Source organism: Bufo gargarizans, chromosome 6 (genome assembly GCF_014858855.1).
Source record: "Bufo gargarizans isolate SCDJY-AF-19 chromosome 6, ASM1485885v1, whole genome shotgun sequence".
NCBI lineage: Eukaryota > Metazoa > Chordata > Amphibia > Anura > Bufonidae > Bufo > Bufo gargarizans.
In genome coordinates this window covers 222,443,722-223,597,154 of record NC_058085.1, presented here as the reverse complement: position 1 = coordinate 223,597,154, position 1,153,433 = coordinate 222,443,722, and the positions used below count along the sequence as shown (strand labels likewise).

General features: G+C 44.3%; 2 protein-coding genes across 5 annotated transcripts; one reads left to right on the top strand and one right to left on the bottom strand.

Annotated features, from left to right (window-relative positions):
* Window positions 1-338,147: 338,147 nt before the first annotated feature.
* On the bottom strand, window positions 338,148-629,415 carry ZNF511 (zinc finger protein 511). 3 transcript variants are annotated; one of them, XR_006390510.1, is made up of 7 exons: window positions 629,240-629,415; window positions 600,421-600,494; window positions 531,693-531,894; window positions 509,780-509,904; window positions 504,287-504,384; window positions 435,283-435,338; window positions 338,148-338,378 (listed from the first exon to the last, which is right to left on the bottom strand). XR_006390510.1 is itself a non-coding variant. In XM_044299124.1 (6 exons), exons 1-5 carry the CDS (start codon window positions 629,378-629,380, stop codon window positions 504,327-504,329), a joined length of 600 nt encoding a protein of 199 aa, XP_044155059.1. In that variant the 5' UTR covers window positions 629,381-629,415; the 3' UTR covers window positions 338,148-338,378; window positions 504,287-504,326. The 3 variants fall into 3 exon arrangements, 2 of the variants coding, with proteins under 2 accessions (XP_044155059.1, XP_044155060.1); XM_044299124.1 differs by lacking the exon at window positions 435,283-435,338; XM_044299125.1 differs by lacking the exons at window positions 435,283-435,338; window positions 504,287-504,384.
* Window positions 629,416-629,646: 231 nt separating this feature from the next.
* Window positions 629,647-1,082,701, top strand: TUBGCP2 (tubulin gamma complex associated protein 2). 2 transcript variants are annotated; one of them, XM_044296484.1, is made up of 18 exons: window positions 629,647-629,795; window positions 695,806-695,965; window positions 762,505-762,633; window positions 789,687-789,857; window positions 789,979-790,138; window positions 790,303-790,510; window positions 817,051-817,250; window positions 841,238-841,427; window positions 881,387-881,532; window positions 881,633-881,813; window positions 914,570-914,750; window positions 944,377-944,549; window positions 944,786-944,914; window positions 977,067-977,187; window positions 1,025,875-1,026,018; window positions 1,029,468-1,029,596; window positions 1,029,669-1,029,832; window positions 1,082,054-1,082,701. In XM_044296484.1, exons 2-18 carry the CDS (start codon window positions 695,816-695,818, stop codon window positions 1,082,142-1,082,144), a joined length of 2,667 nt encoding a protein of 888 aa, XP_044152419.1. In that variant the 5' UTR covers window positions 629,647-629,795; window positions 695,806-695,815; the 3' UTR covers window positions 1,082,145-1,082,701. The 2 variants fall into 2 exon arrangements, with proteins under 2 accessions (XP_044152419.1, XP_044152418.1); XM_044296483.1 differs by having other exon boundaries at window positions 629,647-629,836.
* The last annotated feature ends 70,732 nt before the right edge of the window (window positions 1,082,702-1,153,433 follow it).

Genomic DNA, 1,153,433 nt, shown 5'->3' with positions numbered 1-1,153,433 from the left:
GGCATGGATCCCACAGGACCTGTCCGTCCCTTGTCCAGATTAGACATTAACTACCTCCCCATAACCATATATTATTGGACTCCAGGGCACTTCCTCATTCAATCCTATTTTTATTTTCATTTTACCATTATATTGCGATGCTACCCAAAGTTGAATGAACCTCTCCTCTGCCTGTGTGCTAGGCCTAAATATATGCCAATGGACTGTTGCAGTGGTGGCTGACATGAAGCCTGATTCTCTGCTATGACATGCAGACTAATTCTCTGCTGACATGAAGCCAGATTGTCTGTTACGGGACCTCTCTCCTCTGCCTGGGTGCTGGGCCTAAATTTATGACAATGGACTGTTGCAGTGGTGGCTGACGTGAAGCCTGATTCTCTGCTATGACATGCAGACTGATTCTCTGCTGTCATGAAGCCAGATTGTCTGTTACGGGACCTTTCTCCTCTACCTGGGTTCTGGGCCTAAATTTATGAAAATTGACTCTTACAGTGGTGGGTGACGTGAAGCCTGATTCTCTGCTATGATATGAAGACTGATTCTCTGCTGACATGAAGCCAGATTGTCTGTTACGGGACCTTTCTCCTCTGCCTGGGTTCTGGGCCTAAATTTATGAAAATTGACTCTTACAGTGGTGGGTGACGTGAAGCCTGATTCTCTGCTATGATATGAAGACTGATTCTCTGCTGACATGAAGCCAGATTGTCTGTTACGGGACCTTTCTCCTCTGCCTGGGTTCTGGGCCTAAATTTATGAAAATTGACTCTTACAGTGGTGGGTGACGTGAAGCCTGATTCTCTGCTATGATATGAAGACTGATTCTCTGCTGACATGAAGCCAGATTGTCTGTTACGGGACCTCTCTCCTCTGCCTGGGTGCTGGGCCTAAATTTATGACAATGGACTGTTGCAGTGGTGGCTGACGTGAAGCCTGATTCTCTGCTATGACATGCAGACTGATTCTCTGCTGTCATGAAGCCAGATTGTCTGTTACGGGACCTTTCTCCTCTACCTGGGTTCTGGGCCTAAATTTATGAAAATTGACTCTTACAGTGGTGGGTGACGTGAAGCCTGATTCTCTGCTATGATATGAAGACTGATTCTCTGCTGACATGAAGCCAGATTGTCTGTTACGGGACCTTTCTCCTCTGCCTGGGTTCTGGGCCTAAATTTATGAAAATTGACTCTTACAGTGGTGGGTGACGTGAAGCCTGATTCTCTGCTATGATATGAAGACTGATTCTCTGCTGACATGAAGCCAGATTCTCTGTTACGGGACCTCTCTCCTCTGCCTGTGTGTGTGCTGGGCCTAAATATATGCCAATGGACTGTTGCAGTGGTGGCTGACGTGAAGCCTCATTCTCTGCTATGACATGCAGACTAATTCTCTGCTGACATGAAGACAGATTCTCTGTTACGGGACCTCCCTCCTCTGCCTGGGTGCTGGGCCTAAATATATGCCAATGGACTGTTGCAGTGGTGGCTGACGTGAAGCCTCATTCTCTGCTATGACATGCAGACTAATTCTCTGCTGACATGAAGACAGATTCTCTGTTACGGGACCTCTCTCCTCTGCCTGGGTGCCGGGGCCTAAATATCTGAGAATGGACTGTTCCAGTGGTGGGTGACGGGAAGCCAGATTCTCTGCTATGGAACCTCTCTCCAATTGATTTTGGTTAATTTTTATTTATTTAATTTTTATTTTAATTCATTTCCCTATCCACATTTGTTTGCAGGGGATTTACCTACATGTTGCTGCCTTTTGCAGCCCTCTAGCTCTTTCCTGGGCTGTTTTACAGCCTTTTTAGTGCCGAAAAGTTCGGGTCCCCATTGACTTCAATGGGGTTCGGGTTCGGGACGAAGTTCGGATCGGGTTCGGATCCCGAACCCGAACATTTCCGGGATGTTCGGCCGAACTTCTCGAACCCGAACATCCAGGTGTTCGCTCAACTCTACTTAAGAGAAAGGATAACTGGATTAAGTTGCTTCTGAATTTATCTTGTGGATTATAGCAGATCTCTGATGGAGGACAAACACAGGCACCATGCTTTTTGTTTCCTCAGGAACACACACTGCTTCTTACTGTGCAGCCTCTTTTCTTTGTGTGCAACTTTATTTAAACATTTCCTGGTTAGCAAACAGACAACATATTCATATGACTGTAGATCGATGGATAAGCTGTATAAGGGCATATAAAAAAAATGTCATATATTTTAACACCCCCACTTGCTCTTATACTGCTTATGAGAAAGAGTTTGGTACAGTTACATCCTTTTACTCTATATTCCAAAAATATAACTCACAAACCTATCAAGCTTCAAACTTTGTTACTGGTTTAGTCATAACATCAGCTATCATTTTATCTGTAGAACAATACTCAAGATCTATCTTGCCTTCACTCAGAACAGATCTAAGGAAATGAAATTTAATGTCAATATGTTTGCATCTCTGATGGTAAACTGGGTTCTTTGCGAGAGCTATCGCACTCTGATTGTCTTCAAAGATCTTTACTGGCTCATACTGACATTCACTGTCCAATTCTCTTAGCAATTGTGCAAGATATAGACTCTCCTGTGTGGTTGCGGCTAATGCCATATATTCAGCTTCACAGGAAGATAGTGCTATTGTTGGTTGTTTCTTTGACTTCCAAGAAATCAGAGGTCCATTTTCAGTCAGGCTGAAACAATATCCTGTTGTGCTTCTCCTATCAATCCGGTCTGAGGCCCAACTGGCATCACTATACGCCTCTAGTTTTAATTTCTCTTTACATTTTCTGTAGCATAGTTCAAAATTGACAGTTCCTTTCAAGTATCTCAGTACGTGTTTGGCAGTGATCATGTGTTGTACACTTGGTTGTGAAAAATGTTGTGACAGTTTGCTTATAGTCCAACTCAAATCCGGTCTTGTACACGTAGCCACATAAATCAAACTGCCTGCTATCTCCCGATAGCTTTTTACATCTGCAAGTTCGCTTTTGTCGTCGAAATCAAATTTTTGTTCACAGGGAGTAGATCTCGGTTTACAATCTGACATACCAAATCTTTCTATCATTTTCAAAATGTATCTCTTCTGATTCATCTTCACCGTTTCACTAGTCTGTCTAAAATCGATGCCCAAAAAATAGTTCAGTTTCCCAAGATCCTTCATTTTGAATTTTGTTGCAAGTGTTAACTTCACATCATTGAGTAGTTTTTCATTGCTTGCCGCAATGATCAGATCATCAACCCATATTAGTAATATTGCTTGTTCATTGCCTTTCTGTTTGACATATACACAATGGTCTACAGAATTTTGTATAAATGCATTTGAACATAGATAATCATGTAGCATCTTGTTCCAGTTTCATCTTTGATCTCAAAACCTTCTGGTTGGTCTATATATATATCACAATAAATTGGGGCATGCAAGTAAGCTGTCTTCACATCCATTTGATGCAAAATTAAATCATATTGTGCTGCCATTTGCATCAAAATGCGTAATGAAGTAAAATTTGCAGTTGGAGAAAAAGTTTCCATGTAGTCAGTTCCCTTTACTTGACTATAACCTTTTGCCACAAACCTGGCTTTGTACGTTTCAGTTCCATTTGCATTGCTTTTTATCACATATACCCATCTAACCCCCACTGAATTTTTACCTTCTGGTAATGTGGTCAATGTGAAGGTATCATTCTCCTTAAGTGATTCCATCTCTTCTTTCATTGCATCTAACCAACTTTGTGACTGGGGTGTTTCCATGGCTTCTCTGAAGGTCTGGGGTACATCATGTGCTCTATAGCAGTAATCTATATTCATCAGTACCTGATCATCACAAACAGATCCTAGTACATAGTCATTTAAATACTGAGGAGTTTTTCTATTTCTTGTAGGGTATCTTGTACCCTGGTCATCATCTTTGTCCTCTGCAATCTCCACTAAAGAATCTGGGGTCTCTTTAGTCATTGGACTCGATACAGGAATTACACTCCTTTCCTCATAGTCATCATCATTATTGTCCAACAGCTCAGTCTGAGTTTGTTTCTTGATTACATCCTTTTCAATGAATTTTACTAGTCTGTGCCTGAAGACTTTGCCAGTTTCAGGGTAATACACCAGGTAAGAGGGACTATTTTTGTCATATCCTACAAAAATTCCTTTTGTGCATTTTGGATCCAGCTTTTTCTTATCATGTTTGTATGCAAAACATTCTGACCCAAAAATCTTCATTTTTGAAAAGTCTGGTTTCTTCCCTGTCAGTATGTTGTACGGCGTTTGCTTCAAACGACTGTTAAAGCATCGATTTCGAATCATAGCTTCTGTTATCACTGCATATGTCCATAACTCTTTTGGTACTTTGCTCTCTATTAGCATACATCTTGCCTTTTCTATCAGTGTTCTCCAGTTTCTTTCAGCCGTTCCATTTTGATGCGGTGAGTAAGGTGCTGAAGTCTCATGTCTTATGCTCCTCTTTATGAGTAGTGACTGGAAGTCATTCAATGTGAATTCGGTACCATTGTCTGACCTCATTCTCTTGATGGTCCCATAGGGGGCAGTATCAGCGATAAACTTCTCTGTGGCTAGAACTGTGTCACTCTTGTTTTTCAGAAAGTATACAAACACTGCACCAGAATAATCATCAGTGAACGCTATGATGTATTTGAATCCGTCCTTTGCAACTGGCTCTATAGGACCTGTTAAATCTGTGTGTACTAGTTCAAGTGGGTATTTTGCACGGGTGTCAGACTCTCTGTTTCTACTCTGAGCAAATTTCCCTTGGGTACAAATCTCACACTTCAGGTTGGACTTATCAACCTTACCTTGGATCTTCATTCCATCTACTAGATTCTGTAGTTTCAAGATATCATCGTAATTACAATGACCAAGGATTTTATGACAGTTCCTTTCAAGTATCTCAGTACGTGTTTGGCAGTGATCATGTGTTGTACACTTGGTTGTGAAAAATGTTGTGACAGTTTGCTTATAGTCCAACTCAAATCCGGTCTTGTACACGTAGCCACATAAATCAAACTGCCTGCTATCTCCCGATAGCTTTTTACATCTGCAAGTTCGCTTTTGTCGTTGAAATCTAATTTTTGTTCACAGGGAGTAGATCTCGGTTTACAATCTGACATACCAAATCTTTCTATCATTTTCAAAATGTATCTCTTCTGATTCATCTTCACCGTTTCACCAAATCTTTTAAATTTCTTAATGTCTATAATAATATGCGATGTTGCTCCTGTATCTACCATCAGGATTTTTGTTATGGAATTGCTTAACTGGTCTTCGCTTATTTTAAAAGCAAATGTTTGTTCTGTATCATCAACTACATGCTTTACATTGTCTCGTGCTTTTCGTCTGCACAATGTCTCACTGTGAGAGGTGCTCTTGCAATAATTACACCACTGTGTCTTCCTTTTATTCACTCTGCTTGGAAATGCATTGGCTTTGTGACCTTTCTGATTACAACTGTAGCAGATAATGATGTCTTTCTCCTTTGTTGGTATAAGGCTACTTCCACACTAGCGTTCGGGTGTCCGCTTGTGAGCTCCGTTAGAAGGGGCTCACAAGCAGCCCCGAACGCATCCGTCCAGCCCTAATGCATTCTAAGTAGATGCGTATCCGCTCAGAATGCATCAGTCTGGCAGCCTCCGCTCCGCTCAGCAGGCGGACACCCGAACGCTGCTTGCAGCGTTCTGGTGTTCGCCTGGCCGTGCGGAGGCGTGCAGATCCGTCCAGATTTACAATGTAAGTCAATGGGGACGGATCCGTTTGAAGATGACACAATATGGCTCAATCTTCAAACGGATCCGTCCCCCATTGACTTTGTGCTGCTACGATATTTATGTCCTCAAAAATCCTTAACTGGGTTTTAAAGTCAGTAAAAGTCATATCTTCTTTACCTTGTGTTATATGGATTGCAAATGATTTGAATGATTCAGGCAGGCCTTTAAGAATCATAGCAACTAATAGTCCATCACTGAGGGTCTCTCCTGCATTTCTAAGTGCTGTAATAGCTGTTTCTGTGCGTATGATATAGTCTGTGACACTTTCACATTCAGATTTCTGAAGAGATGTTAGTTCTGTGTATAAGTTTATGATACGTGGCTTACCTTGGCCAGCATAATGATCTCTCAGGATTTTCAGCGCTTTTCTTCCATTATCAGTTGCTTCTCTCATTATAAGAGATAGACTTTTATCATCTAGGAATTGTATTAGTTCAGCATAAGCTTCTTCATTCTTATTCCTATCTTGCATAGGGTCTACTCCATCTGCTGGTTCACGCAGGATGGTTTCTTTAAGATTCATCAAGCGTAGATGGACTAGGAATTTTGTCTCCCACAGCTCATAATTCTTCTCATCTCCATCGAAAAGTAGTCTGTTCCATCGGCTTGTTCCCTCTCTCCTAGGCCCATAACCTGTTGCCATTTCTTTACTTAAGAGATAGGATAACCGGATTAAGTTGCTTCTGAAACTTATCTTGTGGATTACAGCAGATCTCTGATGGAGGACAAACTTACACAGGCACCATGCTTTTTGTTTCCTCAGGAACACACAATGCTTCTTACTGTGCAGCTTCTTTTCTTTTCTTTGTGTGCAACTTTATTTAAAAACTTCCTGGTTAACAAACAGACAACATATTCATATGACTGTAGATCGATGGATAAGCTGTATAAGGGCATATAAAAAAAAATGCATATATTTTAACACGTATTGAATAACAGGTATGAGAAAAAATGATGCCTTCTAATTAGAGTTGAGCGAACACCTGGATGTTCGGGTTCAAGAAATTCGGCCGAACTTCCCGGAAATGTTCAGGTTCGCTATCCAAACCCGACCCGAACTTCGTTCCAAACCCCATTGAAGTCAATGGGGACCCAAACTTTTAGTCACTAAAAAGGCTGTAAAACAGCCCAGGAAAAGGCTAGAGGGATGCAAAAGGCAGCAAAATGTTGTTAAATCCCCTGCAAACAAATATGGATAGGGAAATAAATAACAATAAAAATAAAAATAAAATAAATAAAAATTAACCAATATCAATTGGAGAGAGGTCCCATAGCAGAGAATCAGGCTTCATGTCACCCACCACTGGAACAGGCCACTGTCAGATATTTAGACCCCAGCACCCAGACAGAGGAGAGAGGTCCCATAGCAGAGAATCAGGCTTCATGTCATAGCATAGCATCAGGCTTCATGTCACCCACCACTGGAACTGGCCACTATCAGATATTTTAAGGCCCTGGCACCCAGACAGAGGAGAGAGGTCCCATAGCAGAGAATCAGGCTTCATGCCATAGCAGAGAATCAAGCTTCATATCACCCAACACTGGAACAGGCCACTGTCAGATATTTTTAGGCCCAGGCACCCAGACAGAGGAGAGAGGTCCCATAGCAGAAAATCAGGCTTCATGTCATAGCAGAGAATCAGGCTCATGTCACCCAACATTGGAACAGGCCACTGTCAGATATTTTTAGGCCCCGGCACCCAGACAGAGGAGAGAGGTCCCATAGCAGAGAATCAGGCTTCATGTCATAGCAGAGAATCATACTCATGTCAAAGAAGAGAATCAGGCTTCATGTCATAGCAGAGAATCAGGCTTCATGTCATAGCAGAGAATCAGGCTTCATGTCATAGCAGAGAATCAGGCTTCATGTCACCCACCACTGGAACAGGCCACTGTCAGATATTTAGACCCCGGCACCCAGACAGAGGAGAGAGGTCCCATAGCAGAGAATCAGTCTTCATGTCATAGCAGAGCATCAGGCTTCATGTCACCCACCAGTGGAACAGGCCACTATCAGATATTTTTAGGCCCCGGCACCCAGACAGAGGAGAGAGGTCCCATAGCAGAGAATCAGGATTCATGCCATAGCAGAGAATCATGTTTCATGTCACCCAACACTGGAACAGCCACTGTCAGATATTTTTAGGCCCAGGAACCCAGACAGAGGAGAGAGGACCCAAAGCAGATAATCAGGCTTCATGTCATAGCAGATAATCATGCTTCATGTCATAGCGGAGAATCAGGCTTCATGTCATAGCAGAGAATCAGGCTTCATGTCACCCACCACTGGAACAGGCCATTGTCAGATATTTATAGGTCCCGGAAACCAGACAGAGGAGAGAGGTCCCATAGCAGAGAATCAGGCTTCATGTCATAGCAGAGAATCAGGCTTCATGTCACCGAACACTGGAACAGGCCACAGTCAGATATTTTTAGGCCCCGGCACCCAGACAGAGGAGAGAGGTCCCATAGCAGAGAATCAGGCTTCATGTGATAGCAGAGAATTATGCTCCTTGTAATAGCAGAGAATCAGGGCTTCATGTCATAGCAGAGAATCAGGCTTCATGTCACCGAACATTGGAACAGGCCACAATCAGATATTTTTAGGCCCCGGCACCCAGACAGAGGAGAGAGGTCCCATAGCAGAGAATCAGGCTTCATGTGATAGCAGAGAATTATGCTCCTTGTCATAGCAGAGAATCAGGGCTTCATGTCATAGCAGAGAATCAGGCTTCATGTCATAGCAGAGAATCAGACTTCATGTCATAGCAGAGAATCAGGCTTCATGTCACCCACCACTGGAACAGGCCATTGTCAGATATTTGTAGGCCCTGGCACCCAGACAGAGGAGAGAGGTCCCATAGCAGAGAATCAGGCTTCATGTCATAGCAGAGAATCATGCTCCATGTCATAGCAGAGAATCAGGCTTCATGTCACCCACCACTGGAACAGGCCATTGTCAGATATTTATAGGTCCCGGAAACCAGACAGAGGAGAGAGGTCCCATAGCAGAGAATCAGGCTTCATGTCATAGCAGAGAATCAGGCTTCATGTCACCGAACACTGGAACAGGCCACAGTCAGATATTTTTAGGCCCCGGCACCCAGACAGAGGAGAGAGGTCCCATAGCAGAGAATCAGGCTTCATGTGATAGCAGAGAATTATGCTCCTTGTAAAAGCAGAGAATCAGGGCTTCATGTCATAGCAGAGAATCAGGCTTCATGTCACCGAACATTGGAACAGGCCACAATCAGATATTTTTAGGCCCCGGCACCCAGACAGAGGAGAGAGGTCCCATAGCAGAGAATCAGGCTTCATGTGATAGCAGAGAATTATGCTCCTTGTCATAGCAGAGAATCAGGGCTTCATGTCATAGCAGAGAATCAGGCTTCATGTCATAGCAGAGAATCAGACTTCATGTCATAGCAGAGAATCAGGCTTCATGTCACCCACCACTGGAACAGGCCATTGTCAGATATTTGTAGGCCCTGGCACCCAGACAGAGGAGAGAGGTCCCATAGCAGAGAATCAGGCTTCATGTCATAGCAGAGAATCATGCTCCATGTCATAGCAGAGAATCAGGCTTCATGTCATAACAGAGAATCAGGCTTCATGTCATAGCATAGAATCAGGATTCATGTCATAGCAGAGAATCAGGCTTCATGTCACCCACCACTGGAACAGGCCATTGTCAGATATTTTTAGGCCCCGGCACCCAGACAGAGTAGAGAGGTCCCATAGCAGAGAATCAGGCTTCATGTCATAGCAGAGAATCAGGCTTCATGTCACCGATCACTGGAACAGGCCACTGTCAGATATTTTTAGGCCCCGGTACCCAGACAGAGGAGAGAGGTCCCATAGCAGAGAATCAGGCTTCATGTCATAGCAGAGAATTATGCTCCATGTCATAGCAGAGAATCAGGCTTCATGTTATAGCAGAGAATCAGACTTCATGTCATAGCAGAGAATCAGGCTTCATGTCACCCACCACTGGAACAGGCCATTGTCAGATATTTGTAGGCCCCGGCACCCAGACAGAGGAGAGAGGTCCCATAGCAGAGAATCAGGCTTCATGTCATAGCAGAGAATCAGGCTTCATGTCATAGCAGAGAATCAGGCTTCATGTCACCCACCACTGGAACAGGCCATTGTCAGATATTTATGGGCCCCGGCAACCAGACAGAGGAGAGAGGTCCCATAGCAGAGAATCAGGCTTCATGTCATAGCAGAGAATCAGGCTTCATGTCACCAAACACTGGAACAGGCCACTGTCAGATATTTTTAGGCCTTGGCACCCAGACAGAGGAGAGAGGTCCCATAGCAGAGAATCAGGCTTCATGTCATAGCAGAGAATTATGCTCCATGTCATAGCAGAGAATCAGGCTTCATGTCATAGCAGAGAATCAGACTTCATGTCATAGCAGAGAATCAGGCTTCATGTCACCCACCACTGGAACAGGCCATTGTCAGATATTTGTAGGCCCCGGCACCCAGACAGAGGAGAGAGGTCCCATAGCAGAGAATCAGGCTTCATGTCATAGCAGAGAATCAGGCTTCATGTCATAGCAGAGAATCAGGCTTCATGTAAATACAGAGAATCAGGCTTTATGTCACCCAACACTGGAACAGGCCACTGTCAGATATTTTTAGGCCCCAGCACCCATACAGAGGAGAAAGGTCCCATAGCAGAAAATCAGGCTTCATGCCATAGCAGAGAATCATGCTTCATGTCACCCAACTCTTGAACAGGCCACTGTCAGATATTTTTAGGCCCTGGCACCAAGACAGAGGAGAGAGGTCCCATAGCAGAGAATCAGGCTTCATGTCATAGCAGAGAATTAGGCTTCATGTCACACAACACTGGAGCAGGCCACTGTCAGATATTTTTAGGCCCCGGCACCAAGACAGAGGAGAGAGGTCCCATAGCAGATAATCAGGCTTCATGTCATAGCAGATAATCAGGCTTCATGTCATAGCAGAGAATCAAGCTTCATGTCATAGCAGAGAATCAGGCTTCATGTCACCAACCACTGGAACAGGCCACTGTCAGATATTTTTAGGCCCCGGCACCCAGACAGAGGAGAGAGGTCCCATAGCAGAGAATCAGGCTTCATGCCATAGCAGAGAATCATGCTTCATGTCATAGCAGAGAATCAGGCTTCATGTCACCCACCACTGGAACAGGCCACTGTTAGATATTTTAAGGCCCCTGCACCCAGACAGAGGAGAGAGGTCCCATAGCAGAGAATCAGGCTTCATGTGATAGCAGAGAATTATGCTCCTTGTCATAGCAGAGAATCAGGGCTTCATGTCATAGCAGAGAATCAGGCTTCATGTCATAGCAGAGAATCAGACTTCATGTCATAGCAGAGAATCAGGCTTCATGTGATAGCAGAGAATTATGCTCCTTGTCATAGCAGAGAATCAGGGCTTCATGTCAAAGCAGAGAATCAGGCTTCATGTCATAGCAGAGAATCAGACTTCATGTCATAGCAGAGAATCAGGCTTCATGTCACCCACCACTGGAACAGGCCATTGTCAGATATTTGTAGGCCCTGGCACCCAGACAGAGGAGAGAGGTCCCATAGCAGAGAATCAGGCTTCATGTCATAGCAGAGAATCATGCTCCATGTCATAGCAGAGAATCAGGCTTCATGTCATAACAGAGAATCAGGCTTCATGTCATAGCATAGAATCAGGCTTCATGTCATAGCAGAGAATCAGGCTTCATGTCACCCACCACTGGAACAGGCCATTGTCAGATATTTTTAGGCCCCGGCACCCAGACAGAGTAGAGAGGTCCCATAGCAGAGAATCAGGCTTCATGTCATAGCAGAGAATCAGGCTTCATGTCACCGATCACTGGAACAGGCCACTGTCAGATATTTTTAGGCCCCGGTACCCAGACAGAGGAGAGAGGTCCCATAGCAGAGAATCAGGCTTCATGTCATAGCAGAGAATTATGCTCCATGTCATAGCAGAGAATCAGGCTTCATGTTATAGCAGAGAATCAGACTTCATGTCATAGCAGAGAATCAGGCTTCATGTCACCCACCACTGGAACAGGCCATTGTCAGATATTTGTAGGCCCCGGCACCCAGACAGAGGAGAGAGGTCCCATAGCAGAGAATCAGGCTTCATGTCATAGCAGAGAATCAGGCTTCATGTCATAGCAGAGAATCAGGCTTCATGTCACCCACCACTGGAACAGGCCATTGTCAGATATTTATAGGCCCCGGCAACCAGACAGAGGAGAGAGGTCCCATAGCAGAGAATCAGGCTTCATGTCATAGCAGAGAATCAGGCTTCATGTCACCAAACACTGGAACAGGCCACTGTCAGATATTTTTAGGCCTTGGCACCCAGACAGAGGAGAGAGGTCCCATAGCAGAGAATCAGGCTTCATGTCATAGCAGAGAATTATGCTCCATGTCATAGCAGAGAATCAGGCTTCATGTCATAGCAGAGAATCAGACTTCATGTCATAGCAGAGAATCAGGCTTCATGTCACCCACCACTGGAACAGGCCATTGTCAGATATTTGTAGGCCCCGGCACCCAGACAGAGGAGAGAGGTCCCATAGCAGAGAATCAGGCTTCATGTCATAGCAGAGAATCAGGCTTCATGTCACCGATCACTGGAACAGGCCACTGTCAGATATTTTTAGGCCCCGGTACCCAGACAGAGGAGAGAGGTCCCATAGCAGAGAATCAGGCTTCATGTCATAGCAGAGAATTATGCTCCATGTCATAGCAGAGAATCAGGCTTCATGTTATAGCAGAGAATCAGACTTCATGTCATAGCAGAGAATCAGGCTTCATGTCACCCACCACTGGAACAGGCCATTGTCAGATATTTGTAGGCCCCGGCACCCAGACAGAGGAGAGAGGTCCCATAGCAGAGAATCAGGCTTCATGTCATAGCAGAGAATCAGGCTTCATGTCATAGCAGAGAATCAGGCTTCATGTCACCCACCACTGGAACAGGCCATTGTCAGATATTTATGGGCCCCGGCAACCAGACAGAGGAGAGAGGTCCCATAGCAGAGAATCAGGCTTCATGTCATAGCAGAGAATCAGGCTTCATGTCACCAAACACTGGAACAGGCCACTGTCAGATATTTTTAGGCCTTGGCACCCAGACAGAGGAGAGAGGTCCCATAGCAGAGAATCAGGCTTCATGTCATAGCAGAGAATTATGCTCCATGTCATAGCAGAGAATCAGGCTTCATGTCATAGCAGAGAATCAGACTTCATGTCATAGCAGAGAATCAGGCTTCATGTCACCCACCACTGGAACAGGCCATTGTCAGATATTTGTAGGCCCCGGCACCCAGACAGAGGAGAGAGGTCCCATAGCAGAGAATCAGGCTTCATGTCATAGCAGAGAATCAGGCTTCATGTCATAGCAGAGAATCAGGCTTCATGTAAATACAGAGAATCAGGCTTTATGTCACCCAACACTGGAACAGGCCACTGTCAGATATTTTTAGGCCCCAGCACCCATACAGAGGAGAAAGGTCCCATAGCAGAAAATCAGGCTTCATGCCATAGCAGAGAATCATGCTTCATGTCACCCAACTCTTGAACAGGCCACTGTCAGATATTTTTAGGCCCTGGCACCAAGACAGAGGAGAGAGGTCCCATAGCAGAGAATCAGGCTTCATGTCATAGCAGAGAATTAGGCTTCATGTCACACAACACTGGAGCAGGCCACTGTCAGATATTTTTAGGCCCCGGCACCAAGACAGAGGAGAGAGGTCCCATAGCAGATAATCAGGCTTCATGTCATAGCAGATAATCAGGCTTCATGTCATAGCAGAGAATCAAGCTTCATGTCATAGCAGAGAATCAGGCTTCATGTCACCAACCACTGGAACAGGCCACTGTCAGATATTTTTAGGCCCCGGCACCCAGACAGAGGAGAGAGGTCCCATAGCAGAGAATCAGGCTTCATGCCATAGCAGAGAATCATGCTTCATGTCATAGCAGAGAATCAGGCTTCATGTCACCCACCACTGGAACAGGCCACTGTTAGATATTTTAAGGCCCCTGCACCCAGACAGAGGAGAGAGGTCCCATAGCAGAGAATCAGGCTTCATGTGATAGCAGAGAATTATGCTCCTTGTCATAGCAGAGAATCAGGGCTTCATGTCATAGCAGAGAATCAGGCTTCATGTCATAGCAGAGAATCAGACTTCATGTCATAGCAGAGAATCAGGCTTCATGTGATAGCAGAGAATTATGCTCCTTGTCATAGCAGAGAATCAGGGCTTCATGTCAAAGCAGAGAATCAGGCTTCATGTCATAGCAGAGAATCAGACTTCATGTCATAGCAGAGAATCAGGCTTCATGTCACCCACCACTGGAACAGGCCATTGTCAGATATTTGTAGGCCCTGGCACCCAGACAGAGGAGAGAGGTCCCATAGCAGAGAATCAGGCTTCATGTCATAGCAGAGAATCATGCTCCATGTCATAGCAGAGAATCAGGCTTCATGTCATAACAGAGAATCAGGCTTCATGTCATAGCATAGAATCAGGCTTCATGTCATAGCAGAGAATCAGGCTTCATGTCACCCACCACTGGAACAGGCCATTGTCAGATATTTTTAGGCCCCGGCACCCAGACAGAGTAGAGAGGTCCCATAGCAGAGAATCAGGCTTCATGTCATAGCAGAGAATCAGGCTTCATGTCACCGATCACTGGAACAGGCCACTGTCAGATATTTTTAGGCCCCGGTACCCAGACAGAGGAGAGAGGTCCCATAGCAGAGAATCAGGCTTCATGTCATAGCAGAGAATTATGCTCCATGTCATAGCAGAGAATCAGGCTTCATGTTATAGCAGAGAATCAGACTTCATGTCATAGCAGAGAATCAGGCTTCATGTCACCCACCACTGGAACAGGCCATTGTCAGATATTTGTAGGCCCCGGCACCCAGACAGAGGAGAGAGGTCCCATAGCAGAGAATCAGGCTTCATGTCATAGCAGAGAATCAGGCTTCATGTCATAGCAGAGAATCAGGCTTCATGTCACCCACCACTGGAACAGGCCATTGTCAGATATTTATAGGCCCCGGCAACCAGACAGAGGAGAGAGGTCCCATAGCAGAGAATCAGGCTTCATGTCATAGCAGAGAATCAGGCTTCATGTCACCAAACACTGGAACAGGCCACTGTCAGATATTTTAGGCCTTGGCACCCAGACAGAGGAGAGAGGTCCCATAGCAGAGAATCAGGCTTCATGTCATAGCAGAGAATTATGCTCCATGTCATAGCAGAGAATCAGGCTTCATGTCATAGCAGAGAATCAGACTTCATGTCATAGCAGAGAATCAGGCTTCATGTCACCCACCACTGGAACAGGCCATTGTCAGATATTTGTAGGCCCCGGCACCCAGACAGAGGAGAGAGGTCCCATAGCAGAGAATCAGGCTTCATGTCATAGCAGAGAATCAGGCTTCATGTCATAGCAGAGAATCAGGCTTCATGTAAATACAGAGAATCAGGCTTTATGTCACCCAACACTGGAACAGGCCACTGTCAGATATTTTTAGGCCCCAGCACCCATACAGAGGAGAAAGGTCCCATAGCAGAAAATCAGGCTTCATGCCATAGCAGAGAATCATGCTTCATGTCACCCAACTCTTGAACAGGCCACTGTCAGATATTTTTAGGCCCTGGCACCAAGACAGAGGAGAGAGGTCCCATAGCAGAGAATCAGGCTTCATGTCATAGCAGAGAATTAGGCTTCATGTCACACAACACTGGAGCAGGCCACTGTCAGATATTTTTAGGCCCCGGCACCAAGACAGAGGAGAGAGGTCCCATAGCAGATAATCAGGCTTCATGTCATAGCAGATAATCAGGCTTCATGTCATAGCAGAGAATCAAGCTTCATGTCATAGCAGAGAATCAGGCTTCATGTCACCAACCACTGGAACAGGCCACTGTCAGATATTTTTAGGCCCCTGCACCCAGACAGAGGAGAGAGGTCCCATAGCAGAGAATCAGGCTTCATGTTATAGCAGAGAATAAGGCTTCATGTCACCCACCACTGGAACAGGCCACTGTCAGATATTTTTAGGCCCCGGCACCCAGACAGAGGAGAGAGGTCCCATAGCAGAGAATCAGGCTTCATGCCATAGCAGAGAATCATGCTTCATGTCACCCACCACTGGAACAGGCCATTGTCAGATATTTTTAGGCCCCAGCACCCAGACAGAGGAGAGAGGTACCATAGCAGAAAATCAGGCTTCATGTCACCCCACACTGGAACAGTCCACTGTCAGATATTTTTAGGCCCCGGCACCCAGGCAGAGGAGAGAGGTCCCATGAATCAGGCTTCATGTCATAGCAGAGAATCAGGCTTCATGTCATAGCAGAGAATCAGGCTTCATGTCATAGCAGAGAATCAGGCTTCATGTCACCCAACACTGGAACAGGCCACTGTCAGATATTTTTGGGCCCCTGCACCCAGACAGAGGAGAGAGGTCCCATAGCAGAGAATCAGGCTTCATGTTATAGCAGAGAATCAGGCTTCATGTCACCCACCACTGGAACAGGCCACTGTCAGATATTTTTAGGCCCCGGCACCCAGACAGAGGAGAGAGGTCCCATAGCAGAGAATCAGGCTTCATGCAATAGCAGAGAATCATGCTTCATGTCACCCACCACTGGAACAGGCCATTGTCAGATATTTTTAGGCCCCAGCACCCAGACAGAGGAGAGAGGTCCCATAGCAGAAAATCAGGCTTCATGTCACCCAACACTGGAACAGTCCACTGTCAGATATTTTTAGGCCCCGGCACCCAGGCAGAGGAGAGAGGTCCCATAGCAGAGAATCAGGCTTCATGTCATAGCAGAGAATCAGGCTTCATGTCATAGCAGAGAATCAGGCTTCATATCATAGCAGAGAATCAGGCTTCATGTCACCCAACACTGGAATAGGCCACTGTCAGATATTTTTAGGCCCCTGCACCCAGACAGAGGAGAGAGGTCCCATAGCAGAGAATCAGGCTTCATGTTATAGCAGAGAATCAGGCTTCATGTCACCCCACACTGGAACAGTCCACTGTCAGATATTTTTAGGCCCCGGCACCCAGGCAGAGGAGAGAGGTCCCATAGCAGAGAATCAGGCTTCATGTCACCCAACACTGGAACAGTCCACTGTCAGATATTTTTAGGCCCCGGCACCCAGGCAGAGGAGAGAGGTCCCATAGCAGAGAATCAGGCTTCATGTCATAGCAGAGAATCAGGCTTCATGTCATAGCAGAGAATCAGGCTTCATATCATAGCAGAGAATCAGGCTTCATGTCACCCAACACTGGAATAGGCCACTGTCAGATATTTTTAGGCCCCGGCTCCCAGGCAGAGGAGAGAGGTCCCATGAATCAGGCTTCATGTCATAGCAGAGAATCAGGCTACATGTCATAGCAGAGAATCAGGCTTCATGTCATAGCAGAGAATCAGGCTTCATGTCACCCAACACTGAAACAGACCACTGTCAGATATTTTTAGGCCCCTGCATCCAGACAGAGGAGAGAGGTCCCATAGCAGAGAATCAGGCTTCATGTTATAGCAGAGTATAAGGATTCATGTCACCCACCCCTGGAACAGGCCACTGTCAGATATTTTTAGGCCCCTGCACCCAGACAGAGGAGAGAGGTCCCATAGCAGAGAATCAGGTTTCGTGTTATAGCAGAGAATCAGGCTTCATGTCACCCACCACTGGAACAGGCCACTGTCAGATATTTTTAGGCCCCGGCACCCAGACAGAGGAGAGAGGTCCCATAGCAGAGAATCAGGCTTCATGTCATAGCAGAGAATCATACTCCATGTCATAGCAGAGAATCAGGCTTCATGTCATAGCAGAGAATCAGGCTTCATGTCATAGCAGAGAATCAGGCTTCATGTCATAGCAGAGAATCAGGCTTCATGTCACCCACCACTGGAACAGGCCACTGTCAGATATTTAGACCCCGGCAACCAGACAGAGGAGAGAGGTCCCATAGCAGAGAATCAGTCTTCATGTCATAGCAGAGCATCAGGCTTCATGTCACCCACCACTGGAACAGGCCACTGTCAGATATTTTTAGGCCCCGGAACCCAGGCAGAGGAGAGAGGTCCCATAGCAGAGAATCAGGCTTCATGTCATAGCAGAGAATCAGGCTTCATGTCATAGCAGAGAATCAGGCTTCATGTCATAGCAGAGAATCAGGCTTCATATCATAGCAGAGAATCAGGCTTCATGTCACCCAACACTGGAACAGGCCACTGTCAGATATTTTTAGGCCCCTGCACCCAGACAGAGGAGAGAGGTCCCATAGCAGAGAATCAGGCTTCATGTTATAGCAGAGAATCAGGCTTCATCTCACCCCACACTGGAACAGTCCACTGTCAGATATTTTTAGGCCCCGGCACCCAGGCAGAGGAGAGAGGTCCCATGAATCAGGCTTCATGTCATAGCAGAGAATCAGGCTTCATGTCATAGCAGAGAATCAGGCTTCATGTCACCCAACACTGGAACAGACCACTGTCAGATATTTTTAGGCCCCTGCACCCAGACAGAGGAGAGAGGTCCCATAGCAGAGAATCAGGCTTCATGTTATAGCAGAGAATCAGGCTTCATGTCACCCACCACTGGAACAGGCCACTGTCAGATATTTTTAGGCCCCGGCACCCAGACAGAGGAGAGAGGTCCCATAGCAGAGAATCAGGCTTCATGCCATAGCAGAGAATCATGCTTCATGTCACCCACCACTGGAACAGGCCATTGTCAGATATTTTTAGGCCCCAGCACCCAGACAGAGGAGAGAGGTCCCATAGCAGAGAATCAGGCTTCATGTCATAGCAGAGAATCATACTCCATGTCATAGCAGAGAATCAGGCTTCATGTCATAGTAGAGAATCAGGCTTCATGTCATAGCAGAGAATCAGGCTTCATGTCATAGCAGAGAATCAGGCTTCATGTCACCCACCACTGGAACAGGCCACTGTCATATATTTAGACCCCGGCACCCAGACAGAGGAGAGAGGTCCCATAGCAGAGAATCAGTCTTCATGTCATAGCAGAGCATCAGGCTTCATGTCACCCACCACTGGAACAGGCCACTATCAGATATTTTTAGGCCCCGGCACCCAGACAGAGGAGAGAGGTCCCATAGCAGAGAATCAGGCTTCATGCCATAGCAGAGAATCATGTTTCATGTCACCCAACACTGGAACAGGCCACTGTCAGATATCTTTACGCCCAGGCACCCAGACAGAGGAGAGAGGTCCCATAGCAGAGAATCAGGCTTTATGTCATAGCAGAGAATCAGGCTTCATGTCACCGAACACTGGAATAGGCCACTGTCAGATATTGTTAGTCCCCGGCACCCAGACAGAGGAGAGAGGTCCCATAGCAGAGAATCAGGCTTCATGTCATAGCAGAGAATCAGGCTTCATGTCACCGAACACTGGAACAGGCCACTGTCAGATATTTTTAGGCCCCGGTACCCAGACAGAGGAGAGAGGTCCCATAGCAGAGAATCAGGCTTCATGCCATAGCAGAGAATCATGCTCCATGTCATAGCAGAGAATCAGGCTTCATGTCATAGCAGAGAATCAGGCTTCTTGTCACCCACCACTGGAACAGGCCATTGTCAGATATTTATAGGCCCCGTCAACCAGACAGAGGAGAGAGGTCCCATAGCAGAGAATCAGGCTTCATGTCATAGCAGAGAATCAGGCTTCATGTCACCAAACACTGGAACAGGCCACTGTCAGATATTTTTAGGCACCGGCACCCAGACAGAGGAGAGAGGTCCCATAGCAGAGAATCAGGCTTCATGTCATAGCAGAGAATTATGCTCCATGTCATAGCAGAGAATCAGGCTTCATGTTATAGCAGAGAATCAGACTTCATGTCATAGCAGAGAATCAGGCTTCATGTCACCCACCACTGGAACAGACCACTATCAGATATTTTTAGGCCCCGGCATCCAGACAGAGGAGAGAGGTCCCATAGCAGAGAATCAGGCTTCATGCCATAGCAGAGAATCATGTTTCATGTCACCCAACACTGGAACAGGCCACTGTCAGATATTTTTAGGCCCAGGCACCCAGACAGAGGAGAGAGGTCCCATAGCAGAGAATCAGTCTTCATGTCATAGCAGAGCATCAGGCTTCATGTCATAGCAGAGAATCAGGCTTCATGTCATAGCAGAGAATCAGGCTTCATGTCACCCACCACTGGAACAGGCCACTGTCAGATATTTAGACCCCGGCACCCAGACAGAGGAGAGAGGTCCCATAGCAGAGAATCAGTCTTCATGTCATAGCAGAGCATCAGGCTTCATGTCACCCACCAGTGGAACAGGCCACTATCAGATATTTTTAGGCCCCGGCACCCAGACAGAGGAGAGAGGTCCCATAGCAGAGAATCAGGCTTCATGTCATAGCAGAGAATCAGGCTTCATGTCACCAAACACTGGAACAGGCCACTGTCAGATTTTTTTTAGGCCCCGGCACCCAGACAGAGGAGAGAGGTCCCATAGCAGAGAATCAGGCATCATGTCATAGCAGAGAATTATGCTCCATGTCATAGCAGAGAATCAGGCTTCATGTCATAGCAGAGAATCAGACTTCATGTCATAGCAGAGAATCAGGCTTTATGTCACCCACCACTGGAACAGACCACTATCAGATATTTTTAGGCCCCGGCATCCAGACAGAGGAGAGAGGTCCCATAGCAGAGAATCAGGCTTCATGCCATAGCAGAGAATCATGTTTCATGTCACCCAACACTGGAACAGGCCACTGTCAGATATTTTTAGGCCCAGGCACCCAGACAGAGGAGAGAGGTCCCATAGCAGAGAATCAGGCTCCATGTCATAGCAGAGAATCAGGCTTCATGTCATAGCAGAGAATCAGGCTTCATGTCATAGCAGAGAATCAGGCTTCATGTCACCGAACACTGGAACAGGCCACTGTCTGATATTTTTAGGCCCCGGCACCCAGACAGAGGAAAGAGGTCCCATAGCAGAGAATCAGGCTTCATGTCATAGCAGAGAATTATGCTCCATGTCATAGCAGAGAATCAGGCTTCATGTCATAGCAGAGAATCAGGCTTCATGTCATAGCAGAGAATCAGGCTTCATGTCACCCACCACTGGAACAGGCCACTGTCAGATATTTAGACCCCGGCACAAAGACAGAGGAGAGAGGTCCCATAGCAGAGAATCAGTCTTCATGTCACCCACCACTGGAACAGGCCACTATCAGATATTTTTAGGCCCCGGCACCCAGACAGAGGAGAGAGGTCCCATAGCAGAGAATCAGGCTTCATGCCATAGCAGAGAATCATGTTTCATGTCACCCAACACTGGAACAGGCCACTATCAGATATTTTTAGGCCCAGGCACCCAGACAGAGGAGAGAGGTCCCATAGCAGAGAATCAGGCTTCATGTCATAGCAGAGAATCAGGCTTCATGTCACCGTACACTGGAATAGGCCACTGTCAGATATTTTTAGGCCCCCGGTACCCAGACAGAGGAGAGAGGTCCCATAGCAGAGAATCAGGCTTCATGCCATAGCAGAGAAACATGCTCCATGTCATAGCAGAGAATCAGGCTTCATGTCATAGCAGAGAATCAGGCTTCATGTCATAGCAGAGAATCAGGCTTCATGTCACCCACCACTGGAACAGGCCATTGTCAGATATTTATAGGCCCCGGCAACCAGACAGAGGAGAGAGGTCCCATAGCAGAGAATCAGACTTCATGTCGTAGCAGAGAATCAGGCTTCATGTCACCAAACACTGGAACAGGCCACTGTCAGATATTTTTAGGCCCCGGCACCCAGACAGAGGAAAGAGGTCCCATAGCAGAGAATCAGGCTTCATGTCATAGCAGAGAATCAGGCTTCATGTCATAGCAGAGAATTATGCTCCATGTCATAGCAGAGAATCAGGGTTCATGTCATAGCAGAGAATCAGGCTTCATGTCATAGCAGAGAATCAGACTTCATGTCATAGCAGAGAATAAGGCTTCATGTCACCCACCACTGGAACAGGCCATTGTCAGATATTTGTAGGCCCCGGCACACAGACAGAGGAGAGAGGTCCCATAGCAGAGAATCAGGCTTCATGTCATAGCAGAGAATCAGGCTTCATGTCAATGCAGAGAATCAGGCTTCATGTCACCCAACACTGGAACAGGCCACTGTCAGATATTTTTAGGCCCCAGCACCCATACAGAGGAGAAAGGTCCCATAGCAGAGAATCAGGCTTCATGCCATAGCAGAGAATCAGGCTTCATGTCACCCAACACTTGAACAGGCCACTGTCAGATATTTTTAGGCCCTGGTACCAAGACAGAGGAGAGAGGTCCCATAGCAGAGAAACAGGCTTCATGTCATAGCAGAGAATTAGGCTTCATGTCACACAACACTGGAACAGGCCACTGTCAGATATTTTTAGGCCCCGGCACCCAGACAGAGGAGAGAGGTCCCATAGCAGAGAATCAGGCTTCATGTCATAGCAGAGAATCAGGCTTCATGTCATAGCAGAGAATCAGGCTTCATGTCATAGCAGAGAATCAGGCTTCATGTCACCCAACACTGGAACAGGCCACTGTCAGATATTTTTAGGCCCCTGCACCCAGACAGAGGAGAGAGGTCCCATAGCAGAGAATCAGGCTTCATGTTATAGCAGAGAATCAGGCTTCGTGTCACCCACCACTGGAACAGGCCACTGTCAGATATTTTTAGGCCCCGGCACCCAGACAGCGGAGAGAGGTCCCATAGCAGAGAATCAGGCTTCATGCCATAGCAGAGAATCATGCTTCATGTCACCCACCACTGGAACAGGCCATTGTCAGATATTTTTGGGCCCCAGCACCCAGACAGAGGAGAGAGGTCCCATAGCAGAAAATCAGGCTTCATGTCACCCACCACTGGAACAGGCCATTGTCAGATATTTATAGGCCCCGGCAACCAGACAGAGGAGAGAGGTCCCATAGCAGAGAATCAGACTTCATGTCGTAGCAGAGAATCAGGCTTCATGTCACCAAACACTGGAACAGGCCACTGTCAGATATTTTTAGGCCCCGGCACCCAGACAGAGGAAAGAGGTCCCATAGCAGAGAATCAGGCTTCATGTCATAGCAGAGAATTATGCTCCATGTCATAGCAGAGAATCAGGCTTCATGTCATAGCAGAGAATCAGGCTTCATGTCATAGCAGAGAATCAGACTTCATGTCATAGCAGAGAATAAGGCTTCATGTCACCCACCACTGGAACAGGCCATTGTCAGATATTTGTAGGCCCCGGCACCCAGACAGAGGAGAGAGGTCCCATAGCAGAGAATCAGGCTTCATGTCATAGCAGAGAATCAGGCTTCATGTCATAGCAGAGAATCAGGCTTCATGTCAATGCAGAGAATCAGGCTTCATGTCACCCAACACTGGAACAGGCCACTGTCAGATATTTTTAGGCCCCAGCACCCATACAGAGGAGAAAGGTCCCATAGCAGAGAATCAGGCTTCATGCCATAGCAGAGAATCAGGCTTCATGTCACCCAACACTTGAACAGGCCACTGTCAGATATTTTTAGGCCCTGGCACCAAAACAGAGGAGAGAGGTCCCATAGCAGAGAATCAGGCTACATGTCATAGCAGAGAATTAGGCTTCATGTCACACAACACTGGAACAGGCCACTGTCAGATATTTTTAGGCCCCGGCACCCAGACAGAGGAGAGTGGTCCCATAGCAGAGAATCAGGCTTCATGTCATAGCAGAGAATCAGGCTTCATGTCATAGCAGAGAATCAGGCTTCATGTCATAGCAGAGAATCAGGCTTCATGTCACCCAACACTGGAACAGGCCAGTGTCAGATATTTTTAAGCCCCAGTACCCAGACAGAGGAGAGAGGTCCCATAGCAGAGAATCAGGCTTCATGCCATAGCAGAGAATCATGCTCCATGTCATAGCAGAGAATCAGGCTTCATGTCATAGCAGAGAATCAGGCTTCATGTCATAGCAGAGAATCAGGCTTCATGTCACCCACCACTGGAACAGGCCATTGTCAGATATTTATAGGCCCCGGCAACCAGACAGAGAAGAGAGGTCCCATAGCAGAGAATCAGGCTTCATGTCATAGCAGAGAATCAGGCTTCATGTCACCAAACACTGGAACAGGCCACTGTCAGATATTTTTAGGCCCCGGCACCCAGACAGAGGAGAGAGGTCCCATAGCAGAGAATCAGGCTTCATGTCATAGCAGAGAATCAGGCTTCATGTCACCAAACACTGGAACAGGCCACTGTCAGATATTTTTAGGCCCCGGCACCCAGACAGAGAAGAGAGGTCCCATAGCAGAGAATCAGGCGTCATGTCATAGCAGAGAATTATGCTCCATGTCATAGCAGAGAATCAGGCTTCATGTCATAGCAGAGAATCAGACTTCATGTCATAGCAGAGAATCAGGCTTCATGTCACCCACCACTGGAACAGGCCACTATCAGATATTTTTAGGCCCCGGCATCCAGACAGAGGAGAGAGGTCCCATAGCAGAGAATCAGGCTTTATGCCATAGCAGAGAATCATGTTTCATGTCACCCAACACTGGAACAGGCCACTGTCAGATATTTTTAGGCCCAGGCACCCAGACAGAGGAAAGAGGTCCCATAGCAGAGAATCAGGCTTCATGTCATAGCAGAGAATTATGCTCCATGTCATAGCAGAGAATCAGGCTTCATGTCATAGCAGAGAATCAGGCTTCATGTCATAGCAGAGAATCAGGCTTCATGTCATAGCAGAGAATCAGACTTCATGTCATAGCAGAGAATAAGGCTTCATGTCACCCACCACTGGAACAGGCCATTGTCAGATATTTGTAGGCCCCGGCACCCAGACAGAGGAGAGAGGTCCCATAGCAGATAATCAGGCTTCATGTCATAGCAGAGAATCAGGCTTCATGTCATAGCAGAGAATCAGGCTTCATGTCAATGCAGAGAATCAGGCTTCATGTCACCCAACACTGGAACAGGCCACTGTCAGATATTTTTAGGCCCCAGCACCCATACAGAGGAGAAAGGTCCCATAGCAGAGAATCAGGCTTCATGCCATAGCAGAGAATCAGGCTTCATGTCACCCAACACTTGAACAGGCCACTGTCAGATATTTTTAGGCCCTGGCACCAAGACAGAGGAGAGAGGTCCCATAGCAGAGAATCAGGCTACATGTCATAGCAGAGAATTAGGCTTCATGTCACACAACACTGGAACAGGCCACTGTCAGATATTTTTAGGCCCCGGCACCCAGACAGAGGAGAGTGGTCCCATAGCAGAGAATAAGGCTTCAGGTCATAGCAGAGAATCAGGCTTCATGTCATAGCAGAGAATCAGGCTTCATGTCATAGCAGAGAATCAGGCTTCATGTCACCCAACACTGGAACAGGCCAGTGTCAGATATTTTTAGGCCCCGGTACCCAGACAGAGGAGAGAGGTCCCATAGCAGAGAATCAGGCTTCATGCCATAGCAGAGAATCATGCTCCATGTCATAGCAGAGAATCAGGCTTCATGTCATAGCAGAGAATCAGGCTTCATGTCATAGCAGAGAATCAGGCTTCATGTCACCCACCACTGGAACAGGCCATTGTCAGATATTTATAGGCCCCGGCAACCAGACAGAGAAGAGAGGTCCCATAGCAGAGAATCAGGCTTCATGTCATAGCAGAGAATCAGGCTTCATGTCACCAAACACTGGAACAGGCCACTGTCAGATATTTTTAGGCCCCGGCACCCAGACAGAGGAGAGAGGTCCCATAGCAGAGAATCAGGCTTCATGTCATAGCAGAGAATCAGGCTTCATTTCACCAAACACTGGAACAGGCCACTGTCAGATATTTTTAGGCCCCGGCACCCAGACAGAGAAGAGAGGTCCCATAGCAGAGAATCAGGCGTCATGTCATAGCAGAGAATTATGCTCCATGTCATAGCAGAGAATCAGGCTTCATGTCATAGCAGAGAATCAGACTTCATGTCATAGCAGAGAATCAGGCTTCATGTCACCCACCACTGGAACAGGCCACTATCAGATATTTTTAGGCCCCGGCACCCAGACAGAGGAGAGAGGTCCCATAGCAGAGAATCAGGCTTCATGCCATAGCAGAGAATCATGTTTCATGTCACCCAACACTAGAACAGGCCACTGTCAGATATTTTTAGGCCCAGGCACCCAGACAGAGGAGAGAGGTCCCATAGCAGAGAATCAGGCTTCATGTCATAGCAGAGAATCAGGCTTCATGTCACCGTACACTGGAATAGGCCACTGTCAGATATTTTTAGGCCCCGGCACCCAGACAGAGGAGAGAGGTCCCATAGCAGAGAATCAGGCATTATGTCATAGCAGAGAATCATGCTCCATGTCATAGCAGAGAATCATGCTTCATGTCATAACAGAAAATCAGGCTTCATGTCATAGCAGAGAATCAGGCTTCATGTCATAGCAGAGAATCAGGCTTCATGTCACCCACCACTGGAACAGGCCATTGTCAGATATTTTTAGGCCCCGGCACCCAGACAGAGTAGAGAGATCCCATAGCAGAGAATCAGGCTTCATGTCATAGCAGAGAATCAGGCTTCATGTCACCGAACACTGGAACAGGCCACTGTCAGATATTTTTAGGCCCTGGCACCCAGGCAGAGGAGAGAGGTCCCATAGCAGAGAATCAGGCTTCATGTCATAGCAGAGAATCAGGGTTCATGTCACCCACCACTGGAACAGGCCACTGTCAGATATTTTTAGGCCCTGGTACCAAGACAGAGGAGAGAGGTCCCATAGCAGAGAATCAGGCTTCATGTCATAGCAGAGAATTAGGCTTCATGTCACACAACACTGGAACAGGCCACTGTCAGATATTTTTAGGCCCCGGCACCCAGACAGAGGAGAGAGGTCCCATAGCAGAGAATCAGGCTTCATGTCATAGCAGAGAATCAGGCTTCATGTCATAGCAGAGAATCAGGCTTCATGTCATAGCAGAGAATCAGGCTTCATGTCACCCAACACTGGAACAGGCCACTGTCAGATATTTTTAGGCCCCGGCACCCAGACAGAGGAGAGAGGTCCCATAGCAGAGAATCAGGCTTCATGTTATAGCAGAGAATCAGGCTTCGTGTCACCCACCACTGGAACAGGCCACTGTCAGATATTTTTAGGCCCCGGCACCCAGACAGCGGAGAGAGGTCCCATAGCAGAGAATCAGGCTTCATGCCATAGCAGAGAATCATGCTTCATGTCACCCACCACTGGAACAGGCCATTGTCAGATATTTTTGGGCCCCAGCACCCAGACAGAGGAGAGAGGTCCCATAGCAGAAAATCAGGCTTCATGTCACCCACCACTGGAACAGGCCATTGTCAGATATTTATAGGCCCCGGCAACCAGACAGAGGAGAGAGGTCCCATAGCAGAGAATCAGACTTCATGTCGTAGCAGAGAATCAGGCTTCATGTCACCAAACACTGGAACAGGCCACTGTCAGATATTTTTAGGCCCCGGCACCCAGACAGAGGAAAGAGGTCCCATAGCAGAGAATCAGGCTTCATGTCATAGCAGAGAATTATGCTCCATGTCATAGCAGAGAATCAGGCTTCATGTCATAGCAGAGAATCAGGCTTCATGTCATAGCAGAGAATCAGACTTCATGTCATAGCAGAGAATAAGGCTTCATGTCACCCACCACTGGAACAGGCCATTGTCAGATATTTGTAGGCCCCGGCACCCAGACAGAGGAGAGAGGTCCCATAGCAGAGAATCAGGCTTCATGTCATAGCAGAGAATCAGGCTTCATGTCATAGCAGAGAATCAGGCTTCATGTCAATGCAGAGAATCAGGCTTCATGTCACCCAACACTGGAACAGGCCACTGTCAGATATTTTTAGGCCCCAGCACCCATACAGAGGAGAAAGGTCCCATAGCAGAGAATCAGGCTTCATGCCATAGCAGAGAATCAGGCTTCATGTCACCCAACACTTGAACAGGCCACTGTCAGATATTTTTAGGCCCTGGCACCAAGACAGAGGAGAGAGGTCCCATAGCAGAGAATCAGGCTACATGTCATAGCAGAGAATTAGGCTTCATGTCACACAACACTGGAACAGGCCACTGTCAGATATTTTTAGGCCCCGGCACCCAGACAGAGGAGAGTGGTCCCATAGCAGAGAATCAGGCTTCATGTCATAGCAGAGAATCAGGCTTCATGTCATAGCAGAGAATCAGGCTTCATGTCATAGCAGAGAATCAGGCTTCATGTCACCCAACACTGGAACAGGCCAGTGTCAGATATTTTTAAGCCCCAGTACCCAGACAGAGGAGAGAGGTCCCATAGCAGAGAATCAGGCTTCATGCCATAGCAGAGAATCATGCTCCATGTCATAGCAGAGAATCAGTCTTCATGTCATAGCAGAGAACCAGGCTTCATGTCATAGCAGAGAATCAGGCTTCATGTCACCCACCACTGGAACAGGCCATTGTCAGATATTTATAGGCCCCGGCAACCAGACAGAGAAGAGAGGTCCCATAGCAGAGAATCAGGCTTCATGTCATAGCAGAGAATCAGGCTTCATGTCACCAAACACTGGAACAGGCCACTGTCAGATATTTTTAGGCCCCGGCACCCAGACAGAGGAGAGAGGTCCCATAGTAGAGAATCAGGCTTCATGTCATAGCAGAGAATCAGGCTTCATGTCACCAAACACTGGAACAGGCCACTGTCAGATATTTTTAGGCCCCGGCACCCAGACAGAGAAGAGAGGTCCCATAGCAGAGAATCAGGCGTCATGTCATAGCAGAGAATTATGCTCCATGTCATAGCAGAGAATCAGGCTTCATGTCATAGCAGAGAATCAGACTTCATGTCATAGCAGAGAATCAGGCTTCATGTCACCCACCACTGGAACAGGCCACTATCAGATATTTTTAGGCCCCGGCATCCAGACAGAGGAGAGAGGTCCCATAGCAGAGAATCAGGCTTTATGCCATAGCAGAGAATCATGTTTCATGTCACCCAACACTGGAACAGGCCACTGTCAGATATTTTTAGGCCCAGGCACCCAGACAGAGGAAAGAGGTCCCATAGCAGAGAATCAGGCTTCATGTCATAGCAGAGAATTATGCTCCATGTCATAGCAGAGAATCAGGCTTCATGTCATAGCAGAGAATCAGGCTTCATGTCATAGCAGAGAATCAGACTTCATGTCATAGCAGAGAATAAGGCTTCATGTCACCCACCACTGGAACAGGCCATTGTCAGATATTTGTAGGCCCCGGCACCCAGACAGAGGAGAGAGGTCCCATAGCAGAGAATCAGGCTTCATGTCATAGCAGAGAATCAGGCTTCATGTCATAGCAGAGAATCAGGCTTCATGTCAATGCAGAGAATCAGGCTTCATGTCACCCAACACTGGAACAGGCCACTGTCAGATATTTTTAGGCCCCAGCACCCATACAGAGGAGAAAGGTCCCATAGCAGAGAATCAGGCTTCATGCCATAGCAGAGAATCAGGCTTCATGTCACCCAACACTTGAACAGGCCACTGTCAGATATTTTTAGGCCCTGGCACCAAGACAGGGGAGAGAGGTCCCATAGCAGAGAATCAGGCTACATGTCATAGCAGAGAATTAGGCTTCATGTCACACAACACTGGAACAGGCCACTGTCAGATATTTTTAGGCCCCGGCACCCAGACAGAGGAGAGTGGTCCCATAGCAGAGAATAAGGCTTCAGGTCATAGCAGAGAATCAGGCTTCATGTCATAGCAGAGAATCAGGCTTCATGTCATAGCAGAGAATCAGGCTTCATGTCACCCAACACTGGAACAGGCCAGTGTCAGATATTTTTAGGCCCCGGTACCCAGACAGAGGAGAGAGGTCCCATAGCAGAGAATCAGGCTTCATGCCATAGCAGAGAATCATGCTCCATGTCATAGCAGAGAATCAGGCTTCATGTCATAGCAGAGAATCAGGCATCATGTCATAGCAGAGAATCAGGCTTCATGTCACCCACCACTGGAACAGGCCATTGTCAGATATTTATAGGCCCCGGCAACCAGACAGAGAAGAGAGGTCCCATAGCAGAGAATCAGGCTTCATGTCATAGCTGAGAATCAGGCTTCATGTCACCAAACACTGGAACAGGCCACTGTCAGATATTTTTAGGCCCCGGCACCCAGACAGAGGAGAGAGGTCCCATAGCAGAGAATTAGGCTTCATGTCATAGCAGAGAATCAGGCTTCATTTCACCAAACACTGGAACAGGCCACTGTCAGATATTTTTAGGCCCCGGCACCCAGACAGAGAAGAGAGGTCCCATAGCAGAGAATCAGGCGTCATGTCATAGCAGAGAATTATGCTCCATGTCATAGCAGAGAATCAGGCTTCATGTCATAGCAGAGAATCAGACTTCATGTCATAGCAGAGAATCAGGCTTCATGTCACCCACCACTGGAACAGGCCACTATCAGATATTTTTAGGCCCCGGCACCCAGACAGAGGAGAGAGGTCCCATAGCAGAGAATCAGGCTTCATGCCATAGCAGAGAATCATGTTTCATGTCACCCAACACTAGAACAGGCCACTGTCAGATATTTTTAGGCCCAGGCACCCAGACAGAGGAGAGAGGTCCCATAGCAGAGAATCAGGCTTCATGTCATAGCAGAGAATCAGGCTTCATGTCACCGTACACTGGAATAGGCCACTGTCAGATATTTTTAGGCCCCGGCACCCAGACAGAGGAGAGAGGTCCCATAGCAGAGAATCAGGCATTATGTCATAGCAGAGAATCATGCTCCATGTCATAGCAGAGAATCATGCTTCATGTCATAACAGAAAATCAGGCTTCATGTCATAGCAGAGAATCAGGCTTCATGTCATAGCAGAGAATCAGGCTTCATGTCACCCACCACTGGAACAGGCCATTGTCAGATATTTTTAGGCCCCGGCACCCAGACAGAGTAGAGAGATCCCATAGCAGAGAATCAGGCTTCATGTCATAGCAGAGAATCAGGCTTCATGTCACCGAACACTGGAACAGGCCACTGTCAGATATTTTTAGGCCCTGGCACCCAGGCAGAGGAGAGAGGTCCCATAGCAGAGAATCAGGCTTCATGTCATAGCAGAGAATCAGGGTTCATGTCACCCACCACTGGAACAGGCCACTGTCAGATATTTTTAGGCCCTGGTACCAAGACAGAGGAGAGAGGTCCCATAGCAGAGAATCAGGCTTCATGTCATAGCAGAGAATTAGGCTTCATGTCACACAACACTGGAACAGGCCACTGTCAGATATTTTTAGGCCCCGGCACCCAGACAGAGGAGAGAGGTCCCATAGCAGAGAATCAGGCTTCATGTCATAGCAGAGAATCAGGCTTCATGTCATAGCAGAGAATCAGGCTTCATGTCATAGCAGAGAATCAGGCTTCATGTCACCCAACACTGGAACAGGCCACTGTCAGATATTTTTAGGCCCCGGCACCCAGACAGAGGAGAGAGGTCCCATAGCAGAGAATCAGGCTTCATGTTATAGCAGAGAATCAGGCTTCGTGTCACCCACCACTGGAACAGGCCACTGTCAGATATTTTTAGGCCCCGGCACCCAGACAGCGGAGAGAGGTCCCATAGCAGAGAATCAGGCTTCATGCCATAGCAGAGAATCATGCTTCATGTCACCCACCACTGGAACAGGCCATTGTCAGATATTTTTGGGCCCCAGCACCCAGACAGAGGAGAGAGGTCCCATAGCAGAAAATCAGGCTTCATGTCACCCACCACTGGAACAGGCCATTGTCAGATATTTATAGGCCCCGGCAACCAGACAGAGGAGAGAGGTCCCATAGCAGAGAATCAGACTTCATGTCGTAGCAGAGAATCAGGCTTCATGTCACCAAACACTGGAACAGGCCACTGTCAGATATTTTTAGGCCCCGGCACCCAGACAGAGGAAAGAGGTCCCATAGCAGAGAATCAGGCTTCATGTCATAGCAGAGAATTATGCTCCATGTCATAGCAGAGAATCAGGCTTCATGTCATAGCAGAGAATCAGGCTTCATGTCATAGCAGAGAATCAGACTTCATGTCATAGCAGAGAATAAGGCTTCATGTCACCCACCACTGGAACAGGCCATTGTCAGATATTTGTAGGCCCCGGCACCCAGACAGAGGAGAGAGGTCCCATAGCAGAGAATCAGGCTTCATGTCATAGCAGAGAATCAGGCTTCATGTCATAGCAGAGAATCAGGCTTCATGTCAATGCAGAGAATCAGGCTTCATGTCACCCAACACTGGAACAGGCCACTGTCAGATATTTTTAGGCCCCAGCACCCATACAGAGGAGAAAGGTCCCATAGCAGAGAATCAGGCTTCATGCCATAGCAGAGAATCAGGCTTCATGTCACCCAACACTTGAACAGGCCACTGTCAGATATTTTTAGGCCCTGGCACCAAGACAGAGGAGAGAGGTCCCATAGCAGAGAATCAGGCTACATGTCATAGCAGAGAATTAGGCTTCATGTCACACAACACTGGAACAGGCCACTGTCAGATATTTTTAGGCCCCGGCACCCAGACAGAGGAGAGTGGTCCCATAGCAGAGAATCAGGCTTCATGTCATAGCAGAGAATCAGGCTTCATGTCATAGCAGAGAATCAGGCTTCATGTCATAGCAGAGAATCAGGCTTCATGTCACCCAACACTGGAACAGGCCAGTGTCAGATATTTTTAAGCCTCAGTACCCAGACAGAGGAGAGAGGTCCCATAGCAGAGAATCAGGCTTCATGCCATAGCAGAGAATCATGCTCCATGTCATAGCAGAGAATCAGTCTTCATGTCATAGCAGAGAACCAGGCTTCATGTCATAGCAGAGAATCAGGCTTCATGTCACCCACCACTGGAACAGGCCATTGTCAGATATTTATAGGCCCCGGCAACCAGACAGAGAAGAGAGGTCCCATAGCAGAGAATCAGGCTTCATGTCATAGCAGAGAATCAGGCTTCATGTCACCAAACACTGGAACAGGCCACTGTCAGATATTTTTAGGCCCCGGCACCCAGACAGAGGAGAGAGGTCCCATAGCAGAGAATCAGGCTTCATGTCATAGCAGAGAATCAGGCTTCATGTCACCAAACACTGGAACAGGCCACTGTCAGATATTTTTAGGCCCCGGCACCCAGACAGAGAAGAGAGGTCCCATAGCAGAGAATCAGGCGTCATGTCATAGCAGAGAATTATGCTCCATGTCATAGCAGAGAATCAGGCTTCATGTCATAGCAGAGAATCAGACTTCATGTCATAGCAGAGAATCAGGCTTCATGTCACCCACCACTGGAACAGGCCACTATCAGATATTTTTAGGCCCCGGCATCCAGACAGAGGAGAGAGGTCCCATAGCAGAGAATCAGGCCTCATGCCATAGCAGAGAATCATGTTTCATGTCACCCAACACTGGAACAGGCCACTGTCAGATATTTTTAGGCCCAGGCACCCAGACAGAGGAAAGAGGTCCCATAGCAGAGAATCAGGCTTCATGTCATAGCAGAGAATTATGCTCCATGTCATAGCAGAGAATCAGGCTTCATGTCATAGCAGAGAATCAGGCTTCATGTCATAGCAGAGAATCAGACTTCATGTCATAGCAGAGAATAAGGCTTCATGTCACCCACCACTGGAACAGGCCATTGTCAGATATTTGTAGGCCCCGGCACCCAGACAGAAGAGAGAGGTCCCAAAGCAGAGAATCAGGCTTCATGTCATAGCAGAGAATCAGGCTTCATGTCATAGCAGAGAATCAGGCTTCATGTCAATGCAGAGAATCAGGCTTCATGTCACCCAACACTGGAACAGGCCACTGTCAGATATTTTTAGGCCCCAGCACCCATACAGAGGAGAAAGGTCCCATAGCAGAGAATCAGGCTTCATGCCATAGCAGAGAATCAGGCTTCATGTCACCCAACACTTGAACAGGCCACTGTCAGATATTTTTAGGCCCTGGCACCAAGACAGAGGAGAGAGGTCCCATAGCAGAGAATCAGGCTACATGTCATAGCAGAGAATTAGGCTTCATGTCACACAACACTGGAACAGGCCACTGTCAGATATTTTTAGGCCCCGGCACCCAGACAGAGGAGAGTGGTCCCATAGCAGAGAATCAGGCTTCAGGTCATAGCAGAGAATCAGGCTTCATGTCATAGCAGAGAATCAGGCTTCATGTCATAGCAGAGAATCAGGCTTCATGTCACCCAACACTGGAACAGGCCAGTGTCAGATATTTTTAGGCCCCGGTACCCAGACAGAGGAGAGAGGTCCCATAGCAGAGAATCAGGCTTCATGCCATAGCAGAGAATCATGCTCCATGTCATAGCAGAGAATCAGGCTTCATGTCATAGCAGAGAATCAGGCTTCATGTCATAGCAGAGAATCAGGCTTCATGTCACCCACCACTGGAACAGGCCATTGTCAGATATTTATAGGCCCCGGCAACCAGACAGAGAAGAGAGGTCCCATAGCAGAGAATCAGGCTTCATGTCATAGCAGAGAATCAGGCTTCATGTCACCAAACACTGGAACAGGCCACTGTCAGATATTTTTAGGCCCCGGCACCCAGACAGAGGAGAGAGGTCCCATAGCAGAGAATCAGGCTTCATGTCATAGCAGAGAATCAGGCTTCATGTCACCAAACACTGGAACAGGCCACTGTCAGATATTTTTAGGCCCCGGCACCCAGACAGAGAAGAGAGGTCCCATAGCAGAGAATCAGGCGTCATGTTATAGCAGAGAATTATGCTCCATGTCATAGCAGAGAATCAGGCTTCATGTCATAGCAGAGAATCAGACTTCATGTCATAGCAGAGAATCAGGCTTCATGTCAACCACCACTGGAACAGGCCACTATCAGATATTTTTAGGCCCCGGCACCCAGACAGAGGAGAGAGGTCCCATAGCAGAGAATCAGGCTTCATGCCATATCAGAGAATCATGTTTCATGTCACCCAACACTGGAACAGGCCACTGTCAGATATTTTTAGGCCCAGGCACCCAGACAGAGGAGAGAGGTCCCATAGCAGAGAATCAGGCTTCATGTCATAGCAGAGAATCAGGCTTCATGTCACCGTACACTGGAATAGGCCACTGTCAGATATTTTTAGGCCCCGGCACCCAGACAGAGGAGAGAGGTCCCATAGCAGAGAATCAGGCTTTATGTCATAGCAGAGAATCATGCTCCATGTCATAGCAGAGAATCATGCTTCATGTCATAACAGAGAATCAGGCTTCATGTCATAGCAGAGAATCAGGCTTCATGTCATAGCAGAGAATCAGGCTTCATGTCACCCACCACTGGAACAGGCCATTGTCAGATATTTTTAGGCCCCGGCACCCAGACAGAGTAGAGAGATCCCATAGCAGAGAATCAGGCTTCATGTCATAGCAGAGAATCAGGCTTCATGTCACCGAACACTGGAACAGGCCACTGTCAGATATTTTTAGGCCCTGGCACCCAGGCAGAGGAGAGAGGTCCCATAGCAGAGAATCAGGCTTCATGTCATAGCAGAGAATCAGGGTTCATGTCACCCACCACTGGAACAGGCCACTGTCAGATATTTTTAGGCCCCGGCACCCAGACAGAGGAGAGAGGTCCCATAGCAGAGAATCAGGCTTCATGTCATAGCAGAGAATCAGGCTTCATGTCATAGCAGAGAATCAGGCTTCATGTCATAGCAGAGAATCAGGCTTCATGTCACCCAACACTGGAACAGGCCACTGTCAGATATTTTTAGGCCCCTGCACCCAGACAGAGGAGAGAGGTCCCATAGCAGAGAATCAGGCTTCATGTTATAGCAGAGAATCAGGCTTCATGTCACCCACCACTGGAACAGGCCATTGTCAGATATTTTTGGGCCCCAGCACCCAGACAGAGGAGAGAGGTCCCATAGCAGAAAATCAGGCTTCATGTCACCCAACACTGGAACAGTCCACTGTCAGATATTTTTAGGCCCCGGCACCCAGGCAGAGGAGAGAGGTCCCATAGCAGAGAATCAGGCTTCATGTCATAGCAGAGAATCAGGGTTCATGTCACCCACCACTGGAACAGGCCACTGTCAGATATTTTTAGGCCCCGGCACCCAGACAGAGGAGAGAGGTCCTATAGCAGAGAATCAGGCTTCATGTCATAGCAGAGAATCAGGCTTCATGTCACCCACCACTGGAACAGGCCACTGTCAGATATTTGTAGGCCCCGACACCCAGACAGAGGAGAGAGGTTCCATAGCAGAGGATCAGGCTTCATGCCATAGCAGAGAATCATGCTTCATGTCACCCACCACTGGGACAGGCCATTGTCAGATATTTTTAGGCCCCAGCACCCAGACAGAAGAGAGAGATCCCATAGCAGTGAATCAGGCTTCATGTCATAGCAGAGAATCAGGCTTCATGTCACCCAACACTGGAACAGGCCACTGTTAGATATTTTTAGGCCTCTGCACCCAGACAGAGGAGAGAGGTCCCATAGCAGAGAATCAGGCTTCATGTCATAGCAGAGAATTATGCTCCATGTCATAGCAGAGAATCAGGCTTCATGTCATAGCAGAGAATCAGGCTTCATGTCATAGCAGAGAATCAGGCTTCATGTCATAGCAGAGAATCAGGCTTCATGTCATAGCAGAGAATCAGGCTTCATGTCATAGCAGAGAATCAGGCTTCATGTCATAGCAGAGAATCAGGCTTCATGTCACCGAACACTGGAACAGGCCACTGTCTGATATTTTTAGGCCCCGGCACCCAAACAGAGGAAAGAGGTCCCATAGCAGAGAATCAGGCTTCATGTCATAGCAGAGAATTATGCTCCATGTCATAGCAGAGAATCAGGCTTCATGTCATAGCAGAGAATCAGGCTTCATGTCATAGCAGAGAATCAGGCTTCATGTCATAGCAGAGAATCAGGCTTCATGTCACCCACCACTGGAACAGGCCACTGTCAGATATTTAGACCCCGGCACAAAGACAGAGGAGAGAGGTCCCATAGCAGAGAATCAGTCTTCATGTCATAGCAGAGTATCAGGCTTCAATTCACCCACCACTGGAACAGGCCACTATCAGATATTTTTAGGCCCCGGCACCCAGACAGAGGAGAGAGGTCCCATAGCAGAGAATCAGGCTTCATGCCATAGCAGAGAATCATGTTTCATGTCACCCAACACTGGAACAGGCCACTGTCAGATATATTTAGGCCCAGGCACCCAGACAGAGGAGAGAGGTCCCATAGCAGAGAATCAGGCTTCATGTCATAGCAGAGAATCAGGCTTCATGTCACCGTACACTGGAATAGGCCACTGTCAGATATTTTTAGGCCCCCGGTACCCAGACAGAGGAGAGAGGTCCCATAGCAGAGAATCAGGCTTCATGCCATAGCAGAGAAACATGCTCCATGTCATAGCAGAGAATCAGGCTTCATGTCATAGCAGAGAATCAGGCTTCATGTCATAGCAGAGAATCAGGCTTCATGTCACCCACCACTGGAACAGGCCATTGTCAGATATTTATAGGCCCCGGCAACCAGACAGAGGAGAGAGGTCCCATAGCAGAGAATCAGACTTCATGTCGTAGCAGAGAATCAGGCTTCATGTCACCAAACACTGGAACAGGCCACTGTCAGATATTTTTAGGCCCCGGCACCCAGACAGAGGAAAGAGGTCCCATAGCAGAGAATCAGGCTTCATGTCATAGCAGAGAATCAGGCTTCATGTCATAGCAGAGAATTATGCTCCATGTCATAGCAGAGAATCAGGGTTCATGTCATAGCAGAGAATCAGGCTTCATGTCATAGCAGAGAATAAGGCTTCATGTCACCCACCACTGGAACAGGCCATTGTCAGATATTTGTAGGCCCCGGCACACAGACAGAGGAGAGAGGTCCCATAGCAGAGAATCAGGCTTCATGTCATAGCAGAGAATCAGGCTTCATGTCAATGCAGAGAATCAGGCTTCATGTCACCCAACACTGGAACAGGCCACTGTCAGATATTTTTAGGCCCCAGCACCCATACAGAGGAGAAAGGTCCCATAGCAGAGAATCAGGCTTCATGCCATAGCAGAGAATCAGGCTTCATGTCACCCAACACTTGAACAGGCCACTGTCAGATATTTTTAGGCCCTGGCACCAAGACAGAGGAGAGAGGTTCCATAGCAGAGAATCAGGCTTCATGTCATAGCAGAGAATTAGGCTTCATGTCACACAACACTGGAACAGGCCATTGTCAGATATTTTTAGGCCCCGGCACCCAGACAGAGGAGAGAGGTCCCATAGCAGAGAATCAGGCTTCATGTCATAGCAGAGAATCAGGCTTCATGTCATAGCAGAGAATCAGGCTTCATGTCATAGCAGAGAATCAGGCTTCATGTCACCCAACACTGGAACAGGCCACTGTCAGATATTTTTAGGCCCCTGCACCCAGACAGAGGAGAGAGGTCCCATAGCAGAGAATCAGGCTTCATGTTATAGCAGAGAATCAGGCTTCGTGTCACCCACCACTGGAACAGGCCACTGTCAGATATTTTTAGGCCCCGGCACCCAGACAGCGGAGAGAGGTCCCATAGCAGAGAATCAGGCTTCATGCCATAGCAGAGAATCATGCTTCATGTCACCCACCACTGGAACAGGCCATTGTCAGATATTTTTGGGCCCCAGCACCCAGACAGAGGAGAGAGGTCCCATAGCAGAAAATCAGGCTTCATGTCACCCACCACTGGAACAGGCCATTGTCAGATATTTATAGGCCCCGGCAACCAGACAGAGGAGAGAGGTCCCATAGCAGAGAATCAGACTTCATGTCGTAGCAGAGAATCAGGCTTCATGTCACCAAACACTGGAACAGGCCACTGTCAGATATTTTTAGGCCCCGGCACCCAGACAGAGGAAAGAGGTCCCATAGCAGAGAATCAGGCTTCATGTCATAGCAGAGAATTATGCTCCATGTCATAGCAGAGAATCAGGCTTCATGTCATAGCAGAGAATCAGGCTTCATGTCATAGCAGAGAATCAGACTTCATGTCATAGCAGAGAATAAGGCTTCATGTCACCCACCACTGGAACAGGCCACTGTCAGATATTTGTAGGCCCCGGCACCCAGACAGAGGAGAGAGGTCCCATAGCAGAGAATCAGGCTTCATGTCATAGCAGAGAATCAGGCTTCATGTCATAGCAGAGAATCAGGCTTCATGTCAATGCAGAGAATCAGGCTTCATGTCACCCAACACTGGAACAGGCCACTGTCAGATATTTTTAGGCCCCAGCACCCATACAGAGGAGAAAGGTCCCATAGCAGAGAATCAGGCTTCATGCCATAGCAGAGAATCAGGCTTCATGTCACCCAACACTTGAACAGGCCACTGTCAGATATTTTTAGGCCCTGGCACCAAGACTGAGGAGAGAGGTCCCATAGCAGAGAATCAGGCTACATGTCATAGCAGAGAATTAGGCTTCATGTCACACAACACTGGAACAGGCCACTGTCAGATATTTTTAGGCCCCGGCACCCAGACAGAGGAGAGTGGTCCCATAGCAGAGAATCAGTCTTCATGTCATAGCAGAGAATCAGGCTTCATGTCATAGCAGAGAATCAGGCTTCATGTCACCCAACACTGGAACAGGCCAGTGTCAGATATTTTTAGGCCCCGGTACCCAGACAGAGGAGAGAGGTCCCATAGCAGAGAATCAGGCTTCATGCCATAGCAGAGAATCATGCTCCATGTCATAGCAGAGAATCAGGCTTCATGTCATAGCAGAGAATCAGGCTTCATGTCATAGCAGAGAATCAGGCTTCATGTCACCCACCACTGGAACAGGCCATTGTCAGATATTTATAGGCCCCGGCAACCAGACAGAGGAGAGAGGTCCCATAGCAGAGAATCATGCTTTATGTCATAGCAGAGAATTAGGCTTCATGTCACCAAACACTGGAACAGGCCACTGTCAGATATTTTTAGGCCCCGGCACCCAGACAGAGAAGAGAGGTCCCATAGCAGAGAATCAGGCGTCATGTCATAGCAGAGAATTATGCTCCATGTCATAGCAGAGAATCAGGCTTCATGTCATAGCAGAGAATTAGACTTCATGTCATAGCAGAGAATCAGGCTTCATGTCACCCACCACTGGAACAGGCCACTATCAGATATTTTTAGGCCCCGGCATCCAGACAGAGGAGAGAGGTCCCATAGCAGAGAATCAGGCTTCATGCCATAGCAGAGAATCATGTTTCATGTCACCCAACACTGGAACAGGCCACTGTCAGATATTTTTAGGCCCAGGCACCCAGAGAGAGGAGAGAGGTCCCATAGCAGAGAATCAGGCTTCATGTCATAGCAGAGAATCAGGCTTCATGTCACCGTACACTGGAATAGGCCACTGTCAGATATTTTTAGGCCCCGGCACCCAGACAGAGGAGAGAGGTCCCATAGCAGAGAATCAGGCTTTATGTCATAGCAGAGAATCATGCTCCATGTCATAGCAGAGAATCATGCTTCATGTCATAACAGAGAATCAGGCTTCATGTCACAACAGAGAATCAGGCTTCATGTCATAGCAGAGAATCAGGCTTCATGTCATAGCAGAGAATCAGGCTTCATGTCACCCACCACTGGAACAGGCCATTGTCAGATATTTTTAGGCCCCGGCACCCAGACAGAGTAGAGAGATCCCATAGCAGAGAATCAGGCTTCATGTCATAGCAGAGAATCAGGCTTCATGTCACCGAACACTGGAACAGGCCACTGTCAGATATTTTTAGGCCCTGGCACCCAGGCAGAGGAGAGAGGTCCCATAGCAGAGAATCAGGCTTCATGTCATAGCAGAGAATCAGGGTTCATGTCACCCACCACTGGAACAGGCCACTGTCAGATATTTTGAGGCCCCGGCACCCAGACAGAGGAGAGAGGTCCCATAGCAGAGAATCAGGCTTCATGTCATAGCAGAGAATCAGGCTTCATGTCATAGCAGAGAATCAGGCTTCATGTCATAGCAGAGAATCAGGCTTCATGTCACCCAACACTGGAACAGGCCACTGTCAGATATTTTTAGGCCCCGGCACCCAGACAGAGGAGAGAGGTCCCATAGCAGAGAATCAGGCTTCATGTTATAGCAGAGAATCAGGCTTCATGTCACCCACCACTGGAACAGGCCATTGTCAGATATTTTTGGGCCCCAGCACCCAGACAGAGGAGAGAGGTCCCATAGCAGAAAATCAGGCTTCATGTCACCCAACACTGGAACAGTCCACTGTCAGATATTTTTAGGCCCCGGCACCCAGGCAGAGGAGAGAGGTCCCATAGCAGAGAATCAGGCTTCATGTCATAGCAGAGAATCAGGGTTCATGTCACCCACCACTGGAACAGGCCACTGTCAGATATTTTTAGGCCCCGGCACACAGACAGAGGAGAGAGGTCCCATAGCAGAGAATCAGGCTTCATGTCATAGCAGAGAATCAGGCTTCATGTCATAACAGAGAATCAGGCTTTATGTCATAGCAGAGAATCAGGCTTCATGTCATAGCAGAGAATCAGGCTTCATGTCACCCACCACTGGAACAGGCTATTGTCAGATATTTTTAGGCCCCGGCACCCAGACAGAGGAGAGAGGTCCCATAGCAGAGAATCAGGCTTCATGTCATAGCAGAGAATCAGGCTTCATGTCATAGCAGAGAATCAGGCTTCATGTCATAGCAGAGAATCAGGCTTCATGCCATAGCAGAGAATCAGGCTTCATGTCACCCAACACTGGAACAGGCCACTGTCAGATATTTTTAGGCCCCGGCTCCCAGTCAGAGGAGAGAGGTCCCATAGCAGAGAATCAGGCTTTATGTCATAGCAGAGAATCAGGCTTCATGTCACCTAACACTGGAACAGGCCACTGTCAGATATTTTTAGGCCCCAGCACCCAGACAGAGGAGAGGTTCATTCAACTTTGGGTTGCCCCGCAATATAATGTGTGACAGGACCAGGGGGAAAGTGGTAGAAGGAGTCTACATTTCACCTAGGTTCCTGTCTTATACGTTCTAAAAAGCAGCCAGGGAATTGACAGCAATTAAAACTAGGTTTTCTCTTTGCAAGGGTTTTGTTAAAAACCTGGTTAGAAGGGCCTGGCTGCTGGACTGGACTGTCTTTTATGTGCCTAAAGCGCCCGTCTATCCCAGGAGACGGTGGTCCCGTGAGCTAATCCCGTTACATATGGTGGAGGATGCGGGCACAAAAATTCCAGCAAGTTTTATGTCCTGGGTTAAGTCTGCTGTTCTGAAAAAAACAAACAGTGCAGATATGGAGGAAGTGCTGAAACAGCTGATCCAGGCTAACATACAGCTTCAAAAGGCGAATGCTAACCAGCAGGAAACCAATCGGTTGTTCATGGAGACTACACAAACTGGTTTCAGAGAACAGCAATCGCTTAATAAAAGTCTGGTGGAGCAGATAGCGGTGCTGGCTGAAAGGCCGCATGTCCAGGAGGAATCCATCTGTGTGGGGAGGAGAGTGCAAGCTTCCCTTCAAAAAATGGTAGCAGGGGATGATGTGGAGACCTACCTCACCATTTTTGAAAGAGCCGCTGAAAGAGAGAAATTGCCAGCGGAACAGTGGGTAGACACCCTTGCTCCATTTCTGAGTGGGGAGCCACAGAAAGCCTACTATGATTTGACTGAGCAGGATGCCAGACAGTACCCAAAACTGAAAGCAGAAATTCTCGCTCGCTTAGGGGTAACATCTGCGGTCAGAGCCCAGCGAGTGCACAACTGGACTTTCCAATTGGATAAACCAGCGAGGTCGCAAATGTATGATCTTTTTCACCTGGCTAAAAAATGGCTACAGCCAGAGGTATCTACAGCCACTCAGGTGGTGGAAAGAGTGGTCCTGGACCGGTTTGTTCGTGCTCTACCAGTTCGGATACAGCGCTGTGTGGGACAAGCGGACCCCAGGGATGTGGATCAGCTCGTCGCCCTAGTGGAGCGGTATCTGAACACCGAGGAGTATCTCCAAGACCTCTCTCCTACTTGGCCGGCTCCAGGGAGCCAGAAGTCTACTGATTGCGGTAAGACTGTTCCTAATCTAAAGGGGGCGAGGGAGGGCCGTAAAGTAGGAACTAAGACTGATCTATTAGCCAGACCTCTTAAGCCAGCTAGCCCTAGACAGCCTTGGGCGGTCAAAAACATTGTTTGCTGGCGATGTCAAGGACTGGGCCACGTGGCTGCCAACTGTCCTTTGGCTGATGAGCCTATGGAATGTGACAGTGGGCGGAGGAGGTCATTGTTTGCGGGACCTGCCTACTCTGCCTTGCCAACCCCAGACATGGAGCGACAAACTTGCAGCTTGGTGATTGAAGGACACTCAGTTCAAGCTCTGTTGGACTCTGGTAGTCTAGTGACTCTTGTGCATGGTAGCCTGGTGGACACTAGGAAGCTGCAAAAGAGACAGATGGGGGTCATCTGCATACATGGGGATACAAAAGAGTACCCCACTGCTATAGTCTCTTTTGAAACCCCGTGCGGGAAAGTAACCCATGAAGTGGGGGTTGTAAATAGTCTATTGCATACTGTCATTGTGGGGTGTGATTTTCCTCTGTTTTGGCAAATGTGGAATATGCTTGATAAGTGTTTAAGTGGGTCTGCTGTAGATCCCATTCCCCTGGCTGAACCTGAAAATGTGCAAACAGTAGGGGTGACCCAGAGTGAAACCGAGAACTTTCCCTTAGCAGTGCTTGCAGGTGATACTGATGATGTTCCGGAAATTGGTCTCCCTGACTTGCCAGTCTCCAATGATAACTTTGGGACAGCTCAACTCAGGGACCCTACATTAACCCACGCATGGCAAAGTGTGAAAATAGTCAATGGGGTGCCTCAAGAAACTGGGGTAGAGAAAATATTTCCCCATTTTTCTATAGAGAATGAACTCTTATATAGAGTTGATGATAAGCAAAATGGACAAGTTGTGGAGCAACTGGTGGTCCCAAAATTGCATCGCCAGAGGGTGATGGATCTAGCCCATTCACATGTGCTAGGAGGGCACTTGGCTTATGAAAAAACCAAAGACCGGATTTTGCAGAGGTTTTATTGGCCCGGGGTACATAAAGAGATAAAAGAATACTGTGATTCATGCCCAGAGTGTCAATTACACAACCCGGTAGCGACCTTTAGGAGTCCGTTAGTGCCACTCCCGATTATTGAAACTCCCTTTGAGAGGATTGCAATGGATTTGGTGGGACCTCTTGTTAAGTCTGCCAGAGGTCACCAATACATTTTGGTTGTCCTTGATTATGCTACCCGCTATCCTGAAGCAATACCTCTAAGGAAAGCCTCTGCAAAAGTGATAGCCAAGGAGTTGTTCCAGATGTTCACTAGAGTGGGCATACCCAAAGAAGTACTCACTGACCAGGGGACGCCCTTTATGTCAAAGGTTACAAAAGAGTTGTGTAAACTGTTAAAAATAACTCACTTGCGTACCTCCGTTTATCACCCCCAAACGGATGGACTAGTCGAAAGATTCAACAAAACCTTAAAAGGGATGCTCAGAAAAGTAGTGGCACAGGATGGGAAAGACTGGGATTGTCTTTTACCATATCTTATGTTTTCTGTACGGGAGGTGCCTCAAGCATCTACTGGATTTTCTCCCTTCGAGCTAGTGTATGGTCGGCACCCTCGGGGTCTTTTGGATATTGCCAAAGAGACCTGGGAGAGTGAGGCTACACCCTACAAAAGTGTGATTGAACACTTGTCCCAAATGCAGGAAAGGATTGAAAAAGTAATGCCCATTGTAAAAGAACACTTGCTGCAGGCCCAGGAGAGTCAGTCCCGGGTTTACAACAGGTCGGCTAAAGTAAGAAATTTCAACCCTGGGGATAGGGTATTAATCCTTGTCCCCACCGTAGAAAGTAAATTTTTGGCCAAATGGCAAGGACCTTATGAAATAGTTGAGAAGGTCGGAGAGGTGAATTACCGGGTTCACCAACCAGGTAGACGTAAGCCCTACCAAATTTATCATGTGAACCTAATCAAACCCTGGAAGGACCGAGAGGTGTAAGCAGCTTACAGCAGTGGGGAAACGGGATGTAGCGTTGAGATACCAGAGGTAAAAATTGCAGACACTTTGTCAGGATCTCAAACCCAAGAGGCAAAGGAGTTTGTACAGAAAAATAAAGATGTCTTTTCTGAGATACCTGGTCGAACAGATATAATTAAACATGATATTGTAACCGAACCAGGGGTCAGAGTCAACCAAAAGCCTTATAGAATACCTGAGGCTAGACGTAAAGCTGTCTCCCAAGAAGTCCAAACAATGCTTCAGTTAGGGGTTATAGAGGAGTCCCATAGTGACTGGTCTAGTCCTGTAGTCTTGGTCCCCAAACCTGATGGCACCATACGTTTTTGTAATGACTTCAGGAAACTGAACACTGTCTCAAAGTTTGATGCGTACCCAATGCCTCGAGTGGATGAGCTGATTGATAGGCTTGGTAATGCTAGGTTCTTTACCACATTAGATCTTACAAAAGGTTACTGGCAAGTACCGTTGACTGAAGGGGCCAAAGAAAAAACAGCTTTTAGTGTCCCTGGTGGCCATTTTCAGTATGTAGTCCTTCCCTTTGGTTTGCATGGGGCCCCGGCCACATTCCAGAGGATGATGGACAAAATTTTAAGACCACATCGTAGATACGCAGCTGCCTATTTAGACGATGTGATAATCCATAGCACGGATTGGGGAAGTCATCTACCCAGGGTAGAAGCCGTCCTGAATTCTATTAGGGAAGCGGGTTTGACAGCGAATCCCAAAAAATGTGCCATTGGGCAAGAAGAGGCAAAGTACTTGGGGTACACAATTGGGCGAGGAGTTATAAAACCTCAAATAAACAAAGTGGAAGCCATCCAGAGCTGGCCAAGGCCTTTGAACAAAAAACAAGTCAGAGCTTTCCTAGGTTTAACGGGTTATTATAGGCGTTTTATTGAAAATTTTGCCAGCATTGCGAGCCCTTTAACAGACCTTACAAAAGGGAAGGATTCAACCATGGTCAAATGGACCACGGAGGCGGAACAAGCCTTTCAGAACCTGAAGCAGGCTCTATGTGCCCACCCAGTGTTAGTCACACCAGATTTTAAAAAGGAGTTCATTGTGCAAACAGATGCCTCGGATGTTGGTATAGGGGCTGTGTTGTCGCAAGTAAGGGCTGGGGAAGAGCATCCAGTAGTGTACCTGAGTAAAAAGTTAAATGAACATGAAAAGAAATACTCCATTGTAGAAAAGGAGTGTTTGGCAATTAAGTGGGCCGTAGAAGCTCTCAGGTATTATTTGGTAGGGAGAACATTCAAACTGGTAACTGACCATGCCCCCCTTAAATGGATGTGCCAAAACCGTGAGAAAAACAGGCGAGTGACCCGATGGTTCTTGTCTCTTCAAGATTATAGTTTTACAGTTGAGCATAGGCCCGGGCGTCAGCTGGGAAATGCCGATGCCCTGTCCAGGATGTACTGTTTAAGGGCACAGAGTGTTCCTACCCCAAGGTCGAAACAGGGGGGGAGGATATGTGACAGGACCAGGGGGAAAGTGGTAGAAGGAGTCTACATTTCACCTAGGTTCCTGTCTTATACGTTCTAAAAAGCAGCCAGGGAATTGACAGCAAGGAAAACTAGGTTTTCTCTTTGCAAGGGTTTTGTTAAAAACCTGGTTAGAAGGGCCTGGCTGCTTGGAGCAGGGAGAGATGGGTGGGTCCCTGCTCCAATTAGCCACTCCAGGTATTCAGGTAACTGTGGCTAATCACCTTGGAACCTGAGTGTGCTATAAAAGGGCAAACAGCTCACTAGCTGATCTCTCTGCTCCTGGGAAGAACCCTGCTGTGTGAGTAAAACAACTGCGTGTTTGTTGATGGAGCTGGGCATAAGGCTCAGTTCCATGTAGTTAGGGACTACTGCCTGTTTAGTCGTAGTGGCCAGACGGCCAGGTATTTAATTTGTTTTGAACTGTTTTGTTTAATATTGATCTTTCTGCAAAAGTCAATAAAACTGGCTGAGGCCAGTTGCACCATACTTGCTTGGACTGGACTGTCTTTTATGTGCCTAAAGCGCCCGTCTATCCCAGGAGACGGCGGTCCCGTGAGCTAATCCCGTTACAAATGGTAAAATAAAATAAAAAATAGGATTGAATGAGGAAGTGCCCTGGAGTACAATAATATATGGTTAAGGGGAGGTAGTTAATGTCTAATCTGCACAAGGGATGGACAGGTCCTGTGGGATCCTTTCCTGGTTCATTTTTATGAACGCCAGCTTTTCCACATTGGCTGTAGACAGGCGGCTGCGTTTGTCTGTAATGACGCCCCTGCCGTGCTGAATACACGTTCAGACAAAACGCTGGCCGCCGGGCAGGCCAGCACCTCCAAGGCATAAAAGGCTTGCTCTTGCCACGTGGACAATTTGGAGACCCAGAAGTTGAATGGGGCCGAACCATCAGTCAGTACGTGGAGGGGTGTGCACATGTACTGTTCCACCATGTTAGTGAAATGTTGCCTCCTGCTAACACGTTCCGTATCAGGTGGTGCGGCAGGTAGCTGTGGCGTGTTGACAAAACTTTTCCACATCTCTGCCATGCTAACCCTGCCCTCAGAGCAGATGGCCGTGACACAGCTGTGTTGGCGAACTCTTGCTCCTTCTCTGCCTTCGCCTTGGGCTTCCACTTGTTCCCCTGTGACATTTGGGAATGCTCTCAGTAGCGCGTCTACCAATGTGCGCTTGTACTCGCGCATCTTCCTATCACGCTCCAGTGCAGGAAGTAAGGTGGGCACATTGTCTTTGTACCGGGGATCCAGCAGGGTGGCAACCCAGTAGTCCACACACGTTAAAATGTGCGCAACTCTGCTGTCGTTGCGCAGGCACTGCAGCATGTAGTCGCTCTTGTGTGCCAGGCTGCCCAGAGGTAAGGACAAGCTGTCCTTTGTGGGAGGCGTATTGTCATCGTCCTGCGTTTCCCCCCAGCCACCAGTGATGGGCCCGAGCTGCATTGGGTGCCACCCCGCTGTGAACATGCTTCATCCTCATCCTCCTCCACCTCCTCCTCATCCTCGTTCTCCTCGTCCTCCAGTAGTGGGCCCTAGCTGGCCACATTTGTACCTGGCCTCTGCTATTGCAAAAAACCTCCCTCTGAGTCACTAAGTGGTATTGTAACGCTGATAACGGCGTCATCGCCACTGGTCATGTTGGTGGAGTACTGGAAACAGCGCAACAGGGCACACAGGTCTCGCATGGAAGCCCAGTCATTGGTGGTAAAGTGGTGCTGTTCCGCAGTGCGACTGACCCGTGCGTGCTGCAGCTGAAACTCCACTATGGCCTGCTGCTGCTCGCACACTCTGTCCAGCATGTGCAAGGTGGAGTTCCACCTGGTGGGCACATCGCATATGAGTCGGTGAGCGGGAAGGCCGAAGTTACGCTGTAGCGCAGACAGGCGAGCAGCGGCAGGATGTGAACGCCAGAAGCGTGAACAGACGGCCCGCACTTTATGCAGCAGCTCTGACATGTCGGGGTAGTTGTGAATGAACTACTGCACCACCAAATTCAGCACATGCGCCAGGCAAGGGATGTGCATCAAATCGGCTAGTCCCAGAGCTGCAACGAGATTTCGCCCATTATCGCACACCACCAGGCCAGGCTTGAGGCTCACCGGCAGCAACCACTCGTCGGTCTGTTGTTCTATACCCCGCCACAACTCCTGTGCAGTGTGGGTCCTGTCCTCCGAACATATGAGTTTCAGAATGGCCTGCTGACGTTTACCCTGGGCTGTGCTGAAGTTGGTGGTGAAGGTGTGTGACTGACTGAATGAGCAGGTGGAAGAAGAGGAGGAGGAAGCCGAGTAGGAGGAGGAGGCAACAGGAGGCAAAGAATGTTGCCGGCGATCCTTGGCGGCGGAAGGACGTGCGCCAAACAGCTCTCCACCTGGGGCCCAGCCGCCACTACATTTACCCAGTGTGCAGTTAGGGAGATATAGCGTCCCTGGCCGTGCTTACTGGTCCACGTATCTGTGGTTAGGGGGACCTTGCCACAGATGGCGTTGCGCAGTGCACACTTGATTTTATCGGATACTTGGTTGTGCAGGGAAAGCACGGCTCTCTTGGAGAAGTAGTGGTGGCTGGCAACAACATACTGTGGGACAGCAAGCGACATGAGCTGTTTGAAGCTGTCTGTGTCCACCAGCCTGAATGACAGCATTTCACAGGCCAGTAGTTTAGAAATGCTGGCATTCAGGGCCAGGGATCGAGGGTGGCTAGGTGGGAATTTACGCTTTCTCTCAAATGTTTGTGAGATGGAGAGCTGAACGCTGCCGTGTGACATGGTTGAGATGAATCAGTGAAGGGTAGAAAACAAGGGGTAGTCACCCACCCCGAGTGTTAAACCGGTCACTGTAAAAATGTATACGGTTGAGCGCCAAAGTCCCAAGGGACAGAATAGAATAAAAGTAGATGTTGGTGTTAGAAGATCGTTGACGGTAACAAAGATCACCAAACTCAGGTGCTATAGGCTGATAGGTAGAACACAGTCGATATTAGATAAAAGGTGACGGGAATAGGGTGATACTTGTAGTATTAATAGGTAAAATCATCCAGCACTAAAACTGAATGAGAAATAGATGCATACTATGAAAGGTTTTCCAAAAGGTTAAAAGTATTAAAACTAATAACATAATAATAAAGATAAAATCATTGGTAAAAATCCACTCACTTCACAGGGGGGGTCGCCACAAGGATAATATCAAGACACCTGTGGCAAGTCACCCCCCTAAGCCGGGATCACGTGTAGGTTGTTAAAGGTTGATGTCTACGACCCGGATGTACAGCCTGGTTGATAAAGCAGCAAACAAATCCAAAGGTACGTAATCAATCCTCTTTATTGGTGAATGTACGGCTCAACGCGTTTCTGGGGTCATAATACCCCCTTCGTTAACCCGTGGCAGATTTGATTTATCGATCGGAATATTGGTCATGATTTGTCTCTTGATTCAGCCCTCCTTTGATTCCAGCGTTTCAGTTCACGTTAAAGAACCATGGAAAGAAGCTGCCTGATTGCCAGTGATGAGAGGTTAATGGTTAACCCTGTGACATGGTTGAGATGCTTGGTGACGGAGGTGGTGGTGTTGGTGGTACATCCCCTGTTTGCTGGGCTGCAGATGCCAACGTTCCTCCAGAGGCGGAGGAAGAGGCCGAGGCGGCAGCAGCAGAAGAGGCTGAGGCGGCAGCAGCAGAAGAGGTAGCAGGGGGAGCCTGAGTGAGTTGCTTGTTTTTAAGGTGTTTACTCCACTGCAGTTCATGCTTTGCATGCAGTTGCCTGGTCATGCAGGTTGTGCTAAGGTTCAGAACATTAATGCCTCGCTTCAGGCTCTGATGGCACAGCATGCAAACCACTCGGGTCTTGTCGTCAGCACATTGTTTGAAGAAGTGCCATGCCAGGGAACTCCTTGAAGCTGCCTTTAGGGTGCTCGGTCCCAGATGGCGGCGGTCAGTAGCAGGCGGAGTCTCTTGGTGGCGGGTGTTCTGCTTTTGCCCACTGCTCCCTGTTTTGCTATGCTGTTGGCTCAGTCTCACCACTGCCTCTTCCTCTGAACTGTGAAAGTCAGTGGCACGACCTTCATTCCATGTGGGGTCTAGGACCTCATCGTCCCCTGCATCGTCTTCATCCCTGACCTCCTGTTCAGTCTGCACACTGCAGAAAGACGCAGCAGTTGGCACCTGTGTTTCATCATCATCAGAGACGTGTTGAGGTGGTATTCCCATGTCCTCATCATCAGGAAACATAAGTGGTTGTGCGTCAGTGCATTCTATGTCTTCCACCGCTGGGGAAGGGCTAGGTGGATGCCCTTGGGAAACCCTGCCAGCATCTTCAAGCAACATAAGAGACTGCTGCATAACTTGAGGCTCAGACAGTTTCCCTGATATGCATGGGGGTGATGTGACAGACTGATGGGCTTGGTTTTCAGGCGCCATCTATGCGCTTTCTGCAGAAGACTGGGTGGGAGATAATGTGAACGTGCTGGATCCACTGTCGGCAACCCAATTGACTAATGCCTGTACCTGCTCAGGCCTTACCATCCTTAGAACGGCATTGGGCCCCACCAAATATTGCTGTAAATTCTGGCGGCTACTGGGACCTGAGGTAGTTGGTAGCATGTGAATTTATTGAGGATGACCCTATCCGCACCTTCAATCTAATATACCCTTTTATGGATAGATTTAAAGTTGGTCTGATACAGCAGAAACCACCGATTTAGGGAATTGCTAAGTTGGGAATTGTATTTCAACCCAGAACAAAAACTGCTTTAACGGACACCAAATAACTTGACCAGCCACAGCAATAAGGTGCAGCCGGACTAGAGAGCAGCCTAATGGGAGGCTGCCATGATAAGTTAGGGGACGAGGCGACGGCGATTTTAATAAGGGCAAGAAAAGGGTAAGTCAGGAAGGGGGGCTGGGTTAGGTGAGGGGCGGAGCATTAGGTTTATAAGGGGGGGAGTGAAGCGGGAAAGTAGGCGCCATTTTAGAGCAGGAGAAACTAGCAGGGGACACTGAGAGCGCGGTGCGCGAGCTTACTGTGATGGAGGCCATCCTGAATAGGTTGCGGGAGGCGGTGGAATCGTGGGGACCGAAGTGGCTGGAAGCGCAGGTCGTGGGCCTGCTTGGTGGGGAGGCTGCGGGCACAGTCAGCTCAGCACCGGAGGGCAGACGGCCGTTGCGGGCACGTCCACCGCCGCGCCTTAGCCCAAGCGAAACCCCACGGGCTCGGCGCCGAATTGGGAGCCCCTCTAGGGACCCTCCACGCCGGGGAGGCTCGGCACACACTCCTGGGGCAGCCTCCCGGCGTGGGAGGAATCCCGCAGTACGGCGGGGCTCAGCGCAGGGCAGGGGTACCCCCCCCCCCTGCCTTCTCCAGCAAGCGGCGAGGGATCTGGACTGGGACCTGCTGGATCTCTCCCCTCGCCTGGGGATGAGAGGCCGGCGCGGCAGGAGAGTGGTCAGCTGAGCGAGTGCGAGGCTGGGCTGTTTGCGGGCCTGCAGGGACCCAGGCCTTGGGACACAGATAGGAGCGCTGGCAGGCAGCAAGAGGAAGAGCAGGTGTCACCTTCGTCAGGCGCACCCAGCACCGTGGACGCTGGGGTGCAGGGATCCGGGTCCATTGTGATGTCGGCGCAGGAGGACGAGGCCTTGCTGAGGATGGATTGGCTGGATTCAGGAGTGACAGCTGTGGGGTTCACAGCACCCGGGCAGCCAGGTAAGACCTCTGGGGGACCCTTGTGTGCGGTAGTTAGTGCCCCTGGGGGTGGTGGGAGCAGGGGGGAGTCAATTGTTGGGGAGCCCTGCGGGTTGGGTTGCTGGGCTTGGGGGAGCGGGATTGTCCCCGTTGCCGGCCTGGGGGGTTGGGGGGGTGTCGGGTCAAGGGGGTCGGGGGTTTAAAGATGGACGTGAGAGAGCGGATTTGGAAGGGGGAGTATATTGAAATTTTTTCCTTGTTGCCGTTGGAGAGGTTTCAGTTGGATAGGGCGCGGCGGGATGAGGGGAGGAAGGAGGAGGATGAGAAACGCAGACATCGGCTGATTCCGCGTACCTTTTCTAACTGCCTGCAGGCGTTCGCCATTTTGGCGAGCGTCATTGGGGAAAAGGCGCCGGAGTGCTGCTCCGCGCTTTTTTGTTACATGGATGCTATTGGGGAGGCGTATCGGGTGTATGGGGGAGTGGGTTGGCTTCGCTATGACGAGCAATTTAGACAGAGGAAGGCAGTCTGCCCAAATATGCGGTGGGACCATAAGGATATTGGTTTGTGGATGCGGGTGATGGCGCCGGGGCGGCAGGGGCAGTCCTTTTGGGGGGAAGCAGGTGGTGGGGCGGGGCAGTCTGTATTGTCAGCGGCTGCGGCGAAGGGGCTGTGCTTCCTGTTTAATGAGGGGAACTGCAAGTTTGGTACGAAGTGTAAGTTCAAGCACAAGTGCACTTCTTGTGGGGGGGCCCATGGGGCGTCCAGATGTTTTCAGGGGGGGGGGTAGGCCGAGGGGAGGGGATCCGGGTGGAAAAGGGGGTGACGGATGGAGCCGTTTTTAAATAGGTATCCTGCTCGGTCAGCGGCTCAGTTATTGTTAGAGGGTTTTGAATATGGTTTTCGTATCCCGTCGGAGGTCGGCCCGACTCCTTTTACGGGAAGAAATTTGCGTTCGGCGGGGGAACATGCGGAGGTTGTGTCGGAGAAGCTGACAAAAAAGGTGTTGTTGGGGCGTATGGATGGGCCGTTTGAGTCCCCGCCGTTTGCGGATTTTAAAGTTTCGCCGTTGGGGGTGGTGCCGAAGAAGGAGCCAAACAGATTTCGGCTGATCTACCACCTGTCATTTCCGAGAGGGGCGTTGGTCAATGAGGGTATTGATCCCGAGTTGTGTTCGGTGGTCTATACCTCATTTGATGCAGCTGTGGAGTGGGTACGGCGTTTGGGCCCGGGCACTTTGTTGGCAAAGACGGACATCGAGGCGGCGTTCCGGCTGCTCCCGATGCACCCGGATAGCTTACATCTGTTGGGGTGTGTGAGGCAGTGACATGCCTCATGGTTGTTAGGGGAGATATATGGCAGGATTTGCTGTGTCTTCCCCCAGAATCGCCAGGTCTGAAGAAAGACCAAGGTGCGGTAATCACCTGGGGATAAAGGAATCCTCAGAGTGAGAGGGGGTGGGCACTTGCACACCGAAAGCTGGAGTGGCTCTGTGTGGTCTGAGCCAGGAGGGCTGAGAGACCACTATCCCCCAAGAGACCCTGGTGTGGGAGCAGCCTGGAGGCTGCTGGATGTTGGGCTGGGAAAGCCGCATCTCATCATGGGAGTGAACTGTGGTACGTACGCTTTAGGTGAGTCAGGGAAACCTATGTGTTTAGATAGGGCCCAGACGGGCAAGGTATTTTATTTTGGCTTTGTGTGTTTTTCTTTATGCCGTGTGCCACAATAAAGCACAGTTTGGCCCCTATATCCTGGTGTCTGTGAAGAAATGTGTGATTGCAACCACCGGAAAAGAGCTAATCTCCCACAGGGTGTTATTGGGATGGGGGGTTTTATGTGGATAGGTATCTGCCAATGGGCTGTTCTTTGTCTTGCGCCTATTTTGAGGCTTTCAGCTCCTTCTTGGAGTGGGTGGTGGTGGACGTTTCGGGTTGTAAGTCAGTCATTCACTACTTGGATGACTTTTTGTGTTTGGGTCCTGCGGGTTGGCGGGTGTGTCAGCTGTTGCTTTCTACTATACAGTCGGTGTTTGCGTCCTTTGGGGTGCCGCTGGCGGAAGGGAAGACGGTTGGGCCCACGACGGAATTTAGTTTTTTGGGGATTGTGTTGGATACGGTGGTGATGGAGTGTAGGTTGCCGGAGGATAAGTTGTGCGATTTGAGGGCGGAGGTGGGCAAGGCGAGTAGGTCAGTTAAGATTCGTTTGCGGGATTTGCAATCGTTGTTGGGGAAGTTGAATTTTGCGTGTCGCATTATGTCCATGTGGCGCATTTTTTGTAGGCGGTTGGCGGCAGCAACCGCGGGGGTGACGGCTGCGCATCATTTTATTAGATTGAGGTGTGAGCTGCGGGGGGCATTTGGAGGTGTGGGCTAGGTTTTTGGCAGAATTCAACGGGAGGGCGTTAGTGTTGGGGGATGCTGTGGATAACGTGGATTTTGATCTGGTCTCTGATGTGGCGGGGGTGTTGGTTTCGGGGTCTATTGTAACGGGCAGTGGTGTGCGGACCGCTGGCCTGAGTTGTGGGGGGAGAGAGGTTGGGTTAAGAATGTAGCATTGTTGGAGCTTTTCCCTATAGTGTTGGCATTGGAATTGTGGGGGGATAGGTTTCGTAATAAAAAGATATGGTTTCATTGTGACAACATGGGGGTGGTGCAGGCTATTAATAGCTTGTCGGCTTCGTCCCCTCCGGTGGTTAGGTTTTTGCAGCATATGGTTTTGCGTTGCTTAGCAGTGTTTCAGCAAAACAGGTCGCAAAGGACAAAGTGAAAACATTATTCTTCATTGTTTTCCTCCTGATTTTCAAAGAATTCAAACATGGCTAGTGCAGACTAAACTAAATTTTCACGATATTGACAGCATCGTTACCAAAATACTGGAAGGTAGGAAAAAGGACAAATTTAGAATCTGCTCTTGTCATTTTACACCCGATTGCTACGAAGTGATTAACAACCAAAAATATCTTTAAAAAGATGCTTTACCAACAATTTTTCCAATAATTGAAGATGGTGGAAGCATAATATCAGAATCCTTTAAAAAAAAAAAAACTGTATAAAAGAAGGAGAGACTGCAAACAAATGTTAGCTTTGGATGAACCTTCTGAATCGAGTACAGTAGTGGAAGATTTAATTAATGAAGAAACACAAGTGTCGAGTAAATTTAAAGATGCTAGTACACAGACCAACTACACTATCAGTAATTGTGTCATCACATTCAAGGAGGAGTATGAATGCACTACTGTCTCCAATCAAAACTTGACTAATAGGGTTTTCGGGTTACCCATAACTTCTTCTACTCCACAATCCATAATAAATTCATCCAGAAAATACCATAATAGAAGAAGTTGCATCTCCTTTCAGGAAAATACGAAATTTGGAAAAATATTTTTTCCTAATGAGATCGATCAAGTGAATGAAGACTTTGAAATACTTCTACAAGATCCACATAAAAAAAACAATAGAAGATGATTTAATTAATTTATCCATTAGTGTTATCGAAGAAGAGTTAGACAATACAAAAAAGGATGAAACTTACATTCCACATGATCAAAGCTTGACATCTAACGAAACCTTAAATTCATTCCATCGATTTTTAAATACTCAGAAACAACCAACACCATTGGTCAACTTTATAGATGAAAAAAAATTGGTGTTGGATAATAAACTTGTCGTGCCTGGACAATCTCTTGTATAAGGTAAAATTTCAATTTGATGTTGACTGTCCATTTCTTGTTAAAGTTTTAAAAAGAATATTGAAGGAACCTATATGTCAGTGAATGCAACTTGTGGAAACGGTCACAAATTTAAAGTTTTTGAAAACCAACTAAAAATTTAAAATTATGGTGCGGGCAATTTACTTCTCGCTTCTGCAATAGTGGACTGAACTTTCAGAGGGAAAAATAACTTTTTAATATATTTGGCCTGTTGAGTATTTCAGAAAAGAGTTTTTACCGTTACCAAAGTAATTTTCTTTTCCCTGCAATTGATTCGGCCTGGCAACTTGAGAAAAAATCTCTTAAATAATAAATTCTGCATAAAGATTTGTGCATTGCAGGCGACGGGCAGTGTGATAGCCCTGGACATAATGCAAAATATTGTGTGCACTCAATGGACACCGTCACTCTGAAAATATTAGACTTTGAAGTTGTGCAAAGAACTCAATGTTCTTCATCTGTTGCTATGGAGAAGCATGGCTTCGGGATTGTTCTTGATCGACCACTAAATGAAAAATTCAACATAAAAATCTTTGCATCTGATCGGCATGTGGGAATCAGAAAGAAAGTGAGACAGGAATACACCAATATCAAACACCAGTTTGATGTATGGCATTATGCCAAGTCACTCAAAAAGAAGCTTACTTCTGCAAGCAGACTAAAGTTATGTAAGGAGATAACACCTTGGATTCCCAAAATAATCAGGCATTTTTGGTGGAGAATACAAACTTGCGATGACAATACTGGACTTCTGAAAGAAAAATGGCTATCGCTATTACACCATGTAATTGATCAACACCAGTGGGATGGAGAGTTGTATTCTGAATGTTCACATACTGAAATTGTTGTGGAAAATGATTACAATATTTTTTGACTACAAAAAGATAAATCACCTTATCTCTCTGAAGATTGTAAATAGCCGGCAACTAGCAAATGATCTTCAACATCTGGTACACAATTGCCACACAGGGGCTTTAGAGAATTTCCATAACCTGGCATTAAAGTATCGCACAAAGAGGATACACTAAATTGGCCGCCTTAACACACAATAACAACGTCGGTAGAACACAGGCAGTTGTAAGTGTTGAGAAGAAAAAAACGGAGCCTTTAGGCACACGCAGAACGAACATTGTGTTACCGAAAGGCAATACCTGTTGGATAGCAAGAAACATCTATTATTATTTAAGCGCCATTCATTCCATAGCGCTGTACATATGATAAGCGGTGCACATACATAACACAGACAATTGCACTAATAATAAACAAGATGAGTTACAAACTGGTACAGAAGGAGAGAGGGCCCTGCCCGTGAGGGCTTACAATCTACATGGTATGGGAGAAGGACACAGTAGGTGCGGGTTAAGTTGGTCATGGCAGTATAGAGGCAGCAGGGTCACTAGTTGTAGGCTTGTCTGAAGAGGTGGGTTTTCAGGTTTCTTTTGAAGGATTCCACTGTAGGTGAGAGTCTGATATGTTGGGGTAGCGAGTTCCAGAGTATGGGGGATGCACGGGAGAAATATTGGAGTCGATTGTGGGAAGAGGCGATAAGAGGAGAGAAGAGAAGGAGGTCTTGTGAGGATCGGAGAGTGCGTGTGGGGATGTATTGGGAAAGTAGCTCAGAGATGTAGGGAGGGGACAGGTTATGGATGGCCTTGTATGTGTTTGTTAGTACTTTGAAGTGGATTCGTTGGGCAATGGGGAGCCAGTGAAGGGATTGGCAGAGGGGAGAGGCAGAGTAGTAATAAGGTGAGAGGTGGATTAGTCAGGCAGCAGAGTTGAGGATAGATTGGAGGGGTGCGAGGGTGCTAGATGGAAGGCCACAGAGGAGAATGTTGCAGTAGTCTAGGCGGGAGATAATGAGGGCATGTACGAGCATTTTCACAGATTCAAAGTTAAGGAAAGCACGGATGCGGGAGATGTTTTTGAGTTGGAGGCGGCAGGTGGTGGAAAGGGCTTGGATGTCCGGTCGGAAGCAAAGGGCAGAATCTAAGGTCACTCCAAGGCAGCTGGCTTTGTTTACTGGGGATAATGTGCAGCCATTGATCGTGATAGATAGGTCTGTTGGGGGGGTTGAACAAGATGGGGGAAAGATTATGAATTCTGTCTTATCCATGTTAAGTTTAAGAAAGCGAGAGGCGAAGAAGGATGATATAGAAGATAGACCTTGTGGGATTCTTGATAGTAAGGTGGTGATGTCTGGACCTTGTGTGTCATCAGCATAGGAGTGATACTGAAAGCCATGGGATTCTATGAGCTGTCCCAGGCCAAAAGTGTAGATTGAGAAGAGCAGGACAGAGCCTTGCGGGACACCAACAGAGAGGGCATGAGACGAGGAGGTGGTGGGGGAGTGGGAGACGCTAAACGTCCGGTCTGTGAGGTATGATGTGATCCAGGAGAGAGCCAGGTCAGTGATGCCAAGAGATGAGAGAGTTTGCAACAGAAGGGAGTGGTCAACAGTGTCGAAGGCAGAGGACAGGTCAAGGAGAAGGAGGACAGAGTATTGTTTCTTGGTTTTGGCTGTCAGTAGGTAATTGGTGACTTTGGTAAGGGCAGTCTCGGTCGAGTGGTGGGTTCGGAAGCCAGATTGTAGGCGGTCAAAGAGGGAGCAGGAGGAGAAGTGGGAGGACAGTTCTAAATGGACATGTTGTTCAAGTAGCTTTGAGGCATACGGAAGAAGTGATATGGGGCGATAACTGGACAAGGAAGATGGGTCAAGTGAAGGCTTTTTGAGGATGGGTGTAATGGTAGCATGTTTAAAAGCAGAGGGGAAGACACCAGAGTTTAGTGATAGATTGAAGAGATGAGTTAGGGCTGGGATAAACACTGCGGTGAGGTTAGGGATGAGGTGGCATGGGATCGGGTCAAGAGCACAGGTGGTGAGATGTGATCTGGAGAGTAGAGTGGAGAGTTTTTCTTCTGTAATGGTGGAGAAGCGGGTTTTGGGGGGAGAGGACCGAGCAGTTGTGTAGAGGGTCTGTGGGGACTGTGTAGTAAAGCTTTCTCTGATGTGGACTATCTTTTGTTTGAAATATTTGGCAAAGTCCTCAGCTGAGAAAAGAGGAGAGGGCGGGGGTGCTGGGGGGTGGAGAAGGGAGTTAAAAGTGCTAAAAAGTTGTTTAGGGCTGTGTGACAAGGAAGATATGAGAGATGAGAGGTAGGCCTGTTTAGCATCAGCCAGTGAGGATTTGACTATGAGAAGGGATTGCTTGTATGCAGTGAAATGATCTATAGAAGGGGATTTTTTCATCGCCGCTCAGCAGCCCTGGAAGCTTGTCTGAGTTTCTTGGTCAGGTTGGTGTGCCAGGGTTGTCTGTTGATTTTCCGGATTTTGTTATGTGTGAGGGGGGCAACAGTGTCCAGAGCTGTACTTATTGTGGTGTTATATAGGGTGGTAGCAGATTCTGGGTCTTGGAGGCAACAGATGGTAGAGAGTGGGAGAAGAGAGTCAGAAAGCAAGCGAAAGTCGAGATGTTTAAGGTTCCTGCAGGGGAGTGCTGGTGTGTGGACCGGGGAGGCTACAGAAGAGACCAGTGAAGAGAAGGTGAGTAGGTTGTGGTCGGATAGCGGGAGAGGCGAGTTAGAAAGGTTAGATAGGGAGCAAAAGCGGGTAAAGATCAGATCCAGAGTGTGACCATCTCTGTGGGTGGGAGCTGAAGACCACTGTGATAGGCCGAAGGAGGAAGAGAGCGACAGGAGTTTAGAGGTGGCCGAGTGGCAGGTGTCAATAGGGATGTTGAAGTCACCCATGATGATAGTGGGGATGTCGGCAGAAAGAAAGTGTAGTATCCAGGTGTTAAAGTGGTCAAGAAAGATGGTGGCTGGGCCTGGAGGGCGGTAAATGACTGCTACTTGAAGGTTGGAGGGAGAGTAGATGCAAACAGAGTGTACTTCAAATGAGGTGAGCGTAATGGAGGGTGGCAGTGGAGTTGGGCTGTAGGAGCAGGTGTCTGATAGGAGAATACCAACTCCTCCACCATGTTTGCAGCTGGGGCGGGGGGTGTGAGTGAATTGAAATCCACTATAAGAGAGTGCAGCAGGGGAGGAGGTGTCTGAGGGTGTCAGCCATGTTTCTGTGAGACCCAGAAAGGAAAGGTTTTGAGAGATAAACAGTTCATTAATGTACGACAGTTTGTTACGGACAGAGCACACGTTCCATAATGCTCCTGCAAGAGGAACCAAAGGGGCAGGGGTCAGAGGAATGGTAATTAGGTTTAAGGGGTTGCAGAATTTTGCAGAAGGAGATTTGTAGTGGGACATGGAAGTGATAGTGGGGATTTGCTGAGGGGGTCCTGGATTTGGAGAGATATCACCAGCAGTAAGGAGAAGCAGAGAAAGTGTTAATAGATGAGAATAGGAGAGGGCATGAGGTGTCTGTGTGTGTTTGGGAAGGAAGTGTTTTATGTTTGCAAACAGGTTTGTGCAAGCGGTCTGATGAGAAGGTAAGATGGAAGAAGAGATGAATAGTGCCTTGCTGGGTGAATGGATGTGGGGGTATTTCAGGAGGTTGTGGAAAAGTAGGAGGAGTAAGAGGAAAAATTTAAACATTGTTTGCATTGATTATGTCTGGAATTACCTGTGGTCCCCTTCTGGTCACATTCTGGTATAATTCAGTCTGTGCACTTAAAGAGTTGCACTTGAGAGATGTTGCATGTGGAAAGACCAAAGTCTGAGAAGACCATGGATCTTAGATTTATACCACTCAGTGATCAATCAGGTGTGACCAAGAGGGGAGGGGGCTACATGTGGACTAATCAAGGGAGGACCAGATACAGGGGTGAAATAGTGTAAACAAATACTCAATAAATCCAGCAGGAAAAGAGACATTAATAGTTCAGACAGACATACCAGGATTTAGAAGGAGAGATGAGAGGGGGTGGACAGTATCAGACTGGAAAAGCTGGGTGTAGCAGTAAGGTTCAATGCAGACATACCAGGATTTACAAGGAGAGATGAGAGGGGGTGGACAGTATCAGACTGGAAAAGCTGGGTGTAGCAGTAAGGTTCAATGCAGACATACCAGGATTTAAAAGGAGAGATGAGAGGGGGTGGACAGTATCAGACTGGAAAAGCTGGGTGTAGCAGTAAGGTTCAATGCAGACATACCAGGATTTAGAAGGAGAGATGAGAGGGGGTGGACAGTATCAGACTGGAAAAGCTGGGTGTAGCAGTAAGGTTCAATGCAGACATCTATGAGAAAATGTCCGTAAAGTATCTGGAGAAATTGTGCAATGATGTTCTCAGAATTGCTAATGGAAAATTGGATTCAGACTGGAGTTCAAGAGCTCCTTCACTTCCTTCTAATATTAGTAACATGGAGAGACCCAACAAGGAGGATATAAAAAAACAAAGACTCATTTGGACAAGAGGAATTTTTAAATCCTAATTTCCAAAGATCCTGTATTATGAAAGTAATAATAAATATGACTACAAGAACATGAAAAAATATATATTTTTCATTTGTACCACTGATTAAGTAGTTCAACTGTTATATATATTTTTGGAAACTATAAAAATTAATGTAAAAAAATTTGAATCAACTACAAAAATTGATAAAAGAATACCATCATCTTCCCACTTCCTTGCAGATATCTCTGTGTATTTCAAGCAGAGGAATTTTTTTATATAGTTTAATTCGATTTATATGTTATTACTTTTATTATTCTATATAAATTATTCAAATAAAATTTGTTTAGTGAATATTTGTTAAGTTATCGCTATTGTCTTAAATTTGGTTTACAAAACAAACACTACATCATTAAATAATTTTTATTTTTCAAAATATGTAAATTAAATAAGTTACTTTTGAAAAATATTCTCTGTCCTTTGTTCACACATCTGTTTTATAATATCTTATTCAAGATTCAAACAATCCAAGAATTATAATACGGAATGTGTATTAAATTTAAATATTAAAGGGGTATTCCCATTTCAGACAATGGGGGCATATCGCTAGGATATGCCCCCATTGTCTGTTAGTTTCAGGTACCACCGCTGGGACGCGCACCTATATCGAGAAAGTGGCCCCGTAAGTGAAGGAGGGCGTACTGCGCCACCCTCCTTCACTTTCCTAGGAGACAGCCGTCAATAGCCGAGCGCGTTTGCTCGGCTCTTGCCGTGGGCTACATATAGGTGAATTGGAGCCTGGGTCGCACATGCGGAGTGCGCTCTCATTCACTTAAAGGGGCCACGCTCTCGATATAGGTGCGCGTCCCACTGGTGGGACCAGAACCTAACAGACAATGGGGGCATATCCTAGCAATATGCCCCCATTGTCTGAAATGGGAATACCCCTATAACAACTAAATGTTTTTAATTTGTCATGCATGCCACAGCCAAAACAAAATAACATTCTAATAAAACATTCTATGAGTAACGTTTACTGTTTCTAAACAGGAAAAGTACATAAGCCGTCACAACAGACTTTGAACATTCACATTTTTATCTTTATAAATGTTTTTATTCTAAAGCTAAAAGCTCTGCAGGGTAATTTGAACTTTCTTTAAAACCCACGTACTGGTCCTCAGGATCTGGAAAGGTGTTTCGGATAAGATAGACTACACAAGAGGGTATAGGTTTGCGGTTTCCAACACCAAGGTATCCATGTACCCAAGTTGTGAAAAAACGGTATGCTGTCCTACGCCGTATCCTATAAAAAAAATTGAAAAAAATTATTATTATTAATATTTAATAGCAGACCTTGATGTGAACATAATCTTACAACTTTACAAATCGCTAGTCAGACCACACATGGAGTACTGTGTACAGTTCTGGGCTCCTGTAAACAAGGCAGACATAGCAGAGCTGGAGAAGGTACTGAGGAGGGCAACTAAATTAATAATGGGAATGAGGAATCTACAGTACCCTGAAAGCAGGTCGGCGCGTCCTATAGGCTGACTAGGCAGCCGCGTAGAGTGCTAGGAGCGTCGCCCCCCCCCCCCTAATGCTGCAACCGCCAAAGCGCTCTATATAGAGCCTCAGGCGGCTGCAGCACTGCCCGGGCTGGCGCGTCCATGAGGGCGCACCGCCCGGGCACAGCATGAAGAAAGGGACTGACAGGAGGGAAGCGCTCAGCTTTGTCTTATAGGTGCGACCAGCACATATATTGAAAATGGAGCAGGGAGAGTTCTGGCTGGAGGACCACAGATTTCATGTGGTCCTTCCACCACCCATCACTTCTCCCAGCCTCCCCCATAGAGGTGAATGGGAGCATGGGCCCTGCATGCGCGGTGCACTCCCATTCACTTCTATGGAGCCAACGGAAATGGCCGAGCCAGCTCAGCTATTGTCAGCGGCACCATAGAAATGAATGGAGGGCGGCCGCGCATGCGCGGTACACCCTCCTTCGCTTCTTGGGCCCCGTTCTCAATATAAGTGCGAGTCCCAGCGGTGGGACTCGCACCGATCAGACAATGGGGGCATATCCTTGCGATATGCCCCCAATGTCTGTAATTAGAATACCCCTTTAAGCTTCCACCATTGCCAGGTACAATAAACTACCTTCTTTCCTGCTGTGGTCTTTTTTTTTATGTCACAGTGTCACTTTGCTAAAAAATTGGCTTTTTGTGTTATGCAAACAAACCTCCAAGGTGCCCAGAGGAGCATTACCTTTCCTCTCTGGAGCACAGTTACGCACCCTGCAGTGCCCAGCCCACCTTAATTTCCAGCCCAAGCACTCCTCCACATCATAAAATATCCTCCCACATCTGAGGTGAACGGCTGGGCACTGCCGGGGGGGTGTTATTGGGCTCCAAAGGTGGAAGAAAACGCCTGTCTGGGCACCTTGGAGGTTAATTTGCATAACATAAAAAGCCCTTTTTTTTCCCAAAATGACAACGTGACATTAAAAAAAAGACCACAGCATGAAATGCAGCATGAAAAAAGTTAGTTTATTGTACCTAGCAATATTGACAGCTTAATATACAAAAACCTGTTGACAGATTAGCATTAAATAAAACAATTAAAATATATTATTTTGAGTATACTTTAAAATTACCTCAAGGTTGACAATTTCATCATCCACATAACATGCCTCCAATTGATATGGATAATCCAGATAGATAGTACAAGTATTTGAAGAATTGAGTATTTCGAACTCCATTGAATTAGTTACCTATAAAATAAATAATTAGTTACATTTCTAAGTATTTTTAATTTTAACTTAAAGCTAAAATAATAGCCTCTATACTCACATTGTTTGTCGTGGACAAATCAATATTTAGATTTTCAGTTACTTTATCCGAAATGTCGTCACATTCACTTGACATCATAGTGGTAGAAATCTTACAAAATAAGTGTTACATTTAAACAAATTAAAATATAGAAATGTAAATTTAATTTAAAAAAATGTCAGTGTCAGCAATCATGGTGTAACATATGTGACTGTGAGCAGTGGTGGCGTAACATCTGTGACTGACAGCAGTGGTGGCGTAATATCTGGGTATGACAGCAGTGGTGGCGTAACATCTGTGACTGACAGCAGTGGTGGCGTAACATCTGACTGACAACAGTGGTGGCGTAACATCTGTGACTGACAGCAGTGGTGGCGTAACATCTGTGACTGACAGCAGTGGTAGCGTAACATCTGACTGACAGCAGTGGTGGCGTAATATCTAGGTATGACAGCAGTGGTGGCGTAACATCTGTGACTGACAGCAGTGGTGGTGTAACATCTGAGTGACAGCAGTGGTGGCGTAATATCTGGGTATGACAGCAGTGGTGGCGTAACATCTGACTGACAGCAGTGGTGACGTAACATCTGGGTATGACAGCAGTGGTGGCATAACATCTGTGACTGACAGCAGTGGTGGTGTAACATCTGTGACTGACAGCAGTGGTGGCGTGATATCTAGGTATGACAGCAGTGGTGGCATAACATCTGTGACTGACAGCAGTGGTGGCGTAACATCTGTGACTGACAGCAGTGGTGGTGTAACATCTGACTGACAGCAGTGGTGGCGCAACATCTGTGACTGACAGCAGTGGTGGTGTAACATCTGAGTGACAGCAGTGGTGGCGTAACATCTGGGTATGACAGCAGTGGTGGTGACACATAAGGGGGGGTTGCCTGCATTTGGGGGTGGGGGGGGCCAAATGAGGTATCCTGCGTTTGAAAGGGGACACATATGTTGGTTCCAGCATTTGGGGGAGGGGGGGCACATATGTGTGTGTGTTCCTGCCATGGAGGGAGTCACATATTGGGGCAGGAGGTCCTGACTTTGAAGGGTGTTAGCAAATGTGGTTGTACAGGCTTTGAGGAGGGCACACATGGTGGAGGGGGATACATACAGATTTAATGAATGTGGTACTGCAGCATACGGGTAGGCTACCCGACACTGCTAGATTGGAATGTGTATTTCCCTTTAAGCCAGTCAGGCCGATTACCGGCAATCCTTGTCACAGCCAGCAGAGGGAGCCCCCAGTTCAGTATAAATAGGCTAGGGCCTAGCTCAGGAAGGCAGAAGTTTCTAGACTCAGTGCTGAGAGGGTAGAGTAAGCCCTGTAACCGGGTTCCAGTTCTGAGGAGAAGGTTCCCCTCCTGAGTCCGTATTCATAGAAGCAAGATGGGCATAGTTAAACAGCCTGAAGACCCAGAATACAACAGAAGGCGAGTCTAATCAGCAAGAGGTACTCAAGGTAACAGAGGAGGTACTTGATAAAGACAGATTCAAGGATACGCCAGAGTTAGGGCATCAGACCTTGGAGAATAAGTCACATGTTTCAGGATCAGTCAGGAATAGAGTGCAAGCCTCCTGTACTACAAGCCCTGTGTTTAACCCTCTGCAAATCACCTGGCTACAGCCGGCCTGTCTGTAACTCCTATAAACCAACTGTCTTCAAGGGAACTACGTTTCCACCTATGTCCATGCATGATTATTACTGAAAACCAGTAAAGTTCCAGTTTTGGTTGGCTATCACGTGGTTACTCCATTATTCCACATAACATTACACGGCGTGTCACCGTTTAATTGACACTGGCGTCACGAACATTTACGTACTGCCTGTTCCAGTATCTGCCCAGATTGAAGACGACAGTGAATCCCAGGTTAGTGGGTTACTCTGCACTACAAAGCCCAGCATACCCAAAGCTACACTACTGACCCCCTGGGACACTGCAGTACACATTTTGTTCCTAATGGTGTAGACCTCGCTGGTCACATGATAACATTGTTTTCTTCTTTTTCTAAAATACATTTTGCGCTCTGAAAATGTTTGAATACAATAAAGCTTTTCTTTATATAATAATACCTATTTTGCAAAAAATATAATGATTTGCTTCCAGGAGGGAGGGTAGGGAAAGAAATCGCTGGCTTGAGTCTGGCAGGCAGGCAAGAGAAAGCACAGGGTGCAGCAGCCGATCGGCAATCCTCTGAGCTTCCTCCCAGGCTGACTGAGGGAGGAGCGAGCATCGGACGTCACTGGGCTCGGCGCATGCCCAGTGACGACGATGAAGCTCCTGCCCTCAGTCTCCAGCAAATCGCACTGGCGCAGCCCGGTTAGGGATTCTGGAGGAAGGCGTTTTGGGCACTGCAGGGGGGGCGTTACTGGGCACACAAAGGGGAACATAACGCCCCTCTGGGCACCTTCAGGGTTAATTTGCATAATTATAAAAGTCGTTTTTCTGCAAAACTACTGGACGGATTACAATATAGAACAGCACAGCCGATTCAAGGTAATCTGTGGAGCATCACTGGTTTAAAATCCGAATTTGGGTTATGAGAGGTGACAGAATCCCTTTAAAGATGCAGTATGATGGCAGACATTCACAGCAAAATGCAAAAACATACATGTGGCAGAATCTACACATATATGGATAGCCTGCACTCAAATTAGTCAGAAACAAGACACATGCAGCGCACACCAATCACTCATTGGACAGATGTGGGACATAAGACACTTATACATGGGTCACATGCCACTGACGCATATGTCACATGCTGCACATACACCATTGATACATAGATCATATATAGCACACACCAATCACACCTAGGAAACAAGCAGTGCACACACCAAGACATTTATGCCAAACCCTATTAATTGTAGCACATCAGCAATTTGAGATTTTCCTAACTGCTTGTGCAGGAAAATAAAATTTTATTAAAGACAGGAGACAAACATTTTATGCAATACTTCTTTACTGGACTCCAATCAACAGTAAAACGTTTAAATAAAGATATGAAGATTTATTTATTTTTAAGAAACATGCAGTGAGGTACACTGGCAGACAATCACAACACAGCATAGGATATATAAGCTCCTGTAATATGCAAATCATCCTCTTTCTTTGATGTAAACAAACTCCCATGTCATCAATCTTTCCTGAACGAAAAACTGGAACTCATCCAAAGTTCAATGAGCCATGTCGAGGAAAGAGATCGACTGAAGACTCCCAGAAGAATATTAAACTAGAAGAGAACAGAAACCGGGTGCGTTATTGGGTGGGATAATGTTCGTCCATATTCATAATCCATATTTTCCTGCACAAGCAGCTAGGAAAATCTAAAATTTTATTACAAGCAGGAGACTCCATTATACGCATGTTTAAAGAGGACCTTTCATTACAATAAAAAATCTAAACTAAGCATACAGACATGGAAAGTGGCGCCCAGGGATCTCCCTGCACTTACTCTTATCACTGGGCGCCGCTCCGTTCTCCCAGTATAGGCTCCGGTATCTTCAGATTTTCGGCTCAACTGGGAGGAGCCTGCCAGCATCTCCTTCTCTCAGGCTATGAGCTAAGCGCTGCGATTGGCCAGCGCTACAGCCTGGGAGAAGGAGACACTGGCAGGCTCCTCCCAGTTGAGCCGAAAATCTGAAGATACCAGAGCCTATACTGGGAGAACAGAGCCCAGGGATAATAATAAGTGCAGGGAGAACCCTGGGCGCCGCTCCCCATGTCTGTATGCTTAGTTTAGATTCTTTATTGTAATGAAAGGTCCTCTTTAAAGCTAATACAATACATGAGTAATAAACTTGAACTCTATATTATGTGATTAGATTAAGAACATGGAAGTATGAGGTTCGGGTCAAAAGTAGAATGTTTTGAATGTAGATTCTGACAACCAGTCGGCCGGCTTAAGAATGTCAGATAGAGAAGCGCCAGCCTGCCCAACCTTTGTAGATGAGGCATCCCGAACAGAATGAGCCCCGAATATGGAGGTATCGATGGCTGCTAATTGCATAGACTGCCTAATCCAACTGGCTAGATTCAGGGATGAAACCGGAAGGTTAGGTTTACAGAACGATATTAATAATTGGGAATGAGCTGGTTGCCTAAGAGATTCAGTCTTGCGTTCGTAGGCCTTGAGACAATGAACAATACACAAATGTTCTTGTTGAGGAAAGGCGGGGTAGAAAACTGAAGGAAAATTGGTCTTAGTGCACTGGGAAATGGAGAAGGATACGCCTTGTGGGGAAAATTGTCTCTGATATGTCTAAGGCTCTGATATCAGAGACTCTTGAAAGAGGGGAGGCATAGAAGAGTAGCCAACTTAAAAGAAAGGAGCTTTAAAGATAGGAGATCATTATCTCCCCAGGAGACAAAAAGGTTAAGTACCAAAGTAACATCCCAGGATACTTAGGTAAAGGAGGTCTGCGGAATTTCATACCTTTTATTAACTTACAGACAAGGGGGGGTTTACCTATTGACATATTTCAGAGCGGAGCGTGATGAAAGGAAATCACTAAACGATAAACGTTAATCGTCCGATAGACTTTCCCAGCATCAAAAGATGCTGATAGGTAATTCAAGACTTGTACCATAGGTGCATGAACGGGATCCACGTTCCATTGTAAGCACCCATCAGCCCAAAGACTCCAGGCTGGTCTGTAAACAATATGCCAAACCACTGTCTATATAAAACTAATAGACAAAATATGTGTCAAAATATCTGTCAAACTAAAATAGAAATGCTCGCCGGTTAAAGGGCCGGTGTCCACTTTTCTAGTTATCCTCTATCCACAGGATGGGGATAATTAAGTGATCTGTGGGGGTCTGAACGCTGGAGCCCCCACTGATCCCCCTTCTTGACTGAGTAGCAGGTCGAGCATATGCCCTGCCTCTCCATCCATTCTCTTCTATGGGGTCACTGGAGATGGCAGGGTACAGCGCTTGCTATTTTCAGTGGTCCCAAAGAGAATAAATGGAGCAGCAGGGCATATGCCACACCATCAAAAAGGGGGAACAGGACCCGTTCCTGGAATCAGTGGGGGGGGGGGGGTCACAGAATCCGACCCCGTTAATCATATAGTTAAGCCCTATGGTCTGGTGAGGTTAACTTGAAAACCTGGACAACCCATTTAAATCCTCCATCACTCCACCAGTATGTCTTTACATGGCAGCAGTGATGCCTGTAAATACGGAATATCATCACTACCACCATTGATGGTAGTGATGATTCATGTCAATACTGGAGAATGTGACGCACTGTGCAGAATTTTTCAGTCATAAGTAGGGTTGTGAAGTTCGGGTTCGTACCGAACTTTAGGATTTTTGGACCCCGGACCCAACCCCTTACATTTCAGTAAAAGTTCGGGTTCGGGTTCGGTGTTCGGCTATTTCTTAGCGCTTTTGGAAAGGCTGCAGAGCAGCCAATCAACAAGCGTTTAACTGTCTGACCTTAGAAGCCATCACAGCCATGCCTACTAATGGCATGGCTGTGATTGGCCCGTGCAGCATGTGACCCAGCCTCTATATAAGCTGGAGTCACGTGGCACTGCACGTCACTCTGCTGTTACTAGTGTAGGGACAGAATGCTGCTGGTGATTTCCGGGAGAGAATAGGAGAGAATCTTTGTTCAGAACTGGAATCTAACTCTGCGATTTTTATGGGTGCAGGGCACAATCGTTTTACTCTGCCCTGAGCCCAGTGACATAAAAAATGAACTTTTATCCGTCTACTATTTAGGTGGGCGGCGACGGTGGCCATTTTATGCAAGCTCAGTGCACCAGCACTGCATCTGAGCTTTTGTGACATTCAAATCCAAGCTTTAAATACTGCACTAATAATCTGGTTTTAAAAAATCACCCTTTTTTGGCAATATACAACATCCGGTGCATTTGCAGGATTAGTCAGTGTGCAATTTAAGCTAGAAATACAACCATAATTTTTCTGGGTTTTTAAAAACACACTTTTTTGCCAAAATACACAATTTTACAGCCCTTGCAGCATCAGCACATGTGAAATTCAAGCGTTATATACAGCTTTCATATTCTTTTAGTAAAAAAACACACTTTTTGGCAATATACAACATCTAGATTAATCAGTGTGCAATTTAATCTAGAACTACAGCCATGAATTTCTGGGTTCTTAAAAACGCACTCTTTTTGCCAAAATACACAATTTTACAGCACTTGCAGCATCAGCACGTGAGAAATTCAAGGGTTATATACAGCTTTCATATTCTTTTAGTAAAAAAACACACTTTTTGGCAATATACAACATCTGGATTAGTCAGTGTGCAATTTAATCTAGAACAACAGCCATAAATTTCTCGGTTCTTAAAAACACCCTCTTTTTGCCAAAATACACAATTTTACAGCCCTTGCAGCATCAGCACGTGTGAAATTCAAGGGTTATATAGAGATTTCATATTCAGTTATATTTAACATCTGGATTAGTCAGTATGCAATTTAAGCTAGAAATACATAATTTTCGGGGTTTTTAAAAACACACTTTTTTGCCAAAATCCACTATTTTACAGATCTGCACGTGTAAAATTCAAGTTTAACATATACAGCTTTCATATTCTGTTACTAAAAAACTGAACTTTTTTGGCAATATACAACACCTGGGTGTTTGTGTTTGTCTGTGTTTGTCTGTCCTCTCCCTGGTGTTTCCCTCTTAGTGCAGTGGTGAGGACTAGCGATCCCACCGGCCCGTTCACTATCTAGGGCTCATTTCAGGGAAAGCCAGGGTTTAGGCACGTGATCGCCGCACGGGTGAGGAACCCGTCTAGGGACGTCAGGGCAGTCAGGTGCCAGCCGCAAGGTGAGTTAGGGGTCACCACCTTTCCCTCTCCCTTAGGCAGGGCTTTCCCTGTTTTCCTCCCTGTGCGTGACGCCGGTCATTACATTATCTCTGGCCCTTATTTTGTGTAGGTAAAAAAAAAATATATATATATATTTATATTATTTTTTATTTTTTACCTACTTAGAATCCAGTATGGATCAAATTGCTGCTCTGTCCAAACAATTTCATGGCCTGTCTTTGGAGGTGGTAGGATTGAAGGCGTCGGTCCTCCAGCAACAGCAGCAATTACAACTGACCGAAAGCCCAGCGGTTGCTACTGGTAACCAGGTTGTTGCGGAATCCAAGGTCCCTCTCCCTGACAGATTTTCTGGGGGAAGGGACAAGTTTTTGGCATTCCATGAGGCCTGTAAGTTATATTTTAAACTACGCCTTCACTCCTCTGGTAATGAAGATCAGCCCGGTGGGGGTTGTTATTTCCCTGCTGCAGGGGGACCCACAGTCCTGGGCGTTCTCTTTACCTACTGATTCCCAGGCTCTTCGGTCAGTGGATGAGCTTTTCGGGGCCTTGGGTCTCATATATGACGACCCTGACCGAGTAGCACTGGCTGAATCAAGATTACGGAGACTCTTACAAGGAGAACGGCCGGTAGAGGAGTATTGCTCTGAATTCCGTAGGTGGGCTACGGATACCCAATGGAACGACCCGGCTCTCAGGAGTCAGTTCTGCTCTGGGTTATCTGAAAGGGTTAAGGATGCGCTTGCATTATATGAGACCCCCTTTTCCCTTGATGCGGTTATGTCCCTTTCTATCCGTATAGAGAGACGCCTTAGGGACAGGTTGAAAGAACCGGAGAAATTGGTAACTCCTCTCAAGCAGCAGTTAGTCTGTATGGACTTAGACGAGCCTATGCAGCTAGGAGGAACTACTCGTCAGGTCCGTCCTCCTGAGGCTCGCCGTAGGCGTGGGGGTTGTTTTTTTTGTGGGGAGAGGGGTCATTTCATTAATGTCTGTCCTTCTTTCCTCAGAAACAAAAGACCGTCGGAAAAACTACTAACCCCAGGCTGTGTGGAGGATGTCAGCCGGGGGGTATACGTCTCCTCCATACGTACATCGCAATTTGTGTTGCCAGCGGTTATTGTTTTTGGCGATAAGACGGAGACTATTTCTTTCTTTTTAGACAGTGGAGCAGGGGTAAATTTGATAGATGCCCATTTTGCCCGCACTTTGGGTTTGTCTCTCTGTACGTTACAGAGACCCATTCCCATATTCGCTATTGATTCTGCTCCCCTGTCTCAGAGAAACCTCACCCACATTGTTCATAATATACACCTTCGGGTAGGTGACCACCATAACGAGATGCTTTCAGGTTATGTTCTGGAGGGGCTTCCCACTCCGGTGGTGCTGGGTCTTCCCTGGTTGGTAGCGCACAATCCAGTAGTGGATTGGCAGGCCAGGGAGATATTGGAGTGGAGTGAGCAGTGCAGAGAAAATTGCTTAAATAGCAATTGCTTAGTCGCCTCCATAACTATCCTACCTACATTTATTTCGGATTTTGAGGATGTTTTTTCTGAAAAGGGTTGTCAGAAGTTACCACCTCATCGTCCTTATGATTGCCCGGTTAACCTTATTCCCGGCGCAAAATTACCCAAGACCAGGTTATATAATCTTTCGGGTCCAGAGAGACAAGCCATGAAAGATTATATCTCCGAGAGCTTGGCTAAGGGACACATCAGGCCCTCTTCTTCACCCGTGGCTGCAGGGTTTTTCTTCGTTAAAAAGAAAGATGGGGGCCTGCGCCCTTGCTTAGATTTTCTCGAATTAAATCGGATAACCATCCGAGACCCATACCCTCTTCCTCTCATTCCTGACCTGTTTAATCAGATTGCGGGTGCTAGGTGGTTCTCCAAACTTGATCTTAGGGGGGCCTACAATCTGATTCGTATTAAGGAGGGGGATGAGTGGAAGACAGCGTTTAACACCCCTGAGGGGCATTATGAAAATCTAGTTATGCCTTTCGGTCTGACCAATGCTCCTGCCGTCTTTCAACATTTCGTTAATTACATTTTTAGTCATATAATCGGCAGGTTTGTGGTAATATACCTAGATGATATTTTAATTTATTCGTCTGATCTGAGAACACATGAGGAGCATGTCAGAAAAGTACTACAGGTCCTACGGACGAATGAATTATATGCTAAGATTGAGAAATGTGTCTTCGCCGTTCAGGAAATACAATTCCTGGGTTATTTTTTATCTGCTTCAGGTTTCCGTATGGATCCTAGGAAGGTCCAGGCAATTTTAGAGTGGGATCTTCCTGAGAACCTCAAAGCACTACAACGGTTCTTGGGCTTCGCGAATTTCTATAAGAAATTCATTAAAAATTATTCACTTATTGTAAAACCGCTTACTGACATGACTAGGAAGGGGACTGATTTTTCTAAATGGTCTGACGCCGCTAAAGTTGCTTTTTCCTCTCTAAAAGAGAGGTTTACCTCAGCACCTGTACTAGTCCAACCTGATGTCTCTCAGCCTTTTATTGTTGAAGTCGATGCATCAGAGGTGGGAGTGGGGGCGGTGCTGTCTCAGGGTCCGTCTCCTGGCAAATGGCGTCCTTGTGCTTTCTTTTCGAAAAAACTATCTGCAGCAGAAAAGAACTACGATATTGGCAATAGGGAACTATTAGCTATTAAACTTGCATTTGAGGAGTGGCGCCACTTCTTAGAGGGGGCAGTCCACCCCGTCACTGTGCTTACAAACCACAAAAATCTCCTGTACCTCGAATCAGCTAAGCGTCTCACCCCTAGACAGGCTAGATGGTCGCTATTTTTTACCAGGTTTAACTTTGTTATTACCTATCGTCCTGGGGCAAAGAACACCAAGGCTGATGCACTATCTCGTTGTTTCCCTGGAGGATGTAATGTGAGTGATCCGGTGCCCATTCTACAAAGAGGAGTGGTTGTCTCTGCGGTACACTCTGTTTTGGAGGGGAAGGTGTTAGAGCCCCAGGGGGACGCCCCGGTCTCTTGCCCCTCAGAGAAATTGTTTGTACCGTTGAACCTACGTTTCGAATTATTAAAGGAACATCATAATTCGGCACTTGCTGGGCACCCGGGTGGTAAAGCAACCTTGGAGCTATTGTCTCGTCGTTTTTGGTGGCCAAGGTTGCGTCAGGATGTATTGGATTTTGTGTCTTCTTGTTCTACCTGTGCGCGCGCAAAAGTTTCACATACACGTCCTGCAGGGTCTCTATTACCACTCGTCATTCCCAATAGACCGTGGACACATCTGTCAATGGATTTTATCACTGACTTACCTTTGTCTGCGGGTAAAACAGTGATTTTGGTAGTAGTGGACAGGTTTAGCAAAATGGTACACTTCATTGCGTTACCCGCACTACCTAATGCTAAGACTCTTGCTCAGGTATTCGTCAGTGAAATCGTGAAGCTTCACGGGGTCCCCTCCGATGTTGTTTCGGATCGGGGTACCCAGTTTATTTCTAAATTTTGGAAAGCTTTTTGTTCCCGTTTGGGGGTACACTTGTCCTTTTCCTCAGCTTTCCATCCTCAGTCGAATGGACAGACTGAGCGAACCAACCAAAACCTTGAGACATATCTAAGATGTGGTCATCATATTTACCGTTAGCTGAGTTTGCCATAAATAATCGTCGTCAGGAATCCACTGGCAAGTCACCATTTCTTGGTGCATATGGTTTTCATCCCCAATTCTATACTTTCAAAGAGGGGGGGTCTTCTGGGGTTCCCGAAGAGGAACGTTTTTCGTCATCTCTTTCATCGGTATGGCAGAAGGTGCAAGCTAACTTGAAAAATATGTGAGGTAAATACAAATGCATGGCTGATAAGAGATGGTCGCCAGGTCCGGACCTAGGAGTGAATGACTATGTGTGGTTGTCTACTAGGAATATTAAATTGAAGGTTCCCTCTTGGAAACTGGGTCCTAGGTTTATTGGCCCTTACAAAATTGTAGCCATCATCAACCCCGTGGCTTTTCGCCTGGAGTTACCTCAGACTTTTAAAATTCATAATGTTTTTCATAAGTCGTTACTCAAAAAATATGTTCCACCTCTAGAACCATCACCGCTGCCACCCCCTCCTGTTGTCGTGGATGGTAGTCTAGAATTTCAGATATCCAAAATTGTTAATTCTCGTCGGGTCCGCCGCTCTCTTCAATATCTGGTGCATTGGAGAGGTTACGGTCCCGAGGAAAGAATGTGGGTTCCTGCGTCTGAGGTAAACGCCGACAGGTTAGTTCGGGTTTTTCATGCCTCTCATCCTGAGAGACCTGGTCCTGAGTGTCCGGAGGCCCCTCGTAGAGAGGGGGGTACTGTCACGAGGGTATCGAGAACCACGCCTGACTCCGTTATACCCGGGGTCAGGAAGTCGCAGCGGTTGGCTGCACGCTCTATTTAAGATAGGGCTGTTTTCCTTATGGTAGCTTTCTGGGTTTGCTTTGCAAACCCTTTTGGCTCACTCAGGGATCCGTAGCTCCTTCTCCTCAGCTGTTCCTTGTCCAGCACTCCCAAACCTCCTTATATTCCTCTCTCACACTTCTCTGGTTGCCAGAGATAGAGCTTCCTGCCTGGACATCTATCCTGACCCACTGGAGCTGTGTTGCTGCGTTCTCTGACTGTTGATTCAGAACGCTACCCTCCGGATCCCTGTTGGACCTTTGTGGACAGTTGTTGTCGTCCACCTGGTTGTTTGTGTTTGTCTGTGTTTGTCTGTCCTCTCCCTGGTGTTTCCCTCTTAGTGCAGTGGTGAGGACTAGCGATCCCACCGGCCCGTTCACTATCTAGGGCTCATTTCAGGGAAATCCAGGGTTTAGGCACGTGATCGCCGCACGGGTGAGGAACCCGTCTAGGGACGTCAGGGCAGTCAGGTGCCAGCCGCAAGGTGAGTTAGGGGTCACCACCTTTCCCTCTCCCTTAGGCAGGGCTTTCCCTGTTTTCCTCCCTGTGTGTGACGCCGGTCATTACAGTGAGATACAACCTTTACATACTGTGGTTCTATTTAGTTATTTGAAATACAGCCATTTTGGACAAACAAATTTAATTGAGATCTAGTCTGGATCAGGGTGTGTGAGATACACCCTTTACATAATGTGGTTCTATTCAGTTATTTGAAATACAGCCATTTTGGGCACAAATCTTTAATTGCGGCCTAGTCTGGATCAGGGTGTGTGAGATACACCCTTTAAATACTGTGGTTCTATTATGCTATTAATAAAACACCCATTTAGGGCAAGATCCTAAATTTGAGAAATATGAGGAGAGCGTCAAATAAGGGACGTGGCCCAGGCCGTGGTGCTGCTGGTGGAGCTCCTGTTGCAGGGAGAGGACATGGTCAATCTGTGCCAGTTAAACGCACAAGTGAAACACCTTCCTCAGGTGCGAGTAGGCAACAGAACCTGCAGCTGTATTTGGTCGGGCCTAATGCAGCTCTACGAATGGTGAGGCGTGAACAAGTACAGGCGATAGTAGATTGGGTTGCTGACAGTGCCTCCAGTTCCTTCGCATTGTCTCCCACCCAGTCTCCTGCTGAAAGATCAGCGTTTGCACCTGCAGCCGTTGCCCATCAGTCTTTCACCTCACCCCCTTGCAAATTAGCTAAGCAGCCTGAGCCCCAAGTCATGCAGCAGTCTCTTCTGCTTTTTGATCATTCTGTTAGCAGGGTTTCCCAGGGCCATCCACCTATACCTGCCCCAGAAGTGGAAGACATGGAGTGCACCGATGCCCAACCACTTATGTTTCAAGATGAGTACATGGGAGGACCATCGCAGCATGTCTCGGATGATGACGAAACACAGGTACCAACTGCTGGGGCTTTCAAAAGTGGGCAGACTGACAAGGAGGGCAGGGGTAAAGACTGGATGGTAGATGATGTGGAGGACGATGAGGTCCTCGACCCCACATGGAATCAAGGTCATGCGAGTGATCTATGTAGTTTGGAGGAAGAGGTGGTGGTCACACAGAGCCACCAGCACAGCAGAATAGGGAGCAGGGTGCAAAAGCAGAGTGGCCGTCCTCTAGACAGTACGCCTGCTACTGCTCACTGCAGCAAGGGACTGAGCACACCAAAGCCAGCTCCAAGGAGTTCCCTGGCGTGCCACTTCTTCAGACAATGTGCTGACGACAAGACACGAGTAGTTTTCACGCTGTGTAATCAGAACCTGAAGCTAGGCATAAACGTTCTCAACCTGAGAACAACCTGCATGACCAGGCAAGTGCTAAGCACGAGCTGCAGTGGAGTAGACACCTCAAAAACCAAGAAAGGTCACCTTGCACATGCTGGCCAGACTGTGCGAGCAGCAGCAGGCGATAGTGGAGTTTCAGCTGCAGCATTCACAGGTGAGTCGCTCTGTGGAACAGCACCACTTCACCACCAATGATTGGGCCTCCATGCGAGACCTGTGTTCCTTGTTGCGCTGTTTCGAGTACTCCACCAACATGGCTAGTGCCAATAACGCCGTTCTCAGCGTTACTACGTTACTATCCCACTTCTATGCCTCCTTTGAAAAAACGCTGCTGGCGATGCTGCCGGCCAGTCATTCACAAGTGGCTCCGAGGGTGGGTTCCTGCACCCACAAACGCCAGGTACACTATTGTCCAGCCAGGGCACACTTCTGGAGGATGATGAGGTGGAGGATGAGGAGGAGGATAAACCATGTTCACAGCAGGGTGGCACCCAGACCAGCTCATGGCCATCACTGGTGCGTGGCTGGGGGGATACAGAGGACACAGACGATACACCTCCCACAGAGGACAGCTTTCGTTGCCTCTAGGCAGCCTGGCACACATGAGCGATTACATGCTGCAGTGTCTCCGCACATTCTAACTTGTGCTGATTACTGGCTGGCCACGCTGCTGGATTCCCATTACAAGGACAATGTACTGTCCTTAATTCCACCACTGGAGAGTGATTGTAAGATGCACGAGTACAAGCGCATGCTGGTAGACGCACTGCTGGTGGCATTCCCAACTGACAGCAGTGGCACAGTGGAAGCACAAGGCGAAGGCAGAGAAAGAGATTGCCAGCGCAGCTGGGGCACCGCCAGCACCTCAGAAGGCAGGGTTAGCATGGCCGAAATGTGGAAAAGCTTTGTCAGGACGCCACAACAACCAGCACCACCAGCTGATATGGAACGTCTTAGGCTACTTTCACACTTGCGCTTGATCGGATCCGTTCTGAACGGATCCGATCATATTAATGCAGATGGAGGCTCCGTTCAGTACGGATCCGTCTGCATTAATAACTTAGAAAAATTTCTTAGTTCGCAAGTAGCCTGAGCGGATCCGTTCAGACTTTCAATGTAAAGTCAATGGGGGACGGATCCGCTTAAAGATTGAGCCATATGGGCTCATCTTCAAGCGGATCCGTTCCCATTGACTTACATTGTAAGTCTGAACGGATCCGCACGCCTCCGCACGGCCAGGCGGACAGCTGAACGCTGCAAGCAGCGTTCAGCTGTCCGCATGTCCGTGCGGAGGGGAGTGGAGCGGAGGCTGAACTCCGCCAGACTGATGCAGTCTGAGCGGATCCGCTCCATTCAGACTGCATCAGGGCTGGACGGAGGCGTTCGGGTCCGCTCGTGAGCTCCTTCAAACGGAGCTCACGAACGGACCCATGAACGCTAGTGTGAAAGTAGCCTTAGCAGGAGGCAGCATTTCACCAACAGGGTGGAGCAGCATTGTGTGCACACACCTACACGTACTGATTGACGGGTCTGCCCCCTTCAACTTCTGGGTACTTTTGTATTTTGGATATTTCACACTCTTTTGGAGTGTACCCTAATAAAAAAAAAATTATAATAAATTAAAACCAAAAACCAATGTTGGCTACCTTGTCCTCCTCCACCACCGCTTCCACCTACACCGCTACGTCCACCACCTCCTCAAACTTAGGCTACTTTCACACTTGCGCTTGATCGGATCCGTTCTGAACGGATCCGATCATATTAATGCAGATGGAGGCTCCGTTCAGTACGGATCCGTCTGCATTAATAACTTAGAAAAATTTCTTAGTTCGCAAGTAGCCTGAGCGGATCCGTTCAGACTTTCAATGTAAAGTCAATGGGGGACGGATCCGCTTAAAGATTGAGCCATATGGGCTCATCTTCAAGCGGATCCGTTCCCATTGACTTACATTGTAAGTCTGAACGGATCCGCACGCCTCCGCACGGCCAGGCGGACAGCTGAACGCTGCAAGCAGCGTTCAGCTGTCCGCATGTCCGTGCGGAGGGGAGTGGAGCGGAGGCTGAACTCCGCCAGACTGATGCAGTCTGAGCGGATCCGCTCCATTCAGACTGCATCAGGGCTGGACGGAGGCGTTCGGGTCCGCTCGTGAGCTCCTTCAAACGGAGCTCACGAACGGACCCATGAACGCTAGTGTGAAAGTAGCCTTAGCAGGAGGCAGCATTTCACCAACAGGGTGGAGCAGCATTGTGTGCACACACCTACACGTACTGATTGACGGGTCTGCCCCCTTCAACTTCTGGGTACTTTTGTATTTTGGATATTTCACACTCTTTTGGAGTGTACCCTAATAAAAAAAAAATTATAATAAATTAAAACCAAAAACCAATGTTGGCTACCTTGTCCTCCTCCACCACCGCTTCCACCTACACCGCTACGTCCACCACCTCCTCAAACTCCTACTCCATATGGAACTCCATAAAAATCTATTTTTTTTATTTATTTGTACGTATTTTATTTTATGTCATTTCACTACCTTGTCTGTTACATTTTCTGTGTGATAATCACCAATTTTTGGGTGTGATGTACCACTGCTATACCTACTAGACAGGTAAAAAAATAAAAATAAATTGTCAATTACATTTTCGGTTGAAATTCAACAATTTTTGGGTGTGATGTACCACTGCTATACCTAGTAGACAGGTTAAACAAAAATAAAAATTTGTCTGTTACATTTTCGGGTGAAATTCACCAATTTTAGGGTGTGATGTACCATTGCTATACCTAGTAGACAGGTTAAGAAATAATAGTTGTCTGTTACATTTTCGGGTGAAGTTCACCAATTTCTGGGTGTGACGTACCACTGCTATACCTAATAGACAGGTTAAACAAAAATAAAAATTTGTCTGTTACATTTTCAGGTGAAATTCACCTATTTTTGGGTGTGATGTACCACTGTGATGTAGACAGGTAAAAAAAAAAAAAATGAATTTGCCTGCTACATTTTCAGGTGAAATTCACAATTTTTTTCCCTCCTCCACCTAGTTGACAGCTTAATAAATTTCAATAATTTTTCTTTTACATTTTCGGTTGACAATAAACAATTTTTTTCTGTCATAGACCACTGCTCTACCAAGTAGACAGGTTAATACATTTCTGTAATTTTTCTGTTACATTCTTGGGTTGACAATTTGCAATTTGGGACGAGAATAAACCCTTGCTCTGCATAGGTGACAGGGAATAACATTTCTGAAATTCTTCTTTAATTGATGCGCGCCACCTCCTTTCATTCAATGCTTAAACTGTACCACATTTGCGCTTCAATAATTTGTCCCACATTTGTGCTTCAATATTTGTTACCACATTTGCACTTTAATAATTTGTCCCATGTTTGCGCTAAAATAATTTGTTAAAATTTTGCGTTGTAACAGCATTTCCCACATTTTCGCTCGATCCCCAAAAAATGTAATCCATTTATCTCCCTTGGATGTGGTCTCTCTTTCTCACGCTCCCTCTCCAGCGTGGAACCCTGATTCGCCGATAACCGTGATCAACATGGTAGGCTCAGAAAAGAACATCGAAAGTTGATAGAGAAGATATCCAAATGGATGGTGGACGTCATGGGGGCACCTCTGCATAGGTAACAGGAACATAAATTTTAAAAAATCGTCTGTCACATTGTCAGGTGACATGTTTCTAAAATTGCCGGATAGAAACCCCTGCTCTGCATAGGTGACAGGGAATAAAATACAAGAAATTCTTCTTTAATTGATGTGTGCCACCTCTTTTAATTCAATGATTAAACTTTAAAAAGTTGTCCCACATGTGCTTCAATAACTTTTCCCACATTTGCGTTTCAGTAATTTGTCCCACATTTGTGTTTCAGTAATTTGTCCCACATTTGTGCCTCAATAACTTTTCCCACATTTGCGCTTCAGTAATTTGTCCCACATTTGCGCCTCAATAACTTTCCCCATATTTCCGCTCAATCCCCCAAAAATTTAATAAATTTATCTCTCTTGGATGTGGTCTCTCTTTATCATGCTCCGTCTCCGGCGTGGAACCCTGATTTGCCGATAACCGTGATCAACATGGTAGGCTCAGAAAAGAACATCGAAAGTTTATAGAGAAAATATCCAAATGGATGGTGTATGTCACTAGGGCACCTCTGTTACATTGTCAGGTGACATTTTTTAAAATTTGCCAGATAGAAACCCCTGTTCTGCATAGTTGACAGGGAATAATATGTAAGAAATTCTTCATTAATTGATGCGCGACACATCCTTTCATTCAATGCTTAAACTTTAAAAAGTTGTCCCACATTTCCGCTTTAATACTTTGTCCCATATTTTCGCTCTATCATTTTTTATTTGAAACAATTAATCCTCCCTTTGATGTGGTCTCTCTTTCTCACGCTCCCTCTCCGGCATAGAACCCTGATTTGCCGATAACCGTGATCAACATGGTAGGCTCAGAAAAGAACATCCAAAGTTGATAGAGAAGATATCCAAATGAATGGTGGACGTCATAGGGACGTGCGATAAGGCAGACGTTAGCTAGAGTCAAAAATCGGCAGTAGGGCCTCTCCTGGCTAATGTTTACAAATCAAAAATACCACAGTGACATTCCCTATAATTGGGCACATGGCCTGAGCTTGCCTTTTACCCCTTGGAGGTGCTGGCCTGCCCTGCAGCCAGTGTATTGTCTATACGTGTGTTTAGCACAACTGGAGGGGGTTATCACAGGTTACATTTCCCAATCTTTTGGGGTGTACCCTAATTAAAAAATATAAAAATAAATTTAAAACCAAAAAGCAGTGTAGGCTACCTCCTCCACCGCTGGTTCCACATACGCCACCACATCCACCGCCTCCTCAACCTCCTACTCCATATGGACCTTGTCCACCTAGATCAAGATTATAATTTTTTTTAAACGTATTTTATATTTAAAGTCATTTTCCTATCCACATTTTTTTGAAGAGCACTTGCCATGCTCTTAACTACATTTTGATTCTATTTGCAACCCTCTAGCCTTTTCCATGACATTTTTACAGCCATTGTAGTGCTCAAAAGTTCGGGTCCCCATTGACTGCAATAGGGTTCGGGGTCAAGTTCGGGTTCCGACCTCAAACTTTTCCATCAAACCCAAACATCCAGGTGTCCGCTCAACTCTAGTCATAAGTCCAACCCCCTTTGCAGGTCATAACCTTTCGCAAAGCCCAAGCAAAGGTGCTATAGGAGAAATGTGAGCAAAGGGCACAAACGGGGGGTCATAACTGAAACAGAAGCATTAGGGTCACCTGAGGCAGGATAATATTGGGGATCGTGGAGCTGGGGTAACTGGAGAAGAGGCAATATTAGCCGTGTATTAAGAGTAGGGGGTCTGGAGCTGGGCATTTATGGGGGTGCACCTAAAGCAGAGGCATTAGGGTAGCCAGAGGCAGGGTAATAGTGGTGATCCTGGAGCAGAGGTATTAGGGGGGTAACTGGAGTAATAGGATTTGAATTCGTTGGCCATATGAATGGGATCATAAAGCTTGGAATCAGTGCGTGCATTATATAAGAACAGTATTTTAGATTTATTTGTCTGGGAATTTAATCTATGGGCCAATAATTTCACTACTTTGTTACCCTGAGAATAATACAGAGTTTGTGTGTGTTTCAATTTTTTCTCATGTCTAAAAAGAAGGCAGTCCCTAAGTTGAACTCTTAGAGATTGCGTAATTGCCCTGGGGTGGCAACAGAGACAGATGCTTTGTTAATAGACTCTATGGCTTGGATTTTGGAGGGAATATCCAAAAGTTTCTTCTCCCTATCACATTTGGCTAAATAGCCCAGCTCAATAAAAATGCCTCGTGGGTAGTGATGAGTGGATCGGTGGATGTTCGGGTTCGACAGGTTCAACTGAACTTTGTTTCAAAGTTCGATTCGAGTTCCGAACTTGACCCGGAACACCAAACCCCATTGAAGTCAATGGGGACCCGAACTTTGTGGCTAAAAAATGGCTGTAAATACCGTATATGCCGGCGTATAAGACGACTCGTCGTATAAGACGACCCCCAACTTTTACACTGAAAATATAGAGTTTGGGATATACTCGCCGTATAAGACTACCCCTTTTTCAACACACAGCAGTACATTACTGCATCCCACCACCATCCCTGGGTACCTCTGCCACCCCTGAATCCCACCACCATCCCTGGGTACCACTGCCATCCCTGCATCCCACCACCATCCCTGCATCCCACCACCATCCCTAGATAACACTGCCATCCCTGCATCCCACCACCATCCCTAGGTACCACCGCCATCCCATGGTATCACTACCATCCCTGCATCCCACCACCTTCCTTGTCCTCCCTCCCTGCCTCCCAGACCCTAAACATGTGCCACCTATACCCTGAACATGTTTTTGTTATGTTATTCTTCATATTCACATTCACATATGCACATCTGCGCCGCACTTAGATACGCCGCACGGAGATCTCGCACATGCGCAGGAGCGAGATGCGAGCGGCCGTGAGGATCCCGTGTATCCACTCTCGCCACATGAAATCTCGCACATGCGTAGGAGCGAGATGCGAGCGCCAGGGAGGATGGCGGTACAAGGAGCATACAAGGTACAGAGCGGGGGGAGGCATACAAGGTACAGGGGGGGCATATGCCGTGGGTTACATCGCAGCTCTCAGCTGCTGGGGATACAAGGCAATAGCCCGGGCTCTCTCTGTTGATAATTCGGGCGTCCCGGCACTGCAGCGCCCGCCATACCCGGCGTATAAGACGACCCCCCACTCTAGAAAATATTTTCTAGGGCTCAAAAGTAGTCTTATACGCCAGTATATACAGTAAGTTATATAAAGGACTAGAGCGCTGCAAAAGGATTTTCAGAATGTGGGTAAGAGCAGTACAATTGCCCTGCAAACAAATGTGGATAGGGAAATGACTTAAAATACATAAAAATAAAACATAATAATCTTGAACCAGGAGTCGGAGGTCCAAGTGGAGTAGAAAGTTGAGGAGGCTATAGACGTAGCGGTGTAGGTGGAAGAGGCAGAGGAAGCAAAGGAGGAAGCCAACACTGTTTTTATATATTTTTTTCTTTAATAGTTTTTATTTATTTTTCTGTTAATTCTGTGTGTGATCTATAGCCATTTTTTGGGGTGCGGCCGGTATACTTCTCTACTCTGTCAATATAACAAATAATAATCTTGAGCTAGGAGGTGGAGGTCTGATTGGAGGAGGAGTCAGAAGAGACGGAGGAGGCGGATGTGCCAGTGCAGGCTGAAGAGTTGGAGGAGGTAGCCAACATTTTTTTTTTGTTTGTTTTGAATTTTTATTTAAAATTTGTTAAATTTTTTGTTTTTGTTTTGTGGAGGCCCCAAAACATTGGGAAATAGCAAAGAGAATGCACAAAGTGCATTAGAGTATAACAATGGTTGGGTTCGGTCGGTATACCCCTGTACTCTGCCCAAGGTATGGACAAGTCCTGTGGGATCCATGCCTGGTTCATTTTAATGAACGTGATCTTGTCCACGTTGGCTGTGGACAGGTGTGAATGTGCCTGTCTGTGATAACCCCACCTGCCGTGCTAAACACACGTTCGAACAATACACATGCCGCAGGGCAGGCCATCACCTCCAAGGCATAAAGGGCAAGCTCAGGCCATGTGCCCAATTTGGAGACCAAGAAGTTAAATGAGGCAGACCCATCAGTCAGTACGTGCAGACTTGTGCAGGTGTACTGTTCCACCATGTTGCTGAAATGCTGCCTCCTGCTAAGACGGTCTGTATCAAATGGTGGTGCTGGATGTTGTGGCACGCTGACAAAGCTTTTCCACATTTCGGCCATGCTAACCCTCCATTCTTAAGTGCTGGAAGTGCCCCAGCGGCTTTAGCAACGTCCTCCTCATGCTTCCACTGAGCCCCCGCTGTCAGGTAGGAATGGAATCAGTAGAGCATCTAACAGCAAGCGCTTGTACTCGCACATCTTTCAATTGCGCTCCAGTGACAGAAGTAAGGGTGGCATGTTGTCCTTATAGCGTGGATCCAGCAGGGTGGCAACCCAGTAGTCAGCACTGGTAAGAATGAGTGCAACTCAGAGGTCATTGCGCAAGCACTGCAGTATGTAGTTGCTCATGTATGCCATGCGGCCCAGAGGCAACGAAAAGCTGTCCTCGTGGGAGCTGATTTGAGTGCCAAGATGCTGGGAATGCAGATCCTTCTCGTCCTCATAATCATCATCCTCCAAAACTGTGCCCTGGCTGAACAGTTGTGTACATGGCCGCTGTTGATGCAGGAACCCACCCTCCAAGCCACCTATGGACGACTGGCTGTGGGAATTATCCCTGTTTCTCCTCCTCTTCTTACTGTGCCACAGCTTTATCCATCATCGCCTGAAGCATTTTTTCTAGGAGACATAGAAGGGGAATTGTAATGCTGAAGACGGCGTCATCTGTGCTGGCCATGTTGGTGGAGTGCTCGAATCAGCTCAAAACGGCACACACATCCCACATAGAGGCCCATTCCTTGGTGGTGAAATGGTGCTGTTCCAAAGAGCGACTCACCCATGCTTCCTGCAGCTGAAACTCCAGTATGTGCAAGGTTCCACCTTGTGGGTACATCACATATGAGGCGATGAGTGGAAAGGCAGAAGTTACGCTGCAGCGCAGACATGCGAGCAGAAGCAGGGTGAAAATGCCCAAACTGCACACAGAGGGCCCTAACTGTCACAAATGGTAGGGATAAGTGCAGCCCTAAACTCCACCCACACCACTATCCCTACCTACTTGCACAGTCCATCCTAACTGACGGTGTACAACTGGGCGGCGGTCCCTAGCTTAAGTATGTGCAGGGGCTTATAGGGAGGAACAAAAGTGGAGAAAACAACAAAGCTAGGACAGAACACACAGAAGCGAACACTAAGCAGAACACAATACCAAGATCAGAACCAGGAGATCACGTCAGTACCAGGGGAAACACCAAAATCAACGTCAAATAGAAGCCGAGGTCAGGAGTCAGGAGGTCACGCAGTACAAAGGGGTAACACAGGATCAAAAGTCAAATTCAAGCCGAGGTCGAGTTCACAAAGTCACACATGCAGGCAAACATTAGTGAGGTTGAAAGACCAATCATAGGCAACCTGTGACCCGAAGGCTGCATGTTTAAATAATAAGAACAAGTGAGTCACATGATCCAAGTCCAGCCCAAACCATTTGAGCGCTGATTACTCCCGATCATCGCTCAGCTCACACATTAGCTAGGAGGACAGCGGCCGCGCTGAGGAGGCGTGCAAGGCCGGGTCCTTACCGCCCCCTGGTCTCAATGGAGATGAGGACGCCAGCCACGTGCTTGCTCCTGCACAGAGGCGGGATGCCGGCGGCGCAGGAAGGAGGAAGCGTGTCGCCAGCACCCCATTACACTAACTTTCTGCAGCAACTCTGACATATCGGATAATTTTTTTAGGAACCTCTACACCACCAAATTCAGCACATGCGCCAAACAAGTGATGTGCATACAACCGACTAGGCCCAGAGCTGCTACGAGATTTTGCCCATTGTCGCACATCACCAGGCTGGGCTTAAGGCTCAGGGGCACTAACCACTAATCAATCTGTTGTCCCATGCCTCCTGCATAGTGTGTTTTTCCCCCCAAACATATGAGTTTCAGAACAGCCTGCTGTTGTTTCCCCCTGGCTGTTCTGAAGTTGGTGTTGCAGGTGTTGCTGCCTGACCCCCTACCCTTCCTCCAAACTGCACACATCACTCTGATGACCTGCCTGCCATGTGAGTTCTAAGACCTCATCATCCTTCACATCATCTTCCACCCACTCCTCACCCCTGTCCTCCTTGCCAGTCTGCACAGTGAAGAAAGCCGCAGCAGTTGACACCTGTGTTTCGTCATCATCAGAAACACGCTTCCGCGGTCCTCCCACATCCTCATCCTCAAACATAAGCAGTTGGGCTCTTCAATTTCTGGGCAGGATAGAAATCATTGGGCCCCATGGCAAGAATCTGAATTGGGCCCCGTAACTCCACCCACTACCCACTCCTGGCCTATCCCACCTCATGCCCTGGCCCCTCCCCTGCAACACCATTTGGAATTTTTTGCCTGCTTCCCACTACATTGAATGCCATATTAAAGTAAAACTTTTCCTGCAAAAAATAAGTCCTCATGCAGCTATGTGAATGGATGAATAAAAAAGTTATGGCTCAAGGAAGATAGGGAAGAAAAATGAAAAAATGAAAAAATGAAAAAACCTCTGGTATCCTAAGGGTTAAAGGGGTTATGTAACCCCTATTATGCCTCCACAAATTCCCAGGCACCGCATACATATAATACTTATGCCTGGTGGGGTGGTGCAGCCAATAGTAGGTAGTGTCGGAAATGAGCCTCCCTAGCGTCACCCACAATGCTAGGGAGGCTCGTTCCCATTGTGGCCTGCTATTGACTGCCCCCCACGTCACTGGATGTTTTCCTCCGCGTGACGGTTTGGATGCAGTGGCAGCCGTGCGGGCAAAAAGAGCGATGCGGTGTGCCAGAGAGTGAGGTAAGTAAGGTGCCCGGGCATTTTGGGGGGCAGATAACCCCTTTAACTCCTTGCTGCTGATGCCACCAATCATATTCCCCCCCTCCCCTGCAAGGTGACTGATGTGCTGGGGGGAACTGTAGGCTCATAGAGGATTTATGAACAGTGTGCTTAACCCCCCCCCCCCCCTCTGGTGGGGGAAGGAAGGGAAGGGGGGTAAAGGGGGGATCAGACACGGATACAAAATACAGTCGTGGGCATGAGGCTGTAATATTCAGTCACACTATGTGGTAGTAATTTGCCTGTTCTCAAATGTGGAAAAATTGGCTCTAGGTCTCACTTATCTGAGAAAATTGTTGGTAGAGCGGGAAGGGGGGTTGGCGGGTGAAAGGAATGGCCAAAATCTAACACAGCATACACTTTCATATTAATTTACATTTAATTCCTTTTTCTGAAAAGTGTACAAAAAAAACTATAAGCAAAAAGAACACTTTCCTATACTCATACACTTCATAAAACATGGCGTATAAGGGGCATAAAAGGGTATTCCAGTGATAAATTATAACCTATTCATAGGACAGGCGATAACTGCTGGGAATGGTGTGGTCACCAGAACTGCAAGCACAACGAATGTTCAGCAGTGTATCGGATACAGAGATACAGACGTGGACAAAATTGTTGGTACCCTTTGGTCAATGAAAGAAAAAGTCACAATGGTCACAGAAATAACTTTAATCTGACAAAAGTAATAATAAATTAAAATTCTATAAATGTTAACCAATGAAAGTCAGACATTGTTTTTCAACCATGCTTCAACAGAATTATGTAAAAAAATAAACTCATGAAACAGGCATGGACAAAAATGATGGTACCCCTAACTTAATATTTTGTTGCGCAACCTTTTGAGGCAATCACTGCAATCAAACGCTTCCTGTAACTGTCAATGAGACATCTGCACCTCTCAGCAGGTATTTTGGCCCACTCCTCATGAGCAAACTGCTCCAGTTGTGTCCGGTTTGAAGGGTGCCTTTTCCAGACTGCATGTTTCAGCTCCTTCCAAAGATGCTCAATAGGATTGAGGTCAGGGCTCATAGAAGGCCACTTTAGAATAGTCCAATTTTTTCCTCTTAGCCATTCTTGGGTGTTTTTAGCGGTGTGTTTTGGGTCATTGTCCTGTTGCAAGACCCATGACCTGCGACTGAGACCAAGCTTTCTGACACTGGCTAGTACATTTCTCTCTAGAATTCCTTGATAGTCTTGAGATTTCATTGTACCCTGCACAGATTCAAGACACCCTGTGCCAGACGCAGCAAAGCAGCCCCAGAACATAACAGAGCCTCCTCCATGTTTCACAGTAGGGACAGTGTTCTTTTCTTGATATGCTTCATTTTTTCGTCTGTGAACATACAGCTGATGTGCCTTGGCAAAAACTTCGATTTTTGTCTCATCTGTCCACAGGACATTCTCCCAGAAGCTTTGTGGCTTGTCAACATGTAGTTTGGCATATTCCAGTCTTGCTTTTTTATGATTCGTTTTCAACAATGGTGTCCTCCTTGGTCGTCTCCCATGTAGTCCACTTTGGCTCAAACAACGACGGATGGTGCGATCTGACACTGATGTTCCTTGAGCATGAAGTTCACCTTGAATCTCTTTAGAAGTCTTTCTAGGCTCTTTTGTTACCATTCGGATTATCCGTCTCTTAGATTTGTCATCAATTTTCCTCCTGCGGCCACGTCCAGGGAGGTTGGCTACAGTCCCATGGATCTTAAACTTATGAATAATATGTGCAACTGTACTCACAGGAACATCTAGTTGCTTGGAGATGGTCTTATAGCCTTTACCTTTAACATGCTTGTCTATAATTTTCTTTCTGATCTCTTGAGACAGCTCTTTCCTTTGCTTCCTCTGGTCCATGTCGAGTGTGGTACACACCATATCACCAAACAACACAGTGATTACCTGGAGCCATATATATAGGCCCAATGGCTGATTACAAGGTTGTAGACACCTGTGATGCTAATTAGTGGACACACCTTGAATTAACATGTCCCTTTGGTCACATTATGTTCTGTGTTTTCTAGGGGTACCATCATTTTTGTCCATGCCTGTTTCATGAGTTTATTTTTTTACATAATTCTGTTGAAGCATGGTTGAAAAACAATGTCTGACTTTCATTGGTTAACATTTATAGAATTTTAATTTATTATTACTTTTGTCAGATTAAAGTTATTTCTGTGACCATTGTGACTTTTTCTTTCATTGACCAAAGGGTACCAACAATTTTGTCCACGTCTGTATGTTTACACTGACCTCTATGGAGATAAATAGAGGCAACAGTGTAGCCACTCTAAATCACTGAAAGGTGTATTGCCACAAAAGTGTCAAAGTAGGGTAGTGGTAACCTTTTACTAGCCCTAGTACAACAATAATATAGTGGTGACACCCTGAATGAATTAAAGGGGTTGTCCGGGTTCAGAGCTGAACCCGGACATACCCTTATTTTCACCCCGGCAGCCCTCCTGAGCCTAGCATCGGAGCATCTCATGCTCCGATGCGCTCCCGTGCCCTGCGCTAGATCGCGCAGGGCACAGGCTCTTGTGTTTACAATAACACACTGCCGGGCGGTAACTTCCGCCCAGCAGTGTGTTCGGTGACGTCACCGGCTCTGAGGGGCGGGCTTTAGCTCTGCCCTAGCCGTTTTACTGGCTAGGGCAGAGCCAAATCCCGCCCATCAGTGCCGGTGACGTCACCGGGGTTCCTGTCAGCCCCATAGAGAGCCCCGGTACGTCACCGGAACTCAGAAAAATGCCTTTGCCCTGCGCGATTTAGCGCAGGGCAAAGGAGAGCATCGGAGCATGAACTGCTCCGATGCTCATGTCAGGGGGGCTGCCGGGGGGGAAATGGAGGGCTGTCCAGGTTCAGCTCTGAACCTGGACAACCCCTTTAAGCTTCATAGTCCAATTGCTGATCCTATATTAAGAATACTGCAACGTACTTACAATTGACCTGAAATAAAGGCTAGGTTGTTGCACACCAACGGTCCTCACATTACCTATGAAGAGATAGCCACTGTGCTGAGCCAGAGACAAAGACATTGCTATAATAGGTTGCAAAAAATTGGCAACCAGGCTTATTAATAGTTGTCTCATAACTCCTTGCAACTGAGAGTTTTAATTAATTTTTCTTTGTATTTTCTCTATTATATGTCTGTTAGTAAAATTACAAACAATAAAGTTACGATTTTAACTGTTGGTTAGGGACCCCTAAAGGGATTTTTGGTCCTACAGACCATTGTAGCATAATGTCACCAGAATGGGGTGCGGGATTAGCATGTACCCTGCAGCTAAATTCAAAGTCACCAGGACCCACATCCAGGACTGATTACAATTTATTACTGAAATACCCCTTTAACCACATCAGCCCCGCTAGCTGAAACCCCCTTCATGACCAGAGCACTTTTTACACTTCGTCACTACACTACTTTCACCGTTTATCGCTCGGTCATGCAACTTACCACCCAAATGAATTTTACCTCCTTTTCTTCTCACTAATAGAGCTTTCATTTGGTGGTATTTCATTGCTGCTGACATTTTTACTTTTTTTGTTATTAATCGAAATGTAACGATTTTTTTGCAAAAAATTGACATTTTTCACTTTCAGCTGTAAAATTTTGCAGAAAAAACGACATCCATATATAAATTTTTCGCTAAATTTATAGTTCTACATGTCTTTGATAAAAAAAAAATGTTTGGGCAAAAAAAAATGGTTTGGGTAAAAGTTATAGCGTTTACAAACTATGGTACAAAAATGTGAATTTCCGCTTTTTGAAGCAGCTCTGACTTTCTGAGCACCTGTCATGTTACCTGAGGTTCTACAATGCCCAGACAGTAGAAAAACCCCACAAATGACCCCATTTCGGAAAGTAGGCACCCTAAGGTATTCGCTGATGGGCATAGTGAGTTCATAGAACTTTTTATTTTTTGTCACAAGTTAGCGGAAAATGATGATGATTTTTTATTTTAATTTTTTTCTTACAAAGTCTCATATTCCACTAACTTGCGACAAAAATTAAAAAATTCTAGGAACTCGCCATGCCCCTCACAGAATACCTTGGGGTGTCTTCTTTCCAAAATGGGGTCACTTGTGGCGTAGTTATACTGCCTTGGCAATTTAGGGGCCCATATGTGTGAGAAGTACTTTGCAATCAAAATCTGTAAAAAATGACCGGTGAAATCCGAAAGATGCACTTTGGAATATGTGCCCCTTTGCCCACCTAGGCTGCAAAAAAGTGTGACACATCTGGTATCGCCGTACTCAGGAGAAGTTGGGGAATGTTACATATACCCATGCTGGGTGAGAGAAATATCTTGGCAAAAGACAACTTTTCCAATTTTTTTTATACAAAGTTGGCATTTGACCAAGATATTTTTCTCACCCAGCATGGGTATATGTAAAATGACACCCCAAAACACATTCCCCAACTTCTCCTGAGTACGGCGATACCAGATGTGTGACACTTTTTTGCTGCCAAGGTGGGCAAAGGGGCACATATTCTAAAGTGCACCTTTCGGATTTCGCAGGCCATTTTTTACACATTTTGATTGCAAAGTTCTTCTCACACATTTGGGCCCCTAAATTGCCAGGGCAGTATAACTACCCCACAAGTGACCCCATTTTGGAAAGAAGACACCCCAAGGTATTCCGTGAGGGGCATGGCGAGTTCCTAGAATTTTTTATTTTTTGTCGCATGTTAGTGGAATATGAGACTTTGTAAGGAAAAAAGAAAAAAAAAAAAAATCATCATTTTCCGCTAACTTGTGACAAAAAATTTATACTGCCCTGGCTTTTTAGGGGCCCTAAAGCGTGAGAAGAAGTCTGGAATATAAATGACTAAAAATGTTTCATGTGAGATTTTATTTTTTGACACAAGTTAGTGGAATATGAGACTTTGTAAGAAAAAACAAAAACAAACAAAACATTTCCGCTAACTTGGGCCAAAAAAAAGTCTGAATGGAGCCTTACAGGGGGGGGGGGGTGATCAATGACAGGGGGGTGATCAATGACAGGGGGGTGATCACCCATATAGACTCCCTGATAACCCCCCTGTCATTGATCACCCCCCTGGTAAGGCTCCATTCAGACGTCCGTATGATTTTTACGGATCCATGGATCGGATCCGCAAAACACATGCAGACGTCTGAATGGAGCCTTACAGGGGGGTGATCAATGACAGGGGGTGATTAGGGAGTGTATATTGGTGATCACCCCCCCTGTAAGGCTCCATTCAGACGTCCGTATGATTTTTACGGATCCATGGATACATGGATCGGATCCGCAAAACACATGCGGACGTCTGAATGGAGCCTTACAGGGGGGGTTATCAATGACAGGGGGTGATCAGGGTGATCACCCCCCTGTCACTGATCACCCCCCCTGTAAGGCTCCATTCAGACGTCCGTATGATTTTTACGGATCCATGGATACATGGATCGGATCCGCAAAACACATGCGGCCGTCTGAATGGAGCCTTACAGGGGGGGTGATCAATGACAGAGGGGTGATCACCCATATAGACTCCCTGATCACCCCCCTGTCATTGATCACCCCCCTGGTAAGGCTCCATTCAGACGTCCGTATGATTTTTACGGATCCATGGATCGGATCCGCAAAACACATGCGGACGTCTGAATGGAGCCTTACAGGGGGGTGATCAATGACAGGGGGTGATCAGGGAGTGTATATGGGTGATCACCCCCCTGTCACTGATCACCCCCTCTGTAAGGCTCCATTCAGACGTCCGTATGATTTTTACGGATCCATGGATACATGGATCGGATCCGTAAAACACATGCGGACGTCTGAATGGAGCCTTACAGGGGGGTTATCAATGACAGGGGGTGATCAGGGTGATCACCCCCCTGTCACTGATCACCCCCCCTGTAAGGCTCCATTGAGACGTCCGTATGATTTTTACGGATCCATGGATACATGGATCGGATCCGCAAAACACATGGGGACGTCTGAATAGAGCCTTACAGGGGGGGTGATCAATGACAGAGGGGTGATCACCCATATAGACTCCCTGATCACCGCCCTGTAAGGCTCCATTCAGACGTCCGGATGATTTTTTACGGATCCACGGATACATGGATCGGATCCGCAAAACACATGCGGACGTCTGAATGGAGCCTTACAGGGGGGTTATCAATGACAGGGGTTGATCAGGGTGATCACCCCCCTGTCACTGATCACCCCCCCGTAAGGCTCCATTTAGTCGTCCGTATGATTTTTACGGATCCATGGATACATGGATCGGATCCGCAAAACACATGCGGACGTCTGAATAGAGCCTGACAGGGGGGGTGATCAATGACAGAGGGGTGATCACCCATATAGACTCCCTGATCACCCCCCTGTAAGGCTCCATTCAGACGTCCGTATGATTTTTTACGGATCCACGGATACATGGACGCATGTGTTTTGCGGATCCGATCCATGTATCAGTGGATCCGTAAAAATCATGCGGACGTCTGAATGGAGCCTTACAGGGGGAGATCAATGACAGAGGGGTGATCAATGACAGGGAAGTGATCAGGAAGTCTATATGCGTGATCACCCCCTTGTCATTGATCACCCCCCTGTAAGGCTCCATTCAGACGTCCGCATGTGTTTTGCGGATCCGATCCATGTATCAGTGGATCCGTAAAAATCATGCGGACGTCTGAATGGAGCCTTACAGAGGGGTGATCAATGACAGGGAAGTGATCAGGAAGTCTATATGCGTGATCACCCCCTTGTCATTGATCACCCCCCTGGAAGGCTCCATTCAGAGGTCCGCATGTGTTTTGCGGATCTGATCCATGTATCAGTGGATCCGTAAAAATCATGCGGATGTCTGAATGGAGCCTTACAGGGGGGTGATCAATGACAGGGAAGTGATCAGGAAGTCTATATGCGTGATCACCCACTTGTCATTGATCACCCCCCTGGAAGGCTCCATTCAGACGTCCGTATGCGTTTTGCGGATCCGATCCATGCATCCGTGGGTCCGTAAAAATCATACGGACGTCTGAATAGATCCTTACAGGGGGGTGATCAATGACAGGGGGGTGATCAATGACAGGGGGGTGATTAGGGAGTCTATATGGGGTGATCAGTGGTTCATAAAAGGTTAATAAGTGACAGGGGGGGTGTAGTGTAGTGTGGTGTTTGGTGCTACTTTACACAGCTACCTGTGTCCTCTGGTGGTCGATCCTAACAAAAGGGACCACCAGAGGACCAGGTAGCAGGTATATTAGACGCTGTTATCAAAACAGCGTCTAATATACCTGTTAGAGGTTAAAAAAAATCAGATCTCCAGCCTGCCAGCGAGCGATTGCCGCTGGCAGGCTGGAGATCCACTCGCTTACCTTCCGTTCCTGTGAGCGCGCGCGCCTGTGTGTGCGCGTTCACAGGAAATCCCGGCCCTCGCGAGATGACGCATATATGCGTGACTCTGCCCAGGGCTGCCACCTCCGGACCGCACATCTGCGTTAGGCGGTCCGGAGGTGGTTAAGTTCAGCAAACCTCTGGGTAATGCATCTAAAGCATAAGCAAACAGACTGAGGGTGGTGGGCTCCAGGTGTCCATGTAACACAATGCCAGTGGGCAAACACACATCTTTGGCACAGAAGCCTATGGTTAAACTACAGTGTATGGATGGGTGCTTCCTTCTGTACACGGTCATATCCCTGAGGTAGTGACAATGTAAGCCGTGTACCGGGGTGGGCTTCCCAGGATACAGCGAAGTCACGAACAAGGAAAACAACTCTGACAGCAGCTCTTGTAGAACAGACTTTGCTTTACTGTTACGGGATATCAAACACACTCTCTGTGTCGCACAGCACGGCGCTGTCACGGACGGTGTACGGGAAACAAGACAATGCAACATGCATATATGACTCACTGGATCCAAAGCTAAGGAACCAAGGGGAGACCCCTGTACAAGACCTAGCACTTTCCCTGGCTGCTCAGCCTATGCAAAGATCCCAGAGGTGGATGGTTGCATATCCACGTACCTCGACTATATAACCCCTGAACACCCTACAATAGTGAGGGGACACGACCACCAGCTACCTACACCAGACACTGAGGGAGTCAGGGTCACCTGGGATCCAGCAAACAGAAAATAACAGATAAATGTACAGCACTTAACTTTGTAGCAGACAGGAAAACAGGATCAGCATGAACACACACTCCAGGAAGAAGTATAAGCTGCCCAGTAATGCATTATGGGGCGGAATTTAAAGGGATGCAATCAGTCCAACTACATGACAGCTGAGAGAGGCTAACGAGATGAGGAACTGAATACCACAACAAAGAGAACTCAAGGAGGAGGTTCTGAAAGGCTTCTGTCAGAGCTTCTCAGCTGTCTGGTTGTGACAGGCGCCCTACAATGGTAGCCTGAAAACTCTTGCGCAATTTGCCTACTGCGAGCAGAGCTAACTCTGCCTTGCCATAACTATTATCACCCTGAAGAACAGGAGCAATCATGTGTGTGTGAGATACAGGCTAGCCCGTGGTGCAACACACCAGCTTACAATCTTACCGGCCTATGCAGTGATTTCCCCCTCCCTTTTCCCCAAAACTGGTAATGTGGCACGTGCCTAATATATATCATTCCCAATAAAGATGCTGGGGTAACGAGATTATGGTGAAGTCCTCTCTGTTCTCCGGAGCAAACCAAAACTTTAAGTGATAAGTCTTTGTGATAAACAAGCAGCAATTCTTCGTAGCCTGCCACTCAGCAACACTAACTATCGGCAGGTTTGATCCCAGTCTCTAGTATTTAGGTGCCAATCTTATATTGAGGTGCGTGTACACTCTGTCTTACCTACCCGGGTCTGCCCTGTCTCAGCTGGTGACTGCAAACTTAACAAAGGCTGATCCTACACACGTGCAGTACCGCAGGGTCCGTTGCTTTGCTCTTCAACTCTCATCAGCGATCCTGGTAGCTGTACTCCTTCTGCTGAACAGGATCTGGGTCCTTGACATGATCAGCTTCACTTGGCGGCATCCTGGTCACAAAAGGGTGATTCCACGCTTGGATGTTAATGGATTTCTTCTCTTACATACTTTTCCAGTCTGCAACCAAGATGGACACCAGATTCCTTCCTCTAGACACACAGCTCCACCTCCTATGAATTTTAAAATCTGAGCACTCTGTTTAGCTATGTGGGGAAACAGTGGCCTATTGTGGACAAACAGCAAAATAACAAAGTTCATGCAATAAATACTGTTTCACAATCTCACATCCTACCCCACTAGAGGTTGTCATCCTCGGCAACCATCCCCATACAAACTCGTCCTGTGCATAGCGCTGTGGGGACACAGCAGCGTTGGCCCTGGTTGATCTTCACAGAGTGGGAGGCCCAGAAGCACTGGGGATATTGGGCACATGTGATAGGGGAGGCGCTGCTGACTGTTCAGTGCTTCCTCTGGATGGTAAACCTCCACGGTTGGCGCCTCAGCAGGTACCGGGGCAGGGACAACCCACCATTCCTCCTCCTCTTCCTCTAAGGGGATTTCCTCTGTACCCTGAGCATGAGGAGTGATCTCCTCCACGCACACTGGCTCGTCAAAATGACATCTCAACATGTTACTGTGTAAATTTCATGATGGCCCCCAGTCTCTATTGGTTCTACCTCATATACCGGGATGGCAGGGTCTACCCTCCTCTTTACTGTGTATGGGACCGCCTCCCACCGCCCATCCAACTTCCCAGACGGCCATTTAGCTTTGACCATCACTCGATCACCCGTTACATACCCATCCCTCTGCACTGGTCTTGGGTTAGGGTGTACCACTTGTCCAAGGCACTTCCCCACAACCTTGTGGTTCATTCTCAGCCGGCGGCAGTGCTCTTGCACCCATGCGGCGGTACTTCTTGGTGATGAGTCAATTGGGTCAGGCATGTGGAGGTCCACAATTTCCCGTCCAACTCTCCCAAACATGAGCATATATGGAGAGTATCCGGTGGTACTGTGTATCCTGTTGTTATAGGCCCACATCAGTTCAGTTAGATACTTGGGCCATTGAGCCTTTTGGCTGTCCTCCAGAGTCCACAGCATCTGGAGCAAAGTGCGGTTGAAGCGTTCTCACACCCCGTTTCCATGGCAGTGGTAAGGGGTGGTGCGGGAGCATTCAATCCCATACAGGTGGGTACAGCCACCACAAACTTTGTAAAATGATCTGTCCTGACTAGTCACAGTACAAGTGTCCCAAGCTAGAGTACCCAATATGCACATAATCAATCATCAGAAGTTCTAGGGGCACTGAGGTCCGGATGATCTGGACAGGAGCCCGCTGTTCAGTACTCTTGTTCAGCCCGCAGGGCCAACACTTAAGACAGGCCTCGGCCACCATGTCTGCCAGATCTGGACAGTATACCAACCGTTGGAGCCACTTGAACATTTTGTCACCTCCAAAATGGGCTCCCCTCTCATGGGCTTCCCAATGACATGTGGATGACAATCTGTTGCCGGTACTGCAGCTCTGATTGTAAGTATATGGTCTGACACAGGAGGCCCTGGGTAACAGTCAGCTTATCCCACTGCCTTAACAACTTTTGGCCCTCTGGATTCAGAAGGGCCCGCTGGCCCGAGGCCAGTTCTTGGTCCGGACCCATTCTCTCACTTTCCACAGGTCCGGGCAGACATTCTGGACTCTGTCCCAATCAGCCAAAGTCTTTCCCAACACCATGGAATTCCAGATGCTACCCTTCTAAAATGTGCCACGTCCTGGAACATAGGTAATCAAACAAGGTCAGGAGTTTCAGTGTCCTCTAGCTCCTTTTTGGCTCTCTCAGCATTGCCGTTCTCCCTACCTTAATGCAATATTGGAACTTAAAAAGGTGAGCCAGCCACCTCTGCTCAAGCGCACAGAGATTGACATTCTCCATATGGGCTAACAGGTTGTTGTCCGTTATCACAGTCACCTGTGCACCTGTCAGGTATTCCGCTCTGGTGACTCCACACCAGAGCCAGTAATTCCAATTTAAAGGAGCTAAAGTTGTCAGGGTTTCGCTCTGACTCCTTCAAATACCGGCTGGCATAGGCAATAGGCTCCCAGACCATGTAGACTTCCGTCAGTGTACAGCAGGAATGGGGTGTTGAATAGTGCTGAGCGGCAGGGGCAATATTCGAATTCACAATATTTTGCAAATAGTCAGGTCCATAAATATTGGGACATCGATACAATTCTAACATTTTTGGCTCTATACACCACCACAATGGATTTGAAATGAAATGAACAAGATGTGCTTTAACTGCAGACTGTCAACTTTAATTTGAGGGTATTTACATCCAAATCAGGTGAACGGTGTAGGAATTACAACAGTTTGCATATGTGCCTCCCACTTGTTATGAGACCAAAAGTAATGGGACATAATATTATTAATAAATCAAACTTTCACTTTTTAATACTTGGTTGCAAATCCTTTGCAGTTCATTACAGCCTGAAGTCTGGAACGCATAGACATCACCAGACGCTGGGTTTCATCCCTGGTGATGTTCTGCCAGGCCTCTACTGCAACTGTCTTCAGTTCCTGCTTGTTCTTGGGGCATTATTCCTTCAGTTTTGTCTTCAGCAAGTGAAATGCATGCTCAATCAGATTCAGGTCAGGTGATTGACTTGGCCATTGCATAACATTCCACTTCTTTACCTTAAAAAACTATTTGGTTGCTTTTGCAGTATGCTTTGGGTCATTGTCCATCTGCACTGTGAAGCGCCGTCCAATGAGTTCTGAAGCATTTGGCTGAATATGCGCAGATAATATTCCCCAAAACACTTCAGAATTAATTCTGCAGCTTTTTTTGTCAGCAGTCACATCATCAATAAGTACAACAGAACCAGTTCCATTGGTAGCCATACATGCCCACGCCATGACACTACCACCACCATGCTTTACTGATGAGGTGGTATGCCTAGGATCATGAGCAGTTCCTTTCCTTCTCCATACTCTTCTCTTCCCATCACTCTGGTACAAGTTGATCTTGGTCTCATCTGTCCATATGATGTTGTTCCAGAACTGTGAAGGCTTTTTTATATGTCGTTTGGCAAACTCTAATCTGGCCTTCCTGTTTTTGAGGCTCACCAATGGTTTACAACTTGTGCTGAACCCTCTGTATTCACTCTGGTGAAGTTTTCTCTTGATTGTTGACTTTGACACACATACACCTACCTTTTGGAGAGCGTTCTTGATCTGGCCAACTGTTGTGAAGGGTGTTTTCTTCACCAGGGAAAGAATTCTCCGGTCATCCACCACAATTGTTTTCCGTGGTCTTTTGGTGTTGCTGAGCTCACCGTGCGTTCCTTCTTTTTAAGAATTTCCAAACAGTTGTTTTGGCCACACCTAATGTTTTTGCTATCTCTCTTATGGGTTTGTTTTGTTTTTTCAGCCTAATGATGGCTTGCTTCACTGATAGTAACAGCTCTTTGGATCTCATCTTGAGAGTTGACAGCAACAGATTCCAAATACAAATAGCACATTTGAAATGAACTCTGGACCTTGTATCTGCTCATTGTAATTGGGATAATGGAATAACACACACCTGGCCATGGAACAGCTGAGAAGCCAATTGTCCCATTACTTTTGGCCCCTTAACAAGTGGGAGGCATATATGCAAACTGTTGTAATTCCTACACTGTTCACTTGATTTGGATGAATATTCGTCATATATGCGCAAATTCAAGATTATTTTCTTGATCGCTATAAATATGCAATGTAATATTCACGTAATGCGCGAAATATAGGCGTGGGTCACTATAGCTACATTGAAGCTACACTGAAGAAAATGGTTGACACGGCAGAACATTACAATAGCTTTATATGCAGATAGAGTGCTCCAATATATTTGTGATTGCGAAATCGGCACTAATGATGCGAATATTTTGGCACAATACGTGCAACTTCACATTTTAACAGGTCTGACTACTTAGTGATTAGTGCACTAAGTATTGTTGTGAACTTGTGATATCACAGCAGTATGTATGTATGGAGCATACGTACATACAGCACTATGTATGTAGCATGTATGTATGGACAACAGAATCTATCAGCTACACTATATCACTAACTAACCTACACTGACTATCTCCCACTAACTATCTGTATTTTATGTATATAAGCTAACTAAGTAACTATCTAATGTAATGACACAGGAAAGCAGAGGGCACAGCAATAACACTGCTGCCTCTCTCAGATCTGCAAAATACTATATACAAGGGCTGCTCGGGAGGTTCTCTAATATATTTGCGATTGCGAAATCGACACTAATGATGCGAATATTAAGCGCAATGCGTGTAACTTTCCTATAGGTTGCTAGGGATGTTGCTAAGCTCAGACAAAGACATTGCAGCCTTCTCATTGGCCCACAAGCAAAAAAGGTTTCTGATGAAAAAAAAAAATTTGAATATTCGAAATTACGAATATATATCACTATATTCTAAATATTCACGAATTCTCAAACTGTCGAGATTCGAGATTAATATTCGCTATTCGCATATTCCCGCCCAAAACTAGTGTCGAACTGCGCATAGCCAGAATCGGGGCACTGGTCAGCACCTCCTTCACTGCCTCAAAGACCTCTTGTTGCTGGGGACCCCAGTCGATGGGACGAATCTTCGGGCATCCCGCAGTGCCCCTCAATAATTCATTTAACCGCCTCCGGACCGCTTAACGCAGGATCGCGGTCCAGAGGCGGCAGCTCTGCGCACAGTCACGCGTCTACGCATCCTCTCACGAGACGCGTGACTTCCTGTGAACGCGCACACACAGGCGCGTGCGTTCACAGGATTGGCCGGTAAGAGACAGGATCTACAGCCTGCCAGCGGCGATCGTTCGCTGGCAGGCTGTAGATGCGATTTTTTTTAACCCCTAACAGGTATATTAGACGCTGTTTTGATAACAGCGTCTAATATACCTGCTACCTGGTCCTCTGGTGGTCCCTTTTGTTTGGATCGACCACCAGAGGACACAGGTAGCTCTGTAAAGTAGCACCAAACACCACTACACTACACTACACCCCCCCGTCACTTATTAACCCCTTATGAACCCTTGATCACCCCATATAGACTCCCTGATCACCCCCCTGTCATTGATCACCCCCCTGTCATTGATCAACCCCCTGTAAGGCTCCATTCAGATGTCCGTATGTGTTTTACGGATCCGCGCATCTATCGATCGGATCCGCAAAACACATACGGACGTCTGAATGGAGCCTCACAGGGGGGTGATCAATGACAGGGGGGTGATCACCCCATATACACTCCCTGATCACCCCCCTGCCATTGATCACCCCCCTGTAAGGCTCCATTCAGACATCCGTATGTGTTATAGACTCCCTGATCACCCCCCTGTCATTGATCCCCGCCCCCCCTGTAAGGCTCCATTCAGACATTTTTTTGGCACAAGTTAGCGTAAATTTTTTATATATTTTTTTTGTTTGTTTTTTCTTACAAAGTCTCATATTCCACTAACTTGTGTAAAAAAAAATAAAAAATCTCAAATGCCAGGGCAGTATAAATACCCCACATGTGACCCCATTTCGGAAAGAAGACACCCCAAGGTATTCTGTGAGGGGCATATTGAGTCAATGAAAGATTGAAATTTTTGTCCCAAGTTAGCGGAAAGGGAGACTTTGTGAGAAAAAACTAATCAATTTCCGCTAACTTGTGCCAAAAAAAACCTAATTTCTATGAACTCGCCATGCCCCTCATTGAATACCTTGGGGTGTCTTCTTTCCAAAATGGGGTCACATGTGGGGTATTTATACAGCCCTGGCATTTTAGGAGCCCGAAAGCGTGAGAAGAAGTCTGGGATCCAAATGTCTAAAAATGCCCTCCTAAATGGAATTTGGGCCCCTTTGCGCATCTAGGCTGCAAAAAAGTGTCACACATGTGGTATCGCCGTACTCAAGAGAAGTTGGGCAATGTGTTTTGGGGTGTCATTTTACATATACCCATGCTAGGTGAGATAAATATCTTGGTCAAATGCCAACTTTGTATAAAAAAATGGTAAAAGTTGTCTTTTTTTATACAAAGTTGGCATTTGACCAAGATATTTATCTCACCCAGCATGAGTATATGTAAAATGACACCCCAAAACACATTCCCCAACTTCTCCTGAGTACGACGATACCACATGTGTGACACTTTTTTGCAGCCTAGGTGGGCAAAGGGGCCCACATTCCAAAGAGCACCTTTTGGATTTCACCGGCCATTTTTTACAGATTTTGATTTCAAACTACTTTGCAAACATTTGGGCCCCTATAATGCCAGGGCAGTATAACTACCCCACAGTATAACTACCCCACAAGTGACCCCATTTTGGAAAGAAGACACCCCAAGGTATTTCATGATGGGCATAGTGAGTTCATGGAAGTTTTTATTTTTTGTCACAAGTTAGTGGAATATGAGACTTTGTAAGGAAATAAAAAAAATAAAAAGAATTCAGCATTTTCCGCTAACTTGTGACAAAAAATAAAAAGTTCTATGAACTCACTATGCCCATCAGCGAATACCTTAGGGTGTCTTCTTTCCGAAATGGGGTCATTTGTGGGGGTTTTCTACTGTCTGGGCATTGTAGAACCTCAGGAAACATGACAGGTGCTCAGAAATTGAGAGCTGCTTCAAAAAGCGTTGTAACTTTTACCCAAACCATTTTTTTTTACCCAAACATTTTTTTCAATCAAAGACATGTAAAACAATAAATATAGGGAAAAATTTATATATAGATGTCATTTTTTTAAAAAAAATTTACAACTGAAAGTGACAAATGTCATTTTTTTGCAAAAATTTCGTTAAATTTCGATTAATAACAAAAAAAGTAAAAATGTGAGCAGCAATGAAATACCACCAAATGAAAGCTCTATTAGTGAAAAGAAAAGGAGGTAAAATTCATTTGGGTGGTAAGTTGCATGACCGAGCAATAAACAGTGAAAGTATTGTAGTGCAGAAGTGTAAAAAGTGGCTTGGTCATTAAGGGTATTTCAGCTAGGGGGGTTGAAGTGGTTAATGGGCCCACAAAATGAGCAAATGTGGGTATAAACCGCCTGTAATAGCCGGCCAGTCCCACGAAAACACCCGCACCTCTCGTAGTGTACTCGGCTGGGGCCACTTCTGGATGGCTTCCACCTTGCTGGGGGCCGGTTTTACCCCCTCCGAGGTGACCACATGTCCCAAATACTGTATCTTCTGTCGAAACAGTTGGCACTTCTTGGGCTTGATCTTGAGCCCATGGTCTCGTTGCCGTCCTAGGACCTGTCGCAGCTTCTGGAGGTGATCTTCAAAGGAGGCCCCAAACACTATGTTGTCCAGGTATATCAATACTGACTCGAAGTTGAGATCCCCCAGACAGTGCTCCATCAACTGCTGGAATGTTCCCGGAGCATTGGAGAGACCGAATGGCATCCGGTTGAACTCGCAGAGTCCCATAGGTAGAATGAAAGCCGTCTTCGCTTTGTCCTACTTGACCACCAGTACCTGCCAATACCAACTGGCCAGATCAAGAGTCAAGAAGAACTTCACCTGGCTCAGGGCTGCCAACAATTCCTTGGCATAGGCATCCCGGATGGTCTGGGCATTCAGTTTCCGATAGTCCACGCAGAACCGGAGACTCCCATCTTTCTTCTGCACAAAGACTACTAGAGCAGTCCAAGGACTTTGACTCTCCTGGATCACCCGGTTTTCCAACATGCTGGCTACCATATCCTTCACATCCTGGTACATTTTAGGTGGGATTTGCCGGTAGCGTTCTCTAATCGGTGCAGCATCGCCGTTAGGGATTTCATGTTCAATGACAGAAGCACACCTAAAGTCCTCATCATGTCGCAATAATACCTCTTGAAATTCCCAGAGGGTGTAATGACCGGCAACACGCACAGGGAGGAAAACAGGGAAAGCCCTGCCCAAGGGAGAGGGAAAGGTGGTGACCCCTAACTCACCTTGCAGCTGGCACCTGCCTGCCCTGACGTCCCTAGACGGGTTCCTCACCCGTGCGGCGATCACGTGCCTAAACCCTGGCTTTCCCTGAAATGAGCCCTAGATAATGAACGGGCCGGTGGGATCGCTAGTCCTCACCACTGCACTAAGAGGGAAACACCAGGGAGAGGACAGACAAACACAGACAAACACAAACACCCAGGTGGACGGCAACAATTGTCCACAAAGGTCCAACAGGGATCCGGAGGGTAGCGTTCTAAGGCAACACTCAGAGAATGCAGCAACACAGCTCCAGTGGGTCAGAATAGATGTCCAGGCAGGAAGCTCTATATCTGGCAACCAGAGAAGTGTGAGAGGGGAATATAAGGAGGATTGGGAGTGCTGGACAAGGAACAGCTGAGAGAAGGAGCTACGGATCCCTGAGTGAGCCAAAAGGGTTTGTAAAGCAAACCCAGAAAGCTACAATAAGGAAACTTCCCTATCTGACATAGAGCGTGCAGCCAACCGCTGCGACCTCCTGACCCCGGGTACAACGGAGTCAGGCGTGGCTCTTGACACCCTCGTGACAGTCCCCCCCTCTCTACGAGGGGCCTCCGGACACTCAGGACCAGGTCTCTCAGGATGAGAGGCATGAAAAATCCGGACTAGCCTGTCGGCGTTTACCTCAGACGCAGGAACCCACATTCTTTCCTCGGGACCGTAACCTCTCCAGTGCACCAGATATTGGAGAGAGCGGCGGACCCGACGAGAATTAACAATTTTGGATATCTGAAATTCCAAACTACCATCCACGACAACAGGAGGGGGTGGCAGCGGTGACGGTTCTAGCGGTGGAACATATTTTTTGAGTAACGACTTATGAAAGACATTATGGATTTTAAAAGTCTGAGGTAACTCCAGGCGAAAAGCCACGGGGTTGATGATGGCTACAATCTTGTAAGGACCAATAAACCTAGGACCCAGTTTCCAAGAGGGAACCTTCAACTTGATATTCCTAGTAGACAACCACACATAGTCATTCACTCCTAGGTCCGGACCTGGCGACCGTCTCTTATCAGCCATGCATTTGTATTTACCTCCCATATTTTTCAAGTTAGCTTGCACCTTCTGCCATACTGATGAAAGAGATGACGAAAACCGTTCCTCTTCGGGAACCCCAGAAGACCCCCCCTCTTTGAAAGTACAGAATTGGGGATGAAAACCATATGCACCAAGAAAAGGTGACTTGCCAGTGGATTCCTGACGGCGATTATTTATGGCAAACTCAGCTAACGGTAAATATGACGACCACAACTCTTGGTTTTCAGACACAAAACATCTTAGATATGTCTCCAGGTTTTGGTTGGTACGCTCAGTCTGTCCATTCGACTGAGGATGGAAAGCTGAGGAAAAGGACAAGTGAACCCCCAAACGGGAACAAAAAGCTTTCCAAAATTTAGAAATAAACTGGGTTCCCCGATCTGAAACAACATCGGAGGGGACCCCGTGAAGCTTCACGATCTCACTGACGAATACCTGAGCAAGAGTTTTAGCATTAGGTAGTGCGGGTAACGCAATAAAGTGTGCCATTTTGCTAAACCTGTCCACTACTACCAAAATCACTGTTTTACCCGCAGACAAAGGTAAGTCAGTGATAAAATCCATAGACAGATGTGTCCATGGTCTATTGGGAATGACGAGTGGTAATAGAGACCCTGCAGGACGTGTATGTGAAACTTTTGCGCGCGCACAGGTAGAACAAGAAGACACAAAATCCAATACATCCTGACGCAACCTTGGCCACCAAAAACGACGAGACAATAGCTCTAAGGTTGCTTTACTACCCGGGTGCCCAGCAAGTGCCGAATTATGATGTTCCTTTAATAATTCGAGACGTAGGTTCAACGGTACAAACAATTTCTCTGAGGGGCAAGAGACCGGGGCGTCCCCCTGGGCCTCTAACACCTTCCCCTCCAAAGCAGAGTGTACCGCAGAGACAACCACTCCTCTTTGTAGAATGGGTACCGGATCACTCACATTACCCCCTCCAGGGAAACAACGAGATAGTGCATCAGCCTTGGTATTCTTTACCCCAGGACGATAGGTAATCACAAAGTTAAACCTGGTAAAATATAGCGACCACCTAGCCTGTCTAGGGGTGAGACGCTTAGCTGATTCGAGGTACAGCAGATTTTTGTGGTCTGTAAACACAGTGACGGGGTGGACTGCCCCCTCTAAAAAGTGACGCCACTCCTCAAACGCAAGTTTAATAGCTAACAGTTCCCTATTGCCAATATCGTAGTTCTGTTCTGCTGCAGATAGTTTTTTAGAAAAGAAAGCACAAGGACGCCATTTGCCAGGAGACGGACCCTGAGACAGAACAGCCCCCACTCCCACCTCTGATGCATCGACTTCAACAATAAAAGGCTGAGAGACATCAGGTTGGACTAGTACAGGTGCTGAGGTAAACCTCTCTTTTAGAGAGGAAAAAGCAACTTTAGCGGCGTCAGACCATTTAGAAAAATCAGTCCCCTTCCTAGTCATGTCAGTAAGGGGTTTTACGATCACCGAATAATTTTTAATGAATTTCCTATAGAACTTTGCGAAGCCCAAGAACCGTTGTAGTGCTTTGAGGTTCTCAGGAAGATCCCAATCCAAAATTGCCTGGACCTTCCTAGGATCCATACGGAAACCTGACGCAGATAAATAATAACCTAGGAATTGTATCTCCTGAACGGCAAAAACACATTTTTCAATTTTAGCATATAATTCATTCGTCCGTAGGACCTGTAGTACTTGTCTGACATGCTTCTCATGTGTTTTCAGATCAGACGAATAAATTAAGATATCATCTAGGTATATTACCACAAACCTGCCGATTAGATGACTAAAAATGTAATTAACGAAATGTTGAAAGACGGCAGGAGCATTGGTCTGGCCGAAAGGCATAACTAGATTTTCATAATGCCCCTCAGGGGTGTTAAAAGCTGTTTTCCACTCATCCCCCTCTTTAATACGAATCAGATTGTAGGCCCCCCTAAGATCGAGTTTGGACAACCACCTAGCACCCGCAATCTGGTTAAACAGGTCAGGAATGAGAGGAAGAGGGTATGGGTCTCGGATGGTTATCCGATTTAATTCACGAAAATCTAGGCAAGGACGCAGGCCCCCATCTTTCTTTTTAACAAAGAAAAACCCTGCAGCCACGGGTGAAGAAGAGGGTCTGATGTGTCCCTTAGCCAAACTCTCGGAGATATAATCCTTCATGGCTTGTCTCTCTGGACCTGAAAGATTATATAACCTGGTCTTGGGTAATTTTGCGCCGGGAATAAGGTTAACCGGGCAATCATAAGGACGATGAGGTGGTAACTTCTGACAACCCTTTTCAGAAAAAACGTCCTCAAAGTCCGAAACAAATGTAGGTAGGGTAGTTATGGAGGCGACTAAGCAATTGCTATTTAAGCAATTTTCTCTGCACGGCTCACTCCACTCCAATATCTCCCTGGCCTGCCAATCCACCACTGGATTGTGCGCTACCAACCAGGGAAGGCCCAGCACCACCGGAGTGGGAAGCCCCTCCAGAACATAACATGAGAGCATCTCGTTATGGTGGTCCCCTACCCGAAGGTGTAAATTATGAACGATGTGGGTGAGGTTTCTCTGAGACAGAGGAGCAGAATCTATAGCAAATATGGGAATAGATCTCTGTAATGTACAGAGAGACAAACCCATAGTGCGGGCAAAATGGGCATCTATCAAATTTACCCCTGCTCCACTGTCTAGAAAGAAAGAAACAGTCTCTGTCTTATCACCAAAAACAATAACCGCTGGCAACACAAATTGCGATGTACGTATGGAGGAAACGTATACCCCCCGGCTGACATCCTCCACACAGCCTGGGGTTAGTAGTTTTCCGACGTTTTTTTTGTTTCTGAGGAAAGAAGGACAGACGTTAATGAAATGACCCCTCTCCCCACAAAAAAAACAACCCCCACGCCTACGGCGAACCTCAGGAGGACGGACCTGACGAGTAGTTCCTCCTAGCTGCATAGGCTCGTCTAAGTCCGTACGGACTAACTGCTGCTTGGGAGGGGTTACCAATGGCTCCGGTTTTTTCAACCTGTCCCTAAGGCGTCTATCTATACGGATAGAAAGGGACATAACTGCATCAAGGGAAAAGGGGGTCTCATACAATGCAAGCGCATCCTTAACCCTTTCGGATAACCCAGAGCAGAACTGACTCCTGAGAGCCGGGTCGTTCCATTGGGTATCCGTAGCCCACCTACGGAAGTCAGAGCAATACTCCTCTACCGGCCGCTCTCCTTGTAGGAGTCTCCGTAATTTTGATTCAGCCAGTGCGACTCGGTCAGGGTCGTCATATATGAGACCCAAGGCCCCGAAAAACTCATCCACTGACCGAAGAGCCTGGGAATCAGTAGGTAAAGAGAACGCCCAGGACTGCGGGTCCCCCTGCAGCAGGGAAATAACAACACCCACCCGCTGTTCTTCATTACCAGAGGAGTAAGGACGCAGTTTAAAGTATAGTTTACAGGCCTCACGGAACGTCAAAAACTTGTCCCTTCCCCCAGAAAATCTGTCAGGGAGAGGGACCTTGGGTTCCGCAACAACCTGGTTACCAGTAGCAACCGCTGGGCTTGCGGTCTGTTGTAATTGCTGCTGTTGCTGGAGGACCGACGCCTTCAATCCTGCCACCTCCAAAGACAGGCCATGAAATTGTTCGGACAGAGCAGCAATTGGATCCATACTGGATTCTAAGTAGGTAAAAAAAAAAAAAAAAAATTTTTTTTTTTTTTTTTTTTTTTTTTTTTTACCTACACAAAAATAAGGGCCAGATATAATGTAATGACCGGCAACACGCACAGGGAGGAAAACAGGGAAAGCCCTGCCCAAGGGAGAGGGAAAGGTGGTGACCCCTAACTTACCTTGCAGCTGGCACCTGCCTGCCCTGACGTCCCTAGACGGGTTCCTCACCCGTGCGGCGATCACGTGCCTAAACCCTGGCTTTCCCTGAAATGAGCCCTAGATAATGAACAGGCCGGTGGGATCGCTAGTCCTCACCACTGCACTAAGAGGGAAACACCAGGGAGAGGACAGACAAACACAGACAAACACAAACACCCAGGTGGACGGCAACAATTGTCCACAAAGGTCCAACAGGGATCCGGAGGGTAGCGTTCTAAGGCAACACTCAGAGAACGCAGCAACACAGCTCCAGTGGGTCAGAATAGATGTCCAGGCAGGAAGCTCTATATCTGGCAACCAGAGAAGTGTGAGAGGGGAATATAAGGAGGATTGGGAGTGCTGGACAAGGAACAGCTGAGAGAAGGAGCTACGGATCCCTGAGTGAGCCAAAAGGGTTTGTAAAGCAAACCCAGAAAGCTACAATAAGGAAACTTCCCTATCTGACATAGAGCGTGCAGCCAACCGCTGCGACCTCCTGACCCCGGGTACAACGGAGTCAGGCGTGGCTCTTGACACCCTCGTGACAGAGGGTGTCTGTCACCACCAGATCTTTGAGAAGTTCTAATAGACGTTCTTCGGTACCTCCTGCATGATCTTCTTTTGTTTTGACATCTCTCCTCCCTCTCCCAGCTGTCATCTATTAGCAGTGATTGCCTCCCTATATATTTCCTCCCCATACTGCCTCACCTTGCGGTTTATACAACTTCCTGGAGTGTGCTCATGTTGCAAGCTGCAACTGATGCTTCTACAGATAAGTCTGTTCATTTATTTGTGTTTTCCTGTTGCCTTGATCCTAGGTGACCCTGACTCCCTCCGTATTAAGTGTAGGGAGCCGGTGGTCGTGTCCTCTCACTATTATAGGGTGTTCAGGTGTCATACAGTCGAGGCAAGAGGGCATACAATTATCTGTCATAGAGATCTTTGCATGGACTGAGAAGACAGGGAGAGCTTCAGGGCTTTAATAGGGGTCACCCTTTTGTTCCTTAGTTTCGGATCAAGCCAGTCGGATCCTTATTTGTAACTTCTTGTTTTCTGTTACACCCTCCATGACAGTGTCTTCCAGCAACTTCTGTTGACCGGGAGTCAGAGTCTTGCAGTCCACCCTCAACTGGTCCATGATCACTCAACCGTTCCATTGCGCTGTCGGGGTCTCCCTTTGATGAACCTCTACAGCATAGGTCCAGGCTAATCTTCATCGAAAGATATCCCCTTTGGACACATAAACTTTGGTCAGCAAGGTGTTAACTGGCAGTCTTGAACATTGAGGCAGCGTACAGGCACACATCCATTCTTCACAATGGCGAGGGCTCAGGCTACCAGTGGGCGAGCCTGCGTTTCCTCTTGATAAGCTGGCTCGATCAGGACCTCCAGTCCATTCAGTCGTAGTCCATCCCCCACCAGCAGCATCAATATTCATTCTTGTCGAGGTGGGATCTTTACCAGTTTCCTCCACGGCACCTTCAGGTCTCAAATGGGCCGCCTGGACATGTTACTCTTTTGCAGACGGCAGCTTCTCACCATCTGGGTCGGCGGTGTGTGGTGGCCCGTTGCCAATACTTCGGCCATTCCTTGGGATAGAGTTGATGGTCTAGGTCTCTCAGTACATTCATACCTAGTGTCACGTCCATTCCTTTCCGGGACGGATGGTCCACCAGCACGACCCACTTATTGCCGACATCTTGTCCAAACAGTCGGTCCCACATCCAGACTATCCCTTGGAAGTCCATCTCTCTGTCATTGGCAGCTTTCAGCCTGATGACGCTCCCGTTGTCTGGCTCCATCATATGTCTAAAGTGTCTTTCAAAGAACTGCAGAGGCATAAGGGTGCACTCCGACCCTGTATCAACTAGGCAGCATACCTTCTGGCCTTCCATCTTAGCTTCCATAAAGGGGGTGCTGGCATACAGGTCGTGTTCCTCACGCATAGGGCTTAGCTTCTGGTGTACCTCCACATGATGCCCAGCTACTGCGGAGGTCGGAAGTTTAATGTCAGCTCGGACTCCATCCGTTCAGGGCACTCTCTGGCCATATGGCCATACTGTTGACAAGCTCAACAGAGGGGCCCTCTTTTGACGTGCCGCCGCACCTGGGTCTTCCTGGGTGGAGTGGAGCATGATGCTGGGGTCATTTTCAGAGACTGAGATGTTTCCGTCTTCATCTGGGACACCTCTAGCTTAAATCCTCTTAATTCTGTCTGCAGGGTCTGTACCACATCCTTTAGGGACTCGGATTCTTCAGACCCTGACCAGTCCCTTGTAGCATGAGTGCTACTCACCACTCATGCCGCCACAGGAATGTGCTCTTCCTCTCTCTCCACGGCGACTAGGTAGACACTGTAGAATTTCATGTCGGCCGCTTTCCGGGTCATCTCTTGCAGCTTTTCCTGTAAGAACTTGTTGGAGAGCCCCACTTTGAACTGATCTCTTAGTTGCCGGTCCACCTCCCGGAAGGCTCCCATGGCCTCTGGGTCCTGCCTCTGTATTTTATTGAGCATCTCCTGTAGGGCATTGGAGTACTGCATCAGGGTCTCAACCTCATGCTGTCGTTGGTTGAAGAAATGGCTCAACAGCTGCACTGCTTTAGCATGCCCCCCTGTGCTCTCTCCAGCAGGAAGAATATTTTCTCTAGGGTGTCCGTCTCGAATTTGGCCCTTACCATCACTGTCCATCTAACGTCACCCTCTAGAGCTCCCAACGCAACCCAACGCAACCTCTGGGGCCAGGTTACACATTCTATCTGCACTCCACACCCTTTCAGTCCAGTCCTGCAATGTCATATTTTTACCTTCATATTTTGGAAGATGACACAACAGCGCCCCCCACGGGGATGTACCCTACTGGGGCAGGCATGGTGTTGGGGGCAAGCTGGTCGTGCACTGACGCACCCTGAGCCCCGGTTCTGATCCGGTGCCATTAGCACCAGGGGAAGGTCTTCCGCCGTGTTCCCGTCCATAGCAGTCTCTGTATCCTGCCGACTATGCCAAGTGGTAAATCATATATCGGGGTGGGTTCCCCAGGATACAGCAAAGTCACGAACAAGGAAAACGACTCTGACACCAGCTCTTGTAGAACAGACTTTGTTTTACTGTTAAGAGATATCAAACACACTCCCAAATGCAGTGAACAAAAAATCAGATTACATGCTCTCAGAGGCTGAGACCCCTGTGTCACACAGCACGGCACCCTACGATGGTAGCCGGAAAACTCTTGCACAATTTACCTACTGCGAGCAGAGCTTACTCTGCCTCACCATACCTGTTATTACCCTTAAGAACAGGAGCAATCGTGTGTCTGTGAGATACAGGCTAGCCTGCGGTGCGACACAGCAGCTTACAATCTTACCGGCCTATACAGTTATTTCCCCCTCCCTTTTCCCCAAAACTGGTAATATGGCACGTGCCCTGTTCTCCAGAGCCAAGCCAAAACTTTAAATGATAAGTCTTTGTGATAAACAAGCAGCAATTCTTGTTAGCTTGTTACTCAGCAACATTAACTAACTACCAGCAGGTTTGATCTCAGTCTCTAGTATTTAGGCACCAATCTTATATTGAGGTGCGTGTACGGTCTGTTTTACCGACCCGGGTGTGCCCTTTCTCAGCTGGTGACTGCGAACTTAACAGAGGCTGATCCAACATATGTGCGGTACCGCAGGGTCCGTTGCTTTGCTCTTCAGCTCTCATCTGCGATCCTGGCAGCTGTACTCCTTCTCCTGGATAGGATCGGGGTCCTCTAGACACACAGCTCCCCCTTCTATGAATATTGAAATCTGAGCAGTCTGTTTAGCTGTGTGGTGAAACAGCAATCTCTTGTGGCCAAACAGCAAAATAACATTGTTCATGCAATAAGAGCTGTTTCACAATCTCACAACAACTCTTAGTGTTAAAAAGGGCTGGCCAGAAATACTAGTTTCTGTTCAAATATGGCATGCGATATCCCAGAGACGTGCCCATATGCTTTCATAACTATATGTGCCCAGTCGCTGTGTACAGCCCCCTCGCACCGGCAACACTTTCTCCTATAAGCCCAGCACACAGCCATACCTCTGGGACAACACCGGCTGCCAGTCTCCCAACACCCAATCATCATGTACGGGCTTATTCTGCAAGGTCGTGATAGATGCAGCTAATCATGACAGCGGCTCACCACGCTCAGGTTGGAAAGAGACAGCGGTCAAATACTGGAGGGAGCAGGGAAGTGGCCCAGGAAGGGGCATACATAGAAATCGCAGGGGGCAGGGCCTTGCATGAGCTCCAGGCCCACCTGTGCCACGAGCTACATAGCAATGGCGTGGTCTGCCTATTTTGGCAGTACGTTACTGCTTCTGGGGCAGAGCTAGGTGGATGGCCCACGGAAACCAGAGAGTCATCAAAAAGCAAAAGTGACTGCTGCATTTCTTGGGGGTCAGATTGCTTGGCTGATATGCACAAGGTTGAGGTAGAAGATGAATGCCCCTGGGCCTCCTGTGACAACTCTGCGCTTTCAGCAAGGGACCCGATGGAAGACAATGTGAGGAAACTGGAGATACTTTCAGCCATACAATCTGCTACCACCTCTACTTGTTATAGCCTTACCATTTGTAGAGTGGTATTCGGGCCTACAAAATGACACAGAACCTCCTGTCGCCTGCGGGCACTAAAGGAAGGTGTTTCATTTGGGCACATAGCTGGCACACAGGGCCGGCTCCAGGTTCATGTGGGCCCTTGGGCGATAAATCCCAGTGGGCCCCCATGAGGCATTTTTTTTACAATGACATGTCCCCCTGTGGCTCCCACACGGTATAATGACCCCCAGTGGCCCCTATACAGTATAATGACTACTAGTGGCCCTTCACACAGTATAATGACTACTAGTGACCCTTCACACAGTATAATGAACCCCCAATCCCCCCCCCCCCACTGTATTATGACCACCTGTGGCCCTGCATTCAGAATAATAACCCCCAGTCGCCCCCATTCAGAATAATGACCCCCAGTAGCCCCCACACTGGGGGAATACTGTATGGAGGGGGCTCTGGGGGCTATTATACTAAATGGGGGACACTGGGGGTCATTATACTATGTAAAGGGCCCTCACAGTATAATGACCCCACAGTGACCCTCCATTCAGAATAATGACCCCAATCGCCCCCACACTGGGGGTTATACTGTATGGAGGGGGCACGAGGGGTTATTATATTTAATGGGGGCTCTGGTGGTCATTATGCTAAATGGAGGGTCAATGGGGATCATTATACTAAATGGGGGGCACTGGGAGTCATTATACTGTGTAAGGGGCCCTCACAGTGTGATGAATGACCCCCCCAGTGGCCCCCTCACATACTTATCATTGCAGGAGAGCCGGTGGTCCTGTCATTCACTAACCGCAGCTCCCTGCGCTCCTTCTCTCCGGCGGCCCGCTGCAGCAGTGAGCCAGGCCTGGAGCAGAGAAGGAGATGTGCAGTGATGTAGCTGGAACTGACTGGGCCCCACAGCAAATTTTAGTACGCCCCTCTCCCCCCCCCAATGTGTGTTCACATCATGTTTTTCCTATCGGTTTGATGTATACAAATGTGCAGCACTCCACGTTTTTGTATCCTGCAGAGTCAAGTAAAAAATGCATACGTTAACGTATATGTTTTTTTACAATGGAACTGTATGGTGAACGGACGCCACTGTGCGGCATCAGTCTGAGGCATCTGTTAATGCATATATTTTTGGTATACATTAAATGGATGGCACAAATGGGATGTGAACCCAGCCCCAGTGTCAGAATAAGCACCAGTACACAGCGGAGCAGCGTGGCGGAGAGGGAGGCCGCCATGTACTGACAGAGCTCTGCCTGGTCCTGGTGGTCAGTCGTGAGGACTGTGTTTCCCAAGGATCATTTTCTACTGGGAAATACAGGGCACAGTATAATACACTAGAATCTATATAATATAATGATATTAGCCCTACCCACGAATAATAATACAATTAGGGGGTCCTTTATTATATAGAAATACGTCTATGTTAGGCTACTTTCACACTAGTGTTCGGGGGTCCGCTTGTGAGTTCCGTTTGAAGGCTCTCACAAGCGGCCCCGAACGGATCCGTCCAGCCCTAATGCATTCTGAGTGGATGTGGATCCGCTCAGAATGCATCAGTCTGGCAGCGTTTGTCCTCCGCTCCGCTCAGCAGGCGGACACCCGAACGCTGCTTGCAGTGTTCGGGTGTCCGCCTGGCCGTGTGGAGGTAAACGGATCCGTCCAGACTTACAATGTAAGTCAATGGGGACGGATCCGTTTGAAGTTGACACAATATGGCTCAATTTTCAAACGGATCCGTCCCCCATTGACTTTCAATGTAAAGTCTTAACGGATCCGTTTGCATTATCATGCAAATGTATCCGTTCTGAACGGATGTAAGCGTTTGAAAAATAGGTGCGGATCCGTCTGTGCAGATACCAGACGGATCTGCACCTAAACGCAGGTGTGAAAGTAGCCTTTGGCGTATTTCTGACACAGATTGTGGCACAAAGGTCCTTAGCACCGCAATCTGTATCTTTTCTCGCTCATGCCAGGTCTAAAAAAGGATGGCGTGGGCAGGGAAGGGGATACAGTTATGGCCATGCAGTTATTGGATACCACCGCCATATAGTGATAACACCGCCATACAATTATAAAACCACCATACAGTGACCGGATAAAAGGGTATAAGAGGGCACAGTACACGGAATGACTAGGGGCACTGCACAGGGTGTGGTAAGAGGGCACAATGCAGGGTATAAAGAGGCACAGTACGGGGTGGGGGGCACCGTCACATGACCCTGTGACGTTAGAAGGTCCTTATGGTGAATGCTGTTCAGATGCCACCATAATGAGAGGCAGAGGAGTGAGACGGGCCCTGGGTGGACAGGAGGGGTGGACACAGCAAGTAGGTTGAAGGGGCTCTGAGGGGGATTCATACAAGAAGTAGGGGCAGGAGGTCTGTGCAGGGCAGCAACAGGAGATAGGGGGGCGAAACAGGAGCTCTGGATACATGAGGGAGGAAAGGAGACAGCAGGGGCCCCATGAGGATGAAATAGGACAGGATGGGGGGGGGCAGGTATCATGGAGGCAAACTGCTTAATGAAACAGTAATACAACTAAATAGAATGAAGCAGCAGCAGATCGGAGAGTCCCCCCCCTTCTGTCCCACAGACAAGAGACAGTCACAGTGCAGACTCACTCACAGCTCCAGCCCTCCGGTCTCTCTCCTCAGGCAGCATGTGTCCTGTGTAGAGGGGGCGTGTCTGAGTCTCTGCAGCTCAGGGGGCCCCACCAAAGGGGTACTGTGTAACTGAAATGACAGCAGTGAGAGCTCCCATCTGTATTGATGGAAGTGCTCATAGCAGCTCAGTGGGCCCCCCCCAGGAGCATTGGGCCCCGGCACTTGCCCGGGGATGCCGGGTTATGAGCCGGCCCTGCTGGCACAGATCAACAACATCCTCTCCATACAGCAGGAGCTCCACCACAATCAGCAGCTCCACAACCATGGCCACGTCCCCTAGTTGATGCTCCTCTCATGTTTTTTAGAGTCACCCACCAAATTGTCTGACAGGCGAACAATATTTTTTTCTGTGTTACGGGTGCAAATGAAGTGTTTTGCACACCAAAAAAATTGCTATAGGTCACCGACACAATTAACAGACTGATTAAATCTCCTATAACAGTGAGACAGATGAAAATGTGGTGTAATTAAAACAAAAATTGCTTTTTTGTTACCAACTCAATTAACAGACTGATTATACCCCCTATAACAGTTAGGCCCCCCACACAAGCATGATAGATTGGCTTCAGGTGAGTTCAGGGTGCGTTCAGTGAAACTCGCACCATTTTGCAAGCAAGTTCAGTCAGTTTTGTCTGCAATTGCGTTCAATTGTTCAGTTTTTTCCGCGCGGGTGCAATGCGTTTTGATGCGTTTTTCGCGTGCTCTATTAAAAACTGAAGGTTTACAAACAACATCTCTTAGCAACCATCAGTAAAAAAATTGCATCGCATCCGCACTTGCTTCCGGATGCAATGCGTTTTTTACTGAAGCCCAATTCACTTCCAGGGCTGCGTGAAAAACTAAGAATATAGAACATGCTGCGTTTTTCACGCAACTTAGAACTAATGCTTAAAAAAATGCTCATGTACACAGACCCATTGAAATGAATGGGTCAGGATTAATTGCGGGTGCGATGCATTCCCATCATGGATTGCACCCATGCGGAAAACTCACTTGTGTAAAAGGGGCCTTTTGTTATTAAAACAAAAAATTGCTTTATTATCACCGACTCAATTAGCAGACTGATTAAGGCCCCTTGCAGACCAGCGTGTCTGGATTAGGTCCGGATGCGTTGCGTCAGCGATCAGGGAAAATCGTGCAAGTAGGTATGCAATTGCAGTCAGTTTTGACTGCGATTATGTTCCAATGTTCAGTTTTTGTTGCGTGGGTGCAATGCGTTTTGCACGCTCGTGATAAAAAACTGACTGTGGTACCCAGACCCGAACCCGGACTTCACTGAAGTTCGGGTTTGGGATAGGTGTTCTGTATATTTAAATTTTTTCCATTATAACATGGTTATAATGGAAAATAATAGCATTCTTTAATTCAGAATGCAAAGTAAATGGTCCATTGGGGTTAAAAAAATAAATAAATATGTAACTCATGTCATACAATTGATCGCGCAGCGGGGCTCGCCTTCTTTCTTCTTCTTCTTGCAGGACTGGCTGGAAAAGGACCATCGGCGACATCATCGCGCTCACTACATGGTGAGCGCAGTGACGTCAACGCAGGTCATTCAGCAGGACCTGCACTGACGTCACCTCGCTCTCCACGTGGTGAGCGCGATAATGTCACCAAAGGTCTTTTTCCAGCCAGGTCCTGCAAGAGGAAGAATAGTCGACTCATAGTCTCTTGAGGTGGGACAGTTATCATCCCCCAAATCTGAAAAAGGCATCCCTAAGGGCCAATACCTACGCATTAGAAGGAATTGCTCTTCATCTGAGTCATTTAGAAAACAAGCCAAGAGTTTTGGGGATGCTAAGGAGGTATTGGTGGGTACTTCTGTCTGATCCCACGACAAGTGACCTTATTCCCCTACAACCATTAGTCATGTATAGAAGAGGCAGATCGATTAAGGATAGACTGGTACACAGTTACTACACTAAACCACAGGGAAAGGGCACTTAGCTAGATCATAAACAGTTTGACACATTTAGATGCGGAAACAACTGTATTTGTTGCTCTTTTATCCTGAAGTCAACCACTTTCACTAGTGTCTCAACTGGCATTACTTACAAAATGTGAGACTTTGCTAACTGTAAGACCCAAGGTGTGATTTATCTTTGTACCTGTGACTGTGAATTAAGAATCAGGGTAGGCGATCATCTTGGAGATATTGGTCATCCCCGGGACAAACCCATAGCATGCCACGTTTTGGAGTATCATAATGGTGACTATAGGACTTTAAAGTTTCAGGTCATTGAGGTAATTTGCAGATTCCCTAGTGGTCGTGATTGGGACAAAAGCATTCTCTGCAAAGAGGCCCAGTGGATACACCGTTTCAGATTTGTGTCCCCACTGGGCCTTAATGAACAAATATCTTTTGCGTGCTTCCTTTAAATTCTTTCTCACTTTTTCTGATCCTTCTGATTTTCAAAATATCCAAGACTTTGTTAGTAATTTGGTATCTTTATATTTCACTTTAGGTACACACACTAACCTGCTTCTTTTATCTGACCATAATTGGTCCTTTGTGTACACTCAAACCTATTGGGGGTCCTGATGTTCAGGGTATTACTCTCTGTATCCCAGGTTAAATTTTTTTCCCCTTTATGCAGCCTCACTTTAATTCGCTTTCCTCTATTGAACATATTGCGCAATTGTTTCCCTTGATTGTACCCTTTTATATATGTGGGGGTTATTTATATTATATATATATTATTAAAAGTAATGTTTTAGAGGTTTTAGTTTCATGAGAGCTAATATTCTATAACTCCAATATATAAGTTTCTGTGAGCTTACTCCTATAAAGTTGAAATGTTATTAAAACAAAAAATTGCTTTATGTCGCCGACACAATTAACCTGATTAAACCTCCTCAAACTGTTTGACGGATGAAAACGGGGTGTTATTTTAAAAAATTGCTTTATTGTCACTGACTCAATTAACAGACTGATTACACCTCCTATAAAAGTTAGACAGATGAAAATACGGTGTCAGGACACCCAAAAATTGCTTTATGTCATCGACACAATTAACAGACTGATTAACTGTCTTATAACAGTAAGACAAATGATAATGCAGAATTTTGAACCCCAATATTGACTTTAGGCCAACCACACAATTAACAGTCCAATTAAGTATTGTATTTCTGTGTCACTGGTGCAAAGGAGTAATATTGCACCGACTTATAATGCCTACCCACCCACAGACTAAACAGCCCAATTAAGTATTGTATTTCTCTGACACTGGTGCAAAGGTGTTGCATTGTACCTACCAAAAATGCCTACAGGTCACCCACAGACTGAACAGCCCAATTAAGTATTGTATTTCTGTGTCACCTACAGGTCACCTACAGAGTTATAAAAAAATAATAATAAGCCTAACACAGTCCCTCACTGCAGCAGCATCCTGTTCCTACACTAGTCAGTGCATAATGGTGGCGCACCACGTGATTCGGCATTTATGCATGCAGGGTCACATGGTGCGCCGGCCAATTACAGCCATGCCAATACTAGGCATAATTGTGATGGCTTCCAAGTGCCCACAGCTTAAACACTTGTTGATTGGCTGCATTGCAGCCTTTAAACAAGCTAAATTTAAACTCTGAACAACGAACACGGACTTTCACGCCAATGTTCATGTTTGAGTTCAACACATGGCTTGGTAAATGGTGTCAAGCGCAAGGATTTGGCTTTGTTTCTCATAATAGCTCTACTTGGAATAGAAAGGAACTGTACAAAAAAGATGGTTTGCATCTTTCTCTCAAAGGAACAAATGTACTTAGTGAACAACTCCAAGAATTTGCGAAAGAGTATTTAAACTAGGAAGGGGGGGCAAAAGAGTGAAAATAAAAGAGTCCAATTGCCCCCCGAAACAATGCCAGAACAGGTCAGAAGCACAGAGGGTAAGAAATAAGCTCTGAGTCCTCTCTACAAATGCTCGCAGTTTAGGTAAAAAAAATCAATGAACTTGGGTCAATAATGGCATCTGAGAATGTAGATTTAGTGGCTGTTACGGAGACATGGTTTAATGAAAGAAATGACTGGGACATAACCATACCAGGGTACTCTTTATACAGAAGAGACAGAGAAGGCAAGAAAGGAGGAGGAGTGGCCCTGTATGTGAAAGATAGCATTAAATCTAACCTAATACAAGTTGGTGAGGCCAACATAGAGTCAGTTTGGGTTACGTTGCAGTTTGCTAATCATGCAGTAACTCGTGTAGGTGTGATATATAGACCACCTGATCAAGTTAAAGAACTAGATGATCTACTAGTTGAAGAAATAGCTAAAATGACAATGAAAGGAGAAGTTATCATTATGGGAGATTTCAATCTTCCAGATATAAACTGGAAAACCAAAATAGCAAGTTCTACCAGGAGTACAGATATTCTAAATTCCCTACTGTGGTTATCCCTACAACAAATGGTTGAGGAGCCAACCCGGAGGAAGGCCATTTTGGATTTGATATTCACAAATGGGGATTCGGTATATGATGTCATTGTAGGCGAAACCTTGGGATCTAGTGATCACCAGTCAGTGTGGTTTAATATAAGAACTGTGAAAGAGTCCCACCACACAAAAACAAAAGTTTTAGATTTTAGAAAAACAGACTTTTCAAAAATGAAATTAGTCATAAATGAGTCCTTATCAGACTGGAACGGATTACATGGAGTCCAGGAGAAATGGGACTACTTAAAAGGTGCATTATTGAAGGCAACAGAAAATTGCATTAGACTTGTCAGTAAAAGAAAAAAAAGGAAGAGACCACTGTGGTACTCAGCAGAAGTGGCCCAAATCATTAAAAATAAAAAGCTAGCATTTTGTAATTATAAAAAAACCCAGAGCAATGAAGATAAGGAAATCTACAAGATTAGGCAGAAAGAGACCAAGCAAGTTATAAGAACTTCTAAAGCTCAGGCAGAAGAAAAACTAGCTCAGTCTATGAAAAAAGGGGATAAGACATTCTTCAGATATATAAATGAAAAAAGGAATTTAAAACAAGGAATAACTAAATTAAAAATAAAGGACGGAAGGTATGTAGAAGAGAATAAAGGGCTAGCCGACTGCCTTAATGAATACTTCTGTTCAGTTTTTACAAAAGAAAAAGAAGGAGAAGGACCTCCACTAGAAAGGATGACTAATGAATCGTTTGATGCATGTGTCTTTACAGAGGAAGATGTTCTAAGTTTGCTGTCTAAAGTGAAGACAAATAAGTCACAGGGGCCTGATGAGATACACCCAAAATTATTAAAAGAGCTTAGTGGTGAGCTGGCAAAACCGTTAACAGATTTATTTAACCAATCATTAGTAACAGGAGTCGTCCCGGAAGATTGGAAATTGGCAAATGTCGTGCCCATTCACAAGAAAGGTAGTAAGGAGGAATCGAGCAACTATAGACCAGTGAGTCTGACATCAATAGTAGGCAAATTAATGGAAACCCTATTAAAGGATAGGATTGTGGAACATCTAAAATCCCATGGATTGCAAGATGAAAAACAGCATGGGTTTACTTCAGGGAGATCATGTCAAACAAATCTTATAGATTTTTTTGACTGGGTGACTAAAATAATAGACGGTGGAGGTGCAGTAGACATCGCATATCTAGATTTTAGTAAGGCTTTTGACACTGTCCCACATAGAAGACTTATCAATAAACTGCAGTCATTGAGCATGGGCTCCCATATTGTTGAGTGGATTAGGCAGTGGCTGAGTGACAGACAACAGAGGGTTGTAGTCAATGGAGAACATTCAAAACAAGGTCATGTTACCAGTGGGATTCCACAGGGATCTGTACTGGGACCAATTTTGTTTAATATCTTCATAAGTGATATTGCAAAAGGCCTCGATGGTAAGGTTTGTCTTTTTGCTGATAACACAAAGATATGTAACAGGGTTGATGTTCCTGGAGGGAAACGCCAAATGGAAAAGGATTTAGGAAAACTAGAAGAATGGTCAGAACTCTGGCAACTGAAATTTAATGTGGATAAGTGCAAGATAATGCACCTGGGGCGTAAAAACCCAAGGGCAGAATATAGAATATTTGACACAGTCCTGACCTCAGTATCTGAGGAAAGGGATTTAGGAGTAATTATTTCAGAAGACTTAAAGGTGGGAAGACAATGTAATAAAGCAGCACGAAATGCCAGCAGAATGTTTGGATGTATAGGGAGAGGTATAAGCAGTAGAAAGAGTGAAGTGCTTATGCCGCTGTACAGATCACTGGTGAGATCTCACTTGGAGTATTGTGCGCAGTATTGGAGGTCATATCTCCAGAAGGATATAGAGAGTTCAGAGAAGAGCTACTAAACTGGTCCATGGATTGCAGGATAAAACTTACCAGGAAAGGTTAAAAGACCTTAATATGTATAGCTTGGAAGAAAGAAGAGACCGAGGGGATATGATAGAAACTTTTAAATACATAAAGGGAATCAACTCGGTAAAAGAGGAGAGCATATTTAAAAGAAGAAAAACTATCACAAGAGGACACAGTTTTAAATTAGAGGGGCAAAGGTTTAAAAGTAATATAAGGAAGTATTACTTTACTGAGAGAGTAGTGGATGCATGGAATAGCCTTCCTGCAGAAGTGGTAGCGGCAAATACAGTGAAGGAGTTTAAGCATGCATGGGATAGGCATAAGGCTATCCTTCATATAAGATAGGGCCAGGGACTATTCATAGGATTCAGATATATTGGGCAGACTAGATGGGCCAAATGGTTCTTATCTGCCGACACATTCTATGTTTCTATGTTTGAGTACCCGGACACCATAATCTTCGGTACGAACCCAAACAGTGTGGTCCGGGTTCGCTCATCTCTACTTGTGGGCATTCCAGAGGGAGAATGGGTTGGAGAAAGAGTTCTGATTAAATGCAAAGTGTTTTATGAGGGCAGAACACAGCTTATCAGCATACCTGGTATCTTCTAAAAAAAAAGGAGTTGTTGCGCCACAGTGGACAACAGGGTGAGCTGTAGCATTCAGAGATAGCATTCACTACGTGATCAGACTATTTAATCAGTTCAATGGAAGATGATTGGTCAGAGTGTAAGATAGATCTATCCAGCAGGACCACATCTATCCTAGAATAAGAAAGGTGTACAGAGGAGAAATAAAGGAATGGTCCTTCTCTGAGTCATGGAGAATGCTCCACACATCATATACGTCTTTCTGGTATAGTAGAGACATAAAAGAAAGAACTGCTCTCTGGATGGGGTTCAAGAGTCCAAAGAGGAATCTGGAACCATGTTGAAATTGCCAATCCAGAGAACATGGGCTTGTTTGACACTATTAACCTTCCTAGCAAGTTTCTTCAAAAAGGCTATCTGCCGCTTATTAGGGACATATACAACAAAAAAGTGTAAACAGTATCATTAACCCTATAAACCAGTATAATGAACATGACATTAGAGTCTATGGAGGTAGTGATCGATGTAAAAGCAACCGTGTTTTTAATGCTAACAAAACACTTTATTGTTTCTCAGAGTAATAAGATTCAGATATATAAGGAAACAAAGGGTGTTTCAACCTGTGGGCATCAATCTGCACAATGTGTGTTTCCTGAGTGCAAAAAATATCACAAAGCATGCTTTTCGCTTGATGTTACATCTTGGATCTTTTATATGGGTTATTCAAACCCTTCACATTAAGTGAGGCGATCTTAAGAACCATAATGGGTGTGATAAAAGCTAATAATGCAACCCAGAGATAACAATACATGGGCAGAGTGATAAATAAGGTATTCAGTATCCTATAAATCAGATGGAGAGCAAACAAAATATCAATATCACCAAGATCACCTGGATAACATAAACAAAGATAAACATTGCATAGTCAAAACAATGGTAGATAAAAAAACAATGACATCAATGACAAAAAGGCAAGTCACACCGTTTAAAACAAAAACTAGGGAAAGCAAGCATTAGAGCGGCACCTAAAGAGCCAAAAATGCCAAACTTAACACTGGTTCCTGTGTTTGGATGTCACCACTTGCAATACTGAGATAACTCGTTACGACAGAGGCCTTTGATCAGAGGAGGATAAATTAACAGGAATGTTCCATGTCTGAAGAAGTCGCATCCCTTCCTCCAGAGAACAGATAGAATGCTCTGTTGAACCAAGATTTCAGTTGGGAAGCCCCATCGATAAGGAATGACATGATCCCTCAGGGCTGAGGTGAAAGGGGTTAGCTTTTTTGCAAAGTCAGTGCCCACACTGTTGTGCATTTTCATGAGTGTACAGTATTATCTAATGAAATTCTAGCCAAAATGAATGCTCATTGCCTTTAAGAATGAAATCAGCTTGAACCAAAGTTCTGTTATGTGGCTGAAGAGGCCAAGATGAGTTCATGGCAAGTTCAGTTTATATAAGAGTCACCGCGAATATGAACGGACATTGTATTTTAAAAGTTATTGCTAAAAGATATGCGTTTATCTATGGGGAGTATAATGGTTTCTCCAGACATGTCTGTCTGAAGGGAACAATGTTTTTTTTCATGACTAAGCCATGACAAGATAAGAATTTATATCCTTAAGACACATCTGCTGCGTGAGGTAAAATTCATATATTCATAATTATATTCTATATATTTCTGTATGATATATTTACATTTTCAACATATTTCAGTCAATGATTCATATGTGTTATTTATGTGTAACAATGTATCGATTTATATATATATTATACCATGTATGTGTCATTTAGAATGTATCCTGTAGAAGATACAGAAACACTGAAGTAAGTTTCTGATAATTGGATTTCTGAGAAGAGTTAAATGTTATTTCAGACGGTAGTTATTCATCCATGCGGACAAGTAAAGTATACAAGTCCCGATGCCGATGTAATGACCGGCAACACGCACAGGGAGGAAAAAGGGAAAGTCCTGCCCAAGGGAGAGGGAAAGGTGGTGACCCCTAACTCTCCTTGCGGCTGGCACCTGACTGCCCTGACGTCCCTAGACGGGTTCCTCACCCGTGCGGCGATCACGTGCCTAAACCCTGGCTTTCCCTGAAATAAGCCCTAGATAGTGAACGGGGTGGGATCGCTAGTCCGCACCACTGCACTAAGAGGGAAACACCAGGGAGAGGACAGACAAACACAGACAAACACATAGACCCAGGTGGACGACAACAACTGTCCACAAAGGTCCAACAGGGATCCGGAGGGTAGCGTTCTGGATCAACTACCAGAGAACGCAGCAACACAGCTCCAGTGGGTCAGAATAGATGTCCAGGCAGGAAGCTCTATATCTGGCAACCAGAGAAGTGTGAGGGGGGAATATAAGGAGGATTGGGAGTGCTGGACAAGGAACAGCTGAGAGAAGGAGCTACGGATCCCTGAGTGAGCCAAAAGGGTTTGCAAAGCAAACCCAGAAAGCTACAATAAGGAAACATCCCTATCTTACATAGAGCGTGCAGCCAACCGCTGCGACTTCCTGACCCCGGGTATAACGGAGTCAGGCGTGGCTCTTGGCACCCTCGTGACAGTACCCCCCTCTCTACGAGGGGCCTCTGGACACTCAGGACCAGGTCTCTCAGGATCCGAACTAGCCTGTCGGCGTTTACCTCAGACGCAGGAACCCACATTCTTTCCTTGGGACCGTAACCTCTCCAGTGCACCAGATATTGGAGAGAGCGGCGGACCCGACGAGAATTAATAATTTTGGATATCTGAAATTCTAAATTACCATCCACGACAACAGGAGGGGGTGGCAGCGGTGACGGTTCTAGAGGTGGAACATATTTTTTGAGTAACGACTTATGAAAGAAATTATGAATTTTAAAAGTCTGAGGCAACTCCAGGCGAAAAGCCATGGGGTTGATGATGGCTACAATCTTGTACGGACCAATAAACCTAGGACCCAGTTTCCAAGAGGGAACCTTCAATTTGATATTCCTAGTAGATAACCACACATAGTCATTCACTCCTAGGTCCGGACCTGGCGACCGTCTCTTATCAGCCATGCATTTGTATTTACCTCACATATTTTTCAAGTTAGCTTGCACCTTCTGCCATACTGATGAAAGAGATGACGAAAAACGTTCCTCTTCGGGAACCCCAGAAGACCCCCCCTCTTTGAAAGTACAAAATTGGGGATGAAAACCATATGCACCAAGAAATGGTGACTTGCCAGTGGATTCCTGACGGCGATTATTTATGGCAAACTCAGCTAAGGTAAATATGACGACCACAACTCTGAGGAAAAGGACAAGTGAACCCCCAAACGGGAACAAAAAGCTTTCCAAAATTTAGAAATAAACTGGGTTTCCCGATCCAAACCAACATCGGAGGGGACCCCGTGAAGCTTCACGATCTCACTGACGAATACCTGAGCAAGAGTTTTAGCATTAGGTAGTGCGGGTAACGCAATGAAGTGTGCCATTTTGCTAAACCTGTCCACTACTACCAAAATAACTGTTTTATCTGCAGACAAAGGTAAGTCAGTGATAAAATCCATAGACAGATGTGTCCATGGTCTATTGGGAATGACGAGTGGTAATAGAGACCCTGCAGGACGTGTATGTGAAACTTTTGCGCGCAGACAGGTAGAACAAGAAGACACAAAATCCAATACATCCTGACGCAACCTTGGCCACCAAAAACGACGAGACAATAGCTCCAAGGTTGCTTTACCACCCGGGTGCCCAGCAAGTGCCGAATTATGATGTTCCTTTAATAATTCGAGACGTAGGTTCAACGGTACAAACAATTTCTCTGAGGGGCAAGAGACCGGGGCGTCCCCCTGGGCCTCTAACACCTTCCCCTCCAAAGCAGAGTGTACTGCAGAGACAACCACTCCTTTTTTAAGAATAGGCACCGGATCACTCACATTACCCCCTCCAGGGAAACAACGAGATAGTGCATCAGCCTTGGTATTCTTTACCCCAGGATGATAGGTAATCACAAAGTTAAACCTGGTAAAAAATAGCGACCACCTAGCCTGTCTTGGGGTGAGACGCTTAGCTGATTCGAGGTACAGCAGATTTTTGTGGTCCGTAAACACAGTGACAGGGTGGACTGCCCCCTCTAAGAAGTGACGCCACTCCTCAAACGCAAGTTTAATAGCTAACAGTTCCCTATTGCCAATATCGTAGTTCTGTTCTGCTGCAGATAGTTTTTTAGAAAAGAAAGCACAAGGACGCCATTTGCCAGGAGACGGACCCTGAGACAGTACAGCCCCCACTCCCACCTCTGATGCATCGACTACAGCAATAAACGGCTGAGAGACATCAGGTTGGACTAGTACAGGTGCTGAGGTAAACCTCTCTTTTAGAGAGGAAAAAGCAACTTTAGCGGCGTCAGACCATTTAGAAAAGTCAGTCCCCTTCCTAGTCATGTCAGTAAGGGGTTTTACGATCACCGAATAATTTTTAATGAATTTCCTATAGAAATTCACGAAGCCCAAGAACCGTTGTAATGCCTTGAGGTTCTCAGGAAGATCCCAATCTAAAATTGCCTGGACCTTCCTAGGATCCATACGGAAACCTGACGCAGATAAATAATAACCTAGGAATTGTATCTCCTGAACGGCAAAAACACATTTTTCAATTATCGCATATAATTCATTCGTCCGTAGGACCTGAAGTACTTGTCTGACCTGCTCCTCATGTGTTCTCAGATCAGACGAATAAATTAAGATATCATCTAGGTATATTACCACAAACCTGCCGACTAGATGACTAAAAATGTCATTAACGAAATGTTGAAAGACGGCAGGAGCATTGGTCAGGCCGAAAGGCATAACTAGATTTTCATAATGCCCCTCAGGGGTGTTAAAAGCTGTTTTCCACTCATCCCCCTCTTTAAAACGAATCAGATTGTAGGCCCCCCTAAGATCGAGTTTGGAGAACCACCTAGCACCCGCAATCTGGTTAACAGGTCAGGAATGAGAGGAAGAGGGTATGGGTCTCGGATGGTTATCCGATTTAATTCACGAAAATCTAGGCAAGGACGCAGGCCCCCATCTTTCTTTTTAACGAAGAAAAACCCTGCAGCCACGGGTGAAGAAGAGGGTCTGATGTGTCCCTTAGCCAAACTCTCGGAGATATAATCCTTCATGGCTTGTCTCTCTGGACCTGAAAGATTATATAACCTGGTCTTGGGTAGTTTTGCGCCAGGAATAAGGTTAACCGGGCAATCATAAGGACGGTGAGGTGGTAACTTCTGACAACCCTTTTCAGAAAAAACATCCTCAAAGTCCGAAACAAAAGTAGGTAGGGTAGCTATGGAGGCAACTAAGCAATTGCTATTTAAGCAATTTTCTCTGCACGGCTCACTCCACTCCAATATCTCCCTGGCCTGCCAATCCACCACTGGATTGTGCGCTACCAACCAGGAAAAACCCAGCACTACCGGAGCGGGAAGCCCCTCCAGAACATAACATGAGAGCATCTCGTTATGGTGGTCCCCTACCCGAAGGTGTAAGTTATGAACAATGTGGGTGAGATTTCTCTGAGACAGAGGAGCAGAATCAATAGCAAATATGGGAATAGGTCTCTGTAGTGTACAGAGAGACAAACCCATAGTGCAGGCAAAATGGGCATCTATCAAATTTACCCCTGCTCCACTGTCTAGAAAGAAAGAAATAGTCTCTGTCTTATCACCAAAAACAATAACCGCTGGCAACACAAATTGTGATGTACGTATGGAGGAAACGTATACCCCCCGGCTGACATCCTCTACACAGCCTGGGGTTAGTAGTTTTCCAACGTTTTTTTTGTTTCTGAGGAAAGAAGGACAGACATTAATGAAATGACCCCTCTCCCCACAAAAAAAACAAACCCCATGCCTACGGCGAACCTCAGGAGGACGGACCTGACGAGTGGTTCCTCCTAGCTGCATAGGCTCGTCTAAGTACGTACAGACTAACTGCTGCTTGGGAGGGGTTACCAATGGCTCCGGTTTTTTCAACCTGTCCCTAAGGCGTCTATCTATACGGATAGAAAGGGACATAACTGCATCAAGGGAAAAGGGGGTCTCATACAATGCAAGCGCATCCTTAACCCTTTCGGATAACCCACAGCAGAACTGACTCCTGAGAGCCGGGTCATTCCATTGGGTATCCGTAGCTCATCTACGGAAGTCAGAGCAATACTCCTCTACCGGCCGCTCTCCTTGTAGGAGTCTCCGTAATTTTGATTCAGCCAGTGCGACTCGGTCAGGGTCATCATATATGAGACCCAAGGCCCTGAAAAACTCATCCACTGACCGAAGCCCCTGAGAATCAGTAGGTAAAGAGAACGCCCAGGACTGCGGGTCCCCCTGCAGCAGGGAAATAACCACACCCACCCGCTGTTCTTCATTACCAGAGGAGTAAGGGCGCAGTTTAAAGTATAATTTACAGGCCTCACGGAAAATCAAAAACTTGTCCCTTCCCCCAGAAAATCTGTCAGGGAGAGGGACCTTGGGTTCCGCAACAACCTGGTTACCAGTAGCAACCGCTGGGCTTGCGGTCTGTTGTAATTGCTGCTGTTGCTGGAGGACCGACGCCTTCAATCCTGCCACCTCCAAAGACAGGCCATAAGATTGTTCGGACAGAGCAGCAATTTGATCCATACTGGATTCTAAGTAGGTAAAAAAAAAAAATTTTTTTTTTTAACCTACACAAAAATAATGGCCAGATATAATGTAATGACCGGCAACATGCACAGGGAGGAATAAGGGAAAGTCCTGTCCAAGGGAGAGGGAAAGGTGGTGACCCCTAACTCTCCTTGCGGCTGGCACCTGACTGCCCTGACGTCCCTAGACGGGTTCCTCACCCGTGCGGCGATCATGTGCCTAAACCCTGGCTTTCCCTGAAATGAGCCCTAGATAGTGAATGGGCCGGTGGGATCGGGCCGGCCAGAGGGAAACACCAGGGAGAGGACAGACAAACACAGACAAACACATAGACCCAGGTGGACGACAACAACTGTCCACAAAGGTCCAACAGGGATCCGGAGGGTAGCGTTCTGGATCAACTACCAGAGAATGCAGCAACACAGCTCCAGTGGGTCAGAATAGATGTCCAGGCAGGAAGCTCTATATCTTGCAACTAGAGAAGTGTGAGGGGGGAATATAAGGAGGATTGGGAGTGCTGGACAAGGAACAGCTGAGAGAAGGAGCTACGGATCCCTGAGTGAGCCAAAAGGGTTTGCAAAGCAAACCCATAAAGCTACAATAAGGAAACATCCCTATCTTACATAGAGCGTTCAGCCAACCGCTGCGACTTCCTGACCCCGGGTATAACGGAGTCAGGCGTGGCTCTTGGCACCCTCGTGACAGCCGAGTAACAAGGCCATTATACCATTATCCATTAACATATATTCAAAAAGATAGGAGAAGACAGTGACTCCAACAAGTCTAGGTTATGGGTAATTAAAAGTGTCAGGAAGAGACCCACCTTAGTGATGTATATTGAAGAGGTTAAGAAGGTCATGTGAACGTATTATTAAGTATTTAGAATTAGTGTTTAAGGTTGTGATATTCATCTGCAGTACAACAGTGCCATCTGGGGGCAGATGGGCAGCATCCCATGTAGCATATTAAGGGTTAATATGACATCATTGTGTTATTAGCATACGAATACACTCACCTTACCTGATTGGAATTCTCTAATCCAGAAGGGGATGATTCTTAGATAAGGTGGGAAATAATTACTTGTGTGCAGAGCATCAGGCATGCACTCACTCACGAAAACCAAAAGAAAAACACACAAAGGAAACTGACCACAAAAAAATTATACCAAAAGAAACTTGGATTATATTTTGGCCACTAGGAAGGTTCTTGAGAACTGGTACCATCAGAAACTCTGTCTACCTTTAACCCGGAAACATCTACTGTGCTTACTGCTCGGGATACTAATAAGATATTTCTCTCGGTATAAGTCCCCATACTGTAGGAATATATAGTGTTACGTGCCTCCATAATGCTGATTATTCTCTTAGTAAAGATGCATATTGATAATGTAAGATCTTACATTATTTGACTGGGGCTCCACAGGACTAAACCCTTGGAAAGTTATTTTCCATAGTCTGATTGCCGAGCTGGATATTTTGTCATATTAATATCATATATTTTTCATTGGTCATAGGGAGACAGAGTCCAGGGATAACATTTATTTTCCCTGTAATAATCCATGTTTTGTTATAGCCTGTTTGGTAAACAGAAGATCCTAAGTTTCTCCTGGTATATAAATTATTGGTCTGCTTGTTAGAAGTATAGCACTGTTTTTGTTATAAGTAACTAAGTTGTACTGTGCTGGTGAGATAGTGGTGTGTTAGCACCACTGTGTGGAATATTTTGGGTATTATCTTACATCTTTGTTTTGTATTGTGTATAATAAATTACATATATTTTTGCATAGACAATTGTCTCTTTGTTTCACTGCTCGCAAAAATCCAATTAAGATACTCGATAAAAGAACTTAGAAGTGATTATGTCTGCCTGAAGGATCATATAATTTTTTTTTTATATTTTTTTTATCCTCTCTTTTATATGAAGATTATTTTTATATAGAAGATATTCAACATAAATGGAGGCACTGCTGAGATCGAGTTAATTCTATAATTGATTGTGCAAATAGGGAAGGGTCCATATTTCTTCTTGGCAAGCCAGATTGTTACTGACATCTGTATGTTGATTATTAATCAGAAAAAAAAAATGAGTGCAACAGGCAGTGATCCGGGTAATGGCCAGGCTACAGCAGATAGTCCATCTTGCCCGGAGCAGATCATCTCTAAGGTCGTTGAATATATACATTCACGGCTTAAATTGGATAAGGATATGACTACATGGATTAATGAGTTGCAGGAAAGAGCTAAGGAAGAACGTGGGGCTATGGATGTTAGGTGGCATGATTGATAGATACCTGATATACAGTATATAAATTTGACACGAGATAATACTAAGGGAGACCAATGCCTTTTATACACATTGCCACCTGTTTTGTATGCATTGTTGGCAGTCAGTACTCTTTCACAAAAGAGAAGTGAGTCTGTGAAGGGAACAAGATCTATGTAGCCCAGCTAGAAGCAGATATCAGAGTCACAGAGGCCACGATTAAGGACTTAAAATACAGCCTTGATCACAGCCATGATGCATACCAAAAGGCAAAAAGTGACTTAGAGGAATTACATCTCCGGTATTCCAAAATTGAGCAGACAGGCAAATCAAGCCATACTGTAAGTAATGCAGATCCATCTAATACTGTGGGATCTCCAGACCCCCCAAATCTTACACACCAACATCCAGACATATCATCACATGTTCTTAAAGCAGACTCCATTCCACACCATAAGCCACCTGAAAGTGATGTCATGCGTACGCAGGAGGCGTTGACCCAATTAAGTCAGGCATTACAAACTGTAACCGCCTTACTAGGCGCAAGCAAAATGGAAGCCCCTAGAAGTGTCTCTCCACATATTCCCCAGATAGAGATATAAGAGTTACATCCCCTGTGCCATATGTGTCTCATGGAAGTGATCAAAGTGCATGTGATTCTGACAGTAATGTGGAACAACGTGTGTATTATTCCCTACCACGTAGGCATGAGTTTGCCCATAAGGGGGATCAGGGTCCTAGGCGACCATCATATGCTGAAGTGGTCTCTAGGAGGAAAAATCCTCAGTATTCAGAAAAGGATCAGAGTTCCTCAAGCATTATTAAGTTTCTGAATGCCACTGTGCCCATGTTCTCTAAGAAAAGTTCTTCTCAAATAGCAAACCACTTAGAACTGTATGAGTCCACTATGGATTCTTTAAAGTTGTACTCTGATGTTGATAAGTAGAGATGGCCTTGCGGTTCACCCGGCGGTCGTATTGTGGCGAACTTTGCGTGTTCGCGATTCGCCGAACATGCATATATATGGAAATGTTCGCGCCCACCATATTCTTTTACATTGTGAAGAACTTTGACCGATGACACATCCATCAGGTGGTACAGGACAGCCAATTGAGACATTTCAGCACATGAACATACCCACTACCTTATAAATAAACCTGATCTGGACGCCATTTTACATTCAGTCTTTTGCCAGTGTAGGGAGAGGTTGCTGTGTGGAGCAGGGACAGGCTGTTAGGGACACCAAATGCTAGCTAATAGGGCCACAAAAGTCCTTTTAAGGACTGGAATAGGTGTGCTATCGATAGGTGTGATACACACAGGGGTGCAATATACTTATAATATACTTTTATAATGAGTCAAAAACACATAGATCTATATAGTGATCACCTGGAAGTCAGGGGCCTAGGGGCTTACTAGGGCCATTTTTATATAGGGTAAGGTTCCTGACGGGGTTGCTCTTATCAGGGTGGGTGGTCTGTGGTTAGGCTATCAGGGCCAGAATAGCACCGCCTTGTAGGGCAATATCAGGTACAGTTCTTTTCCCACCCTGTCCTTCAATACCACATCATCATCTAGCCCAGGGATAGATGTTTTTTGATTTCCCTCCAGGATTCATGGATGTGTACTGGAACCACCCGGATTGTGGTAGGACATATGGTTTCTGATTTGGTGCCGCCGAGCACCTGAGTGCAGCCGAGCACTTGTTATTGCCTACCACATGTATGCTTTTTACTTAACTTTAATCATTAAATTTATTGTCATTTTGAGGGATATCTTTTCCATTCACACGTCCGCAAAATGGGTCCACATCCGTTCCACAATTTTGCGGAACGGGTGCAGACCCATTCATTTTCAATGTGGCCGGAATGTGCTTACGTCAACATAGACAAGTTGTCAACAGTGGTGTACAAAATAAAAAAACATTAAAGGGGATGAATTTGTAGAACAATGGGTCCACATTAAACAATTACGTGTTTGTCATCATAGCTCACGACTTCGCGAGATAGAAGTAGTTGGATGAAGAGAGGGGAAGAGATTTTACTGTTCAAACTAAAGACAGAAACAAGGATTGGTATCGTATGAACATACATGTGTAGTAACCCGTCCTCACGTATGTTTCCTCCATAACTAAACATATCTTAACTTACCTCTAAAACAAAGAACTTGCTCTGTTCAAGAAAAGAACCTATGCCAATTGAAGATATATGATAGCATTAACTCTTTTCTTGCTGGATAAAAAGTGAAAGATGTATGTACTCATATGTGTCATACAATATTTTATAGGTGCAAGATGCCAACTAAGATGATTGCCATTGTTTATGTCATCCTAATCTTGGGGAAGGAGTTCCATGCCGAGCTGATTGCTGTGCCAGGTCCTTCGTCCGGAATCATGCTGCAGGACACTGAGCGGTTCATTCTGATGAACAAAAGCATTCTATCCCAAAAGATATACATCAGCCTGGATCCTGGTATCAGACACACATCAGATTTTCCCAAGAACGGATTACGCAGATCCTGGAACAGGCAAAAAAGACCCTGACCAGAGAACAATTTTCTACAAACCAAAGACAAAAGTGATTCATTTCTTCAATCGTAGCCGCCATAATCTTTTGCGTAGTGGGCGCTGTTATTGCTACCGGTGTAACAGTTGCTATGTCCACCTATATCAAGACATTGAAACTCAAAGTTGGTTCATTGAAAAGGAACTAAATAAACATTCATGCAGAGATGGAGAATCAAAACAAACATTTATCGAACTTATATTCTGTTATGCAGGATCCATGGGATGGTTGAGCTTGTTAACCATCCAAGTGGTACGTTGGATAGGATTCTTCAAAAAGACTTTGGCCAAGTTATGGCTGAAACAGTACAAGCAAGGTTCACGCACCCAATCCTTATAGGATTCCATATGAAAAGCCTTTTAGACATTCCAATACATTCACATTTATTGCATTAAAAATATATTGTAATGAAGGGGGATTTGTTGTGCATGAGTGTTCACTATTATTTAATGATTTTATAGCCAAAATGAATGCTCATTGCCTTTAAGAATGAAATCAGCTTGAACTAAAGTTCTGAAGAGGCCAAGATGAGTTCATGACAAGTCATCGTGAATATGAACAGACATTGTATTTTAAAAGTTATTGCTAAAAGATATGTGTTTATCTATGGGGAGTATAACGGTTTCTCCAGACATGTCTGTCTGAAGGGAACAATGTTTTTTTCATGGCTAAGCCATGACTAGATACGAATTTATATCCTTAAGACACATCTGCTGTGTGAGGTCCAATTCATATATTCATAATTATATTCTATATATTTCTGTATGGTATATTTAGATTTGCAACATATTTTAACCAATGATTCATATAATGTGTTATTTTGTGTAACAATGTATCGATTTTTATATATATATATATATATATATATATTGTGAGACAGTGACAGGTCTCACGCGGCTTAGAGGAAAGGAAGGGGTGGATAGTGCGGTCCACACCCCTATTCCACCACAGGTGAGGCAAGCTGGAGATAATAAGGGCTGGCATAAAGCACCTCCCAGGGTGTCAGCAAGGGGGAAGTGTTGTCTTGGGACAGAGACTGTGACAGAGGCCTGGAGGCTCTGTGAGTGTGGTCTCAGCCCGGCAAGGCTGAGGGGCCACGAGGCTGGGTGGTAGCCTGGAGTTGGGGGACGTAGCGACGCCTGGGAGGGTCGCACGGCCATAGTCAGGCAGACTACTGAGCCCAAATCCCCCACAAGAAACAGTTAACTGGAGTTTGTCAGGATGGCCGAGTGGTCTAAGGCGCCAGACTCAAGTGGGACATTGGCTGACAAAGCCGCATGAGTTCACAAGGTGTGAACTCTGACCTAGGTGAGTCAGGAAATTTTTGTGTTTAGTTAGAGCCTGGACGGGCGAGTGTTTATTATTTTGTCATTTTGTTGTTGCTGATGTTGCACAATAAATGCAATGTTTGGACATTATATACGTGTCTGGTGAAATAACCTGTGAGAATGACCCCCGGAGAAGAGCTAAACCCCCACAATTGGTGTCGGATGCGGGCAGGTGTCCTTGCTGATAATTAAAAGTGCTGGAAGCCTGCTAGTTTGCAGGAGCAGCGGCTGCTGGAAAACTGCTGGTGTTAATCTGGACATTTTTTTTTTCTGTGGTGCAAAGTTTGCAGGATTTAAAGGGCCAGAAGCCAATGAGAGAGATTGACCTGTGGAAGTTTTTTTTTTTTTTATGGCGACCTAGATGAAAGATGGTCCGGTGTGGCGGAAAGTTCGCATAACGGAGGTGATGTCCTCTGGGGGAAGTGGACCGGTTTGGCGGAAAACTGAGGCCACTGAGAAAGTAATGAAGCAGCTGGTGCAGGAAACAAATGCCTTGTTGAGGAAGCCAAGTGCTGCACTTGGAGAGGCTGCTCTGAACTTGCTGGAGAATGGAGTGCGGGAAAAAAATAAGTATGCCGTTGCCAAGGGCAACCGACGGGAAGAAAGTGAGATGGAGAGCGGTGCGACTCTCAGGCGTTCCGGTATTCCCTGGCAGTGGGTACAGTGTCCTAAAGTGTGTGGCTGGAGTGACTGTCCGGAAGGAGACTGGAGTCAAAGTGTTTCCGATGGCAACGACTGCACTGAGGAGCCTGTGTGTGTTCAGGTGACCAGGAACCAAGGGTTGGAGGTTCCCAACATCCTGGATAAGGAAGATGACTGCTGTGGAGACGTGCGTACTGCAGTTGGGAGTGCCAAACCCGTGACTGCTGTGGGTAAGAGCGTTCCAGTTGTTTCTTATGCAGCAATTAAAGTGACAGGCAGCAGGGATCTGGAGGTTGGGCATGTTGCTGACCAATGCCCTAACACCTCAGAAGCCCTGTGCTGTGGTATGAGCTGGCAGCAGTTGCTATCTGCCGAGCCAGTGGGTGTAAAAACACCAGGACTAGAGACTGCTATACAAATGTGTGACCTTGTGGAGAAGGGCAGTCCAGTCCAGGCGTTGTTGGATGCAGAGAGCCAGGTGGCTGAGACCTATGTGCGGGACTTTCATGGAGTTAGCATGAACTGTTCGGTGGTTCTCCCTGAGTGTGAGACTATGGTGACAGAAGGGACTAAAGTGACACCTAGAACCAATGGTGCCAAGTTATCTGCATTGCCTAATAAAAATGTGAAGTTATGCAAATTAAGTGATAATGATAACACCCTTTTTCCCTTGCAGGCTGTGATCAGGAAAAGAGGTAACCCTGCTGGCTTAATTGTATATGTGGCAGGGATGTTGATTGAAAGTGAGGCAATGCTAGAAGGTGTTCCACATGTACTAGGTGCAGATAAGCCGTCTCCACAGTGTTCTATGGTTAGTGAGCCTGAGCAAGTGCAGGTGGTTCTCACTGAGGGGGAGTCTCCAGTAAGAACTAGGTTTTGTGGACCAGATGTTACAAATATGTTCATATATGATGCGATGTTGGGCTGGGACATTGTGTCGTTGTTATGGGGTAAGGTAGACACTTCTGCAGATAGTGAGGAAACTCCTGCAGAACCTGTACCTGTCCCTTTAAGTGAGGATCTAAGAGAGCTGCACTTTGACCTGCATGGGGAAAGAATATTGACCATTGGAAACAATGGTGCTGGTCAAGTGAAAAGTGATGGTGACAAAAGTGCGGAAATGCTTAAGGAAAATATGTCATATGAAATATGTGGTGACAGTGATATACCTTTTCCGTTGCAGGTTGTGGTCAGGGGAGAAGCGCCCCCTGGTGGTAAAAATGTAAATGATGATGACACTTTATTTTCTGCATCTTCTATGTTTCATGAAGCGCTATATGACTTAATCAAAAGGTTTGAAGACATGCATATAAGTAGTGTGGAGCAAAGCCCAGCTCCAGCTCAGTGTTTGAAAGTACAGGAAAATATGATGGGGTTAGAGGGTGTACCGCATGTACCAGAGGTGGAAATGCAGTCTCCACAATGTTGGTTGGTTACTAAGGAAGTGTCCCAGGTGGGGATTAGCTCATCGGTGCCCCTAGAGGTCAGAATTAATAATGACACGAGCGGTATAGGTGACGTATGTGCTGTGACCGATAGCAAGCCAGAGAGTGAAGCTACCATGTCAAGGTCCTACGAAACAAAGGTGGTTACTAGTAGCAACCAGACAGTTATATCTGACGAGATGGGAATTAAGTCGGGTGACGTCAGCCTAGTGTCTGAGGCCCATGTCCAGGCAGTTATAGATGACCTGACACGACAGTACAGCTGCAAACAGGAGAAGTTTGACTGGCTCCTAGCTGAAGTGAAATACATCTCGGCTCGATATGGTGAAAAATGTGACCAAACAGAGACTGATGCTTGGGAAAAGGAGACCAAGGCCCTCTCCTTGGCTAGAGCCCTGGAAGAAGCGCTTGATGAGCGTGCTGAATTGGAGAGGCTGAACAAGCAACTCAGAGCAGAGACGGAAAATCTCATGAGCTTAAAAGATGAGTTGGAGAAATCGAAGGGTGCTCTCGAGCAGCAGGTGGAAGGTGAGAAACCTGAAGAGGAGAGTTCTCTGCAAGACGTCATGAAGCCAGATCCTGTTAAAAATGGGACTGGAGATGGTGGCACTGTGGTGCTGGCTGTGGCAGAGAAGATGGAAGATGCTTCTGCTGAACCAGTTGATGGGGCTGATGTGGATGCCGAAGACCACAGACCCGTGGTAGCGTGTAGCCCAGGCCTGGAAGACTTCCCCTCTTCCTACAAGGCCTTCCAAATAGCCAGCAGCCTGCTGGGGAAGAAGTACGAGGAGGTGAACGATCAGTTTTTGGATCCGGGCTATTACGATGGGCTGTATCTCCTGACTCCTCCCCAAAAGGAGAACAGTGTCCTGGGTGAGCCTCTGGAGAAAATGACAGAAGACAAGGAGTCTGCTGAAGACCCTGGTGCCTCCTGCCTCGGTGAGAAAGAGGGGGAGGAATTAACAGAGCAAGTGTATGGTGCCATGTCCGAGAAGGGTGAGAAGGTGGTCAAAGAGACTGGAGACTTTGACAAGACACAGACTGAAAAAGTTAAGGCCGATGTGTTGGTTGACGTGAAGTCCCCAGATGCTGCAGAGACCAAAGTTAAACCAAAGGGAGCCGCTGCCAAAGTGGAAAAAGCCACTAAAGGAGCAGAGGTCTCTGAAACTGCCATCGTAGCTGGGGTAACTACTGCTGGAAAGAAGGAAGAAGTGACCCAGATGCACTTAAAAGAAGCGAGTAGGTGCAAGCATGGTCTGCTGAAGGAGCCCTGCAAAGCAAGGGAGAAAGTGTCAGGACATGACCATGACTGGGAACAGTTCAGTCAAGAGGTGCAGCAGTCCAAGAAAAGACATGAGGCGCATGTGCAGGAGCCAGAGGATCAAAAAGGAGAGAGGGATCAAAGAGTGCATCATTATCACCCGGGAAAGAGGAAAAAAGAGTATCTGGCCATGAGATGGGCACTTGAGGCCGTTAGGCAGATTAGATTGGGCAAGAGGCTAGTTTGGGTGATAAACCAAGCTCTGCTGGCGTGGGTCTGGCAGAACAAGGGGAAGGTACGTGTCACCGAGGTTCCTGGCCTCGGTGAAATAAGAACCGGTAATTTTCTGTGTCAGCGGCAGCTAGTGCTCACTGACACTGGGTTACTTAGTGTGGCCGTAAAGCCAATCTGGGCCGGTTCTTATTGGGAGCAGCCAAAGAGCAGGGTGGGTGGCTGTTCCCCACGTCCAGGCCAGGTGGATGCCCTCTCACCAACCTCCCTTGGTTATGCAGGTGTTCACCCTCACGGGCTTGAACAAAGGGAGGGGGTATGTGAGACAGTGACAGGTCTCACGCGGCTTAGAGGAAAGGAAGGGGTGGATAGTGCGGTCCACACCCCTATTCCACCACAGGTGAGGCAAGCTGGAGATAATAAGGGCTGGCATAAAGCACCTCCCAGGGTGTCAGCAAGGGGGAAGTGTTGTCTTGGGACAGAGACTGTGACAGAGGCCTGGAGGCTCTGTGAGTGTGGTCTCAGCCCGGCAAGGCTGAGGGGCCACGAGGCTGGGTGGTAGCCTGGAGTTGGGGGACGTAGCGACGCCTGGGAGGGTCGCACGGCCATAGTCAGGCAGACTACTAAGCCCAAATCCCCCACAAGAAACAGTTAACTGGAGTTTGTCAGGATGGCCGAGTGGTCTAAGGCGCCAGACTCAAGTGGGACATTGGCTGACAAAGCCGCATGAGTTCACAAGGTGTGAACTCTGACCTAGGTGAGTCAGGAAATTTTTGTGTTTAGTTAGAGCCTGGATGGGCGAGTGTTTATTATTTTGTCATTTTGTTGTTGCTGATGTTGCACAATAAATGCAATGTTTGGACATTATGTACGTGTCTGGTGAAGTAACCTGTGAGAATGACCCCCGGAGAAGAGCTAAACCCCCACAATATATATATATATCTATATATATATATATATATATATATATATTTTTGTGTTAGGCGCTAACGGTAGTACAGTGAAGAGCCCTAGGAAAGCAGGGAATAAGCGCAGTCGGTTGTGGTGTGTCGAAACCGAGGATGAGGTAGGCCTGAGAAAGAAGAGGGCCTACTCAAGGAAAAAGCTATGGAAGAAATGAGTGTGAATGAGTGGAGTGGTGGGAGGGTCAAAGCTCAGACCTCAGACGGTGCAGGAGCCAGGTAAGGGGAGTGCCCTAAATAGGCTGGAGGCGGACCTCAGCCCCTCCCACAAATCCAGGCAAATTGCCTTAACACTTGTATTAGGCGCTTACAGTAGTACAGTGAAGAGCCCTAGGAAAGCAGGGAATAAGCGCAGTCGGTTGTGGTGTGCCAAAACCGAGGATGAGGTAGGCCTGAGAAAGAAGAGGGCAAAAATGGAAATAACCAGTTTATTGTAGTCAAATATATACATCAGGGGTCAGCAACCTTTTACACACCGAGTGCCATTTTTGAAACCATCAGACAACCGGGTGCCAGTGAACAACAGCGCTCCATAGTGTTAGATTTTAATTTTTATACTTTTTATACAGTACAAGTACATAGTTGTACTGCTAATAGTAAGTTAAACTCACTAATTAATTAAAGGTGTTTACCTTGCCATTAGCAGCACAGCTATAAGTGAAAAAATTGAATAACTGGTGCACACACAAAACATGTTCATTTTTACATGTGCTGAAAAGTAAACAGGACTTACAGTTTTAGTGTGATCCCTGTGCTTGTATTTCACGGCTCAGTTGTGCTATGTCTGGCCTGTAGGATGTTACTTTCAGCTGCACACACGCCTCCGAATTATCAGTTGTGAGTCGGCTTCGAGATGGACTTAACACTGTCTTCATGTGAGAAAAAATCTGTTCGCACATATATGTGGATCCAAATGCAGAGATTAATGCAAAGGCCACCTTTTTTAAACATACAAATTTTTCTGGTAAACTCTCCCAACAAGCCACAATGGATGCTGCTTGGTCAGTGTCAGGGTTTTCAAGTTTTTTGCGGAGCTTTGTGAATTTACATGTCCACAGCAAAGAGGTTTTAAACTCAATATGCTGCATTTCAAACTCATCAATCCCCATCCATTCAAAATGAGGTAAAGACAGGTCTTTCTCTTCAAAATGTTCTGGATGAATCAAAAATGAAAACAATGGGCCATTTTGCTCAAAGTCCCTAAACCTGGTGGAAAATTCAAGCTCAAGTCCTTCAACGTACTGAATGATGGCATCAGGATTGACAGCTTGTCGTGACGATAAACTCTTTAAGTGGCTGAAATAACTAAAGCTTCCAGTTTGAATATCACGAGAGAATACTTTAATTTTCACCAGAAATGCCTTCCATGCATCAAACAAAGCCAACACAGTTTGTCCTGCGCCTTGTAATTGCCGATTGAGTGTGTTGAGATGTCCTGTAATATCTGTCAAAAACATAAGTTTTACTAGCCATTGCTCATCCTCTAGCTCTGGGTAGTGCAAACCCTTCTCTTTTAAAAATGTGTGGATCGCATCAAAACACTCCACAAACCGCTCCAAAACCTTCCCGCCACTGAGCCATCTTACAGGGCAATGTAGAGGCAAATCTTTATAAACACTCTCCATTTCCTCCAGTAGTGTTCGAAACTGTCGGTGTATTAATGATGAGCGAGCAATAAGATAGTTAACAATTTTAACTACTGTGTTCATAACAGCACTCAAATCAGAATGAGATATTTTGGCACATAAATTTTCTTGGTGAATAATGCAATGAAATTCATGACTGGGTGACCGATCTGACTTTCAATTAAACTCACAAACCCCTTTTGCTTCCCCACCATAGAAGGGGCACCATCTGTTGTGATGGCAAAGATTTTCTTCATGTCTATATTTTTTTTCTTAAAATGGTCAGTAAATGCTCTTGCCACATCTTCTCCTCTTGTAGTGTCATACATGGGCCTAAGGCAGAAGAGTTCCTCTCGCATTCTGTTTCCACCACAGTATCGTGCAACAACAGCTAACCGTGGGATGTCATTGATGTCAACACTTTCATCCACAGCCACACTGAACACCGGTGCATCTGTCAGTCCATCAGATTGCTGGGAACAGATATTTTCTGCCATTAGTGAAATCCTTCGTTCTACAGTTCTTGCTGAAGCTGGCAAATCTTTAATTCTTGAAATAATTGTCTCTTTGTTTGGTAACCCATCAAATAAAATGTCTGCACTGCTTAGGAAGGTATCTTTCAAGTACTCTCCATCTGTAAATGGCCAGAGTTCTAGTGTTGCTTAGGCCTTTAAACACAACACTTTGCTTTTCATATTTTGCCACAGCTCTCCTGATACTTTCTGCTCTGTCTGCTTCATATTTGAACTTTTTCTCATGCTTTGTTTCAAAGTGACGCCGCACACTCGATGTTCGGCACACAACATGTTCACAACATAGAGAACATATGGCTCAATCTCCTCTCTTAACACGCAGTTTGAAAAGAACGACTGCTGCACTTGGCTGCCATTTTTGTACTGTATTAAGGTTCTGGCTAGCTGGTTATGTCAGGACTTCTGGAGCCTGGAAGAGTTAGGAAAAGATTAGGAATTGCTTTATGCGGCCCATGCTCTCTGTATACAGCCAATGTTGGTCCTCAAACCTGCACACACGCAGATCCCCATAAATGCATTGCAGTATCTTGATCCACAAATAGCTTTGATTTTATTCCTGTCCTAATATATAGGACCGGAATAAAATCAATGCTATTTGTGGCTGATACAGCTGTGCACTTGTATGAGTCTGCATGCCAGGGGAGACTTCCTCCTGTCACCCTAAGCTCAGTATAACGCGAGCTACAGCTATGTGCATGTGTTAGCTCACCTCCCGATCTACTGAGCCGACCTGTGACAGTCTCATTGTCACAGGTCGGCTAGAACTATGAGGTGAGTGAAAAGCACTCACCTCATAGTTCTCCTTTAAGGCAGTGAGAAAGTCTATTCCACATTACAAAAAGACCTCAGATCAGCCCTAAACACTGCACCTTCATAAAACACAGGGTTTTTACTTACCTGATGGAGAGCTGAGACAAAAGACCGGAGGCGTGTGGGCTGTAGGCGTTCAAGCTGTAGACTTCTGACTGTAGGTTACTGGCAGGTATTTTCTTCTGGTAGACTGGAAGAAATACAAAATAATTATTACTTACAGAAAATAATTTCTAACAGGCCTACAGCATCACCAAAAGACCTCACGTCAGCCTCAAACCTTTTACCAGACCTCAGATCAGCCCTAAACACTGCACCTTCATAAAACACAGGGTTTTTACTTACCTGATGGAGAGCTGAGACACAAGACCGGAGGCGTGTGGGCTGTAGGCGTTCAAGCTGTAGACTTCTGACTGTAGGTTACTGGCAGGTATTTCCTTCTGGTAGACTGGAAGAAATACAAAATAATTATTACTTACAGAAAATAATTTCTAACAGGCCTACAGCATCACCAAAAGACCTCACGTCAGCCTCAAACCTTTTACCAGACCTCAGATCAGTCCTAAACACTGCATCTTCATAAAACACAGGATTTTTACTTACCTGATGGAGAGCTGAGACACAAGACCGGAGGCGTGTGGGCTGTAGGCGTTCAAGCTGTAGACTTCTGACTGTAGGTTACTGGCAGGTATTTCCTTCTGGTAGACTGGAAGAAATACAAAATAATTATTACTTACAGAAAATAATTTCTAACAGGCCTACAGCATCACCAAAAGACCTCACGTCAGCCTCAAACCTTTTACCAGACCTCAGACCAGCAGCAATACACAGGAGACCTCAGAACACCACCAATGCACAGCAGACCTCATATTAGCAGCAATGAGTGGCAGACCAACACCAATCCACATACTTCAGGCTGCAACAGCCCCAATTTTGAAATGAAAAAGAAAACAAGTATTGTAGCAGAAGTCTCCCCTGGCATGCAGACTCATACAAGTGCACAGCTGTATCAGCCACAAATAGCATTGATTTTATTCCTGTCCTATATATTAGGACAGGAATAAAATCAAAGCTATTTGTGGATCAAGATACTGCAGTGCATTTGTGGGGATCTGCGTGTGTGCAGGTTTGAGGACCAACATTGGCTGTATACAGAGAGCATGGGCCACATACAGTATTCCTGAGCAGTATATGGAGAGCATGGGCCACATTAAGTAATCCAGAGCAGTATATGGAGAGCATGGGGCACGTAAAGTGGACGTACCCTAAAACGTACAATCTGTGTACCTCCAAACGTGATGATGTAAGACTCGATGGCGCTGACAGACGTGTGCACCATAATAAAAGCGATATCTGTCACGTGGCAGCTCATATCACCTCACACCTACAACTACATATGAAAAACAGGGAAAAATATGGCGCAGTCTTCACCCAGCAACAGTGCCCCAAAGTGCAGAATGAAAAAGTTTTGCACACAAGGGCACCATAAGTAGGTGGCACCGTGCTTTTTAGACAACTGTGGGCGGGATGACCAAGATGGCGTGTGTTCTGTGCTGTAGTCTCTGCTCCGGATGAGCGTGCTGTCTGAGTATGTCAATGGGGTCAGGTCGCACCCAGGTAGGGCAGAGTGGGCACCGATATGCTGCAGTGTGGGGGGTACGTGGTGCCGGCCTGGCAGGGGTGGGATGTACTGTATTTGGGGCAAGGGCCTTTGTGCACCTGGGGAGTTGTGACAGGCATCATGCTCATGTCACCCAGTTACCCTGGCATTTAGTAAGAAGCCCATCATATTAGACAACTGCCAGTACTACAACTCCCAGGGAGTTATGTGCACTACTTTCATTGGGTCACCTCATTCATGGCCTTTCTGTGTGTGGCACGCCTGCCACACACAGAAAGGCCATGAATGAGGTGACCCAATGTTAAAAGTAGTGCACATAACTCCCTGGGAGTTGTAGTACTGGCAGTTGTCTAATATGATGGGCTTCTTACTAAATGCCAGGGTAACTGGGTGACATGAGCATGATGCCTGTCACAACTCCCCAGGTGCACAAAGGCGGAGTTATGTGTGTAGTTATGTGTGTAGAATTTAAATGGGGAAGCGATACGTGAGAGACTCTAATGGCGGAGCCATGCGTGAGAGACTCTAATGGCTGAGCCATATGTGTAAAATTAACACGGAGAAGCCATGCGTGAGAGACTCTAATGGCGGAGCCATGCGTGAGAGACTCTAATGGCAGAGCCACATGTGTAAAATTGACCCGGAGAAGCCATGCGTGAGAGACTCTAATGGCGGAGCCATGCGTGAGAGACTCTAATGGCGGAGCCATGTGTGTAAAAATAATGCGGAGAAGCCATGCGTGAGAGACTCTAATGGCGGAGCCATGTATGAGAGACTCTAATGGCGGGGTCATGTGTGTGAAATTAATACGGAGAAGCCATGCGTGAGAGACCCTAATGGCGGAGCCATGCGTGAGAGACTCTAATGGCGGAGCCATATGTATAAAGATAATACGGAGAAGCCATGCGTGAGAGACTCTAATGGCGGACCCATGCGTGAGAAACTCTAATGGCGGAGCCATATGTGTAAAATTAATACGGAGAAGCCATGCGTGAGAGACTTTAATGGCGGAGCCATGCGTGAGAGACTTTAATGGCGGGGTCATGTGTGTGAAATTAACATGGAGAAGCCATGCGTAAGAGACTCTAATGGCAGAGCCATATGTGTAAAACTAGAACGGAGAAGCCATGCGTGAGAGACTCTAATGGCAGGGCCGTGCGTGAGAGATTCTACTGGCGAAGTCATATGTGTGACACTAACCGGAGATGCCATGCGTGAGAGACTCTAATGGCGGAGTCATATGTGAGAGACTCTAATGGCGGAGTTAGTGTGAAACTAAAACGGCGAAGTGATGCGTGAGAGTCTCTAATGGCGGAGTTATGTGTGTGAAAGTAAAACGGCGAAGTAACGCGTGAGAGACTCTAATGGTGGAGTTATAAGTGTAAACTAAAACGGCAAAGTAATGCGTGAGAGTCTGTAATGGCGGAGTAATATGTGTAAAACTAAAAACGGCAAAGTAATGCGTGAGGGACTCTAATGGCGGAGTTATGTGAAACACTAAAACGGAGAAGCCATGTGTGAGAGACTCTAATGGCGGAGTTGTATGTGAAAACTAAAATGGAGAAAGCCATGCGTGAGAGACTAATGGCGGAGCCATGCGTGAAAGACTCAAAAAGCGGAGTCGTATGTATACAACTGAAACGGAGAAACCATGCGTGAGAGACTAATGGTGGAGTCGTGGGTGCGTACTAACCGGAGAAGACACGCGTGGGCGACTAATGGCAGATTAAAATTTTTATTTTTATATTTTTTTTTCCCTTATGCGGCACCAATAGGACTCGCATAACCATGACCATCTCCGACAATGAACTTGAGACACTAACCCGCCTACAACCGTATAGTACCCCTAATGGACAACACGAAGAACGGTCACCGGGCCCCCGAAGCCAAGGGACTGAACGAGATGACCTCACGGTGATGATAAGTAGTTAAACATGAGCCAGACCTGGTGGAAAAAATGCATGGACAGTAGTGAGCCGAACCACGTGCACAACCGAAACATTAATCAACCGCAAACCGTGAAATTGAACTGATGGAGAAAACAAGAGCCAGAGGCATTGCAGCTCGCTAAGAGAAGACCTTTGTCATGACCAACGAATAACCAACTTGTGAACATAGTAGGAACACACTCTCATGGCCTAGAAATGAAAAGAAATCCAGCTTTAGTGGAAGCAGGGTAAAACGCATGATGTAAGAACAAGTGGGTGAATGCAGCACTGGATGTGAGTGGTGCCTCACTCTTATGGCCTAGAAATACAGTTGAGCGAACACCTGGATGTTCAGGTTCGAGAAGTTCGGCCGAACTTCCCGGAAATGTTCGGGTTCGGGATCCGAACCCGATCCGAACTTCGTCCCGAACCCGAACCCCATTGAAGTCAATGGGGACCCGAACTTTACGGTACTAAAAAGGCTGTAAAACAGCCCAGGAAAGGGCTAGAGGGCTGCAAAAGGCAGCAACATGTAGGTAAATCCCTTGCAAACAAATGTGGATAGGGAAATGAATTAAAATAAAAATTAAATAAATAAAAATTAACCAAAATCAATTGGAGAGAGGTCCCATAGCAGAGAATCTGGCTTCACGTCACCCACCACTGGAGCAGTCCATTCTCAGATATTTAGGCCCCAGCACCCAGGCAGAGGAGAGAGGTCCCGTAACAGACAATCTGGCTTCCTGTCAGCAGAGAATCAGTCTGCATGTAATAGCAGAGAATCAGGCTTCACGTCAGCCACCAGTGCAACAGTCTATTTTCATAAATTTAGGCCAAGCACCCAGGCAGAGGAGAGAGGTCCCGTAATAGACAATCTGGCTTCATGTCAGCAGAGAATCAGTCTTCATGTCATAGCAGAGAATCAGGCTTCACGTCACCCACCACTGTAAGAGTCCATTTTCATAAATTTAGGCCCAGCACCCAGGCAGAGGAGAGAGGTCCCGTAACAGACAATCTGGCTTCATGTCAGCAGAGAATCAGTCTTCATGTCATAGCAGAGAATCAGGCTTCACGTCAGCCACCACTGCAACAGTCCATTGTCATAAATTTAGGCCCAGCACCCAGGCAGAGGAGAGAGGTCCCGTAACAGACAATCTGGCTTCATGTCAGCAGAGAATCAGTCTTCATGTCATAGCAGAGAATCAGGCTTCACGTCACCCACCACTGTAACAGTCCATTTTCATAAATTTAGGCCCAGCACCCAGGCAGAGGAGAGAGGTCCCGTAACAGAGAATCTGGCTTCATGTCAGCAGAGAATCAGTCTGCATGTCATAGCAGAGAATCAGGCTTCACGTCAGCCACCACTGCAACAGTCCATTTTCATAAATTTAGGCCCAGCACCCAGGCAGAGGAGAGAGGTCCCGTAACAGACAATCTGGCTTCATGTCAGCAGAGAATCAGTCTTCATGTCATAGCAGAGAATCAGGCTTCACGTCACCCACCACTGTAACAGTCCATTTTCATAAATTTAGGCCCAGCACCCAGGCAGAGGAGAGAGGTCCCATAACAGACAATCTGGCTTCATGTCAGCAGAGAATCAGTCTTCATGTAATAGCAGAGAATCAGGCTTCACGTCAGCCACCACTGCAACAGTCCATTTTCATAAATTTAGGCCAAGCACCCAGGCAGAGGAGAAAGGTCCCGTAACAGAGAATCTGGCTTCATGTCAGTAGAGAATCAGTCTGCATTTCATAGCAGAGAATCAGGCTTCACGTCAGCCACCACTGCAACAGTCCATTTTCATAAATTTAGGCCAAGCACCCAGGCAGAGGAGAAAGGTCCCGTAACAGAGAATCTGGCTTCATGTCAGCAGAGAATCAGTCTGCATGTCATAGCAGAGAATCAGGCTTCACGTCAGCCACCACTGCAACAGTCCATTTTCATAAATTTAGGCCAAGCACCCAGGCAGAGGAGAGAGCTCCCGTAACAGACAATCTGGCTTCATGTCAGCAGAGAATCAGTCTTCATGTCAAAGCAGAGAATCAGGCTTCAGGTCACCCACCACTGTAAAAGTCCATTTTAATACATTTAGGCCCAGCACCCAGGCAGAGGAGAGAGGTCCCGTAACAGACAATCTGGCTTCATGTCAGCAGAGAATCAGTCTTCATATCATAGCAGAGAATCAGGCTTCACGTCAGCCACCAATGCAACAGTCCATTGTCAGATATTTAGGCCCAGCACCCAGGCAGAGGAGAGAGGTCCCGTAACAGACAATCAGACTTCACATCAGCCACCAGTGCAACAGTCCATTGGCATATATTTAGGCCCAGCACCCAGGCAGAGGAGAGAGGTCCCGTAACAGACAATCTGGCTTCATGTCAGCAGAGAATTAGTCTGCATGTCATAGCAGAGAATCAGGCTTCACGTCACCCAACATTGGAACAGTCCATTGGCATATATTTAGGCCCCGGCACCCAGACAGAGGAGAGGTTCATTCAAATTTGGGTAGCCTCGCAATATAATGGTAAAATGAAAATAAAAATAGGATTGAATGAGGAAGTGCCCTGGAGTACAATAATATATGGTTAAGGGGAGGTAGTTAATGTCTAATCTGGACAAGGTCCTGTGGGATCAATGCCTGGTTCATTTTTATGAACGTCAGCTTGTCCACATTGGCTGTAGACAGGCGGCTGCGTTTGTCTGTAATGACACCCCCTGCCGTGCTGAATACACATTCAGACAAAACGCTGGCCGCCAGGCAGGCCAGCACCTCCAAGGCATAAAAGGCTAGCTCTGGCCACGTGGACAATTTAGAGACCCAGTAGTTGAATGGGGCCGAACCATCAGTCAGTACGTGGAGGGGTGTGCACATGTACTGTTCCACCATGTTAGTGAAATGTTGCCTCCTGCTAACACGTTGCGTATCAGGTGGTGGTGCAGTTAGCTGTAACGTGTTGACAAAACTTTTCCACATCTCTGCCATGCTAACCCTGCCCTCAGAGGAGCTGGCCGTGACACAGCTGCCTTGGCGACCTCTTGCTCCTCCTCTGCCTTGACCTTGGGCTTCCACTTGTTCCCCTGTGACATTTGGGAATTCTCTCAGTAGCGCATCTACCAACGTGCGCTTGTACTCGCGCATCTTCCTATCACGCTCCAGTGCAGGAAGTAAGGTGGGCACATTGTCTTTGTAGCGTGGATCCAGCAGGGTGGCAACCCAGTAGTCCGCACACGTTAAAATGTGGGCAGCTCTGCTGTCGTTGCGCAGGCACTGCAGCATGTAGTCGCTCATGTGTGCCAGGCTGCCCAGGGGTAAGGACAAGCTGTCCTCTGTGGGAGGCGTATCGTCATCGTCTTGCCTTTCCCCCCAGCCACGCACCAGTGATGGACCCGAGCTGTGCTGGGTGCCACCCCGCTGTGAACATGCTTCATCCTCATCCTCCTCCACCTCCTCCTCATCCTCGTCCTCCTCGTCCTCCAGTAGTGGGCCCTGGCTGGCCACATTTGTACCTGGCCTCTGCTGTTGCCAAAAACCTCCCTCTGAGTCACTTCGAAGAGACTGGCCTGAAAGTGCTAAAAATGACCCCTCTTCCTCCTCCTCCTCATCCTGGGCCACCTCCTCTTCCATCATCGCCCTAAGTGTTTTCTCAAGGAGACATAGAAGTGGTATTGTAACGCTCATAACGGCGTCATCGCCACTGGCCATGTTGGTGGAGTACTGGAAACAGCGCAACAGGGCACACAGGTCTCGCATGGAGGCCCAGTCATTGGTGGTGAAGTGGTGCTGTTCTGTAGTGCGACTGACCCGTGGGTGCTGCAGCTGAAACTCCACTATGGCCTGCTGCTGCTCGCACAGTCTGTCCAGCATGTGCAAGGTGGAGTTCCACCTGGTGGGCACGTCGCATATGAGGCGGTGAGCGGGAAGGCCGAAGTTACGCTGTAGCGCAGTCAGGCAAGCAGCAGCAGGATGTGAACGCCGGAAGCGCGAACAGACGGCCCGCACTTTATGCAGCAGCTCTGACATGTCGGGGTAGTTGTGAATGAACTTCTGCACCACCAAATTCAGCACATGCGCCAAGCAAGGGATGTGCGTCAAACTGGCTAGTCCCAGAGCTGCAACGAGATTTCGCCCATTATCACACACCACCAGGCCGGGCTTGAGGCTCACCGGCAGCAACCACTCGTCGGTCTGTTGTTCTATACCCTGCCACAACTCCTGTGCGGTGTGGGGCCTGTCCCCCAAACATATGAGTTTCAGAATGGCCTGCTGACGTTTACCCCGGGCTGTGCTGAAGTTGGTGGTGAAGGTGTGTGGCTGACTAGATGAGCAGGTGGAAGAAGAGGAGAAGGAAGTCGAGTAGGAGGAGGTGGCAACAGGAGGCAAAGAATGTTGCCCTGCGATCCTTGGCGGCGGAAGGATGTGCACCAAACAGCTCTCCGCCTGGGGCCCAGCTGCCACTACATTTACCCAGTGTGCAGTTAGGGAGTTATAGCGTCCCTGGCCGTGCTTACTGGTCCACGTATCTGTGGTTAGGTGGACCTTGCCACAGATGGCGTTGCGCAGTGCACACTTGATTTTATCGGATACTTTGTTGTGCAGGGAAGGCACGGCTCTCTTGGAGAAGTAGTGCCGGCTGGGAACAACATACTGTGGGACAGCAAGCGACATGAGCTGTTTGAAGCTGTCTGTGTCCACCAGCCTAAATGACAGCATTTCATAGGCCAGTAGTTTAGAAATGCTGGCATTCAGGGCCAGGGATCGAGGGTGGCTAGGTGGGAATTTACGCTTTCTCTCAAATGTTTGTGAGATGGAGAGCTGAACGCTGCCGTGTCACACGGTTGAGATGCTTGGTGGCGGAGGTGGTGGTGGTGTTGGTGGTACATCCCCTGTTTGCTGGGCGGCAGGTGCCAACGTTCCTCCAGAGGCGGAGGAAGAGGCCGAGGCGGCAGCAGCAGAAGCGGCCGAGGCGGCAGCAGCAGAAGAGGTAGCAGGGGGAGCCTGAGTGACTTCCTTGGTTTTAAGGTGTTTACTCCACTGCAGTTCATGCTTTGCATGCAGGTGCCTGTTCATGCAGGTTGTGCTCAGGTTCAGAACGTTAATGCCTCGCTTCAGGCTCTGATGGCACAGCGTGCAAACCACTCGGGTCTTGTCGTCAGCACATTGTTTGAAGAAGTGCCATGCCAGGGAACTCCTTGAAGCTGCCTTTGGGGTGCTCGGTCCCAGATGGCGGCGGTCAGTAGCAGGCGGAGTCTCTTGGCGGCGGGTGTTCTGCTTTTTCCCACTGCTCGCTCTTTTGCTACGCTGTTGGCTCGGTCTCACCACTGCCTCTTCCTCCGAACTGTGAAAGTCAGTGGCACGACCTTCATTCCATGTGGGGTCTAGGACCTCATCGTCCCCTGCATCGTCTTCCACCCAGTCTTGATCCCTGACCTCCTGTTCAGTCTGCACACTGCAGAAAGACGCAGCAGTTGGCACCTGTGTTTCGTCATCATCAGAGACATGCTGAGGTGGTATTCCCATGTCCTCATTATCAGGAAACATAAGTGGTTGTGCGTCAGTGCATTCTATGTCTTCCACCGCTGGGGAAGGGCTAGGTGGATGCCCTTGGGAAACCCTGCCAGCGGAGTCTTCAAACAGCATAAGAGACTGCTGCATAACTTGAGGCTCAGACAGTTTCCCTGGTATGCATGGGGGTGATGTGACAGACTGATGGGGTTGGTTTTCAGGCGCCATCTGTGCGCTTTCTGCAGAAGACTGGGTGGGAGATAATGTGAACCTGCTGGATCCACTGTCGGACACCCAATTGACTAATGCCCGTACCTGCTCAGGCCTTACCATCCTTAGAACGGCATTAGGCCCCACCATATATCGCTGTAAATTCTGGCAGCTACTGGGACCTGAGGTAGTTGGTACACTAGGACGTGTGGATGTGGCAGAACGGCCACGTCCTCTCCCAGCACCAGAGGGTCCACTAACACCACCACGACCATGTCCACGTCCGCGTCCCTTACTAGATGTTTTCCTCATTGTTATCGTTCACCACAACAACAAAAATATTATTTGGCCCAATGTATTGTATTCAAATTCAGCTGAATATAAATTTGAGGCCTAGTATTTAGGCGCTGGGTGACCGGTATAGGTTTACTGACAGAATTAGACTTGGAAATGCACAGTAGCGTGTGTGTGAAGTTATTCTGAATGACCCTATGTGCACCTTGAATATTATATACCCTTTTAGGGATAGATTTCAAATAGCTCTGATATAGCAGAAACCACTAAATTATGAAATTGCTAAATTGGGAATTGTATTTCAACCCAGAACAAAAAATGTGCTTTGACGGACACTAAATAACTTGCCCAGCCAGAACAGTACAGCGGTAACGACAGATTTAGCGGGATATAAATTTGAGGCCTAGTATTTAGGCGCTGGGTGACCGGTATGGATTTACTGACAGAATTAGACTGGGATATGGCCAAAAAATAACCACACTATTGCTGGTTAAATGCACTTGGTGTGACAGCTTGACCAACCACACTACTGAGGGTTAAATGCACTTGGTGACAGGCGCAGCTTGCCCCTGATGTAGTATATGGCCAAAAAATGAACAGACTATTGCTGGTTAAATGCACTTGGTGTGACAGCTTCACCCTGATGTAGGCTTTAGCCAAAAAACAACCACACCATTGAGGGTTAAATGCACTTGGTGACAGGCGCAGCTTGCCCCTGATGCAGTATATGGCCAAAAAATGAACAGACTATTGCTGGTTAAATGCACTTGGTGTGACAGCTTCACCCTGATGTAGGCTTTAGCCAAAAAAACAACCACACCATTGAGGGTTAAATGCACTTGGTGACAGGCGCAGCTTGCCCCTGATGTAGTATATGGCCAAAAAATGAACAGACTATTGCTGGTTAAATGCACTTGGTGTGACAGCTTGACCAACCACACTACTGAGGGTTAAATGCACTTGGTGACGGGCGCAGCTTGCCCCTGATGTAGTATATGGCCAAAAAATTAACAGACTATTGCTGGTTAAATGCACTTGGTGTGACAGCTTGACCAACCACACTACTGAGGGTTAAATGCACTTGGTGACGGGCGCAGCTTGCCCCTGATGTAGTATATGGCCAAAAAATAAACAGACTATTGCTGGTTAAATACACTTGGTGTGACAGCTTCACCCTGATGTAGGCTTTAGCCAAAAAACAACCACACCATTGAGGGTTAAATGCACTTGGTGACAGGCGCAGCTTGTCCCTGATGTAGTATGTGGCCAAAAAATAAACAGACTATTGCTGGTTAAATGCACTTGGTGTGACAGCTTCATCCTGATGTAGGCTTTAGCCAAAAAACAACCACACCATTGAGGGTTAAATGCACTTGGTCGCAGCTTGTGCTGGCGCACCACAAGAGACAAAATGGCCGCCGATCACCCCAGAAAAAAGTGACTGACAAACGGTCTGGGCAGCCTAAAAACAGTGAGCAATTGAGTATCAGCAGCTCAATGATCCACAGCTGCAGATCGATCAATTAATCAAGTCCTTTGGAGGCGTTAATCTGCCTAATCTCGCCCTACTGTCGCAGCCGCAACCTCTCCCTATGCTGATCAGAGCAGAGTGACGGGCGGCGCTATGTGACTCCAGCTTAAATAGAGGCTGGGTCACATGGTGCTCTGGCCAATCACAGCCATGCCAATAGTAGGCATGGCTGTGACGGCCTCTTGGGGCAAGTAGTATGACGCTTGTTGATTGGCTGCTTTGCGGCCTTTCAAAAAGCGCCAAGAAAGCGTCAAAAAGCGCCAAGAAAGCGACGAACACCGAACCCGAACCCGGACTTTTACGAAAATGTCCGGGTTCGGGTCCGTGTCACGGACACCCCAAAATTCGGTACGAACCCGAACTATACAGTTCGAGTTCGCTCATCCCTACCTAGAAACAAAAAGAAATGCAAATCGTAAGAGCAGGTGTACGTATGTAAGAAATTCACAGAACACATGTGTAGAGAAATATGTCTATGCTAGACCGCCTAAAAGGGGTGTAACGGGATTAGCTCACGGGACCGCCGTCTCCTGGGATAGACGGGCGCTTTAGGCACATAAAAGACAGTCCAGTCCAAGCAAGTATGGTGCAACTGGCCTCAGCCAGTTTTATTGACTTTTGCAGAAAGATCAATATTAAACAAAACAGTTCAAAACAAATGAAATACCTGGCCGTCTGGCCACTACGACTAAACAGGCAGTAGTCCCTAACTACATGGAACTGAGCCTTATGCCCAGCTCCATCAACAAACACGCAGTTGTTTTACTCACACAGCAGGGTTCTTCCCAGGAGCAGAGAGATCAGCTAGTGAGCTGTTTGCCCTTTTATAGCACACTCAGGTTCCAAGGTGATTAGCCACAGTTACCCTGAATACCTGGAGTGGCTAATTGGAGCAGGGACCCACCCATCTCTCCCTGCTCCAAGCAGCCAGGCCCTTCTAACCAGGTTTTTAACAAAACCCTTGCAAAGAGAAAACCTAGTTTTCCTTGCTGTCAATTCCCTGGCTGCTTTTTAGAACGTATAAGACAGGAACCTAGGTGAAATGTAGACTCCTTCTACCACTTTTCCCCTGGTCCTGTCACATATCCTCCCCCCCTGTTTCGACCTTGGGGTAGGAACACTCTGTGCCCTTAAACAGTACATCCTGGACAGGGCATCGGCATTTCCCAGCTGACGCCCGGGCCTATGCTCAACTGTAAAACTATAATCTTGAAGAGACAAGAACCATCGGGTCACTCGCCTGTTTTTCTCACGGTTTTGGCACATCCATTTAAGGGGGGCATGGTCAGTTACCAGTTTGAATGTTCTCCCTACCAAATAATACCTGAGAGCTTCTACGGCCCACTTAATTGCCAAACACTCCTTTTCTACAATGGAGTATTTCTCTTCATGTTCATTTAACCTTTTACTCAGGTACACTACTGGATGCTCTTCCCCAGCCCTTACTTGCGACAACACAGCCCCTATACCAACATCCGAGGCATCTGTTTGCACAATGAACTCCTTTTTAAAATCTGGTGTGACTAACACTGGGTGGGCACATAGAGCCTGCTTCAGGTTCTGAAAGGCTTGTTCCGCCTCCGTGGTCCATTTGACCATGGTTGAATCCTTCCCTTTTGTAAGGTCTGTTAAAGGGCTCGCAATGCTGGCAAAATTTTCAATAAAACGCCTATAATAACCCGTTAAACCTAGGAAAGCTCTGACTTGTTTTTTGTTCAAAGGCCTTGGCCAGCTCTGGATGGCTTCCACTTTGTTTATTTGAGGTTTTATAACTCCTCGCCCAATTGTGTACCCCAAGTACTTTGCCTCTTCTTGCCCAATGGCACATTTTTTGGGATTCGCTGTCAAACCCGCTTCCCTAATAGAATTCAGGACGGCTTCTACCCTGGGTAGATGACTTCCCCAATCCGTGCTATGGATTATCACATCGTCTAAATAGGCAGCTGCGTATCTACGATGTGGTCTTAAAATTTTGTCCATCATCCTCTGGAATGTGGCCGGGGCCCCATGCAAACCAAAGGGAAGGACTACATACTGAAAATGGCCACCAGGGACACTAAAAGCTGTTTTTTCTTTGGCCCCTTCAGTCAACGGTACTTGCCAGTAACCTTTTGTAAGATCTAATGTGGTAAAGAACCTAGCATTACCAAGCCTATCAATCAGCTCATCCACTCGAGGCATTGGGTACGCATCAAACTTTGAGACAGTGTTCAGTTTCCTGAAGTCATTACAAAAACGTATGGTGCCATCAGGTTTGGGGACCAAGACTACAGGACTAGACCAGTCACTATGGGACTCCTCTATAACCCCTAACTGAAGCATTGTTTGGACTTCTTGGGAGACAGCTTTACGTCTAGCCTCAGGTATTCTATAAGGCTTTTGGTTGACTCTGACCCCTGGTTCGGTTACAATATCATGTTTAATTATATCTGTTCGACCAGGTATCTCAGAAAAGACATCTTTATTTTTCTGTACAAACTCCTTTGCCTCTTGGGTTTGAGATCCTGACAAAGTGTCTGCAATTTTTACCTCTGGTATCTCAGCGCTACATCCCGTTTTCCCACTGCTGTAAGCTGCTAACACCTCTCGGTCCTTCCAGGGTTTGATTAGGTTCACATGATAAATTTGGTAGGGCTTACGTCTACCTGGTTGGTGAACCCGGTAATTCACCTCTCCGACCTTCTCAACTATTTCATAAGGTCCTTGCCATTTGGCCAAAAATTTACTTTCTACGGTGGGGACAAGGATTAATACCCTATCCCCAGGGTTGAAATTTCTTACTTTAGCCGACCTGTTGTAAACCCGGGACTGACTCTCCTGGGCCTGCAGCAAGTGTTCTTTTACAATGGGCATTACTTTTTCAATCCTTTCCTGCATTTGGGACAAGTGTTCAATCACACTTTTGTAGGGTGTAGCCTCACTCTCCCAGGTCTCTTTGGCAATATCCAAAAGACCCCGAGGGTGCCGACCATACACTAGCTCGAAGGGAGAAAATCCAGTAGATGCTTGAGGCACCTCCCGTACAGAAAACATAAGATATGGTAAAAGACAATCCCAGTCTTTCCCATCCTGTGCCACTACTTTTCTGAGCATCCCTTTTAAGGTTTTGTTGAATCTTTCGACTAGTCCATCCGTTTGGGGGTGATAAACGGAGGTACGCAAGTGAGTTATTTTTAACAGTTTACACAACTCTTTTGTAACCTTTGACATAAAGGGCGTCCCCTGGTCAGTGAGTACTTCTTTGGGTATGCCCACTCTAGTGAACATCTGGAACAACTCCTTGGCTATCACTTTTGCAGAGGCTTTCCTTAGAGGTATTGCTTCAGGATAGCGGGTAGCATAATCAAGGACAACCAAAATGTATTGGTGACCTCTGGCAGACTTAACAAGAGGTCCCACCAAATCCATTGCAATCCTCTCAAAGGGAGTTTCAATAATCGGGAGTGGCACTAACGGACTCCTAAAGGTCGCTACCGGGTTGTGTAATTGACACTCTGGGCATGAATCACAGTATTCTTTTATCTCTTTATGTACCCCGGGCCAATAAAACCTCTGCAAAATCCGGTCTTTGGTTTTTTCATAAGCCAAGTGCCCTCCTAGCACATGTGAATGGGCTAGATCCATCACCCTCTGGCGATGCAATTTTGGGACCACCAGTTGCTCCACAACTTGTCCATTTTGCTTATCATCAACTCTATATAAGAGTTCATTCTCTATAGAAAAATGGGGAAATATTTTCTCTACCCCAGTTTCTTGAGGCACCCCATTGACTATTTTCACACTTTGCCATGCGTGGGTTAATGTAGGGTCCCTGAGTTGAGCTGTCCCAAAGTTATCATTGGAGACTGGCAAGTCAGGGAGACCAATTTCCGGAACATCATCAGTATCACCTGCAAGCACTGCTAAGGGAAAGTTCTCGGTTTCACTCTGGGTCACCCCTACTGTTTGCACATTTTCAGGTTCAGCCAGGGGAATGGGATCTACAGCAGACCCACTTAAACACTTATCAAGCATATTCCACATTTGCCAAAACAGAGGAAAATCACACCCCACAATGACAGTATGCAATAGACTATTTACAACCCCCACTTCATGAGTTACTTTCCCGCACGGGGTTTCAAAAGAGACTATAGCAGTGGGGTACTCTTTTGTATCCCCATGTATGCAGATGACCCCCATCTGTCTCTTTTGCAGCTTCTTAGTGTCCACCAGGCTACCATGCACAAGAGTCACTAGACTACCAGAGTCCAACAGAGCTTGAACGGAGTGTCCTTCAATCACCAAGCTGCAAGTTTGTCGCTCCATGTCTGGGGTTGGCAAGGCAGAGTAGGCAGGTCCCGCAAACAATGACCTCCTCCGCCCACTGTCACATTCCATAGGCTCATCAGCCAAAGGACAGTTGGCAGCCACGTGGCCCAGTCCTTGACATCGCCAGCAAACAATGTTTTTGACCGCCCAAGGCCGTCTAGGGCTAGCTGGCTTAAGAGGTCTGGCTAATAGATCAGTCTTAGTTCCTACTTTACGGCCCTCCCTCGCCCCCTTTAGATTAGGAACAGTCTTACCGCAATCAGTAGACTTCTGGCTCCCTGGAGCCGGCCAAGTAGGAGAGAGGTCTTGGAGATACTCCTCGGTGTTCAGATACCGCTCCACTAGGGCGACGAGCTGATCCACATCCCTGGGGTCCGCTTGTCCCACACAGCGCTGTATCCGAACTGGTAGAGCACGAACAAACCGGTCCAGGACCACTCTTTCCACCACCTGAGTGGCTGTAGATACCTCTGGCTGTAGCCATTTTTTAGCCAGGTGAAAAAGATCATACATTTGCGACCTCGCTGGTTTATCCAATTGGAAAGTCCAGTTGTGCACTCGCTGGGCTCTGACCGCAGATGTTACCCCTAAGCGAGCGAGAATTTCTGCTTTCAGTTTTGGGTACTGTCTGGCATCCTGCTCAGTCAAATCATAGTAGGCTTTCTGTGGCTCCCCACTCAGAAATGGAGCAAGGGTGTCTACCCACTGTTCCGCTGGCAATTTCTCTCTTTCAGCGGCTCTTTCAAAAATGGTGAGGTAGGTCTCCACATCATCCCCTGCTACCATTTTTTGAAGGGAAGCTTGCACTCTCCTCCCCACACAGATGGATTCCTCCTGGACATGCAGCCTTTCAGCCAGCACCGCTATCTGCTCCACCAGACTTTTATTAAGCGATTGCTGTTCTCTGAAACCAGTTTGTGTAGTCTCCATGAACAACCGATTGGTTTCCTGCTGGTTAGCATTCGCCTTTTGAAGCTGTATGTTAGCCTGGATCAGCTGTTTCAGCACTTCCTCCATATCTGCACTGTTTGTTTTTTTCAGAACAGCAGATTTAACCCAGGACATAAAACTTGCTGGGTTTTTTGTGCCCGCATTCTCCACCATATGTAACGGGATTAGCTCACGGGACCGCCGTCTCCTGGGATAGACGGGCGCTTTAGGCACATAAAAGACAGTCCAGTCCAAGCAAGTATGGTGCAACTGGCCTCAGCCAGTTTTATTGACTTTTGCAGAAAGATCATTATTAAACAAAACAGTTCAAAACAAATGAAATACCTGGCCATCTGGCCACTACGACTAAACAGGCAGTAGTCCCTAACTACATGGAACTGAGCCTTATGCCCAGCTCCATCAACAAACACGCAGTTGTTTTACTCACACAGCAGGGTTCTTCCCAGGAGCAGAGAGATCAGCTAGTGAGCTGTTTGCCCTTTTATAGCACACTCAGGTTCCAAGGTGATTAGCCACAGTTACCCTGAATACCTGGAGTGGCTAATTGGAGCTGGGACCCACCCATCTCTCCCTGCTCCAAGCAGCCAGGCCCTTCTAACCAGGTTTTTAACAAAACCCTTGCAAAGAGAAAACCTAGTTTTCCTTGCTGTCAATTCCCTGGCTGCTTTTTAGAACGTATAAGACAGGAACCTAGGTGAAATGTAGACTCCTTCTACCACTTTTCCCCTGGTCCTGTCACAGGGGTTTGAAAGAAAGTGGTAAGACGAGTGTGGACTGTGGTGCGAACGGACACAAGACCTTGATGGGATCATGAAACGTGAGTATGAAAACAAGTACATGCTGTGCGTGTGACTGGTTGGATCGAGACATAAGAAATGAGGCTTAGCATGTGGGCTGAAATGACCGTCATGAACGTGTGACCGCATGGTCTACGTAGGTGCCAAATTTTTATTTATTTTTTCCGTGGTGGAAGGGGCGGCCATGGAACTATCTGGCGTTTTTTATTTTTAAACGTGTGGCCATGGAACTATATGGCGGGTGTTTGATATTGTTTTTTTTAGTTTTTTTTGTGGACCATGGGCACGAGGGTGATGTGGCGGGTTTCTGTTTATGCTTGGGGAGCTGTTTGACCTGATGGTGGTGGGGTGTTTTGACATGGAGGGGTTGTTGAAGGCAAACAGGCTGGATGCCCCCCCGGACTGCGCTGCCTGTTTGGGTGGGGGCATGATTCTGAACGCCTGGCCCGAAGCTCCGCCGGCCAGTCAGGAGGCTGGACAGACCTGGCGGCGGCTCCCCGCACCAGCCGGAGGCAGGAGGAGCGGTGGAACGGGACCGGAGGCAGCGGGGGGTCCTTGAAGCAGCGGCGCGTGCCCACCATGAAGGGAGGGTGTGTGGGGTGTGGCCTGTGTGCTGCGGAAGGTCATGTGAGCAAGTGTGTGAACTTCTGGCCATGGCTGCTTGACATGAAAAAGGGGGGGGGGGGGCACGTATGTAAGTGAGTGCAGGGTGGCGATAGAATGAGAACTGGAATGGGAGGTTAAAGCACAGGAACAATAACCTGGGCTGGCTTACTGCAGGGTTGGTGACTAGGCTACTGTGCAGTCGTATCCCTATGCATAATCCAAAAAGGCATGACAGACATGAAATGGCAAGTGACTTGTAAGCGAGAAAACGTGACATGAGTGCAACGATGGTGAAATGAAATGAGTTGGTACAGGGGACAAACCAGTGAGGCCCCGTGCTGTACCGTGTGGATGACCGGGTGAAGCAGGACGAATGGAACAGGAATGCTCCAAATCCAGAACACTGATGGCAACGAAAAAACTTCCAGAAACTCAGCAACTCGCAAGTAACTCCACAAGCGACTCTCTCTCTTAAAGCTCAGACCTCAGACGGTGCAGGAGCCAGGTAAGGGGAGTGCCCTAAATAGGCTGGAGGCGGACCTCAGCCCCTCCCACAAATCCAGGCAAATTGCCTTAACACATATTATACCATGTATGTGTCATTTAGAATGTATCCTGTAGAAGATACAGAAACACTAAAGTAAGTTTCTGATAATTGGATTTCTGAGAAGAGTTAAATGTTATTTCAGATGGTAGTTATTCATCCATGTGGACAAGTAAAGTATACAACTCCCGATGTCGAGTAACAAGGCCATTATACCATTATCCATTAACATATATTCATAAAGATAACCTATTCAAGTCTAGGTTATGGGTAATTTAAAGTGTCAGGAAGAGACCCTCCTTTGTGATGTATATTGAAGAGGTTAAGAAGGCCATGTGAATGCATTATTAAGTATTTAGAATTAGTGTTTAAGGTTGTGATATTCATCTGCAGTACAACATTGCCATCTGGGGGCAGATGGGCAGCATCCCATGTAGCATATTAAGGGTTAATATGACATCATTGTGTTATTAGCATATGAATACACCCACCTTACATGATTGGAAATCCCTAATCCAGAAGGGGATGATTCTTAGATAAGGTGGGGAATAATTACTTGTGTGCAGAGCATCAGGCAGGCACTCACGAAAACCAAAAGAAAAACACACAAAGGAAACTGACCACAAGAAAATTATACCAAAAGAAACTTGGATTATTTTTTGGCCACTAGGAAGGGTCTTGAGAACTAGTCCCATCTGAAACTCTGTCTACCTTTGACCCGTAACATATACTGTGCTTACTGCTCATGATATTAATAAGATATTTATCTTGGTATATAGCCAAAAATCCCCATACTGTGGGAATATATAGTGTTAGGTGCCTCCATAATGCTGATTATTCTCTTGGCAAAGATGCATATTGCTAATAGGAGATCTGACATTATTTGAAAAGAGGACAAAACTTTTGGAAAGTTATTTTCCATAGTCTGATTGCCGAGCTGGATATTTTGTCATATTAATATCATATATTTTTGATTGGTCATAGGGAAACAGTCCAGGGATAACATTTATTTTTCCTGTAATAATCCAAGATCCTAAGTTTCTCCTGGTATATCAATTATTGGTCTGTTTGTTAAAAGTATAGCACTGGTTTTGTCATAAGTAACTAAGTTGTACTGTGGTGGTGAGATAGTGGTGTGTTATACCGTGTGGCATATTCTGGGTATTATCTTACAACTTCATTGTCTTTGCAATCGTATTGATTTTATTATTCCTTGTTTGTATTGTGTATAATAAATTACATATATATGTTTATTACATATATATTTTTGCATAGACAATTGTCCCTTTGTTTCACTGCTCGTACAAATCAAATTAAGATACTCGATAAAGGAACTTAGAGGCGATTATGTCTGCCTGAAGGATCATATAATTTTTATTTTTATTTTTGATCCCCTCTTTTATATGAAGATTCTTTTTATATAGAAGATATTCAACAACACCCTTGTAAGGTGTGGGCAATAACCCTTGTTTCCTTGGACTTACCACGATAGCTTCTTTGACATGAAAAAAATACATGCCAGGACTTCTCTAGGCACAGAGTCAGAGAGAGGGTCTAGAAATACGCTGCTATTTTGAGGTATTTACATTCCTCCGCCATATCATTGTGAGCATTAATCAATTTGCCAAACCAAGGATTAGACTTGGTCAGGAGTGAGGACTTGCAGCTGTGGGGATGGTGCTGGCATCCTGGTATTAGGAAACAGACTGACTGGACCTTGCAGATGAGTACGGGGAAGGTGAGTTGGCGCCACCTTTATCTCATATTAACATAGGGGGTAATTTATCAAATTGATATAAAGTAGATCTGGATTATTTGCCCATAGCAACCAATCAGATTCCACTTTTCATTTTTTATAGCTCTTTTGGAAAATGAAAGGAGGAATTTGATTGGTTACACTGGGCAGCTAAGTCAGTTCTACTTTACACCAGTTTGGTAAATGCCCTATAGCTGGCTCATCAAAGTTATGAAGAGGCGCAGGCCTCTACATAACTTTGGAGCATCCAGTGTCAGTTCTAAATGTAAGGGTACTTTCACACTGGCAGCAAGGAATTCTGGCGGGCTGTTCCAGCGGGTGATCCATGCTGCCACTAGTGGAGCCAAAGTCTGTGTTCGGGTTCAGTACCCGGACACCATAATGTTCGGTAAAGTCATAAACGGGGCGGTCTGGGTCCGCTCATCACTACTGGTGACATGCATTTTCCCTTCCCATGTGCATAACCTTCCATTTGTCAGTGTTAAATCTCACCTGCCACTTCTCTGCCCAAGCCTCCAATCTCAATCACGCGCAAAGAAAAATTCCAACTTTCCCTGATTCTTAATAGACCTTTTGCCTCTGGTTATTATCCGGAGGGTCAGTATCACTATTTAGAGGCAAGGCAGCAAGGGTGACTATGTTTCAGCCGGTAAAGGCTTGATTTGTCTCTGCTCAAGAGCTGGAGCTTGGACATTATGCTGCCATCTTACTTGGCTAGTAAACCATGTCGTAACGAAAATTATATTTATACCGCCACCTCCATTAAGTGTGGCATTGATAGTCTTAGCCAAAATCTGGGAGTATATATAGATAAAATCTTGGCACCCTTTGTTCTTTCCCTGTCATCCCACGTAAAGGACACTGGGGACCTACTCAGACAGATAGATGGCATACAACTAGATGATGATTGTATACTGGGGAGCGTAGACGTCGAAGCTCTATACTCGTCCATACCACACAGGTGGGGCCTACATGCAGTGTCATACTTCCTGTCATCAAGGGGGAGACATTTTCAGGGACACAATGCCTTTGTACTGGAACTACTAGAATTCTCATTGACTAAGAATTATTTCTTGTTCAATGGGCGTTTTTTCCACCAGCTCAGGGGCACCGCGATGGGGAGCCCCTGTGCCCCATCGTATGCCAATCTGTTCCTGGGCTGGTGGGAAAACACCATAGTGTTCAGAGATGAATCTACATTGGAGCTGCAGTGCGTCCAAAAATGGGCACGCTTCATTGATGATGTCTTTGTTATTTGGAGAGGAACTATGGAGACCTTCTCGTCCTGGGTTCGACAACTGAACCAGAACGAGATAGGCCTCCACTTTACATCCGAATGCCACGTCTCTAAACTCCCTTTTTTAGACATCGAAGTAAATATTAACAATCATGGTTGCCTTGAAACATCTATATTTCGCAAACCCACCTCAACGAATTCCCTTCTGCGATGGGAAAGTAGCCATCCATATCCCCTCAGGAAGGGAATACCGAGAGGCCAATACTTGCGACTTAGGAGAAATTGCTCGAAACACTCAGAATTCATTAAACAAGCGAGTGACCTAAAAAATCGTTTCATGGATCGCGGATATCCAGTAGGTGTACTAATACCGGCATTTCAGATGGCCCGGAATAAAGATAGAATATCTCTTTTATCCCCACCAGCAGACACCCCCACGCATGGTAGCTCTAATGAAAGCAGGGAGATCCGCCTCATTAGCACTTATAATGGTTGCTCCTCGGCCATCAGAGAGATTATATCAAAACACTGGCATGTGCTCCTAATGGATCCTGATATTCGGAAAGTGGTAAAAACGCGCCCCAGCATTACGTATAGACGCGGAAGAAGTATCCGTGACATGATGGTGCATAGCCACTATACACCAGTACCCCGGAAAAAAACATGGTTAGAGATGGGGATTAGTGGCAATTACAAATGCGGAAAATGCGTAGCGTGCCCCTTCATGACCAAAGCAAGGTCATTTAGAAGCAATAATACTGGCAAAGTATATCCCATCAAGGATATCATCAACTGTAGAAGCACAGGTCTAGTATATAAAATCACATGTGAATGTGGAAAAGAGTATGTGGGAAAAACAGGTAGAGAACTGAGGAGAAGAGTTGGAGAGCACTTAGGCGATGTAAGAAATGCGAGAGATACATCAGTGGCACGCCATGTGAACACTGAACACAATGGCAGACTTGACTGCCTATCTTTTATGGGAATCGAATTAATCAAACCAGGAATTAGACGAGGGGATTTTGATAAGAGAATTCTACAGTGCGAAGCGAAATGGATTTTTTATCTTAAAACAGTTCACCCGGCAGGCCTAAATGAACAACAAAATTTTTGTTGTTTTTTATAACATTTCTATGAATGGTGCTGCCATAGGGAACTGTAACCGATCTGTGCCTTCCTCGGACTCCTTGCGCCCCCCTAGACATATGCGAGCGTATGTGGTCTGACTGAGGACACAGACGGGGTGGAGACGGTGATACCTTAGCATGGGGGATGATCCCCTTCCACCCTCATGCATCCAGCATGCCCTCTATATAAGGACAGGCAGGAACCAACGGTAAACCCGTCATCTAAAAATATGAGGCGGGTTTGCTTTCGGATCCTGGGTGCCCTTACAAACAAGTGCGCGGGATCCAATATAGAACCTCACTACAAGAAGCATTGAGGTTAAAATATAAGGAATCCATAAATCGTTAAATGTACTAAAAATTAACATATATTAATGCCCTTGACCCAACAGACGTCAGATATTGAGAGTATAGTGGCGTGAGCTGGGCGGTCCTGCTAATTTAAATCCGTATGATGCGACTGTGCATGTTTGTAAACTAGAAGCAAGTCATCAAGTGCTTTGTATGTGGGCCGTGCGCTCTGGGCATAGGTGTTGCTACGTAACGAGCGACGCTCAGGCGCAGACCCTTACCTCACTTCCGCCCGGTCCGTACCATGTGACCTGAACTTCCGGTCCGGTGGAACGCATGCGAGCGGCGTGCGTTCCACTTGGAGCAACATGCGACTCGGACAGGTGAGTTAATTAATCAGGGAGGGCGGATACCGAACGGAAGAGGGGGGATAAGAGGAGGCAGGTAACACTACCTAATGCTCACCCGGACCATCGTTAGTTTGGGTGAGACAGCTACTGACATGGGACACTTCCCATGTTCCAGTGAGGATAAGAGTCACCAACTGTCCTATTGATTGGAGGAGAAAAACCACCCTGATCTCTGAGTAAGTGCACTGAATGGAATTGACTGCATTGCTCAATAATATGAGTGACCCATACTGAGTGTATGTTTGTAATTTTATTTGTAGTTGATTGGAGGTTAAAACCACCCTGATCTTTGAATACCCTTGAATACATGTGAAGTCCCCTGATGATGTCTGTGATAGAAGATGGAAACATGGCATGTAGGGCAATGTAATAGGGTTACATAGAATACCAGACCCATACCAAGGGTAAGGTTCGGTGTGGGGTCGCCCCTGTCGGGGCGGGTGCTCCATTGTGTTAGGCAGGTGTGAATAATAGCCCCCCACCCCTAGGCAGGCAGGAAAGCCAGAATAGGGTGTAATAGGAGGTCAACACTGCCATTACTTACGCAGCACCCCGGTCACACCGGTCTGAGGCACCACCAACTGCTAGGACCACCCTCTGCGATTGTGGATCCGACTCGGATGAGGTGAGATCCAACCATTTTTTCATATATTCATTGGTGTATGAGATACAGTGGAGGTTGTTATGATAGTCGTTATTTCTGTCTCTCACCCTGTATGTAATATATTTTAAGTGACCTAGTAAAGGTTATGTTTTAAATAATCCAGTTTACAAAAATTTATTAGTAAACCATGTCCCCTAAAAAATGGTTTTCAATATAGTTATGTTGACCTACTGAAAAGTATGTACAGTATATGCACCCAATGAAAATGAAATCTGCATCTCCGTAGAGCTTTTTAGCAGACCAACACTAGCAGCTGACATGGCTCAATAAACTGGACTTCAATAAACTTGGATTGTGTACCTCTCTATTCTTCCTACAGACTCTAGGACTTTGATTTTCAAATGAAATGCAAAATTTACTTTCATCTGAAAATAGTACTTTGGACCACTGAGCAACAGTCCACTTTTTCCTTCCACTCAACTTTCGATTAATATGTTTGGATACAGCACTCAGTGAACAGCCAGCTTCTTTAGCCTTTTTGTGCAGGGTGTCAATGACTGTCTTCTGGATAACTGTCCACCTGACCTTTGGGGTGATTTATCAAGACAGTAGCTTTCTATGCCGGTCTTGATATCCCCTGCACCATCGGAGCATGCACTATATTTATGATGAAGCGCAGGCATTGTCATAAATTAGGTGAATCCTCCTGCATTTTGTATACCTAAACAGAAATCTAGGAAAGCTCAGAGCTGTCATAGATTTGAGGCTTCATTTGCACCAGAAAACTGGCATAAATGAAGATAAACTTGTCAGAGCCCCTTGCCACGCCCCCTTGCAGCCCTTGCCGCCCTTGCCATGCCACCTTTAAGAAAGGGACAAGGGTGGCCTAAAACTGATAGATGCAACAATTTTTTTAAAAGTTACAGTTAAAAAGTCTCACTTTTCACGCACAAGGGGCATGATAAATCTTCCTCCATGAGCCTACAATCAGTGGCGTACCTACCATATAGGCAGAGCATGCAGATGCTATGGGGCCCATGGCATGGGGGGGCCCGGAGCGCATGGAAGGCCCATCTGCAGACAGTTTATCGGGCATTGAGGAAGCACGCCCACTTGTCCTCCGTTCAGTCCTAGCCGGGCCCTGCTTGTTTCCTCTATGCTCCAGGCCCCCTCCGAACCTCTTCCCCATTCTGTACACAATAGAGCACACTCTGCTGAGGTCCCGACTCTCTGTGTCAGGCTCAAGCAGACAGAACTTCATAGGCCACGCCCACATCCACGCCCCATACTGTGAAGCCACGCCCCCAACTACAATCGCGTAGGACACTAGCTGTCTGCCTCCTCCCTCTATCCTGCTGTTACCTATTATCTCCCTCCTGGCCCCCACAGAACCTCTCTTGTATCGGCCTCTACTACTCTCCCAGCCACTATCATCTCCTATGTTCCCTGAAGTTCCCAGAGACTCCTTGCCTTCTGTGACCAAAAGATCCGGTACCAGTTTCTGTGCCCTCTTCTCATAACAGAGCCCCTGTGACTTTTCATATTTCTTGTCAACACCTCTGTCCTCCTCCAATCTGTGTCTGTCCACCCATCAGCAGTGGCGTTGCTAGGGCTGGTGTCACCTGGTGCGGTAGAAAATTGTGTCATCCCCCCCCCCCCCCTCCCGAAGCAATAATTTTTTAGCCATATATGGGGGCTATGGTGGTGCTACTGCCATAGGGGGCATCCGTTAGCCCAGCAGACCCCCCCTAGCAGTCAGAGCCTGGTCTCGGGAGGGGCACTTCCAGATTATTTTCTGTCCGCCACCACAAAACAATGGTGCTTATAGAACAGACTACACAGTGTAGCGGTATACTGTATATTGTGTGGCACAGTGTAGAGGTATACTGTATATTGTGGGGCACAGTGTAGCGGTATACTGTATGGCACAGTGTAGAGGTATACTGTATATTGTGGGGCACAGTGTAGAGGTATACTGTATATTGTGGGGCACAGTGTAGAGGTATACGGTATATTGTGTGGCACAGTGTAGCGGTATACTGTATATTGTGGGGCACAGTGTAGAGGTATACTGTAGATTGTGTAGCACAGTGTAGAGGTATACTGTATGTTGTGTGGCACAGTGTAGAGGTATACTGTATATTGTGGGGCACAGTGTAGATGTATACTGTATATTGTGGGGCCCAATGTAGCGGTATACTGTATATTGTGTGGCACAGTGTAGCGGTATACTGTATATTGTGTGGCACAGTGTAGCGGTATACTGTATATTGTGTGGCACAGTGTAGAGGTATACTGTATATTGTGGGGCACAGTGTAGAGGTATACTGTATATTGTGTGGCACAGTGTAGCGGTATACTGTATATTGTGTGGCACAGTGTAGAGGTATACTGTATATTGTGTGGCACAGTGTAGAGGTATACTGTATATTGTGGGGCACAGTGTAGCGGTATACTGTATATTGTGTGGCACAGTGTAGCGGTATACTGTATATTGTGTGGCACAGTGTAGAGGTATACTGTATATTGTGGGGCACAGTGTAGCGGTATACTGTATATTGTGTGGCACAGAGTAGCGGTATACTGTATATTGTGGGGCACAGTGTATGCTATATGGGTATAACAAACATACTCCACATGAAAACTTACAATTACTTGGCTTGGCCCTTGGGGATCTCGGGCGCCACTTCCACACTTTGGCCGGGGGCTCGGCGGAGCTGATGTGTTTTATCCTAATGAGAAAGATTTCATAATAAGTATTTGGAGAAGGGGCAGAGGGATAGCAGAGCAGGGAGAGGCTGGTGCTGCCACTAGGGGGTCATACCATCGGGGAGTAATAAAGCCCACCATAATGCCCCCCCCCCCCAGTAGAAATAATTCTCCTTATAATGTGACCGTGCAAAAAATACCCCCTTGTAATGCCCCCAATTGAGCTAATGTCCCCATAGTGCCCCTATAATGTGCCAGTATAAAATACCCCTATATAGTGCCCCAGTAAATTCCCCCATAGTGCTCCTCTCCACCCTTCCTGCTAGTGCCCCCATAATGTACCAGTATAAAATGCCCATATATAGTGCCCCAGTAGATGCCCTCAGTGTCCGGCCTCTGATAGGCAGCCGGCCTTGTGTCCCCCATAATGCCCCCCAATAATGTGCCAGTAAGTGTCCCCATAGATGCCCCCCATCATGTGCCAGTATCAAGTGCCTCTCTCCTCCCCCCCACATGTCCCAGTATCATAGTGCCATCTCCCCCCCCCCAATGTGCCAGTATCAAGTGCCTCTCTCCTTCCCACCCAACATGTGCCAGTATCATAATGCCATCTCCCCCCCCCAATGTGCCAGTATTAATTGCCTTTCTCCTCCCCCATGTGCCAGTATCAACTGCCTCTCTCCTTCCCACCCCCCATCTGCCAGTATCAAGTGCCAAACTCCCCATGTGCCAGTATCATAGTGCAATCTACCCCCCCCCCCCCCCCAAAAAAGTGCTAGTATCATGTGCCTCTCTCCTCCCCCCCCATGTCCCAGTATCATAGTGCCATCTCCCCCCAAAAAAGTGCCAGTATCAAGTGCCTCTCTCCTCCCCCCATGTGCCAGTATCATAGTGCCAACCCCCCCCCCCCCCATGAGCCAATATCAGGTGCCTCTCTCCTTCCTCCCATGTGCCAGTACCAACCCCCCCATGTGCCAGTAGCCAATATCAAGTGCCAACCCCCCTCCCCCCATGTGCCAGCATCAGGTGCCAACCCCCCTCCCCACATGTGCCAGTATCAAGTGCCTCCCGCTTCCCCCATAGCAGCAACAGTCGGGTATTAAAAAAAAACACTTATACTTACCTCCATGTCAGCGATGCGATGCAGCCTCTTCCTGTATGTCCATATATGGAGTCAGTGCTTGTATTTCAGAAAAGTTTCTGCTGGGATTTGAACCCACGACCACCTGTATCAGAGGCAAAGCACCTAACCACACAGCCATAAGAATTGCAGTGCCTCTGACTGAAAAAATATGAGACTTCTATCTCTATATATGATGTACACTTAGCCAGCTATAACAGTAGAAGTCTCATAATTTTTCAGTTAGAAGCATTGCAGCTCTTATGGCTGTGTGGGTAAATGCTTTGCCTCTAATACAGAAGGCTGTGGGTTTGAATCCCAGACTGGGATTTGTAAATGAGAAGTGTGCAAGTTGCCGGCCCTGCTGGTGTCACCGCGTCACCCGGTGCGGCCCGCAACTTCACTGCTCATCAGTAACTGAGCCCCTATCACCTTTTGGACTTGATGTGCCCAATCCCTTAGCACAAAGCCCTTTTAACTTCTGCCCCCTGATCTATCAGAGTCCATGCCACCTGCTTCTTTCTCCTTTCATATAAAAGAGCCCATGCCAGCTGCTGCTACCCTCCCTCTAATAACAGATCTCCATCACCTTTTGTCTTTTATGTTCACTCTGTTCTGTCAGAATATTATTCCTGCTATACCCTTGTCACTTCCGGTGACGTGGCCGCACCAGAAGTGACGAGAATCAGCTGGAGGAGGGGGTGTGCGGCGCTGCGCAAGCGCAGACCCACGGGTAAGTCAAAAGAAGAAGCGCACACTTAATGCGCATGCGCAAAACCAGCTCTGCGCCTGGAGCCACGGCAGGGTAGGAGATGGTGCGCACGTGCGGTTATACACTCCGGTCCAAATTTACCTACCCCTGAGTGCGCACCCGTGGTGTAATCCTGATGTGTGTGGCCGACGGGAGTATATAGCCGCACGTGCACACCCTCTCCTACCCAGCCGTGGCTCTGAGCGCAGGCCCAGTGTGTCCTGGCCGGTTTTGCGCATGTGCATTAAGTGGTACCTGATAAGGAAAATTGCCTCTTACAAAATCACAGTAACATAAAAGTTAGGAAGTTACAAAAAAACACAATACCCTGTGCTACTCAGCATACAACCTCCATACAATCAAAACAGATCCACCAAAAACTATACAACGGAAAAACTGTTACCTTATCCTTACACAAATAGAGTGAAAAATGTTCTTTTAGCAAGCAGAAATTTTCTCTGACACAGCAGACAAAACTATCGTTTCCCTCCCTTTTACCTGCTGTGCAGAGAAAAAAATCAGTTGAATCCTCCTAGCTCGCCATCTGTTGTAGAAAAATGAATAGTTGTAATCAGCTCGCATCAAAGTTTGTGTAAGGAAAAAGGTAAATCCATTTTCCCTCAGCTGCAGTAAGAGACAGACCCAAGTGCTACCATCTTGATTGAATTCTTGCTGCGCACTCCCCTGCCTTGCTCAGTGTGTTCCTTTTTATTTACTAACAAAAGGTGTAAAAGGGGCTGGCCCAAGACAAGGATGCAGGAAGTGATGACATAGGAAGACAAGACACCATCATTTAGAATAACATAGCCAGCTAACAAACACATGTATACAATAATCTCCCATTTCCACTGGAGCAAACTTTATCCAGCCTTGCTCAGTGATCAATGCCAGATAAAGTTACTATGATCCACATGCAGGTTTATTTACAGTACAGCGTCATTATCTCCAGAGGCTGATCAGGCGCACTAGAGACAACAAACGCACGTTCCTTTCGTTTATATTGTTCTCTTAATAAATGAATCCACGCCAAGCCAATAAATATGCGTCTTGCGCGGGGCCCTAGTCGGCGGCAATACATGAGCCAACAAAACACTGCTCTGCTAAACACATCAGTCTCCCCCGGCCCACAGCCCAGTGCTTAGCACATGGACCATTCGCCGATGGAGACCCCTGCACCCAGCAGCTGTGACAGGACATACACGGGAAGATTTCCACTCCAATGGTTTACCCTGACACTGAGAGACATGATGACAATACACAATATATTAAATACACATCCTAATAAAATCTCCACAACAAGTGGCACTGACTCTGTGGCAATTATTGGACAAAAAATTGCTAATAGCTGCCCTATCCCACTGTGTGCAGGATATGGTGGCTTTATCTGTGCACATTGTATAAGGGTCCATTCAGACGTCTGTTGAATGGGTCCGGATCCGTTTCGCAATTATGCGGAACGGGTGCAGACCCATTCATTTTCAATTGGGCTGAAAAAGATGCGGACAGCACACAGTGTGCTGTCCACATCCACATTTCCTGTCCACTGCCCCGAACTTCCGGTCCGCGGCTCCGGAAAAAAATAGAGCATGTCCTATTCTTGTCCGCAGCTGCGGACAAGAATAGGAATGATCTATTAAGTGCCGGTGATGTGCGGCGTCAGTGTTTTGCGGTCCGCAATTTGTAGACCGCAAAACACTATGGACGTCCGAATGGACCCTTAGCAGGATTATTTATCTGTATAGCATATTATTTTATTATTTGTGCATATGTGCTTATGTGTGTTATTATTTGTGCATAGTGTACTATATGGTGGAGTTACTGGTGTGTGCAAGGTTTAACAACATTATTGCTGTGTAACGTGTAATAGATCATATTATTGGTGTATAACGTATTGTGTTCACGCTTTTATTTCTTGTTATGACAGCAATATCAACTTATACTCAACTCATTATTCATGATAAATGGCTATTTTTTCTCATGGTAAACTAAGCATCAGCAGCAAGGAGTTAAAGGGGTTATTCAAACCCTATAATGCCCCCCAAAATGCCAGGGCACCTCATACAAGTAATACTTTGCCCGCTCCCGGCACCCGCGTCACTGATGCCCACATGACCACCACTGCATCCCCCTGTCACATGAATGAAAACATCCAGAGACGTGGGGGGCAGTCAATAGCAGGCCACAATGGGAACGAGCCTCCTTAGCATCATGGGTGACGCTAGGGAGGCTCATTTCCTTCATGGTCTGCTATTGGCTGCACCCCCCCGAGCATAATTATTAGCTGTATGCAGTGGCCAAGCATTTTGGGGGGCATAATAGGGGTTGGATAACCCCTTTAACAGGATACCAGAGTTTTTTTTTTATTTTTTCATTTTCATTTTTCTTCCCTATCTTCCTTGAGCCATAACTTTTTTATTTTTCCGATCACATATCCATATGAGGGCTTATTTTTTGCGGGACAAATTGTACTTTCTAATGCCACCATTTAGTATGGCATACAATGTAGTGGGAAGCGGGCAAAAAATTCCAAATGGGGTGGAATTGGTAAAAAAAAAACTCAATTCCTCCACCATTTTGCGAGTTTTGTTCCTACAGCATTCCCTTTGCGGCAAAACTGACCTGTGCCTTTTATTCTCTGGGTCAGTAGGAATACAATGGGGGTGTGGCAGGGGAGAAGCCAGGGTAGGTAGTGAGATGGGCCAGGGGTGGGTACTGGGCGGAGTTAGGGGGCCCAATTCAGATTCTTGCTATGGGGCCCAATGATTCCTATGTACGCCCCTGCCTACAATATTGAACTTTTTCACAATATTGAACTTTTTCACAGTTTTCTAATTTTCTGAGAAATTGACTTCACTTATTGAATTGAATTACTGAAATAAAGTTTTCAATGAAATTCAAATTTATTGAGATGCACCTGTTTCTGATAGAGAATTTGATGAGGAATCCAAATCTATGATGTACCTTTTATTCCTGCCAAAGCTATTAACAATTTTCTATTTGTTACAGATATAGATATGGCTAAAAGATTAACAAGAAGATACAAAATCTAGGCAGCACAGCAGTTTAACTTGTAGATGCAGGGTGCCAGCGGCTGTAGGGACGATCTACCCCCGAAATATCAAATAGATAAAAAATTTCACGGCACATCCAAGGCGTAAAAAACAAGTAGATACTTTATTCACCAGACAGCGATGTTTCTTTCTCAAGCAGTGACAAAGTGCAATAGGTGCCATGTGCTTATATATACAGGTTAACATCATTATCAATCTAATAATATAATTAACCATATCTAATACATATTACAAAATAACTCATCCATTATATCAAATCACAGTGTAAAGTGCTAGTGCATAATAAAGTGCTAGCTATATATAGCTTAAAAAAATATTCCCATAAACGTGCATAATATTATAAGACATAATTCATAAGTGATGTCATCAATGTACTTAAAAATTATGTGCCAATGTCTAAAAACATTACCTCAGTGCAGGTGTCATTAATAAAAACATATGGGAAGGAAGCCATAGAGTTGGCAGGGGTCAGGTCTACATGGAATTAGCGTTTTGTTTTCCTCAATGCGTATGTGAGGACAACGATGTCAATAGTGCAAAGCGCTTCCAGAAACATCGGTCACGCGATCACACATTAAGGCCTCATGCACACGACCGTTGTGTGCATCCGTGGCGGTTGTGCCATTTCCCGTTTTTTTTCGTAGACCCATTGACTTTCAATGGGTCCGTGAAAAAATCGGAAAATGCACCGTTTTGCAGCCGAGACCGTGATCCGTGTATCCTGTCCGTCAAAAAAATAAGACCTGTCCTATTTTTTTGACAGATAACGGTTCACGGACCCATTCAAGTCAATGGGTCCGTGAAAGAACACGGATGCACACAAGATTGGCCGTAGGTTGCTTTCATACAGACGGATCCGAAGATGCGTCTGCATAAAAGCTTTTTCAGATCTAAGTTTTCACTTTGTGAAAACTCATATCAGACAGTATATTCTAACACAGAGGCGTTCCCATGGTGATGGGGACGCTTCTAGTTAGAATACACTACAAACTGTGTACAAGACTGCCCCCTGCTGCCTGGCAGCACCCAATCTCTTACAGGGGGCCGTTATCAGCACAATTAACCCCTTCAGGTGCGGCACCTGAAGGGGTTAATTGTACTATCATATCCCCCTGTAAGAGATCAGGGCTGCCAGGCAGCAGGGGGCAGACCCCCCCTCCCCAGTTTGAATATCATTGGTGGCCAGTGCGGCCCCCCCCTCCCTCTATTGTAATAATTCGTTGGTGGCACAGTGTGCGCCCCCCATGCCCCCCCTCCCTCCCTCTATTGTAACAATTTGTTGGTGGCACAGTGTGCGCCCTCCCTCTATTGTAATAATTTGTTGGTGGCACAGTGTGCGCCCCCCATCGGCCCCCCCTCCCTCTATAGCATTAACAACATTGGTGGCCAGTGTGCGGCCTCCCATCTCCCCCCCCCCCCCGATCATTGGTGGCAGCGGAGTTCCGATCGGAGCCCCAGTTTAATCGCTGGGGCTCCGATCGGTAACCATGGCAACCAGGACGCTATTGCAGTCCTGGTTGCCATGGTTACTTAGCGATAGTACAATAGTAGAAGATTCATAGTTACCTGCTGGCTGCTGCAATGTTCGTGTCCGGCCGGGAGCTCCACCTACTGGTAAGTGACAGGTTTGTGCGGCGCATTGCTAAATGAACTGTCACTTACCAGTAGGTGGAGCTCCCGGCCGGACACAGACATCGCAGAAGCCAGCAGGTAAATATGAATCTTCTACTATTGTACCATTGCTAAGTAACCATGGCAACCAGGGCTGCAGTAGCAACCTGGTTGCCATGGTTACCGATCGGAGCCCCAGCGATTAAACTGGGATTCTGATCAGAACTCCGCGGCCACCAATGTTGTTAATGCTATAGAGGGAGGGGGGGCCGGATGGGGGGCGCACACTGTGCCACCAACGAATTATTACAATAGAGGGAGGAAGGGGGGGCCGGGTGGGCGGGCACACACTGTGCCACCAACAAATTATTACAATAGAGGGAGGAAGGGGGGGCCGGGGGGGGGGCTGCACACTGTGCCACCAACGAATTATTACAATAGAGGGAGGAAGGGGGGGCGGGGGGGCCGCACACTGTGCCACCAACCTATTATTAAAATAGAGGGAGGGAGGGGGGGCGCACTGGCCACCAATGATATTCAAACTGGGGAGGGGGGGGGTCTGCCCCCTGATCTCTTACAGGGGGATATGATAGTACAATTAACCCCTTCAGGTGCCGCACCTGAAGGGGTTAATTGTGCTGATCACGGCCCCCTGTAAGAGATCGGGTGTTGCCAGGCAGCAGGGGGCAGTCATGTACACAGTTTGTAGTATATTCTAACTAGAAGCGTCCCCATCACCATGGGAACGCCTCTGTGTTAGAATATACTGTCAGAAATGAGTTTTCACGATCTAACTCATATCCGACAGTATATTCTAACATAGAGGCGTTCCCATGGTGATGGGGACGCTTCAAGTTAAAATATACCATTGAATTGGAGAAAACTCTGATCCAATGGTATAAAAGGGACTCCAGACTTTACATTGAAAGTCAATGGGGACGGATCCGTTTGAAATGGCACCATATTGTGTCAACGTCAAACGGATCCGTCCCCATTGACTTGCATTGTAATTCAGGACGGATCCGTTTGGCTCCGTACGGCCAGGCGGACACCAAAACGACTTTTTTTTCATGTCCGTGGATCCTCCCAAAATCAAGGAAGACCCACGGACGAAAAAACGGTCACGGATCACGGACCTACGGACTCCGTTTTTGCAGACCGTGAAAAAATACTGTCGTGTGCATGAGGCCTAAGTCACATGATCGTAAGTCCGATCATGTGGCCACATCGGAGTGGCATGATGCTTTCCACTACAAAGAGGTCTGGAACACAAGCCCCGTAACTAGCAGGGACTATGTCATTAGAAAAAGCGCATAGCATAACACAAAGGTAACAATAGAAATTATTCAGCATAACATTAACCATAAAAAAAAAAATTGTGTATACTTAAAATTATAAATACATTTTTTCAAAGGAAAATGTGTGTATGGGAAATGGATCCAGTAATAAAAAAGGAACTCATTAATGATCCTAACTACATATATACCATAAACCAGGGGAGTATATCAAAGGGCTGATCTGCTATATATTGGTCTAAGTCTTTACATATATCACCCAGATTTCGCCGTATGTGGTTATAACTGGGTCCTGCTGGTGATACTGTGCATCCACTCCTGGACACACTATGCATTCCCAACAAGTAATAATCCCAAATAGTACAATCGACCATTCATTGGAGACTCCAAAGTGTATCTTCTGGCCTCACCACATGACAACATATTGGAAACCCACCGTTAGTTGCTGGGTATCTATTCTTAGACATCCAATGCAGCTCTGCAAGGTCTAGTCACCATATTTCAGGGAGACTTGGATGTCCCGTTATAGTTGTACGAGGCAACCCACTGTTCACCTGATTAAACCCATATACAGGGAGTGCAGAATTATTAGGCAAATGAGTATTTTGACCACATCATCCTCTTTATGCATGTTGTCTTACTCCAAGCTGTATAGGCTCGAAAGCCTACTACCAATTAAGCATATTAGGTGTTTTTCATCTCTGTAATGAGAAGGGGTGTGGTCTAATGACATCAACACCCTATATCAGGTGTGCATAATTATTAGGCAACTTCCTTTCCTTTGGCAAAATGGGTCAAAAGAAGGACTTGACAGGCTCAGAAAAGGCAAAAATAGTGAGATATCTTGCAGAGGGATGCAGCACTCTTAAAATTGCAAAGCTTCTGAAGCGTGATCATCGAACAATCAAGCGTTTCATTCAAAATAGTCAACAGGGTCGCAAGAAGCGTGTGGAAAAACCAAGGCGCAAAATAACCGCCCATGAACTGAGAAAAGTCAAGCGTGCAGCTGCCAAGATGCCACTTGCCACCAGTTTGGACATATTTCAGAGCTGCAACATCACTGGAGTGCCCAAAAGCACAAGGTGTGCAATACTCAGAGACATGGCCAAGGTAAGAAAGGCTGAAAGACGACCACCACTGAACAAGACACACAAGCTGAAACGTCAAGACTGGGCCAAGAAATATCTCAAGACGGATTTTCCAAAGGTTTTATGGACTGATGAAATGAGAGTGAGTCTTGATGGGCCAGATGGATGGGCCCGTGGCTGGATTGGTAAAGGGCAGAGAGCTCCAGTCCGACTCAGACGCCAGCAAGGTGGAGGTGGAGTACTGGTTTGGGCTGGTTTCATCAAAGATGAGCTTGTGGGGCCTTTTCGGGTTGAGGATGGAGTCAAGCTCAACTCCCAGTCCTACTGCCAGTTTCTGGAAGACACCTTCTTCAAGCAGTGGTACAGGAAGAAGTCTGCATCCTTCAAGAAAAACATGATTTTCATGCAGGACAATGCTCCATCACACGCGTCCAAGTACTCCACAGCGTGGCTGGCAAGAAAGGGTATAAAAGAAGAAAATCTAATGACATGGCCTCCTTGTTCACCTGGTATGAACCCCATTGAGAACCTGTGGTCCATCATCAAATGTGAGATTTACAAGGAGGGAAAACAGTACACCTCTCTGAACAGTGTCTGGGAGGCTGTGGTTGCTGCTGCACGCAATGTTGATGGTGAACAGATCAAAACACTGACAGAATCCATGGATGGCAGGCTTTTAAGTGTCCTTGCAAAGAAAGGTGGCTATATTGGTCACTGATTTGTTTTTGTTTTGTTTTTGAATGTCAGAAATGTATATTTGTGAATGTTGAGATGTTATATTGGTTTCACTGGTAAAAATAAATAATTGAAATGGGTATATATTTGTTTTTTGTTAAGTTGCCTAATAATTATGCACAGTAATAGTCACCTGCACACACAGATATCCCCCTAAAATAGCTAAAACTAAAAACAAACTAAAAACTACTTCCAAAAATATTCAGCTTTGATATTAATGAGTTTTTTGGGTTCATTGAGAACATGGTTGTTGTTCAATAATAAAATGAATCCTCAAAAATACAACTTGCCTAATAATTCTGCACTCCCTGTAGATCTATTTGGACGATCGAACCCAAGATATACCCCTCACTGTACTAAAGATAAAGAATCCATATATATATCTCATAGTTACTATTTCCCATGATGCATGGCATAAATCAAAATTAGAATTAATACTAAAGTAACTAAAATATGTATAAGATTTTTTATTAATAAATAAAAAAAGTATACAAAAAAATTCAATGTGAACCGCATATCCATGTCGACTTTCCATATATGGCATCAACTTTTCCCACAAGAGATAATACAGTATCAATTATTTCCATTATAGAATAAAATCACCAATTTACACGCAGGAGGAAGAACAGCGAGAACTCAAAAGTACACATTCAAGTAAATAGCCAGGGTTTGAAGTCTACATTTAATCCATGAGGTCTTAATGTGTTCAACATAGATATCCAAAGAATCTCTTGTTTTTTAAGTAGAAGGTTCCTGGTACCACCTTTCCTTGGGACGGGAACTTGGTCAATAATCATACATCTTAGGTCTTCTTCCTTATGTTCAAAATCTACAGTTTTGACACTGGAAGGTCTATATGCTTTTTTCTAATGGTGTACCTCTGCTGATTGATACGAGTTTTAAAGTCAAGGGAAGTCTCACCTACATAAATGTGTACATGGACAGCATAATATATACATGTGGCGAAACCAACCTCGCCACGTTGTTTTGGAGGGGGCTGTTTGCCAGCCTCCTGCCCTGGGATTATGGTCCCTTAAGTTATTGGGTCTTAAGGCACTTGGGACTGAGCCCTCTGTCCCTGGATTGCATCATTTGCCTTACTTGCTTGGATTTTGCTATTCCCATGGTGAGAACAATGCATGAAGCACATGGTGAGAACGATGGATAGCGGCCATTTTAACTGACAGACACTGTTCTGACTTTTCGACACGGTGCTACCTTGCCTGTATTTGGTGCACAGAGACATCATTCAGTAGTTTGAAACTACCAAACAGGGGACACATTTATTAGTGACTATTTTCTGTATAACTTGTATATTTTCGGTGTAACTGGCATAAAACTGTAACTTCCAAACTACTGAACGAATGTGGGTGAATTTTGGATATGTGGTTCACCCAGATCCCCCAGTTCCGAAGATATATTGGTTATGGGGTTATTGCATGTTTTGGGGTTCCTGTGATATGTTTTATAAAACTGTATTTCTCTGCCTTTGATAATTATATTCGCCCTTGTGTTCAATGGTCATCACCGGCAGAGGGGAGGATTTTGTGTGGGTGTGTTTCTATTGTCCCATTGTGTGTTTAAATGGTGATGTCTGTCCTGTTGTCTCCACATGTGTATTGGCGACTTCCCTTTGTCCTGAGAGATAATTGGATTGCCCTCGGTTGTCTCCGGGACAGAGAGGAGGAAACCATGATGCATTGTGGGGATGTGTTGTATCTGTCCTGTATTTGCAAACAACTATAATAAAAACCAGGCTGGGTGTGCCAGCACGTCAGACCACTGCTTGACCCTCAACACGGAGCCTTGTCTCGTTATTGGAGGGATTCCCTGTATGCTGTTAGAGACTGATTGCCAGGAGTGTAAGCTGATTGTATGCTTTTCCTGTTCGTCTGCTAGCAGCTATTCGCGAGGTTCCAGTTTGGAGTGCTATTTTGTATCCAGTTCGGAAGTTTGGTGTTCTGCAGAAGCTGTGCCTGTCTCTCAGAAAGGGGCATATTGCCTAAACGGATTTTAACCCCTTGTCTGCTGAAACGGTCCGTTACAATACACCACAAAGGTCGACTCAGAAATAAGGAAATATTTAATAAAATATTTTTTCATTGTGTTTGGGTGCAGAAGGAAACCGCCTTTCTGTATATATCCGCAGTTAACGCAATTTAGGCAGGGAAAGCATCTATCACGACCGGCTTGCCTATCATATACGTGACACAAAGGGAGGGAAAAGGGAAGGCTCTGTCCAAGGGAGAGGAAAAGGTGGTGACCCCTATCTCACCTTGAGGTTGGCACCTGACTGCCCTGACGTCCCTAGACGGGTTCCTCACCCGTACGCCGATCGCGTGCCTAAAACCCTGGCTTTCCCTAAGATGAGCCCTAGATAGTGAATAGGGCGGTGGGAACACTAGTCCGCACCACTAACTCTAAAGGAAAACACCAAGGGGAGGACAGACAATACAGACAACATATAATCCCAGGTGGGCGACAACAGAAGACAACAAAAAGCCCAACAGGGATCCGGAGGGTAACACTCTGGAACAACAACCAGGATTCACAGCTCCAGTGGGTCAGTATAGAAGTCCAGGCAGGAAGCTCTATATCTGGCAACCAGAGAAGTGAGAGAGGAGAATATAAGGAGATTGGGAGTGACCGACAAGAAACAGCTGAGGAGGAGAAGCTACGGATCCCTGAGTGAGACAAAAAGGATAGTAAGGCTAACACAGAAAACTATCATTAAGAAACAGCGTGATCTGTAGACATAGAGCGCGCAGCCACCCGCTGCGACTTCCTGACCCCGGGTACAACGGAGTCAGACGTGGCACTTGACACCCTCGTGACAGCATCCCATTTTTTTATTACGCAGGAAATTTTGGCCACGTATTTTCTGTGGACCTACAGTATGTCCACATGCACCAATTTGTCTTTTAATTTCTTGGCTCTTCTATATGACATTAATGAAAGGGACCTAAAATCCTCAATGTCGGCATGTACACTTTTTATGATAGGACAATGTTTGATAATAATCTGTTTAATATGTGTACTATCTTCAGTATATGTTGTTACCAAGGGGATTCTCCTTAATTGTCTGTTTTTCTTTAGAAGATCAATTTGTGGTTTGTTATTAGCTGTATTGAGATGTTCCTTCAGCAAAGCTAAAGGAAACCCTCTAACGTGAAAAGCTTGTGTTATTTTATTCAATGTTGGCTTCTAATTGTTGGTCATCACTTACAATGCGTTTTGTATTAACTCAATGGTAAAGATTTTACCATGGTCCGTGGGTGTGCACAATTATAACTTAATAGTGTGTTCTTATCTGTTGGTTTTACATACACATCTGTGGATAAATGATTATCGATCATTGTTATGTAAGTATCCAAAAAGTGAATTTCCCTCTTTGAGTATTCAAGTGTAAATTTAATATCCATGTCAATGGCATTTAAAAATCGAAAAAAAACTAGTAATTGGTTCTCAGTCCCAGTCCAGATTAGGAAGACTTCGTCTATGTATCGCCAGCACCTCAGAACATGTCCGAAGTGGGGGGTTTTCATTGCCAGAAATGGGTCAATGTCACCCACCAATGGAACAGATGATTTTTAAAAAATTTCAGTCCCTGTCACCTATGCAGAGCATGGGGTTTATTCACTGCAAAATGGTAAAATGTCACACAAGAATGTAACAGAAAAATTTGTGAGATTTATTAACCTGTCTACCATGTAGAGCAGGGGTATATCACAGCCAAAAATTGTGAATATCACCCAAATATGTAACAGAAAAATTAGTAAAATTTATTAACCTGTCAACTAGGTAGAGCAGGGGTATATCACAGCCAAAAATTAGTATATGTCACCCGACAATGCAACAGAAAAATTAGCGAAATTTTTTACCTGTCTACTCGGTAAAGCAGGGGTGTACCACTAATTTCATCCAAACATTTAACAGACAAATTAGTGAAATGACATAAAATAAAATACGGCGAAATGTAAAAAAATAATCTCGATGTATGAGCTGGAGGTCCATGTATTGGGTAGGAGGTTGAGAAATCGGTGGACGTAGGGTATGTGGAAGTGGCGGTGGAGGAGGACGAGGTAGCCAACACAGTTTTTTTTTTTTTTGTTTTTTTTTTTCTAATTAGGGTACACCCCAAAAGAGTGGGAAATATAAAAAATACAACAATGAGCACTTGCGCTGTAGTATAACAATTGCTGGGTAAGGCCGGTATGCATGTCTATTCTGCACAAGGTACCCACAAGTCCTGTGGGATCCATGCCTGGTTCATTTTAATGTACGTGAGCTTGTCCACATTGGCTGTGGACAGGCAGCTATGCTTGTCTGTGATAATGCCCCCTGTCGTGCTAAACACACTTTCAGCACCTCCAAGGCGTAAAGGGAAAGCTCAGGCCATGTGCCCAATTTAGAGACCCAGAAGTTGAAGGGGGCAGACCCGTCATTTAGTAGGTGTAGGTGTGTGCACACATACTGCTCCACCATGTTGCTGAAATGCTGCCTCCTGTTAAGACATTCCATATCAGCTGGTGGTGCTGGTTGTTGTGGCGTGCTGACAAAGTTTTTCCACATTTCGGCCATGCTAACCCTGCCTTCTGAGGGGCTGTTGGTGCCCCAACTGCGTTGGTGACCTCTTCCTCGTCCTCTGCCTTCGCCTTTTGCTTCCAGCAGCAGGAAATGCCACCAGCACCACGTCTACCAGCGTGCGCTTGTACTCGCGCATCTCACGCTCCAGTGACAGAATTAAGGACGGTACGTTGTCCTTGTAACGGGGATCCAGCAGCGTGGCAACTTAGTAATCAGCACAAGTTAGAATGTGGCCAACTCGGCGGTCATTGCGGAGACACTGCAGCATGTAATTGCTCATGTGTTCCAGGCTGCACAGAGGAAACGACAAGCGGTTCCTCCTCCTCCATCTCCTCCTCCTTATCCTCCACCTCATCCTCCACCTCATCATCCTCCAGAACTGTGCCCTGGTTGGACAATTATGTACCTGGTGTTTGTGGGTGCAGCAACACACCCTCGGAGCCACTTGTGAATGACTGGCCAAAAATCCTATGAAATAAGCCCTCTTCCTCCTCCTCCTCCTCCTCCTCCTCCTCCTCCTCCTGTGCCACATCCTCTTCAATCATTGCCAGCAGCGTTTTTTTCAATGAGGCATAGAAGTGGGATAGTGACGCTTAGAACGGCGTTATCGGCACTGGCCATGTTGGTGGAGTACTCAAAACAGTGCAAGGAACACAGGTCTCTCATGGAGCCCCAGTAATTGGTGGTGAAGTGGTGTTGTTCCGCAGAGCGACTCACCCGTGCGTGCTGCAGCTGAAACTCCACTATTGCCTGCTGCTGCTCACACAGTCTGGCCAGCATGTGCAAGGTGGAGTTCCACCTTGTGGCCACATCGCATATGAGGCGGTGAGCGGAAAGGCCGAAGTTACGCTGTAGCGCTGACAGGCAAGCAGCAACAGGCTGAGAACGCCGAAAGAGCGCACAGACGGCCCACACTTTCTGCAGCAGCTCTGACATATTCTGCACATTCGCCGGGCAAAGGATGTGTGTCAAACCAGCTAGTCACAGAGCTTCTACGAGATTTCACCCATTATCGCACACCACCAGGCCGGGCTTGAGGCTCACTGGCACCATTTACTCATCGATCTGGTGTTCCATGCCCATCCACAGCTCCTGTGCAGTGTGGGGTTTGTCCCCTAAACATAAAAGTTGTAAAAACTGCCTGCTGTCGTTTGGTGCTGAATTTGGTGGTGAAGGTGTTATGCTGACCGGATGAACAGGTAGAGGATGAGGAAGCGGAGTAGGAGGAGGAAGCAACAGGAGACAAACTGAAGCTCCATGCAATCCTTGGTGGTGGAGGGACATGTGCCAAACTGCTATCTGCCTCGGGCCCAGCCGCCACTGCATTTACCCAGTGTGCTGTTAGGGAGATATAACGTCCGTGACCTTACTTACTGGTCCATATATCCGTAGTTAGGTGGACCTTGCCACAGATGGCGTTGCGCAGTGCACACCTGATTTTGTCCCCCTCTTGGTTGTGCAGGGAAGGGATGGCTCACCTGTAGTGGCGGCTGGGCATGACATACTGTGGGACAGCCACTGCCATAAGGCTTTTAAAACTCTCCGTCTCCACCAGACAGAATGACAGCATTTCAAAAGACAGTAATTTTGAAATGCTGGCATTCAGGGCCAGGGATCACGGGTGGGTAAGGGGTACGTCCTCTTCTGCTTCAGTGTTTGGGAGATAGAGAGCTGAACGCTTCCGTGGAACATTGTGGTGGTTTTGCTGGCAGATCCTCTGTTTGCAGGATGGCAGGTGCCACTGTCACTCCAGAGGTGGATGAAGAAGCCGAGACTGCAGCAGAAGAGGAAGCAGGAGGAGCAAGAGACCTTTCAATGTTTTTGAGGTGTTTACTCCACTGCAGCTCGTGCTTTGCACTTAGATGCCTGGTCATGCAGGTTGTGCTCAGGTTCAGAACGTTTATGCCTCGCTTCAGGCTCTGATTGCATAGCGTGCAAACCACTCATGTCTTGTTGTCAGCACATTGTCTGAAGAACTGTCACGCCAGGAAACTCCTTGGAGCTGGCTTTGGTGTGCTCGGTCCCTTGCTGCGTTGCCAGTAGCAGGCATACTGTCTAGAAGACAGCCGCTCCGCTTTTGTACCCTGCTCCCTCTTCTGCTGTGCTCATGGCTCTGTGCGACCATTGCCTCTTCCTCCGAATTACACAAGTCACTCACATGACCTTGATTCCATGTGGGGTCGAGGACCTCATCGTCCTCCACATCATCTTCAACCCAGTCTTCAGCCCTGCCCTCCTTGTCGGTCTGCACACTTTCGAAAGCCCCAGCAGTTGGCACCTGTGTTTCGTCATCATCCGAGACGTGCTGCGGTGGTCCTCCCATGTACTCATCTTGAAACATAAGTGGTTGGGCATCGGTGCACTCAATCTCTTCCAATTCTGGGGCAGGGCTATGTGGGTGGTCCTGGGAAACCCTGCTAGCAGAGTCATCAAAAAGCAGAAGATACTGCTGCATGACTTGGGGCTCAGACTGCTTGGCTGATTTGCAAGGGGGTGAGGTGAAAGACTGATGGACATGGCCTGCAGGTGCTAACTCTGATCTTTCAGCAGGAGACTGGGTGGTAGACAATGTCAAGGAACTGGAGGCACTGTCAGCAACCCAATCTACTATCGCCTGTACTTGTTCTGGCCTCACCATTCGTAGAGCCGCATTAGCTTGACCAAAAAATGCTGAAGGTTCTATCGCCTTCTCGCAGTTGAGGAAGGTGTTTCACTTGTGCGTGTAGCTGGCACAGATCGACCACTTCCTCTCCCTGCAACAGGAGCCCTACCAGCAGCACCATGACTGGGGTCACGTCCCTTATTCGACGCTCTCCTCATTCTGCGCAAATTTAGGAATTTGCCCAAAATGGGTGTTTTTTTATTAACAGAATATGACAGCAGTATTTAACGCTTGTATTTCACACTGACAGATGCAGCAAAGGCTGTAAAATTTAGTATTTTGCCCAAAAAGGGTGTTTTTTAAAACCCTGAAAATTATTGCAGTAGTTCAAGCTTAAATTTCACACTGAAAAATGCTGCATAGGCCCCAGATGGAGGGTATTGCCAAAAATGGGTGTTTTTTCACTGGGCTCAGGGCAGGGTAAAATGATTGTGCACTGCACCCACACAACTAAATCTAGGTAGATCGCTGAGTTAACAAGCACTTCAGATTAAATATTCTTTACTATTCTCTCCCTCACAGCAGCAGCATCCTATCCCTACACTCAGAGCAGAGCGACGCGCAGTGCTACGTGACTCCAGCTTATATAGAGGCTGGTTCACATGCTGCACTGGCCAATCACAGCCATGCCATTAGTAGGCATGGCTGTGATGGCTTCTAAGAGCACAGAAGTTAAACACTTGTTGATTGGCTGCTCTGCAGACTTTCAAAAAGCGACAGTAACTCGCCGAACACCAAACCCAAACCCAAACTATTACTGAAAAGTTCGGGTTCGGGGTCCAAAATTTCTAAAGTTCGGTATGAACTTAATCCCGGTAATGTCCAATGTAGCCATTATTATATTCGATGGAAGTGATGTCTCAGCCAATTTACTTAAAAAAATGTACGATTTTGCTGTCATAGCACAATGAGGCAAAACCCTATCCAAAAATATTGAAATGTTAAATAGTATCGAACCCCTACCCGAAACTATGGGTCTCCCTGGTGGATTTTTTTGGTTTTTATGTATCTTGGGTAATAAATAAAAAAAAAGGTGTCATAGGATATATGACTGTGAGAAAATCCTTTAATTTGATATCTATAAACCCAGATAGCAAAGCCTCTTGTAACAGGGCTTGAGTTTTTCTCTCAATGTCCCACCTTGGTTCCCCATTGAGCCATTGGTATACTGTGTCATCTTGTAACTGTCTATGTACCTCATTGATGTAACGCTGAGTGTCCATGACCACAATCGCACCCTTCCTTATCAGCGAGTTTAATGGTGAGACTGCGGTCATGGACCAATCATTCAACGAACGCCACTCCAACTGATTCATGTTGGGGTGGCGGAATAACTTTCCTGTCCCAGACTTCAGATTATAAACATCTTTCAACACAATATCCATAAATTAATTAATTGCAGGTTAGGATACTGGTGGAACAAAATCACTCTTATTAAACAAATCATAGGCGGATAATCTTAATTCAGTAGTCATAGTATCTTTTTGTTGTAATGAATGCATAGAAAACCAGGTTTTAAGCTTTAGCCTAAAAAAGAACTGATGTAAATCAATCTCCAATTGTAACCATTCAGTACGCACATTAGCACAAAAGCTCAATCCCTTGGTTAGCAATTTTAATTGAATGTCCGATAAAATATGTGAAGAGATATTTACTACAATGTTCATATCTGTACTTTCTTTCTTTTCTGTGGCTGTTTATTTCCCCTGGTAGTTTTGTTTTCTATGTCGCCTTTTTCCACCTCATCTTTTTCGGACTGGTTGGATGGATTCACTAAAAAAGAAACTGTATTCAGATTTTTCTGCTTACTTTGTGTTGATCCTTTAGTGTTGTTCATCTTGAAACTTCATGGTTGAGGTTGTTGATTACCTGTCCAATTATATAAGTTTCCTGCCTTGTAGTCCGCAGCCTCCTGCTGCCACATGCTCTTTTATGTAACCTGTATATAATTTCTTAATTTATCAACAAAAGGCTTAAATTTGGACAAATACTCCTGAAATTCATCTGTTGGTAATAATGAAGATAGAGTAGCTTGCACCGTGTCCCTCTTTTCGATTGTTTCTATAAGATCTTTTTGTAAAAATTCCATGTTCAACTAAATCAAATCCAAAGAAAACTTGTTTGCAATTAACTTATATCTCAGTCGAAATTCGTTGTCATGCATGTACATGGTAGGTTGCGAATGTGTCCGCATCCCCCTCAGTATACGATGTATCTTGTAGTACTCACTTAATGTTGTCAGATGTAACTCCAAACCCACTATTTTTTTAGTAATACGTTCAAAGTTTCTTTTAGTATCCATGACATTTGGAGTAGACAAAAAAAACAGCATCTCCCGTATATGCACTTCGAATCCTATCCGCTTCCTCCTGAGAGTAAGAAAACACAGCTGGTGTTAATAGGTCCCCATTGGGACAAAAATGACCTGTAGTATTAATAGTCCTAAAGTGTGCTTGCTCCACTGATTCCAATATAGAAAGAAGATATGGGCAGCACAGCAGTTTAACTTGTAGATGCAGGGTGACAGTGGCTGTAGGGATGATCCACCCCCGAAATATCAAATAGATAAAAAAAACTCCACTGCTCATCCAAGGCTTAAAAAACAAGTAGATACTTAACTCACCAGACATTGATGTTTCGGTTCACTTGATGGGACCTTTTTTAAGCAGTGACAAAGTGCAATAGGTGCCATGTGCTTATTTATACAGGTTAACATCATTATCAATCTAATAATATAATTATTATACATATCTAATGCATTTTATCAAAATAACTCGTCCATTATATCAAATCACAGCGTAAAGTGCTAGTGCATACTAAAGTGCTAGCTATACAGTGCCTTGCAAAAGAATTCACCCCCTCTTGAATTTTTTCATATTTTTGTGCCTCAAAACCTGGAATTAACATTGATTGTTTGAGGATTTGTGTCATTTAATTTACAGAACATGACCACAACTTTGAAGATGTTATTATTATTTTTTTTTATTGTGATGCAAACAACAAATAGGACAAAATAACAGAAAAAGTCAATGTGCATAACTATTCACCCCCCTAAAGTTAATACTTTGTAGAGCCATCTTTTGCGGCAATCACAACTCCAAGTCGCTTTGGATAAGTCTCTATGAGTAGGGTTGAGCGAAACCGAACTGTAAAGGATTTTTGGATCCCGCACCTGAACCTGAACATTTCAGTAAAAGTTCGGCAAGTTAATGGCGTTTAACTCTGTGCCCTTAGAAGCCATCACAGCCACACCTACTAATGGCATGGCTGTGATTGGCCAGTGCAGCATGTGACCCAGCCTTTATATAAGCTGGAGTCACGTAGTGCACACCACTCTGCTCTGATTAGTGTAGGGATAGGATGCTGCTGCTGTGAGGGAGAGAATAGGACAGAATCTTAAATCAAAAGAGCTTGTTAACTCAGCGATCTACCTAGATTTTGTTTCGTGGGTGCAGTGCACAATCTTTTTACCCTGCCCTGAGCCCAGTCTGTTAGTTAGTTTCAGCTGCAGCACACACGGGTGAGTCTCTCTGTGGAACAGCACCACTTCACCACCAATGATTGGGCCTCCATGTGAGACCTGTGTTCCTTGTTGCGCTGTTTCGAGTACTCCACCAACATGGCCAGTGCCGATAACGCTGTTCTCAGCATTACTATCCCACTTCTATGCCTCCTTGAAAAAACGCTGCTGGCGATGATGGAAGAGGATGTGGCACTGGACCTGCACCCACAAACACCAGGTACACAATTGTCCTGCCATGGCACAGTTCTGGAGGATGATGAGGTGGAGGATGAGGAGGAGGAGATGGAGGAGGAGGAACCGTGTTCACAGCAGCCTGGCACCCAAACCAGCTCATGGCCATCACTGGTGCGTGGCTGGGGGGATACAGAAGACACAGACGATACAACTCCCACAGAGGACAGCTTTTCGTTGCCTCTGGGCAGCCTGGCACATATAAGCGATTACATGCTGCAGTGTCTCCACAAGGATTGCCAAGTTGCACACATTCTAACTTGTGCTGATTACTGGGTGGCCACGCTACTGGATCCACATTACAAGGACAACATACCGTCCTTAATTCCGTCACTGTAACTTGATCGTAAGATGCGCGAGTACAAGTGCATGCTGGTAGACGCACTGCTGATGGCATTCCCACCTGACATCGGGGGGCACAGTGAAAGCACAAGGTGAAGGCAGAGGAGGAGGGAGAGGTCATCAACACAGCTGGAGAACCACCAGCACCTCAGAAGGCAGGGTTAGCATGGCCTTCTGAGGTGCTTAGCTTTGTCAGCACGCCACAACAACCAGCACCACCTGCTGATATGGAACGTCTTAGCAGGAGGCAGCATTTCAGCAACATGGTGGAGCAGTATGTGTGTACACGCCTACACGTACTGAATGACAGGTCTATCCCCTTCAACTTCTGGGTCTCCAAATTGGGCACATGGCCTGAGCGTGCCCTTTACGCCTTGGAGGTGCTGGCCTGCCCTGCAGCCAGTGTATTGTCTGAACGTGTGTTTAGCATGGCAGGGGGTGTTATCACAGAGAAGAGCAGCCGCCTGTCCACAACCAATGTGGACAAGCACGAGTTCATTAAAATGAACCAGGCATGGATCCCACAGGACTTGTTCATACCTTGTGCAGAATAGACATGTATACCGACCTTAACCAGCCATTGTTATACTACAACGCAATTGCTCATTGTTGTATTTTGGATATTTCCCTCTCGCTGCTTCCACCTACACCACTACATCCGCAGCCTCCTCAAACTCCTACTCCATATGGACCTTGACCTCATGAATCAAATTTTTTTTATTTTTTTTTACGTATTTATTTTATGTCATTTCACTAATTAGTCTGTTACATATTCGGGTTGAAATTCACAAATTTTTGGGTGTGATATACCACTGCTATACCATATTTTTCGCCCCATAAGACGCACTCCCCCCCCCCCCCCCCCCAAAGTGTCCAATGTCCTGTAGCAGGCAGAGCAGGGCGGGTGTCCGTAACTCACTGATGTCATGTGCCTGCGCCGCCAAATTCATTCATAACATTCAGTCATGGGTGACACATATATAGCAGTGCCATCCACAGATCCACCCCCATAACAGTGCCATCTACAGATCACCCCCCCCCCCCATATCAGTGCCATCCACAGATCACCCCCCATATCAGTGCCATCCACAGATCTCCCCCCATAACAGTGCCATCCACAGATCTCCCTCATAACAGTGCCATCCACAGATCTACCCCATAACAGTGCCATCCAAAAATCTCCCCCCATAACAGTGCCATCCAAAAATCTCCCCCCATAACAGTGCCATCCAAAATCTCCCCCCATAACAGTGCCATCCACAGATCTCCCCCATAACAGTGCCATCCACAGATCACCCCCATAACAGTGCCATCCACAGATCACCCTCCATAACAGTGCCCTCTCAGATCCCCCCATAACAGTGCCATCCATAGATCCCCTATAACAGTGCCATCCACAGATCCCCCATAACAGTGCCATCCACAGACTCCCATAACAGTGCCACCCACAGATCCCACCCATAACAGTGCCATCCACAGATCCCCCATAGTAGTGTCATGCACAGACCACAATTAGTTCAAAACCCACCAAAAGCACACCTTCTGGTTAAAAATAATTTTTTTCTTATTTTCCTCAAAAACCTAGGTGCGTCTTATGGGCGAAAAATACGGTACATAGCAGACAGGTAAAAAAAATCACTAATTTGTCTGTTACATTTCCGGGTGAAATTCACCAATTTTTGGGTGTGATATACCCCTGCTGTACCTAGTAGACAGGTAAAAACTTGAGTTGAGCAGACACCTGGATGTTTGGGTTTAGCCGAACTTTGGAAAAAAGTTTGAGTTCGGAACCTGAACTTGACCCGAACTTGACCCCGAACCTGAACCCCATTGAAGTCAGTGCGGACCCGAACTTTTGTGCACTAAAATGGCTGTAAAAATGTCAAGGAAAGGGCTAGAGGGCTGCAAATGGCATCAAAATGTGGATAAGAGCATGGCAAGTGTTCTGCAAACAAATGTGGATAGGGAAATGACTTTAAATAACATTAAAATATGTAAAAAAAAATAATAATAATCTTGATCTAGGAGGATGAGGTCCATATGGAGTAGGAGGTGTGAGACAGTGACAGGTCTCACACAGGTTAGAGGCAAGGAAGGGGTGGATAGTTCGGCCAACACCCCTATTCCACCACAGGTGAGACCAGCTGGAAGTAATCAGGCTGGCACAAAGCATCTCCCAGGGTGTCAGCAAGGGGGTTGCCTGTGGACAGAGGCCTGGAGGCTCTGTGTGGTCCAAGCCAGGAGGGCTGACAGACCACTATTCCCCATGTGTGCTGAGACACTGGACTGGAGGCAGTGGGCGTACTGTGCTCTGTACAGCCAGGAGGCTGGGGGACATTGGCTGAGAAAGCTGCACGTGTTCACAGGGTGTGAACAAGGACTTAGGTGAGTCAGGAAACTCTATGTTAGAGCCTAGCCGGGCAAGTGTTTATTATTTTATGTGGATGTCACATGTGTTAGGTGAAGCTGCGACTTCATGATAACCTGTATTGGTTGGAGTGTGCACAATAAATGCACGGTTTGGACCTGAAATCTGGTGTCCTAAAGTCGTATCTGTGAGAATGACCCCCAAATAAGAGGCGATCCCTTACAGAGGTTAAAGAGGCGGTGGATGTGACGGTGTAGGTGGAAGCGGCATTGGAGGAGGTAGCCTACACTGCTTTTTGGTTTTAAATTTATTAATATTTTTTTTAAATTAGGGTACACCCCAAAACATTGGGAAATATAACCTGTGATAACCCCCTGCAGTCGTGCTAAACACACGTTCAGACAATACACTGGCTGCAAGGCAGGCCACCACCTCCAAGCTCAGACCATGTGCCCAATGTGGAGACCCAGAAGTTGCAGGGGCTGACCCCTGTCAGTCAGTTCGTGTAGGTGTGTGCAAACTTACTGCCCCACTGTGTCCCACGTCACCGTGATGTTCACGATCCAATTTAATATCTTCTCTATCAACTTTCTTTTCTGCACCTACCATGGTGATCATGGGTGGCGGGGAATCAGGGTTCCACGCTGGAGAGGGAGCGTGAGAAAGAGAGACCACATCCAAGGGAGGATTCATTTTTTCAAATTTAAAATTATAGAGTTGAATTATGGGAGAAATTATTAAAGCATAAAAGTGTGACAACTTTTGAAAGTTTAAGCATTGAATGAATGGATGTGGCGCGCATTAATTACTGAAGAATTTATAAAATTTTATTCCCTGTCACATATGCAGAGCAGGGGTTTATTCACGTCTAAAATTGCATAATGTCAACTCAAGAATGCAACAGAAAAATTTGTGAAATGTATTAACCTGTCTAATTGGTAGAGAAGGGGTCTATGAAAGAAAAAAATTGTTTGTCACCCGCCCGAAAAATTATAGAAATTTATTAAGCTGTCAACTAGGTAGAGGAGGGGTACATCACACCCAAAAATTTTAGAATTTCAAGTAAAAATGTAACTAACAAATTATATATTATTATTTTTTTTGGGTCTACTAGGTATAGCAGTGGTACATCACACCCAAAAATTGGTGAATTTTACCTGAAAATGTAACTGACAAAGTAGTGAAATGATACGAAATAAAATACATAAAAATAAAAAAAATATATTTATGAGGTGGAGTTTTATTTAAAATTAGAGTACACTCTAAATGCAACAATGAGCAATTGAGCTGCAGTATAACAATGGCTGGTTAGTGCCGGTATACATGTCTATTCTGCACAAGGTATGGACAAGTCCTGCGGGATCCATGCCTGGTTCATTTTAATGAACGTGAGCTTGTCCACATTGGCTGTGGACAGGCGGCTACGCTTGTCTGTGATGACGCCCCCTGCCATGCTAAACACACGTTCAGATAATACACTGGCTGCAGGGCAGGCCAGCACCTCCAAGGCGTAAAGGGCAAGCTCAGGCCATGTGCCCAATTTGGAGACCCAGAAGTTGAAGGGGACGGACCCGTCATTCAGTACGTGTAGGCGTGTGCACACATACTGCTCCACCATGTTGGCAAAATGCTGCCTCCTGCTAAGACGTTCCATATCAGCTGGTGGTGCTGGTTGTTGTAGCGTGATGACAAGGCTTTTCCACATTTCTGCCATGCTAACCCTGCCTTCTGAGGTGCTGGCGGTGCCCCAGCTGCATTGGCAACATCTTCCTCGTCCTCTGCCTTCGCCTTGTGCTTCCACTGTGCCCCCGCTGTCAGGTAGGAATGCCACCAGCAGCCCGTCTACCAGCGTCTGCTTGTACTTGCGCATCTTACGAACCCCCTTGTAACCGGGATCCAGTAGCGTGGCCACCCAGTAATCAGCACAGGTTAGAATATGGGCAACTCGGCGGTCGTTGCAGAGACACTGCAGCATGTAATCGCTCATGTGGGCCAGGTAACCATGAGCTGGTCTGGGTGCCATCCTGCTGTGCACATGGTTCCTCCTCTTCCTCAATCTCCTCCTCCTCATCCTCCACCTCGTCACCTCGTCATCCTCCAGAACTGTGCCCTGGCTGGACAATTATGTACCTGGCGTTTGTGGGTGCAGGAACTCACCCTCGGAGCCACTTGGGAATGACTGGCCGGAAAAACAACAAAATTATCCCTCTTCCTCCTCCTCTTGTGCCACATCCTCTTCCATCATCGCCAGCAGCGTTTTTTCAAGGAGGCATAGAAGTGGGATAGTTACGCTAAAAATGGCGTTATCGGCACTAGCCATGTTGGTGGAGTACTCGAAACAGCGCAACAAGGAACACAGGTCTCTCATGGAGGCACAGTTATTGGTGGTGAAGTCGTGCTGTTCCGCCGAGCAACTCACCCGTGCGTGCTGCAGCTGAAACTCCACTAACGCCTGCTGCTGCTCACACAGTCTGCCCAGCATGTGCAAGGTGGAGTTCCACCTTGTGGGCACGTCGCATATGAAGCGGTTAGCGGGAAGGCCGAAGTTACGCTGCAGCGCTGACAGGTGAGCAGCAGCAGGGTGAGAACGTCGAAAGCATGCACAGACGGCCCGCACTTTATGCAGCAGCTCTGACATATCGGGGTAATTTTTAAGGTATCTCGGCACCACCAAATTCAGCACATGCGCCAGGCAAGAGATGTGCGTCAAACCGGCTAGAGTCAGAGCTGCTACTAGATTTCGCCCATTATCGCACACTACCAGGACGGGCTTGAGGCTCACTGGCACCAACCACTCATCGGTCTGTTCTACAAGGCTATTCCACAGCTCCTGCGTGGTGTGGGGTTTGTCCCCCAAACAGATACGTTTTAAAACTGCCTGCTGTCGTTTACCCCTGGCTGTGCTGAAGTTGGTGGTGAAGGTGTTACGCTGATTGGATGAGGAGCCGGTAGAGGATTAGGAAGCGGAGTAAGAGGAGGAAGCAACAGGAGGCAAACTGAAGCGCTCTGCAATCCTCAGTGGTGGAGGGACATGCGCCAAACTGCTATCCGCATCAGGCCCAGCCACCACTGCATTTACCCAGTGTGCTGTTATGGAGATATAACATCCCTGACCGTGTTTACTGGTCCATGTATATGTAGTCAGGTGCACCTTGACACAGATGGCGTTGCGCAGTGCACACCTGATTTTGTCCCCTGCTTGGTTGTGCAGGGAAGGGATGGATCGCCTGGAATAGTAGTGGTGGCTGGGCATGACGTACTGTGGGACAGCCACCGCAATAAAGCCTTTCAAACTATCCGTCTCCACCAGACGAAATGACAGCATTTCAAAGGCCAGTAATTTTGAAATGCTGGCATTCAGGGCTAGTGATCACGGGTGGGTGGGGAGGGGGGTACATCCTCTTCCTCTTCAGCGTTTGGGAGATGGAGAGCTGAACGCTTCTGTGGGACATTGTGGAGATGCTTGGTGACCCAGGTGGTGGTGTTACTGGAAGATCCTCTGTTTAAGGGGTGGCAGGTGGCACTGTCAATCCAGAGGTGGATGAAGAGGCCAAGACTGCAGCAGAAGAGGAAGCAGGAGGAGCCAGAGACCTTTCTTGGTTTTTGAGGTGTCTACTCCACTGCAGCTCAGGTATTTTTGGCGGTATTTCAAGTACCTGAATAGAACCCCTGCATTTAAAGGGTGTATCTCACAATGACATCTGCAGCAAAGCCTGCCCAATTTTTATTTTTTTCCCAAACGGGTGTTAGTTTAATAACTGAATATGACAGCAGTATATAACCTTGGAATTTCAAACGTGCTGATGCTGCAAGGGCGCAACAATTTTGTATTTTGCCCTAAAATGGGTGTTTTATTAATAGAAGAATTTAAGCCCTGTATATACAGGTATACAGGATGTATCTTAAACTGCCTGACCCACACTAGGCTGCAATTAAAGATTTGTGCACCAAATGGCGGTATTTCAAATACCTGAATAAAACCACTGTATTTAAAGGGAATTTCAAACGTCTTGATGATGTAAGGGTGTAACAATTGTGTATTTTGCCTCAAAAAGGGTGTTTTATTAATAGAAGAATATAAGCCCTGTATATACAGGGTGTATCTCACACGGCCTGAACCACACTAGGCCGCAATTAAAGATTTGTGCACAAAATGGCGGTATTTCAAATACCTGAATAGAACCCCGGTATTTAAAGGGTGTATCTCACAATGACATCTGCAGCAAAGACTGCAAAATAAAAAAAATGTGCCCTTAGTTTAATAACTGAATATGACAGCAGTATATAACCCTGGAATTTCAAACGTGCTGATGCTGCAAGGGCTCAACAATTTTGTATTTTTCCCCAAAATGGGTGTTTTATTAATAGAAGAATATAAGCCCTGTATATCAGGCTTCAATTAAAGATTTGTGCACCGAATGGCGGTATTTCAAATACCTGAATAGAACCACACTATGTAAAGGCTGTATCTCACAATGACATAGGCATCAAAGGCTGCAAAATTAACTTTTTTTCCCCAAACGGGTGTTAGTTTAATAACTGAATATGACAGCAGTATATAACCCTGGAATTCAAAATGTTTAAATTGTGCATTTTTTACAAAAAAAAGATGTTTTATTAATAAGAGAATCAAACCCCTATATTTAAATGGTGTATCTCACACGCCCTGAACCAGACTAGGCCTTCTTTTAATTTTGTTTGCCCAAAATGGCTGTAGTTCAAATACCTGAATAGAACCCCTTTATATACAGGGTGTATCTCACACGCCCTGATCCACACTAGGCCGCAATTAAATTTGTTTGCCCAAAATGGCTGTATTTCAAATACCTGAATAGAAGCCCTGTATTTAAAGGTTGTATTTCACACTCCCTGATCCACACTAGGACGCTATCAAAGAATTGTGCCCAAACTGGCTTTATTTTAAATAACTGAATAGAAAGACAGTATGTAGAGGCGGTATCTCACAATGACATCTGCAGCAAAAGCTCCCAAGATTTTTTTTATTTTTCCCAAATGGGTGTTTGTTTTATGACAGCAGTATATAACCCTGGAATTTCACACGTGCTGATGCTGCAAGGCCAAAAAAATTGTGGAATCTGGCAAAAAAAGTCTGTTTTTTTTAATCCTGAAAATTTGGGCTGTAATTCTAGCTTAAGTTGTACACTGACTAATCCTGCAAGTGCACCAGATGTTGTAAATTGCCCAAAAAATTTGTTGTTTTTTTTTTACAAAAAGATTATTTGTGCTGTTTTTAAAGCTTGGATTTCAATTTCCCAAAAGCTCAGATGCAGTGCTGGTGCACTGAGCTTGCATAAAATGGGCACCGCTGCCGCCCACATAACTGACTTTTCTCTGTCAATGGGCTCAGGGCAGGATAAAAAAATTGTGCCCTGAGTTAGATTCACGTTTTGAGCAAAGGTTCTCTCCTATTCTCTCCCTGAAATCACCTGCAGCATCCTCTCCCTACACTAAGCACAGCAGAGTGATGTGCAGCTCTACGTGACTCCAGATTATATAGAGGCTGGGTCACATGCTACACTGGCCAATCAGAGCCATGCCATTAGTAGGCATGGCTGTAATGGCTTCTAAGGGCACATATGCCCATGTCCCAAGATATATGTGGGCCTGACAATAAAAATTTTGCATAAGTGAACATGTAAAAGATATCCTTAATGCACAAGAAATAAAAGAGGATGAAGTCCCCAAACCCATTGCGAGACACTTTAAGGAGTTTCACTCATGTAATCCCAGACTTCTTAAAGTCAGAGGGATCAACTGTGTTCAGGCCGATTTACATGCAGGCAATGTATCAAAGAGGCTAGCTCAAAAGGAGAGCCACTGGATTTGGACTCTTGGGACTTTACGTCCCAGGGGCTTAAATGACCATTTGGGTTTCTCATCTTTCCTGTAATCGCTGGGACCACGCCTGTGGATCTTATTATTATTTTTTCTCTTTTTAAATTATTTTTTAATTTTCTAACATGCTCTCTCTTTTTCCCATAGGATGTAACATCTTTATACCTTCTATTTACTTATACCTGCGCAATGTGGATATCTCTTTTGTCTGCTCCTTCTGCCATCAAGTGTTTCTTTATATTACATAATTCATTTCATTTATATATATATATATATATATATATATATATATATATATTATTATTTTATTTTTTCTTGTAGTCTCCCCTTTTTTACCACTATCATGATTGTTTTCTTTCATATAATCACATATATAATTTTCCTCACCGTGATTATAACAAATGCAATCATGGTATTATTTTCTATTATGCACTGTCATTTCACTTCCCCTCTCCGATAACCGTGATCAGCATAATAGACTCTGAAAAGAACATCGAAAGTTGATAGAGAAGATATCCAAATGGATCATGGTCGTCACGGCGAACAGGCAGAAGTTATCTAGAGTCAACAAAGCGGCAGCAGGGCCTCTCCTGTTTAACGTTTCCAAATCCAAAATACCCCAGTGACATTCCCTATATTTTTTATTAATCATTCCAATAACAGGGCATCTTTAGAGTCCTGTATTGTTATTTATCGTCACCATCTCCCCAAGTCGGGAGTGGGTAATTGCCTCCCGCCCCTCCTTTCCTTCGATTCTTCTGTTTTAATAACTTTTCCCACATTTCCACTCGAACACAATTAAATTTAATCCCTTGACCTCCCTTGGATGTGGTCTCTCTTTCTCACGCTTCCTCTCCGGTGTGGAACCCTGATTTGCCGCTAACCGTGTTCAACATAGTAGGCACAGAAAAGAACATTGAAAGTTGATAGAGCAGATATCCAATTGGATCGTGAACATCACTGGGACATGGGTGGGGTATGGTGGAGCAGTATTTGAACACACGCCTATACAAACTGACTGATGGGTCTGCCCCCTGCAACTTCTGGGTCTCCAAATTAGGCACATGGCCTGAGCTTGCCCTTTACGCCTTGGAGGTGCTGGCCTGCCGCCGGTGTATTGTCTAAACGTGTGTTTAGCATGACTGGAGGGGTTATCACAGGTTACATTTCCAAATGTTTTGGGGTGTACCCTAATTTAAAAAATACAAATAAAATAATTAAAACCAAAAACCAGTGTAAGCTACCTCCCCCTCTTCCACCGCCGCATCCACCTACACCGCCAAATCCACTGCCTCCTCAACCTCCTACTCCAGGCATGTCCAAACTGCGGCCCTCCAGCTGTTCCAAAACTACAACTCCCAGCATGCCTGGATAGCTTACAGCTATTAGGGCATGCTGGGAGTTGTAGTTTTGCAACAGCTGGAGGGCCACAGTTTGGACATGCCTGTCCTACTCCATATGGACCTCGTCCTTCTAGATCAAGATTACTATTTTTTTTTAAGTATTTTATGTTATTTAAAGTCATTTCCCTATCCACATTTGTTTGCAGAGCACTTGCCATGCTCTTAACCACATTTTGATGCAATTTGCAGCCCTCTAACCCTTTCATTTTTAGAGCCATTTTATTGCTCATTGACTTCAATAAAGTTCGGGGTCAAGTTTGGGTCAAGTTCCAGTCCTGAATGCGAACTTTTTTCTGAGATGTCCGCTCAACTCTATTTATGAGCTTGCCACATATTACCACTGGGATTTTTGCCCATTCCTCCTTGTAAAACTGCTAAAGCTCCTTCAAGTTGGATGGTTTGTGTTGTAAACAGCAATATTTTAGGCTGACCACAGATTTTCTATTGGATTGAGATCTTGGCTTTGACTAGGCCAGGGATGGGCAAACTACGGCTCTCTATCTGTTGTAAAACTCCAACTCCCAGTATGCCCAGTCTGCCTACAGCTATCAACCTACAGCAGGACATGATAGGATTTGTAGTTTTACAACAGCTGGAGAGCAGCAGTTTGCCCATCACTGAACTAGGCCATTCCAACACATTTATATATTTCCCCATAAACCAAGTGTTGCTTAAGCAGTGTGTTTGGGGTCATTGTCCTGCTGGAAGGTGAACCTCAGTCCTAGCCTCAAATCACACACAGAGTGGTACAGGTTTTGCTCAAGAATATCCCTGTATTTAGAACCATCCATCTTTGCCATCAGTGTCACCCATATCCAGTCTCCTACCCTCTTAATCATACCCAGTGTCACCCTTATCCATTCCCCTGCCCCCTTGATCATACCCAGTGACTGTCACGGTGTCACCCACCTTATCCAGTCCCCTGCCCCTTAATCATACCCAGTGTCTGTCACCCTTATCCTTATCCAGTCCGCTGCCCCCAGGCCCCATTTAATGAAAGATATTTGGTTAAAAAAAAAAAACTGTAAGAACAGTTCAACAGGTACAAAACACTGTCTGTCTTCTGCTCCCTCTCCCCTGTCTGCAGAGGTGCACCGCCGGTCCGGTCGCCGCTCAATGGCGGATCCTTCCGTGGCTCTCAGGACTGTGAAGGCGCAGGCCGCAGCACTTGGACGCTGCGCCTGCGCCCCTAAGCTCCTCCTCCACGCCCCAGAACCAGCGGCTCAGCACTCGCCAGGCTCGCCATGGCCTCGCCGCTCACCAGTGGCGTAGCGTGGGTTGCCAGCACCCGGGGCAAGCCAAGTATTGCGCCCCCCCCAACCTGTGACCACGCCCCCTTTTTTATAAATAATGCAGTAGATGTTAAATACGTGCAGTCCTATGTAACACCACAGATAACACAGGGATAACTCTCTGAGTAGAAATAATGTAGTAGATGGGTGTGAGACCCCAGAATTCAGAACACACACAGTGTAACCTGAAGTCTGGGGCGGGCTTTGGCAGTGTGTCCCAAATTCTATATCCACCTCCCCCAAACAGATATTTGGATGGACATAACATACATTGCTATGAAATATACAGGAGAATACCGCACCATACCTGTTACATCCAGTGACCTCTCCTGTGATGTAGACTTTCCTCAGCATCTTCATTCGGAGATAGGACCGTCATGATAGCTTCTTGCAGCCGCGTATCATCTCTGTAGAGTTTCACAAAACATTTTTGGGATTTCTCACTTTACTATCATCCTCAGATAACAGACCTCCCCTCCCCCATAGTGCCCATAACTATAATGCCCTCTATATAATTATAATATATACTGGCCCCTCTATATTATTATTACTTTCTCCTCTGTATTATTATTATTATTATTAATATTATAATGTCCCCCTCTGTAGTAATATAGTAATAATTATTCCCCTGCTTCAGCCCCTCCAGCATACAGTCCCATGTAAGAGACAACCTTTCCCCTGCCTTCAGCCCCTCCAGCATACAGTCTAATGTAAAATACATCACTCCCCGCCTTCATCCCCTCCAACATACAGTCCTATGTAAATAATATCACACTTCATCTCTTTGCCGTCTACCTTCAGGCCCTCCAGCATACAGTCCCATGTAAGATACATTACACCCCTGCCTTCTAGCCCTTCTTGCACAGTCCCATGTAAAATGCATCACTCGTCCTGCCTTCAGCCCCTCCAGCATATAGTCCTATGTAAAATACATCACTCATCCTGCCTTCAGCCCCCCAGCATACAGTCCCATGTAAGATACAACCCCCCTGCCTTAAGCCCCTTCAGCATACAGTGCCATGTAAGACACATCACTTCCCTGCCTTAGCCCCTCCAGCATACAGTCCCATGTAAAATAATATCGCCCCTCTGCCTTCAGCCTCTCCAGCATACCGTCCCATGTAAATAACATCACCCCCACTACCCTCTCTTCAGACCCCTCTAACATACAGTCTCCAGTACAAAGATGATTCCTTCTCCCTTCAGCCCCTGCAAAAAGCTCCCCAAGTAAAAATAACAGTCACTATAGTCCTATACATACTTACCTGCAGACTCTGCTCCTGCTCTGTAGAATCTCCCGCACATCTTTATGCCCCGCCCCTGGATGACATCAGCTCGCTCTACTGCCTCATAGGCTTCAGGCCACTAGCCTGAAGCCTATGAGGAAGAACAGAGGGGATGGCTCACATGACCCTCATTGAAGTGTTTGCTGCCTGGCGCCACCTGCAATTTTGCGCCTGGGGCAATGCCCCCCCCCCCCCCCCCCATGCTACGCCCCTGCTGCTCACACAATCTCGGCTCGGGTCAGACTGGCCGGCTGCTGTAGCCTGTAGAGACCGACTGAGAGCTGTGTCGGCCGCCGGGCGTCCCTGTTGCCATGGCTCCCTGTGCGGCCACACAGCTCGCACACCCTAAAGGCAGGCCCTGTGTGTGTGTGTGTATATATATATATATATATATATATATATATAACTAGCTAGCGCTGTTTTTTTTTTTTTACAAAACGAAAAAGCACTGAAACCTGAGCAGATGCTGTCAGTAATTGACAGTACTGACCGGGCATCAGCAGGTGCAGGAACCACGCACGCAGACTAGTTAAAAAATCTAAACTAGTACTAACTAAAATTGACATAATACATATATATATATATATATATATATATATACAGTACAGACCAAAAGTTTTGGACACACCTTCTCATTCTCATTAGTTTGGACTAATTTATTTTCATGTGTTGTCTATGAAAATTGTAGATTCACACTGAAGGCATCAAAACTATGAATTAACACATGTGGAATTATATACATAACAAAAAAGTGTGAAACAACTGAAAATATGTCATATTCTAGGTTCTTCAAAGTAGCCACCTTTTGCTTTGATTACTGCTTTGAACACTCTTGGCATTCTCTTGATGAGCGTCACCTGAAATGGTCTTCCAACAGTCTTGAAGGAGTTCCCAGAGATGCTTAGCACTTGTTGGCCCTTTTGCCTTCACTCTGTGGTCCAGCTCACCCCAAACCATCTTGCTTGGGTTCAGGTCCGGTGACTGTGGAGGCCAGGTCATCTGGCGCAGCACCCCATCACTCTCCTTCATGGTCAAATAGCCCTTACACAGCCCACCCCTTTAACCTCTGCCGCAATGCTGGCAGCGCTCATACATATATTTTGAAAAGACAACCCCTGGATATGACACTGAGCATGTACACTCAACTTCTTTGGTTGACCTTGGCGAGGCCTCTTCTGACTGGAATCTGTCTTGTTAAACCGTTGTATGGTCTTCGCCACCATGGTGCAGCTCAGTTTCAGAGTGTTGGCAATCTTCTTATAGCCTAGGTCATCTCTATGTAGAACAACAATTCTTTTTTCAGCAACTCCGAGAGTTCTTTGCCATGAGGTGCCATGTTGAACTTTCAGTGACTAGTATGAGAGATTACATAAAATTTAACACACTTGCCACATGAGACCTTGTAACACTAACGAGTCACATGACACTGGGGAGGGAAAATGGCTAATTGGGCACAATTTGGCCATTTTCACTTTAGGGGTACCCACTTTTGTTGCCAGCGGTTTAGACATTAATGGCTGTGTGTTGAGTTATTTTGACGTCACACCAAATGTTACACTGTTATACAAGCTGCACACTGACTACTTTACATTGTATCAAAGTGTCATATCTTCAGTGCCATACAATGAAAAGCTATAATAAAATATTCACAAAAATAGGAGAGGTGTACTCACTTTTGTGAGATACTGTATATGTATATACCGTATATATAAAATAAGAAAAAACCCGCAGCACATCCAAATGATGAAAAATGTGTAGTCCTTTATTATTCACCCATGCAACGTTTCAGTCCACTTGCTGGGACAGTTTTCAAGCGTTTTTTGTTTTTTTTTTCTTATTTTATGTCTACTACTGCGGTCAAGTTTATACGGCTGGCACTCCTTTCTTTCATTAGAGGTGTGCTTCCCTGATTTTGTTTTTTTTGTATACAGTTGCAAGAAAAAGTATGTGAACCCTTTGGAATGATATGGATTTCTGCACAAATTGGTCATAAAATGTGACAATACAGTCTGCTTAAACTAATAACACACAAATAATTAAATGTTACCATGTTTTTATTCACAGTGCAGGTGGAATAAGTATGTGAACCCCTAGACTAAGGACATCTCCAAGAGCTAATTGGAGTGAGGTGTCAGCCAACTGGAGTCCAATCAATGAGATCAGATTGGAGGTGTTGGTTACAGCTACCCTGCCCTATAAAAAACACACACCAGTTCTGGGTTTGCTTTTCACAAGAAGCATTACCTAATGTGAATGATGCCTTGCACAAAAGATCTCTCAGAAGACCTACGATTAAGAATTTTTGACTTGCATAAATCTAGAAAGGGTTATAAAAGACAAATTGTCTATAAATGGAGAAAGTTTAGCACAGCTGCTACTCTCCCTAGGGTGGCCGTCCTGTAGAAATGACTGCAAGAGCACAGCGCAAACTGCTCAATGAGGTAAAGAAGAATCCTAGCGTGTCAGCTAAAGACTTACAAAAGTGTCTGGCACATGCTAACATCCCTGTTAGCGAATCTACAATACGCAAAACACTAAACAAGAATAATTTATTAATTATTGGTCTTTCATGACAGCAATATGGACCTATTATGGTTCAGGTATTAGTTCTTGTCCACCTGCTCCCCTTCCCTCCATCCTTTGTTTTCATAACTGCCCCTTCTTTTGCTCATTCCATTTCCCATTGTGTTACTATGATTCTGATGTCGTAAGTCTGTAGTGCTGAGGTGAGACATGTATATATATAATTTTGCAATTTTATGATTATGGAGCTGACCTTGGGTGTGTAGACGGACGTTACGGCTCAGATCGCATGATAATGGGAAAGTTATGCTGTAATATTCGTTGCCATGGCCACACCTGCCTCTATAGGATTTGTGCAGATGGATCCTGATCATGCTATGAGGGACGGACTTAACTTACTTGTGTGGACACCTCTCGACTGCGGGGAGGGCGGAGGTGACGTTGCGAATCTGCTTCCTAATTCTAGTATGGGTGTATGTGACGTACCCGGGCTGACAGCGCAGTAGATGGTATGATGCGGGCGGAGGTGATGTTATAGATCCTACTTCCGGTTTCCAGCATGGGCGGATGTGACGTAGTTGTGACGTAGGATGTGACGTAGAGAGGCATATGGTGTCAGGTGATTGGTTGATTCTCTCAGCTGCGGCTCTATTTAAGATGAGTATGTTGGCAGGATAGACACGCCCCTTTGAAAAAGCTGAGCGAAACGCGCGTTGGGGTGCGCTCACCAAGGCTCCAAGATTGGTTCCCCATTACTTTTAGATAGGTGTTGTACATGCCGGTTGTGATTATTTATATGTTGGATATATGTGGCACATCAATGTGTCTGATGTTTTGGATATGCTATCCATACACTATGTCCATTAACCTTTACAATTTGGTTGGCATGGTATCACCTGCATGACCACTTAAGCGCACATCTTTCTTTGGCCTGTGGGTGAGATATTTTATCTCGGTATAGCAATTTCAGGCCATTAGGAGGTGTGCACTAAGGGGGTACAGCAATCTTGTGTAACCTTGGTGGGGAGCTGATTCGTAGCGCCACCACACTACTGCTTTATACCTATTATATTCATTATTGTCTATTTGGTTGTCCTTTATGTGACTATTGAATAAAATATTTTTGTTATTCATGTACATGTGTGTTCTTGTTTATTGGACCAATTGAGATGCTGTGGCATCAAGAAAGTGATTCACACCAGACATCCCAAGAATATTGCTGAACTGAAACAGTTCTGTAAAAAGGAATGGTCAAGAATTACTCCTGACCATTGTGCACGTCTGATCTGCAACTACAGGTGTGAGAGACGTGTATCTGGTTTGAAGACATTATTCTGTAGTACACATTATTGTCCACAAGATGGCCGAAAGCCAGATGTTTGAGCCATGTGTGCATTCTTTTGTTTAAGGTAAATAAGGTTGGGGGGAAGAGGGGATTTCATTACAGTTTCCAAATATACCTATGAACACAGTTGTAGTTGCTGAAACCACTCCTATCAGGTTAAGGAGCCAATAGTCTCTTCTTAAGGAACACCCCTTTGTGATGTCATGTCTGCTATTTAAATCAATGTAATGTGAATAAAGGGGCGCGTCTCTTCTACCATGACTCAGGGAAGAGAGAGGATGCTTTCATGAAACCACCTAGTGTGTCTGGTCTCATTATAAAGCAGTATGGTGTACACATACTAATACTTCTCATTGATTTGGCACCACACAAAGAAGAAGGAAAGCGCATGAATTGCGCTGACAAATTTGGCGCCCGAACGTGGGGCAGACAGCTTGCGTAACTTCCGATTCAAACGTCACGAGAGCGACTTAAACGGAACAATCAGATGAGATCATATGCCGGCAAGGTAAGAAAGCTTTATTTCTTACAAATCTCCTCTGAAACTTCCGCCTTTGTGGGTTCTCAAGAGTTGAATTGGTGTTATTGCGATAGAAGGGTTCAAATTATAGCTGATCTGTCCGTAAGAACCCGTTTGAGTATTCCTTCTTTGTGTGGTAGAACATGCTGAAACTAAACGGAAGTTGTTAGACAGCTGAGTCGGATATCCTGTGACGTAGAATTGGATCCCAGCCAAGATTCTGACGAGAATCTTGAGGAAAGGGTTAACACCAATTGTTATGGGCAATTGGAAGTTATTAAGATTTTGTATCCCGGTGAATTGACTAGGGGTCTTCACTTTGAGAGATTGTGGGTTCAATACTATTATATCATTTGAGCTTTGTGCAACTGCGTTTAAGTTAGTGGGTCCGGTGGCGATTACTTATAGTAATCGGATACCGTTTGAGCTTTGTGCAACTACGCTTAAGTTTGCGGGTTTGATAAGTAGCAATTGTTTGAGCTTTGTGTAACTACAATGGGAAATTCTAATGTTGCAGGACAGAGTGAAAAAATGTTAACAGCAGCTCAGTTGATGCAAGAAAGAAAGGAAAAGTTTCAGTTAGGAATAAAAGTTGAAAGCATTCTGTCATACTAAATAGCAGTGATTTCCGGTATTATCCGGAAATACGTAGTATTGTGTAAGAGTTCCCCCTAGAGGCTGCATATCGAAACTAAAGTTGCAGTTATGAAGTTAAAATCGTTCATGTGTGCAATTGAGATGCCAGAAACCGGTAGATTAAATGAAAGTTTGTGGATAAGTGTATTGAAGGAAAAGAGAAGTTGGTTGAAGGATTATAATAGGCTGGTGCATACTGAGTTATGGTGGAAAGTGTATATGGAAGTGACTGAGAGAAATTGAAGTAAGTTGGAGAAATGGGCAGCATTTCTTATTGCAAGATGGAGGATTTTGAATCATACAGAGAACAAAGAAGTTGCCATGAGGCATCCCTTCCCCCACCACATCTGTTGTAACTTTAAAAAGTAATCCTGGGTCTTCTTCTGTCAGCCCCTCCTCTACACCATGTACTGGAATGTGCTCTCAAAAAGAACCCCTCCCATCTGTATTTTGCTATTACCTGCACATCCCCCTCTTGTGTTTAGGAATCAACTCCCCTCCATATGGGGGTTGGGGGGGGGGGATGGGGGCTGGTAATTAGTAATGCATCTGCAGACTGTGAAGATAATAAAGTGTGTTGTTTGTGGATCTCAAAGACAGGACACAATTCCTATCATAGTTCCCAGCACTGGATTAGATCCAATGATGTTTGCAAAAATAACCTTTCCAAATTGTATGTTCCGATGGTTTAAAATGTGCCTGCAGAGATAATTCCCATAATGCCAATTGGAAGTGTCCAATCCTATCAATCTAAGGTTGCACCCATTCTTAGTCCTTATTCAGATATGAGTGAAAGTGTAGGGATATCTGCATCATTGTATGATGTCTGACATCTCCCACACCCAGTAGTAACATCAATTTTGCCATGATGAATAGAATTCCCAATTTATAGAACTTACTTATGCTGCTTTATAGAAAATTAGTTAAAATATGGAGAGTTTTCTCATGTTATTGGTGAGATTTTTTTAAAAAAAATAGTCCAATGTAGAGCTGGGGATTTACTGCATAATGAAGATCATTGAGTCTGGGAGGAAGCAATTAAGTAATTAGTCAGTCACATTGTCATCAGGACAGGACATAGAGTGTGGAGAAAGTTTTCACTAGACTCCAGGAAAGTTGGGTGGATTTGGATTTTTGAGTTTACTTTAGCTATGCATGAGAAAATCCTAAGTGCTGCTTTTGTGGATGGTTTTAAGAATCATCTAGAAAGGTCTAGTGTGGGCTAGGCTTGAGAGAAGTTCATTTTGTCCCTCCATTTTTGCTAAAGTTAAATCAAACAAAGGCCTAAGGCGGGTGTGGCTGCCTATCAGTCCTCCCCACTAGAGGGGGGAAGGAAGACTTTGGATGAACTTGCCCACTTCCTCGCCTGTGGGAGGAGCTACAAATATTCAGCCCCTTCAAATGAAACGTCCATAGAGAATTAACAACCCAGAATCAAATACTGGATTTATTATTCTATACAATATACTAATGCAATTCCTACTGCTCTCACCAATTAATTGCCGTCTTAAGGGTGTGCAAAATTAAATCCAACTATTCTGCTGCATCTGGAGGGGGGGAGTAGTAGTAGTAGTAGTAGTAGTAGTAGTAGTAGGGCCTTCTGGGAGTAATAAATAAAAATACTTTCCCACCTCTGTAAATAAAAATTCAAATAACTGCCTCCAATTAATAACCACATTTTTGAGTTTCTGATAGATAATTTCAGGTTCTTGGAAGATGGATCATCTCGGACAGGATATGCTGTTCCTACTTAATCTGATGTTGTCAAGAAAGAACCACTCGCTCCAGCAATGTTTGTGCAAGAGACAGAGCTGAAGACACTCGCTGAGGTTTGTAAGATGGCTGAGGGTAAGACTACTAACATCCAGGTATGCCTTCGGTATCACTCATTATTATGGTCTAATCTGGTGAAGCAGAGATTTTGTTTGATCCATGGGTAAGCCCATCAATAATGAATGCTGAGTGTATGAAAGATGTTTAATGCCCTGATGCTGCCTGAGAAGGTAGAGGCTAAGCTATTACCTGAAGTCTACGCTAAGTGGAAGTCTGTGTGATACAGGATGGCTTAGGGCCAGTGGACTTCCAAAAAGTTTGCCTTTTTCAGATACAGGTTACAAAGGCTGAAAGGAAACATCAAAGGATAAAGGTAGAAGTGATGATTGGACTCTGGAGAGTTGGTAATAAACTCTTCCTTCAGAGGGCACTCTACCTAAAGAGGATGGTTTTAGAACGTGGGCAAATCGAGAGAAGGTGTGATTGGGTTCTGTGGTGGATGGCTCCTGGGTTCAACAATGCTGCCACTAGGTTAGTTGAAGATGAATACTGTAATAATGATGGGAGAACTATGGGAGTTCCAGGAAGGCAGATGCCCAGGTCATCTTACCCATTTCAGAGACTGCGGATTGACTACATTCAGAACAAAGGTGGAACAGTGTGAATATGTCTGTGTCTATATTGATCTCTTTCCAGGATATTCAGAGATTTGGCCTGTAGCAAAGGCTACAGCTAAAAGATATTGACTGAGGTGAGAGTACCTACCCCTGGGGCTTTTCTCCATCCGGTACACATCTAACCGGAAGATATGTCTAAGTCCTTATGAAGTACTCTTTGGGAATGCTCCTGGATTAGGTGTCTATTTCCCCAATAGTTCCAGATGCAGCATAGTAGTTTTCCAAAATTATGTTGTCTGTTGCACAAATGAATTGTCTAATGTATATTTCCAAGTTTTAGTTGTTTCCTAGAATCCAGACTGTATAGAAGCGATTCATTCTTTACAATCATGAGATTGGGTAGTGGTGAAATGAGAGACCTGTGGAAAGTCCTAGAGCTACGGTTTGAAGATCTACATCAAGTCCTGATAACCGCAACTGCTGTCGAATTGCAAGGAGAAACTGATCGTATTGCACTCAAGTGCCAGGACTATAAGGGCCATAATGTTGTTTCATGCCTTATTGTTTGTTTCATATTGTACAAAAGGGAAATCACAGTCAAATCAAATTCCAACAGTGTTATATTATCAATATGAGTCAGGAACAACTAAGTTGACTTTTGCAGTATAGCGGACTGTAAGACAGAGAACAGATAGGACACTTGGTTTTGGTCTGATAAGTACATCTGTGTGACTGGAACTGACCCAGTCTATGGTAATTGTGTTTAGATATGACCATACCAACTGTGGATATTGGAGATTAACAGAATGGAGCACTAGTCTGAAGTGTTGGGAATATAAACCAGTGGAAATTACCTCTAGAGTCGGTAAAGCTGAAGGTTTCTTGCAAAGGATGACTGTCCTGAAGGGAAAACCACCAAACAGTTGTAAACATGATGAGTGTAATCCTCTGTTACTGTCCATTAGAAATCCTATCTAACAGGATATGTGTGTTAGGAGCATGTGTAAGTGACAAAGATCCCCTAGGCAAATCTAGAATGTTGGTAAGGAAGAAACTTCAAAGTTCAGTCGTATCTGTGGCTCCTACGTCCTTACCTATAATTGACAATTAAATATTTGGCCTATTTAAAAATATGACAAACTGGCCTTAGAAACAGGATTTTATACAGGAAAGCCCTTTGGTGTTTTCCCTCCAGGATATTGTTCTTACATAATTTAGCTGAATGAGATGAGTAGTGACTCTAAAGTTTACTCTGACAGTTGGTTTATGAACGCAGATATCTGGTGATTGTGTGGAGATTTGAAACTCCGACCCAGGATGCAGGTGGAATGAAGTGGCCAATGTATCCTGATCAAGTACTGATGCCATTTGTTCTATTCTCACCTCCTGAGTGGGATCAAATCAGAAAACAATGTCCGGTCAAGACAAAAGAGGTCACTCCTACATCCTTTGACTCACGTGTATACATGGATGCCATAGGAGTCTGTAGTAGAGTTTCTGACTAATTTAAAGCAAAAAGTCAGATAGTTGCAGGATTTGAGTCATTAACTCCCATGATTAGTAAAAATAAAATAAAAATTGGATTGGGTTAACATATCTATTGTCATCAACAGATTTCTAAATTACACCTGTGATACTGTTAAGGTTATGGTGGAACAACTGAGCTCTTTTCCGGTGATGACTCTACAGAACCGACCGGTCCTTGACAGCAGAAAAAGAAGAGGTCTACTGGAACTGCTGCATCTACATTGCAGACAACATTGCCTCTGATGGAAGGATCACCAAGGATTTGAGGGAATTGATGGACTTTATCAAATGAACTGATGGAAAAACTTATGAAATTAATATCATGGCCGAATAATGTTTTGGAAACTGATTCAGCGACTACAATGCGTTTAGAATTTGGTTTTAACAGGCTGTCATATAGTTCTACATTTTAGGAAAATTGTTTTTAAAAATGTATAATACATCCATGCCCACACTATGTATATGTGCTGTGCCCCTGTCAAAGACAAAAATGATTCCATCCTGAAGTAAATAAAACCTTGTTGATGGTTGCGGGGTAAATAGGACAAGGTGAAGGCAAACCCGAAAGGGAGTTGAGGGGACCTGGTGAAGCAATAAGGAAAGTCCAGCTCTTCGCTGTTTAGGGCGTTGAGAGAGGACCTCACTTTGCCTGTTCACCTTTGGTCTATTTCCCGCAAAAGGAGGGATTTGTGAGAGACGTGTATCTGGTTTGAAGACATTATTCTGTAGTACACATTTTTGTCCACAAGATGGCCGAAAGCCAGATGTTTGAGCCATGTGTGCATTCTTTTGTTTAAGGTAAATAAGGTTGGGGGGAAGAGGGGATTTCATTACAGTTTCCAAATATACCTATGAACACAGTTGTAGTTGCTGAAACCACTCCTATCAGGTTAAGGAGCCAATAGTCTCTTCTTAAGGAACACCCCTTTGTGATGTCATGTCTGCTATTTAAATCAATGTAATGTGAATAAAGGGGCGCGTCTCTTCTACCATGACTCAGGGAAGAGAGAGGATGCTTTCATGAAACCACCTAGTGTGTCTGGTCTCATTATAAAGCAGTATGGTGTACACATACTAATACTTCTCATTGATTTGGCACCACACAAAGAAGAAGGAAAGCGCATGAATTGCGCTGACACAGGAAACGTTTGGTTGAAGTTATTGCTGCCAAAGGAGGTTCAACCAGTTATTAAATCCAAGGGTTCACATACTTTTTCTACCTGCACTGTGAATGTTTACATGGTGTGTTCAATAAAAACATGGTAGCATTTAATTCTTTGTGTGTTATTAGTTTAAGCAGACTGTGATTGTCTATTGTTGTGACTTAGATGAAGATCAGATCACAATTTATGACCAATTTGTGCAGAAATCCATATCATTCCAAAGGGTTCACATACTTTTTCTTGCAACTGTATATACAGATGGGCCATTTATATGGATACACCTTAATAAAATGGGAATGGTTGGTGATATTAACTTCCTGTATGTGGCACATTAGTATATGTGAGGGGGGAAACTTTTCAAAATGGGTGGTGACCATGGCAGCCATTTTGAAGTCAGCCATTTTGAATCCAACTTTAGTTTTTTCAATAGGAAGAGGGTCATGTGACACATTAAACTTATTGGGAATTTCACAAGAAAAGTAAAGCTTGGTTTTGATGTAACTTTATTCTTTCATGAGTTATTTACAAGTTTCTGACCACTTATAAAATGTGTTCAATGTGCTGCCCATTGTGTTGGATGGTCAATGCAACCCTCTTCTCCCACTCTTCACACACTGATGTGTTTCCCTCTTTATGCACTGAAGCTGGCACGTTCCCTGAGTTTTTCCAGCAAGATGGTGCACCACCACATTATGGGTGTCAGGTCCAAGCATTCCTAGATGAACAGTTTCCTGGAAAGTGTATTGGCCGTTGTGGGCCAGTTGAATGGCCCCCAAGGTCTCCCAATCTGACCCCCTTAGACTTTTATCTTTGGGGTCATCTGAAGGCAATTGTCTATGCTGTGAAGATACAAGATGTGCAGCACCTAAAACTACGAATACTGGAAACCTGTGCTAGAATTTCTCCTGCAGTGTTGCTATCAGTGTGTGAAGAGTGGGAGAAGAGGGTTGCATTGACAATCCAACACAATGGGCAGCACATTGAACAAATTTTATAAGTGTACGTTAAAACCAAGCACACCATTGTTTTTCTTGTGAAATTCCCAATAAGTTTGATGTGTCACATGACCCTCTTCCTATTGAAAAAACTAAAGTTGGATTCAAAATGACTGACTTCAAAATGGCCGCCATGGTCACCACCCATCTTGAAAAGTTTCCCCCCTCACATATACTAATGTGCCACAAACAGGAAGGTTAATATCACCAACCATTCACATTTTATTAAGGTGTATCCATATAAATGGCCCACCCTGTATATATAAATAAATAAATATATATATATATATATACATATATATAATCAAAGAATAGAACAGCACCTCCAGACAGAATCGCAGGTGCAAGCTACCAAGGCAACAATGTATAAAAACACGAAAAAAGTAGCAGCACACTACTAAATGCATTAACCGCCTCCGGACCGCCTAACGCAGATTCGCGGTCCGGAGGAGGCAGCTGCAGGCAGACTGACGCATATACACGTCATCTCGCGAGACGCGAGATGACGCGCTTAGCCGGCCCGCGCATGCGTAATGCGGGCCGGCATTTCTTCAAGGGGGGTCGCGTCATCAGCGTCATTATCCGGAAATACGTAGTATTGTGTAAGAGTTCCCCCTAGAGGCTGCATATCGAAACTAAAGTTGCAGTTATGAAGTTAAAATCGTTCATGTGTGCAATTGAGATGCCAGAAACCGGTAGATTAAATGAAAGTTTGTGGATAAGTGTATTGAAGGAAAAGAGAAGTTGGTTGAAGGATTATAATAGGCTGGTGCATACTGAGTTATGGTGGAAAGTGTATATGGAAGTGACTGAGAGAAATTGAAGTAAGTTGGAGAAATGGGCAGCATTTCTTATTGCAAGATGGAGGATTTTGAATCATACAGAGAACAAAGAAGTTGCCATGAGGCATCCCTTCCCCCACCACATCTGTTGTAACTTTAAAAAGTAATCCTGGGTCTTCTTCTGTCAGCCCCTCCTCTACACCATGTACTGGAATGTGCTCTCAAAAAGAACCCCTCCCATCTGTATTTTGCTATTACCTGCACATCCCCCTCTTGTGTTTAGGAATCAACTCCCCTCCATATGGGGGTTGGGGGGGGGGATGGGGGCTGGTAATTAGTAATGCATCTGCAGACTGTGAAGATAATAAAGTGTGTTGTTTGTGGATCTCAAAGACAGGACACAATTCCTATCATAGTTCCCAGCACTGGATTAGATCCAATGATGTTTGCAAAAATAACCTTTCCAAATTGTATGTTCCGATGGTTTAAAATGTGCCTGCAGAGATAATTCCCATAATGCCAATTGGAAGTGTCCAATCCTATCAATCTAAGGTTGCACCCATTCTTAGTCCTTATTCAGATATGAGTGAAAGTGTAGGGATATCTGCATCATTGTATGATGTCTGACATCTCCCACACCCAGTAGTAACATCAATTTTGCCATGATGAATAGAATTCCCAATTTATAGAACTTACTTATGCTGCTTTATAGAAAATTAGTTAAAATATGGAGAGTTTTCTCATGTTATTGGTGAGATTTTTTTAAAAAAAATAGTCCAATGTAGAGCTGGGGATTTACTGCATAATGAAGATCATTGAGTCTGGGAGGAAGCAATTAAGTAATTAGTCAGTCACATTGTCATCAGGACAGGACATAGAGTGTGGAGAAAGTTTTCACTAGACTCCAGGAAAGTTGGGTGGATTTGGATTTTTGAGTTTACTTTAGCTATGCATGAGAAAATCCTAAGTGCTGCTTTTGTGGATGGTTTTAAGAATCATCTAGAAAGGTCTAGTGTGGGCTAGGCTTGAGAGAAGTTCATTTTGTCCCTCCATTTTTGCTAAAGTTAAATCAAACAAAGGCCTAAGGCGGGTGTGGCTGCCTATCAGTCCTCCCCACTAGAGGGGGGAAGGAAGACTTTGGATGAACTTGCCCACTTCCTCGCCTGTGGGAGGAGCTACAAATATTCAGCCCCTTCAAATGAAACGTCCATAGAGAATTAACAACCCAGAATCAAATACTGGATTTATTATTCTATACAATATACTAATGCAATTCCTACTGCTCTCACCAATTAATTGCCGTCTTAAGGGTGTGCAAAATTAAATCCAACTATTCTGCTGCATCTGGAGGGGGGGAGTAGTAGTAGTAGTAGTAGTAGTAGTAGTAGTAGGGCCTTCTGGGAGTAATAAATAAAAATACTTTCCCACCTCTGTAAATAAAAATTCAAATAACTGCCTCCAATTAATAACCACATTTTTGAGTTTCTGATAGATAATTTCAGGTTCTTGGAAGATGGATCATCTCGGACAGGATATGCTGTTCCTACTTAATCTGATGTTGTCAAGAAAGAACCACTCGCTCCAGCAATGTTTGTGCAAGAGACAGAGCTGAAGACACTCGCTGAGGTTTGTAAGATGGCTGAGGGTAAGACTACTAACATCCAGGTATGCCTTCGGTATCACTCATTATTATGGTCTAATCTGGTGAAGCAGAGATTTTGTTTGATCCATGGGTAAGCCCATCAATAATGAATGCTGAGTGTATGAAAGATGTTTAATGCCCTGATGCTGCCTGAGAAGGTAGAGGCTAAGCTATTACCTGAAGTCTACGCTAAGTGGAAGTCTGTGTGATACAGGATGGCTTAGGGCCAGTGGACTTCCAAAAAGTTTGCCTTTTTCAGATACAGGTTACAAAGGCTGAAAGGAAACATCAAAGGATAAAGGTAGAAGTGATGATTGGACTCTGGAGAGTTGGTAATAAACTCTTCCTTCAGAGGGCACTCTACCTAAAGAGGATGGTTTTAGAACGTGGGCAAATCGAGAGAAGGTGTGATTGGGTTCTGTGGTGGATGGCTCCTGGGTTCAACAATGCTGCCACTAGGTTAGTTGAAGATGAATACTGTAATAATGATGGGAGAACTATGGGAGTTCCAGGAAGGCAGATGCCCAGGTCATCTTACCCATTTCAGAGACTGCGGATTGACTACATTCAGAACAAAGGTGGAACAGTGTGAATATGTCTGTGTCTATATTGATCTCTTTCCAGGATATTCAGAGATTTGGCCTGTAGCAAAGGCTACAGCTAAAAGATATTGACTGAGGTGAGAGTACCTACCCCTGGGGCTTTTCTCCATCCGGTACACATCTAACCGGAAGATATGTCTAAGTCCTTATGAAGTACTCTTTGGGAATGCTCCTGGATTAGGTGTCTATTTCCCCAATAGTTCCAGATGCAGCATAGTAGTTTTCCAAAATTATGTTGTCTGTTGCACAAATGAATTGTCTAATGTATATTTCCAAGTTTTAGTTGTTTCCTAGAATCCAGACTGTATAGAAGCGATTCATTCTTTACAATCATGAGATTGGGTAGTGGTGAAATGAGAGACCTGTGGAAAGTCCTAGAGCTACGGTTTGAAGATCTACATCAAGTCCTGATAACCGCAACTGCTGTCGAATTGCAAGGAGAAACTGATCGTATTGCACTCAAGTGCCAGGACTATAAGGGCCATAATGTTGTTTCATGCCTTATTGTTTGTTTCATATTGTACAAAAGGGAAATCACAGTCAAATCAAATTCCAACAGTGTTATATTATCAATATGAGTCAGGAACAACTAAGTTGACTTTTGCAGTATAGCGGACTGTAAGACAGAGAACAGATAGGACACTTGGTTTTGGTCTGATAAGTACATCTGTGTGACTGGAACTGACCCAGTCTATGGTAATTGTGTTTAGATATGACCATACCAACTGTGGATATTGGAGATTAACAGAATGGAGCACTAGTCTGAAGTGTTGGGAATATAAACCAGTGGAAATTACCTCTAGAGTCGGTAAAGCTGAAGGTTTCTTGCAAAGGATGACTGTCCTGAAGGGAAAACCACCAAACAGTTGTAAACATGATGAGTGTAATCCTCTGTTACTGTCCATTAGAAATCCTATCTAACAGGATATGTGTGTTAGGAGCATGTGTAAGTGACAAAGATCCCCTAGGCAAATCTAGAATGTTGGTAAGGAAGAAACTTCAAAGTTCAGTCGTATCTGTGGCTCCTACGTCCTTACCTATAATTGACAATTAAATATTTGGCCTATTTAAAAATATGACAAACTGGCCTTAGAAACAGGATTTTATACAGGAAAGCCCTTTGGTGTTTTCCCTCCAGGATATTGTTCTTACATAATTTAGCTGAATGAGATGAGTAGTGACTCTAAAGTTTACTCTGACAGTTGGTTTATGAACGCAGATATCTGGTGATTGTGTGGAGATTTGAAACTCCGACCCAGGATGCAGGTGGAATGAAGTGGCCAATGTATCCTGATCAAGTACTGATGCCATTTGTTCTATTCTCACCTCCTGAGTGGGATCAAATCAGAAAACAATGTCCGGTCAAGACAAAAGAGGTCACTCCTACATCCTTTGACTCACGTGTATACATGGATGCCATAGGAGTCTGTAGTAGAGTTTCTGACTAATTTAAAGCAAAAAGTCAGATAGTTGCAGGATTTGAGTCATTAACTCCCATGATTAGTAAAAATAAAATAAAAATTGGATTGGGTTAACATATCTATTGTCATCAACAGATTTCTAAATTACACCTGTGATACTGTTAAGGTTATGGTGGAACAACTGAGCTCTTTTCCGGTGATGACTCTACAGAACCGACCGGTCCTTGACAGCAGAAAAAGAAGAGGTCTACAGGAACTGCTGCATCTACATTCCAGACAACATTGCCTCTGATGGAAGGATCACCAAGGATTTGAGGGAATTGATGGACTTTATCAAATGAACTGATGGAAAAACTTATGAAATTAATATCATGGCCGAATAATGTTTTGGAAACTGATTCAGCGACTACAATGCGTTTAGAATTTGGTTTTAACAGGCTGTCATATAGTTCTACATTTTAGGAAAATTGTTTTTAAAAATGTATAATACATCCATGCCCACACTATGTATATGTGCTGTGCCCCTGTCAAAGACAAAAATGATTCCATCCTGAAGTAAATAAAACCTTGTTGATGGTTGCGGGGTAAATAGGACAAGGTGAAGGCAAACCCGAAAGGGAGTTGAGGGGACCTGGTGAAGCAATAAGGAAAGTCCAGCTCTTCGCTGTTTAGGGCGTTGAGAGAGGACCTCACTTTGCCTGTTCACCTTTGGTCTATTTCCCGCAAAAGGAGGGATTTGTGAGAGACGTGTATCTGGTTTGAAGACATTATTCTGTAGTACACATTTTTGTCCACAAGATGGCCGAAAGCCAGATGTTTGAGCCATGTGTGCATTCTTTTGTTTAAGGTAAATAAGGTTGGGGGGAAGAGGGGATTTCATTACAGTTTCCAAATATACCTATGAACACAGTTGTAGTTGCTGAAACCACTCCTATCAGGTTAAGGAGCCAATAGTCTCTTCTTAAGGAACACCCCTTTGTGATGTCATGTCTGCTATTTAAATCAATGTAATGTGAATAAAGGGGCGCGTCTCTTCTACCATGACTCAGGGAAGAGAGAGGATGCTTTCATGAAACCACCTAGTGTGTCTGGTCTCATTATAAAGCAGTATGGTGTACACATACTAATACTTCTCATTGATTTGGCACCACACAAAGAAGAAGGAAAGCGCATGAATTGTGCTGACACAGGAAACGTTTGGTTGAAGTTATTGCTGCCAAAGGAGGTTCAACCAGTTATTAAATCCAAGGGTTCACATACTTTTTCTACCTGCACTGTGAATGTTTACATGGTGTGTTCAATAAAAACATGGTAGCATTTAATTCTTTGTGTGTTATTAGTTTAAGCAGACTGTGATTGTCTATTGTTGTGACTTAGATGAAGATCAGATCACAATTTATGACCAATTTGTGCAGAAATCCATATCATTCCAAAGGGTTCACATACTTTTTCTTGCAACTGTATATACAGATGGGCCATTTATATGGATACACCTTAATAAAATGGGAATGGTTGGTGATATTAACTTCCTGTATGTGGCACATTAGTATATGTGAGGGGGGAAACTTTTCAAAATGGGTGGTGACCATGGCAGCCATTTTGAAGTCAGCCATTTTGAATCCAACTTTTGTTTTTTCAATAGGAAGAGGGTCATGTGACACATTAAACTTATTGGGAATTTCACAAGAAAAGTAAAGCTTGGTTTTGATGTAACTTTATTCTTTCATGAGTTATTTACAAGTTTCTGACCACTTATAAAATGTGTTCAATGTGCTGCCCATTGTGTTGGATGGTCAATGCAACCCTCTTCTCCCACTCTTCACACACTGATGTGTTTCCCTCTTTATGCACTGAAGCTGGCACGTTCCCTGAGTTTTTCCAGCAAGATGGTGCACCACCACATTATGGGTGTCAGGTCCAAGCATTCCTAGATGAACAGTTTCCTGGAAAGTGTATTGGCCGTTGTGGGCCAGTTGAATGGCCCCCAAGGTCTCCCAATCTGACCCCCTTAGACTTTTATCTTTGGGGTCATCTGAAGGCAATTGTCTATGCTGTGAAGATACAAGATGTGCAGCACCTAAAACTACGGATACTGGAAACCTGTGCTAGAATTTCTCCTGCAGTGTTGCTATCAGTGTGTGAAGAGTGGGAGAAGAGGGTTGCATTGACAATCCAACACAATGGGCAGCACATTGAACAAATTTTATAAGTGTACGTTAAAACCAAGCACACCATTGTTTTTCTTGTGAAATTCCCAATAAGTTTGATGTGTCACATGACCCTCTTCCTATTGAAAAAACTAAAGTTGGATTCAAAATGTCCGACTTCAAAATGGCCGCCATGGTCACCACCCATCTTGAAAAGTTTCCCCCCTCACATATACTAATGTGCCACAAACAGGAAGGTTAATATCACCAACCATTCACATTTTATTAAGGTGTATCCATATAAATGGCCCACCCTGTATATATAAATAAATAAATATATATATATATATATACATATATATAATCAAAGAATAGAACAGCACCTCCAGACAGAATCGCAGGTGCAAGCTACCAAGGCAACAATGTATAAAAACACGAAAAAAGTAGCAGCACACTACTAAATGCATTAACCGCCTCCGGACCGCCTAACGCAGATTCGCGGTCCGGAGGAGGCAGCTGCAGGCAGACTGACGCATATACACGTCATCTCGCGAGACGCGAGATGACGCGCTTAGCCGGCCCGCGCATGCGTAATGCGGGCCGGCATTTCTTCAAGGGGGGTCGCGTCATCAGCTTGCCAGCCAATGATCGCGGCAGGCAAGCTGATGATTTTTAAAAAATCCAATCAAAGGCCAGATAACAGATCATATTAGTAAATATGATCTGTTATATGGCTGCCCTGCTCCTCTGCTGGTCCTTTTGGTCGGTTGGATCCAGCAGAGGAGCAGGCTTCACAGTGAGTACACCAAACATCACACACTAGCCCCAGATCACCCCCTGCACCCCAATTAACCCTTTGATCACCCCTTTGATCGCCCCTGTCAATCACTAGTGAGAGGAAAAAAGTGATCAGTGTAAACTGTCACTTTTTTTTTTCACTGGTATTGACTGTTAGGTTTTAGGATAGTTTAGGCCCCTTGGTTAGGTAGTTTAGGGATCAGTTAGCGCCCAGCACACCGCACCGCAGTCCCTTCGCTGATTAGCGTATCGCTAATCAGCATTTGTACTTTTATAGTATCTGGAAGTGATCAAAACTGATCACGGTCAGATCTATAATAGTATTAGTGTCACTTTAGTTCGCCCTCCACCCAAAACGCAGTGTTTGCCCGATCAGGCCTGATCGGTCGCCCACACGTGCGTTCGCCCACACCCACCCCACCGCAGTGACAAAAGATATATTTTTTTTTTATCACTGCACATTCACTTTACACGCACTGCAGCGATAAAAAAAATCAGTTTTGATATTTTTTATCAACCGCAGCGGCCTCCGGTACTTCGCTAGCCTCCCATTTGTAAGACAGGCTTGCTTTTTTTCTTGGGTAGTCTCAGGGAATACCCCTAAATTTAGTTGACCAAATGTCAAACAGGGGGTATTCTTTTGAAGAGGCCTACAGGCTTCTAACCCAGTCGGATGAGGAATGGGAACCCTCATCTGACGAATCTAGCAGGTCAGAATATGAACCTGTAGAAAGCAGTGGCACTCTGACCCAAAGTTCGGACCAGGAGGCTGAGGTCCCTGATAGCACCAGGCGTACCCGGCCCCGTGTCGCTAGACCACAGGTTGCGCAGGATCCGCTTCAAGGGCAGCAGAGTGGGGCTGGCGCTGTCGGATTACGTGGTGAGGCATACACCAGTAGCGCAGCCGTCCCTGGACCTAGTACCAGCACTGCCGGACAACATGGTGAAGTGGCGAGCACCAGAAGGGCAGTTGAAGCTGGTACGGTGGCATGTGCATTAGTTACCCCGTCGCAGCCACCGCAAAGATGGGCCCGTAGACCCCCTAGAATACCTGAGGTGCTGGCAAACCCTGATTGGCAGTCCCCAACTTCAGCCTCACCTGTTGTTCCCCCTTTCACCGCCCAGTCTGGAGTTCGGGTTGAGACAGCTCAGATCGGTTCGGCCCTGGGATTTTTTGAGCTGTTCTTGACTGCGGAGCTCTTAGACATAGTCGTGGCCGAAACAAACCGGTATGCAACACAATTTATAACCGCCAACCCGGGAAGCTATTATGTCCAGCCTTTCTGGTGGAAACCAGTCCAAGTTTCCGAAATTAAAATTTTTCTGGGCCTTCTCCTCAACATGGGTCTAACTAAAAAACATGAATTGCGGTCATATTGGTCCACGAACCCAATTCATCACATGCCCATGTTCTCTGCTGCTATGTCCAGGGCACGTTTTGAGGCCATCCTGCGTTTCCTGCACTTTAGCGACAACACCACCGCCCGTCCCAGAGGCCACCCAGCTTTTGACCGGCTCCACAAAATTCGGCCCCTCATAGACCATTGCAACCAGAAATTTGCAGATTTGTATACCCCAGAGCAAAACATCTGCGTAGACGAGTCCCTAATACATTTTCCTGGGCGCCTTGGCTCCAAACAATACATCCCAAGCAAGCGCGCCCAGTATGGGGTCAAATTGTATAAGCTCTGTGAAAGGGCCACAGGCTATACCCACAAATTTTGTGTCTATGAGGGAAAAGATCAGAACCTGGAGCCGGTCGGTTGCCCTAACTACCTGGGGAGCAGTGGGAAGACAGTCTGGGACTTGGTGTCATCCTTATTCGGCAAGGGGTACCATCTTTATGTGGACAATTTCTACACAAGTGTGGCCCTCTTCAGGCATTTGTTTCTAGAACAGATTGGCTGCTGTGGCACCGCGCGAACTAGTCGCGCGGGCTTCCCCCAACGGCTCGTTACCACCCGTCTTGCAAGGGGGGAGAGGGCTGCCTTGTGTAACGAAGAACTGCTTGCAGTGAAATGGAGAGACAAGCGTGACGTTTACATGCTCTCCTCCATTCACGCAGACACAACAATCCAAATTGAGCGAGCAACCCGTATCATTGAAAAGCCCCTCTCAGTCCACGCTATAACCTTCACATGGGAGGGGTGGAATTCAATGACCAGATGTTGTCTCCGTATTTAGTTTTACCGCAGAACCAGACACTGGTATAAGAAGGTGTCTGTATATTTGATTCAATTGGCTCTGTATAATAGTTTTGTTCTCTACAGTAAGGCTGGGAGAACACGATCCTTCCTTAAATTTCAGGAAGAGATCATCGAGAACCTCCTGTACCCAGGAGGTTCCATGGCCCCATCCACCAGTGTAGTTAGCCATCTACACAAGCGACATTTCCCCAATGTCATTGCCGATACCTCAACCCAACCGTCACCCCGAAAAAGATATCGTGTCTGTAGCAGGAGTGGAATAAGGCGTGACACCCGCTATTTCTGTCCTGACTGCCCTGACCACCCTGCCCTATGCTTAGGGGAGTGTTTCCGGAAGTACCACACACAGGTACACCTAGCATAGGGATCACATCTCACCAGGACAGGCACACAGGGCTATTAGGGCCCATTCACATAGAGCTGCTGCAAACGTCTCCTTTCACCTGGGACAAAGTGCATAACGCACTTCGCCACATCTTTGGGCGATTTGCGCTTTGCACATTGTCCCATGGGGAAGGAGAGGTTTGTTCTATAAAGGTAAAAAAATAAAAATAAATCACCAGTAAGCAAAAAGGTTAATGTTCAGTTCAAAAAGTTAAAGTTTATATGTTCTGTTCCAAAGTTAATAAAATTATTGCGTTGCGGCCTGTTTTTTTTTACCTTCCAGGTGGACCAACCGATCGACTAGCTGCAGCACTGATGTGCATTCTGACAGAAGCATTGCGCTGCTGTCAGATTACACACAAGTCGGTTTATGCGGCGCTGCAAGATGAGATTTCTCCTCTGCAGTAAAAGATACGTTTGCCGAGGCATATGAGCTGAGGAGGAGGCGGTGTTCCTATGCTTTGGCAAACACTTTGTATATAAAAAAAATATAAAATCCCGGCAATAATTTATTCATCCACATCGATTGATGTGAATGGAGAAATTTGGTTTGCCAGGGCATACGAGCTAAGTGGGTATGGATGTTGGGCGGAGGCTATGTCCTGCCAGACGCCTTTCCCCTCCTTTTTTTTTTTTCATCCACATTGATCGATGCGAATGAAGAAATCTGTGCCGTTCATTTTTTTCTTTCAGCCCAGAGGCTGAACGGAAAAAAAAATCTCATTACCTGTATGCTCAATATAAGGAGAATAGCAGAAACTCCTAATGCTGGCCATACATGTAATGATTGCGGAGACCCTCAAATGCCAGGGCAGTACAAACACCCCACAACTGACCCCATTTTGGAAAGAAGACACTCCAAGCTATTCGCTGAGGGGCATATTGAGTCAATGAAAGATTGAAATTTTTGTCCCAAGTTAGCGGAAAGTGAGACTTTGTGAGAAAAAACAAAAACAAAATCAATTTCCGCTAACTTATGCCCCAATTTCTTTTTTCTATGAACTCACCAGGCCCCTCATTGAATACCTTGGGGTGTCTTCTTTCTAACGTGGGGTCACATGTGGGGCATTTATACCGCCCTGGATTTTTAGGGGCCCTAAAGCGTGAGAAGAAGTCTGGGATCCAAATGTCTAAAACTGCCCTCCTAAAAGGAATTTGGGCCCCTTTGCCCACCTTGGCTGCAAAAAAGTGTCACACATGTGGTATCGCCGTACTCAGGAGAAGTTGGGGAATGTGTTTTGGGGTGTCATTTTACATATACCCATGCTGGGTGAGATAAATATCTTGGTCAAATGCCAACTATGTATAAAAAAATTGGAAAAGTTGTCTTTTGCCAAGATATTTCTCTCACCCAGCATAGGTATATGTAAAATGACACCCCAAAACACATTCCCCAACTTCTCCTGAGTACGGCGATACCAGATGTGACACTTTTTTGCAGCCTAGGTGGGCAAAGGGACCCACATTCCAAAGTGCACCTTTCGGATTTCACCGGTCATTTTATACAGATTTTGATTGCAAACTACTTCTCACGCATATGGGCCCCTAAAATGCCAACGCAGTATAACTACCCCACAAGTGACCCCATTTTGGAAAGAAGACACCCCAAGGTATTTTGTGATGGGCAAAGTGAGTTCATGGAAGTTTTTATTTTTTGTCACAAGTTAGTGGAATATGAGACTTTGTAAGGAAAAAAAAAATCATCATTTTCCGCTAACTTGTGACAAAAAATAAAAAATTCTAGGAACTCACCATGCCCCTCACGGAATACCTTGGGGTGTCTTCTTTCCAAAATGTGGTCACTTGTTGCGTAGTTATACTGCCCTGGCAATTTAGGGGCCCATATGTGTGAGAAGTAGTTTGCAATCAAAATGTGTAAAAAATGGCCTGTGAAATCCGAAAGGTGCTCTTTGGAATGTGTGCCCCTTTGCCCACCTTGGCTGCATAAAAGTGTCACATGTGGTATCGCCGTACTCAGGAGAAGTTGGCGAATGTGTTTTGGGGTGTCATTTTACATATACCCATGCTGGGTGAGATAAATATCTTGGTCAAATGCCAACTTTGTATAAAAAAATTGGAAAAGTTGTCTTTTGCCAAGATATTTCTCTCACCCAGCATGGGTATATGTAAAATGACACGCCAAAACACATTCCCCAACTTCTCCTGAGTACGGCGATACCAGATGTGTGACACTTTTTTGCAGCTTAGGTGGGCAAAGGGACCCACATTTCAAAGCGCACCTTTTGGATTTCACCGGTCATTTTTTACAGATTTTGATTTCAAACTACTTCTCACGCATATGGGCCCCTAAAATGCCAACGCAGTATAACTACCCAACAAGTGCCCCCATTTTGGAAAGAAGACACCCCAAGGTATTTTGTGATGGGCATAGTGAGTTCATGGAAGTTTTTTTTATTTTTTGTCACAAGTCTGGGCATTGTAGAACCTCAGGAAACATGACAGGTGCTCAGAAAGTCAGAGCTGCTTCAAAAAGCGGAAATTCACATTTTTGGACCATAGTTTGTAAACACTATAACTTTTACCCAAACCATTTTTTTTTTTGCCCAAACATTTTTTTTTTATCAAAGACATATAGAACAATAAATTTAGCGAAAAATTTATATACAGATGTCGTTTTTTTTGCAAAATTTTACAGCTGAAAGTGAAAAATGTCATTTATTTGCAAAAAAATCGTTAAATTTCGATTAATAACAAAAAAAGTAAAAATGTCAGCAGCAATGAAATACCACCAAATGAAAGCTCTATTAGTGAGAAGAAAAGGAAGTAAAATTCATTTGGGTGGCAAGTTGCATGACCGAGCAATAAACGGTGAAAGTAGTGTAGTGCAGAAGTGTAAAAAGTGGCCGGGTCATTAAGGGGGTTTCAGCTAGCGGGGTTGAAGTGGTTAAGACTGGGTGAACAGATGAATGTGTGAATAGGGTCAAATAAATGACGCCCATACTTACTATTAAGCGGGGTAGAAGCTCTTAGTGCATACAATTGATCAAAAATATGTCGGGCCCATCTACCAGACGTCAAGGTGGCTGTTCTTTTCTTTTCTTCCATGCTTGACAGTAGGCAAGACACACTTGTCTTTGTACGCCTCACCTGGTTGCCGCCATACATGCTTGACACTATCTGAACCAAATAAGTTTATCTTGGTCTCATCAGACCACACAATATGATTCCAGTAATCCATGTCTTTAGTCTTCTTTGTCTTCAGCAAACTGTTTGCGGGCTTTCTTGTACACCATCTTTAAAAGAGGCTTCCTTCTAGGATGACAGCCATGCAGACCAATATTATTCAATATTATTAGTGTGCGGCATATGTTCTGAGCACTGAATGGCTGACCCCCACCCCTTTAGCCTCTGCAGCAATGCTACCAGCACTCATACGTCTATTTTTAAAAGAAAACCTGTGGTCGACCATGATGAGGCCTGTTCTGAATGGAACCTGTCTTGTTAAACCTCTGTATGGTCTGGGGCACTGTGCTGAAGCTCAGTTTCAGGATGTTGGCAATCTTCTTATAGCCTACGCCATCTGTATGTAGAGCAACAATTCTTTTTTTCAGATCCCAATGAATTATTTGCCATGAGGTGCCATGTTGAACTTCCAGTGACCAATATGAAAGAGTGTGAGAGCGATAACACCAAATTTAACACACTTTCTCCCCATTCACACATGAGACCTTGTAACACAAACAAGTCACTTGGCACCAAGAAGGGAAAATGGCTAATTGGGCACAATTTGGCCATTTTCACTTAGGTGTTTACTCACGTATGCTGCCAGTGGTTTAGACATTAATGGCTATGTGTTAAGGGCACACCAAATTTACACTGTTATACAAGCTGTACACTGACTACTTTATATTGTATCAAAGTTTAATATCTTCAGTGTTGTCCCATGAAAAGATAGAATAAAATATTTACAAAAATGTGAGGGGTGGACTCACATTTGTGAGATAATGTAGGTGATTAGTACATGAATACACATTGTACCACACAAAATTATTTGTGAGTGATAATGTGATATTAGGTATCAGGCAGCAGTCATCCTTTTCTTTTTCTTTTTGTCTCCACTTTTACAATGGTTTCTTTCAGGGTTGTTCAATTTAATAAAACATATACATGATCAGTACATCAATACACAAGGGAGCCCACAAAATTATCTGTTAGTGATAACAAATCTAGGCCTAAATCCATTTCCATTTTCCAAACGCCACATGATGCCAATTTATGGGGGGGATTGTTTAATATATTCAAACAAGCATATACGTGATTACTATACCAATACATAGTGTAGCACACATTATCCGAGAGGCCCAAAAATGTCAGGGCTCAGAAGGTTCCAAATAAAAGACCCAGAGCCAGAATGTGCTTAGTAGCAGCACTGGCTATCCGGCCAAAAGTAGTAGTAGAAGAAGGCCATAGTTGTCCCTGCTGGCTTCAGAAAGGCGCATCATTATTGTGGAGAAAGAGAATGAGATTGTGGATTGGATGATTCACTCCTTTTCTCAGTCCTAGCAAGATGATGTGGAGGTAACTTCAGAGTCTGTTAGGCTACTTTCACACTTACGCCTGCTGAGCGGAGCGGAGGCTGAACGCTGCCAGACTGATGCATTCTGAGCGGATCCGCGTCCACTCAGAATGCATTAGGGCAGTACGGATGCGTTCGGGGCCGCTTGTGAGCCCCTTCAAACGGAGCTCACAAACGGAGCCCTGAATGCTAGTGTGAAAGTAGCCTTACCCCTGGCCTCATGGAATGGTATCAGTGTTCTTCCTGCTCCTCCTCTTTGCAGCCCCAGAGAAGGCTTCCGGTGGAGTCCTCTCAGTCTTCACTGCCCCTTACTAGTGGGGTGCTCTTTCATTTTTCCTAGCAAGAAGTAGCAAACAAACTCGGCCCTCCAGCTGTTTTAAAACTACAAATCCCATCATGACCTGCTGTAGGCTGATAGCTGTAGGCAGACTGGTAATGATGGGATTTGTAGTTTTACAACAGCTGGAGGGCCGAGTTTGCCCATCCCTGAAATAGACCCACCATGCTTCATGGCAGATAGTCAAGAGAGTCACCCTGTTGAGCAGGAGAGGGCGACCAAAGAACCCAGCATGATATCCCACAGTCTGATAGTAGTGGCAGGGTGAGGACTCCAATGACGGGATGCTGAGGAGGAGACAACATCAGAGGTAGTGTTGAACTAAGTGAGCTTCGAATGCTTAATCTGAAGTTGCTTAGTTCAAGACTTCGGAATAATACTGTATAGAGATCCATCTCCATACAGTATTACAATGTATGGGCTCCTATGAGTCGAAGTAAGTTATTCACAAAGTCGCACGTGACTTCGTCGAATAACTTCGGTAGTTGATTTTTAAAGTGGAAAACCACTTTAAAACTTGAAACCGAACTCGGCATGGGTTCTGAGGTACTAGTCCAAGGGTCAGCAACCTTCGGCACTCCAGCTGTTGTGAAGCTACATGCTCCACTAATTTCTGTGAGAGCTCTGAGAAGAGCAGAGCAAGCATGCATGCTGGGAGTTGTAGTTTCACAACAGCTGGGAGTGCTGAAGATTGCCTACTCCTGTACTAGTTGGAACCAAAGCAGAGTTCGGGTTTCAAGTTTTAAAGTGGAGTTCCACTTTAAAAATATACTACCGAAGTTATTCAACAAAGTCATGCAAGACTTCGCGAATAACTTACTTCGGCTTATAGGAGCCCATACATTCTAATACTGTACAGAGACAGATCTCCGTACAGTATTATTCCTAAGTTTTGAATAAAAGTGATTTTGGATGAAGCATCCGAAGCTCGCTTCACTCAACACTAAACACAGGAAGGGGGTGTTGGGGGGCAGTAATAAAGAGCAGAGGCCACGCACCTCTCAAAGAACAGCCAGAGCCATGTTTACTTCAGGATTTGGTGATGTGGTTGACACTGGGGGTGGATAAGGCCCAAAAATGCCAGAGCTAAGCCAAGCTTGGCTGCCTCTAGCTCTGCGCGATTATCTCACATCTGTTTTTCTCCACGCTGCCAGAAGACAAAAGCATTGCCCTGTGCAAGAACAAAATAAGACGTAGGCACGAAAACACATATATAGGAGTCACAGCTCTTTTGAATCAGATGACGAGGCATCCCCCCCATCCCACGGGCAAGGAAAGGTGGCAGCCAGCAATAGGAGTTCCTTCTTTCTCACAGTACCCCTTGTGGCAGCCAGGACAGATCCACGGGTGTTGAGGAAGGGTTGAGACGTATGCATATATATCCATGCATGCCTGCAAACACATGCGGGCATGTATAGTATATATGTGCATACATTAACCACAGCATCATGGGATGATGTGCGCAGATGTGCCCAGCATCTGCGCACGTCTGCCCATGGTGATCCCCAGGGGCTCATGGTGGCCCCTGTGGGAAATATGTGACCCCTTATAATATATGTAGGGGCTTGTGCCCCCTTATCTGTGCCCCCTTATATATATGACTGCGTCCCCATCTATAATCCCCCTTAGAATACATTATGCCCCTTATATATGTGTATATACAGGTCCTTCTAAAAAAATTAGCATATTGTGATAAAGTTCTCTATTTTCTGTAATGTACTGATAAACATTAGACTTTCATATATTTTAGATTCATTACACACCAACTGAAGTAGTTCAAGCCTTTTATTGTTTTAATATTGATGATTTTGGCATACAGCTCATGAAAACCCAAATTTCCTATCTCAAAAAATTAGCATATTTCATCCGACCAATAAAAGAAAAGTGTTTTTAATACAAAAAAAGTCAACCTTCAAATAATTATGTTCAGTTATGCACTCAATACTTGGTCGGGAATCCTTTGGCAGAAATGACCGCTTCAATGCGGCGTGGCATGGAGGCAATCAGCCTGTGGCACTGCTGAGGTGTTATGGAGGCCCAGGATGCTTCGATAGCGGCCTTAAGCTCATCCAGAGTGTTGGGTCTTGCGTCTCTCAACTTTCTCTTCCCAATATCCCACAGATTCTCTATGGGGTTCAGGTCAGGAGAGTTGGCAGGCCAATTGAGCACAGTAATACCATGGTCAGTAAACCATTTACCAGTGGTTTTGGCACTGTGAGCAGGTGCCAGGTCGTGCTGAAAAATGAAATCTTCATCTCCATAAAGCTTTTCAGCAGATGGAAGCATGAAGTGCTCCAAAATCTCCTGATAGCTAGCTGCATTGACCCTGCCCTTGATAAAACACAGTGGACCAACACCAGCAGCTGACATGGCACCCCAGACCATCACTGACTGTGGGTACTTGACACTGGACTTCAGGCATTTTGGCATTTCCCTCTCCCCAGTCTTCCTCCAGACTCTGGCACCTTGATTTCCGAATGACATGCAACAGTCCAGTGCTGCTTCTCTGTAGCCCAGGTCAGGCGTTTCTGCCGCTGTTTCTGGTTCAAAAGTGGCTTGACCTGGGGAATGCGGCACCTGTAGCCCATTTCCTGCACACGCCTGTACACGGTGGCTCTGGATGTTTCTACTCCAGACTCAGTCCACTGCTTCCGCAGGTTCCTAAGGTCTGGAATCGGTCCTTCTCCACAATCTTCCTCAGGGTCCGGTCACCTCTTCTCGTTGTGCAGCGTTTTCTGCCACACTTTTTCCTTCCCACAGACTTCCCACTGAGGTTCCTTGATACAGCACTCTGGGAACAGCCTATTCGTTCAGAAATTTCTTTCTGTGTCTTACCCTCTTTCTTGAGGGTGTCAATGATGGCCTTCTGGACAGCAGTCAGGTTGGCAGTCTTACCCATGATTGCGGTTTTGAGTAATGAACCAGGCTGGGAGTTTTTAAAAGCCTCAGGAATCTTTTGCAGGTGTTTAGAGTTAATTAGTTGATTCAGATGATTAGGTTAATAGCTCGTTTAGAGAACCTTTTCATGATATGCTAATTTTTTTAGATAGGAATTTTGGGTATTCATGAGCTGTATGCCAAAATCATCAATATTAAAACAATAAAAGGCTTGAACTACTTCAGTTGGTGTGTAATGAATCAAAAATATATGAAAGTCTAATGTTTATCAGTACATTACAGAAAATAATGAACTTTATCACAATATGCTAATTTTTTGAGAAGGACCTGTATATTATCAGAAGGACATATATGTGTATCTGCCATGGCTCTCCCCCAGGTGTGTGTGTGTATATATATATATATATATATATATATATACATATGGGCCTATAACTGCCCATGTATGCCCCCAGGTTTATAATGAGTATATATATGTATATAGATGCGCCCCAAGTATCTATATACATATATATAATATATATACTTAAATTTCCCCGACGTTCAGCGAGTTCCTGCAGGGGGTGGATATGTTTCCAGGTGGCTGGTGACTTCAAAGGCACTTTGTTGAGTTTATCAGCCTATTTACTATGCGGCCCCACCTTGTGTTTGTGACATGGCTGGACGTGTGGTGCTGCTAGCCTCAGGGGGCCAACTGGCATGCATACGTCACAGTCACACTATGATGTCACACCCCTGAGAAGGGGGAGGTGGGGGTTTCTGAGGCTGATATAGGAGCCTGAAACCAGGAAGAAGCGCTCTTGCAACCAGACTAGAACCAGAGACACATGAGGACTGCTGCCTGAAGGAAGAGAGGCCCATTTTGGCCCTGGAGATGGCTGAGTATACGCTGGCATGGCATTGTACCTCCCTTGCAGTGCCAACCATATTCACCCCTTCCTTGCCTAACCCCTGCCATACCCCCATTCCCCTGGTTAACCCTGTTCCCCTGATTTACCCTGTGCATTCTGTTACCCTGTTATTAACCCCTGCACACACCCCCCTCACTTGCAGGGTACTTCACCCCTGCATTGCTGTACAGCTCCCCATTGTTAACCCTTTGTGTTTGTGGTCTGCTTAACCCCAGCACGACCACCGTAGATCCTCGTCGTATACCTTAGGGATAGAAGTAGTCAGGTGGGGTGGGTTGTTATACTTGTATGTGTGTATTGTATAGTTAGTTTGTGGGTGGAATTTGGGAACGTGTAGTGTAGTTGAGTACTGTATATTTAGTGTTGTGTTGTCAGTATTGCGTGCGTAGTGTAGTGTAATAAATACCGTAATTTTTTTACCCTTTGTGTAGTGTGTACTTGTTAGCGGTAGTAAGTAAGGCGCATGCAGCTAGTGTAGCGATCAGTGTAAGCATAGCGAAAGTATTGTGTTATTATTATATAAAGGCATAAATAGGCGGAGTCAGCACTAGACGGCTCCTCCTATTTAGGAATATTAATTATCGATATTCGCATAATATTGGTGATTAATATTCCCCCTTTACATTGGCGAGTCAGGCCCACTGCTTAGATTTTGAAATCTGTGTTTGGTTTTGAGGTTAGAGGTTGGTTATCCTGTGAATTGTCAGGCAAGAGAGACGTGGTCAGCTGTCTGAGCGTCTAGGAGAGACGTGGTCAGCGGTCTGAGCGTCTAGGACCTGATAATTCGGACAGGAAACGCGACTCTTCCTCACAGCACCGAACGCAGATCAAAATCTTTAGCAGAGAATCTATAATTGTTCTGTGAATTAATATTTTGCTATTTGCTTTACACGGTCACTGCATCGCTCAAGTGATTGCAAGGGAGAAGAGGACACGTGACTGAAGGAGAGCCATCTTCATTGGAGCGGCGTACAAGTCCAGCGGGAAACAGGAAGAAGCGATCCGGGGAAATGGACTTCTTCCAAGCAGCTGCTAGGACGAAGAGGTACGGCCCCAAGGAGAAGATGGACGCTCATCAAACGGTGAGTATGGACTTCCCCACACTGCAACACTTGAGCAGACACAGCACATTCAATCCCATCCTCCCCACCACATACAAGTCAGCAGAAATGCTGTGGTCCGATTTGTTGGCACAGGCTTGTAGTTATGACAAGCTTTGTGTGAACAAACGGAAGGTGCTGGCCAAACTCGTTCATACGTTTGAGGCTAGCATCTGTAAGCCAAAGGAAGTGGCGCTGGTGTCTCAGTCAACGGAGACAATTCCTCCGGCCGTTCACTGCCAGTGCTGTGCCAGTAATTCGGACCAGGTTTTGGCATTACGGGCACAGCTGGCGGAGAATGTGCAGTCTACTGTTGACCGAGATGCGCAGGTGGCTAGGATACAGTCACAGTTAGTAGAGCTGCAGAAGCAGAAGGAGGAAATTGAGGCTAAGTTGACTCAGTCTTATACTGAGGTCAAGGCCTTCAAGGAGCGGACTGCCTCTACTAATGTGACGGTAGCCAAATTGAAGGCTCAGGTTGCTGTAAGCTCCCAGATAATGACTGACATGCAACAGGTAATCACCAAGTTGGTGCCGGCCCTTTCTTTTCCCATAAAGTCAGGGTCGGAATATCCCAAAACTTTGCCCTATGCAGGGCAAATAGGGGGGAGAGTAGTCTGTGACAGGCCAAATCACCAGACCAAGCCTGTCCAGACTAACAGAGATTTTTCCCTGACTTTGGGGAAAAGAAACATCATGAAAAGTGCCTCCCTGAAGATGGAACAATTCAGGGAGCGCGGTTGCAGTGTGGACAGACCTAAGCCATGCCGGGCAAACATCAAATGTTTTGCGTGTGGTGGCTTGGGTCATATAGTGAAGCACTGCAAAACACACAAGACAGAAAGCCCAATCAGGTGCTTCAGGTGTGGGAACAAAGGACACATTGAAAGGAATTGCCGTTGTGCAAGTAATTGCAATGTGTCCAGTGATGGGAGGCAGGTAACGAATGGTGCAGCGGGGTCTAGTCAGCTTGGCCATAAAGGGGTAACCTCTCGGCAGCATCATCAGCTGCTGAGGGGCCAGAGTGGCCAAGCTAGGCTAGGCAACATTTGACACCCCTGTACTATTTGTTACACCGTTTGTTCCCTATACATGTCCATGTTGTGTGTTTTTGTTGTCCATTGTAACGTTCTTTTGGATGTTGATGGTGGTCCTTGTCTATGAGTGTGTTCCACCAGGCTGATTTATGTAGTGTTGTAATGTCCCGTCTGCTGTCTTGTTTCATTCTGTGTCCCCTTGGAGTGGAGCAGTGTTATACTGTGGATCGAGAACGTATAGGGTCGCGAGCAGATAATATCACACGGGAAATCCTGCTGGTCGGGAGAAGGCATAAGGACCTTCTTCATGCAGCACGCAAAGGATGATGTGATATTATTCTGGGCAACCAGGGTCTCAGATCGATACGGATAACACTGTTGTGCTCAAGGTTTTCGGTAGGGCTGTGTTGCGCTGGGGACTGGGGCGGACAGACAACATTTGTGTACTGTTGTGCTGCGCACTTAATTCTAGTCCGAGCAGGTATCACAGCTCTGATAGGGATTGGACGCGGAGTGTTTGGCAGCAGAGTGTGGACTGTGTTCTTGTGTTGTGGGGTCCTGGGGAGCTGGGGCATGCCTATGCCGTTGGTTCTGCAGGCCTCCACAAGATGGGATCACAGGGGAAAATCAGCCTGGGTACACATGAGTGGACAGGGATGCGGTGCCATCAATAACAAGATGGAGCTTTGTCCACAGAACTCCAGTTATCCTAACCTAGTAGGGCGACCATCCTTATCTGTTGGTGCAGAGGGATGTGTAGCAGAGGACGCGATCCTCTGAAGGTAGGGTGTTCAAACACCAGTGTAGGGATAATGAGGAGTCCTGTGAGACAAAGGGCAGCCCAATACTTTTCTCTACCCATGGGTCAAAGGTATTGGTGCTGGGAATTTTTGTACATTTAACTGCACCGTTAGGGAAGAAATTCCCCTGGGAGCGCCTGGTATTTTCTTCTGCCATAGGTTTTATATGGAGCGGAAGAAAAACCCAGAAGAAGGCCACGGAAGAGGCCAGCTATTCCCCCTGACACTCTTGGGAGACTCCAGAGGATTCCACTGGATTTTGGCAACCAAGCGACCTCTGCCTAGAGGTGTTCTAGAGATGGAAGACTGTGCCACAATCCAGCGGGAGCATTATTTAAGGCTCTGGAGGAAGATTTGGAGACGTTCGGGTGGAAGAGCATATCACTTGTTTCACCCAGTGAAACTTCTTCTGGTTCTGGTGATCGTCATCTACAGTCGGAGGGTCAAGGGACTTATTGACCAAAATACACCAGAACCAGACAGAACTGTACAGAACTATCTGGAGGAGGAGGCTTAGGACATAACCAAACATTGTTCCTGTAGCCAAATATTATTGTATGGACACACATTGTTTTCTATGAGGGTTCGGGATGTATAACTTGTACTACCCTGAAACCCCATAGCACATTGTATTTATTGATTTTGTTTGTCGGTCGATGGTGTACCCATAGACACTCTAGGTACAAATGTGTGAAAGCCCAAAACTCGCCCAACGCACTGCGGTGAGCTATCATTTGACTGTACACATTTGTATCCTATAGTCGTTTCCCATTGACACAGGGGTCTACGACCTACCTGTGTCTTTGGAGGTAGAGAGGAATGCCAGGTTGCATAAGTCTCTATGGGTACACGCATGTAATGGAATTTGGTGGTGTTGGGAGGGATGTAACATGTATTTTGTGCGAATGGGGATAAGGTTAGGTCACGATAGGGACAGGCCTCATTCATTTGCCACCTTGAACCCTGGAACGGTGAGGTTCTTAAGGGAAGGGCTGGAGGTGTAGTGTGGCGGAGGTGTTCTCCGCAGTACAATTTAGGTACTGTGACATCGCCGCTTAAGTTCTGACCTGCCTTGTAAAGACCTATTAATCTGTCCACGGGAGAACCGCAAGATGGAAACAGACGTTGGATAGAAGAAAGTTGGGACTGAGACTGTGAGGGTGAACCCGCTCCAGATGCCTTGGAGGCGGGCCATACCTGAAGATCGACAGAACGACCGAGAGACTGTGGGGGTGTGGCCACTCCAAAGTGGGGGTGGCCGACACTAAAAGACTGCGAAAGAAAGGCCAGTTAAAGACTGCGAGGGTGAACCCACTCCAGATTCCTTGGAGACGGGCCATACCTGAAGATCGGCAGAATTACCGAGAGACTGTGGGGGTGTGGTCACTCCAAAGTGGGGGTGGCCGACACCAAGAGACTGATAAAGAAAGGCCAGTTAACCGAGAGACTGTGGGTGTGTGGTATCCTAAAGATGTCAAGAAGAAGACTGTGTATCCTGTGGACGGAGGAGTAGGTTACGGTGAAGGGCAGGTCGGAGGAAAATGGATTAGGGATGTCTAAGTACCTAAAGAACAGTGTACGCTACATTTCTTCCTGAACTTCCACCTAGGATGGGGTTGAGGGGGAGGCAAATATATCTCAACCCGTTCCCCCAATATATTGTCGTATTATATAGTCCGACAACAGGGGGATTGTTGAGGAAGGGTTGAGACGCATGCATATATATCCATGCATGCCTGCAAACACGTGCGGGCATGTATGGTATATATGTGCATACATTAACCACAGCATCATGGGATGATGTGCGCAGATGTGCCCAGCAATATGTGACCCCTTATAATATATGCAGGGGCTTGTGCCCCCTTATCTGTGCCCCCTTATATATATGACTGCGTCCCCATCTATAATCCCCCTTAGAATACATTATGCCCCTTATATATGTGTATATATATTATCAGGAGGACATATATGTGTATCTGCCATGGCTCTCCCCCAGGTGTATATATATATATATGTATATATGGGCCTATAACTGCCCATGTATGCCCCCAGGTGTATAATGAGTATATATATGTATATAGATGCGCCCCAAGTATCTACATATATATATATATATATATATATATACTTAAATTTCCCCGGCGTTCAGCGAGTTCCTGCAGGGGGTGGATATGTCTCCAGGTGGCTGGTGACTTCAAAGGCACTTTGTTGAGTTTATCAGCCTATTTACTATGCGGCCCCACCTTGTGTTTGTGACATAGCTGGACGTGTGGTGCTGCTAGCCTCAGGGGGCCAACTGGCATGCATACGTCACAGTCACACTATGATGTCACACCCCTGAGAAGGGGGGAGGTGGGGGTTTCTGAGGCTGATATAGGAGCCTGAAACCAGGAAGAAGCGCTCTTGCAACCAGACTAGAACCAGAGACACATGAGGACTGCTGCCTGAAGGAAGAGAGGCCCATTTTGGCCCTGGAGATGGCTGAGTATACGCTGGCATGGCATTGTACCTCCCTTGCAGTGCCAACCATATTCACCCCTTCCTTGCCTAACCCCTGCACACCCCCCCTCACTGTACACTTGCAGGGTACTTCACCCCTGCATTGCTGTACAGCTCCCCATTGTTAACCCTTTGTGTTTGTGGTCTGCTTAACCCCAGCACGACCACCGTAGATCCTCGTCATATACCTTAGGGATAGAAGTAGTCAGGTGGGGTGGGTTGTTATACTTGTATGTGTGTATTGTGTAGTTAGTTTGTGGGTGGAATTTGGGAACGTGTAGTGTAGTTGAGTACTGTATATTTAGTGTTGTGTTGTCAGTATTGCGTGCGTAGTGTATTGTAATTAATACCGTAATATTTGTACCCTTTGTGTAGTGTGTACTTGTTAGCGGTAGTAAGTAAGGCGCATGCAGCTAGTGTAGCGATCAGTGTAAGCATAGCGAAAGTATTGTGTTATTATTATATAAAGGCATAAATAGGCGGAGTCAGCACTAGACGGCTCCTCCTATTTAGGAATATTAATTATCGATATTCACATAATTTTGGTGATTAATATTCCCCCTTTACAATGGGCACTAAAGCGTCTTTCATATTGTCATCATCCCATTCCACTTCAACTCCTCAGACTCCTCCTCTAATTACCACCTGCCCAGTTTGCTGGTGGCGCAGTTGCTGCCATACCATTTAGTTGAGTTTTCTGCCTTTTAGGAAGGTCATGTGTTCAGCCTTGCTGGAAGATATCTTGGTGCTAAATCTCTTTTTATTCAATGATAGCACATAATACAAAGAAAGGCATTTTCTCACAGTAGACAGCACAATAGTATAGAGCTTTAAATATGATCCATGACATATTGTTCTACTGCAAATATCAACTGACTGCTTCTAGATGTCTTCCTCTACAGTGCTAGTGAGATGTGGATCTAACAAGTTTGAAAAACCAAATAATAATTAAATAGGCAGAAGGTAAAAGAGAGAAAACAAAAAAGACAGGAGTTTGGGAAATGGGGGGAGGTTGCACTAGTTCTTCGTAGGTTACAAATAAAGAACTGTAAGTGAAAGTCAAGGCTCTGTAGAAGCCGGGTGGCATATATTTGGATTTCATCCAGGGATTCCAGATCTTTAAGAAGGATGCTTTGGTCCTAGTTTCCCTATGAGCTAGTTCCTCTAATTGGAGTATTTGATTGACCTTATTGGCCCAGTCTTGTAAGGTTGGAGGTCTTGGATTCCACCATAATGTTGGAATTAACAATTTAGCTGCTGACAGTAATAATGTGGGGAGATTGTGTTACCGTGGCATAAAAGAGGAGGATGGACACCACAGAAGAACCAACTGAGGGGTCAATATGAGTTTACTAGAGCACACCGCATTGAAGCTGTTTTCAATACCTTCCCAATAAATAAAGGGGGCAATGCCACCAGAGGTGAGATAAGGTGCCTTTGTCGGAGTGATATCTCCAGCAAGAATCTGGGATCTCAGTATTAATTGTGTGGAGGAAAACCGGTGTTTTGTACCAGCGTTTTAGTAAAATAAAAGAGTTTTCCTGAAGTTTTACACAGCGTGATCTGGAGAGCATTAAAAAAAGTAGTTCTGGTTCAGAAAAGGTTAAACCAACTTCCTTCTCCCATTTAAACACATATTGGGGTTTATATTGAGAATCAATGGTTAAAAGCCAATTATTTAGAAAGAAAAGTTCTTTGGAGTGGGGAGTTTTTTAGTAGGTGTGATTCCAGCCAGGTATCTTGATGCGTGGGTGGCATTTTTTGTGAGCAGCTTTACAGACATAGTCAAAGTCGTGTCGCTGTATAAAGTTAGGAGGGTGATTTTTGGTCTTATGTAATAAAATGTCTGATGTTGGGATAGTATCTGTAAAAAATGCGTCTGCAACTGTGATATTAGAAAGTTGCTCTCAGAAGTCTGAGGGAACTCATATCTGGGTTAACATACAAAACAGACCAAAAGTTTGGACACACCTTCTCATTCAAAGAGTTTTCTTTATTTTCATGACTATGAAAATTGTAGATTCACACTGAAGGCATCAAAACTATGAATTAACACATGTGGAATTATATACATAACAAAAAAGTGTGAAACAACTGAAAATATGTCATATTCTAGGTTCTTCAAAGCAGCCACCTTTTGCTTTGATTACTGCTTTGCACACTTTTGGCATTCTCTTGATGAGCTTCAAGAGGTAGTTACCTGAAATGGTCTTCCAACAGTCTTGAAGGAGTTCCCAGAGATGCTTAGAACTTGTTGGCCCTTTTCACTCTGCGGTCCAGCTCACCCCAAACCATCTTGATTGGGTTCAGGTCCGGTGACTGTGGAGGCCAGGTCATCTGGTGCAGCACCCCATCACTCTCCTTCATGGTCAAATAGCCCTTACACAGCCTGGAAGTGTGTTTGGGGTCATTGTCCTGTTGAAAAATAAATGATGGTCCAACTAAACGCAAACCGGATGGTATAGCATGCCGCTGTAAGATGCTGTGGTAGCCATGCTGGTTCAGTATGCCTTCAATTTTGAATAAATTCCCAACAGTGTCACCAGCAAAGCACCCCCACACCATCACACCTCCTGCTCCATGCTTCACGGTGGGAACCAGGCAGGTAGAATCCATCCGTTCACCTTTTCTGCGTCGCACAAAGACACGGTGGTTGGACCCAAAGATCTCAAATTTTGACTCATCAGACCAAAGCACAGATTTCCACTGGTCTAATGTCCATTCCTTGTGTTCTTTAGCCCAAACAAGTCTCTTCTGCTTGTTGCCTGTCCTTAGCAGTGGTTTCCTAGCAGATATTCTACCATGAAGGCCTGATTCACACAGTCTCCTCTTAACAGTTGTTCTAGAGATGTGTCTGCTGCTAGAACTCTGTGTGGCATTGACCTGGTCTCTATTCTGAGCTGCTGTTAACCTGCGATTTCTGAGGCTGGTGACTCGGATTACCTTATCCTCCACAGCAGAGGTGACTCTTGGTCTTCCTTTCCTGGGGCGGTCCACATGTGAGCCAGTTTCTTTGTAACGCTTGATGGTTTTTGTGACTGCACTTGGGGACATTTTCAAAGTCTTCCCAATTTTTCGGACTGACTGACCTTCATTTCTTAAAGTAATGATGACCACTTGTTTTTCTTTACTTAGCTCCTTTTTTCTTGCCATAATACAAATTCTAACAATCTATTCAATAGGACTATCAGCTGTGTATCCACCTGACTTCTCCACAACGCAACTGATGGTCCCAACCCAATTTATAAGGCAAGAAATCCCACTTATTAAACCTGACAGGGCACACCTGTGAAGTGAAAACCATTTCAAGTGACTACCTCTTGAAGCTCATAAAGAGAATGCCAAGAGTGTGCAAAGCAGTAATCAAAGCAAAAGGTGGCTACTTTGAAGAACCTAGAATATGATATATTTTCAGTTGTTTCACATTTTTTTGTTATGTATATAATTCCACATGTGTTAATTCATAGTTTTGATGCCTTCAGTGTGAATCTACAATTTTCATAGTCATGAAAATTAAGAAAACTCTTTGAATGAGAAGGTGTGTCCAAACTTTTGGTCAGTACTGTACATCGGCAGAAGGCTCAAAGGAATTTCAGGCAGGGGATGGAGAGCAGAGCTGTTTGTTTATTGAGCTTTTGTGAAACATCCGCAATACCCCTAAGCAAGATGTGAGGGTGGTAGCCTGTAGGTTCAGAGAGTCCCCACCAAATGCTACAGTCTGTTAGGGTGAAAAAGTGGTTTTCAATGTTTGCGTATAAATCGGAGGATGGATTCAGTGTGATTGTAACCCATCTACTGAGCTGGTTGTCTTTATAATAGGTAAGGAGGTCTGGGAGCCCAAAACCTCCAAATGTTTGTTTGCATTTCAGAAGTCTAAAGGAAAGTCTAGGGTGTGTTTGGTTCCATGGGAATGAGTATAGATTGTATTTTGGAAAAAAAAATAATTCAGGAAGTCAAATAAGAAGAGATTGTAAAAGGTAAAGTAGTTTAGATACTGTATAATAAAAGCTTTAAGAAAGTTTTTTCTGCCTATCCATGAAATGAAAGGTAGTTGCAGCTTTTGTAACTGTTCAGTGATGTCATGAAGTGCAGGTAAATAGTTGGTTTTATATAAAGCAGCCAGGTCTTGTGTTAGGTTAAGATCCAGGTATTTGATGGGATCAACAGGCCAAGTGAATTTAGATTGAAGCTTAAGTTGGCGTATCTGACGTAGTGGAGTTGTTGTATTCAGAATTTCTGATTTGCTGAAGTTGACTTTAAAGCTTAACAAACTTCCATATCTTTCCAGCAGGGCAGAGATATGTGGAAGAGACTATAAAAGGTTTGTGGTCAATATCAGCAAATCATCCGCAAAAGCTGCTGTGGTGTGTGTGAAAGATCCCTCTCGATATCCCTGAATTATAGGGTCCTGTCAAAGCGTCTGAATTAGGATCTCCATTACTAATACATATAATGAAGGAGATTATGGACAACCTTGTCTGGTGCTATGTCTCATATATGAAAGTTTGAAAAAAAGATTCTGTTTATTTTATTTTCGCCTTGGGATTATCCTATAGTGTAATGATTGCAGAGAGCTGCAATCATATATGGCCAACTAACCCTATCAAATGCTTCTTCAGCATCTGTGCTTAAAAGAGGAGGTTTAGTAGATCTAGCATGCAAAATAATACGTATAAGCCTGGCTATATTATCTTTTCCCTGTCTGCCTTTAACCAACCCTGCTTGTTCGGCACCAATAATCCTGGGCAAAATAGGGCTCAGTCTATATGCTAAGGATTTAGCCCACCATTTCAGGTCTGCGTTGAGAAGAGATATCTGCCTGTAACTACTACATAGAGTAGGGTCTTTGCTTTCCTTAGGTAATATAGTTATATGGGCTTCTAGAGATTGTGGTGGCCATGTATCGCCTCCCAACAGGACATTGCATACCTTGGCAAAAAGCATTAGCAGTAAAGACTTAAAGAGAGTCTTTGTCACGGCGGACAGGATATCAGATACACAGAAAAATAAACAAACAAGTATCTAGGCAAGAAGCTGGGGATCAGGGTCACCTCCTGACACATCCCTACCAGCTCTCCCTATACTGCTATGCCCACGTTCAGACCCTTAAGGTGGGAATAACGTGTCCTCGTGCCTGGGCTAAAAATATCCTATAATCCCTGAGATGGTGAAGGGGAATACAGCCAGCCTGCTCGCTCAGAACCTGGAGGGGACAGGAGTCTCTCTAACAGCCTAGACAGCAAACAACAAGAAAACAACAACCAACTTATCTTTTCTGAGCAGGAAAAGCCAATCCTTCCTTCCTTGCTTTCACAGAGCCAGACAGAAGCTATAACCCGCACGGAACACTGGGAGTGGGTGTAATTTAAACCAACGACCCCACCCAGTGCACCTGAAGGGAGGCGGATCTAGCTCGACTCGAAAACAAAAGACTAGACACGTGCTGCTAATCTGGCAGACCTCCGCCCGTAGCCCAAGCAGGGCATAACAGTACCCCCCTCCTCTACGGGTGACCTCTAGACACCCCGAACCAACCTTATCCGGGTGGGATCTGTGAAAAGCCCTCACCAGTCGGCTGGCACTGACATCCAGTGCCGGAACCCACATCCTTTCCTCAGGGCCGTATCCCCTCCAGTGTACCAGGTACTGAAGGAAACCCCGAAGAACTCTAGAGTCAAGAACCCTGGAGATCTCGAACTCCTAATTTCCTTCAACCAGAACAGAAGGAGGAGGCAATGGCGATGGTTCCACCGGTTTCACATATTTTTTCAGTAAAGACCTGTGCAACACATCATGGATCCTCCAAGCCTGCGGAAGATCCAGCTGAAACGATACTGGATTGATGACCGCAGATATTTTGTACGGTCCAATAAATCTTGGACCCAGTTTCCAAGATTGCACTCTCAGTTTAATATTTTTAGTGGACAACCACACCAGATCACCCACACACAGGTCCGGATCAGTCGCACGTCTCTTGTAAGCCATTCACTTATGCCTCTCACCCATCTTCTCCAAATTCACTTGGATCCTCCACCAGATAGAAGACAAGGCAGAAGAAAATCTCTCCTCCTCTGGCATCCCAGAGGAACTAGTACCAGAAAAGGTACCAAACTGAGGATGAAAACCGTATGCGCCAAAAAATGGCGACTTACCCGTGGACTCCTGCCTACGGTTATTCAAAGCAAACTCTGCTAGGGACAAGAATGAGGACCAGTCCTCCTGATTCTCAGCCACAAAGCACCTCAAGTAGGTCTCCAGGTTTTGATTAGTACGCTCTGTCTGCCCATTTGACTGCGGATGAAAAGCAGAAGAGAACAAAAGTTGAATACCAAGCCGAGAACAGAACGCCCTCCAAAACCTGGAGACAAACTGCGTGCCCCTATCAGAAACCACATCTGAAGGAATGCCATGCAATTTCACAATATAATCAACAAAAATCTGTTCAAGAGTCTTGGCATTGGGCAGACTAGCTAACGATATAAAGTGAGCCATTTTACTAAAACGGTCAACAACCACCAAAATTACCCGGAGGAACTCGGCAGATCCATAATGTAGTCCATAGAAGAGTGCGTCCAAGGACGAGACGGAATAGACAAAGGAAGAAGTGAACCAGCAGGTCGAGTATGAGCAACCTTTGACAGTGCACAGGTTTCACAAGCTGCCACGTAATCCTCAACGCTCTTACATAACCCGGGCCACCAGAACCTCCGGGACACAAGGTCAAAGGTGGACTTACCACCAGGATGTCCAGCATGGACAGTATCGTGATGTTCCTTGAATACCTTGTATCGCAGTCCTTCAGGAACAAACAACCTCCCTGGGGGACAAGAACCAGGAGCCCCCTGGGCTCCCAACACCTCCATCTCCAATTCACGGTACAGAGCGGAGACCACCACCCCATCAGCCAAAATCGGAGAAGGATCCTCTGAATCACATCCCCCAGGAAAACTGCGAGACAACGCATCTGCCTTGATGTTTTTAACCCACGGGCGAAAAGTAACCACAAAATTGAACCTGGTAAAAAACAGTGACCATCTGGCCTGGAGGGTTCAGACGCTTGGCAGATTGCAGGTAAGCCAAATTCTTATGATCCGTATATACTGTAACGGGGTGAGACGCCCCCTCCAACCAGTCACGCCATTCCTCAAAGGCCAATTTAATGGCCAGCAATTCTCTATCTCCTACATCATAGTTCCTCTTAGCGACCGAGAGCTTCTTGGGAAAAAAAAGCACACGGAACCCATTTGCCAGGAGATGAACCCTGCGACAGCACTGCTCCAGCCACCACTTCTGATGCATCAACCTCCACCACAAATGGCTGAGACACGTTGGGCTGCACCCGAATGGGAGCAGACACAAAACATTCCTTAATAGTCAAAAAGGCCTGCAATGCCTCATCCGACCAGACAGAGACATCGCCGCCCTTCTTAGTCATATCGGTCAGAGGCTTCACAATGGTAGAATAGTTCAAAAAAAAATTTCTATAATAATTAGTAAACCCCAAAAACGGCATCAAAGCTTTCTGATTCTCTGGTCGGTCCCATTCCAGAATCGCCCGGACCTTTTCGGAGTCCATACGAAAACCAGAGTCAGAAAGCAGATATCCCAGAAACGGAAGCTCCTGCACAGAAAACACACATTTCTCTAATTTGGCATATAATTTATTCTCCCGAAGGATCGTCAAAACCTGTCTCACGTGATCCTGATGGGTCTTCAGATCAGGAGAGTAAATTAAAATGTCATCCAAGTAAACTACCACGAACCTCCCCACAAAATGATGGAAAATGTCATTGACGCTGGCGCGTTCGTCAACCCAAAAGGCATAACCAGATTCTCGAATCCCCTTCCTTGATTCTGATCAGATTGTAGGCCCCTCTCAAATCCAACTTGGAGAAAAGTTTGGCTCCAACAATCTGATCAAAAAGGTCAGAGATCAAAGGAAGGGGATACGGATCACGGACCGCAATACGGTTCAATTCCCGGAAATCCAGACAAGGTCTCAGCGATCCATCCTTTCTTTACAAAGAATAAACCCACTGCCACCGGAGACTTAGATGGCCTAATATGACCTTTTGCCAAACTCTCGGCAAGATACTTCCACATGACCTCTCTTTCGGGTTGAGAAAGATTGTAAAGCCGAGACTTTGGCAACTTAGCCCCTGGGATGAGATTCACTGGACAATCATAGTCACGATGAGGGGGCAATTCCTGAGCCCCACCCTCCGAAAAGACATCTTCAAAATCTGAGAGATACTGAGGTAGAGCCATAGTAGACACACCAGAGATAGATGTGCCAAGACAATTATACGAACAAAATTCACTCCAACCAATGATCTGTCTTGCTTGCCAATCTATAATTGGGTTATGTTTTGTCAACCACGGTAACCCTAAGACTATAGGAGCGGGCAAGTCCTTCATGACAAAACAAGACATAATCTCAGCATGTGAATCACTACCGAGGGTCATTCCACCCTGACTAGGTAGCCCATCTCCTAAACTCAACGCAGTAAGTCTCTGCAGTATGTTCACCCTGTGATAAATTACGCAATTTAGATTCCGCCATCGAGACCCGATCTGGGTCATCATAAATTAATCCCAAGGCTTTAAAAAATTCCTCCACCGACCGGAGGGCCAGAGAACCGGACGGCAGAGAAAAGGCCCAGGATTGCGCATCCCCTTTAAGCAGAGAAATGATTATACCAACCCTCTGACTTTCATCACCTGACGAAGATGGACGCAGCCGAAAATATAACTTGCATGACTCTTTAAAGCGGATAAAGTCATCCACCCCCCCCCCTGAAAACCGATCAGGAAGAGCAACCTTAGGTTCAAGGTTGGACTGACTCCCACCAGCGGAGCCATGAAGCTGAAAATTCTGACAAAGTGCAACAGCATTGCGGAGGTCAGCTACCTACCAAGTTAATTCCTGCATACGATCAACCAACAAATTAATTTACTCCATCTTAAGGCTGCAGCAAAATGGCAGTCTAGGTTTTGGCGGGTTATAATGTAATGGCGGACAGGATATCAGATACACAGAAAAATAAACAAACAAGTATCTAGGCAAGAAGCTGGAGGTCAGGGTCACCTCCTGACACAACCCTACCAGCTCTCCATATACTGCTATGCCCACTTTCAGACCCTTAAGGTGGGACTAACGTGTCCTCGTGCCTGGGCTGAAAATACCCTAAAATCCCTGAGATGGTGAAGAGGAATAGAGCCAGCCTGTTCCCTCAGAACTTGGAGGGGACAGGCGTCTCTCTAACAACCTAGAGAGCAAACAACAAGAAAACAACAACCAACTTATCTTTTCTGAGCAGGAAAAGCCAATCCTTCCTTCCTTGCTTTCACAGAGCCAGACAGAAGCTATAACCTGCACGGAACACTGGGAGTGGGTGTAATTTAAACCAAAGACCCCACCCAGTGCACCTGAAGGAAGGCAGATCTAGCTCGACTCCAAAACAAAACAAAAGACTAGACACGTGCTGCTAATCTGGCAGACCTCCACACGTAGCCTGAGCAGGGCATGACAGTCTTTCACCTAAAATAACCATTATAGAACACTAACATGAGGATCGCCATTACATTTATCATATTAGAATGTTACCTTCCATATTGCTGTCCATCGCCGATTTTATCAGAAAAACAATTTTATTCAATATGTTAATTAGCTTATTAAGGTGCCCAGGCCCCTCTGCGCTTTCCATACGAAACCCCTCCTCTTTCACCCCTCTGGCCCACCCTAGGGTCTTCTGATTACGTCCTCCCCTTAGTGAGAAATCCAGCGCCTTTCAACAGATTTGCCATGCCTGCGCACTTCATTCCCCATTATGGGCATTCTCTGAGAAGTTAAAAAGGAATGTTAGCGTTAATAGCAATAGAAACTCCCCTAGAAGCTGTGGTGTATGAAACATAGAAACATAGAATGTGTCGGCAGATAAGAACCATTTGGCCCATCTAGTCTGCCCAATATATCTGAATCCTATGAATAGTCCCTGGCCCTATCTTATATGAAGGATAGCCTTATGCCTATCCCATGCATGCTTAAACTCCTTCACTGTATTTGCCGCTACCACTTCTGCAGGAAGGCTATTCCATGCATCCACTACTCTCTCAGTAAAGTAATACTTCCTTATATTACTTTTAAACCTTTGCCCCTCTAATTTAAAACTGTGTCCTCTTGTGGTAGTTTTTCTTCTTTTAAATATGCTCTCCTCCTTGAGACGTCTTAAAGTGTGTTTCATTTAACAGAAAGATAGACACTTAAGGCTACTTTCACATTAGTGTTTTTTGCGGATCCGTCAAGGATCTGCAAAAACGCTACCATTGCCATAATACAACTCCATGCTTCCATCATGAACAGATCCAGTTGTATTATGTCTTCTATAGCCATAACGGATCCGTCATGAACACCATTGAAAGTCAATCTGTTCTGGCACACAATTTAAGTCAATGGGGATGGATCCGTTTTCTCTGACACAATATAAAATGGATCCATCACCATTAACTTTCATTGTGTGCCAGGACGGATCCGTCTTGCTTCGCACCACATCGCAGACAGAAAAATGCTGCTTGCAGCTTTATTCTGTCCGCGATGGGAGCCCAACCAAATGGAACGGAATGCATTTTGATGCGTTTTGTTCAGTTCAGTTTTGTCCCAATTGACAATGAATAGGGACAAAACTGAAGCTTTTTCTTCCGCTATTGAGATCCTATAACGGATCTCTATAGCGGAATTGATAATACTAATGTGAAAGTAGCCTCATGGGTTCTCAGATAATGTAAAATTTGGCTTCTTTTTTGTGGGATATTTAGTCCTTTAACAATAAAGGACATTACCTTGAATTCAGCCATAGTAGAAAACCAGAGTAAGACGGCTGACAATATACGAGAACTAGTGCTAAGCAATGGAATAGGCAAGTCGACAGGTTAGGGACAGTGTCACGGATGGTGTTGCAGAAAACAAGAAGTAACAAATAAAGATCCGACTGACTTGATCCCAAACTACGGAACAAAAGGGTGAGCCCTATTAAAGCCCTATATCTCCCTGACTGCTCAGCCCATGCAAAGATCTCTGTGATAGAAAGTTGCATGTCTACGTACCTAGACTGAGTGACACCTGAAAAGCATATAATAGTGAGGGGACACGACCACCGGCTCCCTGCACTTAATACGGAGGGAGTCAGGGTCACCTAGAATCAAGCCAACAGGAAAACACAAATAAAGGGATAGACTTATTTGAGAAACCAACAGTAGCAAACTTCTAGCAGTGAGCACAATCCAGGAAGTAGTTTAAACCACAAAGCGAGGCAGTATGGGAGGGGATATAAAGGGAGGCAATCACTGCTAATAGAAGACAGCTGGGAGAGGGAGATAAGATGTCAAAGTGAAACCTAAACAAAAGAACATCATGCAGGAGGTACTGAAGAACGTCTGTCAGAACTTCTCAGAGATCTGGCGGTGACAGACAGGGTGTCACAACCGGACAGCTGAGAAGCTCTGACAGAAGGCTTTCAGAACCTCCTCCTTGAGTTCTCTTTGTTGTGGTATTCAGTTTCCTCATCTCGTTAGCCTCTCTCAGCTGTCATGTAGTTGGACTAATTGCATCCCTTTAAATTCCGCCCCATAATGCATTACTGGGCGTCTTATACTTCTTCCTGGAGTGTGTGTGCATGCTTATCCTGTTTTCCTGTCTGCTACAAAGTTAAGTGCTGTACATTTATCTGTTATTTTCTGTTTGCTGGATCCCAGGTGACCCTGACTTCCTCCGTGTCTGGTGTAGGGAGCCGGTGGTCGTGTCCCCTCACTATTGTAGGGTGTTCAGGGGTTATATAGTCGAGGTACGTGGCTATGCAACCATCCACCTCTGGGATCTTTGCATAGGCTGAGCAGCCAGGGAAAGTGCTAGGTCTTGTGCAGGGGTCTTCCCTTGGTTCCTTAGCTTTGGATCCAGTGAGTCATATATGCATGTTGCTTTGTCTTGTTTCTTGTACACCGTCCGTGACATTATAAGCCGCCAAAACCGTCTCAAGCATGGATCCGGTTTCACTTTTGGCTGAACGCCTTCAGGGTCTTTCATTGGAGGTAGCTGATCTCCGCAGGACTTTTTCTCAGCTTCAAGTGACCGGTTCAGCTGGCGTTCATGGAGTTTGTTCTGAGCCTAAGATCTCGCTCCCGGATAAGTTTTCCGGGGGTAGTGAGAATTTTGTGCGTTTTAGAGAGGCTTGCAAACTCCATTTTCGCCTTCTTCCCCATTCCTCTGGTGATGAGGAACGGAGGGTGGGGATCATTATATCGCTGCTCAGGGGTAGCGCTCAGTCCTGGGCCTTTTCGCTGCTGGAGGGGGCACGGCCCCTCCGTTCAGTGGATGAATTATTTTTAGCCCTGGGTCAGCTATATGATGATCCGGATCGTATTGCTCTGGCTGAGTCTAGACTACGTCTATTATGCCAGGGTAAACAATCCGCAGAGATATACTGCTCAGAATTTCGGAGATGGGAAGCTGATACTGGTTGGAATGATGCTGCACTCCGAAGTCAATTTTGCCATGGTCTTTCAGAGGGATTGAAAGATGCATTTGCCTTTCATGAAAGGCCTATTTCCTTGGACTGTGCTATGTCTCAGGCCATTCGTATTGACAGGCGTCTTAGAGAGAGAGGAGAGATCTCTCCTTCCTGTCATACTCAGTCCCAGGACAGTGCAGCGGTCCCATTCTGTGCGCAGGGGTCTCAGTCGCTGTCAGCCCCTTCTGAGCAGGAGCCCATGCAGCTGGGGTTGATTGCTTCTGACAATAGAAGATTCAGCTCGCATGGGAGGGTTTGTTTTTGTTGTGGAGGTATAAATCATTTGGCAAATATTTGTCCCTCTAGGAGATTCAGGCAGTTCTCTGGGAGTAATAAAGAAACAAAGAGGAAAAAATCTTTTAAAAATGCTCCGTCTGTTACTATTGGCAGGGTTGAGGCGGAAATTGAAGGTTTTCCGTTTGCTTGTAGTTCCCGTTTTGTCCTGCCTGCTAGGGTGGCGCTAGAGAGCAAGATCATTTTTTGTGAGATTTTTGTGGATAGTGGAGCAGCTGTCAATCTCATTGATAATCAATTTGCGATAACTCATGGTTTCCAGGTGCGCACTTTGGGAAAGGATATTCCTGTTTTTGCTATTGATTCCGCTCCACTTTCTCAGAAATCATTAAAGGGCATAGTTCACAATATCCGTTTAATTGTGAGTGATGCTCATGTTGAGGATGTGTCATGTTTCATCCTTAGCGGTTTGCCTACTCCTCTAGTGTTGGGGCTACCCTGGCTCACTAAACATAACCCCACCATTGATTGGCAAGCGGGGCAAATAAATGGTTGGAGTGACTTTTGCAGAGAGAATTGCCTCACGTTGCCTGTTTCTGAGGTTTCTACTAAGACTGTACCATCTTTTCTCTCTGAATTTTTGGATGTCTTCTCTGAGAGTGGAGTTCAGGATTTGCCTCCGCACAGGGAGTATGATTGCCCTATTAATCTCATCCCAGTTGCCAAGCTGCCTAAATCTCGTTTATACAATCTTTCCCAACCTGAAAGGATCGCTATGCGTGCTTATATCTCTGAGAGTCTGAGAAAGGGACACATACGACCCTCGAAGTCACCTGTTGCCGCTGGTTTTTTCTTTGTTAAGAAAAAAGATGGTTCTTTAAGACCTTGTCTGGATTTCAGGGAGCTGAACAGTATCACTATTCGTGACCCTTATCCGCTTCATCTGATCCCAGACCTGTTTAACCAGGTTGTTGGGGCTAAAGTCTTTTCCAAATTAGATCTAAGAGGGGCATACAACCTGGTCAGGGTCAGAGAAGGAGACGAATGGAAGACGGCCTTCAATACCCCTGAGGGCCATTTTGAAAATTTGGTTATGCCTTTTGGTTTGATGAATGCCCCAGACGTTTTTCAGCATTTCGTGAACAGCATTTTTTATCATTTGATGGGAAAATTTGTATTAGTGTATTTGGATGACATTTTGATTTTTTTCTCCTGATTTCAAAACTCATAAGGAACATTTACGTCAGGTCTTGCTCATCCTGCGGGAGAATAAATTATATGCGAAACTGGAAAAATGCGGTTCCAGAAATTCAATTTCTGGGGTTTCTTCTCTCCGCTTCTGGTTTTCGCATGGACCCCGAGAAGGTCCGCGCTGTGCTTGAGTGGGAGCTTCCTGAGAATCAGAAGGCGCTGATGCGTTTTTTGGGCTTTGCCAATTATTACAGGAAGTTTATTTTGAATTATTCCTCTATTGTTAAACCACTCACTGATATGACCAGAAAGGGGGTAGATTTTTCTTCTTGGTCGGTATAGGCGCGTAAGGCTTTTTCTAATATCAAGGAGAGTTTTGCTTCCGCTCCCATCTTGGTGCAACCTGATATTTCTTTATCCTTCATAGTTGAGGTTGATGCTTCTGAGGTGGGTGTGGGTGCGGTCTTGTCTCAGGGTTCCTCTCCTGCCAAATGGCGACCGTGTGCCTTTTTCTCGAAAAAACTCTCCTCCGCAGAGAGAAATTACGATGTGGGAGATAGGGAATTGTTGGCCATCAAGTTGGCTTTTGAGGAATGGCGCCATTGGCTAGAGGGAGCCAGACACCCTATTACAGTGTTTACTGACCATAAAAATCTGGCCTACTTGGAGTCAGCCAAGCGTCTGAACCCGAGACAGGCCAGATGGTCTTTGTTCTTTTCAAGATTTAATTTTTTTGTCACGTTCCGCCCTGGGGTTAAGAATGTGAAGGCAGATGCCCTGTCACGTTGTTTTCCGGGAGGTGGGAATTTTGAAGACCAGGGTCCCATTTTGGCCGAAGGGGTGGTGGTCTCTGCTCTTTTTTCTGAATTGGAGGCAGATGTGCAGGCAGCCCAGTTTGGGGTAACAAAATCATTTACCGCTACCCATCCAATTAGTTTTACTGATGGCAAGGAGGGACTCCCAGAATTACAGGAGTCACAAGTTAGTCTAAGCTAGTGCAGAGTTCAGAGTTAGCATCTCGCATGCAATAGCTTCAGAGTTAGTATATAGCATGTCCTCAGTTTAGTATATAGTATGCCATAGGTTCAGAGTTAGTATAGCATGTCCACAGTTTAGTATATACTATGCAGTAGGTTCAGGGTTAGTATAGCATGTCCACAGTTTAGTATATACTATGCAGTAGGTTCAGAGTTAGTATAGCATGTCCACAGTTTAGTATATACTATGCAGTAGGTTCAGAGTTAGTATAGCATGTCCACAGTTTGGTATATACTATGCAGTAGGTTCAGGGTTAGTATAGCATGTCCTCAGTTTAGTATATAGTATGCCATAGGTTCAGAGTTAGTGTAGCATGTCCACAGTTTGGTATATACTATGCAGTAGGTTCATGGTTAGTATAGCATGTCCTCAGTGTAGCATATACTATGCAGTAGGTTCAGAGTTGAATTGGGAGTATCTCCTCACACCAGCAGTAACCACCCCACTCTGAGTTCCAGGACATTAATCAGAGTAGGTAACAGGCATATACTTGCAGTTAGTTGGTCCTGGCTAGAAGCCCGTGGCAAGAAGGTAGACAGTCCTTCACGATGTTGTTAGGTATCCAGGTTTGGATATGTGGACAGAGTCCTCAGATGCAATGGAGCTAGCAGGGTGCGCACTCCATTAGTGGAACACCCTGCTTAGCACCTGTCTACTATTTAAGGCCCGGGCGGTAAGTGGGCGAAGTCACAGAAGGCCCGGCGGCCACTGCGTTCCACGCTGGAGCGCAAGCCAGCGTAACAACACAGGCGGTCGCTGTGTTCCACGCTGGAACGCAAGACAACGTATTATCGCAGACGGCCGGTGCGTTCCACGCTGGAGCGCAAGCCAGTGTATCGTCACAGGGAGCCGCTGCGGTCCAGGCTGTATTGTTACAGTACCCCCCCTTTAAGGGACCCCTCCGGGGTACCCCGCTAGGAGAGGGTCAGTTGGGAAATCTTCTATGGAACAATCTTTGGATTCTGGGAGCATGAACGTTTTGCACATCTTCCCAAGAATCATCCTGGGGACCATACCCCTTCCATCTAACGAGATACTGGATCTTCCCCCGTCTTCTTCTGGAATCAATGAGCTGCTCAACTTCAAATTCTTCTTCTCCTTGGACCTCTATCGGAGGCAAGGGTCGAGGGTCACTTGATGGGAACAGTCTAGGTCTAAACGGCTTCAGTAGTGACACGTGGAATGTGGGGTATACCTGTAATCGAGGAGGAAGGGTGAGTCTCACCGTGTTGGGGTTAATAATCCTTTCTATCGGAAAAGTACCCAGGAATTGTCTTCCCAATTTCTTGGAAGGTACCCCCAACCGAAGGTTTTTTGTTGATAACCAAACCGAGTCCCCGGCCTGGTAGGGAGGACTTTCTCTCCTACGACGGTCGTAGTAACGCTTCTGTCTTTCTTTTGCCCGTTGAAGGTTGTCTTTTAGCGTCTTAAGGGTAGTTTGCAAAGTGGTCAGATAATCGTCTGTGGCTGGAATGTTTGTGGGAAGGCTGGTTTGAGGAAGAGGGAACCTAGGGTGAAATCTGTAATTAGCAAAGAATGGAGTATGTAATGTGGAGGAATTCGTAGAATTATTATAGGCGAATTCAACGAGAGGAAGTAGGCCCTCCCAGTCATCCTGGAGAAATGAGCAGTGACATCTGAGAAACTGTTCCAGGCACTGATTCACCCTTTCAGTCTGCCCATTAGTTTGGGGGTGATAGGCGGTAGACATTCTGTGGTCGATTTGAAGTCTGGAACAAAGTGCTCTCCAGAATTTGGATACGAATTGCGAACCCCTGTCTGATATGACCTGGCTAGGAATTCCATGTAACTTAATAATATTAGACAGGAATACCACAGCCGTGTCCTTGGAGGAGGGTAACTTCTTGAGGGGCACGAAGTGTGCCATTTTAGTCAGTAAATCCACTACCACCATGATGGTGTTGTTTCCTCTGGAAAAGGGAAGTTCAACTATGAAATCCATCGAGACCCATTCCCAGGGTCTGTTGGCGATGGGAATACTCATTAGGAGTCCATAAGGTCGGTTCCTGTCAGTTTTACATGAGGCACAGATCTCGCACGTAGAAACGTATTCCTCAATTTGTTTCGACATCTTTGGCCACCAGAAGTTCCTGCGTATCAGTGTTGTGGTTTTAGCAATGCCGGGATGTCCCGCGAGGGGTAAATCATGGCAAAGTTTGATCACCTGATTGGTGAGGGAGGGTGGTATATACAGTTGGCTGTCCTTGTAAAGGAGACCCTGTTGATTCTGCGAAAGACCAGGGGGGGTATTAGCATGGTCATTATTTGAGCATCCTTGAGCTGGGTTTCCAACGTTATGGTGGCAAGGACGAGTTTCTTCGGTAGAATGATCCATGTGGGGGCCGTGTCTGAGGTGCGAATTTCAGCCAGTCGTGACAAGGCGTCGGCCTTCCCATTTTTTGAGCCTGGTCGGTATGTAATTTGGAAGTTAAACATAGAAACATAGAATGTGTCGGCAGATAAGAACCATTTGGCCCATCTAGTCTGCCCAATATATCTGAATCCTATGAATAGTCCCTGGCCCTATCTTATATGAAGGATAGCCTTATGCCTATCCCATGCAAAAAAACTCCTTCACTGTATTTGCCGCTACCACTTCTGCAGGAAGGCTATTCCATGCATCCACTACTCTCTCAGTAAAGTAATACTTCCTTATATTACTTTTAAACCTTTGCCCCTCTAATTTAAAACTGTGTCCTCTTGTGGTAGTTTTTCTTCTTTTAAATATGCTCTCCTCCTTTACCGAGTTGATTCCCTTTATGTATTTAAAAGTTTCTATCATATCCCCTCGGTCTCTTCTTTCTTCCAAGCTATACATATTAAGGTCTTTTAACCTTTCCTGGTAAGTTTTATCCTGCAATCCATGGACCAGTTTAGTAGCTCTTCTCTGAACTCTCTCTAGAGTCTCTATATCCTTCTGGAGATATGGCCTCCAGTACTGCGCACAATACTCCAAGTGAGGTCTCACCAGTGTTCTGAAATAATTACTCCTAAATCCCTTTCCTCAGATACTGAGGTCAGGACTGTGTCAAATATTCTATATTCTGCCCTTGGGTTTTTACGCCCCAGGTGCATTATCTTGCACTTATCCACATTAAATTTCAGTTGCCAGAGTTCTGACCATTCTTCTAGTTTTCCTAAATCCTTTTCCATTTGGCGTTTCCCTCCAGGAACATCAACCCTGTTACATATCTTTGTGTCATCAGCAAAAAGACAAACCTTACCATCGAGGCCTTTTGCAATATCACTTATGAAGATATTAAACAAAATTGGTCCCAGTACAGATCCCTGTGGAATCCCACTGGTAACATGACCTTGTTTTGAATGTTCTCCATTGACTACAACCCTCTGTTGTCTGTCACTCAGCCACTGCCTAATCCACTCAACAATATGGGAGTCCATGCTCAATGACTGCAGTTTATTGATAAGTCTTCTATGTGGGACAGTGTCAAAAGCCTTACTAAAATCTAGATATGCGATGTCTACTGCACCTCCACCGTCTATTATTTTAGTCACCCAGTCAAAAAAATCTATAAGATTTGTTTGACATGATCTCCCTGAAGTAAACCCATGCTGTTTTTCATCTTGCAATCCATGGGATTTTAGATGTTCCACAATCCTATCCTTTAATAGGGTTTCCATTAATTTGCCTACTATTGATGTCAGACTCACTGGTCTATAGTTGTTCGATTCCTCCTTACTACCTTTCTTGTGAATGGGCACGACATTTGCCAATTTCCAAACTTCCGGGACGACTCCTGTTACTAATGATTGGTTAAATAAATCTGTTAACGGTTTTGCCAGCTCACCACTAAGCTCTTTTAATAATTTTGGGTGTATCTCATCAGGCCCCTGTGACTTATTTGTCTTCACTTTAGACAGCAAACTTAGAACATCTTCCTCTGTAAAGACACATGCATCAAACGATTTAATAGTCATCCTTTCTAGTGGAGGTCCTTCTCCTTCTTTTTCTTTTGTAAAACCTGAACAGAAGTATTCATCAAGGCAGTCGGCTAGCCCTTTATTCTCTTCTACATACCTTCCGTCATTTATTTTTAATTTAGTTATTCCTTGTTTTAATTTCCTTTTTTCATTTATATATCTGAAGAATGTCTTATCCCCTTTTTTCATAGACTGAGCTAGTTTTTCTTCTGCCTGAGCTTTAGAAGTTCTTATAACTTGCTTGGCCTCTTTCTGCCTAATCTTGTAGATTTCCTTATCTTCATTGCTCTGGTTTTTTTTATAATTACAAAATGCTAGCTTTTTATTTTTAATGATTTGGGCCACTTCTGCTGAGTACCACAGTGGTCTCTTCCTTTTTTTGCTTTTACTAACAATTCTAATGCAATTTTCTGTTGCCTTCAATAATGCACCTTTTAAGTAGTCCCATTTCTCCTGGACTCCATGTAATCCGTTCCAGTCTGATAAGGACTCATTTATGACTAATTTCATTTTTGAAAAGTCTGTTTTTGAAAACCTGTCAAAAAAAAACCTCCACCGTACTTGACGGCCTGATAATGTTTTATTGGTTTTCAGGTATTGTAGATTACGGTGATCCGTATAAATTGTGATGGGGTGTATTGATCCTTCAAGTAAATGCCTCCAATTTTCCAAGGAGCATTTTATGGCGAGGAGTTCCTTTTCGCCTATGGGGTAATTGAATTCGGCGGTATTTAGCGTCCGGGAGTAGAACCCGATAGGATGTAACAGAGTTGAAAAAGAGCTTAGCTGGGACAGAACAGCTCCTATGGCTGCCTGGGATGCTTCTACTTCCAGCACGTAGTGATGGTTCGGATTTGGGAGAGTCAGTATCGGTGCCGTAGTGAACCTGTTCTTTAATAACTCAAACGCTGATTGGGCGTCCTTGGACCAAACGAACTTTGTGTTGACACTAGTTAAACGGGTTAGTGGCTTAGTGGTAGCGGAGAAACCCTTAATAAATTTCCTATAGAAGTTTGATAACCCCAGGAACCGTTGAAGAGCTTTCCTGGAATCCGGAATCGGCCAATTTTGGATGCAAGTGATTTTTGAGGGATCCATCTGGATACCTTTGGGTGAAATTATGTATCCGAGGAAGGGAAGAGAGGTAGTCTCGAATACACATTTTTCCTGTTTGATGTATAAACGATGAACACTTAACTGTGCGAGAACCCAACGGACATGTTTCCTGTGATCGTGTAAGTTATCGGAATACACTAGTATATCATCAAGATAGATGATTACACATACGTCCAGTAGATCCCTAAAGATGTCGTTAATAAAATTTTGGAATGTGGCAGGGGCGTTGCACAGCCCGAAGGGCATCACTGTATACTCGAAGAGTCCATACCGAGTGCGGAAAGCTGTCTTCCATTCATCCCCTTTTCTGATCCTAATTAACCCCTTAGGGACACAGCCTTTTTACACCTTAGGACCAGGCCATTTTTTGCAAATCTGACCAGTGTCACTTTAAGTGCTGATAACTTTAAAACGCTTTGACTTATCCAGGCCGTTCTGAGATTGTTTTTTCGTCACATATTGTACTTCATGACACTGGTAAAATGAAGTCAAAAAAATTATTTTTTTTGCACAAAATAATACCTAATTTACCAAAAAATCTCAAAAATTTGCAAATTTCAAAGTTTCAGTTTCTCTACTTCTGTAATACATAGTAATACCCCCAAAAATTGTGATGATTTGACATTCCCCATATGTCTACTTCATGTTTGTAGCATTTTGGGAATGATATTTTATTTTTTGGGGATGTTACAAGGCTTAGAAGTTTAGAAGCAAATTTTGAAAATTTTCAGAAATCTTCAAAATCCCACTTTTTATGGACCAGTTCAGGTTTGAAGTCATATTGTGAGGCTTAGATAATAGAAAACTCCCAAAAATGACCCCATCTAAGAAACTACACCCCTCAAGGTATTCAAAACTGATTTTACATACGTCGTTAACCCTTTAGGTGTTGCACAAGAGTTATTGGCAAATGGGGATGAAATTTGAGAATTTCATTTTTTTGTTTATTTTTCCATTTTCACCCATTTTTTCCACTAACAAAGCAAGGGTTAACAGCCAAACAAGACTGTATCTTTATTGCCCTGACTCTGCCGTTTACAGAAACACCCAATATGTGGCCGTAAACTACTGTACGGCCACACAGCGGGGCGTACAGTGAAAGGTGCGCCGTTTGGTTTTTGAAAGGCTGATTTTTATGGACTGGTTTATTTACACCATGTCCCATTTGAAGCCCCCTGATGCACCCCTAGAGTAGAAACTCCATAAAAGTGACCCCATCTAAGAAACTACACCCCTCAAGGTATTCAAAACTGATTTTACATACGTCGTTAACCCTTTAGGTGTTGCACAAGAGTTATTGGCAAATGGGAATGAAATTTGAAAATTTCATTTTTTTGCCTTATTTTCCATTTTAACCCATTTTTTCCACTAACAAAGCAAGGGTTAACAGCCAAACAAGACTGTATCTTTATTGCCCTGACTCTGCCGTTTACATAAACACCCCATATGTGGCCGTAAACTACTGTACGGCCACACAGCGGGGCGTAGAGTGAAAGGTGCGCCGTTTGGTTTTTGGAAGCCAGATTTTGCTGGACTGTTTTTTTTGACACCATGTCCCATTTGAAGCCCCCTGATGCACCCCTAGAGTAGAAACTCCATAAAAGTGACCCCATCTAAGAAACTACACCCCTCAAGGTATTCAAAACTGATTTTACATACATTTTTAACCCTTTAGGTGTTGCACAAGATTTAATGGAAAATAGAGATACAATTTCCAAATTTCACTTTTTTGGCAGATTTTCCATTTTAATATTTTTTTTCCAGTTACAAAGAAAGGGTTAACAGCCAAACAAAACTCATTATTCATGGCCCTAATTCTGTAGTTTACAGAAACACCCCATATGTGGTCGTAAACCACTGTACGGGCACACGGCGGGGCGCAGAAGGAAAGGAATGCCATACGGTTTTTGGAAGGCAGATTTTGCTGGACTGGTTTTTTGACACCATGTTCCATTTGAAGCCCCCCTGATGCACCCCTAGAGTAGAAACTCAAAAAAAGTGACCCCATTTTAGAAACTACGGGATAGGGTGGCAGTTTTGTTGGTACTAGTTTAGGGTACATATGATTTTTGGTTGCTCTATATTACACTTTTTGTGCGGCAAGGTAACAAGAAATACCTTTTTGGCACAGTTTTTTTTTTTGTTATTTACAACATTTATCTGACAGGGTAGATCATGTGGTAATTTTATAGAGCAGGTTGTCACGGACGCGGCGATACCTAATATGTATACAATTTTTTTTATTTATGTAAGTTTTACACAATGATTTCATTTTTAAAACAAAAAAAGTTTTAGTGTCTACATAGTCTAAGAGCCATAGTTGTTTCAGTTTTTGGGCGATTATCTTGAGTAGGGTCTAATTTTTTGCGGGATGAGATGACGGTTTGATTGGCACTATTTTGGGGTGCATATGATTTTTTGATCGCTTGCTATTGCACTTTTTGTGATGTAAGATGACCAAAAATTGCTTTTTTTACACCGTTTTTATTTTTATTTTTTTACGGTGGTCACCTGAGGGGTTAAGTCATGTGATATTTTTATAGAGCCGGTCCATACGGACGCGGCAATACCCAATATGTATACTTTTTTTTATTTATGTAAGTTTTACACAATGATTTCATTTTTGAAACAAAAAAAATGATGTTTTAGTGTTTTCATAGTCTAAGAGCCATAGTTTTTTCAGTTTTTGGGCGATTATCTTAAGTAGGGTCTCATTTTTTGCGGGATGAGATGACGGTTTGATTGATACAATTTTGGCGTACATGCGACTTTTTTGATCACTTTTATTACCTTTTTTTGGGAAGTAAGCTGGGCAAAATTTCTATTTTATCATAGTTTTTAATTTTTGATTTTTATGGCGTTCACCGTTCGGGTAATGTAACATTACCGTTTTATAGATCAGGTCGTTACGGACGCGGCGATACCAAACATGTGTAGGGAATTTAATTGTTTTCATTTTTAATCAGTGATAAATGTGTTTTTTGATTTTTACTTTTTTTTCACATTTTTTCACATTTTTTTTTACCCAGACCCACTTGGTTCTTGAAGATCCAGTGGGTCTGATGTCTATATAATACAGTACTGTACTCTATATAGGGTACTGCACTGTATTTTACTTACACTGAACAGATCTATGCTTTCAGCACAGATCTGTTCAGCACCATGGACAGCAGGACGCCTGAGCAGGCGTCCTGTTGCCATGGGAACCTTCCCCGTCTGCCACAAATTCGCAGACGGGGAAGGGTAAGGACTGGGGTGTCGGGGGGCTGTCTGGGGGCTCTCTCCCTCTCCCATCGGGGGGCTGCAAAGGCACAGCAGCCCCCCGATCGGAGAGGGAGGGAGCTCCCTGCGCTGTTAACCTTTTCCATACAGCCGTCCGTACGGACCGCTGTATGGAAAGGGTTAAACGGCTGACATCGCATCAACGATGTCAGCCGTTTATACCAGGGTTCCAGCAATGTGCTGGCACCCTGGTATACCCACTCTACACCAACGATTACGCAATGGGAGGCGGGCGGGGGATCGCGATCCCGCCTGCCGCACCGCCCGCCTCCCGCACCGCCCGCACCGCCCGCAACCCTCCCCCTGCACCACCCGCCCACATAATATCATTCAGGGGTGCAGGGGGAGGAATAACATATATTCTGGCCATTGTAAAGTTTCTGATCCCCGCGGTCAGGGACCGCAGGGATCAGAAACGGCAAAAAGCGCATCAAACCGCAGGTCTGAATTGACCTGCGGTTTGTTGCGATCGCCGACATAGGGGGGTCACGGGACCCCCCCGCGCATTTAGCCTAGGTGCCTGCTCAATGATTTGTGCAGGCACCTTGTTCCGATCACTGCCAGCCGGGCGGCAGTGATCGAAACAACACATGACGTACCGGTACGTCATGTGTCCTTAAGTACCAGGGCATCATGACGTACCGGTACGTCATGTGTCCTGAAGAGGTTAAGTTGTATGCGCCTCTAAAATCCAGCTTGGTGTAGATTGTTGCTGTTTGTAATCTTTCTATGAGTTCGGATATTAGCGGCAAGGGGTACCGATTTTTGATTGTTACTTTGTTCAAGGCTCTGTAATCTATAATGGGCCTTAAGCTTGAATCTTTGTTTCTCACGAAGAACATCTCTGCTGCTGCCGGGGAGGTTGAAGGCTGAATAAAACCTTTTCGTAAGTTCTCTTCTAGGTACTGTTTGAGGTGAACAAGTTCTGGTTGTGCCAATGGATAAATTCTAAACGTGGGTATCTCACTACCCAGCAGCAAGTCTATGGGGCAATCGTAAGATCTATGGGGCGGAAGAGATTCTCCTTCTTTGCGCTGAACACCTCAGCAAAGTCTACGTATTGGATGGGGACCTGGTTCACTCCCACGTGCATGAGAGATTTGAGGGGGAAACAGGTCTCCATACAATAAGGTGACGTGAACTGAACTCTCCCCTGTTTCCATAGGAGGGCTGGCTGGTGTATTTGCAACCATGGCAACCCGAGAATCACGGGAAACAATGGAGAGTGTATGATATCAAGGGATAAGAATTCTGTGTGGTTATTTTCACATGTCACAATGAGGGGTTGAGTCTGACTGTGGATAGAACTAGAAGTGGTACCGTCAATGAAACTCACGGATATCGGAACGTTTTTTCTCATGTGGGGAATTTTATTTCGCTCAACCAGATGCGTGTCGATAAAATTCCCCGAAGCTCCCGTGTCCACCATGGCTTCAACGGTAATCCGGTTTTGGTCCTACTGTAAGGTGAGAGACGTGTAAATGTAACCACCAGTACTATTTTTTTGTACTGCCTATGGTACAAGACGTGCCGCTCTTACCTTCGCACTTCTTACATATCGCGGGACATCCGTCAATGGTATGGTCAGCAGACGCACAGTATAGACAGAGCTTGAGGTTACGTCTCCGGGCTTTCCCTCTCTCGGTCAGAGGTCCTCGGATCGCCCCAATCTCCATCATCTCTACAGCAGGACCCTGGCAGAACGGTCTTGGGTTGGAAGTAAAGCCTGAGACTCTCTCAGCTCTGCGTTCCCTCAGCCGTCTGTCAATGGTGGTGGCCTTCTGCATCAAGGCATTAAGTGTGATTGGTAATTCTCCTCAGGCTAATTCGTCCTTCAGGGCCTCAGAAAGACCTAGGCGGAACTGATTCCTAAGAGTGATATCATTCCATTCAGTCTCCCGGGCCCAGCGAGTGTATTCCGCAATAAAGTCCTCTACAGGTCGTTTCCCTTGTTTAAGGCTGCGTATAGCAGTCTCAGCGGTCAGCTGTTTGCTATGGTCTTCGTAGAGAAGGGCCATTTTTTCATGGAACAGAGGAAAGGATTCCAGGACTGGGTCTTCTTTTTCTAAATAAGTATTGGCCCATGCTCTGGGCTCCCCCCTGAGGTATGAGATCTATCACGATCGGCGTGACTATCACATACGTGACACAGAGGGAGGGAAAGAGGAAGGCCCTGCCCAAGTGAGAGGGAAGGTGGTGACCCCTAACTCACCTTGCGGCTGGCACCTGGCTGCCCTGACGTCCCTAGACGGGTTCCTCACCCGTACGCCGATCACGTGCCTAAAACCCTGGCTTTCCCTAAGATGAGCCCTAGATAGTGAACAGGGCGGTGGGAACACTAGTCCGCACCACTAGCTCTAAAGGAAAACACCAAGGGGAGGACAGACAATACAGACTAAACATATAATCCCAGGTGGGCGACAACAGGAGACAACAAAAAGCCCAACAGGGATCCGGAGGGTAGCACTCTGGAACAACAACCAGGATTCACAGCTCCAGTGGGTCAGTATAGAAGTCCAGGCAGGAAGCTCTATAACTGGCAACTAGAGAAGTGTGAGAGGAGAATATAAGGAGGTTGGGAGTGGCAGACAAGAAACAGCTGAGGAGGAGAAGCTACGGATCCCTGAGTGAGACAAAAAGGATTGCAAGGCAAACACAGAAAACAATCACTAAGAAACAACGTGATCTTTAGACATAGAGCGCACAGCCACCCGCTGCGACTTCCTGACCCCGGGTATAACGGAGTCAGACGTGGCTCTTGACACCCTCGTGACAAGAACATGGTAAGTACTTTTGATCTGTCAGTTGGGTAAGTCCGGGGCTGCATCTCAAACATTAATTTGCATGCGTTCAGGAAATCCCTGAACTGTCTTCGGTCACCCGAGAATAACTCAGGTGGGCTTACTTTGGGTTCAGGTCCATCACAGTGGTGTCCTGGCCCCTGAGTAACAAGTTGCCGTAGTGCCTGGTTTTCTAGCTGGAGATGTTGTACAGTCAGATTGAGGGTCTCCACCCTCTTAGTGAGGGTGACGAGGTGACCTGCAACCTCCGCTGGATCCATCTGGGTTCCACTAATATGTAACGCACCTAGTTATCAGTTAGGATCTCAACTACGGAAGCAATAGACATCCACTATTATCCCACCACCCTTGTGTTTGGCTGTGGGATTCGCGGTTACTCAGTATGTTCCCCAGGCGTCACTCTCAGTCTTAGGCAGAGAGTTTGGGGTAACAAAATCATTTACCGCTACCCATCCAATTAGTTTTACTGATGGCAAGGAGGGACTCCCAGAATTACAGGAGTCACAAGTTAGTATAAGCTAGTGCAGAGTTCAGAGTTAGCATCTCGTATGCAATAGCTTCAGAGTTAGTATATAGCATGTCCACAGTTTAGTATATAGTATGCCATAGGTTCAGAGTTAGTATAGCATGTCCACAGTTTGGTATATACTATGCAGTAGGTTCAGGGTTAGTATAGCATGTCCTCAGTTTAGTATATAGTATGCCATAGGTTCAGAGTTAGTGTAGCATGTCCACAGTTTGGTATATACTATGCAGTAGGTTCAGGGTTAGTATAGCATGTCCACAGTTTAGTATATACTATGCAGTAGGTTCAGAGTTAGTATAGCATGTCCACAGTTTAGTATATACTATGCAGTAGGTTCAGAGTTAGTATAGCATGTCCACAGTTTAGTATATACTATGCAGTAGGTTCAGGGTTAGTATAGCATGTCCTCAGTTTAGTATATACTATGCCATAGGTTCAGAGTTAGTGTAGCATGTCCACAGTTTGGTATATACTATGCAGTAGGTTCAGGGTTAGTATAGCATGTCCTCAGTTTAGTATATACTATGCAGTAGGTTCAGAGTTGAATTGGGAGTATCGCCTCACAGCAGCAGTAACCACCCCAGTCTGAGTTCCAGGACATTAATCAGAGCAGGTAACAGGCATATACTTGCGGTTAGTTGGTCCTGGCTAGAAGCCCGTGGCAAGAAGGTAGACAGTCCTTCACGATGTTGTTAGGTATCCAGGTTTGGATATGTGGACAGAGTCCTCAGATGCAATGGAGCTAGCAGGGTGCGCACTCCATTAGTGGAACACCCTGCTTAGCACCTGTCTACTATTTAAGGCCCAGGCGGTAAGTGGGCGGAGTCACAGAAGGTCCGGCGGCCACTGCGTTCCACGCTGGAGCGCAAGCCAGCGTAACAACACAGGCGGTCGCTGCCTTCCAGGCTGGAACGCAAGACAGCGTATCATCGCAGACGGCCGTTGCGTTTCACGCTGGAGCGCAAGCCAGCGTATCGTCACAGGGAGCCGCTGAGGTCCAGGCTGTATTGTTACAGCCTCTCGCTTTAAGAGACAAGATTTTTAAGGAACACCACGATACGGTCCTTACTGGGCACCCGGGGGCAAGAGCCACACTGGATCTCATCGTTCAGAGATTCTGGTGGCCTGCGCTTCGTAAGTCGGTTGAGGGTTTTGTGGCAGCCTGCGAGACTTGCGCTCGTGCCAAAGTCCCTCATTCACGGCCATCAGGTCCTCTTCTTCCCTTACCCATTCCTTCCCGCCCTTGGACACATCTGTCCATGGACTTCATAACGGACCTGCCTCGTTCCTCGGGGAAGACTGTGATTCTGGTGGTGGTGGACCGTTTTAGCAAAATGGTGCATTTCATCCCTTTTCCTGGTTTGCCCAATGCTAAGACGCTGGCGCAGGCATTTATTGATCACATTGTCAAATTGCACAGTATTCCTTCAGACATAGTCTCTGATAGGGGCACGCAGTTTGTTTCCAGATTCTGGAAGGCTTTCTGTTCTCGCTTGGGGGTTCGGTTGTCATTCTCTTCTGCTTTCCACCCGCAGTCGAATGGCCAGACAGAGCGCGTCAATCAGAATCTGGAGACATATCTGCGCTGTTTTGTGGCGGAGAATCAAGAGGATTGGTGTTCTTTTTTGTCCCTTGCTGAGTTTGCTTTAAATAACCGTCGTCAGGAGTCTTCTGATAAGTCACCATTTTTTGGTGCATATGGGTTTCATCCGCAGTTTGGGACTTTCTCGGGAGAGGGGTCTTCTGGTTTACCTGATGAGGACAGATTCTCCTCGTCTTTGTCATCTATTTGGCAAAAGATTTAGGATAATCTAAAGAGCATGAGTGAGAGATATAAGCGTGTGGCAGATAAGAGACGTGTGCTTGGTCCGGACCTGAATGTTGGTGATCTGGTGTGGTTGTCTACCAAGAATATCAAATTGAAGGTTCCCTCCTGGAAGTTGGGTCCTAGGTTTATTGGCCCTTACAAAATCCTGTCTGTCATCAATCCTGTTGCCTACCGTCTTGATCTTCCTCAGACTTGAAAGATCCATAATGGGTTTTTTTATGTTTTTCCTTATTGAAACCTTATGTTCAACCCATTGTACCCTCGCTTTTGCCTCCTCCTCCGATTATGGTTGATGGGAATCTTGAATTTCAGGTCTCTAGGATTGTGGATTCTCGTCTTGTCCGTGGTTCTATCCAGTACTTTGTGGGTCCCAGTGACGGACATTAAGGCCTCTCGTCTCATCAGGGCTTTCCATAGGTCCCATCCTGAGAAGGTGGGCTCTGAGTGTCCGGAGTCCACTCGTAGAGGGAGGGGTACTGTCACAACCAGACAGCTGAGAAGCTCTGACAGAAGCCTTTCAGAACCTCCTCCTTGAGTTCTCTTTGTTGTGGTATTCAGTTCCTCATCTCGTTAGCCTCTCTCAGCTGTCATGTAGTTGGACTAATTGCATCCCTTTAAATTCCGCCCCACAATGCATTACTGGGCGGCTTATACTTCTTCCTGGAGTGTGTGTGCATGCTTATCCTGTTTTCCTGTCTGCTACAAAGTTAAGTGCTGTACATTTATCTGTTATTTTCTGTTTGCTGGATCCCAGGTGACCCTGACTTCCTCCGTGTCTGGTGTAGGGAGCCGGTGGTCGTGTCCCCTCACTATTGTAGGGTGTTCAGGGGTTATATAGTCGAGGTACGTGGCTATGCAACCATCCACCTCTGGGATCTTTGCATAGGCTGAGCAGCCAGGGAAAGTGCTAGGTCTTGTGCAGGGGTCTCCCCTTGGTTCCTTAGCTTTGGATCCAGTGAGTCATATATGCATGTTGCTTTGTCTTGTTTCCTGTACACCGACTGTGACACAGGGAAAGGAAGGAAGTAAAGTAAGAAACAATTGTTGCACCAAGACAGTGGTGCAAATTGTAGCAACAAGAGCAATCGAAAGCCAATAACATGTAACGGGACCCATATTCGAAAATGGCAGATTAAAAATTTAACATTAATAAACAATAACTTAAATAATATGAACATTACTATGGTCACTAGAGATGGCAACTAGCAGTTCTAGAGGGTAATCATATAGAGGGTAGATAATTATTGTACCAAGATTCAGCAAAACAGATGAGTAACTCCTAAAGAATAAACTAAGTCTCAAACGTATCCACAATAGGTGAAATAAAACCTATTGTGGCTAATAGAGTGAGTTAAAAAAAAGGGATATCAGGACCAAGAGGGCTTCCTCTCCCCGGAAGCTCAAGTGTCATCCAGTGATAGGTGCATGGAGGTGAATTTTCCATGCTTCTTTGATCTTGTAGAATGATCAACTACTTCCCATGGAGTAGGAGGAGCAAATGATGTGATTGTGAGGAGGTCTTGACCCATAGCCCACTCTGGTATGCGGAGATGAGACGCTTCCAATGCTTCGAGTAATTCTGCATGTTCTCAGATAGTGAATCTTTTAACATCCACAGACAGGGTGAGACCAAATGGGAAAAGCCATCTATAGGGAATTCTCCTTTCGTGCAACAAATCTGTCAGTGGCTTGAGAGTCCTTTGTTTGTTGAGAGTACTGGGATACATCCTGAAAAAGAGATATATCGCTGCCTTCGAAAGAGATCGCTCTACTGTTCCTTGCACATTGGAGAATAGCTTATATGACTCTAAAGTCCAGCAATCTACAAATTACATCTCGCAGAGGTTTAGTTGGCTTAGGTCTCGCACGTAAAGCCCTATGAGCTCTTTCAAAAATGATTTGTTCTGGATAGTCATCTCCCAGGAGAGACATGAAGAGGCATTTCACCAAATCCAATATTGATTCTGGCAAAATAGTTTCTGGTAGGCCTCGAATCGGCAAGTTGTTTCGGCGGCCTCTATTTTCTTGGTCTTCTAAGTGATCAAGTGCAGCGTTGAAGTATTTCTGGCAAGATTTAAAGAGGCTAGCAACTTATTCTGTGTGCTCACAAATAGCCTTTTGAGTGTTTTCCAAAGTATCCACTCTTGCCCCAATGTACCTCATATCTTGTTTAATGTAACTGAGATCTTTTGCTAGTGGTTCTAAGGCTTTGGCCAGAGCTTTTTGCAAAAAATCACAAAAGATAGGCAATGCAGAAGTTGTAGAGGTGTTATCCCTATCGCTATGTTCAAGATTCTTCATGCGGGCGCTGTATTTCCTGGCAGTTTGACATTTTGAGAGCGGTGTGCCCTGAACTTTTTTTTTACAAACTTCTCAATGTCACCTTTAACAGAGTTGTATCTTTGGGATTGACCACCCTCTCTAACCCCTTAAGGACCAGACGGATTTTTGCAAATCGGACATGTGTCACTTCATGTGGTGATAACTTTAAAACGCTTTCACTTATCCAAGCCATGTTTTCTCATCACATATTGTACTTCATGACAGTGGTAAATTTTAATCAAAATATTTCATATTTATTTATAAAAAATACAAAATTTATAAATAATTTAGAAAAAATGTCTATTTTTCTGCTTTTAAAACAGATAGTGATACCTTTCTGCTTTTAAAACAGATAGTGATATAATAGTTATTATTTTACATTTCCCATATGTCTACTTCATGTTTGGATCATTTTGTGAATGCCATTTTATTTTTTGGGGACATTAGAAGGCTTAGAAGTTTAGAAGCAAATCTTGAAATTTTTCAGAAAATTTCCCAAACCCACCTTTTAAGGACCAGTTCAGGTCGGAAGTCACTTTGTGAGGCATACATACTAGAATCCACCCACAAATGATCCCATTTTAGAAACGACACACCTCAAGGTATTAAAAACTGATTTTACAAACGTTAACCCTTTAGGTGTTTGACAATAATTTATGGAAAATGGAGATGAAATTTCAGAATTTCAAATTTTGGGCAGATTTTCCATTTTAATAATTTGTTTTCACTAATAAAGCAAAGGTTAAGAGCCCCAAAAAACTTGCCCTGATTTATTACCCTGATTCTGTAGTTTACAGAAACACCCCATATGTGGTCGTAAACTGCTGTATGGACACACGGCAGGACGCAGAAGGAAAGAAAAGCCATATGGTTTCTGGAAGGCAGATTTTGATCGATTGTTTTTTGACACCATGTCCCATTTGAAGCCCCCCTGATGCACCCCTAGAGTAGAAACTCCCAAAAAGTTACCCCATTTTAGAAACTACACACCTCAAGGTATTTAAAACTGATTTTACAAACTTTGTTAACCCTTTAACCTGTTCCGGACATACGATGTCCCGATACTTAAGTACACAGGAGGTACCTGTATGTCCTATGTATTCCCGATCACCGCCGTTTGGCGGGCAGTGATAAAAACCCGGTGCCTGCTGAAATAATTGAGCAGGCAACTTGGGTAAATGCGCATGGGGGTCCCGTGACCCCCCGTTTCGGCAATCGCCGCAAACCGCAGGTCAATTCAGACCTGCGGTTTGCAGATTTTACATGTTCTGGGTGGCGGCGGTCAGCGGTGCCATCGGGTCCCCGTGGGGCTGTAGGGGAGACCCGATGGCATGTAAGGCAGCGCGATGCCTTCCTGAGGCATCGGCGCTGCCTTCCTGTGAAGAGCCTGTGAGATCCAGCCACCTGGATCTCACAGGCTGGAAGCTGTATAAGTAATGCACACTGAATTACTCATACAACCAATGCATTCCAATACAGAAGTATTTGAATGGATTGTAAAGGATTAGACCCCCAAAAGTTGACTCCCAAAGTGGGACAAAAAATTAAGTAAAAAAAAAAGTTGAAAAATAAAGTTTTCCCCCCAAAAAATTTAAAGTTTCAAGTAAAAATAAACGAAAACGTCATTTTCCCCAAATAAAGTTAAAAAAATTTGTAAAAATTTGTAAAAATATAGACATATTAGGTATCGCCGCGTCCGTATCGACAGACTCTATAAACATATCACATTACCTAACTCTTCAGATGAACACTGTAAAAAATAAAAACTTTGCTAAATAAATAATTTTTTTGTCACCTTACATCACAAAAAGTACAACAACAAGCGATCAAAAAGGCGTATGCCCACCAAAATAGTACCAATCTAACCGTCACCTCATCCCGCAAAAAAATGAGCCCCTACCTAAGTCAATCGCCTAAAAAATAAAAAAATATGGCTCAGAATATGGAGACACTAAAACATTTTTTTGGTTTAAAAAAAGCTGTTATTGTGTAAAACTTAGATAAATAAAAAAAAGTATACATATTAGGTATCACTACGCCTGTAATAACCTGCTCTATAAAAATATCACATGACCTAACCCCTCAGATGAACACAGTAAAAAAAATATTTTTTTGTCACCTTACATCATAAAAAGTGTAATAGGAAACGATCAAAAAGTCATATGCAACCGAAAAGTGACAATCAAACCGTCATCTCATCCCGCAAAAAATGAGACCCTACATAAGATAATTGTCCAAAAATTGAAAAGACTATGGCTCTCAGAATATGGAGACACTAAAACAAGATTTTTTTTGGTTTCAAAATTGTGTAAAACTTACCTAATATGTATACTTGTTTTTTTTAGTTATGTATCGCCGCATCTGTAATAACCTGCTATATAAAAATATCACATGACCTAACCCCTCAGTTGAACACTGTAAAAAATAAAAATAAATACGGTGAAAAAAAAGATATTTTTGGTCACCTTACATCATAAAAAGTGTAATAGCAGTGTAATAGCAAGTGATCAAAAAGTCATATGCACCCCAAAATAGTTCCAATCAAACCATTATCCCATCCCGCAAAAATAATACCCTACCCAAGATAATCGCCCAAAAACTGAAAAAAACTATGGCTCTCAGACAATGGAGACACTAAAACATGATTTTTTTTGTTTCACAAATGAAATCATTGTGTAAAACTAACTTATAAATAAAAAAAATAGTATACATATTAGGTATCGCTGCGTCCATGACAACCTGGCCTATAAAAATACCACATGATCTAACCTGTCAGATGAATGTTGTAAATTTCTTTTTTTCTTGTTACCTTGCCTCACAAAAAGTGTAATATAGAGCAACCAAAAATCATATGTACCCTACACTAGTACCAACAAAACTGCCATCCTATCCTGTAGTTTCTAAAATGGGGTCACTTTTTTGGAGTTTCTACTCTAGGGGTGCATCAGAATGGACATAATGTAAAAAAACAAGTTAAATTTTGAAATAGTATCTCTATTTTCCATTAATTCTTGTGGAACACCTAAAGGGTAAACAAAGTTTGTAAAATCAGATTTGAATACCTTGAGAGGTGCAGTTTCTAAAATGGGGTCACTTGTTTGGAGTTTCTACTCTAGGGGTGCATCAGGGGGGCTTCAAATGGGACATGGTATCAAAAAACCAGTCCAGCAAAATCTGCCTTTTAAAAACTGTATGGCATTCCTTTCCTTGTGCGCCCTGCCATGTGCCCGTACAGCAGTTTACGACCACATATGGGGTGTTTCTGTAAACTACAGAATCAGGGCCATAAATATTGAGTTTTGTTTGGCTGTTAACCCTTTCTTTGTAACTGGAAAAAAAATATTAAAATGGAAAAATCTGCCAAAAAAGTTAAATTTTGAAATAGTATATCTATTTTCCATTAATTCTCGTGGAACACCTAAAGGGTTACCAACGTTTGTAAAATCAGTTTTGAATAACTTGAGGGGTGTAGTTTATAGAATTGGGTAATTTTTGGGTGGTTTCTATTATGTAAGCCTCACAAAGTGACTTCAGACCTAAACTGGTTTTTGAACATTTCTGAAATATTTCAAGATTTACTTCTAAACTTCTAAGCCTTGTAACGTCCCCCAAAAATAAAATGTCATTCCCCAAATAATCCTAACTGGAAGTAGACATATGAGAAATGTAAAGTAATAACTATTGTTGCAGGTATGCGTTGTATGTGTTATAGAAGTAGAGAAATCGAAACTTGGAAATTAGCAAAAAAATATTCAAATTTGGTCTTTTTTATAAATAACAATGACATTTTTTGACTCCATTTTACAAGTGTCATGAAGTACAATACGAAAATGGCCTGGATAAGTCAAAGCTGTCACGGATGATCCGCGAGAATATTGAACTGTCCTCCCAATATTATCAATATTACTCTCCCTTATTGATCAGTAGGTCTATTAAACAGTATTTATTTCCCTAGGTCCCAGAACCTACAATTTGATTACTCAGAGCGTCTCCTCCTGTGTACCCAGGGAACAAAATAGTCCTTTTGTTCAAGTCAGTCAATAGATGCCCAGCAGATAACGCAATTACAGCTGGCTTCCTTAGGTTGACAAAAGAGCTTCCCTTTCTGCAGAGATATCACAGCTAGGTGTGAAGACTGCACCTGGGGGGAGCCATTTGGTGTCGCTGCCATAAGGGGCTTGTAAGCTAGCTTGATGCAGACAGGCCGGCACCAAGGTTTCCAGATTGACACATGAATCTGAGATATGATTTTTACCTTTTTAAGAGAGACCATGCATCTTACGGACGTAAAAATTACATCATCGTGTCACTCAGAATTCACTGGACATGTACATATGACAAACATATGCCCAGGTAAAGTTATGGTGTTACCCCATTATAGAAGCAGATATAATAGTTATATTTGGTATCCCTGGACTCCATATTTTGTGGGGAATGTGAATCTGTGCTCATTACTTATGTACAGCGGAGACATCCCGAGATATGACACATGCCATATTTCAGAACTGGCATTCATCTCAGAAATACAGCCGGCCCCAGCAGGCGGACTCTCAATTCCCCCCCCCCTTGATTCTGGGACCCTTTATAACAAAGACCTAGAATCTGCTGAAGAAGTTCTCCACTTTTAACAACACCTGAAGAGGGCTTCAGCCAGAGAACCTGTGGGCTGTAGGCATATTCGGATTATTACACTGGACAAAGGTTTCTTGGACTTTATCGCTGCAACAGACTATTTCACCAACAGACATCTCTTCTGTGGAAAATAAGTATTGTATTTCTTTTCTCCCTTTTTGTTTATTGGACTATACTTTCCTTGATTATTGTTTTAATAATTACTGTACATCTTGATAATTTGTATTGTATATATCTATATATCTATATATATATATCTATATATATATATATATATATATATATATATAAAATAAATGACCTCCAAGTCATTTCTCTATCCATATGCCTGTTTTCAAACACTGCAAAAACTTACCCTAGCCTCTCCGAAGAGAAAGCTACTCGGTTCTGTTATCCAGATGGTGGGTTCCTTGCTCTCATAAATTGCAAGGTGGTGGCAGTTAAACTACCCTGTGTGTGGTTCCGGTCCGGTCGCTCACACGCTTACTTGCGGTCAATCGGCGGTCCAATCCCTGCGCTTTCAGCCTATCGACTGTACGGACTCGAGTTAGATTGTCGGTGTGCTGAAAGTGGCTGAGAGGCCTGTTTGCGGATTGACCACTAGGGGCGCTGTGACGGTTTCGTGACGTATTGTGGCCGCGGCAGTGGCAGTTCGTCACAAAAGCGTTTTTAAGTTATCACCACATAAAGTGACACTGGTCAGATTTTCAAAAAATGGCCTGGTCCTTAAGGTGAAAATGAACCTGGTCCCTAAGGGGTTAAGTGTTCCACAAGAATTAATTGAAAATGGATCTGAAATTTCAGAATTTCACTTTTTTTGGCAGATTTTCTATTTTAATCATTTTTTTTCCCCCGCTAACAAAGCAAGGATTAACAGCCAAACTAAACTCAATATTTATTGCCCTGATTCTGTAGTTTACAGAAATACCCGATATGTGGTCGTAAACTGCTGTACGGGCACATGGCAGGTCTCAGAAGGAAAGGAATGCCATATGATTTTTGGAGAGCAGATTTCACTGGGATAATTTTAACTTGCCTTGTCACAATTGAAGACCCCCTGATGCACCCCCCTAGAGTAGAAACTCCAAAAAAGTGACCCCATTTTGGAAACTACGGTATAAGGTGGCAGTTTTGTTGGTACTATTTTAGGGTACAGATTATTTTTGGCTGCTCTATATTACACTTTTTGTGAGGTAACAAAAAGAAAGCTGTTTTGGCACCGTTTTTATTTTTTGTTATTTACAACGTTCATCTGACAGGTTAGATCATGAGCTATTTTTATAGAGCAGGTTGTTACAGACGTGACAATAACAATGTTTTTTTGGGGTTGTTTGCATTTTTGAAAGCCATATTTATTTTTTATTTTTTGGGCGACTGTTTTATGTAGGGGCTCATTTTTTCGGTATGAGATGACGGTTTGATTGGTACTATTTTAGGGTGCATATGACTTTTTGATCGCTTGGAATTACACTTTTTGTGATGTAAGGTGACAAAAATAAGGCTTTTTTGACACCTTTTTTTTTTTTTTTTTTTTTACGGTGTTCACCTGAGGGGTTAGGTCATGTGATAATTTTATAGAGCAGGTTGTTACGGACGTGGCAATATCTAATATGTATGCTTTTTTCATTTATTTACGTTTTATACAATAACAGCAGTTTTGAAAAAAAAAAAAAAACATGTTTTAGTGTATCCATATTCTGAGAGCCATATTTTTTTTATTTTTTGGCCAATTGTCTTAGGTAGGGGCTCATTTTTTGCAGGATGAGATGACTGTTTGATACTATTTTAGGGTGCATATGACTTGATCGCTTGGAATTACACCTTTTGTGATGTAATGTGACAAAAAAAATGGCTTTTTTGACACAGTTTTATAATTTTTTTATGGTGTTCACCTGAGGGATTAGGTAATGTGATATTTCTATAGAGAAGGTTGTTACGGACGTGGCAATACCTAATATGTATACTTTTTTATTTAAGTTTTACACAATAATATCTTTTTTGAAACAAACAAAAAATCATGTTTTAGTGTCTCCATAGTCTGAGTGCGATAGTTTTTTTATTTATTTTTTAGCGATTGTCTTAGGTAGGGTATAATTTTTGTGGGATGAGGTGACAGTTTTATTGGCATTGATTTTGGGGTGCGTATGACTTTTTGATGGCTTGCTATTACACTTTTTGTTATGTGACAAAATGGCTTTTTGACATTTTTTTTTTACAGTGTTCACCTGAGGGGTTAAATCCTGCACCCACCCGATCAACCCGCTGTGCATGTACGGCGGAATGCGTTCTGGCACAGCTTCCTGCCGTACATACATGGCATTTTGAGTTAAGGGGTTAATCATATCTTTTCCATACTTGACCATCTTGTCTATCAGTGTTAGTGAGCTAGTTGTAATGAATACAAATATCAGACTGCTGAAGCACTAATGGCATAAAAAGGTGATCTGGCAGCTCGTAGTAAAGTGAAATAAGTAAAATGAAATAGATGGCCACTAGATGGCGATAGAGATCTACACCCAGAGGGAAGTGGTGTTTTATGGTTAATTCCAATAATGCCTAAGGTTTCAGAAGCCCCACTGATCTTCAAAGTGGTGAGTAAGACTGTCACCTTACTGGATCTCTAGTGTAGGTGCTTTCACTTGTCCCTGGCTGGGGTGTCTTCCAGAGTGATACAATTAGTGCAGGGGGTCTCCTTGCAGCTGCGTATGCACTGGCGCTGGTAATTGCATGATTTTCCTATTCTATGACGTAAAGTCATGCTTTTATTAAAGACACGGAGGCGAGTATTGCATAACTCTTTCTTTACTAAAATCCACAGCAGCAAAGAATTTACATAAAAAACTAAGGACAACCCCCAAGAGAACCCCTCCCAATGGACAGTCCATAAATAGGCTCTCCCCAGCCATCTCATCCTCTTTCTTTGATGTGACCAGCCGAACGTTACACGAACACCGGAGCGAACTCCTACTTGCACGGAAAAAACTCTAAACCGGAACCACGAACTGAGACTCTAGAACCCGAGCTCAACCGGAACAGACGACAACCGGAACTAAGAACAAGACGTTCTTAGTGTCTTTAATGGAGGAAACATCCACCATTTAGTGAACCCAGGAACACCGGACCAGGAATCAACCTACGATAAGAAAACAGGAGAGTACAGGTAATATATAGGACTTGACAATCATCAATCCAGCTGAAAATAGAAAACAGCAATCATAAATATCATACAATGCGTAAGTAAGATATACAAATAAACATATATACACAAGTACCATGAACCGGTCAATAATAATAGGGAGGGAAAAAAGGGGGAGGGCAATACTCGCCTCCGTGTCTTTAATAAAATCATGACTTTACGTCATAGAATAGGAAAATCATGCAATTTTATAACAAGACACGGAGGCTTCGTATTGCAAGTTTAAAGTGACTAAATAACGGAAGAAAAAGCATGCAGAGGAGGCCTGAAATAAAACTCCCTAAAAGTGGAGGCTCTAGACCAATCTGCTAACCGTAGCACATCCTCCAGGCGGGCCCCTGCGACGGTCATGGAGGTAGCGGAAGCTCCCCTAACCGAATGCGCCGTGAATACCGAAGTATCCACCCCAGCCAAGGACAGAATCCATTTCACCCAACGGGACAAGATGACAGCAGCAACCGGAAGGAACGGTCTGCGGAATGAAATGAACAACTGAGGCGCAGAGTTGGAACGCAGAGCGGTCGTACGTCCCAAATATTCCTTCAAGCATTCCACCGGACAAAGTGCCGGATTATCCGGGAAAGCCGGATAGGACACCGACCGGATACTAGTCTTTGTACGGCGAGAGATGTTAAAGGACACACCCCCCGGGGTAAAGGATAGCGCGTCAAAATCCAAGGCTCGAACATCTGAAACCCTCTTGCAGGATATCAGACACAGCAAGGTGACCAGTTTCGCCGATAGCTGGCGCAGAGACAACTCCGAATTGCGAGGCCATCCAGAGAAGAACTGCAGAACCAATAGCACGTCCCAAGTGCTAGTAAAACGGGGCCTTGGAGGTCGAGACAAACGCGATCCTTTGAGAAGCCGACATACCAAGGGGTGCTGGCCCGCTGGACAGCCCGCAAAACCCAAGTGACGAGAAGAGATAGCCGACTGAAACAGATTAATAGACCGATAAGCAGATCAAACAGAGAAGACAAAAAATCGAGCAGGTCTTTCACAGGAGCCGAAAGGGGATCCAAACCCCGTCCCACGCACCAGTCAGCCCAACGTCGCCAGGCTAAAAGGTATGCTCGCCTGGTACCGGGCGCCCATGCACTTTCCAAGAGGATACAAGTCGTTCCCGATACGCCTGCGACATCCCAGCGCTCCCCGAAATTCTGCACGCAATTCTGAGTGAGTGCCCCCATGGCATTGACATACCGCACGGCTGCCACGTTGTCCATCCTGAGTTTGATGCACGCCGATATCCTGTGGCTGGTGAAGCTGCGGATGGCGAAGGATCCCGCCATCAACTCCAGCGCGTTTATGTGGAGCTGAGATTCGCTGCCTGACCAGGGTCGTCCGGTGGAAACCCCGTCGCAGTACGCGCCCCAACCGAGAAGGCTGGCATCCGACTCCATGATCAGGTCCGGTTGGGGTCCCACGATGGCCTTGCCATTCCATGCGTCGAGGTTGGCGATCCACCACAAGATCTCGTCCCTCGTCTCGTGATCCAGAGACACCTCGTCCGCGTAGGATGCTCCCGCTTGAAGGTGTGCGATCTTTAACCGCTGCAACGCCCGATAATGAAGAGGCGCAGGGAAAATCGCCTGTATGGAGGAAGAGAGGAGACCGATAATGCGTGCAAGGTGACCCAACGAGATCCGAGGGAGCCTCAGTACCTGACGCAACTCCTTGCGGATGGCCTTGATCTTGGTACCCGGAAGGTACAGGGTCTGTTCGATGGAGTCCACCACAAACCCCAGAAACTCCATTGATCTCGAAGGCTGAAGACACGATTTCTCGGCGTTGATGACAAAACCAAGCCCGGTAAGAAGGGACAATGCCGATCGCAGGTGGAGCAGAAGGTCCGAGGGAGAACGAGCCATGAAGAGGATATCGTCCAGATAGATTACTAGACTAATACCCTGGCAGCGAAGCCACGCCACCACGGGCCTCATCAACTTGGTAAAACACCAAGGGGCTGATGAGAGGCCAAACGGCAGGCACGTGAATTGCCAAAGGTGGCCGTGCCACCGAAACTGGAGGAGATGTCGGGACTGGGGAGCCAAAGGAACCGTCAGGTAGGTGTCCTTCAGGTCCAACTTCACCATCCAGTCCCCCGGGAGCAGAAGGTCCCTGAGTAAATGAATACCCTCCATTTTGAAATGGCGGTATCGAACGAACCTGTTTAGGTTCCTCAAATTTATTACCGGACGGAACAGGCCACCTTTCTTTTCAGCAAAACGTTGCTGACCACTCCCACCGAGTGTGGCGGAGCTGTCTCTATTGCCCCTTTGACCACAAGGGACCGGAGTTCCTGGTTCATGCACGCCCGGGCTGGCCCTGATAGCACTAAGGGCGGAGGTTCTGGAAGGGATAGACGGGCGTCTATCAAATCTATCTTAAAGCCTTGAACCGTGGCAAGTACCCACGGATCGGAGGTGACCCGGTTCCAAGCAGGCAAAAAATGTCGGAGTCTGCCCCCTATACAAGGGTTGAAAGAAAACTGAGGGTTTATGAGACTTACCAAGGGGACGTCTAGATCCCGAGTTGCCTCTGAATCCTCTGGAGCGATACGCAGGGCCTCTGGACGGGAAGAAAGAGGACTGTTGCCTCTGGTCCTGGAACGAGGAGTGTTGATGAAAGGGACCTCAACCATTTCCACGAGTCTGGACACAGCCGGACAGTCGGCCCCTGAAGCTGACGGCCCTAGAAGAGACACGCCCACGGAACACTTTGCTCATCGATGATTGGGCCTTATCAAGCGCCGTAAAGGCCCCTACAAATTTGCCTAAGTCCTTTATGAAACTGTCCCCAAAAATTTGTCCCTTGGCCTCCTTACCCGTCTCAGTAAGCGCCATGTTTGACAGTTTGGGTTATATTTTCATGAGAAGCGCTTTCCTCCGTTCGATAGAGAGGGAGGAATTGACGTTCCCTATTAGGCAAATAGCGCGTTGAGCCCAGCCACTGAGCTCCTCCGGGTCAATGGACGTTCCCTCCGTCCTGGCTGTCTCAGCCAATTCAAAAATCTTCGTAAGGGGGCCCAGACTGTCTAAGAGCTTGTCTTGACAAGCCCGCAGAGCAGAATCTAGGCCCTTGCGGGGGTTAAATCCCGTCTTAGATAGGAATTGTACCATCTTGGGGTCTACATTTGGTGTTTCGCACACCTTATCCTGCACCAAGGGGCAGGGACATTCCGCCTTTAATTTGTTTCGGGTCTCTTTAGATAGTGGCTTCCTGACCCTGTCCTCTAGGTAGCGGGCCACATGTGGGATGGGGAGCCACTCAGCTGACCTAGGATGGTGCAGGCTGTCTGGGTCAAACAGGGGGTCGCCCTGTGGGTCAACAAGGGAGCTAGGTCCTGGGGCATTGGTCTCCTGGGCCGCACTAGAAGCGGGTTGCGGTGACGGGGAGACCCCTTCCAACATATCAGATACTTGGATCCCATCCAGATCCACGTCTGAGGCATAATGACCCTCATCAAAAACCTCCTCATCAGACTCTATATCTGAGTCAGACCTGGGTTCGGGCTGAGTCCGAGCGGATTTCCAGGAGCGCGCTTTTTCCGCCTGGCGCTGGCAGGCTCTTTTGCGTGACCTTTGCACGCCGTCTTTTGATAGAACTAGGCTATCAGTATTAAGCATTCTGGAGGTATCAGAGACCGGAGCTGCAACCGGAGTAGTAGCTGAGGTTTGCGCTCTGAGTGCTTGGGCGATAGATTGACTAATCATGGATGACATATTGCCCATGGCATTAGCAATGGCCGTAGAGATGGACAGCTGCAGATCCCCAACCTGAGGCTCATTCTGACATTGAGCTGCAGGAACTGGGGTAGAGCTAGTGGTGGGGCCAGAAGGAGCATCGCTAGGCAGGGACATGATTGCAGGAGTAGTCACTCCAGAGCAAGCAGGATTAGCTACTTAGCTGAGCCCTGGCAGACAGGTACCGATGTCCGGCGAAAGAAAAAAGGCGCCGCCGGCAAACCGGAAGGGGTGGAGATAGCGAACCGCCCCCCCAGAACAAGGGAGTACCAATATGGCGCCCGAGATTCCCTGTCTCAGGCGCCTATACACCCAACACCTAAAACAAGATGGCGCCCGAGATTCCCGAACTGGCACCGAAACCACGCGTGACGCAAGCAAAATCTCGCGATCTCACGGGCAGAAGAAGAATATGAGGAAGATGGCGTCCGGAGGGTAAGATAAACGAGGGGGAGGGGGACCAGACGGAGAAGGGGAAATCGCAAACGATACCCCCAAAAGGACAGCCCAACGGCAGATGAAACAAAAAAGGGGGGGGGAAGATGAGAGTGACCCCCCCGAATAACACAAAATAACACAAACTATTAAATAATAGCCCTAGAAGACCAAAACGGTAAAAATAACATACATGTGAAATGAGCAATAACAATAATGAACAATTCAAATTAAGACAGTAATAAGCCCCACAAGAATAATGGGACAAGAACAATACACTGCACAAAGTAAAATAAGGCACTTATCTGCTGTGGGCAGCAGCAAAGAAAGAGGATGAGCTGGCTGGGGAGAGCCTATTTATAGACTGTCCATTGGGAGGGGTTCTCTTGGGGGTTGTCCTTAGTTTTTTATGTAAATTCTTTGCTGCTGTGGATTTTAGTAAAGAAAGAGTTATGCAATACGAAGCCTCAGTGTCTTGTTATAAAATCACCCACCTCCTTCAGTGAAGAACCCAGGAGCCGGTTTACTTCAGCAGTGGTTCGGGGCAATAACATAAAAGTCCCGCAGGGGGGAACCTGGTCATGGAGAGTAGGCTGCATGCTGCCTGTGAAGGATGACCCATTTACCATTTTAGATGGCACCAGCAGGATGCTTTCTCTCCTATAGCACACCACAGGGCTCTGTAGATGTCGGACCCAGTGAGAATCCCTTCTTCAAGATGGCAGAGGGATAAGAGAGACAGAGGCTCCATGTTCAGGGCGCAAGATGGTGGACAGGAGCGGGCCTCTGTATGCTGGTGCTGGGTACCGGTTCGCAGGAGGGAGTACAGGAGCAACTAAGAATGGTGACAATGTAAGGGGGGAGGACCACAGGGTACAATTCGAGGCTGGTGAAAGGGATTTCAGAGGTATGAGTTGGATTGTGGCTATATGATGCAGGAGCCCACAAACCGTGCGTCCACTACTCTGCTCAGCCAGGCCACACCCCCTTGGAAGATATCTAGCTGCCATTATTTCTCCAAAGAGTAGCCACACAGGCTAGCAGTTGCTGAAGTACATAAAGCAGCAAACATCCCGCTGGCTGTCACCCCTCCGACTCCAACTGGGCAAGGGGGTCAGCGACAATGGGCGCAACATCCTGGCCTCTCTGAACCTGGGGGAAATAACACATGCTCCCTGCATGGCTCAAGTCATCAACCTAGTCGTGCAATGCTTTAAAAAAAAAAAAAAAAAAAAAAAGTACACTAGCTTGTGCAAGGTGCTGGCAATGTTCAGGAAACTGTCCAAGCATTTCAGCCATTCTTACGTGGTACAAAACAGAGAAAAAATGTGATGAAAATATATTATGTATTTTGGACCCACTCCTGCTTTTGGCTTCCAAATCATGATCAAATCCTGATGCAAAATAGTGACCATGTGAAAGAGCCAGTAGTCATCCCTCTGGCTCTCCAAATGGTGATAATGCAGTTGTCACTATGCAAGCAACTCAGCATACATTTGGCCATTCGCACAAGGGACTCCCTGCCTCCATCTCCACTTCATACTTCCATGGTCTGTCAGGGTCATCTGCGTTGTCTTCATTGTCATCCTATAGCTCCTCTCCTTTCCCTTGGGCAGATAAACCACCTAGTTCTGTATAGAATTCCTGGGCGTTTATGTCCTCCTCCTCCTGTACGAGTTCAGCCTCCTTGCCAGTTATATTTATTATCACCCCTTCCAGGACATGAAGGAGTGGAATTATATCATTAATCCCGTAGCCCTGGCGACTGACAAATAAAGCAGCCTCCTCAAAGGGACTGAGCAAACTTCAGGTGTCACACATGAGCTGCCACTGTCTAACATCAGAGCTACACTGGGAAGTAGTCTTATCCATCAGCATCATCAAGAAATCGGTCATGGGTTTCCTCTGATTGGTCCAACATGTGGAAACGTTGCATATGAGGTGTTGTAGAGGAACACCATTCTGTCTTTGCAGCTCAAGGAGGGCATGCTTTGCATCGTGCTACGATCTGTCAGGGTCATCTGCGTCATTTTCGTCTTCACCCTCTAGATCCTCGTGCTCCTCTCCTGTCACTTGGGCAGATAAACCACCTAGTTCTGTATAGCCAATTCAGCCTCTACAGGGCTCAGGTGGCTGTGAGATGTAGGTGTCATGTCTTCTGTCCCCTTACCAGTCAGATTTATCAGCATCCGTTCCATGACGTGAAGTTGTGGAATTACATAATTCATCCCATGGTCCCGGCCAGGGCCGGCCTTGGGGTGTGCGAGCTGTGCGGCTTGCCAGGGGGCGTCATGGCAACAGGGGCGCCCGGCGGCCGACACAGCTCTCAGTCGGTCTCTACAGGCTACAGCAGCCGGCCAGCCCGACCCGAGCCGAGATTGTGTGAGCGGCAGGGGCGTAGCGTGGGGGAAGGGGGGGCGCAAAATTGCAGGGGGCGCCAGGCAGCAAACACTTCAATGAGGGTCATGGGAGCCTATGGCTCTCGTCCCCACCGTTCTTCCTCATAGGCTTCAGGCTAAGAGGCAGTAGAGCGAGCGTAGTATCTAGAATGTAGTTGATCCTGGGAGGTATGATGTCAGGGGAAGAGGCGGAGTCTTGTCATCCAGGGGGCGGGGCCTAAAGATGTGCGGGAGATTCTACAGAGCAGAGTCTGCAGGTAAGTATGAGGAGGACTATAGTGACTGTTAATTTTACTTGGGGGGCTTTTTGCAGAGGCTGAAGGGAGAAGGAATCATCTTTGTACTGGAGACTGTATGTTAGAGGGGTATGAAGAGAGGGTAGTGGGGGTAATATTATTTACATGGGACTGTATGCTGGAGAGGCTGAAGGCAGGGGGTGTTGTATCTTACATGGCACTGTATGCTGAAGGAGCTGAAGGCAGGGGGAGGGATGTATTTTACATTGGACTGTATGCTGAAGGGGCTGAAGGCAGGACGAGTGATGCATTTTACATGGGACTGTGCAAGAAGGGCTGGAAGGCAGGGGTGTGATGTATCTTACATGGGACTGTATGATGGAGGGGCTGAAGGCGGGGAGTGATGTATTTTACATGAGACTTTATGCTGGAGGGGCTGAAGGCAGGAGAGTGATGTACCTTACATGGGACTGTATGCTGGAGGGGCTGAAGGCAGTAGAGTGATCTACCTTACATGGGACTGTATGCTGGAGGGGCTGAAGGCAGGGAAGTGATGTGTCTTACATGGGACAGTATTCTGGAGGGGCTGGAGGCAGGGGGAAGGTTGTCTCTTACATGGGACTGTATGCTGGAGGGGCTGAAGCAGGGGCATAATTATTACTATAATACTACAGAGGGGGCCATTATAGTATTAATAATAATAATAATACAGAGGAGGAAATAATAATAATAATAATAATAATAATAATAATATAGAGGGGCCAGTATATATTATAATTATACATAGGGCATTATAATTATGGGCACTATGGGGGGTGGGGGGGTCTGTTATCTGAGGATGATAGTAAAGTGAGAAATCCCAAAAAATTTCTGTGAAACTCTACAGAGATGAGACGCGGCTCAAAGAAGTTATCATGACGGTCCTATATCCGAATGAAGATGCTGAGGAAAGTCTACATCACAGGAGAGGTCACTAGATGTAACAGGTATGGTGCGGTATTCTCCTGTATATTTCATAGCAATGTATGTTATGTCCATCCAAATATCTGTTTGGGGGGTATAGAATTTGGGCCACACTGCCGAAGCCCGGCCCTAGACTTCAGGTAACACTGTGTTCTGAATTCTAGGCCTCACACCCATCTACTACATTATTTGTACTCAGGGGGCGGAGTCTAGCGGCCGAGCCGGATGCAGGCTGGGTGAAGAGCTCCGTCGCTGACCGAGTCCTCCTGAACATTTTTAGCCATTACCACAGCCTCATAATGGGAAAGTTTAGCAAGGAGAAAACTAAAGAAACACCGGGGAAAGCAAAAACCGACGCAAATCAGAGTGATTTGGATAGATTTGTCCGAAGAACCGACATTAGATCTGAATCCAAGATGGCGTCGGCGCGCCTCGCGATCCCCGCCGATAATAAGGACGCTGACTCAGAAGGTGAGGGAGACAGTGAACAAGAACAGCATAATTTGGCTGACGACCTACCTCTCTCCAGGGCGTTCATAAAAAAGATATTCTGCGCAAGGCGTTGGGTCCACTGCGACAGGATCTGTCTGTAATAAAAAAAGACATGCAACACCTTAGCTCCAGAGTGAATGATATAGAGGCCCGCGCAGAACACCATCACAGAGTTCAGTGGCCAAGTCTCCCATAATCTGGACAATGCGCAAGCCCACATAAATTACTTGTATTCCCTGGTGGAAGATCAAGACAACAGGGGACGCCGCAACAGCATACGGCTGAAAGGTATACAGTAGTCGGTACCGCAGGAAGCCCTGCAGCAAGAGGTCATCCAGCTATTCATTCGCCTATTACCAGAGTGCCAAAAAGTCCTCTTTGAAATGGATAGAATCCAGGGGGCCCTCCGTCCTCCGCCAAAACCACAAAATCTCCCCAGGGACGTCATTTGCCGCATGTCCAATTTCGCGGTGAAAGACAAGATTATGCTAGCCGCAAGAAAGAACAAGACAGCGGAGATTAAGGTGTCGCAACCAAATAGTGTAAATCCAGGAGGATCCCTCGCCAAACTGCCACGTGAAATTAGGAACTCATGGGTATTTTCCCTCTCTTGTTACATGAGGCCATCTTGCCTCTTTGATGCCTTACTATGATGATTAGCTAAATATGTAAGACAAGCTTCTGCGACTTAGTACCCTGTCTCATTCCTTTTTCCCTCCCCTCTCCTCCTATCCATTTATTACCTTTGCCTATCTACTTCTACTAGTCATGTTTCATCTTCTCTCAACATTTGTCGCTTTCTTATTGCATTCCTCTTCTATGTCATTGCTTCTATTGGGTCACTAAAAGCTTAAGATAGTAATATACAGCATGCATATGTCGGTACTGCTCAGAAGTGTTGACTGTGGTTAAAGAGCTCCACCTAGTGCCTCAGTAAGGGAATGCGGTCTGATCCTCTATCTTAGCCTTCTGCGATTATACTCTCTCCTATCTATATCTTTCTCCACTCGATTCAGATAGATTTTAGTGGTACTTTCGTCCCCTTTTTATCACAGGGTTCTTTAAAGCAATCCTCATTTTCCCACGTTGGGAGCTCATGGGGGCTCGTGGTGTTCTGGTTCTGGTCAAGCTGCCAGTTCGGTTGATGTACTGCTCCAAATGAATTAATGTTAAAGTATACGTATACTGAGAGATCAATACTGAGACAACACACAGCTGGGTTATAACAGGATCTCTGGTTTATTGCGGAACAGTAGACAGTATATAGGATGGAAAGGAGTGGGGGGTGTAAGGTGGCGTGTATCTTTTCTATTGGCTATAAACTCTATATTTTCTGCCACATCGATGACAAGAGGAAGTTCCCCCCTTGCTGGTGGGTGAAGTCGTTACTTCTTCCTCCTTTGAAGCTGCTTGCTTGAGCTGAACGGAAACCGTCTTGTGACACATGATAAAGCAAAGAACAAGATTTCTTGTTATAGGCATTGGCTGGGTACCTGACCGCCATTTTAACTACAGTATAGTTCTGAACAAGCAAGTATCCATTTTGTCTTAATGGTGCATAACAGTCCCCCCTTGGAAACAATAACAGTGTGTCCAGCTAGGAAAACATGTGACATTAGCCTAGTGTCCCTCTTGCCAGGGGGTAGAGCTATAATCTATTGGGGGTCCTGATCTGTTTATCATGAGCCATTTGGCATCTGCCCGCCCTGCGACAGGTAAGGACACTTCCCTGTCTTTATCTTTTCTGGATTTAACTTGGTATATGCTAGTGAGAAACATAGTAGAGTTAGACAGGTCAATCAGTTCAGAAAGGTCCAGGGGTATTGCAACATAAGGCATACTGGCTGAGCTCACGAGACTGTGGGTACAGATCCAACAATCTCTGAGTTTCAGTCTCATTCAACCCCTGGACTAGAATTTGATAGTGCCGTCTTAGTGAATTGTCCCATTCATCACCCAGTGGCGTGAACACTGCTGATATGCCTACAGTCAAAGTCATGATACGTAGATGGACCCTGATGGCTTATTGTTCCAGGGTCGTCGGGACAGTCTTTACTGTTTTTTACAATGTGAGACGTGGATCCAGGTAGGCCTCCCTTCGAGTTTCACAGAGGTGGGGGTAGTCAGCAACACCTGGTACGGCCCCTCGTATCGTGGTTCGAGGGTGTTTCTTACGTGTTTCTTTACCACCACCCACTCTCCAGGTTTGAGAGTGTGGCTTCCCTCTAGGGAGTCGGGATCTGGAATGGAAGAGAAAACTTGTGCACGTATGTTAGACAATGGTTTACTCAGGGGAATCACATATTTTGCTACAGATTCATAATGCATTTGCAATTGCTGTGGGAAGTACTGCGCCATCCTAGGCCCTGTCCCAAACAAAATTTTGTGTGGAGGCCTAGGTGTGTGCCTAACTGAAAATTGTGCTATTGGCAGGCATTGTACCCAACTGAGCCCTGTCTCCCTAGTCCTTTTCAGCATCTTAGACTTCAGTACCCCGTTCAGTTGTTTGACTTTGTCGCTGCTTTGGGGTCTGTAGGGCATGTGATAGGCTAAGTGTGACCCCACAATCTTCCAGACTTCTTGGGTTAAGCTAGCAGTGAATGCTGGGCCCTGATCACTCTCAATGACCTCAGGTACTCCGAACCTACAAACAGTTTCCTGCATTAGTTTCTTAGCAGTTGTTGTGGCTGTCTGATTTCAGACAGGGTAGGCTTCTGGCCACCCAGAGAACAAGTCTACCACTACTAGCACATATTGAAACCCTTGACACATTGGCATCTGGTTGTGGTCAATTTGAATCCGTTGGGATGGGTACTGGGCTTTGGGGAGACATTTAGTTGGTGTAGGCTCAGTTCTTCCCGGGTTGCACTGCGCACAGACGAGGCAAAACTGAGTATGCCTCACCAGGACAGGGGATATCCCTGTGGCCACCCATATTTTGTCAATTAGTTATTTCATGATGGTCTTAGATTGGTGGGTGGGCCCATGAGCTATTGAAGCTATCAGAGGATAGAGAGCTTTGGGCAGTGATACTCTATTTACTTGGGTCCACAGTCCAGATTCTTTCTCTTCTTGGGCTGACTCTTTTAGCCAATCCAATTTTTCTTGTGGCGTGGCCTGCTTCTGTAACTGGACTAGCAGGTCCCAGGAGACCTCTTTTGGTTTCTGTGTTAGGTCTGTTGTGGACTCTGTTGCCATCAAGACTTGTGAGGTCTGTTCTTCTTCCTCTTTCACTGCTGCTTGCTTTGTTGCTTGATCAGCTAGGGCTTTTCCTCTGGCTTCAGAGGTGTCAGCTCGAGTGTAGATCAATAAAGTTTTCAGATCTCCAGTATACTCCCCCCTTGGAAGAGGGAGAAGAGCAGCAGAATTGAGGATGTGACATCTTTGAATAGTGACAGGTAGGAGCAGGCTACCTAGCAACCGTAGGTGACCTTGATTAGTCAGATGCCTAGGTTGTGTTTGTTGGAGAATGGCAGAAATGTCATGTGGTGCTAGGATAGTGAGGGGGTGGCCTAGTACCATATCAGAAGTGGTGTCGAGCAGGGCACTGGCTGCATGTACAGCTCTGACACAGGAAGGGGCTGCCCTGGCTACTGGGTCCAGTCTTTTTGTATGGTAGGACTTTGGGGTCCTTCAGGGTCACAGTGACTGGTGGGATATTGAGTCATCCGATATCCTGGGGTCCTCCGGCCCAGAGAATATCGGGGATGAGGTGAAAAATGGTTTGCAGCGAATCCCCTTGCTCATATGAATCAGTGCAGAATTTTATTGTCAGACATCCGGCAGCCAAGGGTGTTACATAATTTGAGCGAAAACCACAAAGACCAAGATGCGAGACAGTTTCTTATCATAAAGAGGATCTTAAACTAACACAGAAGAAACTAACAATTCTGTGAAAAGAAAAAAGGTGGGGGTCAACTGATCCACCGTAGCTGTCCTGCAATGTAGTGGAATGATCTGCTAATTTTGCTTTTGCCCATTTTTCTATAAAGTATTCTACAGACTCATGATCCCAGGGGTCAAAGTTCTGACCCCTCAGCTCAGGGATGGGAATGTGATCCATTACGCTCTGGCCCAGTGGTTAGCACTGGTGCCTTGCAGCGCTGGGGTCCTAGGTTCAAATCCAACCAAGGACAACATCTGCATGGAGTTTGTTTGTTCTCCCTGTATTTGTGTGGGTTTCCTCTGGGTACTTTGTTTTCCTCCCACACTCCAAAGACAGACTGATAGGGAACTTAGATTGTGAGCCCCATTGGGGACAGTTGGTTGCTAATGTTTGTAAAGCGCTATATAAGTGCATAAAATAAATAAATTATCAGTGAGCGGGATTCATCTGTCTTATTCTCCACTATACTTTGCAAATCAGACCATGTACATCCATAGGTTTGGTACACTTAACATAATTTCCTGTTAAATGGCATTGGGTGGGTCTCAGGGTCAGGCAGTAAATTTACTATGGTAAAAAACTGTTGTGGAGTGAAAGACACATATTTGGGCAGGCTCTGGGGACGTATTAGTGCCAGGACTTCCCTAAGGGTTTTGTAATTGCCTCTCTCTGGGGAAGGGTGGGAGTCCTTGTGCCCGACACAGATTCTACCGTCTCGTAAGACTGCGTTTGATCGGGCTCTTCTGTTTCACCTCCCACCATTATGGGTGTGTGTGGGGGTCATGATCTAACGGGGAGTCAAAAAAGTACAGCATAGAGATCACCGAGACACTAGGGGTGAAATAGGAGTGACGGGCGGTCCGGACCGAATGATATTAAAGGTCCGTTCATGGGCATTGGCTGGGGACAAGATGGCGCTGTAGCTAACATGGGAAGTGATGGGACGTGCCGGGGAGTAGTTTCCAAGGTGTTATTATGTGGGTGGGGAGCCCCACAGGCAAGGCACGTATCACGGGAGGAGAGATTATGTTGACCACATGTTTTGCAGGTCCACCCACCTGCTTTCTTCCCGGCGCCATTATAGGGCGGTGGCAAGTCATGTATCAATGCAACACCAGGTTTACAGAAATATCTCTGTCTTTTCTCATCAAAATTTTGTTCTCTTCCCCCCCCCCATCTGTTCAAATTCTTTACTACAGTCCAACCACACACGGACCATGTCTGTCAATTTATCATCCTCTAACTTCCCTTTTTTCTCATTCAACAATGTCTGCCACATAGCAGGGCAGTGTGCCACCTTTTGGTATGTTATACAGATGTAGCAGAGTTAGCACTCAAACTCTTAACCCAAATTTCTTAAATTATCATGTTATCTTGAAACGAAAGCCATTGAAAAGCAATTGAAGGTGTTTGCCTCTCCGGTCCGCCACGTACTGTTCGAGTGAACAGTAGCCCTTCGGGACACTTTCCATCATCTTCTGGATCCTTCACCTTGTTCTGGACAACACAGAAACCCGATATAACACGTTGAGCCTAATGTCCTACACACTCTGGGTAGACACTGGCCGGTCTCCTCCCTTCTGTCGTCTGTCGGTCACAACACCGGGGTGACCGATTGACACAGGCACTTTAGAAGACCTTTGAGTTTCTATCAGTCTGTGTTTCCGTTACAAAGGGTCGCACATTAAAAACAATAAACCACAGTACATCAAGGAAAAACCCTTGCGTACTGTCCCATCGTCTCTCGCACCTACTGGAGCCGTCTAAAGGCCTCTGTATAGAGTAATCACTGGACGTGAAGACCTTTGAGTCCCGGTCAGCACACTCTGGGCTACCGCGGCCTGCTCTCCCCCATCTGTGATCGTCCCCTTTATGGAGATTTGAGTCAGACGTCGGGCTGAACTCCGATACAGGCACATAGGGGAACTCCGTGTCTCAGTCAGTGATACTTGTCAACAGGGTCTTTACCACTTATAGGCACAACACAGTACATCAAGACTTTAAAAAACATATGGGGTTCTTACTTTCATGCCCTCGAGGACGTCCCCCTCCCTCAGACGAACACCAAGAGGCTACACCAGGGGACACTTTATATGCAAGATGAGTCAATTTTCCTTCCTCGTATTACGGGTCGCGATCCCGGTGTCCGTTAGTGTGCCTCTCCTCGTCTAGTCTCCAGGGGTATGGGAACAGAGGGTCCAATCCTCGAGCCCCACGCTGGGCTCCAAATTTGTTCTGGTTCTGGTCAAGCTGCCAGTTTGGTTGATGTACTGCTCCAAATTAATTAATGTTAAAGTATACATATACTGAGAGATCAATACTGAGACAACACACAGCTGGGTTATAACAAGATCTCTGGTTTATTGCGGAACAGTAGACAGTATATAGGACGGAAAGAAGTGGGGGTGTAAGGTGTATCTTTTCTATTGGCTATAAACTCTATATTTTCTGTCACATCAATGACAAGAGGAAGTTCCCCCCCTCCCCCCTTGCTGATGGGTGAAGCCGTTACTTCTTCTTTCTTTGAAGCTGCTTGCTTGAGCTGAACGGAATCCGTCTTGTGACACATGATAAAGCAAAGAACAAGATTTCTTGTTATAGGCATTGGCTGAGTACCTGACCGCCATTTTAACTACAGTATAGTTCTGAACAAGCAAGTATCCATTTTGTCTTAATGGTTCATAACAGTGTCATCAAGGTCTGATTTCAGGATATGAAGTCAGAGTAGGGACTTGCGCAGATCTGGATGCCTATATTGGTTGGGGGTGATTGGTTTGTATGTCAGCGTCGCTGACCTGCTTCAGATGGCAATCTATGTAACAAGTAAGCGTTGTCATTAATGAGGCTACAAGTGATTACCTGCATCAAGTGGCGATCTGTGGATAAGGTTCCAAGTGGTTACTTCTGCTTTAGATGGCGATCCTTACAGAGAGACTAAGAATTCAACTGGTACAGAGCTTTTTCAATCCCCATAAAAACCAAAACATTGATGACAACCCCTCACAGGATATGATCACAGAAGCAACATACTGTGTCAAACAACTGGAGAGACTGTTAATTAAGGAAATGAGGGATCTCTGGGAGGTAGCCTCCTTAGAAAACTACCTCAGACACGACACTGTACCAAAAGGTCTGAAAATTACTAAAGCACTTAATGGGGACTTAGGAGATAGTGACAACTTGAAAGAATGGGATGACCTTTTCCACGAATTCTCTAAAAAAAACGTATCCTTCATTATAACAAAAAGGAAAATTTCCCTAAGGAAAAACAATCAAGAGATTATGGGATTATTCGATAGAATAAGACCATATAAAGATCACCCAGAAATCATAAGGATCTCTAAATCAGTGAATATAAGAATTAAAAGCAAAGAGGAGGAAATCATACTCAAAAAGAACAAAAAACATAATAGGGATTTGCCAAAAAATGAGGACACAAGCAATAATGACTTGCCAAATCAAAGGAAAGATCAAACTAAATACAACACAGGAATATCACCAAACAGAAGTAGTTCGGACTATAATACCATTGATGATACAATATGTGACTGTACACTAGACAATATCTCCACCTATGAAAACAGCTCAGAGGAGAATAACCCTCAGGAACAAGTACTAATTATCCCAACCAAACCCCTCCCCCTACAAAGGGTGCATACACAAAGACAAATTGATAATGACAATGAGATTGACACCCATAAAAATGGCTGCATTATAATGGAAAATAGATTTGAAATCCTACCCATTGATGACGATACAAACATTGAAGCAACCAATGAGACCCTGCAGGCCCAAATTATAACCAGGGACATACAAATACATGAAAAATCACCTGACTCACACATAGAGGAGGAACAAAGGGAAAAGACCACATGCAATAGGAGAAGAAGTAACGCACATACCACCACTAATGAAGCCACTACCAAAAAGGATGACAATAAGAAGACAATAAAGAAAACTGTGAATAAGGATTTTTTTCACGCGAAGGCACCGGCAAAAAGAAAAAAACCCAAAGAGGACGAAGGGGGAAAGGATTGACAAGAAAAACACAACTACAGGACCTAAAAGGCCAGAATATCTGCAACCTAAGTTCGTACACACTAAATAGGGATGAAATTAAATTACTGGACAAAGGTCTGAAATTTGCCCCATCATCAAAATTTTGCCCGTTCAATGCCTTCATTGGCATAAGAAAATTTACTCGTAAACTAGCCCTCAAAAAATACTTTTTAAAAAACACATTCTTGAAAAAAGATGTAACCCCAAAAGAGAATACTCACCTGAAAAATAATATTAAAAATAAAAATAAAAATACAAATAAACATAACAAGGAAAAATCACCACCTAAAACTAGAGTGGACAATGGGGATACCAAACAGAACAAACATAAAAAACAAACAGCTACTAATAATGACAAAGACGATAGCAATGAATATGCAGACCATACTAACCAGGAACCAATATACACCAACCGTTTTATTCACACGACACTACAACAAAAGTCCAACTTTAACCCTATCGGTGAATATTCTGATGCCATACGTACCTTCCAAACCCTAGTGACCCGGGACTTGCGTAAAATCAATCCACACAGAAGGAGAGGCCCAGGGAATCTATCTAAGGGCGAACTAAAGGCCATAGAAACACTACAATCCAACAATGGAATAATCATTAAACCTGCTGACAAGGGGGGTAGCATAGTAATACTGGAACAAGAAGACTATCATCGAGAATGTGTATGCCTATTATCTGATACAAAAACATATAAGAAACTCCAAATGAATCCGACAGACTCCTATAAGACAAAACTGAACATTCTAGTGAAAAATGGCAGACTAAATGGCATTCTAACAGCAGAGGAAGCCACGTACATCAATAACCAGAACCCTAGGATCCCAATATTCTATTACCTGCCAAAGATCCATAAGAGTAACATCAACCCACCTGGAAGGCCCATAATCTCAGGAATTGATGGACTAACATCCAATTTATCGAAATATGTAGACGTTTTACTACAACCCTATGTACAAAAATTACCCTGGACGTTACCTCACTTTATACAGTCATCGAATACGAAAAAGGAAGAAAGGCAACAGAACACTTTCTGAAGAAAGGTGGGTTGATGCCAGAGAACCAAATTAGTTTTATCGGTGACTGCATCACTTTTATTTTGAAGCATAACTATTTTAAGTATGGATCCGACTTTTATCTGCAGACGTGGGGGACCGCGATGGGGACCAGATTCACACCGAGTTTCGCAAACCTGTATATGGGTCAATGGGAGGAGCTAACCTACCAGACCTCGGGCGGGATCGGTGCGAATCTGGTCCTATGGAAACGCTTTATAGACGACGTGATTTTTATATGGAAGGGAGATGAACTTTTATTAGAACAATTTTTAACGAATTTAAATAAAAATGACTTTTATCTGAATTTTAGTCCTACCTGGAGCAGGACCGAGATTAACTTTCTGGACCTGACCATATTCATCTCAAATGGCTCAATTTTAACAAAAACTTATCATAAACCAACTGATACGAACAGCTTTATACCCTTGAATAGTTGCCACCTACCCACCTGGCTCAACAACATCCCACGCAGTCAATACATACGTGCTAGGAGAAATTGCACTGACGTGGAGGATTACAAAGTCGAAGTAATGAAACTTAATAAAAAATTTATAGACAAGGGGTATGATATAAGAAAATTGACACCCATCACAGAGCAAATCAATAATTTGGATCAATGCGCACTTCTGCAGAACAAACCGGTTGAGAAAACAACAAATGAAAATAACCCACATATAATCGACATCCCTATTATCAGCAACTATAGCGAAGGTGCATCTACCTTCAAAAAAATCATAAAAAGGCATTGGGAAATATTAAGACAAGACAAACAAATTGGAGAAATGATGACAGGGCTCCCAAAATTTATATTCAAGAAGACACCCAACCTTCTGAATATGGTGGCACCCTCTGCCACTACAACAACAACAAAAAAACTACCTACAAATAAATGCAGCCTGAAAAAAGGATTTTTTCCGTGTAAATTATGCGCAAACTGCAGACTGAGTAATAAATCCATTAAAGGCCCAATAACAGAAATTAAGACAAAAGAGTCTACCTTCAAACTCAACCATTACATGACTTGCAATACGGCAGAAATAATATATTATATAAAATGCCCGTGCAGAAAATATATGTGGGTAGGACAAAGAGACTACTCAAAATAAGAATTGGAGAACATGTGAGAAACATACACAAAAAATTTGAGGGTCATCCGCTATCCCGCCATTATACACAGTATCATGCAAGCAAATTTAATGGATCCACCTTTGGAGGGATTGAAAAAGTACCCATTAACAAGAGAGGTGGTAACGGGGGGGCGTGGCCTGCTAGGCATGTGAGCGGTCGCACGCTGTGAGAGCTCCCGCATCTGCCCGGCCATTTATCCTGTTTTTACCCGAATACAGCGGAATCTTTGAGCCAGTGTGGTCGGGGGATAGAGCGACTCAGCGCAGTGACAGGATCGGCGGCTGTGGTTGGTGGCAGACACAGACATGTCGAGGTAGCGGGAAGGCAGGGGAGCGGATAGAGAGTCCCAAGATGGCGCCGGGATGAACACGCCGAAGCGGAGGGAGCGCACTACGGAGCTGCAAAAAGACACAGTGGCTAAACTGAGTCAGTTTGTGAGATCCTCTCAGGCAGCCACTAACAAACAACGCCTGGAATGCCAAGAGGAAGCGCCACCGGACTGTGGGGACGACTCTGACCGTGAGGAGCGGGTTCCCGCCACTGCCAAGCGGCAGAGCGCCAACTGGTATGCGGCCTTACAAGTGTGTGGAGAGGAGCCGGAGAATGAGCCTGGCGATTCAGATGGTGGGGAACCTACGCTAAAAGATGTGCTACATGCCATCTCAAAATGTGGCAAATCCCTCAGTGCTTTATCAGTCCAGGTGGGCGCAATTAAGGAGGACATTTCCATTATACGGCATGACTTCAGGAAGCTGGCTGAGCGTACCACGGCTCTAGAGGATAGAGTGGGAGAGGTGGAGGATGAGGTGCAGCCTCTAAAGAGGGACACTGCTGAACACTCCAGATTGCTGACTGTTATAGCGGCTAAGCAAGATGACATGGAGAACCGTTTGCGCCGCAACAACGTGCGCATAGTGGGGGTGCCTGAGAAGGTGGAGGGGAGGAACCCCACTGAATACTTTGAGGCATGGCTGAAGGAGGCGGTGGGGCAGGATGCATTGACTCCTCTGTTTGCAGTCGAACGGGCCCATAGGGTGCCGACTAGGCCTTTGCCTCCTGGGGCGCCTCCGAGAACAGTTCTGGCCAAGCTACTGCATTACAGAGACCGTGATATTCTCTTGCGCAAGGCCAGGGAGTTACCAGAACTTTCCATTGATGGACACAGAATCTCACTGTTCCCGGATTACTCTATGGAGGTACAGAAAAAGAGGGCTCGCTTCCTGGAGGTTAAAAAGAGACTGAGAAACCTGGAGGTCCCATACTCTATGTTATATCCGGCTAGATTGCGGGTAGTGGCCCTGAATACCACCAGTTTCTTTGAGGATCCTAGAGAGGCGGCAAAGTGGCTGGACAGGAATGAGCGGCAGATCAAGATGGAGCTTCAAAATCCTACTTAATGGGACTCAGTTTTCATTATGCTAGTGACTGTTTCAGTGTCTTTTCTGGTTGCTGGTTTCCCTCTCCTCCTCGTAGTTATGTAAGGAGTGTATTTACCAGTTTGGCTGCGGAGGATGGATATCCAGTCACCTGCCTGAAGAGACTTTGCATTTGTCCGGCGGGTATTGGCACTACTGACTTACCTACATACAGTTTCCTGTTACAGGTTATATATCGGTTTATGGTGCAGCATTATATGCCCCAATTAAGAGAGTTGTGGAAATGGAGGAGAAACTGTGCTGGGTTATGGCTACTGCAAAATCATAATGCACTAAATGTATGTGAAAATGTATCCGTCACAGGTGTAGAAAGGAATGCCTTTAACTGTTTACAAACTGATTGTGGGTCGGGATATTATGGGTGAATCAGTGGATTATCCTGAATGCCACTGAGGGTTATATATTTCTGCTCTGAGCGACATGTTTTCACCCGGGTAAGATGGGGGAAGCTAAAGGGAGATTAGCTATTTCTAGAAGTAAAGTGACTGTTTCTAGGTTACCAATGAAAAGTTAGGTAGCTAGTTTAGGCTACGTCCCTCCGGCAGATAGCCGGGGTATATTGCTGGACTTACCGTTTGGTACAGTATACTCCCACGGGCCTAATTGCTAGGCGTGGTGTGGGGCCAATCGGTTAGCCCAGTGAATTGTAGATTGAAGTTAAGTTGCTGCCACCTGATGGCGGATTTACAGTTTGGGAAAGTTTTGGGACGGGGTTCGGGACAAGACAAGTTGTGGTATGAGTGGATGCATGACGGGATGTGTGGGGAATGGATGCAGAAGTGCCGTCCTCCAGAGCACAATGTCAGAAGTGTCGGAGTAAAGGGTGAGGTCCTTATTGTGGATATGAGATTATACTGTAACACTAATGGCTGATTGTGTTAAATTCTTTAGCTGGAACGTGCGTGGGATCAAAGACAAGACTAAAAGAAAGGCGATTTTGGAAAGCGTCCGTCCGCTACATCCTCTCATATGCTGCTTTCAGGAGACACACCTGTTGCCGGAACAGGTACATTTGCTTGGAATGGCGTGGGTGGGGGCGGGATTTCACTCCACATATTCTACGTATGCTAGAGGGGTCAGTATCTTGGTACATAAGAGTATTCCGTTCTGTTGCCTTGCTAGCAAAGTGGATGCTGAGGGGTGCTATGTATGTATTTATGGTACCCTATATAACCAGCCCTGCGTGATATGTGGAGTGTATATCCCCCCCCCCCATACTCCCCATTAGTACTTAGGAAAGTTCTTACCTTTATGATGGACTACCCAGGAGTGCCAACTATTGTGTTGGGAGATTTTAATAACGTGATAAATCCTGAGATGGATAGGATGGGGATACAGACACGGGATTTGGGAGACTGTACGGCATTTGGTAGACTCTTGCGGGAGGTTTCTTTAGTGGATATTTGGAGGGAGAGGAATCCGCAGGTTAGACAATATTCGTGCTGTTCTAGTACATTTCACTCGCTGTCTAGAATTGATATGGCGCTAGTTAATACAGAAATGGGAACAGTGATACGTGACATTGCATACCTTCCCCGACAGCTGACAGATCACTCTCCTCTGTCAGTTTCTGCAGCTTTTCGACCAGCTAGAATAGGTAGAGGTACGCTGTGGTCGTTTAACCCTTTCTGGTTGCCTATTTTGCCGGAGGTAGGCGAGGTTAAAGGACAATTAGAGGAGTTTTTTAGGATTAATCTGCCTACCAATACGAGGTTAATAGTCTGGGACACTATGAAGGCCTTCTTGCGAGGGTTACTTATAGCACAGGTTAACAGGAAGAAGAGTGAGACTAGAGCTAAGGTGCAGGGGTTGGCGCGAGCAGTGGAGGCGGCGGAAGCTAACTATATAATGGAACCAGTAGATAGACGCAGAGAATTGTGGAAGGGGGCACAGAAAGAATTGGACGATAGACTATTACTGAATGCTAGGAATAAGCAATTCTTCCAGAAACAACTGTATTACGAGGAGGGAGAAAAGACAGGGAGGATGCTGGCTCTAATTTCCAGGGCCCAGCGTCCACCTAATTATATAGCAGCTCTTAGGGATTCAGATGGAGTTCTGTGTACTGCTCAGGAGCGCATATTGGAGATTATGAGGGGGTTTTACTCTGATTTATATGCATCTCGTTTGTCCGCTTCTGATGAGGACATGGACTCCTTCCTTGAGGGATTACATATGCCTAGACTCACTTCTGAACAGTGTGGAAAGTTAGACTCCCCTATAACAATTACTGAGGTGGAATTGGCGCTGGCGAGTATGTCAAATAATAAGGCCCTGGGTGGAGATGGCTTGCCAGTGGAGGTCTACAGACGTTTTGCCTCAGTCATGCTACCTCAACTAGTGGAAGTCTTTAAGGAGGCAATGGAGCAGAAAAATCTGCCTTCTAGTATGACTGAGGCAACTATTGTGGTTCTTCCGAAGCCGGGTAAAGATGTTCTGGAGGCGGAATCATATAGGCCAATCTCATTACTCCAGGTAGACATTAAATTATTGGCTAAGGTCCTGGCGAATCGTCTGAATTCGGTTATAGCTACTCTTATACACCCGGATCAAGCTGGCTTTATGCCAAATATGGCTACGGCGGTTAATATTAGGCGTTTGTACTTAAATATCCAATGTCAGAGACAGACCCCGGAGGCGGCGGTCGCATCTCTTGATGCGGCCAAAGCTTTCGATAGTGTAGAGTGGAAGTATCTTTGGAGGGTATTGAAGAAGTTAGGGTTTGGCCAGTCATTTATTGGGTGGATTCAGCTCCTATATAGTAGACCGTCGGCTAGGGTTAGGGTGAATGGCAATCTGTCAGATAGCTTCACTCTCCATAGAGGGACGAGACAGGGGTGTCCTCTGTCGCCTCTGTTGTTTGCGATAGCCATTGAGCCCCTGGCGGCGGCCATTAGATCTTCGGTGGGGATAAAAGGCTTCCAATACGGGCCCTTAGAGGAGAAAGTAGCACTATATGCAGACGATCTGCTACTATTTATGGATAATTGGAGGGAGTCTCTACCGGTGGCGATGGAAGTAATCAATGGGTTTGGGAGAATGTCAGGCCTGTGCATAAATTGGAATAAGTCGGTACTGATGCCATTTAAGGCGGACACTACTGATATCAGTGCATGTGTAGAGGGGTTGCAGGTGGTTCAATCTTTTAAATACCTGGGTATCCAGGTTTCATGCAGTGAGCTAGAATTTGAAAGGTTGAACATTACTCCGCTGCTACAGAAGTTTAGACAGAAAGTCAATACGTGGACAAAACTGACACTATCAATAATAGGCAGGACGAATCTGATAAAAATGATTCTGATGCCACAACTGCTGTATGTGCTACATAATGCCCCTATATGGCTTCCTATTAGGATCTTCCGTGTAGTTAACGCAATATTCAGGGACCTTATCTGGAAGAAAGGCATCCCCCGTATTAAATTGGAAACATTGTGCAGACCAAAGACTGGGGGAGGTTTTGGGGATTCCGGATCCAAGGATGTATTACTTGGCGGCACAACTGCAGCATATGAGAGGATGGGAGTCGACGGATGGCTTGGGAACTGCGAGTAAAATTATGCAGTCTCTTGTGGGCTGTCAAAACCTGAGATCTGCTCTGGAGGATGGTACTTTTCTTGCGAAGGGTAACGCATTCAAGACGCTTCATTCCATTCATAGGGTTTGGTGGAAGGTCAGAGAAATCATTGGTATTCAGGGCTACTCAGATATCACCCCTATTTGGCCGAATTTTATGTATACTGAGGTGAACAAGGTTAGTGGAGTGAAGGTATGGAGTACTTTGGGACTAAAATATATGGGTCAATTGTTTGATAATAACGTTCTTAAAGAATTCTCTAGTCTACAACATGAAGTCCCAATTCTATGTATACCTGCAACTTAGGCACGCGTTAAGCGCTCAGGACAAAGTAGTAGCGGTTGGCCAAGCACAGAAAAACGCAGTAGTAGACCTGGTAAAATCAAGTGGAGGTACAAAAGGAGTGATATCATTAAATTACTTGTGTCTTATGGAAGCGCAGTTTAAGAAGCAGGAATTTCGGCTGTATGACAAGTGGAAAAGGGATGCCCCGGATTTAACAGGGGAACAGTGGGATACGGTCCTAGAGGATTTTACCCAAGTTGCAGTTAGTGAGGCTCAAAGGGTATCTCAGCTCTTGTTACTGCACAGAGTATATAGGACTCCGGTCCTGCTGAAAAAGATGGGGTACAGGAGTGATGATTGCTGCCCAAGGTGTGATGTAGCGAACGCAGATCTCGTTCACTTGATGTGGAACTGCCCCAGGCTGAGGAGGTATTGGGTGGGGGTAGGCAACTTGGTGAAGACCGTTTTTAATGTGGAAATCAGTATGAAAGTGTCGGTATGTTTGTTAGGGTGTGTGAATGCTGAGAAATATGGGCAAGAGAAAAGATTAGCTATTATTAGAATATTATATCAGGCAAGGAAAGTTATTGCGTTTTACTGGTTGAGTAGACAACCGCCTTCAGTGGAAGAACTGGAGCGAAAAATACACGCGCTGATCAGTTTGGAGAAATATGTATATCAAAAAAGGAATTGCTTAAAGAAGTTTGAGAAGATATGGTCGAATTGGATTCAACACTATAATCTACAACTGTGAAGGAATGGAGGGGGTGTGAGTGTTGGGGGGAGTGACTGAGGGGTGCGTGATTAAGTATGGTTGGGGGGGCAGAGGGGTCTCGAAAAATTAAAGGGGATAATTTACTTATGGGGATCTTCAGGAGCAGGTGGATCTTGGGTATGATTTTGCGATTACACGTACTTGTTTAGAACGTAAAACTCTGGGTACCGCTGCGTAACATTGTGTTTATGTACTGTGATGTGCTCAATTGTGGTAATGACTTGCTGCATCCTACAATGTGCTGTTGTTCAACTGCTCTTGTCCCAGGGGTTGGGGAGGGGGGGGGGAACAGTGTTCTGTCTCTGTTGTTAATATGAAAAATCTTTAATAAAAAGAATCTGATTTAAAAAAGAGAGGTGGTAACTACATAAAGGAGATGTCCAGAAAAGAAAGCAAATGGATCTTTAAATTAAACAGCCTGGCCCCATATGGCCTTAATCAAGAGATCGAACTGTTTGCATTTGATTAAATTAAATCTAAATAAAAAACAGTACAGATAGGGTTAAATATTCCTGATCCAAACAAACCAGTGGTTGTCATGGGAACGGTAGCCTATTTATCTGCAGGAGAGACACACCTCACTATCCCTGACGAAGGAGCCCGTTTTGGCTCAGAAACGCGTCGGATTAATTGTGTCCCCTGTAGGCTTCCATACACAGTGCGGTGACGTCACACGCCGAAGTTCCCGGACTTCAACTGGGGTTCCCTCGTGTGTGGGTGGATTAGCTACCGGCCGGAGCGCCACCCACACTCGAGGTTGAGCCTGAACCTATCTGGATCCAACAACAGGAAGAACATCTCTGTAAGGATCGCCATCTAAAGCAGAAGTAACCACTTGGAACCTTATCCACAGATCGCCACTTGATGCAGGTAATCACTTGTAGCCTCATTAATGACAACGCTTACTTGTTACATAGATTGCCATCTGAAGCAGGTCAGCGACGCTTCTCTGACATACAAACCAATCACCCCCAACCCATATAGGCATCCAGATCTGCGCAAGTCCCTACTCTGACTTCATATCCTGAAATCAGACCTTGATGATATTTTAAACCTAACAGTCACAGCAGCAGACTGTGGCAGGGACTTTAGCTGCGATCATCTGACGGATACCGAGTCCTGGCAGTGTTTGGGAGCGCGGGTGGGCTATTATATATAGGTTCATAACAGTGGTTAACCAAGATGAACATCTCCCCCATCTACGTGTGCCCACTAAGTGTACACTCTTTAATGTTAAGTATTATGATATGTTTATTTGTTATGATTGTTTCTCCATACCCTTCACCTTTTGTTGTAGGGTCCTTCCCTCACCTACTCTCTCCCCCCACACAATCTCAGGGATGTCAATCTGTATCATTCAAATGTATAACCGATTATGGCTAATTTAAATGTATGTACGTTCAACGTTAAGGGGTTGAACGTTCCTATAAAAAGAAGCCAAATATGTCAACACCTACACAAGTTAAAACCTCAGGTAGCCTTGTTACAGGAGACCCATTTCTGCACTAACCACATTCCTAGGTTGTCCCATTTACTGTATAACCAATGGTTCCACAACCCCTCCCCCACGACGGGGTTAGTATTGCCTTTCACAAGAATACCTTATTTTCTCATCGTGATACGTTAAAAGATGACGCCGGTAGAGTCATTTTTGTGAAGGGGACAGTAGGCCCACAACTGTTCACTTTTGGCAATGTATATGCGCCCAACACTGTACAGACTATATGGCTATTGGATCTCATCAATAAATTTGGAGACTTCGCAGAAGACATAGTCCTTCTTGGTGGCGACTTTAATATCATTTTGGTACCCCAATTAGACTCATCATCGGGCGCATCGACATTGTCAAAATTAGCTTTAAACAAAATTAAAACTGCCCTGTCCCATTTCGGGATGGTTGATATCTGGAGGGCTATGCACTCTACAGAAAAAGATTTTACATTCTATTCAGAAGCCCACCAGTCATACCACAGATTGGATTATATTTTCATTCCACAACAGCATCTTAGCAATTGTGTTTCCTCAAAAATCGGAAGTGTTCTCGTCTCGGATCACGCCCCATTACCTATCTCCTTCACTATTCCGAATATGTCTAAAGTACAATTTAGATGGAGACACAATGAGACTCTTTTAAGTAACTCCCACAAAGCAAAATTAAGAGACCTGATAGAAATACTTCCGACTGAATGAATCTGCTATCATATCCCCTATGACGCTCTGGGACATAAAACTGCAATTAGAGGTCTTTTGATAGCTCTAGGTGCTTATGTAAAGAAACAAAAACAGAAAAAAATTACAGATCTTACCTTAGAAATCTCCAAGTGGGAAAAACAGCACAAGAGATCATTGAGTACGGCTGATTTGGTACATCTGGATTCCCTAAGGTCAGAGTTAAAGAACATATTAAATGCCAATATGGCTAAACTCTTTCTTTCAACTCAATATAAACACTACGCCCATGGCAACAAAGCCTCAAAACTAATGTTCTCTCAACTTAAAAAAAGGAAAGCTGCTTCCTACATATCTTGTATCAAGACAGAGGAGTCGAAACTAGTTCACAAAACCAACCTTATAGCAGAACAATTCTGCAAATGCTATACACAGCTTTATAATCTTCAAAGTGATGTAACACCCGACCAAATGAGAGAAAACAACACATACAATCATGGCTGAGTACACTAGACTTGCCTTCCCTGACCACAGTAAATAAGCTAAATTCCCCATTCACGTTGGCTGAACTACAAATAGCTTTTAAAAATTCCCCCCCTAAATAAGAGCCCCGGCCCTGACGGTCTACTGATCATTTATTGTACCACCTTTAAAGACATATTATTACCCAGATTATTACGAGTCTGTAATAAAGCAAGAGATGGAGCAACCTTTTCCAACTATATGCTGTCGGCATACATTACTGTTATACCCAAACCTAACAAAGACCATTCACTTTGCTCGAACTATAGACCAATCTAACTCTAAAACAATGATCTAAAACTATATGCCAAACTACTGGCTAATAGATAAAAAATATACTTACCAGACCTTATATCTTCAGAGCAAGTAGAATTCATACCTGTCAGAGAGGGGAAAAACAACATAATAAGAATTATACAACTTATGCAACTTGCAAACAAGAAAAGAATACCACTGGCCATACTTAGTATGGATGCTGAAAAAGCTTTCGATAGAGTAGACTGGTTATTTATGGCTCAGGCTATGACTAAATTTGGCGTTCCGGACACTTTCATTGCAGGTGTTATGGCAATGTATCAAAAAACCACAGCAAGCATCCTAGTAAATGGTACCCTCTCTCCAAGGTTCCCCATAACAAATGGCACGAGACAGGGGTGTCCTCTGTCACCATTGCTATTTGTACTGGTGATTGAGACTCTCTTGCAATCATTTAGACAAAACATTGACATTGTGGGCATTTCGGTGGGAGACACAACTCACCAAGCGGCTGCGTTCGCAGATGATGTTTTGCTGCTGATCGCCAATCCCAAGACTGCCTTCCCAGCCATTGAGACAACCCTGCAGACTTTCCATACACTCTCTAATTTCTCGGTAAATATCTCAAAATGTATAGTTTTGAATGCGTCTATCCCAGAAAAAGATTTAAACGAGATAAAAAATCTCTCATCCTTTCAATGGACATCACATTCAGTTACCTTCCTTGGGGTTAAATTTACACCGGAATTTTCACGCTTGTTTGATGAAAACTTTCTCTCACTCCCCAAACATCTTGGGGACATGATAAGTTCATGGGATATACCCTTTATCTCATGGTTTGGTCGTAGAGTGTTAATTAAGTCCATTCTTATGCCTACTATCCTCTATTACCTCCAAGCTTTGCCTATACCAATTCCAAAAGAATATTTTACTAAACTTCAAAAAAAATTCTCGAGATTCCTTTGGGGAGGAAAGAAAGCCAGATTACTGTATAAACAAATAATTCAACGCCCTGCAACAGGTGGTCTGGGAGTTCCGGATCTTTATATGTACCTTAAGGCAATTGTGTGCTCGAGATGTTTAGACTGGCTGAGACCGGCCGGGAAAAGACTGGATATAGTGGTCGAGAACAGCCTATCTCCTCTGCCAATCAGATCCCTGCTATTTCTAGAACGTCAACACATGAATAAAGCATTACGCTCTCTAAGCCCCATCACAGGTCACACATTGCGTATGTGGAGGGATTCTGACTGGTTGAAACAACTAACTACGAATTATCAAATATTACTGCAAATAAAAGATGTGTTGTTCAATTCTACTATACATTTTCAGCAAACTCTTCCAGAAAGAGTTATAAATATCTCTTCCCCAGCCCTCGACCTATGCCCTGATAATGATGTCCCGACGCTCGTAAAATAAAACTCTACTGGGAACTTGTATGTAAAACTGTCTCAGATCTTAGTGAGTCTTCAATTGCAGTGTCCCCGAAATTGTGCCTTTTCGGATTATTCAACGATACCCAGTGCTCAAGTACCACCCGCTCCCTCTGCAGTATCCTGATCGCGGCTGCTAGACTACTGATTCTGGTTAATTGGAAATCTACTGATCCCCGTACAAAACCTCTGTGGATTCAGAGATGCGATCAGCTATATCGACTTGAACAGATCGCTCACTGGGACTCTAGAACCATCCTTAGATTTGAGGGAATTTGGGGGCCCTGGAGTAAGTACAGAAAATTCTCTGCTCCCTAAAAGACAGAGACTTTCTTGGAATTATGGCCTTCAGTTGGCGGTCCGTGATATCTAAGTTGTAGATCTCCTAATTAAGTACAATTACAACACCAGGCGATTTTCACTTTATTTACTGAACTACAGTTATACCATGCCTCCTTTCCATGAGATACATGTTGGGTAACCCCATACTTGTAATAATAACATACCAGTAAAAATACCCTGTCTCTATCTGATACTTACCTTAAGACCAGCCAGACTTCCAGTTTTCCTTCCCCTCCCCCATGTTCCACCCTACCCAATATTCTGTTCATTTATGTTTTTTGCAATTGCATTACAATATTGAAACAACCTGAGCATCTAGGAGCAACCTGACTTTTCAATGTAATATCTTTGAATGTTATGAGAACTCTTGATTGCCAAAGAGCATTCTGTTCATGCGTTTTGGATCCTAATGTGACATAAAACAATAAAAATAATTTTACAACATTATTTGTACTCAGAGAGTTATCCCTGTGTTATCTGTGGTGTTACATAGGACTGCACCTATGTAACATCTACTGCATTATTTGTAAAAAGGGGCCTGGTCACAGGTTGGGGGAAGCGCAGTACTTGGCTTGCCCCGGGTGCTGGCAACCCATGCTGCACCACTGGTGAGCGGCGAGGCCGCAGTGAGCCTGGGCCTGGAGAGTGCTGAGCCGCTGGTTCCTGAGTGTGGAGGAGGAGCTTAGGGGCGCAGGCGCAGCGTCCAAGTGCTGCGGCCTGCGCCTTCACAGTCCAGAGAGCCGCGGAAGGATCTGCTGCTCAATGTGTGAGGGCGGTGGCCAGACTGTCGGTGCGCCTCTGCTGACAGGGGAGAGGGAGCAGAAGACAACTAGTGAGTACCTGTTGAACTGTTCTTCTTCTTCTTCTTTTTTTTTTTACCAAATAGCTTTCATTAAATGGGGCCTGGGGGGGCAGGGGACTGGATAAGGATAAGGGTGACAGACACTGGGTATGATTAAGGGGGCAGGGGACTGGATAAGGGTGACACTGGGTATGATTAAGGGGCAGGGGTCTGGCTTTGGTTGACACTGGGTATGATTAAGAAGGGCAGGGGACTGGGTAAAGGTGACAGGGTATGATTAAGAGAGGCAGGGGACTGGCTCTGGGTGACACTGGGTATGATTAAGGGGGGCAGGGCACTGGGCAAAGGTGACAGGGTATGATTAAGGGGGCAGGAGACTGGCCATGGGTGACACGGTATGATTGTACTTGTTTGCACTTGCACTTAAATTATCTGTAATAAAAAATAAATGTTTGTTACAAAGATTGTTTTCCTCTTTGTGTATGTTTAGGTGAACCAGGGGGGCACCACAAGATTAGCTCACACAGGGCGCCTGAACACCTAAGGCCAGCCCTGGTCCCGGCAACTGACAAAGTGGCTTCTTTAAGTGGCCTGAGCAAACAGCAGGTGTCACGCATGAGCTGCCATTGTCTAACGTCAGAGTTACACCTTAGTCTTGTCCATCAGCATCATCAAGAAATTGGTCATGGGTTTCCTCTGTGTAGAAACATTGCATATGCAGCAATGTGGGGGAAAACCATTCTGACTTTGCAGGTCAAGGAGGGTGTGTTTTGCAGAGTAAGAGTGGCTTAAGTGCATGCACAGAACCGGGTGACAACCATATTGAAGACATGCAGGGCGAATGGGTCAGCCCTCCCTGGCACAGTGCAGACAGAAAGTTTTTCCTGTTATCGGTGGTTTCTAGCTACAGTTGGCGAGGAGACAGACAGGATTCGATTTCTTGGTAGATGACATGGAGCAATTCCCCTACGGTGTGACTCCTTTCATCCAGACTGACCAGGTCCAGAACCGCATAACTATGCCATGCTATGCATTGGTGTTATGCTGGAGGACCTCTGAACTGTGCCTACAGTGGAGTCTAAGGACAAGGTGGAAGATGAGGAGGCAGAGGAGGACAACACAGAGGCAGCATTGCCATCACCTGGCAAAGTTGCTGGTATGCCTGGGCTGGAACCACATTTACCCAGTGGGCTGTAAAGGACAGATGTTTTCCCTGGCCATAGTTACAGCTCCACATGTCAGCGCTGGCATAAACTGTACCATACACAGACAGGCTCAAAGACTAGCCCACCTTCTGCTAAACTCATGTGTGCAGGGCTGGTACAGCTTTTTTTACAGAAGTAATGACGCTTGGGGGGCAGGCGTACATAGGTGACACACGCACCTCCCTCCCAGCCGTGGAGCTCCCAGGCCAATGTGAAGCTGTGTCCCAAGCGAGGCCTCTCCTGCCACTGTTCGACCCTTCCCCCTCGCCTGCCGCTTGAACATGCTGCAACACCGCTGACCTGCTGTCGATCTATCATCCGGCTGCCCTGCTCCCTTTGAGCATGCAGAGATCTACAGCAAGCTAAACCGGAGCCGATCGCAGGATCGAGACAGGAGAACTGAGCTAACTCGGTGGTGTGTGAGCGCCCTCCCCCCCTCTGCAATTACAAGGTGAGATGTGTTGTTGCCTCTCTTTTTGTCTGGAGATCTGGAGGCCTGTGGCTTGGCAAGCTGAGACAGCAGTGGAGAGAGGGCGCATGCTGAGGGGTATTGGAAGGGGGACGCAGAACGGGTCCTAAAGATACACATCTGGGATCTGGGTGCCCCCCTTCCCGAAGGCCTGCGAAAAGTTGGTGGAGAGCTATTCAACTAACTTAGCCAATTAATTAAGTGATTGCTATTGACTTTTATGATATTGACAGCTCGAGCTGTGAATCTTATAAGCACGGAAGTTCCGATACTGGCTATACTGCTTAATATGAAATGGCTGGATGAACTAATGGCTTGAATTAACCCAACTAACTGCAAACCAATTAAGCGATTGCTATCGACCTTCATGTTATTAACTGTCTGTGCTGTGAACTCTATAATTACGGGAGTCCCGCCACAGGTTATATATTACTTGATATGAAATGGCGGCTGAATTGATGGGTTAAACTAACTCAACTAACTCTGCAAATTAACTGAGTGACCGCTATTGATTTTATGTTATTAATTGTTTGAGTAGCGAACCTTACAATCATGGGAGCCCCGTAACTGGCTATATACTGCTGAATACGAAATGGCTGGATGAACTGATGGCTTGAACTAACTCAACTAACACTCCAAACCCATTGAGTAACTTCTAAAGACCCTCATGCTATTAAATGTCCGAGTTGCGAGCCCTACAATAGCGTCGTTTTTTTTAAATCAAATTAACTGCACTATAACGGACTAAGGTAGAGATGGTCTATTAGTGGACGTATATGGACGTATTACTGGAAGCAGTTGATCACCTATATGAACATTTGACTAACGTACTGTGTGTGGGCTTATAAGATTTTCTCTCTTGGGTGGTTTATTTGGCAGAACATTGAGGGGTCGTAAGGAGAAGTGGGTGGAGGAAGGGGAAAAAGGGGGTTTGTGGAGTGCAGGGTAATTTTTACAGATGGCTAGACAGGGGGTGGGGAAAAAGGGCAAGGGGCAAGTCAAGTTAAATACCCCAAGCAACTACTCAACCAATATGCGTGGACAGATTAGTCCTTCCTTTCTCCCCCTCTGCCTTCTCTCTCTCCTCTCCCTCGGGGCTACTCCTGTTACATTCTGGAAATGGCTGGATAATTAATATAAATAGGTTTTGATAAGAATTATCTATTGGAATATCAAGGGTTTGAGTAGGGGTGTAAAGAGAGTGGCAGTTTTTGATGCAATACACAGATCCCTACAGCTATAGTCTTACAAGAGACACATTTCACAGGTCAAACGTTAAATGGGTTGTCTAGGCCATAGATACAACACTCCTTTCACTCAGTTTATTCATCATACGCTAGAGGGGTGAGTGTATTAATACACCGCAATATAGACATTAAAATAGGGAAAACGGATAGATACAGGGAGTGCAGAATTATTAGGCAAGTTGTATTTTTGAGGATTCATTTTATTATTGAACAACAACCATGTTCTCAATGAACCCAAAAAACTCATTAATATCAAAGCTGAATATTTTTGGAAGTAGTTTTTAGTTTGTTTTTAGTTTTAGCTATTTTAGGGGGATATCTGTGTGTGCAGGTGACTTTTACTGTGCATAATTATTAGGCAACTTAGCAAAAAACAAATATATACCCATTTCAATTATTTATTTTTACCAGTGAAACCAATATAACATCTCAACATTCACAAATATACATTTCTGACATTCAAAAACAAAACAAAAACAAATCAGTGACCAATATAGCCACCTTTCTTTGCAAGGACACTCAAAAGCCTGCCATCCATAGATTCTGTCAGTGTTTTGATCTGTTCACCATCAACATTGCGTGCAGCAGCAACCACAGCCTCCCAGACACTGTTCAGAGAGGTGTACTGTTTTCACATTTGATGATGGACCACAGGTTCTCAATGGGGTTCAGATCAGGTGAACAAGGAGGCCATGTCATTAGATTTTCTTCTTTTATACCCTTTCTTGCCAGCCACGCTGTGGAGTACTTGGACGCGTGTGATGGAGCATTGTCCTGCATGAAAATCATGTTTTTCTTGAAGGATGCAGACTTCTTCCTGTACCACTGCTTGAAGAAGGTGTCTTCCAGAAACTGGCAGTAGGACTGGGAGTTGAGCTTGACTCCATCCTCAACCCGAAAAGGCCCCACAAGCTCATCTTTGATGATACCAGCCCAAACCAGTACTCCACCTCCACCTTGCTGGCGTCTGAGTCGGACTGGAGCTCTCTGCCCTTTACCAATCCAGCCACGGGCCCATCCATCTGGCCCATCAAGACTCACTCTCATTTCATCAGTCCATAAAACCTTAGAAAAATCAGTCTTGAGATATTTCTTGGCCCAGTCTTGACGTTTCAGCTTGTGTGTCTTGTTCAGTGGTGGTCGTCTTTCAGCCTTTCTTACCTTGGCCATGTCTCTGAGTATTGCACACCTTGTGCTTTTGGGCACTCCAGTGATGTTGCAGCTCTGAAATATGGCCAAACTGGTGGCAAGTGGCATCTTGGCAGCTGCACGCTTGACTTTTCTCAGTTCATGGGCAGTTATTTTGCGCCTTGGTTTTTCCACACGCTTCTTGCGACCCTGTTGACTATTTTGAATGAAACGCTTGATTGTTCGATGATCACGCTTCAGAAGCTTTGCAATTTTAAGAGTGCTGCATCCCTCTGCAAGATATCTCACTATTTTTGACTTTTCTGAGCCTGTCAAGTCCTTCTTTTGACCCATTTTGCCAAAGGAAAGGAAGTTGCCTAATAATTATGCACACCTGATATAGGGTGCTGATGTCATTAGACCACACCCCTTCTCATTACAGAGATGCACATCACCTAATATGCTTAATTGGTAGTAGGCTTTCGAGCCTATACAGCTTGGAGTAAGACAATATGCAAAAAGAGGATGATGTGGTCAAAATACTCATTTGCCTAATAATTCTGCACTCCCTGTAGATAGATGAGCAAGGTCGATATGTTCTGATTGATTGTTTACTGGAAGGAAGACCATGGATAATAGTAAATGTTTATATACCGATACCCTTTAAAATAGATGTCCTATTAAAAATTCACGATTTTGTATTTATGATAGGGGATAAACCACTTTTAGTAATGGGCAATTTCAATAATGTTATGGATAGTAAAATAGATAGATGTAGAGCAGGGAACGCTTCAAATTTTTGCACGGGATCAAAATTTAAAAATATCACAGAGGAAATGGGCTGGATTGATATTTGGAGGGTAATGCACCCTAAATTAAAAAAATACTCATGTTTTTTAAAAACCCATAGGAGCTTATCACAGATTGATTTAGTGGAGCTTAATAATATTACAGGCTATAGCTACTAGAGAGGGGTCGTTGATCCGGGGAGTTATTCTGATTGCCTGATTGGAGTCGGGAAGGAATTTTTTATTCCCCTAAAGTGGAGAAAATTGGCTTCTACCTCACAGGGTTTTTTTCTTGCCTTCCTCTGGATCAACTTGCAGGATAACAGGCCGAACTGGATGGACAAATGTCTTTTTTCGGCGTTATGTACTATGTTACTATGTAATAACAAAGGTTCGTAAGTTTAAACACAATAAAAAAAGAGGGATGCACATAAATATAGGCTGGATAAATATATTGGGGATACAAAATAGGATTTTGAAAGAGATAACAGATTTTTTTTACATGAATGAAGGGTCAGCGGCAAATAATATAGTATGGGAGGCCGCCAAGGCTTACATTAGAGGGATTTTTATAAAATATACAGCAATATATAAGAAAGGGACAAGAAAAAAAATAATAGATTTGGAACAAGAGGCGGAAAAATATGAAAAAAAAAAGTATATTAAAAACCCCATAGAAAAAAATTATGAAGATTGGATAGAGAAAGATGAGCATTTTTTATTGGCGGAACAACAAAAAGAAAATTCTGTGAGAGATAATTATATTTACGCTCATATTCCGGGCAAAAAGCTAGCTGCCTTGGTAGTGACCCAGATTAAAAAAAAAAAAAACTATTATATCCATTGCCTAGTAAACAAATCAGGACATAAAATTATTGAACAAATGGCCAAAATAGAATTGCTTAAAGAATATTTTGAAGACATATATAGTAGTAACATAAATAAGAATTTGGCCCAAATACAACGGTTTTTGGAGGAGATTACTATCCCTAGGTTAACAACAGAACAATGTGAAACCCTGGAAGCCCCTTTAAATGCTTCGGAAGTGGATAAAGTACTATCTAGGATCACAAAGAATAAGGCCCCAGGAATAGATGGTATTCCGTTCAAAGTGTATGTCCAATATAAAGAAATATTAATCCCATAATTATTAATAATGTGGGATGATTCGAGGAAGGCAGGGAAACTGCCAGACTCATTAAGAGAGGCCCTAATTACATTGATTCTAAAACCGGAGAAGGATCTAATCCTTCCGGATTCATATTGCCCCATATCGTTAATCAATACTGATAACAAAATATTGGCTAGGATTCTGACAGCCAGACTTAGAAGCGTGGTTTTGGGGCTTGTTCATGAGGATCAGACAGGATTTATGGCAGGCAAAACCACAACTGATAATATTATGCGCTATTTTGAGAACACCCAGCTTGAACCCACAAATTGCGGCTAATGATTGATTGTTACCATAGACCAGGCATGTCCAAACTGCAGCCCTCCAGCTGTTGCAAAACTACAACTCCCAGCATGCCCTAATAGCTGTAAGTTATCCAGGCATGCTGGGAGTTGAAGTTTTGCAACAGCTGGAGGGCTGCAGTTTGGACATGCCTGCCATAGACGCTTCAAAGGGCGTTTGATACTATAGACTGGCCCTTTCTGATTACAACACTGAAGAAGATGGGATTCGGTGACATTTTTATATCATGGGTAAGTTATACACTGAAATTTCAGCAAAAGTGATATTAAATGGGCAATATTCTGATAACATAAATATTCGCAGGGGGGTTAGACAGGGATGTCCCCTCTCCCCTCTGCTGTTTGCTATAGCTACAGAGCCGTTAGCTGATATGATCAGGCAAGATGAAGAAATTGTGGGATTCATGTTTGGTGAACACGGGGAAAAAATTGCATTGTATGCAGATGATATTATGCTGTTCGTAGGCTCACATAGATCACTCATGAAGATTTTCCAGGTATTTGACCAATATGGCAAATATGCTGGGCTTAATATAAACTGGTCTAAATCGGCTTGTATCCCAATTGATCCTCTGAACAATTTTATACCAGCAGGGCTGGTGCAAGGATTTTTGCTACCCTAGGCAAAAGCTAATTTTGCCGCCCAGTGACTCCACCCATTGACCACACCCCTTTATCCGCCCCTTTTCCAGCCACCTATTGCATGTAACATTTAACTATGGTCGTGTACCCTGTGCCAGTCTGACTATGGTCGCGTACCCTGTGCCAGTCTGACTATGGTCATGTATATATAATATCCAGCCATTGTCTGCCATCTAGTACCATCCCAGTGATGCCAATCACTCTGCACTGTTCAGCAGGTTGGCACACCAAACACGAGCAGTGCCACCTATTCACTGCCAGGCGCCATTCAGCCACTGTCTGAAATCCTGTGCCACCAGGGCAACATAAAACAGTATGCTGCCTTGTGCCCTCTGCCAGTCTGGCACTGTCCTGCACCCTGTACCATTCATAGCCCTTTAGACAGTCTGTGCCACCTATTAGGATCCATGTGCCACTGCTGGGCACCCTGTGCCAGTCAGAATCTATGGCCCCTAGTCAAGCAGCAGGTGTGCCCTGACCCCTGTACACAAGTGTGTGCCACCCAGCTGCCAGTCACTGTCCTGCAGGATTGTGCGCCCGAAGTCAAGGATTTTTGTCAACACAAGCGAATTTACATTTTGGTGCCCCCCCCCCCCATCATTTCACATTTCTGCCCCTCATGATTTATGTCCATTTTCTGCCCCTCATGATTCATGGCCATTTTCTGCCCCTCATGATTCATGTCCATTTCTTGCCCCCCCCCCATCATTTCACATTTCTGCCCCTCATAATTCATGTCCATTTCTTGACCCCCATGTGCTAATATCATAGTGCCATCCTCTCCCCCTGTCCCCTAATGTGCCAGCATCAAGTGCCTCTCTCCTCCCCCCTCCATGTGCCAGTATCATGGCGCCAATAGCCCCCCTCCCCCGTGGCAGTAAAGTAACAGTCTGGTATTTAAAAAAAAAACACTTTTAGAAAAGTTTGTCCTGGGGTTCGAACTCATGACCTCTACACATCAAAGACAAGGCATTTACCCTCACAGCTATGAAAACTGTCTAGCTACTTACTTAAAAAAAATATATAAGACTTCTACTGTAGTTAATTTTGATACCTAGTGTACAGCCATACACATGACGCTGCCCACTATGATGTGTAGAGGTCGTGAGTTCAAATCCCAGGACAAACCTTTCTGAAAGGCAGTCTAAATGAGATTTAAATACACCAGGGTCTCGTAGCTGTGTGTTGCTCTGTCGGCAGTCACTGAACTGCTGGCAGAGTGCGCTCTACGTGGTGGCCTACTCTGCTTATGGGTGGTGCTGGCCCTGTATACCAGGAGCATTGGAAATTAAGAAGTCTAATGAACCCCCTGAACTATAGATTGTGGAACTCTCTGGTAATAATCCCCCAAAAATGTTTTAAAATTGTAGCTAGCCTCTTAATGGATTTGATATGGTGAGGGAAGAAACCAAGGATAAAAGCACAAATATTGTGTATGGGAGGGCGGATTATCCATAAAAAACATGATAATGTGGATATAAGTCGATAATTACAGGTTAGATAACTGCACTATCTTCCAATTAATAGAAGCAGGAATTTGGACCCCATGTTGACACCATATTGTGGGAAAATACCCACCTTACAGAATTAAAGTCAATCGAACAGAAAATTGGGTGGAAACATGGTATGGAGACAGGGGGATTTAATACTATATGAAGATCATAAAAAGGAGTATGGACTGGGCAATATAGAACTGAGGGGCTTTTATTTACAATTAAAACAAGCACTGCGAACTTTGCTAAGGAAAAGGTACAAAATTGATACCCTTCTGCAGCGAATATCTCCAAGTTTAACAGCAGGGGGGAAATTAATTTCTAAAATAAACAAATGTCAGCCAATAGCTTAAGGCATAAATGGAAACATGCTATAAACCCCCAGCGAGAAGAGTTTTGGGAATTGGCTAAACAGGAAACAAAATTGGGTTTCAAAGAACTTTTCCCATAGGATTACCCAATTCAATATATTATACCGTCTGTAATACTCCCCTAAGATATTAATGAAGTGCTATAAAACTAAAGATTTTGGTTGTTTAAAATGTGGGGAGGTAGGGGTGGACGATGCGGACAAATATTCAAGAGTTCTGGGGACAGGTCAATGATAGAATAGAGCAATACCATTGGTTTAAAGTCCCTAGTCAATTTGAGACATGTATACTGGGGGTGATGGATAAAATGGACACCCCCCAACATCGGGAAATTGCATCCAAACTCCTCTTCCAAGCTAGGAAATGCATTATTGGGCATTGGGGAGGTAGTGCTGTTCCCACAGTCAGGGAATGGGAGAAGTTTACTAGAACCTTACTTGCCAGAGAGGAATTTCACCTGGCAAATATTAAGAAAAAACATAGATTTGTTAGAACATGGCAGAAATGGTTAATATAGTTTCTCCCCTGGAGACGACGGGTGGTATGGGTTGGGGATGTGGGGTGTGGGGGTGAGAGAGGGGTAAGAGGTACGAGGAGCTTTCCCTCTTTTTTTCACCCTCTTTGAGGGGGTGCAGACAACGAATAGGGGAGGAGGGGAGGGTAATTACAATGTTATGTAATTAAAAGATGTTATAACTTTTTGTATGAAGCAAAAAAACAATAAAGATTTATAAAAAATAAAAATAATATGTCTTTTGAAGCTAACTTATGTCTTTGTTATCCACCATCTTGGGTGTTGATGCACAACGAGAGCTTACCAAGATCTAGGGGCTGAGGAGAGAAGTACAAACATACCTTTTGTAGAGCTTTTATTATCTGGAGTAGTGTGAATGTTGAGTTTTGTTCTGACAGATTCTACTCCTGCAGGTGCATCGGAGGCAAAGCTAGACTACAAGGTGCACTCTTTTGTCTGTTTCATAGCCATGCCTCTCTGCTTTAAGTGACGGCTTTAGTAGTTGCCTGGTTGGATGCTACAGCCCTCACTGAGAGCAGTGGCCAGAGCCTGTAAAGCAGATCAATACAGAAAGCAGAGCGTACAGTGAAGCTCCGCCTCCTGGGTACTTGCAGGGGTGGAATCTGGAAGAATAAAACTTCATATTTTCCCCCAGCTAAGTGACTCTTTCTTTACTGTATATGCTTTTATGTGGTATAACTGCTGCTGTATCTGCATATGTCATTTACTCTGCTACCATTCAGTAAATCATGTATTCACTTAAAAAATAAAATTACGACTTGGGACTCTCCACTTCGGTTGCGCACAAGTCATCAGTTCTCTGAATTGTTCATAGTCCACAATAAGGAAAAAGAAGGAACTGTAGTACAGGCAACTTGTCCAGGTGAACTTTCAGCTTCTGCACGGCTGGCGTGCACGCATACTGTTGTCTCTTCGCAATTGCCTCGGTGATCGACTGCTGGCGAAACACATGATGAGGAGTAGGAGGAGCATCAAGAGCAATAGACGAAGGGAAGTAATGACAGCTTCCTTCTGTAGAGGTTGAGGAGCCCAGACTGCTGGAGAAGACATGCAGGCCATTGGGAGATGCAGCGGTTACTGTGTCAGGCTGTACCACTACATTAGTGCAGTTTTCCCAGGCCACTTTATGGTGATGCTCCATGTGTTGAGCCAGGGCTGTGGTGCCATCATTAGCACTCTGACCATGCTTTACCTTCTGCCTACATATCCTGCATACATTTTTTTTATTTTTTCCTTGAAGTGAGGAAAATTGGCTTCTACCTCACAGGAATTTTTTTGCCTTCCTCTGGGTCAACTTGCAGGTTAACCGGCTGAACTAGGTGGACAGATGTCTTTTTTCAGCCTTATAAACTATGTCACCCTCACCAGTCTTATGGCCACTTCCGTGACTGCTCGCAACACATGATTTCACCTGACTGTCATCATTGCTAGTTGCACGCCTAAGGGAGGACGCAGTGAACCACTCCTCCAAGTCTGTGCTTGCCTGTAGTTGCTGACTGTCCTCACTAGGTCTTCACTGAAAAGAAGGGCAGAGCCGGTAGCATGCATAACGTCCCAAGCAGAAGGAGCAGCAAAAAATATAGGCAGATGCAGGACAGGTGAGGGCAAAAATGCAAAAACGCATACAAAAGACTATGACAGGGAAAATGAAAAGCAGGACTGAAAACCATAAAAAAAAATATATTCTTTATTGCAGCATATATAAATAAATGTGTAAACATAAATCATAAAGAATGGGGACAAAACATCTAGATATGGAGCAATAGCCACAAACGCCACATTGAGTATTAATCCCAAAGCACCCACATAACTCCCACAAAATATGGAAATACAAAAGATGGAAATACACATACAACACAAAGGTTAGTATGCCTATACCAATCCAAGTAATATCAAGAAGTAATGCGGTCAAATTTACATAAGCCTAATACTGCAGAGGGGATGAAGTAACATACCCACGCAAGGGGTTAGCCACTCCTAAGTCACTATAGGACCAGGAGAAACATAAAAGAAAGAACCCCAAATGAATATAACAAAAAACGAGGTCAGGACAATAACCAACCCGTGGACATGTTTGAGGGAGCATGGTCCAGAATCACACCTCGACACGTGTTTCACCTTACCTTCGTCAGGAGGCTCTACTAGACTAGAGAAACGTGACTATATATTACACAATTAGTCTGATGCACCATATATCTATGTATAACTCAACAGATGAATTATTAACGATGCATCAGATTAAGGCTATTTTCACACTGGCATTTCACGGATCCGTTTGAAACGCATTTGAAACTGATCAGTCAATAAAATGACTAAACGGAGACAAACGAAAGCCATTGAGAAGCATCCGTAAAAAAGGATCCGTTTGTCACGTTCGTTTCTGTTTTTGCATCCGTTTAGCGGATCCCCAGAGTTGTCATTAGCTAGAAGAAATTAAATGCTCCGTTGCTAATCTCTCCGGGGCCGTCTTGTTGAAATTCCAAGTCGGTCCGGTTTCAGCTTTGATCACGGACCACACCTTTGGGACTCTTGTACATGACTACATGCACTAAAAGATGTATATTGTTCGTTAGCGGGCCATATATCCCTGATCGTCATTGATCGTGCGTATGGGAGTACATAGCATCAAGATGCTGACCATGTTGTGCCGCATACTGGGCTATTGTCCCGCACTCATATGACCTATTAGTGCTAGACAATAGCCCCACGGGCAGCTCGACTTGCACAGAATCATTGTACACTATGATGCTGTGTACTCTCGTGCGCACTATAAACGCCACTATGGGACATATGGCCCGCTCACGGACCGTATGTCTCTGAGGGCATACAGTCGTGTGCAAGAGGCCTTAAAGGGGTTTTCTCATTTCAGACAATGAGGACATATCGCTAGGATATGCCCCCATTGTCTTATAGGTGCAGGTCCCACCATTGGTACCCGCACCTATATTGAGAACGGAGCTCTGAAAGTGGAGAAGGGCGCACTGCGCATGCACAGCCGCCCTCCATTCAATTCTATGGGAGAGGCAGTGATTAGCACTTGGTATTGGACAGACCCCGGGAAATCTGTGGTCCTCCAGCAACAGTGCTCCCCGCTTCGTTCTAGATATACAGTACAGACCAAAAGTTTGGACACACCTTCTCATTCAAAGAGTTTTCTTTATTTTCATGACTTTCATGAAAATTGTAGATTCACACTGAAGGCATCAAAACTATGAATTAACACATGTGGAATTATATATATAACAAAAAAGTGTGAAACAACTGAAATTATGTCATTCTAGGTCCTTCAAAGTAGCCACCTTTTGCTTTGATTACTGCTTTGCACACTCTTGGCATTCTCTTGATGAGCTTCAAGAGGTAGTCACCTGAAATGGTCTTCCAACAGTCTTGAAGGAGTTCCCAGAGATGATTAGCACTTGCTGGCCCTTTTGCCTTCACTCTGCGGTCCAGCTCACCCGAAACCATCTCGATTAGGTTCAGGTCCGGTGACTGTGGAGGCCAGGTCATCTGGCGCAGCACCCCATCACTCTCCTTCTTGGTCAAATAGCCCTTACACAGCCTGGAGGTGTGTTTGGAGTCATTGTCCTGTTGAAAAATAAATGATGGTCCAATTAAACGCAAACCGGATGGAATAGCATGCCGCTGTAAGATGCTGTGGTAGCCATGCTGGTTCAGTATGCCTTCAATTTTGAATAAATCCCCAACAGTGTCACCAGCAAAGCACCCCCTCACCATCACACCTCCTCCTCCATGCTTCACGGTGGGAACCAGGCATGTAGAGTCCATCCGTTCACCTTTTCTGCGTCGCACAAAGACACAGTGGTTGGAACCAAAGATCTCAAATTTGGACTCATCAGACCAAAGCACAGATTTCCACTGGTCCAATGTCCATTCCTTGTGTTCTTTAGCCCAAACAAGTCTTTTCTGCTTGTTGCCTGTCCTTAGCAGTGGTTTCCTAGCAGATATTCTACCATGAAGGCCAGATTCACACAGTCGCCTCTTAACAGTTGTTCTAGAGATGTGTCTGCTGCTAGAACTCTGTGTGGCATTCACCTGGTCTCTAATCTGACCTGCTGTTAACCTGCGATTTCTGAGGCTGGTGACTCGGATGAACTTATCCTCCGCAGCAGAGGTGACTCTTGGTCTTCCTTTCCTGGGGCAGTCCGCATGTGAGCCAGTTTCTTTGTAGCGCTTGATGGTTTTTGTGACTGCACTTGGGGACACTTTCAAAGTTTTCCCAATTTTTCGGACTGACTGACCTTCATTTCTTAAAGTAATGATGGCCAATCATTTTTCTTTACTTAGCTGCTTTTTTTCTTTCCATAATACAAATTCTAACAGTCTATTCAGTAGGACTATCAGCTGTGTATCCACCTGACTTCACCACAATGCAACTGATGATCCCAACCCCATTTATAAGACAAGAAATCCCACTTATTAAACCTGAGAGGGCACACCTGTAAAGTGAAAAACATTTCAGGTGACTACCTCTTGAAGCTCATCAAGATAATGCCAAGAGTGTGCAAAGCAGTAATCAAATCAAAAGGTGGCTACTTTGAAGAACCTAGAATATGACATATTTTTAGTTGTTTCACACTTTTATGTTATGTATATGATTCCACATGTGTTAATTCATAATTTTAATGCCTTCAGTGTGAATCTACAATAAAGAAAACTCTTTGAATGAGAAGGTGTGTCCAAACTTTTGGTCTGTACTGTAGGTGCGGGTCCGAGCGATGGAACCCACACCTATCAGACAATGGGGGCATATTCTAGTGATATGCCCCCATTGTCTAATGTGAATACCCTTTTAACAGCTGTATGCCCCTTGCTTGTTCCTTGTGGTAATCACACTAGTTATGTCAGAGCATCATCAGGAAATCATTAATTAAACAGTAAAATTACAATTTGTTAATGAATTCCTGATGATGCTGATGGACCGTGACTCCCACAAGGGCTCATATGAAAGGGCACAAGATTGAACAATGAACAAGCATTTGCTTGTTTATGTGCCAATCATAGGGTCTACAATCAATAAAGAGCCAAAAGATAGCTCATTATTGATGGTCATGTTCATGGTTCATCCACCATTGGCACTAATGCTGTTTTAAAAAAAAAAAAAAAAAACGCCCAAGGGTGTTAAAATAAACACACACAAATTGTGGGGTATGGAGAAAGAAAGGGTCTGAGGAGGAGGGGACCCAAGCATGTGAAGAGCTGGAGGGAGTTTGGAAAGAAGTGGGAGGAAAATAGTGGGGAGGAGAAGAAGAATAAGAGACAGAAGGGAACACATGCTGGGGGGGGGTGGGGGTGGGAAGGTTGGCGGTAATGGCCACTGGTGTGGGATGGGGGGTAGGTGTGGGTTGGGGGATAAGTGTGGGTTGGGGGATAAGTGTGGGTTGGGAGATAGGTGTGGGATGGGGTTGGGGGGCGGTGCATAATTTGCCATGACCCGTTCTCTAGCATGATCTTAATCTCATGCAACTGCTCGAACGTCATTGAGTCCATCAAACTGAATATGCTTAGCGCATTATGGTAGTTAGGGCTGTGTTGAATCGCAGACTCCGCCCACTCCCAGTGTCAAATCAAGTCAGCACTAAACTCTTTCTGATAATCGGCAAAACCTTCCAGAGTGTCGGAAACGACCTCTACAAGGTTCACATAATCAGTTTGATTTGGCCTACCGGATCTCTGCCTGCTCACCAGGGCTCTCAAATTTAGGCAGAATTTGTTGAGCTGAGGGATCCGGTAGGGGACCCGGATTGTCCTGAGCCGATGCATGAGGGACAGGAGGGCTGGCGCTGGCGATCCGTTCCGGTTCCGCCTCAGGAGGTTGTTTAGGCATCCGAGTGCTGCTGTCACTTCTGTAGAAAAAAAAAAAAGGAAAGTAAAGAATTGTCCTTTAAACAAAACATTCTATGCTATGTCTACCTTATACCATAGGGGGCTGGCTAAAACAGGGGAGCAAAAAGCTCTGCTGTCTCAGACAGCCCCTTTAAATAAATTATTTTTACAGTCTTTAAAAATAGTGACCTGGGTGCCATTGTGTGTCGCAGGAACCCCAGGGCCGCCGTATAGATGTACGTGGTCCCTGAGGTTCCTCCGGAGCCACACGGGGCCTGAACCTCCTTGTTGAAATCCCTCCTGAAGCGGTCCCGGATAGATCGCCAAAGCTTAGTAACCAGTTTGGATGTAGAAAAAAAACATAAAAATAAAATTTTGCATGATGTAAGGTAAAGAACAATATGAATGTAGTAAAATACATATTGTTGTACTTACCACATTTCTCCTGAGCCGCCGCATTTAGATCCCCCAGATCTCAAAAAATTCTGAACATATGTCCCTCCAGAGCCGCTGGGTCCGTTGATGATCAGTGTGGTGGCGGTCGGAGTGGTCCCATAAAGATAGACGCGCCTCCACCAGTTGGATGAGGAGCTTGTTATAGATAGTAGGGACCCCGAGCTCCTCATCTGGAACCCTGAAAGAAAAAGAAATACAAAATGCAAATTAGAACTACTTAATCAAGACTTACACGTCTACGACCGCCATGCTCATTCCCGCGGACTCTGGAGGCGACTGGAGGATTCTCGCTGGTGGCTCTAGCTGGTGAAACAAAAACAAAAAATATTGTAACCTTAATGTATTTAAAAAATAATAATATTGACTTGGTCCACCTCCCCTGGATGATGGCGATGCCACCACTGTTGAACGGGCCCCGGCAGGTGAGCCGTCCGACGATGATGAAGAAGCCTATAATAAGAGCACATACTGATTAATGCAACAAATCAAACAGTACAAACTCCAAGCGTTGATTTTATACTTATCGGACTCTGAATACGAAGGCGCCTTCTGGGTGAGTGTCTCAAATCAATGGTTTTCTTCTTTGATGACATCTGTACGCAACATAATACCAGACAAAATGCAGATAACGTTAAAGGAACTTGTTTAGAGCACTATTTTTTTTTTTTTTATACAGTACTTACTTTATACAAGATAAATGGGGCGCTTGCCCACCACAGAACTTTCTATTAAAGTTTTTATTTTTTTAATGACTCTAATAAAAAAATGAATCTCACAGGTGACATAATCCCCCCATAGTGCCACCAGCCCACAACAGTGCCAGCAGCACCCCCCAGTGCCAGCAGCCCCCACAGATCCAACCCCCCCCCCCCCCCGTTCCAGCAGCCCCCACCTCAGTGCCATAAGCCACCCCCCAAAGCCAGTAGCCCCATAAAGCCAGCCCCCCCACCCTAGTGCCAGCAACCCCCACAATTCCAGCCACACACCCTCAGTGACAGCAGCCCCCACAGTTCCAACCAACCCCCCCACAGTGCCAGCCACCCCCAAAGCCAGTAGCCCCCATAAACCAGCCCCCCCAGTGCCAGCAGCCCCCAAAGTTGAAGCCACACACCCTCAGTGACAGCAGCCCCCACAGTTCCAACCAACCTCCCCACAGTGCCAGCCACCCCCAAAGCCAGTAGCCCCCATAAACCAGCCCCCCCAGTGCCAGCAGCCCCCAAAGTTGCAGCCACCCCCCCCAGTGCCAGCAGCCCCCACAGTGCCATCAGCCACCCCCCAAAGCCAGTAGCCCCCATAAAACCAGCCCCCCCAGTGCCAGCAGCCCCCAAAGTTCCAGCCACCCCCCAGTGCCAGCAGCCCCCACAGTTCCAACCAACCCCCCCACAGTGCCAGCAGTCCCCCCAGTGCCATCAGGCACCCCCCAAAGCCAGCCCCCCACCCAGTGCCAGCAACTCCCACAGTGCCATCAGCCACCCCCCCAAAGCAAGCCCCCCCACCCAGTCCCAGCAACCCCCACAGTTCCAGCCACACCCCCCCCAGTGCCAGTAGCCCCCTTAGTGCCAGCAGCCCCCACAGTGCCAACCAACCCCCCACAGTGCCATCAGCCCCCTACCCCAGTGCCATCAGCCACCCCCCCCCAAAGCCAGTAGGCCCCATAAAGCAAGCTCCCCAACCCAGTGCCAGAAACCCCCACAGTTCCAGCCACCCCCCAGTGACAGTAGCCCCCCTAATGCCAGCAGCCCCCAAAGTTCCAACCAACCCCCCCACAGTGTCATCAGCCCCCCACCCCAGTGCCATCAGCCACCCCCAGAGCCAGTAGCCCCCATAAAGCTAGCCCCCTAGTGCCAGCAAACTCCAAAGTTACAGCCACCCCCCCAGTAACAGCATCCCCCCCAGTGCCAGCAGCCCCCACTGTTCCATCAGCCCCCACAGTTCCAGCCACCACCCACTAGTGCCAGCAGCCCCCCCACCCCAGTGCCAGCAGCCACCCACCCAGTGCCATCAGCCATCCCTCAAAGCCAGTAGCCCCCACCCCCAGTGCCAGCAGCCCCAACTGTTTCAGCCACACCCCCAGTGCCAGCAGCCCCCCCCAGTGAAAGATAGATAGATAAATCAATAGAAAGAAATAAAGACAAACAGACAAAACTTCATATACTTACCAGTGTTCAGCAAGTCTATGATCCAAGATAGCCGACAATGATGGCAGGGGAAGGAAATTACTGGGCATGCGCAGAGACGTGAACGTTTTTTTAAACGGATCCATCTCAAAGAGGAGCCAGTACAAACGGATCTGTCCCCATTGACTTCAATTGTGAGTCTGGACAGATCCGTTTGGCATCTGCATCGTCAGACTGCCATCAAAACGCAGCAAGAAGCATTTTGGTGTCCGCCTGCAAAGCGGAACGGTGATCAAACGCAGCCCAACTGATGCATTCTGAGCGGATCCTTATCCATTCAGAATGCATTAGGGCTGAACTGTTCAAAACGCCAGTGTGAAAGTAGCCTAACTAGGTACACGCACCTATATATTAGACCGGCTGTTGAGGCCAAGTCTGATGCACAGTCAGTTTATGTATAACAGAACAGATTAAGTATAAATAGCCCAGCAGATGAACTATATAAAATGTGCCTATATATTATACCACCTGTTGACAATGAGACTGATGCACCATACGTCTGTCCATGTGGAATGCTCTGCAGAACTCCCCCAGTTTGTCAGCTCTGTGTCTGCAGGCTGAGGAGGGCAGATCCTGTGTCTGTTCACCACCTGCAGCTACTCAGGAAAACCTCCAGGCCCTCTCTGCTGCTGAAGGGGTTAAAGTTTTCTGAAGAATCCAGGGAGAGGGTGACACAGGGATGACATGAGCAGCTCCCAGTGCAAGAGGGCGTGACCATGTGACTTCTCGTGTACAGACACATATCTGCTCTCTCAGGCTTGTGCACGAAACATCATCAGAGCAGGGAGAGAAGCTAACATCACAGGTCATGTGACCATCAGTGAAATCTGAGTAAGCAGCCATTGCAGATGCAGTAAGTGCATTATAACGCTCTAACATTTGCCTAGCTAGAAACATACAAAGGACAAAAAAATAATCGGACAACGCCTTTAATTATTAATGGCACAGCAGATGAACTAGGTACATGCACCTATATATTAGACCGGCTGTTGAGACCAAGTCTGATGCACAATCCATCTATGTATAACAAAATAGATTAAGAATGAATGTCATAGCAGTGGAACAAGATGCAAAGGGTGATTACACAGAGCCTGCACTGACCCTGCAGTCTCCCTATGCTCTCCCTACAGTGTTTGAAAATTCTCTCTCCAATCCCTCCCTACACTGTCCCTGAAATGTCCCTATCCAATAGTCTACAATTAAAAGATTGCTAAAACACTTTCACTAGCACTTGCCACTTCTCTCCCTATTCAGTAGAATGGTGGAAACTGGGCAGGATTAGGCTTTGTATAGGGCTATGACATCACAGGGGATGGCTATTTGCTAATTGGCTGGCTGCATGGCACTATGGGTTATATAGCATTCCCTGGCTTCTTACTTTCACTTTGTCACACGTGTAGCCAGCATCTTTTTTTGAATAAAAACAATTCATTACTACTAGGGATGAGCGAACTCGAACTGTATAGTTCGGGTTCGTACCGAATTTTGGGGTGTCCGTGACACGGACCCGAACCCGGACATTTTCGTAAAAGTCCGGGTTCGGGTTCGGTGTTCGTCGCTTTCTTGGCGCTTTTGTGACGCTTTCTTGGCGCTTTTTGAAAGGCTGCAAAGCAGCCAATCAACAAGCGTCATACTACTTGCCCCAAGAGGCCATCACAGCCATGCCTACTATTGGCATGGCTGTGATTGGCCAGAGCACCATGTGACCCAGCCTCTATTTAAGCTGGAGTCACATAGCGCCGCCCGTCACTCTGCTCTGATTAGCGTAGGGAGAGGTTGCGGCTGCGACAGTAGGGCGAGATTAGGCAGATTAACTCCTCCAAAGGACTTGATTAACTGATCGATCTGCAGCTGTGGATCATTGAGCTGCTGATCCTCAATTGCTCACTGTTTTTAGGCTGCACAGACCGTTTGTCAGTCTCATTTTTCTGGGGTGATCGGCGGCCATTTTGTGTCTTGTGGTGCGCCAGCACAAGCTGCGACCAAGTGCATTTAACCCTCAATGGTGTGGTTGTTTTTTGGCTAAAGCCTACATCAGGGTGAAGCTGTCACACCAAGTGCATTTAACCAGCAATAGTCTGTTCATTTTTTGGCCATATACAAAATCAGGGGCAAGCTGCGCCTGTCACCAAGTGCATTTAACCCTCAATGGTGTGGTTGTTTTTTGGCTAAAGCCTACATCAGGGTGAAGCTGTGACACCAAGTGCATTTAACCAGCAATAGTCTGTTCATTTTTTGGCCATATACAAAATCAGGGGCAAGCTGCGCCTGTCACCAAGTGCATTTAACCCTCAATGGTGTGGTTGTTTTTTGGCTAAAGCCTACATCAGGGTGAAGCTGTCACACCAAGTGCATTTAACCAGCAATAGTCTGTTCATTTTTTGGCCATATACAAAATCAGGGGCAAGCTGCGCCTGTCACCAAGTGCATTTAACCCTCAATGGTGTGGTTGTTTTTTGGCTAAAGCCTACATCAGGGTGAAGCTGTCACACCAAGTGCATTTAACCAGCAATAGTCTGTTTATTTTTTGGCCATATCCCAGTCTAATTCTGTCACTAAATCCATACCGGTCACCCAGCGCCTAAATACTAGGCCTCAAATTTATATCCAGCTAAATCTGTCCCTAGTGCTGTAGCTGGGCGAGTTATTTAGTGTCCGTTCAAGCACATTTCTTGTTCTGGGTTGAAATACAATTCCCAATTTAGCAATTTCATAATTTAGTGGTTCCTGCTATATCAGAGCTATTTGAAATCTATCCCAAAAAGGGTATATAATATTGAAGGTGCACATTGGGTCATTCAGAATAACTTCACACACACCCGCTACTGTGTATTTCCAAGTCTAATTCTGTCACTAAACCCATACCTGTCACCCAGCGCCTAAATACTAGGCCTCAAATTTAAATCCCTCTAAATCTCTCGTTACCGCTGTACTGTTGTTGCTGGGCAAGATATTTAGTGTCCGTCAAAGCACATTTTTTGTTCTGGGTTGAAGTACAATTCCCAATTTAGCAATTTCATAATTTAGTGGTTCCTGCTATATCAGAGCTATTTGGAATCTATCCCTAAAAGGGTATATAATATTGAAGGTGCACATTGGGTCATTCAGAATAACTTCACACACACCCGCTACTGTGTATTTCCAAGTCTAATTCTGTCACTAAACCCATACCTGTCACCCAGCGCCTAAATACTAGGCCTCAAATTTAAATCCCTCTAAATCTCTCGTTACCGCTGTACTGTTGTTGCTGGGCAAGATATTTAGTGTCCGTCAAAGCACATTTTTTGTTCTGGGTTGAAGTACAATTCCCAATTTAGCAATTTCATAATTTAGTGGTTTCTGCTATATCAGAGCTATTTGAAATCTATCCCTAAAAGGGTATATAATATTGAAGGTGCACATTGGGTCATTCAGAATAACTTCACACACACGCTTCTGTGCATTTCCAAGTCTAATTCTGTCACTAAATCCATACCGGTGACCCAGCGCCTAAATACTAGGCCTCAAATTTAAATCCCTCTAAATCTCTCGTTACCCACCGCTGTACTGTTGTTGCTGGGCAAGATATTTAGTGTCCGTCAAAGCACATTTTTTGTTCTGGGTTGAAGTACAATTCCCAATTTAGCAATTTCATAATTTAGTGGTTTCTGCTATATCAGAGCTATTTGAAATCTATCCCTAAAAGGGTATATAATATTGAAGGTGCACATAGGGTCATTCAGAATAACTTCACACACACGCTTCTGTGCATTTCCAAGTCTAATTCTGTCACTAAATCCATACCGGTGACCCAGCGCCTAAATACTAGGCCTCAAATTTATATCCCGCTAAATCTCTCGTTACCGCTGTACTGTTGTTGCTGGGCAAGATATTTAGTGTCCGTCAAAGCACATTTTTTGTTCTGGGTTGAAGTACAATTCCCAATTTAGCAATTTCATAATTTAGTGGTTCCTGCTATATCAGAGCTATTTGAAATCTATCCCAAAAAGGGTATATAATATTGAAGGTGCACATTGGGTCATTCAGAATAACTTCACACACACCCGCTACTGTGTATTTCCAAGTCTAATTCTGTCACTAAACCCATACCTGTCACCCAGCGCCTAAATACTAGGCCTCAAATTTAAATCCCTCTAAATCTCTCGTTACCGCTGTACTGTTGTTGCTGGGCAAGATATTTAGTGTCCGTCAAAGCACATTTTTTGTTCTGGGTTGAAGTACAATTCCCAATTTAGCAATTTCATAATTTAGTGGTTTCTGCTATATCAGAGCTATTTGAAATCTATCCCTAAAAGGGTATATAATATTGAAGGTGCACATTGGGTCATTCAGAATAACTTCACACACACGCTTCTGTGCATTTCCAAGTCTAATTCTGTCACTAAACCCATACCTGTCACCCAGCGCCTAAATACTAGGCCTCAAATTTAAATCCCTCTAAATCTCTCGTTACCGCTGTACTGTTGTTGCTGGGCAAGATATTTAGTGTCCGTCAAAGCACATTTTTTGTTCTGGGTTGAAGTACAATTCCCAATTTAGCAATTTCATAATTTAGTGGTTTCTGCTATATCAGAGCTATTTGAAATCTATCCCTAAAAGGGTATATAATATTGAAGGTGCACATTGGGTCATTCAGAATAACTTCACACACACGCTTCTGTGCATTTCCAAGTCTAATTCTGTCACTAAACCCATACCTGTCACCCAGCGCCTAAATACTAGGCCTCAAATTTAAATCCCTCTAAATCTCTCGTTACCGCTGTACTGTTGTTGCTGGGCAAGATATTTAGTGTCCGTCAAAGCACATTTTTTGTTCTGGGTTGAAGTACAATTCCCAATTTAGCAATTTCATAATTTAGTGGTTTCTGCTATATCAGAGCTATTTGAAATCTATCCCTAAAAGGGTATATAATATTGAAGGTGCACATTGGGTCATTCAGAATAACTTCACACACACGCTTCTGTGCATTTCCAAGTCTAATTCTGTCACTAAATCCATACCGGTGACCCAGCGCCTAAATACTAGGCCTCAAATTTAAATCCCTCTAAATCTCTCGTTACCCACCGCTGTACTGTTGTTGCTGGGCAAGATATTTAGTGTCCGTCAAAGCACATTTTTTGTTCTGGGTTGAAGTACAATTCCCAATTTAGCAATTTCATAATTTAGTGGTTTCTGCTATATCAGAGCTATTTGAAATCTATCCCTAAAAGGGTATATAATATTGAAGGTGCACATAGGGTCATTCAGAATAACTTCACACACACGCTTCTGTGCATTTCCAAGTCTAATTCTGTCACTAAATCCATACCGGTGACCCAGCGCCTAAATACTAGGCCTCAAATTTAAATCCCTCTAAATCTCTCGTTACCGCTGTCCTGTTGTAGCTGGGAAAGTTATTTAGTGCCCGTCAAAGCACATTTTTTGTTCTGGGTTGAAGTACAATTCCCAATTTAGCAATTTCATAATTTAGTGGTTCCTGCTATATCAGAGCTATTTGAAATCTATCCCAAAAAGGGTATATAATATTCAAGGTGCACATTGGGTCATTCAGAATAACTTCACACACACGCTTCTGTGCATTTCCAAGTCTAATTCTGTCACTAAATCCATACCGGTGACCCAGCGCCTAAATACTAGGCCTCAAATTTAAATCCCTCTAAATCTCTCGTTACCCACCGCTGTACTGTTGTTGCTGGGCAAGATATTTAGTGTCCGTCAAAGCACATTTTTTGTTCTGGGTTGAAGTACAATTCCCAATTTAGCAATTTCATAATTTAGTGGTTTCTGCTATATCAGAGCTATTTGAAATCTATCCCTAAAAGGGTATATAATATTGAAGGTGCACATAGGGTCATTCAGAATAACTTCACACACACGCTTCTGTGCATTTCCAAGTCTAATTCTGTCACTAAATCCATACCGGTGACCCAGCGCCTAAATACTAGGCCTCAAATTTAAATCCCTCTAAATCTCTCGTTACCGCTGTCCTGTTGTAGCTGGGAAAGTTATTTAGTGCCCGTCAAAGCACATTTTTTGTTCTGGGTTGAAGTACAATTCCCAATTTAGCAATTTCATAATTTAGTGGTTCCTGCTATATCAGAGCTATTTGAAATCTATCCCAAAAAGGGTATATAATATTCAAGGTGCACATTGGGTCATTCAGAATAACTTCACACACACGCTTCTGTGCATTTCCAAGTCTAATTCTGTCACTAAATCCATACCGGTCACCCAGCGCCTAAATACTAGGCCTCAAATTTATATCCCGCTGAATTTGAATACAATACATTGGGCCAAATAATATATTTGTTGTTGTGGTGAACCATAACAATGAGAAAAACATCTAGTAAGGGACGCGGACGTGGACATGGTCGTGGTGGTGTTAGTGGACCCTCTGGTGCTGGGAGAGGACGTGGCCGTTCTGCCACATCCACACGTCCTAGTGTACCAACTACCTCAGGTCCCAGTAGCCGCCAGAATTTACAGCGATATATGGTGGGGCCCAATGCCGTTCTAAGGATGGTAAGGCCTGAGCAGGTACAGGCATTAGTCAATTGGGTGGCCGACAGTGGATCCAGCACGTTCACATTATCTCCCACCCAGTCTTCTGCAGAAAGCGCACAGATGGCGCCTGAAAACCAACCCCATCAGTCTGTCACATCACCCCCATGCATACCAGGGAAACTGTCTCAGCCTCAAGTTATGCAGCAGTCTCTTATGCTGTTTGAAGACTCCGCTGGCAGGGTTTCCCAAGGGCATCCACCTAGCCCTTCCCCAGCGGTGAAAGACATAGAATGCACTGACGCACAACCACTTATGTTTCCTGATGATGAGGACATGGGAATACCACCTCAGCATGTCTCTGATGATGACGAAACACAGGTGCCAACTGCTGCGTCTTTCTGCAGTGTGCAGACTGAACAGGAGGTCAGGGATCAAGACTGGGTGGAAGACGATGCAGGGGACGATGAGGTCCTAGACCCCACATGGAATGAAGGTCGTGCCACTGATTTTCACAGTTCGGAGGAAGAGGCAGTGGTGAGACCGAGCCAACAGCGTAGCAAAAGAGGGAGCAGTGGGCAAAAGCAGAACACCCGCCGCCAAGAGACTCCGCCTGCTACTGACCGCCGCCATCTGGGACCGAGCACCCCAAAGGCAGCTTCAAGGAGTTCCCTGGCATGGCACTTCTTCAAACAATGTGCTGACGACAAGACCCGAGTGGTTTGCACGCTGTGCCATCAGAGCCTGAAGCGAGGCATTAACGTTCTGAACCTGAGCACAACCTGCATGACCAGGCACCTGCATGCAAAGCATGAACTGCAGTGGAGTAAACACCTTAAAACCAAGGAAGTCACTCAGGCTCCCCCTGCTACCTCTTCTGCTGCTGCCGCCTCGGCCTATTCTGCTGCTGCCGCCTCGGCCTCTTCCTCCGCCTCTGGAGGAACGTTGGCACCTGCCGCCCAGCAAACAGGGGATGTACCACCAACACCACCACCACCACCTCCGTCACCAAGCGTCTCAACCATGTCACACGCCAGCGTTCAGCTCTCCATCTCACAAACATTTGATAGAAAGCGTAAATTCCCACCTAGCCACCCTCGATCCCTGGCCCTGAATGCCAGCATTTCTAAACTACTGGCCTATGAAATGCTGTCATTTAGGCTGGTGGACACAGACAGCTTCAAACAGCTCATGTCGCTTGCTGTCCCACAGTATGTTGTTCCCAGCCGGCACTACTTCTCCAAGAGAGCCGTGCCTTCCCTGCACAACCAAGTATCCGATAAAATCAAGTGTGCACTGCGCAACGCCATCTGTAGCAAGGTCCACCTAACCACAGATACGTGGACCAGTAAGCACGGCCAGGGACGCTATATCTCCCTAACTGCACACTGGGTAAATGTAGTGGCAGCTGGGCCCCAGGCGGAGAGCTGTTTGGCGCACGTCCTGCCGCCGCCAAGGATCGCAGGGCAACATTCTTTGCCTCCTGTTGCCACCTCCTCCTTCTCGGCTTCCTCCTCCTCTTCTTCCACCTGCTCATCCAGTCAGCCACACACCTTCACCACCAACTTCAGCACAGCCCGGGGTAAACGTCAGCAGGCCATTCTGAAACTCATATGTTTGGGGGACAGGCCCCACACCGCACAGGAGTTGTGGCGGGGTATTGAACAACAGACCGACGAGTGGTTGCTGCCGGTGAGCCTCAAGCCCGGCCTGGTGGTGTGTGATAATGGGCGAAATCTCGTTGCAGCTCTGGGACTAGCCAATTTGACGCACATCCCTTGCTTGGCGCATGTGCTGAATTTGGTGGTGCAGAAGTTCATTCACAACTACCCCGACATGTCAGAGCTGCTGCATAAAGTGCGGGCCGTCTGTTCGCGCTTCCGGCGTTCACATCCTGCCGCTGCTCGCCTGTCTGCGCTACAGCGTAACTTCGGCCTTCCCGCTCACCGCCTCATATGCGACGTGCCCACCAGGTGGAACTCCACCTTGCACATGCTGGACAGACTGTGCGAGCAGCAGCAGGCCATAGTGGAGTTTCAGCTGCAGCACGCACGGGTCAGTCGCACTACAGAACAGCACCACTTCACCACCAATGACTGGGCCTCCATGCGAGACCTGTGTGCCCTGTTGCGCTGTTTCGAGTACTCCACCAACATGGCCAGTGGCGATGACACCGTTATCAGCGTTACAATACCACTTCTATGTCTCCTTGAGAAAACACTTAGGGCGATGATGGAACAGGAGGTGGCCCAGGAGGAGGAGGAGGAGGATGAGGAAGAGGGGTCATTTTTAGCACTTTCAGGCCAGTCTCTTCGAAGTGACTCAGAGGGAGGTTTTTTGCAACAGCAGAGGCCAGGTACAAATGTGGCCAGCCAGGGCCCACTACTGGAGGACGAGGAGGACGAGGATGAGGAGGAGGTGGAGGAGGATGAGGATGAAGCATGGTCACAGCGGGGTGGCACCCAACGCAGCTCGGGTCCATCACTGGTGCGTGGCTGGGGGGAAAGGCAGGACGATGACGATACGCCTCCCACAGAGGACAGCTTGTCCTTACCCCTGGGCAGCCTGGCACACATGAGCGACTACATGCTGCAGTGCCTGCGCAACGACAGCAGAGTTGCCCACATTTTAACCTGTGCGGACTACTGGGTTGCCACCCTGCTGGATCCACGCTACAAAGACAATGTGCCCACCTTACTTCCTGCACTGGAGCGTGATAGGAAGATGCGCGAGTACAAGCGCACGTTGGTAGACGCGCTACTGAGAGCATTCCCAAATGTCACAGGGGAACAAGTGGAAGCCCAAGGCCAAGGCAGAGGAGGAGCAAGAGGTCGCCAAGGCAGCTGTGTCACGGCCAGCTCCTCTGAGGGCAGGGTTAGCATGGCAGAGATGTGGAAAACTTTTGTCAACACGCCACAGCTAACTGCACCACCACCTGATACGCAACGTGTTAGCAGGAGGCAACATTTCACTAACATGGTGGAACAGTACGTGTGCACACCCCTCCACGTACTGACTGATGGTTCGGCCCCATTCAACTTCTGGGTCTCTAAATTGTCCACGTGGCCAGAGCTAGCCTTTTATGCCTTGGAGGTGCTGGCCTGCCCGGCAGCCAGCGTTTTGTCTGAACGTGTATTCAGCACGGCAGGGGGCGTCATTACAGACAAACGCAGCCGCCTGTCTACAGCCAATGTGGACAAGCTGACGTTCATAAAAATGAACCAGGCATGGATCCCACAGGACCTGTCCGTCCCTTGTCCAGATTAGACATTAACTACCTCCCCATAACCATATATTATTGGACTCCAGGGCACTTCCTCATTCAATCCTATTTTTATTTTCATTTTACCATTATATTGCGATGCTACCCAAAGTTGAATGAACCTCTCCTCTGCCTGTGTGCTAGGCCTAAATATATGCCAATGGACTGTTGCAGTGGTGGCTGACATGAAGCCTGATTCTCTGCTATGACATGCAGACTAATTCTCTGCTGACATGAAGCCAGATTGTCTGTTACGGGACCTCTCTCCTCTGCCTGGGTGCTGGGCCTAAATTTATGACAATGGACTGTTGCAGTGGTGGCTGACGTGAAGCCTGATTCTCTGCTATGACATGCAGACTGATTCTCTGCTGACATGAAGCCAGATCCTCTGTTACGGGACCTCTCTCCTCTGCCTGGGTGCTGGGCCTAAATTTATGACAATGGACTGTTGCAGTGGTGGCTGACGTGAAGCCTGATTCTCTGCTATGACATGCAGACTGATTCTCTGCTGACATGAAGCCAGATCCTCTGTTACGGGACCTCTCTCCTCTGCCTGGGTGCTGGGCCTAAATTTATGACAATGGACTGTTGCAGTGGTGGCTGACGTGAAGCCTGATTCTCTGCTATGACATGCAGACTGATTCTCTGCTGACATGAAGCCAGATCCTCTGTTACGGGACCTCTCTCCTCTGCCTGGGTGCTGGGCCTAAATTTATGACAATGGACTGTTGCAGTGGTGGCTGACGTGAAGCCTCATTCTCTGCTATGACATGCAGACTGATTCTCTGCTGACATGAAGCCAGATCCTCTGTTACGGGACCTCTCTCCTCTGCCTGGGTGCTGGGCCTGAATATATGCCAATGGACTGTTGCAGTGGTGGGTGACGTGAAGCCTCATTCTCTGCTATGACATGCAGACTAATTCTCTGCTGACATGAAGCCAGATTGTCTGTTACGGGACCTCTCTCCTCTGCCTGTGTGTGTGCTGGGCCTAAATATATGCCAATGGACTGTTGCAGTGGTGGCTGACGTGAAGCCTCATTCTCTGCTATGACATGCAGACTGATTCTCTGCTGACATGAAGCCAGATCCTCTGTTACGGGACCTCTCTCCTCTGCCTGGGTGCTGGGCCTAAATTTATGACAATGGACTGTTGCAGTGGTGGCTGACGTGAAGCCTGATTCTCTGCTATGACATGCAGACTGATTCTCTGCTGTCATGAAGCCAGATTGTCTGTTACGGGACCTTTCTCCTCTACCTGGGTTCTGGGCCTAAATTTATGAAAATTGACTCTTACAGTGGTGGGTGACGTGAAGCCTGATTCTCTGCTATGATATGAAGACTGATTCTCTGCTGACATGAAGCCAGATTGTCTGTTACGGGACCTTTCTCCTCTGCCTGGGTTCTGGGCCTAAATTTATGAAAATTGACTCTTACAGTGGTGGGTGACGTGAAGCCTGATTCTCTGCTATGATATGAAGACTGATTCTCTGCTGACATGAAGCCAGATTGTCTGTTACGGGACCTTTCTCCTCTGCCTGGGTTCTGGGCCTAAATTTATGAAAATTGACTCTTACAGTGGTGGGTGACGTGAAGCCTGATTCTCTGCTATGATATGAAGACTGATTCTCTGCTGACATGAAGCCAGATTGTCTGTTACGGGACCTTTCTCCTCTGCCTGGGTTCTGGGCCTAAATTTATGAAAATTGACTCTTACAGTGGTGGGTGACGTGAAGCCTGATTCTCTGCTATGATATGAAGACTGATTCTCTGCTGACATGAAGCCAGATTGTCTGTTACGGGACCTTTCTCCTCTGCCTGGGTTCTGGGCCTAAATTTATGAAAATTGACTCTTACAGTGGTGGGTGACGTGAAGCCTGATTCTCTGCTATGATATGAAGACTGATTCTCTGCTGACATGAAGCCAGATTGTCTGTTACGGGACCTTTCTCCTCTGCCTGGGTTCTGGGCCTAAATTTATGAAAATTGACTCTTACAGTGGTGGGTGACGTGAAGCCTGATTCTCTGCTATGATATGAAGACTGATTCTCTGCTGACATGAAGCCAGATTCTCTGTTACGGGACCTCTCTCCTCTGCCTGGGTGCTGGGCCTAAATTTATGACAATGGACTGTTGCAGTGGTGGCTGACGTGAAGCCTGATTCTCTGCTATGACATGCAGACTGATTCTCTGCTGACATGAAGCCAGATTCTCTGTTACGGGACCTCTCTCCTCTGCCTGTGTGTGTGCTGGGCCTAAATATATGCCAATGGACTGTTGCAGTGGTGGCTGACGTGAAGCCTCATTCTCTGCTATGACATGCAGACTAATTCTCTGCTGACATGAAGACAGATTCTCTGTTACGGGACCTCTCTCCTCTGCCTGGGTGCCGGGGCCTAAATATCTGAGAATGGACTGTTCCAGTGGTGGGTGACGGGAAGCCAGATTCTCTGCTATGGAACCTCTCTCCAATTGATTTTGGTTAATTTTTATTTATTTAATTTTTATTTTAATTCATTTCCCTATCCACATTTGTTTGCAGGGGATTTACCTACATGTTGCTGCCTTTTGCAGCCCTCTAGCTCTTTCCTGGGCTGTTTTACAGCCTTTTTAGTGCCGAAAAGTTCGGGTCCCCATTGACTTCAATGGGGTTCGGGTTCGGGACGAAGTTCGGATCGGGTTCGGATCCCGAACCCGAACATTTCCGGGATGTTCGGCCGAACTTCTCGAACCCGAACATCCAGGTGTTCGCTCAACTCTAATTACTACGAATCGAGAGGAAATTTGGATTTGTGGCGAAATGAAGTTTTCCTGAAATTTGTTTCACTTCTAATTGCTCAACACTACTCACTAGCTGTGTTTATTGCTGCATTTTTAAGGAGATATCTCTAGAGTGGAGATATATGTAAACATACCAAACTGATGTCCCCATAGGAATAAATAGGAAAAAAAAAACTGCAACGAGGAAATAAACACAAACATACCATGTTCACATACTCATAGAAATGAATGAGAAAACGACCCGGTTTCAAAATTGACTTAGATGTCCCTACATGAATGAATGGCAGACATCACACTGCCACGTAGTTAACTTAGAAACTCCATAACTAAATAAATATCTAATGAGTACAAGAAATCAAAAACACCACCAAATGGCAAATACCAATTCATCTTTATTACTAAAGTAAAAAGGTACACATTTAACAAAATGAAAACAAGGACCTGTTTTCTCCACCTGAATCTCAAAGAGATTTACCAAAAGCACAGGAAAAAAGTATATATTAAGAGGAAAATAATAATAAAAGAGAATAAACCTTGTATGATATTTCTACATCCCATCATAAATTACTATTTTTGCACCGCCTTAAAGGGATCACTTTACATTTTCACCAGAGATGACTTGTCACATGATTCCTCACTAAAAGTGAAAAAGAAAAAAAAGAAAATAAAAAATATACCAAAATAACACATTTATGTTAGGCTAAAACCAGAATAGCATACTATGTAGGAGGTTCGCAAAATATCAAAATTAGCTTCCTATACAATACCAGAATTCTTAAAGGGAACCTGACAGATCAATTATGTCAGATACTATCCACAATATTGTTTTGATATGTTTATGGTGATCAAGATGTGGCTCTTGATCCTTTTTGTAATTTGTAAAAACGCTGAAAATGCACCTTTATTCTTGTGCTCAATGTGTGGCTAGAAAACAATTGTATTGTTAAGGTATTTTTTAAGTACTAATTGCTTCTGTCCCTTTAATTCTGTTCCCTTTTATTATTACAATTCTGTGTAATGATGTGCCTTTTAAATCTAGTACCTATCCCCCATTGTGCCAAAAAGACTACATTCCTGAGTGATCTTAGAGACGTGTGCTGCACATTGGAGGAGGGGCTACAAGGTTTAAACTCTGTGGCACAGATGCATTTAGGGTAGTCCACTGAAGACTTCATTCTAGGTAGGATATAAGTATTGATTTGCCCTATTTCTTGTACACTCTGGGGTGTCATCCATGTGCTAAGACATGGTGACCGGAATGCCACCCTATACTGCATAGATGGCCAGAGAGGATTATTTACTTTTACTATTTTGTATGTGATTTCTCTGTTTTATCTTATATTAAAATCAAACTGAGAATTTATATTTATTCACTTAGTCTGTGTAAACGTATTCATTCTCAATTCTTATGAATTCACATTACATTACAAAAATATCCTGTACTGCAACGGGAATCCTGGACAGAAGTCTTTATTCAATCAGATAAAATATTGAGTATGGTAGTACAGAGGTATGCTTACATGTTTTAGACAAAATGGTCCTTAGTCATTATGAGCTCATTAAAAAACAGGTGTAGAAGTGAGATGCACAGGTAGCACCACCTTGAGGGTGGTGATTTAATAAGAACATACTCATATATTAATAATCTCCCCAATTGAGGTGATGATCTATTTTTAATGGGCTCCTGAATATGTGATGGTTATGCTATGACTAAGGACCATTTGGTCCTAAACATGTAAGTGTACTTCTGTACCAGCATGCTGGGTGTTTTATCCTATTGAATAAAGAAGTTTATTTCAGGATTCTCATTGCAGTACTGGATATTGTCTTCCACATTTCTTCCTGCCTCTGAAGTGGTGAACTGGACTACATTTATTCACTATCTTGGATATACAACACATTTGGAAAGTCTTCAGACCATTTCACTTTTTTTTTTACATTTTGTTATATTGGGGTCTTGTGCTATAATAAAAAAAAAATTAAATTCTTCTCAGTCTATCTGCATTCAATACCCTATAATGAGAAAGTGAAAACAGAATTGTAGACATTTTAGCATTTTTTTAACCCTTTCAGTACCAAGCCACTTTTCATCTTAAATCCCAGGTCGATTTTTGCAAATCTGACATGCATTACTTTATGTGCTAATAACTTTGGAACGCATTTACTTATCCAAGCCGTGCTGAGACTGTTTTTTCGTGACACATTGTACTTCATGTCATAAATTTGAGTCAATATATTACACCTTTATTTGTAAAAAAAAATCCCAATTTACCCCAAATTTAGAAAAATTCACAATTTTCTAAATTTGAATTTCTCTAATTTTAAGATAGATAACTCATAAAATAGTTATCAATCAAAATTTTCCATATGTCTACTTTATGTTGGCATAATTTTGTAAATGTCATTTTAGAAGGCTTCAAATTTGAGAAGCAATTTTTAAAATTTTAACCATAATTTCCCAAAAACATTTTTTTAACCCTCTAATGACCAAGGGTCCAGGTCAAAATTTACAAATCTGACATGCGTCACTTTATGTGGTAATTGCTTTGGAACACTTTTATTTATCCAAGCCATTCTGAGATTGTTTTCTCGTGACATATTGTACTTCATGATAGTCATAAATTTGAGTCAATATATTTCACCTTTATTTATGAAAAAATCCCAAATTTATCAAAAATTTTGAAAAATTTTCAATTTTCTAAATTTCTATTTCTCTGCTTCTAAAACAGAAAGTCATACCTAATAAAATATTTATTACTTAACATTTCCCATATGTCTACTTTATGTTGGCATCATTTTGGAAATGTCATTTTATTTTTTTAGGACGTTAGAAGGCCGCCGGATCCGCCGATCTGCTGCTGCCTGAAACTGGACGCCGGATCCGCCGATCTGCTGCTGCCTGAAAGCATTTGTGAGACGGATCCGGATGCGGATCCGTCTCACAAATGCATTGCAAGGACGGATCCGTCTCTCCGCTTGTCATGCGGACCGACGGATCCGTCTTGTACATTTTTCTCATTTTTACCGATCTGCGCATGCGCATGCCGGAACGCCAGATCCGGCATTCTGAATGCCGGATCCGGCGCTAATACATTCCTATGGGAAAAAATGCCGGATCCGCCGTTCAGGCATGTCTTCAGTTTTTTTGGCCGGAGAGAAAACCGTAGCATGCTGCGGTTTTCTCTTTTGCCTGATCAGTCAAAACGACTGAACTGAAGACATCCTGATGCAAACTGAACGGATTATTCTCCATTCAGAATGCATGGGGATATGCCTGATCAGTTCTTTTCCGGTATAGAGCCCCTGTGACGGAACTCTATGCCGGAAAAGAAAAACGCTAGTGTGAAAGTACCCTAAGAAGTTTAGAAGCAATTCTTAAAATGTTTAAGAAAACTTCCAAAACCCCCAGTTCAGGTCTAAATTCACTTTGTGGGGCTTACATAGTGGAAACCCCCCATAAATGACCCCATTGTAGAAACTACACCCCTCAAGTTACTCAAAACTGATTTTACAAACTTTGTTAACCCTTTAGGTGTTCCACAAGAATTAAAGGAAAATAGAGATGAAATTAATTTCACTTTTTTGGCAGATTTTCCATTGCATTACATTTTTTTCTTTAACACATTGAGGGTTAACAGCCAAACAAACTCAACATTTATTACCCTGATTCAGCGGTTTACAGAAACACCCCACATGTGGTCGTAAACTGATGTAAGGGCGCATGGCAGGGCACAGATGGAAAGGAACGCTGTATGGTTTTCGGAAGGCAGATTTTGCTAAACTGGTTTTAGATGCCATGTCCCATTTAAGGCCCCCCTGATGCACCCTTACAGTAGAAACTCCCAAAAAGTTACCCTATTTTGGAAACTAGGGGATAAGGTGCCAGTTTTATTGGTACTATTTTGGGGTACATATGATTTTTAATTGCTCTATATAAAGTTTTTTGTAAGGCAAGGTAACTGAAAAATGGTTTTGGCACAGTTATATATTATTATTTTTTTTACAAGATTCATCTGACAAGGTAGATCATGTGCTATTTTTATCTCCTAACCTCTCACTCAAGTACTGTAGATGAATCTATATATGTGTATATGCTTGGGATTTATGTGCTGGAGTTGTATTGTAAGCGGAGTACATATTGATGGACGAATGGGTATATAAGCTGAAAAGGGTACAGAAATCTAACGGTATTAATGCTGGTAGTATTGCTGGATAATATTATTATATCCGGAAAAGTAGAGCGTTATCTCTGTCAAACCCTACCAGCGTTGGACCCCGATAACTAATAGTTTACTGATCGGTGACTTTTGCCATCTAATTCTCTTTCTTCCTGGTTGCTTATCTGCCTCACCAGTTTTTACTCTATTAACATCTATGAGTTTATAGGCGTGGAATTCTGTACAGGAACTGTAATGAGAGTTCGACATTTGATATCATCGTGCCCAGATATTAGAGCATTATTTTTTCCAAGTGCACCACTCTCTGTGTCTTGCTTAACAATTAATTTTCTTGTAGGTACTTAGAATATTACAGTTTTTTTCAGAGGAGGAGGAGGAGGTGGAATATCGTGACTAAGATTATCTTTTGTATCCTCTTTGAGTTTCATAAGTTTTATATTCTGATAGTCTGATATCATAAAGGGAAGATGCCTCCAAAGCCGGTCAATAGGAAATCTATGGGGCAGTCATCACCTAAAAGCTCAGGCCCGAGTAGCCCTTCAGCAAAAATAGATTGATTTCTAAAAAAAAGCTTCCCCGCATAAGACAAGACAAGCTCAGAAGTCACAGACATCCCAGGAAACCCCTGGTATCTTAGATAAAATAGACCTGAGGAGTGAGACAGAGGGGATTACGGGGGAAGGGGGGGGGGAGAAAATAAGATGGATGTGATTGATAATAAATTGACAGACATATTGGCTGCGGTCCAATTGTCTAATCAATCATTAAGGGACCTTTCCCTAAAGGTTGCCTTGGTACAAACTGACATCTCTATCATAAAAGAAGAAATGAATAAAATACGAGACAGAGTTAAGGAGCTGCAGGATGTTACTAAGGAAATGAAAAAGGACCTGGACGTGACCTCAGGGAAAGCCAATATTTTGGAATCTGAGAATAAAATATTGAAGGATAAATTGGCCTCCCTGGAGGACACGTCCAGAAGATCTAATTTAAGGTTGATAGGATTCCTGGAGGGGGCGGAGGGTGATGCGGCGGAGGAGTTTATACAGGGCTGGTTATTAGATAATATTGGAAAGGAAGCCTTTTCGCCCTCTTTTTGTGTGGAGAGGGCGCACAGGATTACAGCTAGAAAACCGCCACCAGGTGCCCCCCCCCCCCTCCCCCCGAGGACAATGCTGGTTAGATTCTTATCGGAAAAAGATAGAGATAGGATCCTGAGAGGAAAGCGTGACATTAAAGACCTGCAGTTTAATGACAGACGGATTGAGATTTACCCAGATTTCTCTAAAAATACCCAAGATAGATGCAGGGCATTTCGAGAGGTAAAAAAACTGCTTGCATCTATAAAAATAAAATACTCTATGATGTATCCTGCAACTCTTAGATTAGTATATGAAGGAAAGACTTTGTTTTTCCCCAAATTGGATGGATTAGTATCATGGATGGTGCAGGAGGGCATAGCTAATTAAATTTAGAGTGGTTATGGGCAGCGAGGGTGGGGAGTGCAAATATATAGAGGCTATCTGGGAGGGATGCTACTCTCTGATGACCAGGATGGGGGATTGGGGGGTGGGAGGCTGGGAGGGGAGTCGTTGTCTTGGGGCATAACTATGGCGGACCGGCTGGAGAGGCAGTACTATTAAGGACGGACCTAGAATCAGGATAATCACAAACTAATGACAGATAGACTTTTTGTATGGAATGTCAGTGGCCTAGCGGACAGGACTAAAAGAGTAATTGTGGCTGATATCATAAACATCTCCCAGCGATTGTGTGCCTAGTCGAAACGCACCTAACTCCTGAGAAAGTGTTGTGTATGAAAAAAAGGTGGGCACAGGCTGAGTACCACTCCTGTCTCTCCTCTTTCTCCCGTGGGGTCAGTGTGTATATACATAACAAAGTACAGTATGAACCTATTGGACAAAGAATAGATAAGGAGGGCAGGTTTGTGTTTCTCCACTGCAGATGGTCCCAGACAATATGTACATTGGCGTTTGTTTATATCTCTCCACCCTTCTCTTTGTATGTTATCTCCCAACTCTTTGACTTTGTAAGCCAAAGGGATATCTGTCCAATTTTATTGCTAGGAGATTTTAATGAGGTTATGGACCGCGGTTTGGACAGGGTCTCTTCAGGATTTCGGAACAGTTCGGGAACAGGAGGAATATCGCCACTAGCCAATATATGTCAGGAAATGGCGGTAATAGATGTCTGGCGACACCTGTGTGGTGATGCAAGAGCATACTCCTGCTTTAGCCGATCCTGTACTGCCCTATCCAGGATAGATCTGGCCTTTACAACGGTTAACTTTATTGAAAGGATTGTTCGTATGAAATATGAGTCACATACGATATCAGATCACTCTCCAATTCTTCTAGTAATAAAAAGGTGGGAGGGAGTTGGAAGGCCTTGTACTTTTAGACTGAACCCTCATATACTTCAGGAACAGGGAGACATAGGGAGGGAGTTGGAAGAATTCTGGAATCTTAATGTTGGTACTACTCACGAACATTATGTTTGGGATGACTTTAAAGCCTTTATCCGAGGCATTTTTTACTCTAGAATTCATAAAGCTAAAGCTTCCTATATTAAAAAGGAGACAGCCCTGGAACAGTGCGTACACGCCTTACAAGGGAGGATAGCCACGGACCAAAGACCAGAGGTACAGCGGGGATTACGTAAGGCAAGGGAGGAATACAATCAGCACTTGCAAGATAAATGTCAACAAAAGATCTTTTTTTTTCAGGGCAAAGACAGTTTAGTGAGGTGGGTAAGCCAGGGAGATTACTAGCCTCGTTAATACAAAATCAACAAACTACCACTGTAATCAAAAGTATTAAAACGTGCACAGGAAATATATGTATAGATAGGGTGGATATTGAACAAGAATTTGCCAGCTACTTTGCTACTTTATACAGGTAGGAGTTAAATGGGCTACAGGTTGATCATAAGATATTCCTGGATAGGATTAACCTGCCCATCCTCTCCCAGGAGGACCGAATGATGCTGGAGACCCCCTCCAACCTCTGGAGGCACTGAAAACAACTAGAGGTAATTCCTCCCCTGGGGCAGATGGCCTCCCTTTTGAACTATATCGGCGGTATAGTGAGGTGTTGTTACCTCACTTGCTCCAGGTATTAAATGTGTCCTGGAAAGAGGGTCGTCTACCTGCATCAATGTCTGAAGCTACTATCACATTGGTCTTAAAAAAGGGAAAAAATAAGTTAGAGATGGGGTCATATAGACCCATCTCCTTACTTAATACTGACTATAAAATCGGCGCCAAGGCGCTGGCTAATAGACTTAAGAGGGTAATAGCTAAGATAATTCATACTGATCAAACAGGTTTTATACCAAGGCACTCAGCCCAGACTAATATCCGAAGAACTTTAATGAATATCCATCTGGGAGAGGGAGAGAACCGCTCCATCCTGTCCTTAGACGCCGCTAAGGCATTTGACAGGGTGGAGTGGAACTTTCTGTGGGAAGTGATGCATAGGATGAATTTTGGCCCTAATTTCGTCCAGTGGGTTAAGTTATTGTATGCATCGCCTAGGGCAAGGATAAATGTAAACGGCTTTCTGTCAGATCCCTTGGAACTACAGATGGGTACTAGACAGGGTTGCCCTTTATCCCCTCTCATTTGCTATTTTTTTGGAGCCCCTAGCACGCCGAATTAGACAGGACACGTGTATCTTGGGCTTTGGGACCCAGGATGTACAGGATAAAATTAGTTTGTACGCTGATGATGTCCTTATATATTTAAGGAATGGATATTTGGCCCTGCCCTATGTGATGCAGATAATAAATGAATACAGCCTCTTCTCTGGATACAAAGTGAACTGGCAGAAATCAGCTTTACTTCCGTTAAATAGAATGCCCCTATGTCACGAGTTGGAGGTCCCAGGAGAGACCACCGCGTCGTCAAGCAATAAACAAACGGAAATCAGGTACAGACACACAAGAGTTTATTGCACAAACAAAAACCAGGGAAGGCAGCACAGACAAAACATGAGCTCTATGTACCGTCAGCACAGTGGGAGCAAACCCCCACTGCGCCACTGTCTAGTAATACTCCAGAGGGCCGTGACTAAGCAAGTCCTGGTATTCACTAGGGCCCCGGATGGTAGGGTTAGGCTTTGCAGCAGGAAGTTGCCAGGGTCCACTCTGGAGCGTGAACTAGACAGTGACGAATGGACAACAGGTACCAGAAGGTCCCGACGGCACATAGGCATACATAACATAGACAGGCAAATACAAACAGGGCAACTAATCACACAAGCAGGAGTTCATAGCAAGGAAACAGGAGTGACAATGAGCAGAGAAGGACTTGCTCCACCAGTAGTAAACTGCATGGCCTTACCCATGGCACTCTGCTGCAAAGAAAGGTGCAGCAAGGGCTTGCTGAACAGAGACATGAATACACACAAGGTAACAAACATAACTGGCAGGACAGATACAGAAACACAGGAAAGAGGACATCAATGAACAAGTAGGGAAAACCACAGAGCACAGACAGACACAGATTCTATGGGTCAGCAGAATGGGAGAGTGGGTACAAACAAGGGGCAGGACAAGACAACACACACCAGGAGAGCTGACACAGAAGTGAGGAAACCTCAGCCATATATACAGGTTCCATGGGTGCAGCAGAGAGGCCACACCCATGGAGCAGACAGAGAGGATTAACTCCTAATAAGAACACAGGGGAGTTAACCCATACAGAACCACAAATAACACACAGAAACGAAGCTTCAGCGAGGAGCGCCGAACGAGCAAGGACAGAAGGTCACAGCCAGAGATAGTAGCTGTGACACCCTAGTTAATGTTATAGATGTTAGATGTTTATCGTTAACAGACTCACTGGAATACCTGGGGGTTCGGATCAGCCCCATGGGGAAAGAATACAGGGTGGGCCATTTATATGGATACACCTTAATAAAATGGGAATGGTTGGTGATATTAACTTCCTGTTTGTGGCACATTAGTATATGTGAGGGGGGAAACTTTTCAAGTTGGGTGGTGACCATGGCGGCCATTTTGAAGTCGGCCATTTTTAATCCAACTTTTGTTTTTTCCAATAGGAAGAGGGTCATGTGTCACATCAAACTTATTGGGAATTTCACAAGAAAAACAATGGTGTGCTTGGTTTTAACGTAACTTTATTCTTTCATGAGTTATTTACAAGTTTCTGACCACTTATAAAATGTGTTCAATGTGCTGCCCATTGTGTTGGATTGTCAATGCGGTTTATTAAATAAAGTCCCTTTTAGGAACCCTCGGGATATTATTAGTAATAACACATCTATGGTCTATTCAGACCCTAAATTCCCTGTAGGGGTCCCTAACTGAAAATAAAAATATTTCTTTATTAGTTATTATTTTAAAATAAATGAACCAAACAACTATAGAAAACTATTAAAATTATCAGTGTCTGATGGAGGGTACAATTGGGGTGTATGAATGTATTTGCCTTTGTCACATGTAGCCACTGTGGAGTGCAATGCCTCCCATTCATTTATATGGGGTATAGCTGCACTTACAAGCCTCTGCTAATACTTTGTTTGTGCATTCATACAATGTGATGGCAGATTGGGCGCTCCTATTAAGATCCTTTTATCGTTCGGCCTTTATATTCAGGCTGGACAACAGTGAAACAATGTTGCTAGGTTTGTGTGTACTTTTGAAGCTGCCACTAGTCTGCTCAATTCACTTGTCTCTAGGCTACACTCTACACTTTTGTGCTACTGACTGCTCTATTTCATCCATAGATGTCACTGTTCGTGCTAAACCGCTCATGTGGCATGCTCAATTCCACTCCTCAATGTCTGGTGCTGTCTCTGCAGCGTACTCTTTTTTACTAGTCCCTAACATTTCAGGCACTGTTTAAAATACAGGACGTCATACCACCCCTCCCGACATGTTTTGCCACGCTCGGTGGCTTCGTCAGGGGATGTGGGGTATGTGGACGCCGCGCGCATGTCTCGACCCTCCTAAATAGCTTTCTAGGTCCCGCCCACCTATCCCAAGTTTCCCTTCAGCCAATCACTGTGGGCGCTCCGGTAAGGTCCTCAAGTCAAAGCACAGGATGTCTCTCTGACACACATCCTGTGCACCATTCTCCTCCCCCGTAGTGACTCACTGCTGACGTCACATTTGTTTCGTCAGATGACTAATGGGGCGTTACCCACCAGGGCGGTACCCGGTAAGGTCCTCAGGTCAAAGCACATGATGTCTCTCTGACGCACATCCTGTGCTCTATTCTCCTCCCCCTTAGTGACTCACTGCTGACGTCACATTTGTTTCGTCAGATGACTAATGGGGCGGTACCCACCAGGGCGGTACCCGGTAAGGTCCTCAAGTCAAAGCACATGATGTCTCCCTGACGCACATACTGTGCGCCATTCTCCTCCCCCTTTGTGACTGACTGCTGACGTCACACTTGTTTTGTCAGATGACTAATGGGGCAGTATCCACCAGAGCGAATTAGGTGAGATCGTCACTTCTCTCCACCTTTTATTCGCCCAACCCCATCTCCTTCTCCTTAATTACACTTTTAACCCATCCATGTCCCTCATTGACATACAATATTTAATGCATGCCACCTTACTGTATACACCATTAGGTGCAGAATTAGTCTGCAATTTACATTCTGTATGAGGGGGACGGACAAGCAGTGTTTTTGGAGTATGGGGTTTAACACTCTGTCAGTCACAATGGGTTGATGTTTTAATATTAGTTATATTTTCAATATAACATATGGAGTCCCCACTATTTTTAAAGATATGTCCACAAGGGCTCCACAGACATCTGACCTGTATTTGGACCCATTCTCGGAGCTGCCTATATCAGTTGTCCAACATGCTTATATTGAAAATATAACTAATATTAAAACATCAACCCATTGTGACTGACAGAGTGTTAAACCCCATACTCCAAAAACGCTGCTTGTCCGTCCCCCTCATACAGAATGTAAATTGCAGACTAATTTTGCACCTAATGGTGTATACAGTAAGGTGGCATGCATTAAATATTGTATGTCAATGAGGGACATGGATGGGTTAAAAGTGTAATTAAGGAGAAGGAGATGGGGTTGGGCGAATAAAAGGTGGAGAGAAGTGACGATCTCACCTAATTCGTTCTGGTGGATACTGCCCCATTAGTCATCTGACGAAACAAGTGTGACGTCAGCAGTGAGTCACAAAGGGGGAGGAGAATGGCGCACAGTATGTGCGTCAGGGAGACATCATGTGCTTTGACTTGAGGACCTTACCGGGTACCGCCCTGGTGGGTACCGCCCCATTAGTCATCTGACGAAACAAATGTGACGTCAGCAGTGAGTCACTAAGGGGAAGGAGAATAGAGCACAGGATGTGTGTCAGAGAGACATCATGTGCTTTGACCTGAGGACCTTACCGGGTACCGCCCTGGTGGGTACTGCCCCATTAGTCATCTGACGAAACAAATGTGACGTCAGCAGTGAGTCACTACGGGGGAGGAGAATGGTGCACAGGATGTGTGTCAGAGAGACATCCTGTGCTTTGACTTGAGGACCTTACCGGAGCGCCCACAGTGATTGGCTGAAGGGAAACTTGGGATAGGTGGGCGGGACCTAGAAAGCTATTTAGGAGGGTCGAGACATGCGCGCGGCGTCCACATACCCCACATCCCCTGACGAAGCCACCGAGCGTGGCGAAACATGTCGGGAGGGGTGGTATGACGTCCTGTATTTTAAACAGTGCCTGAAATGTTAGGGACTAGTAAAAAAGAGTACGCTGCAGAGACAGCACCAGACATTGAGGAGTGGAATTGAGCATGCCACATGAGCGGTTTAGCACGAACAGTGACATCTATGGATGAAATAGAGCAGTCAGTAGCACAAAAGTGTAGAGTGTAGCCTAGAGACAAGTGAATTGAGCAGACTAGTGGCAGCTTCAAAAGTACACACAAACCTAGCAACATTGTTTCACTGTTGTCCAGCCTGAATATAAAGGCCGAACGATAAAAGGATCTTAATAGGAGCGCCCAATCTGCCATCACATTGTATGAATGCACAAACAAAGTATTAGCAGAGGCTTGTAAGTGCAGCTATACCCCATATAAATGAATGGGAGGCATTGCACTCCACAGTGGCTACATGTGACAAAGGCAAATACATTCATACACCCCAATTGTACCCTCCATCAGACACTGATAATTTTAATAGTTTTCTATAGTTGTTTGGTTCATTTATTTTAAAATAATAACTAATAAAGAAATATTTTTATTTTCAGTTAGGGACCCCTACAGGGAATTTAGGGTCTGAATAGACCATGGATTGTCAATACAACCCTCTTCTCCCACTGTTCACACACTGATAGCAACACCGCAGGAGAATTGCTAGCGCAGGCTTCCAGTATCTGTAGTTTCAGGTGCTGCACAGCATATGCTGTGAAGATACGAGATGTGCGGCACCTGAAACTACGGATACTGGAAGCCTGTGCTAGCATTTCTCCTGCGGTGTTGCTATCAGTGTGTGAAGAGTGGGAGAAGAGGGTTGCATTGACAATCCAACACAATGGGCAGCACATTGAACACATTTTATAAGTGGTCAGAAACTTGTAAATAACTCATGAAAGAATAAAGTTAAAGTTAAAACCAAGCATACCATTGTTTTTCTTGTGAAATTCCCAATATGTTTGATGTGTCACATGACCCTCTTCCTATTTAAAAAACAAAAGTTGGATTCAAAATGGCTGACTTCAAAATGGCCGCCATGGTCACCACCCATCTTGAAATCTTGAAAAGTTTCCCCTTTCACATATACTAATGTGCCACAAACAGGAAGTTAATATCACCAACCATTCCCATTTTATTAAGGTGTATAGCCATATAAATGACCCACCCTGTATATTAAACTGAATATTATCCCATTGATAGATAAAACAAAAAACAAAATACACGTGTGGCAAAAGCTGACATTGGGACAGGCGGAAAGGATCACATTAATTAAAATGGCTCTTCTCCCACAGATACTATACCAACTGATCCCCTGCCCGATAGGGATTGAAGACGCACATTTTAAAGCTCTGGAGAGATCATTTAATGATTTAATCTGGGGCAGGAAAAGAGTGCGCATTAAACAGAATTATTTATGGTTAGCAGAGGAGAGTGGCGGTTTGTCCCTCCCTTGCCTATGGGGCTATTACTTAGCCTCCCAAATACAGTGGTATATTTCAGCCCCTTTGCATATATTTTCTAAACTTAATAGAAACTACAGAGGGTCTCAATCTAATATATTTAGTGTTTTAGAAACTGGACATATGGGAGGGGGGGGAATGTATTATATCGCACTCTATGCAACTGGTTTGTAACTCACTTAAAGCTAGTTCGGGAATAACACATATATTTAAATTCACCCCTTTATGGTATAATATACACTTGAATGAATTTAATAAGATGGAGGATATAGAATTTTGGGAAAGAAGGGGAATAATTAGGGTAGAGCAAATGATACACAATGGTGAGATGAGGACTTTATCGGATATATTCGGACACAGGGATGTTAAAATATTAGATAAGTACAAATAATCCCAGGCCAAACATGCGTTTATGTCCACTAAAGATAAAGAGGTGTTTATGGTCAAGACACAGGACTTCATAGATTGGTGTTTTAACTCATATCAGAATAATACGTCTATCTCACTAATATATAGTAAGTGGAGAGTGGAAATGGGCAAAATTAACAAGTTTAGAAGTGAAGGGAAATGGGGTCAAGATATTGGAAATGATAAAACACTAAAATGGGACATGATTTACAGGAATATTAGAAAAATCTCGATATCTGGGAACCACAGGTTAATTCAGTTTAGAATTCTACACCGCTTATATTACACTCCTATTTCTCTCTCTCGGTTCTATAAGGCTGTCTCAGATAGATGCCGAAGGTGTCAGGCCCAAGGTGCGGACTTCTTACATCTGGTCTTGGGCTGTCCTATGATACAGGATTTCTGGACCAAGGTCTTTGCTGGGCTCCGGAGATGTTCCTTATATAGCTATAAGGCAGATATAACCACAGCGGTACTGGGCGCTCCCTTATTTGATGAACAGGGTCGGGAAAACTTGTTTTAGATGAAATCATTCATGTTGGCCAGGGTAATAATCGCTAGAAATTGGGGCTCAAGTAATCCCCTGGCGGTATTTGAATGGCACCAACTTGTCGATAAAGTGAGAAAATATGAAAAACTTGCTATCTGTAACAAGTCACAGAAAATCAGATGGGATAGAACTTGGGCGACATGGTTATAAGTGCCTGTTTGCCGTGGATGTTCCCCCAGACAATGACAACAAGGGTGGGGGGGGGGGGGGGGAGGGGGTTAGAGAAGTTCTCTTTTCTGTTTTCTCTTTTATATGAGTCTGGCATTTATGAAAATAAAAGTTTGTCAAATGTATGTGTGTATATTATATTTGTATAATATTATGTATGTAAAATTTTCTATGTTATGGATATAAAATAAAAATGATTTAATTAAAAACAAAAATAGAGCAGGTTGCTACGGATGCAATGATATCAAATATGACTACTTTCTTTGTTTCAGTTTTACATAATAAAGCAATTTTGAAAAAGAAATTATGTTTTTGTGTGTCCATTTTCTGAACGCCATATGTTTTTTATTTTTCTGCCGATCATCTTGTACAGGGGCTAGTTTTTTGCAGAAAGAGTTGGTTTTTATTGGTACCATTTTTGGGTACATAGGATATTTTGATCATTCATTATTACACTTTATGGGGCAAGGTGACCAAAAAATTGGCAGTTTTGGAACAGTTCTTATTTATTTTTACAGCATTTATCTGAGGGGTTAGGTCATGTGACAGTTTTATAGAGCAGATCATTACGGATGTGGCAATACCTAATATGTATACTTTTTCTTATTTATTTAAGTTTTACACAATAATAGCATCTCTGAAACCCAAAAAAATTATGTTTTAGTGTCTCCATAGTCTGAGAGCCATAGCTTTTTTTATTTTTTGGGCGATTGTCTTAAATAGGGTATAATTTTTCGCGGCATGAGGTTTGATTGGTACTATTTTGGGGGTCATGAGCCTTTTTGATCGCTTGCTGTTGCACTTTTTGTGATGTAAGGTGACAAATATGGCTTTTTTGGCACAGTTTTTTTTTTTTTTACGATGTTCACCTGAGGGGTTAGGTCATGTGCTATTTTTATCGAGCAGGTTACTATGGATGCGGCGATACCTAATATGTACACTTTTCTTTTTATTTCACTTTAACACAATAATAGCATATTTGAAATAAAAAAACTTTTTTCTTATGAAGGGTCTCATTTTTGCGGGATGAGGTGATGGTTTTATTGGTACCAATTTGTTTGATATACACCTTTTTGATCGCTTGGTGTTGCACTTTTTGTGATGTGAGGTGACAAAAATGGCTTTTTTTACACAGTTTTTTATTTTTTTATGGTGTTTATTGGATGGGGTCTATCATGTGATATATTTATAGAGACGTTGGTTACGGACGCGGTGATACCTAATATGTGTATTATTTTATTTTTCATTTTTTATAGGATTTTTTATTTTATTTTACATTTTTATTTATTTATTTTTACTTTTATTATTTTCACTTTTTTTTTTATCAAGTCCCTCTTGGATCTTGAAGATCCAGTGGGGCTGATGGCTGTACTATACTTTGCAATGCTCTTGTATTGCAAAGTATAATACAATCAGATGCCCTGTAGGTGGCAACACTGGACGCTTTTGCAAAGCATCCGGTTGCCATGGCAGCGCGGAAGCCCCGATGGTGGAGAGAGGGAGCCCCCTCCCTCTATTAACCCCATGGATGCTGCTGCTAACCAATCGGATCGATAGCCGGCAAGGGGCCACTCTGATTGGTCCCTTGCCGGCATTACTGCACTGTATGCTGTCCGTGACAGCACCAGGGCAGGGGCAGAAGCTTTAATCCAAGCGCTTTGCAGCGCTTGGATTATAGAGCTGCCATGACGTCTATACACGTGATAGCTGCATGGGGTATGTGCAGCTATCACGTATATATACGGATTGCGGTCGTGAAGGGGTTAAGCAACAATTCAGTTATAAAGTGATTTTGATAGGCTTATGTAATGGAAACCCACCAAAATTGACCCCATTTTAGAAACTGCACCCTCAAATTATTCAAAACTGATGTTACAAACTTTGCTAACCCTTGATGTGTTCCACAAGAATGAAATGAAAACGGAGGTTACATTTCAAAATTTCACTTTTTTGGTAGATTTTTTATGTTAAGATTTTTTTTTTTTTAACACAGCAAGTGTTAACAGCAAAATAAACCTCAATATACATTACACTGATTCTGCAGTTTACAGAAATACCGCATATGTGGAGGTAAACTGCGATATGGGTATGTGCCAATGTTCATAAGGAAAGCAGCGCCATATGGATTTTGTAGGCAGATTTTGCTAGAATGGTTTTTAGCCGCCATTTTGTATTTGAAGACACCCTGAGGTACCGCTACAGTGTAAACCCCAAAAAAGTGACCCCATGCCAGAAACTAGACCCCTCAAGGAGTATTTCAAGTTGTATAGTGGGCACTTTGACCCATCAGGCAATTCACAGAATTAGAAAATACTTGGCTGTGAAAATGAAAAATTACAATTTATTTCAGAAAAAGTTGCTTACACCCACAATTTTCACTTCCACAAGGGTTAACAGGACACCCTTTTCCTCCTGAATACGGCAATACCCTGGATTTTTTAGCACATGACAGGGTTCAAAAGGAGGCTATGTCGCATATGAAGACACCCTGAATGACCCCTACAGTGGAAACCCCCAAAAAGTTACCCCATTCCGGAAACTAGACCCCTCTAGGAGTATTTCAAGGTTTGTAGTGAGCACTTTGGCCCATCAGGCGTTTCACATAATTAGGAAATACTTGGCTATGAATATGAAAATGTTTAAGTTTTTCCAGAAAAAGTTCCTTTACACACACATTTTTCAATTTCACAAGGGGTAACAAGACAAAATGCATCACACATTTTGTTACCCATTTCCCCCTGAAAACGGCAACACCCGATGTGTGCTTGTAGCCTGCTGTATGGGCGCACAGCAGGGCTGTAGAGGCAAACTTCAAAATATGGATTTGGCAGGCCTGAATAATTAGACATAGATTTTAGGTGCCATGTCCCATGTTAAAAAATTCCCCAGAAATTAAAATCCCCAAGAAGTGTAGTGCATTTTCCTAACTGTACAGTATTACCTGATGATATTATAGTCAAAATGGATACTCATTACCTTTAAGAGTGAAATCAGCTTCATGTGGTTGAAGAGGCCAAGATAAGTTCATGACAAGTTCAGTTTGTATAAGAGTCATAGTGAATATAGAGAACATTTATTTTAAAAGTTATTGCTAAAAGATATGTACTGTGCTTATTGCTCGTGATATTAAGATATTTCTCTCGGTATATAGCCAAAAGTCCCCATACTGTAGGAATATATAATGTTAGGCACCTCCATAATGCAGATTATTCTCTTAGCAAAGATGCATATTGCTAATGGAAGATCTGGCATTATTTAAAGGGATTCTGTCACCTCCCCTAACCCAAAAAACGATTTTAAAGCAGCCATGAAGCACAGCTTACCTTGATTAGGCTGTGCCCTTTGATCTTGTAATATTGATATGTAAATGAGTCCTGAAGGTGCCCAGAGGGGCGTTTTGTTCATCTTAGAGAGCCCAGTACCGCCCCTCTTACAGTGCCCAGCCCGCCTTCCTTGCACTGTCTATCCGCCCCCAGCCTGCCACAGCCTCTCCTCCCTCTCCCTCACGCCGAACGAACTTTCGCACAGGCGCAGTACCCACTGAGGGCTGCGCCTGTGCGATCAGCAGGAGACTGAGGGCAGGAGCTTCATCCTCGTCACTGGGCATGCGCCGAGCCCAGTGACGTCCGATGCTCGCTCTTCCCTGCTGACTGAGGGAAGAGCGAGCATCGGACGTCACTGGGCTCAGCGCATGCCCAGTGACGAGGATGAAGCTCCTGCCCTCAGTCTCCTGCTGATCGCACAGGCGCAGCCCTCAGTGGGTACTGCGCCTGTGCGAAAGTTTGTTCGGCGTGAGGGAGGGGGAGGAGAGGCTGTGACAGGCTGGGGGCGGATAGACAGTGCAAGGAAGGCGGGCTGGGCACTGTAAGAGGGGCGGTACTGGGCTCTCTAAGATGAACAAAACGCCCCTCTGGGCACCTTCAGGACTCATTTACATATCAATAAAATGAAGAAACTGCTGGACGGATTACAAGATCAAAGAGCACAGCCTAATCAAGGTAAGCTGTGCTTCATGGCTGCTTTAAAATCGTTTTTTGGGTTAGGGGAGGTGACAGAATCCCTTTAAAAAGAGGACTAAACCTTGGGAAGTTATATGCTGTAGTCTGATTGCCAAACTGGATATTTTGTCATATTAATATCATATATTTTTGATTGGTCAAAATCCTAATTTTCTCCTGGTATATAAATCATTGGTCTGTTTGTTAAAAGTATAGCATTTGCATTTTGTTATAGGTAACTTTAAGTTGTACTGTACGGTTGAAATAATGGTGTGTTAGCACCACCGTGTGGCATATTTTGGGTATTATTTTACAGCTTCATTGTTTTTCTGCAATTGTATTGATTTTATATTCTTGGTTTATATTGTGTATAATAAATTACATATATATATATATTTTTTTTTTTGGAAGACAATTGTCCCTTATTGCTTGCACAAAACAAATTAAGATATCCTCTCTTTTATATGAAGATTATTTTTACATAGAAGATATACGACATAAATGGAGGTCCCACTGAGATCGAGAAAATTCTTTTAATTGATTGTGCAGATAGTGAATGGTCCCATATTTCTTCTTAGCTAGCCAGATTGTTGCTGACATCTGTGTATTGATTATTGATCAAAGAACATCAGTGCAACAGGCAGTGACCCGGGTAGTGGCCATACTACAGCAGATAGTCCATCTAACCCGGAGCGGCTGATCCATAACATTGTTGAATATATACATTCACGGCTTAAATTGAATAAGGATGTGACTACATGGATTAATGAGCTTCAGGAAAGAGCCCTGGAAGAACATAGGGATATATGGAAGCAAAGTGGCCTGGTTGATAGATACCTGACATATATTGATGTATTACAAGATAATACCAAGAGAGACCAACACCTTTTATGCACATTGCCACCTGTTTTGTATGCATTGTTAGCGGTCAGTACTCTTTCACAAGATAGATGAGTCTATAATGGAAATGAAAACCTGTGTATACAAGATAGAAACAGAACTAAAATCCGCAAAGGCAATGATCAAGGACTTATAGTACAAACTTGATCATAGCCATGATGCATATCAAAAGGCAAAAAGTGACTTGGAGGAGTTGCACCTCCGTTATCCCAAACTTCAGCAGACAGGCAAATCAAGTCATATTGTAGTCAATGCTGAAAGAAATCTGTCTGATATTCAGGGATGTCCAGCCCCCCAAATCTTACGCCCCAATATCCAGACATGTCATCACATGCTCTTAAAGCAGACTCCATCCCAGACTCCAAGCCACCCGAAGATGATGGCATGATTACACAGGAGGCATCGACCCAATTAAGTCGAGCATTCCAAACTGTAACCGTCTTACTAGGCGCCAGCAACACGGAAGCCCCTAGATGTCTCTCTCCACATATTCCCCTAGGAGAAAGATGTTAGGGTTACATCTGTGCCATATGTGTCCTATGGAAGTAATCAAAATGCATGTGATTCTGACAGTGATGTGGAAAAACGTGTGTCTTTTTCCCTACCACGCAGGCATGAGTTTGCCTATAAGGGGGATCAGGGTCCCAGGTGAGCATCATATGCTGAAGTGATTTCTAGGAATAAAAATCCTCAGTATTCAGAAAAGGACCAGAGTTCCTCAAGCATCATAAAGTTTCTAAATGCCACTGTACCCAAGTTCTCTAAAAAGGGTTCTTCTTGCGAACCACTTAGAACGGTATGGATCCACTATGGATTCTGTAAAATTGTACTCGGATGTTGACAAGATCAGATATCTACCATGGGCATTTGAAGATAAGTACCGTCACTATTTTATTTCCTTTAGGGATAGAGGAATTCAAGATTGGCAAGATCTCTTGCATGAAATTAAACTGGAATTCGGACCTTACCGAACCATTACTGCTGCAAAACGCAACATATAAAACCTTGCATGTAGGCCCAATCAAAGTCCCTGTGAATTCCTCTCCATCCTTAAAAATACCTATGGGTTAGCATATAGATCCCCAAATTGGGAATCTGGAGTTTAGGCAGTTGTTTTATGATGCAATGCCAACCCGAATCAAACTTAGCCTAGCTAGAGATCTTGATATTGAAGCTCCCTTGGATAGGTTAGTGACAGCTGTGACCTCACTGTATAATATCAGTAAGTGCCATGCTACAGGTGAAAGGAGGTTCAAAAAGTCCCCAGAGAAAGATTTAGCAGAAGCTAAGGTAAACCCTAGCTTGGGATTTGAAACACAGCCACGTAAGTACCCTCAATCTACAGGACCTGTCCAAGAAGCCCAGCGACAACAGGTAGGACCCAAACAGATAAAACCCCAAAACCTCAATGGGTCAGAGGGGGATAATTCTGGTGCTGGGAGGTATAATTACTGTCCCTATTACAATAGGGGTCCCCAGGGATACATGCGCTTCAATAACAGGCCCATACAACAGAGGGAACGTAGGCCTGAACCCTCTACTTCACCTAGGAGTAGATCTCCCACCAATAACCAGGGCGCGCCACAGGACCCAAATGTGTGCAAATCAAACGATCGGTTTAATCAGTTGGAGAATAAGTGGTCAAGCTGAGTGACATCATAAGTAAGTTGTCCCAGGGGTTGCCAGAAAAACAACCTGAACCTTTTTTACGGTCAACTCCAGGTCCCAGCTGAGCCCTATAAAGCAGACAAGGCAGGGTCAGATCCCAGGCCAACGCAAGGTTATCAAGGTGGTTGAGGAAGAATCTAAATTGATTTCTAATCCTATTTTGCCTTGCAGCATTCCTGACCCTAAAATTGTGCAAAGGAAGGAGGTGTCTAATATGTTATCTATCTTGCAGGCTACTCATGTCGATCCCTGCAATCCTGTGTCTTCTCCAACAAGTGATCTTATCGTATCAACGCGAGGCTGTGAACAGTCTATAAACTATGACATAGTCCAGTTTTCCCCAAAGGTGGGGGCTAATACTACTGCTCCGTCGCAACGCTGCAGAGGTCACGCTCTCAGAAAGCATGAAATTAATAAACACCCTAACGTCCTATGTGATTTATTTCAGGTTGGAGGCCGATATTTTGTGGATTCTTATCTTCAAGATGAGCATATTGGGCCGATCAGGGGTTTAATTGATAAGGGATTACAGGCCACTATCTTATCATATAGTTATTTCTAACAGGTTCTGGATTTGACAGCAAAGAGGCCAAGATTGAAATCCTTCAATGGCTCTTTGATAAGTGTTGGCGGAGACGCTTTGCAGGTAAAAGGTACAGCATGGTTGAAATAAAAAATTGTCAAGAAGACAATTAGACATCCCACACTGATTGTGGACCTTCCATATGATCAGCTGATCATAGGAATTTATCTTCTGAAAAGGTTGAGTTCCATAATAGACTTCATTAATGAAACAGTTTGGACTCAGGTGAAGGCACCCATTGCCTATGAATACTCTTGCAATGCACAAACCCAACGTGGTTGTCATGTGATTGAAGAGAGGCCTAACTCTGTTGAAGTTCATTTTAGAAACAGTCAAATACCAGATGTCACGATCCTGAAAAATGGTAAGCCCGAGGAAGCGGTCAACAGTGCCGATCATATCATTACCATCCAGAAGGACAGAATTAAAAAAGTAACCTTGGATGAGGATGTATTGACTATTTCTCTTAAAGGGGGAAATCATGAAGTCGCGGACCTGGCCAAGTATACTCAATCCATGGTACCGATTGAAAAGGTCAATGCCAATTTATTGATTCCCATACAGGTGAACAATCTAGCCCGGGTGAATTATGCCAAGTTGGATCTGAAATCTGAAGCCAGCTACATAAGCTTAAGACTCCTAAAACAGGTCACCAATCCGAAAATGATAAAAAGTTCCTCTCCTCAGGACCATTGGGTTCATGATCTGGATAAAGATTCCCAGAATCATGTGGTTCCTATCTCCATAGGAAGTAAGACTACAGAACGCGTTTTCTTGTGTTGAATGAACCATGGCATCAGATGTATATAGGTAACGACCTTCTACACCGATTTGCCGATTTGATCTGGTCAATAACAGTCTATGGTGCAGATTACCGGGATATCCAGAGGGTTTCCAGGATGCAGAGCAAGCCTTGGGGACAACAGATGGGGACAACAGATGCCCTATGCCGTAAGTATCATGGTTGCTGATGAGGTTAAACTCCCTGAAGGATGCAAACATTTAAGTGAAGAAGGAACAAAATTTGAAAAACGCAGATGCTTTGATCTGTTTGTTCGATTAGATGCAGCAACTTGGCCTAAAGCTAAAGACTACTCCTATGATAAACATCCACCAGGATCCATTGCACATGGTAATCTATAACATGGCTCCCCATAGCATATCACTGCAAAAGAACACCGCAAATGGTCTAGCTATGGATTCGGATTATTATACTTTTGGATTCCAGAATCATGTCATTGGACTTATTCCTGACGAATAACTAACAGAAGAACAGGTAGTGGAACAATGTTTTTCCTCAACACCTGAGGGATCATTCAATATCCACTCTGTTTATCCTTTCAGTTCTGAAGAAAGTACATGCCACATCGAAGAGTCATGATTGGTTTTCAACCATGAGATCGATGAAAAGGAATACGAGTCATGCCAACAAGGAAACAATAAGGTACGCTACACCCAAAATGGGACATGACTCATCTAAGGTTAATTTGCATATGTATCAAATCAGTTTTTTGACACAATAAAAGCACACAGACCTATGGGGACTGGGTATTGCGGATGTGCTAGCGGCCATCTAGCAACCCATGTCCTCTCAGCTCTATACACAAAATCCCGTGACAGGTTCCCTTTAACTAGTGAGCTTGAAGAAGCTTATGAGTTAAGTCAACCTGAGATCTTTCCGGAATTTCAGGAACGCGTGCAAGAGCAAATATCTATAGCTGACGCATGCCCCAATGAGTCATAGCGTCAACAGCTAAATAAGCTCTTCAGAGAATACCAGGACATGTTTGCCAAGGATTCTTATGATTGTGGGGAAACTGGTCTACATGTAGCAAGAATCCAGACAGATCCCAATGCACTCCCTGTCTTTGTCAAACAATACTGACTTCCATTGGCAGCTTACGAGTTACTATCAGAAATCGTCAAAAACCTGGAGAGGAGGGGCATCATCCGTCCGGTACATAGCTCGTTCAACCATCCTATACTTGGAGTCCCAACAGTCAATTTCATTTCAGCTTGGACCTAAGGCAATTAAACAAATGTGTTTACATGTCCATGCCATATATTGACCAATGTTTGGCACAAATTTAAGGTTTCAAAATGTTTACTGCCCTTAATTGTGCGCAAGGATATTGGACGATTAAAGTGGACAAGAGGGATCAGTACAAACTGGCCTTCACATTTGGAAAGCAACAATATGCATGGACCCGTCTACCCTTTGGGTACATAAATGCGGGCCATAAATTTGCTATGTTCACGCATAAGGCAATGCTACTGAACGAATTACCTTATCCTATGTAGATGACATCCTAATCAAAAGCATGACTTTTGAGGAACACAGTGCAAAACTGAGGCATGTACTAACCCAACTGAGAAAAGCTGGCGTAAAACTCTCTTTGCAGAAGGCTCAATGGTGTCGTGCCAAGGTTAATTTCCTAGGTCACGAAATCACTGCTTATGGAATCAACCCACAGAAGAAGGTGGAGGCAGTGATCAACACAAAGTCACCTCCAAACCTTAAGGAATTGAGATCTTTCTTGGGCATGATGAACTATTCCCGTAAGTTCATAGCTAATTATGCAGTTGCTGAAGAAAGGAGTGAAATGGGAATGGAGTGAGCATCATGAGCAGGCTGTGAATGAACTCAAGGCCAAGCTTGTCCAGGCCCCATGCCTTGCCTATCCAGAGGGTGGAAAACCTTTCTTTGTGGAAACAGGTTTCACCGACAAAAGTGTGAGTGCAGTCCTTTTCCAGAAAGAGGAAAACCTGAACAAGATCATCACCTATGCCAGCAAATCCTCATCACCGGTTGAGGTAAAATTCAATAATTGTGAGAAAGCATTATTGTCAACAGTGTGAGCTTTGCAATATTTCAGGAGCTTTATTCAAGGCAAAAAGATCATTGTGGAAACTGCACATCAACCACTACAATATTTGCAAAGTGATGGGATCAAGGATGGAAATCTGTCAAATAGTAAGATAACCTCTTGGATGATGTCCTTAATGGGATGGCCGTTGGAGATCAGGTATAAACATAATAATAAGAACCCAGATGCTCAAGGATTAGCTGAACTTCATGATTTTACCAATGCGGAACATAAAGGTAAGTCACCAGAAAATGATTTCCTAGAAGAGCAATCTTCATCTCCATATAAATCTTATGAAGAGGAGTACTGCAAATCATTACCATGTGTATATGTAGATGGCTGTTCTTTCCATACGGATATAGAAACTGAGCGTACACTGGTTGCAGGTGTCGGAATCGTATGGAATAATATATTCCCGGATATGTCCGTTGGATACAAAATCGGTCTCAAAAGTAGCCAGGTTGCTGTGTACAAAGCCGTACAAATGGCTATCGAATATATTAACCTCTTCAGGACACATGACATACCGGTACGTCATGATGTCCTGGTACTTAAGGACACATGACGTACCGGTACGTCATGTGTTGTTCCGATCACTGCCAGCCGAGCAGGCACCTAGGCTAAATGCGCGGGGGGGTCCCGTGACCCCCCATGTCGGCGATCGCAACAAACCGCAGGTCAATTAAGACCTGCGGTTTGATGCGCTTTTTGCCGTTTCTGATCCCCGCGGGGATCAGAAACTTTACAAAGCCCAAAATATATATGTTCTTCCTCCCCCTGCACCCCTGAATGATATTATGTGGGCGGGTGGTGCAGGGGGAGGGTTGCGGGCGGTGCAGGAGGCGGGCAGTGCAGTGCCTCCCCTTGAATAATCGTTTGTGTACAGTGGGTATACCAGGGTGCCAGCACATTGCTGGCACCCTGGTATAAACGGCTGACATCGTTGATGCGATGTCAGCCGTTTAACCCTTTCCATACAGCGGTCCATACGGACCGCTGTATGGAAAAGGTTAACAGCGCAGGGAGCTCCCTCCCTCTCCGATCGGGAGGCTGCTGTGCCTTTGCAGCCCCCCGATGGGAGAGGGAGAGAGCCCCCAGACAGCCCCCCGAAGCCCCGTCCTCACCCTTCCCCGTCTGCGAAGTTGTGGCAGACGGGGAAGGTTCCCATGGCAACAGGACGCCTGCTCAGGCGTCCTGCTGTCCATGGTGCTGAACAGATCTGTGCTGAAGGCATAGATCTGTTCAGTGTAAGTAAAATACAGTGCAGTACCCTATATAGAGTACAGTACTGTATTATACAGACATCAGACCCAGTGGATCTTCAAGAACCAAGTGGGTCTGGGTAAAAAAAAAAGTGAAAAAAAAGTAAAAATCAAAAAACACATTTATCACTGATTAAAAATGAAAAAAATTAAATTCCCTACACATGTTTGGTATCGCCGCGTACGTAACAACCTGATCTATAAAACGGTCATGTTACTTTACCCGAACGGTGAAAGCCATAAAAATAAAAAATTAAAAACTATGATGAAATAGAAATTTTGCCCACCTTACTTCCCAAAAAAAGGTAATAAAAGTGATCAAAAAAGTCGCATGTACGCCAAAATTGTAACAATCAAACCGTCATCTCATACTGCAAAAAATGAGACCCTACTTAAGATATTTGCCCAAAAACTGAAAAAACTATGGCTCTTAGAAAAACATCATTTTTTTTGTTTCAAAAATGAAATTATTGTGTAAAACTTATATAAATGTAAAAAAAAGTATACATATTAGGTATTGCCGCGTCTGTATGGACCGGCTCTATAAAAATATCACATGACCTAACCCCTCAGGTGACCACCGTAAAAAAAAAAATATAAAAACGGTGTAAAAAAAGCAATAGCAGTCACAAAAAGTGTAATAGCAAGCGATCAAAAAAATCATATGCACCCCAAAATAGTTCCAATCAAACCGTCATCTCATCCCGCAAAAAATGAGACCCTACTTAAGATAATCGCCCAAAAACTGAAACAACTATGGCTCTTAGACTATGGAGAAACTCAAACTTTTTTTGTTTTAAAAATAAAATCATTGTATAAAACTTACATAAATAAAAAAAATTGTATACATATTATGTATCGCCGCGTCCGTGACAACCTGCTCTATAAAATTACCACATGATCTAACCTGTCAGATGAATGTTGTAAATAACAAAAAAAAACTGTGCCAAAAAGGTATTTCTTGTTACCTTGCCGCACAAAAAGTGTAATATAGAGCAACCAAAAATCATATGTACCCTAAACTAGTACCAACAAAACTGCCACCCTATCCCGTAGTTTCTAAAATGGGGTCACTTTTTTAGAGTTTCTACTCTAGGGGTGCATCAGGGGGGCTTCAAATGGGACATGGTGTAAATAAACCAGTCCAGCAAAATCTGCCTTCCAAAAACCAAATGGCACACCTTTCACTCTACGCCCCGCTGTGTGGCCGTACAGTAGTTTACGGCCACATATGGGGTGTTTCTGTAAACGGCACAGTCAGGGCAATAAAGATACAGTCTTTTTTGGCTGTTAACCCTTGCTTTGTTAGTGGAAAAAATGGGTTAAAATGGAAAATAAGGCAAAAAAATGAAATTTTCTAATTTCATCCCCATTTGCCAATAACTCTTGTGCAACACCTAAAGAGTTAACGACGTATGTAAAATCAGTTTTGAATACCTTGAGGGGTGTAGTTTCTTAGATGGGGTCATTTATGGGAGGTTTCTATTATCTAAGCCTCACAATATGACTTCAAACCTGAACTGGTCCATAAAAAGTGGGCTTTTGAAGATTTCTGAAAATTTTCAAAATTTGCTTCTAAACTTCTAAGCCTTGTAACATCCCCAAAAAATAATATATCATTCCCAAAATGCTACAAACATGAAGTAGACATATGGGGAATGTAAAGTCATCACAATTTTTGGGGGTATTACTATGTATTACAGAAGTAGAGAAACTGAAACTTTGCACATTTTTTAAATTTTTGGGTAAATTAGGTATTATTTTGTGCAAAAAAAATATTTTTTTTTACTTCATTTTACCAGTGTCATGAAGTACAATATGTGATGAAAAAACAATCTCAGAACGGCCTGGATAAGTCAAAGCGTTTTAAAGTTATCAGCACTTAAAGTGACACTGGTCAGATTTGCAAAAAATGGCCTGGTCCTAAGGTGTAAAAAGGCTGTGTCCCTAAGGGGTTAAAGAGTTTGCCATAATTACAGATTCTGATTATGTTTGTAATAGCTTTGTGGAGAATTTCCCCAAATGGAAAAGATCCAACATGATGAGAAGCAATAACAAGCCAGTCAAGCATGGTAGGATGTTTTCTAAGATCGACGAGATGGTTATTACCCACTGTCACACACACAGGGGGTGGGGTAGTGACCACAGAACTCCACCCTCACCCCTGTCCCTGCCTACTTGCCTCGCAAGTCCTAGTGACAAGGGACAACTGGTCGACAAACCCTTTAGCTAGGATAGTGCAGGGAAGACAAACAACACAAACAGAAAGGTCAAACAAGCCACGTCAAAACTAAGAGAGCAGAAAAGGTACCGGAGAAGTCAAACCAGGAGAGCATGCCAAGACCAGACGATGAGACTGACGGGAAATCGGAAGCTAAGCAGGAACAAACAAACCAGGTGAGTATCATGCAGGACGGACCTCAATAACAGGCAATCTGCGGCCAGCAGATTGCCTGTTTAAATAGTGCACAAGTGGAGTCATGTGACGTGGCCAGTGTCACATGACTCGAGTTCGAATGCAGCCCCTACAGCCAAGCGATCAACTTGGCACTCAGCCCCAGTGTGGTTCCCACAGGAACGGGCGACGCCGGGAGCGCTGATGACCTGAGCGTGCCCGGCCGCACCCGCCTCCTGGAACCACGCACAGAGCGCATCGTGACACCCACAGTCTTACTGGAAAAAGGTAAGGGGTCATTAAAAATATCCAGGTATGGGTAGGGAAGGAAATGATGTAGCAGACTCCCTCGCTAAACAAGCAGCCGTCAAGGGAGAAGTCTTGGACGTTGATGACCTCATGGGAACTGTCCAAGTGGATGCAACAACAAGAAGTCAGACCAAAAAGGAAACTGAAGCCAATGTGTTGCTATGGAGCCAAGATTCCCCTAGTGAGGATGTCATTGCAAGCCAAAAGGGGGATCAAATTATTGGTAAATTTTTATAAACAAATTGAAGATCCACAGAATTGTCACATAAATAAGGAAGACTGCGATGGAAAAAGAGAAGTTATGGATATTGATAAAGGGTAAGTCCCAATTCTCCTTACAGGATGGGTTGTTGATTAGGACCTCTAAGAATAGTATCATGCAATGGGTAGTACCCACAGCATATCGAGGGTTGATGTTACAACATGCCCATGATGCCCCAACAGCTGGTCATCGATGTGAAAAGTTGACATGCAAACTGCTACGGGACTACGCTTATTGGCCAAATATGTTGAAAGACGTTTGCACGTATTGTCAAGGATGTTTAATCTGCCGTCAATTCCAGCAACAGGCACTCATTCATCAGGCGCCACTGATGACAAGCGGGATGTCCATGCCATGGTCGGAAATCCAAATTGACTTCATCAGACCAGTAACAACCTCATCAAAAGGCAACAGATACATGTTAACCGTAACTTGCTTGTTCACAAAATGGGTGGAATGTTTGCCTTGTAAAACATGCAGTTCAAGCGTATGTGAATCTCTTCTTATTAACCACATATTTTCCAGGTTTGGTCTTTCCCAACGCATCGAGTCTGATCGTGGAAGTCATTTCACTAGTGAGGTGATGACAAAGATGTGGGAGATACTGGGGGTAAAAAGGAAGTTGTATATAGCTTATAGCCAATCCATTGTGAACATTTAAAAAAAAGTTTGTCAATGAATCCAGTAAACACTGGGATGTCAAGTTGTCTTTGGTTCTCATGGCCATCAGAGCCACCCCAAGTGCAGCAACCAAAATTTCTCCCTTCAAAATGATCACAGGCAGGAAGATGGTGTTACCCCAGCATTTGGTCTATAGGACGACAGACCACAATTTAATAAATGCTACAACATCTGATCAATATGTGGAAAATCTATGCAAATCTTCAGCATGCTTTTGCGTTTGCCCAGAAGAATTTAGAGAAAGCTGCAATAAGTGCTAAGACATACTCAGATTTAAAAAGACTACACAGGAGTATCAAATTTCCTATCAGTTTTATCTCTATAACTTCTCTCGGGATCAAGTGAAGGAGAGAAAGTTCTTACCTTCCTAGAAAGGACCTTTTGTCATCATAGACAAGTTATCACCAGTGGTGTACAAAATAAAAATCCCTAAGGGGGATGAAATTGTAGAAAAATCGGTGCACATTAACCAATTACGTGTTTGTCATCCTAGCTTACGACTTCGCAAGATAGAAGGAGTTGGATAAAGAGAGGTGAAGAGATATCAAGGTTCCAGCTAAAGACGGAAACCAGGATTGGTATCGTATGAACAAACATGTGTACTCAACATGTGTTTCCTCCGCAACTAAACATCTCTTAACTTACCTTTAAAACAAAGAACTTGCTCTGTTCAAGAAAATAACCTATGCCAATCGAAGGAATATGATAGCATTAACTTTTTTCTTGCAGGATAAAAAGTGAAAGATGTATGTACTCATATGTGTCATACAAGATTTTATAGGCGCAAGATACCATCACAGATTATTGCCATTGTTTACGTTATCCTAATCTTGGGGAAGGAGTTCTACACCGAGCCGATTGCTGCGCCAGGTCCTTCATCCGGAATCATGCTGCAGGACACCATGGGGTTCATACTGACGAACAAGAGGATTCTATCCCAGAAAAATATCTACATCAGCCTGGATCCACGCGTCATTGTCGAGAGACAATTCAACGTGTTCGAGATCCTGACGCCAGAGATCCAATCCTGGTATCAGATGCACATCAGATATTCCCAAGAACAGATTACGCAGATCCTGCAACTGGTGAGAAAGACCTTGTCCATAGAACAATTTTCTACAAACCAAAGACCAAAGCGAATTATTTCTGCAATTGTAGCCGCCATAATCTTTGGCGTAGTGGGCGCTGTCATTGCCACCGCCATATCAGTCGCCAATTCCATCTCAATAAAGACATTGGAACTTGATATCTGTTCACTGAAAAGAAACCTACTAAGTATTCATGCAGAGATGGAGAATCAAAAGAAACATAGAAACATAGAACATAGAAACATAGAATGTGTCGGCAGATAAGAACCATTTGGCCCATCTAGTCTGCCCAATATATCTGAATCCTATGAATAGCCCCGGCCCTATCTTATATGAAGGATGGCCTTATGCCTATCCCATGCATGCTTAAACTCCTTCACTGTATTTGCAGCTACCACTTCTGCAGGAAGGCTATTCCATGCATCCACTACCCTCTCAGTAAAGTAATACTTCCTTATATTACTTTTAAACCTTTGCCCCTCTAATTTAAAACTGTGTCCTCTTGTGGTAGTTTTTCTTCTTTTAAATATGCTCTCCTCCTTTACCGAGTTGATTCCCTTTATGTATTTAAAAGTTTCTATCATATCCCCTCGGTCTCTTCTTTCTTCCAAGCTATACATATTAAGGTCTTTTAACCTTTCCTGGTAAGTTTTATCCTGCAATCCATGTACTAGTTTAGTAGCTCTTCTCTGAACTCTCTCTAGAGTATCTATATCCTTCTGGAGATATGGCCTCCAGTACTGCGCACAATACTCCAAGTGAGGTCTCACCAGTGTTCTGTACAGCGGCATAAGCACTTCACTCTTTCTACTGCTTATACCTCTCCCTATACATCCAAGCATTCTGCTTGCATTTCGTGCTGCTTTATTACATTGTCTTCCCACCTTTAAGTCTTCTGAAATAATTACTCCTAAATCCCTTTCCTCAGATACTGAGGTCAGGACTGTGTCAAATATTCTATATTCTGCCCTTGGGTTTTTACGCCCCAGGTGCATTATCTTGCACTTATCCACATTAAATTTCAGTTGCCAGAGTTCTGACCATTCTTCTAGTTTTCCTAAGTCCTTTTCCATTTGGCGTTTCCCTCCAGGAACATCAACCCTGTTACATATCTTTGTGTCATCAGCAAAAAGACAAACCTTACCATCGAGGCCTTTTGCAATATCACTTATGAAGATATTAAACAAAATTGGTCCCAGTACAGATCCCTGTGGAATCCCACTGGTAACATGACCTTGTTTTGAATGTTCTCCATTGACTACAACCCTCTGTTGTCTGTCCCTCAGCCACTGCCTAATCCACTCAACAATATGGGAGTCCATGCTCAATGACTGCAGTTTATTGATAAGTCTTCTATGTGGGACAGTGTCAAAAGCCTTACTAAAATCCAGATAAGCGATGTCTACTGCACCTCCACCGTCTATTATTTTAGTCACCCAGTCAAAAAAATCTATAAGATTTGTTTGACATGATCTCCCTGAAGTAAACCCATGCTGTTTTTCATCTTGCAATCCATGGGATTTTAGATGTTCCACAATCCTATCCTTTAATAGGGTTTCCATTAATTTGCCTACTATTGATGTCAGACTCACTGGTCTATAGTTGCTCGATTCCTCCCTACTACCTTTCTTGTGAATGGGCACGACATTTGCCAATTTCCAATCTTCCGGGACGACTCCTGTTACTAATGATTGGTTAAATAAATCTGTTATCTGACTTATATACTGTTATGCAGGATCTATAGGATGATTAAGTATCTTGACCATCCAAGTCATGCGATGGATAAGGTTCTTCAAAAAGACTTTGGCCAAGTTATGGTTGAAACAGTACAAGCTAATGTTACGCACCCAATCCTTAGAAGACTCCGTATGAAAAGCCTTTTGGACATTCCAATACATTCACATTTATAGCAATGGAATATATTGTAATGAAGGGTGATTTATATAGCATTTTCATAAGTGTACAGTATTATCTGATGATAATATAGTCAAAATGGATACTCATTGCCTTTAAGAGTGAAATCAGCTTGAACCAAAGTTCTGTTATGTGGCTGAAGAAGCAAAGATTAGTTCATAACAAGTTCAGTTTGTATAAGCGTCATAGTGAATATAGAGAAAATTTTATTTTAAAAGTTATTGCTAAAATATATGGGTTTATCTATAGGGAGCACTAAGGTTTTCTGCTAATGGAAGTTTCTCAGAAAAGCTAATGTTATTGCAGGCGTCGTTACTCAATAGCTTGGACAGTTAGATTATACAAACCCACAGTGCGAGTGTAAGGCCCATTGTATTTCTTATCAAACCCATAAATTCAAGAGTCTGGGAAAATCATGATGGTCCCACTAAGTCTGGGAAAGGTTACTTCAGCGTGTCAAAGAAGTATCCCTCCTGATTGATATAAGTTTAGAAAGGTTAACGGTACATATATGAAATAAAGCCATGTTATATAAGTTTTCACTTAAAAATCTGATGTTAATATGTTATACAACAGTGCCATCTGGAGGCAGATGGACAATATTATATTATTTTACCTTTTTTTTTTTTACACCATTTCAAGGGTCAATATGACCTAATTGCGTTATTAGCATATGAATAAACCCACCTTACCTGATTGGAAATCCCTAATCCAGAAGGGGATGATTCTTATATAAGGTGGGGAATAATTACTCGAGCGCGGAGCATCAGGGGCTCACCAAAAGAAAAACTCACAAAGTAAACTGACCACAAGAAAGATATACCAAAAGAAACTTGGATTATATTTTGACTACTAGCAAAGTTCTTGAGAACTGGTCCTATCCGAAACTCTGTCTATCCTTGACCCGGTAACGTATACTGTGCTTATTTCTCGTGATATTAATAAGCTATTTCTCTCGGCATATAGCCAAAAGTCCCCATACTGTGGGAATATATAGTGTTAGACGCCTCCATAATGCTGATTATTCTCTTAGCAAAAATGCATATTGCTAATGGAAGATCTGGCATTATTTGAAAAGAGGACTAAACCCTTGGGAAGTTATAGCCCGTAGTCTGATTGCCGAGCAGGATATTTTGTCATATTAATATCATATATTTTTGATTGGTCATAGGGAAACAGAGTCAAGGCATAACATTTATTTTTCCTGTATTAACCCGTGTTTTATCATGGTATAGCCTGTTTGGTAAACAGAAAATCCTAAGTTTCTCCTCATTGGTCTGTTTGTTAAAAGTATAGCATTTGCATTTTGTCATAGGTAACTTTATGTTGTACTGGTGAAGATATGTGGCATATTTTGGGTATTATTTTACAGCTTCATTGTTTGTCTTTGCAATTGTGTTAATTTTACATATTCTTGGTTTCTATTATATATAATAAATTACATATATATTTTTGCAAGACAATTGTCCCTTTGTTTCACTGCTTGCACAAAACAAATTAGGATACTCGATAAAAGAACTTAGAGGCGATTATGTCAGCCTAAAGGATCATATAATTTTTATACTTTTCTTGATCATCTCTTTTATATGAAGATTCTTTTTATATAGAAGATATATGACATAAAGGCACTTTTCAGCAAACAGGTGTCTCACAGAAGGCAGAAACACTTGTTAAAGGATTTCAAAGCACACATTTGTGAAAATGAAAAATGACTAGCAGACCCCAGTTTTTCACTTTCACAAGGGGCTAAAGAAGAAAATGTACCCCAGTATGTGTTCCCCATTTTCTCCCCATTCAGGAAACACCCCATATGTGCTTGTAGCCTGCTGTATGGGCGCACAGCAGGGCTGTAGAGGCAAACTGCAAAATATGGATTTGGCAGGCCTGAATAAATAGACATGGATTTTAGGTGCCATGTCGCATGTTAAAAAATTCCTAAGGTCCCCAGATATTAAAAACCCCAAGAAATGACCCAATTTTGGAAAAGGGCACCTTTGACCAAACAGGTGTATTACAGAAAATAATATGTAGTGGTTGGTGAAAACTGGATATATAAGCTCTGTGGACAAAATCAGTTATAAAGGTGGTAAAATTACAGGGTACATCAAGGATGAAATTATTCCATGGATGCGTGATAGATTTTGAAACAATCCTTCATGCACAGGCCAGGTTTTTCAGGGCAGGTTTTGCAATGGTGAATTGTGTTTTTCCTTATCCCTCTTTTGGAACACACCCTGCATCCTTTCTGGTCCTTCCTTTTCTCGCTGTTTGGGGTACTTCACCAGGGAAATGTCGGGCAGAGTAACTTACAGAAGTACTGGGACCCCCTATTGCTTGGTTTGAAAAAAATTAGGGTCTTTATCACCACCTCTTGTAGGAATGTTCTTGGATGCCCTCTAGATCTAAATAGTATGAACGCATTGTACAGCGCCATCTGTACAATGTGTACGGCCAGATTTTTGTACCACATTTTTGTTTTTCGTGTGACATTGTAGGGCTTTAGAACTTGATCTGAAAGACCAACCTCCCCATGTGTTTATTGTAGTCCAGGATGCAGTCTGGCTTGGGGACAGTGGTTGTGGCACCTTGTACAGCGACAGGGTAGCTGGTGTTACTGTGAATGTTGGTCAGTAAAAGGACATCCCTCTTGTCCTTGTACTTAACCGCCAACGTGTTGTCGTTGTACTTGCCGCACGCCACAGTACCTCTGGAAGCTAGGAACTGGAAGAGTGGTAGACTGGTATAGTAATTATCCATGTAGAGATGGTAACCCTTATCCAGTAGTGGGTACAGTAAGTCCCACACTATCTTCCCACTAACTCCTAGCATTCTGGGGGTTCAATTCGGGTGTCCCTTCCTTCGTAAACTCGGAACTTGTGAGTGTACCCAGAGCTAGTCTCACAGACTTTATACATTTTTATGCCATACGTTGTCCTCTTGCTGGGCACGTACTGGCGGAATCTTACCCTCCCTTTGAAAAGTAACAGGGATTAGTCTACGCAGACATTTTGTTCTGTGGTGTACACTTCTGAGAACTTTACGTTGAAGTGGTCAAGAATGGGCCTAATTTTGAACAGACGGTCAAATGCGGGGTCATTCTGGGGTTGGCACTGACATTGTAATGCAAAAATTTCAGTATTGCTTGGAATCGATTACGGGCCATGGCATTACTGTACATTGGAGTGTGGTACAAGACATCCGCACTCCAATACTGATTAATCTTATTTATTTTTTTACTAAGCCCATATGCCGGAAGAGCCCCCAAAGGGTCATCATCTCTGCTGCATTTACTGGGGTCCAACCTCGGGGTCTAGAGTATGGTGTTGTGGGGTACTAGGAAATAAATTGCTAGGCGTATAAATTAGTTTGAGCTACTGTACCATCAAATTTATTAAATATTCAGAGAAAAAGATTTAAAAAAATTCAATTTCTGAGAAGCCCGAACAATCTATCTGAATTCCTGAGCTGCCCACAAACTCAAGAATTTGGGGCTGATAATCCTGGGGCGTGGGGTCCATATGGGGGGCAGTCTCCACTGCTACCCTGGGGCACCTTCTAGAGGGTCCCTTATCACCGGACGATAATGATGAGGGGGTAGAGGAGTAGAGGAAAGCGGCATCATCTTCTCCCTCGCCGACTCAGTATCAGAGGCAAGCATGGTGTTTGCCCCTTCAGCTGAGTAAACTCGTTGGGATGCACTGGCCATTTTTATTTTATTGGGGTGTAACATCTGAAAAATGTAAAACTTTATTTAGTGTGGGGTGTGTATGAGGTGCTTTCACACGTGAAGGGGCTTGTAATAAATTAGAAAGTGAACACCTGCTAAAAATTGAACATTATATATATATATATATATATATATATATATATATATACACTCACCTAAAGAATTATTAGGAACACCTGTTCTGTTTCTCATTAATGCGATTATCTAGTCAACCAATCACATGGCAGTTGCTTCAATGCATGTCGGGTTGTGGTCCTAGTCAAGACAATCTCCTGAACTCCAAACTGAATGCCAGAATGGGAAAGAAAGGTGATTTAAGCAATTTTCAGCGTGGCATGGTTGTTGGTGCCAGACGGGCTGGTCTGAGTATTTCCCAATCTGCTCAGTTACTGGGATTTTCACGCACAACCATTTCTAGGGTTTACAAAGAATGGTGTGAAAAGGGAAAAAAATCCAGTATGCGGCAGTCCTGTGGGCGAAAATGCCTTGTTGATGCTAGAGGTCAGAGGAGAATGGGCCGACTGATTCAAGCTGATAGAAGAACAACGTTGACTGAAGAAACCACTCATTACAACCGAGGTCTGCAGCAAAGCATTTGTGAAGCCACAACACGCACAACCTTGAGGTGGATGGGCTACAACAGCAGAAGACCCCACCGGGTACAACTCATCTCCACTACAAATAGGAAAAAGAGGCTGCAATTTGCACGAGCTCATCAAAATTGGACTGTTGAAGACTGGAAACATGTTGCCTTGTCTGATGAGTCTCGATTTCTGTTGAGACATTCAAATGGTAGAGTACGAATTTGGCGTAAACAGAATGAAAATATGTGTCCATCATGCCTTGTTACCACTGTGCAGGCTGGTGGTGGTGGTGTAATGGTGTGGGGGATGTTTTCTGGGCACACTTTAGGCCCCTTAGTGCCAATTGGCCATCGTTTAAATGCCACGGGCTACCTGAGCATTGTTTCTGACCATGTCCATCCCTTCATGACCACCATGTACCCATCCTCTGATGGCTACTTCCAGCAGGATAATGCACCATGTCGCAAAGCTCCAATCATTTCAAATTGGTTTCTTGAACATGACAATGAGTTCACTGTACTAAAATGGCCCCAGAGTCACCAGATCTCAACCCAATAGAGCATCTTTGGGATGTGGTGGAACGGGAGCTTCGTGCCCTGGATGTGCATCCCTCAAATGTCCATCAACTGCAAGATGCTATCCTATCAATATGGGCCAACATTTCTAAAGAATGCTATCAGCACATTGTTGAATTAATGCCACGAAGAATTAAGGCAGTTCGGAAGGCAAAAGGGGTCCACCGTTTTAGTATGGTGTTCCTAATAATTTTTTAGGTGAGTGTATATATATCTATAGAGCTCGCTTATATTTATATAAACCCCTAACTACACTCTATTCTTTTTTAACCCAAAAAATTATCCCCTGGTACTGATCAGGCAGGTATGTACTGAACAGCCCTTGGAGGTCACAGCTCGCACGCAGAAAAAGTTGTGCAGAGCTGAAATAACAAATAAATAAAGCACACAGACTAAATGGCGTCCGTAAAAAAAGGACAGGGGGGGGATGGAGGGGGGATTAAGGGACAGGGACAGAGGGTGGTTTAGGGATCTGGAACTGATGCAAATGGAAAAAAATCACTGCAGCAGTTCCGGATGTTCTTATTTTCTTTCTTCTTCTTTCAGCAGGTAGAATCGCAGTAAAAGCGCAGTGGTGTGGAACCACAAATCCCAGCAGGCAGGGAGGATCTGCCCTTTCCCGTGCAGCTGTAGCGCTGCCATTGGCTGGAGCATTGTTCCAGCCAATAGCAGAGCTGGCAGGGGACGCCAAACACTGGTGTCCCCTGCCTGACCCAGGGTAAACAGGTGCTGACTAGTTCAGCACTAGTCACCCCTGTACAAACCGTGTTTCACCCTCCTGCAGCTTCCTGGATGAACGAAAAATCATCCCCCTCTTTAGAATGTTGTTGCACAGCCACCAATTTTTCTTTTCCAATCTAAAGGTGTCACATTCCAGTCCCATTCTCTCAATATCAACTTAAATGGAATAGTGACCAGGGAAACAAACAGTCATGTGGGTAAAAAGCTTCATAGATTGTCTGATAGATGTCTTGTTCTTTCATTTTAATAGTTTGATCAATCTGATTAAGTTGCTCACCTATTCCTAAGGGAGAAATGTCTTTAATAATGCTGAATTTAATAATGCTGAATCATCCCTAAAAATGTTTTACTTTGAGATGGGAATATATTTGCCTTCTCTCAATTCTCTATCCACCAAAGATTCCGCAAAGTGGATAGTACTAGCTGGGATTGTGTTAAGAAATCCTTAAGTTGGGATTCCACAAGAAGATTGTCCAAGTAAGGAACTATTATCATCTACTGTTACCTTAGGTAGGCAGTTACCTCTGCCATTATCCTTGTGAATAAATAGGGTGTTGATGATATTCCAAATGGGAGACATCAAACTGGTAATATAAAGTCTGTTTCCCTACTTGTACTATGAACCTGAGGTATGTCCAATGATCCTAATGTATTAGAATGTGAAAGTAAGCATCTTTTAAGTCTTTCATCATTATATTCACATCCATTGCTATTAAAAGAATGGTCAACTTTGTTGAATTTTCTGTAAACAATGAATTTGTTCAGCCTTTTTATACTTATGTTCCATTTTTATTTATTTTTAACCAGGAAGAGGGGGATAAATAGTGACCCTTGAACTGTGTTTCCCAACCAGTGACTCAAGAGTCATATGTGGCTTGCAACCCCCTACTGTGTGGCTTGCCATGGGAATCCTGAGTTATGACCATACGCAATGTTATTGCTGCAGACCTATCCTAGATTTACCACCAAACTGTGATAATTTGGATGGTATAATGCTAGTGTTACTTTTCACACAGAAATATTTAATCAGCATATTTTTGCAATTTCAGCTTTTTTTTTAATTGGAAAAAGGGAAGAGCTGTTATTTTGAACTTGTCTGGGGGATCTCAATGAAACTCTATCCTGTACCCTTACCAAAGTACAAACCGGATTCCAAAAAAGTTGGGACACTATACAAATCGTGAATAAAAACTGAATGCAATGATGTGGAGGTGCCAACTTCTAATATTTTATTCAGAATAGAACATAAATCACGGAACAAAAGTTTAAACTGAGAAAATGTACAATTTAAAGGGAAATATATGTTGAATCAGAATTTCATGGTGTCAACAAATCCCCCAAAAGTTGGGACAAGGCCATTTTCACCACTGTGTGGCATCTCCCCTTCTTCTTACAACACTCAACAGACGTCTGGGGACCGAGGAGACCAGTGTCTCAAGTTTAGAAATAGGAATGCTCTCCCATTCTTGTCTAATACAGGCCTCTAACTGTTCAATCGTCTTGGGCCTTCTTTGTTGCACCTTCCTCTTTATGATGCGCCAAATGTTCTCTATAGGTGAAAGATCTAGACTGCAGACTGGCCATTTCAGTTCCCGGATCCTTCTCCTACGCAGCCATGATGTTGTGATTGATGCAGAATGTGGTCTGGCTTTATCTTGTTGAAAAATGCAGGGTCTTCCTTGAAAGAGATGACGTCAGGATGGGAGCATATGTTGTTCTAGAACCTGAATATATTTTTCTGCATTGATGGTGCCTTTCCAGACATGCAAGCTGACCATGCCACACGCACTCATGCAACCCCATACCATCAGAGATGCAGGCTTCTGAACTGAGCGTTGATAACAACTTGGGTTATCCTTGTCCTCTTTGGTCCGGATGACATGGCATCCCAGATTTCCAAAAAGAACTTCGAATCGTTACTCGTCTGACCACAGAACAGTCTTCCATTTTGCCACACTCCATTTTAAATGATCCCTGGCCCAGTGAAAACGCCTGAGCTTGTGGATCTTGCTTAGAAATGGCTTTTTCTTTGCACTGTAGAGTTTCAGCTGGCAACGGCGGATGGCACGGTGGATTGTGTTCACTGACAATGGTTTCTGGAAGTATTCCTGAGTCTATTCTGTGATTTCCTTTACAGTAGCATTCCTGTTTGTGGTGCAGTGTCATTTAAGGGCCCGGAGATCACGGGCATCCAGTATGGTTTTACGGCCTTGACCCTTACGCACAGAGATTATTCCAGATTCTCTGAATCTTCAGTTGATGATGATAGATGCAAAGTCTTGGCAATTTTTCGCTGGGTAACACCTTTCTGATATTGCTCCACTATCTTTCTGCGCAACATTGTGGGAATTGGTGATCCTCTACCCATCTTGGCTTCTGAGAGAAACTGCCACTCTGAGAAGCTCTTTTTATACCCAATCATGTTGCCAATTGACCTAATTCGTGTTAATTGGTCTTCCAGCTCTTCATTATGCTCAAATTTACTTTTTCCAGCCTCTTATTGCTACTTGTCCCAACTTTTTTGGGATTTGTTGACACCGTGAAATTTTGAATCAACGTATTTTTCCTTTAAAATGATACATTTACTCGGATTAAACGTTTGATCTGTCATCTACGTTCTATTACAAATAACATATTGACATTTGCCATCTCCACATCATTGCATTCAGTTTTTATTCACGATTTGTATAGTGTCCCAACTTTTTGGAATCCGGTTTGTATATGAAGGGCCCACTGATTGTCTGTAATTATTTTCATACTCCTGAACAAAATTTTAAAGCCTCCCCTCTACTCTTCTGGAGTCATTTAGAGGATGGTTAGTATTAAAAAGAAAGAGTCTAGCCTTCCCCTTTCTACTAAGACTTACCGTATTTTTCGCCGTATAAGACGCACTTTTTCTCCCCCCAAAACGGGGGAAAAATGCCCCTGCGTCTTATACGGGGAATGCAGTCAGTTTTTACATCGCAAGCTGCGATGTAAAGCGAGCAGGGACTCGGGGAGGGACTGGGAGGAGGAGCTGGGGGCCGGCAATAGCGGCGCAGTCACTGTACTATAGCCCCGCCACTCCGGTATACTAATATAATATGTCTTATTTAATTAATAGTTATTAAATATGCCCCTTTATTCCTAATACTACATTAAATCCTAAGCGCTTCAGCAGAATGCCGGCAGGCAGGCCGGGCAGGCGGCAGCGTAACTCCCTGATGAATGAAGCAGGCGGCGCAGGCAAGTGACGTCAGTGAGTGACGCGACGGCCGCCCGGCCTGCCTGCCTCCATTGCACTGAAGAGGTTAGGATGTAAGGTACTATTAGGAGTTGGGGAGGCATGTTTAATAACTATTAATTGAATAAGACATCTTTTATTTGTATACTGGAGCGGCGGGGGATCTGTGGATGGCACAGTTATGGGCTGGGAGGGTCTGTGGATGACACATATATAACAGTTATATTTTAATTAGTGTTAGTATATAGCCTGGCCCACTCCCCATCACTCACTGAAGCCACATGGCACCAGGAGAGAGATAGTGTGTGGACTCTCATTGCAGTCCTTGGTGACCATGTGGCGCCGGGGGTGGTGTGGAGTGGGCCCGGCGTGCATGCTGGTGACTGCTTTCCCTGGATATAGTGGAGGCCATTTTTGCACCGAAAATGACAGAAATTCAGGCGGATCCAGCATGTAAGTGGAACCTGCACTTTCTGAATTGTATGATAGCTGCTATGGCACATAACAGATATATTTAGTGTTAGGAACCCGTCTAACTAGAGATTGCCTTGACGGTCGGCAGACGGGCTCAAATAATTTTGTACAAAACGATTTGCCAAATATCTCTAACTTATTAGTTCAGCATTTGATATTATGATGCAATTTTGTACTTTATTTGGTTTGCAGTGAGCTGTTGCATTCCTTGTTTTGTTTAACATATATAACAGTGCCATCCACAGATCCCCCTGTAACAGTGCCAGCCACAGATCCCCCTGTAACAGTGCAAGGCACAGATCCCCCCATAACAGTGTCCATTACAGATCCCCCCATAACAGCGTCCGTCATCCACAGATCCCCCCCATAACAGTGTCCGTCATCCTCCGTCACGTCACTCTGCTCTGATCAGTGTAGGGAGAGGTTGCAGCTGCGACGTTAGGGCGAGATTAGGCAGTGATTAACTCCTCCAAAAGACTTAATTCAGTGATCGATCTACAGCTGTGGATCATTGAACTGTTGCTATTCAATTGCTCACTGTTTTCAGGCTGCCCAGAGCGTTTTTCAGTCACTTTTTTCTGGGGTGATCGGCTGCCATTTTGTGTCTTGTGGTGCGCCAGCACAAGCTGCCACCAAGTACATTTAACCATCAATAGTGTGGTTATTTTTTGGCAATATCCTACATCAGGGGCAAGCTGTCACCAAGTGTATTTAACCATCAATAGTGTGGTTATTTTTTTGGCTATATCCTACATCAGGGGCTTGGCTGTGCTTGCTATTTTATTGCGGGGTGAAATACAATTGCCAAAATAGCAGTACCCTAAATCTGGTGTTTCAGCTGTGGCCAGCCAATTGTAATACTGTCTGCTGTCTGGCAAAGGATATATTTTTGTTCTGGGTTGAAATACAATTCCCAACTTAGCAATTTCCTAAATTAGTGGTTTCTGCTGTATCAGGGCTACTTTAAATCTATTCATTAAAAGGGTATATAAGATTCAAGGTGCAGATAGGGTCATTCTCAATAACTTCACACACACGCTACTGTGCAATTCCAAGTCTAATTCTGTGTGTAAACGTATACCTGTCATCCAGCGCCTAAATAATAGGCCTCAAATTTATATTCATCTAAATCTGTCATTATTGCTGTGGCTGGGCAAGTTATTTAGTGTACGTCAAAGCACAGTTTTTGTTCTGGGTTGAAATACAATTCCCAATTTAGCAATTCTCTAAATTAGTGGCTTCTGCTGTTTCAGGCCTACTTTAAATCTATCCCTAAAAGGGTATATTAGATTCAAGGTGCAGATAGGGTCATTCTCAATAACTTCACACACACGCTACTGTGCAATTCCAAGTCTAATTCTGTCCGTAAACGTATACCTGTCATCCAGCGCCTAAATACTAGGCCTCAAATTTATATTCAGCTAAATCTGTCATTACTGCTGTGCCTTTATTAGTGTAATACGGTACCTAAATAGATAGCCAGATAGTGTTGGGTGTCTGTAAAAAAAGGCCTGAATTTGAATTCAATACATTGGGCCAAATAATATTTTTGTTATTGTGGCGAACGGTAACAATGAGGAAAACATCAAGTAAGGGACGCGGACATGGTCCTGGTGGTGTTAGGGGACCCTCTGGTACTGGGAGAGGACGTGGCCGTGCTGCCACAGCCACACGTCCTAGTGTACCAACTACCTCAGGTCCCAGTAGCCGCCATAATTTACAGCGATATTTGGTGGGGCCCAATGCCGTTCTAAGGATGGTAAGACCTGAGCAGGTACAGGCATTAGTCAATTGGGTGGCCGACAGTGGATCCAGCACGTTCACATTATCTCCCACCCAGTCTTCTGCAGAAAGCGCACAGATGGCGCCTGAAAACCAAGCCCATCAGTCTGTCACATCACCCCCATGCATACCAGGGAAACTGTCTGAGCCTCAAGTTATGCAGCAGTCTCTTATGCTGTTTGAAGACTCCGCTGGCAGGGTTTCCCAAGGGCATCCACCTAGCCCTTCCCCAGCGGTGGAAGACATAGAATGCACTGACGCACAACCACTTATGCGTCTTTCTGCAGTGTGCAGACTGAACAGGAGGTCAAGGATCAAGACTGGGTGGAAAACGATGCAGGGGACGACGAGGTCCTAGACCCCACATGGAATGAAGGTTGTGCCACTGACTTTCACAGTTCCGAGGAAGAGGCAGTGGTGAGACGGAGCCAACAGCGTAGCAAAAGAGGGAGCAGTGTGCAAAAGCAGAACACCCACCGCCAAGAGACCCCGCCTGCTACTGACCGCCGCCATCTGGGACCGAGCACCCCAAAGGCAGCTTCAAGGAGTTCCCTGGCATGGCACTTCTTCAAACAATGTGCTGACGACAAGACCCGAGTGGTTTGCGAAATCTCGTTGCAGCTCTGAGAATAGCCGGTTTGCCGCACATCCCTTGCCTGGCGCATGTGCTGAATTTGGTGGTGCAGAAGTTCATTCACAACTACCCCGACATGTCAGAGCTGCTGCATAAAGTGCGGGCCGTCTGTTTGCGCTTCCGGCGTTCACATCCTGCCGCTGCTCGCCTGTCTGCGTTACAGCGTAACTTCGGCCTTCGTGCTCACCGCCTCATATGCGACGTGCCCACCAGGTGGATCTCCACCTTGCACATGCTGGACAGACTGTGCGAGCAGCAGCAGGCCATAGTGGAGTTTCAGCTGCAGCATGCACGGGTCAGTCGCACTGCGGAACAGCACCACTTCACCACCAATGATGGGCCTCCATGCGAGACCTGTGTGCCCTGTTTCGAGTACTCCACCAACATGGCCAGTGGCGATGACGCCGTTATCAGCGTTACAATACCACTTCTATGTCTCCTTGAGAAAACACTTAGGGCGATGATGGAAGAGGAGGTGGTCCAGGAGGAGGAGGAAGAGGAAGAGGGGTCATTTTTAGCACTTTCAGGCCAGTCTCTTCGAAGTGACTCAGAGGGAGGTTTTTTGCAACAGCAGAGGCCAGGAACAAATGTGGCCAGCCAGGGCCCACTACTGGAGGACGAGGATGAGGAGGAGGATGAGGATGAAGCATTGTCACAGCGGGGTGGCACCCAACACAGCTCGGGCCCATCACTGGTGCGTGGCTGGGGGGAAACGCAGGACGATGACGCTACGCCTCCCACAGAGGACAGCTTGTCCTTACCTCTGGGCAGCCTGGCACACATGAGCGACTACATGCTGCAGTGCCTGCGCAACGACAGCAGAGTTGCCCACATTTTAACGTGTGCGGACTACTGGGTTGCCACCCTGCTGGATCCCCGGTACAAAGACAATGTGCCCACCTTACTTCCTGCACTGGAGCGTGATAGGAAGATGCGCGAGTACAAGCGCACGTTGGTAGACGCGCTACTGAGAGCATTCCCAAATGTCACAGGGGAACAAGTGGAAGCCCAAGGCCAAGGCAGAGGAGGAGCAAGAGGTCGCCAAGGCAGTTGTGTCACGGCCAGCTCCTCTGAGGGCAGGGTTAGCATGGCAGAGATGTGTCAACACACCACAGCTAACTGCACTACCACCTGATACGCAACGTGTTAGCAGGAGGCAACATTTCACTAACATGGTGGAACAGTACGTGTGCACACCCCTCCATGTACTGACTGATGGTTCGGCCCCATTCAACTTCTGGGTCTCTAAATTGTCTACGTGGCCAGAGCTAGCCTTTTATGCCTTGGAGGTGCTGGCCTGCCCGGCGGCCAGCGTTTTGTCTGAACGTGTATTCAGCACGGCAGGGGGCGTCATTACAGACAAACGCAGCCGCCTGTCTACAGCCAATGTGGACAAGCTGACGTTCATAAAAATGAACCAGGCATGGATCCCAAAGGACCTGTCCATCCCTTGTGCAGATTAGACATTAACTACCTCCCCTTAACCATATATTATTGTACTCCAGGGCACTTCCTCATTCAATCCTATTTTTATTTTCATTTTACCATTATATTGCGGGGCAACCCAAAGTTGAATGAACCTCTCCTCTGTCTTGGTGCCGGGGCCTAAATATATGACAATGGACTGTTCCAATGTTGGGTGACGTGAAGCATGATTCTCTGCTATGACATGAAGACTGATTCTCTGCTGACATGAAGCCAGATTCTCTGTTACGGGACCTCTCTCCTCTGCCTGTGTCTAAATATCTGAAAATGGACTGTTCCAGTGTTGGGTGACGTAAAGCATGATTCTCTGCTATGACATGAAGACTGATTCTCTGCTGACATGAAGCCAGAATCTCTGTTACGGGACCTCTCTCCTCTGCCTGGGTGCCTGGGCCTAAATATCTGACAATGGACTGTTCCAGTGTTGGGTGACGTGAAGCATGATTCTCTGCTGACATGAAGCCAGATTCTCTGTTATGGGACCTCTCTCCTCTGCCTGGGTGTCGGGGCCTAAATATATGACAATGGACTGTTACAGTGGTGGGTGACGTGAAGCCAGATTCTCTGCTATGGGACCTCTCTCCAATTGATATTGGTTAATTTTTATTTATTTTATTTTTATTCATTTCCCTATCCACAGGGGATTTACCTACATGTTGCTGCCTTTTGCAGCCCTCTAGCCCTTTCCTGGGCTGTTTTACAGCCTTTTTAGTGCCGAAAAGTTCGGGTCCCCATTGACTTCAATGGGGTTCGGTTTCGGGACGAAGTTCGGGTCGGGTTCGGATCCCGAACCCGAACATTTCCGGGAAGTTTGGCCGAACTTCTCGAACCCGAACATCCAGGTGTTCGCTCAACTCTAATAGTAAAGTATTTTTTATTATATTATTACCGAAGCATCAACCATTGGTATGCTTGTCTCATTTATCAACCTGGTCATCGTTAAGACATTTTGTGGGACATTTTTGAGCAAGACGTCAATTTTATGTGCACTTTAAGTGTTTGCAGTACACTTTGGTGCTTATTTGGGGACAATAAAACTCACATTGCTTTCTTATCTGGTGTGTCCATGACATTTATATAACTGTGATATCAATACCCTAATTGACCTGTTATTTATCATAATGAGTCCATCTATGCATATCAAAAGAAAGATATAGGCCCAAATTTACAATGGCTTCACTCAAGAATTCTGGCTTTTGCAACTTTTTGGGCTCAGTTGGGCAAAAATGTTGCAACTAATTTAATTTCTACACCACTTACTCCAGCTTTGGAATATGTGTAAGAAAGTGGGTGTAGTTTTTTGTGTCAATGAGTTTTACTCCAGATTTATCATTGAGATTTAAATTTTTTTTTATTTTTATTCTGAATATCACTTCAGTAGGAGGGTGGAGTAGGAAAACTGGAGCAGCTTTCTAGACAAAAGTGTTAGGCTCAAAGATAAGACAACTTTATCAAATAACATGCAACATTTAGTAAATGTGACAAAGTATGCCCCAAAGCAGACTCAAGGAAAACCGACTTGAAATATTCCCCTCATGATAAATTTCCCCCCATAGTCTTTCTGTATATTGCAATCTTGGCATGCAACTGTCTTGACAGTCCAGAACTCTCTCTAACCCTAAGTTCACACTTGCGCTTTTTACAGCGCGTTCGAACGCGCTGTAAAATGCATAACCGATGCAAGTCCAAGAGTGAAAGGAAGAAGCACCATATCAACAGGAAACATCAACATCAGTATGTCCTTCCTACAAATAAATATACAGTACCTCACATTTTTATAAATATTTTATTACATCTATTTATGGTACAACACTGAAGATATGACACTTTTATAGTAGTTGATTGTAAAGTAGTAAGTGTACAGCTTGTATAACTGTTAATTTAGTATGCCCTCAAAATAACTCAACACACAGCCATTGATATCTAAATAGCTGGCAACAAAAGTGAGTATACTACTAATTGAAAATGGCCAATTTGTGCCCAATTTAGCCATTTTCCAAGGTCTCGGGTGTGAATGGGGAGCAGGTTTGTTAAATTTGGTGTTATCGCTCACACTCTCTCATACTGGTCACTGGAAGTTCAACATAGCACCTCATGGCAAAGAACTCTCAGAAGATCTGAAAAAAAGAATAGTAACTGTACAAAAAGATGGCCTATGGTATAAGAGGATTGCCAACACCCTGACACTGAGCTGCAGCACAGTGGCAAGACCATACATTGGTTTAACAAGGCAGGTTCCACTCAGAACAGGCCTCGCCATGGTCAGCCAAACAAGTTGAGTGCACGTGACCAGCATCATACCAAGAGGTTGTCTTTTTAAAATAGACATATGAGTGCTGCCAGCATTACTGTAGAGCAGGGATGGAGAACCTTTTTACTGCCGAGGGCAATGTGGATATTTGTAACATCGTTCGTGGGCCATACAAAATTCTGAACGCAAAAATTTAACTGCTATATTTGGTCAAACATATAATTGACTTAAGGTACTTTCACACTAGCAGCAAGGAACTCCGGCAGGCTGTTCCGGCGGGTGAAAAGCCTATCGGATCCGTGCTGCCGCTAGTGCACGTGTGCCCCTGGACTACCACTCCGGCCCCATTCAGTCAATGTCAATGGGGCTGGTGCGGTAGACCGGGGGCACACGTGCACTAGCGGCAGCACAAATCCGACAGGCTGTTCACCCGCCGTAACAGCATGCTGGAGTTCCTTGCTGCTAGTGTGAAACTATCCTTAGTGGTAAGTTACAGAAATTGCACTTCAATAAAAAAAATACAAATTGAGTGCTGTATTTTTGCAGCACAAAATGGCTCCTGCACTATATATTTATATTACATATAGTACAGGTGCCATTTTGACCAAACATAGCAGTCAAATTTTTAAGTTCAGAAGTCACTGAGTGGAGTCACTGTGGGTAGAAACACATGAAGGCAAAAACAATAATAAATTACTAATAGGAGTTTATTATAAACCACCTAATATACCAGAGTCCACAGAAAATCTGCTACTAAACGAGATAGACAAGGCGGCAGATCATAATGAGGTCGTTATTATGGGGGACTTCAACTACCCAGATAAAGACTGGGAAACTGGAACCTGCATATCTTATAAAGGAAACAGGTTCTTGGCAATAACCAAAGACAATGACCTTTCCCAACTGGTTCAGGACTCGACTAGAGGGATGGCCACACTAGAGTTAGTATTAACCAATAGACCTGACAGAACAACATATGTGCAGGTTGGGGGACACCTGGGAAATAGTGACTATAAAGTAATAACCTTCTAATTGTCATTCAAAAGAGTGTTTCTTCAGGGAGGAACAAAAATATCAAACTTAAAAACTGCAAAATTTAGATAGGTCATAGGCCTAACTAACTGGGACAAAGTCATCAAAAATAATAATACAGCCACAAAATAGGATATTGGCAAAAGCATCCTAAAATCTAATTGTGAGAGGTACATACTTTATGGGAATAAAAGATTAAGGAACAAGAAAAAAAATGTGGATAAATAGAACTGCAAAGAAAGCAATAAATGACAAAAAGAAAGCATTTAAATCACTAAAACAGGGGGCGTGGCCTACCGCAGCATGGAGTAGGAAGCGTGTTACTTCGCTCCTGAAAGAATCCTGTCATCCAGGCTCATTCTCGGACAGCCGGTGGAGGCAAGTGGCTCTTTTTATCTCACAGACAGCAGCGGTTCCCTCTGCGCTCATGTTAGGAGCCAGAGAACATGCCGAAGCGGGGGAAAAGCAGCGCCCGTATGGAGAAGGTGGGGGCCAGCCAAGATGGCACCGGATCAGTGGAGGAAGACTGCTTGCAGGAGGCGGGCGGCACGAGCATAGTGGCGCGCCTCAGTAGATATGCCAGGGTGCCAGGCAGAACACTGGAGTGCTCTCAAGCTGTTACAGGTGACCATTTATCCTCCTCAGACCGGCAGGAACATTCCTCAGATGAAGATGGTGGCCAGGGCACTGGTGACCGGAGCTCTGGGTCCCTCATTAACGCTTAGGGCTGTGCACATATCCCTTCTGAGCCCTCCTCTGAGAAAGAGCCTACATTAAAAGATGTACTTAAAGCAGTGGCCTGTTGCAACGCCTCGCTTAAAGCACTTCACTTACAAGTGGGCAGTTTGAGAGAAGATATAGCGCTGATCAGACATGATGTTCACAAGATAAATTAAAGAACCTTAGAAGTTGATAAAAGAGTCTCTGTATTAGAAGATGATACCAAACCCCTTAAGATGGCGGCTAAGAGGGCGGTGGTAGCCGTGGCTGCTCTGTTTGCAAAAGCAGATGATTTAGAGAACCGCTCGTGGCGCAATAATATAAGGATTGTGGGGATCCCGGAAAAAACTGAGGGGACAAATGCCACCGAATTTATAGAAAAATGGCTATTTCAAGTTTTCCAGGACAAAGGATAGTCCGCGTTGTATGCTGTGGAAAGAGCATGACCATGACATGACTGCTAATATTTGGTTGGGTTCTGCTGGGAGCTATGGTAATAGTCAGGTTTTGCAAGTGCCTTATGTAATACTACTACTGGGCGGACGGGGTTACACTTATGTTCTAATACTATTCTATGTCATGTAAGATTAATGTGCTCAGCTGGAATGTGAGGGGCATCACTGAGCTGAAGAAGGGTCATAGCATTTTTGGTTACTTATCTCGATTTCAGCCAGCTATATGCTGTCTTCAAGAAACACATCTGACTTCAGATACTATTCACTGGCTTAGGAAGAAGTCGGTGGGTTACGCAGCAAATGCGGTTTTCTCTTCATATTCCAGGGAAGTGAGCATTTTGGTGCACAAGAATATTCTATGGGAATGCACTAGCGAGTTCATTGATGCAGAGGGGAGGTTTGTGTGTATGTGTGTTGTAGGATAGAAAACGTTCAATTGATTCTGGTGGCATTATATATCTCCGCTCCGTTTGGGTCACCTATACTGAGATTGATTTAGAACTTTGTGTCTACTTTCCTAGGAATTCCATGGTTACTTGTAGGAGACTTTAACTGTACCCCTGATGACCAAATGGACAAGTGGAGGGTGGAGGGTTCGGGGAGGTCACCGGGGCTCAGCACTGCGAGGTATTATGACGGAAGTGGGACTTATGGACTTGTGGCGGCTGCGTCACCCGAGGGTCCGTGCATATTCGTGCTGTTCGTCCACATACTCTACTTTATCCAGAATAGACCTGGCCTTGGGTAATAGTGATATGCTTCCTTTGGTTCATTCCTCTGATTATCTTCCTATCAGATCATTCCTTATTGAAAATAGAGCTGAGATTGGGAGAACATAGGATCTGGGCGAGAATATGGAAGTGTAATCCGGTCTGGCTTCAGACCTTGGGAGACTTGACAGGGATGGAGAGGGATATAAGGGAATACTTCGTTAATAACTCAGGTACAACATCCCAACACGTTATTTGGGATGCCATGAAAGCATTTTTTGAGGGGACTTGTGATTAAGTCAATTAGCTTGCATAAAACTAAATGTAGAGCGTTTAGTTCATTTGCATGGTGCTGTAGCGGAGGCGGAAAGGGCGTTTAAGAGAGATCCCTCTCCACTTACCAGCAGGGTGATGAGGGAGTCACAGGAACAATTAAGGTGTCATTTGCTGCAAGTTGCGGATAGGAAACTGTCTTTTTATAAGCAGCACAGTTTTATGAAAGGAGAGAGTGTGGGGCATAATTTGTCGCTTGTTTCTAAGGCACAGCAAGGTCCGGCATATATAGTGGAACTAATGGACTCGCAGGGCAGTTTGTATATGAGTTCAGGGGAGATCTTGGGGATACTCCGGGAGTTTTACTCCTCTCTTTATACCTCCAGGTCCGTGGGTGTTAGTAACATAGTACATAAGGCCGAAAAAAGACATCTGTCCATCCAGTTCTGCATGTTATCCTGCAAGTTGATCCAGAGGGAGGCAAAAAAAAAAAAAAACTGTGAGGTAGAAGCCAATTTTCCTCACTTTAGGAGAATAAAAAATTCCTTCCCGACTCCAATCAGGCAATCAGAATAACTCTCTGGATCAACGACCCCTCTCTAGTAGCTATAGCCTGTAATATTATTACACTCCAGTAATACATCCAGGCCCCTCTTGAATTCCATTATTGTACTCACCATCACTACCTCCTCAGGCAGAGAGTGCCATAGTCTTACCGTAAAGAATCCTTTTCTACGTTTGTGTACTAACCTTCTTTCCTCCAGACGCAGAGGATGTCCCCTCATCACAGTCACAGTCCTGGGAATAAATAGATGATGGGATAGATCTCTGTACTGACCCCTGATATATTTATACATATTAATTAGATCTCCCCTCAGTCGTCTTTTTTCTAAAGTGAAAAACCCTAATTTTGATAATCTTTCAGGGTACTGTAGTTGCCCCATTCCAGTTATTACTTTAGTTGCCCTCCTCTGGACCTTCTTCAGCTCTGCTATGTCTGCCTTGTTTACAGGAGCCCATGTGTGGTCTGACTAGCGATTTGTAAAGTGGTAGGACTATGTTGTTATCACGGGCATTCTACGCCCCTTCTGATGCAACCCATTATCTTATTGTCCTTGGCAGCAGCTGCCTGACACTGTTTTTTGCAGCTTAGTTTGCTGTTTATTAAAATTCCTAGATCATTTTCCATGTCAGTGTTACCGAGTGTTTTATCATTTAGTATGTACGGGTGACTTGCATTATTCCTTCCCATGTGCATAACTTTACATTTTTCAGTGTTAAGCCTCATCTGCCACTTATCTGCCCAAGCCTCCAATCTATCCTGATCCCTCTGTAGTAGTATACTGTCCTCTTCAGTGTAAATTACTTTACACAGTTTAGTGTCATCTGCGTAAATTGATACTTTACTATGCAAGCCTTCTACAAGATCATTAATAAATATATTGAAGAGAATAGGGCCCAATACTGACCCCTGAGGTACCCCACTAGTGACAGTGACCCAATCTGAGTGTGTACCGTTAATAACCACCCTCTGTTTTCTATCATTGAGCCAGTTACTTACCCACATACAGACGTTTTCTCCCAGTCCGAGCATTCTCATTTTATATACTAACCATTTATGTGGTACAGTGTCAAATGCTAGGGAGGAGGACCTGTTGTCATTCATCAGGGAGGCAGATTTACCCACTTTGTCAGCTGAGGATAGGGATTTACTTGATGCACCTCTCAGCATAGAGGAGTTTGAGGAGGCTTTAAAGGGATATGGCTGGTTACAATACCCTGGGAGTGGATGGTATTCCTGTAGCAATTTGCAGACATTTTCAGGGAGTGTTGCTGCCAGAATTGTTGGAAGTATTTAATTATTCGTTGGAAGTGGGTAGTTTACCAGCTACAATGCAGGAAGCCCTTATTGTAGCACTCCCCGAGCCCGGGAAGGATCTGAGATATCCCGACTCTTACAGGCCCATATCCCTTTTGACCTCAGATGTCAAACTCCTGGCGAAGGTCTTGGTGAAGCGTCTGTCAAAAGTAATACTTTGTATAATTCACCCGGACCAGACAGGCTTTATGCCCCGGAAATCCACAGCTATTAATATACGTAGGTTGTATACTAGCTTGCAGGTGGAGGCGGATAACGGAGGTGACAGGGCTGTGTTATCACTTGACGCTGCCAAGGCCTTTGACAGTGTAGAATGGAACTACCTTTGAGGTGTGTTGAGATCTATGGGCTTTGGTACACAGTTTATTAAATGGGTGCAGGTGTTGTACTCAAGTCCAAAAGCAAGAATTAGGGCTAATGGGGGGGTATCGGACTGCTTCCAGTTGGCGAGGGGTACAAGGCAGGGATGCCCATTGTCCCCTCTCCTTTTTGCAATAGCTATTGAGCCTTTGGCGACAACAGTGTGGAGGTCTCCTGACATTAGAGGTTTCCAATATGGTTGGCTGCATAATAAAATTGCATTGTATGCTGATGATACTCTTCTGTTTTTAGGGGATACGTCTTCCTCTCTGGAGGCGACCATGTCCTTAATGGATAGGTTCGGCAGATTGTCGTGCTTGACCATTGATGGGCAAAAATCGGCACTGATGCCTATTGATGGGCAGGAGATTCCCTATTGGCGGTACCAAATCCTTGGCTATATTACTTAGCAGCACAATGTCAGTACTTTATGGGTTGGAAATCATACACACTGGGCAATGTTACTGGACAAATCCTAAAGTATAAATTAGATAAAGATGACCTCATGTGGATACTGGAGGGAGCAGGGTTATCATTTCTAGTTAAGTTGCCTTTGATCACTCATGCCAAAAGTGTGGTCTAAAGTTAAGCAGGTGAGGGGAGTGGTGGGTATTTGGGAGCTTACTCCATTATGGAATAACTCTCTCCTCCCGGAGTTTCTTTCCATACCAGGTCTTCAGGTCTGGAGGGAAAAGGGAATCTTAAGGATAGAAGATTTAGTGGTAGATGGAGTTTTTAAAGCTTTTTCGGACATACAGAAGGAATTCCTGTTGGCTTATACGCACTTTTACCAATACCTACAGGTACAACACGCATATGATGCCATGAGAAGGAGAGGAGGGAGGGAGACGGCTGTTCAGGTAGTCAAGTTGGATGCGGCCTCAAAAGTATATACTTACAGGATGTGATAAAAGGGGAATGATATCCATGCTGTATGCTATGTTATTGGATACGTTTCTGGCCCTCCATCCACTGTCCAGAATAAAGAAATGGGAGTCTGAGCTTGGGGACATTTCAAGTGACATATGGAATGAAGTATTGGAGGCGGTTCCGCTGGTTTCTCTCAGTGAGCAAGGGAAATTATCTCAACTCTTTATTATTCATAGGGTGTACAAAACGCCAGTATTTTTACACCGCATAGGTGTAAGGTCTGATGTCTGTTGTCCGAGATGTGGGTGGAACAGGCGGATCTGCTCCATATGTTATGGCGTTGTAGCGTTATAGAGAGGTATTGGGTAGATAGAAAGGTAAATTATCTCTAATATATGAAGGTTAAAGTTAAAAAAGACTCCAAAGTTTGTATCTTGGAATATGTCTCTGCTTTGGGGGCGGATGAATATAGTAGGATGGCGGTGGGTAGGCTATTATATGTGGCCAGGAAGCTAGTTGCTTTACATTGGATACAGTAGTGTCCTCCAACCAGGGAAGAATTTGTAGCTAAAGTTCATGATATGCTGGTTTGCGAGAAGGCAGTTTTTCTCGAGAGGTTGTCCCCAAAAATTCAAGAAATTGTGGTGTACTCGGCTACTTGCTCAACACATCAGTATGTGATGGTAAAGGTGATAAGCGTCATGTCAGGGGTGGGTGGTCCTGGGGGGTTGGGAGGTGAATCGGGGTTATTTTTGCAGATCATGTGTATTTTAAGTATGCAACTGATGATAACATCTTGATTCTCTGTCAATAAAAAAAAAAATCAGATTAAAAAAATAAATAAAACTAAAACAGGAGTGTAGCGAGGAAGCACTGAAAAACTATAAGATAAATAGAATATGTAAAAAAAACTAATAAAAACACCCAAACTAGAGACCGAGAGATTAATTGCCCAAGAGAGCAAAACTAACCCTAAAATGTTCTTCAATTATATAAGTGATAAAAAGTATAAATCTGAAGGTGTCTCCTCTCTACAGAGTAATGAGGGGGAGTTGCAGAGAGCGATGAGGAGAAAGCAAAGCTATTAAATATTTTTTTCTCCACTGTATTCACTGAGGAAAAACTGTCAGATGAAATGCAGAATGTAAAAGTAAATTCCCCATTAAAAGTGACTTGACAGCAGCAAATCAATGGATGTCGTATATCTGGACTTCTCCAAAGCATTTGACACGGTACTGCATGAAAGGTTAGTATATAAAATGAGAATGCTTGGACTGGGAGAAAATGTCTATATGTGGGTAAGTAACTGGCTCAGTAATACAAAACAGAGGGTGGCTATTAATAGTACACACTCAGAATAGGTCACTGTCACTAGTGGAGTACCTGAGGGGTCAGTATTGGGCCCTATTCTCTTCAATATATTATTGATCTTGTAGAAGGCTTGCACAGTAAAATATAGATTTTTGCAGATGACACTAAACTGTGTAAAGTAATTGACACGGAAGAGGACAGTATACTGCTACAGAGGGATCTGGATAGATTGGAGGCTTGGGCAGATAAGTGGCAGATGAGGTTTAACACTGAAAAATTTAAGGTTATGCACATGGGAAGGAATAATGCAAGTCACTCATACATACTAAATGGTAAAACACAGGGTAATACCAACATGGACAAGGACCTAGGAATTTTAGTGAACAGCAAACTAAGCTGTAGAAACCAGTGTCAGGCAGCTGCTGCCAAGGACAATAAGATAATGGGTTGCATTAAAAGGGGCATAAATGCCCGTGATGAGAATATAGTCCTTCCACTTTACAAATCATTAGTCAGACCATATATGGAGTACTGTGTACAGTTCTGGGCTCCTGTGAACAAGGCAGACATAGCAGAGCTGGAGAGGGTTCAGAGAAGGGCAACTAAAGTAATAACTGGAATTAGACTACAGTACCCAGAAAGATTATCAAAATTAGGGTTATTCACTTTAGACTGAGGGGCGATCTGATAACTATGTATAAATATATAAGGGGTCAGTACAGAGATCTCTCCCATCTATTTATCCCCAGGACTGTGATAAATAGCCGTCAGCTCCTACGACCAGTGTTGAAGAAAGGAAGGGACACAACAAAGTCACTTCAATTCGGTTTATTGATAATTCCAGAAAACTTACACCGCAGTACAGCCGGATCGCAGCCGGGTCACGTAGTCAGTCCATAACACACGAACAGAGTAATTAAGGCTTGGGTCTCACTTAAAACCATCCTTAGGCCAGTGTTGCTTCACACCTGACTTGCGCTCTGTCATCTGTAAGCCTCTCACACATACAGACACACGCTGCTGCTTCTTGCTGCTGACTTAAATCAGAACCACCTGTGAGACCCTGAGTGGATCGTGGGGAAAAAGCACCCACCCAGCTCTCTGCTTATTTCCAATAAAAGCCAAGCCCGGATTAGCTGATACTAGCTAAGGCTACTTTCACACTTGCGGCAGTGTGATCCGGCGGGCAGTTCCGACTGGCCACCGGATCCGCCGATCTGCCGCTGACTGAAAGCATTTGTGAGACGGATCCGGATGCGGATCCGTCTCACAAATGCATTGCAAGGACGGATCCGTCTCTCCGCTTGTCATGCGGACCGACGGATCCGTCTTGTACATTTTTCTCATTTTTACCGATCTGCGCATGCGCATGCCGGAACGACGGATCCAGCATTCCGGTATTATGAATGCCGGATCCGGCGCTAATACATTCCTATGGGAAAAAATGCTGGATCCGGCGTTCAGGCAAGTCTTCAGTTTTTTTCGCCAGAGAGAAAACCGTAGCATGCTACGGTTTTCTCTTTTGCCTGATCAGTCAAAACGACTGAACTGAAGACATCCTGATGCAAACTGAACGGATTACTCTCCATTCAGAAGGCATGGGGATAATCATGATCAGTTCTTTTCCGGTATAGAGCCCCTGTGACGGAACTCTATGCCGGAAAAGAAAAACGCAAGTGTGAAAGTACACAAATTACCAACAGCGTCAACTATCTATCTTAGTGGACTAACTAGGTACTTGCTTTCACTCCACCAAGGCCGGGCACCTTGGTGGCACGTCTCAGGTGAACCACAGCAAACCATGATATGCATCTCCTCTAATAGGTTTCCTGCACCATTCTCGGAGACACATACCTTCCTTCATATATGATGCCTGTCACTTCCTCACATACCCCCTTCCCCTTTGTTCAAACCCGTGGGGGGTGAACACTTGCACCAAAACAGGATGCTCGTTATAGGGCATCCACATTAGGCCACATGCACACGAACATTGTTTGTTTCCGTGTCCGTTCTGTTTTTTTTTGCGGATAGGATGCGGACCCATTCATTTCAATGAATCCACAAAAATTGTGGACAGCACACCGTGTGCGGTCCGCATCAGTATGTCCGTTCCGTAGCCCCGCAAAAAAATAGAACATGTCCTATCCTTGTCCATTTTAGGCATTGTTACAATGGATCCACAAAAAAAAAATAACGGATGGCATGTGGATGTCATCCGTTTTTTGGGGCGGATCCGCAATTTGCAGACCGCAAAAACACATACGGTCGTGTGCATGTAGCCTTACCCTGCAGATTTCCTGCTTGATGCTCCACTGAGAAATTTTAATTCTGCAAGGAGTGAAACCACCTGGTGACCCGAGCATTTCTCTCCTTGGAATTCCTCATCCAGACCAATAGTGAATGGGCCATCACCAGGTGAAAATGTCGCCCCAGCAGGTAGTACCGTAAGGATTCCAAGGCCCACTTGGTGGCTAGGCACTCCTTCTTCACTACGCTATAGTTCTTTTATGCTGGAGTAAGCTTTCTACTCAAATTAGTGATCGGATGTTCTTCTCCGTTCACTTTTTGAGATAGAACTGCTCCTAGTCCTACTTCAGATTCGTCCGTTTGGACGATTAATTTATAAAGTTGGGGTTAGAAAGGACGGGATGTTCACATAGGGCCAATTTCAGTGCTTCTTCTGTCTGAGGATTATATTGAATCCTGACTGACTTCTTTACTTTCAGTTTGGTCAGGAGTGCAGCCTTTCTGGCGAAATTGGGTATAAACTGCCTATAATACCAAGAAACGTTTTTACTTGCTTCGTAGTGAGAGGTCGGCCTCCTGTAGCCCTATTGCACACTTTTGAGAATTTGCAGTCAAGCCTGGAGGGAATCTACCACTGCCTGCACATGGGACAAATGAGACTGCCAGTTGCCAGTATGAATAATATTATTGTCTACGTAGGTGGATGCATACTTCCAATAGGGTTTTAAGACCATGTCCATCAGCCAATTGAACATGCCAAAAGGCAAAATGACATAGTGACAAAGTCCCTCCGGTGTGACAAAGGCAGTCTTGGTACCCGCCAGTAACGCTTTGTTAAATCCAGCGTCGTGAAGTACTAGGCCTGGCCCAGCCTTTCAATCAGCTCGTCAACCCGGGGCATTGGCTAAAGGTCGAACTTTGACATCTCACACAAGTTCTGGAAATAGTTATAAAAACATAATGATCCGTCCGGAATAAAAACAATGGGACTGGCCCACTCGTTCTTGAATAAGGCTGCTTTCACACTAGCGTTCGGGTTTCCGTTCGTGAGCTCCGTTTGAAGGAGCTCACGAGCGGACCCGAACGCAGCCGTCCAGCCCTGATGCAGTCTGAATGGAGGCGGATCCGCTCAGACTGCATCAGTCTGGTGGCGTTCAGCCTCCGCTCCGCTCGCCTCCGCACGGACAGGCGGACAGCTGAACGCTGCTTGCAGCGTTCGGGTGTCCGCCTGGCCGTTCGGAGGCGTGCGGATCCGTGCGGATCCGTCCAGACTTTCAATGTAAGTCAATGGGGACGGATCCGTTTGAAGATGCCACAATGTGGCTCAATCTTCAAGCGGATCCGTCCCCCATTGACTTTACATTGAAAGTCTGGACGGATCCGTCCCAGGCTATTTTCACACTTAGCTTTTTTTTAGCTAATATAATGCAGACGGATCCGTTCTGAACGGAGCCTCCGTCTGCATTATTATGGGCGGATCCGTTCAGAACGGATCCGCCCGAACGCTAGTGTGAAAGTAGCCTTACTCGATAACTCCTAGGCTAAGCATTTTCTGCACCTCTTCTGTAATGGCTTGTCTGCGGGCCTCTGGCACAAGGTTTCCCTAGTACTCTTACCCGTGGCTTGGTGACAATGTCATGCTGGACCACCGATGTACGGCCGGGCTTTTCTGAACAGACGTTGGTATTCTGCTGCACTAACTTCCTGACCTCCCGTTCTTGTTATTTTGACAGGGATTATGCTATTTTAACTCCGACCTCTGTGGAGACTGAAGTTGGGGGGTATACACTAGTCTCACCCAGCGCCTCCATGGCCCACAGGGATTCTCGGTCCTTCCACGCCTTTAGCAAGTTCATATGATATATCTGTTCCGGTTTTCTCCACCCAGGCTGATATATTTTATAGTTAACTTCGCCAACTTTTTCCCGCACTTCATAGAAAGCTTGCCACTTGACCAGAAAATTACTCTCAGCAGTGGGTACGAGTATGAGTACTCTATCTCCTGGGGAAAAGGTCCCGACTGTGGCCCCACAACTCTGAGCTGCCCAAGCCTCTAATAGATGTTCTCTCACAATGGGCATCACTAATATGTCTTAGTGGCCCCGTGCCGACTTTACTACGGGCCCAACTAGATCCATAGCGATCCGATCAAAGGGTACCTGTATAATGGAAAGAGATACCAGTGGACTACGGAAATTTGCTGTGAGAGCAGTAATCTGACACTCTAGACACGACTCGCAAAACTTCTTAACCTCTTCGTAGGAGGCAAACGGATCCGTCTAGACTTACAATGTAAGTCAATGGGGACGGATCCGTTTGAAGTTGACACAGTATGGCTCAATTTTCAAACTGATCCGTCCCCCATTGACTTTCAATGTAAAGTCAAAACTGATCCATTTGCACTATCATTTTTTTTGTTCATGGTAATGAACATTACTGAACTGAACATTATAGGTGCGGATCCGTCTGTGCAGATACCAGACGGATCCGCACCTAAACGCAGGTGTGAAAGTAGCCTTACCGTTACTAGATTTCAACATGTTTTATCTTTAGTTTTGACTTTTGTTCCATCAAATAATTTCAATTTGTTTACTACAGTAAAATGTGTTAGTGTTTTATACGCAATATTACAGTACAAAAACATTTTCTAAATGATGATGTTACAGTAGATAAAATGCATACACTTGTTATTAATGAATATTGTCTAGCTTTTTAATATTGATGATCTATCCTCAGGATAGCCCCTTCAACCTTTCCCGAACAAACAGCAGTGATACAGTTACAGGAATTAGAATCTACAGTTCATACATGCAATGTCGAAGTCTCTTCTGGGTTTAAAACCAAAAATCCTTTTTTTACCCAACTGAGTCTAGTCTAAGCAGTGTATCGGGGTGGGCTCCCAAGGATACAGTGAAGTCACGAACAAGGAAAGCAACCCCAAGACCAGCTTTTGCCAAAACAGAATTTTACTTAAATGTGGCAATGAACACAACCACAAATGCTGGGAACATACAATAAATTTACATACACCAAGCCCGAAGGCTGAGACCCTTGTGCTGCACAGCACGGCGCCCTCTAATTGATGCAGGAGGAAATTGCGGTAATTTACCTACTAGCGGGCACAACTAAACTGCCACACCTTACCTGTTATTACCCTAAAAAAACAAAAACAATTGTTTGGGTGCGTGGTGCGGGCTAGCCTGCGGTTCAGCACAACAGCTTACAATCTTACAATGCTCTACAGAATTCCCCCTCCCATAAGTGGTCTTGTAGCAGATGCCTGAGTGATCCTTCTTAGCAAAATGCCAGCCTGGCTTGAGTTTGTGGGAAATTTATCAGCTCTCCAATGTGAAATGTCACTTTAAAAGGGGTTGTCCAGGTTCAAAGCTGAACCCGGACATATGCCTATTTTCACCTAGGCAGCCACCCTGACTTGAGCATCGAAGCAGTTCATGCTCCAATGCTCTCCTTTGCTCTGTGCTCAATCGCGCAGGGCAAAGGCATTTTCTGGAGTTCTGGTGACGAACTGGGCTCTCCATAGGGCTGCCAGGCGGAGGCTTCTGTCCAGCAGTTAGCCCGGTGACGTCACCGCCACTGATGGGAGGGCTTTAGCACTGCCCTAGCCTCTAAAATGGCTAGGGCAGCGCTAAAGCCCGCCCATATGAACAGGTTATGGCACCGAACACACTGCTGGACGGAAGCCTCAGCCCAGCAGTGTGTTATGGTACAAAAAAAAAAAAAAAAAAAGAGCCCTTGCCCTGCACGATCCTGTACAAGGGAGAGCATCGAAGTATGAAATGCTCCGATGCTAACATCAGGGGGCAGCCTGGGTGAAATGCTAACATCAGGGGGCAGCCTGGGTGAAATTATGGGTATATCTGGGTTCAGTTCTGAACCCGGACAACCCCTTTAAGTTATGGAGTCCTTGCAATGAACAGTAGCAACACTTTTGGCCTGACACAGAGACCCTAAATAACTACAGGCCTGGTCTCAGTCTCTAGGCATCAACACCGTAATGAGGTGCCTGCACGATCTTACCGACCCGAGTCTGCTCTGCATCCACTGGTGACTCTGAAAAGAACAAATGCCTCACCAACAAGCATGCGGTCCAATAGTGTATGTAGCTTGGCTTCTCAGCTCTCATCAGCGTTCCTAGAAGCAATCCATATTCATCTAGACAGGATAAGGGTCTTGGACACGATCAGCTTCACTTAGCTGCAGCTCTGGTCACTGATGTATTCTCCCACACCTGGCTCTGAAACTCCACCTCTCATGAATATGGTAATATATGCAGTCTGTTAGCTGTGTTTAGGAAACAGCAGCATCTTGTGGCCAAACAGCAAAATGTTTCCCAATCTAATACTAGGACTGAAACAGTGGAGACTTTTCAGGATTTGAATATCAAGAATTTGAAGGATTTGGCCTGTAAAATTAAATCATTTTTATAAAACATAGTAACCATGACCGCTATCGTGCCCCCTTTGTCCACCATCTTTCTGAGAAAACTTGACATATATTTTAGCTGAGTAATAGCATCATGTTGTTTCCTATTAAGATTGGCAGACGGGGAGTCTGCCAATCTTAATAGGAAACAACATGATGCTATTACTCAGCTAAAATATATGTCAAGTTTTCTCAGAAAGATGATACACTCAAATGTTTAAGGCAAGATGATACACTCAAATGTTTAAGGCATATTGATGGTTAAGGCTAAGTCAAGGTTAAGTAACCATGGCAACCAGGACTGCAGTAGCGTCCTGGTTGCCATGGTTACCGATCGGAGCCCCAGCGATTAAACTGGGACTCCGATCGGAACTACGCTGCCACCAATGATCGGGGGGAGGGGGGGGGGAGATGGGAGGCCGCAAACTGCCACCAATGTTGTTACTGCTATAGAGGGAGGGGGGCCGATGGTGGGCGCACACTGTGCCACCAACGATTTATTACAATAGAGGGAGGGAGGGGGGGGGGGGCGATGGTGGGCGCACACTGTGCCACCAACGATTGGTCGTTGGCCACCAATGATATTCAAACTGGGGAGGGGGGGTCTGCCCCCTGCTGCCTGGCAGCCCTGAGCTCTTACAGGGGGATATGATAGTACAATTAACCCCTTCAGGTGCCTCACCTGAAGGGGTTAATTGTGCTGATCACGGCCCCCTGTAAGAGATCGGGTGCTGCCAGGCAGCAGGGGGCAGTCTTGTACACAGTTTGTAGTGTATTCTAACTAGAAGCGTCCCCATCACCATGGGAACGCTTCTGTGTTAGAATATACTGTCGGATATGAGTTTTCACGAAGTGAAAACTTAGATCTGAAAAGGCTTTTATAGAGACGGATCTTCGGATCCGTCTGTATGAAAGCAACCTACGGCCACGGATGCCAATCTTGTGTGCATCCGTGTTCTTGCACGGACCCATTGACTTGAATGGGTCCGTGAACCGTTGTCCGTCAAAAAAATAGGACAGGTCATATTTTTTTGACGGACAGGATACACGGATCACGGCCTCGGCTGCAAAACAGTGCATTTTCCGATTTTTCCACGGACCCATTGAAAGTCAATGGGTCTGCGAAAAAAACTGAAAACGGAACAACGGCCACGGATGCACACAACTCTCGTGTGCATGAGGCCTAAGTCAATAGAGAGGGATCTGTTTTCTCTGACACAAAAGAAAACGGATCCATTCCGCATTGACTTTCAATGGTTTTAGAGACTGCTCAGTCATTGATACGTTAAAGATAATACAACTGGATCAGTTCATAACGGATGAAGACTGTTGTATTATCATGACGGAAGCATTTTTGCTAATCCATGATGGATCCAGCAAAAACGCTGCTGTGAAAGTAGCCTTACATGTGACGTTGTGTCGTTATTTGTCTATTCTATATGAAGTTGCCCTTTACACTTTACAGCATCACTTAAAGAAAGCATAGTAACTATACTTCTGACTTCTGGCGTTTATTATACAAGCTGTTGCATTTTTGCTACAGCATAATTATTTTGCTTTTGATGGAAGTTTTTTTTTTCTCAAGTAAAAGGCGTATTGATGGGGCAAAGTTCTCGCCATCGTTAGCAAATTTAGTAATGGCCATGTGGGAGGAGCTATTTATGTATGGTGGTCAAAATCCTTTTTTGGAGAGCATATACCGGTATGGCAGATACATCAATGATATGCCATTTATTTGGAGTGGCAATGTGTCTGCCATACCGGTATTTGTGGATTATCTAAATGATAATCCATTTAATTTGAGGTTTACTGCTTGGGCAGTGTAACATTTTTGGATTTGGTATTGCGAGGTACTGATGGACATAGGATTACGTCGATAACTCATAGAAAAAGTACGGCAACACAATCCTTCACGCATGGAGCTTTCTTTCAAAACACACAATAAAAGCTATTCCAGTAGGGGAACTGACTCGCATTAAACACAACCGTAGTGATCCTGATACTTACAAAGAGGAAGCTCAAACACTGTTCACACGTCTACGTTCACGTGGCCACCAGAAATGGTAGAACTAAGCACATAGTGGATCACAAGTTGAGATTGCACATCAATAATCGAAATATTTCTACAATAATTATAAAAGCTACCAGTAACCAAAATAAAACTGAAACTCAATGTACACAGCCCCTTTTAGTACTGGAATACAGCAATGAATTTTATGACATTAAAAACATTATAAAAAAATACCTGATCTTGAGGATGACAAAAATGTCAAAAAAATGTTTAAGTAAGGGATGGAAAATAGTGTACAAATGATCTCCATCACTGGGCCACTTATAGTCACCAAGTTTATTTAGTTCTTCGAGAAAAACACAAGCCACGTGGCTACAGACTAGGGTTTTTATAGATGTGAATAACATCCATGCAAAATGTGTCATTGTGTTTAACCTTCACAGGAACTTTACAAATCAGATCGCACCCAATCAGTTGTTATTAAGCAATATATGAATTGCAATACCATGAATGTTGTTTACATCATCCTGTGCAGTAAATGTAATTTGGGTCACATAGGGTGTACTATTTAGCATCTCAAAACCACAAATTCTAGAACACCTTAATGATATACCCAATCCTAAACAAAATAGGAATGTCTCGAATGCTTCAAGACATTTCTTACAAAAGCATGGGGGAGCAACTACAGAGTTCAATGTTATAGGCATCGAAAAAAATAGACCATTTAGAGGAGGCACTGTACATGATATGCTTCACAATTGAGAAGCTTATTGGATATTTCAATGTAACACTATTGCATCTGCTGGTCTAAATATAAAAAAAACTTATGTTACATTATTAATATGTTTATATGTACATTATGTGCAACATATGCCGATTATTGTCCTTTTTTCTGCACAAATTTGGTACGTTCCATTGTCGAGACCTGAATGGATTTTATCCCAATCTGCGGGAACAAGCTTGTTCGGCTTGGGATATGAGATCAAGTGTGAACAGGAGCATATCCTGTTGGGGTCAATGATAAAGAATGCTGATATAGTCTTTATTAATAAAAAGTCGCTCTACAAAAAATGTTATACGGCCAGATCCATAAATATTGGGACATCAACACAATTCTATCATTTTTGGCTCTTTACACCACCACAATGGATTTGAAATGAAACAAACAAGATGTGCTTTAACTGCAGACTGTCAGCTTAAATTTGAGGGTATTTACATCCAAATCATGTGAACAGTGTAGGAATTACAACAGTTTGCATATGTGCCTCCCACTTGTTAAGGGGCCAAAAGTAATGGGACAATTGGCTTCTCAGCTATTCCATTGCCAGGTGTGTGTTAATCCCTCATTATCCGAATTACAATGAGAAGATAAAAGGTCTAAAGTTCATTTCAAGTGTGATATTTGCATTTGGAATCTGTTGCTGTACACTCTCAAGATGAGATCCAAAGAGCTGTCACCATCAGTGACGCAAGCCATCATTAGGCTGAAAAAACAAAACAAACCCATCAGAGAGATAGAAAAAACATTAGGCGTGGCCAAAACAACTGTTTTGAACATTCTTAAAAAGAAGGAACGCACTGGCGAGCCCAGCAACACCAAAAGACCTGGAAGACCACGGAAAACAACTGTGGTGGATGACCGAAGAATTCTTACCCTGGGGAGGAAAACACCCTTCACAACAGTTGGCCAGATCAAGAACACTCTTCAGGAGGTAGGTGTATGTGTGTCAAAGTCAACAATCAAGAGAAGACTTCACCAGAGTGAATACAGGCGGTTCACAACAAGATGTAAACCATTGGTGAGCCTCAAAAACAGGAAGGCCAGATTAGAGTTTGCCAAACGACATCTTAAAAAGCCTTCACAGTTCTGGAACAACATCCTATGGATAGATGAGACCAAGATTAACTTGTATCAGAGTGATGGGAAGAGAAGAGTATGGAGAAGTATCAGTGAAGCATGGTGGTGGTAGTGTCATGGCGTGGGCATGTATGGCTGCCAATGGAACTGGTTCTTTTGTATTTATTGATGATGATGTGACTGCTGACAAAAGCAGCAGGATGAATTCTAAAGTGTTTCGGGCAATATTATATTATTAGCTCATATTCAGCCAAATGCTTCAGAACTCATTGGACGGCGCTTCAAAGTGTAGATGGACAATGACCCAAAGCAAACTGCAAAAGCAACCAAAGAGTTTTTTAAGGGAAAGAAGTGAAATGATATGCAATGGCCAAGTCAATCACCTGACCTGAATACGATTGAGCATGTATTTCACTTGCTGAAGACAAAACTGAAGGGAAAATGCCCCAAGAACAAGCAGGAACTGAAGACAGTTGCAGTAGAGACCTAGCAGAGCATCACCAAGGATGAAAACCAGCATCTGGTGATGTCTATGCATTCCAGACTTCAGGCTGTAATTGGCTGCAAAGGATTTGCAACCAAGTACTGAAAAGTGAAACTTTGATTTATGATTATTATTCTGTCCCATTACTTTTGGCCCCTAACAAGAGGGAGGTACATATGCAAACTGTTGTAATTCCTACACCATTCACCTGATTTAGATGTAAATACCCTCAAATTAAAGCTGACTGTAGTTAAAGCACAACTTGTTCGTTCCATTTCAAATCCATTGTGGTGGTGGTGTATATAGTAAACATTTTTACAATTGTGTCGATGTCCCAATATTTATGGACCTGACTGTATATCTGAGTTATATTTGCTTACAACATGTTGTTTGATAAAAAGAGGTTTCATGGGTGCTGCAAATACACCTATGAGATATATATACCAAAAAGTAAACAACTTGATGGAAAAGCAGGAGAATATATATATATATATATATATATATATATACATACACACAGTACAGACCAAAAGTTTGGACACACCTCATTCAAAGAGTTTTCTTTATTTTCATGACTATGAAAATTGTAGATTCACACTGAAGGCATCAAAACTATGAATTAACACACATGGAATTATATACATAACAAAAAAGTGTGAAAAAACAGAAAATATGTCATATTCTAGGTTCTTCAAAGTAGCCACCTTTTGCTTTGATTACTGCTTTGCACACTCTTGGCATTCTCTTGATGAGCTTCAAGAGGTAGTCACCTGAAATGGTTTTCACTTCACAGGTGTGCCCTATTGCGTTGTGGAGAAGTCAGTCCTACTGAATCGACTGTTTTAATTCGTATTATGGCAAGAAGAAAGCAGCTAAGTAAAGAAAAATGAGTGGCCATCATTACTTTAAGAAATTAAGGTCAGTCAGTCCAAAAATATGGGAAAACTTTGAAAGTGTCCCCAAGTGTAGGCACAAAAACCATCAAGCGCTACAAAGAAACTGGCTCACATGCGGACCGCCCCAGGAAAGGAAGACCAAGAGTCACCTCTGCTGCGGAGGATAAGTTCATCCGAGTCACCAGCCTCAGAAATCGTAGGTTAACAGCAGCTCAGCTTAGAGACCAGGTCAATGCCACACAGAGTTCTAGCAGCAGACACATCTCTAGAACAACTGTTAAGAGGAGACTGTGTGAATCAGGCCTTCATGGTAGAATATCTGCTAGGAAACCACTGCTAAGGACAGGCAACAAGCAGAAGAGACTTGTTTGGCCTAAAGAACACAAGGAATGGACATTAGACCAGTGGAAATCTGTGCTTTGGTCTGATGAGTCCAAATTTGAGATCTTTGGTTCCAACCACCGTGTCTTTGTGCGAAGCAGAAAAGGTGAACGGATGGACTCTACATGCCTGGTTCCCACCGTGAAGCATGGAGGAGGAGGTGTGATGGTGCTTTGCTGGTGACACTGTTGGGGATTTATTCAAAATTAAAGGCATACTGAACCAGCATGGCTACCACAGCATCTTGCAGTGGCATGCTATTTCATCCGGTTTGCGTTTAGTTGGACCATCATTTATTTTTCAACAGGACAATGACTCCAAACACACCTCCAGGCTGTGTAAGGGTTATTTGACCATGAAGGAGAGTGATGGGGTGCTGCGCCAGATAACCTAGCCTCCACAGTCACCGGACCTGAACCCAATCAAGATGGTTTGGGGTGAGCTGGACCGCAGAGTGAAGGCAAAAGGGCCAACAAGTGCTAAGCATCTCTGGGAACTCCTTCAAGACTGTTGGAAGACCATTTCAGGTAACTACCTCTTGAAGCTCATCAAGAGAATGCCAAGAGTGTGCAAAGCAGTAATCAAAGCACAAAGGTGGCTACTTTGAAGAACCTAGAATATTACATATTTTCAGTTGTTTCACACTTTGTTATGTATATAATTCCACATGTGTTAATTCATAGTTTTGATTTCATAGTCATGAAAATAAAGAAAACTCTTTGAATAAGAAGGTGTGTCTAAAGTTTTTGTCTGTACAATATATATATATATATATATATATATATATATATATAGTACAGAGAAAGGTCCCAGTAAGCGGAAAGGTCCCAGTAAGCGGACTGTAACATCGCCTGGGTGAATAAAGATCCACTATTTTCACCAACGGATGTGCTGCAGTGCTTTCTATTTTTGTATCACACACCTTGGTAAGGTGTTTTTATCGCTGGCACCTGATCCTCCATTACTAGGAGTGCTGCCCTGAATTATCGTTAATATATATATATTTCTTATCTATACAGTTGCAAGAAAAAGTATGTGAACCCTTTGGAATGATATGGATTTCTGCACAAATTGGTCATAAAATGTGATCTGATCTTCATCTAAGGCACAACAATAGATAATCACAGTCTGCTTAAACTAATAACACACAAAGAATTAAATGTTACCATGTTTTTATTGAACACACCATGTAAACATTCACAGTGCAGATGGAAAAAGTATGTGAACCCCTAGACTAAAGACATCTCCAAGAGCTAATTGGAGTGAGGTATCAGCCAAATGGAGTCCAATCTATGAGATAAGATTAGAGGTGTTTGTTACAGCTGCCCTGCACTATAAAAAAGGGTTATAAAAGTGTCTCCAAAAGCCTTGCTATTCATCAGTCCACAGTAAGACAAATTGTCTATAAATGGAGAAAGTTCAGTACTGCTGCTATTCTGCCTAGGAGTGGCTTTCCTGTAAAGAGGACTGCAAGAGCACAGCGCAGACTGCTCAATGATGTGAAGAAGAATCCTAGAGTGTCAGCTAAAGACTTACAAAAGTCTCTGGCATATGCTAACATCCCTGTTAGCTAATCTACGATACGTAAAACACTAAACAAGAATGGATTTCATGGGAGGATACCACGGAGGAAGCCACTGCTGTCCAAAAAAAACATTGCTGCATGTTTACAGTTTGCACAAGAGCACCTGGATGTTCCACAGCAGTACTGGCAAAAAATTCTGTGGACAGATGAAACCAAACTTCAGTTGTTTGGAAGAAACACACAACACTATGTTGGAGAAAAAGAGGCACAGCACACTAACATAAAAACCTTATCCCAAATGTGAAGTATGGTGGTGGGGGCATCATGATTTAGGGCTGCTTTGCTGAATCAGGGCCTGGACGGATTGCTATCATCGAAGGAAAAATTATTTCACAAGTTTATCAAGAGATTTTGCAGGAGAACTTAAGTGTCACGACCGCTATCCCAGCAGCAGTCGTGTCGCACCAGATGGAGGGGAAGGGGGAACCTTATCTACGGATGGGAAATAGAACGGCCACCCCTGACTAACCCTAAGCTGGCACCTGTCTGCCCTGATACCCTAGACGGGGTGTGAACCCGTGCGGCGAGCAGGATGCCTAAACCCTCCGTCACCCTAACAAGACTAGACTGGGGAAAGGCAGATGGGAGCACTAGTCACCATCACTCATGTCTAGGAGAACAACAGGGGAAGACAGCAACAAACAAACAATCTACAGCAGAGAAAGACTTATCCAGTCACGAGCAGAGAAGGTGATCCAATAACGACAGTCCACGCCAGACAAGAGCACCACAGCAATACCGTCAAACGATCTCCTTCAAAGGTCAGAATAGCACTGGAAGTAAGGACTATATCTGGCAATGACTGCAAGTGAAACTGAAACTAATATACTAGCTGGGAGTGGCAGACAGAACTCACCTGAGAAGGATGCCTACAAACTACCAGTCAGGACAAAAAGGTTCACAAGGCAAAACCCGGATGACATACCCTGAACCACGGAGCAAACTCACAAGCTATCGCGAGTAGCAAGTCGCTGCAGCCTTCTCCTCCCAGACCTGTCTGGGTCAGTCACAGTCGTGACATTAAGGCCATCTGTTCGCCAGCTGAAGCTCAACAGAAGATGGGTGTTGCAACAGGACAACGACCCAAAGCACAGAAGTAAATCAATCAACAACAGAATGGCTTAAAACAGAAGAAAATACGCCTTCTGGAGTGGCCCAGTCAAAGTCCTGACCTCAACCCGATTGAGATGCTGTGGCATGACCTCAAGAAAGCAATTCACACCAGACATCCCAAGAATATTGCTGAACTGAAACAGTTCTGTAAAGAGAAATGGTCAAGAATTACTCCTGACCGTAGTGCACGTCTGATCTGCAACTACAGGAAATGTTTAGTTGAAGTTATTGCTGCCAAAGGAAGTTCAACCAGTTATTAAATCCAAGGGTTCACATACTTTTTCCACCTACACTGTGAATGTTTACATGGTGTGTTCAATAAAAACATGGTAGCATTTAATTCTTTGTGTGTTATTAGTTTAGGCAGACTGTGAGTCTCTTTTGTTGTGACTTAGGGTACTTTCACACTAGCGTTTTTCTTTTCCGGCGCTGAGTTCCGTCCTAGGGGCTCAAATCCGGAAAAGAACTGATCAGTTTTATCCTAATGCATTCTGAATGGAGAGTCCGTCCCTCAGGATGCATCAGAATGTCTTCTGTTCAGTCTTTTTGACTGATCAGGCTTTTCAGAAAAACGTAGCATGTTGTATTTTTACCTCCAGCCAAAAATCCTGAACACTTTGACTGAACGACTTTTTCCCATTGACTTGCATTAACGCCGGATCCGGGGCCGTGTGTTCAGTCAAAACGGATCCGGCTTTTGCATGTTAAACCCGAAAAATAGGAAAAAAAAGTTAAAGTCCATAAATGCAACATAATGAAAACTTTGAATTGACTTTGACCTTGAATCTAAAATGGCTGCTGGAGGCCTTCTTGTCTAAATTATGGTGCCATCACTCTACAAAACACTCTGGCAGGAAAAATAGAGTGCCGCCCCCTGAAAAGTGTGGGAAAATAATTTCTGCTGCGCCACCATAGACTTGTTATTATGCCACCCGGTGATACCGCCCTGCTAATACAAATGAATCTAGGCGGTGGTCCTGACTGGGGGATGAGTGCCAGCTCTACATGTTCAGCTGTGATAGAGAAATATTTATGAACATGGCAGCAAATGTACCCACCGTGTCCGAAAATGAGCCGGAATCACTTGCCGCTCCAGCAGGAGCGATACAGAAGCCATCTAAGGCAGCCCTGGTAGCAGTGGAGTCAGGTCGTGGCCCGCAGCTATCACAATGGTCGTCAGAGGGCGATCTTTTCCTGGCAGGGGAGCGCGACAATGTTTATGAGCTCAGGAACAAGGCATGGGCCTCACATTATGGCACGTACCATACAGTGGGTCCACCATTGAGGCTAGCGCAGCCCGTACAAGTTTAACGTGAGCCCTTCACCTCCAATGCCGCCGAAGGAGGAGACCGGACGCCAGCAACACCCACGAGAAGCAAGCCTCGGCCCAGCCGAAGCCAGAGGAAAGCAAGGGAGGAAACCATGGAGGAATTCCCTATCCCAGAGTGGCCGAGTTTTCCGCTGAGGCCATCCACCGCTCCAGTGCAGTGCCTGTACACAACAGGAACAGCAAGCACTAATGTGGTGTGGCAGCCCACGATCGTTTCCACACCACGGGGTTCTCGGCCCAAACCCCGGAGAAGGCGTCTTAAAAAGATCACCCCTGCCTGTAAGCAGGATGTGCCTTCATCGCCGGATCCATATTCATAAGTAGAGATGGCCTTGCCGTTCGCCCAGCAGTCTTTTCACTGCGAACTTTGCGTGTTCGCGATTCGCCGAACATGCGAGCATATGGAGAAATTTGCGCCCACCATATTCTTTTACATTATGAAGAACTTTGACCCATGACACATCCATCAGGTGGTACAGGACAGCCAATTGAGACATTTCAGCACATGGACATACCCCCTACCTTATAAATAAACCTGATCTGGCAGCCATTTTACATTCAGTGTTTTGCCAGTGTAGGGAGAGGTTGCTGTGTGGAGCAGGGACAGGCTGTTAGGGACACCAAACGCTAGCTAATAGGGCCACAAAAGTCATTTTAAGGACTAGTATAGGTGTGCTATCGATATGTGTGATGCACAGAGGGGTGCAATATACTTATAATATACTTTTATAATGAGTCAAAAACACAGATCTATATAGTGATCACCTGAAAGTGAGGGGCCTAGGGGCATTTTTATATAGGGTAAAGTTCCGGACGGGGTTGCTCTTATCAGGGCGGGTGATCTGTGGTTAGGCTATCAGGGCCAGAATAGCATCCCCCTGTAGGGCAATATCAGAGACAGTTCTTTGCCCACTCTGTCCTTCAATACCACATCATCAGCTAGCCAGGGATAGATGTTTTTTGCTTTCTCTCTACCACATATATGCTTTTTGCTTAACTTTAATAATTTAATTTATTTTCACTTTGAAGGATATCTTTTCCATTCACACGTGCGCAAAATTGGTCTGCATCCGTTCTGCATTTTTGCGGAAAGGGTGCAGACCCATTCATTTTCAATGGGGCCAGAATGTGCTGTCCGCATTCGCATTTGCGGATCCACACTTCCGCATCTCTGCTCCCGTTTCCGCAAAAAATAGAACATGTCCTATTCTCGTCCGCAATTGCAGACAAGATTAGGCCTTTTCTATTATAGTGCCAGCGATGGGCGGTCCACAAATTGCGGAATGCACACTGCCGGTGTCCGTGTTTTGCGGATCCGCAAAACACTTACGGATGGGTGAATGGACCCTCCTAGTAAAATTATTAAAAGGTTACGTTTTATCTTTATATATATTCTAATGGACTGCCTTCCTTGTACAATGTTATAATATACTTTCTATGTTAGAAAGTATATTATAGTGTATTTGTATTGTGTGGCAGTTTTGTGCGGTTCTGCTGCGATACTGCAGGTATATAGAGGGACAAGCGTTACTGGAACAAATAATTTCTACTGGTGTGACATACCAGTCCTCCCCCCAGTCCTCCTTCAAACTGATTGAAGCAGGGTGTTATATACCAATATACTTTCTTTATAGTGCATTTGGGTACTGTATAGTGCATTTGCGCATGCGCGTACGCGAAAATTATATTGCCGATCTTTCGCATTGAAAAAAATTATGAATGGAGATCGCTAATTCAAATAATACATGTGGTATGTCACTGTCCATGTTGTGGAACTATTTGTGCACTTCTAGTAATTATTTCTTGGCTGCAAATATGAGCTGAAGGTTTTTCAGGTTCGCCTGCCATTAAAATGAATGGGACCTGCCGCGAACTTGCGGTTCGCGAACATTAGATCATGTTTGCGCACTATCCCGGCAGATGTTTGTCCATCACTATTCATGAGTAGGCCTGTAGGCCATTTTCCAATGACTAAGCCACTAGGGAGTCCTTCTTTGTTGCCCAGCATGGACTGTTGCCAGTTTCCTAAGGCACAGTGACAGTTTCCTAAGTCAATGCTCAGCCTGCTGTCCCTTTAAGGAACTTTCCAGAACCCCTTCTGGCCTGTGTTTTTCTGTCCCAGTTGTGCCTGTTTTGCGCCAATTGTTACTCTTCCTATCCCCTCTTCAGGTTGATGGGGGTTATGCAAAAGGACTATCATAATGTTTAAGTCATGTACCCAGAGGTACATTCTTCTGTGCTTGTTATTATGCAATTCCTATGTTTACAAGTCAACAGACTTTTTGCACTTTCCTTATTATGCTGCACTAAAAATGTTATATTCTAAAAGACTTGGTTGTACTTTTCCATGGACTTTATATTATGTTTGTGAGATCAACGCCCATATGTGTCACAGGAAAAAGTTCAGAAGATACGCCGTCCCACATTCAATTTTGCGTTGAGAACCACATAATTTATGATGCTTTCGTAATGTGTATTTCTATGATGTGTATTTTCATACTGTTTGTTGTATTTATATCTGTATGCCTGCCTGCATGCTTTCCCTTTATATTTTTCAGTAGATTTCGTCAGGTCCTAAATGTGTCGAGGGCGACACATATTAAACAAGGGTGTATGAAGCGCTCCACTAGTGTACGTGGGCACTGCAAAAGCTTGTTATGTCATATGTTGTATCATACTGTATTTTATTCTTATGTGAAATCCCTGTTACCAGGCTGTCAGGTGCACTACACACATTCTACCATTAGATGGAGATAGCACCACAGTATATATAACACAGTTCAGGCCTAGTCAGGGGGTTGGAGTTAGGTTTTGGAGGAAGAAGGAGACGGAGTGAGGAGCAAGGGGGAAGGAGAGGACCCCTCTCCTCTCAGCTCTCTCTTAGGCTTCACGGCCCAGAGGAGCCAATTTATAGCTCAATGTCAAGCCAGGAAAATAGGCAGAGGTGAAGTTTGTAATCTACCGTCTACTCTTCCGGAGTGTCAAGTGGATTTTGCTAAGTTGATTGTGGAAAAGACAAAGGAAGAACAATAGCCATTATTCTAGGCGCCTTTGTATCTAGGTGAAGAATTTTTTAGCTTCCGGCAGCCTCACCGTTATTTTAAGGACAGATAAGATATTTGTTAAATCACTTGTGTGTAGAAGACCTCTACTGAGACTGAAACAAGGCAAAGAGCTGAATATCAGTGAGTACACAACTACCTACGATAGCCTGAGACTTAACTACATGTACAGCCTGTTACTGGGATTCACCACATCCAACCTGCATGTTTATAAGAGACTTATTACTGGATGTAAACTGTTATCAAGATACTGGTTACAGTAAAGTTCTTAGTTGGATTCAAACTCTGCCTCATTCTTCTATCTCCATACTACAAGCACAAGCACTCTATCTCCATACTACAAGCACAAGCACTCAGAAACCCAATGACCATCAAGGGCACCTCAATCACCACCTGGCCACTGTCCCCTGTAATAGAGTGTGCCCTGAAGAATCTAGTGCTGTTCTCCTCTTCACTGCACGGCTGGCCCAGGGAGGCATCTGCTAACTGTAAGTAACCGATGAACTGTTGTACCCTTCGGCCCACCGTGAACCTCACGCGTTCTCCCCTGGGGATTGGCACGTTGCAGCTGGAGCCTAGAAATGTTTTATTTTAGGCCACGGGAGTACAGGTCCCAAACATTAGGCATTCACCGGACAGAAAACATCAAGTGATTATGTGGCTGGGGGTATATTAGACTGTCAATGGATATACATTTTACTGTTGGCCAGTTAGATTAGAGGCCCCAAAAATTATGCATTCAATGTACAGAAAAGAACAATTGATAATGTGGCTGGAGGTACATTAGGCGGTCAACGTATAACAATTTTACTGTTGGCCAGTTAGATTAGGGTACTTTCACACTAGCATTATTCTTTTCCGGCATAGAGCTCCGTTCTAGGGGCTCTATACCAGAAAATAACTGATCAGTTGTATCCCCTGAAAAAAAGGTGAAAGACTGATCCGGCATTTCAATGCATTTTTTTCTGACTGATCAGGCATTTTTAAGACTGATCAGGATCCTGATCAGTCTTACAAATGCCATAAGTTGGCATACGTCTTGCCGGATCAGGCAACGGAACTGCTTGTCGGATCACCCTGCGTGTGACAGTAGCCTTACAGGCCCCAAAAATTATGCATTCACCGTACAGAAAAGTGATTATGTGGCTGGAGGTACATTAGGCGGTCACCATATAACAATTTTACTGTTGGCCAATTAGATAAGGGTACTTTCGCACTAGTGTTATTCTTTTCCGGTATAGAGTTCCCTCCTAGGAGCTCTATACCAGAAAAGAACTGATCAATTTTATCCTCATTACAGGCCCAAAAAATGATGCATTCACTGTACAGAAAAGATCAAATGATTACGTGGCTGGAGGTATATTAGACGGCAATTGGATACCAATTTAACTGCAGGCCAGTACAAATACATGTCAAATACATATGTTTAAAAGAACTAAAAATATAAAATTGGATTAAAAACATGGCTAACAAAATCCCCCCTCTTGAAAAAAAAACAAAAAAACAATGGTAATAGGTGAAATTCAATTAAACGTGGTCATCACAGGTGCTGAATTCCTCAGCGATCCATGCCTCATTCATTTTCAAAAATGTGAGGTAGTCCACATTGTAGTGAGCTAGGAGAGTGCGCTTATCGGTCACGATCCCCACTGCTGCGTTGAACGTCCTTTCGGACAGGACACCCAACAAGGGGCAAGCCAAGAGTTCCATGGCAAATTGCGCCAGGTCTGGCCACAGATCAAGCCTGCACACCCAGTAGTCAAGGGGTTCCTTGCTTCTCAGAGCGTCCACATCGGCCGTTAACCTGATGTAGTCAAACACCTGCCTGTCTAGGCGTTCCCCGAGGATGGATCCGGAGGGCAGCTGCCGATGGGATGGCTGCAAGAATGAGCTAATTTCCGAAGTGACCAACATATCCCAAAACCGCCCTCTTCTTGCATGCGTGGTAGGATTGGTACCCAGCCCTCTGTGATGCTGGTAACATGTCCGCCATTTTGTGTTTGTACTGGGGGTCTAAGTAGGTTGCCACCCAGTACTGGTCCTTACCCTTTATACTTTTTAGAGAGAGAGGTCCCTCTTCAAACACTGGAGCATGAATGCCCCCATTTGAACTAAATTGGAAACGGTGGAGCGGCCTGGCTCCTGCTCATCACCCAGGAGAATGTCATCCTCAGTCTCCTCCCCCCATCCACGGACAACACCATTTCTGACTACACTTCAGACTCCTGCTGACTTGTCTAAGATGTAGTAGCCCCCCTGGGAATTCATTCAGCATTGTTGCAACTTCCTCATCTTCCTGCTCCTGCTCCTTGATGGCTTGATCAATGACAAGACGCAATGGACGCTCCAGAAAGAAGGCGTAAGGTACAATGTCACTGATGGCGCCCTGGCTGCGACTGACCGGTTTAGTGATCGCATCAAATGGTCACAGAAGTCTGCATGCATTGCGAATGAGCAGCCACTGGCATGGTGAGAAAAAAACCAAGCTCCCCAGAACCTGTCCTGCCGCAGAGTTCATACAGGTAGTCGTTAACGGCACGTTTCTGCTGAAGCAGCCTATCAAGCATACACAAGGTGGAGTATCAGCGCGCCGGGCAGTCACAAATCAGACGTCGGACGGGCAAGTGGTGTCACCGCTGAACGCCAGCAAGATTACGATCTTCTAAAATGGCCAGAGGATTTCCTGGCCTGCCGCAACGTGGACACGGACGTGTGCCATGCACGGCACGTGTGTCATTTTGCCCTGTTTCAGCGCGCTCAGCAGATTGGCACCGTTGTCGAACACAACTTTACCAACTGTCAAATTGAGCAGGGTTAGCCACTGATCGGCCTGTGACCGCAGAGCTGAAAGGAGTACAGGACCGGTGTGGCTCTTGGCTTCCAGGCACAACAGCCGCAGAACAGCATGGCAACACTTTACCTGGCACATTGAATAGGTTCTGGGGAGCTGGGGGGGGTGCAACGAAAGAGGCGGCAGCAGTGGAAAGGAGGAGTCAGCCGAGGAGGAAATGGAGGATGGAGTAGGAGGAGAAGAAGAGGCAGGACTGCATGCAATCCGTGGCGGTGACACAAAATCTACATGGGTGCTACGGGTTGCATGCTTGACAGAAGGTTCACCCAGTGGGCAGCAAAAGTTAATGTACCTTCCCTGCTCATGTTCGCTAGACCACGTGTTTGTGGTCAGATGTATCTTGGCACCGACAACGTGTGCCAAAGATATATTCACTTGAACATGGCCATATAGCTCTGGGATGCACTTCTGGGAGAAATATTTTCTTCCGGGGACCTTCCATTGTGGTGTGCCCATGGCCTCTGAGTTCACCAGTTAATATGGCAGTAGTTGGTGGGCTAGCAGTTCCGACAAGTCGGCGGTTAGCCGTTGGGCAAGAGGGTTATCCGGCGTCATCAACTTTTTACGTTCGAACATTTGGGCCACGAAGGCCTGCCTTTTGCCAGATGAACGCTATTATGGCATGGTGGAAGGTGGAGTAAAGGACAAATGGGAGGAGAGAGGAGAAAGAGAAGGAGAAGAGGCAGCACATGGAGCTCTGGGAGTGTGGCTTTGTGGGTTCTGACGGTGTTGCTCCCATTGAGCTTGGGTATAGGAGGCTAGGTGCCTTCTTAAGGCGGTCGTCCCTAGGTGAGTGTTGGGCTTACCGCAACTTATGCATTGACAGAACAGGCTGCAGATGGCAACATTATTGTCAGCAGCGGACACGTAAAAAAAAAAAAACACACACCGCGGAGCCATGTGACGGCGTCCTGGGAGCACCAGATGTGACCGTGCATGGTGGATGGCTCACTTCAGATACATTTCCAGTCTGCTTTTTGCCTCCTGTGCACTGTGAGTTCTGCCTGCTTCTTCTACTTCTACCCCCTATCTGATGCTCTGTCTCTCCCTCTGAACTCCCCCCCTCTTCCTTTCTTGTGGGCACCCAAGTGACATCCATTGACATGTCATCATCGTCACCTTCACTACTCACCACTGACATTAGAGATCTCAGAGTAGGCAGCAACAGCGGGACCTCCAACCTTGGGCTGATCTGGGTACTGTCGTCAGACCACTGGGTGGCGAACGTTGCTAAAGCCTCTTCCTCATCCGATGCAAAGAATGGCTGCGCATTGGTAAGGTCTGGGAATGGATGGGAAAATAATTACTCTGACTCTGTCTTTGGGGGTGCACACAGCAGAGAGGATGAGGAGGGTGCAGAGGCGGAAGGCTGAGTGAGCCACTCAACCAACTATGGTGTGTCCTTTGACGTAATCACATGTAGGGTTGTTTCGAGTATCGCATTTTCGATACCCAATTGATATTTTTGCCTGTTATCGACATCGATACCAGGATTTGCCTTTTTTCGATACTAGGCTTCGTTATTGCGCAGTCTAGTATCAGAGAACAAGGAGCGCGCTGCTCTCAGCGCGCTCAGTGTTCTCCTCAGCAGCACAGAGGAGAAGGAAGCAGTCTCTCCCTCCCCTCTGTGCCGCTGCCACCAATGAGGAGAGAGGGGCACCACAAATGAAAATAAATGTTTAATACAAATCCCGGAGGCGGGTGCTGGCGGGGAGCTGCGATTAGTGGCAGTTAACCCCTCAGGTGCCGCACCCTCCTCCTGTATTAAACCCTTCAGGACACAGCCTTATTTCACCTTAAGGACCAGGCCATTTTTTGCAAATCTGACTAGTGTCACTTTAAGTGCTGATAACGTTAAAACGCTTTGACTTATCCAGGCCATTCTGAGATAGTTTTTTCGTCACATACTGTACTTCATGACACTGGTAAAATGAAGTAAAAAAAAAAATCATTTTTATTTATAAAAAAATAAATAAAAAATTTGTAAAAAATTGCAAATTTCCAAGTTTCAATTTCTCTACTTCTATAATACATAGTAATAACTCCAAAAATAGTTATTACTTTACATTCCCCATATGTCTACTTCATGTTTGGATCATTTTGGGAATGATATTTTATTTTTTGTGGATGTTACAAGGCTTAGAAGTTTAATTCAGAAATTTTCAAAAACCTAATTTTTAGGGACCAGTTCAGGTCTGAAGTCACTTTGCAAGGCTTACATAATAGAAACCACCCCAAAATTACCCCATTCAAGAAACTACACCCTTCAAGGTATTCAAAACTCATTTTTACAAACATTGTTAACCCTTTAAGTGTTCCACAAGAATTAATGGAAAATAGAGCTACACTTTCAAAATTTCACTTTTTTGGCAGATTTTCCATTGTAATAATTTTTTTTCCAGTTACAAATCAAGGGTTAACAGCCAAACCAAACTCAATATTTATGGCCCTGATTCTGTAGTTTACAGAAACACCCCATATGTGGTCGTAAACCGCTGTACAGGCACACGGCAGGGAGCAGAAGGAAAGGAATGCCATACGGTTTTTGGAAGGCAGGTTTTGCTGGACAGTTTTTTTTAAAACCATGTCCCATTTGAAGCCCCCCTGATGCACCCCTAGAGTAGAAACTCCATAAAAGTGACCCCATCTAAGAAACTACACCTCTCAAGGTATTCAAAACTGATTTTACAAACGTCGTTAACCCCTATAAGTGTTCCACAAGAATTAATGGAAAATAGAGATACAATTTAAAAATGTAACTTTTTTGGCAGATTTTTCCATTTTAATAATTTTTTTCCAGTTACAAAGCAAGGGTTAACAGCCAAACCAAACTCAAAATTTATGGTCCTGATTCTGTAGTTTACAGAAAAATCCCATATGTGGTCGTAAACTGCTGTACGGGCACACATCTTAGATAAGGTCTCATTTTTTGCGGGGTGAGATGACTGTTTTATTGGCACTATTTTGGGGTGCATATGACTTTTTGATCTCTTGCTATTACACTTTTTGTGATGTAAGGTGACAAAAAATGGTTTATTTAGCAGTTTTTAATTTTTACGGTGTTCATCTGAGGGGTTAGGTCATGTGATATTTTTATAGAGCCGGTCGATACGGACGCGGCGATACCTAATATGTATACTTTTTTTATTTATGTAAGTTTTACACAATAACAGCTTTTTTAAAACAAAAAATAATGATGTTTTAGTGTCTCCACATTCTGAGCCATAGTTTTTTTTTTTTTTGGCGATTGTCTCTCCCTCTGAACTCCCCCCTGTTCCTTTCTAGGGGCTCATTTTTTGCGGGATGAGGTGACGGTTATATTGACAAAAAAATTGTTTATTTAGCACAGATTATTTTTTTTTTTTTACGGTGTTCATCTGAGGGGTTAGGTCATGTGATATGTTGATAGAGCCAGTCGATACGGACGTGGCGATACCTAATATGTATACTTCCCCCCCCCTATTTTTTTATCTTTATTTGGGGAAAATGACGTTTTTGTTTATTAAAAATAAACAAAAACGTACTTTTCCCCAAATAAAGTAAAAAAAAAATGGTAAAAAATAGGGGGGGGGGGGAAAGTATACATATTAGGTATCGCCGCGTCCGTATCGACCGGCTCTATCAACATATTACATGACCTAACCCCTCAGATGAACACAATAAAAAAACTGTGCTAAATAAACTATTTTATTGTCACCTTACATCACAAAAAGTACAATAGCAAGCGATCAAAAAGGCATTTGCCCCCCAAAATAGTACCAATGAAACTTAAAAAAAAAATTGGGGGGAACTTTTGGGGGTCTAATCCTTTACAATGCATTCCAATACTTCTGTATTGGCATGCATTGGCTGTATGAGTAATACTGTGTGTATTACTCATACAGCTTTCAGCTGTCACGAGGGTGTCAAGAGCCACGTCTGACTCAGTTATACCCGGGGTCAGGAAGTCACAGCGGGTGGCTCTATGTCTAAAGATCGCGCTGTTTCTTAATGGTAGCTTTCTGTGTTTGCCTTGCAATCCTTTTTGTCTCACTCAGGGATCCGTAGCTTCTTCTCCTCAGCTGTTTCTTGTCCGTCACTCCCAACCTCCCAATATTAAAATCATTGGTGGCAGTGGCCACAGGGTACCCTCCTCTCCTGCTTATTGGTGGCAGTGGCAATTCCGATCGGAGCCCCAGCAGTGTAATCCTGGGGCTCCGATTGGTTACCATGGCAGCCTGGACGCTACTGAAGCCCTGGCTGCCATAGTGAGCACCCTGCTGCTGTGTGTACTATGCACAGGGCAGCAGGGAGAGTTTTAAAATCAGGGTGAATAGGACAAGGGATTAAAAGATCCGAGGTTCTAGCCCCTAAGGGGGGAAATAGTTACAGTATTAAATAAAAGTTGTGTTTTTAAAGTAAAAAAAAAAAACATCAAAATATTAACCACTTTCCGTCCGCCCATAGGATATAAACATCCTATGGGTGGACCTCTATTTCTGAAATCACGTTTTAAAACGTCCGTTCAGAAACAGCAGCTGCATGCTGTCATTGACAGCAGGGCAACCCAGAGAGAAGGCAGGGACAGTGCCCAGGTGTCCCTGCCTTCTGGATCGCTGCATACACAGCGCTCACAGTAGCGCTGTGTATGCAGAGCAGGAAGCGCTATGCGCTTCCTGTTCCGGCCCGGCGGTCATGTGACCGCCGGGACCGGAGAGTGCAGGAGCTGTGTGAGGTCTTTCACAGACCTCGATCAGCCCTGTTCTGAGGCTGTACAGTGCAGAATTATGCTGTACAGCCTCTCTGGGGGGTGCATTTCTTCTGTAACTGGGGCTACTATGTCAGCCCCAGTTACAGGAGAAATCAACAGTGAAAAAAAAATAAGAAAAAGTGAAGCAAATGTCCCCCAGAGGTCTTGTATGTCCTTATGGGGGACAAAAAGTGTAAAAAAAATAAAATAAAAATAAAGGGTTGAAAAAAAAATAAAAAAGTTTCACCTGTAAAAAAAAAAAAAAAGTCCCCAAGTAAGGAATAAAAGAAAATTTTAAAAAATAGAAAAAAATAAAAGAAAGTAGACATATTTGGTATTGCCGCATCCGTAAAAACCAGCTCTATAAAAATATCACATGACCTAACCCCTCGGGTGAACACCGTAAAAAAAAACAAAAAAAATGCTATTATTGTGTAAAACTTTAATAAATGAGAAAAAGTATACATATTAGGTATCGTCACGTCCGTAACAATCTGCTCTTTAAAAATGTCACTTGACTGAACCCCTCAGGTGAACGCTGTAAAAATAAATAAATATAAACTGTGCTAAAACAACCAATTTTTTGGTCACCTTGCCCCATAAAGTGTTATAATGAATGATCAAAAAATCATATGTACCCAAAAATAGTACTAATAAAACTGGCACCTTATCCCCTAGTTTCCAAAATGGGGTCACTTCTTGGGAGTTTCTACTGTAAGGGTGCATCAGGGGGCTTCAAATGGGACATGGCATCTAAAAACCATGTGGAGTTCCTTTTCTTCTGCGCCCTGTCGTGTGCCCTTACAGCAGTTTATGACCACATGTGGGGTGTTTCTGTAAACCGCAGAATCTGGGTAATAAATATTGAGTTTTGTTTGGCTGTTAACCATCGATGTGTTAAAGAAAAAATTGGATTAAAATGGAAAATCTGCCAAAAAAGTGAAATTTAAAAATGTTATCTCCAATTTCCTTTAATTCTTGTGGAACGCATAAAGGGTTAACAAAGTTTGTAAAATCGGTTTTGAATACCTTGAGGGGTGTAGTTTCTACAATGGGGTCATTTATGGGGGTATCCACTATGTAGGCCCCACAAAGTGACTTCAGACCTGAACTGGTCCTTAAAAAGTGGGTTTTGGCAATTTTCAAAAAAATTTGAAGAATTGCTTCTAAACTTCTAAGCCTTCTAACGTCCTAAAAAAATAAAATTACATTTCCAAAATGATGCCAACATAAAGTAGACATATGAGGAATGTTAAGTAATAAATATTTTATGCGGTATCACTTTCTGTTTTAAAAGCAGAGAAATTGAAATTTTGGGGTAAATTTGGGATTTTTTCATAAATAAAGGTGAAATATTTTGACTCAAATTTATGACTATCATGAAGTACAATGTGTCACGAGAAAACAATCTCTGAATGACTTGGATAAATAAAGGCGTTCCAAAGTTATTACCACATAAAGTGAGATATGTCAGTTTTGCAAAATTAGGCCTGGTCAGGAAGGGGGCAAATGGCCCAGATGGGAAGTGGTTAAGTATAAGTCACCCCCTGTCCAAATTTTACATATAAAATATATAAACAATAAATAAACATATCACATATCACCATGTCTGAAAAAGTCCAAACTATTAAAATAAAATAAAAATGTCCTATGCGGTGAGCGCCGTAACAGAAAAAAAAACAAAAAACTGTGCGATTCGCCTATTTTTTTTAATCAACTTGTCCCCCCCCAAAATAGGATCAGACTGTTCCACTAAGGCAGTGATAGGCAACCTGCGGCTCTCCAGCTGTTGCAGAACTACAACTCCCAGCATGCAAAGACTGCCTACAGCTTTCAGCCTACAGCAGGGCATGGTGGGAGTTGTAGTTTTGCAACAGCTGGAGAGCCGCAGGTTGCCTATCACTGCACTAAGGGACAGACGTTTCATAAAATGCGGAATACACGCAGATTTTGTTTGGTGTTTTATCTTTTTCCGCGTGGTATCGAATATCGCAATACTTTTTTATGGTATCGAAACCGAATCAACCTCTACCACCCCTGCGGAATGTCCTGCCTCTTCCTCTGCCTGTCATTTTCAAAATGACCCTGTGACAAAGTCCCTATAGAAGAGCAGTATTTGTGGAAGCAGGTATATAGAACCCCTTAATGATTATCTGCTGGAAACAGGTATATCAAACCCCTCAATCATCTCTTTTGGGGGGGCAACTGGTATATCACAACAGTTGCAATTAGTTGTTCCAATAGCGTTTGTCCCTCTATATAGCTGCTGTATCGCAGCAGAACCGAACACAACTGCTGCCCAATACAAATGCACTATATAGAAAGTATAATATAGGTATATCACACCCTTGCCTCATTTATTTTTTTTGGTAGGAAAATGGTATATCACACTAGTTGTAATTAGTTATTCCAATAGCATTCGGAACTCTGTAAACCTGCAGTATCGCAGTAGAACCGCACACAACTGCTGCACAATACAAATGCACTATAATATACTTTCTATGTTAGAAAGTCAGGCATGCTCAACCTGTGGTCCTCCAGCTGTTGCAAAACTAGAACTCCCAGCATGCCTAAACACAGCCTACAGCTACAGTCCATTCCTCGCCATTTCCATAAGTACCATGTATGTAAGATTGGTTTGATAAGGTTTGAGAGTGAGAGGCATAGATTGGGGCAGACTGGGAGCTAGGGGTGGTAATATGAAATGGGTCTTCCTACAAAATGAGACAAAATGGATGTGTTGGATACCATGACCTAGGGGCCTAAAATCATTTTTGTAAATGGCACACATTTTAATTTACAGGGTATATGTTTCTGGTCTTAATACATTTTTGTTGTATTTACATTTTAGGCTCTCTTTAGTCACCTTCTTGTTCTGATGGTCTGTAAATAGAGCTACTGTGGTATCCCCACTTTATGACAGTATTGCCTATAAGATCCAGTTGCGGAGTTGGGCCATATAAGAGTCTCCTTCCATAGTATGTGAAGGGTTCTATTACACAGTCCAAAGTCTATTTTGTATAAGCTATAAATTCTATCACTATATGTCAGTACATCACATACACAGGAACACATAGGGGTTAAAAGTTCTTGGAAAACTATTTCATAAGAACCTGTTTTGCCCACATATAGCCTTGACTCTGGTAAAAGATAAGATAACTGAAATATGTAGCTGGCTAAGACGTGTGTTACTCTGTGATTGGTTAACTTAAACATAATGTCATTGGATTAGGACTATGTATGTCTCACAAGATCAATAAAAACTCAGAGTGAATTAGAACGAGACACGTGTTTGATGTTCAATCTGATTCACTTTCCTGGTACCAGAAAATACTTAATTCAAGCTTACCACCGAAAGTCTGATGTCAGGGACACCATAGGCAAAGAGTCCGGTGTGAAAGACATCAATTTTTGTCCTCTGTCTGATCCGAGGGCACTGGCCACGTCTCGACCCAAGTAAGTTGAACCATTTACTTAAGACTTCGGTAGGTTGCTGTGTCAGGGACACAAACATAGGCTCAGGGAGCCAGAGGTGATTAAAAAAGGGACTCTGGGAGCCCATATCACAGCAGATAGATATAAAGTGCACTTAAAAGAAATACTGTTCAGGGAACAGAAGGTTACAAGCTTGGATTAACTCATATATATAGTATAAGTATCTTAGAAGTGATAAGATTATCTGTTTGTGTGAGATACTGACCGGGTGGTAAGTGTACGGTCACATCCCACTGTTATTGTCAAATTGATGTATTTTGGGTTAACTACTGTTAATGTGTAAAATTGTTTGTGTTGTGGAGGACTGCATTTTTTCGGCTAAGATCTGTGATCTATTGACCAGGAAAATATGAACGCAAGTGGTGGTCCAAAACAACAATAGTCGATAGGGGTCCAAAGAGTATAGAGAGACATTAAGATACAAATCAGCTGATCAGTTGACAGATTTTGTCGGAGCCTTAACAGTTCAGTACAGCCAGTCCTGACAGCGATTGTCTCACTTATTCTTTGAACTATAAATACTAACATGGGAGGACAAGGGTCTAAAACTAAATTCCCTAAACCAGAACCAGGAGAAACTTTCAAACTCTATGTAGCTTGTGTTTGTCCAAAAAAATATTACCTGATCAACCCGTGGGTAGATAATCTAGCAGGCTGGACTGAGGTAATGGATGCTGCAGATCCATTCCCCAGGGACGGTGATAATAGTATTTATCATATGGATATGGTCAAAGGACTATGTCTAGGTGATAAAACAGCCTGGGTGCATTTCGATGCTGATCCTTCCTGGGACATGGAGTACATGTCAAGGGGAGGAGAACAGTGGCTGGAAAAAGCCCCCCTCTGGTATGATGCAGGCAATAAAAAAAAGAATAAGAATCTAAAAAGTCCCCAAAATGATAGGACTCTACATGAAATAGAACAGGAGGTAGGCACAACGAAGAGAAGTCAGAAATCCCCTCCACCCTATGATAATTCCACCCCCACGGCACCTCTGTACCCAGTTCTAACTCAGGATGAGGAAGATGCTGTAACAGCGGTTATACCATTAAAACTAGAAAAAAAATACCGACCCCCCACGCCAACATTTGGAAACATAATGGAGCGTGGTCAAATTACTGGCACACCGCATACTAGTTATACTACACGCAGTATAAGTAGAATGAAAGATGAAACAGAACAGGGTGAATCAAAGGAGGGAGTCCAAGTAATCGCTCCCTTTCTGACAGTGGGACAACACTTAGTAAAAAAGCCCATAGAAATAGAGGATCTCAACAAAATTATTAAATATTGTCCCAAACCTTACATAGCACCACTGGGGACTATTACATACCTAAACAAAGCCTGTAAAGGGTGAAACTATACACAGGAAGATTTAAGGCTTATCCTGGATGGTATTATAGGAACACACACAATATGGGATGGGGAGAAGGTCAAATCCATATCTATTAATACACAATGCGGTGATGCTCCAGATTATATATGTAACACAGAAGAGGGTCAGAAAAGGATATGGGGGGAGATTGAGGACCATATGAATGAGGTATTCAAACAAAAATCTTCATTGCCCGTAGCAGTGGCCTGAAACAGTCACTGAATTCTGGAAAAGATTCATTGACTGCTGGAAGACTGAGGCTGGGCTACCTGTGCGTTACAATGATAGTTTGATTATCTCCACATGTGTGAACAATTTGTCAGACAAATTGATCTTAACTGTGAAACTTAATGTGTCCTCTTGGACCTCAGATACAACTGAAGATTTTGAGAAACATATCTTTGAAAAAGAAGCAGCTGGATGCTTTGAGATAAGGAAAGCAACATCCCCCACACACGCATACAGTGGTAGAGGAAGGGGGAGGAGGGGTGGGAATAACAGCAGACCCTACAATGGAAGACATGAGTCATTGCCAAATAATTGTTGTTATAACTGTGGAAAGGAAGGACATTGGGCACGTCAATGCCGCGCACCAAGGAGGGGTAGGGGGGCAGGTCAGGACTACAACACACAGAAACCTGACACTCAGCCACAAAGCAAATCAATCAAGTCAGATAAACCAAAGACAAGGTTCACAGGGCCAGCCTAGATTCCCACTAGACTGGCACCAGCAAAACTCATACTGAGGATACCCGGAGGGACAAGCCCCAACTTTCACACAGGTCACAACACATTGGAAGGACACACCAGTAATTCTACTCAGAATAGGAGGACAAAAAGTGGGGTTTATGGTAGACAGTGGAGCTAGTTCTAGTGTGTTAAACAGTTCAATGTACAATGGGCCCTAATGAAAGTGTGCGCCCTCTATGGGAATAAATGGGGTACTGACAAGGACATACAGAACAGATTCCTTACCAGTAGAAACCATTGATAGGGAATACATTACAGATCATGCTTTTAGCATCATACCTGAATGTCCTGTGAGTCTTCTGGGAAGAGACTTATTCATTAAGTTAGAATTGCAAATCACTGTTGAGAACAATGGCATCAGTGTATACTCTGATGCTTTGCCCATAATAACCCCCACACCTCTGATCTTTACAAACTTACAAGATCACTCAGAATTAGGGGATATAGACTCATCATTATGGGCAAAGGGGGACTATGACACAGTATTGCACACCATACAAAGCAACCATCAAAGAAGGCAGTACACCTGTATATCAGAAACAATACCCACTGTCAAAAGAGAAACTTGATGGACTTAGGCCAATGATAGAAGAATTCCTACAAAAGGGAATCCTGGAAGAGGTGATTTCACCCCACAGCACGCCCGTGAATCCAGTGACAAAGGCAGATGGTACTACCCGCTTTGTACAAGATTTAAGGGCAATAAATAATATAATTGTGCCTATTGCTCCCATTGTCCCAGATGTCACCTCACTTCTTTCTGAAATTCCTGCAGACGCTGTCTATTTCAGTGTGCTAGATCTGAAGAATGCTTTCTTTTCTATCCCAGTTGATAAGGCAACCAGACTACTTTTTGCTTTTTCCTTTGACGGACGTCAACTGACCTGGTGCAGAATGCCCCAGGGATATGCTGATTCACCTGTAGTGTACAGCATAGTCCTCCAAGCCACGTTAAAACCATGGTACCCCCCAAGGTTCTGTGCTGCTGCAATATGTCGATGATTTGTTACTGTGTAGCATGTTAGCGGAGGCCAGAATTCAGGATGGGTTATCACTGTTACAATGGTTGTCAGGATGTGGTCACAAAGTGGCACTTAAGAAAATGCAATGGTGTAAAATGCAGGTTGAATACTTGGGTTTTGTCCTCACAAAAGGTGAAAGGAGAATCAGCGCAGAAAGAGTCCAGTCTATTGCGGGTTTGGTCTCCCCGCACACCCCAAGAAAGAAATGTTATCTTTTCTTGGTATGATAAACTACTGTAGATAATGGATTCCTGATTGCTCCTACTTTGACAATGTTTTGAGGCAAGCCACTCTGGACGAAAATCCATATTTGATTAAATGGTCTTCTGAAATGTACAATGCATTTGATTATCTGAAATGTTCACTCATGTCGAGTCCAGGGCTGGGCCTCCCTGACTATAAAATGCCTTTCCACATGTTTGCACGCCAAAATTGTAAAACCATGGCGGGGGTACTGACACAAGAACACGGAGGCAAGTTGCGTCCTTGTGCGTTTTCTCAAAGGTTATGCCCACCTCTGTTCAGGGGATGCCGGCATGTCTGCGTTCCTTTGCAGCCTGTGCAATGATGGTAGAATTAGCAACTACTTTCACCCTGGGACATTTAAACTTCTTGCACACTACACATGATGTTGTAGGTTTACTCAGAGGTGTACATACACAACACAACACATGTCAGCACAAAGATTATCTGGATATGAGATCCTGTTGCTCAGTAATCCTTCACTCCAGATTAAATATGCATCCAATATTACAGGACCAGCACCTATTTTGAATCCATTACTAGGGCTGAAAGGAACAGAAGACGTCCTTCCTGACACACATGATTGCCTACAGGTGCTCAATCATGAGACGTCACCCAGGGCTGACTTATCAACTGTTCCCATACCTGACGCACCAGAAGTTTTTGTTGATGGATCATGCTCTCGTCCCACTGACACTATATTCTGTGCAGCATATGCTATTGTCATGCTGCCAGATATAGTCTTGGAAACAAACCCAATTTCCATCCAGTCTGCATAGGCAGCTGAACTCATTGCACTCACAAGGGCTTGCATACTACACACTAATAAACCTGTCACTATTTACACAGACAGCAAATATGCTCATGGTGTAGTATGGGATCATGGAATGATTTGGCAGAGGAGAGGATTCACTGCAGCAGGTGATAAGAGAATCTCACATGCACAGCTAGTTACAGACCTCTTGGCCGCAATCAGATTGCCTTCAGATCTAGCTGTAGTACATTACAGGGCACACACAAATGGAAAAGACAGAATTTCAAGAGGAAATGCACTTGCAGATAGTGTAGCTAAAGACACAGCCAAGAGAAATTCAGTCTTACACCCACCCTCACCTGATTTGACACAAATGCTAACAGACCTACAAAGGTATGCCACTGAAACAGAGGAGAAGGTTTGGTGCTATCCAATCTTGCAGAAAAATCCAAAGTCTGGATTGATCTGCAAGGAGGGGAAGCCATGCATACCTCAGCATAGTGCATCCATCTTCGTTGCACACTTTCATGGGGTAGGACACAACAGCATACAAAATACCCACACGTTGTTGAGCCAAAGTGTTTACATCACTGATGGCAAACAGCTAGTCACAGACTACATACACAGATGTATTACGTGCTTGAGAAACAACCCTAACAACCCACTGAAAGTACCTCACCAACACCTTGACTACCCCACTACACCATTCACCCAGTTGCAGGTGGATTACACGCATATACCTAAAACAAAAGGTAAACAAGAGTATGCATTCATGATAGTGGACATGTTCTTAAGGTGGCCAGAGGTATTCCCTACAAAGGCAGAAGATGCCAAGACCACAGCAAGGATGATCACTCAGCAGATAATTCCGAGATGGGGATGTCCCCTGGTCATTGAATCAGATCGGGGGACAGCATCTACATGCAAGTTAAATAGAGAAATAGCCAGATTGCTACAGGTGGAATGGAGATTTCATATCCCGTATCACCCCCAAAGCTCCAGAATTGTAGAACGCACGAATCGAACAGTTAAAGACAAACATAGGAAAGCCACAGCAGGTACTTTTGAGAAATGGAAACAAATCCTACCTATTATATTGGCAGAAATAAGAATGACTCCCAATAAGAGGTTAGGACTGTCACCCTTTGAAATCCTTATGGTTAGGCCCTTTCCAACTTCTTGGGCAAGTCACCCCCTAGTGGTACAGGAAGGCGACATAGACCAGATTAGGGAAGAATATGTCACAAAACCGATTAAAGTTCTTAGCAAAACTGAAGAAAAAGTTGCTTGTAAGTCTCCCTCTCTTCCACAGGAACCAACGCACCCCTTCCAGGCTGGGGACACGGTGGTGGTCAGGGAACTACGTAAAGGAAAAGATCCCAAGGAGCTGGCATTCGGACCCCCTACCATGGTGGTAGTAGTCACTAGAACAGCGATTCTCACAGAGGAGGCTCCGATCTGGATTCATGCTAGCAGAGTGAAAAGGGTCCATGAGGCTTCTTCTCCGTTGTCTAACAAAGACAAAGAGGGTGAAGCAGGTGTGAAATCTCTGAACAAAGAGGGGAGCTCAGAAGAAGCCTTGCCACAGGCTGAAGATGAAGACCCCACAATATTCTGGGAGATTTGTTTGTCTGCTGCTGATTATTAATCTTTGTGTTTTCTTGCCACAATCGGACTCATTACCACTTGTATTTATCATCCAGAGGAGATGAGTTTATTATGTGGTGCACCAAATAATCACACAGTCTCTAAATGGGGTCAGGAGCAAGATCCCTTTGTTCCTGGCCCCTCTTATTCTGAACAGAATAGTATAATCAGGATAGTGAAGGCCCTAAATGTTAGCTCATTGTGCCTTAAAGATTTACAGAGTCCACGAGACCTTATACAAACATGTGTTGTTGCTGTGCCTACACCCGACTAATCCCTCCTTGAAGTATCGTCGATGGTTAACAATACACAATCTTTTATTCCTTTGTATGATTTCTATGGGGAGTCTCAGAAATTAGAAAATGGCATGGATAATATTAGAATAATATAGATTGGAGAGGGCTCACCTACTAGTCAAAAATGGTATGGGTGCTCCTACAAGAGGATTTACCCACTCCTGTAAAAATTTGTAACAAGAAATATAGAGCAGTAGGGCACACCAGCACTTGGATTACACACGGAGAGTTTTGATATAACAATATATATTTATTGTAACACATATAACTATCTATTCCGACATATTATAATGCATAGCTAAAATCCATAAAATACAGTATATATATATAAAAGATATAAAAAATTATAAAAAATTATAATATAAAAAATTATAATAAAAATTCCCTATATTTGACCAATGGGTCAGAGTCTTTTCCGAAAAAGACATCTATAATAAAGTCTACCACAAGTACTCATCAACACACAATCAAAGACTTTCTTACGTGCAATTCCAATAGTGTAATTTACATTATACAATGTCCTTGTAAAAGACAATATGTGGGCAGAACTAAAAGACAACTAAGAGTTCGTATAGCCGAACATATTTCAAATATAAGGAAGGGTTATGAGAAACATACTTTATCTACTCATTTCAAAACTTCTCATAATCAAAATCCAGAAGGACTCACCTTCTCCGCACTTGAAAAGGTAGAAATAGATTGGAGGGGTGGGAATCATATTAAAAAAATGTCGAGAATTGAGTCTAGACACATTTTTGACTTCAATACTTTGTTACCAGCAGGATTAAATGCTGAGATAGAAATATACGGATTCCTATGAGGTCGCTGGGGGGTGGTGTTCCTTCACCGAAGGGGGCCCCGTGGGTTATTATGACTGCCCGGACCCCCCCTCGGTGGAGGAACTTCACCCACTCATTACACTTCTTTGAAGATTTGCCCAAACACCTGTATGAACATATTACAAAATCTGAAGATATGCCTTATGCAATTAAAAGAAAAATTCGGAGAAATGAAAGAAAAATATATATGTTACACTTTTGTATGTTTTTATATTTTTTATATTTCTATATATATTTATATCTATATGCATTAAGTCTCTGGGAAAGACGCTATACACCTGATTATTTAGTCCCGCTATTTACAGATTTATTTTACAGATGTATATGCCTTATCTACCGACAAGTAGATTTATCATACCTTAATAATGAGTATGGGTAGATATGAGCTGAATTATAGCAAAAACACAAGTTGATAATGAAAACCGCAATATGTAAAACGCAGAATTATCGCCTAGCAAGCGATTCGGTTTTAATCCAGCTCTCCTGCTCCATCTCACCAAATGTATAATATGAGGATATTCATTTCCGACATCGAATATATTAATTGAATCTTTTATATTTTAGCGATACATCTATTCACCTGATTATTTAATATGTTTTTAACATACATTAAAACGAGTTTTATAAGTATATATATATCTTTATACTGTGAAATCCAAGATGTTCTTATATTGCGAAATCCAACCATCTACGTCATTTCCTGCACATAATTGAAGCTAATTAATTTAGACTGCACCTGTGTAGGTGGATATAAAAATGGGTCATTTCTATGGGAAATTTAGCCACTGAGGAAGGAGTCGGAGCACTCTGAAACGCGTATGGTAAATCCCATGGAATAAGACACAGAATCAGAAGATCTAAGCGCTTAAAGAAAAGGAACCAAAAGAAAAGGGATCGGTGAGAATATACCTTCTTAAAGGAAAGCTGGATACCTGTCGGCAACCTATGAGAAGCGCACCTGGTAACTATATAGCTTGCGTGATACAAAGACATAGCGCAGCAAAAAGATACCATTGAGCGGCCTCTAGGACAGCACAGCTTTACACATCACTGAAGATCCCAGACCTGATATCCACATAGACTCGGTGGAAATTCCTATTACACCGCAACTTACAGAGATTAGTATCACTCGTGGGATGCCACCAGTGTTATAATCAAATCGGCAGTGCCTAAACAGTGAGTAGAATAACTGCGATCTATATTTTCTATCACCAACAGTGAATTTATCATCATACTGACTCTGCAGTAACGATACATTACGCCGAGCATGTGAAGCACTTTATCAATTATCAACTTTTTTCAAAAGACTCTGACCCATTGGTCAAATATAGGGAATTTTTATTATAATTTTTTATATTATAATTCTTTATAATTTTTTATATAATATATATATATACAGACGTGGACAAAATTGTTGGTACCCTTTGGTCAATGAAAGAAAAAGTCACAATGGTCACAGAAATAACTTTAATCTGACAAAAGTAATAATAAATTAAAATTCTATAAATGTTAACCAATGAAAGTCAGACATTGTTTTTCAACCATGCTTCAACAGAATTATGTAAAAAAATAAACTCATGAAACAGGCATGGACAAAAATGATGGTACCCCTAGAAAACACAGAACATAATGTGACCAAAGGGACATGTTAATTCAAGGTGTGTCCACTAATTAGCATCACAGGTGTCTACAACCTTGTAATCAGCCATTGGGCCTATATATATGGCTCCAGGTAATCACTGTGTTGTTTGGTGATATGGTGTGTACCACACTCGACATGGACCAGAGGAAGCAAAGGAAAGAGCTGTCTCAAGAGATCAGAAAGAAAATTATAGACAAGCATGTTAAAGGTAAAGGCTATAAGACCATCTCCAAGCAACTAGATGTTCCTGTGAGTACAGTTGCACATATTATTCATAAGTTTAAGATCCATGGGACTGTAGCCAACCTCCCTGGACGTGGCCGCAGGAGGAAAATTGATGACAAATCTAAGAGACGGATAATCCGAATGGTAACAAAAGAGCCTAGAAAGACTTCTAAAGAGATTCAAGGTGAACTTCATGCTCAAGGAACATCAGTGTCAGATCGCACCATCCGTCGTTGTTTGAGCCAAAGTGGACTACATGGGAGACGACCAAGGAGGACACCATTGTTGAAAACGAATCATAAAAAAGCAAGACTGGAATATGCCAAACTACATGTTGACAAGCCACAAAGCTTCTGGGAGAATGTCCTGTGGACAGATGAGACAAAAATCGAAGTTTTTGCCAAGGCACATCAGCTGTATGTTCACAGACGAAAAAATGAAGCATATCAAGAAAAGAACACTGTCCCTACTGTGAAACATGGAGGAGGCTCTGTTATGTTCTGGGGCTGCTTTGCTGCGTCTGGCACAGGGTGTCTTGAATCTGTGCAGGGTACAATGAAATCTCAAGACTATCAAGGAATTCTAGAGAGAAATGTACTAGCCAGTGTCAGAAAGCTTGGTCTCAGTCGCAGGTCATGGGTCTTGCAACAGGACAATGACCCAAAACACACCGCTAAAAACACCCAAGAATGGCTAAGAGGAAAAAATTGGACTATTCTAAAGTGGCCTTCTATGAGCCCTGACCTCAATCCTATTGAGCATCTTTGGAAGGAGCTGAAACATGCAGTCTGGAAAAGGCACCCTTCAAACCGGACACAACTGGAGCAGTTTGCTCATGAGGAGTGGGCCAAAATACCTGCTGAGAGGTGCAGATGTCTCATTGACAGTTACAGGAAGCGTTTGATTGCAGTGATTGCCTCAAAAGGTTGCGCAACAAAATATTAAGTTAGGGGTACCATCATTTTTGTCCATGCCTGTTTCATGAGTTTATTTTTTTACATAATTCTGTTGAAGCATGGTTGAAAAACAATGTCTGACTTTCATTGGTTAACATTTATAGAATTTTAATTTATTATTACTTTTGTCAGATTAAAGTTATTTCTGTGACCATTGTGACTTTTTCTTTCATTGACCAAAGGGTACCAACAATTTTGTCCACGTCTGTATATATATATATATATATATATATATACTGTATTTTATGGATTTTAGCTATGCATTATAATATGTCGGAATAGATAGTTATATGTGTTACAATAAATATATATTGTTATATCAAAACTCTCCGTGTGTAATCCAAGTGCTGGTGTGCCCTACTGCTCAATATCAGAATAATGACTATTAACGTGACTGCAGCAGAGACCTGTTTTACTTTTTCCGAAGACATGACTTTATATTGTGACGATAAAGGTATAAAAGAAGGATTACCTAAGAATAGTGTATATGATTACATTGATGACACCTGTAAAAAGAATAGTAGACCTGCTAGCTCCCTGAATAATTCCATGAGTTGTAACAAAACCATTGTGACACCTAGTTTTATCTATAATATCATGCTCCCTAAGGGATGGTTTTTGTCTTGTGGTAACAGTACTTACAATTACATCCCTGCCAATGTTATTGGAGGCCCCTGTGCATTATCCAGGCTGACTTTAGCCCTTCACAGTCTACCCCCTATCAGGAAAGCTTATAGATCAGTTACCAAGACTTTATCAGAAGACTGTGACTATACACTACCCCTTCTCAGTCATGCAGAATATATAAGTTTGGGCGTCTCCATAATAGGAGTGCCTGCACTGGCTATATATAATACTCGTACAAAAAATCCTATTGCATGTGACCGGGCCAAATTTCTGAATCATACCTCTATCGCCTTATCAGACATACTATTCTACATACATACTAGATCTACAAGGACTACGAGGAGCAGTGCTGGAAAAGAGATTTGCTCTAGATTATTTGTTGCCGAAACATAATGTAGGGTGTCAGGATTTTAAAGGAATGTGTTGCTTTAATTTATCTGACCATTCCAGATCAATCCAATCCCATATTCAATCGTTACATGACATAGCCAATAATATTAAGACGGCTGTTGATTCATCCTCTTGGTGGGACTGGTTATTGAACTGGATGCCGGATTTGAGTTGGTTAAGAATATTATTTGTTAGTATTATAATCATAATTGCCTCCTTGATTATTATATGTTGCTGTATCCAATGTATACCCTCATTAATTAATACATTTATGAGATGTAGGCGAGTCCCAGATATACCACAAGCTGCATACATTCAGATACCTAAAAAAAAACCTGGGTCTCCAGAGGATTACCAACAATATTTACTGAAATATTTTGAAAGAAAAAACAAGAAAGGAACAAAATGGAAAAAAAAAACATGAAATATGGAGATGGTTTTTAAGAGGGGATTGAAGGGTTCTATTACAGTCCAAAGTCTATTTTGTATAAGCTATAAATTCCATCACTATTTATACATCAGTACATCATGTACACAGGAAGAAATAGGGGTAAAGAGTTCTTGGAAAACTATTTCATAAGAACTTGTTTTGCCCACATATAGCCTTGACTCTGGTAAAAGATAAGATAACTGAAATATGTAGCTGGCTAAGATTGGTTAACTTAAACATAATGTCATTGGATTAGGACTATATATGTCTCACAAGATCAATAAAAACTCAAAAAAAAAACATGTGTTTGATGTTCAATCTGATTCACCCTCCTGGTACCAGAAAAGACTTAATTCAAGCTTACCACCGAAAGTCTGGAGTCAGGAACACCATAGGCAAAGAGTCCAAATTGCGTAACAGCTTGAAGGCATAATAAGCCAAGAAAGAGAAGAGAGGAAATTAAATAAAGTGAAAAATGGAAATGGAGATAATATGCTATAGAAGATTACTATTTAGCATTTTTTTTTTTATATATATCCATACAGTATAGTTCACGCATATCAGGGGCTTTAAGAAATCTACATTTCAATATGTTCAGGATCATGAAAGCAAATATGAAAGATTGAACAACGAAAAATTGAACAGTGAGGATCGAGTTACCCCACCTGAGCACTGCTATATCCAACTAGCAGAAACACAACCTGCTCTAGGACCCGGCGAGGTTACTTCCCGATCACGTGGGACGCGCTCCAGGTCAGACCGGTGTTCTGTCAGATTCCTATACCTGGCAGAACGCTATACCCGGAAGTGACACAGCCGCACGCGAATCGCAGATCCACTGGATTCGTGAAAGTAATTGCACAGCCGTGGGAGAAGCACCTACTTCATTTGCATGCGCAAAACCGTACACAGCGTGTGCGCAATCAGGGGTAGGTAGATTTTTCAATGCAAAATGATCCATCAGATCTACCTACCCCTAAGTGCGCACGCGCGGACATATTATCTGGAGCAGTTCAGCCTCACCACATAGCAGAGCTGAGTGCAGGAAATTGGGGTGGTGGGGTCACCACATAACAAAGCTTAGTGCAGGATATTGGGGAAATAGGGTCACCACATAGCAGAGATGAGTGCGGTCCCTGAGTGCATACGCGCAGTGTATGGTTTTGCACATGCAAATGAAGTAGGTGCTTCTCCCGCGGCTTGCGCAGATCCACACACACCCTCCTCCAGCTGATTCTGGTGCGGCCGCGTCACTTTCGGGTATAGCATTCTGCCAAGGTAGAACACCGGAATAGACAGCAGACAATACGTGTACTCCGCAGTGCAGCTGCCTAGAGGTGGTAAGGTACATTTTCTGATACTATATACCAAATCACCACTCACAAACGGAATCGTTATAAGTGGTTTCAGTCACATCAAAATCGGCGGATCGGGCGGGTGTACCCACTCACTCTCAGCCCTTCTTTCTTTGGCCAAAAACACGCCTACTTATCCTTTGTAGCCCCGCCTCTTCCCCGAGGTGATTGTCTCTGCTGTCATACTCCGCATATTTTGGCCATAGCCCTGCTGATTGGTGGTGTAATAAGCTTCCCCCCTTTCCCAAGTCCCACTAGCCTCCCTCCGGCCATGAGCGCCGTGCCACACACCACCAATGGAACTGCTGTGAAATAGGGGATAGAACAGGGTGACGGAGGCCACTACTTCCTCCCTACTGTCACCTAAAGTCCCTGGTAAATTGACAGCTCAGGGGCTGACCTAAAAATTAACTGTGTGTTAAATAGGACTTTAACCCCCTCCATAAGAATGGACACATGTACTGCAGTACATGGGTGCATTGTTAAGGATGAGGGGGGGTTATAGTCACATTATAAACACATATCAATTACATTACAGTCTCTGGACAGTATTAATATTAACTGACTATAACCCCCCCTTATCCTTAAGAATACACCCATGTACTGCAGTAAATAGATGCATTCTTATGGATGAGGATGGTTATATAAACACAGGCCAATTACATTATAGTCTCTGGACTGTCACCTAAAGTCCCTGGTAAGTGACAGCTCAGGGGCTGACCTAAAAATTAACTGTGTGTTAAATAGGACTTTAACCCCCTTCATCCATAAGAATGGACACATGTACTGCAGTACATGGGTGCATTGTTAAGGATGAGGGGGGGTTATAGTCACATTATAAACACATATCAATTACATTACAGTCTCTGGACAGTATTAATATTAACTGACTATAACCCCCCCCCCCCCCCTCATCTTTAAGAATACACCAATGTACTGCAGTATATGGGTGTATTCTAAAAGATGATGGGGGTTATAGTCACGTAACAGTGCGTCATCCAAAGATCTCCCAAATATACTTATAACAGTGTGTCATCCGTAGATTCCCCATAACAGTGTAAACTATTATTGTTATTTTATTAAATATTTTAGCACACCTTTTGGGTCAAAATATTATTTTCCTCCTCTAAAACCTAGGTGCGTCTTGATAAAGCGAAAAATATGGTAAAATAAAAATTTTATATACAGTATATCACAAGGAGTTTTTTTGTATTTTTTTTATTTATCCATACAGCACTGGATAATGTGTGCCAGCCTATTTATTATTAATTCACTATTTGATTATTTTGACTCTGGTTGTGTCTAGAGGTGCGTGCACATGTTCAATGCCGGGGTGTAGTTGAGCCACTGGATACGTATCTTTTTGTGTATATGAATTACATCCCTTTTATCAGGTAATATCGGCCACTGGTTACCTTTGTTTACAATTCGGCGCATGTGCTGCTGCTCCTCATAGCAGAACGCCCACTTCTGGTGTCGCTGTACATGCATCATCATCGCGTGTGCACAGGTTTGGGACCACATTAGTGAAAACACAGGTGACACAGTTTATCTTATCACAGTATATACGCTATATTTACCCTGTTTTTACTATTCTATATTACCTCCTGAAGGTGAAATGCGTGTCGAGGTGCTTGCACTTGGGGCCTTGTTTCTTCAGTGCATTCGCCATCTCACAGGGTATGTGCATACTATTTTTCTAGATGCAATAAGCAGCATCAGTAGTACTCATCTACTATTTAGACACTACTTCCATCAGTATGTTATAACTGGTATGAGCTGTGTGGATATATATGGCATATAGATATATCAGTATAGCCATATGGTAATCTCTAGAATTGTTACACTGCCCCTTGCTATTTCTGTATATCTGTTTTCCATCTTGCTTCGTTGCACTCTCATATTTTTTAGTGGAACCTTTTGTAATAGATCTATCGTACGAATAAAATGTACATTATTTTTATAGAGAAATTTGTGCTATTGTTTGCTTTTTTGGTCTATATGGAATGGTGAATATTTATGGGCTCTGATCTTTTAACCCCTTAAGGACTCAGCCCTATTTCACCTTAAGGACTTGGCAATTTTTTGCAAATCCGACCAGTGTCACTTTAAGTGCTGATAACTTTAAAACACTTTGACTTATCCAGGCCATTCTGAGATAGTTTTTTTCGTCACATATTGTACTTCATTGAATAATTGTGTACTCTGCACACCTTGGATCCAGTGTGGGTGCCTGTGAGAGTGGTTTAGACAGTATAAGTTAAATCCACGGCACTCCAAAAGTTGATGCAAGATAAGTAATCTCATTTAATTCTTAATAAACAGAATGCTGTTTGGTATACATCCAGTGCAAATTCATCTACATATAGTATTTATGCCATATCAGATAGAAAAATATCCCGAACGTTTCGGTCTGTGCGACCTTCTTCAGCGGGGTCTGAAGGCAAGGAGAGTATAGGCGTGCGCTGGATGGCCTGGATAAGTCAATTTTTTTCTCATAGTTTTTATTTTTTTATTTTTATGGCGTTCACCGTGCGGGGAAAGTAATATGACCGTTTTATAGATCAGGTCGTTACGGGCGCGGCGATACCTAATATGTGTAGTGTATTTATTTTATTTTTTTATTCAGTGATAAATGTTTTTTATTTTATCTTAACTTTTTTCACATTTTTTTTACCCAGACGCACTTGGTTCTTGAAGATCCAGTGGGTCTGATGTCTGTATAATACAGTACAGAACCCTATATAGGGTTCTGTACTGTATTTTACTTACACTGAACAGATCTATGCTTTTAGCATAGATCTGTTCAGCACCATGGGCAGCAGGACGCCTGAGCAGGCGTCCTGTTGCCATGGGAACCTTCCCCGTCTGCCACAACTTCGCAGACGGCGAAGGGTAAGCACAGGGCTGAGGGGGGCTGTCGGGGGGCTCTCTCCCTCTCCATCGGGGGGCTGCAAAGGCACAGCAGCCCCCCGATGGAGAGGGAGGGAGCTCCCTGACCGATGACAGTTAACCTTTTCCATACAGCGGTCCGTACGGTCCTGCGCAGATGTCAGCCGTTTATACCAGGGTGTCAGCAATGTGCTGGCACCCTGGTATAACCCATTAGAAGCCAACGAATTTTCAAGGGGAGGCGGGCGGGGGATCGCGATTCCCCCCCCCCGGCACCACTCGCCGGCATAAAATCGTGCATGGGTGCAGGGGGGGGGTGAAAAATCTCTAATTTAGGCACTCAAAACAGCAAAAGGCGCAGCAAACCGCAGGTCTGAATTGACCTGCGGTTTGCTGCGATCACCGACACGGGGGGGTTACATGACCCCCCTGTCGTTGTGACAGGATGCCGGCTGAATGATTTTAGCCGGCATCCTGTTCAAATTAACCCCTGGGGCGCCGGAATCTGCATTTAAAGTTATGACGTACCGGTACACCCTGAGTCCTTAAGGACTCGGGAAATAGGGCGTACCGGTACGCCCTGCGTCCTTAAGGGGTTAATGTTTGCTATTTTTGTGGGGTTGTTGTAGGTTGTTTATGTGTTATATTTATTTTTTCAGTGCATCATTCCTACCCAGGGTCAGGCAGGTCTGGGCCATTTTTTATTTATTGGGCCAGCAGACAAAAGAAGGGGGATTGTGGTAATGGGCTATGACCACTACCACCAGGAATCCCTCCGGCTCCTGAATGATGAAGAATGGGTCTAGTTTATTGCATTAAAGGGAACCTGTCACCTAGAAAATGCATATTAAACTGCCATCAGTACCTTATTGCAGCCTGTAGCACGATTATAAAGGGGTCTGTGTTTTTTCTGTGCAATGCGGCAAAGGTCTAAAAAAGACTTTTATTCAACAGGCCACGCTATGTAAACGATAGTTTTGAAGTCAAAGGGGCAGCGGCTTTCTCGCCAGAAGTCCAGCACGCCCCACCCCCTTTACCTAGCGTTTGATTGATAGGATGCCCGATTCCTTCACTGCCGGTTGCTTGAATGTAGTCTTGCGCATGCCCAGACTCTCGTGTGCCTGAGCATTGAGCTCATAGCGGAGTGGAGTGGAACAGGCACAGCGCAGGCGCCGGTATTGCAGGGACACGGCGCATGTGCAAGACTACATTCATGCGTCGAGTAGCATCAAACACTAAGGGGAGGAAAAGGGAGCGGGGCATGCTGGACTTCAGGCGAGAAAGCTGCTGCCCCCTTGACTTCAAGATTATCGTTTACATAGCATGGCCTGTTGAATAAAAGTATTTTTTTTTTTAGACCTTTGCCGCATTGCATAGAAAAGACACAGACATCTCCGCCTCGCTTGGATGAAATTTTTTTGATGAATTGTCTTACAGGCACCATGCTACTTTTACACAGCCTTTGACAAACGAGCACAGCGGGACTCTGAGATATGACCCTACTATGGTAGCTACACCTCCATATAATATGAATTAGTAGTCTTGTTTGGGGATTTATTGGTGTTTCAATTTATAATTTAGGGGCATATGTAAACTGTACATCAGGGTATAATCATTTTTTTACGGTTGCTATCACTTTTACATCGTTCATTGAGCTGCAAAAATGATGTTACCTTTATTCCGTGGGTTGGTACTATTGCAGAGATAATATGCACATTTATGTTTATGGTTTACTACTTTTATGGTTCAATTAGTTTTATTGAAAGAGGGATAATTGTAGAGGTACCATCATATAGGTTGTACACAAATACAAAATACATCTAAAATAATGTCTAGGAGAGGGTATCAGAAAGATACCATATAAGCAACATTGAGTCAACAAATACAGACAGGGGAAAAGACTGGGACGAGACATATGAAGGGTAAAGATAAAAGGGGGAGGAGGAAGGGAGGAAAAGGGGGAGTGTCCAGAAGGTGACAATGGAATTCTATGCATCTGGAGAGACAATAATACCACTGGTCAACCAAGCCGAAAACTGCGCTGATTCCTAAAATTGGAACCAAGGTTCCCAGGTTTGTGTAAATATAGACCTCTGATTATGGGGCTCTGCACTCAACTCCTCCATGTGGACAAGAGCATCAAGTGCAGTTACCCAGGTTACTCTCTGCAAGCCATCAGTCGACTTCCACTTATGGGGGATTATCTGCCTCATGGAATGAATAAAAGTTCTGAGTGCTCCTCTTTTCACTTGTTGGAATCGACCCGGGAATATAGACAGTAATTAGAGGAGAGGGTGATATATGAGACCAGTACAGATTGTTGTATAAAGGCGAATACATCCTGCCATAGAGGTGCCACTCCTGTGCAGTCCCACCATATGTGGATCACGGAGCCTACTTCCGTCATGCACCGCCAACAGGTATTGGGGGCCGAGGGGAAGAATTGGTGGATCTTTACCGGTGTCCTATACCAGCGAGTCAAAATCTTATAATTAAGTTCCTGAATTTGACTTGATACGGAGGATTTGTGTGTAAGCAAAAGTGCTCTTACCGACTGTTCCTTAGTCAGGGAAATCTCCAAATCCTTCTCCCACGCCAGGATGAAACCAGGAGTATTCCCCTGAGCGTTGGCAGCCCCATCTCCAACCTCACCAGTGCCCAACAGGTTGTAAACCAGTGATACAGCGTGTCTCTGCCCAGAGTCTGCAGTACATAATCTCTCAAAATCAGTTAAAGGAGCCAATAACTGCGAACCAGGAGCCAGGGAGTTGAGAAAGTTACAAAGTTGAAAGTATTGGAACCAGCGTCCTGCCGGGTTGGGTAAGTGGTGTAGAAGTTCATTGAGGGGGAGTAGGCCTCGTTCATTGTATAGGTCTCGGTGTCACAACCAGACAGCTGAGAAGCTCTGACAGAGGCCTTTCAGAGCCTCCTCCTTGAGTTTCTGTGTTGTGGTATTCAGCTCCTCCTCTCGTTAGCCTCTCTCAGCTGTCATGTGTTGGACTAATTGCTTCCCTTTAAATTCTTCCCCAGAAGGCTTTTCTGGGCGGCTTATACTACTTCCTGGAGTGTGTGTGCTCACTGACTCTGTCCTCCTGTTTGCTTCAAAGCTAAGTATTGTACCTTTATCTGTTATTTTCTGTTTGCTGGATCCCAGGTGACCCTGACTCCCTCCGTATCTTGTGTAGGGAGCTGGTGGTCGTGTCCCCTCACTATTGTAGGGTGCTCAGGGCTTTATAGTCAAGGTTCGTGGATATGCAAACCTCCACCATTCGGATCTTTGCATAGGCTGAGCAGCCAGGGAAAGTGCCAGGTCTTCTGCAGGGGTCTCCCTTGGTTCCTTAGTTTTGGGATCCAGCGAGTCGTTTATACTTGTTGCTTTGCCTTGTTTCCTGTACACCGTCCGTGACATTATAAGCCGCCCCATAACCGTCTCAAGCATGGATCCGGTTTCACTTTTGGCTGAACGCCTTCAGGGTCTTTCATTGGAGGTAGCTGACCTCCGTAAGACTTTTTCTCAGCTTCAAGTGACCGGTTCAGCTTGCGTTCATGGAGTTTGTTCTGAGCCTAAGATCTCGCTCCCGGATACGTTCTCCGGGGGTAGTGAGAATTTTGTGCGTTTTAGAGAGGCTTGCAAACTCCATTTTCGCCTTCTTCCCCACTCCTCTGGTGATGAGGAACGGAGGGTGGGGATCATTATATCGCTGCTCAGAGGTAACGCTCAGTCCTGGGCCTTTTCGCTGCCGGAGGGGGCACGGCCTCTCCATTCAGTGGATGAATTCTTTTTAGCCCTGGGTCAGATATATGATGATCCGGATCGTATTGCTCTGGCTGAGTCTAAACTACGTCTATTATGCCAGGGTAAACAATCCGCAGAAATATACTGCTCAGAATTTCGGAGATGGGCAGTTGATACTGGTTGGAATGATGCTGCGCTCCGAAGTCAATTTTGCCATGGTCTTTCAGAGGGATTGAAAGATGCATTTGCCTTTCATGAGAGGCCTATTTCTTTGGACTCTGCTATGTCTCAGACTGTTCGTATTGACAGGCGTCTTAGAGAGAGGGGAGAGATGTCCCCTTCCTGTCATACTCAGTCCCAGGACAGTGCAGCGGTCCCGTTCTGTGCGCAGGGGTCACAGTCGCCGTCAGCCCCTTCTGAGCAGGAGCCCATGCAGCTGGGGTTGATTGCTTCTGACAATAGAAGATTCAGCCCGCATGGGAGGGTTTGTTTTTGTTGTGGAGGTATAAATCATTTGGCAAATATTTGTCCCTCTAGGAGATTCAGGCAGTTTTCTGGGAGTAATAAAGAAACTAACAGGAAAAAATCTTTTAAAAATGTTCCGTCTGTTACTATTGGCAGGGTTGAGGCGGAAATTGAAGGTTTTCCATTTGCTTGTAGTTCCCGTTTTGTCCTGCCGGCTAGGGTGGCGCTGGAGAGCAGGAACATTTTTTGTGAGATTTTTGTGGATAGTGGAGCAGCGGTTAATCTCATTGATAATCAATTTGCGATAACTCATGGTTTCCAGGTGCGCACTTTGGGAAAGGATATTCCTGTTTTTGCTATCGATTCCGCTCCACTTTCTCAAAAATCATTAAAGGGCATAGTTCACAATATCCATTTAATTGTGAGTGATGCTCATGTTGAGGATGTGTCATGTTTCGTCCTTAGCGGTTTACCCACCCCTCTGGTGTTGGGGCTGCCCTGGCTGACTAAGCATAACCCCACCATTGATTGGCAAGCGAGGCAAATAAATGGTTGGAGTGACTTTTGCAGAGAGAATTGCCTCATGACATCTGTTTCTGAGGTTGCTACTAAGACTGTACCATCTTTTCTCTCTGAATTTTCGTATGTCTTCTCTGAGAGTGGAGTTCAGGATTTGCCCCCGCACAGGGAGTACGATTGCCCTATTAATCTCATCCCAGGCGCCAAGCTGCCTAAATCTCGTTTATACAATCTTTCCCAACCTGAGAGGATTGCTATGCGTGCTTATATCTCTGAGAGTCTGAGAAAGGGACACATACGACCCTCGAAGTCACCTGTTGCCGCTGGTTTTTTCTTTGTTAAGAAAAAAGATGGTTCTTTGAGACCTTGTCTGGATTTCAGGGAGCTGAACAGTATCACAGTTCGTGACCCTTATCCGCTTCCTCTGATCCCGGACCTATTTGACCAGGTTGTTGGGGCTAAAGTCTTTTCCAAATTAGATTTAAGAGGGGCGTACAACCTGGTCAGGGTCAGAGAAGGGGACGAATGGAAGACGGCCTTCAATACCCCTGAGGGCCATTTTGAAAACTTGGTTATGCCTTTTGGTTTGATGAATGCCCCAGACGTTTTTCAGCATTTCGTGAACAGCATTTTTTATCATTTGATGGGAAAATTTGTATTGGTGTATTTGGATGACATTTTGATTTTTTCTCCCGATTTCAAAACCCATAAGGAACATTTACGTCAGGTCTTGCTCATCCTGCGGGAGAATAAATTATATGCGAAACTGGAAAAATGTGTGTTTGCGGTTCCAGAAATTCAATTTCTGGGGTTTCTTCTCTCCGCTTCTGGTTTTCGCATGGACCCCGAGAAGGTCCGCGCTGTGCTTGAGTGGGAGCTTCCTGAGAATCAAAAGGCGCTGATGCGTTTTTGGGGTTTTGCCAATTATTACAGGAAGTTCATTTTGAATTATTCTTCTATTGTTAAACCACTCACTGATATGACCAGAAAGGGGGTAGATTTTTCTTCTTGGTCAGTAGAGGCGCGTAAGGCTTTTTCTGATATCAAGGAGAGTTTTGCTTCCGCTCCCATCTTGGTGCAACCTGATGTTTCTTTACCCTTCATAGTTGAGGTTGATGCTTCTGAGGTGGGTGTGGGGGCGGTCTTGTCTCAGGGTTCCTCTCCTGCCAATTGGCGACCGTGTGCCTTTTTCTCAAGAAAACTCTCCTCCGCAGAGAGAAATTACGATGTGGGAGATAGGGAATTGTTGGCCATCAAGTTGGCTTTTGAGGAATGGCGCCATTGGCTAGAGGGAGCCAGACACCCTATTACCGTATTTACTGACCATAAAAATCTGGCCTACTTGGAGTCAGCCAAGCGTCTGAACCCGAGACAGGCCAGATGGTCGTTGTTCTTTTCTAGGTTTAATTTTGTTGTCACGTTCCGCCCTGGAGTTAAGAATGTGAAGGCAGATGCCCTGTCACGTTGTTTTCCGGGAGGCGGGAATTTTGAAGACCCGGGTCCCATTTTGGCTGAAGGTGTGGTGGTCTCTGCTCTTTTTCCTGAATTGGAGGCAGAGGTGCAGGCAGCCCAGTCAGAGGCTCCTGATCTTTGTCCTCCTGGGAGGTTGTTTGTGCCTCTCGCTTTAAGACACAAAATTTTTCAAGAACACCACGATACGGTCCTTGCTGGGCACCCGGGGGTAAGAGCCACACTGGATCTCATCGCTCGGAGATTCTGGTGGCCTGCACTTCGTAAGTCGGTTGAGGGTTTTGTGGCAGCCTGCGAGACTTGCGCTCGTGCCAAAGTCCCTCATTCACGGCCATCAGGTCCTCTCCTTCCCTTACCCATTCCTTCCCGTCCTTGGACACATCTGTCCATGGACTTCATAACGGACCTGCCTCGTTCCTCGGGGAAGACTGTGATTCTGGTGGTGGTGGACCGTTTTAGCAAAATGGTGCATTTCATCCCTTTTCCTGGTTTGCCCAATGCTAAGACGCTGGCGCAGGCATTTGTTGATCACATTGTCAAATTGCACGGTATTCCTTCAGACATAGTCTCTGATAGGGGCACGCAGTTTGTTTCCAGATTCTGGAAGGCTTTCTGTTCTCGCTTGGGGGTTCGGTTGTCATTCTCTTCTGCTTTCCACCCGCAGTCGAATGGCCAGACAGAGCGCGTCAATCAGAATCTGGAGACATATCTGCGTTGTTTTGTGGCGGAGAATCAAGAGGATTGGTGTTCTTTTTTGTCCCTTGCTGAGTTTGCTTTAAATAACCGTCGTCAGGAGTCCTCTGATAAGTCACCATTTTTTGGTGCATATGGGTTTCATCCACAGTTTGGGACTTTCTCGGGAGAGGGGTCTTCTGGTTTACCTGATGAGGACAGATTCTCCTCGTCTTTTTCATCTATTTGGCTAAAGATTCAAGATAATCTAAAGAGCATGAGTGAGAGATATAAGCGTGTGGCTGATAAGAGACGTGTGCTTGGTCCGGACCTGAGTGTTGGTGATCTGGTGTGGTTGTCTACCAAGAATATCAAATTGAAGGTTCCCTCCTGGAAGTTGGGTCCTAGGTTTATTGGGCCTTACAAAATCCTGTCTGTCATCAATCCTGTTGCATACCGTCTTGATCTTCCTCAGACTTGGAAGATCCATAATGTTTTTCATAAGTCCTTATTGAAACCTTATGTTCAACCCATTGTACCCTCGCCTTTGCCTCCTCCTCCGATTATGGTTGATGGGAATCTTGAATTTCAGGTCTCTAGGATTGTGGATTCTCGCCTTGTCCGCGGTTCTCTTCAGTACCTTGTTCACTGGGAGGGGTATGGTCCTGAGGAGAGGATGTGGGTCCCAGTGACGGACATTAAAGCCTCTCGTCTCATCAGGGCTTTCCATAGGTCCCATCCTGAGAAGGTGGGTTCTGAGTGTCCGGAGTCCACTCGTAGAGGGAGGGGTACTGTCACAACCAGACAGCTGAGAAGCTCTGACAGAGGCCTTTCAGAGCCTCCTCCTTGAGTTTCTGTGTTGTGGTATTCAGCTCCTACTCTTGTTAGCCTCTCTCAGCTGTCATGTGTTGGACTAATTGCTTCCCTTTAAATTCTTCCCCAGAAGGCTTTTCTGGGTGGCTTATACTACTTCCTGGAGTGTGTGTGCTCACTGACTCTGTCCTCCTGTTTGCTTCAAAGCTAAGTATTGTACCTTTATCTGTTATTTTCTGTTTGCTGGATCCCAGGTGACCCTGACTCCCTCCGTATCTTGTGTAGGGAGCTGATGGTCGTGTCCCCTCACTATTGTAGGGTGCTCAGGGCTTTATAGTCAAGGTTCGTGGATATGCAAACCTCCACCATTCGGATCTTTGCATAGGCTGAGCAGCCAGGGAAAGTGCCAGGTCTTCTGCAGGGGTCTCCCTTGGTTCCTTAGTTTTGGGATCCAGCGAGTCATTTATACTTGTTGCTTTGCCTTGTTTCCTGTACACCGTCCGTGACACTCGGATCCTAATCGGGGCTAAACTGTGATCCCTAAAAGATGGGAGGCTTTTGATGCCATCGGGCAGATATGGGTGTTTCGATAGGACCGTTAGCGGTCCTGGTGTTGAAATTAGCCTAAGTTTAGTTGCAAACATACTCCATGATTTTTCTAGTGTTAACAAAAGTGGTGAGAGTGGTGTTTGGGATAATCTCCGTTGGAGAGAAAGCGGTAACCAGAAAATACCCGTTGCTAAATGTGGATCCAGTTCATGTTCAATCTCTACCCACAGTTTCGTAGTACGATTGTGGAAGAGATCTAGGATGCAGCTCGCAACCGATGCCCTGTAATATGAAAGGAAATTAGGAAGTCCTGTTCCTCCCCTAACTTTCAGGCGTGACAGGACACCATAGCTTAGCCTCGCCCTAGGGCCACTCCAAATAAATTGAGAAGCCATCTTACGAAGCCGGGTAAAAAATGTCTGGGGGATATCACAGGGGATAGTTTGAAAAAGGTACAGGAGTTTGGGCAAAATGTCCATCTTAAGGGCATTGATTTTACCAAACCATGAGATGTGAAGGGAAGACCATCTCTGAAGGAGTGATTCAATAGATCCGAGCATCGGTTTAAAGTTAAGTTCTTAAAAGATGGGCAGGGTTCGCCGGTAAACAAGTCCTGATGTATTGCGAGGCCCAGTGGAATGAGAATGTGTCTCTAATATGTATAGCTTCACTATGAGGTAAATAAATATTTAATATTTCTGACTTCTGGTTACAAATTTTGAAGTTACTAAGGCGCCCAAAAAGTTCAAATTCGTGGAGGACTGAGGGTAGCCCTAATCTTGGAGAGGAAAGGTATAGTAGGAGATTGTCTGCAAATAGCGATAACTTGTGTTCCATTTTCCCAATCTGTATGCCCTTGATAGATGAATTGCTTCTAATAGCATTGGCTAGAGACTCCATCACCAGGATGTACAAAAATGGGGAAAGGGGACATCCCTGACGTGTCCCATTCTGAATAGTAAAGGGGTCAGATAAAAGGCCATTCACTCGGACCTGCGCTGAGGGAGAGACATAAAGCGCCAGTGTCCTTCTAATCATCCTACTTCCCAGTCCCACACACTCCAGTGTTTTTGCCAGAAACTGCCAGCTGAACCTATCAAACACCTTCTCTGCGTCAACTGTGAGGAGGCATAATGGCGTCTTTGTCAACCAAGATCCAGCAATAATACCTATAGACTTAAGGGTATTATCTCATGCTTCCCTACCTGGAACGAAGCCCACTTGTTCCCTACGGATACAGTTAGGAATGTGTGGCTGTAGTCTTAGGGCTAATAATTTGGCGTAGAGTTTCAGGTCTACATGCAATAGGGAAATTGGCCGGTAGTTTAGACATGAGGAGGGATCTTTATCTGGTTTCGGGATCACCATAATTCAGGCCTGAAGGGTTTGACGCGGGAAGGGGCAATCTGCCGATATTGAGTGGAAAGTTTGCAAGATAAGTAGGGATAATTCCTCGCATAACATCTTATAGAAGCATGGTTTCAGACCATCCAGTCCTGGGCTTTTCCCGTTTTTGAGATCTTTAACCCCTTAAGGACACAGGACGTACCGGTACGCCCTATTTCCCGAGTCCTTAAGGACACAGGACGTACCGGTACGTCCTAACGTAAAATCGGGATTCCGGCGTCGCGGGGGTTAATCGGAACGGGATGCCGGCTGAAATCATTCAGCCGGCATCCCGTAACAACGTGGGGGGGGGGTCATTTGACCGACCCCGTATCGGCGATCACAGAAAACCGCAGGTCAATTCAGACCTGCAGTTTTCTGCGTTTCCGGTCCATTCGGGTGTCCTGTGACCCGATGAACCGGAAAAAAACTGCGATCGGTGGCGTAATTATACACCACCAATCGCAGTACGAAGATTTGAAGAGGCAGTGCTGGCCCTGGTGCTGAACACTGCTGTCCAGGGTGCTGATTGGTGCAGGGGAGAGAGGCGCGAGATTCAAACTTCTTGCGTTCCTCTCTCTCCCCTCCTCTTCCTGTTCTGCACGAGCACCCGGCAGCATCGTCCAGCACCAGCTCCTGTGTCCCCCTAATCGCCATCCATCACCCTCCTGCACCCATCGCCACCCAGGTAGGTTAGGGTCAGTGAGGGAGAGGCACCGTTAGGCAGGGAAAGAAGGGAAAAGTAAGTTAGGAAAAAAAAAAGAAAAAGTACTTTTATTCAAAACTTCCATCTATCCATCTATCAGACCCCAGACCACCACCCCCCCCCCCCCCTGCCACCAGTGGACTTTGAGCCTGAGAGTCCGGATTTTGCTGGCAATCCTGGAATCCAGATTCCCACAGTGGGGTTTACTGAAATAGACTATTTTAGTTTTTTTTTTCAGTAACCCACTGGTGAATTTGATGGTGGATCAGACGAATCTGTACGCCCAACAGTTCATCGCTCAAAACCCAGGCTCATTTTTGGCTAGACCCGGTGGCTGGACGCCGGTCAGTGCAGCCGAAATGAGGACATTTTGGGGCCTCGTGCTGCATATGGGTCTAGTCCAAAAACCCAGTGTCAGGCAATACTGGAGTGGAGACGTCCTGTACCAGACCCCACTGTACAGTATGGTCATGACACGCTCCCGGTTTGAGGCCATCCGGAAATGTCTGCATTATTCCGATAATGCAGCATGTCCACCCCGAGGTGATCCTGCCTATGACCGGCTGTATAAGATACGGCCGGTCATCGATCACTTTGTGGCCAAATTCATGGAGGCCTACGTACCTGGAAGGGAGGTCGCGGTTGATGAGTCTCTCGTTGCGTTCAAGGGGAGACTCAGTTTCCGCCAATATATTCCTACAAAGGGGGCGAGGTATTACGTGAAGCTATACAAAATTTGTGAGAGTACCTCAGGGTGTACGAGGGGCGAGATTCCCGTATTCAACCCCCAGAATGTCCCCCCACTCTGGGTGTTAGCGGGAAACTCGTGTGGGACCTTATGTACCCACTGCTGGATAATGGTTACCACTTGTACGTGGATACCTTTTATACCAGCATTCCCTTGTTCAGGTCCCTTGCCGCCAGATCCACGTTCGCTTGTGGGACCGTGCGGAAAAATCAACGCGGTCTCCCTGCCTACCCCCTCCAGGTACCTATCCCCAGGGGTAAGACCCGTGCACTTACCAGTGGAAACCTGTTACTGGTCAGGTATAAGGACAAGAGGGATGTCCTTATGCTGTCCACAATCCACGGTAACAGCACCACCACAGTCTCTGTGCGAGGTACCGCGGCAACGGTCCTCAAGCCCGATTGTATCGTCGACTACAATCGGTATATGGGAGGAGTTGATCTCTCTGATCAAGTCCTCAAGCCATATAACGCCATGCGCAAAACCCGGGCATGGTACTAAAAAGTTGCGGTCTACTTGGTGCAGGTTGCCATGTACAACTCTTTTGTACTATCCCGAAGCGCTAGCAGCACAGGGACATTCCTCCAGTTCTATGAGGCAGTACTCAAGGACCTGATATTTTCAGACCGGGAAAGAGTAGGCCGGAGTACCTCGGGAACTGGAGGCGCCCGGATCGTCCCTGGCCAACACTTTCCAGGTGTGGTCCCCCATACTGGAAAGAAGGGACGAACCAAAAAAAAGTGCAGAGTGTGTCACAAGAGGGGGATACGGAAGGACACCACTACTCAATGTGACACGTGCCCCGATCATCCGGGCCTCTGCGTTATCGATTGCTTCAGGGAGTATCATACTTCCACGGAGTACAAATTTTTTATAATCCCCAACAGTCCACTAGAGAACATAAAACACTATGGCTCTCAGACTTTGGAGACACGGAAACAATTTTTCTTTCCCCCAAAAATATTAGTTTTAGTGCAGGCATCTTCAAACTGCGGCCCTCCAGATGTTGTAAAACTATAACTCCCAGCATGCCCAGACAACCTACAGCCATCAGCAGGGCATGGTGGGAATTGTAGTTTTACAACATCTGGAGGGCCGCAGTTTTAGGATGCCTGCTTAGTGTCTCCAAAGTCTGAGAGCCATACATATTGGGCATCGACGCGTGCGTAAAAGTCGTCGCTATAAAAATAACTTTTGACCAAACGCCTCGGATGAACGGTGTTAAAAATATAAAATAAAAACTGTGCCAAAACACCCATTTTTGGGCAAAACTTCAATTTGAATCCATTTTGCCGGTAATAAAGCAAGGGTTAACAGCCAAACAAAACTAAATATTTATTGCCCCGATTCTGTAGTTTGCAGAAACACCCCATATGTGGTCGTAAATGGCTATATAGCCGCACGGCAGGGCATAGAACGAAGGGAACTCCATACGGTTTCTGGAAGGCAGATTTTGATGGACAGTTTTTTTTTTTTACACCATGTCCCATTAGAAGCCCCCCCTAATGTAGCCTAGACTAGAAACTCCAAAAAAGTGACCCCACCTAAGAAACTACACCCCTCAAGGTATTCAAAAGTTACTTTACAAACTATGTTAACCCTTTAGGTGTTCCACAAAACTAAATAGCGAACGTAGAAACAAATATAGAATTTAATTTTTTTGTTACATTGCCTCATAAAAGAGTAATATAGAGCAACCAAAAATCAAATTTACCCCAAAAATAGTCCCAAAACAACAGCCACCTTATCCCGTGGGGTCACTCTTATGGAGTTTCTACTCTAGGGGTGCATCAGGGGGCTTGAAAGGGTACATGGTGTAAATAAACCAGTCCAGCAAAATCTGCCTTCCAAAAACCATATGACGTTCCCCTTCTTCTATGTCCTGCTGTTTAGCCAAATAGTAGTTTACGACCACATATGGGGTGTTTCTGCAAACTACAGAATCAGGGCAACCCATTTTGAGTTTTGTTTGGCTGTTAACCCATTTTTTTCAGTAATAAAGTAAGGGTTAAAATGGAAAATTTTCCAAAAAATAGAAATGTCTAAATTGTTTCTCCATCTGCCATTAACTCTTGTGGAACACCTAAAGGGTTAACAAAGTTTGTAAACCAAGTTTTGAATACCTTGAGGGGTGTTCTTTCTTAGATGGAGTCACTTTTTTGAAATTTCTATTCTAGGGGTGCAACAGGGGGCTTCAAATGGGACATGGTATAAACAAAACCAGTCCTGCAAAATCTGCCTTCCAAAACCCATATGGTGTTCCCCTCCTTCTATGTGCTACCGTTCGGCCAAACAGTAGTTTACGACCACATATGGGGTGTTTCTGCAAATGACAGAATCAGGGCAACCCATTTTGTTGTTTGGCAGTTAACCCTTGTTTTACGCCTGGAAAAAATTGATTATATTGGAAAATTTTCCAAAAAATAGAAATTTCGAAATTGTCTCTCCATCTGCCATTAACTCTTGTGGAAGACCTAAAGGGTTAATAAAGTTTGAAAAAACAGTTTTGAATACCTTGAGGGGTGTAGTTTCTAGAATGGGGTCATTTTTGGGAGGTTTCTATTATCTAAGCCTCACAATATGACTTCAAACCTGAACTGGTCCATAAAAAGTGGGATTTTGAAGATTTCTGAAAAATTTCAAAATTTGCTTCTAAACTTCTAAGCCTTGCAACATTCCCCAAAAATAACATATCATTCCCAAAATGCTACAAACATCAAGTAGACATATGGGGAATGTAAAGTCATCACAATTTTGGGGGGTATTACTATATATTACAGAAGTAGAGAAACTGAAACTTTGAAATTTGCTAATTTTTCAAAATTTTGGGTAAAAATTGTATTTTTTATGCAAAAGAATTAACTTTTTTGACCCAATTTTAGCAGTGTCATGAAGTACAATATGTGACGAAAAAACAATCTAAGAACAGCCTGGGTAAGTCAAAGCGTTTTAAAGTTATGAGCACTTAAAGTGACACTGGTCAGATTTGCAAAAAATGGCCTGGTCCTTAAGGTGAAATAGGGCCGTGTCCTTAAGGGGTTAATAGCAAATAGGAGTTCTGAGGGAGAGAAGTCGTCTTCCAGGCCGGAAGCTAAGTCATCTGGAATACGTGAAGGACCGAATTGGCTCAGGTAATGTTGTATGTCTTGTAGAAATGCTTCTGACATAGTGTCTCTCCCTGTTTCGAGATTATAAAGTTTTTCATAGTATGCCTAAAATTCAGATGCTATATCAGCAGGGGCGTGTACCACTCCTTTAGAGGATGTGTTCAAAGATAACACATATGAGGAGGGAAGCCGAGGATGTAATGCTCTCGCTAGCCATTTCCCACTCTTATCACGGTATTCAAAAAAGCCATGCTTAATTTTGTCTGCGACACAAAGTGTTCTTTGATCTAAGATCTGAAGAATTTGTTGGAGGATTGAAGATAAGTCAGCTTTAAGTTGGCTAGTGGGGGATATCTTATTAAGGGCCTCCTTGTGATCTAACTCTACAAGAAGTGAGGAGAGCTTATGTGAACGTTCCTTTTTAAGTCTGGATCCATGTAAAATGAAGATGCCCCTAAGAACGCATTTTAGAGGTTCCCATTTCATGGGAGGTGGGGTCGTGTCCGATTGGTGGTTTTCAATGAAATCCATAATAGCAGCTCTAATATCTGACAGGCAAACTATGTAATGTAACAGATTATCATTTAACCTCCAGGAAAATGAACGTTGTTTTGTAAGATGTGATTGTATGAGGCCATAGACAGGGGAGTGGTCTGACCACAGGAACCCGTCCATCGAACAGCAGGGATAAGAGTCTAGTCGTTTATGCGAGATGAACAAATGGTCCAGTCTACTATAACTATTGTGGGCTTGTGAGTGGAAGCTGTAATCCCTGACTCCTGGATGCAGTATACGCCATAAATCTACTAGGCGAAGAGCGGCCAGGTCTGCCCTACATCTAGAGACTGGGGAGATTGGAGACTTACCAGCCGATAAGTCAATGGAGGGGTCCATCACCATATTGAAGTCGCCTCCAAGAATGATAGAGGAGCCATCCGCAAACTGGGCTAATCTTCTAAGTATTGAGGATCCGAAGGTCGCCTGATCCTGGTTCGGAAAATAAACATTAGCGACTGTAAAAACGGTATTGTCAACCGATAGCTTGAGAAAAACATATCTGCCCCTGTGGTCAATGTCCACGGACAAAACCACTGGACGGAAGCTTTTGTGGAAGGCAATAAACACTCCTCCTGCTCTTTTGGAAGGGTTGGGGCTATGAAACCAGGTATTATAGTAACTATTTTCACACTTGGGAACTTAAAGTGGGTTTCCTATAACATAATTAGCATGACTCGTTTCCTATGGAATAGGTATAGAATCTGACTACGCTTTTCCGGCTTGTTGAGACCTCTGGCATTGTGAGTACAGAATGAAAGGTGTGCTATCATGGAGAACGGGTCGGTATCAATACCTTTAGTTAAAGTGAATCAATCACCCAATAACGTGGAGCAACACAGGGGAAAGATATGGGGAGGGTAGGACAAATAATAGACAGTCAGACAAAAAACGCAACAAAGATGAACAAGAGAGCCGACTACTGCGACTGAAAATTGAACTACGTTGCGACTACATTCACAAGCAGCACTAAATGCTGCAATCCCTAAGTAGGGGAAGGAGAAGTCAAGGGCTGAACAGCAGCCGTACTAATCTCCGGCCATAGAATGTATAAGAACTGTAACTATGACAGGTGACATATATCAAAACAGTGAGCAAGTATACTGATCAGGTTGGAAGGTAAAAGAGGCAGCGCACAGTTTTAGATGATGCAGAAAGAAAAAAAATACGAAAAAGAGCTATGTCACAGAATAAGAGAGCGCAGAACACTAAGTTGAAGGAACAATAGAACAACAATAAGAGCTGGTCTCTCAGCTGGTCAGTCTCTGGTGTCAAGAGGATCTCTGGGACTTGGAGGTCGACGTCTACCATTCTTCTCTTCCCGAGGGCAGCTGCACAATCTGGGGAAGAGGCCAGTCGGGGAGCTCCAGTGGAGGAAGATCAAATGTAGCCAATATTTTAGGGAGGTCAGTCAATGACTTAAACACAGCGGATTTCCCCTTTTTACTAGCGATGAGTTGAAACGGATACCCCCATCTGTAGATGATGGCTTTCTCCTTGAAAATCATCAGGAGGGGTTTTAACGCCTTTCTTAACATCAGAGTACGTCTTGCAAGATCAGGTAAGACGAGGATTCCTTTATATCCTGACCGTGATACCTTGTCACTTCTGGACACTCTGAGGATGGCCTGTATTTTCTTTATAGAAATGGATTAGGCAAATAATGTCCCTTGGACGTGCAGGATCTGATGGTTTAGGGCCTAGAGCTCTGTGTATACGATCAATTTCTATAGGTTTGTCACATTCAGCAACTCGGTGAGTCCACATTTAGCAACTTGCTAAAATATTCCTGGGCGCAAGTCTCCAAGTCAGGAGCAGCTATTGATTCGGGGACCCCTCTGAGGCGGAGATTATTTCTCCGGTTTCTGTTTTCAATATTGTCCAAGTGGGTCAGAATATCTTGTAGCTGCGTGCGTCGTGCTCATTTATGACCTTGTGGTGAGAGTCCAGTGTTGTTAGGACATGTTCTTGCAAATTTTCAATTTCCTCCACTCTCTGCCCTATGTGCTTGATATCCTAATGTAAAGTGGCTATATTTTGCTTATGTCAGGCTTCCATTCTGCTGAGTAAGGCATCTACCTCATTTTTAGTGGGTAGAGCCCTTAGATGCATTTTCCAGTCCCAATCTTCAGACTGGTTATATGAAGCTGGTGAACTGCCTGCTTTATGTGACATGGCAGGGGAGCCACCCAACTGTGATGAGGAGCCAGGGGAAGCCCTTGAGGATTTAGAGAGTGAGGGGGAAGATGAGTCCGCCGAGCAAGGACTTACAGCTTCTGCATACAAGGCTGAGGTTCCGGTAATCCCCTCCGCTCTCCTTTTGCCGCTGCCAGTGGACGGAGGAGCGCACGCCTGCAAGCTGGAATCACGCTGTTATGCCCTGCTCTGACTATGTGCGAAGGTAGGCCAGAATAGCAGCATGAGTTTAGTGTTTTGTTTTGGAGCCGTGCTGGATCCGTCTCCCATCAGGTGCACTGGGTGGGGTCATTAGTTTAAATAGCACTCCATCCCAGTGCTCTGAGCGGATTATAGAAATCACTTTGGTCTTGGAAGCTAGGAAGGAAGGTTGTCTGTTCCAGCTCAGAAAGATAAGTGTGGTTTCAAGTTTTGTTGTTTGCTGTCTTGGTTGTTTTGTGTCATCTCTCCCATCCAGGTTCTGTGCGAGCAGGCTGCTCCTATTTCCCCTCTTCACCATCTCAGGGAATCCAGCCCAGGCACGGGGACACATCATTCCTACCACCAAGGTCTGAATGTGGGCGGAGCAGTGCAGGGAGAGAGGTCAGGGATTAGCTAGGAGGTGACCCTTCCCCTGCTTCTCATCTAGAGCCTGGTTGGTGGTTTATCTGTGAGTCTGAGTGCACGTCCGCTGTGACACACGCTCTGCCTCTGCCATCTTGGGTACTGCGCTTCCCGCCGAAGTCTCAGCCGGCTGGCAGGGTAAGCCAAAATAGCGGGAGATGTCCCCTGGATCTAGGTCTGCAGGTGCTGGGGTGGAAGCAGGAGCTTTATTGCGCCCCATAGATGAAATATAGCCTCCTGGAAGAGCCCTGTCTGAAAGAAAAGGCCATCAGTGTTCGGGAGCTAAGCCGGCGTGCTGCTTACTCCGCCATTGGCACACTCCGCCCCTGGTTGACTACGTTTACACAAAAAGTTATATTTTAGAAAATAATACAGGTGAAACTCAAAAATTTTTAATATCGTGCAAAGTTCATTTATTTCAGTAATGCAACTTAAAAGGTGAAGCTAACATATGAGATAGACTCATTATATGGAAAGTGAGATATTTCAAGCCTTCATTTGTTATAATTTGGATGATTATGGTTTACAGCTTATGAAACCCCAAAGTCACAATTCTGAGGTAACCTTTGCTCAAGGGGTATGGATTAATTAGCTGACTAGAGTGTGACACTGAGCCTAGAATATTGAACCTTTTCGCAAAATTCAAATTTTAAGCTGCATTAAAGCAATTCCTTTTAATTTTCATTACTGAAAAAAATTGACTTTTGTACAATATAAAACATTTTCGAGTTTCACCTGTATTTTTGTATTGCCATTTTCTGAAAAATAACTTTATTGTTCTCTCGATGGAGCTGTGTAAGGGGTTATTTGAGTGAGTTGTCACTTTCCTTTTTACTGTTTTGAGGTACATACAGTTGCAAGAAAAAGTATGTGAACCCTTTGGAATTATATAGATTTCTGCACAAATTGGCATAAAATAGACAATCAATCAGTCTCCTTAAACTAATAAACACACAAATAATTAAATGTTACCATGTTTTTAATGAACACACCATGTAAACATTCACAGTGCAGATGGAAAAAGTATGTGAACGCTTGGATTTAATAACTGGTTGAACCTCCTTTGGCAGCAATAACTTCAACCAAATGTTTCCTGTAGTTGCAGATCAGACGTGCACAATGGTCAGGAGTAATTCTTGACCATTCCTCTTTACAGAACTGTTTCAGTTCAGCAATATTCTTGGGATGTCTGGTGTGAATTGCTTTCTTGAGGTCATGCCACAGCATCTCAATCGGGTTGAGGTCAAAACTCTGACTGGGCCACTCCAGAAGGCGTATTTTCTTCTGTTTAAGCCATTCTGTTGTTGATTTACTTCTATGCTTTGGGTCGTTGTCCTGTTGCAACACCCATCTTCTGTTGAGCTTCAGCTGCTGGACAGATGGCCTTAAGTTCTCCTGCAAAATGTCTTGATAAACTTGGGAATTCATTTTTCCTTTGATGATAGCAATCTGTCCAGGCCCTGAGCAGCAAAGAAGCCCCAAACCATGATGCCCCCACCACCATACTTCACAGTTGGGATGAGGTTTTGATGTTGGTGTGTGGTGCTTCTTTTTCTCCACACATAATGTTGTGTGTTTCTTCCAAACAACTCAACTTTTTAATCTGTCCACAGAAAATTTTGCCAGTACTGCTATGGAAGATCCAGGTGCTCTTGTGCAAACTGTAAAACGTCCAGCAATGTTTTTTTGGGACAGCAGTAGCTTCCTCTGCGGTATCCTCCCATGAAATCCATTCTTGTTTAATGTTTTACGTATCGTAGATTCACTAACAGGGATGTTAGCATATGCCAGAGACTTTTGTAAGTCTTTAGCTGACACTCTAGGATTCTTCTTCACCTCATTGAGCATGCTGCACTGTGCTTTTGCAGTCATCTTTACAGGACGGCCACTCTTAGGGAGAGTAGCAGCAGTGTTGAACTTTCTCTATTTATAGACAATTTGTCTACCGTGGACTGATGAACAGCAAGGCTTTTGGAGATACTTTTATAACCCTTTCCAGCTTTATGCAAATCAACAATTCTTAATCGTAGGTCTTCTAAGAGCTCTTTTGTGCAAGGCATCATTCACATCAGGCAATGCTTCTTGTCAAAAGCAAACCCAGAACTGGTGTGTCATATCATTGATTGGACTCCAGTTGGCTAACACTTCATTCCAATTGGCTCTTGGAGATGTCATTAGTCTAGGGGTTCACATACTTTTTTCACCTGCACTGTGAATGTTTACGAGGTGTGTTCAATAAAAACATGGTAACATTTAATTCTTTGTGTGTTATCAGTTTAAGCAGACTGTTATTGTCTATTGTTGTGACTTAGATGAAGATCAGATCACATTTTATGACCAACTTGTGCAGAAATTGGGTTCACATACTTTTTCTTGCAACTGTATGTCTGAAAGCTTTTTATAACTTTTTTGTGAATCAGGATGAGGAAACAGGTATTCTGTCATTATTTCTGGGTTTTGTTATTACGGTGTTTACCTTGCCCAATAAATGAATTTAAAAGTGTTTGTTCTGGAGGTTAGTATAATTATGGAAATACTAAATTAATATATATATTTATATACTAGCAGAAGGACCCAGCTTCTCACGGGTAGATTTCATCTATTTCATTTAAAGGGAACCTGTCATCAACTTTATGCTGCCCATACTAAAGGCAGCATAAAGTAGAGACAGGTGATTTGATTTCAGCGGTCTGTCATTTTGAAAGTTAAAAGTAAGTGGTTGCCGAGCACCGACATCGTAATCATTGCAGACTGGGCCTAGAAAAGAGTCACGGACACCTAAGAAGAGTCATGGTTATTCATGATTTCTTGCTCTCCCTGTCCACCTGCTGATTATTGACAGTCTAATACCTAGTTTTTTCACTTTCTCTCTAGGAGAGAACTGCTAATCATCAGCAGATGGGCGGAGAGAGCAGGAGATTATGAATAAACATGACTCTTCAAGTAGATTTGACTCTTTTCAAGGCCTGGGCTGTAATGATTATGATGCTGGTTCTCAGCAACCCCTTACTATTAGCTTTTCTGTGACTACTTTATGCTATCTTCAGTGAAGCCAGCATAAAGTTGATTACAGGTTCCCTTTGCGTCGTTAAAAGATATCAACGGTATCCACTATAACAGTGACATCTACAGCGGCCGTCCCTTTATTAGTATCACAGTACCCCGTCTCATTAACAGTGATTTCCATAATAACCAGTCCCCTTAACAGTGACGTCCACAGAGCTCCTTTCCCTTAAAATGTAACTTCCACAACACCCCGTCCCCTTAACAGTGACTTCTACAGCACCGCGCCCCTTAACACTAACCTCCATAGCGGATCGTCCCCTTTACTGTGACCTACCGTTCCCTGCTCCTTTAAAAGACCTCCATAGCACCCGCCCCCTTAACAGTGACCACCACAGCAGTCGCCCCTCTATTAGTGACCTCCACAGTACCCCATCTCCTTAACAGTGATTTCCACAACACCCCATCCCCTTAAAAAGTAGCCTCTACAGAAATCTGCCTCTTACCACTGACCTCCATAGCATACCGTCCCCTTAACTGTGACCTCCACAGCAGCCTGCCCCTAGGGTGGCCAGAGGTCCAGTTTTAGGCCGGACAGTCCGGCTTTCAGACTCCCTGTCCTACATCTGGTGCAGGGCTTGTCATTTTAAAACAGCCCAATCTCAGACAGCAGGACTGTGCTGACTGAGCGTGAGCTGCAGGGAGAAAGTAACCCTTCCTCCCACCCCTGCAGCTGACAGAAGTTGATTTTTAACTTCATTTTTTCAATCCCCGTCGGCTGCGGAGTATGAGGAGTGTGGCCTAACCAAGTTGGAGGCGTGGTTTAGCTGGACCTGGCGGCGGGGTTTTAAGTCCATTCAGCCCACCCTACCTGCCCTATTAACTGTGACCTCCACAGCACTCCGCTCCCTTAACAGTGTCATCCACAGTGCCCTACCCCTTTAAAGCTGACTTAAAGCAGTGAAGAAAAATGCCTGGGTTGTTATGGAAACCTATCATGCCTTCTACTCCTCAGCTGCCAGAGGAGTTTCCATAGCCCTAGGACAGAATTTTCCCTTTTCCCTGGAAGGGAAATTGGCTGACTCTGATGGTCGCTTTTTATTCTTAAAAGGTAAAGTAGCAAACACTATGTTTACTGTAGTCAATTTATATGCTCCGAACAGCGGGCAGATCAATTGGCTGCTACACACCTTGGGGATCTTAAAAACGTTCAGAGAAGGATTTCTTATAATGGGGGGGGGGGGGATCTTAACCTTACACTTGACCTCTAAGAGCCGCTCTGACTCAGGAAGACAGTTGAGGAGATTACTTATAGCTCTCAGAGACCTAGGTGTCTCGGATGTCTGGCGCCTCCTCCATCCCGATGGAAGAGACTACAATTTCCACTCACAGACGCATAATTCATACCAGCGCCTGGATTACATTTTCCTTGCAAATCATCTACTGTCCTCGATCACTGAGGCTAAAATAGGTAATATAATCATATTTGATCATGCGGCGGTGAGTGTGAATGTGAGACTTCACGCCCTACCTCCGAGATACTGGGTCTGGAGATTGAATGAAACGCTCTTGGAAGACGAATCTCACAGGAAAGCTGTTGAGTTGTGTCTTAAAAACTACTTTCTGGAGAATGCTAGGGACCTCACTAGCGGGACGACACTTTGGGAGGCCCTTAAGGTAGTGGTCAGAGGGGAACTCGTTAGTCTGGGCTCTAGGGTCAAGAAACGTAGGCAGAAACAATTGGATTCCCTACTTCAACAGATCTCCACGCTGGAAACTCTCCACAAGAAGACTAAAACAGAAGAGGTCCTGATGTCCCTTAGGTGCTTGAGATACAAGGTCACTGACCTTTTGATTGTACGTGCTGCTAGGGCCCTGAAGACCTTGCGCTTCAAACAATACCTTCATGGGAACAGGGGTTCCAAATTAGCCTCTAGCCTAATCAAGAGCCAAAGGAATAGGTCCTTTATCCAAGCCATCAAATCACCCTTGGGCCCCCGACTTATCAATACCCCGGCAATAGCCCAGGAGTTCTGCTCCTTTTATTTGAGCTTATATAATCTCCCAACTCCCCTCAATAGTCAACAGCTTGAGGGCGCGCACTTCGGAATTCCTCAGCTCTATAGCTATCCCGAGACTCTACGCAGATGATATACATATGCTGCTTCAGCCATTCAAAACAGAAGAAGTGGCTCTAAAAAAAGTCATGGAAAGGGCTAGAGTGTTGCAAAAGGCAGCAAAATGTGGTTAAGAGCATGGCAAGTGCTCTGCAAACAAATTTGGATAGGGAAATTACTTAAAATAACATACAATACATAAAAATAAAAAACAATGAACGTGAGCTTGTCCACATTGGCTGTGGATGGGCGGCTGCGCTTGTCTGTGATAACCCCCTCCTTAGCACCTCCAAGTTGTAAAGGACAAGCTCAGGCCATGTGCCCAATTTGGAGACCCAGAAGTTGAAGGGGGCAGACCCATCAGTCAATACATGTATGCGTGTGCACACATACTGTTCCACCATGTTGCTGAAATGCTGCCTCCTTCTAAGACGTTCGATATCAGCTGGTGGTACTGGTTGTTGTGGCGTGCTGACAAAATGTTTTCACATTTCGGCCATGCTAACCCTACCTTCTGAGGTGCTGGCGGTGCCCCAGCTGCGTTGGCTACCTCTTCCTCCTCCTCAGCCTTCCCCTTGTGCTTCCACTGAGCCCCCACTGTCAGGTGGGAATGCCATCAGCAGCGCGTTGACCAGCATGCGCTTGTAGTCGCGCATCTTACAATCAGTAACAGACGTTTTTACTAAATTTTGTTCCCAGTCAGCAATGCAGAGAAGGGGTTTTTCAACTGCAAAAATGGGTTAATGTCAACCATCAATGTAACAGACTAATTTTTGAAATGTAGATCCCTGTAACCTATGCAGAGCAAGGGTTTATTCATGGCAAAACTGGGTTCATGTCACCCACCAATGGAACAGACGATTTTACAAAAATTAGGTCCATGTAACCTATGCACAGCAGGGGTTTGTATACGACAAAAATGGTAAAATGTCACCTGAGAATGTAACAGACGATTTTTAGAACTTTAGGTCCCTGTCACCTATGCAGAGAAAGGAGTTATTCACGGCAAAAATTGTCAAATGTCACCCAAGAATGTAACAGACGCTTTTGCACCCTGCTCCCTCTTTTGCTGTGCTGGTGCCTCTGTGCGACCACTGCCTCTTCCTCCAAAACTGCACACGTCACTCGCAGGACCTTGATTCCATCATCCTCCACATCATCTTCCACCCACTCTTTACCCATGCCCTCCTTGTCAGTCTGCAGACTGCAGAAAGCCGCAGCAGTTGGCACCTTTGCTGCGGTGGTCCTCCCACGTACTCATCCTGAAACATAAGTGGTTGGGCATCGGTACACTCAATCTCTTCCACTTCTGGGGCAGGGCTATGTGGATGGCCTTGGGAAACCCTGCTAGCAGAGTCATCAAAAAGCAGAAGAGACTGCTGCATGACTTGGGTCTCAGACTGCTTGGCTGATTTCCAAGGGGGTGAGGTGATAGACTGATGGCCATGGGCTACAGGTGCCAACTCTGATCTTTCAGCAGGGGACTGGGTGGGAGACAATGTAAAAGGAACTGGAGGCACTGTTAGCCACCCAATCTACTATCACCTGTACTTGTTCTTGCCTCACCATTTGTAGAGCGGCATTCGGGCCTACCAAATAACGTTGAAGGTTCTGTCGCCTTCTCGCACCTGAGGAAGGTGTTTCACTTGTGCGTGTAGTTGGCACAGATCGACCACGTTCTCTCCCTGCAACAGGAGCTCCACCAACACCAGCAGCACCACGACCAGGGCCACGTCCCTTATTTGACACTCATTCTTTTCTTTCACCCACCAAACTCAGGGAACTTTCACACTTGCGGCAGGACGGATCTGACAGGCTGTTCACCATGTCGGATCCGTCCTGCTGCTATTTCGCCGTGCTGCCGGATCACTGCTCCGTCCCCATTGACTATAATGGGGACGGAGCGGAGCTCCGGCGCTGCACTGTGAAGCGCCGTCCAATGAGTTCTGAAGCATTTGGCTGAATATGAGCAGATAATATTGCCTGAAACACTTCAGAATTCATCCTGCTGCTTTTGTCTGCAGTCACATTATCAATAAATACCATAGCCATACATGCCCACGCCATGACACTACCACCACTATGCTTCACTGATGAGGTGGTATGCTTAGGATCATGAGCAATTTCTTTACGTCTCCATAATCTTCTCTTCCCATCACTCTGGTACAAGTTGATCTTGGTCTCATCTGTCCATAGGATGTTGTTCCAGAACTGTGAAGGCTTGAAGGCTTTTTTAGATGTTGTTTGGCAAACTCTAATCTGGCCTTCCTGTTTTTGAGGCTCACCAATGGTTTACATCTTGTGATGAACCCTCTGTATTCACTATGGTGATATCTTCTCACTTTGACACACATAGACCTACCTCTTAGAGAATCTTCTTGATCTGGCCAACTGTTGTGAAGGGAGTTTTCTTCACCAGGGAAAATTATTTGGTCATCCACCACAGTTGTTTTCCGTGGTCTTCCGAGTCTTTTGGCGTTGTTGAGCTCACCGAGGCGTTCCATCTTTTTAAGAATGTTCCAAACAGTTGTTTTGGCCACGCCTAATGTTTTTGCTATCTCTATGATGGGTTTGTTTTGTTTTTTCAGCCCAATGATGACTTGCTTCACTGATAGTGACAGCTCTTTGGATCTCATCTTGAGAGTTGACAGCAACAGAATCCAAATGAAAATAGCACAGTTGAAATTAAGTCTGGGCCTTTTATCTGCTCATTGTAATTGGGATAATGAGGGAATAACACACATGGCTATGGAACGGCTGAGAAGCCAATTGTCCAATTACTTTTGGTCCCTTAACAAGTGGGAGGAACATGTGCAAACTGTTGTAATTCCTACACCGTTCACCTGATTTGGATGTAAATACCCTCAAATTAAAGCTGACAGTCTGCAGTTAAATCACATCTTGTTCGTTTAATTTTAAATTCATTGTGGTTGTGTATAGAGCCAAAAATATTAGAATTGTGTCGATGTCTATCCAATATTTATGGACCTGACTAAGGTCTGATGGGGGTCTCACTATGTGGGCTGATATAAGGTCTGATGGGTTTCTGACATGAAGGGCTGATGTGATGTCCTGATATGGGGGCCTGATATGATGTCCTGATATTTATGGGGATCTGATCAGATGTCCTGATATTTATGGGGTTCTGATCTGAGGGTCTCATGAAAAAATATTTTTTCTTATTTTCCGCTTCTTAAACCTGGGGTGCGTCTTAACGGGTGCGTCTTATAAAGCGAAAAATACGGTATACATGCCACAGAAGGCTTTAGAACATATAACTGCACCGCTGCATGGCAAATATATTTTACTTTTGCCACTAATACATGACAAAAAGGCTTTAGAACATATAACTGCACGGCTGAACGGCAAATATATTTTGCCACTAATACACAACACAAAGGGCTGTAATTTTCGCACTTCACAACACAACGGCTAATAAGCCCTTTTTCCCCACTAATACAAGCCAAAAAATGCTTTAGAACATATAACCGCACCGCACCAGGGCAAATAAGACATAGAAATATTTCCTTGTAATAAACCCTATTAATGGCTGTATCAAACAGCACTTGCACCCCAATAACAAGAATGGTTTGCAGGAATTAAAGAGCTGTATAATGGCAATTTGGGTCCTCAGTCAGTGCAGCAAGGTGTAATAGGATTGTTACTATTACCCAAGCTGTAACCTTCCGTACTGAACCCTGTCAACATAAATGCTGTCGAATGATTCCCCCTATCCTTCCCCTACACCAGGCATCCTCAAACTGTGGACCTCCAGCTGTTGCAAAACTACAACTCCCAGCATGCCTGAACAGCCTACAGGTATTAACCTACAGCAGGGCATTGTGGGAGTTGTACTTTTACAACAGCTGGAGGGCCGCAGTTTGAGGATGCCTGCCCTACACCTTGAATACTCTTTCCATGCACTTGTAAATTTTTATTTTTTTTGCACAAATATGTTTTTTCTAACACTGTCCCTAGTGCCTGCTGACATCTCTCTCTGCACTAAGTGCACTGGTAAATGGCAGAATCAAAGTTCCTTGCTCCATGTCCTCGCATGTGCAGCAGACATTTTAGGAAAAAATTTGACTAATTACCACGAAGCGTGAGGAAATTAGGAATCGAATTATTCTTGAAATTCGGATTGAATTCAACTTCGGCAACTTCGATTCACTCATCTTTACTTCTGACCACTGAAACGTGCCCAGACAGCAGTTTACCACCACATATGGGGTATTTCTGTAAACTGCAGAATCAGAGTAATATATATTGAGGTTTAGTTTGCTGCTGACCCTTGCTGTGTTGAAAAAAAAAAAAAAGGATTAACATGAAAAATCTGCATAAAAAATTGAATTTTGAAATTTCGCCTCCATTTTTCTTTCATTCTTGTGGAACACCTCAAGGGTTAACAAAGTTTCTAACATCAGTTTTGAATAATTTGAGCGGTATAGTTTTAGAAAATTGAGTCAATTATGGGTGGTTTCCATTACGTAAGCCCCCCCAAAAATCACTTTATATCTGAACTGGTGCTTAAAAAATGGTTTTGGAAATTTTTTTGAAAATTTGAAAAATTGCTTCTAAACTTCTAAGGTCCTAAAAAATAAAATAAAATGACATTTACAAAATGATGTCAACAAAGACATATGGGGAATGATGACGGATAACTATTTTATGAGGCATTACTATCTGTCTTAAAAGTTGAAAATTGGGAATGTTTCCAAATTTTTCCTATAAATAAAAAGGAAAAATATATTGACTCAAATTTACCACTGTTGTGAAGTACGATGTGTCACAAGAAAACTGTCTTAGATGGCCTGGATAAGCAAAAGTGTTCCAAAGTTATTACCACATAAAGTAAAACGTCAGAATTGCAAAAAATGGTCTGGGCAGGAAGGTGAAAACTGGACGGGGGTAGAAAGGGTTAAAGTGATTCACTGGGATTTTTATATTTATAGGTCGATCGTTAGGATAGTGAATGGGAGCAGCGCTGAAGTAACCAACTCTGTCCTCTACAATGACAGAGCTGTGAAGTTTTGTCGTCCATTTCCAGCAATGGAGCTACTGCAGTTCACCTGATTGGCGTTGGGAGTCAGGACTAGGGACCCCTCCCATCTGACATTGCTGATCAAATAGGAGGATAGATCATTAATAGTGTTGAGAGAATCGAAGTATCTGCAGTGGACTTTGATCCGAATTTCAGGAAATATTCTATTTGCTACTAAGCAGAATTTCCTCACGCTTCTTGGTAACTAATACATTTTTCCTAAAATGGTGGCTGAAAATTTATAGAAAATTATACTCATCCGCTTGCTCGCGGAGAAGAGAACAGTGATGACGTCACTGCATGCCCAGCGCCATCACGTGGTGACGTCATTATGCTTGCCGCAGGTCCTTTGGTGTCTTTTCATTATTCAAGATGGGAGCGGACGGCCTCTCAGCGAGAAAGTGGATGAGAGCATAATTTTTTTATCCCCCTGATTAATCCCTGAACAGCTTAATGTGAAAACGTGTCTTAGCTGGTCACTGTGGAGTGATCAAGCTGGTAGACTATCATAAGGCGCATTACCACGACCCGGTACAGGATACAACAAAGTTTATTTTGAGACGCGTTTCGGGGTCTCGACGGCCTCTTTATCAATTCTGTGTCACCCTAATTTTTTGTGCAGCTGGGTGTGTACTGCCTGGTTTCTTCTAAAAAAGACGCATGTGTAACATCCTGAAGTATGTCACTAAAACCTTGTCACCCTGCTACATGATGTTAAGTGTATATTTATTATGATCCTGTGTAATCTTGCGTTACATTGTTCCATTATATGCATTTTCTATGTCTCATTTATACTATTGCTGTAATTTTAAATGTACACCAGCAGGTGGCAGCAGTATGAAACAGGTCATAGTTAGTATATCTAGACTGGAATAGTCCATTCCAGGCTAGCTCCCCCCTTTCTGAGGAGGAGTGGAATGTTCCCACATCCTACCTCAGAGGGAGGAAAGAAAGTTCTAGTCAGTGTGTACCAGCCCCCTGCAAGGGGAGGCTGTGTTGGTAGGAGCTCCCAGTTACTGGGATCCCAATCCTGGATCCAACCTCGGCTGAGGTTCAGGATCCATCTTCCCAGCCTGAGTCATCTACCTCAGCTGGACGACCAAAGAGAAGCAGCCATACACAGAACTATAGATCTCCAGGAAGAAGACACCATACCCTGTGAGCAGTCCTGTAAGTACAGATCCCAAGACCAGGAGAAGATAAGTACCTCCTCAGCTAGTCAGGCCCAAACTAAGCAGACTACAGACAGAGCAGAAGATAGATACCTGCCAGATTCTACTAGGCGTATGTACAAGAAGCAGAATAGATATAAATTCCTGCCACATATTGCCAAAACCTGCTGGGACCCTTGTATGGATCAAAGCTGCCAATAAGTAAACTCAAGTTGGACTTTATTATCAGACTGGATCTAAATTATTTCATCAAAACTCCTGCTAACCACACTAAAATTTATTGCATGTGAGCCAGGATACAGGTGTCCAGCCGTACCAAAGTAGGAGACACCGTTGACACTACACCGAGACATTATCCCCCTCTGGCATTCCTCACCTGGTATATGAGCTATAACATCTTAAAGGGCACTGCTACAGTACCTGCGCAAGCTGCAATTGGCGTCACGAACTATTACACATACAGACGTGGACAAAATTGTTGGTACCCTTTGGTCAATGAAAGAAAAAGTCACAATGGTCACAGAAATAACTTTAATCTGACAAAAGTAATAATAAATTAAAATTCTATAAATGTTAACCAATGAAAGTCAGACATTGTTTTTCAACCATGCTTCAACAGAATTATGTAAAAAAATAAACTCATGAAACAGGCATGGACAAAAATGATGGTACCCCTAACTTAATATTTTGTTGCGCAACCTTTTGAGGCAATCACTGCAATCAAACGCTTCCTGTAACTGTCAATGAGACATCTGCACCTCTCAGCAGGTATTTTGGCCCACTCCTCATGAGCAAACTGCTCCAGTTGTGTCCGGTTTGAAGGGTGCCTTTTCCAGACTGCATGTTTCAGCTCCTTCCAAAGATGCTCAATAGGATTGAGGTCAGGGCTCATAGAAGGCCACTTTAGAATAGTCCAATTTTTTCCTCTTAGCCATTCTTGGGTGTTTTTAGCGGTGTGTTTTGGGTCATTGTCCTGTTGCAAGACCCATGACCTGCGACTGAGACCAAGCTTTCTGACACTGGCTAGTACATTTCTCTCTAGAATTCCTTGATAGTCTTGAGATTTCATTGTACCCTGCACAGATTCAAGACACCCTGTGCCAGACGCAGCAAAGCAGCCCCAGAACATAACAGAGCCTCCTCCATGTTTCACAGTAGGGACAGTGTTCTTTTCTTGATATGCTTCATTTTTTCGTCTGTGAACATACAGCTGATGTGCCTTGGCAAAAACTTCGATTTTTGTCTCATCTGTCCACAGGACATTCTCCCAGAAGCTTTGTGGCTTGTCAACATGTAGTTTGGCATATTCCAGTCTTGCTTTTTTATGATTCGTTTTCAACAATGGTGTCCTCCTTGGTCGTCTCCCATGTAGTCCACTTTGGCTCAAACAACGACGGATGGTGCGATCTGACACTGATGTTCCTTGAGCATGAAGTTCACCTTGAATCTCTTTAGAAGTCTTTCTAGGCTCTTTTGTTACCATTCGGATTATCCGTCTCTTAGATTTGTCATCAATTTTCCTCCTGCGGCCACGTCCAGGGAGGTTGGCTACAGTCCCATGGATCTTAAACTTATGAATAATATGTGCAACTGTACTCACAGGAACATCTAGTTGCTTGGAGATGGTCTTATAGCCTTTACCTTTAACATGCTTGTCTATAATTTTCTTTCTGATCTCTTGAGACAGCTCTTTCCTTTGCTTCCTCTGGTCCATGTCGAGTGTGGTACACACCATATCACCAAACAACACAGTGATTACCTGGAGCCATATATATAGGCCCAATGGCTGATTACAAGGTTGTAGACACCTGTGATGCTAATTAGTGGACACACCTTGAATTAACATGTCCCTTTGGTCACATTATGTTCTGTGTTTTCTAGGGGTACCATCATTTTTGTCCATGCCTGTTTCATGAGTTTATTTTTTTACATAATTCTGTTGAAGCATGGTTGAAAAACAATGTCTGACTTTCATTGGTTAACATTTATAGAATTTTAATTTATTATTACTTTTGTCAGATTAAAGTTATTTCTGTGACCATTGTGACTTTTTCTTTCATTGACCAAAGGGTACCAACAATTTTGTCCACGTCTGTATTTACTGACCCACTGCATAGCAACCCCACTGACCCAGTGTCCTGCTCATTGCATAAAGGGGCATCACGTACAGGATCGGATTGAATTGTGTGTCCATCCCTAGCAACAGAACCGCATCTAACCGCATCTAATTAAATCGCATGTGTCACAGTATCATAATAAGGGCTGAAGATTGTGCAAAGATCGCTGAGAAAACTGACTTTCTTACTTGTATTGTTGTGCCAGAAACCGTTAAGCAAAGGAGTTAATTCGATATTGTGGAAATTCGCCATATTCGTTTAAAATGGCGCCTCATCTTCATTCTCAGAGACAAAGGCACAAAGGAACGCCCTCTCAGGAGCGCGAAAATACTGTTTACGCTGCTCAGAAGCGGAAAAAACTAACAACACCCCCTCCAGAAAGGCGCAAAGATGTCGAATACGCCCCTTCAGGAGCGGGAAAAATAGTGACTGCCCACTGTGAACCTCCTACTGTGGACAGAGGTGATAAAGACTCCTCCTTCTGTGCCGCACCCATAGAACTGACACCCTGTGGGACTGAGCGGATTGCGAAGATGGAGTTCCCTCAGCCACGGTGGAATCAAATGATGATTGCTGGAGAAGCGGTGTATGAAGAGCGCCCACCGGAGATTCATGTCTCCCAGATTCTAAAGAAAAAGGGACCCTCTATATTCGCCACTGTGCCGGAGGCTGTGGATCCCTCCGTGCCCAAGAGCCCAGCAGCACCTACCCTGGCCAGTATACCGGAGCTTACAGAGAAGGCTGCTGACGAAGTCCCGGCTCCTGCTCCTAAAGTTCCTGACCTGATAGAGTTACCGGAGGCTGTGGATCCCTCTGCCTCGTTCAGTGCACCCGCGGAAGAAGACGTGCCCACCGGAATTGAAGTAGACGTCGTGCCTGTTCCCGTGGAGGATGTTGCCACCCCAGTCAGCATCCATTCGGTGGCCCAGACGAAGATGGCACCATCAGATCGTGACCAAGAGACACCGGAACCGGCTGCCACAAAAGGTAGGAGCTGCCGCGCTCCCTGAGGCCCAGGCCCGGTCCGTGTCCGTCCCTCCGCCACGTCCAGAGACCCCAGCACCGGCCATCAGCCTTAGGCCCGCAACGCCACTACCACCTACTGGTGCGGCGGAGGCGGCTGGTGATTCCACTCCGCCGCCCACCTATGCCACGCTCCGGAGCCTGAACCCTGAGGTCCCGCATGAAATCACAGCCTTCGCCCAGACCGCTTGGAAGTACAAATCCACTGTTGAAGAATGGGTGAAACAAGTCATTGATAGCCCCCAGCCAGGGGATCCCAAATTGACCCGGCATACTGGAACTGTATTGTGGTTCTCTGTAGAGAGGGGTGTAGGATTCCTCTAGGATAACTACTCTGGCACAGAAGTGTTTGTAGGCCGCCGCTCAGTTAAACGGCACTATCTGCCCCAGGAAAGGCACAATCTCTATGTGGGAGACCAGGTGGAATACACCCCCATGCGGTCCATGCAGGGACTCTTTGCCGCTGGAGTCACCTTACTGCAGAAGCCTCTTTCCCTTGCCGTCACCCCAGAGTCCTGGCAGGAAGATCCAGGCTCTGCGGGCAGGACCCGTTGCTTACAGGAAACCCCGGACGGCCGTCTACTATTTAAAGAAAAGGCACAACCTGCCCCTGCACCTTTAATACCAGATTTGTCACCGCCACTAACCCTGAGGGTAAGACAAATCAACAATTGTGTCCTGACCTTCAACCCCAAGGTCCAGCCGTGCTTTATGCTTCCATACATGCTACCCTGGAAGCAGCCCCAGGCAACTGCTCCAGCTCTCCCTGAACCCATGCAGCCAGAAGTTCTGCCCCTCCCTGCACCGGCTGTGGATTCCGGATTGCAGAGAGTCACAGCAGCATTATCCAGGCTGTCTGCACAGCCAATTCCTACCATCACCGGTAGAGGGCGGTGGCGCACCACTACAAATGCTACTCTCAGCTACCAACAGAGGCAGGAATTACCTCTGATGCATTTCAGCAGCTCCAGTAGTGATGAGGAGCTGGACACCTATCTTTAAGGTGTCCAAATAAAAAAAAGAATCATCAGTGACATTCTGGGAGCCACGCCAAGGACTGATACCTAACGGGTGAGGACCTGTTGGCAGTTTTAAGCGTGTTAACCGTTTTGTTCCAGGTTGCCCGTTTTGTCCTCATCCAGATGGTCATGTCAGTAAGGACTCCCCCCATCAGCACTTAACCCCTTCATCTCCAAGTTAACTGTTTTATCCCCTTTCTCAGGTTACTTGATAGCTTTTTGCTCTTATACCTTTTAACCCTTGGAGTACAATTAACTTTTAACCCTTTGGATTACAATTTACTCCTTTGCCCTGTGGATTGCAAGGAACTTTTATCAGTTTCCAGAGGTTTCTACAACTTTAAGCACTTCAAGTAAAAAGAACTCAAGTTATTGTTGAGCCTCATTTTGCACTCATAAATTGCACTACTTTTATTATCAAATGTTTTACTGCAATGTAAAAGTTTGCACCTAAAGAAAGGACTCAAACGTGATACCTGGGCTCTTTGTGATTCTCATAATGTAATAATTTTGCACTATTGTACCAGTTTACATTTTATGTAATGTTCAACATAACCTGCCCATTGTGTGTATTATCCTTTCTGATGCCACAATGTGATTTTTTGCACTGTTCATCATGATTGCACTTAACCATTGCACTTAACACAATAAAAATGTAGCAACTTACTTAAAGTGTGGCTTTTTACAGCTCTTGTTCTCTCCCCCCTCATACGGATTGTCTATATAGGGACGTTGTATACTAATGGCCTACACCCGGTGATATATACCCATAGGTACCCAGGGTAGGACCAAGTGGTAAGTCCAGGCAGATCCAGTTACTTCACAGGTACCCCTGCTGCTTCAGGAATCGTTAGAAGCCCTAGGCTGCTCCTTCCCGCTTGTTTTATGTTCCGGATTGTTACCATTCGGAGGTGTTTCATTTCCAGGAGCGCGCAGGATTAAAGACCCTCCTCCTGTGACTAGCCAGAAGACATGGAGACAATACATACCTCCCCTTCTGAGCCTTTTGCCTAAGGTAAGGCGCCTCAAACCTTAGAGCCATATTTAGCTTCCTCTTAGTCATCATAGTGATCGTAACAGCTTAGTTTGAACAAGTACAAAAAACTTTTATTTGACTTACAATGATAAAAATTATTACATATCCATACATATAAATGAGCAGCACAATGCCACACAGGATAACGTTATATTGGTCTGTTGTAAAACAAATAGCAGAAGACAATCCCAAACCATGCAGAGTATATTCTTACACGGCTAACAGTCAATACAATGTAAAGTGCATAGTGCAAATTGTAAACACTGACTACGGGAAATACAAAAATCAATACAGACCAAGTCCTCCTGGATCCCTACACGTGTTTCGCGTTTTGCTTCCTCAGGGGATCCCCTGAGGAAGCAAAACGCGAAACACGTGTAGGGATCCAGGAGGACTTGGTCTGTATTGATTTTTGTATTTCCCGTAGTCAGTGTTTACAATTTGCACTATGCACTTTACATTGTATTGACTGTTAGCCGTGTAAGAATATACTCTGCATGGTTTGGGATTGTCTTCTGCTATTTGTTTTACAACAGACCAATATAACGTTATCCTGTGTGGCATTGTGCTGCTCATTTATATGTATGGATATGTAATAATTTTTATCATTGTAAGTCAAATAAAAGTTTTTTGTACTTGTTCAAACTAAGCTGTTCTGAGTCCAGTTTTGGTTTAAAACACGTAATTGCTCGAGAACAGCGCATACACCGGGCGTTTTCTCGCTCTGCGTATATTTGGAATCATAGTGATCGTGCTACAAGCCAAATTTCTTCAGGCTATGGTGCAGGGAAGGGAATACAGGATAAAGCCACCCTTCTATTTACGGGCTTTGCATTACCCAATGGTGGGATTACGGAGTAAAGACACCCCCATACTTTCTTTGATGTCTACCGAGCTCAGGACATACGAAGTCAGTCAGTAATGTATGCTTTGTGCAGTATTTAGGTTACCTGGTTATACCAAGAGAAGGAAACTGTGTGTTGGACACCTTACTCTAGCAGGCAGGAACCTCGAGGAAACCGTTATATGTTTTGTCTATGTTTGTCATTTTATGTATATTCATGCAGCACTTTGTATTTATTGGGTACCCAGAGCTTATTCCTCATCCGCCTATCTTGCGCCGATGACGGCTTATCTTAAAGTAAAGGGGTATGTAACATCCTGAAGTATGTCACTAAAACCTTGTCACCCTGCTACATGATGTTAAGTGTATATTTATTATGATCCTGTGTAATCTTGCGTTGCATTGTTCCATTATATGGATTTTCTATGTCTCATTTATACTATTGCTGTAATTTTCATGTACACCAGCAGGTGGTAGCAGTATGAAACAGGTCATAGTTAGTATATCTAGACTGGAATAGTTCATTCCAGGCTAGCTCCCCCCTTTCTGAGGAGGAGTGGAATGTTCCCACATCCTACCTCAGAGGGAGGAAAGAAAGTTCTAGTCAGTGTGTACCAGCCCCCTGCAAGGGGAGGCTGTGTTGGTAGGAGCTCCCAGTTACAGGGATCCCAACCCTGGATCCAACCTCGGCTGAGGTTCAGGATCCATCTTCCCAGCCTGAGTCATCTACCTCAGCTGGACGACCAAAGAGAAGCAGCCATATACAGAACTCAGAACTATAGATCTTCAGGAAGAAGACACCATACCCTGCGAGCAGTCCTGTAAGTATCCCAAGACCAGGAGAAGATAAGTACCTCCTCAGCTAGTCAGGCCCAAACTAAGCAGACTACAGACAGAGCAGAAGATAGATACCTGCCAGATTCTACTAGGCGTATGTACAAGAAGCAGAATAGATATAAATTCTTGCCACATATTGCCAAAACCTGCTGGGACCCAAGACTTATGCTGTACCTTGTATGGATCAAAGCTGCCAATAAGTAAACTCAAGTTGGACTTTATTATCAGACTGGATCTCAATTATTTCATCAAAACTCCTGCTAACCACACTCAAATTTATTGCATGTGAGCCAGGATACAGGAGTCCAGCCGTACCAAGGTAGGAGACACTGTTGACACTACACCGATACATTATCCCCCTCTGGCGTTCCTCACCTGGTAAATGAGCTATAACATTTTAAAGGGCCCTGCTACAGTACCTACGCAAGCTGCAATTGGCGTGACAAACTATTACACATATATACTGACCCACTGAATAGCAACCCCACTGACCCAGTGTCCTGCTCATTGCACATGTCCGTACTGGATCACCAGATCTTTTCTCTCAGTCCGCAGCTCGCGTCCTCCCAGATCCCCAGGCTCTCAGTTGCGTTCATGTGAGTCACAGATGTCGAAGGGTTGAATGTCGGTGGACGGCTGTCACCACCAAACATCCGAGAAGCTCTGACAGACGTCCTTCAGAACCTCCTCCTTGAGGTTCCTTTTGTTTTGCTTTCATTTTCTCATCTCGTTCGATGCAGCACTCTTAAAATTGCAAAGCTTCTGAAGCGTGATCATCGAACAATCAAGCGTTTCATTCAAAATAGTCAACAGGGTCGCAAGAAGCGTGTGGAAAAACCAAGGCGCATAATAACTGCCCATGAACTGAGAAAAGTCAAGCGTGCAGCTGCCAAGATGCCACTTGCCACCAGTTTGGCCATATTTCAGAGCTGCAACATCACTGGAGTGCCCAAAAGCACAAGGTGTGCAATACTCAGAGACATGGCCAAGGTAAGAAAGGCTGAAAGACGACCACCACTGAACAAGACACACAAGCTGAAACGTCAAGACTGGGCCAAGAAATATCTCAAGACTGATTTTTCTAAGGTTTTATGGACTGATGAAATGAGAGTGAGTCTTGATGGGCCAGATGGATGGGCCCGTGGCTGGATTGGTAAAGGGCAGAGAGCTCCAGTCCGACTCAGACGCCAGCAAGGTGGAGGTGGAGTACTGGTTTGGGCTGGTATCATCAAAGATGAGCTTGTGGGGCCTTTTCGGGTTGAGGATGGAGTCAAGCTCAACTACCAGTCCTACTGCCAGTTTCTGGAAGACACCTTCTTCAAGCAGTGGTACAGGAAGAAGTCTGCATCCTTCAAGAAAAACATGATTTTCATGCAGGACAATGCTCCATCACACACGTCCAAGTACTCCACAGCGTGGCTGGCAAGAAAGGGTATAAAAGAAGAAGATCTAATGACATGGCCTCCTTGTTCACCTGATCTGAACCCCATTGAGAACCTGTGGTCCATCATCAAATGTGAGATTTACAAGGAGGGAAAACAGTACACCTCTCTGAACAGTGTCTGGGAGGCTGTGGTTGCTGCTGCACGCAATGTTGATGGTGAACAGATCAAAACACTGACAGAATCCATGGATGGCAGGCTTTTGAGTGTTCTTGCAAAGAAAGGTGGCTATATTGGTCACTGATTTGTTTTTGTTTTGTTTTTGAATGTCAGAAATGTATATTTGTGAATGTTGAGATGTTATATTGGTTTCACTGGCAAAAATAAATAATTGAAATGGGTATATATTTGTTTTTTGTTAAGTTGCCTAATAATTATGCACAGTAATAGTCACCTGCACACACAGATATCCCCCTAAAATAGCTAAAACTAAAAACAAACTAAAAACTACTTCCAAAAATATTCAGCTTTGATATTAATGAGTTTTTTGGGTTCATTGAGAACATGGTTGTTGTTGAATAATAAAATTAATCCTCAAAAATACAACTTGCCTAATAATTCTGCACTCCCTGTATATGATGATCTGGATCGTATTGCTCTGGCTGAGTCTAGACTACGTCTTTTATGCCAGGGTAAACAGTCCGCAGAGATATACTGTTCAGAATTTCGGAGATGGGCAGCTGATACAGGTTGGAATGATGCTGCACTCCGAAGTCAATTTTGCCATGGTCTTTCAGAGGGATTGAAAGATGCATTTGCCTTTCATGAGAGACCTACCTCCTTGGAATCTGCCATGTCTCGGGCCGTTCATATTACACAGGCGTCTTAGAGAGAGAGGAGAGATCACTCCTTCCTGTCATACTCAGTCCAAGGACAGTGCGGCGGTCTCATTCAGTGCACAGGGGTCTCAGTCGCTCTCAATCCCTTCTGAGCAGGAGCCCATGCAGCTGGATTTGATTGCCTCTGACAATAGAAGATTCAGCCCTCATAGGAAGGTTTGTTTCTGTTGTGGGGGTATAAATCATTTGGCAAATGTTTGTCCCTCTAGGAGATTCAGGCAGTTTTTTGAGAGTAATAAAGTAACAAAAAGAAAAAAAATCCTCTAAAAACGTTCCATCTGTTACTATTGGCAAGGTTGATGCGGAAATTGAAGGTTTTCCGTTTGCTTGTAGTTCCCGTTTTGTCCTACCTGCCAGGGTGGCGCTAGAGAGCAAGAATATTTTTTGTGAGATTTTTGTAGATAGTGGAGCAGCTGTCAATCTCATTGATAATCAATTTGCTATAACTCATGGTTTCCAGGTATGCACTTTGGGAAAGGATATACCTGTTTTTGCTATTGATTCCGCTCCACTTTTTTTTGAAATCGTTAAAGGGAATAATTCACAATATCCGTTTGATTGTGAGTGATACTCCTGTTGAGGATGTGTCATGTTTCGTCCTAAGCGGGTTGCCTACTCCTCTGGTGTTGGGGCTACCCTGGCTCACTAAACATAACCCCACCATTGATTGGCAAGCGAGGCAAATAAATGGTTGGAGTGACTTTTGCAGAGAATTGCCTCATGACATCTGTTTCTGAGGTTGCTACTAAGACTGTACCATCTTTTCTCTCTGAATTTTCGGATGTGTTCTCTGAGAGTGGTGTTCAGGACTTGCCCCCTCACAGGGAGTACGATTGCCCTATTAATCTCACCCCAGGCGCCAAGCTGCCTAAATCTCGTTTATACAATCTCTCCCAACCTGAAAGGGTCGCTATGCGTGCTTATATCTTTGAGAGTCTGAGAAAGGGACACATACGACCCTCGAAATCACCTGTTGCTGCTGGTTTTTTGTTAAGAAAAAAGATGGTTCTTTAAGACCATGTCTGGATTTCAGGGAGCTGAACAGTATCACAATTCGTGACCCATATCCGCTTCCTCTGATCCCGGACCTGTTTAACCAGATTGTTGGGGCTAAAGTTTTTTCCAAGTTGGATCTAAGAGGGGCATACAACCTGGTCAGGGTCAGAGAAGGAGACGAATGGAAGACGGCCTTCAATACCCCTGAGGGCCATTTTGAGAATTTGGTTATGCCTTTTGGTTTGATGAATGCTCCAGCCGTCTTTCAGCATTTTGTGAACAGCATTTTTTATCATTTGATGGGAAAATTTGTATTGGTGTATTTGGATGACATTTTGATTTTTTCTCCCGATTTCAAAACCCATAAGGAACATTTACGTCAGGTCTTGCTCATCCTGCGGGAGAATAAATTATATGCGAAACTGGAAAAATGTGTGTTTGCGGTTCCAGAAATTCAATTTCTGGGGTTTCTTCTCTCCGCTTCTGGTTTTCGCATGGACCCCGAGAAGGTCCGCGCTGTGCTTGAGTGGGAGCTTCCTGAGAATCAAAAGGCGCTGATGCGTTTTTTGGGTTTTGCCAATTATTACAGGAAGTTCATTTTGAATTATTCCTCTGTTGTTAAACCACTCACTGATATGACTAGAAAGGGGGTAGATTTTTCCTCCTGGTCGGTAGAGGCGCGTAAGGCCTTTTCTAATACCAAGGAGAGTTTTGCTTCCGCTCCCATCTTGGTACAACCTGATATTTTTCTACCCTTCATAGTTGAGGTTGATGCTTCTGAGGTGGGTGTGGGTGCGGTCTTGTCTCAGGGTCCCTCTCCTGCCAAATGGCGACCGTGTGCCTTTTTCTCGAAGAAACTCTCCTCCGCAGAGAGAAATTACGATGTGGGAGATAGGGAGTTGTTGGCCATCAAGTTGGCTTTTGAGGAATGGCGCCATTGGCTAGAAGGAGCCAGACACCCTATTACCGTGTTTACTGACCATAAGAATCTGGCCTACTTGGAGTCAGCCAAGCGTCTGAACCAGAGACAGGCCAGATGGTCTTTGTTTTTTTCAAGGTTTAATTTTGTTGTCACGTTCCGCCCTGGGGTTAAGAATGTGAAGGCGGATGCCCTGTCACATTGTTTTTCGGGAGGTGGGAATTTTGAAGACCCGGGTCCCATTTTGGCTGAAGGTGTGGTGGTCTCTGCTCTTTATCCTGAATTGGAGGCAGAGGTTCAGGTAGCCCAGTCAGAGGCTCCTGATCCTTGTCCTCCTGGGAGGTTGTTTGTGCCTCTCGCTTTAAGACACAAGATTTTTAAGGAACACCACGATACTGTCCTTAGCTGGGCACCCGGGGGCAAGAGCCACAGTGGATCTCATCGCTCGGAGATTCTGGTTGCAGGCGCTTCGTAAGTCGGTTGAGGGTTTTGTGGCAGCCTGCGAGACCTGCGCTCGTGCCAAAGTCCCTCATTCACGGCCATCAGGTCCTCTCCTTCCGTTACCCATTCCTTCCCGTCCTTGGACACATCTGTCCATGGACTTCATTACGGACCTGCCTCGTTACTCGGGGAAGACTGTGATTCTGGTGGTGGTGGTGGACCGTTTTAGCAAAATGGTGCATTTCATTCTTTTTCCTGGCTTGCCCAATGCTAAGACGCTGGTGCAGGCATTTATTGATCACATTGTCAAATTGCATGGTATCCCTTCAGACATAGTCTCTGATAGGGGCACGCAGTTTGTTTCCAGATTCTAGAAGGCTTTCTGTTCTCGCTTGGGGGTTCGGTTGTCATTCTCTTCTCCTTTCCACCCGCAGTCGAATGGTCAGACAGAGCGCGTCAATCAGAATCTGGAGACATATCTGCGCTGTTTTGTGGCGGAGAATCAGGAGGATTGGTGTTCTTTTTTGTCCTTTGCTGAGTTTGCTTTAAATAACCGTCGTCAGGAGTCCTCTGATAAGTCACCATTTTTTGCTGCATATGGGTTTCATCCGCACTTCTCCTCATCTTTGTCATCTATTTGGCAAAAGATTCAGGATAATCTAAGGAGCATGAGTGAGAGATATAAGCGTGTGGCGGATAAGAGACGTGTGCCTGGTCCGGACCTGAATGTTGGTGATCTGGTGTGGTTGTCTACTAAGAATATCAAATTGAAGGTTCCCTCCTAAAAGTTGGGTCCTAAGTTTATTGGGCCTTACAAAATCTTGTCCATCATCAATCCTGTTGCCTACCGTCTTGACCTTCCTCAGACTTGGAAGATCCATAATGTTTTTCATAAGTCCTTATTAAAACCTTATGTCCAACTCATTGTACCCTCATCTTTGCCTCCTCCTCCGATTGTGGTTGATGGTAACCTTGAATTTCAGGTCTCTAGGATTGTGAATTCTCGTGTTGTCCGTGGTTCTCTCCAGTACCTCGTTCATTGGGAGGGTTATGGTCCTGAGGAGAGGATGTGGGTCCCAGTGACGGACATTAAGGCCACTCGTCTCATCAGGGCTTTCCATAGGTCCCATCCTGAGAAGGTGGTGTCATGGTCTTACCTCCTTGCTGTTCTCCTTCGTTTGACATGTGCTGGCGGCCATCTTGGTTTCTGGGTTTCTTGTAGCCTCCCACCCTGCGGCTCCTCCTTCCCACTGGGAGGAGCTGGATGCCTAGTTCATATATATAGGAGGTCTGTGGCTTCAGTTCCCTGCTTGGTCCTCCTGTGCTCACATGCTTCTAAGACTGCTGCTGCTTCTGGTTCCTGATCCTGGCTTCGTCTGACTACCCTGCTGATTCCTGATCCTGGCTTCGTCTGACTACCCTGTTGGTTCCTGATCCTGGCTTCATCTGACTACCCTTCTGGTTCCTGATCTCTGGTTTCGCAAGACCCTGCTTCGGTTTAGCCATCCGTTTGGACTTTTGCCTTACAGCTTTATTTTCAATAAAGCCTTCTTATTTCCACTCATCTCTTGTTGTACGTCTGGTTCATGGTTCCATGACATTAGGACCAAGCCATGAATTCTGACGGTACAGGGCCATCCTCGCTACCTACGCTGGTTGCCAGACTTGATCAGCAGGATCACCTGTTGGGTCGGTTCGCTGTGGCGTTGCAAACCCTGCTTGAACGCACGGCTCATTTAGCTTCCGTTGCCGATGGGTCGGTTGTCGCTCCTGGGCCCGCTCCTACTGCCGCTCCGGTTGTTGCGCCAGAGTCTACCCCGACACCTGTTGCTGCGCCTGCGGTGTTTCGGGGTATGACCGGTTCTGCCCCCCTTCCACAGCGCTTTGGGGGAGAGCCAACTCAGTGCCGAGGTTTCCTTAACCAGGTGGGCATTTACTTCGAGTTGCTGCCACATGCCTTTCCTACTGAGAGATCAAAGGTGGGCTTCTTGATCTCGCTGCTCTCGGACAAGGCCTTGGCCTGGGCCAGCCCTTTATGGGAGAACAACAATCCGGTGGTTGCCGAGTTTTCCGGTTTTGTTGCTTCTCTTCGGAAGGTATTCGATGTGCCGGCTCGTGCTGCCTCTGCTGCGAAGCTCCTTATGTCCATCAGACAGGGTTCACGATCCGTAGCTGAATACGCCATTGAGTTTCGTACCCTGGCAGCAGAGGTGGGCTGGAATAATGAGGCTCTGGTCGCTGCTTTCTCTCATGGTCTCTCGGATGCCTTGAAGGATGAGGTTGCAGCTAAGGACCTACCTGTGGAGCTCGAGTCTCTTATTTCTTTCCTGATTTTGATTGACACCAGACTCAGGGAGAGACCTTCCTTTCAGGAGAGCCTGCGGAGGCCTTCTAACAGATTGGCGCCTACGTTTGCTGTCCCACCCGTGCCTCCCTCTCCTCCCACGCCTCCTGGGGATGACTTGTCTGGGGGTGAACCCATGCAGCTGGGGTTTGCTCGCCTGTCCGAGGGGGAGAGGGTACTCCGGAGACGCGAGGGCCGATGCATGTACTGTGGTCTCGGTGGGCATTTTCGGTTGGCATGCCCGAACCGTCCGGGAAACGCTCGCACCTGAGATCCTGTCGGGGGCAGATCTTGGGTGGAGTCTCCTCGTCCCCGGTTTCCCGTGTTGACAAACCACTGATTACTGTTGTCCTCTCCTGGGTCGGGGGCTCGGTGACGACCCAGGCGTTGGTGGACTCTGGTGCTGGTGGTTTGTTCATTGATAGTGTGTTCGCTGCCGCCAATTCCATTCCTCTGCAGCCTCGAGGTTCCCCACTGGCTCTTGAGGCGATAGACGGCAGACCCCTTCTGCCGCCACACGTGACTCATGAGACCCTTCCAGTGGGGATGGCCATTGGTGCCGTTCACAGAGAGTCGGTCTGTCTCCAGGTTATTTCGTCTCCACACTACTCGGTGGTCTTGGGGTACCCCTGGCTCCAGAAGCATAATCCGACTTTCGATTGGAAATCGGCCGAGATCCTCTCGTGGTCACCGCAGTGTGGGGCTAGTTGCATCCATGGGCCTGTCAAGTTGCTGTGTACCTTCCTCGGACTCTCTGTTGCCTCCTGAATACGAGGAGTACCGGGATGTATTCGATAAGGTGCGTGCGGTTGCCCTACCTCCGCACCGCCCATACGATTGTGCCATAGAGTTACAATCTGGTGCCGTTCCTCCTCGTGGCAAAGTCTATCCACTGTCGGTAGCGGAGAATGAGGCCATGGAGGAGTACGTGAGGGAGGCGCTTTCACGCGGACACATTCGCAAATCCTCGTCCCCGGCAGGGGCTGGATTTTTCTTTGTGAAAAAGAAGGGCGGTGAGTTGAGGCCTTGCATCGATTACAGGGGTCTCAATCGCATCACGATCAAGAACGCTTACCCGATACCCTTGATTTCCGAGCTGTTCGATCGCCTCAAAGGGGCCACGGTCTTTACCAAACTCGACCTGAGGGCGGCATATAACCTGGTAAGGATCAAGGCGGGCGATGAGTGGAAGACCGCGTTTAACACCAGGACCGGTCATTATGAATCCTTGGTTATGCCCTTTGGGTTGTGCAATGCGCCCGCAGTCTTCCAGGAATTCATCAACGATGTTTTCCGTGACCTGTTGCAGCAGTGTGTGGTGGTCTATTTGGATGACATCTTGGTATATTCTGAATCCATGGAGGCCCACATTCTGGATGTCAGGCGAGTGTTGCAACGGTTACGAGAGAACAAGCTGTTCGGTAAGCTTGAGAAATGCGAATTTCACCGATCCCAGGTAACCTTCTTAGGTTACATCATTTCCGCTGAGGGGTTCTCCATGGATCCTGAGAAGGTTTCGGCTGTCTTACAGTGGCCCCAGCCCAGTGGTCTTCGTGCCCTGCAGCGCTTTTTGGGCTTCGCCAATTATTATCGGAAGTTCATCAGGGACTTTTCCATGCTAGCCAAGCCTCTCACGGATCTGACCAGGAAGGGCAGTAATCCCCAGGTCTGGCCGCCCGAGGCCATCCGAGCTTTTGAGGCTCTAAAGTCCGCCTGTCGGCTCCGATTCTGTCGCATCCCAACCCTGGGTTGCCGTTTGTCCTCAAGGTGGACGCGTCTGAGACGGGAGTAGGCGCCCTCCTGTCTCAGCGTAGAACACCAGAGGGTCCTCTGCTTCCTTGTGGGTTTTACTCCCGGAAACTGTCTTCCGCGGAGTGCAACTATCAGATTGGTGACAGGGAGTTATTGGCCATCATGCAGGCCCTTAAAGAATGGAGGCACTTGCTCGAGGGCTCGGTGGTTCCGGTTCTCATCCTGACGGACCACAAGAATCTGACCTACCTCTCTGAGGCCAAGAGATTGACACCACGTCAGGCCAGATGGGCTCTGTTCTTGTCACGTTTTAATTACGTGGTCTCCTACCTACCCGGTTCCAAGAACATCAGAGCGGATGCCTTATCACGGCAGTACTCCGAGCTGTCCGGGGAGGAGTCGATTCCGACTTCGGTCATACCTCCGAATCAGATCCTGGCCGCCATTCGCACCAGCCTGACCTCTCCCTTGGGTGAGCAGATTTTGGCGGCTCAATCTGGTGCTCCCTCTGGGAGACCCAACGGCAGGTGTTTTGTGCCTGAGGAGTTGCGCACTCGGTTGTTGCGAACCTACCATAACTCCAAGGCCGCGGGGCATCCTGGAAAGAATCAGCTGTCCTGGGCTGTTTCACGTCTGTTCTGGTGGCCTTCTCTACGTTCCGACATCGCCGCATATGTAGCGGCATGCTCCGTTTGTGCCCAGAGTAAGTCCCCTCGGCACCTTCCGTTGGGCCTTTTGCAACCCATAGCCACCGGGGAGCCTCCATGGTCACACCTGGGGATGGATTTCATTGTGGACCTCCCTGCATCCCGAGGCCATACGGTCATTCTCATGATAGTGGATCGGTTTTCCAAAATGTGCCACTGTGTACCTCTCAAGAAGTTACCCTCTGCACAAGAGTTGGCCTCGATTTTTGCCAGGGAGGTCTTCCGGTTGCACGGTTTGCCCAAGGAGATTGTGTCGGATCGGGGGAGTCAGTTTGTGTCCAGGTTCTGGCGCGCCTTTTGCTCCCAGTTGGGGATTCATCTCTCTTTCTCATCGGCCTACCACCCTCAGTCCAATGGGGCCGCAGAACGATCCAATCAGGCCTTGGAGCAATTCCTTCGTTGCTATGTCTCCGATCACCAAGACAATTGGGTTGACCTCCTGCCTTGGGCTGAGTTTGCCAGGAACACGGCGGTGAACTCTTCCTCTGGGACGTCTCCCTTCATGGCCAATTATGGGTTCCAACCTGCCGTGTTACCGGAGGTATTCTCTCCCCAGGATATTCCGGCTGTGGAGGATCACCTTTCCGTCCTACGTGCTTCTTGGGTACAGATCCAGAGGTCCCTTGAGGTCTCTGCGCAGCGCCAGAGACTCCAGGCTGATCGCAGACGAGCGCCCGCTCCTTCCTACCAGGTCGGAGACCGCGTATGGTTGTCCACCCGCAACCTCAACCTTCGAGTGCCCACTCCCAAGCTGGCGCCTCGCTTTGTTGGTCCCTTCCGAGTGCTTCGCAGGGTAAACCCGGTAGCCTATGCCCTTGCGCTTCCTCCTGGCATGCGGATCTCCAACGTGTTTCATGTCTCCCTCTTGAAGCCACTGGTGTGTAATCGTTTCACTTCCTCGATTCCTCGGCCTCGTCCGGTCCAAGTGGGCAATCGTGAGGAGTATGAGGTGAGCAATATCCTGGACTCACGCCTGGTCCGCGGCCGGGTGCAGTTTTTGGTCCATTGGCGTGGTTATGGTCCAGAGGAGCGTTCCTGGGTTCCCTCCGCAGATGTCCATGCTCCTGCCTTGCTCCGAGCCTTCCACGCACGCTTCCCTCAGAAACCGTTCCTTACTCCGCGGAGGAGGGGCCCTTGAGGGGGAGGTACTGTCATGGTCTTACCTCCTTGCTGTTCTCCTTTGTTTGACATGTGCTGGCGGCCATCTTGGTTTCTGGGTTTCTTGTAGCCTCCCACCCTGCGGCTCCTCCTTCCCACTGGGAGGAGCTGGATGCCTAGCTCATATATATAGGAGGTCTGTGGCTTCAGTTCCCTGCTTGGTCCTCCTGTGCTCACATGCTTCTAAGACTGCTGCTGCTTCTGGTTCCTGATCCTGGCTTCGTCTGACTACCCTGCTGATTCCTTATCCTGGCTTCGTCTGACTACCCTGTTGGTTCCTGATCCTGGCTTCATCTGACTACCCTTCTGGTTCCTGATCTCTGGTTTCGCAAGACCCTGCTTCGGTTTAGCCATCCGTTTGGACTTTTGCCTTACAGCTTTATTTTCAATAAAGCCTTCTTATTTCCACTCATCTCTGTTGTACGTCTGGTTCATGGTTCCATGACAGGTGGGCTCTGAGTGTCCAGAGTCCACTCGTAGAAGGAGGGGTACCGTCTCCACCAGACATCCGAGAAGCTCTGACAGACATCCTTCAGAACCTCCTCCTTGAGGTTCCTTTTGTTTTGCTTTCATTTTCTCATCTCGTTAGCCTCTCTCAGCTGTCATGTAGTTGCACTGATTGCATCCCTTTAAATCCCTTCCCATACTTCATCACTTTGCGGTTTATATTACTTCCTGGAGTGTGTGCATGCTGATGCTACTACTGAGTCTTCTACAGATAAGTTTTGTTCATTCATTTGTGTTTTCCTATTTGCTGGATCCCAGGTGACCCTGACTCCCTCTGTATCAAGTGTAGGGAGCCGTAGGTCGTGTCCCCTCACTATTATAGGGTGTTCAGGTGTTATACAGTCGAGGTACGAGGATATGCGATCATCTACCATTAAGATTTTCGCATAGGCTAAGCAGTTAGGGAGAGAGCCAGGTCTTTTGCAGGGCTCTCCCTTTTGTTCCTTAGTTTTGTATCCAGTCAGTCGGATCTTCATTTTGTGTCTTCTAGTTTTCGGTAAACCTTCCGTGACAACGGCACAATCGCCGTTCCACGTTATTGCACCTGCTCCATACAATGGAAAGATTCGTGACAAAGTAGTTAGTAACTGATCAAATTTCTTGTTGAAGTTGGGTGAAGCAGCCAAATCAAATTTTTCTAAACTTCACTTATCTCTAGTCATCAATCTAACAGTTCCAGAGAGCTGTCTTTTTTATAATTCTCTTTTTATTGAACATCATAATGAAAAACTTAGGTAAGACATGATCCTCCGAGTGCGAGGATATCCAATGTATGACATATATAAGGATACAGATTATACACAGGGCAAATATATACCAGCAGATACAATGCATTGCCGGTAAATAGTGAGGCAGATTTTTTATAGATATATATGAACTAAGGAGTATAGCCATCTTTTCTGCTTATACACTCTACCAATGTTGACCGAGACATATAATGTTGAAAATATACCTGATGGTATATTTTCAACATTATATGTCTTGGTCAACATTGGTAGAGTGAGGTACTAGGTTATTTATCTATAGGATCAACTTCCCCTATCCAACCCGGAGGGAATCCAGCACCCTCAGGTAAAAAGAGAGGGGGGAGGTCAGGAAAAGCAATCTTCTGGGATATGTATCATGGGAACTCTATCATGGGAACCCCGCTCCATATTTACCTCAGGGATAAAATCCTCAATACGTTTTCCATGGTCTTCTTTCTCTATCAAAGATGACAGAGAGGGGGCTTCGCTGTTTTTCCACATAAAAGGGATAGGCAGCTTTGCCGCTGTCAATAGCATAGTAGGTAGGTTGTGCCGATGCAGTGTGAAGTCTGTCGACGGACACCAGAGAAGGACCAGCTTAGGGGTTACAGACATAGTCAATGGGCAAATTTTATTTATAACCTTCTCTATCTCGGACCAGAATGGTTGGATAACGGGACAGTCCCACCAAATGTGAGAAAGGATCCCAACTCCTTGACTACATCTCCAACATGCCTCCAAGATTTTTGGGTTCAACCTATGAAGGAAGTCTTGTACCACCTCGTAAGGAGTTTATACAAATTCTCTTATTACATCTACTGAAACCATGAGCGTGGGCAAGTATAAAGGCTTTTTCGGGCTTTGACATGCTAATTCCCAGTTCCTTTTCCCATGCATCAAGGAAGTAAAGGTTGGGGGCATCATGGACAGAATAGTTTTGTATGAAAGAGACAGTAATTGTTTTGGCATTTTGTCTATCACAGTTAATTTCTCGAGCCAATTTGGATTACCCCGGGTCAGATCAGGTAGCACCAAGCGTCTCTGCGAATATTCAACAGATGTAAAAAGGGTGCTTCTAGAACTTTTGGAAGATTCAAAAACCTATCCCAGTCTAGGCTCCCGTCCGGCTTAAGAATTTATCTTATCGGTAGTTTGGTCAGCATAGACCACACTCCAGAGGGCTCAAGGACCTCTGGGTGAAGATATGTTTGGAGGCAAGCTAGGGGGGTGTTGGGAAGAGGGAAGTTAATTTCTTTGGTTTTGTAAAAAGAGGGCCACATTTTTAAGAGTCCTTTAATCAGGAGAGAAGTGGGAGGGATGTTGGCGATTTCTGAGTTTATCCCCCAAAGGATTACATTTTCTCCTACTGTCAGGAGATGTTTTTCTAAATCGGTGCAAAAATTAAGGTGGTGAGGCATGATTAGGGCGATGCCTCTGGACACCTGTGTTGCCTTGTAGTATGTAAGCATATCGGGGAGCCCAAATCCTCCAAATATCTTTTCTCTCGTAAGGATGGAATAGGCGATTATAGGCGATTTTCCCTCCCAAAGGAAAGAGGTAAAGAGTTTACGGACATCTGAGAAGTATGAAAGGGGAAGCCATATAGGGTGGGTTTGTAGGAGGTAGAGGAATTTGGGGACTATATATGTCTCCAGAAAGTTCTTCCTTCCAATCCATGAAATAAATGGGATTTTAATGGTTCTAAGCTGAGCCCTAACTGCTTGTAAAAGGGGAATATAGTTCAAAGCCATCAGCTCTTTCGGGTTCGCCGAGATATGTAATCCCAAATATTGGATGCTTTTTGTCTCCCAGGTAAAGGGGGTTGTATGCTTAAGTGTTTGAATAGTGGAAGGATGACAGGACATATTTAGTGCTTCTGACTTGTTATAATTTATTTTGAAATTAGCTATGAAGCCGAAATCCTTGAAGATGTCTACAAGTATTGGGAAGGATATTAATGGATTGGTGGACAGAATAAGCAGATCATCTGCAAATGCTGCTGTCAAGTGGTTATGTGTGTCTACAGTGATCCCCTTGATGTGTGGGTTTTGTCTAATCTTCCACAAGAGTGTCTCCATGACTATGATAAATAGAGCCGGGGATAGGGGGCAACCTTGTCGGGTGCCATTCCGTATCTGGAATGAAGGAGACAAAGTACCGTTGATTTTGACCCTGACAGCAGGGTTGGTATATAGGGAAAAGATGGCAGTAACGAATATCTGCGGTATGCCAAATCTTAGCAATGCAGACTTCATAAAATGCCAGTTTACGCTTTCTCAGAGTCAGTGCTGAATAGCGCTAGGGCCGTATTGGTGTTTTTGGCCCAAGAGATTAGTCGAACTAAGTGGACAGTGTTTTCTTTACCCTGTCTGCCAGAGACAAAACCCACTTGTTCACAGCCAATGATATAGGGAAGTACTTTTTGGAGGCGTTGGGCTAAGATCTTCGCCCACCACTTGACATCAGCATTGAGCAGCGAAATTGGGGGGTAATTTCCGCATTCTAGGGGGTCTTTTTTTTCTTTATGTATAATAGTCATGTGGGCTTCTAGGGCTTGAGATGGGAGTCTGTTACCTTGGAGTAGGGAGTTGCACATGTTATGGAACTGTGGGGTTAGGATGTCACTAAAGGCTTTGTAGTACTGGATGGGGAGGCCATCTGGTCCGGGGCTCTTACTTATTGGTATAGAAGCTAGGACACTCCGTAATTCATCCTCAGAGATAGGTGCAATCAGTTGCGCTACCGCTTCTTGTGGGAGTGTAGGTAGTTGCAGGGAAGAAAGGAAATTATCCGTAGCTGAGGTTACAGAGTTAGGCGATGATGCTTCTGGGGGAAGGGATGTTATAGAGGGCTGCATAGAATTGTTGGAAGGCTTTTGCTATATCCGAGGTAGATTTAGAGATACCACCGTTGGAGTCTCTGATTGCAGAGATGAAGGAGTCAGAATGCTGCTTTTTCACCCATGCAGTCATTAGTTTATTACCTCGATCACCATGGGCATATGCCCTAAATTTGGCACAAAGTAGTGTTTTTGCTGATGTAATATTAAAGGGATTCTGTCACCAAGTTTTGTGCTATAGAGCTGCGGACATGCACGGCTAGATCGCCTCTAGCATGTCCGCAATATATCTGTCCTATAGGGTTGTGTGGTTTTACATTTCTTTAAAAAAGGATTTTATAGATATGCAAGTTAGTCTTGTGTGTGTCCAGGGGGCTGTACTAACCTTCCTGGAGCCCATCCAAGCCCAGCCACGCCCGCCTGTGAAGGAGCCCAGCTCCGCCTATGTCCTCCGAATCTCCTCCTTTCATCAACTATAGATTGCTGTAATCTCGCGATGCACAAGCTCGCGCATGCGCACTGCCGGTATAGTGTTCCTTCCCTGTGCTGGCATCAGCATCGCGCATCGCGAGATTACAGCAGTCTATAGTTGATGAAAGGCGGAGATTTGGAGGACATAGGCGGTGCTGGGCTCTTTCACAGGCGGGCGTGGCTGGGCTCTAGGAAGGTTAGTACAGCCCCTTGGACACATACAAGACTAATTTACATATCTATAAAATCCTTTTTTAAAGAAATTAAAACCACACAGCCCTATAGGACAGATATATTGCGAACATGCTAGCGGCAATCTAGCTGTGCATGTCCGAAGCTCTATAGCACAAAACTTGGTGACAGAATCCCTTTAAGCATATTTTTAAGTTTGGTGCGCAGTTTTGTAAGTTCCAGGGTCGTAGCCTCTACGTGGGATTTTTCATATTTTGTTTCCAGCTTGACGATGCTGGCCAATAGAGAATCTAACGCTGCTAAACGTTGCTTTTTAATTCTGGAGCCGAGGGCTATGAATTCCCCCCGAATTACAGTTTTGTGGGCTTCCCACAGAATGGTGGGGGAAGTTTGGGGTGTGGAATTTAGTTTAAAGTACTCTTGCAAAGAGGCTCTGAGCTGGTTGGTGTGGGAAGGGTCTGCAATCAGCATCTCGCTGAGATGCCAACTCCATTCCCTCCGGGGGAGACCAATCAAGGATATGGTGAGGAAGATTGGTGCATGATCAGATAGAGTGATGTTCCCTATTTTTGCCGATTCCACAGCTTTTAGATGGAGAGATGATAGGAAGAGGTAGTCTAGTCTGTGGTAGGTGGAGCTAGTGTGTGAGAAAAAAGTGTAGTTCAATGTGGAGGGGTTTAGAGTCCTCCAAACATCAGTCACTTGTAGGCCTTTAAAGCACCCTGGAGCCTGCAAAGTAATTTGTAAGTGATTCGGGAGCGTTTGGTGGAGGAGTCCAGTGAGGGCTCCAAGGGGAGGTTGAAATCTCCACCCAGTACAACAATTCCCTCCTTAACAGAAAAGAGCAATTTGAGAGTCTGAACGAGCCACTGCGCCTGGTGTTTATTAGGGGCGTACAAATTTGCAAGCGTGACTTGGGTACCTGCAATTGTACCCTTAACAAAAAGGTATCGACCTTCAGGGTCTGTTATGCCAGATGAATGCATAAAGGGGATTTGCATATGGTTAGCAATACTAACGCCTCTACTAGCAGAGGAGTGGGTACAGTGATACCAGTGGGAGTAGTGTTTGAAGGGGAGATGTGGTACGTTGTCAGTCTAAAAATGCGATTCTTGGATGAACACGACTGCTGCCTTGTCCTTGCGCAGGAGTGAGATAACTTGGGAGCGCTTGCTTGGCTCGTTCAGACCTCTGGCGTTCAATGATGCCACTACTACAGTTGCCATAATGGAATATAAACATAATGATAGTTAGTACATGAGCCCAACATATGAGGGAGGAGGGGAGAAAAAGGAAGAGAAGGGCACATCAAACATAAAAATAAGGTAGGCATGGAACAAGAGTAAGATGCGAGGATAACAGCTACACGTCAGGTAGCTCGGGGAGGGGGACATTCTAACAAGCACCGGTGAGGTGTAACATCCTCCCTAATATCAACCCAGTGGGGTTTCTTTTCAGGTGGGGGGACTTGCAGAGCACCCGAGGGACAAATAAAAGCCATCACGAGGGGGAATCAAAACGAGTTATCAGACTGGCCATAACCCTATTATAAAGTATACTGGTATACCATTATTAAAACAATCAAAAAACAAAGAACTAAAAAGTACAATAAACCATGGTGATGGTGATGGTCCCTCCGGCAGGGACCTGGGATGGGATAAAGATAAACTGCGAGGGTAGCAGGATCCGGTTTTAACGGCAGACCGGTCTTAAACCAGATTGGGGGGGGGGAGGCGTAGTTCGGCCTAGGCCAAGAAGGCACTTACGGTATGTGCAATCACAGTAACTGTCCCGTTCTAAAGGGGAGTCTGACCTTATATGAAAACTAGTCAAAAACTTGTACAAACGGGCCACTAAATAAGCACTGCCACAACTTCAGGTTTTGGCTTTGTGTGTGCCCCTGCGGCTGACTCTCTCCGCTTTACCTGGGGAGACCAGGTGCCATGTTTCACGCTGTGGAGGTGAAGGGTGCGGATCTCCCTGATCCGTGGGCATCCAGGATGGGAGGTCTATGGGGGAGATACCTAGAGGTTCCAGGCTGCGCGCAGGTCAGAGGGGGATCTGATGATGATCTGTTTGCCATTCTTTGAAATGGTTAGGCTGAATGGGTACATCTAGCGGAAAGGGGTGGTAGAGGCTCTTAGTGCTTTTAAGAGGGGCCGCAACAATCTGCGTTTCGCCAACGTAGAAGCCGAAAGGGCTTCGAAATATCCAGAGCTGGGGAGCTTCTCTGCTGCTTTTCAACAGGGCCGCAGTGTTCACAAAGCTAAGAAGGCCACATATGACGTCTTTTGGCGGCTCGTTCAGCTTGAGTTTCGGGCGGAGGGCTCTGTGGATTCTCTTGATAACAATTGAGGCAGCTCTGTCTGGTCCCAGCAGCAAGCTAAAGATTTCTCTTGCGCGCCTGGTAGTGCTTCCGGGGCCAATGATTCAGGTAAGCCCCTCAGCTGAAGGTTCCGCCTGTGGCTGCGGTTTTCTTGGTCTTCTAGCCATAAGAAGGCTTTATTAAGAAGATGTGTAGCTCTTTCCGGCACCATCTTGGCTGCAGATTCCTGCGATAGAGCTGTCTCTCTTTTAAGGAATTTCTCCAAGTCAGGTTGCTTAGTCCGGGCTGGGGTGATATCTCCAGTGTCCCTGGACTTTTCTCTGTTAGTTTTCCCCATATTGAGCCAGAGGGAGAGCAGAGAGCTGTCTTTTAAGGCAAGTTATGTAGAAAGCAGTGCTTAACCAGATAAAGTTCTTACCCGTTTAATGCCATTAGAGACTTTTTTTTTCAAGGGGTAATTATTTGTATTCACCAACCCTAGCTGTTTAATCATTATTAGGAAGCCCATACATGTAGTACTTTTTTTTTCCACACGTCCAAGAACTGCTTGTAGTTTTACCACAAACACCCACAGTTTTGCATTGTGGTTGCTGTGTGGCCAAAAACTAGATTGTGAAGCCACAGCACAAGTGTATGGGCATCTTTAGTTCCACCTTACTTTACATTCTGTAAGTATATAATTGCAAACATGAGGTATAAAAATCTGATCATTGGGGCGTGGCCTGGCACGCTGGTGAACGGACACAGGAAACTCGGCTCCTCTGAGCAAACACTAATCTACTGCCATTTAGTGCCTCAAAAATCCCCATCCTACACAAAAGAACAACAACACAACAGTCAAGACTGGCCTAGCCGCTCTCTACCCTCTCTGGGAGTGATTTCAGCTTATTAAAGCTCATACAAGTTGCAGCATACCATTCGGCTGCAGTCCCGACCTCAAGCACCGTAAACATCCGGCACTTCCACCGGAGCCTGGACGCATTCACCCCGAAGGAATAGCCGCCTTAGACCATAGACCGAGCGATGGGGGACATTTTGAGAACACTGGGTGTAATGACCGGTGTCACGCACAGGGAGGAAAACAGGGAAAGCCCTGCCTAAGGGAGAGGGAAAGGTGGTGACCCCTAACTCACCTTGCGGCTGGCACCTGACTGCCCTGACGTCCCTAGACGGGTTTCTCACCCGTGCGGCGATCACGTGCCTAAACCCTGGCTTTCCCTGAAATGAGCCCTAGATAGTGAACGGGCCGGTGGGATCGCTAGTCCTCACCACTGCACTAAGAGGGAAACACCAGGGAGAGGACAGACAAACACAGACAAACACAAACACCCAGGTGGACGACAACAACTGTCCACAAAGGTCCAACAGGGATCCGGAGGGTAGCGTTCTGAATCAACAGTCAGAGAACGCAGCAACACAGCTCCAGTGGGTCAGGATAGATGTCCAGGCAGGAAGCTCTATCTCTGGCAACCAGAGAAGTGTGAGAGAGGAATATAAGGAGGTTTGGGAGTGCTGGACAAGGAACAGCTGAGGAGAAGGAGCTACGGATCCCTGAGTGAGCCAAAAGGGTTTGCAAAGCAAACCCAGAAAGCTACCATAAGGAAAACAGCCCTATCTTAAATAGAGCGTGCAGCCAACCGCTGCGACTTCCTGACCCCGGGTATAACGGAGTCAGGCGTGGTTCTCGATACCCTCGTGACAGTACCCCCCTCTCTACGAGGGGCCTCCGGACACTCAGGACCAGGTCTCTCAGGATGAGAGGCATGAAAAACCCGAACTAACCTGTCGGCGTTTACCTCAGACGCAGGAACCCACATTCTTTCCTCGGGACCGTAACCTCTCCAATGCACCAGATATTGAAGAGAGCGGCGGACCCGACGAGAATTAACAATTTTGGATATCTGAAATTCTAGATTACCATCCACGACAACAGGAGGAGGTGGCAGCGGTGATGGTTCTAGAGGTGGAACATATTTTTTGAGTAACGACTTATGAAAAACATTATGAATTTTAAAAGTCTGAGGTAACTCCAGGCGAAAAGCCATGGGGTTGATGATGGCTACAATTTTGTAAGGGCCAATAAACCTAGGACCCAGTTTCCAAGAGGGAACCTTCAATTTAATATTCCTAGTAGACAACCACACATAGTCATTCACTCCTAGGTCCGGACCTGGCGACCGTCTCTTATCAGCCATGCATTTGTATTTACCTCCCATATTTTTCAAGTTAGCTTGCACCTTCTGCCATACCGATGAAAGAGATGACGAAAAACGTTCCTCTTCGGGAACCCCAGAAGACCCCCCCCCTCTTTGAAAGTACAGAATTGGGGATGAAAACCATATGCACCAAGAAATGGTGACTTGCCAGTGGATTCCTGACGACGATTATTTATGGCAAACTCAGCTAACGGTAAATATGATGACCACAACTCTTGGTTTTCAGACACAAAACATCTTAGATATGTCTCAAGGTTTTGGTTGGTTCGCTCAGTCTGTCCATTCGACTGAGGATGGAAAGCTGAGGAAAAGGACAAGTGTACCCCCAAACGGGAACAAAAAGCTTTCCAAAATTTAGAAATAAACTGGGTACCCCGATCCGAAACAACATCGGAGGGGACCCCGTGAAGCTTCACGATTTCACTGACGAATACTTGAGCAAGAGTCTTAGCATTAGGTAGTGCGGGTAACGCAATGAAGTGTACCATTTTGCTAAACCTGTCCACTACTACCAAAATCACTGTTTTACCCGCAGACAAAGGTAAGTCAGTGATAAAATCCATTGACAGATGTGTCCACGGTCTATTGGGAATGACGAGTGGTAATAGAGACCCTGCAGGGTGTGTGAAACTTTTGCGCGCGCACAGGTAGAACAAGAAGACACAAAATCCTGACGCAACCTTGGCCACCAAAAACGACGAGACAATAGCTCCAAGGTTGCTTTACTACCCGGGTGCCCAGCAAGTGCCAAATTATGATGTTCCTTTAATAATTCGAAACGTAGGTTCAACGGTACAAACAATTTCTCTGAGGGGCAAGAGACCGGGGCGTCCCCCTGGGCCTCTAACACCTTCCCCTCCAAAACAGAGTGTACCGCAGAGACAACCACTCCTCTTTGTAGAATGGGCACCGGATCACTCACATAACCCCCTCCAGGGAAACAACGAGATAGTGCATCAGCCTTGGTGTTCTTTGCCCCAGGACGATAGGTAATAACAAAGTTAAACCTGGTAAAAAATAGCGACCACCTAGCCTGTCTAGGGGTGAGACGCTTAGCTGATTCGAGGTACAGGAGATTTTTGTGGTCCGTAATCAAAGTGACGGGGTGGACTGCTCCCTCTAAGAAGTGGCACCACTCCTCAAACGCAAGTTTAATAGCTAATAGTTCCCTATTGCCAATATCGTAGTTCTTTTCTGCTGCAGATAGTTTTTTCGAAAAGAAAGCACAAGGACGCCATTTGCCAGGAGACGGACCCTGAGACAGCACCGCCCCCACTCCCACCTCTGACGCATCGACTTCAACAATAAAAGGCTGAGAGACATCAGGTTGGACTAGTACAGGTGCTGAGGACTAGTACAGGTTCCTCTCTTTTAGAGAGGAAAAAGCAACTTTAGCGGCGTCAGACCATTTAGAAAAATCAGTCCCCTTCCTAGTCATGTCAGTAAGCGGTTTTACAATAAGTGAATAATTTTTAATGAATTTCCTATAGAAATTCGCGAAGCCCAAGAACCGTTGTAGTGCTTTGAGGTTCTCAGGAAGATCCCACTCTAAAATTGCCTGGACCTTCCTAGGATCCATACGGAAACCTGAAGCAGATAAAAAATAACCCAGGAATTGTATTTCCTGAACGGCGAAGACACATTTTTAATCTTAGCATATAATTCATTCGTCCGTAGGACCTGTAGTACTTGTCTGACATGCTCCTCATGTGTTCTCAGATCAGACGAATAAATTAAAATATCATCTAGGTATATTACCACAAACCTGCCGATTAGATGACTAAAAATGACATTAACGAAATGTTGAAAGACGGCAGGAGCATTGGTCAGACCGAAAGGCATAACTAGATTTTCATAATGCCCCTCAGGGGTGTTAAACGCTGTCTTCCACTCATCCCCCTCCTTAATACGAATCAGATTGTAGGCCCCCCTAAGATCAAGTTTGGAGAACCACCTAGCACCCGCAATCTGATTAAACAGGTCAGGAATGAGAGGAAGAGGGTATGGGTCTCGGATGGCTATCCGATTTAATTCGCGAAAATCTAAGCAAGGATGCAGGCCCCCATCTTTCTTTTTAACGAAGAAAAACCCTGCAGCCACGGGTGAAGAAGAGGGCCTGATGTGTCCCTTAGCCAAGCTCTCGGAGATATAATCTTTCATGGCTTGTCTCTCTGGACCCGAAAGATTATATAACCTGGTCTTGGGTAATTTTGCGCAGGGAATAAGGTTAACCGGGCAATCATAAGGACGATGAGGTGGTAACTTCTGACAACCCTTTTCAGAAAAAACATCCTCAAAATCCGAAATAAATGTAGGTAGGGTAGTTATGGAGGCGACTAAGCAATTGCTATTTAAGCAATTTTCTCTGCACTGCTCACTCCACTCCAATATCTCCCTGGCCTGCCAATCCACTACTGGATTGTGCGCTACCAACCAGGGAAGACCCAGCACCACCGGAGTGGGAAGCCCCTCCAGAACATAACCTGAAAGCATCTCGTTATGGTGGTCCCCTACCCGAAGGTGTATATTATGAACAATGTGGGTGAGGTTTCTCTGAGACAGGGGAGCAGAATCAATAGCGAATATGGGAATGGGTCTCTGTAACGTACATAGAGACAAACCCAAAGTGCGGGCAAAATGGGCATCTATCAAATTTACCCCTGCTCCACTGTCTAAAAAGAAAGAAATAGTCTCCGTCTTATCACCAAAAACAATAACCGCTGGCAACACAAATTGCGATGTACGTATGGAGGAGACGTATACCCCGGCTGACATCCTCCACACAGCCTGGGGTTAGTAGTTTTTCCGACGGTCTTTTGTTTCTGAGGAAAGAAGGACAGACATTAATGAAATTACCCCTCTCCCCACAAAAAAAACAAACCTCACGCCTACGGCGAGCCTCAGAAGGACGGACCTGACGAGTAGTTCCTCCTAGCTGCATAGGCTCGTCTAAGTCTGTACAGACTAACTGCTGCTTGAGAGGAGTTACCAATTTCTCCTGGTTCTTTCAACCTGTCCCTAAGGCGTCTCTCTATACGGATAGAAAGGGACATAACCGCATCAATGGAAAAGGGGGTCTCATATAATGCAAGCGCATCCTTAACCCTTTCGGATAACCCAGAGCAGAACTGACTCCTGAGAGCCGGGTCGTTCCATTGGGTATCCGTAGCCCACCTACGGAATTCAGAGCAATACTCCTCTACCGGCCGTTCTCCTTGTAAGAGTCTCCGTAATCTTGATTCAGCCAGTGCTACTCGGTCAGGGTCGTCATATATGAGACCCAAGGCCCCGAAAAACTCATCCACTGACCGAAGAGCCTGGGAATCAGTAGGTAAAGAGAACGCCCAGGACTGCGGGTCCCCCTGCAGCAGGGAAATAACAACCCCCACCCGCTGATCTTCATTACCAGAGGAGTGAGGGCGCAGTTTAAAATATAACTTACAGGCCTCACGGAATGCCAAGAACTTGTCCCTTCCCCCAGAAAATCTGTCAGGGAGAGAGACCTTGGGTTCCGCAACAACCTGATTACCAGTAGCAACCGCTGGGCTTGCGGTCAGTTGTAATTGCTGCTGTTGCTGGAGGACCGACGCCTTTAATCCTACCACCTCCAAAGACAGGCCATGAAATTGTTTGGACAGAGCAGCAATTTGATCCATACTGGATTTTAAGTAGGTAAAAAAAAAATATATATAATATTTTTTTTTTTTCCTACACAAAATAAGGGCCAGAGATAATGTAATGACCGGTGTCACACACAGGGAGGAAAACAGGGAAAGCCCTGCCTAAGGGAGAGGGAAAGGTGTTGACCCCTAACTCACCTTGCGGCTGGCACCTGACTGCCCTGACGTCCCTAGACGGGTTTCTCACCCGTGCGGCGATCACGTGCCTAAACCCTGGCTTTCCCTGAAATGAGCCCTAGATAGTGAACGGGCCGGTGGGATCGCTAGTCCTCACCACTGCATTAAGAGGGAAACACCAGGGAGAGGACAGACAAACACAAACACCCAGGTGGACGACAACAACTGTCCACAAAGGTCCAACAGGGATCCGGAGGGTAGCGTTCTGAATCAACAGTCAGAGAACGCAGCAACACAGCTCCAGTGGGTCAGGATAGATGTCCAGGCAGGAAGCTCTATCTCTGGCAACCAGAGAAGTGTGAGAGAGGAATATAAGGAGGTTTGGGAGTGCTGGACAAGGAACAGCTGAGGAGAAGGAGCTACGGATCCCTGAGTGAGCCAAAAGGGTTTGCAAAGCAAACCCAGAAAGCTACCATAAGGAAAACAGCCCTATCTTAAATAGAGCGTGCAGCCAACCGCTGCGACTTCCTGACCCCGGGTATAACGGAGTCAGGCGTGGTTCTCGATACCCTCGTGACACTGGGGCAGGGAAATACCAAGGCACTAGAGTGTTGGAGATATCCTCTGGAGCAGTACCTCCACGATTCCCACACACCAGGAGGAAGGGGGAGGGGGGGGGGGCGACTCCCAGCCTGATCACAAGGCTGAATGCCACACCAATCACCAGGCCCAATAGCCAAATAAAGCCTGGCCACAAATTAAGCTAAAGAGTCCCACCAATTAGGAGCATTGCTCCATTTTTTTAGATCAAACAGCCTCTTCTGCAACCCACTACCCCACTCTCCCCACCTGACCTCTACTGCACATATTGAAGTGTCTGGTCAAAAGCCATTTCTTCTTGAACCCTAAGGGCTTAATATAATGTGATCCTCCCATCACTCCAATGGGGGACATCAAACACACTACTGATCATTATGAAAATTGGCTGAAAAACACCTAGAATAGAACAAGAGATAACTATAGCATCTACCAACTCCAAAATGGATAAATTCCTGACTAAAAAACACAATATGGCGGCATCCAAAACACTGTCGCCTAAAGACACCCCTGCATCAGACTCAGACCAAGCAAGTGAAGAAGGCAGTGACTACTCTGAAAATGACAAACCAATCTCCATCTCTAGCATTTCTCACCCGCCCACTAACCTCCTTCCTGGCCCCTATTGCTAAAAAAATCTCAGAGATCAAGCAAGACCTCCAACATCTGGGCCATAGGATTGATTCGCTTGAACAAACACAGACGTCTGTCATAAACCATTCGGTAGCAGTCGCTTCAAATCTCAAAATACAAGAGGCACACATCAACAAGTTGTATGCCAGTATGGAAGATCTAGAAAACCACAACAGACGGAACAACTTGAGAGTTAGAGGGGTCCTAGAATCCATTGAAGCCACAGACATTGCGACTACCTTAACAGATATATTGTCAGGCCTATTGAGGACTTCGAAAAACAGACCAAAACCCAAACCAACGGCACCCCCCAGGGATATTATCTGTAAACTACTGGACTTTCACATAAAAGAAAAAAATTCTACAGAATGCTAGATCCTTATCTACAATAACAGCCAAAAAGCCATATTCCAAGATTTGGCACCATCCACACTTGCAAAGCAATGATTGCTCAAGCCACTTACAGACATCCTATGTCAGAGACAATACGTGTTTTGCTGGCTATTCCCGTTTGGCATCTCTATCTCGGCCAATGGAAAACGCTATACAGCTTGCACGTCAGAAGAAGTGATTGCAGTGGCAGCGGAGCTGGACATCCCACTGGATCCACCACCAGTACTCAGTGGTGTATCTTGGTTCTGTGCTGCCCTAGGCAAGACTAAACTCGGGCACCCCCCTAACGCGCGGACGCAAAAGGCAGGGGAGGTCGGGAGGAGGAGGAAGTAAGTCTTTCAACTCCTTCACTATGTGGCGCTGGCGATGCCGCTCGCATAGTGAAGAATCGGATCGGACAAGGGGCAAAATAAATATTTAGCATATTGTGTAACTATCACTAAGCAAACAAGGCATTTTGCCGCCCCATTGGCAAGTGCCGCCCTAGGCAAATGCCTTGTTTGCCTTGTGATAGATACACCCCTGCCAGTACTACAAACGGCGCACTCAACCATCGACATACTACCTCTACCTGTGCTGTTGCCATGGGAAACAGTTGAAAAGCCCAAGAATCAAAGAACCAAGAAGTAGTTCCAAAGAGCTTTGACTTCACTCGTCTGACGTCTGGAACCCGCGTGAGCTGCTGAGACACATCTCCTGAGAGACTGCTACTAATATGCTGAGTACTATAATTATTATTCTTTTACAGATTTACACTAGTTAATGTTCCTCAGTTCTACGTGTGCACCTGACAGTACCCCCTTGCTGTATTACAAACACCACAAAATGTTAAATTTTATGTTCTTAGACAAAGTACACATAATACCACTACCAGTTACTCCAAAGGTAGTACACACCCCACCTTTGCATTTGCCTTCCCAACTTCTGCCTCCCCTACCACACAAACCTCCTCGCCCGAGATCATGTCCCATTCTAAGGTTATTGATCATTATACTACCAGATGGCCACTGACATTCAAACTATGACTTTCGTCTCATATAATGTGAGAGGCCTCAACTCACCCGTCAAAAGATCTCAGATCTTAGCAAAGCTTAAATACTAAAAGCAGACATCTTACTATTACAAGAAACGCACTTAACCAAATGAAAATCCCCCACTTTTCACAAATCCTTTTATAATCAGTGGCACCATTCATACTCAACATCTAGGAGGTCTAGGGGAGTTGCCATCTCTCTTAACAAACATGTGCCCTTCTAACATCAAGATACCCTTGCAGACGACCAAAGTCATAATATTTTTATTAAAAGGTAAAATAGCAAACACATTCGTAACAATAGGAAACCTCTATGCCCCGAAGAACAATCAAGACACCTGGATTGCACGCACCATGAAAAAACGCAAACAATTTATAGAGGGAAGCTTCCTTTTAGGAGGAGACTTAAATGCAGCCTTACATGCACACATGGACACGTCCACAGGGTGCTCAATTACTGTCCAAAACAGCACTTACCCGAATCCATAAAACCTTACACTCTGCCCAACTTGTAGATACCTGGAGACATATCCACCCAACGGGCAGAGATTACACCCACTTTTTCCCCGCGCAACAATCGTACAGACGCATAAATTACCTATTCCTTCCTCTCTTATCACTCTTGACCATCAGAGAAGTAACTATAATCCCCAGTGGGCATTCAGATCACTCAATCCTACTACTACGCACATCACTTGGTAACACGCGGACTTGGAGATTAAACGAATCCCTCCTCTCCAACCAACAATATAAAAGCCACATAGAGAGACTACATTAATCAGTCCCTGAGAGACTACATTAATCAGAACACTGATGACACGTTACCCTTTACCACAATTTGGGAAGCCCAAAAAGCCGTCATTCGAGGCAAATTTATTTCCATAGCTTCACATTTCAATAAATCCATACAAGAAACGGTAAAGAAATTATACAGTGAGATCCAACAACTAGCGCTCACACACAAATCATCTAACTCTAGAGATACCCTCCGAACACTAGTGTTCAAAAGGCAACAATTGAGAGATATACTAAACATACAATCAGCAAAATTTTACATGTCATGGAAAAATAGACTTTTCATACATGGCGATAAAGTATCCAAACTAATTATGTATATCGGGGATGGCCAACCCGCGGCTCGTGAGCCGCATGCAGCTCCTTGAGCCTTCATTTGCGGCTCGCAGGGGGGGCGGTGCGGCCAGTGACTACTCTCCTCTCTGCAGCGCGTAAGTGAAGCGCTGGAAGGCTGGAACGAGGTGGAAGATTGGAGAGGACTCAGAGCGCCGAGAGCGGGCATGTGACTCCTCCTGCAGAGAAGGCAAAGCTGCAGTGCTTATCCCCGCCACCAGCTGCCGATGTGCCCGCCCACGGCCCCACACCCCCATCTGTGAGTGTGTTTGTGTGACCTAATGCCCACCTCCAGTCTTCTCAGTGCCAGCTCAGCAGCCAGATTCATCAGACCACAGGCTGGGTCTATGGGGGTGACAAGAAGTGGCGCAGCAAGCAAGGAGGACCTGCTTCCAGCTCCATAGTAAATTTTAATGGGGGGGTCATCTGAGCATAGAGCGGGTCATCTGAGCATGGGGCGGGTCATCTGAGCAATCTTGAAACACATTGTGAAAAACAAAGATTGCCAGAAGTCTCACTAAAGCTGTCTACATTACAGGTAGGAAAGGTGGTTTAAATGCACTTTTAAATGTTTGATAACTCAATTGCAGTAATACTGTCGTGTGAAAGCATATTTGTGTAAACGGATAGCTTGTGTCATCCGCTTTTTTTTTTCTGGCTCTTTGTGTCTGTAAGGTTGGCCACCCCTGATGTATATCATTAAGAAACGCAAAGCACGGACATATATACTTTCAGTAAAACATCATAGACTCAAAAATGAAAAATTACATGTAGCACTAGATCTACCTCTCCATTACCTCTTAAGACCTTACTGTGGCGAAACCAACCTCGCCACTGGGTGCTGGAGAAGCCTGGTTGCCAGCCTCTTGCCCCAGGATTATGGGCCCTCTCATCAGCCCATGCTAAACTTAAACCCCTTGGCAATTTGACTGTGTTGTGGCATCTAAACGTTGTTCGGATATATTGAGCGCTCAGATCCAATCCATCTGGGGATATGTTAAATGTCTATGTTTCATGCAATAGCTGCACAGTTAAATATTCTTATGTCTTGTATTGTCTTTTGCTGCCATGTGGCTAATGACGTTTTGCCTCTACCCTTGGAGATAAATTGGATTACTTCCCAATTGTCTCCAGGACAGAAGACATTGTGTAAAACTGTGTATTCTCCTGCCTGTGATAATTACATTAACCCATTGTGTAAGGTAATTGTATCACAGGCAGAGGGGAGAATTTTGTGTGGGAGTGTCTGAGTGTATTGTACGTGTTTACTGGTTGTTTTACAAAACCCTGTGGGTGGTACTAATGTGTATATAAGAATAAAAAACCCACAGCTCTGGCTGACCACTGCTTGACCCTCAACACAGAGCCTCATCTTGTTCTTGGGGGGGGATTCACTGTATGCTGTTAGAGACTGATTGCTAGGAGTGTAAGCCGCTTGGGTGCGTTTCCTATTCGTCTGCTAGCAGCTATTCTTGAGGTTTCGTTCTGGAGTTTGGAGCATTCCCTTGTATGCTGTTACACTTACTAGTAGCACCAATTGACTACTTAGACACAATAACTTTTAAGAATGCCCTAACTCACGAGGTAGCACACTTATGGAAGGTACATGCAGCACACCTACTACCGGCCCCCTCCCCGTTAGCTACAGTGAGAGACCTGCCAAAGCTATACATTCCACAACAACATCTTCATCCACCAGACCGATTAAATACTATAGACATACCACTAGACAACATAATGGAAAACGAAACAATGAAATCTCTTGCAGACATAAATAACTTAATGGGAGGGAAACCACTAAATTTCCTAGAATACAATAAACTTAAAATGGCACTCCACTCATATATATCACATGGAACAGTAGATAGACAACTGACACAACAGAAACCCTAATGGCACAACATAACTCACCTGTCAAGGTGCTATCAAAACTCTATTAACCTTATTCTCATTAAGTCGGTCCCAATAAAGCGGGCTTACATACGCCTATGCTCCCACGGACCATCCTCCTGTATACGAATACAAGAAAATTCATACAAAATACTGTCCTGCTGGTACATAACCCCAGTTAAAACTAATATTTGGTATCCCTCTATCCCTGACACTTGCTGGAGGTGTAACTCAGAAAGTGGAACATTCTTGCATGTCTGGTGGTCATGCTCTAAATTGGCATTCTGGAAATCTGTTTTAGAGACTACTAAGACCATCTGTTCTCTGAAAACAATATCATCACCCACCTTGATATTCTTAGGTTGGAATGAAGAGCGACAAAAGGTGCAAAGAAAGACAAAAATTACTCTTCCCGATAATTGGATTTTCCTTTAGCCTCCACAACGGCACCGCCGAACAGTGAGATCAGCAAATAAAGGGCCCCCTCCCCTTTACCTCTCCAGTTATTAACCTAGGAAATAATTTTAATAATAAAGTATAAACCTAAACAATAGAGGTAATGTCACCTGATCTACAAAAAACAAGGTTTTTCAAACTGAGAATCAACAATGTGCCACTAAAAGGGCTCATAATATATAACCCAAAAAAGTTATATAAATACATATATCTCATCTTTTATTTTTGGGGTGGGAATCCCTGTAGCGTTGTGGAGGCTAAAGGAAAATCCAATTACCGATAAGAGTAATTTTTGTCTTTTCCCCACGCCTCCACAACGGCACCACCTGGAGTAATAACATAGGAGACATGACTAGGATGGGATCACCGCAGATAAGACTCTGCGGCCAAAGGAGAAGTCCCTATTGGTAAAAAAAAAGTCCAGCTTGTAATGCTTAAAGAATGTACAAGTGTTGGACCATGTGGCTGCCTGACAGATATCTTCCAGTGAGGCTGAGGCCTTCATCCCAGGATGCTGCCAATGCTCTGGTGGAATGAGCTTTCAACAAATGAGGCGGAGTAATTCCCTCAGTCTCGAAGGCTAAACTAATGCAGGCCCTTATCCATCTGGAGATGAAAGTCTTGCTGGCTGCTTTGCCTTGGTGAAGACCCAGATATTGTACAAGCAACTGGTTTGATTTTCTGAGATTCTTGGTTGCCTCCAAGTACTGTAGAACGCATCTTCTAACATCCAGGTTGTGGAACAATTTTTCCTTATCTGATGTTGCCTGGGAACAAAAGGAGGGAAGAGTGATTTCCTGCTGACAGTGGAACTTGCTCACCACCTTAGGAAGGAATTCTGGAGCATGTTTCAATGTAATCCTATCCTCTAAAACAGTAAGATAGGGAGGCAGAATAGAGAAAGCCTGGATTTCTCCTATTCTCCTGGCAGTGGTGATAGCTAATAAAAATACAGTTTTTAGTGTTAATGTTCTCAAGGAGATCTTATCAATGGGTTCAAAAGGTGGATGCATTAATCTGGATAGGACCAGATTTAAGTCCCAAGGAGGGACTGATGATCTAAGCCTAGAGTGAATCCTACTTGCCCCCTTAAGGAATCTCTTGACAACATTCAAGTCTGATAGTTTGTAGTTAAAAAAAGCGCTTAGGGCTGCTACCTGGACTTTTAAAGGTACTTACTGATAGACGTTTATCAAGTCCCGCCTGAAGGAAATCCAGTATCAGGGTCACCTCTGGTTGCTTGGAGGGATCCTATCTGCCATCCCCAAAATGTAAAAAGGACTCCCAGGCTCTCAGGTAGATCTTTGATGTGACGGGTTTTCTACTCTGCAATAGAGTGAAGACTACCGCCTCTGAAAAACCTTTTTCTCTCAGAATGCGCCTTTCAGTTTCCAGGCTGTCAAGCAGAGCAGAGACTCCGGGATGCACCACTGGTCCCTGGAGAAGTAGATCTGGTCGGGGTGGGAGGATCCAGAATTCTTCTCCTGCTAGTTTTTTTTAGTATTGGAAACCATGCTCTCCTGGGCTAGAAGGGGATGATTAGGAGAATTTGGGCTCTCTCTTCCCGGATTTTGGTAATGACAATCGGTATCAGAGGAAAAGGTGGGAACGCATAAAGAGGTTGCTGAGGCCAGGATGTCAACAAGGCGTCCACTCTTAGGGGCCAGTCCAGAGGGGACAGGGAAAAGAAGTCTGTGACCTGCCTGTTTTTCCCTGTGGCAAATAAGTCAATCTTTGGAGTGCCCCACCTGGCACAAATCTGACTGAAGATCTGAGGATTCAGGCTCCATTCTCCTGGCTTTAGGTCAATCCCTGCTCAGGAAGTGCCCCACTTGATTTTCTTTTCCCCTTACGTGGGCTGCTGATAAAAAGAGTAGATTTTTCTCGGCCCAATTTAGGATCTTCTCCGCAACTGAATACAGGGAGCGGCTTCTTGTTCCTGTTTGTTCAGGTAGGCTACTGTGGTGGAATTGTCCGAGAGGATTTTTACATTTTTCAGATGGATAGAGGGAGAAAAAATGTTTATGGCTTTCAAGACTGCAGTTAGTTCCCTCATGTTTGATGATGTTTGCTGTAGCTCTGTTCTCCAAAGACCCTGCGTCACCTTGCCCTCCATGTGGGCTCCCCAGCCCTGCTGACTGGCATCTGTTGTGATGACTACTTGGTCCGTCTGTCTCCATTCCACCCCCCGGGATAGATTTGACTGATCTGTCCACCAGGATAAGGCCCTCTTCAGGTATGATGGATTTCTTATTTTTTTTTGTTTAGGGATGTCTGCTTTTTGTCCCAGTTCTTTAGAAGAAAGGCTTTAAGCGTTCTTGAGTGGTGCTGGGCCCACTTTACAGACGGGATTGTTGACGTCATGAGTCCCAAGATTATCATGATATCCCTGAAGGAGGCAACCTTTTGTAGTTGGAAACTCCTGATGCTGGAGTTTGTTCCGGCAGGAAATGAGTTATGAGTTCAGCAGAACTCCCAATTTTTTTTTTCCGTGAGGGGAGAAGACAAGACTTCTGTTGGTTTATTAACCAACCGAGGTCGGCCAGGGTCATAAATTTTTGCTACTGTCATGATTTTGGTGAACAATCTTGGGGCTGAGGCCAAAAGGTAGAACTTGGAATTGATAGTGGCATAGAGACCCCTGGAACCATACCGCTGTCCTTAGAAACTTCTGGTCTCTTTTCCGGATTGGAAAGTGATAGTAGGCATCCGCCAGGTCTAATGTTATCATGCAACAATTTTTTGGAAGCAGATTGACAACGGATTTTACAGTCTCCATTTTGAATTTTTTGTAAACTTATATTTGTTTAGGGTCTTCAAATTTATTATCGCCCTGAAAGTACCGTTTGGCTTTCTTACCAGAAAGATAGGTGAATAGAATCCCTTTTGCTGTTCCACTTCTGGCACTGGAATGATGGCTCTCTTTTCTAACAGGAGCGATATTTGTGGTTCCATTGCTTCCTGGTTTCTTCCTTTTAGTCTGGAGTTTTCCATGTAACAATGTGGGGGGAGACAGGTGAATACCAGACTGTAGCCTTCTTTTATCACAGCCAGCACCCAAGGGGAGGCCTGAATATTCTCCCATGCTGAGTAAAAGTGATTGAGTATTCCCCCTACTGCTCCTCTGGCGTCATTGGGTAGTGGGGCGAGAAGATTTTTCGGGGTAAAATAGGAATCTCTTCCCTTTTCCTCTGGATGTTTGCCAAGATGATCCTGACTCTTTTCTCTTCTGATCAGGCTTATCATGTCTTTGGGGCCGAAAGTATCGCCTTTGGTGAAAAAACTTTGATTCGGTGGGAAAGCCTTTTTTCCTTTCAGACGCTTTCTCTAAAATATCATCAAGTGCTGAGCCGAATACTCTATCCCCTTCACAAGGCAAGACACATAGTTTGTTTTTGGATGCTGTATCCCCCGACCAGGTTCTCAACCAAACTGCTCTGCGTGAAGCATTGGACAGGGCGGCTGTTCTGGGTGTTAATTTCATTATGTCCGCGGAGCGTCTGCAATGAAGTTTGCGGCTTTTTAAGCATACGGATTGAGGCTAAAATGTCTTCTCTTGGAGTGCCTGACTCAATGTGCTCTTCCGACTGACCTAACCACAAGGCAAGGGTCCTAGCTGTGTAGGTTGCAGAGATTCCGGGTCTCAATACTGCGGTGGAGGATTCCCAAGCTTTTTTAAGCAGACTCTCGCATTTTTTCTCCATTGGATCTTTGAGTAAACCCAGATCCTCAAAGGGTAAAGCAGATTTTTTTAAAATTTTCACCACTGGGGCGTCTACTCTAGGGGTCTTGTCCCATGTGGCCGAATCATACTCCGAAAAAGGATACTTCCTTTTAAAAAAAAAATGTATGCAGACTGTCTTCTGTCAGGTTCTTTCCACTCGTTATGAATTAAAGCTTTTATATTGCTGTGGACTGGAAAAACTATTTTTTTCCTGTCTCCTAAGCCTGCGAACATTTGATCTTGAACCGTAAGCGGTTATTTCGGTTCTTCTAAGTTAATTGTGGCTCGGATAGTTTTGAGCAAGGAATCTGTCTCGTCAATTGAGCAAAGAGGCTTCCTATAAAGGAGGTCGATGTAGAGGGTTTAGAAGGGATGGTAGATAACTTTGCCTCTACAGCAGCCCCGACTTCCTCTTTGATCATGGTTCTCAGACTTTCCACCAGGGTAGGGGATTCTTCAGAGACCACCTTGTCACAACACTTTTGACATAGAAGCTTCTTATAGGAGCTAGCAAGCGCCTTTCTGCAGATGGCACATTTCTTTTTGAGGGACTGTTCCCTTTTTGTGATATCTCTCCCCTAGGAGACACAATCCAGAGAAAATTAGTAAGTCATTTTTTTTGCGAGTTTGCTGATCCACAATCCCGCCTTCTGAAGGGACAGGAAACAACTGGAGAGGTAAAGGGGAGGGGGGGCTTTTTTTGCTGATCTCACTGTTGTTTCCGGTCCCTGAGAGGGCGGGCCAACCTCAAGTGGGTGCCGTTGTGGAGGCGTGGGGAAAAATCCCTTCTTTTATTCCTGTTAGCTGCTAAACTTCTCACCCCCTCTTTGTGGAGAATGTCGACCTGTCCCACATTACCTCAGTGTTTACATAAAGTAAACCAAATATATGGTATTGAAGAGCTTTTCGCATTAACTCAACATACCCATAGTAGATTTGTTACACTTTGGACCCAGTGGGTTACCTATCGCAATTCAACCTCTTTCCTTAACCACATATCAGAAGAAAACTTACCCACATACGGATGCCTATAGAGGCATATGAGACAAAATCACCAATCATGATGCCATTATCACTTTCGGCACCTCTGTGAGAATTAGAAAGTGATCTCTGGTTTACATACCACCCCCCATTCTACCATCAACCTCCCCCCCCTTCCATACATATCATATAGTTACTATACAGGTTATTTTGTTTACTAATACAAGACAAATACAAACACTTCAAACCAAGGAATATCAGAGTCCTTTGAGACTTAACATCATATCCGGGACTGCAATAATGTACTCAAGGACTGCTGATATTCATGGTTTTGTCTGATCACTCTGCGTTACCTTTTATTTCTCTCAGGCTTGTCAAATTGGAAATCAGATGGATAGAGGTGGGATTTGATTAAATGATTTCTCCGTTCACCAATTGTTTTGAATTTCTCCATACATCCCTCCACCAAACACTGGAACTAGATTAAACAATGGAGAATGTATTAAACTATTATTTTACAATGTGCATTATTTATACAGCTGAGAACAGTTGTCCTGTGTGCTGGCATGATTGAAGCGACAGGTCAAGCAAGTGCACTAGAGCTCTAATGATTGTCTAAGGGTACTTTCACACTTGCGTTTTTCTTTTCCGGCCTTGAGTGCCGTCCTACGGGCTCTATACCGGAAAAGAACTGATCAATTGAATCCCCATGCATTCTGAATGGAGAGCATTCCATTCAGGATGTCTTCAGTTCAGTCTTTTTGACTGATCAGGCAAAAGATAGAACCGCAGCATGCTACGGTTTTATCTCCGGCCAAAAACGGAAGACTTGCCTGAATGCAGGATCAGTCATTTTTTTTGCATAGGACTGTATTAGGGCTGGATCTGGCATTAAAAATATCAGAATGCCGGATCCGTCCTTCCGGCCTGCGCATGCGCAGACCGATAAAAAGGGTTAAAAAAATAAATGCAGGATCCGTTTTTCCGGATGACACCGGAAAGACGATCTGGCATTTCAATGCATTTTTCTGATTGATCAGGGTCCTGATCAGTCTTACAAATGCCATCAGTTGGCATACGTTTTGCCGGATCACTCTGCCGCAAGTGTGAAATTAGCCTAATGGACTGCAAGAGATACAGTACAGCATTCAGCTATCTCTGGCTGTTTCACAGAAAACAATTTTGGAGGGCAAATTTCACTCGGATAATTTTAAGTTGACCCTCTGATGCACCCCTAGAGTAGAAACTCCAAAAAAGTAACCCCATTTTGGAAATTATAGGATAAGGTATCACTTTTATTGGTACTATTTTGTGGTATATATGACTTTTGATAGCTCTATATTACACCATTACGCTTCTTGGTTCTTCTGGCACAGTTTTTATATTTTTTTCACCCGACAGGTTAGATCATGTGCTATTTTTATAGAGCAGGTTGTTATGGAGGCGACGATATCAAATATGTCTACTTTTATTTTTCTTTCGTTTCAGTTTTACATAATAAAGCATTTTTTTAAATAAACCATGTTTTTGTGACTCCTTTTTCTGAAAGCAATATTTAAAATTTTCAGGATTATCTTAAGTAGGGGCTCAGTTTTTGCGGCATTAGGTGACTGTTTGAATGGTAGTATTTTGAGGTACATACTACATTTGGATCGTTTGGAATTACGCTTTTTGTGATGTATGGTGACAAGGAATTCTTTGGCAAAGTTTTTTTTTATGGTGTTCGCCAGACAGGTTAGCTCATGTGATATTTTTATAGAGCAGGTTGTTATGGACGCGGCGATACCTAATATGTCTGTTTATTAAAATACATTTTGGTATTAAACAATAAAAGCATTTTTGAAATAACTTTTTTTTTATTTCTACATTTTCTGAGTGTCATATCTTTTTTATTTTTTGGCTGGTTGTCTTATATAGGGTCTCATTTTGTGTGGGATGAGATGACTGATGTTTTTGGGTACACATGACATTTCGGTTGGTATTACACTTTTTGTGATGTAAGGTGATAAAAAAACTTTTTTGGGCTCTTTTTTTTTTACGGTGTTCACCAGATGGGTTAAGCTCGTCTGATATTTTTATAGAGCAGGTTGTTACGGATGTAATTTTAATATATTTTGGTTAAATATATCTTGGTCCCCTTTCACACAAGCGAGTTCCACGCATTGAACTCGCAGCGTGTGTAAGTGAGAGCTCACTGACAGTGTCACATAGCATTATATTGATTTATTATGCTATGTAACCCGTACAGATCTGGAATGTATTGCATAACACTGACATATCAGTGTTACTGTATACACAATACATTCCAGAACTGCAAGACTGAGATCACACCTCAGTTATTTCCATTTATTGCAATTTGTGGTCAGCAGGATGGGCCTGGCCAGTTTGTGTGCATGAGCCCTTATTGTGAGCCAAAACCAGGTGCGAGTTCAAAAACACAGAACAAGTGTAGATCTTTCTGTTATACCTTAAGTGTGTGTAGGCGCCACTCCTGGTTTTTGGCACAGAATGACTGAAGTATGAACTCAGCCTTAGCAGGCTGAGGTATAAAAAAAAAAAAGTTTAAAAAGTCACATAGATCTATTTAGAGCTAATTAGGTTGTGGGGGTCACATAAGAATTTTGATTTCCGTACAGCACGCTTATAATCGGAAAATAACAGAATTAGTATAACGGAAACTATAAGGAACACTTTCCGTTTTAATTTCTCCTAATATAGGTGAATGGAGAATAAATAAGTGTGTTCCCTGATAAGAAGAAAGAAACGTAAATTAATATAGATACGATAGCATGGCATCCCAGTGTAAACACAAATCAAAAAGTTTACAGAAAGAGGTCCCTTAAAATGCAATACTTTATTTCGAATTAGATAAAAATATCTACCAAGCCTAATATAGAGGCTAACTCTGAGGTACATGAATAACAGATAAACAAAAATAACAAAAAAAAAATAAAATAACACACAACCACTATAGTAGGGACCAATAGATTATTAAAGGTAAAAGAATACTTCCTCTGGATCAACTTGCAGGATGACAGGCAGAACTGGATGGACAAATGTATTTTTTTGGCCTTATGTACTATGTTACTAATACGGGGGAGTGACTGGCTGACCAGGGAAGAGAGAACTATCCCTAACAAAAGTATGGGTAATGAACGGCCCAAAAACCATAGATACATTAAATGATATACACAGTTACAAAAGTATTCCCATTAGGCGTATTAGGACAAGAGAAGAGGATACATCCTACCATGTGCAGGTCACAGTGGTCAACTGGTAGAAGATGCTACATGGAGGATTCCCTTGTCAGTCCTGACGCCCAGGTGGTACCAAAGTTACAGCCTCCCCGTTTCCCCTGATAGTTGTTTTTTTTTTTTGACTTTTGACTTTTTTTCCCCCACAAATATGTCTCCGAAACGGTTCACTGCAGATGAGGCTTAGCCCTCGTACCGCCCATGACACGTGACGTCTCACGTCATGCAGCCGGCCGACGTCACGACGCACGGTGGGAGGTGTCATACGCCGTCTTGTCCATCATCTGCACACATCACAGGGGAGGAGAATCAAATCAGACCGATGCTATGTCATGCTTGCACAGGGATATCTCTCGTATACGCTGTCTCCCATTACTACACCGCTGTACATGATTACACTATGTACGGTATATTGATCACAGAACACTGTACCCGATATCAAAATATATCAGAATCAATTTTGTATATACATGAATCACATAATACCTCCTATTCATGATATCAACAGTGTAAAAAAGAATAATACAATATGTACATAGCAGCAACATATAAAGTAATATAATACACAGTTCAATGCATATACAGTCGTGGCCAAAAGCTTTCAGAATTACATAAATATTGGAAATTGGAAAAGTTGCCGCTTAAGTTTTTATAATAGCAATTTGCATATTCTCCAGAATGTTATGAAGAGTGATCAGATGAATTGCATAGTCCTTTACCATGAAAATTAACTTAATCCCCCCAAAAACTTTCAACTGTATTTCATTGCTGTCATTAACCGCCTCCGGACCGCCTAACGCAGATGTGCGGACCGGAGGCGGCAGCCCTGCGCACGACGACGCATATACGCGTCATCTCGCGAGGGCCGGGATTTCCTGTGAACGCGCGCACACAGGCACGCGCGCTCACAGGAACGGAAGGTAAGCGAGTGGATCTCCAGCCTGCCAGCGGCGATCGCTCGCTGGCAGGCTGGAGATCCGAATTTTTTAACCCCTAACAGGTATATTAGACGCTGTTTTCATAACAGCATCTAATATACCTCCTACCTGGTCCTCTGGTGGTCCCTTTTGTTAGGATCGACCACCAGAGGACTCAGGTAGCTCAGTACAGTCGCACCAAACACCACACTACACTACACCCCCCCCCCCGTCACTTATTAACCCCTTATAAACCCCTGATCACCCATGATCACCCCATATAAACTCCCTGATCACCCCCCTGTCATTGATCACCGCCCTGTCATTGATCACCCCCCTGTCAGGCTCCGTTCAGACGTCCGTATGATTTTTACGGATCCACGGATACATGGATCGGATCCGCAAAACGCATACGGACGTCTGAATGGAGCCTTACAGGGGGGTGATCAATGACAGGCGGGTGATCACCCATATACACTCCCTGATCACCCCCTGTCATTGATCACCCCCCTGTCATTGATCACCCCCCTGTAAGACTCCATTCAGACGTCCACATGTGTTTTGTGGATCCGATCCATGTATCCATGGATCCGTAAAAATCATGCGGACGTCTGAATGGAGCCTTACAGGGGGGTGATCAATGACAGGCGGGTGATCACCCATATACACTCCCTGATCACCCCCTGTCATTGATCACCCCCCTGTCATTGATCACCCCCCTGTAAGGCTCCATTCAGACGTCCGCATGATTTTTACGGATACATGGATCGGATCCGTAAAAATCATGCGGACGTCTGAATGGAGCCTTACAGGGGGTGATCAATGACAGGCGGGTGATCACCCATATACACTCCCTGATCACCCACCTGTCATTGATCACCCCCCTGTAAGGCTCCATTCAGACGTCCGCATGTGTTTTGTGGATCCGATCCATGTATCCAGGGATCCGTAAAAATCATGCGGACGTCTGAATGGAGCCTTACAGGGGGGTGATCAATGACAGGCGGGTGATCACCCATATACACTCCCTGATCACCCCCTGTCATTGATCACCCCCCTGTAAGGCTCCATTCAGACGTCCGCATGATTTTTACAGATACATGGATCGGATCCGTAAAAATCATGCGGACGTCTGAATGGAGCCTTACAGGGGGTGATCAATGACAGGCGGGTGATCACCCATATACACTCCCTGATCACCCACCTGTCATTGATCACCCCCCTGTAAGGCTCCATTCAGACGTCCGCATGTGTTTTGTGGATCCGATCCATGTATCCATGGATCCGTAAAAATCATGCGGACGTCTGAATGGAGCCTTACAGGGGGGGTGATCAGTGACACGGGGGTGATCACCCTGATCACCCCCTGTCATTGATAACCCCCCTGTAAGGCTCCATTCAGACGTCCGCATGTGTTTTTTGCGGATCCGATCCATGTATCCATGGATCCGTAAAAATCATGCGGACGTCTGAATGGAGCCTTACAGGGGGGGTGATCAGTGACAGGGGGGTGATCACCCTGATCACCCCCTGTCATTGATAACCCCCCTGTAAGGCTCCATTCAGACGTCCGCATGTGTTTTGTGGATCCGATCCATGTATCCATGGATCCGTAAAAATCATGCGGACGTCTGAATGGAGCCTTACAGGAAGGGTGATCAGTGGCAGGGGGGTGATCACCCTGATCACCCCCTGTCATTGATAACCCCCCTGTAAGGCTCCATTCAGACGTCCGCATGTGTTTTGCGGATCCGATCCATGGATCCGTAAAAATTATACGGACGTCTGAATGGAGCCTTACCAGGGGGGTGATCAATGACAGGGGGGTGATCAGGGAGTCTATATGGGTGATCACCCCCCTGTCATTGATCACCCCCCTGTCATTGATCACCCCCCTGTAAGGCTCCATTCAGACATTTTTTTTTGGCACAAGTTAGCGGAAATTTTTTGTTTGTTTTTGTTTTTTCTTACAAAGTCTCATATTCTACTAACTTGTGTCAAAAAATAAAATCTCACATGAACTCACCATACCCCTCACGGAATCCAAATGCGTAAACATTTTTAGACATTTATATTCCAGACTTCTTCTCACGCTTTAGGGCCCCTAAAAAGCCAGGGCAGTATAAATACCCCACATGTGACCCCATTTCGGAAAGAAGACACCCCAAGGTATTCCGTGAGGGGCATATTGAGTCCATGAAAGATTGAAATTTTTATCCTAAGTTAGCAGGAAGTGAGACTTTGTGAGAAAAAAACAAAAAAAAATCAATATCCGCTAACTTATGCAAAAAAAAAAAAATTTCTAGGAACTCGCCATGCCCCTCATTGAATACCTTGGGGTGTTTTCTTTCCAAAGTGGGGTCACATGTGGGGTATTTATACTGCCCTGGCTTTTTAGGGGCCCGAAAGTGTGAGAAGAAGTCTGGGATCCAAATGTCTAAAAATGCCCTCCTAAAAGGAATTTGGGCCCCTTTGCCCACCTTGGCTGCAAAAAAGTGTCACACATCTGGTATCGCCGTACTCAGGAGAAGTTGGGGAATGTGTTTTGGGGTGTCATTTTACATATACCCATGCTGGGTGAGAAAAATATCTTGGTCAAATGCCAACTTTGTATAAAAAAATTGGAAAAGTTGTCTTTTGCCAAGATATTTCTCTCACCCAGCATGGGTATATGTAAAATGACACCCCAAAACACATTCCCCAACTTCTCCTGAGTACGGCGATACCAGATGTGTGACACTTTTTTGCAGCCAAGGTGGGCAAAGGGGCACATATTCCAAAGTGCACCTTTCGGATTTCACCGGTCATTTTTTACACATTTCGATTGCAAAGTTCTTCTCACACATTTGGGCCCCTAAATTGCCAGGGCAGTATAACTACCCCACAAGTGACCCCATTTTGGAAAGAAGACACCCCAAGGTATTCCGTGAGGGGCATGACGAGTTCCTAGAATTTTTTATTTTTTGTCGCAAGTTAGTGGAATATGAGACTTTGTAAGAAAAAAATAAAAATAAAAAATCATCATCATTTTCCGCTAACTTGTGACAAAAAATAAAAAGTTCTATGAACTCACTATGCCCATCAGCGAATACCTTAGGGTGTCTACTTTCCGAAATGGGGTCATTTGTGGGGATTTTCTACTGTTTGGGCATTGTAGAACCTCAGGAATCATGACAGGTGCTCAGAAAGTCAGAGCTGCTTCAAAAAGCGGAAATTCACATTTTTGTACCATAGTTTGTAAACGCTATAACTTTTACCCAAACCATTTTTTTTTTTTGCCCAAACATTTTTTTTTTATCAAAGACATGTAGAACTATAAATTTAGCGAAAAATTTATATATGGATGTTTTTGCAAAATTTTACAGCTGAAAGTGAAAAATTTCATTTTTTTGCAAACAAATCGTTACATTTCGATTAATAACAAAAAAAGTAAAAATGTCAGCAGCAATAAAATACCACCAAATGAAAGCTCCATTAGTGAGAAGAAAAGGAGGTAAAATTCATTTGGGTGGTAAGTTGCATGACCGAGCGATAAACGGTGAAAGGAGTGTAGTGCCGAAGTGTAAAAAGTGCTCTGGTCATGAAGGGGGTTTCAGCTAGCGGGGCTGAAGTGGTTAAAGGACCTACTGAGATCATTTCAGTAATCGTCTTGTTAACTCAGGTGAGACTGTTGACGAGCACAAGGCTGGAGATCATTACATCAGGCTGATTGGGTTAAAATGGCAGACTTGACCTGTTAAAAGGAGGGTGATGCTTGAAATCAGTGTTCTTCCATTGTTAACCATGGTGACCTGCAAAGAAACAAGTGCAGCCATCATTGCGTTGCATAAAAATGGCTTCACAGGCAAGGCTATTGTGGCTACTAAGATTTCACCTCAATCAACAATTTATAGGTTCATCAAGAACTTCAAAGAAAGAGGTTCAATTCTTGTTAAGAATATTTCAGGGCGTCCAAGAAAGTCCAGCAAGCGCCAGGATCGTCTCCTAAAGAGGATTCAGCTGCGGGATCGGAGTGCTACCAGTGCAGAGCTTGCTCAGGAATGGCAGCAGGCAGGTGTTAGCGCATCTGCACGTACAGTGAGGCGAAGACTTTGGGAAGATGGCCTGGTGTCAAGAAGGGCAGCAAAGAAGCCACTTCTCTCAAAAAAAAACCATCAGGGACAGATTGATCTTCTGCAGAAAATATGGTGAATGGACTACTGAGGACTGGGGCAAAGTCATATTCTCCAACGAAGCCTCTTTCAGATTGTTTGGGGCATCAGGAAAAAGGCTTGTCCGGAGAAGAAAAGGTGAACGCTACCATCAGTACTGTGTCATGCCAACAGTAAAGCCTCCTGAGACCATTCATGTGTGGGGTTGCTTCTCATCTAAGGGAGTGGGCTCACTCACAATTTTGCCCAAAAACACAGCCATGAACAAAGAATGGTACCAAAACACCCTCCAACAGCAACTTCTTCCAACAATCCAACAAGAGTTTGGTGAAGAACAATGCATTTTCCAGCACGATGGAGCACCGTGCCATAAGGCAAAAGTGATAACTAAGTGGCTTGGGACCAAAACGTTGACATTTTGGGTCCATGGCCTGGAAACTCCCCAGATCTTAATCCCATTGAGAACTTGTGGTCAATCCTCAAGAGGTGGGTGGACAAACAAAAACTAATTCTGACAAACTCCAAGAAGTAATTATGAAAGAATGGGTTGCTATCAGTCAGGAATTGACCCAGAAGTTGATTGAGAGCATGCCCAGTCGATTTGCAGAGGTCCTGAAAAAGAAGGGCCAACACTGCAAATACTGACTCTTTGCATGAATGTCATGTAATTGTCATGTAAAAGCCTTTGAAATGAAGTGCGCGTAATTATATTTCACTGCATCACAGAAACAACTGAAACAAAGATCTAAAAGCAGTTTAGCAGCAAACTTTGTGAAAACTAATATTTGTGCAATTCTCAAAACTTTTGGCCACGACTGTAAATATTCATTCAGTCCAACAATTAATGTTCACACATATGTACAATCAGCATATAATATAAAATCACACAGTACATAATAAAAAATAATAATCTTGATCTAGGATTCTAGGAGGACCAGGTCCATATGGAGTAGGAGGTTAAAGAGGCGGTGGATGTGGCGGTGGAAGAGGAGGTAGCCTACACCGGTTTTTGGTTCTAAATTTTATTTTTAAAATTAGGGTACACCCCAAAACATTGGGAAATGTAACCTGCGATAACCCCCTCCAGTCATGCTAAACGCACGTTCAGACAATACACTGGCTGCAGGGCAGACCAGCACCTCCGAGGGGTAAAGGGCAAGCTCAGGCCATGTGCCCAATTTGGAAACTCAGAAGTTGCAGGGGCTGACCCTAGACATGCCCCATCATGTCGCACGTCCCTGTGATGGTCACAATCCAATTTGATATCAACTTTCGATGTTCTTTTATGCGCCTACCATGGTGATTACAGGTGGCGGGGAATCAGGGTTCCAGGCTGGAGAGGGAGCCTAAGAAAAAGAGACCAAATTTAAGGGAGGATCCATTTTTTCAAATTTACACACCCAAAAATTAGAAATTTTTTACTGTTCCACTAGGTATAGTAGTGGTACTATACACCCGAAAATTGGTTAATTTAACCCGAAAAAGTAAATGACAAAGTAGTGAAATGATATAAAATAAAACCCGTACAAAAAAAAATAAGGATTTATGAGGTGGAGTTCAATATGGAGTAGGAGTTTGAGGAGGCGGTGGAAGTAGCGGAGTAGGTGGAAGCGGCGGTGGAGGAGGACGACATAGCCAACACAGGTTTTTGGTTTTAATTTAATTTTTTAAAATGAAGGTACACTCCAAAAGAGTGTGAAATATCCAAAATACAAACATGAGCAGATGCGCTGCAGTATAACAATGGCTGCTTGGGTGCCGGTATACATGTCTATTCTGCACAAGGTACGGAAAAGTCCTGAGGGATCCATGCCTGGTTCATTTTAATGAACGTGAGCTTGTCCACATTGGCTGTGGACAGGCGGCTGTGCTTGTCTGTGATGACGCCCCTTAGTGTGCTAAACACACATTTAGATAATACACTGGCTGCAGGGCAGCCCAGCACCTCCAAGGCGTAAAGGGCAAGCTCATGAGCCCAATTTGGAGACCCAGAAGTTGAAGGGGGCAGACCTGTCATTCAGTACATGTAGGCGTGTGCACACATACTGCTCCACCATGCTGCTGAAATGCTGCCTCCTGCTAAGACGTTCCATATCAGCTGGTGGTGTTGGTTGTTGTGGCATGCTGACAAAGCTTTTCCACATTTCGGCCATGCTAACCCTGCCTTCTGAGGTGCTGGCGGTACCCCAGCTGCGTTGGCAACCTCTTCTTCCTCGTCCTCTGCCTTCGTCTTGTGTTTCCACTGTGCCCCCGCTGTCAGGTGGGAATGCCACCAGCAGCACGCTCCAGTGACGGAATTAAGGACGGTATGTTGTCCTTGTATCCAGCAGTGAGGCCACCCAGTAATCAGCACAAGTTAGAATGTGGGCAACTCGGCAGTCGTTGCGGAGACACTGCAGCATGTAATCGCTCATGTGTGCCAGGCTGCCCAGAGGAAACGAAAATCTGTCCTCTGTCGGAGGTGTATCGTCTGTGTCATCTGTAAACACCCCATCTACGCACCAGTGATGGCCATGAGCTGGTCTGGGTGCCACCCTGTTGTGAACATGGTTTCTCCTCCTCCATCTCCTCATCCTCCAGAACTGTGCCCTGGCTGCACAATTGTGTACCTTGGGTTTGTGGGTACAGGAACCCACCCTCGGAGCCACTTGGGAATGGCCGGAAACCCTAATAAATGATCCCTCTTCCTCCTCCTCCTTCTCCTCCTCCTGTGCACATCCTCTTCCATCATCGCCAGGAGCGTTTGTTCAAGGAGGCATAGAAGTGGGATAGTAACGCTGAGAATGGCGTTATCGGAACTGGCCATGTTGGTGGAGTACTCGAAACAGCGCAACAAGTAACACAGGTCTCGCATGGAGGCCCAGTCATTGGTGGTGAAGTGGTGCTGTTCAGCCGAGCGACTCACCCGTGCGTGCTGCAGCTGAAACTCCACTAGCACCTTCTGCTGCTCGCGCAGTCTGGCCAGCATATGCAAGGTGGAGTTCCACCTTGTGGGCACGTCGCATATGAGGCGGTGAGCGGGAAGGCCAAAGTTACGCTGCAGCGCTGAATCCTGCACAGATGGCCCGCACTTTATGCAACAGCTCTGACATGCCGGGGTAATTTTTAAGGAATCTCTGCACCACCAAATTCAGCACATGCGCAAGGCAAAGGATGTGCATCAAACCGGCCAGTCCCAGAGCTGCTACGAGACTTTGCCCATTATCGCACACCACCAGGCCGGGATTGAGGCTGACTGGCACAAACCACTCATCGGTCTGTTGTTCAAGGCCCGTCCACAGCTCCTGCGCGGTGTGGGTTTTTTCCCCCAAACAGACAAGTTTTAAAACTGCCTGCTGTCGTTTACCCCTGGCTGTGCTGAAGGTGGTGAAGGTGTTACGCTGACCGAATGAGGAGCTGGTAGAGGATGATGAAGCAGAGAAGGAGGAGGAAGCAAGAGGAGGCAAACTGAAGCGCCCTGCAAACCTCGGTGGTGGAAGGACATGCGCCAAACTTGTATCTGCCTCAGGCCCAGCCTCCACTGCATTTGCCCAGTGTACTGTTATGGAGATATAATGGCCCTGACCGTGCTTACTGGTCCACGTATCCGTAGTCAGGTGCACCTTGCCACAGATGGCGTGCAGTGCACACCTGATTTTGTCCCCTACTTGGTTGTGAAGGGAAGGGATGGCTCGCCTTGAAAAGTAGTGGCGGCTGGGCACGACGTATTGTGGGACAGCCACCGCCATAAGGCCTTTAAAACTATCCGTCTCCACCAGACAGAATGACAGCATTGCAAAGGCAAGTAATTTAGAAATGCTGCTATTCAGGGCTAGGGATCGCGGGTGGGTGGGGTGGGGGTACTTCCTCTTCCTCTCCAGCGTTTGGGATATTGAGAGCTGAACGCTTCCGTGGAACATTATGGAGATGCTTGGTGACTCAGGTGTTGGTGTAGCTGGCAGATCCTCTGTTTGTGGGGTGCCAGGTGGATGAAGAGGCAGAGACTGCAGCAGAAGAGGAAGCAGGAGGAGCCAGAGACCTTTCTATGTTATTGAGGTGTCTACTGCACTGCAGCTCGTGCTTTGCACTTAAATGCCTGGTCATGCAGGTTGTGAACGTTTATGCCTCGCTTCAGGCTCTGATTGCACAGCGTGCAAACTACTCGTGTCTTGTCGTCAGCACATTGTCTGAAGAACTGCCATGCCAGGGAACTCCTTGGAGCTGGCATTGGTGTGCTTGGTCCCTTGCTGCGGTGGGCAGTAGGAGGCGTACTGTCTAGAGGATGGCCACTCCGCTTTTGCACCCTGCTCCCTCTTCTGCTGTGCTGGTGGCACTGTGCGACCACCGCCTTCTCCGCCGAACTACATCGGTCACTCGCATGACCTTGATTCCACATAATCTTCCACCCAGTCTTCACCCCTGACTTCTTTGTCGGTCTGAACACTTTCGAAAGCCCCAGCAGTTGGCACCTGTGTTTCATCATCATCTGAGACATGCTGCAATGTTCCTCCCATGTACTCATCTTGAAAAATAAGTGGTTGGGCTTCGGTGCCTCTTCCACTTCTGGGGCAGGTGGATGGCCCTGGGAAACCCTGCTAAAAGAGTCATCAAAAAGCAGAAGAGACTGCTGCATGACTTGGGGCTCAGACTGCTTGGCTGATTTGCAACGGGGTGAGGTGAAAGACTGATGGACTTCGGCTGCAGGTGCCAACTGTGGCGTTTCAGCAGGAGACTGGTTGGTAGACAATGTGAAGTAACTGGATCCACTGTCAGCAACCCAATCTACCATCGCCTATACTTGTTCAGGCCTCACCATTCGTAGAGCAGGCCCGACCAAATACCGCTGCAGGTTTTGTCGCCTAGTCGCACCTGAGGAAGTGGTTTCACTTGTGTGTGTAGCTGGCACAGATTGACCACGTCCTCTCCCTGTAACAGGAGCTCAGTCAGCAGCACCACGACCTGGGCCACGTCCCTTATTTGATGCTCTCCTCATATTTTTCAAATTTAGGATCTTCCCCTAAATGGGTGTTAAATTAATAGTAGACTAGAACAGTATGTAAAGGGTGTATCTCACACAGTCTGAAGCAGTGTAGGCCTAAATTAAATATTTATTTGGCCAAAATGGCTGTATTTCAAATGCCTGATTCAAACCCCTGTATGTAGAGGGTGTATCTCACACGGTCTGAACCACTGTAGGCCTGAAGAAAAAAATGTTTTGCACAAAATGGCTGTATTTCAAATCCCTGATTCAAACCCCTGTATGTAGAGGGAGTATCTCACACGGTCTGAACCAGTGAAGGCCTGAAGTAAATATATCTTTGCACAAAATGGCTGTATTTCAAATGGCTGTATTTCAAATCCCTGATTCAAACCCCTGTATGTAGAGGGAGTATCTCACAGGGCCTGAACTAGTGTAGGCTTGAAGTAAATATATCTTTGCACAAAATGGCTGTATTTCAAATGACTGTATTTCAAATCCCTGATTCAAACCCCTGTATGTAGAGGGGGTATCTCACAGGGCCTGAACCAGTGTGGACCTGAAGTAAATATATCTTTGCACAAAATGGCTGCATTTCAAATGGCTGTATTTCTAATGCCTGATTCAAACCCCTATATGTAGGGGGTATCTCACACAGTCTGAACCAGTGTAGGCCTAAAGTAAATATATCTTTGCCCAAAATGGCTGTATTTCAAATCCCTGATTTAAACCCCTGTACGTAGAGGGGGTATCTCACAGGGCCGGAACCACTGTAGGCCTAAAGTAAATATATCTTTGCCCAAAATGGCTGTATTTCAAATGCCTGATTCAAATCCCTGTATGTAGAGGGTGTATCTCACAGGGCCTGAACCAGTGTAGGCCTGAATATTGGTGCACCAAATGGCGGTATTTAAAATATCTGAATGTAACCCAAATGTATTAAGGGTGTATCTCACAATGACATCTGCATCAAAGGCTGCCAACTACATTTTTTGTGCCCAAACGAGTGTTTAACAACTGAATTTGACAGCAGTATATAAGCTTGTAATTTCACACGTGCTGAAAATAGTGTTTTTTTGTTAATAAAAGTGTGTTTTTCAAACCCCAGAAAATGATGGGTGTATTTCTACCTTAAATGGCACACTGACTAATCCAGATGTTGTAGTTTGCCCAAAACAAATTGTGATTTGCAATGTCCCAAAAGCTCAGATGCAGTGCTGGTGCACAGAGCATGCATAAAATGGCCATCGCCGCCACCACCAACCTAACTAACAGAATTATAAAAGTTTTTTATATTTTGGTCAATGGCCTCAGTATTTCTAAGTATTTCTATTTCTAAGTAGATCGCAGAGTTAGATTCTCTCCTATTCTCTCCCTGAAATCACAAGTGCTGACTGCTGGATCCACGTTACAAGACCATTAGTAGGCACGGCTGTAATGGCCTCTTGGGGCAAGTAGTATGACGCTTGTTGATTGGCTGCTGTGCAGCCTTTCAAAAAGCGCCAAGAAAGCGCCAAACTCCGAACCCGAACTTTTACAGAAATATTCGTGTTCGGGGTCCAAAAATCCTAAAGTTCGGTACGAACCCGAACTTTACAGTTCGGGTTTACTCAACCCTAATGATTACATCTAATATAAATAAATAAAGAAAAAATAAAAGAAAAAAAAATATATACACACGGAATAGTGATTAAATGAATAAATAAATAAAATATGAAAAGTGAAAAAGTAAAAAATAAAAAACAAAAAACAATAGTGAATGCATGTAAAGTGCACAAAAAAGTGCATAGTAAAAAAAGGGAAATGAAACACGAAGAAGACATTCTCCATGGTGTGTGAAAGAAAACAATATAATGAGTATAACGTGACTCAAATAGTGATGGGGATGGCCCAATGTGTGGAGAGCTGATATGTGAACTAAAAACACTGAAATAATGTAAACAATGACAGCACTTAATATGTTACACAATTGCAGGATAGATAAGATAGGGATATAGGGACAATGGGAATAAAGTGGTTTCCTTATTAAGCTACATCGGATGAGGGTTGGTTGTTATTGGCAGCCTCCCCTTCTCCCGGTTATTAGGTTGAGTGAGACTTGCACTCTGGGTTGGGTGATTATTCCCTTCCCTGGTGGCTTTTCCGCCCCTCCCCCCCCCTTCCCCATCCTTCCCTACACCATATATCCATACATCTAGTGTAACTTCACATGTATATGCATTGAACTGTGTATTATATTACTTTATATGTTGCTGCTATGTACATATTGTAATTTTTTTTACACTGTTGCTATCATGTATAGGATGTATTATGCGATTGATGTATATACAAAGTTGATTCTGATATATTTTATGATATTGGTTACTGTGTTCTATGATCAATATACATAGTGTAATCATGTACAGCGGTGTAGTGAAGGGAGACAGCGTATACGAGAGATATCCCTGTGCAAGCATGGCGTAGCATCGGTCTGATTTGATTCTCCTCCCCTGTGATGTTGGATCTAATGGTGGATCTAATCCTTCTAGCTATGGAGGATTTACATAGCTTCTTCCCTTTATTTCTTCCTGAGAACTGTATTAGGAGATTATTATCCATCCTAAATGCTTTGGTAGACTCAAGATATTGAATGACAGTATTTCTAACGTCTAATAGACGCATTTTATCGCCTGACCCTGTATCTTCAGATCCGGTGACAGAGGGTAGGAATATTTCCTGGTCCCGGTGGAAGGATGAGACCACCTCAGGGAGGAACCCTGGGTCGAGCATCAGACAAATGTGATCTTTGTTGATTTGGAGATATGGTTCCTTGCAGGAAAGGGCTTGAAGTTCTCCAATACGTCTGGCTGAGGTTATTGCAATCAGGAAAGCAGTTTTTAGGGAAAGGTGCTTTAAAGAAATATCTGACAGCGGTACAAAGGGAGGTTTTGTTAAACCCTCTAGGACGATGTTTAGGTCCCAAGTTGGAGCCCTAGATCTTAGAGTGGGTCTTAATCTGGTTGCTGCTCTGATGAATCTCCTGACCCATCTGTGATTGGCTAGGCTGCAGTCGTAGAAGGTGCTAAGAGCTGATATTTGTACTTTCAGAGTACTAGGTCTAAATCCTTATTCCAAGCCATTCTGAAGGAAATCTAAAATTTTATTGCTGGAAGGAGAAGAGGTGTCTGGGTGATCCACCCCTAACCAAGAGCAGTATTTTTTCCATATTTTTAGGTAGATGGAAGATGTAACTTTTCTACTGGCTCTGAGTGTGAGGATCACCCTATCTGAAAGGCCTTTATTTCTTAAGGTCTCGCTCTCAGGATCCAAACGGCTAGTCTGAATATTTTTGGGTTAGGATGTAGAAGAGGGCCCTGGACTAGCATGTCTCTCTGAAAGGGGATCTCCCAAGGATCTTCTAGCGACAGTTTTTTCAGAGTAGAAAACCAACTCCTCTTTGACCATAAGGGGGCTATCAGGATGAGAGTGGTTGGTTCTCCTAGGAACTTCTGGATAACTCAAGGTATTAGAGGTATTGAAAGAAATGTGTATGCTAGTTTCCATCTCCAGTGTATTGACAGGGGGTCTATTGCCCAAGGTCTGTCCTCTAGATTTAGGGAGCAAAAGAGCTCTACCTGAGTATTTCGTCTGGAAGCGAATAAGTCTATTTCGGGCTGACCCCATCTTTCGGATATCTTCTGAAAGATTTCCCTGTTCAAGGACCATTCTCCTGGATCTATTCTATCTCTGCTCAGGTAGTCTGCCACTGTATTTTCGCATCCTTTTAAGTGGACGGCGGAGAGCGATAAGGTGTTCTTTTCTGCCCAAGAGAAGATTCTTTTTGCCACTCCTCCAAGTAAGCGTGACTTTGTCCCTCCTTGGTGCCTCAAATATGCCACCGTTGTAGTGTTGTCGGACAGTAGCTTTAAGTGTTGACCCTTTAGCAGGTCTTCCCCTTTTGTTATCACCTCGAGGACAGCATACATTTTTCTGTAGTTGGATGACCTTCTTTTTATGTCTTCTGGCCAAGTATCCTGAAGCAGATGGTCTCCCCAGCCATCGAGACTTGCATCCATTATTATCTGGACGACCGGATGGATCCGCCACTGTAGACCTCCAAGTAGTTGTCTTTTTTCCTTCCACCAAACCGTTTTCACAGACTGTGGTATCCATATACTTCTGTCTAGGTCTACCTGTTTTCCATTCCATTCTCTTAGAATCCAACTCTGGATTATCCTCGTGTGGCTTTGGCACCAGGGGACAGAGGGTATGCAGGTGGTTAGGCTTCCTAGTAAGCTCATGGCTTTCCTGATGGAGCATCTGTGAGAACTCTGAAACATCCTGATTTTCTCCATCAGCGCCGCTGTTTTGTCCTGAGGAAGAAAGGTTTTTAGTAAGGTTGAGTCCAGTTCTACATCTAGGAACCTTATTCTTCTGGATGGAGTAAGTGTGGATTTTTTTATGTTTATAATCCAACCGAGAACTTTTAGAATCTCTGAAAACCTTTGAGTTGCCGATATGTTTTCTACTTCGGTTCTGCCCAGAATTAGGAAATCGTAGAGGTATGGGATAATCGTTATACCTTCTCGGCGAAGATACGCCACCATCTCTACCATGATTTTTTTTTAAATTCTGGGTGCCGAGGAGATCCCGAAAGGAAGGGCGACGTACTGAAAGTGGTGGATCAAACCGTCCACCCCCTTTAGAGCGAACCGTAAATATTTTTGATTGAGATGATGAATAGGGATATGGTAATGTGAGTCTTTGAGGTCGATCGACGACATAAATGCCCCTTTTTGGATCAGAGAAATTGTGGATGGGATGGTTTGCATCCTGAATTTCCTGTACAGAATGGATCTGTTTAAAGGCTTTAAATTAATTATGGTTCGAAAAGACTGGTCTGGTTTTTTTGGGTTTTTTTTACTAGAAAGAGGTTGGAATAGAATCCTCTCCTCTCTTCTAGTACTGGGACCTTTTGAATTACACCTAGATCTAGAAGGTCTCGGACACCCTGCCATATTTTTGGAAGTTCTGTTCTTGGCCGAGATACAGAATCTTCTTGGGGGGATTAATGTGAATTCTCTCTTGTAAGAGAGGGAGATTATGTTTAGAACCCAGGGATCTTTTCTTGTGGGAGATTACGTTTAGAACCCAGGGATTTGAGGCGATTTGTTCCCATGAGGATAGAAAACCCATCAGTCTGCCCCTACTCTGGTGTCATTGTTGTTTGGTCTGTCTGTTTTGGGGATTGAGGATGAAGCCTCTCCCTCTTCCCCCTTTAGGGTAGCTCCATCTGCCGGTATTTCTTTAACCCCGGTAAGATCTTTGTTGAGGCTGAAACTGACGAAAGGGCTTCTTTTTATTTTCCTTATACTCCAGGAAACCTTTTTTCTTATCAGTTGCTCTTTCTAGAATTTTATCTAGAGTGGGCCCGAAAACAAATTCCCCTGAAAATGGGATAGAGCAGAGCTTGGCTTTGGATGCTTTGTCCCCTGACCAGGCTTTCATCCATAGTGCCCGCCGGGCTGCATTAGAGAGAGCAGCGTCTTTAGCTGAAAAACGGATGGATTCCACGGAAGCATCTGCTAAGAATGCTTTGCTGGATCGGAGGAGTGGGATAGAATCCCTAATCTCTTCTCTAGAGGTTTTATTTTTTAGGTGTTCGTCGAGTTCTCCTAGCCAGATATACACAGCCCTGGCTATGGATGTTGCTGCAATATTTGTTTTAACTCCGAACATCTCAGACTCCCAGGATCTTTTCACGAGCCCATCCGCTTTTCGATCCATCGGATCACCTAGCTGAGAGGAGTCCTCAAAAGGTAAAGCAGTTCTCTTTACCACCTTGGCTACCTGTAGGTCAACCTTAGGGGTCTCATTAAATAATCTGTATTCCGTTGGGTCAAAGCAGAGTCTATTTCTAAACTCTTTGGGGACCCCTAGCCTCTTCTCTGGATCTGACCACTCTTCCAAGATAATTTCCCGTATGTTTTCGTTTATAGGAAAAACAATGGAAGTTTTTGATCTAAGACCCCCAAATATTTCGTCTTGGACAGTACGGGGCTTAGGGGTATCCTCAATTCCCATTGTGGACCTAACAGCCCTCAGTAATTCCTCAATTTCATATGAGAAGAAATATTTTTTATCTTCCTCCATGATCTCCCCTTCTGATAGGGGATCCTTGTCTAGGTATGACGGAGGTTTCTTCTACATCCTCGGCATCAGAGGAGGAAATAACAGAGTTTGCGTTACTTGGGAGGGTTGGGGTTACTGGCGGGGGCTGACATAGTAGCCAAAGAAGATTTAATCTCGTCCAAAATTAAAGATTTCATTTCTGTTAGAATATCTGGTTGTTCTTCTTTCCAGATCTGTGCCGTGCAGGATCTGCACAGCCTTTTTCTGTAATTTTCAGGGAGCCTTTTGGAGCACGCATTGCATTTTAGGAGTCTCGGTTTAGATTTAGACTCTTTAGTGCCCTGGAAGTAAGGGAGCAACCAGATATACCGCAATTAGTATTTGAACTTAAGAGTGTAAAATTTGAAATACACCTCCCCCCCCCCCCCCCGTGTGGGCTCACGGTACTGATGGCCGAAGGATCGGAGCCTTTCACGGGGGGGGGGGGGGGGGGGGGGCGGGGAGTAGGTGCTTCAGACATCGTGGTGCTTGCAGGCGAGGGCCGACTGGAACCACGATTATTTTGAATTACTGCCAGCGTCTGACGTCATTCAGCTGCACCCTCTCTTCATATGTTCCTGCCCCTACAGAGGTCAAGGGTCAATCTCATTGTGGGCCGTCATGGTGGATGAAATGTTAATTTACAATGAACATGTTACAGTGACTATTTTACTCAGAAGTGTCCTTTTAGATGATTTTTTTTACATTTCTGCTGCATAGGGCCGTTGCAAAAACAGTATGCTGCTATCTAAACTGAAAGGTATGCCTTTACTTCTGGGCACTATAAAATGCCCTGGGAGTGGGTAATCTACACAACTGGGGTGTCTTTTTTTGCTAGAGTGTTTCCCGTATACATATTAGGGTGCTTTTTCTGGATAGCTTGCAGCATGTTTGTAGTAATTTGAGCTACATTAGCAGCAAAGTGAAAAAAAATGCCCCTTTTTTACATTTTGTTCCATCTTCCAACAAAAAGTGGGAAAAAAAATGGAAAATGCAGATTTTACAATATACCCCTCATTGAATACTTTAGGGTGTCTTTACTCAGTAGTGTCCTTTTTAGGTGATTTTTAAAGTTTCTACTGCATAGGGCCGTTTCAAAGACAGCATGCTTCTGTTTAATGGCCTATAGAATAAATGCCACTTAAAAGCTGAAAGGTATGCCTTTAATTCTGGGGACCATAAAATGCCCTGGGAGTGGGTAATGTTCACAGTTCAGAAAGTTCATAGCAGTAACGCAATATATTTTCGTGTAAATATGTTCATTTGTACTACTAATCAAGCATGTAGTGGCCAAATTAACAACAAAAAAATTACTGCTCAAAAAAAAAAAAAAAAAGTGAAACCAAAAGAGGCTGTCAGATCACTAATGCGTAGATAATCTTTCAGACCTTCTGAGACCTGTCACAGATTTGACAGTAAATCTCCTTTATATATGTTCACTATTATTTTTTTGGTCAGCACTTCGCTGGGTGCCATGGGTACGCACAGTTTCCATATGGTCCGGCTATTTTTGCAGTTCTGACTGTGGTCACTTCCCTGGCAGTGACTTTCTTGTCCTATACAGGGATACTGAATGTATTTATATAGGAGACTTTGCCATATACTTTATAGATTTGCTACTTCTTTTTAAACGTAACGTCATGTATGTAATCATGTTATTTAATAAAGTTTATAATTTTTTTTGCATTTGTACCTTTGGCTTCGATTCTTGTAGGTCATTTATGAAATTAGTCTAGAAAATAAAAACCATATGTGTCTTGGAAAAAAAAAAAAAAAAGAGTCAGAAAACTGTTATGACAAGCAAAGCACTTGTAAAGATATTATTATTTAAAGGGGTTATGCGACCCCCATATGGGAAATGCCCCCCATATGCCCGGGCCACTCACACACAATATACTTACCTTGCTCCCCGACACCCGCATAGCTCCTGGCCACCACTGCTTCTCCCCGTGCGCATTGGTTGAATCAGCAGATCACCCTTTCCCCCCGACACCGGATGTTTTCATCTGCGCAAAGGGAGAAGCAGTGGAGGCCGTGCAGAGATCAGGAGCAACGCTGGTGCCAGGGAGCAAGGTAAGTATATTATGTGTGAGGGGCCTGGGCATATGGGTGGCATTTTAGGCGTTGGATAACCCCTTTGAAAACAGTGTATATCAGAACTGTAAATTTTGACATGCATGGACACAAGGGCATGAATGACCCTTGGTCATGAAAGGGTTAAAATATCATATGACCCTATGCCACTGGAAAAACCTAAGCTGAATTCAGTATGGCAAATGTCAAAATGCTAGAGCAAATGACTTATGGATTCACTCTAAAACAGAAAGCAAGATAGTCTGCAGACACAATGAAAGTGCAGAAACTGAGTAAAATACAATAAGAAAGCCCCAAAAGGTGTTCATAGCCTTTAAAGGAGTAAGGTTGTCTGAACTTATTCCCTATCTACACATTAGATCGGTGGGATTCCCTCCACTGCCGCTCTATTAATTTCTATGGGAATTCCGGAGATAGCCGTTGTACTTGGCTAACTATGGAACTCCTAGAAATGAATGTAGCACCAACACATGTGCAACCGGTCGTTCCATTCATTACATGGGGCTTGCAGGGGGTACGGGGCCCCGTTCTTGTGACCGGTGGGGGTCCCAGTAGTAGGATCCCACCGATCTAATAGTTATCACATATCCTGTAGATAGGGCATAATTTCAAACAACCGTATTAACCCTTTAATGTCAGCCTCGAAAACAGCGGTTAACTGTTAAGGCCAGTTATTTTATTTAGCGGTTTGGAAACCAGAAAACCCCTTTAACAAGCTCATAATTATCCAAGTAATCACCTACCATATTGGTGTTTTCTGCCATAATCTGGAAGAGAGAGTCATGCCCCTCAAAAATATGAATGTCCAAAAGCCTGACAGATGGAAAAGATATTTTGCAGACGGAACAAACATTTCTATGCAATGTGTTGTAGTGATGTTCATAAGACTTCAAAGTGTCAAAGAGCTGGTCACAGTCTGCCTCTTCACAAGGAAATTCCGATATACTGGAAAAAATAAATACATACACTTATTTCACAAAAATAACAGAGCTCCGAAAGCTGGCTTTGAAGAAAATAAAAATTCTAGGAGTTTTATGCAGGCACTATGTACATCAATATATGAAAGTACTCTCTGCAATTGTCTGTGTTCACATTTATTTACAATTTTGGTTAAAACGTAAAAGTCCCCAATTGATAGAAAAACAAGTTAGGCTACTTTCACACTAGCATTTTCAATTTCGCTACTGAGATCCGTCATAGGATCTCAATAGCGGAAGAAAACGCTTCAGTTTTGTCCCCATTCATTGCAAATGGGGACACAACTGAACGAAACGCAATGTTCCAAAATGCATTCTGTTCCATTTGGTTGAGCTCCCATCTGACACAATAGAAAATGGATCCACCCCCCATTGACTTTCAATGGTGTTCATGACGGATCAGTCATAGCTACATAAAAGACCTAATACAACCAGATCCGTTAGTGACGGATGCATGAGGTTGTATTATTGTAACTGAAGTGTTTTTACAGATCCATGACGAATCCACAAAAAACGCTAGTGTGAAAGTAGCCTTAAAGAAATTTGAATAAGGCACTTTGTTTTAGAAAATTAGAACATTACAATAAATGAAAGATACAAAAAAGGCATCCTCATAGAAGGTAAATACAAACATGCAGAATATTTTCAGGGTGGATTTAGAAGCTAATCCACTGCAAAACCCACGTGCATGCAGATTCTGCTGTCGATTTTACCATTGCACTGCAAAAGTTAAAAGCATGCCCTGCAATCTGTGTAACTTTATTTCTACTGCATGTGAAGGGGAGGGAGAGGTAATACCAAATTTATTGCCATTGTACTGTCAATTATTGCGGATTCCACACAAAAAATCTGCACCATATCAATTATGTTTAAACAAACCCTAACTGCAGCAAATATCATATTATTCAATCTGATAATAGTTCTCTGCAACTTCTGTTGAGCCTGATGGAATTATGTCTTTTTTCAATCGTATTAACTATGTGCAGCGTCCCACTCGTGTACGTGGGCACTGCAAAGCTTGTTATATCCTTCTGTATTTCACCCTTATGTAAAATCCCTGTTAACAGGATGTTAGGTGCACTACACATATTCCACCACTAAGTGGGGATAGCACTAATGTATATATATAGCTCAGTTCAGGCCTAGTTGAGGAGTGGAGAGGGAGTTGTTGGTTGGAGAAGCTGGAGTGAGGAGCAGGGGGAAGGAGAGGACCCCCTCCTCTCAGCTTTCTCTTGGGCTCCACGGCCCAGAGGAGCCAATTTGTTTCTTAGTGTCAAGACAGGAAAACAGGCAGAGGTGAGACCTTATTCTACCGTCTACTCTTCTGGAGTGCCAAGTGGACTTTATCATTTTCTATGTAAGGGACAAAGGAAGGACAATAGCCATTATTCTAGGCTTTAGGCGCCTTTGTACCAAGGTGAAGGGTTATGAGCTTCCGGCAGCCTCACCATTACTTTTAAAGACAGACAGGCCATCTATTGTACCACTTGTGTGTAGAAGATAAGGACTTAACCACCGTTACTGAGATTAAAACAAGGCAAAGAGATAAATACCAGTGAGTACAAAATCTCCTACCATAGCCTGAGATATACCACATATACAGCCTGTTACCTGGATTTACAGTGTTCAAGCTCCATATACATGAGAGACTGTTTATTTCTGGATGTAAATTGCTGTCAAGACCCTGCTTACAGTAAAGTTCTCAGTTGGATTCGAACCCTGTCTCATTCTTCCATCTCCATACTACAACCACTCTCATCATTTTGCACCACCAAGATGCTGGCGTCTCGACATTATCTAATTCAGGGGCCCAGCCGCACAAGCACCCAGAAATCCAATCACCATCAAGGGCACCTCAATAACCACCTGGCTGGTGACCCCTGTAGTGGAGTGTGCCCTGGAAATTTGGAGCTGTTCTCCCCTTCACTGCACTGCTGACCCAGGGAGGCATCTGCTAAACAGGAGTACATAAACTATTGCACCCATCAGCACCACCATGAAACTCACGTATTTTCCCCTGCGGTCCGGCACGCTGCATATGTTACTACACAAAATCAAAATTGAATGTAGATGTAATGCTATCTTATATACTACTCACAAAAAGTTAGGGATATCTGGCTTTCAGGTTAAATTTATGGAGAACGTAAAAACTCATGCTGTTCAAGTTGACAGCGGCCCTCAGGTCATTGAGGGTCACAGAGTTACAAGCCGCATCGACCACCTGGCAGGAGGCAGTCTGATTTTGAATGGGGCACATCACTTGTGGCATCTTTTCCCTTTAACAGCGGGGAACATGTGATGTATTCAGCTTCTACCACAAGGTCTGCCTTTCTGGTCTTATCTTCTAAATAAGTATGGTATCAATATTTGAATGTTATCACCTACTATCCCTTGGATAAAGTAGGTTACCAACATTACCTATATGTACTCAGATATTATCGACTCCCTGAGGAACCTAGGAAGGGGGAAAATGCGTTGGAGTGTTATTTCCAACTAATTATTATCAATGGGTACTTTTTCTAAATTTTTTCTATCAATCCTCTACCCCAGGAGAGTTTTTACCTTGTAGGGCCTCCTAGGGTTAGACAGGGTAGGTACGTGGACAGGGAAATTCCATCATCAGGGATTGCCCCTAGGCCGAGGCCTAGTTAGGGCTTGTACAGGGAAAGTTTTTTATTTTCTCTCTCTGGCACTTATATCATTGCCCCAGGCCTACTATTTCTGCCATTACTATTGCCCTAGGCTTTTGCCCCTATCTAAGCTATCTATACACTTCATCATTTTGACTACCTAGTGGATGTCACACACTCAGTGGTAGTTGGGCTATAGCTCTGCCCATGAATATATAATCTCATCCGCCTTGGTATATAGGGCGATTTTAGTCATATCTTTATTAAAAGTTAAACCTTTAAAGCTTATGTTCACAGAGTTACGAGCCTCTACACTGCGTCTCAGCTGATTCCATAGATTTTCAATAGGATTCAGGTCTGGAGAAAGGGCAGGCCACTCTATTTGAGGAACCCCAGTCTCCAGCAGCCGTTCCCTAATGATGCAACCTGTATGTGCTGGCGCATTGTCATCCATGAAAACAAAATTAGGCCTGTGTTCATGCAGAGGCACAATGACTGGATTAATTATGTTATTCAAGTAGTATGGGCTTGTCACTGTACCATTCACAAAGTGTAAGGCAGTTCTGCATTGACTACACACATGCACACAATGTAACATCACCACCACCAAAGGCTCATCTGGTGACAGTGGCTGATGCATAGCGCTCTCCTCAACGTCTCTAACATCGTTGGCGGCCATAAGTTCTGCTCAGCGAGAATCCACTTTCATCAGTGAACAGCATGGAGGCCCACTGGTTGCTCGTCCAGCGTAGATGCTCCCTGGCCCATGCAAGCGGATGACGACTGTGGTCAGGTACACTTGCAAGTCGTCTAGCACCCAGACCACACTGATTTAAAATGGACTGACATGACACTTGGGTGCCTCTCACCTCCGTTAAATGTGCCTGGAGTTGTGGGGCAAGGCATTGTTCACAATGAAGCGGTCATCAGTGTGGGATGTGGCCAAAGGACGTCCACGTCTATGCCTTTCTGTTACTCTTCTGGTCTCTCTGGATCTCGGTTGCAACCTGCTGATGACACTCTAAGCTCAGTGTCCACTTCCGTCAGAGAACATTCTGCTTAAAGCCATTGCTGTTGATCTATTTTTAGTCTTGGTTTTCAGGATGTCAAAATGTGAACAGCATGATGAGGAGGACTGTTTAAATACCAATTCTAATTGAACCAGGAAATAAATTGGGCGATTCACTCAAACAACTGTTGTGAATTTTGCCGTTAAGCTCCTTGTTAGAGAACAGCAAGTTGTGCAAAAAGTGCTGAAACATTGAACACTTGGACATGTGCATTCCAAAGTTTAGAGAAGGTCATTAAGTTCATATTAACCTACAAAAAAACCTCTGTCTATAGTGGACAGCACAACATTCCACCTGAAGTAACATACAATGTCATAACGAAAAAGCCGGTGGAGATAATATATCCAAATTCATATCACTTTATTATGTATAAAATATAGAGAGAAAGGGCAAGATGGAAAAAGTATACAGAGAAGCAAAGGGCATCTATTGCACTGGACTGTCATGTATCCCCACAAGGCTGATAAGCACTTATCGGGTACCAGGTCTGTGCTGTGACACACAAACATCCAATGTGCACCAAGGAGGTGTATAGTATAACATATACACACCCCAGTGGGGAATTACATAATATACTGCAATTGCCTCAAGAAATATTCATGGATGTTAGTGCGATCCACAGCCTATGTCCATGGCAACCATCAGCAACATAGATATATATAATGCCTGGTACCAAAATATCCACAGCCTAATCTACACATAGCACACAATAGTATGTCTGTATAGCCTGATTAATAATATAGGCCTAATATGGAAGCTGTATATGGCAGTGTCTATAATGGTGTCTCAATAGACACTTAAAAGGAACCTGTCACCAGTTTTATGGTGTCCTTACTAAGGGCAACATAAATAAGTGACTGATTCTTTTAGCAAAATGCTGGGTCACTTTCTTTAATTGACCCAGTCAATCTGCCAACATCTTGTATTGAAAAGTTCCCGCTGATAATGATGAGTCATGAATATTCATGAGCTCCTGACTCTCCCCGCCCACCTGCTGCTGAATGACAGTTTGTTTCCATATGAATCAGCAGCAGGTGGGCAGGGGATTGGCTATAGCTCTGAATTAAATATACGCTGGACTCAATGACGTCGTGCCGGACTCAAATCAGCTCATTAGCATGCGGCATCTTTGTGTGTGTCTAATATGAGGTAACCATCTGTCACACCAGTAAGTGAATACATCTAAGGGCTCTTTCACACTTGCGTTGTCCGGATCCGTTGTGTACTCCATTTGCCGGAATTACACGCTGGATCCGGAAAAACGCAAGTGAACTGAAAGCATTTGAAGACGGATCCGTCTTCAAAATGCGTTCAGTGTTACTATGGCAGCTAGGACGCTATTAAAGTCCTGGTTGCCATAGTAGTAGTGGGGACCGGGGGAGCAGTATACTTACCGTCCGACAGCCATGGTAACCATTGAGAAAAAGCTAAACGTCGGATCCGGCAATGCGCCGAAACGACGTTTAGCTTAAGGCCGGATCCGGATTAATGCCTGTCAATGGGCATTAATTCCGGATCCGGCCTTGCGCAAGTGTTCAGGATTTTTGGCCGGAGCAAAAAGCTCAGAATGCATTAGGATAAAACTGATCAGGATTCTTCCGGCATAGAGCCGCGACGACGGAACTCTATGCAGAAGAAAAGAACGCAAGTGTGAAAGAGCCCTAAAGTACTTTTTAGTAGTTAATGATTGTATATAATTAGTTCGATTATAATCAAATATCCACATGACAGGTTCCCTTTAAGTCCTGGGACGTAACTGATGACACAATTTTTTTGTGAGTAGTGTATGTTTGTCAGAAGTGGGATTTGTGGTATAAATTTCTAAGAATTTGAGTAGTGTCATTAACAATGCAGTGTCAAAAAATGGATGGCACTAGCAAGAGACAAGCGCCAATGTTTCTAGAAAGATCATAACACTACTACTTGTGTTAAAGGTTCAGAGATGACAGGGAGCCTGTCACATCATTTTCACCAATATAACAGAATTGTCCCACAGAAGATTGCAAATGCATTCCAAACATAATTGTGTGTACTTTGTGTCTTTATTCCGTGTCCAGGAAAGCACTTTTATTTAGCAGAAAAACTGCTCCCAGGGGCCCAGATGTTCTTTGCCTTGGACACTTAAAACAGAAAAGCCCGCCTAGCTTGGCATGGGAGCAGTTTTTATCAGATAAAAAGGATCCGCAAAAAATATGGTTGACATTCTGCATTTTGTGGAATGGAACAGCTGCCCACTAATAGAACAAAAAACAGAAACGGAATGCACACGGAGTAACTTCCTTTTTTAAATTTTTTTTTTTTTAAATGAATGGTTCCGCACACGGTCTGCCAAAAAAACACAAGGAGGAATAGATGTTGCTAGGGTACCAAAAAAAATAAATAAATGTTGTTAACAGGGGACATGTGATAGAACATGCAGCATTTATTGTGCTTTTGGTGTAGTTCAGAACAGTGTAAAAAAAACTTTATTTGTCTGGCATCGCAATGCACGAACACAGGCCGTGGGGCAGCTGCAGATCGCGGAACCATTTATTTGGCTGGCATCGTTTGCAGGCCGCAATGCACGAACACCGACCGTGGGGATGCTGCGGATCCATTCACTTGAATGAGTCTGCGATCTGCCCGTTTCGCTAATAGATAGAAAATGTCCCATCTTATTGTGGAACGGAAGTACGGGACAAAACCTCACGGAAGCACTCAGTAGTGCTTCCGTGCTTCCATTCCGCATCTTCCGATTTGCGGACCCATTGAAATGACACACAGAACGGTGCCCGCGTATTGCGGATACGCATATGCGGTCCGCCATACGGCAACGGGATGCTCACGTTTGTGTGCAGGAGGGCTTTGTCAGCGAAAATCATGGCAGAAAATCTGGATAACGTACAGTCGTGGCCAAAAGTTTTGAGAATGACACAAATATTAGTTTTCACAAAGTTTGCTGCTAAACTGCTTTTAGATCTTTGTTTCAGTTGTTTCTGTGATGTAGTGAAATATAATTACACGCACTTCATACGTTTCAAATGCTTTTATCGACAATTACATTACATTTATGCAAAGAGTCAGTATTTGCAGTGTTGTCCCTTCTTTTTCAGGACCTCTGCAATTCGACTGGGCATGCTCTCAATCAATTTCTGGGCCAATTCCTGACTGATAGCAACTCATTCTTTCATAATAACTTCTTGGAGTTTGTCAGAATTAGTGGGTTTTTGTTTGTCCACCCGCCTCTTGAGGATTGACCACAAGTTCTCAATGGGATTAAGATCGGGGGGAGTTTCCAGGCCATGGACCCAAAATGTCAACGTTTTAGTCCCGAGCCACTTAGTTATTACTTTTGCCTTATGGCACGATGCTCCATCGTGCTAAAAAATGCATTGTTCTTCACCAAACTGTTGTTGGATTGTTGGAAGAAGTTACTGTTGGAGGGTGTTTTGGTACCATTCTTTATTCATGGCTGTGTTTTTGGGCAAAATTATGAGTGAGCCCACTCCCTGGATGAGAAGCAACCCCACACATGAATGGTCTCAGGATGCTTTACTGTTGGCATGACACAGGACTGATGGTAGCGCTCACCTTTTCTTCTCCGGACAAGCCTTTTTCCTGATGCCCCAAACAATCGGAAAGAGGCTTCATCGGAGAATATGACTTTGCCCCAGTCCTCAGCAGTCCATTCACCATATTTTCTGCAGAAGATCAATCTGTCCCTGATGTTTTTTTTGGAGAGAAGTGACTTCTTTGCTGCCCTTCTTGACACCAGGCCATCTTCCAAAAGTCTTTGCCTCACTGTGCGTGCAGATGCGCTCACACCTGCCTGCTGCCATTCCTGAGCAAGCTCGGCACTCCGATCCCGCAGCTGAATCCTCTTTAGGAGACGATCCTGGCACTTGCTGGACTTTCTTGGACGCCCTGAAGCCTTCTTAACAAGAATTGAACCTCTTTCCTTGAAGTTCTTGATGATCCTATAAATTGTTGATTGAGGTGCAATCTTAGTAGCCACAATATCCTTGCCTGTGAAGCCATTTTTATGCAATGCAATGATGGCTGCACTCGTTTCTTTGCAGGTCACCATGGTTAACAATGGAAGAACAATGATTTCATGCATCACCCTCCTTTTAACAGGTCAAGTCTGCCATTTTAACCCAATCAGCCTGACATAATGATCTCCAGCCTTGTGCTTGTCAACATTCTCACCCGAGTTAACAAGACAATTACTGAAATGATCTCAGCAGGTCCTTTAATGACAGCAATAAAATGCAGTGGAAAGTTTTTTGGGGGATTAAGTTCATTTTCATGGCAAAGAAGGACTATGCAATTCATCTGATCACTCTTCATAACATTCTGGAGTATATGCATATTGCTATTATAAAAACTTAAGCAGCAACTTTTCCAATATTTATGCAATTCTTAAAACTTTTGGCCACGACTGTACTATTCCACTGGATTCTTAGTTTAGTTAGATCCCCTGTTAGTTTAGATTAGGGACTCGCAAGAGAATAAGGACCCTTGACGTGGGCTTGCGGGCTGAGGTATTTTGTAAATTCCAAGTTTATTTAAAAATTTGGTGTAAATACCTTCTAATACCTCATTTCTAATTAAGTCTTTAGAAAATTATTCATTCATAAAAATGTTTTATTTGTGTATGCCCTCACAGCTAAACACGAACATGTCCCATTTTTATTAATAAAAATGGCATATGTCTGCGTTCAGCTTTGAACAAGGACCACACCAGACGTAATCAGGCCCGCAATCCACTAAGAATAACTTCTACGAAGAAAAGGTAAGTATACAACATTATATTTTCATCCAGGCAGACCCTACGATATGAGCATCGGAACATTTCATGCTCCAATGCTCTCCCTTGCCCTGCGCTTGTTCGTGCATGGAAAGGGCTCATGCACATGGCTGTTGCACGGCCGGGGACGTATTGCGGCCGCATACAGCACTCCCCAAACGGAATTCAACTGCAATTTCCGTGAGCCGTAATAATCAAATTTGTGAAAGAAGTCTATCAACTAATATATAAGAAAATTAGAAATATAGATTTTAAAAAAATGTTATTAAAGTTGAAAAATATTAGCTATGCAATAAGTTATGCATTGCAGAAAGGCAATTTATAATGTATGCCATCACAGAGACATTTTCTGAATAGGCCTCTTGCACAAAATATATATAATTTACTATATTTACACAAAAGTGAGTTGGCATCTGTCACGAAGAAACATAGAAAATGTGCAAATGAGAATATAAACTACTGTATCACTCAAAAGTACACCATCTATGCTGTTCCAGGACATATGACCCACTCACAGAACATAAGGAGTCAGGCACACATCCGTGGAGCACGGTCTGTGTAAAACCGGTCTGCCATGTTGCTTAGTGCAGGAGCGCACAGCGTCATAGCAACCAATGACACCGTGCACTCCAGAGCACGGCAGGCTGGGTTTACACATCAATACATAAATACACATACTTTTTAATAAAATTATATACTCACGCATTTTTTTTTTCTTTTGCACCGATGCTGAGGTCCATGCAGTGGAAAGTAATTATTTCCCTACTTCATCCCATGACCTGTCCTTTTTAACCTGGTCATGGTACTCCTCTGCTCTGGTGTCCCACAGGGCTGGGCGCTCTTGAATAAGCACAATGAGTTTATCCACAGCAACACTCGTTATTTTTATCACACTTTCAATATCAGCACTTGCTTCTGACAACTTCTCTACAACTTTCCTTGGTTATGAAGGTCACAGGGGGCAGGCCTATATATTTTCCATTTCCTGCGGATCCGCAATTGCAGATGATATTTGGTACCTTTCCGCATGTCATCCGCATTTTTGCAGACCCATTGACTACAATGGGGCCATGGACCGCAATTTGCAGATAAAAGTAGGACATGCTCTATTTTTTTCCGGATGCACAAAAACTGAACTGCGGATGCAGACAGCATACTGAATGCTGTTACCATTTTCTGTGGCCCCATAGAAATGAATGGGTCCGCAATTCTGTTCCTCAAAATGTGGAATGTAAATGTCGGACGTGTGAATGGACCCAAAAAAGTGCTTTTCCTGGAATAAAGACACAAAGAACAAAAAGGTATGTTTGGAATGCATTTTCAGTCTTCTGTGGAGCAATGCTGTTAGTTATGTTGGTGAAAATGATGTGATAGACTACCTTTAAGCATTTGTTACCTTAACCCCTCGAATGCCGAAGTTTGTTTTTTCATTTTTGCAGGCAATAAAACTGGCATATGCCCTTCATTCTCTGAGTCAGTACAATTACAAATATGCCAATTTTGGCTTTTCTTGTGTTTTAATACTGAAAAAAAAAACATAGAAAAAAAAATTATACAGAGCTGTGTGGAAGCTCATTTTTTGCAGAACTATTTGTATGTTTTTATTGCTACTATTTTGGAGTCTCTGTGACTTTGATAACATTTTATTCAAATTTTGTGAGTAAATGAAGTGAAAAAAAAAAAAAATGGCGAATGAGCCATAAGACGCACTTAGGTTTTAGAGGAGGACAATAAGAAAAATATATTTTTCATTAGACCTGAGATCAGCAATCCGACCCCCAATGTTAATAAGATCTCAGACCCCAATCAGACCTCAGATCAGAGCCCAATATAAAGAAGCCATATGTACTCAGCCCCCAGCCATATATACTCAGCCCCCAATCACAAAATTAAAAAAAAAACACTTACCTCTCCTGCTCTTAGACGCCGCCGCTCCTCACATCACGATCCTCTTCCTCTTGCTGTCGGCTGTGCTGTGAACTGGCGTGCACAGCGTGAGGTCACAGAGTGCCCCTTATGCTGAGCGCAGCCTTCACAGCCGACAGCCGAGAAGTGGTGAGTACAGAGCCTTCCTTTACCGCTTCCTGGTCCTCCGGTACTAATGAGCGCTTCTACAATGGAAGCGCTCATTAGTATTTGCCCCCCACTTTGGGGGGGAAAAAGTGCGTTTCATGGGGTGAAAAATACAGTAGATGCCCTGGTAACGCTTGAATAGATGTTATAGAATTGAATAGAATAGTTAACACTAAGAACATGAAGAAGTATCTTTGTTGAAGCAGTTCAGTTTTTAGAACTATTAGGGACTGTTGAAGCTATACAACACACAGACAGAAATCTGTGATGAGATAGATTAGTGAGAAAGATTAGTGAAGCTTTGTGTGGTGTATGTATAAAGTTACAAATGTTTCGTCGTTTTTGTTGTTGTAAAGGGTTAAAGAGAAATGTTTAAAGAATGTTTCCCTTTAAGAATGCCCTTTCTTTTATCTAGGGGTTGACATGTTTGGAAAGGTTAAAGGGGTTATCCAAGACTATTAAATGTCCCCACATAAGCCCGGGCACCTCACACTGAATATACTTACCTGGCTCCCGGTGCCGATCCTGGTCCCTGCACCATCGCTGCTGCTTCTCCCCGTGCGTGGATGAAAACATCCGGTGTCAGGGGAGCAGCCAATGGCAGGCAGGGACGAGCCTCCCTAGCATCAGTTGCACCAAGATAACTACATACATACAGCAGCAGAACCAAGCCTATAAGTCAAATATAGCAACAGAATCATGTTCACTGCATGAATACAGCACCAGAACCAAACCCATAAGTCAAATACAGCACCAGAAACATGTTCACTACATAAATATAGCTCCAGAACCAAACCCATAAGTCAAATACAGCACCATAACCAAGTTCACTACATAAATACAGCACCAGAACTGTGTGCAGTACATACACTGCCTGTCCCCCCCCCCAAAAAATATTTTAAAAAATGGTCACACTCTAATATTTAATTGGACAGCCTTTAGCTTTGATTACGGCATGCATTCGCTGTGGCATTGTTTCGATAAGCTTCTGCAATGTCAAAAGATTTATTTCCATCCAGTGTTGCATTCATTTTTCACCAAGATCTTGCATTGATGATGGTAGAGTCTGACTGCTGCGCAAAGCCTTCTCCTTCTCTGGACTCTGTGGTAGCCAATCCATGTGTGAAAATGATGTCTCATGCTCCCTGAACCACTCTTTCACAATTTGAGCCCGATAAATCCTGCCATTGTCATCTTGGAATATGCCCGTGCCATCAGGGAAGAAAAAAATCCATTGATGGAATAACCTGGTAATTCAGTATGTTCAGCTGACCTTATTCTTGGAGCACATACTGTTGCTGAATCTAGACCTGACCAACTGCAGCAACCCCAGATCATAGCACTGCCCCTACAGGCTTGTACAGTAGGCACTAGGCATGATGGGCGCATCAGGGTAAGAAGAGAGGCAGATGAAGTGGTGCACCCATCACTCTGGAACAGGGTAAATTTGGACTCATCAGACCACATGACCTTCTTCCATTGCTCCATAGTCCAATCTTTATGCTCCCTAGCAAATTTAAGCCTTTTTTTCTGGTTTGCCTCACTGATTACTGGTTTTCTTACGGCTACACAGCTGTTCAGTCCCAATCTCTTGAGTTCCCTTCGCATTGTGCGTGTGGAAATGCTCTTACTTTCACTATTAAACATAGCCCTGAGTTCTACTGTTTTTCTTTGATTTGATTTCACTAAAAGTTTAATTGATCGCTGATCACGTTCATTCATGATTTTTTTTCCCCCGCCACATTTCTTCCTCGAATACGATGGGTCCCCACTATCCTTCCAGTTTTTAATAATGCGTTGGACAGTTCGTTGGACAGTTCTTAATCCAGTTTCAGTAATTACATTACAGGGATCAGGTAAAGGATAGTTTGTGTGATAGGCACTTACGGCATCACAAGGGTATGGGCCACCACAGCATTACAGAGATTACTTACTGACTACCATACTATCAGTAAGGAAAGGGTCCAACCTCCCCTCCTTGTCAAGAAACACATGTCACCTGATACAGAAGATGGGGGCGTGCCTCTACTGTGGTGCGTCGTATTGGCAGTAAGGAAGCGGCGCTTCTATGACGTCGCACCTCTCGTTCGGTTCTGGATTCTGAAGGGTGTGCGTGATAGGTGCAAAGAAAGCATGATCAGTGATGCAACACCACGTAACAGGGTGTGCCCTCCGTGTGATGTACCTCCTTGGTGGAGAGGAGCGGCATTCGGATGATGTCACTCCTCCCGGCCACCTGTCAATCCTGGTGAGGCTCACAGGATGGATGGAAATGTGTCAATTGCAGTGACACACCTTTACTGGTGGAACCCACACTTACTGTTACATAGGGATATAGGAATACTCCTTATCTATTTACAATAGAAACTCCTATATATAGGACCTATAGGGACACCAAACAAATTACCATTGAGAACACACCTGGGGAGCTGTGGTGATATAATATATAACCCCCCCTGGAGCAATACCATCACTCCCCTAGTGGAGTAACAGTATCATGCACCTGATATCTAATTAAGTGCCAGAAATGGCTACAGAGTATTCATGAGGTAAATCACCTCTCATACAGAGTGCAGAGCGAGTGACAGTGACCCCAAAAAGACATTTAGCAAATGACTTTAGCCCGTAACTGGAGCCTGATATTTTTAAATTACCCTACAGTATTGGTCTCTCTGAGTATTATTTTTTAAGTAAACAATAAAGTTTGAAGTTTTAAACACACATATAGGACCCCTAAAAGGATTGTTTAGTCAGCTGATTGAGTTTTGATTTTTGCTACAATATCGTGAGGGCCCTATAGGGACAAAATCATTTTTTTTTGCTCTGTTTATAGTGCCACACACAGTACTCCTAATTCTAGTGCAACGTGCTCTGAGCCTGTGCCCCTTATAAATGGTGCCACTTACGTGTGCCCCCTTCATGTATGGTGCCTCTTATATGTGCCCCATGTATGTACAGTGCCACTTCCATGTGCCCCCTTTATGTATAGTGCCTCTCATATGTTATATTTTTAAATGTTTGCAGACTTTGCTTACGTCCCGAGTCTCAGTGATGTAAAAGATATATATGCCAAATTTCAAGAAGATTGGATAATATTTAGAGGGTGCACACTTTGATCAGTTTTGTAAAAGTAAGCAAACAATAAGATTTTTCAAAGTTAATTACTTTTATTGGGAAAACTAGAAATCAGAAACTTAAAATAATATTAAAACTAGACACTAAGATTAATATTATGGTATTAATGAGCAGGCACTCTAATTATGGGTACATGGAGGACAATTTATTATTTAAAAATATATAGACATAAAGCAATCACAATGTTCATATAAAAATCACAATGTTCATAAAAATGATTAAATATCCATAGAAATAGTATTAGCAGCAATAGCAATGGTTAATATAAATAATGGCAGTAACAGTTTAAGGATATCAGCAATATTACAATGAATATACAAATAAAAATTAAAATAGAAAGCAGGAACAACTTGGATTAGTGGCAATTAGTTCCATGTATTAGTCCCCATAGAATATATATTGCACTGTTTGTTTGGAGTTCTTTGGATGTCTCAGCAAAATAGCAACAATGTTTGTAGCAATTGTAGCAGCTTTGTTATTTACTGGTGGCAGTGTTTGTAGCAATTTTACTAACAGTTGATTGCTAGATATCCACACGCTCAGATGCAGTCTCACTTGTTTTAAGTATAGAGATAGGGAATGTTCCGTCTGTGCACATTCAGTGCTTATGTTTACTCACAGTTCAGCTGTTCTCTGGTGCGGCGTCCCGCTCCTGCTGTGAAAACAGCCTGACCTTAGTATTGCAGATCCTCCGGTCACAGCTTATTCAAAGAGGTCAGCGTGCCACGTGTTATGGCAGCGTCGCTGTTGGGGGTCAGTTTCAGCTGTCGGGGTTCCGTTTAGGTCAGTTATCGTGAGTTCAATGTGTTCAATTCCTCTTGGAGCGCTCCAGTAGTGTAGTTTTAGATCTTCATATGCTTGTTCACCCAAACATGTTTCGGAGCGCAGACTTGCTCCTTCCTCAGTGGTCAAGCATATTCACATCCTATTTCCCTTTTATCCTGTGTCGGTCTGTTAGAAAAGCCGGAGTCTAGTCCGGAATAGTGTATAATCCATTATAAGAGCCTCTAAATCATTTCCTATTCCTTGATGTTTTAAAGTGCTATTGTATGGATATTATTCTATACTTTTAAAAAATACCTACAGATTATTATTCCTAGGTATAATATATGAATAAAAATAATTAAATAACACACAATGAATTGAAATAAAATATCAAATATTGGCGGAATATATCATTTGTTAAAAAGATAATAAAACAGTTATAATTATATAAGTTTACACATGTTGAAATAAAATTTCAAAAATTCCGTTTTCATGAAATATCCGACGATGTGTGAATATATAGAGACCTCCAAAAATATGTAATTTTTGGGATATATAGAGACCTCCAAAAATACGTAATTTTTCGTAGTTTTGTAGTTTTTTGGGGGGGGATTGTGTTATTATTAACACAATCACTATCCTTAACTAAACTAATAGTGAAAAGAAGGGGTCAACTATTGGAACATATAAGTGAGAGAATAAACCAAATGAAAACAAAGATAGACAAATTCCCTAAAAATGATGAATATAATAAATGGCAACAAAGATTATGCAGCAGCCTTGATAAAATAGAACAGGAAATTATTAATAAAAAATTGAAGAAATATAAATTCAATACAAGGACTGAATCTGCCAGGGAAGAACAAGAAAACCTGGAAAATAGAGATAACACTCAAAGAAGAGAAGAAAAAGAAAAAATACAAGAAAATACCCAAAAAACACAACAGACTAGATATAACATACCAGTCACAAACAAATATGAAGCCCTTTCTAATGAACATTTTTTAGATGGGACTCCCCCACATCACAAAACAAGAACACGACACAGATCACAAAGATCACAAGAACATCAATACTCACCTCCTATGAGGAGGCATTACTCACCTCCACCATTGAAACATCAATACAACTTACGACACAGACACCAACATTACAGGAATTACCAATCGAACAGAGTACAACATTCACAGGACACACAGTGGGTGACACCAACAAGAGACAATGGGGAGACACATTACAAGAAAGAAAAAACACAAAACAAAAACAGAAGAAAACACGGAGAGGACGAAAGAAATTACCATCACAGGATATAAAAGGAGATGCAATTATTAATTTAAGTGATATAAAATTGTCTGACGCACAAATTAGGGTGTTAAATAAAGGGTTAAAATTTGCACCCACACCAAAAATGAATAAATTTGAGGCTTATATTGGGGTAGAAAAATTTATAAGGAAAATTTGTTTGAAAAAGTATTTTCTGAAAAATCCGGTTTTAGAACAGGCGGAGAAAAATCATACATACACATATACAGAACTAAAAGAAACGTCAAAAAAAATTCCTAGACAAGAGATAGGCCAGGAAATTGCAGCTTTTAGACAATGTGTTGGTTCAGATATAAGGAAATTAAAAAATGGACGAAATATTAAAAATAACATAACAAACCAAGAAAGACAGGCAATTAAACAGCTCCAAAAACAAGAAAATGTGATAATAAGACCAGCAGATAAAGGAGGAGCTATAGTAATAATGGATGCAGAAAAATACAATAATGAATGTTTGAAACAACTGACAGACTCAAACAGCTATGTTAAATTAAAAGGGGATCCAGGAGAACAATTTTTTCAAGAACTCCTACAATATTGTAAAAAGGGTCTAGACAGCAATATTTTATTACAGCAGGAATACGATTTTATTACAAAAACACAACGGAGACTGCCAGTATTTTATTGTCTCCCTAAGGTCCATAAAGACCCACAAAATCCCCCTGGCCGCCCTATAATTTCAGGGATCGGATCTTTAACCTCCAACCTGTCGCAATATATAGATAGAATGTTGCAGCCAGCTGTAAAAAAAGCGCCTCGTACATAAAAGACACTACCCAGATCATTGAAATCCTGGAAAAATTGGAGTGTAATCCAGATTGGATTATGGGGACGCTAGATGTGAACTCCCTATATACAATAATAAATCATGAACAGGGAGTCACAGCAATGAAAAATCAGTTAGAGAAAAATAGTGGACTGCATACTGAACAGATAGGTTTTTTAGAGGATGGGGTAAATTTTATCCTGTCACATAATTATTTTTATTTTGGATCTGATTTTTATCTTCAAACAAGGGGGACTGCCATGGGCACCAGATTTGCCCCCAGTTATGCAAATCTTTTTATGACAGATTGGGAGGACACTAACAAACATCGGTCCAAGACTGGGGACAGATCTGGTGCTCTGGCAACGTTTTATAGATGATGTTATTTTTATCTGGAAAAGTGGAAGAGAGGAACTTTTATATTTTTTAGAGGATATTAATGTAAACACGTTTAATTTAAAGTTTACCAGTAATGTGAACGAAATGGAGACTGAATATTTGGACATATTAATTAGGAAGGGAGAGGGAAAATATATATGTAGTACCTTCCAAAAGCCAATTTCGAGAAATAGCTATATACTATTCAGCAGCTGTCATCTTCCGAGATGGCTGCTGAATATTCCAACAGGACAATTTGGTAGGCTCAAACTGAATTGTACAAATGTGGAACAGTTTGAAAAGGAAGCTGAGAATATGAAAATCTGCTTCCTAGACAAAAAGTACCCACTAAATATAGTTGAAAAATCACTATGCAAAATAAGAGAAAAAGACAGAAAGTCCTTCTTTGAAAAGGGGGGCGATAAAGAGAAAGATAAAAATAATACAAGTGAGAGCCTGAAAGATGGGACACCAAGAATTATCTTACCTTTCAACCCAGAGTATAAAAAAGTGGAACGTATTATTAGATGTTATTGGCACCATATCCGGGAGGATAAGACTATAGGTGCTCTAATATCACAAAATCCACAGTTTGTGTATACAAAAGCACAAAATCTGGGATGCAAAATAGCGCCAACAACTAAACAAATCCCAATAAAAAAGAAAGGAATCTCACAATATTGGGACCACCTAAAAGGGTTTTTCAGATGCGGTAAATGCTCAAACTGTAAACAAACAACTTTCCCAAGAAAAACAATGGAAGTACAATCTATAAAAAATAATTTTAAAATTGAAATTAGTGACCTACTTACATGCAACTCAGACAATGTATTATATTTAATTCAGTGCCCGTGTGGCAAACAATACATAGGCCGAACAAAAAGACTTCTGAAAACTAGGATAGCTGAACATATCGGAAACATAAAGAAAGGGTATGAAAAACATGTCCTGTCGAGACATTTTAAACAGTACCATAACCAGAACCCCTCAGGTCTAGTGTTTGCTGCATTTGAAAAAATAAATAAACACTGGAGGGGGGGTGATCACATTTCTAGGATGTCTCGACAGGAATCAAGAAGAATCTTCGAGTTCGACTCCATTCAACCAAATGGTTTGAATGCGGAACTCGAGATCTTTGGCTTCCTATAAAAATGGGACGCCCCTGGTTGACGGACGACAGTGGTCTCTGTTATTTATCAGCACCCCTGTCTTCCCTTGACTAGGGGCCCCCCAAAAAACTACAAAACTCCGAAAAATTACGTATTTTTGGAGGTATCTATATATCCAAAAAATTACGTATTTTTGGAGGTCCCTATATATTCACACATCGTCTGATATTTCATGAAAACTGAATTTTTGAAAATTTATTTCAACATGTGTAAACTTATATTATATAATTATAACTGTTTTATCTTTTTAACAAATGATATATTCCGCCAATATTTGATATTTTATTTCAATTCATTGTGTGTTTTTTTATTATTTTTATTCATATATTATACCTAGGAATAATAATCTGTAGGTATTTTTTAAAAGTATAGAATAATATCCATACAATAGCACTTTAAAACATCAAGGAATAGGAAATGATTTAGAGGCTCTTATAATGGATTATACACTATTCCGGACTAGACTCCGGCTTTTCTAACAGACCGACACAGGATAAAAGGGAAATAGGATGTGAATATGCTTGACCACTGAGGAAGGAGCAAGTCTGCGCTCCGAAACATGGGTGAACAAGCATATGAAGATCTAAAACTACACTACTGGAGCGCTCCAAGAGGAATTGAACACATTGAACTCACGATAACTGACCTAAACGGAACCCCGACAGCTGAAACTGACACTCAACAGGGACGCTGCCATAACACGTGGCACGCTGACCTCTTTGAATAAGCTGTGACCGGAGGATCTGCAATACTAAGGTCAGGCTGTTTTCACAGCAGGAGCGGGACGCCGCACCAGAGAACAGCTGAACTGTGAGTAAACATAAGCACTGAATGTGCACAGACGGAACATTCCCTATCTCTATACTTAAAACAAGTGAGACTGCATCTGAGCGTGTGGATATCTAGCAATCAACTGTTAGTAAAATTGCTACAAACACTGCCACCAGTAAATAACAAAGCTGCTACAATTGCTACAAACATTGTTGCTATTTTGCTGAGATATCCAAAGAACTCCAAACAAACAGTGCAATATATATTCTATGGGGACTAATACATGGAACTAATTGCCACTAATCCAAGTTGTTCCTGCTTTCTATTTTAATTTTAATTTGTATATTCATTGTAATATTGCTGATATCCTTAAACTGTTACTGCCATTATTGATATTAACCATTGCTATTGCTGCTAATACTATTTCTATGGATATTTAATCATTTTTATGAACATTGTGATTTTTATATGAACATTGTGATTGCTTTATGTCTATATATTTTTATATATATTTTTAAATAATAAATTGTCCTCCATGTACCCATAATTAGAGTGCCTGCTCATTAATACAATAATTTTAACTAAAAGTGACAAGGGTGAGTCATAATTGAGCAAGAGCACCTGTTTCCAGAAAAACAAGTAGAGAGCCGCCTTTTTTGCTATTTATTTTAAAACTAAGATTAATAGGTAGTACGATAGGCAAAACATGTGTTATATTAAATCAACTTTGAACAATGCAATCCCTTCTTTTGTCAGCTTGGTTACTACTTTTCTGTGATGCTCGACTACACTCAACAAGAATTGTTTTTGTTGTTCGTCTCTGACCGATTCGTTAAACTTTTTTATTAGAGCAATTCCTCTTTGTGCAGTATCTTTGACCATCTTAAGAGCGTTCACATTGCTTCTTAGAGAATCACTGCAGTATTCTGTAACATCGTGGATCCCAAACAATTCAAAGAACATCTTTGTTTTGTTAGTAATGAAATAGCTCAGGTCTTTTCCTTCAAAAACTAGGTTTTTACCCTCTAATCGTTTCATTTCCTTTTTCTTTGCAGGTTGGGTTTCTAAATTTTAGTCATATTTTCCTAAAATTTCTTTGCGTTATGGAAAAAAAACAAAAAAATAAACTTATAAAACTCATTAGGACTTACATATACAGACGTGGACAAAATTGTTGGTACCCTTTGGTCAATGAAAGAAAAAGTCACAATGGTCACAGAAATAACTTTAATCTGACAAAAGTAATAATAAATTAAAATTCTATAAATGTTAACCAATGAAAGTCAGACATTGTTTTTCAACCATGCTTCAACAGAATTATGTAAAAAAATAAACTCATGAAACAGGCATGGACAAAAATGATGGTACCCCTAACTTAATATTTTGTTGCGCAACCTTTTGAGGCAATCACTGCAATCAAACGCTTCCTGTAACTGTCAATGAGACATCTGCACCTCTCAGCAGGTATTTTGGCCCACTCCTCATGAGCAAACTGCTCCAGTTGTGTCCGGTTTGAAGGGTGCCTTTTCCAGACTGCATGTTTCAGCTCCTTCCAAAGATGCTCAATAGGATTGAGGTCAGGGCTCATAGAAGGCCACTTTAGAATAGTCCAATTTTTTCCTCTTAGCCATTCTTGGGTGTTTTTAGCGGTGTGTTTTGGGTCATTGTCCTGTTGCAAGACCCATGACCTGCGACTGAGACCAAGCTTTCTGACACTGGCTAGTACATTTCTCTCTAGAATTCCTTGATAGTCTTGAGATTTCATTGTACCCTGCACAGATTCAAGACACCCTGTGCCAGACGCAGCAAAGCAGCCCCAGAACATAACAGAGCCTCCTCCATGTTTCACAGTAGGGACAGTGTTCTTTTCTTGATATGCTTCATTTTTTCGTCTGTGAACATACAGCTGATGTGCCTTGGCAAAAACTTCGATTTTTGTCTCATCTGTCCACAGGACATTCTCCCAGAAGCTTTGTGGCTTGTCAACATGTAGTTTGGCATATTCCAGTCTTGCTTTTTTATGATTCGTTTTCAACAATGGTGTCCTCCTTGGTCGTCTCCCATGTAGTCCACTTTGGCTCAAACAACGACGGATGGTGCGATCTGACACTGATGTTCCTTGAGCATGAAGTTCACCTTGAATCTCTTTAGAAGTCTTTCTAGGCTCTTTTGTTACCATTCGGATTATCCGTCTCTTAGATTTGTCATCAATTTTCCTCCTGCGGCCACGTCCAGGGAGGTTGGCTACAGTCCCATGGATCTTAAACTTATGAATAATATGTGCAACTGTACTCACAGGAACATCTAGTTGCTTGGAGATGGTCTTATAGCCTTTACCTTTAACATGCTTGTCTATAATTTTCTTTCTGATCTCTTGAGACAGCTCTTTCCTTTGCTTCCTCTGGTCCATGTCGAGTGTGGTACACACCATATCACCAAACAACACAGTGATTACCTGGAGCCATATATATAGGCCCAATGGCTGATTACAAGGTTGTAGACACCTGTGATGCTAATTAGTGGACACACCTTGAATTAACATGTCCCTTTGGTCACATTATGTTCTGTGTTTTCTAGGGGTACCATCATTTTTGTCCATGCCTGTTTCATGAGTTTATTTTTTTACATAATTCTGTTGAAGCATGGTTGAAAAACAATGTCTGACTTTCATTGGTTAACATTTATAGAATTTTAATTTATTATTACTTTTGTCAGATTAAAGTTATTTCTGTGACCATTGTGACTTTTTCTTTCATTGACCAAAGGGTACCAACAATTTTGTCCACGTCTGTACATTAGTTAAGCTTGATTTCTTAAGAGAAAAACCCATACTTACACCTTTGCATAGTTCTGTTATTCATGCTTTGTTTACAAGCTGCAGCAAAGCTGTGGGGTCATGTAACAATGCCTGAGCTCTCCCTCATGAATATTTGTGGCCGTGAATAATCTGATCTTACCCTTACCCTGCTCTGCACAACCTAACTTTGCATAAAAAAACAAACAAAAAAAAACATAAAAAACACACACCATCTCCTAGCTCACACAGGCAGAAGATCTTCTAAAATCTAAGCTATATGACACCTATATATATCTAAGCTATATGACAGCTATGTCTATCTAAGCTCTATGATGGCTATATGTATCTAAGCTCTATGATGGCTATATGTATCTAAGCTCTATGGCAGCTATATGTATCAAAGCTATATGAAGGCCATATGTATCTAGGCCACACGGCAGCTATATGTATCTAAGCTATATGACAGCTATATGTATCTAAGCTATATGGCACCTATATGTATCTAAGCTCTCTGGCAGCTATGTCTATCTAAGCTATATGACAGCTATGCCTACTATGTCTATCTAAGCTATATGTGGCATTTCAAAAGTCAGCTATATACAATCACGCACCTGTGTAGAGCAACCTTTATGTGCACGGGAGTGACTTGTTGAATTTGACTTTCTTCACTTACAGCTTACGCATCAGACACCAGGGCCTTTTAATCCGGAGATTGTATTACAAGATGTTGCTGGGCAATCCAGATGGTAAAAGAATTATGCCAACCATAACTCCTAATTCAGAAGATAGATGCTGCTACTCAGAAGGCTGAGCACACACTATGAGCAAGGCATCACTGGTAAAACAGGGGATGTCTAGGCTTAGGGCTCTTTCACACTTGCGTTCTTTTCTTCCGGCATAGAATTCAGTTGTCGGGGATCTATGCCGGAAGAATCCTGATCAGGATTATCCCCATGCATTCTGAATGGAGAGAAATCCGTTCAGGATGCATCAGGATGTCTTCAGTTCCAGACCGGAACGTTTTTTGGCCGGAGAAAATACTGCAGCATGCTGAGCTTTTTGCTCCGGCCAAAAATCCTGAACACTTGCGCAAGGCCGGATCCGGAATTAATGCCCATTGAAAAGCATTAATCCGGATCCGGCCTTAAGCTAAACGTCGTTTTGGCGCATTGCCGGATCCGACGTTTAGCTTATTCTGAATGGTTACCATGGCTGCCGGGACGCTAAAGTCCTGGCAGCCATGGTAAAGTGTAGTGGGGAGCGGGGGAGCAGTATACTTACCGTCTGTGCGGCTCCCGGGGTGCTTCAGAGTGACGTCAGGGCGCCGCACGCGCATGGATGACGTGATCGCATGGCACGTCATCCATGCACATGGGGCGCTCTGACGTCAATCTGGAGCGCCCCGGGAGCCGCACGGACGATAAGTATACTGCTCCCCCGTTCCCCACTACTACTATGGCAACCAGGACTTTAATAGCGTCCTGGCTGCCATCTATGTATATCTAAGCTCTATGATGGCTATATGTATCTAGGCTATATGACAGCCATATGTATCTACCCTATATGACAGCTATATGTATCTAAGCTATATGACACCTATATGTATCTAAGCTATATGACACCTCTGTGTATCTAAGCTATATGATACCTCTATGTATCTAAGCTATGATGGCTATATGTATCTAAGCTATATGACAGCGAAATGTATCTAAGCTATATACATAGTACATAAGTTTGAAAAAAGACATTTGTCCATCCAGTTCAGCCTGTCATCCTGCGAGTTGATCCAGAAGGCCAAAAAAATCCCTGTGAGGTAGAAGCCAATTTTCCCCACTTTAGGAGAATAAAAAATTCCTTCCAGACTCCAATCAGGCAATCAGAATAACTCCCTGGATCAACGACCCCTCTCTAGTAGCTATATCCTGTAATATTATTACGCTCCAGAAATACATCCAGGTCCCTCTTGAATTCCTTTATTGTACTCACCATCACCACCTCCTCAGGCAGAGAGTTCCAGAGTCTCACTGCTCTTACCGTAAATAATCCTCTTCTATGTTTGTGTACAAACCTTCTTTCCTCCAGACGCAGAGGATGTCCCCTCATCACAGTCACCGTCCTGGGAATAAATAGATGATGGGATAGATCTCTGTACTGACCCCTGATATATTTATACATAGTAATTAGATCTCCCCTCAGTTGTCTTTTTTCTAAAGTGAATAACCCTAATTTTGATAATCTTTCAGGGTACTGTATTTGCCCCATTCCAGTTATTACTTTAGTTGCCCTCCTCTGGACCCTCTGCTATGTCTGCTTTGTTTACTGGAGCCCAGAACTGTACACAGTACTCCATGTGTGGTCTGACTAATGATTTGTAAAGTGGTAGGACTATGTTCTCATCACTGGCATCTATGCCCCTTTTGATGCAACCCATTATCTTATTTGCCTTGGCAGCAGCTGCCTGACACTGTTTTTTGCAGCTTAATTTGCTGTTTATTAAAATTCCTAGATCTTTTTCCATGTCAGTGTTACCGAGTGTTTTACCATTTAATAAGTACGGATGACTTGCATTATTCCTTCCCATGTGCATAACTTTACATTTGTCAGTGTTAAACCTCATCTGCCACTTATCTGCCCAAGCCTCCAATCTATCCAGATCCCTCTGTAGTAGTATACTGTCCTCTTCAGTGTTAATTACTTTACACAGTTTAGTGTCATCTGCAAAAATTGATATTTTACTATGCAAGCCTTCTACAAGATCATTAATAAATATATTGAAGAGAATAGGGCCCAATACTGACCCCTGAGGTACTCCACTAGTGACAGTGACTTAATCTGAGTATTTACCATTAATAACCACCCTCTGTTTTCTATCATTGAGCCAGTTACTTACCCACTTACAGATGTTTTCTCCCAGTCCGAGCATTCTCATTTTATATACTAACCTTTTATGTGGTACAGTGTCAAATGCTTTGGAGAAGTCCAGATACACGACATCCATTGATTCGCCGCTGTCAAGTCTAGAACTTACCTCCTCATAGAAACTGATAAAATTTGTTTGACATGATCGATCCCTCACGAAGCCATGCTGATATGGCGTTATTTGCTTATTTCCGTTAAGATGCTCTAACATAGCATCTCTCAGAAAACCTTCAAACAGTTTACCCACAACAGATGTTAAACTTACCGGCCTATAGTTTCCAGGCTCTGTTTTTGGACCCTTTTTGAATATTGGCACCACATTTGCCATGCGCCAATCCTGTGGGACATTCCCTGTCAATATAGAATCTGCAAATATCAGAAATAAGGGTCTGGCTATGACATTACTTAACCTTAGGATACGAGGGTGTATGCCATCCGGTCCTGGCAATTTGTCTATTTTAATCTTTTTAAGTCGCTGTTGCACTTCTTCATGGGTCAGACAGGACACTTTTAATGGGGAATTTATTTCAACATTCGGCATGTCATCTGTTTATTTTCCTCAGTGAATACATTGGAGAAAAAAATATTTAACAGCTTTGCTTTCTCCTCGTCGCTCTCTGCGACTCCCCCCTCATTACTCTTTAATGGGCCGACACCTTCAGATTTATACTTTTTAACATTTATATAATTGAAGAACATTTTAGGGTTAGTTTTTGTCACGAGGGTGTCAAGAGCCACGTCTGACTCTGTTATACCCGGGGTCAGGAAGTCGCAGCGGGTGGCTGCGCGCTCTATGTCTAAAGATCACGTTGTTTCTTAGTGATTGTTTTCTGTGTTTGCCTGGCAATCCTTTTTGTCTCACTCAGGGATCCGTAGTTTCTCCTCCTCAGCTGTTTCTTGTCTGCCACTCCCAACCTCCTTATATTCTCCTCTCACACTTCTCTAGTTGCCAGTTATAGAGCTTCCTGCCTGGACTTCTATACTGACCCACTGGAGCTGTGAATCCTGGTTGTTGTTCCAGAGTGCTACCCTCCGGATCCCTGTTGGGCCTTTTTGTTGTCTCCTGTTGTCGCCCACCTGGGATTATATGTTGAGTCTGTATTGTCTGTCCTCCCCCTGGTGTTTTCCTTTAGAGCTAGTGGTGCGGACTAGTGTTCCCACCGCCCTGTTCACCATCTAGGGCTCATCTTAAGGAAAGCCAGGGTTTTAGGCACGTGATCGGCGTACGGGTGAGGAACCCGTCTAGGGACGTCAGGGCAGCCAGGTGCCAGCCGCAAGGTGAGTCAGGGGTCACCACCTTCCCTCTCACTTGGGCAGGGCCTTCCTCTTTCCCTCCCTCTGTGTCACGTATGTGATAGTCACGCCAATCGTGATATTATAACTGGCCCTTATTTTTTGGGAGGAAAAAAATAATAATTTTTTTTTCCTCTCTACTTAGAATCCAATATGGATCCTATTGCTGCTTTGGCAAAACAGCTTCAAGGCCTGTCTTTGGAGGTGGCAGGATTGAAGGCGTCTGTCCTCCAACAACAGCAGCAAATGCAGCAGACCGCAAGCCCAGCGGTTGCTATGGGTAACCAGGTTGTTACAGAACCCAAGGTTGTTCTTCCTGACAGATTTTCTGGGGGAAGGGACAAATTTGTGACGGTCCGTGAGGCCTGCAAATTATATTTTAAGCTGCGCCCTTACTCCTCAGGTAATGAAGAACAGCGGGTGGGGATTGTTATTTCCCTGCTTCAGGGGGACCCGCAATCCTGGGCATTCTCGTTACCCCCTGGTTCCCAGGCTCTCCGGTCAGTGGAGGGATTTTTGGGGGCTTTGGGTCTAATATATGATGACCCTGACCGAGTCGCCCTGGCTGAGTCGAAGTTACGGAGACTCCTACAGGGAGATCGGCCAGCAGAGGAATATTGCTCAGAGTTCCGTAGGTGGGCTACGGATACTCAGTGGAACGACCCGGCTCTCAGGAATCAGTTCTGCTCTGGGTTATCTGAAAGGGTTAAGGATGCGCTGGCGCTGTATGAGACCCCCCTTTCCCTTGATGCTGTTATGTCCCTCTCTATCAGAATAGATAGACGTCTTAGGGAGAGATCGAAAATTCCTGAGCAATTGGTAACCTCTCCCAAGCAGCAGTTAGTCTGTACTGACTTAGATGAGCCTATGCAGCTAGAAGGAACTTCTCGTCAGGTCCGTCCTCCTGAGGTTCGCCGTAGGTGGGGGGCTTTTTTTTTCTGTGGGGGGAGGGGTCATTTCATTAATGTCTGTCCCTCCTTTCTCAAAAACAAAAGACCGTCGGAACTACTAACCCCAAGCTGTGCGGAGGATGTCAGCCGGGGGGTATACGTTTCCTCCATACGAACATCTCAATTTGTGTTGCCAGCGGTTATTGTTTTTGGTGTTAAGACGGAGTCTATTTCTTTTTTTCAAGACAGTGGAGCAGGGGTAAATTTGATAGATGCCCATTTTGCCCGCACTATGGGTTTGTCTCTCTGTACGCTGCAGAGACCTATTCCCATATTCGCTATTGATTCTGCTCCTCTGTCTCAGAGAAACCTCACTGTCACGAGGGTGTCAAGAGCCACGTCTGACTCCGTTATACCCGGGGTTAGGAAGTCGCAGCGGGTGGCTGTGCGCTCTATGTCTAAAGATCACGTTGTTTCTTAGTGATTGTTTTCTGTGTTAGCCTTGCAATCCTTTTTGTCTCACTCAGGGATCCGTAGCTTTTCCTCCTCAGCTGTTTCTTGTCTGCCACTCCCAACCTCCTTATATTCTCCTCTCACACTTCTCTAGTTGCCAGTTATAGAGCTTCCTGCCTGGACATCTATACTGACCCACTGGAGCTGTGAATCCTGGTTGTTGTTCCAGAGTGCTACCCTCCGGATCCCTGTTGGGCCTTTTTGTTGTCTCCTGTTGTCGCCCACCTGGGATTATATGTTAAGTCTGTATTGTCTGTCCTCCCCCTGGTGTTTTCCTTTAGAGCTAGTGGTGCGGACTAGTGTTCCCACCGCCCTGTTCACTATCTAGGGCTCATCTTAGGGAAAGCCAGGGTTTTAGGCACGTGATCGGCGTACGGGTGAGGAACCCGTCTAGGGACGTCAGGGCAGCCAGGTGCCAGCCGCAAGGTGAGTCAGGGGTCACCACCTTCCCTCTCACTTGGGCAGGGCCTTCCTCTTTCCCTCCCTCTGTGTCACGTATGTGATAGTCACGCCGATCGTGATATTATAACTGGCCTTTTTAATCAGATTGCGGGTGCTAGGTGGTTCTCCAAACTTGATCTTAGGGGGGCCTACAATCTGATTCGTATCAAGGAAGGGGATGAGTGGAAGACAGCTTTTAACACCCCTGAGCGGCATTATGAAAATTTAGTCATGTCTTTCGGTCTGACCAATGCCCCTGCTGTCTTCCAACATTTCGTTAATGATATTTTTAGTCATCTCATCGGCAGGTTTGTAGTCATATACCTAGATGATATCTTAATTTATTCGGCTGATCTGAAAACACATGAAGTACATGTCAGGCAAGTACTGCAGGTCCTACGGACGAATAAATTATATGCAAAAATTAAAAAAATGTGTCTTCGCCGTTCCGGAAATACAGTTCCTGGGATATCTATTATCTGCTTCAGGTTTCCGTATGGATCCTAGGAAGGTCCAGGCAATTTTAGATTGGGATCTTCCTGAGAACCTTAAAGCTCTACAACGGTTTTTGGGTTTCGCAAATTTCTATAGAAAGTTCATTAAAAATTATTCAGTGATCGTTAAACCCCTTACTGACATGACTAGGAAGGGGACTGATTTTTCTAAATGGTCTGACGCCGCTAAAATTGCATTTTCCTCTCTAAAAGAGAGATTTACCTCGGCACCTGTTCTAATTCAACCTGATGTCTCCCAGCCTTTTATTGTTGAAGTAGATGCGTCAGAGGTGGGAGTGGGGGCTGTATTGTCTCAGGGTCCGTCTCCTGGCAAATGGCGTCCTTGCGCTTTCTTTTCCAAAAAGTTATCTACTGCAGAAAAGAACTATGATATTGGAAATAGGGAACTGTTGGCGATTAAACTGGCGTTTGAAGAGTGGCGTCACTTCTTAGAGGGAGCAATCCACCCCGTCACGGTGATTACGGATCACAAAAACCTTCTGTACCTAGAATCGGCTAAGCGTCTCACCCCTAGACAAGCTAGGTGGTCGCTATTCTTTACCAGATTTAACTTTGTAATCACCTATCGTCCTGGGGCAAAAAATACCAAGGCAGACGCATTATCTCGTAGTTTACCTGGAGGGGGTAATGTTAGTGATCCGGTACCTATTTTACAAAGAGGAGTGGTTGTCTCTGCTGTACACTCTGTTCTAGAGGGAAAGGTGTTAGAGGCCCAGGGGGACGCCCCGGCCTCTTGCCCCTCAGAGAAATTGTTTGTACCGTTAAACCTGCGTCTTGAACTATTAAAGGAACATCATAATTCGGCACTTGCTGGGCACCCGGGTAGTAAAGCAACCTTGGAGCTATTGTCTCGTCGTTTTTGGTGGCCAAGGTTGCGTCAGGATGTAATGGATTTCGTGTCTACTTGTTCTACTTGTGCACACTCGAAAGTCTCTCATACACGTCCAGCAGGGTCTTTATTGCCACTTTTCATCCCCAATAGGCCATGGACACATCTATCAATGGATTTCATCACTGACTTACCTTTGTCTGCGGGTAAAACAGTTATCTTGGTAGTAGTAGACAGGTTTAGCAAAATGGTACACTTTATTGCTCTACCCGCACTTCCTAATGCTAAGACTCTTGCTCAGGTGTTTATCAGTGAAATCGTGAAGCTTCACGGGGTCCCTTCCGATGTGGTTTCGGATCGGGGAACCCAGTTTATTTCTAAGTTTTGGAAAGCTTTTTGTTCCCGTTTGGGGGTACACTTGTCCTTTTCCTCAGCTTTCCATCCTCAGTCGAATGGACAGACTGAGCGTACCAACCAAAATCTAGAAACATATTTAAGGTGTTTTGTGTCTGAAAACCAAGAGGTGTGGTCATCATATTTACCGTTAGCCGAGTTTGCCATAAATAATCGCTGTCAGGAATCCACTGGCAAGTCACCATTTCTTGGTGCATACGGTTTTCATCCCCAATTTTGTACTTTCAAAGAGGGGGGGTCTTCTGGGGTTCCCGAAGAGGAACGGTTTTCTTCATCTCTTTCATCGGTATGGCAGAAGGTGCAAGCTAACTTGAAAAATATGAGTGGTAAATATAAATGCATGGCCGATAAGAAACGGTCGCCAGGTCCGGACCTAGGAGTGAATGACTATGTGTGGTTGTCTACTAGGAATATTAAGTTGAAGGTTCCCTCTTGGAAACTGGGTCCTAGGTTCATTGGTCCTTATAAAATAGTAGCCGTCATTAACCCTGTGGCTTTTCGCCTGGAGCTACCTCAGACTTTTAAGATCAATAACGTCTTCCATAAGTCGTTACTCAAGAAGTATGTTCCACCTCTAGAACCATCACCGCTGCCACCTCCTCCTGTTATTGTGGATGGTAATCTGGAGTTTCAAATATCGAGAATTGTTGATTCTCGTCGGGTCCGCCGCTCTCTTCAGTATCTGGTGCATTAGAGGGGTTACGGTCCCGAGGAAAGAATGTGGGTTCCAGCGTCAGAGGTAAACGCCAACAGGTTAATTCAGGCTTTCCATGCCTCTCATCCTGAGAGACCTGGTCCTGAGTGTCCGGAGGCCCCTCGTGAAAGGGGGGGGTACTGTCACGAGGGTGTCAAGAGCCACGTCTGACTCCGTTATACCCGGGGTCAGGAAGTCGCAGCGGGTGGCTGCGCACTCTATGTCTAAAGATCACGTTGTTTCTTAGTGATTGTTTTCTGTGTTTGCCTTGCAATCCTTTTTGTCTCACTCAGGGATCCGTAGTTTCTCCTCCTCAGCTGTTTCTTGTCTGCCACTCCCAACCTCCTTATATTCTCCTCTCACACTTCTCTAGTTGCCAGTTATAGAGCTTCCTGCCTGGACTTCTATACTGACCCACTGGAGCTGTGAATCCTGGTTGTTGTTCCAGAGTGCTACCCTCCGGATCCCAGTTGGGCCTTTTTGTTGTCTCCTGTTGTCGCCCACCTGGGATTATATGTTGAGTCTGTATTGTCTGTCCTCCCCCTGGTGTTTTCCTTTAGAGCTAGTGGTGCGGACTAGTGTTCCCACCGCCCTGTTCACTATCTAGGGCTCATCTTAGGGAAAGCCAGGGTTTTAGGCACGTGATCGGCGTACGGGTGAGGAAACCGTCTAGGGACGTCAGGGCAGCCAGGTGCCAGCCGCAAGGTGAGTCAGGGGTCACCACCTTCCCTTTCACTTGGGCAGGGCCTTCCTCTTTCCCTCCCTCTGTGTCACGTATGTGATAGTCACGCCGATCGTGATAGTTTTACTCTCTTTGGCAATTAATCTCTCAGTCTCTAGTTTGGCCGCTTTTATTTGTTTTTTACATGTTCTATTTTTTTCCTTATAGTTTTTCAGTGCTTCTGTGCTACCTTCCTGTTTTAGTGTTTTATATGCTTTCTTTTTGTCATTTATTGCTTTCTTTACAGTTCTGTTTATCCACATTGGTTTCTTTTTGTTCCTTAACCTTTTATTCCCATACGGTATGTACCTCTCACAATGAGATTTTAGGATGCTTTTAAAGATATCCCATTTTGTGGCTGTATTTTTATTTGTGAGGACTTTATCCCATTTAGTTAGGCCTATGGCCTCTCTTAGTTGGCTAAATTTAGCTTTTTTGAAGTTTGGTATTTTTGTTCCTCCCTGTAGAAACGCTCTCTTGAATGATAATTGGAAGGTTATTACTTTGTGGTCACTATTTCCCAGGTGTCCCCCAACCTGCACGTCTGTTGTTCTGTCAGGCCTATTGGTTAATACTAAGTCCAGTATGGCCATCCCTCTAGTCGGGTCCTGAACCAGTTGGGAGAGGTAATTGTCTTTGTTTATTGCCAAGAACCTGTTTCCTTTATGAGATATACAAGTTTCAGATGTTGAATGTAAGGACTTTTCTTATCTTAGTTATCTGTTTATTTTTTTCTTACATCTTAATTTTCTCTTATCTTGGGTGACATTTTGGGGTGGCTTTGAAACCAATTACTCAACTTACAAGGATTTCAACATACAATGGTCACCCTGGAACCAATTAATATTGTATCTTGAGGGACCACTGTATAATATATATTACACACAGCAGTGTACTGTTCTGTAAGGTACGATGTATAATAGATGCAGTATGTACAGATATATGTATAGTGTATATATAGCAGTGTACTCATGTGTGAGGAATGAAGTATAAATTACACAGCTTTGTATACTATATACCTGTACACACTGCATGTATTATACCTCGTACCTGACATACCAGTACACTGCTGTATATACTAGGTATCTGTACCCACTTCATCTTTTATTCCTCGTACCTGACATATATGAGTACACTGCTATATACTGTATCTGTACAAACGGCATCTTTTATACCTCGTAGCTGACACATAGTATACACACACCTCGTACCTGACGTATCAGTACTCTGAGTGTATACTATGTGTCAGGTGAGAGATATAAAAGATGTAGTGGGTACAGATATGGGTACAGTCATATATTATGGTCACTTGTGAGGTATGATGGGGTATTGAAAGTTGTAGTTAAGGTTATAGTTAGTTTTAGGGTTAACATTAGTATTATGGTTAGTATATTAGGGCAGGTACTAGTGTTAGGCATAGTATTGGCATTAGGGCCAGTAATTAAAGTAAGGAGAAAATATTGGGGTTAGAGTCAGTATTAGAGTTAGGGGCCAGAATTAGGGTAAGGTGTAGAATTCGCATAAGGCTACATTCAGACGACCATAAGTGTTTTGTGGTCCGCAAAATGCGGAACACACATGGCCAGCCCTATATAGAAATGCCTATTCTTGTCTGCAATTGAGGACAAGACTAGGACATGCGCTATATTTTTTGCTGGGGCCGCGGAATGGAACAATAGATGTTGACAGCACCTGAAATGAATGGGTATGCAAAATGCGGACCCAGAAATACGGTCGTCTGCATGCACCCTTAGGGACAGTTTTAGAGTTAGAGCCCAGTATTGGGGTTAGAGTCCACACTAGGGTACATTCAAATGACCAGATTTCCATTCATTTCAGTGGGGCCAAAAGAGTTGCAGACAGCATACGGTGTGCTGTCCGGCAAAAAATATAAATATAGAGTAAGGCTACTTTCACACTGCCGTTTTGGCTTTCCGTTTGTGAGATCCATGCAGGGATCTCACAAGCGGTCCAAAACAGATCAGTTTGCATTCTAATGCATTCTGAATGGAAAAGGATCCGCTCAGAATGCATCAGTTCAGTCTCCATTCTGGTTTGGAGATGGACACCAAATGCTGCTTGCAGCGTTTTGGTGTCCATCTGATGAAACTGAGCCAAACGGATCCGTCCTGGCACACAATGTAAGTCAATGGGGATGGATCAGTTTTCTCTGGCACAATAGAAAACAGATCCGTCCTCCATTGACTTTCAATGGTGTTCAAGACAGATCCGTCTTGGCTATGTTAAAGATAATACAACTGTCTGGATCAGTTTGTATTATTTGAACGGATCTCTCTGTGCAGATCCATGGCGGATCTCCCCCAAACACGAGTGTGAAAGTCCTATGCTTGTCCGCAATTGCATTTCATTTCATGTGTGTCACGATCAGTTTGAGGGAAAAACTCCACACTAAACAAAGGAGGGAAGGGGAACAATAACTGGGCCTGGAAACTAGGGAAGCAACAGGTCACCTCCTAAACAACCCTAATCCGGGCCCTAACTACCTATCAATATGAATAGACCTTGAAGGTAGGAATATTCATATGCTGTATACCTAGGCCCTAATATCCCTATAATGCCCTGGAATGAGGTTAGTACCTCCCCAGATGGACGAATGGAAGTCTCTGTCTCAGGCCTAGACACAACAACAGGGAATATAACAAACACAAAACAGTAAGAAAACACAAGACTTATCTGAAAGTAGAAAACTGGCAACTCCAGAAGCACCACAGAGTACAACCAAGCAGCTAGTTATAAGGCAGGAAGAAAATCTATAAACTGCACCATCAAGAGTGAGAAGCGTCTACTTATGGGAAAGATAAAATGCCAAAAAGCAACACCTGAAGCAAAACATTCACCAAAACACAGACACAATAAGATCCACAGTGAACTTGTCAATTTAACCCACGAGTTGCCAGTCTCTCCGATCTCCTGGTACCTGCCACGGGAACGTCCGTGACAGTACCCCCCTTCTACAGGTGACCTCCGGGCACCCAGAACCGACCGGGTGATATCTATGAAAGGCATTCACTAAACGATTGGCATTAACGTCGGATGACAGCACCCACATCCTCTCCTCCGGTCTATAACCTCTCCAGTGGACAAGATATTGAAGGGATCCACAGAGAACTCGAGAGTCAACTATTTCCGCGATCTCGAATTCCAAATTACCGTCCACCATGACCGGAGCGGGTGGCAAGGAAAATGGCTGTAAAGGTTCCAAATTTTTTTCAACAAAGGCCTATGGAACACATTGTGAATTTTCAGGGCCTGAGGAAGCTCAAGATGAAAAACTACAGGATTAATAATGGCCGTGATCTTATATAGGCCGATAAACCTTGGACCCAACTTCCAGAAAGGTACCTTCAACTTAATGTTTCTTGTGGACAGCCACACAGAATCACCCACACTTAGGTCCAGACCATTCATACATTTCCTGTAACCCACACGTTTATATTTGTTGCCCATATTTTTCAAGTTATTTCAAATTTTTCGCCATATCGATGACAATGATGATGAGAAACTTTCTTCCTCAGGGACACCAAAAGTATCAGAACCAGAAAATGTGCCAAACTGCGGGTGAAATCCATAGGCCCCAGAAAACGGCGACTCACCAGTGAACTCCTGACTACGATGGTTTATGGCAAACTCTGCCAAAGACAAAAAGGAAGACCACTCCTCCTGGTTCTCAAAATACAAAACATCTCAAGTAAGTCTCCAGACTTTGATTGGTGCGCTGCATATGTCCGTTCGACTGAGGATGAAAAGCCGAAGAAAAAGGACAGTTGAATTCCCAGACGAGTACAGAACGCCTTCCAGAATCTGGAAACATACAGAGTCCCACGATCTGAGACCACGTGGTAGTGGCACAGGTAGTTCAGGATGACACACAGTCCTTCACACATTTATTCCACCCCAGCCACCAAAAACTACGAGATATAAGGCCTCTTTCACACGGGCGTCATGTTTTTTGCCCGGATAAGAGCCGGGTGCGTTGCGGGAAAATGCACGATTTTTCCGCGCGAGTGCAAAACATTGTCATGCGTTTTGCACTCGCGTGAGAAAAATCACGCATGTTTGGTACCCAAACCCGAACTTCTTCACAGAAGTTCGGGCTTGGGATTGATGTTCTGAAGATTGTATTATTTTCCCTTATAACATGGTTATAAGGGAAAATAATAGCATTCTGAATACAGAATGCTTAGTATAATAGTGCTGGAAGGGTTAAAAATAATAAAAAAAAGTTAACTCACCTTCTCCTCTTGTTAGCGTAGATCCCGGTCTGTTCTTTAGCTGTGGACTGAATGACCTGAGGTGATGTCAGATCACATGCTCCATCACCATGGTGATGGAGCATGTGATCTGACGTCATCAAAGGTCCTTCAGCCACAGCTAAAGAACAGACCGGGATCTACGCTAACAAGAGGAGAAGGTGAGTTAACTTTTTTATTATTTTTAACCCTTCCAGCACTATTATACTATGCATTCTGTATTCAGAATGCTATTATTTTCCCTTATAACCATGTTATAAGGGAAAATAATACAGTGAATAGACTGTCACCTAGAACCCATGCGTGAAAATCGCACCGCATCTGCACTTGCTTGCGGATGCATGCAATTTTCACGCAACCCCATTCATTTCTATAGGGCCTGCGTTACGTGAAAAACGCACAAAGAGGAGCATGCTGCGATTTTCACGCAACGCATAAGTGATGCGTGAAAATCACCGCTCGTGTGCACAGCCCCATAGAAATGAATGGGTCAGGATTCAGTGCGGGTGCAATGCGTTCACCGCACGCATCGCACCCGCACGGAAAACTCGCCCGTGTGAAAGGGGCCTAAGGTTGGCAGTGGACCTGCTCCCAGGATGTCTTGTAAGAACTGTACAATGATGTTCCTCCAACACCTTGTGAAGCAATTCCGGTGGCACAAATAGTTTCCCAGAGGGACAGGAGTCCGGTACGTCTCCCTGAGCCTCTTACACCTTCACCTCAAGGTCAGTGTAGAGGGCGGATATCACCACCCCTTTAGACAATATGGGACTTGGGTTTTCAAAATCACCACTGCCAGGGAAGCTAAGTGATAAGGCGTCCGCAACTCTGTTACCCACATCATAATTTTTCAGTTTTTTTTTCTCGAGACAAATGCACATGGTCGCCATTAACAAGGTGATGGGCCCTGTGACAAAACTGCTCCTACCCCCACCTCGGATGCGTCCACTTCCACAATAAAATGGTTGTGACACATCTGGCTGCACCAATATGGGAGCAGAAAATAAGCATTTCTTAAAATCGCTGAAAAGGCTTGCAACGCCGAATCAGGTCATACAGAGACATCTGCCCCTTTCTTAGTCATGTCCGTTAAGGGTTTTACAATTGTCAAATAATTCTTAATACATTTTCGGTAATAGTTGGTAAATCCTAAAAACCGCATAAGAGCCTTCAGATTTTAGGGTCGATCCCAGTCTAATACAGCACGGACTTTCTCAGGATCCATTTGAAAACCCGAAGATGACAGCAGGTAGCCCAAGAACTGTACCTCGTGTACCACAAAAACACATTTCTCTAATTTTGCAAACAATTTATTATCCTTTAGAATCTGTAACACCTGTCTCACATGATTTTGATGTGTTTCAGTGTCAGAAGAATAAATAAGAATGCCATTCAAATACACGATCACAAACCTCCCCACCAGATGATGAAAGATGTAATTCACAAAATGTTGGAAGACAGCCGGGGCATTAGTCAACCCTGAAAGACATGACCAGGTTCTCAAAGTGCCCCTCAGGAGTATTAAAAGCAGTCTTCCATTCATCCCCTTCCTTGATCCTAACCAGATTATATGCCCCCCTCAAGTCCAACTTGGAGAACACCTTGCCACCAATAATCTGATTAAACAAATCGGGAATCAAAGGAAGAGGGTAAGGATCATGGATAGTAATCTGATTGAGTTCACGAAAATCCAGACATGGTCGAAGAACTTCATCTTTTTTTTTTTTTTTACAAAAAAAGAACCCTACAGCCACTGGAGGCTTGGAAGGTCTTATGTGCCCTTTCTTCAAACTCACGACAATATATTCTCTCATGGCCTGCCTTTCAGGTTCAGATAGATTATACAACCTAGATTTAGGCAATTTAGCCCCGGGAATAAGATTGACAGGGCAATCATATTCCCAATGGTAAGGTAAATTCTGACATCCACTCTCAGATAACACATTGGCAAACTCGTTATTTACAGTTGTGTTGAAAATAATAGCAGTCAGACATTACTAACCTTATCAATCACTGTTTTTGGTAGAAATTATATTTTTACATGGCAAATAATTTACTAGCAGGTGTAGTAGAGTAATAGAAATCCAAAAGACCCATGCATGCTGCTGATTCTGTGTAATTGAATCACTAATTGAAAGGGGCATGTTCAAAATAATAGCAGTGTGGAGTTCAATTAGTGAGGTCATTCATTCTTTGAAAAACTGGTGAAAATTATTGCCCTTATTTAAGGAAGAAAGGCAGCAAATGTTGTGCATGCTGGTTACAGTGCATTTCTCTCTGAAATTAGGAGAAAAATGGGACCCAGACATTGTTCAGAAGAACAGCGTACCTTGATTAAAAAGTTGATTGGAGAGGGGAAAACATAAAGAAGTGCAGGAAATTATAGGCTGCTCAGGTAAAATGATCGCAAATGCTCTTACAATTAGAACATGCCTATGTGAAGCCAAGCTATTTGCAAGAAGAAAAAAAAAAAGACATGTGCTGAAGAGGTTACAATTTGCCAAAGAGCACATTGACTGCCCTAAAGAGAAAAGGCGCAACATTTTGTGGACTGATGAAAGTAAGATTGTTCTTTTTGGGTCTCGTTGCCGGAGACCATTTATTAGACGACCCCCAAACACTGAATTCAAGCCACAGTGCACTGTGAAGACAGTGAAGCACGGTGGAGCAAGAATCATGATATGGGGATGTGACGGACTGAACTGTCACTGGGGCTGCTGGAGAAGCCTGAGGGCCAGCCTCCTTCCTACGGACTATGGACCCAGAACTATGGAGACCCCCTCAGACCTTTTGGGGTTACAAGAAACTATGAACCCGGATTTATGTGTGGAATGTGCATGGTGTGGATTCAGCAACACAAAAAGGGTTAACTCTCCACTGAGACTCCCACTGATTGTGTTAGTGATGGGATTAAGATAGCTATAAGAGCAGTCGACTCCTAGATGAGTAGATCACCCTATGATACACTCAGGAGATAATCCCATCACATGTGTCTCCTCGCCCCTATTCATTCATTATGGAGGGGGTGAAGATGTCTGTTGCATGTTGTTTATTGTTGATTGCATGAAAGACAATGCCATTGTGTTTGTTAAATAGTGTTAGTTTTTGTGTTTAAACTGTAAAGCTGTAAAGGATTGGCTGCTATGTCATATCCTCAGTTCCCAACCAGGTCCACGGGGGTGGTACCCTTGTTGGAAAACGTGTCTATAAGTCAATGCTTGTGTGTTCAATAAAGAGTTCCTGTTTTAACTTGAACATAGAGCCTCGTCTAATGTGTGTGTCGGGATTGCTATACGTGTATACTCCCCGGGCTATAACTCCTAGCTCTTGTAAGAGCTCTTGTAAGAGCTGTTCCTGTGATGGTATCGGTGTTGAGTGGGGGGTTGGAGTCCTCGGGAAGCGCTAGGTGGGGGTGCCAGGAGATCCGTTACAGGGGATGTTTCTCATACTATGGTGTTGGGCCTATTTATCGCATACCAGGGATCATGGACCAGTTTGAATACATCAGAATACCTGAAGAGGTCATGCTGCCTTATGCTGAAGAGAAAATGCACTTAAAATTCGGTGTTCCAACAAGACAACCCCAAACACATCAGTAAACGTGCAACATCTTGGTTCCAGACCAACAAGATTGATGTTATGGAGTGGCCAGCCCAATCCCCGAATCTTAATCCAATAGAAAACTGGGGGGGGGGGGGGGGGGTGACATCAAAAATGCAGTTTCTGAGGCAAAACCAATAAATGGAGAAGAAATGTGGAATGTAGTCCAATCATCCTGGGCTGGACTACCTGCCAGAAGTTGGTTGGCTCCAGGATCCACTCAGAAACAGTGGTTATACAACTAAATATTAGTTAAGTGATTCAAAAGGAAAGCAAAATCTTCAAACATTTTTCAGTTTATACAGTGAATGTGTCAGTTTGTAAAGAAGAATACAAACACTGCTATTTTTTTGAACAGGCTAATCACTTTTCTACAATTTTTTTTAGAGGAACAAGACAAATTTGATATATTTTTCTTCATGTTTTGATCTGGAATAGAATGTGAAGTGTTCCCAATGCATTTGTGTGTATGGAAATAGAAGCTATTAGAAGGATTTTTAACTTTATTCACTTTTTTAAACACACTGCTATTATTTTGAACACAACTGTAAAAGAGGGTACAGCCTTAGTAGTAACAACAGAAAAGGATGTATTGAGACAATTATCAATACAATAGTCCCCCCAATCCAGAATCTGCCTAGCTTGCCAATCGATAGTTGGATTATGCTTGGTAAGCCACGGTAAACCCAGAACCATAGGTGCAGGGAGACCTTTCAAGATAAAACAAGAGATAGCTTCTTGATGAAAGTCACCCACTCTTAATGCGATATCATGCAAAACTTGCGAGAAGCACTTCTGAGTAGGGTTGTTGCAGGTATCAAAATTTCAATACCCAATCGATACCGAGATATCCATTTTTTCGATACTGGGCTGCGCAGTCTAGTATCACAGAACATGAGCGCGCTGCTGTCGGCGCGCTCATGTTCTCTCAGCAGCACAGGGGAGAAGGAAGCAGTCTCTCCCTCCCCCTGTGCTGCAGCTGTCACCCATGAGAAGAGAGGGGCAGGCGCACTGCGCCACCAATGATAGGACTTTTCCTGGGTCCAGACTTTAAGTTACCAGGCTACATAGAGCTGTGCCCAGGGATGTCCCGGTACTTTTTATTCCTGGGCGCTGCTCTATTCGCCCCATTACTGTATCCTGCTCCATATGCTAATTACTATCGGAGCAATGGGGAGGACACATCAGCTTCTCTCCTGGCCGTTCCTTCTCCCTGTGCCGCTCTGCGATTGGACAAAGTGACTAAAAAGTAGGTTTTGGAAATTTCCTGAAATTTTTTTATATTTGCTTCTAAACTTCTAAGCCTTCCAACGTCCCCAAAAAAGTTCATGGCATTCACAAAATTATCAAAACAAAGTAGACATATGGGAAATGTAAAGTAATAACTATTATATGAGGTATCACTATCTGTTTTAAAAGCAATTGAGATGTGCTTGTTTTTGTCTCTCAGAATTATTGAATTTTCTAAGGCATTATTGTCTATTTTAATTAATATGTGATGTGTGTGAGAGAATAATAACAGAAATACTTATATAATATTTTATTAAGACCACGTGGCATTTAAGGGATTTGTGATTGTGCACATTTTGTGAATACTGTTTTGTTGTTATAACTAGAGATGAGCGAAGTTTTGAAAAATTTGACTGAACTTCAACAAGAATTTTTTAGTTACGAATTAATTTGCCACAAAACGCTATAAATCAGGCATACCCAGGCCTCTCAGTGTGAAGGCTTGGAATTTAACCTTTTCACATGGCATGTGCAGCAGAAGGAAAGAAAGGAAGTAGACAGAGCTTGGCTATTTTTGGTGGCCTCAAAGAAATGAATGGAGGGCACCTCCACCACTTTTGGAGTTCCGCTCTCGAAATAGGGGCAGGTCCCAATCAGACAATTGGGGCATATCCTAGTGATATGTCCACATTGTCCTAGATTAGACAACCCGTTGAAATGTCTGCGGGAATAGGCGCGGGTGCCTGCTGTATGAAATCATCTTTAAAGACCAGACATGTGAAGTCGCATGTCGGGAATAGGTTAAAATTTGTTGTGGCTGTCAGTGATGCAGAATAACATTTTTGCTAACAGGCCATGGTTAAAAATTTTGCCCAGTCCAACTGGATCCAAATTCTTCATTCCTAGCTAACCCATTCTAATATCGATGCTATGTAATGCAACAGCTAACAGAAGCCATTCGCTAAGACAAGATTCACTCCAATGCACAAATAAACAGGGCGATATATTTAACCATGGCCCAATACTGATGCTATGTAACACAACAGAATGCATTCCGTATGATAAATTTGCCTTCACTGCACAGTTGAACAGGGTCAAATATTACATTGTCCTGGAATATAAACCTAACTGTTTCGCTAACACAATGGATTAACTCTGAATGTGGGTGCAGTAAAACGTGCTGCACAGAGCGCTATATTACACCTGCCTTACATACTGAGGCGAACTGGGGGAGATTTATCAAAACTAATGTAAAGGAAAATGGCTTAGTTGCCCATAGCAACCAATCAAATTCCACCTTTTTCCAAAGGAGCTCTGCAAAATAAAAATTGGAATCTGATTGGTTACTCTAAGCAACTAAGGCTACTTTCACATTAGTGTTCGGGTGTCCGCTTGTGAGCTCCGTTAGAAGGGGCTCACGAGCGGACCCGAACGCTTCCGTCCAGCCCTGATGCAGTCTGAATGGATGCGGATCCGCTCAGACTGCATCAGTCTGGCGGCGTTCAGCCTCCGCTCAGCAGGCGGACACCTGAACGCTGCTTGCAGCGTTCGGGTGTCCGCCTGGCCGTGCGGAGGCAAGCGGATCCGTCCAGACTTACAATGTAAGTCAATGGGGACGGATCCGTTTGAAGATGACACACTATGGCTCAATCTTCAAACGGATCCGTCCCCCATTGACTTTCAATGTAAAGTCTAGACAGATCTGTTCAGGCTACTTTCACACTTAGAATTTTTTTTACAATATAATGCAGACGGATCCACCGTCTGCATTATATGAGCGGATCCGTCTCAGACGGATCCGCTCTGAACGCAAGTGTGAAAGTAGCCTAAACCAGTTTTCAGCAACACAGTCCCTAGCACATGTGCTCCCCTTGCCACGTTTCTCCCTATGCTCAGCTCACAGTGAAATGTTGGAGACCATGCTTTTATATGGCTGTGACAGTGTAAACATAGTTTTCATGGCGCAAGTACCCCTTCAAGCTATATTTAAAAGTACACTCCCTGTTCAAAGTAAAAAATATGCATATACATTATCAATGTATAGTACACTTCCTTGTTCACCTCCTTTGAAAGCTGCTGCCATTGTTCTTCTGGTGTGGGAGTCTGTTTGGATCAACATAAGATGGACAACACAGACAAAGACTTCCCTGTGTGCACTGAAGTCACTCTTTTTTGGGTAGATGCTAGATCCTAGTGCCATTAAAGGGGTTAGGTCATTCCAGCAAATAGCATTTATTATGTAGAGAAAGTTAATACAAACCACCCAGGGCTCCAGATGGCGACCAAAATGGACGCCAATGCGACTTAAAAATGCAAAATGGCGACAAGACTTTGTAGTCTTGTCGCCATTTCCGCCTAGACCCTCTGCTGTTCTGCCTCTTTCAGAAGAAAGGGCTTTCATCCAGCAGACACACACTGCAGACGTCTGCTGGGTGAAGATCCGCCCCTCACACTACCTGGCATAGAGGGTGGGCGTGGCTTGGGTTCCCGCCTCCAGCAGTCTCGCAACGTTGGATGTGAAGCTGCTGGAGACATTTCAACTAAAGGAGGACGTACACAGCTCCCGCACAGTCCACAGATTTATTACTGAGGTCTTAATGAGAAGTCAGGGATTGGTAAACCCTGTAAGAACACTTAAACACTCACTGTGCTGGTCTCATACCACAGCATGTCCATGGAATCCCCTATCCTAGTCTGCGTAGCACTCACCGGGTCGCATAGCATTATATTGATTTAGGCTACTTTCACACTAGCGTTCGATCGGATCCGTTCTGAACGGATCCGCTCATATTAATGCAGACGGTGGCTCCGTTCAGAACGGATCCGTCTGCATTATATTGGCAAAAAAAAGCTAAGTGTGAAATTAGCCTGAGCGGATCCGTCCAGACTTTTACATTGAAAGTCAATGGGGGACGGATCCGCTTGAAGATTGAGCCATATTGTGGCATCTTCAAACGGATCCGTCCCCATTGACTTACATTGTAAGTCTGGACGGATCCGCACGCCTCCGCACGGCCAGGCGGACACCCGAACGCTGCAAGCAGCGTTCAGGTGTCCACCTGCTGAGCGGAGGCTGAACGCCGCCAGACTGATGCAGTCTGAGCGGATCCGCATCCATTCAGACTGCATCAGGGCTGGACGGAAGCGTTCGGGTCCGCTCGTGAGCCCCTTCAAACGGAGCTCACGAGCGGACAGCCGAACGTTAGTGTAAAACTAGCCTTACAATGCTATGTAACCCTTAGAGGTCTGGAGTGTCCTGGATAACACTGACCTAATGCCGTCAGTGTTATCCAATACATTCCATAACTGTAATGCTGGTTTCACACGGGCGTTGCGGAAAAATGTGCGGGTGCGTTGCGGAAACACCCGCGATTTTTCCGCGCGAGTGCAAAACATTGTCATGCGTTTTGCACTCGCGTGAGAAAAATCGGGCATGTTTGGTACCCAAACCCGAACTTCTTCACAGAAGTTTGGGCTTGGGATTGATGTTCTGAAGATTCTATTATTTTCCCTTATAACATGGTTATAAGGGAAAATAATAGCATTCTGAATACAGAATGCTTAGTATAATAGCGCTGGGAGGGTTAAAAAAAAATAAAAACGTTAACTCACCTTATCCCCATGATCGTGTAGTTCCCGGTCGGTCTCTTCTTTAGCTGTGGGCTTGGGCTGAATGACCTTTGGTGATGTCAGATCACATGCTCCAATCACATGGTCCATCACCATGGTGATGGAGCATGTGATCTGACATCACCACAGGTCCTTTAGTCACAGCTAAAGAAGAGACCGACCGGGAACTAGGCGATCATGGGGATAAGGTGAGTTAACTTTTTTATTTTTTTTAACCCTCCCAGCACTATTATACTAAGCATTCTGTAGTCAGAATGCTATTATTTTCCCTTATAACCATGTTATAAGGGAAAATAATACAGTGAATAGACTGTAACCTAGAACCCATGCGTGAAAATCGCACCGCATCCGCACTTGCTTGCGGATGCTTGCGATTTTCACGCAACCCCATTCATTTCTATGGGACCTGCGTTACGTGAAAAACGCAGAATATAGAACATGCTGCGATTTTCACGCAACGCATAAGTGTTGTGTGAAAATCACCGCTCATGTGAACAGCCCCATAGAAATGAATGGGTCAGGATTCAGTGCGGGTGCAATGCGTTCAACTCACGCATCGCACCCGCACGGAAATCTCGCCCGTGTGAAAGGGGCCTTAGGGTTACATAACATCATAAATCAATATAATGCTATGCAACCCGGTGGCAGGTCAGTACAGAGCTCCTGCACGATCTAGAAAAGGACAACTATGTTAGTGCAAGGCTCCTTACGGACATGTGAGATAATGGGCACAGTTAAAAAGAGGGATAATTTCACAAAAGCAGCCTATAAGGGGTTAAGCACAGGCTAGTTCAGCTGCCAGAGGAGGTCTCCTACCTTTCCCACACATCTCTTGCTGGCAGTGAATGGAAACCTTCAATGTTGACATTCACATACTGAATGTCCATGTCCACAGTAAGCAGCACTAGCATATGGACAAACTTTCTTCCCTCTGGGAGCAAAGGTTTTCATTCACTGACAGGCAAGCAGAGGTGTTGAGAATTAAGAGTAAAGCTCCTGAAGTATTATATTTATATGCCCCCATTGTCTTATAGGTGCTGTTCCTGCACCTATATCGAGAACAGAACCCCAGTCCGGCCACCACCAAGCCGGCTCCCCATAGCCGGCTCCCCATAGAACGGTGGCCGGCTCCCCGGCCACCGTTCCCATTCACTTCTAGACGGAAATAGCTGAGCCAGCGCTCAGCTATTTTTGCCGGCCCCAAAGAAAATGATTGGAGGGAGGCTGGGCATGCGCAGTGCGCCCTTCTTCACTTTCAGGGCTCGGCTCTCAATATAAGTGCTGGTCCCAGCGGTGGGACCCGCATCTCTAAGGCTGTATTCACACGTCCGCAATGTGTTTTGCGGATACACGGAGACACGGATCCGCAAAACACGGAAAGCGGCAATGTGCTTTCCGCATTTTGCGGACCGCACATTGCCGACATAATAGAATATGCCTGTTCTTGTCCGCAATTGCGGACAAGAATAGGACATGTTCTATTTTTTTGCGGAAACGGAAGCACGGATGCGGAAGTGCGGATCCGCAAATGTGGATGCGGACAGCACATTCTGTCCCCATAGAGAATGAATGGGTCCGCACCCTTTCCGCAAAATTGCGGAAAGGATGCGGACCAATTTTGCGGACGTGTGAATGGAGCCTAAGGCCTCATGCACACGACAGTTTATTTTCACGGTCCGCAAAAACTGGGTCCGTAGGTCCGTGACCGTTTTTTCGTCCGTGGGTCTTCCTTGATTTTTGGAGGATCCACGGACATGAAAAAAAAAGTCGTTTTAGTGTCCGCCTGGCCGTGCGGAGCCAAACGGATCCGTCCTGAATTACAATGCAAGTCAATGGGGACGGATCCGTTTGACGTTGACACAATATGGTGCCATTTCAAACGGATCCGTCCCCATTGACTTTCAATGTAAAGTCTGGAGTTCTTTTATACCATCGGATTGGAGTTTTCTCCAATCCGATTGTATATTTTAACTTGAAGCGTCCCCATCACCATGGGAACGCCTCTATGTTAGAATATACTGCCGGATATGAGCTACATCGTGAAACTCAGATCCGACAGTATATTCTAACACAGAGGCGTTCCCATGGTGATGGGGACGCTTCAGGTTAGAATATACTACAAACTGTGTACAAGACTGCCCCCTGCTGCCTGGCAGCACCCGATCTCTTACAGGGGGCCGTGATCAGCACAATTAACTCCTCAGGTGCCCCACCTGAAGGGGTTAATTGTACTATCATATCCCCCTGTAAGAGATCAGGGCTGCCAGGCAGCAGAGAGCAGACCCCCCCCCCCCCCCCAGTTTGAATATCATTGGGGGTGCGGCCCCCCCCTCCCTCCCTCTATTGTAATAAATCGTTGGTGGCCAGTGTGCGCCCCCCATCGGCCCCCCCTCCCTCTATAGCAGTAACAACAGTGGTGGCCAGTGTGCGCCCCCCATCTCTCCCCCCCCCCCCCCGGATCATTGGTGGCAGCGTAGTTCCGATCGGAGTCCCAGTTTAATCGCTGGGGCTCCGATCGGTAACCATGGCAACCAGGAAGCTACTGCAGCCCTGGTTGCCATGGTTACTTAGCAATAGTACAATAGTAGAAGATTCATACTTACCTGCTTGCTGCTGCGATGTCTGTGACTGGCCGGGAGCTCCTCCTACTGGTAAGTGACAGTTCATTTAGCAATGCGCCGCACAGACCTGTCACTTACCAGTAGGTGGAGCTCCTGGCCGGACACGAACATAGCAGGTAACTATGAATCTTCTACTATTGTACTATTGCTAAGTAGCCATGGCAACCAGGACTGCAGTAGCGTCCTGGTTGCCATGGTTACCGATCGGAGCCCCAGAGATTAAACTGGGACTCCGATCGGAACTCCGCTGCCACTAATGATGTGGGGGGGAGATGGAAGGCCGCACACTGGCCACCAATGTTGTTACTGCTATAGAGGGAGGGGGGCCGATGGGGGGCGCACACTCCGCCACCAACGATTTATTACAATAGAGGGAGGGAGGGGGGGGGGCGATGGGGAGCGCACACTGTGCCACCAACGATTTATTATAATAGAGGGAAGAAGGGGGGGCCCGATGGGGGGGCGTACACTGTGCCACCAACGATTTATTACAATAGAGGGAGGAAGGGGGGGCCCGATGGGGGGCGCACACTGGCTACCAAGCTATTATTACAATAGAGGGAGGGGGGGGGCGCACTGGCCACCAATGATATTCAAACTGGCGAGGGGGGGTCTGCCCCCTGCTGCCTGGCAGCCCTGATCTCTTACAGGGGGATATGATAGTACAATTAACCCCTTCAGGTGCCGCACCTGAAGGGGTTAATTGTAGGATCACGGTCCCCTGTAAGAGATCGGGTGCTGCCAGGCAGCAGGGGGCAGTCTTGTACACAGTTTGTAGTGTATTCTAACTAGAAGCGTCCCCATCACCATGGGAACACCTCTGTGTTAGAATATACTGTCGGATATGAGTTTTCACATAGTGAAAACTTAGATCTGAAAAAGCTTTTATGCAGACGGATCTTCGGATCCGTCTGTATGAAAGCAACCTACGGCCACGGATCACGGACACGTGATGCATTTTGCACTTGCGTGAGAAAAATCGCGCGTGTTTGGTACCCAAACCCGAACTTCTTCACAGAAGTTTAGGCTTGGGATTGATGTTCTGTAGATTGTATTATTTTCCCTTATAACATGGTTATAGGAGAAAATAATAGCATTCTGAATACAGAATGCATAGTAAAATTGCGCTGGAAGGGTTAAAAAAAAATAACATATTTTTTTTTTTTTTTAACTCACCTTAATCCACTTGCTCGCGTAGCCCGGCATCTCCTTCTGGCTCCTTTGCTGAACAGGACCTGGGGTGAGCATTAAATACATGAACAGGACCTGTGATGACATCACTGCGGTCATCACATGATCCATCACATGATCTTTTACCATTGTGATGGATCATGTGATGACTGTGACGTCACCAAAGGTCCTTGTTACTCCACAAAGCTAAGATGAAGACAGAAGGAGATGCCGGCTACGCGAGCAAGTGGATTAAGGTGAGTTAAATTATTTTTAATTGTTTTTTAACCCTTCCAGCGCAATTTTACTATGCATTCCGTATTCAGAATGCTATTATTTCCCCTTATAACCATGTTATAAGGGAAAATAATAATGATCGGGTCTCCATCCCGATCGTCTCCTAGCAACCGTGCGTGAAAATCGCACCGCATCTGCACTTGCTTGCGGATGCCATGTGATTTTCACGCACCCCATTCACTTCTATGGGGCCTGCGTTGCGTGGATTATCGCACTGCAACGCACAAAGAGGAGCATGCTGCGATTTTCACGCAACGCATAAGTGATGCGTGAAAATCACCGCTCATGTGAACAGCCCCATAGAAATGAATGGGTCCGGATTCAGTGCGGGTGCAATGCATTCAACTCACGCATCGCATCCGCGCGGAATACTCGCCCGTGTGAAAGGGGCCTTAGGGATCAAGGAAGCATGATCAGCAACGCAAATCTGTCTAGTCTGAGAGTTCATAGAAATAAATGCAAAACCCCTTTAACTGTGTGGGCTGTAGCCTAGGAAACCTCTTGCTCCTAAGCATTAGTGTTGTGCACGAATATTCGAAAAGCAAATTTTTATCTCGAATATCGCCACTTCGAGAATATTTCGAATATAGTGCTATATATTAGTTATATCGAATATTCATGATTTTTTTTCCATCTGAAGTGAACAGTGTTCACTTCAGATGGAAAAGCAGGAATTAGACTTACCGGTAATTCAGTTTCCACAAAATCACCACGACGGCCCACGAGGAGATTGACCTCTGTAGGGGCAGGAACAGAGAGAAGGTTTAAATCCCCCCCACCATCACCACCAGTGTGTCAAAATTACAGAGACATAAATAAAGGTGGTGAGAAAAATAATAATAATTCAAGAGGATATTACTTCATAACCTCCAAGATAAAGACCAAAATCTAGGGTAGGGAATATATGTGCTGTCGTGGCGATTTTGTGGAAACTGAATTACTGGCAAGTCTAATTCCGGCTTTCCACCTCATTACCACAACGGCCCACAAGGATATATAAAAAAAAAAAAACTATAAACTAGGGGGGAGGGGGACACCGCCTGGAGGGTTTTACGTCCAAAAGACAAGTCTGAACTACTAGATAGGTCTAGTCTATAGTGCTTCATAAAAGTGTGAATGCTAGACCATGTGGCAGCTTTACAGATGTCCTCTAGAGAAGCTCCAGCCCTCTCAGCCTCGGAAGAGGACATAGCTCTGGTCGAGTGGGCTCTTAGGTTAGAGGGGCAGGGGAGGCCCTGGATTTCATAACAAAGAGAGATGGAGTCTTTAATCCATCGTGCTAGAGAGGACTTGGAGGCGCTCAGACCCTTATTCTTACCTGAGAATAGGACTAACAGGTTATCAGTTTTACGGAATTATTTTGTAACCTCAAGGTACCGTAAAACTGAGCGTTCTACGTCTAGTGAATGAAAACTAGATTCTCTACTGTTAGAGGGATTGCTACAAAAAGAAGGCAAAATTATCTCCTGGTTTCGGTGGAAATCAGATACCATTTTAGGGCGAAAACCAGGATCTAGTCTGAGAATGATTCTATCATTGGTGATACGGAGATAGGGTTCTTGTATGGATAAGGCTTGTATTTCACCCAGCCTCCTTGCGGATGGGATAGCAATAAGAAAAGTGTTTTTCAGAGATAGGTGTTTAAAGGAACAATCTGACAGGGGCTCGAAGGGGGAGAGTGTCAGGCCTGTGAGCACCGTACTTGGGTCCCAAGTAGGGATCCGGGACTTTAGAGAAGGACAGATCCGAGAAGCTGCTTTCATAAATCTTCTAATCCACCAGTGGTTGGCTAGATCTTGATCGAAGAAACAAGCTAGAGCTGAGATATGTACCTTCAGGGTGAAAGGTCTAAGACCTAGCTCAAGACCTTGACGGAGGAACTCTAAGATAGTTAGGAGGTCTAGAGCCCGGGGCAGGGTTATCGATCCAGGAGCAAAACCTCTTTTCAGATAGATCGAATAGGTGAGTTTCTACTTGCTTTCAGGGTAGAAATTACCCGATCAGAGAGACCTTGTGATTTTAGCATTTGGACCTAAGGATCCAGGCTGATAATTTTAGCAAGTTCGGGTTGTGGTGTAGGATTGGTCCCTTGTGAAGCAGGTCCCTCCTGGATGGGAGAGGGCACGGGTTCTCTACTAATAGGTTCTTTAGGGAAGGGAACCAGCTTCTCTTCGGCCAATAAGGGGCTATTAATATTAGAGTTGTATCTTCTTGATTAAGCTTCTGGTTTATTTGGGGAATTAGAGGCAGAGGTGGAAATGCTTAACAGAGGTTCCAATTCCACCGTATCGTGAGCTCATCCAGTGCCCAGGGATTGTCCCGTGTATTTAGGGAGCAGAACCTTGGTACCTTCGCGTTCTTCTTTGAGGCGAACTGATCTATTTGAGTGGTGCCCCATCTGTCTATCAGCATCTGAAACACGTCCTGGTTCAGTGACCATTCGGTGTGGTCTATTAGCTGTCGACTGAGGTAGTGTAACGCACCAAGTTGATTAGTTAGGATCTCAACTGCAGAGTCAATGGACATCAACTATTTACCACACTGCCTAAGTGCTGGCTGTGTGTTTTGCGGCTGCTCAATTTGAACCCCAGGCGGCTCTCTCAGTCTTAGGCGGAGAGGTTGGGGTTACCAAAATCATGTACCGCAATACACATAAACAGATTAATTAATGGGGAGGAAGATCTCCTCTTAGTTGCAAAGGTCAGGAGGTATTTTTATAGCAATTCCTCAGTTATATATATATAACTGCAATATCAACTCTCACCACCGTGTGGCAACAACTCTTCAGATTAGTATGTAACTGCAATATCAACTCTCACCACTGTGTGGCAGCAATTCTTCAGATTAGTATGTAACTGCAATATCAACTCTCACCACTGTGTGGCAGCAATTCTTCAGATTAGTTTGTAACTGCAATATCAACTCTCACCACTGTGTGGCAGCAATTCTTCAGATTAGTTTGTAACTGCAATATCAACTCTCACCACTGTGTGGCAGCAATTCTTCAGATTAGTTTGTAACTGCAATATCAACTCTCACCACTGTGTGGCAGCAATTCTTCAGATTAGTATGTAACTTCCACATAACCAGCGGAGCCTGTTAGCAGGCATGTACTTGCGATTTAGGAGTCCTCCAAGAGAAAGGCAGCAGTGTGGAAGTCCGTAGCAGATGGTGGTGAATCCTCCAAGAGGAAGGCAGCAGTGTGGAAGTCCGTAGCAGAGGGTGGTGAGTCCTCCCTGAGCTGCAGGGTTCCAGACCCGCATCAACGATTCTGTCCTCTTGTGCAAATGGAGCTGACAGGGTGCGCACTCCATTAGTGGAACACCCTGTACAGCCCCTGACTCCTATTTATTGGCCAGAGCGTGAGTGGGCGGCGCCTTTATACAGCCCAGCGGCAGGTGTGTTCCATCACAGGTAGTCTGCTTCTACGTTTAGTGCCCCTTTTAGGTGAATCGCGTTGATGGATCTTACGTGGGACTCCGCCCAATTGAAGATTTTTCCTGCCATGAACATCAGCTTCCCTGATTTTGTCCCTCCTTGGTGAGAAAGGTACGCTACTGCTGTTGTGTTGTCGGAAAGGACCTTCACATGTAGGCCCTCTAGCACAGTGTTTCCCAACCAGTGCGCCTCCAGCTGTTGCAAAACTACAACTCCCAGCATGCCTGCACAGCCAAAGGCTGTCCAGGCATGCTGGGAGTTGTAGTTTTGCAACAGCTGGAGGCACACTGGTTGGGAAACACTGCTCTAGCAGATCTTTTGCTGCCTTTAACGTTTCCCAAACCGCTTTCAGCTTTCTGAAGTTAGAGGACTGAGAGAGTTGTTGGCGGCCAGGAACCCTGAAAATAATGATCTCCCACTTTCGCTCCCCATCCTTTTTCGCTTGCGTCTGTTAGAACTTGGATGTAAGGAGCTCCAAGGAACTCCTAAGGAGAGGTTGTTTGCGCTCGCCCACCAGTCTAGGGAGGCCTTTACTGTTGGAGGGATAAACACTTTGTGATTTAAGGAAGCCTGCTGTCTGTTCCAGACTTTGAGAATCCAAGTCTGGAGGGTTCGGAAGGGGCGACTGGCTCCAGGGGACAGAAGAAATGCAAGACAAAGAGGAGCCCCAGAAGGCTCATGGCTTCCCTTATGGGGCAAGACCAACTGCCCTAAAACAGTCAGATCTTTAATTGAAGGTTCCTGATCTTGTCCGATGGGAGGAATGTATGTTGAACCCGGGAATTTAGTATGACCCCCAGAAACTGGATGGTAGAAAATTTGATTTCTTCATGTTTACTAACTATCCTAGATCCCGAATGAGTGGCAGGAAGGTTACTAGGTCTGTTTTGAGCTGGCTTTCTGAGTTTACAATCAGGAGGAAGTCGTCCAGGTATGGTACGATCACCAATCCCTTGTGTCTCAGGGAGGCCATCATCTCGACCACTAGTTTGTGAAGACTCTGGGAACAGATGATATCCCAAAAGGGAAGAGCCGTAAACTGGAAGTGAAGGGTTACACCCTTGTGATCTTGAATGGCAAATCTCAGAAACTTCTGAAAATCCGGATTGATCGGGACGTGATAGTAAGCATCCCTTAGGTCTACTGTACACATCAGAGCGTTCCTCCCCATTAGTGGTATCAGGGATTTTAGGGACTCCATCCTGAATTTCCGATATACTATAAACCTGTTTAGGGTCCTTAGGTTTATGATGGTGCGAAATGAACCTTCCTTCTTTTGCACCAAGAAGAGATTTGAATAAAACCCCTGTCCTAGCTGTGTTAATGGTACTTGGGTTACCACATCCATGTCTAGAAGGTTCTGAACCCCCTGCAGGATCTTCTTGCGTACATTGAAAGAGCTCGGATTGGTTACAATGAAGCGGTCTGGGGGAGATGAAGAAAACTATCTGGTAGCCGGATTTTATGATCTCCCGGACCCAAGGAGCTAGAAAATTCTTCAATCTCCCCCCAACCTTGGCGCCATTGCTTGTCAGAAGATTTGTTCTGGGAAGAGGGGGGGTACCTCTTACCCTGCCTCCTTCAGGGTAGCTCCAGCGCCCCAACTTTCATTTATCCCTGTAGGGCCTACTCTGGCTACTGGGGGCACGAAAGGGATATCTCCTTTTATAGGGTCGTTCCCCCGGGAAACCCATTTTCTTATCTGCTGCTTTTTCTAAAATATGGTCTAACACAGGGCCGAAGATGTACTCCCCCGAGAATGGGATGGAGCACAGCTTCATCTTTGAGGTGTTATCCCCCAAACAGCATTTCATCCACAGAGCACGGCGGGCCGCATTGGAGAGGCCAGCGTCTTTGGCGGCGTATCTGACAGATTCTGCCAAAGAATCCGGCATAAATGCCGTGGCGGATTTTAGCAAGGGAAGGGACCTCAAGATCTCTTCTCTAGGGGTGCTGTCCCGAATATGAGACTCCAAGTCGTTCAACCACAATCCCATGGACCTTGCCACCGAGGTGGCGGCTATATTAGATTTTAGGCTGTACATAGTGGCCTCAAACGATTTTTTCAACAGACTATCAGCCTTCCTATCCATGGGGTCGCGTAACTGGGAGGCGTCCTCAAAGGGTAGGGCAGTCTTTATTGACTTTTGCCACCTGTACATCAATTTTAGGTGTTTCATTGAAAATGTTACATTCATTTGGATCAAACAGCAGTCGATTCTTAAAGGACTTGGACACTCCCCCGCGTTTCTCAGCATTTTACCACTCATCGAGAACCATATTGCGTATATTCTCATTAATCGGGAAGACACGTGTTTTCTTAACACAAAGTCTACCGAACATTTTAGGGCTTTTTGGGGCTTCTTCCACCTCCATAGTGGCTCTGACTGCCCTCAGCAAGTCTAGCATTTCTTCCGAGGAGAAACAAAATCTTCTAGCGGATTCAGAAAATTCTATATATCAGAGGAAGTTTCCACATCATCATCCCAGGGTCTGGAGGATGAAGCGTCCTCCGCAATCTGTTCCGAATCAGAGGAAGAAAGGGACACTATTCTCTGTCTTTTAGATGGAGGCAGATCCCTGGGTAAGAAGGAAAGCTGACATAAGGATTTTACTTCCTCATGTATCATGGATCTAAGTTCCTCAATTAAAGAAGGTTGTTCATTCCGTATAATGCTAGAGATGCAATCTTTACATAATCTCTTGCGGTAATCGTCTGGAAGCCGCTTATAACAAGATATGCATTTAGCAGGCTTCCTGACTTTCTTCTGTGCCTCCTTAGGGACCTAGAAAGGGAAAATAACCCCAATCAGGCTAGCGGAACATATACACATATGATAATAGTATGATGAGCCCCAAGCCTGGAAGAGTGGAGGAGGAAGACAGATGACAGGTACCCTGACAAAAGTGCAGACAAAGTTATCAGGACAGTAGCACTTCTCCCTACAGGGGCACAGAGGGGCCTCCTGGAGAGCGGGGTTCCGCTGACATGTCGGCACAAACAGGCTGTTGTCTCGGCACTTCCATGTGCTGTGCCGATGTTTGTAGGAGACGCACACTTAATACGTCACTTCCTTCGTCCACCGGAAGTGACGTTTGCCGCATACCTGAAGCGCTTCGACGTGCAACCTGGCTACAGCCATAGGAGGCCAGGCGGGAGATCGCATCCAGAGGAGCAAGCTCACGTATCATAACGGAGCGAGGCCTCCCATATCACCCCTGCCCAGCTTTAGTACTAAGACCGCAGGGGGGCAGGGGAACACCAAGGTAATCCGGGGGTATTTGGAAAAAAATGTCATCTTCATCTCCATGGGTAGGGAGACTCTCTCTGCCCCTGTCCTCTGTAGGGACAGGAAACACTGGTGGTAGGAGGGGGGGGGGGGGGGGTTTAAACCTTTTCTTTGTTCCTGCCCCTACAGAGGTCAATCTCCTTGTGGGCCGTCGTGGTGATGAAGTGGAAAAAATTACAAATATAAAAAAATAAAAATAAAACTAATATATAGCACTATATTAAAAAAAATAAAAATATAAATATATATATATAACACGGACAGCACTCCAGATAAAAGATAGTGGTGTTTATTCATTGCCATCTACATGGGTGAATAAACACCGCTATCTTTTATCTGGAGTGCTGTCCGTGTTTCATCTTTATTTGACGGGGTAAGCTGCTACATCCCTGGACCTAGCACCATTCTTGTTTTTTTCCGGTGCCGCCATCATTTTTCCTATCTATATATTCCCAGCCTGCATTTGTGGGAGGGGCATAGGGTATTTAGCCGGCCGCACGGCCTCCCCCAGGTGTCGGCATCGCGCAGGTGGTGACGTCTTTCCTGTGCGATTTCCGGTTCTGGCTTCCCAGCTCCAGCGTGTAGCGGCGACTGCGTCCCCCTGTTCCGTCGATCTCCTCTGCGGCGTCGGTAAGTAGGCACGGTGCCTTCGTTCTCCTGCAGGTCGGGTGTCATGGGCAGCCGCGCGCTCCACGCCTTCCCCCGGGCACGACCGCCTTCGCCGCTCACTAGTCTTTCTGCAATTGCGCATGGCCACCCCGCTGCCTCGTCTCCCACCCACAGCCTGGGACACCCCGTCTCTTCTCTCCCACTCATTAGTTCCCTGCTCCTGCGCCGTTCTCGGGACCGGTCTCCTCGTCACTCTTTTCGTTGGGGCGTGAGGGGTCCGTTCTCTGAGACATGTGTCAGGAGGTCTGCTGTTCCGCCGCACGCCGGTATTAACCCCTGCTTCACCGTTTTCCCTTCCTGGGGGGCTGGCTGCGTATCTGACGCCCGGGATCTCCTTGCTGGGAGCCCGGATGCATCCCCCTGAGTGACGCTCTCCGGCCTTTGCGGGGGTATGCAGCCGGGCTCTGCTCCTGGGTCTTGGTCCACCTGAGTCCAAGGGGAGCTCAAGCCATACCGCCACTCACCCACCAACACCTGCTTCACTCCATCACTCGTCGGCAGGTCCGGATGGCCAGCGCCAGCCTCACCTCATCCCCGCTTCAGTCCCTGAAGCACTGCGCGTAAAAAAAAAAAAAAAAAAAATATTTCAGGTTCTCTTCGTGTCCCGTCACCTGATACATTCAGGTTCTCTTCGTGTCCTGTCACCTGATACATTCAGGTTCTTTTTCGTGTCCTGTCACCTGATATGTTCAGGTTCGCTTCGTGTCCTGTCACCTGATACGTTCAGGTTCGCTTCGTGTCCTGTCACCTGATACGTTCAGGTTCTCCTCGTGTCCTGTCACCTGAATTTCAGGTTCTCTTCGTGTCCTGTTACTCTTCGTGTCCTGTCACCTGGTACGTTCAGGTTTTCATCATGTCCCCTTGCTTGTCAGGCTCTGTTTTGTCTCCTTTCCATCACGCACGGATTTTCAGGGCCAGTTGCCTGACACTCCCACAATTACTCAAAGTTTCATAGCCGTCCCCGTCAAGGTCCTTCACCTGTCTTTGTCCACTCACGTCAACTCACCTCCTACTGTCCTGTCACGCCTTCTTTCCGCTTTAAGTGTACCCATCACGGTCAGGTCAGGCTCTTTACCTCTCACACTCGGGTCCCGTTGGCTCTCCGTTGCTGTCGTGCGCGGGTCATGTCGCCTCGCTGGCTGCCACTCTGGTAGAATTCCACGTTGGCATCCAGTTGAGGCCTCGTCACCAGAGGCATCTCGGCTTTCGGTCTTGTTTCACAGGACCCAACTCTTTCCAAGTCACCTGTCAAGCAGCTCATGCTCCTTTTTCATTACCTTATACGCTCAGGCCTTTTCGTTTTTCGTGTTTTTTCATCACCTACTACCATTCTTGTTTTCACCTTCCATCACGGCTTCGTAGGGGCCACTCGGCCATGGCACCGTCTTCTTCTTCTCCAGTAACCATCTCCCGGCGTACCCTGGGGTCTTCAGTCCGATCATTCTGCACAGTCCATCACTCTCGTTAATTTCTGACCCGCTCAGGTTGTCATTTCTTTCTTCCCTCATTCAGGTCTCGTTTCTTCCTGATAGTCATCCGCGTAAGTTCCGTTTTCAGAAATGTTGTTGGTGTACCTCTTCAAGCAGGTACCTGTTAAATTTCTGCCTCACTTACAAATCCCAGGTTGCAGGGTGTGAAGTCTCACCCTTTTCGTGGACCTTCCCGGGCATTTTTGCTCGCTCCCAGGTTTCCCTTTTTCCACCCCAAATTCCTCTTGGCTCCAGGTCCAGGTAAGGTAAAAAAAAAAAAAAGTTTTTGGGGTTATTTGCATGAGTTTTGTCATTTCAATTCAGATCCTCCCAACAGGGTCCGGCTCAAACGGCGTGCCCTCTCCTTGATATCATGTCTCACGTCTCGGACATTGAAGACTCAATGTCCATCCCAGAGTCAGCGGTCTCCGAGGCAGCCAGCCGCGCGTCCTACAGACATTGGACGATCCCCAGGCTGATCGCCGAGCTTAAAAAGAAAGGCATCCGCCACTCGGCATCAGCACGAAAGGCAGAGTTATATCGCCTGCTCTTTCCCGAGTCACCCAGGGCTCCCGAACCACCTGGTCTCCATGTCAACCATTCAGCTCTCCTTGTCCCAACTCCACGCAACCATTAACAACCTAGCGTCTTCAATATCGCACATCGACTCCAGGCTCCAGGCCGTCGAGAACAAGATTGCCACGCCTCCTCCTCCCGCAGAGCCCGAAGCTGTTCCTTCAACTTCCCATGCCAACATCCCAGGTACAAGCCTTGCTTCTCCCGACATCGCTCCCGCATTCTTCATACCAGAGAACATCAGGCGGGATATCCTGGCAGGAAAGGACATCAATTTGGCCGCCATCCTGATCTCCACCCATGACACGGTCGAAAACCGGACAATCGCCTGCGGTGATGTGTCGGTGGTACTGAGGTCTAAAGACGGCCGCCTCAATAAGAAGCTGACCATCCCCGAATTTATGCTGACCTTCAGCCTGTACCGGGACATCGTGTGCTCCATTCATCCCCACCGCAGGGAGGAACTGGATACATATATGTACAAAGTCACCGAGCTAGGATACAAATATGGCGGTTTCGCCTTTTATGAATACCACCGGTCCTTCTCCGCAAAAGCGGCAGCAGCGTTCCTCCAGCACCAGCATGTCACCAACTGGGCGGTTTTGGACATGGAGATTTTTTGCAGGCATTTCGCCGGGTTAAAATCCCTAGCCTGTGCCGGTTGCCAATCAGTCCTCCATTCTTCTGATTGGTGCCCCCATGTCCCCAACCCACCCCATGCCAGGCCAATGTTTAGCTCCGGAGCGCAGAAACCTAACCCCGCCACGGACAAACTAGGTCGTCCCATCACCTTCTTAGGGAAGAATCAGATATGCAATAACTTCAACCTAGGTTTCTGCAGCTTCGATAAGTGCAAAAGCCTTGCAGATGTGCTCCATCTGTTTTAGGGCCCATCCTCAGTCCTCTTGTTCCCAACGCACGGCCAAACGCTCCTGACTAGGCGGGGTCAACATTGACCTGTTACTCTCCCTCCTCCAACATCATGACCCCAGTTTTGTCCTGTTTCTCAAACAGGGTTTTTCGGAGGGGTTTCATACAGGGCTAGTCACCCTTCCGCAGACCACTCATGAGTGCCCTAACCTTCTCTCTTCTCTTGCGGATCCCGGGGCGGTGGACGAACTGTTGGAGGCGGAGTTGCAGAAGGGCTTCATGATCGGTCCATTTGCCGAATCCCCTTTCCCTGTGTACCGGGTCAGCCCCATAGGTCTGGTGACCAAAAAATCCTCCAATAAAAAAAGATTGATCTATGACCTGTCCGCTCCTCATGCATCCAGCACCCCCAGCCTAAATTCCCTGGTCCCGTTGGACGAATTCTCCATGCAGTACTCTTCACTGGACGAGGCCGTGGAACTCATCTTACAGGTCGGGGCAGGAGCTTGGTTGTCAAAAGCGGACATTTCTGATGCCTTCAAGTTGCTGCCTATCCTGCCTCACCTGTGGAAGTTCTACGGCATCAAATTGAGGGCAAAATAGAGTCCCTGGCTCTTTGACCAGTTCGCCCAAGCGCTTCACTGGGTCCTGGTCAATCACGTCCACTGTCCGAGGGTCATTCATTATCTGGACGACTTCTTGCTCATCGAGCAGGCCGAACACGCCCACAGCCTCCTCAGCCTGTTCAGTCGCCTGAACGTTCCAGTGGTTTCAGCAAAGGTCGAGGGCCCCTCCAGGATAATCACCTTTCTGGGCATCACCCTGGACACAGTCAGAATGGAGGCCAGCCTTCCCCTGGACAAATTAAGCAGGCTAAAGGACTCAGTGGCCAGGCTTGTGGGTACCCGCACGGTGTCAAAGTTGGAACTCTAGTCTTTATTGGGGTCTTTCAACTTTGCCGCCAGGATCATGCCTCAGGACAGATCATTCACCGCCGGCCTACTTAGACTCCTCCCAACAGCCTCTGATCAGCATGCCCTCATCCACCTCAGACGCGATGCTTTGGCAGATCTGGCCATGTGGTCACTATTTTTTGTCCAGTTGGAATGGCATCTCCCTCTTCGTTCCTCAGTGGGACGATGCCTCCCCCTTGGTGTTCTCCGATGCTGCTGCTTCCCTTGGTTTCGAGGCCATCTTCGGGGACCGATGGTTTGCGGGTCCTTGGCCCGCGCAGGTCTCTTCAGACCAGGAGGCTGCCAGGTCCTCCCCCCTGCTCGAGGTTTACCCCATAGTCGCAGCCGCTCTTGTCATGGAGTAACAGGCCAGTGTGCTTCATGACTGACAACCAGGCAGTTGTCGACATCCTCGCCAGGGGTAGGTCCAGCTCCCCCAAGGTCATGCGTCTGGTCCGCAAGCTCACCTGGCTGTCTCTCCAAAACAACTTCCGTGTTATCTGCAGGCACATAGAGGGCAAGAAAAATACCGCAGCCGATGCTCTGTCCCGTTTAAACTTTAATTTGTTTTTTCAGGTCATGCCGGGAGCACAGAAAGTCGGGATCAACCCTCCAGGGTTCGAAGCCCTGACCATGGACTAGAAGAGTACATTTCCGCAGCCCACGGTCTCATCCGCAGGTCACTCTCGGCTAATTCTGCCCGCAACTATCTAACGGGGTGGAACACCTTCAGTCGGTTTGCACACCTTCACCCCAGGGGGGACAGGGACAGAGTCTCTTTCGTCCTGGCCTTCCTGGCATACTGCCACAAGGAGCTTCGGTTGTCCCACAACACCGTCAGACTTTATCTAGCGGGCATCCAGCACCACCACATGATCAGTCATCCCAGTCATACCTCTTTCTTTTCCTCCCAGGCGGTCAAGGCGGTCTTGAGAGGCATTCAGAAGCTCTCTTCTCCTTCCACTCCCACCAGACAACCAGTTACAGGGGATTTATTCCAAAGAATTTGGCCCTTTCAGAAGTTTGATCCTCAAAGCTGCCCTCTACCTCAGCTTCTATGGGTTCCTCAGGCCTGGGGAATTCTGCTGCACCTCAGCCCAGAATCCAGGGCCAGCAATCAGTCAGCTCCGTCGTAGTTCAGACCACTTCACCTTCTCTCTACCTTCCTCCAAAACCTCCCAAGTCGGTCCACCGATACAGATTGAGTACTTCAAGTCGTCCAATCCTTGGTGCCCAGTGTTAGTGCTTAATCAGCTGCTCTCCACTCACCATGAGAGAACTCCCGACAGCCCCTTACTGCCTTTTCCCGTGCTTTCACTGACATCCGCGCAGTTCATCAGGCACATTCGTTCCATAGTTTCGGGTCTGGGGTTCCACGCTGCCTCCATCTCCAGACACTGTTTCCGAATAGGGGCCGCGTCTGCAGCTTCCAAACATGGCGTCCCCGCTCACGTCATACGAAAGATGGGACGGTGGCAATCTTCATGTTTTTCCCGTTACATCCCACATCCACGGGTCGAGATTGCCAAAGCTTTTTCCAGTTTATTGTTTGAGAATTTTACAAAACCAAACTGCCTAAATCCATGTTTTGCCCCCTTTTTTGGCTACCCGCGTTACATGGCTAAAGGCACACCACTAGCCAAGTTAGGTCCTACCGTGTCGAGTTTCTCCTCCTTCGTTCTACACTCCCCCCGGAGCCTTGACCACAAGTATGGCAGGCTGGATTCCCAGCCTGCATTTGTGGGAGGGGCATAGGGTATTTAGCCGGCCGCACGGCCTCCCCCAGGTGTCGGCATCGCGCAGGTGCCCCACCCTACCCTCCCTCATTTACAGTCTCACTCTTAGCTCAGACTCCCTGGGTTAGCCCCCTTTTTTGGCTACCCGCGTTACATGGCTAAAGGCACACCACTAGCCAAGTTAGGTCCTACCGTGTCCAGTTTCTCCTCCTTCGTTCTACACTCCCCCCGGAGCCTTGACCACAAATATATTTTAGAATATTCATCATTTTTTTTCCATCTGAACACATCATTCCTCCCTACTTAAGTTGCTTGTGGGCCAATGACTCATCAGCCCACAAGCAACTTAAGCAGGAGAAATCATGTGTTCAGATGGAAAAAATGACGATTATTCTAAAAACTAATATATAGCACTATAAGTGCTACATATTTGTTTTTGACCCACGCCTGTATTGATCACGTAATATTCACATCATTACCTTGCCGATTTTCAAAAAGAAAAAAAGAATGTAGAATATAACGAATATTCGAGAAATGTCACAAATTTGAATATGACCCCTGCCGCTCATCACTACTAAGCATCCCAGTTTTTATTGTATTTTATTTTATTGGAACACTACAGTAGCCATGTGGGTGACAGTAGGTGGGGGTTTTAATGGAGGAACAGTGATGGGGTGTAATGAAGGACAGTAAGCCACAAGATTGATGGGGTTAGAAGAACAAGTCAAAAGGAGAGACAAATGGGCAACTACACAAGGTAAGACATGTCTTTTTTTTATTGTACCGTAATTATATGCGTTTTAAATTTGGCGTCTAAAAAATGTATTCGGCTCCTAAATTTTTCAGGTTAGGAGCCAATGGCGCCTTGATTTTTATTTTTTTATGTCAGGAGCACTGCCACCATAGCTTTTTCCAGCCTATGTCTGCTCCCGCGGTATAGGCCACCATAGAGGCCAGCACTATTTCCTATAGTGTGCAAGCATGACCACCACTGATGGATTGCAGGGTGGTCTGTAACTATGGAAACGAACAGTGTATAATGTGATGGGAAAATGAATCCAGCCAGCAAAGGAGGCAATATGGACAATCACAATACATTAGTAAGTGCCTTGTAGTAACTTTCTCTACATGATAAATGCCACTTGCTGAAGTGAAACAACCCTTTAAAAAGGTCATGAGCATGTGGAGTGGCATGGTGTCTCAGTGGTTAGCACTGGTGCCTTGCAGCACTGAGGTCCTGGGTTCACATCTTCATCTATGTTTCCCCATGTTTGCATAGGTTTACTCCAGGTACTCTGATTTATTCCAAAGACATACTAATAGGGAATGTACAGTACAGAGGAATTGCTCTGGTAGGCAGGGTAAGCGGACGCAGTACAGAGGCCAAACAAGTTCCTAAATCAAATTGTCAGTGTTTATTCACACAAAAGGAAAAAGAAAAACAACTCAGTGTTAATTCACACAACGAAAAGTCCATATAACAGACATGTCATCTTGCTAGCCGTTTTATCCCCAGCAGTCCACAGCAGGCTTTAGGGGCCTGTTTCTCAGCATACAGCCCTCATGCGGCTCTGAACCTTCCAGCACAGCACCATGCTTCAGATCCCAAGACAGAGATTTAATGGACAGCCAGGTGCTTCCAAAACCCGGACCGGCACTTAAACTCTGGTCCGGTATTTGATCTCAACTGGCTGGAAATCAGCCCAGCCGCCCATGTTGGGAGGAAAATACCTGCTTTTCTTAAACAAAACTCCTTGCTATGTCCAACCCCCTTGACTTTTTTCGTGTTTTGGTGCCTCACAACCTGGAATTAACATGGATTGTTTGAGGATTTGCATCATTTATTTTACAGAACATGAATACAACTTTGAAGATTTTTTAATTTTTTTTATTGTGAAGCAAAACAACAAATAGACTTTTTCTGTTATTTTGTCCTATGTGCATAACTATTCACCCCCCTAAAGTCAATACTTTGTAGAGCCACTTTTTGCGGCAATCACAGCTCCAAGTCGCTTTAGATAAGTCTCTATGAGCTTGCCACATCTTACCACTGGGATTATTGCCCATTTCTCCTTGCAAAACTGCTCCAGATCCTTCAAGTTGGATGGTAGGTGCTTGTGAACAACATAAATTGGATTGAGATATGGGATTTGACTAAGCCATTCCAATACATTTAGGCTACTTTTACACTGGGGTTTTGGTTTCCGTTTGTTAGATCCGTTTCAGGGCTCTCAGAAGCAGTCCAAAACTGATGAGTTTTGCCCTAATGCATTCTGAATGGATAAGGATCCATTCAGAATGCATCAGTTTGCTACGTTCCGCCTCCATTCTGCTCTGGAGGTAGACACAAAAACGCTGCTTGCGGAGGCAAACGAATCTGTCCTGGCACACAATGCAAGTCAATGGGGACAGATACGTTTTCACTGAAAATATGGCACAATAGAAAACGGATCCGTCCCCCTTGACTTTCAATGGGGTTCAAGACGGATCCATTTTGGCTATGTTACTGATAATACAAACGGATCCGTTTAAAGTGGATGCATGCGGTTGTATTATACTAGGGTCCCTAACTTGGGTCTCAAGGTTGCCCCATCAGTGAAAAAGAAGAATTCCACTACACAAGAGAAACAAAACTGGTTATCCTTTAGTGGCTTTTACAGATGTGGACGTTGTTCCAACTGTAAAATTACCAAATTCCCTAAAAAAAAAAAACTTTAAAAAGAACAGTCAACAAAGAACTCGTTTTCAATGGACATTAAAGAAGGATTGACATGTGACTCAACGAGTGTTATTTATCTGATTGAGTGTCCGTGCCGTAAACCAGGGATGCACAACCTGCGGCCCGGGGGCCACATTCGGCCCTCGATACCATTCTGTGCGGCCCGCAACCATCTGGTAACAGACATGTATATCTATGTCTTGTGGCTGCTCACATGTATCTTTCATGTATTTTCCCATGAGATGGGAGTACTAGAAGTGTAACCAGACATTTATAATATATACTATATGTTCAATATGCCATAAAAATAGTATTTCAGTTGGTAATACCCCATTAAGTTTTATTTTCGGCCCTTGGAATTGGTTCAGGCTCACAACGTGGCCCCCAGCCAGAAAAGGTTGTGCACCCCTGCCGTAAACAATATATTGGTAGAACTAAACGGACTTTGAAAAAGAGAATGTCAGAACATGTCGCAAATATTAAGAAAGGGTACGAACTACATTCATTATCTAAACATTATAAAGATCATCACGATAATGACCCATCAAGCCTCAAATATATGGCACTTGAAAAAGTCAAGTATACATGGAGAGGGGGCAATCATATCCTCCAGATGTCCAGGGTGGAATCTAAGAGGATATTTGAGTTCAATACCCTAATACCAAAGGGTCTGAACGCAGACATGGAATTGTTTGGTTTCCTATAAATGGGGCGTTGGCCAGACATAGACATCTGCGTCAGGCTGTTTTTCCAGCACAAAGATCTCTCTTTCCTGTCAGCTCAGCGCCCCTCTCCGTCTATACCAACACATCTAGACTATTGAAATCACAAGTCATTAGAACCGAAAATTACTGACATCCAGTCTCAAATATAGTGTATATAAGGTTTATGATTCTAATACAAAGTATTTTTATAATAACTTATATATACTAACACAATGAGTCCCGGTTTAATTTCAATCCTTGGAAATGTACAATGTATTAATTTAATGTTTTTACTTCATCAAAGTATCCAGTTTTATCAAGAGATCCATTTTACTGTATTTCCGGAAAAAACGCATTGAAAACGCATGGAAACCGCACATGAGTTTTTTTTCGGATTTTATGTATTTTAAGCTCATGTATTTATTAAAGTAAAGCATACCGCATTTAATGTAAATTTGAATGACAATCTTGTCAGTATAAGGATGTAGCGGAGTACAATATTAGAATCCACGATCTCCGCTGGTATAACAGGTAAATCCACAGTCAGCGCTGAACAGTACAGCAATATTACCAATCCTCCCAATAACCGGACAAAACACAGTCTGGGAGTCAACAACCGCTTTATTCACAAGCTTGTATATTTATACAGTTCCCCATGCCACTGTACACAAAATCCCCTTCCCTCTGTCTGTAACACAATAAACAAAACCAAATGAGCACTGTCTGAGACGTAATTAACCAACACAGTAAGCATTGTCTGAGACGTAATCCACAAAATACAATTACCAAACGTAATGGACTAACTTGAACCCTGGCATACACATATACAATTTAACCGAACACATAATAACATACATAATCTTTAAGACAGCCTGAATGCAATCTGCTAACCAGTCTTAAAGGGGCAGTAGTAGCAATATAAAATACCACATGCCCAAATATTGCATTCAAACGTACGGACAACCTTTCCTACATTATAGTCCAGAAGTGGCTAGGTTTGCCACAAAGGACTTTAAAACCAAAGTTCATGAAATATAAACTAGCTACAAAGAAAAACAGGTCCCAATATCTGGATTTGATTTCCTGGCTTTTAAGATATCCCTCACTGGTCCAACCCATGGTTCGATCTATGTTCCAACCCACATTTGTTAATCATGGACACTATATAAAAGAGGACATTATTCCTCCACTGTTCAAACCCTTTACCCCGAAACATGTTTGGTGACAACAGTGAGGGATTATCGAAACAAGAGCGCTCTACATCCTAAGTAGGGATCGACCGATATTGATTTTTTAGGGCCGATACCGATACCGATAATTTGTGAACTTTCAGGCCGATAGCCGATAATTTATACCGATATTCTGGGAATTTTCATTTTTGAAAAAAAAATAAAAAATTCCCACAAATCTGCTCAAAATTTATGTTTATTGTTAATGTGTATTTTTTTTCTTTTTGTAAATCTTTCTTTTTCATTTATATTTAATATTTTGGTGTTTTTATTATTTTTTTAGTAACTTTTTTTTTTTTTAACTAACTTTTAGCCCCCTTAGGGACTAGAACCCTTGTCCTATTCACCCTGATAGAGATCTATCAGGGTGAATAGAAGCTCACACTGTCCCTGCTGCTGTGTGCTTTGTGCACACAGCAGCATGGAGCTTATCATGGCAGCCAGGGCTTCAATAGCGTCCTGGCTGCCATGGTAACCGATCGGAGCCCCAGCATTACACTGCACCACCAATGTCTGATACTGGGGGGGCTTGGGGGGGCGCACAGCGCCACCAATGAAGCTTAATCTCTAATTTATTCATATACAGGAGGCGGGAGCTGGCTGCAGGATCACATAGCCGGCTCCCGACCTCTATGAGCAGTAGCTGCGATCCGCGGCACCTGAGGAGTTAACTACCGCAGATCGCAGCTACAGCTCATAGAGGTTGGGAGCCGGCTATGTGATCCTGCAGCTCCCGCCTCCTGTATATGAATGAATGATAGATTAATCTTCATTGGTGGAGCAGTGGCCATAGCTCCTCCCCTCCTCCTGTCCCCACATTGGCGGCAGCGGCAGGAGCAGCACAGGGGGAGGAGACACTGCTCCTTCTCCCCTGTGCTGCTAAGGGGAACATGGAGAGCGCTGTCAGCAGCGCGATCTGTGTTCCCCATACACTATCGGAATATCGGCAAAATAGACGCCGATACCGATAGTGTTCAAAATCCTGAATATCGGCCGATAATATCGGTAAATCCGATAATCGGTCGATCCCTAATCCTAAGCCTTGACGTGCATCATTGAATATTTTGAAATTATTACTACCGAATTCAGGTGATTTGAAATCCCCGCCTAAAAAGACGTCAGCAGCACATGACCAAGCAGCGAACCACGTGGGACGCCACGTAAGGTCCTGCAGGATCACATAGCCGGCTCCCGACCTCTATGAGCAGTAGCTGCGATCCGCGGCACCTGAGGAGTTAACTACCGCAGATCGCAGCTACAGCTCATAGAGGTTGGGAGCCGGCTATGTGATCCTGCAGCTCCCGCCTCCTGTATATGAATGAATGATAGATTAATCTTCATTGGTGGAGCAGTGGCCATAGCTCCTCCCCTCCTCCTGTCCCCACATTGGCGGCAGCGGCAGGAGCAGCACAGGGGGAGGAGACACTGCTCCTTCTCCCCTGTGCTGCTAAGGGGAACATGGAGAGCGCTGTCAGCAGCGCGATCTGTGTTCCCCATACACTATCGGAATATCGGCAAAATAGACGCCGATACCGATAGTGTTCAAAATCCTGAATATCGGCCGATAATATCGGTAAATCCGATAATCGGTCGATCCCTAATCCTAAGCCTTGACGTGCATCATTGAATATTTTGAAATTATTACTACCGAATTCAGGTGATTTGAAATCCCCGCCTAAAAAGACGTCAGCAGCACATGACCAAGCAGCGAACCACGTGGGACGCCACGTAAGGTCCTGGAAGGTAAAAACAAACAACATTTGCAACAGTGCTGCGCTTTACACAGAGGAGCGGGAGACTTCACCGATTCGGAGAAACGTCCAGCGAGAGACCAAGTGGGCATTGGATGGTAACGTACAACCAACTTACCACCATTTACAGCTCCGGTTTACAGTAACCTAACCCAACTAGATAGACTCGTCACTCACGCTAATTATATTGCTATATATCGGGACATTGCAATTTTAGTAACATCAGAGTGCGGTATATATCATATATCGGGACATTGCAATTTTAGCGGTACCAGAGTGCGGTATATATTATACATACAACTGTATTTTAAGAGATGTTTTATATGTGTTCTATGTAATATTGCAGCGTGTTTATAATTTTAAACCTATAAAAAATTTGTGGATACCAATCCATCGTGTGTTTGCCTAAATATTGAGTGCCCCCCCTTCCTAAAAATTTCAAATCCGTTTTATCTATCAGCATTTGGGAGTGCTGAGGGGTAGTGCACCATTCCAAAAGTGGGACAGTGAGTGAGCCGCCATTTCTTCTTTTTCTAACAATGCTGTTACATGACAAGAATTTGCATAACTATTCATATGCTAAATAGCTGCAAATCCAATTAATGTATGAGATAGCCAAGAGCATTGGCTATAAAATGATGGTAGTCTCACGTTCGAACCTGTGGATGGTGAGATAAAGAGCCTGAAAGTCAAAAGTTCAAAACATTGTTACTCTTTTGCTCGTCAGAGTATGTGTCATGCAGCTGTGTATGCTATGCATATACGGCAGAAATATAAGGCATTCAAAGTGCATTTCTAAGGCTCACGAAGCACACACTCATCTGTAACCTCTTATGAAGACATGTCATACATAAAACTCCTCAAGCAGCACTCCCACACATGTGGCTGATCACACGGTCATGACATCAAAAGCCCTTTAACCCAGTAGGATCTAGCATCTACCTAGGGCTGTGATGGCTAACCTCCGGCACTCCAACTGTGATAAAACTACGACTCCTAAGATGCCCCCTTGCTTGGATGTCGTCAGAACTCCATAGAATGGAATGGAGCATGCTGGGAGTCATAGTTTCACCACAGCTGGAGTGTCGGATATTAGCCATCACTGGCCTAGGAGGAAGCATAGGTAGATCTGACACTGTGGCTGCTATTTGGTAGGGATGCAAATGAAGAATAATAATAAGGAAACTGGAGCAGCAGCTTTCATAAGAAAGGCACCTGGTATGTGTATTATATACTGGCTAATACGATTGAAAAAAATACATAAGTCCATTAAGTTCAACCAAGGGATAGGTGGGGACGTGAATCCAAGAAGTCAAATTATTATTTTTTTTATTGGAAGGACATACAGTAATAGTACACTCTCAGATTTTACATACCTGGACTTGGCCTCTACTTCTGCAATGCTGGTGAACACATCTTGGAGGTACAAATGGCGATGTACATCTCCATCCTGCACAAAGGAAATTGTATATGTTGCATATAAGAGAAACATTATGCTTGTGTGAAAACGGTCAGGCAACAATATTATTAGCACAACAATTGAATACAGGGAGCTCACCAGAATGTATGCTGGTGCTCAGCCCGCTATAACCACTTAGCTAAAATAATAATAAATACATTGATTACTCTTACCGGTAATCCGTTTTGCATGAGCCCATCACAGCACCTGTGAGAGATCCTACCCCTTTCCGGACCGGAAACAGAACTTCCCACATCTTTAAAAGAGTCCTCCATACTCCATTCCTCAGTTTGTGACAAGATCCATAGGACTGCCAAATTTCTATATACAGTAAGCTCAGAATGGCCCATCAGGGAGACGGGGAAATCTTCGGTTGGCCCCTACCTAGTTACAGTCTACATATTAATCAGCAGTGGCAGGCAGCCACATATTTCTGCTGGCAAGCGCCGCTGCCTGCCGCTTCAATAGGAAAAGCGGAGCTATAGATATACAGAAGGTGGCGAGATGATCTTGGTCATCTCGCCACATTACTTGCCCTGCAGTGATGCTGGCAGCTGGCGCTGTCATCTTTCAGTGGGCGGCAGGACCTGCCTCTTGATACATGTGCTGCGTCGCCTGCTCTTTCTTCTCACTCCCTGCACTGCACACACGCTGCGTCCTCACAGAGCCCTGCCGCCCGCCCATATTCTGGAATCTGCAGAGCACAGCAGCAGGCTTTTACTGTGCTCCTGAGTGTGCAGATGTGCTGCTGTGTCCCCTATGAAACAGAAGCTGCCTGTGACACAGTGGTGGACATCACAGACTGCCACTAGTCCCCCAAGATAATATAAAAGATAGGTAAATCTGTAGTTTAATAAAAATATAATTTCACATTTTACTGCATTCCCCTCTGGAAATTACAACCTCTAGCATGCCCTGTGAGATGCAAACCTTCAGGACCTGCTGGGAGGTGTAGTCTTCCTGCAACATGCTGTAATTTTATATCATAATTATGATTGCATGCTACAAAAAGTTGAATAAACATCGCAAAAAAAAGAAGTCATACACACTCCAACATACGGTATCAATGTAGTACAGCTCCGTAGACGTAAAAAAGAAATAAAAAACACAGTATTTTTTGTTTCATTTTGTGCTTTCATTTTTTTTTTTGTATTAACCTGTAGGATACCTAGGCTTCAAGTTAAAATATAAATAAATACAAAAAACCGCAGTCATATAAAATTATAAAGAAAAACAATTACCGGTAAGAGCAATTATTTTTTTCCCCTTACCCATGACGGCACCCATGTGAGAATAAACTATAAGCTAAAGAAATTAGGCTACAGCTTGAAGCACCTTTTTCCCAAAAGCTGCATCTAATTCAAGATGCATTCTGTAATGTCAAAAAAAAAAAAAAAAAAAGTACGGAGGGAGCTCCAGGGAGCCGCCCTGCATATCTGGGCCAGAGAAGCATCTGCCTTTTCTGCCCAAGAGGTGGCCACAGCTCTAAGGGAATGAGTCTCGAATCCTGAAGGAGGAGTCATGCTAAGGGAGGAATAAGCCAGGAAAAAAGCGTTTGTTACGTACTGGTGACCAGACCAGCCCAGCCCAGCCCTTAAAGGGTTTCTACCACCAGAAATACTGTTATGTAGCTGACTGACATTAGCGATGCGCTAATGTCAGCACTACATAACAGTATGTTTCTAACAGTAGTTCCTGCAGCAGTTTTTGTTAAAAACTTACTTTTATAGATATGCTAATGAGCCTCTAGGTGCTATGTGGGCATCATTAGCACCTAGAGGGCTCCGTCCACTAACCATTTCAGCCGCCCATCGCGTTCCTCCAGCCCGCCCCGCTCCTGTTGATTGACGTGAAACTTCTCAGTATCGAGTACCAATTCCCGCGCCTGCGCCGTGCGCTTCTGTATTCGGCGCAGGCTGGTGCCGGCTTCCTCATTGTAACGTAGTTGGCGCAGGCGCAGTGAGGAAGCCGGCGCCGATGCCCCTATCATACCAGAGATGATAAAATAGATTTTGGGGACATTCGATCCCGCCTGAACAAGTTATGAAGGATTACGGATTATGGTTCATGCTCTGGTTAGGAAGCCCCCATGCTGACACAAGGCGCCAGAGAGTCTGATGTCCCCTGTCCCGAGTGTGACCAGCAAACGGGCCCATCCTGATTAGCATTTCTGTGCTAACTACCCCCCGGGGAGCAGGCTGCTGTTTTCCCAGGTATGAGGCAGACATCTCGGCCTATATGCAGCGTTAAACCAATTCATCAATGGCTGCTGGCCTGGCAAATATGTGAATCACACCAGAACATGTTACACCACAACACATAACCATAAATCATACCAAACATTATTATAACTAGGAATAAGGCTGGCCTTATTCCTGACAGCGTTCTTTACCCATCTAGCTATAACACTAGTAGAGACTTTGTGCCCCCTTGCTTTACCCACAAACTGAATAAGGAGATTCTCGTTTATCCTCCACGATGACAAGGATTCTAGGTAGAAAAGTAAACACCTTTTGACATTGAGGCAATGAAACTTCTTTTCCAACCTATTTTTTGGATTTGGACAAAAAGAGGGTAGAATCACATCCTGACTTCTGTGAAAATCTAAGACCACTTTAGGTTGAAAGAATGGTAGTGGTCTAATAATCACCTTGTCCTCTAAAATGGTAGTGTAGGGAGAAAAGGCAGAGAAGGCCAGAATTTCCGAAACCCGTCTATCAGATGTTATTACTAAAAGGAAGGCCAATTTGAAAGAAAGCATTTTAATGGCAATTCTGTTTAATGGTTCAAACGGATTTTGAGATAGTGCCGAAAGGACAGTATTTAAGTCCCAGGGGGAGACAAAGGTCTTATAAAAGGGTGCATTCTTGACGCTGCCAACAAGAAACATTTAATCCAAGGATGGTCTGCTAAAAAAGCTACTTGGACTTATAACATAGATGCCTAAAGATTCCTATCTAGCCCTGTTTGTAAAAACTCCAAAATATATGGAATTTCAGGAGGTTTCAAGGGGTCTGGATTAAACCCTAAGAAGGCTGAAAAGATCTTCCAAATTTTATTATATTTTCTTGAAGTGACAGCCTTTCTACTCTTTAGCATAGTGGAGACTACTTTAGCGGTATAATCCTCTCCCCGACCAGACTCCCCTTTTAAAATCCACACCGAGAGATGGAGAATTTTCAGGTTGGGATGAACTATTGGGCCCTGAAAAAACAGATCTCCCCTCAATGGAAGGGTCCACCGTGTTTTCACTGACATTTTTAGCAGACTAGAGTACCAAGATCTCTTTGGCCACCTTGGGGCTATCAAGATAACAGAGGCCCTCTCTCTCTCCATTTTCTTTAGCACCTGGAAAATAAGGCAAAAAGGAGGGAAGGCATATCCTAGCTCCTGACTCCAATCCTGTGCTAGCCCGTCTATTGCCCATGGGTTGTCCAAATGGTTGAGGGAGTAAAACCTCTCCACCTTTCTGTTGGCTCTTGAGTCAAAAGGGTCCATCGTAGGATGACCGTACCTCTGGACTATCTGTAAAAAAAAAATCCTAGTTTAGGCACCGTTCTTGTTTTAGAGAAACTCTACTTATGAAGTCCGCTATGACATTCTCCTTCCCCTTCAGACGCACTGCTGACAGAAAGAGCCTTCTTTCCTCTGCTATCTGAAGGATATTCTTACATAGGAGTAGAAGGGAAGGGATTCTTGTTCCTCCCTGACTGTTTATGTAGGCCACTGTTGTAAAGCTGTCTGAATAGAAGACAATCTTCCTGTGTTCTACCGCTGGTATTGCAAACCTCAGTGCCATTTCTACTGCCTTTAATTCTTTGAAATTGGAGGATGTCTTCCTCATGTTCAAATCTCATCTCCCCTGCCAGCACCTGTTCTGGGAATGGGCTCCCCAACCCCAAGTGCTGGCGTCTGTAGTAATTATGATTAAGTTTAGAAATGTCCAGGGCATACATGCAGACAGGTTCTCCTGAATCGTCCACCACAGCAGGGAGAATCTTGATTGAGGAAAGATGGAAACTCTGATCCAAGGAGCTGTCCCATGATCTTAGGATGTTTTCTTGCAGCTCTCTTGAATGAATCTGTGCATAAGGTACTGCAGGGATTGCTGCTGTCATCTGCCTGAGTACCGCCATCGCTTCCCTGAAAGTACACTGGTAGGAAAGAAACTATCATGACCGGCGGGCCGATCACATACGTGACGCAAAGGGAGGGAAATGGGAAGGCCCTGTCCAAGGGAGAGGGAAAGGTGGTGACCCCTAACTCACCTTGAGGCTGGCACCTGACTGCCCTGACGTCCCTAGATGAGTTCCTCACCCGTACGCTGATCACGTGCCTAAACCCTGGCTTTCCCTGAGATGAGCCCTACATAGTGAATAGGGCGGTGGGAACACTAGTCCGCACCACTAACATTAAAGGAAAACACCAAGGAGAGGACAGACAATACAGACAAAACATATAATCCCAGGTGGGCGACAACAGCAGACAACAAATGCCCAACAGGGATCCGGAGGGTAACGCTCTGGAACAACAACCAGGAATCACAGCTACACAGCTCCAGTGGGTCAGTATAGAAGTCCAGGCAGGAAGCTCTATATCTGGCAACCAGAGAAGTGGGAGAGGGGAATATAAAGGAGGTTGGGATTGCTGGACAAGAAACAGCTGAGGAGAAGAAGCTACAGATCCCTGAGTGAGCCAAAAAGGTTTGCAAGGCAAACCCAGAAAGCTAACATTAAGAAACAGCACTATCTTTAGACATAGAGTGTGCAGCGACTTCCTGACCCCGGCTATGATGGATTCAGACGTGGCTCTTGGCACCCTTGTGACAGAAACACTGACCATACATTTTCCCTGATTGATTCTTATCAGACTTTAGTCAGACTTTATTTTTTTCAGTTAATCCTCCACCTTAGCTTTTCTAAAGGGGAGCAAAAGAATCTTATATCTTTTTCTAGTTTTTCGTTTGATTGGGAGATTATATAAAAAAAAATAATAATAATAAAAATCGCCTAGATAAGGTGCTAGAGTAATTCCAGACAGTCTGAGACAGGCCGCTATTTCTGCTATTATTTTGGTAAAGACTCTGGGAGCACCTGAGGGGCTAATTGCGGCGGATCACAGCACGCAGTCATAGAGGCCGAGTATGGGATATGGCCGGCACCAGCAGCCTGGGTATGTATTCAGGCATCAACTATATTCATTGGTGGCGCAGTGCGCCCCTAACCCCTCCTGCCCAGTATTATAACTATTATAATCATTGGTGGCAGTGGCAGCTTCTGATCGAAGCCCCAGCAGTGTAATCCTGGGGCTCTGATCGGTTACCATGGCAGCCAGGACGCTACTGAAGCCCTGGCTGCCATAATCTATGCTGCTGTGTGTACAAAGCACAGAGCAGCAGGGAGATTGTGAAGTCCTATTTACCCTAATAGAGCTCTATCAGGGTGAATAGGACAAGGGTTCTAGCCCCTAAGGGGGCTATAAGTTAGGAAATAAAAAATAAAAATAAAAAACAAAACACTAAAAATATTAAAAGTTTAAAATCACCCCCAATCCCAATTTTACATATAAAATATATAAACAATAAAAAATAAACATATTACATATCGCCACGTCGGGAAAAGTATAATTATTTAAAAATATCCAAAAATATCTCCTATGCGGTGAACACCGTAACAGAAAAAAAAAAAAAAGTGCAATTTTCCCTTTTTTTAGTCACCTTATACCGACAAAAAATTAGGTTAGGACTGTTCTATTATGGTCCAGATGTTCCATAAAATGCGGAATGCACACAGATTTATTTTGTGTTCTATTTTTATCATATGGTATCGCGTATTGCAATGCTTTTTTATGGTATCGAAATCGATTTTTTTATTATCCCGTAATTATATGCATTTTAAATTGGGCGACTAAAAATTTTATTTGGCTCCTAAATTTTTCAGGTTAGGAGCCAATGGCTCCTTGATATTTTCTTTAGTCTGGAGCCCTGTCATGGGCTCATGGAAAACAGATTACTGATAAGAGTAATCAATGTATTTCTATTACGCCCCATGAGAACACATGTGAGAGATTAGACTACATAAATATAGGGTGGGACCACCGCCTGCAAGACTTTCCTCCTGAAGGCCAAGTCTTGACCAGAAGATAGATCCAATCTATAATGTTTGTAAAAGGTGTTTGGAGAGCTCCAGGTAACAGCTCTACAAATTTGGTCAATGGTGGTACAGCCTTTCTCTGCCCAGGAAGAAACTATAGGTCTCGTGGAGTGGACCGAGAACCCTGAAGGAGCCTGAAGAACCGCCAAATCGGCTAAACCTATTGTTCTCATTATCCACCTGGCTATAGTAAGACGTGTAACTTTTAGACCCTTGTTAGTACCCCGAAATTGAATAAATAACTGAGGGGCTTTTCTCCATTCTTTGGTGGACTCTAAGTACCTACACACTTCTCCTTACATCTAGTGTATGGAACCTCTCTTCCCCTTCGTTTTGGGGATTTTGGCAGAAAGAGGGCAAAATGATTTCCTGAGGCCTATGAAAATCGGAAACTACCTTTGGAAGAAAAGCAGGATCTGGTCTAAAAACAATCCTGTCTTCCAAGTATAAGGGGGAAGGAAGTAGACAAGGCAGAAATCTCCCCTACCCATCTGGCTGACATAATGCCCACCAGGAAAGCCGTCTTGTAACAACATTTTCATAGAGATTGAATCTAAAGGTTCAAATGGACTTTGGGTTAGCATAGAAAGTACAACATTTAAATCCCAGGAGGACGATCTGGGTTTAATAAAAGGATTTAGCCTGATAGATGCCTTTATGAACCTTTAATTCCAGGGATGAGCTGCCAAATAAATGAACCTTTAACGTGCTAGGCTTTAATTTTTTTTATTGAGACCTTCCTACAAAAAATTTAACATTAATGGAACATCTGGAGGGCTGACAGATCCAGATCTGACCTAGCAAAAAGAATAAAGGTTTTCCAGATTCTCATATAAAATATCAGAGGTAACCTTATTGCTGCTGGCTAGGAGAGGTTCTACTACCTACTCTGACAAACCCCCGGACTTAAGGAATTCCCTCTCAATATCCAGGCTACTAAATGCAATTTCCCTATCTCGAGATGACGAAGGGGCCCCTGGAACAACAAATCCTCCCTGTCTGGAAGTAGCCAGGGATCTGAAAGAGACAGCTTCCTTAACTCCTACGCCTCTTTCACACAGGCAGGTTTTCCGTGCCAGTGCAATGCTTGAGGTGAACGCATTGCACCGGCACTGAATCCGGACCCATTCATTTATATGGGGCTGTGCACATGAGCTGTAATTTTCACGCATCACTTGTGCGTTGTAAGGGATCGCCTCTTATTTGGGGGGGTCATTCTCACAGATACAACTTTAGGACACCAGGTTTCAGGTCCAAACCGTGCATTTATTGTGCACACTCCAACCAATACAGGTTATCATGAAGTCGCAGCTTCACCTAACACATTGGACATCCACATAAAATAATAAACACTTGCCTGGCTAGGCTCTAACTAACACAGAGTTTCATGACTCACCTAAGTCCCTGTTCACACCCTGTGAACACAAGCGGCTTTCTCAGCCAATCTCCAACAGCCTCCTGGCTGTACAGAGCACAGTACTCCCACTGCCTCCAGTCCAGTGTCTCAGCACACATGGGGAATAGTGGTCTGTCAGCCCTCCTGGCTTGGACCACACAGAGCCTCCAGGCCTTTGTCCACAGGCAACACACTCCCCCCTTGCTGACACCCTGGGAGGTGCTTTGTGCCAGCCTGATTACTTCCAGCTGGTCTCACCTGTGGTGGAATAGGGGTGTGGACCGAACTATCCACCCCTTCCTTGCCTCTAACCTGCGTGAGACCTGTCACTGTCTCACAGCGTTTTTCATGCAATGCAGGCCCCATAAAAGTGAAGGGGGCTGCGTGAAAATCACAAGCATCCGAAAGAAAGTGCGGATTCGGTGCGATTTTCACGCATGGTTGCTAGGTGACGATCGGGATGGGGACCCGATCTTTATTATTTTCCCTTATAACATGGTTATAAGGGAAAATAATAGCATTCTTAATACAGACTGCTTAGTAAAATAGGGATGGAGGGGTTAAAAAAAAATAAAATAAAAATTTAACTCACCTCATCCACTTGTTCACGCAGCCCGGCTTATCTTCTTTCTTCTTCTTTGATGACCTGGGGGAAAAGGACCTTTGGTGACGTCACTGGGCTCATCACATGGTGATGGACAATGTAATGGATCATGTGTGACGTCAAAGGTCCTTTACCAGGTCCTGAAGAAAGAAGATGAGATCCGCTACGCGACCAAGTGGATGGGGTGAGTAAAATTTGTTTATTATTTTTAACCCCTCAATGGATATTTTACTAAGCATTCTGTATTAAGAATGCCATTATTTTCCCTTATAACCATGTTACAAGGGAAAATATTTACACCTGAACCCAAACCCGAACATCTGTGAAGTAGTCCAGGGTTCGGGTACCAAACATGCCGATTTTTCTCACGCGCATGCAAAATGCATTAAAACGCTCAGCACTCACAGGGGGGGAATTGCGCATTTTTGTGTAATGCACTCACATCTTTTCCTGCACGTCACCCGCAACTCCAGTGTGAAAAAGGCCTTAGGATACCAGAGGTGTTTTTGTGGTTTCATTTTTCTTTCCTATTTTCATCGAGCTATAACTTTTTTAGATTTCCGGTCACATACCTGTATGAGGGCTTATTTTTTGCGGGACAAGTTGTACTTTCTAATGCCACCATTAATTAAGGCATAAAATGTAGTGGGAAGGGGGAAAAAAAATTCCAAATGGGGTGGAATAAAAAAAAAAAAATGCAATTCCTCCACCATTTTACTGGTTTTGTTCCCACAGCGTTTTGTTTACATGCCCTTCATTCTCTAGGTCACTACGATTACAACGATACCACATATGTATAGGTTCTTTATGTCGAAATAGTGTAGAAATAAATTTAAACTTTGATTTTTTTTTTTTTTTTTTTTTTACATCACCATATTCTGACCCTCATAACTTTTTTATACTTATGTCTACTGAGCTGTTTACGGGCTTATCATTTGCGAAAATCTGTAGTTTTTATTGATACCATTTTGGAGTGTGCATGACTTTTTGATCACATTTTATTTACGCCATTTGCGGTATTTATTTATTTTTTCTATTTTATTAGTATCAGTGTTTTCGGTCACAGTGTTATTCATGATGTATTATTATTATTATTTATTGTTATTTTAGGTAATTATTTTTTAATTTTAGGGAAAAGTGGGTGATTTAAACTTTTTTTTTAAATATTTTTTTTAACTTTTTAAACATTTTTTGTGATGACTTTGTGGCTCATATACGAGCCTATAAATTATGTTTTTAAATTTTTCATTTTGGTCTATCAGGGATTTTAAAATGCCATTTAAACTTGATTATGCTAATTTCTTATCCTGGATAAAATAAGAATTGCAGCATGAAAACTTTCAGCGAGGCTGAAAGTGTCCAGCTCAAGTACCGATGCCCCCTGGCCACACGGGGCATCGGTAGGAAGCCCAAGCTTCTGGATTTTTGCTCATTTAGATGCAGTGAGCTCACTTTGTCACGGCATCTAAAAGCATTTAACTTACCGCGATTGGCATTATTACAGTCACGGTAATTAGCCGCAGGTCTCTGCTGTTTAAAACACATGCAAGCGGGCGCCATGTTTACACATCGCTTCAGTGTCGTAAATGTACGGCGCTGGTAGCGAACAGGTTAAAGAGTACCTGTCACCTCAAAAACGCATATAAAACCGCCAGCATTACCTGAAAGTAGCCCCCACAGTCTGTTATTAATCATGAGTTTAATCCGGTAATCTGCCATACATGACAAAAACGATGCTTTAAGTGGCATCAGCGCCATCTTGCCGGTTAGCCTGAAGTCAAAGGGGCAGTGGCCTCCTTGCTTCAAGTCAAGATAAGCACACACCCTAACCGTCCCCTCTTGTGTGTGATTGACATCCTGCTGTGCAGCCTGGGATCGAGTTAGTCTCTCGCATGCACGGTGAGCTCCTTGTTGCTGCGCAATCCCGCCTCCCGCAGTTAGACAGGTTTCATCAGCACACCGTGCATGTGCGAGACTTACACGATCCCAGGCCGTACTGCAGGATGTCAATCATACACATGAGGGAATGGCTAGGGGGTCGAACTTATCTTGACTTCAGGCTGATCGGCAAGATAGCTTTGATGGCGCTTAAAACATTGTTTTTGTCATGTACGGAGCATCAGATTACCAGACTGGGGGCTACTATAAGGTAATGATAGCGGTTTTATATGCGTTTTTGAGGTGACAGGTTCTCTTTAACCAAGTAAACCATACTCTTTTGGGCTAATAGGTTTTTTTTAGGATTACTGTTGCCTCCTCCCTCTTTATTTTCTGGATTACCTTGGGCAAAAGAGTGAGGGGGAAATGATTAAACCAGATCCTTGCCCCAAGGTTGAGACAGAGCATCTATTCCCTGGGCCTGATCCCCTGTGCTGAGAGAAAAAAAAGAGCTTTGTGGAACTAGACCATGGAAATAACAAGTACTCAGATAGAAATAAGAATCTTGATAATATGCACCATGGGTGTGTTGAGGGACTCACTATGGATGTATACAGAAGTCCCAAGCAACGGTGTGAAACGATACTAACTCAGACCGTACCTGAGGACATGGTGGTGAGTGGACGATCGGACCCTGGGCGCACAACCTCGACGCGCGTTTCACCTTCCGGCTTCGTCAGGAGGTACTGGATTGTGTGCAAGCAGGGTATATATAGGAAGAAGTGGGAGTGGGTGGATGGAGTGAAATTACCTCTATATGGGGCACCTGCGGTCCACATGCATGGGCGCGGAAAACTCCATGATGCAAGACGTCATCTCTCGGCGCATCCACGTCATCGCGCATGCGCGACACTGAGACGTCACGGAGCGCGTCGAGATGGCGCCGTGCAGCGCATGCGTAGTCCGCGGCCCTGTGGAACGCAGGTGACCCGCAGCTAATAGTACATGAATAAGAGGCCAGGAAACGTCACAGTCACATGGATGACAGTGACGGGATGCCGGAATCTACACTGGACACATCCATATTGAGTCCCACACAAAATAACATAGGCCTGAGACCAGCAACAGTGCCAACAGTGACAAAAGACATGTGTAATAAATACGATATGATATATTATGTCCGCCGTATGTGTGTGTGGGCGGGACAGAGCACATCCATAAACAACTGGTTGCTCTAGCCCGCCCACGCAGACAACAGCCGCTATATGAAATAGAAAGCATGTCGCAACGGACCATATAATAAAACCAAAGTGCCATCTATCCAAAATCCATAAAAATGGAAACAAAGTGCCGTGTGTCAGGGATCCATATGAATGGAACCAAAGTGCCATAATGGCATAGAAAAATAGGGTATCGTGTCTAAAGGCATAGTATATTGTGTAAAAAATAATAGCTGATAATACAAGAATATATATAAAAAATCTAATTAACAATGAATAAATCCATAAATTGATAAATAGAGAATAAATGAGTGAATGCATACCACATACATCATGTATCATGATTATACAGAAATCGGATATCAAGTACATAATTAAATAACCATTATTCAAGTAATATAATTAAATAAAATTAATATAATTAAATAGCCATGATTAATATAATTAAAATTAAATAACCATGATTAGAGTAACAAGACTGAAAATACAGTATACAATACCCATGATTCAGAATGATAATCCAATATCCGGCATAAATCAATGAATCCCGTGATAAGAGACTAGTCCATATTGGATACAGTTACTTCATGGTATAAGCATACAAATTCTTGATACAAAAAATTACTTACATTACACAAAAAACACAAAAGACACAAAATACAAGAAGTGACCACCAGTGAATAAAAAAATTGTATATTATAGTAAGTGGATGGGCTACATGTGCTGGTATCAATAAGGGTCGAGATATGGACAAGGAGCACGCGAGTCGGCACCGCGGGCGGCAAAGGCCGCCGGCGGGGTCGACGCGGGAGCTCCCAGCCCAACAAGGCCCAGAGGTCTACAGATGTGTGGGGCAGAGATGACCCAGTTGTGGGAGAGAACATCCAGGACGAGCTAAGACTCAAAAATGTCCGGATGGTCATAAGCAATTATAAAGCCAGCCGACAAAATAGAGACATATTAAGACTCTGGATACTAGAACGATAACATCACTTCGGTTACAACTGGTGTCCTGCATGTGTCCAATGGTTCATATTCGGCATTGTCCCACATGTCGCTCATATTCTCCCATAGTTGTTGACGACATTCATTGCCACCAAATCCCACAAAAGAACTGAATATATGGATCTCAAAGGAAAAGGAAAAAACAAACATATAATATTATAGTCACAAAGAAGTATATTAAAAGAACACAAAAATATACCCTGCAATTAAAATTTGCGCGCTATTCATAGGAAGGAGGAAAAGCTACTAAACTTATTGAGGCCATGGGGTGTAACGGTGTTCAGGGTGACTATCCACTTGGTTTCCCTGCGGAGTAACGCCAGTTTAACATTCCCGCCTCTGGATCCCAAGTGGATTCTGTCAATACCCCTAACCGTTAGTCCCCCTGGATCGGATCTGTGGAACTTGCAGAAGTGTCGTGGGACTGCCTGTAGCAAATCCCAGTCTCTCTCAGGTGTGCCTGCAGCTGACCGAATACTGCAGATATGCTCCAAAACTCGTACCTTGAGTGCTCTCTTGGTCATACCGATGTAAAACAAATTACATGGGCAAGTGATCTGGTATATCACTGCCTCAGTATTGTAATTGATATGGTGTACAATTGTATAATTCTTGGAACCAGAAGAGTCGCAAAAAGCAGTGAAACGGGCCATGTATTGACAGGCAACACAAGATCCGCAGGAGAAAGAGCCCCAATTGGGGCCCTTACTCCCGAAGATACCACCCACGGGTTTGGATACATAATGGCTATTAGTGAGAATGTCGCGCAAATTGCGCGACCTTCTTCAAGTGATCTGGGGGTATGCCGGGAGGCTCACCGCCAGATCACCATCAGTTTGCAGGACCGGCCAGTGTTTACGAAGGATATATTGTATGAACTTCCACTTGTTGTTAAAAGGAGTGATGAATCTCACATTGGTATCTTTTTTGATTTTAAGTTTCGATCTACTCACCAGCAGAGAATCTCTTGATGTTTTTTTGGCTCTCTCATAGCCCCGCTGAATAGTGTTGAACTGATATCCTCTTTCGAGGAAACGCTGTGTCAGAGCCGAAGCCTGCTGATCGAAGTGCTCTTCGTTGGAGCAAATCCTGCGAGTTCTCAAGAATTGCCCTGTGGGTATTGCCTGTATCGTATTTGAGTGGTGAGCAGAGGAAGCGTGGAGAAGGGCATTGACGGCTGTGGACTTCCTGAAAAGATCGGTGGACAAATATCCATCAGGACCTTTGATAATCATTATATCTAAAAATTCGACATTTGTAAGGCTATATTTCCAGGTAAGTCCCTTATCACGGGATTCATTGATTTATGCCGGATATTGGATTATCATTCTGAATCATGGGTATTGTATACTGTATTTTCAGTCTTGTTACTCTAATCATGGTTATTTAATTTTAATTATATTAATCATGGCTATTTAATTATATTAATTTTATTTAATTATATTACTTGAATCATGGTTATTTAATTATGTACTTGATATCCGATTTCTGTATAATCATGATACATGATGTATGTGGTATGCATTCACTCATTTATTCTCTATTTATCAATTTATGGATTTATTCATCGTTAATTAGATTTTTTATATATATTCTTGTATTATCAGCTATTATTTTTTACACAATATACTAAGCCTTTAGACACGATACCCTATTTTTCTATGCCATTATGGCACTTTTGTTCCATTCATATGGATCCCTGACACACGGCACTTTGTTTCCATTTTTATGGATTTTGGATAGATGGCACTTTGGTTTTATTATATGGTCCGTTGCGACATGCTTTCTATTTCGTATAGCGGCTGTTGTCTGCGTGGGCGGGCTAGAGCAACCAATTGTTTATGGATGTGCTCTGTCCCACCCACACACATATACGGCGGACATAATATATCATATCGTATTTATTACACATGTCTTTTGTCACTGTTGCTGGTCTCAGGCCTATGTTATTTTGTGTGGGACTCAATATGGATGTGTCCAGTGTAGATTCCGGCATCCCGTCACTGTCATCCATGTGACTGTGACGTTTCCTGGCCTCTTATTCATGTACTATTAGCTGCGGGTCACCTGCGTTCCACAGGGCCGCGGACTACGCATGCGCTGCACGGCGCCATCTCGACGCGCTCCGTGACGTCTCAGTGTCGCGCATGCGCGATGACGTGGATGCGCCGAGAGATGACGTCTTGCATCATGGAGTTTTCCGCGCCCGTGCATGTGGACCACAGGTGCCCCATATAGAGGTAATTTCACTCCATCCACCCACTCCCACTTCTTCCTATATATACCCTGCTTGCACACAATCCAGTACCTCCTGACGAAGCCGGAAGGTGAAACGCGCGTCGAGGTTGTGCGCCCAGGGTCCGACCGTCCACTCACCACCATGTCCTCAGGTACGTTCTGAGTTAGTATCGTTTCACACCGTTGCTTAGGACTTCTGTATACATCCATAGCGAGTCCCTCAACACACCCATGGTGCATATTATCAAGATTCTTATTTCTATCTGAGTACTTGTTATTTCCATGGTCTGCTTTAATTGTCCAAGTACTGTGTGTAGTGTGACAAAGCTCTTTTGCTTACCTGGTATGGTCATTTGCATGATTTGTGCATAGTCCTACTGCGGTGACACTACATCTGGCCATCCAGGTAATCCCTGAGCTTTTATTATCATTAATGGACTGTACCTTTCTGTGTGTTATAACACACAGATATATTGGTGTTTTGTGGTGCCTGTGACCCTGCGCTTCTCCGTATCCTTGCATTATCTGTAGTTGTTCCATCCTTTAGGCTACTTTCACACTAGCGTTCGGGCGGATCCGTTCTGAACGGATCCGCTCATAATAATGCAGACGGAGGCTCCGTTCAGAACGGATCCGTCTGCATTAAAATGGCAAAAAAAAATCTAAGTGTGAAAATAGCCTCGGACGGATCCGTCCAGACTTTCAATGTAAAGTCAATGGGGGACGGATCCGCTTGAAGATTGAGCCACATTGTGGCATCTTCAAACGGATCCGTCCCCATTGACTTACATTGTAAGTCTGGACGGATCCGCACGGATCCGCACGCCTCCGCACGGCCAGGCGGACACCCAAACGCTGCAAGCAGCGTTCAGCTGTCCGCCTGTCCGTGCGGAGGCGAGCGGAGGCTGAACGCCGCCAGACTGATGCAGACTGCATCAGGGCTGGACGGCTGCGTTCGGGTCCGCTCGTGAGCCCCTTCAAACGGAGCTCACGAGCGGACACCCGAACGCTAGTGTGAAAGTAGCCTTATACTTTATAATAAATGTATACTTTTATACATCATTTCCACTTGTTCGTTTTGGTTTACCTTAGATGTTTTATGAGTGGTAATCGTAGCTGTCTGGTTGACAGGTGGCCTTTTGTAGGTTAATAGAGAGAAAAAAAAAACTCTTGCAATAATTGTTTTTTTTCTGGAAGCAAAAAGGTCTATTGATGGAGTCCCCCACATATGCATCTGGTCGAATACTTCCTGGCAAAGGCACCATTCTCCCTGACTGATCTTGTGCCTGCTCAGAAAGTCTGCTTGACAGTTCTGCAAGTCTTTTAGGTGCACTGCTGAAAGCGAAAGCACTCTCCCTTCTAGTATTTGGAAAATCTTGTACGTCAGATCCAGTAACTGAGGTGAAAACTCTGCCTCTTTTGGAGAGTGCTAGTCTAAAGCCATCATTTTTAACCTTTCCAGAGGGGGTGTAACGTTACATTACCCTACTTCGTGAGATTTCCCTACCTCCTAACTTCCGGTCACACCGGAAATGACGTGGGGAGGCGTGCCGGAGTGGGGCTGATCTGCGCAGTTTAGGTTAAATCTCAGCGGAGTTCCGCTGCACACCTGGACACTGAGCATGCGCCGGAGAGCCTCAGTAGGGAAATATTACGGCATAGTACGCAAGCGTGGCTAACTCCAGAACATCCATCCGATCTCCGCGCCTGCGCAGTGTGGGGGTAGAGAGATCTGATGGCCATATATATGTTGTCTGCCCGTGCAGTGTGGGGGTAGGGAGATCGGATGGATGTTCTGGAGTTAGCCGCGCTTTTGCACTAGGCCGTTATATTTCCCTACTGAGGCTCTCCGGTGCATGTGCAGTGTCCCGGTGTGCAGCTGAACTCCGCTGTGAGATTTTCCCTAAACTGTCATTTTGCGCATAAGCAGATCAGCACAACTCCGTCACGCCTCCTCACGTCATTTCCGGTGCGACTGGAAGTTAGGAGGTAGGGAAATCTCATGAAGTAGGGTAATGTAACGTTACAGGGGCCTTTTGAACTCTGTATCCTTCCTTTATTATATATTTTACCCATGCACTTGATGTGATATTTTGCCAGGCTTGAAAGAATAAAGACAGTCAACCCCCCACCTGAGACCTGGCGTCATTGCTTAGAAACGCTGGAAGACTGGGGCTTGGACTTAAACAAAAGTCCATTTGATTTATCAATTCTCCACTCATTGCCTTTCTTTTGGACTCTAGCCTCCTCCTTTTTATCTCTAAACCGAAATGACTTTCTCTGCTTAGGAAAGGAGGGCACTAATTCTTCCCATCAGATGTTTTGTCCAATATGTCATCTAGCGCCGGGCCGAATAAAAAATGTCCCTGGCAAGGAAGAGCAAACAACTTGGACTTAGAAGCGACATCTGCCTTCCATCCCTTCAGCCAAAGGGATCTTTAAGCAGAGATTGACAATGCTGCCGCTCTGGCCAATAACCTTAGAGCGTCAGCGGTCAGCCGATGCATCCAAAATAAAGTCTACTGCTTTCGTAGTGTCACGGAAGGTGTACAGAAAACTAGAAGACACAAAATGAAGATCCGACTGACTGGATCGCAAACTAGGGAACCAAAGGGAAAGCCCTGCAACAGACCTGGCTCTCTCCCTAACTGCTCAGCCTATGCAAAAATCTCAATGGTAGATGATCGCATATCCTCGTTCCTCGACTGTATAACACCTGAACACCCTATAATAATAGTGAGGGGATACGACCACTGGCTCCCTACACTTGATACGGAGGGAGTCAGGGTCACCTGGGATCCAGCAAACAGGAAAACACAAATTAATGAACAAAACTTATCTGTAGAAGACTCAGTAGTAGCATCCAGCATGCACACACTTCAGGAACTTGTATAAATCGCAAAGTGATGCAGTATGGGAAGGGATTTAAAGGGATGAAATCAGTGCAACTACATGACAGCTGAAAGAGGCTAACGAGATGACAAAACCAAAGCAAAACAAAAGAACCTCAAGCAGCAGGTTCTGAAGAACGTCTGTCAGAGCTTCTCAGATGTCTGGTGATGACACGTAAGTATCGCTTCCAGTAGCTGCTCCTCAGGGTTCTGTTAGCAATATGTGATTCTAATTCCCCTAACCAGATTTTAAGTGACCGACCTTGCAACCGATGTTGTAGCAATATTCGGCTCAACCACTTCCCACAAAATCACGTACATGTATGTGGGGTAATGTGGTGCCTTACCGCATTCCCACATGCATGTACAGAGCTCCAGACTAAAAAATATATCAAGGAGCCATTGGCTCCTAACCTGAAAAATTTTGGAGCCAAGTTTAAAATACATATAATTACGGTATAATCTAGGGTTGTCACGATACCAAAATTTCGGCTCAATTTCAATACCATAAAAAAGCATTGCGATACTCGATACCACGGGAAAAAAATAAAACGCGTGCATTCCAGATATTATGGAACGTCTGGACCACAATAGAATGGTCCTATAACCTAATTTTTGTCGGGACAAGGTGACAAAAAAAATGGCAAATTGCGAGTTTTTGGGTTTTGCTTTTCTGGTACGGCGTTCACCGCATAGGAGATATTTTTAAATATTTTAATAGTTCACACTTTTTTGGGCGTGGCGATATGTAATTTTTTTTATTGTTTATATATTTTATATGTAACATTGGGCAAGAGGGTGATTTAAACTTAATACTTTGGTGTTTTTTTTTTTTTTTACAGTTTCTTTAACCCCTTAAGGACTCCATTTCACCTTAAAGGGAACCTGTCACCGGGATTTTGTGTATAGAGCTGAAGACATGGGTTGCTAGATGGCCGCTAGCACATCCGCAATACCCAGTCCCCATAGCTCTGTGTGCTTTTATTGTGGGGGAAAAAACGATTTGATACATAAGCAAATTAACCAGAGATGAGTCCTGTACGTGAGATGAGTCAGGGACAGGACTCATCTCAGGTTAATTTGCATATGTATCAAATTGTTTTTCCCCCCCACAATAAAAGCACACAGATCTATGGGGACTGGGTATTGTGGATGTGCTAGCGGCCATCTAGCATCCCATGTCCTCAGCTCTATACACAAAATCCCGGTCACAGGTTCCCTTTTTTTCCCAAATCTGACCAGTGTCACTTTAAGTTCTGATAACTTTAAAACGCTTTGACTTATCTGAGACTGTTTTTTTTGTCACATAGTGTACTTCATGACTGGTAAAATGAAGCAAAAAAAAATTCATTTTTATTTTTTAAAAAATACCAAATTTACCCAAAAACTTTTAAAAATGGCAAATTTCAAAGTCTGAATTTCTCTACTTCTGTAATACATAGTAATACCTCCAAAAATAGTTATTGCTTTACATTCCCCATATGTCTACTTCATGTTTGGATCATTTTGGGAATGATATTTTATTTTTTGGGGATGTTACAAGGCTTAGAAGTTTAGAAGCAAATCTTGAAATTTTTCAGAAATTTTCAAAAACCCAATTTTTAGGGACCAGTTCAGGTCTGAAGTCACTTTGCGAGGCTTACTTTATAGAAACCACCCAAAAATGACCCCATTCTATAAACTACACCCCTCAAGGTATTCAAAACTGATTTTACAAACTTTGTTAACCCTTTAGGTGTTCCACAAGAGTTAATGGCAAATGGTGTTAAAATTTCAGAATTTAGATTTTTGGGCAAATGGGCGTAAACTACTGTACGGGCACACAGTAAGGCGTAGAGGGAAAGGTGCGCCGTATGGTTTTTAGAAGGCAGATTTTGCTGGACTGTTTTTTTTTGACACCATATCCCATTTGAAGCCCCCCTGATGCACCCCTAGAGTAGAAACTCCATAAAAGTGACCCTATCTAAGAAACTACACCCCTCAAGGTATTCAAAACTGATTTTACAAACTTTGTTAACCCTTTAAGGTGTTGCACAAGATTTAATGGGAGATACAATTTCAAAATTTCCCTTTTTTGGCAGATTTTCCATTTTAATATTTTTTTTCCAGTTACAAAGCAAGGGTTAACAGCCAAACAAAACTCATTATTTATGGCCCTGATTCTGTAGTTTACAGAAACACCCCATATGTGATCGTAAACTGCTGTACGGGCACATGGCAGGGCGCAGAAGGAAAGGAATGCCATACGGTTTTTAGAAGGCAGATTTTGCTGGACTGTTTTTTTTGACACCATGTCCCATTTTAAGCCCCCCTGATGCACCCCTAGAGTAGAAACTCCAAAAAAGTTACCCCATTTTAGAAACTACGGGATAGGGTGGCAGTTTTGTTGGTACTAGTTTAGGGTACATATGATTTTTGGTCGCGCTATATTACACTTTTTGTGAGGCAAAATAACAAGAAATAGCTTTTTCGGCACCGTTTTTTTTTTTTTTACAACATTCATCTGACAGGTTAGATCATGTGGCATTTTTATAGAGCAGGTTGTCACGGACGCGGCGATACGTAATATGTATACAATTTTTTTATTTATGTAAGTTTTACACAATGATAAAAATTTTTAAACAAATAAAAAAAAATCATGTTTTTGTGTCTCCATAGTCTGAGAGCCATAGTTTTTTTCAGTTTTGAGGCGATTACCTTGGGTAGGGTCTAATTTTTGGTGGGATGAGATGACGGTTTGATTGGCACTATTTTGGGGTGCAGATGACTTTTTGATCGCTTGCTATTACACTTTTTGTAACGAAAGATGACAAAAAATAGCTTTTTTTACACCGTTTTTTTTATTTTTTACGGTGGTCACCTGAGGGGTTAAGTCATGTGATATTTTTATAGAGCCAGTCGATACGGACGCGGCGATACCCAATATGTCTACTTTTTTTATTTATGCAAGTTTTACACAATGATTTCATTTTTGAAACAAAAAAATCATGTTTTAGTGTTTCCATAATCTAAGAGCCATAGTTTTTTCAGTTTTTGGGCGATTATCTTGGGTGGGTAGGGTACGATTTTTGCGGGATGAGATGACGGTTTGATTGGTACTATTTTGGCGTACATGCAACTTTTTTGATCACTTTTATTATCTTTTTGGGGAAGTAAGGTGGGCAAAATTTCAATTTTCTCATAGTTTTTATTTTTTGGGCGTTTTATAGTTCAGGTCGTTACGGACGTGACGATACCTAATATGTCTAGTGTATTATTTTTTTTATTCAGCGATAAATGTGTTTTTTTATCTTAACTTTTTTCTATATATTTTTTTTTTTACCCAGACCCACTTGGTTCTTGAAGATCCACTGGGTCTGATGTCTGTATAATACAGTACAGTACACTATATAGCGTATTGTACTGCATTTTACTTACACTTTGTCTGAACCGATCTATGCCTTTAGCACAGATCTGTTCATCACCATGGACAGCAGGATGCCTGAGAAGGCGTCCTGTTGCCATGGGAACCTTCCCCGTCTGCTCAGTTGTGGCCACAACTGAGCAGACGGGGAAGGGTAAGGAGGGGGGCTCCCTCCCTCTGTGACTCCATCCTGTCTGGGGGCTGCAAAGGCACAGCAGCCCCCCGATCGGAGAGGGAGGGAGCTCCCTGACCCTGACTGTTAACCTTTTCCATACCGCGGTCCGTATGGACCTCGGTATGGAAAGGGTTAAACGGCTGACATCTGCACAGATGTCAGCCGTTTATACCAGAGTGTCAGCAATGTGCTGACACTCTGGTATACCCACTGGCCACCAATGAATATTCAAGAGGAGGCGGATCGTGATCCCGTCTGCTGCACCGCCCGCCTCCCGCACCGCCTGTAATACCCCCCCCTGCACCACCCGCCGGCATCAAATCTATAGTTTCCGCACATTAAAGTTTCTAATCCCGCGTTCAGGGACTGCAGAAAACGCAGCAAACCACAGGTCTGAATTGACCTGCGGTTTGCGGTGATCGCCGATACGAGGGGGAAGTCACATGACCCCCCCTGGCTGAGTCCTTAAGGATTCGGGAAATAGGGCGTACCGTAACGCCTTAAGTCCTTAAGGGGTTAATAACTATTTCCCCCCTTAGGGGCTAGAACCTGGGATCTTTCATCCCTTGTCCTATTCACCCTGATAGAGCTCTATCAGTACCGTCCTGGCTGCCATGGTAACCGATCGGAGCCCCAGGCTTACACTGCTGGGGCTCCGATCGGAACTGCCACTGCCACCAATGATAATAACACTTGGGGGGTTGGGGGGCGCACTGCACCACCAATGATTCTACTTTATAATACTGGGTTGGGGAGCGGGGGGTTCGGTGCACTGTGCCACCAATGAATATAGTTTATGCTTAAAGGGTTTCTACCACTTAGGCGTCACATATTTGGCTGTCAGACACTAGCGATCCGCTAGTGTCTGCTCTGGCCAACCATCCTAATATAATTGCTTTTGGGACGGTGGTTTGGCTAAAAAAACTACTTTTATTAATATGCTAATGAGCCTCTAGGTGCTATGGGGGCGTCATTAGCACCTAGAGGCTCCGTCTACCTTCAGAAACTGCCGCCGCCGAGCGCGTCCCTCCAGCCCGCCCATCTCCTCCTGAATGCGATCCTCGTATGTATTCTGCGCATGCGCAGTGAATGTCTGACCGCTTCCTTGCTCAGACATCTCCACTGCGCCTGCGCAATGACGCCATAGTGCTCCGAGGAACAGGCGCAGTGGAGATGTCTGAGCAGGGAAGCTGTCAGACATTTACTGCGCATGCGCAGAATACATACGAGGATCGCATTCAGGAGGAGATGGGCGGGCTGGAGGGACGCGCTCGGCGGCGGCAGTTTCTGAAGGTAGACGGAGCCTCTAGGTGCTAATGACGCCCCCATAGCACCTAGAGGCTCATTAGCATATTAATAAAAGTAGTTTTTTTAGCCAAACCACCGTCCCAAAAGCAATTATATTAGGATGGTTGGCCAGAGCAGACACTAGCGGATCGCTAGTGTCTGACAGCCAAATATGTGACGCCTAAGTGGTAGAAACCCTTTAATACAAATGCAGGCTGTGCTGCGGGTGTCGGCCATATCCCATACCCAGCACCTATGACTGCGCGCTGCGATCCGCCGCTATTGACCCCTCAGGTGCCGCATTCACAGCGCAGCCTGCGTTTGTATTAGCATAAACTATTTTCATTGATGGCGCAGTGGCCACAGCCCCTCCTCCTCGCTTCTATCAGCCCATTGGTGGCAGCAGCACAGGGGGAGGGACTGTCTCCTTCTCCTCTGTGCTGTTGAGACGAACATGGCACGCGCTGACAGCGCTTTTCCCACAGCCCGATCTGGAATCTGGCTGTTAGGTGGTTAAGGTACATACAACGTTTTGATCACCAGATATTACAGGGGATATTTATCAAAATGGTGTAAAGCAGAACTGGCTTATTGCCCATTCCACCTTACATTTTTTACAGCTACTTTGGAAAATGGAAGGAAGAATCTGATTGGCAGCTATGGGCAACTAAGCCAGTTCTACAAACCGGATTCCCAATAAGTTGGGACACTAAACAAATTGTGAATAAAAACTGAATGCAATGATGTGAAGAAGGCAAATGTCAATATTTTATTTGTAATAGAAAGTAGATGACAGATCAAAAGTTTAATCCGAGTAAATGTATAATTTTAAAGGAAAAATAAGTTGATTCAAATTTTCACTGTATCAACAAATCCCCAAAAAGTTGGGACAAGTAGCAATAAGAGGCTGGAAAAGGTAAATTTGAGCATAACGAAGAGCTGGAAGACCAATTAACACTAATTAGGTCAATTGGCAACATGATTGGGTATAAAAAGAGCTTCTCAGAGTGGCAGTGTCTCTCAGAAGCCAAGATGGGTAGAGGATCACCAATTCCCACAATGTTGCGCAGAAAGATAGTGGAGCAATATCAGAAAGGTGTTACCCAGCGAAAAATTGCAAAGACTTTGCATCTATCATCATCAACTGTGCATAATATCATCCGAAGATTCAGAGAATCTGGAACAATCTCTGTGCGTAAGGGTCAAGGCCGTAAAACCATACTGGATGCCCGTGATCTCCGGGCCCTTAAACGACACTGCACCACAAACAGGAATGCTACTGTAAAGGAAATCACAGAATGGGCTCAGGAATACTTCCAGAAACCATTGTCAGTGAACACAATCCACCGTTGCCAGCTGAAACTCTACAATGCAAAGAAGAAGCCATTTCTAAGCAAGATCCACAAGCTCAGGCGTTTTCACTGGGCCAGGGATCATTTAAAATGGAGTGTGGCAAAATGGAAGACTGTTCTGTGGTCAGACGAGACACGATTGAAAGTTCTTTTTGGAAATCTGGGACGCCATGTCATCCTGACCAAAGAGGACAAGGACAACCCAAGTTGTTATCAACGCTCAGTTCAGAAGCCTGCATCTCTGATGGTATGGGGTTGCATGAGTGTGTGTGTGGCATGGGCAGCTTGCATGTCTGGAAAGGCACCATCAATGCAGAAAAATATATTCAGGTTCTAGAACAACATATGCTCCCATCCAGATGTCATCTCTTTCAGGGAAGACCCTGCATTTTTCAACAAGATAATGCCAGACCACATTCTGCATCAATCACAACATCATGGCTGTGTAGGAGAAGGATCCGGGTACTGAAATGGCCAGTCTGCAGTCCAGATCTTTCACCTATAGAGAACATTTGGCGCATCATAAAGAGGAAGGTGCAACAAAGAAGGCCCAAGACGATTGAACAGTTAGAGGCCTGTATTAGACAAGAATGGGAGAGCATTCCTATTTCTAAACTTGAGAAACTGGTCTCCTCGGTCCCCAGACGTCTGTTGAGTGTTGTAAGAAGAAGGGGAGATGCCACACAGTGGTGAAAATGGCCTTGTCCCAACTTTTTGGGAATTTGTTGACACCATGAAATACTGATTCAACTTATTTTTCCCTTAAAATGGTACATTTTCTCAGTTTAAACTTTTGTTCCGTGATTTATGTTCTATTCTGAATAAAATATTAGAAGTTGGCACCTCCACATCATTGCATTCAGTTTTTATTCACAATTTGTATAGTGTCCCAACTTTTTTGCAATCCGGTTTATACTTTACACCAGTTTGATAAATCTTCCTCTATGTTTTTTGTGAGGCGGGGTGACTATAAAATGGCTTTTCTGGCACAGTTTTTTTTTTTTATACGAAGTTCATGGTAGATTATATGATTATTTTTTTTAGAGCCGGACAGTATCGATGTGCCAATACTTATTGTCTATTTTTTTTTCAATATTAAATGGGTTGATGAGTGGAAAGTTGTGCTTTTGTCCCACTAGGGGACTTCAACTTTTGGGTGACTGATCTCTTTTACAGTGTATTATAGTACATAGTGATTGTAATGCATTGTGACTGTCAGAGCTGGGCCTCATATGCCTCTGTAGCTGGCAGGCCCCAAGGCTTTTGTAAGCCTTGGGTTGCCTAAATGGCCATCAGCATCCCACAATCTTATCGCTGGGAGCAAATCCCTTGCGGCAGTGAGCATTGACTTTGGCATCTAAGGCCCCTTTCACACAAGTATTCCGCGCGGGTGCAATGCGTGATGAAAACGCATTGCACCCGCACTAAATCCGAACCCATTCATTTCAATGGGTCTGTGTATATGAGTGTTGTTTTTCACGCATCACTTGTGCATTGCGTGAAAATCGCAGCATGTTCTATAGGCCTCATGCACACGACCGTAAGTATTTTGCGGTCCGCAAAAAATAAGGATGACGTACGTGTGCATTCCATATTTTGTGGAACGGAACAGCTGACAGTCATGCCCCGCTCTGACTATGTGCGGAGGTCGGCTAGAATAGGAGCACGAGTTTAGTGTTTTGTTTTGGAGCCGTGCTGGATCCGCCTCTCATCAGGTGCACTGGGTGGGGTCATTAGTTTAAATAGCATTCCATCCCAGTGCTCTGAGCGGATTATAGGACTCACTTTGGTCTTGGAAGCTAGGTTGTCTGTTCCAGCTCAGAAAGATAAGTGTGGTTTTTAGTTTTGTTGTTTGCTGTCTTGGTTGTTTTGTGTCACCTCTCCCATCCAGGTTCTGTGCGAGCAGGCTGCTCCTATTTCCCCTCTTCACCATCTCAGGGAATTTAGGGTGTTCCAGCCCAGGCGACACATCATACCTACCACCAAGGTTTGCATGTGGGCTGAGCAGTGCAGGGAGAGAGGTCAGGGATTAGCTAGGAGGTGATCCTTCCCCTGCCTCTCGCCTAGAGCCTGGTTGGTGGTTTATTTGTGAGTCTGAGTGCACGCCCGCCGTGACACTGACCCCTAATAGAACAGTACTATCTTTGTCCGTAATGCGGACAATAATAGGACAAGTTCTATGTTTTGGTGGAACGGAAATATGAAAATTGAATGCTGAGGGAGTAAGGCCTCTTTCACACTGGTGTTGCGGGAAAAGGTCAGGGTGCATTGCGGGAACATGCGTGATTTTTCCACGCAAGTGCAAAACATTGTAATGCATTTTGCACGCGCGTGAGAAAAATCGGCATGTTTGGTACCCAAACCCGAACTTCTTCACAGAAGTTCAGGCTTGGGATCGGGGTTCTGTAGATTGTATTATTTCCCCTTATAACATGGTTATAAAGGGAAATTATAGCATTCTGAATACAGAATGCATAGTACAATAGCACTGGAGGGGTTAAAAAAATAAAAATAAAATTTAACTCGCCTTAATTCACTTGCTCACATGCTCTTTTAGGGCTCTTTGACACTTGCGTTGTCCGGATCCGTTGTGTACTTCATTTGCCGAAATTACACGCCGGATCCGGAAAAACGCGTAAGAACGCATAATTTTTTTCTTTCTGGATGCATCTTTCCGGCTTTTTTGGTAAGATACTGATCCGGAAATCCTGAAGCCAACATCAACGTTTTTTTTCCAGATCCGTACGACGGATCTGGAAAAAGAACGTTGATGTTGGCTTTAGGATTTCCGGATCAGTCTCTTTTCGCGCCAGCCAAGCCCTTCCTACTTCCTGGCGCAGACGCAACTTCCGGATCAGTCGTTGCGTCGTAACAACTGAAGATGTTAGGACAGATCCGGAATAATACATTTCAATCGGCTATTATTCCGGATCAGTCGCTGTGGCAAGTGTTCAGGATTTTTGACCGGAGCAAAAAGCGCAGCATGCTGCAGTATTTTCTCCGGCCAAAAAACGTTTCCGGTCCTGAACTAAAGACATCCTGATGCATCCTGAACGGATTTCTCTTCATTCAGAATGCATGGGGATAATCCTGATCAGGATTTTTCCGGCATAGAGCCCCGATGCAACTCTACGCCGGAAAAGAAAAGCGCAAGTGTGAAAGAGCCCTTACCATGGTGATGGATCATGTGATGACTGGAGTGACGTCACCACAGGTCCTTGCAATCAATAAAGAAAGAGACAGAAGAGATGCCGGCTGCGCGAGCAAGTGGATTAAGGTGAGTTAAATTATTATTTTTTTAACCCCTCCAGCGCTATTGTACTAAGCATTCTGTATTCAGAATGCTTTTATTTTCCCTTATAACCATGTTATAAGGGAAAATAATAAAATGATTGGGTCTCCATCCCGATCGTCTCCTAGCAACCGTGTGTGAAAATTGCACCGCATATGCACTTGCTTGCGATTTTCAAGCAGCCCTATTCACTTCTATGGGGCCTGCGTTGCATGGAAACCGCACAATATAAAACATGCTGCGATTTTCACGCAACGCACAAGTGATGCGTGAAAATCACTGCTCGTGTGCACAGCCCCATAGAAATGAATAGGTCCAGATTCAGTGCGGGTGCAACGCGGAATACTCGCCCGTGTGAAAGGGGCCTAACTTCCCTTTTCTTTTTTTACGGACCCATTGAAATAAATGGCTTGGCATACGGTCCGCAAAAAAACGGAACGGACACGGAAAGAAAATACGTTCGTGTGCATGAGGCCATATTCTGTGTTTCTCACACAACGCTGGCCACATAGAAGTGAATGGGGCTGCATGAAAATCGCATCCGCACGTGTTTTTCACAGATGGTTGCTTTGTGTTTTTCAGCGATGTTGTTTGTAAACTTTCAGTTTTTTATCACGCTTGTGAAAAACACATCAATGCACGTGCAATCACCTACGTGATAAAAACTGAACGCAATTGCATACAAAACTAAATGAACTTGCTTGCGAAATCGCGCATTTTTCACTGAACGCATCTGGAGCGAATCTGTCACGCTCGTCTGCAAGAGACCTAAAGGATTAACCCTCCGGCATCTCAGTTTTTAGCAATGGTGGCGGATACAGTAGAGGCTCCGTTTTTAGTAACAGCCGAGCCTCTGCCATTGATCAGGCAAGCACAGCTTCTATGCCTGCCCTATCAGTGAGCCATACCTATCCCACAGTGCCTGAAATGGTGTTGTCCGCCTATTGTAGACCTATAGTTGTGGCGTCACTGGCCTGCGGGAAGTAGTAAGAAGGCAGTGGTGCTAGTGCAAGCACCGCTGCCTTCTCAAAGAGCTGGTCAACGTGGACCCTGGGTGTCAGTCAGAACACCACTGATCAGATACTGATAACCTTTCCAAAAGGATAGATCATCAATAAGAAAAAGGCAGGCAACCCCTCTCAATGTATGGTGCTGGTTGTGAAGGGGTTAAAATTCTGCTCATACAGTTTTATTAGTGCAGTAGGCCCCTGTCTATCAAAAAATAAAAATAAAATGTATATCCACAATAATATTCCCATAACTAAATGGACAAAACATACCGGTCATGTGACCTGCCGTAGACAAAGCATGTGACCACTGGTTTTCAGTTACCTCTGTCCAGGTATCAAACAGGATTTCATTGAGGAGCAGAACTCACAGCAGAATTTTTAGTATATAAACATTGGAGCAGCACTAGTCGTCACCAGCTGAATATTATGTGGACTCTGCTTGTAAGCCCGCTCCATACATTCCTCATGCACCGTTACATTCAGGTATGCAAACAAGTTCAAATATAAGTACAGAAAATGGTAATTATCTGAACATTTTTTTTTTTTTTTTTTTAAAAAGTGAATATAAAAAAATTGGTTTTTAAAAAGGTCGGCATATCTTTTGTATATCCACAACATAAAATAAACTTTTATAAATGAAAACTTTTTGTACCCCCAGACTATACAGATTTAAAAACATAGCTGATGGATATGATGTATGTATTTCAGGAGATATACAAAGTAGAGCTCCCTGCTTTGCTAGAAACAGTACTACAGACAACCAGCGTGAAATGGATGATGGTAGATGATAACAAATTTGAATACGATGACTAAAGGTATCATTTTTTCCCCACCTCGAAAAACTCGTGTTTTCTCCTAAACCCAACTCTGCCCGAAATAGCTTCTTCTAAATTCTTCACCAGTAAACCCGGGAATTGCCTAATATCCAGCAACACCTTCTCAGACAACAAGGAGATTAATTCGTTGGGATCCATGTTAAACTATAAGCATTTGCGTTCCAAATGTTGGTTCCATTCTGTGTCTGTGCGTTCCAAATTACGCATATATCATTTTGGCAAACACAAGAGGACGCTACTTGCAGTATGGTATTAGCTCCGATAAGTATGATAAAACGGAAGACCAGCCATGTTCAAGAAGCCCACAAAGCAGGGGGCGAATGCAAGTTACTTTGACTGTTAGCGAGACAGTAATAACGACATTTTATCCCCCTAGGTTTCTGCGTTCCATGACTCGTTGTAGATCCCCGCGCTCGGTTCGCGGTGTGTAGTTGTTATGGCCGGGTGTCTTTTGTGTCAGTTTCCGGTTATATACGTATGAAACGCTTTGAACATAGTAACCCCCAAGTCACTTACACTACCCGTAAAGCTTTGGCAGAAGACTACAGCAGAGGTGGGAGTCTGTGGATGAAACATTGGTTGCGCTCCTGTGAGGTTATTGTCCATTTCTATTTCTTTCCTCTGTCCAATATCTCTTCGTTAGTTTATCACAAACCTTTTATTGTCTGGTGCATTTTTTATTTTTTTTGTCAATGCTGAGGCCAGTCTTTGGCTACAGTGGTACACATAACCCTGTCCATGCTGAAAACTGTTGGACCCAGGATCCAGAAGTTAGCAGGGAGTAGGTAAGGCTACTTTCACATTAGTGTTCGGGTGTCCGCTTGTGAGTTCTGTTAGAAGGGGCTCACAAGCGGTCCCGAACGCATCCGTCCAGCCCTAATGCATTCTGAGTGGACGCGGATCCGCTCAGAATGCATCAGTCTGGCAGCGTTCAGCCTCCGCTCAGCAAGCGGACACCTGAACTCTGCTTGCAGCGTTCGGGTGTCCGCCTGTCCGTGCGGAGGCAAGCGGATCCGTCCAGACTTACAATGTAAGTAAATGGGGACGGATCCGTTTGAAGATGACACAATATGGCTCAATCTTCAAACGGATCCTTCCCCCATTGACTTTCAATGTAAAAGTCTGGACGGATCCGTCTGAGGCTACTTTCACACTTAGAATTTTTTTTACAATATAATGCAGACGGATCCGTTCTGAACGGATCCACCGTCTGCATTATATGAGCGGATCCGCTCTGAATGCAAGTGTGAAAGTAGCCTTAGGCTACTTTCACACTAGTGTTTTTTTGCGGATCCATCTGTCCCGTTGCGGATCCATTCTGTCCGCGATGGGAGCGCAACCAAACGGAACGAAATGCGTTTTGATGCATTCCGTTTTGTTTAGTTTTGTCCCATTGACAATGAAAAGGGACAAAACGGAAGCGTTTTCATCTGCTATTGAGATCCTATGACGGATCTCAATAGCGGAATTGAAAACACTGACTAGTGTGAAAGTAGCCTAAGTATGTTTCCCATCAAAGGGTTGGGGTGTTTATCATAAATAAAAAAAATTAAATAATAAAAAATTCTATTTGATCCAGGGGTATGCTATTTGGATGATGATAGATTCTCTCATTTACAGAAACCACATTTACGTAGATCCTCTGGATGTATCTGTTTGGCTGGGGTCCCAGGTGTCAGACCCCCACGATCAGTTGTTTGAGAAGGTGCCGATGCTCCTGTGAGCGCTGCGGCCTTCTCCCTGCTTACCAAGCACAGTGCTGTAGATTCATTTCTATGGGGCTTAGCCACTATGCAATATACGGCGCTGTGCTTGGTAAGCACAGAGAAGACCATGGCGCTCACAGGAGTACTGGTGCCTTCTTAGGCTACTTTCACACTAGCGTTCGGGCGGATCCGTTCTGAACTGATCCGTCTGCATTATATTAGCTAAAAAAAGCTAAGTGTGAAAATAGCCTGGGACGGATCCGTCCAGACTTTCAATGTAAAATCAATGGGGGACGGATCCGCTTGAAGATTGAGCCACATTGTGGCATCTTCAAACGGATCCGTCCCCATTGACTTACATTGTAAGTCTGGACGGATCCGCACGCCTCCGCACGGCCAGGCGGACACCCGAACGCTGCAAGCAGCGTTCAGCTGTCCGCCTGTCCGTGCGGAGGCGAGCGGAGGCTGAACGCCGCCAGACTGATGCAGTCTGAGCGGATCCGCCTCCATTCAGACTGCATCAGGGCTGGACGGCTGCGTTCGGGTCCGCTCGTGAGCTCCTTCAAACGGAGCTCACGAACGGAAACCCGAACGCTAGTGTGAAAGCAGCCTTAAACAGCAGATCCTGAGAACGTGTCATCAGTATAAAAATCTCTTTAATCGATAATGTATATGTACCCTAAAACCCTGTCAGTATGTTGGGTGGCATTGGGCTCAGTGGGGAGTACTGGGGTCCTAGTTTTGAATCTGAAAAAGGACATCTGCATGGAGTTTGTATATTTTTCCCGTGTTTGGGTGGGTTTTCTCCGAGTACTCCGGTTTTCTCCTACACTCCAAAGACATACTGATAGGGCATTAACCACTTCAGCCCCGCTAGGTGAAACCCCCTTCATGACCAGGCCACTTTTTACACTTCGGCACTACACTCCTTTCACCGTTTATCGCTCGGTCATGCAACTTACCACCCAAATGAATTTTACCTCCTTTTCTTCTCACTAATGGAGCTTTCATTTGGTGGTATTTTATTGCTGCTGAAATTTTTACTTTTTTTGTTATTAATCAAAATGTAACGATTTTTTTGCAAAAAAATGACATTTTTCACTTTCAGCTGTGAAATTTTGCAAAAAAAACGACATCCATATATAAATTTTTCGCTAAATTTATAGTTCTACATGTCTTTGATAAAAAAAAAATGTTTGGGCAAAAAAAAAATGGTTTGGGTAAAAGTTATAGCATTTACAAACTATGGTACAAAAATGTGAATTTCCGCTTTTTGAAACAGCTCTGATTTTCTGAGCACCTGTCATGATTCCTGAGGTTCTACAATGCCCAAACAGTAGAAAAACCCCACAAATGACCCCATTTCGGAAAGTAGACACCCTAAGGTATTCGCTGATGGGCATAGTGAGTTCATAGAACTTTTTATTTTTTGTCACAAGTTAGCGGAAAATGATGATGATTTTATTTTTTATTTTTTTTCTTACAAAGTCTCATATTCCACTAACTTGCGACAAAAAATAAAAAATTCTAGGAACTCACCATGCCCCTCACGGAATACCTTGGGGTGTCTTCTTTCCAAAATGGGGTCACTTGTGGCGTAGTTATACTGCCCTGGCAATTTAGGGGCCCAAATGTGTGAGAAGAACTTTGCAATCAAAATGTGTAAGAAATGACCGGTGAAATCCGAAAGGTGCACTTTGGAATATGCGCCCCTTTGCCCACCTTGGCTGCAAAAAAGTGTCACATCTGGTATCGCCGTACTCAGGAGAAGTTGGGGAATGTGTTTTGGGGTGTCATTTTACATATACCCATGCTGGGTGAGAGAAATATCTTGGCAAAAGACAACTTTTCCCATTTTTTTATACAAAGTTGGCATTTGACCAAGATATTTTTCTCACCCAGCATGGGTATATGTAAAATGACACCCCAAAACACATTCCCCAACTTCTCCTGAGTACGGCGATACCAGATGTGTCACACTTTTTTGCTGCCAAGGTGGGCAAAGGGGCACATATTCCAAAGTGCACCTTTCGGATTTTGCAGGGCATTTTTTACACATTTTGATTGCAAAGTTCTTCTCACACATTAGGGCCCCTAAATTGCCAGGGCAGTATAACTACCCCACAAGTGACCCCATTTTGGAAAGAAGACACCCCAAGGTATTCCGTGAGGGGCATGGCGAGTTCCTAGAATTTTTTATTTTTTGTCGCAAGTTAGTGGAATATGAGACTTTGTAAGGAAAAAAGAAAAAAAAAGAAAAATCATCATTTTCCGCTAAATTGTGACAAAAAATAAAAAATTCTAGGAACTCGCCGTGCCCCCCACGGAATACCTTGGGGTGTCTTCTTTCCAAAATGGGGTCACTTGTGGCGTAGTTATACTGCCCTGGCAATTTAGGGGCCCAAATGTGTAAGAAGTACCTTGAAATCAAAATGTGTAAAAAATGGCCTGCGAAATCCGAAAGGTGCCCCTTTGCCCACCTTGGCTGCAAAAAAGTGTGACACATCTGGTATCGCCGTACTCAGGAGAAGTTGGGGAATGTGTTTTGGGGGGTCATTTTACATATACCCATGCTGGGTGAGAGAAATATCTTGGCAAAAGACAACTTTTCCCATTTTTTTATACAAAGTTGGCATTTGACCAAGATATTTATCTCACCCAGCATGGGTATATGTAAAATGACCCCCCAAAACACATTCCCCAACTTCTCCTGAGTACGGCGATACCACATGTGTGACACTTTTTTGCAGCCTAGATGCGCAAAGGGGCCCAAATTCCTTTTAGGAGGGCATTTTTAGACATTTGGATCCCAGACTTCTTCTCACACTTTCGGCCCCCTAAAAAGCCAGGGCAGTATAAATAGTCCACATGTGACCCCACTTTGGAAAGAAGACACCCCAAGGTATTCAATGAGGGGCATGGCGAGTTCCTAGAATTTTTTTTTTTTTTGCATAAGTTAGCGGATATTGATTCTTTTTTGTTTTTTTTCTCACAAAGTCTCACTTTCCGCTAACTTAGGACAAAAATTTCAATCTTTCATGGACTCAATATGCCCCTCACGGAATACCTTGGGGTGTCTTCTTTCCGAAATGGGGTCACATGTGGGGTATTTATACTGCCCTGGCTTTTTAGGGGCCCTAAAGCGTGAGAAGAAGTCTGGAATATAAATGTCTAAAAATGTTTACGCATTTGGATTCCGTGAGGGGTATGGTGCGTCCATGTGAGATTTTATTTTTTGACACAAGTTAGTGGAATATGAGACTTTGTAAGAAAAAACAAAAACAAACAAAAAATGTCCGCTAACTTGTGCCAAAAAAAATGGCTGAATGGAGCCTTACCAGGGGGGGAGTGATCAATGAAAGGGGGGTGATCAATGACAGGGGGGTGATCAATGACAGGGGGGTGATCACCCATATAGACTCCCTGATCACCCCCCTGTCATTGATCACCCCCCCTGTAAGGCTCCATTCAGACATCCGCATGATTTTTTACGGATCCATGGATACATGGATCGGATCCACAAAACGCATGCGGACGTCTGAATGGAGCCTTACAGGGGGGTTATCAATGACAGGGGGTGATCAGGGTGATCACCCCCCTGTCACTGATCACCCCCCCTGTAAGGCTCCATTCAGACATCCGCATGATTTTTTACGGATCCATGGATACATGGATCGGATCCACAGAACGCATGCGGACGTCTGAATGGAGCCTTACAGGGGGGTTATCAATGACAGGGGGTGATCAGGGTGATCACCCCCCTGTAAGGCTCCATTCAGACGTCCGCATGCGTTCTGTGGATCCGATCCATGTATCCATGGATCCGTAAAAAATCATGCGGATGTCTGAATGGAGCCTTACAGGGGGGGTGATCAGTGACAGGGGGGTTATCAATGACAGGGGGGTAATCAGGGTGATCACCCCCCGTCACTGATCACCCCCCCTGTAAGGCTCCATTCAGACGTCCGCATGATTTTTTACGGATCCATGGATACATGGATCGGATCCACAAAACGCATGCGGACGTCTGAATGGAGCCTTACAGGGGGGTTATCAATGACAGGGGGTGATCAGGGTAATCAGGGTGATCACCCCCCTGTCACTGATCACCCCCCCTGTAAGGCTCCATTCAGACGTCCGCATGATTTTTACGGATCCATGGATACATGGATCGGATCCGTAAAAATCATGCGGACGTCTGAATGGAGCCTGACAGGGGGGTGATCAATGACAGGGGGGTGATCAATGACAGGGGGGTGATCAGGGAGTGTATATGGGTGATCACCCGCCTGTCATTGATCACCCCCCTGTAAGGCTCCATTCAGACGTCCGCATGATTTTTACGGATCCATGGATACATGGATCGGATCCGTAAAAATCATGCGGACGTCTGAATGGAGCCTGACAGGGGGGTGATCAGGGAGTGTATATGGGTGATCACCCCCCTGTAAGGCTCCATTCAGACGTCCTCATGATTTTTACGGATCCATGGATACATGGATCGGATCCGTAAAAATCATGCGGACGTCTGAATGGAGCCTGACAGGGGGGTGATCAATGACAGGGGGTGATCAGGGAGTGTATATGGGTGATCACCCCCCTGTAAGGCTCCATTCAGACGTCCGCATGATTTTTACGGATCCATGGATACATGGATCGGATCCGTAAAAATCATGCGGACGTCTGAATGGAGCCTGACAGGGCGGTGATCAATGACAGGGGGTGATCAGGGAGTGTATATGGGTGATCACCCGCCTGTCATTGATCACCCCCCTGTAAGGCTCCATTCAGACGTCCGCATGATTTTTACGGATCCATGGATACATGGATCGGATCCGTAAAAATCATGCGGACGTCTGAACGGAGCCTGACAGGGGGGTGATCAATGACAGGGGGGTGATCAATGACAGGGGGGTGATCAATGACAGGGGGGTGATCAATGACAGGGGGGTGATCAATGACAGGGGGGTGATCAATGACAGGGCGGTGATCAATGACAGGGGGGTGATCTGGGAGTTTATATGGGGTGATCAGGGGTTTATAAGGGGTTAATAAGTGACGGGGGGGTGGGGGGGGGGGTGTAGTGTAGTGTAGTGTGGTGTTTGGTGGGACTGTACTGACCTACCTGAGTCCTCTGGTGGTCGATCCTAACAAAAGGGACCACCAGAGGACCAGGTAGGAGGTATATTAGACGCTGTTATGAAAACAGCGTCTAATATACCTGTTAGGGGTTAAAAAATTCGGATCTCCAGCCTGCCAGCGAGCGATCGCCGCTGGAGATCCACTCGCTTACCTTCCGTTCCAGTGAGCGCGCGCGCCTGTGTGCGCGCGTTCACAGGAAATCTCGGCTCTCGCGGGAGGACGCGTATATGCGTCCACCCAGAAGAGCAGGGCCGCCGGCAGGACGCAATCCTGCGTACGGCGGTCCTGTAGTGGTTAATATTGTTAGCTCCAATAGAGATTACAAGTAATAGTGTCTGTAAAGCACTGCTAAATATGTCTTCGTTATATAAGTAACTAGCAGAAGGACCCGGCTTCGCACGGGTATATTTAATCTATTTCATTTAATATGTTTGTGTGGGTTGTTACAGGAAACCTGTCACCATGATTTTGTGCATAGAGCTGGGGACATGGGCTGCTAGATGGCCACTAGCACATCTGCAGTACCCAGGTCCCATAGCTCTCTGCGCTTTTATTGTGTTAAAAAAACTGTTTTGAGCGATATGCAAATTACCTGATATGAGTCCTGTAGCCGGAGATGAGTCAAGCGTAAAGGAGCCCAGCACCGCCCCGCGTCCTCCGAATCTCCTCCTTGCCTGATGACGTCACAGAGCTGGAGCGCCGAAATCTCGCGATGCGCGAGCTAGCGCATGCGCAGTGTCGGCATCATGTTCATTCCCTGTACTGGCATCAGCACAGGGAACGAACTATGCATGCGCTAGCTCACGCATCGCGAGATTTCGGCGCTCCAGCTCTGTGACGTCATCCGGCAAGGAGGAGATTCGGAGGACGCGGGGCGGTGCTGGGCTCCTTTCCGCTTGACTCATCTCCGGCTACAGGACTCATATCAGGTAATTTGCATATCGCTCAAAACAGTTTTTTTAACACAATAAAAGCGCAGAGAGCTATGGGACCTGGGTACTGCAGATGTGCTAGTGGCCATCTAGCAGCCCATGTCCCCAGCTCTATGCGCAAAATCATGGTGACAGGTTCCCTTTAAAAGATATCGACATTATCCCCCATAACTGTGACCTCTACAGCACCCCGCCCCTTTAACAGCGAACTCCACAGTGCCCTGTCACTTTAAAATGGGACCTCCTCAGTGCCCCGCTCCCTTTAACGGTGACCTCAACGACTACATGTGTTGCGTGACATTTTGTCTCAACAATTTGTAGAATGATAGGCTATGGTGTTACACTGCGACATGTGACATGCTGCAACTGTGACACGGCAGTTGCAAAATACCCATCCAAGATGGATTTTTCTGCGACTGTCGCTTCACAGTCGCAGCATGTCACATGTCACAGTGCAACACCATAGACTATCATTATAAAAATTGTAGTGCGACACAGGTAACAGTTGGCCTGCACAATATATAGCCAAAGCAATCGCAATAAATATATCGCAATCGCCAATTGGCCGACCTAAAAATGCTGCAATTGTATTACCATATTTTTCGCTTTAGGCCCCTTTCACACGAACGCATAGCACCCGCACTGAATCCTGACCCATTCATTTCAATAGGTCTGTGTACATGAGCGTTGTTTTTCACGCATCAGTTCTGCGTTGTGTGAAAATCGCAGCATGTTCTATATTCTGCGTTTTTCACGCAGCCCTGGCCCCAAGCAACTGCGAGTGCAATGCGTTTTTCACTGATGGTTGCTAAGAGATGTTTGTAAACCTTCAGTTTTTTATCACGCGTGTGAAAAACGCATTGCACCCGCGCGGAAAAAACTGAACGCAATCGCAGACAAAACTGACTGAACTTGCTTGCAAAATAGTGCGAGTTTCACTGAACTCACCCTGAACGCATCCGCCCCCAATCCGCAACGCCCGTGTGAAAGAGGCCTTATAAGACAACCCTTTTTCCCTCCAAAAGTGGTGGGGAAATGGCAGTGCGTCTTATAAAGCGATGGTTGACTTTTTACGTGGATGACACGGATGTATCGCCGGCCGCTATGCTGCACAGCGCGGCCGGCGATACATCAGTTACTGTGTGGGGAGGGAGGAGGTGCTGAAGGCACGTCGTTATTTTAATGAACAAATGTTCTTTTATTTATTCTATTTTATTTATCTGTTCTGTGCAGTTCTATTAAGAAAATGGCAAGTTTTGTATTTTGTACTTTTGCAGTAAGGGTACATTCACACTTGCGGCAGTGTGATCCGGCGGGCAGTTCCGTCGTCGGAACTGCCCGCCAGATCCGCCGATCTGCCGCTGACTGAAAGCATTTGTGAGACGGATCCGGATGCGGATCAGTATCACAAATGCATTGCAAGGACGGATCCGTCTCTCCTCTTGTCATGCGGACCGACGGATCCGTCTTGTACATTTTTAATTTTTTTTTCACATTTTTACCGATCTGCGCGTAACGGAACGACTGATCCGGTATTCTGAATGCCGGATCCGGCGCTAATACAATCCTATGGGAAAAAATGCCGAATCCGGTGTTCAGGCAAGTCTTCATTTTTTTTCGCCGGAGAGAAAACCGTAGCATGCTGCGGTTTTCTCTTTTGCCTGATCAGTCAAAACGACTGAACTGAAGACATCCTGATGCAAACTGAACGGATTACTAAATATTCAGAATGCACGGGGATAAAACTGATCAGTTCTTTTCCGGTATAGGGCCCCTGTGACGGAACTCTATGCCGGAAAAGAAAAACGCAAGTGTGAAAGTACCCTAATGCATATGTTATTTAATTTAGTAATGCTACTTTCACACTAGCGTTGTTTAAATCCGTCGTTCAATTCCGACACCGGAACTGCCCACCGGATCCGGAAAAATGTGTGAAAATGGATTACATTTGAATCCTGATCAGGATTTTGATCACAATGAAAAAATGCATTGGAAAAAACGGATCCGCCATTTATGGACTTTAAATTTTTTTTCAAATTTTTCGGGTTTACCACGCAAAAGCCGGATCTGGTTTGACTGAACACACAGCGCCGGATCCGGCGTTAATGCAAGTCAATGGTGTGACGACCACCCGCCAATCCCGTCGTACTATGCCACAGTTGCCATACAGGTCTCCACTAGAGACTCCTGGAGGCGAATCCACTGTGAGCACAGAAGACGTTTAAGATTGGTTGGTGGGCCCAGACAGGATGCAATCACGATTGTATGTACAATCGGTAAAAATAAAATTACTGATTTCACGCTGGAAATCAAATTAATTTGCTGCCACCACTCTTCGTATTGAATCGGGGCGAAGAGACCCCGACTAGCTAATCCTAAAGGGACTAAATGGTTATTTGCAACCTAGCTAGTACATTAACAATTTATAAAAATAAAACAATTTGGTAGGATGTCTTTTGAGGACAGAGCTCTTAGCATAGATCAGGTCATCAAGTAACAAAAGCAAAACTGGAACGATGAAATCGTTAGTTTTTATTCTAAAACTACACACAAAAATATATATATTAAAGCTGACAGATAAATATACCGGCCAGGTGAACAGATTGGTTTGGATAGAAATAGGTAGAAGGGAATAGAATGTCTGTAAGTTCAGAATTACCGTGGTAGTGTACAGTAAAAGGAAAGTCTTTGAAATAATAATCCAAGATGGTGGGGTGCCCGTGTCCCTGCGGGCGGTCGAGATGTTAGACGACATCAGATGGTAGAATAAGGACCCAGGACCTCAGTGTGTCACTGTTTTTACCTACTCTGAAGTGGGGAGTGGTTATGACACGTTCAGGTCCAGCCTTGGGTAATTGGAACAGGGGCAGTCCTTTGCCCCATAGGGAGAAAATCTGGCTGAATCTTTGCTTTGCCCATTTCTCCATATCCCGTAAGTCCAATCATGAAATATAGTTGATATTGATAATCAGTACAATTTTACGCATCATCGGATAACAAATACGACTAGAAGATAATACAGGGTGCCCGAGAACCTTTATATCTCAGAGCGGGAATCTCTGATTTGTCCGCGGGTTTCCTAGAAGGTGGGTTAGGAGAACCAAAACCATCTCTGAAAAGATGGTTCCTTTCACATAATTAACCTGGCATGGGGCAGGAAGATTATTTGGCAAGAAGGTGCTAATTGTACCTCTGATCTGTGAGTTACTCCTTAAGGGTCCATTCACACGTCCGTTGTTTCTTTCCTGATCTGTTCCGTTTTTTCAGGAACAGATCTGGACCCATTGAAAATAAATGGGTCCAGATCTGTTCCTGAAAAAACGGAACAGATCAGGAAAGAAAAAACGGACGTGTGAATGGACCCTTAGTGAAAGAGAAGATTCTTAGTGAAGGCTCTTTTGTCTTTGTGATTGAGAAATATTGCACATTTGTGATTTCCTAGTATTGCTGTGGATCGCAAAGCGTCACAAATGGTAAAAAGACCGGATCCGGCGTTCAAAGTGTTCAGGATTTTTGGCCGGAGGTAAAAATACAACATGCTACGGTTTTCTGAAAAGCCTGATCAGTCAAAAAGACTGAACTGAAGACATCCTGATGCATCCTGAACGGATTACTCTCCATTCAGAATGCATTAGGATAAAACTGATCAGTTCTTTTCCGGATTTGAGCCCCTAGGACGGAACTCAGCGCCGGAAAAGAAAAACGCTAGTGTGAAAGTACCCTAAAAGATGTTTTATCTTTAAAAACACTGTGCATTTCAGTTCTTGAGTTAAGCATAACTACATTTCAGCATTATCAGTAATTTCTGTGTGCTTTTGCCTTGAAAATCCAAGCAAATAGACCCCTAGCACAATTCCCTTAAATCGCAATCACACAAAATTCCCATATCGTGCAGCCATAGGTAGCAGTGTAGTTGTACCCTACGTGTCGTGCAGCCCTAGCTTAAAGCTGACATACAGTGGTGAAGAAAAATGGCTGGGTTGTTATGGAAACCTGGAGTGAAACTCTGTGTATGTGGAGACTAAGGGCCTGTGAGCTTCTATTGGCTGATAAGGGACATGTGACCGTGTGTATGGCAGTTGGGATAGGAAGAGAAAAACTTGCAGGCTTGTATCGGCTAATGCAGGTAATTTTTTTGGAAATATCTCAGGAACGGTATGTCCTAGAGAGCTGAGACCCCACAAGATTTCTTTCCACGTAGCAAGGGATGTGTATATCAAGTTTCGTTGAAATCGATGGTTGCATTTTTGAGTGATCACAGAACATACATATATACGTGTGTGTGTGTGTGTGTATATACACTCACCTAAAGAATTATTAGGAACACCTGTTCTATTTCTCATTAATGCAATTATCTAGTCAACCACAATGGAGGCGCTCATCTCCATATTCATCTGTATCGCTGTCCTCAGGACAGCGATACAGATGAATGGTGCGGAGGAGCAGGGGAGAGGCGTCTCCCTTGCCAGTTCCTCTGATGGGCTACAGGCCGCCTAGTGCTGGTGCCGACTGCTGGCTCTGGCAGAGACTGCTGGTGCCGACTGCTAGCTCTGGCAGAGACTGCTGGCTGCCCTTAATACAGGAGGCTGGTACTGGCAGATCAGCAGCATTTACCCCTAAGGTGCGGCACCTGAGGGGTTAACTGCTGCCGATCGCAGCTCCCTGTCAGGGGCCGGCTATGCGATTCTGCTGCCGGCACCAGCCTCCTGTATTATGTGTTGAAGACTACTTTTCCTGGGTCCAGACTTTTAGTATCAGGCTACACAGAGCGGCGCCCAGAGATGTCCCAGCACTTACCATTATTCCTGGGCGCCGTTCCGTTCACCCGCTGTGCCCCATTACTGTCTCCTATCCTACTCTATATGCTAATTATCGGAGCAATGGGAAGGAGACATCAGCTTCTCTAGTGGGCGTTCCTTCTCCCTGGCTGTAGCGCTGTCCAATCGCAGCGCACCGCAGGGAGAAGGAACACCCCCTACAGAAGCTGATGTCTCCTCCCCATTGCTTCGATAATTAGCATATGGAGCAGGAGAGGAGACAGTAATGGGGCACAGCAGGTGAACGGAGCGGCGCCCAGGAATAATGGTAAGTGCTGGGACATCGCTGGGCGCCGCTCTCTGTAGGAAAAGTCATATCATTGGTGGCGCAGTGCGCCCGCCCCTCCTCCACCCCTCTCTCCGTTCATTGGTGGCAGCGGCAGCAGCACAGGGGGAGGGAGGACTGCTTCCTTCTCCCCTTTCTGCTGAGGGAACATGAGCACGCTGACAGCAGCATGCTCATGTTCAGAGACCCTAGACTGCGCAGCCCAGTATCAAAAATATATATATCGTAATATATTGTTTGCTATATTGGGGGGAGTTTAAACTTTTTTTTTTTTTTTTACTTTTTATTTAATGACTATTAGCCCCCTTAAGGGCTAGAACCCTTGTCATATTCACCCTAATAGAGCTCTATTAGGGTGAATAGGACTTCACACTCTCCCTGCTGCCCTGTGCTTAGTCAGTCTCTGATCAGCCCCCCAGCCTCTCCCTCTTATCAGCCCCCTCTGGTAACTCAAACCCACCCCCCCTCCCTCCCCAGTATTAATCATTGGTGACAGTGGCCACAGGGTCCCCCCCCCCCCATCATTGGGGGCAGTGGGCAGTGCGCCCCCCCTCCCCAGTATTGATCATTGATCATTTTGTTCTGGAATCCCCCTTTCACGTATCTTTTATATCATGAAAACTAAACCCAATAAACAAAGCCGTGATATTTTTTTCGGCACAGACCTATGGTCACTTCAGAAAATCTTTCATGTGATGGAAACAATGCCCTTTCAACACCCAATTAACACCACTCATAAATCACCATTATGCTGAAAGCTCAGTTCAGACATGCTGTGGTTGGTACACGAAAAGCTACAACAGCACAGATTCTTACCCTTGCATAATTTGACACAGGCATTGTTTGTGTCCAGGTGCTGTTCATTGCAAACTCGGACATCACCCGGTTGGAAACATCTCCAAGCCCAATTCACTTGCATGATTACTATCACATGAGCAATTTTCTGCATGGAACATCGTAGCATGTTTTCTATCTGTAATTTTCCAGCAAGACTCATTCATTCAAATGAATAGATCTATCATAGTAACATAGTAACATAGTACATAAGGCCGAAAAAAGACATTTGTCCATCCAGTTCGGCCTGTTATCCCGCAAGTTGATCCAGAGGAAGACCCCTCTCTAGTAGCTATAGCCTGTAATATTATTAAGCTCCAGAAATACGTCCATGGCCCTCTTGAATTCCTTTATTGTACTCACCATCACCACCTCCTCAGGCAGAGAGTTCCATAGTCTCACTGCTCTTACCGTAAAGAATCCTTTTCTATGTTTGTGTACAAACCTTCTTTCCTCCAGGCGCAGAGGATGTCCCCTCGTCACAGTCACAGTCCTGGGGATAAATAGCTGATGGGATAGATCTCTGTACTGACCCTTGATATATTTATACATATTACTTAGATCTCCCCTCAGTCGTCTTTTTTCTAAAGTGAATAACTCTAATTTTGATAATCTTTCAGGGTACTGTAGTTGCCTGTATCGTCACGTGTATTTGGTCCATTCAAAAACCTGTCTGTGTTTCACCTTCTAGAACATGGAGGGATTTCTATTTTGCCCATTTGAACATGCCTAGGGATTAAAGGGGTTGCCCTGTTAGAAACACTAGTCCCCTCTACACAGAATAGGGAATGGTGACCTGACCGGTTCATTCAACTGTATGGGACAGTTGGAAATATCAAAGTATGTAAGCTATTAACAAGCGTTCAGCTGTCTCTAGCAGTTCAATATAGTTGGATGGAGTGACATTTGTCAGTATTGACCACTGCTACATTCTTTCAAATACCTTTTTATTAAGCAAAAATAAGATATATGACAAGGCATACATTTAACAATGCACATCGTAGAAGAGTCCATGAGTACAATAAGTCAGCATAATTCTTGTTATGAGAGAATAGACCTCGTATGATATAAATCCCAAGACAGTTTGATGCATATTTACTAGGGCATAGATATGCTGAGGGACACATTGGGCCAGATTTATCATTAGCTCGGGTCAGAATAATGGAGTGAAAAAGTCCCAAACGCTAAAACTGCGCACAAATTTGCGATTGCTCTGCACTATGCTCGCCAGTTTTCTGAAAGTGGGCGTGTTTTCTTATGTAAATGAATCTCTAGACAGATTTACTATTGGGACTATTTAAAAAGCTGCAATTTCACTCCAGTGAGGACCATGCTTATCTTATGAGACTTTTTAATAGAACATGCGACTTTTCATAAAAACGTGCAACTTTTTCGTAAAGATGTGTGACTTTTGTAAACTGCTTACTGATGGATAAACTGCTACTGTCAAACCAATCTCGCCCAGCATGGGTATATGTAAAATGACAGGAGAAGTTGGGCAATGTGTTTTGGGGTGTCATTTTACATATACCCATGCTGGGTGAGATAAATATCTTGGTCAAATGACAACTTTGTATAAAAAAATAAAATTTAAATAAAAAGGGAAAAGTTGTCTTTTGCCGACATATTTCTCTCACCCAGCATGGGTATATGTAAAAAGACACCCCAAAACACATTGCCCTACTTCTTCTGAGTACGGTGATACCACATGTGTGACACTTTTTTGCAGCCTAGGTGCGCAAAGGGGCCCAAATTTCTTTTAGGAGGACATTTTTAGACATTTGGATCCCAGACTTCTTCTCACGCTTAAGGGCCCCTAAAATGCCATGGCAGTATAAATACCCCATTTTGGAAAGAAGACACCCCAAGGTATTCAATGAGGGGCATGGCAAGTTCATAGAAAAAAAAGTTAGCGGAAATTTATTTATTTTGTTTGTTCTCACAAAGTCTCCCTTTCCGCTAACTTGGGACGAAAATTTAAATCTTTCATGGACTCAATATGCCCCTCAGTGAATACCTTGGGGTGTCTTCTTTCCAAAGAAGGGGTGTTTGTACTGCCCTGGCATTTGAGGGTCTCCACAATCATTACATGTATGGCTAGCATTAGGAGTTTCTGCTATTCTCCTTATATTGAGCATACGGGTAATGAGATTTTTTTTCTTTTCCGTTAAGCCTCTGTGCTGAAGGAAAAAAATGAACGGCACAGATTTCTTCATTCGCATCGATCAATGTGGATGAAAAAATCTCTGCCCAAAAAAAAAGAGGGCAAAGGCGTCTGCCAGGACATAGGAGCTCCGCCCCAACATCCAAACCCACTTAGCTCGTATGCCCTGGCAAACCCGATTTCTCCATTCACATCAATCGATGTGGATGAATAAATCCATGCCGGGATTTTATATTTGTTTTTAAAGATCTCTTTATTGAAGTGAGAAGTCACATACAAAAAATAAGCAAATTAGAACATCACACTGGTCAAGAATTGCAGCAGAGAAAATTGTACAGGCAGATGATATAGCTTGATTTCTCAAATCACATTTTCACAGTTTATTATCCCAATTCCCTACCCCTCCCTCAGCCCTTGGAATGTAATAAAGCCTCAAGATTTTCCCCACCAGCTAGTTCGTTTTCGATCGTAGTCACTGAATAGTGACCAGTACCCCACACCCAGTCTCTCACATGTCTGAACAGCGATGCCAGGTTATAGTGGCGAATATTCGGTAGCTGTAACCCTCCTTCAGCATCGTCAATTTAGCATAGGCAATACGGGGCCTCTTAGTTTTCCAAAGGAAATGATTAAACGCTCTCTGCATCCTCATAACGTCTGTATGTTTTAGTAGTAGTGGAATTGTCTGGAGTGGATAAAGTAACTTTGGGAAGCTTACCATTTTAACTAAGTGTGCCCTCCCGCACAAAGATGAGGGTAAATCCTGCCATTTCTTTAGTTCGTTCTCTATTTTTAGGAAGAGAGTGGGGTAATTCTAAGTATATATTGATGTCGGGGTGCGTCCTATCTTAAAGGGAACCTGTCACCGGGATTTTGTGTATAGAGCTGAGGACATGTGTTGCTAGATGGCCGCTAGCACATCCGCAATATCCAGTCCCCATAGCTCTGTGTGCTTTTATTGTGTAAAAAAAAAACGATTTGATACATATGCAAATTACCTTGAGATGAGTCCTGTCCCTGACTCATCTCACGTACAGGACTCATCTCAGGTTAATTTGCATATGTATCAAATCGTTTTTTTAAAGCAATAAATGCGCACACACAGCTATGAGGACTAGGTATTGCGGATGTGCTAGCGGCCATCTAGCAACCCATGTCCTCAGCTCTATACACAAAATCCCAGTGACAGGTTCCCTTTAATGCCCAGGTAAGTCAGATAATCCTTCCGGACTTCGACCCTGCTTTGCAAATGTCTCACTGCGTGGGACCTTTGTCCTAAGGGCAGTAACTGGCTTTTTTCCACGTTGACTTTATAGCCTGTGACCTTCCCATAGAGGTTCAGAGCTTCTAGAGTCCTATCTAACTGGCGCTACAGGGACCCAAGATGCAATAGGATATCATCCGCAAAGCAACTTACTTTCAGCACTTTACCTATTTTGATTCCCTCAAAGATGTCAGATTTTATCAACCATCTCGCCAGGGGTTCCATTGCCAGATTAAAGAGTAACGGGGACACGGGGCAGCCCTGTCGCGTACCCTTGTTAAGTGTAATTGGTTTGGATAAAAAACCTGGTACATTCACTCTTGCCTGGGGATTTTCATAGAGTGCCTTCAAGAAATTCCTAAAGTGTCCTGTAATATTGACCTCATCCAGCACCATATCCAGCCACTGCCAACTAACGTTGTTGAACGCCTTCTCGGCATCAACTGCCAACAACGCTGGACAACGCTCATTTTTAAAATCCCTATCTGTGCTTAGGATGGCTAAGACTTTGCGTATATTGGTCATGATCTGCCCTTCATGAACCCTACCTGGTGTGAACCAATTAGATCAGGTACACAATTGGCAAACCTGTTAGCTAAGTTTTTGGACAATATCTTTACATCCTGATTGATTAGGGAGATCGGTCTATATGTGCTGGACTGGGTTAAATCTCTTCCCGGTTTCGGAAGGATCTTAATATAAGCCGTCTTGCCCGAGTCGGGTAAGCTTCCCCCGGTTATAATGTTATTAAACAGTCCAGTCAACGTCGGGGACAATTCTGGGATCATCACTTTATAAAATTCCGCCGGGAATCCATCGTGTCCCGGGGCTTTCAGTTCGACAGGGATTTGATTGTCGCCCCTAACTCCTCTTCACTGACAGCCCGATTCAGCGTTTCCAACGCATCCATGGGCAGTTGTGGTAGGTCCACCTTGTCCAAGAGACCCTTTGCTTCCTGAGGCTGGAAGGGATCACTAGAATACAATGTCTGAAAGTAGTCACCCAGTATCTCCGCGATATCTTTCGGTTGGGCGCATAACTTTCCCGACTTGTCTTTCAGGGGGTGCAAAACCGACTGTTTGACGAATGGGCGTGTTAAATTGGCCAGCAAACGACCCGCTTTATTACCCAAATGAAAGAACTTTGCTCTTTGGTAATCCCCAAACCACTTTTCCTGTCTTTCCTGACAGTAGTCGAAACTATGTTTGGCCGTAACCCAAAGAACTTTGTTGGGTTCTGTGGGATTTTGTAGGAATTCGGTGTACGTCTCCCGCACCCTCTTGGTGGCCTCCTCAAACTTTTTTCTCGCTTCCCTCTTTTTCCCTATCGAATATGACATTATTCGGCCTCTCAGTACTGCCTTGGCCGCATCCCAAAATAGGCTTTGATTTGTCGCATGTTCCACATTGTCTTGCGCGTATTCCAACCACCACCCTTTTAGCTTATCTATAAATTCCTTGTCCCTGGACAAGTGCTGAGGCATTCTCCATGTAAAATCTTGTCCCCTGGGGACGGTATCCATGATTTCCATAACCACTGGGGCATGGTCCGAGATTAACGGATCTGAAATTTCTACCGATTTTGACTCTAGACAGCAACCTCGGTGATGTCAGGAGGTAGTAAATCCGAGACCATGACCCCTGGACATGAGAAAAATGGGTGTGGTCGCGATCCACTGGGTGGTGGTAACGCCATGTATCACACAGTCCCGTATTTTGTATCAGAGGGAGTAGCGTCTGGGCCTGAATTTGCTTAGTAGTGATTCCAGAGATCCCTCTCCTCCTGTCTTCCTGTTCACTATGTACCTTATTGAAATCTCCCGCCACCAAGAGCATTTGTGAATCCTCTGCCAGGATTTCCCTCTCTAAGGACTTGTAAAAGTCTGTCTGGGAAGTGTTGGGGGCATAGACATTATGCATAACTATCTGACCTGCCGGTGAATCTACACCTAGTCGCATCCATCTCCCCTGCTTGTCAGTTGACATTGATGAAATCTCATAACGTATATGTTTGTGGAACAGGATCATGATTCCCGCCTTCTTGCCCACTGAGGGCGAACCCACTACCTGTCCCACCCATAATCTGCGCATCCTACAAAAATCTGCCTCTTCCAAATGGGTCTCCTGCAGGAACGCCACATCTACCCTGAGTTTTTTGAGGTGGCGTAAAACCACCATGTGTTTGGCAGGGGACCGAAGGCCGTTAACGTTCCACGTGACTACTCTCATAGTAATTTCTTTAGTGTTCTCTGCAGGAGAAACCACCTGGAACAGACTATCACGGTATTTCACATAATGTCACCAAGACATCAGCACTTCAACCAAATCCAAATTAGTGTTCACACCCTTCCCAACCCACAACATAAACAAACATATATTGTCGACTTCGCTTTTTTCGCACATCTCATGGTGTAGCAGTTGTCACTACAAACATATAACTGAATCATTTACTTCCTCCTACCATACGTCGCCCACCAGCTCATATTATTAGGTAAAATCAAAGAACTAAACACTCTAATTTGAATGAACCATGAGTCCATTGTTATCTCACGTATCCCTTCAGGGCTTCAGACACTGACAGCGCTCGGCGTTGTCCATTCTCATTTAGGGTCAGCTTCCTGCTGATCTGGCTCTATAGATCTAGGTGCCAATCTCCCCGACTTCTGACTGTCTCCTCTGACCGAGGATGTAGATCGTTGGGAAGATGGCTGGACAAAATCGGAGTACAACGGATCCGACTCAAGCGCCTCCATAGCTTCTCCAGGTGAGAGAAGGGTATCAACCGTCCCGTCTTGACGAAAAATCCTCAGGGTTGCAGGATACAGTAAGGCAAACTTGACCTTATTCCGTGCTAGTGCGGAACAGACTTGAATAAATTCCCTCCTGCGCTTCGCCACTTCCGCAGAGTAGTCGCTGAATAGTAGGATCTTATTGCCCCGAATTATTAAGGACCGCACATTGCGCCTGATTTTTGCCAGTATGGCCTCTTTAGCGGCATAGTTCAGATATTTTACTATCGCGGCTCTAGGCCTAGCATTATTGGATCGCGCACCTGCAGATACTGGCGGTCCTAAGCGGTGTGCTCTCTCCACCGTGCATGTGCCCCTTAGCCCCAGAGCTTGTGGGATCTCCACCTCACAGATGTCCGCCAGCTGGTTCGGCAGGATCGATTCTGGGAGACCTATGATCCGAAAATTGCTCCTCCTAGATCGGTTTTCTAAGCCGTCGATCTTCTCCTTCAGTTACTGATTATTGCGCAGGAGGTCGCTGGTATTGCTCTGGGCCTTCTCCAGCTCTTCCTCGACCAGTGCCACCCTTTGCTGCACATCGGTGATCTGGGAGGTATGATGCGCCACCTCGAATTGCAGCTGTTGCAGGGCCAACGAGACCGTGGCTTCCATGGAAGCTTTTATATCCGGCGCGAGGAGTTTAGCCACTTCTATGGCCATGGTTCTGCATGAGGCCGTTAACTCATCTGTCGGGGTGAGCCCACAGTCCCCCTCTTCATCTTCTGAACCAGAGGCCTCGGTACGTCTGTGTCGATTGCGAGGTCGAGCGGGTGAGCCTATGGTGTTTCTCGGCTACCAGCGCCATCTTGCCCTTGACTTTCAGGTCGTCACCGGGCGGCAGTGTTGTCTGAGACTCTGACCACAAATTTTTCCATTGGTGGCCCCCTACCCTGCTAGGGGGGGGGGGGGGGGGGTCTGAGGGTACTTTTCAGTCCCGGTATGCAGCGGTTCTACGGAATTCGGGCCGGACGAGCGGAGAGCCTCTCACTAGCGGCTATCCATGTGCGAACCGGAAGATTTTTTTTTTTTTTTGTATATAAAGTGTTTGCCAAAGCATATGAACACCGCCGCCCCCTCAGTTCATATGCCTCGGCAAACGTATCTTTTACTGCAGAGGAGAAATCTCGTCTTGCAGCGCCGCATACACCGACTTTTGTGTAATCTGACAGCAGCGCAATGCTTCTGTCAGAATGCACATTAGTGCTGCAGCTAGTCGATCGGTTGGTCCACCTGGAAGGTGTTAAAAAAAAAAAAAAAAAAAAAGCCGCAACGCAATAAATTTATTAACTTTATAATAACATTTGGACGGAACATATAAACTTTTTTTTACTTTTTGAACAGAACGTTAACTTTTTAGCTTACCGGTGATTTACCTTTTATAGGACAAACCTCTCCTTCCCCATGGGACAATGTGCAAAGCGCAAATTGCCCAAAGATGTGGCGAAGTACATACTGCACTTTGTCCCAGGTGAAAGGAGAGGTTTGCAGCAGTTGTTAGTGAAAGGGTCCTAATAGCCCTGTGTGCCTGTCCTGTGTAACGCAATCCCTATGCGAAGTGTACCCGTGTGTGGTACTTCTGGAAACACTCCCCAAAGCATAGGGCAGGGTGGTCAGGACAGAAATAGCGGGTGTCACGCCTTATTCCACTCCTGCTACAGACACAACATCTTTTTCGGGGTGACGGTTGGGTTGAGGTACCAGCAATGACACTGGGAAATGTCGCTCGTGTAGACAGCTCACTACACTGGTGGATGGGGCCACGGAACCTCCTGGATCTCTTCCTAAAATTTGATGAAGGATCCTGTTCTCCCAGCCTTACTGTAGAGAACAAAACTATTTATATACAACCAATTGAGTCAAATATACAGACACCTTCTTATACCAGCGTCTGGTGCGTCGGGAAACAAAATAAGGAGCCAACATCTGGTCATTGAAGTCCACCCCTCCCATGAGCGAATTATAGTCGTGGACCGAGAGGGGCTTTTCAATGACACTGGTTGCTCGTTCTATTTGTATTGTCGTGTCTGCGTGAATGGAGGAGAGCATGTAAGCGTCACGCTTGTCTCTCCATTTCACCGCGAGCAGTTCTTGGTTACTATAAATTGATTGGCATATCGTTTTGTTTCTGTCACAACGAAGTCCAACAGCTCCGCAGTCAAGAACAGCTCAAAAAAATCCCAGTGCCGAACCGACCTGAGCTGTTTCAACCCGAACTCCAGACTGGGCGGTGAAAGGGGGAACTAATGGTGCGGCTGAAGTTGGGGGCTTCCAATCAGGGTTTGCCAGCACCTTAGGGGCTCTACGGGCCTGTCTGTGCGGTGGCTGCGACGGGGTAACTACTGCACGTGCCACTGTACCAGCTTCAACTGCCCTTCTGGTGCTCGCTACTTCACCATGTTGTATGGCAGTGCTGGTACTAGGTTCAGGGTGGGCTGCGCTGCTGGTGTATGCCTCACCACGTAATCCAACAGCGCCAGCCCCACTCTGCTGCCCTTGAAGCGGATCCTGCGCAACCCGTGGTGTAGCAACACGGGGCCGGGTACGCCCGGTGGTATCGAGGACCTCAACCTCCTCGTCCGTACTTTGGGTCAGACTGCCACTGCTTTCTACAGGTTCATATTTTGACCCGCTGGATTCGTCAGATGAGGGTTCCCACTCCTCATCCGACTGGGTCAGAAGCCTGTAGGCCTCTTCAGAAGAATACCCCCTGTTAGACATGTGGGCAACTAAATTTAGGGGTATTCCCTGAGACTACCCAAGAAAAAAAAAGCAAGCCTGTCTTACAAAGGGGAGGCTAGCGAAGTACCGGAGGCCGCTGCGGTTGATAAAAAAATATCAAAACTGATTTTTTTATCGCCGCAGTGCGTGTAAAGTGAATGTGCAGTGATCAAAAAAAACATTTTTTTTTGTCACTGCGGTGGGGCGGGTGTGGGCGAACGCACGTGTGGGCGACCGATCAGGCCTGATCGGGCAAACACTGAGTTTTGGGTGGAGGGCGAACTAAAGTGACACTAGTTCTATTATAGATCTGACCGTGATCAGTTTTGATCACTTCCAGATACTATAAAAGTACAAATGCTGATTAGCGATACGCTAATCAGCGAATAACGGACTGCGGTGCGGTGGGCTGGGTGCTAACTGATCGCTAACTACCTAACCAAGGGACCTAAACTATACCTAAAACCTAACGTTCAATAACAGGGAAAAAAAAAAAAGTGACAGTTTGCACTGATCACTTTTTTCTTTTCACTTGTGATTGACAGGGGTGATCAAAGGGTTAATTGGGGTTCAGGGGGGTGATCAGGGGCTAAAGTGTAGTGTTTGGTGTACTCACTGTGAAGCCTGCTCCTCTGCTGGATCCAACCGACGAAAAGAACCAGCAGAGGAGCAGGCAGCCATATATCAGATCATATTTACTAATATGATCTGATATCTGGCAATTTGATTGGCTTTTTTAAAAATCAGCAACCTGCCAGCCACGATCATTGGCTGGCAGGTTGCTGACGAAATACTTCTCGACGAAATGCCGGCGCGAACTGCGCACGCATACTCGCGTCATCTCGCGTCTCGCGAGAGGACGCGTATATGCGTGACTGTGCGCAGCGCTGCCACCTCCGGACCGCACATCTGCGTTAGGCGGTCCGGAGGTGGTTTAAAAGTGTGCCTGTTGAGTTGAGACCCAGATGTGAGATGGCGGTTAATGGGTTGTGAGGCATCGTCAATCACTGGAGTAGTCTACCTCTTACTGCATTACCGAAGAGTCAGGTAATTCGGGGCCTAGCACGAGCTGCTTTCTTGGGGGCCACTTTGTTCCACCGGTTCGCCTCTGGAAGAGTCAGTGGCGAGGTAAGGCCTGCTGCAGGAAGCCAAGGGGGGATGTCTACAGGCGGTGAACAAAGAAGGTCACATGCTCCCGGTAGATCGATGAGTATACGAACTGTGCATCTTCTGCCATTTGCAGAAAAGGTCAGACCAAATGGGAAAAGCCATTTAAATGGTATCTGGACAGATTTGAGCTGCTCTGTGAAAGGGCGTAGGATCCTCCTCTTAAGGGTAGAAGGCGCCAAATCTTGAAATGGCTAGATCCTTCCAGGAGTATTTCTTTTGCTTCTCTAGCTGATTTGAGTAGAGCCGCCGTGTCCACATATCGCAGGAGGCCACAGACTACATCTCTAGGGGTTCCACTTCTTTTGGCTTTGGTCGAAGATCTGTGGATGCGTTTGATACCTACTTCTGAGGCTCTTCCGCTCCCCACTAAGGACGCAAAGATGGAGGAGGCCACCTTGGGTAAATCTGTGTGTAGGACTGACTCCGGAATGCCGCGAAGTCTGACATTTTTCCACCTACTGCGGTTCTCCTAATCCTCTATGACGGCGTAGGCTATATTCAAAGATTCTGTAAAAGCAGAGTGGTCATCTCCGAGGGAACGACAATAGGTAAGTATAGCCTCTGGTTGCTTTCCAGGGATTCGACACGATGGCCAATATGCTTCACATCCCTCTTGATTTCAGCTAGATCCTGAGTTAGGGGAGCCAAGGCTGATGACAACGCCTGTTGCAGGAACTCGCAGGTAATTGTGGCGGGCGGGAGTGAGTGTTCTTGCTGGCTATCGGGTCCCTGCGCTGCTGTGGTGGGGACCCGTTGGGTGAGAAGGCAGCCCGATGCCTTGCATGGCATCGGGGCCTGCCTTCTACGGGTGCCCAGGAGATCCAGCCTCAGGCTGGGTCTCCTAGGCAACCTGTTAGTGTATTACTCTGTGTAATACACTAACGGGCAATGCATTACAATACAGATGTATTGTAATGCATTGCAGAGGGGATAAGACCCCCAAATGTTAGTCAGAAATAAAGTAAAAAATAAAAATTGTAAACAGTTTTTTAATAAAAAAGGTTCATGTGAAAAAAGCCCTTATTTTTTAATAAAAAAGCCATTTATGTCACCCTACATCACAAAAAGTGTAACACTAAGCGATCAAATAAAACTTCCTCATCCCACAAAAAATTAGCCCCTACATAAGAAAATCGCAAAAAATAAATAAATAATATATAGCTCTCAGAACATGAGACACTAAAACATTATTTTTTGTTTGTTTCAAATATGGTAAGAAGATACATATTAGGTATTGCCGCGTCCGTAACAACCAGCTCTATAAAAATATCACATGACCTATCCCCTCAGGTGAACACAATTTTTTGTCACCTTAAATCACAAAAAGTGCAACACCAAGCGATCAAAAAGGCGAATGCTCCCCCAAATATTAACAATCAAACTGTCACCTCATCCCCCAAAAAATGGAGACCCTAACTAAGACCATCGGCCCAAAAATAATAAAGCTATGCTTCTCAGACTATGGATATACTAAAACATCATTATTGTGTAAAACTTAAATAAATAAGAAAAAGTATTTGAGAGAGAGAGAGAGAGATTATCTATCTATATTTGGTATTGCCACATCCGTAACGATCTGCTTTGTAAAAATATGACCTTGCGCCATAAAGTGTAATAATGAATGATCAAAAAATGGTACCAATAAAAATGTCAACTCTTACTGCAAAAAAACGAGCCCCTGCACAAGACCATCGGCAGAAAAATAAAAAAATCTGGCTTTCAGAAAATGGAGAAGCAAACATACTTATTTATTTTCAAAAAATGGTGTCTTTTTACATATACCCATGCTGGGTGAGAGAAATATCTGTCAAATGACAACGTTGTATAAAAAATGGAAAAAGTTGTCTTTTGCCGAAATATTTCTCTCACCCAGCATGGGTATGTGTAAAGACACCCCAAAACACATTTCCCTACTTCTCCTGAGTACTGCGATACCACGTGTGACACTTTATTGCAGCCTAGGTGCGCAAAGCGGCCCAAATTCCAATGAGTACCTTTTAGGAGGTCATTTTTAGACATTTGGATTCCAGACTTCTTCTCACGCTTTAGGGCCTCTAAAATGCCAGGGCAGTATAAATACCCCACATGTGACCCAGGGCAGTATAAATACCCCATTTTGGAAAGAAGTATCCCAAGGTATTCCGTGAGGGGCATGGCGAGTTCATAGATTGTGAGAACAAACGAAAAAAAAAAAAAAAAAGTCTCCCTCTCCGTTAACGTGGGACATAAAGTTCAATCTTTCATAGACTCAATATGCACCTCAGCGAATACCTTGGGTGTCTTCTTTCCTAAATGGGGTCATTTGTGGGGTGTTTGTACTGCCCTGGCATTTGAGGATCTCCACAATCATTACATGTATGGCCAGCATTAGGAGTTTCTGCTATTCTCCTTATATTGAGCATACGAGTAATGAGATTTTTATTTTTTTTTCGTTCAGCCTCTGGGCTGAAAGAAAAAATGAACGGCACAGATTTCTTCATTCGCATTGATCAATGTGGATGAAAAAAATCTCTGCCAAAAAATGTGCAAAAAAAAAAGGGGAAAGGCGTCTGCCAGGACATAGGAGCTCCGCCCAACATCCAAACCCACTCAGCCCGTATGCCCTGAACCCGATTTCTCCATTCACATCGATCGATGTGGATGAATAAATCATTGCCGGAATTTTTATTTTTTTTAATTTTATTTAGATACAAAGTGTTTGCCAAACCATATGAACACCGCCCCTAAGCTCATAAGCCTCGGCAAACGCATCTTTTTTACTGCAGAGGAGAAATCTCGTCTTGCAGCGCCGCATACACCGACTTTTGTGTAATCAGACAGCAGCGCAATGTTTCATACAGAATGCACATCAGTGCTGCAGCTGGTCGATTGGTTGCCGCAACGCAATAAATTTATTAACTTTATATAACATTTGAAACAGAACATTAACTTTTATAAACTTTATTGAACTTTTGGAACAATTTTTGCTTACCTGTGATGCAGGGCTCTGTGTGAATGGGCCCTAAGAGCCCTGTGTGCCTGTCCTGTGTCACGCAATTCCTATACTAAGTGTACCTGTGTGTGGTACTTCCAGAAACACTCCCCTAAGCATAGGGCAGGGCAGTCAGGACAGAAATAGTGGGTGTCACGCCTTATTCCACTCCTGCTACAGACACAACATCTTTTTCGGGGTGACGCTTGGGTTGAGGTACCAGCAACAACATTGGGGAACTGTAGACCGCTCACTACACTGGTGGTTGGGGCCACGGAACCTCCTGGATACAGGAGGTTGTCGATCTCTTCCTGAAATTTGAGGATAGTGTTCTCCCAGCCTTACTGTAGAGAACAAATCTATTGTACATCACCAGTTGAATTAGGTATACAGACATCTTCTTATACCAGCGTCTGGTCCTTGAAAGTAAATAAGGAGCCAACTTCTGGTAATTGAAGTCCATCCCTCCCATGAGCAAATTATAGTTGTGGATACAGAGGGGCTTTTCAATGACACTGGTTGCTCGTTCAATTTGTATTGTCGTGTCTGCGTGAATGGAGGAGAGCATGTAAACGTCACGCTTGTGTCTCCATTTCACTGAGAGCAGTTCTTCGTTGCACAAGGCAGCCCTCTCCCCCTTGCAAGACGGGTGGTAACAAGCCGTTGGGGGAAGCTACGGCGACTAGGTCGCGCGGTGCCACAGCAGCCAATCTGTTCTAGAAACAAATGCTTGAAGAGGGGCACACTTGTGTAGAAATTGTCCACAGAAAGATGGTACCCCTTGCCAAATAAGGGTGACGCCAAGTCCCAGACTGTCTTCCCACTGCTCCCCAGGTAGTCAGGGCAACCGACTGGCTCCAGGGTCTGATCTTGTGCGCATAGCCTGTGGCCCTTTCACAGAGCTTATACAATTTGACCCCATACCGGGTGCGCTTGCTTGGGATGTACTGTTTGAAGCCAAGGCGCCCGGTAAAATGTATATGGGACTCGTCTGTGCAGACGTTTTGCTCAGGGGTATACAAATCTGCAAATTTGGTGTTAAAGTGGTCTATGAGGGGCCGAATTTTGTGGAGCCAGTCAAAAGCTGGGTGGCCTCTGGGACGAGAGGGACTGTTGTCACTAAAGTGCAGGAAACGCCGGATGGTCTCAAATCGTGTCCTGGACATGGCAGCAGAGAACATGCGCATGTGATGAATTGGATTTGTGGACCAATATGACCGCAACTCATGCTTTTTTGTCAGGCCCATGTTGAGGAGAAGGCCCAGAAATGTTTTAAATTTGGAAACTTGGACGGGTTTCCTCTGGAAAGACTGGGCATAGAAGCTTCCTTGGTTGGCGGCTCTAAATTGAGTGGCATACTGGTTTGTTTCTACCACGACTAAGTCCAAGAGCTCCGCAGTCAAGAACAGCTCAAAAAACCCCAGTGCCGATCCGATCTGAGCTGTCTCAACCCGAACTCCAGACTGGGTGGTGAAAGGGGGAACTACTGGTGCGGCTGAAGTTAGGGGCTGCCAATCGGGGTTTGCCAGCACCTTAGGGGCTCTACGGGCCTGTCTGTGCGGTGGCTACGACAGGTGAACTAATGCACGTGCCATTGTACCAGCTTCAACTGCCCTTCTGGTGCTCGCCACTTCACCATGTTGTACGGCAGTGCTGGTACTAGGTCCAGTATGGGCTGCGCTGCTGGTGTATGCCTCACCACGTAATCCGACAGCGCCAGCCCCACTCTGCTGCCCTTGAAGCGGACCCTGCGCAACCTGTGGTCTAGCAACACGGGGCTGGGTACGCCTAGTGGTATCAGGGACCTCAACCTCATCGTCTGAACTTTGGGTCAGACTGCCACTGCTTTCTACAGGTTCCTATTCTGACCCACTGGATTCGTCAGATGAGGGTTCCCATTCCTCATCCGACTGGGTCAGAAGCCTGTAGGCCTCTTCAGAAGAATACCCCTTACTTGCCATTTGGTCAACTAAATTTAGGGGGTATTCCCTGAGACTACCCAAGAAAAAACGCAAGCCTGTCTTACAAATGGGAGGCTAGCGAAGTACAGGAAGCCGCTGCGCTTGTGTAGTGATTGCGCAGTGATAAAAAAATAAAATACATTTTTTGTCACTGCGGTGGGGCGGGCGTGGGTGAACGCACGTGTGGGCGACCGCTCAGGACTGATCGTGCAAACACAGCGTTTTGGGTGGAGGGCGATCTAAGGTGACACTAATACTATTTATAGATCTGACTGTGATCAGTTCTGATCACTTACAGATACTTTAAAAGTACCAATGCTGATTAGCGATACGCTAATCAGCGAATCAGTGACTGCGGTGGGTTGGGCGCTAGCCGACGCTAACTACCTACCAAAGGGGTCTAAACTAACCTAAAACCTAACCGTCAATACTTGTGGGGAAAAAAAAGTGACAGTTTACGCTGATCCCTTTTATTCCCTTTCACTAGTGATTGACAGGGGTGATCAAGGGGTTAATTGGGGTGATGGGGGTGGGTGATCTGGGGCTAAATGTGTGGTGTTTTGTGCACTTAGTTATCTGTGCTCTCTGCTGGGACCAACCGACGAAAAGGGACCAACCGACGAAAAGGACCCAACAGAGAGCACAGAAGCCATTTAACACACTATATTTATAAATATAGTGTGTTAGGCCCCTTTCACACTTGCGTTGTCCGGATCCGGCATAGAGTTCCGTCGTCGGGGCTCTATGCCGGAAGAATCCTGATCAGGATTATCCCCATGCATTCTGAATGGAGAGAAATCCGTTCAGGATGCATCAGGATGTCTTCCGTTCCGGAACGGAACGTTTTTTGGCCGGAGAAAATACTGCAGCATGCTGTACTTTTTGCTCCGGCCAAAAATCCTGAACACTTGCTGCAAGGCCGGATCCGGATTAATGCCCATTGAAAGGCATTGATCCGGATCCGGCCTTAAGCTAAACGTCGTTTCGGCGCATTGCCGGATACGACGTTTAGCTTTTTCTCAATGGTTACCATGGCTGCTGGGACGCTAAAGTCCTGGCAGCCATGGTAAAGGGGAGCGGGGGAGCAGCATACTTGCCGTCCGTGCGTCTCCCGGGCGCTCCAGAGTGACGTCAGGGCGCCCTAGGCGCACGCATGACGTAATCGCATGTACACGTCATCCATGCGCCTGGGGCGCTCTGACGTCACTCTGGAGCGCCCCGGGAGCCGCACGGACTGTAAGTATGCCGCTCCCCCGCTTCCCGCTCCTACTATGGCAACCAGGACTTTAATAGCGTCCTGGCTGCCATAGTAACACTGAAAGCATTTTGAAGACGGATCCGTCTTCAAATGCTTTCCATACACTTGCGTTTTTCCGGATCCGGCGTGTACCTCCGGCAAGTGGAGTACACGCCGGATCCGGACAAGGCAAGTGTGAAAGGGCCCTAAAATGGCTTTTGATTTTTTTTTAAGTCACCAGCCTGCCAGCGATGATCATTGGCTGACAGGCTGGTGACGAACTTCTGCTGCAACGATTCCCGGCCCGCAGGAGGAATATCCCGACCGTCCGCAAGACGCATCCCTGCGTTAGGCGGTCGGGTAGCGGTTAAAAATGATTTTAGGCAATCGGGAGAGAGGCACAAGTCCAGGACCTCCAAGGTAGTGTTTTTTTTAGACATACTACCAGTACAACGAGCATCACTAGAGAGACAGCAGGAGCTTGGGGAGTTAAATAGGTGGCTCAGAATCTGGTGCAGGAAGGAAGACTTTGGGTTTATGGAGAACTGGACTGACTTCTCTTTTGACTACAGGACAGGCTGTACAATAGGGACTGGCTGCACTTTAATGGGGAGGTTGCAGCTGTGCTAGGGGAAAAATGGTTAGATTGCTGGAGGAGCTTTCAAACTAGAACTTCAGAGGCATGAGGGGGGTTATACCAGTAAGGGGGTAGATAGTGTAGATAGAGTGGAATATAGGAGGGGACAGTGGGAAAAATAGGGAGGTGACTGGGCACAACTGTACACCCATGAAAAACAGAGCTGCTTTTAACATAAACCTGTTATAAAGCAAAAAATATAAACCAATTTTACACACAAAATCTCAAATATTCACTCTCCAGGAACTGAATTTGCGAAATTAAATAGTAACTAAAATTTATGTTCACAAATACCAGAAGTCTAAGAAGTAAAATGTAGGAGCTGGAGTCTATGATACTAAAGGAACACACAGATGCAGTTGGTGTGGCTGAGACATGGCTGGACTCTTCACATGATTGGGCTGTTAATATTCAGGATTTTACATTCTTTAGGATGGAACTCAATACCGTAAAAGTTTAACGCTAGCGTGAAAGTACATATGAGTTTCTGTCTCTCTGGACGACTGGACCGATCTTCACCAAATTTGGCACAGGCGCTTCAGGTGTCCGGGAAGGTTTTAGAGCGGGTCTCGGCTCTCTAGGATGTACCGTTTGAGATATTCCCCAAAAATGACCTGCATTAGCTAATACAAGCCTGCAAGTGTTTCTCATTTTATTTTTTTAATTTTTTGTTTTAAATAAATTTTATTGAGCAAATCAATACGATACAAGATTAGAACAGAGGAGGGACGACAAGTCTCTACTACTCTTGCATAGATCAAAAACAGAATACAGGTCTGTCAAGTACATAATATTTAATGCGCTGTTATCATTAAGGCAAGTCCATAGGAAGATACCAATTGGATAAGGCTACTTTCACACTTGCGTTTCACGGATCCGTTTTTTTTGGAATGATACTCATGCAACTGCTTGGGTGTCATTGAGTCCATCAAACTGATTATGCTTAGCCCATAATGGTAGATTGGGCTGCGTTGAAATGCCGACTCCTCCCCTTTCACCGGCGAATCAAGTCAGCACCAAACTCCATCTGATGTTGGGCAAAACCTTCTAGAGTGTCGGAAACGACCTCTACAAGGTTCGCATTATCTGCTCACCAGGGCTCTCAAATTTTGGCGAAAACCTAAGAGCCTCTGTTGAGCGGAGGGACCCGGTAGGGGACCCGGATTATCCTAAGCCGATACATGAGGGACAGGAGGGCTGGCGCTGGCGATCTGTTCCGGTTCCGCCTCAGGAGGTTGTTCAGGCTCTCGAGTGCTGCTGGCACTTCTGTAGGAAAAAAAAAATAAGGAAAGTTAGGAATTGTTCTTTAAATAAAACATCCATGTTCTGTGCTATGTCTACCGTATTCCATAGGGGGCTGGCCAAAACAGGGGAGCCAAACGCTCCACTGTCTCAGACAGCCCTTTTTACTCAGACGGAGAGAACAGTTGTCCCTCTGACTGTAGGGGGCTGGCCAAAACAGCGGAGCCAAACGCTACCCTGTCTCAGACAGCCCCTTTACAATTATTTTTTTTACCAGTTAAAAATATTTACCTTCTTGGTGCCATTGTCTTTCGTAGGAACCCCAGGGCCACCGTATGGATGTATGTGGTCCCTGAGGTTCCTCCTGAGCCACTCGGGGCCTGAACCTCCGGAAGCGGTCCCGGATAGATTGCCAACGCGTTGTAACCAGTTTGACTATAGAAAAAAAACTATAAAAACTAAAATCAGCATGATGAAAGGAAAAGAACAATATTTTTATGTATTAAAATACATATTGTTTTACTTGCCATATTTCTCCTGAGCCGCCGCATTTAGATCCCCCCCAGGTCTCAAAGTTCGGCACAGATGTCCCTCCAGAGCCGCTGGGTCTGACGATGATCAGCTTGGTAGCGGTCGGAGTGGTCCCATAATGATGGACGCGCCTCCACCAGTTGGATGAGGAGCAGATTATCTATGCTCAGAACCCCGAACTTCTCATCTTCCCTGGTGGAGCCTACGGAACCCTGAAAAAAAGGAAATACAAAATTTAATGTAAATCCTAATGCAAATTAAAACTACTTAATTCAAGACTTGCACGTCTACGACCTCCATGCTCATTCCCGCAGGCTCTGGAGGTGACTGGAGGATCCTCGCTGGCGGCTCTAGGTGCAGATTGCTGAAACAATTTTTCTTTTTAATAAGACTGTTTTTAAAGAGGACCTTTCACCAGAATTAAACTTCTAAAGTAACTATACAGGCATGTAGAGCGGCGCCCAGGGACCGCCCTGCACTTACTGTTATACCTGGGCGCCGCTCCGTTCTCCGGTAATTGCCTCCGGTATCTTTAAAGTTAGGCTCCACCCAGGGGAACCTCCGTCGGCTCATTCTCCCATGCTGTAGCGCTGGCCAATCTCAGCGCTCAGCTCATAGCCTGAGAGAGAGCTGAGCGCTGTGATTGGCCAGTGCTGCAGCATGGGAGAAGGAGGCGCCGGCAGGTTCCTCTGGGTGGAGCCTAACTGTAAAGATACCGGAGGCAATTACCGGAGAACGGAGCGGCGCCCAGGTATAACAGTAAGTGCAGGGGGGTCCCTGGGCGCCGCTCTACATGCCTGAATAGTTACTTTAGAAGTTTAATTCTGGTGAAAGGTCCTCTTTAAATAAAATAAAAAATTAAGATGGAGATATAGATATATACACACTTCTTGACAGCCCCGGTCCGGGCTTGGTCCACCTCCCCTGGACGCAGGCGATGCGGCAGGTGAGCCGGCCACTTCTGGAGAGCCCTCCGCTGATAATGAAGAAATCTAGAATAAGAGCACATACTGATTAATGCAACAAATCAAACAGTAAAAACTCCAAGTGTCGATTTTATACTTACCGGCCACTGAATACGACGTCGCCTTCTGGGTGGGTTTTTCCAGTCTATGGTTGTCTTCTTTGATGACATCTGTACGCAACAGAATACCAGACAAAATGCAGATAACGTTAAAGGAACTTGTAGAGCACTATTTCCACATATATCAACAATTATTATTATTTTTTTTAATACTTACTTTTTAAATTATAGATCTGTGCTTACCCACCACAGAACTTTCTTTAAATTTTGATATTTTTTTATTTATTTTTTGGAACGACCCTAATAATAAAATGATTAAAAAAATTAATCCGACAGGAGCCCTAATCCCCCCAAGTGCCATAAACACCCCCAGAGACAGCAGCCCTGCATAGTGCCAGCAGCCCCCCACAGTGACATCAGCCCCCCCCAGTTCCAAACAACCTTCCCACAGTGCCCTCAGCCCCCCTAATTCCAGCAGCCCCCACAGTCCCAGCTACACACACCCCTGAAGTGCCAGCAGACCCCACAGTTCCAGCCACAAAAACCCCTGCAGTGCCAGAAGCACCGCACAGTTCCAGCCACAAACACCCCCCCCTATGCCAGCAGCCCCAACAGTTCCAGCTACACACACCCCCGCAGTGCCAGGAGACCCCACAGTTCCAGCCACAAAAACCCCTGCAGTGCCAGAAGCACCGCACAGTTCCAGCCACAAACATCATCGCAGTGCTAGCCCCCCATAAAGGAAGCCCCCAGTGCCAGCAGCCCCCACTGTTCCCCCCACATACATACACATACACACACACACACACACACACACACACTGCAGTGTCCCAGGGGGTCAGTAGTGTAGCTTTAGGTATGCTGGGCTTTGTAGTGCAGGGTAACCCACTAACCTGGGACTCACTGTCGTCTTCAAACGGGTCAGCACTGGAGCAGGCAGGTGATGAATGTCGTGACGCCAGTGCCAATTGAACGGTGGCACACCGTGTAGTGACAGGCGGAATAATTGAGGAATCTTTATTTTTGAATAACAGGGTAACTTTACTGAAGATACTTGAAGATAGATGAACAGTCAGTAAGTACAGTTCCAGAATATTCCACACGTTACAAAACAGTCATAGCAGTGGTTCAGGCTATTAAGCGCAGCCGCAAAAAGCTATCTTCAAGACAGGCCTCCTAGGATCAGGGCTTTCCTCTTACTCTAGATGTAGCAATACACTTCAGACAACTATTCTCTCTGCAGGGGTACACTTACTTCCTCTCCTGCTTTAGTTCCTGGCTGTAAACAATACTCTAAAGGTCCAGACACCCAAATCACGGTGATAACCCTTGAGCAAAGGTTTTGTAGAGGTTCCCCTTTTCTCCTGTGGACAGGCTGTTACTTAGAGTACCTCAGGTATACTTGACCTGGAAAACTGGGGGGGGAATGATCCTCCACACCAGTGGTGCAATTTCTGCACTAGTTACTGAGTCCTGAATCTCTCAGAACCCACTCTGAACTAGGAACTTCCAACTACCAGCCTTCCTGGGTTAGGCCCTAGCCTATTTATACTAACTTCGGGGCTCCCTCTGCTGGCTGGAATATGAATTGCCAGCTACAGGCCTAACTTTCTTAAAGGGAGCTACACATTATAATATAGCAGTGTCGGGTAACCTACCCGTATACTGCACACACACCCCTTCCCAAGTGCCAGATGGATAGTAAAAAAAGAAAGATAGACAAACAGACAAAACTTCATATACTTACCAGTCTCACCAAGTCGATAATCCAAAATGGCCGATGATGAGGGGGAGGGACAGGAAGTTACTGGGCATGCGCAGAGACGTGAACGGTTTCTAACAGATCCGTGTCAAAGCGGAGCCAGGACAGACGGATCCGTCCCCATTGACTTACATTGTAAGTCTGGATGGATCTGTTTGGCTCCGCACGGCCTTGCGGACACCAAAATGCTGCAAGCTGCGTTCAGGTGTCCGCCTGCTGAGCGGAACGGAGGCCAAACGGTGCCATACTGATGCATTCTGAGTGGATCCTTATCCACTCAGAATGCATTGGGGCAGGGGGGGGATCCAGCACCGGAAGGGAATGGTCGCAAGTGCTTGAGCTACGTTACATCAAGTCTCTCCCTATATAGCCTACATTAGCACACCCGACGAACCATGGTAAAAATTGGTAACCCTAAACCTGGGGAAGCTACCCGCCACCAAAAGTCCGTGCCAGGGGAAGGTGACATGGACAAATTTATTTAAAAAAAGGCGGCAATATGCGCCGCTAGAGAAACCAAGATGGCGCCCACTTCTCAAGCTAAGGCGGCCATAAGCGAACATGAGGCATCTGAAGCAGACAGCAACAATGAAGAAGCATGGGGCTCACAAAGCTTACCGATCTCAAGGAAATTCCTTAAAAAGACGCTGGCGAGAGCTCTTGAACCAGTCGCCCAGGAGCTGGCCTCTCTCAGACAAGAGATGAGACACATAGGAGGCAGGGTGGAGACGCTGGAAAGGGCCCAAACCTCCATGCAAGAATGGCAAATGGCGGCTACAGACAGCTTCAAGAAATGCCAAGACCATCTAAATGCGGTTCACACGGCACTTGAAGAGAACCGCGGACGGAGAAACAACCTCCGGTTTCGGGGAGTTCCAGAAGCCATTACCGCCCCAGAAATTCCGTCTGCGATTTTGGCTATATGCACTGACCTTTTGGGTCTGGACTATTCATCGCAAATTATTCTTGAAAGGGCCCACAGGGCTCTGAGGCCCCAACCTAATGCTTCGGACCTGCCAAGGGATATAATTTGCCGTTTCCTTAACTATCAAGATAAGGAGGCGGTCCTCTTCAAGTCCCGTAACGCAGCGGCTATCACATACAACGGGGCATCCATTAATATATATCAAGACCTAGCGCCAGTGACCTTAAAGAAACGAAAGACCCTCAAGCCTTTGACGGACTGGCTCAGGGCTCAAAAAGTCCCATACCGCTGGACCTTCCCGTTTGGTCTCTCCTTCGCCATGAATGGTCGCAGGCACAATATCAACTCGCATGCTGATTTGTCTCCGCTGTTCGAATATCTGGAGATACAACCACTGAAGATTGACAATTGGGACAGCATTCAAGATCAACGCTCCCGACGATTCAATATTCAGCCCCATTCGAGACCAGAAGAACACCCAAGGCACAGCGTCAGAAGAGAAAGAACTCTCCTTTAACACCCAGGAGGATCAATGCGGACTACTTCTGACAGGGGAGCTACTTGATTTTCACAGGAAGATCGCTGTTCCTGTTCCAAGGTGTAACCTACATCCGTCTGCCAAGGAACTGGTAGTAACTTTTTGAAAATGCGAGTTTTATGTATTTTCTTTACAACCTCCTACTAGTTTAAATCTGGCTACATGTTTTCAGGCCCATTACTCAGCCTTGTTTAGGTAAAAAAAATCTTGTAAGTTTCATAGGTTAACCCCTAGTTTTCTATATCGCTATAGGTTTCCCCAATATGATCATAACCATTGCTCTCAGGAATAATCCCTGATTTAGATTTGTTGCAGATCTCCTGCCGCTACCCCCCACCTCCCTAGCCTAATGTTGGACTATACATATAGTACCCCCACATCTCCCCTCCTATCCCTGATACTCTTAGTGGCAGACAAAGTATTCAGGCACTTTGCCATATATTATTTATGCTAATTATTTATACTAACTTCTAAGTAGATTGAGATTTTTAAACCTTTAGGTTTTCGTGTTAATCAGTCTCTTAAGGTTGGGTACTTGGGGGGGGGGGGGGTGTTGTCTATCTGTAAGATAGCCCCTACTCACGGGTACTTTCTACTAGGGTAGGGAAAGGTTCCTAAATGATTGGACCCCTGTCTTCCCCCTTTAAAGGGAACCTGTCACCGGGATTTTGTGTATAGAGCTGAGGACATGGGTTGCTAGATGGCCGCTAGCACATCCACAATACCCAGTCCCCATAGCTCTGTGTGCTTTTATTATGTAAAAAAAAAACGATTTGATACATATGCAAATTAACCTGAGTCCTGTCCCTGACTCATCACACATACAGGACTCATCTCAGGTTAATTTGCATAAGTATCAAATCGGGTTTTTTACACAATAAAAGCACACAGAGCTATGGAGACTGGGTATTGCGGATGTGCTAGCGGCCATCTAGCAACCCATGTCATCAGCTCTATACACAAAATCCCGGTGACAGGTTCCCTTTAAGGTGATCAATGATCCTGTTTACTATTTTGTTTGTGTTATTTCTGTTTACTATTTTGTTATGTATGATCTTAGATCGCAAGGAATAATCCAAGAGAGTCGAGCTGCACCAAACCAACCTTATGTCTTTATACATTACAACCTGGTCAGTAAAATATCTCACCTTTTTTCAGACATCACCTCCTACATTTTCTCTTTATTTAGACTGCTTCGGGCTCTCCTCCACACCCCCAATGGCGGATTTACCGATAGCATCATATAATGTCCATGGCTTTAACTCGCCATCTAAGAGGCACCAAATATTTGGGGTGTTGGGGAGAGACAGAGCTAAAGTCTTATTCCTCCAAGAAACCCATCTAAAGATAAATAGATTCCCTAACCTCTCATTTTCTTAATACCCTAACTGGTATCACTGTGGATCCCCCTCCTCTAACTCGAAGGGTGTGAACATAGGTTTTATAAAAATGTCCCCTTTCTATTTAGCGACCAGATTATAGACCCTGAGGGTAGATATTTAATGATTAAAGGGAAAATAGGATCACAGTCATACACATTTATCAACGTTTATGCCCCTAACGTTAAACAAACCATTTGGCTCAAAAAAGTCCTGTCTTTAGCTATTCCCTTCCAGGAGGGTGTTACCCTATTTGTCGGTGACTTTAATGTAGCAATAAACCCCCTATTGGACTCTTCCTCACATAAGTTGGTGCACTCCCAAAAAGCCCTTAGCTCCTTAACTACCTGTCTATGGAATTCTCACTTTATAGATACATGGCGAACGCTACACCCTGTTGCCTCTGAATATACCTTTTATTCTTATGCCCACAATTCGTACCAACGCTTGGACTACCTGTTTATTAACAAAAAAACATATTGGTCTATGTACTGAAGCAGACCATGGTCAGACCATGCCCCGATTTATTTAACTGTATCAGCACCTCAACCAAGGAATTACAATAAACCTTGGCGGCTAAATGAGTCCCTATTGAGGATCCCAGAGACAAAAGAGCGGCTTTAACTCTTACTAGAGGAATATTTCACCCTGAATAACAGCCGGGATATCTCGCCTTAGACTCTCTGGGATGCCCACAAGGCTTTCATTACAGGCCAATGTATAAACTTAAGTTCCTACCTTAAAAAGAAAAGGGAAAAACAACTGGACTCATATATAAACAAATCAAACACCTAGAGGGTTTACATAAACTCTCACTTCTCAATACACATCTGGAGGAACTTAGTATCCTTAGAATATCCCTCAAAAACTTATTAAACACTGCCTCGGCTAAATATTATCTACACTCTCAACAGAAGATATTTGCACACGGTGATAAAGCGTCAAAACTTGTAACCCAGAGAATTAAAAAAAGGAAATTAGATAACGATGTACATAAACTAAAAGATGCATCAGGATCCTGGATCTTTGACCCCTTAAAAATTGCATCCCAATTTAGGAGCTACTATGAGGCCTTATACAACCTAGACAGCCCTCAACAACCCTTAAACGTTACTCATCATAGCGATCCATGCAATGCCTTTTCGAAAGATCTACTACTCCCAAAACTTTCAGAAGAGGTCAGAACATGTCTTCAAGTCCCATTCACCAAGGATGAACTAATGGAAGTCATCAGGAAGTCGCCTAAAGGGAAAAGCCCGACCCAGATGGGCTCCTAACTCCCTACTACTTAGCCTTCCTCGACACTTTGGTCCCACATTTGCTCCCAATATATAATGCGTCCCTAATGAACACACCTCTTTCGGCAGATATGACAAAAGCCCACATTATCCTTATACCGAAAGAAGGCAAAGACCATACGCAGTGCCCAAACTTCAGGCCCATCTCTCTTCTTAACATCGACCTAAAATATCTTGCCAAACTATTAGCTAATAGTATACAAAAGATATTTAAGCAGGTGGCTCACTTTGATTTGCCACGACAGGTGCGCAGGTTCAAAAAACACCCCTTGGTTCTAATGGATATAAATGGATTGGATAGAACCGGCACTCGAAACAATCGGATTGTACGTGGAAATAAATTAAAATTATTTATTAAACAATAACGCTCAATAAGCTATATTCTGTGTACATCAGAGTAAAATCACAGTAAAAATCACATAAAAGGCATATAAAACATATGTATATACCAAATGAATATCTCTGATATAGAGAAATCTCAAATGCTGGGCACAGCAGGCTGCATCCGTGTCCCCCCCCCAATTGGGTAAGGTTGTTAGATCGCAGGCGTCTGTGACAAAGCAAAATGGTGTATTTGAAATATATTCAGTGGTATTTATGCGTAAGAAATAAAGCTATGTATAGATGGATTCAGTAGCATATATCCCACATAGTCCTAAATTTATCACCGTATAGGATAAGGGATAGAGAATAGTCAGATATGGTCTATATTTTGACCATGAATGGATTGTTCAGCATCAATAGCAATCTCAGATTCACAAGCACTTGTCCAGCACGTCTGTAATCACAGTGCCTGTGCCGCCTCTCATGCAAAGAATCGGTATAGTTCCACTGAACTTGATGTTACTCACTGTGTCTCCGTGTAGGCTCACTCGGTTAGGTCTGCGGAGGGATTTCTGCCGTGGCGTCCCACGCTTTAGCTTTTCTCCGCTGTATTTGTGTCGGGTCCAGTTAGTAATGGGATCCCGTCTCTACTCTCGTGAGAGACCTGTGTTAGACCTGTGTTAGCTGTTTCGCTTCGGTGAGTCTTACAACACTTACTGGTCTTCTATTAGTGGATGTATTCTCTCTGTCCTTTTAGTACATGGCCATGTACCGCTGAGATGATTCTTTCACAGGTAATACGCCCAGACGCGTTTCGAGATATCTTATCTCTTCCTCAGTGGGTATGACCTGTGAACACTGCTCTTGTGTTTGATATACTCTCATCTCAATTAATTGATTCCTTTCACCTGTTCCGAAACTTGTGTAAGAGCATGGAGGATTTGCTTTTCATTAACCTTTTCTTTTCCATATAGTGTTTCTATCTTAGAATCCTCTTTCAGTAGTATTAGTAATGTCAGACATCTCTGCATATATATATTTATTCACATATGGTAACTATATAAGATAAAAATAAAATAAAAAGTATATATAATATAAAAAGTATAAAAGAACCACTACTCAATAATATATGCTGGCAGACATTTGAAATCCTACATTGTGGGGAAATGTTTTTATATCACTCATGTGGTGAATAGTTCTCCACCTACATATTCCATTATTAATATCTTAAAATGTGAGATTTTTTACATATCGGTCCTGGAGGGCATATATCAATCCCCATCTTCCTAAGGGCTGATTAGCTAAATCTCAAAATACTGTTAAAATTCAATTATTCCTTTTCGGGATATGGTCCTCATTTTCAATCTATTTTTCTTTCTTGTATACATTTTTTTCTTTATTCCTTATTTCAATATAATTCATACCTGCACTTATTTGAAATTTTGCGTTTTTTTATATTGCGGTTTTTTCATGCGGTTTTTTTCCCGATTTTTCTCTGCGGTTTTTCTGGGGATGCGTTTTTTTTTAAAAATTAAAAAAAAAGTTTTTTTTAATTTTTTACATATATATAGAATAGTTTTATCTTCCTTCTATTTAGGGGATTTTGGATTCAGAATGTTACTATATTTTCATTTCTCAGAATCTATCTCTATACTCATCCATAATGCTGTAAATGGTTAGAATCTTATAATCTAAATAAAACCAAAAATCTCCAAGTCTGAGTTCAACCCCGCAGGGAGGAGACTACCAAAATCATAAATTCTTCTGGACTCAGCTCGTGACATCCTCATAATGTGATTACCTCCTCTCCAGTGTATGTCCACCTTTTCCAGGGCCACAAAGGAAAAGCCCTTGGGGTCACTATTGTGTGACACTTTAAAGTGTCCCCCCCCCAACCTTACCCAATTGGGGGGGACACGGATGCAGCCTGCTGTGCCCAGCATTTGAGATTTCTCTATATCAGAGATATTCATTTTGGTATATACATATGTTTTATATGCCTTTTATGTGATTTTTACTGTGATTTTACTCTGATGTACACAGAATATAGCTTATTGAGCGTTATTGTTTAATAAATAATTTTAATTTATTTCCACGTACAATCCGATTGTTTTGAGTGCCGGTTCTATCCACTCCATTTATATCCATTAGAACCAAGGGGTGTTTTTTGAACCTGCGCACCTGTCGTGGCAAATCAAAGTGAGCCACCTGCTTAAATATCTTTTGTATACCACTGCCATACCCCGTAACTAAGCAGGTAGAGCTCCTCTGATTTAGCCATGGACTTTTGGAATCACGTGGAAATGAAGCGGCAGACAGCTGAAGCCTATAATTTCGAAGGTAATGTGAATAATGAACACCCCAATAAACCCACATTAGCGGGAACATTTAAAGAACTAGAACATCTGTTGCAAAAACAGCTAAAACAATACTGGGAAGTACGTTCATTGAGACAATTTATAGAACAAGGGAAAATTCCCAGAGGGCTGATGCTTAATAAAACACCAGCACAAGACCTCTGTTGTGAATCCTTTAACCAAGAATGGGAAAAATTACTATTCTCACAATCTATTTCATTGATACATCTAATAATAAAAAGGAGAACGGAAATACTAGAAAATTAAAATCTTGAAATAGTCAAATACAAACAGCTGCTTGAAAAATTCCCCAAAGATAGTGAATTCGAGGAATGGGAAGAAAAATTATGTAAAGGCCTAGATCGGACAGAATTGGAAATAATAAATAAAAAAACAAAGAAATATAAGAACTACTCTAATCCCCGATTTGATCCACCGCAGACACAAGTGGAGGCACCAAATATAGAGAGAGAGTTATATCCACAAGAGAGAAGATTGGAGGGAGGACAAAATACCAACTATAGTCAGGGAGGATATAACATACCAACACATAATAGATATGAAACCTTACAAGACAAGTATTTTTTAGACAGGACCCCACCACATCACAAACCACGGATAAGACACAGATCACCCTCATTAAGACTAAATCAACACTCACAGACACCACTAAGGAATCACACACGTCAAACCCCACCAACCCACCCATACAATCTGAGACAGCGGAAACCGTCCCCAATACAATATCAACAACCATACAGGGGACAATACCATCAATATCAACACACAAACTTAGAGAAAGAAAGACAAGAAGAGGACAGAGGAAGAAGGGGAGAGACAGAAGGAGAAATTAGTAAACACATTAGATTCAATAGTCAATATAAGTTCTACAGCACTCACGAACACACAAATGAAACTCCTAGACAAAGGATTGAAATTTGCACCCACATCCAAACTGAATAAGTTCGACACATATATAGGTCTTCAAAAATTTATGAGGAAATTATGTCTACGGAAATATTTCCAAAAAAATCCCATAATAGTAGAACCTCTAGTACGAGACGATAATGAGGATAGGGGAAAAGTACAACATACTAATCTGAAGAATAAGTCACGGAAATTTCCAAAGAATGAGATTAGCCATGATATGGCAACATTCCAAAGATCAATCGAAAATGATCTAAGAAAGATCAGGGATAGACAGAGTCAAAGAAATAACTTAACAGGGGGAGAAATTCGGGCCATTAAGGAACTTCAGAAACAGGAGAATATCACAATACGCCCCGCAGATAAAGGCGGGGCTATTGTAGTTATGAATACCACGCAGTATGTAGATGAGTGTCTTAGACAATTGGAAGACACCAGGACATACAAAAAATTAAAAGCAGACCCAGGTCAGGAATTCAATAAAAGTCTCATGAATTATTGTGATAGAGGTGTGAGTGACAAAATTCTGTCTGATCAGGAACGGAATTTTATTTTGGGCACGCAGGGAAGACTTCCAGTCTTCTACTGCCTGCCCAAAATCCACAAAAATTTGGAACAGCCACCTGGACGTCCCATAATATCTGGGATAGGATCTATGACCTCGAATCTCTCCCAATACATTGATGTACTACTACAACCTGTGGTGAGGAGAACTAGGTCATATATTCGTGATACCACAGATATTGTTGGGACGATAGAGAGTCTTGATGTAGAACCAGGTTGGATCATTGGAACATTGGATGTCCAGTCTCTCTATACCAGTATAAGACATGACCAAGGTATAGCAGCAGTCAAGTCACAATTAGAAATAGATGGGACCCTATGCCCTAAACAAATTGAATTCCTGATGGAGGGTATTCAATTTATACTCCATCACAATTATTTTTATTTTGAGGGCGATCATTACTTGCAGCTGTGTGGGACGGCCATGGGGACCAGGTTCGCCCCCAGTTATGCAAATTTATTTTTGGCACAGTGGGAATATGAAAACATCACCCCCAAACTGGGGACGGACCTGGCCCTATGGCGTCGATACATAGATGACGTCCTGTTTGTATGGAGAAAAGATGAACATCAATTGCAAGAATTCTTAGATGCCCTGAATCAGAATGATAAAAACTTGATTTTTTTGTCCAAAATTAAGGAAACATCTATAGAGTTTCTGGACATCCAGATTACACAATGTGACAATAAATACAGGTGTAATACCCACTATAAACCAACAGCGAAAAACAGTTTTATACCATTCACAAGCTGCCATCTACCCCAATGGCTACTAAATATTCCCTCAGGACAGTTTCGCCGTATAAAACGAAATTGTACTGAGGAAGTGGACTTTGAAATTGAGGCCCTCAAAATGAAAGAACAGTTCGAATGTAAAGGTTACCCCGAAAAAGTCCTTACAGATGCTCTGGTAAAAATAAGAGAAACAGAGAGAGGGACCTTTTTTCAGCCAAATATTCACAAAAACACAAATAAGGAAGGGGAATTGAGAATTATTTTACCTTACAGTTCACAATCCAAACAAATACGGCACATCATAAATCAACACTGGCACTTTTTATTAAGAGGTAAGGTCATTGGACCCATGTTGCACACTTCCCCACTTATCACTTTCACCAAGGCACCTAACTTAGGCTTAAAAATAGCACCCACAATAATTAATCACAAGAAAAAAGAGGCACCCACACTCCAAAAATGGCTGAATATGAACGGGTTTTTCAGATGTGGGAGATGTTCGGGGTGTAAAAACTCCACATTCCCAAAAAAGATAAGCAAGGTCCAATCCACTCAAAATGAATTTAGTTTGGATATTAAGGGTTGCCTGACATGTGACTCCTCCAGTGTTGTCTACCTTTTCCAGTGCCCCTGCCAGAAACAATACATTGGCAGAACGAAAAGACCCTTGAGAGTGAGAATAACAGAACATCTAAATAATATCAGAAAAGGATATGAAAATCCTTCTCTATCCAAACACTTTAAAGTGTCACACAATAGTGACCCCAAGGGCTTTTTCTTTGTGGCCCTGGAAAAGGTGGACATACACTGGAGAGGAGGTAATCACATTATGAGGATGTCACGAGCTGAGTCCAGAAGAATTTATGATTTTGGTAGTCTCCTCCCTGCGGGGTTGAACTCAGACTTGGAGATTTTTGGTTTTATTTAGATTATAAGATTCTAACCATTTACAGCATTATGGATGAGTATAGAGATAGATTCTGAGAAATGAAAATATAGTAACATTCTGAATCCAAAATCCCCTAAATAGAAGGAAGATAAAACTATTCTATATATATGTAAAAAATTAAAAAACCTTTTTTTTTTTTAATTTTTAAAAAAAAACGCATCCCCAGAAAAACCGCAGAGAAAAATCGGGAAAAAAAACGCATGAAAAAACCGCAATATAAAAAAACGCAAAATTTCAAATAAGTGCAGGTATGAATTATATTGAAATAAGGAATAAAGACTATAGGGAAAAAAATGTATACAAGAAAGAAAAATAGATTGAAAATGAGGACCATATCCCGAAAAGGAATAATTGAATTTTAACAGTATTTTGAGATTTAGCTAATCAGCCCTTAGGAAGATGGGGATTGATATATGCCCTCCAGGACCGATATGTAAAAAATCTCACATTTTAAGATATTAATAATGGAATATGTAGGTGGAGAACTATTCACCACATGAGTGATATAAAAACATTTCCCCACAATGTAGGATTTCAAATGTCTGCCAGCATATATTATTGAGTAGTGGTTCTTTTATACTTTTTATATTATATATACTTTTTATTTTATTTTTATCTTATATAGTTACCATATGTGAATAAATATATATATGCAGAGATGTCTGACATTACTAATACTACTGAAAGAGGATTCTAAGATAGAAACACTATATGGAAAAGAAAAGGTTAATGAAAAGCAAATCCTCCATGCTCTTACACAAGTTTCGGAACAGGTGAAAGGAATCAATTAATTGAGATGAGAGTATATCAAACACAAGAGCAGTGTTCACAGGTCATACCCACTGAGGAAGAGATAAGATATCTCGAAACGCGTCTGGGCGTATTACCTGTGAAAGAATCATCTCAGCGGTACATGGCCATGTACTAAAAGGACGGAGAGAATACATCCACTAATAGAAGACCAGTAAGTGTTGTAAGACTCACCGAAGCGAAACAGCTAACACAGGTCTAACACAGGTCTCTCACGAGAGTAGAGACGGGATCCCATTACTAACTGGACCCGACACAAATACAGCGGAGAAAAGCTAAAGCGTGGGACGCCACGGCAGAAATCCCTCCGCAGACCTAACCGAGTGAGCCTACACGGAGACACAGTGAGTAACATCAAGTTCAGTGGAACTATACCGATTCTTTGCATGAGAGGCGGCACAGGCACTGTGATTACAGACGTGCTGGACAAGTGCTTGTGAATCTGAGATTGCTATTGATGCTGGACAATCCATTCATGGTCAAAATATAGACCATATCTGACTATTCTCTATCCCTTATCCTATACGGTGATAAATTTAGGACTATGTGGGATATATGCTACTGAATCCATCTATACATAGCTTTATTTCTTACGCATAAATACCACAGAATATATTTCAAATACACCATTTTGCTTTGTCACAGACGCCTGCGATCTAACAACCTTACCCAATTGGGGGGGACACGGATGCAGCCTGCTGTGCCCAGCATTTGAGATTTCTCTATATCAGAGATATTCATTTGGTATATACATATGTTTTATATGCCTTTTATGTGATTTTTACTGTGATTTTACTCTGATGTACACAGAATATAGCTTATTGAGCGTTATTGTTTAATAAATAATTTTAATTTATTTCCACGTACAATCCGATTGTTTCGAGTGCCGGTTCTATCCAATCCATTTATTAGCTAATAGACTAGCGAAAATCCTCCCTTTGCTTATTCATAGGGACCAAGTGGGCTTTGTGAAAGGCAGAGAAGGTAAGGACAATATAGCTAGAGTTCTGAATATCTTACACTATGCCAAAAAAAAAATCATTACCGGTGGTCCTACTCAGCACAGATGCTGAAAAAGCCTTTGAAAGAGTCAACTGGTCCTTCATGAAGCAAGTTCTCTTATCCCAGAATTTCCCGTGTGCCTTTATGCACGCTATAGACGCCATGTACACGAACGCTTCCGCCTCTATTTCAGTTAACAGTACAATATCACACCCTTTTAACATCAGGAATGGCACTAGACAGGGGTGTCCCTTGTCCCCCTTGTTGTTTGTTCTGACACTTGAGCCCCTTCTTCAAACAATCAGAAAAGACCCCGCTATTAAGGGCATTACCCTTGGAGATCAGGAACATAAAACGGCAGCCTTCGCTGATGATATGCTTGTTATGGTTAGCAACCCAAAATCCGCGCTTCCTAAGATTTACCAACATCTGGAAAACTACGGACTTTGTTCCAATTTTAAAGTGAACCATACCAAATCGCTTATCTGCTCAGGCATATCTGCCTCTATAAAAAAAACACTAGCCCAGGCTTCCCAATTTAACTGGACAGCCCCTTTCTTGACTTACCTAGGGGTCAAAATCAGTACAGATCCATCTCAACGGTTCAGTCTGAATTATAACCCCCTGTTATTGGACATTATCAAGTTAATTAAAAACTTGGAATTACCAATACTTTCTTGGTTTGGGAGGAAAAACATACTGGCTTCACTAATCCTCCCAAAGCTAACATACCTACAACTGGTTCTCCCTTTACAGGTTCCCTCTTTATTCTATCAAAAAGTGAGATCCCTTTTTAGTTCATTCATTTGGCATAACGAAAAACCTAGACTTTCATATAAGTCTTTGAATAGACCAGAATTTTATGGAAAAGCGGTTCTTCTAGCCAGAGTGATACTGGTTGAGGGAACCTCCCAACAAATCATGGGTCTCCATGGAACAAGCTCTATTGGGTTGCACCTTTTAGGGCCTTTTTGTTAGGCCATAGAACAGATCAAATTCTACCCCCACTTGCTTCTTCATTAATGAGAGCTACATTTTCTGTTTGGAAGGGGCTCAAGGACTCACAACACTGTATACCTTTTCCTTCTATAACCTTACAGATCAGGGATATTATGAACGTTGCACCTAAGGCTTAGCTAGATAGTGTGGTGGGTCCACTTAAAAACTCTACAACTCCTGTAAAGGACATCTTAGGTGACTCTCATCTCTATTCCTGAACAGATCTGAAAACCAAGCTTAACTATATACATACAAATGTCTCTCCTCTACTCTTCCTAAGGTCATATCTTCAACAAAATATTAACAGTGGAGACTTTTCCCGCCCACCAGTCTGGCTGGAAAGCCTTTTAGAAGGTACCCAATATCCAGCCAAAGTAACTTCTCAGCTTTATGATAAACTAAGAGTACCGGAAGCTCTCTTTACCCCGGCGTTCATTAGAATCTGGGAAAGAGATCTGAAGAGAACGTTTTCTAGACAGGAAATAGATCGGATACTGATTTCCCCACACAAAGCATCAAGGTGTGTTAGAATTCAAGAAAACTGTTATAAAGTAGTAGCCAGATGGTATAAAACTCCAGATAAAACATGTTTATACTCAGCGTCTGCATCAGACACATGCTGGAGGTGCTTAAGTTCTAGAGGTTCCTTCCTGCATATATGGTGGGATTGTCCTCTCTTATTAGAGTGGTGGAAACAGATATTCGAGATATGCAACAAAGTCTGTGAGACCTCTCTTGCTCCTTGACCGGAGATGGCTTTGTTGAATTCATACCCTACAACTATCAAGATCCCAAATATAGGCCTTTATAGACAGCCAGATATCCCTCCTTTTGAAATGGTGTTCCAGAGTAGACCAGATATATAGGCTTGAGGAAATTTCTAATTGGGAATGCAGATCTATTCACTAAGTTAGATCCACATGGCTTGCCTGGGAAACTTATAGAGGGTTCAAGAGTAGATAGACATCAGTTGCTCACAGGTCATTTGGGGCTTTTCTTACCCTTTCCCAGTCTATTTAACAATTACACATATATACAAGTACTCGTGTGGATATCAGCAATGTCAGTAAGATAGTCTAGAAGTGGAGCTTCTCTCTTGGATTTTGGACACCTGCCCGACTACCGGATACCCAATTTTAATAATGCTTATAATTTTTCATCTTGTGATCCTGTATACATCATACTGTTGTCTTGTTAACCAATATATTGGTGCACGGAGACCTGACACCACTCTTTGCTGCGCGTAAGTTAATATGTACTCCTGCTTTTACAAATAAAGCTTTTTAAAAAAAAATAAAAAAAAAAAAAAAGAATGCATTAGGGCTGTACGGATCCGTTAGGGGCTGCTTGTGAGAGCCTTTAAACGGAACTCGCAAGCGGAACCCCGAACATAAGTGTGAAAATAGCCTAAGGCTACTTTCACACAAGCGTTCGGGGCTCCGCTTGTGAGTTCCGTTTGAAGGCTCTCACAAGCGGCCCCGAACGGATTCGTACTGCACTAATGCATTCTGAGTGGATGCGGATCTGCTTAGAATGTATCAGTCTGGCACCGTTTGTCCTCCGCTCCGCTCAGCAGGCGGACAGCGTTCGGGTGTCCGCCTGGCCGCGCGGAGGCAAACGGATCCGTCCAGACTTACAATGTAAGTCAATGGGGACGGATCCGTTTGAAGTTGACACAATATGGCTCAATTTTCAAACGGATCCGTCCCCCATTGACTTTCAATGTAAAGTCAAAACAGATCCGTTTTTTTTTTTTTTTTTTTTTTTTTTGTTCATGGTAATGCGAATGGATCTAAGCGTTTGCATTACAGGTGCGGATCCGTCTGTGCAGATACCAGACGGATCCGCACCTAAACGCAGGTGTGAAAGTAGCCTAAGATGGATAGTGGTCATCATTCTCTGCGTCGAAGTGTCACCGTATATCACATCTGAGACGGGCCAATGTGGGGAGGGCATTACCCTCTGTAGAATTTGCAAACGAGGAGGTAATAGGAATGGAGGGGGAAATTCAGTGCAGCTAACTCGCAGAAATAGGGTCCCAGAAAGACCATTAACTGCAGGGTAACTTGTCTAATAACCTCTAAAGGAGATCCATTGCTTCCAGATCTTTAGAAATTTGTGGTGAGATCTCAGTTCCCATGAGGACAATTCTTCTAAACGGTAAATCTGGTCAATTTTCTGGAACCATTGTTCCATAGAAGGTACATCAGTGGATAGCCATAATAGAGGGATCAGCAGTTTGGCAGCGTTTACTAGATGTTTAAAAAGCGCCAAACTGCGCAAGGAGGGTCCCGAGGGAAAAGATTTAGGAGGGCTACTTCTGGTGCTGGGGTGATAGTAGATCCACATATCCCATTACATGTTTGAAAAATCTTATCCCTCCATCTTAGTAAAATTGGGCACGTTCACTATATGTGGAGGAAAGTACCTCCTCTGCTTTAAGCATCTCCAACATGTGTCGGAAGCTGAAGTTGAGTAAAAACATGTCTTGTCAGGGGTTTTATACCACCGTGTGATAATTTTATAGTTATTCTCCTGGATCTTGACACATCTCGAGGCCTTATGTGAGGAATTAAAAATATTGATGGTATCATCCGGGGATAGACATTTATCTAGGTCTTTTTCCCATAATCTAATGAAAGCTGGCGTTAGGGCGACAGGAGGAGTTCTCAATCTGTTATACCATTGTGAGATCAATTTATGAGGGTTAGAATCTTGAGAAGAAATGTGCTCGAACCAAGTTATAGGGCGTAGTAAAGTGTGCAGATGGGCGTTTTGAGACATGTAAGCCCGTAAAAAAGTGAAGCCCAATAAAGCTGGAGCTAGGACTTTTCAAAAGATCACACATTTCATTTACGGAAATTAGCTGGCCATTATTATAGAAATCCGTCAATCTCATCTTAGACTGACTAATCTCTGTAGGAAGCCTGTTTCTTAAGGCCTGGAGAGCTAAGTGAAATACATCTTCTGCTCTAAGAGTAGGAGATGGGAGTGGGGAGCTTAGGGAAGTATTTTGTAAGGTGTTCCATGCGTGCAGGGTAGCCTTCATAACCTGGGTGAAATTTGGATGGGGAGGCAACGGGGACATGCGACCTAATAGAGCCGCTCTGGAAGGAAGTCCAAGCAATGTTTCCTCCATCGGGACCCATGATTTCTGTTTGGGGGCAGATAGCCAATCCACTACTCTAGTAAGACAGCTCTACCATATAATTCGGGGTCTGGCAATGATATACAGTACAGACCAAAAGTTTGGACACACCTTCTCATTCAAAGAGTTTTCTTTATTTTCATGACTATGAAAATTGTAGATTCACACTAAAGGCATCAAAACTATGAATTAACACATGTGGAATTATATACATAACAAAAAGTGTGAAACAACTGAAAATATGTCATATTCTAGGTTCTTCAAAGTAGCCACCTTTTGCTTTGATTACTGTTTGCACACTCTTGGCATTCTCTTGATGAGCTTCAAGAGGTAGTCACCTGAAATAGTTTTCATATCACAGGTGTGCCCTGTCAGGTTTAATGAGTGGGATTTCTTGCCTTTATAAATGGGGTTGGGACCATCAGTTGGGTTGTGGAGAAGTCTGGTGGATACACAGCTGATAGTCCTACTGAATAGACTGTTAGAATTTGTATTATGGCAAGAAAAAAGCAGCTAAAAAAAGAAAAACGATTGGCCATCATTACTTTAAGAAATGAAGGTCAGTCAGTCCGAAAAATTGGGAAAACTTTGAAAATGTCCCCAAGTGCAGTCACAAAAACCATCAAGCGCTACAAAGAAACTGGCTCACATGCGGACCGCCCCAGGAAAGGAAGACCAAGAGTCACCTCTGCTGCGGAGGATAAGTTCATCCGAGTCACCAGCCTCCGAAATCGCAGGTCAACAGCAGCTCAGATTAGAGACCAGGTCAATGCCACACAGAGTTCTAGCAGCAGACACATCTCTAGAACGACTGTTAAGAGGAGACTGTGAATCAGGCTTTCATGGTAGAATTTTTGCTAGGAAACCACTGCTAAGGACAGGCAACAAGCAGAAGAGACTTATTTGGGCTAAATAACACAAGGAATGGACATTAGACCAGTGGAAATCTGTGCTTTGGTCTGATGAGTCCAAATTTGAGATCTTTGGTTCCAACCACCGTGTCTTTGTGCGACACAGAAAAGGTGAACGGATGGACTCTACATGCCTGGTTCCCACCGTGAAGCATGGAGGAGGTGTGATGGTGTGGGGGTGCTTTGCTGGTGACACTGTTGGGGATTTATTCAAAATTGAAGGCATACTGAACCAGCATGGCTACCACAGCATCTTGCAGCGGCATGCTTTTCCATACGGTTTGCGTTTAGTTGGACCATCATTTATTTTTCAACAGGACAATGACCCCAAACACACCTCTAGGCTGTGTAAGAGCTATTTGACCATGAAGGAGAGTGATTGGGTGCTGCGCCAGATGACCTGGCCTCCACAGTCACCGGACCTGAACCCAATCGCGATGGTTTGGGATGAGCTGGACCGCAGAGTGAAGGCAAAAGGGCTAAAAAGTGCTAAGCATCTCTGGGAACTCCTTCAAGACTGTTGGAAGACCATTTCAGGTGACAACCTCTTGAAGCTCATCAAGAGAATGCCAAGAGTGTGCAAAGCAGTAATCAAAGCAAAAGGTGGCTCTAAGAACCTAGAATGACATATTTTCAGTTGTTTCACACTTTTTTGTTATGTATATAATTCCACATGTGTTAATTCATAGTTTTGATGCCTTCAGTGTGAATCTACAATTTCCATAGTTATGAAAATAAAGAAAACTCTTTGAATGAGAAGGTGTCCAAACTTTTGGTCTGTAATATAAATATATATATATATATACACTACGTGCAGAATTATTAGGCAAATGAGTATTTTGACCACATCATCCTCTTTATGCATGTTGTCTTACTCCAAGCTGTATAGGCTTGAAAGCCTACTACCAATTAAGCATATTAGGTGACGTGCATCTCTGTAATGAGAAGGGGTGTGGTCTAATGACATCAACACCCTATATCAGGTGTGCATAATTATTAGGCAACTTACTTTCCTTTGGCAAAATGGATCAAAAGAAGCACTTGACAGGCTCAGAAAAGTCAAAAATAGTGAGATATCTTGCAGAGGGATGCAGCACTCTTAAAATTGCAAAGCTTCTGAAGCGTGATCATCGAACAATCAAGCGTTTCATTCAAAATAGTCAACAGGGTCGCAAGTAGCGTGTGGAAAAACCAAGGCGCAAAATAACTGCCCATGAACTGAGAAAAGTCAAGCGTGCAGCTGCCAAGATGCCACTTGCCACCAGTTTGGCCATATTTCAGAGCTGCAACATCACTGGAGTGCCCAAAAGCACAAGGTGTGCAATACTCAGAGACATGGCCAAGGTAAGAAAGGCTGAAAGACGACCACCACTGAACAAGACACACAAGCTGAAACGTCAAGACTGGGCCAAGAAATATCTCAAGACTGATTTTTCTAAGGTTTTATGGACTGATGAAATGAGAGTGAGTCTTGATGGGCCAGATGGCTGGATTGGTAAAGGGCAGAGTGCTCCAGTCCGACTCAGACGCCAGCAAGGTGGAGGTGGAGTACTGGTTTGGGCTGGTATCATCAAAAATGAGCTTGTGGGGCCTTTTCGGGTTGAGGATGGAGTCAAGCTCAACTCCCAGTCCTACTGCCAGTTTCTGGAAGACACCTTCTTCAAGCAGTGGTACAGGAAGAAGTCTGCATCCTTCAAGAAAAACATGATTTTCATGCAGGACAATGCTTCATCACACGCGTCCAAGTACTCCACAGCGTGGCTGGCAAGAAAGGGTATATAAGAAGAAAATCTAATGACATGGCCTCCTTGTTCACCTGATCTGAACCCCATTGAGAACCTGTGGTCCATCATCAAATGTGAGATTTACAAGGAGGGAAAACAGTCCACCTCTCTGAACAGTGTCTGGGAGGCTGTGGTTGCTGCTGCATGCAATGTTGATGGTGAACAGATCAAAACACTGACAGAATCCATGGATGGCAGGCTTTTGAGTGTCCTTGCAAAGAAAGGCGGCTATATTGGTCACTGATTTGTTTTGTTTTTGAATGTCAGAAATGTATATTTGTGAATGTTGAGATGTTATATTGGTTTCACTGGTAAAAATAAATAATTGAAATGGGTATATATTTGTTTTTTGTTAAGTTGCCTAATAATTATGCACAGTAATAGTCACCTGCACACAAGGATATCCCCCTAAAATAGCTAAAACTAAAAACTACTTCCAAAAATATTCAGCTTTGATATTTAATGAGTTTTTTGGGTTCATTGAGAACATGGTTGTTGTTCAATAATAAAATGAATCCTCAAAAATACAACTTGCCTAATAATTCTGCACTCCCTGTGTGTATATGTGTGTGTGTGTGTATATATATATATATATATATATGTATGTATGTGTATATATATATATATATATATATATATATATATATATATATATATGAGAAGTATGTAATATATATTTTTTTAATCAATAAGATTTTTATTGAAGATAATTTTTCAATAGACACAGTGACAAATTACAGAAAGAAAAATGTACATAAATAATATCCAGACAGAAACAGGGACAAATAATAGACAAAAGGGGTTCCACACATGAGTACTAAGAATATAACAATCAGACAGTATGAAACTGCACTAGCCATGTACAATAACAATAGCAGAGACAATAACCTCCCCTCACATTAGTGGTGCTGCATATGACACTCAAAGAACACCTCAATAACGTACATTATCAGATAGTTAAATTCGTGCATTGAAAGGAAGGGACAGGTCTCGGGTGTCCACGCCCCAGGGAGCATGAGCATGAATACATACATAGAACGTAGTCAAAGAAGATAGTGAGGCAGAGTATCTGCAAATGGACTGGACAACCAACACAGCCACCTATTGTGTAACGCTATTCTTTCCTTCACCGACGTGGCAAATGTGAACTCACAGAGCATATGAAAGTTCACCGCTTTGATAACATCATTAATTAATGGAGACCTAGCATCTTTCCACTGGCGAGCGATTACTTTCTTCGCAGCAAACAAGACATGTGCTACTACTCCTCTAAATTCAATAGGTATGTTCCCTAGCCCTATACCCAGAACTGCCAACTCAGGAGTTAATATGTCTTTAATCCCGGATGCCTCTGCCAAAACCTTAGAGACTGAGCCCCAAAGTTCAATAAGATTGGGGCACGTCCACCACATGTGGAATGGGGAACCTATCTGACCACAACCCCGCCAGCACATCGGAGAATAGCCAGGGGTAGAATGGGCCAACCTATCTGGTGTGAGGTACCAGCGTAATTGGACTTTCCTGTTCTGCTCAGTATGATTAATGCACTTCGAGCACTTCATGGACCAATTCATAGCATCCGACCAGTCTCTCAGTGAGAATTCCTTCCCCATTTCAGCCTCCCATTTAACCATAAAAGGTTGTTTGCACTTTTTGCCTGAGGACAGCAAAAACACGTACCAGAATGAAAGGCTAGAGTGAGAGGTAGTTCCCCCCCCTCCAACAATTTAGCTAGTGTCCTGCACTCATCTCCCTCCCCACCAATTGTGAGGGAGGAGAGGAAATGCCGCAATTGTAAATATTGATAAAAGAGGGAATTAGGGATCAAATAAGTGGAGTGTAGTGTCTCAAATGCTTTCAGAGTGGAGCGGTCAAACAGGTTCCCCAATGAATTAATTCCACAATTAAGCCAGCTAGTGACTTGAAGTGTAGGGATATAATATTCAATAGCCGAGATGGGAAGATGCTTTTTCTCCAAGGGAAAGGATGTTTTAGGTTTGAAAACATGGGTCCATGCAAATATGGTCGCTTGCATCGTGCTTAAGGGCATAGAGAATACGAGGGGTTTTAACAAGTAAGCCGCCAAAATTGACTTTAGGGATCTCCTTCTAACATAGTTCTCCTCAATGCTAAGCCATCCGTGAGATGTTTTAGGGGCCCACCATTCCATGGCCTGATCCAATAGGTTAGCCAGATAGTAGCTGTATAAGTCCGGGACTCCCAAACCACCCGTGTGTAGGGCTGGGTAGAGCACTTTTTTGTTAATCCTTGGGCGGGTACCTCCCCAAATAAAGTGGAGCATATCTGATTGTAATTCCTTAATACAGGATTTAGGAATTTTTAGGGGAATGCATCTGAAGATGTATAATATCTTTGGCAGTACCAACATTTTAACTGTATAAATTTTTGCCATCCATGAAAGAGTAGCTTTGCTGTAATTGGAGTAATCCTTCTGTATATCGGATCTCAAGGACTTAAGGTTGAGGGGCAATAGTTCTGCCAATGAGCTTGTCAGTTCAATCCCCAGATATCGTATTGACTCAGCGTTCCAATTGTAGGGGAACTTCCCACATAATTCCTGCTGTAAGTCTACAGGCACCTTGATGGGCAAGACATTAGTTTTGCCAACATTCAGCTTGTAATACGATATCGAGGAATACTGGTCCAAGATTTCATTAACCGCCTGAAGCGATGTTAAAGGATCAGAGAGCGTCAAGATAACGTCATCCGCATATAACCCTATAGAATGCATTTGTTTCCCCACCTTAATTCCCGAGATCCGAGCACAGGTACGAATTTTTTCCGCCAGGGGTTCCATCACTAGTGCGAATATCAGGGTTGATAATGGACACCCCTGTCTAGTGCCATTAGTAATCTGAAATGGCGCTGACAGGAATCCCGATGCTAACACCTTTGCTGTAGGTGATGTATAAAACCCCAGAATTGCCTGAAGTATATGCCCTCCAAATCCGAATTTCCGGAGGGTATGGTCCAGGAACCCCCAGTGCACTCTATCGAACGCTTTTTCAGCATCCAGAGAGACAAAAATCGTAGGGGCCCTGGACCACCCTGCAATCTGAATTAAGTCAATCATCCTTCTTGTGCCATCCCTACATTGCCTTCCTGTCACAAAGCCCACTTGATCATGTTTAATCAGAGCAGGCAAAACTACATTGAGACGAGAGGCTATTATTTTGGCAAACAATTTAAGGTCTGCGTTTAGCAGGGAGATTGGTCTAAAGTTCTCGGGGGCATCTGGGGTCTTCCCTGGTTTAGGTAAGGTAACTACCGTGGCTGATAACATCTCTGGCGGGACATTCCCTGTAGACATGAATATATTAAACAGCTTGACCAGATGGGGGAGCAGCGTACTTCGAAAAGTCTTATAGTACTCCACTGGGAGCCCATCTGGCCCCGGGGCTTTATTGGACGGTGAGGCCTTAATTGCCGCAAGAATTTCCGTATCTGAGATTGGACTGTTCAATGCAGCCAATGCATCCGCAGATACTGTGGGGAGTTTAATAGAGTCTAAAAATTGTGCTATTAATTCAGACGACGGCTGTATTGTGCTATCATCTGACTTTAAGTTATATAGGGAAGAATAATATGACGCAAAGGCGTCTGCAATTTCCTGAGGATGCGTGTATAGACTACTTCTGTATTTTGTAAGATTTAGTGGATAGCTCACCTCCCTTCTCAGTATGGTAAGGGTGCTCTAGTCGAAGGACTGCTCACTCAAACAGTCCAATAGTATAGGAAAAATGAGTAAAGAGACGACTGGCACTCGCTATATGGTACACATCAAACGTATAGTTTATTCACTGCCTCCTCAGCAATGGAGTGATGACAGCAACACATAAAATTTAACAACTTATAGATTAAAAGTATACATCAAATCCCCTCTAAAAATAATAAAATACTCTGATTATGAGCATATACAAACAGGGCCTCCTAGGAAAAATGATAATAATAGTGACGATACATGTAAAATACTCCTGTTAAGGATAATAGATGTTAAATGGCATAAATCGTCAAGCCTGTTGTCTCCTATTTAATATCCACAGTCTATATATTCATTTGTTCCGGATCCAACAAGGGCAGACACTAGTTGGAAAGTCTATAGATATGCCGCTGGAGGATATCACTCCTCTAGATATAACACTTATAATAGCGGTCCTTTGGCCCGTTGGAATCTCGGCCTTAATATACAATCTATTAGGGGTAGATATTGCTTACCCTCCGATCAATGTTGTAGACAGTCCGGTTTGTCCTGCTCGCTGCGTCATTCACTTCCAGCGTCCTGGGCGAATTTGCAGCCGCCGAATTGATCACTTACTACACCGCTCACTCTCGGCGTCCTCGCTCTCTGGTAGTAGACACGTGATACCTCAGAGATATCGCGGGACTTGGTAATTCCTTTCCGATAGTTCTGTGAGAAGGTGCTTTAGGTGCAATGTAGAGGTGGAGCGCTCCAATCGTTAAAGATGACTTAGATGTTTTAAATCTCTATTTTCGTATCCGGAATTTTGCTGTAGACAGGGATATAACGCTAAACGCGTTTCGAAGACTTCCGTCTTCTTCCTCAGTAGCTATATCCCTAATTAGACATCATCCCCTTTTATATTATCACAGGCAATCCACAAAGTCTGGACTGGAATCATTAATCTCTATAATCTTCATGCGTTTTTGATGCGGTTTTTAAAAACGCATGTGCGTTTTATATTCCATTGTAACCGCCACTTCTTAATTAGTCCTTATGACCCCAAAACACAGTGTTATTATAATATAAAAATAATATAAAAATAGTCTAAAATAAAAAAAATTTAAAATCTAAAATGTGCACATACATATGTATTAAGACAAGGTAGTAATTCATAAAACTTGGATATATGAAGGGACATCGTCCTGTATTTTCTATAATATAGTGTGGACTTAATGGATGGTAAAGGAAATGGAGAAAAGGGGAAGTGGGCCCATCAACAAGAGGGGATCACACCACCGATGAACGGCCACAATGCGATCCCCAATTGACTGATGGGCACACCACCCATTCTACAGGAAACCAAAAAATTCGTCCGACCGATGTACTGTCTCGAACACGGGCATTGGGCCAAATAAATTACACTAACAGAGTTACATGTGAGGAACTGTTCTATCTCCCACACAAAAGTATTCTGTGTGGAAGATACCCTCTTGGTATTTCTTGGGATTTTAGTGGTTTTGCAACAAATACACTGGCCACATTTGTAAAAACCCTGCAAGTTGGTCAATCTTCCAGTATTTGTTATTTTTACCTTTTTCATTTTGACCGAAGGGGCTACTTTTATCCCTAGGTTGGCTGCCCTTGTATATATTATTTGTGGCCTTGAAGGTATGAGCCTACCTATTATTTTGTCTTGCAAAAGGTGATGCCAATGTCGTTTAATGATTTCTTCCACTTTCTTCCTTTGTGAAATATAGGGAAGAATAATTCTAAATTGGGGATCTATTTCATTTTGTTCTGCTGTTTTTACCGTAAGTAGTGAACTCCTCGGTAACTTCCTCACCTTTTCCAATGACCCTTCTAATATATTACTCGGATATTGTTTGGCCAGGAATTTATCTCTTAGGTGTAAGGCTTCCACTTCAAACTGGGCCTCTTCGGTGTAATTCCGTTTTAGTCTACGGAACTGACCGAAGGGCACATTTAATAACCAGCTTGGCAAGTGGCAGCTAGAGTGTAAAATAAATGCATTCCTGGCTGAGGGTTTCTGGTATGTCTTGCAGATATATCTGTTAGCTTCTCTCGTAATGGCTAAATCCAAAAATTCTATTTCCACCATATTAGTATTACAGGTAAAAACCAGATTCAGATTGTTTGTATTCAATTCTAATAAAAATCTCTTAAGACTATCTTGGTCTCCCTTCCATATTAAAAGAACATCGTCAATATAACGTCGCCAGAGCACCAGGTCGCCCCCCCTATGCAAATCAATAGTTACTCGTTCCCACTGTGCTAGGAACAAGTTTGCATAGCTGGGGGCAAACCTGGTGCCCATGGCCGTCCCTCTGATCTGTAAATAAAAACTACCTTCAAAATAAAAATAGTTGTGTTGTAAAATGTGTGCAATGCCTTCTAAAATAAAGTCTGATTGTTGTTTTTTGATTGTCTTGCTGTTCTCCAATTGTGCTCTTATCGCTCTTAATCCAGCCTCATGATCTATTACTGTGTAGAGAGACTGGATATCTAATGTAGTCATGATCCAGTCTTCTTCTACATTTAATCCCTCCAATATCTGAATAATTTGAGTAGTGTCTCTCAGATATGATGTGGTCATTTTTACCATAGGTTGAAGCCATGTATCTATGTATCTTGACAAGTTGGATGTTAAAGAGCCAATACCTGATACTATGGGGCGGCCCGGAGGGCTCTCCATGTCCTTATGCACCTTAGGAAGGCAATAAAAGACTGGGAGCCTTCCGGGCGTCCCCATAATATAGTCAGATTCCTGTTGTGATAAAATACCTATATGGGTACCTCTCTGGCAAAATTCCTTCAACTTATCATTAAATGGCTTTGTGGGATCTGTTTCCAGTCTCTTATATGTTAGACTGTCTGAGAGTTGTCTCAAGCACTCCTGTGTATATTTTGTGGTATCTAAAACAACGATCGCTCCCCCTTTATCCGCGGGGCGTATCGTAATCTTTTCATTCTTTTGTAGTTCTCTAATTGCGACCACTTCTCCGTTTGATAAATTTTTTCTATACAATTGTTTTTCTTTTATTTTTCTAAGGTCAGTCTCTACATTCTTTTGGAAACTTCCCATTTCTGGGCCAATTTCATTCCTGGGGAATTTCTTTGATTTGTTCTTCAAACTAGTATGTTTGAAGTTATCTTCTTCTTGTGTTGTTATTAAAATCGGGTTTTTAATAAAATATTTTTTTAGGCATATGTTTCTTATGAATTTTTGGATCCCAATGTAGGTATTGAATTTATTTAATTGAGCACTCGGTGCAAATTTTAGCCCCTTATTCAAGAGGGAACTTTGTGCAGGTGTCAATTTAATGTCACTTAAATTGATAATGTTATCTTGTTCTGTGTTGAGTGTATTTATCTGTGAGTTCTTCTTTTTCCTCCCCCTTCGTGTCTTATTATTTCTGACTGGTGATTGTGATGTGATTGTTTCTGAGTTTCTCTCTGAATATATATTGGTGATGTTCTCTGGTGATCTCTCTGTCCTAATTGCCGCAAGAATTTCCGTATCTGAGATTGGACTGTTCAATGCAGCCAATGCATCCGCAGATACTGTGGGGAGTTTAATAGAGTCTAAAAATTGTGCTATTAATTCAGACGACGGCTGTATTGTGCTATCATCTGACTTTAAGTTATATAGGGAAGAATAATATGACGCAAAGGCGTCTGCAATTTCCTGAGGATGCGTGTATAGACTACTTCTGTATTTTAATGTGGTTATCCTGGCCGCAGCTGCTCTGCTCTTTAACCTACGTGCCTACGTGCCAGTAGTGCCCCTGCTCTGTCACCCGAGTGATAAAAATTTGTGCATACGTTTCATGCCCATTTCCTGCCGGTATAGAAGAATTGCTCTGAGCGCCGTCCTACACTCCTGCAGGGAAGCTAATGTTGAGGGGTTGTTGCTAAGTTTATGGTCCTTTTCTGCAGACTGCAGTTTATTTAAGGCATCTTGGAGTGCTTTGCGCCTGCTCATTCAGTCTAGCCGCAAGCTGCAACAGAATCCCCCTTATAAACGCCTTATGAGATAACCATAAGAGGTTCGTGCTAGTCTCAGGAATATCGTTGAACTGCATAAACTCTTTCAATGTGTCTGTAATCTTTTTAACTCTCTCAGGGCATTTAAGAAGGAAGGTATTCAATTTCCACTGAGGGTTGGGAGGGTTAGGGAGACCGTCTTCAATAACAATACTCACAGGGGCGTGGTCAGACCACGTCGCTCCCCCAATGTCGGCGCTTATGACCCTGTGCAGGAGGCCTTTGGACACTAAAATATAATCAATATGAGACTGAGATAGATGTGAGGTGGAAATAAAAGTATAGTCTCTCTCATCGCTATGCTGGTACCTCCATACATCATGGAAAGCAGATTCATATAGCGTTGTTTGCAGCTCCAGGCGCCTACGCCCCTGCACTGACCTGCAGTCTAATTCAGAGTTAATCGGGACATTAAAATCTCCGCCCATTACCACCTCCCCAACTGCCATTTTTTCCACCTTGTTGAACAACCTCCTGCAGAATGCCAACTGCCCGACATTGGGGGCGTAAACTGAAACCAATGTAAATGGATTCCCATCCAATGTGCATATCAGAATAACGTACCTCCCTGCAGTGTCTTTCACACATCTCTTCAGGGAGAAAGCAATTGACGATCTCACACCGATAAACACCCCTGCTTTCCTCTTCCTCTTAGCGTGTGAGTGATAAATCACAGGGAAAGTTTTATGTTTGCATCTAAAAGCATCTTTCTCTAGCAAGTGCGACTCCTGAACAAAAAGAACATCGCATTTAGCCTTCAGGGCATCAGACCAAAGTTGCGTGCGCTTAAACGGAGTGTTTAAACCCCGCACGTTAAGAGAGAAGACTTTAACCCCCATTAGTTATACAGACAAGCACCCTTAACATACGTTGCACCATTCTCCCATACCCGACCCTCATGACGAGCACATACATGGCGTACAGTAAGCATATCATACTCACAGGAACCAACCGAGTAAAGAAAAGAAAAACAATACATAGGAAAAAAGAAAAAAAGAAAATGGAAATACAACATGGTCAGCAAGGCTTAACTAGCCCGACCAATAAGAACACAGTCCGAGGACCGAACAGTAGAGTCCAGATAGGGCAGAGAAATAAGCTCCCCGCTGCGGGCTACCGCCAACAAATACAAACAGTGGAATGGTTACTCCCGATCGGTTTAAACTCACTCATCAGGCAACGTCCCAGTCCGGAGGGATCTTATCTGGTCGTGCGGCAGGTTCTTTTGCCCGATGAGAGTCCTCAGTGATAAGGCCCCACTCAATCATTCGTCGGTTGGCCACCTGCGGCGAGTTGAAAACCTGTAAGCCGCCATTTTAGGTGACCAGTAACTTTACCGGGAATCCCCACCGGTATTTTACTTGCTTTTGCCCCAACACTGCAGTAACCTGCGCAAATTCTCTCCTCTTCGCAAGGGTAGCTGCCGATCAGTGAAAACCGCAATACCGGTAAATTCTTCCGATGGGGTCGGGTTCTGTCGTAGTACCCTCAGGAATGCTTCTTTAATGGTATAAAAATGGATCCTAGCGATGACATCGCGTGGTAGAGACGGGTCGAGCCCTTTGGGCTTAGGCACTCTATGAATGCGGTCGATTATCAAATCCCTTTCAGTGGATTCAGGCAGCGCTGCTTTAATCAGTTGCTGTAGGAGGTGTTCCAGCTCATTCGCCTCAACAGACTCAGGAACCCCACGGATTCTAACGTTGTTTCGTCTGTGACGATCCTCCAGGTCCTGCAGCTTAGCAGTGAGTTTAGCGATGTCTTCCTCCATAGCCTCATGGGCATCAATGAGGGTATTATGAGAAGCCGCGAATTCGGCCATTTTGACCTCCAGGTGGGACGTACGTTCCCCAATACTTTGAATGTCCTTTCGGAGGTCTTTCAACATTCCCATCATGTCCTCTTTCATTGAGGAGCGCAGGTTCTCCAGCATGGAGCGCATAATATCTGCGTTAAGTTGGGTGCCATCTAGGGAATCTCGCACAGGCCCTTGCCTGTCTGCAGTACCATGCGTAGGTGGCTATGGCGTTCCCGCCGGAGAGGCCGGCGCGCCCGCCTGAGGTGGGGTCCCACTCCGGTTGGGCTCCGCTGGCGTCAGTTTGCCGAAGAACTCGGTCAATTTCACTGGAGCAGGACGCCTCCGAACTCTCCCCATGACTGCAGCCACTGTAGGTCACTTTAGTATGCAGGAGTAAAAGCTGTGAGCTGCTGGAAAGCGGTCAAGCCCGGAGCAGAAGCGCTATGCGGCCGGCGCCATCAACGTGCAGGCCACGCCCCCAGAAGTATGTAAAAAAAAAAAAATTATATATATTTATTTATTTTTTGTGAATTCACAATTTTTTTTGTAAATTGTTTATTTTATAAATAAAGGTGAAGTATATCTACTCAAATTTAACACTGTGATGAAGTATAATGTTTCACGAGAAAACTGTCTCAGAATGGCTTGGATAAGTAAAAGCGTTTCAAAGTTATTACCACATAACGTGACACATGTCAGATTAGCAAAATTAGGCTTTGTCAGGAAGGGGGAAATGGCCCGAATGTGAAGTGGTTAAAGAACTCTCTTTGTACATTGCGAAGTGACTGGTGCAAGACAAATGTGTTACCCATATTTAAAAAGGGTTCTAGGTTCTCCCCAGGTCATTGTAGACTAGTAAGCTTAACTTCTGTTGTGGGAAAAATGTTTAAAGGACTCTTAAGGGACTATATACAGGAGTTAATAATATCATTGGTGATAACCAGCATGAGTTTACCAAAGACTGAGGTTGTCAGACTAACCTGATTTGTTTTTATGAGGAGGTCAGTAGAAGCCTAGACACAGTGGCAGCTGTGAATTTAGTGTTCTTGGATTTTGCAAAGGCATTTGAAGCTGTCCCTCATAGATGTTTATTTGGTTTTATAAGGTCTGTAGGCTTAGGAAGTATATTTTTGTAATTGGATTAAAAACTGGCTGATGGACCATGTCCAGAGAGTTTTGGTCAAATGATTCCCGTTCTGAATTGTCCCAGGTTATAAGTGGTTTACCCCAAGGTTTAGTGCTAGGTTCCCTATTTAATTTAATTTATTAGTGATATAGAGGGTGGGATGAATAGCACTTTTTCTATTTTTGCTCATGGCTCCAGCTGTGCAGTCTGTGGAAGATGTCCAAAAACTACAAGCTGGCTTGGGCACTCTGATGTTTGGGCATCAACTTGGCAAATGAGGTTCAATGTGGATAAATGTGAAGTTAGGATCTGGGTAGTAGTAATCTATTTGCATCACATGTCCTAGGGGAAGTAACTCTGGGAGAGTCACTTGTGTAGAAGGATTTAGGGCTCTTTCACACTTGCGTTGTTCTTTTCCGGCATAGAGTTCCGTCGTCGGGGCTCTATGCCGGAAAAATCCTGATCAGGATTATCCCAATGCATTCTGAATGGAGAGAAATCTATTTAGGATGCATCAGGATGTCATCAGTTCAGGACCGGAACGTTTTTTGGCCAGAGAAAATACCGCAGCATGCTGCGCTTTTTGCTCCGGCCAAAAATCCTGAACACTTGCCGCAAGGCCAGATCCGGAATTAATGCCCATTGAAAGGCGTCCGACGTTTAGCGTTTTGTGAATGGTTACCATGGCTGCCAAGACGCTAAAGTCCTGCTTGCCATGGTAAAGGGTAGTGGGCAGCGGGGGAGCAGTATACTTGCCGTCCGTGCGGCTCCCGGGGTGCTTCAGAGTGACGTCAGGGTGTCCCACGCGCATGGATGACGTGATCGCAAGGATCACGTCATCCATTCGCATGGGGCGCTCTGACGTCATTCTGGAGCGCCCCGGGAGCCGCACGGACGGTAAGTATACTGCTCCCCACTACTATTATGGCAACCAGGACTTTAATAGCGTCCTGGCTGCCATGGTAACACTGAACGCATTTTGAAGACGGATCAGTCTTCAAATGCTTTCAGTTCACTTGCGTTTTTCCGGATCCGGCGTGTAATTCCGGCAAATGGAGTACAAGACGGATCCGGACAACGCAAGTGTAAAAGAGCCCTCAGGTGTACATGTAGGTCATAGATTAAATAACAGAGTCAAATTATGTAGTAAAAGTATGGACTTGTGGGACAGGGATGTAGTATTACCACATTGCGAAGCTTTGGTGCAGCCTCATCCTGAATATGTAGTTCAGTTCTGGGCAACAATCCATAGAAAGGATGCCCTGGAAAAAGTACAAAGGAAAACAACTAAACTGATGAGGGACACGGAGGGTCTTTTGTTATGAGTAAAAATTAAAATAATTACATGTATTTAGTCTTAAGAGAAGAACTCTAATAGGGGATTGATTAACCTATACAAATATATAAATGGCCTATAAAATATATGATGAAAAGCTGTTCCATATAAAACTGCCTCAAAACACAAGGGGGCACTGCCTCCATCTGGAGGAGAAAAAGTTCAATCTTCATATGCATCATGGAATATCCTACCTTTTTTAGGATTTTTTTTTTTTTTTTTTTACCCGAAAATTTACGTCTCTACTTGATGGACTTATGTCTTTGAAAAAAATAAAATAAAAGTCGGACCCCCACTGATCTGATATTGATGACCTCTCCTGAGGAGAGGCCATCAGTGTGAAAATCCAATTTTACTGTAATTAGTGCATTTGAACTGAAGTTTGGAACAGATGGAAACTTTTTCTGAAGGACATTAAAGGGGTTGTGCAAGATTTTGATATTGATGGCCTATCCTTAGGATGGAGTTCTTAACTGCAGGGCTGCTTTTATTAAAGAGAATGGGACAGAACTGCAGTTACCAACTCCATCCACTGCACAGTAGTTCCCACGCCTGCTTATGGCACTTAAGCTACAACAAAACAGCTGGTTGGCTGGGTGCCGAGGGTTGGATCACCACCAATCTGATATTGGTGGTCTTTTCTGCGGTCAAGCCATCAATAACTAAATCTGAAATGCTGTTTTCCTTTTTTTGTTTCAGATCATCCACAATGAGTGAGTTTCGTATTCATCATGATGTAAATGAGCTCATCAGCCTACTCAGTCTGCATGGAACGGAGGGAGCGGAGGTTTACATAGATCTCTTACTGAAGAGTCGCACACCATATGTCACCACTAATGTGTCTGCTCACAGTGCCAAGGTGAGTTCCAAAATAATTAAAGGGTATTTTGGCAAATAAGTGTTCCAATGGGCTGCACATGCTGTAAAAATATAATTTAGCTCATACTTGCTTTATCAATCCCTTGCCAGTAAGTTCCTACTCTGCCAGGAACCCTGCTCTACTTCATGCTCATCTCTTGACACTCCAGGAAATATCCAGGATTGCCTGTCAGCCAATCACAGGCTGATGTCGTTGTAAATCATGGAAGGTGTGGGATACGCTAAAATGTAACTTTTATTGGTATATCAATAAAACGGGGAAGAACGTGACCTAAAAATACCTAATAATTATAGGCAGCAGGGGTGGCACTAACCAATTGCTCAAACAGCTTTGTGGCATGTGAACCCACCATGTGTGTAGTGTCCCCAGCTCCACTCTGTAGCCAAAGGGATATGAGAATGTGTCCCAATATCAAACCGCCTCCCTGAGCCTGGAAAGGTATGCTATAGTGGTAGCATGAGAGCCAGGAGACAAGAGTGTACTTGTGTGATAGACACTACAATGTCCCAACGCTCTTAGACCAGCTGTGGTGATTGAATTGGGAAGAACAGGATTGGGTGCAGATCAGGGTTTTTTATATATAGGCCTCTTAAAATGAAGTATTGTTGCAATAGAAATGTTGTAAGTTTATTTTTATTTTTTTTATGTACATTTTCTGCTCTGGTAGCACCCCCTGCAGTTTTCCTGTGGTTTCTCTGGTCCACCTACTCCTGAATTCAGTGTTGGTCTTGCATGCTCAGTAGCTTCCCTCCTTCTTTCCCTCAGTACTGACATAGTAATCATGTAGTGAAGCAGGGGACTGCGCTGTGTGCATGGTGATTCACGTTTCATGTGAGGTGGTCTTCGATGTGAAGAGCTTCTATCTGCGTCTGTTTTTCTGTCCTGAGCTGTGGTGACTGTAGTATAGGACTTTTTTTCTGTGCAAAAAAAAATAAAAAATAGTTCTGAACATAAATCTAACAGATCTCATTATCATTAGCGGAATCTGTTAGGCTCCATTCATGTCAGTAATTTGACAAATCTGGCACTTGCATTATTTCCGTTCTTCTGCTCCTATAATGTAGCAGAAGAACGGAAATCATATTGGTGATATGAAAACAACCTAAAGCTGAAGCCTGTATAAGCAAAACTTTGTGGCACTCTGCCGTCCGTTTGCCACTGGAAGTCGGGTTCCCACCCCGTTTCAGTAAAGATATAATAACTCCAGCAATTGCATTGCAAAAAAGGAATGCTTTAATTGATATTTGCGGCTGTGTACAATTATGACGTTTCGGCCACACATTAGCCTTCATCAGACTACAGCAAAAAAGAAATAGATAAAATGAACAATATAATCGCATATTCCATATAGACATTTGCGTAATGTACCATGGCAAGTAACATTGAGTATAGATGAGGTACAGATATAAAGCAAAAAAATTATTTATATACAATAATTGAGTTCCAGCAGGTTCTGTAATCCTATCCCTCCGTGGATTCGGATGGGAGGTGATAGAATCAAATTGTTAAAAATAAGGGGAGCATACTGGATCCACACGCTTGATAGTCTGGAACCAAAGGGACTAAATAGGGAATATGAAATTCACAGCCTCATCTAAGTCATCAATTATGCACAATATGATGGACGGAGGTACAATATAAGGAACTATTCACCAATATCCTAATTTTCGGTATTCCGCACACTCCCTATATATCCTTCCTTACTTACGCCTTGTGTCATGTCTAACTATATTGTTCAACCCTCTTTTCCTCTGGACCTTATACTGGGACTTAGTGCGCTCCGGACATCTACTATAACTGCAACGAGGCTCAGAGCGAGGTCTGGCACGCAATAGTACATTCTGCGCATGCGCAACACTCATATTTCAAGCGAGGCTTGAAACGCATCGCTATGTTCCACACAAGTGAGGCTTGATACGCATCGGCGTCTACTGCGCAGGCACAACACCCCCTAATACTGGACACACTCCCCTCAATAAGGGCGCGCGTCCACAGCTATCAGGCGCTTTCCAGGCAGTGCGAATGCACTAATTATCCTGACGCCTGCATCCTGTAGATCTTCCACCACGAGTGGCAGAAGGTAGGACACACTTCAATCTTGTAGAGATACCATGTATTATGACCACCATTTTCCCTGGGTACCGGCTACACATAATCAGAAGCCTTAGTAATGGTAACAGCCATAGGAACAATTATTAATACCTGTTCATTGTTTGGTGATCCGCATATGATTGAAGCCTAACTGCATACCCTGTTGCATCCTGTTACTACCAGCACTCTATTTCTTCCCCCTTCTGTCTCCCCCTTCAGCTCCAGCCATTTCATAGACTGATGCTCCATCTAATATGGAGGTATTTAACCCTATTCAACCTTTATTTTATCCGGTGATTGTACCATATCACTATGACAACATATGTCTTCCACTCCTGCAATGCAGCTAGTACTCACGGATTATCCAGGTGTGCTATGGACTTTTTTCCATATGGAAAGTGGAGGCAATTATTATAGGACCCGACCACAGTACCTGCAACTAGTATGTCCAAGTGATCAAGGACGGATACACGGACATGTCTGGCCACCGGACTGACAGAGGGATAGGATTACAGAACCTGCTGGAAATTATTGTATATAAAAATTTTTTGCTTTATATCTGTCCCTCATCTATACTCTGTGACTTGCCATGGTACATTACGCAAATATCTATATGGAATATGTGATTACATTGTTCATTTTATCTATTTCTTTTTTGCTGTAGTCTGATGAAGGCCAATGCGTGGCCGAAACGTCATAATTGTACACAGCCGCAAATATCAATTAAAGCATTCCTTTTTTGCAATGCAATTGCTGGAGTTATTATATCTTTACTAAAGCTGAAGCCTGTTATTGTAGGCAGAGGAAATTGTTACCTTTTTAAAGGAATCACTGTATGCACTATATATATTTTTAATTTTTTCCCTTTCCCCACGACAGCACCACGGAAAGAGGATCCGCCCCCAGTGACAGGAAACCTACAGAATAAAAAGCTGGAGCCTCTCTCCCACCTGGAGTAGGAGGCCTAAGTTTTTAGTTTTTTTTTTATCCACAGGCCATCTAGCGCTGGTCTTCATTTTCCTATGGGATCCCTAGAGGACTAGCGGTGTCCAGCTGTATTTTCTGTCTGTTGGGACCCTAGGATCCTGGGGAGATCCAGGGTATCTTCTGGGATCTTGCGGCAGGCGCATTAGTTCCTCCGGCGGAGTGATGCCACACTGGGAGCCCCGGACACGAGGATTTTGGAAGACTGGGTAGCACCATGTTACTTCCGGTTTTCAGCCGAAGTTTTGTGGTATCCCTTGTCAGGGTGAATTCTTATTTGAACCAGGCCTTGATGAATTACTGGAAAAAGCTGACCAAAAGAATAGGTTTCCCAGTTCTTACCCTCATTCCTCCTTTAATCCTGGCAGCCCTTTCGAACTTCCTCTGGATTCAGAGGAAGAAGACAGAATAAAGATATAGACCAAAAATTTTGACCCAGGGGGTTTGCGGGGAAGGGCTTCCTTTTTGGGGTTCTTCCTCTGGAAATAAAAATCCTTCCCAACAATGACACCAGGTTAAAAGTGGGAGGAAGGATACATTTTTATTTTAATTTTTTTACCTGGGAAGAATTTTCGGGAAGATGGGTATCGGATATTATCCGTGTTGGTCTAAGACTAGAGTTCCATTCTATTCCATCTAAAACATTTGTTATTACAAAAACTCAGTCTTCAAAAGTGGGTCCCTCCCCTAGAGTAAAGGAAGTTCAGAAGTTTTTTGGAAAAGGAAGTTTTAGTTCCAGTTTCGTATTGAGAACAAGCAGGAGGGTATTATTTCTCACTTTTTTTGTTACAAAATCCTTCAGAACAATAATCAATCGGAAAGAGCTAAACAAATTCCTGATTTTGTTTTTTTGAGAAGTTTAAGATGGAGATGAAAAATGATGAAGCTTCTTTTTCCCCTCCCCCACGACAGCACCTTAGAGAGAGATGGCTCCGCCCCAGGACAGGAAACCTGCAGCATAAAAAAGGTGGAGCCGCTCTCCCACCTTAGTGAGGTTTCCTGTCCTGGTACCGGAGCCTGCAGTGTCGTCCTGACCTTGAAGTCCCGGTAGAAGCCAGAGGGTTGGGGCGGCAGTCGATACCTGCCCGTTTGTTCCCCGCAGGCGCGGGGATGAAGTTCCGGAGGCGGCCGTGCGTCCCACTGGACACAGGGCAGAAGGTGCTGGTCCCTCAGGCGAGGAGGACGGCGCCGGTGGTTGAAGAAGGCCAGAGGGCCTTACTGGCTTTGCAGACTCGCCAGACGCCGCCGGATGTGGAAGCGGCGAACCGGAAGCGTCGTGCGTTCCACGGCCGGGCGCTTCCGGTCAGGTGACCGGAAGTTCGGCATCCCGGTAATTTTAAATCCGGCTCCAGGCAGGTATGATAACCAACTGATATCCAGAGGCCAGAAAGTGGACCAGAGGGGTTCCAGGACGATTTTGGCGTGGTGGGTCTGCAGGAGCAGTGATCTCTCAGGTGAGAGTAACACTTGGTGGCAGTTTGTAATTAAGGCATTGTTGTATTAGTGCAGGTTGTTGCCCCCACTATGGACGAAGAGAGGAGGTCTGAAAGTGCGGATGTGGAGATCTTGCCACCGGTATTGTGAGTCCTATTCTCGGTTGTTAGAGAGATCTGGACCTCAGTGTTGGGTGTGTTCCGTTTTTCTTAGACGGTGCCTAAGAAGGTGGCGGCAAAGAAAAAGAACAAAGAATGCCCTATCTGCAAGTGCCCGTTGTCGTCTTCTTACACTAAAAAGCTCTGTCAGCAGTGCATTGAGAAGACGGTGGCTGAGGAGACTCCAAGTCTTCTGAAAGACCTGAAGTCAATCATGTCTGAAGTTAAAAATTCCCTGAGAAGTAGGAAGAGGAGAAGAGCACTGAGGCAGGAGTCCGACGTTGAATCGGAGGATAGCGACTCTTTCTCCAGGAACGAGGACTCTGATGATTCCTTTTCTTCGGAGGATAATATAAAAGAAGGAAAGTTCCTATTTCCAGCGGAAGATACGGACAAATTATTAAAAGTTATCCGATCTACCTTGGAGTTAGAAGATACCAGGGAGGATAGGTCGGTAGAGGATGTTATGTTTGAGGGTCTTAGGGAAAGGAAGCGTAGATGCTTCCCGGTCCATAGGTCTATCTCAGCAGTGATAGAAAAGGAATGGAAACAAACGGATAAAAAGCCGTTCATTTCTAAAACCTTCAAACGGAAGTATCCATTTGAGGAGGAAGCGTCTACATCTTGGGACAAGGCCCCTAAGCTGGATGTAGCCATTTCCAAGATTTCAAAAAAATCCTCTCTGCCCTTTGAGGACATGGGGTTCTTAAAAGACCCCTTAGATAAAAGAATTGACTCCTCCCTTAAGAATGCATGGGAGTCTTCTGCGGCTGCTTTCAGACCTAGTATAGCTGCCACGGTTGTTGCAAGGTCTATGTCACTATGGTTGGAGAGGCTAGAAGGGCAGATTAGGGAAAAATGCCCTAGGGAGCAGTTATTGGCTTCAATTCCGACCTTCCAGAAAGCCGCAGATTTTATTGCAGATGCCGCAGTGGACTCGGTGAGGCTGGAAGCAAGGACCGCTTCCCTTTCTAATTCAGCACGATGTGCTTTGTGGCTTAAGAATTGGAAAGGGGGAGATCTGTCATCCAAGTTGAGGCTTTGTAGCATTCCCTGTGATGGCCAGTTTCTTTTCGGGTCAGAGCTTGACTCTTTACTCGAGAAAGCGGCAGATAGGAAGAAGTAGTTTCCCCAGGAATCTTTTACGCAGTTTAGACAATATAAGCGGCCCTTTCGGAACCCGTCAAGGTTCCAGAGTAAGAGGCAGATGGGGGGACAAAGAACAGGGATCTAGGCCTAGATCAGGAAATAAGGGTTTTTTGTTTGGATCTGCCACAGCCCGTACATCAAAACAGGGTAAGCAATGACGCCATGATCCCAGTAGGAGGAAGGTTAAAGTTCTTTCTTCCTGCTTGGGAAAAGATGGCAGGAAAATGGTTAGTATGTCTTCTGCGGGAGGGTCTAAGGTTGGAGTTCCTGAGTTGCCCCGCAGAAAGATTTGTGGTGTCAAGGTCTTCCCCCGTCATGCTGCAAGAAATAAAAAAATTGATAAGCAAGAAGGTGTTGATTCCTGTCCCAGAGTCAGAGCTAGGGAAAGGATTTTATTCCACCCTGTTTTTAGTAAAGAAACCGGATGGATCATACCGGACCATAAATCTCAAATATCTGAACAAGTTCTTAAAAGCCAGAAAATTCAAGATGGAGACTATCAGATCAGCAATATATCTTTTATCTCCAGGGTGTCATATGGCGGTTCTGGATTTAAAAGATGCTTACCATCATATTCCGATCCATCCAGATCACCAGAGATTCCTCCGGGTGGCAGTGAGGACCGAGGTGGGACTTCTTCATTTTCAGTTCCAGGCTCTTCCCTTTGGCCTCTCCATGGCACCTCGGATCTTCATCAAGGTAGTGGTGGAGATGGCTTCCTTCATCAGAAGGGAGGACATCACGTTTTTGCCTTACCTGGACGACTTTTTGGTGGTAGCCCAGTCCCGGGAGGAGTGTGCCAAGTCTCTGGATCGGGTTATGGAGGTTCTTCGGTCTCTGGGTTGGCTGTTAAACATCCAAAAGTCCAGGTTGGAGCCGTCAACGAGCCAGGTTTTTCTGGGTCTGGTTCTAAATTCCAGGCTGGAGAGAACTTTTCTCACAGACGAGAAGGTAGCTGGGGTTCAGGGAAGAGTTCAGAGGGTTCAGTTAGAACAGAACCTGTCTATAAGAAAAGCTATGTCTCTGTTAGGAGTTCTGACTTCCTGCATACCAGCGGTCCAGTGGGCTCAGAGACATTCTCGCTAGTTACAGGTAGAGATCTTGGCTGCCACAAGACAGGGCGGGGCATCCCTGGAGTCAGTGATGAGCTTATCAGAGGTGACTCTTTCTTCCCTAGATTGGTGGAAGGAGGTAGAAAATCTGAATCGGGGACTTCCCTGGGCCTTTCCGGAACCGGTGGTGGTTACTACAGACGCCAGCCCCTGGGGTTGGGGGGCTCATGTGGAGGATCGGATCTTTCAGGGAGAGTGGTCCCAGGGTCAGAAACGGTTTTCATCGAATCGGAAGGAGCTGAGGGCAGTTTTGCTGGCCTTGAGAGCGGTTCTTCCGATGATCCTGAACAGACATGTGAGAGTGATGTCAGACAATCGGACAGTGGTCTCATATCTCAATCGCCAGGGAGGGACCAGGTCAGATTCTTTACTGAGGGAGTCGAGATGGATTTTCGAGGAGATAGAGGGGAGAGTGCTTCATCTCTCGGCCATTCATATCAGAGGGGTCGAGAATTCTCGAGCAGACTTTCTGAGTCGCCACAGACTGCGTCAGGGAGAGTGGTCTCTGAATCCCAATTTTTTTTCCCAGATAGTAAGATTATGGGGGTTACCTTCGGTAGATATGTTCGCCACAAGAGAGAACAGAAAGGTACAGGATTTTTTTCTCCCTCAATCCAGAGGAGTGCCCATCTGGGGTAGACGCCTTTCTCCAGAAATGGGATTTTCCACTAGGCTATGCCTTCCCTCCGCTTCAGCTGATTCCTCTGGTGGTAAGGAAGATCAGGTACGAAGGAGCCAGGGTGATCATGATAGCCCCCTTCTGGCCGAAGAGGGCATGGTTTTCCCTGTTGAGAGCAATGTCAGTCTCGGATCCATGGATCCTCCCAGAAATTCCAGATCTATTATCTCAGGGTCCTGTGTTCCACCCAGAAGTAGGGTCCCTACATCTTTCAGCATGGAATTTGAGAGGTCATTTTTAGCCAGTCAGGGATTCTCTGAGGAAGTCATTTCCACTTTGATGAAGAGTAGGAAGGAGGTAACAAATGTTGTTTATGCTCGAGTATGGAGAAAGTTCCTGTTCTTTATAGGCACAGAAGTGGTTTCCTGGCCGTTAGAATTTTCCGTAGTTCAGGTGTTGGAATTTTTACAGAGGGGATTGTCCCTCGGGTTGGCAAAAAGTACACTTAAGGTGCAGGTGTCAGCCTTATCAGTTCTGGGGAGAAGAAGTTTGGCCACGGACCCTTGGGTGGTTAGGTTTTTTAAGGCAGTGGATAGGATTACGCCAGTAGCAGGCCCTAGGTTTCCTCCCTGGGACCTTAACTTAGTGCTTAATGCCCTTACCAGACATCCCTTTGAACCTCTAGCATCTTGCTCGGTTAAAATACTTTCCCTTAAGCTAGTTTTGCTGGTAGCTTTAACTTCAGCCAGAAGAGTTGGGGAGATTCAGGCCCTCTCTATTAACCCCCCTTTTATGTCCATCAGAGAGGACAGAGTGGTTCTTAGACCAGATCCGGGGTTTATGCCAAAGGTTCCTTCCAGGGTTAATAGGGCTCAGGAGGTAGTTCTCCCAGCTTTCTTTTCAGAGCCTAAGGATGATAGAGAGAAGGAGTTACATTCTCTGGATGTCAGGAGGTGCATTTTGCAGTACCTGGAGGTGACTAAAGACTGGAGGAAACAAAGATAATGATCAGCCGGCACTCCGGAAAATAGCGTGGTGCACGTGTCCTGAGATAACGATCTCACATCAACGATAAGAAAGAACCGGCACTCACTGACGTGTTGCAAAGAAAGTTGATGTCTTTAATGGTCACATATATACATCCGTGACGCGTTTCGACTCACGTCTGGAGTCTTTCTCAAACAAATGAATATGACATACAAGCTAAGTGAACAGGTGAAACTTAAATAGACCGCCAAAGCGGAAGTGACATCATGGTAACCATGGTAATGAGATATACAAAACAGATCAATTGAAGAGAGGATCCCAGCTGCAACAAACATCATAGAAATTCTGATCTAGTTACAATATATATCCATATAATGATCCATGTAATAATGATATCGATGATGCTAATAATGGTGCCGCTGTGAATGTCAATGCTAATGAATTTTCTTTGACTCTTAAGGATTTTGGTTTGAGGTTGAAGAGCAATTTTCAACCGCCTAAATCCTATCATCCTGTAGAAACATTTGTAGCATTGGTCCAAAAAGATATTTCTCTAGCATTGCAGGATTTAAGACATGGAGGGTGTCACTTAACACATAACCTCACACATCCTGAGAAAAGAGCCATTGAGGATCTTTTACATGACAACACTTTAATTATCAAACCTGCGGACAAAGGGGGTGCCCTTGTCGTTATGGACAAGGCATATTACATTGCTGAAATTTTGGGGCAATTGTCTAACAATGAGATTTATCAACCGTTACAAGGGGATCCTGTTTATACTATTAAAAATAAGCTTTGCACCTTGGTAGGCACATATTTAGAGGATAAAACTATAGATCCAAAATTGGGGGAGTATTTGATTAACCATCATCCTGTTACGCCGGTGTTCTACACACTCCCTAAGGTGCACAAGTCTCTCACCCAGCCCCCTGGCCGACCAATTGTGGCCTTGACGGATTCTATTCTGTCACCTCCAGCCATCTTGCTAGATAAGGTTTTAACACCATTAACCAAAACCATGCCTTCGTTTCTTTTGGATACCAATCAATTTCTTAATGAGGTTAGGTTATTGACGCTACAGGAGGATGATTTGCTTGTTACTTTCGATGTATGTTCTTTATATACTTCTATTACTCATGCAAAGGGAATACGTGCCGTTGAGTGGTTATTAACCCTTTCTTCTTACACCTCAAAAGAAAAAAAAAATTTCTGAGTTTATTGACAATTATTCTGTATGAAAATTATTTTTTATTTCAGGATACTTTTTATAAACAGCGCTGTGGGACCGCGATGGGTTCGAATGCCGCACCGCCGTACGCAAACACATACATGTCATGGTTTGAAGATAAATATATCTATTTAAATGAGCTGTTCATATTGCATTGTATTTTTTGGCGTAGGTTCGTCGATGATGTGTTTTGTGTGTGGCGCGGCGGCATTCGGACCCTTCTAGAGTTTACGGAATTTTTAAATTCTGTGTGGAGTGAGCTTCAGTTCACTTTACATTATGATAATAGGGGGATCAGTTTCTTGGATACTGTTGTTACTAAAGGAAATGGTGGAGTCATAGTAACTGATCTCCATATTAAGGATACTGACAGAAACTCTCTTTTACACTATTCAAGCAACCATCCCCCAACCGTCAAAAAAGCATTACCTCACTCCCAGTTTCAGAGGATTCGACGAATTGTCTCTGACACTGGGACTGAGGACATCCGCTTGAATGAGATGAGTGATAGATTTAAACAACGCGGATATCCCACTTCATTACTCAATCAAGAAAGACATAAGGCCATTGCGGCATGTGCTAAAACCACTAAACCACCACGTATTCCGTTTGTCTCTAAATTTCACCCTTGGGTGCATAAATGCAGACTAATTATCAACCGACATTGGAATATTTTATCTAGGGCATATCCCTCTGTCGAAGAATTTCAGAATCGTCCGCTTATTTGTTATAAGCGTAATAAGAACTTACGCGATATGGTGGTGCGGGCCGACATTGGCAGTTCTCACACTGAGAGACGACAAAGTACATTATCCACACCAAAAAATGGCACCTTCCCCTGTTTGGGATGCATACATTGCTCAAGTGTAATCAAGGGTGAATTCTTCTCACATCCGCAAACTGGCAAACAATTTCCCATTAAGGGATTTTACACATGCAATAGCAATTTTGTTATCTACTTATTGAAGTGCCCGTGTGGCTTGTTATATGTAGGCGAAACCTCCATGCGGATGAAGGATCGCTTTTCCAAACACAAGTCTACAATACGTACTAAAAATCTGCTCCTGCCCATCCCGCACCACTTTGATCGACAGAATCACAATATATCACAACTTAGTTTTCAGATCATTGAACATGTACCGCAACCTCGCAGGGGTGGCGATAGGGTAAAGATGTTGAAGAAGCGTGAATCCTTTTGGATTCACACTTTGCAAACATTGGAGCCCAAAGGCTTGAACCGAGAGTATGACTTGCATAGTTTCCTGTAAATCTCCAGGATATTATGCACATATTCTATATCTGTGATTAACCCTTTTCTCTCCCTCCGTTTCATAGTTTTATAGTTATTAAAATTTTATTTTTCTTTTGCAGAAAACTTGAAGACATCCCAGCGGCACCATTATTAGCATCATCGATATCATTATTACATGGATCATTATATGGATATATATTGTAATTAGATCAGAATTTCTATGATGTTTGTTGCAGCTGGGATCCTCTCTTCAATTGATCTGTTTTGTATATCTCATTACCATGGTTACCATGATGTCACTTCCGCTTTGGCGGTCTATTTAAGTTTCACCTGTTCACTTAGCTTGTATATCATATTCATTTGTTTGAGAAAGACTCCAGACGTGAGTCGAAACGCGTCACGGATGTATATATGTGACCATTAAAGACATCAACTTTCTTTGCAACACGTCAGTGAGTGCCGGTTCTTTCTTATCGTTAAAGACTGGAGGAAGTCCTCTGCCTTGTTTGTTCTGTTCGGTGGGGCAAGAAAAGGTAATACTGCCTCTAAGGCTTCTATTGCCCGGTGGATTAGAGAAGCTATATCCTTGGCATATTCAGTAACCGGCGTGTCTCCCCCTATTTCTGTGAGGGCTCACTCCACGAGGGCGGTATCCACGTCTTGGGCAGAGAGGGCCAGCGTATCTATTGAACAGATCTGTCGGGCAGCCACCTGGTCTTCTCCGTCCACCTTCTATAAGCACTATAGGCTTCAGCTTGATTCCATCTCTGACCTTCTTTTTGGCACTAAGGTTTTGAGTTCTGTCACCCACCCTGAGGATAATCTCTGAAATCTCTCTCTAAGGTGCTGTCGTGGGGGAGGGGAAAAATGATGATTACACTTACCGGTAATCGGATTTTCCTGACTCCACGACAGCACCTCTTTATTCCCTCCCTATTGGTGTAAGTCTGTGTGTTCACGGGTGTTGCAAAAAATAAATAAAATAGATATATATATATATATATATATATATATCTTTCTATCTATCTATCTATCTTTCTATCTATCTATCTATCTATCTATCTATATCTATCTATATATCAGTATGTAAATTAAACTAACGTAAGGGGGAGTCCCTCTCATGCTCTGGAAACTCACTGAGGTGGGAGAGCGGCTCCACCTTTTTTATGCTGCAGGTTTCCTGTCCTGGGGCGGAGCCATCTCTCTCTAAGGTGCTGTCGTGGGGTCAGGAAAATCCGATTACCGGTAAGTGTAATCATCATTTTCTCGGATTGCTACATGGCTGTTATAGACCGAAAAGACGCTTAACTATCATATTCCCATTCATCCAGATTTTCAGTTGTTTCTATGAATAGCAATGTACATGGACCGATGGTCATCTGTGTCATCTACAGTTTCAGGCCCTCCCTTTTGGTCTTTCAATGGCCCAAGATTTCCACCAAAGTGGTATCAGATATGTCCTGTCTTAAAAGAGAAAAAGACATAATGTTCATTCCTTAGCTGGACCATTTTCTAATCCTAGCAAAAACTGCCCAAGGCTGCACGAATGCAGTCCAAGAAGTGATGAAAATTCTTTAGATGTTGGGATGGATTGTAAACTTCAATAAATACACACTAATAACAAAAAGACGACAAATGATTTTAGGCCTTCTCTTGGACTCGAGAGTCCAGAGTTTTTTTTGCCAGGAGAGAACGTGTTGAAGATTCAATCCCAGTTAACAACCTTCCAGCTATTGATTCAGAAGGCAATGTCGGTTCATGGGTCCCTGGTTTCCAGCAGTGGAATGGGCTCAGTTCAACTCCCAGCAGTTGCAGGTGGAGATTATTACAGCTTTAAAAAAAGTTATATTTTTTTTTTTTTAAAGAGCCTAGTCTGGTGGGAAAACAGAGAATTTAGTTCAGGGCATTCCTTGGAATTATCCAGATGCAAATCCCTGGGATTGGGGAGCTCATATCCTGGGTGAGATTTTTTCAGGGTCTTTGGTCTCAGACGCAGAAGACTTTCTCTTCCAACAGGAAAGAACTCCTGGCAGTAAGATTAGCAGTGAAGTCCTCCCGGTTTTTGTTGATCAGGTCATATCAGAATTATTATTATTTTTATTATTATTTTTATTATTAAAGCGCCATTGATTCCATGTGGTGCTGTACATATGATAAGGGGTATGCATACATAATACATACAATTGCTTTAACCGCCTAACGCAGGATCGCGGTCCGGAGGAGTCTCAGGCAGAGTCACGCGTTGGCGCGTCATCTCGCGAGACGGGAGATGACACTCAAAGCCGTCCCGCGCATGCGCATCGCGGGCCGGAAAAAGTTAGAGGGGGATTACATCATCAGCCTGCCAGCCAATGATCATCGCTGGCAGGCTGATGATTTTCAAAAAACGAATCACAAGCCATTTAACACCATATATTTATAAATATATGGTGTTAAATGGCTTCTCTGCTCCTCTGCTGGTTCTTTTGGTCGGTTGGTTCCAGCAGAGGAGCAGACATCACAGTGAGTGCACCAAACACCACACTTGGCCCCCAGATCACCCCCCCATCACCCCAATTAACCCCTTGATCGCCCCTGTTAATCACCTAGTGAAAGGGAAAAAAGTGATCAGTGTAAACTGTCACTTTTTTTTTTTTTTTGTTCTTCACTAGTATTGACTGTTAGGTTTTAGGATAGTTTAGGCCTCTTGGTTAGGTAGTTGGCGATCGTTTAGCGCCCACCGCACCGCTGTCAATGATTCGCTGATTAGCGTATCGCTAATCAGCATTTGTACTTTTATAGGATCTGTAAGTGATCAAAACTTATCACAGTGAGATCTATAATAGTATTAGTGACATCTTAGTTCGCCCTCCACCCAAAATGGAGTGTTTGCCCGATCAGGCCTGATCGGTCGCCCACACGTGCGTTCATCCACACCCGCCCCGCCGCAATGATCACAATTTTATTATTTTTTTATCACTGCACAATCACTTCACAAGTGCTGCGGCGATAAAAAAAAATCCGTTTTTATTTATTTTTTTCAATCGCAGCGGCCTCCGGTAGTTCGCTAGCCTCTCATTTGTAAGACAGGCTTACTTTTTTTTTCTTGGGTAGTCTCAGGGAATACCCCCTAAATTTAGTAGTCCAAATGTCAAACAAGGGGTATTCTTCTGAAGAGGCCTACAGGCTTCTGACCCAGTTGGATGAGGAATGGGAACCCTCATCTGACGAATCCAGCGGGTCAGAATATGAACCTGTAGAAAGCAGTGGCAGTCTGACCCAAAGTTCGGATGAGGAGGTTGAGGTCCCTGATACCACTGCTACACCACAGGTTGCGCAGGATCCGCTTCAAGGGCAGCAGAGTGGGACTGGTGCTGTCAGATTACGTGGTGAGGCATACACCAGCAGCGCAGCCCACCCTGGACCTAGTACCAGCACTGCCGTACAACATGGTGAAGTGGCGAGCACTAGAAGGGCAGTTGAAGCTGGTACGGTGGCACGTGCAATAGTTACCCCGTCGCAGCCACCGCACAGACAGGCCCGTAGAGTCCCTGAGGTGCTGGCAAACCCTGATTGGCAGTCCCCAACTTCAGCCGCACCTTAGTTCCCCCTTTCACCGCCCAGTCTGGAGTTCGGGTTGAGACAGCTCAGATAGGTTCGGCACTGGGATTTTTTTAGCTGTTCTTGACTGCGGAGCTCTTGGACATAGTCGTGGCAGAAACAAATCGGTATGCCACTCAATTTATAGCCGCCAACCCGGGAAGCTATTATGCCCAGCCTTTCCGGTGGAAACCAGTCCAAGTTTCTGAAATTAAAACTTTTCTGGGCCTTCTCCTCAACATGGGTCTAACCAAAAAGCATGAATTGCGGTCATATTGGTTCACAATTGGGTTATTCATCACATGCCCATTTCTCTGCTGCCATGTCCAGGGCACGATTTGAGGCCATCCTGCGTTTCCTGCACTTTAGCGACAACAGCACCTCCCGTCCCAGAGGCCACACAGCTTTTGACCGGCTCCACAAAATTCGGCCCCTCATAGACCACTTCAACAACAAATTTGCAGATTTGTATACCCCAGAGCAAAACATCTGCATAGACGAGTCCCTTATACATTTTACCAGGCGCCTTTGCTTCAAACAATATATCCCAAGCAAGCGCGCCCGGTATGGTGTCAAATTATATAAGCTCTGTGAAAGGGCCACAGGCTATACCCACAAATTTCAGATCTATGCGGGTAAAGATCAGACCCTGGAGCTGGTCGGTTGCCCTGACTACCTGGGGAGCAGTGGGAAGACAGTCTGAGACTTGGTGTCCCCCTTACTTGGCAAGGGGTACCATCTTTCTGTGTACAATTTCTACACAAGTGTGCCCCTCTTCAGGCATTGTGTAATGAAGAACTGCTTGCGGTGAAATGGAGAGACAAGTGTGACGTTTACATGGTCTCCTCCATTCACGCAGACACGACAATACAAATTGAACGAGCAACCAGTGTCATTGAAAAGCCCCTCTGTGTCCACAACTATAATTCGCTCATGGGAGGGGTGGACTTCAATGACCAGATGTTGGTTCCTTATTTAGTTTCCCGACGCACCGGACGCTGGTATAAGAAGATGTCTGTATATTTGATTCAATTGGCTATGTACAATAGTTTTGTTCTCTACAGTAAGGCTGGGAGAACAGGATCCTTCCTATATCCAGGAGGTTCCATGGCCCCAACCACCAGTGTAGTGAGCCGTCTACACGAGTGACATTTCCCCAATGTCGTTGCTGGTACCTCAACCCAACCGTCACCCCGAAAAAGATGTTGTGTCTGTAGCAGGAGTGGAATAAGGCGTGCCACCCGCTATTTCTGCCCTGACCACCCTGCCCTATGGTTATTGGAGTGTTTCCGGAAGTACCACACACAGGTACACTATTAGCATAGGGATTGCATCTCACAGGACAGGCACACAGGGCTATTAGGGCCCATTCATACAGAGCTGCTGCAAACCTCTCCTTTGACCTGGGACAAAGTGCATAATGTACTTCGCCACATCTCTGTGCGATTTGCGCTTTGCACATTGTCCCATGGGGAAGAAGTTTGTCCTATAAAGGTAAAAAAAAATCAAAAAAAATCATCGGTAAGCAAAAAAGTTAACGTTCTGTTCAAAAAGTTAAATAAAGTTGATATGTTCCGTTCAAATGTTATTATAAAGTTAATAAATTTATTGCGTTGCGGGCTGTTTTTTTCTTTTTTCTTTTGTTTTTTTTACCTTCCAGGAGGACCAACCGATTGACTAGCTGCAGCACTGATGTGCATTCTGACAGAAGCATTGCAATGCTGTCAGATTACACAAAAGTCGGTGCATGCGGCGCTGCAAGACGAGATTTCTCCTCTGCAGTAAAAGATACGTTTGCTGAGGCATATGAGCTGAGGGGGCGGCGGTGTTCATATGCCTCAGCATATTCTTTGTAAATGCAACATGCCCAGCGAGGCGTGATAGTATCTCTAATTGTACCTTGTTGCGTTATATAAAATAAAAAATATAAATAAATAAAAAATAGAAAATACCGAAAACTGAAGTTTTATAACCTGCCTGTCTCATCACCAATCTGCCCAAGGGGCGGCTTTTAATCTCAAATTGCTCCCAGCCAGCCGCTCCAAACTGCCGTTCTGAAGCCCCGCCCAGCTCATCAATATTCACTTCGCTGGGTGGCGGCTACAACTCTCCCCAGTCAAGATCCTGCGCATGAGCAATTGAATCCTCTTGGCATCGTCCTCGTCTAATCTTCTTTGCTTGCGCCCGGCCGTGGTTACATCGCGCCTGCGCAGGATCTTGACTGGGGAGAGTGGTAGCCACCGCCCAGCGAAGTGAATATTGATGAGCTGGACGGGGCTTCAGAACGGCAGTTGGGAGCGGCTGGCTGGGCGCAATTTGAGATTAAACGCCCTATATACTGCCAAAATATTGGGGGGCACTATGGAGAAGTGGGGAAGCACTATGGGGGGCCCTATATATCGGCACAATATGGGGGGGGGGGGGCACTGGAGACTTTGATTCCTTAGCAAAAAAAGAGACCAACAACACTGTTCCCACTAAATATGAAGGTGAGTTATACATACTGTTATAAAAGTTTTGTACAATAACTCTTTTTATGCTTTTCTACCTTGAATTAAACAAAACCTTTAATGTTACAAAATTTAAATTTAATTTATATTAATTCACATTAATTCACACAATCTACTCTTGGTCTGGCCCCCGGGTCCAATATATGAACCTATTGTGGCCCACGAGTCAAAAAGATTGCCCACCTCTGGGTTAGACCCTAAGAATTTACCTGGTTCAGTGCCGTCTCAGGTTTTAGAGTTCCTTCAGAAAGGGCTTAACATTAGGGTTGGCCAAAATTGCATTAAAAGTCCAGGTTTCAGCCCTTTTTGTTCTTTGAACCGAATTTTGCTCTAGATCCGTGAATTGTCAAGTTTTTTAAAGCTATTTGCAGGTCTTGGGATTTGAACCTTGTTCTAAAAGCTTTAACACAACCCTCGTTTGAGACTATTGATCTATTAAGCACTTAACTCCTAAGTTAGTTCTGCTGGTAGCCATAATTCCTTGTAGATTTGTGATTTACTCACCGTTTCTAAAAACCGTCATTTTACTACTATTCTTGAAGTCAAGGTTATTATTCATCCTGATTCTGCATTTTTTCCAAAGGTTTCCTCTAAATTTCATAGGTCCCAGGAGATGGTTTTCCCCTCTTTTTGTGACAACTCTAAGTCTCCTAAAGAGAGAATTTCACTCACTTGCGTTCGGAGCGGATCCGTCTGGTATCTGCACAGACGGATCCGCACCTATAATGCAAACGCTTAGATCCGTTCAGAACGGATCCGTTTGCATTACCATGAACAGAAAAAAAAAAAAAAAAAATTTTTTTCTTTTTCTTCATGGTAATGCAAACGGATCCGTTTTGATTTTACATTGAAAGTCAATGGGGGACGGATCCGTTTGAAAATTGAGCCATATAGTGTCAAATTCAAACGGATCCGTCCCCATTGACTTCCATTGTAAGTCTAGACGGATCCGTTTGCCTCCGCACAGCCAGGCGGACACCCGAACGCTGCAAGCAGCGTTCAGGTGTCCGCCTGCTGAGCGGAGGACAGACGGAGCCATACTGATGCATTCTGAGTGGATCCGCATCCACTCGGAATGCATTAGGGCTGGACGGATCCGTTCGGGGCCGCTTGTGAGAGCCTTTAAACGGAACTCACAAGCGGAGCCCCGAACGCTAGTGTGAAAGTAGCCTTAGATGTGAGACTCTGCTTGTTACATTATCTTCACGCTACTGATGATTGACAGAAGTCTTCGGCTTTGTTTCTTCCTTTTTCAGGCCCCAACAAAGGCAAAAGGGCTACTAAGAGTTTTCTGGCTAGATGGATTAGTATTATCTTGAGGCAGCTTATTGTCCCTCTTTGGTTAAAGCACATTCTCCCCGCTCTGTCTCTACTTCCCGGGCAGAAAGGGTTTGTGCCTCTATTGAACAAATTTGTAAGGCTGCCACATGGTTTTCTCCTTATATCTTTTTTCGTCACTATTATTTGGATCTAAACTCTTCCTCTGATCTTGCGGGAGAAAGGTTTTACAATCGGTGGTCCCTCCCTAAGGAAGGAATATTTTTTATTTTTTTCTCTCCAATTCTCTGTGGTGCTGTCATGGGTGAAGGGAAAAATGATTACACATACCGGCAATTGGATTTTCCAGACCCCACAACAGCACCCTTCCTTATTCTCTTCTTTTAGTTGCACTTGGGTGTAGCAGTTTAATTATTATAAAAAAGTTGTATATTGATGAAGTAAACATGATTAACTTCGGCCAGAGTCACTCTCAAGCTCTATAAACCACTGAGGTGGCAGAGAAGCTCCACCTTTTTATTCTGTAGATTTCCTCTCCCTGGGGGCAGATAATCTCTCTCCGTGGTGCTGTTGTGGGCTCTGGAAAATCCGATAACCAGTAAGTAAAGCAAAGACAGAAAAAAATCAGCTAAGCTGAAACAGTGAATAACCAATAAGAGTTGATTTGTCGGACTTGCTGTGTACTGTCCTAATTACATAAGGTATTTGAACTAATAGTGGTCACTGTGAATTTTCCCAAAGCAACCTTTAAATGCTGCCAGCTTAAACACGTGTACAGAAAAAAGACAAACCAAGACAGACTAGACAATGGACAGGCACAATAAGAGTAGGGTAAGGGAAGGACAAAGAAAAAGAGTAATTCCACCAAATTCCGGAATCACACTTGTCTGTTGAGTCCCATGTATCCCAAATGGAGTAGCAGAGGTCCAGCTTATTTTGCAATAGGGTGGTCATATACTCCATAGTTCTGATGTCTACTCCATAGTTCTGATGTCAGCAATCTTAGAGTATAAGTCTGAAATAGTCGGGAAGTCGGCACATTTTCAGAACAGTCAATAAGGCAGCGCACTGCTGTAAGTACCTGTAATAGCAATTTAAACAAGTGTCTCCTAACTGTCGTTATGTTCAGCAGGTATGGTAGTGGCTCAAGGCGTAGATTGCAGCCAAGCAGGTCTTGGAGGAGAGCGCTAACAGTGTCACAAAAAGGACAAATAAGAAAGCAATCCCAAAAAATGTGAAGCAGAGTCCCCTGAGAAGCCCCACATCTCCAACATATCGCCTAGACTTTATCCCATGGAGGAGATCCGAAGTAGGATACAACTTATGTTGGTTCACTTTAAGCAGTACAGACCAAGAAGACTTTGCTGACCACCTCCACATGAGATGCCAAACTGTATCGGGGAGCGTCCTTCCCAAATATTCCACCCATTTAAGGGAGTTTTCCGGGTTCTAATCTTTGTGGATTAGGGCAGGAAGCTAAGAATTCAGTCTAGTTGCTAATATTTTTTTGTTAAAATTTTGAGATTGGAATATAGGACTGTTATCGGTCGACATTCTAAGGGGTCTCTGCCAGGTTTTAGGATCAATGAGAGGTATGAATAGGACACAGAATTGAGCACCAATTTCCAGCCAAAAAGTATTTAAGGAGATCCACCATGTGAGGTAGTAGTTACAACTTAAAGATCTTATAATATAGATAGGAAAACATGTTGAGGCCGGCCTGGAGATTTAGCCGCAGACAAATGAGTGTCACGGCTGAGGATGGGGGAAACCCTCAGCCGTGAGATGCCAGGTGATGTAATGGCTACTCGGCCATGAGAACAGGATAGGGAGCAGATCACCTCCTCACGCATCCCTAACCTGACCCTAACCCTAACTCCTAACCTGCATGGGCCGACCTTGATGGTAGGAGGACCCATGCGCAGGAACCTCGGAGCCCTGACTTACCCTCCGCAGGTCCCTGAGCTAGGAGCTGGGTAAGACGACCTACTCCTCCTAGGCACGGAGGAGCAGGAGTCTCAATGGCCAAGCTATTGGGAAAAGGGGAACATAAACAGCCTTACGGGAATGGCAGGCGAACACCAAGTTCAACCAACCTGCCACAGCCTTGCTGACTGTATCCCTGAACTAACAGGAAACCAGAACCGTAATCTGCACCAACATAGAAAGGTCCCAACAGAACAACATACCACATCACACACATAAAGACATCAAGAACACGACAATACTTTAACATAGCAACAATACTTTATGACCACAGGGGTGGCTCTCACTGGCAAGGAAGATGGGGGTCACAGGAGGCTGCTCCAGCAAGCATGGCTGAAGCAACCCACTGAGCCATGCTAAACACCCAGGCTATATAGGCCAAGAAGCCACACCCCACAGTCGGACACACCCAGTGACATCACACACACACACTGGGAAGGGAGTTAACCCTTCCAGCACCACAGAAGGGAAACTCACATAAAGGGGAAGTGTCCAACAGTAGCAACACACTGTGATTGTTGCAGCTGGCAACGACATGGGTGGCAACAGTGTCCTGGGAGATAGCCCGGAGGCCGGGACACTGCCACCACATGTACACATCACCAAACATTGCCACGGGCAACCACAGTGCAGGAAAGGTGTCAGTGCACACCACACAATACACAGAGTGCACACAGACAAACAGTGCATACTCACACAAATTCCAAGGGACCGCACACACACCTGTTGTCCGCGGCAACTGCACCTGAGACAAGTAACATCATGCCTCAAGCTGCGGTTGAAACAACAACCGAAACCGCGGGCAACAGTATGCGGCTCCCAAGGAGTCACGGCCAAAACCGTGGCCGTGACAATGAGTTATAACCACCTCTATCTCCTCCGTAATCGGTCCATTAAGCTTACTGACTGCATCAGCCAACAGAGTAGGCAATTTTCAGGAAGTCGGATAAATCTTCAAGAGGTGTTCCATGGATTCCTCACTTGCTGGAAGACCACTAGGCGGGTTATAGAGTTTGGAATGGGGAAAATTGTGCTGAATGTTATTTGTTACCCCAGGCATAATACCTCTGCCATGTAGAGAAGGAGTTTATCTACCCTGCTTAGGACTATCATATTAAGTTAGGCTCCTGTATCCACAATACTTTTAAGGGTATGGCAGGAAGGTTGGGCAGCAATCGGCTCTTCTAATATTTTCAGGCATTTACCCAAGTCCTTTATGGTGGCTACTGAGTCTTTAAATCTAGTGCCCATAGCAATACAATGTCCCCTCATCGCTGCTTTGTGCGCCTCACTTCAGAAACCGACCCCCCCCTCCCTCCATTAAATACAAAATAGGCCTGCAGGTGGAAGTGTAATTCTTCAGAGCAAAGAGCTTTTCAGAAGACTATCATTAAGACGCCAATGACATTGACAAGCGTGTCCAACATTGAGGTCTAGAATGACTTCAACTGGGGCGTGGTCAGACCACGTGATGGGTCCCAGCCTTCTCACTATACTCTTAAAACAGGTATAGTCCCAAAACAGTAGTCAGTGCTAGTGTGGGTTCCATGCTGAGTGGAGTAAAAACAGTAGGACCGGTCAGTGGGATGGTTAACTCTCCACAGATCATAGCGGGAGTAACATCAAAATTTTGAGACTCTCTTGAAACTTGTAACTGACTTGAATGAGGCGTACATCCAGACAGAGCTAGTTGATGGGTTGTCCCCCCAAAGAGCCCCATAAAATAACATATCGCCCCTGGGCATCTAACTTGGATTAATCTATCCTGATAGGGCATGAAGTGGGAGGCAATATCACTACCCCTGCCTTGCGACTGGAGTTTGTGGTAGAATAGACTGTGGGGTAATGTCTTTGAAGTGTGTCTCTTGTATAAAAACCACCTCTGCTTTTATGGGTCTTCAACTCCAAGAGCAAAAGTCTCTTTTTGATTTTGAAGTTGAGCCCTTTGACATTCAAGGTAACACAATTAAACATGGTGAATGGAAAAAAAAAGTGCAGTGTTGTGTAAATACGGGTCACCAGGCATGTCAAAAGCCAGCTCGAAAACCAACCAACCAAATGACCCCCAGCGTGATCCAGCAAGATTTGTTCCTAATCCATCCAGAAGACTGGTTCCAATGGTGAATAATATGAAGAGGGAGGTGGAGACAAAAGGGTGGGTGAACAACGCGAAACATGGAACAAATGCAGTAACATAACAATAGTGCAAGTAAAGCACTTCCCAGGAACAAGTATCCCTGCATGAGACATTGGGTACATTCTAAAGTGAGATAACTAAATAGAACTCCCTGCATCCAAGCACAAGGGATAAAAAGCTTCAGTAGGGACCAAAATGTCTGACTCCAGCTAGCAGAAGACTACACCCCCCCATCAAAAAAAATAAAGATAGGTAACACTCGACCGAGCCCACACCTTTTGCATAAACCATATGAAGATTAAGAAAAACAAAGAAAGAAAAAAATCTGAATAAGGCACCTATAAGAGTTACAGAGTGATGCGACTGGTGACAGGAATACATTTTAAATCATGTAAATAACCCCCTAACCTGCCCAGCCCAAAGATCAGAGGAGACAACTCCCAGGCAAAAGAGAAGGTAATGAGTTCAATCAGGATGATGATCCAGTGTTCATAGCTGACTCCTGAAGGATGTGCGGGAACCCGTCAACGACACAGCCTTCCTTTTTTGCTGAACCAGAGTCTAAATTCTAGACGGTGGGCCTGGAGGTGGCTGTATTCCGTAGTCTAGAATACTGGGCACAGGGATGTCCAGGGATTCACAAAAGAGGTAGAGGTCGGCAAATAAACGGAGGTGGTGTAAACAGATAACCCCATCTGACTATCACAAAAGACTAATAATGGCTGCAGATGACATGTCTTTTGCAACGTGATCCAAGAGAGGTCTGGGTAAAGCTGGATAGGGACTCCATCAAACTCAAAGTTTCGGAGGGATATCGCTTTTGTCATGATGGCTTCTTTAAGTGCATAACTGTGTACACAACAGATAACATCCCGTGGACGGGCAGCCGAGCCTCGAGACTTTAGGGCCCTATGAGCTCTGTCTAGCTAAATCTTTTGTGTAGATTGTTCGCCCAGGATCATTTAATCATCAACTGTTGCTCCACCTGTAGTATACAATGACCTGATTCAGAACCTTACTCAGGCTCCACTATTATCCACGTAATACACTCAGTTGTATTAGTCTTGTTTAAAAGGTTATTCGTGAGGTATAAATAATACTCACTCTTTTGAAGCTTTGCTTGTATTTTTTTTCCTTTTTATTTTTCATAAAAATAAATCGCTATAATGCATAGTAATCCTGAGAGCGCTGAACTTGTTGCCACCCCATGCTGCTCATTATGCCCCAGGATCATGTTGAATATGGCTTCCAGAGTAGAAAAAAATATCCTCAGCCCCAGTAGCCTCAGGGAGACCTCTAAGGACTCATTCAGACGATCTTATGAATGGGTCTACATCTGTTCCCGCAATTTTACGGAATGGGTGCACACCCATGCATTTCAATGGGTTTGCAAAAGATGCTGACCGCATCTGTAGTTTCGTTCCGCAGCCCCACAAAAAATAATTGAGCATGTCCAGAATAGGCATTTCTATCATAGTGCCAGCCATGTACGGTCTGGAAATTGTGAAACGCACACGGGACGGTATCCATCTTTTGCGGATCTGCAATTTGCAGACAACAAAACACTACAGTCTTCTGAATGTAGCCTAACTCTGATATTATTCCAATGTCCCCTGCTATCCAAATCCTCAATGTGGCAGCCCAAGTCCCTAAGAACTGTGGCCTGCTTAGCAATAGTCAAGTGTATATTTGAAATATAGAGCCTTGTGTCATCGTGAGCCACCCCTCCAAGGAGTCCACCCTTTCCACAAAATGTTGGATGTGTATAGCGCCTGGCCGCTATTTCACTTCTGCAGGCGTCTTTAACCTCAGAAATTAGGTCTCTTAAGTCCTTTTTTGTAGGTACTTGGCTGAAATAAGCACCCCAAGGCTGTGGGGCATCAGAGGAGGCTGGCGATGAGATAGCCGGGAAAGGAGGGCGGGCTAGGTGAGCTGGTCCATGTGTCAATAGCCTGTGGTGGGTTAGTATATTCTCCCACCAAAATGGAGGGTATACCTTCAGGGGAGTCTGCCTAATGTGCCTGAGGAGCCACAACCTTAGACTGAGGGTGGGGCCCCTGGAGTAGATGGCTGGGTACCTGACCCACTCTGTTTGGTGGGGAGCTGTTGCGCACCCATAGTTGTGGAGTCCTGGGCAGGTGGTGTTGCCTCCGCCAGTCCGAAGACTTCAGCTGCAGAGATGAGCTGGTGTTTGGTTGGAGCTGGTGGCACTGTGGTCCCTGCCGATGGCTGCATCGATGGAGGGTTTACAGATTCTCCTCCCGGCACCTGCTGGAACGGACTTGCAGGGAAGAGGAAATCGGTATAGCTGGTGGGTGACTCTGAGCTGTGGCAGGAGGCCGAGGGACAAGGAGCCTGACCTGCTGGCGTAGATGACCTGGGAGCCCTTGTCCAGCACTCATTAAGCGTCTGTAATGGTGAGTCTGACTGCAGGGGAGAGGTTTGTCTCCAGGCTAAGGGTTTTTCCACCTTAGTATGCAGGTGCCTTAAAGGGCTTCTGTCACCCCACTAAACTTTTTTTTTTTTTTTTTGCTTACTTATAATCCCTACACTGCGATTTATGGCTACATGATCAAATTAATCATTTTGGTCCTGTAGATTTAGTTTAAAACAAGCTTTTAAAATATGCTAATTACCTTGCTACCAGAAAGTAGGGCGGCTACTTGCTGGTAGCAGCCGCATCCTCCGATCGTAAAGACGCCCCCTCCACATTGTGATTGACAGGGCCAGGGAACGGGATCGTTCTCTGCTGGCTCTGCCTGCTTGCATTTAAAATCTTGCGCCTGCGCCGCGGCCCTACCTGTCTTCAATTGGCGCAGGCGCACTGAGAGGCGGCCGCTCCATCCTCAATGCGCCTGCGCCAATTGAAGACAGGTACGGCCGCGGCGCAGGCGCAAGATTTTAAATGCAAACAGGCAGGGCCAGCAGAGAACGATCCCGTTCCCTGGCCCTGTCAATCACAATGTGGAGGGGGCGTCTTTACGATCGGAGGATGCGGCTGCTACCAGCAAGTAGCTGCCCTACTTGCTGGTAGCAAGGTAATTAGCATATTTTAAAAGCTTGTTTTAAACTAAATCTACAGGACCGAAATTATTAATTTGATCATGTAGCCATAAATTGCAGTGTAGGGATTATAAGTAAGCAAAAAAGTTTAAAAGCAAAAGCAAGTTTAGTGGGGTGACAGAAGCCCTTTAAGTGCTGGCCAGTAAAGCAGCAGTGGAGACTGGAGCAATGCACCTAAGCTGCCATCTTCCTCGCCGTCCAGACACGACCCAGTATGCACTTGTTCTGTGTTGAGAACCCCTGGTTTTGGCTCACAATCACTGATAGAAGTCATTAAGTCAAACACTGAGGCATTGCTGTAACTTTTAACTGCTATTGCTAGAGAAGCAGTCTGCATATTTTATGCAAATGCTCATCTATGGACCATATAGGCAAAGGCTAAAATGTATTTAATTAGTGTGTGTCTGTGGATCAAGTTTCTTGTTAAAGGGAACCTGTCACCTGGAATTTGGCAATAGAGCTGAGGACATGGGCTGCTAGATCGCCGCTAGCACGTCTGCAATATCCAGTCCCTGTATCTCTGTTTTTATTGTGTAAAAAAAAAAAAAAAGATTTGATATGTAAATTAACCTGAGATGAGTCCAGCGTGAAGGAGCCAAGCACCGCCCTGCATCCTCTGAATCTCCTCCTTGCTCCCCGAATTTACAAAGCTAGAGCGCGGTAATCTCGCAATGCGCATGCTAGCTCATGTGCAGTGTCGGCATAATGTTCCTTCCCTGTGTTGGCATCAGCCTCAGGGAACAAACTGCGCATGCGCTAGCTCGCACATCGCGAGATTACAGTGCTCTAGCTTTCTGACGTCATGGAGCAAGGAGGAGGTTCAGAGGATGCAGGGGCGGTGCTAGGCTCCTTCACGCTGGACTCGTCTCAGGGACAGGACTCATCTCAGGTTCATTTGCATATCTATCAAATAGTGTTTTTTTTTTTACACAATAAAGACACAGAGCTATGAGGACTGGATATTGTGGATGTGCTAGCGGCGATCTAGCAGCCCATGTCCCCAGCTCTATTGCCAAATTCCAGGCTTCCTTTAAACTTATTTGATACTAAGTTCCGGATGCTGGTGAAACTCCTAAAAAAAAAAGAGTAATTCCGCACAGTCTCTACTTATGGTTAGTCAGTCATTGCATGTGATGTGCGATCTCACAGAAATCCTTCCTCATATAAGTCTGTGAGATTGCGCGGTTTTTCTTTATCCCTCGGGGGAATTCAGATCCAAATGTTATAGCCTTTCCTCAATGCCGAGTGATCCTCTAGGGGTCCAATACCTTTGTTCACTACAGCAAGAGGTCCTATAAAAGGATATATGCATAGTGATCACCGTGTTTATGATATTAAAACAAGATTTAAAACTTGCTTCATTCCAATAAAATTTCATAAGAACTCGTAGCCCAACCCGGGTTTTGCACCGCTTCATCAGGGGCGTGTCACCATCTATGCCCTCATGCACACGACCGTTGTGTGTTTTGCTGTCCGCTAACCGCGGATCCACAAAACACGGATGGCGTCCGTGTGCGTACCGCATTTTGTATAACTGCCTATATTTTGTATAACTGCCTATTCTTGTCCGCAAATCGCGGACAAGAATAGGACATGTTATATATTTTTATGCGGACACATTCACATTTGATGTGAATGGGGCCGCAAACAACGGCCGTGTGCATGAGGCTTATGTCTGGTGTAAGTGCTTTTAAACCTCCTGCTTGCGGCATCGTATCCGCCTACTTCCTTCCTATTCACATGATACACTTTATATGTTTAAAAATATATCACTATCCATCTAAATTGGTTTACAAATATACATTCCATTTCAGTTTGCCACCATGAGCTAATCACTGATTTTAAAACTGTCATGTAGTCCTTTCAACAGGCAGCTTCTTCAGCTTCTGTTTTCTGGACAGGGAATATCCCTTCAACAGGCAGCTCATTAACCTTTTGTTTCCTGGACAGGGAATGACGGATTCAAAAACTATTGTGTAATCTTTTCAACAGGCAGCTCATTCACCTTGTGTTTTTTTTTTTTTTTTTTTTTTTTTTTTTTTTTGGGACAGGTAGTGACGACTCACAATCTCTATTTTAACTACTACTTGCCACTCCTCCAATACATGGAAATTGCATGTGCTCCCTCGATCTATATGTGTTAATCAGAGCCTATGCCATAATATAAGGTATTGTCTCTTACAGTTAGCGTTGCCACGGGAAATACTTCTGTATTGGGACACTGTGTTTAATACATAGAAACCGTTTTCACATCCCACTCTATATTCAGACATGCAGGGTCCGCATCTGATATATCCATTCCATCTCCTTTTTATTTATATACTCAACTGGATCTCCACATCTCCATTTGTTTCACACTAACTACACACCAGTAAATTTCATACCTGCTGGATTGCTTTGATGGCATTTTTTTAAATGTGCTGATACGCTGTGTGTCTCTAAGTCTTTCCTTATGTTTCTAAGATGTCCCCCCCTATTCTTTCTTTTAATTTCCTCAGGGTTCTGCCCACGTATTGTAATTTACAGGGACATTCGAGCACACATATTACTCTTATGTATTCACAGGATATATGTCCTTTTATCATAAAGTCTTTATTCCCCACATTACTTCTAATCAGACCCTTTTTCTGACATTTTTTCTTCTTCTTTAGTTCGATTCTTACACGCGGCACAAAAGCCACACCATGTGAATTGTGCATTAGGTAAAAGAGTTTCTATGGAGTGAGCTGTGGACTAATTTGTCCCTAATAATCGGTGCTCTTCTAAATATGAACTGAGGATTATTCGGAAGGATATTGCCCAATATTGGATCGTTGTGCAATATTCTCCAATTTCTTTCAAATAATTTTCTTTAGCGATGGACAAAGACTCGAATACTGGGTAGAGAAGGCAATCTTATAGCCTTCATTACAATTATTATCCCTCGGACCCTTTTTTATTTATTTACTTTTTATGTTGTGTCCCTTTCATCTCCTATTTCTGTGCAATTTCCTCTTTCTCTTTTTTACTAGTACATTTTCATCATAGCCTTTCTCTATAATCCTCCGCTGAATGATCTCACTTTGTTTAATATAATCACTCTTCCTGGTACAATTCTTCTGGATCCTTTGGAACTGCCCTCTAGGTGTATTGTCTATCCATGGTTTATAGTGACAGCAATTTTTCTTTCTATATATCCATTGAGGTCTGTGTGTGTTTCAAATGCGTTCTTGTTTTGATTAGTCTCTCTTCTACAAATATTTTTAGATAAAAAAAAAAAAACTTTTTCTTTGCTGTTTATTCACTGTAAATCTCAAATTCCAGTTATAATTTAGGAATGCTTTTCCATACACAGAGGGATCAATCTTTTTCTCCCTGTGTGAGCAGTGGATCAATATATATATATATATATATATATATATATATATATATATATATATATATATAATATAATATAATATAATTTTTTTATTTTATATTTTGCCATAGGATCCCCTCTAAGTTTTTCATATGTTAGTGTCATTTAAGATTTTCAACATTTCTATTTCATAATGCTGTCTGTCATATACCACAATGCCCCCACCCTCATCTGCCTGCTTAATTAAGATTTTATCATTCTTCTCCAGGTTGGTTAATGCCTCTTTTTCTTTCTTAGTTAAATTATATTTGCTCCCACATTTCTTGTCTATACATTCCAGACCTTTTAGGAGACCTCTTTGAAATGCCTCTATGCATTCATTTTCTTTATTTTTCAGACAGAATATTTAATTTTCTGACAAATCTATGTACATCTAGATATGTCTGCAATTTATTGCCTGTATAGGTGGGGGCAGATTTTAAACCTTTGTTTAATACTTTTATTTCCTCTTCAGATTATATGAATATACTTTCATCATTTACTTTCCCTTCTTGGCTTAGGGACTTTTGTTTGGCCTTTTCCCTCTCGTTCCTCTTTTTTTTCCATGAAGATTTTGTTGTTTCTGATCCGTCGTCTCTCTCTCTATTATTACTCCTTTGGTCATCTGGTGTGGAAAATTTTCTTCGCTAACCAATGCGTGAGTGCTCTCATCTACGACTTTAATTTCTTTCACCTTTTTTCTCATCTTATTTGTTCTTTGGTTTATTGTCATTTTGTTCTGCTTTTCCTTCCTCATCTTTTCTATGCATAGGTTTCTGTATTGGACCATTGTATTGCGATCTAAATTCCCTGTCTGGGTACTGGGGTCTATAATTTGATCTATATCTGGGGTTATAATTGTCCCTATAGGATATGTGTAGGATAATTTTCTTTAAATCCCTGATTAGATTGATATCCCCTTCTACCATATCCATATTGTGGGCAAAATCTCCTATATGGTGTATCTCTCCTATAGTTGTATTTACCCTGATACTTGAAGGGTCTATACGGTCTCCTTTCTGTATTTGGACCCCCATGTGTTTTCCCATGGTGGCTGCCTGTTTTCTCCCTGATAGTCCCCCATTCTCCCTTGCTTGGGTAAGGCTTCACACACCCCTACATTCACATGCATTTCTTCCACCACCTGTTCTTTTCTTTCCTTTAATCTGTAGACTCTATCATTGTTATAATCATCTAATACTTTTAAAAACTTTTTATGTTTTTTTCTTTTTAACTTCTTGTTCCATTTTCATAATCTCTTTCTGGTATTTTTGGAATAACTATATATTCCTCCATCTGTTCAAATGGTTCAAGTTTTTTTATTTTATTTCTTCAATATGGGCTCATATATTTGCTAATTTTTATTTTCTCTTACCAATAATAAATCTTATTGCGCCCAAACCGCATTCATTTACAAATTTTTCCCAATCATGCAAATTATCTGTATCGTTGGAATTAAAAGGTAATTGCCAGCGCAAACCCTCAGGGATTTTCTCTTCTACCAGATATCTTTCTAGTGAGATAACATCTTAGATGGTTCTGATTTCCTTACTCATCAGCTGTTCCAACTCAATAAATATATCATCTAGATCATTGGACTCGCTTGTTTTTTCCTGAACTTTAAACACTTCCTCCACATTTAAATGCATATTTTCTCTAAACACAAAAATGTCCATCTTCACACTAGATCAAGATATCACTGGATTAATCAGAAATACAAATAAAGTCGTCTATGCAATCCAGTATATGTGAAATACAGTGGAAACTATACAGAGTAATCCTGAAACTCCACTTGTAAAACCACTGAAAAAAAAGAGTAGTTCCGCGCAGTCTCTATTTGTGGTTAGTCAGTCATTGTATGTGATGTGCAATCCCATCGAAATCCTTCCTCATATACGTCTGAGATTGTGTGTGTTTTTTTTTTTTTTTCTTTAGCCCTCAGGGTACTAAAGATCCAAATGTTATAGCCTTTCCTCAATGCAGAGTGATCTTCTTATTCACATGATACACTTTATATGTTTAAAAATATATAACTATCCATCTAAAATGGTTTACAAATATACATTCTATTACACTTAATTTAAATGCTAAAACATTTAAACAGTTTGCCACCATGAACTCATCAATGATTTTAAAACTGTCATGTAGTCCTTTCAACAGGCAGCTCATTCACCTTTTTGTTTTCCACCTTTTTAGTATTTAAATGAAGTGTAATGGAATGTATATTTGTAAACCATTTTAAATGGATAGTTATATATTTTTAAACATATAAAGTGTATCATGTGATTAGGAAGGAAGTAGGTGGATACCATGCTGCAAGCAGGAGGTTTAAAAAAACTTACACCAGACATAGATGGTGACACGCCCCTGATGAAGTGGTGCAAAACCCGGGTCAGGCTATGTGTTTTTTTTTAATGAAATTTTATTAGAATGAAGCAAGTCTTAAATCTTGTAAGTACAATAAAACTTGTTTTAATATCATAAACACGGTGAGCACTATGTGTATATCCTTTTATAGGACCTCTTGCTGAAGTGAATAAAGGTTTTAGACACCTTCAAGATGAGGAAGGGCTATAACATTTGGATCTGAAGTATCCTGAGGGCTAAAGAAAAACCGCGCAATCTCAGACGTATATGAGGAAGGATTTCTGTAAGATTGCACATCACATGCAATTACTGACTAACCATAAATAGAGTAGTTCCGCACAGTCTCTCTTCCTTTTTAGTTTTTTTTTCTTTCTGTGAGTTTAGGCTACTTTCACACTTATGGCAGAGTGATCCGGCAAGCAGTTTCGTCGCAGATGCCATTTGTAAGACTGATCAGTATCCTGAGCTTAAAAATGCCTGATCAGTCAGAAAATGCATTGAAATGCCGGATCTGTCTTTCTGGTGTCATCTGGCAAAACGGATGCGTGTTTTTTTTTCCCCACCTTTTTTTTTTTAGTCTGCACATGCGCAGACTGGAAGGCCTATGGAAAACAATTCAGCATTCAGGCAAGTCTTAAGTTTTTTGGGCCACGATAAAACCTTAGCATGCTGCTGTTTTATTTTTTGCCTGATTAGTCAAAAAGACTGAACTGAAGACATCCTGATGCATCCTGAATGGAATGCTCTCCATTCAGAATGCATGGGGATATAACTGATCAGTTCTTTTCCGGCATTGAGCCCTTTTGACAGAACCCAGCGCCGGAAAAGAAAAACGCAATTGTGAAAGTACCCTTACAAGTGGAGTTTCAGGATTACTCTTTATAGTTTTCGCTGCATTTCACATATACTGGATTGGATATCCAACTTCTTTATTGGTAAAACTCCTACTCTACTAATATTTTTTTATTTTTTTTATTCCGGTGACCACCAGTTAGGCCGAGTTCACACTTCAGTTATTTGATCAGTTAGTTCCATCAGTTATTGTTTTTGGCCTGCGCAATGTTTTGGATCGCAATAACTGATTGAAATAACTGATCAAGTAGCAAGTGTGAGCCTACTTATGGGATTGTTATGGTATTTTGCTGTAGGGGTACTACATGCCCTGATCTTGGCATTTTGATTAAACAGGTATTCCAGTTGGTATAAGTTTATCCTCTCTCCAGGTCCTTGCAGCTCTCTAAAATGACTAGAGCACTATGAAGCAGTGAGAACAGGTCAACAAAGAAGAGGATAGGTCCTGAGGATAGGTCATCAATATAACAGAAGGGGATAATCCCTCTAAGACCACCACTGTGAAGAACTCTCAGTACACGGGAGAGGTGCTACCAGAGACTGACAGCTATCTATTTATACACACTTGTACAGAGATCACTGATAACATCTACCTTGGGTACTGAAAACTGTTTACAGGGGTGGCCTTAACACAAAACGCTGTGCATGTATGGCGGGGGAAGCTGTGCCAGAATACATTCCGCCATACATGCACGGCGGGCTGATTGGACTGTATCAGCGATGGGGACGAATTAACCCCTTCTATGGTGTGGTCAGTGCTAACTGCGACATAGAAGGGGTTTGCTGCGGGTGAGTGAGCCATCGGGTCCCCGCGCTGCTGTGGCCGGAGACCCGATGTCTGACAAGGCAGCTTGATGCTGTGCAGAGGCTGCCCAATGCCTTGCATGGCATCGAGACCTGCCTTCTACGGCTTCCGAGGAGATCCAGCCTCAGTTACAAAAAGTGCAACACCAAGTGATCAAAAAAGGCGTATATCCCACAAAATGGTACCAATGAAACTGTCCCTTGTCCTGCAAAAATAAGCCCCTACATAAGAAAATCGCAAAAAAACAAAACAAAAAACTATAGCTTTCAGAACATGGAGACGTTAAAACATAATTTTTTTTGTTTAAAAAATGCTATTATTGCGTTAAATATTAGGTATTAGTGCATTTGTCAGCTCTAAAAAAAAAAAAATCACATGACCTAACCCCTCAGGAGAACACTGTAAAAATTTTTTTAATAAAAACCGTACCAAAAAAGCAATTTCATTGCAACACCAAGTGATCGAAAAAGCGTATGCCCCCAAAAAAGTACCAATCAAACTGTTACATCATCCCGCAAAAAATAAGACCCTAACTAAAACAATCAGTCAAAAAAATGAAAAAACTATGACTCTTAGACTATCATTTTGTTTGTTTCAAAAATGCTATTATTGTGTAAAACTTAAATAAGAAAAAGTATACATATTAGGTATTGCCACGTCCGTAACGATCTGCTCTATAAAATTGTTCCATGACCTAACCCCTCGGGTGAATGCTGTAAAAATAAATAAATAAAAACTGCTAAATCAACCAATTTTTTTTGTAATAATGAATGATCAAAAAATCATATGTACCCAAAAATGGTACCAATAAAAAACATCAACTCTTCCTGCAAAAAACGAGTCCCTGCAGAAGACTATCGGCAGAAAAAATAAAATACATTAAAATATGGCGTTTAGAATACGGAGACACAAAAACATAATTTTTGGGGGAAAAATGCTTTATTATGTAAAACTGAAACAAAGAAAGAAAGTAGACATATTTGATATCATTGTGTCTGTAACAACCTGCTCTATAAAAATAGTACAATCTACCCTGTCAGATGAATGCTGTAAAAAATAAAAACTGTACCAAAATCTGTTCAGCAAAATCTGCCTTGCAAAAACCAAATGTCGTTCCTTTTCTTCTGCGCCCTGCCGTGTCCTCTTACATCAGTTTACGACCACATGTGTAGTGTTTATGTAAACCGATAAATCAGGATAATAAATATTGAGTTTTGTTTGGCTGTTAACCCTCAATGTGTTAAAGAAAAAAAAAAAGGATTATAATGTAAAAATCTGCAAAAAATTTTAAATTTTAAATTTTTATCTCCATTTTCCTTTAATTCTTGTGGAACACCTAAAGGGTTAACAAAATTTGTAGAATCAGTTTTGAGTAACTTAAGGCGTGTAGTTTCTACAATGGGGTCATTTATGGGGGGTTTCCACTAGGTAAGCCCCATAAAGTGACTTCAGACCTGAACTGGTCCTTAAAAAAAGGGTTTTGGAAATGTTTTTAAAAAGTATTAAGAATTGCTTCTAAAATTCTAAGCCTTCTAACGTTCCAAAAAAATAAGGGAATGGGGAATGTTAAGGGGCTTCTGTCACCCACCAAACCCTTTTTTCATTTTTTGGGGCTTGGGCAAGAGGAGAGGGCGGTTTTTTGTGGCGGCTACCAGCAAGTAGACGCCCTACTTGCTGGTAGTGAAGAGATTTGCATATTTTAAAAGATCGTTTTTTTATGAAAAGAAGCCACAGACAAAGGGAAGATCCTTATATAGGGAATAGTCGTTAAATAACGATTTTAACAAGCCCAAAAAAAAGGGTTTTGGGGGGTGACAGAAGCCCTTTTAAGTAATAAATATTTTGAGGTATCACTTTCTTATTTAAAAGCAGAGAAATAGCAATGTAGAAAATTTCAATTTTTTTAAAAAAAATTTGGTAAATTTGGGATTTATTAATAAATAAAGGTAAAATAAATAAATAAAGGTGAAATATATTGACTCAAATTTATGACTATCATGAAGTATAATTTGTCACGAGAATACAATCTCCGAATGGCTTGGATAATTATAAGCGTTCCAAAGTTATTACCACATAAAGCTGAAAAATGATCCGGTCCTTAAGGGGATAAAGGGGTGTTGCGGCGTCCAAGAAAGTCCAACAAGCACCAGGATAGTCTCCTTAAGAGGATTCAGCTGCGGGATCGGAGTGCCACCACTGCAGAGCTTGCTCGGGTATGGCAGCAGGCAGGTGTGAGCGCATCTGCACGCACAGTGAGGCGAAGACTTTTGGAAGATGGCCTGGTGTCAAGAAGGGCAGCAAAGAAGCCACTTCTCTCCCAAAAAAAGGGCTTTTTCAGTGCACGTTTTGAATGATTGGTTTACGGCTGAAATGTTGATTTCACACAGCCGTTTTCAAAATGTAGGAGAAAGTGATGCCAAAATAGTCAATGCCAGTAAATGAAAGTTAGAGTATTTCTGGCTGACCAGTCTAGAATCTTCCAGTTAATCATTCCAGTAAACTAAAAGATTCTAGGGACTTCTGGTTGTTGAATGACCAGCAATATAATGATTGGTGTGAGAGGGTTGTAAACGACAGGTGTTGTCCATGCAGACTGCAGGGGTTGTAGTATTGTTACGTAACACCTTTGAGTATATATACTGTGACTTTCACTTCAACTATTTGTAAGGGCGCATTCACATGAACGTGGTTTGGTTCCGCATCCGAGCTGCATTTTTTGACCATATATACAACTCAAAAGTATGACCACACCATGAACAATGGCAAGCGGTGGTTGATGAACCAGTCCGGCTACAAAAGGTCAACACCACCAGCCAAGTGTGGTCACAGAATTATCTGCTAATGCAAGCGGCTAATCACGCTGACACCTGGGCTGTAATTCTGGCTATAGGTACCTTGCCAAAAGAGACTCTCTGCCCTATGTCCTATAAGAGATTGATGAACATCTGCTCATATCCTAGTATGCATCCACATTAGTGACGGGATTCACCCAGTATCTGTGATGTGAGCACGAATTAATCTCCCACTGAATGTCTAGCATCTAAGCCCCCCAGTCCTGCTCTATGCGTTTCACCCTAATATGGGATCCTCAGGAACATTGAGATATCTGGGCTACAGACAAACGTGAACGCCAGCCGCCTCGTGTTCTGAGGCCGGCGGCAGCAGTGCTAGAATGGCCATACGCGGCCGCTGAGATACTCGGGTTATGAGGAGGAAACCCTTCCCCTTAGTTGGCAGACCCAGGGGCTCAATCCAATCGAGTGGAGGGGGCACGGCTAACTGCAACCCAAACACCACCCACACTGCCCGCCCACTGAACGGAGCAATACCACTTTGCTGGAGTGTCAAAACACTCCCCAAGATAACCGAGGACCAAACGGCTGTATTTCATAATGCAGCAGCATGGCAAGGGTAGTATTCAAGGCAAGTTAAGTACACTGAGAGAGGAAGTCCATACATTGAAGTTCCGACAGCTGATTTTGTTGCCATCATAACATTCGTAATTCGGACAGCGCTGAGGATATATCCTTGAATACATAAAAAGAGTAGTAGGGGCATATATAGACACATAAGGAGGTTAGAAGAACTCATGTCAGGACTCGAACGGGGAACCTCCGGCGTTCCTGGTGGGAGCTCTGCTGACTGTGCTACCCATCATTCTGGACAGCTGCATTTCTGTAGACCTTGGTGTTCTACCTCAGACCCTAGTTCCCAGTGCAATCAGCTCAACTAGCCTCAGCGATGCACTCCCTATTTAAAGCCAACGACATCACTTCCTTCTTGCCTGATTATTATGTTCTCAGCCATAGTCAAGCTCTGCCTCCTCCCAACTGCTTGAACTACGATCCTGTGTACTGACCGCCGCCTCCTCTTGACCACGCTTCTGTCTTCAAGCCCTCTCTGGGACCTCCTGGTCTCCCTCCTGTTCCCAGTCCAGCACTTCGGATCCACTGTTATATACTGCATCCATCCCTGCACCTCGTTTCTAGCAGTGTCACTGCCATTGGACTCCTTCCTCTCCCTGTGCGATACACCACTCCTCGCCAGCAAGGGGCTACAGTATCGTACACCCCTAATAGAATAATCGGTCCACAACATGGAACCCGCTTTGACTCTTTTGAAAAAACAGGTTTCAGAACTGCAAGAATTTGGTACCACTTGCCAAAATAAATTTTCTCAGCTACAAGATGTTGTACAAAGTCAACAAAAATAAATAATAGAGTTACAGAGGCAACTCTTAAACGTTCAAGTCCCCGCCGGAGATACGCGTATGCCACTACCATCCAAGTTACATGGGGATCGACATCATTTCCGAGGGTTCTTTAACCAGTGCCGCATATATTTTTAAATGAACCCAGCTCCATTCTTTAGCAATTTTTTATTTATTTATTATCAATCTCTTATCCGATGATGCGCTTGCATGGGCTTGACCATATGTGAAAACAAACAGTAATATTTTGAGGAACTTAGATGACTTCTCCGCTATGAGTGTTGTGTTTGACGACCCCAACCGTTGTTCTACTGCGGAAGCCAAATTGCATAACTTGCGACAAGGAAGATGTTCAATGGCGGAGTACACTGCTGAATTCCGCCACTGGATAGCAGACACCACCTGGAACCAAGCTGCTCAAAGAAGCTAGTTCTGACAAGGTGTTTCGGAACAAATAAAAGACTATCTTTCTATAGTGGAGGCACCAGAAAATTTTGAGGACTTTCTTCAACTATGTATCAAAGTCGATCAGAGACTTACCGAAAGGAGAAGGGAAAAGTTTGGGGCTTTAGGAAATCGGCCAACCTACTTTCCTAGTCAACAGGCTCCTCCTAACCCTGAGTTCTCATCCGAACCAATGCAAATCAACGCCGTACGAAAATCTTTAACTACAGCAGAAAAAGAGGCGAATCGCTGGAATCCTCTGTCTTTACTGCGGAAAACCAGGACATTATGCGATTATTTGCCCAAATAAAGTTCATAGAATAAGTGCCATCAGGGAAATTGAAGAACAGGTGGAATCAGAGATTTTCTATCCTTCCCATTCAGAAATAAACTCTATTTCCCCTTTAGCGTGGAAAGAGGACCAAGCAAGAATTCCCAAATCTCACTTCATGCTGCCAATTCTGCTCAAAACTGCAACCGCCATGCTTGATTCTGGGGCTGGGGGAAATTTTATGGACATTTGCACAAAAAAATTGTATTCCTCTGTTAAAAAGAATGACACCTATGGATATGGAAACAGTTGATGAATCACCTCTTTCTTCAGGACCAGTAACACAAGAGACAATAGAACTAGGGATCTTCATCAATCCTAATCAGTGAAAATATCAATTTCTCATTTATCTCATCTCCCAAATTTACAATAATTTGGGGAATTCCTTGGCTAGCAATTCATAACTCATCCATTGACTGGGAAAACCATCGTATACACTTCCCTTCTGAATTCTGCCAGTTAAATTGCCTACGTCAACCCACTTCTTCACTAGCAATAAACACCTTAAACCTAGAACAATCTGCAAAAGAATTACTACCTTTTACAATACTAGGACTTTAAGGATGTCTGTTATAAAAAGAATGCAGACAAGCTGCCCCCCCCCCCCCCCCTCCCATCGTCCATCATCATACGACTGTCCAATTGAATTACTTCCTGGAGCAGAAATTCCCTTTAACTGGATATATTCTCTCTGATCCTGAATTAAAAGCATAAAAAAAAAAATACTTGGTTGAAGATCTAAAAAAAGGTTTTATCCGACCATCCATCTCACCAGCCGGTGCACCCTTTCTCTTCCTAGAAAAGACTCGTCCCTGCGACCCTGTATTTATTACAGGAGGCTGAACAACGTCACTGTAAAAAAAAAAATGGTACCCTCTTCCTCTAATTCCAGAACTCCTTGAGAGACTTTGCACTGCTAAGATTTTTACTAAATTAGACCTTAGAGGGGCCTATAACCTAGACTTAATTCGTCCTGGAGATGAATGGAAAACCACATTCAGAACACGCTATGGACACTTTGAATACCTCATCTTGCCTTTTGGCCTGTGTAACGCACCGGCTACCTTCCAACACTTTATTTATGACATTCTTAGGGATATGCTTGACCAAACTGTAATTGTGTATCTAAATGACATCCTAATCTTCCTTCTCTAGGAATTTAGAACAAAATCGCAAAGACATCTGCAACGTTTTACAAAGATTACGGGAACACCGGCTCTACATCAAACTTGAGAAATGTGAATTTGAGAAAACAACTATTCAATTTCTGGGCTACATCATTTCCCCAGAAGGTCTAAGAATGGACCCTAACAAAATTAAAGCTGTAATAGAGTGGTCAACACCGAGAAATGTAAAGGATATACAGAGATTCATTGGCTTTGCTAACTTCTACAGGAAATTCATTTGCAATTTCTCCAAAATTATAAAACCAATTACACTACTCATTATGAAGGCAGTGCATTTTGTTTGGACCTCTGGCTCAGGACGCCTTTACTCAATTGAAGTGCCTGTTTACATGTGCACAGATATTAATTCACCCAGATCCCAAATTACCATTTACAGTAGAGGTCGATGCATCTAATTCGGCAGTTGGTGCGGTGCTGTCACAGCGCTCAGGAGATGAAATGTTGTTACACCCTTGTGCCTACTTCTCTCTGCAAATGTCTCCATCTGAAGGAAACTATGATATCGGAAACAAAGAATTGCTTGCAATCAAGGAAGCCTTCTCTGAATGGAGACATCTTTTGGAAGGGGCCAACAACCCAGTAACCGTTCTAACGGATCATAAGAACTTTAAATTTCTTCAAAATGCCAAGAGATTATCATCCAGACAGGCTAGATGGAGCTTATTCTTTTTTCCATTTTCAATTTTGTAATTACCTACCATCCAGGCTCTATAAATGGCAAGGCAGATGCCTTATTTAGGATGTTTTCTGAACCTACCCAGGAAAATTAGAGCCAAACCAAGATCTTATAAAAAAAAAATAAAAAAAAAAAAAAGAAATCTTAGGGGCCAATCACTCAAGTGATCTGTTAAGCTTAATCAATAATGGTTATAAGAATGATCCTTTCCTTTAGCCACCCTACAGGGAATGTTAATCTCTGCTTTAAAGATGGGTATTGGATTCAATCAGATCACCAGTTATATGTACCAGAAGCAGCTAGACTTGCTGTTCTAAGACTACGTCATGATTCAAAGCTGGCAGGACATCTGGGAGTTAAAATGACTCAAGAGCTTCTATCCAGATCTTTTTGGTGGCCAAATTTTAAGAAGGATGTCAAAAGATATGTCTCCTCATGTCTGATTTGTGCCCACAATAAGACTCCACGCTCCTCCCCCTTAGGTTTATTGCAGCCTCTTCCCGTTCCTTCTCGGCCTTGGACCTCTGTCTCAATGGACTTTAGGGTTGATCTGCCTCCTTCTAAGGGAATGAACACCATCTTGGTTGCCGTAGACCGTCTTACTAAAATGGCTCACTTTATTCCCCCTAGGGGAATTCCCTCCGCAAAACAGACTGCTGAGCTCATGATTCGGGAAGTGTTTTGTTTACATCCCTGACAACGTGGTATCAGACCGAGGTGTACAGTGCACTTCTTAGTTCTGGAAAAACTTCTGCTCTGCTTTTGGGATAAAGGTAAATTTATCATCTGCTTTTCACCCTCAATCCAACGGACAGACCGAAAGAACCAAACGCTAGAACAATACTTTCGGTGTTACATAACTGATCTACAAGATGATTGGATGGACTATCTCTACATAATTACGGAGAATTTACACGAGGCTCAGAGACGTTCTAAGCTAGCCACAGAAACACCGAAAACCAACTCCTGCCTTTCATATTGGGGACAAAGTATGGCTGTCTACTAAAAATCTAAGACCGAAAATTCCTTCTCCAAAGTTGGGTCAGAAATATATTGGACCATTTAAAATCTCTACCCAAATTAACGAAGTCCCCTTTCGACTGGAGCTTCCTGACTCTATTAAGGTACATCCTGTCTTCCACTGTTCTCTCTTGAAGCCATTTGTTGAAAATTCTTTTCCGGGCCGTCACTTGCCTCCTCCACCACCTGTGAGTGTGTGGTGCAGAGGAATTTATAGTTGAGAGAATCTTGGGTTCCAGAGTACACCGGAATAAATTGCATTATTTGATAAAATGGAAGGGTTATGGCTCGGATGAGAATTCTTGGGAACCAGAGGAAAATGTCCGTGCTCCTAGACTCTTTAGAGCATTATATCGGCAACATCCTGACAGACCGGTCCTGGGGATGCCCGGAGGTCATCCTGGAAGAAGGGGAGTACTGTCAGGACTCGAACGGGGAACCTCCGGCGTTCCTGGTGGGAGCTCTGCTGACTGTGCTACCCATCATTCTGGACAGCTCCATTTCTGTAGACCTTGGTGTTCTACCTCAGACCCTAGTTCCCAGTGCTATCAGCTCAACTAGCCTCAGCCATGCACTCCCTATTTAAAGCCAACAACATCACTTCCTCCTTGCCTGATTATTGTGCTCTTGGCCATAGTCGAGCTCTGCCTCCTCCCAGCTGCTTGAACTCTGGGACCTGCTGGTCTCCCTCCTGTTCCCAGTCCAGCACTCCAGATCCACTGTTATATACTGCATCCATCTCTGCACCTTGTTTCTAGCAGTGTCACTGCCATTGGACTCCTTCCTCTCCCTGTGCGATACACCACTCCTCGCCAGCAAGGGGCTACAGTATCGTATACCCCTAACCCCTCAACTCAATTAGGGCAAATGGGGTTTCACTAGTGAGGATGGTAATGTATAGCAAGAGGGAATGCAGTTGCTACTCCAGTGATTTACAGGAAGCACACATATGAAATGTGCTCATTCACACCTTGCGGTTGCACCATTTGTAGTCTGAATATCCATTGCGCCTCCTTCTGCAATAACTTTGTCAAAATCACCCCCTCTTGGCGACCGTCTCACAACTTCAATCTCTTGAAATTTGATCGCATTTTTATCCTCCTTATGTAGGGAGGCGACATGTCGCGCAATTGCCTTATCAGCATCCTTGTGGATGTCACCGAGGTGATCTCCAATTCTTCTCCGGGATTCGCGAAACATCTTGTCTACATATTGTTTTCCACACTTGCATGTGGCCAGGTACACCAGCCCCCTTGGTTCTGCAGTTCACAAAAGATCTGATGTCAAAAGTTCTGCGTGTAAATGCATAGCCCAATAATGGCACTGCACACCACACATCCCCCACATCGAAATGTACCCTTGAGATCAGTGCTGAGCCAGGTGGTGCTCTTTGGAGCTTGAAAAGAACTGTTCCAGGCGGCCCTTCAAATTACGCCCACGGCAATAGATGATCGCCGGTCTGTCTTCAAGGAGCTGTCCCACATCAAGGTCTGATTTCAATATTCCCCAGAATTTTGTAAGGACATCTCTGACCTCCTCATGTGCGTTTTGTTCAGGGAATTTTGTTCCTCTTTCCTCTTTTCGTAGGGGGATGGCAGTTTGTTTGTCAGCAGGCATTTGTAAAGATAATTGGAATTATGAGGCTAAGCTAGTATTTTCTGAGGCAGAATTATCACCTGAAACTCACACCTTGAGCATTGCTTGGACTTTCGAACAACTCACCAACACGTATAAAGATCATGTAAGGCGTTGGGTGGGAGATGCAATAAAATTGTTCCACAGGGTTTACGTATTCCATTTTTACCATCAGTTAGAGTTCAATCAACAGAGTTCCTTAAAAAATGGGAAAGAGTCTGTTGACAGCTCACTCAGATTAATGGGACTACTCCTGGAGCAGAAGAGGGTATTAAACAATAAAAATTCCCTAGTGCTCCAGGAACAAATTACTGGAATTGAAAAATTTGCTAATAACTCAGACTTTGCACACAAGGAATTGATCCTGCAGCGGACGATTGAGCGCTTTATGGCTCAATTGAACACTCCCAATTTCTGAGGAACACCTCAGATTTTAGGGAAGGTCATGTCTTGGTGTTTGGGCCAGGACAGCCAAGACTCTTGAGCGTGAGACCATCTAGGGGAGGTAGGGGTAGGAGACAAAGACAACATGTTTTTTTTTTTTTTTCAGGGATGCCACTTACACCTACATACGGGTTGAGGGACAGAAAAAAAAACTGTGATGCATCAGGGGAATACATTGAGGGGTATGGAGCAAAAGCAATATACGGCACATACACCCACTAAATCTGATGTGCTACAGATTACAAACCGAATTCCCAAAAAGTTGGGACACTAAACAAATTGTGAATAAAAACTGAATGCAATGATGTGGAGATGGCAAATGTCAAAATTGTATTTGTAATAGAACGTAGATGACAGATCAAACGTTTAATCCGAGTAAATGTATAATTTTAAAGGAAAAATATGTTGATTCAAATTTTCACGGTGTCAACAAATCCCAAAAAAGTTGGGACAAGTAGCAATAAGAGGCTGGAAAAAGTAAATTTGAGCATAACAAAGAGCTGGAAGACCAATTAACACTAGTTAGGTCAATAGGCAACATGATTGGGTATAAAAAGCCGCTACTCAGAGTGGCAGTGTCTCTTAGAAGCCAAGATGGGTAGAGGCTCAGCAATTCCCACAATGTTGCGCAGAAAGATAGTGGAGCAATATCAGAAAGGTGTTACCCAGCGAAAAATTGCAAAGACTTTGCATCTATCATCATCAACTGTGCATAACATCATCCGAAGATTCAGAGAATCTGGAACAATCTCTGTGCGTAAGGGTCAAGGCCGTAAAACCATACTGGATGCCCGTGATCTCCGGGCCCTTAAACGACACTGCACCACAAACAGAAATGGCACTGTAAAGGAAATCAAAGAATGGGCTCAGGAATACTTCCAGAAACCATTGTCAGTGAACACAATCCACCGTGCCATCCGCCGTTGCCAGCTGAAACTCTACAGTGCAAAGAAGAAGCCATTTCTAAGCAAGATCCACAAGCTCAGGCGTTTTCACTGGGCCAGGGATCATTTAAAATGGAGTGTGGCAAAATGGAAGACTGTTCTGTGGTCAGACGAGTCACGATTCAAAGTTCTTTTTGGAAATCTGGGACGCCATGTCATCCGGACCAAAGAGGACAAGGACAACCCAAGTTGTTATCAACGCTCAGTTCAGAAGCCTGCATCTCTGATGGTTTGGGATTGCATGAGTGCGTGTGGCATGGGAAGCTTGCATGTCTGGAAAAGCACCATCAATGCAGAAAAATATATTTAGGTTCTAGAACAACATATGCTCCCATCCAGACGCCATCTCTTTCAGGGAAGACCCTGCATCTTTCAACAAGATAATGCCAGACCACATTCTGCATCAATCACAACATCATGGCTGCGTAGGAGAAGTATCCGGGTACTGAAATGGCCAGTCTGCATTCCAGATCTTTCACCTATAGAGAACATTTGGCGCATCATAAAGAGGAAGGTGCAACAAAGAAGGCCCAAGACGATTGAACAGTTAGAGGCCTGTATTAGACAAGAATGGGAGAGCATTCCTATTTCTAAACTTGAGAAACTGGTCTCCTCGGTCCCCAGACATCTCTTAAATGTTGTAAGAAGAAGGGGAGATGCCACACAGTGGTGAAAATGGCCTTGTCCCAACTTTTTTGGGATTTGTTGACACCATGAAATTCTGATTCAACATATTTTTCCCTTAAAATGGTAAATTTTATCAGTTTAAACTTTTGTTCCGTGATTTATGTTCTATTCTGAATAAAATATTAGAAGTTGGCACCTCCACATCATTGCATTCAGTTTTTATTCACGATTTGTATAGTGTCCCAACTTTTTTGAAATCCGGTTTGTATTAATTTATTAGCTAGAACGCTCCGAGACAGAAACCTAATTGTTGGGGAAAGTCCTCACTTTTGTCCCTACATGTGCCTTTGACTCCTTTAGGTGGGTCAAGGATTTAACCCTGTTCATACGTAAACTAAAGTGGAGAACATTTTTCAACACGCATGACAAACAGAAATGCTTAGAGCTGGGGATTGATATGCAGGAGTTATCAGATGTGCGCCTCCTGACGGATTTAATAGAAGGGAATGGGGGTCTAGGTAAGGGTCCCTTTACGGATCTCAAGACCCCCTCAACTAAGAATCCACCAATGGGGGAGGGCACATCGTTGGATATATTTCTTAATATCGTCACAGATCAGCTAAGATCAATGGAGAATTATAGGAGGGACACTGTGAACTTTTTTAAAGGCGCTACTTTCCCTAGAAAGGGGTGCGTCTATTGTTATCAAGCCCTCGGATAAAGGGGGTAATATTGTAGTTATGAACTGTGAATAATACCAAATAATGTGCCTCAATATTCTCAAAGAGGACAAATGCTATTGCGTCCTGGAGGGTGATCCGGCTGGGATCCTTTGGGATAAACTTAAAAGGATACTAGTCACAGCACGCAATAGTAAGTTGATCATTGAAGTGGAATTTGGTTTCCTGCTTCCTAAACATCTCCAAACTCCTTGTTTCTATGGTCTCTCGAAGGGGTTGTCACCATTAAAAGGTAGACCTATCATCTTATTGTGGGCATAAGTACGTACGTTGACAAAATACGGAGACCATTTTTTTTGACCCGGATATAGTTGAATGTGCAATGTGCACCTTTATTTAGTATACAGTACAGACCAAAAGTTTGGACACGCCTTCTCATTCAAAGAGTTTTCTTTATTTGTAGATTCACACTGAAGGCATCATAACTATGAATTAACACATGTGGAATTATATACATAACAAAAAAAGTGTGAAACAACTGAAAATGCGGTGTGAGACAGTGACAGGTCTCACGCAGGTTGGAGGTAAAGAAGGGGTGGATAGTGCGGTCCACACCCCTGTTCCACTGCAGGTGAGAGAAGCTGGATGTAATCAGCCTGGCATAAGGCACCTCCCAGAGTGTCAGAAAGGGGAGAGTGTGTTGCCTGTGGACAGAGGCCTGGAGGCTCTGTGTGGTCCAAGCCAGGAGGACTGAGTGACCACGATTCCCCAAGAGACACTGGACTGGAGACAGTGGGCGTACTGTGCTCTGTACAGCCAGGAGGCTGTGGGACATTGGCTCAGAAAGCCGCACGTGTTCACAGGGTGTGAACAGGGTCTTAGGTGAGTCAGGGATCTATTTGTTTAGTTAGAGCCTGGACGGGCGAGTGTTTATTATTTTGTAAATTTGTTGTTGCTGGTGTTGCGCAATAAATGCACTGTTTGGACATTATATCCGTGTCTGGTGAAGTAACCTGTGAGAATGACCCCCGAAGAAGAGCTAATGCCCCACAATTGGTGTCGGATGCGGGCAGGTGTCCCTGCTGAGAAGTAAAAGTGCTGGAAGCCTGCTAGTTTGCAGGAGCAGGGACTGCTGGTGTTAATCTGGACATTTTTTTTTTTCTGTGGTGCAAACAGTGCAGGATTTAAAGGGCCAGAAGCCCAGTACAAGAGACTAATCAGTGGAAATGGCTGCAATATGGTATAGCCCGTGGGAGAAATCCTGTGATTTAGTGATCGGGGGAATCCTGCTGGGGGTCATTCTAGACTCCCGCCAGCAAGTGTCTCAGGTCCTGCCTGAAATTCTGGACTTTGTAACAAGGGGGCCAGAGACAAAAACTACAGTGTCAATGACCTTTGTGACGGACTATGGCTCTGTGCAATGGGAGCTGTTAAAATGTGAGACACTGGAAGTGGAATTTGTACTGGGCAAGGACTTTCTATTGTTTGGGCAGTTGTGGAGCGGAGTTCCTGATAAAAAGCAAAGATATGCCGTTGCCAAGGGCAACCTTCGGGAAGACAAAGAGGTGGAGAGCGGTGCAGTTCTCAGGAGTACATATCTTCTCTGCGACTGTGCACAAGATTCTAAAGGGTGCAGCTGGAATGACCATCCAGGAAAAGTCTGGATTCAAGGCCAGGGCGTTTCCAGTAGCAACGGTTGCATCACGGAGTCTGCAGGTGATCGCGGTACCAGGAACCAGGGGCGGTCTTCCAAAGTCCGAAAGAAGGATGATGATCTCGGTAGAGATGTCCCTGGAATGTCCTCGGCTCCCAAGACTGCCAAATCCGTGGCATCAGGGGGTAAGAACATTGTTGTTGATTGTGTGGCAGACCCCATTACAGTGAGTCGGCGGCAGTTGCTTCCTGCTGGGCCGGTATGGGGTAAGACACCCAGTCGAGAAACTGCTACAAAAATATGTGACAATGTGAAAAAAGCAGTGTCTGAACAGGCGGATAAACCTGCTGTGATTGCTCCCTCACAGAAACCTGCAGAGGAGAAGGTTTCTGTGTTACCTCAGTTGCCCATGACCAAAGCTAGTTTTGGGATGACAAGGATCCGGGATCCCATGCTAGCCCGGGTAAGAGGTAACACAATATTGAAACCTGAGACTGGCAAAATATTAAAGGTGCTGGACAGTCGTGCGGATAAGGACTATCCGCTGATTTTCACTGAGCGTGAGACTCCAATGAGAACAGGGACTTATGAATTTGATGTTACAGATACGCTCATGCATGAGGGAGTATTGGGCCGTGATATCGGTTTGTTGCTGTGGGGGTAAGGTAGACACTTCTGCAGATAGTGACGAAACTCCTGCAGAACCTGTACCTGTCCCTTTAAGTGAGGATCTAAGGGAGCTGCACTTTGACCTGCATGGGGAAAGAATATTGACCATTGGAAACAAGGGTGCTGGTCAAGTTCAAAGTGATGGTGACAGTGATATATCTTTTCCGTTGCAGGTTGTGGTCAGGGGAGAAGCGCCCCCTGGTGGTAAAAATGTAAATGATGATGAAACTTTATTTTCTGCATCTGCTATGTTTCATGAAGCGCAATATGACTTAATCAAAAGGTTTGAAGACATACATATAAGTATTGTGGAGCAAAGCCCAGCTCAGTGTTTGAAGGTGCAGGAAAATATGATAGGGTTAGAGGGTGCACCGCACGTACCAGAGGTGGAAATGCAGTCTCCACAATGTTGGTTGGTTACTAAGGTAGTGTACCAGGTGGGGATTAGCTCATCAGTGCCCCTAGAGGTCAGAATTAATAATGACAGGAGCGGTATAGGTGACGTATGTGCTGTGACCGTTAGCAACCCAGAGAGTGAAGCTACCGTGTCAAGGTCCTGTGAAACAAAGGTGGTTACTAGTAGCGACCAGACAGTTATATCTGATGAGATGAGAGTTAAGTTGGGGGGCGTCAGCCTAGGGTCTGAAACCCATATCCAGACAGTTGTAGGTGACCTGACACGACAGTACAGCTGCAAACAGGAGGATGATCTCTCTCCTCACGCTCCCTAGAAACGTTAGAGACGGGACTAGCTGTCTTCACGGAGAAACTGAAGAAGGTTTCAGAAAGGGCAAACAAGGAGAGCCAGAAAGAGAATGGTGATACTGCTACATCTGCTGCAGCAGAGCCAAGCAAGGAGCAGCTGGAACCGGAGGCCCAAAAGCAGGGCACTTCCCACAAGCTTGTGCAAAAAGCTGAAAATAAACTGCTGAAAAACAAGGAGTTGGTGGTTCAGCGCCTAGAGAAACAGGGTGTGACATACAAAAAGGTGGAGAAAACCAAGAACAAACTTCAGCGAGGATTGGATGATCTGATGATGGACCTGGACCACCAGAAGCAAGTTATGTCTAAACCAGCGAAGAAACAGGAGACGTGTGACTGGCTCCTAGCTGAAGAGAAATACATCTCGGCTCGATATGGTGGAAAACGTGACCAAACAGAGACTGATGCTTGGGAAAAGGAGACCAAGGCCCTCTCCTTGGCTAAAGCCCTGGAAGAAGCGCTTGAGGAGCATGCTGAATTGGAGAGGCTGAACAAGCAACTCAGAGCAGAGACTGAAAATCTCATGAGCTTAAAAGGCGAGTTGGAGAAATCTAAGTGTGCTCTCAAACAGCAGGTGGAAAGTGAGAAACCTGAAGAGGAGAGTTCTCTGGAAGATGTCAAAAAGCCAGAGCCTGTTAAAAATGGGACTGGAGATGGTGGCTCTGTGGTGCTGGCTGTAGCAGATAAGATGGAAGATGCTTCTGCTAAACCAGTTGATGGGGCTGATGTGGATGCCGAAGACCACAGACCTGTGGTAGCGTGTAGCCTAAGCCTGGAAGACGTCCCCTCTGCATACAAGACCTTCCAAATAGCCAGCAGGCTGCTGGGGAAAAAGTACGAGGAGGTGAAAGATCAGTTTTCGGATCCGGGCTATTACAATGGGCTGTATCTCCTGACTACTCCACAAAAGGAGAACAGTGTCCTAGGTGAGCCTCTGGAGAAAATGACAGAAGACGAGGAGTCTGCTGAAGACCCTGGTGCCTCCTGCCTCGATGAGAAAGAGGGGGAGGGGTTAACGGGGCAAGTGTATGGTGCCATGTCCGAGAAGGATGAGAAGGCGTTCAAAGAGACTGGAGACTTCAAGAAGACAAAGACTGAAAAATGTAAGGCCGATGTGTTGGTTGACGTGAAGTCCCCAGGTTCTACAGAGACCAAAGTTAAGCCAAAGGGAGCCACGGCCGAAGTGGAAAAAGCCGCTAAAGAAGCAGAGGTCTCTAAAACTGCCATAGTAGCTGGGGTAACTACTGCTGGAAAGAAGGAAGAAGTGACCCAGATGCACGTAAAAGAAGTGAGATGGGGCAAGCATGCTCTGCTGAAGGAGCCCTGCAAAGCAAAGGAGAAAGTGTCGGGATATGACCATGACTGGGAACAGTTCAGGCAAGAGCTGCAGCAGTCCAAGAAAGGACGTGAGGCGCATGTACAGGAGCCAGAGGATCTAAAAAGAGAGAGAGATCAAAATATACGACAGCGCATCATCATCACTCGGGAAAGAGTAAGAAAAGAGTATCTGGCCATTTGATGGGCACATGAGGCCTTTAGGCAGTTTTGGTTAGGCAAGATGTTGGTTTTGGTGATAAACCAAGCTCTGCTGGCGTGGGTCTGGCAGAACAAAGGGAAGGTACGTGTGTCACCGAGGTTCCTGGCCTCGGTGAAATAAGAACCGGTAATCTTCTGTGTCAGTGGCAGCTAGTGCTCGCTGACACTGGGTTACTTAGTGTGGCTGTAAAGCCAATCTGGGCCGGTCCTTATTGGGAGCAGCCAAAGAGCAGGGTGGCTGTTCCCCACGTCCAGGCCAGGTCGATACCCTCTCACCAGCCTCCCGTGGTTATGCAGGTATTCACCCTCACGGGCTTGAACAAAGGGGGGGGGGGGGATATGTGAGACAGTGACAGGTCTCACGCAGGTTGGAGGTAAGGAAGGGGTGGATAGTGCGGTCCACACCCCTGTTCCATCGCAGGTGAGAGAAGCTGGATGTAATCAGCCTGGCATAAGGCACCTCCCAGAGTGTCAGAAAGGGGAGAGTGTGTTGCCTGTGGACAGAGGCCTGGAGGCTCTGTGTGGTCCAAGCCAGGAGGACTGAGTGACCACGATTCCCCAAGAGACACTGGACTGGAGACAGTGGGCGTACTGTGCTCTGTACAGCCAGGAGGCTGTGGGACATTGGCTCAGAAAGCCGCACGTGTTCACAGGGTGTGAACAGGGTCTTAGGTGAGTCAGGGATCTATTTGTTTAGTTAGAGCCTGGACGGGCGAGTGTTTATTATTTTGTAATTTTGTTGTTGCTGGTGTTGCGCAATAAATGCACTGTTTGGACATTATATCCGTGTCTGGTGAAGTAACCTGTGAGAATGACCCCCGAAGAAGAGCTAAGCCCCCACAGCGGGTACTTCGAAGAACCTAGAATGACATATTTTCAGTTGTTTCACACTTTTTTGTTATGTATATAATTCCACATGTGTTAATTAATAGTTTTCATGCCTTCAGTGTGAATCTACAATTTTCATAGTCATGAAAATAAAGAAAACTCTTTGAATGATAAGGTGTGTCCAAACTTTTGGTCTGTACTGTATGTCTGTGAAGGTTCTCATTTATCCAGGTCATGGTATATCTGTAAAGAATAAATCAAGGCAACTGGACTTGCTGTAGATTTCATGAAAACGTTTCACTTGTTCTTCCAACAAACTTTCTCAATTCTGAGTGACTGTACAAGAATTCTCTGGGAATAAATATGTAACTGAATCGACATCTGGTAATTATACCCAGCATGGGGTCAAAGGTGTTGATTCCATTATCCTAATTGGAGTCAGTAGGTGATAATGACCTCCCAGAAAACGGTGTCAATACAGCATTGTATGTGGCAGACAATAGATGTCTAATCCCACAGCCTCTATTTGTTTGTGTTGCTGGGTTTAAAGCAGACAGGGATGTCATGTTTATTTAAAATCCTTTTGAGTTTCTCAGACACCCCAGCTACATATGGTATAACCATATTCTTGCGTCTGTCACGCTGCTCGCCCTCACTGGTAGTGCTCTTTCTTCTCTTTCCTTCTGTTTTGACAAAGGCCCAATCTGGATACCCACAAGGTTTAGGTGCCCCTCCCTTGGCCTCTGTGCTGGTGGGGATTTTCTCTGCCTGGTGGTGTAGAGTCTGGATGACTTCCAGTTTGTGGTCTAGAGGATGGTGAGAATCAAATAGCAGGTACTGGTCTGTGGGTGTTGGTTTTCGATAGACCTCTATTTCCAGCTTCCTTCCCTCTTCCACTGTTATAAGACAGTCCAGAAACGCCAGTTTTTTGTTCTGCATATCTTCCTGTGTGAAATTGATGTTATAATCCACTGAGTTGATGTGGTCGGTGAAAGCCTGTAACTCTTGTTTATGAATTTTAACCCAAGTGCCATCCACATATCTGGACCAATGTCTCGGTGTAATTCCCTTGAAAGTAGTCAGGGCTTTCCATTCTAGTTCCTCCATATACAGGTTCGCTACAATATGTGAGACTGGTGATCCCATAGCACAGCCATGTTTTTGCTTGTAGAACTTGTCCTTATACTTGAAGTAGGTGGTACTCGGACAAAGGTCCAGTAAGGCACACACTTGGTCTGGGCTAAGTTCTGTTCTGCAGCCTATGGTGTTGTCTAGTAGCAACTGTTTCCTGACTGTTTCAATTGCCTCTGTAGTGGGTATGCAGATGAAGAGGGATGTAACATGATAGCAGACCATTGTTTCTTCTGTACCCAATATCAAGTTTTGGATTTTGGTGGTCAAATCCTGAGAGTTCTGTATGTGATGTTATGTGTTTCCAACCAAGGGCGCTAGGATTCTGTCTAAGTATTTTGCCACATTGTAGGGCACGGAGTTGATGCTGCTGACAATTGGCCTTATGTATCGTAGGAAGTCCATAAATACATGGAGATACAGGGTAGAGGTGATGATACATGGCCCTATCAATGATTGTCCTTTTCTAGTTGTTGTAGTAGTTCTATAACCTTGTTCTTGTAGCCACTGGTTGGGTCTCGTCTTAGGGCCTCATATGTGTTATCATCCAGGAGTGGGGTCACCTTGGCATCATAATCAGATGTATTAAGTACAACCGTGCATCTTCCTTTATCCGCAGGCAGGATGATTGTTTGTGTCTTTCTTCAGTGATGTAACCGCCTTCCTTTCTTCTCTAGTCAAGTTTGAAGGAGGTGGTTTGGCACTGGCCAAAGCTGCAGACACTTTAAGGCGTAGTTGTTCAGCCTCACCCTGTGGTACTTTGTTGCTGTGGATTGAGGCTTCAGTGGCTGAAATAATATCAACTATTGGTATAGTTCTTAGCAAGGACATCCATCTCAGGCTGGGTGAGAACCCGGTCTGAAAATTTCTGCACCCATTTCTCTTTGTTTTGCACTGTCCTTGTTTCCTTCTTTCGCCTCTGTCAGTTCACTCACTGGTATGGCTGTTTGCAGTTCGGGATAACAAAATGCAGAACTTGTTCTTCTGCCTCTCCTTGCTCATAGTTTGCTGAGCCAGCTGTGCATGTACTGTAAAATCTGCTACTTTCCTCCATGTTTCAGTGGGTAGCTACAAAGTCAGGTCCTCTTCCAGCTGACTGATAGTTTGTTTCAAGGCTTCAACTGTGAAATGGGACTGTCGTACCTGTGTGTATATCGACAAAACAAAACAACAACTACATCAGCGTATGGTTCAGCATAGAAGAGCCAAAACCTCTGGTCAAGATTCAGCCGTGTACTTATATCTAAAAGAAACAGGTCACACCTTTTGAAGGCGATCAAGTACGTGTTTTGAATAAGGAGGCCGATTGGTACAAACGAGTTGTGAAGGAGGCCATCTATGTAAAAATGGAGAAGCCAAGCTTGAATAGGGGGAGGTCATTATCACCTACTGACTCCAATTAGGATAATGGAATCAACACCTTTGACCCCATGCTGGGTATAATTGCCAGATGTTGATTCAGTTACATATTTATTCCCAGAGAATTATTGTACAGTCACTCAGAATTGAGAAAGTTCGTTGGAAGAACGAGTGAAACGTTTTCAAGAAATCTACAGTAAGTCCAGTTGCCTTGATTTATTCTTTACAGATATGTATTTAGTATAACTAATATATAGATAAAAAATTAATATATACAGAAGAAAATGGTATGTAGAATATAATACAGGGCTTGACAAATTTCCTTGGAATTTAGGAGCCAGCGAAAAAAGTTAGGAGCCGTTTTTTGTTTTTTTTTACCTTTTATAAAGCCTTATTTTCAGCGACAAAAATAACACCTCTTAAATTAACATATAAAGAAGTCTAGACCCAAACAACATGGACATTATCGGTGTACTGTGATGTCACTGTGTGTATAATCCCTGCTCTGTGGCGTCACTGTGTGTATAATCCCTGCGCTGTGGCGTCACTGTGTGTATAAATCCTGCGCTGTGGCGTCACTGTGTGTATAATCCCTGCGCTGTGGCGTCACTGTGTGTATAATCCCTGCGCTGTGGCGTCACTGTGTGTATAATGCCTGCGCTGTGGCGTCACTGTGTGTATAATCCCTATAAACTTTTTAGTGCCCCCTGGAGCACCCCAGCCCGCTGGCCGCTGCTGAGGATCCACACAGCATAAGATAAGTACTGATCTAATTTAAATCACTGTTTTTGTCAGCACTGGCTGTGATTCACTTCGGTATTGTTCTAAGCAAATTATCGTTTTTGTCTGAAGTGGATATCAATGCACCATAAGCATTGTTCTAATCAGAATTATCGTTTATATCTGAATTAGTTGTGATCTATCGTAGCACACGATTCAGGGTGCAACGTGTGTGGTCGCTATATGCGGTTCTGGGGGTGCTCCAGTTATTATTTCATTATTATGATTTCGGTTTATGTTGGTTAAACCGCGGTGTGTGACCATAAAGCATTGAGTGTGGCCCACCTTACTTTCTTCGTTGTCTCCTGATGAACCTGTTATCGATAGGGGAAACGCGTTGAGACTAAAAGTTGTTGTGTTTTTTATCTATAGAAATTGAGTGCATCTATTCATAGCATTGAATGACCCGGGCATCCATATGGGCCAATCTGTGCGGTAAGGGCCTTTCAAGGACAGATAGTCTAGGCACGAGGACAGAGTGCCTCTACCATCTGGGGGCATCTCTTGGCAGAGAAGAAGACTAGGGTTATCCTAGGGATACACCAGGGACCCTGTATGGTTGCCCAGTACCCATTGTCATTATTAGGACATCGCTATCTGATCCCTGTTGGCGTCCTACGTTTTTTTGTTTGTCTATGTTGTATTCGCATTTAGTCCCCAAGTGAGGGACCTTTTTATCTGGTATAAAAATAAAAGTTATGTTTTAGGTAGTTGGCCTCTGTGACACTATAATCCCTGCGCTGTGACGTCACTGTGTGTATAATCCCTGTGCTGCAGCTGACTGAACTGAGATCCCTTCCCCAGGATGTTTGGTCCGGGCTCATTCATCTCATAGAACTGCAGCTATGAAATCCACAGCGTATTGCAGCAAATACCAGCAAAATGGATAACATTTTACCAAAAATCCTCACACTTCATAAAATCCACACGGAAATGAACCTACTGTGCACAATTCAAATCCACACCGTGGTAATATATGAATTTACCACGTGTAACTGATCGTGGCTGAATTCCACAGCAAATCCACACGCTACATGTAGAGTTTGATATAAATCTACAACAGGTAATCCTCTGTGGAAAGTATTTCCATTGGAATTGCCCTAGGAATTGCCCTGGGCCTTCCAGCTCTCTCATGGATTGTCACCAAGCTTTCCTGGTCTCCTAGTCCTGAGGAGAACATATCTCACTATGGGAACATATAGAGAAGTTACCAGATGATTTAGCCATTCAGGAGTCTTATGGCTGCTCCTAGGAGAACTGTGTGGTATACAGCCTGTCACCCAGCTTTCCTGAGGAGAATATATCTCGGTATGGGAACATCAGATGATTTGGCCATTCAGTAGTCTTAGTTCTCATAGGAAGTCTACAAAAAAGTGCACAGGTCAAGCTTGGAGTCTTGACCAAATATCCCAAATTAATGAGTTATATAACCTGATCCATTGAGGGGATCAAAGGGATTAAAACTTAGCATTTAATAGTAATCAATTAGAAAAAATGGCACAAAAAAAGGAAACATATAAGTATTAAGTAGACAGGCCCAAATGGGCCAAACACAATTGCACGAATGAACACCAATATCAAGAAATGGAACGTTCTCACTCGGATGGTTGATGAGTGGGCCGATCTCTGTAGGTGGAACCTAGGTGACACGGTCACAGGTACGGATTCCGGTTCACGGCGGGTGCTGGTGCTGGTTACAGAACTTCGTGCAGTAAGGATAGTACCGGAGGTAATGGACGGTAGGCAGGGTTGGGAAACTTAATCCCTAATGTGTCCCTAGTGATGGGGGAGGGGCTAATCGACCCTACCTACCTATACGGAGTACTTGCTCCGCAAGGAGCGACCCCGTCCGGATACCTAACCCTGGTGGGGCCGGTGTCCCTAATAAGCCCTAGCAATGTCCCGACGTGTCACGTTTCAGTTTAGACTAACTCATCAGGGGACGTGAAAAAATTGGGCTAGCAGGAACTTTGTGCCTGAGAGGCGAAAAAATGCTGTTGGCTAGGCCTGTGGCAGGGACTAGCCGCAGCAGTGGGAGCTTATAGCAGTAAAACAGAAAGAGTACCTGTTTAGAACTGCCAAAAAGGTCCAGTGGGGCCTGTTTAGACTCCGGGTGCAGTGGCCAGGCCAGTGGGACTGGACCACCAAAAAATCCTACAAGTGGGACCGCAAATGCTGGATGGCCAGTGGGCTGTCCAGACACATAAATGAGGATGCCAGAACGGCGAAATGCGGTCACTGTGGGGCCCAAATCAAGGGTATGAAATGAGGGGCTGTCAGCACTGTTGATCCTGAGAAGTGCCGTTTAAATGGGGGAGCCAGAGCGCGCCCTTTCACAGGCACGCCCCCTCCGGATGTCACATGGGGACCGGGAAGGCTGAAACATGTGAGCCGCAGATCTGCGTGCGCTGGAGCGCAGCGTCGGGGGGCGTGTGCGCTCCACATGCCACCACAGCGGACGCACCCCAGGGACGGAGGCGGAGTCCGGTGGAACGCAGACGCCAGCCGAGGACGCCGCGAGCACACGCAGAAGAGGAGGAGGGGAAAGGTAAAACGACTGGGGGCGGGTCTGGCTTCCTAATGTGAGACCTGCGTGCCCGCGGTCTCAAGAACAAAGGGGAGTGAGAGATGCTCTCAGCCTCAGAGCTTAATTGGGAGGAAAAACATAAGCAAGGAGGCCCATATGCTGTGCCAGAGAGCCGGCAGAGAGATCAGGAGGCCCACAGGACAAGGAATAATTGTGACTAAATGAATAAAATTATAATGATGAGAAAAAATCATCATGTTGAGAAAAAATCAATGAAACAGAGGGGCTGAACAATAAGACCAATATAATGTCATAAACTGTTCACAGAAAGCAGCTAAAATTAAGCTGTTCATTGAGCCCCAGTGGTGTCATGGATTTAAGGTAGTATATCCAGCGGAGTTCACGCTGAAGAATTAGCCGGTCCCAATCACCTCCGCGACGCGGCGGGAGGACCCGGTCAATGCCCATGAAAGTCACATGGGCAGTGCCGTTGTGATGGGTACGGATGTGGTTGGCTATAGGCGTGTCCTTACTCTTTGAAATGTCGTTGAGGTGTTCACCCACCCGCCTGCGAAACTCTCGGATGGTCTTGCCAACATATTCCTTGCCGCATTCGCAGGCTAGGCGGTAAATCACCCCCCGGGTCTTACAGTTGATAAAATGGTTAATAGTGTAGACCTTGCCGGTGTGCAATGCACCCACTGCATCTGTAACAGCCTTTGATGTTTGACTGCAACCAGGTAGTTCCCGCGGGTAGGGGCGGTATAAATTCACTTGAGACCAATCTGTCACGGAGGTTACGGCCCCTGCGGTAGGTGATATTAGGGTGGGGTCCTAGGACCTCTCTAAGATCTGGATCCATCATGAGGACACCCCAATTTTGGGATAGGATTGCATTTGGAGCCAGAATTTTATCTACGTAAATCCCTGCATTTTGGCATAGGTTATCCACCCCAGAGACTATGGGTCGTCCCCTAAGTGGATTGACCCCCTTATGCAATTTAGGGAGGCAATAGAACGTTGCCATGCGGGGGCACGGGGGAAATAAAAACTTGAATTCTTCCTCAGAGATGAGATTTGCCAACTTGGCCTCTTCAAGAATAGATCTGAGTTCAGATCTGAATTCATTGGATGGATCTCGTGGTAGTACCTCATAGGTGGAAGGATCGTTCAATAGAGACTCACACATTGCTCTATATTGACCTTGGTCCATGACCACCGTGTTGCCCCCTTTGTCCGAGGGTTTAATTACAATGGACCGATCACTCTCAAGATCGGAAATCACGGTGGCCTGGGCCCGGTCAACATTAGAGCAGTGTGAAGGCCTGATTTCTTCGACCTGGTGTGAGACCAGGTCCAAGAATACATCTATGCAAGATGGATCAGCGGATGCTGGCGGCATTTTATTATTTTTCATTTTAAGGTCAGTGAATGGACCCAGTCCGTCGTGTTGTGGTGGCCCCTTATCAAGGTCAAAGAGCAAGCGTACGTCTGATAGGATTTCAACCGGGATACCCAGTTCACGACACTGTCTCCTCTCTTGTAATTTGAAAAATTTATGCCAACGTAATTTCCGAACGAATAAATTGAGGTCCTTAATGGTGTCAAATCTATCGAAACTAGGGGTAGGGACAAAAGAGAGGCCCAATTGGAGGACCTGCGTCTCGATGGTGCTGAGTGGACGGGAAGACAGATTAACAACCTGAGGGCCTAGGGGTTTGGAGGTTGTTGGACTCGGTTGCGTAGTGGGTATTGTGAGAGTGGCGGGTTGGATTGTCCTTGGTTGGGGGTACCCCCTAAAAAACGGTGATCCCTTCCACGTGAGCTTCCTCGTCTACGCCCCCTACGACTCCCTCCCCGTGGAGATTGTCTATTACCCTTAGGTAAACTGTCTGAGTCTGAGTAGTCAGTTTCTGTTGAAGAAAGGTCAGTCTGTACAATACCAGTCTCACCTCTGTGAGCTATGGAGGAGTAGATTCTGTTCTCCTTAAAGTCTCGCACAAATTGGCGGTGCTTCCGTTCCTTGAGATGGTACTGGTATTTGTCGAGGTAATTTTGGAGTTGTTTCTCCTTAGTGGGAAAATCCGCCTCGTGTGCAAAGGTCTGGGCAGCTTCTATGCTCACAGTGAGTTTTTTATTTAAAGTTTCAAGTTTATTTTTCTCTTCAGCTAGTAGGAGACGCATCAGCCGCAGGGAGCTATTGGTGGCCTCCTGCTCCCACTTACTGAGGAAGCCTGGGCTCCTGAATCTGGCCGCGGGCAGCAGCGAGATTCGGAGTCCGTGAGGAACGATATTGTGTTTAAGATAGCTCTCTAGGCTCTGCGTCTCCCACCATTAGTTCTCATAGGAGCTGCAACCTGGCTTTCCAAGACTCCTGAATGGGTAAATCATATGATAACGTATCTAAATGTTCCTATACTGAGATATATTCTCTTCAGGAGACCAGGAAAGCTGGGTGACAGACAGCCTTTATACCACACAGCTCTCCTAGGAGCTGCCACCTGGCTTTCTGTGTGGTATACACCCTGTCACCCAGCTTTTCTAGAAAGGGAAAGAACTAAGAAATGGCCGAATGATAACTGCAGGGATGGAGGATGATGCAGGAATGGCCACCAGTTGTGGCTAGCAGGAGCTCCGGCCTAATGACTGCAGCAGGTATGCAGCTCCCCGCTGGGTTCATGGCCGTGCTCGAGGCCAACTTGGCTGTAGCAGGCAGACATTACAAACTTAGTGCAGAGCGCATCATTTACCACAGCAGAGCCGGCCGTGCAGGGACCTGGCAGCACTTGGTGCCCTGGGATGTTGTGCTGCCCGATCATGTCCCCTGCTGTATACAGCAGGAGGAATGATGATGGGCTGATTGTCTTCCCTTCACTTGTCAGCAAGTGCAGCGCCGCTACCTGTGCTCCCGCTCTGCCTCCCCTGCACTAACTCCTCTTCCCCCGCCGAGGCTCTCTCATTGGGACACGGGCTCTGATGATAAGTATCGTCCGGGGTCCTGTAAAGGCTTCGCCATTTTTAACTGCCCTGGAGATGACGCACGCTGCGACCGATAGATGGCGAGAGAGAGTGGCCAAACCATGATGGAGCCGAAAGCTGAGGGGTCCGGGCAGGGTGGCAGTCCGAGCCTGGGTGTGCCGCGCAAGTGATAAAAAAAAAAAAAAATAGGTTTCATTTTGCTAGCGGTCCTAACCCTCCAGTGTCTGCGCCCGGCTGCTGGTGTGCTGGGCCAATTTAAAGCAGGGGCAAATACCCAGACGCCAGGGCAAAATTCCAAGTCTCCATGGCGACTTGGCGCCTGGGATTTGTCGAGCCCTGATATCATATTTATAAAAAAAATAGGTAAGATGTTGTATTGACCTCTCCTTTATGCTAGACTTAACTTGAAACAGAGGTGTTAAATGATGGGTATGTATTACCAACGTGTGACGTCCCACACTGAACCGGTGTAGTGCCCTAATGCCCTTGATTCCTTTGATTCCCCCGCAGTCTATCGACGATGGTCCTGTGTTCGGCGTGAGGCGGCTCTTGGGTAGCGCGCGCGTCTACTCTGCCTGGCGTCCCACGTGGCGGTGACGTCACTGGATGTTCTGATGACCGTGTCAGCAGGGGGGTGTGAACAATTGGCGGTGTAGTAATGGTCTGTTCGTTTCCAAAGATCGAGATCGCCTGTAACTGAATCCTTGTGTGAGATCAACCGGTGCTAATCCAGGATATGCAGGGTTCTTAGGACGGTACCAAACGCGCTTCGGGGAGTGTCCTTCCCCTTCATCAGTGGTACCTGCATACTCTTAGGCCCCTTTCACACGGGCGGTGCGGGAAAAGGTGCGGGTGTGTTGCGGGAGCATGCGCGATTTTTCCACGCAAGTGCAAAACATTGTAATGCGTTTTGCACGTGCGTAAGAAAAATCGGCATGTTTGGTACCCAAACCCGAACTTCTTTACAGAAGTTCGAGCTTGGGATCGGTGTTTTGTAGATTGTATTATTTTCCCTTATAACATGGTTATAAGGGAAAATTATAGCCTTCTGAATACAGAATGCATAGTATAATAGGGCTGGAGGGGTTAAAATAAAAATAAAAAATAATATAACTCGCCTTAATCCACTTTCTCGCACAGCCTGGCTTCTCTAATGTGCTGTGTACAGGAAAAGGACCTGTGGTGATGTCACTCCGGTCATCACATGGTCCATCACATGATCTTTTACCATGTTGATGGATCATGTGATGGACCGTGTGATGACCGGAGTGACCTCACCACAGGTCCTTTTCCTGTACACAGCACAGAAGAGAAGTCAGGCTGCGCGATCAAGTGGATTAAGGTGAGCTCATTTTTATATTTTTTTTTAACCCCTCCAGCCCTATTGTACTATGCATCAGAATGCTATTATTTTCCCTTATAACCATGTTATAAGGGAAAATAATAAAGATTGGGTCCCCATCCGAATCGTCTTCTAGCAACAGTGTGTGAAAATCGCAACCCATCCGCACTTGCTTGCGGATGGCTTGCGATTTTCACGCAGCCCCATTTACTTCTATGGGGCCTGCGTTGCAGTGAAAAATGCACAAAATAGAGCATGCTGTGATTTTCACGCAACGCACAAGTGATGCGTGAAAATCACAGCTCATGTGAACAGCCCCATAGAAATGAATGGGTCCTGATTCAGGGCAGGTGCAATGCGTTCAACTCACGCATTACACCCGCGCGGAATACTCGCCGTTTGAAAGGGGCCTTACTTTGGGCTTTAAATACCTTCTAGTTGCATGTAATTATCTAGTCATGCAATTATCCAATAAAAGTTGTTTAACAACATAAAAAAGGTCATCAATGGTATTATAAACAATTAACCACTTGCCAACTGGGTCATTTGCCCCCTTCCCGGCCAGGCCTAATTTTGCAAAACGGACATATCTCACTTTATGTGGTAATAACGTTGGAACGCCTTTACTTATCCAAGTCTTTCAGAGATTGTTTTCTCGTGACACATTGTACTTCATGATAGTCATAATTTTGAGTCAATATATCTCACCTTTATTTATGAAAAAATTTGCAATTTTCTAAATTTCAATTTCTCTGCTTTTAAAAGTGATACCTCATAAAATATTTATTACTTAACATTCCCCATATGTCTACTTTATGTTGGCATCATTTTGGAAATGTCATTTTATTTTTTTAGGACATTAGAAGGCTTAGAAGTTTTGAAGCAATTCTTAAAATGTTTAAGAAAATTGCTAAAACCCACATAACAACAGCGTCCTCCACAGGTCCCCCACATAACAGCGTCCTCCACAGATCCCCCACAACTGTCATACCCAGCCGCGTCAGTGGCTCATATGGGAAAATCCAAGCAAATTCCGTTTAAAATATTGCATATCGTTATTGCAATTTTTAGGGCCCTAATCGCATATATATATATATATATATATATATATAGGAAAACAAAAGAAAAGGAGCCAAAGCGCCGGATGATGAATATAATAAATCCTTTATTGGAATGTGACAAATATAAAATACATATAAAAATGCGGGGGAACAAGAAGAAAGGGAAGCAGGGAGGAGAAAAAGAGTGTCACCCTGGTGGGACCACTCCGGTCTGGATAATAAAGTATATGAAAGGTCAACGGGATGGAGAATATGTAATGAATAAATAACCTGCCCGCTGACACATCTTCTGGTATGATAGACAGGTGGGTCAAGAGAAGTAGCAGGGCCGAAAGACCAGGCTAGATATTAACACCCGGCCATGCAAAAGTCGAGCTTAAAGATAGATGGATACATAACCCACCTGTCTATCATACCATCAGATGTGTCAGCGGGCAGGTTATTTATTCATTACATATTCTCCATCCCGTTGACCTTTCATATACTTTATTATCCAGACCGGAGTGGTCCCACCAGGGTGACGCTCTTTTTCTCCTCCCTGCTTCCCTTTCTTCTTGTTCCCCCGCATTTTTATATGTATTTTATATTTGTCACATTCCAATAAAGGATTTATTATATTCATCATCCGGCGCTTTGGCTCCTTTTCTTTTGTTTTCCTATATGTGCACTCGGGAGCTGTGGGTGGTTTGGTGGGTATACTAGGTTGGGCACGGTCCCTTGCCTTTTCCCATCTCTTTCCTTGTGCCCCCCCTCCCCCCCCGGTCGCCTTTTTGTTATATATATATACACACACACACAGTACAGACCAAAAGTTTGGACACACCTTCTCATTCAAAGAGTTTTCTTTATTTTCATGACTATGAAAATTGTAGATTCACACTGAAGGCATCAAAACTATGAATTAACAAATTAACACATGTGGAATTATATACATAACAAAAAAGTGTGAAACAACTGAAAATATGTCACATTCTAGGTTCTTCAAAGTAGCCACCTTTTGCTTTGATTACTGCTTTGCACAATCTTGGCATTCTCTTGATGAGCTTTAAGAGGTAGTCACCTGAAATGGTCTTCCAACAGTGTTGAAGGTGTTCCCAGAGATGCTTAGCACTTGTTGGCCCTTTTGCCTTCACTCTGCGGTCCAGCTGACCCCAAACCATCTTGATTGGGTTCAGGTCCGGTGACTGTGGAGGCCATGTCATCTGGCGCAGCACCCCATCACTCTCCTTCATGGTCAAATAGCCCTTACACAGCCTGGAGGTGTGTTTGGGGTCATTGTCCTGTTGAAAAATAAATGATGGTCCAACTAAACGCAAACCGGAGGGAATAGAATGCCGCTGCAAGATGCTGTGGTAGCCATGCTGGTTCAGTATGCCTTCAATTTTGAATAAATCCCCAACAGTGTCACCAGCAAAGCACCCCCACACCATCAAACCTCCTCCTCCATGCTTCACGGTGGGAACCAGGCATGTAGAGTCCATCCGTTCATCTTTTCGGCATCGCACGAAGACACGGTGGTTGGAACGAAAGATCTCAAATTTGGACTCATCAGACCAAAGCCCAGATTTCCACTGGTCTAATGTCCATTCCTTGTGTTCTTTAGCCCAAACAAGTCTCTTCTGCTTGTTGCCTGTCCTTAGCAGTGGTTTCCTAGCAGATATTCTACCATGAAGGCCTGATTCACACAGTCTTCTCTTAACCGTTGTTCTAGAGATGTGTCTGCTGCTAGAACTCTGTGTGGCATTGACCTAGTCTCTAATCTGAGCTGCTGTTGACCTGCGATTTCTGAGGCTGGTGACTCGGATGAACTTATCCTCCGCAGCAGAGGTGACTCTTGGTCTTCCTTTCCTGGGGCGGTCCGCATGTGAGCCAGTTTCTTTGTAGCGCTTGATGGTTTTTGTGACTGCACTTGGGGACATTTTCAAAGTTTTCCCAATTTTTCGGACTGACTGACCTTTATTTCTTAAAGTAATGATGGCCACTCGTTTTTCTTTACTTAGCTGCTTTTTTCTTGCCATAATACAAATTCTAACAGTCTATTCAGTAGGACTATCAGCTGTGTATCCACCTGACTTCTCCCCAACGCAACTGATGGTCCCAACCCCATTTATAAGGCAAGAAATCCCACTTATTAAACCTGACAGGGCACACCTGTGAAGTGAAGACCATTTCAGGTGACTACCTCTTGAAGCTCATCAAGAGAATGCCAAGAGTGTGCAAAGCAGTAATCAAAGCAAAAGGTGGCTACTTTGAAGAACCTAGAATATGACACTTTTTTTGTTATGTATATAATTCCACATGTGTTAATTCATAGTTTTGATGCCTTCAGTGTGAATCTACAATTTTCATAGTCATGAAAATAAAGAAAACTCTTTGAATGAGAAGGTGTGTCCAAACTTTTGGTCTGTACTGTATGTATATAAATTAATCATAAAGGGAGGGGGACGACCCTAGGGTCGCCAAAGAACGGGGAAAGGAGAATCGGGGAAGAGCCAGTGCTCACCCAATATACCCACTATAACACCTCTAAAGAAATAACTCGTCTAAAGCTCCCGAGCACAATATCAGAACAAAAGAGAAAATGGAGCTCAGACAGCCGGATGGTAAATGTAAAAAATACTTTATTAGGACATAAAAGGACATCAAGGTTACATAAAACAATGCAGTAGGGCAGGGAACAGAAAAAGGAGTAGGTAGCGCCATCCTGGTTGGTCCCCTCCTGGTCTGTTTTCTGGCGAGTCCTATTCAGTTTTTGACACCCCGGTTTCTTTCCATCTGGATTTTTTACTTATTTGTCAGGCTTACACCTGCAGACCGGGTGAGTATGCCCATGTTTGTGTGGGCTTTACATTCCTTACCTTTTGACTCACCGTTTCCATTCATACTCCTTATCTGCGGTTTATTTATTTTTCTATTATATATATATTCTTCCCATTATATTGACCGGAGTGCACCTCCCAGGGTGGCGCCGTTTTTCCTCTCCCTGCTCCTTTTTCTGTTCCCTGCCCTACTGCATTGTTTTATGTAACCTTGATGTCCTTTTATGTCCTAATAAAGTATTTTTACATTTACCATCCTGCTGTCTGAGCTCCATTTTCTCTTTTGTTCTGTATGCATATATATACAGGGAGTGCAGAATTATTAGGCAAATGAGTATTTTGACCACATCATCCTCTTTATGCATGTTGTCTTACTCCAAGCTGTATAGGCTTGAAAGCCTACTACCAATTAAGCATATTAGGTAATGTGCATCTCTGTAATGAGAAGGGGTGTGGTCTAATGACATCAACACCCTATATCAGGTGTGCATAATTATTAGGCAACTTCCTTTCCTTTGGCAAAATGGGTCAAAAGAAGGACTTGACAGGCTCAGAAAAGTCAAAAATAGTGAGATATCTTGCAGAGGGATGCAGCACTCTTAAAATTGCAAAGCTTCTGAAGCGTGATCATCGAACAATCAAGCGTTTCATTCAAAATAGTCAACAGGGTCACAAGAAGCGTGTGGAAAAACCAAGGCGCAAAATAACTGTCCATGAACTGAGAAAAGTCAAGCGTGCAGCTGCCAAGATGCCACTTGCCACCAGTTTGGCCATATTTCAGAGCTGCAACATCACTGGAGTGCCCAAAAGCACAAGGTGTGCAATACTCAGAGACGTGGCCAAGGTAAGAAAGGCTGAAAGACGACCACCACTGAACAAGACACACAAGCTGAAACGTCAAGACTGGGCCAAGAAATATCTCAAGACTGATTTTTCTAAGGTTTTATGGACTGATGAAATGAGAGTGAGTCTTGATGGGCCAGATGGATGGGCCCGTGGCTGGATTGGTAAAGGGCAGAGAGCTCCAGTCCGACTCAGACGCCAGCAAGGTGGAGATGGAGTACTGGTTTGGGCTGGTATCATCAAAGATGAGCTTGTGGGGCCTTTTCGGGTTGAGGATGGAGTCAAGCTCAACTCCCAGTCCTACTGCCAGTTTCTGGAAGACACCTTCTTCAAGCAGTGGTACAGGAAGAAGTCTGCATCCTTCAAGAAAAACATGATTTTCATGCAGGACAATGCTCCATCACACGCGTCTAAGTACTCCACAGCGTGGCTGGCAAGAAAGGGTATAAAAGAAGAAAATCTAATGACATGGCCTCCTTGTTCACCTGATCTGAACCCCATTGAGAACCTGTGGTCCATCATCAAATGTGAGATTTACAAGGAGGGAAAACAGTACACCTCTCTGAACAGTGTCTGGGAGGCTGTGGTTGCTGCTGCACGCAATGTTGATGGTGAACAGATCAAAACACTGACAGAATCCATGGATGGCAGGCTTTTGAGTGTCCTTGCAAAGAAAGGTGGCTATATTGGTCACTGATTTGTTTTTGTTTTGTTTTTGAATGTCAGAAATGTATATTTGTGAATGTTGAGATGTTATATTGGTTTCACTGGTAAAAATAAATAATTGAAATGGGTATATATTAGTTTTTTGTTAAGTTGCCTAATAATTATGCACAGTAATAGTCACCTGCACACACATATATCCCCCTAAAATAGCTAAAACTAAAAACAAACTAAAAACTACTTCCAAAAATATTCAGCCTTGATATTAATGAGTTTTTTGGGTTCATTGAGAACATTGGTTGTTGTTCAATAATAAAATTAATCCTCAAAAATACAACTTGCCTAATAACTCTGCACTCCCTGTAAAGCCAAATTTAACACTTTTTTTTTTTCATAGGTGAAAATAGCAGAGTTTTCTGAGACACCGGAAGATTTTCTCAAGAAGTATGAAGAGTTAAAGTCGAAGAACACACGCAATGTCGACCCACTGGTATATCTACTTTCCAAGCTTACTGAAGACAAAGAGGTATGGCAGTAATAGGATAGAAATATAAAAAAACGACAAAATGTTGGGTTGTAACTGCTTTCTGATCGCCAGTTAACTATCCATGTCCATGAAGTCTGAGACTAAACTTGGCACACGTTTCTAAATGTCCTTGCAGAGTTCACATGTCCCCTAATCGTTAAAGTTAAAGTTATTGGAAAAAAAAGTTATTTTCTTCAGAGATACATGTACTAAAAAAATTGAAACTGTATCTGGTCCAAGAAAGAGGGGAACAATGCCTGGTCTTAAACTTCTTAAGGCTACTTTCACTCTTGTGTTCGGAGCTGATCCGTCTGGTATCTGCACAGACTGATCCGCTCCTATAATGCAAACTATGGTATCTGTTCAGAACGGATCCGCCTGCATTATATTTAAGAAAAAAAATCTAAGTCTAAGATCCGTCCTGACTTTACATTGAAAGTCAACGGGGGACGGATCCGTTTGAAATTGCACCATATTGTGTCAACGTCAAACGGATCCGTCCCCATTGACTTACATTGTCGCAAGACGTTTTCCGGTCGCGAGACGTTTCATGATGCGTCACATCCGGCCCTTGAACCGCAGGTGCGCGTCATAACCGGTCTTTGGAGCGCATGTGGCCGTCATATCGGCCACAGCATTCCTAGTTTGTTTATACTCATTGCTGAGCACCCGGACGTCTTGCTTACTGACGTCACATCATTCAAAAAGGTATACTTGCTGTTAGCTATGCGGTCATTCAGAAATAAACTCAAAAACATTGTTTTATTAAGATTGACATGTATTTAGGGGTAAACTGAAACAGGTTATTGAATACCTGACATAGTTATAAATCCCCAGTATATGGGTAATTCCGATATCAAGACCGCATCGTATAGCGATCGGGTGCATGTCAATGATTGACTATATATATATATATATATATATATATATATATATATATATATATAGTCAACATTTTCATTGATGTACCCTCATATTTTGCTGGAGTACCATAAGCAGCGCTACAGCCGGGTAAAGAGGGGTGGGGGTGGGGGGTTGTTTAAGGGAAGATCGGTGTGAACAATTATCAGAAAACAAATATGTTACACAACATTCCACCTAGGTGCAAGCCCTGGATAGCAAGCAGCACCAGGCGTCTTTATGATAGTAGACGCCAAATGATAAAAAAATCAAAAGATCGGATACTTCCCGTATCCCGCCAATATAGCAAAAAAAACTCGTCATACCGAGTAGGCTTATTCGTGATCAGAGTGATCAGTCTGGGCACATCCTTCACAAACTATAAAAAGCAAGAGAAGGTAAGTCTCTCGTTAGTTCCAAGAGGTACCTGAGATTTAAACCGGTGGATCCACATATAGTCTTTCTGGAGAATTTTACGATCCCAATCGCCTCCCCTTGGAGATGGGGGGAATCATATCCAAGATCGAGAACTTCAGACAGTTGGGGTTACCACCATGAATGTCGTTAACATGTGACGCAACCGGAGTGATTTTTTTCTTAACAATGTCGTTCACATGTTCGCAAATCCGTCGCCTGACCTCTCTGATGGTTTTTCCTATGTAGTCCATAGGACATGGACATTAGCATACGTACACCACCCCTTTGCTCCTGCAATTATAGAAGTCTCTAATCGGTAGTACCTTTACCAGCGTTCACTTGTACTTGCGCATCTTTTGTTCACTCTCCAGTGACAGAAGGACGGCACGTTGTCCTTGTAGAGGAGATCCAGCAGGGTGGCCACCCAGTAATCAGCACCAGTTAGAATGTGGGCAACTCGGCGGTCGTTGCACAGTCACAGCAGCATGTAGTCAGTCGCTCATGTGTGCCCGGCTTCCCAGAGACTATGACGAGCTGTCCTCGTTGGGAGGTCTAGCGTCTGTGTCCTCTATATACCCCCAGCCACGCTCCAGTGATGCCCGTGAGCATATTTGGGTGCCACCCTGGGTGGACAGTTGGGTACCTGGCCGGTGTTGGTGCAAGAACCCACCCTCTGAGCCACCTGTGAATGACTGGCCTGATAACCGTGGGAATTATCCCTGTTCCTCCTCCTCCTCTTCCTCCTGTGCCACATACTCATCCATCAGCGCCAGAAGCATTTTTTAAGGAGATATAAAAGTGGGATATTAATTCTGATGACTGCGTTATCACCACTGGTGTGGAGTACTTGAAGCCACGCAACATGGAGGCCCACTTGTTGGTTTTGAAATGGTGCTGTTCTGCAGAGAGACTCACCCGTGCATGCTGCAGCTGAAACTCCACTATCGCCTGCTGCTACTCGCACAGTCTCTCCAGCATGTGCAAGGTAGAGTTCCACCTTGTGGGTGCGTTGCATATTAGGCGGTGAGTGGGAGGCCGAAGTTATGCTGGCCAGGCAAGGGATGTGTGTCAAATCGGCTAGTCCCAGAACTGCTATGAGCTTTCGCCTGTTGTCGTGCACCACCAGAAAGGGCTTAAGGCTCAGTGGCACTAACCACTCATCGGTCTGTTCCATGCCTGTCCACAGCTCCTGCATGGTGTGGGGTCTTTCCTCCATACATGTGAGTTTCAGAACAGCCTGCTGTAATTATCCCCCTGGCTGTGCTGAAGTTGGTGGTGCAGGTGTTGCCCTGGTGTGATGAAGAGGCGGTAGAGGAAGAAGCAACAGGAGGTACCGAGAAAAGTACAGCAATCCTCGTGGCTGTAGGACATGCGCCAAACCGCTGTCCACCTCAGGCCCAGCTGCCACTTCATTTACCTAGTGGGCACTTAGCTAGATATAACGTCCCTGCCCATAATTACTGGTGTACTACATGTCGGTGGTTATGTGGACCTTGCCACTGATGGCTTTGCGCAGCCCTGTTCGTGCAGGGCAGGCATGGCCCGCCTGGGAAAGTAGTGGCGGCTGTGAACCGCGTACCATGGGACAGCTGCAGTCATGGTTTTTAAAACTGTCCGTCTCCACCAGATGGAATGGCAGCATTTCAAAGGCCAGCAATTTTGAAATGCTGGCATTCAGGGCTAGTGGGTGAGTAGGGGGGTACTTCCTCTTTCTCTCCAGTGTGGGTGATGGACAGCTGAACGCTTCCATAGGACAGTGTAGAGATGCTCTGTTACGGTGGTGTTGCTCTGACATCCTCTGTTTGCGGGTGGCGGGTGCCACTGTCGCTCCAGAGGGGGGAGTAAGATGCCAAGACCGCAGCAGAAGAGTGAGTAGGAGGAGCATCTGATCTTTCATGGTTCAAGAACCAGGTGTCTACTCTACAGCAGCTTGTGCTTTGCGGTTAGATACCGCATCTTACTGGTGGTGCTCAGGTTTAGAACATTTATGCCTTGCTTCAGACTCTGACTGCACAGCGTGCAAACCAACCCTTGTTCTGTCATCAGCACACTGCCTGAAGGACTGCCACACCAGGGAACTCCTTTGTGCTGGCTTTGGTGTGCTATATCTCTTGGTGCGTTGTGCAGTAGCAGGCATACTGGCTGGGGGATGTCTACTCTGCTTTGCACCCTTCTCCCTCTTTTGCTGTGCAGCTGGCGTTGCGTGACCCCCATCTCTTCCTTCCAACTGCACACGTCACTGGCATGACTTGGATGCCACGTGAGGTCTAGGACTTCATCATCCTTCACATCATCATCTTCCACCCACTTCTCACCCCTGCGCTCCTGGCCGGTCTGCACACTGCAGAAAGCCCCAGCAGTTAACACCTTTGTTTCATCATCGCCATCAGAGACGTGCTGCGGTGGTTCTCCCACATCCTCATTCTCAAACATAAGTGGTTGGGCATCAGTGTACTCAATCTCTGTCACTTCTGGGGCAGGGCTAGGTGGATTGCCCAAAAAATAAAATAAAAATGCCAGCAGAGTCATCAAAAAGCATAAGTGACTGCTGCATGACTTGGGGCTCAGACTGCTTGGCTGATGTGCAAGGGGTTAAGGTGGAAGACTGTTGCACGTGGGCTGCCGGTGCCAACTCTGCACTTTCAGTAATGGACCGGGTGGAAGACAATGTGAAGGAACTGGAGGCACTCTCAGCCATCCAATCTAATAACCGCTTCAACTTGTTCTGGCCTCACCATTCTTAGAGCAGTTTTCGGGCCTACAAAATCTCGCAGAACGTTCTGTTTCCTGTGTGCACCACTGGAATGTGTTTCATGTGGGTGCGTATCTGACACAGATCGAAAACGTCCCCTCCCTGCAGCATGAGCTCTACCAACGCCACGGCCTTGTCCCCTAGTTGATGCTCTCCTCCTTGGCCAATTGTATATCTGTGTCATGGATGCAAAAGAGGTGTACAGCACAATTTTTTTTTTTTTTAAATGTAGGTCTCAGCGACCCATTTAACAGGCTGATTAACTATTATATTTCCCTGTGATGGTGGCAAATACAGTGTTTGTTTTTTTACCCCAAAAAATATGTACTGTATGTCTCACTCTCATAATCAACAGACTGATTATTCTAATCCCTGTCAGTGGTGCAAATGAGTATAATTGCACTGATAAAAAAAAAAAAAACCCAACAGGTCACCCTCAGACTGAACAGCACGATTAAGTGGGTGGGGGGAGGGGATGTGAGTAAATAACTGGATCAGTAATAGAACACAGAGGATGGTTGTTAATGGTACATACTCTACTTACTAGTGGGATACCACAGGGGTTATTGTTGGGCCCTATTGTCATCAATATATTTATTAAAGGGGTTTTTCTTGATAGGTCATCAGTATCTGGTGGGGGTCCGACACCCCAGACCACCACTGTTCGAGAAGGCATCAGCACTTGCAGTTGTGCCACAGCCTCCTCGTGGCTTTCCCTATGCCAGTGACAATGGGTTCATTGGTCACGTGGCCTAGTTGCAGCTCAGCCCCTTAGAATTGAATAGGGCTGAGCTGCGATACCAAGTACATCCACTATAGAATGTATGGCTCTGTGCTTGGAGAGCTTTACGAAGTATGCGGTGCTCACAGGACCCCCACTGATCAGATACTGATGACTTAGGCTACATACACAAACGTGTATTTTGCGGTCCGCAAAACACGGATGGCGTCCGTGTGCGTTCTGCAATTTGCGGAACGGCATGGACAGCGATTGATATAACTGCCTATTCTTGTCCGCAAAACGGACAAGAATAGGACAGATTATACTTTTTTTGCGGGGCCATGGAATGGAGCAACGGATGTGAACAGCACATGGAGTGATGTCCGCATCTTTTGCGACCCCATTAAAGTGCATGGGTCCACATCCGAGCCGCAAAAACTGAGGCTCGGATGCGGACCAAAACAACAGCCATGTGCATAAGGCCATATACAGAGGTTTTGGACCCGGATAGATAAGAGGTTTGGGCAGAGAAGTGGAATGAAGTTTAACACTGATAAATTTAAAGGCGGTTTTGTCACTTCAGCAAATTGCATTTTTTATGTACAGAAACTTAATGCAAGGCACTTACTAATGTATTGCTTCCTTTGCTGGCTGGATCCATTTTTCCATCAAATTATACACTGCTCATTTCCATGGTTTAATACCACCCTGTAATCTATCAGCGAGGCTATGCTTGCATAATATAATAAAAAGCTCCAGCCAACGTTAGCTCACATGGTCCTGGTCACCAGAGAGGCATTCATTTTTTTCCTATAGAGTGCAAGCACAAGCACCGCTGATGGACTACAGGGTGGTCGTAACCATGGAAATGAGCAGTGGATAATTTGATGGAAAAATGGATCCAGCCAGCAGAGGAAGCAATATGGGTAGTGACAATACACTAGTGAGTGCCTTGTATTAACTTTATCATGATAAATGCCACTTGTTGAAGTGCCAAAACCCCTTTAAGGTTATTCACATGGGAAGGAAAAATCCAAGGCACCAGTATACAGTCCCTGACAAGTCTTGTCGCTTCTCTATTTTGTAGAAACTCCTGATATTAACCTGACTTTTAATTAATCAATTGGTGTTAGAAATAGCTCATATGAAAAGGTAAAGCCCTCCCAAATGATGTTTAATGCACTGAAATAAATTAGTTTCACTGAAAAAAGATTTAGCATTTAATCAAGACAGAAAGGTAAAATTTTGGCAAGACAAAAGTTTTGTCGCCTATACAGAAATTGAACAACTTTACTGCAAAGCCAAATTAAGTAGTGGTGCTGTGAGATCCAAATGTTATATCTTGTATGACTTCCATGAGCTTGAAGGACAGCATCCATGCGGTTTGGCAAGGATTCATACAATTTATTGATGAAGTCATCAGGAATAGCAAAGAAAACAGTCTTGCATGCCTCCCATAGTTCATCAATATTCTTTGGTTTCGTCTTCCTTGCTTCCTCTTTCATCCTACACCACATATGCTCAATGATGTTCATGTCTGGTGACTGGGCTGGCCAATCCTGGAGCATCTTGATCTTCTTCGCCTTAAGGAACTTTGATGTGGAGATGGGAGTATGCGATGGAGCAGCATCCTGCTGCAGAATTTGGCCTTTTTTTATGGTTGGGAATATAAGAGGTAGCTAAGGTTTCTTGATATTTTAGACTATTGATGTTGCCTTCCACCCTGCAGATCCCTCGCACACCCCTAATACTGGATGTAACCCCAGACCATGATTTTGCCTCCACCAAACTTCACTGTTTTCTGGGTAAATCTCGGCTCCATGCGGGTTCCAGGAGGTCTCCTGCAATATTTGCGGCGACTGTGGTGTAATTCAACAGAAGATTCATCAGAAAAGTCCACCTTCTGCCACTTTTCCAGCGTTCATCCTTTTAGTAGGCTGTGTCCCTTGGCAAATGCCACACGGTTTTTCAATTGTCTTTTGTTTAGTGCTGGCTTATGGGCACTGATTCAACCATGGAGGCCATTTTGAGATAGAATCCGACAAACTGTTCTGGTTGACACAGGGACTTCAGGTGACCAAGTCTCGTGGAGCTCTGCTGCAGAAAGTGGCTGGCCTTGGATTTTTGAGCCAACAAACCGTCCTCTCGAGTAGTTGTCTTGCAGGGCCGGCCTGACCTAGCCTTGTCCAAAACGTCTCCAGTCTCTTCAAATTTTTTTTTTTTTTTCTATCCTCTGAACTTGACGCTGAGACACATTGAAAGTGTCTGCCACATCAGCAGTGGATCTGGTCTTCAGCCTCTTGATAATCAACACTTTAGTCTCCGGGTGAATCTTAAGCATGTTTGCAGAGGTCTAGTTGCAGTTAATGTGAAGGTCTAGTGTACTGGGGTTCTTTTTATACACACCTGAGACCTAATCGATCCATTATTTGTCACAGGTGAAGCTCATATGACAAGATGACAACACTTTTGTCTTGGCAAAAATTGACTCAATAGGCTTTACCAAGCTGTGAATATTAGAATACTTTTTGCCAGAAGCTGTTGGGATTAAAATGACACATTTCTTGTAACAAAATCTTGATTAAAAATATATTTTAGCGGCACTTCAGGTCAATTTGTACACAAGCGACAAGACTTTTGTCAGGGACTGTATACTAAATGGTAAAACACTGGGTAAGGGCTCATGCACACGAACATATTTTCTTTCCTTGTCTGCTCTGTTTGTTTTTTTTGCGGACCATATGCGGAACCATTCACTTCAATGAGTCCACAAAAAAAATAAAAAAATAATGAAGTTACTCCGTGTGCATTCAGTTTCCGTATTTCCTTTCTGCAAAGAGGGTCAGTACAGTAAACTCTCCCACAGTCTATTGATACCCAGGACTGGGACAGTGACAAGGGGACATCCTACAGGTTTCTACACACACAGGAGGATTCTTTACTGTAGCGGCAGAACCCTCTGCCTGAGGAGGTGGTGATGGTGTGCTCACTAAAAGAGTTCAAAAAGTGCCTGGATGTATTTCTGGAGTGTAATAATATTACAGGTTACAGTTACTAGGTTTCTGGAGAAGGTTTGTTGATCTAAGGCAGTGTTTCCCAACCAGTGTGCCTCCAGCTGTTGCAAAACTACAACTCCCAGCATGCCCGCACAACCAAAGACTGTCCGAGCATGCTGGGAGTTGTAGTTTTGCAACAGCTGGAGGCACACTGTTTGGGAAACACTGATCTAAGGAGTTATTCAGATTTACCTTAAAATCAGGAAAACTGGCTTCTACCTCATGTGTTTTTTTTTTTTTTTCTTCCTACCTCTGGATCAACATTGCAGAACAGGCTGAATCGGATGGACATGTTTTTTTTTTTTTTTTCCAGCCTATGTTACCTTATTCCTAAGATGGATAGATCTTTAAAGGGAACCTGTTACCGGGATTTTGTGTATAGAGCTGTGGCTGCTAGCACATCCGCAATACCCAGGCCCCAAAGCTCTGTGTGCTTTTTATTGTGTAAAAAAACATAATATTTTATACATATGCAAATTAACCAGAGATGAGTCCTGTCTCTGACTCATCCCAGAGACAGGACTCATCTCAAGTTAATTTGCATATGTATCAAATCGTATTTTTTACACAATAAAGGCAGACATAGCTATGGGGATTGGCTACTGCGGATGTGCTAGCGGCCATCTAGCTACCCATGTCTTTAGCTCTATACACAAAATCCCGATGACGGGTTCCCTTTAACACGTTCAGGACCTATGAGGAGTATACTCGTCATGGAGCACTGCTACTTAGTGCTCCATGACGGGTATACATGGTGACAGGGCTGAGACCCCGGCTGTTACACACAGCCAGGCACCTTGGGTCAATGCCGAGGGGGGACCTGTGACACCCCCCCTGAAAGGTGCCCGCACGCCTCCTCTTGAATATCCATTGGCGTCCAGTGGGTATACCAGAGTGTCGGCAAAGTGATGTCAGCTGTTTAACCCTTTCCATACCGCAGTCCATATGGACCGCTGTATGGAAAAGGTTAAGTCAGGGAGCTCCCTTTGCAGCCCCCAGACAGGATGGGGTCACAGAGGGAGGGAGACCCCCTCCTTCCCCTTCCCCGTCTGCTCAGTTGTGGCAGACTAGGAAGTTTCCCATGGCAACAAGACGCCTTCTCAGGCTAAAGGCATAGATCTATTCAGACAAAGTGTAAGTAAAATACAGTACACTATACAATGTACTGTACTGTATTATACAGACATCAGACCCACTGGATTGTGAAAAAAAAGTAAAGATAAAAAAACACTTATCACTGAATAAAAATAAATAAATACACTACACATTAGGTATTGCCACGTCCATAACGACCTGATGTATAAAACGGTCATGGTACTTTCCCCGAACGGTGAACGCCATAAAAAAATTAAAACTATGAGGAAATTTAAATTTTGCCCACCTTACTTCCCCAAAAAGGTAATAAGTGATTAAAAAAAGTCGCATGTACGCCAAAATAGTACCAATCAAACTCACTTCATCCCGCAAAAAATGAGCCCCTACATGAGACAATGGCCCAAAAAATAATAAAACTATGGGTCTTAGACTATGGAGACACTATAACATGATTTATATTTTTTTGATACATTTTTTAGATTTTTAGATACAGATATTTCTCTCACCCAGCATGGGTATATGTAAAATGACACCCCAAAACAAATTCCCCAACTTCTCCTGAGTACGGCGATACCAGATGTGTGACACTTTTTTGCAGTCAAGGTGGGCAAAGGGGCACACATTCCAAAGAGCACCTTTCGGATTTCACAGGCCATTTTTTACACATTTTGATTGCAAACTACTTCTCACGCATATGGGCACCTAAAATGCCAGGGCAGTATAACTACCCCACAAGTGACCCCATTTTGGAAAGAAGACAACCCAAGGTATTCCGTGAGGGGCATGGCGAGTTCCTAGAATTTTTTATTTTTTGTCGCAAGTTAGTGGAATATGAGAATTTGTAAGGAAAAAAAAAAAAAAAAATAATATCATCATTTTCCGCTAACTTGTGACAAAAAATAAAAAATTGAATTCTTGGGACAAAAATTTCAATGTTTCATGGACTCAATATGCCCCTCAGCGAATACGTTGGGGTGTCTTCTTTCCAAAATGGGGTCATTTGTGGGGTGTTTGTACTGCCCTGACATTTGAGGGTCTCCGCAATCATTACTTGTATGGCCAGCATTAGGAGTTTCTGCTATTCTCCTTATATTGAGCATACAGGTAATGAGATTTTTTTTTTCCGTTCAGCCTCTGGGCTGAAAGAAAAAAATGAGCGGCACAGATTTCTTCATTCGCATCGATCAATGTGGATGAAAAAATCTCAGCCAAAAAAAAAAAGAGGGGAAAGGCGTCTGCCAGGACATAGGAGCTCCGCCCAACATCCATACCCACTTAGCTCGTATGCCCTGGCAAACCAGATTTCTCAATTCACATCACATATTTTTTTTTATATACAAAGTGTTCGCCAAAGCATATGAACACCGTGGCGGTGCTCAAATTTGTAAAAAAAAAAAAAGAGCAAGGTTTTTTACAAAGTAAAAAATCTCATTTTATTCAATATAAATCACATGATCATTACAGGTAATGCTTAAATGGGACAGGACATGGAGACTGAGCCACAAAGGGCTATACAATGTGGAGAATCACAATGGGGGATAATGTGACCATACCCAGCAGAGAACAACAATTTACCAGAGGCCGTGAGCAAAAGTGTAGTTGCGGGTGCAAATGCTAATCCCCTAGTATAAAACAACTACTGACTATTGCTCACAACCTCTGTCCGAGGATGCTGTGAGGTGTCAATGGACGGTGCAGTACTACTAATAAAGATGGCATATAACAATGAACTGTAAACCTCACGTCCCACCCTGATCCAGCTACCAAGTTACCTACCCATGTTGCTGCTGTAGAATGGTAACACGACTCCCCCACTGCTTCAACCTCGACACGTGTTTCGCCACTTAGGCTCCTCAGCTCATATGCCTCGGTAAACGTATCTTTTACTGCAGAGGAGAAATCTCGTCTTGCAGCGCCGCATACACCGACTTGTGTGTAATCTGACAGCAGCACAATGCTTCTGTCAGAATGCACATCAGTGCTGCAGCTAGTCGATCGGTTGGTCCACCTGGAAGGTAAAAAAAAAAAAAAAGAAAAAACCTGGCTGCAACGCAATAATTTTATTTACTTTATAATAACTTTTGAACAGAACATATAAACTTTAACTTTTTGAACTGAACGTTAACCTTTTTGCTTACTGGTGATATTTTATTTTATTTTTTTACCTTTTATAAGACAAACCTCTCCTTCCCCATGGGACAATGTGCAATGCGCAAATCGCCCAAAGATGTGACGAAGTGCGTTATGCACTTTGTCCCAGGTGAAAGGAGAGGTTTGCAGCAGCTCTGTGTGAATGGGCCCTAATAGCCCTGTGTGCCTGTCCTTGTGAGATGTGATCCCTATGCTAGGTGTACCTATGTGTGGTACTTCCGGAAACACTCCCCTAAGCATAGGGCAGGGTGGTCAGGGCAGTCAGGACAGAAATAGCGGGTGTCACGCCTTATTCCACTCCTGCTACAGACACAACATCTTTTTTGGGGTGACGGTTGGGTTGAGGTACCAGCAACGACATTGGGGAAATGTTGCTCGTGTAGACGGGTATCTACACTGGTGGATGGGGCCACGGAACCTCCTGGGTACAGGAGGTTCTCGATGATCTTTCTGAAATTTGAGGAAGGATCCTGTTCTCCCAGCCTTACTGTAGAGAACAAAACTATTATACAGAGCCAATTGAATTAAATATACAGACACCTTATGCCAGCGTCTGGTTCTGCGGGAAACTAAATACGGAGACCACATCTGGTCATTGAAGTCCACCCCTCCCATGTGAAGGTTATAGTCGTGGACTGAGAGGGGCTTTTCAATGACATGGGTTGCTCGCTCAATTTGGATTGTCGTGTCTGCGTGAATGGAGGAGAGCATGTAAACGTCACGCTTGTCTCTCAAGCAGCCCTCTCCCCCCTTGCAAGACGGGTGGTAACGAGCCGTTGGGGGGAGCGCGCGCGACTAGTCCGCGGTGCCACAGCAGCCAATCTGTTCTAGAAACAAATGCCTGAAGAGGGCCACACTTGTGTAGAAATTGTCCACATAAAGATGGTACCCCTTGCCAAGTAAGGGTGACACAGAGTCCCAGACTGTCTTCCCACTGCTCCCCAGGTAGTCAGGGCAACCGACCGGCTCCAGGGTCTGATCTTTTCTCTCATAGATCCGAATTTTGTGGGTATAGCCTGTGGCCCTGTCACAGAGCTTATACAATTTGACCCCATACCCGGTCGCGCTTGCTTGGCATGTATTGTTTGAAGCCAAGGCGCCCGGTAAAATGCATTAGGGAATCGTCTATGCAGATGTTTTGCTCTGGGGTATACAAATCTGCAAATTTCAGGTTGAAGTGGTCTATAAGGGGCTGAATTTTGTGGAGCCGATCAAAAGCTGGGTGGCCTCTGTGACGGGAGGTGGTGTTGTCGCTAAAGTGCAGGAAACGCAGGATGGCCTCAAATCGTGCCCTGGACATGGCAGCAGAGAACATGGGCATGTGATGAATTGGGTTCTTGGACCAATATGACCGCAATTCATGCTTTTTGTTAGACCCATGTTGAGGAGAAGGCCCAGAAAAGTTTTAATTTCGGAAACTTGGACTGGTTTTCACCGGAAAGGCTGGGCATAATAACTTCTCGGGTTGGCGGTTATAAATTGTGTGGCATACCGGTTTGTTTCTGCCACGACTATGTCCAAGAGCTCCGCAGTCAAGAACAGCTCAAAAAATCCCAGAGCCGAACCGATCTGAGCTGTCTCAACCCGAACTCCAGACTGGGCGGTGAAAGGGGGAACTAATGGTGCGGCTGAAGTTGGGGACTGCCAATCAGGATTTGCCAGCACCTCTGGGATTCTAGGGGGTCTACGGGCCTGTCTGTGCGGTGGCTGTGACGGGGTAACTAATGCACATGCCACCGTACCAGCTTCAACTGCCCTTCTGGTGCTCGCCACTTCACCATGTTGTACGGCAGTGCTGGTACTAGGTCCAGGGAGGGCTGCGCTGCTGGTGTATGCCTCACCACGTAATCCGACAGCGCCAGCACCACTCTGCTGCCCTTGAAGCGGATCCTGCGCAGCCTGTGGTCTAGCGACACGGGGCCGGGTACGCCTGGTGCTATCAGGGACCTCAACCTCCTCGTCCGAACTTTGGGTCAGACTGCCACTGCTTTCTACAGGTTCATATTCTGACCCGCTGGATTTGTCAGATGAGGGTTCCCATTCCTCATCCGACTGGGTCAGAAGCCTGTAGGCCTCTTCAGAAGAATACCCCTTGTTTGACATTTGGGCAACTAAATTTAGGGATATTCCCTGAGACTACGTAAGAAAAAAGGCAAGCCTGTCTTACAAGGCTAGTGAAGTACCGGAGGCCGCTGCGGTTGATAAAAAATATCAAAACTGTTTTTTTTCATCGCCGCAGCGCGTGTAAAGTGAATGTGCAGTGATCGCGGGGCGGGGGCGGGTGAACGCACGTGTGGGTGACCGCTCAGGCTTGATCGGGCAAACACTGCGTTTTGGGTGGAGGGCGAGCTAAGGTGACACTAATACTATTATAGATCTGACTGTGATCAGTTTTGATCACTTACAGATACTATAAAAGTACAAATGCTAATTAGCGATATGCTAATCATCGAATCAGTGACTGGGGTGCGGTGGGCTGGGCGCTAACCGATCGCTAAACTACCTAACCAAGGGGCCTAAACTATCCTAAAACCTAACAGTCAATACCAGTGAAAAACAAAAGTGACAGTTTACACTGATCACTTTTTTCTTTTCACTAGTGATTGACAGGGGCGATCAAGGGGTGATCAAAGGGTTAATTGGGGTGCCGGGGGGTGATCTGGGGCTAAAGTGTAGAGGCTAGAAGAGCAGGGAAGCCATTTAACACATCATATTTACGATTATTTTTAAAAATCATCAGCTTGCCAGCCACGATCATTGGCTGGCAAGCTGATGATGTGACCCCCCCTCGAACAAATGCCGGCCCGCGATGCGCATGTGCGGGCCGGCTAAACGGGTCATCTCGCGTGACTCTGCCTGCAGCTGCCGCCTCCGGACCGCGATCCTGCGTTAGGCGGTCCGGAGGCGGTTAAACTAGCACCAACAACACTTCCACCCTATCCTGTAGTTTGTAAAATGGGGTCACTTTTTTGTGTTTCTACTCAAGGGGTGCATCAGGGGGGCTTCAAATGGGACATGGTGTCCAAAAAAACAGTCTAGCAAAATCTGCCTTCCAAAAACCGTATGGCATTCCTTTCCTTCTGCGCCCTGCCATGTGCCTGTACAGCAGTTTACGACCACATATGGGGTGTTTCTGTAAACTACAGAATCAGGGCCATAAATAATGAGTTTTGTTAACCCTTGCTTTGTAACTGAAAAATACAAACCGGATTCCAAAAAAGTTGGGACACTATACAAATCGTGAATAAAAACTGAATGCAATGATGTGGAGGTGCCAACTTCTAATATTTTATTCAGAATAGAACATAAATCACTGAACAAAAGTTTAAACTGAGAAATTGTACCATTTTAAGGGAAAAATATGTTGAATCAGAATTTCATGGTGTCATCAAATCCCCAAAAAGTTGGGACAAGGCCATTTTCACCACTGTGTGGCATCTCCCCTTGTTCTTATAACACTCAACAGATGTCTGGGGACCGAGGAGACCAGTTTCTCAATTTTAGAAATAGGAATGCTCTCCCATTCTTGTCTAATACAGGCCTCTAACTGTTCAATCGTCTTGGGCCTTCTTTGTTGCACCTTCCTCTTTATGATGCGCCAAATGTTCTCTATAGGTGAAAGATCTGGACTGCAGACTGGCCATTTCAGTACCCGGATCCTTCTCCTACGCAGCCATGATGTTGTGATTGATGCAAAATGTGGTCTGGCATTATCTTGTTGAAAAATGCAGGGTCTTCCCTGAAAGAGATGACGTCTGGATGGGAGCATATGTTGTTCTAGAACCTGAATATATTTTTCTGCATTGATGGTGCCTTTCCAGACATGCAAGCTGCCCATGCCACACGTACTCTTGCAACCCCATACCATCAGAGATGCAGGCTTCTGAACTGAGCGTTGATAACAACTTGGGTTGTCCTTGTCCTCTTTGGTCCGGATGACATGGCGTCCCAGATTTCCAAAAAGAACTTCGAATCGTGACTCGTCTGACCACAGAACAGTCTTCCATTTTGCCACACTCCATTTTAAATGATCCTTGGCCCAGTGAAAACGCTTGAGCTTGTGGATCTTGCTTAGAAATGGCTTCTTCTTTGCACTGTAGAGTTTCAGCTGGCAACGGCGGATAGCACGGTGGATTGTGTTCACTGACAATGGTTTCTGGAAGTATTCCTGAGCCCATTCTGTGATTTCCTTTGCAGTAGCATTCCTGTTTGTGGTGCAGTGTCGTTTAAGGGCCCGGAGATCATCCAGTATGGTTTTACAGCCTTGACCCTTACGCACAGAGATTGTTCCAGATTCTCTGAATCTTTGGATGATGTTATGCACAGTTGATGATGATAGATGCAAAGTCTTTGCAATTTTTCGCTGGGTAACACCTTTCTGATATTGCTCCACTATCTTTCTGCGCAACATTGTGGGAATTGGTGATCCTCTACCCATCTTGGCTTCTGAGAGACACTGCCACTCTGAGAAGCTCTTTTTATTTCCAATCATGTTGCCAATTGACCTAATTAGTGTTTATTGGTCTTCCAGCTCTTCGTTATGCTCAAATTTACTTTTCCAGCCTCTTATTGCTGCTTGTCCCAACTTTTTGTGGATTTGTTGACACCGTGAAAATTTGAATCAACGTATTTTTCCTTTAAAATGATACATTTACTCGGATTAAATGTTTGATCTGTCATCTACGTTCTATTACAAATAAAATATTGACATTTGCCAGCTCCACATCATTGCATTCAGTTTTTATTCACAATTTGTTTAGTGTCCCAACTTTTTGGGCATCCGGTTTGTAAATATTAAAACGGAAAATCTGCCAAAAAAGTGAAATTTTGAAATTGTATCTCTATTTTCCGTTAATTCTTGTGGAACACCTAAAGGGTTAACAACGTTTGTAAAATCAGTTTTGAATACCTTGAGGGGTGTAGTTTCTAGAATGGGGTCATTTTTGGGTGGTTTCTATCATGTAAGCTTTACAAAGTGACTTCAGACCTGAACTGGTCCTTAAAAAGTTGTTTTTTGAAAATATCTGAGAAATTTCAAGATTTGCTTCTAAACTTCTAAGCCTTGTAACGTCCCCCAAAAATAAAATGTCATTCCCAAAATGATCCTAACATGGCGAAGACATATGAGAAATGTAAAGTAATAGCTATTTTTGTAGGTATTAATATGTATTATAGAAGTAGAGAAATTGAAACTTGGATTTTTTCAAATTTTTAAAAGTTTGGGGAAAATTTTGTATTTTTTAATAACTAAAAAGTTTTTTTCTTTTTTTTGGTTTGTTTTTTTAACTTCATTTTACCAGTGTCATGAAGTACAATATGTGATGACAAAACAATCTCAGAATGACCTTGATAATTCAAAGCGTTTTAAAGTTATCACCACATAAAGTGACACTGGTCAGATTTGCAAAAAATGGCCCGGTCCTGAAGGTGAAAATGAGCCCGGTCCTTAACCCCTTAAAGGGAACCTGTCACCAGTTTTATGGTGTCCTAACTAAGGGCATCATAAATAAGTGACTGATTCTTTTAGCAAAATGCTGGGTCACTTTCTTTAATTGACCCAGTCAATCTGCCAACATCTTGTATTGAAAAGCTCCAGCTGATAATGAGGAGTCATGAATATTCATGAGCTCCTGACTCTCCCCGCCCACCTGCTGCTTAATGACAGTTTGTTTCCACAGGAATCGGCAGCAGGTGGGCAGGGGAGTGGCTATAGCTCTGAATTAAAGGGAACCTGTCATGTGGATTTTTTATTATAATCTAACTAATTATATGCAATCATTAACTACTAAAAAGTACCTTAGATGTATTCACTTACTGGTGTGACAGATGCCGCATGCTAATGAGCTGATTCGAGTACGGCTTGAGGTCATCGAGTCCAGCGTATATTTAATTCAGAGCTATAGCCAATCCCCTGCCCACCTACTGCTGATTCCTATGGAAACAAACTGTCATTCAGCAGCAGGTGGGTGGGGAGAGTCAGGAGCTCATGAATATTTATGACTGATCTTTATCAGCTGGAGCTTTTCAATACAAGATGCTGGCAGATTGACTGGGTCAATTAAAGAAAGTGACCCAGCATTGTGCTAAGCGAATCAGTCACTTATTTATGTTGCCCTTAGTTAGGACACCATAAAACTGGTGACAGGTTCCCTTTAAATATACACTGGACTCAATGACATCACGCTGGACTCAAATTGGCTCATTAGCATGCGTCATGTGGCATCTTTGTGTGTATATTATGAAGTAACCATCTGTCACGCCAGTAAGTGAATACATCTAATGTACTTTTTAGTAGTTAATGATTGTATATAATTAGTTAGATTATAATAAAATATCCACATGACAGGTTCCCTTTAAGGACTCAGCCCTATTTCACCTTAAGGACTTGGCCATTTTTTTTTGCAAATCTGACCAGTGTCACTTTAAGTACTGATAACTTTAATACACTTTGACTTATCCAGGCCATTCTGAGATAGTTTTTTCGTCACATATTGTACTTCATGACACTAGTAAAATGAAGTCAAAGAAATTATTTTTATTTACATAATATACCTAATTTACCAAAAATTTGGAAAAATTAGCAAATTTCAAAGTTTCAGTTTCTCTACTTCTGTAATACATAGTAATACCCCCCAAAATTGTGATGACTTAACATTCCCCATATGTCTACTTCATGTTTGAATTATTTTGGGAATGATATTAAATTTTTGGGGGATGTTACATGGCTTAGAAGTTTAGAAGCAAATCTTGAAATTTGTCAGAAATTTACAAAAACCCAATTTTTAGGGACCACTACAGGTCTGAAGGCTTACATAATAGAAACTGCCTAAAAATGACCCCATCCTATAAACTACACCCGCAAGGTATTCAAAACTGATTTTACAAACTTTGTTAACCCTTTAGGTGTTGCACAAGAGTTATTGGCAAATGGGGATGAAATTTGAGAATTTAATTTTTTTGCCTATTTTTCAGTTTTAACCCATTTTTTTTCCACTAACAAACCAAGGGTTAACAGCCAAACAAGACTGTATCTTTATTGCCCTGACTCTGCCGTTTACAGAAACACCCCATATGTGGTCGTAAACTACTGTACGGGTACACAGGGCGTAAAGGGAAAGGTGCGCCGTATGGTTTTTCGAAGCCATATTTTGCTGGACTGTTTTTTTGACACCATGTCCCATTTGAAGCCCCCCTGATGCACTCCATAAAAGGACCCCATCTAAGAAACTACACCCCTCAAGGTATTCAAAACTGATTTTACAAACTTTGTTGAGCCTTCAGGTGTTGCACAAGATTTAATGGAAAATAGAGATACAATTTCAAAATGTCACTTTTTGGGCAGATTTTCCATTTTAATATTTTTATACCAGTTACAAAGCAAGGGTTAACAGCCAAACAAAACTCATTATTTATGGCCCTGATTCTGTAGTTTACAGAAACACCCCATATGTGGTTGTAAACTGCTGTACGGGCACACGACAGAGCGCAGAAGGAAAGGAATGCCATACGGTTTTTGGAAGGCAGCTTTTGCTGGACTGTTTTTTTTTTGTTTTTTTTTTACACCATGTCCCATTTGAAAAGAGAAGAGGGTCAGTCAGGAGAAGACAGGAGTGTCTCCCTGATTACTGCTCGCTGAACAAGATCAATAAACTAAGGGGGCAGTAACTATTAAAATATTATTTTTATTAAATCATAGGAGTAAAAGATGGCCCCTACAGACAAACAACAAGTAAGACTGATACATACATACATAGACTGGTATATGGATGGAAACCAGTATATTATATATGGTGTGAAAAAGTGGTGGACACGACCATAAGTAGCAAGTCAGGCACAGCAATGTCGGATGACAGTGACTAGCCCTAATCAGTCCCTGCTTGGCCTAGTCCACCCTATAACATAAATCCTCAGGACGGGGTCCAAAAATGCCCCGCAAGGGGTGGCCCAGACAGGAGCTCTTGACCTGCGTAGGTGACCCTGTCAGGCCCTAGTGCATCTGGCAGGAAAAATGTCCAGAGGAGCAAAAAACACTCATATATATATATATATATATATATATATATATATATATATATATATATATATATATTTTAAGACGTAACCCCACCACAAAGAATGACCACCGAGGTGGTTAAGAAGTGAGAGGAATACTTAAGTGTCCCGACGCGTTTCTTCAAAAAAGGTTTGCCCCAGGATTCATCAGGGGACACGGGGCAGTAGCTAGAGTCAGTTCGTAGCTGAGTCTAAGAATAATATCCGAAACAAAGAAAGTAAGTATCATGTAACATCATACGTATGCCTACAGCCCACATGGAGCCAAGGAGGGTAGTTACTTACTTATTGTGTGGCAGCGGTCAAGCGTGTAGCTTTTTCCCACTGAAAGGCTGAGACCCAGGGTGGTGGTGTCTTCAGTGATGGAGCGACCGGCATCTAATGTGGCGATAAACGCCCCTTTTAAAGGGCTGTGGGGCCATGTGTGTTCCACAAACGAGTTACCGGCGCCTCCATGTGACGTCATGGAGGACGCGCCTGTAATGCGGTCACGCGACCAAAAAAGTCGCATTTGCGCATGCGCCGCGAACATTCCCCGCGCATGCGCAGCGAATATTCAGTTTGCGCATGCGCGGCGAATCTTTCTTGCGTCTCAAATGCCGAGGTGGAACGCACCAATGTGCTTCCGCATCACGTGACCGCGATAGTCCGCCCATGTCTCTGGGATGTCTTGACATCGGGTCACGTGATGGGAGCACAGTGATACCAAAAAGTCCTAGGTAAATGAGTGTCCAAGTCGGACTAAAATACAATAAGACTTTTTAGAGATAATATGCATAACCACTCCCATAGTATGCATACCTTCTGAATCTGAGTAGCCTCCCTGCCTTAGACAATTAATAAAGTCGGAGGGGCTATTTAACCCCATCATTATTAGTAGATGGGGGAAGTGACACTATAAAGGGAGTGGGGGGGGAGCAAGAACATGCTCTTTGGTCTGGTTGGATCATAACCCCACCGTCCCTCATGTTTGAGAGGACGTGGTAGTGCCTATCCACTGTTCCCCTATTTAGACCGGGTATACAGAGTTTAAATGACCAGGATTGGCCGGTATCAGAAGTACGATAGGAATCTATGATATTTAGAGGAAACAGGTGAAATTGATTTGTTCATTTAGGCCCTGAGGGGTGACTGTATTAAGGGTGAAGGTCCACCAGCACTCTCTCTGTAAGATGAGCCTGTTCCAGTCGCCCCCTCGTGTGGGTTTATGCACCCGTTCAATGGCCATGAATGAAATAGCCGAGGTGCGTCCGTCATGTGCCATCTGCACGTGGCGTGCTATGGGGGTGTCCTTGTTGTTACGAATATCCCCTAGGTGTTCTCCCATGCGCTTGCGTAGTTCTCTGAATGTTTTTCCTATGTATCGGAGTCCGCATACACATGTTACCAGATATATCACGCCCGCCGTGCGGCAATTCATGAAGTCCTTCACCTGATAGACCGTGTTGTTCGGTTCTCCAGTGAAGGACTTACCTTGTGAGAGGCTGCCACAGAAGCTGCAATGTCCACATCTGTGGCAGCCTATCACGGGTGTGTTCAGCCATGTCCGTGGCTTAGTCGTTGGGGCGAAATGGCTATGTACTAGCCTGTCTCGCAAATTGTTGCCTCTTCGGAACGTGAGTGAGACGCTCGGGCCCAAGACATCTGTGAGGTCCGGGTCCATTAGAAGTGTCTTCCAGTGTCGTGACAGGATCCTCCTGACTTGGGAGGCTGCGGCATCAAACGTTCCTATCATCCGGACAGTACCTTGAGGTTCTCTCTCCTTGCTGGTTACGGGGTGGAGAAGTTCTGTCCGCGTACATAATTTGGTCTTCTCATACGCCAGGCGAAGAGTCCTATCAGGGTACCCCCTCTCCTGAAATCTTGCTCTGAGGTCCCTCGCCTGGCGTCTGAAGTCCCCCGGTTCTGAACAGTTGCGTTTCAACCTAAGGTACTGTCCGGTCGGAATACCTCTCTTGAGGGGCACAGGGTGGCAACTGTCCCACCTGAGGAGAGAATTGGTGGAAGTGGGTTTGCGGTAGATGGAAGTGCTGAGCCCACCTCTCCCATCCCTGCAAATCACCACATCTAGAAAGGGGAGGCAATCCTCCATGATCACCGAGGTGAACCTCAAGTTGAAATTGTTAATGTTCAACTCGGAGATGAACCTTTCAAAATCGCTCTCTGGTCCGCTCCACAACACGAATATATCGTCGATGTAGCGGGACCAGAGAGCGATCATGTCCGAGAACCATGGTGTCGGTTCGGCAAATACCACCGACTCCTCCCACCAGCCCAGGAGCAAATTAGCATACGATGGGGCACAAGAGCTACCCATCGCGGTGCCCCTGAGCTGGTGGTACACAGATCCATCAAACAGAAAAAAGTTGCTCACCAATATGAACCTCAATAGTTCCAAAGTGAAGGTATTGTGCTCCACAAATTGTTGACCCCTGGTTTTTAAAAAATGGCCGCTTGCCTCCAAACCGCACTCATGGGGGATGGAGGAATACAGGGTCTCCACGTCCACAGACGCCAAAAACCAGTGTGGCTCGATACAGATGTCCTCAAGTTTACCTAGAAGATCCCCCGTGTCCCTAATGTAGGACGGCAGGGATGACACAAAGGGGCGTAACACCCTGTCCACGTAGATGCCACTGTTTTGGGAAAGACTCCCTACCCCAGAGACAATTGGGCGTCCCCTAATGGGGGTTGTCTCCTTGTGGACTTTCGGCAGACAATAAAATGTAGCCGTGACCGGATGGAGTGGATATAAAAATTCATATTCCTCTCCACTGATGAGGGAGGCTTTCTTAGCTCTATCCAGGATGTGTCTCAGAGTCCCCTGTAGTGCAGCCGTAGGGTTGCTGGGGAGTATCTCATATCCCATCTCATCCTCCAGGACTGCGAGACACATACTCCGATAGGCCGATCTATTCATTACTACAATATTGCCCCCTTTGTCTGAGGGCTTTATGATGATGTCTTTATCCCTTTCCAGATCAGCAATCGCCATCCTCTCTTCCCTACTGCAGTTGAATTTTTTGGGATGTGATGTATGGTGGATAGATCAGTAGTGACCTGTCCCAGGAAGACATCAACACATGATACCTCACCCATCGGGGGCATTCGGGTGTTTTTCTTTTTGAGGGCTGTAAATGGACCTAGCCCTTCAGCGTTCGGTGGGGTTTGGTCTAGATTATAAAGGAGGTGTATATCCTTCAGGATGTCCACGGGAACGCCCAGTTCTCTGCTCTTTCTCTTGTCCCTGAGCTTGTGGAACTTGTGCCACTTTAATTTCCGTGCAAAGAGGTGGAGATCCCTTATCCACCTAAACGCATCGAACTTGTTGGTGGGGACAAATGAAAGTCCTCGTCCCAACAATTTCAGTTCTGCTTGGGAGAGAGTGCGAGAAGAGAGGTTAATTATCCGTTTGTCGTTGGGGTGAGGGACTACAGTCACCGGTGTGCCATCTATGACTGAATCTTCCGATTCCTCAGGGGGTAGTAGTGTGCCCCCTGGTCTAAAAAAGGGGAGTCTGATGCTGGTGTCTGGGGATTTTGGGGGGGGGGGTTTTGTGTATTCTGTCTTGGACGATAATTACGTCCCCTAGACCTGTTCGACCCCCGTCCTCGTCCCCGCCCCCGGTTCCTAGGGAGTCCCTCTCTTTCCCCGTCAGATATCTCGGTGTCCGTGGAGGAAATATCTGTGTTCTGCGTAATTGGTGGATTGGTCAGGAATTGATAAGCCCTATTGTCCCGAAAGTCCTGGGAATCTCTATTAAACTGCTTATGTTTGCGTTCTTTGAGTTGATATTGAAACCTCTCCACCGCGTTTTGCAGCTGTACCTCCTTGGTTGCGAACTCTGGTTCAGACTGAAATTTCTTGGCAATCTCAATCTGTTCGTTGAGGTTGTTTTCGACTCTACCCAAAACCTGCTTCTCCTCATCTAGGAGAAGCTGCATAAGTCTTAGGGAACTAGATGTTGCTTCTCTCTCCCAGCTCTTCAGGAATTCCGGGTTCCTGATACGGTGTGCCGGGGACAGAGTGATTCGCAGACCCCTGGGCACTATTCCCTGTTTAATATAGTGCTCCAGGCCCTGCACCTCCCACCAGGAGCTGATTTGTTCCCTATAGAGACGGGTAAGTTCGGAGAAAGCGCCATTCAAAGTGGGTGTGTATTTTTTCTGAACGAAGGTCTGCTCAGAGAAAACCACGCTAGCCTCTGATACCCATATGTTCCTATCCAATCCCGTACTCAGAAATCCTGACATTCCCCTGTAGTATAATTACGAAAAGAGAAGAGGGTCAGTCAGGAGAAGACAGGAGTGTCTCCCTGATTACTGCTCGGTGAACAAGATCAATAAACTAAGGGGGCAGTAACTATTAAAATATTATTTTTATTAAATCATAGGAGTAAAAGATGGCCCCTACAGACAAACAACAAGTAAGACTGATACATACATACATAGACTGGTATATGGATGGAAACCAGTATATTATATATGGTGTGAAAAAGTGGTGGACACGACCATAAGTAGCAAGTCAGGCACAGCAATGTCGGATGACAGTGACTAGCCCTAATCAGTCCCTGCTTGGCCTAGTCCATTTGAAGCCCCCCGATGCACCCCTAGAGTAGAAACTCCAAAAAAGTGACCCCATTTTAGAAACTACGGGATAGGGTGGCAGTATTGTTGGTACTAGTTTAGGGTACATATGATTTTTCGTTGCTCTATATTACACTTTTTGTGCGGCAAGGTAACAAGAATCGCTTTTTTGGCACTTTTTTTGGTGTTATTTACATCTTTCATCTGACAGGTTAGATCATGTGGTAATTTTATAGAGCAGGTTGTCACGGACGCGGCGATACCGAATATGTATACAATTTTCTTTTTTTTTAATGTAAGTTTTATACAATGACTTCATTTTTTAAATCAAAAAAATGTTTGTGTCTCCATAGTCTAAGAGCCATAGTTTTTTCAGTTTTTGGGCGATTATCTTGGTAAGGGTATGATTTTTGCGGGATGAGATGACTGTTTGATTGGTACTATTTTGGCGTACATGCAAATTTTTTGATGGAAGATGACAAAAAATTGCATTTTTTTTTTTACGGTCACCTGAGGGGTTAGTTAATGTGATATTTTTATAGAGCGCGGCGATACCTAATATGTATACTTTATTTTTATTTATGTAAGTTTTACACAATGATTTCATTTTTGAAACAAAAAAAAATCATGTTTTAGTGTTTCCATAGTCTAAGAGCCATAGTTTTTTCAGTTTTAGGGCAATTATCTTGGTTAGGGTATGATTTTTGCGGGATGAGATGACTGTTTGGTACTATTTTGCTGTACATGCAAATTTTTGGATCACTTTTTTATTTCCTTTTTTGGGAAGTAAGGTGGGCAAAATTTCAATTTTCTCATAGTTTTTATTTTTATGGCGTTCATCGTGCGGGGAAAGTAACATGACAGTTTTATAGATCAGGTCGTTACGGACGTGGCGATACCTAATATGTGTAGTGTATTTTATTTTTATTTTTTTTATTCAGTGACAAATGTGTTTTTTTATCTTAACTTTTTCGCTTTTTTTTTTTTTTTTTTTTTCCATTTTTCTGACCCAGACCCACTTGGTTCTTGAAGATCCAGTGGGTCTGATGTCTGTATAATACAGTATAGTACACTATATAGTGTTTTGTACTGTATTTTACTTACACTTTGTCTGAACATATCTATGCCTTTAGCACACATCTGTTCAGCACCATGGACAGCAGGATGCCTGAGAATGCGTCCTGTTGCCATGGGAAAGTTCCCCGTCTGCTCAGTTGTGGCCCCCCCCCCCCTTGCACCACCCGCCGGCATAAAATCATGCAGGGGTGCAAAATCTTTATCTTAGGCAAACTAAAGTTTCTGATCCGCGGGGATCAGAAACTGCAGAAAGCGCAGCAAACCGCAGGTCTGAATTGACCTGCGGTTTGCGGCGATCGCCAGTACGGGCGATATCGTCGTTTGCGGCGATATCGCCGATATCCCCCCTGGCGTTGTGATAGGATGCCGGCTGAATAATTTCAGCCGGCATCCTGTTCGGATTACCCCCGGGGCGCTGTAATAGCGATTAAAATTTAGGATGTACCGATACGCCCTGAGTCCTTAAGGACTCGGGAAATAGGGCGTATATCGGTACGCCCTAAGTCCTTAAGGGGTTAAGGTAACCCCCAGGGTGCTCTATAATATTGGGGTTTGACTCGCAGCTGATCTTTCAAGGTATATCAATGACCACCAAGTTTGTGTCAAAAATTTACCAGCTTGTTTCATAGAGACAATCCAAATTCTGTAAATGTTGCAACATATTAAATAGAAAAATTCTTAATATTTTATGGACTTTAGATGTAAACTCCTTATATACAATACTGGACAAGAGTGGCTCACTAGTTGGAACAGAGATTCCAGATAACAAATGCACTATGTTACAGAGAATCAAACTAAAATTAAACTAATTAAAATACAAATAATAATAAAAATATACTGCCACTCAAGTAACCCACAGTATAAATCTATAATCAATTTATTTTTTTAAGACCAAATCACTGTCTGAGACAATCATTCAAATAAAATCCACAATAAAACATGTCAAACATATGGGAAACTATCAGCAACATAAGATCTTTTCATCGGCCTCAGCTGGAGGAGTGTGAAAATCTTTATGGGTCCATGCGTCATTAATTTTGACAAGAGTGGTGTTGTAACAGCCCCTGCCACCCTGAAGACTCTATGAGATGACACTGTAGGCTGGGCAAGAAAGAACAGAAATAGCACACTGTACTAGTTCAGTCCACTCTGCCTGCGCAGTAGTTGATGGGGTTAGGGTACATGGTATCTGCGGGAGAAAGTCTGGAGTCCAGGTAGGACTGAACCTGGGTCTTGATGTCTCCGTTTACTGATTTACCTTAGCCTGTTGTGGCACATAACAAAATTGTTCATTCATGTTCATGATACTGAACTGGTTGCTGCTACTGCTTCTGCCACCTGCGTTAGTGGAGATAGCGGAAAGTGTGTGACTTTCCATTGGGTGGAGAGGGGCCTCAGACATGAAGACGGCAAGCATCTGCTCACTGAAAGCTGTGGCAAGCTGCATACACAGCGTTTCCTTGATTTTTGCTTTGATAGCGAGGGTGTAAAAGCATGGCTATCCAGTAATCTTTAGACTGCTTCATGTGAATGATACATCTATCATTACGTAAGCAAGCATACAATACAGCTTACCATTCTGGCCAGCATGCCAGAGGACCCAGTTCTTTCCAGCTCCGCCCCCTCACTCCCCAAGATAATTAGTCATTGTGGCTGATGTCGTCTCCGTCATAATTATCCTCCTCATACTCCATGGAATATGAGGATGTAAAGAGAAATGTGTTTTTGTTTAAGGGTTTCGTTTTTTTTGTTTGGTTTTTAGGTACAAAAATATGATTTTGCTGCAGTCTTACAGAGCTGCACAATCTAATTCAACATATCAGTTTTACCCTGATGGGAACGCTGTAAAGATGAAACCCATAAAGCAATAACGAAATTACGTTTTTTTTTCTTCCAATTTTAGTTAATTTTGAGTGGATTTCCACCTTCCCACTACATCATACACAATATTAAATGGTGCTGTTGAAAAAAAAAAAAGTACAACTTGTCACACAAAACACAGGTCCAATATGGCAATGTAAGCTGAAAAATAAAACGTGTATGGCTCCTGAAAGACATGGAGTAAAAAACAGAAAAATGGCAGGAAAGGGTAAAATACCCATACAGAGATTTAGTTTTCAATGACATATGTAGCACGTGTTCTTGTCTTGTCATTTTCTTCCTCTTCCTGTTTAAGTTTTTCACTTGAAGAATTAAACTGTACATAAATAGGAAGTTTACCTTCTTTTCCTGTCTCGTATCAACAGACCCTTCAATATTTGCACCAGAATCTTAAAGACAAGGCAGAAATCGCCATTACTGCTCCCTCTAGCAGCCTTCCTTTTTCTCCCAGCACCTCCAAGATCTCTATGCAAGAGCTTGAAGAGTTACGCAGGCAACTTGGAAGTGTAACAGCTTCAACAACTAGTGGCCCCCAGGTAAAGCTTATCTGTCTGATACTATCATCAGATTGTACGGTAGATGTACATTTGTTATGCTCCGTTTACATTCGTGAAAATGTTTATCCCTTTATTTTCTTTTATCCCTCTGTTCTTTCAGCTGGTGGAGGTTTTGCGGAAACAGCTCAGAGATGTACTGAACAAGAAAAATTTTGGACAGCAAATCCCTGTGTTCCCAAAATGGGTATATGAGCGACAAGCTCTGATGGGGGATTTCTCTTCTATGTCCAATACTAGTACAGATATCACAGTACCAATAGGTTTGTGTGACTTTGAGTTGTGATGATTACTTATTTTATTCTTTGTTAATTTTCTTAAAAATTGACATTGCTTATGTAGAAACCACCCCTTTCTGTAAGCATGTAATATTGTTTATATCAACTTAGCTGTTTCCCCAGTATCTCTTTTTTTTATTTTCTTTCAGGAACCCTTACTCTAGCTTCTCAGGAAGCAGCTATAGTCGAGGACCTACTATATGTTCTTATTGGAGTTGATGGACGGTATATTTCTGCACAACCCATTGTGGGACGTCAGATACGCTCTTTCTCAGTAGACTCAAACCTTGATATGTCTGTAAAGGAACTTGTCAACAGGATACTACCTGTGGCTGCCAGTTATTCTACTGTTACCAGGTACTAAAATAATGCAGTAATTGTAAGGCAGTACAACAGTACAAAATAGGGATTATGTTACCTTGGTATTGGTAAATTAATTTATGAATTAGTCTTCATGTACAGTATGAGTAAAAATTTAAATCCTGACCCATTTGTGAATAATAAAAAGACCTGAAATGCTGTGCCATAGTAAACAATCTTTCATAGGAAACGCTAATTCATAGGACAATATTTCATAGGACATGCTAATGGGGCAGATTTACTGCATGGGAGATAGATAGATAGATGGATAGAATAGATAGATTAATAGAATAAACCTGGACAAGGCAGTTAAAGGGGTTCTCTCATCAAAATTAACCCTATTAAACTAGTTGACATTAGTGATGTGCTAATGTCTGCTGAACCTAACTAGCCTATTCCTACTTGTATCTATGCCCCCGTTTATAATATGCTAATTAGCCTCTAGTTACAGGGGGCAGCCTTGGTCTCCTCCTGCTGGCCCTGTCTGCCATGTACCTAGCGCCTGTGCCGTTCCGTATTCGGCACAGGCGCAATGAGTGAAGAATGCCCGTCCTTCACTCATTGCACCTGCGCAGAACACTGAACAGAACGGCACAGGAGCGAGATACATGGCTGGCAGGAGGAGACGAGACCAAGGCTGCCTGGCCCTGTCAATCAATTTGTGCAGCCGGGCGTGTCCAGAGGTGGGAGAACGGAGCTTCTAGGAGCTTCATAACCCCCCCCCCCCCCCCCGCTCCTTGAGGCTAATTAGCATATTATAAAAGTTAGATTTCTCGCGTAACGGGGGCATAAATACAAGTAGGAATAGGCTAGTTATGTTCAGCTGACATTAGCACATCACTAATGTCAGCTAGTTTAATAGGGTTATCGCTCCATTCACACATACGCAATTATGTTCCGCATTTTGCGTAACGAAATTGTGGACCCATTCATTTCTATGGGGCTGCACTATGTGTGTGTGTGGGGGGGGGGGGGGGGGGGTGGGTGGTCGGGTCGTCTAGGGTCTGAAAAGCTGAAACAAAAAAAAGTTAAAAGTTTAGAATAAAAGTGCTTTTTTTTATTTATTTTTTCATAACTAACTTTTCCCTTCTATCCCTGCCTAACTGAGCCTCTCCCTCACTGACCCTAACCTACCTGGAGGGCGATGGGTGCAGGAGGGTTATGGATGCCGATTAGGGGGGACTCAGGAGCTGGTGCTGCAGGGTGCTCGTGCAGAACAGGAAGAGGAGGGGAGAGAGAAGCGTAGAAGTTTGAATCTCGCGCCTCTCTCCGCTGCCCCAATCAGCACTCTGGACAGCAGCATTCAGCCCTAGGGCCAGCACCGCCTCTCCAAATCTTCGGACTGTGATTGGTGGTATGTAATCACGCTACCGATCGAAGTCTTTTTCCGGTTAATCGGGTCACCGGAGACCCCAATGGACCGGAAACGCAGCAAACCACAGGATGCCTGGTGAATGATTTCAGCAGTCATCCTGTACCGATTAACCCCCGCGGCGCCACAATCACATTTTAAAGCCATGACGTACCGGTACGTCATGGGTCCTTAAGGACTCGGGAAACATGCCGTACCGGTACGTCATGCGTCCCTAAGGGGTTAAATACTTTTGCACCATAAGCCCTAAAATATTTATTACTTATTTTAATGCATGCTGGATCCAGACAACTCACCCCAAAATCTAACACATACCTCAATACAGAGAAATCTTTGAGCGGTTTGTCAGTTGGCAACAGCCATTATTGCTGGTCACTCAACTTCCCAGGAAAAGATTGTCAGTCTTAGGGTCCATTCACACGTCCGTTGTTTCTTTCCTGATCTGTTCCGTTTTTTGCGGAACAGATCTGGACCAGATCTGGACCCATTCATTTTCAATGGGTCCTGAAAAAAATCGGACAGCACAATGTCAGATTTTTTTTTTTTCAGGACCCATTGAAAATGAATGGGTCCAGATCTGTTCCGCAAAAAACGGAACAGATCAGGAAAGAAACTACAGACGTGTGAATGGACCCTTAGGCTACTTTCACATCTGCACTTTCCTTTCCAATATTGAGATCCGTTATAGGATCTTCAAACCAGAGGAAAATGGAATGGAGTGCCCCAGAATGCATTCCGTTCTGTTTCGTTCCCATGGAGTGCACAGAAGCTCAGGCAGCGTTTTTGAGTGCGTCATGGGATACTGATCTAGATAGATCCGTCATGAAACGGATGGTGCTGGATCAATTTTTTGGGGACAGGAAGAAAAAAGGATTTAATGCCGGTTCCGTCTTCATTTGGGAGATAATACAACCGGATCTGTTCTGATTGGATGCAACCAGTTGTATTATATACCGTATGCGTTTTTGCTAAGGGTACTTTCACACTAGCGTTATTCTTTTTCAGCATTGAGTTCCATCCTAGGGGCTCAATACAAGAAAATATTGAGAATCTGTTCTATAAAAATACCCCATGACCTAACCCCTCAGATGAACACGGTCAAAAAAATAAAATAAAAACCGTGCCAAATTTTCAATTTTAATCCGTTTTTTTTCCAATAACAAATCAAGGGTTAACAGCTAAACAAAACGTAATAATTACCCTGATTCTGCAGTTTACAGAAATACCACATATGTGGTCGTAAACTGCTGTATGACCAAACGGCAGGGCGCAGAAGGAAATGAACGCTGTTTGGTTTCTGGAAGGCAGATTTTGATAGCTTTTTTTTTTTTTTTTTTTTATTCCTTCACCATGTCCCATTTGAAGCCCCCCTGATGCACCCCTAGAGTAGAAACTCCATAAAATCGACCCCATCTAAGAAACTGCACCCCTCAAGGTATTCAAAACTGATTTTACAAACTTTATTAACCCTTTAGGTGTTCCTCAACAGTTTATGGCAAATGGAGATTACATTTCAGAATTTCTATTTTTGGTATCCTTGCCTCACAAAAATGTCATATAGATAAACCAAAAATCATATGTACCCTAAAAATAGTCCCAACAAAACTGCCACCTTTTACCGTAGTTTCCAAAATAGGGTCACTTTTATGGAGTTTCTACTCTAGGGGTGCATCAGGGGGGCTTCAAATGGGACATGGTGTAAATAAACCAGTCCAGCAAAATCTGCCTTCCAAAAACCACACGGCGCACCTTTTCCCTCTACGCCCTACTGTGTGCCCGTACAGTAGTTTACGGCCACATATGGGGTGTTTCTGAAAACTACAGAATCGGGGCAATAAATTTAGCATTTTGTTTGGCTGTTAACCCTTGCTTTGTTACTGGAAAAAATTTATTAAAATGGGAAATTTACAAAAAAATCTAAATTCGCAAATTTCATCTCCATTTACCAATAACTCTTGTGCAACACCTAAAGGATTAACAAAGTTATTAAAATCAGTTTTCAATACCTTGAGGGGTGTAGTTTCTTAAATGGGGTCACTTTTATGGAGTTTCTACTCTAGGGGGTGCATCATATATTCGAAAAATTTGACTATCGTGCAAAGTTCATTTATTTCAGTAATGCGACTTAGTTTCACATTTTAACATATGAGAGAGATTCATTACATGCAAAGCGAGATATTTAAAGCCTTTTTTTGGTTATAATTTGGATGATTATGGCTTACAGCTGATGAAACCCCAAAGTTACAATTTTGAGGAACCCTTTGCTCAGGGGGTATGGATTAATTAGCTTACTAGAGTGTGACTCTGAGCCTAGAATATTGAACCTTTTCACAAAATAATAATTTTAAGCTGCATTAATGCAATTGCTTTTAATTTGAATTACTGAAATAAATGGACTTTTGCACGATATTCTTATTTATATTATATATCTATGCAGAGGACGAGGAACCTGACTGGTGGCAGTTTGCCTATCTCACTTACAGATACCGAACCTATCTAAGATGGCTGGTGGTATGCCTATAAGAGGGCAAAAACCAAACCATTTAGTATGTAGCAATTTATTTGAACAGCAACTTACAATGCCATGCTTGAAAAAGCTTTGGATATCTCCGCCTGTGGGTTCAGAACATAACGAGCAAAACAGGATGACTGCCAGCGGCCCATTTTCTGGATAATGTGGGCAGGAACCCCATGTCTAGAAGCCGAAGATGCAGTTCCAATGCGGAAGGAATGTCCAGAGATGAATTTGGAGTTGAAACCTAAACCTGAGGCCAGTGTGTGAATGTGGGAGATGAACTGCTTTGAAGTGAGAGGTCGGTTTTTGAAAGGTAATAGTGGGCTATCTGGTGAGGAGTTACCCCACAACGGACAGTAAATTTTTTTTTTTATCAATTCTTTATTTTCAATTTTTATCAAATATTCAGATATTCAATCAGTCAGGTTGCAATGAATTGACATAACACCATTAGCAGGTAAAAATAATATATTTTTATTGGGGGCCCTGCTTGGGAAGTTTTTGTGGAATGAAGGTATAAAATGAAATGATTACTGTGTCGTACCAATTGACCTATGGACAAGCCTTTGACCCTGGGAGTTGTGCGAGAACTCCTCGGGTCTCAAAAAAGCCATAAAAGCGGAGATACATCGCTGCTTTAATGATTATACTGGTATAGGGCCCAAAAGGATTGCTGTCTGGGGAGGTGGACAGTTTCCTAAATAGTTCTCCTGAGACTTGTCTACCTGGACCTGGATTCTTGGAACTCTTTAGTATGCCCCTTAAAGGGGTTGTCCGGGTTCAGAGCTGAACCCGGACATACCCTTATTTTCACCCCGGCAGCCCTCCTGAGCCTGGCATCGCAGCATCTCATGCTCCGATGCGCTCCCGTGCCCTGCGCTAGATCGCGCAGGGCACAGGCTCTTGTGTTTTCAATAACACACTGCCGGGCGGTAACTTCCGCCCAGCAGTGTGTTCGGTGACGTCACCGGCTCTGAGGGGCGGGCTTTAGCTCTGCCCTAGCCGTTTTACTGGCTAGGGCAGAGCCAAATCCCGCCCATCAGTGCCGGTGACGTCACCGGGCTGCCTGTCAGCCCCATAGATGACGTCACCGGGCTGCCTGTCAGCCCCATAGAGAGCCCGGTACGTCACCGGAACTCAGAAAAATGCCTTTGCCCTGCGCGATTTAGCGCAGGGCAAAGGAGAGCATCGGAGCATGAACTGCTCCGATGCTCATGTCAGGGGGGCTGCCAGGGTGAAAATGGAGGGATGTCCAGGTTCAGCTCTGAACCTGGACAACCCCTTTAAGGTTGCTTTGATTGCTTGTGAAGCAATGACCTGCTGTCTGGGTGTCTTAGCATGTACTGGTGCTGCACCCCGGCCAAATATAACCTGATTGCGTTATGTGAAAGTCCTAGTTCTTTATGACAGTAGGCTAGAAAAGCCATAATGTATGTGGTTCTGTTGACGTTATTCCTGGGATAACAGTTTGTGAATTGGATAAAGGTATTCCAGACAGTTTTGTAATTCCTAGCAGTGTTGAATAATAGAGATTTGTGGATAAGTGACTTGTGGATAATCCATTATAAGTGCTGTGAACCCTGGCGGGGATAGTCCTGTCTGTTCTGCCTCCGGCATTGCCTGAAAGAAAGTGGGGAAATTGAAGCATGATAACTGAACAAGAAGAAATTCCACATGGAAATTGGAAATGGCTAAGGCCTCATTTAAGTAAATAAGAGAATCCTGTGCAGGGGCTGTGGGGAGCAGCTGGAGTAGTCTAGCTATGAAAGCCTTGCCTTGTGGCATGACCTTGGATGCGAAATTTAACATCCCCAATATTGACTGCAGCTCCAACTTGGTGAGTGCTCTGGAAGGCGCTGATTTGGCTATGGTTTCTTTGATTTTAACTAATTTGTCTTCCGGAAGCCTGGCCTGCATTGCATCGGTGTCGAAGACAATGCCCTGAAAGGTTACCAAAGTGAAGGGACCTTCGACCTTTGAGGGTGCCATGGGAATGTTTCGCTTGGAGAGGTTGTTGGGTTTGTCGGAACTATGGTGTAGATGTTCTATTAGTAAGAAATCATCCAGATAATGGATAACCATGGAGCAGCTGGCATGATTAACCAAAATCCAGTGGAGGGCCTGCGTGAGCTGATCAAAGAGCCACAGGCTGCTTTTGGATCCAAATGTTAAACGATTTGCAAAGTAATAGCAACCCATCCATTTCATTCCGTAAGATTTCCATTACTGTGGGTGAAAGGGTAGCAACTTGAAGGCGTCGGCAATATCAGCTTTGGACAACCAGGTTCCCCTGCCCAACTTGATGATAAGCTGAATGGCTGAGTATTGCATTGAGAATTCTTCGGAAGGGATGAGGGAGTTGAGGCTGGGTGTACCAGAAGCATGAGGTCTCTGACAGATCGTATATTAAGCGTTTTTATTTGTGAATAAGCTCGATGAGACTGACCCTCCAGGAATCGATAGGGGTTGCGGAAAAAGGATGTATAAGGAAGCCCTTTTGTAATTCGGATTAGATTAAGGTGTTGACCGAATCCGGGTCTCTGAGTGCTGAAAGGAGGTTGGGGCCCTCCCAGGTGGATTGAGGCAGAGCTACCAACCCTGTATGAAAACCCTTCCTGAAGCCGGACACTAGGAACTGTACAAAATTGGGATTGTGATGGTCCTGTAAGAGGACTGTCAACAGGTCCACATTGACCCCGCCTAGTCACGTATTCCTAGATTACCTTTGAGGACAGGTTTTTTTTTTTTTGCCTAGAAACACTATGGGTTTGCCTAATTTGTCGACTGTTGGGACGAGTTTAGGCAGTCCGGGGGGACCAGAAAAATACCTATCTTGAGGGGCGGGACTCAGGTTGGGACACCATTCGGATCAATGAAGTATGAACTGACACGTGGAGCAGGCTGGGGCCTTGAGCCCTGCAAAATGCCTGCAAAACAACTTCATATCCATGGTGGCCCAATTGGTGACATGCTGAAACTGGGCCAATGCGGTGGCAGCTTTTGCGGAGAAGGAACAATGGTAATCGTAAAAAGCATGGTCACCGTATTTATGACCCTGTATAGATAAGCATCCAGTTCCTCCCGTCTACCTGGCTGCACTGAACATATTATATCTCTGAAGAGATTAAATGCCAGTACGAACTCTGGAATGGTGAGTTTCTTATTGAGACGGACATCCTTGGATTTAAGAACAATGGAAACCTTGCCTCAAGCGATGGTCCTGCTGTCTAGCGAGTCATGGGTGGATGCAAGGTTTACATCCTTGCCCGCCAGGATTTCCCTTTTAATGTTGTTGGGAACGAAATGTGACGGGGCTATGTCGGGGGCCCCAGAGAACCTACCTGGGGAGAATGAGCGGGAAGCGGAGGAACCTGGGATGGGTGAGGCTGGACAGCTGGAAGCGGGGGCCCTAGCTTCCACTGCGAGCAGTCTGTTCTGTATGTCGGTGACCGAGCTGGAGATTTTGTTGATGGCAATATCCAACTGCACCAGAGAAAGTTGTATTGTGGACATGGGAACCTCCTCAACTGGTGGAATGGTTGAGTCTGTAACCAGAAGCCTGTACAACTCTGCCTTCCGGGCGGATGCTGGATGACTGATCCCCCTTCTGTTCAATTCGGTTTGGGCATCGTCCAGCTCCTTAAAGACCTGTTGCTTGTGGGTTGTGAGACTGCTGTTTCTGGGACCGATAGTGCATCTTCGATGTCAGACAGTTGTGACATGATTACACTGTGGAATGAAGCCAAGCGATTGTCGAAAGAACCCGAAATGTCAAAGCACCGAAACGTGAAGAGAAGAATGGAAACGTGATTTTTGACAGCGTAAGACAGCAAGCCGGCAGCGTGGAAAGGTGGTAAATTTGGTATGACGTGACAGCGAGCAAGCACGGTGTATGAAGAGGTATTTTTTATCTTTTTTTTTTTTTTTAACCTGGATCTGGATTGCCTTAACCTGAAAATACAGATGCCGTAAGGGAAATGACCGTAAACCTGAACGACTACGAAGGTGGTCTGGATGTGCCAGATAGGTAAATGATGAGGAAGCCTGAGAAATACATAATAGGAGAAGAATATAGTGTCATGAACCAGAGAAAAGCCTTAAAAAAAGGGGCCCACCGACCTGCCTTACTGGGCTGATAGGGTAAAGGAAACCGAAACCTGAGTGACAACACCGGCTGTGTTATGCATGTCGGCGTGGAACAAAAAACAGCCGACATGCATAACCCTGGTGAATGATGTACCTCAGGCAGGGCACTATGTGGATGGAATGTGATAATGAAGTTAAATGACGGAAGGCTATGACAAACTGCGTGAAGAAAACGGGCCGAAGGAGGTGGTATGTTTGAGCGACGTGGGCCTGGCTAGACATTGACATGGCAAACGTGGGTACTGGAAAAAATGTGAGCGACCAGACATCGATTTTGACAAAAAAAACGTGAGCTTGGAAACGTAACCGGCTGAAACATAAATTTAACAAAAGTAAGACTGGAAACGTACCCGGCTGCAACATTGATTTACCAAACGTGAGCCTAAAACAGAGACCGGCTAAACATAAGTTTTTTTTTTTTTTTTTTAATTATAATTTTTTCCATTTCGTCCACCATGACGGCTCTACTATGAGATTGACCCTTGACCTCTGTAGGGGCAGGAACACACAGAGTTTAAAAGGCCACCACCCACTCTCACCCTCAGTGTTTCCTGCCCCTACGGGGTCAACCACACGGAGAGCCCTCCTGATGGAGGTGAAGAAAGTTTTATTATTTTAAAAGTACCTGAGGATTCGGTCCTCTTCTCCTGCCCTCCTGCGGTCTGGTCCAAAGCTGGGCAGGGGATACATACGGAGCCGATCTCGTTCCTGTCGCAGGAGCCTGTATTCCTTCCCACAGTGCGGTCGCCCTTCCCTACATTGAGGAAGCTGACCGCAGGAAAGCAGGAGCATGCTGCACGCCGACTCTGGAGGAAGCGTCAGCATTACACTCTGCTCTCGGCCGGCAGGAGGCGGAAGGGACGGAGCTTGGATCGGGCGCACTGTGATGACGTCAGGCGCCATGCTGACTACTTGAGGCGGCAGTTTCAAACAGGCAGTGGCACACCGATCTTCCTCCTTGTGCAAACCCCCTTGGCTACTTCAACAGTGAGTTCCCCTCTGGGGAAAGGACAAATGATGTATCATTTTTTTTTTTACTTGGTTATTTGTCTATTGATACCTGGTTGCTCCTCTCTTATAGGGAGTTAAAGAGCCCAGAACAAGATCTAAAGTTCAGAAATGTGTGACTTGTAGCAAGAGGCTTCCTGAGAATTATAAAAAGAAGCTCTGCCAAGGTTGCATAAAAGATCTTATAAAAGAGGAGCAACCGTCCATTTTGTCCGAGGTCAAATCGCTTATTCAAAACAAAATTAAGTCCTCTCTGGCCTCCCTCAAATCAATCCCGTCTACACCTCTGGCAAAAAAAACTAGATTATCCGTCCCATCCTCCTCTGTTTCGGAGGTCATGGACGAGGAGGCCTCCACCTCTAGACAGAATGTGGATCTTGACGTTCTGTCAGAGGGTGAAATCATGGAAGATAGTAAGAAATACTTATTTTCTTCCGAAGATATGGAGGAACTATTGGGATCTGTTAGAGCAGCGATGGGGATTGAAGAGGTGAAAAAACCAAGGTCCGTCCTAGATGAAATGTTTGGGGGACTCGGAGCCAAAAAATTAAAAGTTTTTTTCCCAATGAATGAGAACTTAAAGGACATGATTCTAGAGTTAAAAAGACTTCCCTCCCATTTGAGGACTCTTCACAACTACAAGACCCAATGGAAAGGAAGGCTGACTCTCTCCTAAAAAAATCCTGGGAGGCAGCTATGTTTGGGGTTAAAACCAACATAGCCGCAGCATCGGTCGCAAGATCTATGTGTTTTTGGCTTAATGAATTAGAAGAGCATATCAAAAACACGACCCCTAGAGAGGAAATATTGAACTCTCACTCCTCAGATCTGCTTTTTGGCGGATGCTTCGGCGGAATCGGTGAGGTTCGCCGCTAAGGATGCGGCCCTCACCAATTCTGCTAGAAGGGCATTGTGGCTGAAAGCCTGGGGAGGGGATAGAGCATCAAAAGCCAAGCTATGCTCTATAGCATACGTCTTTGGACCAGTATTAGACTCCATCCTGGAAAAGGCTGCAGATAAAAAGGGGTTTCCGGAAGAAACTAAAAAGAAGCCCTTTCGTTCCTTCAGTTCCCAAACTAGACCCTATAGGGGCAAAGGGAAGGGGGGTAGGTGGAGTTACCAAAAAGGGGGAAAAGGCAGAGGGTTCCTTCTTAACCCCCAGTAAGCAGTCAGATAAACAATGACGCCAGAGTGGGGGGAAGACTGCAGAATTTTCTGTCCCGGTGGGAATCCATTACAAAAAAATCCATGGGCCTTAAACATAATTCAGGATGGCTACCGGATAGAATTTTCCTCAACCCCTCCAAAGAAGTTCAAAATAACCTCACACAGCCCAAAAGTTATAGAAAAAAATCTGGCAAGGGGTCCTGCAGCTTATAGACTCAGGCGTTGTGACAGAAGTCCCAAGTACGGAAAGAGGAAGGGGTTACTATTCCAGTTTATTTCTGGTACAAAAAACAGATGGTACCTTCCGCACCATTATAAATTTAAATGGACTAAACAAAGCGGTCACATACAGGAAATTCAGGATGGAAGCCGTAACATCCATCGTTCCCCTGATCAGAACAGGAGACTTCATGAAGTCTATAGACTTAAAGGGCTTCTGTCATCCCACAAGTCTTTTTTTTTTTTTTTTTTTGGGATAGTTACATTACTTATAGCGCGATATAGGAGAATATAATCTTGTCACTTTCATGCGGCCGTTTCTTTAGAAAACAAAGTTTTATAATATGTAAATCCGGTCTCTACCAGCAAGTAGGGCGTCTACTTGCTGGTAGCCGCAGCAGAAAACCGCCCCCTCGCCGTGTTGACTGACAGGGCCAGCCGTGATCTCCTCCTCCGGCCGGTCCTGTCAGTATTTCAAAAATCACGCGCCTCTGTTCATTCGGCGCAGGCGCTCTGAGATGAGGAGGCTCGTCTCCTCAGAACTCCCTCAGTGCGCCTGCGCCGATGACGTCTTCTCTTTCGGTGATGTCATCGGCGCAGGCGCACTGAGGGAGTTCTGAGGAGACGAGCCTCCTCATCTCAGAGCGTCTGCGCCGAATGAACAGAGGCGCACGATTTTTGAAATACTGACAGGGCCGGCCGGATGAGGAGATCACGGCTGGCCCTGTCAATCAACACGGCGAGGGGGCGGTTTTCTGCTCCGGCTACCAGCAAGTAGACGCCCTACTTGCTGGTAGAGTGTCACGAGGGTGTCAAGAGCCACGCCTGACTCCGTTGTACCCGGGGTCAGGAGGTCGCAGCGGTTGGCTGCACGCTCTATGTCAGATAGGGAAGTTTCCTTATTGTAGCTTTCTGGGTTTGCTTTACAAACCCTTTTGGCTCACTCAGGGATCCGTAGCTCCTTCTCTCAGCTGTTCCTTGTCCAGCACTCCCAATCCTCCTTATATTCCCCTCTCACACTTCTCTGGTTGCCAGATATAGAGCTTCCTGCCTGGACATCTATTCTGACCCACTGGAGCTGTGTTGCTGAGTTCTCTGAGTGTTGCCTTAGAACGCTACCCTCCGGATCCCTGTTGGACCTTTGTGGACCATTGTTGCCGTCCACCTGGGTGTTTGTGTTTGTCTGTGTTTGTCTGTCCTCTCCCTGGTGTTTCCCTCTTAGTGCAGTGGTGAGGACTAGCGATCCCACCGGCCCGTTTATTATCTAGGGCTCATTTCAGGGAAAGCCAGGGTTTAGGCACGTGATCGCCGCACGGGTGAGGAACCCGTCTAGGGATGTCAGGGCAGGCAGGTGCCAGCTGCAAGGTGAGTTAGGGGTCACCACCTTTCCCTCTCCCTTGGGCAGGGCTTTCCCTGTTTTCCTCCCTGTGCGTGTTGCCGGTCATTACATTATATCTGGCCCTTATTTTTGTGTAGGTAACAAAAATAAAATAATTTTTTTTACCTACTTAGAATCCAGTATGGATCCAATTGCTGCTCTGTCCGAACAATTTCATGGCCTGTCTTTGGAGGTGGCAGGATTGAAGGCGTCGGTCCTCCAGCAACAGCAGCAATTACAACAGACCGCAAGCCCAGCGGTTGCTACTGGTAACCAGGTTGTTGCGGAACCCAAGGTCCCTCTCCCTGACAGATTTTCTGGGGGAAGGGACAAGTTTTTGACGTTCCGTGAGGCCTGTAAACTATACTTTAAACTGCGTCCTTACTCCTCTGGTAATGAAGAACAGCGGGTGGGTGTTGTTACTTCCCTGCTGCAGGGGGACCCGCAGTCCTGGGCGTTCTCTTTACCTACTGATTCCCAGGCTCTTCGGTCAGTGGATGAGTTTTTCGGGGCCTTGGGTCTCATATATGACGACCCTGACCGAGTCGCACTGGCTGAATCAAAATTACGGAGACTCCTACAAGGAGAGCGGCCGGTAGAGGAGTATTGCTCTGACTTCCGTAGGTGGGCTACGGATACCCAATGGAACGACCCGGCTCTCAGGAGTCAGTTCTGCTCTGGGTTATCCGAAAGGGTTAAGGATGCGCTTGCATTGTATGAGACCCCCTTTTCCCTTGATGCAGTTATGTCCCCTTTCTATCCGTATAGATAGACGCCTTAGGGACAGGTTGAAAAAACCGGAGCCATTGGAAACCCCTCCCAAGCAGCAGTTAGTCTGTACGGACTTAGACGAGCCTATGCAGCTAGGAGGAACTACTCGTCAGGTCCGTCCTCCTAAGGTTCGCCGTAGGCGTGGGGGTTGTTTTTTTGTGGGGAGAGGGGTCATTTCATTAACGTCTGTCCTTCTTTCCTCAGAAACAAAAAAACCGTCGGAAAACTACTAACCCCAGGCTGTGTGGAGGATGTCAGCCGGGGGGTATACGTTTCCTCCATACGTACATCGCAATTTGTTGCCAGCGGTTATTGTTTTTGGTGATAAGACAGAGACTGTTTCTTTCTTTCTAGACAGTGGAGCAGGGGTAAATTTGATAGATGCCCATTTTGCCCGCACTATGGGTTTGTCTCTCTGTACGTTACAGAGACCTATTCCCATATTTGCTATAGATTCTGCTCCTCTGTCTCAGAGAAACCTCACCCACATCGTTCATAATTTACACCTTCGGGTAGGGGACCACCATAAAGAGATGCTCTCATGTTATGTTCTGGAGGGGCTTCCCACTCCGGTGGTGCTGGGCCTTCCCTGGTTGGTAGCGCACAATCCAGTGGTGGATTGGCAGGCCAGGGAGATATTGGAGTGGAGTGAGCCGTGCAGAGAAAATTGCTTAAATAGCAATTGCTTAGTCGCCTCCATAACTACCCTACCTACATTTGTTTCGGACTTTGAGGACGTTTTTTCTGAAAAGGGTTGTCAGAAGTTACCACCTCATCGTCCTTATGATTGCCCGGTTAACCTTATTCCCGGCGCAAAATTACCCAAGACCAGGTTATATAATCTTTCAGGTCCAGAGAGACAAGCCATGAAGGATTATATCTCCGAGAGTCTGGCTAAGGGACACATCAGACCCTCTTCTTCACCCGTGGCTGCAGGGTTTTTCTTTGTTAAAAAGAAAGATGGGGGCCTGCGTCCTTGCCTAGATTTTCGTGAATTAAATCGGATAACCATCCGAGACCCATACCCTCTTCCTCTCATTCCTGACCTGTTTAACCAGATTGCGGGTGCTAGGTGGTTCTCCAAACTCGATCTTAGGGGGGCCTACAATCTGATTCGTATTAAAGAGGGGGATGAGTGGAAAACAGCTTTTAACACCCCTGAGGGGCATTATGAAAATCTAGTTATGCCTTTCGGCCTGACCAATGCTCCTGCCGTCTTTCAACATTTCGTTAATGACATTTTTAGTCATCTAATCGGCAGGTTTGTGGTAATATACCTAGATGATATCTTAATTTATTCGTCTGATCTGAAAACACATGAGGAGCATGTCAGACAAGTACTACAGGTCCTACGGACGAATGAATTATATGTTAAAATTGAAAAATGTGTTTTTGCCGTTCAGGAGATACAATTCCTAGGTTATTATTTATCTGCGTCAGGTTTCCGTATGGATCCTAGGAAGGTCCAGGCAATTTTGGATTGGGATCTTCCTGAGAACCTCAAAGCACTACAACGGTTCTTGGGCTTCGCGAATTTCTATAGGAAATTCATTAAAAATTATTCGGTGATCGTAAAACCCCTTACTGACATGACTAGGAAGGGGACTGATTTTTCTAAATGGTCTGACGCCGCTAAAGTTGCTTTTTCCACTCTAAAAGAGAGGTTTACCTCAGCACCTGTACTAGTCCAACCTGATGTCTCTCAGCCTTTTATTGTTGAAGTCGATGCATCAGAGGTGGGAGTGGGGGCTGTGCTGTCTCAGGGTCCGTCTCCTGGCAAATGGCGTCCTTGTGCTTTCTTTTCTAAAAAACTATCTGCAGCAGAACAGAACTACGATATTGGCAATAGGGAACTGTTAGCTATTAAACTTGCGTTTGAGGAGTGGCGTCACTTTTTAGAGGGGGCAGTCCACCCCGTCACTGTGTTTACGGACCACAAAAATCTGCTGTACCTCGAATCAGCTAAGCGTCTCACCCCTAGACAGGCTAGGTGGTCGCTATTTTTTACCAGGTTTAACTTTGTGATTACCTATCGTCCTGGGGTAAAGAATACCAAGGCTGATGCACTATCTCGTTGTTTCCCTGGAGGGGGTAATGTGAGTGATCCGGTGCCCATTCTACAAAGAGGAGTGGTTGTCTCTGCGGTACACTCTGCTTTGGAGGGGAAGGTGTTAGAGGCCCAGGGGGACGCCCCGGTCTCTTGCCCCTCAGAGAAATTGTTTGTACCGTTGAACCTACGTCTCAAATTATTAAAGGAACATCATAATTCGGCACTTGCTGGGCACCCGGGTAGTAAGGCAACCTTAGAGCTATTGTCTCGTCGTTTTTGGTGGCCAAGGTTGCGTCAGGATGTATTGGATTTTGTGTCTTCTTGTTCTACCTGTGCGCGCGCAAAAGTTTCACATACACGTCCTGCAGGGTCTCTATTACCACTCGTCATTCCCAATAGACCATGGACACATCTGTCTATGGATTTTATCACTGACTTACCTTTGTCTGCGGGTAAAACAGTGATTTTGGTAGTAGTGGACAGGTTTAGCAAAATGGCACACTTTATTGCGTTACCCGCACTACCTAATGCTAAAACTCTTGCTCAGGTATTCGTCAGTGAGATCGTGAAGCTTCACGGGGTCCCCTCCGATGTTGTTTCGGATCGGGGAACCCAGTTTATTTCTAAATTTTGGAAAGCTTTTTGTTCCCGTTTGGGGGTTCACTTGTCCTTTTCCTCAGCTTTCCATCCTCAGTCGAATGGACAGACTGAGCGTACCAACCAAAACCTGGAGACATATCTAAGATGTTTTGTGTCTGAAAACCAAGAGTTGTGGTCGTCATATTTACCGTTAGCTGAGTTTGCCATAAATAATCGCCGTCAGGAATCCACTGGCAAGTCACCTTTTCTTGGTGCATATGGTTTTCATCCCCAATTCTGTACTTTCAAAGAGGGGGGGTCTTCTGGGGTTCCCGAAGAGAAACGGTTTTCGTCATCTCTTTCATCAGTATGGCAGAAGGTGCAAGCTAACTTGAAAAATATGGGAGGTAAATACAAATGCATGGCTGATAAGAGACGGTCGCCAGGTCCGGACCTAGGAGTGAATGACTATGTGTGGTTGTCTACTAGGAATATCAAGTTGAAGGTTCCCTCTTGGAAACTGGGTCCTAGGTTTATTGGTCCTTACAAGATTGTAGCCATCATCAACCCCGTGGCTTTTCGCCTGGAGTTGCCTCAGACTTTTAAAATCCATAATGTCTTTCATAAGTCGTTACTCAAGAAATATGTTCCACCGCTAGAACCGTCACCGCTGCCACCCCCTCCTGTTGTCGTGGATGGTAGTTTGGAATTTCAGATATCCAAAATTGTTAATTCTCGTCGGGTCCGCCGCTCTCTCCAATATCTGGTGCACTGGAGAGGTTACGGTCCCGAGGAAAGAATGTGGGTTCCTGCGTCTGAGGTAAACGCCGACAGGCTAGTCCGGATTTTTCATGCCTCTCATCCTGGGAGACCTGGTCCTGAGTGTCCGGAGGCCCCCCGTAGAGAGGGGGGTACTGTCACGAGGGTGTCAAGAGCCACGCCTGACTCCGTTGTACCCGGGGTCAGGAGGTCGCAGCGGTTGGCTGCACGCTCTATGTCAGATAGGGAAGTTTTCTTATTGTAGCTTTCTGGGTTTGCTTTACAAACCCTTTTGGCTCACTCAGGGATCCGTAGCTCCTTCTCTCAGCTGTTCCTTGTCCAGCACTCCCAATCCTCCTTATATTCCCCTCTCACACTTCTCTGGTTGCCAGATATAGAGCTTCCTGCCTGGACATCTATTCTGACCCACTGGAGCTGTGTTGCTGAGTTCTCTGAGTGTTGCCTTAGAACGCTACCCTCCGGATCCCTGTTGGACCTTTGTGGACCATTGTTGCCGTCCACCTGGGTGTTTGTCTGTGTTTGTCTGTCCTCTCCCTGGTGTTTCCCTCTTAGTGCAGTGGTGAGGACTAGCGATCCCACCGGCCCGTTCATTATCTAGGGCTCATTTCAGGGAAAGCCAGGGTTTAGGCACGTGATCGCCGCACGGGTGAGGAACCCGTCTAGGGACGTCAGGGCAGGCAGGTGCCAGCTGCAAGGTGAGTTAGGGGTCACCACCTTTCCCTCTCCCTTGGGCAGGGCTTTCCCTGTTTTCCTCCCTGTGCGTGTTGCCGGTCATTACATAGAGACTGGATTTACATATTATAAAATTTTGTTTTCTAAAGAAACTGCCGCATGAAAGTAAGTGACAAGATTATATTCTCCTATATCGCACTATAAGTAATGTAACTATCCCCAAAAAAAAAAAAAAGACTTTTGTGGGGTGACAGAAACCCTTTAAAGGACGCGTACTATCACGTCCCCATAAACAAGTCATCTAAAAAATTCCTCAGATTTGCCCTAGTGGACAAAGTTTAATCCCTTCAGCGAAAATGACATTTCTGGGAGTGATCCTGGATTCAGTCTCCCAGGTTACATCCCTCCCTCAGGAAAAAAATGACAGCCTTTATGGACAAAACTAAAAAATTCCAAAGTCAATCCCAGTGCTCCATTCGCAGTTCCATGAGCCTCCTAGGTACGATGACTTCTTGCATAACAGCAGTATCTTGGTCTCAGGCCCACACCAGGGTTATCCAGTCTTGGATCCTGAGAAATTGGAACAAGAGACAGTGCTCACTAGAAAAAAAGAATCCCCATTCCAAATCATGTAAGATCAGATTTAAAATGGTGGACGAAAGAGAGAAACCTGCAAAAAGGGGTACCCTGGGTAAAAGATCCAGAGATGCAATTAAACACGGATGCAAGTGGTACAGGATGGGGAGCAAAAATAGGCTTGCTAAATTACCAGGGCACTTGGTCAGGCGCCATGACAAAACGTTTGTCAAATCACAAAGAACTGAGGGCAATCTGGGAGGTGCTGAAGGTGTCAAGAGACAAGGTCTCCGGAAAACACCTAAAAATCCTTTCGGACAACGTAACATCTGTCGCATACCTGAAACATCAAGTGGGCACAAGATCAACAAGCTTAAAAGAATTGGCAGAAAAAATATTTTCCTGGGCCGAACATACAGGTGGATTTTCTCAGCAGAGTAACCATAGATCTGGGAGAATGGGCCCTAAACTCAGACATATTCGATCAGATCACCATGAAGTTGGGGACCCCCCAGATAGACCTGTTTGCATCAAGGAAAAACGCAAAGGTCCATAAACCCAAGGGACAACCCTTGGGCGACAGACACATTTTCAATCAGGTGGACTTGGGATCTAGCCTACGCCTTTCCCCCTTGGCCATTAATACCCAGAGTACTGCAGAAAATAAGGTCGGTCCCAGTAACAGTCATACTGGTTGTCCCATACTGGACAAAAAGAAATTGGTTCCCAGTATTAAAAGCGCTAGCTCTGGAAGAACCCTGGATAATCCCCCCCACAGGGGAACATTATTTCCCATGGCCCAATTCTTCACCAGAATCCAGGTCTGTTCAAATTATCAGCTTGGATCCTGAACGCGAAGTCCTAAAAAGCAGAGGACTATCAGAGAAGGTTAAAAATACCCTTAAATCTAGCAGAAAAGAAGTCACCTCTGCGATATATCTTAAGATCTGGAAGAGATATTGTAGTTGGCTGGGCCAGACTCCTCTAGTAAACTCTTCCCCAAATATTGAAAAAGTTCTAGACTTTCTCCAACGAGGGTTAGATCTGGGCCTTAGACCAAGTACTCTCAAAGTACAGATCTCGGCCTTGGAGGCTTGTTATGATACAGACCTAGCCAATCATAGGTGGATAAGGAGGTTCATAAGAGCTGCCTCCAGGTTAAGGCCTTCCCTAACCCCTAGGACGCCTCAATGGGATTTAAACTTGGTCCTGAGAAATCTTACAGGTTCACCTTTTTCTCCTATCCAGGATATATCACTCAAACACCTATCATTGAAAGCAGCCTTCCTAGTGGCAATTACTTCAGCCAGACGACTGGGCGAAATCCAGGCGCTGTCCTGCAGGGAACCATACCTTACTATCTTCCCGGACAGAATAGTTTTACGTTTGGATCCGGGTTTCCTCCCGAAAGTGGTGTCGGACTTTCACAGAGACCAAGAAATTATTCTTCCATCCTTTCCCAAGGACTGTCCATCACAAGATCAGTTCCAGCTCCTGGATGTTCGGGATACGATCATACAGTACCTAGATTCAACAAAAGAATTTAGGAAGGATGATAATCTTTGCGTTCAATATGCAGGTCCAAACAAGGGGAAAAAGGCATCCAAAGCCACCATTGGAAGATGGATCAGATCTACTATTATTTGTTGCTATCAGAAGTCGGGTCTAAACAGACCCACAAATATAAAAGCTCACTCTACAAGAGCTATGGCTTATTCGTGGGCAGAAAGGGGCGGTGCCTCCCTAGACAAAATTTGTAGAGCGGCCACCTGGTCGAATATAAATACCTTTTATCAAACGTTACCGAATTAATGTGTCGGCTTCTGCGGACTTAACCTTCGGTCAGAAGGTTCTGCAAGCAGTTACCCACCCTATTTAATAATCTGGTAGTTCTCATAGTAGAACAGTCATGGTGGACGAAATGGAAAAACAGGAATTAGACTTACCGGTAATTCTGTTTCCTTGAGTCCACCGTGACTGCCCAGATTCTCCCCCCCCCCCCCCCCCCGAGATTTAAGGAGGGGTTGAGTATGAATTAATACTCAAAAAAAATATATATATATATAAATATATATATATATATATATATATATATATATATATATAATATATATAAAAAGGGGGGATATAAGGCTGCACCCACTTGGTAATTTGGAAAGCACTGAGGGTGAAAGTGGATGGTGGCCTTTTAAACTCTGTGTGTTCCTGCCCCTACAGAGGTCAAGGGTCAATCTCATAGTAGAGCAGTCATGGTGGACTCAAGGAAACAGAATTACTGGTAAGTCTAATTATGTATTTTTTGCAACATGGGCCTAGAAGCAGGTCTGGCTAGGCATTGACGTTAGAACAAACAGGGGGCTGGTAAAGTAACCTGTAGGGAATTTTTTACTTTAGCGAGGTGAGCCTGTAACGTGACCAGCTGGAAGTAATTTATTTTAATAGGTTTTGTTTTTTTTACGCATTCCCCTACATGTCCACTGGGTGGTGATAGAGCTCCTTTTTTATTTATTTATTTTTGAAAAGAGGGGAAGCTTTCTGCAGCACATCCACTGGGTGGCGATAGAGCCTCTACTGAGCTGCTAATGAGACAAGGCTCCACCCTTGGATGTGCACACAGCGGTGAGTGACAGTACCGGCCTCTGGGAATGTGGAGACGCGGGCAGCGGCGCATGGAGAGACACAGTGGGGGAAGGGGCGCCTGGCACTACTGGAGAAGAGGGCTGGGTGGGAGCCTGAAAAAAACTGCCCCCCCCCCCCCCCCCCCACTACTGGACAAGGACTGGGCCGGCATCCTGAAACAGGAGGCAGACTGTGGTGCATGGCCGCGCTGGTTGTGCTGCACCATGTGTACGGAGCTGGCGGCGTGTTGTAGCCATACTTACCGGTGTGCTGAATGCGGGCTGGCCGTGTTGCGAAGAGGTAGGGAACTTACCCAAGTGAGCTCCTGGAGGCTTGAGGCAGTGCACAGGTTCAGCTCAATGCACCAGAACTGCATGTGCACAGGTGAATAATTGGGAGAAGAATATAAAGGTGTGTGTGTGTGTTATATATATATATATATATATATATATATATATATATATATATATATATATATGTGTGTGTGTACAGTTGCAAAAAGTTTGTGAACCCTTTAGAATGAGATGGATTTCTGCACAAATTGGTCATAAATTGTGATCTGATCTTCATCCAAGTCACAACAATAGACAATCACAGTCTGCTTAAACTAATAACACACACAGAATTAAATGTTACCATGTTTTTATTGAACACATCATGTAAACATTCACAGTACAGGTGGAAAAAGTATGTGAACCTTTTAGATTTAATAACTGGTTGAACCTCCTTTGGCAGCAATAACTTCAACCAAACGTTTCCTGTAGTCGCAGATCAGACGTGCACAACGGTCAGGAGTAATTCTTGACCATTCCTCTTTACAGAACTGTTTCAGTTCAGCAATATTCTTGGGATGTCTGGTGTGAATCGCTTTCTTGAGGTCATGCCACAGCATCTCAATCGAGTTGAGGTCAGGACTCTGACTGGGCCACTCCAGAAGGTGTATTTTCTTCTGTTTTAAGCCATTCTGTTGTTGATTTACTTCTATGCTATGGATTGTTGTCCTGTTGCAACACCCATCTTCTGTTGAGCTTCAGCTAGTGGACAGAAGACCTTCTCCTGCAAAATGTCTTGATAAACTTAGAAATTCATTCTTCCTTCGATGATAGCAATCTGTCCAGGCCCTGATGCAGCAAAGCAGCCGCAAACCATGATGCCCCCACCGACATATTTCACAGTTGGGATGAGGTTTTGATGTTGGTGTGCTGTGCCTCTTTTTCTCCACACATAGTTTTGTGTGTTTCTTCCAAACAACTCAACTTTGGTTTCATCTGTCCACAGAATATTTTGCCAGTACTGCTTTGGAACATCCAGATGCTCTTGTGTAAACGTGCAGCAATGTTTTTTTTGGGCAGCAGTGTTTTATGTATCGTAGATGCGCTAACAGGGATGTTAGCATATGCCAGAGACTTTTGTAAATCTTTAGCTGACACTCTAGGATTCTTCTTCACCTCATTGAGCAGTCTGCGCTGTGCTCTTGCAGTCATCTTTACAGGAAAGCCACTCCTAGGGAGAGTAGGAGCAGCTGAACTTTCTCCATTTATAGACAATTTGTCTTACCATGGACTGATGAACAGCAATGCTTTTGGAGATACTTTTATAACCCTTTCCAGCTTTATGCAGGTCAACAATTCTTAGTCGTAGGTTTTCTGAGCGCTCTTTTGTGCGAGGCATCATTCACATCAGGCAATGCTTCTTGTGAAAAGCAAACCCAGAACTGGTGTATGTTTTTTATAGGGCAGGGCAGCTGTAACAAACACCTCCAATCTCTTCTCATTGATTGGACTCCAGTTGGCTGACACCTCACTCCAATTAGCTCTTGGAGATGTCATTAGTCTAGGGGTTCACATACTTTTTCCACCCGCACTGTGAATGTTTACATGGTGTGTTAAATAAAAACATGGTAGCATTTAATTTTTTGTGTATTATTAGTTTAAAGAGGACCTTTCACCTAAAAAAAAAATGTAAACTAAGAACATAGCTTTACTTACATGCCCCCATTAAGTGTTGATCGTTTTTTCTTTTTTCAAACAGTGCCCCCGTTTGTCCGCTATGCCCCCCCCGGAATAATTCCCGCCGTCTATGGTAATGAGCCAGCCTCAAATGGGCTGGCTTTAAAAGTTCTCCTCGGCGTGCCTTCTCTCTTCTCCCTGGCACGGAGCGCATCCAATCAGCGCGCTCCGCTCTTAGCCGGATAGACGAAATCGCTCCAGTTCTCTGAAGTCTCGCGAGAACTGGAGCGTCTTCTCCCTGGCTAAGAGCGGAGCGCGCTGATTGGATGCGCTCCGTGCCAGGGAGAAGAGAGAAGGCACGCCGAGGAGAACTTTTAAAGCCAGCCCATTTGAGGCTGGCTCATTACCATAGACGGCGGGAATTATTCCGGGGGGGCATAGCGGACAAACGGGGGCACTGTTTGAAAAAAGAAAAAACGATCAACACTTAATGGGGGCATGTAAGTAAAGCTATGTTCTTAGTTTACATTTTTTTTTTAGGTGAAAGGTCCTCTTTAAGCAGACTGAGATTGTCTATTGTTGTGACTTAGATGAAGATCAGATCACATTTTATGACCTATTTGTGCAGAAATTCATATAATTCCAAAGGGTTCACATACTTTTTCTTGCAACTGTATCTCTCTCTCTCTCTCTCTCTCTCTCTCTCTCTCTCTCTCTCTCTCTCTCTCTCTCTCTCTCTCTCTCTCTCTCTCTTTCTCTCTCTCATTCATATATATATATATACACACACAGACAAAAATAACTGGGAGCACCACCTTGTTGGTGGGTGCAAAGTCCAAGTACGGCAACTGGATATTACCCACTTCAATATAATGAAAAAATTGGACTGCACTCCAGACGGTTCCTTATGGTAAAACCAGTGAAGTTTATTCACACATGTGATAGCAGCAAAAAAGCGACGTTTCGGCTCAACATGAGCCTTTCTCAAGCATTGATACAAGTGTACAAACCAACATATATAGGTGAACCAATCAAATCATTGGACATATCCACATAATTGATACTTAGTAAAAAACTGTGTATAATTTCATATAAGTTAAAAAGGGACACATCCCAGTGATCATGAATAAAGTGACTAGTGCTATCAGAAAAACAAATATATAATATGGCTAGCTATTGCATGTAAATACATTTAAATCCATAATTGTGGCCAGCTATTCCTAATACATTCATCAGATTTGATCCATTAATTGTGCACATGTGTTTCGGGGGTACAATGATGAGCTTATACCTGGCGGAATAATGCAGCCCACATATGCTATCATGTTGTTGAGCGCGTCTCTCAGGAGCCAGTGCGCATGTCTGGATCGCATACTTGTCATTACCCGGCGTCCTCGTAACTCCAGCTGATTTCAGTGCTGTCGATTCCTTGTTACGTAACAGGCGCACATTGATGACTCATGTTGGATCGCGTTAGCTATCCACAGAAGAAGGAGCGCATGCGCACTCACATATTTGAGATTCAGTGTCTCCATTTCTATAAAGGGAATTTGGCCAATATGTATTCTCTACTGAATTAGAGTTCCTGCATTTATTCTCAGGTCACAGTGGATAATTTCCACTAATGTCAGCCAAGGGGATCGTTCCCACTTTTCCAAGTTGGGAAACTATCCCCTACAAAGCGACCCCAATGCTGTAAGTACGTCAGCACCTCCAGCATCGAGGGTCGCATACAAGCTGCAACTTGTGACCAAGAGGGTTCTCCTCATTATATGCCAAAACTATGTATTATAAACAGTCAAAATAGCCAATTCCCATATTACCATGCCTTATATGCGATCGAGACATAAATAGCACTCCCCGAGAGAAGAGCACAATTATTTACATCATCAGATGAAAAAATATATATACTACGGAACATTGTGGGCTCCTCATCCACCATCAAGGCTCATCATTGTTCTTCCATTTCTTTCCCGGAATCCCAGTGAATCTGTAACAATACACAAAATTAGTGATGATAGTGACACTCAAAAAAGCCATTAACTTTGTTTTACTAATTTTTGTTAATTTTTTAATCTTTTTCATTTTTTATGTATTTTTTTATCAATGAACTTATCTTCAGCAAGAGAATACATGACACAAGCTCATCAACATTTATATACTGCCCAAAGTCCATAAAACTTTGGTTGATCCACCTGGGCGTCCCATAGTTTCTGGGATGTATTCAGTATTTGGGCATTTGGGCAAATTGTAATACTACTTATGCGATTTACTGCATAACATGCACAAACTGCAGGCTACAATATGTGGGATGCACCACAAATGCAATAAAAACACGCATTAGAAAACATATATCAGACATACCACACCATGAGAACCGCAACATATCTGCGGCAAGTCTCCATTTTGCCATGGTACATGGTGGTGATGTCTCCTATATGTCAGTACAAGGCATTGAAAAGGTTAAAAAACCAACACGAGGTGGTGACAGAAAAAGGAAACTCTTAAACAGAGAATCATACTGGATTTTCCAACTTGAAAGTCGCCAGCCCCAAGGTTTAAATAAGAAACTGGATCTAATTCTGCAGTATTAACTAATGGTTTATTTCTCCTCCTTTCTTCCTCTATTTCCCATCCACTTTAAATGTATTATTTTATGGACCATATGAATTGTCTTTTTGGCATGTTTTTACCTATGTACACATTTGTAGAAGGGTGGGGTTGAATTTTCAGCCTGATTATCTCAGGTGAGAGACCCTCCCCCTCCTCTCTACAAAAGTAACTCAGTGTACAGGGAGTGCAGAATTATTAGGCAAGTTGTATTTTTGAGGATTAATTTTATTATTGAACAACAACCATGTTCTCAATGAACCCAAAAAACTCATTAATATCAAAGCTGAATATTTTTGGAAGCAGTTTTTAGTTTGTTTTTAGTTTTAGCTATTTTAGGGGGATATCTGTGTGTGCAGGTGACTATTACTGTACATAATTATTAGGCAACTTAACAAAAAACAAATATATACCCATTTCAATTATTTTTTTTTACCAGTGAAACCAATATAACATCTCAACATTCACAAATATACATTTCTGACATTCAAAAACAAAACAAAAACAAATCAGTGACCAACATAGCCACCTTTCTTTGCAAGGACACTCAAAAGCCTGCCATCCATGGATTCTGTCAGTGTTTTGATCTGTTCACCATCAACATTGCGTGCAGCAGCAACCACAGCCTCCCAGACACTGTTCAGAGAGGTGTACTGTTTTCCCTCCTTGTAAATCTCACATTTGATGATGGACCACAGGTTCTCAATGGGGTTCAGATCAGGTGAAGAAGGAGGCCATGTCATTAGATTTTCTTCTTTTATACCCTTTCTTGCCAGCCACGTTGTGGAGTACTTGGACGCGTGTGATGGAGCATTGTCCTGCATGAAAATCATGTTTTTCTTACCTTGCAGACTTCTTCCTGTACCACTGCTTGAAGAAGGTGTCTTCCAGAAACTGGCAGTAGGACTGGGAGTTGAGCTTGACTCCATCCTCAGCCCGAAAAGGCCCCACAAGCTCATCTTTGATGATACCAGCCCAAACCAGTACTCCACCTCCACCTTGCTGGCGTCTGAGTCGGACTGGAGCTCTCTGCCCTTTACCAATCCAGCCACGGGCCCATCCATCTGGCCCATCAAGACTCACTCTCATTTCATCAGTCCATAAAACCTTAGAAAAATCAGTCTTGAGATATTTCTTGGCCCAGTCTTGACGTTTCAGCTTGTGTGTCTTGTTCAGTGGTGGTCGTCTTTCAGCCTTTCTTACCTTGGCCACGTCTCTGAGTATTGCACACCTTGTGCTTTTGGGCACTCCAGTGATGTTGCAGCTCTGAAATATGGCCAAACTGGTGGCAAGTGGCACCTTGGCAGCTGCACGCTTGACTTTTCTCAGTTCATGGGCAGTTATTTTGCGCCTTGGTTTTTCCACACGCTTCTTGCGACCCTGTTGACTATTTTGAATGAAACGCTTGATTGTTCGATGATCACGCTTCAGAAGCTTTGCAATTTTGAGAGTGCTGCATCCCTCTGCAAGATATCTGACTATTTTTGACTTTTCTGAGCCTGTCAAATCCTTCTTTTGACCCATTTTGCCAAAGGAAAGGAAGTTGCCTAATAATTATGCACACCTGATATAGGGTGTTGATGTCATTAGACCACACCCCTTCTCATTACAGAGATGCACATCACCTAATATGCTTAATTGGTAGTAGGCTTTCGAGCCTATACAGCTTGGAGTAAGACAACATGCATAAAGAGGATGATGTGGTCAAAATACTCATTTGCCTAATAATTCTGCACGTAGTGTATTTGAAATGAGTAAGGGCTAAGATTGTATTGTGCCCGAAACATGTAGACTCTGCTTTCTGTACCTGGATTTTATACTGAATTTTCAATAAAGAAGCCCTGGATAACCACAAGCTGAACAAAATCTCTTTTTCTCTAGAAAGTTTGTAATACAGGTAAAAAAAAAATATATATAATAATTAAATCGTTCTATTGAAACAAATTTGTTGGTGAACAAAATAATCTGTTCATTTTGTATCATAGCTGATTCCTAAGAGTGTATTGGAAAGCTTGATGTGTAAAAACTGCCTGATGGAGTATTATGCTGTATGATACCACATAAAGTCTAACAGGATTTTTGTTATAATGTATGTACTTCTAATAACATAACACCATATATCACAGATTCATTGAGGAAAAAGCTTCATTTGAGTACGGACAAGTGAATCATGCTTTGAGTGCTGCTATGAGGATATTGGTAAAAGAATACATGATCCTTGTTACACAACTGGAACACCTACAGAGGCAAGGGCTGCTTTCCCTGCAGAAATTGTGGTTCTATGTCCAGCCCACTCTTAGGACAATGGAGGTTTTGGCATCACTTGGTAAGTGTCACTTTCTGTTGATTATATTACATGGTCGCTTATTTTTGGGTAGCGTTTGTCTGTCCTTTAGAAAATCGTAAACTGCATGCAGGTTTATGAATTCAGGACAACAGTGTTTTAGGCCCCTTACAGACGAGCGAGTGTCTCACTGTGGACTTGCAGCAGGACACCCAGCCTTAACTCCAAGCACTGCCGGGGTCACATAGCATTATATTGATTTATAATGCTCTGTAACCCTTGCAGTTCTGAAATGTATTGGATAAGACTGACAGCATTATGTCATTGTCATCTAATACATTCCAGAACTGTAAAGGTTACATAGCATTATAAATCAATATAGTGCTATGTGACCCCGGCAGTACTCGTTTTGAAAACAAAGACTTAGTGGGAGATTTATCAAGTCAAGGGCTTTCTGCACCGAACTTGATATCCTGTGTCTCCTGAGGATGCTCCTAATTTATGACTAGGTGCATACCTAATCATAAATGAGGCGTATCCTCCTGTAGTTTGTGCGCCTAAACAGAAATATACTACAGCTGAGAACTGCTGTAGATTTCTGACTTCATTTGTGCCAGAAAACCGGCGTAAATAAAGATCAATTTGTAGGAGCCGCTTGCCATGCCCCGATCTTACCCTTGCTACACCCCCTTTAGGGAAAGTGCCAAGGACAGTGTCAGCACATCCCAATGAGCAGGTGCACGTTGCCATGGCTGAAAGCATTAAAGCTAAGACAAACCATGCCTGTCCGCCAATGACAAAGCATTATCTTTAGAACAGGAACCTTCACTAAATACAACCTCCTGTTGTGCCATACTGGCCTGTATTAAATTCAGGGACTGCAGGTTCCACATGCATGCTGAGCCCACTCTGTATCTTACCTTTCTTGGTGCCAAATGGCTTCCAATAAATGCAGTGAGAGCAGGCTGCAGCTTTTTATATAATTAAAATCAGCCTATGGGACAGACAGGTTAGTTAGTTCATGACCAATGAAGTCAGACACTCTTCCAATGCAGACAGCAAAGAAAAAAAGGGGGGTTGGTCAGCACATACCAATGTGTATAGATGCTGGCCGGCGGTCTCTGACCTGTGTAAGTGCAAAGGGAACACACAAGGCAAACACAAAGTCAAACTAGCAATGACTGTATCAGGAGATAACCGCAGTACTAGGAAGCCAAACCATGTAAGCAAAGGGTCAATACCAGGAGATGCAAACACGACCAGGGAGCAGGCGAAGACGAGGAACAGGCCGGAAGTCAAATATCAATACCCGGAATTTCTCAGGATAGATACATCAAGTAATGGACCTTAAAGGGGTTGTCCAGGTTCAGAGCTGAACCCGGACATACCCTTATTTTCACCCCGGCAGCCCTCCTGAGCCTGGCATCGGAGCATCTCATGCTCCGATGCGCTCCCGTGCCCTGCGCTAGATCGCGCAGGGCACAGGCTCTTGGTTTTTCAATAACACACTGCCGGGCGGTAACTTCCGCCCAGCAGTGTGTTCGGTGACGTCACCGGCTCTGAGGGGGTGGGCTTTAGCTCTGCCCTAGCCGGTTTACTGGCTAGGGCAGAGCCAAATCCCGCCCATCAGTGCCGGTGACGTCACCGGGCTGCCTGTCAGCCCCATAGAGAGCCCGGTATGTCACCGGAACTCAGAAAAATGCCTTAGCCCTGCGCGATTTAGCGCAGGGCAAAGGAGAGCATCGGAGCATGAACTGCTCCGATGCTCATGTCAGGGGGGCTGCCGGGGTGAAAATGGAGGGATGTCCAGGTTCAGCTCTGAACCTGGACAACCCCTTTAATAGCAGACAACCTGTGGCCAGCAGGCTGCCTGTTTAAATAGTGGAGGGGAGGAGTAATGTGATGTGGCCAGAGCCACATGACTCACTCTCCTGCATACAGCTGAGCGCCGAGTGTCCAGCTCGGTGCTCAGACTTATTGCCATCACCATGGGAGCAGAGGACGCCGGCCACGCTGATGAGGTGTGCGTGGCCGGGTCCTCCCTGTTGCTCTGGAGATGAGGACTCGCTCCACTCTACTTGCAGGACGCCGGCAGCACAGAGGAGAAGCGGCGCAACCCCGGCGTCCTGTAACAAACAATGCAACAGCACTCTGCAAACGCAAATAATAAACTAAATACAATTGTTCCGTACTTGCTATAGAAAATGTATGATTGGAACCTCACATTTGTAACGTAGTGTTAGCATTAGTACATTCTCTGTAGTGGGTATTGCATTATTGCATTTACTTTTATTATTTGTGTTTGCAGAGTGCTGTTGCATTTATATACTGCCTGATTGTTTGCTGATATACTGCCTGGTAGGGCTGATCATGATGATTACCTTTTTCTTTTTATCATGTTTTTTATTTCCTCTCTCATTTTACACACAAGAAAATGATATACTATAATAAATAATTAATAATAATAGACTTTACTATATTCAGAATAGTGTTTGTTTAGGATTAGAAACCTAAAACCTATTACTGGTTTATTCAGAGGCACAATATCTATATCTATCTATCTATCTATATATATATATATATATATATATATATATGTGTGTGTGTGTGTATTAGGGTTGTTGCGGGTATCGAAATTTCGATACCCAATCGATACTTTTGTCCCGGTATCGATACGATACCGGGATTTCCGTTTTTTCGATACTGGGCTGCGCTTCTGCGCAGTCTAGTATCTCTGAACATGAGCGCGCTGCTATCGGCGCGCTCATGTTCTCTCTCAGCAGCACGGGGAGAAGGAAGCTGTCCTCCCTCCCCCCTGTGCTGCTGCTGCTGCCGCTGCCACCAATGAGAAGCGAGGGGCGGAGGAGGGGCGGCAATGAGAAGCGAGGGGCGGAGGAGGGGCGGCAATGAGAAGCGAGGGGCGGAGGAGGGGCGGCAATGGGAAGCGAGGGGCGGCGCCGGCAATGAGAAGAGAGGGGCGGAGGAGGGGCGGGCGCACTGCGCCACCAATGATAGGATTATTTCAACACAGAGCTGCGCCCAGCGTTGCCCCAGCACTCACCATTAGTCCTGGGCGCCGCTCCGTTCGCCTGCAGTGCCCCATTACTGTCTCCTCTCCTGCTCCACATGCTGCTGATTACTATCGGAGCGATGGGAGGAGACATCAGCTTCACTAGTAGGCGTTCCTTCTCCCTGCGCTGCGATTGGACAGCGCTACAGCCAGGGAGAAGGAACGCCCACTAGTGAATCTGATGTCTCCTCCCATCGCTCCGATAGTAATCAGCAGCATGTGGAGCAGGACAGGAGACAGTAATGGGGCACTGCGGGCGAACGGAGCGGCGCCCAGGACTAATGGTGAGTGCTGAGACATTGCTGGGCGCCGCTCTGTGTGGCCTGATAGTGAAAGTCTGGACTCATATACAGTAGTCAGTCTTTAACACATACAGGAGGCGGGTGCCGGCAGCAGAATCGCATTGCCGGCACCCTGCCCCTAACAGGGAGCTGCGATCAGCGGCAGTTAACTGCCGCTGATCTGCCAGTACCCGCCTCCTGTATAAAGAGGTAGTTATCATTGCCCCCCCCCCTCCCCCCCCTCAACCCACCCATCCCATTAAAATCATTGGTGGCACAGTGTGCCGGCCCCTCTCAACCCCCCAGTATTAAAATCATTGGTGGCAGTGGCCACAGGGACCTCTCTTCCCCCCCCCCCCCATTGGTGGTGCAGTGGCAGCTTCTGATCGGAGCCCCAGCTGTGTAAGCCTGGGGCTCCGATCGGTTACCATGGCAGCCAGGACGCTACAGAAGCCCTGGTTGCCATGGTAACATCCCTGATGCTGTGTGCACAGAGCAGCAGGGACAGTGTGGAGTCCTATTCACCCTGATAGAGATCTATCAGGCTGAATAGGAAAAGGGATGAAAGATCCCAGGTTCTAGCCCCTACGGGGGAAATAGTCATTAAATAAAAAGTGTAAAAAAAACAAACAAAAAACACTAAAATATGAAGTATAAATCACCCCCTTTTCCCAATTTCACATATAAAATATTTAAATAATAAACATATTACATCGCCACGTCAGAAAAGTCCAAACTATTAAAATATATAAAAAAAAAATCTAGGTGGTGAATGCCGGAACAGAAAAAATAAAATAAAAACTGCGCGATTCGCCATTTTTAAAAATGAGGAATGCACGTGGCTTTTTTTGTTTATTTTTTTTCGCGTGGTATCGAGTATCGCAATACTTTTTCATGGTATCGAAACCGAATCAAAAAATTGGTATCGCAACAACTCTAGTGTGTATATGTATATATGTATATGTGTGTATATATATACAGTGCTCCAGACAAAATACCTAGTAGCCATTGGCTCCTGAACTGAAAAATTTAGGAGCCAAATCAAATTTTTTGTCGCCAAATCGAAACAAATCAAAATTTTGGTATCGTGTCAACGCTACGCCGATCAGATCGGCATAGGGTTGTTTTGATACCAAAATTTGGATTCGCTTTCGTCACCATAAAAAAGTATTGCGATTACTCAATACTGCGCAAAAAAAAAAAAAAAACACCAAAAAAAGTCGCGTGCATTTCGCATTTTATGAAAACATTCGGCCCATGATAGAACAGTCCTATCCTATTTTTTGGGGTGACAAGGTGACTAAAAATGGCGAATGCTCACCGCACAGGAGATGATTTTTTAATAATTTAATAGTTTGGACAGCGCTATGTAATATGTTTATTTATATATTTTATATGTAAAATTGGGAAAGGGGGGATTTAAACTTAATATTTTAGGGTACTTTCACACTAGTGTTTTTCTTTTCCGGCACTAGGTGCTCAATACCGGAAAAGAACTGATCAGGCATATCCCCATGCATTCTGAATAGAGAGTAATCCGTTCAGGATGCATCAGGATGTCTTCAGTTCAGTCATTTTGACTGATCAGGCAAAAGATAAAAACTGCAGCATGCTACGGTTTTATCTCCGGCGGAAAAAACTGAAGATTTGCCTGAATGCCGGATCCAACATTTTTTCCCATAGGAATGTATTAGTGCTGGATCTGGCATTCAAAATACCGGAATGCACCCGCACTAAATCCGGACTCATTCACTTCTATGGAGCTGTGCACATGAGGGGTGATTTTCACAAATCACTTGTGCGTTGCGTGAAAATCGCAGCATGCTCTATGTTGTGCGTTTTTCACGCAACGCAGACCCCATAAAAGTGAATGGGGCTGCATGAAAATCGCAAGCATCCGCAAGCAAGTGCGGATGCGGTGCAATTTTAACGCATGGTTGCTAGGATGAAAGTCTATTCACTGTATTATTTTCCCTTATAACATGGTTCTAAGGGAGAATAATAGCACTCTTTAATACAGAATGCATAGTAGAAGGTTAATATAATTAACATTGGTGGCATAGTGCGCCCCCCCAACACCCCAGTATGATAAACATTGGTGGCGCAGTGCGCCCCCCAATATAAGAAACATTGGTGGCGCAGTGCGCCCCCAACACCCCAGTATAATAAACATTGGTGGCGCAGTGCGCCCCCCCTCAATATAATGAACATTTGTGGTGCAGTGGGCAGTGCCAATGAGGGTTAAAAAATAATTAACTCGCACTGTGCCACTAATGTTTCTTATACTGGGGTGTTGGGGGCACACTGAACAGGGAGTCTAAGAAAGAATCGAATGAGTCACAAGTCGGATCTTTAGTTCTTTTCACCTGTGACTCATTCGATTCTTTCTCCCTGTACTTGTCAGTGACTCAGAGCTGCAAGTGCTTGCCTCAGCTCTGATTGGTTGGTGGGCGGAAGCAGTTTCCACTCTAGGATCAGATTACACTCCTCCCGAGCCCCTCCCCTCCCTGCTGCCAGCGTCTGTTATTGTGTGCTGTGATGGAGCTGACTCAGACTGAGGAGAACATCGGCGGCGGCGGGGCAGAGAACTATCAGCTCCTGTGCCCGCCGCTGTTCAACTGCAGAGCTGCCGCGGAGGGTCTAGTCGCAAATGGTGACAGGACTAAAAAGTCTTGTCGCCATTTGTAAATTCTAAGTCGCATTGGCGACCATTTTGGTCGCCATCTGGAGCCCTGATAGATAGATAGATAGATAGATAGAGATATATATATATATATATATATATATATATATCTATCTATCTATCTATCTATCTATGTGTATGTATGTATGTACAGGTGGAACGTAAAAAATTTGAATATTGTGCAAAAGTCCATTTATTTCAGTTATGAAAATTAAAAGGAATTGCATTAATGCAGCTTAAAATTTGAGTTTTGTGAAAAGGTTCAATATTCTAGGCTCAAAGTGTCACACTCTAGTCAGCCAATTAATCCATACCCCCTGAGCAAAGGGTACCTCAAAATTGTGACTTTGGGGTTTCACAAGCTGTAAGCCATAATCATCCAAATCATAACAAAGGCTTGAAATATCTCGCTTTGCATGTAATGAGTCTATCTCATATGGTTTCACCTTTTAAGGCTACTTTCACACTAGCGTTCGGGTCTCCGCTTGTGAGTTCCGTTTGAAGTCTCTCACAAGCGGCCCCGAACGGATCCGTACAGCCCTAATGCATTCTGAGTGGATGCGGATCCGCTCAGAACGCCTCAGTCTGGCACCGTTTGTCCTCCGCTCCGCTCAGCAGGCGGACACCCGAATGCTGCTTGCAGCGTTCGGGTGTCCGCCTGGCCGTGCGGAGGCGAACTGATCCGTCCAGACTTACAATGTAAGTCAATGGGGATGGATCCGTTTGAAGTTGACACAATATGGCTCAATTTTCAAACGGATCCGTCCCCCATTGACTTTCAATGTAAGTCAAAACGGATCAGTTTGCATTATCATGAACAAAAAAAATAAAAAAAATATTTTTTTTGTTTTGTTCATGGTAATGCAAACGGATCCGTTCTGAACGGTTCTAAGTGTTTGCATTATAGGTGCGGATCCGTCTGTGCAGATACCAGACAGATCCGCACCTAAACGCAGGTGTGAAAGTAGCCGAAGTTGCATTACTGAAATAAATGAACTTTGCACGATATTCTAATTTTTCGAGTTTCACCTGTATGTGTGTATGTTTCGCGATCACTCAAAAATGCAACCATCGATTTCAACAAAACTTGGTATACAAATCCCTTGCTACCTGGAAATAAATATTGTGGGGGTCACAGCTCTCTAGCACGTACTGTTCCTGAGATATTCCAAACAAATTCAAATATGGCACATCGCATGACCTAAGCCTGCAGATCTTTCTGCAGTGCTCCAGACTAAAAAAATACTTAGTAGCCATTGGCTCCTGAACTGAAAAATTTAGGAGCCAAATTAAATTTTTTCTCACCAAATCGAAACCGAATCAAATTTTGGGATCAGATCAGCGTAGGGTTGTTTTGATACCAAAATTTTGATTCACTTTCGTCACCATAAAAAAGTATTGCGATACTCAATACCACGCAATAAAATAAAATAAAAACACGTGCATTTCGCATTTTATGAAACGTTCGGCCCATAATAGAACAGTCTTATCCTATTTTTTGGGGTGACAAGGTGACAAAAAAAAAATGGCGAATCGCATGGTTTTTATTTATTTCTGTCACGGCGCTCACCGCATAGGAGATATTTTTAAATAATTTAATAGTTTGGACGCAGCGCTATGTAATATGTTTATTTATTTATTGTTTATATATTTTATATGTAAAATTGGGAAAGAGAGGGATTTAAACTTAATATTTTAGGGTACTTTCACACTAGCGTTGATCTTTTTCGAGTTCCGTCACAGGGGCTCTAAACCGGAAAAGAACTAATCAGGCATATCCCCATGCATTCTGAATGGAGAGCAATCCGTTCAGGATGTCTTCAGTTCAGTCATTTTGACTGATCAGGCAAAAGATAAAACCGCAGCATGGTACGGTTTTATCTCCTGCGAAAAAAACTGAAGACTTGCCAGAATTTCGAGACATTTTGGCTTCGGATGCGTACCCGGTGCATTGCAGCAAACCCGCGCTGGTAGGTACGCAATTGCAGTCAGTCTTGACTGCGATTGCGTTCCGTTTTTATCGCGCGGGTGCAATGTGTTTTGCATGCGTGTGATAAAAAACTGACTGTGGTACCCAGACCCAAACTACTTCACTGAAGTTCAGGTTTGGGTTCAAGGTTCTGTAGATGTAATTATTTTCCCTTATAACATGGTTATAAGGGAAAATAATATCATTCGTAAAACAGAATACTAAGTAAAATAGGGCTGGAGGGGTTAAAAAATAATAATTTAACTCACTTTAATCCACTTGTTCGCGCAGCCCGGCTTCTCTTCTGTCTTCATCTGTGAGAAAAAGGACCTGTGGTGATGTCACTGCGCTCATCACATGGTCCATCACCATGGTACTTTGATGAGCTCAGTGACATCACCACATGTCCTTTGACAGGTCCTGAAGAAAGAACAGGAGACTGGTAGCTACGCGATCAATTGGAGGAGGTAAGTTAATTTTATTTTATATTTTTTAACCCTCATTGGCACTGCGCCACCATTGTTTATTATACCTGACGGGTTAACTGCAGCGGATCGCAGCTTCCTGTCATAGAGGTCGGGTGTCGGAATCAAATAGCCCCTCAGGTACCTCCTGTATTTGTATTAACAGGTCAGTTATCTTCATTGGTGGCGCAGTGGCCACAACCCCTCCCCTCGTAATATTGGCGGCAGCAGCAGCACAGGTGGGAGGGAGAGACTCTTTCTCCGCTGCGCTGCTGAGAAGAACATCGGCGGCGGTCCTGCCGCTGTATTCAACTGCAGATCTGCGGCGGCGGGTCTAGTCGCAAATGGTGACAAGACTAAAAAGTCTTGTCACCATTTGTAAATTCTAAGTCGCATTTGGAGCCCTGTTCTGTTCATATCCCAATTGCCATACACACAGTCACATTTCTGTCATCTGCCAATAGAAGCTTGCTGGTCCTTAGTCTCCGCATACACACAGTTTTACTCCAGGTTTCTAACAACCCAGCCATTTTTCTTCACTGCTGCAGGTCAGCTTTAAAGGGGCAGGGCGCTGTGGATGACACTGTTAAGGGGGCAGGTGCCACTATTGAAAGGGCAGTTGCTGTGATGGTCACTGTGGCGTCACTGGGGGGGGAGTAACAAAGTAATGCACCAAGGGTTCAGCTCCGTCACCTGGTGCTCAAACGTGATCATTTGCATATGAAGAAATAAAACTCTATCACTGCAGCTATTTGGCATACAGACAAAATAAAGTTATAGTGTTAATCAGCACTATGAGCTCTACCAGAGCCTCTTTAAGCAATAAAAGGTTCTTTTGTAGTGAATATATTGTAACACATTTATAAATAGCCTTAACCACTTCAGCCCCGCTAGGTGAAACCCCCTTCATGACCAGAGCACTTTTTACACTTCGGCACTACACTCCTTTCACCGTTTATCGCTCGGTCATGCAACTTACCACCCAAATGAATTTTACCTCCTTTTCTTCTCACTAATGGAGCTTTCATTTGGTGGTATTTTATTGCTGCTGACATTTTTACTTTTTTTGTTGTTAATCAAAATGTAACGATTTTTTTGCAAAAAAATGACATTTTTCACTTTCAGCTGTAAAATTTTGCAAAAAAAAAACGACATCCATATATAAATTTTTCGCCAAATTTATTGTTCTACATGTCTTTGATAAAAAAAAAATGTTTGGGCAAAAAAAAAAATGGTTTGGGTAAAAGTTATAGCATTTACAAACTATGGTACAAAAATGTGAATTTCCGCTTTTTGAAACAGCTCTGACTTTCTGAGCACCTGTCATGATTCCTGAGGTTCTACAATGCCCAAACAGTAGAAAACCCCCACAAATGACCCCATTTCGGAAAGTAGACACCCTAAGGTATTCGCTGATGGGCATAGTGAGTTCATAGAACTTTTTATTTTTTTGTCACAAGTTAGCGGAAAATGATGATGATTTTATTTATTTATTTTTTCTTACAAAGTCTCATATTCCACTAACTTGCGACAAAAAATAAAAAATTCTAGGAACTCGCCATGCCCCTCACGGAATACCTTGGGGTGTCTTCTTTCCAAAATGGGGTCACTTGTGGGGTAGTTATACTGCCCTGGCAATTTAGGGGCCCAAATGTGTGAGAAGAACTTTGCAATCAAAATGTGTAAAAAATGACCGGTGAAATCCAAAAGGTGCACTTTGGAATATGTCCCCTTTGCCCACCTTGGCAGCAAAAAAGTGTCACACATCTGGTATCGCCGTACTCAGGAGAAGTTGGGGAATGTGTTTTGGGGTGTCATTTTACATATACCCATGCTGGGTGAGAAAAATATCTTGGTCAAATGCCAACTTTGTATAAAAAAATGGGAAAAGTTGTCTTTTGCCAAGATATTTCTCTCATCCAGCATGGGTATATGTAAAATGACACCCAAAAACACATTCCCCAACTTCTCCTGAGTACGGCGATACCAGATGTGTCACACTTTTTTGCTGCCAAGGTGGGCAAAGGGGCACATATTCCAAAGTGCACCTTTCAGATTTTGCAGGCCATTTTTTACACATTTTGATTGCAAAGTTCTTCTCACACATTTGGGCCCCTAAATTGCCAGGGCAGTATAACTACCCCACAAGTGACCCCATTTTGGAAAGAAGACACCCCAAGGTATTCCGTGAGGGGCATGGCGAGTTCCTAGAATTTTTTATTTTTTGTCGCAAGTTGGCACCCCCCTGTCACTGATCACCCCCCCTGTAAGGCTCCATTCAGACATCCGCATGATTTTTTACGGATCCATGGATACATGGATCGGATCCACAAAACGCATGCGGACGTCTGAATGGAGCCTTACAGGGGGGTTATCAATGACAGGGGGTGATCAGAGTGATCACCCCCCTATCACTGATCACCCCCCCCAGTAAGGCTCCATTCAGACATCCGCATGATTTTTTACGGATCCATGGATACATGTAGTGTAGTGTGGTGTTTGGTGCTACTGTACTTACCTACCTGAGTCCTCTGGTGGTCGATCCTAACAAAAGGGACCACCAGAGGACCAGGTAGGAGGTATATTAGACGCTGTTATGAAAACAGCGTCTAATATACCTGTTAGGGGTTAAAGAATTTGGATCTCCAGCCTGCCAGCGAGCGATCGCCGCTGGCATGCTGGAGATCCACTCGCTTACCTTCCGTTCCTGTGAGCGCGCGCGCCTGTGCGCGCGCGTTCACAGGAAATCTCGGCTCTCGCGGGAGGACGCGTATATGCGTCCACCCAGAAGAGCAGGACCGCCGGCAGGACGCAATCCTGCGTACGGCGGTCCTAAGGTGGTTAAAGACAATTCTCTCGTTATTGGAATTTCTGCCTTAACACATGTCATGGACATCTTGGGATTCAGTGTTTATGAACGTACAAGATACATCTTACTATAGAAGCGTGTACAGTACCTTGGCCAAGAATCTTTCTTAAAAAAAAAAAACTGACTAGGAGTTATCCATTCACTCCCTTAAGCCATTGAAGTAGTGAACCACATAGACTTAAACCCTTAAGGACTGGGCTGGATAGATCATCAGCTTCTGATAGGCGGGGGTCCGACACCCGGGACCCCCGCCGATCAGCTGTTTGACAGCGTGGGCGGGGCTAAGCTCTGTTCACTTGAATGGGGCATAGCCCCGGCCACGCTAGTTGATACTAGTCGTGACGTCAGTGGGCTGGCGGTAAACAGTGAGAAGGCCGCGGCGCTGCTGGAGTGCCGCTGCCTTCTCAAACTGCTGATCAGCGGGGGTCCCGGATGTCGATAGCCGATTGTCTTAGGTAGGGGCTAATTTTTTGCGGGATAAGAGGGCGTTTTTATTAGCACTATTTTTGGGTGCATATGACTTTTTGATCGCTTGCTATTACAATTTTTGTGATTGTAAGGTGACCAAAAAAAGTCGTTTTTTTACACAAATTATTTTTTTTGACTGTTCTCATCTGAGGGGTTAGGTCATGTGGTATTTTTATTGTTCAATTTCTTACGGACGCGGCGATACCTAATATGTATACTTTTTATACAATTTATATTATTACTTTTTATTTTAGTTTTACAAAATAATATAATAAAAAAAATAAAAAAAAGTTTTGTTTTAGTGTCTCCAAAGTCTGAGAGCCATATTATTATTTTTTTTATGTTTTATTTTTTTGTCTGGGCGATTTGTCTGTGGCCAAATAGAATTAAAATTTGGGGAAGGGGGATTATAAATTTAGTACTCCATGAAATTGTGGTACTCCCTGAAGCAACTGTCAATACAGAGTCCCGGATGATCTGTGCACGTGTCACACTGAGTGGTGGTGTCCTTCAGTATACCCCTCCTGTGACGCACTCTGCACTTTATTTTGAGACCGTCCCTTCTCCCCTTCTTTCCAGTATGGGGGACCACACCTGGAAAGTGTTGGCCAGCGACGATCCGGGCGCCTCAAATTCCCGAGGTACTCCGACCTGCTCTTTCCCAGTCAGAAAGGATCAGGTCCTCCCTGTGTTGCCAGCGTCCTGAGACAGCACAAAAGAGTTGTACAAGGCAACCTGTACCAAGTAGACCGCAACTTTTTTGTAACATGCCCGGGTTTTGCGCTTGGCGTTATATGTCTTGAGGACTTGATCAGGGAGATCCACTCCTCCCATTTACCAATTATAGTCCACGATATAATCGGGCTTGAGGACCTTTGCTGGATGATGCCGTTGCCGTGAATTGTGGCCAGTACAAGTACATCCCTCTTGTCCTTATATCTGACCAGCAACAGGTTTCCACTGGCAAGGGCATGGGTCTCAACCCCACTTATACCCTACCCTAACCCACCCTAAACCTAACAGAAAAAAATATATAAAACTAAATTAAAAAAAATGAAAGCCCAAAAATAGTAAAAAAAAAAAAAAAAAAAAAGATTCAAACTCGCCGATCAGCGGTGGGGTGGGCCAAGCACCAAAAAAAAACTATAACTATCCCTCGGTCTTCCTGCCTAATCCAGCCCTTCCCTAAAGACCCTAATAACTTGATGATCGGAAATACACAGGGCGTACATGTACATAAGAGGTTAAAGTCTGTGACTATGATCTTTTCACTGTTTTGGAATCGAGGAGTATGGTGCATGAACTTCTGATTAAATGGGTTGTATAATTTAACCACCTCAGCTCCCCTAGCTTAAACCCCCTTAATCACCAGACCACGTTTTACAATTCTGCACTACACTAGTTTCACGGTTTATTGCTCGGTCATACAACTTACCACCCAAATGAATTTTACCTCCTTTTCTTCTCACTAATAGAGCTTTCATTTGGTGGTATTTCATTGCTGCTGACGTTTTAAATTTTTTTGTTATTAATCGAAATTTACAGATTTATTTTTTGGGGGGCAAAAAAATGAAATTTTTCACTTTCAGTTGTAACATTTTTCAAATAAAACTACATTTCTATATAAGCTTTTTTCTAAATGTATTGTTCTACATGTCTTTGATAAAAAAAAATGCAATAAATGTATATTTATTGGTTTGTGCAAAAGTTATAGCATTTACAAACTATGGTACAAAAATGTGAATTTTTGCATTTTGTAGCAGCTCTGACTTTCTGAGCACCTGTCATGTTTACTGAGGTTCTACAATGCCCAGACAGTAGAAACACCCCACAAATGACCCCATTTCGGAAAGTAGACACCCTAAGGTATTCGCTGATGGGCATAGTGAGTTCATAGAAGTTTTTATTTTTTGTCACAAGTTAGCGGAAAATGATGATGATTATTTTATTTTTATATATTTTTTTTATAGTCTTAATTCTACTAACTTGTGACAAAAAATGAAAACTTCCATGAACTCACTATGCCCATCACAAAATACCTTGGGATGACTTCTTTCCAAAATGGGGTCACTTGTGGGGTAGTTATACTGCCTTGGCATTTTAGGGGCCCTAATGCGTGAGAAGTAGTTTGAAATCCAAATGTGTAAAAAAAAAATGCCCTGTGAAATCCTAAAGGTGCTCTTTAGAATTTGAGCCCCTTTGCCCACCTAGGCTGCAAAAAAGTGTCACACATGTGGTATCGCCATACTCATAAGAAGTAGGGCAATGTGTTTTGGAGTGTATTTTTAAATATACCCATGCTGGGTGAGAGAAATATCTCTCTAAAAGTCAACTTTTCCCATTTTTTCTTTATACAAAGTTGTCATTTTAGAGAGAGATTTCTCTTACCCAGCATGGAGGAGAAAGGCGTCTGCTGGGACATAGGAGCTCCACCCAACATCCATACCTACTTAGCTCGTATGCCCTGGCAAACCTGATTTCTCCATTCACATCAATCCATGTAGATGAAAAAATCATTGTCGTTTTTTTCATATACAAAGTGTTTGCCAAAGCATATGAACACCACCACCCCCTCAGCTCATAAGCCTCAGCAAACGTATCTTTTACTGCAGAGGAGAAATCTCGCCTTGCAGCGCCGCATACACAGACTTTTGTGTAATCTGACAGCAGCGCAATGCTTTTGCTCAGGGGTATACAAATCTGCAAATTTGTTGTTGTAGTGGGCTATGAGGGGCCGAATTTTGTGGAGCTGGTCAAAAGCTGGGTGGCCTCTGGGACGGGAGGTGCTGTTATCACTAAAGTGCAGGAAACGCAGGATGGTCTCAAATCGTGTCCTGGACATGGCAGCAGAGAACATGGGCATGTGATGAATTGGGTTTGTGGACCAATATGACCGCAATTCATGCTTTTTGGTTAGACCCATGTTGAGGAGAAGGCCCAGAAAAAAATTTGAAATTCGGAAACTTGGACGGGTTTCCACCAGAAAGACTGGGCATAATAGCTTCCCGGGTTGGCGGCTATAAATTCAGTGGCATATCTGTTTGTTTCTGCCACAACTAAGTCCAAGAGCTCCGCAGTCAAGAACAGCTCAAAAAATCCCAGGGCCAAACCGATCTGAGCTGTCTCAACCCGAACTCCAGAATGGGCGGTGAAAGGGGGAACTAATGGTGCGGGTGAAGTTGGGGACTGCCAATCAGGGTTTGCCAGCACCTCAGGGACTCTAGGCGGTCTACTGGCCTGTCTGTGTGGTGGCTGCGACCGGGTAACTATTGCACGTGCCACCGTACCAGCTTCAACTGCCCTTCTGGTGCTCGCCACTTCACCATGTTATACGGCAGTGCTGGTACTAGGTCCAGGATGGGCTGCACTGCTGGTGTATGCCTCACCACGTAATACGACAGCGCCAGCCCCACTCTGCTGCCCTTGAAGCGGATCCTGCACAATCTGTGGTCTAGCAACACGGGACCGGGTACACCTGGTGCTATCAGGGACCTCAACCTCCTCGTCCGAACTTTGGGTCAGACTGCCACTGCTTTTTACAGGTTCATATTCTGACCCGCCAGATTCGTTAGATGAGGGTTCCCATTCCTCATCCGACTGGGTCAGAAGCCTGTAGGCCTCTTCAGAAGAATACCCCTTGTATGCCATTTGGTCAACTAAATTTAGGGGGTATTCCCTGAGACTACCCAAGTAAAAAAGCATACTGGATACAGGAGGTTCTCGATGATCTCTTCCTGAAATTTGAGGAAGGATCCTGTTATCCCAGCCTTACTGTAGAGAACAAAACTATTATACAGAGCCAATTGAATTAAATTTACAGACACCTTCTTATACCAGCATCTACTGCGGCGGGGCACTAAATAAGGAGCCAACATCTGGTCATTGAAGTCTACCCCTCCCATGAGCAAATTATAGTCATGGACTGAGAGGTGCTTTTCAATGACACTGGTTGCTCGTTCAATTTGTATTGTCGTGTCTGCGTGAATGGAGGAGAGCATGTAAACGTCACGCTTGTCTCTCCATTTCACCGCGAACGGTTCTTCGTTACACAAGGCAGCCCTCTCCCCCCTTGCAAGATGGGTGGTAACGAGCCGTTGGGGGAAGCACCGGCGACTAGGTCGCGCGGTGCCACAGCAGCCAATCTGTTCTAAAAACAAATGCCTGAAGAGTAGAAATGCTTTGTGTAGAAATTGTCCACATAAAGATGGTGCCCCTTGCCAAATAAGAGTGACACCAAGTCCCAGACTGTCTTCCCACTGCTCCCCAGGTAGTCAGGGCAACCGACCGGCTCCAGGGTCTGATCTTTACCCTCATAGACACAAAATTTGTGTGTATAGCCTGTGGCCCTTTCACAGGGCTTATACAATTTGACCCCATACCGGGCGCGCTTGCTTGGGATGTATTGTTTAAAGCCAAGGCGCCCGGTAAAATGTTTAAGGGACTCGTCTATGCAGATGTTTTGCTCAGGAGTATACAAATCTGCAAATTTGGTGTTAAAGTGGTCTATGAGGAGCCAAACTTTGTGGAGCCGGTCAAAAGCTGGGTGGCCTCTGGTACAAGAGGTGCTGTTGTCACTAAATTGCAGGAAACGCATGATGGTCTCAAATCGTGTCCTGGACATGGCAGCAGAGAACATGGGCATGTGATGAATTGGGTTCGTGGACCAATATGACCGCAATTCATGCTTTTTTGTTAGGCCTATGTTGAGGAGAAGGCCCAGAAAAGTTTTAAGACTGGGCATAAAAGCTTCCCGGTTTGGCGGCTATAAATTGAGTGGCATACCACGACTAAGTCCAAGAGCTCCGCAGTCAAGAACAGCTCAAAAACCCCAAGTGCCGATCCGATCTGAGCTGTCTCAACCTGAACTCCAGACTGGGCGGTGAAAGGGGGATCTACTGGTGCGGCTGAAGTTGGGGGCTGCCAATCAGGGTTTGCCAGCACCTCAGGGACTCTAGGGGCTCTACGGGCCTGTCTGTGCGGTGGCTGCGACAGGGGAAGTACTGCATGTGCCACCGTACCAGCTTCAACTGCCCTTCTAGTGCTTGCCACTTCATTATGTTGTATTGCAGTGCTGGTACTAGGTCTAGGATGGGCTGCGCTGCTGGTGTATGCCTCACCACGTAATCCGACAGCGCCAGCCCCACTCTGCTGCCCTTGAAGCGGCTCCTGCGTAACCTGTGGTCTAGCAACACGGGGCCGGGTACGCCTGGTTGTATTAGGGATCTCAACCTCCTCGTCCGAACTTTGGGTCAGACTTCCACTGCTTTCTACAGGTTCATATTCTGACCTGCTGGATTCGTCAGATGAGGGTTCCCATTCCTCATCCGACTGGGTCAGAAGCCTGTAGGCCTCTTCAGAAGAATACCCCTTATTTGCCATGTGGTCAACTAAATTTAGGGGGTATTCCCTGAGACCACCCATGAAAAAATGCAAGCCTGTCTTACAAATGGTAGGCTAGCAAAGTACCGGAAGCCGCTGCGATTGATAAGAAAATATCAATCGCAGCGCTTGTAAAGTGATTGTGCAATGATAAAAAAAATAAAAAAATTGTCACTGCGACAGGGAGGGCATGGGTGAAGGTCGACCGATCAGGCCTGATTAGGCAAACACTGCATTTTGGGTGGAGGGCGAGCTAAGGTGACACTAATACTATTATAGATCTGACTATGATCAGTTCTGATCACTTACAGATACTATAAAAGTACCAATGCTGATTAGCGATACGCTAATCAGCGATTCAGTGACTGCGGTGCGGTAGGCTGGGTGCTAACTACCTAACAAAGGGGCCTAAACTATCCTAAAACCTAACAGTCAATACTAGTGAAAAAAAAAATAATAAGTGACAGTTTACACTGATCACTTTTTTCCCTTTCACTAGTGATTGACAGGGGTAATCAAGGGGTTAATTGGGGTGATGGGGGGGGTGATCTGGGGCTAAGTGTGTGGTGTATGTGTACTTACAGTGATCTGTGCTCCTCTGCTGGGACCAACCGACGAAAAGGACCAGCAGAGAAGCACAGAAGCCATTTAACACATTATATTTATAAATATAATGTGTTAACTGCTTTTTGATTGGGTTTTTTGAAAATCGCCGGCCTGCCAGCGATGATCATTGGCTGGCAGGCTGGTGACGAAATAGTCCTCTAACTTTTGCCGGCCCGCAATACGAGATGACGCACGGATGCGTCCAGGAGGAATGAATCGACCGCCTCCGGAACGCGATACGTTAAGCAAATGGCATTTATTATGTAGAGAAAGTTAATACAAGGCACTTACTAATGTATTGTGATTGTCCATATTGCCTCCTTCGCTGGCTTGATTCATTTTTTTATCGCATTATACACTGCCTGTATCCAGGGATTACGAGCAACCTGCAATCCAGCAGCAGGTGGCCAGGACCATGGGAGCGCACATAGGCATGCATTCTGGCCTCGTGTCTTAGCTGCAGTGGTGGGCATGACCCCTGGATACTAGGAGTGCTATGCTATGCTATGGGAAAATTAATAAAGCTAGTAAAGGAGGCAATATGGATAATCACAATAAATTAGTAAGTGCCTTGTATTAGCTTTGTCTACATGATAAATGCCATTTGCTGAAGTAAGACAACTTCTTTAAACAATTGGATAGTATAGTTCACAAACTGTATGTGAATGTATTGTGAATGTGTAGATCCACTATATGGACAAAAGTATTGTAACACCAAATCCTTATACCTATAGGAGCTTTTATGGCATCCCATATTAAATCTATAGGCATTCATATGGAGTTGGTTCCCTCTTTGCAGCTAAAATAGCTTTCTACAAGATTTTGGAATATGTCTGCGAATTTTTGCACATTAACCCCTTCCTGATGCAATGATTGTCTGTTTTTGCATTTTCGTTTTTCACTCCCTGCCTTCCCGGAGCCATAACTTTATTTTTCAATTCACATATTCATATGAGGACTTGTTTTTTGCTAAACAAATTGTACTTTGTAATGGCACCTTTAAATATTGCATTGCATATAGTGGGAAGCTAGAAAATTCCAAATGGGGTGGAATTAGAAAAAAAAAAAAGAGCAATACCACCACAGTTTTATCAGTTTTGTTTTTACTGCGTTCACTCTCCAGTAAAACTGACTTTCATTCTCCAGGTCAGTACAATTACGACAATACTACAAATGTATACCATTTCTTTTCTTTATCTTTTCACCCGTATATTCTGACACTCCATAACTTTTTTTTTTTATGTGTGAGGGCTCATTTGCGGGATGATTTGTAGTTGTAGTTGTTAATACCATATGTGTGACTTTTTGATCCCTTTTTTTAAAATGTTTCTTTAGTGATAAAAAAAACAGCAACACGGCAATTTTTATTTTTTACGCTATTATATTGTTACGCTATCCTTTTTATATTTTTATAGTATGTGTGTTTTTACAGGCAGCAATGTTTTTTTTTTATTAAGTATTTTGATTTTTGGGAAAGGTGGGTGATTAGAAATTGTTATTTCATTTAACTTCATTGCAATATTCTGACCCCCATAACATTTGTTTATAGTTGTGTCTACAGAGATGTTTGAGGGCCATATTTTTTTCTACTACGGTCTGTAGTTTTTGGTAATGGGGTTGTCACTTCAGAAAATAGCATCTATTATGTAGAGCTAAAGGGGTTGTCTCACTTCATTAAGTGGCATTTATAATGCAGAGAAAGTTGATACAAGCCACTTATTATAATATTACCCATATTGCTTCCTTTGCTGGCTGGATTCAGTTTTCTATCACATTATACACTGCTCGTTTCTAGGATTACAGACCACCCTGCCATCAAGCAGTGGTGGTTGAGCTTTCACACTATAGGAAAAAGCACTAGCCTATGTGTGCCAGCAGAGAGGCTGACGCTTTTTCCTATAGTGTGCAAGCACGGCCACCACTGCTTTATTGCAGGGTGGTCTGTAATCATGGAAACAAGAGGTGTATAATGTCTATTCAGTAGGACTGTGTCCACCTGACTTCTCCACAACGCAACTGATGGTCCCAACCACATTTATAAGGCAAGAAATCCCTCTTATTAAACCTGACAGGGCACACCTGTGAAGTGAAAACCATTTCAGGTGACTACCTCTTGAAGCTCATCAAGAGAATGCCAAGAGTGTGCAAAGCAGTCATCAAAGCAAAAGGTGGCTACTTTGAAGAACCTAGAATAGGACATATTTTCAGTTGTTTCACTCTTTTTTTTGTTATTTATATAATTCCACATGTGTTAATTCATAGTTTTGATGCCTTTAGTGTGAATCTACAATTTTCATAGTCATGAAAATAAAGAACTCTTTGAATAAGAAGGTGTGTCCAAACTTTTGGTCTGTACTGTATACACGCGCAAGCTAATTACCTGGCCAATTGTGAATTTGGCGCCCTATTGACCGCGACTGGAAGTGTTATGACGTCACTTTGGGTTTGTGTAACGCATTCTGCGTTCCACGGGACGGAAATTGACTTTTCATATAGGGGCAATAGTACATAGTAACATTTTCGTACAGGAACAGTGGTGTAGTAACATGTGGGCAATGTGGTATAGCCCCTATGACAATATTAAAAATATTAGTACTTCATGGTCCCCCGGGATGCACAGGATTGTGGGACGTAGGATAAGGGATTCCCCAGAGTATTGAGAGGGGCTGTGCGATCCCTCATACTTCCGTACCACATGACTTCACATGCGATGCCTTGCACACCACCCTTGACCTACTGGCTCCGTATCAGGGGGAGCCAGTAGGTCAAGGGTGGTGTGCAAGGCATCGCATGTGAAGTCATGTGGTCGGGTGGTGCTAGTGAAATGACCTGGATGATGCTTTCAGGTGAAGTACATGTAACAAATGGTTGTTAAAAGGGCTAAGAAGGGGCAGGTGCTTCAGTCAGTATTTCCTTGTCTGAACAATTTCTCTGCAGTCTACGCATTTGGCTGTATGGGGCCAAATGCGTAAACTGCAGAGAAATTGCTCGGACAGGGAAATACTAACTGAACAATTGGAAACTTTAGAGAAAAGATTTTATGAAAAAGGCTACCCGAAAAAAATAGTCAAAGATTCCCAAAAAAGAATCCTAGCAACAAAACGGGATATTAACTATGGGGGGGGGGGGGGGACAAAAAAAACCCTCAGAAAACCCATTAACCACTTCAACCCCCCTAGCTGAAACACTGACCAGGCCACTTTTTACACTTCTGCACTACACTACTTTCACCGTTTATCACCGTCATGCAACTTACCACCCAAATAAATTTTGCCTCCTTTCCTTCTCACTAATAGAGCTTTCATTTGGTGGTATTTCATTGCTGCTGACATTTTTACTTTTTTTGTTATTAATCGAAATTTAACGATTTTTTTGCAAAAAAATGAAATTTTTCACTTTCAGTTGTAAAATTTTGCAAAAAAACAAAACGGCATCCATCTGGTATTGCCGTACTCAGGAGAAGTTGGGGAATGTGTTTTGGGTTGTCATTTTACATATACCCATGCTCGGTGAGAGAAATATCTTGGTAAAAGACAACTTTCCCCATTTTCTTTTTTTTATACAAAGTTGGCATTTGACCAAGATATTTATCTCACCCAGCATGGGTATATGTAAAATGACACCCCAAACCACATTGCCCAACTTCTCCTGAGTACGGTGATACCAGATGTGTGACACTTTTTTGCAGCCTAGGTGGGCAAAGGGGCCCACATTCCAAAGAGCACCTTTCGGATTTCACCAGCCATTTTTTACAGATTTTAATTTCAAACTACTTCGCACACATTAGGGCCCCTAAATTGCATGGAGAGTTCCTAGAATTTTTTATTTTTTGTCACAAGTTAGTGGAATATGAGACTTTGTAAGAAAAAAAATAAAAATCATAATTTTTCGCTAACTTGTGACAAAAAATAAAAAATTCTAGGAACTCACCATGACCCTCACGGAATACCATGGGGTGTCTTCTTTCCAAAAAGGGGTCACTTATGGGGTAGTTATACTGCCCTGGCATTCTAGGGGCCCTAATGTGTGGTAAGTAGTTTGAAATCAAAATGTGTAAAAAATGACCTGTGAAATCCTAAAGGTGCTCTTTGGAATGTTCCCTTTTTTTCCCCCCATATAAAAAACTTTTCCCATTTTTTTTATACAAAGTTGGCATTTGACCAGGATATTTATCTCACCCAGCATGGGTATATGTAAAATGACACCCCAAAACACATTCCCCAACTTCTCCTGAGTACGGCGATACCACATGTGTGTCACTTTTTTGCAGCCTAGATGCGCAAAGCGGCCCAAATTCCTTTTAGGAGGGCATTTTTAGACATTTGGATCCCAGACTTCTTCTCACGCTTTCGGGCCTCTAAAATGCCAGGGCAGTATAAATACCCCACATGTGACCCCATTTTGGACAGAAGACACTCCAAGGTATTCAATGAGGGGCATGGCGAGTTAAAAACAAAATATATATTTATTTTAAATTATCTATTGTCCAGTTCTATTTTTAATTTATTTTACTATTTATGTTCACTTTTTACCTTTTTAATTGTATTTTCATTTTTCATTTTGTATCATTTATTATTATCCTTCATTTTGTGCTGCATGTCTTATGCCATGTTTATTCCTAAATATGCCCACTACCTATTATTAGCTACTACCCATTTCTTATCGATATCATCATTATATACACCTGCCCCTTATTAGCCCTTTTAACCATTTGTTTCACGTACTTTATCTGAAAGCATCATCCTGGTCATTTAACTAAACCCACCTGATCACATGACTTCACATGCGATGCCTTGCACACCACCCTTGACCTACTGGCTCTCCCTGATACAGAGATGCGCACACGTAGGTCAGAGCAAGCCCCGCCACCTACCCTTACATTCCGCCTAGTAACATGCGTTCCACTTGGAGGAAGCACGAGGGATCGTGCAGCCCCTCCCCCATCCATCTACCCATGCGTTCCACTTGGAGGAAGTATGAGGGATAGCACAGCCCCTCTCAATACTCTGGGGAATCCCTTATCCTACGTCCCACAATCCTGTGCATCCCGGGGGACCATGAAGTACTAATATTTTTAATATTGTCATAGGCGCTATACCACATTGCCCACATGTTACTACACCACTGTTCCTGTACGAAAATGTTACTATGTACTATTACCCAACAAGACTTCCTGATCACGACTGTGAGGAAATTTCAGAAACAGAACTTGGTCTCTTTCAGAGAGATAATGATCATCCTGGGTCTAATGACATCCACTATCCCTTCAGTAAAATAGGCACAGTTTCATTTAAGGATCCTTTAATTTTTCCTCTTAAGAACCTGGGACAAAAAGCAGACATCCTTAAACAGGAAGGTGAGGATCCCACAGCCAGTAAAGACATCCTTGATTTGGTGGTTAGACTGGAGAAACCTTTCGAAAGGAGTGCCCTGGAGACCATCAAACCAGATATTTATTACCACAGACGCCAGCCAACAAGGATGGGGAGCCCACATGGAAGGGAAACTAGCCCAGGGCCAGTGGAGTCTCATTCTACAAGAAGCCTCTTCCAACAAAAGAGAGTTGATTGCGGTTTGGAAAGCCCTGAAAACATTCGCTCCCTCCCTCCTACTGAGGAATGTAAAGATCTTGTCATGCGTTTTGCACTCGCGTGAGAAAATTGAAGTTCAGGTTTGGGATCGGTATTCTGTAGGTTGTATTATTTTCCCTTATAACATGGTTATAAGGGAAAAAAAATAGCATTCTGAATACAGAATGCATAGTAAAATAGCGCTGGAGGGGTTAAAAATAAATAAAAAATATATATTTTAACTCTCCTTAATCCACTTGCTCGCGTAGCCGGCATCTCCTTCTGTCTTCATCTTAGCTTTGTGTAGCAACAAGGACCTTTGGTGACGTCACAGTCATCACATTATCCATCACCATGGTAAAAGATCATGTGATGGATCATGTGATGACTGTGACGTCACCAAAGGTCCATCAGATTGTCAAGTACCTGGCTGGCCTCCACGAGGAGGGCTCGGGCAGCACCTGGGCATCAGCCAATTGAGAAATTTACCTGTAGGGTCTATGGTCAGTCCACTTCTGCAATAATGTTTGTGTCACAGAAAAAATATATTTTACCATGTTAGCCAGGCACTGTAGATGTAGATGCTGTAGTCCGTTAAGTGCTGTCTGACTATAGGAATAGACCCATCCAAAGCAGTAATTTTGTACATGTATTTATATATTTTTTCCAGCCACTTCATTAGATAAAGGTGCGTGTCTGGGTGGAGCGACACTTAGTCTGCTGCATGATCGAACATTTGGTTACACTGGAGATACCCAGGCACAGGAGTTATGCCTTTATTTGACAAAGGCAGCTAGTACACCATACTTTGAGATCTTGGAAAAGTGGATATACAGGGGAATAATCAACGATCCATACAGGTACATATTTGTTACCAAAAATACCATAAAACTGTAGTTCTAATTTTATATTTCTTGTGTTAAATTAAAGGATTTTGTGTAAGTTTAGATTTTCAGCTGTCCTTTTTCTAATTAGATCTTATTTGTATATGTTTACATGGGTTTATAGTGTGGGTCACATGTGGCATATCCAAACAAAATGATCCACCATTGGAATTAAATCCAAATTGTAGACTTGTAGGCATATGCGCAATGCGCGCACCATCTCCTTATGCAGCTGATCGGTGGCAGTGCCGGGTGTCAGACCCCCGCTGATCTGACATTGATGACCTATCCTGAGGATAGGTCACCAATATTAAAAAGCCCAGACAACCCCTTTAAGACAAAAACTGGAATCCGGAATACAATCATTCCAAGGATTATTAACCCCTTCGAGACTAAGCCAGTTTTCACCATAAGGACCAAGCCACATTTTGCAAATCTGACATGTTTCACTTTATGTGGTAATAACTCTGAAACGCTTTTTCTTATATAAGCGATTCTGAGATTGTTTTCTAGTCGCATATTGTACTTCATGACTGCTAAATTTGAATCAATATGATACACCTCTGTTTATTAACAAAATATCCCAAATTTAAAGAAAATTTGGAAAAATTCGCAATTTTTGACATTTGAATCTCTGCTTTTGATACCTCATTAAATAGTTGTTACTGTACATTTCCCAGATGTCTACTTCATATTGGCATCGTTTTGTAAATGTCATATTTATTTATTTATTTTTTTAAGGACCAGTTCAGTTATGAAATCACATTGTGGTTCTTACATAACAGAAACTACCCATAAATGACCCCATTTTAGATTTTGCTAACTTTGTTAACCCTATAGGTGTTCCACAAGATTTTTTTCATTTTAATCTATTTTTCCCTGTAACACAGCAGCGGTTAACAGCCAAAGAAAACTCAATATTTATTACCCTGATTCTGCAGTTTACATAAGCACCCCACATGTGTTGGTAAACTGTTGTATGGGCGCAGAGGGAAAGGAGAACCATATGGATTTTGCAGGACAGATATCGCTGGGATAATTTTATATTGCCATGTCACATTTGAAGACCCCCTTATGCACCCCTAGAGTAGAAACTCCCAAAATGTGACCTCATTTTGTAAACTACGGGATGAGGTGACAGTTTTATTGGTACTATTTTGGGGTACATATGATTTTTGATTCCTCAATATTATGCTTATGTTGTGGCACAGTTTTTTTTTCTCCTGACAGGTTAGATAATTGGTTGTTGTAGGTTGATACACGGACGCAACAATACTAAATATGTGTATTTTTTTTTTATTTTTCTAATTTACATAATAAAGCATTTTTAAAACAAAAATAATCTTTTTTGTGCTTTCATTTTCTGAAAGCTATATTCCTTTTATTTTTCTGCCGATCGTCTTGTGTAAGGGCTCTTTTTTGCAGGAAAAGCTGTCATTTTAATTGGCATCATTTTTGAGTACATATGATTTTTTAATCATTCATTATGACCCTTATTTTGGGGGCAAGGTGACCAAAAAATAGCTATTTTGGCACAGTGTTTTGTGTGATATTTTTATAGAGCAGGTCATTACGGCAAAGCAATACCTAATATGTCTAGTTTTAAATTTTAATTTCAGTTTTATACAATAAAAGCATTTCTCACCATTTTCTGAAAGCTTTTTTTTTGTGTGCGATTGTCTTATGTAGGGGCTAATTTTTTGCAGGAAGAGTTTACGGTTTGGTACTCTTTTCGGTTGCATAAGACTTTTTGATCACTTGGTGTCATGGTTTGAATCTCTGACAATGGCCACACCCATCTGCCTCCCAGCCAAGCTCTTGAACTAATCCCTGCTTACCTCATTTGCATAGCCAATCAGAGGGGTTTTACAATTTGCCAATTGAAAGAGGTGTTAGTTCTGTGAGAATTAAAACGACACGAGCGGTCGTTTGAGGCCGGATCATCAACGGCGGAACCAGCAGATATTGTGGTCACATTAGGGAGTGCCGTGAGAGCAGAATAGAGCGAGCAGGGGCTCGTTACACTTGGTATTGCACTTTTTGTAAAGAAAGGTGAAAAAAAAAAGGCTTTTTATTTCAATATATATATAATATATATATATATTTTATACTGTTCACCTTAGGGGGTAATTCATTAAATATTTTTATTTAGAGCGCAGGTTGTTAATGACGCGATAATACCTAATATGGCTGCTTTTTTTTTTTTTTTTACATTTATTACAGTTTTACACTATATAAAAGCATTTTGAAGACAAATAAAATCCATGTTTAGTGTCTCCATTTTCTGAAAGCCATATTTTTTTTTTATCTTTTGGGGTATTGTCTTATGTCTTTTTTTTTTTTTTTTTGCAGGAATAGATGACGCTTTGATTGGTACTATTTTGGGGTACATGTGTCTTTTTGATCGCTTGGTATTACATTTTTAGTGATGTAAGGTTACAAAAAATTACATTTTTAGCGTTTTTTCTTTAATATTTTATTACGGCGTTCACCTGAGGTGGTAGATTGTGACATTTTTATAGAGCACGTCATTACGGACACGGCGGTGGGACTTCACCTTTTCAGCTTTTTTGTTTCCTGTTTCAATTCAGTACAATAGAGCAATTCAGTACAATACAGCAGCAATACAGTGAGACGCTGACAGTTGCCTAGGAGACCCAGCCTGCAGGCTCGATCTCCTGGGCCTTGGTAGCTGGCCATAGCCATGGCAACCATTGGCCCCCTGTCACCGCAGCGCGGAGGGCCGATGGAGTCAGAGGGAGCCCCCTCCCTCTGCAAACCCTGCACTTGCCACAGTCGGCGCTGATTGCAGCATGTGAAAGGGTTAATCCGCCGGCATCACCACACACAGCGATGCTGGCGGATGCAGCAAGGGCCCGGCTAAAAGTAAGAACCCTTTCACACAGGCGAGAATTCCGCACGAGTGCAATGCGTAACGTGAACGCATTGCACCCGCACTTAATTCTGACCCATTCATTTCAATGGGGCTGTGTATATGAGCAATGTTTTTCACGCTTTTTCACACAACGCAGGCCCTATAGAAATAAATGGGTCTGCGTGAAAATCACAAGCATCCGCAAGCAAGTTCAGATGCGGTACGATTTTCACGCATGGTTGCTCGGAGATGATAGTGATGAGTAGGGCTGCAGTAAACGAATATTTTTGTAATCGAGTATTCTATCGATTATATTTCTCGATTCATCGAGTAATCTAATAAGAAAAAGCTACTTAAAATAACGTACGTAATTAGGTATGTATAAAGTTATTGGTTTGAAGGGGTTAATAACTTTATACATGCCTAATGCCAAGGTGCTTCCATTAACCCCTCCAAACCAATAACTTTATACATGCCCATTGGGTTTGGAGGGGTTAATGGAAGCACCTTGGCATTAGGCATGTATAAAGTTATTGGTCTGAAGAGGTTAATGAAAGCACCTTGGAGGTGCCTTCATTAACCCCTCTCTAAACCAATAACTTTATACATGCCAAGGTGGTGCTTGCAGCCTCCATTAACCACTCTCTCTCCATCTGCCTCCCCCCAGCCTCTGATCTGCTTGCCCCCAGCCTCTGATCTGGCCCCCCCCCCAGCCTCTGATCTGGCTCCCCCCCCCCCCCAGCCTCTGATCTGGCTCCCCCCCCCAGCCTCTGATCTGCCCCCCCCCCAGCCTCTGATCTGCCTCCCCCCCCAGCCTCTGATCTGCCTCCCCCCCCAGCCTCTGATCTGCCTCCCCCCCCAGCCTCTGATCTGCCTCCCCCCCCCAGCCTCTGATCTGCCTCCCCCCCCCAGCCTCTGATCTGCCTCCCCCCCCCAGCGTCTTATCTGCCTCCCCCCCAGCGTCTTATCTGCCTCCCCCCCAGCCTCTGATCTGCCTCCCCCTCCCCCCAGCCTCTGATCTCCCTCCCCCCAGCCTCTGATCTCCCTCCCCCCAGCTTCTGATCTGCCTCCCCCCTCCCCCCAGCCTCTGATCTGCCTCCCCCCAGCCTCTGATCTGCCTCCCCCCTCCCCCAGCCTCTGATCTCCCTCCCCCAGCCTCTGATCTCCCTCCCCCCAGCCTCTGATCTGCCTCCCCCCAGCCTCTGATCTCCCTCCCCCAGCCTCTGATCTCCCTCCCCCCAGCCTCTGATCTCCCTCCCCCCAGGCTCTGATCTCCCTCCCCCCAGGCTCTGATCTCCCTCCCCCCAGCTTCTGATCTGCCTCCCCCCCTCCCCCCAGCCTCTGATCTGCCCCCCCCCCCCCCTCCTGATCTGCCTCCCCTCCCTCCCCCCAGCCTCTGATCTGCCCCCTCTGGTAACGCAACCCCCCCTCCCTCCCTCCCCAGTATTAATCATTGGTGGCAGTGTCAGTTCCGATCGGAGCCCCAGCAGTGTAATGCTGGGGCTCCGATCGGTTACCATGGGAGCCAGGACGCTGCTTAAGTCCTGGCTGCCATGGTATGTTAGTAGTGAGCAGAGAGCAGCGCATTATACTCACGTGCGCTGTGGCCGGCGGTCGCTCCTTCTCATGGGTCTGTGCGGCGCATTGCTAATGCTGTAAGCATTAGCAATCCACCGCACAGACAGAAGAAGGAGCGACCGTCCGCCACAGCGCACGTGAGTATAATGCGCTGCTCTCTGCTCCCCCAGCCTCGCTGCTCTCTGCTCCCCCAGTCCGATCGGAACTGACACTGCCACCAATGATGGGGGGGGGGGGGGGGGAGGAGGGGGACCCTGTGGGATATGGCCGGCACATTCATTGGTGGCGCAGTGGCCACAGTCCCTCCGCTCCTCCTTGGTCTTCAGCGGCAGCCGCGCACAGTGGGGAGGGAGAGACTCCCTCCTCCTCCTCTGTGCCGGCCGCTCAGTCCTGCCTCTCTGGCTCCGGAGGACACGGAAGCGGTGAGTGAGACGCTTAATTTCACTCCCGCTCCGTGATCACGTGATCTGAACGATTCCTCGATGCAGGGAAACTGCATCGATTAATTTTTTGACTCGATTTAATCGAGTTATTCGAATAATCGTTTCAGCCCTAGTGATGAGCAACCCCGACCCCATTAAAGTAAATTCACTGTATTTTCCCTTATAACATGGTTTTAAGGGAAATGAATAGCATTCTTAATACAGAATGCTTACTAAAATGTCGATTGAGGGGTTAAAAAACTAAATGAACTCGCCTTCTCCACTTGATCGTGCAGCAGGCATAGTCTTCTTTCTTCTTCTTTCAGGACCTGCAAAAGGACCTTTGATGACGTAATCACATTCACCACGTGGTGAGCGTGGTGACGTCAGCGCAGGTCCTGCTGAATGAAGATAGAAGAACCATGTTATAAGGGAAAATAATAAAATCTACAGAACACCTAACCCAAACCCGAACTTCAGTGAAGAAGTTCGGGTCTGGGTACCACATTCAGTTTTTTATCACATGCGTGCAAAGCGCATTGCAATCGCAGTTAAAACTGACTGAAATTGCTGCACACTCGCGCAGGTTTCCCGCAATGCACCCGCGACGCATCCGGAGCAAAACCAGGATGCCCGTCTGAAAGAGGCCTAACAGCTGGACCCGTGCTGCGCAGATCCTGATCCGCCCGATTTACATTACGTACATGCGTGTGTGGATGCGGCAAGAAGCTGCATTCCCTCACGTACCTGTACGTGAGAATACGTGAATTGGTTAAAGGGGTATTCCCATCTTGTTCATCATGTTTTATTCGATTATGTAAATAATATTCACTGAATGCCTTAACACAAATTAAGTGATCATGGTCAGTAGGTGTGCAACTGAACTACAATAACAAAAGCAATATTAAAAAGTCATTTTTATTAAAAAAAAATATAAGATACAGCTAAGGCTACTTTCACATTAGCATTTTTTGCGGTTCAGTCCTGGATCTGCAAAAACTCTTCCATTACCGTAATACAACCGCATGCATCAGTCATGAACGGATCCGTCTAGCCAAGACGGGTCCTAAATGAACACTATTGAAAGTCATTGGGGTTGAATCTGTTTTCTATTGTGTCAGAGTAAACGGATCTTTCCCTATTAACTTACATTGTGTTCAGGACGGATCTGTTTTGCTCCGCACCACATCGTGGACAGAAAAACACTGCTTGCAGCGATATTTTGTCCGCTATGGGAGTGCAACCAAACGGAGTGGAATGCATTTTGGTGCATTCCGTTTCGTTCAGTTTAGTTTTGTCCCAATTGATAATGAATGGGGACAAAACTGAAGCATTTTGTTCCGCTATTGAGATCCTATGAAGGATCTCAATAGCAGAATTGAAAACACTAATGTGAAAGTAGCCTAAAACACGCCACCGTGTACGATCAATGGAAACATATATACCGCAAATGCCAACATTAGTATAACACTGCCAGTGATTACAAGATGCAGTAATACAATCATAATTTATATCATTATCAAAGGTGAAGTGATATAAAAATCAGATGGCAAAAACAAGTATATCTAAGTTATTAGTTTAGTTGTATAGAATCATTATGTCAAAAGAATATGCATACATATAGTATCCATAGTGGATAATTTGTTCCCTTCTTAAATTTAACCCTTTTCGATGTGTCGTATTTAAAGGAAAAATCCAATTAGCCTTTTTATCGAGTCATGTCTTAAGCCTCATGCACACGCCTGTGGAACACGGACCATGAGATACCGGCCTGGATTCCTGCTTAGTGCAGGAGAGCACTGCGTCATTGTCTGTGCTGTGTCTCCCTCCCACAGGATTCTTCAGGAAAGATTAACCCCTTCTGCAGCACAGGCTTTGCTGAGCAGCTGCAGTCAGTGAAAATACACATGATCTGTCGTCGTCATCCTATAGACACAGAGTTGACAATCTGGAGGATTCTGCAGAGCACTGCACAAGAACAGGTAGGGGGAAGATCCTGTGTGTATCAGCAGTGTCATTGTACAGCTGGGACTTGTAGTCCTGCACATACAGCACGCTGCTGAGTATTCCAGTAGTCAGTCATTTCACTCAGGCAGCACTTTTATTCACTACCTTTCCAGAGCAGCACAAATATTCATGAGGGAAAACCTCAGAGATGTTGTTTTTGCAGATAAACAAAGGGCCAGAAGAGAACTAGGGAAATGAGGAAATTGAATCCCCCCCCCCTAAAACTTGTTTAGCTTATGTATATATTGCTGACCATCAGATTTACAGTACTGTATTATTTTTTTTCCTTTTACTCAGACAGCCCCTTTAACCACTTTTTGTGCCACATTTTTATTTTTTATGGTGTTTATCGGACTGGGTGGATCATGTGGTATATTTATAGAGCCGACCCTCACGGACGCGGCAATAACAAATGTCTATTTTATTTTTTCTATTTAAAAAAAATATATATTGCGTTAATTACTTGGGGATTTTTATTTTTTACATGTGAAACCTTTTTTTATTTTTTATTTTACACTTTGCATCCCCAATTAGGTCAAACAATACCTCTGGGGACATTTAAGTTTACTTATTATATATTACCAGGGAAATACACAATCCAGAGAGGCTGTACAGTAGTATACTGCGCTGTACAGCCTTAGTGCAGGGATGATCGAGGTCTGTACAAGACCCGACAGCTCCTGCACTTACCTGGCGATCACATTACCACCAGGCCGGAACAGGAAGCGCATAGCGTTGAGCGCTGTGTATACTGCCATCTAGAAGGCAGGGACACCTGGGAGCTATCCCTGCCTTCTCTCTGGGTTGCCCTGCTGTCACTGACAGAAGACTATCCTCTCTGCAGCTGCACAATTAGCGTGCAGCTGCGATCTCTGAATGGACGTTCTGAAACGTCCATTCAGAGATGGAGATCCACCTCCCGGACGTTTATAGTCAAGGGGCGGACGGGAGGTGGTTAAGGCCTGTTTAAAGGGTCGAACATTGACTTATGATAGCTGCCTTACATCTGGTGGCATTAGAGGCAAAGCTTCCTAAGAGCTCATTTGCATGCCTTTCTTCCCAGAATTCCAAAGAAGAATTTATGGCCTATAAGTCTCCTCACTCCGATTAAAGTGCTCTCTGATTTACGCCTCTCGCCCAGTTAAGCCAGTACTCTATGCTTTGCACTGATGAGGGACCCTGAAACAGCTTTCTGCAGATGAGGTGCTGTCTTATTTAATATCTGAGTCATGATTCAAGGTCTATTTAAAGGTTTAAAAAAAATGACTTATAGGATAGCTACCTTACTTCTGATGGCTTGTTGGATAATTTTATATATTTTTTTTTTCTTGGTGCAATGTTAAAACATTCTATAAAACACATATTCTCAAAAACATAATTACACCCATAGCTGAATTCCTTGGGGGTGTTGTTTCCAAAATGTGATCATTTCAAGGGGATTGCCACTGTACTGGTACCTCAGGGGTGTTGGAAATGCAACATGGTGACCACATCCATTACAGAAAAATCAGCACCTTAAAAGCAAAATGTCTCTTTCTCTTCTGAGACCTGCAATATGCCCATACAGCTTCATTTTGACCACATATAGCCAAACTCGGGTGAAATTATGTAACAATTTGTAAGGTGTTTTTGACATAACACTACATACAGTCATGATCAAAAGTTTAAGACCACTTGAAAAATCGCAAAAAAATCATATGTAGCATGGCTGGATCTTAACAAGGTTCCAAGTAGAGCTTCAACATACAACAAGAAGAAATGGGAGTGAGACCAAACATTTTTTAAGCATTCAATTTAATGAAAACAACGAATAAACTGAAACGGGCTGTTTTTCAGCAGATGAACTCAGTAATGAGTTGCTCCGCTGTTATTGTTTATCACTTCAAAAATTTGTTTCGGCATGCTTGATGCAAGCGTTTCCATGGGCCATCTACTGTCTGGAACTGTTGTCCATTTTTGTAAACTTCCCTTGCCATCCATCCCCAAAGATTGGATTTAGATCAGGGGAACATGCCAGATGGTCCAAAAGAGTGATGTTATTCTCCTGGAAGAAGTCTCTTGTCCTGCGGGAATTGTGTACTGTAGCGTTGTACTGTTGAAAAACCCAGTCGTTATGACACAGACGAAGGCCCTCAGTCATAAGGAATGCTCTCTGCAACATCTGGACATAGCCAGCGGCCGTTTGACGCCCCTGCACTTCCTGAAGCTTCGTTGTTCCACTGAAGGAAAAAGCACCCCAGACCATTATGGCGCCCCCTCCACTGTGGCACGTAGAAAACCTCTCGGGTGGGATCTGCTTGTCATGCCAGTAACGTTGGAAACCATCAGGACAATCAAGGTTACATTTTTTTCTCATCAGAGAATAAAACTTTCTTCCACCTTTGAATGTCCCATGTTGCTCTCTTGCAAAGTCCAAACGAGCAGTTCTGTGGCGTTCAAGGAGACAAGGTCTTTGAAGACTTTTTGTTTTTTAAGCCCTTCAGTCTCAGATGCCGTCTGATGGTTATGGTGCTGCAGTCAGCACCAGTAAGGGCCTTAATTTGGGTCGAGGATATATAAGGTGATATAAGGTGTTAAATGGCTTCTCTGCTCCTCTGCTGGTCCTTTTGGTCGGTTGGTCTCAGCAGAGGAGCAGGCATCACAGTGAGTAGCCACCAAACACTACACTTAGCACCAGATCACCCCCCAGCACCCCAATTAACCCCTTGATCGCCCCTTTCAATCACCTAGTGAAAGGGAAAATAGTGATCAGTGTAAACTGACTTTTCACTGGTATTGACTGATAGTTTTAAGATAGTTTAGGCCCCTTGGTTAGGTAGTTTAGCGATCGTTTAGCGCCAAGCCCACCGCACCGCAGTCACTGATTCGCTGATTAGCGTATCGCTAATCAGCATTTGTACTTCTATAGTATCTGTAAGTGATCAGAACTGATCACAGTCAGATCTATAATAGTATTAGTGTCACCTTAGCTCACCCTCCACTCAAAACGCAGTGTTTGCCTGATCGGTTGCCCACACGTGCGTTCACCCACGCCCGTCCCGCCGCAGTGACAAAATTTGTATTTTATTTTTGATCACTGCACAATCACTTTACAAGCGCTGCGGCGATAAAAAAAAAAAAAAAAAAATCAGTTTTGATATTTTTTTTCAATCGCAGCGGCCTCCGGTACTTCGCTAGCCTCCCATTTGTAAGACAGGATTGCTTTTTTACTTGGGTAGTCTCAGGGAATACCCCCTAAATTTAGTTGACCAAATGGCATACAAGGGGTATTCTTCTGAAGAGGCCTACAGGCTTCTGACCCAGTCGGATGAGGAATGGGAACCCTCATCTAACGAATCTAGCGGGTCAGAATATGAACCTGTAAAAAGCAGTGGCAGTCTGACCCAAAGTTCGGACGAGGAGGTTGAGGTCCCTGATAGCACCAGGCGTACCCGGTCCCGTGTTGCTAGACCACAGATTGTGCAGGATCCGCTTCAAGGGCAGCAGAGTGGGGCTGGCGCTGTCGTATTACGTAGTGAGGCATACACCAGCAGTGCAGCCCATCCTGGACCTAGTACCAGCACTGCCGTATAACATGGTGAAGTGGCGAGCACCAGAAGGGCAGTTGAAGCTGGTACGGTGGCACGTGCAATAGTTACCCGGTCGCAGCCACCGCACAGACAGGCCAGTAGACCCCCTAGAGTCCCTGAGGTGCTGGCAAACCCTGATTGGCAGTCCCCAACTTCACCCGCACCATTAGTTCCCCCTTTCACCGCCCATTCTGGAGTTCGGGTTGAGACAGCTCAGATCGGTTTGGCCCTGGGATTTTTTGAGCTGTTCTTGACTGCGGAGCTCTTGGACTTAGTTGTGGCAGAAACAAACAGATATGCCACTGAATTTATAGCCGCCAACCCGGGAAGCTATTATGCCCAGTCTTTCTGGTGGAAACCCGTCCAAGTTTCCGAATTTCAATATTTTTTTCTGGGCCTTCTCCTCAACATGGGTCTAACCAAAAAGCATGAATTGCGGTCATATTGGTCCACAAACCCAATTCATCACATGCCCATGTTCTCTGCTGCCATGTCCAGGACACGATTTGAGACCATCCTGCGTTTCCTGCACTTTAGTGATAACAGCACCTCCCGTCCCAGAGGCCACCCAGCTTTTGACCAGCTCCACAAAATTCGGCCCCTCATAGCCCACTACAACAACAAATTTGCAGATTTGTATACCCCTGAGCAAAACATCTGCGTAGACGAGTCCCTTATACATTTTACCGGGCGCCTTGGCTTCAAACAATACATCCCAAGCAAGCGTGCCCGGTATGGGGTCAAATTGTATAAGCTCTGTGAAAGGGCCACAGGCTATACCCACAAATTTCGGATCTATAAGGGTAAAGATCAGACCCTGGAGCCGGTCGGTTGCCCTGACTACCTGGGGAGCAGTGGGAAGACAGTCTGGGACTTGATGTCACCCTTATTTGGCAAGGGTACCATCTTTATGTGGACAATTTCTGCACAAGTGTGCCCCTCTTCAGGCATTTGTTCCTAGAACAAATTGGCTGCTGTGGCACCGCGCTACCTAGTCGCAGGGGCTTCCCCCAACGGCTCGTTACTACCCGTCTTGCAATGGGGGAGAAGGCTGCCTTGTGTAATGAAGAACTGCTTGCCGTGAAATGGAGAGACAAGCGTGACGTTTACATGCTCTCCTCCATTAACGCAGACACGACAATACAAATTGCGCGAGCAACCAGTGTCATTGAAAAGCCCCTCTGTGTCCACGACTATAATTCGCTCATGGGAGGGGTGGACTTCAATGACTAGATGTTGGCTCCTTATCTCCTTTCCCACAGGACCACACGCTGGTATAAGAAGGTGTCTGTATATTTAATTCTATTGGCTGTATATAATAGTTTTGTTCTCCTACAGTAAGGCTGGGAGAACAGGATCCTTCCTCAAATTTCAGGAAGAGATCATCGAGAACCTCCTGTATCCAGGAGGTTCCGTGGCCCCATCCACCAGTGTAGTGAGCAGTCTACACGAGCGAAATTTCCCCAGTGTCGTTGCTGGTACCTCAAACTGACCGCCACCCCGAAAAAAATGTCTGTAGCAGGAGTGGAATAAGGCGTGACACCCGCTATTTTTGTCCTGACTGCCCTGACCACCCTGCCCTATGCTTAGGGGAGTGTTTCCGGAAGTACCACACACAGGTACACTTAGCATAGGGATTGCATCTCACAGGACAGGCACACAGGGCTATTAGGGCCCATTCACACAGAGCTGCTGCAAACCTCTCCTTTCACCTGGGACAAAGTGCATAATGTACTTCGCCACATCTTTGGGCGATTTGCGCTTTGCACATTGTCCCATGGGGAAGAAGAGGTTTGTCCTATAAAGGTAAAAAAAAATAAAAAAAAAAATCACCAGTAAGCAAAAAAGTTAACGTTCAGTTCAAAAAGTTTATATGTTCTGTTCAAATGTTATTATGAAGTTAATAAAATTTATTCCGTTGCGGCCTGGTTTTTTTCTTTTTTGTTTAGTTCTTTTTTACCTTCCAGGTGCACCAACCGATCGACTAGCTGCAGCACTGATGTGCATTCTGACAGAAGCATTGCGCTGCTGTCAGATTGCACAAAAGTCGGTGTATGCAGCGCTGCAAGACGAGATTTCTCCTCTGCAGTAAAAGATACGTTTGCCGAGGCATTTGAGCTGAGGAGGCGGCGGTGTTCATATGCTTTAGCAAACACTTTGTGTATATATAAAAAAATCCCGGCAATGATTTATTCATCCACATCGATTGATGTGAATGGAGAAATCGGGTTTGCCAGGGCATACGAGCTAAGTGGGTAGGGATGTTGGGCGGAGCTCCTATGTCCTGGCTGATTCCTTTCCCCTCCTTTTTTTTTTTTTGGGCAGAGATTTTTTCATCCACATTGATCGATGTGAATGAAGAAATCTGTGCCGTTCGTTTTTTCTTTCAGCCCAGAGGCTGAACGGGAAAAAAATAAATCTCATTACCTCTATGCTCAATATAAGGAGAATAGCAGAAACTCCTAATGCTGGCCATACATGTAATGATTGCGGAGACCCTCAAATGCCAGGGCAGTACAAACACCCCACAAATGACACCATTTTGGAAAGAAGACGCCCCAAGGTATTCGCTGAGGAGCATATTGAGTCCATGAAAGATTGAAATTTTTGTCCCAAGTTAGCGGAAAGTGAGACTTTGTGAGAAAAAACAAAAACAAAAAATCAATTTCCGCTAACTTGTGCCACAAAAATAAATAAAAAAAATTCTATGAACTCGCCATGCCCCTCATTGAATACCTTGGGGTGTCTTCTTTCCAAAATGTGGTCACATGTGGGGTATTTATACTGCCCTGGCCTTTTAGGGGCCCTAAAGCGTGAGAAGAAGTCTGGGATCCAAATGTCTAAAAATGCCCTCCTAAAAGGAATTTAGTCATCTTTACGCATCTAGGCTGCAAAAAAATTGTCATACGTGGTATCGCCGTACTCAGGAGAAGTTGGGGAATGTGTTTTGGGGTGTCATTTTACATATACCCATGCAGGATGAGATAAATATCTTGGTCAAATGCCATCTTTGTATAAGAAAATGTGAAAAGTTGTCTTTTGCCGAGATATTTCTCTCACCCAGCATGGGTATATGTAAAATGACACCCCAAAACACATTCCCCAACTTCTCCTGAGTACGGCAATACCACATGTGACACTTTTTTGCAGCCTAGGTGGGTAAATGGGCCCACATTCCAAAGAGCACCTTTCGGATTTCACAGGGCATTTTATTTTTTTACAGATTTTGATTTCAAACTACTTCTTACGCATCTTCTCATTTTTTTATTTATTTTTTTACTCAAACATTTTTTTTGAATCAAAGACATGTAGAACAATACATTTAGCGAAAAATTTATATATGGATGTCGTTTTTTTTAAAAAAAATTACAACTGAAAGTGAAAAATGTCATTTTTTGGCAAAAATTTAGTTTCATTTCGATTAATAACAAAAAAAAGTAAAAATGTCAGCAGCAATGAAATACCACCAAATGAAAGCTCTATTGGTGAGAAGAAAAGGAGGTAAAATTCATTTGGGTGGTAAGTTGCATGACCGAGCAATAAACGGTGAAAGTGTAGTGCAGAATTGTAAAAAGTGGTCTGGTCATTAAGGGTGTTTAAGCTAGGGGGGCTGAGGTGATTAATGATAAGAATGTGTCTTAAATAAGTGTTAAGATTAGAGAGAAGGTTTATTAGATGACCGGTACAAAGTGAAAGTAGCAGTCAAACAGTCAACTCTTTGTGACAGAATGGCTCAATTTTTTTTATTAAATACCAATTCAAAATATGCCATTTAGCCAAAAATGAGCAAAATGCAATCATAAACAAAAAATGCATCCAAATGTGTATATAGGGAATTATTTCTCATTTAGGAGGCTTTGTGCACGACTTAAAAAAGATCCTCGGGAGACCACACAATTTTAGCTTAGAAGAAATGTCACCCAACCAGGACTTGGACCCCAAGGTGCTCCTGGCTGTATTTATTAAATTTGTGCTTCTGCCTGAAACCCTTATCGACTCAGCAGTAGCGTCAGAAAAAAATCTATTGATTTTAGATGCTTGGGAAGTTGTCTTTAACCTTTTTGCTACCAGTGCCATATATGTACGACGCTGGAGCGATGGGTAAACATAGCACCCACTGTTTCAAACCTGTGGCTAATGACCGCGACAGGCAATAATGCTGATCGCGGTCATTAGATTAGTGATCACGGCATCTAAAAGCTTTAAAAAAAATTATATTGGAATCGTGCGCTTCCGGGCTTCTTACCAGCATCCTCTGCAGCCAGTGAGGATGCAGGTAATTTTTTTCAATACACTGGGTCTTTCTGAAGCAGGTATTGTCACGGCTACAAAAACATAAAAAAGGTAAAAGAAATATATACAAAATAAGAAATGCAAATTTAAATCACCTCCCCCCCCCCTTCTTAGAATAAAAAATAAATACATAAATAACAAATGGACATAACTGTCTGATAAAGCCTATACTATAAAAATATTTTGCCACTACAGTGGCGTAATGGAAAATGGGTCTAAAATGGCCCATTTGCCATTGTTTCATCGCTTCTCTTACCAAAACAATGGGATAGAAAAGTTACACACACTCCAAAATTGAATCAATAAATAGATTGTCCCGCAAAAATTCCCGCAAGAGTTCCCACACAGCTCAGTAGACATAACTTAAAAAAGAGTTATAGGGGTCAGTATATGGTGACATTTTTTCAAAGTTTTTTAATTTATTTTTACACTATTTAGACATAAAAAAATACCCTATACATATGTAGTATCGTTGTACTCCTACAGACCAAGGGAATGAAGTTCTCTTAGCTTAGTGGAGCAGGCAGAAGCAGGAGCCCGCTCTGCTCGGCTAATCCTGGCATAGCACAGGGTTACAGAGTACCCATGTGCTATACCAGGAGTTAGTAATCCTCTGGGGAACATGGGCAGGAGCAGCAATATGCACTCCTGCCCATACTCAAAGCACTGATGCCCCATTTATAAATTTCACAGCCTGTACTCCATACACCTGTTCAGGGATCTAGCCACTGAAGTAAATGCAATATTAAGTTTGAATAAAGCCGCTGCTAATTCTCGTGATCTTTTCAAGCAGGCGTTTTTGTTTTTTTGCGGATCCATTGTAACCATGCCTAAAACAGTCAAGAATAGCGGGGCTACGGAATGGACATACTGATGCGGACGGCACACGCTGTGCTGTCCGCATTTTTGCAGAAAATGGAAATTTATGAGACTGCATCCTATCCACAAAAATACGGAACGTACAGGGAAACAAACAACGTTTGTGTGCATGTAGCCTAAGTCTAAATGCATCTTCTGCCTAATCACCTCCCTCATCTCTTCTGTAATTGATGGAACAAGACCCTTAGCCATAATAGAACTGGATTAAGGAAGATTACCGCATATATCAGAAATTTGCAGGTCTTAGCTGCTTTGGGTTTATCCTTATCACTCCAACCAGCTTATGTACAGAGAGAAAATAAGACCAATCACAATCATTAGTATCAGTAGATTCATTAATGCTTCAGAGGAAACCCCACAATAGCACTTAGCCTTTGTCACCAGGATCAACCCTATTAAACAAGACATATTACCTGGTAGGGTTCATCATGATTAAAACAATTCCTTTTTTTTGTCTGTATGATAAACAGCTGCAGAGAATGAAAATAGGGTGTGTCCTGAAAGGTTTAAACTTGTAATAATAAATGTCCAGCTAAATCAATACATGTATTATAGAAGGATCATAGAATTTAGAAGTGTCCAGCAATGTTGACCCTTTAAAACGTAACTTTTACTTACTAATACTATATAAAATAATACCACTGTGGTGGTTCACCAGTGAAAATTGTGAAACAGACAATGAAAAAACCGTAGCCATCCGTTGATGCGGTTTTAGAGGTGAGTGAACGCAGGGCAGCAATGGGGAGTGTTGGGATATTGCTAACCTATCCCTATACTCACCCTGAGTTATTCCTCAGCCCAGGGATGTCCCCTGGTGGTGGAGACTCCCTGTCGTTGACTGCCTTCCGTTTACCCTCCTCTTGTAAAGGACAATGCCATGGCACCCTGTGAACCGACGGATACTTATCTTTGTCCCAGGTAAATCAATACCCACACGGACAACAGCCCATAGAACTGGATGGACAAGAGGATGTGTATATATATATATATATATATATATATATATATATAGATGTACAGATGTGTGTATCACCTACAACATTAATTTGAAAGGAACCAAATACAGGGGCATCAATAACGGTGCGTTCCCAGGTTGGTTCTCATAAGACCCCTACGCGTTTCCCCTATCACTAGGTTCATCAGGGGGTATTAAAAGTCATGGGTAAACCGTCATAATCATATGGATAAATATAAATAAGTCATAGATACTCATGGTGCAGTAGAGGACACAGGACCAAAGACGCAAACCGAAACATGTATAGGACCTGGGGGACCATTAGATATACCACACTTATGGATGGAAGATAAAAAAGATGTCAGGGTGGGAGCTTAATGCAAAAGTATATCATTCTGCCCCTTAAGGGTCATTACTTACTTATTGTCCTAGGCAGTCAAGTTGTTAGAGGGCACAGTCAGATAAAGCCCAACATATTATTCAAGAGGCTGTAAAACATATAATAAAGCGCTCAGCTGATGCCATATTTATCACCTGCCAATTAGGACCAATGAGTCCTTACTCACATGTAGGTTGCGTCCTGGTGCCATCCTGTTCCTCCTGCTGAACACACTCATTCTGTTACCTGCCTCCAGATATACCCTACTCGCCAGCTGTTTGTAATTCCCGGCTGAATAGACAGGGCAGGTTACTTCCAGTAGCGAGACGCCCCATATGTGCGTCACTTCCGGTCTGTGAACCGCATCTGGAGCCTGCAGACAGACCAGTGGACCGCATTGCCCGCCCCTTCCGCCCAATGGACCAAACTGTATATCACCTCCTCGCCAGTCGCTTAACCGACGACATCACGGCGTGATTTCCATGTAGTGGACCGCATAGAGCTGCCACATCCGGTCCTTTTGGCCGTCCCATGTAGCCACCGGAGGCGGTCCCTCAGTCCAAAATCGCAAACTCCTCTAGTATATATATAGTGGCATGTATCTACGTATGTTCAATGCTTAATACAACGCAGAAAGAAAGCCCCCCCTCATGCCAGTATGTTACATTACCGTAGCGCAGCACATTAGTGGGGTGATTGGTACTTAGTCAGTATTATTCACATACTGACTTGTACTACCAGATAGTTCGCATATGAAGGACATTCGTGATGTACAGTCGGATGGGCCCCTCCCAGAAGAGTGAACCAGAAAGGCAACATTCTGTATATATAGTATTACAGTGGTCAGATGACAGACAAAGGGCGGTGTATATAAGGAAGGTGAGTGTGAAACAGATAAGAGCCTATTACACAATATTCCACCTATGTGCACGCCCTGGATAATGGGTGGCACCAGGCGCACATGAGATAATTAGTGTGCAGCATACGGATACTCAACGTATCCTATTATTTTGTCTTGGCTAAAATATTTTTACCGAGTAAATCTATTCCTGACCAGAGAGATAGAAGGAAAGCACTTAGCCACCCCCACAGATCATAGAAAACACGAGAACGTGAGTCTTTCGTTAATCCCAAGAGGTGCCTGGGATTTGAAGAGGTGAATCTAGACGCACTTCTTCTGGATAATTTTTCGGTCCCAGTCGACACCCCTTGGTGATGGGGGAAGTGGTCTCCAGGATCGAAAATTTCAAGCAGTTAGGGTTACCACCATGGATATCGTTCACATGTGACGCGACAGGAGTGATGTTCTTCTTAACCACGTCGTTCACATATGCGCCGCCTGACCTCTCTGATGGTCTTACCTATATAATCCATAGGACAGGGGCATTGGCAAATATATACTGCCCCCTTACTCCTACAGTTATAGAAGTCCCTAATTCTGTAGGTTTGCCCAGTAACCGAACATATGATTGACTTAGCAGTGGAAACAAAGGCACATGCTTTGCAGGAGCCACATTTGAACATGCCGCATGGCTTCCAGTCCAGCCATGTCCCCACTCCACTTGGTGTGGCGTAGTGGCTATGGACCAAGTGGTCTTTAAGATTACTCCCTCGTCTGTACGTAACACTTGGTTGTGTGGTAAGCACATCCCTAAGATCAGGGTCCATGTGTAAGATAGGCCAGTACCTTTTCAGGATCGACATTACCTGCGTATTCGCTGAGTCAAAAGTAGACATCAGGCGTACTGGTTGCTGCCCACTTTGTACCTTAGGTTTAGGGACGAGAAGCTCAGTACGTTCCCTGACCAGAGCATTCTGAAAAGAGCCCCCAAGAACCGTTTGGGGGTAACCCCTCTCCTTGAATCTCATCTGGAGCTTCTTAGCCTCACTGTAGAATGCTGTACTTTCAGAACAGTTTCTCCGGGTCTTTAAGTATTGGCCCATAGGTATACCATGCTTGAGGGGTGTGGGATGATGGCTTTCCCAGTGTAGCAGCGAATTGGTAGCGGTTCCTTACCGCGGGTATGTATAGGAAAGTCTCTCTCCCACCTTAGTTATCCGAACCTCAAGGAAGGGAATGGTATGTAAATCAAATTCGAAGGTAAACCACAAACCAATATCATTGCTGTTGAGGGCCCCGACAATCTCTCGGAGTTCCTCTGACCCACCCTTCCAGATTACGAAAATATCATCAATATAGCGTATCCAGAAGGTGATCTTGCCGGACCACCAGGTAGCAACATCTGGAAACACGTATATGTCCTCCCACCAGCCCAGGAAGAGATTGGCATAGGTGGGGGCACAAGGGCTCCCCATTGCCGTCCCCCTGAGCTGGTGGTAGAAACGTGAGTTGAAAAGGAAGAAGTTGTGGGTCAGAGTGAACTCGAGAAGTCTGAGGATGAAGGTATTATGCGTTCTACAGTGGATATCTCTTGTTTTAAAAAAATATTCTGCAGCATAGAGGCCCTTACTATGTGGAATTGAGCTGTAAAGGGATTCAACGTCAATACTAGCCAGTATGCATCCCGGGTCCACACTAATCACCTCAATCTTGCTGAGAAAGTCCACTGTGTCCCTCGTGTATGATGGTAGGGACACAACGAACTGTCTCAGCATGCGGAATTAACCCCAGAGACGATTGGGCGGCCTTTTAGAGGTGTAATGCCCTTGTGGACTTTGGGCAGTCCATAGAAGGTAGCTATGGTAGAGTGAGTCGGGAGAAGGAAATCGTACTCCGCCGTCGAGGTTACCTTATCTGCAAGGGCTTCAGTAGGAATGATCTTTAGGTCCTCGTGGAATAAAGCGGAGGGGTTCACAGGTAACACCCTGTAGCCCTCCCTATCCTTCAGGAGATCGAGGCACATGGCCTGGTAAGCCACATGGTCGAGGATTACCAGGTGTACCCCCTTGTCGGACGATTTAATTATAATTGATTTGTCCTTTTCAAGGGCAATAAGTGCTGTCATCTCTGCCTGAGATAGATTAAAATGACGGGGAGATATCCCTTCCACCTGTTCCAGATCATTGGTCACCATCTGCAGAAAGATGTCCACACACTCATAGATCATGGGTGGGGGCATCTTCCTACTGCTTTGTTTAAGGTCCGTGAATGGTCCCTGCCCTGGACAGCGGCTACCTTCCTCTCCCAACTCACATAGGGAGTGCAGAGTTGTTGAATCTCCCTCGCTGAGACCAAGTCTTGCGAACGTTTGTCTGTCGCTATCCTTAAAGAACTTATGCCACTTTAGGCGTCTAGTGAACAAATTGAGGTTCTTTGTCCACGTAAATAGACAGAAGTTAGTAGTTGGTACAAAGGAAAGACCTTTGCTCAGTACGTTCATTTCCAAGGTGCTTCATGTACGTGACGTTAAGTTTATGATTTGAAGACCTCCCTTTAAGCCTTGTCGGTCCTGTTCCTGTCTCGTAGGTGATATGGTACCTGGCTTTTTTCTAAAAAAAGAGGAAGAGGGTGGTTGTGATGAGGGGAGACTGTTGGACAAGGTTGCAGCAGAGTAGGATGATGGACCAGTGGAGTAACTTACCCCCCCGGGCGACCCCTCCCGCCATCTCCGCCCCCTCTGCCATCGTTGTCTGCCCCGTTTCCCGGTTTGTGAGGTTTCTGTACCCCTGTACGTGCCGATCGATGGTTCAGTGTCAGAGGAATCCACCTCTGATGTGGACACCTCAGACCCTATAGGTATAGTATTCGTAGATTGTTGAGTGTAAGCCCGGTTCTCCCTGAACTCTGACAGATCACGAGTGAACTGTCTATGCTTTCTCTCTTTTATCACACTCTGAAATCTCTTGACAGACGCTTTAAGGGAGGTCTCCCGTCTGGCAAAGTCGGGATCGTCCCTGAATGCGAGAGCAAGCTCGATCTGCTCTTGGAGACTGACGGCTGTTTTATCAAACATCAGTCTCTCCTCCTCCAGGAGGATTTGCATCAACTTTAGTGAGCTGCAGGTCAATTGCTTCTCCCACCTACTTGTCAAAGACAGTGACGCTATACGCTCTGCTGGTCTAACTTGGAGACTAAGTCCTTTTGGGACTATTTTATGCTCCAAGTAGCTCTCAAGAGAGCGTATCTCCCACCAGGATTTTATGTTTTCCTTATACCTATTATATAGGTCCCAAAAGACCTGTTTACAGGTGGCCGATGTACTTAATCCAGGAATCTCTCTATCGGAAAAGATGTCCTTCGCTTTTTTGATTAATGCCTCGGTAAATAAAGTGCCAGACAAAAAATTGGCCATAATGTAGTACAGAGCATAAATGTCCAGCTAAATCAATACATGTATTATAGAAGGATCATAGAATTTAGAAGTGTCCAGCAATGTTGACCCTTTAAAACGTAACTTTTACTTACTAATACTATATAAAATAATACCACAGTGAAAATTGTGAAACAGACAATAAAAAAAGATAGGCACCTCTTGGGATTAACGAAAGACTCACGTTCTCGTGTTTTCTATGATCTGTGGGGGTGGCTAAGTGCTTTCCTTCTATCTCTCTGGTCAGGAATAGACTTACTCGGTAAAAATATTTTAGCCAAGACAAAATAATAGGATATGTTAAAGGGAGTCTGTCACCTCCATATGGCCATATACAGTGCTTACATGGCTGTGTAGCACAACTAAACAGGATTGTAACGGTACTTTTGTCTTTGTCTTTAGACTTGCACCAGCAGGAAAAACAGAGTTTAATTCATATGCAAATGAGCACTCGCAAGTGCCCAGGGAGGAGTTCAGTGTGTAGGTGCCCAGGCTGCTCTGCCTTCTTTTCACTTTACTCCTCCCCAGCCTCTCTTTGCCCGCCCTCCAAGTCTCTTGGCTCATCGATAGGTCCGGACTTGAGGGCGGACAAAGGCAGAGGCTGGGGAGGAGTAAAGTGAAAAGAAGGCAGAGCAGCCTGGGCTCCTACACACTGAACGCCGCCCCTGGGCACTTGCGAGTGCTCATTTGCATATGAATTAAACTCAGTTTTTCCTGCTGGTGCAAGTCTAAAGACAAAGACAAAGGTACCATTACAATCCTTTATTGTTGTGCTACACAGCCATGTATGCACTGTATATGGCCATATGGAGGTGACAGACTCCCTTTAAGTATCCGTATGCTGCGCACTAATTATCTCATGTGCGCCTGGTGCCACCCATTATCCAGGGCATGCACATAGGTGGAATATTGTGTAATAGGCTCTTATCTGTTTCACACTCACCTTCCTTATATACACACCGCCCTTTGTCTGTCATCTGACCACTGTAATACTATATATACAGAATGTTGCCTTTCTGGTTCACTCTTCTGGGAGGGGCCCATCCGACTGTACATCACGAATGTCCTTCATATGCGAACTATCTGGTAGTACAAGTCAGTATGTGAATAATACTGACTAAGTACCAATCACCCCACTAATGTGCTGCGCTACGGTGATGTAACATACTGGCATGAGGGGGGCTTTCTTTCTGCGTTGTATTAAGCATTGAACATACGTAGATACATGCCACTGTATATATACCAGAGGAGTTTGCGATTTTGGACCTATGGACACTAGTTGATCTGTTTATATAAACTTATTAAGAACGCCTCTTTCTGATAATTATTGTTATGCATCATACATCATAGTGTATCCATTGGGGTGGGCATTGCAACATTCTATTCTATTCTATCTTCATTTTCTATAACAGTACCTGCCAATTGCCTGGTAATGTATATTCAGACACTGCACGATCCGGACTGAGAGACCGCCTCCGGTGGCTACATGGGACGGCCTACAGACCGGATATGACACCACGGTGCGTTCCAAAGGACCGGATGTGGCAGCTCTATGCGGTCCACTACATGGAAATGACGCACCGTGATGTCGTCGATTAAGCGACTGGCGAGGAGGTGATATATAGTTTGGTCCATTGGGCGGAAGGGGCGGGCAATGCGGTCCACTGGTCTGTGTGCAGGCTTCAGATGCGGTTCACAGACCGGAAGTGACACACATATGGGACGTCTCGCTACCGGAAGTAACCTGCCCTGTCTATTCAGCCGGGAATTACGAACAGCTGGCGAGTAGGGTATATCTGGAGGCAGGTAACAGAATGAGTGTGATCAGCAGGAGGAACAGGATGGCACCAGGACGCAACCTACATGTGAGTAAGGACTCATTGGTCCTAATTGGCAGGTGATAAATATGGCATCAGCTGAGCGCTTTATTATATGTTTTACAGCCTCTTGAATAATATGTTGGGCTTTATCTGACTGTGCCCTCTAACCACTTGACTGCCTAGGACAATAAGTAAGTAATGACTAGGGATGAGCGAACTCGAACTGTATAGTTTCGTACATTTTCGTAAAAGTTCGAGTTCGGTGTTCGTCGCTTTCTTGGCGCTTTTTGAAAGGCTGCAAAGCAGCCAATCAACAAGCGTCATACTACTTGCCCCAAGAGGCCATCACAGCCATGCCTACTATTGGCATGGCTGTGATTGGCCAGAGCACCATGTGACCCAGCCTCTATTTAAGCTGGAGTCACATAGCGCCGCCCGTCACTCTGCTCTGATTAGCGTAGGGAGAGGTTGCGGCTGCGACAGTAGGGCGAGATTAGGCAGATTAACTCCTCCAAAGGACTTGATTATTGATCGTTCTGCTGCTGTGGGTCATTTTGCTGCTGATACTCAATTGCTCACTGTTTTTAGGCTGCCCAGACCGTTTGTCACTTTTTTCTGGGGTGATCGGCGGCCATTTTGTGTCTTGTGGTGCGCCAGCACAAGCTGCGACCAAGTGCATTTAACCCTCAATGGTGTGGTTGTTTTTTGGCTAAAGCCTACATCAGGGTGAAGCTGTCACACCAAGTGTATTTAACCAGCAATAGTCTGTTTATTTTTTGGCCATATACTACATCAGGGGCAAGCTGCGCCTGTCACCAAGTGCATTTAACCCTCAGTAGTGTGGTTGGTCAAGCTGTCACACCAAGTGCATTTAACCATCAATAGTGTGGTTATTTTTTGGCCATATCCCAGTCAAATTCTGTCAGTAAATCTATACCTGTCACCCAGCGCCTAAATACTAGGCCTCAAATTTATATCCCGCTAAATCTGTCGTTACCGCTGTTCTGGCTGGGCAAGTTATTTAGTGTCCGTCAAAGCACATTTTTTGTTCTGGGTTGAAATACAATTCCCAATTTAGCAATTTCCTAATTTAGTGGTTTCTGCTGTATCAGAGCTATTTGAAATCTATCCCTAAAAGGGTATATAATATTCAAGGTGCACATAGGGTCATTTAGAATAACTTCACACACACGCTACTGTGCATTTCCAAGTCTAATTCCGTCAGTAAATCTATACCTGTCACCCAGCGCCTAAATACTAGGCCTCAAATTTATATTCAGCTGAATTTGAATACAATACATTGGGCCAAATAATATTTTTGTTGTTGTGGTGAACGATAACAATGAGGAAAACATCTAGTAAGGGACGCGGATGTGGACATGGTCGTGGTGGTGTTAGTGGACCCTCTGGTGCTGGGAGAGGACGTGGCCGACGTCCTAGTGTACCAACTACCTCAGGTCCCAGTAGCCGCCAGAATTTACAGCAATATATGGTGGGGCCCAATGCCGTTCTAAGGATGGTATGGCCTGAGCAGGTACAAGCATTAGTCAATTGGGTGGCCGACAGTGGATCCAGCACGTTCACATTATCTCCCACCCAGTCTTCTGCAGAAAGCGCACAGATGGCGCCTGAAAACCAACCCCATCAGTCTGTCACATCACCCCCATGCATATCAGGGAAACTGTCTGAGCCTCAAGTTATGCAGCAGTCTCTTATGCTGTTTGAAGACTCTGCTGGCAGGGTTTCCCAAGGGCATCCACCTAGCCCTTCCCCAGCAGTGGAAGACATAGACTGTACTGGCGCACAGCCACTTATGTTTCCTGATGATGAGGACATAGGAATACCACCTCAGCATGTCTCTGATGATGACGAAACACAGGTGCCAACTGCTGCGTCTTTCTGCAGTGTGCAGACTGAACAGGAGGTCAGGGATCAAGACTGGGTGGAAGACGATGCAGGGGACGATGAGGTCCTAGACCCCACATGGAATGAAGGTCGTGCCACTGACTTTCACAGTTCGGAGGAAGAGGCAGTGGTGAGACCGAGCCAACAGCGTAGCAAAAGAGGGAGCAGTGGGCAAAAGCAGAACACCGCCGCCGCCAAGAGACTCCGCCTGCTACTGACCGCCGCCATCTTGGACCGAGCACCCAAAAGGCAGCTTCAAGGAGTTCCCTGGCATGGCACTTCTTCAAACAATGTGCTGACAACAAGACCCGAGTGGTTTGCATGCTGTGCCATCAGAGCCTGAAGCGTTCTGAACCTTAGCACAACCTGCATGACCAGGCACCTGCATGCAAAGCATGAACTGCAGTGGAGTAAACACCTTAAAAACAAGGAAGTCGCTCAGGCTCCCCCTGCTACCTCTTCTGCTGCTGCCGCCTCGGCCTCTTCTGCTGCTGCCGCCTCGGCCTCTTCCTCTGCCTCTGGAGGAACGTTGGCACCTGCCGCCCAGCAAACAGGGGATGTACCACCAACACCACCACCACCTCCGTCACCAAGCGTCTCAACCATGTCACACGGCAGCGTTCAGCTTTCCATCTCACAAACATTTGAGAGAAAGCGTAAATTTCCACCTAGCCACCCTCGATCCCTGGCCCTGAATGCCAGCATTTCTAAACTACTGGCCTATGACATGCTGCCATTTAGGCTGGTGGACACAGACAGCTTCAAACAGCTCATGTCGCTTGCTGTCCCACAGTATGTTGTTCCCAGCCGCCACTACTTCTCCAAGAGAGCCGTGCCTTCCCTGCACAACCAAGTATCCGATAAAATCAAGTGTGCACTGCGCAACGCCATCTGTGGCAAGGTCCACCTAACCACAGATACGTGGACCAGTAAGCACGGCCAGGGACGCTATATCTCCCTAACTGCACACTGGGTAAATATAGTGGCAGCTGGGCCCCAGGCGGAGAGCTGTTTGGCGCACGTCCTTCCGCCGCCAAGGATCGCAGGGCAACATTCTTTGCCTCCTGTTGCCACCTCCTCCTTCTCGGCTTCCTCCTCCTCTTCTTCCACCTGCTCATCCAGTCAGCCACACACCTTCACCACCAACTTCAGCACAGCCCGGGGTAAACGTCAGCAGGCCATTCTGAAACTCATATGTTTGGGGGACAGGCCCCACACTGCACAGGAGTTGTGGCGGGGTATAGAACAACAGACCGACGAGTGGTTGCTGCCGGTGAGCCTCAAGCCCGGCCTGGTGGTGTGCGAAAATGGGCGAAATCTCGTTGCAGCTTGTTACTGACTGATGGTTCGGCCCCATTCAACTTCTGGGTCTCTAAATTGTCCACGTGGCCAGAGCTAGCCTTTTATGTCTTGGAGGTGCTGGCCTGCCCGGTGGCCAGCGTTTTGTTTGAACGTGTATTCAGCACGGCAGGGGGCATCATTACAGACAAACGCAGCCACCTGTCTACAGCCAATGTGGACAAGCTGACATTCATAAAAATGAACCAGGCATGGATCCCACAGGACCTGTCCGTCCCTTGTCCAGATTAGACATTAACTACCTCCCCTTAACCATATATTATTGTACTCCAGGGCACTTCCTCATTCAATCCTATTTTTATTTTCATTTTACCATTATATTGCGAGGCTACCCAAAGTTGAATGAACCTCTCCTCTGTCTGGGTGCCGGGGCCTAAATATATGCCAATGGACTGTTCCAATGTTGGGTGACGTGAAGCCTGATTCTCTGCTATGACATGCAGACTATTTCTCTGCTGACATGAAGCCAGATCCTCTGTTACGGGACCTCTCTCCTCTGCCTGGGTGCTGGGCCTAAATATTTGACAATGGACTGTTGCAGTGGTGGCTGACGTGAAGCCTGATTTTCTGCTATGACATGCAGACTAATTCTCTGCTGACATGAAGCCAGATCCTCTGTTACGGGACCTCTCTCCTCTGCCTGGGTGCTGGGCCTAAATTTATGAAAATGGACTGTTGCATTGGTGGCTGACGTGAAGCCTGATTCTTTGCTATGATATGAAGACTGATTCTCTGCTGACATGAAGCCAGATTGTCTGTTACGGGACCTCTCTCCTCTGCCTGGGTGCTGGGCCTAAATATCTGGCAATGGCCTGTTGCAGTGGTGGGTGACGTGAAGCCTGATTCTCTGCTATGACATGAAGACTGATTCTCTGCTGACATGAAGCCAGATTCTCTGTTACGGGACCTCTCTTTTCTGCCTGGGTGCCGGGGCCTAAATATCTGAGAATGGACTGTTCCAGTGGTGGGTGACGTGAAACCAGATTCTCTGCTATGGGACCTCTCTCCAATTGATTTTGGTTAATTTTTATTTATTTAATTTTTATTTTAATTCATTTCCCTATCCACATTTGTTTGCAGGGGATTTACCTACATGTTGCTGCCTTTTGCAGCCCTCTAGCCCTTTCCTGGGCTGTTTTACAGCCTTTTTAGTGCCGAAAAGTTCGGGTCCCCATTGACTTCAATGGGGTTCGGGACGAAGTTCGGATCCCGAACCCGAACATTTCCAGGTGTTCGCTCAACTCTAGTAATGACCCTTAAGGGGCAGAATGATATACTTTTGCATTAAGCTTCCACCCTGACATCTTTTTTATCTTCCATCCATAGGTGGGGTATATCTAATGGTTCCCCGGGTCCTATACATGTTTCGGTTTGCGTCTTTGGTCCTGTGTCCTCTACTGCACCATGAGTATCTATGACTTATTTATATTTATCCATATGATTATGACGGTTTACCCATGACTGTTAATACCCCCTGATAAACCTAGCGATAGGGGAAACGCGTAGGGGTCTTATGAGAACCAACCTGGGAACGCACCGTTATTGATGTCCCGGTATTTGGTTCCTTTGAAATTAATGTTGTAGGTGATGTACAGATGTGTGTGTGTGTGTGTGTATATGTATATGTATGTATATATATATATATATATATATATATATATATATATATATATATATATATATATATATATATATATATATATATACACATACATACACACATCCTCTTGTCCATCCAGTTCTATGGGCTGTTGTCCGTGTGGGTATTGATTTACCTAGGACACAGATGAGTATCTGTCGGTTCACGGGGTGCCATGGCATTGTCCTTTACAAGAGGAGGGTAAACGGAGGGCAGTCAGTCCAGGTACGAGGACAGGGTGTCTCCACCACCAGGGGACATCCCTGGGCTGAGGAATAACTCAGGGTGAGTATAGGGATAGGTTAGCGATATCCCAACACTCCCCATTGCTGCCCTGCGTTCACTCACCTCTAAAACCGCATCAACGGTTGGCTACCCTGTAGGAACATATTTTATCTTTTTTTATCGTCTGTTTGTTTCACAATTTTCACTGGTGAACCACCACAGTGGTATTATTTTATATAGTATTAGTAATTAAAAGTTACGTTTTATATGGTCAACATTGCTGGACACGTTTAAACTTGTAAGCATCTTAACGCCCTAAAAGAATTAAGACATTTAACCAGTGGTTTACACAAAATCCATGGGGCCCCGGTGCGAAACTGATCCATGGGGCCCCCTCCCTGTCGCCCATACCCCCTTCCCCCCCAACCTGTCGCAAGAATTTTCTTGGGCCCCCTGGATTGAGATTAATAAAGCTCCATGCCTCTCTGTGATCTCTTTACTACAAAATCACAGTGAGATAAAGTTGTCACTGTGATTTTGTAGCAAATCGATCACAGAGAGACAAAGAGCATTATCAATCATGTTAGTGCTCTGTTTCTCCGCTGTCCTGTACGGGGCTTGGCTCTTTCACGCAGCGGATTACCCGCACAGGATCCGCTCATGTGAAAGAGCCCTGAGCCCAATGCATGGCTTCACTCACCCAGTCCTAATAAAATCTGGTCCTACCTCATCCAGGGTGTCGCTGGAGTCGGCGTGATGTCCACTGGATCCAGAACAAGGTCCCTGTGTTGATGGAGAAAAAAAGAATAATCACATAAGGAAGGGACGGTGACTGCCCCTGTGAAATTACCAGCAGGGGGCGCTGTGCTGGCCTATGACACTGAGCCATACCAATGTATAGCATACATTTCCCCTAAGTGCTACTACACAGTACTAATGCCCACCTTGCGGTCCCTTTAAAATAGTTATGTCCTCCTTGTTGCCCCTCACATTAGTTATGGCCAGATATATGCCTCCCTTACAGTAGTTATGGCCAGGTGTATCCCCCTCACAGTAGTAATGCCCAGATATGTGTCCCTTCACAGTAGTTATGGCCAGATATGTGCCCCCCCTTACAGTAGTTATGCCAGATGTTTCCCCCGCACTGTAGTTATGCCCAGATATGTGTGCCCCTAGGACAGCAGGCAAAATGGAATATATATACAGCGTAGGCAAAAAAAGGAATACATACTCAGGGGACAAATGGAATATATACAAAGGGGGCAACATGGATATATATACAGGGGCCCTGTGTATGTATGTGTGTGTAATATATATATATATATATATATATACAGTACAGACCAAAAGTTTAGACACACCTTCTCATTCAAAGAGTTTTCTTTATCTTCATGACTATGAAAATTGTAGATTCACACTGAAGGCATCAAAACTATGAATTAACACATGTGGAATTATATACATAAAACAAAAAAGTGTGAAACAACTGAAAATATGTCATATTCTAGGTTCTTCAAAGTAGCCACCTTTTGCTTTGATTACTGCTTTGCACACTCTTGGCATTCTCTTGTTGAGCTTCAAGAGGTAGTCACCTGAAATGGTTTTCACTTCACAGGTGTGCCCTGTCAGGTTTAATAAGTGGGATTTCTTGCCTTATAAATGGGGTTGGGACCATCAGTTGCCATGTGGAGAAGTCAGGTGGATACACAGCTGATAGTCCTACTGAATAGACTGTTAGAATTTGTATTATGGCAAGAAAAAAGCAGCTAAGTCAAATAAAAACGATTGGCCATCATTACTTTAAGAAATGAAGGTCAGTCAGTCCGAAAAATTTGGAAAACTTTGAAAGTGTACCCAAGTGCAGTCGCAAAAACCATGAAGTGCTTCAAAGAAACTGGCTCACATGCGGACCGCCCCAGGAAAGGAAGACCAAGAGTCACCTCTGCTGCGGAGGATAAGTTCATCCGAGTCACCAGCCTCAGAAATCGCAGGTTATCAGCAGCTCAGATTAGAGACCAGGTCAATGCCAACCAGAATTCTAGCAGCAGACACATGTCTAGAACAACTGTTAAGAGGAGACTATGTGAATCAAGCCTTCATGGTAGAATATCTGCTAGGAAACCACTGCTAAGGACAGGCAACAAGCAGAAGAGACTTGTTTGGCTAAAGAACACAAGGAATGGACATTAGACCAGTGGAAATCTGTGCTTTGGTATGATGAGTCCAAATTTGAGATCTTTGGTTCCAACCACCGTGTCTTTGCGCGACGCAGAAAAGGTGAACGGAAAGACTCTACATGCCTGGTTCCCATCGTGAAGCATGGAGGAGGAGGTGTGATGGTGTGGGAGTGCTTTGCTGTTGACACTGTTGGGGATTTATTCAAAATTGAAGGCATACTGAACCAGCATGGCTACCACAGCATCTTGCAGCGGCATGCTATTCCATCCGGTTTGCGTTTAGTTGGACCATCATTTATTTTTCAACAGGACAATCACCCCAAACACACCTCCAGGCTGTGAAATGACTATTTGACCATGAAGGAGAGTGATGGGGTGCTGCGCCAGATAACCTGGCCTCCACAGTCACCAGACCTGAACCCAATAGAGATGGTTTGGGGTGAGCTGGACCGCAGAGTGAAGGCAAAAGGGCCAACAAGTGCTAAGCATCTCTGGGAACTCCTTCAAGACTACTGGAAGACCATTTCAGGTGACTACCCCTTGAAGCTCATCAAGAGAATGCCAAGAGTGTGCAAAGCAGTAATCAAAGCAAAAGGTGGCTACTTTGAAGAACCTAGAATATGACATACTTTCAGTTGTTTCACACTTTTTTGTTATGTATATAATTCCACATGTGTTAATTCATAGTTTTGATGCCATCAGTGTGAATCTACAATTTTCATAGTCATGAAAATAAAGAAAACTCTTTGAATAAGGTGTGTCCAAACTTTTGGTCTGTACTGTGTATGTATGTATGTATGTATATATATATATATCTCCATGTTGCCCCCTTTGTATATATTCCATTTGTCCCTTGTGTATGTATTCCATTTTTTACCCTTCTGTATATATTGAATTTTTGGTATTACTATTTTGCCAAGTATTGAAGAATTTGCAGCACTGCCAGATGTTCCCTGTGTTCCCTTTGAGCCGGCACATACAAAAATAAATAAAAAACCTTACCTACTCTGAACCTGCTTTGCTCCCGTCGTCTTGTTCATAATCCCTTCTTCTGGCGTGCCTCACCGCGTCATCCCGTCAACCAGCGTGATCCCGCGAGACTTGGAGCGAGGGTCACGGGTCTGGAGCAAGGGTGAAGGATGGGCCGCCGCGTAAGGTTGCAACTGCAAGTGCGCAGTGCTACACTGCCGGCCAGACTCAGAGGCCGGGGCCCGACTGGCCATATACTCTTAAAACCTTTAAAATCATTTGCGGTGGGGCCTTGGGTACAGCACTACTGCAGGGGCCAGGGGTCCATAGGCGGCCGGGCCCCCTGGAGTGCCGGGCCCGGTGCGACCCCTGTATGTACGCGCCTGCGTTTAACCAGTTCCCAACCGCCCATAAACTATAAACGTCCTAGCAGTCTTTACTTAACTCTGGACAGATGTTCTAGATTGTCTGTTCAGAGATCAAAGCTGCTGAAAAGCTGCAGCTACTGAATGGGGGCCCGCTGTCGGTGATAGCAGGGCACCCTATAGAACAAGCATGGATGGTCCCTCAGTGTCCCTGCTTTTTTAGATTGCTGTATACACAGCTCTGAACGTGCGCTTTGTATACAGATCAGGAAGTGAGACGCTGCTTCCTGTTCTTGCCCCAATAATCATGTAAACCCCTCCCGCACCCCGCAAGACCTAGATCAGCTGTATAATGAGGCTGTACAGCCTCTCTGTTGGCTGTATCCCCCCCCCCCCCCGCCCCCTTACTATGTCAGCGCCAGCTACAGGAAATATTGGCAGTAAAAAATAAAATGTAATGTTAATTGTGCTCAATAGGTCAGCTTATTAGGGGGGGTTACACAAAGTGTAAAATAAAATTAAAATAGCCCCTTTTATGTCAAGATGATCGGGCGGGCACAGGAGCTGTGTGCACCCAATCAATTCAGGGGCCTGGCTGTGACTAACAGCGATGCCGCAAGATTAACCCCTTACCCAAGCCCCAATGAATATGGCCCAGTTCTCTAAATCAACCCTCCCCCGCACTTTCTGGTACTTACTATACTGCAGCACATACCTGCATGCATGTAGATCTTCTCTCTCTTCATCTTCTCCATTCGGTCCGGACAACTTCTTTCAGTTGCGCCTCGTCTCTGCAGTGTGTGGCACACATTCATCTTAGCTGTGTTATCCTGCTGCTCGCTGTGCTCCCCAATACTCCCAAATACTTTCCTGAAGAAATATGTGTACTGCCCAAATTAATAGTGCTCCTCATTGTCTCACCAATAGTAATTCCCTTCTAGAATGCCCTCATTAATAATACTGCCCCCTACAGTGCCCCGAACCGTAATAACACTCCCCAAGAGTGCCTCCATTAGTAGAGCTTTCCAGTATTAATAATAATGCCCTCACAGAGTCCCCAGTACAAATAAAGGACCCCTATTCCCCCCGGTGATAATAAATCTCTCTACAGACCCCTCAGTAGTAAGACCCCCATAGTGCTATTAGTAGAAATAACGCTACTTTCACAATAGCGTTCTGGGCTCCGCTTGTGAGTTCCGTTTGAACGCTCTCACAAGCAGCTCTGAACGGATCCATCCAGCCCTAATGCATTCTGAGTGGATGCGGATCCGCTCAGAATTTATCAATATGGCTTCCGCTCCGCTCAGCAGGCGGACACCCGAACGCTGCTTGCAGCGGAGGCATGCGGATCCGTCCAGAGTTACAATGGAAGTCAATGGGGGCGGATCCGTTCAAAGGTGACACAATATGGTGCATTTTTCAAACGGATCCTCCGCCCATTGACTTTCAATGTAAAAGCTGAATACAAATTGTACTTAGACTTTTTTTGTGAAATATAATGCAGACAGTTCCGTCTGAACGGATGCCATCATTTGCATTATAGGAGCGGATTCCGTCTGTACAAATACCAGACGGATCTGCTCCGAATGCAAGTGTGAAAGTAGCCTAAGGGTACTTTCACACTAGCGTTTTTCTTTTCCGGCATAGAGTTCCGTCACAGGGGCTCTATACCGGAAAAGAACTGATCAGGCATATCCCCATGCATTCTGAATGGAGAATTATCCGTTCAGTTTGCATCAGGATGTCTTCAGTTCAGTCGTTTTGACTGATCAGGCAAAAGAGAAAACCCGTAGCATGCTACGGTTTTCTCTCTGGCGAAAAAAACTGAAGACATGCCTGAACGCCGGATCCGGCATTTTTTCCCATAGGAATGTATTAGCGCCGGATCCGGTATTCAGAATACCGGAATGCCAAATCCGTCGTTCCGGCATGCGCAGATCGGTAAAAATGAGAAAGATGTACAAGACGGCTCCGTCTGTCCGCATGACAAGCGGAGAGACGGATCCGTCCTTGCAATGCATTTGTTAGACGGATCCGCATCCGGATCAGTCTCACAAATGCTTTCAGTCAGCAGCAGATCGGCGGATCCGGCGGCCAGTTCCGACGACGGAACTGCCCGCCGGATCACACTGCCGCAAGTGTGAAAGTATCCTAAGGCAGATCTAGATGTCCCTCCTATAAATCCCCAAGTAGTAATAAGAACATCTATAATGTCCCCTGGATTTATAATACCCCTACTGTGCCCCCCAGTATTTATACTGCTCCCTACTGTTATAATGCTCACCCTGAAGTACCCCCAGTATTTATAATGCCCCTTGCAGTTATATTCCTCCCTCCGCCATACAGTCCCATGTAAATAACGTCACACCATCTTGCCTGCCCCCTCGGCAATGCAGTCCCATGTAAATAACCTCACCCCCTCCCCAGCCACTTCCAACACACAGTTCCATGTAAATGACATCCCTCCTTTCAGCCCTTACATACAGTCCCAGTTAAATAACTCCCAGAATTTCTCTGCTTCTCCCTTCACTTACCTCTCCTCATGTTGCAGACCTAACCACAGCTTCTTCCGCCGGGACTTCTCCTCTACACTGCCGTCCTCTTCTGCTCTGGTCACATGATGGTGACATCATCGCAGGTCCTTTTCAACCACTGCCTTTTTGACTGGTCACATGACCAGGTCCTTCAGATCTTCCAGGGCATTTAATTCAATTGTATTGCCGCCATATAAGAAGATCCAAGAGAGAGGGAGCTCCCTCTGCCTCTCCATTAGCCCACCATGCTATGGAGACCCCAGGCCTCGAGGAATGCCATGTGTGAAAGACTGTGAGAAAGCTGAGTCTCACAGGCACATTGTGAGTATGAAACTGCCTGTTTCAATGTAGTACAATAACAGGGATCTGACACAAAAACATGATATTTATTTTTTTCGAAAATTCTTTATGTAAAACTGAAACATAAGATAAAAATTGACATATTTGGTATTGCGTCCGTAACAACCTGCTCTTTATAAATAACACATGATCTATCCTGTCTACGTGAATGCCATAAAAAATCAAAGCAGACATTTTTTTTGTTACCTCTCCTCACAAAAAGCCTAATATTGAGCAATCAAAAATCATATGTACCCCAAAATACTACCAGTAAAACTGTCACCATACCCTGTAGTTTCCAAAATGGGGTAAATTGTTGGGTGTTTCTACTGTAGTGGTGCATCAGGGGCTCTTCAAATACGACATTGCAACTTAAAATGATCCCAGTGAAATCTGCCCTTCAAAATCCATATTTGTCTCCTTCCATTCTGCGCCCTGCGGTGTGCCCATACAGCAGTTTATGACCATAAATGGGGTGTTGTGTAAACTGCAGAATCGGGTTAATAAATATTAAGTTTTATTCTGCTGTTAACCCTTGCTGCCTTACAGGAAAAATGGAAAATCTGCAAAAGAAATGAAAATTTTTAATTTCTCCTCTATTTTCCTTTAATTCTTGTGGAACACCTAAAAGATTAAGAAGGTTTGTAAAATCATATTTGAATAACTTGAGGGTTTTAGTTTATAAAATGAGGTAATTTATTAGTTGTTTCTATTATGTAGGCCCCACAAAGTGACTTCATAATTGAATTTCTCCTTTAAAAAGCGGGTTTTAGAATTTTCTTAGCAATTTTTAAAATTGCATCTAGAATTCTATGCCATCTAACACAAAATACTAACATTTACAAAATTATGCCCTCATAAAGTAGACATGGGAAATGTAAAGTAATTATTTTATGAGGTATCACGATTAGAGACGAGCGAATTTCATATTTTGAAATTTGTTCACACTTTGGTAGTAAAAGGTGAATTGCGTTATGGATTCTGTTACCACTGACCATAACGTAATTCTATGATGGAATGCATAACAGAATGCCTTTAGAGGCATTCAGTTATTCATTCCATCATAATAGAAGTCTATGGGCTGCAAAATGGATCCGTCCCGTTTCCGTTATGCAGCGGAGCCCCATAAAGACAGAATTTCAACTTTTGCCCATCTCGCCTCCCAAAAAAAAGAGATAAAAACTGTCAGACAGCCAAATGTAGCTCAAAATGGTGCCAGTAAAAACATCAGCTTGTCCCACAAAAAAATAAGCCCCAAACAGCTTGGTCAACAAAAAAATAATGTTATGGCTCTTAAAAAACATTTCAGCAAATTTTATGTTCGAAAATCCAGGTGCCGCTCCTTCCCTTTTGAGCCATGGTTATCCCCAAACAGACATTTACGATCACATATGGAGTGTACTGTATTCAGTAGAAAATGGAACACAAATTATGTGGTGATTTTCTCCTGTTATCCTTTGTGAAAAAGAAAGTTTGGGCTTAAAGCACAATATTCTTGTAAAAAAATAAAAATCTATTGCCAACTGTCGGGAATTCTATAAAACTTCTATTGGGTCAAAGTGCTTACTACACTCCTTTTAAACATTCCTTGGGCGGTGAAATTTCCAAAACATGGTCACTTTTTGGCGATTTCCAATGTAGGGGTACCTAAGGGTCTCTCTTGAAATGCAACATGGAGCCCAAAGACCATTCCAGCTGCCATGTGCCCATACAACTGTTTACAACCACATATGGGGTGTTTCTGGAAACTGCAGAATCAGGGTAATAAGTATTGGGATTTGTTTTGCTGTTAACCCTTGATGTGTTACAGGAAAAATGTAAATGACACTTCCATTTTCCTTTAATTCCTGTGGAATACCTATAGGGTTAACAACATTTCTCTTTTTTTTTTTCAAATAAATATTCTTTATTATTTTTCATATAAATTATCGTTTACATTTCATTTATCCATTTTACAGTACTTTTCAAACATTCATTTTGTTTTCCCTGCATTGGACAACATATCCATACATTGTGGGGGTTTAGCTCTTCTTCGGGGTCATTCTCACAGATACGGCTTCAGGACACCAGGTTTCAGGTCCAAACAGTGCATTTATTGCGCCTCAGCAAACCAAACATAAATACAAAATAAACACCTGCCCGGCTGGGCTCTAACTAAGCATGACGTTCCTGACTCACCTAAGTCACAGTTCACACCCTGTGAACCCATGCGGCTTTGTCAGCCAATGTCCCACAGCCTCCTGGCTGCTCCCACAACAATGTCTCCTTGGGGATAGAGGTCTCTCAGCCCTCTCGGCTCAGACCACACAGAGCCACTCCAGCCTTCTGTGTGCAAGTCCCCACCCCCTCTCACTCTGAGGATTCCTTTATCCCCAGGTGATTACTGCACCTGGCGATTCTGAGGGAAGACACAGCAAATCCTGCCATATATCTCCCCTAACAACCATGAGGCATGTCCCTGCCTCACAACATAAATATAGTATTCCCACCCTCCCTGCTGCTTGTATGACAAAAAAAAGGGGTCTCTCCCTCCTATTCTCTTAATTTCCAATTGAGCCGGTATTAACCCAGCACATTCGCTGTACTCTTCAAAGATCTCGAAAATCCTGGTAAGTGATCCATGGGAGCCCACAAACAGCATAATATCGGCTGCGTACAGAGCAATTTTTTCTTCATGAGATCCATACCTAAAGCCTTTGTTGTCTTTATCTTGCCTAATCAAATCTGCCAAAGGTTCCATAGCTATAGCAAATAGCAGGGGGGAGAGGGGACAACCCTGTCTAACCCCCCTACGAGTGGGTATGCCTTCGAAGTGTTTTCCATTCAAGATCACCCTCGATGTTGTATCAGTATATAGTAGTTTTATCCAAGAGACAAATATTTCACCAAATCCCATTTTCTTCAGGGTTGCCATTAAAAAGGGCCGCTCTATAGTGTCGAAGGATTTTGAGGTGTCAATGGTTAAGATCATTCTCTCACCACTATTTGTGGGCTATTAATAAAATACCTCATAATATTTTCAGTTGTAGTTCTGCCCGGCATGAATCCCGCCTGGTCCTCATGCACAAGTCCTTGCATTAGCCCCCCCTTCCCGAGCCTAGCTGACAAAATCTTTGCCAGTATTTTATTATCTGTATTAATCAGTGAAATAGGGCGATACGAGTCTGGTAGCATTGGATCTTTCCCGGGCTTTAAAATAAGTGTGATTAAGGCTTCCCTCAGTGAGTCTGGCAACTTACCTGACTCTCTCGATGCTGTCCACATCTTTAATAATTTGGGAGTCATTATTTCTCTATATTAGGCGTACACTTTGAACGGGATGCCATCTATCCCTGGCGTCTTATTTTTAGCCATCTTTGATAGTATTTTATCCACTTCAAATTTAGAAAATGAATTGTTTCAAATTTTTAGTAAATTTTGGATATTTTTTTATAAATGAAGGTAAAACATATTGACAGAAAATGAAGTACAATGTGTTATGAAAAAGCAATCTCAGAATGGTTTAGTAAAACTATTCTAACATTACTACCACATAAAGTGACACACATCAGATTTGCAAAATTATTCTTGGTCAGGAGGGGGGTGAATGGTCTGTTCTGGTAGTGGTAAAGAAATAATGTTGTTGATAGTTTTTAGCTTATTTGTGTGGTATGACTAACTGTCCTAAAAGCAGAAAAGATTTTTAAAACTGCCATTTTTTTTAAATTTTCTGTTAATATGACACTTTGATTTAATTAAAAGTAAAGCATATTGCCCAAAATTCACCACTAACATCAAGTACAATGTGCCACACAATAACATTGTCAGAATCACTTTCTTAGATGCTGGAGTATCTCAGGTTAGTGAGTGATCTGTCCTGTCAATCTGATCAGCTTTTACGAGGAGGTAGGTTCCAGACTGGGCCAGGGTGATGCTGTGGATGTTGTGTCTAGATATATTTGCCTATAGTTCTCAGACTGTTTTTGGCTTATCTTGACATATGCCTTTCACTCCCATAAAACGTAACTTTTATTACAACTGAATCATTATTATTGACTATTAAATCTGCCTATTTAAAAACTATTAGTTGTGTAGCCTATTTTTGTTTCATCTACTTCTGCTGTAAATTTGAGGTCTATTGTATCTTCATTTAGAATTGTCACAATTTTTTCAAAGTCATCTTTTGTGCCATCCCAGAAAATTTAAATGTCATCTATATAACGACCCCAAAATGTGATGTATTTAGTGAGATTTGCATGTCCTTCTGTGAATACTGTACGTTCTTCCCACCACCCTAAAAACAAATTGGCGAAATTTGGTGTGCAAATCATGCCCATCGCCGGGTGTAGTTGATATCGAACGTATTCAGTAATAAGTGTATTCGGCTTAAAAACAAGTGTATTTAGCATAATAATGGAGTGTATTTGGCCTAAACACAAGTGTATTCAGAATAAGAATAGGGAGAGTCTGGAGCCAGCGTGCAGCTTCAAGCCCCTTATTTAATTACAGCCCAGATCGTGAACTGAGTATAAACTGAGTCATCAACAAAAAAATGGCTACACAACTGATTGTTTTTAGATGGGTAGATTTAATGGTCAATAATGATGATTCAGTTCTAATAAAAGTTAAGTTTTATGGGCATGAAAGGCATATGTCAAGATAAGGTAAAAAGGAGGTCTGAGGACTATAGGCAAATTATGAATTAAGTGCCTTTACATATGCAATGGTCAAATAATTTGTATAGATATGTTAATAGCATTTAAATTGTACCACATAAAAGGTTGTTACATAAGATGAGAATGCTGGATCTAATATGTGTAATCCCTGGCCTCAAGCAGTACTGAAGCAATGTGACTTCACCACTGCAGCTGGCTCAACACAGCCTGGCCAGGAGAGCATGTGCAGTTGCACGGGATCTGCTAGATCAGGCTTGTTTCACATCTGCGTTAAGCAGAACCAACAGGCGCTCGGCATATTTGCTGGGTTGTGGCTGGATCTCCTCAGCTCCCCATTATAATAAATGGGGCCCGGACGGAATTCCAGCAGTGCCCTGCAATAACTAATTCGGCAGACTGTTCCTGACAGGAACATCCTGCCGGATCTGCTTAATACAGATGTAAAATAGGCCTAAGTAATTTTCTGTTCTTTATGACCGGCACACAATGATTATTAACCGATTTCCACCGGATACCCTTTAATATGGAATAATTAGCATAGGACATATAGAAGTTTCTTGCCTTTCTCTGGATCAACACTGTATGTTTATAATTTGGGCTTAATGGGTTAGGGGTTAGTCTTTTTCTAACCTTACCAACCATGCAAAAAGAGGGGAAAAAAGGTTTTGCCCTCCCCCCGAACTCTGTTTTCTCACAAGCGTTTTTGTTTTGCTTGTGCAGTGAATTTATGATAGAAGAACACGAGTTACAAAAAGAAAAAATCCAAGAGGATTATAATGACAAGTACTGGGATCAGCGATACACTATTGTGCAACAGCAGATCCCATCATTCCTTCAGAAGGTTGCAGACCAGATCCTTAGTACAGGTAATTTATATCCTGTTTGGGTTTTACAGTACATGGAAGTACACAGCAGTAGTCTTTCTATAAGAAGTATTGATCATTTTGCACTTTTGTTCTTTATTAGGTAAATATCTTAATGTAGTCAGAGAGTGTGGTCATGATGTCACATGTCCCGATGCCAAGGAAATCATTTATACACTGAAGGAGCGTGTCTATTTTGAACAGATTGAGAAGGCATATAATTATGCCAGCAAAATACTTTTGGATTTTTTGATGGAAGACAAAGAGTTGACTGCTCATCTTCGGTATGTGAACCTTCATGGTACTGTATATAAGTTAAATTGTTTGTAACCTTTTGAACAATGTTATTAAAAAAACTGTTTAACCCTTTCAGGACTGGGCTATTTTCCATTTATTTTGTTTCCATTTTTTACGCCCAACCTTACCAGCCATACTTTTTTTATATTTTTTTCCCCTTCCCCACTCATAACCATATAAGGGCTTATTTTATGGCACCATTTACGGTTGCATACAACATAGTGGGAATAGGGAAAACATTTTTATGTGTTGTTTTTTTACAGCATTTTCTATGCAGTAAAATTGACCTGAGTTAGTACGATTACAACAAAGCCACATATTTATAGTTTTTCTTTCGTTTTACCACATATGTATAGTTTTTATGTGTTTTAATACTTAAAGGGGTTCTGCACTTTTATTTAACTGATGATCTATCCTCTGGATAGATCATCAGCTTCTGATCGGTGGGGGTCCGACACCCAGGACCCCCGCCGATCAGCTGTTTGAGAAGGCAGCGGCGCTCCAGCAGCGCCGCGGCCTTCTCACTGTTTACCGCCGGGCCGCCCGCCCATTGACGTCACGACTTGTATCAACTAGAGTGGGCGCGGCTAAGCTCCATTCAAGTAAACAGAGCTTAGCCGCGCCCACTCTAGTTGATACAAGTCGTGACGTCAATGGGCGGGCGGCCCGGCGGTAAACAGTGAGAAGGCCGCGGCGCTGCTGGAGCGCCGCTGCCTTCTCAAACAGCTGATCGGCGGGGGTCCTGGGTGTCGGACCCCCGCCGATCAGAAGCTGATGATCTATCCAGAGGATAGATCATCAGTTAAATGAAGGTGCAGAACCCCTTTAAACAAGAAACCTTGCCATTTTAAAAACCCCATAATTTTTACATGTACTGAGCTGTGTGACGGCTATTTTTTTTCCAGATAAATCGGGAGGACCGAGGCTGCCGCACACAACATCCAGCTGCCCCAGTCCTCGCTAGGTTGATCCAGTACACAGCAGGGAGCATGTGTCCAGTTTTTGAGCTCCCTGATGCTGTAGTCATATTTGACCACGGCATCTGAGGGGTTGAATGTTTGTGATCAACGTGATCAGTGACCTACATTAGCCCCAGGTGTCTGCTGATTAAAATTGCAGGCACCATCTTTAACCATTTCACTATGGCGCTGGAGCGATGTATTAACATGGCGCCCGCAGCAGGCGCCATGGCCGGCAGGTCTCTGCTATTTCAAACAGCAGAGACCTGCTGCTAATTACCGTGATCGGCAATAATGCCGTGATCAAGTGAGACCACAGCATCTAAATGTGCAAAAACCCTTTTCCTACCGACACCCCTGCACCGATGGTACAAAATGAAAAATTAAAAAACATAATTTATGGGCTCTTATATGAGCTTCAACAGCATCACAAAAAATAATTAAACAAAAATGTTAAATAAATAAAAAATAAGAGTTTAAATCACCCCCCTTTCAGTATAATAAAAAAATGTATACCTAAATAACAACAATGAATATAAACATCATGGGTATCACCGTGATTAAATAGTCACGCAAACTCCAAAATGATATCAATATAAACTATAACTAACTATTTGTCCCTAAATAGCTCAGTAGACCTAATCATAAAAAAAGTTATGGGGGTCAGAATAAAGTGATGTGAAAAAAAAAAAAACTTTTTTAAAATCAAAGTAAAAATTTATTTTTACACTATTTAGACATAAAAAAACATATACATATGGGGTATCGTTGTAATCGTACTGAGCCAGAGAATGAAGGGCATTGGTCAGTTTTGCCGCAAATGAAACTCCGTGGGAACAAAACCCAGGCACCCTGTGACAATGCCTAGGGGGGGTCCTGTGATCGCCATTGCCGATCGCTACAAACCGCAGGTCAATTCAGACCTGCGGTTTTTAGCGCTTATGCAAGTTTCTGAAAACCTCAAAGTGCCCATTTTTTTGGAAGTTAACACCCCGTCCGCCCCCCTGCAGGCGATGCGGGAGGCGTGCGGCAGTGTGGGGGGCGGGTGCGCGATCTTCCGTCCGCCCCCCCCCCCCCTTTATTTTCAGGATAGCCGAGCGGTTGCATCAAAGTGTCAGCTCATCGCTGACACTCTGATTCAAACGGCAGACTTGTGTGCAGATGTCCGCCGTTTTAACCCCTTCCATGCCGCGGTCCGTAGGGACCGCTGTATGGAAGAGGTGAAGAGGAGCTCCCTCCCTCTCCCATCGGGGGGGGGGGGGGGGGGGGGCTGCTGTGCCTTTGCAGCCCCCGGACAGGATGGGGTGACAGAGGGAGGGAGCCATTCCCCGTCTGCTCAGTTGTGGCAGATGGGGAAGGTTCCCATGGCAACAGGTCGCCTTTTCAGGCATCCTGCTGTCCATGGTGCTGAACAGATCTGTGCTAAAGGCAGAGATCTGTTCAGACAAAATGTGAATGAAATACAGTACAATACACTAAATAGTGTACTGTACTGTATTATACAGACATCAGACCCACTGTATCTTCAAGAACCAAGTGGGTCTGGGTAAAAAAAAAGTGAAAAAAGTAAAAAACAAAACAGAAACATTTATCCCAGATTAAAAAATAATCCCTACACATGTTATATATCACCGCGTCCGTAACGACCCGATCTATAAAACTGTCATGTTACATTTCCCGCACAGTGAACGCCATAAAAAATAAAAACTATGATGAAATTGAAATTTTGCTCACCTTACTTCCAAAAAAAGGAAATAAAAGTGATCAAAAAAGTTGTATGTACGCCAAAATAGTACCATTCAAACCGCTGTCTCTTCCCGCAAAAAATGAGCCCCTACATGAGACAATGGCCCAAAAAATAAAATAAAAACTATAGCTCTCAGACTATGGTTTAGAAACTGATATTATTGTGTAAAACCTTCATAAATAAAAAAAAAAGGTACACATATTGGGTATTGCCGTGTCTGTAAGAACCTGCTCTATAAAAATATCACATGATCTAACCCCTCAGGTGAACAACGTAAAAATAAATAAAAATGGTGTAAAAAGCCATAATTTTTTTCACCTTACTTCCAAAAAAAGGTAATAAAAGTGATCAAAAAAGTCTTATGTACCCCAAAATCATACGATTAAAACAGTCATCTCATCCTGCAAAAAAATGAGACCCTAACTAAGACAATTGCCCAAAAAATAAATAAACTATGGCTCTCGAGACTATGGAGACACTAAAATGATTTTTTTTGTTTAAAAAATATTATTGTGTAAAACTTAAAAATAGTATGTGATCTAATCTGTCCGATGAACGTTGTAAATAATAAAAACGGTGCCAAAACAGGTATTTTTGGCAAATTTTCAATTTTCATCAATTTTTTCCCGTAACAAAGCAAGGGTTAACAGCCAAACAAAACTCAATATTTATGGCCCTGATTCTGTCGTTTACAGAAACACCCCATATGTGGTCGTAAACCTCTGTACGGGCACACAGCAGGGCGCAGAAGGAAAGGAATGCCATATGGATTTTGGAAGGCAGTTTTTGCTGGACTTGTTTTTTGACACCATGTCCCATTTGAAGCCCCCCTGATGCACCCCTAGAGTAGAAACTCCAAAAAGTGACCCAATTTAACCACTTCAGCCCCCCTAGCTTAAACACCCTTAATGACCAGACGATTTTTTACAATTCTGCACTACACTACTTTCACCGTTTATTGCTCGGTTATGCAACTTACCACCCAAATTAATTTTACCTCCTTTTCTTCTCACTAATAGAGCTTTCATTTGGTGGTATTTCATTGCTGCTGACATTTTTACTTTTGTTATTAATCGAAATTTAATGACATTTTTGCAAAAAAAAAAAGGACATTTTTCACTTTCAGTTGTAATTTTAATTTTTTTAAATGACATCTATATATAAATGTTTCCCTAAATTTATTGTTTTAAATGTCTTTGATAAAAAAAAAGGTTTGGGTAAAAAAATAAAATAAATGGTTTGGGTAAAAGTTATAGCGTTTACAAACTATGGTACAAAAATGGGAATTTCCGCTTTTTGAAGTGGCTCTCAATTTCTGAGCACCTGTCATGTTTCCTGAGGTTCTACAATGCCCAGACAGTACAAAAACCCCACAAATGACCCCATTTCGGAAAGTAGACACCCTAAGGTATTCACTGATGGGCATAGTGAGTTCATAGAACTTTTTATTTTTTGTCACAAGTTAGCGGAATTATTTTTTTTTTCCTTACAAAGTCTGATATTCCACTAACTTGTGACAAAAAATAAAAACTTCCATGAACTCACTATGCCTATCATGAAATACCTTGGGGTGTCTTCTTTCCAAAATGGGGTCACTTGTGAGGTAGTTATACTGCCCTGGCATTTTAGGGGCCCAAATGCGTGCAAAGTAGTTTGAAATCAAAATCTGTAAAAAATAGCCGGTGAAATCCAAAAGTTGCTCTTTGGAATGTGGACCCCTTTGCCCACCTACGCTGTAAAAAAGTGTAACACGTGTTATCGCCGTACTCAGGAGATGTTGGGGAATGTGTTTTGGGGTGTCATTTTACATATACCCATGCTGGGTGAGAGAAATATCTTGGTCAAATGCCAACTTTGTATAAAAATGCGTGAGAAGTAGTTTGAAATCAAAATCTGTAAAAAAAAAATGCCCTGTGAAATCCGAAAGAAACTCTTTGGAATGTGTTCCCATTTGCCCACCTAGGCTGCAAAAAAGTGTGACACATGTGGTATCGCTGTACTCAGGAGAATTTGGGAAATGTGTTTTGGGGTGTCTTTTTACATATACCCATGCTGGGTGAGAGAAATTTATCGGCAAAAGACAACTTTTCCCTTTTTTTTTTTAATACAAAGTTGGCATTTGACCAATATATTTATCTCACTCAGCATAGTTATATGTAAAATGACACCCCAAAACACATTCCCCAACTTCTCCTGAGTACGGCGATACCACATGTGTGACACTTTTTTGCAGCCCTTCATGCGCAAAGGGGCCCAAATTCCTTTTAGGAGGGCATTTTTAGACATTTGGATCCCAAACTTCTTCTCTCGCTTTAAGGCCCCTAAAAAGCCAGGGCAGTATAAATACCCCACATGTGACCCCATTTTGGAAATAAGACACCCCAAGGTATTCAATGAGGGGCATGGCGAGTTCATAGAATTTTTTTATTATTTTTTTGGCACAAGTTAGCAGAAATTTTTTTTTCCTCACAAAGTCTCCCTTTCCGCTAACTTGGGACAAAAATTTAAGCCTTACATGGGGGTGATCAGGGAGTCTATATGGGGTGTTCACCACCCTGTCATTGATCACCCCCCTGTAAGGCTCTATTCAGACGTCTGTACGTGTTTTGCGGATCCGATCCATGGATGCGTGGATCCGTAAAAGACATACGGACGTCTGAATGGAGCCTTACAGGGGGGTGATCAATGACAGGGGGTGATCAGGGAGTGTATATGGGGTGATCACCCCCATGTCATCGATCACCCCCCTGTAAGGCCCCATTCAGACTTCCGTATGTGTTTTGCGGATCCGATCCGTGGATTCGTGGATCCGTGTAACATACGGACATCTGAATGGAGCCTTACAGGGGGGTGATCAATGACAGGGGGGTGATCAGGGAGTCTATATGGGGTGATCAGGGGTTCATAAGGGGTTAATAAGTGACAGGGGGGGGTGTAGTGTAGTGGTGGTTGGTGCTACTTTACAGAGCTACCTGAGTTCTCTGGTGGTCGATCCCAGCAAAAGAGACCACCAGAGGACCAGGTAGCAGGTATATTAAACGCTGTTATCAAAACAGCGTCTAATATACATGTTAGGGGTTAAAAAAAATCGAACGGTCGCCGCTGGCAGGCTGTAGATCCTGTCTCTTACCTTCCGATCCTGTGAATGTGCGTGCCTGTGTGCGCGCGTTCACAGGAAGTCTCGCCTCTCGTGAGATGACGCACGGATGCGTCCAGGAGGAATGAATCGACCGCCTCCTGGACGCATCCGTGCGTTATGCAGTCTGGAGGCGGTTAAGAAACTAAAGGTATTCAAAACTGATTTTTACAAACTTTGTTAACCCTTTAAGTGTTCCACAAGAGTCAATGGCAAATGGAGATGAAATTTCAGAATTTCTATTTTTTGTTACTTTGCTTCACAAAAAGTCTAATATAGAGCAACCAAAAATCATATGCACCCTAAAATAGTACCCAAAAAACTGCCACCTTATCCCGTAGTTTCCAAAATGGGGTCACGTTTTTGGAGTTTCTACTCTAGGGCTGCATCAGGGGGCTTCAAATGGGATATGGTGTAAATAAACCACACAGCGTTCCTTTCCCTCTACGCCCTGATGTGGGGCCTTAGAGTGGTGTATGACCACATATCGGGTGTTTCTGTAAACCGCAGAGTCAGGGCAATAAATATAGAGTTGTGTTTGGCTGTTAACCCTTGCTTTGTTAGTGGAAAAAATGGATTAAAATAGAAAATTTGGCAAAAAATTGAAATTCAGAAATTTCATCTCCATTTGCCATCGACTCTTGGGGAACACCTAAAGAATTAATAATGTTTGTAAAATCAGTTTTGAATATCTTGAGGAGTTAAGTTTCTAGAATGGGGTCACGTTTGGTTGTTTTTAGAGTTGAGCGAACACCTGGATGTTCGGGTTCGAGAAGTTCAGCCGAACTTCCCGGAAATGTTCGGGTTCGGGATCCGAACTTCGTCCCAAACCCGAACCCCATTGAAGTAAATGGGGACCCGAACTTTACGGCACTAAAAAGGCTGTAAAACAGCCCAGGAAAGGGCTAGAGGGCTGCAAAAGGCAGCAACATGTAGGTAAATCCCCTGCAAACAAATGTGGATAGGGAAATGAATAAGAATAAAAATAAAATAAATAAAAATTAACCAATATCATTTGGAGAGAGTTCCCATAGCAGAGAATCTGGCTTCACGTCACCCACCACTGTAACAGTCCATTGTCATAAATTTAGGCCGCGGCACCCAGGCAGAGGAGAGAGGTTCCGTAACCGAGAATCATGCTTCACGTCACCCACCACTGTAACAGTCCATTGTCATAAATTTAGGCACATTGTCTTTGTACCGTGGATCTAGCAGGGTGGCAACCCAGTAGTCCGCACACGTTAAAACGTGGGCAACTCTGCTGTCGTTGCGCAGGCACTGCAGCATCTAGTCGCTCATGTGTACCAGGCTGCCCAGAGGTAAGGACAAGCTGTCCTCTGTGGGAGGCATATCGTCATCGTCCTGCGTTTCCCCCCAGCCACGCACCAGTGATGGGCCCGAGCTGCGTTGGGTGCCACCCCGCTGTGACCATGCTCCATCCTCATCCTCCTCGTCCTCTAGTAGTGGGCCCTGGCTGGCCACATTTGTACCTGGCCTCTGCTGTTGCAAAAAACTTCCCTCTGAGTCACTTCTAAGAGACTGGCCTGAAAGTGCTAAAAATTACCCCTCTTCCTCCTCCTCCTCCTGGGCCACCTCCTCTTCCATCATCGCCGTAAGTGTTTTCTCAAGGAGACATAGAAGTGGTATTGTAACGCTGATAACGGCGTCATCGCCACTGGCCATGTTGGTGGAGTACTCGAAACAGCGCAACAGGGCACACAGGTCTCGCATGGAGGCCCAGTCATTGTTGGTGAAGTGGTGCTGTTCCGCAGTGCGACTGATCCGTGCGTGCTGCAGCTGAAACTCCACTATGGCCTGCTGCTGCTCGCACAGTCTGTCCAGCATGTGCAAGGTGGAGTTCCACCTGGTGGGCACGTCGCATATGAGGCGGTGAGCGGGAAGGCCGAAGTTACGCTGTAGCGCAGAGAGGCGAGCAGCGGCAGGATGTGAACGCCGGAAGCGCGAACAGACGGCCCGCACTTTATGCAGCAGCTCTGACATGTCGGGGTAGTTGTGAATGAACTTCTGCACCAACAAATTCAGCACATGCGGCAAACAAGGTATGTGCGTCCAACCGGCTAGTCCCAGAGCTGCAACGAGATTTTGCCCATTATCGCACACCACCAGGCCGGGCTTGAGGCTCACCGGCAGCAACCACTCGTTGGTCTGTTGTTCTATACCCCGCCACAACTCCTGTGCGGTGTGGGGCCTGTCCCCCAAACATGAGTTTCAGAATGGCTTGCTGACGTTTACCCCGGGCTGTGCTGAAGTTGGTGGTGAAGGTGTGTGGCTGACTGGATGAGCAGGTGGAAGAAGAGGAGGAGGAAGCTGAGTAGGAGGAGGTGGCAACAGGAGGCAAAGAATGTTGCCCTGCGATCCTTGGCGGCGGAAGGACGTGCGCCAAACAGCTCTCCGCCTGGGGCCCAGCCGCCACTACATTTACCCAGTGTGCAGTTAGGGAGATATAGCGTCCCTGGCCGTGCTTACTGGTCCACGTATCTGTGGTTAGGTGGACCTTGCCACAGATGGCGTTGCGCAGTGCACACTTGATTTTATCAGATACTTGGTTGTGCAGGGAAGGCACGGCTTTCTTGGAGAAGTGTTGCCGGCTGGGAACAACATAATGTGGGACAGCAAGCAACATGAGCTGTTTGAAGCTGTCTGTTTCCACCAGCCTAAATGACAGCATTTCATAGGCCAGTAGTTTAGAAATGATGGCATTCAGGGCTAGGGATCGAGGGTGGCTAGGTGGGAATTTACGCTTTCTCTCAAATGTTTGTGAGACGGAAAGCTGAACGCTGCTGTGTGACATGGTTGAGATGCTTGGTGACGGAGGTGGTGGTGTTGGTGGTACATCCCATGTTTGGTGGTGTTTGGCGGCAGGTGCCAACGTTCCTCCAGAGGCGGAGGAAGACACCGGGGCGGCGGCAGCAGAAGAGGCCGGGGCGGCGGCAGCAGAAGAGGTAGCAGGGGGAGCCTGAGTGAGTTCCTTGTTTTTAAGGTGTTTACTCCACTGCAGTTCATGCTTTGCATACAGGTGCCTGGCCATGCAGGTTGTGCTAAGGTTTAGAACGTTAATGCCTCACTTTAGGCTCTGATGGCACAGCGTGCAAACCACTCCGGTCTTGTCGTCAGCACATTGTTTGAAGAAGTGCCATGCCAGGGAACTCCTTGAAGCTGCCTTTGGGGTGCTCGGTCCCAGATGGCAGCGGTCAGTAGCAGGCGGAGTCTCTTGGCGGCGAGTGTTCTGCATTTGCCCACTGCTCCCTCTTTTGCTACGCTGTTGGCTCGGTCTCACCACTGCCTCTTCCTCGGAACTGTGAAAGTCAGTGGCACGACCTTCATTCCATGTGGGGTCTAGGACCTCATCGTCCCCTGCATCGTCTTCCACCCAGTCTTGATCCCTGACCTCCTGTTCAGTCTGCACACTGCAGAAAGACGCAGCAGTTGGCACCTGTGTTTCGTCATCATCAGAGATGTGCTGAGGTGGTATTCCCATGTCCTCATCATCAGGAAACATAAGTGGTTGTGCGTCAGTGCATTCTATGTCTTCCACCGCTGGGGAAGGGCTAGGTGGATGCCCTTTGGAAACTCTGCCAGCGGAGTCTTCAAACAGCATAAGAGACTGCTGCATAACTTGAGGCTCAGTTTCCCTGGTATGCATGGGGGTGATGTGACAGACTGATGGGCTTGGTTTTCAGGCGCCATCTGTGAGCTTTCTGCAGAAGACTGGGTGGGATATAATGTGAACATGCTGGATCCACTGTCGGCCACCCAATTGACTAATGCCTGTACCTGCTCAGGCCTTACCATCCTTAGAACGGCATTGGGCCCCTACCAAATATCGCTGTAAATTATGGCGGCTACTGGTACCTGAGGTAGTTGGTACACTAGGACGTGTGGCTGTGGCAGAACGGCCACGTCCTCTCCCAGCACCAGAGGGTCCACTAACATCACCACGACCATGTCCGCGTCCTTTACTAGATGTTTTCATCATTGTTATCGTACACCACAACAACAAAAATATTATTTGGCCCAATGTATTGAATTCAAATTCAGGCCTTGTTTTTACAGACACCTAACACTATCTGGCTATCTATTTAGGTACCGTATTACACTAATACAGGCACAGCAGTAACCATAGATTTAGCTGAATATAATTTTGAGGCATGTTATTTAGGCGCTGGGTGACAGGTATACGTTTACAGACAGAATTAGACTTGGATATGCACAGTAGCGTGTGTGTGAAGTTATTGAGAATGACCCTATCAGCAACTTGAATCTAATATACCCTTTTAGGGATAGATTTAAAGTAGGCCTGATACAGCAGAAACCACTAATTTAGAGAATTGCTAAATTGGGAATTGTATTTCAACCCAGAACAAAAACTGTGCTTTGACGGACACTAAATAACTTGCCCAGCCACAGCAATAACCACAGATTTAGCTGACTATAAATTTGAGGCCTATTAGTTAGGCGCTGGGAGACAGGTATACGTTTATGGACAGAATTAGATTGGTATATGCACAGTAGCGTGTGTGTGAAGTTATTGAGAATGACCCTATCAGCACCTTGAATCTAATATAACCTTTTAGGGATAAATTTAAAGTAGGCCTGATACAGCAGAAACCACTAATTTAGAGAATTGCTAATTTGGGAATTGTATTTCAACCCAGAACAAAAACTGTGCTTTGACGGACACTAAATAACTTGACCAGCCACAGCAATAACCACAGATTTAGCCAACTATAAATTTGAGGCCTCTTATTTAGGCGCTGGGTGACAGGTATAGGTTTACAGACAGAATTAGACTGGGATATGGCCAAAAAATGACCACACTATTGATGGTTAAATGCACTTGGTATGACAGCTTGACCAACCTCACTATTGAGGGTTAAATGCACTTGGTGACAGGCTCAGCTTGCCCCTGATGTAGTATATGGCCAAAAAATAACCACACTATTGATGGTTAAATGCACTTGGTGTGACAGCTTGACCGATGTAGGATGTAGCTAAAAAACAACCACACTATTGAGGGTTAAATGCACTTGGTGACAGCTTGCCCCTGATGTAGTATATGGCCAAAAAATAACCACAATATTGATGGTTAAATGCACTTGGTGTGACAGCTTCACTCTGATGTAGGATATAGCCAAAAGACAACCACACTATTGAGGGTTAAATGCACTTGGTGACAGCTTGCCCCTGATGTAGTATATGGCCAAAAAATAACCACACTATTGATGGTTAAATGCACTTTGTGTGACAGCTTGACCGATGTAGGATATAGCCAAAAAACAACCACACTATTGAGGGTTAAATGCACTTGGTGACAGCTTGCCCCTGATGTAGTATATGGCCAAAAAATAACCACACTATTGATGGTTAAATGCACTTGGTGTGACAGCTTCACCCTGATGTAGGATATAGCCAAAAAATAACCACACTATTGAGGGTTAAATGTACTTGGTGGCAGCTTGTGCTGGCGCACCACAAGGCACAAAATGGCCGCAGATCACCCCCCCCCCCCCCCCCCCAAAAAAAAATGAATGAAAAACGCTCTGGGCAGCCTAAAAACAGTGAGCAATTGAATAGCAGCAGTTCAATGATCCACAGTTGCAGATCGATCACTGAATGAAGTCTTTTGGAGGAGTTAATCACTGCCTAATCTCGCCCTAACGTCGCAGCTGCAACCTCTCCCTACACTGATCAGAGCAGAGTGACGTGCGGCGCTACGTGACTCCAGCTTAAATAGAGGCTGGGTCACATGCTGCACTGGCCAATCACAGCCATGCCAATAGTAGGCATGGCTGTGACGGCCTCTTGGGGCAAGTAGTATGACGCTTGTTGATTGGCTGCTTTGCAGCCTTTCAAAAAGCGCCAAGAAAGTGACGAACACCGAACCCAGACTTTTACGAAAATGTTCGGGTCCGTGTCACGGACACCCCAAAATTCGGTACGAACCCGAACTATACAGTTCGGGTTCACTCATCTCTAGTTGTTTTCTATTATGTAAGCCTCACAAAGTGACTTCAGACCTGAACTGGTCCCTAAAAAGTGGGTTTTTGAAAATTTCAGAAAATTTTCAAGATTTGCATCTAAACTTCTAAGCCTGGTTACATCCTTAAAAAAATAAAATGGCATTACCAAAATGATCCAAACATAAAGTAGACATATGGGGAATGTAAACTAATAGCTATTTTTTTTTAGGTATTACTATGTAATATAGAAGTAGAGAAATTGAAACTTGGTAAATTTGGTATTTTTTTTATAAATAAAAATGATTTTTTTTTTTTACTCCATTTTACCAGTGTTGTGAAGTACGATATGTGACAAAAAAATATAATCTCTGAATGGCCTGGATAAGTGAAAGCGTTTTAAAGTTATCACCACATAAAGTGACACTGTTCAGATTTGCAAAAAATGGCCAAGTCCTTAAGGTGAAATAGGGCCGAGTCCTTAAGGGGGTAGCATTAAAAAGTACAATTTGTCCCGTAAAAAATAAGCCCTCATCCAGCTATCTGAACGGAAATATAAAAAAGGAGAAGGTGAGGACTGATAGTAAGCAGTAGTTTGTGGGCGATTCCATCATAAGAGGTGTGAAGTTTGAGAATGGTGTTTTAAGATGTCTCCCTGGTGCTACCGCTAGCAGGGATAGACAACGGATCCTTAATATTGTTATGCAAGCAAAACATGAAAGGGAAGTGGATGTTATTGTCCATCTTGGGACAAACGATCTGGCTTGCAATGAGGTTTCAAAGGTGAAAGAAGCTTTTCACACACTTGGAAAGGATATACGGGAGGTTGCATCAACTGTATTATTCTCTGAAGTTTTGCCTTTGCATAACCTTCAGCATAACAGGAAGATGCACATTAAGGAATTCAATGTATGGCTTGGTGAATGGTGTCTGAACCAAGGGTTTGGCTTTGTGTCTCATGTTAGCTCTTGATGGAATGGAAAAAAACTGTGCAAGAAACATGGTTTGCATCTTTCTCTCAAAGGAACAAATGTCCTCGGTGAACAGTTCCAAGTATTTGCTAAGGAGTATTTAAACTAGGAAAGGGGGGCAAAAGAGTAATAATACAGCAGTCCAACTGCCCCCGGAACAATGCCAGAAGATGCCAGTACCACAAAGGTTGAGAAATGACGAGCTCAGATTCTTGTCTACAAATGCTCGCAGTTTAGGGAATAAGATCAATGAACTTGAGGCTATAATGGCATCTGAGAATATAGATGTAGTGACTGTTACTGAGACGTGGTTCAAGAGGAGTAATGATTGGGATATATCAATACCAGGGTTCTCTCTATACAGGAAAGACTGAGAAGGCAAGAAGGGGGGAGGGGTTGCCCTGTATGTTAAAGATAGCATAAAATCTAATTTAATACAAATCGGCGAGAACAATTTAGAGTCAGTTTAGGTTACTTTGCAGCTTAATAATCATAAAGTAACTTGTGTAGGTGTGATATATAGACCACCTAGCCAAGTCAAAGAATTAGATGATCTACTAGTTGAGGAAATAGCTAAAATGACATTGAAGGGGGAAGTTATCATTATGGGAGACTTCAATCTTCCATATGTAAACTGGAAAACCAAAATGGCTAGCTCTGCCCGGAGTACAGATATTCTAAATTCCCTACTGGGATTATCTCTACAGCAAGTAGTTGAGGACCCGGAAGGAGGCCATTTTAGATTTAGTATTCACAAATGGGAATTTGGTATATATTACTGTAGGGGAAAGCTTGGGATCTAGTGATCACCAGTCAGTGTGGTTTACTATAAGTACAGTGACGGAGTCACACCACATAAAAACAAAAGTTTTAGATTTTAGAAAACTGACTTTTCTAAAATTAGATTAGTGGTATAGGAGTCTCTATCAGATTGGAACAGTTTCATTGGAGTCCAGGAGAAATGGGACTTCTTAAAAGTGGCACAGAAAATTGCATTAGGCTTGTCAGTAAAAGCAAAAAAGGAAGAGACCACTGTGGTACTTAGCAGAAGTGGCCAAAATCATTAAAAACCAAAAGATAGCATTTAGGAATTATAAAAAAAGGAAAAAAAAAAGAAAAAAAAAAGGATGAAAGGCAAATTTATAAGATTAGGCAGAGAGAGGACAAACAAGTTATAAGAGCTTCTAAGGCACAGGCAGAAGAGAAATTTGCTCAGTCGGGAAAAAGGCGATGAGACATTCTTCATATACATAAATGAAAAAAGGAAACTAAAACAAGGAATTACCAAATTAAAAACAAAAGAAGGAAGGTATATGGAAGAAGACAAAGAACTAGCTGACTGCCTCAATGAATACTTCTGTTCAGTTTTTACAAAGGAAAATGAAGGAAAAGGACCTCAGTTAGGAAAGAAGACTAATGAATCTTTTGATGCATGTGTGTTTACAGAGGAAGAGGTACTAAGTCAGCTGTCTAAAATTAATACAAATAAGTCACAGGGACCTGATGGGATACACCCAAAGCTATTAAGAGAGCTCAGCGTTGAACTAGCAAAACCATTAACAGATTTATTTAACCAATCACTGGCAACAGGAGTCGTCCCAGAAGATTGGAAATTAGCAAATGTTGTGCCCATTCACAAGAAAGGTAGTAGGGAGGAATCGGGCAACTATAGGCCAGTAAGCTTGACATCAATAGTGGGGAAATTCATGGAAACCATACTTAAGGAGTGGATTGTGGAACATCTAAAATCCCACGGATTGAAAGATGAAAAACGGCTTGCTGGCTGAGCAAGATGGCTGCGTGAGGTGAGAGCTCCAGCTACTTCGGCTACTCCAGCGACAGCGGGATAACAGACTCCATAACTGAGCCTATGATACGGCTGAAAAGCTGGGGCCGGTGAGAATGACTAGAGGTATGAGGTCTGCGAAGAAACAGGGGAAGCTGGACTCTTTTCTGGGGAAAGGAAGCCCTCCTGGAGACACTCCATCGTCTCCACTACCCCCGCCAGCAAAACCAGGAAGCGGAAGAAGCCCGGAACAGCTCCCGATGCGACATGGCGGTAAACTCACCGAACGCTTCGTCGGATACACTCCCACCTGCAGTAGCAGGTCTTCACAGAGGTATGTTACTCCTCCGATTCCATTTCTGAACCCGCTTGGAACGGGACAGACGCGACCGGGAATACAACAAGATGGGGAGACTCCCATGACTGAGGTGAGCGATCAGAACACCCTAACTATTCAGGCGATCCCTACCAACGATCAACCTGCATCAAGTAATTTATTAAAGGACATGCTAGTCCTCTTTAGTGAGTCTATTAATAAAGACCTAACCTCCCTGGTTCGTCCGCTTCAGACCGCGGTGGCAGAGGTGGAGAATAGGGTGGACTCCATTGACTCTAAGATGGAGGACTATGCTGTCTCCTATAACCAGCTTAAAGATGCCCATAATGATTTGTTAGGAGAAATAGACCGGCTCAAGGTAAAGGTGGTCGATCTTGAGGACAGATCACGTCGGAACAATCTCAAATTCCGAGGGGTCCCTGAGGAAATTGCACCGAAAGATCTGACCCCTTACCTACAGAGCCTAATGAAAGCCTTGATTCCAGAGCTCTCCTCACATGATCTAACCCTGGATAGAGCGCATAGGGTGATGAGACCAAAGCATCTCCCTAGTTCATTACCTAGAGATGTTCTGGTGCGGGTACATTTTTTTCATATTAAGGAAGCACTTTTAGCGGCGTCTAGAAAACTAGGCACTCTGCCATCTCCGTATTGCCAGATCAAGGTTTTTGCGGACTTGTCTGCTACTATTTTGCAACAACGCCGTCTGCTTGGTGCGTTCCTTACTGCTTTGCGACGGAGTAACATCCCTTATAGATTGGGGTTCTCGACTAAAGTCCTGATCCATCACCAGGGAGCTGCTCATTTTATAACTTCTTTGAAGTCCGGGAAGCAGTTGTTGGACTCTTGGAATATTAAGATGGAAATTCCGGACCAAGGCCAAAGTTCGTCTATCTCCCTGGACTCTGAGTGGCAATTAGTGACTCAGGGGAAGAGGCCCTGTCATTGATAGGGGTTACAGGAGCCATTGGGGTAGTGCTTGTTGGGGTAGCGCTGAGCAGTCCTTTCCGGCCAAGAGCCGAAGTATATGTCCCACCGAATGATTACTGGCATTATATGCCGGTTTACTGTTTGTCTTAAATTAATCTCTTTGTATCTTTTTTTTTTTTTTTTTTTTTTTTTTTTTTTTTTACGCAGATTTGTTTGTTATTTATGTTTTGCTTGGCAGTGCACTGATAAGATAAATTGTCAACAGGCCTTAAAGAGGACCTTTCATCAATATAATTTTATTTAAATGACCCCCCTACCTAATAGTCCGGCATCCACTGATGTTCCCCCTTTTTTTTTTTTTTTAAATCGACCCCCGAATCTTGAAATAACAGCCTTTTTCTTCTGCTGCAGCGTCTGTCAATCAGACGCTTTTTTGTAGGGGGCGTTGCTCAAGTCTTTTCTTTGCTATTCTCCTTGGCTGAGAGCGCAGCCAATCGCAGCGCTCTCTCTCAGCCAGGGAGAAGGAGCTCAAGTTCTCGCGAGAATCGCGAGAACTTGAGCTTCCTAACATCCGGGTTCCAGCGCCATCTTGGATTCCCCTGACGAGGATCGCGGCGGGTGAGGAAGCAGCGCAACGAGCGGCAGGGTAAGTATTAGAATATACCCCTTATGTCTAGGGGTATATTCTAATACTTACCCTGCCGCTCGTTGCGCTGCTTCCTCACCCGCCGCGATCCTCGTCAGGGGAATCCAAGATGGCGCTGGAACCCGGATGTTAGGAAGCTCAAGTTCTCGCGATTCTCGCGAGAACTTGAGCTCCTTCTCCCTGGCTGAGAGAGAGCGCTGCGATTGGCTGCGCTCTCAGCCAAGGAGAATAGCAAAGAAAAGACTTGAGCAACGCCCCCTACAAAAAAGCGTCTGATTGACAGACGCTGCAGCAGAAGAAAAAGGCTGTTATTTCAAGATTCGGGGGTCGATTTGAAAAAAAAAAAAAAGGGGGAACATCAGTGGATGCCGGACTATTAGGTAGGGGGGTCATTTAAATAAAATTATATTGATGAAAGGTCCTCTTTAATGTCGGAGGAACCGGCCCCTGTTGGGGAGCAGGCCCTCCACGACATGGACCCTTCTTTTTTTCTTTTCTTATGGTTCTTAAAATTGTCGCAGTAAATACGAAGGGCCTAAACAGCCCGTTCAAGAGGTCCATGCTGTGGAGGGAAGCAAAGACCCTGAAGGGGGATATAGTTTGTGCAACTGAGACACATCTGTTGAAAGAGGATGCTTATAGACTTAAAAATATCCACTTTCCTCATATTTTGCACTCCCACTATACGAAAAAACTGAGGGGAGTGATGGTGGCAATTAGAGATTCAGTTGCGTTTCAGCTGCTTGAGTCTATAATTGATCATAATGGGCGATATATTATTATAATAGTGTCCATAAATAATGTGATCTATACTATGGTATTTGTATATGCTCCTAATAAGCATCAGTTACATTTTATACGTAAATTAATGATTAAGGTGAACACCGTTAGGAGGGGTTTGATCCTCTGGGGTGGAGATTTCAATTCTATCTTAGATCCAGTGATGGATTAGTCATCTAGGGCTGGAAATCACCCCCAGAGCCTCAACTCCCTCTTATTGAGAGAGGATCTCTATAATGTGTGGAGGTTTCACCATGATAGAGAAAAAGATTATTCTTTCTTTTCAAATGTTCACCAAACATACTCCAGGATTGACTTCTTTTTAGTTGACCGACATTTGTTATATAAGGCTATGTATTCCACCATAGAAATGATTACATGGTCTGATCATGCGCCTGTACTTTGACAATTGGCGAAAATATTAATAGACCCCCTTATTCTCCATGGCGTAATAACACATATTTATTGGAGCACTCCAAACATAAATTAGTATTGCAAGAGGTTCTAAAATATTTTTTTTTTGCATTAATGATGGATCTGTGTCTAATCCCTCTGGAATGGTCATAAGGCATATACAGTTGCAAGAAAAAGTATGTTAACCCTTTGGAATAATATAGATTTATGCACAAATTTGTCATAAAATGTGATCTGATCTTCATCTAAGTCACAACAATAGACAATCACAGTCTGCTTAAACTAATAACACACAAAGAATTAAATGTTAGCATGTTTTTATTGAACACACCATGTAAACATTCACAGTGCAGGTGGAAAAAGTATGTGAACCCCTAGACTAATGACCTCTCCAAGAGCTAATTGGAGTGAGGTGTCAGCCAACTGGAGTCCAATCAATGAGATGAGATTGGAGGTGTTGGTTACAGCTGCCCTGCTCTATAAAAAACACACACCAGTTCTAGGTTTGCTTTTCACAAGAAGCATTGAATGATGTGAATGATGCCTCGCACAAAAGAGCTCTCAGAAGACCTACAATTAAGAATTGTTGACTTGCATAAAGCTGGAAAGGGTTATAAAAGTATCTCCAAAAGCATTGCTGTTCATCAGTCCACGGTAAGACAAATTGTCTATCAATAGAAAAAGTTCAGCACTGCTGCTACTCTCCCTAGGAGTGGCCGTCCTGTAAAGATGACTGCAAAAGCACAACACAGACTGCTCAATGAGGTGAAGAAGAATCCTAGAGTGTCAGCTAAAGACTTACAAAAGTCCCTGTTATATGCTAACATCCCTTTTAGCGAATCTACCATACGTAAAACACTAAACAAGAATAGATTTCATTGGAGGATACCACAGAGGAAGCCACTGCTGTCCAAAAAACCATTGCTGCACGTTTACAGTTTGCACAAGAACACCTGGATGTTCCACAGCAGTACTGGCAAAATATTTTGTGGACAGATGAAACCAATGTTGAGTTGTTTGGGAGAAACACACAGCACTATGAGTGGAGAAATAGAGGCACAGCACACCAACATCAAAACCTCATCCCAACTTTGAAGTACGGTGGTGGGGGCATCATGGTTTGGGGCTGCTTTACTGCGTCAAGGCCTGGACGCATTGCTATCATCGAAGGAAAAATAAATTCCCAAGTTTATCAAGACATTTTGCAGGAGAACTTAAGGCCATCTGTCCACCAGCTGAAGCTCAACAGAAGATGGGTGTTGCAACAGGACAACGACCAAAAGCATAGAAGTAAATCAACAACAGAATGGCTTAAACAGAAGAAAATACGCCTTCTGGAGTGGCCCAGTCAGAGTCCTGACCTCAACCTGATTGAGATGCTGTGGCATGACCTCAAGAAAGTGATTCACACTAGACATCCCAAGAATATTGCTGAACTGAAACAGTTCTGTAAAGAGGAATGGTCAAGAATTACTCCTGACCGTTGTGCACGTCTGATCTGCAACTACAGGAAATGTTTGGTTGAAGCTATTGCTGCCAAAAGAGGTTCAACCAGTTATTAAATACAAGGGTTCACATACTTTTTCCAACTGCACTATGAATGTTCACATGGTGTGTTCAATAAAAACATGGTAACATTAAATTCTTCGTGTGTTATTAGTTCAAGCAGACTGTGATTGTCTATTGTTGTGACTTAGATGAAGATCAGATCACATTTTATGACCAATTTGTGCAGAAGTCCATATCATTCCAAAGGGTTCACATACTTTTTCTTGCAACTGTATGCGAGGTTTGTTTATTAAAGTTGAATGTAGAGCAAAGAAGGAGAGAGAGGAGCGGATAACTGCCTTGACTACACAGATTAAGTCCCTAGAATTTAGTAATAAAATGAATCCCTCTGCCACTATAGGAATCCAATTGCAAAATCTCTGCCTCCAAGTAAAAGAGCATCTACTTTATAAATATGAGAAGGATTTATAAAAGATTTGCGCATTATACTATGCATAGGACAATAAGTCGGGGAAACTGTTAGCCCGGAGATTAAAGGAGAGAACTATTAAAACTAAGATCCTTTTTATAACGTCAAAATCGGCGGATAAAAAGATCGTAGATCCACAAGGTATCGCAAACTCCTTTCAGGGTTTTTATGAAGCCCTCTATAACTTAGAATCGCCGTTGGATAAAACTTCTTTAACATCGGCAGCCATAGATCAGTTTCTAGCTTCCATTGACCTCCCGAACCTCACTGAGGCCCAATTAGGGAAATTAAACTCCCCTGTGACAGAGCAAGAAATTCTTGAAGTTATTGTGAAATTACCTAATAATAAAGCTCCAGGACCAGATGGGTTCTCAAATGCATATTATAGGGTATTCCAAAAGGAACTCTCTCCCTATTTACGCCAAATTTTTCTACAAATGGTGAATACCAGCTGCCCTCCAAAAGAGATGTTGGAGGCAATGATTGTTACCATACCGAAAACTGATCCTCCTTCTGATGATGTAAGGAGCTACCGTCTGATTTCGCTGTTAAATACCGATGCAAAAATATATGCAAAAGTTCTGTCGATTCGTCTAGCTCCTTATATCACAACCCTTACCCATATAGACCAAATGGGATTCGTAACAAGGCAGGCAACTACAAGATAATGCCAGGCGGACATTAAACATTTTGGACTATGTCCAGAGATTGAAAATTCCTGCTCTTTTGGTCACTTTGGATGCCGAGAAGGCGTTCGACCGTATTAATTGGCGGTTCGCCTTCTCGGTATTATCAAAGATGGGATTCTCTGGCGCTATCCTGGCGGCTATCAGGGCACTTTATACCCAACCAAGCACTAGAGTATTGGTTAATTGGGCGCTTTCGGACCCCTTTGATATAACTAATGGTACCCGCCAGGGTTGCCCCTCGTCTCCCTTGAGATTTATTTTGACCATAGAGCCGTTAGCTCAAGCCCTACGTCAGTGTCCAGACATAGAGGGAGTTAGTATAGGGGACATAGAACATAAAGTCAGCTTATATGCAGATGACATTATTTTGACGTTTTCAAAACCCCAAACATCCCTTACAGCTGCTATAGATATCATATCTAGATTTGGAGAACTCTCCTTTTCTAAACTAAATGCTGTTAAATCTCAGGCCCTTCCAATAAATATCCCTCCTACCCACATGAAGATGTTAAAAGATACCTTTGATCTAGATTGGCAAGATAGCCAAATTGACTATCTGGGGATAAAGTTGACAGCGTCATTTAAGAAGTTATACGCTGCAAACTATGTCCCACTTTTAGGGGTTTTAGAGAAGGACCTTGATAATTTAGCTAAATATGAGGTGTCTTGGGTAGGCCGCATTGCATCTTTCCAGATGTTCACCCTTCCTAAACTCCTATATATATTTAAGACACTACCTATCACTCCTCCAATTAGCTTTTTTAAGAAGTGTTCTCGGCTAATTAATGCACTGATTTGGAAACGGCACAGACCCAGAATAGCAACTACAATAATGCAGAAAGCTAAATCTCATGGCGGGATGCGCCTCCCGAATATTTATGAGTACTTTTTGTCCTCGCAAATATCACAACTAAGGGAATGGTGGGTGGATAATTATGCTAAACAATGGGTACATATAGAAACTACGTTATCCCCTGGTAGTAGCTTAAAAACCCTTTTACTGGCAGCCCTTCACCCGACATTCAACCGACCACCTGTCCTGACAATAGTATCTATGCCATTGGAAAATTGGTCTCCATTTCATAAAATATGTACCAGGCAGCCCGGATCTTTTCCACCCTATGCCCCTATAACGGTACTCAATTATCTTATTCCAAACATCTCGGTTTCGTCCTGGGCGTTGAGCGGATTAGACCTCCTCTCAAAGTTGTTTATCTCAGATATCCTTTGCTCCTTTGAGCATCTTCATAGACGATTTTTGATTCCACACACAGATTTTTACAAATACGTGTGTATTAGACATTTTCTGACTGCTAATTCCCCGTTCAATCTTGTGTGTAACCAGGAACTGTTTAAATTCTGGTCACTCGCCCCGCCACAAGGCACACGATTGCGGCCTTTGTATATGATGCTGAGGGATAAAGGATCATTCGTTAAAACGACTCCACTGCTTACTTGGGAAAGAGATTTAGGGCTAATGTTCTCTGATGAGCAGTGGTCCTTGGTCTTTTCCTTTATTTCAAAAAATGTTCGATGTGCTCTGCATTATGAGTCCTTGATGAAAACCATACTAAGGTGGTATTATACCCCAGACCGCCTGAGTCATATTTTTCCTGATTCCTCATATTTATGTTGGAGGGGATGTGGACAGAGGTACGGTATACCATATCTTGTGGTCCTGTCCTATGTTACAGGATACATGGAATGCTATGTTTTTTCTTGCTTCGGATTTGCTGTGTTTCCAGCTCCTGCCACCCCCCCTCATTGGCCCTTTTTATGGATCGATTTGGTTAGGATACCTTGTGAAGGGAGGGTGGTGCTGGGACACCTTTTTCTTTCAACCAAATTGGCCATAGCCCAAAATTGGAAATCACGGAATGTCCCTAGCTTTACGGATATTATCCGTAGACTAAATTCCACTTATATACATGAGCGTGTGTTGGCGGGAGCTGGAGACGCATCAATGAGGTTTGAGAGGGAATGGGGCCTTTTGGAGGTCTTCTCTGCTCGCAGTACCATCCCCTGACCAACATGCCCAGTATGCAATGATGGCCTGCAGTACAAGATACCTGTATAAATACTGTTTAATGACTGCACTGTATGTCTTTAGTCTATTTCGTTTGTCGTGTATTTATTGCTATATTGATTTCGGCTAAGTTGGTGCTGCCAATGTGGCTATGTAAAGCGCTGACTGTGTAGTCGTTTTTTATTCATAATCATGTATGTTTCTTCTTTTAAAAAAGTAATTAAAAAAGTATTGATCGAAAGACAAAAAATAGCATGTGTTTACTTCAGGGAGATCATGTCAAACTAATCTTATTGATTTTTTTGATTGGGTGACTAAAATAATAGATGGAGGAGGTGCAGTAGACATCGCTTATCTAGACTTTAGTAAGGCTTTTGATACTGTCCCACATAGAAGGCTTATCAATAAATTGCAGTCTTTGTGCTTGGACTCCCATATTGTTGAATGGATTAGGCAGTGGCTGAGGGACAGGCAACAGAGGGTTGTAGTCAATGGAGTATATTCAGACCAAGGTCTTGTTACCAGTCGGGTACCTCAGGGATCTGTTCTGGGACCCATATTGTTTAATATCTTTATCAGCGGAATTTCAGAAGGCCTCGATGGTAAGGTGTGTCTTTTTGCTGATGACACAAAGATTTGTAACAGGGTTGATGTTCCTGGAGGGATACGCCAAATGGAAAAGGATTTAGGAAAACTATAGGAATGGTCAAAAATCTGGCAACTAAAATTTAATGTTGATAAGTGCAAGATAATGCACCTGGGGCGTAAAAACCCAAGAGCAGAATATAAAATCAGTGATCAGTATCTGAGGAAAGGGATTTAGGGATCATTATTTCAGAAGACTTAAAGGTAGGCAGACAATGTCATAGAGCAGCAGGAAATGCTAGCAGAATGCTTGGGTTTATAAGAAGAGGCATTACCAGTAGAAAAAGGGAGGTGCGCATGCCACTCTACAGAGCACTAGTGAGACCTCATTTGGAGTATTGTGCTCAGTACTGGAGACCATATCTCCAGAAGGATATTGATACTTTGGAGAGAGTACAGAGAAGAGCTACTAAACTAGTACATGGATTGCAGGATAAAACTTACCAGGAAAGATTAAAGGACCTTAACATGTATAGCTTGGAAGAAAGACGAGACAGAGGGGATATGATAGAAACTTTTAAATACATAAAGGGAATCAACAAGGTAAAAGAGGAGAGAATATTTAAAAGAAGAAAAACTTCTTCAAGAGGACATCGTTTTAAATTAGAGGGGCAAAGGTTTAAAAGTAATATCGGGAAGTATTACTTTACTGAGAGAGTAGTGGATGCATGGAATAGCCTTCCTGCAGAAGTGGTAGCTGCAAATACAGTGAAGGAGTTTAAGCACGCATGGGATAGGCATAAGGCCATCCTTCATATAAGATAGGGCCAGGGGCTATCCATAGTATTCAGAGTATTGGGCAGACTAGATGGGCCAAATGGTTCTTATCTGCCGACACATTCTATGTTTCAGATGAATAAAATAAAAAACTCCTCACCTCTCCTGCGCCACGGCTCCCCTGTCTTCTCCGGCCCGCTCTACACTGTTACCTGACAGTGTGCAGTGTCAGGTTATAGTGCACGCACTACGTCCTGACCCTGTACGGAGTCAGGACAGTGCAGCACGGGCTCCATCAAAGAAGACCAGGGAGGGTGAGTATCGGAAGTGCTTGCTGTGCTTCTGGAACCTGATGCATACTAGTGCGCACTTCGATAATGGAAGCGCTCACTAGTATTCGCTTTATACACATTATCTATATATCAGCAAGGTTAGATGCCGATAATATACAAAATCCTGAATATCGGCCGATAATATCAGTTGTAAGAGAATGTCTGGAGTGGTAGTGGATGGAAGATACGTACCACCGGGGGTCGTGGCCCTGGTGGAGTAAGAGCAGGGTGGGTGTCTGTTCCCCACGGACCACCACGGGTGGACAGGTTTCAGTTGTTGGTGTCAGTCTACACTGATCCTGGCAGGTTGGTTATCTCTGGCCTTAGTTGGGTAGGGAAGGAGTTAATCCTTCACTATGCTTGCTGGGTGTGGTCTGCCTGCTACACCCAGGGCTGTGAATATAGGTTTGATGCTCACTGACTGTGGGGCTGCTGATGAAGCGTGGTCTCCTGTCTCACTGCAGGAAGCTGTATGGGAGGCTGATCGCTCGGTCGGGCTGAGCGCTGTAGTCCGCTCGTCTAACAAGGACTGCCCAATTGCTGCAGGCTCAGCGAAGGACCAAAAGAAGGGATCCTGTGGCCGGAGCCAATCCCTTGTCCAGGCCAACACGTGGCCTGTCTAACTTGCATGAACTTGGACAAACCCACCCCATGACAAGGTGTAGTACTGACCACGGATGTGAGAGACTGTGTGAACAGGCACCAAGACGCCTGCAGTGTTTGGGGATCCTTTGTGGGAGGTGGGGTTTATGGACATTGCTGTTGTGTGAATTGCACAGTTTTGATGTGATGCACTGGAGTGAATAAAAGAGCACGGTTTGGACACAAAGCCTGTCTCCTGAGCCTCTATACTGCCACCGCTACCATCTGCCTACCAGAGCAAACCCCCACACAGTATTTCCGATAATCGGTCGATCCCTAGTCTTCGCCAAGAATATTAATTATGGTGACCATGCCTAAAGTCCGTGACCGTTGGTAATCGATCATGGACTTTTAACCCTTCAGATGCCAGTTCCCTTCTGTGTGTGTGCTCTGGCTCCCCCCGGCGGAGATCGGGTGCTGGATGCATTGTGCGGCAGCTTCTGTCCCCTGGAATGAACAGAAGCCTCCACACATTAGTTTATTAGAACTATAAAATTGAATAAAAAAAAAAAGAATTACCCCCCTTTTCCCAAAATGTAAATAAAAAAATGTAAACAAAAAAATACATATCATGGGTATCGCCATGTGCAAAAATGCCTGTCCTTTTAAAATACTGTGTGTGTGTGTGTGTGTGTGTGTGTGTGTATATATATATATATAACCTTAGTTAAAGTTATTACTTTTACAGTATTAAAAAGAAAAACTATACGTATGTGGTATTGCCATAGTCATACTGACCTGGAGAATGAAAGTAGCAGGTCAGTTTTACCACATAGTGCAGAGATGGCCAACCTTACAGACACAGAGAGCCCCAAAAAAACAACACATGACTACCAGGAGCCACAGGCTATACATTTACACACAAGTCACCGTATTTCTCACCCTACAAGATGAACCTAGGTTTAAGCAAAGAAAAATAAGAGAAAAAAAAATATTTTTCATCTGATAAAATACTTTTTTCTTTTATCATTGGCAGAGAAAAAAAGAAATATATATTTTTCATCAGACCTCAGATAAGACTCCTAAATCAGATCCCCAATCCTCATCTGACCTAAAATAAGATCCCCAAACCTCATCAGACCTTCAAATCAGACCCTCAATGCTCGGATCAGACAACACAAACCAGACTCCCAGTGTCAGACCCTCAGTGCTCAGTTACCCCCCCCCCCCCCAGCTCACATCTTTCCCCCATGCTAGGATCTCCCCCTTCTCAGATCTGACCCCCCCCCCCATGCTCAGACCTGACCAACCCATGCTCAAACAAGACCCCCCTATGCTCAAACAAGACCCCCCTATGCTCATACAAGACCCCCTATGCTCAAACAAGACCCCCCCTATGATCAGATCTTCCCCCCTATGATCAGATCTTCCCCCCTATGCTCAGATCTTCCCCCCTATGCTCAGATCTCCCCCCCCCATGCTCAGATCTTCCCCCCCATGCTCAGATCTTCCCCCCCATGCTCAGATCTTCCCCCCCCTATGCTCAGATCTTCCCCCCCCCTATGCTCAGATCTTCCCCCCCCCCCCTATGCTCAGATCTTCCCCCCCTATGCTCAGATCTCCCCCCCCCCATGCTCAGATCTTCCCCCCCTATGCTCAGATCTTCCCCCCCTATGCTCAGATCTTCCCCCCCCCCCTGCTCAGATCTTCCCCCCCCCCTATGCTCAGATCTCCCCCCCCCCTATGCTCAGATCTCCCCCCCCCCCTTATGCTCAGATCTCCCCCCCCCCTTATGCTCAGATCTCCCCCCCCCTTATGCTCAGATCTCCCCCCCCCCCCTATGCTCAGATCTCCCCCCCCCCACCTATGCTCAGATCTCCCCCCTATGCTCAGATCAGACCCCCATTGCTCATATCGGGACACTCCTATGCTGAGATCAGAACCTCCCATGCTTAGATCAGACACCCATTGCTCAGATCCAGGACCCCACCCTACCCCATGCTCAGATCAGAACCCTATGCTCAGTTCTATAACTTGAAAAATCTCTTCCCTCTCCTGATCAGGCACTGGGCACCTGCTACTCTGCAGGTCTTACACGTTCTCCACTGTGACTTGATGAGCACAACTTCAGCACATAGTGCGTGTCTCCACACAGTGGCGTCTCTAGCTTTCAAATTTTGGGGGGGCACACTGGGGGCCAGGACAAAAGTAGGGGGGGCAGCTATAACAACGATATATTTACACAAGTACACTTAGAAATGCTGCGATACTTTACCCAATACCTAAAACCGCAACAGGGAAGAAAAGTCCAGCTGTCTGTGGATGACACTGCTATGGGGGGGATCTGTGGATGCTACATACTGTGCAATGTATAGCATCTTATGCTATATGTGTCATCCACAGATCCACCCCATGACAGTGTCATCCCCATTTCCCCCTCCATAACAGTGTCATCCACAGATCCCCCTCCCTATAACAGTGTCATCCACAGATCCCCCTCCCCGCCACTCACAGCAGTGTACATTTGACATTTCTAAACTGTAATCCATATCCTGCAGTAACTTTAACTTTAAATCAGCATTAAGCGGCCGCTCATCTCTACTAGTACCTTAACCTTACACCACTCGGCTAGCTTCGGAAACAGGGCCAGGCTACAGCCTACAGGTACTGCCTGTTAGTTCTTATCGAGCGAGTGCTGATTTCTGCAGGTCAGAGGATACGGATTACAGTTTAGAAGAAATGTACACTCCTGGGAGCGGTCCAGACCAGTGGCGGATCAGAGCCTGGTCTCGGGAGGGGCACTTCCAGATTATTTTCTGTCCACCGCCACAGAACAAGGGTGCTTATAGAACAGACTCCACAGTGTACCGGTATACTATATATTGTGGGGCACAGCGTGGCGGTATACTGTATATTGTGGGGCACAGTGTAGGCTATATGTGTATAACAAACATATTTGACATGAAGACTTACAGTTACTTGGCTTGGCCCTTGGGGGTCTCGGACGCCACTTCCACACTTTGGCCGGGGGCTCGGCGGAGCTGATGTGTTTTATCCTAATGAGAAAGATTTCATAATAAGGATTTGGAGAAGGGACAGAGGGATAGCAGAGCAGGGAGAGGCTGGTGCTGCTACTAGGGTTCATACCATGTGGGAGTAATAAAGCCCACCATAATGCCCCCCGGTAGTAATAATTCTCCTTATAATGTGACAATGCAAAAAATACCCCCTTATGCCCCCAGTTGAGCTAATGTCCCCCATAATGTGCCAGTATAAAATACCCCTATATAGTGCCCCCAGTAAATGCCCCATAGTGCTCCTCTCCCCCTTCCTCCTAGTGCCCCCATAATGTACCAGTATAAAATGCCCCAGTAGATGCCCTCAATGTCCTCCATAATTTTGCAAGTATAAATTACCCCTTCTTAGTGCCCCCGTAGATGACTCCACGTGCCAGTAATAAGACCCACATTACGTGCCAGTAATAAGCCCCCCATCATGTGCCAGTAATAAGCCCCCCATCATGTGCCAGTATTAGGTCCCCCCATCATGTGCCAGTATTAAGCCCCCCCATCATGTGCCAGTATTAAGGCCCCCCCATCATTTGCCATTATTAAGTACCCCCCCTTCATGTGCCATTATTAAGTAAGTCCCCCCCAATGTGCCATTATTAAGTAAGCCCCCCCATCATGTGCCATTATTAGGTAAGTCCCCGTCCCCCCCAAGTATCACTATTGTAAAAAAAAAAATATATATATATATACTTACCTCAGTGTCAGCAATGCGATGCAGGCCTCTTCTGGCCTGTGTCCCACGCTGTATGGCTCAGGCGGCGCGATGACGTCATCGCGCGCCTGTGCCGGCCTCTGATAGGCTGCCGGTCTAGTGCCTGCAGCCTATCAGAGCAAGGGGAAGGGACACGCCTCTCCCTCCCCTGTACCGCCGCTTAGTGATGGGAAGTTCGGATCTTTTAGGTGAATCGGTTCATTTGAATCAGCTCATTCAAATGAACCAATTCATGAATCGGATATTCGGTTCACTTGGTGAGTCAGACTGCTGAGCTGACTCGCAAGTGAACCGAAGACTCTAGGTGCCGGTGCGCATGCGCAGATGCTTGATACATTCGATTCACTCACTACTTGTGCGCTGCTGACTCAGTGCAGTCGGCTCGTCTTCTTCAGCTCTCTCTGAACTCTGATTACTAGTATTGAGTGAGTCAGGAAGAGTGATTTATTATAGTAAAGGGAAGCTGAGGCTGACGCTGGACAGGAGGACTCAGGAGTCAGACAGGAGTCAGAAGCTGTCACTGTGGTGTGCAATGTGAATTGTTGTCTGTTGTGCATTGTTACCCACAGTGACAACAGTCTGACACTGACAGTACAATCCATAAAGGTGATGTGAACCCACCCTTAGGCCCCTTTCACACTTGCGTTGTCCGGATCCGGCATAGAGTTCCGTCGTCGGGGCTCTATGCCGGAAGAATCCTGATCAGGATTATCCTAATGCATTCTGAATGGAGTGAAATCCGTTCAGGATGCATCAGGATGTCTTCCGTTCCGGAACGGAACGTTTTTTGGCTGGAGAAAATACCGCAGCATGCAGTACTTTTTGCTCCGGCCAAAAATCCTGAAGACTTGCCGCAAGGCCGTATCCGGAATTAATGCCCATTGAAAGGCATTGATCCGGATCCGGCCTTAAGCTAAACGTCGTTTCGGCGCATTGCCGGATACGACGTTTAGCTTTTTCTGAATGGTTACCATGGATGCCGGGACGCTAAAGTCCTGGCAGCCATGGTAAAGTGCAGCGGGGAGCGGCATACTTACCGTCCGTGCGGCTCCCGGGGCGCTCCAGAGTGACGTCAGGGCGCCCCAGGCGCATGGATGACGTGATCGCATGTACACATCATCCATGCGCATGGGGCGCTCTGACGTCATTCTGGAGCGCCCCGGGAGCCGCGCGGACTGTAAGTATACTGCTCCCCCGCTCCTCACTACTACTATGGCAACCGGGACTTTAATAGCGTCCTGGCTGCCATAGTAACACTGAACGCATTTTGAAGACGGATCCGTCTTCAAATGCTTTCAGTACACTTGCGTTTTTCCAGATCCGGCGTGTACCTCCGGCAAGTGGAGTACACGCCGGATCCGGACAACGCAAGTGTGAAAGGGCCCTTAGTTATATAGCTACTGAATGAGATGCCTTTAACATATATCTCCTGAGAAGCCAATTTGATTCTAAAGGGTTAATTTAATTCAACCTGTAATCTAAACTCTTGTGTCATCTGTCACTTCTCCTGTCCCTTAATCTTATCACTGCTGCAACAAAAGCAGCCTCAGTGTAAGGCTACTTTCACACTAGCGTTCGTCGGTCCGCTCGTGAGCTCCGTTTGAAGGAGCTCACGAGCGGACCCAAACGCCTCCGTCCAGCCCTGATGCAGTCTGAATGGAGCGGATCCGCTCAGACTGCATCAGTCTGGCGGCGTTCAGCCTCCGCTCCGCTCGCCTCCGCACGGACAGGCGGACAGCTGAACGCTGCTTGCTGCGTTCGGGTGTCCGCCTGGCCGTGCGGAGGCGTGTGGATCCGTGCGGATCCGTCCAGACTTACAATGTAAGTCAATGGGGACGGATCCGTTTGAAGATGCCACAATGTGGCTCAATCTTCAAGCGGATCCGTCCCCCATTGACTTTACATTGAAAGTCTGGACGGATCCGTCCGAGGGTATTTTCACACTTAGCTTTTTTTTTGCCATTTTAATGCAGACGGATCCGTTCTGAACGGAGCCTCCGTCTGCATTATTATGAGCGGATCCGTTCAGAACGGATCCGCCCGAACGCTAGTGTGAAAGTAGCCTTACATTGTAAGTCTGAACGGATCCGCTCGCCTCCGCACGGCCAGGCGGACAGCTGAGCGCTGCAAGCAGCGTTCAGCTGTCCGCCTGTCCGTGCGGAGGCGAGCGGAGGCTGAACGCCGCCAGACTGATGCAGTCTGAGCGGATCCGCTCCATTCAGACTGCATCAGGGCTGGACGGAGGCGTTTGGGTCCGCTCGTGAGCTCCTTCAAACGGAGCTCACGAGCGGACCGACGAACGCTAGTGTGAAAGTAGCCTTAATATGATCGGATCCGTTCAGAACGGATCCGATCAAGCGCAAGTGTGAAAGTGCCCTTACCTGTTCTACCCTCTGACTCACTGCTCTTTTAACTCAATGAATCGAATGAGTCACAAACTAAGTCGGATCTTTAGATTCTTTTAACTTGTGACTCATTCGATTCCTTTCTATTCTTAGACTCCCTGCACTTACTTGTGTGACTCTGGCAGCTCTCTGAATCGAGTCGTCTGTGTGCTTGCCTTGCCCCCTCAGCTCTGGTCGGTGATTGGTTGGTGGGCGGGGAGGGGTGTGGCTGGCAGAAGCAGCCTCCACTCTGAGATCATATTACGCTCCTCCCCGTCCCTCCCTCAGGCTTCGGCTCCCTGCGTCCCTGCTGCCAGCAGCGTGAGGTGAGAGAGAGACTGTGACTGAGCTGAGCTGAACTCGGATCAGTCAAGTGAATGCTGCTGGCAGCAGGGACGTGGGGGGGGGGGGGCGCATTTTAGTTGGGGGGGCACATGGGGGGGCCCAGCATGATGTTGGGGGGGCCGTGGCCCCCTCTGGCCCCCCCCTGGCGACGCCACTGTCTCCACATACTACGTTCTCACACTGCGTGCATCAGGACATAGTGTAGCGTCAGCTGGAGTTGCAAAGTAGCAACAGTGCCCGATCAGGAAAAGAGATCTGAGCATGGGGTGGAGAGTGAGCCGGCCTGACTGCTTTCCAGCTCCACAGCTAGAGCCGCACTTGACGAAGCAAAGAGCCGCATGTGGCTCAAGAACCACGGGTTGGCCACCCCTGACATAGTGAATGCCGTGAGAAAAAAAACTAAAACTGTTGTAAAATGTTTCCAGTTTCACCTCATTTTGGAATAATTTTTTTTTAACTCCCCAATACATGGTATGCAATATTAAATGGAGAAACAAACAAGCCTTTATACGGCTATGTAAATGGTAAATTAAAAAGTTATCGCCCCAGAAAGGCAAGGAGTGAAAACTAAAATGCAAAAAACCTTCCGGGCCTGAAATGGTTAAAAGGGTTGTCTGGGCTTTTAATATTGATGACCCCCACTGTATGAGGAGAGGCGCGTGCAATGTGCTTCTCTCTTCCATTGCATTGCTGCTGTCTATGGCAGAGCAGCAGCGAACAGGAATAAAGAAGGGAGACGGCACATGCACACTGCTCGCATTGTCTCCTCATACTGCTTATCTATGGGTTTCTGGATAGGCCATCTGCACTTTATCTGGCTAAGACTCCATTCACACGTCCACATCCGTTCCGCAATTTTGCGGAACGGGTGTGGACCCATTCATTCTCTATGGGGACGGAATGGATGCGGACAGCACACAGTGTGCTATCCTCATTTGCGGTGCGCGGCCCCGATCTTTAGGTCCGCAACTCCGCAAAAAGATAGAGCATGTCATATTCTTGTCCGCAGCTTGCGGACAAGAATAGGCATTTCTATGGGGGTGACGGGCTGGTGTGTTGCGGACCTGCAATTTGCGGGTCCGCAACACACCACGGACGTGTGAATGCAGCCTAAAGGGATTATCCGAGCTTTTATTATTGATGATCTATCCTTAGGATAGGTCATCTATATCAGATTGGTGGGGGTTCGACAACCAGCACCCCCGCCAACCAGCAGTATGAGGAGACTGCGCTCGCAGTGTGCACATGCCATCTCCCTTCTCTATTCCTGTTCGCTGCTGCTTTGCTATAGACAGCAGCGATGATCAGGAAGGCAGACTGCACATGCACATTACGCGCACTGTCTTCTCATACAGCTGATCAGTGGGGGTGCCAGGTGTAGAGCCGCCACAAATCTGATATAGATCATCAATAATAAAAGCCTGGACAACCCCTTTAAGCCAGATAAAATGCAGATGGCCTACCCTGAAACCCATCAATGTAAAACTCTTTTAATGGTATTTTTCCAATTTTAAGGGCAAAAAATGTTTTTGGTCAAAAAGGTCCACCTTTTTATTTATTTTTTAACATTCTTGTAAGGTCAATCAAGCATTACTTTCTGATGGATCAAGGAGACTTCTTTGTTCATTTTATGGACCTCACAGAGGAAGAACTGAAGAAGACTGTGGAAGATATCATCCCAACACGACTGGAGGCTTTATTAGAACTGGCTTTGCGAATGAGTACGGCAAATACAGATCCTTTTAAGGACGATCTAAAGGTACCATGAACATTTTAAAGCAAGCAGGATTTCTGTTTGTTTGATTTCAGCTATGCTATTTTTAAGTGTTAATAAATAACTAGAAAGCATTACCTTTGCTTTCTAGACACATCTTTGAATGTATTTCTTTTTGTAATAATCTAAATTTTTTGTTAGTATAATTGGGAAATATGGCACCATAGTGAAAGCTCTACTAATAACAGGGTGACACTAAGTATAAAAAAGTTGGCTTCACCTATGCTAGTAACTTACATTGCTCGATTTTCAGGACTGAGTCACACCTGACCATAAGACGCAACCCAGGTTTAGACAACAACAAAAAAATTAGAAAAATAATATACAGTCATGTGAAAAAATTAGGACACCCTTTGAAAGCATGTGGTTTTTTGTAACATTTTTAATAAAAGGTTATTTCATCTCCGTTTCAACAATACAGAGAGATTAAAGTAATCCAACTAAACAAAGAAAACTGAAGAAAAGTCTTTTCAAGATCTTCTGTAAATGTCATTCTACAAAAATGCCTATTCTAACTGAGGAAAAAGATAGGACACCCTCACATGTATTCCCTCTTAAATTGGCTCAGATCTCACACAGGTATATCACACCAGGTGCACATAATTAGTAGATCGTTACTCTGCATGTTGAATGAGGCTTGCCCTATTTAAACCTCAGACATTTAGTTTGGTGTGCTCCTGACTGTTGAAGTGAGAGTGAGCACCATGGTGAGAGCAAAAGAGCTGTCAGAGGACTTCAGAAAAAAGATTGTAGCAGCCTATGAGTCTGGGAAGGGATTTAAAAAGATCTCAAAAGATTTTGAAATCAGCCATTCCACTGTCCGGAAGATAGTCTACAAGTGGAGGGCTTTCAAAACAACTGCCAACATGCCCAGGACTGGTCGCCCCAGCAAGTTCACCCCAAGAGCAGACCGCAAGATGCTAAAAGAGGTCTCCAAAAACCCTAAAGTGTCATCTCGAGAACTACAGCAGGCTCTGGCTACTGTTGATGTAGAAGTACATGCCTCTACAATCAGAAAGAGACTGTACAAGTTTAACTTGCATGGGAGGTGTGCAAGGAGGAAACCTTTGCTTTCCAAGAGAAACATCGAGGCCAGACTGACATTTGCCAGAGATAAAGTTGACAAAGACCAGGACTTCTGGAATAATGTTCTTTGGACAGATGAGTCCAAAATTGAATTATTTGGACACAACAGCAGAGGACATGTTTGGCGTAAACCAAACACAGCATTCCAAGAAAAGAACCTCATACCAACTGTGAAGCATGGAGGTGGAAGTGTCATGGTTTGGGGCTGCTTTGCTGCAGCAGGACCTGGTCAGCTCACCATCATAGAATCCACGATGAATTCTACTGTGTATCAGAAGGTGCTTGAAGAACATGTGAGACCATCAGTTAGAACATTAAAGCTGAAGCGGAACTGGACCATGCAACATGACAATGACCCAAAACATACTAGTAAATCAACCAAAGATTGGCTGAAAAAGAAGAAATGGAGAGTCCTGGAATGGCCAAGTCAAAGTCCAGATTTGAATCCCATTGAGATGCTGTGGGGTGACTTGAAAAGGGCTGTACGTGCAAGAAACCCCTCAAACATCTCACAGCTGAAAAAGTTCTGCATTGAGGAGTGGGGTAAAATTTCCTCAGACCGATGTCGAAGACTGGTAGATGGCTACAAGAACCGTCTCACTGCAGTTATTTCAGCCAAAGGAGGTAACACTCGCTATTAGGGGCAAGGGTGTCCTATCTTTTTCCTCAGTTAGAATAGGCATTTTTGTAGAATGACATTTACAGAAGATCTTGAAAAGACTTTTCTTCAGTTTTCTTTGTTTAGTCGGATTACTTTAATCTCTCTGTATTGTTGAAACGGAGATGAAATAACCTTTTATTAAAAATGTTACAAAAAACCACATGCTTTCAAAGGGTGTCCTAATTTTTTCACATGACTGTATATTGATTAAATATTCCCTGTTGTTTATTGAAGTGGAGGGGTCATTGTTATTAACTTTTGGGTCTAGCTTGTGGGGTTAATAGTTTTGGTCAGCTACGTTGTGCTTCATGCTCCCACAACAAACAAACATTTGAATGCACAGTGGAGTGATTCATTATTCGCTTTACTGCCTCACAGCGCAAATAACAGACGCAGCCTTTACACGAGCCTGTGCGACAATAAAAATTATCAATGTGAACTTAAAAAAACATGTACCGAATATCAGACTGTGGTAACTCTTACAACTTCCTTGTAACTTGGCCCCAGATCAGTCAATGTGAATGACCCCCATTTAGACCTCAGTTCAGACCCCCATGCTCAAAGCAGAGAAAAAAAATATCTACTTACCTGTCCTACTCTGGATGCTGCTTCTACTGCCTAGTCAGGGCATGAAGGGGTAAATTCACAGCCTGCAGGCTCATAATTTTACAGCCAGAAGGGGTCACTTTCACATCAAGAAATGTGCACTTCTGTCGTCTTTTTTACTTTACACAGCGATGGATAGTTGTAGCACCCTGTTATAATGATGCCATGCAGAGAGCCCGCTTCTGCTGGTCTCGGCGCTTTTTACTGTCACTGCAGCAGTCTAATCAAAAATCACTCATACAGATGAAAAAACATCCTGCCCTATATGATAAATGAATATGCAGATGTGCAATAGAGCCAAACCGTGGTAGGGTTACACGGACGCCAAATTATGCAGTGGGTCAGTATATGGGTATAATAGTCTATAGTTTTGTTTGTGACGCCAATTGCAGCGTGCGCAGGGTACTAACACAGGGCCCTTTAAGGTGTTGTCCCTCACGTACCAGGTTAGGAATGCCAGAGTTGTGTAATGTCTTTGTGTGGTAATGGCAATAGTGTCAACGGTGTCTCCTACCTGGGTATGGCTGGACTCCTGGATCCTGGCTCACTTGCAATAAATTGAGTGTGTTGCTAGTAGGAGTAATAGGGGGATTTGCAGCAGTAATTGTGATACAGACCTTTGGTAAAGTTCAAACTTTTCTTTACTAGTTGCAGCTATTATCCAAACAAGGTACAGCAATATTCTTTGGTCCCAGCAGGTATTGGCAATGTGTGGCAGGAAATTATCTTCTGCTCTATCATGTGCCTGGAGCTTTTTCAGTAAATGGATGTTTGCTTAGTGCTCTGTAATATGGCAGGAATTTGGCTTCTGCGCTTACTATCTTCTGCTCTCTGGGGGACTGACTTGCTTAGGAGGAATATGGATTTTCCTGGGGTCTCTGGATGGTACTCACAGTTATTGTCTCAGGGTATGCTTCTTCCTGTAACTGGGGGTGGCTGCTTGCTTTCTTCCATCTGAGGCTGCACGGCTCAGGCTGGGGATGATAGACAAGATCCTGGCTTTGGATCCCTATATCTGGGTGCTCCTACGTGCACAGCCTTCCCCTGGCTGGCACACTAACTCTAACTTCCTTCCCTCCCCATGAGACAGGATGTGGACTAATCCATTATGCTCACGGGGGGGGGGGGGACCATACTGGAATGAACTATTCCAGTTCAGAAACACTAAACTGGCTTAAGTCCCTGCTAACACGTTGCTGCCACCTGCTAGTGAACATAGAAATCACAGCAATATATATTTAACAAGGATTTGAATGCACATTTGTGAGGAAATTGCATTAAATTACACAAGATGACAATGTTAATGCTCTTAACAGGTTGTCGCGGGGTAATGAGTTTCGTAACACAACTCTGGGGTGTTATAGATGTGCATCGCTACATTTAACAGAGATACAGAGAGACTGGAAGAGCAACAGAAAGACATAGAAGTGGATGCCTTTTGGCCACCAGTGATTGCCACTTCACGGTGTTTGCCCGTGAACACATGAGGGCTGCCATCTTAACTCACAAGTCCAGGGATGCAAAGGTAAGTCCTTGTGCCTGTGACGGGACCTTGTGAGTTAAGATGGCAGCCCGCATGTGTTCGCTGTTGGCAATATCCCACACTGATGACTGTTTCATTGTTAACAATGCCCTACGGAACTGAATAATGAATGCCACACAACTCCAGGCACATTTAAGGGAGGTGAGACGCACCCACAGGTCACGTCAGACCATTTGAAACCGTATACATCAGCATGGTCGGTGTGCTATTGTAAGGGTACCTCACCACAGCTGTTATTGTCTTGTATGGTCCAGGGCTCATCTATGTTTGACGAGGGACCAGGGGACCTCCATGCTGTTCACTGATTCACGCTGAGCAGAAATAATGGCCACCACTTTGTGAATGGTACAGTGACAAGCTCATACTACTTGAATAACATCATTAATTCAGTCACTCTGCTTTTACTTAAACAACACAGGCCTAATTTCATGTTCATGGGTGACAATGTGCCAGGAACTGGCTGCTGGTGCCTTGGGTACCTCAAATGGAGTGGCCTGCACTTTCTCCAGACCTGAATCCCATTTAAAACCTACAGTCAGGTCCATAAAGATTGGGACACCAATACAATTCTAACATTTTTGGCTCTATTCACCACCACAATGATGTGCTTTAGCTGCAGACTGTCCGCTTTAATTTGAGGGTATGTACATCTAAATCAGGTGAACAGTGTAGGAATTATAACAGTTTGCATATGTGCCTCCCACTTGTCCCATTATTTTTGGTACCTTAACAATTGGCTTCTCAGCTGTTCCATGGCCAGGTGTGTGTTATTCCCTCATTATCCCAATTACAATGAGCAGATAAAAGGCCCAGAGTTAATTTCAAGTGTGCTATTTGCATTTGGAATCTGTTGCTGTCAACTCTCAAGATGAGATTCAAAGAGATGTCATCAGTGAAGCAAGCCATCATTAGGCTAAAAAAATAAAAAATAAAAATCAGAGAGATAACAAAAACATTAGGCCTGGCCAAAACAACTGTTTGGAACATTGTTAAAAAGAAGTAGCTCAGCAACTTCTAAAGACCCGGAAGATAACTGTGGTGGATGACCAAAGAATTCTTTCCCTGGTGAAGAAAACACCCTTCACAAGATCAAGAACACTCTCTAGGAGGTATGTATATGTGTGTCAAAGTCAACAATCAAGAGAAGACTTCACAAGAGTGAATACAGAGCGTTCACCACAAGATGTAAACCATTGGTGAGCCTCAAAAACAGGCCAGATTAGAGTTTGCTAAACGACATCTAAAAAAGCTTTTACAGTTCTGGAACAACATCCTATGGATAGATGAGACCAAGATCAACTTGTACCTGAGTGATGGGAAGCGAAGAGCATGGAGAAGGAAAGGAACTGCTCATGATCCTAAGGATACCACCTCATCAGTGAAGCATAGTGGTGGTAGTGTCATGGCGTGGGCATGTATGGCTGCCAATGGAACTGGTTCTCTTGTATTTATTGAGGATGTGACTGCTGACAAAAGCAGAAGGATGAATTCTGAAGTGTTTCGGGCAATAGTATCTGTTCATATTTAGCCAAATGCTTCAAAACTCATTGGACAACGCTTCACAGTGTAGATGGACAGTGACCCAAAGCATACTGCAAAAGCAACCAAAGAGTTTTTTAAGGGAAAGAAGTAGAATGTTATGCAATGGCCAAGTCAATCACCTGACCAGAATCCGATTGAGCAAGCATTTCACTTGCTGAAGACAAAACTGAAGGGAAAATGCCTCAAGAACAAGCAGGATTTGAAGACAGTTGCAGTAGAGGCCTGGCAGAGCATCACCAGGGATGAAACCCAGTGTCTGGTAGGGTCTATGCGTTCCAGACTTCAGGCTGTAAAATTGACCACAAAGGATTTACAATCAAGTATTAAAAAGTGAAAGTTTGATTTATGATGATTATTCTGTCCCATTTCTTTTGGTCCCTTAACAAGCGCGAGGCACATATGCAAACTGTTGTAATTCCTACATTATTTTCCTGATTTGGATGTAGATACCCTTAAATTAAAGCTCACCGTCTGCAGTTAAAGCACATCTTGTTTGTTTCATTTCAACTCTATTGTAATGGTGTATAGAGCCAAAAATGTTAGAATTGTGTAGATGTCCCAATATTTATGGACCTGACTATGGGATCAGCTGAGTCGCCATGTAGGGGCTCGTAACACTGTACCCCAGAACCTCAATGACCTGAGGGCAGCCCTTCAAGAAGAGTGGGATGCCATGCCTCAGCAGACAGTAAGTCGACTTGTGAACAACGTGAGACGTCATTGCCAAGCTGTAATTGATGTTCAGTTCCACATGACAAGTTATTGAGACATTGACATTTTTTGTAGGGGTGTACCCATTACTGTTGTTGGCTTTCCTTTCAATAAATTGTTTGACATGAGGAAATCACCATTGCATGCTTGTTTTTTAAGTGCCCTACTTTCATAATCTAAAATAACTGTAGCGTGAACTTAAAGTATAACTGTCATCTTTTTTTGGAGTATTTCTATTGTGGTGATTAATATCTCCTTGGTGGCCCTATTTCAACTTTTCGCTGTGTATTCATTTACCCCTTAATTCCACAGTTTTGTTCCCTGTACTGCCTACTTTTACCTGTGCTTAAAATCAGGTTGCTATGCAGGACCTGTCTATGTGTTGATGACGCAGAAGCACGCAGCATGCAGGGTCGCGTTCCTGACAGCCAGGGACTGTAAGTAAGGGTAGGCGGCTAGTGAGGGTAGGCGGGATTAGTCTCAGGGTGAGGGCATTGGCAGCCATCTTAACAGAATCGTGAAATTACAGTTTTATGCAGACTGGTTGCTAAGGGCTGAATCTTATTAAATATGGGGTGAGTCAGTCTAATAGTAACTGATTCTGTAATATCATGTTATTAGTAACTGCATATATGAAAATTGAAATTAGGGTCTAAGTGTGACAGTTATCCTTTACGTTTCCAATCAATTTCACTCGAAAGCCAAATATCCCTATCTTTTTGTGAGTAGTGTATAATGTTACCTATGTAAGGACATTTGCAGTGGCAAATTATTACATAAAGTCTGTTTTACAACAAATAAATATTTTACAATTTGCATGCATCAGACATGTTGAAATGCCTCTGAGCTAATGCAGTTGGTGCTCTAGGACCATATGATCATTATGACTTAAAGGCTATCCACACCATTGGAAGCATTTTTATTTTTTTATTGCATTGTACTCTGTTCAGCTTTTACTTTCTGTAGTAGCAGGATCTGAATTTCCAATCTGTTTCATCAGGCAACTCAGCTGACCTGCTCCTTGTCTCTAATCTCTCACCTTCTACTCACGCATTATAGCTCAATTCTTATCTTACTGATAAGAATGTGGCTTTAATGTTTATGTCCTTTTAGTAATTTAGAGATGAGATTTATTAGATGACTGGTACAAAGTGAAAACGAAAATATGATTCACACAGCTCGAAAAACTGTTAACCCTTTGTGACATAACGGCTCAATATTTTTTAATACTTACCAATGTATTGTGATTGTCCATGTTGCTTCCTTTGCAGGCTGGGTTCATTTTTTCATCACGTTGGGAAACAGAACCAAATAAGTGTTCTGTAGCCTTTTTAGTTTTTATTTATTTATTTATTTTTAATCCAGGAGGAAAAGGGGTATCAAAGAAAAGCTTCGAACCTAAGGCTATCCCTGCCTGTTGGAAAAAAAAATCACAATCCCCAAATCCCTTCCCCCTAATCCCCCCTACCTTGGATCAAAGTATAGGTCTTCTGGCCATCATAATAGTGCCATACTGGCTTTGCTAGGCTTGGTACTTTTACCCCTTAATGACCCATGACATACATGTACGTCATTTCTTTCTGGGACTTAAAGACACGTGATGTACATGTACTTCATGGGGATCGGGCTGGTGCAGGAGCTGCGCCCACCCGATCCGCAGCAAGCGTCCGGCAGTCGCTGATAGCCAGACCCCTGCTGCATGCGCCGGTATCGGGGCTGCCTTCAGGTGGAGAGCCTGTGAGATCCAGCCCCCTGGATCTTACAGGCAGTAAGCTGTATGAGTAATACACACTGTATTACACATACAGCCAATGCATTCCAATACAGAAGTATTGGAATGCATTGTAAAGGGGATCAGACCCACAAGTGGGACAAAAAATAAATTGAAAAAAAAGTCGTGTCCCCCCACCCCCCCCCCCCCAATTTTTTTTTAAAGTTTCAAAGAAAAAAAAAAGTTTAACTTTTTTTTGGAAAACATAGGGAAAAAAAGAAAAGTAGACATATTGGGTATCACCACGTCCGTATCCACCGGCTCTATAAACATATTACATAACCTAACCCCTCTTATAAACACTGTAAAATAATAAAATTAAAACTGTGCTAAATAAACCTTATTTTTTTTGTCACCTTACATCACTAAACGTACAACACCAAGCAATCAAAAAGGTGTATGCCCACCAAAATAGTACCAATCTAACAGTCACCTCATCCCACAAAAAATGAGCCCCTACCTAAGACAATCGCCCAAAAAAATAAAAAAACTATGGCTTAATATGGAGACCCTAAAACATTTTTTTTGTTTTAAAAATGCTGTTATTGTGTAAAACTTGAGTAAATAAGAAAAGAGTACATATTTGGTATCGCTGCGTCCGTAAGAACCTGCTCTATAAAAATATCACATGACCTAAAAACTGAACAAACTACTGTTCTCAGAATATAGAGACACTCAAACATGATTTTTCTTTTTATATATATTATTGTGTAAAACTTAAATAAAATAAAAGATAGAAAAAAGGTGTTGAGATCTGCTCACTTCTGCTCTCCCACGGTAGGTGCTCCAAACCCGGGTTTGAGACACCCCTCAAAACAAATAGAGTATGTGAAAAAATATGGATTGGGCACTCATATACAGGAAATATAGGATGCTATTTATTGAGTGTAAAATATAGTGCTAATAAACAGTAAATCAAAACACAATATACATGTTCACAGTATTAAAAATATCCGCAGGCACCGATAACTCCCAAAAACACGCTCTCCTATAAATCCTAGTATGGACTCAATATGGTTAATATCGGAGATAAATCTGTCTGAGCAGTCTCTGCTTGTGCAAATCACAATCCTCCTAATAAATTGGACTTCATAAAATATCATTAAACATTTTCATATAGGATTGATCTATTATATATATATAAAAGACTGCACCAGTAATTTAATGGGTCACTAAGCGCTATTGTCCCCTGCTCAGCAATGATAATGTCCTGTATTTAATAAGAAATTGTATCCAGGAATATATTCAAAGTAGCGCTCCCGGGGGCGGAGCCAACTGCCAAAGCAGAAGGAAGCACTGATGCAGAGCTCTGCTCTTTAACATCTTTCATCCTCTGTAACAGTGCTATTCCTGGGCAAAACTCTACAAATCTGTGTACAGGGTAAGACCTCGTGGATCGAGGATAGTACACCCCAAATTGTCATTAGCACCCTGACACCCGCATTGTTACCACTGCTCCATACCTGGTGCCTAACTACATTAACAGTCCGGCAAGGCCTACTGCGACATTTAGTGGGACCTTGATTTGCAGCCACCAGCCCTGGTTCTAGCAAAGCAGCAACTCGAATTATTCTGAATAACTATATGCCATCATCGCTATTGCATTGTACAGACGTGGACAAAATTGTTGGTACCCTTTGGTCAATGAAAGAAAAAGTCACAATGGTCACAGAAATAACTTTAATCTGACAAAAGTAATAATAAATTAAAATTCTATAAATGTTAACCAATGAAAGTCAGACATTGTTTTTCAACCATGCTTCAACAGAATTATGTAAAAAAATAAACTCATGAAACAGGCATGGACAAAAATGATGGTACCCCTAGAAAACACAGAACATAATGTGACCAAAGGGACATGTTAATTCAAGGTGTGTCCACTAATTAGCATCACAGGTGTCTACAACCTTGTAATCAGCCATTGGGCCTATATATATGGCTCCAGGTAATCACTGTGTTGTTTGGTGATATGGTGTGTACCACACTCGACATGGACCAGAGGAAGCAAAGGAAAGAGCTGTCTCAAGAGATCAGAAAGAAAATTATAGACAAGCATGTTAAAGGTAAAGGCTATAAGACCATCTCCAAGCAACTAGATGTTCCTGTGAGTACAGTTGCACATATTATTCATAAGTTTAAGATCCATGGGACTGTAGCCAACCTCCCTGGACGTGGCCGCAGGAGGAAAATTGATGACAAATCTAAGAGACGGATAATCCGAATGGTAACAAAAGAGCCTAGAAAGACTTCTAAAGAGATTCAAGGTGAACTTCATGCTCAAGGAACATCAGTGTCAGATCGCACCATCCGTCGTTGTTTGAGCCAAAGTGGACTACATGGGAGACGACCAAGGAGGACACCATTGTTGAAAACGAATCATAAAAAAGCAAGACTGGAATATGCCAAACTACATGTTGACAAGCCACAAAGCTTCTGGGAGAATGTCCTGTGGACAGATGAGACAAAAATCGAAGTTTTTGCCAAGGCACATCAGCTGTATGTTCACAGACGAAAAAATGAAGCATATCAAGAAAAGAACACTGTCCCTACTGTGAAACATGGAGGAGGCTCTGTTATGTTCTGGGGCTGCTTTGCTGCGTCTGGCACAGGGTGTCTTGAATCTGTGCAGGGTACAATGAAATCTCAAGACTATCAAGGAATTCTAGAGAGAAATGTACTAGCCAGTGTCAGAAAGCTTGGTCTCAGTCGCAGGTCATGGGTCTTGCAACAGGACAATGACCCAAAACACACCGCTAAAAACACCCAAGAATGGCTAAGAGGAAAAAATTGGACTATTCTAAAGTGGCCTTCTATGAGCCCTGACCTCAATCCTATTGAGCATCTTTGGAAGGAGCTGAAACATGCAGTCTGGAAAAGGCACCCTTCAAACCGGACACAACTGGAGCAGTTTGCTCATGAGGAGTGGGCCAAAATACCTGCTGAGAGGTGCAGATGTCTCATTGACAGTTACAGGAAGCGTTTGATTGCAGTGATTGCCTCAAAAGGTTGCGCAACAAAATATTAAGTTAGGGGTACCATCATTTTTGTCCATGCCTGTTTCATGAGTTTATTTTTTTACATAATTCTGTTGAAGCATGGTTGAAAAACAATGTCTGACTTTCATTGGTTAACATTTATAGAATTTTAATTTATTATTACTTTTGTCAGATTAAAGTTATTTCTGTGACCATTGTGACTTTTTCTTTCATTGACCAAAGGGTACCAACAATTTTGTCCACGTCTGTATATGCATATTTTCGGCAAATAAATAATCACATGTTCGAATATTCATCAGAAGTAAAAATCGCATCTGCACAAGTGTAACAGGGAAAAAATAAATAAAAAATCGGAATTGCATTGTATATGCGAATTTTCAGCAAATAAATAATCGCATGTGCGAATTTTCATAATCAAAATTAAAATCACATCTCCTCAAGTAAAGCACAGGAATTAGAAACTGCTCAAATGTATTAGCTTGTTGCTTCCTATGTTCATTACAACAGCCACTGAGATACCACAATAATTGACACTTTCTTTGTGATGTAAAGTGACACTTTCTGCTTCCGGCGCCTGTATACAGCCAACATGGGGAAAAATAAGCAAGCATTGGAAACACAGAGAAAAAGCCTCAAAACACCAAAGAAATCCACGGAAAACGTGAAACATCTAGACAGAAAAGCAGCTGAAGCTTTATCCAGCGGATCAGACACCGATGAAGATAATGATCCAAGCACGCTGACTGAAGTTAAAAATTATGTCAAAGCACTCCCAACAACTGAGTGCATTAAAGGTCTTTTTAAAGAATTCTCATCTACAATTAGAGAGGAACTTACTGAGATTAAAGCAGAACTGAGACAAATGGCCTCTAGGACCACCGCAGTAGAGGACTCAACCAGTAAATTGGTTCAGCATGCAGACCACATAGAAAAACACGGTTCAAAAGTACTGCACCGAAATGTACAAAATGAAACTGCATATTGATGATTTGGAAAACAGATCACGCAGAAACAATATTAGAGTTAAAGGTCTGCCCAAATCGGTGCTGGATAAGGACATCCGTTCTGTATTGACACAGCTCTTTAACGAGCTTTTACAACAAGATGAAAAGACAGATCTCTTCATTGAAAGAGCACATCGGGTCTATAGACATAGACATGTTCAGAGCGAGGCCCCGCGGGACGTTCTATGCTGTCTCCAATGCTTCAGAACTAAAGAAAACATCTTGCAAAAAGCACGACTGGCAAAAAGGATAGAATGGGAAAATAGTGACATTTCTCTCTATCAGGACATTTCTAGATTTACTCTTTATGTCAGAAGTCTCCTCCAACCGCTTACTAGAGAGCTTCGTGACAGAGGCATCAAATACAGATGGCTCTTTCCTCTGGGGATACTCATTTCCTACCAAAGTAAGACTTATACTATTAAGACCCCAGAAGATCTTCCTTCTTTCAATTCCTTCAATTTTGCAAAAGCTGGAACTTTCTGATCTACAAATTAAAGATTGGACCATTTTGGGGGAAGAGGATTCCCCCTTTCCTGCCCTTCCACAGGGTGAAAATTGGCAAACAGTGACTCCTACACATGCCAAAAAATCCAGAGCATCTGAATTGTGTTATCCCAAAACTCCTCATAAATACCGAGGGTCCATGAGTGGTGATTGATGCATGTTCTGTTCAAATATGGTTACAGTAAACACCATTAAGTATTTGTCTGACGTTTAGCGTCATATGAGACTTGACGCGACAGTTTACATGACAGTTCACGTTGCTAGGTTTATATCATATAAATGATACATTGTGTCTATTCCCCTTTCAACTACACCCATGTTGATTACCATACTTATGCATATTTTGTGTTCTCTTTTTTACTACTACAGGCGCCGGGGACATCTAGACGTTTTGTCCCTAACCTTATTTCATTTTTACATATTGGTTCTTTTTTTGAGTTGTTAAATACTCTCCTGTACCTTGGCCCTCTGTCAAGTACAGGGTGATCACAATTTCAAATACTTTGAGGGAGTTTTCTCTTTCCCCCCCGGAGATCTCCCTCCACACAAGCCACTTTTAACTCAGGCGACTGACGGGCACATAGAGCAGGCTCGTGCTTAGTCTGAGGCTTTACCTAACTCATTGCTGTACTAAAGCTCACAATCGAGATGTACAGCACCAAGCTTGTTCGTTACAATTTCTGTTTGTTTGAATTTATTGTTCTAACAAAATTTGAGTTTTATGTCACATGTAAGAATGTAACCGTACTCTTTGTGTTACTGTGCAGAGAACCTGTGTGAAGTTGGCACCCCATGTTCTTAAATTTCAAAAATAAATACACCATTCGTTTGTGCTGGTTTGTGCCGCAAAAATGAACGTTTGTGCCGGTTCGGTTCCTGAGATATTGCGCGTTAGATTTTTATGAAGCCCCGCCCATTTTCCACCCCATGTTCTTAAATTTCAAAAATAAATACATCATTCGTTTGTGCTGCAAAAATGAACGTTTGCACCGCTTTGGTTTCCAAGATATTGCGCACTTGATTTTCTGAAACCCCGCCCATTTTCCACCCCATGTTCTTAAATTTCAAAAAGAAATACACCATTCGTTTGTGCTGATTTGTGCCGCAAAAATGAACGTTTGTGCCGGTTCGGTTACTGAGATATTGCGCGTTTAGATTTTTATGAAGCCCCGCCCATTTTCCACCCCATGTTCTTAAATTTCCAAAAGAAATACGCCATTCGTTTGTGCTGCGTTTGTGCTGGTTTGTGCCGCAAAAATTAATGTTTGCGCCGCTTTGGTTTCCGAGATATTGCGCTTGATTTGCTGAAACCCCGCCCACTTTCCACCCCATGTTTTTAAATTTCAAAAAGAAATACACCATTCATTTGTGCTGGTTTGTGCCGCAAAAATGAACGTTTGCGCCGCTTTGGTTTCCGAGATATTGCGTGCTTGATTTGATGAAACCCCTCCCACTTTCCACCCCATGTTTTTAACCCTGACTCTAGACCCCCCAGGTGTGCTGCAGCTTGCACCCCCCCCCCCCCCCCACACAACTTTTCGGGGGCACAAGCATATTATATTTTTTTTTCTGCGTACGCTGACTGTGGCTGTAAGATCCTTCAGTGGCCGGAACTCTTAGCGTCCGGCCACTGTTAGCGCATTGCACACCCCACCGCTGATCAACTTCGGACGGTTGATCAGCGAGTTTGAATTTTTTTAAAAATCACATTTTTGGGCCTTTTTTTTTTTTTTTTGTCTGTTAGGTTTAGGGTATGTTCCCGAACACCCGTCCCCCCACACACACGCACACCAAATAAAGTTTATCACAAACACACTCCCCTATGGCCCGCCGGATGTTCTAGGCGGCATATGCCCAGCTTGCCTCCGAGTCCAAGAGCCCCAGTGAGGACGAGGATGACCCCACTTTCCTTTTGTCATCCGCATCCTCCTCGACATCTAGCGATGATGATGAGACCCCAAGGCGGCGGAGACACCGCCAGGTGGAGCAAGGAGACTGCCATGCTAGGGACCCTGTGGCCCACACTAGTACGAGAAGCTCTAGGGCTCGTACTAGTTTTCAAGCCCACCAGTTAAGTCCACCGGAGCCCCCTACTGGTGAACTTGTCTGGTATACCCCAGAGCGTTTTGAGCCCGTGATTCCTGATTTTGTAGGCCAACAAGGAATCCAGATTTCCACAGTGGGCTTCACTGAATTTGACTACTTTAGTCTTTTTTTCAGTGACTCCTTTGTGAATCTGATGTTGGAGCAGACGAACCTGTACACCCAACAGTTCATTGCTCAACATCCGGGCTCCTTTTTGGCTAGGCCCGGTGGCTGGACTCCGGTCTGTGCAGCCAAGATAAAGACGTTTTGGGGCCTCGTGCTGCATATGGGCCTAGTCAAGAAACCTAGTGTCAGGCATTACTGGAGTGGGGACGTCCTCTACTAGACCCCACTTTACAATTTTGCAGATAATGCAGCATGTCCCCCTCAAAGTGATCCTGCCTATGACCGCCTGTACAAAATCAGGCCGGTCATCGATCACTTTGGGGCCAAATTTGTGCAGGTCTATGTACCTGGAAGGGAAGTCGCGGTTGATGAGTCTCTCATTGCTTTCAAGGGGAGACTCATTATCCGCCAGTATGTTCCCTCTAAGCGGGGGAGGTATGGCGTGAAGCTGTACAAACTTTGTGAGAGTACCTCAGGGTGCACTTACAAGTTTCGAGTATACGAGGGGTGAGATTCCCATATTCAACCCCCAGAATGTTCCCCCACTCTGGGTGTTAGCGGGAAACTTGTGTGGGACCTTATGCACCCACTGCTAGATAAGGGTTACCACCTGTACGTGGATAACTTTTATACTAGTATCCTCTTGTTCCAGTCTCTCGCCGCCAGATCCACGTTCGCTTGTGGTACCGTGCGGAAAAATCAACGCAGCCTCCCCACCCACCCCTTTCAGGTACCTATCCCTAGGGGTTCGACCCGTGCACTTACAAGTGGAAACCTGTTGCTGGTCAGATATAAGACAAGAGGGATGTCCTTGTACTGTCCACAATTCACGGTAACGGCATCACCCCTGTCCCTGTGCGAGGTACCGCAGCAACGGTCCTCAAGCCTGATTGCATCGTCGACTAGAATCGATATATGGGAGGAGTTGATCTCCCTGATCAAGTCCTCGAGCCATATAATGCCATGCACAAAACCCGGGCATGGTACAAAAAAGTTGCGGTCTGCTTGGTGCAGGTTGCCTTGTACAACTCTTTTGTGCTGTCCCGGAGCGCTGGCAACACAGGGACATTCCTTCAGTTCTATGAGGCAGTCCTCAAGGACCTGATCTTTTCTGACCGGGAAAGAGTAGGCCGGAGTACCTCGGGAACTGGAGGCACCCTGATCGTCCCTGGCCAACACTTTCCAGGTGTGGTCCCCCATACTGGAAAGAAGGGCGGACCCAAAAAAGGTGCAGAGTGTGTCACAGGAGGGGGATACGGAAGGAGACCACTACTCAGTGTGACACGTGCCCCGATCATCCGGGCCTCTGCATTATTGGTTGCTTCAGGGAGTACCACACTTCCATGGAGTACTAAATTTATGTTCCCCTTCCCCATTTTAGCCACTGATAATCGGATATAAAACTATGGGGATACTAGTATAAAAGTTATCAACGAACAGGTGGTAAGCCTTATCTAGCAGTGGGTGCATAAGGTCCCACACAAGTTTCCCGCTAACACCCAGAGTGGGAAAACATTCTGGGGGTTGAATACGGGAATCTCGCCCCTCGTACACACGAAACGCGTAAGTGCACCCTGAGGTACTCTTACAAAGTTTGTACAGCTTCACGCCATACCTCCCCCGCTTAGAGGGAACATACTGGCGGATAATGAGTCTCCCCTTGAAAGAAATGAGAGACTCATCAACTGCAATTTCCCCTTCCAGGTACATGCTGCATTATCTGCATAATTGTAAAGTGGGGTCTGGTAGAGGAGGTCCCCACTCCAGTAATGCCTGACACTAGGTTTCTTGACTAGGCCCATATGCAGCACGAGGCCCCAAAACGTCTTCATCTTGGCTGCACAGACCGGAGTCCAGCCATCGGGCCTAGCCAAAAAGGAGCCTGTATGTTGAGCACTGAACTGTGGGGCGTACAGGTTCGTCTGCTCCAACATCAGATTCACAAAGGGGTCACTGAAAAAAAGACTAAAGTAGTCGCATTCAGTGAAGCCCACTGTGGAAATCTGGATTCCTGGTTGGCCTACAAAATCAGGAATCACGGGCTCAAAACGCTCTGGGGTATACCAGACAAGTTCACCGGTAGGGGGCTCCGGTGGACTTAACTGGTGGGCCGGAAAACTAGTACAAGCCCCAGAGCTTCTCGTACTAGTGTGGGCCACAGGGTCCCTAGCATGGCGGTCTCCTTGCTCCACCTGGCGGCGTCTCCGCCGCCTTGGGGTCTCATCATCATCGCTAGATGATGAGGAGGACGCGGATGACAAAAGGAAAGTGGGGTCATCCTCGTCCTCACTGGGGCTCTTGGACTCGGAGGCAAGCTGGGCATATGCCGCCTAGAACATCCGGCGGGCCATAGGGGAGTGTGTGTGTGTGTGATAAACTTTATTTGGTGTGCGTGTGTGTGGGGGGACGGGTGTTCGGGAACTTACCCTAAACCTAAGAGATAAAAAAAAGGCCCAAAAATGTTTTTTTTTTTTTTTTTTTTATTTAAACTCGCTGATCAACCGTCCGAAGTTGATCAGCGGTGGGGCGTGCGATGCGCTAACAGTCAGCGTACGCAGAAAAAAAAAATATAATATGCTTGTGCCCCCAAAAAAGTTGTGGGGGGGGGGGGCGGGAGGGGGGCAAGCTGCAGCACACCTGGGGGGTCTAGAGTCAGGGTTAAAAACATGGGGTGGAAAGTGGGAGGGGTTTCATCAAATCAACCTTGCAATATCTCGGAAACCAAAGCGGTGCAAACGTTCATTTTTGCAGCACAAACGCAGCACAAACGAATGGTGTATTTCTTTTTGAAATTTAAAAATATGGGGTGGAAAGTGGGCGGGGTTTCAGCAAATCAAGCGCGCAATATCTCGGAAACCAAAGCGGCGCAAACGTTCATTTTTGCGGCGCAAACGTTCATTTTTGCGGCACAAACGAATGGTGTATTTCTTTTTGAAAATTAAAAACATGGGGTGGAAAGTGGGCGGGTTTCAGCAAATCAAGTGTGCAATATCTCGGTAACCAAAGCGGCGCAAACGTTAATTTTTGCGGCACAAACGAATGGTGTATTTATTTTTGAAATTTAAGAACATGGGGTGGAAAATGGGCGGGACTTCGTAAAAATCTAACACGCAATATCTCAGGAACCGAACCGGCACAAACGTTCATTTTTGCGGCACAGACCAGCACAAACGCAGCACAAACAAATGATGTATTTATTTTTGAAATTTAAAAACATGGGGTGGAAAGTGGGCGGGTTTTCAGCAAATCAAGTGCGCAATATCTCGGAAACCAAAGCGGCGCAAACGTTTATTTTTGCAGCACAAACACAGCACAAACAAATGGTGTATTTACTTTTGAAATTTAAGAACATGGGGAGGAAAGTGGGCGGGGTTTCAGCAAATCGAGCGCAATATCTCGGAAACCAAAGCGGCGCAAACGTTCATTTTTGCGGCACAAACGCAGCACAAACGAAAGGTGTATTTCTTTTTGAAATGTAAAAACATTGGGGGGGAGGAAAGTGGGCGGGGTTTCAGCAAATCAAGCACAATATCTCGGAAACCAAAGCTGCGCAAACGTTCATTTTTGCAGCACAAACCTGCACAAACGAATGATGTATTTATTTTTGAAATTTAAGAACATGGGGTGGAAAATGGGCGGGGCTTCATTAAAATCTAACGCGCGATATCTCAGGAACCGAACCGGCACAAACGTTCATTTTTGCGGCACAAACCAGCACAAACGCAGCACAAACGAATGGTGTATTTATTTTTGAAATTTAAGAACATGGGGTGCCAACTTCACAAAGGGAAGCAGAGATACTTGAGAGATAAAAAGGTAGGAATAGCCATGATACAAGAGACATACTTAAAAAAGTTATACACACCACAAACTAAAAACAAAACATATACGATATGGTATAATGCTAGTACTCCATTAAAAAGGAAAGGAGTCTCCATTCTGATCAGTAAACGCCTAGACTTTAAGGAAAAAGATAAAATTATAGATACGGAAGGCAGGTACATTCTTTTGAAAGGGTGGATTGGAAACAAAATTATCACCATTGTTAATATATACGTTCCTAACAAAGAACAAGCAGGCTTCCTAAAACATGTCCTTGGTCTGGTAGACTCTTTTCAAGAAGGTAACTTAGTGTTAGGTGGAAATTTTAATATTACATTTGAACCAAATATTGATACCTACAAAGGTAAGACATCTTACCCCTACAAGAGACTGAAAACTATTAATAGGAAACTATTACAGGATAGGCAATTAGTTGACGCTTGGAGATGTCACAATCCTGGGGCGAGAGATTATTCTTACTTTTCGACAATTCATAACCAATACTCAAGGATTGATCAGACCTACATGTCCTTCTAAAAAAAATTAGCATATTGTGATAAAGTTCATTATTTTCTGTAATGTACTGATAAACATTAGACTTCCATATATTTTAGATTCATTACACACCAACTGAAGTAGTTCAAGCCTTTTATTGTTTTAATATTGATGATTTTGGCATACAGCTCATGAAAACCCAAATTTCCTATCTCAAAAAATTTGCATATTTAATCCGACCAATAAAAGAAAAGTGTTTTTAATACAAAAAAAGTCAACCTTCAAATAATGATGTTCAGTTATGCACTCAATACTTGGTCGGGAATCCTTTTGCAGAAATGACTGCTTCAATGCGGCGTGGCGTGGAGGCAATCAGCCTGTGGCACTGCTGAGGTGTTATAGAGGCCCAGGATGCTTCGATAGCGGCCTTAAGCTCATCCAGAGTGTTGGGTCTTGCGTCTCTCAACTTTCTCTTCCCAATATCCCACAGATTCTCTATAGGGTTCAGGTTAGGAGTGTTGGCAGGCCAATTGAGCACAGTAATACCATGGTCAGTAAACCATTTACCAGTGGTTTTGGCACTGTGAGCAGGTGCCAGGTCGTGCTGAAAAATGAAATCTTCATCTCCATAAAGCTTTTCAGCAGATGGAAGCATGAAGTGCTCCAAAATCTCCTGATAGCTAGCTGCATTGACCCTGCCCTTGATAAAACACAGTGGACCAACACCAGCAGCTGACATGGCACCCCAGACCATCACTGACTGTGGGTACTTGACACTGGACTTCAGGCATTTTGGCATTTCCCTCTCCCCAGTCTTCCTCCAGACTCTGGCACCTTGATTTCCGAATGACATGCAAAATTTGCTTTCATCCGAAAAAGTCCGCAGGTCCCCCAAGGTCTGGAATCGGTCCTTCTCCACAATCTTCCTCAGGGTCCGGTCACCTCTTCTCGTTGTGCAGCGTTTTCTGCCACACTTTTTCCTTCCCACAGACTTCCCACTGAGGTGCCTTGATACTGCACTCTGGGAACAGCCTATTTGTTCCGTTATTTCTTTCTGTGTCTTACCCTCTTGCTTGAGGGTGTCAATGATGGTCTTCTGGACAGCAGTCAGGTCGGCAGTCTTACCCATGATTGTGGTTTTGAGTAATGAACCAGGCTGGGAGTTTTTAAAAGCCTCAGGAATCTTTTTCAGGTGTTTAGAGTTAATTAGTTGATTCAGATGATTAGGTTAATAGCTTGTTTAGAGAACCTTTTCATGAAATGCAATTTTTTTTTAGATAGGAATTTGGGGTTTTCATGAGCTGTATGCCAAAATCATCAATATTAAAACAATAAAAGGCTTGAACTACTTCTGTTGGTGTGTAATGAATCTAAAATATATGAAAGTCTAATGTTTATCAGTACGTTACAGAAAATAATGAGCTTTATCACAATATGCAATTTTTTTTTTAGAAGGACCTGTATATCAAACAAAATATGCTTCATACTATACATAATGCAAAATATGACTATTTTTTGCACTCTGACCATGCCCCACTTCTTATTACTCTAAATGCCTCAAAAGATGCTACCAAAACTTTCAACTGGCGTTTAAATGACTCCTTGATTGCTCAAGAAGCTGACGGTAACCTCATTGCAATGCAGATTAGGTACTTCTTTGAGGAAAATGTAAGGGAAGATATTACATGGGCGACTTTATGGGAATCTCACAAGGCTGTCATTAGAGGCCATTTAATGCAGCTGGGAGCTAGAAAGAAAAGAGAGAGAAAGCAAAAAGTTACAGAATATACTGACAAGATTAAAAAATTAGAGAGAATACATAAAATGTCCTGTGCCAGGGAGATTGAGAAAGCTCTATTGCAATTGAGAATGGAACTTAAAGAAGTCTTGAACTGCGAATCTGAGGAGTACCTTTTCATGAGTAAGTTCAGACAATTTTTTCATGCAAATAAATGCGGTAGGGAATTGGCTAGGCTGATCCAGAGGCGGAGAAATAAAACTACCATACAAAAAATAAATAAAAAAATGGTAATATAGAACAGATAACGGATAAAATAGCTACAGCCTTCCGAAATTTGTATAATGAGCTTTATAATTTGGAAGCTAATGATTTGGTATCTAGGCCACCTGACACGGATATCCACGACTACCTTAAACAGATAAAATTACCTAGCATTAATAAGGATCAAAAGGAACTCTTAGCATCTCCCCTGTCTCAGAAAGAAGTACCGTATTTTTCGCCCTATAAGACGCACCAGCCCATAAGACGCACCTAGGTTTTTGAGGAGGAAAATAAGAAAAAATATATTTTGAACCAAAAGGTGTGCTTTTGGTGGGTTTTGAACTAATTGTGGTATGTGGATGGCACTGTTATGGGGGATCTGTGGGTGGCGCACTGTTATGGGGGATCTGTGGGTGACGCACTGTTATGGGGGATCTGTGGGTGACGCACTGTTATGGGGGATCTGTGGGTGACACTTATGGGGGATCTGTGGGTGGCTCTTATTGGGCTCTCTGGATGGCACTGTTATGAGGATCTGTGTATGACAGTTATGGGGGGGATTATAAAATCAGATGCCGACCCCCAGCCCCTCCTCCCTCACAACTGATACACCCGCTGCGCGGCATCGCGGCGGGTGTATCATTGAAAACTCGGCAAAATCAGCAGCATTCGCCCTATAAGACGCACTGCTATTTTCCCCCCACTTTTGGGGGGGAAAAAGTGCGTCTTATAGGGCGAAAAATACGGTAGATGAGGCAATTAGCACGCTACCAACGGGTAAATGCCCAGGTCCAGATGGTTTTGGGATATCCTACTATAAGAGATTCAAGGAAATACTTGCACCATGACTAAATATTTTAATGAGGTGGGACTGTCCATTAACTTTAGGCCAGAAACATTAGCTGCAAATATCTTGCTCATTCCAAAAGATAAAGACCCTACCCTGAACAGGTTGGATTTATGCCGGGAGGAGAAGCCAAAGACAATATAATGAAGGCCCTATTCGGAATTGAATATAGTAAAAAATATAAAATACCTTTTGGCCCTGATTTCAACTGACGCTGAAAAAGCCTTTGACAGGCTCAACTGGAATTTCCTCATGGCTTCCCTCTCTAGATTTGGTCTCCCAGATACCTTTTATTCATAAAATACAAGCTCTATACACTACCCCCTCTGCGCAAGTACTGGTTAATAGGACAGCATCGCAGTCCTTTACAATTCATAATGGTACTAGGCAGGGTTGCCCTCTATCCCCTCTTCTTTTCATCATATCCTTGGAACCCCTCCTTGCTAGGGTTAGGCAAAATGAGGGAATTGCTGGCTTGGAAACAAGAAGACTTATCCATAAATCTGCTGCCTATGCAGATGATATTCTATTTTTTGTCTCCAATCCATTGACTTCTATCCCAAATCTCCTCAAGGAAATAAATGATTTTGGCAGACTTTATTTCAAAATAAACCTTTCAAAATCTACTATCTTTAATGTGAATATTGACAGTCAAACTTGGGACAAGATGAAATCCATCAGTAATCTCAAACCAGCTACCACACATTTTAAATACTTAGGCATCAACATTACAAATAATCCCAATGATTTATACTCACTGAATTTTAACGTATTAATTCAGAAAGTTAAATCAGACCTAGAAGAATGGAATGATCTTTGTATCTCCTGGTTTGGTCGTATCAACCTAGTGAAGATGATTACCCTCCCCAGGATATTATATTTCTTACAAGGAATCCCTATGTCCCTACCCAGAAACTTTTTCATAATCATTAAAAGGGCAGTTCTCTCTTTTTTATGGAATAAGGGACATAATCGTCTATCATATAATACATTAATAAGACCAAAATATAAAGGTGGTCTTGGTCTTCCAGACATTGAAAAATACAGCGTGGCTACTTCGTTAACGAGAATTAAAGAATGGAACGTTATATCCATTAGGAAAGTATTGGGTAGACTTAGAAGAAGAGGTTGCGTCGTGCCCACTGAATTGTTTAATATGGAAGACCAAGAATAATAAGTATATGTACAATATAGTTGATAACCCCTACACTAAACACACGTTTAAAGTATGGTTTAATCTCCAAAGGAAACATAATGTACAAACACCTGACTTTGTAGATCTACCTCTGTTGGTTCTTATCCCGAAAAAACTGAAATTAGTAAGAAACAGAATTAACTCCCATCCAGATGGCCAGACAACACTATTGAAAGATTTGCTAGTAGTTAACACACCGATGGACTACAATAACTATATATTAAATAAAAAACTCCCCCAGTTCACTAAAAATGAATATGATCAGATTATGAAGCTCTTTGCCGCAATGACTTTCCAATCCATATCACAAGCATCCCGAAACAATATTTCTAAAATAATGCTCAGCTTGGCCCCTCTTCATCATGGCGTATCTAAATTCTATTCTGTTATTAATGAGACTGCACTTCCTCCACCGTATCTTAGTAGTTTGATATCTGAACTCCAAAAGTCTTTTAATGAACAAGAAACCAATTAAATTTTGCAATCCTCCGTACCCAAAGTGACCTCAACAAGACTCCAAGAGTCACACTTTAAACTTGTTTCCAGGTGGTATAGGACTCCTGTCATTCTGAACAAGATTAATCCAGAAATTCCAGTACATTGCTGGAGATGCGGTGGAGGAATCGGCTCTTATACTCTAGTTCTAGTTCAATCTGGTTCGATTGTAATAAGATTACCCCACTTTGGTCCAAATTCAACCAGATACTTTCTGAGGTATATAAAACTGAAGTGGAGGTGGACAAAGAACTAATCCTGTTAGGACTCTTTAACAAAAAACACGCCTGCCTCAGAGACAGACTTTTTCAATTTTTAATTGCTGCTCTCAAAACCATTATCCCTAGGCATTGGTCGAGCGTAGATACACAATCTATACAAGAATGGTTTAAGGAGGTCATGTTAGTTAGTAGGTTCGAAAATTTAAGTTGGACAATTGATGGCAATCCAAAGAAGTATCTCAGGATCTGGTCCAAATGGGTCAGCTATGTATCCACAAACATGATAGTCAAGTACTTTGAAGTTTCTTCCTTGAGATTTGATTTTTTATTTTTGAATGCGTTAAATAACATGTGACATTGTTCTGTTTTTTTTTTTTTGTTCCTTTTTTCTAGTTTCCCTTCCTTTTCCCTTTCCTCTCCCCTCCCTTCTGCCTCCTTTCACCATTCAACATTTCTATTTTGAATACTATATGTTAGGTTTCTTATGTTACCGTAAATAAAGATTGCCTATCATTATATGCTATATTTACAGCTTGAAAATAATAGAGTGAATATGTTAGATATATTAATCATATGTTCTTTTTGAACACAATATACTCATTTAAGTTTTGACATTGATCGACATTGCCTTTATATCCATGCTGATATAATGGTGAAGGATACCCTAATTTGTATTTCATAATGTTTACAATGCCTTTTGTTATTTTCCTTAATAAAACTAAAATTTACAATCAAAGTAGCGCTCCCACTTTCAAGTCTTTTGATAAACGGTATCTAGTTCTTACTTTGCCGGCTTATACACTGTTTCAGTTGCTTATAGAGGAATCTCTGGAAAATAAAAAAAATCCTTTGAGGGTAGCTGCATAGGTTCGTATCGCTTCACCTCCTTATGTCTTAGTAATATAACTCCTTATGTTTCACCCACAAGTGTGGGCTTACCTGCGCCTGTGTTATTACTTCAATAAGACTTTTTAGCAAGTCTCTCCTCCGTTCTCTAAGTCGGTGTCCCGGCTCCGGAGTACTTTGGCGTCCCTCGTGTCTCTCACAGCTGGTAATGGAGTATTAGTGAGGATCACGGACCTGGATTTCCAGGCGCTGGTATGTGACATAATGCAATCCTTGGTGGAGTGAGGAAAATCCTTCTTTGTTGTAGTACACTAAGTTCCTTTAAAGAGTTTGGGGGTATCAGTCCAGGATTCACGCCAAATGCGTTTCGGGAAGACACTTTCCCCTTCCTCAGTGGCATACCCCAATTCCATAGGTCAGTGGGTTTTATAGTTGCTACTGGTTTTCCACAAAATTCGATCTGGACCTTGGTTGCATGTAAAGACCTGGTATGGATCTGATTCCTGGATAACATTTTATATCTTTGCGGTTTGCTTGCGATTTAGGTGCGTTTTTTTAAGTAAAAATTAGTTTTTTCTTCTATACTTGCAATTTTGTGTATCATTAAATCCATATAACATTAATTCATATTGAGCTTTCAATTAGTGTATTCTACCTTATAATGTTTAATATGGGGGGGATATCTTGTATTTCCCTATATATTATGAATACACTCTATTCTATATGAATAATAGATCCAATCATAACATAGTATAGAGATATAATAGGTGATATGCAACATAGAAATTCATAAAAAAATATCATAAAAAGGTAAAAATAGATTAATTATAATAAAATTAATAAATATATCAGCGCAATGCAGATTTCCACAGGTTCTGTATGGAATGGATATATTCTCTCCACTGGTGAGATTCCCCAAAAAACTCATTAAAAAAGCGCATGTGCGATTTCATTTACATTTAGCTGTGGATGCGTTTTTTGCCTTGCTTCCACAGCATTATATTTATTAGACTTAATCATATAAGGATATCTATGTGTCATCCTTCTTTCCTATATTGGGCAGAGCACATTTCATTCTTGAGGCTGCGGTAGTATGGAGAGAAGGGGGAGGGAGGCCCGTGTGGGGTAGAGGGAGAGTTGCAGTGCTTGAAAAAAACTGCCTGACATGCAACTCTGCATTGACACCCAAACGGACCACCCAATTGTCATATGAAACCAAAAATTTCTAATTCCACATTTAGGCCCCTCGGCAAAAGACTGCAGAATTCATATATTTTTCTAGATTCTGCCCTTAAGAGTCGCTCAATCTGATTTCCGCCCCGCCATTGTTTCTCCACCTTCTCCAGTGCCATGAAAGAGAGACCCTTTGGGTCCTAGTTATGTACCTCCTTGAAATGTCTGGATAGCGAATGTTTTTCATAACCTTTAGTAATATTGTTCATGTGTTCTGCTATCCTGACTTTCAAGGTTTGTTTGGTTCTTCCTATATATTGTCTCGAACATGGACACTGGATTGGTTAGATAACATCGGCGGAGTTACATGTCAGGAAATGTTTGATAGTTAAAGAATGGGAATTTTGTGTGGAGGTAACATGTTGTTTTTCTCAGGAATTTTGTTTTCCTACATCCCAAGCATTTCCCACATCTAAAAAAGCCTTTTGGTTAAAGCCAATTTGATGTTGGGCATTTTTTTATTCTCTCTTTCAATGATGGGGCTACTTGAATTCCCAAATTTGGAGCCCTTGAATATGTAATTTTAGGAATCGGAGGTAAAAGCATCCCTATTGTTTTATCATTCTGTAAACGATGCCAGTGGGATTTAATAATGGGTTCTACCTGCTTTGCCTGGATGTTATATGGAAGAATGATTCTAAAGTCCGAATTATCTCCTTGCTCAGATTTTTTGTGTAGGCTCAAAAAAGGTCTTCCTATCTAAATTTTTTACTTTAATGAGGGGCTCATTAATGATTGTTTCGGGATAATTTTTTTCTTTGAATTGATTACTCATGGAGTTAGCCTCTCCCTCGAATTTATCATCCTCCGTGCAATTCCGCTTAAGTCGGCGGAACTGTACGAAGGGAATATTTATTGGCCACCTTGGCAGGTGGCAACTCGAGAAAGGGATATATCCATTTTTAGCAGTGGGTTTATGGAATGTGTTACATAAGTATTTGTTGTCTTTGCGTGTAATTTCGATATCCAAAAACTCAACTTTTTAATTTCCAATATTGGAGGTAAACTTTAAGTTGCAGTGGTTTTCAACAGGACAATGACCCCAAACGCACCTCCAGGCTGTGTAAGGGCTATTTGACCATGAAGGAGAGTGATGGGGTGCTGCGCCAGATGACCTGGCCTCCACAGTCACCGGACCTGAACCCAATCGAGATGGTTTGGGGGGAGCTGGACCGCTGAGTGAAGGCAAAAGGGCCAACAAGTGCTAAGCATCTCTGGGAACTCCTTCAAGACTGTTGGAAGACCATTTCAGGTGACTACCTCTTGAAGCTCATCAAGAGAATGCCAAGAGTGTGCAAAGCAGTAATCAAAGCAAAAGGTGGCTACTTTGAGGAACCTAGAATATGACATTTTCAGTTGTTTCACACTTTTTTGTTGTGTATATAATTCCACATGTGTTAATTCATAGTTTTGATGCCTTCAGTGTGAATCTACAATTTTCATAGTCATGAAAATAAAGAAAACTCTTTGAATGAGAAGGTGTCCAAACGTTTGGTCTGTACTGTGTGTGTATATATATATATATATATATATATATATATATATATATATACAATGGCAGCACATCAGGCCAAATATATGAAAATATAAATATGGAGGTGCATGCCAATAAAAACTGTTTAAAAAAAAAAGATTTTTTTTGTCACCTTACATCACAAATAGTGTAATAGCAAGTGATCAAAAAGTCATAGAAGTAAATGGGGCTGCGTGAAAATTGTAAGCATCCGCAAGCAAGTGCGGATGCAGTGCAATTTTCCCGCGTGGTTGCTAGGTGACGATTGGGATGGGGACCCAATCTTTATTATTTTCCCTTATAACATGGTTTTAAGGGGAAATAATAGCATTCTTAATACAGAATGCTAAGTAAAATAGGGATGAAAAAATTAATTAAAAAAATTAAACTCGCCTCATCCACTTGTTCGCGCAGCCCAACTTGTCTTCTTCTTTAAGTACCTGGGAGAAAAGGATCTTTGGTGACGTCACCGCTCGCGCAAAACGCATCAAAATGCTTTGCACTCGTGTGGAAAAATCGCGCATTTTCCCGCAACGCATCCGCATCCTATCCGACCCTCACACGCGACGCCTGTGTGAAAGAGGCCTAAATGGTTTTTCTTTTTGTCTTATAGTCTCATATCTACAGATTTGTTTGGGTGCTACTGTAGCATGTTTTCTACCAAGATATTTAGACTTTACCTTCAATTTACCCAGGCTATAGTAGCATTAGCTGGTTTTATTACTGGAAATCTCAAATCTGTGGGAATTTAAAGGGATTGTCTGATTTCATGTTATTGATGACTTATATTCTCAGGAGTTTGAAGAGGCCACAACACTGCATCCTCTGCATTGTTAACCTGCATGCTATCTAGATTGTAGCGGCGGTGCAGAAGAATTACAGCTTACCCTTCCATTCAAGTAAATGGGGCAACAAGTTGTGTGCAATATAGACAGTGTGCAGGTAAACATTGACAAGTATGCGACATTCAGCCCCTTCAAATAGATGATCTGAGACTGCTAGGAGTCACACCGCCACTGATCAGATATAATATTTATGACCATCCTGAGGAGTAGGTTCTGCTGACCAGAGGACAGAAGTCACAACCGTGCAGAGATCTGGTCTCCCGGAGCAAAGAGCCACCCGAGTGCCAGCTGGCTTTACTACCAGGGCTCTCCATCAGTGGGGATTTTCTATCCAGAATGGTGGGGACAGGAGCAGGCAATTTTGAAAACAGTGCTATTATACCAAGTGATCTGTAGGCTATGAATACTGCATGTAGTAGCACCAGGAATTGCTTTACAAACTTAAAGGGGTTGTCTCATCGGAGATGTTGGTGCCATATTGCTAGTATATGCCACCGTCAGATAGATGCGGGTCCCAGAATGGGCCCCCAAAAGTGCAGGAGAGTGCATCTTGCATGTGCGGCATGCTCTCCATTCATTTCTATGGGAGTTCCGAAAATAGCCAAGTGAGCTTGTTTGGCTATTTTTGGTAGTCCTATAAGAATAAATGGAGAGTGCATCTCACTAGCATGATGGCCACATCGCCATTCACTTCAATGGGACTGCCAGATATAACAGAGCCAGTGCTCAGCTATTTTTGGTAGTCCTTTAGAAATTAAGCGAAAGCAGCTGTTCATGTGCAGATTCTCTAAGCACACTTCTAGGATCCTGTTCTAGAGATTGGAGGTCCGACCTACACCTATCATAGTGATATGCCACCAATATCTCAGATGAGACAACCCGTTTAATGTTTTCAGGATTTTGTGGATCTACCTGCTTCCGAATCCTTTAGATTCCAGAATCCTTTGTGATTCTTGAGGGCCTCCATTACTCTCCGGATTTAGTCCGCAATTAAAGCAGTCTAATACTTGTCCAAGAACAAGGATTCTCCCTTTTTATTTGCCCATTTCATGTGTTTCCTCATACCTTTTTTAGCGGTCTGCCATTTAGCAACAGCCTCTCAGTGGACAAGGTTGCCACCTCGTCTTTATTGCATACCTTTGCCAGGTTCACACGTGCCTCTTGAGATGCCAGTCTGTATCACAAGATACTTCAGGTAGAAGTTGCATGAGTGGTCTTGTTCCTTTGTTTGCATCCTTTGCTTACCACCTTCTGCTTATGTAGAAACTGATATGCTGTGTACCTGTGGGAGGGGTATAGCCTGCATCGGAAAATATTTTAAATACCTAGTGTCACCTGTTTTCTCAAATAAACCCAATAAAAAATGATTTTCTAGCGAGTGCAAAAATTCAATTGTTTGTTCTACTATTTGTACAGTATATTCTCTATTATTTGGTAATTTATTATTATCTCCCTTAAGATTGATCTTATGCCACATGACCTCATCACTCAGCTTCTGCGTGTTCTTGCCATTGAAACTTGCCAAGAAAAAGCCTTAATTAATGCTGACCCAACTGAGCTGGCACTAAGTGGATTAGAAGCATTCTCCTTTGATTATATTGTTAAGTGGCCTCTTTCACTAATAATTAACAGGTAGGCTATGCTACATCTATACTACACAGGGATATGGTGATCCATTATCTTTATTTGTTCAGCCTTCATGTTCTTTCTGGCTGTTCTGTGCTGTGCATGAAAGTGGAAAATGTGGTGGTTTTATTATACTCTGGCAAAATCTATTCATCCCATCCAAAGACCTTTTTTCTGAACTTCTAAAGCAAGGATGTCTGATTTATATAATTATGAATAAAAAAATTCTTTCCTAATTACAGGAAGGCTCTTACACGTTACCAGATGCTTTTTCGGCACTTGTTCTATTGCAAGCATGTGGAGAGACTACTCTGCAATATATGGATCAGCAACAAGGCTTCCAAACAGTTCTCATTACATTCTGCCAAATGGTGAGTGTGGGTTGCAAAAAAATTATTTATATGTTTAGCAGAAATCTCTATGGAAATGGTTCACCCATGAATGTTTCTGTTTAGATATACATCAATACACTTGTGGTCTTCAGCACATCAATTTGGGGTCTGATTTTTCAGTACAGGGTTATAGTATAATTTTCCTTAATGCCGATGACCGCAATCTGAGAAACAAGCATCGCCCCTGAACAGGTAACATCACTCTCGAAATGCTGTGATGGTGTAGTCTCTGCCACATCACTTGAATAGATGCCAAAGTTAATGCTGACCGCAGCATTTAAGTGGTTAGAGGAAGTAGGGTTTTCCACAGTGCTAAAGTCCTAATAATGGTCCCCAGGCCTCCTATGTACGAATGCTTATTAGCAGGACTTAAAGGGCATCTGTCAGCAGATTTGTACCTGTGAAACTGACTGACTTGTTGCATGTGCGCTGGGCAGCTGAAGTTATCTGTGTTCGTTCCATGTTCATATGTAACAATACAGAAGGCAAGGGTTTAGGGTCCATTCACACACATGCAAATGCTTCCGCATCCGTTCCGCAATAAATCGGTACCGTCCCCTGACCGTCCCTCTAGTCGGGTTCTGAACCAGTTGGGAAAGGTAATTGTCTTTGGTTAATGATAAGAACCTGTTTCCTTTATGAGATGTACAGGTTTCAGTTCCAAGTATATATCTGGGTAGTTGAAGTCCCCCATAATAACCACCTCATTATGATTTGCCGCCTTGTCTATCTCGTTTAGTAGTAGATTTTCTGTGGACTCTGGTATATTAGGTGGTTTATAATAAACTCTTATTAGTATTTTATTATTGTTTTTGCCTCCATGTATTTCTACCCACAGGCTTTAGAAAGGACTTTACTAAAGGCAGACCCCTCCCCCTCTCCGGTTTTGGCGATCCTTTCTAAATAGGCTGTAACCCTGTACATTAACTGCCCAGTCATAGCTATCATCCAGCCATGTCTCAGTTATTCCCACTATGTCAGTCTTCCTCACACATCACTAATTCCAGTTCCCCGGTTTTATTAGTTAGGCTTCTGGCATTAGTATACATAAATTTAAGAGGTTTATGTATATTTTTTTTTTACCCTACATCTTTCCTTCTGAACTGTTCTAGTCGCTCCTTCCATTCCACCCCCAGTTCCATTACCTCGCCCCCTGTCTCTATCTGCACTATCTTCCCATCCTGTAACGTAATTACCAGGGCCGGCTCCAGGTTCATGTAGGCCCTTGGGCGATAAATCCCAGTGGGCTCCCATGAGGCATTTTTTTACATTGACATGTCCCCCTGTGGCTCCCACACGGTATAATGACCCCCAGTGGCCGCTATACAGTATAATGACTACTAGTGGCCCTTCACACAGTATAATGAACCCCCAATCCCCCCCCCCCCCCACTGTATAATGACCACCTTCAGAATAATAACCCCACAGTCTCCCCCATTCAGAATAATGACCCCCAGTAGCCCCCACACTGGGGGAATACTGTATGGAGGGGGCTCTGGGAGTCATTATACTGAATGGAGGTTCATTGGTGATCATTATACTAAATGGGGGACACTGGGGGTCATTATACTGTGTAAAGGGCCCTCACAGTATAATGACCCCACAGTGACCCTCCATTCAGAATAATGACCCCCAGTCGCCCCCACACTGGGGGTTATACTGTATGGAGGGGGCATGAGGGGTTATTATATTTAATGGGGGCTCTGGTGGTCATTATGCTAAATGGAGGGTCAATGGGGATCATTATACTAAATGGGGGGGGGGCACTGGGAGTCATTATACTGTGTAAGGGGCCCTCAAAGTGTGATGAATGACCCCCCAGTGTCCCCCTCACATACCTATTATTGCTGGAGAGCAGGGGAGCTGGCAGTCCTGTCATTCACTAACCGCAGCTCCCTGCGCTCCTTTTCTCTGGCGGCCCGCTGCAGCAGTGAGCCAGGCCTGGAGGAGAGAAGGAGATGTGCAGTAATGTAGCTAGAACTGACTTTGTATCCTGCAGAGTCAAGTAAAATATGCATTACGTTAACGTATATGTTTTTTTACAATGGAACTGTATGGTGAACGGAAGCCACTGTACGGCATCAGTCTGAGGCATCTGGTAACGCATACATTTTTGGTATACATTAAATGGATGGCGCAAATGGGATGTGAACCCAGCCCTAGTGTCAGAATAAGCACCAGTACACAGCGGAGCAGCGTGGAGGAGAGGGGAGGCCGCCATGTACTGACAGAGCGCTAACTGGTCCTGGTGGTCAGGGATCAGGACTGTGTTTCCCAAGGATCATTTTCTACTGGGCACAGGGCACATTATAATACACTAGAATCTATACAATATAAAGATATTAGCCCTACCCCGAATAATAATACAATTAGGGGGTCATTTATTATATAGAAATACGTCTATATTAAGCGTATTTCTGACACAGATTGTGGCGCAAAGGTCCTTAACACCTCTTTTCCCCGCTCATGCCAGGTATAAAAAAAGTGGTGTGGGCATGGAAAGGGATACAGTTATGGCCATGCAGTTACTGGATACCACCGCTATATAGTGATAACACCGCCATACAATGATAAAACCACCATACAGTGACCGGATAAAAGGGTATAAGAGGGCACAGTACAGGGAATGACTATGGGCACTGCACAGGGAGTGGTAAGAGGGCACAATGCAGGGTATAAAGGGGCACAGTTACGGGGTGGGGGGCACAGTCACATGACCCTGTAACGTTAGAAGGTCCTTATGGTGAATGCGGTTCAGATGCCACCATAATGAGAGGCAGAGGAGTGAGACAGGGGACCTGGATGGACAGGAGGGGTGGACACAGCAAGTAGGTGGAAGGGGCTCTGAGGGGGATTCATACAAGTAGTGGCAGGAGGTCTGTGCAGGGCAGCAATAGGAGATAGGAGGGTAAAACAGGAGCTCTGGATACATGAGGGAGGAAAGGAGACAGCAGGGGCCCCATGAGGATGAGATAGGACAGGATATGGAGTCAAACAGCTTAATGAAACAGTAACACAACTACAACTAAATAGAATGAAGCAGCAGCAGATCGACGAGTCCCCCCCCCCTTTTGTCCCACAGACAAGAGACAGTCACAGTGCAGACTCACTCACAGACTGTCTTCACACTTCTCTGCTCCAGCTCCAGCCCTGCGGTCTCTCTCCTCAGGCAGCATGTGTCCTGTGTAGAGGGGGCGTGTCTGAGTCTCTGCAGCTCAGAGGGCCCACCAAAGGGGTACTGCGTGAGTGAAATGACAGCAGTGAGAGCTCCCATCTGTATTGATGGAAGTGCTCATAGCAGCTCAGTGGGCCCCCACAAGAGCATTGGGCCCCGGCACTTGCCCAGGGATGCCGGGTTATGACGCCGGCCCTGGTAATTACCCTCCCCAGTCCTTAGTTTAAACACTCCTCCAAACTTCTAGCCATCTTCTCCCCCAACACAGCTTCCCTTCCCCATTGAGGTGCAGCCCATCCCTATGATAGAGCCTGTAGCCGACAGAGAAGTCATCCCAGTTCTCCAGGAACCCAAACCCCTCCTTCCTACACCAAATCTTGAGCCACTTGTTAGCCTCCCTAATCTCCCTACTACATGTAGTATTTCAGAATACACTACCTTTAAGGTCCTCGGCCTAAGCTTTTGATCAAAATCCCTAAAATCATTTTTAAGGATGCTCCACCTACCTCTAACTTTGTCATTGGTTCCGATATGGACCATGACTGCTGGCCCCTCTCCAGCCCCTCCCAGTAATCTGTCAACCCGATCCACGATGTGTCGAACTCGAGCGCCAGCAAGACAACACACCGTATAACGATCCCGGTCTTTGTGACACATCGCCCTATCTGTACCCCTAATAATTGAGTCTCCCACTATCAGCAGCTGCCTGGCCTGCCCTGCTCTCCTGGTCCCCTGCTTACTGAAGCTGACATTCCCCTGACTGGCAAAGGAAGTGTCTAGCTGCAGCAGTGCTCTCCCTGAACTGACATCCCCCTCATCTGCCATATTTGTAAACCTGTTAGGGTATGTCAGATGAGGGCTAGCCTCCCTGGCTCTCTTCCCTCAACCCCAATTTCTAAGGCCTCTTTCACACAGGCGAGATTTCAGCGTGGGTACAATGCACGAGGTGAACGCATTGCACCCGCACTGAATTCGGACCCATTCATTTCTATGGGGCTGTGCACATGAGCAGTGATTTTTACGCATCACTTGTGCTTCGCGTGAAAATCGCAGCATGCTCTATTTTGTGCATTTTTCAGGCAACGCAGGCCCTATAGAAGTGAATGGGGCTGCGTGAAAATCGAAAGCATCCACAAGCAAGTGCGATGCGGTGCGATTTTCACGCATGGTTGCTAGGAGACGATCGGAATGGGGACCCGATCATTATTATTTTCCCTTATAACCTGGGTATAAGGGAAAATAATAGCATTCTTAATACAGAATGCAAAGTAAAATAGTGATGGAGGGGTTAAAAAAAAATAACAATAATAATTTAACTCGCCTTAATCAGCTTTTCTTCACACAGCCTGGCTTCTCTTCTTTCTCCTTAAAGGAAAAGGACCTGTGGTAACGTCACTGCGCTCGTCACATGATCCATCACCATGGTGATGGATCATGTGATGAGCGCAGTGACGTCACCACAGGTCATTTTCCTCACAGATCATCAAAGAAGAAGACAGAAGAGAAGCTGGGCTGCGCCAACAAATGGATTAAGGTGAGTTAAATTATTATTATTATTTTTTTAACCCCTTCTTCACTATTTTACTTAGCATTCTGTATTAAGAATGCTATTATTTTCCCTTATAACCATGTTATAAGGGAACATAATCAAATCTACACAACGCCTAAACCAAACATGCCGATTTTTCTCACGCGCGTGCAAAACGCATTAAAATGTTTTTCAATCACGCTGAAAAATTAGGCATTTTCCTACGACGCACCTGCATCTTATCTGGCCCAAATCCATGACGCCCGTGTGAAAGAGGCCTAACTGTTACCCAGCTAGCTACCTTACTTTCTCGCCCATTTTCCTTGGGGGACACAGACCTTGGGTATAGCTCAGCTCCCTAGGAGGCGTGACACTAAGTAAAACTGTTAAGCCCCTCCTCCATCAGCTATACCCTCAGCCTGGAGATAGAGGCTACCAGTTTTAGCTTAGTGTCCAAGGAGGCAAGACACCCCCTGCTACTGCAGGGCTGTTTTCTCCTTGTTGTTTTAATTTATTTATTTTTATTTTTTTTCTAATTTTGTTATTTTATTTTTGTTTTTTCCTAGGGATACCAGAGACGCATTGGACCTCTCTGCTCTCCCGGGGTTGAGCTGCGCCAGTGCCAACTTATTTGCACTGCTGCCTCCCCCACAGAAGCAATAGGAGGATCTGGGCAGCACTGGCTCCCCTACATCCCGCCAGCTAGGGGGTCGCCCGCACACCAAGCCCCTCTTCCAGCTTCCTGCCACTGCGGTGCCAGTGGCTGAAGGGGCGACTCTGCTGGAAGGAACTGAGGGCGAAGACAGGTAAGATGGCTTTTCCAGCCCATACCCTGTCCCTATTTGCACTGGGTTTGGGGGGGCACCCGTGGTTGTCATTTGGCGCTCTGAAGATCTCCCCATCTGCGGCTGCTTCCGCTCCCCAATAGCTAGATTGTCCCCCCACACTGTCTTAGGGTCCGGATTACTCTCCTGACATCCTTCTCCCTCCGTGCCGTGATCGGGGGGCGGGGCTTAGGCCCGACATCGACGGTTCGGGCTCGGCGGGGGACATGGTGACAGAGGAAGGCTCGGTGAGGTCACCCACCTGCATATCGCCACGCACTTGGGCCTGCGGGCCTTATTCTACGGCAAAGGGGGAGTTCGTTTCTGTGGCTCACTCTGTTCCGTCACGCTCCTGCATAAGCCTGAGAGTCTCGGCAGCAGGGGGCGTGCTTTTTTCCGCGCGCGCGCGTCATTGGGGGCGGAGTTACGTTCTCCTTCACAGGAGACATTCGAGCGTGTAGGGGGCGGAGCTTCTTCCCGCGCCTCTGCTGAGGTTTTTTGCCGCGTTTTCCTCACTCCGGTCTGGAAGCTGAGCCACGTGGGAGACTCCTGGTGCATAGATCGCGTTTCTGGGACGCACGCTCTGCTGTTGTTGCCTTCTGCAGCTGTTGATCTGGACTTCACTCCTGACGTTCTTCTGAGGCACTGGTAGGAAAGTTAACCCTCTCCTAACCCTCCTGGTCATAGCTGCTGCAACCCCTTGTGGTCTCTGTATCAGGGTACGACCACTTTTTCAACATGTCAGATCCCACGGGTGCCCCCAAACCCTGGTACCATGCCTGTACCGCCTGCAAGGAACTTTTTCCGCGTGGGCAATCTGAGCCGCATTGCCTTGCATGTCAGGCCCCGGTGCAGGGCCCGCTTCCCGCTGCGCCCCCCGTTGCCTCTGAACCCCCTGACTGGGCTAAGTCTCTGTCTCAGGCGGTGGAGAGCCTTACGCACGTAGTGGGCCGTCTCGTGGATAGACCGCCTCTCCCGCAGGCTGCCGAAATCCCTGTCGCGCCCGCTGGGAATTCCGTTTCTGCCGCCCCCACTGATTCCCTGCCTCCCAGTGAATCTTCCAGGGCCCGGCATACTCAGAAACGTCCAAGGGTTGAGCGCACATCTTCTCCTGATGTTTCGCTCTCTCCGCCACGCGTGCGAGCTCAGTCAAGCCTATCCTCTCAAAGGGATACGCCTTCTGAGGGAGAACTGGCGGATTCGGACGTGGACATGGACTCAGAGCTTCCGTCAAAATTGTCATCCGCGGTGGGGCATCTTATCACTAGCATCCGCGATACCTTTCAGATACATGATGACCCCCCTAGCTCTGAGCAGGCCGGCGTGTCTTTTCTCCGGCCCAGACAGGCCTCCAAGGTTTTTCCCATACATGCCGATTTTTCTTCTGTGGTATCCAAGGCTTGGACTCGGCCTAACGTCCGCTTTATTACACCTAAAAAGCTGGACATTTGCTATCCCTTTCCAGCGGATTCTGTGACCACGTGGACATCCCCGCCCAAGGTTGATCCTCCCGTGGCTCGCCTGTCCAAGAGCACTGCTATTCCTGTACAGGACGGATCTTCCCTCCAGTCTGCTGAGGACCGTCGTACGGAATCCCTCTCTAAGGCCATATTCACTGCCTCTGGTTCGGCCCTTAGACCGGTCTTTGCCTCCGCCTGGGTTGGTAAAGCGGTCTCTGAATGGGGTTTGCAACTGGAGCAGGAGTTAGGGTCGGACGTCCCTGTTCAGGACCTCCGTTCCTTAGCCCAGCTAATTATCCAGGCCGGAAAATTTATCTGTGAGGCCTCCCTTGATGCTGGTGCCCTCATTGCCCGTTCCTCGGCCCTGGCAGTTTCTGTCAGGAGGGAACTCTGGCTGAAGGTTTGGGCGGCGGACGCCGCTTCCAAACGCTCTTTGGCCGGCCTACCATTCACGGGTTCCCGCTTGTTCGGGACCCGTCTGGACGAACTTATATCAGAGGCCACAGGTGGGAAGAGTACTCACCTCCCCCAGTCCAGGCCAAAGGGCGCCCCCCGTGGTCGCGCTGGTTCGTCCCGGTTTCGGTCCTTTCGTAAGCCCACCGGGTCTAGACCAGCGGCCGGTTCTTCTTCCTCTGGCCCAGCCCAGGATAGACGCAAGAAGCCGTTTTTTCGGGCGCAACCTACCTGGCGCAAGGCCCAGCCTGCGCGGGCTTCCACAGGCCAGCAGCCCTCTGCCTGAAGGTGCGCCCCTGTTCAGGAACGTTTGGCGGGCCCACATCTCAGACGCATGGGCGCTCGAGATTGTATCTTGCGGGTACAAGATCGAATTTGCGTCCATTCCGCCAGACCGTTTCTTCCGTTCTCGTCCTCCGCGGGATCCCGTACGAGCGGCCCCCCTTTCTCGCGGCCCCTTTCTCGCGGCCATTAATAGACAAGGGTGTCGTCGCCCCTGTGCCTCCGACGGAAAGGTTCAGGGGGTTCTATTCGAACCTCTTTGTGGTCCCCAAGAAGGAAGGCTCGGTGCGGCCGATCTTGGACCTAAAGCGCCTGAACCGGTTTCTCCGTCTGCAGAGATTCCGGATGGAGTCTCTCCGGTCCGCAGTGGCCTCCCTGGAAAAGGGGGATTTCATGGCTTCAATCGACGTTCAGGATGCATACCTCCACGTTCCGGTTGCTCCATGTCATCACCGCTTCCTGCGCTTCGCGGTGGGGGACGATCACTTCCAATTCGTCGCCCTTCCCTTTGGTCTGGCAACGGCTCCTCGGGTGTTCACCAAGGTCCTGGCCCCTGTCTTGGCTCTTCTACGTTCAAGAAGTGTTTTTCTTCTTCCGTACTTGGACGACATCTTGGTCAAGGCACCCTCCTTTTCTCAGGCATCCGGCAGCGTGGATCTCACTCTGGAGACCCTGACGCGTTTTGGTTGGATTATCAACCACCCCAAGTCTTCCCTTACCCCCTCCAGACGGCTGATCTTCCTGGGGATGCTCCTGGATACGGAACTGGCAGAGGTCCGCCTTCCGTCGGACAAGCGCCTGGCCCTTCGCGGGTCGGTTCGCAGTCTTCTCCGTCATCACCGTCCTTCCCTCAGATCCTGCATGCGGTTGCTGGGAAAGATGGTTGCCTGTTTCGAAGCGGTGCCATTCGCACAGTTCCGATCCCGCACCTTTCAGAGGGCGATTCTGTCGGCCTGGGACAAATCACCGAGGAGTCTGGACAGGACCTTCCTTCTGCCTCCCCTGGCTCGGGCTTCCCTCAGCTGGTGGTTGCATATCCCTCTGAGGGGGAGGTCCTTCCTTCCACTGAACTGGCTGGTGATTACCACCGATGCCAGCTTACGGGGGGGGGGGGGGGGGGCCCCCCCCTTCGAGCCTTTGCGTGAGGTCTCCCTTCGCCTTCTGTCCTGTAAGGTCATCTTTCTTGTGGCCATCACGTCTCTCCGACGGGTGTCGGAGTTGGCGGCTCTTTCTTGCTCCGAACCTTTCCTGATCTTCCACCAGGATAAGGTTGTGCTTCGGCCTGTCCCGTCCTTCCTGCCAAAGGTGGTCTCCGCCTTTCACATCAATGAGGACATCGTCCTTCCGTCGCTCTGTCCCTCTCCTTCCCACCCCTGAGAACGGGAACTGCACCGTCTGGATGTGGTCAGGGCGTTGAGGATTTACTTGGAGGTCACCGGATCTTTTCGGCGCACGGATTCCCTGTTGCTGGTTCCGGAGGGTTCGCGCAAGGGTTTGGCGGTCTCCAAGGTGGCCATTGCCCGTTTCATTAAACTGGCGGTGTCTGAGGCTTATCGAGCCAAGGGCAGGGCTCCGCCTTTCGGCGTCACTGCTCATTCCACCAGAGCAGTCGGAGCTTCCTGGGCGCAGAGGCATCGGGCCTCGGCTGAGCAGTTGTGCAAAGCAGCCACTTGGTCCTCTCTGCACACTTTCACCAGGTTCTATAGAGTGCATACGCATGCATCAGCGGATGCTGCTTTGGGCCGCCTGGTCTTGCAGGCTGCGGTTTCCTGATGCTCAGGTGGTGTTCCGCCTTGGGTTGTGGTCCCTCCCTTCTTGGACTGCTCTTGAACGTCCCAAGGTCTGTGTCCCCCAAGGAAAATGGGCGAGAAAAGGAGATTTTTGTATAACTTACCAGTTAAATCTCTTTCTCGCTCTTCCTTGGGGGGACACAGCACCCACCCTTCTGTGTTTTGGTTATAGGGTTATGGTCTGGTGCCCCGTTGGGTTGCTGGCTGTTGTTTACGTTGTTGGTTGTTATCCTTTCACTACGTGGACACGCAACTGGTAGCCTCTATCTCCAGGCTGAGGGTATAGCTGATGGAGGAGGGGCTTAACAGTTTTACTTAGTGTCACGCCTCCTAGGGAGCTGAGCTATACCCAAGGTCTGTGTCCCCCAAGGAAGAGCGAGAAAGAGATTTAACTGGTAAGTTATACAAAAATCTCCTTTTCCTGAGCCTCCTTGCTACCACCCTCCCCCACATCTGCCCCATAGAGTGCTTGCTCAGTGAGCAGCAAACTCTGGGCAATTTGCTCACATTTTGAACAAATATATGCACCCTCAAACGGCTGTCCCAGGACTGCATACATTAGATACACAAGATGTCCACTGAACTGCGCTGTCAATAATGGAACACATACTAAATGGGGTTTATGCAAGAAAAGAGAAAAAATACAATACAGTGCAGTGATAAGAATGTAACTTACTGTAGTCCCCTCCTAAAGTCCCTGAATCTCAATTCACATAATCTAAAGTCAGAAACGTAATACAAACACACACTTAAACCCAAACACGCGAACGCTCGCATTCTCACGTTGTTTGGCTGCTTGTATAAGTGCAGCTGTCAAACCAGTCTGCTTTTTTTCCTCTGGATTCTACTTTATGAAGAAAACTTATCACTATGAAATACAGTGCAATCTGCATTTAGCATGTTATATTCTCTATAACATGCTACCTGCAGATTGTACTGCATTTTTTTTTTTCAACAATCTGATTTTTATTAAGAAAATATAAAACATATAGAAAGGAATAAAATAAAATGGCAACAATCAAAAAAAGGCAAGTATAGTTCCAAACATACAGGGAGTGCAGAATTATTAGGCAAATTGTATTTTTGAGGATTCATTTTATTATTGAACAACAACCATGTTCTCAATGAACCCAAAAAACTCATTAATATCAAAGCTGAATATTTTTGGAAGTAGTTTTTAGTTTGTTTTTAGTTTTAGCTATTTTAGGGGGATATCTGTGTGTGCAGGTGACTATTACTGTGCATAATTATTAGGCAGCTTAACAAAAAACAAATATATACCCATTTAAATTATTTATTTTTACCAGTGAAACCAATATAACATCTCAACATTCACAAATATACATTTCTGACATTCAAAAACAAAACAAAAACAAATCGGTGACCAATATAGCCACCTTTCTTTGCAAGGACACTCACAAGCCTGCCATCCATGGATTCTGTCAGTGTTTTGATCTGTTCACCATCAACATTGCGTGCAACAGCAACCACAGCCTCCCAGACACTGTTCAGAGAGGTGGACTGTTTTCCCTCCTTGTAAATCTCACATTTGATGATAGACCACAGGTTCTCAATGGGGTTCAGATCAGGTGAACAAGGAGGCCATGTCATTAGATTTTCTTCTTTTATACCCTTTCTTGCCAGCCACGCTGTGGAGTACTTGGACGCGTGTGATGGAGCATTGTCCTGCATGAAAATCATGTTTTTCTTGAAGGATGCGCACTTCCTGTACCACTGCTTGAAGAAGGTGTCTTCCAGAAACTGGCAGTAGGACTGGGAGTTGAGCTTGACTCCATCCTCAACCCGAAAAGGCCCCACAAGCTCATCTTTGATGATACCAGCCCAAACCAGTACTCCACCTCCACCTTGCTGGCGTCTGAGTCGGACTGGAGCTCTCTGCCCTTTACCAATCCAGCCACGGGCCCATCCATCTGGCCCATCAAGACTCACTCTCATTTCATCAGTCCATAAAACCTTAGAAAAATCAGTCTTGAGATATTTCTTGGCCCAGTCTTGACGTTTCAGCTTGTGTGTCTTGTTTAGTGGTGGTCGTCTTTCAGCCTTTCTTACCTTGGCCATGTCTCTGAGTATTGCACACCTTGTGCTTTTGGGCACTCCAGTGATGTTGCAGCTCTGAAATATGGCCAAACTGGTGGCAAGTGGCATCTTGGCAGCTGCACGCTTGACTTTTCTCAGTTCATGGGCAGTTATTTTGCGCCTTGGTTTTTCCACACGCTTCTTGCGACCCTGTTGACTATTTTGAATGAAACGCTTGATTGTTCGATGATCACGCTTCAGAAGCTTTGCAATTTTAAGAGTGCTGCATCCCTCTGCAAGATATCTCACTATTTTTGACTTTTCTGAGCCTGTCAAGTCCTTCTTTTGCCAAGTTGCCTAATAATTATGCACACCTGATATAGGGTGTTGATGTCATTAGACCACACCCCTTCTCAATACAGAGATGCACATCACCTAATATGCTTAATTGGTAGTAGGCTTTCGAGCCTATACAGCTTGGAGTAAGACAACATGCATAAAGAGGATGATGTGGTCAAAATACTCATTTGCCTAATAATTCTGAACTCCCTGTATAGATTAATCATCATTGCCAGTAAATGTAATAAACACAGTCTAAAGACCACAAATGTAATTTGTCTAAATGAGTCTGTAAAGGGCATAGTGGTAAAGAGAAATGCGTAGAGTATATAAGACAGAGAACAGTAGATGAAGGAAAGAGAAAAGGGAAGTGGGGGAACGGGAAGACAGAGAAAAATAAATATATGGATTATAAAAATCACTGGAGGATAGGAAAGGCTTCCATAATCGCCACAAATTGCTCCAGCCCTGCCACTGAGCAAAGTTGGGGCTAGTTTTGAAATGATCCCTTGTACGGTAAACTGCCTCTGAGGTGTCCCTTCCTTCCGCCACCAGGGTCTCCATACACTACAACAAGACCATCTTTGCAACCCACTCCTGAATTTGTGGAAGGAAAGGAGATTTCCAGTCTTTCATAAGCAAAGAAAATGGCACAATAGCCCTTTTTTGTTTGAAGAGATTGAACCCGGAAAGAGCGAGACCCTATTGCGGAGTAGGAGAAATCCTTTTTCTGGAAACTTGAAAATATATTTCAAAGACATTGTGGCAGAAAGGGTTGAATGAGAGTACAGGACCACCAAACGTGAAGCATACTGCTAGTATTTGTAATTGTAGTTTTAATGCCAACAAATGTGGTTGGGTTCCCAAATAAGAGACTCATAGGTCCAGGGCAGTGGGAGAGGCCATATTTCGCAAAGGACTAATCTCTGCGATGGGGATGGATCAATTTTCTCTGACACAATAGAATACGGATCCGTCCCCTATTGACTTTCAGTGGTGTACATGATTGATCCGTCTTGTCCATTTTAAAGATAATACAACCGGATCCGTTCATAACTGATGCAGGCGGTTGTATTATCAGAACGGAAGCGTTTTTGCTGATCCATGATGTATCCAGCAAAAATGCTACTGTGAAAGTAGCCTTACTTAAAGGGGTTATTTGATATCTAAAATCTCCCCCCTCAATGTCCAGGCCACTTGTATGGATTATGCTTACCTTCTGCCAGGCACCCACGTCTCCTCGGATCCCTGCATTGCCGCCCCTGCTTTGAGCCCCCTTGAGGCTGGTCACCGTCACTGCCTGCTATTGGCTGCTCCTCCCATCTCAGGATGTTTTGATCCAAACAACGGGGAGATGTAGCTATGGCCGTGCAGGGATCCGGAGGATACCAGTGCCGGAAAGCAGGTGAGTATAGTCCATACAAGGAGCTCGGGCATTGGGGGGTATATTTTAGATATCGGATGTGATATAAGGTGGGAATATGGATCTAAATGGTGGATCTAACGTGTGTTTCCTGTAGCAAAAGCATGTAATTTGTGCATGTAGTACAGGATTTGGAGTATTCAAAGAGCAAAAGTTTATAGTAGATCTATTGAGAGGAGAGAGGGAATTGTGGAGTTTTTTTTAAATTAAAATGTGTGGGGGGGATTAGAAGAAAAAAGAGGAAAAGGAAAAGAAGAAGAGGAGGGAAAGAGAGAGAAAGTGAAATAAGAGCGTAGAAAAGAGAACCGGAAACAAGTTCTGCGACCTCCGACCTGCAAAGTACAGGTTGAGAAGGCATCTGAGGGGTTAATAGATGCGGTTCGGAAATAGTATAGATTCAGTACATATAGAACTACAAAACAATGATATGATATCCGAATATTTAGGGCTGGGCAGCCCAAAGTTAAGTTGCCCAGTTATCAAAGGAGAAAGGAATGGAATGAAAGAGGGAGAGAAGGGATGGAAAGGGAAAACCAAACTAATAACAACACAACTAGTGCCGGAGAAAAAAAGTCTAAAATAAAAAAAGAAGCTTCAATGTAAAACTTTATAGGACATTCTAATTCGCAAATGGGCTTGCTATTGTATAAAAAGGTACATCAAATTCACCCACAATCAAAAGAAGAAGAAAAAAAAGGGACCCAAGTCACACTAAGTCGGATATTGTTTAAGCCATTTATCCCAACGTTTTAGGTAGGATTCATAGGCTTCTTTACAAGAGGCCATAGTGCCTTCCATTGCGCAGCTGTATCCAACACTATGGACATTATCATTAAAGGGGTTGTCCGGATCAAGATTTTTTTTTAAACCAGTTAAATCACTATTACTAGCAGTTTGAAGGTCCCCCCAGATGTTTTTAGGTATTTGTACACTTCAGCAGGGCTCCTACAGTCCCCCACTAATTGTTTACCTTTCTGTTTATGTGTCCGGTAACTTCCTGCCTCAATGCTTTCTGGGTCCCATCGCAGCTACGCCTCCTTCCTTACTAAGAATGCGCCCTGCTCAGCGGGGGGCGTGGCTTAACGATGCGATGGGCGTGAGGGGGAGTGGCTTAGCGCTTCTGTTTCCGCATAGTTACTGCCCCTCCATGCGCTTGGAATAATTAGAGGCTGACTGTGACGTCACCGGGCTCCTTGTGAAGCGGAAGGAGAGGCTTTGCTATGCAGAAAGGGACCCGGTACGTCACTGACTGTATAGAAACTGCACTTCCGGCTGAAAATTTGAGAAGTAAAAAAGCGCCATCAGAAATGTCTGGTAAGGGAAGGACAGGCATGAATGTAATATTTAGGGGACCATTGTACATGTAGACCCAGGTCCCCAATCCCGGACAACCCCTTTAATATTGGGGACCTGATTAAAATTTCAATGTTTAGCAATTAATGTCTTGGTTGCTGTGAGAGTATGAAAGGTGATAACCCTATCTAATCTGGGCAGGTCCTCCAACCCTACATTCAGCAAATAAAAGTTTGGATTTTTAGAAACCCGAAAGCCCAGTATCCCGCTCAAAAAATAAGATAACGTCTCATCCCATAGAGCAGTAAGACCTTCACAGTCCCAAAATATATGTTTGATGCTGCCTGTGGATTTTTCACATCTCCAACAGGAGGCAGATGGCAGATACATTTGGATATATTAAGGAGAGATGGTATGGTGTCATGTACCATCGATATAGCATTTTAAGTGAGTTGAACAACTCAAAAAATAGTTTTGCTGCGGTGAACACCTGCCAGCCAAATCTCCACATCCTGGGGTAGTCTTAATTTGGTCACCCATTTTGTCAGTCCACAAATATTAATTTTGGACTCCTGTTCCAATAAAAGTTATATATCTTAGACAAACTTTTTGCCCAACCCGAATTGCTAAAAAAAAAATACAAAACAAAAGACAAGTTAGTAACCTTTAGAGACGGTGACAGAGAATCAAGGAGAGATCTTAATTGCAGATATGTATTAAAGTCTCTATTAGAAACATGAAAAGAGTCGGTTATAGTAGAAAGGGGAACTAATTGATCAGTATCCCAGATCTATTGGACTTAAGTAATCTCTGCAGATAACCAATCCTAAAAGGAAATATCTGGAATATTCCACCATCTGTGAAGTAATATTAGGTATGCTCCACTAAGCAAAGTTTTTCCCCATAATCATTGCAGGGCTCCAGATGGCGACCAAAATGGTCGCCGATGCGACTTAGAATTCACAAATGTCGACAAGACTTTTTAGTCTTGTCGCCATTTGCGACTAGACCCTCCGCGGCAGCTCTGCAGTAGAACAGCGGCGGGCACAGGAGCTGATAGTTCTCTGCCCCGCCGCCACCGATGTTCTCCTCAGTCTGAGTCAGCTCGGTCACAGCACACAGACAACAGCAGAGACGCTGGCAGCAGGGAGGGGAGGGGCTGGGAGGAGTGTAATCTGATCCTAGAGTGGAAGCTGCTTCTGCCAGCCCCTCCCCTCCCCGCCCACCAACCAATCAGAGCTGAGGCAAGGCAAGCACTAGCAGCTCTGAGTCACTGGCAAGTACAGGGAGGCTAAGAATCAAATGAGTCACAGGTGAAAAGAACTAAAGAGCCGACTTAGTTAGTGACTCATTCGATTCTTTCTTAGACTCCCTGCACAGTGTGCCCCCCCCCCCAACACCCTAGTATAAGAAACATTGGTGGCACAGTGTGCCCCCCCCCCCAACACCCCAGTATAAGAAACATTGGTGGCACAGTGTGCCCCCCCCCCCAACACCCCAGTATAAGAAACATTGGTGGCACAGTGTGCCCCCCCCCCAACACCCCAGTATAAGAAACATTGGTGGCACAGTGTGCCCCCCCAACACCCCAGTATAAGAAACATTGGTGGCACAGTGTGCCGCCCCCCCAGTATAAGAAACATTGGTGGCACAGTGGGAAGTGCCAATGAGGGTTAAAAAATCATTTAAAAAAATTAACTCACCTCCTCCAGTTGATCGCGTAGCTGCCGGTCTCCTGTTGTTTCTTCAGGACCTGTGGTGATGTCACTGAGCTCATCACATGGTCCATTACCATGGTGATGAATCATGTGATGAGCACAGTGATGTCACCACAGGTCCTTTGACAGGTCCTGAAGAAAGAACAGGAGACGATCAATTGGAGGAGGTGAGTTAATTATTTTTTATTTTTTTTAACCCTCATTGGCACTGCCCACTGCGCCACCAATGTTCATTATATTGAGGGGGGCGCACTGCGCCACCAATGTTTATTATATTGAGGGGGGGCACACTGCACCACCAATGTTTATTATACTGGGGTGTTGGGGGGGTGCACACTGCGCCACCAATGTTTATTATATTGAGGGGGGCATGCTGCGCCCCCCCCCCCCCCCAATGTTTATTATACTGGGGTGTTGGGGGGTGCGCACTGCACCACCAATGTTTATTATATTGAGGGGGCCACACTGCACCACCAATGTTTATTATGTTGGGGGGGGGGGGGTGCGCACTGCGCACCAATGTTTCTTATATTGGGGGAGCACACTGGGCCACCAATGTTTATCATACTGCGGTGATGGGGGGGCACTGCGCCACCAATGTTAATTATATTGACCTTCTACTATGCATTCTGTATTAAAGAATGCTATTATTTTTCCTTAGAACCATGTTATAAGGGAAAATAATACAGGGAATAGACTTTCATCCTAGCAACCATGAGTGAAAATCGCACCGCATCTGCACTTGCTTGCGGATGCTTGCGATTTTCACGCAGCCCCATTAGCTTCTATGGCGCCTGCGTTGCGTGAGAAACACACAACATAGAGCATGCTGCGATTTTCACGCAACGCACAAGTGATGTGTGAAAATCACCCCTCATGTGCACAGCCCCATAGAAGTGAATGGGTCCGGATTTAGTGCAGGTGCATTCCGGTATTTTGAATGCCAGATCCGGCACTAATACATTCCTATGGGAAAAAATGCTGGATCCGGCATTCAGGCAAATCTTCATTTTTTTTTTGTCGGAGATAAAACCGTAGCATGCTGCAGTTTTATCTTTTGCCTGATCAGTCAAAATGACTGAACTGAAGACATCCTGATGTATCCTGAACGGATTACTCTCCATTCAGAATGCATGGGGATAAAACTGATCAGTTCTTTTCCGATATTGAGCCCCTAGGACGGAACTCTATGCCGGAAAAGAAAAACACTAGTGGGAAAGTACCCTAAAATATTAAGTTTAAATCCCCCCATTCCCAATTTTACATATAAAATATATAAAGAATAAATAAACATATTATATAGCGCTGTCCAAACTATAAAATTATTAAAAAATATCTCCTATGCGGTGAGCATTCACCATTTTTTAGTCACCTTGTCACCCCAAAAAATAGGATAGGACTGTTCTATTATGGGCCGAACATTTCATAAAATGCGAAATGCACGAGGCTTTTTTTGGTGTTTTTTTTTTTGTTTTTTTTTCGCGGTATTGAGTATCACAATACTTTTACTTTTTATGGTGAAGAAAGCGAATCAAAATTTTGGTATCAAAACAACCCTATGCCGATCTGATCGGCGTAGCGTTGTCACGATACCAAAATTTTGATTCGGTTTCGATTTGGCGACTAAAAATTTGATTTGGCTCCTAAATTTTTCAGTTCAGGAGCCAATGGCTACCAGCTATTTTTTTTAGTCTGGAGCACTGCATTGTTTTCCATGAATTGAAACAAGCTATCATTGGTGACAAGGGAGAAGTGAAGAAATCCTGTTTTATAAGCGTCGCTTTCCAGCAGTCTTTAAAGCAGGTATGCTCAACCTGCAGCCCTCCAGCTGTTGCAAAACTACAACTCCCAGCATGCCCAAACAGCCACAGCTATCAGTCTACAGCAGAGCATTGTGGGAGTTGTAGTTTTACAACAGCTGGGGGGCCGCAGGTTGAGCATACCTTCTTTAAAGGGACACTGACAGGCCGTTAGAGCATATAAAGTGACATATATTCTTCTATTGGTCTTAATATGCTTAATTAAACTATACCATTATCACCCCTCGCTGCCTTTCCTTTACTTATAAAAAATGTTTTTATCAATATGCAAATTACCTTACTTTGTGCCGAAGGGGCTGTCCCTCCTTCAGTTGTGTGCCCAGCCGCGCCCCAACTGCCGTCTCCTAGTGCCGCCCAACTCATTAGTATTTACTGCACTGGGCAGCTTTTTTTTTTGTTTTTTTGTTCATGGTAATGCAAACTGATCCGTTCTGAACGGATGCAATCATTTGCATTATAGGTGTGGATCCATCTGTGCAGATACCAGACGGATCCGCACCGAACGCAGGTGTGAAAGTAGCCTAAGCTGTATAAACTGGGCCTCCCTTTCTTTTTTGTCCCTAGATCCATACTGATATAATGACCCTTCATGAAGGCCTTATGAGCACACCAAATCGAAGCAATACCCGTCTCCCCATTGTCATTAAAGGTAAAAAAAACTCCTGAAGAGCTTGCTTCAATTGGGGAAGATACAGTCCTGATCAAAAGTTGAAAAATGGCAAAAAAAAATCATATTTTACATTGTTGGATTTTACAAGGTTCCAAGTAGAGCTTCAACATGCAACAAGAAGAAATGAGTGAGACAAAACATTTTTTGAGCATTCAATTAATTGAAAATAACGATTAAACTGAAACTTAGGACCACATTCCTTTAAAAGGCCAAATCTGTGCAAAGATGTGGATTCATTGTCATTCTCTGTCAGGTAGTCACACGTTGTGATGGCAAAGGCAAAAAAACTCTTCCTTTTTGAACCTGGTCGGGTTGTTGAACTGCATAAGCAGGGTCTCTCACAGCGCGCCATCGCTGCTGAGGTGGGACGCAGTAAGACAGTCATTTGGAATTTCTTAGATGATCCTGAGGGTTATGGAACAAAAAAGTCAATTGGAAGACACAACAAAATTTCATCAGCACTGAGCCAGAGGATCCAATTGGCTGTCCGTCAAGACACTGGACAATCCTCGACCCAAATTAAGGCCCTTACTGGTGCTGACTGCAGCCCCATAACCATCAGACGGCATCTGAGACTGAAGGGCTTCAAAAACAAAAAACGTCTTCAAAGACCTTGTCTCCTTGAACGCCACAGAACTGCTCGTTTGGACTTTGCAAGAGAGCACCAAACATGGGACATTCAAAGGTGGAAAATGGTTTTATTCTCTGATGAGAAAAAATGTAACCTTGATGGTACTGATGGTTTCCAATGTTACTGGCATGACAAGCAGATCCCACCTGAGATGTTTTCTACGCGCCACAGTGGAGGGGGCTCCATAATGGTCTGGGGTGCTTTTTCCTTCAGTGGAACAATGGATCTTCAGGAAGTGCAGGGGTGTCAAACGGCCGCTGGCTATGTCCAGATGTTGCAGAGAGCATTCCTCATGACTAGTTTTTTTTGAAGGTGTGGTCAAATGGTCTTAAACTTTTGATCAGGACTGTATTTAGGGGAATGAAGAATCCTACCATTAATCCTCCAAGGGATTCTAGGATAGGAGTTATATTGTTTGGAGACCATAATGGAGATAGGGGCATGGTCAGACCAGCCAATATAACCAATAATGCAAGAAGAAACCTTTTGAAAAGTATTATAATTTGTCAAGAAGTGGTCAATTCTTGAATAAGTTTTATGGGCAGATGAAAAAAATATATATAATCTCGTTCCATAGAATGTGTCAAGTTCCAGACGTTCAGCAGCCCTTGTGTTTGAGTGAGATGAAATGACCTAGAATGTTGTTGATTTAGGCTTTGCTAAGGAGTCTAGCGCAGGCCACATAAGTAAATTAAAGTCTCCCATATACAGAAGTGACCCCTTCTTAGGCCTCATGCACACAACCGTTGTTTCATTCCGTGTCCGCTGTTCAGTTTTTCGTGATTTTCTGTGGACCCATTGACTTTCAATGGGTCCATTGAAAACTCGGCTAATGCACCGTTTGTCATCCGCATCCGTGGTTTCAGTCCGTCCAAAAAATATAACCTGTCCTATTTTTTTTTCCCGGAAAACGGTTTGCGGACCCATTCAAGTCATTGGGTCTGTGAAAAAACACGGAGGCACACAAGTTTTTTTCCGATCATTTGCATGGCAAACTTGACTTAGACTTTTTTTTTTTTTTTTTTTTTTACTTTTCTTCATGTCTGGTGATCCTCCAAAAATAAAGGAAGACACACGGAAACAATAACGGAACAACGGAACCCCATTTTGCGGAATGGAACACAACAACGGTCGTGTACATGAGGCCTTAAGCGAATCAACCAGGGTAAAAAGTTTTTGGAAAAATCTAAACTGCTTTCTATTTGGAGCTTATGCTGCAACAAGAGTAAACGGCATATTATTAAGCTCACAAATTATATTCACATAGCTGCCCCCCATTCCCACTGAGTGACATTAGGTAACAGAACTGTAAAAAAGTCTGTCAAAAACCTGTGCAATTGATCATGTTTCACCGCTTCCGGAATGCCACGGAATCTGATGATACTGCGGTGGGACCAGTCCTCCAAGTCGATCGCTTTTGCACGAAGTGCAGCCAGCTCCTCATCTTTTTCATTAGTATCGACTAATTAATTATGCGCTCTTGCAAATTCAGACATTTTTTTCTCCAGGTGAGAAGTTTGTGCCCCACTTTATCTCTTTCTGTAGGAGTCAATGTGGCATGCAGAGATGATCGTAGATCGCCCATTAAGGGCCTTCAGGAAAGGTTCTGTGTCCGGTCTATTAGCCCTAATATTGCTAGTGTTAGGGTAAGGCTTAGAGTGCACCATAGGTGTACAGTCTCCATAATGATCAGATTGTGAGGCATGGCCCTGGGGCCTCCCTATATTAGCATGGTGCAGCACAGGGGAGGATTTATGACTGCAGTGGGACATCGCCACACCTTGTCCTGTATTAGAAAGGTGTTTTCCTGGGGTGACAAGAGGTGATGAAGCGTGGTCAAATGACAATCAATGTGCTGGAGAGAAAAGGGAGCTGCAGGGGAGAGCGCTGCCTGAGCTGACCCCTCAGAGAGATGCCGCCTCAATCTTGTGCTGCACTCGCTGCCTGGCCTGGCCTTCCTCTTGGTTTTCATCATGGCAAGATTGTGCAGGCTGTGACTCCCCTTCTTTATGACCAATGCAGGTCAGTACAAGGTCACTGTGTGCCACAATGTCAGGCCTGAAGCTCTGTAGTCATGCAGAAGAGCAGGCTTTTCCATTCCTCCCCGATTTTATACTATTTTAACCAAAGAACTTCGCCCCTTATTGGAATGTAGCCAGCTTTTGCACCAGATAATGGTCACTGCCCATATCTTGTTTTAATGTTATTATTTTCGGACCTTAGAGTGGCCAGTTCTCAGATCTGCAATAAATCAGAATCCCAAGACAAACTATACAGACAATACGAACTCTCTTGTAAACACATTTACAACCAAGTCCTCATTCATTTAGAGGTCTTCTACCTGAACAATACCAGGTACATACCTGTACACATTTCTTCTTTGTCCAGTCTATCAGATAAAATGGACAAAGCCTTCCACAAATATTTCACACCAGTTTCATTTCATCAGACAGACAAGGTCTCCAATAAACAGTTAAAATAACAAGGACACAGTTATTAACTATTCAAGTGCAAACCGTATTCAATTCATCCAGAGGTTAAAGTAATTTTAGCAGACCCAATGGATTCCAAATGATCAGAGACATATTCATATTCAGCAGGCTGGGGATGCTGTGATCATCTCAATGCCTAGCCTGTTTTTAGGCCAACAAATTGAGGTCTAATATGGAGTATTTTAGATGCGACAGGGGGTGTATATATTTTTAGGTAGTTTGTAGGCTATATTCAATTATAAGGTCTTGGTTTGCTCTGGATCTATCTTAGTTTAGGGGCGCTGGAAAGTCTGGTTTGGGGTATGTAAACAGGTGGGCGTCTTGCATGGGGTCTTTAGACAGGGGGGAGTTTAGGGAGTCTGAGAGTGTCTGTATTTGTTTAGGTCTGGTCTGTGGCCTGTATTAAATTTGAGTTTTGCTCTAGGAGGTCATATTCACTGTTTGTGATTCAAATACCTTTGAGACAGTTAGACATTTGGGCTTCAGTTTATAATACAGTGTGGGTTTCAGATACCTAGAAGCATTCACATGGAGGGTCCTATGGTAGTTAAAGGCATCTGGTTGCTCATTATATACAGTCAGGTCCATAAATATTGGGACATCAACACAATTCTAACATCTTTGGCTCTATACACCACCACAATGGATTTGAAAAGAAACAAGATGTGCTTTAACTGCAGACTGTCAGCTTTAATTTGAGGGTATTCACATCCAAATCAGGTGAACGGTGTAGGAATTAAAACTGTTTGCATATGTGCCAAAAGTAATGGGACAATCGGCTTCTCAGCTGTTCCATGACCAGGTGTGTGTTATTCCCTCATTATCCCAATTACAATGAGCAGATAAAAGGTCCAGAGTTAATTTCAAGTGTGCTATTTGCATTTGGAATCTGTTGCTGTCAACTCTCAAGATGAGATCCAAAGATATCACTATCAGTGAAGCAAGCCATGATTAGGCTAAAAAAACTAAACAAACCCATCAGAGAGATAGCAAAAACAATAGGCTTGGCCAAAACTGCTGTTTGGAACATTCTTAAAAATAAGGAACGCACCGGTGAGCTCAGCAACACCAAAAGACTTGGAAGACCAGAGAAAACAACTGTGGTGGATGACTGAAGAATTCTTTCCCTGGTGAAGAAAACACCCTTCACAACAGTTGGCCAGATCAAGAACACTCTCCAGGAGGTAGGTGGATCAAGAGAAGACTTCACCAGAGTGAATACAGAGGGATCACCACAAGACGTAAACCATTGGTGAGCCTCAAAAACAGGAAGGCCAGGTTAGAGTTTGCCAAACGACATCTAAAAAAGCGTTCACAGTTCAGGAACAACATCCTATGGACAGATGAGACCAAGATCAACTTGTACCAGAGTAATGGGAAGAGAAGAGTATGGAGGAGGAAAGGAACTGCTCATGATCCTAAGCATACCACCTAATCAGTGAAGCATGGTGGTGGTAGTGTCATGGCGTGGGCATGTATGGCTGCCAATGGAACTGGTTCTCTTGAATTTATTGATGACAAAAGCAGCAGGATAAATTCTGAAGTGTTTCGGGCAATATCATCTGCTCATATTCAAATGCTTCAGAACTCATTGGAAGGCGCTTCACAGTGCAGATAGACAATGACCCAAAGCATACTGCAAAAACAACCAGAGAGTTTTTTAAGGGAAAGAAGTGGAATGTTATACAATGACCAAGTCAGAATCTATTCACAAGTGATGGGTAGCTTATTTAATTTAAAACTTAACATTTAACAATGTATTTAAAGATAAAATTGTGGGCCCTTTAATACTAAACACTTAATTTTGTTACCACTGGTTACACTAATCTCCTAAAAGAATGGCGGAGATGGGAGAGGACCAAATACAGGGACAGCAAAAATGTTTACAGACAGGATGAAGGGTACCCAAGTACCAAGACAGAAAGACACAGTGCTGGGTCAAGACCCTATGCAGCCCTGTCACTATCTCTCCTTCACCCCAACTAATGCAATGACCCTATTATTGCCCTCCCTAAGTGTGGACTGCCCAGCTTTGCCCGATAGACAGAAATAGGTCTCGTTGATAACAGATCAAGTGGGTTACAAGGAGGGCATATAGACTGGCATGGAATGTGCAGTGAGTGAGGTCCGGTATAGGCGCCGTATCTCTATAGGCCGCCCACAACACAACAGCCGGTCTGACTCGCACACATACAAATAAATATATATATATATATATATATATATATATATATATATATACAGATGGGTTGTGATATGGGGTCAAACCAACTAGGCCTTTCAAAGACCCATATATATGGTCAAATTAACCTCTCAATAGCATGACATAGGGTGATTCCTGGTATTTGATGTCTAGTCATATGGAAATTCAAATGCTATAGGTTAAGTTGCATTTAAATTATTGTCCGGGTAAAAGTATCGCGGCCCGGATAATTACCCAGGAGTAACCCTATGCCTTCAATACCTCAGTGAGACTCCAGTCCAAATCTAAGTGCGCAAACCTCAGGTCAGGTCACAAAACAAATCGCATTGATTCAAAAGTGTGTAATTGTTATACATTGTAGCAGATCTCCCAATGGTAATAGTAACATCGAGGGTTAAAAGGTCTCTGCAATGTCTTGTGCTTAATAATGCTAAGTCATTTTGATATGCAGGCATATAAGCATCATCTACTTATCCGTCCAGTCTTAGATGACAACTGTTTCCAGATAAATATGGGTGGAGGGTGCTCCCCGGCGTCAAAACAACAACAAATACAGGTGCACTCTGCGGTCTCACTAAACCCTCAAACTGATTTTAAAATTGAGAGATTAGTCAACATGTCCTACGGTATAGAACATGTCTAAGCCCGGGCACCACGTCAAGGTTTCTCAAGTAGCCCGGGACCTAACGCTCTCCTACCTGCGCCGTATGGGCGATACCAGGAGCCAGTGGGCAAATTACAGGAGCATGAGGCCGACTCACAAACAGCTCACCAGTTACCTCCAGCATGTAACCATGCTTGCAATGGGAGGAGGGAGGAGTCTGTGAGTCCCACTCAAGACTGACTGATATGGCCCAGGCCTCACAGGTGCACCTAAATGTGGCCTGTAGATGGAAAACAGGCACATTTAAATTGGAGTTTATACACCTCCAGGAATCTATATATACAAACCAAAAAAGACAAGGTGGCATTAGCAGGAGGTGCTCAAACCCACATGCAGTCGTGCATATATATAGGGGAGCAAATCCTACACTTGTGGCCCGTTGCTAATGGCGATCCCCAGCAAAATGCATACGGTGGAGGATGCCTGCGGCGAACCACAAGTACCACAATAGACATCTCACACAAGGTAACAAGTGCGGATGTAATAATCAATATAACAAAACAACAACAAATACAGGTGCACTCTGCGGTCTCACTAAACCCTCAAACTGATTTTAAAATTGAGAGATTAGTCAACATGTCCTACGGTGTAGAACATGTCTAAGCCCGGGCACCACGTCAAGGTTTCTCAAGTAGCCCGGGACCTAACGCTCTCCTACCTGCGCCGTATGGGCGATACCAGGAGCCAGTGGGCAAATTACAGGAGCGTGTAGCCGTGCCAATGAAGCCGCATTCGCGGGTCATTTAAAAAGCTGTGTGGCCCCGCCCCCATCGCACACCCCTTCACCGTCATGCGGCGTCATTCTCACGTGATACATCAGCTGTACAGCCTATAGTCACACGACCGATCTTCTTCCTAAGACACACATTGTAGAGGCGTGTTTCCTGTTGCCAGGTAACCCTCGGAATACTCAGTCTTCCCAATGAAGCCGCGATCCGAGCAATTCAGGTCACCAAGCAACCAACCGTCTTCACCTGATGTGTTTCGAGCGGCAAGCGTTCTCTACTGCGCATGTGTGAATCGGGTGTATAGTGGTGCAAAGGTAAAGTCAGAGGGCAGATTTACTCAGCCCTTGCGAACACTAAAATACAAAATATTATCCAATGGTCTGCCCAGTCTTGCAGTTAACCAAATTGAATATCAGAGTTTATAAGGTGATTCCTTAGGTAACGAACGTTCCTATACACTTGCTCAAGCGCACCTTAAATTAGCGCTCATCCTCTATAGATATCCTAACCAGGCTTGAAGTGGGGCAGCTTATTCTATTGCTCCATGAATATATCAATGCCTAGCATCCACCTGGGGTGGTGGCTGGGACCGGTCCCCCGATGTGGAGAGCCAGGTGATGCATTAAGGTTCTATGTAGCAGCTAAATGACAGCTGCTCGTTAAGTCCCATGGGGACCACAGTTTGGAGATAAAAGATCCACCACGTCTCTCTCTGCAATATCCTCCGGTCCCAGTCACCTCCCCTTTTTGGCCTTGCAACCACTTCGATTCCCATAAATCTCAAATCTGACGCATCTCCACCATGCACCGAATTGACATGTTTTGCCAGGGGCGTGTCTCTGTCATTCCTGATGTCAGTCAGAGACAGGGAAGAGAAAAAAAAAAAAAAAAAAAAAAAAAAAAAAAAAAAAGAAAAAAAGAGGGTTAGTCACTGGGCCTTTCAAAATGATGGTCCAGGGATAACTTCGCAGGGCGCCAAAGGTAGGTCAAATAGTACGTATAGTTCGTTTGTACCAGAATTTTTGGAGAACAAGTATATGTATATAGTAAATTTTTATCTTTATTTTTATTTTTATTAGTAGAACAAAGGAGGGCAGGCTGCCAATGGTCTCGACCCTCCCTGATGCCCTCAGGGTGGGTGATTAGAACGAAAACAGTGGGGTTGCGTAAAAAACGCTAGAAAAGACCACAAAGAGGCGCCAAGATCCCTAGTATCTAGGGTTGTGATGGTATATACCCAAAAGGTGTTAGATGCACATAAGTAGGGTGACAGTACTTTCACACTCACCAATTTATTTGTTTAAGATTCTCACGGTCAACTCGTATATGGTGTGCAAATAGCAAATGTATTATTTGGGTAAAATAGAAATATAAAACCTTTGGCAAAATATAAAATCTAGATATAAAATCAAGATATAAAATCAAAATTTTAGTGACTCACTTCACCCAGGAGGGTAATGTGGGATAAAGCACAAGACACCCACATCACACCTCCTGCGCCTGGATCGCCAGTAGAGTCTTCACGGATGAACAATACTCTATTAGAGAATACTCTAATTACTAAAGAAGTACCGTCGCCATACTTTATATTTTGCAACAAAGCATTTGCCCTTCAGGGGACAATTCTTTCTATTAATTTTTTCCATTTCCTCTAATTTTATTATATATTTTTACCACATTTTTTACTCTATTTTCTCGACTATACATATATATTTGGAGATTTTATATATATTTATTTATTTATATATATTATTTGAACCACAGTATATCTATTATATGTATTTTTTAGTAATACATTTTACTTCATTTGATGCTATATTATTCTTATTTATTATGCATACTATCATTTTCCATGTTACTAATCATCATCAATAGATATCATATGGTACTCTGATTAATGCTGTCAAATATTAATATTACCAACATCAATCTCTTTTTATCATCTTGTTAACAACATTAAAAACACTTTCCCATTACTCTAACAGAATAATGTATAGAAACTTACACATCCGATTCTGTTATCAACATAAATGTAACCCCGGTCATGTGATTAGGTAGCTGGTCATGTGATCTCCTTTTCCCTTCACTTTAGTAATAAACTTATTTACATATCTTTTCCAAAACATCCACTTCTCACATTTGTGTAAACCTAACATCGAGGCTATTTCCCCCCCCCCCCCCCCCCTCCTTTTTCTCCGCTTCCTTCGGTTCTTAAAAGAGTTACTCCCGTCTTGAGAGGCACTTCCGGTTTCGGGTGCGCTCCACGGTGGAACGCACCGGAAGTGCAGGATGCGTTCCACCGTGAGCATAATAGAGAAAAGGACACGATCCTTCCTAAAACAAACCTGGAACAGCCAGTATGTGCCCCCCATCGGCCCTACAGGACCTTACCATGTCAAAATACTGTGATGTCTCTCCAGGATTTATCGGTAGTTTAGCCGACATTCTGGAGGACGAATATGACGTCACTTCCGGTGCGTTCCACCTTGGAGCGCATACAGTACCGGAAGTGACGTAATGGGAAGCCGTTTTTTGGCGGTTTTTCTGTGTTTTATTTGTTATTTAAACGCCATTACATTGTGTTACTATTTTATATGCTCCTGATGAAGGGGACCCACTAAGAGGCCCCGAAACGCGTTGAGCTGCTCCTTCCCCCACCCTGGCTTTGGAATAAAAGAATATAAAGAATGAACAAAAACTCCTGAGTGATCATTGTTCATCCGTGAAGACTCTACTGGCGATCCAGGCGCAGGAGGTGTGATGTGGGTGTCTTGTGCTTTATCCCACATTACCCTCCTGGGTGAAGTGAGTCACTAAAATTTTGATTTTATATCTTGATTTTATATCTAGATTTTATATTTTGCCAAAGGTTTTATATTTCTATTTTACCCAAATAATACATTTGCTATTTGCACACCATATACGAGTTGACCGTGAGAATCTTAAACAAATAAATTGGTGAGTGTGAAAGTACTGTCACCCTACTTATGTGCATCTAACACCTTTTGGGTATATACCATCACAACCCTAGATACTAGGGATCTTGGCGCCTCTTTGTGGTCTTTTCTAGCGTTTTTTACGCAACCCCACTGTTTTCATTCCTGATGTCACCCAGGTGTTCACCCACCCGTCATCGCAATTCACGGGTAGTTTTCCCTATATATTCAAGGCCGCATTTGCAGTTGGCCCTGTAGATAACTCCCTTAGTGTGGCAATTAATGAACTGTCTAATTTGATAGGTTTTACCGGTGACATTGGCACAGAACGACCGTCCCTGTGTGATATGTCGACATGCCACACAGCCTCTACAGCGAAAAACAGCCGCTGGAACCATGTCCCTTTTTGATCATGTGTCTCGCTGTAGTGGCTGTGCACTAGGCGGTCCTTGAGGCTCAGACCCCTACTATAAGTGACCTGTACTGTTTTGGAAACCACCTCCTTAATGTCCAGATCAATGAGGAGAACATCCCAATGCTTTCTCAGGATCTGTTTGACATCTTCCGAGGCATCATCAAAAGTGCCTATGAGGCGTATTAGACCACTCTTAATTTTTTTAGGTTTAGGGTAGAGAAGGTCATCCCTCTTGCTTTCACATGCCCTCTTAAAGGCCAGCCTAAGGACTGCATCAGGGTAGCCCTTTTCCCGAAAACGACTTCTTAAATCGTCAGCCTGTTGTTTGAAAGCCTCCCAAGTGGAGCAGTTCCTCCTAATGCGCAGTTACTGCCCCACTGGGATTCCCTTTTTTAATGTAAAAGTAAGTTCGTGGAAGTGGGCTTCCTGAAAATATCAGTTTGTATCACATCATCCTTGCCCCTTGAGATTACAATGTCAAGGAAAGGCAAATTCTTCTTTTCGAAGACTGAGGTGAATTTCATATTGTTACAATTGACATTTAGCTCCTTTACGAAATCATAGAAATCCATTTCTCCCCCTTTCCAGACAACAAAGACAGAGACATGTGATGATACATGGGACATGTCTACTGGGTACATCGCTGAAGACCAGTGTCCTCTCCCACCAGGCCAGGAACAAATTTGCGTACGACGGGGCACATGAACTCCCCATCGCGGTGCCCCTGAGCTGGTGGTAGAGGACCCCATCAAACAAGAAATAATTTATTGTGAGGACAAAATTAAGTAGTCGCAAGGCAAAGGCATTATGGGGGTAAAACTGTTGTCCTCTAGTAAAGAGGAAAGATTCCACTGCCTTCATTCCCAAGTCGTGGGGTATGGAGGAGTAAAGGGCCTCCACGTCGATTGAGGCTAAAGATGTTTCCTCCTCCAGACTTATCCCCTCTAGACGACCAAGAAGGTCACTTGTGTCTCTCAGGTATGAGGGCAGTGTCTTGACAAAAGGCGCTAAAACATGGTCCAGATAGATCCCCAAGTTTTGGATCAAGCTGTTTACACCCGATACAATCGGGCGTCCTTTTACTGGGGTACCACCCTTATGAACTTTGGGTAAGCTATAAAAGGTGGCTATGGTGGGGTGTTTTTGTATAAATAATCAAATTTATCCCCCGAGATAAGATTTTCAATTTTAGCTTGTCGCAGTATTTCAATAAGGTCCTTCTGATATTTTGCAGTGGGATCGCCACCCAATCTCTCGTAAGTATCTTTATCATCAAGCAGAGCCTGGCACATATTTTTATAGTCAATAGTATCCATCAAAACGATATTCCCCCCCCCCCCCCCCCCCCCTTATCTGAGGGTTTGATGATTAGGTTCTTCTTTTTCTCTAAATGCAGTAGTGCTTTGTACTCGCTTTTACTACAATTAAAACCCCCATGGTGGGAAATGAGATTGGATAGATCCCGACAGACTTGATTGACAAAAACATCAATACACGTAGGGTCCCCCAGGGGAGGCATTTTAACACTCTTGTTTTTGAGTGAAGTGAAGGGGGCCCCTGCCTTCTTGTGGGATGCTGTCACTTAGGCTGTATAACAAGCGAACATCTTGAAGGATGTCAGGTGAGACACCCATCTCTTTGCTCTCTCGCTTTGCGACTAGCGCAAAGTGTTTTCGCCATCTAAGCTTTCTAGCAAAGAGGTGGATGTCTCTAACCCAATTGAAGAGGTTAAAACTAGAGGTGGGGACAAATGAGGCCCTTACTAAGCAGGCACATTTCTGTGTCCTGAAGTTGCTGGTTCGAGAGGTTGACTATTTGGTTGCTTTGCCCGCCGGCCTGTTGGTCTGAGGTGGTGATTTTTGAGACCCTCGATTGCGTAGAGGGTATGGTGTATCTAAAAAATCTGACCCCCACCCTGTTTCTTTCTTCCTCTCTGATTATTCCTCTCCCCCCTACCACAAAAATTTTGCTGTCTCCTTTGACCCCTACCCCTTCCTCTATATGCCTGGCTTGTTTCCCTTTCGTTTTCTGAGGCCTCAGTGTCACTGGACAAAATATCAGTTTCTGGTCGTTTTATCTGTGATTTATTACGATGTAGTGTAGAGTACACCCGGTTATCCCGAAAATCCTGCAGATCTCTATTAAACTGGCGATGTTTTCGCTCCTTAAGATGAAACTGGAATTTGTCAATAGTATTTTTAAGTTGAAGTTCCTTACTCGCAAATTCAGTTTCTCCCCCAAATTTTTGTGTTAGTTCAATCTGATCTTTTAAATTACTCTCTAATTTCACCAGATTAACCTTTTCTTCTTCAAGCAATAGGTGCATAAATCTCAGGGAACTTTTGGTTGCCTCGTCCTGCCACTTACTCATTAAAGAGGTAGATCTGCATCTAGCTGCTGGGGTTAAAGTAATTCTTAGGCCTCTGGGCACGCTTTTATTCTTAAGATAATTCTCTATAGATTGAATCTCCCACCATGAGGATATTTGTTCCAGCTTTGAATGAAAGTGCGTATTTACTTTGTGTCAAGGTTTTCTCTGAGAAGACCTCGCTAGCTTCAGAGCAATTGTGTTTTATCGACGCCAGTAGTGAGGAAACCAGCCATACTCCAAATTAAAGTGAACAATGATAACACAACCGATTAAAGTGGGTCAGACTACAGTTACCAACTAGTGGTCTAAACCCTATAAATCCAAAATCTATTCACAAGTGATGGGTAGCTTATTTAATTTAAAACTTAACATTTAATAATGTATTTAAAGATAAAATTGTGGGCCCTTTAATACTAAACACTTAATTTTGTGACCACTGGTTACACTAATCTCCTAAAAGAATGGCGGAGATGGGAGAGGACCAAATACAGGGACAGCAAAAATGTTCCTTAACAAGTGGGAGGCACATATGCAAACTGTTGTAATTCCTACACCGTTCACCTGATTTGGATGTAAATACCCCAAAATTTAAGCTGACAGTCTGCAGTTAAACTAAATCTTGTTTGTTCCATTACAAATCCATTGTGGTGGTGTATAGAGCCCAAAATGTTAGAATTGTGTTGCTGTCCCAATATTTATGGACCTCACTGTACGAACTCATCCATATTGTAGACCGCATTAATCCCGCCCTGGGTACATGTGACAGTTTCATGGCCAGCAACTTTGCCAGCTACTATAATTAGGAAGAATTCATCCATATTTTAATTGTTTATTTTTGTTGCAGCTATGATTTTTTTAACCCTTGGCCCATATTTTCAGGTTTGCAGGAGCATTTACTCTCCGACAGAGGATGTTAAACTTTGTACAAAATATTCAGTATTACATGATGTTTGAAGTTATGGAACCAACATGGCATATCATGGAGAAAAGCCTCAAATCCGTAAGCATTTAAGAAATTGTGTTCAGTATAAAACCTATTCAATGTTGACCATGCTCTTTAAAACATGTATGTACACTGAACAAAAATATAAACGCAACACTTTTGGTTATGCTCCCATTTTGCATGAGCTGAACTCAAAGATCTGAAACATTTTCTACATACACAAAAGACCCATTACTCTCAAATATTGTGGCATATCAAGGTCCTGATTAGACAGCATGAATATTGCACAGGTGTGCCTTAGACTGCCCACAATAAAAACCCACTCTGAAATGTGCAATTTGATCACACAGCACAATGCCACAGATGTCGCAAACATTTGAGGGAGCGTGAAATTGGCATGCTGACTGCAGGAATGTCTACCAGAGCTGTCGCACGTGCAATGCATGTTAATTTCTCTACCATAAGCCATCTCCAAAGGTGTTTCAGAGAATTTGGCAGTACATCCAACCGGCCTCACAACCGCAGACCACGTGTAACCACACCAGCCCAGGACCTCCACATCCAGCATGTTCACCTCCATGATCGTCCAGCCACCCGGACAGCTGCAGCAACAATCAGTTTGCATAACCAAACAATTTATGCACAAACTGTCAGAAACAGTCTCTGAGAAGCTCATCTGCATGCTTTTTGTCCACATCGGGGTCTTGAACTGAATGCAGTTCGTTGTCGTAACTGCCTTGAGTGGGCAAATGCTCACACTCGATGGCGTCTGGCTCATTGGAGAGGCGTTCTGCTCACGGATGAGTCCCGGTTTTCACTGTTCAGGGCAGATGGCAGACAGCGTGTGTGGCGTTGTGTGGGTGAGCGGTTTGCTGACATCAACGTTGTGGATCTAGTGGCCCATGGTGGAGGTGGGGTTATGGTATGGGCAGGCGTATGTTATGGACAACGAACACAGGTGCATTTTATTGATGGCATTTTGTATGCTCAGAGATACCGTAACGAGATCCTGAGGCCCATTGTTGTGCCATTCATCCACGACCATCACCTCATGTTGCAGCATGATATTGCACAGCCCCATATAGCAAGGATCTGTACACAATTCCTAGAATCTGAAAACATCCCAGTTGTTGCATTACCAGCATATTCACCAGACATATCACCCATTGAGCATGTTTGGGATGCTCTGGATCGGCGTATACGACAGCGTGTTCCAGTTCCTGCCAATATTCTGCAACTTTACACAGCTATTGAAGAGGAGTGGACAAAAATTCCACAGGCCACAATCAACAACCTGATCAACTCTATGCGATGGAGATGTGTTGCACTGCGTGAGGCAAATGGTGGCCACACCAGATACTGATTGATTTTCTCCCCGCCAAGTAAGGCAAAACTGTGCACATTTCAGAGTGGTCTTTTATTGTGGACAGTCTAAGGCACACCTGTGCAATATTCTTGCTGTCTAATCAGCACCTTGATATGCCACACCCAGAGGTCAGACGCCTTTTCAGGCTGTTTTACTCCCTGGAAAAAGTCTAAGGCGTACCAATACGCCTTAGACTTTTCCCTGCTTTTCATCAGAGTAGGGTGCGCTGTGAACGGCACAGGCAGCGCAGCGATGCTGCCTGTGCCTGCAATAACCAATAACAAGGCTCCTTACAGCAAGCTCGATACAGCGCCCTGCAGCAGGGGAAGCTGGAAGTAGGAGGGTCTGGCTCCCGGGGGCGGCGGAAGCAAGCAGTGCCGGGCGCACTGCACACGGACCCTTAGACGCATGATGGCGGATGAGCTGAAGACTACAGCCAGGGAGCGATGAAGAGTATGACAGCGTGGTCATAAAGCCACTTTTACTCTTCTTCCCCTACAACTTGAACCAGTAAGTTTTGTGACAAGACGCAGAGCGCAGGATTTCTATTAATAACCCCCTGGAAGCCAAATTCCATTAGTTCTGGATTTACCTGGGGGTTCAGTGGAGTTGACACTGCACTATGCCTGGACCCGATAATCGTAGTCGCACCTAGCAGTGGAGATGTGGGCACTTTTCTCGAGGCAGGGAGACAGGAGTATAGGCTCTGACAGATCTGTTGTTACGCAGGACGACAGGACTACAACCCCCATAGAGCAGATTCTCTTCCTCATTCTCCATGATGCTGCAGCTCTCTAAATAATTGGCAAATATAGTAGAAGAGTCTCCAGCCTGGAGCAGTCACTGCACCAAGGCATCACTTCCCAAGTCCAGGGCTTCTCTGCTCGGCCAGAGGATCAATGCACAGACGCTACGCAAACGTATCCATCATCCCACTGATTCAATGGTAAAAATTCACGCTGCCCAAACTGGTTACACCAACTCTCCCGTCACACAGATGGGTCCTGAGCACACGGTCAAGGGTCTTCTTGATGGGGCAGTCCCTCTAGTTTTTACTATTAAAGCTGCAGGCCGGCACTGTCTTAGCAGCAGATCTTGCCCTGTGCGTTAGTCACATAGACCAGTCACCGAGCAAAGAAACACACCCAGTGCAGCACACGCCACCGCATTATCACATGTAGCCAGGATCCAGCTCACATTAATGTCTGCAGCTCTGAAGGAATGATGGTGGTTGCTGTTCCCCTTCATAAATACCCACCTCTTAAGCCCGTTCACATCACTGCTATATATTTCTGTTGTTCTGCTCATCTAACGGAGCAGAACAACAAAAATAAGTGCTGGTTCAGGTACATGAGGGTGAGTTTTTGGTCATATGTTAAATGTACACAAAAAACGTATACATTAGCGGACGCCTCAGACAGATGCCGTACTGGGGCATTCATCACTATGGAGTTCCATTGCAAAAAAATATAAAAAAATATGCTTAGTTTACCACGTTTTTCCATCCTGCAAAGTCCAGCCCAAAAAACTATATTCTTGAGTATATATATTTTTTTTTTACACAGTGGAACTCTATGGTGACGGATGCCACAGTATGGCATCTGTTAACATATAATCTGCAACAGAGGCTCCAAACACAGATGTGGGCAAGTGCAGGCCTACGTATTATGTATTTGAATTACCGCAACTTTCATACTCCTCCTTGGGTAAAAATACTCCTCAAAAATGGTCAGAGGAGTATTTTTACTCTTCCAGAAAAAATGTAGTGCGACCTCTGGCCACACCTGTGAGGTGGGATGGATTTTCTCAGCAAAGGAGAAGTGCTCACTAACACAGATTTAGACAGATTTGTGAACAAAATTTGAGAGTAATGGGTCTTTTGTGTATGTAGAAAATGTTTCAGATCTTTGATTTCAGCTCATGCAAAATGGGAGCAAAGCGGTTTTTGTTCAGTGCATGTATGATGTATGTATGTGTGTGTGTGTGTGCAAAAAAATAGAACATGTCCTATTGATCCGCCAAAACAAACAGATTGCATACGGATGTCATCTGTGGGTTTTTTTGTGTTTTTTTGCGGACTGCAGAACACATACGGTCAAGTGCATTTATCCTAAACCTAAAATGCACTCTGACATTCACAGGTAAACTTAATGTGACCTTCTCAAAACTTTTGAATACACATGTCCAACTGTTCAATATTTCAGTTCTTTTTGCACAACTTGTTGTTCTCTTTTTAATGCTAATATATTTAATATATAATCCCCTAACATATGCCTTTAAGGCATCCCATACCATCGCCACCGACACCGAACCCACATTAATAGTCAAAAAGTCAGTAATGGCCCTAGAGATATCAGTTCCTGTATCCACTATCGATAACCAAAATGGGTTTAAACGCCAGATAGGCCGAGTAGTGCATAGATGCCTCCCCACTTCCAATGTAATCTATAGTGGGGAATGGTCATATATACTACGAGGCAAATATGAGATCTCTTTTGTCAGTGTTACTAAGGATGAGGATCCAATTGCTAAATCTATTCTGGATAGGGAGTTATGCGAGGATGAATAACATGAATACTGACGCCGACCAGGGTGTATGGTTCTCCAAATGTCACATAAATCTACTTCCGATAGCAAGCTTGCCAGAGAAGTAGGGGTAGCAGTGTAAGTTCCTGGTCCATTATGGAATTTATTCAGAGACCCGTCAATATACATGTTAAAATCTCCCACAATTAATATAGTGACTGGAATTTAGACGTAAATGTAGTAATCATCCTCATAATTTCAGCTGAATATGGAGGGGGAATATACACTGCCACCAAAATAATCCTGAATTGGAAGATATGACAGTCTGTACATATAAATCTACCATCATTGTCAATATATGATTCCTGGGCGTCAAACGGAACAGATCTATGTACTAAAATACTAACACCTCTGGCATGCGTGGAGTATGTAGAGTGAAACTCACAACCCATCCCCCCTTTATGGATCAGATGCGTCTTATCAGCGGTTAAATGGGTCTTGGATAAGCACATAATAGCTGGCTGTATATCTTTCAAGGTATGGAAAATAGCCAATCGTTTAGACGTCTGCAACATCCCTCTCACGTTCCATGCAAGAATTTTAACAGTAGACATCATGGTGACTCATATGCATGTATAGAAGCCAGTGCCGACAACCCCAGAGGAGCCTCCCATTGATAGTAGGATGAGAGATAGACCCATTACCCCCCACCTCCCAACATTCCCTTAACTTCCCTAAACATACTGCAAGTTATGAACCAGATAAACAGGGGTACACAATAGACACACAAAGTGAACCTAATCGTTATGAGTTAACGATATAAGCACAGCTCACGAAACAGTTGCCTAGTTAGCATAGGCGCTGCAACCTGGGTATGCAAATGGTTAGTCCACCTAACCTCCCCCCCCAACCACAGGACCACCCACACATTGTCAGAAGTACCAAGTTAAAGGTCATCATATGAAACCTCCCTCCCCGTTAAGAGAACAGACAATAATCCCACAAAGCTATAACCTACAGTGTGGGGTATTAATCTAAGAACACTTGTGTAACAAGAACAGTCCCATCAAAAGGATCACCGTCTCCTCATGTGTTGTTGCCATGCCGCTCATTTTCATGAGTGTCCAGCCATTGACGGATCGGATCTTCAAAAATATGAGTAGATCCATTCGCCACCACCCGAAGCTTAGCCGGGTATAACATGGAATAAGGCCATTGTAGTAATCTCAACCGCTTTTTGATCTCCAAAAATCTCGCTCTCAGTTTCTGTATTTCGGCAGAAAAGTCCGGGAACATCAGAATTCGGCTACCGCCAAGTTGGATTTCAGGGTTGTTCCTGGCTGCTCAAAGTATGGCGTCCCGGTCTCTGTAATTCAAGACCCTGATCAGGTGAGGTCTCGGAGGCGCCCCAGGTGGCAGAGGGCGAAATGGCATCCGATGTGCTCTTTCTATTGCAAAGAGTGGGGATAGCTTTTCTTTCCCAATAGTGTCCACCAGCCATTTTTCCATAAATGAAACTGGGTCTGAGCCCTCAGTGCATTCCGGGATTCCAATAAATCGCAAATTATTCCGTCTCAGATGGTTTTCGAAATAGTCCGATTTTGATATGAGCAGAGTAACATTATGTATAACACGTTGCAAGTCCCTCTTAACAGGTGGTAGATGGTCTTCCATTTCACTCGACCTTCCAACTCTCCAACACGTTGTTTAAATTGCCGCATGTCTTGTCCTATAAATAAGACCTCTTCTTTGAGGCCTCCCACTTTAGTGTTTAGGGACGTGAGGGCTGTACTGCATTGCGCTACCATCTTGAACACATCTGCTATGGTAGGTTCGGATATGGGCGCCGTTTCTGGCGGCAACTCTGCACCCACCTTCTGCTGTGTATCGGAGGCATTTGAGGCCGCTTCCAAGGACTCCGCTCCTCATATCTCACTGGACGTCCCAGCATCAGGCAACGGATCACTTGCTGCAGCTGCTGAGGTACGGGCAAACTGCCCCAGCTTCGCCGCCACATCAGAGAATTTTGTAGTATGCGCGGCGCCATTTTGTTTGCTCAGCGTGTCCATGCCGCTTTCTTTACTCTTTCTCCTTTTGTTTCTGATGGGTCATAATGCGCCCAGTGTCTAGGGAGGCTTCTGAGCAGTGTCGGTCCTCACTGAGGTCAGGTAGGAGACAGGCAGACGATGAATTGCAGGATTATATCCAGGAGCTCTGCGCCATGCGTCTCTCTACATCGCCGGTCAGGCCACGCCCCCAACTTGCTGTTCTCTAACAAGACGCTTAACAGCAAAATTCACAACAGGTGTTTGATCCATGAATCGCCTAATACATTTCCTGGTTTAATTAGAATTTTTAAACAGCACATTATGACATCATGAGACCAAGATGACACTTAACAATTGATCAACAGTACCTCGCCATTGCAAGGTACTGTTGGATGTTCTCAGATGCAGGATGTTCTCAGATGCAAGTGGCCACGTAGCTTAGTGTGATCAACAGGATTCACAGAAAGGCTACAACTATCTAAATTTTCCCTTATGGTGTTTTCCCTTTTAGTTTTACTAAATAATGTCACCAATGTCCCTTGGACTAAATTACACCTTTTAATCCTACACCTCCTAAATCCTAAAACTTAGCTTTTATTCTATAGTATTCTAATAGCTTTTATTCTATAGTATTCTAATACCTAACTAAAGGATACATATATTTTAAAATTTCCAGTAGTCACAGCAATTTGTATATAATTACTGTATTTCATGTTAGTAGTCACCTATCTAGGAATCAACATTGTTGCCTTGCTGGCTGCACGCTGCCAGCATAGTTATAGGTGCAATGTATTGAATCTCTCCTATTGATTATTGCTAGAGACTATACTGTGTTAAAAATATTTGAGCAGTAAAGGAATTCAATATCACAAGCACAATTGTTTTGTCACTACACTTTTGTAGTGGCAAATATTATTTACAGACAACCGACACCGCTATGGGTACGATTTGTGCACCAAGTTTTGCTAATCTTTTTTTAGGGTGGTGGAAAGACCGTATAGTTTTCAGACACTTATGGCAAATATACACATCACATTTTATTTTGGGGTCGATATATCGATGATATATTACTATTTTGGGACGACACTGAAGCACTCTTTCATGAATTTGTTTGTCAACTGAATGACAATCAAATTGGAATTAAATTTACAGCAGAAATACACAAGAGCACCCTTAATTTTCAGGATCTTAGGATAGTACTGCAACCTGACGGCAGTATCCAAACGGAAATATATCGTAAACCAACTTCTACCAACAGTTTTTTACACTGGCAAAGTTTTCATCCTGGACCCCTCAAAGAGGGAATCCCAGTGGGGCAGTATTTAAGAGCCAGGGGCAATTGCTCCACAGAGGAAACATTTGAAAGAGAATGCAGTACACGCTACTCACGCTTTTATAGCAGAGGGTATTCAAAGAAATGCTTACACAGAGCATACAATAAAGGAAGGAAGATGTGAACGATGGAACTGTTGGCAGGTAAACCCCCAAAAAAGTGTGAAAAAAAATCATACGCTGTATAGGTACTTATGACACCGAACACAACACCATAAGACAAATTTTGAGACGACACTGGTATATCTTACAAGCTGACAGTGATATACACGAAGTGATACCACGATATCCAGCAATAACGTACAGAAGGGGAAGAAATATAAGAGAAATGCTAGTTCACAGTCCCTATCAACCTCATGAGAAAACAAACAAAACGACCTGGCTGAATCATAAGGGATCATACCCATGTGGAGATTACACTTTTTGTGGTCGTATGAAGATCACAAAAACTTTTGAGAATCCGGTAGATGGGATCAATTATGAAATAAGAGATTACATCAATTGTAAAATGAAAGGAGTGGTGTATATTATTAAATGTGATTGTGCCAGACTGTACGTTGGGAAAACCACCCAAGAGCTAAGGAGAAGAATTTCCAGACACCTGAGCAGCATCAAACGGGAGAAGATAGAAGCCTAGCCAGACACATGAGAGAAAAACATAAAGGGAAAAGCATGGATTTCAAATTTTGGGGAGTAATGAAGGTAAGATCAGGCCCACGAAGAGGGAATATAGACAGAAAGCTTCATCAGGATGAGATGAAATGGATTTATCTGCTAAATGGCCCCAATGAAGGATTCACATACTCGTCCTTCCTGTAGTCTGGACCCCTCCTAGGAGAAAAAGAAGAAAACACTATTTAGTACAATGAGATAAAACATTAAAATCAATATAGACTTTAAACTGAGAAAGTGCTCGGCAAAGTGTCGAGACAAAAATATGAAAGGGCAATGAAATTACCAATGGGGATATACTTACCCAGATTTGGACAACTAGGTCCTGTGATAAGTAAACAGTCAGGATGATGTTGCTAGGGACCATTTGCAAAAAGTACAAGGTGTGGGATATACCTGAAAATTTATAAAATTGAATGTTGGGCAGCGGCCTAGAATTGTGGGCATACATGTTGGCACTATGCCAGTAATCTTTATGTATATAGTAGCAGCCCACCATTAAAGTCAGAAACAGGTATGGAGGACCACATCAAATACTGACAGTTCGTGATAGGTGCCGAGGATAAGTATAAAGATAATTGTGTCCAGTGACAGGTACCTGTATTCACAAATGATCGCACAGAGATATAAGTTCTGATACATGCATAGAAACTCAGCCCTGACCTAGAGATCCATCAAGAGTCTAGAAAGTGACAATGTCCGCAGACATGCGCCATAATGCCGACGACTCACAATAAACAACTAAGTACTTGCACATGCGCAAATATAGGCCTCGATCGGGAAATAGACTATGTCCAGTGACATGCGCTGTGGCGCTGACGATCTACTCAGGGAACTAAGTGTCTAGACATGCGCAGAAATAGGATTCGATCATGAAAGTGACGATTAGTAAGTCCTCGGACATGTGCATTAGGATGGATCAGGTGAGATAAACTCTAAGTTCACAAACCTGCGCGGCGCAGCCTGATGACAGGACGTGGGGACTGCCAACCAGATGGTAAGTTCTGAATGCGCAGCGCTATGCAACGTATCATGTTCCGAAGTGAGGGCGAGATCACCCCTATTGGACAGCCTACTAATTATGACATCATAGACAGCGGTCTTATAACCAAGCCGAGAAAAGACACGCTCAAACTCTGCCCTAACCCCTGAAGACGCTGGTCACGGCGAAACATGTCGGGGGGCAGCGTGGACCTCATGTTTTAACACAGTATAGTCTCTAGCAATAATCAATAGGAGAGATCATTTTGCATGGGCCAGGGAGCATCTACGCTGGATGAGGGACCAGTGGGCCTCAGTGCTATTCACAAATGATGGCTGCTAATGATGTTTGAGAGCACTAGGCCTCTGGTTGTTGTGATGTTACAATGTAGGCAGGTGTGTCTAATTAATGCAGAACTGCCCTACACTTTGTGAATGGTTATATACAGTACAGACCAAAAGTTTGGACACCTTCTCATTCAAAGAGTTTTCTTTATTTTCATGACTGTGACAATTGTAGATTCACACTGAAGGCATCAAAACTATGAATTAACACATGTGAAATTATATAGATAACAACAAAGTGTGAAACAACTGAAAATATGTCATATTCTAGGTTCTTCAAAGTAGCCACCTTTTGCTTTGATTACTTCTTTGCACACTCTTGGCATTCTCTTGATGAGCTTCAAGAGGTAGTCACATGAAATGCCTGTCAGGTTGAATAAGTGGGATTCCTTGCCTTATAAATGGGGTTGGGACCATCAGTTGCGTTGTGGAGAAGTCAGGTGGATACACAGCTGATAGTCCTACTGAATAGACTGTTAGAATTTGTATTATGGCAAGAAAAAAGCAGCTAAGTAAAGAAAAACAAGTGGCCATTACTTTAAGAAATGAAGGTCAGTCAGTCCGAAAAATTGGGAAAACTTTGAAAGTGTCCCCAAGTGCAGTCACAAAAACCATCAAGCGCAACAAAGAAACTGGCTCACATGCGGACCGCCCCAGGAAAGGAAGACCAAGAGTCAGCTCTGCTGCGGAGGATAAGTACATCCGAGTCACCAGCCTCAGAAATCGCAGGTTAACAGCAGCTCAGATTAGAGACCAGGTCAATGCCACACAGAGTTCTAGCAGCAGACACGTCTCTAGAACAACTGTTAAGAGGAGACTGTGTGAATCAGGCCTTCACGGTAGAATATCTGCTAGAAACCACTGCTAAGGACACGCAACAAGCAGAAGAGACTTGTTTGGGCTAAAGAACACAAGGAATGGACATTAGACCAGTGTAAATCTGTGCTTTGGTCTGATGAGTCCAATTTTGAGATCTTTGGTTCCAACCACTGTGTCTTTGTGCGACGCAGAAAAGGTGAACGGATGGACTCTACATGCTACATGCCTGGTTCCCACCGTGAAGCATGGAGGAGGAGGTGTGATGGTGTGGGGGTGCTTTGCTGGTGAAACTGTTGGGGATTTATTCAAAATTGAAGGCATACTGAACCAGCATGGCTACCACAGCATCTTGCAGTGGTATGCTATTCCATCCGGTTTGCATTTAGTTGGACCATCATTTATTTTTCAACAGGACAATGACCCCAAACACACCTCCAGGGCTATTTGACCATGAAGGAGAGTGATGGGGTGCTGCACCAGATGAACGGCCTCCACAGTCACCGGACCTGAACCCAATCGAGATGGTTTGGGGGGAGCTGGACCGCTGAGTGAAGGCAAAAGGGCCAACAAGTGCTAAGCATCTCTGGGAACTCCTTCAAGACTGTTGGAAGACCATTTCAGGTGACTACCTCTTGAAGCTCATCAAGAGAATGCCAAGAGTGTGCAAAGCAGTAATCAAAGCAAAAGGTGGCTACTTTGAAGAACCTAGAATGACATATTTTCAGTTGTTTCACACTTCTTTGTTATGTATATAATTCCACATGTGTTAATTCATAGTTTTGATGCCTTCAGTGTGAATCTACAATTTTCATAGTCATGAAAATAAAGAAAACTCTTTGAATGTGAAGGTGTGTCCAAACTTTTGGCCTGCACTGTATATGTGTATGTATATATATATATATATATATATATATATGTATATGTATATGTGTGTGTGTGTGTGTGTGTGTGTATATATTACAACAGTTTGCATATGTGCCTCCCACTTATTAAGGGACCAAAAGTAATAGGACAGAATAATAATCATAAATCACACTTTCACTTTTTAAAGAGGACCTTTCACCAATTATTACAATGTGAACTAAGTATACAGACATGTAGAGCGGCACCCGGGGATCTCAGTGCACTTACTATTATCCCCATGCGCCGCTCCGTTCTCCTGCTATGCCCGGTATCTCCGCTCACTAAGTTATAGTAGGTGGAGATTTCAGTCACTAAGTTATGGTAGGCGGAGTCTGCCCTTGTTCTGCTCTAGTGCTGGCCAATCGCAGCGCAGAGCTCGCTCACAGCCTGGGAGGTTATTTTCTCCCAGGCTGTGAGCTCTGCAATGCGATTGGCCAGCACTACAGAAGAACAAGGGCAGACTCCGCCTACTATAACTTAGTGAGCGGAGATACTGGAGGGCATAGCAGGAGAACGGAGCGGCCCCCGGGGATAATAGTAAGTGCAGTGAGATCCCCGGGCGCCGCTCTACATGTCTGTATACTTAGTTCACAGTGTAATAATCAGTGAAAGGTTCTCTTTAATTCTTGGTTGCAAATACTTTGCAGTCAATTACAGTCTGAAGTCTGGAACGCATAGACCTCACCAGATGCTGGGTTTCATCCCTGATAATGCTCTGCCAGGCCTCTACTGCAACTGTCTTCAGTTCCTGTTAGTTCTTGTGGCATTTTCCCTTCAGTTTTGTCTTCAGCAAGTTAAATGCATGCTCAATCGGATTCAGGTCAGGTGATGTTGCCATTGCATAACATTCCACTTCTTTCACTTAAAAAACTCTTTGGTTGCTTTTCCAGTATGCTTTGGGTCGTTGTCCATCTGCACTGTGAAGCGCTGTCCAATGAGTTTTGAAGCTTTTGGCTGAATATGAGCAGATAATATTGCCCAAAACACTTCAGAATTCATCCTGCTGCTGCTTTTGTCAGCAGTCACATCAATAAATTCAAGAGAACCAGTTCTATTGGCAGCCATACATGCCCACGCCATGACACTTCCGCCACCATGCTTTACTGATGAGATGGTATGCTTAGGATCATGAGCATTTTCTTTCCTTCTCCATACTCTTCTCTTCCCATCACTCTAGTACAAGTTGATCTTGGTCTCATCTGTCCATAGGATGTTGTTCCAGAACTGTGAAGGTTTTTTTAGATGTTTGTCAAACTCTAATCTCATCAACACCAAAAGACTTGGAAGACCACAGAAAACAACTGTGGTGGATGACTGAAGAATTCTTTCCCTGGTGAAGAAAACACCCTTCACAGTTGGCCAGATCAAGAACACTTTCCAGGAGGTAGGTGGATCAAGAGAAGACTTCACCAGAGTGAATACAGAGGGTTCACCACAAGATGTAAACCATTGGTGGGCCTCAAAAACAGGAAGGCCAGATTAGAGTTTGCCAAACAACATCTAAAAAAGCGTTCACAGTTCTGGAACAACATCCTATGGACAGATGAGACCAAGATCAACTTGTACTAGAGTGATGGGAAGAGAAGTGTATGGAGAAGGGAAGGAACTGCTCATGATCCTAAGCATACCACCTCATCAGTGAAGCATGGTGGCGGAAGTGTCATGGCGTGGGCATGTATGGCTGTCAATGGAACTGGTTCTCTTGTATTTATTGATGATGTGACTGCTGACAAAAGCAGCAGGATGAATTCTGAAGTGTTTTGGGCAATATTCTCTGCTCATATTCAGCCAAATGCTTCAAAACTCATTGGACAGCGCTTCACAGTGCAGATGGACAATGACCCAAACTATACTGGAAAAGCAACCAAAGAGTTTTTAAAGTGAAAGAAGTGGAATGTTATGCAATGGCAAAGTCAATCACCTGACCTGAATCCGATTGAGCATGCACTTAACTTGCTGAAGACAAAACTGAAGGGAAAATGCGACAAAAACTAGCAGAAACTGAAGACAGTTGCAGTAGAGGCCTGGCAGAGCATTACCAGGGATGAAACCCAGCGTCTGGTGATGTCTATGCATTCCAGACTTCAGAATGTAATTGACTGCAAAGGATTTGCAACCAAGTATTAAAAAGTGAAAGTGTGATTTATGATTATTCTGTCCCATTACTTTTGGTCCCTTAATAAGTGGGAGGCACATAAGCAAACTTTTGTAATTCTTACTCCGTTCACCTGATTTGGATGTAAATACCCTCAAATTTAAATTGACAGTCTGCAGTTAAAGCACATCTTGTTCGTTTCATTTCAAATCCATTGTGGTGGTGTATAGAGCCAAAAAAAATTAGACTTGTCGATGTCCCAATATTTATGGACCTGACTGTATATAATATCTTTGAATATTTGTTCTTCAATTTATTCTTTATATGCTTCTATGTGCCTTGAAGGATCTCAAACACACTTGGTACAGCTCACAGGGTTCTTGAAGGTTCTAATATGCCTCTCATCTCCCCTGTATTTCAGTCTGTCTCATCTCCCTGTATGTGCTGTCTGAAAGGCATATTGTTGCCCAGAGAAGCCAATCACAACACAGCTATCGTTTTTTCCTTTATCAACCCATCAGAGCACAGCTTTTATTTTACTACAGTGCTTCTCAAGCTGCCTCTTATCTCCATGCTTGTTTTAGAAAATGAGGTCCTTTGTGATTCAGCTTGGTGAATAATTTAAATGTCTGGTAGATACAGAATGTCTCCAAAAAAGGGAAACTCGTTGGACAAGTCCAGCCAAAAGCTGAGAGAGTAAAATTACTGAATAGACCGACACAACCAAACAATGTGACCAATCACCTACGAATTAGCCTGGAAGAGCCAGGGAATCAAGGGCTTCAGAAACCACAGAACATCATCATGCCTGAATTTAAAAAGAATGGGAAAGGGCTGGTGCATCAAAGGCTGCAGAGACCCCAGAACAGCATCAAGGCTTAATTTAAAAAGAACAAGATCGAGTCATTCCAGTTTCTTGCTGAAGATTTTCAGTATTATCCTCTCGAGGACCACGAGCAACATCTGAATGTTATTTTTTGACAAATAGACCAAATCGGAGACATAGCGGTAGTAGAAGCAGGGGAAGAGGATGCTATGTGACCCAAACCCAGATCAGGCCCACCCAGGAGGAGGAATAAAACATTTTGTTGTATGTACAGGGTATATACATGTAAGAAACGTATGGAGCGGCTGTCAGGCCTGTCTGAGAAAACAATCTTGACAAGCCACAGGAATGAGGGTTGTATGGGACATACGTATTTGAAGAAAGTGGCTTTGCAAAAACTTTCAAAGTGCAAAGTCAGGTGTACCACAAAGTGGGATCTTTACTATCTTTTCCTGATCAAAACCTAATGTTTTTACTAATTGACCTCCTGGGACTCGAGCAACCGGTGTCAGATCAATGGACCAACATCTCCAATGTGAGACATAAGTCTTTTTCTCTTATAGCGAATGTTTCATGAAAACAACCACTTTTTTAAACACTGTCAAATCAGCATTAGAATGCATGCCAACAGATTAATACACAGTACTTATCAGGGCTGATAACAGATTACTGTGTGAGCATGAGCATCGCGCTACCTGCACATATTGTGTATTATGTTCAGATTTTCTGAGTGGATTTTCCCGTGGAAAAACCGCAGCATAAGACAGTACTAGCAAAGTGAATTGAGAAGTCTTATGTATACATTGCACATTTATGTATGGAAATTGACCTGATGAGCAGATTTTAAAATCCGCAGCATGTTTTCTCCATACATGGCAATGGGGTTGTTAAAGGCTACGTACACCTTTCAAGACATTTTTTAGGATTGTATTGTACCCATTTTGAGTAAAATACAATCTGGAAGTAAAAAAAATAATAATAGGCTGCTTGCAAGCTGTCGCTGGGTTTTCTTTGAATCCCGTAGAACTCTTATCGCTGACCTAATAAACACTTATTTAAGCCACCTTATTATCTGTTTGCTACACACTGAACTGAGTGTTTCTGCGGTTAGGAGGTCAAAGATGAGAACTACCAATGAGCCACCAGATGAATGGATTCAAAGAAAACACTAAGTAACAGACTGATTTTTAAACTCTTGTATCTCAGAAATAGTTGAACATTTTTAATAGAGACCAATTGCAAAAATGTACCCCAAAATAAGTAAAATGCTATAATTAAAAAAATGCCCTAGAAGATGTACATAGCCTTTAAAATCACCAAAACTGTGATAAATCATACACATTTTTGGGCCTTTTTTTAATGTTACTTTAGTGCAGATTTCAGGTGGCTTTTCTGCATAAAAATCCGTATTGTGTACAGGTAGCCTAATACTCCTCAAACGAAGTTGCATTTATTATAGAAGTTGACAGATTTGATCACCATGATCATACAAAGGTGAAGTGATTTGCTGCAACACATTTGGGGTCATTTATCAGACTAGTGTAAAGTAGAACTGGCTTCAGTTGCCCATAGCAATCAATCAGATTCCGCCTTCCATTTTCCAAAGGAGCTGTCAAAATTGAAGGGTGGAATCTGATTGGTTGCTCTAGGCAACTGAGCTAGTTCTACTTTACACCAGTTTGATAAATGATCCCAATTGATTTTATGATGCACTTTAATAGCCACTGATATTTTGGGAGGTAAATATGGATATTCACTTCAATATCATCACTTCAAATCAACCCATATTCAGGTACAGCAACTAATATTGGAAAAAAAGGTTTTAAATGTCCTTTTATGCATACAGAATAATGATCAGAGATAATATATCCAACTCAGCTTAATTTTTTAGCAACTACTTCATCAATTTTTTGTTGACATCTATTCGAAAATAGTCACTATCTTCTCTTCATATGTGAAAATAAAATACAAAAATACTCAGAGTAGATCACTACGTCCAGCAAAGAGATGCTGTGGCTAATGATGGGAAAGTTGATAACATTGGGAAATTGGTAATTCTGCCCAAAAAAGTGAAATAAAAAAATTTGATCTCCATTTTCCTTTAATTCTTGTGAACCTGAACTGGTCCCTAAAAAGTCAATTTTGGCAATTTTATTCAAAATTTTAAGAATTGCTTCTAAGCCTTCTAACGTCCTAAAAAAATAAAATTACATTTCCAAAATGATGCCAACATAAAGTAGACATATGGCCAATGATAATTAATAAATATTTTATAAGGTATCACTTTCTGTTTTAAAAGCAGAGAAATTGGAATTTAGAAAATTGTGATTTTTTTTTTAATTTTTGGCAAATTTTGGATTTTTTCATAAATTATGATAAAATATATTGACTCAGATTTATGACTATCATGAAATACAATGTGTCACGAGAAAACGGTCTCTGAATGACTTGGATAAGTAAAGGCGTTCCAAAGTTATTACCACATAAAGTGACATATGTCAGATTTGCAAAATTAGGCCTGGTCAGGAAGGGGGCAAATGGCCCAGATGGGAAGTGGTTAAAAAAGATTGAAAAAGTATAGGCTGTTAAAGTAGAACTGTCATTTTGGTTTATTTTTGATAGTGTAAGGACAGATTATTAAACATTTTTGTAATGTACATACAGTATTTCATTAGAGAAAGATGTTTCTCTCTACTAGAAAACAAGTTGTAAAGAGTCTTCTTAGCAAAGCTTTAAAGGGCTTCTGTCACCCCACTTTTTTTTTTTTTTTTGCTTACTTATAATCCCTACACTGCGATTTATGGCTACATGATCAAATTAATCATTTTGGTCCTGTAGATTTAGTTTAAAACAAGCTTTTAAAATATGCTAATTACCTTGCTACCAGCAAGTAGGGCTCGCTCGGCCGCTCTATCCTCAATGCGCCTGCCCCGATGACGTCACATCTACACCCGGCGCATGCGCATTGAGGATGGAGCGGCCGCCTCTCAGTGCGCCTGCGCCAATTGAAGACAGGTAGGGCCGCGGCGCAGGCGCAAGATTTTAAATGCAAACAGGCAGGGCCAGCAGAGAACGATCCCGTTCCCTGGCCCTGTCAATCACAATGTGGTAGCAAGGTAATTAGCATATTTTAAAAGCTTGTTTTAAACTAAATCTACAGGACCAAAATGATTAATTTGATAATGTAGCCATAAATCACAATGTAGGGATTATAAGTAAGCAACAAAAAAAAAAAAAAAAAGGTTTAGTGGGGTGACAGAAGCCCTTTAATGTTGCTAAGGAGAATCTGTGTTCAGGCTGCAGAAGACTGCTTCCAACTGCCTCTTGTCACTACCTGTCACGGACGTACCGAGACATACAGGCATCCCCATGACAGTGGGTGACAGATCTGTGAGACTGGCAACATGTGCTTTGATCTGACAGGTTTCCTTGTGGATTAATAAACATCTGTGTTGTTTCTGATACTTTCCACACCTCTAACCTCCAGGTGTTGCTATTGTGGTCATTTAACTTTCCTTATGTATAGTTGCTTCTCCCACAATGCTGTGCGGTTTATATCTTCAGTGGTATCTGAGGTCTGCTGGAGTTTGGTTCTTGGCTGAGTTCCTGTTGCTGCCATTACTGGAAATTTAAGTGTTTCCTTTCACTTTTGCATGTTGTTTTTGTTTATCTGTGTGTTGTTTGTCTCCTGCCCTTTGTTGTAGGTCTGAAGGAGACTCCTGGTCGTCCTTCCTTTCTGGAGGAGCAGGTAGTTTCAGTCCTGTCACTATCGCCAGGGTCTTATAGGGTGAGTTAGGACTCTAGGTACACTTGCGTATGAACTCACCCACCTTTGGGGTCTGTTCATACCGTTAGCTAGTCAGCACTGTGACTAGGGATTTGACTAGGAATCCCTAGTCACATGAATGCCAACATGTACTGTGACATACTGAAGCAGAGCATGATGCCATTCCTTCAGAAACTGGTCTGCAGGGCAGTGTTCCAACATAACGACCCCAGACACAACTCCAGGATGACCACTGCCTTGCTAAAGGAACAGCCGGTAAAGGTGCTGGACTGGCCAAGCATGTATCCAGACCTAAACCCTATTAGGCATCTGTGGGGCGTCCTCAAATGGAAGGTGGAACAGCGCAAGGTCTCTAACATTTGCCAGCTCTGTGATATTGTCTTGCTCTGTGGCAACCTGTAAAGCTCTAGTGAACTCCATGCCCAAGAGAGTTGAAGTGCTGGAAAATAATGGTGGCCATGCAAAATATTGGCACTCAATGGCTCAATTTGTCCATTTTCACTTGGACATTAATGGCTATATGTGTATTTTGAGGGAACACCAAATTTACACTGTTATATAAGCTGTACCCTGACTACTTTACATTGTATCAAAATGTCATATCTTCAGTGTTTTCCCATGAAAAGATATAATAAAATATTTTCAAAAATGTGATGGGTGTAACTCACTTTTGTGAGATACTGTGTATAGTTTGGTTGCGGTGAGTGTCACTAGTAGGTGCAGTTTGAGCTATAAGGATCTATTTATTTTAAATAATATATTTTTTTTTTACATATTATATCCTACATAAGCTCAAACAAGACTTTTGCAGGCATTTTAAGGCTACTTTTTGCAGGCATTTTAAGGCTACTAGTGTTTTAGTTTTCCGGTATTAAAATCCATCACAGGGGCTCAATCCCGGAAAAAACGCTTCAGTTTTGTCCCCATTCATTGTCAATGAGGACGAAACTGAACAAAACAGAATGCTTCAAAATGTTTCTTTGCGTTCCCATACTTGAGAGAAAACTGCAACATGTTGTAGTTTGCTTTCCGTTTTGGGATACGGAGCAAGATGGATCCGGCATTACCCCCAATGCAATTCACTGGGGACAGATCAGTTTTATCTGCCACAATAGAAAACGGATCAGTCCTCCATTGACTTTCAATGGAGTTCATGACAGATCCCTCTTGGCAATGTTAAAGATAATACAACCAGATCCGTTCATAACGAATGCAGACGGTTGTATTATCAGTAACGGAAGCTTTTTTGGTGAACCCTTCCAGGATCCAGTAAAAACGCTAGTGTGAAAGTACCCTACCATAGCTTTTTTTTTCACATTTATGGTTTCCCCTGCAACTGGGGCTGAAATATTAGCCCCAGATGCAGTGGTAACAATGCTTGGGTCCTTATTGTAGAGCTAATCTGAGTGTGCTGTAATTACACAGCGATTGAGTAATTGCTGGCAACAGAAAGTATAATGGCTACTTCATGGACTGTATACACCAGGCATGCTCAACCTGCGGCCCTCCAGCTGTTGTAAAACTACAACTCCCATAATTCCCAGACATCCTACAGCTATCAGCCTACAGAAGGGCATGGTGGGAGTTGTTGTTTTACAATAGCTGGAGGGCCGCAGGTTGAGCATCCCTGGTATACACAGTGCTCATTGAGTGCCATGTATATAGCAATCGGGAAGGCAGCAACAGTAATTAAATTAGATACTTAAAAGTATACTAAACTTGGATGTCACCTTATCTGTGACACTCATTTTGGCCTCTGCACTATCTGCAAAAAGTGTTCGCATCTCTGTTACTTAATCCATTAAGAATTAGCATTTTAGATGTACAGCGCAGCGAACAAAGCGTGCATTTCTCTGCACATGTACAGCTCTCTGATCGAGCGGGCGCATGCGCTTGCCTGTTTGGGTAATACAGGGTTCTGGCTGTTACTGACAACCAGCCCCCTTGCTGTATCTGCAGTATCGCTAAAAACTCCAATGCCAGTGAATTAACCCCTTAGATCTAAGGGGTATATAGAGCTCCCTCTCTAACTCAATCGGCTCCCCATGATGCGATTGTGGGGTGCCAATGGTTACCTTGGCAGCCAGAAGCCTTACAAAGGCCTCTAGACTTGCCATACGTATATAGAAGCCTATAAAACCCAGGCTGGGTCTCATAGCAAACTGTCTGTCAGCCAGACTCTCAGAGGTTGAATTTCCATAGTGGGAATAAAATAAAAAGTAAGTATCAATTCAAAAGTGTTTTATAAAAATAAAGAAGTTTCAAGTGTAAAAAAAAAACATTTACAATTGTAAAAATAGAAAAAAATAAAGATGATCTAGCCATTTTTTGGTAACCATACCACCCAAAAATCAAAATATTAAGCAATCAAAAATTTAGATTATAAGGCTGAAAAAAGACATCTGTCCATCTAGTTCAGCCTGTTGGCCTGCAAGATGATCCAGAGGAAGGCAAAAAAATATATACTCTAAGGTGAAAGTCAATTTTCCTCACATTAGACTCCAATCAGGCATACTCAGAATAACTCCCTGGATCAACAACCCTTCTCTAGTAACTATAACCTGTAATAATAATACACTCCAGAAATACATCCATGCCCCTCTTGAACTTTTTTAGTTTCACTGCGCTTACCGTAAAGCAGGGCTTGACAAATTTTCTTGGAATCTAGGAGCCAGCTAAAAAAGTTAGGAGCCGTTTTTTTTTTTTTACCTTTTATAAAGCCTTTTTTTTTTTCAGCGACAAAAATAACACCTCTTAAATTAACATATAAAGAAGTCTAGACCCAAACAACATGGGCATTGTTTATTATCAGTGTGCTATGACGTCACTGTGTGTGTAATCCCTGCGCTGTGACGTCACTGTGTGTGTAATCCCTGCGCTGTGACGTCACTGTGTGTGTAATCCCTGCGCTGCAGCTGACTGAACTGAGATCCCTTCCCCAGGATGTTTGGTCCGGACTCATTCATCTCATAGAACTGCAGCTATGAAATCCACAGCGTATTGCAGCCAATACCAGCAAAATGGATAAAATTTTCCCAAAAATCCTCACACTTCATAAAATCCACACGGAAATGAACCTACTGTGCACAATTCAAATCTGCACTGTGGTAATATAGGATTTTACCACGTGTAACTGAATTCCACAGCAAATCCACACGCTACATGTAGAGTTTGATATAAATTGAGTTTGATATATCAGATGATTTAGCCATTTTGGAGTCTTATGGCAGCTCCTAGGAGACCTGTGTGGTATACAGCCTGTCACCCAGCTTTCCTGAGGAGAACATATCTCAGTACGGGAACATATAGAGAAGTCATCAGATGATTTGGCCATTCAGCATTCTTAGTTCTCATAGGAGCTGCAACCCGGCTTTCCAAGACTCCTGAAGGGGTAAATCATATGATAACGTATCTAAATGTTCCTATACGGAGATATATTCTCTTCAGGAGACCAGGAGAGCTGGGTGACAGACAGCCTGTATACCACACAGCTCTCCTAGGAGCTGCCACCCAGCTTTCTGTGTGGTATACAGGCTGTCACCCAGCTTTCCTAGAAAGGGACAGAACTAAGAAGTGGCCGAATGGTAACTGCAGGAATGGCCACCAGTTGTGGCTAGCAGGAGCTCCGGCCTAATGACGGCAGCATGTGTGCAGCTCCCCCCTGGGTTCATGGCCGTAGCAGGCAGACATTACAAACTTAGTGCAGAGCTCCTCGTTTACAGCAGCAGAGCCGGCCGGATTGTCTTACCTCCACTTGTCCGCGTGTGCAGCGCCGCTAACTGTGCTCCCGCTCTGCCTCCCCTGCACTAACTCCTCTCTCCCCGCCGAGGCTCTCTGACCGGCACACGGGCTCTGCCATTTTTAACTGCCCTGGAGATGACGCACGCTGCGACCGATAGATGGCGAGAGAGAGTGGCCAAACCACGATGGAGCCGAAAGCTGAGGGGTCCGGGCAGGGTGGCAGTCCGAACCTGGGCGCGCCGCGCAAGTAATAAAAATAAAAAAAATGTTTCATTTTGCTAGCGGTCCTAACCCTCCAGTGTCTGCGCCCGGCTGCTGGGCCTATTTTCAAACAGAGGCAAATAGGCGCCAGGGCAAAATTCCTAGTCGCCATGGCGACCTGGCGCCTGGGATTTGTCGAGCCCTGCCGTAAAGAATCCTTTTCTATGTTTGTGTGCAAACCTTCTTTGCTCTAGATGCAGAGGATGTCCCCTAGTCACAGTCACAGTCCTGGGGATAAGTAAATGATGGCAAAGATCTCTGTACTGACCCCTGATATATTTATTAGTTATTATACATAGTTATTAGCTCTCCCCTTAGTCGTCTTTTTTTCAAAAGTGGTTAACCCTAATTTTAATAATCTTTCTGGGTACTGTAGTCCACCCATTCCAGTTATTACTTTAGTTAAAAAAAAATAAAAAATCTCCAGATACGGTGCTTCAGCAAATTAACGCTGCAGGTCCCAAATGTGAAGTGGGCTTAATTCACAATCAGTCTAATGCGTTTTTAGGGCGTCACGATACTATTGGTTAAGGAGGTAACCTCTTTTAAATCAGAGCCATCCATTCGTTCATCCATGGAAGAATTATCGAGTTCCACAAGTGTCTTCTTCACACGGAAGGTCCTGTGGAGTATCAAAGGTCGCACCAATCGTAAAGTACTATCCTCAATATTCACATCCAACCGCCTCGTACTTCTCCAAAATTCTCCTTCCCACAAACACTTCTATGAGACATCAAAAATTTGTTCCCATAGTGAAGCACCGTCGCCAATAATCATATTGTTATTATACTCACAAATACAGGTAAAATATCTTCATATCAAGTAAATATAACAGCCTTGTGCTCCTAAATATAACAGCCTTGTGCTCCTGCCCGACCCGGCTTTCACTCCAAGCTTCATCAGGGGCGTATTCTTACTATATTACGTATATTATTTTATTGTCTCTTCTCTGAACCCTCTCCAGCTCTGTTATGTCTGCCTTGTTCACAGGAGCCCAGAACTGTGCACAGTACTCCATGGTCTGACTAGTGATTTGTAAAGTGGCAGGACTGTGTTCTCATCACAGGGTATCTATTTACCTTTGCAATTGCCGGACACTGGTTTCTACAGCTTAGTTTGCTGTTCACTAAAATTCATAAGTCCTTTTCCATGTCAGTTAGGGATGAGTAAATCGACTTCGGATGAAACATCCTAAGTCGATTCGCATAAAACTTTGTTTCAATACTGTACAGGAGCTCCATACAGTAATAGAATATATTGGCTCAGCTGAGCCGAAGTTATTATTTCCCAAAGGTTTTTTTTTACAGTAGAAATTAATTCACGACGCAGTAACTTCGGCTCATCCTGCTCCGTACAGTATTGGAACAAAGTTTTATGTGAATTGACTTCGGATGTTTCATCCAAAGTCGATTCGCTCATCCCTAATGTTAGTGTTTTACCATTTAGTATGTACTGGTGACCTCACACTCGTCAGTATTAAACCTCATCTAAAATTTGGGTCGGCCAGTCTTGTGAATACGGATGACTATTGAGGATTGCTCCATGCCTGTTAATTTTATACCCTTCACTATAAATTTTATACCCTTCACTATAATTTTATGGACCTTCACTATGTGATCCAAACTCTAACATCAACAGAAGGGTTGTTTCTGGCAAGGATCATCCTCTGTTGGAACTCGTTGAAACTTCTGCACTAGAAGAGATTGTCATACCCCCACTGAAACTCAGAAGTTCCAGCTTATACGTGGCAGCGCGACCACCTTTCTTGAATAAATTAAACCTCATTTGCCACCTCTCTGCCCAAGCCTCCAATCTATCCAGATCCATCTGTAGCAGTATGCTGTCCTCTTCCTTGTTAATTACTTTACACAGTTTAGTGTGAATCTGCAAAAGTTGATATTTTACTGTGCAAGCCTTCTACAAGATCATTAATAAATATATTGGGGAATTTACTTTTACATTCTGCATTTCACATGACCGTTTATTTTTATTTTTATTAGTGAATACAGCGGAGAAAAAACATTTAATACCTTTGCTTTCTCCTCATTGTTGTCTGCAACTCCCCCCTCATCACTCTGTAAAGGGCCGACACCTTCAGATTTATACTTTTTTTTTTTTTTTTGACACTTTTTACCATTTATATAATTGAAGAACATTTTAGGGTTAGTTTTACTCTCCTTGTAAATGAATCTCTATCTCTAGTTTGGCTGCTTTTATTTGTCTTTTGCATTTTCAATTTTTTTTTCTTATTGTTTCCTCCTGTTTTAGTGATTTAAATGCTTTCTTTTTGTCATTTATTGCTTTCTTTACAATTCTATTTATAGTCATTGTTTTTTTTTTTCTTGTTCCTTGCCCCTTTTATTCCTATTAGGTATGTACCTCTCACAATTAGATTTTATGGCTGTATTTTTATTCATGAGAGCTTTGTCCCAGTTAGTTAAGCAAATGACCTCTCTTAATTGGCTAAATTTAGCTTTTTGTGAAGTTTGGTATTTTTGTTCCTCCCTGATAAAACACTCTTTTGGATGACAATTGGAAGATTATTATTTTATGGTCACTACTTCCAAGGTGTCCCCCAACCTGTACATCTGTTGTTCTGTCAGGTCTATTAGTTAATACTAAGTCCAGTATCACCGTCCCTCTAGTCGAGTCCTAAACCAGTACGGAAAGGAAACTAATTGACTTTGGTTATTGCCAAGAACCTGTTTACTTTGAGATCTACAGATCTTTCAAGTCCCTCATAATAACGACCTAATGATTTGCTGCCTCGTTCATTTTGTTTAGTAGTAGATTTTCTGTGAATTCTGGTATATTAGGTGGCTTATAATAAACTACTACTAGTATTTTGTTATTGTTTTTGCCGCTATGTATTTCTACCCACAGTGACTCCATGTTCATGTCCCTCACTTATATCTTCCCAGAGTGTATTTAGGAAAACACTACCTTTTTAAGGACACATACAGTACAGACCAAAATGGAAACACCTTCTCATTCAAAGAGTTTTCTTTATTTTCATGACTATGGAAATTGTAGATTCACACGGAAGGCATAAAAACTATGAATTAACACATGTGGAATTATATACATAACAAAAAAGTGTGAAACAACTGAAAATATGTCATATTCTAGGTTCTTCAAAGTAGCCACCTTTTGCTTTAATTACTGCTTTGCACACTCTTGGCATTCTCTTGATGAGCTTCAAGAGGTAGTCACCTGAAATGGTCTTCCAACAGTCTTGAAGGAGTTCCCAGAGATGCTTAGCACTTGTTGGCCCTTTTGCCTTCACTCAGCGGTCCAGCTTCCCCCAAACCATCTCGATTGGGTTCAGGTCCGGTGACGGAGAAGGCCAGGTCATCTGGCGCAGCACCCCATCACCCTTCATGGTCAATTAGCCCTTACAGAGCCTGGAGGTGTGTTTGGGATCATTGTCCTGTTGAAAAATAAATGATGGTCCAAGTAAACGCAAAACGGATGGAATAGCATGCCGCTGCAAGATGCTGTGGTAGCCATGCTGGTTCAGTATGTCTTCAATTTTGAATAAATCCCCGACAGTGTCACCAGCAAAGCACCATCACACCTCCTCCTCCATGCTTCACGGTGGGAACCAGGCATGTGGAGTCCATCCATTCACCTTTTCTGCGTCGCACAAAGACACAGTGGTTGGAACCAAAGATCTCAAATTTGGACTCATCAGACCAAAGCACAGATTTCCACTGGTCTAATGTCCATTCCTTGTGTTCTTTAGCCCAAACAAGTCTCTTCTGCTTGTTGCCTGTCCTTAGCAGTGGTTTCCTATCAGATATTCTACCATAAAGGCCTGATTCACACAGTCGCCTCTTAACAGTTGTTCTAGAGGTCTCTGCTGCTAGAACTTTGTGTGGCATTGACCTAGTCTCTAATCTGAGCTGCTGTTAACCTTCGATTTCTGAGGCTGGTGACTCGGATGATCTTATCCTCCGCAGCAGAGGTGACTCTTGGTCTTCTTTTCCTGGGGCGGTCCGCATGTGAGCCAGTTTCTTTGTAGCGCTTGATGGTTTTTGTGACTGCACTTGGGGACACTTTCAAAGTTTTCCCAATTTTTCGGACTGACTGACCTTCATTTCTTAAAGTAATGATGGCCACTCGTTTTTCTTTACTTAGCTGCTTTTTTCTTGCCATAATACAAATTCTAACAGTCTATTCAGTAGGACTATCAGCTGTGTATCCACCTGACTTCTCCACAACGCAACTGATGGTCCCAACCCCATTTATAAGGCAAGAAATCCCACTTATTAACCACTTCAGCCCCGCTAGCTGAAACCCCCTTCATGACCAGAGCACTTTTTACACTTCGGCACTACACTCCTTTCACCGTTTATCGCTCGGTCATGTAACTTACCACCCAAATGAATTTTACCTCCTTTTCTTCTCACTAATAGCGCTTTCATTTGGTGGTATTTTATTGCTGCTGACATTTTTGTTACATTGTTATTAATCAAAATGTAACGATTTTTTTTTGCAAAAAAATGACATTTTTCAATTTTTACAGCTGTAAAATTTAGCAAAAAAAACTACATCCATATATACATTTTTCGCCAAATTTAATGTTCTACATGTCTTTGATTAAAAAAAAAAATGTTTGGGCAAAAAAAAAAATGGTTTGGGTAAAGGTTACCTTCTTTCCAAAATGGGGTCACTTGTGGGGTAGTTATACTGCCCTGGCAATTTAGGGGACCATATGTGTGAGAAGTACTTTGCAATCAAAATTTGTAAAAAATGACCGGTGAAATCCGAAAGGTGCACTTTGGAATATGTGCCCCTTTGCCTACCTTGGCATCAAAAAAGTGTCACACATCTGGTATCGCCGTACTCAGGAGAAGTTGGGGAATGTGTTTTGGGGTGTCATTTTACATATACCCATGCTGGGTGAGAGAAATATCTTGGCAAAAGACTACTTTTCCCATTTTATTTATACAAAGTTGGCATTTGACCAAGATATTTTTTTCACCCAGCATGGGTATATGTAAAATGACACCCCAAAACACATTCCCCAACTTCTCCTGAGTATGGCGGTACCAGATGTGTCACACTTTTTTGCTGCCAAGGTGGGCAAAGAGGCACATATTCCAAAGTGCACCTTTCGGATTTTGCAGGCCATTTTTTTACACATTTTGATTGCAAAGTACTTCTCACACATATGGTCCCCTAAATTGCCAGGGCAGTATAACTACCCCACAAGTGACCCCATTTTGGAAAGAAGACACCCCAAGGTATGTCGTGAGGGGCACAGCGAGTTCCTAGAATTTAATTTTTTTTGTCACAAGTTATCAAGCCATCAGAAAATATTAGTACCCCTAAATCTTGTAAACCAATGAAAACTCATCCTGGCCAATTGCCAGAAAAAAACTTTTTTTTTTATTTTTTATTTTTTATTCAACAAAGCTTCAATTGTGTAAAAGTACAAAAACTTTTTTAAAATTTTTTGTACTGTATGGCTACCTCAGGGTCCCTGCAAATGTGATGTAGCACCTGCAAACCATTCCAGCAAAATCCGCGCTCCAAAAGGCAAATGACACTCCATCCCTTTTGAGCCCTACCATGTGCCTACACGGCAACTTAACCACTTCACATCCGGGCCATTTTCCCCTTCCTGACAGAGCCTAATTTAGCAAATCTGATGTGTCACATTATGTGGTAATAACTTTGGAACGCTTTTACTTATCCAATCCATTCTAAGATTTTTTTCTCGTGACACATTGTACTTCATGACAGTGGTAACTTTGAGTCTATATATTTCACCTTTATTTATAAAATAATCATAAATATACCCAAAAACTTTTAAAAAAATTGCAATTTTTAAAATTTACATTTCCTCATAAAATATGTATTACTTAACATTCCCCATATGTCTACTTTATGTTGGCAACATTTTAGAAATGTCTTTTTATTTTTTTTAGGATGTTAGAAGGCTTAGAATTGTAGAAGCAAGTCTTGTTTACGAAAATTTCCAAAACCCACTTTTTAGGACCAGTTCAGGTCTGAAGTCACTTCAGGGACTTGTAGGGCTTACATAGTGGAAACCCCCCATAAATGACCCCATTGGAGAAACTACACCCCTAAAGTTACTCAAAACTGGTTTTTGGAAGGTAGATTTACCTGAACTGGTTTTTAGATGCCATGTTCTATTTGAAGCCCCCCGATACACCCTTACAGTAGAAACTCCCAAAAAGTGACCCCATTTTGGAAACTAGGGGGTTAGGTACCAGTTTTAGTGGTACTATTTTGGGGTGCATATAATTTTGAATTGCTCTATATCAAATTTTTTGTGAGGCAAGGTAACCCAAAAAATCGCTGTTTTGGCACTGTTTCTATGTTTTACAACATTCATCTGACAGGGTATATCGTGCTATTTTTATAGACCAAGTAGTTATGGACACAATCATTATCAAATATGTATACTTCCTTTGTTTGTTTCAGCTTTGCATAATAAAGCATTTTTGAATAAAAAAAAGTTTTTTTTGTCTCCATTTCCTGAACGCCGTATTTTTTAATTTTTTTGCCGATCGTTTGGGGCAGGGGCTCGTTTTTTGCAGGAAGAGTTGACGTTTTTATTAGTTCTATTTTTGGGTACATATGATTTTTTGATCATTCATTATTTCACTTTATGGGGCAAGGTGACCAAGAAATTTGTTTTTTTTAGCACAGTTTTTATTTATTTATTTATTTATTTTGACAGCGTTCACCTGAGGGGTTAGGTCATGTGACATTTTTATAGAGCAGATCATTACGGACGTGGCAATACCTAATATGTATACTTTTTCTTATTTAAGTTTTACCCAAATTATCTTTTAGTGTATCCATAGCTTTTTTTTATTTTTTTGACCGATTGTCTTAGTTAGGGTCTAAGTTTTTTCAGGATGAGGTTACAGTTTGCTACTATTTTGGGGGGCATATGCCTTTTTGATCACTTGGTGTTGCACTTTGTGATGTTAGGTGACCAAAAATGTTGGGGTTTTTTTGGCACTGTTTTTATTTTTTGTGCTGTTCACCTGAGGGGTTAGGTCATGTGATATTTTTATAGAGCAATTTTTTATGTGGCGATACCTAATAATGTCTTAATTTTTTTTCATTTATTTCACTTTAACACAATGATAGCAGTTTTGAAGGGAAAAAAATACATATTTTAGTGTCTCCATTGTCTGAGAGTCCGTTTTTTTTTTTTTTTTTTTCGATTGTCTTAGGTAGGGTCTCATTTTTTGCGGGAGTGGGTAATTGGTACTATTTTGGGCGGCATACACCTTTTTAATTGCTTGGTGTTGTGATGTAAGGTGACAAAAAATTTGCTATTTTGGCATCGTTTTTATTTCATTTTTTTACGGTGTTCATCTGAGGGGTTAAGTCATGAGATATTTTTATAGAGCTGGTTCTTATGAATGCGGCGATACCTAATATGTATACTTTATTTATTTTACTTTAACACAATAATAGCATTTTTGAAACCAAAAAATGATGTTTTAATGTCTCCATGTCTCTCCCTTCCTAGCTCTCTGCTCTGAGACCTATGGGCCTCCTGGGTGAATGGGGATCTAGGTGGCATTGTTGTTCTGTCTGGGGCGCAAGGGTCATGGAGGCACTTGGGCAGGCGTCCCTGGACGCTCCTGCTCCTTCTCTGGCGGCATATCATGTCTCTGAGCGGTGCCGCTTTATCTCTCAAGCTGCGCACTTCCCCCTCCGGTCTCCGCTTCTCTGGGCTTGTCATCCCCCTTGCTGAGGACGCCTTACTTTAGTTTTTTCCATGTTGAGCGGCGCCGGGGGCCATTTTATTTCCCTTCTTTAAACAGAGACCAGAGCGCACGCTTTTTTCGCGCGCCTATGACTGGATTGGGGGCGGAGCCTAATCACGACCGGGGGCGGAGCCTAATCGGCGCTTCGGCTCCTTCCTGCTGATGCTGAGAAGCTTCTCACACTGAACGGCTGCTCCCCCACTCCTCTCTGGATTGGTTGCTTGTGCTCTTGCCTGAGCGGTAGGATTTTTTTCTCTGTACTGATTCTAGTCACTTTTGTGAAGAGACCATCATGCCTAAGCCTAAGTCCGGTAAGACCTCTTCTCAGACCCCAATGGGGTCCTGTATGGAGTGTCTGCTCCCACTTTCGGTCACTGGTGCCTGTGCCTCCTGCCCTGCCCCTGGACAGAATCGCCTTTCTCCCCCGTCTCTTGCCCAGTCCAGGGGGAGGGGATTCTCCTCCTTCCACTAGGAGGGAGTTCGCCCTATTTCCTCCTAAAAAAACGGAGGCTGCTGTCTTTCCGGTCCATGAGGAATTTTCCGCTGTCATAGCCAGGGCATGGAACCGTCCTAATCAGAAGTTTTCTGCCACAAAACGCATGGATACTCTCCATCTTTTCCCGGCGTGGAGAAGTGGTCTTCTCCCCCTAGGGTGGACCCCCCCGGTAGCCAGGTTGGCCAAAAACACGGCCCTCCCTGTCCTGGATGGCTCCTCTCTGCAGGACGCTGTGGACAGGCGCCTAGATTCTCTGGCCAAATCCATATTCTCACTGGCGGGCACGTTCCTGCCTTTGCCTCGGCATGGGTGGCCAGAGCGCTTTCAATGTGGCTGCAGCGCCATCACCAGGACCTGGCGGACCAAGGTGCATCTGCGGACACACTGGATTTGGTTCTCCAGATGTCTCAGGCCTCTAAATTCCTCTGTGAGGCTTCCATGGACATCGGTTCCCTTTTTGCCCGCATTTCGGCCCTCTCGGTCATTCAACGCAGGGAGGTCTGGTTGAAGGTATGGGACGGTGACGCTTCCTCCAAGCGTTCCCTTGCGTACCTCCCATTTGAGGGTGACAGACTTTTTGGGGCGCAACTGGATGAGTTCATCTCTGCCGCTACTGGGGGCAAGAGCATTCACCTTCCCCAGCCTAGGGCTAAGCGCCCCTTTCGGACGAGGACTTCCGGTTCTCGGTACCAGTCCTTTCGCCGCTTCTCTGCGAACAAGTCGTCACCTGCTTCCTATGCAGGAGGGTCACAGGACTCCCGCAAGAAGCCCTCTTTTAAACCCCAGCCTACCTGGCGCCCGAGGACACAGTTGACCCGCCCTGCTGCTCCCAAGCAATCCTCTGCATGAAGGGGCGCCCCCACCCCTCGTGGTGGGGGGCCGCCTGTTTTCTTATCAGCAGGTTTGGAGGGCTCATATTCAGGACGCATGGGCTCTAGAGTTCGCGTCCAGACCACCGGAATGTTTTTTTCTCCTTTCGCGTTCTGGGGGATCCGACCAGAGCCTTAGACCTCTTACGGGCAGTTTCTTCCCTTCTGGACCGGGGGGTTATTACCAAGATCCTGGCACCGATCATGGCGCTTCTTCGTACCAGGGGCATTCCTTTGCTGCCCTATCTGGACGATATCCTGATAAAAGCCCCCTCGCTTCCGCAGGCCGAGGACAGCGTCCGGATCACTGTTCAGACTCTGGAACAGTCCGGCTGGATAATCAATTTCCCAAAGTCCTCTCTCCTCCTGTCCCAGAAGCTCCCCTTCCTGGGAATGATTTTGGACACCTTGTCTGCCAGAGTGTTCCTGCCACCCTCCAAGTACTCCCAGATCCAGGGGGCAGTGTCGCATCTACTGCGCTCCAAGTTCCTCTCCATACCGGAATGCATGCGGGTCCTGGGTCTTATGGTGGCCTCTTTCGAGGCCGTTCCATATGCCCAGTTTCACACTCGCTTGTTACAACAGGAGATCCTTTCCCTCTGGGACAAAACCTCTCGGGGTCTAGACGATCGCATCTGCTTGTTTTAGCGGGTTCGGGCAGCTCTCCGTTGGTGGCTATCCCCATTGAACCTGAGGTCGGGGAGATCCTTTCTCCTGGACGGTTATCACCACCGATGCCAGCCTCCTGGGTTGGGGCGGCGTTCTCCAGTCGCGCACGGTTCAAGGGATTTGGTCGGCGGCAGAGTCTCGCCTTCCAATCAAAATTATGGAACTGAGGGCGATTTTCCACTCTCTCTCCCATTGGACCCCTCTCCTTGCGGGCCTCCCGATGAGGATTCAATCGGACAATGCCACGGCCGTGGCCTACATCAACCATCAGGGCTGGACCCGCAGCGAGAATTGTGATGCAGGAGGTGACGAGAATTCTGGTGTTGTCAGCAGTTTATATTCCAGGAGTGGACAACTGGACAGCAGACTTTCTAAGCTGCAACAAGGTGGATCCAGCCGAGTGGTCTCTGCATCCAGAAGTGTTTGAAGAAATCTGCCACAGATGGGGCCGTCCGAATGTGGACGTCCAGGCTCAACAACAAGCTCCCAGTGTTCCTGGCTCGCGCCTGAGATCCGAAGGCGTACGGAGTGGACGCGCTGGTGTCTACGTGGCAGGAGACTTCAGCCTCCTCTATGTCTTCCCTCCATTTCCTCTCCTACCAAAGGTTCTACGCAGGATCGAGGCGGAAGGGACCCCGACCGGTCTCATCACCCCAGAATGGCCTCGCCGCGCGTGGTTTTTGGACGTGGCTCAGATGCTGGCGGACGCCCCACGGCCTCTTCCCGACAGACAGGACCTACTGTCTCAGGGCCCACTCTTCCACCAGAATTTACGGTCTCTTCGTTTAACGGCGTGGCTGTTGAAACTGCCATCCTGAAGAAGAGGAGGTTCTCTGATTCAGTGATTAGGACCATGATCAGAGCGAGGAAGTCTTCTTCCTCCCGGATTTACTATCGAACCTGGAAGGCCTTCCTGTCCTTTTGTGAGAGTTCGGGGTTTCCTCCCCTTTGCTTTTCCATCCCGATGGTGCTGTCTTTGCTTCAGTCCGGGCTTGAGAAGGGACTGTCGCTTAGTTCCCTGAAAGGTCAGGTTTCGGCGCTGGCCGTCTTTTTTCAGAGGTCCCTTGCTCTTATCGGTCCTGTGAAGACCTTTCTTCAGGGGGTGGCACATTGGGTTCCTCCGTATGTTCCCCCTTTGTCTCCTTGGGATCTCAATTTGGTCCTGCGCGATTTGCAGTCGACCCCCTTCGAGCCTTTGAGGGAGGTCTCTCTGACTGTTCTCACCTGGAAAGTGGTCTTCCGTGTAGCCATAACTTCCATCAGACGGGTGTTGGAGCTGGCCACTCTTTCCTGTCTGGAGCCTTTTCTGGTTTTCCACCAGGATAAGGTTGTGCTCCGTCCGGTCCCCTCCTTTTTGCCCAAGGTGGTCTCTCCCTTCCACCTTAATGAGGATCTTGTCCTGCCTTCCTTTTGCCCTTCTCCGGCTTACCCCAAGGAACGCACTCTGCATTCCCTGGATGTCGTGTGGGCCCTGAAGGTGTATCTCGCGGCTACTGCTTCCGTCCGCCGTTCAGATTCCCTATTTGTGATTCCCGAGGGGCAAAGCAAGGTTCTGGCGGCCTCCAAGGTCACTGTGGATCCGCTCGGCTATTTCCGCAGCTTATCGCGCTCGTGGTAGAGTTCCTCCGGCTAGGATTACCGCTTCCTGGGCAAGACGCAATCGTGCCTCTGCGTCTCAGCTGTGTAAGGCGGCCACCTGGTCGTCCTTACATACCTTTACAAACTTTTACCAGTTGCATTCTCTGGCTTTGGCTGATGCTGTCTTTGGCCACAAGGTCTTGCAGGCTGTGGTTCCTGTTTGACCGTTGGACGTTCCTCCTTGCGGTGCTGATATTTTTTCCCACCCCATGAACTGCTTTAGGACGTCCCATGGTCTGTGTCCCCCATGGAAAAAAGTACGAGAAAAGGAGATTTTTTGTGAAACTCACCTGTAAAATCTTTTTCTCGTATTTTCCATTGGGGGACACAACTCCCACCCATTCTGCCTGTTGCAGGAGGGGTCTTCAGTTCAGTTTCTGTTTATGGTTGGACCTTATGGCTTGGTCCGATGGTTTCCATAATTTTTTCTTGCTCCTTCTCCTACTGCTTGTGCAACGCCTGAGTTCCTCCTGGTGGAGTCGGGGAGTATAGCCCGAGGAGGAGGAGCTCTTTTGTATTTGCATAGTGTCCCTCCTACTTATACCTCTAATCTATACCCATGGTCTGTGTCCCCCAATGGAAAAGACGAGAAAAAGATTTTACAGGTGAGTTTCACAAAAAATCTCCTTTTCATGTTCCAATGCCTGACCACGGTATCACTGTGTTTGATTGGTCAGAGAATCTATGGGGTATTGTCAAGAGGAAGATGAGACACCAGACCCAACAATGCAGGCAAGCTGAAGGCTGCTATCAAAGCAACCTGGGCTTCTGTAACACCTCAGCAGTGTCACAGGCTGTTCGCCTCCAGGCCACGGTGCATTGATGCTGTAATTCATGCAAAGGGAGCCTAAAAGGATATACTGTATATACTTTTCAGTAAGCCAACATTTCTGTATTAAAATTATTATAATTTTTTTGGTCTTCTATTATCTAGTTTTCTGAGATACTAACTTTTGGGGTTTCACTAGCTGTAAGCTATAATCATCAACATAAAAAAAATCTAAGTGCTTGAAATAGATCACTCTGTGTGTAACGAATCTACATAATGAGTTTCACTTTTTGAAATAAATTATTGAAATAAATTAAAGGGTTTTTTGTCACTTCAGCAAGTGGTATTTATCATGTAGAGAAAGTTAATACAAGCCGCTTACTAATGTATTGTGGTTGTCCATATTGCTTCCTTTGCTGGCTGGATTCATTTTTCATCAAATTACACACTGCTGGTTTCCATGGTTTCGACCACCCTGCAATCAATCTGTGGTGCTTATGCTTGCACACTATAGGAAAAAATGTCGGCCTCTCTGGTGACCGGGACCGTGGGAGTGCACATAAGCTGGTGCTTTTTTTTATAGTATGCAAGCACGGTCACTGCTGATGGATTGCAGGGTGGTCCTAACCATGGAAATAAAGTCTGACGGCGTCTAAAAACAATAGTTATAAGGCTATCAGGCTTAAGGGGTGGATGGTCACCTTGTAGGAGATGTGTTTGGAATCAAGTTGTAAGTTGGAAATATTATTTTATGTCGGTTTGTATACAGGGAGGGAAAAGTAATGAAACTTTCCCACACTTCAAAGAAGTGTTCTGTGTATTGTTCTTTCTTGGAGGCTGTCTCTGCTCAATCCATCTTCATAATAAACGAGTTTGTTCAAAAATAACCTAAATGGGGTGGATTTAGGTATACCTAGCTGTGTAGAATGGATTTAACCCCCAAAGCTGCTATCATGTGAAGAAATTTGCTTTACCTAGAATACAGGGAAAATTGGAATGGTCTATATAACCAAATATAGATAGTAATTAGGGAGTATTTAGTCTGTGGGTTGGTCAAGTGGAAAACAAGTCTGCCAGATTTATCTGCTTGGCGGAAGTATCCTCTGGTCCATCCTAATTAACCAAGATGCCTGGTCTTGTATAAAGGCATCCAGTGTTTGTTTAGTTGAGTTAACCCCTTAAAGACCTTGCCATTTTTCACCTTAAGGACCAGGCCGTTTTTTTTTTTATTTGACGTGTGACTTTGGCTTTTAGCTCAGTAATTTTTTACCTGATGCTGTGGATCATGTGATATCTTTATAGAGCTGGTCGTTATGGACCTGGCGATACCTAATATGTCTTTTTTTTTTGTTTTGTTTCTTTGTTCTATTGTTTTATTTTATTTGTTTCTTTATGGGAAGGGGGGATATTTTTTTTACTTGAAACTTAGATTTTTTTTTTTTATGGTTAAAAACACTTTTCTCCTACTATGGGACTTCAACATTTCAGGGTCTGATCCCTGTTTCAATGCAGTACAATACATCTGTATTGTACTACATTGACTATCAGTGTATTACACAGTGTAATACACTGATTGTTTGAATATGAGACCCAGCAAGCCTTTGAAAGGGTGCCTGATGGATCAGGAGAGGGAGTGCGAACCTCCCATATGCCGCAGTCAGCAAAGAAGAATTGTGTAAAGTGTTACACCCCGCAATTGCAGTATTATGTTTAAATCTTTGCTGTAGACCTCAACATCATTGAGGGTGTAGAAGGGGGGTAGGGGGCTGAAATTGCCTTTTGTAGTCTGAGACTGCGAGATGACTTTTTGGGTTGAGAGGTAGTGAAATATGTGTGCATGACCCCTTAGGGCATAGATAATCCTCTGGGAGCAGAGTTGAATAGGTAGGGAGGAGAGTCTGTAAGTGATGAGCAGTGGCGCACCTACAGGGGTGGTCCAGCGGGACTGGATCCCCCCCCCCCCCCCCCCCTAGAATAACCGACAATACATTTTTTTTTTTCCCTTCAGGGCCGCACTGCCGATCACCACAGGCGGTGTGGCCCTGGATGTAATTCCAGAAGCGGTGGGGGGCACCGGGGGTGAAGTAGGAGATGAGCGCTTCCATTGTGGTAGCACTCATCTCCATATCCATCTGTATCGCCGTCCTCAAGACAGCGATACAGATGGCTGTGCTGTGCTGCGGCAGGGGAGGGAGAGGTGTGTCCCTCCCCTGTTCTTCTGATGGGCTGCAGGCACTAATGCCTGCACCCTATTAGAGGCCGGCTCAGGCGGTGCGATGACGTCATCATCACGCCGCCTGAGCCGGGCAGCACACAGCAGGGACACAGGCCGGAAGAGGCCTGCATCACATCGCTGCTGATGGAGGCAAGTATCTGTTGTTGTTTTGTTTTTTTTGGCGGGGGAAGGGGGGGGGGGGAGCTGGCATCTGACAATTTGTACAGCCCCATTTTTTTGGGGGTGACACTTCTTACTGGCACATTATGGGGGGCACCATGGGGTGTGCTTTTTTTTTACACACTATGGGGGCACTATAGGAAAGAACGGCACTATGGGGCATCTAGTGGCACTATAGGGGCATTATTTGGTGGGCACCATGGGGGAGAGGAGCACTATGAGGGCTTTTTTTTTGCATTATGGGGGGGCACTATAGGGGAGAATGGCACTAGGGGGCATTATTTGGAGGCACTATGGGGAAGTGGGGGTTCTAAAGGGCCTTTTTTTCTTATTGGCACATGGGGGGCATTATGGCATCTGGTGGCACTAAGGGGGCATTTTTTTACTGGCATTTTATGGGAGGCACTATAGGGGAGAGCGGCACTACTGAGGAGTGGGGCACTATTGGGGCATATGGTGGCACTTCAAAAGGGCATTTTTTACACGCACATTATGGGGGAGAGGAGCACTATGGGGGCATCTTTGGGGTCTAAAGGGGCTTTTTTTTTATTGACACATTATAGGGGCACTATAGGGGAGAATGGCACTATGGGGCATCTAGGGGCATTATTTGGGGGCACTATGGGGAAGTGGGGGCTCTAAAGCGGCCTTTATTCTTATTGACACATTATGGGGGCACTATGGCATTTGGTGGCACTAAGGGGGCATTTTTTACTGGCACATTATGTGAGGCACTATGGGGCATTATTTGGGAGCACTATTGGGGCATATGGTGGCACTTAGAAGGGGCATTTTTTACTGCCATATTATGGGGACACTATGGGGGCATTTACTGGGGCACTATATAGGGGTATTTTATACTGAATACATTGTGGGGACATTAGCTCAACAGTGGGCACTAAGCAGGGGTATTTCATGTACTGTCATATTGTAGGGAGAATTATTAGTACTAGGAGGTATTATGCGGAGCTTTGCTACTACTGGGGGGCCTATGAGGAACATGATTACTAGTATGGGCACTATAGGGGCATTATTACTACTAAGTGTGCTCTGGCAGAGAATTATTTCTAGTTTGGGGAGCCCTGTTACTTTGGAAGGCACCCTGCCACAGTATCAGCTTAGCACAATGATTTTTGGGGGACATTATCTTTATACTATTAGTGTCTGGGCACAGTTATTTTTTAGAGCACTGTGTGCCAATAATTGTTGAAGGGGCAGGAAAGGGTGTTCAGAAGATGTGAAGATGATGGAAATGTGGGACACTAATGTCTGTTTGTCAATCTCTGCAGAAACGGGAGATGGCTGAAAAATCATCATGGTGGTCTGGTCTGAATGGAGAAGATAAAGAAAGAGAACGTCTACAACAAATGTGACATCACTGGATGTAAGAGGTGTGGGGCGCTATGCAGGAGAGGAGATGCTCCGGCTTCTCCCCCTGCCATCTGCAGAAAGAGGATTCAGAGCTGGGTGAGGACGGCCAAGGGGGGGCAGCAGGCCACCGGCGGGTGGCAGATGGTAGGGGGGAACCACGGGCCTTGAGCGGATCTGGGGAGGGAGGAGAGCGGAGGAGCTTCCTGGCTGTAGCCTGCTGTTTATTGTGTATAATGTGAAGCAGGCAGTGCAGCCAGGACAGGCCTCCCCTCTCCGTATGATGTGTAGAGACAGGCCTCAACTATAGAATGTCAGCTGTACAGTGATTGTTGGGAGTGGCCTATTATATGTAGGAGGGGCTTTTAATAATGGGCGTGGCCAAACATTTGTTCTGTTCCTACAGGGCTTTTTGAATCGCCAAGTAAAAGAATCAGTGCAACACACTACACATACAATATAAAGAGGGCTTTGAAAAATTTAATTAGCAGAGCGCACTACACATGCCACATGTTTTTTGCCTTTCGGACCCCCCTTCCCCCTAGATAAAATTCCTGGGTGCTCCCCTAGTGATAAGTGCATTATATCATGAAGAGTAGGCTACATGTGGGTGACCAGTCTTAAGATCTCAGTAGGAGTGATGGAGCGAGGGAGGGTTTTATATGTGTAGGCACGGCAGCAGAGCAGTAACATTCACTCATGAGCAGAAGATTGGATAAAAGAAATGGCAGTATTTCAGGAGTATTGCAGCACAGAGCCACTAAATAGTAGCATAGAGACACAGGTCATGCATGCCCATATACACTTTGCAGAGGGACAACCTTATTAATCGGCCTTGTAGCAGGGGCCCTGGAATACCGAGGATTCCTCCCTAAGTCTCCAGGAGGGGTGCCTTGCTTTAAGCCTGCTCCCCTGGTACTTCAATCCAGAGAGGACAGGGGCCTGATGTAGCACTTATCTGTGGGGTTGGCCTCTTCCTCCTCGCTGTTCTGGGCTTCACTTCCACACAAGAGACACCTCTGGGTCCTGCAGCAGCTATCGCAGAGGAGGAACAATGGTTTGTTTTGCGGCATATATATATAGATCTGTGGCAGGCTCACTAAGTAAGATGGCAGCCTCTCAGAAATGGTAGGCCCGGGTCCTCTTGGGTGCCTGTTTTGGCACCACAAGCTTCTGAGGAGGAAAATAAGATGTCCACTGTGCTTCTTACAAGCTTCCCAGTGCAATAGATTGTAAAGGGTGGCCGCAGATCGGGGGATGTTGGCGATGTAGGCTGGATTACACAAGCAGGCAGGGAGATGTACTTAAATATGACCTTGCTGGATGCCACATCCCCGGAAGTCCCCGATATTCTAATTTATTGAGATGCGCCTGTATGGCATTTCCATACCCAGTAGAACCCACCTGTGAATTCAAGTAGTGTGGTGTAAGTCTCAGAAAGCATGAACTAGGCAGATCATATTGAGCACTGAAATGCTAAATACCTGTGGCATCAAAATGCTCTCATCACAACAGTACTATCCTAGTCCATAATGCGGACAATAATAGGACGTGTTCTATTTTTTTGCAAAACGGAAATACGGAAACAGAAAGCATGCGTAGTACCTTCCGTTTTTTTTTTTGCTGACCATTGAAATGAATGGTTCCGTAAACAATCCACCGAAAGAAAAAATACGTCCGTGTGCATGAGCCCTATGGCTGAGAAAAGACATCCGTCCCAATCTTAAAAAATTCTATGAAGCACCTATGGGGTCAAGCCAATCATTATATCCCTAGTTGAATTCCTTTAAGGATTTAGTTTCCATAATGAGATAACTTTTTTGTGTTTTTACACGGTACTGGTAAATGTGATGTAGCACTTGAGAACCTTTCCAGCTAAATCTGCCCTCCAAAAGTCAAATGGAGCTCCGTCTTTCCTGAGCTCTGCCATGTGCTGACCACATATGGAGGGGTGTTCATATTCAGGAACAAAATACTTTTTTCTCTTTTTAACACTTGTGAAAAAAATAATAAAATGTTTAACACTGCCAGCACAGCCTTCTACAGCAGTGGTTTTTGTCCGGCCGTTTCTAAGCATATTTGCCAGATTTCGGCCGGATCACTGCCGAACCCCATTATAGTTAATCGGGCTAGACAGCATTACGGCAGGGTTCTCTGCTGCAACAGCCTGCCAGATCGGTAAATGCTAGTGTGCAGCTAGCTTAAAACAACATTTTATTAGCAAAAAATTACATTTTTATTTTCACAGCTAAATGTTTCTAAATTTTAATAAATGCCTCTAGGGTCAAAGGGCTTACTACACGGCTCAATATATTTCTTGAGGGGTTTACTTTAAAGGACCCACTTTTTGTGGGTTTCCATTGTAGAGGTACCTCAGGATCTCTTCCAATGAGACATGGAGCCTAAAAACCATTTCAGCTAAATCTGCCCTCCAAAAGGCAAACAGCCCTCTTTCCCTTCTGAAACCTGTGATTTTCCGATGCATCAGTTTAGAGCTACATAATGGGTGTTGCCATATTCAAGAAAAATGCTTAACAGATTTTAGGGAGCTTTGTGAGGGGAACCTTTGTGAAAATGAAATAAATTGGGATAAAGCAACATTTTATTGGAAGAAATTAAGTTTTTCATTTTCACTACCAAGTGTCTCTAAACTGTATGAAATACCTGTTTGGTTAAAATGCTCACTACGCCCTCACAGAATTCCTTGAGTGGTGTAGTTTCAAAATTGAGATAATGTCTCTCCAAAAGCAATTCTAGCAAAATCTGACCCCCCCCCCCCCCCCAAAAACATGTGGCACGCCTTCCCTTTGTAGCCCTGGGGTGTGCCCATACAGCAGTTTATGAACACATGTGGGTATTAATATAAACTGCAGAATTGGGGTAATAAATATTGAGGTTTGTTTTGCTGTTAATCCTTGCTGTTCAAGGAAAAACGGATTAACGCCTCTAAAGACCATGCCAATTTTTACATATCTGACATGTATTGTTTTATGTGGTAATAACTCTGGAATACTTTTACCTATCCAACCCTTTTGAGACTATTTTGTCATGACACATTATGCTTTATGATAGTGGTAAATTTGAGTTAATATGTTGTATATTTAAAAAAAATCCAAAATTTATGGAAAAGTTAGCATTTTTCTGCTTTTAAGACAGTCATACTAGTAGTTATTACTTTACATTCCCTATATCTCCACTTTATATTGGCATTGTTCTGTAAATGTAGTTGTATTTTTTAGCACGTTAGGAGGCTTAGAATATTATAAGCAATTTTTAAAATGTTCATGAAAATTTCTAAAACCTACTATTTAAAGGACCAATTCGATTATGAAGTCACTTTATGGGGCTTACATAATAGAAACCACACATAAATGACCCTATTTTAGAAACTATACCCCTGAAATTACTGATTTTTCTAACTTTGTTAACCTGTTTAATTGTTCCACAAGAATTAAAGGAAAATGTAGGTGAAGTTTTAAAATTTAATTATTTTATTTTATTTTTTATTTTCTATTTTAACCCATTTTCCCCATAACACAGCAAGGGTTAACAGCAAATAAATCCTCAATATGCATTACCCTAAATCAGCAATTTACAGAAACACCCCATTTCATAAACTGCTGTATAGGCACACGACAGGGCTCAGAAGGGAAGGAACAACATATGGCTTTTGGAGGGCAAATTTCACTGGAATAATTTTCAAGCATCATGTCACATTGGAAGACACCCTGAGGTACCCCTACAGTGGAAACCCCCACAAAGGGACCTCATTTTGCGAATTACACCAACCAAGGAATTTTTCAAGAGGTATAATGAATAGATATTGCATAGAATTTAGAAACACTTGGCCATGAAAATTTAACATTATTTATTTTATAAGAAAGTGTCACTTTAGGCCTAAATGTTAAATTTTTTACAAGGGGTAACGTAAAAATGCATCCCACAATTTGTTATAATTTTTCTTCTGAATACGGTAACACCCCATATATGACGTTAAAGTACTGTTTGGCACACAGCATAGCTTAAAATAAAAGGAGCCCCTTATGGCTTTTGTAGAACAGATTTTACTGAAATAATTTTCAGGCACCATTTTGCATTTGAAGACACATTTAGGTACCCATATAATGGGGGGAAAAACCAAAAGGGACCCCATTTTGTGTCAAATCTGTTTTATTAGTTTTACACATACAATAATAACAAAAGCAAGTTGTCACGCCAGACGGGATATCAGAAATACAGATAAACCAGCAAACCAGGCTCTAGGCGAGAAGCAGGGGAAGGGTCACCTCCTAGCAAATCCCTGACTTCTCTCCCTGCTCTGCTCAGCCCACATTCAGACCTAGATGGTAGGAATGATGTGTCCCAGTGCCTGGGCTAAAACACCCTAGATTCCCTGAGATGGTGAAAACCTGCTCGCACAGAACCTGGATGGGAGAGATGACACCAACACAACCAAGATGGCAAACAACAAAAACCGAAACCACACTTATCTTTTCTGAGCTGGAACAGACAACCTTCCCGCCTTGCTTCCAAGGCCAGAATGATTTCTATAACCTGCTTAGAGCACTGGGATGGAGTGCTATTTAAACTAATGACCCCACCCAGTGCACCTGATGGGAGGCGGATCCAGCACGGCTCCAAAACAAAATACTAAACACGTGCTGCTATTCTGGCCGACCTCCGCACATAGTCAGAGCAGGGCATAACACAAGTACAGCAGGGAAGTAGAAGGCAGGGAGAATTTGAAAGGATTCCAGTTTCCGATCCCTAAAACTCTGGGGGCGTGGCCTGCTCACTAATGGCGCCGGACGCTTAGAGCTGCAGCTCCGCTTCTAGACCCCTACACTGGCTTCCACAGCGATTATGTGGACGGCATTTGTGGCACACAGAATCCCTCTGCAGCACTGCTATCATGGGCAAACTAAGGAAACGACAAGCGCCAAAGAAACTCACCGAATTCCTCTCCCTGACGGCGCCATGCGCCCCGGCACAAGTAAGTGCGCCGACCCTGCCCTCTCCTGCAACCTCTTCCCCGTACTCATCCTCAGGAGCTTCCTTAGGCCCTGCTGACTCTCCCCAGCTTCTATCCCCTACCAATCCACTCACCGCTGACTCCATGCAAACCATGCTGGAGTCACTACTCTCCTCCATAAAGGAAGATATTTCCTGTGCCCTGAAAGAGTTAAGGCGCAAACTCCAAAGCCTGGGAGACAGCACTGCGCATGTGGAGGGAAAAATGGCCGAGTTTACCACCTCGCATAACACACTAATAGATGCGCATGAGGCACTAGAGGAGGTGACAGCCCTGAGAGCAAAGCTACAAGAGGCGAAACAATGTAAGACTTGGGGTCCATTCACACGTCCGTTGTTTCTTTCCTGATCTGTTCCGTTTTTTGCGGAACAGATCTGGACGCCATTCATTTTCAATGGGTCCTGAAAAAAATCGGCCAGCACAATGTCTGATTTTTTTTTTTTTCAGGACCCATTGAAAATGAATGGGTCCAGATCTGTTTCGCAAAAAACAGAACAGATCAGGAAAGAAACAACGGACGTGTGAATGGACCCTAAAGGGGGGTTTCGGAGACAGTTGGCCCTGAGGGACTAGACCCGCTTCTTAAGGGACTGATCAAAGAAGCACTACCTGTTGTCTCAGAAGCAGATTGCTTTCACCGGGTTCCTAAACCTAAAAATCTGGACCCATCACTACCCGTTTTTTGGAAGATCAAGGATCAGTTCCTTAGGGCTCTGCGGCATAACCCCGCTTCATCACCGTCCTTTGCAGGGATCACAATCTACCTTGATCTATCAGTAGCCACCATGGCTAAGAGGGGGGAGTACTCGCAAATAACGAAAATCCTACGAGACCAGTAGATTCGGTATCGATGGGGTTTCCCAGTAAAGTTAATAGTGCTGCACAAAGGCACCCAACACCTCTGGAGCTCCCCTCAAGAAGCAATGCTCACTCTGCACAAGTGTGGTCTACTACCGGATTTCCAGCAGAAATGGAAAGGAGACTCCGACTCCAATCTTTCATGCACTGTCCCTATTGATTCATTAGGGTTCTGGGAAGGCGGTTTGCATGAGTGATTGTCATCCGCACTTTTACTTCTCCCCCCCCCCCCCCCCCCCCCCCTGCGGTCTGCTATAATACCTCTGCAGACCACCTTGTTAACCGCAATGGACACCGAGGTTCTATGCGGGATTCACCCACTTTCGTTTGCAAATGTTTAAGTTGCACTTTTATTCTCCTGTTCTTTGTTGTCTGTTTAAAGGCGTACTATGCTTGGAATACTTATAGTCTTGGGGCTCTACTATTGTACACCTGTACAGCAAATGTCAGTCTGCATTTAACACTGCATCCTATAATTAGGTACTATGAGGCTAAATATCTTCTCTAACAACGTGACGGGCCTGAACTCTCCCTTCAGACGCTCTCAACTCTGGTCAGATATTGTAAAACCTCGCTGTGATGTGGTTCTAGTACAGGAGTTTTACTTGATGGAGAAGGATCAGCATAGATATGCTCACAGGCTCTTTCCTCATATGTTCTTTTCTCCCTCAGTTAAAAGGCGTAGAGCTGGCACGTTTATTGGGATCAAAGCCTCGGTAGCATTCACTGTTCATCACTGTGTATCAGATTTGCAAGGCAGATTTGTTATATTAGTCTGTTCTATTGATGATGTTTTATATACCATTGCGGAGTAGTTGAGTCCAAGATAGGCAAGTTACGTTATGAAGAGGTCACTTATACGCACCCTCAAGAGATAGCTAACTCGTTTGCCGCATATTATAAGCGTCTATATAACTAGGAGAAGGCGCTACTGTCCCTCAACAGACCTCTGATAATATAAAGGCTTTTTTGGACCCTGAACTTGCCTATAACTAGTGAAGAAGTTCTTCTCGCTATTCGCAATACTCCAATGGGTAGGGGCCCCTGGTCCGGATGGCTTCATTTCTAATTACTATAAGACCTTTCAACAGTAGCTGGTACCTTACCTGACCTCACTATTTAATAGCTTTTTTACCCCTAGGGCCATACCCCCAGAAATTTTAGTCGCTACAGTGGTAACCATCCCAAAACCAGGCAAGACCCCTGATGAACTGTTGAATTTTCGACCTATATCATTATTAAATGCAGATTTAAAGCTTTTTGCTAAAATCTTGGCATCGCGTATTAACACTTTTCTCCCTTGTTTAGTATATCCGGACCAGGTAGGCTTTGTCCCTGGGAGGCAGTGTCGAGATGGAACCAGTTCCAGGAGCCCCATAATGTTTCTCTCCCTTGATGCTGAAAAAGCGTTTGACAGAGTGCATTGGGGGTTCCTGGAGCAGGTTCTAGGTAAATTTGGGTTTCACGGTCCTATATGTGAGGCGATACTAGGATTATACTCTAAACCTTCTGCCAGAGTCTTGGCTTCTGGTTTAGTCTCCGACCTGCACTCTGTCCCCGCTCATTTTTTCTCTGGTTATAGAACCCCTAGCATCTCGTATACGCACCTGTCCTCAAATACGGAGAATTTCAGATGGCAATTCCATGCATGTCATAGGCTTTTATTGCAGATTATGTAATTCTGTCTATAACCGATCTAGAATGCTCGTTAGCTGCAATGTCGACAACCACTCGGGCTATGATGTATATCTGGATGCAGCTTGTAGATTCTTTCCAGTTGTTCTATGTGCCTCTAACTGCTGTCCCTTTACCTGCACTGGAATACCATATTCCTGACCTGTCCCTAGAAATGTGGAGGGCTAGGGGTATCAGACACCTAGATTGCTTGTACTCCAGGAGCACTCTAGTGGAATTTGCCACTCTACACACCAAATACGCGCTCCCAAAATCAATTCTTACAAATACGACATTTTTTAAACTCATTGTCTGCCCGCCAACTGCCCACCCCTAATTCCTTTCAGCTATTTATCAGGGATTCTTGCCCTCTTCGGCCCAAAATCTCCACATTTTATGCTGCCATCCTTCCTGCGGAATTGATGGTTGAGCAACCCTTTGCCCTTCGTTGGGAATTAGAACTGGGGAAAGTATTTTCTGTACGGCAATGGAACGCAGTTTTACATTGGTTCTTCAAGTGTACCAGATGTATTAACCACGTTGAGCAGGCCAGGCGCATTCAGTTACGCTGGTACCTGACGCCCAATAGATTGACCCACTTAGTACCGGGTTACTCCCCCTTCTGCTGGAGAGGTTGCGGGGCAGTGGGCACCCCCTTGCACATGTGGTGGGCATGTCCCTCAATCACCTCTTTTTGGTCTGATGTTGAATCCCTCTTCAGAGAAGTGACTGCTACACAAATAGAGCTCTCTCCTGAGCTGTCAATCCTAGGTAGTATAGGACTTGCGGACTTTCTTCCTAAGGTAAGGGAGATTGTAGCACATGTACTCAGTGCTTCCAGAAATGTTAAAGTCTGTCAGTGGAAGTTGGCACAGTCCCCGGAGGCAGCTTCGGTGGTGCAATCTGTCAATGAACATATGCACTGTGAAATGACTTTTGCGGAAACTGTATGATCCAGAATACGAATACATAATCAATGGGTTATGTGGTTATCCAGTCGTTATGCTACACCTCTACCCGTTTCTTTACTTTGATAGTGTTGCATTGTACTGGAGCTATTATTGTCTCTGACATTCCATATATATATGTGTACTCAGCCTCTGATGTATATGTTCCACCATGTACGCCTATTTTTTGCACTATATTGTGTTAACTTGATGCTGTAATTGCGCTCTTCGTGCTTTTGTCTATTGTGCTATTCTCTTTTGTTAAAACTCAATAAAAATTATTGAACACCGATCCCTAAAACTCTGCAAGGGTACATAGTATAACATGCTTATTAAGAGCAGGGCCGAATTAAGAGCATGATGGGCCTGGTGCTGAAGATTTTAATGGGCCTTTTTTTATAGAAAATGAAAATGTAACTGACGGTCTTCCACTTTACGGCAGGGCCCAGGACCCAGGGGAGAAGTCTGACCTGTCACTCTCCTAATGAGTTCTGTAAAGGTCCGGCCTGGGAGATTACTCCTTGCGGCCCTGTCATCATCTGACATTTGGCAGCCTATCAGAGACACAGGGGAGGGACACACCTCTCCCCTGCCCTGCCACAGCTCAGCCATCTGTATCGCTGTCCTGTGCCGGCACACCGCCCCCTAATTTAAATGAGATGGAATGTGTGAGGACCAAAGCCATAGGAGGGGATATCAAACCCAGACCCAGTTTGAGGACCGGCATCCAGGTCGGGCGAGCTCGAGCTCCTCTTACTCCTGAGTGGACAAGAATGCTAAAATCTCTGCACCCTGTGCGAATGACATCCAAGGAGACAAAGTAAGCTTGTATCTAGAATGTTCATATCTCTCCAGATAACAGTTCCTCCAGTCTTGCTACTTGGGCTATCAACCTTTAAGGTTGAAAATATTCATTCCCGACTCTAGCCCCCTCTAGCCAGTGAGAAATAGAGGGGGCTGTAGTTTGTCTCCAATAGTGTGATCATGGCCTTGGCTAGCAGAACTAATTGCAGCTACAGGAGTTTATTGCTTTTAGTTGTAGAAGTCAGTATATGGTTCAAGAAAATAACGTTGGGGGTCAGTGGTGGGGCAGTAGGGCACAATTTAGAAATTACTTACCGCACCACATTCCAAAAAGGTTTGAGCGCTGGGCAATCCCACCATATATGGAGGTAGGAACCTTTGCCATTGGTGCATCTCCAGCAAGAAGCCGGTATAGTACGGTTAATGCGATGCAAGACTAAGGGGGTCTTATACCACCTACTAATCAGCTTGTAGGCGGACTCTTGCAGTAAAATGCAACTCGAGGGTCCCCTGCAAAATTTACAAATCTGTGTGATTTCTGAGTCTGCAAGTGTCAAAGAATCTTTCTCTCATGCTGTAATGTACAGTAGAGAGTACCCTTCAGAGGGGGCAGAGCGTAGTCCATTACAGATATAGTCCTTGGGACTAGGGAGTGGGAAGCTGCCAACTTCTCAAACCATATAAGATCTCTAATAATGTTCCCTTTCTTAAACATTAGCTTGAAATAAGGGACCCCATTTTGGAATCTAGACCACCCAAGGAATTTTTCATGGGGTGTAGTGAGCACTTAAAATTCTAAAATGGGGTAATTTATGGGTGGTTTCTATTATGTAATCCCCTTAAAGTCACTAACAAACTGCATTGGTCTTTTAAAAACTTGGCTTTGGAAACATTCTAAAAAATAAAATGACGTTTGCAAAATTGTGCCAACTTAAGGCTACTTTCCGGAAAAATGTGTGAAAACGGATTACACTTGAATCCTGATCAGGATTTTGATCCAAATGAAAAAATGCATTGGAAAAAACGGATCCGCCATTATGAAATTTTTTCGGGTTTAGCATGCAAAAAACGTATCCGGTTTGACTGAACACACGGCGCCGGATCCGGCGTTAATGCAAGTCAATGGGAAAAAGGCCTGATCAGGCGTTCAGTCAGTGTTCAGGATTTTTGGCCGGATGTAAAAATATAACATGCTACGGTTTTCTGAAAAGCCTGATCAGTCAAAAAGACTGAACTGAAGACATCCTGATGCATCCTGAACGAATTACTCTCCATTCAGAATGCATTAGAATAAAACTGATCAGTTCTTTTCCGGATTTGAGCCCCTAGGACGGAACTCAGCGCCGGAAAAGAAAAACGCTAGTGTGTAAGTACCCTTAAATAGGCATGTGGTGAATGTTAATAACTGTTTGTGAGGTATCACTATCTGTCTTAAAAGAAGAGAAATTCAGATTTCAAAAATGTAAATGTTTTCAAAATTATCAGTAAATTTTTATTTTTTGTATTATTTTTTTTATAAATAAAGGTTCGACATATCACACCAAATTTACCAAGTATAAGGTACAGTATAATGTGTCATGAAAAAACAATCTCAGACTTGGTGGGATAAGTAACAGCATTCCTAGTTATTATCTCATAAGGTAACAAGTCAGATTTCAAAATTACGCTTGGTCCTTACGCTGAAAACCTGCCATGTCCAGAATGTTTGTTTAACAATGTTTTGTTTTAATTGATTTTTTTTTTCCTTTTTTTCCCCTCAGGCTTCTAACATAGATGAGGTACTTGCTTACCACACAAGTTTCCTTGACAACTGTTTGAAGGATTGCATGCTTACCAATCCAGAGCTTCTGAAGATCTTCTCAAAGCTTATGTCAGTTTGTGTTCTCTTCACAAACTGTATGCAGGTAAGTATTGCATGCCTGCTTAGTTTTTTTGTTAATGTATTTTTTTGTTTGTATTGAAAAATGAAAATTTAGTTTATGATGAAATATCTATGTTCTGTCAACAAAAATAAGTAAAGCAGACCTTGCAGATCCCTACTTATTGAGCATGTTTACTTTACTTTCACTAAAGGAAATTTAATTTCTATTCTGCTTGTGCTTATATGTGGCAGTCTGAACATGCAGCGTTGCAATGTGAAGCTTGTAGGAAAGACAGAGCAGCAGCCTGAAAGTTTGATGGGATAAGAAGTGAATTTTAGCTTACCTTTATATAATGTCGTTAACCTGAAATTACTAATGCCCTAATGTAGTAGATTTGAAGAAAAGCCAACACTGATGTACAAGTACACCTATAGGCATTTACTTGCAGTTTTAGGACATCTGCCTGAATAAGTAATTAAATCCGCAAAAGATTACAGTATATAAGGCCAAAAAAAAGACATTTATCCATCCAGTTAGGCCTGTTATCCTGCAAGTTGATCCAGAGGAAGTAAAAAAAATAATATTATGAGGCACAAGTGAATTTTCCCCACTTAAAGGGGTTATCCCACTTAGCGTTTTTATACTTACCTGCTGCCACCGCGCGTTCACTTCCTGGATTCTGGCTGGGGGCGGGCTTAATCTTGATTGAAGTCTTCTCCCGGCCCTGCCGCGCGCTGGACTGAATGCGCACGCCGCTGCGCATGCGCAATGGTGACTTATTCTTACAGAGCCGGCGTGCGCGTTCGCAGCTCTGTACTATTCTGGCCGGGAAGAAGTCACTGTCGCGCATGCGCGGCAGCGTGCGCGTTCAGAACAGCGAGCGGACCGGCCGGGAGAAAAGGAGTCGTCTTCTGGGCAAGCGCGACCTTCTGGCTTTTCAAGAAGAACAGTGGTCGTAACCAGGGGAGACCGAGTCACAACAATCAGGTAAGTGGGTATGAATTTTATCCTAATCGGTGGGGATTTGTTAATAAAGTATATTTACAAAAATGATCACTGTCAAATCATTAACAGATTTAACAGTGATCATTATGATGGGATAACCCCTTTAAGGTTGAAAATATTAATTCCCGACTCTAATCAGGCAATCAGAATAACTCCCTAGATCAACGACCCCTCTCTAATACCTATAGCCTGTAATATTATTACACTCCAGAAACTTATCCAAGCCCCTCTTGAATTCTTTTATTGTACTTACCGTCACCACCTCATCAGGCAGAGAGTTCCATAGTCTCACTGCTTTTACCATAAAGAATTCTTTTCTATGTCTGTATACAAACCTTCTTTCCTTCAGACGCAGAGGATGCCCCTTCATCAATCACAATCCTGGGGATAAATAGATGATGGGAGAGAGATCTGAACTGTCCCCTGATACATTTATACATAGTGATTAGATCTCCCCTCAGTCGTCTTTTTTCTAAAATGAATAACCCTAATATTGATAATCTTTCAGGGTATTGTAGTTGCCCATTCCAGTTATTACTTTAGTTGCCCTCCTCTGGACCCTCTCCAGCTCTGCTATGTCTGCCTTGTTCACAGGAGCCCAGAACTGTACACAGTACTCCATGTGTGGTCTGACTAGTGATTTGTAAAGTGGTAGGACTATGTTCTTATCACAGGCATCTATGCCCCTTTTGGTGCAACCCATTATCTTATTGGCCTTGGCGGCAGCTGCCTGACACTGGTTTTTACTGCTTAGTTTTCGGTTCACTAAAATTCCTAGTTCCTTTTCCATGTCAGTGTTACCCAGTGTTTTACCATTTAGTATGTACGGGTGATTTTAACACCTTACATTTGTCAGTGTTAAACCTCATCTGCCACTTATCTGCCCAAGCCTCTAATCTATCCATATCCATCTGTAGCTGTATATTGTCCTCTTCAGTGTTAATTACTTTACATAGTTTAGTGTCATCGGCACAAATTTATATTTCACTGTGCAAGCCTTCTACAAGATCATTAATAAATATATTGAAGAGAATAGGGCTCAATACTGACCCCTGAGGTACTCCACTAGTGACAGTGACCCAATCTGAGTGTGTACCATTAATAACCACCCTCTGTTTTCTATCACTGAGCCAGTTACTTACCAAATACATTTCTTCCAGTCCAAGCATTCTCATTTTATATACTAACCTTTAAAGTGGTACAGAGTCAAATGCTTTGGAGAAGTCCAGATATACGACATCCATTGTTTCACCACTGTCAAGTCTAGAACTTACCTCCTCATAGAAACTGATTAAATTAGTTTGGCATGACCGATGGTGTTATTTGCTTATTTTCATTGAGATCCTCCAAGATAGCATCTCTTAGAAAACCTTCAAACAGATTACCCACAACAGATGTTAAACTTACCAGCCTTTAGTTTCCGGGGGCTGTTTTTGCACCCTTTTTGAATATTGGCACCACATTTTCTATGCGCCAATCCTGTGGAACATTTCCTGTCAATATAGAGTCTGTAAATATCTTGGTATGACATTACTTAATTCTCTTACGATATGGGGGGTGTATGCCATCTGGTCCTGGCAATTTGTCAATTTTAATCTTTTTAAGTCACTTTCGTACTTCTTCCTGGGTCAGACTGGGCACTTTTAATGGGGAATTTACTTTTACATTCTGCATTTCATCTGCCAGTTTATTTTCCTCAGTGAATACAGTGGAGAGAAAAAATATTTAATAGCTTTACTTTCTCCTCGTCGCTCTCTGCAACTTCCCCCTCATTTCTCTGTAGAGGGCAGACACCTTCAGATTTATACATTTTACCATTTATATAATTGAAGAACATTTTAGGGTTAGTTTTGCTCTCTTTAGCAATTAACCCCTTAGTGACCAAGCACATTTTAAAAAAATTGCATTCCAAGAGCTAGAACTTTTTTGTTTTTTCATAAATGTACTTGTATGAGGTCTTATTTTTTGCAGGACAAGTTATAGTTTTTAATGCACAATTTTAAGTACATGTAATGATTGATTAAAGCCTGCCATTTAGCTAAAACCCCCTTTTTTTACGTCAGTAAAAACACGTATGGGTAGTCACTAAGGGGTTAATATCTTAGTCTCTAGTTTGGCAGCTTTTTTTTTTTTAGATATTCTATTTTTTTCAGTGCTTCCTCACTACCCTCCTGTTTTAGTGATTTAAATGCTTTCTTTTTGTCATGTATTGCTTTCTTTACAGTTATATTTATCCTCATTGGTTTCTTCTTGCTCCTTAACCCTTTAGGCTACTTTCACACTGGCGTTTCTGCTGTAGAATTTTTTTATTTAATTTTTTATTGTGCAGCGAGAAGCCCACAACTGAACATCAACAAATATATCAATTTGCTTTTTCTTGTTCTAGAGTAGACATTGCTCTAAAGAAGACAACAATATATGGTATTGTATTGAAATTGTATGCACCACTTTAGTGTGTTTAATTGTTAAATTTCCCTTATTGTCAGAGGTTTACCCAGAGCATGCAGGTGCAGACAAAGATGGAGCGCCTGACATTGGAGCATGGCACAATGATGGGCCCCCCCATGCAAAGTGAGAAAACAGAAGAGGCTAAGAAAAAGAAGCTTACCTCTAAGGTAAATAGTACATTTATGGATCCCCTAGAAATGACTAAATACATTTATTTTAGTTTTGTTTTGTGTTTTTAGTTTCTTGCAGAACATGTTGATGCATTTCAGTCTTCAACTGGTTTGGAGTCTACCATCAATAATTTTGATAGCAATTTTTCTACACATCTCATGGACCTTCTTGATAAGTTGAGTATGTACAGCAACAATGACTGTGAACACAGCATGATTAATATCATATATAGGTAAGATATATTGTCAATATCTTTTAAAACTGTCCAATAGTTTACTCATATGGTCGGTATTAGGCTGTGGGAAAATGATTTTTACCCCTCCAACATTAAAGGCATTGTCTCGTTTCAATAAGAAACAAGATGACACTGAGGAACAGAATATGCAGTAAAGAAGTGAGCTCGGCCTCCTGGCCAGGCTCTATTTACCCACCTAAATTGGTGACATTACTTGAAAACATGTAACATTACTCCTTCAGATAAGTAAACAGATATCAGCTGGGAGAACCAGAGTGGCAGTGCTGGATCCACTCCGTAACTACATCTCATTTCTTTTTTGTGACCTATTTCCCAGTTTAACATGATTGTTATAACTGGAAAACCCCTTTCCAAAAAAATAAGACACCCTATCCATGCTATTGCATCCATCTATGATCAGCTGATGTTGCCAGGAGCTTCCTCAGGCATTCACACACTTTCTGCCACAGAAATGTATTAAACAGTGCCCATGCAAATGAATGGGCAACCATGCACTGTTAAAGGAACACTAAACACACAATCAAAAAAAGAACAATTAACAAAATGTAACATAATCTTTTTTTGTTCTTGTTTTCTCTGATGTTACAATTAACGACTACAAAAATAAAATGGACAAGCGGTGTGATCTTCTTTTAGGTTGCAGTCATGTTATATATATATATCAGGACCTACCTTCATTATTAATGTTACATTATTTTACTCTACACAGTAAGTGTGCCAATTTTGTGGTAAGGAATTTTCTAGTTACTAATAGTACATGATAGAGTTGCTAAAAGTCCACACATAGTACATAAAGCTGAATACCTAATCTGCCAATGTCACGGACGGTGTACAGGAAACAAGACAAAGCAACATGCATATATGACTGAGTAGATCCAAAGCTAAGGAACCAAAAGGGAGACCCCTGCACAAGACCTAGCACTTTCCCTGGCTGCTCAGCCTATGCAAAGATCCGAAAGGTGGAAGGTTGCATATCCACGTACCTCGACTATATAACCCCTGAACACCCTACAATAGTGAGGGGACACGACCACCGGCTCCCTACACCAGACACTGAGGGAGTCAAGGTCACCTGGGATCCAGCAAACAGAAAATAACAGATAAATGTTCAGCACTTAACTTTGTAGCAGACTGGAAAACAAGATCAGCATGCACACACACTCCAGGAAGTAGTATAAGCCGCCCAGTAATGCATTATGGGGCGGAATTTAAAGGGATGCAATCAGTCCAACTCCATGACAGCTGAGAGAGGCTAACGAGATGAGGAACTGAACAGCACAACAAAGAGAACTCAAGGAGGAGGTTCTGAAAGGCCTCTGTCAGAGCTTCTCAGCTGTCTGGTTGTGACAGTACCCCTCCCTCTACGATGGAGGGGTACCTATGGAAAGCCCTGATGAGACGAGAGGCCTTAATGTCCGTCACTGGGACCCACATCCTCTCCTCAGGACCATAACCCTCCCAATGAACAAGGTACTGAAGAGAACCGCGGACAAGACGCGAATCCACAATCCTAGAGACCTGAAATTCAAGATTCCCATCAACCATAATCAGAGGAGGAGGCAAAGGCGAGGGTACAATGGGTTGAACATAAGGTTTCAATAAGGACTTATGAAAAACATTATGGATCTTCCAAGTCTGAGGAAGATCAAGACGGTAGGCAACAGGATTGATGACAGACAAGATTTTGTAAGGCCCAATAAACCTAGGACCCAACTTCCAGGAGGGAACCTTCAATTTGATATTCTTGGTAGACAACCACACCAGATCACCAACATTCAGGTCCGGACCAAGCACACTTCTCTTATCAGCCACACGCTGATATCTCTCACTCATGCTCTTTAGATTATCCTGAATCTTTTGCCAAATAGATGACAAAGACGAGGAGAATCTGTCCTCATCAGGTAAGTCAGAAGACCCCTCTCCCGAGAAAGTCCCAAACTGCGGATGAACCCATATGCACCAAAAAATGGTGACTTATCAGAGGACTCCTGACGACGGTTATTTAAAGAAAACTCAGCAAGGGACAAAAAAAGAACTCCAATCCTCTTGATTCTCCGCCACAAAACAGCGCAGATATGTCTTGAGATTCTGATTGACGCGCTCTGTCTGGCCATTCGACTGCGGGTGGAAAGCAGAAGAGAATGACAACCGAACCCCCAAGCGAGAACAGAAAGCCTTCCAGAATCTGGAAACAAACTGCGTGCCCCTATCAGAGACTATGAAGGAATACCGTGCAATTTGACAATGTGATCAATAAATGCCTGCGCCAGCGTCTTAGCATTGGGCAAACCAGGAAAAGCGATGAAATGCACCATTTTGCTAAAACGGTCCACCACCACCAGAATCACAGTCTTCCCCGAGGAACGAGGCAGGTCCGTTATAAAGTCCATGGACAGATGTGTCCAAGGACGGGAAGGAATGAGTAAGGGAAGGAGAGGACCTGATGGCCGTGAATGAGGGACTTTGGCACGAGCGCAAGTCTCGCAGGCTGCCACAAAACCCTCAACCGACTTACGAAGCGCAGGCCACCAGAATCTCAGAGTGATGAGATCCAGTGTGGCTCTTGCCCCCGGGTGCCCAGCAAGGACCGTATTGTGGTGTTCCTTAAAAATCTTGTGTCTTAAAGCGAGAGGCAAAAACAACCTCCCAGGAGGACAAAGATCAGGAGCCTCTGACTGGGCTGCCTGCACCTCTGCCTCCAATTCAGAAAAGAGAGCAGAGACCACCACACCTTCAGCCAAAATGGGACCCGGGTCTTCAAAATTCCCGCCTCCCGGAAAACAACGTGACAGGGCATCTGCCTTCACATTCTTAACTCCAGGGCGGAAAGTGACCACAAAATTAAACCTAGAAAAGAACAAAGACCATCTGGCTTGTCTCGGGTTCAGATGCTTGGCTGACTCCAAGTAGGCCAGATTTTTATGGTCAGTAAATACGGTAATAGGGTGTCTGGCTCCCTCTAGCCAATGGTGCCATTCCTCAAAAGCCAACTTTATGGCCAAAAATTCCCTATCTCCCACATCGTAATTTCTCTCTGCGGAGGATTCGAGAAAAAGGCACACGGTCGCCATTTGGCAGGAGAGGAACCCTGAGACAAGACCGCCCTCACACCCACCTCAGAAGCATCAACCTCAACTATGAAGGGTAAAGAAATATCAGGTTGCACCAAGATGGGAGCGGAAGCAAAACTCTCCTTGATATTAGAAAAAGCCTTACGCGCCTCTACTGACCAAGAAGAAAAATCTACCCCCTTTCTGGTCATATCAGTGAGTGGTTTAACAATAGAGGAATAATTCAAAATAAACTTCCTGTAATAATTGGCAAAGCCCAAAAACCGCATCAGCGCCTTCTGATTCTCAGGAAGCTCCCACTCAAGCACAGCGCGGACCTTCTCGGGGTCCATGCGAAAACCAGAAGCGGAAAGAAGGAACCCCAGAAATTTAATTTCTGGAACCGCAAACACACATTTTTCCAGTTTCGCATATAATTTATTCTCCCGCAGGATGAGCAAGACTTGACGTAAATGTTCCTTATGAGTTTTGAAATCAGGAGAAAAAATCAAAATGTCATCCAAATACACTAATACAAATTTTCCCATCAAATGATAAAAAAATGCTGTTCACGAAATGCTGAAAAACGGCTGTGGCATTCATCAAACCAAAAGGCATAACCAAATTCTCAAAATGGCCCTCAGGGGTATTGAAGGCCGTCTTCCATTCGTCCCCTTCTCTGACCCTGACCAGGTTGTATGCCCCTCTTAGATCTAATTTGGAAAATACTTTAGCCCTTAGCCCCAACAATCTGGTTAAACAGGTCCGGGATCAGAGGAAGCGGATAAGGGTCACGAATAGTGATACTGTTCAGCTCCCTGAAATCCAGACAAGATCTTAAAGAACCATCTTTTTTCTTAACAAAGAAAAAAACAGCGGCAACAGGTGACTTCGAGGGTCGTATGTGTCCTTTTCTCAGACTCTCAGAGATATAAGCACACATAGCGATCCTCTCAGGTTGGGAAAGATTGTATAAATGAGATTTAGGCAGTTTGGCGCCTGGGATGAGATTAATAGGGCAATCGTACTCCCTGTGCGGGGGCAAATCCTGAACTCCACTCTCGGAGAAGACATCCGAAAATTCAGAGAGAAAAGATGGTACAGTCTTAGTAGCAACCTCAGAAACAGATGTCGTGAGGCAAAAGTCACTCCAACCATTTATTTGCCTCGCTTGCCAATCAATGGTGGGGTTATGTTTAGTGAGCCAGGGTAGCCCCAACACTAGAGGGGTAGGCAAACCGCTAAGGACAAAACATGACACATCCTCAACATGAGCATCACTTACAATTAATCGGATATTGTGAACTATGCCCTTTAATGATTTCTGAGAAAGTGGAGCGGAATCAATAGCGAAAACAGAATATCCTTTCCCAAAGTGCGCACCTGGAAACCATGAGTTATCGCAAATTGATTATCAATGAGATTGACCGCTGCTCCACTATCCACAAAAATCTCACAAAAAATATTCTTGCTCTCTAGCGCCACCCTAGCCGGCAGGACAAAACGGGAACTACAAGCAAACGGAAAACCTTCAATTTCCACCTCAACCCTGCCAATAGTAACAGACGGAACATTTTTAAAAGATTTTTTCCTGTTTGTTTCTTTATTACTCCCAGAAAACTGCCTGAATCTCCTAGAGGGACAAATATTTGCCAAATGATTTATACCTCCACAACAAAAACAAACCCTCCCATGCGAGCTGAATCTTCTATTGTCAGAAGCAATCAACCCCTGCTGCATGGGCTCCTGCTCAGAAGGGGCTGACAGCGACTGAGACCCCTGCGCACAGAATGGGACCGCTGCACTGTCCTGGGACTGAGTATGACAGGAAGGGGACATCTCTCCTCTCTCTCTAAGACGCCTGTCAATACGAACGGCCTGAGACATAGCAGAGTCCAAAGAAATAGGCCTCTCATGAAAGGCAAATGCATCTTTCAATCCCTCTGAAAGACCATGGCAAAATTGACTTCGGAGTGCAGCATCATTCCAACCCGTATCAACTGCCCATCTCCGAAATTCTGAGCAGTATATTTCTGCGGATTGTTTACCCTGGCATAATAGACGTAGTCTAGACTCAGCCAGAGCAATACGATCCGGATCATCATATATCTGACCCAGGGCTAAAAAGAATTCATCCACTGAACGGAGAGGCCGTGCCCCCTCTGGCAGCGAAAAGGCCCAGGACTGAGTGTTACCCCTGAGCAGCGATATAATGATCCCCACCCTCCGTTCCTCATCACCAGAGGAATGGAGAAGAAGGCGAAAATGGAGTTTGCAAGCCTCTCTAAAACGCACAAAATTCTCACTACCCCCGGAGAACGTATCCGGGAGCGAGATCTTAGGCTCAGAACAAACTCCATGAACGCAAGCTGAACCGGTCACTTGAAGCTGAGAAAAAGTCTTACGGAGATCAGCTACCTACAATGAAAGACCCTGGAAGCGTTCAGCCAAAAGTGAAACCGGATCCATGCTTGAGGCGGTTTTAGTCGGCTTATAATGTCACGGACGGTGTACAGGAAACAAGACAAAGCAACATGCATATATGACTGAGTGGATCCAAAGCTAAGGAACCAAAAGGGAGACCCCTGCACAAGACCTAGCACTTTCCCTGGCTGCTCAGCTTATGCAAAGATCCGAAAGGTGGAAGGTTGCATATCCACGTACCTCGACTATATAACCCCTGAACACCCTACAATAGTGAGGGGACACGACCACCGGCTCCCTACACCAGACACTGAGGGAGTCAAGGTCACCTGGGATCCAGCAAACAGAAAATAACAGATAAATGTTCAGCACTTAACTTTGTAGCAGACTGGAAAACAAGATCAGCATGCACACACACTCCAGGAAGTAGTATAAGCCGCCCAGTAATGCATTATAGGGCGGAATTTAAAGGGATGCAATCAGTCCAACTCCATGAGAGCTGAGAGAGGCTAACGAGATGAGGAACTGAACAGCACAACAAAGAGAACTCAAGGAGGAGGTTCTGAAAGGCCTCTGTCAGAGCTTTTCAGCTGTCTGGTTGTGACAGCCTACTTCTATAGTGATAATTCCACCCTTCGCTAATTGGGCAGATTTGCCATTTAGCAGCTTTGGAAAGCTGGTTAGAATGTAGAGGTCTGCAGGAAACCAAACTGCATATTGCATTTTTCGCCCTATAAGACGCACCGGCCTATAAGATGCACCTAGGTTTTTGAGGAGGAAAATAAGAAAAAAACATTTTTTAACCAAAAGGTGTGCTTTTGGTGGGTTTTGAATTAATGGTGGTCTGTGGATGACGCACTGTCATGTGGGGGATCTGTGGATGTCACTGTTATGGGGGACCTATGGATGTCACTGTTATGGGGCATCTGTGAATGGTACTGCTATGGGGTGGGGGGTTTGTGGATGTCATTGTGATGGGGTGGGAGATCTGTGGATGGCACTGCTATATGTCATCCACAGATCCCCCTCATAACAGTGTCCCCCAATACACCGGGTCCCACCGCTCACTGCAGTATTTATAAACATTAATCCTTATCCTGTTAATAAGTTTAACTAAAGCTGCACTCTTCCCTGTTCCCCTGTATCAGTACAGCATTTACGAACAAGCTTGGGAGGAGCAGGCGCTTAACGTCAGTGATTGACGTTACTGCTGCCATCCGCTCTGCCTGGTATAGAAGCTTATTCGTAAGTGCTGTACTGATACAGGGGAACAGGGGAGAATGCAGCTTTAGTTAAACTTATTAACAGGATAAGGATTAATGTTTATAAATACTGCGGTGAGAGGCAGGGCCCAGTGTAAGAGTACAGCGACTGCATCGGGACCCACCCCTAGTTCCGAACTCCAGCCCCTCCTCCCTCCCGGCTCATACATCGCAGTCTGCGATGCTGCAGCATCGCAGACTGCAATGTAAAGGGGAAGCATTCGCCCCATAAGACACAGGGCCATTTTCCCCCCACATTTGGAGGGTGGAAAAGTGCGTCTTATGGGGTGAAAAATACAGTAGGTTTTAGAGGAGGACAAAAATAAAAAAAAATATTATTCATTAGACTTCAGATCAGACCAGCAATCAGACCTCAGCTCACAGCCCCAATTAGACCCCCAATGTTAATAAGACCCTCAATCAGACCTCACCTCAGTCCCCAATGTGAATGACCCCCAATCAGACCTCAGATAAGAGCCCCAATATAAATAAGACCACTCCATTCAGACCTCAGATGAGACCCCAAAACCTCCTTTGATCAGCCCATCAGCCTCATTTGATCAGCCCCCATGCCTCAGATCATAGAGCGCTCTCACGTTATGTTCAGCCACAGCACAAATGACAGAAGAGGGCCAGAAAGTGGTGAAAGTGCTGCATACACCACTTCCTGGTCCTCCGACACCAATGAGCGCTTCCATAATGGAATTGCTCATTAGTATTCACCCCATAAGACTCTGACATTTTTCCTCTACTTTGGGGGAAAAAAAGAGGCTTCTTATGGGGCGAAAAATACGGAATATAGTATACTTCCAAAAAATTAAAAAAGAACACATGGAAAACTTAATGCGATTGAGCTTAGATTGACGAAATATAAACCACTAGTGGTGCTTTGTCAGAAATCACATAACCAAGGTGGTATATCCTTTATTTTGGGTTCGCAGCATTGTATATATTGACTCACGGTCACATTAATACTGGGTGGCATCTCCACTTGTGATATACAATATTTTGCGACTCTGGCATGGTGATGGTCATACAGATGCTGGATATCCTCCTTTATTATGTCTTTCGAAACTCTTGTAACTTGTACCTGTAGCTCAGCCAAGGTGGTTGCTGGCTGCTGTTCATGGGAGATCTGTCTCTCCATCCAGTCCCAAACTTACTCTATGGGGAAAAGATCTGGTGATCGAGATGGCCAGGGTAGCTGCATGGATACACTGAAGAGCATTTAAAATAAAGGAAATGGTGTTATTCTCTCGTGCTAGATCTTTAGCTGCAGTACCAAAAAGGAAGGTAGGTCCCACACACACATATATATATATATATATATATATATATACACAGTACAGACCAAAAGTTTGGACACACCTTCTCATTCAAAGAATTTTCTTTATTTTCATGACTATGAAAATTGTAGATTCACACTGAAGGCATGAAAACTATGAATTAACACATGTGGAATTATATACATAACAAAAAAGTGTGAAACAACTGAAAATATGTCATATTCTAGGTTCTTCAAAGTAGCCACCTTTTGCTTTGATTACTGCTTTGCACACTCTTGGCATTCTCTTGATGAGCTTCAAGAGGTAGTCACCTGAAATGGTTTTCACTTTACAGGTGTTCCCTGTCATGTTTAATAAGTGGGATTTCTTGCCTTATAAATGGGGTTGGGACCATCAGTTGCGTTGTGGAGAAGTCAGGTGGATACACAGCTGATAGTCCTACTGAATAGACTGTTAGAATTTGTATTATGGCAAGAAAAAAGCAGTTAAGGGTACTTTCACACTTGCGGCAGTGTGATCCGGCCGATCTGCCGCTGACTGAAAGCATTTGTGAGACAGATCCGCCTCCGGATCCATCTCACAAATGCATTGCAAGGAGGGATCCGTCTCTGCGCTTTTCTGCAGACCGACGGATCAGTCTTGTACATTTTTTCTTATTTTTACCGATCTGCGCATGCCGGAACGACGGATCCGGCATTCCGGATCCGGCGCTAATACATTCCTATGGGAAAAAATGCCGGATCCGGCGTTCAGGCATGTCTTCAGTTTTTTTCGCCGGAGAGAAAACCGTAGCATGCTGCGGTTTTCTCTTTTGCCTGATCAGTCAAAACGACTGAACTGAAGACATCCTGATGCAAACTGAACGGATTACTCTCCATTCAGAATGCATGGGGATAAAACTGATTTCGAGTTATTTTCCGGTATAGAGCCCCTGTGATGGAACTCTATGCCGGAAAAGAAAAACGCAAGTGTGAAAGTACCCTTAGTAAAGAAAAACGAGCGACCATCAGTCCGAAAAATTGGGAAAACTTTGAAAGTGTCTTTCAAGTGCAGTCACAAAAACAATCAAGCGCTCCAAAGAAACTGGCTCACATGCGGACCACCCTAAGAAAAGAAGACTAAGAGTCACCTCTGCTGCGGAGGATAAGTTCATCCGAGTCACCAGCCTCAGAAATCGCAGGTTAACAGCAGCTCAGATTAGAGACCAGGTCAATGCCACACAGAGTTCTAGCAGCAGACACATCTCTAGAACAACTGTTAAGAGGAGACTGTGTGAATCAGGCCATCATGGTAGAATATCTGATATGAAACCACTGCTAAGGACAGGCAACAAGCAGAAGAGGCTTGTTTGGGCTAAAGAACACAAGGAACGGACATTAGACCAGTGGAAATCTGTGCTTTGGTCTGATGAGTCCAAATTTGAGATCTTTGGTTCCAACCACGTGGAAAAGGTGAACGGATGGACTCTACATGCCTGGTTCCCACCGTGAAGCATGGAGGAGGAGGTGTGATGGTGTGGGGGTGCTTTGCTGGTGACACTGTTGGGGATTTATTCAAAATTGAAGGCATACTGAACCAGCATGGCTACCACAGCATCTTGCAGCGGCATGCTATTCCATCCAGTTTGCGTTTAGTTGGACCACCTCCAGGCTGTGTAAGGGCTATTTGACCATGAAGGAGAGTGATGGGGTGCCTTGCCTCCACAATCACCAGACCTGAACCCAATCGAGATGGTTTGGGGTGAGCTGGACCGCAGAGTGAAGGCAAAAGGGCCAACAAGTGCTAATCATCTCTAGGAACTCCTTCAAGACTTCATAACTCCCTGATGTCACATGCCTGCGTCGCCTACTTTATGAATGAAGGGAACGTCAGTGATTGATTCGCCGGCCTGCCTGCCTGCATTGTACAGAAGCTGTTAGGATGTACGGTAATATTAGGAGTGAGGGGGCATGTTTAATCACTTTTAATTGAATGAGACATTTTATATTTGTTCACTGGAGCGGCGGGCGCATCTGTGGATAACAGTGCCACCCACAGATCCCCCTGTAACAGTGCCACCCACAGAGCCCCCTGTAACAGTGCACCCACAGATACCCCCCTGTAACAGTGCCACCCACAGATACCCCCCTGTAACAGTGCCACCCACAGATACCCCCCCTGTAACAGTGCCACCCACAGATACCCCCCCTGTAACAGTGCCACCCACAGATACCCCCCCTGTAACAGTGCCACCCACAGATACCCCCCCCTGTAACAGTGCCACCCACAGATACCCCCCCCCGTAACAGTGCCACCCACAGATACCCCCCCCCTGTAACAGTGCCACCCACAGATACCCCCCCTGTAACAGTGCCACCCACAGATACCCCCCCCTGTAACAGTGCCACCCACAGATACCCCCCCTGTAACAGTGCCACCCACAGATACCCCCCCCTGTAACAGTGCCACCCACAGATACCCCCCCCTGTAACAGTGCCACCCACAGATACCCCCCCCTGTAACAGTGCCACCCACAGATACCCCCCCCTGTAACAGTGCCACCCACAGATACCCCCCCTGTAACAGTGCCAACCACAGATACCCCCCCTGTAACAGTGCGTCATCCACAGACCACCATTAGGTCCAAACCCACCAAAAGCACACCTTTTGGTTAAAAAAAAATGTTTTTCTTATCTTCCTCCCTAAAAACCTAGGTGCGTCTTATGGGCCGGTGAGTCTTATAGGGCGAAAAATACGGTATATACTGGGGAGGAATTATAAATATGCTTGTTGCTGGTTGGTTCAGAGTCTGAGGAGGGGGAGAAAGAAGATCAAATGGAACAGCTACCTGACAAATCTGTCGTTTTTGTGCAAGCTTCTATCAAATTTTATAGTCTGTTTGTATAGGTACAGGTGTTTTATTCTAAGTACGTGCTAGGATGGATATATTTGTGTTTAGGGAAAATATGCACCTTAATGTGGAAGAAATTTTTGATGAAAAAAGGGACATCCAAAAGACGAATGATTTGGATGGCATTTTTAAAGAAAGTCTCATGTCTAAAGAAATTAGAACTATCTGGGATGTCATCTCACTGGAAATATATCTAGTGGAAAAAAATCCCAGAGGGTTTAAGATGGCAAGTCCCTTTTAATTCTAATGATGAGGAAGAGTTCAATGACTGGGAGACATTTGTCAACTCATATAGCTTGAATGCAATCAAGTTTATTGGAAAGAGAAAATGTAAACTTACCAATTTATGCAGTAATATTGAAGACATAAAAACTAGACTAACTCCATTTAAAGAAATGGAGTATAAAGATTTCTCTTTAAAATGTCAAAAAGAAGTTATGAGGGTAGAACCAGAGGTGAAGAAGAAAAAATATTTGAAAGTAAGGGATGATTATAATAACAATCAAGTATAAAGGTAGAGAAAGAAAAAAGACAAAATAGAGAAAAATCAAGTAACCTCTGATACCTTACCAAAACAAGGGAAAACTGCTAACTATAGATCCGATGACTACATGTATGAGTATGATCGCCCCAGATATATGAACAGAGGATATCAATGGCAAAGGGCGAATTATTTACATCATAAAGACCCCTGCAGATCTAATTATGAACATCAAGGGTATAGCCTGTCTCATATGTCTAGGAATCAGTATATGCATGGTAATTATTATTCCAATTCACGGTATAGAGGTCACTACCAACAGTATAACTATGGACAGAAATCGAATTACGGCAGACAATATTGCCCCAATAGAACTATAGTCGCAACTATCAGGGGAATAAATGAGTAGCTAATGTGAGGATACAGGTACAAGGAGAGGCACAAGGAAACAAAATTGAAGAAGTGGGAAGGAATAACAATGGTTTCATTGTAGAAATGGGAGAAGAGCTGAGACCAGGAAAGATGGAGGAGGAACATTTTCCCCAACAGATGGGATACTGTCAAATTTAGAACAAAAAAAGTGAGAGATCATACCAAATACCTCATTGAAAAGAATACATGTAGAGGAAAAAGGGGAGGGCAAAGAAAAATAAAGCCCACTAGCCTAGAGAGGCAGGGAAACCAATTGGGTATTTTTAATTTAAGCTCACATCAATTGACCATAGAGGAATAAAGTGTATTGAATAAAGTACAATTGAATTGAATAAGTTCAATTTGCCCCATAAAATATGGGAAACAGATTCCAGACCTATTTGGATGTCCATAGGTATATAAGAAAACTAAACATCCTTAAATATATTACGGTTAATCCTATACAAAAACCCGTAACAGAGAATACACATGTGCAAACTGGCCTTAGAAATAAATCTGTTTTCTACCCAAAAATAAAAGATAATGAGTTTATTGAAGCATTCCAAATGAGTGTATTAAAAGGACTAGAGGAAATGACTTATAATGGCAAGAATAAACGTATTTTAAATAAGAGAGAACAAGAAGCCCTAAGGGGTTTGGAGAATAATGAAAACATTGTTTTATAAAGCAATGAGGACAAAAGAGGAGGGATTGTAGTCCTTGATAAAGGAAAATACGAACAAGAGATATTTTGAGTGATCGTGCGACATATAAGGTAGTAAAAGGAAATCCTGTGATTAATTATAAGAAAGAATTGAAAGATCTTTTAGATAGAGTGTTAAGACAAGAAATTCTGAGCAAAAAAAAGTATAATTATTTAAATAATTCATACCCTAATACGCCAGTTTATTTACCATCTTCCTAAGGTACACAAAGACCCGGAAAACCTCCAGAATAGAGTCTATACAAGTAGGGTATCAGAATATGTAGATATTTTTCTTTGGAAGTATGGTACATGACACCTTCTTTCCTTAAAGGTACAGGACAAGTTCTGAAAGTACTTAAAGACCAACAGAAGTTTACAGAAGATATATTTTTGGTGACAGTTGATGTCACATCATTATATACCATTATACCTAAGACAATAGGTTTGGAAGCTGTAATGTATTCTCTGAATTAAGATAAGGACATAAAAGAAAATCAGAGGGTCTTTATAGTGGAGTGTATAAATTATTGTTAAAAGGGGTTCTGCACTTTGTTTTCACTGATGATCTATTTTCTGGATAGATCATCAGTTAAAACAAAGGGGAAGGCCCCTTTAACTCCTTAAGGACGTAGGGCGACTTGTACGTTCTAACTTTAAATAGAGATTCCAGCGCCGCAGGGGTTAATCGCAACGGGATACCGGCTGAAATCATTCAGCCGGCATCCTGTCACAACGCCGGGGGGGGGGGGGGGGCGTATCGGCGATCGCCGCAAATCGCAGGTTAATTCAGACCTGCGGTTTGCTGTGCTGTCTGCAGTTTCGGGTCCCTGGCTTCGGCGCCTCCCCTTGAAAATGTGTTGACCTCTAGTGGTTATGCCAGGGTGCACATTGCTGACACCCGGGTATAAACGGCTGACATCTCTGCAGATGTCAGCCGTTTAACCCGGTCCATACCACTGTATGGAAAAGGTTAACTGTCAGGGTCAGGGAGCTCCCTCTCTGTGCCTTTGCAGCCCCCCGATGAAGAGGGAGTGAGCCCCCGCCAACCCCGTTCTCACCCTTCCCCGTCTGCAAAGTTGTCCTTCTCAGGCTTCCTGCTGTCCATGGTGCTGAACAGATCTATTCAGACAAAGTGTAAAGTAAAATACAGTACAGTACCCTATATACAGACATCAGACCCACTGGGTCTTCAAGAACCAAGTGGGTCTGGGTCAAAAAAATGTAAAAATAAAAATAAAAATTAAAAAAGTTAAGATAAAAAAAACACTTATCACTGAATAAAAATTAAAAAAATAAAATACACTACACATATTAGGTATCGCCACGTCCGTAACGACCTGATCTATAAAACGATCATGTTACTTTCCCTGCACGGTGAACGCCATAAAAATAAAATAAAAACTATGAGAAAATTGAAATTTTGCCCAAAAAAGGTAATAAAAATGATCAAAAATGTTGCATGTACGCCAAAAATGTACCAATCAAACCGTCATCTCATCCCGCAAAAATCATACCCTACCCGAAAAACTGAAAAAACTATGGAAACACTAAAACATGATATTTGTTTTGTTTCAAAAATGAAATCATTGTGTAAAACGTACATAAATAAAAATTAAGTATACATATTAGGTATCGCTGCGTCCGTATCAACCGGCTCTATAGAAAAATCACATGATCTAACCCCTCAGGTGACCACTGTAAAAAAATAAAAACTGGGTAAAAAATGCTATTTTTTGTCATCTTACGTCACAAAAAGTGTAATAGCAAGCGATCAAAAAGTCATATGCACCCCAAAATAGTGCCAATCAAACCGTCATCTCATCCCGCAAAAAATGAGACCCTACTTAAGATAATCGCCCAAAAACTAAGAAAACTATGGCTCTTAGACTATGGAGACACTAAAACATTTTTTGGTTTTAAAAATGAAGTCATTGTATAAAACTTACATAAATAAAAAGAAATGTATACATATTAGGTATCACCGCGTCCGTGACAACCTGCTCTATAAAATTACCACATGATTGAACCTGTCAGATGAATGTTGGAAGTAACAAAAAAAGTGACAAAAAAGCTATTTCTTGTTACCTTGCCACACAAAAAGTGTAATATAGAGCAACTGAAAATCATATGTACCCTAAACTAGTACCAACAAAACTGCCACCCTATCCCGTAGTTTCTAAAATGGGGTCACTTCTTTGGAGTTTCTACTCTAGGGGTGCATCAGGGGGGCTTCAAATGGGACATGGTGTCAAAAAAAACAGTCCAGCAAAATCTGCCTTCCAAAAACATTCCTTTCCTTCTACGCCCTGCCGTGTGCCCGTACAGCAGTTTACGACCACATATGGGGTGTTTCTGTAAACTGCAGAATTAGGGCCAGAAATAATGAGTTTTGTTTGGCTGTTAACCCTTGCTTTGTAACTGGAAAAAAATATAAAAATGGAAAATCTGCCAAAAAAGTGAAATTTTGAAATTGTATCTCTATTTTCCATTAAATCTTGTGCAACACCTAAAGGGTTAACAAAGTTTGTAAAAATCAGTTTTGAATACCTTGAGGGGTGTAGTTTCTTAGATGGGGTCACTTTTTTGGAGTTTCTACTCTAGGGGTGCATCAGGGGGGCTTCAAATGGGACATGGTGTGAAAAAAACAGTCCAGCAAAATCGGGCTTCCAAAAAACATACGGCGCACCTTTCCCTCTACGCCCTACTGTGTGCCCGTACAGTAGTTTACATTTACAATGCTGGGTGAGAGAAATATCTTGGTCAAATGCCAACTTTGTATTAAAAAAAATTGTAAAAGTTGTCTGTTGTCGGAATATTTATGCTGTTTCCGATTGACAGTCTATATTATTTATGTGAATAAATTAAAATCTGTAATAAAGGAGATTCAAATTTATTATCATAAATATCAAGCTAAAACAAGCTTGTGATCTGCGTTGAATTGAAGACAAAACCCAGTTACAGACAAAATATATATGTAATTTATTAATACAATTTATAGTGCAAAATAATATACAAACCGGATTCCAAAAAAGTTGGGACACTAAACAAATTGTGAATAAAAACTGAATGCAATGATGTGGAGATGGCAAATGTCAATATTTTATTTGTAATAGAACGTAGATGACAGATCAAACGTTTAATCCGAGTTAATGTATCATTTTAAAGGAAAAATACGTTGATTCAAATTTTTACGGTGTCAACAAATCCCAAACAAGTTGGGACAAGTAGCCATAAGAGGCTGGAAAAAGTAAATTTGAGCATAACGAAGAGCTGGAAGTCCAATTAACTCTAATTAGGTCAATTGGCAACATGATTGGGTATAAAAAGAGCTTCTCAGAGTGGCAGTGTCTCTCAGAAGCCAAGATGGGTAGAGGATCACCAATTCCCACAATGTTGCGCAGAAAGATAGTGGAGCAATATCAGAAAGGTGTTACCCAGTGAAAAATTGCAAAGACTTTGCATCTATCATCATCAACTGTGCATAACATCATCCGAAGATTCAGAGAATCTGGAACAATCTCTGTGCGTAAGGGTCCAGGCCGTAAAACCATACTGAATGCACGTGATCTCCGGGCCCTTAAACGACACTGCACCACAAACAGGAATGCTACTGTAAAGGAAATCACAGAATGGGCTCAGGAATACTTCCAGAAACCATTGTCAGTGAACACAATCCACCGTGCCATCCGCTGTTGCCAGCTGAAACTCTACAGTGTAAAGAAGAAGCCATTTCTAAGCAAGATCCACAAGCTCAGGCGTTTTCACTGGGCCAGGGATCATTTAAAATGGAGTGTGACAAAATGGAAGACTGTTCTGTGGTCAGACGAGTCACGATTCGAAGTTCTTTTTGGAAATCTGGGACGCCATGTCATCCGGACCAAAGAGGACAAGGACAACCCAAGTTGTTATCAACGCTCAGTTCAGAAGCCTGCATCTCTGATGGTATGGGGTTGCATGAGTGCGTGTGGCATGGGCAGCTCACATGTCTGGAAAGGCACCATCAATGCAGAAAAATTATATTCAGGTTCTAGAACAACATATGGGACAACTCCCATCCAGACGACATCTCTTTCAGGGAAAACCCTGCATTTTTCAACAAGATAATGCCAGACCACATTCTGCATCAATCACAACATCATGGCTGCGTAGGAAAAGGATCCGGGTACTGAAATGGCCAGTCTGCAGTCCAGATCTTTCACCTATAGAGAATATTTGGTGCATCATAAAGAGGAAGGTGCAACAAAGAAGGCCCAAGACGATCTAACAGTTAGATGCCTAAAGTTAAAGGGTGCGGGAACCGCGCTCTAAATACACAGTAAATGTCAGTGAATCTCTCCTGCAAATATAGAGAAGATTCGGTAAATTGTCCAGTTGGTGAAGATGGAAAATTCACTGGACCAGGATGTTCATAAAATATTTACACAGTTCTCCTGCTACTAATCCATAAGTAGCATATCTGATCTTAAAAAATTGACCAAGTTCCGAACCCAAATGAAAGAGGTGAATGCTGCTGGAAAATGTCAGTAATTCGTTCACAAACACCTCCTGCTGATCCACAGATCTCGTGCTGAGTATCCAGCCTCTGAATCCAAAAACCAAACCTTCAAAGGAATAAAGACAGATGGTGCAATACCCTCGGTATCTTCAATGGTAAGGATTTTATTGTACTTACAATCAAGAAGTTTAAAACTTGCACATAAAAAGGCCCGACCTGGGTTTCGCTGTTCGCTTCTTCAGGGGCTGCGGTATACTAACCGCTGCAAACCACGAGTGGAAGTACTCATCCACCCCGGAACTGAAACAGACTTCCGTAGTCAGTCACATGTCAATCACAATGTCGGCTATCCAAACTATAAAAAGTGCATTCAAAATCACATAAAACAGTCACATGTAAATATAAAGTCATATATAAATAGACATATATAAAAATTCAAGGTATAAGAATCCTATAAAAAAAAAAATATATATATATATATATATATAAAACGGAAATATAGATATCATATGAATCAAGCCTTACAGACTGATTTAATATCCCACTCAATATTCAACCCCTGCGGTTGTAAAGTGCCCATCTCAAAAATCCATTTCGCTTCTATTTTATTAATTTGTGTTGCGGGATTGCCTCCTCGCCAATGTTGTTTAACCAATTCTATACCACAAAATTTCAAACCACTGGGGTCTTTCTGATGCACTCTCTTAAAATAAGCAGAAACACTATGCGTCTCCAAACCCTTTTTAATGTTTCTAATATGCTCTGCCACCCTTACTTTGAGCTTCCTTAAAGTCCCACCTATATATTGGAGCCCGCAAGGGCATTCCAACATATAGATGACCCCCTTAGTTTCACAAGAAATATTTCCCTTAATCTTTAAGACAGTTGCATTGGAGGTAGACACAATCTCTTTTATATTTGATTTTTTCTTCTCGTCACCTAGAGCGATTCTTAAAACAAGGGCAAAAGCCACACCATGTGAACACACTGCAGGATTTAATGGTACTGGGGACATCCTTCACAAAACTATGTACAATACGATTCCTGACAGTGGGGGCTCTTTTATAAATAAATGGTGGTTTTTTGGGGATAAGATCTCCAATAGTACGGTCATTCTTCAGAACATTCCAGTTCTGATGTATGATCTTTCTAATTTGGGGGCAAATAGCAGAATAAGAAGTTGAAAAAGCAAATTGATACTTATCCTTCATGATTTCTTTCTGTTCCTTTGAGTCATTGTTTTTATTTATTAATACATCATTATCTAGTTTTATTTCTTCCCTTTGCTCATATAATGTGTCTTTTTCATATCCCTTTTCGATGAACCGATCTATGATAATATTACTTTGATTGTCATAGTCTTTAATATTGGTACAATTTCTTCTAATGCGTTTTAGTTGGCCTTTCGGTACATTACATAACCAAGGCTTATAGTGACAACTGCTACTTTCAATGTACCCATTGCGGTCAGTTGGTTTAAAATATGTTTTGGTTACGATTTTATTCTGTTCTAGTCTGATTTCAAGATCTAGAAAATGAATAACGGTTTTGCTGATATCTTCCGTGAATTTTATATTCTATTCATTTAAGTTCAAATGCGAAATAAAATCCAACAGTCCCTCTTCAGTACCATACCAAATGCCAATGCAGTCATCAATATATCTCTTCCAAAACTGGAGACTGCCGCCCTCAGTGTCTCTTCTTAGGGCAGGGGAGATGGTAAAATGCTCCCAATATGACATAAAAAGGTTCGCAAAACTTGGTGCGAATTTCGCACCCATCGCCACACCAGAAACTTGTAAATAATAATGATCGTCATACCAAAAATAATTATGTCCCAAACAAAACCGTATACAATCCAGGATAAATACTTTGTGATCCTCACTCATTCGTTCATCACTATCCAAATAAAACCTGACCGCATCTATACCAATATTATTAGGTATTATAGTGTATAATGATGTGACATCAGTTAGAGGCCTGTATTAGACAAGAATGGGAGAGCATTCCTATTTCTAAACTTGAGAAACTGGTCTCCTCGGTCCCCAGACGTCTGTTGAGTGTTGTAAGAAGAAGGGGAGATGCCACACAGTGGTGAAAATGGCCTTGTCCCAACTTTTTGGGGATTTGTTGACACAATGAAATTCTGATTCAACATATTTTTCCCTTAAAATGGTACATTTTCTCAGTTTAAACTTTTGTTCCGTGATTTATGTTCTATTCTGAATAAAATATTAGAAGTTGGCACCTCCACATCATTGCATTCAGGTTTTATTCACAATTTGTATAGTGTCCCAACTTTTTTGGAATCCGGTTTGTATATAATAAAATTGGCGATAATAAAATTCAATCAATGATATGCAAAATAGTGATAAAGTCAAAAATAATTGAGAATATACACTGACCTAAAGAATTATTAAGGTAAACCAAAAGAGAGAAAAAACTGGAACTGCTTATAGCTATTGCCTTTGGGTGCTGCTCAGCTAGATGTATCACACAGATGGTGAGTTAAAAAGGTATTTATTAGTCTACGCGTTTCGAGGGAATTGGACCCTCTTCTTCAGGACAATCAGTGATACAATACAAAACAGTTTGAATTTATTTATACACTTGTTTTTGGCGCCTTTCCGCGATTGTAGGGGGCGTGGCTATGGGCGGAGTTAGTATAAATAGACATGAGTTAGAATAATCAAAATTCTGTCAGTCTTTGGTAAAAACAGGATTGGGCACATTTAACACAGATGTCCGGTGGTCACTGGGGAGGAAAATATGCGCCGATAGTAATTATGAACAGAGAACGGCGAAGAGCAGTCATACTTCAGGACGGGTTGCTATGTCCCGCCCACCTTTATGATGTGACACTAGAGGGGTGGCTAGGTTTTGTTCGGTAGATGGAGCGCTGGGAAGCGCTAGGCTGAACAGAGTGGCAGGACACGCCCCCCCCCCTCCCCTGACACGTAAGCTAGTGGGGCGGGCCACAGGGATGCCGTTCGGTCCTGTATGATAGTTAATGAAGCGCTGAGAAGAGCTAAACTGTCCAGAGTGGTGGGGAAGACTATCTCCCCTCCTGACATGTGAGTTAGTGGGACGGGCCCAAAGGATGCTTGATGAGTACTATATGGCAATGAAGAGATAGCAGGGGAGATAAAGGGGAGGGGGAAGTGAGAGGAATGATGCTGCGCTCACAATCGCTTTGGAGTATAAGTCTATTTGGAGTGAGCATTAGGCAAAAAACTGTATAGCAGAAACAATAGTGTGCATAAGACACACAATTTTTTTGTAAAAAAAAGGGGGGGGGGGGGGGGGGGAGCCAGAAGGATATCTTGGCAAACGGACATTATGTATAAAAAATAATAATAATCTGTAAAATACACACAATAAAAAGAAAACAGACCAGGGAAATAAAATTTAAATAAAGGTACTAGCATAAAAAGTGTATATAATATATAAAATATAGGGCATGGGTAATGGCATATGCTATTTGGTTAGAGTACTGTTTCACTAAGTTCAATGAGACCATGGGGTGTTAGCGTATCAAGTTGGTATATTCAGAAGACCTCCTGTTTCTGTAAAATGTCAAACCGATTGAATGGGTTTTCAGGTATATGTTCTATGGGAGTGATTTTTATTGGGTGTTTTTGTTTTTCTGTGGTTGTCGCACAGTGTCTTGACAGACTGTGTTTTTGATATAAGCATATATTATGTCTATGTTGATTCAATCGACAATGTAGCTCCTGTGTAGTGCGCCCCACATACTGCAGGCCGCAACTACACTCAAATAGGTATATAACGTAGGAAGACTGGCACGTCATATGTTCTTTTATGGGGAAGGATATTTTATTGTGGTTTGACATGAATGTGGCTTGATTGTGGGTAATTGTTTTACAGCAAAGGCATCGCTTGGACCGGCATTTGTAGCTGCCTGCATTCTGTGCCGCAATTTTACTAGATTTGTTTTGTGATTCATTATGTTGTCTAGGTTTACTAGGGGCCAAGATGCTTTTTATCGTAGGGGCTCGTCTATATGTAATAATTGGTTTGGGTGCTAGATGTTTTGAGAGAGATGAATCTTGGAGTAATATATGCCAGTGTTTGGCTAGAATATTCTTAATGTGTCCATTTGACGTGCTGTAATGGGTGATAAAATTAAGACAGTCTTGTTTTTCTTGTTTTTTTGAGGTTTTGGTTAGACATTCCTCCTGGGACACAACGGAGCTTTTTTTCAAAGCGTTTATCAGTTTCGCTGGATATTTTTTTGCCGAAAATCGTTTACGGATGGTGTCTGATGTATGAAGTCTTCTTTGTATGTGCAATTGCGTCTTATTCGTTTAAACTGGCTGTATGGTATATTTTGTGGTGAAAACTGGAATAGTGGATATAGCTGTTGCTATCTACCGGTTTAAAGTATGTTTTAGTGGATATGGTGCTGTTGTGACTCTGGATGATAATATCTAAGAATTCGATTTCCGTTTTATTATTGTTGAGAGTAAAAGTACCCTTTCTAAATCCTGCCACATCACCGAGAAAAACAGTTGAACCAAACCCCTCTTTTTCCCACTCTCCTTTTTTAGGGGTAGCAAGGAGCACAGGTGCCATTCCAAAAAAAAACTAACAAATAACCAAATACTTCAGACCAACACCAACAAAAAGAAAATTATACGGAGAGGAAAGAGAGGAGGAGTCCAAAAAAGGAAAATGAAAATAATCAATAAGAAGAAGACAATACCGCCTCCAAATACAACCGTCAAAATATTTACCTTATCCACATACCAACTTAATAAGCAGGAGACCGGCCTACTGCAAAAAAGGACTTTCCTTTTGCCCACACAATAAAGTTAACCCCTTTGAGCTGTTTATCGATATCCAGAAGTTCAGAAGAAATTTAACAATAAAAAGACACTTCTCGAGAGAAAACCCCATACCACAGAAGCATGACACCAATCCAACAGATTAGGAGTACAGACATATTGATGTACGCCCGAAATCCCAATTTTTTCCGTCATATAGCCAAGGGCATTGCATACCCACTTTCTTTGACTTAATTTCAGCTGATCTTAAGATTTTAACCAATGAATCAGTGAGTTATAATTAATTATAATGGCAATTTGACAAAATCTGAACAAATAGCATTGAACACAATAAAAAAACAACCGAGATATAGTTATTCGCCCTGCCGACAAGGGGGGAGGGGGGGGGCGGCAATAGTTATCCAGAATTACACCGAGTACGAAAACGAGACCCAAAGGATTCTAAGCGACGATATTATTCAAAAATATATCATAATTCCTTCATAAATGTAAATACTAGCCTAACCAATCTAGTGAAAGAGGCTCTTATCTACATGACTCTAGTCAGCTCATCCGGGAATTAAAAACTATAAACTGGGAAGAAACATATGCTTTTCTCACTCTGGATGTTACGTCACTATATACCAACATTAAACACGAGCTAGGCCTCCGGTGCATCCAATCAGTGCTTGAAAGGGACATCAGCCTAAAATTATCCCAAGTTTCTTTTTTGCTACAAAGCTTAAAGTTCATACTAGAGAATAACTATTTCATATATAATGGAAACATCTACCACCAGTGTAAGGGGACCGCTATGGGGACACGAGTAGCGCCGTCTTTTGCCAATCTATTTATGGGGGAGTTCGAAGAACTACACATAACCAAGCACCCAACCTATAAAAACAAAATCATTTTTTTTCAGGAGATTTATCGATGATATATTCATTATATGGGATGGGGACGAACTCTCTGCCAAAACCTTTTGCCAATCCCTTAACGAAACAGATTGGGGTATTACTTTTACTCTCAACTATAATAAAACGGAAATCGAATTCTTAGATATTATCATCCAGAGTCACAACAGCACCATATCCACTAAAACATACTTTAAACCGGTAGATAGCAACAGCTATATCCACTATTCCAGTTTTCACCATAAAAAATGGCTACAAAATATACCATACAGCCAGTTTAAATGAATAAGACGCAATTGCACATACAAGAAGACTTCATACAACAAACAGACACCATCCGTAAACGATTTTCGGCAAAAAAATATCCAGCAAAACTGATAAAAAACGCTTTGAAAAAAAGCTCCGTTGTGTCCCAGGAGGAATGTCTAACCAAAACCTCCAAAAAACAAGAAAAACAAGACAGTCTTAATTTTATCACCCAGTACAGCACGTCAAATGGACACATTAAGAATATTTTAGCCAAACACTGGCATATATTACTCCAAGATTCATCTCTCTCAAAACATCTAGTACCCAAACCAATTATTACATATAGATGAGCCCCTACGATAAAAAGCATCTTGGCCCCTAGTAAACCTAGACAACATAATGAATCACAAAACAAATCTAGTAAAATTGCGGCACAGAATGCAGGCAGCTACAAATGCCGGTCCAAGCGATGCCTTTGCTGTAAAACAATTACCCACAATCAAGCCACATTCATTTCAAACCACAATAAAATATCCTTCCCCATAAAAGAACATATGACGTGCCAGTCTTCCTACGTTATATACCTAATTGAGTGTAGTTGCGGCCTGCAGTATGTGGGGCGCAGTACACAGGAGCTACATTGTCGATTGAATCAACATAGACATAATATATGCTTATATCAAAAACACAGTCTTTCAAGACACGGTGCGACAACCACAGAAAAACAAAAACACCCAATAAAAATCACTCCCATAGAACATATACCTGAAAACCCATTCAATCGGTTTGACATTTTACAGAAACGGGAGGTCTTCTGAATATACCAACTCGATACGCTAACACCCCATGGTCTCAATGAACTTAGTGAAACAGTACTCTAACCAAATAGCATATGCCATTACCCATGCCCTATATTTTATATATTATATACACTTTTTATGCTAGTACCTTTATTTACATTTTATTTCCCTGGTCTGTTTTCTTTTTATTGTGTGTATTTTACAGATTATTATTATTTTTTATACATAATGTCCGTTTGCCAAGATATCCTTCTGCCCCCCCCCCACACCTTTTTTACTAAAAATCGTGTGTCTTATGCACACTATTGTTTCTGCTATACAGTTTTTTGCCTAATGCTCACTCCAAATAGACTTATACTCCAAAGCGATTGTGAGCGCAGCATCATTCCTCTCACTTCCCCCTCCCCTTTATCTCCCCTGCTATCTCTTCATTGCCATATAGTACTCATCAAGCATCCTTTGGGCCCATCCCACTAACTCACATGCCAGGAGGGGAGATAGTCTTCCCCACCACTCCGGACAGTTTAGCTCTTCTCAGCGCTTCATTAACTATCATACATGACCGAACGGCATCCCTGTGGCCCGCCCCACTAGCTTAAGTGTCAGGGGAGGGGGGGCGTGTCCTGCCACTCTGTTCAGCCTAGCGCTTCCCAGCGCTCCATCTACCGAACAAAACCTAGCCACCCCTCTAGTGTCACGTCATAAAGGTGGGTGGGACATAGCAACCCGTCCTGAAGTATGACCGCTCTTCGCCGTTCTCTGTTCATTATTACTATCGGTGCATATTTTCCTCCCCAGTGACCACCAGATATCTGTGTTAAGTGTGCCCAATCCTGTTTTTACCAAAGACTGACAGAATTTTGATTATTCTAACTCATGTCTATTTATACTAACTCCGCCCATAGCCACGCCCCTTACAATCGCGGAAAGGCGCCAAAAACAAGTGTATAAATAAATTCAAACTGTTTTGTATTGTATCACTGATTGTCCTGAAGAAGAGGGTCCAATTCCCTCGAAACGCGTAGACTAATAAATACCTTTTTAACTCACCATCTGTGTGATACATCTAGCTGAGCAGCGCCCAAAGGCAATAGCTATAAGCAGTTCCAGTTTTTTTTCTCTTTTGGTTTACCTTACTTTGCTTCCGCATTTAATCCCTAAATGCGCCCTGGAACGAAGGCTGCAGCAAGGCACTCCCCCGTTCGCTGGTCGGGTCCATCTACCAGCCAGGCTCGTCAAAGGTGTTGTGACTCCTCACAACACACTCTGGTAAGCGCACTACTTTGGCATTATTTTAATTATCCTATACTGTACTACACATTTGGCGCTGCCTTCTCTCTTCTCCCCTCCCCTCTGCTAAAGAATTATTAGGAACACCTGTTCTATTTCTCATTAATGCGATTATCTAGTCAACCAATCACATGGCAGTTGCTTCAATGCATTTAGGGTTGTGGTCCTGGTCAAAGACAATCTCCTGAACTCCAAACTGAATGTCAGAATTGGAAAGAAAGGTGATTTAAGCAATTTTGAGCGTGGCATGGTTGTTGGTGCCAGACGGGCCGGTCTGAGTATTTCACAATCTGCTCAGTTACTGGGATTTTCACGCACAACCATTTCTAGGGTTTACAAAGAATGGTATGAAAAGGGAAAAACATCCAGTATGCTGCAGTCCTGTGGGCGAAAATGCCTTGTTGATGCCAGAGGTCAGAGGAGAATGGGCCGACTGATTCAAGCTGATAGAAGAGCAACGTTGACTGAAACGTGGTCGTTACAACCGAGCTATGCAGCAAAGCATTTGTGAAGCCACAACACGCACAACCTTGAGGAGGATGGGCTACAACAGCAGAAGACCCCACCGGGTACCACTCATCTCCACTACAAATAGGAAAAAGAGGCTACAATTTGCACAAGCTCACCAAAATTGGACTGTTGAAGACTGGAAAAATGTTGCCTGGTCTAATGAGTCTCGATTTCTGTTGAGACATTCAAATGGTAGAGTCCGAATTTGGCGTAAACAGATTGAGAACGTGTATCCATCATGCCTTGTTACCACTGTGCAGGCTGGTGGTGGTGGTGTAATGGTGTGGGGGATGTTTTCTGGGCACACTTTAGGCCCCTTAGTGCCAATTGGCCATTGTTTAAATGCCACGGGCTACCTGAGCAGTACTGAAGGCAAAAGGGGGTCCAACACCGTATTAGTATGGTGTTCCTAATAATTCTTTAGGTGAGTGTGTATATATATATATATACACAATTATGTTTCCTTATAATGATACCCCTCAATTATATTTTAAATCAATTAAATACTTGATTTCTCTTAGCCGACAAATGTCCGATTAAACCCAAATCTGGTTTATCTTTTATCTATACAAATATATATATATATATATATATATACAGACGTGGACAAAATTGTTGGTACCCTTTGGTCAATGAAAGAAAAAGTCACAATGGTCACAGAAATAACTTTAATCTGACAAAAGTAATAATAAATTAAAATTCTATAAATGTTAACCAATGAAAGTCAGACATTGTTTTTCAACCATGCTTCAACAGAATTATGTAAAAAAATAAACTCATGAAACAGGCATGGACAAAAATGATGGTACCCCTAACTTAATATTTTGTTGCGCAACCTTTTGAGGCAATCACTGCAATCAAACGCTTCCTGTAACTGTCAATGAGACATCTGCACCTCTCAGCAGGTATTTTGGCCCACTCCTCATGAGCAAACTGCTCCAGTTGTGTCCGGTTTGAAGGGTGCCTTTTCCAGACTGCATGTTTCAGCTCCTTCCAAAGATGCTCAATAGGATTGAGGTCAGGGCTCATAGAAGGCCACTTTAGAATAGTCCAATTTTTTCCTCTTAGCCATTCTTGGGTGTTTTTAGCGGTGTGTTTTGGGTCATTGTCCTGTTGCAAGACCCATGACCTGCGACTGAGACCAAGCTTTCTGACACTGGCTAGTACATTTCTCTCTAGAATTCCTTGATAGTCTTGAGATTTCATTGTACCCTGCACAGATTCAAGACACCCTGTGCCAGACGCAGCAAAGCAGCCCCAGAACATAACAGAGCCTCCTCCATGTTTCACAGTAGGGACAGTGTTCTTTTCTTGATATGCTTCATTTTTTCGTCTGTGAACATACAGCTGATGTGCCTTGGCAAAAACTTCGATTTTTGTCTCATCTGTCCACAGGACATTCTCCCAGAAGCTTTGTGGCTTGTCAACATGTAGTTTGGCATATTCCAGTCTTGCTTTTTTATGATTCGTTTTCAACAATGGTGTCCTCCTTGGTCGTCTCCCATGTAGTCCACTTTGGCTCAAACAACGACGGATGGTGCGATCTGACACTGATGTTCCTTGAGCATGAAGTTCACCTTGAATCTCTTTAGAAGTCTTTCTAGGCTCTTTTGTTACCATTCGGATTATCCGTCTCTTAGATTTGTCATCAATTTTCCTCCTGCGGCCACGTCCAGGGAGGTTGGCTACAGTCCCATGGATCTTAAACTTATGAATAATATGTGCAACTGTACTCACAGGAACATCTAGTTGCTTGGAGATGGTCTTATAGCCTTTACCTTTAACATGCTTGTCTATAATTTTCTTTCTGATCTCTTGAGACAGCTCTTTCCTTTGCTTCCTCTGGTCCATGTCGAGTGTGGTACACACCATATCACCAAACAACACAGTGATTACCTGGAGCCATATATATAGGCCCAATGGCTGATTACAAGGTTGTAGACACCTGTGATGCTAATTAGTGGACACACCTTGAATTAACATGTCCCTTTGGTCACATTATGTTCTGTGTTTTCTAGGGGTACCATCATTTTTGTCCATGCCTGTTTCATGAGTTTATTTTTTTACATAATTCTGTTGAAGCATGGTTGAAAAACAATGTCTGACTTTCATTGGTTAACATTTATAGAATTTTAATTTATTATTACTTTTGTCAGATTAAAGTTATTTCTGTGACCATTGTGACTTTTTCTTTCATTGACCAAAGGGTACCAACAATTTTGTCCACGTCTGTATATAAAATCAACCATACTGGTCCAGAACTGAATTCCATTCCTTGGAGATAATACTGTTTTTTCACCAGTATATTTTCTGTCTCCCTGTATTGGATTAGTTTTCAGGATGATGCTGCAGGTACACCCTAATCTTATTCCAAAACAGATACTATACACAAGGTATGGTTAATTGAATGAATATATATATATATATATGTATTATATTAATTATCCTATAAAATATAGGTAAGGTTATACTATACCAAAATGTCAGCTAGCAGAAATCAGTTTCAATGGTTCTAAGATGGCTGCCTCCAATGACTGAAAAGGTGGTCAGGGCTGGATCTGGTCTTTTGAAGATGGTCAGAGAGGGCTTGGCCACTTTTATCATTAACTAGTGACCTCACTTTTTAATCAATAGAACCTCCATAAATCTTTGTTACCCTTACACTAGATGGCACTAGTACTCCATGCCAAAGTCGAAGCACTCACTTCTTTCTCTTATTTATATAATAGCAATAAATTTTATCTAAGGTTTCAGACAAAACCTTGAGAAGATCTTGAATAGACAATTACTTTTATACTTAGTCAACCACCTTGTTTATCCTTAAATCTTTTGACCAGACCTAATTAAATCAAGATAAACATGACTATTCTAAGTCATTGTTCTTGGAAAAGACAAGGTTTGTTCATGATCACCTGTGTCCACATTTCTCCATTCAAGAAAACCTCAAGGAGAGAAATAATTAACTTGTGTGTTACACTGAGAGAGATTCTAAAAATGACAGAGGAATTTGTACCTTGTTTCTAATCTTAAAACTGAATATAGCTATAAGGACCATACTCATATATATATATATATATATATATATATATATACTATATATTCGGCACGCCTATTAAAATTGATAATATAAAATCAATCTACACCTACATTGATTAATATAAAACCACAAAGAATGATTAAAGTTTTTCTATTCTCTGAAAATCATCAGAACTCAGCACATTTCTAATACATTGTCTTATCTAGGCAATTACATTTCATTAGACCTTGGGACATCTCCTTCTCACAAAAACAAACTTGGGTAAATACTTTGGTACATATCATAAACCTTAGGTTAGCAATTTCAGAGTAAAAAAAAATCTTGAATTCACCCTGCACTTTAAAAATAAGACAAAATGGTTGTCTTTTAGGCTCATGTCCATACATCTTATATAGGCCTTAATACTTATGGACTTTATTTATACCCAATAGTTCTGACACTGTTGCCAAGATATTTCTGTCACCCAGCATGGGTATATGTAAAATGACACCCCAAAACACATTCCCCAACTTCTCCTGAGTACGGCGAAACCACATATGTGACACTTTTTTGCAGCCTAGGTGGGCAAATGGGCCCACATTCCAAAGAGCACCTTTCTGATTTTACAGATTTTGATTTCAAACTACTTCTCACGCATCTGGGCTCCTAAAATGCCAGGGCAGTATAACTACAACCACAAGTGACCCCATTTTGGAAAGAAGACACCCCAAGGTATTTCATGATAGGCATAGTGAGTTCATGGAAGTTTATATTTTTTGTCACAAGTTAGTGGAATATGAGAGTTTGTAAGAAAAAAAAATAATAATCATCATTTTCCGCTAACTTGTGACAAAAAATATAAAATTCTAGGAACTTGCCATTCCCCTCATGGAATACCTTCGGGTGTCTTCTTTCCAAAATGGGAGAAATATCTTGGTCAAATGCCAACTTTGTATTAAAAAATGGGAAAAGTTGTCTTTTGCCGAGATATTTCTCTCACCCAGCATGGGTATATGTAAAATGACACCCCAAAACACATTCCCCAACTTCTCCTGAGTACGGCATATTGAGTCCATGAAAGATTGAAATTTTTGTCCCAAGTTAGCGGAAAGTGAGACTTTGTGAGAAAAAAATGATAATCTATTTCCGCTAAATTATGCAAAAAAAAAAAAAAAACTCTATGAACTCGCCAGGCCTCTCATTGAATACCTTGGGGTGTCTTCTTTCCAAAGTGGGGTCACATGTGGGGTGCCCTGGCTTTTTAGGGGCCCTGAAGCGCGAGAAGAAGTCTGGGATCCAAATGTCTAAAAATGCCCTCCTAAAAGGAATTTGGGCACCTTTGCGCATCTAGGCTGCAGAAAAGTGTCACACATGTGGTATCACCGTACTCAGGAGAAGTTGGAGAATGTGTTTTGGGGTGTCATTTTACATATACCCATGCGTGGTGAGATAAATATCTCAGCAAATGTCAACTTTTCCCATTTTTTTATACAAAGTTGGCATTTGACCAAGATATTTCTCTCACCCAGCATGGGTATATGTAAAATGACACCCCAAAACACATTCCCCAACTTTGTGGGTATGGCCTGTGGCCCTTTCACAGAGCTTATACAATTTGACCCATACCGGGCGCGCTTGCTTGGGATGTATTGTTTGAAGGCAAGGCGCCCGGTAGAATGTATTAGGGACTCGTCTATGCAGATGTTTTGCTCAGGGGTATACAAATTTCTGGTTGAAGTGGTCTATGAGGGGCCGAATTTTGTGGAGCCGGTCAAAAGCTGGGTGGCCTCTGGGACGGGATGTGGTGTTATCACTAAAGTGCAGGAAACGCAGGATGGCCTCAAATCGTGCCCTGGACATGGCAGCAGAGAGCATAGGCATGTGATGAATTGGGTTCGTGGACCAATATGACCGCAATTCATGCTTTTTGGTTAGACCCATGTTGAGGAGAAGGCCCCCAAAAAAAAATTATTCGGAAACTTGGACTGGTTTCCAACGGAAAGGCTGGGCATAAAAGCTTCCCGGGTTGGCAGATATAAATTGAGTGGCATACTGGTTTGTTTCTGCCACAACTAAGTCCAAGAGCTCCGCAGTCAAGAACAGCTCAAAAAATCCCAGGGCCAAACCGATCTGAGCTGTCTCAACCCAAACTCCAGACTGGGCGGTGAAAGGGGGAACTAATGGTGCAGCTGAAATTGGGGACTGCCAATCAGGATTTGCCAGCACCTCAGGGATTCTAGGGGGTCTACGGGGCTGTCTGTGCGGTGGCTGCGATGGGGTAACTAATGCACGTGCCACCGTACCAGCTTCAACTGCCCTTCTGGTGCTCGCCACTTCACCATGTTGTACGGCAGTGCTGGTACTAGGTCCAGGGAGGGCTGCGCTGCTGGTGTATGCCTCACCGTGTAATCCGACAGCGCCAGCCCCACTCTGCTGCCCTTGAAGAGGATCCTGCGCAACCTGTGGTCTAGCAACATGGGGCCGGGTATGCCTGGTGGTATCGGGGACCTCAACCTCCTCATCCAAACTTTGTGTCAGACTGCCACTGCTTTCTACAGGTTCATATTCTGACCCGCTAGATTTCTTCAGATGAGGGTTCCCATTCCTCATCCGACTGGGTCAGAAGCCTGTAGGCCTCTTCAGAAGAATACCCCCTGTTCGACATTTGGGCTACTAAATTTAGGGGTATTCCCTGAGACTACCCAAGAAAAAAAGCAAGCCTGTCTTACAAATGGGAGGCTAGTGAAGTACCAGAGGCCGCCGCGGTTGATTAAAAAAAATCAGTTTTTATTTTTTTATTCGCCGCAGCGCTTGTAAAGTGAATGTGCAGTGATTCCCCCCCCCCCCCCCCCCAAAAAAAATTTGTAACACATAACCAACAACAATGCAATGAATTAGGTGTGGACCTAGATGACCTGCCAGATATCCAACTACTGGTATCCCTTATGGAGGAAGGGGAAAGGGATGTTGGTGAGGGTCCATTCACGGACCTCAAACTGCCCTCCACAAAAAACCCACCCCTTAGTGATGGTACACCACCTGACATTTTTCTTAAGGTCGTGACGGACCAACTGAGAATGCTTAACACATCCAAGGGGTTTGGACTCAACCTCCAGAAAAAGGAGATTGATGCTCTAATCTCATTGGAACGCGACAACTCCCTTGTCATTAAACCATCGGACAAGGGAGGGAATATTGTCGTAATGAATTGTGACCAGTATAAGACCATGTGTCTTGACATTCTCAGTGATGGTTCGTGTTACCGTGTGTTGGAAACTAATCCAACTGAGATGTTCAGGAGGCAATTGAAGGACCTCCTGGACACAGCACACGATCATGCCCTTATTAGTAGGTCTGAATTTGATTTTTTGTTCCCCAAACATCCCCAGATCCCTTGCTTTTATGGGTTACCCAAGGTACACAAGGGGCTCTCCCCACTTAAGGGACGTCCCATTGTATCAGGGACTGGGAGTTTGACGCATCCAATCAGTACATACGTGGACAGGATTTTACGACCCTTTGCGGTGTCCCTGTCCTCGTATGTACGTGATTCTATGGATGTGATCAAAAAATTGGAGGGAATTCATCTTGGTGAGAACGTTATGCTGGCCAGCTTGGATGTTGAGGCCTTGTACAGCTCCATACCTCACGACAGGGGGTGTGGAGTTGTGGCCTCATTCCTTAGTCAACGTGGCACCCATTGCTGGCAGCATAACGAGTTCATTCTTGAACTAATGAGGTTTATCCTTGAGCACAACTGTTTCATCTTCGATCATCGCATGTACCACCAGCTCAGGGGAGTGGCGATGGGGAGCCCCTGTGCCCCGACTTTCGCCAATCTCTACCTGGGCTGGTGGGAACGTGAAGTTGTGTTCGCGGAAAACCAGAGATGGGCTGACCACATTAATTTGTGGTTACGCTTCATCGATGATGTGCTGATTTTATGGTCGGGGAGTGTGGAGGACTTCAGTCGGTTTGTGTCAGATCTGAATATAAACACCATGGGATTATTTTTCACATCGGAGATCCAAGAATCTCAAATTAATTTTCTGGATTTGACCATCTTCAGGGACAAGATGGGCAATATTGGCACACGACTGTTCCGCAAGGAGACTGCAACCAATAGCCTCCTTAGATGGGACAGTTGCCACCCCTTGCCCCTGAAGAGGGGAATTCCAAAAGGGCAATACCTTCGGGTAAGGCGCAACTGCTCCAGCATGTCAGACTTCAGAACGGCGTCCAGTGATCTACAGACGAGGTTTAGGAATAGGGGGTACCCGCAACATGTACTAACCAAGGCGTACCATCACTCGCTGGCCCAAAATCGGGATGCCCTCCTTACTCCTAAACCAGGATCGGTGGGAGGGGATCAGTTGCGCATCATAGCCACGTATGATGAAGCACATAATACAGTGAGAGATCTGCTGACGACCTATTGGGGCATTTTAAAATCAGACCCAGATATTGGTGATATTATAGGCGACGCACCTCTAATTACGTACAGACGTGGACGTAGTTTGAGAGATCGCCTGGTCCACAGCTTCTATCAGGCCCCCACTACATCTACATGGCTGAGCAATAGCCTTAAAGGGACCTTCCGCTGCGGCGGTTGTGTAGCGTGCCCTGCAATCCAGACGGGCGCTGCATTTATTTGTAGCGTCACTGAACAGAGATTCACCATCAGATCATTTGTGAATTGCAAAACGAGAGGCCTGGTATACCTGGCCACCTGTGTTTGCGGTAAACAATATGTGGGTAAAACCACAAGGGAATTCCGCAGAAGAATAGCAGAACATTTAAATGACATCCGCAAAGGGGCTGACACCCCTATTGCCAGACATATATCAACTACACATAATGGTGATGCGGATGTCATTAAATTTCAGGCTGTGGAGGTGGTTAGAAGATCGCCAAGAGGAGGCGATTTTGACAGGCGTCTATTACAAAAGGAGACACAGTGGATTTACCGCCTGTATGCACTCCAACCTCATGGATTGAACGAGTATAACTCCTTTGTGTGTTTTCTCTAAATCTCAAGTTTGTGAGTGCAACAGGGGGGTCATTAGGGGTTATGATTCATTGCCCGGGATCCCTGTGTCCCACAAGTATTTATCAATCAGTGACTCCATGTCAGTAGGTCGGCAGAAGTGTTGATACCTGGGCCCTGGGTAGGGCCACAAGATAGTAGGGGTAGGGAAGTGTAACCACGAGTTGGTATGGTGTATATCACTTCATTCCTCACACCCTCCCTGTGCCACTTTAAAAGGATGTAAAAGGATTTATACATCTGCCTGACCTGTTTTTCACCACCGAGGGAGTAATGCTGCTGGATCCCTTGTGATCTTCTGTGAACCTATGGGATTATTCTGACCGCATCGATTGGTATCCCCCACAAATACAATACACATTAGGGATCGCTCGGCGGTCCTCGTCCCGACTGATGTTTTACCAGGCTGCCATTTCAGTAAGTCGCCGAAGATTTAACTCCATTTGTAGATAGTGAATGTTGTGACATTCATCTGGGCCTGTCTCAGAGAGGGGGCGGCACAATGGGGGCGGGATGGATGATGCGGCGATAGCCGCGCCTCCTGTATCCCCATTGGCCGCCCTAGAGGCGTGGCTCAGCACAGGGGGAGGAGGACTCTCCTTATATTTCGTGCACCTGAGCGGCCGCGTTCGGCCACCTCGTACTAATAGCTGCAGCCTCTGTCACGGAGGTTATGCAGCTCTGATTATTTATCCTAATACCCACAGATTCACGCTCCTGACGAGCCGATGATGGCGAAACGCGTCGAGTGTGGTGTGGGGATAAATTAATGGTTACACTTTCTGTATTGCGCTCACACTGCAGTTGTGGTCTGTGGGTTACAGCCCTCTGCAGTTAGTGAGCAGATGCAATTCAGTTCTCCTGTTCCATCCAGCTCAGCCTAGGTCCATTGATTCGTGCCTGCAGGGCCGATCCTCAGACATCCGATTCATATTGAACGGATGGATTCAATTGAGGTCGGCATATGCAGACAGATGTTTATTAATGGATTAGTCTATCGTAATTTTAGTCTAGGGCCTCATTAGCTGGCAATGGTTCAGAGCACTTTGACCGCGTTACAGTGTATACTTTTGGTGGTTTGATCGAGCACGGCACTACTGCCTTATGATCTAGCCTGCAGTAATACACGAATTGCGGCTTTTCTAGTGACGTCATCCACAGTTGCAAATACCGCATTTGCGGTGTCATAGGTCTCATCCATCGACCTCACACTGATTGGACGGCACCCTAGAAATTTTAATATAGGTTAGTTTACCCTTCCCCCCTTTTGTTCTGTTTAATAAAACCTTAGTTTTAACAGTAAAATAGCGTTCCAAATGACAGTGATTTAATTTTGATAGGTGGAACGTATACTCTATACCAGTTATATCAGTAAAACCAAAAAAAATTCGCACTGCAGCGGGGCGGGCGTGGGCGAACGCACGTGTGGGCGACCGATCAGGCCTGATCGGGCAAACACTGCGTTTTTGGTGGAGGGCAAACTAAGATGACACTAATACTATTATAGATCAGACTGTGATCAGTTTTGATCACTTACAGATACTATAAAAGTAAAAAAAGCTGATTAGCGATACGCTAATCAGCGAATAAGTGACTGCGGTGGGCTGGGCGCTAAACGATCGCTAAACTACCTAACCAAGTTTTTTTTACACAATAAAAGCACACAGAGCTATGGGGACTGGGTATTGCGGATGTGCTAGCGGCCATCTAGCAACCCATGTCCTCAGCTCTATACACAAAATCCCGGTGACAGGTTCCCTTTAAGTCACAATTATTTCTGGTATGGGGAATGTTTTTATCTCCAAATCAGCGGTACGGCGATACTGGGAGCATAAATTTATAGACCCTATTGGTGATTGCTTGTTTATTTGGAGAGGGGAAGAGGTTTCCCTCAAGGAGTTTATTTTTTATATTAATAACAACACCTGGAATATCAAATTCACCGAATGTATAAGCAAAAAAACTGTACATTTCCTTGATTTGACAATTATGGTTATAGATGGCTCAATACACACGAGTACCTATTTCAAGCCCACAGACCGAAATGGCTACATAGATGTCAGTAGCTGCCATTATGACCCCTGGATTATGAACATACCTAAAGGATAATTCCGGAGGGTAAGAAGAAACTGTTCCCAAGTGAAAGACTATGATATACAGAGTGATATTATTTAGGAAATGTTTAGAGAGAAGGGGTATAAAGAAGGAGGGCTGAGGACTAAGAGAGATAGTGTACGACAAGGAAATAGAGATTAAAAATAAAACCAAAGAAGTGGATAAGTATAAATTTGCCTTTTCCACAACGTGTCCCCAAATTAAACATGCTATCCGGAAAAATTGGGGAATCTTAAAGAATGGCCCAGTAATAGGACCCTTAATACCAGTGAAACCCCCGATCCTTTTCAGATGAGCACCTACCATTAAGGATAAAGTGGTTCATAGCTGTTTAAAGAAAGGGAAGCACCACCCAAACGGTATGTTCACATGATGTGGTTTCTGCTCAGGATGCAAAAATAGGTCCAAAGAGTATAAAAAGAATAAAACCAGTAACAATATAGTTGAAGCAGAAAAATAAAAGGAAATGTATCCTGTGAGAGTATGGGGGTTGTATATGTTTGAGTGTCCCTGCAAACTTCAATATGTGGGCAGAACACTCAAAGTTGAAAGCGAGAGTAGGGGAACACATAAAGAATATTAAAAAAGGTTTGGAGTCCCACAGTGTTTCTGCACACTTTAAGAGGGTACATCAAAATAATATAGCGGGCCTTAAGTTTATGGTGGTCGAGTGGGTGCAGACAGAATGGAAAGGTAGAGATCCAGTTAAGCTAATAAATAAAAAAGAGGTAGAATGGATATATAATATGGCAACGCTACAGCCAACAGGAATGTAAAATCCGTGGGTATGGTGTAAAAATATTACCATTGGTATCAGGAGAATCAATACCGTCTCCCTTTGGGATACTAGGATAGATGATAGGAGATAAATTGACACAAAGAAAATTGTAAAAAAAAAAATCTCCCAGTGATATAGGGGAGAATTATGTTGACTAACAGTATTAGAAAGCACAACAGTGGGTCTTTAGAAAAGAAACCACATTTACCAGCAAGTGGGTGAAAAGCAGCGACTTTGTATTATGCTAGTCTGAACGGAGCCATGTGGAGATAGGATGAGAGACGTATCTACCAGCAGGTGGTTACGATGCAGCACTATTAGGGAATATACTGTGCCTTTTGTAACAACTCCAAACTGAGATAAATAACATTATAGCGTAATGATATCTATGTGTCTAATATATCAGTATGTTTTTAATGAGGACCATGGATATGATAATAGTTGCTTTTGTGTACAGTACTGAAAAATAATGAAAGTTCCAGTGCTTATACGCGGCAAAGATATAAGATTTTTTTAGATACGTTTTTAAGAATTTTAGGATAAATATGGAGAAGATTACTGTAGAAAAAAGATTTTTTAATTATTAGATATAATGAAATTGGCGTTTATAGTTTAAAATATTGTCTCATGATTTATCATTGAGATTTTTAGTAATTTTTTGTGTAAAGATATAAGAGAATAAATGTGAAAGGGATATATATATATATATATATATATATATATATCCTTTTTGGTAAAGAATGAGTCTGAAAATACTCAAAATCTGTATAAATTATGTGATTTTATGATGCGGCTATAAAACCCACCCTAAATTAACAAAACTGAGACGCTAAATGTGTATAAGTCATGTGTCTTTATGATGTGGCTATAAAACGTGCCCTAATTAACTGAAACCTAGACGCCCCAGATGAAGCAGGAGCGAAACCGGGTTCGGGCAGCTTTTTTTAAATTGTATATGTGTTGTTGAAAGAGGAAAACACTGTTAGTATAATAAAGTATACTGAATGCTTTTACCTACGGGTCTGCTGTATGTTGATTTCCTTTAAAGGAACATACGCTAACTTTTGCTGCCGGCTGATTTATATAATGGGGAGGAATGATGAATATGCACGTTGCTGGTCGGTTCAGAGTCTGAGGAGGTGGAGAAAGAAGATCAAGTGGAACAGGCAGTGTGTGGGTAGGCGTTGTTTTGTTGGAACACCAAATCCCATAAGGCAGTGATGGCTAACCTCCAGCACAGCTAGTAACATAGTTTATAAGGCTGAAAAAAGACATCTGTCCATCCAGATCCACTGTGGTGAAACTACGACTTCCAGCATGCATCATTCATTTCTGTGGAGTTCTGAGTAGAGTTGAGCGAACACCTGGATGTTCGGGTTCGAGAAGTTCGGCCGAACATCCCGGAAATGTTCGGGTTCGGGATCCGAACCCGATCCGAACTTCGTCCCGAACCCGAACCCCATTGAAGTCAATGGGGACCCGAACTTTTCGGCACTAAAAAGGCTGTAAAACAGCCCAGGAAAGAGCTAGAGGGCTGCAAAAGGCAGCAACATGTAGGTAAATCCCCTGCAAACAAATGTGGATAGGGAAATGAATTAAAATAAAAATTAAATAAATAAAAATTAACCAAAATCAATTGGAGAGAGGTTCCATAGCAGAGAATCTGGCTTCCCGTCACCCACCACTGGAACAGTCCATTCTCAGATATTTAGGCCCCGGCACCCAGGCAGAGGAGAGAGGTCCCGTAACAGAGAATCTGTCTTCATGTCAGCAGAGAATTAGTCTGCATGTCATAGCAGAGAATGAGGCTTCACGTCAGCCACCACTGCAACAGTCCATTGGCATATATTTAGGCCCAGCACCCAGGCAGAGGAGGGAGGTCCCGTAACAGAGAATCTGTCTTCATGTCAGCAGAGAATTAGTCTGCATGTCATAGCAGAGAATGAGGCTTCACGTCAGCCACCACTGCAACAGTCCATTGGCATATATTTAGGCCCAGCACACACACAGGCAGAGGAGAGAGGTCCCGTAACAGAGAATCTGGCTTCATGTCAGCAGAGAATCAGTCTGCATGTCATAGCAGAGAATGAGGCTTCACGTCAGCCACCACTGCAACAGTCCATTGGCATATATTTAGGCCCAGCACACACACAGGCAGAGGAGAGAGGTCCCGTAACAGAGAATCTGGCTTCATGTCAGCAGAGAATCAGTCTGCATGTCATAGCAGAGAATGAGGCTTCACGTCAGCCACCACTGCAACAGTCCATTGGCATATATTTAGGCCCAGCACCCAGGCAGAGGAGGGAGGTCCCGTAACAGAGAATCTGTCTTCATGTCAGCAGAGAATTAGTCTGCATGTCATAGCAGAGAATGAGGCTTCACGTCAGCCACCACTGCAACAGTCCATTGGCATATATTTAGGCCCAGCACACACACAGGCAGAGGAGAGAGGTCCCGTAACAGAGAATCTGGCTTCATGTCAGCAGAGAATCAGTCTGCATGTCATAGCAGAGAATGAGGCTTCACGTCAGCCACCACTGCAACAGTCCATTGGCATATATTTAGGCCCAGCACACACACAGGCAGAGGAGAGAGGTCCCGTAACAGAGAATCTGGCTTCATGTCAGCAGAGAATCAGTCTGCATGTCATAGCAGAGAATGAGGCTTCACGTCAGCCACCACTGCAACAGTCCATTGGCATATATTTAGGCCCAGCACCCAGGCAGAGGAGGGAGGTCCCGTAACAGAGAATCTGTCTTCATGTCAGCAGAGAATTAGTCTGCATGTCATAGCAGAGAATGAGGCTTCACGTCAGCCACCACTGCAACAGTCCATTGGCATATATTTAGGCCCAGCACCCAGGCAGAGGAGGGAGGTCCCGTAACAGAGAATCTGTCTTCATGTCAGCAGAGAATTAGTCTGCATGTCATAGCAGAGAATGAGGCTTCACGTCAGCCACCACTGGAACAGTCCATTCTCAGATATTTAGGCCCCGGCACCCAGGCAGAGGAGAGAGGTCCCGTAACAGAGAATCTGTCTTCATGTCAGCAGAGAATTAGTCTGCATGTCATAGCAGAGAATGAGGCTTCACGTCAGCCACCACTGCAACAGTCCATTGGCATATATTTAGGCCCAGCACCCAGGCAGAGGAGAGAGGTCCCGTAACAGACAATCTGGCTTCATGTCAGCAGAGAATCAGTCTTCATATCATAGCAGAGAATCAGGCTTCACGTCACCCACCACTGTAAGAGTCAATTTTCATAAATTTAGGCCCAGAACCCAGGCAGAGGAGAAAGGTCCCGTAACAGACAATCTGGCTTCATGTCAGCAGAGAATCAGTCTTCATATCATAGCAGAGAATCAGGCTTCACGTCACCCACCACTGTAAGAGTCAATTTTCATAAATTTAGGCCCAGAACCCAGGCAGAGGAGAAAGGTCCCGTAACAGACAATCTGGCTTCATGTCAGCAGAGAATCAGTCTTCATATCATAGCAGAGAATCAGGCTTCACGTCACCCACCACTGTAAGAGTCAATTTTCATAAATTTAGGCCCAGAACCCAAGCAGAGGAGAAAGGTCCCGTAACAGACAATCTGGCTTCATGTCAGCAGAGAATCAGTCTTCATATCATAGCAGAGAATCAGGCTTCACGTCACCCACCACTGTAAGAGTCAATTTTCATAAATTTAGGCCCAGAACCCAGGCAGAGGAGAAAGGTCCCGTAACAGACAATCTGGCTTCATGTCAGCAGAGAATCAGTCTTCATATCATAGCAGAGAATCAGGCTTCACGTCACCCACCACTGTAAGAGTCAATTTTCATAAATTTAGGCCCAGAACCCAGGCAGAGGAGAAAGGTCCCGTAACAGACAATCTGGCTTCATGTCAGCAGAGAATCAGTCTTCATATCATAGCAGAGAATCAGGCTTCACGTCACCCACCACTGTAAGAGTCAATTTTCATAAATTTAGGCCCAGAACCCAGGTAGAGGAGAAAGGTCCCGTAACAGACAATCTGGCTTCATGACAGCAGAGAATCAGTCTGCATGTCATAGCAGAGAATCAGGCTTCACGTCAGCCACCACTGCAACAGTCCATTGTCATAAATTTAGGCCCAGCACCCAGGCAGAGGAGAGAGGTCCCGTAACAGACAATCTGGCTTCATGTCAGCAGAGAATTAGTCTGCATGTCATAGCAGAGAATCAGGCTTCATGTCAGCCACCACTGCAACAGTCCATTGGCATATATTTAGGCCTAGCACACAGGCAGAGGAGAGGTTCATTCAACTTTGGGTAGCATCGCAATATAATGGTAAAATGAAAATAAAAATAGGATTGAATGAGGAAGTGCCCTGGAGTCCAATAATATATGGTTATGGGGAGGTAGTTAATGTCTAATCTGGACAAGGGACGGACAGGTCCTGTGGGATCCATGCCTGGTTCATTTTTATGAACGTCAGCTTGTCCACATTGGCTGTAGACAGGCGGCTGCGTTTGTCTGTAATGACGCCCCCTGCCGTGCTGAATACACGTTCAGACAAAACGCTGGCTGCCGGGCAGGCCAGCACCTCCAAGGCATAAAAGGCTAGCTCTGGCCACGTGGACAATTTAGAGACCCAGAAGTTGAATGGGGCCGAACCATCAGTCAGTACGTGGAGGGGTGTGCACACGTACTGTTCCACCATGTTAGTAAAATGTTGCCTCCTGCTAACACGTTGCGTATCAGGTGGTGGTGCAGTTAGCTGTGGCGTGTTGACAAAAGTTTTCCACATCTCTGCCATGCTAACCCTGCCCTCAGAGGAGCTGGCCGTGACACAGCTGCCTTGGCGACCTCTTGCTCCTCCTCTGCCTTGGCCTTGGGCTTCCACTTGTTCCCCTGTGACATTTGGGAATGCTCTCAGTAGCGCGTCTACCAACGTGCGCTTGTACTCGCGCATCTTCCTATCACGCTCCAGTGCAGGAAGTAAGGTGGGCACATTGTCTTTGTAGCGTGGATCCAGCAGGGTGGCAACCCAGTAGTCCGCACAGGTTAAAATGTGGGCAACTCTGCTGTCGTTGCGCAGGCACTGCAGCATGTAGTCGCTCATGTGTGCCAGGCTGCCCAGGGGTAAGGACAAGCTGTCCTCTGTGGGAGGCGTATCGTCATCGTCCTGCCTTTCCCCCCAGCCACGCACCAGTGATGGACCCGAGCTGCGTTGGGTGCCACCCCGCTGTGACCATGCTTCATCCTCATCCTCCTCCACCTCCTCCTCATCCTCGTCCTCCTCGTCCTCCAGTAGTGGGCCCTGGCTGGCCACATTTGTACCTGGCCTCTGCTGTTGCAAAAAACCTCCCTCTGAGTCACTTCGAAGAGACTGGCCTGAAAGTGCTAAAAATGACCCCTCTTCCTCATCCTCCTCCTCCTCCTCCTGGGCCACCTCCTGTTCCATCATCGCCCTAAGTGTTTTCTCAAGGAGACATAGAAGTGGTATTGTAACGCTGATAACGGTGTCATCGCCACTGGCCATGTTGGTGGAGTACTCGAAACAGCGCAACAGGGCACACAGGTCTCGCATGGAGGCCCAGTCATTGGTGGTGAAGTGGTGCTGTTCTGTAGTGCGACTGACCCGTGCGTGCTGCAGCTGAAACTCCACTATGGCCTGCTGCTGCTCGCACAGTCTGTCCAGCATGTGCAAGGTGGAGTTCCACCTGGTGGGCACGTCGCATATGAGGCGGTGAGCGGGAAGGCCGAAGTTACGCTGTAGCGCAGACAGGCGAGCAGCAGCAGGATGTGAACGCCGGAAGCGCGAACAGACGGCCCGCACTTTATGCAGCAGCTCTGACATGTCGGGGTAGTTGTGAATGAACTTCTGCACCACCAAATTCAGCACATGCGCCAAGCAAGGGATGTGCGTCAAATTGGCTAGTCCCAGAGCTGCAACGAGATTTCGCCCATTATCACACACCACCAGGCCGGGCTTGAGGCTCACCGGCAGCAACCACTCGTCGGTCTGTTGTTCTATACCCCGCCACAACTCCTGTGCGGTGTGGGGCCTGTCCCCCAAACATATGAGTTTCAGAATGGCCTGCTGACGTTTACCCCGGGCTGTGCTGAAGTTGGTGGTGAAGGTGTGTGGCTGACTGGATGAGCAGGTGGAAGAAGAGGAGGAGGAAGCCGAGAAGGAGGAGGTGGCAACAGGAGGCAAAGAATGTTGCCCTGCGATCCTTGGCGGCGGAAGGACGTGCGCCAAACAGCTCTCCGCCTGGGGCCCAGCTGCCACTACATTTACCCAGTGTGCAGTTAGGGAGATATAGCGTCCCTGGCCGTGCTTACTGGTCCACGTATCTGTGGTTAGGTGGACCTTGCTACAGATGGCGTTGCGCAGTGCACACTTGATTTTATCGGATACTTGGTTGTGCAGGGAAGGCACGGCTCTCTTGGAGAAGTAGTGCCGGCTGGGAACAACATACTGTGGGACAGCAAGCGACATGAGCTGTTTGAAGCTGTCTGTGTCCACCAGCCTAAATGACAGCATTTCATAGGCCAGTAGTTTAGAAATGCTGGCATTCAGGGCCAGGGATCGAGGGTGGCTAGGTGGGAATTTACGCTTTCTATCAAATGTTTGTGAGATGGAGAGCTGAACGCTGGCGTGTGACATGGTTGAGACGCTTGGTGACGGAGGTGGTGGTGGTGGTGTTGGTGGTACATCCCCTGTTTGCTGGGCGGCAGGTGCCAACGTTCCTCCAGAGGCGGAGGAAGAGGCCGAGGCGGCAGCAGCAGAATAGGCCGAGGCGGCAGCAGCAGAAGAGGTAGCAGGGGGAGCCTGAGTGACTTCCTTGGTTTTAAGGTGTTTACTCCACTGCAGTTCATGCTTTGCATGCAGGTGCCTGGTCATGCAGGTTGTGCTCAGGTTCAGAACGTTAATGCCTCGCTTCAGGCTCTGATGGCACAGCGTGCAAACCACTCGGGTCTTGTCGTCAGCACATTGTTTGAAGAAGTGCCATGCCAGGGAACTCCTTGAAGCTGCCTTTGGGGTGCTCGGTCCCAGATGGCGGCGGTCAGTAGCAGGCGGAGTCTCTTGGCGGCGGGTGTTCTGCTTTTGCCCACTGCTCCCTCTTTTGCTACGCTGTTGGCTCGGTCTCACCACTGCCTCTTCCTCCGAACTGTGAAAGTCAGTGGCACGACCTTCATTCCATGTGGGGTCTAGGACCTCATCGTCCCCTGCATCGTCTTCCACCCAGTCTTGATCCCTGACCTCCTGTTCAGTCTGCACACTGCAGAAAGACGCAGCAGTTGGCACCTGTGTTTCGTCATCATCAGAGACATGCTGAGGTGGTATTCCCATGTCCTCATCATCAGGAAACATAAGTGGTTGTGCGTCAGTGCATTCTATGTCTTTCACCGCTGGGGAAGGGCTAGGTGGATGCCCTTGGGAAACCCTGCCAGCGGAGTCTTCAAACAGCATAAGAGACTGCTGCATAACTTGAGGCTGAGACAGTTTCCCTGGTATGCATGGGGGTGATGTGACAGACTGATGGGGTTGGTTTTCAGGCGCCATCTGTGCGCTTTCTGCAGAAGACTGGGTGGGAGATAATGTGAACGTGCTGGATCCACTGTCGGCCACCCAATTGACTAATGCCTGTACCTGCTCAGGCCTTACCATCCTTAGAACGGCATTGGGCCCCACCATATATCGCTGTAAATTCTGGCGGCTACTGGGACCTGAAGTAGTTGGTACACTAGGACGTGTGGATGTGGCAGAACGGCCACGTCCTCTCCCAGCACCAGAGGGTCCACTAACACCACCACGACCATGTCCACGTCCGCGTCCCTTACTAGATGTTTTTCTCATTGTTATGGTTCACCACAACAACAAATATATTATTTGGCCCAATGTATTGTATTCAAATTCAGCGGGATATAAATTTGAGGCCTAGTATTTAGGCGCTGGGTGACCGGTATGGATTTAGTGACAGAATTAGACTTGGAAATGCACAGAAGCGTGTGTGTGTGAAGTTATTCTGAATGACCCAATGTGCACCTTGAATATTATATACCCTTTTAGGGATAGATTTCAAATAGCTCTGATATAGCAGAAACCACTAAATTATGAAATTGCTAAATTGGGAATTGTACTTCAACCCAGAACAAAAAATGTGCTTTGACGGACACTAAATATCTTGCCCAGCAACAACAGTACAACGGTGGGTAACGAGAGATTTAGAGGGAATTAAATTTGAGGCCTAGTATTTAGGCGCTGGGTCACCGGTATGGATTTAGTGACAGAATTAGACTTGGAAATACACAGTAGCGGGTGTGTGTGAAGTTATTCTGAATGACCCTATGTGCACCTTCAATATTATATACCCTTTTAGGGATAGATTTCAAATAGCTCTGATATAGCAGAAACCACTAAATTATGAAATTGCTAAATTGGGAATTGTACTTCAACCCAGAACAAAAAATGTGCTTTGACGGACACTAAATATCTTGCCCAGCAACAACAGTACAGCGGTGGGTAACGAGAGATTTAGAGGGAATTAAATTTGAGGCCTAGTATTTAGGCGCTGGGTCACCGGTATGGATTTAGTGACAGAATTAGACTTGGAAATGCACAGAAGCGTGTGTGTGAAGTTATTCTGAATGACCCAATGTGCACCTTCAATATTATATACCCTTTTTGGGATAGATTTCAAATAGCTCTGATATAGCAGGAACCACTAAATTATGAAATTGCTAAATTGGGAATTGTACTTCAACCCAGAACAAAAAATGTGCTTTGACGGGCACTAAATAACTTTCCCAGCTACAACAGGACAACGGTAACGAGAGATTTAGAGGGATTTAAATTTGAGGCCTAGTATTTAGGCGCTGGGTGACAGGTATGGGTTTAGTGACAGAATTAGACTTGGAAATACACAGTAGCGGGTGTGTGTGAAGTTATTCTGAATGACCCTATGTGCACCTTCAATATTATATACCCTTTTAGGGATAGATTTCAAATAGCTCTGATATAGCAGAAACCACTAAATTATGAAATTGCTAAATTGGGAATTGTACTTCAACCCAGAACAAAAAATGTGCTTTGACGGACACTAAATATCTTGCCCAGCAACAACAGTACACCGGTGGGTAACGAGAGATTTAGAGGGAATTAAATTTGAGGCCTAGTATTTAGGCGCTGGGTCACCGGTATGGATTTAGTGACAGAATTAGACTTGGAAATACACAGTAGCGGGTGTGTGTGAAGTTATTCTGAATGACCCTATGTGCACCTTCAATATTATATACCCTTTTTGGGATAGATTTCAAATAGCTCTGATATAGCAGGAACCACTAAATTATGAAATTGCTAAATTGGGAATTGTATTTCAACCCAGAACAAAAAATGTGCTTTGACGGGCACTAAATAACTTTCCCAGCTACAACAGGACAACGGTAACGAGAGATTTAGAGGGATTTAAATTTGAGGCCTAGTATTTAGGCGCTGGGTGACAGGTATGGGTTTAGTGACAGAATTAGACTTGGAAATACACAGTAGCGGGTGTGTGTGAAGTTATTCTGAATGACCCTATGTGCACCTTCAATATTATATACCCTTTTTGGGATAGATTTCAAATAGCTCTGATATAGCAGAAACCACTAAATTATGAAATTGCTAAATTGGGAATTGTACTTCAACCCAGAACAAAAAATGTGCTTTGACGGACACTAAATATCTTGCCCAGCAACAACAGTACAGCGGTGGGTAACGAGAGATTTAGAGGGAATTAAATTTGAGGCCTAGTATTTAGGCGCTGGGTCACCGGTATGGATTTAGTGACAGAATTAGACTTGGAAATACACAGTAGCGGGTGTGTGTGAAGTTACTCTGAATGACCCTATGTGCACCTTCAATATTATATACCCTTTTTGGGATAGATTTCAAAGAGCTCTGATATAGCAGGAACCACTAAATTATGAAATTGCTAAATTGGGAATTGTATTTCAACCCAGAACAAGAAATGTGCTTGAACGGACACTAAATAACTCGCCCAGCTACAGCACTAGGGACAGATTTAGCTGGATATAAATTTGAGGCCTAGTATTTAGGCGCTGGGTGACCGGTATGGATTTAGTGACAGAATTAGACTGGGATATGGCCAAAAAATGAACAGACTATTGCTGGTTAAATGCACTTGGTGTGACAGCTTCACCCTGATGTAGGCTTTAGCCAAAAAACAACCACACCATTGAGGGTTAAATGCACTTGGTGACAGGCGCAGCTTGCCCCTGATTTTGTATATGGCCAAAAAATGAACAGACTATTGCTGGTTAAATGCACTTGGTGTGACAGCTTCACCCTGATGTAGGCTTTAGCCAAAAAACAACCACACCATTGAGGGTTAAATGCACTTGGTGACAGGCGCAGCTTGCCCCTGATTTTGTATATGGCCAAAAAATGAACAGACTATTGCTGGTTAAATGCACTTGGTGTGACAGCTTCACCCTGATGTAGGCTTTAGCCAAAAAACAACCACACCATTGAGGGTTAAATGCACTTGGTGACAGGCGCAGCTTGCCCCTGATTTTGTATATGGCCAAAAAATGAACAGACTATTGCTGGTTAAATGCACTTGGTGTCACAGCTTCACCCTGATGTAGGCTTTAGCCAAAAAACAACCACACCATTGAGGGTTAAATGCACTTGGTCGCAGCTTGTGCTGGCGCACCACAAGACACAAAATGGCCGCCGATCACCCCAGAAAAATGAGACTGACAAACGGTCTGTGCAGCCTAAAAACAGTGAGCAATTGAGGATCAGCAGCTCAATGATCCACAGCTGCAGATCGATCAGTTAATCAAGTCCTTTGGAGGAGTTAATCTGCCTAATCTCGCCCTACTGTCGCAGCCGCAACCTCTCCCTACGCTAATCAGAGCAGAGTGACGGGCGGCGCTATGTGACTCCAGCTTAAATAGAGGCTGGGTCACATGGTGCTCTGGCCAATCACAGCCATGCCAATAGTAGGCATGGCTGTGATGGCCTCTTGGGGCAAGTAGTATGACGCTTGTTGATTGGCTGCTTTGCAGCCTTTCAAAAAGCGCCAAGAAAGCGTCACAAAAGCGCGAAGAAAGCGACGAACACCGAACCCGAACCCGGACTTTTACGAAAATGTCCGGGTTCGGGTCCGTGTCACGGACACCCCAAAATTCGGTACGAACCCGAACTATACAGTTCGAGTTCGCTCATCCCTAGTTCTGAGAACAGCCAAGCAAGTGTGCATCTTGGGAGTTGTAGTTTTACTACAGCTGGTGTGTTGGAGGTTATCCATCAGAGCCCTAAGGCATCTCAAAAAGACAGGACGGGTTCGACAATGTTCTGGACATACCGAAGGCTGGACTATGTTCCCTCCATGAATAGAAGAAGGGAACAACCATGGTAGCTAATTGAGCCTCACACCATGATATATTGTTCTATGTGTCTTCAAAATATTTATGGCACTCTCCAGTGCCTCTGTGTGGAAACCAGTACTTCTGCCTTTTTTTTAGAACTTAGATATGAGAAGTGGTGTTCCACCAAAATAATGCCTGCCCACACTACACAATGTGCTCTTCAGGGTATCCTGCAGCTACCCTGTCCTGCCCAATCACCAGATCTCTCCCCCATCAAGAATATCTGGGGCTGGATGGGGAGATGAATCTCCCATACACAGCAGCCAAGAAATACCTTGGTTTAAACTACCAGTCCAAGTTGAAAGAGCTCAGAATGACATACCACGGGAGGATATCCAGCATCTGTTTGACCGTGACCATGGCAGAGTGGCAGCAAGGAAAGATGAACCATTTTCGATATGTGATCACTGACCAAGCACCACTAGCAGTTTATACTTTGTCAATCTCCGCTCAATTGCATTCATTTTTACAGGAATAATGTTTTCATTTTCCGGTACTGTGTTTATTTACGACAGACCTATGTATACCAGCATACAGTGGTTTGACACGTTTACTTTATCACATCTAAGTAATTATTTAAAGGGGTTGTCTGCTTTTTTATGTTCCTCGATATCCGATCAGCACAGGTGTCAGCACTTGTCAGCTGTTTGAAGAGAACACAGGGCTTGTACGAGTGCTGTGATCTCCTGGTTCCCTACTCACCATCCCATTCACTTCAATAAGATGGCTCCTTCCTACTCAAATGAATGGGACGGCGAAGTTGTAATTAAAAATGCTCACCGCTGCAATGTCAAAAGCGAGCAAGTTAACAGAAGAAAATGCAGCACTTGTATATGCCCTGTGTTCTCTACAAATAGCTGATCAGCGAGGCAGTCAGCCCCCCTGAGAATAGGTCATCAACAGTGTTGAGCGAAGTGAAACAAATTGACGATCCTAATTTCAGAAAAACTTAAATTCGCTATGTAGTAATTAGTGTTTTTTTTTTTCTAAAATTTTGTTACTAGTGCAGCGACCGGACCGCAGGGGCAATGTGAGTATAGTGTATGGTGAGCCGATGGGGGTAGTAGTGTATTACTCACTGTTCTGCAGCTCCCTGGGCCGGTGTTCTACCAAATTTCTATACTTTGCCAGAACTCTATATTGGAAGTGACGCGGCTGCACAGGAATCAGCTGGAGGCGGGGGTGCGTGGCGCTGCGCAAGCGCACATCCACTGGATTAGCAAAGAATCATTGCAGCGCCGTGCAAGAAGGACTTCATGCTCTGCTATCTGGTGACCTCGATATTCAGCACTCAGCTCTGCGGTAAGGATTGAACTGCTCCTTATGATTTGTGCGTGCAGTAGATCTGATGCAACATTTTGCGCTGGAAAATCTACCTACCCCTAAGTGCGCACGTGCAGTGTACGGTTTTGCGCATGCGCATAAAGTCCTTCTCCTGAGGCGCTGCAATGATTTTTTTGCTAATCCAGTGGATGTGCGCTTGCAGCCGGGTCGCTTCCGGTGCGGCTGTGTCACTTCCGGTATAGCGTTCTGGCAAGGTATAGAAATCTGGCAGAACACCGGCGTGAAGGGAAGGACAGCACCAGTTCCTCTGGCGCACAATCTGTTGTCCTGGGACTCCCGCCAGATGGTGGTTGAGGTGCCCTTGGTGGAATGGGTTTTTAGGTGCCTTAGCTGCAGGGTCCCTAGTGTTCGTGACGCCAACACTTTAAGGTGCAAATGAAAGGATGAGAAGTGAATTGTTGTAAACAGCTTTAATCCTTGTAACAGGCTTGGCAATTGTAACTTGAGGAGTTCTCCGTCTCTCTATATCTGTCTAGAATTGGTCCACTCTCTGGCACTCAGGTACTGGATATAATAACTTCTTACTTGTAATTAGCAATCCACAGGCAGGTCTCCCTAACGGCAGGCAAAATCCTTCTGCTCCATTATTTGTACAGGGTGCTTCCATAAACTCAGGTCCACAATGTCCATAGAGGCATGTGATAATGAACAACTTGGCGCCTAGTCGTCCGTCTGTGTCCAGGTGCTTTTAGGCTTCTCCCAGTTACTGGTGCTGTAGAGTCCATAAACTAATGCTGCTTCTATCTCCACTAGACTTGCTCTATATCCAGTCATTGACTCACTGGTCTGTGCTAAGTAGCTATGAAGATCTGGTTCATGCTCCCTTAGCTTGATCAGGGCCAAGGGGCTAAAGTGGCAGCTACATACTGGACTGTTCTTGTTCACCTCCTCCATTAACTTCCTTCCTTCTCTCTCCTTCTACTTCCTCTCCACACTATTGTATTAGCACACCCTCAACTATATATATGTGGTGCCAGCACCACCTAGGGGTGAAAAGATGTAATCACACTTTTATCTACAAGAGCCTGTTATAAGGAATTTACAGTTTACACAGCAATACTTTGACATGACATCTCAAAAGTTTAAAGTGCCCACATGTAGCACATAGTGGGACACTGCACTAGTGTTGAACGAAGCGAGCTTCGGATGTTACATCTGAAGTTGCTTTGTTCAAAACTTCGGAATAATACTGTATGGAGATCCTTGAAACCGAACTCTGCTTAGGTTCCGAAGTACTAGTCGGAACCGAAGCAGAGTTTGATTTTATATTTTAAAGTGGTTTTCCACTTAAAAAATCAACTACCGAAGTTATTTGATGTAATCGCATGCAAATTTGTGAATAACTAACTTTGGCTTATCGGGGCCTATACATTCTAATACTGTACGGAGACGGATCTCCGTACAGTATTATTCCAAAGTTTTGAACAAAGCAACTTTATATGTAGCACCCGAAGCTTGCTTTGCTCAACAGTAGCAGCTACACATGTTACAAAGTGAAAGTAAGAAGCCTGGGAACGTGATATGACCCATAAAGACATGCAGCCAGTGATTCAGCAGATAGTTATCCACTGTGATGTCACAGCCCTATAAAAAGCCAAATCCCGCCCAGTTGCCACCATTTTACTGTGAACTGTGCATAGACGTGCCAAGTGCTAGGGACAGTGTTTCAGCAATATTTTAATTGGTGATTTAAAGAAAATGTAGATGTAAGTAGTAAAAAACAACAGCATGTTAGGTATCGCCATATTCGTATTGAGCCATAGAATAAGGACATCATGTCATTTTTAGTGCACAGTGAAAGCCATAATGTCAAAAGCCTTTGAGAAATTGTGGGTTTGTTTCAATTTAACCACATAAATAATTTTTTCCCCATTTTCCAATAACGGACATGGTAAATTAAATGGTGCCCTTAAATAAAATATACAACAAAAATAAGCCTTCATATGGCTATATACATTTTAAATTTAAAAAGTTGAGGCTTTTGGAACGTGGGAAGAAAAAATGAAAATGCAAAACCCAAAATGGGCCTTAGTTAAAGAATAAGATAGAGCCTCTTGTGTATACCTGTTTATTTGATGTGTCGTTTGTGGGTTGTCTGCCATCTTGATTCTGTCGTCCCCTAAGATATGGTTCTTGTAATGAATCTCACATTTCACATCCTGCCTGACTTTGCAGAGACAAAGGAGGTTAAGTCTTGTGACACCGCACTGCTCTGAGCCCTGTCTAAGGGCAGCAACTAAAAAACTGTGACACAGAACTTATGTCCTCTCACATTGCAGAGTCTTCATGTGTTGCTGTGTGGTGCAGCTTCAGCCTGTCCACCCTCTTCTTTCCTGTCAGCTGTTACAGCTTCACACTGGCCTCCCTGCCTCCTGCATGCATCTCATAGGACTGCATGGATATTTTGCACACACAGATAGTACAGACAGGATGTGAGTGAGAACTCTGCAGGTGATCACTGTATACACTCAGCTTCTGTCTATCTGCACTCCTGGTCTATCAGAGAGAGGGATGCCTTATATATTGAGCAGACTGCTATGTATACATGGATATACAGAGGAGCAAGGAGAATGGTGAGGTGCCTGAGCCCTGCCAGGAGGTATTTAAAAGGCAATGATGCCTTCCTGTAGCTCAGACAGGGAAGCCTCTGGGAGACTGACCACTGTTTAAATAGGAGAGGAATTTCTTGGCTGTTGGTCAGAATTGAGATCACATCAACAGGTTCCTGTAATGAAAAGGTTAAAAATGTATGACAGTAAATGAGCTGGGATTAAATAGATTGCACTGCTAGAATATTGCTGGTGAGTTAGCATTATATATATAAAAAAAATACAGAATACTTCTATAAATATAAAATGAGACTGAAAATGAAAGTTGTACCTACACTGATCTGATGTCATTCTTTTAACAACATGTTTTCCATGTTTGACAGGTTGGATTTTAATGGTTTTTACACGGAACGTTTGAAGAGTCTCTCTGAAGAAAGAAGCCAAAAGATCCGCCCTCAGACAGGTCCTGTTTGAAAAGCAGTGACCACCCATTGATAAATCACTGACAAAAATGCCACAGAAATAATCTGACAGCCATTTAAATGTTTCCTTCTTGAACTGTACACTCTTTCATGTTATGCATAAATGAGCAGTATTCCTTCCTCATGTCATGCATAAATAAGAAGCTTCCTTAAAGTATAGCAGAATAAGTGAAGATAGTAATAAGTGAAGTGAAGACAAGGGAATGAATGTATGAAGAAATGATGTCTATAAAAATTTATGTAATCGGTACTTTCTCTTCCTGTCTAGCTATGATTCAAGATCATATGATGATGACCACCCTTTTTCCTTTTTAATACTTTTTTTTAATCTTGTTTCTCATTGATAACACAAAGGCAAGAATAACTTACTTTCCTCTTCTCTATTGTCTTGTTTAGATTGATCTTATTGTATTTTCTCTATTCTCTAAGTCATCTTAGCGTTTGTCAGATTTGGACTATGAGGAATGTTACAAGGCTCTCAAAAGATTTGGAGGCCCAAACCCGAATGCATATGTGTTAAAAAATAAATAAAAAAAATCTAACCAACTGCCCAGCTCCAGCACTAAGGCATTCTTGGATGAACATTCAGTGCTATCACACATACAGGATATTACAGCACCACATACCTATTACATCCAGTTATGTCTTCTCTGATGTACACTTTCTCTTTTCTCATCTTCTCCATTCAGCCCATCCATGTCCCGTTATGTTAGGTTTCTCACTTTTCTATCATCTTCCTCCTCCTGGTGGCCCAACAGTGTTATCTGCCTGCTCGTCCCTAATACTGTGCCCGTTGTGGTCCCCAATGTTTAAAACACTATACTTATGAAATGAAAGTGCCATACAGATAGTTCCCAAAGTGCTCCCAAAAGTCCCACCAAACATTATAATTCTCCTTCATTAATCCCTCATTAGTAATAGTGTCCCTTAGGCCTCCTGCACACGACCATAGATGTCCCGTTGCCGAATTTGCGGATCAGCAATACACTGGCACCGTTTCGTGTGCATTCCGCATCATGGATGCAGACCAATTCACTTAAATGGGCCCGCAAATCCGGAGATGTGGAATGGTGCGGAACGGAAGCACTACGGAGTGCTTCTGTGGGGTTTTGTCCTGTACTTCTGTTTTGCAAAAAGATGGAACATGTCCTATCTTTTTGCGTAATGGGCGGATCGCGGACCCATTAAAGTGAATGGGTCCGCGATCCGCTGTGGCTGCCCCATGGTCGGTGTTCATGCATTGCAGACTGCAATTTGCGGGCGCACACGTTTGTGTGCAGGAGGCCTTACAGTGATAATGCTCCCAGAAAGTGGCTTCCATATTGTGCCCAATAAAATAATAATAATGACCCACAATACCTCCAGTGGTAAAAAGCTCCCCACAGTGCCCCAATTAGTAATGCGACCACTCGATAAAGCCCTGTAGAGCCCACAGTAAATGTAATGTCCCGTATAGTGCTCCCAATCAATATAATGGCCCCTAAAGTGCCCCTTAGAATTATAATCTCATCTGTAGTGCCCCCAGTAATTATAATGCTGTGTATAATGTCCCCAGTAATTATAATACTGTATATTGTGCCCCTAGTAGTTATAATGCCCCCTCTAGTACCACCATTATATATAATGCCCCTCTAGTGCCCCTAGTAATTATAATGCCCACTATAGTACCCATTAGGTTTAATGCACCCTAGTGCACCCAGTGTAGCAATTATAGTGCATCCCTGAAGTTCCCCTAGTATTATAGTGCACTTTAGTTATAATGCCCATAGTACTTATAATTAATCACTTACACTGCCCCCCTTTAGTGCCCCTAGTATCCTAGTACTTATTCTGACCTCCTCATAGTACAGTGCCCCAGTACTATCTTCCTCTAAAGTGAGTTAGGGGAGAGAGAAAAAGGAAAATACTCACCTAACTCCCTGCAGCAGTCTGCAATACAGGCCACAGAGAACTTCTGACCTGCATGTTTTGACTTAGCCCAGGCATGTCCAAACTGCGGCCCTCCTGCTTTTCCAAAACTACAACTCCCAGCATGCCTACATAGCTTACAGCTATTAGCAACAGCTGGAGGGCCGCAGTTTGGACATGCCTGACTTAGCCACTCCCCTGCAGCTTGGGTCAATTGAGAAATGCGAAGTCCTGTATAACTGATGCAAATGGTTTTCCAGAAAAGAACATATCTGAGATGTTTCTTCTATTAGGACACTCCAGCTGCTGTGAAAATGCAACTCCCGGCATGCATGCTTACTTGGCTTTTGTTCTAACTCCCATAGTAGTGAATGCAGCATTCTGGCAGTAGTTTTAGAACAGCTGGAGCATGCTGACCCCTTCGTAAGATTTGAATATTTTAGTAACATTTCCACATCATCATTCCCGTGGTTGGCATGTGGTAGAGAATGTAATTAGCCACCTAGGACAAATGGAGGTAGGGATAAAAAAAAGAGTGGAAGGGATATGGACCTTAGCCCCTTAAGGACCAGGCTCATTTTCACCTTAAGGACCAGGCCATTTTTTGCAAATCTGACCAGTGTCACTTTAAGTGCTCATAACTTTAAAACGCTTCGACTTACCCAGGCCGTTCTGAGATAGTTTTTTCGTCACATATTGTACTTCATGACACTGCTAAAATTGGGTCAAAAAGTTAATTTTTTTGCATAAAAAAATACATTTTTTACCATAAATTTTGAAAAATTAGCAAATTTCAAAGTTTCAGTTTCTCTACTTCTGTAATACATAGTAATACCCCCAAAAATTGTGATGACTTTACATTCCCCATATGTCTACTTCATGTTTGTAGCATTTTGGGAATGATATTTTATTTTTTGGGGATGTTACAATGCTTAGAAGTTTAGAAGCAAATTTTGAAATTTTTGAGAAATCTTCAAAATCCCACTTTTTATGGACCAGTTCAGGTTTGCAGTCATATTGTGAGGCTTAGATAATAGAAACCTCCCAAAAATGACCCCATTCTAGAAACTACACCCCTCAAGGTATTCAAAACTGTTTTTTCAAACTTTATTAACCCTTTAGGTCTTCCACAAGAGTTGATGGCAGATGGAGAAACAATTTTGAAATTTCTATTTTTTGGAAAATTTTCCAATATAATCAATTTTTTCCAGGAGTAAAACAAGGGTTAACTGCCAAACAACACTCAAAATGGGTTGCCCTGATTCTGTAGTTTGCAGAAACACCCCATATGTGGTCGTAAACTACTGTTTGGCCGAACGGTAGCACATAGAAGGAGGGGAACACCATATGGGTTTTGGAAGGCAGATTTTGCAGGACTGGTTTTGTTTATACCATGTCCCATTTGAAGCCCCCTGTTGCACCCCTAGAATAGAAATTTCAAAAAAGTGACTCCATCTAAGAAAGTACACCCCTCAAGGTATTCAAAACTGGGTTTACAAACTTTGTTAACCCTTTAGGTGTTCCACAAGAGTTAATGGCAGATGGAGAAACAATTTTGAAATTTCTATTTTTTGGAAAATTTTCCAATATAATCAATTTTTTCCAGGAGTAAAACAAGGGTTAACTGCCAAACAACACTTCAAAATGGGTTGCCCTGATTCTGTAGTTTACAGAAACACCCCATATGTGGTCGTAAACTACTATTTGGCCGAACGGGAGCACATAGAAGGAGGGGAACACCATCTGGGTTTTGGAAGGCAGATTTTGCTGGACTGGTTTTGTTTATACCATGTCCCATTTGAAGCCCCCTGTTGCACCCCTAGAATAGAAATTTCAAAAAAGTGACTCCATCTAAGAAAGTACACCCCTCAAGGTATTCAAAACTGGGTTTACAAACTTTGTTAACCCTTTAGGTGTTCCACAAGAGTTAATGGCAGATGGAGAAACAATTTTGAAATTTCTATTTTTTGGAAAATTTTCCAATATAATCAATTTTTTCCAGGAGTAAAACAAGGGTTAACTGCCAAACAACACTCAAAATGGGTTGCCCTGATTCTGTAGTTTGCAAAAACACCCCATATGTGGTCGTAAACTACTGTTTGGCCGAACGGTAGCACATAGAAGGAGGGGAACACCATATGGGTTTTGGAAGGCAGATTTTGCAGGACTGGTTTTGTTTATACCATGTCCCATTTGAAGCCCCCTGTTGCATCCCTAGAATAGAAATTTCAAAAAAGTGACTCCATCTAAGAAAGTACACCCCTCAAGGTATTCAAAACTGGGTTTACAAACTTTGTTAACCCTTTAGGTGTTCCACAAGAGTTAATGGCAGATGGAGAAACAATTTAGAAATTTCAATTTTTTGGAAAATTTTCCAATATAATCAATTTTTTCCAGGAGTAAAACAAGGGTTAACTGCCAAACAACACTCAAAATGGGTTGCCCTGATTCTGTAGTTTGCAAAAACACCCCATATGTGGTCGTAAACTACTGTTTGGCCGAACGGTAGCACATAGAAGGAGGGGAACACCATATGAGTTTTGGAAGGCAGATTTTGCAGGACTGGTTTTGTTTATACCATGTCCCATTTGAAGCCCCCTGTTGCACCCCTAGAATAGAAATTTCAAAAAAGTGACTCCATCTAAGAAAGTACACCCCTCAAGGTATTCAAAACTGGGTTTACAAACTTTGTTAACCCTTTAGGTGTTCCACAAGAGTTAATGGCAGATGGAGAAACAATTTAGAAATTTCTATTTTTTGGAAAATTTTCCAATATAATCAGTTTTTTCCAGGAGTAAAACAAGGGTTAACTGCCAAACAAAACTCAAAATGGGTTGCCCTGATTCTGTAGTTTGCAAAAACACCCCAAATGTGGTCGTAAACTACTGTTTGGCTAAACGGCAGGACATAGAAGAAGGGGAACGCCATACGGTTTTTGGAAGGCAGATTTTGCTGGACTTGTTTATTTACACCATGTACCCTTTCAAGCCCCCTGATGCACCCCTAGAGTAGAAACTCCATAAAAGTGACCCCATCTAGGAAACTACGGGATAAGGTGGTTGTTGTTTTGGGACAATTTTTGGGGTAAATTAGATTTTTGGTTGCTCTATATTACTCTTTTTTGAGGCAATGTAACAAAAAAATTTAATTCTAAAATTGTTTCTACATTCGCTATTTAGTTTTGTGGAATACCTAAAGGGTTAACATAGTTTGTAAAGTAATTTTTGAATACCTTGAGGGGTGTAGTTTCTTAGATGGGGTCACTTTTTTGGAGTTTCTAGTCTAGGCTACATCAGGGGGGGCTTCTAATGGGACATGGTGTAAAAAAAAAAAACTGTCCATCAAAATCTGCCTTCCAGAAACCGTATGGAGTTCCCTTCGTTCTATGCCCTGCCGTGCGGCTATGTAGCCATTTACGACCACATATGGGGTGTTTCTGCAAACTACAGAATTGGGGCAATAAATGTTTAGTTTTGTTTGGCTGTTAACCCTTGCTTTATTACCGGCAAAATGGATTTAAATTTAAATTTTGCCCAAAAATAGGTGTTTTGGCACCGTTTTTATTTTATATTTTTAACACCGTTCATCCGAGGCGTTTGGTAAAAAGTTATTTTTATAGCGACGACTTTTACGCACGCGACGATGCCCAATATGTATGGCTCTCAGACTTTGGACACTAAGCAGGCATCCTAAAACTGCGGCCCTCCAGATGTTGTAAAACTACAATTCCCACCATGCCCTGATGATGGCTGTAGGTTGTCTGGGCATGCTGGGAGTTATAGTTTTACAACATCTGGAGGGCCGCAGTTTGAGGATGCCTGCACTAAAACTAATATTTTTTGGGGAAAGAAAAATTGTTTTCGTGTCTCCAAAGTCTGAGAGCCATAGTGTTTTATGTTCTCTAGTGAACTGTTGGGGATTATAAAAATTTAGTACTCCATGGAAGTGTGATACTCCCTGAAGCAATCGATAATGCAGAGGCCCGGATGATCGGGGCACGTGTCACATTGAGTTGTGGTGTCCTTCCGTATCCCCCTCTTGTGACACACTCTGCACTTTTTTTGGGTTCGTCCCTTCTTTCCAGTATGGGGGACCACACCTGGAAAGTGTTGGCCAGGGACGATCCGGTCGCCTCCAGTTCCCGAGGTACTCCGGCCTGCTCTTTCCCGGTCCGAAAAGATCAGGTCTTTGAGGACTGCCTCATAGAATTGGAGGAATGTCCCTGTGCTGCCAGCGCTTCGGGATTGTACAAAAGAGTTGTACATGGCAACCTGCACCATGTAGACCGCAACTTTTTTGTACCATGCCCGGGTTTTGCGCATGGCGTTATATGGCGTGAGGACTTGATCAGAGAGATCAACTCCTCCCATATACCGATTGTAGTCGACGATACAATCGGGCTTGAGGACCGTTGCCGCGGTACCTCGCACAGGGACTGGGGTGGTGCTGTTACCGTGGATTGTGGACAGCATAAGGACATCCCTCTTGTCCTTATACCTGACCAGCAACAGGTTTCCACTGGTAAGTGCACGGGTCTCACCCCTGGGGATAGGTACCTGGAGGGGGTAGGCAGGGAGGCCGCGTTGATTTTTCCGCACGGTCCCACAAGCGAACGTGGATCTGGCGGCAAGGGACCTGAACAAGGGAATGCTGGTATAAAAGTTGTCCACGTACAAGTGGTAACCCTTATCCAGCAGTGGGTACATAAGGTCCCACACGAGTTTCCCGGTAACACCCAGAGTGGGGGGACATTCTGGTGGTTGAATCCGGGAATCTCGCCCCTCGTACACACAAAATTTGTAAGTGTACCCTGAGGTACTCTCACAAATTTTGTATAGCTTCACGCCATACCTCGCCCGCTTTGTGGGAATGTATTGGCGGAAACTGAGTCTCCCCTTGAACGCAACGAGAGACTCATCAACCGCGACCTCCCTTCCAGGTACGTAGGCCTGCTGAAATGTGGCCCCAAAGTGATCGATGACCGGCCGTATCTTGTACAGCCGGTCATAGGCAGGATCACCTCGGGGGGGACATGCTGCATTATCGGAATAATGCAGACATTTCCGGATGGCCTCAAACCGGTGACATGTCATGACCATACTGTACAGTGGGGTCTGGTACAGGACGTCCCCACTCCAGTATTGCCTGACACTGGGTTTTTGGACTAGACCCATATGCAGCACGAGGCCCCAAAATGTCCTCATCTCGGCTGCACTGACCTGGCGTCCAGCCACCGGGTCTAGCCAAAACTGAGCCTGGGTTTTGAGCGACGAACTGTTGGGCGTACAGATTCGTCTGCTCCACCATCAAATTCACCAGTGGGTTACTGAAAAAAAAACTAAAAAAGTCTATTTCAGTAAACCCCACTGTGGGAATCTGGATTCCAGGATTGCCAGCGAAATCCGGAATCTCAGGCTCAAAGTCCACTGGGGGACACCAGCTAAGTTCATCGGCAGGGGGCTCCGGTGAACTTATTTGGTGGGCCGGGAAACCAGTACGAACCCCAGGGCGGCTCGTACTAGGGTGGGCCACAGGATCCCTAGCATGTGTGGCCCCTCGCTCCGCCTGGCGGCGTCTCCGCTGCCTTGGTGGCTCATCGTCATCCGATGATGATGAGGAGGATGCGGATGACAAAAGGAACGTGGGGTCATCCTCATCCTCACTGGGGCTCTCAGAGTCGGAGGCAATCTGGGCATATGCGGGGGGGGCAAGTGGCAGGGGGGGTCTGGGGTCTGAAAGTTGAAAAAAATAAGTTTGGAATAAATGTGCTTTTTTTTTTTTTTTTTTCTAACTTTTCCCTTCTTTCCCTGCCTAACGGTGCCTCTCCCTCACTGACCCTAACCTACCTGGGTGCCGATGGGTGCAGGAGGGTGATGGATGCCGATTTAGGGGGACACAGGAGCTGGTGCTGGACGATGCTGCACGGTCAGGGTGCTGGACAGGAAGAGGAGGGGAGAGAGGAGCGCAGGAAGTTTGAATCTCGCGCCTCTCTCCCCTGCACCAATCAGCACCCTGGACAGCGGCGTTCAGCACCAGGGCCAGCTCCGCCTCTGCAAATCCTCGGACTGCTATTGGTGGTGTAAAATTACGCCACCGATCGCAGTCTTTTTCCGGTTCATCGGGTCACAGGACACCCGAATGGACCGGAAACGCAGAAAACCGCAGGTCTGAATTGACCTGCGGTTTTCTGCGATCGCCGATACGGGGGGGTCCAATGACCCCCCCCTGCGTTGTTACGGGATGCCGGCTGAATGATTTCAGCCGGCGTCCCGTTCCGATTAACCCCTGCGGCGCCGGAATGCAGATTTTAAGTCAGAACGTACCGGTACGTCCTCGGTCCTTAAGGACTCGGGAAATAGGGCGTACCGGTACGTCCTCGGTCCTTAAGGGGTTAGGCTAGTTGCACACTATCGTTTACCAATCAGGCAGGGTGTTCCCGGCCTGAACAGCCTTCCCGAATCCGGCATGGTTGTCTGGTCCCATTAACTATAATTGTAAATTGGGAATAAATGGACAAATACAGCTGCATGCAGCAGTTTTTGTCCAGCCAATTTCCAGCATTCTACGCTGGAACAGCCTGCCGGGAGGCTATGCTTTAAAGGCCTCAAATTGGCCTGCAAATTGTGCATCTGGCCAAAAAAACTGATGCGACAGAATCCTTGTAATGCCTATCCTTGTCCGCAAATGTGAAAAAAGTAGGACATGCCCTATTTTTTTTGCTGAAGGGAAACACTGACAACAGACGCAGAACACAAACGGGTGAACTATCAGCATTTTTTTGCTGACCTATTGAAATGAATGGGTCCCCATCCTATCTGCAAAAAAACAAAACGGAACGGAGGCCAAGAAAAACTGTCGTGTGCATGAGGCCTAAGTCTGGAAAATACCTTAGTTCACCCCTCAGAGCCAGGATTTTCAGAGTGACGGGGAGGACAAAGTTTTGGATATCTTCATGGAATAAATCAAGTGGTGAATATTCTATATTCTTGTTTTGAATATTTAAGTCTACATTTAAAGAGGACCTGTCACCCTCCTGACATGCCTGTTTTAATACCTAGTGTACATCCATTCCTCATGTAATAACATTTCTGGAGGATCCATTCTTATGGCTCTATGTTGTGCCATGCCTTTATTATTTCTACTAGAAGTTATGAATGAAATACTACCAATCTGCAGTAAGGGAACAGAGGGGTGGTAACCAGTTACGGGCCAGGTGTCCCTGTACAGTCTGACAATAGCAGCACTGACTGGATAGAGTGAAACTGTTCAACTCCCTGCTGTAGCCATACTGCAGTTTGCTAGAAATTCATTCATAACTTCTAGTAGAAATAATAAAGGAATGTCACAACACAGAGCCATATGAATAGATGCTCTAGAATTTTTATTACATGGGAAATGTATGTAGCTATTAAAACAGGCACTTCAGGAGTGGTGAAAGGTCCTCTTTAATATGTACTTTAGAAGAACTCCTTTTAACGTTACCTGCCATTTTCTGAATAGACTATGCACTGCATGTAAACAAACTCTAGTTTTCATTTTCTTTAACCATTTGGATTTTACAAGTATTATCACGCTAATATATAAAAGACAAGCTATATTGTCAATAACTCACTTCTTCCCTGACTGAAGCTGTCAACACTTTAGCCAATCAGTGGTAGGTTGAAGCAGACATAAATAATGCTAAAGGGTGCTGGTACACATCTCAGGCTACTTTTCATACTAGTGTTTTTTGCGGATCCGTCATTGATCTGCAAAAAATGCTTCCGTTACAATAATACAACCGCATGCATCGGTCATGAACAGATTCAGTTGTAATATGTCTTCTATAGCCATGATGGATCCGTCATGAACACCATTGAAAGTCAGTGGGAGACGGATCAATTTTCTTTTGTGCCAGATTATGTCAGAGAAAACTGATCCGTCCCCATTGACCTACATTGTGTGTCAGGATGGATCCGTTTGGCTCCCCTTCATTAGGCGGACACCAAAACGCTGGAGGCAGCGTTCTGGTGTCTGCCTCCAGAGTGGAATGGTGACTGATCGGAGGCAAACTGATTCTGAACGGCTCCTTTTTCACTCAGAATGCATTAGGGCAAAACTGATACTTTTTGGACCGCTTTTGAGGGCCCTGAACAGATCTCACAAACGGAAAGCCAAAACGCTAGTGTGGAAAGTAGCCTCAGCTGTGTTGCATTTTTGGTTCATCAAAAAACAAAACATACGGTATTTGCAACAATATACTTATATTCATGGTGCATTTTCTTCCAGCAAAGGGAAAACACACAGTAGAATTACTTTAATTGCTAAATAGTTACATTAAAAGCTATGGAAACCTTTGTGCATGAAAATATAAGAAACACAAAATTGCACTGATTTGTTCTTGGATTCAGCTTTACTTTTCATGCACTTAGCAATGGTCATACCTGCTTTTCAAGCACTTCTCTATTCTCAGTTCCCTCAGCACTAGTCACATGCTCTCTTAACTGATTTCATTTCCACATGCAGGAGTGCAGCTCTGCTCCCTTTTCTCTTTTTTGTGTGTGCTTGCATGACCCTTCCCTCACACTTTTACATCGCATCCTTCCCTTGTTTCTCTGTGAACAGCTGGCAGTAGCAAATGCTGCCTGCCTCTACACTCCAGGGGTGGCATGGCAGGCTAGTAACTAGTTTAGTATTCTCCTGTCCTCTCTGCCCTCCTCTGCAGCGCCGACTCTATCAGTGGTGATAGACAGTGGTGTGTGATGCTCGTCTGCCAAATGTCCCTCCATGTGTGCCCAGGCATCACTCTGTAAATGTGCTAAATTGCAGGAAGAGTCCAGTCCCCTCTGGCTCCTAGCAGGTTTCTCCCCAGGTGTCAGCTGCTGGGGTGGGGGTGGGGAGGTTGAACTCTGATCTATAGTGAAGAACTGTGTGCTGTGCATAGAGGGTACTCAGCTGGGGAGGACAGCCCTCCGTGAAGAATCTGCCTCCAGGTGATTTATGTAAAGCACTGTCTTCTGATCATATTGAGTCCTGAAGGGAAAAACAAACAACTTCCTGATTTATCTGAAGAAGCGCATGCAGGCTGTAGAATAAGTAAAAAAAACCTATTGGAGAAATTAGTTTTTCCACTTAATTAATCGACATAATTATAAATAAAAAAAATGTCAAAGGTGTACATAGCCTTTAAGTTAATTTAACTGGCATCTGTCAGCAGATTTGTACCCAGGGGCGTAGCTAAAGGTTCATGCCCCCCCCCCCCCCCTCCCCTTTCTCTGTTCTGTTTACCGGTTTGCTGCAGCAATTGCAGTGGTGAACAGTATAATTACAAGTATACCATTCACTTCTATGGGACAGCTCCAACTGTTCATACTACAGAGCCATCCCATAGAAGTGAATGGGGATGCTGTGGCAAGCAGGTCAACCGAGCAGAGAAGGCAGCGCTCGTGTGAATGCTGCCTTTTCTCCTAACAGCTGATCGGTGGGGGTTCCAGGAGTCAGACCCCTGCTGATCTGATATCGATTACTTATCCTGAGGACAGTTCATCAACAGTAAAAAGTGAACAACCCCTTTAAAGACATACTTGGAAAACATTATATACTGCTCTACAAATCACAGAGGAGAATACAGTGCCACATATGTCTATCTTACATCTTCTGGCATAGACATTCTCTTTCCTCATCTTCTCCGTTCAGACCAGACCACCACAATGATTTTCTCTGCAGTATCTGACAACTAGATATCCTAATTTTCTACTTTTCAATCATTCTCCCACCTTCAGAACATCCCATCCTGCCACCACCAATACCGTGCCCGCTGTGCTCCTCAATAATATACTGCAGAAACAGTCCACCTGAAAAAAGTCCCACCAATAGAAATAATTATCTGCCAGAGTGCATAGTGTTAAGTGCCCCAATAGTAGTAATGCCTCCATTGTGCCCATACTAGTAGTCATGTTCCTCATAGCCCCCCAGTAGTAATACTTATAATATGTGGCAATATAAAAATACGACCTAATGTGTGCCAGTAGTAAAACTACCCCCTTATAATGGGACCCAGTACAAAAAAATAGCCCCTTATAGTGTGTGGCAGTACAAGATACCCCCATATCAAAACTCTGATGAGACCACCCCATCTCAGATGAGATCCCCATATCAAAATTCTGATGAGACCACCCCATCTCAGATGAGACCCCCATATCAAAACCCTGATGAGACAGACACCCATTAGACCTCTCAGACCCCCATTAGACCTACAGACTCTTATATCAGAAAGACCCCTATTAGACCTCCAAATGCCCATATTAGACCTCTAGACCCCCGTTAGACCTCCAGACCCTCATATCAGACCAGAATCCCATTAGACCTTCAGACCCCCATATCAGACCTCAGACCAGAGCCCCAGACCCCCATATTGCAGTCCAGGCCCCATAACAGACCTCAGAACCCCATTAGTCCTCTCATACCACCCATATCAGACCTCAAATCAGACTTTAAAATAAATTAACTTATCTCTCTTGCTCTGCTGCCACTCGCCATGTCCGGCGGTCTCCCCGATCTTTTGCTGTACTCGGGGCCCGCAATGCACAGTCACCTGACTGCCTGCCGCATCAGATCATAATGCGTTGTGTACATCCTGATGCTGTAGGCAGTCAGGACACAGCATTGCGTCCCAGAGAAGAGAAAGCAGGGAGAAGGGGTAAGTACAGCACTAGCAGCACTTTACTCCCCCACCTCCTGCAGACTAGTGTGCACTTCAATACTGCATCTTATATAGGGGGGAAATACTGTGCCACTGGCAAGGGGGGCCTCTATAGCTATGCCAGTGTTTGTACCTATGAAACTGACTGACTTTCATGTGCACCTGAAGGCATCTGTGTTGGTCCCATGTTCATATGTGTCCACATTGCTGTGAAAACTGTTTAATATATGCAAATGAGCCTCTAGGAGTTGACATTACCACTAGAGGCTCTGCACTCTTTGCAACTGCCGAGCCCTCTCCACTTTGATTGACTTTAGTCAGGGCCAGACATGATTACGTTTACACTGCCTGGCACTGTCAATAAAAAGTGCAGAGGGTGTAGTTGAAATAGCAATGCAATGCGAGCACATATGTACATGGGACCAACATGGATGCCTTCAGCTGCCAATCGCACATGCAACAGGCCAGCCAGTTTCAGAGGTGCAAATCTGCTGACAGACACCTTTTAATCTTCTGTATGTTTTCACTTTGCTGAAATAAAACATATGATAAACTCAGGTATGTTGTTTCAAAAACCACATCGTTTTATTTTGTGCTGAGGCATGTTTTCTTTCCCTTAGGGTGCATTCAGAGAACTATATGTATTTTGTGGTCCGCAAAATGCAGATCTGCCAAAAAATACAGATGACGTCTGTGTTGCATCCGTTTTTTTGCGGATGCATTGTAACATTTTTGTTCACAAAACGGACAAGAATAGGACATATTTTTTGCAGGATTACGGAACGGACATACGGAATGAATGGGTCTGCATCCAATTCATAAAAATGCGGATCGGATGCCAAACAAAAATACGAATGTGTGAATGGGGCCTTATTCTCATCTTCCTGTTTGGACTTTTCTAATAATGGTGCTGTTTTACATGTAAATTATATTTAGTGGAGCAGATTTATAAAAACTGGCTAAATGAAAAATGTTGTTGCCCAGAGCAGCCAATCACAGCACAGATTTCATTTTACCAGAGCGGAAGGAATGAAAGCTCAGCTCTGATTGGTTTCTCTGGGCAACAAACTGTATTTGGAGGAGGGGTGCACTTTATAGACGAGATCCCACTACTCAATACCACTTTTCCCCCTCTACTACAGGAAGAGGTGTATAGACAAGTGTGTGAAAAATTGGTTGCCTTACTCCTCTTTTAAGAAGTGTATTGGTGGGGTTATCACTATCTGGAGGTCAGAGTGTGTACAGTGAGTATAATAGAGCAACAAAATAAAATAAAACTCTAAAGCCCAAAAATATAAAACCTTTTAAACAACAACCGGAATGGGGTCTATGTATCCTGCTATGGGAGGATTATCATTCTGCAAATGCTTCAACTTTTTTTTATTTTTTTTATGTATCTCGAAAAATGATGTATTAATCCTTGCTGTTTCCAGGTAGGAACAGGCCAGCAGTTTCATATAGATAAATGGAGTGGCAGGTTGCATGTGTGACTGCCACTTTGAGGACTTATACTTGTGATTTGTGGAAGTCTCAGCGGTCAGACCCTCACTGATCAGATACGTACATGCCAAATGGCATACCCCTCCAGGTACAGGAGAACACATCTAAATACTGAAAGGATAGTCTATCAGTGTTATTATTTTTATTTTTTAGAAAACATCTTGATAATGCAGCTTAGTTTGGTGCTTCATATCAATATAGAAAGCAACTGCAGTAAATGTGTTTATTAAAGGTTTAAGGGTTACATTTTGGGAGACCTGTATATTTATTATAATACAATGAATCGAAGTAATTTACAGAAATAAAAAATTATATAAAGCATTCATATTCATGCTGAGTACTTCAAAGGATAATTCTAATCAATCTGAGTCACAGAGACTAAACCAAACCTATCCAAAGAACAATTGTCAGATAAACAATTCTTAAGTATTTAGTGAATAAGGACCGGAGTCTTTATTGATATCCCAACATTCTTTATATAAAACGGTGTAAGAAATATATCAGAGAACTATTACTTCTGAAACTTAATTAGAACTTTATCAATAAATGCCAAACAAATTAATTATTTCACTCCTCTTATGCTAGCAGGAGAGTATAAGAAGTATTTGCAAAACTTAGTGGAGTGATTGAATCATATCATTCAATTACGGAACATACAGATTAACACGAACTGGGAAAGGGGGGGGGGGGGATCAGGACTCAGGTAGCTAGAGTTTAGTTTGTTAATGGATGTATGTGTTTAGAGATATTCAGTGATAAAATCAAATTCAATGAACTTGAGCCAAGGATCCCAAGTTTTGTTGTATTGTTAAACTTTGTCATGGAGTGTGTACATCTTTTAACCTAACCAGTCAGATATGGAAGGAGGAGTTCTATCTTTCCATAATCAAATACACAAAATAAAAAAAGTTTTGCAGGGATTTCCACCTTGGTGTTGAATATTTGGTTAATTATAGTAGATATATTCCTCCAAAATGTCTTCATCTGTTTGCATTGTATCCAAATGTGTGAAATTATACCTTGTTCCTCCTGACATCTCCAGCATAATGAAGGTACTTCAGGGAAAATACAATTTAGTATACCACTGGGATACTAATTTGAAGTGTGACTCTTGTATTCCAGGGCTAACAGAGCTAGATCTAGCATTTGAGATGATTTCCTTTACTTCAGTGTCGTTAAAATTAGTCCCCAATTCAGACTCCCATTTAGCTATGTATGAAGGGGCTGAGGAGGGTCTGTTTACTATATTGTATATAGTAGAGATGGCTTTCTTAACAGGGGAGCTTGTCTTTATGCATTTTTGTATTGTAGTCAAGGGTGAGAAAATAGGTTTATAAGCTTCAGTTGTCAAGATGTAATCTTTAATCTGCATATATTCTTCACTAGAGAGGTTCAGCTCTGGAAAGTACCAATTTAGATCATATTCTGAGATAAATGTGTTCCCATTCATTAGGTTACGTGCTGGAGAAATAAATAATTCCTCAATATTTTTAGTTTTTTCTTAAATTTTTCTGAACCTAGGAGGGATCAATGCACCCACTGGTGTTTCTGCACAATATGTTGGTAAAAATTGTGTATGTTTGTTAACTTTATACCAGATTTTTAAAGAGAAGCGCGTCAAGGGATCCCAGACTCCCAACAACTTAAGAAGGGATTTTCCTTTGTTTTCCACAAGAGTATTTGGGAATTAGGGGGTAGAGATTCTCTCTCTGTCTAGCCAAAGCTTCCTAGAAGATTTAACATACCACTCTAGCAGTTTAGCCATGTGGACTGAGAGGTGATATCTTTGAAAATCGGGTACCCCCAAACGGCCACTCGATCTAGGCATAATGATGGTATTGTATTGGACTCGGTTGCAACTAGTTATCCAAACAAATTTCAGTATATTTTTCTTAATAGTGGCATAGTAGAAGTTGGGTATATAGATAGGAAGCGCCTGCAGGATGTACAGTAATTTGGGTAATAAATTAACCTAATTTTATTTATACGCCCAAACCAGGAAATGAAGAGATTCTCCAAATCTTTGACTTTTGGGTCCAGTTTAGTTAGGATGGGTAGGAAGTTGAGTCGATATAGTTCTTGTGTTTTTTTGCTAATGTTTATGCCCAAATATTTAAACTGTAAGGGAGCTGGTTTCAATGGGGTAGACAAGATCACCTTCTGCCATATGGATTGGGGTACATTAACATTATATATTTCAGACTTTTGTAAGTTTATCTTAAAATAGGAAAGAAAATTAAAATCCTCCAGCTCCTTCAAGAGCAAGGGGACCCCTCTTAGTGGGTTAGTGATCATAAATTGTCATCTGCCTATGCAGCCACTTTATGATGTTCCTTTGTTGTTAATATATCTTGAATAGAAGGATTGGATCTGATCGTAATAAGAGATCTGATTTTAATAAGAAGGGGTTTTAAGGAAGGGATAAAACGTATGGAAGAAAGAGAGCAGCCCTGTCTCGTCCCATTGGTGAATTTGAAGGTCTTTGATAGTGACTCATTAACTCTGACCGTTGCTTATGGGACTGTATACATGGCCAGAATCTTTGACACAAAAACACGGGGGAAACCAAAAGCGTTCAATACCTCCTCTAATTCCAATTTAGTCTGTCGAACGCCTTCTCAGCCTCTGTAGTAACAAATGCTAAGGGTATGTTTTTAAGCTGAGCTAATTGTATGGCGTGTAGAACCCTGTAAATGTTCTCTTTGGATTTTCTGCCTTCAGTAAATCCAACTTGGTCTGGGTGTAATATATTTAGAATAATGTGCTTAAGTCCAATAGTTATCAACTTAGCATATATTTTCATGTAGACATTTAACAGTGAAATTGGTCTATAATTGTCACGGATGGTGTTGCAGAAAGCTGGAACTTATAAAAAAAACATCCGACTGGCTTGATCCCAAACTAAGGAGTAGAGCTCTCCCTGACTGCTATGCCCATGCAAAGGTCTTTATGGTAGACGATTGCATGCCCACGTACCTAATACTGTGTGACACCTGAAAACCCTATAATAGTGAGGGGGATACGACCACCGGCTCCCTGAACTTAATACGGATGGAGTCGGGGTCACCTACAATCAAGCCAGCAAGGAAACACAAATAAAGGAAAAATACTTATCTGAGGAATCAGCAATAGCAGCCTCCAGCAGTGAACAACTCATCCAGGAAGAAGTATAAACTGCAGAGTGAGGCCGTATGGGAGGGAATGTAAAGGGAGATAATTAGTGTAAATAGGTGACAGCTGGGAGAAGGAAAGGAGATGACAAAGTGAAACCAAAACAAAGAACGTCTAACAGACCTTCTCACAGAACTGGCGGTGACAATAATTAGAACACCATGTGGTGTCTTTATCTTCATTAGGAATGACCGTTATGTGAACCATGAGGGACTCGGGGCCAAAAGATTCACCATTTGATATATTATTAAAGTAAGCACACATGTGTGGGGAAATAATTTTTTTGTAGTAACTAGCCATTAGACCATCTGGGCCAAGGCTTTTACCATTAGATAAGGTCTTAATGACTGACTCTTTTATTTAGTGAGAAGGGGTAATTAATTTAGCTTTTTGGTTTGCAGAGAGTTTAGTAAGTTTAATTGTATTCAAAAATTATTTCATTTTTGTTTTTATGTCTATATGTTCGGAAGAATGTTTCTTGAGGTTAGTTTTTCATAGAAGCTCTTTAAACGCCTCTGTTATACTCTCAGTAGTGTTACACATAGTCAGGGTCAGAGACCATAAAAATACTATCTATGTATGACCTGTTTTTGAAGCAGTCTAGCTAGTCTTTTACCACATCTGTTATCTTCTAGATAGTTTTTATATTTTGCCATGTATAGGTATTTCTGGCTTTTTTGATCTAGTAGTTCTGATCATTTATATCTTAACGATATCAGATCTTTCTTAAGATTTTTCTCGAGAGAGATAGTTTATGTGCAGATTCTAAAATTTGAATCTGAGATAAAATCTCAGAGATTTCTTTCTCTCTTAGTTTTTTTTTTTTTTATAAGTTCCAAGCCTGATAAGTATACCACGTATTACGGCCTTGTGTGTTTCCCATTCAAGAGAGGTGCAATCTCTCCCCTGTAAATTTTCAGTGAAGAAAGATTCAATGTCATTTGTAATTGCTGAAACATCTATGAGGTTATTTAACAAGCTTTCGATTAGGGACCAATTAAAAATGTTATATTTGGTTTTTCCAGGAGAGAGTTGGACCAATAATGGGGCATGATCCGATAAATGGAAGGACTTATATGTGGCTTTTTTCAGAATCTGCACATCTCTGATACATAAATAATCTAGTCTCAAATACATATTGTGGGTAGTGGAGTAAAAGGAATAGTCTTTATCTTTAGACCTCCAGATGTCAATTAGGTTGTTGATGAATGATGGAGTTGTTTCTTTAAAGCTCTGAGGTTGCTGTATGCTAGTTTTGCTTTACCTTATCCATGGTTGGCTCCAGAGGAGTGTTCAAAACGCCTTCTACAAACGAGTTTAGTTTATTTAATATCTGTTCGATGAAGCGATGCTGTAGTAAATTGATTGAGTTAAAATTGGCAAAGGTGTAGACCTTACCATGTATTTGACCTTTAACAAGTATATATCTTCCTTCAGCGTCAGACATAGTGTCTATGTGTTGAAAGCCTAGTTTTCTGTGGAATACAATAGAGACTCCCTTTTTCTTAGTTATTGGGGTGGTTGAATTATACCATTGGTTGTATTGAAGTGTTTTAGAGAAAGGGGTGAGTTTATTAAAATGGGTCTCCTGAAATAGGATGACATCTGCTTTCTCTTTTTTCATATAAATCAGTATTTTGGATTCTTTCCTTGGATTATTTAAGCCGTTCATATTATACGAAGCACATATGAAATCATTTACGGTTGTATGCATTTATAAGGAGTCTATGGTCTAGCATATTTATGAGTCCCAGATTGCTGAACTTGGATTGGGTGGGGATAGTTGTAAAACAAGTTAAACTAACACATTATTAAGGTAGTACATATTCATGTCTGAATATAAGTACTAGGGGAATGAATAATACTGCCTGTTATGGCACTCAAGCAAGTTTGAGCACCCAGGGGTTAACAACGGTATCAACTTCCTCCCTAGATTGGGGGGGGGGGCAAGTAAACTTAGGAAATACCATATGTGAGATCATGTATCTGACCAACATAAATCAGTGTCACGATGTCATCCTCGATATAGAGAACTATATCATATGAATAATTAATAAAACCTTTGTAAGTGTTATGATGTCATCCTCTATTCTTTACACACAGAAGACTACATCACATGAATAATAAAGCATAAATGGTTTAACTTCTTCAGTCGCCTGCTGGTGTTCGTTGTAACTTTTGTGGAGCTCTCGGAATGACTGTTGCATCTGAAGTTTTAGTCTTCTTTGGGTGTTGACACATTTGTCCATTGTAGGAGGTTTGGAAGTTGAGGTTCTGTTTCTTCAGTGTTCCCTATAATCCAGTCCTTGATTTCCAGATGTTGGAGGTCCAGTCTTTGGGTAGCTTTGTGAATATCTACGGGTTCTCTGATTAATATGGGTTTCCCATTATAGTTAATTAAAAAGACCAAATGGAAAGAGCCATTTGTACTTTATTCCTTTTTTCTCTTAAGGTAATGGTGAGGGGTCTTAGATTGTCTCTCAGTTCGAGAGTATGGAAATGTCCTGAAATATATGTATTTCTTTATCCTCGTATTCTATATTTTTAGCAAATCTGGCCTTGGTCAGAAACTCTTTTATTTTAAAGTGCAAACGGCAACACAGTATATCTCTGGGTGTAGCATTGTCTGAGTTTCTAGGCCTGTAAACTCTATGCACCCTCTGGAATCCCAAGTCAAAAGGTTCTTCCTTACCTAGAAGTTCATAGAAAATTTGAGAGAGGACTGATGTTATCTCATTGTCTATAACTTTTTCAGTAAGACCTTTTGATTCTCAGGTTATTCCTCCAAGACCTGTTTTCTATGTCATCTAAATGTAATCTGAGGGTGTAGGACTCTTTCTGCTGGTCTTTCAGTTTCCTGAAGAGATAACTGGCATGAGATCCTAGTAATTGTGCAGAGTCTTCTACTTGTGTCACCCTAGATGAAATGTGTCTAATATCTGACCTAAGGTCAGAGATGTCTTCTTTAATGGAGTCATAGAACTCTCTGAACATATTTTTTATGAAGTTCGCTGTGGGTAGTGATTTGATGAGAGTGAATATTTTCTGTCTCTGAAGCTACATCTTCATCACTTTCAGACCATTCTTTTGCTGGAGAAGTGCATTTGGTTGTTTCTTTTTGTTTGAATGTTTTATCTAGTTCCCTATTTTGATGTCTTATGGGATATTGTAGGTCTGCGGATTTCTTGGGGGTCTTAGGAGCCTTGGCTCCTTTCTCCAGCTGCTGTCCTTTTACCATTTTCCCTTTGCTGATCTTCTCTGATGTGAAGTGAACCTCGTTACTTTTTGGGAACCCACACTACTGCTGTTCAGTATTAATATAGTATGTGTCACATAGGCGTACTTTGCACTTCCCCGATGAGTATAATTTGTAGTTTCTCTGGAGTTACATAAAGTATTTTCACTTGTCCAGATGCTATTGCAGTTTAATATTCTATGTGTTCCAATTACCCTTACAAGATGTAAGTGTATTACCTATATAGGGCAAGTTATTCCTGGCGTGAAAATATGATGAGCAGCACGGCTGCAAGTTTTAGGCCGGAACTTCAAGTTCTATATGGGCCTCGAATAGCTGAGCTTTTCAGGAGGTATAATATAGTCCCTCCTGGTGTTCCCTGTGTTTCCGGAGAGTTGAGGGGGTTAGGATTGCTTTTTTAGGCCTCGGATATGTGTCGCAGCAAGCGGCTGGAAATCGAGGCCACGGCTTCAAAGCTTCCTGTAGGCCAAGTCCAGTCGAAGCAATTTAAATCTATAGGATCCTTATAGTCTTCTATCTCGATATATGTAGATTACGCTTGTAATAGATCAGGGAGTGACTTGATAAACAATTGCAAGCACAGCCCACTCAATATAGAAAACAACTGCACAGCTTCTTTACGTCAAAAAAGAAAGAAAGAAAAAAAAAAAGCCAGTTCATTTCACACAAGTGTCTGTACAATGTTTTGGCTCCCATCTGAATCTTTGTCAAGCCAAGACAACACATTATACATATAAGTTCCGAATGAAGGAACCAGTGCATCGATGCAGTAAACATCTATTATATCTAAAATGTGTATTGCAGTGTATTATACTTGTCAGTGTAAAAATGACAGGTGCCCTATAAGGCCCTACTTCTACAAATATGGCAATGGGAACCCATTAGACAGCACCATGGTGATTTTAGGGCATGTTTATACACGTGGGAAAAATTGTTTTTTAAGCTGATTCAAAACCGATTGCACTCTATGAAATTAAATCCACAGGGTTTTGCCACAAGAATGAGCATGCAGTGAATTTTGTAATTTCCATTTCCATGTTGAAATTTATCTGCTCATTGAATAGCCAGATCTCACATTATACATGTATATACACAACACAGTAAATCTTCCTTCCAATTGCCTTCTGACAACCCCACCCCATGCATAGTAGAAGAGTAGCCACAACACACCTATCCTCTTTTCTAGCAACTATGTCGATCAGGAGCACTGAAATAAAAAGCTAAATATGGGTGACTAAAATTGACTAAACTGTCTTGCTGCAATAATTACAGTATCTTGTACTGCACAGTCTATAGGAAGTCCATGTGGAATTATATACATAACAAAAAAGTGTGAAACAACTGAAAATATGTCATATTCTAGGTTCTTCAAAGTAGCCACCTTTTGCTTTGATTACTGCTTTGCACACTCTTGGCATTCTCTTGATGAGCTTCAAGAGGTAGTCACCTGAAATGGTCTTCCAACAGTCTTGAAGGAGTTCCCAGAGATGCTTAGCACTTGTTGGCCCTTTTGCCTTCACTCTGTGGTCCAACACACCCCAAACCATCTCGATTGGGTTCAGGTCCGGTGACTGTGGAGGCCAGGTCATCTGGCGCAGCACCCCATCACTCTCCTTCATGGTCAAATAGCCCTTACACAGCCTGGAGGTGTGTTTGGGGTCATTGTCCTGTTGAAAAATAAATGATGGTCCAACTAAACGCAAACCGGATGGAATAGCATGCCGCTGCAAGATGCTGTGGTAGCCATGCTGGTTCAGTATGCCTTCAATTTTGAACAAATCCCCAAGTGTCACCAGCAAAGCACCATCACACCTCCTCCTCCATGCTTCACGGTGGGAACCAGGCATGTAGAATCCATCCGTTCACCTTTTCTGCGTCGCACAAAGACACAGTGGTTGGAACCAAAGATCTCAAATTTGGACTCCTCAGACCAAAGCACAGATTTCCACTGGTCTAATGTCCATTCCTTGTGTTCTTTAGCCCAAACACGTCTCTTCTGCTTGTTGCCTGTCCTTAGCAGTGGTTTCCTAGCAGATATTCTACCATGAAGGCCTGATTCACACAGTCGCCTCTTAACAGTTGTTCTAGAGATGTCTGCTGCTAGAACTCTGTGTGGCATTGACCTGGTCTCTAATCTGAGCTGCTGTTAACCTGCGATTTCTGAGGCTGGTGACTTGGATGAACTTATCCTCCGCAGCAGAGGTGACTCTTGGTCTTCCTTTCCTGGGGCGGTCTGCATATGAGCCAGTTTCTTTGTAGCGCTTGATGGTTTTTGTGACTGCACTTGGGGACACTTTCAAAGTTTTCCCAAATTTTCGGACTGACTTACCTTCATTTTTTAAAGTAATGATGGCCACTCATTTTTCTTTACTTAGCTGCTTTTTTCTTGCCATAATACAAATTCTAACAGTCTATTCAGTAGGACTATCAACTGTGTATCCACCTGACTTCTCCACAACACAACTGATGGTCCCAACCCCATTTATAAGGCAAGAAATCCCACTTATTAAACCTGACAGGGCACACCTGTGAAATGAAAACCATTTCAGGTGACTACCTCTTGAAGCTCATCAAGAGAATGCCAAGAGTGTGCAAAGCAGTAATCAAAGCAAAAGGTGGCTACTTTGAAGAACCTAGAATATTACATATTTTCAGTTGTTTCACACTTTTTTGTTATGTATATAATTCTACATGTGCTAATTCATAGTTTTGATGCCTTCAGTGTGAATCTACAATTTTCATGAAAATAAAGAAAACTCTTTGAATGAGAAGGTGTGTCCAAACATTTGGTCTGTACTGTAAGTCAATAGGCACGGATACGTTTTCACTGACACAGTATGGTGCAATTGAAAACGGATCCGCCTCCCAATGACTTTCAGTGTAAGTCAAAATAGATCCGTTTGTTCATGGTAATGCAAACGGTTCCGTTCTGAACGGATACAAGCGTTTGCATTATCTGCTTGTCTAAATGTGTGTATACAGAGATAGCTGTCAGTCACTGATAAGATTGCCTTCATGTACAACTGAAGTTGAAAGGAGCACAGATTTAAATGTATAAATTACTAAATTTGGTTAACCCCTTCCCGACCTTCCCACATAAAAATACATCAGCGGTCAGGCATTTAGAAATTGTGCCCCCTTGCGAACAGAGTGGGCGCCATAGCCATGGGGTGCTTGCTGTTTCATATGGTAATGCCGGTCGTGGATATTTAAAACTTCAGATGCTGTAGTCAAACCTTCGGGTGTGCTCTGGCTCCCGGGCGGGGATCGGGAGAGCTGGAGCTTGTTAGCAGCAGCCCCTGTCCTCCTGTGTGACAGGAGGCTGCTACATAGTAATTTCTATGGAGCCCGAGAATACAGTAGCAGTCATGTTTACATGTTTGTTTTTAGAAATAATTAAAAAATATATTATTCTAACTGCACCACCCTTTCCCCAAAATGAAAAAGAAAACACAAAAAATACACATCATGGTTATCAACACGTGCAAAAACGCTCGTATTAATAAAACACAAATATATTTATCCCATACAGAAAACAGCAAAACTGAAAAAAAAATTATAAATGCCAGTAGATAGAGGGTATAGGTTTCGTCAAAGTGACAGGTACCACGCCCCTTTTACACGCCCCCTTTTATATAGCTTGATATAAATTTGATATAAAATTTATATCGCGATATATGCAAGCAGATGGCTTAATTCATGAGGGTCCCAGACACTTGTTGTCATGGTGGCTTAGGCTACTTTCACACTTGCGCTTGATCGGATCCGTTCTGAACGGATCCGATCATATTAATGCAGACGGAGGCTCCGTTCAGTTCGGATCCGTCTGCATTAATAACTTAGAAAAATTTCGCAAGTGCGCAAGTAGCCTGAGCGGATCCGTTCAGACTTTCAATGTAAAGTCAATGGGGGACGGATCTGCTTGAAGATTGAGCCATATGGGCTCATCTTCAAGCGGATCCGTTCCCATTGACTTACATTGTAAGTCTGAACGGATCCGCACGGCCAGGCGGACAGCCGAACGCTGCAAGCAGCGTTCAGCTGTCCGCCTGTCCGTGCGGAGGCGAGCGGAGCGGAGGCTGAACGCCGCCAGACTGATGCAGTCTGAGCAGATCTGCTCCATTCAGACTGCATCAGGGCTGGACGGAGGCATTTGGGTCCGCTCGTGAGCCCCTTCAAACGGAGCTCACGAACGGACCCATGAACGCTAGTGTGAAAGTAGCCTTAATTCAAGAGTTTCCCAGACACCTGACAAACGAGCTGCTCTACAAGGGCATGACCTCTGTCATGGATATCAAAGGTACCGCTTTTAGGCCATGCAACATCACTACCTCTAGCAAGCAGCTGGCTTAATTCAAGAGTTTTTCCCAGCTCCCATGTCAATCGAGCTGCTCTACAAGGGCATGACCTCTGTCATGGATATCAAAAGCACAGCTTTTAGGCCAGGCCACAGGAGGTATTCTTCTAATCAATACGGTTCTAAATGACTTTTCTACAGACATAGGTCCCAGGCTCTGCATGGCTATCACAGAGAGACTTGGGCACATAGAAGCATAGACCAACAAGGCATAATACACTTAAAAGGTAAGAACCATTGGCACTTATGATTTTTAAAGCTTTCACTATTTTTGAATATGCTTTATGTTTATCTGTATCTATGTATCTGTGTTTATTTATAATTCGTAATGCTTCACTAACTGGCTTTTTCTTTTATCACATACAAATGAGGTTATATTTTAACTAGCAATATCTTTCACTATTTATTGAATATGTCTTATGTTATCTGAATCTATGTAACGTCTATCTATCTATCTATCTTTTATCTATCCATTTATCTATCCAGCTATCTGCTATATATCTATGTATCTATACATCCATATACCCCATCTATCTAAATTTTATCAATTATCTATCTATCTAGCCATCTACCTGTTTTCTATCTATCAATTTATCTGCATATCTATCCGTCTATCTTTCTATCTATCTATCTATAGGCTATCTAGCCATCTACCGGTTTTCTATCTAGCCATTTATCTATCTATCAATCCATTTTTATCCAGACAACTGTCTGTCTATCTATCTATCTATCTATCTATCTATTTATCTATCTAAATTCTATCAATTTATCTATCTATTTAGCTATCTATATTTCTAGCTACATATCTATGTATCAATTACCTATCTATCAATCTATCTATTCTGTCTATCTACAGACATGTCAGGACATGTCCTAATATAAAGTCTATACATATATCTAGCCATTTATCTGTTATCTATCTATGTAGCTAAACAACCATATACCCATATATCTAAATTCTAGCTATCAATTTATCGACCTATCTATCCTTCTATCTATCTATTATCTTTCTATCTATTATCTATCTATCTTTCTATCTATCTATAGTCTATCTTTCCAGCTATCTGTTATCTGTCTATCTTTCCATTTATCTATCTATCTATGTATCTATACAGCCATATACCCCATCTATCTAAAGTCTATCTATCAATGTATATACCTAGCTATCCTTCTATCTATCAATTATCTATCTTTATATCTACCTATTTATAGTCTATCTTTCAATCTATCTGTCATCTATCTATCTATCTATCCATGTATCTATCTATCAATCCCTTTTATCCAGACAACTGTCTATCCATGTATCTATCTATCAGTCCCTTTTATCCAGACAACTGTCTATCTATCTAGCCAGCTATCTGTTATCTATCCATTTATCTATCCAACTATCTATCTATCCATCTATCTGTTATCTCACTATGTATATATACATCCATATACCCCATCTATCTAAATTCTATTTATCCTTCGATCTAACAAATTTATCTTTCTATCTATATATTAACTATCTTTCCATCTACCTATCTATAGTCTATCCATCTACCTGTTTTCGATTTATCAATTATCTATCTATCTTTCTATCGACTTATCTTTAGTCTATCTTCCCAGCTATCTATATTTATAGTGCTTGATATTAAAATGTATATTGCTTGATATTAAATGTATATACTGTTGTGCACTGGCACAGATGTCCTAAGACATATCCTACACAACAAAATTTCAAAAATGTTGTACAATATGCTGTAAAAATGTCAAAATGATCAATTTATCCGTATATCTATCTATCCCAATCTAGCGTCTCAATAGATAAATATTTTATCTATCTACCTAGCAATCTATATAACAATTTATCAATTTATCTATCTTTCTATCTATTTCTAACCATCTAGCTACTATAACATGGCTATCTATCAAACATCTATCTATTTACATTTCTATCTATCAAACATCTATTTATCTATCTATAATCTATCTATCTAACAGGCTGTCTTTCCTTCTATCTGGTACCTATCTTTCTATCTATCTATTATCTATCTTTCTATCTATCTAACAAATGTATCTTTCTATCTATCTAACTGGCTGTCTTTCGATCTATTTTGTCTATCAATCTATCCATTTATCTAACAATTTATCTATCTATCCTTCTATCTATTTCTAACCATCTAGCTACTATAACATGGCTATCTATCAAACATTTATTTACCTTTTTATCAAACATCGACTTATCTTTCTACCTATCTAACTGTCTGTCTTTCTATCTATTACCTATCTTTTTATCTATTATCTATCCATCTTTCTAGCTATTATCTATATGTCTTTCTATCTATTTAGCCATCTATTTATCTAGCTTCTAATATCTAGCTTCCAATCTTTCTATCGATTTCCCTATCAATCTATCCATTTATCTAACAATTTATCCATTGATCTGTCTTTCTATCTATCTTTCTATCATTTTTCTATCTAGCCAGCTATCTAACAATTTGTCCATTTATCTATCTATGATCAATTTATTTGCATATCTGGGCCAATATAGACAGACAAACCCCACCACTCTGTCAATACACAATTTGAAATGTTTACACAATGCAACATGTCAAAAATGTTGTAAAAAATGTCAAAATGATCAATTTACCCGTATATCTATCTATCCCAATCTAACGTCTCAATAGATAGACAATATTTTATCTATCTATCAATCTATATAACAATTTATCAATTTATCTATCTTTTTATCTATTTATAACCATATAGCTACTATAACACGGCTATCTATCAAACATCGATCTATTTACATTTCTATCTATCAAACATCTATTTATCTATCTATCTAACTGGCTGTCTTTCTATCTTTCTATCTATCTATCTATCTATCCATTTAGCTAACAAATGTATCTTTCGATCTATCTAACTGGCTGTCTTTCGATCTATTTTGCTTATAATCTATCCATTTATCTAACAATTTATCAATTTATCTATCTATCCTTCTATCTATTTCTAACCATCTAGCTACTATAACATGGCTATCTATCAAACATTTATTTACCTTTCTATCAAACATCTATTTATCTTTCTACCTATCTAACTGTCTGTCTTTCTATCTATTATCTATCTTTTTATCTATTATCTATCCATCTTTCTATCTATTATCTATATGTCTTTCTATCTATTTATCTAGCTTCTAATATCTATCTAACTTCCAATCTTTCTATCTATTTTCCTATCAATCTATCCATTTATCTAACAATTGATCCATTGATCTGTCTTTCTATCTTTCTATAATTTTTCTATCTATCCAGCTATCTAACAATTTGTCCATTTATCTATCTATGATCAATTTATCCGCATATCTGGGCCAATATAGACAGACAAACCCCACCACTCTGTCAATACACAATTTGAAATGTTTACACAGTACAACATTTTCAAAAATGTTGTACAATATGCTGTAAAAATGTCAAAATGATCAATTTATCTGTATATCTATCTATCCCAATCTAACGTCTCAATAGATAAATATTTTATCTATCTATCTACCTATCAATCTATATAACAATTTATCAATTTATCTATCTATCTTTCTAGCTATTTCTAACCATCTAGCTACTGTAACAGGGCTATCTATCAAACATTTATTTACCTTTCTATCAAACATCTAATTTATCTTTCTACCTATCTGTCTGTCTTTTCTATCTATTATCTAACTAGCTTTCTTGCTATCTATTATCTATCCATCTTTCTATCTATTATCTATATGTCTTTCTATCTATTTTAGCTATCTATTTATCTAGCTTCTAATATCTATCTAACTTCCAATCGTTCTATCTATTTTCCTATCAATCTATCCATTTATCTAACAATGTATCCATTGATATGTCTAGCTATCTATCTTTCTATCAATTTTTCTATCTATCCAGCTATCTAACAATTTATCCATTTATCTATATATGGTCATTTTATCCGTATAGCTGTGCCAATATAGACAGACAAACCCCACCACTCTGTCAATACACACAGCAATGTTGCAAAGTTGTATTCATTTGAAATGTTTACACAATTCAAAATTTCAAAGTGTCTAGCTATCTACCTATTTGCCTATTTATCTAACATTTTATCTAGACATCTATCTATCAATTTATCTATGAACAATCTAACTATCTATCTATTTTATCTATCTATCCATTCTATCTATCGGTCTTTCTATCTCGCTTTATATCTATTATCTATCTTTCCATTATCTTTCTATCTATAAAATATCTATTTATCTATCTATCAATTTATCAATCAACTATATATATATATATATATATATATATATATACACACATCTATTTATCTAGCTGCCAACAGCTAGCAATTTATCTAGCTATCTATTTATTCTGATATCTATGTATACGTATATCTATTTATAAAGCTGCTAATCTCTAAGTTTATCTATTTATCTATGTATACGCATATCTATTTATGAAGCTTTTAATATCTTTCTAACGACATATCTTTCTATCTAGCGATCTATCTATAACACGGCCATCTATCAAACATCTATTTATCCTTCTATCTATCAAACATCTATTTATCTTTCTAGCTAACTGTCTATCGTGCCACTATCTTTCTATATATCACATATCTATTTATCTAACAATTTATCTATCAACAATCTATCTAAATATCTGCCATTTTATTTATCTAAAATCTAATATCCATCTAACAGCCTATCTTTCTATCTATCTTTCTATCAATCTATCTATATATCGACCTATTTATTTCAGCTGTCTTTCTAGCTATCTTTCTATTATCTATATTTCCATTATCTTTCTATCACATATCTATTTATCTATATATCAATTTATCTATCCATTTATCTTTATATCTAGCTTGCTATCAAGCTGTTTATTTATCTACCTACCTTTTCCACTTTCTAGCTATCCAGCTATCTAACAATTTAGCTATCTATCAAACTAGCTCTTTATCTAGTGTCTATCAGGTTTATTTGAAGTACACAGTTTTCCCGAAGCTATCAATTCCCAGCAAGTTATTAAAACCCTATGAAGCCATTAATAAAAACCGTATGAATCATACAAATCTCTTAGAATCTTTAAAAGATCTGGATATCATTTTGTACAAACACCTGCCAAAGTTTACACGTCCACAATGTATAGTCAGCCACTATCGGTTCTTATGGAATCGCTGAACCTTATTCAGAGCATTGCAAATTTTGGGGTCAGTTGTGGGGGTGTTTCTACTGTCCTGGCATTGTAGAACCCCAGGAAACATGACAGGTGCTCAGAAAGTCAAAGTGCGTAAAATAATATTTTTTTGCACCATAGTTTTTAAACGCTATAACTTTTACACAAACCAATAAATATACACTTATTGCATTTTTTTTTATTTAATTTTATTTTTTTGCAAAAATTTAGGTCAATTTCGAATAATATAAAAAAAGTTAAATTGTCCGCAGCCGTGAAATAACACCCAAATGAATTTTACCTCCCTTTCTTCTCACTAATAGAGCTTTTATTTGGTGGTATTTCATTGCTGCTGACAATTTAACTTTTTTTATATTAATCGAAATTGACCGAAATTTTTGCAAAAAAATAAATAAAAATGCAATAAGTGTATATTTATTGGTTTGTGTAAAAGTTATAGCGTTTAAAAACTATGGTGCAAAAAATATTATTTTACGCACTTTGACTTTCTGAGCACCTGTCATGTTTCCTGAGGTTCTACAATGCCAGGACAGTAGAAACACCCCCACAACTGACCCCAAAATTTGCAATGCTCTGAATAAGGTTCAGCGATTCCATAAGAACCGATAGTGGCTGACTATACATTGTGGACGTGTAAACTTGGCAGGTGTTTGTACAAAATGATATCCAGATCTTTTAAAGAGATTTGTGTGATTCATACGGTTTTTATTAATGGCTTCATAGGGTTTTAATAACTTGCTGGGAATTAATAGCTTCGGGAAAACTGTGTACTTTAAATAAACCTGATAGATACTAGATAAAGAGCTAGTTTGATAGATAGCTAAATTGTTAGATAGCTGGATATCTAGAAAGTGGAAAAGGTAGGTAGATAAATAAACAGCTTGATAGCAAGCTAGATATAAAGATGGATAGATAAATTGATATATAGATAAATTGATATATAGATAAATAGATATGTGATAGATAATGGAAATATAGATAATAGAAAGATAGCTAGAAAGACAGCTGAAATAAATAGGTCGATATATAGATAGATTGATAGAAATATAGATAGAAAGATAGGCTGTTAGATGGATATTAGAAGTTAGATAAATAAAATGGCAGATATTTAGATAGATTGTTGATAGATAAATTGTTAGATAAATAGATATGTGATATATAGAAAGATAGTGGCACGATAGACAGTTAGCTAGAAAGATAAATAGATGTTTGATAGATAGAAGGATAAATAGATGTTAGATAGATCGCTAGATAGAAAGATATGTCGATAGAAAGATATTAAAAGCTTCATAAATAGATATGCGTATACATAGATAAATAGATAAACTTAGATGTTAGCAGCTTTATAAATAGATATACGTATACATAGATATCAGCATAAATAGATAGCTAGATAAATTGCTAGCTGTTGGCAGCTAGATAAATAGATGTATATGTATATATATATATATATATATATATATATGTATATATAGGTTGTTGATTGATAAATTGATAGATAAATAGATATGTTATAGATAGAAAGATAATGGAAAGATAGATAATAGATATAAAGATAGATAGAAAGACCGATGGATAGATAGATAAAATAGGTAGATTGTTCATAGATAAATTGATAGATAGATGTCTAGATAAAATGTTAGATAAATAGGTAGATAGCTAGATACTTTGAAATTTTGAATTGTATAAACATTTCAAATGAATACAACTTTGCAACATTGCTGTGTGTATTGACAGAGTGGTGGGGTTTGTCTGTCTATATTGGCACAGATATATGGATAAATTGCTCATATATAGAGAAATGGATAAATTGTTAGATAGCTGGATAGATAGAAAAATTGATAGAAAGATAGATAGCTAGACATATCAATGGATACATTGTTAGATAAATGGATAGATTGATAGGAAAATAGATAGAACGATTGGAAGTTAGATAGATATTAGAAGCTAGATAAATAGATAGCAAGACATATAGATAATAGATAGAAACATGGATAGATAATAGATAGAAAGACAGTTAGATAGGTAGAAAGATAAATAGATGTTTGATAGAAAGGTAAATAAATGTTTGATAGATAGCCATGTTATAGTAGCTAGATGGTTAGAAATAGATAGGATAGATAGATAAATTAATAAATTGTTAGATAAATGGATAGATTGATAGGCTAAATAGATCGAAAGACAGCCAGTTAGATAGATCGAAAGATACATTTGTTAGCTAAATGGATAGATAGATAGATAGAAAGACAGCCAGTTAGATAGATAGATAAATAGATGTTTGATAGATAGAAATGTAAATAGATAGATGTTTGATAGATAGCCGTGTTATAGTAGCTATATGGTTATAAATAGATAGAAAGATAGATAAATTGTTATATAGATTGATAGATAGATAAAATATTTATCTATTGAGACGTTAGATTGGGATAGATAGATATACGGGTAAATTGATCATTTTGACATTTTTTACAACATTTTTGAAATGTTGCATTGTGTAAACATTTCAAATTGTGTATTGACAGAGTGGTGGGGTTTTTCTGTCTATATTGGCCCAGATATGCAAATAAATTGATCATAGATAGATAAATGGACAAATTGTTAGATAGCTGGCTAGATAGAAAAATGATAGAAAGATAGATAGAAAGACAGATCAATGGATAAATTGTTAGATAAATGGATAGATTGATAGGAAAATAGATAGAAAGATTGGAAGTTAGATATTATAAGCTAGATAAATAGATGGCTAAATAGATAGAAAGACATATAGATAATAGATAGAAAGATGGATAGATAATAGATAAAAAGATAGATAATAGATAGAAAGACAGACAGTTAGATAGGTAGAAAGATAAATAGATGTTTAATAGAAAGGTAAATAAATGCTTGATAGATAGCCATGTTATAGTAGCTAGCTGGTTAGAAATAGATAGATAGATAAATTGATAAATTGTTAGATAAATGGGTAGATTGATAGGCAAAATAGATCGAAAGACAGACAGTTAGATAGATAGAAAGATACATTTGTTAGATAGATAGAAAGATAGGTACTAGATAGAAGGAAAGACAGCCCGTTAGATAGATAGATAAATAGATGTTTGATAGATAGAAATGTAAATAGATAGATGTTTGATAGATAGCCATGTTATAGTAGCTAGATGGTTAGAAATAGATAGAAAGATAGATACATTGATAAATTGTTATATAGATTGCTAGGTAGATAGATAAAATATTTATCTATTGAGACGCTAGATTGGGATAGATAGATATACGGATAAATTGATCATTTTGACATTTTTACAGCATATTGTACAACATTTTTGAAATGATGTTGTGTAGGATATGTCTTAGGACATCTGTGCCAGTGCACAACAGTATATACATTTAATATCAAGCAATGTAAAAGTTAATATCAAGCAATATAAAATTGTAATAGCAACCACTATAAATCTAATATCAAGCAATATAAATTTTAATATCAAGCACTATAAATATAGATAGCTGGGAAGATGGACTAAAGATAAGTCGATAGAAAGATAGATAGATAATTGATAAATCGAAAACAGGTAGATGGATAGATAGACTATAGATAGGTAGATGGAAAGATAGATAGTTGATATATAGATAGAAAGATAAATTTGTTAGATAGAAGGATAGATAGAGTTTAGATAGATGGGGTATATGGATGTATATATACATAGCGAGATAACAGATAGCTGGATAGATAGATAGTTGGATAGATAAATGGATAGATAACAGATAGCTGGCTAGATAGATAGACAGTTGTCTGGATAAAAGGGACTGATAGATAGATACATGGATAGACAGTTGTCTGGATAAAAGGGATTGATAGATAGATACATGGATAGATAGATGACAGATAGATAGAAAGATAGATAAATTGTTATATAGATTGATAGATAAAATATTTATCTATTGAGACGTTAGATTGGGATAGATAGATATACGGGTAAATTGATCATTTTGACATTTTTTACAACATTTTTGAAATGTTGCATTGTGTAAACATTTCAAATTGTGTATTGACAGAGTGGTGGGGTTTGTCTGTCTATATTGGCCCAGATATGCAAATAAATTGATCATAGATAGATAAATGGACAAATTGTTAGATAGCTGGCTAGATAGAAAAATGATAGAAAGATAGATAGATAATTGATAGACAGAAGGATAGCTAGGTATATACATTGGAAAGAAAAATTAAGAAGCAGCACACAATGTAGTATGGGGGTGCAAAATTCCTCCTAAAGGACCTGAGACCAGGGTCCCGGATGTAGATAAACAGCGAAAAAATGGAAGGCAGCACTCCAAATGGTGAAGAATGGTGGACGCTTTATTCACCCAACCAGCAGCAACGTTTCAGCTCTCACAATGGAGCCTTTGTCCAGCTGAGTAACATGTGCATGATAGCATATATAAATAGTGGCAGTAATTGACACAAAATACATTCATTCATAATACAATAAAGTGAAAATACTTAAACAGTACAATAATAATGATAGTGTAATCCATACATAGACATAGTATAGATCTATATATACATGGATATCTAAATAGCGATTCCATAATAAGTTCATATAGTGAAAACCACATAATAACTTCCATAATACGTGAATGGTGTAAGTGAATACAGGTGATAACCCTTAATTGAATTACACATTAAAAACCTTTTGAATGGATCCATGTTGGTTGAAGGCACGGAGTAAAGCCTGTTGGCGTCCGGAAGAGACAACAGCGCATGCGCCGCTTGATCTATCGTCACATGATTCATTACTTCTGGATACCCACATCAAAGATGGCCACAGTAGAGGTTTTTCCTCAGGGCGCATGCGCAATCAGCGCAGCCGCCCACATAGCAAAAGCAACATTACTTATATTGAAAGAGGCACCGCAGTGTGTAGCAGAAAGGGCTGGTCCTTAGATCGGGGACCAACAAATCAATGTCAGTCACCGAAAGGATGTCTGTATGCGCAGGGGGGCGTGGTTATCACACCATCGTCGCCCTGCGTCCCAGGCTTACCAGCATATCCGCTCCGTGTCACCTTCTCACGTCCCACACGAAATACAAATAAAAATATCCCATGTAGACAGAGTGGGAGGCGCACGGAAAGTCTGCATCAGTGCAACATGATAAAATCAAAATAAATGAATAAATTATGTCAGGACCCGTCGGTCAGATGCCACCCCAGTCCCAGAGAAGAGGGGGCTGGAGTCGCAACCGGTACAGACAGGGACTGACAAATGTGGCTCATGAGAGATGTGGGAATATAATTATATATATGAGAGAACAAAGAGGATCGCCGACACAGTTCCTCCAATCTTCACCGTATGGATCCATTCATAATATTGATACTTGATATAGTCCTATACAGGAAAAGAGAAATAAAAACCAATTAATATATGGCACATGTTGTTTTCCCATACACCATTAACAAAGAAGAGGGCACACGTGAACAGCAATTAGACGACCCTAAATTCCACATTTAGGCCATGCGGTTTCAGAGTACCCAGGGTGTAGATCCAATATAGTTCACGTCTCTTTAGTAATTTTACTCGGTCACCACCCCGTCTAGAGGGGGATATTTGTTCCAGAATTCTAAATCTCAGATCATTTTGTGTATGTTTTGCCTCTGTAAAATGCTTTGACACCGGGAGGTCCATTTTTTGTTTCCTGATGGAATACCGATGTTGGTTGAGGCGGGTCTTGACGTCCCATGTGGTCTCACCGATGTAAAGCAGATTACAGGGGCAAACCAACAAATAGACCACATATGCTGAGTCGCACGTTAAGTATTGTCTGATGTTGACCCTCTGTCCTGACAGCGGATGGACAAAGGAATCACCTTTCAACATCAGTTTACAGTTGACGCAATTATAACAAGGGTAACAACCCTTCCTGGTCGACCCGAAATAAGTCTCACATGTCTCCCTAGCTGTACCTATGTCTGATTTCACCAATCTGTCTCCAAGATTACGGCTACGTCTATATGAACAAAGGGGTGGAGATTTAAATTCCTCAATTTTTTCAAAACTACTACTTAGAATTCGCCAATGTTTTTTAATTATGGCTGCAATACTTGCACTATTGGTACTGAATTCAGAGACAAATGGGATCCGGGGCTGAGATCGTTTCAACTTGCCCAATCCCCCTTTAATAATCTCTTTAGTGAGGGGTTTCACACGATTCATATGTTCTCGAATTAATTTTTGGGGGTATCCCCGTGTCTGGAATTTAGTACCCATTTCATGCAATCTATCGTCTATCTTCACTGGATCTTGTACAATTTTCTTTACTCTAAGAAGCTGACTAAAAGGGAGAGACCTTACCATAGATTTTGGATGATGACTTTTAAAGTCATCATCCAAAATCTATGGTAAGGTCTCTCCCTTTTAGTCAGCTTCTTAGAGTAAAGAAAATTGTACAAGATCCAGTGAAGATAGACGATAGATTGCATGAAATGGGTACTAAATTCCAGACACGGGGATACCCCCAAAAATTAATTCGAGAACATATGAATCGTGTGAAACCCCTCACTAAAGAGATTATTAAAGGGGGATTGGGCAAGTTGAAACGATCTCAGCCCCGGATCCCATTTGTCTCTGAATTCAGTACCAATAGTGCAAGTATTGCAGCCATAATCAAAAAACATTGGCGAATTCTAAGTAGTAGTTTTGAAAAAATTGAGGAATTTAAATCTCCACCCCTTTGTTCATATAGACGTAGCCGTAATCTTGGAGACAGATTGGTGAAATCAGACATAGGTACAGCTAGGGAGACATGTGAGACTTATTTCGGGTCGACCAGGAAGGGTTGTTACCCTTGTTATAATTGCGTCAACTGTAAACTGATGTTGAAAGGTGATTCCTTTGTCCATCCGCTGTCAGGACAGAGGGTCAACATCAGACAATACTTAACGTGCGACTCAGCATATGTGGTCTATTTGTTGGTTTGCCCCTGTAATCTGCTTTACATCGGTGAGACCACATGGGACGTCAAGACCCGCCTCAACCAACATCGGTATTCCATCAGGAAACAAAAAATGGACCTCCCGGTGTCAAAGCATTTTACAGAGGCAAAACATACACAAAATGATCTGAGATTTAGAATTCTGGAACAAATATCCCCCTCTAGACGGGGTGGTGACCGAGTAAAATTACTAAAGAGACGTGAACTATATTGGATCTACACCCTGGGTACTCTGAAACCGCATGGCCTAAATGTGGAATTTAGGGTCGTCTAATTGCTGTTCACGTGTGCCCTCTTCTTTGTTAATGGTGTATGGGAAAACAACATGTGCCATATATTAATTGGTTTTTATTTCTCTTTTCCTGTATAGGACTATATCAAGTATCAATATTATGAATGGATCCATACGGTGAAGATTGGAGGAACTGTGTCGGCGATCCTCTTTGTTCTCTCATATATATAATTATATTCCCACATCTCTCATGAGCCACATTTGTCAGTCCCTGTCTGTACCGGTTGCGACTCCAGCCCCCTCTTCTCTGGGACTGGGGTGGCATCTGACCGACGGGTCCTGACATAATTTATTCATTTATTTTGATTTTATCATGTTGCACTGATGCAGACTTTCCGTGCGCCTCCCACTCTGTCTACATGGGATATTTTTATTTGTATTTCGTGTGGGACGTGAGAAGGTGACACGGAGCGGATATGCTGGTAAGCCTGGGACGCAGGGCGACGATGGTGTGATAACCACGCCCCCCTGCGCATACAGACATCCTTTCGGTGACTGACATTGATTTGTTGGTCCCCGATCTAAGGACCAGCCCTTTCTGCTACACACTGCGGTGCCTCTTTCAATATAAGTAATGTTGCTTTTGCTATGTGGGCGGCTGCGCTGATTGCGCATGCGCCCTGAGGAAAAACCTCTACTGTGGCCATCTTTGATGTGGGTATCCAGAAGTAATGAATCATGTGACGATAGATCAAGCGGCGCATGCGCTGTTGTCTCTTCCGGACGCCAACAGGCTTTACTCCGTGCCTTCAACCAACATGGATCCATTCAAAAGGTTTTTAATGTGTAATTCAATTAAGGGTTATCACCTGTATTCACTTACACCATTCACGTATTATGGAAGTTATTATGTGGTTTTCACTATATGAACTTATTATGGAATCGCTATTTAGATATCCATGTATATATAGATCTATACTATGTCTATGTATGGATTACACTATCATTATTATTGTACTGTTTAAGTATTTTCACTTTATTGTATTATGAATGAATGTATTTTGTGTCAATTACTGCCACTATTTATATATGCTATCATGCACATGTTACTCAGCTGGACAAAGGCTCCATTGTGAGAGCTGAAACGTTGCTGCTGGTTGGGTGAATAAAGCGTCCACCATTCTTCACCATTTGGAGTGCTGCCTTCCATTTTTTCGCTGTTTAGGTATATACATTGATAGATAGACTTTAGCTATATGGGGGGTATATGGCTGTATAGATACATAGATAGATAAATGGAAAGATAGACAGATAACAGCTAGATGGAAAGATAGACTATAGATAGATAGAAAGATAGATAGATAATAGATAGAAAGATAATAGATGGATAGAAGGATAGATAGGTAGATAAATTGATAGCTAGAATTTAGATAGATGGGTATATGTTTTTTTTTAGTTACATAGATAGATAACAGATAGTTGGATAGATATATGTATAGACTGTATATTAGGACATGTCCTGACATGTCTGTAGATAGACAGAATAGATAGATTGATAGGTAATTGATACATAGATATGTAGCTAGAAATATAGATAGATAAATTGATAGAATTTAGATAGATAGATAGATAGACAGACAGTTGTCTGGATAAAAATGGATTGATAGATAGATAAATGGATAGATAGAAAACAGGTAGATGGCTAGATAGCCTATAGATAGGTAGATAGAAAGATAGACGGATAGATATGTAGATAGAAAGATAGAAGGATAGCTTTAGATAGATGGGGTATATGGCTGTATAGCTACATAGATAGATAGATAGATAGATAGACAGATAACAGATAGCTGGAAAGATAGACTATAGATAGATAGAAAGATAATAGATAGAAAGATAATAGAAGGATAGATAGGTAGATAAATTGATAGCTAGAATTTAGATATATGGGTATATGGTTGTTTAGCTACATAGATAGATAACAGATAGATGGATAGATATATGTATAGACTTTATATTAGGACATGTCCTCACATGTCTGTAGATAGACAGAATAGATAGATAGATTGATAGATAGGTAATTGATACATAGATATGTAGCTAGAAATATAGATAGATAAATTGATAGAATTTAGATAGATAAATAGCTAGATAGATGGATAGACAGTTGTCTGGATAAAAATGGATTGATAGATAGATAAATGGATAGATAGAAAACAGGTAGATGGCTAGATAGCCTATAGATAGGTAGATAGAAAGATAGACGGATAGATATGTAGATAAATTGATAGATAGAAAACAGGTAGATGTTTAGATTGATAATTGATAAAATTTAGATAGATGGGGTATATGAATGTATAGATACATAGATATATAGCAGATAGCTGGATAGATAGATAGATAGATAGTTGGATAGATAAATGGATAGATAAAAGATAGATAGATAGATAGACGTTACATAGATTCAGATAACATAAGACATATTCAATAAATAGTGAAAGATATTGCTAGTTAAAATATAACCTCATTTGTATGTGATAAAAGAAAAAGCCAGTTAGTGAAGCATTACGAATTATAAATAAACACAGATACATAGATACAGATAAACATAAAGCATATTCAAAAATAGTGAAAGCTTTAAAAATCATAAGTGCCAATGGTTCTTACCTTTTAAGTGTATTATGCCTTGTTGGTCTATGCTTCTATGTGCCCAAGTCTCTCTGTGATAGCCATGCAGAGCCTGGGACCTATGTCTGTAGAAAAGTCATTTAGAACCGTATTGATTAGAAGAATACCTCCTGTGGACTGGGCTAAAAGCTGTGCTTTTGATATCCATGACAGAGGTCATGCCCTTGTAGAGCAGCTCGATTGACATGGGAGCTGGGAAAAACTCTTGAATTAAGCCAGCTGCTTGCTAGAGGTAGTGATGTTGCATGGCCTAAAAGCGGTACCTTTGATATCCATGACAGAGGTCATGCCCTTGTAGAGCAGCTCGTTTGTCAGGTGTCTGGGAAACTCTTGAATTAAGCCACCATGACAACAAGTGTCTGGGACCCTCATGAATTAAGCCATCTGCTTGCATATATCGCGATATAAATTTTATATCAAATTTCTATCAAGCTATATAAAAGGGGGCGTGGTACCTGTCACTTTGACGAAACATATACCCTCTATCTACTAATGCCTATTCGCAGTTTTTTGGTCTCTTCTCCTCCCGCAAATATTTTTTTTATAAAAAAAAATGCTCATGTTGGTCCAACGCTCCATTCACGTCTATGGGAATGACAGAGCACTGAGTGAATGGAGCAGCTGACAAACATGCACACTATTGCACCATTATATGACCTTACCTGTGAATAAGTGATCAATACTTTTCATGAAATAACCCCTAAAAATATCCATTGAATATCCATTAAAAATTTCTTCACATTTCGTGGTAACAAATCACATTCTGTGGTTGTTACATTGTACTAGCAATTTTTGGGATGTATGAATAGAGGGGTAAAAGGTATGTCTTATTAGCTATTCTGCTGTGAATTCACATTGTACTTTTTTTTGGGGGGTGTATTAACCGCTACCCGACCGCCTAACGCAGGATTGCGCTTGGGCGGTGACCGGGTTATTCTTCATCGGCGCGTCATCTCGCGAGTTCGGGCTGGGAATCGTCGCAGAAGAAGTTCGTCACCAGCCTGCTAGCCAATGATCATCGCTGGCAGGCTGGTGACTTTTGAAAAATCGAATCAGAAGCCATATAAATATAGTGTGTTAAATGGCTTCTGTGCTCCTCTGCTGGTCCTTTTCGTCGATTGGTCCCGGCAGAGGAGCACAGATCAAATTTCCGAATTTAAAACGTTTCTGGGCCTTCTCCTCAACATGGGCCTGACAAAAAAGCATGAATTGCGGTCATATTGGTCCACGAATACAATTCATCACATGCCCATGTTCTCTGCTGCCATGTCCAGGACACAATTTGAGACCATCCTGCGTTTCCTGAACTATAGTGACAACAGCACCTCTCGTCCCAGATGCCACCCAGCTTTTGACTGGCTCCACAAAATTTGGCCCCTCATAGACCACTTTAACACCAAATTTGCAGATTTGTATACCCCTGAGCAATGCATCTGCAAAGACGAGTCCCTTATACATTTTACTGGGCGCCTTGGCTTCATACAATACATCCCAAGCAAGCCCGCCCGGTATGGGGTCAAATTGTATAAGCTCTGTGAAAGGGCCACAGGCTATACTCACAAATTTCGAGTCTATTAGGGTAAAGATCAGACCCTGGAGCCGGTCGTTGCCCTGACTACTTGGGGAGCAGTGGGAAGACAGTCTGGGACTTGGTGTTACCCTTATTTGGCAAGGGGTACCATCTTTATGTGGACAATTTTTACACAAGTGTGCCCCTCTTCAAGCATTTGTTTCTAGAACAGATTGACTGCTGTGGCATCGCGCGACCTATTCACCGGGGCTTCCCCCAACGGCTCGTTACCACCCGTCTTGCAAGGGGGGAGACTGCTGCCTTGTGTAATGAAGAACTGCTTGCGGTGAAATGGAGACTCAAGCATGACGTTTACATTCTCTCCTCCATTCACGCAGACACGACAATACAAATTGAACGAGCAACCAGTGTCATTGAAAAGCCCCTCTGTGTCCACAACTATAATTTGCTCATGGGAGGGGTGGACTTCAATGACCAGATGTTGGCTCCCTATTTATTTTCCCGCAGGACCAGACACTGGTATAAGAAGGTGTCTGTATATCTAATGCAATTGGCGATGTACAATAGTTTTGTTCTCTACAGTAAGGCTGGGAGAACACGATCCTTCCTCAAATTTCAGGAAGAGATCATTGAGAAGGAGGTTCCGTGGCCCCAACCACCAGTGTAGTGAGCCATCTACGCGAGCGACATTTCCCCAATGTCGTTGCTGGTACCTAAACCCAAGCGTCACCCCGAAAAAGATGTTGTGACTGTAGCAGGAGTGGAATAAGGCGTGACACCCGCTATTACTGCCCTGACCACCCTGCCCTATGCTTATGGGAGTGTTTCTGGAAGTACCACACCCAGGTACACTTAGCATAGGGATTGCGTTACACAGGACAGGCACACAGGGCTCTTAGGGCCCATTCACACAGAGCTGCTGTAAACCTCTCCTTTCACCTGGGACAAAGTGAAAAATGTACTTCGCCACATCTCGGCGATTTGCGCTTTGCACATTGTCCCATGGGGAAGGAGAGGTTTGTCCTATAATAAAGGTGAAAAAAAAAAAATCACAGGTAAGCAAAAAAGTTAAAGTTCCAAAAGTTCAAAAAAAGTTTATAAAAGTTAATGTTCTGTTTCAAATGTTATATAAAGTTAATGTTAATAAATGTATTGCATTGCAGCCTGTTTTTTTTTGTTTTGTATTTTTACCTTCTAGGTGGACCAACCGATCGACCAGCTGCAGCACTAATGTGCATTCTGAAAGAAGCATTGCGTTGCTGTCAGATTACACAAAAGTCGGTGTATGCGGCGCTGCAAGACGAGATTTCTCCTCTTCAGTAAAAAAGATACGTTTGCCGAGGCTTATGAGCTGAGGGGCGGTGTTCATATGCTTTGGCAAACACTTTGTATATATATATATAAAAAAAAAAAAAAATCCCTCCAATGATTTATTCATCCACATCGATTGATGTGAATGGAGAAATCGGGTTTGCAAGAGCATACGGGCTGAGTGGGTTTGGATGTTGGGCGGAGCTCCTATGTCCTGGCAGACGCCTTTCCCCTCCTTTTTTTCTTTTTTTTTTTTGCTAATCTTTTGGCAGAGATTTTTTCATCCACATTGATCGATGTGAATGAAGAAATCTGTGCCGTTCATTTTTTCTTTCAGCACAGAGGCTGAACGGAAAAAAAAAATCTCATTACCCGTATGCTCACTATAAGGAGAATAGCAGAAACTCCTAATGCTGGCCATACATGTAATGATTGTTGAGACCCTCAAATGCCAGGGCAGTACAAACACACCACAAATGACCCCATTTTGGAAAGAAGACACCCCAAGGTATTCGCTGAGGGGCATTTTGAGTCCATGAAAGATTGAACTTTTTGTCCCAAGTTAGCGGAATGGGAGACTTTGTGAGAAAACGCTAACGTGTGCCAAAAAAATATAAAAATCTTCTATTAACTCACAGGGCATTTTTACGCATTTGGATTCCAAACTACTTCTCACGCTTTAGGGCCCCTAAAATGTGAGTTCATGTAAAATTTAATTTTTTGTCACAAGTTAGTGGAATGTGAGACTTTGTAAGAAGAAAAAAAAAATCATCATTTTCCGCTAACTTGTGAAAAAAAATAAAAACTTTCATGAACTCACTATGCCCTTCAGCGAATCCCTTAGGGGGTCTACTTTCAGAAATGGGGTCATCTGTGGGGGTTTTCTACTGTCTGGGCATTGTAGAACCTCAGGAAACATGACAGGTGCTCAGAAAGTCAGAGCTGCTTCAAAATGAGGAAATTCACATTTTTGTACCATAGTTTGTAAACGCTATAACTTTTACCCAAACCAATAAATATAGACTTATTGCATTTTTTTTTATCAAAGACATGTAGAACAAAAAATTTTGAGAAAAATTTATATAGAAATGTAGTTTTATTTGAAAATTTTTATAACCGAAAGTGAAAAATGTCATTTTTTTGCAAAAATTTCGGTCCATTTTGATTAATATCAAAAAAGTTAAAATGTCAGCAGCAATGAAATACCACCAAATGAAAGCTCTATTAGTGAGAAGAAAAGGAGGTAAAATTCATTTGGGTGGTAAGTTGCATGACCGAGCAATAAACCGTGAAAGTAGTGTAGTGCAGAATTATAAAAATTGGTCTGGTCATTAAGGGGGTTTAAGCTAGGGGAGCTGAGGTGGTTAATATAAAAAAAGAGTACGTCTTATTAGCAGTTCTGCGGTGAAGTTACATTGTGCTACAAGAAATTTTGGGGTGTATGAATAGGGAAAAAAAGTATGTCTTATTAGCCGTTCTGCAAATTTACATTGTACTATAGCCTTTTTTGGGGTGTATTAATATAAAATAAAAGAGAGTACGTCTTATTAGCAGTTCTGGTGTGAAGTTGCATTGTACTACAGACTTTTTTTTATGAATTTTCTTTTTATTGAGAAATAGAAATGTACAGACAATATAAGCAATAATCAAAGCTAACAGGTGTATATAACATATAGAGTGATATGTCACAGACTTGTGTCATATGCCATAACAGAAATATATTAGTCCCACATGAGGATGCTCTTCATAGATGCGGGAGTGAGGAGCAGCGCAGATGAGGTGACTAAGTTATAACAGTGGCCAAGTTAGTGGTCATAGAAAGTAGGAAAGAAGAGAGTGGGGGCTTATTGGGAGTTAGGTGGTGTTGAGGGGGTAGGAATTTGGAGGGCCTATTATTCTATAACTGTTGAACCGAAGAAGGTAAGCCTAAAAAGTAATTTTTCTAGTGAGTTGTATCTGGTGCATCCTATCCATGACCCAAATAGGGCACCCAGGGGCCCACGGCGGGACATGATAGGTGATTTTAGCGTTACAGGGCTTCTATGCTGTCAGCTGGGTTGGAATATGTGAGTGATGGGACGAAGCCTCTATATGTTTTCCATGGATTCCAAGCCTTCAGGAATTTTGATCGGGTATGGGTCTCCCAGTGTGCTAATTCCTCAAAGCGGAATAATTGCTCTACCTTATCTACCCATGTTGACAGAGTGGGTGCAGAGTTGCTCTTCCACAGATACGGTATGAGCAACCGAGCACCTGTGATGAGCATAGTGGGTAAGTTATGGTTGGCTGGTGTAAAGTTTGCATTTTGACACCAAAGTAAGACCAGTTTGGGGTCCAAGGTGAGATTTGTGGAACAAATTTGGTTTATCATTTTACCCACTTCTGGCCAAAATGGTTGGTTATGTGGACAGGTCCACCAAATGTGAGACAGGATACAGACTCCATCACCACATCTCCAACACGAATCAGATAGTTCAGCATTTAATCTGTGGAGGAATTCTGGGGTCTTATACCACCTAGTCAGCAACCTATGAGTTCTCTTGCATCTTGATGCACCTATTAAACCCATGTGAATGTGATAAAATGAAAGGTTTTTCAGGGTCTGAAAGGGTAATCCCTAGTTCCATCTCCCAGGCCACTAGGAAATATATCCTAGGCGGTACATCGGAAAGTTTTGACTTATAAGAAAGAGGTAGCGGGCGTTTGGGAAGATGTTCTATGAAGATCAGCTTTTCTCGCCAGGTTGGTATAGAAGGAGAGATACAAGGCAGTGTGAGCTTTCGCACGTCTCTGCGAAAGTCGAGAAAGTGCAAAAATGTGCTGTTAGTACTCTGGGTAAGTTTAATACTTTTTCCCAGTCTAGTGTGTCATCATTCAGAGAGATCCCCTTCATGGAAATGGTGTCTAACATTGACCACACTCCAGAGGGCTCCTGGACCTGAGGATGTATGTAGGATTGTAGTAAGTCTAGAGGGGTACAGTATTAGGGAATGGGAACCTAAGCTCCTTAGATTTGAAGAGGTTGGACCAGACTGTCAGGGTCCCCTTCATCAGGGGGGATTGAGTTGGTGTGGTAGGTGAGGTCTGTCTTTCTCCGCCTGGGTCAGGAGATATCGTTCAAGATAGGAGCAGAGGTCAGGGGAGTGGGGTGTGAGTAGTGCTATGCTCCTGGTCACCTGCACCGCCTTATAGTATATGTGCAGATCAGGTAGACCAAAGCCACCTATTGAGTATGCAATTGTGGGAGATCTCCCATTCTAGAGGAAGGAGGAAAATAGCTTGCGGGTTTTGGCGAAATATGTAAGGGGAAGCTAAATAGGAATCGATTGCATTAGGTATAAGAACTTGGAGTCTATGTATTTCTTAAGGAAGTTTTTCTTTCCTATCCTGGAAATAAATGGGATTTTTAAAGATCTAAGTTGTGTTCGTACTGATAGTAAGAGGGGTGTGTAATTGAGAGCCAATAACTCGTCTGGATTTGCTGAAATATAGATCCCTAAATATTGTATTATACTTTTTTGAGGGATTGGATAGTGGATGCAGGACTAGAGATGTTTAATGCTTCCGATTTGCTATAATTAGGGAGTTGGATATGAATCCAAAGATTTTGAAGATGGATAAGTAGCGCAGGGAAAGATACTTGAGGGTTAGATGTCATAATGGGTAGGTCATCGGCGAACACTGCCATCAGGTGTGTATGCTGGCCAACAGTAATCCATCGGATAAGTGGGTCTTGTCTAAGTCGCCGAAGAAGAGTCTCCATGACAATTACAAATAGAGCCGGAGTTGGTGGGCAGCCTTGTCAGGTGCCATTGAGAATTTAGACTTTGATCCCGGCAGAGGGGGCCTTATATAAAGTGAGTATTGCATTGATAAATTGGCGAGGTATGCCAAAGGCGACAAGGCTGCAGTCATGTATTGCCAACTAACCCTGTCAAACGCTTTTTCTGCATCCGTACTGAGCAACGCAAGAGGTTTATTGGAATGTTTGCCCATGAGATCAGGCTAATTAGGTGTATAGTATTTTCTTTGCCCTGTCTGCCAGAAACAAAGCCAACCTGCTCGCGGACAATAATGTGGGGTAGTACTTTTTGGAGACGCTGTGCAAAGATCTTTGCCCACCATTTGACATCTGAGTTGAGCAGCGATATTGCTTGATAGCTCCCACAGTCTAATGGATCTTTCTTCTCCTTATGGATAATAGTGACATGGGCTTCTAATGCCTGGGCCGGTATTTTATTGCCAAGGAAAAGTGAATTACATAGTGTCTGAAAGTGTGGGATTAGTGTGTCACGAAAAGTTTTGTAATACTGGATTGGCGAAGTTCTGTTTTGGTTATAGTGGCCATTATTTGTCAGATTGGGAGAGAGTGGGTAATTGAAGTGAGAAGAGGAATGTTTCTGTGGCTTAAGCCACTTTGGTAGGTGAAGATGCGTCTGGGGTAGAGAGATTATAAAGGGCTGCATAAAACTGTTGAAACGTTTTTTGTTTTTTTTTTATATATATGTCTGGGGTGGATTTGTGGAGAAGAGCCGAAACATCTTTGGAGGGAATATAGGAGTTAGACTGTTGTTTCTTTGTCCACGCGGACATACGTTTATTGCCTCTGTCTCCATGTGCATAAGCTTTAAATTTAGCCCTAAGAAGTGTCTTAGCCGAATTGATGTTAAGCAGGTTCTTTTATTCAGTGAGGAGTTTTGTTAGTTCCTGGATTGTGGCCACAGCAATGGTTTGTTTGTGTGAGATTTCAATTATGGAGATTTGGGACATTAGGGAGTAGGGCTATTAGTTTTTCCCAGATCAATAATTTATGGGTTTCCCATACAAAGGGTGGGGCGCCTGTTCGGTGGTGTAGAATTTGAAGAATTCCTCTAGGGAAGCTTTGACTAGCGATATGTGAATGGGGTCAGCTATCGGGGTCTCATTAAGGCGCCAATTCCATTTCCCCTGGGGTAGGTTTCTCAGGGTTATGGTGAGAAAGATCTCGGTGTGGTCAGAGTGTGTGATATTCCCAATCTTTGCTGTGTCGGCTAACGCCAGATTGGCAGGAGACAGAAAAAGGTAATCTAGCCTATAAAAAGAGGTACTCGTGTGGGAGAAGGAGGTGTAGTCTAACCCTGAGGGGCTAAGTGTCCGCTATACATCAGTGACCTGCAGGTCTTTTAGGGCACTCTAGAGCTGGCCTAGTAGCTTATATGAGATTCGCATGCGTGTTGTGGAGGAGTCTAGGGTGGGTTCTATGGGGAGATTGAAGTCTCCACCCAGGATCATAATCCCTTATTTTAGGGAAGAGAGCAGCTCAAGTGCCTGGATGAGCCACTGTGCTTAGCGTTTGTTAGGAGCATAGAGGTTGGCTAATGTAACCGGAGAGCCTGCAATCATTCCCTTGACAAACAAGTATCGGCCTTCGGGGTCAGCAATGACGGCTGAATGTTTAAATAGTAGTTGTGTATAGCAATACGGACACCTCTGCTGGCCAAGGAATGAGTGCTATGGAACCAGGGTGTGAAGTGTTAGGATGCGAGGCGGGGTACCTTATCCGTCTTGAAATGTGATTTCTGGAAAAACGCTATTGCAGCTTGGTCTTTGCGTAGAAGGGAGAAGACTTGGGAGCGCTTTCTTGGCTCGTTCAAACCTCTAGCGTACAGGGAGACAACTACCTCAGACACCATATTAGTAGTGAGGGATACATATTGCTGTCGCATAAGACATCCAAAGGGAGGGGGTGATGGGGAGAAAAAGAAGAGGACAGTGCAGATTGAAAGCAGGAGATACGGTAGGTAATGAGGGGATGGAGATGAATAGCAAAGTATACACTGAATGGCTAAGAGCCATAAGAATAAGTAAGGTAAGTACTCTACCGAGCAACTGGTCAGTAGGAGATATCCAGTACCCATATTGAGGTGAGGTATCTTGTAAGCCATCGGGGGGGAAAACGAAAACAAAGTGGACTCTAAACTGGTCAAAACCTGATATGGGGCTAGTACAGAAAACAAGTAAAAAACAAGCAAAGGAAAAAACAAAAAAACTAATATGATGATCCTTCTGATATTTCAATGCAAAAGGTGTGCATACTGTAGGTCCTGACTCTCTAGGTTTTCCGAGGCAAATATAAAGTTCGTGGCTCCAGGTCCAGGTCGCGGTTCTTATCAGGTTGGTGTGCTCCCTGTGTGGAGAATGCAAGAAGAGGGTTCCTCCTTCAGCTTGCGGGGCCTCGGTTCTTAGTCCCAAAAACTGTGCACAGGGGAAATAGGCTGCTGGTGAAGTCTTCATTCCCACACAGTTTACAGCGCTAGGCCACTGCGCAGTCATAAGCAAAAAGTGACTGGTTAGAAAAAAGGAATAAATAAAAAAAAGGGATCAAGACTGCCAGTGTTACGGACTTTACCTATAGGTGAGTGAATCACCTCTCGGGAGGCTCAGGCAATGAGCAATAACAAGCAGGTAAGCAAAGTTCAATGTAACTAACTCAGGTTTTGAATCTGGAGAGGTTTCCGCTTCTGGTTTTCCCGGGAGAGACAAAGTGCCATGCCTCAGGATGTGGCAGAGATGGAAGTGGGTCTCTTTGATCTGCAGGAATCCATGAGGGTAAGTCGATAGGTGTAATACTAAGTGGGTCTCAGGTGCTTTTAAGTCTTGGGGGATCTAATGGTGATCTGTTTCCCATTTTTCATGATGGCCAGTCTAAAAGAGTACAACAGCCCACAAATTACATCTCGTGGTGGTTCATTCGGTTTGGGTTTCGGCGTACTGCTCTGTGTATCCTCTCTAGTAGACTTGAAGCAGCCCTGTCAGTCCCCAGAAGCGAGTCAAAGATCTCCCTCGCAACTTTAGGCTGCGCATCTAAAGCTACTGATTCAGGTAGGTCCAGGTTCCGCCTCGACTGCGATTTTATTGATGCTCCAAACAAAGGAAGGAATCATTCAGTGGGTTTTTGTGCGCCTGGAGGACATCTCTTGCTTTTTCCTCATATGAAAGGATAGTTTCCTGGGTGTTTTCCAGGGCCACAACTCCATGCCCCAAGTGGTGCAGGTCTTAATATCTGATAGGTCCCTCTTTAGGGGTGAGAGTGTTGATTCCAGGACGGCTTTACAGATTGGTGAGCCTCTTCGGGTGGGTCTCCTGTCCGAGGCATCTGACACACTGCCGTTAATCACTAATCAAGTGCTGCCTTCCTAGCTTTGTTGTAGATTATAGTGCTACATCACTGGCAATTCCCTGCAAAGGCTGCTATTAGAGATAAGCGAATTTCCCCCCAAAAAAATCCATTCCGTCGGTTTGTCGAATCTTCAAAAAAGATTCAATTTGTTCCAAATTTATTTGTGGTGACTCATGTTGAAAAAAACATCTATTTGCTGGCTACTGAGAGCCTGCATAGTAGTGTAGAACACTATGCATTGCAGAAACAGCCATAGGGAGCTAGCTGTGCTAGTGTAACTGAGTTAGTATGACATGCAGATGATAGGCGTTACTGTTAGAATCACTTCACTTATTTGGGCCAAAACTGCCCAAATAACTCGTGAACTCAGCCTTACAGGTCATTATTATAGTCAAGAATAAGCTCACTCCTTTTACACCATCAGCTGATTCCACATAGATTTCCATTATACGCTGAAACAAGCAGTGCCACCATGACAAGTGGTGAAGTGGCAACAGCATGAGGTGTCAACACAGTGGCCCTGTCACAGAGTGGTTAAGGTGGGAATCATATGTCGTCATATGCCCCATAAAGTGTAATAATGAATGATCAAAAAATCCTATGTACCCAAAAATGGTACCAATAAAAACCTCAACACTTTCTGCAAAAAACGAGCCCCTGCACAAGACAATCGGGAGAAAAATAAAAAAACATATGGCGTTCAGAAAACCAATCCAGCACAATCTGCCTTCCAAAAACCGTATGAAATTCCTTTCCTTCTGCGCCCTGCTGTGTGCCCGTACAGCAGTTTATGACCACATGTGGGGTCTTTATGTAAACCACGGAATCAGGGTAATAAATATTGAGTTTTGTTTGGCTGTTAACCCTCAATGTGTTAAAGAAAAAAAATTATAAAATGGAAAATCTGGCAAAAAAGTGAAATTTTGAAATTTCATCTCCATTTTCATTTAATTCTTGTGGAAGGCCTAAAGGGTTAACAACGTTTGTAAAATCAGTTTTGAGTAACTTGAGGGGTGTAGTTTCTACAATGGGGTCATTTATGGGGGGTTTCCACTATGTAAGCCCCACAAAGTGACTTCAGACCTGAACTGGTCCTTAAAAAGTGGGTTTTGGAAATTTTCGTAAAAATTGTAAGAATTTCTTCTAAACTTCTAAGCCTTCTAACGTCCTTAAAAAATAAAATGACATTTCCAAAATGATGCCAACATAAAGTAGACATATGGGGAATGTTAAGTAATAAATATTTTATTAGGTATGACTTTCTGTTTTAGAAGCAGAGAAATAGAAATTTTGAAAATTGTGAATTTTTCACAATTTTGGGTAAATTTGGGATTTTTTCATAAATAAAGGTGAAATATATTGACTCAAATATATGACTATCATGAAGTACAACGTGTCACGAAAAAACAATCTCAAAATGGCGTGGATAAGTAAAAGTTTTCCAAAGCTATTACCACATAAAGTGAAGCATGTCAGATTTGTAAATTTTGACCTGGACACTGGGGCATCAGTGACCCTTGGTCATGAAAGGGTTAAACACCCTTAATGACCAGACCGCTTTTTTTATTTATTTTTTCTTACAAAGTCTCATATTCCACTAACTTGTGACAAAAAATAAAAACTTCCATGAACTCACTATGCCCATCACGAAATACCTTGGTGTGTCTTCTTTCCAAAATGGGGTCACTTGTGGGGTAGTTATACTGCCCTGGCATTTTAGGGGCCCTAATGCATGAGAAGTAGTTTGGAATCCAAATTCGTAAAAATGCCCTGTAAAATCCTGACAGTACTGATTGAAAATTGGGCCCCTTTGCGCATCTTGGCTGCAAAAAAGTGTCACACGTGGTATCGCCGTACTCAGAAGTTGAGCAATGTGTTTTGGGGTGTCTTTCTACATATACCCATGCTGGATGAGAGAAATATCTCTCTAAAAGTCAACTTTTCCCCTTTTTTTTTTTTATACAAAGTAATCATTTTAGAGATATTTCTCTCACCCAGCATGGGTATATGTAAAAAGACACCCCAACACACATTTCCCAACTTCTCCTGAGTACGGCGATACCACATGTGTGACACTTTTCTGCAGCCAAGATACGCAAAGGGGCCCAATTTCCAATACTTTCAGGATTTAACAGGGCATTTTTACAAATTTGGATTCCAAACTACTTCTCACGCATTTGGGCCCCTAAAATGCCAGGGCAGTATAACTACCCCACAAGTGACACCATAAAGTATTCGCTGATGGGCATAGTGAGTTCATAGAAGTTTTTATTTTTTTTCACAAGTTAGTGCAAAACGATGATTTATTTATTTTTCTTATTTTTTCTTATAAAGTCTCATATTCCACTAACTTGTGACAAAAAATGAAAACTTTCATGAACTCACTATGCCCATCACGAAATACCTTGGGGTGTCTTCTTTCAAAAATGGGGTCACTTGTGGGGTATTTATACTGCCTTGGCATTTTAAGGTCCCTAATGTGTGAGAAGTAGGTTGAAATCCAAATGTGTCAAAAATGCCCTGTGAAATCCTAAAGGTGCTCTTTAGAATTTGTGCCCCTTTGCCCACCTAGGCTGCAAAAAAGTGTCACACATGTGGTATCGCTGTACTCAGAAGAAGTAGGGCAACATGTTTTGGGGTGTTTTTTTTACATATACCCATGCTGGGTGAGAGAAATATCTCTGTAAAAGTCAACTTTTCCCATTTTTTATACACAGTTGTAATTTGAAACAGATATTTCTCACCCAGCATGGGTATATGTAAAAAGACACCCCAAAACACATTGCCCAACTTCTCCTGAGTACGGCGATACCACATGTGTGACACTTTTTTGCAGCCAAGGGGCACAAATTCCATTTATGAGGGCATTTTTAGACATTTGGATTCCAGACGACTTCCCTTAGGGTGTCTTCTTTCCAAAATTGGGTCATTTGTGGGGTGTTTGTACTGCCCTGGCATTTGAGGGTCTCTGCAATCATTACATGTATGGCCAGCATAGGAGTTTATTTTTTTTCATATACAAAGTGTTTGCCAAAGCATATGAACACCACCGCCCCCTCAGCTCATAAGCATCGGCAAATATATATTTTTTACTGCAGAGGAGAAATCTAGTCTTGCAGCGCCGCATACACCGACTTTTGTGTAATCTGCCAGCAGAGCAATGCTTCTGTCAGAATGCACATTAGTGCTGCAGCTGGTCGATCGGTTGGTCCACCTAGAAGGTAGAAAAAAGAAAAAACCAGGCCGCAATGCAATAAATTTATTAACATGAACTTTATAATAACATTTGAACAGAACATTAACTTTAATGAACTTTGGAAACAGAACATTAACTTTTTTGCTTACCGGTGATTTTTCATTATTATTATTTTTTTTTACCTTTATATAGGACAAACCTCTCCTTCCCCATGGGATAATGTGCAAATCGCCCAGAGATGTGGCAAAGTACATTATGCACTTTGTCCCAGGTGAAAGGAGAGGTTTGCAGCAGCTCTGTGTGAATGGGCCCTAAGAGCCCTGTGTGCCTGTCCTGTGAGATGCAATCCCTATGCTAAGTGTACCTGTGTGTGGTACTTCCGGAAACACTCCCCTAAGCATAGGGCAAGGTGGTCAGGGCAGTCAGGACAGAAATAGCGGGTGTCACGCCTTATTCCACTCCTGCTACAGACACAACATTTTTTTTCGGGGTGGCGGTTGGTTTGAGGTACCGGCAACGACACTGGGGAAATGTCTCTCGTGTAGACGGCTCACTACACTGGTGGATGGGGCCACGGAACCTCCTGGATACAGAAGGTTCTCGATGATCTCTTCCTGTAATTTGAGGAAGGATCTTGTTCTCCCAGCCTTACTGTAGAGAACAAAACTATAATATACAGCCAATTGAATCAAATATACAGACACCTTCTTATACCAGCGTCTGGTCCTCCGGGAAAGTAAATAGGGAGCCAACATCTGGTCATTGAAGTCCACCCCTCCCATCCCATGAGCAAATTATAGTCGTGGACCGAGAGGGGCTTTTCAATGACACTGGTTGCTCATTCAATTTGGATTGTCGTGTCTGCGTGAATGGAGGAGAGCATGTAAACGTCACGCTTGTCTCTCCATTTCACTGCGAGCAGTTTTTGGTTACACAAGGCAGCCCTCTACCCCCTTGCTAGGTTGCGCGGTGCCACAGCAGCCAATCTGTTTTAGGAACAAATGCCTGAAGAGGAGCACACTTGTGTAGAAATTGTCCACATAAAGATGGTGCCCCTTGCCAAATAAGGGTGACACCAAGTCCCAGACTGTCTTCCGGATGCTCCCCTGGTAGTCAGGGCAACCGAAAGGCTCCAGGGTCTGATCTTTACCCTCATAGATCCCAAATTTGTGGGTATAGCCTGTGGCCCTTTCACAGAGCTTATACAATTTGACCCCATACCGGGCACGCTTGCTTGGGATGTATTGTTTGACGCCAAGGCGCCTGGTAAAATGTATACGGGACTCGTCTACGCAGATGTTTTGCTCAGGGGTATACAAATCTGCAAATTTGGTGTTAAAGTGGTCTATGAGGGGCCGAATTTTGTGGAGCCGGTCAAAAGCTGGGTGGCCTCTGGGACGGGAGGTGCTGTTGTCGCAAAAGTGCAGGAAACGCAGGTTGGTCTCAAATCGTGCCCTGGACATAGCAGCAGAGAACATGGGCATGTGATGAATTGGGTTCGTGGACCAATATGACCGCAATTCATGCTTTTTTGTTAGACCCATGTTGAGGAGAAGGCCCAGAAAAGTTTTAATTTCGGAAACTTGGACGGGTTTCCGCCGGAAAGACTGGGCATAAAAGCTTCCCGGGTTGGCGGCTATAAATTGAGTGGCATATCGATTTTGTTTCTGCCACAACTAAGTCCAACAGCTCCGCAGTCAAGAACAGTTAAAAAAAACTGTGCCGAACCGATCTGAGCTGTCTCAACCCGAACTCCAGACTGGGCGGTGAAAGTGGGAACTACTGGTGCGGCTGAAGTTGGGGGCTGCCAATCAGGGTTTGCCAACACCTCAGGGACTCTAGGGGCTCTACGGGCCTGTCTGTGCGGTGGCTGCGACGGGGGAACTACTGCACGTGCCACTGTACCATCTTCAACTGTCCTTCTGGTGCTCGCCACTTCACAATGTTCTACGGCAGTGCTGGTACTAGGTCCAGGATGGGCTGTGCTGCTGGTGTATGCCTCACCATGTAATCGGACAGCGCCAGCCCCACTCTGCTGCCCTTGATGCGGATCCTGCGCAACCTGTGGTCTAGCAACGCGGGGCCGGGAACACCTGGTGGTATCAGGGACCTCAACCTCCTCGTCCAAACTTTGGGTCAGACTGCCACTGCTTTCTACAGGTTCATATTCTGAACCCCTGGATTCGTCAGATGAGGGTTCCCATTCCTCATCCGACTGGGTCAGAAGCCTGTAGGCCTCTTCAGAAGAATACCCCTTATTTGCCATTTGGACTACTAAATTTAGGGGGTATTCACCCAGACTATTCAAGAAATAAAGCAAGCCTGTCTTACAAATGGGAGGCTAGCGAAGTACCGGAGGCCGCTGCAATTTGATAAATCGATTTTTTTTTTATCGCCGCAGCGCTTGTAAAGTGATTGTGCAGTGATAAAAAAAAAAAAAATTGTCACTGTGGCGGGGCGGGCGTGGGTGAACGTACGTGTGGGCGACCGATCAGGCCTGATTGGGCAAACACTGCGTTTTGGGTGGAGGGCGAGCTAAGGTGACACTAATACTATTATAAATCTGACTGTGATCAGTTCTGATCACTTACAGATACTATAACAGTACAAATACGCTAATCAGTGACTGCAGTGCGGTGGGCTGAGCGCTAAACGATCGCTAACTACCTAACCAAGGGGCCTAAAACTCAGTCAATGCCAGTGAAAAAAAAAATGACAGTTTACACTGATCACTTTTTTCCCTTTCACTAGGTGATTGACAGGGGCGATCAAGGGGTTAATTGGGGTGATCTGGGGCTAAGTGTACTGTTGGTTAGAGATGTCGCGAATATAAAATTTTCCGTTCGTGGACGGCGAACGCAAATTTCTACAAATGTTCGTGAACCGCCATTGACTTCTATAGGCAGGCGAATTTTAAAACCCACAGGGACTCTTTCTGGCCACAATAGTGATGGAAAAGTTGTTTCAAGGGGTCTAACACCTGGACTGTTGCCTGCCAGAGGGGGATCCATGGCAAAACTCCCATGGAAAATTACATAGTTGACGCAGAGTTGGATTTTAATCCATAACGGGCATAAATCACCTAACAATCCATTTTTTTTTTTTAACAACGTGGTTTAAAACATCCAGTGTGTGTATACGATCAGGTATGATGTTGTATCGATCAGGTAGTGTAAGGGTTACACCCGCTTCACAGACATTGACAGACCAAACTCCCCTTTTAATGCACCGCAAACAACCACAAACAGTCCATTTGCCCAACCGAAAACTTCCCATTTGCACAAGTTTGGATACCAAGCTAGCCATGTCCCGTTGATGTCATTGAAGGTTTCTTCCTCCACCCAGCCACGTTTAACACCAAGGGTCCTGGAAAGGTGAATTGAATTGATTTTTCGAATGGGGAGATGGTTAAAAAAAATGCTGGCTCCCTCCCCTTTGTTTGAATCCACACCACGGTCACTGCGTCTGTGCCGTGCAATTTACTGTCACACCCGATATGAGTGCTATTTTCTTTTTTTAATCAAATCTTTGTTTATTAAAATTCCTTCAAATGACAAGTACAAATGAAAGCATCAAGAACAATAACTGCTCCATAACGAAACATATCTGGTTTCATAAATAGTGCATGCAAGGTTTTAATTACACATCAAGACAATAAAGTGAATAAATTAGCACATATATATAAGGCACGGGATAATCGCCTGAAATAAAAAAAATACAATGCATGCCATGATACACCCCATGTGAACCGTTTTATCTACCCGTCTCGTATAGCTCTCCCTTCCAACTCCTCTGGCTAGCCTTTCCCAAATGTTAAACAATCCCTCTTATCCCTTTTAGGGCCCTAAATATAGACATTGTATTCCCCCTACTCAATATCTGAGACAGAAGTGGAAGCATACCATTCTTTCCATTTACCCAAAGTCGACAGGAACCTGTCATGAGATAAGGATTCCCAGCTGGTCATTTCCTCTAACTGGCATATCTCCTGGACCTTGTACATCCATTCCCGCAATCTCGGCACTTCCTTAGACAACCAATATTTTGGTATCCGTAGCTTAGCGGCTGCTATTAGTTGTGCCACTAAAGAGTGTTCTGCCAATTTTTAATTGCCATCCGGCATATTGAGGATCGCTACTGAGAAGGTGATAGGAAATTTGATCTAAGGGTTTCTTTCACACTCGCGTTTTTCTTTTCCGGCGCTGAGTTCCGTCCTAGGGGCTCAAATCCGGAAAAGAACTGATCAGTTTTATCCCCGTGCATTCTGAATGGAGACCAATCCGTTCAGGATATCTTCAGTTCAGTCTTTTTGACTGATCAGGCTTTTCAGAAAACCGTAGCATGTTGTATTTTTACCTCCGGCCAAAGATCCTGAACACTTTGACTGAATGCCCGATCAGGCTTTTTACCCATTGACTTGCATTAACGCCTGATCCTGCGCCGTGTGTTCAGTCAAACCGGATCCGGTTTTTGCATGTTATACCCGAAAAATGTGAAAAAAAAAGTTAAAGTCCATAAATGGCGGATCCGTTTTTTCCAATGCATTTTTTCATTGTGATCAAAATCCTGATCAGGATTCAAATGTAATCCGTTTTCACACGTTTTGCCGGATCCGGCGGGCAGTTCCCGGGTCGGAATTGAACGCCGGATTTAAACAACGCTAGTGTGAAAGTAGCCTTACATATAATCTGCACCTTCTCAAACACCATGTCCCAAAACCTCTTAATTGTTGGGCAGGTCCACCAAATGTGGAACATGGTCCCCCTGGCTGTCCCACATCTCCAACAATCAGCAGAATAGGTGGGTGAAATGGTATGCAACTTATCAGGGGTTTTATACCATCTAGTGACTATTTTAAAAGCATTCTCTTGTATTTTTATACAGCGTGAGTAGCCGTGTTAGTGGGTAAGTATTCTCTCTAAGGTGTCAACGCTAATCGTGAGATCCATCTAAGAAGCCCATTGGTCTATGAACCTAGGCCTAGCGCCAGAACTTATTTCCAGAACTTTATTATAAATTCGGAAGATTGCCCCCTTCCTGCTGATTGTTGGAGTCCATATCCCATCATACCAAGTAGGGGTTTAATTACTGGGGGTAGTGCTCAAATATTGCTGACATATGTTGCCAAACTGCGAGAATTGTGACAAGGTCCAGGGAACTCGCCGGAAGGCGTCCTTCAGAGATGACAAATCTGGGATCTTACGATTTACCAATAGATCTCCTATTGCCACGTCCCCTAATGCAGCCCAGATTCCCATATCATCTCTGAAATCCGCCTTAAGCATGTAGGGTAGAATTTTGATGGGTGTTAAGGGGGAGATGCAACGAGTGGGGTGCAAAAATTCTGATAATTTGTGCCAAGAATCGACCATACCTTTAAGCGTATTAGGAATACTATACCCACAGGGATGTTTATGACCAACGTCCCACAATATAGATAGCCCTCTGGGTCCTAACAGCTTCCTCGCTGTTTGACAACCCAGTTTATCCACCCTGAGATTTATGATCTCAGAATGTAGCCTCATTTGAATTGCTCTATAATACCCATTCCCATCCGGTAGTCCAAACCCACCCTTTTGTTTGGGTAGTATTAACCTCTTATATGCAATCCTGGGTTTGGCCTGATTCCACACAAACGAGGAAAAAATGTTCCTTATCTGACCCAAGAATTGACGGGGTAATGCTATTGGTAAAGTCTGCATTAAGTATAATAGTTTGGGCAGGACATAAGTTTTGATACCTTTTTTGACATGGTTAGGGAGAAAAAATGTTATTTTAGTTGCAGCCTAATACTCTCCAATAGCTTGGGGTATTTTTGGGAGAAGAGTTGATCAGGGTGCTTCGTTATTTGGACTCCAAGGTAATCAATACTCTCCGTTTTCCATTGGAAGGGGTAATGTGCTTTAAGATGAGCTATAGTCGACTGCGGAGTGTTAACCCCTATGGCGACACATTTGGCTAGATTTATTTTAAAATTAGATATAGTCCCGAAATCATCCAGTTGTCTTAGTAGCGCGGGAAATGCAGCTCTAGGATTTGACAACAACAGGAGCATGTCGTCGGCGAACGCCGCAACCGTATGCGTTTGGGGGCCATTCTTAAGTCCCTGAATCTCGTTGTCCTGTCTAACCGCTTGGAGAAAGGTTTCTAAACAGAGGATGAACAGAGTTGGTGATAATGGGCAGCCCTGCCGAGTCCCATTCCTGATATCAAAATGGGCAGAGAGATTGCCATGAGGGAGGAGTACAGGGACAGCACCGCGGTCACAAATTGGGAAGGAAAACCGAATTTGTGAAGAGAGGCCGCCATAAACTGCCAGTCCACTCTATCAAACACTTTTTCAGCGTCGGTACTCAGCAAAGTAATACTATGTCCATGTGACAAAGCATATTGTTGTGCCATTATAACCCGGAAGGTGCTGTCCCTGCACTCCCTACCACCCACAAAGCCCGACTGCTCAGGAGAAATCAGGTTCTTGAGTAGAGGGGAAACTGTAGGCCAAAACCTTCGCCCATAACTTAACGTCAGCGTTAAGTAGTGAAATCGGCCTATAGCTAGATGGTAGGTTTGGATCTTTCCCAGGTTTCGGCAGGACTGTAATATGGGCTTCCAGTGCCTGCTTAGGCAGTGGGGTTCCATTCAGCAGTGAGTTGAAGAGAGATACTATGTAAAGGGGGACTATTAATCACCAATATTATGCGAATATCGATAATTAATATTCCTAAATAGGAGGCGCCGTCTAGTGAAGACTCCGCCTATTTATACCTTTATATAACAATAACACAATATCTTGGCTATGCTTACACTGATCGCTAAACTAGCTGCAAGCGCCTTACTTACTACCGCTAACAAGTACACACTACACAAAGGGTACAAATATTACGGTATTTATTACAATACACTACGCACGCAATACTGACAACACAACACTAAATATACAGTACTCAACTACACTACACGTTCCCAAATTCCACCCACAAACTAACTATACAATACACACATACAAGTAACATTAACAACCCACCCTCCTGACTAATTCTATTCCTAAGGTGTACGACGAGGATCTACGGTGGTCGTGCTGGGGTAAAGCAGACCACAAACACAAAAGGTTGACAATGGGGAGCTGTACAGCAATGCAGGGGTGAAGTATCCTGCAAGTGTACAGTGAGGGGGGGGGGGGGTGTGCAGGGGTTAATAATGCACAGATAATAACCAGGGGAATGGGGGTATGGCAGGGGTTAATCAGGGGCACAGAATCAGGGGAATCAGAATACCCAGGGGAATGAGGGGGTATGGCAGGGGTTAATAGCGTTGGTGGGATAGTGGGGGGGCTTAATAGCGTTGGTGAGATAGTGGGGGGGTTAATAGCGTTGGTGGGATAGTGGGGGGGTTCGTTGGTGGGATAGTGGGGGGTTAATGATACTTAGGATCCTGCTCGTTGTCCAGGGGGGCTCGTCAGTCCAGGGGATGTTCCTCAGGGAGGGTGGGCGGCCGGCTCTCTTCTCCAGAGCGCAGGAGGCGCTCTGCTCAAGGTGGGGGGGTCCCGATCCTTTCGGAGCGCAGGACGCGCTCTCCTCTCATGGGGGCCCTGACCCTCACTTTCCTCCTGAATGCCGGGCCGCCGGATATTTAAACCCGGCCGCCCGCACTCTCGCGCTGCGCCGCCCACCAGGGGGCGCACGCGCGCCCCCATCATCCACGTGGGCCGGCGCAGTGATATGACGTCACTGCGCCGGCCCGCACATCGGGGACGCGCTGCAGACAGGCGGGAGATCCTTTGATCTCACGCCTGTAGCTCTCAGCATTCCGGACATCGCAATGGTAATTGCGATGCCGGAATGCACATAATAGAGGGAGCGGAGGTGTCTCCTCTCTCTCTATTATGTTTAATTATCTCCAGCAGGGCTGCAGATAATTAGAACAAAAGGATTCAAATTCATTAGAATTTGAATCCTTTTGAGGTCACCAGAATGACCGGACCTTATCCGGTCATCCTGGCGCCTTTACTCAGAATACATCAATGTGAATGCTTGGGCCACATTCACATTGATGCATCTGGGTCCATGTAGGGGGGGGGGGTTTATATAATATACATGAGTATGGATGCTTGGGGCACGTGTTTGCGGGCATGCATGCATCCGTCTCAACCCTTCCTCAACAGACTATATGGGGGCCTAGTACTGGAAAAAACTTTTTGTAGTATGCTACCGTCAGGACCTAGACTCTTCCCTTTTGGTGTTGATTTCAGGACCTTCTCTACCTCCTGAAGCGTTATTGGGGCAATTAAAGTCTCTCTTTCCTCTGCCGACAACGATGGTAATCCCAATTCCTGTAAAAAGGATGCTGTCTTTCCCTGCCTAATTAGCAGCTCCTCACTAGTCTCACCTTTTCGCAGGTTATACAAATCGCGGTAGTACTTAGTGAATACGTTAGAAATCTCCATGGGATCTACCGCGATCTTCCCTTCCTGAGTCACCATTTGCTTAATGAAGGTCTGATCTGTACGTTTTTTGATCATGGCGGACAAGACTTTGCTGCCTCTGTTCCCATGAATGTAGTGTTTGTGCTTCACCCTTAAATAGGCTTTTGCAGCTTTAACATTAAGCAATGACTTAAGTTCCTGTCTAAGCCTCACAAGTGTCTCAAAGTCCTTTACTGCTAAGGATCTTTTATGAGCTCTTTCAACTTGGGAAATACGGGCCAATAACTCAGTCAGTTGCTTCGTCCTCTTTCTTTTAAGATGTGCCCCTAAAGCTATAAATTCCCCTCGTATAACTGCCTTATGTGCTTCCCACGTAATAGCGGGTGTGGTTGCGATGTTCACATTGAGATCAAAGTACTCCTGCAATTTCCTAGTGATAGCATTTACCTCAGATTGAGTGTCCAATAACGTATGGTTTAACCTCCATGACCACTCTTTCCCTCTCATGTTAGGGACCTGCAAGGCGCATTGTACCATAGCATGATCAGAAATCGCTATGCAATCTATTGCAGCCGATTGAACCAAGGTCAGGCTGGTTTCCTGAATCATAATGTAATCCAGTCTCTGGTACGATTTATGGGGGTTTGAATAGAAGGTATAATCTCTTCTATCCCCATGAACCGACCTCCACACATCCACTACATGAATATCCCGTAAGCGAGTCTGCAAGGACTTCAGTGCCCTGAACGATATAGCCGATTTCTTGGACGAAGAGTCCAATAGCGGATTCAGGGTCAGATTAAAATCCCCTCCAATAAGCAACCCACCAGAGGCAAACGCGGCTATCTTGTCCAAGGTTTCTATGAGCCAGTGGACTGTTTTTATATTCGGTGCATATAGATTGCATATCGTATATTTAGTATGCCCTATCTCGCAGTTCAGCAGGAGGTATCTGCCCCCAGGGCGGAACATGGCAAGAAACCCTTAGTGAGTTCCTGGTAGTAGTAGGGGGAAGGGAACCAAGTAACATCAGTAGATTCATATGTATATGAGCACCTAGTAAGATATAGTGAGCACATGGGAGGGGGGGGGGGAGACGTAAATTGCATTAGTGAAGTACCCTAATAAACAATGTCCCCTTATGCTTACTGGATCGTAAGCGTCTGCGTCACAGCCCCAGCTTCAGGTGTCCATATCTTTGTTTACTATTTTCCTACTTCGGCCGATTCTCTGTTGCTTTGGCTTCTGCCAGGGAGAGGCTTGAGGCAATGGTGGAAGTTCTTCCTCTGAGGGGACAGGTAGCCAGGAAGGAACATCTACAGGCGCCAGGTCTAACATTTCCCATATTGGTGTTAAGTCCGCAGGTGTTCTGACCGTGAACCGTCGGTTACCCGCTGTGATCAAGATGCCAAATGGGAAAAACCACCTATAAGGCAACTTAGAGGACCGGAGAAGGTCCGTCAGCGGTTTGAGCATTCTTCTCTTCTGAAGCGTGGAGGCCGCCAGATCCTGGTAAATTTGGACGCTTCTCCCCTGTAGGTGTATTTCCCCTTTAGCCCGTGCTTTTTGTAGAATGTCCTCTGTGTCCCTATAGCTCAAAAAGCCACAGATAATGTCTCTAGGGTTTTCCGCTGATCCAGGTTTCGGCCTCAATGCTCTGTGTACTCGTTCCACTATGACACCTTTGGCCCGGTCTGGCCCCAGCAGTGAAGTAAAGAGTAGGCCCATGGAGCTCATCAGATCCTCCTTCTCCTCTGCCTCTGGCAATCCTCTAATTCTGATATTGCACCGTCTACTCCTGTTCTCTTGATCCTCCATCTGGAGGAGTAAACTGTTCATGGCTCTAGTATGTGCCCCCAGCGTGTCTCTGACCGCCGTATTGAAAGACAGCATGGCATCCTTCACTTGCTCTAGGGATTCAACTCTGTCCCCAATATGGCGTACATCCGCCTTAATGGTAGCGAGATCTGCTGCAATCGGGGCCAGCGGTTTGTGAAGTGCTTCCTCCAGAAAGTCTCGGGTGAGTATTGCTGAATCGTCTTTAGGACGTGCCCCACATACCTCTCCCGTTTCTGTATGCTGAGCATCATGACTCAGGTCACCAGAGGCGCCGTATTCCCCATGCCGCTTCTGCGCCATCTTGCCTGAGCGTGCGGGTGTCTGGGGAGTCTATTTCTGGAAGTATTTCTCCATATCTGGTTGCTGCAGAGGGTCCCGCTTCAGGTCGGTAGCAACTCGAGCAGGATCCTTAGGTTGGATCTTCATCCCTGCTCACGGGTAGTGCTGATAAATAGGCTGTAGGGAATCTAGTGGCGGGAGCTCCGCTCTCAAGCAGCCGCCATCAAGCTCGGTCAGGCCATGCCCCCATGAGTGCTATTTTCTGTAGTACTATTCTCATCATTTTAATCCCTGTTACGTCCCATATCAGGATGGGATTGCCTTTTGCGGGCATGCATGGATATATATGCATCCGTCTCAACCCTTCCTCAACAGACTATATGGGGGCCTAGTACTGGAAAAAACTTTTTGTAGTATGCTACCGTCAGGACCTAGACTCTTCCCTTTTGGTGTTGATTTCAGGACCTTGATTAACCATTGTCGAATTAACGAACCATTACGACATCCTGGAATAATTTAGTTCTGAGCTTTGTACTTGATTTGTATTGGAATTTTTTGGGATTTTTTAAATTGTCGGCATTATTTCTAATAAACTATTAAGAGACTTTATTATGATTTTTTTTATTTTATGTATTAAAAGCCCACCCATACAACTTAAAAATTTTTTTTAACATCCATCCGATCGCTTTTGGTCTGATCATAATGAAGCAACGGCCTTATCATCTGGGGTGTGGCAACATTGCCAACACACTCATAGAGGTGGTGATCGCTTCATTGTGATACGCAAGCCCCTTCACCACAACAAGGTAACGATCACGAAAGGGGAATTGAAACTTGTATGTGCCTTTTTTTGTTTTGTTTTGTTTTGTTTTTGCAGCCACAGTGCAGCACCAGAGGCCAGAAAAATTAGGCATGTACACATGCCTGAAAAACATTGCTATTGTTGCAGCCGCTGTTGTAGCAGCGGCCGGAAAAATTGATGTTTTCAAGGCAGAAAGGTGACTAAAACATTGTGGCTTGAACCCTAGTTGGTGGCAGAGAATTCACGAAAGTCATCCGGTATGCAGACATTAAATACAGCAGCGTGGGGACCATTTTGAAGCCAAGGCATGTCATCAGGCTTTTTGTTAGATAAACTTATCCCCTACTGTTAGTCCCTTCGGGATCCATGCCTCATTCATCTTAATGAAGGTGAGGTAATCAACACTTTTTTGACCGAGGCGACTTCTTTTGTCAGTGACAATGCCTCCTGCTGCACTGAAGGTCCTTTCTGACAGGACACTTGAAGCGGGGCAGGCCAGAAGTTCTATCGCAAACTGGGATAGCTTAGGCCACAGGTCAAGCCTGCACACCCAGTAGTCAAGGGGTTCATCGCTCCTCAGAGTGTCGATATCTGCAGTTAAGGCGAGGTAGTCTGCCATCTGTCGGTCGAGTCGTTCTCTAAGGCTGGATCCCGAAGGGCTGTGGCGATGTGTAGGACTGAAAAAGCTCTGCATGTCCTCCATCAACAACACATCTGTAAAGCGTACTGTCCTTGCCGCCGTGGTAGTGGTAGGAGGAGGATTACTTTCACCTCTTCCCCAGTTGATGATGGTAACCACAACTTTTCCTCTTCACGCTCATCTACAGCCTGATCCAGCACTCTTCGCAGGGGACGCTCCAGGAAGAAAACAAATGGGATAAGGTCACTGATGGTGCCTTCGGTGCGACTGACTAGGTTTGTCACCTCCTCAAAAGGACGCATGAGCCTACAGGCATTGCACATGGGCGTCCAGTAACGTGGCAAAAAAATTCCCAGCTCCGCAGAGGCAGTCCTAGCACCCAGGTCATACAAATACTCGTTGACTGCTTTTTCTTGTTGGAGCAGGCGGTCGAACACTAGGAGTTTTGAATTCCAACGTGTCGGGCTGTCGCAAATCAAGCGCCTCACTGGCATGTTGTTTTGGTGCTGAATGTCTGAAAAGTGCGCCATGGCCGTGTTGGAACGCCTGAAATGGCCACACACCTTCCTGGCCTGCTTGAGGACGTCCTGTAAGCCTGGGTACTTAGACACAAAGCGTTGTACGATGAGATTCAACACATGTGCCATGCACGGCACATGTGACAACTTGCCCAAATTCAATGCCGCTAACAAATTGCTTCCATTGTCACACACCACTTTGCCGATCTCCACTTGGTGCGGGGTCAGCCACTGATCCACCTGTGCGTTCAGGGCGGACGGGAGTGCTGGTCTGGTGTGGCTCTCTGCTTTCAGGCAAGTCATCCCCAAGACAGCGTGACACTGTCGTATCCGGGTTGTGGAATAGCCCCTGGGGAGCTGGGGGGGATTCAGTTGATGTGCAGCCAGATGCCGCAGCAGAAGAGGACTCAGCCGAGGAGGTTATGGAAGAGGATGGAGTAGGAGGAGTAGAGGAGGTGGCAGTAGGCCTGCCTGCAAGTCCTGGCAGTGTCACCAACTCCGCTGCAGAGCCACGCATTCCATGCTTGGCAGCTGTCAGCAGGTTGACCCAATGTGCAGTGTAGGTGATATACCTGCCCTGACCATGCTTTGCAGACCAGGTATCAGTGGTCAGATGGACCCTTGCCCCAACACTGTATGCCAGAGATGCCATGACTTCCTTTTCAATCAATGAGTAGAGGTTTGGGATTGCCTTATTATAAAAAAAAAATTGTCCTGGTACCTTCCACTGTGGTGTCCCAATAGCGACAAATTTTTTGAAGGCCTCAGACTCCACCAGCTGGTATGGTAAAGCTGGCGGGCTAAGAGTTCAGTCAAGCCAGCTGTCAGTCTGTGTGGGCCTGACACACACGGGCTTGCAAATGTGATTATATCACAGAAAAATTTTCAGTAGAATTATTTTTTATCTGCAAAGTATTTGGATGAATGACACCCTGTAATGGTATGAGTACATTCCTAGACACTTGCCAGTGGGCACAATACAGAATGTGTTGGCCTAACGCACACGGGCTTGCAAATGTAATATCACTGAAAAAATTTAAATAGATATTTTTTTTCTGCAAGGTATTTGAGTGAATGACACCCTGTAACGGTATGAGTGCAGGCCTAGCCACTACCCATCGGGCACAATACAGTATGTGTTGGCCTGATACACACGGGCTTGCAAATGTGATTATGTACGAAAAATATTAAATATAAATGTTTTTTTTTTATCTGCAAGGTATTTTCTGTCACACCCTGTATGAATGGTATGCACTGTGCACACAGTGCTGTCTATGACTGAGCCTGCAGCCTCTCACATCCGGGCAGCCAGGCAACTGCAATATATATATATATATATATATATATATATTTTTTTTTTTCTTTTAAAAGCACACTGATGTACAAACCCTGAAAGGGGCTTTTTGGGGTGCTGTCAGGACGCTGTCCTTACAGCAGATGAGTCTGTGGACACAGAACAATGCCCTAACTAACGCTTTCCCTATTGAATCAGCAGCAGCAGTACTCCTCTTACTGTGAATGCAGATTCCAAATTAATCTAAAATGGATGCTGTCCAGGAGGTGGGAGGGTCTGCTGCTGATTGGCTGGAATGTGTCTGCTGACTGTGAGGTACAGGGTCAAAGTTTACTCAATGATGATGTATAGGGGGTGGACCGAACATCACATATGTTCGCCCGCAGCGACGAACGCGAACAAGCTATGTTTGCTGGGAACTATTCGCCGGCAAATAGTTCGGGACATCACTACTGTTGATGTGTACTCACTGTTAACTGTGCTCCTCTGCTGGAACTAACTGACGAAAAGAACCAGCAGAGGAGCACAGCAGCCATTTAACACATTATATTTATAAATATAATGTGTTAGATGGCTTCTGATTCGATTTTTTGAAAATCAGCTTGCCAGCGACGATCATTGGCTGGCAGGCTGATGACGAAATTGTACTTTAACTTTTGCCAGCCAGCGCATGCGTCTCGCTAGATGATGCGCCGGCGCGTCCAGGAGGAATTACAGGGCCGCCGCAAAGACGCAATCCTGCGTACAGCGGTCCTGAGGAGGTTAATGTGAGGGTATGTACATCCAAGTCAGGTGAACTGTGTAGGAAATATAACAGTGTCAGAGCAATATAATCAGAGCAATTAGTGTCGGATGCGGGAAAACGCAGTGAGACGGGCCTGAAGGCCGAAAAGTTTTGGTTTTCCCCGACACAAGTGCATGTCCTACATTAGGCCGGCCAGGTTACGATCCGTATCCCCTGACAAAATGGAGGCTGTCGTGAAGGCCCTCATGGAGGCTAACTTGCAGCAGCCGGAGGCTAACAAGCAACAGCAGGAAACTAACCAGCTGCTATTGCAACATGTGATGGCATTGCATGCGGCAGGAGCATCCCTGAACGTCCAGGATGCCCGGAAATCTGTCCGTGCGGTGATCCCTAAGACGACCCCCTTGGATGACGTCGAGACCTATCTGGCGGTGTTTGGAAAGGGGGTTGTGAGGGAAAAGTTAGCCTGAGACCAGTGGGCTTAGGTCGTCACTCTGTTCCTGGCGTCTGGACCCCAGCAAGTTTATTTTTCGATCTCCCAGACGATCAAGCGGCCGAGACTAGTGAGATCCTGGCGAGACTGGGGGTGAATGTTTTGGCCCGGGCTCAGTGAGTACATCAGTGGGAATTTAACCCTGTTGAATCCGCCAGACCGCAGTATCATGACTAGTTACACCATTAGCAAAAAATGGCTGCAACCTGACGTACTGACCCCAACTGCTATGCCGGACGGTCTCTTGCCAGATGTATTCTGAAGGGCTTTACCAAACCCCCTCCAGCACTGGATCGGCCAGTTGTCTCTGGGTACTGCTTTGGAGATGGTCGAGCTCTACGAGGGCACCAGAAATATACAGAGGGGTTCTTTTGGAAGAGGGCCAGTCAAACCCTGGAAATCTCCACCTCAGACCCAGCGGCCGGTGCCAGCCAAACCCGCCTGGGATGTACCCCCTGTAGACCCAGCCCCGGTGGTCTGCTGGCAATGTCAGGAGCCTGGACACATAAGGACCCACCAGGACCCTACTCTATCCCGAGCCTGGGAGAATGTGGTAGTAGTTGAGCGTGAGCCACAACATCCGGGGGCCGAATCTTTCCCCCCGTTTTGTGGTTCAACAGAAGATGCTGTATCCGGTAAATCAACTACGGGGTGAGCATATTGAACAGCTGGTGGTGCCCAAGCCATATCGCAAGCTTGTGTTGGAGTTAGTCCACCAACATGTTCTTGTAATAATCTGATTATTGAGGTTCCATTCGAGCGGATCGCTATGATCTCATGGGCCCAGTACCGAAGTCCGCTAGAGAGCACCAACACATCTTGGTCATCCTCGACTACGCCACTCAGTACCCGGAGGCGGTGCCACTGCATCATACATCAGCCAAACTCCTAGCTAAGGAGTTAATGGAGATGTTTTCTCGAGTGGGTCTGCCGAAGGAGGTACTGACTGACCAAGAAACCCTGTTTATGCCCATGGTCATGAGGGAACTCTGTAAGTTGCTCCACATAAAACGGTTACAGACGTCCATGTATCATCCGCAAATGGATGGCCTGGTAGAGAGGTTTAATCAAACATTAAAAAATATGTTAAAAAGAGCGGTGTCTAAGGAAGGGAGGGACTGGGACCTTCTTCTGCCCTATCTCATGTTCACAGTGCGAGAAGTGCCCCAGGCCTCTAGTGGGTTCTCAACCTTCAAACTGCTATGCAAGGCATGCTCAACCTGCGGCCCTCCAGCTGTTGCAAAACTATAATTTCCATAATTCCCGGACAGCCTACAGCTATCAGCCTACAGAAGGGCATGGTGGGAGTTGTAGTTTTACAACAGCTGGAGGGCCGCAGGTTGAGCATCCCTGTGCTATACGGTACACACCCTCGTGGTCTGTTGAACGTGGCCAAAGAGGCGTGGGAGCAACAACCCACACCGCACAAAAGTGTTGTTGAATACGACACCCAGATGCAAGAACGGATGGAAACAGTGTTACCTCTGGTTAGGGAGCATATGGAGGCAGCACAGCGAGCCCAGAGTAGGGTCTATAACCGCCTGACTCTGGTCCGGAACTTTAACGATCGGGTGTTGGTTCTGGTACCGACTGTAGACAGTAAGTTCCTAGCTAGGTGGCAGGGACCCTACTAGGTATTTGAGAAAATTGAAGAGGTAGATTACAAGATACATCAGCCAGGGATGCGAAAGCCGTAGCAGGTGTACCATGTAAATCTGCTCAAACCATGGAGAGATATGGAAACCTGTACGGAGGACAGCCCACATCCAGGGTTCTTAGGGGAAGCGGTTTCGCCCCCTCTGTAGCAAGGGAAGCGTCTGCCACAGTGAAAATTGCTGACAGCCTCTCCTCTAAACAGGCTCAGAAAGCCAGGGAGTTTGTTAGTCGGAACACTGATGTGTTCTCGGACCTCCCTGGACACACCTGCATAATCCGGCATGACATTATCACTGACCCTCGGTCAAAAGTCTGGTTAAAACCGTACCGGGTACCTGAGGCTCGGCGACAAGCCATTGCAGAGGAAGTGCAGCTAGTGCTCCAGCTAGGTGTCATCGAGGAGTCAAAAAGTGAATGGGCCAATCTGATAGTCTTAATACCCAAGCCGGATGGGACATTGTGGTTCTGTAACGACTTCCGCAAACTGAATGAGGTGTCCAAGTTTGACGCATATCTCATGCCCCGAGTAGATGAGCTTATTGAGAAGTTAGGCCAAGCGTAGTATTTTTCTGTGTTGGATCTCACCAAAGGGTACTGGCAGGTACCCTTGACGGAGACTGCCAAGGAAAAAATTGCTTTCATCACACCAGAGGGGCTGTATCAGTACAAGGTATAACCCTTGGTCTACATGGCACTGCCGCCATGTTTCAAAGGCTAAAGGATGTTGTACTATGCCCAAATCGTCGGTGCGCTTCGGCGTACCTGCATGATATTGTTATCTATAGCACCGACTGGGAAAGTCACCTATCTAAACTACAGGCTGTAGTGGACTCCCTTAGGAAGGCTGACTTAACCGCTAACCCCAAAAAGTGTGCGATAGGGTTAGAAGAGACCAAGTACCTGGGGTATGTAATTGGGCGCGGAATGATCAAACCTCAGGTGAACAAAATTGAGGCAATTAGGAATTGGCCTCGACCTGTCACTACTCGGCAAGTAAAGTAGTTCCTGTGTATGGTGGGGTACTATATGAGGTTTGTCCCCAATTTTGCTACACGCCTTTTGAATGGACGCAAGTCAGTGACGGTTCAGTGGAATGAACAGGCGGAAAAGGCTTTCTCCACTTTAAAGTCTGCCCTGTGTGGATCCCCGGTATTTCGGTGACACCTGACTTCAAGAGGGAATTTGTGGTACAGACCAATGCCTCTGAAGTAGGCCTCGGAGCTGTACTCTCTCAGGACATCAATGGGGAGGAGCATCCTGTTTTCCTGAGTTGAAGCTTACCCCAGCCGAGACTAGGTACAGTATAGTGGAGAGAGAGTGCCTGGCTATTAAATGGGCACTCGAGTCTCTCCGCTATTATCTGTTGGGGAGAAAGTTCCGTCTGGTGACCGATCACTCCCCTCTCAAGTGGATGAGCCAA

Bases quoted from the DNA above. Each gene is read 5' to 3' on its own strand.
- ZNF511 (XM_044299124.1), bottom strand. From the start codon at position 629,380: ATGGATCCCAACGAATTAATCTCCTTGTTGTCTGAGAAGGTGTTGCTG. The intron at 531,895-600,420 runs GTATGTAAAATC...TATTTTTTCCAG, and splicing joins GAAGTAGAGGCCAAGTCCAG to TATATCGGAATTTCCTTGTG. The intron at 504,385-509,779 runs GTAACGCAGAGT...ATTCGTATACAG, and splicing joins AAGCCTGAGAGAAATAAAAG to GAGGATGGTCCGTGGGAGCA.
- TUBGCP2 (XM_044296484.1), top strand. From the start codon at position 695,816: ATGAGTGAGTTTCGTATTCATCATGATGTAAATGAGCTCATCAGCCTA. The intron at 817,251-841,237 runs GTAAGTGTCACT...TATTTTTTCCAG, and splicing joins GGAGGTTTTGGCATCACTTG to CCACTTCATTAGATAAAGGT. The intron at 944,550-944,785 runs GTAGGCTATGCT...TCCTAATTACAG, and splicing joins CTTTCACTAATAATTAACAG to GAAGGCTCTTACACGTTACC.